Genomic DNA, 1115000 nt, shown 5'->3' with positions numbered 1-1115000 from the left:
CCCACTCATCTCACGCAAGAATTGAGAAAAGAAAGCATCTGATAAGAAATAAAAAATGCAAATGCTATCTTTGTGGAGAAGAAGGACATTTTGCAAGAGAATGTCCTAATGACAAGAAAAACATCAAAAGGGTAGCTATATTTGAACAATTGGATATCCCTGAAGAATATGAAATACTATCTGTCCAGGAGGGAGAAAACCAAAGTGACGCCATCTACTCAATATCTGAAGGGGAAGATACAGAAGACCTACAACACGGTATCCACTCCTTCACCCATAAAATTTTTGCTCTTATAGAAGATAGTAGAACTTGGTGGATAGGTCCTGAGACAGGATACAGGGCAAGGATACAAGTTTCCCAAGAACAAGCAGAATGCAGGCATATATGGGAAATTAACACAGAGCTACCACCAGCGTTAGAAGAATGCAAATGCTGCAAAAGAAAATCACAAAGAAGGCATAGGAGGCATTGTCCTCTATGCAAGATCACCTCTTGCGGGATGTGCAGCATATATTATTTTGACAAAAGAACACCTGTCATGATGGAAGAACCTCCAAGGTATGAACCCAGAAACTTGCTTCAAACACAACAAGATTTCATTAATCATTGTGAAGCAGAAATACGGAGGCTCAAAATGACAGTAGAATTCGAACAACAAAAGGCCAAGGAACTGGAAGAAATGCATGCTCAATCCATAATCATAGCACAGGAAAATCTCAACCTTAGAAATGAATTATCAGAATTAAAGGAAAAGTACAGCAAATTAGAAGGAGAAATTCTGGAAGTAGACAGGTTGAGGCTAGAAAAGGCAGACCTCCTTAGAGAAATACAAAGGCTTGGAAAAGTAAAAATTGAAGAAAGCGAAGAAGACGAAGAGGCTCTTGTCCTTTTAGAAGAAGAAACTCAAAAAATTCTTTCTATGGAGACAAGGGAAACTGGAGGATCAAGGAAAGCAAAGAATATGCTCTTCAACCTGAAGGTACATATGGAAATCCTAAATATTCCCCCTTTCGAAATTAACGCTATACTAGATACAGGAGCTACAACTTGCTGTATAGACGAAAAGGCTGTACCAAAAACTGCAATAGAGGAGAATCCCTATGTAGTGCACTTCAGTGGGATTACCTCTAAAACAACAGCAAACAAGAAGCTAAAGGGAGGAAGGATGACTATTGGAAATAACAGCTTCAGGATACCATACACTTATGCATTTCCAATGAAGCTCGGAGATGACATTCAAATGATAATAGGCTGCAATTTCATAAGGGCAATGCAGGGAGGAGTAAGGATTGAAGGTAACACTGTCACATTTTACAAAAATTTGACAACTATTAACACTCTGCCCTATATCCCAACAGCCGCAGCCATAGAAGAGCTGGATCTAGAAGAAGATGACTATATCCAGATCCAGGAATCAGTACTATATTCAGCAGAAACTCAGCAAAATAATGAAAGTATAAGGACTAAGTTTGGAGGCTTACTGGATCAATTAAAAGCCCAGGGCTATATTGGGGAAGATCTTCTCAAATATTGGAAAAAGAACAAAATAACATGCAAGCTGGAAATTAAGAATCAAGACTTTGTGGTAGAAGATAAACCTCTCAGACACCTGACACCACAAGCAAAAGAAGCCTTCTCCAAACATGTGAAAGCACTGCTAGAAATTGGGGTCATCAGACCAAGCAAAAGCAAGCATAGAACTACGGCTATAATCGTCAACTCAGGAACTACAGTGGACCCCATAACAGGAGTAGAAAGAAAAGGGAAGGAAAGAATGGTCTTCAACTACAAGAGGCTTAATGACATCACTGAAAAGGACCAATACAGCCTTCCCGGTATCAATACAATACTCAAGAAGGTTAGTAACAGCAAAATTTATTCAAAATTTGACTTAAAATCTGGTTTCCATCAAGTCGCAATGCACCCAGATTCAATTGAATGGACCGCATTCTGGGTCCCTGAAGAATTGTATGAATGGCTGGTAATGCCATTTGGTCTTAAGAATGCCCCTGCTATATTCCAAAGGAAAATGGACAACTGCTTCAGAGGTACGGAACAATTCATTGCTGTGTACATAGATGATATACTTGTATTTTCAGAAAACGAGAAGGAGCATGGGCAACATCTCACCAGAATGTTGGAAATATGTCAAGAAAACGGTCTTATTCTAAGCCCAACAAAAATGAAGATTGCAGTAAGAGAAATCGAGTTCCTTGGAGCAGTCTTAGGAAATTCAAAAATCAAGCTACAACCCCACATTATCAAGAAGATTGCTGAATATCAAGAAAAGGACCTCATGACAAAAAAGGGTCTTAGGTCATGGTTGGGAATTCTGAATTACGCAAGAAGTTATATACCTAACCTAGGCAAACTCTTAGGCCCATTGTATTCAAAAACAAGCCCAACTGGTGAGAAAAGAATGAATGAGCAGGACTGGAAACTAGTCAGAAGGATTAAAAGCTTAGTACAAAACCTTCCTGACTTAGAAGTACCCCCTGAGGAATGCTTTATAATTCTGGAGACAGATGGATGTATGGAGGGATGGGGAGGAATTTGCAAATGGAAGAAACAGAAATACGACCCCAGAAATACGGAAAAAATATGTGCATACGCCAGTGGAAGGTACAACCCAATCAAGTCCACCATAGATGCCGAAATGCATGCAGTTATGAAGACCCTTGAAGCATTGAAGATTTACTTCCTAGATAAAAAGGAAATCATCATAAGAACTGACTGCCAGGCAATTATAAGCTTCTTCAACAAATCCTCTCAGAATAAACCATCTAGGGTGAGATGGATGGCCTTCGTGGACTACATAACCGGGAGCGGCGTCGAAGTCAAGTTTGAACACATTGAAGGAGAAAGTAATATCCTAGCCGACTCCTTATCTCGACTAATAAATATTTTGATTGCAGGATGGCCAAACGAATCACTATGCCTACTTCTAGAGGCGACACAGGAAGTTCAAGCAAAACCCAACCCCAAGGCTGTTACTCATTTGAATCAACTGATGAATCAAGTGACCTCCTCCTACAATACTAGCAGGAAATGGATAAACTCACATCTGGAACACGTGGAGGACTCTCTTTCGGCAAAATGGGATTATCTGAAAGGAGGCTCGGAGCAATCCAGAAAGAAGCCTCCAGACAAGCATGCGTAGCACTCCAACAGTTCATCAATATCCACTTGATCAAAATGGAAGAATACAAGAGAAGGAGCGGTGGTAAAGATAACTGGTACAAGGACTGGTTACCAGTTGTCTTACAGCAACAACAACAGCTGGAAAGGGCCCTAGCATTAGTAGAAGACGTTTCGCAGAGGACCACTAGCTTTAGCCTTTAACAGCTGGAACGCATAATTTCCTTAGCCGCCAAGAAAAACAAAGTCAAGTGGGGAAGAGTGTCTGCTTACTTAGCTATTAAGAAAACGAGTTGAGCCTCGGGGAGCCGCTCGTAGTGCTATCAAAAATTGTACGAAGGAATATATGCTTTCCTTCAGAAGTCTAGAATATATCAGATGAAAAGGATAAGGATGCGATGGGGCCCCATGAGTACCCGGTCCTATCCTTTTTCCTCTATATATTCCCTAGATGAAGCTCTTGCAAGGCATCGGTCGGAAAACACCAGAGTCTTACTTGAGCAAGAAACTATCCTTGTACTCATCTTTGTTCCCAAACGTTTGTAAGCATTTTAAGCTTTCTCTAGTTCTTTGTGTTTACTATTTCTTGCAAACTTTTGGCATTTCATTTCATCCGCATTTCTTGCAAACTTTTGGCATTTCATTTCATTTCATTTCTTGCAAACTTTTGGCATTTCATTTCATTTCATTGCAAACTATTATGCTTACGGTCCTTTCTCCCCTTCTCTTAGAATCCTCTCTACTTTCTCCAAGGGTTTCAGTTGGAGATCCCTCCATGCCACATTGATATCGACTGATGATGAATCCAAATTCATGCCACCATCCTTCTTCCAAGCATCAGTGGTGGAACCTCAGCATGAGTAGGATCGATGGCCAGAGAAATAAACCCATTGTCATGGAAGGATGGGCCGCTATCGGCCAAAAGTTTATACGTGGTTTTATCTTTTGTTTCATGTTATTCTAACAATTTAAATTAATCTTATCATACTCTCTTAATTCAAAATATTATAACTTAAAATTATCTTAAAAAAACTAAAATTTTTCTTTCATTACTTTCTTTCAGTTATTAGAATTAATACAATTAGAACAGTGTGAATATTGACGGTCCAAAAAAATGATGGATTTATTCATTTGATTTTAAATCATTCTTTAAGGTATAAAAGGAGATTTACGTAAAGTAGCCTAAAGGATTTGAAATTAAAATACTAGAAGATAAAATATACAAATTAAATAAAATATTATACGGTTTCATCTTTCAAGTCGATCACCATCCTCACGTCAAACCACCCCCTTCAATCCTCATGTTCATCATCGTCCATTACGTTCCTCCTCGCCCCTTCCTATAGTCTAATCTTTTGAGTATCATCCTTACTTCACCTACTGTATCCATGAAGCTCCTCAACAAGAAACAACAATAAGCATACACGAAATAATTAAGAATTGTGTTAGAAACATACATTATTGGTAGAAATAGTGAGACCTGTGTGCGAGTACAGACACGACATCATTAAGAATTGTGTTGGAAACATACGTTATTGGTTGAATTAGTGAGACCTGAGTGCGAGTGCAGAATGCTAAGAGAAAATTAGGTTCTATAATCTCAACGATAAGAGAAAAAGGCTGATGCATGTGATTCTTGAGACGTAGGGAGGATTCAAATCTTCGCACGCAGCGACGACTGTCATGGACAAGGCCCGCCGCCACCATTATTGCTGTTGTGATTGCAACCCGAAGCTCCCGAAGGCGGCACCGGCCGTTGTTTTCGGGACCCCAACAGGAGGCCGCCCTGCGTTCTCCACCACTCCTCTTCCATCGGCCTCGCCGCCATAGCCGGGGACTGCAAGCTCGAAAGCAGCAGCAGAAATACCAGCGCTTGCCTCCACGCCACGGCCATGAATCGATGACAGGAAGTAAGATTACTATTTCTATGGGTTCTCACTACCAACAACAAGTCTGTAGGTTATCACTACCGAGGTTGAGATGGGTGTGGTGGTGGAGAGGGGGAGCTCCATATATATATATATATATATGGGTGGGTCACAATACTATTACTGAGACTTTGTGGCTCCATTCCAAACGCATTTGTTTGTTCTTGACGAGGTTTTGCTTCCCGTCTTCGTGCTCGACGGTGTCATGGTCCAAGTATTTGGTAAGTCGTCAAAAGGTTTGAAATGGATGCGGTCGTATGGACTTCAAGGTGGTTTACTAGTCATTAACGGGTTAACGGGTAATTAACATCCACTATATCCCGTTATAAATATGTCATATATGACTTTGTACAAGTTGACGAAAGAGATGGAGAGAGAAACCAATGAATGTGATGAATAGAAGTGAGCGAAAGCAATGAATACATTAATTTTATTAGAGTACGTCTTCGATGTTATACATTACGTTAGCTCATTGCTCAAAGTTAATGAGTAGTAATATCTTACACAGATAACCCGTTAACGAGTAGTAACAAAGCCGGAGGAAGTCCGCATCCATTTCAAACCTTTTGGTCCGTCCCTGACGCTATACATAGCGAATGAAGTACTCGTCAAACATGAAGATGCGAAGCAATCCTCGTAACGACCTTTGAATGGAATCATGAAGTCACAGGAATACTACGTTGAATGGACTCGAAACCATGCAGATCTCTCTCTCTCTCTCTCTCCTTTTATTTCCTCTCTGTCTTCTCATAATTTTAAACATCGTGGCTCCGAAACTTAGTAATCTGCAGACATCTGCAGGCAACGCGGAAACGAAAAGATCCTTTCTACCGGTAGCCTCCCCGCACTCTATACGTACTTTCTCATGAGAATTAGTGGGCTTTTGCTGTGTTAATTGAGAAGTATACTTGTCTCATTTTTTTCATTACTTGGTGTAGATTGTAACATGTTATCAGCTAAATTTGTTCGAGTAGTCTATTACTCTTGCGCTCCACAAAGGTTAAGTCCAAAAGCAACCTTGTGTTATCTACGAAAGAACATGCAAAAATATATATTATTAGATTCAAAAGGAAAAATAATCTTATGTCATCCACAAAGAAAATGCAAAAAGAGAGATTATTGGCTCACTCACGCCGAAATGAGCGATCGATCAACAATTTTGAATACTTAAAAACAATCCCAAGTTCAAAATGGCCCCACTCAACCAAATGTGGAAGGGCAAATGTGGAAGGGCTTGACGACTGAAGGGTCAGGGTGTTGAATCTCGGATTTTAATGATGAAACCAATTGATAAGTATTTATGTTTTAATCTGTGTTTTAAGTGACGCGGAATGCTTCGATCAGGATGAGACACTTAAAGTAGGAAGAATCATGTTTGGTCGGAGAAAAATATGTCAGAAGATTGGACGTCGAGCTGGAGGATCGGTCGACGTATCGACAGAAGACTTTGGGCCATGGATTCGGGCATCGGGCCAAGAAGAGCGGATATTACACCAAGGATATCGGAGTTGCCGAGTCAACTGGCCGATTGGGCAATAGGCCACAAGAGAGGACGATGCGCCGAAGAATAGGACGAAGCGTCGAGGGACCAATGACATGCCGGACAATATGATTAATGCTTAGTATTAATTGTCTAGATCAAAGTGTGTTTTACATGTGCAGAATTAACTACGATAGCAAGGTATGAAGTAAAATGAAGTCCCGGAGTCAAGGACGCGATTTTGTTGGGAGTTCGAGAGTTCGTCGGAAGTTCTATTAGAACCGGCCGAGAAGTTTTAGAGCTTACCAAAGAAGCTCATCGGAACTCACCAAGAAGATCGTCGTGAAGTTCAGGAGCTTGCTAGGAGTCCACTGGAATATTACCTTGAGATCGTCAGAAGTTTGCTGGAAGCTCGCCAGAAGAAACCAAGACATAGGGACTTGTTTAACTTAGCAAATGTCTTAGGAATCATAGTTAGCACGTAATTGAGTTTAGATTTGGGCCAACTCAATTAGGGGCCAGTTAGGCCCATGTAAGGACTGTGTTGGGCCCAATGAGAGGCCCAAACAGTGCCCCAAGAAGTGGCACCGTTATGGCACAGTCTTCGAGACTATGTCAGGTGGTGGTATCACCAATCTGGGTGGTGGTATCGCCCAACACAGGATTCCAGGCGGTGGTACCGCCAGACTGGGTGGTGGTACCGTCCAGTGCAGTTTCAGTGTTAAACTGACATTAGCGGTGGTACTGCCCGTGCTCAGGAGACCCGGGATGAGATATTTTTAGGCTCCAAGTTTGAATCAACTTGAAGCCTATAAATACCCCTCTCATCCCTGGTTAAAAAACACAAGCATAGAGAATTCAAAAGTGAGAGAATGCTGCTGCAATCTTTTTATAAATTCCCTCTTCCACTCTAAGTTTAGAATTCTATAAGAGAGGAGTGAGTGCTTGTAAGTGTTGTCTCCTAAACCCGTGAAAACGAGAAGAGGGGTGTAAGAAGGAGGTTGATCTTCGCCTATTAAAAGAAGATCGATAGTGGATGCCAGTGGCCTCGACGGAAGAGGAATCGGCGGAGTGGATGCAGGTTATGACAACCGAACCACTATAAAATTGGCGTGTTCTCTGGTTTGCATTTACTTCGTATCATTTACATACTGCGAACTGAATCTTTACTTGCCTACTGCATTCACTTCATAAACGTATGCTTTCAAAGTTAAGTTTCCGAAATCGGTTTTCATCAGAATCAGTTTTAATCGAAACGAAAAGTTTTGAAGACATGATTTTACCGCTGCACTAATTCACCTCCTCCCGCTTAGTGCCGCTCTTGATCCTAACAGAGGTTAGATAGTTATTGATAGTGATTGGTATAGTGATTGACACTTGTTGTTATATAGTGATTGATATAAGAACAATATCTTTGAATAGGTTAAAAATTTAATAATGATAAATTAAATTAATCAGAATTAACATATATTAACTCAAAATCATTTTAAAATTTTAAAATTTTAAAATATAATTTGATATTAATATATATATATATATATATATATATATATATATATATATCACTTAATTCTCTTAATTTTTATCAATATGAGAATTATTTTTCAATCTCTTCTATTTTTTAACAAAATAAATATGAATAAATTTCTATTATAAAATTAAGAGTTAAAGTTTATTTTAGCCTTGTGGTTTAGGTGCTCTTATGGTTTACTTGTATATAAAATAACTCATACGTTTTTGAAAATATAACATATAAGTCATTCTCGTTAAGTCTGAGTTAACAAATGTTAGAGTCTGCGTACATAGCATATTAACTCATAATAACCATTAATATAATAATATGTATAATTTAAATTTTAAAAAAAATGATAATATGTAGATTTGAAAATGTAGACTGGTTGCCTAATCAATTTCTTTCAAAACGAGCCTTTCCATTATTTGGTGTGTGGTGCACTAGTTTTATCTCAACATTCGTCGTAAAGGGAGGATGGTTAAGAAGGCCACAATAGATAGCCGGTCCCCCGAGGCATAGAGGAAATCACTAACCATATTGCGTGCTTCGGTATTCAGAGCTTTTCCCTTGTCATGCCTTAGCTTACGTCTAGCACCATCATTAGATCAATCGAGGGGCGAACAATCCTATCAGTGACGCTTTCACCTTGAGAGCCACCATGTAACATCCCTCATCTGAGAGCAAGGCCGCTTGCGGCATCATGCTCATAAGGACGCCACTAGCTTTGGACTTCAATGTCAACCGACAAAGGACTCCTCCATTAGTGTGATTAGCAAATCAAGTGTAAGGAGCCATAAGGCCCATGGAATTCGCCCTCTCGTTCCACATCCCCCGTCCTCCTCGTCATCGTTGTAAGCTTCCTCATTCTTGTCCTTGTTGGCTACTTCTAGTAAAGGATTGAACTACTAGTTACAGGTGCCTTACAAGTCAATCACATGAGTGATGACACGTGTGTCACGTTGCACGGTCTCTTTGGTTATTATTATTATAGTATTTTCTTATTTTATATTACTTGACTGATATATTATGATGTCTATGGATTTGTACAATAAGAATTGGATAATGATGAGATTATGATAATAAGACCAAATTGCTTGTAAACACAAATTTTAAATATTCCCGATCATAAGTTACTTAAGAGAGACATTGAGATAACCGGAAAGACCAGTCTACTATATACCTGTCTATATGATGGAGGCAGTTGGTCTTAAAGCTACTTATAGGGACACTACAGATATAGTGCAAATGATCATTGGAGAATGAGTTCACTGAATGATTCGCTCACGGAATACTGAAGGATTAATAATACTTCATCGTTAGATAATGATTCTGTGATCCTAATTATGTGTTTAGTCTTTAGACTCGAGGTACTAATAATACAATACTTTACTTTTTGATACCAGATTTATAGGTCTAGAATTTCTAGATCTAGCACAGTCGATCATCGAGAGTGATAACAATCTTATAGGGATAATTGAGTGTCAGATGATCATTCGCATTCGATATCATGAAAAAATTATTTTATTTATTCTCAATCTGCCAAACTCCTCACCAGAATCATTTACTTAGGCAAATCACAGCCTCTCCATAATCGGAACGAAGTCAACCTTTTTTTTCTCTCTCGCTCTCTTTACACTCAAAACAAAACCATCCTTCTCTCTCCGGTATAGCTACCTCTCTATTAATCTATATATATAGAAACGCTGCTAACACAGCGCCATAACAAGAGTAATCAGAAGAAGAGATTGCCGATATTGGTTCCATTGGTGATTCATGGCCATGGCGTGTTGGCAGCTGCTATATTTTCTGCTACTGGTTTGGAGCTTGCAATCGCTGATGGCGGCGAGGCCGATGGAAGAGGAATGGGGGAGCCCGCATCGCAGATTCTTGATGGGGTCCCGGAAACAACAGCTGTGACGCGTTCGAGACCTTCGTGTTGCAACCATGACCCCATCGATACTCGCTGCGGACGTTGTTTTCCGCCCGCCGCATGAGATGCATCATTACTATATCAACCCTGCATGCGTATGTAGCACTAACTATATCAACCTTTTTACTCGCTATTCGGAATTGATAGAACTTCATACTCGCACACTCCTCTCACATTTAGTCGCTGTTGTTTGTATGTGGTCTGGTATCATCAATAATATCAAATCAGAATTGTTACATCACAATTGATAGAACAGCTGAAAGATGACTGTTACATCAAAGCAATCAAGAATATCAAATCAGAATTGTTATCAAATCAGATGGTTGAAAGCATCACCATCATCTCTCTCTCTCTCTCTCTCTCTCTCTCTATATATATATATATATATATATATATATATATATATATATATAGACATTCAAGATGCACGGCTGCTAACTTTGATAGTTATGACGTCACCAACTCATTCAAGATGGTGCCTAGAAGTCAATTTTACATACATATGGGTCCGAGTCAACTCATCCATTGACTTTTATAATCAACGAAATATTCATTCAAGCTACACCTCACGGTCAACAACCTGCTTCAACCCTCATGTTCATCACCGTCCATTACGTTCCTCCTCACCCCTTCCTATGGCTTAATCTTTCGAGTATCATCCTTACTTCAGCTTCACCTATTAGTGTTATCGCATCGTATCCATCTTTAATAGCAATTCTATGATCTTATGATATTGTCATACATATATATAATGAATAACAAGAGGATCAGGGAATCTCGGTTTCAAAACAAAAGCTCCTCAACAAGAAACAACAAATAATTAAGAATTGTATTGGAAGCATACATAACTGGTGGAAAAAGTGAGACCTGTGTGCGAGTACAGACACGACATCGTTAAGAACTGTATTGGAAACATGCGTTATTGGTTGAAATAGTAAGACCTGCGTGCGAGTGCAGAGTGCTAAGAGAAAATTAGGTTCTATAATTTCAACGATAAGAGAAAAAGGCTGATGCATGTGATTCTAGAGCCGTAGGGAGGGTTCAAATCTTCGTACGCATCGACGACTGTCATGGAGTACGGGGCGGGAAACAACGTCCGCTGCCTCTGTCGTTACCGTTGTGATTGCAACCCGAAGATCCCGAAGACGGCACCGTCTGTTGTTTTCGGGACCCCAACAGGAGGCCGCCCTGCGTTCTCCACCACTCCTCTTCCATAGGCCTCGCCGCCACTGCCGGCGACTGCATGCTCGAAAGCAGCAGCAGAAACACCAGCGCTTGGCTCCACGCCACGGCCATGAATCGATGACAGGAAGTAAGATTACTCTTTCTATGGGTTCTCACTGCCAACAACAATTCTGCGGGTTATCACTACCGAGGTTGAGATGGGTGTGGTGGTGGAGAGGGGGAACTCCATATATATATATATATATATATATATATATATATATGGGTGGGTCTTAATACTATTACCGAGACTTTGTCGCTCCATTCCAAACGCATTCCCGTCTTCGTGGTCGACTGTGTCATGGTCCAAGTATTTGGTAAGTGATCAAAAAGTTTGAATTGGATGCGGTCGAATGGACTTCAAGGTGGTTTACTTGTCATAAACGGGTTAACGGGTAATTAACATCCAATGGATGTGATGAATAGAAGTGAGCGAAAGCAATGAATACATTAATTTTATTAGTGTACGTCTTCGATGTTATACATTACGTTAGCTCATTGCTCAAAGTTAATGAGTAGTAAAGCTCACTCGGATAACCCGTTAACGAGTAGTAACAAAGCCGGAGGAAGTCCGCATCCATTTCAAACCTTTTGGCCCGTCCCTGACGCTATACATAGCGAATGAAGTACTCGTCAAACATGAAGATGCGAAGCAATCCTCGTAAAGACCTTTGAATGGAATCATGAAGTCACATGAATGCTACGTTGAATGGACTCGAAACCATGCAGATCTCTCTCTCTCTCCTTTTATTTCCTCTCTGTCTTCTCGTAATTATAAACATCGTGGCTCCGAAACTTAGGAATCTGCTGACATCTGCAGGCAACGCGGAAACAAAAAGATCCTTTCTCATGAGAATTAGTGGGCATTTGCTGTGTTAATTGAGAAGTATACTTGTCTCATTTTTTTCATTACTTGGGTGTAGATTGTAACATGTTATCAGCTAAATTTGTTCGAGTAGTCTATTACTCTTGCGATCGACAAAAGGGTAAGTCCAAAAGCAACCTTGTGTTATCTACAAAAGAACATGCAAAAATATATATTATTAGATTCAAAAGGGAAAATAATCTTATGTTATCCACAAACAACATGCAAAAAGAGAGTCCAAAAATTATTTAATTCAAAATATTATAACTTAAAATTATCTTTAAAAAACTAAAATTTTTCTTTCATTACTTTCTTTCAGTTATTAGAATTAATACAATTAGAACAGTATGAATATTGACAGTCCAAAAAAATGATGGATTTATTCATTTGATTTTAAATCATTCTTTAAGGTATAAAAGGAGATTTATGTAAAGTAGCCTAAAGGATTTGAAATTAAATACTAGAAGATAAAATATACAAATTAAATAAAATATTACACGGTTTCATCTTTCAAGTCGATCACCATCCTCACGTCAAACCACCCCCTTCAATCCTAATGTTCATCATCGTCCATTACGTTCCTCCTCACCCCTTCCTATAGTCTAATCTTTTGAGTATCATCCTTACTTCACCTACTGTATCCATCATTAATAGTAATTCTATGATCTTATGTTATTTATATATATATATATAGCGAATAACAATAGGATAAGGGAATCTCAGTTTCAAAACAGAAGCTCCTCAACAAGAAACAACAATAAGCATACACGAAATAATTAAGAATTGTGTTAGAAACATACATTATTGGTAGAAATAGTGAGACGTTATTGTGTGCGAGTACAGACACGACATCGTTAAGAACTAACTGTATTGGAAGCATACGTTATTGGATGAAATAGTGAGACCTGTGTGCGAGTGCAGACTACTAAGAGAAAATTAGGTTCTATAATTTCTACAATAAAAGAAAAAGGCTGCTGCATGTGATTCTCGAGACGTAGGGAGGATTCAAATCTTCGCACGCAGCGACGACTGTCATGGACAAGGCCCGCCGCCACCATTATTGCTGTTGTGATTGCAACCTGAAGCTCCCGAAGGCGGCACCGTCCGTTGTTTTCGGGACCCCAACAGGAGGCCGCCCTGCGTTCTCCACCACTCCTCTTCCATCGGCCTCGCCGCCATTGCCGGGGACTGCAAGCTCGAAAGCAGCAGCAGAAACACCAGCGCTTGCCTCCACGCCACGGCCATGAATCGATGACAGGAAGTAAGATTACTATTTCTATGGGTTCTCACTACCAACAACAAGTCTGTAGGTTATCACTACCGAGGTTGAGATGGGTGTGGTGGTGGAGAGGGGGAGCTCCATATATATATATATATATGGGTGGGTCACAATACTATTACTGAGACTTTGTGGCTCCATTCCAAACGCATTTGTTTGTTCTTGACGAGGTTTTGCTTCCCGTCTTCGTGCTCGACGGTGTCATGGTCCAAGTATTTGGTAAGTCGTCAAAAGGTTTGAAATGGATGCGGTCGTATGGACTTCAAGGTGGTTTACTAGTCATTAACGGGTTAACGGGTAATTAACATCCACTATATCGCGTTATAAATATGTCATATATGACTTTGTACAAGTTGACGAAAGAGATGGAGAGAGAAACCAATGAATGTGATGAATAGAAGTGAGCGAAAGCAATGAATACATTAATTTTATTAGTGTACGTCTTCGATGTTATACATTACGTTAGCTCATTGCTCAAAGTTAATTAGTAGTAAAGCTCACTCAGATAACCCGTTAACGAGTAGTAACACCGCATCCATTTCAAACCTTTTGGTCCGTCCCTGACGCTATACATGGCGAATGAAGTACTCGTCAAACATGAAGATGCGAAGCAATCCTCGTAACGACCTTTGAATGGAATCATGAAGTCACAGGAATACTATGTTGAATGGACTCGAAACCATGCAGATCTCTCTCTCTCTCTCTCTCTCTCTGTCCTTTTATTTCATGTGTCTTCTCGTAAGTATAAACATCGTGGCTCCGAAACTTAGGAATCTGCTGACATCTGCAAGCAACGCGGAACCGAAAAGATCGTTTCTACCGGTAGCCTCCCCGTACTCTATACGTACTTTCTCATGAGAATTACTGGGCATTTGCTGTGTTAATTGAGAAGTATGCTTGTCTCATTTTTATTACTTGGTGTGGATTGGAACGTGTTATCAGCTAAATTTGTTCGAGTGTCTATTACTCTTGCGATCCACAAAGGATAAGTCCAAAAGCAACCTTGTGTTACCTACAAAAGAACATGCAAAAATATATATTATTAGATTCAAAAGAGAAAATAATCTTATATCATCAACAAACAACATGCAAGAAGAGAGATTATTGGCTCACTCAACCAAATAAAATATAGTAACTTATACATATTAAAAAAAAAAGGCCCAATCAACCAAATAATTCAAGACTTTTGAAGAGATTAACATATACACATAGTGAGCGATCGATCAACAATTCCGAATCCTAAGGGCTTGGCAGGTTAGATTAAGATTAAGCCTCCATGATTATTTGAGTTGACATATACTGTTGTATGATGATTGATATTTGAGTCGTAAGAATAATATCTTTGAATATGTTAAAAATCTAATATCGATAAATCAAATTAATCAAGATTAATATATATTAATTGAGACATCAATTCAATCAAAATTTTAAAATTTTTAAATATAAATCAAAATTAATATATATAATCCGGTTCATATTTATCGAGACTATTCTTTCTTTTTTTTTTTCAATCGCTTTTCAAACATGAATATTTCGTAACAAAATAAATGAGTGGATTTGTACAATAAACTTAAAGTCATAAAAATATATTAATGAAATTTGACAAGATTCCCAATATATATTCATGGGCAGACAAAAAATGAATTATCCTCAAAAGAAAACAATTGCAGAATTTGCAGGCTCAGGGATCCAACAACATGGATCTGATCTTGGAAGAGCTCAGACAAATAGGTCTGTGTAGAGGACAAGGTCAGAAACAGCATGCAGAGCTGTGTTCTCATTAGGATGTCCACCAACAATTGATTATTCTCATAAGTTTGATGAAAAGAAGCAGAGAAAGCTCTTGAAAAGGAAAGGCCAGAGGATTTAAGCAGCTGCAGCCTCCAAGAGCTCTCTCTCGGCCCTCTCCCTGATTCTCCTTTCTAGTTCTGGCCTAAAATGCCTGATAAGTCCCTGTACCGGCCATGCAGCAGCATCACCCAGAGCGCATATAGTGTGCCCTTCGATCTGCTTGGTGACTTCCTGAAGCATATCAATCTCCTCCAGCTTGGCATTCCCCACCTTCAACCTCTCCATAATCATCCACAGCCATCCGGTTCCCTCCCTGCAGGGTGTGCACTGACCGCAACTCTCGTGCTTGTAGAAGTAAGACAGTCTTGCTATTGCATCCACGACATCAGTGGATTTGTCCATAACAATCACCGCTGCAGTACCCAGTCCAGACTGAACAGCTTTAAGAGCATCGTAATCCATAATGACATCATCACATATGTGCTTGGGAAGGAGGGGAACAGAAGAACCTCCCGGGATAACTGCCAACAGGTTGTCCCAGCCTCCTCGAACGCCACCACAATGCCTCTCTATCAATTCCTTCAGTGGGATACTCATCTCCTCTTCCACCGTGCAAGGCTTGTTCACATGACCAGATACACAGAACAGTTTTGTGCCAGAATTATTTTTCCGGCCAAAGCTTGCAAACCATTCAGGTCCTCGCCGCAAAATTGTGGGAGATACAGCCACAGTCTCCACATTTGTTACAGTAGTCGGACAGCCATATAGTCCTGCATTTGCTGGGAAAGGAGGCTTTAATCTTGGTTTCCCTTGTTTGCCTTCAAGGCTCTCCAATAATGCTGTCTCTTCACCACAGATGTAAGCTCCAGCACCAAAGTGTATATGAACATCAAAATCATAACCTGATCCACAAGCATTCTTCCCCAATAATCCAGCTTGATATGCTTCCTTTCTCGCCTTCTCAAGTGTCAATCGTTCATTTACATATTCTCCTCTTATGTAGATGTATGCAGCTGTTGCCCTCATACCAACTCCAGCAATCAGGCACCCTTCCAGAAGTTTATGAGGATCATGACGCATGATTTCTCTGTCTTTACATGTGCCAGGTTCACTTTCATCAGCATTGACAACAAGATAAGAAGGGCGGCCATCAGATACCTTGGGCATGAAAGACCACTTCAGACCAGATGGAAAACCAGCTCCTCCACGGCCTCTCAGACCAGACTTCTTCATTTCATTGACAATCCAGTCACTACCCTTAACTACCAAGTCCTTGGTTCTGTACCAGTCACCCCGTTTCATAGCACCTTTTAGAAGAGGATCATGCAAGCCATATAGGTTCGTGAAAATGCGATCTTCATCCTTTAGACCACCAAAATGAGTCTTTTCTGGAGGTGGAGGTGGAGGTGGAGGCTGAGGGGTACTTCCTGTTGTAGCAGTCTGGGTGCTGAATGACCTACAAGCAGAAAATAATCTCCAGCCACTGGAATGGCGAACCAGTCCAGCCCTATAGATCGAAGAAAGGTTCTTGAGAGGTACCTAGAAAAAACATATACACAAGGCAGGAACCATCAATCAAATAATCATCACCATTACTAACTAAAATAGTGGATACAAAGGTTTCATTGAAGAGAATGTGCAACAGAAAAATAGCATAGATTAATTGCATGGCATGGCATGAACTTCTGAAGGATGTGTATGAACATAGTTAAATAGACCAGAGGTGCACTTAACAAAATATTCAGAACATTTCTGAAGTGAATTTTATATTTTCTACTCTGACTGACTAGGAAGCAAAGAAGCATTCAAGACATTATAAATTACAGGGGATACTTAACAATTAAAATTAACAGTAGGATACCAAAAAATGATCTTCGAAGTTTGACCATGATGCCACATCCTGATTGGTGCCAGAAAGATATTGACAATGGAAACAGATATTTTCCCAAAGCCAATGTCATGATCGGCACATAAATTTTGCTATTCTGGAAAGATATGTCCCGTCATTGTTCAGCATCTAAGAATTCTGCAATGCTCTGTGGCAATAATGCCATTTAGTTTCTGACTGTAGATTTCCTTCCAAACTTGCATCCGATTCAAATTTAATATTGAACTTGTGTGGTGACCAAATGTGCTTATCTTTTAGCACACCGTGCTCTTAAATTACATTTTAATTCCCCACTTGAATCTTTTCTTGAACATTCTTCATTTATGTTTCCTTGAGAAGGAGACAAATCATATTATTTGTACAAGAAAAAAGTTGAACAAAATTGCCTGAGCAGTTCTTGCCAAAAACAGAAATTTTTGGATGCTCTGATATCATGTTAACCTAGTCCTTGGGTCCTGAAATATTCCAGTACTTGTTTTGCTTTGTATTTGAAGATGTAATGAATAATGCATAGAATTCAGAATAAAGTCAATCTCACAACAGAGTTGCTACATTCATATTATATACTCTTGGCAGCATTAGATTTTATGAAGGTTAATGATGCAAGATTGTCCAAATTTCCCTAGACTCAATGACAATCTCATGATGATCACTATGGTAACAAAAAAGATATCAGCACGAGATGGTGTGCTTGATTTATGAAGCAGCTGAGACATCCTAGACATGGAACCACATGGGGCCTAGTGGGAAAATGGGCTTCAAGGGACATGAAACCATGATAGTATGAAAATTGAGAATGTTAAGAGTTTTAATCTGTGATGATTGTGTGAGATGGAGAAATATTATTTCTAGAGACTATCAGCCTTTAGTTGATCATAAGTTAGACATCTGATGACCTCTAAGCAAGAATGAAGTCCTATTGCTCCAGCATTAAAAGAAAATTACATGAATTTGTGGGACTATGGGTAGGTAAGGATCTTGGTACTTGGTAGATACTATATCCAAGTCTAGATCCTAGTCAAATAATATGCCTAAAAATATCTTAATAGATTCAGATCATTGTGGGTGTATCGGATCATAAACCATTAAATTTTACAAGTCAAATCAGGATTTTGATGATATCGCTCTCAAGTTTGGCCCTCCTGGGTCTATTTGTGCAGTGTAAAGTTCAATCCAAGGTGAACCATGCTTAGCTTTGCTTTATTGTTATCTTATGAATATTGGGTTATAAAAGGGACATGTTTTTCATGTTCATTACTTTATCTTTTAAATATTATTATTTACTCTTTCATGTTATTCCTATATAACAATCTGTTATTTATTTTAAGTTTGTTCAAAGTTTTGTTGTTCCCCACTATCAAATCACAGGGTCTTTCACTTGTTCAAATCGTATTTGAAAAATCTATGCATCTTAGACCGCAGAATTTAACAAGGATATTGAGAGTAGAAATCTGATTTGGTCTCGGGTAACTAATACACTACATCCAAGCTTCAGAGGAACTTTTATTTTTTTTCCAAATTCAGTCAACTCCACCTGTATGATAGGAGAAAGGCCCTTCCTCTAGAAATTTCACAGAATATTGTATCTTTTTTTTTGGGCTCATACAAAAAAAAATGACAAGTAAAATTGTGATGATCTTATGTTCAAAATATAATTTATTATGAAGAGATAGCAAGGCAAAAGCGTTTCTGATGCCTACGATTCATTATGAAGAGGTTAAATATGCATATTGTTGATATTTTCCAGCTGCATCCACGGCGGACCCATGATGGTATGGCAGAGGGGCGCCGACAGGATTGCAAACGGATGAGACCAAGGTCGACCCGTACCCAGTGCAACATAAGGAAATGATCGGATAACAACAAGAGCAAGCGACCGGGAAAGGGAAGGAGAAAGGCGTAATGCAATCAGATCGATTCTGGCGTAGCAAAAGCCCAACAACGGTAGATTCAGTTGTATCAGAAACCCTAATTCCTCCCGCATCTTCGAACTCTAGACATCGATTACCACCTCCAATACAAGAGCGAAAGCATCGATCTTGATCCAGCAAATGAAACCCCCAAAATAGAAGAGAAAAGTCTAAGAAAGACCCACTTACAGATCCACTTTTGATTGCCGACAAACTTGTCGACACAACGCGCCGGCTGGCCTTGAAAAGAACCATCGCCTGCCTCGCGAAGGAATCGAGAGGATTGAGTGAAGCGGCTCTGCAGAAGCCACGGAATGAGCTCTCGTTCTTCCACGGCCACCTTGAGCCGGCCGATGAAGCTGGAAGTAGACCGTTCCAAATTGAGCCGGGCCGAACCTGGCTTTCAGTTCATCAAGGGATAAGACAATTCTATATTGTGTGGAACTATTGAGTTTTATGGATAAAAAGGTAAAAATTCATGGGTAAATTCCTTAAAAAAAATATAGGTTTTTATTAATTTTCTTACGATGTGCCATATTTTTATTTTATCATTCTTATTTTTTTTAAAATAAGATTATCCCTAGCCTTCATCGTTCAGGTATATTATTTTCATGTGATTGCCTTCGTCCCTGACGGCGTTACCGTCTCTCATCATCTCTGCATGATCTCCTCTATTCTTGAAGGAGTATTTTATAATAGTATCATGAGTACAAACGTGACAATGAAGATAATGATAAAAGGTCGTATGGGTTATATGTAGATGACAATGAGATGATGAGCATGGTAGAGGTAACCACGAGGAAAGACGACCAGAGATAATTTTATATTTTTAAAATAAAAAAATTTATGTGAATAAAATAAAAAGAGAATCTCGTGGAGGATAATAAGGTGGTGTGGCCTTCGCATTAATATGCTAGAAAATAAGGATGTTATGTAATAGTTAAACAAAAAGAGAATGTTTTATGGGGAAAACTAAAATCTTGAGATGTTTTTTTAAGGAATTTGTCCAAAATTTATTATCCATTTATTCGGAAGGTGTAGTAATCATTGATTGCAAGACCAATGCCAATTATAACTAAATATCATAGATGAAGGAACTACTGGACGCAAGGTGTACTAATTATTTATACACCATTGATACGCAAGGTGAGAACTAATTATACTTCATTAGGAATTGAATGCATACGTTGTCTTCCTAAAAGTTGGGCTTACTCGCTAAACTGACCAAACCAAATATTCGTCTCCGACTCCTTTGAACCTATAAATCAAGACATGATGATATGCACTTATTGTCTCCCTTCAAATATGATTGATTATAATATATGATGGTCAGTGCGCTTGATTCTTGTTGTAGGATGTTATTATCAGTATAATATGTGGTAAAGGATACATGATTTCAATAAAAAAATAATTAATCTACCCTCTCAAAACCACTAAGTATATGCAACATGGAAAAACAACTTGGATGGATCCATCCAAGAACATGAATAAAAACCTTTAATTTCAACTCTTCTTCAAACAGTTTCCAACAATTTCAAACTCAGTTGTCCAGTCTATAATCAATCAATCAATCAGCAAGAGTTTCATGATCTGTTTAAGCTGGATCAAAGTAGAAAGCAAAGCTGATACTCAATGCTACAAGTAATAGAATTTCAGATACACTAGTATGGATTAATATTTGATATGAACAAAGAAAGATGGAGCAGATTGCAGCACTCTGCTGATCACAATCCTGGAAAACAAAATTCTAGCTTGGGCAGCCAACATAACCGTGTAACTGAGAAAGCACAACCACTTCTCTTACCATCAAAGCTTGGTCTTGCACAATCATAACTCACAGTTGATGCCCTAAATAAGTACTTAAATAACCTTTTTTGCCCTAACGTAAACAAGCATGCACAACTATCCCAAGCCCAACATCAGGACATTAGAACTGGTTCCCTCTGGCACGGCCACCCATCCTTCCTCGTCCACGGCTATAGCCTCTTCCACCGACCCTTCCACCACCACCCCTTCCTCCTCCGTATCCTCCGCCTGTCAAATTTGAGAACATTTAGTCATAGCACATGAAATTTGCAAGCGACTAACACATGAGAAGCAAAAGGTTAGTACAGGGAGGTTTATTTAATTTTCCTTTCTTAAGAGTACAGACAAGAGCTTTAGTCAATCATAAGTTCACTTGCCAGACTACTACACGGTAGACTGTCAGCTTAATTATCTTTTTCTAAGAGGTAACAGCTTTATTTAATCATGTTCACTTGCAAAACCAATTCTCCAAGGGATCCTGTCAACTGAAATATCGGAGCACAAGGATCATTCTCACGGCTGCAGCCTAGAGATTTGACATTTTTGAACCAAATGATTAAGTTCCCAAGTGGGTTACAAAACTTGAGTAACACTATCATGACCAGACCTGATAAGAATCTGATATATTAGCTTCATACCCCTGGAAACATGTGACTTAAAATGCTTAAACTCAAGTTAATAATAATAGATTACCTAACATCTATAAATCAGCTCCTTCCTCCTCTCACTTTTAATATGAAACAGAACTGGGGAGCCATAATCTAACCAAAACACATCAAAGCCCAAGGAGCAATTCAGAATCATGTATAGTCAATGACATGAGGCTCAATCCCGTGATGACTCAATGCCCACGATGCAATACCAGCCTATCCACGAATAGTAATTCCTACTTGGAAACCTTGCTGTATATATCATTCCTTCTTTTACAGGCTATGTTTGCTGTTTTTTTTTTTTTTGCAAAGGGCAAGTGGTGAAAACAAAACTTGATTCCAATACCTTGCCATCAATCGTTGAAGCCTTCACTAGCTGAAGTAGCTAACATCTTTAAAAATTGAATGAGATTCCAAACCCTCAACTAAGTGAATATGATATATCACCACCATCACCAGACATGTTTTAGGTGTAATGTTAGTTCCATTTTGCTAAATGATTTTTTCATAATTGCAATTTACCATACTCCAGCCATACAAATATATATCCTTTCTAAAAGATTAAATAATGTTGATCTAATAAAATTTGCAAGAGTTTTGCTAAATAAATAACTAATGTAAAAGATAATTACCCATCTCATTTCTTCCTTTGTTACAAAGAAGTTACTAGAAGTTCTAGCTGGCTTATGTTCTAATCAAAGACCTATTATGTATTACTTGTTTGGCTTCTGTGTCTATTCTTTGAATACAACTTAAGTGTCCAAGGGCTCCAATTGGTCTTATCTCAACTCTCCATTATCAGTATCCATGCATCCTTTGCTGAAAAAGATACTTGATGGACTGGTGCAAGCAGCAACTAACAATTATAAGACATTTTGGTCTTGGTGGCATCACATCTTTTATCATTCTGAATTATAATATCAGACTTATCTTTCATGATAATCAATTTATAATTATGTCAGGTCAGGCTTCAGCTATAAACAGTTTGGCCTAGCTTGGGCGCATAGCTTAGCTCCCTGTCCTCTACAATCCCAAGTTCATTTCAGTCGCAACAATATCACCCTCATCACCCAGACCTTATCCCAATAGTGGCTGAGAGGTATGTACGACATTAACGGAAGAAAGCTCAGAAGATTCAGTGATTTTATTTTGCTGTTGGTTGGGTTTTCATGTTCCATATGAACGTTTTCCATTTATGATCAAAGGGAGGGATTATTCTTTCTACCAAACATATGCAAATCAAATCACAATCTTACAATAAGGACAAGAAATCTTTCTCGTTTAATCCAAGTATTATAGCATAGATACGAACTGACTCAAGGAAAGCTTAATAGGGATGAGCATGAATAAGACACCAACAGATATTGAATAAACCATATACATTTATTTCCACATTTAATCAGCAGATGCAACTCTAAAATGGATATAAATACAGTGTAGGCATCAAAAGACGCCACGGCCCCAAAATACTCGAGGCATTAGGCACTCGTCCGAGTAAAGCGAGACGCTCCCAGAAATTATAATTTAAAAATTATATATCATGATTAATAAAAATAAACTAAAACAAAAATAACACATTAAACTTCCATTCATTTAAAGTACCAAATGTACATTGTCCGAATTCAATAACAAAATGACAAAATAAAACAAGATTAACATCAAAGATCATTAAAATCCAGTTCATCATCTGAAGCTGCAGCGACAATCCAAAACACTAAAAAGTAGTACTAATCACTACAGTAATAGCAATTATAATAGACATTTTACTACTGATTCACTACAGCAGACAGCAGGTGCTGTTCTCACAAACATAAACAAACAACAAAGACTAACAGAAAAGCAGGCAGCTATTCTAAGCTAAATTGATAAACAGCAATGAAGTGGCAGTGATGAATGGGAAATAAGGCAGCGATGAACAGGGAAGAGGGAGGGGAAGAAGGAAGAGGGAAGAGGCTGTAGGATGGCTGCGGTGAATGGGGAAGAAGGCAGCATGAAAGGAGAAGAAGACAGCAGTGAACGGGGAAGAGGAAGAGAAAGAAGGAAGAGGCTGTAGGAGGGCAGCGGTGAATGGGGAAAAAGTATTGAAAGGGGAAGAAGGCAGCAATGAACATCAAAGAGGTAGGGGAAGAAGGAAGAGGGAAGAGGCTGCGGTGAACATAGGAGGGCTGCAGTGAACAGGGAAGAAGGCAGGAGGGAGGAGAAAGAGAGAAGAGGGAAGAGGCAGTGGAGCACTAAGGTGAATGGGGCAGAGGTAGGAGGGAGGAGGAGAAAGAGAGAGAGATACATTGGGACGGAGGGGAAGAAGTCATCGTCACTATGGAGGAGCGGTGAATGAAGGAGAGGAAGAGAGAAGCGGGAAGAGGTTGTAGCACGAGCGATGAACGGGGCAGAGGTAGGAGAAACAGAGACATATACCGAGAGGGAGGGGAAGAAGTTGTCGCCACTACTGTTGGAGGAACACGCTGCTACTACTGTCACCACTGGAGAAAGACGCCATCGTTGCTGCTGGAGGAAGACATTGCCGCTGATGCTGTAGGAGGAAGACGTTGTCACTATCGCTGCTGTTGTCATCCGCCGATGGGAGGAACTCCACCGTCATGCAGAAACAAAGTGAGAAAGGGTTTCTACATTGCGGCTCGTGCATGTATAGGTCCCAATCGAATTCTGCGACTGTTGACTCAAGGTCTAACTGGTTCAATCAAACCAGATACAATTATTTGGGTCAACTCAGGCTTGAATTGGCCTGAGTTGAACAAGGCGTCCACCTAGCTCGCCTAGTGCCTAGGCCCAGGCACTCGAATTGGCCTGAGTTGAACCAAGCATCCACCTGGCTCGCTTAGTGCCCAAGCCCAAGCGAGTGCCTAGGTTGCGCTTGAGCAAAGACGCCTGCCCAGCCTATTAGATGGGCAATGACTTCCAAGTCTCGCCTTGCCTAGGCACCTAGGTGAGTACCTAAGAGCCCAGTGACTTCATTGTATGGATATAAATCAGATTCAATCTGAATACAGATATGATGTTAATATTAATAAACTTAATATATTTTCTAAACATAATAAAAAACACTAACTCAAACCTAACAATCCTATTTCATACATAGGAAAACTTTTTAAAGCAAATGTGAAAAGAAAAGAACTTTAGAGAAAAACATTCAAGTGACATCTTTCCTTAGGTTAATATAGGTGTTAAAAGATACTCAGCTATCTGGACATCGATATACTTGAGCCATGTCTATATTCATACCTAGAACTCAGATAGCATAATTTGGTAACAGATCCATATATGTGATAAACACAAATGCAATTATTTACTGAACAACTCACGGAAAAGGAATTGGATGGATGATTTAACCCACTTTCGCCCCTAGAACTCAATGTTTGCAACAAACTAGATCTTGTAACATAAGAAGATTAGTACAAATTCAAGATTAACAACTGTCCTAGTTGTTGTAAAACACACTCAAGCATATATAAGTAACTCTATGAGCTTTAATCTCTTTCAAGAATGTGTTAAGTGTATAATCTAACAACTTGGCAAAGCAGATAAATAAAACCACAAAGATGATTAGACGAGCTTACCACTATAATTCCAGCCACCTCTACCACGTCCACCACCACGACCCCAATTTGAGTTCCATCCACCATTTTCTATTGTGCAAAAAAGCATGTAACATAGTTAAAAAGTATATAGGCAATCTTTTCTAGGTGCAACATCATGCAAATTAAATTACCTTGATCATGGTTGTATCCACCATATCCACCTTGATTGTAGCCATAGCCACCATATCCTCCTTGATAGTTGCCATATCCACCCTGGTTGTTGTCGTATCCACCATACCCACCATAACCTCTTCCCCAACCCCTCCCTCTTCCTCTTCCTCTACCTCTACCACGTCCTCGTACATATGAATCTTAACCAAGCAATTAAAGAAAATCAATTGTTACAGCCAAACTTAAAGAAACAGATTTCTAAGATGTATACCTTCATTAAATTGATCTTGTGGTTGTTTTGGTTGAAACTGCTGTTGCTGTTGAAACTGTTGCGGCTGTTGATATCTTTGTTGACGTCTTGGCTGCTCTAAGGGTGCTTGATACCTACCAATGGAAGCAAAGAAATCCATAAAAGAGAAAGTAAATAGTTCTCCAACCGCCATCCCAAGGAGACTAGCCAAGTATACTCAATTTTAAGATGCAGCATGAGAAGCAGCAACATGTGATTACCCAGGGGAGTTCTTGTTGAGCTCTCTGGTTGACAAAGATATTGAAATCATTGAAACATGGCGTGTTGTCTCCAAACTGTAAAGACAATATTAAAAGCTTAGGGACAATCCAGCCTCTTTAAAAAGTCAAAAGGAGTTAGTTACACATGAACATCAAAAGCAGAAAGAGACTTAACGGTACAAGACCCTCTTCAATAGGTTCCCACACATCAGTTATACTGACTGAACTGATTGTGGTGTCTTGATATAATCCAGGATTTCTTTTCTGCACTCAGAAGATCAAAATACATGGGAGTTGAAGATTAATACAAAAAAAATTAAGAGAAAAGGGAAGGAAAAAGAAATTAAAAACTAACCTTTATAATCTCAGCAATCGCCACTGCTTTGCTGATTGCCTGTCCCATTGCCTTTAAGACAATCTCTCTAACACGTGTTTCCTGCTTGAAGCACCATAATATGACATCATCAAAGGGAGGTTTAGCCAACAACTAGCAACACGTGAGCAAGTCAATTAAATGACAGAAAATAAACATCATAAAATAGATGCATAGAATTTGCATGATATATTCATTCTAGATGAAAGAATTCACATTTTCATTAAACAAGGCATAACATTGTGTAATCTTTGATTTAACAAGACAATCTCCTTTGCAATCAATTATGCTACAGCACCTGCTGCTCTAGCTAATTGTCCACTAACCAAACCAATGCAAATAACAATGAAAATTGTGCAACCTTCTGTTTAAGACAATCTTTTTATTTGAATTTATTCCACCATAGCAATTTGACTCTGGATAGACTATAGTTAGTGGATGCTGACAAATTGCAAACTCAGATTCAATCATCATGTTCAAGAAAAAGAAAATCCAAAGTTCAAATGTTAACTCGTGTTCATCAATGTTTCATGGTGATCTAGCGTATAGGCAACCAGAACGAACCCTAAATTGATAAAAATCACTCAAAAGGATTTTAGCATCCAACATACAAATTTACAATCAAAAGAACAATTGGAAACAATAAGTCAGCTAGTCAACGCATCTAATTTGCCAAGCCTTTCAAAGGTTAACAAAACTGACACAGGATATATAGACATATGTGAGTGTTGGAACTGTCAAGACCAGTGATTGCAAAAGGCGCTCGGGCGCTCGCCTAGGCGCTCGGGCGAGGCGAGGCCCGAGCGCCTCGCTAATGTCCCAGACGACGCGCTTCAAACAGGCGCCGCCTGGGCGCTCGCCCGAGCCTAGGCGTTGGGCGCTTCGGGCGAGCGCCTGGGTAAACCAAGGCAATCGAACCAGAATTTTAGGTCTGGTTCGGTCCTGGTTCGGTTGTTAGTTGGTTCAATCGAACCAACTAAACCGATGTAACCCCAACCCTAACCCAACACTAACCTGCTGCCGCTGCCGCTCTCGATCCCGATCCCGATCCCGATCGCGATCTCGTCGCTCGCTCCCGCTGCCGCTGCTCGCGCCTCCCGCGAGCCCTCTCGCTGCTCGCGCCTCCTGCGAGCCCTCCCGCTGCTCGCGCCTCCCGTGAGCCTTCCCGCTGCTCGCGCCTCCCGCGAGCCCTCTCGCTGCTCGCGCCTCCTGCGAGCCCTCCGGCGAGCCCTCCCGCGAGCCCTCCCGCTGCTCGCGCCTCCCGTGAGCCTTCCCGCTGCTCGCGCCTTCCGCTCCCTTTCCCTTTCCCGCTGCCGCCGCTCGCCGCTGCTGCCGCCGCCGCTGCTGTCGCCGCTCGCCGTTGCTGCCGCCGCCGCTGCTGTCGCCGCTCGCCGCTGCTGTCGCCGCTCGCCGCTGCTTCCTCGTTTCTCCATCAGGCTCAATATACTCTTAATATTAAGTTTATTTGAATTTTGAAATGATTAATTTTCTGTTAATAGATTAATAATACATTATTTTGATTTTAATGTTATTAATTTTTATTTATTTGAAATTATTGTTAGGTTTCAACATAAATGGCAAGTGCAGAAAGCAACTCAATAGAGTCTCCAATGGTATCAAAAAAAGATCCTGCATGGAAGTATAATTATTTGAAGGATCCGAAAGATCCTAATGCAGTGACTTGCATATTCTGCGATAAGACTACCAGATGTGGTATTTTTCATGCAAAACAACATCTAGTAGGAAATTTCAAGAATGCAGCAGCTTGCAAAAAATGTCCACCTGAGGTAAAAGAAGAGTTGCTGAATTATATGAATGAAAAGAAGACACAAAAGAATGAATCTTATGAGAATTTACCAGAAGACAATGTTGAACATATCAGAGATGAAGAAGAAGATTATTCTACGAGTATTAACCCAAGTGAAAAAAGAGTATACGACAAAAAGGGAAAAGAAGTTATGAGTACTAAGAAAGGTAGAAAAGGACCGATGGATCTATATATGCTTCAAGGATCCCAGAAACAACAAGGGCAAGCAGGAGGCTCAAAATTGAGACAAACAAATATAAGTGATGCTTGTGATAAAGAAATAAGAGGAAGAACAATTCAGCACATTGCTCGCTTCTTCTATCAGGCTGGTCTTCCCCTTAGTACAACTCGTTTAGACAGTTTTAAGGATATGATTGAAGCTATTGGAAGATATGGTGCAGGATTAAAACCTCCAAGTTATTATGAGATGCGAGTTTCATTGTTGCAAAAAGAGTTGAATTATACAAATGACTTACTAAAGGGTCATAAAGAATCATGGGCAACACATGGTTGCTCTATTATGTCAGATGTTTGGACTGACAGGAGGCGCAGGAGTATAATTAATTTTATGGTTAATTGTTCTTTAGGGACTATGTTTGTGAAGTCAATAGATGCTTCATCTTTTGTAAAATCTGGAGACAAGATATATGATTTACTTGACAACTTCGTGAAAGAAATTGGAGAACAAAATATCGTTCAAATCATAACCGACAATGGAAGCAACTATGTTTTAGCTGGTAATATTCATCTTTTGATTTTGTTAATTATTTTATCTTCAATTAAGTGTGTTAAACTCTTAAGTCTTATCATTTTTGTTATCGTTTGTCTCAGGTAAATTGCTTGAATCAAAAAGACAACACTTGTATTTGACTCCATGTGCAGCACATTGTATTGATTTAATATTGGAAGATATTGGAAAGATCTTAGAAATCAAGAAAACCTTAGAAAGGGCAATTTTTGTTGTTGGATTTCTTTATAATCACATTGGGGCTTTGAATATGATGAGAGAATTTACAGGGAATAAAGAATTAGTGAGACATGGTGTTACTCGATTTGCTACTTCATTCTTGACATTACAGAGCGTGCATCGTCAAAAACATACTCTGAGAAATATGTTTACCTCTGAGAAATGGGTGACAAGCAAATGGGCAAAAGAAGCAAAAGGCAAGAGGGCTGCTGATATCATCTTAATGCCATCTTTTGGAATCACGTAGTTTATATATTAAAGGTAATGGGCCCTCTTGTTCGAGTCCTTCGGTTGGTGGATAATGAAAATAAGCCTGCAATGGGATATATTTATGAGGCTATGGATAGAGCAAATGAGACGATTAAAAGATCTTTTAATGAAAATGAAGAAAAATATGAGAAAATTTTTACAATCATTGACGAAAGATGGAATTGTCAACTTCATCGTCCCTTACATGCAGCAGGATATTATTTGAACCCTGAATTCTTTTATAAGATTAAATCTGTTGGATTTGATGCAGAAGTTTTGGGTGGGTTATATCAGTGTGTTGCAAGATTAGTTCCTAGCATTGAGGTTCAAGATAAGATTATTCATGAATTATCTTTATATAAAAATGCTGAAGGTCTTTTTGAAATTCCAATTGTCGTTCGATCCAGGACAACTACCTCTCCAGGTATTAATAATTTGATATAATTAATTTCATATATATTATGTTACTATGTTATTGCTAATAATAACATAAATTTTGCAGATGAATGGTGGAGTCTATTTGGAAATTCCACCCCGAACTTACAGAAATTTACTATCAAAGTACTTAGTTTGACATGTAGTGCTTCGGGTTGTGAGCGAAACTGGAGTGTCTTTGAGCATGTAAGTATTACTAAATATTTTTATTTTAATTAATTTATTTATTTAGATATATGTATTAATATATTTTTAAATTATATGACATGACAGATTCACTCGAAGAGAAGAAATCGGTTAGAACATCAACGATTGCACGATCTTGTTTACATAAAGTATAATCAAGCTTTGAAGACTCGTCATGATTTGAAAAATATATTTGATTCAATCTCATTGCAAGATATTGATGATTCAAATGAGTGGTTAGTAGGAGAAATGGGTGCTAACTTGCAAGATGCTGAAGACGAGCTTGTATTTAAAGATGATAGATTGACGTAGGAAGATGTGGCAAGAGCTTCAGGTGCTGGAGAATTACAAACATATACAAGACAGATGTCAAAAGAGAAAAATGAGTGCAAAAGCATCAAGCTCGGCTCCTGCTATTGTTGAAGACATAGAGAATGAAACATATCTTGATGAAGAGGAAGGAATCGAAGAACAAGAGGAAGAAGACGAATTCAATGAAGATGATTTGTGTGAAAATGACGATAATATTGATTATGATGAATGACTTTGATGTAAAATTTTAATGTTTTGAATTTTGAAACTTCTTGTTAATGTGACATTGTGATTTTGTATCTTAGATTTTCTTAATTTAATAGCATATTTTTATTTAAAATTTTAAATAATTATATTTATTAATTATATTATATATTTTTATATTTTAGCGCCTCGCTTCGCTCGGGCGAGCGCCTAGCGCCTCGGGCGTTTTTGGACCTTGGCGCCAAAAGCGCTTTTTAAATCACTGGTCAAGACCACTATAAAAGAAAATCAAAAGTAATTCAAGATCTTATTGCCCTCATTAAATTAATCCACTACATGACAACAAGAGTCATCATCAAGGTTTAGCACATCTTCACAATTTTTTGAGTGCATCAAGTATCTATCAAATAACAAGTCAGTGGCATATCTGTCACAACAATGTAAAATTGCCCCAGTATGCTCAAACTTAGAACAGTGAATCATGAGCACAACAACAACATCAAGCCATAATGTCCCAACTGTTTCAGGTTAGTTACATGGATCTATTCTTCCAAAAAGAAATTGACGCTGCCTAATAGCCTGAAACAAAACCACACTAGGGATCTTTACTGTGTAGGGCTAATGGATAACCACTACACCACAGCATCCATTAAAAAACTTGATTTATAAAAAATAAAAAATATATTACTTAGTGAGCCACCATTAAAAAAAATAGTTTTCACAATCAGATTATTTATTAAACTTCCAAGCAATCGAAACAGAGAAATTAAGAGTGAGAATCTGAATTAGATAATTAAGCAAATACACTTTTTTACATATGGGATAGTATTCTAGGCCCTCTTGCTAATTTAAGTCAATAAAGTAATAAAATTTTCCTTTATAGAACTTGCGGCTGAGATTTTCTCTAGCATGTCTAAAGAAAAGTTTAATATTGTTCCTAGGTTGAATGAGCTTAAAGTGCAACAAAAAAGGCACAAGTTTCTAATTTTTTTAGCAGCCTTTGGCTTCAATTTTCAAGGCCTGACATTACTCGGCTTTATTTACTAGGCTGAAATTGGCACTAGCTCAAAGGGACTAATATATTATCAGGTCAGTTACTCATAATATTTGGCTAACTTTGGCAAATACTTCTCAACTTTGAGTTTAGCACTATACTGATTAATACCAAATAAAAAAAGAATTCATAATAATACTGATACTGATACTGCATATACATAAGACATATGCATGAATGAATAGAAAGGTTAAAATATTCAAACTCATATAGACTAAGCATATGAGTGAAGCTCGAGGCATACTGAATAAACACAAACAAATTAGATGCTACACACCAAAAATTTAAGTTACAACCCAAACCAGTCTCTGCGTGTGTGTGTGTGTGTGTGTGTGTGTGTGTGTGTGTTTCAGTTGATTCTTTCTTTTCTTTTGTACAAGGAGAAAAAGATTGCAAAAGAATGGAAAAGGAATAGCTTTATCACATGGCCTTCATTTATCAATTTTCTCAAACCAAGCCCAGCCTCTTCCATCTTGAGCCCCAAAGCTTCTTTCCAGAGAACAAGTGCTGAGCAATGACAAGGGAAGACAATACCCCAAATGTCTGTCATCCGCTGACCTATGTGAACGATCAACCTACAACAACAACATGACTAACAATAGGTGCATGGAGTTTTTATTTTCTTCCAATAGTCATCTCTAGATCTAGGGAGGTTCCCACAATCATGCATAAACGATGCACACAACAACAGCAAGAGACATGCCTATAGCATGTACCTCACCAACCACTCTCCAGAAACGGATGCACTGGAGAGAGCTAAATGGTTGATAAAAACTAGATCAATGGCCAACTTTTACTATGATTTTCCTAAAGTAATGATGCCATTGTAATCAGATAAACATCACCAACTAAATAGATTATCTGATAGAATCTTATTATAAGTAACAAGAAGATAGTTAAAGAATATGGTTGCAAGTATCCAAGTTAAAGCTGAAAGTATAGACTGCAAGTTAGATCCCTGTGCTAGATAGTCAAAGTAACCAATCTCATAAAACAACTTATTTCATGCTTCTGAAAGAAACAATGACAGATTTGCTGAGTCTATCCGTATGATCTACTCATGGCACACACAAGTAAGTTTTAAAGGTGAAAGAACAGAGGCCGTAAACTAACAGAATCATGTAAAGAAGCACCCTCTGACAACAGCTTCACCATAAATTACATATACATTTTCTTTTAAAAAGAGTCAATTGTGTACATGTACTTCGATCACCACCAGTAGTTACAAGGTTAAAGAAAACCCATCAAGTTCTCAGCCTCAGAATATGAACAACAAAATCATCAGGCATTATCAAATGGTTCTCAAGATTTCAGCTTTCCTCGATGCATATTAGAAACTTAGGTATCTCTAACCTACACCCTTTAAGAAAACATCTTAAGAAAAACCTACCAATCCTACAAATTAAAAGAAAGGACACCGCTAATAAGCCATTGATCTCAAGCAATGTCAGAAAATAGAATCGGCAACCGTGTGAAATCGGAGAGCTCACACCAAAGAATGATAAAAGCCAGCGAGAAAGAGGGATCCATACCTGGAGGAGGCTAGTCGCGTAGCTGACATAGTTGCGGACGACGCCCTGGCTGGTGATTCGGATCTCGTTCTCTTTGATGACCGATTCCGGCCGTGGCTTCTCCACCTTCTGGTACCTATCCATGGTTGACGAGCCGCTCCTCCGCGACGAAGGGAAGCGATGACAAACAGACCGATAGGGTTAGGGTTTTGAGTCGAGACGACGGCGAAGGATGATTCTCAGGTCCAAGAATACCAATATATATATAAATAAATATATATATATATATATATATAAAGGATAAATATCTAAATTATAAAACTCCTTAATTATAATTAGAGGTTTCAAATCGAATCGATATATAATTTTAATGAAATTAAACATAATTTGAAGTGGACCAATTCATTTATTATTTTGGTTGAATTTATTATCTTAAAACTTTAACCAATTTAAATCGATTAATTAAATCAATATAAAATATTTAATTTTATAAATAACATAAGTTTAATTTCTATTTAACCAAAATTTCGATTCAATTCAATTCAATTAAATCGATTTATTTTAAAAAATATTTTTAAAATTTTTCAAAATTATAAATTAATTAACAAACCAAATTAATCAATCTTGAATTGATTCGATTACATTGATCAAAATATATAGACTATTTTATTTTAATTGAATCGAATAAAAATAAGACGATCAATCCTTAATAGTTCGGTTCAAATAGGTTTAAACATCTACAATTATAATTCTAATTTTATGAGACGTTTACCCAACACCTTCGTTCGACGCGATTTTGACCGACAAAAAATGCTCATTTCGGCGACCCCACGCCTTTCTGGTGAGTCACCGTCCTTGCAATCTCCGGAGGGTATACGAGCGCGTAAATTGACCGAAGACGGAATAATAATAATAATTATTATTATTAAATCCCAACCGACAGCTAATGCCAAGTTTTCTCTTCTCTTTCCAATAATAATAATAATACTAACCGTAATAATAATAATAATTATTATTATTATCATCTCAGCCTTCTCGAGAAAGGAAGGCGTCACGGGTCGATCGGCGAAGAGCATCTCCCCTTTCTCTTCCTCTCCGCTCTCTCTCGGAGCAGCATTCTTCGCCGATCCGCATCCATCCTCCGCTGCGATGGGAATCTACTGTTGTTCGTACGATCTTCTTCGACCCGTCCTCTTCCCCTTCTTCGCAGCCCTTCTTCTTGTTGGATCGTCGTTGGGCCGAGCGGACTCCGACTTCTTCGATCCCACTCGGGTCACCCAGCTCTCGTGGCGCCCCAGGTGAGGAATCTCGGGTGTTCCCTTCTTGTGCTTCCATCTTATGGCCTCGATCTTTACTTTGGCGGCTTTTGGTTGGTAGGGCTTTCCTGTACAAGCGGTTCCTTTCCTATGACGAATGCGATCACCTTATGACGCTGGTTAGAATCTCTTGATCTCTCTTCATTTTGGTTGCCGTGGCCACGTTTGTAATTTAATGACGTGCGTGGAACCAGGCAAAGGATAAGCTGGAGAAATCCATGGTTGCGGATAATGAATCGGGTAAGAGTGTGATGAGCGAGGTTAGGACGAGCTCTGGAATGTTCCTTGAGAAGCGCCAGGTGATGATTCCATGTTTCTGGCCTTTCTAGTCCTCTTCTTTCTTTAAAAAGAGCTCCTTTGATGCGTGAATTTTCTGGTCGATTTCAAGCATAACCGTCCTTATTCTCACCTGAAGCGCTACAGGTGATGAGTTATCAAATTTTGGAACAACCATTTGTCTTTGGTTGTTTGAAAACTCTATTGAGTATTGACATGATAATCACTTAACAATTTGGTCATCCTAGTTCTCATTAAGGAGTTCCTATTGAGGTGACCATTTGGAATCGTTGGACTGAAAATAGTAGCAGGAGGCTTTTCATTTCTCAAGTTATCTTAGTATTGTGTCTCTCAGTTTTTTTTTTAGGTACTTTTTGATGGCGCGTCTTATTTAATGTCAATTTTCTATTTGATGGAACTTCAGGTCTGCTGAAATTGTAGTTAAGTCAATGATGTCCTGGAGACCTAGAGACTTTGTAACTTGGGAGTTCTCTTAGAATTAGAAATATAATGTTTGGAAGTGGGTAAAAATGTTCTTTAGTAGTGGATTCCATATATGATGTCTCCTTATTAGTCACTTCTCCATCTTTTCTCCATTTCTCTTTGTTTTCTGTTTCATACGCCTTTATAAAGTACTTATATAATACATTTACAATGGTTGAAGATGACAATAAAGTTGATTCATGAATTGATTTTAAGGTGAGGATGCTTCTTATTTTCATTTCCTTCCACTGTCTGAGATTTTCTGAATATGTAATTTAATTCTGAAAAAAGGAACTGATTCTGTGAAAAAAGAACCTAGAAATGTGAGATAAAAAAAGTGGGCACAGCTGATGATTGACTAATTAGTGTCCACATGGTTAAATTTTTGTCTGATCTTAAAACATTGTCTGGAATGTTATCAGCATCATGATAATACAAATCAAAAGATGATGGCATCTCCTTTCTAGAAATGCATTTCAAATTCTTCCAAATTTTGTACTGTAAATGTGAAGTGCTAGGGAAAACAAACATACAATTTTGGTTATATTTAAAATTTTCTATTTTCAAAGACTTTTTCTGTTTAGGAAAAAAATACTAATTACTTTGACCCAAAAGACATGGTCTGACTTCCTATATTTCAATTTACCTGATGTTGGTAGGAGAAGGAAAGCCCTTATTGGGTTCCTTTGCATACTAGTGCATGAGTTTCTTTTTTCTTTTTTATGTTGCAGTTCCTTTTTCTAATATATATATATATACATATATATGTGTGTATATATATATATGTCTATATATATATATATATATGTCTATATATATATATATATATGTCTATATATATATATATATATATACATATATACACATATACATATATATACATATACATATATACACATACATATATATGTATATATATAATATTCATTTTTTTTATATGAGCTGGATTTTGTTCTTTTTGTAATGCTGGAAAAACAATGTGATGAGAAGTCAAAATCTTCATTAGATAACAAAAGTTGTACAAACTTGAAGTTACTGAATAAGAAGTCATTAGTTTAAAAGATAACAAGGGCCCCAAATTTGGGAATTCTGTGTTTTTATCCTTGAAACAAGCCAAAGAGAGTGATGGAATGTAGATGTGCTTTAATCTGGAAAACATAAAAATATAAAGAAAGAATGAACATATATGATTTTGCATGGGCTAGCACTGAACAGGTCTTTGAGCCCAAAAATTTCATTGTATAGCAAATAGTAAAAAATTGAAATTATTCAATAGTGAACACAAGGACCCATTATTTTTTTTTTCCAAAATTTGGGAACAAGCCTGGAAAAGTGACAATCTTTGCAGTTTGTTATACAATGAAACTTTTGGGTTCAAGTAGTGAAAACTTGAAATTACTGGATAGTGAACAATATGACAGAAAACCCGAGGCCCCGGACCAAGCTTGATTTTGCCCCCAAAATCGGGAACAAGCTAGAAAGATTGATGAGATATTCATACAGTTTGAAGTTTGGAAAACGAAGAAATAAAAAGAAAGCACCATATTTGGTTTTACACAGGTTGTATTGACTTGTCCCTGATATACAGTTACACAGTTTTCACTCTGCTCACCATGGGATATTCATGTAAGTTTTTAAACTTCTTTCCTTCTATTCGTTGATATGAAGGATTTAGAAACAAACTGGAGAATCCTAGTTGTTGTCATAACGTAGGATGGCTTATTGCTTGGTTGGATCCTTCCTCTACAATTTGACCTTTCCTTTCTTTTTATAGTGACCTCCTATAATGTCTATAATGTATTTTAATCTCCATTGCAGCCTTTTCTGTCAGAAATAAATGATAGCATGTCGTGAAGAATAGTCATCCAGGTGACGGATAGAGAGCATAAAATGTTGTGCTATGGATAGCTGGAGGGAAGATAGAGAGTATGTGACTTTGACAGAAATTTAAGGTGTAGCTACCAGTAGATCCCTCTAACCCCAGAAACTGTTCCAAAAACCACAAATTGACTAATCCTACCTTCACTGTTCCATGAACCACATTAAGTGGCATGCCTGCATCTCTGCTTGTACTATGAAAAAGTTTCTTGTCTTGGGTAATTATTTTAAGTTATTTCACACCTATGATTGTTTAATATGATTCAGCATTGAATCATCAAGCTTAGATATTTCAACAAATTGTTGTTCTCTTTCCAAGTTTTTCAGATTATGTTAGAAGCATGATAAAATATTATTCTGCTCATGGTCTTGTGAGGGTTTTTCAGAATATTAGTGAATTCCATGGTATATGTTTACATTTCTGTTTCTTTTCTACCTAGACATAAGAGTATGACAGATTAAAGTATGCAAGGTATCTTAGATTGTTAGATCAGATATTTATGTTTGTAATGAGCTATAGCATAACTGTAATGCACAGAATTTTCTTATTGTTCCTTGCAGCAAAACATTTTTGCATTGGATTGATCATCCAACTGGTTTATTCCTTTGTTATGACCATGGTAGTTGCATCCAAAATATTGTCTAGACACCAAAATCTTATGCACTTTATCGTCTCCTTGTAGGATGAAGTCATTGCAAGAATTGAGAAGAGGATTGCTGCTTGGACCTTCCTTCCAGAAGGTTACAGATCTTCCTTAAATTAGTAGTAAAGATTCATATTTTATCTTATCGTTTGTGTGATGACCCTATGTTCATCCTTTTACTAGAGAATGGCGAGTCCATGCAAATACTGCACTATGAACTTGGGGAAAAATATGAGCCACATTTTGATTATTTTCATGACCAAACCAATCAACAACTCGGCGGTCATCGAGTTGCCACTGTATTGATGTACTTATCCAATGTTCAGAAGGGTGGGGAGACCATCTTTCCCAACTCAGAGGTAACAATTTCACTAATAGCCACATTGCAGAAGATCTCTCTTATGTCTACATTCATCATCATTTTCAGGGTAAGTTATCTCAGTTGAAGAATGATACCTGGTCAGATTGTGCAAAAAATGGTTATGCAGGTATCACACATTACACCACTGTTGATTCATATCATTTTTGCACTTCATGTAGACCTTGATTCAAGTTCCTAATAGAATATAGATAGAAAATTTCCCAAATCATTGCATTTGTATTTCATGAAATCATGACTATCTAAAGATAAATGCTGCTTCATGATTTGACTTGCTTTGGATTGTATCCAGTGGTTTCTGTGCCTAGTTTCACGATTAAGCATAAAGTGGTCTGGATATTTAACCTTTTTTGTTTGGTTCTGTTAACTTCCTAAACTTTAACTGTTAAATTGTTTAAAAGAATTCTGGTTACACATCATATGTATTTGTTTCTGAACACAGAAGCAATATCTATCATTTATGAACATTTCAGTCTTCCCTTAGTTTGGTTGTCTGTGCAGTAAAACCTGAAAAAGGTGACGCCTTGCTCTTCTTTAGTCTCCACCTTGATGCAACAACAGATCCTAAAAGCTTGCATGGAAGCTGCCCTGTTATAGAAGGCGAGAAGTGGTCTGCAACAAAATGGATTCATGTGAGGTCTTTCGACAAACCAGAGAAAAACAGGTCAAGCGACGCATGTGAAGATGAGAATGTTCTTTGCCCACAGTGGGCTGCAGCAGGAGAATGTGCAAAGAATCCTCTCTATATGGTAGGATCCAAGGATTCACTTGGATTTTGTAGAAAGAGCTGCAATGTATGCTCTTTGTAGGTTACCAGTTATGTGGTAGTGCAGTCTTACTCAGCATAGTTTTGATTGTATACATAGCATTCGCTGAAAGCAAATGAAAAGGACAGGAAACCTGAAATCTAGTCCATAATTTTCTTATGGTTTTTGTGCAAGCTTTGTCCCTTTAATTTTATAGCTTACATTCTTTGTGTAGTGAGATCATCCAGTTTGATGCGTATAGTTGGAACTGATCCTCACAGGAAACTCTGCTCAAAATCGAGCACATCTTGTTTATTAATCATGAGGCCTATTACATTCCTTATTAGATGGTTGGTGAGAATGAAAGATTCTTTGAGATGAGTTTCTTTTCATTTCTTTGATTGTTATTTGAATGTCACTTGATTGTCAAGAATGTATTCATCATCTTTTATTTGATTGTTATTTAAGACTCTGAATAACATTAATATCCCTAGTTAAATTAAAAGCATCTGAATCCATATTTATCTTTTTAGGTCTCTCTATCTCTCATCATATTTTCTTAAAGAAAATGCTTTAGCTAAATCAAGGAGGCTATAAAATCCACAGAAAAGGATTGCAGGCCTTGATATATATATAGACCAACCCATTCAGCTCCCACACTCACTCTTTGCAAGTGCTGTAGGTTGGGGGTAACAAAAAGCTGCCAAAATAGTTACTGCTCTGCAACAGCTTAAAGCAACAAAGGAATAAAGAAGGCTCAGGATCAGTAGTAGATCTCTGCAGTATGAAGAAGATGAGTTTTTTTCCTTTTTCCCCCATCCACATCATGCAGCCCACCACCTAGAAAGAATTATTTCTTTTTGTTCTATTGCTAAGGTTATACCCTGCAGATTTACTCATCTGACAGTCTGACCAGGATTCATAAAGTCTTTTGGATTTGAACCCCAGGAACTTGAGTACCAGCAGTGGCTTCCACCCTTCTCCTAGAGATCACAAAATCTTAAACTGCATCCTTTGCAATTTTCCCTCAAGGCACTCTAACTTGGATGTGCATTTTTTCTGGTCCACTAAGTTGAATTTGGAAGGCATCAAGCAACAGGGTTCACAGTTTCTTCAACTTGGCCTCACTGAATTTTTTTGATCTGAACCTACACACAACTGGTGACAAATGTAAAAGGAAGTCTCAGATTCTGTTCCTTGTCTGTGTCTTGAAGGTCCCAGATAACTTCCTTAATGCTTCTAGTTGTGATCTTTGTGGAAGTAATAAACCTGTCAGCCATGTTGTAAAGTGTCCCTTAGGATAAGTACTTTCCAGAGTCCATGTTCTATCAAAGTGGATGTCTCTCTTTTTTGCACTTTGCCATTTCCAATGCTTTAGAAAGTAACCATTCTGGTCCAACACAATGCTGCTTGATAGATCCTATATGCTCATATCTCACTGTCCTACATCTTTACTCTGCAGTCACACATGCTAAGCATTCTGCTGAAATTGAAAAGTTAAATGCTTCTTTTGACCATTATCAGATTTGAGTTTAAAATCTTGGAAATCGAATAAACTATTCCATAGGAGGAGGAAAAATAATTGGCAGTATGCTAATCAATAGGCAGTATTTGTATGATCCAACTGTTATATAAACTGCTAACTACCTGCTTGGGGAAGACAAACACTTGAAACTTCCAGCATTGGCTGTTAGTCTGTGGAACCAACTAAGTTGAACACTGAAGTTTCATCATGAGGGACAGAAATCACTTGCCTGTTTCTCATGTACTCCTTTGGTTGGCCATTTCTAGCATACTATCTACTGTATCACCAATGAGGAGCCATTTGAAGCCAAGTGAAGTTCTGAGACATGGTGGACATGATCCTGGCCTTGGCCATTCTTACAGTTCTTCACCATCTACAGCTAATCAACATGGTTCTTACATGCCTCATTCAAAAAAATTCAACATCCTGTTCTTTGGAGCTACTGGAGATGGAGTTGCTGATGATTCAAAGGTATGAAGCACTTGAGTTGTTGCCAGTTTCTTCCATATTCATCGACTAGATCATAATGTAGCATTCTGCACTCCGTTCTGAAGGGCTACCAAATTCAAATTCTGAAGTTTTAAAAAGCTTCTGTTAAGAACATGAGCTTGTAAGCTGTTTTGCAGAAGCAATCAATTCAAGTTATTAATTCTTTTAGACACATTAAATTGCAACTCTTGCTTGGAACATACAACCATCAGTGACTAGTATTGGTATAATTCTCTGTAGTTGTCAAATAACCTTCCTTGTCAGATTCATCAGCTCTTATCCTTTGTTATGTTACATTGAGCATTGATCTAGTGAATTATTCATGTGAAGCTACAGTAAGACATTCTTTATGTGTGTTCATGTACAGGCATTCAAAGCAGCATGGAAAGCTGCTTGCTTGGTTCCCAGAGCAACCATAGAGCTACCATCAGAGTTCAAATTTCTTGTTAGACCAATCACTCTTCAGGGCCCTTGCATGCCTCACCTTGTTCTCCAGGTTCTTTCTCTTTCCTATATTCTTTTGTGGTGATGGTTTTCTTTTTTTGATTTAAACACTAGCAAATTACTCTGCTGAAAAACATCAGCTGCCACCTACATCTTCTATGAATTAGCTGAATCTGCCAAGTGACTTCTTCCATGTCTAAGAAGATGTTTTTATCTAACATTATGTGGCTGCGCATCTGCCTTTTCATGTTCACTGCCTCACATATCACAAACTGCTGCTATAATATACCGGAGTGATTGCACTTAATTTTCAGATAGATGGAACTCTTGTGGCTCCTTCAAGTGTGGCTAAATCCAACCTCTATCAATGGATCAACATAAAATGGCTTCATGACTTCACCATACAAGGAAGTGGTACTGTAGATGGTCAGGGTTTTGTACTGTGGAACATCTCTGAAAGCCACCACATTGAGGTGAGGAAAAGAATATAACACATGCATAGACAGAAGCTATTATTTCTGGTCACAGTGTCTGATCAAACTAAAAGCTGTAATCTTGGATTTCTTGTTGCAGAAAGAGACCAAATATGGATCATCTATGAGACCAACTGTATGACATTTCATTCTCTGATTCCTAGTTAGATTTATCACCTGTCCTGGATCCCAGTTCAAGACATGTTCTTTGTTACAGGTGATCAGGTTGTACAAGTGCTACAACGTTACGGTTCGCAACATTCGGATCATCAACAGCCCTTTGTGCCATCTGAAATTTGACAGCTCTCAGGGTGTCAAAGTGAAGAACATTACAATTTCTTCACCGAAAGATAGTCCCAACACTGATGGCATTCACCTTCAGAACACTCGAGATGTCGAGATCAAGCACTCTGATATCGGATGTGGTGAGGATGACAAAAATGCCAGCCAATGCAGCCACTGCAATGTTGATCATTTTCTACTGTATCTTTCTAGGTGATGACTGCGTCTCAATACAAGCTGGATGCTCTAATGTTCATATCCACCATCTCAGATGCAGCCCAGGTCATGGAATCAGGTGAAGAAACATCAAAACCAGAAATCCCAAACAACAAATTTGCAGACTAAATCTTCACTTTTACTGACCATATGAGATCGTGGCAGCGTGGGAGGGCTGGGGAAGGGAAGTAGCTTGGCCTGTGTCTCCAACATCTCCGTTAATAGTGTCACCGTCCAAAATGCTCTATCTGGAGTAAGGATTAAAACATGGCAGGTAAACTCTGCAGCGCATAGCAACTGAGCAGATTCAGAACTCTGAGCTGACTTCAGATTTGATCTTTCAGGGCGGCGTAGGATCGGTCAGGAACGTGTCGTTCTCCAACGTGCAGGTCGTCGACGTCGATGTGCCGATCGTGATCGATCAGTACTACTGCAACAGGAGATCATGCAGGAACAGGACGGATGCAGTAGCTATCTCCGAGGTCACGTACAAGAAGATATCAGGGACCTACAGGTTTCAACCCATGAATCTGGCCTGCAGCGATGGCATGCCATGCACCGGCGTAGCACTAAGGGACATCGAGCTGTCGCCGGCGAACGAGACTCAAGTTCCTAGAGAGGCCTTCTGTTGGAAGTCATACGGGGAGTCGCAAGGTCTCCTTCACCCGCTCAGCCTTGGTTGCTTGCAGAGGCCTACCAGGTTGATGAAGGCCCAGATGAAGTCTCACAATGACACTTGTTACTACTGATGAGGAAGAAAACAATTGTTGTGTGAGTTGAAATGTGTTTGGCAAGATCTTTACCGATCTAAATAAGCAATGTTACGGCTCAACATCAACAGCTGTTCATGATCAAACAAATGAAGAGAGAACTACGGCATGCATCTCACGCCTGATAGTTGTGGCCTCGTTCCTGTTTAGCCATAGACACTAGAAAGAGTAAGAGATAAGGCCTCGGATCCAATAGGCGATGCACTGGAAATCTGACATTTCTCGCTCGTCCAACTGGAAATCTGAGCCTCATCAAACAAGAAACTTAAATTTGATTTATATTATATCTTGAAGAAGGGATAAAGAGATAATACCACTTGACACTCAAACAGGATATGAGAAGCAAACAACCTAAATCCACCACCTAAAGCACTTCTTCTCAGCAAACATGTCAACAACAAGAAGGAAGAAGGAGCACAATTGGTTCATGCAGAAACAAAAAGGCGATGGTATGAAGCATCTTTACCTGCCTGCAAATTGGCTGAACAATTCTCATGTATCAAAGTGTTTTCTCCTGAAACAATTGCAAGTATGCACAGAGAGAGAGAGAGAGAGAGAGAGAGAGGGAGATTATACTGTAGGTTGGTGGTTAATGGTTAATTTTACTTGGATCACATTCATATTTACATTGATTTATTTGCACATTAGAATTTGGAATATCTCTTTTTGATTGAATCTTACTAAATCTGAGGTGAGTTTATAATGTGGTTTGCTCATTTTGACAAAGAAGTGTGTAACCTCATACCCTAACATATTCAATTCAATTCATTACTGTGAGCCACTTTCAAGTGGCTACCCAACTCAATCCAAAAAGGAAAAGCAAAGTTTGGACATCAGCAACAGTGATACTACTTTAATTATTTTAATATTTTGGGAAACCAAAGAGGCTTTCTTTCTTTATCAGTACTCCTCAATTGCTGTGCATATTGTTTAATGCACAATTCTAGTTTGCACAAACATGAAGACTTGTTTTCTGTCATCATTGACCTAACTATTTTGAATTATTTTTTGATCAAACATAATAAGCTCTTTAAGCATCCTTCTCAAAATTCACCTATATTCTAGTTTTGTATGCCATTCATCTTAATCTCCTAAGAAGTAAAGAACATACTTGAAGAACATACCTAAGAAGTAAAGAACATACTTAGTAGTCAAGAGAGGATTAATATAAACAGTCTTATCGGAAACTATTTCAAATAATAATGAAACAAAATCAGTTCTTCCACCATTTAAGGGCAAGTGAGCATCTTCTTTAGAATCAAACAAGATCAGTATCCTCTTCTGCATAATCCATCTGCTTTCTGGTTTCTACTTCTCTGAGCCCAAATTACTACAGTTTTCACATCACTTTTACCTCTCAGAAATTCTTCATACATCTTCTGAATAAACAAAATCAACTCTAAACATCTTTCTCAGAATCAAACACAATCAACATCCTTTTCAAAATCCATCTGGTTTCTACTTGTGTGTGTGTGCGTTTGATGCATGCATTGTTCATCTGAATTCAACTATTCATGTATTATAAAGAAAGACCTATTACAATCTTGGCTCTGAATGCATATGTAGGTAATAAACCACATACAAACCAAAACCAAAACCTGACATACTTCAAGGTCTTCATCACAACATGCAAACTCCTTCCACCCTGACTCCATACACACACAACACTTGACACAAAGGTAAAATACGAAACAGTCGACCACAACATGACAAACACCACAGTCATACAGTGCCAGTGACCTTTTTGGTCTGTCAATAGTAGAACATGTCTGCTGAGGCCATGATGGGCTGATTCAAACATTTGATGGAATTGTCAATCATTTGATGACCACTGATGTTGATGTTCATGTTAAGGAAGCTGAGGATCTCATCAAGAGACTGCAGCCTGTTGCCAAGCTCCATCATCTGAGCCCTCAAGACACAGTTCTCAGCCTCCACTGCAACATACTGCTGCTTGGTGAGGCTGAAGGCTGTCGAGAGCTGGCGGTTCTCCTTCCTCAGCTGGTTCAGATGTGCCATCAGCTCGTCCAAATGCTTCTGCTTGCGCATCCTCGACCGCCTCGCGGATTCGCGGTTCGATATCATTCGCCTTAGCTTCTTTTGGTCCATCACGGCCTGCAGGTCTTCTTCTGAACCAGAATTCTGGAGCTGGCTGGATCCGGAGGAAGTCCCACTAGGAGAAGAAGCCATGGAAGATTTGGTAGTGTTGCTTAGGAAAGACAAGATCTTGGGTGGAAATCTACGTGAAAGATGTCGTTATCCTTTGAACTTTGAAGGATTACAGGAAAAAGGACGAAGAGATTGAGAGACTATAGATATGCTCAGATCTGAGAACAAGATCATGAGAATACATAAAACCAGTAAAGGAAGACAACAGAGAAGGATTGAACAAGATGAGTCCTGCGCCGAAGTGTGGAACTTATCATAAACCCAGAGAGTAGGATTTCACTTAGGATAGCCGACATGAATCGGAAACAACAAGAGAATGTGATGATGCATGTGAAAGGAAAACAAAGCTTTGATGCAGAGAAGCACAGAACTTGGAACCAAGAGAACAGGTAAACCTCCCTTGTTTCAGCTGCAAGGTGGGATTTTTACACCAGAAATCAAGAAAAGGCCGGACCTTGATGATTGTTCCTTGGGTTCTGAAACAGAATCAGTAGTTCCAGAAAAGAATCTGATGGGGTTTCCCCAAAGAGTTCTTGGAACAGAAGACCACCAAAGGCAGGGGAAGAACAGTGGAAGAAGGCCGGAGCAGCATAACCTCGATAAAGCAAAGCGAGGGAGGAGAGGAGAGGAGAAGGGGAAAAGGGAATTGGAGGTGAGGACAGGGGTGGAATTTATAGAGCAAAATGAAGGAAAAGAAGGCAACAAAGAGATGAATAAAAATTTAGAAACAGTTCTAGAGAGGGAGTGACTGATTCCTTTCAAGAGGGCATGAATGACATCTCACACAGCTATCCAATTGCAGTCGGTGGATTTTATTTCTCATGGCTGAAAACATTTGCCTAAGAATACGAATAAAATGAGATTAGGATATCTCAATAAACCACTAAATAGTGTGAAATATTCCCATACAATTATCTATATCTAATGACATAACTATTAGTCTAAGCACTAACAGAGAGGTCTAACTTAGCTCAGTTACTTGGTTAACTCCATGTAAAAGGATTCAGAGTAGTGCTCCTTTTGGTTTGCATTTAGTGAAGGATGCTCATCTTAGATTAGGTGAATGGGACACTACTTTTCATTCATCAATGGAAATGATAAAGCTGATAGAAGACAAATGCAGCCTAATTTCTAAAGATATGTCCATGGTTTCCTTTTGCAAATGAGGTAGAACACTACAACATCTAAGAGCACCCATAAAGCAGTAATGGCTTAGGTTATGTCCTACTTCAGCCATTAGATAAAGACTACCCTGCTGCCATCACCATTTGATGTGGGCACTAGGGAGTTTCTTCAGTAGAATACTATTGCATTCAGGATCTTGTTCTATACAAAAGTGCCAATTGAACTCCTCAGATAAATTGATCTCTCTCTCTCTCTCTCTCTCTCTCTCTCTCTCTCTCTTGCTATGAAGCCAATTCACACTAATATCTAACATGTGTTTTACTAGCAAAAAGTTATGAACCATCCAATATCATTAATTCAATAACTATCAAATGAAACATCATAGCTGGATCTGAAGTTATAGGCTTGCTCATGTGGGTCTCACCTAAAATGTTGGATGAGCAAGTGGGTTAGTTGATAGTAAGAAAATAAGTGGAAGATTGATCAAGGAGTATAAGAATGTTTTCATAGTACTGGACTTAGTTGACCACATTTGCCTTGGAAACATCCAGGTAAGTTCAATTTGATCACATTTGAGAAACATTGCTCACATGGTACATGAATGTGCTGCAAAACTTGGAAAAGGTAGATGAATTAATAAGAAATAATGCCTTTGTCTTTTACAGTGTACTATTGAGTCCAAATCATTCAAACTAGATAGTTACGTTTTTGTTGAATTATCCTTGAAAGCAATTCCAAAGGTAAGAATGACTTCCAAACTTTCAAGAATTTAGGAGGTAGGTGGCTTCACCAGGTTAATCAAGGTCCCCCTAGTATCTTAGATGTCCATGGTCTAACAGCAAGCAAATGTCCTGATGAGACAAAACTGTGCCAGTGGTGAGAAGATGGATTTGGACCTTAAGGAATACTAGGGGACATCCATAGCCGCCTGCATCAGTTTTGGTGGGAGCATATAGCAGAAGTCTTGCTTTTCCTTCATTATCTTGAGGCAGTTGTCTGGTGACTTTCTTAAACAAATGTCTCTTCTTTGATCAGTTTATTTGCTTCACTTTCTACTTTGATAAAGAAAAAAGGATCAAAGTGTTCCTGTTACGCAAGCTAGAGTGCCTAATTCAATGGTGAACCCTCGTGACCACCAAGCTTTTTTGTACTGCAGTCAGAAATTATATGTAGATTTGTCATGACATTGGGGTTTTAACAGAGAAATTCTTTTGCATGATCTTCAGCAGACTTTGGAAGATGATTGTGATGTGTAGCATGAAGATGATGAAAGTGTTGAGAAGTTTCCAGATCTTATTTTATACAATGACAACACTTGTCTTTTCTAGAATGGCTGCTCATAAACTTTGACAGGAAGCAACATTTTCTTAATCACATCCATAGTTCTTTACTTTTTGTTTCAAGAAGGCTTTAGAATTTAGAAGGTGATTGTCATGTGTGGCATGAAGAAGGTGCTAGATCTTATTTTAGCTTTTTAGAACCTGCAATTCTATGGTCAAGATGTCTATCAGCTAGACAAAGGACTCTAATACTGATGAAACATGCTTCTGGAAGTTCTCATCTTTCATGCATACAGAAACCTAGATGTGAAAAGAATAAAACAAAACCAGACCATACAATCCTAAGTTAAAACAAGAACATGTTTAGTGAGCTCTTTCTTCTTAACTGGATTCTGACATGTAACTTCACATTGTGTACTGCAGTTGTTTCCATCTAAGAAAATGTTCTGCAACTGGGCCATTTGGCATTGTAATAGTGATATGTTTCTTCCAGTAACATGAGTATTTACATGGCAAACAGCTTTTGCTTTAAAGGACATGTACTACTGCCTCAATCTTTCATTGCTCTTACATAACCAACTAAAAAAGATTGATCTGATACCAACTGATAAAACACAATAAAACACTGCATGTTCATGCTCAGCATGTGTAATCCAATATCACTAAAGTGTTATTTAGGGAACAGGATGCTTTTTCATTTTAGGTGCCATGGAGGAACACTACTTGGGTGCTGTGGTAAACAACATTGGTTGAGAGTGGGATATGAGATTCTTGACAAAATGCAATTATTTATATTGTCATTCCTAAAAAAACTGTGTTTCTGCTTAGTCTTTATTTCAAGTTAGGAAAGTAGTCCAACTAACAATTGTTAGATTGCTGATATCTGCTCTAATATCCGAAAGCGCATTACTTTGGCACGACGGTGACTGAAATCAAGAACATCACACAAAAGGCCGAAGCAGCTGGCAATTAACACAAAACCTTTATGTTATGATATCTACTAAATGAAATCACCAGCTTTGTTCTTTTTAATCAAAGCTATGGCTTAGATACTAGGACTAACCAAAAGAAGGATTGTCAATCATGATGTTGGATTCATGCAATTATAAATTATACTGTCAAGAGCAACAACTTTTGAAATAAATAGAGACACCAGTCATAATATTTAAAAGAAGAAAAAGAGGATGAAATTTTACTAAGAATGAATTAAAGAACATTTCTTGAAATGGTTATATGTATCAAGTACACCTTAGAGGATGAAGAGTCCTAAGAACATGAAGAAATTTAAATTCTCATTTTAAGATTCTTCAGATCAAGTTTCCCTAATATTCATCACTGACATCAGATTAGATGACGTGCTAGATTTATTGCCCATTGTACTGTAGTTGACTTGTGGCCTGAGGGAAAATTAATGACTCTAGACCAAAGGAAATGACAAATGAAACCAAACCTAGCAAATGGTGTCTATTATAGTGAGGAATAATAATAAGCATTGTAGTAGGGAAAAATTTTCATGAATTGTAGATTCAAATACTCTTCTGAAATAAACAGTTCAAACATGTGGCCAACATGGTTAACACATACCTTTTAACTTGGATTGCAAAGGCATCACAAGGAAGAATTCTTTGGTTAGCAGACACCTTACCATAAAATGTCTTTGCTTGCAAGAGTAAGGTTGTATAGTTATTGTTAGGACGATGGTGAACTTGGCAACTCTGGTTCTTTCTCCTGCCTCTCAGAGGAATAAACTTTCTCTTCTCCTAACCCTTCTTGTGTTGCAATTTTTATAATATATATCAAATAGAACTTTGCATGTTTTTTTTTCTGGCATGAAAGAAGTGATGATGAACATGAAAGAAGCAAAGTTGCTTATCATTTATTGTCCTTCCTTGAAAGGTCATTGGCAACAGTTCTCTCCTCCAAAAGACTGCACTATCTAGCCTCAGTATCTTTCACATTTAGTCTCCTTCCTCTGTTCAGCATTCTTATTTCATTAAGCAGCTTCTCTTCTTCCTCATGGAAAGTACATGAACAAAATCTGTCCTTAGGAACACATAATGGCACAGCAAAACCATGAGTAGCAGTAAAAGTAAGTTTTGGAGGATCAAAATGGTACACACAATACAAATGCCACAGTATATTCACTTGATATGGAAGTATAGTAGGAAACAAAATGCCATACCAGCCTATGACTGGGATGAGCATGAATTTAAGAAGGCTCTCAAAGGAGAAATTACAAAGATAAAGAACATGCTGTTGAATTTGAAGCTGAAAAGATGAAGATGCCTATCCAAAGATGAAGCAATGCTGTTGTCATTGTCGACTTTGAAGTAATTTATTCATACTGGTGTGTGACCAGATTTTATGTTTGATGTGGCTTTCTTAGAACTGTTATCAAGAGAGGACATTTTAGTTCTTGTTTGACCAAGAATTCACTGAGCAATCCGCTATAAATTTGGAATAATTTATCTACAATGCCTTCTCCAAAGTGGTGGGTGATCATCGACTCCTGTATGGCTCTAATGGCCATCGATGTGATTCTTGCATCCTTGTGAGGATCTCCAGTGCTTGTGTTCAGCTCATAAGCTTGTATGAAGTCAATCTCAAATGATCCTTCTCTGCCTACTTCATCCTCAATCTCCTTTGTTGATGGAGCATAAAATGGAACATTGTATGTGTCTACCTTCTCTTCGTCAACCATTTCCTGTGAGGCAAGTAGAAGAACATAGTAGAAATGGTTTAGGATATGAGAGTTGCTTTAAGGAATGGAAACTATAATATAATTTTGCTATATTTTATCTTGAGCTTTCAATCCAAAGACATCCCTGTATGATCTTTGAGGAGAATGGATGAAGATGAAGCAAATGCAGAATGTAACAACAGAGAAAATGACAAGGAACTCAAAAGAACATTATTTTGTCTACTTTCCAAACCTCATTTCGAGTGCTTCAAAGGAATGAACTCTTTTATCCCTGCAAGTTGCAGATGAACACTAAAAGGAATAAAAGACAAAGAGTGGCACTCACTTGTGAGACCATAATGGCCAAAGACTGGTCTAAAAGTTCCCACAAAACTGTTGCACTCTTATCGCTGTGATCATCTGTTCTTCTTCCTAAAATTAGGACAACGATTCGTCCACCAGAACGTAACTCTGCTGATCTTGACTTGAGAAAGAGGCTGAAATCTTTCTGAAACTGCCTCGAGTATGCTAAAGGAACAGCAGGGTGGCTTGTGTTAGATATGTATATCTTCCCCTTGTTAATTGGCTTACCATTACCGTCAACAAGCCCCAGAGGAACCTTCAGATTCATTGGACAACACTTCACTCTTAGTTTATGAATACATGTATCAGATCTATCTGAAAGAACTTAGTTATTTGAGATCATATATGGATTTAGAGAACTGAATGCTAACCTCAGAAAGCCAGTGCAAGCTATGACAAGAATAGATGAAATCAAGACTATTGCTTGGGGAAAGCCTGCCATAGAAGGACCCAGGAAGTGCAGCTAAGTATACAGATGGAGCACTGCCTTCTTGCAGCTCAATGCCTCCTTTGAGCTTCCTAGTGAACTCCGGAAAATTCAGGAACACAGAATTGAAGTCATTGGTCGGAAGATCATTAAGGAACACCAAGATCTCTGGCGTCGGCCTTTCCGACTGTCGAGCCTTTTCATGAATGGATTCGACTATTTTGCTGACTAGTGAAAAGGCATTAGTCCCTGAGGAGCAACCAAGATCAGCAATTGTGAAGCATCCTGGTGTTCTTGAGGCATACACATCTGTTGCTGAGTCTACTATGATATGCTTTATGGCCTCCATGCTCTTCTTCTGAATAAAGAACAGACAATGGAAAAAAAAAAAAAAAAAGAGAGGAGGTCAAAATCATTAGATATTTGTTGACATGAAAGGGAAGATCTTGACCTGAAGGGAGGAATTCTGAGCATAGCTGGTTTCACCCAATCCTTCTTTCATGTGAAGAACACTCTCCACATCCATGGTCACAAGTTCAGTAGTTCTTGGAGGTTGACAGGATGCCATTGCCAGTCTTTTAGTTGCCAATTCAGCCTTGAGCTTTTCTTGATCTTCTATTTGTTTCCCCTACATGGATTAGGAATTCTTGAAATTGTCAAGGAAAAAGCAAAATGTGAGTCTGAGTGCCTATCTCTAACACTTTGTTCTGAATAACATCTTTCATCTCCTCTCTCATATTAATTAGACCTTCTTAAACAACTACTCACATCAGCCCTGTCTAAAATCAACAAAATCTCCTATTTTATAACTCATTAAACATTATTAATCATTTATTCAAATCACTCCTACCTAATATAGCATTGAGGGGACCATGAGATTGGAAGAAGATCAGTGCAAAATAGGGAAAATCTAAATCTTGATATGATGAAAAGAGAGGACTTGTAAATAGTCAATAATCTACAGTAATATTGAAAACAACTGTTATGTAACCTATTATCAACAAAGATCTATGATGCTATAATAGCTGGTATCAGTGCACTGGGTATCATTCTTAATGATCAACATAGCTGTTGATTCAGAACCATCAACATCTTTGAGGAACTAAATAGTTATGCAGAAAGTAAGATCTGGAAAATATCATGAAATTATTTTTTATTTAGTTTGATCCTGATTTTGACAATTTTCCTCTCTTTAATCCCCTCAATATAGCGTTAAATGCTGTTCTCAGACACGACAAGGAGAAACCAACAATTATTCTTTTTTCCTGTCCAACTTTCTCCATGCATCATTTACAGTAAAGCATCCGAATAGTCGGCCACAGCAGCTAAGGATGTCTTTTCTTATTTGTAATGTCGGCTTTACCGGAAATTTCCTGCTTCATAGAGCTAAAATCTAAGAACTCCCATGAATCAAAGGGAAGACGAACATAGAAACACAGTCCATTTCTATTGCATTGAGTAATGAGCAAAGTTGTAAGAGGAAGGAAACATACCTGGGACTGAGACTTCTTCCTGTTACGATAACCCAAAGATAAGGCAGAGTTGGAGGATTTAATAAGCTTCTTCCACCCCTTGAAAGCTCCGGAAAAATCCAAGGGGACTTGAAGAAAAGATGCGCCAAACTTAATTGGAAGGGCAGAAGGCATCACCACATTTAAAAAAGACTTGAATGGCATATGATGTCTGCATAGTTTACTGTTCACAACAATATCCTTTTGGCAGCAGATGGCTATAAAAACAATGCAGGGTGGAGCTTGTTATCTTTTTCTCTTTGTTTATTGTCTTCACTTTGTCACTCATGGCACCAATTGTGGTTCATATATAGTGTGTGTGCATTGCAATTTTCATTGAGTGGCTTTATAGTCAAACCAAAGAGAAAAAGAAGTGAAGAAAGTACATATAGACAGTTGAATGTCAGAGCAAAAGAAATGCAGAGGTTACTGTTTGGAACAATTTACTTTTAGCAGCAGATGAGTTCCTCTTTGTTCATCAGTTCACTTGATCACTCAAGTCATCTCATGATGGTTCAGTCCATGGTGTGGATTGCAACCTGCAATGAGTGTCTACATGGTCAAACCAAGAAGGAAGTGGATCTTTAAATCTAAACAAGATCTAAATGGCATAGTTTATTGTTCAGATTTATTAACTTTGGTTAGTATTTTTTAAGAAAATTCTTAACTAAAAACATGTTTTTTGGAGACCAATTTGCTTAGGGATAAGGGATTTATGTTTTCAAAGATTTCTATTTGAACAAAAAATAATCAGGTGAAAATTAAGGGTTGGTTGTTCTCTAAATACCTAACATGTGGTGTTAAAAGAAAATTACTTTAGGACTCTTAAATCTAGAGAGATTTAGTACTCCGAAAGTTTATATGCGACAGTATATAAAGAACTAATCTTGTCTAATCTTGTCTCCATCATCTTTTGAGTTTATAATAATAATAATTAGTAATATTATTATTATTATTATTATTTATCATCAAGAGTCTTCTTCACCTATAAAGTGATGTGAGTGTCTTATGTTCCCCACAGGAACCATTTCCTTTTGGCAGCAGATTGGCTGTATGATATGGCAATGTTGTGCTTGTTCTGTGTCTCTCATGGCTTGCCAATGCCTTTCACTTTTCATGGCATCAGTGATGGTTCATATCCAGTGTGCATTGCAACTTGCAATGACTACCTTCATAGTCAAGCCAAAGGAAGAAAGGGGAGAAAGCTACACTTGCCCATTGGATGGTTGGAGCTTCCATGCTTACCCTTTACTTCGAAGCAAATGAAATCATGACATCTCATCTAAATGATATGTTTCTTCTATTTCTCCATTCTCTCCTGTGAGTCCACTTTAAAAAGCTTAAACTTATAGATGGCCAAAATCTATCCATTTCATTATTAACAGTTTCATAAATGCTTAGTAAATGCAGTCAATCAATGATAAAAATCAGGTGAAGACATCAGAAGAGTAATCCTCTAAAACTTGTAATCATTTTTACCAAAGGATTATTTTTTTCCCCTAAACCTGCTGCTAGAGTTCACAAGAAATTAATACCAACTTTCTCAATTGCTGTTGTACAAAATTGTATTTCCTTAAAAATAAATGTGTATTTATTTAAAAGAGAATGTAACATTTTACAAAATAAAGCAAAAAAAATTTGAAAAGATCATACAGAGATTGTTTCTTAAACTCAAATCTTAATCTTCTATATTGTAAAGGAGCAATCTTACCATACAAACATCACTTCTTTTTCATACAGTAGAACTATATGTGTATTTTTTTCTTTTAATTCTTAAATATTATTAGTTTCACCTAAATTTGAGAGTTCTTTTAAACTTTATTGATCATTTTCCTGAAGAACTTCATCTTTCCTATGCAGGATGAATTGACTCTGGGAGAGAAATGTACAGGAGAGAATAAGGTGGGAGATGTTGAGAACTCATGTTGTCTGTTTGCAAGTCCATGGAGTTGAGAATCTTCAGATGGTGGCAAAATAGTTTGATACCCATTAATTGGCACAGATTCCCCACAAACAAAAATGCCAACATGCTCCATTTGTTGTATTCCATGTTACACTACTTGAGACTTCTTCTCACCTATAATAATGAGAAGGAAAAGGTTGAGATGACCTCTATTTGTGCCGACAAATAAATAGGTCTGACATATCTTCTTCTACCAATGGATAATGCATGTTAAATAGAAAGTACCTGTACCATCAATGTGTCTAACAAAAGACAAGTCTCATCAAACAATGAGGAAATCTTCCCCCCTGTCAACTCAGAAATTGTGCTCATTGTTGTTCATATCTTGCAACAGAGAAGACACTTCATGTGTTGTTTGTTGACAGAGGAAATAGTTTATGGTTTGTATTCTCACACTCAGCATTTGCTTTGGGGCTCAGAGAGGTCAGGATAAGATCATCAGGCAGCAAAAGATAACATTATTTGGTTGGATTCTTTCTAGGGGAGTAGAATATTATGGGGGAAAAGAAAGGCTTCTTTATTCTAGCATTTGTTAGAAGTTAGATCATCATCTCTATTCTAGTATTTCTTTTAGATGTTTTTTTATCACCGTCAATAACAAAAAGACAATATCTTTAATTAAATCAAAAGTAATAAATTATTTTCTTGTTTCTAGTGAAAGATGATCTAATCATGTAATAACAATAATTAAGATCTATGTTTATGAATTCTTCGTACAATCATCCATCTTTTTATATCCGAGCCTGAAAACGACATTAACGATGTTATTTGTGAGAGCTAATGCTTCACATTTTTTTTAGATTTTTATGGAGCAAGTAATACGTTCGATATAACTGAGTGAGGACGTCACATTGCGCATAAGCTCATCATCCAAAATTTTATAATTACAAAATAATTTGTGATCACTAAAATAACATTCTTTTTAGGTCTCATCATTGCCAATAAAATGAATAAATTTGTGACCAAACATCTATTAACAAAAATGAACTATCTCCGATGTCGCTTGATTTGAAAACTTCCTCTTCTTCCAGCTTCTAAAAGTGTTGATCACCTGAAAATATAAATAAAATATAAATTGGGATTAGCATGTTCGGAAATTATACAATAATGAGAATAATATCATTGATTAGAGTATGGCTTCAACATGTTCGGATTAGCATGATAAACACAATCAGTGCATACAGAACAGAGTTGGGAAGTTATAAGCTTTGATACATGAGAAAATGCCAAACCTCTGAGTTGGATTACTTTTCTGCATCTAAAATATTATCTATGCAAAGCAACCAATTGCATGAAACTAATGAATGCACATTTTACCTTGTCAAACTAGAACATCACTATGAAACCAGCAATGGCATGTTAGAGTCTTCTCTTGAGTTAATGCTGTAGTAGGCATACAGCACCAGTTGTATGACCGCAAGAAAAGTTCCAATTCCATTTGGGAGCTGCAAAACAGCAGTTCAGAAGAACAAGCATCAATCGCCGAAAGCAATCTACGAGAATCCAATCTAAAAGTTCAGCATTCTTACATATATGAAGAAGTCATGCAACAGCATCCCATATGCAAAGAAGGAGATGCTCATCAAGAAGGTTGCGAGGGACAGGTAGAAAGGCATGAACTCCACACTCTTAGTCCTGATCACCAGACTCTGACAAGTGCACCACATAGATAGGTAAAGAAATCCGAACACAATCATCGATCGATATCTAAATTTGCGATGAAAAGAAAACCTACAATGATAGACAATGGAGAAGCAAACATGGAGATAAGCGACGCAACACTCAAGTATCCAACAAATGTTTGCCTCGTCGTGTGATCGAAGAACTCAAGGCTGACAAATACAATGGCAGCAAAAACACAGGCAACTCCTGCCAGCAGCGCCGACATCCTCAACTGCACAATCAATCACACATCAATTGCTGTCTAAAAGCTTAAGCTAGAAGATGAGATATGATCTGTTCATCCATTCACCTTTCTTGCAGAATTCGCATAGCGAATGAAGAGGATGACATAGACTAATTGGAAGGCGGCACCGACCGAATTGACTGTGGCAACCAGGATCACCCCGTAGGAGACACAAGGAAGGCCATACCACATGCAGATCAAGCAGTTCAAGAGGGAATATATGTAAGGCAGGCCTGAGAACTCCTCGGTGGACTTGTTTTGGACGATTCTTTTGAAGGTCGGCCTGAAGAATTCAAGCAAATCGTGCTGCATTTGAGCTTTTCATGTGCAAATGTAAACGGAGATGGAAATAATAGAGATGTCGATGAAGTGGGCTCACATTGGCGACACAAACAAGACGAAGGCGAAAACATTGCCTGCAACAGATCAAAATAAACTGCTGAAGGCGAAAACATTCACCATTTCCCTTAATCCCTTTGCTGGGGTAAGGGAAAGAAAGTAGTGATGAAGACATGAACGAACGCTATGCACCAAGAATAAATCGATTCAAATATCTGCTGCATTCACCATTTTCCCTTTATCCCTTTGCTGGGGAAGGGGAAAGGAACAATGATTTGGAAGAACTCTCTTTTAGCTTCCTAAGAGCAGCTTGTATAGATTCTGCTCCTGCGGGCTATGTGTAATTTCCCGGAGGACCTTTTGTTCATGGGATTAACTAATCTAAGGTCGATAGCAGGATTACTGGTTCGACAATCTTGACAACTACACCACTAGAAACAATTAGAAGCAACGTTGAGCGGGTGCTGAGAAACCTCACCGGCAATTCCAGCTGCGTAGCTGCAGATGTCGTAGAAGGAGGCAGAGGAAGAAGATGCTGCTGCAATTCCTGAAGGAATCATCTTGCCCTTCTTCTCTCTCTCTCTCTCGCGACCAAAAGCAGGAAAAGTCTGCTCCTCTCCCACCTTTTCTCTGTTGGTGTCTGCAGACATGTAATCATATATAGGAGGCAACAGCATCGAATCCAGATTCACTTACCTGTCTGCGTACATGATATATTCAACTCTTACTAAATCCGCTCGTGATTGAGAGAAGGGAAATCGTAGGCTTCGATGTCACAATCTAAATGTTGGACAAGCGAATGCATGGCCACCACCATCACAATCTCCTGTGAGCTGTGACTGCAGTCGGTGTTGACAGCTTTGCCCGTGTGCTGTTCCAACATCTCATTGTCTATTTTCTACTGCTCATTCTCACATCATGAACACCAAAATGCTGTTGTCCATTGATGGTGAGAATCTAAAGTGCACTTCTCAGGGATTTCTGATACAGCAGAGAATATAATAAAATAGCCAAAAACAAAAAAAACAAAAACAAAAACAAAGGAGATGAGTCTCATTCTGTTGGAAAAATATTTTTTAAAAAAACTTAAAAAGTATATTTAATTAATTAAGGGTAGTTATAATAATCATTCTCATGAAAGAAAATGTCCCTTTATTTTATTTTTTTGGGCTCTATAAAGAAAGTCTTAAACAATTCCTATTGACATGAATAGGAAATACTCTCCATGTTTTATTTTCTTTCTACTTATGTTTTAATTCTATTTTTGTTGCTTGTTTTGTCATAATAATCTTGCTGATAAAAGATGATATATTGATTGAATCTCGGATAAGATTCTTGATCAATCCCACACACAAGATAAGATTTTGCCTTAATACAAAATATGCATATCTTTGAGTTCCTTCTAAAATTTTTTATTTTATTATTTTAAATATTTATTAGTTAGTCAAAATAAAATTTAAAGGTGTTAATTAATTTTATTGGTAAAGATTTTGACAGTATATCTTAAGATTCTACGCTCGAATCTCGCCTTTACCTCTTATCCTTTATGAAAAATGATGTTCAATGTGATAATAATAAATTGATTGATCAAGAAGTATATTAAAAAATATTTTTTTAAAAAAATATATTAGTGTATGATTAAAATTTAACTTTAACCTTTCTCCCTATAATTAATATTTATTATCCTTCTATAGAGGTATAGGAAGAATTTAACTTTAAGAGAGACATGAAGTGGTATCTTTTGTAAGACATGATTCTTCGTATTCTAGCCGCTTAGATGAAAGTATCTATATACGATTACAACTAAGAAATTATGCAATTCCTAAAGTCTCGTGTGCAATTCCTAAAGTCTCTCGTGAATATTCAAGATTCTTATGCATAATTATTAATGCTAACTCTGCAACTAATCATTGATACCATATTGTAATAATAAAAATATGGGTTAGAAAGAATATAATTAATTCATTTTGTTCCTTTGAGATAAAAGTTATTTACACTTAAGTAAAATTTAAATTATATAGTTCACTTCATTAACCATCAAGCAATACCTTTATTATTTTTCTTCTTGTTTATTATTATTTTAATTTTAATATTGATAAATTTTGAGTTATTTTAAGAACTATTGAAAATATCTTTAAAATATATAATTAATTAATTAATTATCCTCGTGAAAGGAAGTATGGTGTACTATACCTTTCAATATGACTTTTAGGAACCTTTTAAGCTCTACAAATAGCATTCTAAACAAATCTTATTGATACCAATAATAAATACTCTTTCTTTTTTTATTTTATTTTCGATTATATTTTAATTTTATTTTATTATTCAATTCATTGAGATGGGATATCAACTCACTTTATAATTATTATTAGACTCAAACTTTAGGATAGAAATCTTGATTAATCCATGATATTTGACCTTAATACATATGTATCTCCGAATTCTTTCTAAAATTTTATCATTTGTCTTATTATTTACAATACCTATTAATTTTTCTAATCATAATTCATATATCCTACTTTTATATGAATCCAAAAATTATCCGAGTGTGTTCTTAGAAGAATGTGACACCATTTGAATCTAGAATAAGGGTAAAAAAAAAAGGAAAAAAGCATAAGATTATAGAGGGACATAACTCATCAATCATGTAATTTTCGAATGTTCTTAATATCAATATGACCCACACATCAAAAGAAATCATTATGTTGAGTTTATATTTTTCATAATTTAAAATTAAAAAATTATACGAGCAAATAAGAAAGAGTATTCGATGGAATAATAACTCGTGTATTATCAAATTATATTGAATTATCAAATATGATCAAAGCATATGTTAATGGCATTAATGTACTCTAACAAATCATTCAAATCATCAACACGAGGATGAAAATTCCCAACTTGATCGAAAAAAAGATGAGAACCCTCCCCATTGTCATCTCTCAACCATCCTATTCTTCCACTTATTACGAGCATTGATATCTTACTCTACAAGGGAGGATTTTGCATGATGAATATAGAATGTAGCATTGAAGGGTACACTTCAACCTAATTTTGTTATGTTAATGCCACGAGATTTGGATATTCTAATCAGTCATCTGACGGATATGGACAGGCAGAAGAATAGAGGATGAAAGCAGTTGATTTGCTGTATTTTATTGTGCATGATAAACACATGACAAGAGAAAGGGATGGGTTGGATAGAGACATTTCTGATACAATTATTATTGCTTATGCACTCAACATCTCATAATGGAATTAACAATTAATTCTCCAAGTAATTACCATTTGATGTGATTTGTTTGCTATTATGTGTTAGCAATCAATTATAAATTAGACATAAGCAGCTGCAGAAAAAGTTGGCTATCCACAATCATTCATTGCTTTCATTGGTCTGCGTAAGTTTCAAGAGTAGAACAGAAATCTTTAAATCAAACTAATTTGCATTGACATGTAAGTATATATATATATTCATCGCTCAGCATCCATGGATTGATCTCGTCTCATCAACACCTTGTTCATGGATATTGGATGGACTTGGGTTATAATTCTATTACCATTGGATGTAAACATTTTTGGCATGAAGTCAATAAGTAGAGGTGTTATTTCATTGAACCGAAATCTAACGAATGATATCACAAGCATCGAATCGTTCGATTAGAAATTGATTATCCATAATTGGCATAATACGTCAATTTAACCTCATATGGAAGTAGGATTTAGCTAGAATGGACTTATAAGGATTAGGTTAGTCTATTAATATTAATTTGATAATATCGTGATAATTATATATTAAGCTACATTTAGTATCTTGATTTCTATATTTTAAAAAGTTATAATGACATTCCTATAGTTATAAAATTAAAACATCTAGGTTTATTTACCATAACGACGTCGATTTTACTAACAAAAACATGAAAATAAAAGATAAAAAGATAATTTTAATATTTCAATTGATTGTGATAGACAACATCAATGTTGATGGATGGCGACGCTGCTAAGGCCACGAGTGATTATTGTCGATGAAGAGAGTGACGGCGAGAGATGATGGTCACTTGGCATCTCCCTCGTAGATGTAGAGAGATGCTGCTCAACAATTGCGTTAGTACGCCTCTTTGCATCTACATCGACGCAAATGTCGAGCAACGTCGCTTGGTAATTACGTCGACGTTAACATAGTTGTCGAGCGACTTTTCGTTGCTCTACCTTTGCATCAATACCGATGTAGCTGCAAACTGGTGTCAACGTAGTTGCCAAGCAACTCTTTTGTCGCTTTGCATCTGCATTAGTGTCGACACAGTTATCGAGCGACGAAAGGACCGTTGATGTAGATGTCGAGCAGTGATGCTTAGCAACTATGTCGACGCCAATATAGATATAGAGTAACATCGTTCGACATCTGCATCGACAACACTTTCGTCGCTCAGCAACTACGTCGACGTCAACACAAATGTAAGACGACCCTCACCTCTCGTCATCAGTCTCCCCATCCACAACAACTACTCGCAGCCCTTAACGACACCGTTGTCCATCACCATCAACATCATTTATTACCACCAAATGAAACATTAAAATTATTTTTTACCCTTTATTTTTATATTTCTATTGAGAAAATCAAAATAGACCTATATGTCTCATTTTCGTAATTATATGAATGTCAATATAATTTTTTAAAATATAAAGACCGAGATACTAAAACTAACTAACTATGGGATAATCTATAATTAACCTAACATCTAATCATTTGTCAAAACTTTGTCATTCTCACACAGCAAGTCGATCAAAACTTTGTCAATTCAGGTAAAAGATTCTCCTACCACAAAACTGTCATTCTCACAAATTGGCAGTCAATCAAAACTTTGTCAATTCTGCGGAAAGATTCCCCTACCACAAAACTTTGTCATTCTCACAAATTGGCAGTCAATAAATAGAATATACATAGCAAGTTAGATGTTGATGCACTTGGAACTCCTTTTCCTCTGGACCTCTGGATGCAACAGACAAGCATGCAGAGTGCATCAAGTAATTTAGTTTGAAGGATCCCAAACATCATATTTACTGGAAAATAGAGCAAAGCTGGAAGATTAGGCATCTGGTTCACAGTGAGAAAGATGAAATAAGAGAACATTATGTTTCCATGGTTCAGCCAACAACGATGACTTCAGACTACAATGAAAAGCCAAGACTACAGTGCTGTTTAATTTTCTCTCAGATTTGTGTCAAAGGACCTCTAATTTTTCATCTTAAAAATAAAGTACATGTTTTCCAAATAGGTTCTTTTCTTGCCTCCAGCGATAATATCACTGCCTTGAATACTTATACTCCACAGACTAAATAATGATATTTTAATTGATATTTGGATAGTCATCCTTACAAACAGCATGTCCCTTTTTTTTCTCTCAGAAGAAACATCCCTGCATGCTTTTGTACATAAATGAGTATACAATTACATATGACTGATTAAGGTTCAAATCAATTCATAAAAGCTGCTACCATGCTATCTTGAAAACGAGCAAAGAAAGATATCTGGTGCAGAGAAACCGACTCCAATAGCATTCATAAGCTAAATTTACCAGACCGATCGATCAAGAGAAAAGCCAGCTACGTAGAACCTCTCATAAGGTATGACACCAAACAACCAAGGACAGCTCCTGCACAAACCTGCATGAAGAATTCCCAGATGCTCAGTACTACTAGTGACTCAAAAATATTCAAATAGCTTTCGTCAGGATACACACTACAAGTACAGCAAAAAAGAGCTATTGTGTTATGCCTACAACACATTGCAATTTTGTTTTAAATTAGTGGCAATAGGATGATTTGAAGGAGCATAACACTAGTGAAGCATACGATACCACGAGTTCTCCGTATAAATTTGTGCAATTAAACCAATAGGTGTATGAGAAAGTAGTTGTGAAAACTACAAATCTAAGGAAGTTGAGCATAAAAGCATATCCAAGTACCTGTAGTGGAGTGTGTCCAAGAAGTTCGCGCAGGGGCCTATGGTTAGATGATACAGGATGTTCTGGCGGCAGCTCACATACTATTTGATTTAGTAACTGCAATAAAGATAATCATGAGATATCTGGAAGAACTAGTTCCCCAACATACTAATCTCAGAGCAGATGTAATTTGATAGTGTAGAGTTGATGATAGTGCCCACATGGCAAATTGCATTGGAAGACCTAATGCAGATTTCTGTCTTGAACACTTCTTGTTATTTATCCAATCAGTAAGATTTGAAAAACATGATCAGGATTACATAATAAACTTGCAAAATGAGGCCACTTCATGTGTACGTAAATATAAAATTCAAAATTATGTATTGCAACAAGCTGCAGAAATTTGATTCTAAATTATATACAGAGGCAACTCGTGATCATTCTTTCTTTACACAAAAAATATAAATCGTTCTCTGAGGTACCATAGAATTTGACACTGAAAGAGCTTCCATTTCATTAAGAACAGATCAATGTCATATCAGCAGAAACATGAACTGAACTACATAACTAGACAGTTCAAAAAGAAACATGTTCAGTGAAAAGTGATCAATAACCCTCTGGATTATTTCATCATGCACACATATGTAAGGAGGGACATGGTGACAAGCAATGATTGATGATCAAGAGATACAGGTGATTTCAAGAATTATTATACTTCAAATTCGTTAAAAATCAAGAAATGATGATAAACCGCAGTCAGATACACCATTTTCCTACCAATATGTGGCCTTGGGAAGGTGAAAAATATGCAGATCTTACCCCTACAACCAGAGAGCTGATTTTCGTGGCTCAAACCATGGGGCAACCTAACGGTGACGTCATGGCCCACTAAGAAATCAAAAGATTGGATAGAACATTTAGTTTTATTTGCAGCTTCAAAATAGTTCTTCTTAATCAAAATTATGATTTCAAGTGACAAAGCAGGCAGTAAGCACTTCTATAAGAACAAAAACCATGTGGTAGGATAGACCAATAGGTACATTGCCAACAACAAGAAGAGAAAATTTTCACCTGTCATTATATCTTAATTAAGAGCCAATCACCACAAACGAGTTAAAATGCTCCCCCCAGTGCGGCATTTGAAGAGAGTCAATTTACACAACCTTACACTTGCAAGCAAAAATGTTGTTTTTCTGACACAAAACCTTTGAGTTTCAAGTGAAACCTTGTTGCTCAAGTGGTTGCGCGCCACAGAAAAATCAATTAGCAAATTTAGTAGGAAACTACATCACTTGGAAGAGATGAACAAGGCAAAAATAAAAGAAGAGGGAAGAGATGTGAGAAGCAGGTGATATTGTAAGTACGAAAAGGTAGAATAAGAGATCCTGCAACTTGTTTAAATTCCTTCTAATAATAAATTGTCAAAATTTCCTTTCTAACCTACACGAATATGATTAGCAATCACCTCTCGCCGTTTGTAGCCTGCAGTTCTCTTTCATTTAGAACTCAATTTGCTGAACTTAAGTGAACTCAATTCAATTGCTGACTAAAGGACCTGAACTTAATCAACTTGTACAAAAGAGAGTAAGATGACCACAATGAAAGTAAAATCAGTCATCTATTGGACTCATCACTAGGTCTGGTGGTTGTCAGACCAGATTGGAACCATGGACTTCATCTAAACACCAAACTGCAACCCAAGAGAATACTCAATTACCATATAATATGTTGAGACGAATGTCACGGATAAAACAAATTGCAGGACAAGCATAGATGCAAAAAGAACCATCCATCATATCAGAGAATTATCATCAGAAACTCTAAACGAGATCTTTTTCTCTTTTACAAATAGATAATAAAGTGTACTCATTTATCATGTTAGAAGTTCTAATTGCTTGAGCCAGGACAAGTTGGTCATATTTAGGAATGAACATAAAAACTAGAGATACAGCAAGTGAACATGGGAGGCATAATAAGGCTACTTCTTTGCTGTCTAGTTGCGAGGATTAATAATATCACTGCTTGTAAAGGTTTGGCTGCATATGCTGATCCTCCGCAGGCCCACGTAGATTGGAACCTTGTGCATGAGACTGCATTTTTCTGTTCTGCCTAATAGAGATCCACATGTATGAGGCTCTAAAATAACGATTTAGACCTTCAGAGATGATCCTCATGTGATATTCACATATCAAGCAGCAACAAGAAGAATTTGTCAAAATTATTTTAGTGAGCAACAGTGCTACAACGATCATTTGCCACCTTTTGACTCTCTGTTATCAGCTACAAGCCAATAAGGATCATTTGCTACCATTCAACTATTAAGAGCAAAGTCTTTCGATAATAGAAAAAGGCCATAATGTCCTTTCCCGTTGTGTCCAAGTCTTGATATTCGTCTCCATGACCTAAAACCTCAAACTCATATTGGTGCACCTTTTCTTCCCAACTCACTTAAAGGTCTTATATCGATATATCTATACATTACCGGTTGAAACAATTAAAGGCCTATAAATAATACATATTAAATTTGAGCATTTATAAGATGTAAATCTTTGTAAATAGCTTGGAACATTATTTTATAACCCCCTTCATATGGAGTAAGAAGTCATCATGAAAAGAAACTTACCTGTTGATCAAGGAAAAAGATTTAAGTTATTGAAATAAAAAGCCTTCCAAATTTGCCAACTAGTAGATCTGAGTCCAGCGTACTTGTTAACCACTTTTTTCTTCCCTGTAGCTAATTCCCTGCTTTTCCTTTTAATTCAACAGTACATTGCCAATATTCTATTTGGTTTGCCTATATTCACTTGCAAAAGTCCAAGATAACATAAAAGTCAGATCAGATCCAGCCTACCTGTTAACCATTTTTTTCTTCCCTGTAGCTAATTCCCTGCTTTTCCTTTTAATTCAACACTACATTGCCAATATTCTATTTGGTTTGCCTAAATTCACTTGCAAAAGTCCAAGATAACATAAAAGTCAGATCAGATAGGTGAAATAATTCCATCAGCTAGGGAGACAAAGCATTGTCACATTTTCAATATTAACGTCATATTGTCAGATCCCACCTCATAAGTCCTTTGGTCAGATGAAAACCTACATCTCTTGATGAACGTATGCAAGGAAAAAAAAAAGAAGCTAAAAACGTCAAGTTCATCTGAACCAAGAATACTAGTTGCACAGTAAACAAGGCTGGAAAAACCAAATTAGGGACTAATATCATGGTATTGTATGTATATACCCTAGAATAATCATTTACCAATCATTTACTATTGAAATCATGAAACTTTGCTTGCCACAGATATACTTTCCTACAGTTGGCCTAAAGAATGTTGGACATGTACAACTGCAACTGCATTCATTTGTAAAAACATAACACAAACTTTTTGTTTATAGAAAGCTCATTTGGTGGTCATTACTTGATATTTAGATACATTTTATTTTACCACAGTTTGTCTCCTTGAATCTTGTTCTTACTTTTAGTAAACATCAGATAAATATGGGATCATCAGAACGCCAATATACAAAGTCTTACCCTTTGTAGAGACTTGAACCTTTGTCGCCTAGATCGTAAAGGAGTAATGATACCAAGGTTCACCCACATAGCATGAGATACAATCCATTTACAAATTTTCATAAATAGAAAGTTTCTACCATTGAATTTTTAACAGATTTGGTATATATGCTTGAAGCACAACAAATAAAAAATAAGGTCACCAATTTTTTTATTCAAATATTTATAACACAATACAAACCCTAAACAATGAAGGGTTACACTTTCAGTTTGAGTTTTCTCAATAATTTATTCACAAATGATAAAGAATAGCATGTCAAATAAAAGTTGATGTTTTACCTCAGCTTGTCGGCTAGCATGCAATCTAATCCCAGATGCATCATACATAACCTGTCAAACATTTATGTGACTAAGTCACAATCTCCAAAAAATGCACGAATGATCCAAAAAAAATCATGTTATAATGGAATACAGAAACAAAAGTAATGGTACAAAGTGTTTTTCTTCATCAATACAAAAATAATGTCTACAGAAAAATTGTCCTTTCAAGCATGGTTTTAATTTCACCCGACTTGCTACGAAGTGCTGTAGTTAAGGTGTTTGATGTATGTTCATGACCCTTAAAACATAAGATAAGTGGCTATCCTGTTCTCCTTTCATCTTATGAATGTATACGACTGATTAGGCAAATGAGAGAGGAATCATGTTGAAGTCGGTGGGAACTAACAGGGGTCACAGGAAAAAACGACTTCTCCTGGGAAGTCACAGAATTAGAGTGGGTTAAGTGGCTGTAGGTGATGATTGAAGTGGGTGGTGGAATAGGTAAACTAAGACACAAGATTAGCGGTGGAATAGGTAACTAGGACACAAGATTAATATATAAAACATATATATTGCCTATTTTATTTAGTGAAATTTCATTTAACTATTTTGTATTTCATATCATACAATAAATCGTATGCCTAAATCTTATTATTTTTGTATTGCGTTTTTGTCCATGTCACTCTGAAGACATTTGTTCCTTACTTTTCTAGCTTTAAGTCTACAACCATTTCTTCAAAATCTAAAATCACATGATTGTATCAGTCAGTATTAACCCAATAGAGAATCCTCATCAGCCTGAATGAATTTGAAAAAGCTCATTAATGCAGATCCAAAAAAATCCACAAGATTCATGGTTTCATGAAATTATTAATGATAAGAGTTATTAAGGTGCTACCTGGCAACTACATGATGGGAGAAAACACTAACAAATAAAAGATCCCACTTGCACATTTTTGGTTAAATTTGATATTGTTAAATAAGAAACCTGAATGTGGCCCTGAAGGATAGGTAACAAGAAAAAAAGGAAAAACACTTACAATAGATGCTAAAATTACAGCCAGAGCAAATGAAGAACCACCAGTGCCTTCTTCCAGAGCGATTGCCATAGCAAGAGCTGCCACAGTTGCTGAATGTGATGAAGGCATTCCACCAGATCCAAGCAACCTCCTAGAATCCCATCTTTTCTCCTTATACCTGCATGTCTAGGATGGACATACCGAATGCTTAGCACGAAATGAATATAACATTGAAAATGCCAGGTTATGAAATTGGCATGACAAAGTCTAATAAAATCCTTAGTCAAAAACATGCCAACAAGAAGTAGATACCCACTTATTGGTAGCTTCACTTTAGGGGTGAAAATAAGCAAAAATTAATATGGTGATTAATTGATCTATGCAAAAAATCAAAGATGAAAAGTAGTTAGAAAGGGATGCATGCTGTATGTTGAGACTGTAGATGGAAATTAAGGGATCAACATATTTTTGTATGACTTTCAAACAACTATTTAATGTTTAATCAATTATATGGTTCTGGTATGTTTGCACACCTTTGCAGGTAAACAACATAAGTTTAACTGTAACTAAGTGCATGGCATCTAGCAAAGCAATACCTTTCTTAGAAATGGGCACGTTTGGTTTTTCCATGTCAGTATGATGACCTAAAGAGGATACACCATAGATTATTCTTCCTTTCGCATGTAATTTTAAGTCCTGTTGCATCCAATCTTCTGCTATTTTATCAAATAGGGCTAATTTTCTAAACATCTTGCCATTGTTCTTACCAAGACCCAATAGGCCTGTGGAGGCCCTTGCCTAAACATCAGGTGCTTAAACCTAAGCTTCTGTATGATCTAATATTATATACATCATAAAGATCTAGCTTTAAGAACTATCCCATCAACAATAAAGGAACACAAAATCATCAAATATACAAATCAATGATACTGATAAATGACATCAAAGTGGTTAGATTGTAGAAATATGTCTCCACCCATAAGGAGATATCCCTTTTGGTGGAAGTTTTGAGTTCGTCCACAAGTTGATCTTGTTGTGTAATGCCTTATCCATGTGACCGCCTTAGTAAAGAAAATTGTAGAAAAAATATTTGACACTGAGTCATGTTCTTGCCATTGTGGGGATAGGGCAACACCAAAAAGTATTATGAGTGATAATGATCATGTTCATAGAATTGGAAAGAACTACTATGGTGGAAAGGCGAATATAGTGTGTTCACAAGAACAATTTATAAGACATCTGCAAGGTCAATTTCCTTTATTATCAGATTCTTAGGTGGTTAGGAAACAACATGTTAACATATACACAAAAGCTAATATTGCTATGATAAAGATGTTGAATTAAACTCGAGGGATTTTAAGCAAAAAATAGGTGGTATTTATATTTATCGACAGCGAGGGATGGTTCTGAATGAGGTTAATGTAAGGGAAAACTTCTTAATGTGGTGCGGATAGATCTAAGGAAGACCAAGAAACACACCAATTCCATGGAGTCACATAGGATTAGTGACGTGTGGAGAGATAGAGGTAGTCCTATAAACTTTGTTAGTAACTATAAAAAAGATTTGGCAACTCTCAAGTAGATTAGTGATATTGCCCCATATAGAGCTTGATGGATGGAAGAGATCCATGTACTAAATCCCAAATAATTGAGACTTATGACTGATTGTAGTTAAACCAAATCGTGATGTCGTGTCAGATGAGCTGAGCTGCCAATGATAAATGCCTATCCACATTTAACCTCCTTGGTTAGATCCAATCCTCCTCAGTGGCCAACCAAAATTCCCAGTTTAATTAGATAGCTGACTTCTTGTCATGGTTATCCTAAGACCAATCAGTTCCAAATATAAACAAGCAAAATAAAAGAAGTATCAACAATTTCTACACATAAATCCTCGACAAGAACAACAAACACATAATGCAAAAGGTGCACCAGAAATCCACGAACCATCAACGTCAAAAGATTTAACTCTTTTTGTCCGATCCTTGATTAAAAGGCATGAAATACGCAGAGCACCAAAACAAGGGCATATTCTCATCATCCGAAGACATAAAGAAAGATGGAAGAAAGGACGCACCAGGTGGTGAAGAGCTTGAGGAATTGGGCAACGGCGAAGGCGAGGACGGCGGAGAACAGCGGGCGATTGACAGCGGCAATAGGTGGGGGCGGGGGAGCGGAGGCAGCTGCTGTCAACGCTTCGTCCATATTGCTCCTCTTAGATCCGACGCTTCTTCCCCCTTCTCCTCTCCCTTCGTCGCCCTTCGTCTTCCCAACCAAATAAATACTATTTTCCGAACGAGTAATATTGTTATAAGATATATATATATTCCATAGATGAGCCAAAATCGCCAAACTCCCATACAAGATCAAATTTCCCAATACGACCCAAGTTAGCCGCTTATGACCCGTAATTACCCATTTGGGATTACAATAACAAGGCACTTTACGGCCCAATTACAGCCCCAAAATGAAATGGCCTTGTCTCGTTCGCTACCGTAAGGCGTCCCTGCCCCGCCCGATCACCGCCGCACCCTCCTTGGCGCCCGCCTTCACCTATACGAAGGTGCGGAGGGGCGCGTTGGCACCGCCGCCGTCGTCCAACCGGGCGCGACTGAGATGCATTTCGGGCTGCAGGCAGTCTAGGAGAAGCTCGCGAAGGCGAGGGAGGCCGCCCGCCAACACGAGCGCTCACATCTCTCTCTCCAACTCCCATGTGTTTCAAGAATCATTTCTTGCTCGTCTCCTGTGATCGACCATGATTGAGTTTACTTACAAGTCTCTGAATTAGGCCTCCAAAAAAGAAAAAAAAAAAAAAAAAACCTTCTTTTCTCTTTTCACACGAGTTTCTTGTTTGAAATCGCATAGTATCAAGCGGAGTGCGTTGCTTATGTTCGCAATCTGGAGAAGAACAAAGCTTGTTCATGTTGTTTTTGCTAATGATCATAGGATGATTTTTCGGGCGTGTTATTGTGCTAGGAAAGTTGGTTTTGGAGAAGTTACGAGATAGGATCGTTCATCCAAAAATTAATTAGAATTACAATTGTTATGTTAACAAAAGAAAGAGGTGTTACCAAGTGCCATATTTTCTCTTGGTTGTCAGTTGACAGTGCCAAAATTGCCAAGGCCTTGGAATTTGCAAGCTTTGAAGTATGAGATACGAGGAGAAACTAAGAGATGACCCAAAAACATGTTTGGAAATATAAAAACATGAAGAAAATATCATGAGGCATTGTAGTAAATTAGAAATATTCGTAAGCAAGCACGCTTCAAAATAGTAACAGTATCCAGTCTCAGGACAAACTGAATCCAGAATTCAAACATAGATATGAAATAAAGTTCAACAAGGTAAAACATAAAGCATTCCTCATGAACAGAGTCAAACAAGCAGGCACAACCTAAGCATTTGGCATATGATTCCAGTTCATTTCTTTTGGGCAATGAAAAGGCCCCACCTCTGCTCACCAACGGAACTTCTCTTCAGCTTTGCCTTCCAACCATTCACAATTTCGTCGTAATCTTCCTGCATATCAATGTTATCGGTATTATTAACATTTGTTTAATGATTATAAATGGAAAAATATACAAATCAGATTACCTGTGAGAAATCACGTATGAATCCTTCCTTGTCCATCTCAACAGCATCCAATTCCCTTTGCAGAACCTCTAAAAACTGTGAAGGAAAGAAATGTCAATTAGTTTTATGCCTAATTTTCTGTGTTGGTCTTTAAACTATAGCCAGTAAATCTGTCTATGGACATTACAATACATAAGCGAACACATACCTGATTAGTCCTATCTTCTGCAATGACCTTATTAAATCCGGCATTCTTTAGCATCTGATAAGAAAATTAGCATTCATTACTTCTGTCCTTGAGTATGTCAAAGCATGCAACTGATATGAGTGTAGAAACTAACCTGGCCATAAGCATCAACATCATGAAGATCATATCCTCTTTGCTTAATATATGCTGCAAAATCGTCAGATGGTGCTCCTAATTTTTTGCAGTAATCACTGATGAGAAGCTTGCCTCCTGGTTTCAACCACTTATAAAAGCTCCTAAACAATGTCGGTTTGTCCTGAAAAAGAAAATGCCATAATCATCATGAATAAACATAAATGTGATCTAGCAAAGAGGATATCAGTTTACCAAGAACACAACAAGTAGATTTCATGATCTCTGAGTTTTAGACACCAGTGATAATCTTGCATGACGATGTTTGATAAGGTTACATTTTGTCCTGCAACCAACATCTGTTGGATAGTTGGAGAGTCAAAGCCTAATAAAGATTCAACGATAATTTCTCTCCCAGAGAGATCTTTTGGAGTCCACAACTGTGTGAGCTTATCCAGATCATCGTGGCCGCTATAAGAGCTCCAGTCTAATGTAGACCTTATCAATGCTAAATGTCAAAAGATTTATTTGTTGTAGAGTTCATCTTATTTGTCTGCTAACAAGAAAACTTGCAGCTTAATTATTTTAGCCCTTTCAGCATAGAATTCTTCCTAAAAAGAAATAAACTCTTATTGACAGAAGAGCAAATGGTTGCCAAGTTTTCTTGGAGTTGTAAACCTTGATGGATAACAATTTATAATGAACAAAAAAAATTAAGAATAAGAGGGCAAACAGAAAACACAAAGGAAAATTCTTAAATTTTTGTTGTTATGTATTTCAATTAGTCTGTTTTTCATTTCTCTCTTTTGTCTACTATATCTATCTTCATATGTCCTCAACACAGCAGTATCCACTAAAATAAATCTAACAGAAAATCCTATGAGAAGAGCATACCTGTATATGAAGGATAGTGTCGCGGCTGTATATAACATCAAAGGTGTTCTCTGGATATGTTTTCTTTGTGCAGTCAGCAACCTCAAACTCTACAGCGCACTTGCGTCCAATTGCCCGTTCAAGAGCAAAAGACACCATGTTTATTGAAAGATCTATCCCAACCACGTCGACATCAAAGTTTTCAGCCATATAAAAGTCACCACCCCCGATACCACATCCAACATCAAGTACCTTCTGTCCAGGCTTAAGTTCAAGCTTTGCCACAAACTCCTTTGTAGTCTCTGATGATGAAGGTTAATTAAGCAACACAACGGCATATAGAATACAGTACATGAAATAAGATGGGAGAAAAGATACTCTCGTATATTTAAGTAAATTCATTAAACAAATTATGTTTCATCAAAGAAACCCATCATTCTTATCTGTTATGCTTTATTGGCCTGAAATGAGAAAGTTTGTGTTATATAGATGAGCTAAAAAAAGAGAGAAAAATGACGACTCTGAAGGAAAAACAACCTGCCACATGTCCTTATATAATGCAGCTAATTTTTAAGTGAGAATTGTGAGATAGTCAGTAGTGCTGAAGGTTATCTAAAACAATTAAGTGTTGCAGGATTAACTTAATATAAAGGAGGCTTCTTAATTTCATCTGGGAAAAACAGGGTTGCTGATACAACTGCATCCAGATCAGCTGTACTATCATCCTAATATCATATACGGGTGATATAAAATAGATGCTAGTTATGCACAAGCTTTCTACGGCATTCACTTAAAAAAGTCAAATAAATGTTCATTAGATATATCTATTGTCAATCACTAATATTTCATCAAAAGAAAACAATAATAAACAAATAACAACACAGAAGTTCCCAAACCACAAAGCTGATAAAACTGGTTTTTAGAAACATATTTATCATTTCCATAATGGTAAACCAATCAGTTCTTTTTGAATTTTGAGGCAACTTTTCTTTGTAAGACTTCAGACAAGATATAAGAAACCAATAGATGTCATAAAAAAGAACAAGTGGCATAAATTTAAGCAAATTAGACTTTAATAAACCATTCATAAATCACATTAAAAGTCATAACATAATGTGTGCATACCAATTCCTCCAGTGCTCACAAAACCATCTCCAAAGACACGCTCATAGCGTAGAATCCCATTGCTTTTGTATTGTACATTGTCCAAGAAACGTTGGAAACCCCTTCCATCGTCTGATTTATTTTTTCGCCATATCCAACAGATCTGCAGGTTTTTCAGAAAAACATGTAGAAACAATTGATAGAGAAGCCCCCTAAACAAATTAGAAGAGTAAACAATGAAGGATTACCTGATTTTGATTTTTCTTGTTCTTCACATAAGCTGCAATGCACTTATATGTAATAAGAGAGAGTTCAAATGAGTTTCCTTGGTCATCATATGTATGGCACTCTTTAAATACCTGCATTAAGTTTTAAGTTCAAGACTAGAGTAATATGAATACATTACATTATACAGCATAATTGATGGCACAAGGCCCACAAGCATACATCTGAACTCAGCTAGTGATCTACATGTACATATTGGAGTAAGCTATTCATTGATGCTTGATGTAGATATGTGAAGAAGACCTAGACGCACTATGAGATGAGAAAAGTTCTTCATTATATAAGAAAAAGAAGGAAGCTCAACTAAGAAAGTTCGAGGTGTGTAGAGATGATGAGGATAAAGATTAAAAATAGAACTTCTAGGTGATAATTTACACAATTTCATGAAAACTGTTATGCATTTTGACACAGTTAAGCAAATTGTCCTTTGAAGTAGTTTCACTCAGTACATTTCCAATGGGTCTATTTTGAACAGTTTGCTCTAGTGGCTTCAACAGGCCTATTTAATTTAAACTATATGGATAACCAACACTTTGTATGAGAACAAACATAAAGACCATATTTTGCAAACAGAGTACAGTAAGCAAGGTCAGAATATCTTGATGTACGAATACAACACTAGCTGCATCACCTTTGTGTAAAATCTTGGCTCCCGGTAATGTGTTGGATTGACTTTCCTTTTGGAGTCACCAGATTGATGGAAACAAGATTCTCTAAAAAAGATATACCCACCGACTTTCACCCATTTTACCATCCTTTCAACCAGTTTTTCCACCTTAACAAAATAAAGTTATGTCATGAGGAAAAATGAGCAAGAAAATATCAACATTCAGAGATAAGTGCAATGTCCTTAAAAAACACTGAACACAAAAAAGGATTATTGAAGACAAATCTAAAAATGCTAAAAAGTAAATGGTCATCTAATTAGCATAAAATTCTATCAGAATGCTCAACTATAATTACAGATTCACTTTTGAAGGAAATTAGTTAATATGACAGATCTCAACAGATTGTCTTTCTAGAATCAGCAATTTCATTGCCTAGACAATAATAGATAAACTCACATTCTAGCAATCTAGTCAAACCAAGAAATAAATATTGGTTAGTCATGTGCTAATCTGATTGCATTAGCACACTAATCTATGTAAACCTATAACATTGTCCAGTTGATTATTTTGCAAATGAGTAGTTGTCATATCAAACTCCCATACCAACAGTACAAAAACATGTCATACCAGCCTACATAAATATATGTCAACATGTATGGGGTGCGTGCCATGCTAAGGATGTGAAGACATACTTTTGAAAAGGGAAGTTAATACACAGCATAGGATCAGTATGTGGCTATGTGCCACGCTAAGGATATGCAGACATACATTTGACAAGGGAAGCTGATAAACATAGTATAGGATCACACTATAAAATTTGACAAATATACATGAACGCTCCAGTGTCATCAGTAACAGTGATGAAAGATCAGAAAAGTACAAATTTAAAGAACTTTCAGAGGACAAAATATAAATAACTTAGACACATGTATCCATTTCTCTGTAAGTAACTGGTTTGAATTTGGAAAAGATAATTAAACTTCCAATAACTGAAATCAGAAGAAACAAAATTTTCACAATGGCAAGATTACCTCTTTATCAGAGAGATACATTAGTAACCAATTTGAAAATATCAGATCAACAGAATCTGCCTCAATGGTCAAGTCTGGAGATGTGACATCAGCACACAGAAAACTTGTATTCTTATAGTGTCCATTCAAACTTTCATTCTGCAATACACAAGGTGGAACAAAACATTAAATAACAAATGCCACGAGAAGATTCTAAACTTGCATTGCGTCTGGGGCACATGAGCCAACTTTTCTTTTTTTTGAGAAAACATTGCCAACAATACCTTTTTAATCACACTTTCAATGAAGTCCAAAGCCAGAACATGACCAGCTTCCTTTGCAAGTTCACTAGTAAAACGTCCGATACCAGCTCCAAGCTCCAAGACTGATTTTCCCTTGTAAGGTGGAAGTAAGGAAAGGACCTACAAATTGGCAACATTTCTTATGGTCTAAACTGTAAATGCTCCTTCTATCACAAAGTCTATCATTCATGAAGAGAAAGCAATTATTTGTTGCTAAGAGCTTACAAATGGCACTCTGCAAATAAAGGTCTGTGCCAATCAAAGTTTAATATTTTCATTTAAATGGTAACAGAAGCATTTAACAAATGGTTATATTCAATTGGTATCTTTAGATGTAACATTTCTGCATTGTAACGTGGGAGAATAACTCAATCAGAAAGGAACAGTTTTGTTCTCTAAATCAGTTGTACCTTTGAGATGAAGGGTTAAATTTGCTCAATATTCCAGCTTAAATATATCGGAACTTTGAAGGACTTAAACGGCTTCGTGTGCCAGATAGCCTTTTATATTTTGATACAAGATCCTCTTGTGTCTACAGTTCACTCGCTAAAGGATCAGGTTTAGAGTATCAACCCAAATTGACAGTCACTTCTAAAGATCAAAAGAAACATTCTATATGAAGCATTCACAATCTCGATCTAGATCAAAAGAAACACTCCATAGTTAAACTCGTGTTGACAGTAAAACCTGTGGACCACAATGGTGAGAATAAAATAATAGAAGACACAGAGTCAATGTTTGTGATTCTACCGTTCTCGATCCAGATCTATCCATCCAGATTCTAAGTTCTGGATTTGTCAAAACTGATCCAGATCATATCATCTGCTAGCAACAAGACTGTTGAGCAAGGTACAAAGGAAGAAAAAAGAAAAAGACCATTGCAAAACCATCATTCGTTTAGAACAATCAAATCCTGTCACAAATTTCATCCAAGGGCTTCAGAGTGTCAACACGACATAACAAACAGTTCGAGGGATATGATACCTCAGGCCTCTCTTCCTTGTCGAGCTCAGTGGCACGAGAGTCGAGCATCATAGCCTCCACGGTCAGGTCCCTGGAGTGCTCCATCCAGTAGCTCTTCTGCACCTCCCGCTCCTCTTCCCCTGCCACTCATGGTCAGAATCCAGATCAACTCGAATCACAATGAGATCTTACCATGAATGACACCGTTACCAGCAGAAGCCATTACTTCGAATGAAGAGGCGACAACAAGGAACAAGGGTTTGAGAAACATCAATCAATAAAAGCGAAGACAGATCTTTCATCTTACCATGCACAACAGTCTTAGCGAAGGAAGCCATTGTTTTCTTGGATCTTGCTTCTCAAAGTACCACGGAACTGGAAATGGCTACGATCCCTCGATGGCGATGCGAGATCTGGAGAAGCTCCGGGATCGACGATCGTGAACCCTCCCCTTCTGCTGCATACAGATAGCCGCACCCGGAAACCTAGAATGCGTCTTCCCCCTGCGATCCTTCTTCCGCTCCGTGACTCTCTTCTTAAATGAAGATGCAGCCGAAGCGATCAAGAGACCGCATAAGACTTCTACGCGGGTGTTCGCTCTACCGACAGTCTGTTGCAGATCTTGTGCGTTCTCCGAGAGACCGTACTCGTAGATCCACTCTTCCATTGGCAGACGTATGGGACCCAAGAATTCTAGTCAATAGACAGACGAGTTAGTATGTTTGGCCTCATGGCCAGGACGGGACAGCAGATCCGTCCGGCGAATTTAGTAGTTACTTTGTGTGCGATGCTGTGAGTTAACACCCTGGCCTACCTCTCGGGTTATTGGACATAGTGGTGGGCCAAGCCGCCGCTAATAATAGGGCCGGTGGATTAAGAGTTGGTTCGCCACTGGGACCCACTTCGGGATGATGTGATATCACCGAAGACCGTATGAAGAAAAAGGGTGAGAGTGACGATCAACGGTCAAAGGTTTTGCCTGTAAAATGAGAGACGTAATGATTTATACATCTTATTTTTTATAATAAGTAATTTTTTTGTATATAATAATTAATTATAAAAATAAGTTTGACTTGTATTTATTTTACTTTTTATAATTGATTAATTATTAATGGCTTTTTATTTTAAAATATACAATGTGTGATCAATTTATAAACCTATTTATGATTTTAAAAATTAATATCGGGACAATTATATGAAAAATAATATGTTAACTTATAAGTTCCTAATTACGAAACAAGTTTGTTCACCAATTCATTAATGTGTTCGTTCATGAGCCTATAGAGAAGGAATTTACTCATTTTAGGAGTCGATTTGTAAGGTGATAGGAGATTGTTGAGTTCAGGTTTGTCTCGTCTTTTAGAAGTTAAGCTTTAGAATTAAGTTTAATCTTAATTTAAAATTTTAAATGAGTATTTTAAACAATGAGATGTTGGTTTAAGAGAGATATATTTGCAGAGATGATTTAAACTACATGATATTTTACTATTATTTATTATCATTTTTTATAGAAGAAATATCTGTTCTAAAGCTTAATACGCCTGGTCAACATATCGAGAATATTAGACAAATGCTAAGGAAATATTTTATTCATGACATAAGTATCTCAACTTCGATTCATGAATATAAACGTTTTTTTGATGCACAAAGAGTCTTTCACAAGTAAATGCATCTAAAGTGTATGACATATTCTTTGCAAACAAAAGCATCATGATTTTCTATGCATACTTTACGGATGTAAGCACCTTTTACGCATAATGCATTCTTTGTAGACAAAAATATCATAAGTGTTTAATACGTCCTTTACGGTTAAAAAGTATTTTAATGTCCAAGACATCACACAAGTATTTTTAATAACGTAAGCTGCGTCTAAAACACAACTCAAATGGCGATCACAACATTCTCATGCAACGCCATCGATTATCTTATGCTTCATTATAACAAATCTCATGCTTTACTGTAATAAGTTGGGCAGAGGCAATTTTATATGACCTACTTGGGATTCTAGTATGTTCAAGGCAAATTGGGTGATCGTAAGTTTTTACTTCTCGATGTGGCCATCTCAACATCTTTAAAGCAAATCATGTGAAAATAAGATACGGGCATATTGACTTCTTCCATCACCCGACATGAGCATCTCACCATTTTGTAGAAGGTCAAACTATGCTATGTGATAAGTCCTTATAGTTGATCGAGTGATAGTGTGCTAAATCAATTGAGACATAGCCTCCATCTATTGCCTAAAGTGAGTATCTCAACGACCTTATAGCAAATCAGTCATCCATCACCCCAAGTAGGCGCTTTTGACATCCGATCAACCACATCCTCCATCCATCGCCTGACATAAGCAGGCCCCCACTTTGTAGCAGGTCAGGTAGTGATAGATGATATGTCCTTATGGTTGATCAAGTTGGTGATAATGTGATAGATCAATTGAGACCCAACCTCCATCATAGCCCTAAGTGGGCATCTTAACAACCATGTAGTAAGTCGGTTGAGACCCAACCTCCATCATGACCCCCGCTTTGTTTGACAATAATGCAAAAGCATATAAGTAACAATATTCGATTGCATGATGTGTGAACCTCTTTAACATCTTTGTTACAAATTTGTTAATAATGAGTTTACATTGTCCAATGTGGGCACCTCAAGACTATTATAATAGGTTGGTCACATCCACCCTCCATTGTCCAAATCGATGGATTGACCAATCTACCAAGATACTTCATCGCCTAACATAAGCTCCTCGATAATATTATAACAATTTGGCCAATGTCATCTTGCTCAATGCACCCACCATAAACTAAGCATCAAAGGTTGCTCGATGCAATGATGATCAACGTTTTTAGCCATTCCTTGGTCATACTTCTATATTCAGGTTTCAAAGCATGTCTTCAAGGGGAGATATTTGTCAAATTAAGGCTTAGCACATGGTAGATCAATCAACACAAGGAGGACAAGGGACAAATGCCTAGAATATTATTTCCTATACATCAGAATATTTTTTATAGTTAAATCAACTATAAAAAACCCATTATATCATAGTAATCGAGGTTAGTGATTACTTACTAGAAACTTTCATTTTGTTTCATGACTAACTTGAGAATCAAAGGGACTACGTTGAAAAACACATCCGATCTCGATCTTTGTGTAACTCGATTGCACACATGAAATTGAATCAAGTTAGACTAATCTAGACATCATTGATATCCATCACATCAATTTATATACGATAAACATATCTAAATTTAAGATTTTTTATCATTATTATTATAGAATATGTCAAAACGTTATTAATTTTTATCCAAAACGATATATCTCATACAAATGTTTGTTATAAAATAACAAAACCTAAGTTGATAATCAGGGTTGGTAGGAATTTAAGCTAATTATAGTTTTCAATAAGGTCAAAATCTATCATATTTGGTTATTATTATTTAATAAATAAATAAATATTATAAAACTTTTTTGGAATATAAGTTCCTAAAAATGTAAGATTCAATTGAAAATTGAAGATTTATCATCCTTTAGTATGAAATTTACCAAAATAATTTAATTTCATTTAAAATCATTCAAAATCGTAAATAAATCATTTTGTACACTCACAAATTTTCTTGGTTACTAAAACAAATTATGTAACCCGATTCAGAAACATCGTAAGCAAAAAGCTCTCTCTCTCTCTCTCTCTCTCTCTCTCTCTCTCTCTCTCTCTCTCTCTCTCTCTATATATATATATATATATATATATATATATATATATATATATATATATATATATATATATATATATATATATGTATATATATATATGTATATATATATGTATATGTATATATATATGTATATATATATATATGTATATATATATATATATATGTGTGTGTGTATATATACACATATATATATATGTATATATATATATATGTATATATATATATATACATATATATATATGTGTATATATATATATACATATATATATATGTGTATATATATATACACATATATATATATGTGTATATATATATACATATATATATGTATATATATATATATACATATGTATATATATTTATATGTATATATATATATATACATATGTATATATATATATATGTATATATATATATATACATATGTATATATATATATATGTATATATATATATATACATATATATATATATATATTTATATTAGCTTATTTAAGTTAACATACTCTTAATTTTTAGGATCATAATGAGTTTTTAGAAAATATTAATATAAATTAAAGTATTAACTGGTAATTAATTTATCGTAACTAATCAATATTAATTAATATGCAAGTTTTTATGTCTTGAATGTATTTATATATTAAAATTAAACTTATGAGAAATAAGTAATTATGGAAGTCTAAAACTTTAGGTTGACATATTTGATTATGTAACGTTCTGTAAAAAAAAAAAATTGAATCATCAACAATTGTGATCTAAAAAATGATTGATAAAAACAACATAAATAACAACAATTCTCAAAATCAGTGTGAAAAAATGAGATCAAAGGAGTAAAATATTCGAACTCTCAATGAACGAAGTTACTATCTACACTTCAAAAGGGAATCAAGGAGTCGACGTGCGTTAAGTTAGCTCGATTAATCCGGAGGTAAAAGGGACATCAGCACCGCCGGCAGCTGATGACGCGAACGGGCGCGCTTCAGAAGGCGCTGATGGCCCTTTCTGCGGGTGGGCAAGGGGGCGGAGGCGGCGGGGAGGCAGCGTCGTCGTCGTCGAGGCCCTGGAAGAACGGGTCCGTGAGGAGTTGGGAGGCAGAGGGCCGAGCCCTCGGCTTGCCGAGGCACCGCTCGATGAAGGCCTGCACCTCGGGGTCCTTGACCTTGGACAAGGCCGCCGGCCTCACCCCGGTCGTCACCTTCCGGTAGATCCTGGCGATGTTGTCGCACTCGCCGTAGGGGATCTCGAGGGTCACCATCTCCAGCACACACATCCCGAACGAGTAGATGTCGACCAGCTCCGTGTAGTCCTCCTCGTACATCTCCGGGGCCATGAACTCCGGCGTCCCCAGCACGGAATGCGCAGCGTGGTTCTTCCCGACCAGCGCCGCTAGCCCAAAATCCCCAATTTTTACCTGCAGGTTATCAATGCCATAAGAACAGAGGGACTATTTCAAGATAAAAACAGCACCTTTTAATGCATGAGTAGAAATGGAGGAGTGGCGTTCGATGGCGTGCCTGGCCAACATTGCCATTGATGAAGACGTTGGAGCAATTAAGGTCGCGGTGGATGACGCACGGCTCGTGGCTGTGGAGGTAGTGCAAGCCCTTCAGTATCTGGCGCGACCATTTCTTGAGGGCCTTGAGCGAGACGTGGCGGTGCCGCTTCCGGTACTCCCGAAGGCTGCCGGAGTTGCAGAACTCGGTGGCAAAATTGAGCGTGCTGCCGCCTCCGTCGTCATCCATCCACCCGTCGTGCAGCGAGATGATGTTCTCATGCCGAAGCGCCCGAAGCAGCCGCACCTCCCCGAAGATGCGGTTCAGCAGCTGGTTGTCATCGCTGAAGCTACGTAGTCGGACCTGGTTCCACGCCACCTCGATCCCCTCCTCCTGGTCGAAGCCCCGATACACCCGCTTCACGGCGCCGACGCCAAGCAGGTCGCCGTACCGCCCGTACCGCCCGGAGGGATCGATCTCCTCGAAAGGCTCCGCGTCCACGTCCGCCGGATCCGGCCTCAGGCACGGCATCATCGGTCAAGAACCCTAACTTCACACGCTTCCCCCGCGGCGTCCCCCAACCGATCGACGAAAAGCCAGACGCAACGGAGATGTCGTTCGAGAAAGCACAACGGGAGGCGCCCGTCGCTCAGATGAACTCCAGGACGAAACAGATCACGAGGAAATACGAGGTTTTCGATTCTTTGAGGTACTGATTCGTCGAATCCATTCAAGAGTCAATCAGCAGATCTACAGATACACACAAAAGAACCAGAAAAACATCAACATCCAGGATCGCAGCTCAGAGACTGAAACCCTACAACGAAGCAGAACTCGTTCGATAAGTGCAAATCCCCGTGATCTTGATTCGAAACTGGGAAGAAGGGGGAAAAAAGAGAAAAAGAACAGACGAAGGGGCCGGGGCTTCGGATCGATACCATGGAACTGCGGCGGAGAAACTGAAACTGGTGAGGAGCAGCGGCCGGCGGAATCCTGGCCGAAGAGGCGGCCCTATTTATAGCGCGGGAGTGGGATCTTATCCTTCCGGCTTTGTAGTACTTGACGGAGCCGGACGGCAGCTCGAGAGTGAAACTTTTGCCGCCCTATTTTTCGTACCCGTCCATCTACCTGCCTTCTGGTTCGAAAGCCGTCAGGTCCTTTGCGGGACCCGCGGGTCAGCGAACCTCGCACTTCCTCTCTGGAGGTGAGCTTATCGTCGCAAGTAGCCAAAGAACAAGTTTAGCTATTGCCTCTATTTTTGAGATCATGGAAGGAATGAAGTGCGAAACTAAATAGAGAGTTAATTTCCCCTATATGGAACACTCTTTTTGTGATGAGCAATATATAGAACCTTTTTATTTTTTTGCATTTAAGGATTGCTAGATATAAAAGGTGAAGCATTCTTTAAGATTTTCCTTTTTTGACTTTAGTAAGCATTTAATTTTTTAAAAATATGATGTTGTGAATAAAATTTGATTAAAGAAAAATATTGGTTTAGATGGTTGAAGGAAGTTATTAAAATGAGTAAAAATATGTTAGATAATTTAAATCTAATTTGAGTGAATGAAGATAATCATATTATAATTGAATGAGTAAATGAATAAAGATTGTCTCAATTCCACATTATAGGGTTGGCGATCATTAAAAAAAATCAAAATTATTTAATTGACTAAAAACCCTATATTTCAAAAAATTAATCATCCAATTTTGACTCTTGATTGACACTTAGTTTTCTTACTAAAGTAATTTTTATTAATTATTTGTTAAAATATCAAAACTTTTTTTAAAAAATATAATATAAAATTCTAAATAATATTATAAAAAAAACGTAGATATTTTAAAGCTTTTTTTTAGTTGATAGAAAAGAGCTTCTATTTTGATAGTTAATCTTTTAATTTTATCTCAAAAAATAATCACATATCAGAGTCATCAAGTTAGTATGTCATAATATCCTTACATGTCTTATACAATTGATATCATATCGATTCATACTCTAATGCTGGTCTTATGCATTCAACACTCGTATTCGAGTCACTCTTACACATCTCATTTATACAAAAGTCCTTACGTAGATGATTTATATTGGCACACCTCGATGTGCACATGTGACTCATACGTCTAACACATACCACACACGTCATTCAAGTTAGCATACCCCGATGCACTTAGTATCTCATTTATTTGACACTCTTAGGTTCAGCATTCCTCGAGATCTAAGTGTATCTCTTATATACAACATAACACCCTTACACCCATGCATGAACTATTCAAGTCAACATGTCATAACACACTATAAAGTAATTCAAGTTAGTATAATCGAATGCTTTTGTTTGTCTTTTATGTCCGACATTCACTACTTAGGTAATTTAAATTGGCATACCTCAATATTATCACACATCCTATGTTTTCGATACTCATGATACGAATTGTTCAATTCACTGTACCTTTGACACCCTTGTATCTTTCTTGTGTTCAACACCCTCTTACTTGAACAATTCAAGTTAGCACTTCTTGATGTCCTTACATGTCTCCTATTTTCTATGTAACTAATTCAAACTGGTATACCCTAATACTTATAAATATCTATATCTGTCTTACATGGGCAAAACATATAATCAATACTTAATTATTTTTTTATATATGTAATACTTTATTATGCTTCGAGCAAGCCTTTTTTCAGAAATGATATAGTTAGATTTGATAGTAAATTGGAACTAGATATGTGTCACTCAATCAAGCCATGAGCAACCAATTAAGACTCTACAGTGGTGCCTAGTTGGCCATTAGACCCATTTAGATAGGCTATAATGTGCCACCATATCAGCAACTTAGCTAACATGTGGTGCCATGCATACATACCTAGTCAACATGTCACCTAAAACAGAATAGCCAGTAGTGATACAACAACTTTGACCCATGGAAAGAGGGTCTCTTCAAGTATGCATTCATCTATGAGTATCTCATGCATGTAACACTATACCCCGATACCTTCTAGTGTGTTCAGTCAATATGCCCCTACCACATATGTCATGATTCAAGTCACCATGCCTTAATATGCACATATCCTATATGAGACACTTGTTATGCAAGTGGTTCGAGTCGGCATACCCTTGACGCTCTCAAGCATCTTATGTATCTAATACTTAGTACATAAACCGTTCAAGTTGGCATGCTTCAATACCCATTCACGTCTCTATATTCAATTCCTCATACAATTCAAGTTAGCATGTCAAAATATTACTCTTGTATAATGCTCCTTACGTGGATAGTTCGAGTTGACACTCTCGAGCATTTATACGTTATACATGTTTTACTTGGGCAAAAGATATAAATATTAGTTAACTATCTTTGATGAATGTAATAACTATTAAGCTCATGAGTTAGATATTACAACATAAGTAAGCCCTTTTCTCAAAGTATAATCAGGGAGAAATGATATAATTAAATTTGATTAAAAAAAATCAAAACTAGACATGACATTCAATAAAAACATAAGCAACCACTTTAGGGTTGATTTATGGCATCTAGTTGGCCATAAGTGTAACTTAGCTAGGAAATGATATGACACCACCTAGTCAGCTAAAAGATGAGATGGTGCCATGTAACTATATTCAAAAGTCTTTTTAGCTCTCTTCATTGTACTCATTCTTGAGAAGTGTTAGAGGAGCCTTTTCCCGCATACTCTTAATGTAGTTTCACGAGATTCTTAGGCTCAGAAGAGATTACTTTTGAGAAGATAGAACATGAGGTGACCAATACAGACACCTATAATTAAGCATCTGATTCACTAACATGACATGTGTAGGAGAATGGGCCAAGTTGTGTCAATTTAATCCAGTGGGATTGATGATCATTTCTGACATTAACACTTGATATAAAAATTTTATATATGTATATAACAAAAAATCTCTATTTTAAAAAATTAGTATTCCTACTCTATCTTTAATTCTTGGTTGATACTTTTGTTTTTATTATTTTATGTCAAAAAAAGATTTTCTTAAAATTTTAGAAAATATAATAAAGAAAGCCAAAGAATTTAATTCAGATAAAAAAAAATGTTTTGAAAGTGGAGATTTTTTTTTGAAGCGATGAAAAAGAAAACCTATTTCAGAGATTAATCTTTCAATTTTATTTCAAGAACTAATCTTCGGGAGTTCAAGTCAACAAGTCTCGGGACCCTCGTGTATCTCATGCATTCCACGCTTTCTTTATGGGTAGTTCAAGTAGGCATCTCTACGTAGGGTGGTACACATGTGGTTCCATGTCATATTATTCTCATGTGTCTCATGCATCTAATACTCCCTACGTGGGGTGATTCAAGTCGACACGCTCTCGGTAGTTTAAGTTGCAAGTCTCCATGTGCTACTCTTATATCCAAAAGCCTTTGCATTCATGCAAATATGGTTCAAACACACGAGAAGAGGACAATTTAGCTAAGTATTCCTAAATGCCTACTTAGGTAGTTTAAGTAGGCATGCCCTAATGTCATCGTCTGTCTCATACTTTCGACACCCATAAAGTATATAATTCAACTTAACATATACCAATATTATTCACATCTCTCATGTGTTACTCTAATTTCCACGTATCTCTTATGTCTCATGCTCCCTACATAAATAATCCAAATCAATATATATTTTTTATGTGAACAAAATACTGTAAAATTAAGTTAACTATTTTTTATACATGTAATAAGAAATAATATAGTCAGATTTGATAATAAATTGAAATTGTGCACATAATATTTAATTAAATAATATGTGGTGCCTAGTCGACCATGAGAGCCCACTAGGTGATGACATGGCATTGCATAGGCACACCTAGTTAGCCAGCCCAATTATGATGTGGTGCATGACATCTAAAAGAAAATATATCATGGTGATATCATAATCGTTGGCCTATAAAAGATGATCTCTCCGCATGTATACATTCATCTCTTAGCGTTTTGAATTGTCTGCACTATTTTTTTTCTTGAGCTATTACTAACTTAATAATATAAAATAAAATAAAACTTGTAATTTTGAAGTGACCAAAAAGAGCCCCTATTAGAAAAATTAATCTTTCAATTTAATATTTTAATTCTCGACCATATTTTTCATTTTCTTAAATTTATTTTCAGAAACAGAAAACACAGAATTTTTAAAGAGTCTATATTTAAAAAATTGCTCATTCAAATTAATCTTTAATTTTCGATGAATATTTATCATTTTTTTTTTATTTTTCATGGAAAAAACAAAATGTTTCTCTCTAAAAAAAAAGGAATGCATAATAAAAAAAAGGACAAAAAAGAGAGCCCCTATTTGTTATATTATTTTCTTAATTAAATATCGCACACAAACAAGTAGAAATTAACGAAAAAATATATCCTCTTCAAAACGGATAAGAAGCCATAATATGGAAACCGCCGCAATCCAATTCGACTCCCTCCTGACTCTCTCATCTCATCTCCTATTTATATACATTGTCGGCAGTCCGATCTCTCTTCCATCTTCAATCTCCCCTTCCTTCCTTTCTGCTCATCCTCCTCTTGTTTGTGGAGGTGCATGGCGGTGTCTCCGCCTCGCGAGGGCGAGGGAGAAGATGGCAGTCTCCCACAAGATGACCTTCATCTTGTGCATGGTATTTGCTTAGCCTTCTCCAAGTTTATATTTAAGTTATTTCCGGGACTTTTTGTTTGGTTTTTGGGCATGACAGCATTTATTTCATCAATCTGATAATTTATTTTATATATATATTATTTTCCATTTTGTTTTTCCATATTTAATATGGAATCGGTTTAGTGTCATTGACGATTCTGAGCGCTGAGTTGCGCTCAATTTTTTTTTTGTTTTTTTTTTGGATGAAGATAATAACATTCCAATCTAATCTCACTTCAAAGCTAATGGGATAGGATTTATTAATTGGGACTTAAGTATTTTGGGTCACGTGATTTCAAACGGATTAATGATATTGTGGTAATTGGTATTGGTATGGGACAGAATTCCTTTCTAAGGTTAGATTGATATAATGCCATTATCTGAGGTTAAGCATATGGGCTACCTGATTTCTAACAGTTTAGTTAGGTCGTGATAATTTGTAATGGTATTAGAGTGGATTTAGTATCAATCACTAATAATTTTTATATAAAGTCGAAGGGAAAATAAGGGTTTAGTATTTAACGTAGTCTTTCCAGAAGCTTGCACATAATGGTTTGTGACCACAGTAACCTTACACCAGATGGAAAGCAGTTGGACATGGTGGTTGCAGAAGAGGCAATCATTCTGGTTGTATTATAAACTATAAGGAATTAGTAATAGAAGCTCTAGTAAACTTAGTATTATAAGTGTTAAGGTTTTGGCCTTCCTGCCACCATGAGCCCACTTCCTAAGATGAGAAATTCTGGAAATAAAAGTTAGAAGAGTGCAGAAAGCTAAAGACCAGAACTGGTTGGCAAATGAACATTTAAAGAAGATATAAGACCCAAGAGTCCATAATCAAATGAGAAATGGAACATCGTTCAGTTTGTGTATGCAAAATTTTAGCAATGGAGTTTGAAGTAGGCAATCTCTTCCAAAGAAATTGTCATGATAATATTTTCATTTTTGGGTAAATTGGATGGGTCCATTTCACCTTCCAACCAATCCAATTTGTGTCACCATTAACCTTGCCTCCCCTTAGGTAATGGTAAGCACCTCTTTCACTAACAAAACTTTCGGAATGTGGAGTCCATATCCATCAATCATCATTGGAGTAATTTGGAAATGAACGTTACATATTAATTTAATAAGAGAAGGGTGGAAATTCATCTAGGATGGATGGATTCCATTGCCGGTCATTCATCAGATCAGAAACATTGTCATAAATCATCATCTCATCCATATTAATCAAAGTTGGCCATCACATTATAAAAAATATTGCCATCATATTTTCATTGATGATGAAAAATAATAAAATCCTTCATCATCAATGAAAGATTTTATCATTTTCGACAGCAGGTAGTTATTTATTCAATTGATTGTTAATTGTTTATTAGTTGACAAAAACAGGGCTTGATGAAACTTTTATGGAATCTTTCATTATTAATGTCTATTAGATGACTAGTAACATAGAATGATGCATGTGCAAAGTAAGAAATTATTTTTGTACTTTCATCGTCACATAATAACATACAATGATGCTTATGCATTATTTCCTATATTTAGTACAAATTCATTTTGCAATTTGGTACAGTCGGAATTTTATGCTGCTATGCAAAGATTCATTTTTCTGTTTGATACAGTTGTTTCTTGAGTAATATTTTTGTATATTTTATTCCATGCATATTAATTATGTTCATTGCAGTGGAGTTTTTATTGCAGATTGTTTAGAATAGATTACTTTCTGTAACAAGGAATTGAAGCCTCATATGTACATTTTGAAATATAATCTTTGTCTAAGATCCTTCTTTGACAGATTATTATAATTTGGTTGGTTACATAATTTCAGCCTTCATCATCAATGAAAGATTTTATTATTTTTGACAGTGGGTGGCTATTTGTACAAGAGATTTTTAGTTGTTTATTAATTAAACAAAAAGAGGGCTTGATAAAACTTTTACGAAATATTTCATTTTTCAGGTCTATTAGATGGGTAATAACCAAGGTTCGTAATGCCGTATCGTACCAGTATTTCGACCTGGGCTCGGTACCGGTATGGTACGGTATATCGAGCGGTACACCCAGGTGTGCCGAGTACTGTAGCACTGCTACAGTACTATAGTTCACTCGGACCGGTATGAACTATAGTTTGCCTTCTTGTAACATAGTTTATTGCATTGGGCAACATCTGGACACCATTACTCTTGGAGATTAATATTTTTTTTTAAAGAAATATAATATTATGTTGTTTTTCTAAAAGATAAAGATTAACATACCATGTTGTGGCAGATTGTTGTTTTACACACTGTTCATATCATGTTCTTATTGTTGTTGGGCAGCAAAATGATTTGCTAAAAGTGTTATGCTTAAGCTCTTTATTTTACCTTTTCATTCTAATTTTTTCTTCATTATGTGCATAGAGGCTACAAAGTATGATATGGACAATTCGGAATTAGCAAAAGTAATCCTCAGTAGAATTCAAAAGCTTGATCCAGAGAATGCGCTCAAGATCATGGGTTGTATTTTCTTAAAGGAGCCTACCAATCAAGAATTGGTCCAATTAGCATTGGGGTCTGACAACATGTTAGTGTCAAGAATAAGTGATGCTAAGTCCATGCTTTCCAACTCTGACATGCAATTTGGTTCCAACCATCATGGTTCTTACAATTCTCATGTTCCAAAACCCTATTTGAATCTTCAGCATGTTTCTGGACAGTGTTCACCATACAAAGATTTAATCGTGGATGAGTACTCTTTTGATGAACACACTAATTTTCTCGGTTTGAAGGAGCAATTAGAAATTGCCAATCAGATGGAAAATGACTGCCTCCCTGAAGTTTCACACCATGGTAAGCTGACTTTAAGAACTAGGAGAAGATCATGCAGTCCTTCAAAGTCGAGCAAGGTGTGCCATTTTTTCAACAAGGGTTACTGCAAGCATGGCAGAAGCTGTGGGTTCTTGCATGAGCAATCCTTGTCAGATGGCTACCCTTGGAATTTTATTCGTGACATGAACAATGCTGCAAACTGTGACGAAGGTGCCACACCTAGATCACTTGAGAAGATAGAAAGGGAAATTGTAGAGCTTTTGAGATTGGAAGGGCCTATTTCTATTGCATTGCTGCCTAAACTATACTACGATCGGTATGGCAAGCACCTTTTAACCGAGGGGTATCTTACAGAGAGCCAAAGGCATGACAAGACTGGTTTCAGCTTGATAAAGCTGCTCATCAACTTCAAGGATAGTATCATTGTCATTGCTAGGTAAGTGAAAGTGATTCTTCGCCTATGATTGATTCATATCAATTGCAGTTGCAAATTTGTGTTCAATACTTCTTTGCTGAATGTTAGAGCACATGGAGAGCATTACATAATTCTAGCAGAAGATGCACCAAGATACAAGTCCACGAATGAGAGAACTAATCCAGGCACAGCATCTTCGAGTTCTCATCAGATTTATCTTACATTTCCAGCAGAAAGCACATTCACTGTTGATGGTGTCTCAAACTATTTCTCGTAATCATTTTGACACTGCCAATTCTGTGACTTGGATTTTTTTCCCTTATTATTCCCCAATGGTTAATAATTTATTACCACTATCAGGAAATATGGTCCAGTAAAAGATGTGAGGATTCCTTACCAAGACAAGCGCATGTTCGGATTTGTGAGCTTTGTCAGACCAGAAACTGTTGGTGCTGTCTTGATGAAGGGGAATCCTCATTTTATTGATGGGGCTCGCGTCCTTGTCAAGCCCTATAAAATAAAATCCAGGACTACTGGCAGGTTATTTCCCCCAATTTAGCATGTTTTTTTCTTTTATTATTCCGTGTTGGTTATTATAATCAATTTTTTTTTTAAGTTGTAATGGTTTATTTCAGGCTTAAACCTTCCATCATCGTTTGTTCCTAAGCAATTAAAGATGGTTAAGCAAGGTTACCATGAACAGTCACCTGCACACTGTACATGTGTTTAAAGTATCAGGATTAGTTAGACCAACGGGCTAATGCTTAGCATGTCTGGTATTCACTGTCTATGAATTTAAAGTTATCTCAAAAGTTGTTGTATCTTTTAGGAAAGTTGTTTGATGTCTAGTGTCTGATAAGTATTTGGATGGATTAAATGATCTACAATCTTTGTATCTAGGAGCCAATATGTTTAACTTTAGTCGATCAAAGCTACTAAAGGATCACAACATGATTAAATTCATTAAAGGTCCTTGAAACACATATTTAGGAGGACCCATGGTATGGAGTTATTCAATTATTTCTAACTAGCAGTCATAAAATTTAATAGGCTGTTAAAGATTTACAGTATCATGCTAGGCTCATGAATTTTGATCAACACAACTGAGTGTCTGAATTTAACTTCTGCAATGGTTCTCATAGTTCACTTCTATTTTAATTATACACCTAATGCCTATGTTTGCCAGAGTAAATTGATCAAACATTCAATACCCTTGATTGCAGATGCAGGATATATGGCAAATCTTGATGAATTTCACAATTCAGTAAATCAAAAACTGGTAAAGGAATGTCAGAGTTAGAACAACTAGATCTCTTTCCTGTTTTCCATGTTTAAAATTCATGGAACTAGCAGTATATTATGGTACAATTTTAAATTCTTGAACTTAAAGTCGACATGGTTAATCTTAATTTGCAAATAATTGGAAGCTTTCAGCTATATGCAAACGAATAAAAAAAAGTTGAGGATTGTTTTACTTAATGTGGATCAAGAGGGGCTGTAGTTTCCATTAGAAATCTCAGGTAGGCTAAAACAAATGTGTATTCTACCTGAAAATGTTATCCATTCATGTTATACTAAGCTTTGTTTTACCTATTTTTTGTTATTGTACTTGTTCATACGAGTTCTACTAGTAATTGCATATACACTAATAATGTCTTCTCTATCTTCTACTAACATAAAAAATCAGCTCAAATATCTATCACATTTCAAAAAAGGAACTGTATGATATGACAGGTTAGGCGTCATAAAAAAATAACTACTTTATTTCTGAAAAAATTGTTACTGGGATTGATGCTTGTGTTTCAATTTGCTTAAATTTCTAGCTTTAAGATCTGATTCATCTGTAGAATTTCTCACACTGCAGAACGCATACAAAGAAAACAAAGCCCACGACTTGTTATCCTAATCTTCAGATGAATTCTTATTGTCCTCTAAGTGAGTATCCACTGCCTAGGATGAATATGATGCTGAGGTCATTCATTTCATGCATCATGGATTAAAATCTCGGTTTTATCTGAACCGATACAAGGTGGCAGACCAATGCTCTCTATGGGTTGGTATCGATTGCTAGCGACCGAATTAGAGAGGAAGAATAATAGAGGAGGATGAGGTGGTGGTGGAATAGGATGGGGTGGAGGAGGAAGTGCAGGGAGAGGAGGTGATGACCTAAATGCACAGGAGGCGGCAAAATGGAGGTGGGAAGAGATAGAGCCTCATAGGGTAAGAGAGAGAAGAAGGCCAAAAAAAAAAAAAAACTTCTTACAGCTATTGAAAAATTTGAAACTTATCGGCTGATAGATTTATTGCATGATATAGCATTTCATCAGTCTATTTATTATCCGGTGAGCCCAGCCCAATAAGCTTACTGGGCTGTTAGCTTGGTTTCAAAATGAACCAAGTGAAATTGCCTGGTCAGCATCCTGGTTGGCTGTTGAACCAGTAGATACCGGCTTGTATCGATTGGTAGAATCGAGGTTTTAATCCATGGCGTGCATGATTTATCTGTGTATATAATTTGCCTGATATGTTTCTCATTTAGTGCCTCTAGATCTTAATTCAAGTCAACTCAGAGAGCAGCTGATTGGGGAGCATGAAAAGATGTTTAAAGATGACAGAATGTGTCTTTCTAAGTTTAACATTGCATCAAGGACACCAACAGAGACACCATTGCTGCACTATGGCACGGAACCGAAAACTTCAGGTTGTTAAAAAAATAAGATAAGTAGGTATTTTCTTTTACTTTGTTGCTTGTTTTGTCTTTTCTAACTTTTTAGAGGCTGAATTATACTTTGTCATTGTCAGGCTATGTCAAATTTCCCGTCGTTAATAAATGTCATTTAGTTGGTGCTATCAATACTGGCTTGAACACTGATGATGAATTCAGCAACAGTTGCACTGAAAATAGGTAACCAAGAAGTTTAATATAAACACAGATAATTAATTAATTATTTAATCTGGAATACAAGTATCTCTTACTTGCAGATGCATATATTTATTAATTTTCAGCCATAACAAAGTGTTCTATTAGAAGCTAATTATATTTTCTCATTTGTTGATCATAGCTGCTTCCTCTTCACTTCAGCAGGAATACTGAAACAGAGGGAAGTGTAAGACTGGTTAGATTAGGTCCTACATCTATGTTTAACTTGACATTTTACCTTATTCACATTATTTGGTATGCTAGTTTTTTAGTTTGATAGAAACAATATGATGCATTTAGTTATCTTTTCTGGTGCATCAGTGACCAGTCAGAAAGGGTGTTTTTTTTGCTTCCCCATTTATTTGTTTGAGTAAAAAATGAAGAGTTCTAGAGCTGATCAAAGCCTCAAAACTCATTACTAAGTTCGATTGCTGCAGGAGTAGGTTTTTCTTATATTTCTTCTTGGTTCTTGCTGCTTAGTTTACAATAGAATTGCATTAGGCTGGTTGTTTTGCAGAAAATTTTCTACATGTTATATTATGTTGCAGATTATAATCCTTCTTTCCATCAACCCAAATTAAAATCAGACAATTTGCTTGATTCTTACATATGTAACTCTGGTTTCCTTTTACTGCACAGTAGTCTATAGCTTGATGATAAATACAAAATCAATATTGCTTGTTGTTGCTTTTGCCATTCCTTATTGATTGTCTCCACTGTAGTAAGATGGAAAGCAATGAAACCTCATAAGTTTAAATTGTTCATGGATTAACAGCTTTGTTTAAAGTTTAAACTATGTTCAGTTTACGTAATTCATATGATTTGGTTCTTCTTGTTGTGTATGCAGAAGCCAAATTGAACTTCCTGAGAGTCCTTTTTACTCTTCCTCCAGAGGAAAGCAGTATTTCGGAAGTCATGTACCAATTCAGAGAAGAAAATGAAGAATAGATTTATCAGCCCTTCCATGCCTATCTGAAGCCAGAGTCCACCCTGTATGGGCTAAGTGATGTTTTGTCAATACAAGTGTTATATTTTCATCTCTTTTCATTTAGATGTTTTTTATTTATATTTTTGGACAAAATATTAGATTCTCTGGGAGTGACTACAATGGTTCAACAACACCAGGAGAAAGGGGACAAGTTCCAATTGCATACAGGGAGGCCAGAATCCAATATTTTCATAGGAGGAGGGACAATTTTCTTACTAGAAGGAAGCACAGACTTGAAAGTAGAGTTTTGATTGAGTTGTAAATATAGGAAATAAGTCTAGTGATATCTTATTGGAGTTGGTGTTCTTGAATTAGTTGCCAATAAAGAATATGATCAATTGTCCTAGCAAGAAAAGCTATGATGAATTGATCATTTTAAATTTTTTAGGAGCAAATATGATATTTCCAAATTTAGAAGAATGTATATGTAAAATCTTCATTAAATAACATTTCGGATTATTACAGAAATAATTAAAAAATCGTGTCTTAAATCCTAAACACAAAAGCTATTTCTGATCTTTTCTTTTTGATCTTCAGATCATCCCAAATTATCAAGCTCAAAAAATTTAATGAAATTAATCGATATTCTTAGATAACATCAATTTCAACAATATTTACATAGATATTCTTAGATTATTTTATATTATAAAAAGAACCTTTATAGAATTTTCGTAATGCACAGGGCAATAATGGCGATGGGACGCGGTTTGACGTCAGCCGCCCCTGATGACGTCTCGTGCCTCGGTTGACCTGATAGTACCTGGTCGAACAGATCGGAACGCCGGCCGAGGCGCATTAACATCCCGCTCAGACTCAGTCCTTCACATCATGCCAACACCGCTGTCAGACGTTACCAGGAGTACGATCCTAGTCCTTGCAAGCGGGCACATCAGGCAACGACAACCTTTACTATAAAAACCCCATGCTCCGAGGAAACTGGTAGGGTGAAAAAAAGACAAAAGCCCCTTGTGACTATCGACTGACTGGATTATCGGAGGGGTCGGGTCGAGCCTCCCGACCCGACCTGTGTGCAGGGACGAAGACGGAGCGCCTCCCACCGCGTGCCCAGGCGAGGAGTTCCCTTCCAGAGGAAGCAACCGTCCCGTCGCGATCGTACCACCACAGTCGGCCACCTCAACGGTCTCAAGGGTCGCTCAGGAAGATCCCCAATCATTCGGACCCGAACTCAACCGTGTTGGCCCCGAGACCACGACTTCAGGTTGTTGACACCAACACTTAGAATATTAACTTTTTGTGCAATATATCCTTCCACAATGATCGAGATGAGTTGGTAGAGATCATATAAAGATATCGATCGAGATGGTATGACCTAAAAATATCACTCTTAGAGATCGGCAACTATTACTATCTATTTATACATCCCGTTGTTGAGTTGGGTGAGTTGGTAAAAGTACTAAACCTGAAGGGGGTAATGTGTAAATATGTTCTCAAAGGGTGTACATCAGAATACGAAGTTGCAAAAGGACTTTTTAGGGAAAATGACGGCTCCCCCTTGTCCTTTTCTCGTGGCGGTGGGCGGGCGAGAGATTTCGGCCCCAAGATCTGGTCTTGGCGAGCTCCGGCGGTGGAATCAATCGATCGATCGCATTAGAACCGCTGTCTTCGGTGGTTGCTCGAGCTGAAGCTGAGTCGTTCATGGCGGTAATTGCTTGCGGTATGGTTTGGAATCGCGCGGAGGGCGGAATTTGATTTCCTGGTGTTGTTTTGGGTTTGGGGTTGTACGGTTGTTTCAGGTGGAAGAGGGAGATGAGTAAGGGCCGGAGTCCGGAGCCCTTAGATTTCTTCATCTGGACCATCGAGGTAGATTCATGGTCTTCTTGGTTTATTTCTTTATATCTCATTTAGGGATTGGGAAAATGTCCTTAGATCTCGCTGTTCCAAAGGAGAATCATAATTTTGTTTCCATTTGTGAGGTTAGGGATTCGTTTTGGAATCAGTCACTACTCTTGATATATCTCTTTAACCCCATCATATGTGAGGTGTACTTTTGTTTGCTTCAAAGCCAAAATATAATTCATGTGAATTTTGTAAACTAGAGTAATCTCCATTGGCAGGAATTGTGTTTAATTTCTTGCTATCCATACTTGGTTGGACAATTCATTATATATTATCCTATGTTCTATTATTTGGAAAAATTTTGCTTGGATTTTTCTGGATAAAATAAGAGTAATGATAGGAAATATAAGTATCTGAAGCGTGTAAAGCTTTAAAAGAATTGAGCTACTTAACAGAACTTCAAAATTTTCTCTCAAGTAATCTAACTTATGTATCTTTACGACTAAATCGTGGTTGTACAGAAGCAACCAGCTTGGGGAATATGTTGGCAAAAGGAAAAGAATCATATATTTTAGTTTGGAAGTGTGGATATGGCATGGAGGAGATGTTTGGTTGTATGTTTAGGTGTATTATGCTAAAAGTTTGTATACTAAATATTGCTTTTTATTTGTGATGAAACTATAAATGTAACTAATTAAGAATAATTTTTTCTTACTTGCTTTTTAGTTTTAACACCAAGCTGCCGCTGCGAGAGGCCTATGTAGTATAGATACACTTCTCAAGCAATTCAAGCTCAGCCCTTTTGCAGATTAATTTCATGGCCTATGCTGATGTAAGATATAATTACTGAGAAGATATAATGGTACCCAGAATAACTAGAAACCTATCTCAAACTGCCTCATTGGTGACATTTATGTCCATCTCCCTTGCCCCATCCAATGGTTCAACCGTACTCTTACCTGATACCTAATTCTTTGGATGTGTTGTTCAAATATCAACCATAACCAATTTTAGGAAAATTTAGAGTATGACGATGAGAAAAGGGATTCCCTGAGTAGCCTCACTCATTAGGAGGAAGCCAAAACCACTTCATTAGGTAAGTCTTGCAACCACAGTGCTTCCAGAAACCATATGTTCTTTAGAATTCCTAAATCCTAACTTGGTACAACAATTTGAAATTAAATTTTTGAGGGCATGCACCAACTGTATTATGTTAATTTCACTTCATTTGATCTTGAATTCAAATACTAGTTTGCAACATAAGCACTGCTCACTGTTTTATACTTGCAGCAAAGCTGCCCGATAAAACCTGAGAAAATCGTAAATATAGAGGAACTGTTGGGAATAGGTAATTTATCTAGAAATTGAACCACCGAAAATTCTTTTACTGGACTTGATATGGAAAATGTGATCTCAGGATGTTGGATTATGGCTTGAAGAGATAAATCTTGGTAGCTACTGCCAGGTTTTCAAAGACACTGGGGTAAACGGGGAGTACTTAGAAAGTTTATCCATGTTTACAACAGAGCAAATTCTGCGGTTTATCAGGCGCTGCCACATGAAGTGGGGTGACTTTATTACTCTATGCAAAGAGTTAAGGCGCATAAAAGGTTATATTCTTCTATCAATGTCCATAGTTTCTTAGCATGATTTCTTTCCTCCAATATAATTTTTCTGACTACCATTTGGCTGTTGTGAAAATTCATCTGGCATTCGATAACTGAAGAACTTTCACATCTTCGATTACTTATTAGCCACTACAGTTCGTGTTTCATGTCTTTTTCCTATGAACATATGCATGCTTTTCTACCGTGAAAGCTGAAGGTTGATAATACTCGAGAAGAAAGTCAAGGTTTCTGTCACTAGTGGCTTATTGGAATTCAAGATACAGCCCACCCTTATGTTGGCTTGTTGTTGATCTTTTATTGATGAATGTTTTGACATATAAAAAAGGAAACAATGAAGAGTTACAAAAATAGTTTGTAACTCATACAGGTTGCTGGAATAAGCATTACAGTTACTAGATCTGTTGCACAAAGAAAAGTTTTCATGTTGTTACCTCTTTTAGTTGATAGTTGATACGTAACCTCATTGACTTAGTTAAGCTGAAGCATTATCTTGGCTCTTGACTCACCCAACCAGTTAACAAGGAAACAAAAACTTGAAGTGATTACCAGAAATCAGAATTTTTATCTTGATGATAAAGGTTAAGGTGACCTGTTAATCAAACTGCATGTTCATTAGAGTTGATAATTGATCCATTAGTTGGTTTGGTGGATTTGGATCAATGATTTAAAAAGCGTTAGGCGCCAAGGTCCAAAAACGCCCGAGGCGCTAGGCGCTCACCCGAGCGAAGCGAGGTGCTAAAATATAAAAATATATAATATAATTAATAAATATAATTATTTAAAATTTTAAATAAAAATATGTTATTAAATTAAGAAAATCTAATATACAAAATCACAATGTCACATTAACAAAAAGTTTCAAAATTCAAAACAATAAAATTTTACATCAAAATAAAAATTAACAACATTAAAATCAAAATAATATATTATTAATCTATTAACAGTATTGAAAATTAATCATTTCAAAATTCAAATAAACTTAATATTAAGAGTATACTGTATACTGAGCCTGACGGAGAAACGAAGAAGCAGCGGCGAGTGGCGGCAGCGGGAAAGGGAAAGGGAGCGGGAGGCGCGAGCAGCGGGAGGGCTCGTGGGAGTCGCGAGCAGCGGGAAGGCTCGCGGGAGGGCTCGCGGGAGGCGCGAGCAGCGGGAGGGCTAGCAGGAGTCGCGAGCAACGGGAAGGCTCGCGGGAGGGCTCGCGGGAGGCGCGAGCAGCGGCAGCGGGAGCAGGAGCGACGAGCAGCGAGATCGGGAGCGGCAGTGGGTTAGGGTTGGGTAAGAGTTAGGGTTGGGTAAGGGTTATATCGGTTTAGTTGGTTCGATTGAACCAACTAACAACCGAACCCGGACCGAACCAGACCTAAAATCCTGGTTCGGTCACTTGGTTTACCCGGGCGCTCGCCCGAAACGCCCAGCGCCTGGGCTCGGGCGAGCGCCCAGGCGGCGCCTGTTTGAAGCGCACCGCCTGGGACATTAGCGAGGCGCTCGGGCCTCGCCTCGCCTCGCCCGAGCGCCTAAGCGAGCGCCCGAGCGCCTCTTTCAATCACTAATTTGGATCAAATTTTTGTCCTAATACTTCAAGTTAACTAGATCTGTTGATTTGTTTCGAGGGTGAAATTAAGGTTGGACTTATGTATATTGATTTTTTAGGTCCATTTCACTTCATGAGTGTCCCTTTATACATTTAATGTGAATGATTTGTTTCATACACTAAACTCATGAAATCCTCTATCATAAGTTGTACAAAGTATAATAGATTTCATTTTGCATCAACCAAATATTTACTAATCATGACCTAAAATTTTTGAATTTAGAAAAGTACTCCTAAACTGTACAAGTGATGCTGCAAAAGCAGTTTTTTTTGTTTTCTGATTATAATAGTCTGTTCATAAACATCTTTTTTACTGTTCATGATCTCATTTACTTTTTCCCACTAACCTAGCATTCCCGATGTGCCACTGTAGTTGTAAGAAGATCCTCTAAAACTGAAGACGAGCATCATACAAAACCTAATCATGGGTACAATGATGTGACGTTGTTTACAACTGTTGTTTTTTGCTTTCAAAAGGATGTATTACTCTTTATCTTGTTACTGTAACAAAACTTTCTCTGTTGATTGCTTTGAGATCAATATTTTTTGCACTTGCTTGTTGTCACTGGAGATGGTACTAAGCCCCACTTACCTGTACCCAATCTGGACCCTACATGGATCCAACCCAGCCCGACCGAACTCGAGCTATGGGCATATGGACATGGTATGGGTCTAGATATGACACATTGATAAAAATGATCTGGGTATTGACACACAAACCTGGTCTATGTTACTAATCTTAAATATATGTACTTCTATACAATGTCATCAAAAAAATTATTTTTTGTAATGGAGTCTGTAACTAGATCATAGTTTTTACATTAATGATGATGTTCTCAATAATTTGATTGCATATCTAATTTGTTTAAAACAGGTATCTAATTTGTTGCCATGGATCATACTCTCTTTTTCTATGTTTGATAAGTTAGAACTAAATGATTTAAGCAATCTTTTATTAAGAATAATTAATTTGATTTCAACATGGAATAGACTTAAACTATCGTTTGGCTTTCTTTAATTTACGATTTACTGATCATGTTAACTTTTGTATCTCCTTATTTCTGAACCTACTTTGGGCCAGAATGCAAGTGATATCCAGGTCCAACCACACCTGATTCTGTAGCTGTTACATACTGTGGCTGTCAGAAGTTCATCAGGATTATGTGTGCTTATTGGTCCATTATCCATCTTATCTTTAGTATTATCTTGCTTAATTTTTTATTTGCTTGTACAAAAAGAAAGATGGAACGATAAAGCTCTGCTGTTTTAATTAATGATCTTATCTACAAAAATTGGTGATTTGCTGTAACTTAGTTTAAAAGCTTGTAACTCAGAAGATAGTAAATGGTGGGTTGTAGTGATTGAATGAAATTTCATGCTTGTTAATTCTCTCAATGATGCAAGTTAGTAGCCTTGCTTTTCTTTTCATCAAGGAAGTTGAAGAGGGCATTAACAATTATTTATCTAACAAAATTTGAAATGCATGAATATTTTAAGGTGTGGCAGTTATTTTTTTTTTAAAAGAACTGAATAGATTCATAAATCCATCATTCTTCTATTGAATCTTTTATCCGTGACAGGTACTGTTCTTTTCATGGAAGTTGTTATAGAGAACAATGCTGTAATTATCTAGTATAATGTAAGAAAATGTGGAACAGCAATGTTATTATCAGAAAATATGCTATAAGCAAACTGAGATTCTATCTTTATTACATTGACACTTTTTTTTTTTCGCAGAAGTAACAAGCTTTTACTTCTAGGTATGCTAAATTCAAGTTGGCTGAATGGAAGTCGCATGGAATTTAGCAATGATTAACCAGCAATGAGTGTCTTAGATCATGCATCCATTGAAGAAAAATCAAGAAAAAGCTCACTGAAGTTTATAATTCACTTTCATGCAACTCCATGCATAGATGGTGTAGGGTGGTAGATATTATCCTATTGCTAGGATCATTAGATTGTGGGGACAACAATTCATAGTTTACATGATTCTCTTGATTGACCATTCACTTTCTTCAACTATACAGATAAATTGCAAGATGATGAAACATTTATAACTTGATCATATGATCTCCAGTTCTGAAGTAATGGTTGTTTGACACAAAGTAATTCTTCCATATTGTTGTTTTTGCCACAAAATTGGTGCATTTATGCAATCACACCTATTTCTTTTGTTCGAACGATCAATATGTAATCCTTCCATCTTGTTGTTTCTGCTATAAAGATCGGTGCACTTATGTTAACTCTTTCTTTTGTACAAGTGATCAAACTCTTTCAACAGTCATGGTTTTCTAAAATCTGCTACTTGCATGTAAATGCAGTTGCATGCCTGAGAGGGGAGCAAGAAGTTCGCAAGCCATGGTGGGTGCCGCAATGCCTGTCGGCAGTGTTTGTAAAGGTGGCAAAGCGCAAAAGACGATCACGGGTTGTCTCCCTGAAGGTAGAGCCTTGAGCTCCAAATGCAACTACTCCTACTTCTTAACCCTTTGTTGTTCTCCTGCCTCGTTTCCTCTTATTCCTTATGGTTCAAGTTTGGAGTAATGCCATGGTGTTTCAAGTATATTGGAAAGGCCATAATCCTTGCCTTGGCCAAGGACTTCAATTTGGTTCCGGTATCAATTTCGATAACTTATTGGATCAGTACGATACCGATATATGTCTACTAACCTGTGTCAACTGATATCTTTGTAAATTATATACGTGCCATTATCTTTGTAATGATCCAATTGTATCCAAAATACTGGTTTTGATACTTCCTTTTCCCCTTCAAGTCACTATTTCAATCAGCAGCAGGTCAGTGTATACATAGATCCAAGACAAATTTATGCTGTTTGATTCTGAACTTGGTAAACAGCTGTGTGTTTGACGTCCCAACTTGGCCAATCTGTTCAAACTATACATCACATACGCATCTTAGCAATTATGGGATTTCATTTCTAACAAGGATATCAAACATAACCTTATGACATCATATTCTAAGACATACGTGGAAGCAAAAGCTACATACAATACTAAGAGTTTAGGATTTAAATATGGGTTTCATTAATTTATCAAATCATATGATATGAATAAAATAATAGAAATAAAAGTTAGTTTATGTGTATTATTGAATAAATAATAGAAATAAAAATTAGTTTATGTGTGCTAATATCGAGTTATATTTTTAGATATTGAAAATTAAAGAATTTTTTAAGGAAAAAATCTCAAATTAAAGAGGAAAAGTAATTTCAAAGAAAAACATCATATTTTGGATTCTTCTACAATACCCTTAAAAAAAGGTATTTTCCTTTGTAAATGCAAACCTATAGTAAAATTGATATCATGTTAGTAGGGATTTGAATTCATTAAAACTCGGTTACAATATTTGTCAATAAAGTTAGAGTATTTTTTGTTCAAAAATACTGTAATTGAGTAACACATTGACCCTTTTTATTGTCGTTATTTCATAATAAATTAACACAAATATTATAATATATTCCAAAAAAAGATTAAAATTAAGGATAAATGATTAAAAAAATAATATTTGTCATCTTTTATTTTGAAATACATCAAAAACATTCCCAATTTCAGTTAAAAATAATTTAAATTCTCAAATAGATCATTTTATTAACCTTAAAAACTATAATAAACTTGATAATCAAGGTTAGTGGGTATTTAAATTAATTGAAGCTTGCTAACATTGTTTAGAACAGTTATAGTGTTTTGGTCCAACTAAAACACTATGACTAGGTAATATCTCATCAATTTCATTTGTTATTTTTCATAATAAATGAAGGGGATTTGTCATCCTTTATTGTGAAATATTCAAAAGATTGCTAATTTCAATTCAAAATCATTCAAAAACTCTCAAATAAATCATTTTATAGGTTCTCAAAAGGTGTACTAAAATTAAATATTATGGTTTGTGGGGATTTAAATAGATTAAAACTTGATTACACATAAGTCCACCATTAAGTCCATTCGAAAACATTGTGATTAGGAATGCCTTACCATTTTAAATGATCATTCTTTCCCAATAAATTAAAACAAATATTATAACATTTTTCAAGATGGCAATACCCATAGGTAAGATTAAGTGATTACTCTTTTATTTTCATCCAAAATCATGCAGAAACTTTCAAATGGATTATTTTATGAGATCTTAAAACATATAATATAGTTGATGATTAAGATCAGACGGAGATATGAGCTAATTAAGCATTGTAATATTTTTGGTCGATATTATGAAATTTGATCATATCAAAAAGTCGAATTCTATTTGGGCTTTTGATGGAAAATAGTCCAATATTTTTCCACCCTCCCTCGCGCCTTCTAGAAGGAAGTGGAACCTTCTTCGCCGACCTCGTTCTCTCGCTTCTTCCAGAAGCCTCTTCCTGCCCTTTTGCTTCCTCTCCACGCACACCGTGCCCGTGTCTACACTTCCTCCAGAAGACTCTTCCTGCCCTTTTGCTTCCTCTCCACGCACACCGTGCCTGTATATATACACACGTCTCTGTGATCTCAATTCAAGACGAACATTTTTCTTCTCTAAGCTTTCGATCAACGCAGTGACATGGAGAGCCCCTTCTTCTACTCGGTCGACCCATTGTGCGCCGCGGGCCGCCGGTCCCGGCACATCGAGAGTCCCTACTTCTACTCCGCTGACCCATGGAGCGCCGCCGGAGTCCCGCGGTCCCGGCACATCGAGAGCCCCTCCTTCTACTCCGCTGACCCATGGAGCGCCGCCGGAGTCCCGCGGTCCCGGCACATCGAGAGCCCCTCCTTCTACTCCGCTGACCCATGGAGCGCCGCCGGAGTTCCGCGGTCCCGGCACATCGAGAGCCCCTCCTTCTACTCCGCTGACCCATGGAGCGCCGCCGGAGTCCCGCGGTCCCGGCACATCGAGAGCCCCTCCTTCTACTCCGCCGGCCCGCGGTCTCGGCACATCGAGAGCCCCTTCTTCTACTCCGCCGACCCATGGAGCGCCGCCGGCGGCCCGCGGTCCCGGCACATCGAGAGCCCCTTCTTCTACTCCGCCGACCCATGGAGCGCCGCCGGCCGCCGCCACCACCCACACTGCCCCGCGCCCGTGTTCACTGCGAATCCTCGCGTCGTCTACATCCCCGACCACTTCGATGGGTCGGACGAGGTTCCCGCCGTCACGAAGCCCGCGAGGGCGCCGCCGTCTGAGGCGGTTCGGTCGTCAGCGGCTGTTGCCATTCAGAGGATCTTTAGAGGCCACATGGTGCGGAAGAACGTGAGAGTCGTCTCCCGGATCGCGACGGAGGTGGAAGAGATCGAGCGGAGGGTTTGCTCGGAGATGGAGCGGCTGAGGGTGGATCCCAAGGAGCGGCTGCTGGTGGGCGAGATGCTGATGGCGCTGCTCCTCCGTCTGGACTCTGTCCGCGGGGTAAGGGAGTACCGGAAGAAGACGATCCGGAGGGTGATCGCGCTCCAGGAGGCCCTGGATTCGATCTCGGCCCAGACCCTTGAATCGTCGAATCCCATTGATTCTGAACCACCGATTTCGGCGGAGATGCAGCCAGATAACCGTGAAGAGGTGGAGGGGACGCCTCAGGAGGACGATTCCGATGGCGCCAACACCGAAGAAGCCTCGGCTCAAGAATGTCAAGATCCGGACTCCAATGCCGCCCATGAATCTGCCTCTCAAGCTAGCCAAGATCCAGAACCGGAAGCAAAGGATGAAGGCTTCGTGTTGGTAACAGTGGAGGAATCTACCGGCACTCCTCTGTCGAAGGCCAACTCGGGAGAAAAATGCGTAGACGGCGATGTCGTTACGGACAAAGCAGCACTTTCTGATTCAATGGAGCAAGAGAAGAGGGAACCAACGACGGCCCCGGCAGAGGAAGCACCCGAGATATCGACTGCAGGATGGCACATGGCCGAGGATTCGGTGCAGGCAATGGCGGAACCAAGAAAGGATTCGAAGGACGCCTCGGGGATGGGGGAGGCGGCGAAGAAGGTGATGGCGGAGAGCGAGAGGCTGCAAGGGTTGGTGGCGGCGTTGTTTGAGCGGAGTTCGCAGCAGTGCAGGCTGATGGCAGGGCTGGTGGAGAGGGTGGAACAATTGGAGAGTGCGGTGCACAGAATGGATAAGAAGAAGGCGAAGAAGATGCATGCAAACTGCCATCCTCCTTCGCCGGTCGACAAGAAAGGTAACCAAACGAGGCAATGATTCCACCGTTTCTTTGGCTTAAGAACAAGTCCGTGGTGAAGCCCGGAAGAAGAAGACCGGAACAATGGCTCCCAACCATGGGAATGTTAGATTGATCAGGTTGCGCCAAATTTACAGTGCATCAAGACTGTAATACCCGTGATGTTCTCAAAATGGAGCTATCTCGACAAATAAAAACAGAAGTCAATTACCAGAAGGATTTGAGAGTGTTTATTAAATAGGAATAGAAATAGTTGTATTTAATAATCCAGAAGATGAACAATCATATGCTTCTATTATATGACCGATTTGATGTTTGAAGGTATTCTAAGTAAAGAAGTGCAGGAGGTGCATAATGACACTAAAGAGATGGTGAATTAAAGTGTTTTTATTTATTTTTTTTAAGATGTAAGGATAACAAGAAAGTAAAAAAAGTCTGTCTTAAAAAAATAATAATATGTGTGGTGCGAATTAATTTATATTTTTTAATATATTAATTGGATACTTGATAATCGGCACCAACGTATACCATTAGTGTATTTTTCCAACGGTAAATAGTGAAATATTATTCTGATAAATTCATCTCTTAACAATAAATAGAAAGATTCTATATCGCACTCCCAATAGAACTTTTATATTTATGAGCATTTTGGTAAAAGGACATCTACCCTCCTTCAAGATAGAAGTGCCAGGAGTCCATGGAAGGAGGCTTATCTCTGACTAAAGAAGATGAGAAGGGAAAAATTAGATCTACATACATGGAAAATTAAATTAATAGGGTAGATTGAGGAGGAGGAGGATGGGTGGGGAAAGGTATCAAATGGTGGAGGAAGGTGGAAAAGATTTGGTCATTCAATAATATTAAATTTGTGTTTTGACACAACAATCTCTCTACAGTAGTGTAATCGAAGCCAACGGAGATGGATATACTTGTAAAATTTTCTTTCGACAGGGGTTCCTTTGAAAACAAAATATCTGTAGGGCCCACCATGCAGACAAAAGCCGGCCCACGAACATCGACTCGGCAACGCTCCAAGACGACAGGCAAGACGCGTATGTGACCGGTTAACCCGGTCTCCTCCCGCCGGGCTTTAGTAATGGATTGCCCATCATCGTGTAAGACGTGGCATGTTGCTAGTGGATAATAGGGTGGGGCCGAAAGAAACGTCTCCTTCGCACGACGCGGTGCGCGACGAGTTCATCCGGTTGCTGTCCCCCGGTTGCGCCGGTCATCGCATTTGACGCGTTGAAAGTTGAAACCCGCTCCGCTCTCCTTTCCGCAGAGGAAAAGGGTGGGGAGAGATCGCAGCAAACCCTAATCCCTTTCTTCTCCCCTCTCTTCACTCCCACTCCTCTGGATTCGGTCGATCCCTCATCTCCCGGTCTTCCTGTTGTTTTCTGGCGGCTTTTCTCCGCGTCGAATTCAGCTCTAGGTATGCCATCTTGCTGCGGATCACCCTAATTCGTCCACCTTCTGGCTTGGGGATCGAATCTCCGCTTGTGGGGTTCTTAATTACTGCTTTCGTTCTGGTGATTTAGCTGGCGCCATGTTGAATTTGTGGCGAATCATCCTAATAGAAATTTTAGTAGTTTCCTCTTTGGTTTTCTCGTCCAAAAATTTGTCCTTCCCCTTCTCTCGGTTCTCTCGCTGTTTTTACCTTAAATTAGGGTTTTGGAATCTGGAAATGCGTATTCTTTTACAGAGGCATGTATTGGTCTGATTTCTGGAGCAAGATTCGTTTTTGTCGTTATGTTCTGAAAATGTTAGGATATTGGTCTGATTTATCAACAATTCGTAGGTAAATGCTTTCTTGCGTGCATATTTTGATTGTTTTTTTGGTAGAAACATATAATTCGACTGTTTTGTCGAGCAAGAAAAATTAGACTTTGGCACTATGCATCAGACAAAGAATTGGATCTTGGAAAGGGACGTTCCTTTTCATGCATCCATGCATGAACCCGTCACGAAGTGTTTTTTCAGTTTTGATGGGTACTTCTTTTTGTTATTTATAATAATTTAGAGAAGGATTTCAAATCCTCAAGTGATTCCGATGTGCTGATCAAACCCTTGAAATGTGGCAGGTAGAGTTTTGAGAAAACAACAATTGAAATGGGTACCCCTTCTGTCACAAATCACCACCACCAATCACCACTCTCTATGCTACCACCACGCCAGCATCCGAGGTCGTCAGGCCTGCAGACATCCCTATCCCTGGCTTCATCAGACCCTGCAGCATCACCCGACACCCAAGAGCCAGGATCTAATTCTGACCAAGGGCAAGACTCGCCCACAGAGAGCGCCAGCTCTCGTGAAACCTGGCCCATTGAGACAAACCACCCTGATGTGGTTGGAGGACATAAAATAGAGAAGGAAAAGGAAGGAGAGAATGAAGTTGCTAAACTGCAGGTCATTCGGAGGGTTTCCAACGCAAATAGGTTATCGCTCCATGAAATTGCTCGAGACAGGGTTGATGTTGTTGCTGAGAAAATCAAGGTCATGCCAGATGAGCTTCTAGAGGAGCTTAAGGGTGAGCTTCGGCAGATACTTGAGGGTACAGGTGGTTCTCATCAAATAGAGGAGTTTCTGTATCTTCAGAAGCTTGTGCAGGGGAGAGTTGACCTGACCGCCAAATCCCTTGCTGGTGCTCATCGTGTGCAACTGGAAATTCTTGTTGCAATCAATTCAGGCATTCAGGCCTTCTTGCATCCAAGCGTCAGCATTCCACAGGGTCGCCTCATCGAGGTTTTCTTGTACAAGAGGTGCAGAAACATTGCTTGTCAAAGTGCTCTCCCTGCAGATGAATGCAGCTGTGAGATATGTTCCAGTAGGAATGGTTTCTGCAATCTCTGTATGTGTGTGATCTGCAACAAGTTTGATTTTGAGGTGAATACATGCCGCTGGATTGGATGTGATACATGCACACACTGGACTCACACAGATTGTGCCATGCGGGTTGGCCAAATTGGAACAGGTCAGTCTGTTAAGAGCGGAGTTGGCCATACAGAGATGCTTTTCAGGTGCCAAGCATGCCACAGAACATCCGAGTTGTTAGGTTGGGTTAAAGATGTCTTCCAGCAGTGCGCTCCTGGATGGGACCGAGAGATCCTGATGCGAGAACTTGACTTTGTCAGTAAGATTTTTCAATTGAGTCAGGACCCTAAAGGAAGAAAATTATACCGCAAGTGTGGTGAACTAATAGAAAAGTTGAAAAGTGGCACAGCCGAATCCGTGGCCTGCAGAATGCTCCTTCTCTTTTTCCAAGGTATGGGACAAAAAAATATAACCTACATGCAAGTAAAAATTACACTTGAACTGCCAATTATCATCTATTACTTGGGAGAGCCAGCCCGGCAATAAGATAGTTGTTAAAATCAAACTTGAGATTAGCATCATTTGCAAAATATTGTTCTGATGCATCTGTCAGTATGCATTTGAACCAGTGCTTTTCCCATTTATTCTCCTATGCCACTTGCATCTACTCCTTTTTCCAGTGGTACTGTGACTAGGACTACGATTCAGCCGGTCCTAATGTCACGTCATAAATATTTGTTAAATGTTTTGTGGTTATGACAATGGTGAATACTGTTTTCACTTTTATCTTAATAAGACAATGACAGATATGTCAGATAAACAAAGATTGGGCTTTTTGGGCAACATGTTTCTTAGAAATGGTGGTTTTATGGTGACATTTACAGAATGAAAACTTTCATAGGTCATAATTATTAAAGTTTAAGAGCACTAAGGTGTGGAAACAACTTGGAGCTTAGGTAGCTTAGGTGTGAAGAAGGCCACCTTGTGTCATAAGTCATGAAAAAATGATCTAAGAAAATGACAGGGATTTTTGTAAGAATAATATGTATTAAGATTCAGGATTTAGTTGCCTCCTAATGACATGTAAATAATTTAATTGATTTGGCTTATTAGTGCAAACGCTTGTGTTTTCTTGGTTGCAAAAATGTTATAGTTGATGCTGACCAAAATTTATCATTGTTTTTTTTCATTCTCATGGCTAAAATCTGTGGTCCATTTTTTCCCTTCACCTAATGAAATAATGTAAGCCTTAGTAATAATGGCTTCTGAAGTTCTAAAAACAGAACTGCTGTGAGAATTATATGTGTAACAGTGGAAAGATGCACATTTCATGCATATGGACTGTAGCTAGTTTGCACAGGATTCAGCGAATATGAAGCAATGGAGCTTATTTGTCTTTCATGCTGTCTGCTGATTCATCATGTCCTGTATACTTTTGTCAACAAGTGGATAGGGTTTTTACAAGGCTAACTTCTTGGGTACTGAGGTAGCGACTGTTACTTAAAGTTGGACGTATCTTTCGGTAAAACCTCTCTCTATGTAGAAACTAAAGTTTGATGGATGATCACCATTGACAAAGCTAGCTTTAACTTGTAAGGTGTAATTTTTTGCAAGGGACTTATTACCTTCAATAGGGCCTTTGAACAGAATTTCAAATTAGTCAGGCTGTTGGAATTAGACACTTCAATGACCATTCCTTTTTTCTGCCAAATTCTGCTTGGTTTGCCTAGAACACTTGCTGCAGTCTTTTAAGTTACTTATTTTTTTGTCTATTGCAGAACTTGAATTAGATTCACCAAAGAATTCTGAGAACGAAGAAGTTGGGCGTCTGATTTCTCCACAAGAGGCTTGCAATAAAATTGCTGAGGTGGTCCAAGAAGCTGTGAGGAAGATGGAGATGGTTGCAGAGGAGAAAATGCGGATGTTTAAGCGAGCTCGTTTGGCTCTAGATGCCTGCGATCGTGAGCTTGAGGACAAGGCTAGAGAAGTTCAAGAGCTAAAAATGGAGAGGCAGAGAAAGAAACAACAGGTGGAGGAACTAGAGAGCATCATTAGACTTAAGCAGGCAGAGGCTGAAATGTTCCAATTGAAGGCCAACGAGGCCAAGCAGGAGGCTGACAGACTGCAGAGCATTGCACAGGCCAAATCAGAGAAGGCTGAGCAGGACTATGCTAGTATGTACCTGAAGCGTCGTCTTGAAGAAGCAGAAGCCGAGAAGCAGTATTTATATGAGAAGATAAAGCTTCAGGAGAGCCAGCATGCTCCGCAGGGTAACAGCAATGGTGGCAGCGGCGACCATGCACAGACTCTAATGCTGAACAAAATCCAGGACTTGTTAAAGAACGTGCGAAGCATGCCACCAAAGACCGAGGGGCAATAATCAAACTGCTACTTACTCCCTGTAGGGTTCTACTTGCTTTTATTATATGTTGTAATGCACAACTAAGAACACTATTAGATTATCAACTGGATGTTGCTTGAATTTAGATCCGCTGTTTGTTCTGAACCATTTTTGTATAATATGGCGAATTTAATTCGTATGTATGCACTCGGTCTTTATACTGAAGTATTTTTGGTGAGCCTTCTTATTGTAGTATAATGTATTTGAAACAATAGCAAAGACAATCCTCATGAAATGAGATGGATTGGATTGTGCAGCTAATGGGGCCCTAAAGAAGCTAAGTTCTACCCAAACCAGATATGAATTAATTACACTGGTTGATAGGAGTACATGTTAACCTTATCAGGTTTACTTATCGTCGTTACTTGAACAAAAATGAGTTGATTGCACTGGTAGTGAAGCCAAAACATGAGGTTTACTTTCATGTTTTGGGAGAATTGAGGACTTTGTAACATGAGAGTGGCTGGTGTCTAATACCATTTATAATACTATAGATGGTCCTCTTGCAAGCCAAGGTGGAGATTCCTAGTAAAAATTGTGACAAAGACCTTTTCATTATTGTTTTTATTTTATTTGTTTTTATCTTCAATGAAACAAATTTGTACTGGTAGTTTATTTGAATGAGGTAAATATGTAGGTCAACCTACCTTGTCATTAGATGCTTATGTGCCTTGTCATTTGTACTGGTAGTTCTCTTTTTAACTTTCCTAAGACATAATATTGCTCGTGTATATTAACATGGAGACATTTTATACAATAAACTAGATGCAACAATTGAGATGATTGATTGTGTGGAATTGAAGCTGTGCCTAGAAATGAAATTATGAATCATATTCATCTGATAGCAATTTTTGGGACTAATTACGTATAGTTAGTTACTTTACTATTACAATCCCTATATTTTAAAAATCTATATTGCTATCTCTATAATTATGAACGTGAAACATCTAGATTTATTTATCATAACGTTGTTTTATCAATGGAAATATGAAAACAAAAGGTAAAAATATAATTTTTAATATTTCGTTAGTTGTGACAGACGACATCGGTGACGACAAACAACGATGTCATTTGGAGCCACAGGTGGCTATTATGGATGAGGAAAACGATAATAAGAGGTAAGGGCCACTTTGCATTTGCGTTGATGCAGTTATCGAGCGACATAAGAACAATCGATACATATGCTAAACAGCTCTTTCGTTGCTCGACAACTATGTCAACACCAACATAGATGCAACATGACCCTCACCTCTCAGCGTCACTCTCCTTATCCATAATAGCCATCCGCAACCCTCCAACAACAATGTCGTTCACCATCATTGATGTCGTCTACCACCATTAACAGAATATTAAAATTATATTTTTATATTTTCGTGAGTAAAATAATATTAGAATAAATAAACTTAGATATTTTACTTTCGTAATTATAAAAATAATAATATAATTTTTTAAAGTGTAAGAAGTAGAATGTTAAATATTATTAACTATATAAGGTAATATGTAATTAACCCAAATTTTTGGGTGGTAAAGGACTGGAGAGGCAGCAGCTAAATGAAATGGTTTACTTGCATATCATCATCTTCCAAATCAAGATTAACAAGAAAACACAAGCACTAAAGAAGAGAGAAACCATAGACCATAGAACATGTAGCAGCTTCCTTGAACATTTAACATTACATCTTATGTTTAAATACAGCAGTGACCATCAATCGAATTTAAACTGTCAAAGCACCAACCCAATTAAAAGGATTACTGCACATCGATCTACATTCCTCCCTCAAAACTCCATTGATAATAATAGTTCCATGACCTTTGAGAGCCGCGCAGTCGATGCCTAGACCATCAGCTCTGTTTTGGTACTTAGTCCTCCAATTACTATTACGAAAGATAATGCCTGATCCTAACTCACATCAAACGATGGTATAGGATTTGTAGAGTAGAAACAAGACGGCTTTTATTAAGAACCACCTTAGGGCCTTGAGGATGATGTTGAGATGTTGTGAGATCTTGTGACTACTACTCCAAACATTTATGTTACTCAAGGTGCAATATTTGCAGAAATGGATGTTAAAATATACCTATGACATGCCTTGTGATGGACAAGTTGGGATCACCCTCTGAACCTTAAATGTGAAAGATGTCGATGGAACTCTTCGATTGGAATCACCATCGCTGCAGCCATTACCATCAATGCTGCCAGAATAAAGAATAAAAAACACTGAGATTTTGTCCTACTATTCAGAAAAAGATGTGGTTGATATCATGATATGGTGCGATTGGAAGGTATATATACATACATACATATGAAGATTTATATACATGTGGTATAAATGAAGATTTGCGCTACCATCGGTATGGTATGGTACGTATGGTGTTTACCAGTCCAATATCTTACCAATACATGGACAAGGTAAACCACATGATGCCTCCAGTACAGGATAGTGCAGGCCCTGTACCAGAGTTTTTTTTGTTTCCTTTTAAATATTTTTCAGTATTTCTCAAAATTTGGCAGGTATTGATGTACCAACACTCAATACGCTGGTATGGACCTGTACAGTATTGGTCTGAAACTGTACTGTGAACCTTGGTACAAACCACTTCTTAGATAACATCCAGCTGACAAAATCCAGTAGCACATTTCCAAGGGAAGAAAGAACTAAATGCTAAAATTCTTTTAATGCCCTTAAATTAAATTTCCCTTGAATTAGAATTTTTCAGTTCATCCATTGTTAGATATCTGAAATATATCAACAAAGATTTGCAACACTTACATATGCACATGAACATGAGACTGTATTTCTGCCATTTTAGTTTTATGGATGGAGATGTGCAGTCCACATAATCCTAGGGTTCAATTGGTTGCCAGAAAAAGGATGGTGAAAAACCTTTTTTTTCCATCGAAAACAAAAAAAAGTTGTCTGGATTGTAGGAAAAGGAAATGAAAACATCTTTCCTTCCTGTTTGGATTGGGTGTCATGAATAGATACAGAATTCTGAGACTCAGTTAAGAGGAGCAAAACAAAGGAGTGAATCAGGACTCATAAGCTTGCTTAGGCATAATATCTCCTGATGTAGTAAACTAGGTAGCAAGAATCTTGTATGTGTCCTGATGCACCTGCTTTACAATCTATGCAATTTCAAATCTTGATGCGGATCATGATTAATAGCATTTGTGTCATACATGCTAATAGTTGGAATCATAATTTCGTCCATCCTAATCCATATTATATAAATTGAGAAATATGGCACACTCCACGGAAATAGTTCAAAAGCTTATGACTCGTGTAAGTGGCTGAATGCAAACAAAATAAGAAAAGATTGTTAGAGAAAAAAAGGTTGCTTATCATTTTTCACTCGTCTTCTCCTAGCGCAAAACAAGTGTTGTCATTTGTGTTTGATGAAGAATACATATATGCTTAAGTACACCTACAAGTACACAAATAATATACACATGTAAACTTGCTTCCAACATACCTTTTAAACCTTACTGTTTCCTCAAACCTGAATTCTCCTATGTGCTACTTTGATTTCCCCTTAATTTAGCTAGAAACAATCACTAAGAAATAAGAATCAATTGACAAGGTAGCAAAAACTTCTGAAATGATAACAAAATAACTTTAACATATTATACCTTCCATGTAGGGATCAAACACGGAGGGGATTTTACGTTCCTTTCCAGGCAGTTTCCTCCTTTGAAGTCGCAACTTCTTGGCCTTCACCAAAGGTCCTTCGTAGACTTCCAGCGTTTATTTTCACATGTGTTCCAACTGTGTAAACAAGTACCACTTGATCAATTGCATTTATAGTTACAAAACAATATACACGATGACGTATTGAAATGATCAACGTAGCCTTTTTTAGATATATAACTTTTTTGCAAAGGCATTTCTGCACCTATGCAGTACTTCTATCAGCAACAAAGTACTATAACTTAATTCTTAATCAAGTTAGGAAAACTTGCTAACTAGCCTAGATGCTCTGCTTCATGTCAGATGGATTAAAACTTTAACTTGAAACTCAGAGAAATCATAGAACATATTTGATAAGATCAGATAATTACATACATAAGTTGTCTCTTCTCGAAATAGTAACATTCATATGTGCCAGTGCTACCACAAAATTGCATGTAGTTTCTCGATGCTGATCCATGACAATAAATGGAAGTAGGGTAGCGAGAAACATGACATGAAAAGCACAGTTAAAAGATATAACGTGGAAAGAAGATATGGGAAAATTTTTGCATATGCAGCATATAAAAAAATCCTTTTATACATTCCTTTTATAAAACAAACATTAAGTTAGATGACAAAAGAGTCCCAAAAAGATTTTCACCTCTAATGAAATTCCTGAAGCTAGCTGAAAATCTTGCACAGAAGCAAATCATACATTATTTCCAGACAGATTTTATGAACAAGCTTGTATCAAATCACAAGCTGATTCTACTCTAGCCAGAACAATGATAGAATTCTTGCTTTGCAGCAAATAATATTCTTTGTCCAGAAAGATGTGTAAGAACAAGCTTTCATCAGAGGATGGTCAATTCAAATCTTGCTGCAACAATGACATCTATCGTTGCTGCTTATAGCTTTGCTCCCTGCTCCTGAACACATCTTGCTTGAAATGAACACCTCAGAGAACAAATTGACCAGGATCTGAACATTGAACAAGTTTTTTCTTCTCCAACCATGATACCAACACAAAACCATGATATATAACTCACCTCCTCATGTAGGCTGTTAGAGTCTACGACATAAGATGTGGCAATATCAAACTATCAAGTCCACAGAAAAACTCCAAGTATGTATCATCATCACCAAATATCTTCGAGAAATCATCGAAAATTATAAGATGTTGGGCCAAGTAGCTGTAAATCTCTTCTCAACCAAGCAAATTTGTTCCACTTCTTTATCCCATACACATCTTCTGTGCTTCAGTATCTGATATATCCAGCAACTTAGTTGTGTGTTCATTTTTGAAATAAACTTCAGGAATAAGTCTTGTCCCAACAACATCTAAGTGCAATTCAGTAACCAGGTGGGTCTTTCCAGAGCTATAAATCCCCTCGAAAACCTCAGTAAGCAGAGTCTCATCAGGTGCCATATATCTCCCCAACATTTCCTTCAACAACTCAACCGCGCCTTCATAGTCCTTGTTCTTGCAGAAGGTATATATCAACAGCCTAAATGTATCATTGTTTGGAGTACACCCGCTTCTCTTCATGGCCTTGTAAATATCAAGTGCCCGCTCAGAGTTTTGCCTCTTGCATTGTCCAGTAATGAGAGCAGCAAAGGTCGACGCATTTGGGACAAAATTCTTTTGATCGAGCACCTTCACTACATGGGCGGCCTTCTTTGTCTTCCCTTCATTGCAAAGCCCCAATATAAGAGCATTGTACGTTACAATGTCGACCTCAATACCATCTTTTACCATCTCCTCATAAAGCCTCGAGCCCATCTCGCTGTTGTTCATCTGACTATAACCATTTATCAAAGTGTTGTAGGTCACCGTGTTCGGCCTCACCTCGGCGGCTTTCATCTCCTGGAAAACCCTGTTAGCCTCATGCAACTTGCTTTCCTTACAGAACCCATGGATGAGAGTATTGTAGGTGATCACGTTCGGCTCCAAACCTTTACCGGCCATTGTGTTCTTGAGCTTCACAGCATGCCCCGTGACTCCATTTTTGCATTGAGCATCGATCAAGGTATTGAAGGAAGCAACGGTAGGAGTGAATCCCATCCCTTCCATTTTATCGAACAGGTCGAGAGCCTTCTCCAGCTTCCCCGAGTTACAGAGCGCGCGTATGGCCATGTTTAGGGTGTAGACGTTCGGCGAGATCCGACACCGATGCATCTCCCGGTAGAAGGCCAGCGCGACGTCAGCCCGCCCCAGATAGAGCAGCGAGCTCAAGAAGGCGTTGCAAGATTTGATCTTGGGGAGGAACCCGTAGTCCCGCATCAGCCGGAAGGTCTCGGTGGCCTTCCTGAGCTTGCGCTCGTGGGCATAGGCCTTGAACATGGCGTCGAACACGGCGGGCGTCGAGTCGCAGAGGCGATACGTGCGAAGCACCGCGTCGAAGAGCTCCGAGGTGGAGTTCTGGGTTCGGGGGATCAACGACTGGCGGAAGATGGACTCGGCGGCCTTGAAACGGCGGGATTTGGTGAGGATGTGGAGGACGATGGCGTGGGTGTCGAGGGAGTGGGAGGCGGGGGTGCCGTGGAGGAGGGTCCAGCGGTAGAACTCGAGGGAGAGGATAGGGTCGCAGCGAAGGCGGAGGAGGAGGTGCGCGGTGCGGAAGGGCGTGAGGGAGGGGGCGAGGGAGACGAGGGCGGGCCAATCGGCGCGTAGAAGGTGGCTGTGGGCAACGGCGACGAAGTCATGGTCGGAGCCGCGGGGGTCGGCGAGGGAGCGGTGAGGGATGGGGAGAGCGGAAGCGGCGGAGGAGGAGGAGGAGGAGGAGAAGCGGCGACAGGCGAGAGATCTCATGGAGGGTTTGATGCCCACCTTCTTTGTGTGCTGCCGTGGGTTCCAATTCGCGACTCGACCGGATCGAGGACGAGAGGATGAACGGAGCCAACACTTATAATTTTCAACAGAACTCAGGCAGACTGAATCACCCCTGAAAGATTCCATGACGGTTGATGACTAAGGGCGTGACCTGGCATATATATTATATCTCTCCTTGCTGATTCAGCCGTGACTGAGTTTTTCGAAGTACATAATCTTGATGGAATCTATCATGTTGTGTTGTTATCTTTATGGACATTAAAAAATAGACAGACTTCCATCGAAAAATCATCACTTAAAATCCATAAATACTTTTTGTTGTAGATGTATCAGATTGACTTTGTATAGGAGAAATAAATACTGTTCGACCATAAGTTCTAATGCAGGCGAACATTGACCACCAAGTCACTCGTCCCTTATAAAAATGAATAGAAAAATTAAAAAAAATAAAGATTAATAGGTATTATGATCAAACGGGAATTGACGGCAAAAAAAAATTGACATTTAACATAATAATATCTTTATCTATTCTAATGTCCATTTTTGTTGCATATTCAATCTGGATCAATATCAATTCATGCTTGATTGGTGTTAATTTTCAAGGTCAATGCATGAATTGTAACGTTAACAACATTCATGCAAATACACCGTTAGGAGAAGCAAATAAGTTATTTGATACATTTGAAAGAAAATGTAGTATATATGCTAAAAAATAATTTAAACAATGGTGGTATTAAGAAGAGTAATAAACATTTTTTACATGCCACAATTAAGCTGTTACCACTCCCAAAAGGAAAAATTATTCATGAACACAGCAGAACAGCCCCCACAGGAATCACCATCAGCACTAATCCATACAATATTGTCTTATTATAAACTTAATAAGTATTCATTACTCATCAAATAATGAAACATTGCAGAGTCGAAATCCAACTCCAATGCAAATCATCCGCAAAATATATCAAACAAAATTTCCCTGATAAAATCAAATCCAGATCTTTGAGGGCACTGTCTGTTTTTGTTCTGCATAATCACTCATGAATGACCTATACATTCTGTCCGAGTACGATGAAATGCCTTGAGGAAACTGCATGAGAATCCATCCTTAACAAGCAGACCCTGCAAACTCAGAATTTGGGCTGATAAGATCCATTATAATCCAGTAAAAAAAATGTATTAATATTGGAATTGTGTACTGAAGGTTCACATTTCCTCTCAGATCCCTCAGAAGTATAATTTGATCATTGGAGACAATGGCTCTGCACCAATTGCAGTTTATCATCCAGCATTGTAACATCCAAGTAGATTATTATTCAACTTGCAGGTTTGGCAAAACAGAAATTGCAGAACGTTCAACTCTTCAGTTTTTAATCACATTTTATCCTTGACTCCTTTTGCATCTCTTCTTAAACAATCTCCACATTGTTGAATACCAAATTAGTTGCACAAAGATAGTAATGATGTGCATGTTTTAGTAAAAAAATTAAAAAAAGAAGCAGCAGCACACCTTGTCTAAAGGAAATAGCACCACTGACAAAAGAAAGGCACAGTCCAGACATGCACGTTTCAATTAATCAGCCATCTGCGAGTGGATCTTTAAACATGTACTACATTATCAAACTTGGAAGTCCATCAGAAAGCATTAATTTTTCACGCATGGCAAAATGTATATCAATATGCAGCACAAGTATCTTCCAGGCTCATTTATTTGTAATAAAAAAACTTTACACCTAGCGTCCTAATATAAAATATAGCAGGAGAATTATGTGTAATCCTAAATATGTTTCCAACATAAATTCAAATTCACATTAAAGGAGTGCCAGATTCAACTCTAGAGAAGAGGCTTCAGCATTGCACAGAGACAAGTAAACAAATAAAAATGATTATCTTCAGAGTATATCATCTAAGATACTCCAAACCTACACTATCATAGCAACAGAAACGAATAAACAAGTTGAAAAATCTAGAGTATAAAAATTTAACTTGGAAGCAACATGAACAATTTGATTTTCAAAAACACAAATATTAAGTTTGATACCATTTTCTAAAGCATATCTACAGATCAACAAACAAAGACTCCCAAGAAACAAATAGATTAAAATACTAACATGTTGCCAAACTCAATTGTAACAAAATTCCTTGACATAGGCTCAGAAGAAGTATTACAATCATAGAAATGCCTCATCTGTCGAGACATATAAGTAAATCTTCATCATAGCTAGTCTTGAAGCTGAACGTCAAAGAAAAGAAACCTTATATAAGCAAAAGCAAGAAAATTCTACCTAACAAAAATCTATTTATAGTCAAGTACATTATGGAATACATCAATTTTGTAATTAATTGAAATAAAAGAATGACATTACAACTACTGTCAACAGTTGAACATATGTGAAAGCATATGCCACAATCATATATATGAACAGCTTGAACTGAAACTAGCAAACAAAGGTTGAAAAAGATAGTGGAAGCAAAAAAAAGTGGCATCAGATAATACGCAGAGTTATCAGTCCACACCATGGTTCAGTGTGTAGGATAAGATTTCAAATTCACATCACTTGCCACCCACATACAAGAAAGTTAGATTTGAAAGCATCTCTATTTTGAAGGTTTAAAAACCATAATAAACTCATCAAGAGTACACACGTTTGTAAAACTAAATCATACTTGAGCTGGAATCGTGCAAGAAAAAAGCATCATATAGAATTCCTTTTACATTGAAAGAAACTAAAAGGCATAGTTCTGTTTTAATGGTGACAGCTTAGCACATTACAAACATTTGTACATATACTAAATCATACATAAAATCAATCTTTGCAATGCCTAAAAAACAGCAATTAACAGTAAAGTTAGCATAAGAAAAGATTGAAAGAGAGGGCATCAGATAATAAGCGGAGTTAATGGTCCACACCATGATTCAGTGTGTAGGATAAGATTTTAAATTCACATCATTTGCCACTCTCATGGGAGGAGGAAATTAGTGAAATCCTTATATCATATTGATGCTTGACAGGAATTTCGATCGGACCATTTGACACCAGAGCAATAACTAGACGCATGCAATGGGCTGGTAAGCCAACCATTTGTATTTCTGCACCCGTTATATCCCCTCGGATTCAAAGAACATCAGAGAGGAGGGTAACTGGTGCAATTTCAAGGATATCAAATCAAGGGAAACTAAACCTAATTCAAATGTAACAAAAATGTGGGTTGATATTGCTCAGAAGAATCACAACAAATCATACACACCAAGTGGATCTCATATGTCCAGACATAAAACAAAAAATTCTTCATCCTAGCGCATCAACCACGACTATTAGATAAAAGTTAGATCTGTACCAACAAATAATACATGTAAAACTACAGTAATTGTGGAATCTCTCTCAGATGCCTTCAAGAGAAAGCATATAAGGATGCAGACATTCAACACGGCATCAGGTTCTGACCGCCCGTCTGCTTCTTCTCTCGTCATCGAGAGCAATAACTCGACAGAAAAAAAAAAATCGAATTTTTATCGGAACTAAAGGAAGAAAAAGCACGGGAAAGAAGAGTGGAAGAAAAGGCGCAGTAGAGATCGACAAGAAGGGCGATGAAGTCCCTCTCAGATGCTTTCAAAGAAAAGCCTACGAGAACGCAGACATTCAACACGGCATCAGGTTATGACCGCCCGTCTGCTTCTATTCTCGTCATCAAGAGCGACAATTCGATCAAAACCACAGGATTACGGTAGGAACAACGAATGGAACGGAGAAACAAGGGAACAAAAAACCCAGGCTCCAAGACGAGCGGAAAGGAGGCGGATGGAGCGATAGATCGAGCGAGGACGGAGGGGTACATTTTAATAGGGCTTCACTGGGGGGAAACCCTAAAACACAATATATAGGGTTTCTTTGTACTATCTTGGGTATGATGGGCTGTAGATGGGCCACTCTCTTTGGTGACGGCCCAGCTGTTTGCTTCCCACTTACAGTCAAACTGGTCAACGGATAGTACGGCACGATGACGAGATACGAAATCCTATATATAAAGCCCTAAGCACATAATGTCTGAACCGCAATAGAATTAGCAGGTCACATATACACATCGCATGGAGAATGCCTTCTATAACTTTTTGCTGCCATTTGACCCACGCCGGGCATCGTGTACACAATGCATTCATTCTATCGCAACTGCCACAGATCTTACAGTGTGTATGAATACATCCATGTAGATCAGTGAATAGGTTTTCGATCGAAACAAGAGTTAGAAGAGGGAGCATTAGCAATCCCCTCGTTGAGCTTTATACAACAGTTAAATCCAACGATGCAGAGGTGCAAGTTGCATTGATAGGAAGCAGTACTTCGGCCAATACATGAGTATGTTAAATATTATCTCTCCGGTTAATTATGATTAGTATTTCGATCCTTATATTTAAAAAAATAATATTATAATATCTATATTTACGAAAGTAAAATATTTAACTATGATTCTTCTTACGTTATTAACTTCATCAATGAAAAAAATAATATATGTTATCACATGCAAAAAGGACACGAATGAAAAGGATAAAAATATAATTTTATTTTTAAAATTATTAATTTTATATAAACTTCTCATACCTATCTCCTCCTCTCCTTCTCTTTTCAACATGCTCACTCACCACTCATCGTATTCACTCATCCACTTATACGTCAATCACTACTTATAACTCCTTCCCAAAGTCCCTTACCCATCGCTCCGTCATGTCTAGGTGCAAACTATCGCTCTTCGATAAGAACACATGAGCTAGGATCCCGGTGCCATTATCGTGGCTGCCACTATAAAACCTCACCTTAACATTTGCTACTTCATACTTTACCAACTTCATGAACCGCACCTCCTCCTCTCCTCTTTTTAACTTGCTCGCTCATCGAGGGCAACCAAGTGTGGCAGCAATGGGCTAGCAAGTTGGAAAGAGGAGGGGGAGAGAAAATTGAACAAAAAGTTTATATAAAATTAATAATTTAAAAAATAAAATTATGTTTTTATCTTTTTTATTCGTGTCTTTTTGCACGTAATAATACATGAGATTTTTTTCATCGACGAAGTTAACGACATAAGGAGAATCGGGGTTTAATATTTCACTTTCATAAAGATGAGAATCCCAATACTATTTTTTAAAGCATAAGGATTAAGATACTAATCATAGTTAACTATAGGAGGTAATATGTAATTACCCCTACGTAGCTTACATACATTTGTAATCTCCCTGTTTTTAAGAAATTGCTCGAACAGAATTGGATATATTGTAGAATCATATATTAAGACTCATTGTGAAGAAATTATATAAAACTAGAAGCAATTAAGCAACAACATTTTACAGCTCACCTTAGTTTTCGTGATGAAGACATGACTAACATAATAGTTGAGCATCATATTTATGTGAACCTTTCTTAACCTCGACAACTTGCTTAACCTTTCTTGGACCGAGAAGATCAAAGAATTTGCTACTTAATTCAAGTAGATTGTCTTGGTTCATCTGATATTCCAATGATGATGAGATATCCTTTAACCTATAGTGTGATGTTAATTGTACGGAATCAAGAGGAGAGCTCTATAGAAATGCATGTGAACCATTCTTTAACAGTAACAGGACAATTGGGAGAGGTATAGGCTTGTAATCTGCTACTGAACCTAGTTGGAACTGTTCTGATACTGCCAAAGAATGATTCTGCGAGAACCAAGTCCTACTAATACTGCTAAGAGGATTGTTGTATTCAAGAGACCTTCAAAGTGATCAACCTTATGGACATCTTGTACTGAGGCTCACACAATTGCCATTAGAACACATGATTTAGTTTGAGAAGGGTGTCATGCATTATTGAGTTTTGTAATGTCACCCCCTCACTAATCAGGTCTTCTTCTGAGGAGTTACTGAATAATTATTGTGCATATTTTGTGAAATTGATCCTAACATAGCTGGCAAGAATTATGATACTTTAATTGTCAATTTATTTGGACCGGTGATTGAGAATCTGTAATTAATACATTGTCTATCAGTATAAGCTGGCTGTTTCAATAAAAAGCCAACTTTCTAATTAGTATTTGTTTTCAGGAGATTAGTCTCTATCTTTTTATTATTATCATATGAATTTCTCACAACTTTACTTTTTTATAAGAATTTGCAATTAAAAAAAAATGCATTTCTCTTATGCTTGTTGTATGATTTTGAATCTTCACAACTGATATAAAAGCCTTAAGAACAAGGAAATAACATCAAAGGAGTATCTTAAACCAAATAAAACAGATCAGAATAAAAAAAGATCAGCATAATACAAGGAAAGGGATATGTTAAACTGAAGCAAGAGTCTCTTGTGGCACCAAATCTTGACAATTCCATGGGGGAAAACACAGGAAATCCTTCCATCCTCTCTGGTCTAGTGCTGTGATTTCCTAGCTCTAAAGATCCCATCCAATGTTATAGAAGATGGGCAGAGTACACCCATCAATGCACACCAGGAGAAATCCCATAAAACAGAACTAAGGTGAAAAGTTTGCCTTCAGCTGAGGTCAGTGCCTATTACAAGGCAAGCTACTACCTTCTCTCTCTGTACCTCAGCCACCACTCTTCTCCCACATCCTTCCACAAGCTCCTCTATTTTCAGTCTCTCTGATTGCTTTTGTCACCCTCCTCCTTGGTTTTGCCAACCAACCTGCAGGCCGCCAGATTTATGTCTTTCTCATCTCTTATGGATGGTCTACTTTGAGTCCTCGCAAGCTGAAAGATTCTAGTTTGCGACATGGTAAGACCAGTGACACAAGCCATGCTACCTCAGTGGAGAAAAGGAGCAGCTTCCATCACCAGTCACTTTATTTCAAAAAGTTACATCGAAGAATGAAAGCCCATGCTGCTTACAAGAGCATAATAAAGTGTGCTGTAGGTCCTCAAAGAAGCTTGTAGAAGCCAAAAGAAAAGGGACAACTCACCATAATAAATTTGGACACACCATGCTCCCTGATTCCCTCCGAGACGAAGCAGAGTGAGTAGGGATACAGATATGCATCACTGCATCAAAGCTTGTTCAGCCAAATTTACCTTGCAGCTGAGTGACCAATTGAGTGGAATAGCTTCATGATGAGGAAAAAGATCTGAACTTTGTTGAGCGATGCTGTAACTTTGGAGATATATCAGTGTATCTTGGTTTATCGAACTGTCCTTTCAATGCTATTGCTTTAACAGTGGCTAGTCACATATTTCCTGTTCTTGCATTGATTGAGCTTCTTTACCAGGAAGGAGACCATGCATAGTCTTTGACATGAACATATAAAAGCCTCATTTACACCATGCTGACAGCCTTAAATATGCCTACAAGAAAAAATTTCTATTGTGTCAACTAAGATTCCAAACAAAGGCTACAGTCCTCAAAGCTGGTTCTAAATGTCATGCTTGTCAGAGATGAGAAGCTACCGATGAAATCATTGGGAGGGAACGGTAAAATGAAACACACAACAAATCTTGCCGAGAAGAAACGTTGGGATCCTACTTTGTGACTATAAGATGAGTAGATAGCCTTGAAAGGAGTGTTTTAGTGCTTGATGTCTCAGAGAGATGACAGAAGTCCAAAACAACTTGTCACTTCTGAAAGATGATGCTGAATCCTGTCAGGATATTGCTAGCTCCAATTAAAACAGTTTGTCTTTTCATGAAGACCTTGAATGAGAGAACACCTACCATTACTGGAATTCCCTACGGCCGAGGCTTGAATGCCAAATCCATGTCTGAATCATCTTCTTTACTGCTTTGCGTTCTGTGCTGGGAGTTTCCACTCGATGAATCAATGCCTAAGCAGAAAGCATTCATTTCCTATTTCCATGAGGGATGCATTTGGCTTCAAGTTATTCGCACACTGGAAGGATGGGAAGCGAAGGATGGACGGTCGAGATTCCACGGCTGTGGCGGGAAAACCCGTAGTGGCGCCGCCCGTAGATATTTTTTTCCCGGGGTTCGTGGCTGGACGGCGGGTGTCGGACGGGGGAATATAAGTGATTTTCCTGAGATCCACTTTGGACGTACCCGTTGTGATGACGACTGAAGCGTCAGATGTGGGGCCCGATTGCACCGTCCTACTCGCCAATCAACGATCGAGTAACAAACTGGTCCTAAATTATTTGTGACAAGAAGGTATAACGAACCGCAAACGGACGCCTCTCCCACCGTCACGTGGAAGGAGGACGAGAGATAAGTTTACAACACCATATGGGTCCCACCTAACGGTGACTTCTCCGTCACCGTCCCCTGTTCCTCCTTCCCTTATTACCCTCGCCAGGCCACCATATTGACATCATCACCATCCATTACATATATGTGAATCTTTTGCTTCGTCGTTGTTCTCAAATAAAAATTATAAATAATATATATTATTTATATATAAATAAATAATACTGCATCTTATTGTTGAGCGCTTATTCGTTGACAAAAGATCTTCGATACATTTCTTATCCAAATCGGTTATTCAAAAATTTATATACTAAAATGAAATATAAAAAATATAAAATACAGCTAAAAATTTTAAACAGATAATAATAAGTCAAGCGGGTTCGAACCAGAAGAGGTATGGGGTAAAATCGTCATTTTAGAAATATAACGCTCGTCCTCCGTAACCGCTATCTTCGAATCCGAGGAGCGCCGGGTTCACCACGCCCCTGCTATACGTGGCAGTACTCCATTGGTTCTACAGTGGTCGTCGGGATTCATGGCCCCGAAAGAGACGCACACGATAAAAGGTGAGAAAAGACGATGAGCGAAAAGAAAACTCGCTCACGCACACTCCGACACCGTCAATCTCTTTCAAATAATTCCCACCAAATTCTCTCTAATTGCTTCCAAAATTCCAACCTTTTATCGCAATGCTCGATCGCCGCATCCAATTTGGCGCCTGGATCTGATTCCTTGGATTTTTCCGACACTTTCTGGTGAAAGTTGAGGTGGAGGGGAGCGGGGGGAGCGGGAGGGGTAATTAATGCTGGCGATGAGCGGCGGATGCCAACAGGGCTGCGGGGAGAGCAGCGAGGAGGAGCTATCGGTGCTTCCGCGGCACACTAAGGTGGTCGTGACCGGCAACAACCGCACCAAATCGGTTCTCGTCGGTCTCCAGGGGGTCGTCAAGAAGGCCGTCGGTCTCGGCGGATGGCATTGGCTGGTAAATTGCGTTATTTGCTCGTTCCCGGTTGGATTCTGGGCTTCTCTGCAAGGAAAGATTGTTCTTTTCGGAGATTTTCAGTGGTGTTGGTGCTGAATTTTCTAGGGTTTCAGTCCCTACAACATTGGGGTTTCCTTTTTTTGCGTTTTAATTGTGCAATGTGGTCCAATTTAATGTATCTAGAGTTCGAATTGATGGGTCTTTTTCTTGTTTTCTAGTAGTAAGAAAAGGACAGTTTGACCGTGTGGATTCTGATAATGAAAATGATCGTTTCTGTTTGCCTCTTCTTTTCTTGTAATTAAAGCTGCATTTATGTAGGCAATTACAGATTTAGTGATTTAAGGTGGAGTTTGATCGAAAGATTAGGGTTCTTATATAACTTAAATTTGTTTGTATCATTTTTGCAATCTTTCGGTTTCTGCATGCGAAAGTTCTCTAATAAAATTTTACTGCTTCGTCTCTTTAACATTTCTATTTTATCTAAGATGTTGTTAATTTTCTTCGATCTTAGTAATTATAATAGAAAAATGCTCTGTTGGCTTTAAATGTGGACGGCACTTATGGTGAATTTTCTTCCGCTTTTTTTTTTTTTTTCATTACATTCTCAGCAGATTAGTGGTTTGTGTTAGTAGATATGGAACTTTGAAAGGTGTAATTGGTTAATGACGATTGGTTTCTCAAATGCTATAACGACATTTTTTCTGTTTTTGGTAGATCTGAGGTTTAGTGTAATGATAAGTCAGTTCTTGTGGTTGGGCAGAGAAAGAAAAGGAAACGAAAAAGAGTTTGACTTTTTTATATAGAAATTAGTTTCTTATTTCGTAGGAATTGTATTTTTTAATTAAATTTATTAATTCAATATTCATTTGATATAAATATTCTTTGATCTGAACTTTCTTTTTTGGTCCCTTACATTATATATAATATATGCTTCTTGCTAATTTTTCATCAGTATTCCTTATATGGACCCTAAATTAATCTTTTTTTCCTGCATTACTTTGGATTTTATGTGCCCAAATTTGCAAGTTTTAATTGCTACTGATATCATCCATCTGAGTGCATTATACACCAAATCTGAATGAACTCAGGTAGAAATTTCTGAAAATTATCTGATCATTGTAATCTGATTTTTCTGCTGCTTTGTTTGCATGATCCTGTTCTTATGCATATTTGTTCTCTTAGGATGAATCTACTTTTGCTGGCATAGTTGTCAAAATGGAAAATGAACTGGATTAATTACTTGACTGAAGATGCATGATGTTTTATGGAGAAAACATTATTGTTTATTAGTAGTTCTGATGCTCAGCAGGACATGAAGGCCTACTCCCTATCTTTCAGGGTTGCAGACTGAACTATTGTTCAGTTTAGCTTAAAGCTTTTACTCTAAGTTTGATCATTTGCTACCTGGGAGACCAGGTTCGAGTTACGAAAAAGACTTCTCTATATTTAGAGATAAGGCTACATACATTGACCATTCCTAGACCCTGCATTGACCCTCCCTAGATGCACGGGGTATGTCCCCCTGTAGAGCTTTTATTCGTATTTACAAAATTGACTGCACTGCTGTCCTCAGCATGTTTGTTACATGCATGAGGTAGTGAAACCTTGTGATGGCTCTGCACTCATGGTTTTGTGTCTTGAATGAATGCTTGCAACACGTAGTGGCATATTGTGGTCTTGATCGTTGTTCTCTAGATTTGTAGTTAGTTTATGTATCTATTCTTTTCTTCCTAATTGTGGTCAGCTTAGATGAAATCATGTGATAGATATCACATTCTGTGTTTTAGTATGAAGTAATATAATTCTAATTATTTCCCATGAAATTTCAGGTTCTTACTAATGGTATTGAAGTGAAACTGCAAAGAAATGCTCTCAGTGTGATTGAAGCCCCTACTGGCCATGAGGACGATGATGAGACTGAATGTGACAACATGCAATGGAATGGTTCAGATATGGGTAAGCTTACTATTGGTCAAGTCTGTATCAATTATATTTTTTATTTCCTTTCTTCAATTAAAAACGTACCATTTACCAACCATCGATTATGTAGGACCAATTCAGGAGGTATAGTGATCTGTATTATCTTTTAGGTCGAACAAGCTGATGGTTTCAATTTCTCCACAAGATCATGTATTAACTACATCTTCTTGCGTTAAGTAGCTAAGTTGTTTGTTTGTTCAGTTTTGCCCTGGTCTTCCTTTTCCCCATTCTTTGGCCTTCTGTGCTTTATATAAGAGGGAATTTGTAACTGTGTCACAGGATATGGCTTCCAAATAACTGTTATATATTGCAGCGAGTAGGAAAAGATTCGTCTTTCCAACAATTGTTGTATGTTGCTGACTGACTGGTCAAAGACTAAATTGTATTTACAAATTTTGATAATTTTGGGTTTCTTCATATCTATCCTTTAGGAGTTCCTATATAGCATATTAGCTTCAAATTTTAAGGTGGCATATATATCCCTTCAAATATTTAGTTATTCCATATATTCTTCAAATTTAATTCTTCCAAATGTGCTACACCTGTTAGCATTCCTCTAATAAACTCAGGTTAGCCATTGTTGACCAGGGTTACCAATGAGTTCAAAAAAAGTATTAAATTTTTTAATAACTAAAATACCCATTACATTTTCACCTCCTCAATTCCTAAACTTAATTTAAATGAATTACATTCTCACCTTCTGATTTCCTTACTTAAATTTAATGAATATATACAAAAACTACTAATTTAGGAGGTATATAATTTTTTTTTTAAGAGGTAGCAATGTTGATTGGAGTTTTAACATTTTTATGAAAACGGTCTGACTAATGGAGATCAACCATAATGATATATCTGCATGTTTTTGAGTTTTGTTAGGACATATGATAAACTTCAATTTAGATGGGCAAATACCAAAGATACTAATTTTGGAATGATATACATATAATTTTGTCATTTTCTTTTGGACTTTCTATAGAAGTGCAACTTCATTATTGAATCTGAGTCTCTTTTTTCCTCATTGTAATAGAGTAAGTGTTGTTGTAGTACACTAGAGCATGATTATGTAGAAACTGTTTTTGAGATTGATAGTATATATCCATGTTCTTCAGAAACACGATAATACACTAAGTATTATGCTGCGGTTTTATTTTAAGATGACCATGTGGTCTTTAAGTAACTTTGAAGGATATTCCCTGACTCGATTTGCTAGTAGGTTCAATTATGAGGCTACATGTTACTGATGTACATAACTTACACAACCTACTTTCCATATATGTGTTAAAATACTCTTTCATTAGCTAAATATATCCAAAGTCAAGTTTCAATTAGTAAAAAAAATCAATTTTGCATTTCAGCACTTTTTTATAGTTTTTTTTCTTTGAAAATAGGAATGCACTTATGAACCAGGCTGTGAAAAATCCATGTTTTGTTAGTACATCCTGATATATTGGAAGTTTCTTTTATAATAAAGTATCATTGTTGCTGAGATGGAATATGCTTGTATAAAGGCACCTATTACTACTTTGATCAGCGCTCCTGGCATGGTTTCATCATATTTAATTTTTTTTCGCAATCACTTCTTGCAGTGTCTTATGATATGCAATTGCAAAAGCCACATAAGTCAAGGGTTAGGCATCACAAGGGATCGTCTAACAAATCCTTGAGCCGGTCTCTGTCTTGTGACTCACATTCGAAGGGATCTGTTACATCTTCCAGGAGTATAACTGTAAGTTTATATGAACAACTGCAGTGTGAACAGTGTTATGGGCTGGCTCTATTAGACATGATTCAGCATTTGGGTCTTGTTACCTGACATATTATAGAATGCCTTACGAGTGTTTCTGGGTTGTGCCATTGTCGATTGTTATCCTTTGGGTTGCTTTGGTGTGCAAACTTAATGTCAGGATCACTTAAAATGTACCTTGGTGTTACTAATGAAGAGATTCTCTCTGTGGTTGGTGCAGAAAGTTGACCTGAGCAAGCTAGAAACAAGAGCATTATGGAGATATTGGCGTCATTTTAATCTTGTAAGTTAATCTTTACGCAATCTTTTCGTGGTTAACTTTTATATGTATCAGATTTCTCTTGTTGGCGCCGATATGATGATTTTTTCTTCCAGCATATCCTTTTCTTTGTTTTATCTAACTCACGTGCTTTCGGTCTGCATCAGGTGGATGCCAGTCCTAACCCTTCTAAGGAGCAACTAATTGATGTAGTCCAGAGGCATTTTATGTCACAGGCAAGTCTAGTATTTTCGTGTGTGTGCATTTGTAATAATAAATTTTATCGAAAAACCGGAAAAGTTGACAATGGATTCTGTGAACCCAATTGCTTGTTGTTTATCCTGAAGCAATTGGATGAGTTGCAGGTTATTGTAGGATTTGTGCAGGCTGCAAAGAGGCTGAAGACTGTCTGCACTTGAACTTGCAAGGGTTTTCTACATTCATGCTAACTTTTGCTGTTTGCAGCCACATTATGTAACATATGTATGTTAGAGCGTGGATGTTGCAACAAACTTGGATGTTAGTTTGGGTAGCTAGAAATTTGTGTCATCCCTATAATGTAGATATGTTTTCTGGTAAGCATCATGCAGCCATCATGGTTCTGAACATTACCAATGATGCACTGCAGACTACGAGGAAGGAATGCATGTTTTCCTTTTAGGTGATAAATCTTATAACTATTAGCAGAAGTTGAAGTTAATGCACGAGTGATGTAGCTTTCGAAGGAATTATGCTGTGGGTCATCACCTGATCATAGCTGAGACAATGTGATTTCCGCATCCTTCCTATTTGGGGGACCTTTTCTTCCACTTCCAGCTAGGATTTGAACTTCTACTTTGTAACAAAACATATTCGTCTTACTTGAGCTTTTCCTGTGTTTTATTGTTGAGGATTTTAGTCGATTTATCAATTTATCAAATATAGTGTTAATTATAGATTATTTTTTATAATTAGTTATTTTTATTATTTTGATTATTATATTTTAAAAAATTATATTGATATCTTTATAATTATGAAAGTGAATATTTATCTTAACGATGTTAGTTTTATCTATGAAAATATAAAAATAAATGATAAAAGATAATTTGAATGTTTAATCAGTGGTGGCAAATGGTGGTGTCATTGGTGTTAATGTTGATACATTTGCTTGGTTGTTTTCGATAATAATAAGGTTCGTTCTCATTACGATGTCACTTGTTTTTATTAGGAATATGTTGTCGATCTTATTATTGTGCGTCTTATGTCGTTTTACATTTATATCGATGTTGATGTAGTTGTCAATTGTGTCGGCTTAACAATTGTGTTGGTGTTAACATATCTGGTGGTGGTCGTCACAACGTCTATGGTAAAGATGGTGTCACCTCGTTGCTAACCCATTGGGTGGATCCTAGCTTCGAGTCGAGGTTGGGATTTGCTCAATAGGTTAGTGGTGACATGGCCATCATCTTTGTTGAAGATGTCACAATTGCCACCACCATCAATGTTGATGCATATGCAGAGCGACATGGGGCAGGCAATAGCGAGGGGAGCAACAGGAGCTTCGACAACCCTAACTTCAGTCGAGGTTAGGATCCACCCAACGAGTTAGCGACGAGGTAACCACTATATTTGTTGTAGACATCGCGGCGTGACCATCACCATTTGCATTGATGTTGATATGATTGCTAAGCAATGACTCGAGGCGAGTGATTGTAGGGGGAGCGATAGAAGTTGACCTTAACTTCAGTTGAGGCTAGGACCCACCCAATGGGTTAGCGATGAGATGACTACCAACGTTGCTGAAAATGTCGTGGTAGCCACCATCATTTGCATTGACACCAACGTAGTTGTCGCTCAGCAATTGTGTCAGCATCGATATAAATGCAGAACGATACGAGGCAAGCGGTGAGAGGTTGGCACAGGGTGAGTGGCGATGAGGTCAACGACGCACTCCTCGTGCAAGTGAGTGCATCGTGGTGAGAAAGGACCTTATCGTTGTTGGAGACGGTCAAGCAACTACGTCGACGTCAATGCCAACGATACCATTATCTATCATCAAATATTAAAAAAAATTTTAATCTTTTTATTCTTATATTTTTATCGATAAAATTGATAATGTTAGTATAGATAGACCTAGATATTTTATTTTTATAATTATAAGGATGTGAATGTAATTTTTTATAACTAACTATAAGGTTGTAATTACCCATATGAAAATTCTTACAACCACTTAATCCTATTATGTCAAGCATGTGGTTGTATAAAAAATGACATGTCTCTTCTTTTTCAGAAAGATATGGTAGGACACTGGTGTTTGCTGCTAATGGTGATAGGTGGTGGATGGTCATCGTCATGTTTCCTTTTTGTTTATTACATGGTGCTTCTCAGAACTTGCAATCCTTAATACAATTATCACAATTTGATCTTGAGCAATTAAATTATGATTTAACCTTCACGATAGAAATTGGATGCAGTCCATGAAGGCAAGATGTAGCGAACTATTTGTAATCTGATTTTAATTATTGGTGCCAGGCCATGAAGAGAATGGTGAAGGAAGAGAGGAAGAAGAGTCGAAAAGAAAAGGAGATGGTGGAGGAAGGGGATAGCATGGTTACGAATGTTTTGGATAGAAAATGAAAGGTGTACAATCATTCAAACAAAAGGAGGATTTAACCTATGGCATTACTTGTTTTTTCTTTAATCTCATTACAAATTCCATTGCAATAATGGTTCATTATATATACATCCTTGGCTTACAATTATAATTGGATCTATTGATGTGTTGTGATTACATCATTAAGAAAAAAAAAGTTGATATCAAAGTGACATGAAATCTTCTTTTTTTTGTACAATACAATCACATTTGAGCGACTACCACGGAAGGCCTCAGACGTACAAATCACGTGACGGCCGTACGACGCGGAGTCTCTTGGCAAACCGACGGCTGCCAGCTAAATGTGCCGGGCGCCATCACCGGCCACCGCGCGAGGAGGCTGGGTAACCGAACGGCAGCGGACGGATGGACGCCGAGTCGTTGAGATTCGTGTGGCCGAAGCCGTACGCCCGCAGGACCTGGTCGTCGGCGAAGTTGAGCGCGCGCGCCATGCCGACCACGCATCCCTGCCACGTGTACGCCGGGTTGTGGTCGCCGCCGCAGGGCTGGCAACCCGTGAAGTGCGTCACGAAGGACCGCCGCTTCCTCGGCCACCGCTTGCCACTCCCCTTCTCCCCCCCGCCGCCGGCGGCCGCGTCGAGGTAACGGCTCCTCGTCTCCCCGTAGCTCCCGGCCTCCTTCTCGGCGTGCCTCCGCCGGAGCACGGCGTCCCGCCGCTCCATCTCGGCGTACGCCGCCGCTACGTCCTCCAGGCGCCCCACGATGGGCTCCCAGTACCCGTGCAGGTCGTAGGCGCTCTCCAGGTGCACCTTATCGCGCCAGCGGCGCTGCTCCTTGGCCAGGAGGTGGACGAGAGCGGACTGGTCGTCGGCGAAGGATGTGAGCTTGCCGCGGATCTCCGCGTCGAGGATCCGGCCCCACTTGCCATGGTGTGGGGTCTGGGGACCCATGCTGGCCCAGGCGTCGAGAAAGTCGAGGCCCCACTGGGAGTTTCGGAGGAGGAAGACACCGGCGTTGAGGCCCACCCAGTCGCGGGCGGTGTACACCATGTACGGCCAACCGGGAACCACGAAGTGGTGCGCCCGGTAGCGGTGGAGCGGGGGGCGGAACTCCATGTCGGTGAAGGCCGCGTCCTGGTCCACCCACCACACCCATTCCGACTCCGGGTGAGCCACCATGGCCGCGCGAACCAACGGGATCTTGGCCCAGCACCCGGGCATCTCTGGGTGGAGGAGGGCGGTGTTGTAGAACAGATCGTAGCCGTGGAGGCGGCAGTAGTCGGCCTTGTTCTTATAGAAACGGAGGAGCAGGTGGTCACCTCCCGGGTTGGGGCACCGCCCCGGCGGCGATCCGGTCACCATGACGACCCGGTCCGGGGTGGCCAGCGACGGGTTGAGGCGGAGCCATTCGCGGCGCTTGGAGTCCCAGTTGGTGATGGGGCGGTCGATGGTGTAGGACAGGGAGGGGTCGTCATAGAAGGTGGCGCGTGTGGAACGCCGCCGATCGTGGTCCTTCCGGGAGTCGCGGCGGTGGGTGACGGTGGAGAGAGGAGGCCTCGGAGCGGTGGTGGCCACAGGAAGAGGCCGACGAGGGTTACTAGGCGCGAGAGGAGGCCGATGATGGATGATGGTAGGGAGGGGGGTGGGGATGGGGTTCGGCAGGACGGTGCAGAGAGAGGAGGAGAGGGCGGAGACGGAGAAGAGGAGGGCGACGCCGGCGCCGAAGAAGAATAAGAGAAGGCGCTCAGCGACGAGCAAGGTGACGGATGAACGTAGGAAGGACTTCTTTCGAGGGGGAGTCTCGTCCTCCGTTTGCATGTTGTCTTCTACGAGAGAGAGGCATGCAATCCATGGAGGATGAGGAGAAGAAAGAGACACTTCAAGTACGTGCGTGGCACGTGTGCTTCGGGAAACGGGTGAGTACGCGTTCGTACGCGCATGAATGAGCCTTTCTCAATTAAAAATAATAAATATTTAAATTAAAACAAAGAATTGGTACAATAAATGCGTTCACAAAATAGTATATATCATCACAAGATTCATCAACAACGAAGATGATTGATTCAACAGTAACAATAAAACCCATAAATCCCTCCCTAATTATTTGGGATTAACTCAATAGATCAATCTAATAAAAAAATTTATATATTTAATTAAATTAAAAACATTTAAATTTTTATGTAAAGTTAAAAGGAATAATTCAGATATCATAGCATGCTACTTTCATGAGTTGCTCCAATGTAAACTACATCATATTCTTTAAACAAGCATGACAGGGCAAAGCATCTTAACTTGTCGATCCAAATATATAATAAAACCATTATAGAAATAATGGGAATAAATATATTATTGCATGAGGAGATGAAAAATAAATTAAATTTATTTTTTAATTTGTTTTTTCAAGGCATATCGATCAAACAATTAACACAACCAACACCACCATCAGCATAAAAAGCAGTAACAACAATGTATAATAAAGAGGGGGTTTGATAAACTCATAGGACCAGATATGATAACCGCAGTGTTTCATAAATGTCTATCAGAGCATGTTCTAGAAAAATAATAACTTATTTTTTTACCTAGGAAAAAGAATTGGAGCTCAGCTACAGGATCACCAGCCAAGATTACTTCAGACATGTGAAACCAGGGCCTTTCAAGTGTCTCCAAGGCAACAAAACAACAGTCCTCTGACAAATATGAACATCTTAAGTTAATTTCATGGCACAATACAGAACAAAGTACAAATAATAAACTAAGGACAAGCATACAAGAAACAGAAACTGGCATGCATCTCTGAAAAAAGATATGGCAACCTCCCAAGTTGATAGATACAATATACGGTAGTGCAACCAACTACACAGAAATAACCAGATCAACCAACTACATAAGCCACAAAAGTACAACAGTCCATCATGGAAACTATGAGACCAAAATTCTTGAACATACCAATCATATGCACAGCATGGCGCTTGGGTACTTTTTGTATACAGGTTTGATACTTTAGAACTGTCAAGCACTTTGTTACTTCAAAATAGGTTATCACCTCTTCTGAGGACCTTGTTTTTTTTTTATTTTGGTGTCAGACCATTTGATGATGAACAGGATGGACATATGATTTTTGAAAAATAAAATAAAATTGATGCTTGTATGGAGAATCAGATTATGATTGCATAATTTAGTTGACTCTCTCAGAAACTTTTATTTTACCTTCCATACATCACTGCATAAGTATGTCATTAAAAAAATAGCTTCTCAATAATAAGTTAATTATACACTTTGTTAAAGGTTTATATACAATGAATGTAATTAGCTTTGAAAAATTTTCTATTGTTGTATCTTTGCCATACTGTCATTCAAAATTTGAAAAGTTGAAGCATCAAAATCATGCATCCCATATCTGTATCTGTGATTCACAGCTTGGAACAAAACCTACGCTAGGTAAGAATTTTTAGGCTTGTGCAAAACATAAACCTAACTGCTTGGCCGAAGAAAAATACCATAGCTGATGCCATTTATGAAAGAAATACTAATAAAAGCACAACTTTCAGCTATGTTTTTTACAGCTAATTATAAGATGGTTGATAATCTCAATGTCATTTTTGGATAATACCACAACTTATAACACATTCCCATCTAAGAAATGGTATATTCAAAAGAGTATAGCCTGATAATTGCATTTTATAGCTTACTAAATAAAAATATAGTCCAAAAGCTTGAGAATTTAGCATAAAATCATTTCGACATCAACTGATGAAATATCAACTTAGAAGACCTTGATCTTATTTAAGAAATAAAAATCATAACTCTGTTCCCAAGTATTCAGAAAGATAAAGGACATGTGCCAAAGTTGAATACCATCAAGATCTTGCAGTAGTTTCAAAAGCACTCCTTATATATATATCAAGAATAAAATGATTAACAAACAATTCATCGCCTATTAAAAAATCAGGGCAAAGGTTAAAGGTGAGAAGTGGCATGCAAACAGAAGGATATAACACTATAATGATATTGGAAAAAGGTACAAAGAAGTCTTAAAAATGAACTTAACAGTACCAGAAAAAAGATTTTTCTCGATAGAATGATCATTATTTTTGGTACATTTTATAAATAAAAGGGGTAAGAAATTCCAGTTTTAAGAGTATGAATTTTTTTTTAATACAAAAAGTCATGCGAAAAAGAAGTTGAACTAGAGAAAGAATCACATTTCGAAAATAAAAAATTATTTACTCCCTCAATGAAACTTTATATGGGTAAAAACTAGTGGACCAAGAACTGTGGCATTGGTTTTAAATAAATTGTATGAACAAACAGAAGTTATCGTCATGGATTGGACAACATTTTTCATTCACAAGTTGGCTCAAAAAATCTTGCAGGATGGTTCCATAACAGGTAGTGACAAAATGTGAGGTGAAAGGCCATGGTAAAAATAATGCCCACCAGCTTAAAAGAGACTTGATACTAACAGAAGTTATTGGTTCAAGATATTTGACTTTCAAGTCAAAAAATTGAATTTAGATGAGGAGAACTAAAGGTATTCAAAGCAGTTAAATAACAACTCAATTATTGCAACTGAAAAAAAGATTGTAGGCAGATATTTTGGTCAGACAACATTGACACATTAACATAACATAAAAATTCCCTTACGAAGAAAATTTGCCGGGGCAAATAAACCTTTTCGCCTATAAAGGATAGTTTAATCATAATTCAAAAGTGGCAATAAGAGATGGATGCACAGAGCGCAAATACAAATTAAGCACTTACATATTTTGTTGAATGCCACAATATCACAGCTCTGGATGTACTCATTTGCTGGTTCAACCAAGAGATAGTCCTCAATAAGGTTGTCAACAGAGACCAAGTCATCCACAACAGTCAACATGATCTGCAATTTTTTGATACCATACCCGACCGGGGCAAGTTTTGCTGCATGTTCAACAAGATAAGATCAGATTAAGACAGAAATGTGCTTCCTAAATTCTGAATTGAAGTGAAATGACAAATTTAGCTCCTTGCTGTTCGAGAGAAACAGGCTACATACAGGCTCCCCAAAGCAAACCCTCCATCCCGACACTCCTCACAGCTTCTTCAAGCTTTTGCATGTCTGTTTCATCATCCCATGGTTTTACATCAAGAAGTACTGAAGACTTTCCAGCTGCACATAGGAAAAGATTCTCAGCTCAGACAATGTTTATGATGAGAATATAACAACCAAAATGTATATGTTCATGCTCACAAAATTCAAGGAAAAAACACAACAAGCATGTTTGACAGCCAAAATGCATGCCATGAAACAGAAACCAAACATACCTATAAAAATGCACACTTGAAAATGTATCCAACTTACATTCTTTCTTCTTTCCAGATGCTTTGACAGCTGCTGCACGCTCTTCAGCTGCCTTCTTTTCCTCTTCAGTCTCTTCACCAAACAAATCCATGTCATCGTCATCATCCTCCGCTGCTGAGGCCTGAATTTTCAGATCACAATTAGAAAATTAACTCATCAAGTAACTTATCATATTATATATAGTACATTGGACATACGACAATTTTGAATAGTGTCGTGCAATTTGCATACATAGAAAAATATGCTAAAGCAATGTAACGAAACCAGCAAAATACTATGCACTACAAGGTATTTAAAATTCAAATGTCACCTTGCCACCAGCAACACGGGAGCATGGGGCCTCCTCAAATGATTCAATCTTCACACCATTGCCTTCCTCAGAGATACCACTGATCACATCACATAGGTCAACAACAGGCGATGATCAATACATTCAGATTGAACAAAACCAAGACAAAGCACATACCACAACTTGAGAAGAGCATCAATGTGGTTATACCACCTAGCTACATTGATATAGTCCGAAGACAGAGCTGCATTAAGTGCACCATACACAGCAATATCATCCTTTGAAGCTTGGTAACTGAAACAAACCCAAGCGAATATGAGATACCATGATCGAAGCAGCAGATATTTATCAGCAGGAACCAAAGCATCCAAACACCTACCCAGTAATATAACTGCGGGTAAGAAGATAGTCATTGAGTTTCTGGAGGCCAGACGCACCATTGAGATTGTGGAAAACAACAGCCATTGCTTTCAAATAAATAAATATCCCGCCTCCTGCAGGTACAAGATGGAAAGATCTAAGTTTGGGTATTCCAACGTATAACATCATCAGTTTCACAACCACAGTGCTAAAATTTCAATAAAACAATCACAATATGAGATAGAAAAATATGTCACTATAGTCAATTGTTAGCCCACTTTTAAGTGGATGAAAAAAAGAGACATTTAAGTGTTTTAAAGAAAAAAAACTACCAACTTTGCTAAAAGAATGATCCAATTAAAACCAAATACATCTTCGCACAAGTAAACCACTACGGAAAAGATGGGGGTTTGTTCTATCGAATCAATAGTCGACCACAAACACAAATGGAATGGATAACACAATATTGCAGTAAAAAATAAGGTCCTCATCGGCAATAGCATAGTCGACGCCCAGAGATAGGCAGCAAAACCCAATGAGATCCATCCACAACAAAAGGGAACAAAACTACAGATCTAATCCTGGCCGGAGAATCATCCAGCAATTGAACAACCTACAAGAAACAGGTGACGCGAATCGAAGATCAACTTTAGAGTTTGAAAGAAGTGAGCGAGCGAGGGAGTGCCAATGGGACGCGGAGGGCACGCGATCCAGCGCGTTCTACTTAAAAAGAGAGCGGAACCCTAATTATCACCGAATCTATTTACGGCCCCCAACCGGTCCGGCCCACGTGATGTGGGCTACCTCAGGATGGGCCCAGCCTATTAGCCACCACCGACCGTATTATAAATAAGTGTAAAACAATTAGATTAATCATTACTTTCATTTGTTACATCCATAATCTCATGATATTGAATATGTGTATATACATCTATTTATTTACGTATTTCTTATTGATTTATCTGTTCCTCTATAATATATAAAAGGATGGACTTTAATGCTGAGGTTGCTAGAGCGTTTGAGATGGGTGGTTTTTGAATAAATTCTTAATCCTCCTTCTGGTTTTTTTTTTTTTTTGAAGATGAGATTAGAACTCAACACATTTTGAGTCACCCTTAATCACGTTCAGTACATTTTGAGTTATTTTTAGCTAAGTCCAACATATTATAAGTCTTCTTTATAATATCATGCGGTCGATAGATCAGAAACATATGAACAACACCGATAAATGATAAATGATCGACACATTAATACTACATGACTAACATTTCGTTATCATATTGACTAATACTTTAGTGTCATGTGGTTGTCACCTCAATATCAATGTAATACAATCATGATTAAGCACGAGATAAATATACAATCGTTCTTCGTAATTGATGTGGAGCAATAGTTATAAGAGTCCATTATAAAAAGACTCTCTCAAGTACGCTCCTAAGATTTTTTTCCAATATTATTTGAAATATTAATCGAATCCTTTGAACTCAAAATTAATTTAAACATCGGAGAGGAACTGTTCTAACGCAATCATATAAGATTTAATATCTCTAGAATCGAATGAGTGTGGTATCGATCAAGATTAAACTATAACAAATGCAAAAGATGAACCTCAATTGACTTGTGATTTATATTCATATGGAACAATCAAATCTTGAGTTAAACAGGATGAAACAGAACGTAAAAAATAGTAGAACTCATACGTGATTGCTAATTTTTTATTGTAGCACATTTATTTGACATTCCATAGAGGCTAATGCCAGTTTTGCTCAAAGAACTTCCATGTAACTATAAATGAATGCAACAAGCAAAGACTTGCCAGCAAAATAAACAAAAATGGGTGCCGAGAGTCGACCAAAAACCCCCCCTCCAACACCATAAGTTAGAGGGCATCACATTTGACACCAGCTTGATGAGCTCGGAATTGACACAAGAGGATGGAAAGAAGGTGCTTGGTTTTGGAAAGAGCAGTCTCGTATTTGGAACTTTCTTCGGAAAATTCACATACATCAAAATCAAGGGAGACTTGACTTTGAATCGGTGGGAGTCGGGCATTAACATCTCCGACTTTTCTTTGGTAGAGGGCATCACATTCGACACCAGCTTGATGAGCTCGGAATTGACACAAGAAGATGGGAAGAAGGTGCTTGGTTTTAGAATGAGCAGTCTCGCATTTGGAACTTTCTTCGGAAAATTCACATACATCAAAATCAAGGGAGACTCGACTTTGAATCGGTGGGAGTCGGGCATTAACATCTCCGACTTTTCTTTGGTAGAAGAGTAAGGGCTGGCAATTAAACGACGACGACCAAGTCACAACCAATCAACTAGTTATTCTTGAGCTGTAGCGAGAAATGGTGATGAGTTTCCAAATCTACATTCTATATTCTTTCAAATGTTTACCGATTCTTTGTTGCTCTTTGCACTCTACGATGTTTGTCTCCTAAGTTTTTCTAAGCATCTTTCTAAACATTATATATATATATATATATATATATATATATATATATATATATATATATATATATATATATATATATATATATATATATATATATATATATATATATATATAATGTTGCTTTATTTCATCACATAATAAACAAAGAGCAACAAGTCATAAGAAAATAAGGCAGACTATTTATTTCATAATAGGGTCAAAGAAGCAGGAAATTGGACCAATAGGTGCATGCATGCTGTGGAAGACTTCTCTTACGGAAATGGGGCCCTGATTCTGATCTTATCTCTATAAATGAGGAATCAGATCTTCACTTTGGAGACACTCACTTAGATCTTCTTGAGCTGTGTTACGAGATGGCAATGGTGTTAGAGTTTTCCGTAAAAATGTTCCTCCAAAAGATAACCAACTTCGCGGAGGGAGAGATATGCAAAGTGCTATGCGTGGGGGCGGAGGTCAAAACTCTGGAGAGAAGGTTGACGAGGATCAAAGGCTTTCTTCGCACTGCAGAGCAAAGAAGGCATGTAGATCCGGACATGGACACCTGGGTGAGGGAGTTGAAGGATGTCATGTACGACGCTGACGATATCATCGATCTTTGCATCTTCGAAGGTGGCAGCTTGCTGAAGGTAAGCAATCCTCATTTCTTTAGACCTATCAAACACCGCTATGAAATCAGTGGTAGAATAAAAAGACTTAATGATAGACTGAAAGAGATCACGGGAGATAGATCTATAATACCTGATGGAGAGATCGTCGAAAAAGCCCTCCCACTTCACCCAGTAGGATCTCGTGAGACATCTTCCATAGAAGTTAATGCAGGCATCATAGGAACCCAAATCGAAGGCGCTGCCCAAAATCTGATCAACTCCATAGTGGAGATCAGTGAGAAGCCAAAGTGTGTTGTTTTTGGGATTGTCGGGATGGGTGGGATTGGGAAGACCACTCTAGCGCGTAAAATATTCAATGATGAAAGGATCATACAAAACTATCCGATTCGAGCATGGTTGTGTGTCACGAAGAACTATTCAGAGACTGATTTGCTTAAAGAAATGATTAGAAGCGTAGGTGGAAGTGTTGAAGGAGCTGAGAGTAGAGCGGAGCTTGAACCTAAACTTGTTTCCCTCCTATCGAAAAATTTGCTTCTGGTATTAGACGATGTATGGAGTCCAGAGGTATGGGAAGATTTACTCAAGAACCCTTTGATGCATGAGGCAGCCAGTAATTGTAGGATCGTAGTTACCACTAGAAACGAAAACGTGGCAAGAAATATGGGAGACAATGTTCATCATGTTGAGAAAATGGATGAAGAGTGTGGCTGGGAATTGCTGTGGAAGACGGTTTGGGATAATAGAGAGAAGGGCGATATTTCGAGATTCAAGGAAATTGGAACTAAAATGGTTCAAAAATGTGATGGACTTCCTCTCGCAATCAAGGTTCTTGCGGGGGTTTTAAGATCCAGGAGAAGTACGATAGAGTGGGAAAAGGTTCTCAGAAGTGATCTATGGAGGATGACGAATCTCGATGAGAAAATACCGGGGGTTTTGTACTTGAGTTATGAAGATTTGCCTTCTCATCTTAAGCAGTGTTTTCTGTATTGCTCTTTGTTTCCCAAGAAGACTCATATGTACCGTAAGGATCTTACCCGGCATTGGGTGGCTGAAGGTTTCACAAAGGAGAACGGAGAACTATCGATGGAAGAGATAGCCGAGGGTTATTACGAAGACTTGATCTGGCGAAACCTACTGCAGGTGGATCCTACCTTTGTAGACGGCAGCAGATGCACCATGCATGATCTTTTGATATCTCTTGCCCAGTTCTTGATCCAAGGAGAGGGCGTCTATGCCAGTGATCTCCTATCAGTGAATACGACGAACCCATTAACTAAGCTTCGTCGATTGTCGACGTCAAACATAGGGGAGAGTGTACAGCTCCCCAGTAGAATCGTTGAAGAGAAGTGTTTAAGATCTTTGCTCATCTTTGATAGCCCTCGTGCCCGTACAATTAGAGATGATCTGTTTAAAAAGCTAAGGAACCTGAGAGTCCTGCTTCTGAACGACACATCCATCGAGAGTCTTCCCAAGTCCATCGGAGAACTATCACATCTTAGGCACTTGGATCTTGACCGAACAAAGATACGGGAGCTCCCCGAGTCTGTGGGGGGCCTTCGGAATCTGGAGACTTTGAGCGTCTCGGGCTGCAAATCCATTAGTAAACTTCCGAAGACCATCACGAAGCTGTACAATCTACAATGTCTTCGACTGCAGGACACTCCATTAACATCCTTGCCAAAGGGAATGGGGTCACTCACAAATCTCAGCGAGCTTGACGCGTTCATCGTCAGCGATGATGGTGACTTGAAGGAGCTGCAACCTTTGTCCAAGTTGAGGTCTCTGAGCATATACAGGTTGGATAGGGCAATAACAAATGGAGGTTCGGTGCTGAAGGACAAACCTTTTCTTAGGCAACTATATCTTTTCTGGGAGAGTACAGATGAAGAAAAATATTCTGGTTCATCAAGCCTGCAGGATCCTTTTACTGCTAAGAAGATTTGCAGTCAACTCTGTCCCCCATCAAGCCTGCAGTATCTTTTTATAAAACGGTATTCTGGTTTCTTTTTTCCGGAATGGATCCTGTCAACTTCTCTGGACACTGCTTTCCCCCGGCTGTCATACTTGAGCATTCATGATCTTCCATCGTGCTGCAAGCTTCCTCCACTGGGCCTGCTTCCGGAGCTAAAAGTAGTATCCATTAGAGGGGCAAATGGAATCACAAGCATTGGCGCTGACTTCACAGGTGACAGAAATTTAAGGGGATCTCCTGCGTTTCCCATGCTTGAGGTGATGCGATTCTCGAACATGCCCAATTGGGAAATTTGGACGACATGTGACATCGATATAGAATTCCACTTCCCAATAAAAGTGAGGAGGATCCAACATGCGATTTGCCAACGTGCCCAATTGTTTATGACAGCCGCTGTAAGTGAGGAGGATCCACTTCCAGGTCTGATGCCGCCACGAACTGAGATAGATCTGGTCAGAAGCCGAGACACTCAGCCCACCAATGATAGTCCACCACGTCGTCCAGATCTCCTGGAACCCCCGACAGGTGATACAGTGCAATTCCAGTCTATGGCAATCAATGAAGATGAGCTGCACCTATTTCTAGGTCTGATGCCGCCACGAACTGAGATAGATCTGGTCAGAAGCCGAGACACTCAGCCCACCAATGACCGCCCACCACGTCGTCCAGATCTCCTGGAACCCCCGACAGGTGATACCGGAAGCAGCAGCGGCAACAGCAACAGCCGTAAGCTGCTTCCTAATCTAAAGGAGCTCTGGCTCGTCGACTGTCCCAAGCTGAAAGCTCTTCCGGAAGGCCTTTGCCCGACCAACTTGAAGTTACTCCATATGGAGGGCACTCATAGCTTTGGAGAAATCAAGAACCTCGACTTCCTGACTGACAACCTCACTGTGAAGCATAACAACAGCTTGCGGCGTATATCAAACCTTCCTTCATTGAAGTATCTGCAAGTGGATGACTGCCCCAACTTGGAGTACGTGGGAGATCTGGCTGGCTTGCAACACCTGCATCTGTCTTGTCCACCACCAGCGCAGTCCCTGCCGCCATGGCTGTCGGATCTCGTGGAGCAGCAGCAAAGTTTCAGAAAGCTTGAGCTGCAGTGCAGCTTGCCATTGTTGAAGAGGTGTCTCGTGGGCGAGGTCAACTGGCAGATCATCCGCCAGATACCGGAGGTCAGGATCCGGGCCACCGATGCCAACGAGTTCATTTGGTATAACAAGGATCCATACATGTACGACACCAACGTAGGTTCAGCATGAGTGGGCTCGTCGTATCTGTAAGTCGTGTTCTTCTTCTCATTCCAGTTTACTTGCGTGCTTTTTTGGTTCACACGTACCCTAACTTCTTCTTTCTTCCAGGATTACTCGGAAGTCTTTGTGATCGGTGTATCAAGGCTCAGCACGAGTGGAGTGGTCACCATCTGTGTAAGCTCTGTGTTCCTCTTAATTTCCTCTGTTGGTACGGCATGTTTCTCTTTGCTTCATTTATATATATGTATGAACTTGTTTTTTGCAGGATCGATCGAAGTCTTTTGTGCTTGGCATTCACTTCCCTTTCTATTTGTGATTGAAGCAATTTGGCAGATTGAAAGCGTTGTGTTTTTTCTTTCCCTTTTTTCCTTCGATTTGAATGTATGTTTGGACCATAATTTCTATTTGCTTTCAGTGTAAGAACAAAGAAAAACTATTGTCTACGAACACATCTCTTTGTGTTGCTTTATGCTAAGCGAAGCTTTCATCTTGATCTTGCTTCCACAAGCATGCTGTTGCTTGATGTCTAGATTTGCAAATGCTGTTGCTTACATCGTGCATTGCTTTATGACTATAATTTGATCGAAGATCTTGTATCCAAAAGCATGTAATCTACTGCATATATCGACAAATAAAAACTAGGTCATCAAAATCTTCATCGCAACTGCATGCATCGGATGGGTCCTCCACTTGTCTTCGACTGCATGGGCAAAACCCAAAACAGAGTTGAAACAAAGGCTACAACATAGAATTGGCAATCCAACATGGCCAATACCAAGAAAAATCACCAGTAAAACTTGTGAGCGATATCTTCATTCATTTCTTGAAAAGTCTCTACAGACTACACTTCATGAAGCTCAGTAACTTCACAAACACAAGGCAAAAATGGAAGAGAAAGTGAAAATTCAGAACAAAATAACATAATGATTCTCAGCATTGCTCTTCCAAAAATACATTTGGACAATCAATAAACCAAGACGTAAGTGATGGAGTTTACAAAAGAAAATATTCCAGTCATATCACTCACTGTTCCAGGAACACAATTTACTTTCTTCACTCCAGAAATGGGATCAAGCACAGGGTGAAAATTGGTACAACTCATGGGTGATTGCCAATGTCTGATCATAACACAATTATTTGACAATCCAAAGAGACTTTATGCTTGTCTTGCTCGAAGAACCTCCACGCAACTGTAAATGAGTGCAGCTAATAGTTTAATTTCACTTTGAACTCACCGAAGCTATGCATGCTTTAACAACGCTAATTGGTCGCAGAATCATATATGTCACAGAAGCTGAAAGGGAGTACCTAAACATAGCAGACAATAAATGTCAAATTAGATGTGAACTAGCAGGTGTGATCAACATGAGCATATAAATGATTATAAATATGAAGATATAAATTTCTGTTCAGATCATAGACATAACTCCACTAACTGGGAAATTCATATTGGCTAAAATGGTTGAATAATTGCCATCCATTTAATATAGAATCATAGGAAGAAACACTAGTGAGGACTTCTTTTTCTGAAAGAAATCAAGCATATTTATCATGACTTAAATTGATACTAGTCATGAAGACGAAATTGCACAGCAAACATGAAGAACAATTATTAATAGCCAAAAATCCACCATGTTATGCAAAAAGCACAAAAGACTCCAATAATCATTCCTTGGTGGAAATTTTCCAAGAAATCAATATCCAGTTGGAAGATCTCTTTTTCAGAAATAAATATAGCACTTTCTATTTTCTAGTAAAGCAACCAAAGTGCATGATGTTATAAAAACCAAGAAATTCTGACAACAAATGAAGTTAATGCATACGGTCAATTCACACATCTTCCTGTCAGAAGTATCAGAAACACAATGATTTGTAATGGAAGAGACAGACAGGGCACAGATTAGAGTCTCAGGTGCTACACATGAGTCCTGTGAAGTCTATATTTTGTAATTTTTTGATACTTTGTAAGATCAACTGGGAAGAAAATTGTAACTTATTTGAGAAACAGCCCGATAAAAGGGGAAGTTGTTTTTTCTTCTCAATCTTAAGAGCAATAAAAGGTATGTGATATTGTCCTCATATGAATCTCAAGTGATTTATGTAGAGATTCAATAATCACATGCTTGATGACCCTGCTTCATTCAATCCTTCTACTGCTACTCCATGACCCCACTTGGTCATATAGACCATCTAACATAGTAAAAGTTCATAAATTTGGTTCAACAGTAAGATACATATATCACTACCTTCCAAACTATTCACCAAATATCATCATACTGCAGTAAGTCTTGGTTTCATGTTCATGCAACACTTTCAAGCGGAATACTTCTTTACTTGCAACTTGCTATTGCCCCCTGCAACCGTTAGCTATGCAGTAAAAACTCAACGTCGTCATGTAACTAATTAACCTTTCCTCCTTGAAGAGCCTTTGCCATGTCCAGGAACAGATTATTTAGATGGACAAGAGGTTAAACCATAAGTAACTCATAATAATACATCAATCTTGACAGTAAGCCTCCCAGAGGACACAAGAAATACTAGAAAGTGCGATACTAAATAGAGAAAATATCGACTACAGACTTTGCTGAAGGGAGTCGATTGAATTTACAGAGACAACATGGAAAACTTCTTGTTTCCATGACTGTATCTAACCATGGAGTCTCAACCAGAACAAAATGAATTGACTGTATCTAACCATTATCACAGAAATTAGAACCTTCATGTTCCAAGCTATCCGAAGTGTAACTTCTTGTTTACTATAACAAGCATCCAAGTCTTTAATCTGCAGAACTTAAAAGCATTTTCTATGCCACTCATATAGAAAACGAGACAAGAGAGAGAACAAATTTATCAAGTGCATGAAATTGAATAGTAAACTGTTTCCAAAAGAAGGAAAATTTCAGGAATGACTGAAATTATGAGCTCCAACAAACTCAATTAGCATGTAAATGTATAATTCAAGTAGTCTTGAGGCATGACTGTGTTGTCTTTTTTTGGGATTGATTGACATATTCTAAGTCTTCTTTACAATGTCATATGGTTGACATATAAGAAACACATGAACAATACCTTAGTATCAAGTGGTTGACACCAGCATTATATGACCAACACTTTAAACTGACACCTCAGTGCCATGTTGACCAATACCTTAGTGCCACGTGGTTGTCACCTTAATATCAATGCAACATAATTGTGATTGAGTCTTGAACAAACGTGCATTCGTTCTTTGTAATCGATATCAGTTATATAAGTAATGGCTCTGAGAGGCCATTATAAAAGAGCTCTCTCAAGTACGTTCTGAATATTTTTTCTAATATTATTCAAAACATTGATAGAATCTTCTAAACCTAAACTAATTTAAGCATTAAAGAAACATTTGTTGGAATGACTCTGATGTAATTCTATAAAATTTAATATCTCTGAAGTCAGACGAGTGTAGTGTCCATCAAGATTAAACTATAACAGAAGATGAATGTCGATTTACTTGTAATCAGCATTTGTATCGGATAAAATTTTGAGTTGAGTAGGATGAAACATAATGCAAAAAATGGTAGTAACTCGTACGTGATTGCTAATTTTTTTATTGTAACATATTTATATGGCATTCCATAGAGGCTAATGCCAGTTTTGCCCAAAAACTAACATGTAATTGTAAATGAATACAGCAAGCAAAGATTAGCCAACAAGATAAAGAAAGAAGAATGCCGAGGGTCGACCTAACCCCCCTCCAACACCCAAGTTAGAGGGCATCACATTTGACATCAGCTTGATGAGCTCGGAATCGACACAAGTGGATGGGAAGAAGGTGCCTGGTCTGGGAATTCAAAGCTGGTGTCGGTGGGAGTTGGGCATCAACATCTCCGACTTTTTTTTGGTAGCGTAGGGGCTGGCAATTCATCAATGATGAGCAAGTCACAACAAATCAAGGATAACACAAGCTGCATCATCCTAGAAACCATCAATTAGTCATTCTTGAGCTGTAGTGAGAAATGGTGATGAGTTTCCAAACACATGTTGCGACAAACCACCACATGCAGCATGCAGACTATTCATTTCATCACATATACAGGGTGAAGGGAGCTGTGATATGGAATCCAGACGACCAAGTCATAAAGAAATAGCATTTAGATGATAGCTTTCCATGCCTGCTTGTGATCATAATGTTGTCATCACCAGGATAAGATCTGGCACTGGTAGGTAGTAAGCATTAATATTCTTATTAGATGAACCAGTGAATTCCTTGGCCTCGCTTGTGATCATAATGTTGTCATCACCAGTCTAATTACTCTCTGTTCACGAGTGATTAGGTTGTCAATTCGAGTCCTAATAGATTCACTTTAGCTAAAAGCATATTATACCTTGGAAATAGTCGTCTCTCCTGGGGATAATTTTTGCCCCAGCTTGTGGAACGACACAATCGAACTTCCAGGAAGTTGGTGAAAGCTGTAACAACACTATCCTCATTACTTCCATTGAACTTGCAATTGCATGTTCATTAGATTGATTATCTATTATTTGAAACATTCGTTCGTCACTTGTTTGTTTCAAAAGTTGCTCCATTCTCTATTCTTTTAAATGTTAAATGTATTTTTCCTCAAATCTAGACTTGAATAAGAATATTGTTTGTATCTGTTTTGTATCGTTGAATAAAATCATGTGCTATCATTGTTTACCAATTATTTGTTTCTCTTTGCACTCTACAATGTTTATCTCAAGTTCTTCTGAGCATGTTTCTTAGTTGTATCTATTTTTTGACTTTGAGTTTTAAAAGTGTCATTGTTTCACCATCTTCCAAGAATTTTGAGTTTTTAATTTGAGTTTCTATATATATAATATAATGTTGCCACACGAGTCACATGCAGACTATTTATTTCATCACATAAAATAAACAAAGACCAACAAATCATAAGAAAATAAGGCAGATTATTTATTTCATGACATGTACAGTGTTGAAGAAGCTGGCAATTGGACCAATGGGCACATGCATGCTGTCGAAGACTCCTCCCTTATCGGAAATGGGGCCTTGATTCCGGAACATATTTATGCTCGACGTAGATCGTATCAGAGGAAACAGACCTTCAATTTGTAGACACTCACTTGGATCTTCTTGAGCCGTGTTACGAGATGGCAATGGTGTTAAGAGTTTTTCGTAGAAAGGTTCCTCCAAAAGATAGCCAACTTTGCGGAGGGAGAGATATGCAAAGTGCTATGCGTGAGGGCGGAGGTCGAAATGCTCGAGAGAAGGTTGACGAGGATCAAAGGCTTTCTTCGCACTGCAGAGCAAAGGAGGCATGTAGATCCAGCAATGGACACCAGGGTGAGGGAGTTGAAGGATGTAAAGAACGACGCCGATGATATCATCGATCTTTGCGTCATCGAAGGTGGCAGCTTGCTGAAGAGCCGGGCATCGACGACTTTTGCGGTAAGCAATCCTTCCAGCTCGCGAAGTTCTTCTTACTTTGGATCTATCAAACACCGCTATCAAATCAGTGGTAGAATAAAAAGACTTAACGATAGACTGAAAGAGCTCACGGAAGATAGATCTATAATACCTGATGTAGAGATCGCTGAAAAAGACATCCCAATTCACCCGGTAAGATCTCGTGAGACATCTTCCATAGAGGTTAAGGCAGATATCATAGGAACCCAAATCATAGGCCCTGCCCAAAATCTGATCAAATCCATAATAGAGATCAGTGAGAATCCAACGTGTGTTGTTTTTGGGATTGTCGGGATGGGTGGGATTGGGAAGACCACTCTAGCGCGTAGGGTATTCAATGATGAAAGGATCATACAAAACTATCCGATTCGAGCATGGTTGTGCGTCACGAAGAACTATTCAGAGACTGATTTGCTCAAAGAAATGATTAGAAGCGTAGGAGGAAGTGTTGAAGGAGCCGAGAGGAGGGCGGAACTTGAACCTAGACTTGTTTCTCACTTGTTGAGAAATTTGTTTATGGTGTTTGGACGAAGTATGGAGTCGAAGATTTGTTTCTTCTCAATAGAATCTCAACTAGTGATAGAGATGTTTCTTAGTTAGAGATATTTTTTAGTTAGTTTAATATCATCAACTATAAGAGCATCATCACTAGCATTCTCAACACGATTATCTTGTTCATCTCCCATATGATTATCATGAACTATAAGTAAACGAATTGAACCCAAACTCTAAAGAATATAAATAGAGGTTTTGAGCTTCCCAACATTATCACCATTATCAAATAATTGATTTTCAAGAAACATAATATCTATGCTTCTAATAATCTTCTTGTTCACTGGATCTCATAATCTGTACCCAAACTCTTCGTGACTATATCGATTCATACTTTTACCTTATTATCAAGCTTGGACCTCTCATCTTTGGGAATATAACCAAATGCTTAACACCCAAAAACTCTCAAGTGATTATAAGATATATATTTTCCTTTCCATACTTTCTCTGGAACATCACCTTTCGGAGAAACTGATGAAGAAAGATTTATTATATCAATCATAGTTCTTATAGCCTCCCCCCAAAATAACTTAGATAACTTAGCATAGCAAAACATACACCTAATTCTTTCTTCAATAATTCTGTTTATCCTTTCTTTCATACTGTTTTGCTGAGAAGTTTTAGAAACTGTTTTATCAAGCCTGATACTATGGAACCTATAATAATTCTCAAAAGGACCCCTGTACTCGCCATCGTTATCTACTCGAACACACTTTAGTTTTCTGTTATTTTCTCTTTTAATAATGATATGAAATTCTTTGAAGACATCGAGTACCTAGTCTTTAGATTTTAAAGCAAATACCTAAACTTTTCTTCAATGAAAGTAACAAAATAAAGAGTACATCTAAGAATTCTAGTTTGCATAGTACATATATCAGTATGAATCATATCAATAATATTTGATCTTCTAGATGATGAATAAGTATGAAAGGCAACTCTATATGTTTTTATAACTAAGCAATGTTTACAAGATTTAAGAAATATACCTTGTAATCAATTATTATGTAAATATATAATTCAAGTAGTCTTGTGGCATGATTAAATAATGAATCAAGGTGTTGTCTTCTTTTCGAATTAGTTGATACATTCTAAGTCTTCTTTATTGTGTCATATAGTTGACACATCAAAAACATATAAATAATACCTTAGCATCAAGTGATCAATATCATAGTATTATATGGCCACCGCCTTAGTGTCATGTTGACCAATACCTTAATGCCATGTGGTGTCACCTTAATATCAATGCAACATAATTGTGATTAAGCCTAGGACAAACGTGCAATCGTTCTCCATAATAGGTGTCAATTATAGAAGTAATGGCTACGAGAGCCCATTATAAATGAGCTCTCTAAAGTATGTTCCAAATATTTTTCCTAATATTGTTTAAAACACTGATATAATCTACTAAATCTAAACTAATTGTGGAATGTGGTGTCCGTCAAGATTAAACTATGATAGATGCAAAAGATAAACATCCATTGACTCATAATCAACATTTGTATCGAATAATCAAAGTTTGAGTTCAGCAGGATGAAACAGAATGCGAAAAATAGTAGTAACTCATACGTGATTGTTAATTTAACACATTTATATGACATTCCACAAAGGCTAATGCCAGTTTTGCCCAAAAAGTAACATGTAACTGTAAATGAATGCAGAAAGCAAAGATTAACCAACAAGCTAAACAAAGAAGAATGTCGAGGGTCGACCTAAACCCCCGTCCAACACCCAAGTTAGAGGGCATCACATTTGACACGAGCTTGATGAGCTCGGAATCGACACAAGTGGATGGGAAGAAGGTGCCTTGTCTGGGAATCCAAAGCTGGTGTCGGTGGGAGTTGGGCATCAACATCTCCGACTTTTCTTTGGTAGCGCAGGGGGCTGGCAATTCATCAATGATGAGCGAGTCACAACAAATCAAGGATAGCACAAACTGCATCATCCTAGAGACCATCAATTAGTCATTCTTGAGCTGCAGTGAGAAATGGTGATGAGTTTCCAAAAACATGTTGCGACAAACCACCGCATGCAGCATGCAGACTATTTATTTCATCACATATGCAGGGTGAAGGGAGCTATTGTTAGAGCTAGCGCCAGGAAATTTATCACACGGTAATTTTGGTAACCCAACAAGACAATAAAACAGAAAGAATAAAAGCGAGACAAGAACATCAGAACACCAGATAATCGTGGTTCGGTCAATTGACTTTGACCTACATTCACGGACAATTACAAATGTCTTAGGAAGATGTTCCTAGACCATAAAACACCCGAAAATACTAAACAAGAAAAATCAAACTATAAGTCCAAACTATTTAACTGAGTATGGACTTAAACCAAAACAAACACTTAGATTTTTCTTGTGGTGTATCTGACTTCAAAGCCCAAGCCCTTATTTATAGTTTCAAGACGAGACAACAAGTCTGATTTTCCCGACGTGGGACTATGGGACTTGTCAAACTAACAACTGTCATATGGAATCCAGAGGACAGAGTCATAAAGAAATAGCATTTATATGAGAGCCTACCATGCCTGCCGTTGGAATCGAGAGGAAGAACAGGCTAAGATCTGGTGTAGGAATTCAAAATTAATTTAAACATCGGAGGGGAACCGTTCTAACGCAATCCTATGGGATTTAATATCTCTAGAGTCGAATGAGTATGGTATCGATCAAGGTTAAACTATGACAAATGCAAAAGATGAACCTCTATTGACTTGTAATTTATATTCGTTTCAAACAATCAAATCTTGAGTTAAACAGGATGAAACAGAAAGAAAAAATGGTAGAACACATCCGTGATTGCTAATTTTTTATTGTAGCACATTTATTTGACATTCCATAGAGGCTAATGCCAGTTTTGCTCAAAGAACTTACATGTAACTATAAATGAATGCAACAAGCAAAGACTTGCCAGCAAAATAAACAAAAAAGGGTGCCGAGAGTCGACCAAAAACCCCCACTCCATCACGCTAAGTTAGAGGGCATCACATTTGACACCAGCTTGATGAGCTCGGAATTGACACAAGAGGATGGAAAGAAGGTGCTTGGTTTTGGAAAGAGCAGTCTCGTATTTGGAACTTTCTTCGGAAAATTCACATACATCAAAATCAAGGGTGAGGCTCGACTCTGAATCGGTGGGAGTTGGGCATTAACGTCTCCAACTTTTCTTTGGTAGGGGGCATCACATTTGGCACCAGCTTTATGAGCTCGGAATTGACACTAAGAAGATGGGAAGAATCTGCCTTGGTTCTGGAAAGAGCAGTCTCGTATTTGAAACTTCATTGGGAAAATTCACATACATCAAAATCAAGGGTGAGGCTTGACTTTGAATCGGTGGGAGTCGAGCATTAACATCTCCGACTTATCTTTGATAGAAGAGTAAGGGCTGGCAATTAAACAACGACGACCAAGTCACAACCAATCAACTAGTTATTATTGAGCTGTAGAGAGAAATGGTGATGAGTTTCCAAATCTACATTCCATATTCTTTCAAATGTTTACCGATTCTTTGTTGCTCTTTGCACTCTACGATGTTTGTCTCGTAAGTTTTTCTAAGCATCTTTCTAAACATTATATATATATATATATACATATATATATGTATATATATATATATATATATATATATATATATATATATATATATATATATATATATAATGTTGCTTTATTTCATCACATAATAAACAAAGAGCAACAAGTCATAAGAAAATAAGGCAGACTATTTATTTCATAACAGTGTCAAAGAAGCAGGAAATCGGACCAATAGGTGCATACATGCTGTGGAAGACTTCTCTTACGGAAATGGGGCCCTGATTCTGATCTTATCTCTATAAATGAGGAATCAGATCTTCACTTTGGAGAAACTGCCTTAGATCTTCTTGAGCTGTGTTACGAGATGGCAATGGTGTTAGAGTTTTTCGTAGAAAGGTTCCTCGAAAAGATAACCAACTTCGCGGAGGGAGAGATATGCAAAGTGCTATACGTGGGGGCGGAGGTCAAAACTCTGGAGAGAAGGTTGACGAGGATCAAAGGCTTTCTTCGCACTGCAGAGCAAAGGAGGCATGTAGATCCGGACATGGACACCTGGGTGAGGGAGTTGAAGGATGTCATGTACGATGCTGAGGATATCATCGATCTTTGCATCTTCGAAGGTGGCAGCTTGCTGAAGAGTCGGACACCGACGGCTTTTGCGGTATGCAATCCTTCCAGCTCGCGAAGTTGTTCTTTCTTTAGACCTATCAAACACCGCCATGAAATCAGTGGTAGAATAAAAAGACTTAATGATAGACTGAAAGAGATCACGGGAGATAGATCTATAATACCTGTTGTAGAGAACGTCGAAAAAGGCCTCCCACCTCCCCCAGCAAGTTATCCTAAGACATCTTCCATAGAGGTTAAGGCAGACATCATAGGAACCCAAATCGAAGGCGCTGCCCAAAATCTGATCAACAAAATACTAGAGGTCAGTGAGAATCGAAAGTGTGTTGTTTTTGGGATTGTCGGGATGGGTGGGATTGGGAAGACCACTCTAGCGCGTAAAGTATTCAATGATGAAAGGATCATACAAAACTATCCGATTCGAGTGTGGTTGTGTGTAACGAAGAACTATTCAGAGACTGATTTGCTCAAAGAAATGATTAGAAGCGTCGGAGGAAGTGTTGAAGGAGCTGAGAGTAGAGCGGAGCTTGAACCTAAACTTGTTTCCCTCCTATCGAAAAATTTGCTTCTGGTATTAGATGATGTATGGAGTCCAGAGGTATGGGAAGATTTACTCAAGAACCCTTTGATGCATGAGGCAGCCAGTAATTGTAGGATCGTAGTCACCACTAGAGACGAAAACGTGGCAAGAAATTTGGGAGACAATGTTCATCATGTTGAGAAAATGGATGAAGAGTGTGGCTGGGAATTGCTGTGGAAGACGGTTTGGGATAATAGAGAGAAGGGCGATAGTTCTATATTCAAAGAAATTGGAACTAAAATGGTTCAAAAATGTGATGGACTTCCTCTCGCAATCAAGGTTCTTGCGGGGGTTTTAAGATCCAAGAAAAGTACGATGGAGTGGGAGTGGGTTCTCAGAAGTGATCTATGGAAGATGAAGAAGCTCGATGAGAATGTACTGGGGGTTTTGTTCTTGAGTTATGAAGATTTACCTTCTCATCTTAAGCAGTGCTTTCTGCATTGCTCTTTGTTTCCCGACAAGGCTGATATGTACCGTAAGGATCTTATCCGGCTTTGGGTGGCTGAAGGTTTCACAGAGGAGAACGGAGAACTATCGATGGAAGAGATTGCCGAGGGTTATTACGAGGACTTGATCTGGCGAAACCTACTGCAGGTGGATCCTACCTTTGTAGACGGCAGCAGATGCACCATGCATGATCTTTTGAGATCGCTTGCTCAGTCCTTGATCCAAGGAGAGGGTGTCTATGCCAGTGATCTCCAATCATTGAATTCGGACCCATTAACTAAGCTTCGTCGATTGTCAACATCAAACATAGGGGAGAGGATACAGCTCCCCGACAGAATCGTTGAAGAGAAGTGTTTAAGATCTTTGCTCATCTTTGATAGCCCTCGTGCCCGTACAATTGGAGATGATCTGTTTAAAATGCTAAGGAAGCTGAGAGTCCTGCTTCTGAACGACACATCCATCGAGAGTCTTCCCGAGTCCATCGGAGAACTATCACATCTTAGGCACTTGGATCTTGATCGAACAAAGATACGGGGGATCCCCGAGTCTGTGGGGGGCCTTGGGAATCTGCAAACTTTGAGCGTCTCGGGCTGCAAATCCATGAGGAAACTTCCGAAGACCATCACGAAGCTGTACAATCTACAATGTCTTCGACTGCAGGACACTCCATTAACATCCTTGCCAAAGGGAATGGGGTCACTGATAAATCTCAGCGAGCTTGACGCGTTCATCGTCAGCAATGATGGTGACTTGAAGGAGCTGCAACCTTTGTCCAAGCTGAGGTCTCTGAGCGTATACAGGTTGGATAGGGCAACAACAACAGGAGAATCCGTACTTGCCAACAAATCTTTTCTCAGGCAATTGCATCTATTCTGCATGAGTCAAGATCGAGCGCAACGTACCGCGGAGCAAACCCAAAGAGCTCGGAAGATATGCCACGGACTCTGTCCCCCACCGAGCCTGCAGTATCTTTCTATCAAATTCTTTCCCGGTAATTGTTTTCCGAGATGGATGATGTTGTCTTCCCTCGACACTGCTTTCCCCCGGCTGTCATACTTGAGCATTCATGATCTTCCATCGTGCTGCGAGCTTCCTCCACTAGGCCTGCTTCCAGAGCTAAAGTTCCTATCCATTAATGGGGCAAATGCAATCATAACCATCGGTGCTGAATTCCTCGGCGATCGCCAGAGTTTACAGGGATTTCGGGCATTTCCCATGCTTGAGGTAATGCAATTCATAAACATGCCCAACTGGACAAAATGGTTGACATCAGCGACATCAGTGCAAGAGAAAACCTCGCTTGCACGGATTGGAAGGCGTCTGCCCCGTTCAGCGACTATCCGCCGAGCAATACCAGATTCAAGTCCAGATCCGAGGCAGCCACGATCTGAGCTAGATCTGGTCGGGAGTCGAGACATTCATTTTACCAACTCCGACCTGTCACGTCATCAAAATCCTGTCAGCCTTCCGACAAGCGAGTCCCCCGCTGATGATAGCAGACGCAGCAGCCATCGTAAGCTGCTCCCTAATCTGAAGGAGCTCTGGCTCGTCGACTGTCCCAAGCTGGGAGCTCTTCCGGGAGGCCTTTGCCCGACCAACTTGAAATTACTCTACAAGGAGCGCACTCACAGCATCGTAGAAATCAAGAACCTCGACTTTTTGACTGACAACCTCTCTCTCAAGCATAACCACAGCTTGCGGCGTATATCAAATCTCCCCTCGCTGAAGCATCTGCAAGTGGATGACTGCCCGAGCTTGGAGTACGTGGGAGATCTGGCTGGCCTGCAACACCTGGAATTGTCTTGTCCACCACCAGCGGAGTGCCTGCCGCCATGGCTGTCGGATCTCGTGGAGCAGCAGCAAAGTTTCAGAAAGCTTGAGCTGCAGTGCAGCTTGCCATTGTTGAAGAGGTGTCTCGTGGGCGAGGTCAACTGGGAGATCATCCGCCAAATACCGGAGGTCAGGATTCGGGCCATCGATGCCAACGAGTTCATTTGGTATAACAAGGATCCATACATGTACGACACCAACGTAGGTTCAGCATGAGCAGAGTCGCCGTCTCTGTAAGTCGTGTTCTTCTTCTCATTCCGGTTGCCTTGCGTGCTTTTTTTGGTTCACACGGACGCCAACTTCTTCTTTCTTCCAGGATTACTCGGCAGTCTTGTGCTTGGTCTATCAGACAAATTAGTCGTCGTCGTCGTCTGTGTATGGTGTGTCATACGCTTTCCTCTGTTCCGAATGGCTTGTTTGCATTTAATTTTTGCTTCACATGTATGGTCTCAACTTTTCTTTTGCAGGATCGATCAGAAGTCTCTTTAATTGTACAGTTCACTTCCCTTACCATTTGTGCTTGAAGCTATTTGGCAGTTTGAAAGCGATGTGCTTTTTCTTCTTTTTCCTTTTAACTTAAATGTGTGCTTGGACCATAATATCTATTTGCTTTCAATGAAAGAAAAAGAAAAAAAAAGCTATTACCTACGAAGACATCTCTTTGTATCACTTTGAACCAAGTGAAGTTTTCATCTTGATCTTGCATCGATAAGCATGCTGTTGCTTTTATGACAATCATTTATTTGATCTTCTATTCAAAGGCATGTTATCTACTGCAGACATTGACAAATAAAAATTTGGTCGACAAAATCTCCATCACAACCGTATGCATCAGATGGGTCCTCAACTAATCTTCCATTGCAAGGACGATAACCAAAACACAGAAAGAAAACAAGGATTAAAACGTAAAGAACTGGCAATCCAACATGAAGCTCCATACCAAGAAACATCACCCGTAAAACTTCTGAGCGATATCTTCATTCATTTCTTGAAAAGTCCTCTACACTTCATGAAGCTCAGTAACTTTCACAAACACAAAACAAGGATGGAAGAGAAAAAGAAAATGCAGAACAAAATAACATAATGATTCTCAGCATTGCTCTGCCAAAAATACATTTGGACAATAAATAAACCAAGCTGTAATTGCTAGAGTTTATAAAAGAAAATATCCCAATCATATCACTCACTGTCCCAGGAACATAATTTAATTTCTTCACTCCAGAAAACCCGATCAAGCACAGGGTGAAAATTGGTACAACTCATGGATGATCGCCAATGTCTGATCATAACACATTTATTTGACAGTCCAAAGAGGCTTTATGCTAGTCTTGCTCAAAGAACCTCCAACTAACTGTAAATGAGTATAGCTAGTAGTTTAATTCCATTTTGAACTCACCGAAGCTATGCATGCTTTAACAACTCCACTATCTCCGTGACTTCTTCGGCCTAATACGACGCAGAGCCATATATGTCACAGCCGCTGAGAGGGAGTACCTAAACATAGCAGACAATCAATGTCAATTAGATATGAACTAGCAGGTGTGATCAACATGAGCATATAAATGATTATAAATATGAAGATAGAAAATTCTGTTCAGATCATAGACATAACTCCACTAACTCGGAAATTCATATTGGCTAAAATGGTTGCATAATTGCCACCCATACCTTGTAAATCTCCAAATAAAAACTAGGTCATCAAACTCACATACCATGTAAATGTATAATTCAAGTGGTCTTGAGGCATGACTGAATGACGGATCAAGGTGTTGACATCTTTTGGGATTGGATAAGGATTGCTTGCGCTGACATCTTCATTGATGTCTTCAATATAAAGAGTATTATCTGGGACACCACATGCTCGAGCAATCATTGCAACATCGACATAAAACCACTGACCAGTGCTGGGATCATTCTCCGGAACAAATATGCTAGGTTTCTCACTTCCTCGAACTACACCAATAACACGTGTGGGAGCCGTGCTATTCTCTTCCACCTGCAAGGTCATAGTTGCCAAATCAGATAGCAGAAGAAAAAAGCTGTAGATGGCATGTTATAAATGTCAACTATACTTAGAGAACAATTTTTATGTTTAGCCTTTGAATTATTTTTATCTAAAACATCATTTTGATCTTGGCTGAAATATAATCTGAGATGGTCAACTTCATAGGTGTTGGGCACCAACATAAAAATATGTGAATCATGAGCGTTATTTTTCCTTCAGCAAGTAAGAGACTGGCCCTTATTATTATCTAAGCCAGCATGAACATTAAATTCCAACATGTCAGCAAGTATGTCTATTATGTAAATATGGCAAAACAGTATGACTCAAAACACATGATCATGCATCTAATTTATTAAGAAGAAAAAGAAACAATTGAGTAAAAAGCATAAAATAGAATATTATGCTACATTTACTTATTATGATGGTGCCTTAAACATAGACACGTGGAACATTTTGTAAATTTGCAAGGAGAGAAGTATGCTCAATAACATTGTGATGGATAAACCCATTGCTTAGACTTCACAGACGGAAAAATTCGAAAACAAAGAATTTGATACGCATCCAGATTTCTTGAATGTATCTGGCTGGGCAATAGCATCCAGAATCAATTCGCTCAGTCACATAGGACTCCAAGTCATAGTGTCAATCACACTGTATGGTTCAACAAACTGAAGAAATGGTACTCTAACAAGGTGAGATCCCCTTAAGGCAGAAAAGGATGGTGGAGGCCAATGAATCAGATAAAGAGAGAAGGCCACAGATCTCATAATGCATTAGTTGTAATAAAAGTCTTCTAAAACCTTGTTATACAAAACATATAACAGAATTATGACCTCATATCTCAATTAACACACTTGCTTAGGCTAACTCAGACAACTCAAGCCTAGCCTCCCCAAAAGAAGGAAAAAAGAAAAAGAAAAACTGCCTGCCCCTGCAGCACTCTCTTTAACCTAGTGTTTCTGCCGTTGAATTTTTGTCGTCAACTTTCTGTGGTGGGTCATGTTTCCTCTCCCCCACATGTCCTCTCCTTTCTGTTTCCTTATCTCTCCTCTTTCCTCCCTCTTCTTTCTCCCCTCTATGGAGGGTGCTCCGCAGCGGCTGACATCATCTCTTCTCTTCTCCTCCCCTTTTCCCATGGTGAGCAACCCCCGCAACATCTCTTTTCTCCACAGCCAAGTTCGGGTCATTCTTTTGTAAGGTAGGTTTCTTGCTATGGTTGGACAAGTGCCAAGGCAAGGCTGGCGCATTAGTGCCTCTGGTAATAGCTGACCCTGATGCCTTATAAGCCTGGAATTTTTCTGATCATTGTATTTCCTATATGAACTTAGAATACCAGTCCAATAAGGGGTATCTAGCATCGAAGACATACAAAACATAATGCTCTAAGTATGACTCATAATACAGGTATAAACGCTCCTGTTTTTGTGCAATGTAAGTTTAGATCCAAATAATAACGCAAATTTATGAAATATAAGTCAATGAGTTTTCTATAATTATATATATTATTAGCAAAAAGGCATTCGTTAGTGAAGGAGAAATGGAAGAGGGATCAACAACAGAAAAAGAGAAGAAAAGCAGTAGACAACTAGACATATTTACATTATACTGAAATATTTGTGAAAAGGTTGTACAAGAACAGATTCATTCAATATCTGAGAAAGAGCATAAGATTCATTTATGGGCTGCAACAAATTATCGTGTGCAGTTTAAAAAACTATGACAGGTAGAAGCTATATGGAATATATTCTGAACTTGAAACTTGTAAATCATAATATTAATACAGTTAAGAATAAAAGAACTTGCTGTAGGAAACAGAACAATAAACAAAGGGGTGCCATCGACTGTCACATCACATACTTTTCAATTAAAAAATGACATTGACATCAGCATAAACCAAAAGTTGACTTGCAAACACCTTTGTGACTGAGGGTTCCTTAGACCAAAACTTCCACCATGCACTTCCTTCATTTTGCTTTGCATCTACTATTTCTGGACTTGAGGATCTGTCAGATTTCTCTGAATTTTCTAACTTTTTCCGCCAACCACGAGGGACCCATCCTCTGTTAACTAGGACAGGAAGCTGCACACTGACAGAAAATTTCTTAAAGATTTATGTGGGCAATGTTTCTTTCAGCAATCAAATATCTGTCAAGAATGATTATTCTAACAGTGAAGAATAATTAGAAGTAATTCTTTACTGGTGATCAATATTCACCTCAATCATGTATCATATCATACAATTTTGTTTCATAAAATTTATTCAGTAAGACCACAATAAGAAATTGCACAAATCAATCTCATAATGAAGGATTTTAAAAAAATAAAATACATTAAAAGTGACCCAGCATATAAATATTCTAACTCATAGTAGGATTTCAGTCCTCTACCTGTATCACTACAGAAGACTTTACCAAATGATAGAAGCCTGTAGCATTCAGTAAAAGTAGAGGCAATTTAACACCATAATGTAGACGTTATGACATAGGCAACTGATTCCCTTAACTGTTCAGAATCTGATGATCAATTTAAATCTTCCATAGCATTTATCTTAAGAACACAAATACTCCGAAAGAGAGTGCACAATTATAAGATAATTTGGAACCACATAGCCATTAATTCGGAAAAGGTTTTTTTTTTTTAATAGCTGTTGTTAATTGCATTTTCTTACACATGAGATGCACAGATTTTCCATCTTATATGTGTCTCTTATAATGGTTCAGGTGTGAAGTACTTCCATATCTCCAACTGATTGCTTTGTTAGCTCGTTACTTGTAACAGTTATTCTATTATGAGACAGGCAACAAATTGTCTTTATTATTCACATTTGAAAATATCAAATGCAATGGTATACAGAATTCATCTAAAAAACAGACATCTCAGAAGTGACACATGCCACACAACATATGACATTACTTGGAATAACATAACTGTTAATTCTCAAAGTTACTTTTCATGTTTCAACTTGTGTAAATATCTTCATTTCACATATTAGTTGCACTAAGGATTCAAATCTCAGTTTGGTATTGATATTTGTGACCTACTAGATCAGTATGGTACCAATAAATTGGATTAGGCCAAACTGTACCAACCGATTTTACTGAATAAAATAATAAAAAGTAAAAAAAATGAATAGTATTACACTTATATGTTTGAATACCGGCATCTAGTCAGATTAATAAATACCAGTCAGTACCAATCCGTATAGTCGAGATTTAAAACCATAAATTGCATAAATCCTCTACCTCAAATGTCTTTCCAACAAAGGTTATTCATATGTTTCAATAGTGCTACTAGCTTGATGCTACCAATGGGTCAACATACTAGATTTTGCTCGCAATTGTCAAAGGTGACTCTCAACACAGAGATGTAAATGATTAAGAACAATTGTAGTACCAAGCAGTGTTCCCAAGGTTTCTTCAACTTGAGTAAACCAAGAGAAGTGTGACTCATCAAGGAAATGGACACAAGAATTTTGTGCAGAAACTGAACACGTCCTTTTTGGCATTGTGACATTGACAAGCATAATATACTGTCACAGACACAGATAATATGGAGCATAAATTGCACCATCAAATTTAAAAAGGAAAACAATGAATATATTCAGTAGTAAGATGGTGACTCACGTTGATCATGAATCAAATTTGATGCCACATGCATAAAGGCTTGTATATAATTGTATGACTATACATATGAGCTAGAATTAAAAAGAGGATCTTATTTCTCCAAGTTACAAATCCCCATCCTAATCGTGCTAAACTAGCATTTACATCTTGAAACTAAATTCTTATAAATGCCACAAAAGCAAACCATAGCAGTAGCTATGCAAGTCACTTGGGACAATAATAAGCATTAAGATGACTAGGCAACCCTGGACTATAGCAGCAACACTTTTCATGCCAATGAACATATTAAAGAAACTTTATGGCTGTATGCAAGCTTAGACATGTATGTGGACATTTGGCAACATAGTAAAGTACTATGTTTATATTTAAAGATGCCTTCAAAAGCTTAAATCGATAAACTATGCGGAAGAAAAAGCATAACTAACACTTGTTAAAGAATATAACATTGATCTACATGAACCCTATTTGGAAACATTTAGTTTCATTCTGGGACAATTTTAATTTAGATTCTAGCCCTTTGCCTAACTGATCAAGTTACATACTCAAACCAGTGTGATCGTATCTTGTACGGTGCTACATATAGCCATAATATTTTATTTGCATTACATTTATCAGTTATAATCAGTGTCTAGACCTGAGCTCAATGGTATAAGAAATCCATGTAGCCAACCTTAAATTGTTGTTACTGTAATCAATTCTTGATCACAAAAAAAAGGCATATATTCCAATCTAAATGGGTTAGATCATGAGTTTAATAAATTGCATCTATATTGTTGAATTCGCTGCTAACTTTCCTTTATATTATTCAGTTGTACATCCAACAGCGACAACCCAGATCACATCCAACAGAGAAACTTAAGATTACAATTAAGGACATCCAATAGAACAAAAAACATATACATATAAGTGCATTTAATCCAAGAACTTACCTTCCAGGCCCAGTTATCCTTGGAATCAAAGGAGTAATAACATAAAACCCATTTTCTGTCACTCCTGATATGCTTCTAGACCGAGGACCGATATATACTGACTTGCTCTCATCAAAATCACCTTCACAGATAACCTTCCTAAACTCTAAAGAATCGAAGTCATGATCTGAGGAAGATAGCTCGTTCCACTTTAACGGTTCCATCTCCAGTCTTTTCCTCCTGTAATCCAACATTTCTATCTGAAACAAACAGAGAAATAGAAAAAAACACATCAAAATCTTATCTTTATAGTTCAGCAAAAGTGGCAATCCTATGGGAACCATCATAAAGGAGCTGCTGACCTTCTCCTGTCTTCTGAAGAGCTGCCAGGTTCCCAGGCCAAAAGTGATGGCGCCCGGAAGGAAGAGCAGAGCTTTGGACCATTTCCCCCTTTCTTTCTCTGGAACAACATAAAGATGGCCACCAGAGAAAATTCTTTATATTTCAACTAAGAAAAAGAATGAAGAAGACGTCCATCAAACCCTATATAAGATCGACCAAGCAAAGGAAAATACCGAAAAAAAAAAAAAGATTCCATCAACTGTACTAATCCATTAGTTGAAGCTTTGGACCATTTCTCTATTTCTTTCACCAAAATAACATCAAGATGGCCATTTAAAATACTTCTTCAAATTCCTATCAAGATGAGGATCAATGCTGTACCAGTGATGGACCAAGCAAAGGAAAGTGGGAGGAAGGTATCAGTTGGTTATACTACTCCATTCCTTAATACAATGAGCCAGTTCCACCTTTCGCTCGAACAACACCAGGATGGCCATTTAACGAATTGCTTAATATTTCAACCAAGAAAAAGAAAACGAAGAAACTTCTTGTATTCGTGTATTCGTGTGCGACCAGACAAAGGAAAGGGGGGGAGAGAACGATTCAATCGATTACACCACTACTCGATGTCCTTAGAGCTTCGGACAATATATCCCTTTCTGTCGCTAAAACATCATTAAGGTGGCCATTTGAGAAACTTCTTGGAGGGTCAATCAAATCTCGAATAAGTGATGAGCCCAGCAAGGGAAAGAGAAGAGAATGATTCGGTTGTACTACTCCCTGTCGTTGGTTTTGGACCATTTCCCCCTTTCCTTCGCTATAGAAGATCGCTAATGGAGAGGGAGTCAAACCTTGTGCTTGAGATCCGGATGAAGCGGCAGCGAAAGTCGGCGGTGGCGGCGGTGCGTGAGACGAAGAGAAGGCGGAGAGAGGAGTTAGTCTCGGGCTCGAAAGAACCGAGAGAAGAGATCGCCTTAGTCTTAGGGTTTTGGAGAGAGATGCCGCCATGTGGAAGAAGAACGACGCATCGCCTACGCTCACGATGTGTTCGACTTGGGGACGCAACACAAGCATGACCTTCTTGAAGGCTTCAATCTCAGGATTGAACCAATTGCAACGCAATTCGAGTCCCAACGGAGTCCGATTTGCCCACTTGATTGACATTTTTCCCATAACCTTTCTTTATAACCAAGGTTTGTTATTTTATCATATAATATTAATTACATAATGACAATTAATATCTTTTATTAGCTACTTAAGACATATTGATTTCAAGCATAATGTTTGATAATATTTGATAAATTACATAATTTATCATGAATGACCTATTTTGTATATGGTTTATTAATTATTAATATTGAGAATAATATTTTTATCATTAGTTGTTAATTACATAACTAATCATGAATTAATTTGTTAAGCTAGGTTTTATTACATATTATTTGAACATAATTTTCCTTATCTTGATTGCTTAATCTATCATGAATGTTATCTTTTTTAATCTAATCTTGGGCTATTGTGCCCTACTATAATTTAAACCCACATCACTTAATTGCATCTTCGTTACTTATCATTTGCAATAATTATTATAGAAGAACAATACCTACTGAAATCTGCGTTTGTGATTGCCAGATTCAGTTGCTTAGACCATAACCGTGAGTACATTGTAGTTCTGTGAAGCTGAATCCACTGTCAAGCTCTGCACCGATGATGAGTTGCTTGAAGGGTGGTTTACTGTTATCTTGTACTCGCCATGGAAGAGCTCGGCCCTGTGCAGACCATCAGCATCAGTTGTTGCAGCCACATAATGAGTTCTCCACTCAGAAATCAGCTTGTCAACCACATCCCCAGTGGGCAGGTTCTTGAAGTTGACGTCCTGACACGGACTTAGCTGGTTTTGCCTAAGTCGTGCGGCACCCTTGCGTGTCCGTCCGCAAAGGTCAGCCTCCCCGAAGCCTCCCATTGTCCCTTAGGACCATCAAAAGAGAGAACGGGTTAGAGAGAACGCCTCAAACGGGATCCACAAGCAAACATGTCCGAAAAACACTTCATAGACAATGCAAATTACAAACAGACTTTACAAGCTCTGAACAGTGGCACAACAAAGGGTAAAATGGTCCATTACAGACCGAAAAGCTCTCGCACGTGTCCACATGACACAACCTTTATTTACAAGCCTAAAGAGGCCACCACCCAACTAAAATGGGACTTATAAGCCTTCGGCCGCCCCTTTACATTCTGTACAGGGCATGAACATGCCAAAAGACACGGACCCACTTAAGCATTACATCCAACATCTTGTTGAGAAGTTTGTCCGTGACATTCTCCCTCACTTATCCCTTCGACGTCCTCGTCGAAGCCTTTGTGAACACTGCAACTCTTCGCCTTTGCTGAGTCTTCAATCTTCTGCTCCAGCTGCAATGCGCCTCCTGGCTCCCAGCTGCTCTCCGCTGCTGTTTTTGAGTAGTCGAACTTTGATCCGCCATGCTGCTTCAACTCACCAATGACTCTGACTGTGGTGTGGGGTTGGCTGAGTTGTGTTGATCCTTGTTGATTCCTACGGATCTCCCAGATGAAGGAAAAGACCATCTTTACTGCGCCAGTCTCTCAAAATTCCCACATGCTGCTTGAACTGGGTGGATGCTTGTTGGAGCTTTAACGAGCATCGCCTCGCAAACTTCTGAAGTTTTTGGGTCCTTCCTCCACAAAATCTGCCCATTGACTCTTCTTTCAGTTAGTTGTCACATCCAAGTAGGTTCGCATCATTTCCGCTTTCGATTGGCATTTCGTTGGGAAATGAAGCGGACAATCTACTCTCAGTAGCACTGATCACCGTTGGTGAGGATTTGACAACTATTGTCTTCCATTATCTTCGAAGGGTCTTTGAACTTGTGCAGAGCTCCTCTGCTGGATAGATAAGAGAACTGGGGTACTCGGTTTCACCCATTCTCTTAAGAGTTAAGAAGGCAAAGGTTACTTGACTTCGCCCGCCTCCTCGAGGTTGTACTTCATGCATCGAGCTGGTTACTGGCCTTCGCCTGCTCTTTGCTCACACTTCTGAAGCACTTGAAGTGTTTGCACTCCTTGCGTTGAGTTAGTTACTGTGATTCACCTTCTCAAAGCCATTAAACTTCTGGAATGCAGGAAGTTTCCACCCCAACTTGGAGTAATTCTCTAATAGATGAGGTCGCCTCTGGGATTGTACCATCTTCTCCATCAACCCTGCCGCCTACTCCACTGAGTAGCAAAGGTACAGCACCGCGTACTGCTTGCTTCGTTCCTTGGTCGTGCACTCTTGCATGACCCGAAGTCCTTCACTTACGGCTATCTTGATGAGAAACTTGTTGACACCGGTCTTACGAAGTTTCTTGGCCTCTGCCCTTCAGCCTTGTCTCGGTACTTGGAGATTGCCTCTGCATGCTCCACCTCCTCGGCCCCTTTCACGACCAAGCGCTCTCCCTCCGTGAGAGCAAGGGATCAATGACTTTGACGGAAGTCCCGCCTCTGCGGTACCATGGCGCTGCCATGCCCATGGCCCTACTATCCGTCACCTCGCATCTGCATCCCTTTTCTTCACGATCAGTAGAGATGTCTCCGTGGCACTCCTCTGAGTCCACCTCCATTCTAACTGATTGCTTGACTTTGGGTAGCTAAGTCCCTCTGGACTCATCGTCGCTTCCTCGCCCCTTTCGACCCCCTGCTTCAACACCTCTGTGTTCTCCAAGCAGTCTGTTTGGTCGATGGAAAGACAGACTGCAACTCCCATGCATGGCCTCTGCCATCGCATTGTAGGGTTTGCACCGATTCTGTTCTCCATAGCTTCCTTGGTAGCAACGTTCGCTTACTCGGCCTTGTCCTCTGACTTGCCGGGCTCCCTTAAGCGAATATGAGCTCTGGAGCAGTCCAACTCTCCAGCTGCTTCGATCATACCTCTGCATGATCAAGTCCCTCCCATGGGACTCCCTGGTACTTGCATACGAACTTTTCCCTTGGTGGAACCCAGCCCCCATATGCTGATGACCAAGGTTTTCATCCGATGCAAAATTCGGTGCACGCCCGGAAGACCCGCCTCTGCGGTACCATGGCCTTCACTCCTTGAATCCATAGCCCTTCTTGCCGTCGTGTTGTTCACCAAAGCGGAGCTCCCAGTAGCTCCCGATCATACCTCCATATGATCTCATCCCTCACGGGACCCCACTGTCGTGTGTATCGCATTGCCATGAACTGTTCCACCACGATCCGCTGCACCATGTCGCCTCCTGGTGACATCTCCATTGCATTCTGATCCTTGTGGAATAAACTCGAATTGTGAACCCTCCATGTGTGGCCTCTGCCAATACATCGCAGGGTCTCATCCACCTTCGATTTTGTTCGCTCCTTTGGCAATCGACCTTCATCCACCCACTCTTGGGCCACACCTAGATGAAGCACCGCTCTAGGACAGTCCGTCGCCTAGTAGCTCCCGAAGTCCCCCGACTTCACTGCAATTGATACACCATTGTCTGGATCCTGGGCCTCTGCCCCTACCAGCACAATCTCCACTGCGCACCGCTTCCTTCATAGCAACTCGAATGGCAACACTGTGGCATATTCTTCAAGAGTACCCGCCTCTGCGTCCTCTTGCCCCGTGCTAAGGCCTTCTGAACCCAACTTCGCCTCCGCAAATTGAGTCGCCTTAGTTCCTCCCTCAAATGCTCCTCCGAGATAAGGTGCATGTGCCCCGAAGCTCCCTTCGTCTTTGGCACCATGCAAGATGAGTCCGCTCCGTCAGAATGAAGGACCCATGGAACAACATGATCCTGCTCTTGCCTCTGCAAGAGTTCATGTCCTTGACCTCTGTCTAAGGAAAGCACTGTGCCTCTGCTCCATGTTCCAACTTCTCTGCTGGCTCCCTTCATGCGGCTTGGGTACTTCGCCAAGTTACACCCAAGTTGCTCCGCTCCTCGTTTTCGCATTGAGTCGATGGTGGCCCTCGTGCCCACCATTCCACGGGTCAGCCCTCCCTTGAGTCCGATCTCATATCGACTCCAAGTGTGCCTTCAATTGTGTTGCTCCCCCACTTGATCTCGCAATGCATCCACCAATGCATTCTCTCGAGCGAGATCATGCGGCAACTCCTCGCTGCTTGCTCGGTCCATTGAGCTTCGTGGAGTTGTTGTTTGTGAGGTACTCTTCCTCAACATGTGAAGTCCGTCTCACATGATTCTCCCTCTGGAGTGCTGAGACTTATCCCTCCTGGATAACTATCCCGTTGGAGCAACATCTCTCTTCGTTTCGGAGACCACCATCCCCTTGGACTACTCCGATCTGCTAAACAAACTGTGCATTGTTCTGCCTCCTGCAAACGCACTTGCTAGATTGCGACTCCCCGTCAATACAGCCCCCACTGCACCCCTCAAGGTCTAGCAACATGCTGAACTCATTGCACACTTCAGCCGCCTACGGACGTATCCTTCACATGCCGAAGAGAAAGTTTCAATGCTCCATGGTGCCGAGTCTCGGCCGCCTTGGGATGGCCACGAACATTCCGTCGTCCGCATACAAGCCCATGCATGAGTACCAAAATCTTCGAGTTAGCAATTCCCCTCACCTCTGTGAGCTTTGCATAACTCTTTTGGTCGTTGAGCAACTCTTTCCACCTTGCATGGTCTCATTCTTGCCAAGCGCCTCGCTTGCCTAGAGCACCATCAAGTATAGTTGTCAACGTTGAGCCGTAGCTCAAACTCAGCCATCCCAACCTTTGTGCGCTCCAAATTCTTCCAAGCTTGCCTGTTCTCGTGGTGCCTCTTGCACGAAGGGTTGGCCATTCCTCTGAATGCCAATCTCGGATGCCCGCTCCTCTGAGCGACTCCTTTCCCTACATCTCCATGCCCGTTTTCCCTCAAACGGTCGCGCGTGTGCTGACTGCCCTCAACGCAGCCCCGCTAGGTCCCCCACGTTTGCATGTCAAGTGTTTCTATGAGTGCTTGTCCCGCTCTGATACCATATGACACGGACTTAGCTGGTTTTGCCTAAGTCGTGCGGCACCCTTGCGTGTCCGTCCGCAAAGGTCAGCCTCCCCGAAGCCTCCCATTGTCCCTTAGGACCATCAAAAGAGAGAACGGGTTAGAGAGAACGCCTCAAACGGGATCCACAAGCAAACATGTCCGAAAAACACTTCATAGACAATGCAAATTACAAACAGACTTTACAAGCTCTGAACAGTGGCACAACAAAGGGTAAAATGGTCCATTACAGACCGAAAAGCTCTCGCACGTGTCCACATGACACAACCTTTATTTACAAGCCTAAAGAGGCCACCACCCAACTAAAATGGGACTTATAAGCCTTCGGCCGCCCCTTTACATTCTGTACAGGGCATGAACATGCCAAAAGACACGGACTCACTTAAGCATTACATCCAACATCTTGTTGAGAAGTTTGTCCGTGACAGTCCGTCAAGCACATTCTGCTGAAGCATCCCTTTGGATTCCATACTCCAAATATCACAATCCCCTGCACGGCTGGATGCGAGTATGCCTCCCTCAGTATGTCCTCCAAATGCTTCGACTGCATGTTCACTTCGGATGTCAAAGATCATGGACTCAAGGAGAAGATGTCAATGGCAGAACAGTTGCTGTACCTCGTTTGAGTGAGCAACGTCCACTTCGGTGAGCCAGATGGGAACATTAGCTCCTGCAAGCTTATCGAGAGCAGATCTCATGTAAGATATGTCGGGGGTGCCGAAGTGGCCCTCGAGCCCGATCGCCATCCGCGAAAGATTCCCAAAAGACTGGATCTGTTGCAGCTTCTGGAGGTATTTCGCCGGAGTTGACTTCCCGTCTACGGGCACCTCCAATGTGTTGAATTCGTTAAGGAACATGAGCGCGTGGGGGTCGAGCTGGTGCGCCTGCTGGTAGAAGATGGACGACGCGTTCTCGCCCAGCCTGCTCTCGAAGTAGGAGAAGTGAACGTTCTCGTTGACGACGTCCCAAGCGATGACCTGACCTCGGTATCTCGTCATCACGTTGTTGAACCTCCTGTTCACTGCTTCCCGGAGTTTCTGTGTGGGGAGCGACTGCACCCAGTTCTGCACATATTGACGGTCGTCCCAGACCACGTTATGGCCTCTGACGGCGATGCCGTGCTGCTTAGCGAACGCGAGCATGGCGTCCGCGTCGGCGTACGTCTCGTTGCCCTCCACCGGCTCGTTGGAGTACCACTTCATCTCGTTCGTGAAGGTGGTGACGGTGAAGCGAGCGGTGAACCAGCTCTGGTATGCCGAGCTCTGAAGGATGGTACTCTTCAGTGCGCAACCCAAGGGGAAGCCGGACCTCGTCTGCTGAATCGAGACTGATGCACCGGGCAGGGCGTGGCCATTGGCATCCACGGCTAGGATTGCAACAGTCTTCTTGCGGACCTGCAGGCAGTTGACTTCTTGTTTCTTTGTGGCTTTCACTCGAACAGCGTCGATGTGCACACCGGAAACTCGGTCCGATCTCTTACCTTGTTGATACTCTCCGCTTGGTGAGCTCGCCATTGATCCTCGGTGAATGGTTGCAGCGACACACTGTCCACCCATATCTCCACGCTTGTGTCCATGCTCTGCAGCCACCAGACATTGAGATCGAAGAAATTAAACCGTGTGCAGTGAGCTGAAGATTGACGTCGAACTCACCTCGAAGTAGAACTCAGCTGGGCCAGAGGATTTGGCAGTCAGGCCACCTTTGAGCATCGACCAACACCCCGACCGGGCTTCAACCGCTCCAACGTGGACGAAGCCATCCTTGGCCGTCTTGAAGATGGCCGTGACGGTGGTGTTTCCTTGGTCGACCTGCAACCAGGCTGAAACAAGACGAGGAACGTCATCGCCGAGCAGTAACGTAAGCGGTGCTTGCAGGCATCGACATGACAATACCTGAGAAGGTGTAGAGCATCCCCCGCTGCAGATAGACCTTCTGAGACACGCTTTGATGTGACAAGCGTGTACGCTCAGTAGCCATGAACCTGTTACCTGTGTCGGATGTCCTCTCGGCTATCTGGCCATTGCCGAATACCGACCATCCTTTGAGGCCATCGTTGAATTCTGGATTGCGGACGATACCACCACCATACTGAGGTCTCGGGGGCTCTGCTAAGCACTGTAGGAAGAACAAGGGACGTCAGGATTCCCATGGTTGTGGGGGTCATCATCATCAGCCACCTAAAGCTATACGATAAACTATCAAATTTCTTAGGAGCTAAACTCATTGATACTTGTAAAATATATGCAGTGGTGTTTCCAACCCTCAATCTTTGATAAATAAATTTAATACATTATTATTATATTAATATTTAATATGTATTAAAATTTTAATTTATAGTGATATCCTTAGTAACTAATACTAAATTTATTAATAATATTTTAAATAATTTACATATTTATATATTTCTTTAACCTACACAAAATAATCTTAATCAAGGTTAGAAATGGTCAACCTAGATTTGAAAGGATGGCAACCACATTGACATATGTGAAGGATCTTGAATTTGAAGGAACATATAAATTAGACATTATAATGATAAATAAATTATAGCTTTGCAAGTATATATATTTAGAAGCCTTAAAAAATTTGAATAATATTAGTCATAGTGAAGAACTATATAAATTATAAAACATATATATGAAAAAAATAATATATTAATTTCATCATAATCAAACAACATTCTTGCCTCTATGCTCGCAGAATAATTATAGGATGTTGAAGTCACCAAATTTCCTAAAGCCACATCAAAGAACAAACCATTAGTAATTTATCCTTGTCTGAGGAATATCCTCCTTTCAGGCTAAATCATACTTCATATATCTTTCGCATCATAATCAATTGATGTGCAAAGGATTGCTCATCTTATTGCATCAATGTGACATATTACATCAATCAAAGTTCATGACATACCTGTAAATGTTGCAGCAGATGAAAACAAAAGGAAGAATTTGAGCAAGGAAACCTTCATCCTTCTTCACACCTATGAAAATGACTATTTAGTTAAAGGTGGAAGAGGAGACAAGTGTAGGAATTAAAAGAATAAAATAAAAGAAAACACAAGATCCTACTTTATATAATTGCTAGGGGGTATGTAAGTTTGATCTGCCAAGTTTAGTAGTAGTCAATTTCCCATGATATAGAAAAAGAAAAGTTGCTTACAAACAATGCAACTGTTATTATTATTATTGTTATTATTATTATTATTATTATTATTATTTAGTTACTAATGTTTAATAATATGGAACAAAGACATATTAGTGCATTTGTTACATTTCTTTAGTAGATGAAATAGATGAGAGGCATACCTAATGCATTTGGGAGAGAAAATATACACAACTTACTATTATTATTATTATTATTCTCATGAATATATTATTTTTTATTTTGGAAATATGGATAATAATCACCATATAGTATTCATTAATTTTATGTAGAATTTTGTTTTGAAAAATAATTACTATATATATATATGTGCTAAGTTAGGAATAACTTAGTAGATGAAAAATAATTACTCTATATATGTATATATGTATGTATATATATATATATATATATATATATATATATATATATATATATATATATATATGCTAAGTTAGGAATAACTTATTTATCTGATAAATTTTGATATAGCATATATACCATTTCAAAATTTGAAATCCTTTATATGCATTGTTGACATTAACATCCATTAAACAAGAAAAACAAAAACAAAAGAAAGTATCCATCTAAAGACCTAATAACTATTCACAAAGTTTGTTAATTTAGATTAAATAAGCATATAGAAATATAAAATGTCATAATATTTTAAATATTGTAATGGGTTTTAATTAAAATATACAAATTAGAGTTGCAATTAACAAATAGTTGACACTGCATAAACATACCTCAAACTTAGATCGAAAAATATGAAAATTATTGCCTTTATAGGAATATATATGTACTTATATTATAATTTTCCCATTAGGACATCAATAAATTTTAAAATGGCAGTTGAATAATAGCTTTGATGTGCTACAAATAATTAATACATCTCCCTTAAACTTTTTCGTAGGTTTTTAATGTTTTCTACCTACCATTTATGTCTCCTTATAAACTATTATTTGAATTGTCATCTCACATTTCTGCAGTATTTTCTTAGAACAAAAAGACTTTTATCGTGTATGAGCCAATATGCGATTATTGGTTTTATTAGGTTGAGATGAATATAAGCTAATCAAAAGCAATTGCTATTATTATGACAGACGATCACGATGATGCTATTTTGGCAATCACCATATAATATTCAAAATTTTCTAGTAGAATTTTTCTAGATTAATAACTGAATGGGAATTTTGTTACCAAGGATTTTTTGTTCTTTGAAGAAAACTCAAAATTGAGCTCTTTTATGCTTGCAATAAATAGAAATTAACTTGAATATCAAAGAGTTCTTGTTAGATGCACCACAATAGAGTTTTTTAGAATATCAATTTTAAATGAGATATGAGTTACAATATATGAGTATTTTTATTCGAGTAAATTCTCTCCCAATCAACAACGACTTTCTTTTTCTTATCGAAGTGTGACACTAATCGACAACATAATAAATCGGATTGACAATCGAGATGGGCTATATTAGATTCTATTAGTACAATATCGTGTATGCAATTGATATTTTGATCTATGGATTTCATATTTGATGAGTCTCAAGTGGTGCAAATGTAGTCTTAGGACATTATATTATACTTTTCTAAAGACTTTCTATGTGTTTGGATCAATTATCTGTATCCGATTAGTGTCACATCCAATTTTTTTTTAAATGGACTATAGCCTGATGTTTTTTCCACAATGCGATTTTTATATTTATATAATATTTTCGGGACTTATTAATATCAGATGAAAGTCATATCAAAACTTTAGCTGACATGAAAAATGGACTGTGGCCCGATGCTTTATTTGCACAATGTAGTAGTACTGTGTGCACTCTATGAAGCTGGATGAATGAGAGGATCTGTTAGGTAAGAGTCAAGTCTTTATCATATTTAATAGCTAATAGCATTAACATTTTAAGATTCGTAGGATTAGATTTGGAATCCTCAATCATGTTGTTATCACTTGAATGTTATTGATTGAGGAGTCGATATGGTTTGATTCTATCCCGAAGTGTAAGCTTATCCTGATAATCCATGTGGTAACTATGGGAGATGGTTCAAGTTAGGAAAGATTCGGCTGACAAAATCTTACGATGTTGCTTATTCGCGTGAGGTGAATTTTGCATCAGACTGTGGTGATCTGAGCTCCATTGGGGTTCATGATAAGCTGAGGTGTGCCTTGGCTTCGTTGGGAATCTTGCACAAGCGGTTAACATCGAAGGAGTTCCCGACTCGACCCCTCCTATGGTAAAATCAATTTTTGATGGGAGTGAGAGTAGTAGGATTCTTCTATCTTAGTCTCTTGTTAATGCTCTAGGGATCAACTTTTAACATTGGGCAAACGACGGAGGGATACTGGTGGCTAGTTAGGATACGCTCGTACATCATTCAGGGGCTTATTTATATAGGCGGCCTGCTAGTACATTCTTTTGGGGTGTATCTTAAGTGCAAGACAACCGGAAAGGCGTTGTTTCTTAGTGTTGGAGCCAATTTGAGATATGATACAAATTACCTATGCTAGGCGACTAAAAAAAAAAAAAAAAAAAGGAAATGAGCTTTGCTTTAAGGGGTTAATGTTCCCTACGACCAACTCATGCAGACTTACCTGATAGGGAAGGGGAGACAAGTGGGTTCTTCTACCGACGTCATCATCCACGTGGTGACGAGTTATTAGGTTAACTAGTAAATCAATAAGCCTGTGTCATTATTTTTTCTATTAAATATAAAATTTATAAGATAAAAATATGAACCTGCATCATAATCAAGGTAAATGAATCGGTATACTATCATCATACTAATATTTTAGATATAAAATTATATAATTTTTTTAAGTTATCTTTAAAATTGTTAAATAAGTTGAGGTTTATGAAACTAAATAATGGAAAATTTGTGTCTAAAATTTGTCTTTTGAAACTAAGACTTTATTTTAATACTTGAAGCAAAGTTAGAATTCCACCTTCGTCATTTATCATTTGTAATAATAATTATTATAGAAGAACAAGACCTACTGAAATCTGCCTTTGTGATTGCCAGATTCAGTTGCTTAGATCATAACCCTGAGGACATTGTTGTTCTGTGAAGCTGAATCCACCGTCAAGCTCAGCATTGATGATGAGTTGCTTGAAGGGTGGTTTATCGTTATCTCGTACTCCCCATGGAAGAGCTCGGCCCTGAGCAGACCATCAGCATCAGTTGTTGCAGTCACATTATCAGATCTCCACTGAATTATCAGCTTGTCAACCAAATCCCCGGTCGGCAGGTTTTTGAAGTTGTTGTCTGTCAAGCACATTCTCCAGCATCCCTGTGGATGCCATGCTCCCCACATCACAATCCCCTGCACGGCTGGATGCGAGTATGCCTCCCTCAGTATGTCCTCCAAATACTTCGTCTGCATGTTCACTTCAGATGTTAGATCATGGACTCAAGGAGAAGATGTCAATGGCAGAACAGTTCTGTACCTGGTTTGAGTGAGCAACGTCCACTTCTGTGAGCCAGATGGGAACATCGGCTCCTGCAAGCTTATCGAGAGCAGATCTCATGTAAGATATGTCAGGCCTGCCGAAGTGGCCCTCAAGCCCGATCGCCATCCGCGAAAGATTTCCAAAGGACTGGATCTGCCGCAGCTTCTGGAGGTACTTTTCCGGAGTTACGTTCCCGTCTACGGGCACCTCCAGTGTGTTGAAGTCGTTGAGGAACATGAGCGCGTGGGGGTCGAGCTGGTGCGCCTGCTGGTAGAAGACGGACGACGCGTTCTGGCCGAGCTGGCTTTCGAAGTAGGAGAAGTGGACGTTCTCGTTGACGACGTCCCAAGCGATGACCTTACCTCGGTATCTCGGCATCACGGAGTTGAACCTCCTGTTCACTGCTTCCCCAAGTTGCTGTGTGGGGAGCGACTTTACCCAGCTCTGCACGTCTTGGGGATCGTTCCAGACCACGTTGTGGCCTCTGACGGCGATGCCGTGCTGCTTCGCGAACGCGACCATGGCGTCCGCGTCGGTGTACGTCTCCTTGCCCTGCTCCCGCTCGTTCGCGTACCACTTCATCTCGTTCTCGAAGGTGGTGACGGTGAAGCGGGAGGTGAACCAGCTCTGGTATGCCTTGTTCTCGAGGATGGTGTTGGCGATGGCGCAACCCAAGGGGAAGCCGGACCTCTTCTGCTTAATCGTGACTGATGCACCGGGCAGGGCGTGGCCATTGGCATCCACGGCTTGGACTGCAACAGTCTTCTTGCGGACCTGCTCGCAGTTAACTTCTTGTTTCATTGTGGCTCTCGCTCGAACAGATTCGACGTGCACACCGGAAACTCGGTCAGATCTCTTACCTTGTTGATACTCTCCTCTTGGTGAGCTCGCCATTGATCCTCGGTGAACGGTTGCAGCGACACACTGTCCACCCATATCTCCACGCTCGTGTTGTTGCTCTGCAGCCACCAGACATTTAGACGGAAGAAATTAAACCGTGGGAAGCGAGCTGAAGAGTGCCGTCGAACTCACCTCGAAGTAGAATTCAGCTGGGCCAAAGGATTTGGCAGTCAGGCCACCTTTGAGCATCGACCAACACCCCGACCGGGCTTCAACCGCTCCGACGTGGACGAAGCCATCCTTAGCCGTCTTGAAGATGCCCGTGACGGTGGTGTTTCCTTGGTCGACCTGCAACCAGGCTGAAACAAGACGAGGAACGTCATCGCCGAGCAGTAACGTAAGCGGTGCTTGCAGGCATCGACATGGCAGTACCTGAGAAGGTGTAGAGCATCCCCCGCTGCAGATAGACCTTCTGAGACACGCTTTGATGTGGCAAGCGTCTACGCTCAGTGGCCAAGAACATGTTACCTGTGTCGGATGTCCTCTCGGCTATCTGGCCATAGCCGAATACCGACCATCCTTTGAGGCCATCGTTGAATTCTGGATTGCGGACGATGCCACCACCATATTGAGGCCTCGGGGGCTCTACTAAGCACTGTAGGAAGAAGAAGAGATATCAGGATTCCCATGGTCGTGAGGGTCATCATCATCAGGCACTATGCCTTGTTCATAGACAGGACGATTATGTGATAAGAATAAATTTGCCTTAAATGAGAGAGAAAATAATAAAACGCTGAGTAATCTATAGAGAAAGAGTGTTAACATTCTCATTAATTACAAGAGAACTAAGTATTAAATATTAGACATTATATATTAGATTTGAATTTGAAGGAACATATATATTAGACATTATAATGCTAAATAAATTATAGCTTTGCAAGTATACATATTTAGAAGCCTTAAAAAAAAGGAATAATATTAGCCATAGTGAACAACTATATAAATTACAAAACATATATATGAAAAAATAATATATTAATTTCATCAGAATCAAATAACATTCTTGCCTCTAAGCTCGCAAAATAATCATAAGATATTGAAGTCACCAAATTTCCTGAAACCACATCAAAGAATAAGCCATTAGCAATTTATCCTGGCTACAAAAGAAAGGAAAATATTATATCTTACAAGAAGAGCACTAAACATTAGCAATTTCACATGTCGTTCTCATCTTAATCAATTGATGTGTAAAAGAATTGCTCATCTTACTACATCAATTTGACATATTATATCAATCAAAGTTCATGACATACCTGTGAATATTGTAGCAGATGAAAACAGAAGGAAGAATTTAAGCAAGGAAATCTTCATCCTTCTTCACACATGTGAAAACGACTACTTAGTTGAGGTGGTGGTGGTGGAGATAAGTGTAAGAATTAAAAGAATATAGTAAAAAGAACCATAAGATTCTACTTTATATAATGGCTTGGGGGTATGTAAGTTTCATCCTTAATTTTCATTGTCAAGTTTAGTAATAGTGTATTTCTCATAATATGAAAAAAAAAAAAAGTTACTTGCTATTAGAGGATGAAAATGCAAAACAAAAGCATGTTAGAGCATCTGATACATTCGATTAGTAGATGAAATAGAATGCTAATTATGAGTATTGAAGGGTATACCTAATGCATAGGGCTCTAGTCAATGCACTGTTTGAGAGAGAGAATGTACACAAACCTATTATCATCAGCATCATCATCAATTTAGTATTTTCTATTTTGGCATTCTGGATACAACTCCCAATAGAGAGCAATCACCATATAGTATTCATTAATTTTATATAAAATTTTATTTTAAATAATAATTAATTTTTTTTATAACTGATTATATATATATATGTATATATATATATATGTATATATATATATATATATATGTATATATATGTATGTATATATATATATATGTATATATATATGTATATATATATGTATATATATATATATGTATATATATATATATGTATATATATATATATACATATATATATACATATATGTATATGTATATATTTTAGGACCGTGTCGACACTAAGAGGGTGGTGAATTAGTGCTTACGTAAAAAATTATGTCGATTTGAAACTTCATACGATTAAACCATATCGGAAAGACGTTTAAATTTAAAACATTTGCAAGAGTAGTAATGAGTAGGTAAAGCAATTGCAAAATAAGTAAACGAGTAGAGAAAGAGAGGTACACTAATTTTATAGCGGTTCGACTGTTGTGACCTACGTCCTAGGTCCCAAATGGTATTTATAAACCCCAAATGGCTTAAAAATTGGAGCTAAAAAGGGTTTCATCCCCGGTTTCCTAGGTCCCGGCGGTATCACCATTGGTGTTGGATGGTACCATCGCTTGTAGCATTGATACTAGGCGATACTACCACCTAATCTAACAATACCACTATCTGACACAATATGAGAAACTATGTCTAGGCAATACTATTGTCCAATCTGATGGTACCACTACTTGACACAATCTGGGAGACTGTGTGTGGGCGATACTATCGCTAGACTCTACTACAAGACACTGAATAAGCCAAACAAAAAGCCTAATTCAACCCTGATTAAGGCCAAATTGATCCCTTATCAAGTTGGTATGGTTACGTTTAAAATCAACTCAATTAGACCTAACTAACTCAATCTAGACACACATGATTACAAGCATGAATCTTATATTGTTCGACATATCATTGATTCATTTGGTGCTTCATCTGATTCTTTTGACGCATCATCCTCTCCTTCGGCGTATTGTCCAATCGGCATGTTGACTCCCGTGACTTTCGATCTTTTTGGTGCAATGTTCGATCCTTCGGCTCGATGCCCGAATTCATGGCACAAAACCTTTTGCCAATGTCCAATCCTCTAACATATTCATTCCGTCTCAATGTCCGATTTCTCCTACTTGAATCGATTTATCTTTTCTGATCAAAATTAGTCCTACGTCACTCAAAACGTAGATAAGATCGTAAATTCATCAATTAATTTCATCATCAAAATCCGAATATATATATATATATATATATATATATATATATATATATATATATATATATATATATCCCTTAAACTTATTTCGTATGTTTTTAATGTTTTCTGCCTCCCATTTATGTCTCCTTATAAACTATTATTTGAATTATCATCTCAGAATTCCTGCCTGTTCATAAAATTTCAAACGTTTACGAACACAACTTTCAATCGTTCACAGCTGAATTCGAAAAGTTTCAACCAAATCTTGGATTTTGATAAACATCTGATCTGCTTTTGATAAACACAACCGCTATTGATATTTTCAAAGTTAATTGGTCCGCGTTAAGGATAAATATAAGATCAAATCCCATTTACTACCTTAAAACTTTAGGTACGATAGACACAATCTCTAGTTGGTTTGGTGATCGGTTGGAACTTCGACAGCTGCTAAACTCCTCTCTCATTCTTATCTTCTCCATCTCTGCTAAAAGGTGCTGCCTAGGGCTGGTTAGCTTCTGGCTTTCTTTGGAATCTAGGTTCCTCCGTGGGGTTTCAAGGCTATGATCTCCTTCCTCTTATAGTTGTGCGACGGAGGAAGTCCTGAGGAGATCGGGACTTCTTGGGATCGGGCGAAGGGATAATTCCTAAGAGTCCTGTGTGCATTCTATGATGCAGGAAGATTGGAAGAATCAGAGCATACTGCTATTTATGTGAGAGTCAAAGTCATCATATCCTTTATCTTAATATTTTAGACGTAAAATTTGTAAGCTAAAAATATGAAACTTCATTGTTTAGTTTATCAAAAATAAAAATAAAAAGGAAAGATTGGTACTGAGGAAGATGATGAGATTGTTTAGTTTATCGAAAATGAGCGGATGATCATATTTTGTTTAGAGATGTCATTCTTTATGATGCGTAAAAAAGATCATAAAGAAAAAGAAAGAAACAAAATTATCATGGCATTGAATCAATCATTAGATGAAAAGAAAATTTGATTAAAACTGATTATTAAATATTTAATTCAGTCAATAAGTATCCTGTGAGAGTAAAAGGAGGAAACTTTTTAGGTTTTTCCCTCGTAATCTCTAACCATTACCACGCATTGGCGACCTCCAGTTTCTTAGAAACAAGAAAGAGAACCATAGAAGAACAAGACCTACTGAAATCTGCCTTTGTGATTGACAGATTCAGTCGCTTAAGACCATAAACGTGAGTACATTGTTGTTCTGTGTAGCTGAATCCAGTGTCAAGCTCCGCACCGATGATGAGTTGCTTGAAGGGTGGCTTACTGTTATCTTGTACTCGCCATGGAAGAGCTCGACCCTGTACAGACCATCAGCATCAGTTGTTGCAGCCAGGTTATCAGATTTCCACTCAAAAATCAGCTTGTCAACCACATCCCCGGTCGGCAGGTTCTTGAAGTTGTTGTCTGTCAAGCACATTCTCCAGCATCCCTGTGGATGCCATGCTCCCCACATCACAATCCCCTGCACGGCTGGATGCGAGTATGCCTCCCTCAGTACGTCCTCCAAATACTTCGACTGCATGTTCACTTCAGATGTCAGATCATGGACTCAAGGAGAAGATGTCAATGGCAGAACAGTTACTGTACCTCGTTTGAGTTAGCAACGTCCAGTTCTGTGAGCCAGATGGGAACATTAGCTCCGGCAAGCTTATCGAGAGCAGATCTCACGTAAGATATGTCCGGGATGGTGAAGTGGCTCTCAAGCCCGATCGCCATCCGCGGAAGATTTCCAAAGGACCGGATCTGCTGCAGCCTCTGGAGGTACTTTTCCGGAGTTGCTTTCTCGTCTACGGGCGCCTCCAGTGTGTTGAAGTCGTTGAGGAACATGAGCGCGTTGGGGTCGAGCTGGTGCGCCTGCTGGTAGAAGATGGACGACGCGTTCTCGCCGAGCTTGTCCTCATAGTAGGTGTTGTGGATGTTCTCGTTGACGACGTCCCAAGCGATGACCTGACCTCGGTATCTCGGTATCACGGAGTTGAACCTCTTGTTCACTGCTTCCCGAAGTTGCTGCGTGGGGAGCGACTGCACCCAGCTCTGCACGGCTTCAGGGACGTCCATGACCAAGTTGTGGCCTCTGACGGCGATGCCGTGCTGCTTCGCGAACGCGAGCATGGCGTCCGCGTCGGCGTACTGCTCCTTGCCCTGCTCCGGCTCGTTCGAGGGCCACTTCATCTCGTTCTCGAAAGTGGTGACGGTGAAGCGGGAGGTGAACCAGCTCTGGTATGCCGAGTTCTCGAGGATGGTGCTGGCGATGGCGCAACCAAAGGGGAAGCCGGACCTCTTCTGCTGAATCGAGACTGATGCACCGGGCACGGCGTGACCATTGGCATCCACGGCTCGGATTGCAAGAGTCTTCTTGCGGACCTGCGCGCAGTTAACTTCTTGTTTCATTGTAGCTTTCACTCGAACAGCTTCAATGTGCACACCGGAAGCTCGATCTGAGCTCTTACCTTGTTGATGCTCTCCGCTTGGTGAGCTCGCCATTGACCCTCCGTGAACGGTTGCAGCGACACACTGTCCACCCATATCTCCACGCTTGTGTCCTTGCTCTGCAGCCACCAGACATTGAGATGGAAGAAATTAAACCGTGTGCAGTGAGCTGAAGATTGACGTCGAACTCACCTCGAAGTGGAACTCAGCTGGGCCAGAGGATTTGGCAGTCAGGCCACCTTTGAGCATCGACCAACACCCCGACCGGGCTTCAACCGCTCCGATGGGGACCAAGCCATCCTTAGCCGTCTCGAAGATGGCCGTGATGGTGGTGTTTCCTTGGTCGACCTGCAACCAGGCTGAAACAAGACGAGGAACGTCATCGCCGAGTAGTAACGTAAGCAGTGCTTGCAGGCATCGACATGACAATACCTGAGAAGGTGTAGAGCATCCCCCGCTCCAGATATACCTTCTGAGACATGCTTTGATGTGACAAGTTTCTCCGGTCCGTAGCCAAGAACCTGTTACCTGTGTCGGATGTCCTCTCTACTATCTGGCCAAAGCCGAACACCGACCATCCTGTGGAGCCATCGTTGAATTCTGGATTGCGGACGATACCACCACCATATTGAGCTCTCTGGGGCTCCGCTAAGCACTGTAGGAAGAACAAGAGACGTCAGGATTCCCGAGGGTAAGGAGGTCATCGGGTGCTTTTGTAACACATTTAAAATGCACATTAATTATTCAATACACGTGTGGTAAATCAATGTCGTGTTCATATACAGAAGATTAAGTGATACGACTAAATTAGCATTAAATGATAGAGAAAATAAGACATTAAGTGATCTATAGAGAAAGAATACATGTGTTAAACCTTTTTTTTTTTTTTACTTTCTTCATTAGATCATTAATCCAATGGTTGTCATTTCATACAATTGCACTCTAATGCATAACAAGACATTTAGAAAAATAATATATTAAGCCAATTATGCGAAAATATCACATGTATTCTCTAATTATATATCCCTTCAAAAACTGAAGCTTTTTACATTTATATCATTAACTACGATAACTTAATTATTCACTAAGACTAATTTATATTAATATCCTTAAAAACTAGCACTAAATTTATTAAGAATATTTTAGGTGATTTATATATTTCTTTGACCCACACAAAATTATCTTTATACATATATATAACCAAAAAAAAAAACAATATTATCCAGAGTGAAGAACTATGTAAATTAAAAAATAATATATTAATTTTAAGATAATCAAACATTCTTGCCTCTATGCTCGCAGTATAATCATAGGATATTGAAGTCACCAAATCCCCTGAAGCCACATCAAAGAACAAGTCATTAGCAATTTAACCGGCTATAGAAGAAAGAAAAGAAAAGAATACACCATAGGAGAAGAACACTAATCTTCCTGACGAATATCCTCGTTTCAGGCTAAATCATGCTTAATATTTGTTTTGTCATCTTAATCGATTGATGTATGTATAATTGCTCATCCTATTACATCAATGGAACTTATTGCATCATTCAAAGTTCACGACATACCTGTGAATATTACGGCACATGAAAACAGAAGGAAGAATTTGAGCAAGGAAGCCTTCATACTTCTTTACACCTGTGACAGCGGAGGAGATGGTCGTAGTGATGGACAAGGACATAAGATGCAATATCAAAGAGAAACACAAGGTTCTACATTATATAATGCCTCAGGGTTGTGTGTAAGTTTGATCCTTAATTTCCATAGCCAAGTTTGGAAGTAGAGAATTTTCCATAATATGTAAAAAAAAATTATTTTCCATTGGAAGATGAAAATGGAACTATTATTATTATTATTATTATTATTATTATTATTATTATTATTATTATTATTATTATTATTATTATTTAGTTTAGAATATTTAAAGATATAGGACAAGACATTTTGTACATGAGTTATATTCCATTAGAAGATGAAATAGAATGTTATTATTATCATTATTATTATGAAGGGGGGAAGAGAGTAGAGCGAGGGAAAGGGCTGTATCTAATACTATACAATCTTTCACCATTATTATCATTATATTATATATGTTATTATTATTATCATTATAATATTTTCTATTTTGGCAATCTATGTGGATGCAGCTCACAATGGAGAGTGTTCACCCTATAGTATTAAGTAATTTTATTCCAAAATTTTATTTTGAATAATAATTATGAGAATTTTGTTATAAAGCATTATACATATATATTATTTATATGTATATTTATATTTCTAGGTTCAAGAATAACTTATTTATCATTTTAAATTTTGATATAGCATATATCCCTTCAGAAATTGAAATCCTTTGTACGCATTATTGCCAAAAAAAAAAATCTATCAAAAGACCTAATTACTATTGGCAAAGTTGGTTAATTTAAATTAAATAAGCATATAGACATATAAAAAGTAGCTAATATTTTAAATATCGTAATGGGTTTTAAGTAATATATATAAATTAGAGTTTCAATTAAAAATAGTTAACAATGAATAAACAAATCTCAAATTTAGAAAAAAAATATTGATTAAATATAAAAAAAATAAAAAATACCCATTGGTACATCAATAAAGTTTAAAATGACAGTTGAATGACAGTTTTGATGTGCTACAGATGATTAATACATCTCCCTTAAAATTATTTGGTAGGTTATTAATGTTTTTTACCTACCATTTATGTCTCCTTATAAACTATTATTTGAATTATCATCTCACAATTCCGTCTGTTCATTAGATTTCAGCAACACAACTTTCAAACATTCACAGAGGAAATAGAAAAGTTTCCTCTGATCTGCTTGCTTGATGAACACAACTGCTTTCGATCTTGTCAAAGTCGAATAAAATTCTTAATTGGTCCTTACGTTAAGGACAAATATAATATCATATCTCGTTTACTAAGTTAAAATTTTAGGTACAATAAACACAATCTCCAGTTGGGTTTGGATGAGCGAACACCTCATCCAATGGTAAGATCAATATGCAATTCCACCAAGATTTAAAAGGTTAAAATTATTCGTTTTATTAGCTAAGATGAATATAAGCTAATAAGATATAATTATTATTATGACACTCAACTAAAATGTCCCTATCTTGGCAATTAGCATGTGGTGGGGATTGATCACCATATAATATTCAGAATTTTCTGGTAGAATTCTTTTCTTGAGCAATGACTGCATGAGAATTTTGTTATCGGGGATATTTTCTTCGATGAAAATTGAATTTGATCATCAAACCCTTTGATTTGACCTTTTAATGGTTACACTTAGTAAAGAATTGAAGTGGCAGTGACAAATAATAGAGCTAATCTAAACCAATATAGTGTGTCCTTTATGCAAGTTGAAAACCTAAGAACAACGAGCAACGACACACACGGCTCGCATAATGATGGGCACACACGACAACACTATAATTCATTCTCGACCATGAAGAATTGTTTGATGATCATAAGTTCAAATTTGACCACGGAGTATTTTGACCATAATGTAATCAAATCCTGTCTAATGTATCATTTGAGGATGATATAACTAAACCCGATCAAGAAATTATTGATGTTAAGTTTGATGAACTAATATGTTGTTAGAAAATACTTTAATTTAGACTCGGATCATCGAATTATCACAGACCTAGAATTATCCGAGGTACCTTTGCATTAATATCATAGACTTAGTTTGAAATATCTAAATCCTGAGGCAACTTTGCATTGATATCATAGACTTAGTTAAAATTGCCAAAGTCATAAGACACCCTTACATTATCTATTCACAGAAGGTCAACCTAGTTGCAACCTTGATCAGGTCATGAAGGACTTGTAAAAGACCAAATTGATCAATTTGAAATCAAGTAATAGACAAATCCTAACATTTCACTAAGAGAGCAATTTTATAAACAAATCAATAAATGCTTAGTATGCAAGAGAGAAAAAAAAAGGAAGGAGAAGACAAGAACTTTGGAATATAAACGAATAATTGTAAGTCCACAAACAACTGCTCACCAAGTGTTGGGTGTGTTATCAAGTTTCCATAGGCTTAACATATAAACTTGTGAATCCAATCAATGCCCAACACTACCCTAAATCTCCATCCACCTAAGTGCCACCCTCGGGGTTCTAGGGTGCTGAGATGCCTGATGTTTTTCTCCACATCGTAGCTTATAGGAAAATAAGTCATGATATGCAACAATTGAGCCATTGTCATAGTTTTGGCCATTCTAATTAGTGATCACTCTATAGCCTTTAAACTATTTCTGCTTATATTTTTTAAGTAAAATATAAAAAAATAAGGTAAAACACATTGTCCAAACATATATACAAGCAAACAAAAGTAAAGAATAGCCCGTTAACGAAGGTGTTGAGGGTGCATGACGATCGTTCATAACAAAATGACCAAATGTCAAGTTAGACAATTGGACATTATACTAAAAGATTATTGTGCAAGAAATTAGATGTTGAGTTAGAGAATTGTTCGATGTATTGGATATCAAACTTCGTGTTAGAAGAATCAAATATCGCATTGGAAGAACAGATAATATGACAAAGTCAATATATTATAGGATTATATGTTGTGTTAGAGGATAAGACAATATATTAGAGATTTGAATGAAATTTTGAAAGATCAAATAACATGTCAAAAGAGTGAACAACATTTTAGAAGATTTAAATATGTGCCACGTGAGTGGTTGATGAGTCAAGGTCTTGGTTGAGATTATTTTCAATCAATTTGAATTGGCATCAAGTTGAAAAAGAGCCCAAGTTTGCAATAGTCATTAGACTTAAAGTTGATTTAAAATTAGAACTTGGGGGTGGTCATACCATCGAACCCAAGCGATGATATCGCCTGATTATCTTACAAGGATAATTTGAGCTTTATAAATTATTTCAATAGTGGTACCACCTAGGAGGTAGTGGTACCACCTATTATAGTGATAGTACAATCGAAGTATAGAATTATATATTTTTTTTCAAAAAAATATAATAATAATACTATTTATACTATGAAATATTAAGAATTTAAACTTTTTTAACTCTATTTTTAAAGTCTATTGAGGGTTATAAGTACCTTATGAGAGCTTGACATATGAAGAATCCAACGTTGAATTTATAAAGTATTGTAACTCTCTATTGTTTGAGTCACTTCTTCCTTTTTAATTTTATAATAATATTTAGTTATAAGAGGTAAGAGATGTTTTATAAAAGATTGAGTACAAATTTTCCCTCTTATGCTTGAAATGGAAAAATTATAATAAGAATAATTTATCTTCACTTATTGAGAGGAAAATGGTTAATAAAAAATCTGGGTTGAATATATGTCAGGAAGATTAAATGATTATAAATTGACTTGTTATTTCTGTTCCTATTCATGATCTTGTTTCATGATTGTTTACTTATTATTACTCACTTTGTTGTCATTAAGATATTTACTAAATTATCGACCATCCAAAAGAAACAATTAATATAATCCTAAGATTAAATCAATCATTAGATAAAAATTAATTAGAATTGATTATTAAATATTTAATTCAGTCAACAAGTGTCCTGCAAGAGTAAAAGGAGGAAAAACCTTTTTTCCCTCCTAATCTCTAACCTTTACCAAGCACTTGCGACCTCAAGTTTCTAAGAAATAAGAGAACTATCGAAGAACAGGACCTACTGAAATCTGCCTTTGTGATTGCCAGATTCAGTTGCTTAGACCATAACCGTGAGTACATTGTTGTTCTGTGAAGCTGAATCCACTGTCAAGCTCCGCACCGATGATGAGTTGCTTGAAGGGTGGTTTACTGTTATCTTGTACTCGCCATGGAAGAGCTCGGCCCTGTGCAGACCATCAGCATCAGTTGTTGCAGCCACATTATGAGTCCTCCACTCAGAAATCAGCTTGTCAACCACATCCCCAGTGGGCAGGTTCTTGAAGTTGACGTCCGTCAAGCACATTCTGCTGAAGCATCCCATTGGATTCCATACCCCAAATATCACAATTCCCTGCACAGCTGGATGCGAGTATGCCTCCCTCAGTATGTCCTCCAAATGCTTCGACTGCACGTTCACTTCGGATGTCAAAGATCATGGACTCAAGGAGAAGATGTCAATGGAAGAACAGTTACTGTACCTCGTTTGAGTGAGCAACGTCCACTTCTGTAAGCCAGATGGGAACATTAGCTCCTGCAAGATTATCGAGAGCAGATCTCATGTAAGATATGTCGGGGGTGGTGAAGTGGCCCTCAAGCCCGATAGCCATGCGCGGAAAATTTCCAAAGGACTGGATCTGCTGCAGCTTCTGGAGGTACTTTACTGGAGTTACTTTCTCGTCTTCGGGAGCCTCCAGTGTGTTGAAGTCGTTGAGGAACATGAGGGCGTTAGGGTCGAGCTGGTGCGCCTGCTGGTAGAAGATGGACGACGCGTTCTCGCCTAGCCTGCTCTCGAAGTAGGAGAAGTGGACGTTCTCGTTGACGACGTCCCAAGCGATGACCTGACCTCGGTATCTCGTCATCACGGAGTTGAACCTCCTGTTCACTGCTTCCCGGAGTTTCTGTGTGGGGAGCGACTGCACCCAGTTCTGCACATATTGACGGTCGTCCCAGACGACGTTATGGCCTCTGACGGCGATGCCGTGCTGCTTAGCGAACGCGAGCATGGCGTCCGCCACGGCGTACGTCTCGTTGCCCTCCACCTTCTCGTTGGAGTACCACTTCATCTCGTTCGTGAAGGTGGTGACATTGAAGCGAGCGGTGAACCAGCTCTGGTATGCCGAGCTCTGGAGGATGGTACTCTTCAGTGCGCAACCCAAGGGGAAGCCGGACCTCGTCTGCTGAATCGAGACTGATGCACCGGGCAGGGCGTGGCCATTGGCATCCACGGCTTGGATTGCAACAGTCTTCTTGCGGACCTGCACGCAGTTAACATCTTGTTTCATTGTGGCTTTCACTCGAACAGCTTCGATGTGCACACCGGAAACTCGGTCTGATCTCTTACCTTGTTGATGCTCTCCTCTTGGTGAGCTCGCCATTGATCCTCGGTGAACGGTTGCAGCGACACACTGTCCACCCATATCTCCACTCTCGTATTCTTGCTCTGCAGCCACCAGACATTGAGATGGAAGAAATTAAACCTTGTGAAGCGAGCGGAAGAGTGCCGTCGAAGTCACCTCGAAGTAGAACTCAGCTGGGTCTGAGGATTTGGCAGTCAGGCCACCTTTGAGCATCGACCAACACCCCGACCGGGCTTCAACCGCTCCGACGTGGACGAAGCCATCCTTTGCCGTCTTGAAGATGGCCGTGACGGTGGTGTTTCCTTGGTCGACCTGCAACCAGGCTGAAACAAGACGAGGAACGTCATCGCCGAGCAGTAACGTAAGCGGTGCTTGCAGGCATCGACATGACAATACCTGAGAAGGTGTAGAGCATCCCCCGCTGCAGATAGACCTTCTGAGACACGCTTTGATGTGACAAGCGTGTACGCTCAGTAGCCATGAACCTGTTACCTGTGTCGGATGTCCTCTCGGCTATCTGGCCATTGCCGAATACCGACCATCCTTTGAGGCCATCGTTGAATTCTGGATTGCGGACGATACCACCACCATACTGAGGTCTCGGGGGCTCTGCTAAGCACTGTAGGAAGAACAAGGGACGTCAGGATTCCCATGGTTGTGGGGGTCATCATCATCAGCCACCTAAAGCTATACGATAAACTATCAAATTTCTTAGGAGCTAAACTCATTGATACTTGTAAAATATATGCAGTGGTGTTTCCAACCCTCAATCTTTGATAAATAAATTTAATACATTATTATTATATTAATATTTAAGATGTACTAAAATTTTAATTTATAATAATATCCTTAATAACTAATACTAAATTTATTAATAATATTTTAAATAATTTACATATTTATATATTTCTTTAACCTACACAAAATAATCTTAATCAAGGTTAGAAAATGGTCAACCTAGATTTGAAAGGATGGCAACCATATTGACAAATGTGAAGGATCTTGAATTTGAAGGAACATATAAATTAGACATTATAATGATAAATAAATTATAGCTTTGCAAGTATATATATTTAGAAGCCTTAAAAAATTTGAATAATATTAGTCATAGTGAAGAACTATATAAATTATAAAACATATATATGAAAAAAATAATATATTAATTTCATCATAATCAAACAACATTCTTGCCTCTATGCTCGCAGAATAATCATAGGATGTTGAAGTCACCAAATTTCCTAAAGCCACATCAAAGAACAAGCCATTAGTAATTTATCCTGAGGAATATCCTCCTTTTTAGCTAAATCATACTTCATATATCTTTCGCATCTTAATCAATTGATGTGCAAAGGATTGCTCATCTTATTGCATCAATGTGACATATTACATCAATCAAAGTTCGTGACATACCTGTAAATATAGCAGATGAAAACACAAGGAAGAATTTGAGCAAGGAAACCTTCATCCTTCTTCACACCTATGAAAATGACTATTTAGTTGAGGAGGAGGAGGAGGAGAAGATGGTGGTGGTGGAGGAGGAGGAGGAGAAGTGTAGGAATTAAAAGAATAAAATAAAAAGGAACACAAGATCCTACATTATATAATAGCTAAGGGGTACGTAAGTTTGATCCTTATTTTTCATTGTCTAAGTTTAGTAATAGTTTATTTCCCATTATATGGAAAAAGAAAAGTTACTTGAAGGATGGTTGTTATTGTTGTTACTACTACTGCTATTATTATTATTATCATCGTCATCATCATCATTATTAATTTATTATTTTCTATTTTGGCATCCTCGATACAACTCCCAATAGAGAATAATCACCATATAGTATTCATTAATTTTATGTAGAATTTTGTTTTGAATAATAGTGCCAAGGAAATTTTGTTATAAAGGATTATATATATGTTTAGGAATAACTAATTTATCTTTATAAATTTTGATAGAGCATATATATCATTTCAAAATTTGAAATCCATTTTTTACATTATTGTCATTAACGTCCATCAAAAAAGAAAAACAAAAAACAAAAGAAAACATCCATTAAAAGACCTAATAACTATTTGCAATGTTGGATAAAATGTCATAGTATTTTAAATATTGTAATGGTTTTTAAATTAACAAGTAGTTAACGCTGCATAAACAAACCTCAAATTTAGATTGAAAATTATGAAAATTATTGCCTTTATAAGAATATATATGTATATATGTTATAATTTGCTCGTTAGGATATCAATAAAGTTTAAAATGGCAGCTGAATAATATTCGAACACGACTTTCAAACATTCACAGCTGAATTCGAAAAGTTTCAACCAAATCTTGGATTTTGATAAACATTTGTTCTTCTTTTTTTAATAACACTATTAGAAAATTTCAACCAAACATTCACAACCGTCGCTGTCATAGCCGCAGCAAACAACAACAGCAACGATCTGTTCTTGCCCTACTCACGAAGCCTCTCGCTCGTAAACTTTTTACTTTACATCGATCCAAGATTAGTGTCCTTGATAGGAGCACCATCTTGGTGAGACATGATAGCAGATTAGATTTTCTCAACAGATTAAAGGATTTCCCTCAATAGAGTAGAGAGATATTCTCATATAGTTGAGAAAATCTTATATGCTATCATGCCCTTGCAAGATATGCTCATATCAAGGACACCAATCTTAGATCGATATAAAGCAAACAGTTTACGAGCGAGAGGCTTCGTGAGTAGGGCAAGAGCAAATCACTGCTGTTATTGTTATTGCTGTATAGGAAAAGCTGCAATAGATGAGTTGCAACAGAGGAAATAGTTGCAGGAAGAAGCTATAACAGAGGTACAGTAGAGGAAGAAGCTGCAGTAGAGAAACAGTAATGCTACAGCAGAGGAGGAAGCTACAATAGAGAAGATAATTGCAAAAGAGGAAAAGAGTGGTGTCACCCATCGTACAACGGATGACCGTACAACGAACGAAGAACGAAGTCTGATGTGGTGATTCGATGGTCGTAGAGCCTTGTTCGTCTCACTTGCTCTGATATCATATTGAAAAAAATAGAAGATAAGAAAAATTATTAAAGAAACTTAATTGTATTTACATACGTCCCTCTCCTATTTATAAGAGGGAAGATTTCCGAGCATTTCCCTCAGTGGATAATAGATTAGAGGATTTCCCTCAACAGAGTAGAGGATATCCTCAATCCTCATTGAAATCTTATCTTTTCAAAGTTATGGTCTGTGGATAAATATAAGATCATATCTCACTAGCTTAAAGCTTTAGGTACGATAAACACAATCTCTAGTTGTTTATGAGTCGAGGATTCGGATGAACATATCGGTAACATTTTCTAAACTTGTTTGTGTAGTATTTTCTTAGAATAAAAAGACTTTTTTTGGTGTACGTGCCAATATATAATTATTGGTTTTATTAGGTTGAGATGAATATAAGCTAATCAAATATAATAATAATAATTATTATTATTATTATGACGGACGATCACGACGTTGCTATTTTGGCAATCAATATGTGATGGTGATTAATCACCATATAATATTCTAAATTTTATAGTAGAATTTTTCTAGATTAATAGCTGAATGGGAATTTTGTTATCAATGAGTTTTTTCTTTGATGAAAATTGAATTTTAGCATCAAACCCTTCATTTTCTTGATTAACAATGGCCACAAATTGGCCATTCAAGATTGATGGTCGAGATTACAATCTTATCGGATCTTGATAGTTTGATTGATTGTTTTCGTGGCTCTTCGATTAGTCGATGAAAAACCAACTGTAAGATAAAATTGTGCATTACTCAAGCTAAAAATTAACATAACAATGACCAATCACACATATATCTCAAATAAAGGAGATTCGAGTTTAGCCATGAAGTGTCATCTAAATATGATGTGGCCAAACCTAACCATCAAGCATCGTTCGATGATGACGTAACTGAATTCATCCATAAAATGTCCCGTAATTATGATGCATATAAACCCAATCATGAGCGATCGTCTAACGTAATGGGAAGTGTTCTCTAATGACTCGAGACCAATGCATCAAGATGTCGACAAATAACATGTTCACATAGGTCTATTGAATAATATTGTGTCTTATATTCCTCAACGTATCAAAATATAACAAATAGATGATAAGAACAGAAAATAAATGATAAGAGAATTCTGACATATATGCAATCCGATATATCATGTCTTATTGCATACCTCGGTACCTCAACACATCAACATGTCGGATCGAAATTAGATATAAATCCCTAACATGTCAGATAATCAAAATATAAATTAACACATGTCATGTAAAATCATTATTATTGGCATTCAGTATATGATTTTTTTTTCAATAGAGTAAGACCATATGGGATCTGATAAAGAAATAAGTAAAATATATGATATTTAAGTCTTGCCATAGAGGTCTCAATCCTGAAACCACTTAGGCTCATTAAGAATCTAAACATCACTAAATTAATGATATAAAATTAATCAACAAAAACAATTAAAATGACTAATCAATGGCTAGTTAATGGTCATCAAATTAAATCATATATTTAGTCAAATGAAATATCTAAAAGGGCTAACAACAATTAAAAATGGACTAAGGACATTACAAAAATTTGAGTTTCCCTTACTGATCTCATATCCAACATTTATGTCATGTTTCTGAAAAAGCAAACACAAGGAAGAAATCAATTCTCTTCACTATTATCAAATTAACCTGACTAGAAAAACAAAACCTTCCTTGAGTATCTCAAAGTGTTGTATGTACAGCTAATATGCATCAACAGAGTATCCAATATTCCAAAAAGTGAAAAGTACCTGTGCATGCCACTAACTTTTCTCCATGGGTCACTCAAAACAAGCATGAGGAAGAAGTGATGGAGCTGTCTGAGATTGTAGAAGAAATTACATGAAACTTAGACAACACACTGACAAAGATCAACCTTAAATACACTCACATGACACTGTTTGCTATCAGTCTCTGAAAAATCAAGCATGCTTTGCATGAAACTAAGAAAAGAAGATTTAGTTCTCTTAAGAAGAGGGTCTGGGTTTGGTCATATACTGGTACATCATGCTTAGTTTCTTCAATCTACTTCATTTTTGTTTCTTGTAATGCTTTCTGTGCTTGTTGAGATTGAAAAAGACTATATTGTATCATTATCACATAAGTATTCTACTTGAGGTTAGGTAGCAAAGTGATAATTGTGGAAGCCATGGAATGTTGACTGAGCTGTTGCATCTCTCAAAGACGAAGTCATTAAGAATTAGATGAGAGTCCCAACTTATCAAACACCAGCGTTGACTAGAGTTTATGGAGATCAAGTTGCCATTTCTTCTCGAGAAATTATAGTTCTTCTGAGAACTTGAAGATCAACTCAGAAGCTGGTAGGCTTCAATAATTCATGATAAGACAGAGGAGAAAGATAACATTAGAGACAGTAAAATTTACGTTCATTTTATCCATCATTGTCGATCCCTCTCTCAATCTCCCTTGCGACAAACTCATCCTCAACCCTTTTCATATGCAATTAGAATTAAACTGAAAAGATTCAGTTTATCTTCCAACAAATTATACAGTTTATGTTAGGGAGAGAGAAAAATCTCAAAATACCTACAAAGGACTATTCTTTTTACTTGGATCACTAATTTTTTAATCTTAGTTTAAGTATAATTAGAACTTCTAAGATATTTATCAACCCTAATAAATTTTATGTTAATGTATAAAAATCGTATACGGTGTGACAAGAAATATGGATGTGTTTGAATCTCTGTCCTCTTGTCTTCTCCTGACATGCAGTTTGCGTGCGTCACTCGATCAGTGCTAACAATCTGTCCACAGATCATGCAATACAAATGAGTCTAAATTAGACGGAAAGGCCTCACAAAATTTTGTTTTCCAGAGATCAGAAAGAGATGCGTTGATGGTGATAATATTTGAATCTAAGGAAATGAAAGAGTTGATCACAAGCCACAACCAAAGCTGAAATAAAGAGACATTTGATGCGTGCGATTCTTTAATCAGATAGTGTTTAATCAAACTCTCCTTCATCGCCAAAATAGACGTAGGAAATGATCGACTTGTCCACTGCAAACAAAACATGACTTCTCCATACTAAACATATTGGCCAGCCGTATGCTAGAGACAGGAGAGATAGAGAGTTATTGATGAACACAGTTGAAATGTTGTGCTTTCACTCAAATCAAAACCTGTGCTGGCCAAGAAGTTTGGGATATTAGGTACTATTGGTAATCTCCTTTTGCATGCAAGTTTGAGATTTGACACTTGTGACCAGAGAAGGTGATAAATAAACGCATGTTAAATTAAGTGATTCTATTTAATTAGGTAAGTATTATTATAGATTTAATTAAATTATACATTTAATTAAATTATAGTTATAATTATCGACAAGGAAGCTCATTTATAATATAATTTTGATGGAGATGATCTTGACGAAATGAATTTCCTTACTTTTTATTTTAGACCTTTACTTCCACTTATAAATATATAAGTCCTCATTAATACTATATATATGATATGAGATATATTTTCAATCTTCATAAGTCCATATTTCATCTGATAGAAGAGAAAATGTGAGTTTACTTCTCCTTGCATATAGGTATCTCTATAATTTTCGGATCCGACGATGGCGTATTTGCATATAGGTATCTCTATATTACTTCCTAGTAGTAATTTTGGTTTATTTCATGAAATCAAGATATTTCTCATCAAAAATTTTAAAATAATTAATATGAACAATGCAGCTTATGTTATTAGTAGTGAGATATTCAAGGATTACTAGGATTATCTCACAATAGATATATTGGCTAAGTCTTAGAAAGATTTAGTATATAATTTTACTCAATTAATTATACACCTATTACCAATGGTGAAAGTTTATTATATTAGTCTTATATATGAATAATATATTATTTGTCAGTAATAATTTTAGTTTATTATATAAAACTAATATATTTCTTATCAAAAATTTTAATATTATTGATATGAATAATGCAGCTTATGTTATTGGTATTGAGATATTCAAGGATTGTCTCAAAAAAGATATATTAGCCAAGAAGAAAGATTTAGTATGTAATTTTGATAAATTAATGATACACATATTACCAACGATAAAAAAATTTACTTGTTTCAAAAATGACTTAGAAATGAATCAAATGAAGGATATTTCTTATATATGTATTGTTATAAGTTTATTATATGCTCAAATATATACAAGACCATATATTAGTTTTATAGTTTGAATATTAGATGTATACTAGACCAACCTAGAAATGAAATATTAAAAAATTGTAAAGACAATGATAAGTCAAATTCATGATTCATATTCACAATCGCTATGACTTGCAATGGTAATCTAATTTAACATAATATTATTATACTTATTAGACTCATTGATTTATTTTAAAATTTATTACCATATATAAAATAATTTTTTAAAATTTTTAGATTCCAATTAGGTAAATTTATTTTTAAATAAAATTTTATTTTATTTATTTTAATTTTAATTATTTATATCTTATCAATTAATGGATTAAGTAAAAGAATATTAAATTATATTATCCTATTTAATTAGATAATATATATTATAAATCTAATTAGATCTTGATTATAATTATTAGTCAATATAAAAGAAATCCACTTATAGTAAAATTCAATAGAAGAGAACGTAAATAAGAGGGATTCTCTTACTTTCTTATATTAGATTCTCTGCTTTCATTGTAAAATCTTCTAACCTCTTTAATTTTTGTTTCATCATTTATAGTAACCATGTGAAGGATAGAAATAGAAATAAATATGAGTATAGTTTTTTTATAAATTGATATTAGTATAGCTTTTGGATCTAATGATAATACATTTATACACCAAATAAATATTTTTGAAATGACATCGAAAGGTATATAATCCTGATCTTAATATATCATTATTTAATTTTGATGATGATATTAATTTTTTATTTTATATAACAGTAACATAATTATGATTTTATGCTACTGTTATATAAATTTACAACTAGTGCTGCAAATATCTTCATTCTCACCATGCTAAGTTACACACTAAATTCAACCACCAATACAACATCATATGATAGCTTTCCAAACACATCTAACTTCTGATGAAGTACCTCTCATCTGTGGTTAGCTGAAACTTGCAAGCACAACACTCTTGACAAAAAGGTAGATATGTGGAACATTTTTGTTTATTTGACTTGATTTAAGGCATGTATAACCAAGAACGATATTAATTGCAAATAGAGATGCAAATACAGATATTAATTGCAAATACATCCAAGAACGATAGCAGTGACTAACAAGTGCATTTAAATTGCTGGTGGCTAGTAAGTATCACATGTTTCGTATTTGGTTATTTGTGATCTTTTAATCCAAGTATTGCCATAAAAGACCAGAAAAATCTAGGCAATCAAGGGTCAACTGATGTGAAGTTCAAGGTTGCAATTCCAATATTAGTCAGCTATCCAATTCCATTTAGAATCCCAGTTTCCCAAGCGAAAAATATTTAGCAATTATTCTAAGTTAATAAGTAAACTTTTTTACTAAAAATTAACATAAATAATTCTTATTTTTCAATTTAGACAGGTTTACATGTCGATCTTGTTCATCTCTGAATCACTTGAAACTGCCAAAGAGATGTGAAATTGTGACGTGGAAGCAATGGATTGGCTTTCACCATAATATATATATATATATATATAAATATATATAATAGAGTAAAAGGAGGAAACTTTTTAGGGTTTTCCCTCCTAATCTCCAACCGTTAACAAGCATTGACGACCTCAAGTTCAAGAAATAAATTAATTATAGAAGAAGAAGATCTACTGAAATCTGGCTTTGTGATTGCCAGATTCAGTTGCTTAGACGATGACCCTGAGTACACTGTTGTTCTGTGAAGCTGAATCCACTGTCAAGCTCCGCATAGATGATGAGTTGCTTGAAGGGTGGTTTATTGTTATCTTGTACTCGCCATGGAAGAGCTCGGCCCTGTGCAGACCTTCAACATCAGTCGTTGCAGCCAGGTTATCAGATTTCCACTCAAAAATCAGCTTGTCAACTACATCTCCGGTCGGCAGGTTCTTGAAGTTGTTGTCTGTCAAGCACATTCTCCAGCATCCCTGTGGATGCCATGCTCCCCACATCACAATACCCTGCACGGCTGGATGCGAATATGCTTCCCTCAGTATGTCCTCCAAATCCTTCGACTGCATGTTTACTTCAGATGTCAGATCATGGACTCAAGGAGAAGATGTCAAAGGCAGAACAGTTACTGTACCTGGTTTGCGTGAGCAACGTCCACTTCTGTGAGCCAGATGGGAACATTAGCTCCTGCAAGCTTATCGAGAGCAGATCTCATGTAAGATATGTCGGGGGTGCCGAAGTGGCCCTCAAGCCCGATCGCCATCCGCGAAAGATTTCCAAAGGATTGTATCTGCCACAGCTTCTGGAGGAACTTTTCCGGAGTTACGTTCCCGTCTACGGGCGCCTCCAGTGTGTTGTAGTCGTTGAGGAACATGAGCGCGTTGGGGTCGAGCTGGTGTGCCTGCTGGTAGAAGACGGACGACGCGTTCTGGCCGAGCTGGCTTTCGAAGTAGGAGAAGTGGACGTTCTCGTTGACGACGTCCCAAGCGATGACCTTACCCCGGTATCTCGGCATCACGGAGTCGAACCTCCTGTTCACTGCTTCCCCAATTTGCTGTGTGGGGAGTGACTTTACCCAGTTCTGCACGTCTTGAGGGTCGTTCCAGACCACGTTGTGGCCTCTGACGGCGATGCCGTGCTGCTTCGCGAACGCGACCATGGCGTCCGCGTCGGTGTACGTCTCCTTGCCCTGCTCCCGCTCGTTCGCGTACCACTTCATCTCGTTCTCGAAGGTGGTGACGGTGAAGCGGGAGGTGAACCAGCTCTGGTATGCCGAGTTCTCGAGGATGGTGTTGGCGATGGCGCAACCAAAGGGGAAGCCGGGCCTCTTCTGCTGAACCGAGACTGATGCACCGGGCAGGGCGCGGCCATTGGCATCCACGGCTTGGATTGCAACAGTCTTCTTGCGGACCTGCATGCAGTTAACTTCTTGTTTCATTGTGGCTTTCACTCGAATAGCTTCGATGTGCACACCGGAAACTCGGTCCGATCTCTTACCTTGCTGATACTCTCCGCTTGGTGAGCTCGCCATTGATCCTCGGTGAATGGTTGCAGCGACACACTGTCCACCCATATCTCCACGCTCGTGTTCTCGCACTGCAGCCACCAGACACTTAGACGGAAGAAATTAAACCGTGTGAAGCGAGCTGAAGAGTGCCGTCGAAAGTCACCTCGAAGTAGAACTCAGCTGGGCCAGAGGATTTGGCAGTCAGGCCACCTTTGAGCATCGACCAACACCCCGACCGGGCTTCAACCGCTCCGACGTGGACGAAGCCATCCTTAGCCGTCTTGAAGATGGCCGTGACGGTGGTGTTTCCTTGGTCGACCTGCAACCAGGCTGAAACAAGACGAGGAACGTCATCGCCGAGCAGTAACGTAAGCGGTGCTTGCAGGCATCGACATGACAATACCTGAGAAGGTGTAGAGCATCCCCCGCTGCAGATAGACCTTCTGAGACATGCTTTGATGTGACAAACTTCTCCCGTCAGTAGCCAAGAACCTGTTACCTGTGTCGGATGTCCTCTCGGCTAGCTTGCCATAGCCGAATACCGACCATCCTTTGAGGCCATCGTTGAATTCTGGATTGCGGACGATACCACCACCATATTGAGGTCTCTGGGGCTCTGCTAAGCACTGTAGGAAGAAGAAGAGATGTCAGGATTCCCATGGTTGTGGGGGTCGTCATCATCAGCCAACTAAAGCTATGTCTTGTTCATAGAAAGGACGATTAAGTGATACGAATAAATTTGCGTTAAACGAGAGAGAAAATAATAATAACTTTTTAAGTAATCTATAGAGAAAGAGTGTTAATATTCTCATTAATTACAAGTGACCTAAGTATTAATTTTTTTTACGTTCTTTCGATTTCAATAAACCATCAAATTTCCTTATGAGCTAAACTAATTGATACTTATGAAATATATCGAAAGATGTTTTCAACACTCAATATTTGATAAACAAATTTAATACATTATTATCAGATTAATGTTTAAAGTGTATTAATAATTTAATTTATAATAATATTCTTAATAATTAATACTAAATTTATTAATAATATTTTAGATGATTTATATATTTCTTTAACCTACACAAAATAATCTAATCAAGGTTAGAAGTGGTCAACCTACATTTGAAAGGATGGCAACCATAGTGACATATGCGAAGGATCTTGAATTTGAAGGAATAGACATTATAATGATAAATAAGTTATAGTTTTGCAAGTATAGATACTTAGAAGCCCTAAAAATATTGAATAATATTAGCCATAGTGAAGAACTATATAAATTATAATACATACATATATACGAGAAATACTATATTAATTTCATAAGAATCCAAACAACACTCTTGCCTCTATGCTTGCAGAATAATCATAGGATGTTGAAGTCACCAAATTTCCTGAAGCGACATGAAAGGACAAACCATTAGCAATTTATTTATCTTGGCTACAGAAGGAAAAAAAACATGGAAAAAGAGCACTAAACTTGTCTGAAAAATATTATACTTTCAAGCTAAATTATATTTCACATGTTTTTCTCATCTTAATCAATTGATGTGTACAGAATTGCTCATCTTATTACATTAGTGTGACACATTACATCAATCAAAGTTCATGACATACCTGTGAGTATTGCAGCAGATGAAAACAGAAGGAAGAATTTGAGCAAGAAAATCTGCATCCTTCTTCACACCTGTGAAAATGACTATTCGGTTAAGAAGGAAAAGGAGAAAGAAGAGGAGGTGGCGACGGTAGTGGTGGTTGGTGTCGTCGTCGTCGTCGTGACGATGGAGGAGACAAGTGTAAGAATTAAAAGAATAAAGTAAAAAAAATACTCGCGAGATCCTACATTATATAGTGGCCAGGAGGTAGGTAAATTTGATCCTTAATTTTCATTTCCAAGTTTAGTAATAGTGTATTTTCAATGATATGGAAAAGAAAATTTATTTGCCACGAAAATGCAACTGTTGTTGTTATTATTATTATTATTATTATTATTATTATTATTATTATTATTATTATTTAGTTATGAATGTTTAATGTTATGGAACATTCGTGCATTAGTTACATTCCATTAGTAGATGAAATAGAATCTTAATTATGAGTATTGAGGGACATACCTAAAGGGCTGCCAATGAGAGAGAAAATGTATACAGCCTATTATTATCATCATTATCATCATCATTATATTATTTCCTATTTTGACAACCTGAATACAACACTCAATGAAGATTAATCACCACGTAGTATTCACTAATTTTATGTAGAATTCTGCTTTAAAAAATAATTACATGGAAATTTTGTTATATTATAATATATATATATATATATATATATATATATATATATATATATATATATATATATATATATATATATATATATATATATATATATATATATATGTATGTGTGTGTGTGTGTGTGTGGAATAACTTAGTTATATTTATAAATTTTGATATAGCATATATATCATTTCAAAATTTGAAATCATACATTATTGTCATTAACATCCATAAAAAATCCTAATAATTATTTGCAAAGTTGATTATTTAGATTAAATAAGCGTATAAAAATATAAACTGTTGATATTTTAAAATATTGTAATGGGTTTTAATTAATATATACAAATTAGAGTTTCAATCAACAAATAGTTGACACTGCATAAACAAACCTCAACTTTAGATTGAAAAATATGATAATTATTGACTTCACAGGAATATATATGTATATATATATATATATATATATATATATATATATATATATATATTGCAATTTGCCCATTAGTGCATCAATAAAGTTTAAAATGGCAGTTGAATAGTAGCTTTGAATTGCTACAAATAATTAATGCATCTCCCTTAAACTTATTTGGTAGGTTATTAATGTTTCCTACCTACCGTTCATGTCACCTTATAGACTTTTATTTTAATTATCATCTCACAATTCTGTCTGTTCAGACATTTACGAACACAACTCTCAAACAATCACAGCAGAATTAGGAAAGTTTCAACCAAATCTTGGATTTTGATGAACAACTAATCTATTTTTTTTTTATGAACACAACTACTATTAATCTTTTCAAAGTAATTTGGTCCATGTCGAGGACAAAAATAAGATCATATCTCATTTGCTAGCTTAAAATTTTAGGTACAATAAACACGATCTCTAGTTGTTTAAGAGTCGAGGGTTTGGATGAACGAACGTCTCATCCAGCGGTAAGATTTTTGAACCTTGTTTGTGTTGTATTGGGTTAGAATAAAAGAACTCATCTAATGTATGTGCCAATATGCAGTTACACCAAGATTTAAAAGGTTAAAATTGTAGGTTTTATTAGGTTGAGATGAATGTAACTTAATCAAATGTAATTAATATTTTGACACACTATCAAGATGTGTACCTATTTTGGCAAGTAATATGTGGTGGGAGATTAATCACCATATAGTATTCAAAATTTCCTAATAGAATTTGTTCTTGATTGATAAATGCATGAGAATTTTGTTTTTTTTTTCTTAGATGAAGATTGAATTGTACCATCAAATCCTTCCTTTGATCCTTCGTTTTCTTGATTAATAATAGCCTTAAATTAACCATTGACGATTGATAGCCAATAAAGATTATGATTTTTCTCATGTAGTTGACTCGTAAAGTGATGGTGACAGATCGCACTTGGTGAATTTGAACTACTACGGAGTGTTTGTTACGCAAGCTAAAAGCTGAAGCAACAATGATCCCTTAGTTTAAAAGGTGATGAACAGTATACTATTCCATTATAATGCTCAGATACGAAGCATTATTCAATGGTGGAATTCAATTATGAAACATAGTATCGGCTATGATATAGTCGAGCCTAATCATAAAATAATGATATAAAATAATAATAAAATAATGATGCAATCAAGCCTGATTCATGAAATACTATTTGACGATGATGTGATTGAATATGACTATAAAGTGTTTTCTAGTTACAATACAGTTGAACCTAATCATGAAGGACTATAATTACATAACTATCATGTGAATTAACTCTTATTTTAATTCAATTGTTATCTTACCTCTCTCGTTATAAAAAGTTACCATGTGCGTTTCTAACTTCATATAAAAAAATATTTTTTTATAAATTTTGAAGTAACTGAATCCCTATTGACTTAAGTATCAAATAGATTTTTATCGAGCACATCACGATATAATTTTTTAAGGATTATTTATCGAATCTCTTAACTCCCGGATATCGTGTATGTGGCAAGCTCTAATTTTTTATTTAGATTGGATTTGAATTTCTAGCTTATCGGACAATCAAAATATGAATTATTGTTATTGGCATTCAATATTTGTTTTTTTAACAATATACCTCGTGTCTCCTACATGTTGCAAATTTTAATTAGCATAAGATAGATTCGGATAATAATTTTTTGCACACATATAGTTTTTCTTCGTTTTCGATCAACGAAATAAAAGATGAAAAATGTAAAAAGTCTGCAGAAACTAAAAGAGTAAAATAATCTCTGGCAAAAGACTACTGGATTCTTGGGATAGAGGTCTGAAATCATTTAGGCTCATCAACAATCTAAACATCACTAAATTGATCATACAAAATGCTTAAGAATTAATCAACAAGAACAATTAAAATGGCTAGTTAATGATCATAAAATTAAGTCATATATTAAGTCAAATGAAATAGCTAAAAGTGCTAAGAACAATTAAAAATGGATTAAGGACATTACAGAATTTTGATTTTCCTTACTGATCTCATATCCAACATTTATGTCACTTTCTAAAATAGTAAACACATGGAAGAAATCATTTCTCTTTATTTTTCATCAAATTAATCTAACTAGAAAACCAAAAACTTCTTCAGTATCTGAAGTGTTGTATGCAGCTAATACACATGAATAGAGTATCCAATATTATAAAAGGTGAAAAGTCCCTGTGCATGCCACTAATTTTTCTCTATTGGTCACACACAAGTATGCAGAAAGAAATGATTGTAGAAGAAATTACATGAAACTTAGACAAAGATCAACCTTGACCATTTGCTATCAGTCTCTGAAAATTCAGCATTAGAGCCAGAAAAATCAAGCATGCTTTGCATGAAACTAAGAAAATATATGAATAATGCTTTCTGTGCTTGTTGAGATTGAAGAAGACTAAATTGTATCAGTATCACATAAGTAGTCTACTTGAGGTTAGGTTACAAAGTGATAATTGTGGAAGCACGGAATGTTTGACTGAGCTTTGGCATCTCCCAAAGGCGAAGTCGTGAAGAATTAGATGAGAGCCCAAACTTATCAAACACCAGAGTTGACTAGAGTTTTTGGAGACAAGTTGCCATTTCTTCTTGAGAAAATTACAGTTCTTCAGCTGAGAACTTGAAGATCAACTCAGAAGCTAGTAGGCTTGAATAATTCATGATAAAATTTACTTTCTTTTTATCCATCATTGTCCATCCCTCTCTTAATCTCTCTCGCTACAAGCTCATCCTCAACCCTTGTTATATGGAATAGGAATTAAACCTGAAAAGATTTAGTTTTTCTTCCCACATATTATCCAAAACGCAAGATATCAAGAAAGAAATTCAATATCCACAAATAAAGAACATACAGAAAGTGTAAGATTAACGTGATTCAATAATTCTCTATTTATATAATAATTCTACCGATAAAATCAAATTGAAAAATCAATACAAAGAATCACTTTTTAACTTAACCTGAATATGAAACTTCTTGTATGTCTTCTCACATAAACTAGAAGAATTTTTCTCTCGACTCTCTCTAGATCTACTAAAAAAATACCCTCAAAAGCATCAAAGTATTTTTTTTCTTGCTTTTCCGGCTTACCAAAATCTTAAGACTTAAGGTGTATTTATAGGGACAAATCTTAATTCACCGAGAAGTGTTCTTTCTATTTGGATCTCTAATCCAAATTCCGATCTTATCCCCAAAGAGTTTGAATTTAATTAGGACTCTCTCAAATAATTTTGATCTCATTTTTTGTGCCTTATGTAGAAAATTTGTAATCATTGAAGAATTCATCACAACTATACAAATTGAATGAATTCATAATCCAACACTTAATTCCAACAAACTTGTGAATGCATCCTCAGTAGCCAGAACCAAATTAGTGATGCTACTTAATTTTGAAGAGATATATTCATCTCATTATTTTACCACCAACCTTTTTTTTTTTTTCATAATCATCTACATCTTTGAAACTAAGAATATCACTCTTCATTTTTTGTACAATCAACAAAACTTGTTGTCCTAAGTAATTACCATAGTTCCTTCATTCCAAATGCTACAACCTCTGATGTAATATTTATTTCATTAGGGTCATGCAACTTTAAGTAACTTTTAAAATTCTATCTTCATATTTATAACTATAATGTTGGGAATCTAAAACACTTAACAAAAATATATTCCTTTGTATCTTTCGAATATAAGCCATATCATTCAAATTATGTACTAATCTATACTTTTTAATCTTCACTTTACCAACAATCATGACCTCCACTATTGAATCATTACTCAAACTTAACTTATAAGTTAATTTATCATTTAATTAATCAAAATAATCTTTCTAGGAACAACATGAATAGCATATGAAAAATCTAAAAATTCAACTCTTTTAGAAAAATACACCATTATCTTTGGATACTATGAGGTCATTTTTATCGATATCTATCACAAGAGAACACTCATTAATTTATTATTTAGATATTTTTTCTTAATATGTTTATACTCTTTATATCTATAGCACTAAAAAACATCTAAGAACTTGATTCTTGATCTCAACATGGCCATGCTAAAATCCACCTCTATCAAAAAAATCATCCTCGTTCACTTTTACCTTGCGACCAATGCTTCATCATTTATGTTCTTATATTTATTTTTTTTTAATAGCATGAGATACTAAAACTTATTCTAACTTGTTCAAAAGTTATTATATCCTTAGCATGCAATATTATTTCTGTAAAATTATCATAGGAGTTGGTGAGTAATGTAAGAAGCAATGTTGCTATATTTTCTTCGTCAACCTTCACATCAATATTTTTCAATTGATATAATATTCTTTTGAATATATTCAGATGCTCTACTAGATTTTCAGCTTCTTCCATCCTCAATCTATATAACATCTGCTTCAAATGTTAGTTAAACTTTTAGTCAATTAAAATTTTTCTAACTTATCACAAATAACTATGGTAGAATCATTACCAATAATATTATTAATAAATTTTTTTAGCTTATCCAAATAATCATGGTTGAACCATTATTAATAACATTAATGATAATATTATTATCAATACAAAGACAAATAATACTTACATGATTTGTCGTAAGCTCCTCGTAATCTTCATTGCTCATCTTTTTAATATGTCAGCTCATTCTTTCAATATTCTTATTGAGTTATCCTAAATAAAAAGATCTTTCACCTTTCTTTGCCTATCTCTTCTATTAATTTATCCATAGTAAAACTAATTAATTCAATCGATGTCATCATCCTTGTTAATTAAGAGATCAACAAATAAAAAACACACTAGAAAGCTTATACAAGATTAATGTAGTTCATCGACTCCCTTTCTACATTTATGGAGAAAATTAAATTCCTCATTATATAAGAAAAATTAATATAATAAATCATTTTATCTCAGTCCTCTCTGGATCTAGTAGAGAATACCCTCATGAGTACCGAAAGTGCTTTTCTTTATACTATTTCCTCTCACTAAAGTGTATTGATAAGAACAAATTCTAATACACTCGTGGCTATTCTTGTTACTTAGATTTCTAATCTAAATCTTAACTCTAATCTATCATAGCTTAAATTTAATTAAAACTCTCTAATCAATTTGAAGATAATCAGAACTTTTAAATACTCATCAATCCTAATAAATTTTTGATATAGTAATCCTAACAAAATCGTACTGCTAAGCTGAAAATGTCATGTTTGGTGTGACAAGAAGGAGAAGTTATCTGCTGTTGTATTTGAATGACTGCACTTTTTGCCTTGTCATGCAGTTTGCGTGTGTCACTCGATCCTCTGTCCACAGTTCATGCAATCCAAATGATTCCAACTTAGATGATGACTGAAAGGCCTCGCAATATGTTACTGTCGAGAGATCAACAGGAGGTGCGATGATGGTGATAATATTTGGATCTCAGGAAATGAAAGAGGCTCGAGCTGAAGTAAAAGAGACATTGATGCGTGCCATTTCTCTAATCAGATAGTGTTCGATCAAACTCTCCTTCATCGCCAAAATAGAGGCAGTGGGAAACGATCGACTTGTCCACCGCAAACAAAGCATGACTTCTCCATACTCAACATATTGGCCAGCCGTGTGCTGGAGACAGGCGAGAGACACAAGTTTTTGGTGAACACAGTTGAAATGTTGTGCTTTCACTCGATCAAAAACTGTGCTGGCCAAGAAGTTTGAGATGTTATAGGTAGTATTGGTAATCTCCTTTTGCGTGCAAGTTTGAGATTGACACTTGAGATGGTGACAGATAAACTGGTGCTGCAAGTATCTTCATTCTCATCAAGCAATTTACACACTAAATTCAACGACCATCACAGCATCATCTGACAGCTTCCAAACACATCTGACTTCCGATGAAGCCCCTCTCATCTGTGGCTTGGTGAAACTTGCTTCTACAACACTCTTAACACAAACGTGGATGCGTCAAACATTTTGTCTATTTGACTTGATTGAAGCCATGTTTAAAAACCTACTCATATTAATTGCAAATACATCCAAGAATGATAGCAGTGACTATCAAGTGTGCATTTAAATTGCTGTTGGCTAAAAGTATCTATCACATGTTGTTTTGTGTTTGTTTTCCTTAGCTTCCTCTTTGATCTTTGAATCTAAGTGTTGTCATAAAAGACCAAAAAATCCAGAATTCCGGTCGCACAAACAAAAAAATTTAGCAATTATTCTAAGTTAAACAGAAAAAAAAAAATTGACTAAAAGTAACAGAAATAATTCTTATTTTTCAAGTTAGAGACAAAGCTTTACAAGTCAATTTTTTGTCTTCTCTGAATCACTTGAAACACTGAAAGAGATGTAAAGATTTGCGATGACAGATAGCATTCCCATTGGCTTACACCATATCTGTTGACTGGAGATATATAAGAAAAATCTGACATCTTTTATGTCTTTCTTTTCTTTTGTGAAAAGAGGTTAAGAATTTAAAGAGAAACTTCTGCAGATTCCTCACTCGTTGTGAATGAATGCCTATCCGTGCTTCATGTTTCTTTCATTCTGCACACCCATTTGGCTTATTCAGGCTGGAAAATAGCTTTCCATAGAGCTGTATTGTGGTGTCTGTCTATTTCATGGACTATCTATTCTAACAATTCCCATTCTTTCATTTTGACTTCTGCCTTCCTTCCTCTGTTCTCTGATCCAATAAAAGATCCCAGGTTTGGAGTTACCATCTTCCACCTCAATCCTCTTTACCTCCTTAGGGATAACAGTACTTCCAATGCTTGATTCTTGTCAAGTACCAGTATGCATATTTGCTGACGAGAACAGAGAATGCTTCTGTGACTCAAATCCTCATCAACTAGATAATAAAAGCAACCATCATTAGGTAAGCTGCATTAGATGTTCCCATCATCTTACTCTCGGTGATCAGAATGTGAATTAGATGGCAAGAATTCTCAAACAAACCACATGAATTGAACTGGATGACGTAAATTTTGGATCTCATGCACTTCATGCCAATTCACTGTTCATGAATATGAAGGTTGAAGTCAAACAGATGAATCGGAGGTGGGGCTGACTGCTAGAGACATCTCAGGCTGATTCAGAGCTACGTTCCTGGTTTGGCGTGACAGATTAGAAAACAAAAGCGTAGATGATTTGGCATCGTTCGCCTGTTGTTACTGCTGGAGATGTCTTGTTATGCGATGTTACCATCTTGAGTTGACGTCACTTGCTTCCAGCACAGTGATTGACCAAGAAATTACAGTGCTCATGGATAATTCATGAGCAAATGCCATGGAGGATGAGTTGAGCACACAGATTGATGGCCCAAGAATTCCGTTCCGAGCTCTCTCTGTTCCTACTTGGACGTATCGGTGGAGCGCATTGCATCAACATAACTCTCCTCCCCTGTTTTCGTTCGTTTCGTCCGAATCCATCGTCATCTCCCCACAGATTTGACTCTCCACCGCCTACTATTCTACATCTCACCGTGCTCGACCTACTACTTTCCAACTAAGCTGGCCTTCTTCGATTTCCTATTCCAAAAGCTCGAGGAGCTTTGAAGCCCCCGCAGCTACCAAAGACTGCGTCTTTGTTCTGTCATGTGGAGACCGAACGCGATGCTGAGAGCTGATCTACCATTTCTTGCTGTAAAAATCGCACCTTGAAGCCCTGCTGCGGTTAAAGACGGAATCTTTGTTGTGTCTTGTAGAGAGGAGGAGGAGGAGGAGGAGGCGATGATGTTGAGAGCTCGAGAGCAGCGAAGAGAGAACGACCGCAACAAGAAGGAGAAGGAAGTGGTGATGCAGCCTTCCATATGGGGGCGTCTGCCTGACGAGCTCCTGGAGCGCATCATCGCCCTTCTCCCCCTCCGCACCATCCTCGCCCTCCGCCCCACCTGCCGGCGATTTAGCTGCCTCCTCTCCTCCCCAGCCTTTCTCTCCCTTCTCCACGCCCACAACTCCCTTGCCTTCCTCCTCCTCTCCCACCCCCAGTTCTCCCACCGCTGCCTACCACTCTACGATCCAGCCGCTGATGGGTGGCGCTCCGTCCCCCTCCCCCCATCATCCACCTCCGGATCCGCTTCCCCCTCCTCGCTCCTCCTCCTCTCCGCCGCCTCGGGACTTCTGCTCTTCGCCCTTGGCCGTTCCTCGCTCCTTGTCGCGAACCTCCTCACGAACGCCTCAAAGGTCCTCCCTTTGCCCACATACTCCGCCGCCCCCTCATCCGCCTCCCTCGTTTCCCTTCCCTCCCGTTCCAACTCCACCCATGGGTACAAGATCTTCCTCCCCTGCGCCTCCGACGACGACGTCTTCGTCTACGATTCCGCCTCCCTCGCCTGGACCCGCTTCCCCGGCTTCGAGCCCGTCCTCGGGCGACGGAATCCGCACCAAGGCGGCGCCTTTTTCGACGGGTCGCTCTATTTCACCACCCCCGAGCCCTTCTCCACGGTAGGCTTCGATCTCCGGAACGGGGCGTGGGACGTCGGGGTCGCCCCTCCAATGCCGGAAGACTTGGCCTTCGTCCGTCTGGTGGGCGGATGCAGCGGAAGCGGAGAGGACCACCTCTACCTCGTCGGCGGGATCGGAAGGGATGGGATCTCAAGGAGCCTAAAACTGTGGGAACTCGTGGGGCGGAAGGAAGAGAAAAGGGGCAGAGCTTGGGAGGAGATCGGGCGGCTGCCGGAGATGATGTGCCGCAAGTTCATGTCTGTCTGCTACCACAACTACTCCCATGTCAACTGTCTCTGGCACGAGGGGCTTGTTTGCATCTGCTGCACCACCTGGCCGGAGGTGCTGTTCTTCAAGGTGTCAAGGGGGACTTGGCACTGGCTGCCGCGGTGCCCGATGCTGCAAGAAAAGTGGAGCTGTGGATTCCGGTGGTTCTCCTTCGTCCCCGACCTCTTTGCTCTGGTTTGATCCTTCTCTTCTGTTCAGGAACTGTTGCAATGCATATATCAACTTGAGACGCATCCTTTTCTTTCTCTTTCTTGCTCTGTCTTTTCTGGCGATCGATTGATGGTATTTAGGTGTTGTCACTTGTAAAAAATTCTGAGCTTGAACTACTTGCGTATGAACTTCTTGTTCTGCAATTTTGAGATGAAGCATATCATCCGAAGAATGCATGCATCAGTTGATCTTAGCATTACTTTGCATGTGATGATAGTTGTTGATCTTGTAGATAAAGTTCAAATAAGTATTTCCAGATTTCTCGGCTCTGTAGTAGCAGAGATATACTACACAGATGACTGCTCTAATTTGCTTTCAGCTTTTCACTGTGGCTACTCACTCATCTGATGTTTCATTTCATGCTTAATTAGCATTACTGGTACCTAACACTGCACAGAACTTTGATACTGGCTGTAGAATTAGTATTTCATGCTTAATTAGCAGTTCTTGTTGGAATCTGGCTGTATAATTGAACCTGCTTTTGACTGACCAACATCAGAACCATATGCTGAAATTTCAGTAAAACTATCCCAGAAGATCTTGGTTTGACAGTTTCAAGCTGTAATAGTATTGATTTTATCGAAATTTCCTTGAGAAACGTTCCTTGTTGAACATCATATCGAACATCCAAATTAAGGGAAATGAATGAGACAGAGATGCAAAGCTTTAGGTGCCAAATCATAGTACACTGTCAATAGCAGCACTGTGGCAAAGGTGTTGTATACGAACATTTATTACGATGTGGAAACTCCAACAGCATCGAATTAATGAATCGAATTAATTTTTTTCCTCAGCTTGTCAACAATAAAAAACAGAGCATCTAATAAATGGAATGAGATTACGAATGTAATAAATAATACATGTAAAGGAATTTGTAATTGTTAAGAGCCATTGGTTTCTCCATATTGATTATGTTTTGTTTTCTTCAACCTGGTCAAGCTTCCATCCCTCAATCATGGTGGATGCATACAATTCAAGATATGCTTATGGAAAGAAGTTGCTTCTGGAATGGTCAAAATAAGACCAATGCAACTCTCACTCCATGTTTGACCAATCTGCTTCTGGAAACTGGTCTTTCTTTATCTTTTTTTTTTTACCTAGTCCTTTCAATATATATATATATATATATATATATATATATATATATATATATATATATATATATATATATATATATATATATATATATATATATATATATATATATATCCTTTCAAATACTTAAATTTCTAATACATGTTGCTCTTATTAAATTGGTGGAATAAACTCAGGTTAACCAATGTTAAGTATGATCACTAGTGAGTTCCAAAAAAAAAAAAAATACATTTTAAAGAGCAAAATATAAAAATTACTAAGTTATAGGAATTTAATGTCAGTATACTATTTGATCAACTTAAGAGATTAACTATAATATAATGACATTATAGGAGATGATTAGTTTTTCTAGTGTTGTTTAGGAACACAATCATATACCTATAATTACCCCTAGAAAATATGTTGTAGAGCTTGGAGAGATCCTCACAATTATAAGCATAAAAATTATAATTATGTTATGTAAAAAAATTTAATATTAAAGTCAAAATCAAATAACAATAGATGAAGATCAAGATTACATATTTTTAGATGTTAATTTAGAATAATTTTCTCTTTGATCCAAGTATGCATCGTAATTCGATCTATAAGAAGTAATAATATAAATCTAAGAGAAAACTAAACTTTTTTTCTCTTTTTTTTCCTAACGATGGAGTAAGGACTAATAGGAAGATGAGAATAGATCTATAATCACTCGGTGAATAATTCTTCGGATATTTTTTGTATATATAGATAAGAGTAAAGGATGTAAAATAAGTAATTAAGAGAGTCCTCCCATCAAGATAATCTTCTAAGAAATCTTATTGATTGATAATCATAACCTATAATATATCTTGCCTAATTTAACATAGTCTTATAATCTAATAGTTTTGACAGACAACCATGTTGTAAAGCTCATAGAAATCCCAAAAAATATTCAAGAGAGAGAGAGAAAGAGAAAAGTGGAATCTAATAATCAATTATTTATCTAAAAAACTATTATTATATCACATTGAGAAAATTATAGTAAGCTCCTCTTGTGTCGAAAGCATTGACTCTGATTCTAGTTTTATTGAATTTGGAATCAAAATAAATTGATTTCAATCGATTCAAAACCAACTGTTTTGATTTTGGTTTCAAATCGAAACCATTTATTTTAATTTAAATTTTAATATATATTTTTTGAAATATTTATCTAATTATTAAATTATTAAAAACGATAGATTCATCGTTTGGAAGGGCATTTAATTGTTTAATTTTTTGTATTTCTTTAGCCATTTTTAGATTTTAGAAATCAAAACTGAAGCATCAAAACATGGTTCGAGTTCCATTCAAAACTATCGAACTATTAATCTAATTCGATTTCAGTTCTTGATCGGTTCGATTTTTATTTGAATCTAACCATTGTTGGATCGAAAAAATTATTGATAAAAAATTAATATATATAAAAAAAAAAATCTGACCTCATCGCCATGCTTATCCTCCGGTCAACGTGACGTGCTCATTGTTGGATGCTCCTAAAAGAAAGGTGCGCGAAAGTTGGTGAGCTTTTGACTGAGAGACTTGGAATAGGCAGATTGCTCAGCATAGCCTTCTCAGTCTAATCACAGGTTTTGTGAAAGGTAATGGGTGTGCCTTCCTTTCTACGACAAACCCTAAGCCGAGAGACATTAAAAAGTGGAGGCTAAAAGCCTCGTTGGTTCATTTACTGTAAGAAGAAATAGACCCACAGCGCTCGCTTCTCCTGAGCGGTGTGAAGGGAGCAGCCTCGAGCGAACTATTCTTTCGCCTTTTACTAAAGAATAGCGTGTGCTTATCATCCAAATCAGCTTTAACTTTCCTTCCCACCAAACCAAAGTAAAAGACATGTCCCCAATTAGGTCCAACCAATCAATCAAATAATGATGTAAACTCATGCAAGCATTATAAATGAGAATGGTATTTTAAAAAATTATAAAAGATAAGTGATAAAAATAGAATTGAGTCCATAATCTTCAAATAAACTATTAAACTTGTTGCCAACTAAATTATATTTCATATTAAAAGATAAGTGATAGAAAGGAAGGTCTCTCCCAATATGTATTGATGCCTCTAAATTCCTTTGAGCTAACGTAAGCATGACTTGTTATGGAAATGGTTGATATGGTTGTTGTTGTCGTTGATATTGTTGACCATAAAGTCGACACAGTTTGAGTCAGTCCCAAAAGCGCAAGCTCATCTAAGAGGCCCACGGGGTGCCATGTATAGAGATTGGAGTGGGAAGCTGGTTCGATTGGCACGATGCCAAGGCGCTGCTTGTTCGCTATAGGTGGATTTTGGTGTCATCCCGAGGTACGCCTTAGCCTCGTCAAGATCTCTGCACAAGCGATCAGTGTCGAGGGATGTTCCCGACCCGACCCCTATAATAGTAAAGTTAGTTGGAAGGTAGAAAATAGTAGATGTGATTGTTCCTTTAAGTTTTGGGACTAGCTTTTATACCTGAGCAACCGATGGAGTGTGATCGACGACTGGTTTCAGGAGCTCTTTACATCGTCTAGGGGCTCATTTATGTCGAGAGCTAGTGAGCACACCTCTTTGAGGGCGACATCAGAGAAAGACGACTACGAGAGTGTCGTTTGTCAAGGTTGGAACCCGTTTGGGATAAGCAGAAGGGTTTCTCGACATAGTCCCGCCGATACATGAGTCAGTAATTAACAAAGGTAAAGAGATTTTAGTAAACAATAACTAACATCAATTTCTTTGGCTTTGTAGACTCTTGATAGTTGTTTAACTAGAGAAAATATTTTGAGATATGGGTGGGACATTCTCTCGAATTGTTTCATGTCCTTAGCATGTGTGAAGCCACAATTGGAGTACTAAGATAGCACCATAAGTTAGCACCACGAGTTGAGCATCATCTAAGATAACACACCACTATTAGTAGATGGAGAGGGAATTGACACCGAACCTCTAACGCATCAACGTACATATATAAGTTCTTACACATCAGATCATATAGATGTTGCTCGGCCTAAGGTACCTACATTTGAGACTCGTCCGTGCTCTAGGTACTTGAGAGTTGGGACAAAATCATAATCATAGAAATCGTTCATAACCTAAAAATCCGTCAGGAGAATGATGCACTCTTTCTTATCCTCAAGCTATCCAAGGATAAAACTTCTACTCCCTTGGCTATGCATTAACTGAGGGAGCAAGACTCATATGATAAGGAAGAGAACATCTTCCCAGCTTGACAATGGAGTAGGCTCGAGCACTGTGTTTTGGACGCCTAAGAGGAGAGTAGAGGTAAAAAGGCTCAAAGAAGGCAAGTGAGGGGTCAAGATGTAAAGTCAACCCCAAAATTATGGAGGGGGCCCTCTTATAGCCTTAGGCCACCATTTCGACTTCCAGAAGTCCCATCAGGATTCCCACTCAATTTTTTCACTCGATCTCCCCTCACCAACTCAACACTTAATAATTTTTTTCGTTAAAGTGTTAACCAAGGCAAAAGTTGATTGACCTTTGGAGCCTACTTAGAAAATGCACATGATGCACTTTTTTTTAGGTTAACCAATGAAAATGTATCTGATGCGTCCTTCTCAATCTAAGCATTGTAAATATATTTAATACACTCTTCTCATGTTAAGCATCAAAAACACATTAAATGCACTCTCCTTCTAGCATCAAAATGATAGGGATGATATCAATGATATTTATATCAGTCCCTCCTTATGCCAAAATGATAAGGATAATATTGTTTATGTCTAGATCAACCCAACTAGATTCGGGGCCACATATGTATGAAGTATAATGTGGTCAAGTTGAGGGGCTCGAGCGTCCACTCAATGCATGATGTACACCAACATCAAGGTCGGGTAGGGTTCTTAACGTGATCCTTTCAATGGTCTAAAGATTCCCAAGATAAAAGTTTCGATTAAACACTAATATAGATTTGTGTGGCCTGAGAGATTTTTTATAATCGATTTAACTTGAGGGAATATTCTGACAAATGTACAAAATATTCCCTGACCGCTACACTCCTTATGCTACTATGTATCGAGTCCTAATTGAGGCAAATATTTGCCCTATTAGTTCTCATGCCTATCCAGCCAATTTGGTCGTTGGTTGATAGGGCTGCCACGTATCGAGTCCTAATCGAGGCAAATATTTACCCTATTAGTTCTCATGCCTATCAAGCCAATTTGATAGTTGGTTGATAGAATGATCCAGCAAAAAGTCGGTGAGCTTTTCACGAGAGACTCACGACAGCCAGATTGCTCACCATAGCCTTCTCAATCTAATTACTGGTTTCTTAAGGCAATTGGTTTGCCTTCCTTTCTACGACGAGCCTTAGCCGAGCCACCAAATCACAGGAGGAGGCCAAAGCCATGTTGGTTCATTTACTGCAAGAAGAAATTGACCCACATCGCAGGCTTTAACGAGCGCTGCGAACAGAGCTGCTTAAAGGTCACGCGGCTGCGTGGCGAGCACAGAGCGAGCTATTCTTTCGCCTTTTACTAAAGAATACCGTGTGCTCGCCATTTATGGCAGCATACGCCAATTTTTGAAGGGTCCCTTCTCTTTCAAGGAGGGCCCGCCAATCAAAGCTTAAATGTTACTTTCATCTCATTATTTATTATAAGAAATAATTTTATTTTGGTAAGTTACAGCGATGATAATATTGATTAGTTAATTAGGCCACCGACTAACGATGGAATAAAATGATTTATTCATCGACCCTCATTCCTAGAGCCAGTCATTCCAAATTGGATAATATCTGATATTATCCATTTTCTAATTATTTAAAACCATTAACCCGATTTCCACCCATCGATGGGAAAGATGAGGGTCACAATTGATGCCAAACGGGAATGACCCAATCTTGCAAATCAGATACGATTTTGGATGCTTTTTCTCCTCGCCAGGATTGAATAACTACGTACATGATTATACAGCTCACTCAAAAGACAAATAAATCAACACAGCGTCGAGGCAAAAGTGTATTTATTTTAAATTTTATTAAACTTATCGATCACAAGTGTATAAAGAAAAATTAAGATTATTTCACTATTTTATTTATGATAAATTAATTTTGAGAATTTTATTGTCCCATTTCTAATTGACAAACAAATCTGATAGGTGCGCCCTTTCGCCCAAATTCATCACTTACAACTTCCACACATCTGCACCAACGACAATAGATAAATAAGTCTCATGAAAGAAATGCCGTGGTTGAACGAGTATTTACACAGTATTCTCTTAATTCCGAAGAAAAGCAATGCGCCTTTAGGCACCAAAAATAAAGAAACCATTGAAAATACAAGATGCTACGTCACCGAGCACAAAATGGGCACATTGGCATTGGCAAACATACCTTTACTCGCAACAGCAACACAGCGAATACACGAGCAAAAGAGATGGCAATCTGAGTATCTTGGTATGGTGCAGTTAAACAGAATAACTTGACAGGACAAAAGTATTGTTAGCAAATGCAAAATTCCTGGAGCTACCACAATACCCCAAGTCTTCCCAGTTCCTCGACAGACATCAAGCATACTATTATTTTTCCAATTTAAGAAAAACTTGGCAATTCAGTTCTGTTACGACCGTGATAGTTATCTAACAATGAAAACCACGGCAGCTAAATTATCTAACAATACAACTTCCTAGAAAAACACAAAATAAAAGGTCCTTTATTTAAAGAAAACTAACTCTGTAAAGTTACGAGGCATATTTTATATTAAATTTGAAAACTTTCCACTTCACAAGTTATTACAGTCCCTGAAAATCATACAAAGTATAACTGTCATATTAGTCACAAAGAAAATAAAAATTAGTTATTTTCATCTCTAAACTAGCAAGAATTGACAAGCAAAAATGACTTCCACTAGAAACAGAAGACCTCAGGACAATTTTCCAGAGGTCTTCTGTAAATGAGATGCCAGACTCATTTACGGGGGCTAGTATGCTTTGTCTAAAACATACTAGCCCCAGAAAACACAGAAGACCTCTAGACAAGGGAATGCATTGTCTAAAACAGCTAGTATGCTAGGCTCCTCAGGAGGAAATGATAACAAAAGGTAACAATTTATGGGGGCCTACTAAAACGTGAATGAAAAATAAGTAAAAAGATTTTATGAGAAAACAAGAAAGAAAGAAAAATATCAACGGACAAATAGAAATATAAAAAGTGTCAGCTATATCACAACTCAAAAAACCATCAACAAAGATGGTTTATGTGAAATTTCTATCCTGTTGACCTAGTTATGTTTATGTGACACAAAGGAAAGAGGATTGAATGCACAAACATTTCATCTCCATGTTTCTGATCTAGATAATATGGCCCTCCTTCCAATCTCTACCCCCTTCCATCTATCCAGATTATCTCTATAATCTAGTTGCAACTACTAAAAAAGATGGTGAAGATCAAGCAGAACTGTAGCAGAGAAACTATAGAACTAATCATCCAGATGCAAATGCCACTGCTTGAAAATTCCAAGTTCCTTCACACTTCTAATAAAATTACACATTTTGTCTCACTAAAGGTCAGCAAATAGCCAATAAAGCTCTCTGGTAAAGGTGAACTATTTCAAATAGTCAGGCCTGAGTCAAAGATGGTCTAAACTCGATCATCCCAACTTAGTAGATTTTTTACTGACATCAAAATGGTGAGAATCTCAATGGTTTTGAAAGAAATACCCGAAGTCAAAAAGAACCTGATTGACACAATCAAACTAAAAATAGCATCAATAATTCTGGACAGACGTATATATGCAAGTTTGATTTTACATATCCTCTGTGCATCAAAATATTCACTGCATGATGACAAAAAATTCCCCATGGTAATTAAAGCATGTATGTTGATTCCGTTTTTGTGGTAAAAATGCATTAAGTTGATAAATTGCACCAGAAGCAGATACCAACCAACAGAAACTCAACTTCTCTTGCATTCAGTTGATAATGTAATGCCTGAAAATAACAGTTTCATGAATTGTTCTGGTCCTACCTACAAGTGATACCATATAATAAATCAATAAATCAAGACACTATCTAATACAACTCCAGCTGTGAACAGAGGTAAGCATTGGATTGATTGTTGGAGGAGAAAACACGGCACATGGATTGATGGAAGAAAACAAAGAAAGGGAAAAGATGGACAAAGGTGGACAGGCACTCCTGCACCTTGTTATGTGCAAAAAAAAAATGTTGCAAGCTTGCATCAAAAGGCAATCAGGCCATAGAAAAATAAATACAACAAGGTGACATGATTAAGCATCAAAGCCAAGTAGAAACGATTAAGCTGCTTGAATTTTGAGAAAGAAAGATTGCACTAGCAATGAATGACAAAATCATAATCCCAAAGAAATTAACCAACCTGCTCGTCCTCCAACAACAAATGGACCCCACAAATTGATGATGCTTAAGTTTCTCATCCTTGGTAATTCAAAAATCAAAGAAAAAAAGAATGAAGCTTCTCACCCTTTGTAATTCACAAACAACAACAATCTGATATCACTACTGCAACTTTAGCCAAATGAAATAAAACCAAACTAGCCAAAATATATAACCAAAAAGCTGCAAGTCTGCAGTTATAACCAACTAGAGTACCTTTCACTAACAATATGTCCTTGTTAAAGAAACAAAACATATGTTCCCAAATAAAACAAACTATGTTGAGCTTAAATCAAGAAAATCTTGCAAACCAGGTTGTCTCACATAGGTGTTAACAAGGTTACCCTTGTAAACATAATTCACTTTTACTTTGTTTACTTCGTGGAATCACATTGACGAAACATGGAGGCAAATGTGGTCCTATTGAGGTAATTTGTTGAATTAATTCCCATGCAACTTATTTTCATGCATCCCCTTAATTTGTGTTCTAAATAAATTGGCTACAAAGTGAAACTTAAAAAAGTTCCCAGTGCAAGGCTCCCACTTATGCGGAATCTGCCCAGAGAGTGAAGCCATCTTTCCAATAAATTTCAACAAGTAAACAAGAGAAAAATTATATAATCCTTTTTCCTTCTCAAGGAAGGGTTCATTGTCTCCCTTAATAAACTTCAAATTAGTAGCCCCAAAATATAATGATGAACTGTGTAATATTAGAAGACATGAACTTGACAGCTGAACAACCTTTAATATTTCAATAATAGCATACTGCAACTAGCACAACAGGAATCATATTAAGGACATGTTTGGTCACCTATGCTTCTGCAATTACATGTGAAAAGGAATGCATTGATTTGCGAATATAAGTGTATTTGCTTGCCTCAAACCGGTTTGCAATTGCAAATGCAATTTTTGCACGCTATAGAAGAAATTTACTACACTTGTCTGAAATATCACTTACATTGGCATTATTCATAGGTAATTTACCAATTTGACTGTAGGTTGTAGCCACAACTGCAAGTCAGCACCCACTTTATAGGCATCTAAAAGTAATTACAGTTTGGTAGTTGCTTGTAGCTGGGCATTTAAAGTTCTAATCGTGGAAAACCAACACCCTAAACTTCAATAATTCCAAATGTTTGCACTCTTTAAAAAATTAAACAGATCAAGGCAACTTGCCAGTAGCCTTGGCCGCATAAGGAGTATTAATATGAAAATAATACTCATCAAATCCTCTAGATTAGAAGAAGTCCACAAATCATGGGTCCATCCCTTGCCTCCTATTTAGCATATGATTAATGGTGGCAACAATACACAACAAAGGATGACCCCAGTGTATAGAGATTCTCACTTGTGTGGGATCTCAGATTGCCATGTACACGGTTTTAACTTTGCAAGGTTGTTTCTGTGACTTGAACTCTGGCCACCCAAGTTGCAAACAAGCAAACTTGTCGTGGCACCAAGGCTTGCCCTTCTATGGGCAATACATGCATACGGAAAAGTCTACAATCCATGCATACCCAATCTCTACTTGAAACCAAGGTTTCAAATCTTGATCCACTGTCGATAGTGGTTGAACCACTATCGTTGGCATACCGATGTCAGTATGCCCCCATGTCAACCAATACAACTACCCCCTAAATGAGGGCAAAATTAAACAAACAAAAGAGAAATAGAAGAGGGGATGAGGTGGAGAAAATGAGGAAGCAGAGGTGTGAGGGAGGAAGAGAAGAGGTGGAAAAGAATGTGGCCACGCATAATGAAAGGTGGCAGTGACGACACAAGGAGAGGAAGAGGAGATGACGGTCTATAGGGAGCAAGAGTCAAAAGACACAAAAGAGACAGAAGCAGAGAGAGGAAAATGTTAAAAAGAATCAACAACTATCTTAAAGAAAATGTTGGTACCAAGCAAAGGAGGCTTACTTTCCAGCACCCTTCGACTTGGACTCCGTACCATCCAATAAGCTCTACAACAATTGTCATAAATTTTAAAAAATATTGATATTGGATGAGAAGGTGGTAGATTGTACCAAGGATCATTGTACCATATCAGCCCTTTTCGGATCAGTCAATAACCACAGTTAAATTGTACCAAGGTGGTAAATCTTAATTTTTTAAAAAAAATTAAAAAAAATTAAAATGGTCAATAACCACTGTTATCAGTCCATAGGTGGACCGATACATATCAGCACATACCGATCAGCCCTTTTCGGAAAGAGGCTTAAAAATGGACGAAAATTCACAAAAAAAAACTATTTTAGGTTTTTAATCCAAATTAATGATAATTTTATTGTATTTAATTAAGAAGAGAGAGTATATAAGACATAATAAATGCATAAGGTTGTTATTAACCTAAATACCCCCAATTCGGGCCTAAATTTAAGACAATAGAGCTAATTGGGATTTACACAAGATACTTACCTTAATCATGTTTAATCTTTATAAATATGCATTAGTATGCCTCTAATTATATGAAATGATAAATAAAACATAAAAATAAGCTAAATACCTTCAAATTGGAGATAAATTCATTAGATCTCGAGTTCCAACTCCTCTTTTATCCAAATCCAAAGCTTGATTATCACTAATCGCCAACTAGGTACTTTAATCACAAGCGAGAACGTGAGAAAGAGTGAGAATGAGAGTGAGTAAAAGAGTGAGGAAAGAGGGGATTTAAAGCCCCAAAAGAGGCCCCAATGGTCAATTTGACTATTGGGGTCAAACTTGACTCGATTTAAGTCGGTATCGATCAAATTCCAACCACGACATATTCGTGTCGATTGATACAGCATGAGTTTTGATCATATCAACCAGTACTTGATCCTTTTCTATGTACTGCCCAACGCGAACAAGTCAAAGTATCAACCAATTGGCAAACCAATACCTAACACCCATTTCATACCATTTTGGATGGTTCGTCAAACCTTGAACTATACCGCCCAATTTGTGTGTTGTACCAAATATAATAATTAGCATTGCTTGAAACCATGTTTTATGAGTGTTTAATCTCATCATATGTATCCTGATTCATAAAATAAAAAAGTTAGCATATATATTTTAATTTTGCTTAGTGTTTTCAACATTAAAACTTTGAGTTTATATTCTCCATGCTAGAGTTATGTTCATCAACAACAATGCTCTCCATAAGTTGAATCTTGAAATGATCCCAATCCTAAGGACCGAATTGGTGGACATGGTTCACCTCCGCTTTTCAGTTTATTTCCAAGTCTCCAATTATATATAAGGAAAAGCTTCTCCATAGATGCAGTTTGGAATTCGGAAGAAGTAATCCTTTAAAACCCTCATTTTAATCTCACCAACAGTCTACTGTTCACCTCCATCAACTAATCCAGCACTAAAATATAATAATATTATAAGTATCAATGGCCACTTTTGAGTTCAGCCACTTCTGAAAATATTTTTCTTTCAGTCCTCCACCATACTTAATTCTTAGCTCTTCATTCTCCACTTCTGAAAAAACACTTGGAATGAGCCTGATCTAGGCCCTAAATATTAAAAAAAAATGGACCAGGCTCTTATGGCCCTGTTTAGGTCCAATTTCAGGCCTAAACCAAACAGTTCAAATGGGTTACAAGATGGTAAACCCTATGCCAAATTCAAACCATCCAAAAAAGGATGTTCCACATCTCAATCTGTGCATAGGCTAGCAAACACAGGTTGATATGATCGGCTCCAAACGAAATTGAATTCCTCAATTGGGAGGATCTACAAACACCACCAAAACTAATTCATATCCTGCTAAACAAACAAACAAGCCATATTATCCCAACTATTTGGGATCGACTACATAAATCTCTTGCTGCCATTGTGCTATGCATAAAGAAATATCATTAGTTAAATTAAGAGAGTTTAAATATTTATTTATAGTTTCCAGAAAGGACTTCTAAGGTTTTCCTCAAACTCTCATTGTATCACTAATAAAAATTGTCTCACATTCTCTAACTACAAAATCTATAGGTATCGCACACATATCAAAAACGCTTTCTCATTTTATCACTTATCGAAGTTACACTTAATTATTCACAAACCAAAACATTTATTTTTATCTATTAATCACACATATCCATCTCGACATTCTCATCTCAATGATACAAACTCTTTGTATATATTATTTCTTAATCGCTCAATTCTCATATCCATCATAATTGGCCTAAAAATTATCTTATAAAATGTCGTATCAATCTATGAGGTACTAGGTAGTCACACAAAACTCCTTGCATCTTTATCCACTCTTGTCACCTGATTTTTAGTCACTAAACAAGCATCAAAATCTCCATCTTGTTAAATATTCGATCAAAGATGCCAACAAATTTTACCTATTAAAACTTTCTTTTCATAAATTTAACAATAACCTTAGTTTTTCTCTTGGTATTACTAAAATTGCATCTCATACATCTAATCTTAGTCCTATTTGATTTTTAAAATCTTTAATTTCACAACTATCTTTAGATCTATAGCTCAAGTTCACAATTAATTTCATTTAAACTCTCATCACCTATAATAATATTATCAGCAAATAAAATACATCATGGAGATTCATCATGTGCACGATAAGTAAGTTTATCTATTACCAATTAAAATTGGCCAAACTTAAAGCCAACCTTGATGTAAACCTATACTAATTGGAAACTAACTCGACACAAACCCTATAGGTCTAACACTAATGACTACACTAACATATGCGTTCTTTTATGACATCAAGGAAATATATCTTTCTATTCTGAACTCGTAATAATATAACTATAGGACCTCTATTATAGGCTTTTTTGTAATCAATATAAATCTTATGCAAATCTTTCAACGAACTCATATGCTACTTATTAATATTTAAAAAATAATTTAAAGGATGAGTTTTGAGTGAAAATTATCGAATACATCTAAGATCATCCAACACCTACAAGATCACTAGTACAAAAAAGGGATAATTAGACTAATAAATGATATCCTTGTTCTCTTTTAATTAATCTAACTCAATATTTCATTAACTATAGAAAATTTTTTAACATGTTTTACCCTAATATTGTCAATTTTCACTATTATAACAGAAGGGGGCAGCCTGATATCACAAAGGCCAAATAAATATTTGCCTTTTAACCTGTCTAGTTCAGGCAAATGGCAAATAGCCAAAAACTCATGGCTCCACTATAATAAACCATGTAATACCCATTTTTAGTTTCAGATAAAAAGTATATTATTTCTCATCAGACTAAAAGTAGGTACAATTAAGATTTTAGGTTTCCATCCAATGCTTGTGTCTGGTTGCTATTTGGAAGTGTGTACCTAGTTTGTACAAATAGTATGTCAGGACGGAAAAGAGCAAATAGTAAGAGGGAAGGCACCAGAGGAGAGGAGTAGGAGGATGTGAAGCAAAAGGAAGAGAAAGTGGAGGCAGTGATGGAAGTGGAGAAAAAAAAGCAGGCTAAGGCAAGAATTGCAATTTCGATCTATACCGGTGTACCGAGCCCTACTCGGTACGACACATATCGAGGTGTACCGATGGTACAATGGTACGCCCAAAATTATCAAAAAAAACCTCCAAAAAATATCTGAAAATTAGAAAATATTATATTAGAGTTTTTAAGTTAAAAATAAATATAAAATTAGTATAATTTTAGTAAAAATAATATAAATTGACCCAATATCGATTAAATTTTGATTAAATCATCATTAAAACCATTAATCTTAAAAAACCTAATTAAAACCTAATTAAACCTATTATACCATTACAAACATATGATCCAATCCTTAATATGCATGAAATATATATATTTGACCTACTAAATGTCTAATTTTGAAAAAAAGTCAATATTAAACACACTAATCACAACATCAAAAACCTTAATTACTCCCTAATTAATATTATTTTACCATCAAAAATATATCAAACAACATATTAGACATTAAGTCATACACCACATAGAATAGGCTTAATCCTCTCATAAATCAATAAAAATCTAGAAAAAAAATACAAACCCATTGATTAGAGTGTTCTTCCTCTTAAACCTCCCAAAGTAACCTCCTAAATTTGATCCAATCCACAAATCATAGCTTTGTTGAGTTTAGGAGAGTGAAAATGTGAAAACAAGAGAGAGATACGAGTGAAAAAGAGTTAGAAAGAGTGTAAGAGATTGAGAGAGTGAAATGAGTTGAAAGAAGGAAAAAAGGATTTAAAAACCTTTTTCTAAGCCTCGGACGATCAAATTGACCATTTGAAATAGAACAATCACAGCCCTTATTCGATAACGATCAAAATCCGAGTGTACCGACCGGTACAGGTCGGTAACAATTGGATTTTGACTGTTACCACCCAGTACAGACCTCGTATCGAGCGTCAAGTAACCGGTACCGCCCAATAGAGGGCGGTCCGCGTACCGATATCCTATCGGACTGTTACGTACCACCCATACCGAGCAATACGCATCAATAAATCAAACCCTAGGCAAAGGTGTACTAGAGGGAAAGCAACACGCATGAAGGATAGTGAAGGAATAAAGTTGCCATACAGCAAAGCAATGACAGCAAAGTGGAGGAGGTTGGTGGCAAAGCAGCATAGTGATGAGAGAGAGAAGAAAGAGAGGATCGAAGAAAAGGAAACACAAGAAAAGCTAGACATCATAAAAAACTAAGAAAAAAATATTCAAAGGGATATAGGTGCTGCTGCATTTGAGCCAAATGTACAAGAAAAGGTTCACCTCTTTAACAGGGCTCGTCCATATTTACAAAGTATTCTACCAATTACCAACAGTAATAGTAGCCTTAGCTGCACAAGCTGAATAGTGAACAGCAATCCTAAATTTGTTAACATGAACCAAAGATTCCAAAGGTGGTGTTGTAATGAAATATAAAGACATGTCATAGACACATCATAATGTGCAACTGAAACTCCATGACAGGCATATATAGAATTCCATTGATTCAAGCTTAAAAAAATTGAAGTATATAAAATCTATAGGCAAGTGATTCACTATACCATCCCAAATTTTTAACATCTTATTTGAAAATTCAAGCCAAGTCCCATCATTTGTAGACAGATAAATTAGACCAGACGTAAGCAACAAACTGAATTGTTGGAAGGTTAGCAAACAAACCTAGGAAAGAGTGTCGTGTAAATATAGCTTTTGTTGAATGTAAAAGTTTCACATAAGGAGGGATCATGTAAGTAAAAAAACCTTATCCATTAAAAAGGGAAAAGAAAAGATGAATGGAAATTACCATTGATTTCAACAGCACAAGCAATGCTTCCAGCAATCTCCCATCTAAAGGCCGCAAGAATACCAAAGCAAATATCAGAATTGAAAAGCTTTGGACAGCATAACGAGTAAAAAAAGGCAGATACAAATTACTCTTTACAAAGAAAAACTATAAATGGATAGCATAAAACCTCAAGTTTGTCAATTCAATTTGTTCAGAGCTTTATATTATAACAGGAATTTGTCAATTCCAGAAAGCGATTTTACAATAGAAAAAGAAAATAACAGGCTAAAAGGCCAAACTACAGAGAAAGGAAATTGAATCTTATATCAATCACTATCTTAAAATAACAAGGGAAGAAAGAGATTAAATTTCAGGAAACATCAGGGTTCAAAACTAAATTTACAGCCACCCTTCAATAAAGCTTCCTAAAGGCTTTGGGGCAGAAGAGTCTTTTGCAATCAGAAAAATGTTACTTTCAAGTTCTGTTAACACATTAAGTTGTCCATCAAACAAACCAGGGTACCTTTTTTTGGTTGTCTTCTAGCATCTAAAACACTGTTGATAGCCACATAGCCCTGGCAGAACCCTGAAGGAAAGACGGAATTAGGCTCTCCAATGCCCAAACACACTATGATAAATGAAAGACTTTGCAGGAAGTAAACAATCACATATACCACAATATGAAAATTATGTGAAACATGAAATTCAAATAGACAAGCCAATCAACCCATCAAACTGACAAGTAAATTATTCTTATATGACAGTGTGCCAGACAAGATTTGCAAGTTAGATGAATATAATTTGCAAATCATGTGGATGCATGTCCACATCAGCAGTCTTTGCTGTTAGGCCCTAATAAAGTCAAACTTACAAGAAACTGTTTATGGATTATCATTTCTAGAACTGGTTACTGCTGAGTAGAACAGAAAAGATCAAATATCAAGTATTAAAACAAATATTCAGTTTTATATCTTCAAAGGCCATGATGAAGAACGATTTACAAAAGATGAAACGCCTTCGGCGAGTTGTCTTACAAGAAACAGAAACACATCCCATGTTAAGAACTCCCATGAAGAAAGGCTTTAAAACAAATGATCCTTTCAACTCCTCTTCAACGCGATCCACCAAGCTCCACCAAGCAGTGAAAAGACAGAATAAACGCCGAAGAATTAGATGGGAAATATCAATATAGATCACATGGTAGACTCATAGCTGAACAACATTTCTAGAGTCAGGAAAATCAGCATCTTATTTCACTTGCCCGTGATAAATGGATGACTTAATGCCTGAGATACTGTCATCCTCTTTTCTGGATCCAATACAAATATTCGATCTAGAAGATCCTTAAAATTTGATAACATTTTGGGATCCTCCTCAGAAAAGCCTGACATGAGAGCGCCGATGTCCTTTGGCTTAATATTTATCAGCAGTCTCTTAACAGGCTGCAAAAAAAAAAGGTTTAAATTGGATCCATCTGATTATAAACAAAAATTTAAAACAAGAAAGTATTAAAACAACAATAAGTTGTTATATCCCAACAAACAAAAAACAAGCAGTGGTTACAAAAAACAAAATGTAAAACACAAACCTTCTTTGTAACAGGATCCTCCTCAGTGGCATGAAAATTTAAATCTTGATCAAAATGGTGATCTGTGAAGGCACCCTGTAAAAAAGAAACATTAGCCACGAATTAGAATCAAAATGTGAAATTGTGCCAAGCATATCTGTGAAAGGAGAGGGCATAACTTTTGACAGATTTGCAGAGAACAATTGAGAAAAAGTAAAGTTCACGACATGTGTAACAGATGACACAGATTCCACACTAGATTGGGATTTGATGACACATCTTTTATAGGTGTTAACCAAATAAAAATAAATCCCAATTGTTAAAAGTAGATAAGGCCAACAGATTCTTTATCACCTTCCGAAGCATCTTTTTGGGGAAAGGACCCTTTAACTCCATGTGTAGTCGAAGCATGTCATTGTTTGATGGGCCAGGAAAGAGTACTTTCCCTGTGTACAGTTCATATAGACAGCAACCAACCGACCACACATCCATTGGATGATCATATGGCAATCCAAGAACTGTAGAAGAAAGAACATGATCGTTATGTTACCACTTAGCAATCAAACAAATTAGGACCCACGGCATGAATACACACCATACAACCTCAATACATGCAATCATGTGCTGTATGCGCAACATATGCAAAAAAAAAATAAGGGACTCTGGAGACCAGACCTAAAAATGATGTAGTAAGTAGAGAATGCTGAAAGAAGAACTTACTTATTTCTGGGGCACGGTAAAAGCGGCTAACAAGGTAGGGTGTAATCTCATTCTTACCCGCGAACATAGCATTGCCAAAATCACAAAGCTTGAGCACATTTTTGGGCTCATTTACCTGTATATAAAATCAAAAAAAAAACCAGCACAAGAAAAGACCCACAAAAATAAGTCTTCACTAGCAGAAAAAGGACACGACAAAAATAAAACATAATGGAGACAATGTACCAGCATATTATCCGGTTTAATGTCACAGTGCAGAACGCCACAATTTCTGAGATGCTTCAGCGCAATGAAAAGCTGCTTTGCATAGGCCCTCACAGCAGTCAGTTTTAGCCCAATGTTACGACCAAATTTCTTTAGAACCTCACGAAGGTTCATATGAAGAGATTCAAAAACTAAGCAAAGATGATTCCGATACTTGAAAGATGAAAGAAACCTAACACAATGACGTTTGTCCTCGGGATCAGCGCCTACCAATTTCTTCAATATAACAAGTTCATCCTGACCTGCCTTGTACCTATGTCAAGTTACAAAAGAAAAGGTTAAATGAAAGGACACAATTAAAATTTGATTAGTTCCCTCCTAAAAAGTAGAGTTTGCTCACTGACATGGTATCATTGTTGCGAATCATTTTAATAGCCACTTCTTCAGGGTCACCTTTCCCAGCCTTGAGATCCCTAGCACGAACAACTGTTGAGAAGACACCCTTTCCATGTGCTGCAACAACTTCATAGCGACCATCGAGTACTTCCCCAAACCTGTAACCTGCAGAAAAAAACCAACTTGAAATTATGAAAATGAAGGGTAGACAATCATAAAAATCAGAGGAAAGTATTAAGAAAAGGTTGATTCACTAGAGATGTTAGTTGAACTTACTATAATAACCCTCTGCATCATCCCAGTTGTCATGAAGATAACTTCTGTCTATCTGTGGTCCTTCACACTTTCCCTAAACAAAGCTCAAATGATAAGTAACAGACAGCAGAACATAATATGACAATTTCAGTAGTACAAGCTATCAATTTTACCCCTCAATTGTTGACTACCTTGTAATATACTTAAATACATAAATCGGAAAACAGAACTGACAATGTCCAAAACTTCACGGACAAGTCACATCAATAGTAACACCAAGCAAAAAGACAATTGCAAAAAGAAGAATGCACATACATTCAAAAACAGCATCATCAATAACAATTTAAATCAAGTATAATGCTTGAAGACATTACAACAAAGTCTTATCTGAAAAGGAAAAGTATAACCAATGATGCCATGTGGTATTTGTTGAAAGTCACTTTTAATCTATTCAATAGATCAAAGAAACTAAGATAAACACTGTTCAATGTTTAAAAAAAATGATAAAGCAGGGTGTCCAAGCATGTAATGAAGTCTATGCAAACTTTATCCACTCATCAAGCTATAGACATGCAAACAAAGAGGCCTCTATGTGCACATAAAAAACTGGCATCCCACAATACCCAATTAATAACAAGTATTCTTGTCTAGGAAAAGAAAATATGACATGGCCATATGGTCATTTGGTTTCAAAAAAATTACTGAACAACAAATCTAAAGCTACATTAATACTAAGACTTTCAGCAAGAGAAGTGCAAATGAAATCATGAGATGACATCAAGAACAAAAACCTACCAGTTAATTACAAATCCAAGTTCATGACTAATGGTCAATACTTCAAGGATCAAGATGATTGTTTAAATAAAAGAATGACCACTATATGTTTCAGACTATAACTTCCCTTATCTCCGGGCTGTATCACTAAAGTTCTACAATTCTTTTAGGCAAACAGGAGAATATTATGCCTAAATTTCCTCTCATTCTTGTGTGAGCTTTTTTAGAATTATATAGATATTTAATAGCTGAATAATTAGACTTCAGCCAGCATTTTATTCTGTGTGCATTTTATCTCTCTCTAACCTACAGTTTTCTCTTTCCTTCCACACATCCTCTTTCATCTTGAAACCTCTAGTACCTCAGGATTGCATTGACAATTCCCAGTTCAATATTCTAATATCTCCACGATTTGTCCATCAACCCTCACTCTTACCCAAACCAACTGGTTTTGGCACTCAAAGTATCCGCCCACTTTTCATTATTTAATATTTTGTTTACCCACCCAGAAATACATTCATAACCACTGCCCTTGCCTCTTCCACAGGAAAGAGGGGACAAGCTTCTAAACTGAATACTTTCCATTAAAAAAAATTGACTAAAGAAAAAATTTGTATTATTCCAAAATCCAATTGGCATAAAGCAGAAAACTAGATTGGTAAACAATTAGATACATACGGACAAGAGCCTTACCTTCACACAAACTCCAGCTGGTGATTCTCCAAACATGTCATCAGTAAACATATCGGCTGATATTTCACTCTGAAGAAAACAAACAACTTAGAAAATAAATTTTAACAAAAAAAAATGTACCATACTGCTACACAAGAACCAACCTTTGGAGTACCCTCTCCAAGTCCCCCAACATTGTTCATTTTCTTATCAGCTAAATCTCCATTCTGTACAGGTGACTTTCCCACAGAAAACGATGGACCAACATCAAATACATTTCTGGAGTCATCCCTATTCTCAAGCTCTTCATTATTCACTTTGTTATCAACACTCATAGCAAGCAATCCCTGTAGATTCTCCTTATCCGAAGTGGCTTTCTCAGATTCTTCATATTATAAATATGATAATTTTCATTTAGATGACAATTATAAATAAATCCTCAATACACTAAATCAAAAGTGTTATGGAAGTTGATGGACATAGAGTATTACCATTCACATTACCATCAGATGAGGATTCAACTTGCCGCAGCTGCCGCTGTCGATATTTTTCCAAGATAGCCTGCCTCCTTTTTCTGCTCTCATTTTTAATCATGTCAACATCATCTTCATCCTGCTTGGCAAGTTGTTGTTCAATTTTATCTTGGTAGTCTTCCTCTTCCTCCTCCTCCCTTACAACCATCATGTAGCACATTAAAACAAATAAGCAAACGAGCAGACAGATAAGATACAGAAATCTTCCAAAATGCCGATCCAAAGAATATTTAAGTCATACCTACCTAATAGACTTTTGTGTGTCTTTGTCAGAATTGTCTTTCTTGAAACCAGCCTCCGAACGTGATTTATCCTTGTGATGCTCTACTTCATCGTACTTTGGATGCCTAGATTCCCTATGTCTATACCTGCTACTAATCCTATCTGTTTCCATTTGATCACCATGTTCTTTACCCTTATGAGCAATAATTTCCCTGTCCCTAGACTTATTCTTATCTCTATCACTATCATCCCGTTTTTTTTCATGCTTACTCTCCCTGAACCTCTCCCTCTCTACATATTTCTCCCTATTCAAATCCCTTGGTTTATCTCTTACTCTGTCTCTTGTGCTGAAGCTGTATTTTTCTTTCCCACTTTCTCTGTCCCAAATTTCATGCTTGTCTGCTTGTCTGTCATATCTGCTATGACTGCTACTCCTCTCTTTTTCCCTGTGAGACCTTTTATCCAACTGTGTTTTATCTGTGTCTCTGACACTACTACTACTTCTTTCCCTCTCCCTATCTCTTTCCCGACTTCTGTGCCTGTCATCATGTCTTCTTTTGCCACTACTCTCTCTTTCGTTAGGAATCTCTATATCACTTACTCGATTTCTAGCTGCACATCTGTCCAACTTATGCTGCCTATTGGAATAATCCCTCTTACTTTCCTGCAAACCAACTTGATCATCACCCATGTCTGAATGCTCTGAGACCTTTTCATATGATCTCCTCTTTCTATGATCAATAGGCCTGGACTTATCCCTATATTTGTCTTCATCATGGTACCTGATGGATGCTGGAGACCTTCTAGTGTTCCTGTACCTTTCTTGTGAACTTTTGGGCGACACTGACCTGTTCCTATCAGTTGCTCTTCTGTTAGCATCCTTTGACTCCATATACTGCTTTGAGTCAACCTTCTCTGAGTCACTGTCAGAAGTTTTTTTCACATGGTCATAACTCATCCTGTCCTTTGCTGCATGAGAACTTTCCTTAGAAACCGGAGATCTTGATCTTACTTGACTTTCTGAATCATTTCTGTCAGTTTGCATTTGCTTGTTGTCATTTAGTTCTAATGGTTTTGTTATACTCTCAGCCTTCCAGACACAATTTTCTCCATCTGATGTATCTACCTCCATCCAAGCTGTATCATTCAAACTAGAATTCTCACATGACCAAGCAAGGTCCAACATCTTTTCATCTTTCAGTGTGTTCTGCTTATGACTAAGCACCATAACATTTTTCCCAGAACTATCTTTCACCCCAGGCACAATCTGCAATGATCACAATACATGTTGATAATTTCTTCCAGGATAGACCAAATTTTAGGTATTAAAAAAGAAAATGAACACTAAACAACCAACAAAATAAAGAAATTTATGAGAAAACTGTGTAAGTTTTGAGTTTTGACTAGGGAAAGGAAGCCTTTTCACTTTCTAATTTAGTCAGGTACTTTCATAATTATATATTGAAGAAAATATAGCATAACTGGTTTCATAAAAGAACTGAATTAATACAAGCATGAACTTAAGGACAACACATACAATGAGGCCTTCTTCCTAGCTCCTTTTTTGGACAATATGACAAAGCCTAACTTGATTCTTTGTCCATGAGAACAAGCCTTGTCACTTGGGATTTCTCTTACTGCTTATATGGGAGAAAATAGCAGAATTAAGTTAAGAAGTACAATAAATTATACATGCATGCACATATATTATCCAAAAAACACAATTAGAAAACTAAATAAGTTCTTTTTCTAATTGCTTCATCTAATTACACACCAAAGGCTAGCTTAAAATGCTTACTAATTCACTGATATTTTCTAAAAAAAGTGCGAGATCCCAACTCAGGAAGATGTATTCGAGAAAGATTGAAACGGACCAGATTGGAATAAACATCGACGCCGTCAGGCTTGATTTCACCCGATCCAGAGTCGGAAACCCCATCGGTCACGAAGCCATCGACTTTAGTATGATCAAGGTTGGCCATCTCCTCGTCATCTTCGAGAATCTCACCCTCCTCTCGCTCCTCATCAGCAGGCTTCGGAACGGGACAAGAAGCAGTCACCGCCTCCGCAAGCCGAGCGGCCTCCTCGGCCCCGTCATCACTCTCGCGACCGCGTCTGCTGTGATGGCGGTGATGGTGACGGTGACGGTGCTTCCGTCGCTTCGACGATGTCTCGGCCTCATGATCGTCTGCCGAACGGCAGTGCTTGCCGCTTGAGGTCGGCGACGGCGACTCCTCGCTGGCCATGACGATGGTTCGATTTGGGGGGAGGGGTGGGTGGTGATGGGGTGATTAGGGTTAGGGCGACGACGAAGATACCAAAACAGCTTTGGCTGCTTCTTTCGTGACATGTGGCGATAGAGTTCGCTCCTTTTAATATGCGGGGGTGTCTCGAAAGCGTTTCGAAGGGCGTCAATTTTACCGAGTGAGATTGTCTTCGATTTCAAATCCTCGAAACCGTAAATACAATATCTTAATTATAAAACTTTTCTTTTAATTTCTTATATAGGAGCTTCTTTGATCATTGACTTATTGTATTAGGTAATTGGTGTCAAGAATTAATAATCATGGTATTGTAAATTATTATAAAATGAATGTATAACGATAAAAATTTTAAATATCCTCGAGTCGATTTTTTTATTATTGGATAATATACCTAAAAAATCATAATAATTGATTTTATTGGATGGCACCTTTGTGATAAGTATTTTTTTTATTTTATTACATTTTTTATCTAATAGTGCATTATTGAGTTTCGAGTTCTACGAACGATTTAATATAATAAAAAAATTATAAAAATGTTAATGAATAAAAAAATATTTTTTTATGAGATTTCTTCCTTGATTGAATAAGTATGCATCAAGGTTGAGATAACTTGCAAAAATAATTCTGTTTTGTTTTAAGGTCCTCAATACTAAGTAAGGGTTGTAATATTGTAACGGAATTACAAATTACATCTCTATATTTTAAAAAATAGTATTAAGATCAATATTTAACCATAATTCTCCTTGTATATGTGTTGTCACTTGCAAAAAGGACATGGATAAAAAATAATAATAATAATTTAATTATCTTTAAATTATTAATTTTATATAATTTTTTTGACTTATTTTTTCTTCCCTTTCTCATTCCAACCTACCTATCTATCACCCATCGAATATGTTGATCTTACTTGCTCGTCGCTCTTCCACCATACGTGCTTGCCCGTTGCACCCACTCGCTCATCGCATCTACTCGCTCGCCACACCCACTCACCCATCGCACTTGCTCAACCATCGCTCGCACGTCGTATCTACTCGCCCGTCGCACGTGCTCGACCACCGCTCACCCGCTGCGCTTGCTCGCTCATCACCCTTCTTTCCAACCTGCTCGTCATCAATTTTTACACAAAAAATGTCACTGTGATTATTATGTTTCATATGTGTATTTAATTATAATATTTACTACAGATGTAGCATAAGGTGTCATCTCTAAAGGTAGACAACTTCCAATAGAAATAAGAGATTGATATGAAATTGCCACCGTGAGTCAAACTCCAATGAGGCATGACAAAGTTCATGAACCAATAAGCATACAAGTTTTTATCATTGTTATCGCTTTCATGTTGATATGAGCTCATGTAAGCAAATGAACAAACTTGAATGTGATTTGTTGTTGTGATATCTCGATTTAATGAGTCTCATGCAAACATAGTTACAAGAAGAAAGTAAACGTACAAAAAGTGTTCGATGAGCTCCACAACAAACGGCACAAAATAATAGATCTAATTTTTATTTCAAAGATAACTGAAACAGCACAACATCGATTCCAGCATTTTGTTGCCACAGATTTTTTATTATTTTTTGTTTGTCATGCTACCTTCGTAATCGGGTAAATGCAATAAGATTTTACATCCAACACGAACACTTCAATTTCATAAAGGAAATTAAGAAAGAAAAACATTATTTCTCATCGTTTCATTAAAAAAAAAAGTGTGACGGGCGAGCGGGTGAGCAAGTGGCAAGTGACGAGCAAGTAGGTGCGGTGGGCGAGTGGGTCTGACAGGCTAGCAACCAAGAGCCACGGGCGAGCAGGTCTAGCAGACAAGTGGCAATCAAGTAGGTGTGACGGACAAGCGAGTCCGACAAATGAGCGATGGGTAAGCGGGTGTGGCAGACGACAGGCGAGTAGGTTGGAACGAGAAGAGAAGGAGAAAATCAATCAGGGAAGTTTATATAAAATTAATAATTTAAAGTTAGTAAAATTATATTTTTATCCTTTCCATTTGTATATTTGTTGTCACACGTATTTGTTTTCGTCGAAAAAATTAATGACATAAAGAGAATTAAAATTAAATGTTTCATCTTTGTAAGTGTAGAGGATCCTATGTTAATTTTTAAAGTATAAAGATCGAAATACTAATCACAGTTAATTATTTGTGGTAATATGTAATTACCATTGTTGTAATTCATATAAGACTTTATTAGCCTTAATGATAATGAATTATAATTCATCACAAACGATGATGTTATACTTCTCAACACGCTGAACCTTATTCACTAAAAATAAATATTTGCCAATAGATTTTAGTTCATATTTGCAATATGTAGTGTAACATGTAACACTCCGGTTGTGAATCCACAAGCACAAGGATGACAAGTAAATTGGTCTTCCACACATGGCGTTGTGTTTTACCAAAAGAGAGCACAAATCTCACTGATAAAATAACAAGAAAAAAACTGTGAACTTTTAATTTAAAAAAAAAAAATTTTAAATACGATATCATATCATTGAAAAATATTATTCCGCCTTTGTTACTTATTCTTTGTAAAAAAAAAATTATTTTACAAATTACAATGACACCCGACATACCTTCATGATTATCTCCATATAATTGATCATTTAGGGATAGCCATCCTTATGGTTAACTTATAATTTTTAATTATATGAAATAAATAAAATTAAGATGAATTTTAATATTTCTTTTGAATTTAAAGAAATTTAAAGCTATACTTTTAGTCTAAAATATTTGAAATGATATATATATATCCGAGCGATAAAAGATTCATATAGCTAACTTTAAATAGTTAGGTATTATAATTTTATCATTGTTATTATTTATATAATGGATCTCAAAATAGTTAAGAAATTGTAACTTGTCATTATATAATAATGTCAATAACTTTCCCCCTCGAACCCTCACTCTTATTATCACCAACTTAACAACAATCATTCTTAAAAGAAAATAAAATGTCAAAAAAAATTCCACTTTTGAGTTTTCCCTTTTTTTTTTTTATTTCCCAATGTATCTCTATTTTTTAAAAATTTATGGAATATCATGTCACAACAATAACTCTCATTTTTCTTACTGGTCCATTGATTTTGCTTCGATCCTTATGAATTTAATTTGTTGATTATAAATTAATTTTTATATAAACTTATAAATATTCCTATTTCTTTGTTCTTATTTATAAGCTAATAAAGATATATATATATATATATATATTAAATTTTTTTATATATACTTAATTCTATTTTATTTCAGTTATAATATTTTTGAATATGACTATAATTTTTTTATTATATATATCTAAAATACTATAATATAAGTATGTTCATAGCTATCATACAAGTCTCATATTCAATTATCTTTCTTCCTGAATCACTAAGAATATTTATTCATTTATTTTTATTTTTATAAGTTAATTTCTATTATATTTTGAGTATATTTATCTCAATTATAGTGTATTCGATGAAGGTGTAAAAAAAAGATATATATTTAAAAATATTATAACCGAAAGTGTAAATCTTATATACGAGGGATTAAACAGATTCACCATATAGATCGATCCATAAGGTATTTGGGTAAAATCTATGCTTAGTATGTCAATAAGGATATATATTTTAAAATTTTTTATATGGACTTATTTCTATTCGATTTTGAGTCCATTTGCTTAAGTTATAAAATTTTTGAATGTGTCCTTAATGTTTTCATTAGATGTCTCTAAAATACTGTAAATATGTTGATAGCTATCACAGAAGTCTCATATTCAATTGTTTTTCTTCATCAAACAATTATAATAATTATTTGAATTAAAAAAAATAATTTAAAATTTATATTATATTTTGAGCATATTTGTCTGATTACAATGTGTTTGATGGAGGTGTAAAAAAATAACATACACATTTAAAAATATTATAATTAATAGTATAAGCCTTATACTTGAGGGATTGGATCAATGATGTTAATGATATATTAAATATTATAAAAAGATAAAAGGACTCTTTATTTGGGAAATTGAAAAGGAGCACTTTCCGAAAAACCCAAAAAAAGGAAAAAAAGCTTGAAAAAGGAGCACTTTCAAAAGAGAAGTGCACTCTACATGACCCTTTTCTCCTTTGTTCTATTTCTTCCGATATGACCTTTAGTTGAGTGAATGCTTATCACACAAGGTCTCAAAGAGAGCACTAGCAATGCAAGGGCAAAAGGAAGAAGATTACTTGAAGGCATTTGCTCCACATTCCTCACTATCATTATTCTCTTGGGGAACCAAATCTCTCCCATCAACAAAAAAATTCATGCAATTTTTAGGTACAAAGTGGCCCAACAACTAAATCCTTGTAGGGGCCATATCTTTTCCCTCTTCCCTAATTTTGAGCTCATTTCCACTTCATTGGACTTCTCACAAACCCCTCTTGCAGCAAAGATATTCAATTGGAAGAGACCTTTGGCTAGATTTGATGCTCTAGAAGTTGTGAAAACCCTAAATGAAACAAGTGATGTTCCATGGAATTTTAAAGCTGATGATGTACTCATTATTTTATTTGATTATGTTAATAGGAGCCAAATTGGCCTTTTTTTAATTGATGTGTGTTTTTATTTCAAGAAAAAGAGTGAACAGCTTTCAATGTGCACGTGGCAAGCAGGTATAGGAAGTGCAAGCTTTGATGAACAGCGTTAACTTGATGCGGTGACTTCGACAGGTGGCGGAAAACGGGAGGATTCTCGTCCGTATCGAAGCCGAAGGCACCGAACAGCGTGCCCCGCTGCCACGCATCATAAGATCACGAAGTTAGCGGAAAATGGACGGTCCTGATCTGATAAATTAGCAATATCCTGTTTAGAACCGAACGTCAGTAGATGGACTCCCGGCTCTCTTCCTATTTTAGGCATATGTCATTTTTTAATTACAGAAACGGTACACCACTGTTTTATCCGATAGATCCTGATCAGACGGTTATTATGGCCCGTGATAGATATGTGGCTGAGTTACCTCGTGGAAAGCGAGAGGGTGATAGAGTAATTTGAGTTAGCTCCATTCGGACAAACGGGTCGCTGAGGCCGCTCGCTTCTCAGATAAGACTTCCAATCTATAAATAGAGGAGCCCTCCCAACAAAATATATAGAGAGATGAGAGCTTGACACACAGCCCTCATCCCTCTCCAGTCTTCTTTGGTTTTTCCTCCCCTCCCCCCTCCCTCTCTCTCTCCCTCCGCTTCGCTCTTGTTGTCTTGTCGAGTTAGGGTTTACTTCGGCTTGCGATCGACGAGGAGGGGGAGGAAAAGGAGGATTCGACGATCGAGGATTCCAGAACGACTTCTGTTCCCGGAATGGCGTACCAGGGCAAGAAGCTAATCAACGATCCCAATGGTCTCCTCTGATCCATCCTATTTCCACCTTGGTCTCTTCGATTTATGTTGATTTCCTTTTGCTTTATGGTAACTATTGTGATCGCTGTAGTTTGATCATACTTTTGGGTCTGTAGTGGCGCCATCGTTGGTTCCTTATTTGGTCTGGATGCCCTTGGCTAAATGGTCGGTGTAGGGGTTACCCTTCTTGGATCTAAATGCTCGATCGTGTTGTATGGATATTTTTCTTTAATGTTTTATGATGCTATTGCTTGATTGTTAGCACTGTTTTACTGTTTGAATCAGTGGAAATGATCATTGTCATTGACTTGCATGCGTATCTTAAGACGAAGTGATCATTGTATGCAGAATTTTTAATCCATCTTAGGTGGTTGGGCAGCATGAGTTTTCTAAATCTTGTGATTCTTGTAGTTTGACCATAGGAGGGAGTTTGTGTGGCTCTAGCTTTGGTTCTTGATTCTATTTGGATGCCTTTAGAATAGATGTTCATCGTTGAAAGAATATTTTTTTCTTTATGCAGATGTTGTTGTTTGGAAAGTTTTGTTATTAATTTTCTTTGTTGCTCCAAGTCTTCTATTGGTTTTTAGCCACTGTTTTTATTGTTTAGTTTTGTGATTTCCATGGAAATTATTGTGGCATAATGACTTCAGTGCATATAATGAGTAAAGCTGAGCATTGTATGTTCACATTGATGCAAATCTGGGGCCTGTCGCAGAGCATGCATGTTTTAAAATGCTGATTCTCATTTATTTTTTCATGACTAGACTTGAGTGCATATATTGAGTGAAGCAGATAATCGAATGCTCACTTATATGCAAATCTTGGATTGTCGTGGAGTATGCATGTGTTGAAATGCTGATGCTCATTTGATCTTTCATGACTACTCTGCAATTTTTGTAGATATTCTGTGCTTAGGGAGTTGATCTAGATTTGCACATTTTAGGGTTGACGGATGGTAGAGGGCTGCCTGCACCCAAAAGTGATGATTCACTTGTCCCCTTTTATATAGGGACCTTGTGGTGTACAATCGCTACGATCTCTTCTTGAGTTTACATGCTCAATTATTCTGTCTGGAAAGTCCTTTTCTTTTGCTTTGGATTATTACTCTTAGTTGCTTTTTGAATTATGCAACTGCCGTAGTGTAGCTGAGCACTATATGCTGACTTAAATTCAAATCTTGAGTTGTTAGGGAGCATGCATGTGCCAGATGCTGATGATTGTTTCCATTTCTGTCACCTTATTTGTGGTTTTGTAGATATTTAGTAAGATGCACTTGTTATCTAGTGTTTAAGGCGTTGGTTTGGTTGTCCAAAGTGTGCATGTGGTGAGCCATGGAAGTGATAGTTGTGTGCTGATTGGAACACATACCTTCAGTTTAGCTGATTATTATGTGATGCCTTAACTGCAAATTTTTGGGTCATAGGGGAAAATGCATGTGCCATATGCTGTTGACTGTTTCCATTATCTTGGAACTGCTTTTGTTGTTTTTAGATATTTTGTAGGATACATTTGTTCTTTAGGGCTTAAGGAATTGATATGGTTGTGCAAAGTGCAGATGTGGTAACTGAATTCATTGAAGGACTAGTTGAGACTTATCCTGGCCTACAGTACTTGGATGGCTTTCCACAGGTGATGTTTCTTATGCAAACTTGTCCTGTTGCAATGTTGTCTGTTTTCTTAACATTATTGCCTTAATATGCAGATTAAGGTTGTTTTACGTGCTGATGTCTTGAGTGCTCCGTATGATAAGGTTGCCATCATATCTGGTACATATTCTTATTATTTGAACTCTCTTTTTCCTATGTTTTGCTTAAAATATATATTTTCTGAGAACTCGATGTGTGTCGCTGTTTAATTATATTTTGCCTAAAAGCTGTCAAAAAACGTTGGTTCAAAATTATGAGGCATTTGTAATATGTAAGTCACACAGATTAGGAAGCTTTGTATAGTCAATACTGACGATGAACAAAGATACTTCTTTATTAGGAATTTTAATTAGCATTGTGTTCCCTTGAAATGCTAAACTAATGAACACGTGGCCGCTCATTGCCTGGCACTAGGTGTAACCTGCATCAACTGCTAAAAATCTTCCTAATTAAGTGCAATTTTGGGTCAAAGAAATGGAAGTAGTTTCTTTATTTAGGTGTAGCTTAGGATACTTATGGTACTCAATTACTCATAAACTATCGCTCATGTGATTCTGAGGGTTGAGGAAGATCAAATTTTAAAGACGAGTAGCATCTTGAGCAGGAAGTTCATTTTTTGAGGAACTTACTATTTGATGTATTATTTAATCTTCTATTTCTTTTTCATAATCATGTAGTTCACCATCCTAAGATCTATAAATGAATTATGCAATCTTTGAGTTATTTTCCATAATCATGAAATTTTACCATCCTAACATTTATAAATGTTCAGTCTAACATCACACAGGATTTTTTTAAAATTCACTTTGACCATATTTTTGTACAATTTATTTTGAGGCAAATAACCATGTAATGAAATTGGATGTTCCTGATCCATTCAGGAAGATACATAATGGAGTTATATGTTCTTGTTGTACTTGAGTACTAGAATAGTTGATAAGTCATCCAAAATAATGCTAAAAATTGATGCAAAGAACTTCCCAAATGAGCTTTTAGTTGACACCAAGGAAAAAATAAACTATTTGGGCAAAATTTTCCTTTTAGACAGGTTTAACATGTAAAATCTAGGACACAAATAGGTTATTGTAAGCCTTTCCTTTTACTCTATTCCAAATCATGGAATAGTTTTTTGTCCAGAATTCTGAGGGAAGATCGCTATATTCTCATTTACTTTTGGTTGTGAGATTCTCAAAAACTTTAAAGTATCTATAAACTAGATGTGATTTTTAAAACAGTTATGATACTTGGGGCATCACAAGGATTCTGAATACCAGTTGGGACTAGCATGTACCAACCGAGTTACCAATATGTATTTAATTTTTAACTTTTTTTGCTGATACTGGATGATGCATGACAGTGTATTGCTTTTAGTATTAGTACCATAGAAGTATGACTGGTCGCCAAAAACAGTATCGACCAGAGATGGGCATCACTTTATAAGCCATCAGATAACAGAAATAATTTTCTTTTATGAAAATGAGTTTTCCAATATACTCTTTGCCAACATTTTGTTTGGTTCATAGCTCTTTATTGATAGAGATTTTTTTGCTTAAACCTTTTCTATTTGAGGTAATATATCTGTAGAGTAGTCCCCTAAAGCCATTAAATAGGAAACACATATATCATGGAAAGTTTTTATCATGGAAAGTTTTATGTATCACAATTGGTAACTGATGTCATGCCATTATGCTTGAGCATTGCTGATCCTTTATCTTTTTTGCCCCTTATCTAATTTGAGTAGTATTGGCATCCGGCATGGTTATTTAGCGTATAAATTTTAAGCTAAAGGCCTTTTTGATTGCAGGAGGTGGAAGCGGGCATGAACCTGCTCATGCTGGATTTGTTGGTCCAGGAATGTTAACAGCTGCCATCTGTGGCGATGTTTTCACCTCTCCACCTGTTGACTCTATCTTAGCTGTATGATTTCTATTATGACAATAAGTTTCTATTACAGTTTATGAAATTCAAACCAACTCAATATAACTTTATAGGGTATTAGAGCTGTAACAGGTTCCATGGGATGCCTTCTCATAGTTAAGGTACCACAACGTCTGACTTATGAATTATTGCAATTAATCATTTCATATTTTGATTCTTTGCTTTTGCTTACTGTTTGAAGAATGTTAATCAGTTGACGTAATAATGTTCTTTTGACAATTACATTCTCTTGATGTAAACAGAATTATACAGGTGATCGACTCAATTTTGGTTTAGCAGCTGAGCAAGCAAAATCAGAGGGATATAAAGTAGAGGTAAAATGCTACTGATGATATAGCAACCTTGATATAACATTAATATTGGATTTACTGGGATCTATTTGCTTTGATATTTGTAGATGGTTGTAGTTGGAGATGATTGTGCCCTTCCACCACCTCGAGGCATAGCTGGACGAAGAGGATTGGCAGGGACCATTCTTGTTCATAAGGTATTTTCTTTGGTGCCTTTTTTTGTATGATCATCCTTGAAATTACATGGTGTAAGAGTATATTTTTGGGGTACTATTATTTGATTTATCTGTTGCTTTCTGTTTAACAATGCATATATTGAGAGATCTAAAGGACTAGGATTCTTTTTTGAGTTGAGACTGGCTATATGTATTAGGATCATGATACATGGGATCAGCTGGATAAGTTGGATTGGTTAATACAGTTTGCGTTGTGGCAGGACAAAAAAGACAATCAAACAATTGAAAAGAATAGAGAGTTATAAGAAAAACTGAGAAAAATTAAGAACATGTGAAAAAAATCAATTTTGTTAAAAGATATTGTGATTGTCAACAGCAAGGTTTGACATATCAGTCCGAGCTGACGGCATGGGATGTGCCGCTCCATACTAGTGTGCCGACACAGTATGCTTGTGTGCGCTGGTGTTCCAACGAAGAAGAAAAAGAGATTGAAGAGGAAGGTCCGGTGGAGGAACATAGGAGGAAGAAGAAGAAAGAAAAGGTGCATCGATACTTGAGAAGCAACGACAGCATCAAAGAGGCAGCGCAGCGGCTTCGTACGCAAGAAGAGCCCTAATTTGCCTTTAAAAAAAAAAATTAATACTGAAATGGATTGGGGCCCACCACCTTTTGATTTTCTTTTATTTTTATTGAGACTGCCTAAAACGGGGTGGTCCACGTATCGGTCCATGCATGGACCGGTTTGTATTGCCCGTACCATACCGTTTCAGGCGGTACAACAATCCTTGTTTAACAGTACATATTATAAGTAAAAATCTTGTACCAAAGCATTAAAAAAATATTCTACCAAAGCATTATATAAAAATTATATATTGAGGGTGTCATATTGTAGGAGTGTTTATACAGAAGTTAGTCATCAGTAGAAATGAGTTTTGAGCAAGAATATTTCCTTATAATTGGAGGACTTAAGACATGAAAATGCAAATTCTAATGAGGAAATTTCTTGTAAGTCGAGAATGTACAAATCTTGTCATAGGTAGGCATTCCTTGAGAAGGTGGGGGTTTGAGTGTAGAATTAGATGTGGTCACAATTCAGATTTTCCTTGTAGGATCATTTATTCTATTTGTAAAACTTAAATTTTTTCAATGTTCTCTACTGATTATTCATGCAACACATATTAAAACGTTGTCCAGCAATATCCTACATCTTAAGGATAATAAAAGCGTCATCCAAGGCTTATCTTTCTTTTTTGCATAGACTATGAAAAACCAAGGAATCGGCAGTCACCTATTTTAGGTCACATCCTGTCTATCTAAAACCCTTAGGAACCCATCTGTAAGCCCTTTTTTTGGTGGGAAAACCCTAAAATGGCCTTCTTTCCTCTTTGACTGTTATGAACTTTTTAAAACTTTTGAATGTTTTCTGAGGCTTACAAGTTTTTTATTTTCTTTTACTATACAATATGTAGGAGAGTTGGTGTTTGTTGTCTGGTGGCAGCAGGTGCTGGGAGGGAAGGAATAAAGGAAATATGGCAATGACGGTGCAAAGTAGGGGTGCAGGAGGGAAGCTGTGAGAGTAAACAAAATAGGTGTCTGATTGCTAATGAAACACAAAGGCATGTGCTTGAGCGCATGCGAGCACACACACAGAGATGATTTTATTGGAGCCAGATAAGAGGCATCATAATAAAACATCAATATTTCCAATGGGTTTTTTGATGGATGAGGTGGAATATATGCTGAAGAAAGGGGCTGGTGCAAGGGCCACAGTCTAGCTCTCTTTCTTTTAATTTCATTGGAAGGTGTTCTGTTACAGGTGGGGCTTGTTAAATCCATGAAACAAACTTTCCTCATTTCATGTTACTGCAGAACGCTATAAAACACTGAGATTACATCTTCCAAATAGGTTTAAGTATTTTCTTGTCACACATACTCCATGTGGGTTGATTTAGGAATTTCTTCTGAATCAAGTTCTGTTATTTTTTTAATTCTTAATTTTCCTATTCTTAGGTTGCTGGGGCAGCAGCTGATGCTGGTCTATCCCTTGCTGATGTTGCTGCAGAAGCAAAACATGCATCTGAAATGGTGGGTACGATGGGAGTTGCCTTGTCAGTTTGTACACTGCCTGGTCAGGTCACATCAGATCGCCTAGGTCCAGGGTTGATGGAGCTTGGTCTTGGAATTGTAAGTGATCCTAATTCCTAAGCATAGTAGCACTCATTGTCAAGAAATTGATCGAGTACCAGAATTTGTATATTGTGAGTTTGTCCTTTCAACCTAAAATATTCTTAAATATTGACCCTCTATAGATGTCACCTGATACACTATCCCAAGTTAAGTAGGAAATCTTACTTTGTAGGTGCAGACATTCTCTTTGACAGAATAACATGACTGTTCTTTGGGCTGTGTTTTCAGCATGGAGAACCTGGTGCTGCTGTTGTCGATCTCCAACCTGTTGATGTAGTGGTATCTCATGTTCTCAAGCAGATATTGTCACCGGTAAAATTCACTATCACGATTATCATCTCTCCTTTCATTCTGTTAATCTGTTTCTTGTGGCTGATTATATTTTCACCCTGTCCCTTTTTCAAAGGCTTTTTTTATCAGTTTGGAAAAGAAGTTGTGATCTAGTACTTAAATTCAATTACTTTTTTTTATCACCAGGATGGCATTAGTTGAAAGTTTATGAATATTCTTCTGTGATCTTTGAAAATAAAATCCATCAAAAATTAAATGAATTTCTTTTATCTACTGCAAATCTAATTATGATAGTGTCTTTTTCTGTATCATAGAAGTTGGAAACTTTAGTTCACCTTTATACCATAGTACTGTGAGATTTGAACTGTTGAAAATTAGAGTTCACTAGGGTCTTTGTGATGTCAGATACAGAAGAATAAGATATAAGAAATATATTTTGTTGTATTAATTTTGAACTAACAATTCTGTCTCCTAGTTTCATGTTTGGTGTATTCCTGTATCCTGTGATCTTATTGTGTTTGACCACTATTGGAGTTTGTTAGTTGAAGGCTTGAAGCTACAAAATAAATGGAATTTTCCTCATGATTTTGACTGTGACACATTTCAATACTGAATCTTAGTATGCCCTGGCTGTCAACGTAATTTCCTTGGACTTGAAGCCTGGCTGCATCATCAATGCCTATTTTTATGATTGACAATATAGGAACAAGCAATTTAGGAATGACTATCTTGTGGGGCTGTAGAGGTTATTTCAAATTTTCAATCATATAAAAAAGAGGAATTTATTGAGTATTGAGGTATAAAATAATTCAGTATCAAATACCATATGCAAGTTGGCTGATTTCTTCTTATTAAGTTATAAGTCTTCATATAGTTTTGAATACTGTGCCATAATAACCTCTCCAACTGAACCAGATTGGTATACCAATTTACCAACTTTACTGATGTATCAACATTTTCCAAAATGTCTTTTCTATTGGTGTATCAAAGTGTACTGTTCCATTAGAGTTTGTGTATTGGCACCATAGAAGTTCTTGTGTGGGTATCATAACACTATCACCAATATTTGAAAACTGTTTTTCTTTACATGAATAGTTCAGTTATAGGTCTTCGCATAGTTTTGAATACTGTGCATAATGACCTTTCCAACTGAACCAGATTGGTGTACCAATATAACAACTTTACTGATATATCAACATTGTCCAAAGTGTTTCTTGTTGGTGTATCAAAGTGTACCTTACTGTCACAGTCTGTGTAGTGCCACCATAAAAGTTCTTGTATGTTGGTTGTGACATGAATAGTCCTTCATATCTGGTCTATTATTATAATTTTGAAGTGTTATGCTTGTTTGTAATTCATATACATACGAACTGTGGTGAAAAATGTCATGTTCGTGTTTCTTGATATTAAAAACTCTTACCTTTTAGAGATTTGTAACTATTTTAATTACTTGCAGGAAACAAAATATGTTCCAATAACCAGGGGTAGCAGAGTGGTTCTTATGATTAACGGGTAAAAGTTCTAGTATTCTCGTTTTTGCAGATCTTGTCAGAGTATAATTATGTATGCAGCTGTGAAGGTTCAGTAGTCTGACATGCATATTTGACCAATATGAAGTTTTGCATAATTTAAGCAGTTCTAATACCAAATCTGATGTAAGACAAATACACAGAGAGTAGAGAAAGTAAAATTTTTCTAGGATTCAATATTTGTATTATGGAAAAATAGAAGATTTTATATAAGATAAAACAAAAATAAAAACTAGTAGACTTTACTCACTGGATCTGATACTAACTTCCAGAATGAAGGTCTCATTTACATCTGCATGGAGAATAGAAGAATTCAGATAAGATGAAAGTAAACAAAATAAAAACCAGTAGATGCACTCTCTAGCTCAAGCATTAATTCCCAAAATGAAGGTCTCACGCACATCCGCATGTGCCATGTGGAATCACACGTATTGTTGGAAAAAAAAAATCATTTACTCATTCATCAATTGATTGTTATTTCAGTCGTTTTACCTCATTTTATTGGCATCCAAGTACAAGGAAAAAGGAGAACTTACAAAAAAAAGAAATAATATAATAAAAAAATTACATTTTATAAATTAAAATAAACTAATCATTTCATCTTTCCTTCTTCGGGGAAGATATATTTCTAAATTTATTTTGACAAATGATTCTTTTTTAATAATAAATCTGATTGATAAATTCTACCTTTGTGGATTGATGAAACTTTCTTGTGGAGACCTGATTGTTCTTTTATTCTATATTTTTATCGGTTATCTTTTTTTTCCTTTTGTGTAATCCAGGAAAATAAAGTAGAATTTTGGAAATGTCTTCTAACTAATGACATTTGCAAAGGAAATCCTAAACTGATCAATTTTATTCAAACATAAACTATATTAAAATAATTTTGCATCATTTGCATCCACTGCTTGAGAACTCGTCCCAATTTTAGATTAGTGAAATTTAGATTGGCTTTAATAATAGAATGTCTTGATTAAAATAGAACTTTAATACCAAATCTGATTTAACAAATAGCTTTGAGACCAAATCTGATACAGGACAAATGCATGGGAGCAAATAAACATATTTCTTTTAAAGTTTCCATAGTTGTATATTGGAGAACAAAAGATGTTAGATAAGATATAAGCCAAAATAAAAAGACTACCAGACTCATTTTGGTTCAGGATTAAGTCTCACGCCTATACATATCTCAAAAATCACACCTTCACATGTCTTTCTCGCATGTGAATTATTAAATCGTATCATCTAAAAGTAATATCACCTCACACCACTCATATATAGTGTAGAAAAGTATTATTGTTCATTCATTCGTTCATATTTTGATTGCTCTCACATTACAATTGTTTTCCCCTTCTATGGACCTTGAAGTACAAGAAGAAACAGAAAAACCTACAAGAAATAATGGAGAATGCAATAAAGGAAATTGCATCCATAATGCAAAAATATTGTCACTCACTTTATTTTTCCTTACTTGAGGAAGTTGTATTCCGAATTTGTTTTGGAAAATAATCTTTCTTTTTGATAATATATGTGACTAATAAGCTTCTATTATTGTAGAATGATTAAACTTTCTTGTAGAGACGGAACCTAGATCAAGATTAGTTTTTTATTTCTCCATCTTTTTTCCTAATTGGGTTTCTTTTTCTTCTGGAGAAATTTAGGAAACTAAGAAACATATGAGATGTTGCCATATGTCAAGTTTTGATGTTTGCAAAAGAGTCATAAACTAATAAAAGTTATTCAAACAAAAAATTAAGGTTCGTTGTATCATGGCATACCGCTCGATATGGGTAGTATGTATTGATCTAACAAGGGACCGGTACAGGCAGTACATTGGTATCCCCCTATGTGTCATGTGTCGGTATGCTCGGTACAGCTTGGTACAAACCATGCTAACAGCTGATCAGTACATTGGTACGGACCGGTAAGGTGAATGATGCAAAAAATATTAAAATACTTCTACATCACAATACAATTACAGTGCACATCCATAAAGAGTAAGATAGAGGAATTTGTGAAAATTGTGATTTGGAAAATCTTCCAAGAGCATTGCTTAGGAACTGCAAACCATGAGTAAGGGTAGGAAGAGGCAAATGCCATTATAGGAACTTTATGTCTAGTTAAGATAATGAAAGATTTGGATCCCTATACACATGTAATGAAGGATTTGTCTCATTATACACAAAAGTAAAAAGTTTGGGAAGGGTTGGCAGAGGCAAGTGCTAATTGGGTTTTCACCTAGTGGATTTTTGCCGTATATTTCTTAAAGTGGTTTGGTTTTGTAATTTTCTAGGTGGAACTGTTTCCTTTATTTTAAAAGAGAAAAAAAAAGGGGGGCTATCCTGTGATGGTAATTCATGAAAATAGCAAGCAAAGTATGTTTGAGAAACTATTAAAAATTACTATTGTATATGAAGAGCTAGTTACTAATAAGCAAGGTATGCAATACGGTATCGTACCGGTGTTTCGAGATTGGCTTGGTACGGTATCGGTGTACCGAGTGGTACACTAGGGCGTACCAAGCAGTACACCCTGGTGTACCGAACAATTTTATATATTTTCTTTCATACCGTAGCACTGTAGCACTGCTACAGTATATTACTGTACCAATACGGTATCACTGTAGCGGTACCGGGCGGTCCACGTACCGGTATGCCGTCGGACCGGTATGTACCGCCCATACCGGGTGGTACCATTCGGTACTGCATACCATACTAATAAGGCAGTGGTATTTTATTATCAGATTGCATCCATCCTTATTCCACTATTGTTAATTCATGACTTTTCTGTTATATAAATAAGCATTAAGATCACCGAACTTTGAGAACAAAATTATCTTTAAATATTTTCAACTAAAAGATAAACCATCTAGCTGCACTGTTTAACTAATTTTTCATATTTTTTTTACAATTGTCGAAAAAACTCTTTTTCTGTTTGTCAGATGAGGTTCTGAACCTCAACCTAAGGTAGGTGACTTAGGTGCATCATCACCAATTAGTGTTTTAGTTATGTAGTAAAAAAGTTTAGCGCTGGTAAACTAATACAGATCCTTCTAATTTTGGAATTTTGCGGAAAATTTGCAATAATTTATTTTTTCTAGTTTGGTATAAAAATTAACCCCTTTATACTCATGCTGGAAGGATACAAAAAAATTAATTTGTAACTTTCTGTAGTAGTCTTGAATATGTTAGTCATGTTTTGTGACAACGATTAAAGAAAGTACATTTGAATTTGTTATTTTAGTCATTATTGTTGCACAGTGTTAGGAAAATGATAGATACAGTGCTAAGGTTAAACCAATCTGTATAATCACAGACTTGGTGCCATCCCCATGATGGAGCTGATGATTGCAGCCGGAAAGGCAGTTCCACAACTACAAGTAGAACATGGACTTGCTGTTGATCGTGTTTATACTGGATCCTTTATGACTTCACTTGATATGGCAGGTTAGCTTATTTAAGTGGTTACCATGTTCACCTTGTTTTAGTACTAATTAATAAGATTGCTTCCTACAGGATTTTCCATTTCCATAATGAAGGCAGATCCAGCAATACTGCAACGTCTAGATGCTACAACTTCAGCTCCTTCCTGGCCTGTTGGTGTTGAAGGTAGTAAGTGTTTGTATTACAGGATCATTCCCATCACTTTGCTCACATCCTAGGAATAAGCAAATTGATTTAGTTTTTTATCAAATCTGTTAGCTAAATGGTTCCCATAATTTTAGCAAACTTTCATTTAGAATATGCTATGTGCATGTCCCTCAAGTGTGTGCCATGACCAAGACTAATTGCATCCTGGGGTTCCAATTTTATTGCAAATGAGGAGGCTATATAATTATGTAGACTAATTTTGCAACCTGATGGTTATTATATAAGACTAAAGACTGATGAGCAGATTGTGTAATGACTTAAACTCAGTACACATTTGTTAGGTTTTTATTATGATGTTTCCAGGAAAATCTTCTAATCATTGACTAGCCAACCATAAAAATACATTTGAGCACATACTTTTTCCGGTACATGGTGATTGGGTGACTAAGTAGTGAATATACACTAGGTGAGTCCATGCCTTTGATGCTATAAACTTTATACATATAAGGTCAAAGAGGCATACAATTTCAAGTTTCCTGTTCTTGAAATGTTTTATAAAATCGAGTAAACTCTTATTGTTAACACAAATGGAGGAACTGAAAGAATTGCACCTACCATGTCACATGGGTGCATAAATAACCTTGTAGTCATTCCTTTTTTTTTTTTTTACAGCAGGAAACATTTTCTTCACTTTATTTCTGCATATTTCATAGTGATCTAACAAAGTAATGAATGCTGGTTGTAATCCAAGAAAATTTCTTGGTTAACATATTTTTCCTTGTTTGTTTTTTTTGTGTTTGTTTGTTTTTGTTGGTGTGAGGTTGTTTTTAACGGTACCTTGCTCTGGTGCCACTAAAATAAGGGCTTGCTAATTACTTCTTGCATATTTTATTTCCAAACTTTTGCACTAAGTAGGTGTTTTAAACCTGTAGGAGATCGCCCACCTACTAAAATCCCTATTCCAGTGCCAGCATCTTGTTCAAGAAAGACTAATGAGGTAGAACTCTATTCTAGTTTATCTTTTCACATCGCTGTAAAAGATGTGCTGTAAAAAATGTTATTATAAGTTTCATTTCTGTTTCCAGTGATGTTTTAGTCAATTTTGAAATGTACTAATTTTTTCTACTCTCTAATTTGCTGCTAATTTAATCAATAGTTGAATCCCAGTGACATTAAATGCAGCTAAGAATTTAATGGTAGATCCTGGGGGTGTATATTGATCTTGGAGGAGGGAAGTGAGCAATTTTGGAGGAGGGAAATGGAGTATTAACATCAGCCAGTGCTACTAGAATATGTATTATATGCTGGACCAAGTACTTTCTTTGCTGGATGTTTATTGCTTGAGGTCGGCCCTCAGTGGCTGTGCCATTGAGCAAACCACAGAATTGCACCATTCAGGAGACCAACCATCACCTCTTGTTCAGCAGTACTAAAATCATTGTAGTGGACCAAATATAACACATAGGAAACCTTCTTTTTCACTTGATATAGTCACACAACATAAGTGATCCAAAGAAATATGTATTCTTAAATAGGTTGAAGAAATTGGAAAATCAGCTATTTGCATCTGGTCCTACTTGTTATAGAAGTAGGAAATAATGCATAGAAGAGGCTTTTTCAATGTTCCTGCTGATATTTATTCCTTGGTCAACTACACTTTTTTCTAGCGGACATTTAATGAACCACAAGAATTAAATGAGCAAGGCTGCATGATGGAGGTTGCTATTGAGGCAGCTGCAAATGAGATTATTAATCTAAGGGAAAAATTAAACGAGTGGGACAGTAAAGTCGGTGATGGTGACTGTGGAAGCACTGTGAGTTCACTTACACCATATTCCTTATTTTCATATTAATGAAAATGCAATTCATTGTTTTAAGATTTCTACTTGCTGGCTCTGTTCAGATGCATAGAGGTGCAACAGCTGTTCTTGAAGACATGAAGAGATGGTATGGGCACTTTTTACTTTTTAGTTAGTTATTCATTTCATGCTAGTTGTCGACCTTTCTATACGACATCTATGAATCTTTTAGGGAGATCTGGCAAGCACCAAAGGCTGATCACATTAACTGCAAATGACTATGTGGTGTCACTTGCTGTATATACTAACTGCAAATGACCATGTGGTGTCACTTGCTGTATCTCTTGTTTGTCAACATTTTGCTCGAATTACTTATGATTATTGATCAACTTATGCTTGAATTACTTATGCTACATCATAAATTATAGGTCAATCTCAGGGTTCTATGTATCATTTTTGGAGGAATAAATCAAGTCCAAGATCTTTACACTTGATCTGCTGGGTAATCATTTAATTGATTAAACCAATTAGTAAAAAAAATACAAGTTTATTATACACTGTAACTGATCTGCTAAATGTTTGGCTTTTAAATATCGTGGCTTACCAATTATTAAGCCCCTATACTTAGCTTCTGGATGTCCAAGCCACAGTAGTGACCTGGTCATGTCAAGTAAAAACCTCTTTGCTGTAAGTTCAAAACTGGGTACATTGGTCCTACCAAATCCCACATTGGCAGGAATCTCATACAACAGGCTGTCCTTTTACTTGACATTGGGTCCAGCGGTTTAGCCTTTTGTCTAAGGCATGGACTCCCGACTTTTCGAACCGTTTGAGTTTTGTAGGCACACTGTGAATAAGCAGGTAAGGTAATGTTTGGTTAATTGTTATCGGAAACTTACATTTGCATGTTGTGTTAACCTGAGCTGCAAAAGTTTTTGGAATTATTTGTGATGATTGATTCTCGACGGGCAACTTCATAGTTCATATGATGCAAATGTCCTAGAAGAGTGACTTGTTCCAGTCGTCCTTTCTGGATTCCCTCATTTGCTTCCTAATTATAGTTTTTCTGCTTCACAGTTATCCTCTAAATGATGCTGCAGAAACAGTAAATGAGATCGGAGCCTCATTGAGAAGGGTTATGGGTGGAACTAGTGGGATCTTGTACTGTATCATCACTCTGATTATTCTTTCTATAGCCTTATTGATGTTTTGTTTTACATCTGTTTTTTGTTCCATCTGCTAGTGTGTGTATCAGTTTTTGAAAAATGTATTTGCTGTATGCTAAACAGGTATGATATATTCTGCAAGGCTGCATATGCAAGCTTGAAAGGCAACCAAGTTATCACACCAAGCCAATGTAAGAAATTTTATCTTGTCGTTTATTGTGGATCACAGAACATTTTTCTCAGATAATAATGGTCATGCGAAATACATTGATCCAGGGGCAACTGCTCTAGAAGCTTCTGTTGCAGCTGTCAGTAAATATGGTGGTGCACTTGCTGGGTATCGGACTATGTTGGATGCGCTTATTCCAGCATCTAAAGTTCTAAGAGAGGCAAGCAAAGGCATACTTTTGAGATCTATGTTCCTGTACGTATATACATTAGTTCATCTTAATTATTTGCACCGAGCAGATTTTGGATACTGGCGATGATGCTTTAAAAGCTTTTCTACTGTCCTCTGAAGCAGCACTAACTGGGGCAGAATCTACCAAAAATATGCATGCTCAGGTGATACCTTTTCCATCATACCATTCAAGAGCTTATATGGTCTGTAAACCAGCAGTTGTGAATGTTATAAACTATAAGGCATCTACAATTTAGGTGTAATGACCAACTAATGTTGTATGTGCAGGCATTTTTTTGATGCTTTATGTAAAAAAAATATTATGATCTGACCTTTCATGCATTTCAGTTTTGATTCAAAAGCTAAAAGCTAGTACTTCTCTGACACTGAACATATGCTTGCATTAGTGTTGAAAGCAACTTAATAAAGCAGTTCACTGTAGTTGAAACTTTACCTGCCTTGATTTAGCTTCCACATGTAGGCCATGAGCTTCTTGTAACGTGTGTATGCTTCTTTATGTATTCATATGTGTGCTGCTGACCTACATGACGAGATGTCCAAACATGCAGGCTGGCCGATCTACTTACATTGCTGCTGACCTACTGTCTTCGGTTCCTGACCCTGGAGCAATGGCTGCAGCAGCATGGTATCGAGCTGCTGCTCTTGCTGTCGAGAATAAGCTACGACCTTCCGAGACCGAACAACTATAAAGTTGAACATATGAATGATAATATCATACCTAACAGCGGGAATTATTCACATTTTGTTCCCTTAGCTCATTTGTTTTCCGCTTGTGCATGCATGAGCTGAGAAAGCTGAGTCCTGTCTTATTCATCCCTTGGTCACAACAATGCACTAAGTCCTCTCTTATTCATCTCTTGGTCACAACAATGCACTGTAAAAATCCTAACAATAAAGATTTGATGCTTAAGGGAATTTTTTAGGGCCTTTATTTTTCTTTTTCTTTTTCTGCATTAACAGTTGCCTTTTCATTCTAAATTGCTGTGTTCTTTTATTTGTTATTTCTTCTTTTCGTGTTAAAGTTCTTGTTGATTTACACGTTTAGCTTGCGGATCAGCATAAATATTGTATTCGGAGTTGGTTTAAATAATTGCAAGGTAGATCAAACAGTAGGCGCTGATCCATTTGGACCATAGGTATTGTGAGGTTTTCTGTTTCTTTGAACAGGTTCTGTGAAGAGAAAAATGAGTTGCAGCTTTCATCTGTCTACAGCGGTGATCTCATAGGAGAATAATCTAATATTAACCTTTGTGATTGTCATCTTTTATCCAAAGGAAATTATGAATTAGTTGATTAACGTTATTAAGAACATAATGTAAAAGGACGCATCAATCAACGAATCCATTAAGGTTATCCATTTAGCTTGAGACGATAAAATCCCTTGCAAGTGCCAAGATTATTTTAAATGTTCTCGAGGATAATCATGCTTGGCAGCCAACAATCATCTACTATAATTAATGGATCCAAATATCTGAAAGCGAAAAGTTATTCGCATTTAATGTTTTGGGTTTTATGTTTTAAAAATTGTATTGATATTCCTATAGTTACGAAAGTGAAACATCTGTCTATTTATTCTAACGATGTCAATTTTATCGATAAAAATATGAAAATAAAAAGTAAAAAAATAATTTTAATCTGGTTGATAATTGTCTGGCGGACAACATTGGTAGTGGTGGACGGATACACTATTGATATCAACGTCAACGTCGACGTAATTGTCTGGTAGCCTCCGACGATGATAAGATTTGCTCTCACTACGACACCACCCGCCTCTAGGAGGAGTGCACCGTTGATCTCATTGTCACCCAGCCCGTGCTGCTCTACATCAACGTTGAAGCAATTGTGTAAGCATCAATGCAGATGGTGGTGGTCGCCTAGTTGTTGACCCCTTGGGTGGATCTCAACCTCAACCTCTCCCCCTTTGCATCTACGTCTACATCGATGCAGATGCAGAGCGGTATTGCTTAACATCAATGTCGACGTAGATGCAGAGCGGTAAAAGGGTCGCTCGGTGAGAGGTAATATCAGAATTTATATGACAGCGAGGGGATCGATAAGAGCTCTAGCGACCCTAGCTTCGAGTCGAGGCTGGGATCCACCTGACGGGTCAGTAACGCCACCCACCTTTATAAGGAAGCGCACTGTCGACCTTATCACCACTCGCCCTACATCACTCTATATTTGTGACGAATGGGCCGCTCGACATCTTCATCAATGTCGATGTAGATGCAAAGGGGGAGTGGTCGAGGTTAGGATTTGCCTAATGGGTCAGTAGTGAGGCGGTTACCATTATTTGTGTCGACGTCGATGTAATTGTCACTTGGCAACTACATCAGCGTTAATGCAAATGTAGAGCAACGTGAGGCAAGTGTCGATGAGGTCGACGATGCGCTCCTCGTAGAGGCGAGTGGCATTACGATGAGAGTGGATCTTATCATCGTTGGAGGTGATCAGGCATTTGCATCGACGTTGATGCCAGCGACGCTGTCGTCTACCACCACCGTCGTCGTCCGCTATCAAACATTAAAATTATATTTTTTTATCTTTTATTTTTATATTTTCATCGGTAAAACTAGCGTCGTTATGATAAATGAACCTAGATGAACTTTTTAAAGTGTAGGAATTGGGATGCTAAAGACAACTAAATGCTGGGAACAATATGTAATTAACCCCTTCTACATGTTGCTCTGAGGTTAAAAAAAAATCAGAAATATCCAAACGAGTCCTTTAATTTGTTTGACTTCATCTCTCTTAAATATCTTACTAGTAATGTTATAAGATTGATAATTAATTCAAAAGTAAAATAAAATATCATCAACATACGTTAAGCAAAGTATCTTGATATATATATTTTTCCTGTGCAACGGATGAGTCACCTTTGTATGACACCTCTCCCACTTTTTTGTTTTTTTAACACCACTCCCACTATTAAAAGAACCTAAATGGATATCTATAAACAAGACATACAAAACCATGAGATGAAATAAACTATTCAATCCGGTTGACAAATCTAGGGAAAATATCAAAAGCCTAATTTAGAAGGATACATACCGAGATAACTAATCTTGAAAGCATAGATATATAACTATTTAAAGACCTCGCATTGAGTCGGTAAAGTATTCATTCACAAAGTTAGGATCTCATTCGCAACAATCGAAATTTACGGTAATTTGACACGTTCCAAAAATACGAAGCAACTCAAGAGCCTTTTTCATATATCGTATAGTGAAGGATCGGCCGACACGCGATGTCGGAACGAAAGCCGGTTTGTAATTATATCGTATCGTGGAGTGTCGGCTACTTTGCCGGCTTCGCTTTTCTCCGTTCTCCGTCCTCCCCTCCTCCGCCTTCCCGATTCAAACCCTAGGAAATCCCCGCCATGGGAGGAGGCCGCCGGTGGCCGCTCAAGCTCCTAGTGAAGGGGACATCCTCCCCTGTACGCCTCGCTGTAGGGATCGCCGTCGCGGGCCTCGCCTGGAACGCGAGCCCTCGTCCCGCTGTGGCCGCCGACTCCTCTTTCTCCTCTTCCCGTGAGAAGATTAGCTCTGCCGTAAACGGTGTCATCCGGTCCTCTCGTGCGATCTACACGGTGTGTGCAGCCTCCGTATCCTTTTTGTCGTTCTGGCTACGGGTTCTGATCATTCTTCTTCTCCTCTACAGATCGCCTTCGTCGTGGTGGATTACAAGTATTCTTTGCGTAGTTTGCCTTCCGGTTCGAGCGATTACCGGATGAAGGTGTCGGAGGTCGCCCTCTTGTTCCCTTCTCTTGTCCCCCTTTGGTGTCTGCTACAAATTTTGATGCTAGTTTTAGCTGCTGGCTTAGATCGAATTATCATATGATATAGACATTAAACATGATGGCTGTGTCAGTTTAGTTGAAGCTGATGTATATCTATTCTATTAGATAAAATCCATCTTCTTTCTGTTAGAAGGAAGGGATATCATGTCTCAAGGCTTTGACATTCAGAAGCACTTAGACGTTGGGTTGCGCCAAACTGACCATACAAAGACAAGTTCATTTGGAAGTATGAAGTCTGGTGTGCTATAAGTATGACAAGGAACGACAGATCAATTACAGATTACCAATCTGTGGTTTTATTTTCTTTTACCTTGTCCATTACTGGTTCAAAGTGACATTTTGGCCACTTATGGGATATGTAGACCCAGCCTTACCCAAGTAACCTTTCCTCTGTTGGGTAAGGTAACCTGAAATGAAGGCTAAATCTGAAACAAAGTCCCAGATTCTTAAATCCAATCTTCTTCTTCTTCCTCCCTAATCGCCATTGGCTTGGAGCTTTGAAACGTTGGTATCTCAAAACCGATTACATACCAACCGGTATTTACTGGTATGACTAGGGTCTGATACCAGACCTGGTAAATCACCTAGACTGGTACTAAATTGGTCTCAAAACAGGTATTCAGAACCATGTTGGAGACCATTATGTATGTATAAGTCTGCTCTTTGCCATTCTTTAATTCTGTCCGAGGCACAAACATTTGTTTGAAATCCATTTGTTTATCTTACATACACATGAATACATCCTTTGGACTAAGTGTCAATTCATGCTACTACAAAAATCAAAATACAATGGTTGTGATGGCTACAAATGCTAAATTAGTGAGAGATTTTTTTCTTTTATTTGAAATCCTACGGTATATCTTCATTGCACATGAATACATCCTTTGGACTCTGTTAGGCGATGTTATAGCAACATTTCCTTACAATTAGCATGATGCTCTAACCAATTAAGCTAATATGCCAATTAGCAACATTGGCCTACAACTTACTGACCAAAGGTTAAGGATTTGAAACCTCATCTGATATATTTAAAGGTGTCAGCTAATTTAGCTGATAAAGACTTTGACAGTTTGATGCAAGGTACTGGACTCGAATCCTGCCTTTGCCACTTACCCTTTACAAAAAAAAGAAGAAACATTAGCCTACAATGGTTCTGCTGGCCACAACCTTAAGAAGGAGATTATATGCATGCATTAAGATCCTATAGAAGAATTCATGTGCTGAACTATTGGCATAAAAGAAATATGTGAAATTTGATTAATTTATGCAATGGTCTCCCCTGATCAATTGCTTTTTGATGCAACCTTTATATACACTTTGAATTTATTTGAATTATCATATTATCTCTTATTATGTTCATGCATATTAGTTATATAAACCAATTAATCTAAATTTGGTGCATGAGATATCCCAGTTGTTAATAATACCTGCCATTATTGAATAAAATTTGCTTATTGTTGAATTCTAGTTTATCTTGGTGGTAGGTTCATCTTCGGTCAGCTAAAAGGTTACTAAAGCTATGTGAAGCTAATAAAGGGTTCTATGTGAAAGCTGGCCAATTTGTTTCCTCTTTGAGACAAGTTCCAAAAGAATATACTTCGATCCTTTCATCTTTGCAAGATCAGGTATGATAAATGCAATATCTTTTCATGTGTGTCTGATTATAAATCAGATGAGTTGTTTTATTGTGTTATTCTCATAAATGTGATGCCTCAGGCAATTCCATGTCACTTCAAAGATATTGAAGATGTGATAGCCAGCAACTTGGGCAAGGATTTATCAGAAATGTAATGTAACCTCATCCTTGGAGCAACTTTGCCAATTTTTTTCAGATTTATTTTTGGCAAATGTCGAGATAGGGGCACTTTATAACCGTTAAATAAAGTGCCCTTTCTCCACCTTATGAAGGAAATGAGTATAGAGATACTTTTGTTATTTGTGTCAAGCCTACTCTTAATAGACTTTTAGGATCTTTGAAAGTTGAATTGATCTTTTATGCAGTGCTACAATATATAGTCTATTAATTTGATGTATCTGTTTCGGAATGGATGCCCATTGGTAGTGCTGTAGGCTATAGTCAACATTGGTGGCTTTTGTAGAGGCCCTCTCTCATATTTTAGTATGGATGCCCATGGGTATTGCTGTAGCCAACATTGGTGTTTTGTTGAGGCCCTCTCTCATATTTTAGTAGAGGGAACAGACCTGATGATGACAAACCATGTTGAAATATCTATACTTTCTTTTTTTGGTTTATGGTGGAGGCCTGACATTTCTGCATGTTTTCATGAGTCACTATAAACAACACTAACAAAAGAAATGGTTATTATTGTATCATAAACTGATAAGAATTTAAAGATCATGGTTGCATCTTTGCTTTATTCATTGAAAATGATTTGTTATTCATCTATTTAAGTAGAACTACAGTGGTACTCCATTTTGTACTTTGTACAATTATAGACTAGAACATGATTTCAAAGACTGCAATATATTGATTGTATTGTACTGACCAAATGTCATATTGGGAACACTTGTGTACCAGACCAATATGGTAATATGACATGTTAAATGTAATTTAATATTGTTTATTGGTGCATACTGTATTGGTTGGTATGTACTAGTTTAATAAAATTCTGGTACAATCACCAGTCTTGGTATTAAAAACTGGTTTCTTAAATACCATTTTAAGCCTCCACTTTATAGTTCTATGGTAGGATGTGACCCTTCTACCGGGTTCTGTTCCAATTCAAGGTAAAAAGGAGAGGGGAGTGTTAATTAGTTGCTCTACAATTTTAATCAAGCAATAATGAAGTATTAAAGAAAAGAAGCATGGCCTCCTGGGCCTGTGGGCTGGAATGGTGTGAGAGAAAACTAAGTATTGAAGAGGAACCCAGGACGCTCCAAATAAAATTCCTAATAGCTAACAAATTGGTTAACCTGTAGTATAACCGTGTTAGAATGGAAAGTTGGACTTCTTGGCATCAAATAACTTGAAGATTGGACTTTATGGATGTTGTCTATAAATAATGATTTAAATCAAATTGAAAATCACTGAAAAATTTTCTCGGCCTACTATCACTAGGATTGACTGAATTGGCTTTTCAGCCTTCTTCTTTCCCCACTTGACTATACGAGTCTCAAGAAAGGATTGCTTACTACTTTTGTTACTAGAATTGAGCGGTTCGTTCTCTTCTAAAGCGGGATATATTTTTTCTTTCCTTATCCCAATCCATACATGATTCTTCTTCTGACGAGTTACAGCTGTTCCAAACTAGACTGAACATGTATACCTAGTTGGAGTGGGCTCCTTTATAATGAATTCTGTTGAATCAGTGTGCTGTAAGGTTGCACCAGTCTTTGGAAGGCTGAAAAAGATTGTGTTAGCTCCTATTTGCTTTCTTTTAACTAATGGGAAGCCGATCTGTGGCCGAATATATTGTGGTTACTCTGAAGGCTAATGGGAAGGGGTTTGTGATTGGAGTAATTGTAACATTCTAATTGCACTTCAAAGACAAGAATTGACAGGGGTGATATGTTGGTAGATTAGTATTTTTGAGTTAATTAATGTTTTCTGTTTTGCTGGTTCTTAGTTTGCTTGTCCACTGCTAAAATATTTTACTACTGGTTCTTTGCTACATCATCTTCCTAGTTAGAAAAAAGAAAAGGGGGGACAATGTGGAACTCAGCAATCTACTGTGATTATAGGTGTTGGCCAGAGTCATTTGCATGAACAATCTTTGTTATAATATTACATGAAAATATGATAATGTATGTATATATATATATTTTAACTTGTATGGCTGTCAGATTTTTGGCATTTGATGAACAACCTATTGCTGCTGCATCAATTGCTCAAGTACACCATGGGCTGTTGAAGAATAATCAAGAAGTTGCAGTCAAGGTAGGTATTACTTGATTATTGTTGAGATGATCCTCTTATTAGATTTTTCTATTGGAATTTCCATGTGATTACATTATGGCTAATGAACCTCTGTTTTATCTGTTAATATGTGGTGCATAAGAAGATCAGGCTTTTTGTTGGGTTTAAGTTCCTTTTTCTTAGATATACATATCTGTTATTTCAAGCTTTATATCTATTTTTTATTAACAAATGCATTTGAAATATTGAAGCTCAAATCTTTCTCATTATTGAGAAAATAAATGTCAATATTTACTAGAGGATTGATAAGCATCTGTATCTTCACATGGTCTTTTTGCATCCTTTTAAGGGATGAAAGATCATGAAAAACAAGCGGTTGAATTGGAGCCATCCCCAGCCAAGTCTCTAGTGGCTAAGCCTGAGACCCTATGATGTTATCTTAATGAGCGAGTTGTGCCATGTTCATCCAATGGTTGATCTTCCTCAGAGATTCTCTACTTGAAGCCGAAGGTCACATTGCCAGTGTATTATACCCATTAGCACCGACCTCTAAATCTAATCCAAGGTCCAAATGTCTATTTCTCAGTCAAGACCAACAAAATTGATGGAATTTGATGGGGTCTTCAAGGGGGAAACAATAGGGGCCTTCTTCCCTTTACAACTAACTAGGACCAGTAATTTCTTTCACCTCTTGCCGCTTGAGTCTATTGGGGCGATCACTGGTTTTATGACCTACATAGTCATATGAAAAACACAGATGGAATATTTCGTAAGCAAGTGTTTGACAGAAACTGTTCTTGGTATCCACTTACACATCTTGTCCCAGAGGTTTTAAATATGAGTCTCCACACAAACCTAGGCAATGCAGCCTCTCTCCATTAAAGATGTAAAGTTTCTACCTTTATGAGACTTCCCAACTGGGTACTTATATGAAAAATATTCATCCAATATTTAAATGACTTGCTAATTAAAATTTCATTATCTGCTATAGCTTCTTGATTGAAACCTGATCAAAGTTTCTCCATCTATCTTCTTCTTTTCTGATTTAAATGGCTTATAGATATGTCGCTTGTAAGAATCCTGACTTCATTTTTTTTTTAAGTTTCATATTTTCTTTAATTCGTATACCTTTTCTTTTACTTCCCATCCCTGACAAAATTTAGGAGTAAGAGAGAAATTTTGGTCAAATTACTAGGTAATGTCTCAATCTATGTTGATGGTCTGGCATTTTTCATCTTTGTATAGTATCTCATGTAATGCAAGTCATTTTACTGCCGCAATTCAGTGACATAATATCTCACAAAGTAAAATCAGACTACTATTTTCTGTTCCATTCATTATCATCTTCTATCGAGCAGTTTGCTCTTGCTAGATTCATGGAGTCTTTATAGCCAGAGTGCTTTCATTTGTGTGACTATGAATATTCCGTTAAATGCAGCAGAAATAAGGTGATAATGCAAGTATATGGGGGCATAAAAAAAAACTTATTTGATGGATATTTCTAGCGTTTCCAACATCATGTAAACCAGATCTTGTAAATTCATGATAGCATGCTAATACCTGACATCTGGTGGATTTCTCTTCCTGTAATTTATACATATATAATACAGATAAATGTTTTTTTTCTGATTTTTCCTAAAAGACTGTTTTTGAAGAGCAATCAGATGTCTCCATGAAGAGTTATTATGTTATTTGGTTTCTACCTTTTTGGTAGCTGACCAGTGCTGCTTTTTGTCTTGCATTGAACATTCCCAGGAAAAAAGAATCAGTTGTGGTACTTATTGCCAAATTGCATCCAGCAATTTGTTAATAAGTTGGTGTTTTATCATTTACTTAATCTGTTCCTTCGGATCCTTGTTGTAGATCTCTTCCAAAGAAAAACTATTACTTGCGCTATAGGAGTCTTGCTCTGTTGGTTGCTAAGTAAATAAATGGTGATATTTTGCATCTAGGTACAGTACCCTGGCTTAGAGCAGAAGATGAAGATAGATATTACAACTATGACTATCCTGTCAAAGTCAGTCTCTCGGGTATGAAAACTTTTAAATGTTTTGTCCAGCAACACACTCAATTTGATAGCCTAAAAATGGTTCCTTCTCTTTCCATTGTTGCATGTTTAGATGCTTTGTCCTCCCAGTCTCTTTATTTGCATTTCCTATATATTATTCTTTCTGTTGTGTTTTGGTTCCATTTTCTGTATCAGCTTTAATATGTAATAGCTTAGGGTTCCTAGAAAGAATTCCTTTTCCCTATATAACAATTGTCCAGATAATCTGCCAAAGATTAGGAGAAATAATAATAGCTTTTGTGCCTGTCCACATTTTTCTGTTTTGATACCTATTAATTTGTATTGAAACAGACCTACATGAACAGTTTTTGTATATTCACCTGTCTTTCCCAGATGTTGGCATGGTTGGACTGATATGCTGTGTTGGGGTAATGGAGGTTCCCTCTAGAATAATGTATTAATGTAGTGTGCTGTAAATTACATGCCTGACTGCATGGCAAAGAATATTCTAAGAACCTAGAGTTAGTATATGGGTCGTATAAAAAAATTGTGTTCAAGCAGAAGATGATAAAGATAGGGAGTGTGTAAGTTGACCAAATTAGTATTTTTCTGACCTTCTGAAGAACACGGAAAGTAGAGACAAAAAATGTAGTCAGAGTGTGTAAGTTTACATGGTGACAAATTTAAATTTACATGGTGACAAAGTGATATTGTCCCCACCTAAGGAAACCTTTTATTGCTGAGGAAAGAAAATTCTACAAGCACACTTATCCAACTTAATATATTGCTGATTTAATTTAACTCTTGGTTTAGGTTTTTATATTTTATATTTCCATTTAATTTAATATTACTACTGAGGAAATGTCCCAAGCACATTAAATTGAGACTATTCAAAATAATGCATATCAAAATTTAGCTATGAGGATGATATCTCCAAGTTAAACAAGCCTTTTAGGATTAATTGGTGCATTAAGGGATTTTCCATCCAATTTCATCTCTGATGCCTAGCATTTCATCAAGTAATTAATCATCTTGTAAGTATGGCATTAGGAAACTACTAATATTTTTCATTCCCTCACCCCAATATCTGGATGCTATAAAGCTAATTGAAAATTTGTTGTGTGATGTTGAACATAACTCTGCAAAGTATGTGTGCTCCATAGAATTCTATTCATTAAATTTTTGGAGCGTTTTGTATACCTCTTTTGTTTTATGAACAGATTTTCCCGGATTACAGATTTGATAGGATAATTGAAGAATTTGAACGGGCAATGGCTTTGGAACTTGGTGAGTAGTAGAATGTTCATAGAGGTGACTGTACTTTCCACCTTGTGAATTATTTTTTTTATAACATGCTTGTTTTTCAAGTCATCCAAGTTAGAAGAATTATTATTTACCTTTGTAGCCTGATGACTTATACATATATATGTATATATATGCTTTTAGGTCCTTATCTCATTCATGTTGCTATCTAGAGTCAACTGTTATTTTGTCATGCCACATAATATGCAATTTCTGAAGGAACTTCTTAGTGATGTCAGATTATCTTTAAACTGTAAATTCTTTTTGGTTCTATATTCTGAAGGTTCTTTTCTGACAGTTGCATATTCCATTATGCGTTCACATTCCTAGAATAATGCATACTTTACATCCCATTTGTCAGAAACTTCAGAACTTTTTGATTCTGATCTCTTAAACACACTGCAGTAACTAGCAATCAAGAACATCCTCTTGCCAGTTGCCTGCTCAAGCAGAATGTATGTCGTGCCATACTGTGTTTACACACGCACTCTTCAATTGTGGCCTTTCGTCTACACATCACTTTTAAGAGAGAGCACTAGTTATTTTCTCTGTGAAATACACTCCTCTGAAAGATAACATGCTTTGAAAAAACTTCTTGCATGATATGGTGTTGTTCTTGGAATGATTACAATATGTGCTATCATTGTATTCACTGTAAGGCAAGGTTCGCCGTATCGTACCATACCGGCGTTTCGACTCGGGCTCGGTACGGTACGGTACCAGTGTATCGGGTGGTATATCAGGGCGTACCAAGCGGTACACCCTGGTGTACCGAGCGGTACACCCTGCGGTACACCAGGGTGTACCCTGGTGTACCTACTTATCCATCTATTTTAGTACAACTCCAGGTGGCCAAGTTAGCTAGTTCATATAATTCAAAATATCATTGCGGCTATTAAACATACGTTTTTGTCAAGAGGGCACCATATTTATTACATGGGACCTCTTTTAGGATTGAAACTTTATTATGGTGCAATTTTCAATGCATAGTTAAAATAAATAGGTATGGCTTGACCTGCCTAGGTAGCTAGGTAACATAATCTTCAACTTACTAGCCAAAAAAAAAGAGGAGTCAAATGACTTGTGTGTTCTTTTGTTCACAGATTTTATTCAAGAGGCAAAGAACTCTGAGAGAGCAGCCAGATATTTCAGGAATAATAAAATTGTCAGAATTCCTGGTGTATTTTGGGTATGCAGCTTGTTAGTTCCCACAACATACCTGTGTATTGTTAGTAATTATAGACTTGATCCTTTTTTATTTGTTCAGTGAAGTTGTAAGCATATTAGGATAAATTTAATTTTTTTTATTATGCCAATGAGATATGAATTTGACAGACTTTTCACAGGATTTGACAACAAGCCAGGTTTTAACAATGCAGTTTTGCAGTGGACACAAGGTATGGCTTGTTTACTTCTAGCCATATATAAGATATTGCAACTGTACTTATATCCTCACTTTTTGTTGATAATATGTGAACCATGTTACCTATAGTCCTATATTATGTATGTTTTCCTCCAATGGCTTAACTTGTCTTTTAGATTCAAGTCACTGTTTCCTAACTTTGATGTGGAGTAAAGTTAATTGTTCCAGCATACACACTGAGAAGAAAAAAGAAACAGTGTACTCTACTAATCATTGCTATATAAGGGTGCTTGGGGCTATATCTTTTATGCAATTATCTGCTGCATTCCTGTTAGTTTAATGTTGACTAAATTGGTGTAGGTTGATGATGTTGAGTTCATGAGGGATTCAAATATAAATCCACGAGAGGTATGTGACTTTTTTTAAGATTAACATGTATACATGGGAAGATGGACAATTGGCTCTCTTTCTTATCAACATTTTAGATTTATGTGTGAATCTGTGTTTTAGTCCTGGATAAAAAATATACTTCAAACTACTTGAGGACATAAAAGTCAACCAATGGACTTTTACATATCTTCTTTTAAATGTTATGATGCATTAGTTTCCAGTCCATCATTACTAACTCATATTGTTCTACTACTTGAGGACATAAAAGTCAACCAATGGACTTTTACATATCTTCTTTTAAATGTTATGATGCATTAGTTTCCAGTCCATCATTACTAACTCATATTGTTCTGGTTTTGTGGCTGCCTGCAAATTACAGCCTGCTAGTTGATAGGATTATTTTTATATACAAACTTACTGGTATTCAAAATTTTATGTTGTTGATCACTTGATCTTACAGGTTGCAAAATCTTTAATGGATATCTTTGCTCAGATGATATTTGTTCATGGTTTTGTGCATGGAGATCCCCATCCTGGAAATATACTGGTTTCTCGAGAAGGTCGTACTGGTTTCTCAATTGGTACGGCTGTGATCTTTGTCTCCATTTTAGATTAAGTAGCATGTACAGATTCTATCATTTGGCACGTACTTTCGAGGAAAAAAAATGCAGTGCTCTTAGATCATGGGATATACAGAGAATTGGATGAGAGGTTTAGATCGGATTACTGTGAACTATGGAAAGCTCTAATTCTGTTGGACTCAAAGAAAATACAGCTTCTAGGCGAAAAGTTTGGCGTTGGCAAGTACTCAAAGTACTTCCCGGTTATTTTTACGGGGAGAACCATGGAAAGGTAAGGCGTTAATCTTCATTTAGATGTCTGTTACAAATTGGTTGTTTCTTGTAAGCTGTTTTTGAATATCTCCTGGCTGGTATTATTATTTTGGCTGTAAGTGTCTTCATGTGTAGAATTTTTGGTGAATATTTAGGCTTTCTAAAATTTGGTTGTTCCACTATCCCATCATATAAATCACCTCACAATTGATTGAACATTTAAGATTAGCATTATGAGATGATAATTCAATTATATGATAATTCAATTATTTGTGATTAAGGACACTTATATCAGATGTCAAATATTTCTTTTGATGTAAGAGAACTTTTTATCATATAATAATATTTATTACATAAGCGCTTAAGCATCAACCTTATTGTAGTTTGTTGTGATATTGTTTTCTAGTGATATTGCTCATCAGAAATTATAAAGAACTCACATAAAAACAAGAAGATTTTTCTTTGAGTGTGGTTTAGAGTCGAACTGTTGGCTTCTCTAGGCAGCAAAAGAGGATTACATTTGTATTCAATCTATTAACAGAATTGGTACCAAGAAAGATTTTTCCTTGCTCCTTTAGACAGGATTTCTGTGATAACCACTTAACCAGGAAATAAGTTATTATCTTCTGTTGAACTTAGAAATAACCATTCAGTAAATTGCTTACTATAATACAATACATTTGGCTTATCATAATATATTACAAACTGACATTAGAAAGCATGAAACAGTTAAGCATTCGGTAAATTGCTTACTATGATGCAATACATTTGGCTCATCATAATATATTTCAAACTGATATTTGAAAGCATGAAACTCGTGTTGTTTGCTTGCTGCTAAGGAATCGTCTTCGTTTGCTTACTAGACAAGTAATTCTTCTTTATCGCCAAGTATTCCTTTGATTGGAATGCACAAGGTGCATGTGGTTTTCTGATGTATGACATCTCAATACACAGAATGGTGCACCTGCCTAATTAGAGCTCATGGATGTTATATCTCATGCCAAGATGTGACCAGTTATCTCTTTTCTCTCCCTTTCTAGCTGCACTGGATAGCAATATTGGGCTATGGTGGTGTCCCCCTTCCAAGGGTGATCCTGGTCTAGCTACACTCCACCAAATTGACATCTCTTTTTCTTGTTATTTCTCTCCCTCTTCTGTCTTTTGGATAAGCTGATTTATGGTTGAATCTTGGTTGATCTTCTGGAGGAGACCATGAAATTAGCCAAGTGGTATCTTGATGTGGATTTTATCAGGATCAGCTGATTTAGCAAATTAATGTTAATATCTAATGAGTTGCTTTGCATATGCTTCGATAAGTAGTGGCTTCTTGAATATATTGAGGTGATGGATAAATAAGATTCATTCTTTTACCCCATGAAAGTAGCTGAAAAGAATTGAAGTATTTCTATTCTAGGTTTATGCTACAATGATGATAGATTTCGGTCGGTGGATGGTAGTGATGATTTATTTAGATACTACTACCCTTAGGAAACAAGTTATGTTGATGACCTCAGGTATTTATTATCATGAGAGAGACTTTTATTCACCGTCCATGCGTCTCCCACATTGCCATATATTGCGGTGAAGTGGTTAATATTTGTAATTTTTTTCTTTTTATTGCTTCTCTCTGTAGGTGATTAGGGAGGAACCTAAATTCCTTTCATTGCTTAAGTTATAATGGTCAACATATTTTGCTCAAAAAACACAAATATATAGTGTGCATTTTTGGGTTTCTGTTTGGTGGTGTTTATGTATAGATAGGGAGATTTAAATTACTATGTAAGTATGTATATTAGATATTTAAATGACTTTTATGTTTCATACATGTGTACCAAACAGTCATCATATGCTCGCTCTTGTATTTGAGTTTTATATTCTTTGCTATTTGTCCATGTTCCCAAATGGACACTTGAGGTACTCTTTATGAGCATATACGCTTATTTCATACCATTGCCATTACTTTTGGAAGTGATAGGAATGTGAAGGATTATTGTCTCAGGAGATTGCACCTGTACCAAGTGATAAGGTATGGTCCTAGCCAAATCCATAGGTGGACCACCCAGTTTCATGCATAGTTATGCAGTTACTATTGGAGTAGTTGAAATTTATCAAATTTGAATGAATTTTATTGAAAATTGTTGGACCTTTGTTCTGGCGTTAAATTCTGTCAGATGTATTGGACCAGTCGAAGGGTAGAATAGTCTGCTAGTTGAAGAATGAAGCTATTATTAGAGAATCTTGATTTAGTTCAAAGTGGTGGCCATCACCAATAGAGGAGAGGATTTTCCCCATTTGTTTCTCCTTTACTCTTTTTTCTGTCCTGCATATCACAACATACTGGTCCTTAATAGCAAACTGTGCCAGTTTAACCAGTGACCATTATGTTTACTGGTAGTTAGAAATAGGCTTATATATGTTTTGATATTAATCTCTTATGTGCAAAAATAGTGTGAATATGCAATGACAGTCTGAATCGCCGAGTTTTTCAATTTAATGCTGTCTTTATTTTATAAAAAGAATGATTTTGCAGCAGGGTAAAGGGTTGAAAATCCATGATTCATAATTGCAGACTTCATGCATTCCTTGACTTTCTTAATTGACTTGATCTAAAGATAGCGAGACACCCATTCAGAAGATACTGGGCGTTTCTGAGGAAATTAGGTTACAGTATAAATAGCATTTCCTGAAGGTCAGAGAACTTATTTCTGTTCATTTTTAATTTATTTCATAAGAGAATATTAGTAGCTGTTTTTATTTGTCATGATAAATAACCGTATGTTTTAGTTCGAATTTTTTAGACAATAAGATTTTATTTTTCTTTTGTTTTGTCAATGCGACAAGAATTCAGATTTATGAATTTGAGATAGTGGTTATATTTCTTCATTTGCTATTTTGGGTTTGTGTGGTAACTTGTCTTTTTTCCATTTGGTTTTGCACTTTGGTATCAGCAAATCAGCTCTTGGAACACAATTGTCTAATGAAGAGAGAAGACTTTTGAAGCAAGAACTACGCTCGCTGAAGATGGATGATATCTCAGCATTCATGGAATGTTTGCCTTCTGACTTCTTTCCTATCCTTCGAACAGAGTAGGGAACATTTTCTCTGACCTTTTACACATGGTACTATGAGTAGAGGTATCTCAAGCTTCCCACTCATTGTCATTTCAGTGGATTATTGAGGTCCATTCTTGGAAAATTGGGTGCACCAAGACATGTTCGGCTTCTTGCATATGCTAAATATGCTTTATATGGCCTTGAAACACATGAAAATCTTGACCATGGTAAATTTCTCTGTTGTTGCTATAGCTGTGATGTTGCAACTAACAAATGTCCTAACATGTAATTTGTTACTTGTTTAGGTTTAACAGCCAGTTCCGTACTCTGTGCATTCAGAGCTAATATAAGCTATTTTTGGTTGAGGATACTTCTTGGTAAATTCGATTTGGTTTTTTAATGTTCTGATGCCTATATACTGGCTTTTGACTAAGCGACTTTGCTCGTTGTGCCATATTTTCAGAATTCCTGACCTTGGTTTCTCAAATAGAAGATGCAAGGCGTTCACTTGCAAATAAATTGAAGAGGATACTGCATAAAGTGGTCCGGTTCTTTTATCAAAGCTCTTTTTTCTTGGTTTAGCGTGATGTGTTGCAGAAAAGAACAAGTCAGCACTGAGGGGTATAACCTTGAAATTCCTGGTCTTTTTTTTTTGTGAGACTACCTCATCAATTTATTACCCACCATCATGGAGGAATATTAGTTCTGTCACAACTATAGTCAAGAATAAAGATACCTTGTATTTTCTATCAATGCAATGGAAAATATACAATGTTAAGCCCATTCTCCTGTTAAACTTTCTGTTAATTCTTTTATTGTTGCCGATATGGATGATCTGTAACTATTACTATTCCTGACTTCATGAACAAAGTTGCGATTGTTGTTGCGCTTTCATGGATGCGTACGCTTTGACTTCGTATAGAAATTATTGTTTCTCTGGATTTGCTTTTTTGTACTGGAAGTTCAATTTAAATGACTGAGTTCTGTTTAGAGTATCTGATATCCCTCCTTGTGATTCATCTCCATTAGTTGGCTGTTACTTGAAACTCTTTAACTGATACAACCTTTAGAGAGATGGTAAGTATATGGTGAGTATATTAGATATTCTATGATTGAAGTATTTTTAATTCGAAATATGTAATATCAACCATTGTTAGAAATGACTAATATGAGCTCTGTGAATGGATCTTAACGGGAAAAATATATATGGAGGAGCATGTTTGTTCCTGTATTGTGCTAAACATATGGTTTGAATTGATGTGCCGGTTGCATTGATTTCTGTAACTTGGCTTTGTCAACCGAACAAAGATACAAAGGTTTGTTTTTCTTTAATTATTTGGGGTCATGTTTGTTCTTAATTCTATGTTTTTCGTTCAAGGATTACATACCATCAGTAGAACTTCAACTTTTGACCTCTTCACTATACATCAATTATTAGGAAATCTCTTTGGAGATTTCAAGGTCGGAGGATGTCAATGGGAGGCGGAGTTAGCTTCTGTTCGTTTGCCTTCTCACTACAAAATCCTGCCTCAATCTAAAGAGGTGTCCAGGAAAAAATATTTCTAAGATAGTGACTTATTTGAATATTTTTATTGTTTACAATATAGTGAAAATAGTTTCCTTCCGCATTGAAATTTGTATTGCAATATACATAAGCCTCATATATGTATTATGATGCCATCCAAACAACAATGTCGCTTTGGCCGAGTGGTTAAGGCGTGTGCCTGCTAAGTACATGGGGTTTCCCCGCGAGAGTTCGAATCTCTCAGGCGACGCCGTTACTTTTTATGTTTCGTGCCCGCAGTTGACTTCTTTCTTTTACTCGCTTTATATGACCTTTTTGGTCTCTTTCACGTGCTTTCCTCTCTTTAATTTAATTTAATTTATATGATCTATTTTTCTTTAATTTTATTCAATTCACGTGTTTTGTTAGTTTATACTTATCTCCTCATACAATCTAATAGCTTTTTTTTCCCTCCTTGACTTGACTTATTTTCGTATCACTTGTATTTCTTCAATTCTATCCAATTTACGTGCTTGGTTTTATTTAAGTTGTATTAGACTCAAGCAATGGGTTAATCTATACTTGATGTAACCTCCTCGTATAACCTGTGCAAACTTAAGTTATGAATCCACTATATCCCCACATGACAAATATATTCCTAGTGTCGCTGAGTTGCGTCTAATTTGACATAAAAGTTCCCATTAGCAGAGCATCACGTTACAGGCGGCTCCACCCATACCACAAGATCTTGTAAAAGATCCTGATCTATAGCAACTGACACATCCCAAAAAAAAAAAAAAAAAAATCCAGCACGGTTAGTTATTTTTAGTATCTCGATCTATATATTTTAAAAAATTATATTGACATCTCTATGATTATAAAAATAAAATATCTATATTCGTTTACCATAATAATATCAGTTTTATCAATAAAAATATTAAAACAAAAGATAAAAAAATATTCTTAATATTCGATGGTGGACGACATCGGTGGTGGCGAATGACAACGTTATTGGAGTTGACACCGACGTAGTTATCTAGCTGCCTTCGACAAAGATAAAGTCCACTCTCATCGCGATGCCACTCGCCTCTTCGAGGAGCGTGTCATCGACCTTATCATCGCTCGTCCCGCGCTGCTCTACATTTGTGTCGATAATATAGTTGTCGAGCGACAACTACGTTGGCATTGATGCAGATGGTGGTGGTCGCTATGATGTCTATGGCGAAGATGGTAGTTTCCTTGTCATTGACCCAATGGGCGGATCCTAGCCTCAACCTAAAGCCGTGGTTGCCGGAGCTCTTGTCGCTTCGCTCGTCAATGTGTCAATTCTAACACCACCTCTCACTGAGCAACCCTTTCGCTATTTTGCATATACGTTAACGTTGATGCAGTTGCCAAGCGACGAAATGGCCGCTCGCAATCTACATTAGCATCAATGTAGATGTAGAGCAGCGTTGCTCAACATCTATGTTGGCACCAATGCAGATGCAAAGTGATGCCACCAACACAAATGCAAAATGATGAAAGGATAGCTCAGCGAGAGGTGGTGCCGAAACAGACACATTAATGAGGGGAGTGACAGGAGCTCCGACGACCCCAACGTCGGGACGAGGTTGGGATCTACCCAACAGGTCAGTGGTGAGGCGGCCACCATCTTCGTCGTAGACGCCTATGTAGTTGCCACTCGACAACTGCATCAACGTTGACACAAATATAGAGCCATGCGCGGCGAGCGACGATGAGGTCGGTGACGCGTTCCTCATGGAGGCGGGTGGCATCGTTATGAGAGCGAACTTTATCATTGTCAGAGGCAGCCAGATAACTATATCGACATCGACACTAATGATGCCACTATCCGTTACTACCGACATCGTCTACCACCGAATATTAAATTTTTTTTTTATCTTTTACTTTTTTATCTTCTAAATGGATAAATAAATCTGGATATTTTACTTTCGTAACTATATACTAAGGTAACTAACTATAATATGTAAATAGTCCAAAAAATCATACAACATCACATGTCAGCAACGTGAGCCCGATTGAGATAATCGTTTCCTGACTCAATTTTGGGTCCCAACTTAATTATTTTTATAAAGATTAAAAAGAAAAAAACATGGAATACAAGAGGATTTCCTGACCTCTCCATGTTTTGGATTCTAAACCAGTCATCATCATCTTTCTGATTGGTGCTGTGCTTCTGTCTCCTCCGCTGTTAGATTGATTTAGATGGTACATTTTGGGTTCTAACTTAAATTATTTTCCAAGAATTAAAAGCCAAAAACACAGAGTACAAGAGGATCCATTGATCAATCGGGTCCCCATTCTATCCATCTTTTCTGGTTGGGGATATGCTTCTGTGTCTTCGTCACTCCCATCTCACACCGCCCTCCTCCTTCCAACACAACCACTCCGATGGCAAGTGCTTCGGTTCCTCATCCAGGACCCTGTTCCTCCCTCCCTCCTTGGTGTCCATCCCCTTCTCCCTCAGAGGGTCCCATCTGAGGCCCTCCCACGGTTGGAAGATTGCGAGAGTGACCTCCTCCTTGATCGAAGCTCCTGTGCTCTGGGCTGGCAGGCTTTGCATCTTCTATGCCCTCCTTAAGACCGGTCTTGCTGGGTCCGATTCCAACCCTTTTGTTCCTTCAGGTAGGGTTTTTAATCACTTTGGATGCCCTATTAACCGTGATTCGACTTATTTCTTTGTTTCTTCCTTTCGATTGCAGGGTTGAGAGGTGATGGTGAGGATTTGGTGTTTTCTAAGTGGATTGAGATGCTACAGGGCAGATCAGGTTTGTTCATTTTGAAATATTTTCCTTGTTTTCCCATTTTGTCTCAGATGGTCATGTGACTGTAATGTAAATCGTCCTATATCAACTTTACTGATAGATTGCTTGGATATGGTTTGGATGACGATTGAAATAGAGGACTACTCGGACTGTCTTATCGAATTTCTTAGCGAGAAGAACCATTACCAATTTAATTTTGTGGCATTTGCTGAAGTGCTTATTAGTATAATTGAAATATAACCTGGAAAATAGCAGGATGGTTTGATAATTGATTTACATGGATCCTGTATGGTTGATACTAAATATGAAAATAATATTGCCAAACATTTATAAGAGTACATTTGCAACTCGTGAAAAAAAAAAAAGAGTACCCCTTGAACTCGAAATCACTTTTCCTTAATATCGAAAATAATGCATGAAAGAAACGTTGAAGACCATAGCGTTAGATTTTCCCTATACTTCATGGTAGATACATAGTAAGAATACATTTTTATAACAGATTAGAAATATTAAATCGAGCCACAGTGACAAATCTCATTAATATTTTTTTGTGCCCTTATTGATCCTAATATTTTCAGCAATTGCAACGGTTTTTTTATTTCTTCATGTCCAAAAGTAAGATCATTTGGACTCGAGGGAACTGAGTGTTTTCAATTGATTTTGATACTAGATGATAGTACTGGTATTGTTTTATGTAATATGGAAAGTGGTACTGCCTTCAGATGAAGCAGGAATTAGTTTAGAATATTCAGGAGTCTTGTACGTTGTCCTGATTGCATCGAATAATCAACCATTTATTTGGTAGGGAAAAGGGACTAGTCCAAAGTTGTATAGGAAGGTCAGGATGTGGATGTTCATAGTATCAGTCATTGATGTTAAAATCAGTTCAAATATGTCCAAGGTTTTCTGTAGATGTAATTTGGATACCTGAAGACCTGGATCTGGAGAAGGCATTTCTCAGGTTTGGTTCACATTAAATGGGATCTTGCTCCAGTCTATCTTCTGGTTTTCGTTTTAGGTTTCACCATGGACGTGTTTTCAATGCTGCTGCTGCATATTTCTTCTGTTTGCATTAAAAAATTCAGAGTTAAACAAAAATCATATCTGTAGATGTCACTTCTTGAAATTACTAGTGCCTGGAAGATGAACTAATAGGAGATGGGATGTATGTGGTCAGAAGCTAATATGATGAGTGTGCTAAAATGTAAAATTGTTACTGCTTAATTAGGTTTTGTAGCAGATGAGAGTGAAGAACAAAGCAAATTGTATATGAATCATTTTGTTGTTTATTGTGTATGAAGAAATACACCTTATGTTCTTGATTTTGTATATAGACCATTGAATTTTCTTCTCGTGAACATTATACAGATGATAAGAAGGCAACTGACCGAAGGAAGTTGGTTAGTAAGTGGCACCCAACAACTAAGGGCACACTGAAGAGAAGTTATAGGGTACCTTCAAAGGCTGAAGGCCGTCGACTTCTTAAATCCATTGCATCCTTACTCTCTGACGATGACCATTTTGTGGATGCTACATCACATAAGGTAATAAACAACATAATCAGATCATGCAATAGCTTCTACTTTCTTCTGGTCCTTTTTCTCTATGCCTAGAATCTTGAATTTATCAAATTGTATAAACGTTGTGATAAGGATCACAAGACAAATCACTTCCATCAATATCATCTTTTTTATAGTTTTATTCCACTTGGTGTATCATCATATCATTTTATGAACCTCTTGTGCTGGTTACTCCTACCATATGTTTTTGAATGGTGGTCATTTTTGGCATCTAGGGTTGTCAGATACGAAGGGAGAGTGCCCACGGAGAAAGCGTATGTTGCAATAATGTAAGAGCTCTATTCGATGAACTTCCCACGCCACACCTTGTTGTTGAGATCACTGCTTTTCCTGCTGGGCCACTTACAGACAAGGATTATATAAAGGCTGAGAAGCTTGAGAGAGTCCTGAGGTCAGGTTCTTCCATTTGAAGGTTTACATGTATCACTGACCTGTGCAAAACATGAACAGAATGAACTTCTAATCTTTAGGCTGTAATCAAGCCTGCTTACATGCATTTAAAGTTTGTATGACAATTTTAAATGTATGAGATCCTTGTGAACTGTCTTGGTTATTATTTTTATAATATTTTATTCTGAGATGTTAAAAATATTGACGACAAAGATCTTTCTAGATAATTTTTTTTTCCACTCTGGTTCTGAATATCAAGGACTGAAAGGGTTATTTAGGATGTGATCTAAATGGATGGGAGATGCAAAAGTTGAAGTAACAGGCTTGGAACTTGAGACATTGTTAACATCATCAGATTATATGTCTCTGTTAATACATGATACACTATGTTTGTGCATTTTTTGTATCCCATACTGCTATGAAGTTTAGATTGTCTGCTTGGAGATGTAAAAAACAATCGCTAAACTGTTCTTCAGGTTTCTGTACTTCTGGGAGGTGATGTTTTCACAGTAAAGTGAGACTCAAAACAGAAGTGACACAGGTTTCTGTAGAAACCTTTCACATGTACTGCTTCCAACTAATAAAATTTTGATCTTGCTTTAAGCTTCATATCAGACAAACTGCAGTGGCTTTTGATCGTTACCGAAATGCTTTGGAAGTGTATTAGAGTTACTAAGAGTTGTGATTATCTTGTGGCTTACGAGTTGTACTTTGATCTTGTAAGTTGTGTAACTGATCTATTTCCTTCAATGATTACCATCACGACATGCTAATTCAATCTACATTCTTGTGAAGCATTTATCCAATTCTGTCCATGTTGGTTGTGAAGCTTTTTCACAGTATCTATCACCTGAGAACTGATGGTGTTGATATGATACCCTAATAGCTTATTTGTTGTACCCACAGTTGTGTTTGGTTGAGATAGGCATGTATGAGCTGAAGCGTGGCATAATTGGAACTCAAACAAGTGAAGTAATTTTTTTTGTTGAGTCAATAAAATCCAGGATTTTAGCATGTCAATTGAGTCTTCCCTACTTGGCTTCCAAGTAAACCAGTGATGTCAATCTGCTTCAAGATTTGCAAACGGACACTACCATTGGGATGGATTAGGAGGAAAGTGAGGGTGATTAAGAGGAATGGAAATGAAGGTGGGTAGATGTGGATTTAGAACATTGTTAGCAAGTGGTTTCTTAGAAGATACGTAATCTTTGGGAAGAGAATTACTTATCTGAGAAAGATCATAGTGTTTTTTTGGAAGATTTTAGATCAAAAGCATTAATATATTCTCTTCTTGTCTGTCTCCTTGTTCATCTTGCAATACAATCTTTGATATTTCATTTCAATGAAAACATGGATGTGATGAACAGAATCAAAAGCTTGTGTGATGCAATCCGCATCACAAGCCTTATAAATGCATCGAATTCCATGTGCCTTAAAAAAGATGATACATTGCAGCAACCCATCGTTGCATTATTGCAGGGTGTTTTTTGTCGTAATCGTATTAGGGTTTATCCATTCGAGTTAACCCCACGCATTTCGGCCGACCTTAATCCCCACCATTCTATGGGCTTCTCTTCGTCTCTGGGACCATCCAATCCAACGGCTCCTATTCGATCTGATCAACTCCACCCACCGTTTCCTCGACGGGGGGCGAGCCCACCGAATCCTAAAGCAAAATGGCGCCAACAAAATATTCTCACCCGACCGGAGTCGCACCCGATTCCTACCCTCCTCGGTTTCCTCCGGTGCTAGTCAGCCGACGCAGCAACCGAAGGCCAATCCGTGAGCTGGGTTTGTCGACTGGGAAATGATGGGGAAATAAAGAGGAACACAACGGACGACTCCCACAGTTTCGCTTTGCGTGGTGCTTGTGGGCCCCGGTCAATCATTCCAACACCAGCGCAGGTACGCGACTGGGTAGTTGGAAACGTACAGCTGCCGAGGAGCTTACCGGGAGATGCCGTGACACGTTGTACGGACCACGTGAGGACGGGAGAGCGGGCGGCGATAAGGCTCGCCACGACGGCTGCTCTGCGGTGACCACCTTCCTTCCCACGACAGGTCATCACGAGACATCTAAGGACGCGTTGCCCCTCAAAGGGTCTTATAAGTATGCAAAAGAGACCTCGGTATGCTCTCAATCTTGCACTGCTCCTCTACCACACTCTCCGTGGGAGCTCTTCGCCACTGTCGCTTCTTCTTTCTGTGGATGTTGGATCCGGTTCTTCGCGGCTTTGACGCCGTCATTACCCAGTGAGCACACCGCGGTCACTTTGCTTGTCTTCGTCTTCTTTGGCTACCTTCTCGTGTGTTTAGATTTAGATTTGAGGCAGAATTGGTGTGCATAAAAAGGGAATCAGGGTTACTTGTGATGGTGGACGAGAGGTCCAGGGATTGGGAGTATAAGATGAGCTTTATGGCAGCGACGGAAGCGGAGGAGGAAGCGGGTGCGGCAGCGGCGGAGATCCACTTGCCGGCGGAGGTGGACTGGGAGATGCTCGACAAGTGGCGGTTTTTCGTCATGGGCGCTGCCCTCTTCTCTGGTGTGTCCGCCACCCTGTACCCGGCGGTGGTGCTCAAGACGCGGCTCCAGGTCGCGCAGCCGCCGTCGCCGTGCCTCCGCGCCGCGGCGAACATACTCCGCCATGAGGGCCTCCGGGGGTTCTACCGCGGCTTTGCTACCTCGCTCGCCGGTACCATCCCCGCGCGGGCCCTGTACATGGGTGCGCTCGAAGCCACGAAGAGCGCCGTCGGTGCTGCCACCCTCCGCCTCGGCGTGCCCGAGACCGCCGCCTCGGTTGCCGCCTCCGCCGCCGCCGGGCTCAGCGCGGCTGTCGCCGCACAGGTCGTCTGGACCCCCATCGACGTGGTCAGCCAACGCCTCATGGTGCAGGGTTCCGCCGCAGCCGCTGCCAAGTACCGCGGCGGGGTCGACGCCTTCAAGAAGATCCTCTACTCCGACGGCATCCGCGGCCTCTACCGAGGGTTCGGGATGTCGATCCTCACCTATGCGCCATCCAATGCAGTGTGGTGGGCGTCCTACTCCCTCTCTCAGAGGCTAATCTGGGGCTGCATCGGCTACCACATGGGCGGCGGCGGTGAATTAAAGCCGGGACACGGGACAGTGGTGGCGGTGCAGGGCGTGAGCGCGGCGGTGGCGGGGGGAACGTCGGCGGTCGTGACGATGCCGCTGGACACGATCAAGACGAGGATGCAGGTGTTGGACGACGGCGGCGATCGGATGACGATCGGCAGAACAGTGAGGAGCCTCATAAAGGAAGGGGGTTGGCGGGCGTGCTACCGAGGGCTGGGGCCAAGGTGGGCTTCAACATCACTGTCCGCCACCACCATGATCACCACCTACGAGTTCTTGAAGAGGCTTTCAGCCAAAGACGGCTCTTTTCCAGGTACTCCGAACTGATAAAAGAAAGCCATAAAAATGAGATCTTTCCCTTCTGCTTTTGTTGTACATCCATAAATTAGTCATTGCTAGCTGAATTTAGTTTTTCTGATAGGAAGGGAAGGAGTTGAATTAGGTGCCACTGCTGAATCATCTCCTGATCCAATATAATCCAAGTATGGATATGAATTTTGTATGAAATAAAATGACAATCTTGCTTCTTGCATTCTTCTCTTGTATTGTTTTGTTGTCTACATTTATCTTCCTATCCATTATCACACAAACAAGGATTTCTATGAACAGGAGTAACATAGTTTGCTTCTTCTTGTCTGAAAAGATGGATTTTTGCTAAGCAAACAGGATTGGGAGGTGGAAGTTGGTGTAAGAGTGCTCTTGGAGGATGAGATTTCAGTTTTTTAGTGACAAGTGGACTGATGGAGAGTAATTCTTGGAATTGGTCCCATTATCACCGAGCAAGGATTTTAATGAACATGAGTAACATTGTTTTTTTCTTCTTGTTAAAAGAATGTAACTTTTGCTCTGGACACAGGACTAGGAAGTGGAGGTTGCTGTTAAAAAGTTTCTCTGAGATGGTGAGATTATAGTTTTGAAGTGGCAAGTGGATTGATGGAGAGTAATTCTTGGAATTGGTCATAGAGTCAAGAGTGCCATGATAGAATGGACATGGAGACCCAAGTGACTTGCAGTCTCTCTGAAAGAGTTTGCTGCAAGTGCTGTTTATGCGGTGGGCCTTTTCAGGTGGGAAGTGTCCTTAAGCTTCTTCCATACTACTAACACTATACACTTCTGGGCTACAGTCTCTGATACTCCATCTTTCCCAGATTGGCATCGGCACATTCTGAATTTGATTGAAGTGTCGGTGAAGAAATGTGGGTGTCAGCCACTGATTGGCTTGAGATCTCCCACTCTGCAAACCCACCTATGAATCAGTGCTTATTAATGGTAGCCAAGGATAGAAGCTTTACTAGTCACAGCACTGAAACATAGTGGTACTTATGGGACTTGATGACAAGAGGAAACATAATGATCTAAAGAGTGGAGCAACCAGGGAATCATAATGACCAGGAGACCAGAGATAATGTGGGTACTCATGTGGGACCTCAAGGTCTTGTCCTTTCATTTTTTGGATTGGGTTTGGTGTGGTGTAGGGCCCTTGGTTGTGGGCCAGCCAATTCCTTTTGAAATCTATGGGCAAGTTTGTCTATTGCAGTGCCAAAACAGTGGCTTGGAGATGGATTCATCATCACTCAGAATGCTGCCCATGGATGAGCTCCTGGTGTTTTGGTTTTAGGAGCAAGCTTGGGTGTGTGAGTCTAGTGATGGATTTTAATGTCTTGTACTGTTGCTTAAGCATGATATTGATTGCATCAGTGGATCTTAAATTCTTTATTAATGATATTCTATCTAAAAGTTTAAACCTGTAGATTGAACATCAGATTTGATTTTACCTGTCCATCTGCTCCTCTTGTTTGATCATTTGCAAGCACATTCCAGTAGATAAATATGTGGAACAAAATTCCACAATATCCAAAGGAACCAAATTCATTAATTGGAAGCTGCTCCAACTACTTCTCAATAAATCAGAATAGCTATATCAACTCCAAAATCTTAGGCAATCAAAATGTATTACAATCAATCAGATGATAATTATAATTTTTTTATTAGTTTACGACTAATAAAAAAAACTTTAGTTTCTTATATATATATATATATATATATATATATATATATATATATATATATTATTATGCAGAGAAATAAACATTATTCCTTCTCTCTCATGTTCATCTTCTGCAATGAATCTATAATCCACCAGTTTGGTGTTGGCCTTTTCAATAACTCCATACGATAAGTCCAATTCCTTTCCGCTTTCTTTGGGGTCAGCTTGGATGACCTGAACTCCTCTTTTGGGTCACCCACATTGCCTCTCTCTCTCTCTCTCTCTCTCTCTCTCTCTCTCTCTCTCTCTCTCTCTCTCTCTCTCTCTATATATATATATATATATATATATATATATATATATATATATATATATATATATATATATATATATATAGTAAGCTCATTTAATGGGATGAAATCAAACCAAACTATGAAGTAGACAGAGGTTAAAATTAAAAAGACTGTCACCTGTTCTTTGTGTAGGAAGATCTATTGATGCCATTGGCAACATACACATTGGTTTATGTGCTTGATATTGCTGAGGGAGTTTATTTTTAATTGTCACTATTGGATTCTCTCTGATCTAATCTTATCCAAACATGGATATGAATGATATATAAAGAGAAGAATCTGTGTGTGTGGATCATCTTTTAATATATTATGTCCGATCATGGATTTTTGTTATCAGGAGTTATATAATTTTAATTTTATTTATTTAAAACAGCATCTCTGACAATAGAGGGGGATTAGAAATATGGAGGAATCTACACAAAGGACACCTAATTGGTTATGAAGATGAAGTTTTCTAAGATTAAATCCCATAAAATTTGAATCCAGCATGATTACGAGGGATTCATTAAAATGGATTTTTTTAAGTTCAAAAACACAATTAACTTCTTTCTATTTTTAAATAATATGTGAACTTTTTACATATTAATCATTAATGGATCATATAAAGTTCCCATAGAAGTATTAATATCAATTGGAATTTTAATATCATTATGCTACCAATTAATCAAAACTAGATTTTTACGTTAATTTTTGTTAGGTGGCATCCAATTCCACACTTGCGCACATTACATTTAGTTTGATCATCACTTGAAACTCTGATGTTGTACAATCAAATTTACTATGATGATAAGAATATTAGGAGCAAGGTTCGCTGTATCGTATCGTACCGATGTTTCGACCCGGGCTTGATACGATATGGTATTGGTGTACCGGGCGGTACATCAGGGCATACCGAGCGATACATCCTAGTGTACCGAACAATTTTATATTGTAGTAGTGCTACAGTATAATACTGTAGCACTGTAACGGTACCGGGCGGTCCACGTACCGATAACCTGTCGGACCGGTATGTACCATCCAGTATGGGCGGTATGTTTCGGTATGGCAGACCTTGATTAGGAGTATTTTATATTTTTTTCGTTATTTTTATGCATATTATCTTATTATTTGGACTGATATATGTTCTTATATTAAAATTTGTAAGGTAAATACACTGTTTTCCAAAGATGCCTTTCGCAGGATCTTGCGACAGTCGCAGGGGAAAATAATGCCATTTGCTTTTATTTGGCCGTCTCTGAACCTAAAAATCCTCCGACGGTAATCTTACCAGCCGTCGTCTTCGAGCGTCGAACCGAAACTGTCCATCCCACTGACTCGAGCCATGAGAGGTGCGTTGACCATCCGGCCATCCTCCGCCCCCCTGCTCACCGCCGGTCAACCCCTCCTCCGCCTTTCCCGTGGCACTATCAATCGTCGTATTCCGGCGACCACGCCACCGCCTTGTCTCCGACTGACTACTGCTCTTGCCGTAGGCTCCGCCTTCCAGCCCGATGAGGCCACGGTTCCTGCCCCCCTCCCGCTCCCTGTTCCGCCTGTCTCGAAGGTGCGATCTTTCTCTGCTGCCGTCTCCCGTTCTCTGCTCTTGCCGGAGCGCTCAGCTTCTTGACCAATTATTGCAGTTTAAGATCGCTCTATGCCAGTTGTCTGTGACGCCGGAAAAGGAGAGGAACATCGCCCGTGCTCGCAAAGCCATCGAGGAGGCCGCCGGTAGGGGGGCGCAGCTTGTTCTTTTGCCGGTAGGTTCCGTCAAACCAGTTCAATAATTAGGTTGGCGATCTTGCGGAGAATGATAGTTGATGTTCGTCTAATTCTTGGTCAACAGTATTGTATGCCCTTCCTATTGCCTGAACGCTGTAATTTTTGTTAGGAAATATGGAATAGTCCGTATTCAAATGATAACTTTCCAGTTTATGCCGAGGATATCGAAGGTGTTGGTGATGCAGCTCCATCATTCTCGATGCTGTCTGAAGCTGCTCGCAGCCTGCAGATTACTATTATTGGTGGATCAATTCCAGAACGTTCTGGTGATCGTCTGTACAATACGTGCTGTGTTTTTGGCACAGATGGAAAGCTCCTGGGTAAACACAGAAAGGTACAGAATACAAATTATTGCAACTTGCCTTTGGTAAGTCTACACTTTGATAAAAATGCTGGATATCTTATAATCTTAAAACGGGAAGAACCTTTGTTAGTCATACCATAAGGCACTCTTGACAAAGCATTTAATTCAGTAAGAAACTTAATAGGGTCTCAAATCTATTTATCTTGCTTCCATTTCAGTTCTTGCCAGGTGGACTTATGTGTTGTAGTTTCACTTTTATGTCGTTTGATATCAGTTCTGTGAAAATGGTTAACTTAATTCCGTTGTATATGCTTAATTAGATGGAATATCCTTTGATTATATTTTGTTGCTTTTGAAAGGTCTCTTCATGATATAAATTAATCAATATCTAATGTAAAACATTCGATGAAGCAGATACATCTTTTTGACATCGATATTCCTGGAGAGATTACATTCAAGGAATCAAACACACTTACAGCTGGGAAACATGCTACTATAGTGGACACAGGTCTAGCGTTCTATAACATATATTTATCATTTTAGATGCATGCTGTTTATGCACAATCAGTTCACTTTTTATGGTCAAATCAACTTAATGTTTTCTTGCTAATCATATGATGTGCTTTTTGAATTCCATGTCTCGTTTTCTAATATACACTTATCTGAAAATGCTTCTACAAACTTCATCTTGATTCAATTCTACTAGATTCTTCAATTATATAATATGAAAAATGAATATTTTTTATTCTTGAATTTTATGAGTTGCGGTCTGAAGCTTTTGCTGTTCATTTACGAATTAAAAATTTTTAACTGTGCAACAATGTCAAATGTGAGTCTTTGCTCTTTAAACTTAAGTTTATTTTGCGCGCAAAACATATATTTCCAAACTTATACATGTTCCAAACTGTATATGAATGCCTATAATTGAAGAAATCTAATGGAATCAGTTAAAAGTTAAAACAATGGTCATTCTATCTATATTAACTACTCAATGCTGTATGATGTGTGGTGATTGTTTTTTGTACGTATTGCTATCAGCTACTTAGGTAGCTATCTGTAGTATTGGAGTTAGAAATTCTGTTGATTTAGCATGTAAAGAGCTTGTTTAAAGCCAGCTGTGTTATTGTTTTCTTGTAATTTTTCTACAGTGGGTACTTGTTTTTTCATTTTGCTATACCATAGATTCTTTTCTTCAACTTATGCTGTCTTATTATTTTGGTTGCAGATGTAGGGCGCATTGGTATAGGTATTTGCCATGACATTCGCTTCCCGGAGCTAGCAATGTTATATGCAGCAAGAGGTCCATTCAATATATATTTGAAGTACCTGCATGTGCTTTTTTACTGTCTTATGTATTTTTTACACTTTACCTGTCCAAAATGATTTGCATTAGCAAACTGAAGACTGTTTTGCATGTTTTTGGAGAAGGAACACAGGGTCCTGCAACTAGTGACAGGACCTACCAAAGGTCATCCTAGATCCCAAGTTGGATATAAGCCCACAAAGACTATAAAGGGGCATCCACGTATTCTAGGAAGGGCATCATAATCCACACATGGGGCAGAAAACTTGCATATCACATTGATTTTTGGTGTTTCTATTATAGATCGAATTTTAGATTTCTTCATTCAAGTGAAGGTCATCTCCCAATTTCCGTCTCAAATTTTGGAGTAGTTAAGAGAGACTACTGCACATATTTCTGATATATAGATAACCTGTATATGTGAAAATGCTTACCATTAGTATGCATCTCCAGGTAACGTATGCCATTAATTTTTTTGAATCTATTATGCTGGTAACTATGAAGTGCATGGCGAAATTAAAGTATTTTATATCATAGCTTGACAGTTTAAAGACCAAGTGTAAAGGCCATGTTGTGGAGTTGGGTTTTTATCAGAAACTTAAAGTTAGAATTCCATATAGGAGATCACAACCTCTCTACATGAATGATGAATCAAATGCTTGTGGTTTCCTTCTTCCCTTTTAAGAACCTGTATCTCCTATTAAGCTCAATGAAACTGGTCTTTTTAACAATTGTGCTTAATATGTGCTTAATTGGCAATGGCATAATTATACTCTGTGCAGTGCTTTTTGTCCATTGGAAATTCTTGAAGAATTGATTTTTTTGTTACAGTTCATACTTGAACTATGCTGGTTTTGAACTATAAGGAAGTCTTCTGGCAGTTACTATACATTTTCTTCCTGTTAGCTATTCATTTATCTCTCCATCAAGGCATCAACTAACTGGTGCTATAGTGCCTTGTTGAAATATTTATTCTGAAGCTTTGAGTTGTGGCAGAGTTAACCAAATATCTGTTAGAAATCTTCTTATGAATCTTTGGGAACTGCATAAGTAGTTATTATTGGCAAATAGGCACTTTTGTTGCATAAGATGACCTTTAGCATGGACCAAGGTTTCAAGTTTCAGCCTGAAACTAAAGAGAAAGAGGAAGAGAAGGGAGTAAGCAAAGAAGAAGAAAGAGGAGATGGAATCAAAGGAGGAAGAGTATGTGAAGGAAGAGGAGACAGCTATTGCTTATCATTGGATGAAGCAAGGGTAGTGATGACATGAGGAGGCAGTGGCAGTGATAGGAGGAGGTGGAAAAGGCAGCGGCAGGGGCAGGTTGCACCGTCCAAGCAATGGAAAGAGAGAGAAGTCCTGTTTGAAGTTAAATTTTTTTTTTAAAATAATTTTAGCATCTAAAACAGCCAACAGCTACTGAAAGCTGTCAGTACCTCTTTTCAACTGTCCAAGTTAAGAAAGAAAACTGGTTTTAAACCGAATTGGGCAAACCCAGTAAATTCTGGTCGCCATGTACTGGTCTGACCAGTTTTTTAAACCATGATATGGACCATAGAGTATGGAGGAATGCAAGGATTAGGACATCTCATGCTGGGTCTCTTTTAGTCATAGGTTGAACCTTGCTGTTGTGTCATGCCTACGCTGCCATATGCCACGATTAAAAGCATAGACTTTTATTGGATAGCAAGGTTTAAATCTTGGTTTGATATCTGTTTGGACACCTTATTGGACTGGTTTGAAACTGGAATGTCAGATGGTATAATGATTTTTACCATTAGTATCACTAAACAATGATTAAAAAAATTGAATATCAGTTGGACAATAAATATTCTTTGGTAGTAATACTCATTGGTAGTACTAAATACTAATCCAACTGATATTTGAAACCTAGTTGAGAAGTCTCAATATTTAACAAGATCATTGTGTTTGTGCCTGCATTTTACTTTCATTTCATGCATAGTATTTCTAGGAATATCATATCTTGCTTTAATTGACTAATGCTGGTTTCGTTTAGTAGTTTCGTAATAATTAATAAAAAAATAAATATATTAATAATTGGGAGATGGTAATTTTTTACTTCAGGTGCTCATTTGCTATGCTATCCTGGGGCATTTAACATTTCCACTGGCTCCTTACTCTGGGAGTTGATGCAAAGGGCAAGGTAATTATTGGCAAAATATGACATTTTATTTGTGTTTTGGAGCATAATATATTTGAATATGCATTTGAATCAATTCTTACACACCACACCTAAACTTTATGATGAAATGTTCATATAGTTATATATTGGATGTTGACAACCTAGCAGTCTTGAGAGGGGGCTGATATATTGTCTGTATTGTACAATTTAGTATATTGATATGCATTCTTGAACCTAAAAATTAATAATTATTTGAATTTTCAGTATATTTTTGTATTTTACAAGCATATTTTGTGTATTCAGAAGTGGTTGGAATTGTGCGATACTGCTTGGCATGATTGGTTTATTATGATACTTGAATCCATGGATATTGATATGACATGCAAAACACAACTATGGTTTTGTTGATTGTAATTGTCATTAAACTAGAAACACTTCTAATGAGTTAGTGATGTTGTCTCATGACACTGGAATTAACTAGTGATATTCTCCTAGGAGCCTCACTTTGTGGCACATTTACTTTTACTACACCTTCCAAAGAGAAGGTGATGGTGCTCCCTCCCATTTTACAGAATTTGAATCTCTACAGGTAGCTAAGTGCTTGAGTAATAAATAAGGAGAATATCTTAAAAAGTCTTGGGTGAACATCTGAATAGAGATCACATGCTGTTTTCTGTATCATTTAGTTTGTTATTTGAACATGATGTCATACTTGCTCTAGGCACACTTGAGCTTCCACCTAAAATCATATAATCCAATTCAAATCACTTGTAGTCCTATGAATTACTATCAAACTGTTAATTTCAATCAGAAAGCTTGAATCCAGCTTACTTGTGAGAGAAAAGATACATTAAATCTATTATTATCTACAATACCCTGAAGAGAACTTTTAGTTCTTTGACATGTAGACATTTTTGCTCTCTCTCACACAGATGTCTATATGCTCCACCTGCTCGAGGATTTTGCACATGAATGCTTTCACACAGTTTTTGTGGTTAGCTTCAGTGTCTAGTTACATTTGTCGATGACTCGATGTCTGACAGGTTGACAATCTGACAGATTTTTTTTTATTGTTTTTAGAGCCAGTGGCCAATGTGGAGATTTTGGTTTAGGTATCTTTGGAATACAAAGTGCCTGACCAAATGAATGAGCTTTGAAGCCTCAGGCTAACTGTTTCATGCCATGGTGTCCTGTTTGTTATTAGATTATGGTGGAAATCTGGTTTTTGTTTTCTGTGTTTGTTTACTTATAATTTTTTTTTGTTCATTCCAGGGCTGCTGATAATCAGGTGCACTGAACTTTCCTTCTGACGTGTAACAGTTGCATTGCTGAAGGGAACATTTAGAGGATATTATTGAACGAGAGAATGATCTAACCCATATAATCAGAAGAAATGAGATTATAGAGAGAAGATTATATGTCATTAGTCAGAGCTTCATAGTCATAAGAGCTTGGGCACATGCCACTAATGATCAAACCACCTCAGTGCTAGAGCTATGGATGTTTGAGAAGTTGCACTTCAATCTCATTGCACCAGCATCAATATTTTGGTTCCAATTTCATGATAGCCAAAGCTTCATCTTCCGCCTTACTATGCCAAAGCCAATTTTTAGCCTATATTGAATCTTCCCTTGGTGTCAAAGCTTTTATTTTTATCATTTTTGAGAAATTTCTGCTATTTTGAAATAGTTTTCACAAAATTTCCTTTGTTTCTGAATTTTGACCAATTTCACTGTTGGTGGTACTGTTAGCAATTACTCCATCAAAATTGCTTTAGATCATCGAATTTATGGTGGCCTCTATCTCTCTTCTCTAAATATTTTATGAAATACTCTGTACAGGATTCGGCAATTTAACAATGGCTCCCACAGACTTCCTACTAGCTTGCATTCTTGATAAATTATTCTCATGGTTGGGTGCTGTACCTCTATCAAACATCAACTTTGTTTCTTCCATTCCAAGTATTCCAACATAAATAAGCACCAATCATTTTCAGTAGTTACCATCAATCAATCAATATACTAGTCTATCTTGGTTAATGGTCCAACCATGTATATATATAAATTAATAAATATTTATTTATTTATTTATTTATTTATTTATTTATATATATACATGGTCGGACCATTAACCAAGATAGACTAGTAAAAAAAAAGCGCTTGTAAGAAAGTGGCTTCAGAACCAAGAAGTTAAGGAGAAGTTTTGGAATGATGGGACATTTGGTGGATTCATTTGGAATATGGCTTCTTTGTTTTCCTTTGAGGCTTATAAGTAAGTTTGACAAATTTTTTTTTTGTAGATTTCATCAACTTTCAATTTCATTGGTAATTGCCTCTTAGATGTTCAACTTGCTGCATTGGAAATAATAGAGAACTAATTTTGAATTTCTATTTTTAGTGCAATTTTCATGTCTCCTTTAATGCAAAAAACATGTCTTGATGCATCTGTCAATCTTCAGCATAAAAAGGTAGTTCTACAGTAGTTTGCTTTTAATAATCCATTCTTGTTTTTGCCTTCAATTTTTATTATTTTTCTATGATTCATCGTATTGATTTTCCATTTTTTATTTATTTCTGTCCCGTAATCAAGCTAACATTTAATATATTGTGACTGCCAATATTCTATGTTGATAATAGCATGACTACTATTTTGGTCATGTATTATTCTACACCTAAATTGTATTTGAGAAATAACTTCTCTTGGTCTGAAAACTTTTTTTGAAGTTATCAATTCAAGGAGAAAAGAAGAACAGCACATATTTCAGGGAGGTTTTGTACGGACAGTTTAGCTTCCATGAAGTGATTAAATGTGTTTGTGATAGTGTTCGCCTAGTTCAGATGTAGATAACTAAAATTTTATCAGCATAGTTCCTTGTATTTACTAGAACTAAGTCAGCTGACTTCTATGTTTTTGCATCTTTTTTTCAGTTATTTGTGGCTACATGTTCCCCTGCTCGAGACACTGGTGCTTGTTACATTGCTTGGGGTCATTCCACACTTGTTGGACCTGTAAGTATCATTTGAAGAACAAAGTATCGTGCATATATATGTTGGAGGATTAAGGGCTGTTGGAAGTCCTTGGAGTCAGGATATCTAAAATATATGCATTTGAAATGCTGCAGTCGTTTGCCTACTTTTTAATTTTGAATTGTACCACCTTTATTGTCATCATTTCCTAATTCTGATAGCATGTTCTTTTGCTTCTTGTATTGTAATGTGGATTGATCAGTTTGGAGAAGTGATAGCAATGGCAGGTCATGAGGAGGCAATCATTGTAGAAGAGGTCGACTATTCATTAATTGAACTCAGAAGGTATATATCTTCACACAAAGTGAAATTTTTTATCATTGCTAAATCTTGCTCTCAATAAGATGATGAAAATTCTGCATGCTAACTATCTTGATCAGATAATGCAAATATAACCGTACTTTAATTTTGGAATTTGACATCAAATCTAGTGGCATTGCAAGAACTGATGTTATTACGCATGGCTGCCAGTGAAAAAATTACCTTTATGATATCTGGCATCAGAAGTCAATTATGTTTCGGGTATAGAGTATGTGATGCACAGTGTTCTTAAGGCAAACTCATAGTTCAAATAACATGATCTTGATGGATAAAACAGTGAGGGGTTAATCCATACCTTGATTCTAAAATCAGAAAGGTTTCGTCTTAGATTCTTGAAGCAATTAGCAACTGGATCCTCTTACTGTGATCTTTACAGGAATTGCTATGTTTTATGCCCCCAAGCATGCAGTCTCTGCTGATAAATAGCTTTCCGAAACACTTGGCAAACATAATGTGCTATTTGTTCTTGCAGGTCAAGCATCCCATTGAACCAGCAACGGCGTGGTGATTTGTATCGGTTAGTGGATGTTCACAGGCTGAACTCTCGCGGTCTGTAAATGGTAAATGCAAAAGCTAATTTCTTTCTATCAGATTAAAACTGTGTACAAGACACTGGCACAAATTAAAACCTGAGCTGTGGAACGATGTATTAACTATAAATGTTTCAAAAGAGAGTTGAATCGATGGTGTGTTCTTGACTCATACAACATTTGCATCATGAAAGATGGGGAGGAGTACAATCTCTGCATATATATATCTTTAGAAATATTTTAAAAAATGAGGTGCTTTATTATTTTATGGACATACATCGACTCAACTTACTTCTAGTGTTCAGAGACCCTCTTTAATGAATGTTACTTTTGTGATGGATCATTATGATTACCTTTTTAATGAATGCATTCATGCATTATACATGATGGACTAAATCCCGAATAATATAAACGATTGTTATAAGACAAATAACTTTTGTAAAACTCGAAAATAAACTAATTTCAAATCAAGAAAACATTAAATCATGGATGAAGATTAAACTCAACGTTATGTCATACGATAAGGTTATTTCAAACAAGAACCAATTTTTACAATAAGAGTTCAGGAAATAATAAGACAAATATCCTATTGTGGAAGATCTAAAGAAATTATAGTTGAAATCTATTAAGGGAAGTAGTTATTGATGTCTTAGTCAGCTCGTCGTGATTCGAACCTATATGCACAGAATTGTTTGAGGTGTCTCCGAGGTGGAAACACCAAGCTTCCGATGTGTCACATGCATAAAGGTCGAAGTTAAAAGAGGTTTTCTAACCCGATTATTTTGATGCATAAGTTAGTAACCCAAGGTATATGAGTACAAATATGAATGGTCAAAAAAGTAAGCCCCCTTCGTATAAGAGCAGAATATGAAGACGAGTTTTTATACTTGATCGTAAAAGAGCAGAATATTCCATGAAATATTTTACAGATAGATAGTCTGCCCCCAATAGCCTCCCTTTGGCCTCTTGTCCACGTGGGTGACAAAGGAGAGGCAACCCATAACTGCCTACCTTGGATCCTTGTCCACATGGGCAAACGGGTGGAGAGTGTCCTTCGTCTTCTGCTTCCACCCTGGACACCACGTGGTGGTTACATATCAGATAATGATTAGTTGACAGTTTACTCCCTATCATTTGTACCCTCTTCCTAAGGCGTGCTTCAGAGCTCTTACAAGAGAGGTCCGATGTGTGATGTCTAGTTCATCTGACACATCAAGCTTATACATCTTCAATCTATTGTCGATCTAGTGGCACATTTAGTTCGTCCGACATGCTTAGTCCATCTCGCCCCTCATATTGTCCGCCATAATTCCATTCGACATGTCCTTCCAAGATCGCCTCCCACCAGCACTGTTGGTGGGCTATCCATTGCAGACCTACCCCTCGTATCATCGAGGGATGCATATTGATCGGATGGGGTCAGGTGTCTCGACGTCCCCGTCTCTTCTCGACCTCCATGACTCGACGGATGTGAGGGTCGAGTATCCTGACCTCTTCGTCTCTAGTGAAGGCATGGCTTTAGGCTTTTTAACCTCCATGCTTCGAGCAGAGGCGATCTCGATCTTCCCTACCTCGGGCGAAGGTGGGGTCAGGTTTCCCGACCTCCATGCCTCGACGAAGGTGGGATTTGGGCATCCCAACCTCCTCGCCTCGAGTGAAGGCAACGATTGGACTTCTCGACCTCCTTGTTTAAGCGAAAATGGAGGTTGGGCTTCCTGAACTCCTCACCTTGAGCGAAGGGAGATGTCGAGCTTCCTGACCTCCACACCTTGTGCAGAGGCGAGGATCTAGCTTCCCAACCTCCACGCCTTAGGCGGAGGCAAAGGTAGATGTCAGGCTTATTGACCTCCACACCTTGAGTGAAGGTAGAGGTCAGGCTTCCCGACCCATGTGCCTTGAGCTTCTTTGACTTGTGCCTTCCATCGTGATGGGGTTTCTTTTGACGTAGGTTAAGTTTTCCCAACTCACATGCCTTAAACATATTTTTGTCTTATGTCGCCTGTTGTGATGGGTTTCTTATGATGTATGTTAACATTTTTGGACTCATGTGTCTTAAGCACATTTTGTCTTGTGCCTCCCGTCGTGACAGGTTTCTTCTGACATGGATCGACTTTTTTCGACTTACATTTTGCCTTGTAACTCTCGCTATGGTGAGTCTCTTCTGACCTGAGTTGGGTTTTCCCGACTTGCATGCTTTATGCATATTTTGTCTTATGTCTTTTATTATTACGAATTTCTTCTAACACAGGTCGTGTTTTCTCGACTTATGCGCCTCAGACACATTGTCTTATCACTCCCACAGTAACGAGTTTCTTTTGACATAGATCAGATTTTTTCGATTTATGTGCCTTGGACATATTTTGTCTTGTGGCTCCCACCATGGCGGGTCTCTTCTGACACGAGTTGAGTTTTCGCACATCGATCACTTTTGCACTCCCTGAGGTGGTCTTTGCATATCGATCACTTTTGTTCTTTTTGAGATGGTCTTCGCACATTGAATGCATTTATGCTTTTCGAGAAGCCCCTTCATTAATCGATGTCCATCTCTAATCGAAGTTAATGGACACTGGTCATCATCATGGGAAGAGAGAGATCGATCCCCTCCCTATAAATGCCCCTTAACCATGGGGGTGAGGCTTATTCTTGCATTTGAGCCTCTAAGACCCCCTTAAGAGCCTTCTCTACTACCTTCAGCTCTCTACAAGGTGAGTTGGTTCTTGGGTTCCTCGTCCTCCCGGCGTGTTAGCTCTACAATACCTCGATCTTCTAGCATCCTACTTTTTTGCCTTTTCAGGTCAAGATATCTTTCCTTTCTCACATAAGCTCCTCTTAATCTCATGGTTGTCGAATGGTCAAGGAGGTTGATGCTCTATCCTCGAATAGCTTAAGGGCATAGGAAATCTTAACCTTCCCCTCGTCGAGGGAGTCAATTCCCATGAACCTGAAAGTTTTTTGAGATTTAGAATTTATAAAAATCATGTACGATAAAGATTTAGTGGTGAGTATAAAACTCATGGATCACTTGTGGACCACATACTTCATCTCGATGCGATCGTATGATGCTTTATAAGCAAGACTTCATTGATAGTGTCTTACTTCCAATACTAAAAAATATCACCCACACAAATAGCGCCTAACTCGTAACACTACATAGTAGTGTTCATAAAAAAATGTTAACACATCGATATTACCCTAACTCATAAACTCAAACATTATTATGTTGCATAATCTCAAACATGTAAGGATTTCCACATCCAATGTCAGTTGCACTTCTATTATCAATGAATCAGAACGTAATTAAACTAGGCATAATATAACAAACGTACTAATTTTGTACACTGTTTACATGAAAAGCTATACCGAAATATACAAGTCCATTTTCCAAAACTATAACTTGGAAAATGCCCCGAACACAATTTATTCACAATTTGGTGTTCTTGTATCTGATCAAACCATTTTCAACATTCAAGAAATGAGCCATGTCCTGTACATCGCTCATTTGCTCCCAATACCGCTTTTGCAGGTCTGGCCATCCTTGCTGGCCTCAGTCACGCCAAACAACTGGGTCTCGACAAAATCTGGATTCGAAAGGACACCCTGCAACGCATGTGGCTTGTGGCGAATACTCTTAAAACTCAAAATTTTGATGACGATGTTTTAGCTAACAGGCCAAAACCAGAGGACTGACCCACTCCTGGGATAATGTTGCATCCCATTGCTATTTTGATTCCTCCAATCATGTCTCTGCTTATTATACTCAATGAATAGTCACCTTTTTCATTAAAAAAAATACAAGAAACACAAAATCATTTATGACATCTACATAAAACAAAACAGACACTCCAGAGATGTTTATTTATTACCATTTTAGTCTGGTTTCTTCACTATTCATTCTTGGAGCCGAGCCTAGGCACAAGACAAGAGGCAAAGGGGCAGGGGCCACCTCTTTTGACCAAGAAGCTTATGGATGACAATAAATAAGAATATAAAAACTAAAATTAAATTGTAAAACATTACTGGCATAGTATTTGATAAACGAAAGCAATTTAGATGACAGTTTTGATTTATAGCTCAAATGGTAGAGCATCCCACTATGTGGAAAATGTATGAACATGAACATGTTGGAAGAAAGAAGAGACTACTGCCAATGCAATGACAAAAACAAAAAAAGCATAATAACAATAATATAACAACAAAAACTAAGAAAAAGAAAAGGCATAATTAAAATAGAGCAAATATAAACAAAATAAAGAAAAAAAACAGAATGAAACATCAAGCACAAGTAAACCAATCAAATGCAGATGGAAAGTGAAAATAATTAAAAAACTAGAGGGGAGCAATGAAACAACATCTCATCTATAAAGTGGATGATAATTTGCCCCCCAGTCCATCTGATGACTTTTATCAAAAACATATAATCATAGCATTATATGGTGCTTGCTGTGATTACTCTGTACCTAATGACAAAATAATGTAAAACAAAATGGCAACAAGGTTTCCCATTGGAATAGCTGAACCCAATTGCCCATTCTCCTTCATTATTCCTATGGCAGAAGCACTTGGCGACAGTAGCACATTATCACAGCAGTGTGCCGATATATGTCCAGGGCAGTAGCATCAGAATATTGGTTAGGTTACTGAGTTCCAATGTCACTTCAGAAGGGCAGTAACCCTTCTTTGTAACAGCAGCTATTCGTTTACTAGGACAGTTGAACATGTCATGGGTTTGATCCCTCTTAATAGTGCTTTGTGCAACAATTTATGGCCCTTCTTTGTTAGAGTCTAGATACCGTGCTATAAAAGAAATAAAAATGTTTCAATTTGTTTTCTATTTTCTATGACAATGTATGGCCAAAACAACAAAACCATAACTAGAACAAATTAAAGACTAATCTTTACTATCCCAAAAATCATCTCAATGAACACCTGCATGAAAATCATCTCTTTTGTGCTAACAAAGTTGCAATGGGACATTTTGCCATCACAACCTGTTTTCTTCTTGCAGATCTGCACAAGCTAGCAAGAGGTTGCAACTTGCACCAATTCTTGCAAGCAGACATCGGTTTCCCATATGACTCTGGGGCAAATTCAACCTAACTCCAGTGACAACAGGTATCAGAAGATTACCAAGCATGCAGAGCCAAAAAGGAAAAAATGAACCAACGAAAATGATTGTCGAGATACCTAGTGGATGATTAGGGTTCATTCCAACTGCCCATTTTCCACATGATTGCTTTAGCAGGAAACATTTTCAGCAAGACATGCATGGTTTCATCAACACGACACCAATCCTGCAGATCATTCAATAAATCAAACACTGGGATCATACATCCAAAGGAAACCCAACTGACGTCTCACCAAGAGAATAAAGAGATCATAAACATGGTTGATAAAGTGCCACCCCTTTATGAAAGCCTCAAACCTTAATGTGCTTTTAATTACTCTATAACCAATGACAAACCAATGAAAAGAAAAATGGTACTAAACGTTCCCATTGGAGTAGTTGAACCCAATTGTCTATTCTCCTTTACAATTACTATAGCAGGAACACTCAGCAACACTAGCACATCATAACAGCAATGTGCCGATACATGTCCTGCATAGTAGCATCAGAATATTGTTAAAGCTACAGAGCTCCATTCTCACTTTAGAAGAGCAGTAACCCATCTTTGTAACAGCTCCTATTATTTTACTAGGATGGTTGAACATGTTGACCATTTGATCTCACTCAATGGTGCATTGTGCATCCATTGCTAGTATCTAGTGCACTTCTTTGTTAGAATCTAGATATCATGTTATATAAGAATGAAAATGTCTCGAGTTGTTTCTCTTTTTCCTTTTGACGATGAATTGTCAAAACAACAAAACCATAACAACAGCAAATTAGAGACTAATCTATACCATCCCAACAATCATCTCAACGAACCCCTATGTGAAAAATATCTCTTTTGTGCCAACAAAGTTGTTGATTTTCTTTGCTTGTTCGGCTCATTACGAGTCTCTGCATTGCAATGACAGCATTTTGCCATCACTAACTGTTTTCTGTCTTGCAGACCCGCACAACCCAGCAATGGGTTGCAACTTGTACTGATCCTTGCGGGCAGACATGGCTTTGCCATATGACTCGCACAAATTCAACTCAAATCAGCGACAACTGGTATCAGACATTTCTTAGCATGCAGAGCCAAAAACGAAAAGAAAAACCGAGTCGATGAGGATGCAGACTTTTGATAGAAATGTGAGGAAAATGATTGTCGAGACAACCAGTGGATGGTTAGGGTTCATCCCAACTGCCCATTTTCCGCAAGATTGCTTTAGCAGGAAACACTTTCGGCAAGAAATGCATGGAAGCACTAACATAACACCGATACACACCATCCTGCAGATCATTCAATACGACGAACAGTCGGATCGCACTACCAAAGGAGACCCAACTACGAATCACGAAGAGAATAAAGAGATCAAAAACCCCGAGGAAATAAACAAGATAAAACGAGAAAGCAAAAGAAAAGAATTCAGCTCAAAGGCGGAGATGAGAAATGGGGAAGGATCGATGATGAGGAAGAAGATGCGTAGGGTTCCAATCCACGGCCGCCACAACAACCTAAACCTTGATTTTAGGTGCAAATTGGGATGAACGACGATTCACGCAATGGATAAAAGGAGCGCCGTTACTTGGCCTGTAACAGTTTTTGTGCTCCGAGCATAGCGGCCGTTATATCGGATAAAACGGTCTTCTCATATGACGCAGTTATTACGTAAATGTATAGGATGTGATAAATACAACAAAATCAACGAGAGGGAAAAAAAATTAATTGCTAAAGTATGCATGAAATAAGAAATTAATACACATATTGATGTAGAAAGCTATTATGACTTTGGAGCAAATATAATTAATGATTCATCTTTTTTTAAAAACAAATAAAACCTTTACTCAATAAAAAATATTTATAGTAATAAATAATCGATCGATAACATGTTCAAATCGCATGTCCTATATTTTTTGATATGAAAGAATTTAACTATTTGGCCTTCCTTCCTAATTAGGTCATGGATGTGCAAGAATAATGATCTAAGGCAAAAGATACCAAGTTTGAACTGTTGACATAATTTACGTTTATTTTGGAGCCCAAGGGAATAAACTTTAAGAAGACCTTTGACGATGATTAGTCCTTCAGCTTGCAACAATAATTATCATTCTTCTGATCGAGATTTTGAGGGCGAAGTCATATTCCACAAAGCTCATATTATACATAAAAGCTATGTCATAATCAATGGTATAATTAAAATCATAAGATAGGCACAATACAAGTCTTATCTGACAACAAGTAGCCTTTGCCACGTGGAGTCATTGACTTTTAGTCTTTTTCCATCCCTCATGATCGTCCTCGCCGACTGGGATAAGCACAATACAAGCGTTCCCTTCGGACAAGTCTTCTGCCACAAGAACAAGCAACCTTTGTGGGAATTCCAGGGCTGGAATCAATTGTAGTTTAGATGAGCTGGTTCTTTGTGATCCAGCGATGGATTTGGTTGAGGTCGTTGTTTAGTGTAACTTAGAAAATGGCAAGTCATATGTGGGAATCAATAGTAGTTGGAATGAGATGTTTCTTTAGCTGTGTTATCGTGATGGACTCGATCAACGTCTTTGTTTAGTGTAACAAAAAGAATATGTGTGTGGGTACGAATATGGTTCTTTGGTTGTGTTCTCATGATGGACTCATTCAACGTCTTTGTTTAGTGTAACAAAACAAATACGTTCGTGGGTAATAATACATTATAGGAATTTGAAGAGATTGGCGTCAGGACGAAGCAGGAAATACTAGGCAGGAGATTTGGGAGAAGTTCCCGTCCTTCTCACCTTCTTCTCTCTCTATATATGCACCCACCCTCATCGCAGCTAAACCCCACTCTAAGTCGCCTATATCACAGAGAGAGAGAGAGAGAGAGAGAGGGAGAGAATGACGAGGATACGCCATTTCACCCACCCAAGCTGCTACTTGACCCGCACTTGCCAGCAAAGCTTCATCTGCAACGGATGCGGCGTCGCCGGCTACGGGGTTAGCTACCGGTGCAACAGCTGCGACTTCGACCTCCACGAGTACTGCGCCAGGTGTCCGCAGAGCGTCAGCTGCTCCATGCACTCGCACTGCCTGACGCTGACCCAGTCTGGCGGCTGTGGCCGCCGGTGCAGCGTGTGCTGCCAGGCGACCAGCCGCTTGGTCTACCAGTGCGGTCCCTGCGGCTTCGTCGTGCACCCCCTCTGCGTTCAAGGGCGACGTTGGTAGCTTTACTATGACCTAAATCTGTGTGTGTCTTTCTATCTATCTATCCATCTATCTATCTATCTATCTATCTATCTATCTATCTATCTCTATCTATCTATCTATCTATCTATCAATCTATCTGTCTGTCTGTCTATCTGTCTAAATATGTGTTTTACTTGTCGTTTGGGTTTCAATCGTCAAGTTTGAGGAGAATGATATGGAAGTTGTTGTATTCGTCCCACAAGTGTTGTTTCATAAGTATATTTGCACATGTTTGAGGAAGCTATGCTGCAATGTATTATGGGGAAAACAAAAACAAAAACAAAAAAAGAATTTCACATAAATAATGATCCTATAAAACATAAAATAAACCATAAAACTTTATTTCCATGAAAAAGTTAAAAGATTTATATGATGAATTAACACAAACCGAGTCTAAACTCTCTTGTACGTTCTAAAGATACATATTTTACTTATGCACTCGGCACATATTTCTTCCACAGCATAAGACTTTTCCTTCTTCTGTTAAGGATATTTATTTATTCTTTAATTAACTAATCACCAAAGTAATTCTTGATATAGATTGACTCTTTTCCTTGATATTGATTGATCGTCGAGTCATCGTAATTCTTGGTTTTGATTATGGAACTCATAGTTTTGATTTTGAAATCGAAGATTTCAAATCGATCAAGTTTGAATTCTATTTAATTTTAGTTTCAATTTAGGAATCTATGAATTTAATTTCGGTTTCTTTATTTTTATTTTATTTTTTAATTATCAAAAATACACTGATGATTAGCCATTTATCAAGTTATTGAAAAGGATGGATTCATCATTTTTATTTTTGAATTGGTTCCAAATCAAATCGGTAGAATGTAGTCTATTTCGATTCAAAACCATCGGACTATTAACCTTGTTCTGATTGGGTCTAGTGTTAGCCATGGCTAGATAGACTTACATTAAAAGTCAACGATGGTTATTTCAATACATATCCATGTCAACCCTTTCGTTTATCACGCCAATTATTTCAATTCATGAGCACTTATGACTATCGATCAATGGTTAAACAATATAAAAATAGACATAATTAAAATGCCTTGTAAACCATGGATAGAGCTTTGGTGAAAATTTTAATATGAAATATGTTGATAAGTCTTAAAATGGTTAAGGTCAACATAGATTAGATTGGAAATAAGTCAACCCAAAATATAATATTTTCTTTTATTTTTTATTTTAAACAAGAATTATTTTTAATCTTTCCTATTCTTGCACTGACTCAATCAGCTGCTTACTCTATCAAACTGCGATTAGAAACATTGTTTTCGATACTATGCTCATATGCTCAAAATTTAAGATGATAAAGATTCTAATTCAAATGGGTTAGAGTTAATATACATCTGATCACACATCCAAAGACTTGAGCTTATTAGTTAAGTGATTAACAAAACCCGATATATATTATTTGACTTTTTTAAGTCTTACTAGTATGAGATTACACCTTACTCTTTCTTTTTAACGAAATAGTTATTAAAGACAAACCATACTATCTCCGCTATTGCAGACATATGGCAAAATTAATGATGCAAAAGTGTTAGTGTTATTTCTCTTGTTTCATCAAGCTTTCACAAAATAAAGAAGAGAATAAAGATATGCTTTGTTTGAATCGGCCATATCTTCTTGCTTATGAAGCATTTGCCTCTTTGGTTTACTAGTTTGATGGGTTTACAAAACCATGGCACACACTTCAATCTTAACATGAATGTGGTACCAACTTGCATCGACTAATTATTGATTCAACATGATGAATGACTCTGGATTTCATCACTTGCTTCTTAATGGTTAAGACTGTGGATCATGAAACCTCCGGTCATTTCGTCTTTCCACGTTACGTCACATCCAATAAGTTAACAAACACGCTTTCAAATTATTTTTTATTGCCACTTGAACGTTCTTCCTCTCTTAAAATAGTTCGAGTAGAAGGATAAGGTGACATCAACACAACTTTTTATAATTGTTCATATCATTTAGATTGGGTTGGTGATTCGAAGGATGTGACCGATGGTTTCGAAAGAATCATGATAAGGAAGGCTATTTAAGATGAACGACTTGGCTGTTTATAGAGGGACAGTTGGAAAGATATGGATTCATGCTTGTACTTCATTCAAGATGAACATTACATGAAAAAAAAAAAGTTGAAATATTAAATTATATTTTGTGGTTTGATATTTAAAAGTTATAGTAAAATTAAAAGTACTAGTACGTTCGGTTTAAAGAGATGTTAATATTAATAAAGGATCATTTCATCGATCGATTATTAGTTAGGCTCATGAAGAATTATTCACTTTAGACGATGGATGTATCTATACGATTTTACCAAACTTGTGAGCTCTAAAAAATACTTTTAAGGGTACAAGAGACTCGATAAACTTATGAATCCTTTATTCCCATACTCCTTAATCAATGTGGGACTAAAGAGTCTTATTAGTGCTCTCTCCCATAAGGGAGTTAAGGGCTCATAACCAACGTGCACGGCTCGGAAGCAAGTTTATTCGATTGAGCTGCAAGCCTTGGGGCCCTCCTTCTAGTGTCAATTTGATAAAGGACTATTTGGTTGTTTGGTCATTGGTGCGGTTCGTAGACTCACGAAGAATTATCCGTTTTAGGTGATGGACATACCCATATTGTTTTGTCCTTTCGGAGCTCGTGAACTCAAGGTGCCTTTGAGAGTATTGAAGGCCCAACATACTTATAAACCCTACATTTCCATACTTCTCAATCAATGTTGGACTAAATAATCTTATCATATTGGCACTAAAATGAGGGCTCGAGGCTTATATTTCAGTCGAGCAAACCTGCTCTTGCGTCGTGCACTTTGGCTATAAGTATTTGGCTCCCCTACAAGAGGGGGCAATGATAAAACTATTTAATCTCACATTGGTTTAAGAATATGGGATCCAATGACTTATAAATCCGTAGCTTCTTTTACCTTTAAAGGTACTTTTTGAAGCTCATGTGCATACACCCGTTCCCCAAAGCAAATAATTTCGCCTAAACCTATAGGCCATACGCCGATGGGGAGACCAATCTAGGTTTTCGATCATAGAAATTTTTAGTTTTTTTTTTTTTTTTGGTCTTATCTTCTCCTTTTATCATCTTTTCTCTATTATTTATAAAGTCTATCATAATTTTAAATAATTTTGGTATAAAAGACAACTGAAAATTATATATTGAAGATAAAATAAAATCAAGGTTCTGAATACTGAGTTATCTTGTTCTTGAATTGATATTTATTATACGACGTTTCAAATTTTTAATCTTTAATAAGTTGATTTAGTTTATCGTTATCAATCAAATATTTTATGATAAAAATTTATCAATATTTTATGTGTAAAAATTTATTCTTTTATAACATAAATAATTAATATTGTTAATCATATAAATACTCTCTCCCCATATGTTAATATTTCTGTATATTACAAATTTATAAACTAATAAAATCTTACAAAAACTTAAATATTATCATAATTATGAGAAAGCTAAGAAGTCAGATCATAGCTTATCGAAAGTGACTTATGAGAAAGGTAAGAATAGTCAGATAGGAGCTTCTAGAAAGCGACATAAGAAGGAATCTAAACAACATAAGTAGCTTTAGAAGGCGACAGGGAGACGATGCGTGGCATTTGTTGTTACTCATTTACTAGTTATGTTTCCTTTAGTGAGAAAGAGGTTCTTTTAGAAGCAATTTGAAAGAGAAAGAAAAAGAAGGTTGATTGGAATGATGGGTTTAATTCTTGGAAAGTTTCCTCTTTTCTTTCCACTCTTTCGTTTGATTTCGGTGATATTAAGACATGCAGGACTCGTATCAACTCCATCTATATTCATATTTTTCTCAATCTCACTAGACTTGGATCAAATTCAAGTGGACTAATCGAAATCCGGTCAAATTTGTTCCCATCAAAATGTTCTTTTAGAATTTGAGGTTAAACCTATTAAATTATTCATTAATTTTTTCTCAAGCAACGAAAAAAATGATAGTCGATCATTGACTTTTAGTCTTTCTTTATACATCCCAGTAGATCGTCCTTGCCGACTAAGCTTAATAAACACAATACAAGCTTTCTCTTCGTTCACGTCTTCTCCCACAAGAACAAGAAGTAATTGAGATGAGCTGGTTGTGTGTGTTGTAGCGATGGACTCGGATGAGGTCGTTGTTTAGTGTGGCTTTAAATATAGCTAATCATATGTTGAGATGAGATGGTTGTATAGCTGTGTTCTCGTGATGGACTCGTTCAAGGTCTTTGTTTAGGGTAACAAAACGAATACGTATGTGGGTACTACGAATATGGTTCTTTTAGTTGTGTTCGCGTGCATGTGATGCACTCGTTCAACGTCTTTGTTTAGTGTAACAAAATAAATACGTATGTGGGTAATAATACATTATAGGAGTTTGAAGAGATTCGCGTTCGGACGAAGAAACTTGGGAGAAGTTCCCGTCATTGTCACCTTCTTCTCTCTATATATGCACCCACCCTCCTCGCAGCTAAAACCCACTCTAAGTCGCCTACATCACAGAGAGAGAGAGAGAGAGAGAGAGAGAGAGAGAGAGAGAGAGAGAGAGAGAATGACGAAGATAACCCATTTCACCCACCCAAACTGCATCTTGACCCGCACTTGCCAGCAAAGCTTCATCTGCAACGGATGCGGCGTCGCCGGCTACGGGGTTAGCTATCGGTGCGACCGCTGCGACTTCGACCTCCACGAGAACTGCGCCAAGTGTCCGCAGAGCCTCAGCTGCTCCATGCACTCTCACTGCCTGACGCTGACCCAGTCTGGCGGCTGCGGCCGCTGGTGCAGCGTGTGCTGCCAGGCGACCAGCGGCTTGGTCTACGAGTGCGGTCCCTGCGGCTTCGTCGCGCACCCCCTCTGCGTTCAAGGGCGAAGTTGGTAGCTTCACTATGACCTAAATCTGTGTGTGTCTGTCGATCTATCTATCTATTTATCTATCTATCTGTCTGTCTGTCTGTCTGTCTGTCTGTCTGTCTGCCTATCTATCTATCTATCTATCTATCTATCTATCTAATTGTGTGTTTTACTTGTCGTTTGGGTTTCAAGCAGTGGCCATTTGTTTGGAGTTGCAACTCAAGTCTTGACTTGCGATCGTCAAGTTTGAGGAGAATAATATGGAAGTTGTTGTATTCGTCCCACAAGTGTTGTTTCACAAGTATATTTGCACATGTTTGAGGAAGCTATGCGGCAATGTATTATGGGAAAACAAAAACAGAGTTTCATATAAATAATGATCCTTAAAAAATAAAATAAATCACAAACTTTATATCTATGAAAAAGTTAAAAGATTTGTATGATGAATTATTAATAATTTTAGTTCTTAAATCGAGGATTTTAGTTGTAATTATGGAACTCACGGTTTTGATTTTGAAATCGAAGATTTCAAGTCTATCGGGTTTGAATTCTATTTTTTTTAGTTTCGATTTAGGAATCCATGAAATTTAATTTCGATTTTGTTTCGAATCAAAATCGTTTATTTTATTTTATTTTTTAATATAGCAAAAATGCCTAGTCGTTTATTAAGTTATTGAAATAGATAGATTCATCATTTAGATGAGCGTTCGAGATTAAACCATTACAATCTAATCTATTTCAATTCAAAATCAACAAACTATTAACCTGATTCAAGTGTTAGCCATGGCTAGATAAACGAGACTCAAAGAACTTATGAGCCTTTGATTCTCATACTCCTTAAATGATTTTATCGGTGATCTCTCCTGTTAAAGAGCTAAGGGCTCATAACCGTGGTATACGGTTGAGGAATAAGTTTGTTTGACCAAGGTACAAGCCTCAGACCCTCCTTCTAGCACTAATCTAATAAGGGATTATTTAATCATTCGGTTGGTTATTGGTGCGATCCGTAGACTTGCGATGAATTATCGACTTTGGACAATGGGCGTACCCGTATAGTTTTAGCCTTTCGGAGCTTGTGAACTCCAAAAGGCGCCTTTGAGGGTATGAGAGACTTAACAAACTTATGAGCTCTTGATTCACATACTCTTCAACAAATGTTGGACTAAATATCTTTATCAAATTGACACTAGATGGAGGGCCTGAAGCCTATACGAGCAAACCCGCTCCCGGGCCGTGCACCTCGACTATAAGCCCTTGGCTCCCCTATTGGAGGAAGCACTGATAAAATCATTTAGTCTCACATTGGTTAAATATTATGAGAACTAAGAGTTCATAAGTTCGTCAAGCCTCTTTTATCCTCAAAAGTATTTTTTGAAGCTCATGTGCTCCAAAAAGGTAAAACTATATGGTGACGTCCATCACCTAAAGCAAATAATTCTTTACAAATATATAAACCACACCAATAGCTTTAAATTATCCTTTATTAGAGGGGGAGAGAGAGAGAATCTATGTGTATAGAGAGACGTTTTCGAACGTACAAATTTTTAGTTATTTTTGTGTCTCATCTTCTCCTTTTTTTTTATCATCTTTTCTCTATGATTTATAAAGTCTCTCATAATTTTAAATAATTTTGGTATTGAAGACAACTGAAAATTATATAGTGAAGATAAAAAAGAATATTACGAATAAATATTACGTGATTCAGAATTTATGTTTATGTTTAGGTTACTTTTATGTGAAAGGAAATGCAAGTGAATGAAGATTTGAATTTGAATTAACTCAAGTGAGATATTCATTATATTAGATTTAATTTTCTCCATGAATATTGACAACGTTAATCTTAAATCATCTTTTTAACTTATGTTTTATTTATTTATTTTTAGTTTAAAGTATTTTCTTTTTTATTTATTTATTTTTAGTTTAAAGTATTTTCTTTTCCAAACGAAGTTTTAAACCAACGGCACACGAAGACTCGTTCCAAACAATTGGAAATTGACATTACCTCGAGGATTAAACCTTTTAATACTGACTAATCTTATTTTTGAATTAATATTTGTTATATAATATTTCAAAATTTTAATCTTTAACAAGTTGATTTGGTTTCCCGTTATCAATCAAATGTTTTACTATAAAAAATTCATCAAATGATGTTTCAAATATTTTAAAACTATTTAATATTTTAGGTGTCAAAAACTATTCTTTTATAACCTAAATAATTAATATTGTTAATCATATAAATACTCTCTCCCCGTATGTTAATATTTCTGTCTATTATAAATATATAAACTAAAAAAATCTTAGAAAAACTTAAATATTATCATAATTGATGAGAGAGGTAAGAAGTGAGATCATAGCTTATCGAAAGTGACGTATGAGAAAGGTAAGAATAGTCAGATAGGAGGAGCTTCTAGAAAGTGATACAAGAAGGAATCTAAACAACATAAGTAGCTTTAGAAGGAGACAGGGAGACGATGCGAGGCATCATCTGTCGTGACTCATTTATTAGCTATGTTTCATTTAATGAGAAAGAGGTTCTTTTAGAAGCAATTCGAAAGAGAAAGAAAAAGAAGGTTGATTGGACTGATGGGTTTAATGATTGGAAGTTTCCCCATTTCTTTCCACTCTTTCGTTTGATTTCGGTGATATTAAGACATGCAGGACTCCTATCAACTCCATCTATTTTCATATTTTTCTCAATCTCACTAGACTTCGATCAAGATTACATTGGACTCATCGAAATCCGGTCAAATTTGTTCCCATCAAAATGTTCTTTTACGATTTGAGGTTAAACCTATTGAATTATTCATTAATTCTAATATATGACATTGGGCTCTTCTATTCTGCACTTTTAAGAGTTAGTGTATGTGAGATGATAGTCGATCATTTTTTCTTTCCTTAGGACCTTTTTCACATTATGGACAGGTTATTCACCCGTGTCTATCCAAAATATTGTATCGAATAATAAGTTCAATTGAATCACTTGACTACAAATATATTGTGGCTCAACCTTCATCTTTTTTACTCTGTGGACAATCCCACTAGACTTGATCAAACTTTGAAGCACACTCATATTTGTACTTCTCAAAATCAATTAATTCTAATACATTTCATTCGATTTTTTTTTTTTATAGAGTTAATATGTACGGGTTGGTAGTCAATCATTTTTTTCTTTACTCAAGTCCTTCACATTATGGATGGATTATTCATCTATGTATCCGATATATTGTGGTTCATCTTAGGTCAAATATGATGGTTGAGCATAAAGACTATGATGTGCCTCATTATTCTAAAATAAACTGATAATCTAAACCAGATATTATATTTTATATAGATATACATATATATCATTGACTTTTAGTCTTTTTTATCGTCCCAGTGGATCGTCCTTGCCGACTATGATAAACACAACACAAGCGAACTCTTCGTTCACGTCTCCTCCCACAAGAACAAGTGATTGAGATGAGCTGCTTCTTTGTGTTGTAGCGATGGACTCGGATAAGGTCGTTGTTTAGTGTAGCTTTAAAAATAGCTAGTCATATGTTGAGATGAGATGGTTCTTTAGCTGTGTTATCGTGATGGACTCGTTCAAGGTCTTTGTTTAGTGTAACAAATATGTATGTGGGTACGGATATGGTTCTTTAGTTGTGTTCTCGTGATGGACTCATTCGACGTCTTTGTTTAGTGTAACAAAACAAATACGATGGTGGGTAATAATACATTATAGGAATTTGAAGAGATTGGCGTTAGGACGAAGCAGGAAATAGTAGGCAGGAGATTTGGGAGAAGTTCCCGTCCTTCTCACCTTCTTCTCTCTCTATATATGCACCCACCCTCATCGCAGCTAAACCCCACTCTAAGTCGCCTATATCACAGAGAGCGAGAGAGAGAGAGGGAGAGAATGACGAGGATACGCCATTTCACCCACCCAAGCTGCATCTTGACCCGCACTTGCCAGCAAAGCTTCATCTGCAACGGGTGCGGCGTCGCCGGCTACGGGGTTAGCTACCGGTGCAACAGCTGCGACTTCGACCTCCACGAGTACTGCGCCAAGTGTCCGCAGAGCCTCAGCTGCTCCATGCACTCGCACTCCCTGACGCTGACCCAGTCTGGCTGCTACGGCCGCCAGTGCAGCGTGTGCTGCCAGGCGACCAGCACCTTGGTCTATCAGTGCGGTCCCTGCGGCTTCGTCGTGCACCCCCTCTGCGTTCAAGGGCGACGTTGGTAGCTTTACTATGACCTAAATCTGTGTCTGTCTGTCTATCTATCTATCTATCTATCTGTCTGTCTGTCTGTCTACCTATCTATCTAAATGTGTGTTTTACTTGTCGTTTGGGTTTCAAGCAGTAGCCATTTGTTTGGAGTTGCAACTCAAGTCTTGATTTGCGATCGTCAAGTTTGAGGAGAATGATATGGAAGTTGTGGTATTCGTCCCACAAGCGTTATTTCATAAGTATATTTGCACATATTTGAGGAAGCTATGCTGCCATTTATTATTGGGAAAACAAAAACAGAATTTCATATAAATAATGATCCTATAAAAAATAAAATAAATCATAAACTTTATATCTATGAAAAAGATAAAATATTTACATGAATTAACACAAACCGAGTCCAAAGTCCCCTACACCTTCTAATGATATAAATTTTACTTATGCACTCGGCATGTATTTCTTCCACAGCATACTACTTGCGAAATAATAAATTATTAATGTCTTTTTCTTCTTAGATAAGGATATCTACATATTCTTCAAATAACTAATCACGTAAGTAATTTCTAACTTGAGAAAGAGATGGAGAGAGAGAAATAGTAGAGGAGTTTGGCCCATTTTTGTCACCCTCCTTGCTTCGTCCACGAGAACCTTGATACAGTTTTAACTTTTACGCTCGAGTCGTTATAAGTTGACTCTAATTTTAGAATTGATATTTTTAATTCTTAAATCGATGATTTTGATTTTGATTTCGAAATGGAAGATTTCAAGTCCATCGAATTTGAATTCCATCCAATTTTAGTTTCGGTTTTAGAATTTATGCTTTTAATTGGTCCCAATTACAACCGTCTATTTTATTTTATTTTTAATTTATTAAAAATACCCTTACAATTAGTCATCTTTTTCCTGTTCTTATACTGACTCAATCGGCTCCTTCTGACTCCATCAAACTGTGATTAGACCTATCTTCTTTCTCAATTGGTTGTAGCCAAAATCTAACTTTTCTTTTTAGTTTTTACTAGTAGCTCAATTATCTTTACAAACATTGGTTTTGATACTATGCTCATAATCTTGGGTTAAAGTTAATATATATCAAATCAGACATTAATTCAATCCAAAGACCTAAGCTTATTAGTTAAATTATCAACAAAACCCGATATATATTATTTGACTTTTTTTATATCTTACTAGTATGAGATTATAACTTACTCCTCTTGTGATCTTCATCTCACACATAAATTTTCTTTTTAACAAAATAGTTATTAAAGATAAGCCATACTCTCTCCACTATTGCAGACATATGGCAAAATCAATGATGCAAAAATCTTAGTATTTTTTTTTCTTGTTCCATCAATTTTTCACAAAATAAAGAAGAGAATAAAGAAATGCTTTGTTTGAATTGGCCTTAAATTTTGCACAAAAATTAATAATAAATTACCTTGCTAAAAAGGAGTATAAACAGTTGTTAAAAAGTAACTTTTTATAATTGTTCATATCATTTAGATTGGGTTGGTGATTCTAAGGATACGACCCATGGTTTCAAACGGATCGTGCTATGGAAGGCGATTTAAGATTCAAGCTCACTTATATTTGTTCTTCTCAAATTCGTGATTGGACCTACTAAATTGTCAATTAATTCTAATATATGTCAGTCGATTTTTTTTTCCTTACAGAGTTAGTATGTGTGGGTTGATAATCAATCTTTTTTGTCAAATAATAAGTTTAATTAAATTATTATATATAAGATACCAAATGTTCCAGCGTTAACCCCAAATCTTCAGCCGGCAATCGATGTGGAACACAACTCGATAATTTATTTGACACGAAAGCAAGCCAACTTGGTAGGCAATGCCCTTCCGATTGGTTTCGCGTTGCCCGGGACTGTATGAGTCGGTATCACACCATAGGAATCCGAACAAATCGACCTGCACCACAAAGGACGTACGAGCCGATCGCCCAAGTGATTGCGCCGCGAGAGGTACCGACTATCATCATCAACTGTCATACCCTTAGCCCGAGAAGTAGGTATAAATACTAGCCTCCCGTCTCGGTGAGGAGGGACGATCTTTTTACATATTTTTCACTTACTAACTTAAGCATCAGAGGAGTTGAGTCGAAACTTCCCGTATGATACCAACCTATCGTACAGGATTCCGATGTAGATCGAGTGCAACTCAACCCATCTCGGAGTTATCTCACCAACCCAACCTCGCTTTCTCATCCATTTCGGATGATCTTGCATTTTTGGGACTGGACCAAATCATACCGATCCCGAGGCCACGGTATAAAGTTGTATAATAATAGATATTGTCATGTCCATCGCCATGGGGGAGAGCTCGAGACCTGCAAATCGAAGAAAACTCAAAACTTCCGTCCGAATCAGGATGGAGATGGAAGCGACGATTGCGTATGACGACTATTGATCCGATGGCCCACTAGTTTGTCATGTACTATGTCGGATTTTGATAGGTTTGGAAGATGCAACGCCTACGGTGTCGGCAGGGAAGAAGACTCGGTGGTCAATAGCCATGGCCCAGAGCACGACCAAATCAGGATCGAGACGGAGGAGACGATGGCGTATGACGACGACAGAGCTGATGGCCCACTAATTTGCCATGCACTGCATCAGATTTGGATCGGTTAGAAACATTCTACGCGTTCGCATGACGACTTGACTCGATCGTCAAAGCCGACGAGTTCATGATTAATATATATATATTAGAATTTTATATCTTGAAGATGAGAATATCGAGATGAATAATATATGAGTTTGCTAGAAAAAATAGTTTAATTAGTGGACAATTAGATATAGTTTCGATAGAAATAGAAGAGAAAGAAATAAAGGTAAGCCTAAAAAGATATTATAAGAAATTATAAATATGAACACACTTAACTGAGGATGAGATGCTCAATTTTAAAGACAAGTGAATCGGACGTATCATATCAAATCAGACTGCTATCTTAAACCCTTAATCTGATTATTTCATCATCAAACTAATATTTCATATAAAAAAATTATGGTGTTTGAATGAGTCTTTCTCGAGTGGACTAAAAGAATATTTTGCCCCCCGAGCAATACGGAGACAGATGCCCACCACATTTCTGCGCTCATAGTTATTTTGTTCGTCACATAGATCGGGATGACATCATGATTCTCCAAAATATCTTTAAGCGAACGAAAGATCATGTGGTTTGTGTTTGTTGCATGTCGGCATTAATTCAAGAAAAGATTTAGATATGACTACATATACTTTTCACAAAGACCTATACAAATGACTATCAAGAAAGGAAGATCAAGATGAGTGTAAATGAGACATTATATATATATATATATTTTAAATATAGAAATATAAATGTTTTTTGGTACATAATTTGTAGTCAGAAATTAAATTAACTTAAAATTTTAAATTATTAAAATATGGGTCAAAACTAATACATTTAATCTCACTCTTTCAATCATTAATGATATGAGAGTATCCTCTCCTCCAAATGTCTATACAAGTAAGCTAGCTCTTGAGAAGAGAGAAGCTCAAAGAAAGCTGAGAGAGAGAGAGAGAGAGAGAGAGCCATGGAGCAGTGTCCACGCCATGTAACTCATTTCCTGCACCCTGATCATCCCTTGGTCTACCAGTACCATGAAGCATCCTTCGTCTGCAGTGGTTGCAGGATCACGGGCGACGGCCTCCGCTACCGGTGTGACCGCTGCAACTTCGAGCTGCACGAGCACTGCGCCAGGTGCCCCTCGATCATCTCCTTCCACATGCACCCGCAGCATCACCTCACCTTGTACGCTCGCCCGGGTACCGCCCGCTGGTGTAACGTGTGCAGGGGTGACGTGGGCGGGATGGTCTACCAGTGCCGCACCTGCGGCTTCGACCTGCACCCACTGTGCTCCTTGGTGCCACCTCTGCCGCCGGCTCGAAGGAGACGGGCCAACCGGGGTGGCGGATGGAGCAGTATTTTCAGATCCGCGGCGTTAACGTTTTTTATGGATGATGTTGATGATTATGTGGATGATTATGATGATGATGATGATGATGCTGGTAACCCGAACGAATGATGGAGATGAATCGATGGAAAGACTTGTGATCTTAATTAGATGCTGAACTCTATGCATGCAATAAAACACGTTTCCTTCTGCAATAAAATCAAGATAGTTTATACAAGAATGTCTCGGAACGAGTTAGAACGGCTGTAAACGAGTGGCACGGAGTTCTCGCAATATACATGCAGCCATGTCTACAATTACCCGGAGACCCTTTCATGCTTCAGCCATGTTATACGAGGAAACATTTGATTGGGATGGCCGATGTGACTGTAGTGTTACCTAGTTTTATTTATATAAATGTCCAATTAATCTGTAAGCACAGTGTAATTTTCGTGGTCTCCACACAATCACAGGCAGTCTACGATGAGAATAAGTGGACTGCATCCCGTATTACCCTCAGAATCTGCAGGTTTTCCATGTAAATACAAAAGTCAACACCCAGAAAACGTGTGTGGATTTTACGAGAAACAAGTCAATACATCGAAGAGAGAGATGGCAGACATTGCATGCATGTTCACATGTCGGATAATGGGTGTCGTCAAATGTACTTTCTATATCTACAGCGTGCCCTTCTCTGGCAAGCTTCGGGACTGGAGAACTTGATGGTGTGGCACAAGCTTTTGCTACTGCACCAGTATGCAAACAAGCCGAGGACTCGCAGAAGAATGAAACAATACAAGATGTTTTGATTGCTGTTACCGTCGAAAAGGTACCTAATAGATTGCAACTGGTAATTTCTCTTCAGAGCATGTATTATTAGCAGCTTCAGCAATCAAATGCCAACAAAAGAGTCATACAAGTAGACATACACAGCTGAGCTACAACTGCAAAATTGCTGCCATCAATCTCTGAAAGTTGACGATACATAATTGGAAGCATATTTAAGCTTTTCTTCAAATCATTCAACTGGTAAAAAGATTTGGAAGCTCGTTCACTGCCCGTATATCTCTCATCTGAGCTGCTGCCATGCACCATCCAGTTCATGCTCCACTGCTGCTATCCCCACACTCACCTCACTGCAGAAGGGCAAAAGAATGCCTGAGAAACGTCCCCATGCATGCTGTGGTAGGAATTATGGTTCCTTCGGCTCCCTGGCTCTCCATCCAAAGGTTTGGATTGGTTATTGAAGATGAAATCAAAGATACAGCATCGGCAGGTACTCTGTTTGAAGTACTATCAGACTTGGAATTAGATAGCATGTTGGAAAAATCTTCGGAGTTTGCGACGACGAGAGAAGTTGGTTGGTTCATGTTAGCTGACGCCGAAGCTGTGGGTGTAGACTTTGGTGATCTTTTCCCAAGATCACCTCCGAAGAGATGGGAGCTTGAGCAAATGTGTTTCACATCGTACTTGCTCATGTCAAAGTTTGTCACTGCATTCAGGCCCCGGAACTTGATTGCTGCAATATCGTAGGCTTCTGCAGCTTCCTCTTGTGTGCCTGCAGGTAACTACTATCAGGATTCACGAGTAACAACCATGTTAGAAGTGCCGCTTATGTGCCATAACAAAACTCAGGGTGCCAGTAAGGTATAGACAGATAGTAACACAGATAACAAAACTAAGACTTCGGACGATTCGTGGGAATTGCATGCTTGTAGAGGAACTTACTGAATGTGCCAAGGTACAAGTCCTTGTTTCCGGCCACTCTGCCAATTCTAGCTTGCCATCTACCATGCTGGTGGTGCCTAGATTCAAAAGAAAAACAAAAAGCAAATGAAATGGAGAGAGAAATCTTGGGATTTATGATAGCACGGGACTCCAGTGATGATAAAAGCTAAAATTGGGTTTTGCAAGACCTTGTCACCCCTCTGTAAACAGATGCCCCTCTTGAAAACCCACTGCTCTTTCTGAAAGGAAACAAACGGAAAACATGATCAGAAGTCGATGAGTGAATTCATCTAAGTCAAAGCAATAAAAATTGTACGTTGTAGCCTAGTCCATAATTTCACAGGATGTCATTAAACCTTCGTAAATTGGCCACAAATTCTTGTCTAGTCATGTCCTTCATCTCTTCCAGATCCTTCTGGTAGCTGCTCAGCTGTGAGAAATAGTGTGACAAGGGAAACAAGGAAGGTAAAACAATGGAGCAAGTGATATCTAGGATGTAATAAAGTAGACAGAAAGAAACCAAAGATTTCTCTTACTGGAAAATTTGTATGAGTTGTTGGTCCCCAGTATTTAAGCGCAGCCAAATCATATGCTCTTGCAGCCTTCTCTTCCTTATCATAACCCCCTTAACATCAGCAGAGTCAGAAACTTCAATCAATACAGTGCATGATAAATAACTCAACCAAACACTAAAATCATTTATACTATCTTCCCTTACCTAAATATACTGCTAGGTTGAAGGAGGATCAATCGATCAAAAGGATATCAACAAAGGAAATGTCAGTGAGTTCCCAAAGAAAATAGCAAAAATAAATCTTTTCTAACAGGATGATTTTACAGAAAACTAGGAGTACTCTACCTTGCCTTCCTTTTCTTTTCTGTCCTTCCTTCCTACAGCTGTTATCCCAGAGGTGGGCTTCATATCTTCCAGTCCATCTATGCCTACAGCATCCATAATGAAAGACATACTAGCAATGCATGCAACTGGTCGTAAGGGTGGAGGAAGACAAATCACGTTTTCTGGGAGACCCACCTTGTCACTCCCCTGTACTGTGAGGTTCTTTGCCCGAAGGTCTCGATCGACTTGCGAGGAACTGGTTCTCTATCTGCTGATACAACATTTAAGCACTTGGGATCATCAGCAGCCTCTAGTGGAGAAGCCAGCGGAACAATTTTGAGAGGCACAGATTGTGAAACAGGACCCATTGAGAGGCTCAACGATTGGATGTTACACTCATATGCATCGACCGGTTGCTTCTCCGGAATATGCTGGTTTTGTCGGAGCCATGATTTCATGCCGGAAATAGAGGTTGAACCATCCATTCCTAAATTGTAGATAGCACTTGCGGTAAAGTTTTGGTTAGGATCAGTCATGAAGAATGGAGGCTTGATGGCATTGGGATCCTGAAATAAGTGATTGTGGTGGAAGGAATGTATATGGTGGTATGGGACTTGGATATCTTCCCCTGTTCCTCCCTCCGCAGGACTGAAGGAGGGGGGCATGTTGACATTAATTCCAGGGCCATCAGAGCTGTGGTAATACATGTCATGAAAGTGGTAAATAGGTTGCTGCAGGTTTTGATTCTCTTCATTGAGGTTCTCAGAGTAGCCACCCAAGAAATCCTCAAACTTTGGACCTTGCTCTTCAGGATTGGAGCAGCTGGTGGTGGTGGCAATTGCACTGTGTCTCCAGTCTACATGCATGCATCAATTATGCATCATAAATTTCTGAAGGGACATTTGTTCATCTAAAAGGCTAGAGAGAAGGATACATGCTCGATAATACAAGAAGAAATGCTAAAGATTGGGAACCCGAAGAATAGTATTTGAAATCCATGACACAGGTCCAACAATAACATTTTTAAAGATCCCTCTTCCAAATGAAAAAGAGGAGCATTTTCAAAAGACAAAAAATATTAAGCATAAGAGGTGGTGGAAAAGTGAGCATGTACATTTCTTAGCTTTCAACATATCTTCGATCAAAAACCAAAGGAACAGAAATATCAGAGGGTAGTTTGAAGAGGTAGGATGACAAGAAAGCTGGAAATTGGAGAAAACTACACTCTTTAAGGAAAAAACACCAAACTAGGACTCAAGAGGTTGATAACAACTTAGATCACCATTTATATTGACATACAAAAACATATTAATCTATGTAGTTCGATAGATTAAAAAGAAGATTACAGTACCGATTGCTTAGCTACCGTTAAAGAAATGCTATATATCATGGAAAAGTTGCAGCTTCAGAAAGAGGAAAAAATCCACATAACCATATATACAGAACCAGAAATCATATCAGCAACAATACAAGAAACCGAGAAGCCAAGAAAAGTAATCTAAAACCTATCTGACGACATAAACCCATAAAGTTTTCCCTAAAGAGTTTCAGCTGAGTAAAATAGAAAAATATGAGCATGCTATCTGTATTATCTCTGAGAACTAACAGGACTCACTTCAACACAAAAACAATCACAAGAAAATAAAGAAAGAATGAAAAAAAAAAAATCTTGATGGTACAAAAAAGGCACCGACATTAGAAAACCGGGGTTGGTGATGACAAATGAAACCCCACAGGAGAAGGGATACCTGAAGCACAAGTAGAAGCCCTCAAAGGTGGTTCCATGAGGCAGACGGAGGCATCAGATGGCAGAAACCCCACTTCATCTCTATCACCACCACCACCCTCTCCCACACCTCCAAACTCATCCTCTTCACGGCAGCAGGAGCTCTCGCCCCTGCTGGAGGACAAAGAGAAGCCAAGCCAGCTCCTCATCTCCATCACAGACACCGAGAAAAGAAACGATGACGAGAACTACGGAGATCACACACTCTCATCGGCTGCTCAGACTCCAACGCCCTTAGCCTTGCCTCCTTCCCGTCGGAAACCCAAGAACGAGGTGGTGGGAAGGTTAAAACCAGCAGCGTCATGGGCTTGGCCTTCTGCCTGGAGTATTTATTTATGTGTCGACAGAATAGCAATAAAATACAAACCATCAGCTAGAGAGGGAAGGCTACTGTCTCTCTCTTTCCTCACTGTTCCTCTACGTCTACGTCCCTGTGCTATGCTTTTCTTGTCCTTGGGTCTCGTTCCATGATTCCCATCGTAGATACGCCCCTCAGGAGGGAACCAGATACATCTCTCTCTCTCTGCATCGACTGCCAACCCACGTATTCAAGAATTATAAACCTGACTCTTGAAGGGCGAGCACGCCTATCTCCAAGAACAAGTTGGCACGTACCTCTTATTGAAAGCATCGACAAGTTCGATCCTATAGCATCGAGTACGTACCAACATCGAACCATTCACATGTACTGTAGCATCTGATCTAGGTTTCCGGGCACACAGTTGTTACTTCTACGAGCACCTGACTGCGCTATGATGCATCAAGTTTGACCATCAGCCATATGTATTTTACCCATCACCTCCTCCAAAATCGAACGAATAAATAAGGACTGAACTCGACTCAACCAGAATGTATCTAAAGTATATCACCTTCCCATAAACTCTGCCTTTGTAGCATCATTTTGATGTGTTCGGGTAAGTGCAGTACCATGCAGCGAAATCCAGAAAGTTAGATGCTAGCTATTTCATATGCCGACTCAACAACACCAACATTAAATGAGTCTCGATACTGTTGCCGACAAGAAGAGCAGGCGTGAAACAGCTCCAAAAAAACACGAAAGAAACCATTCTTCACCTCCTGATATTGAACTTGTCCATTCCTCTGATCATGCTTTTAATTATTCTTAACAACAATTTAAGCCATCAGATTTGAGAGTACATCAAGAGATCATTAAAATGGGTATATCAATCAATCATTGTCACATGACATCCATCCTACAGTAGCAGCTTTTTTCATGAACAAAAAGTAAAATGGGCAAAAACATTAATCAGTCTTGTATGATTTGAGTCGAATCGATCTCACCCTCCAAACCGAATCTATATAGAAATCCTCTGAAATGGTTATAATGGCTCATATATATATAAAACAATTACAATGGTTTCGTCCAAGAAGGTTGTGAAGTCAACAGGAGGTGTTCCCCCTTGGTTTCATCCCCCCCAGAGGAGGAGCTTTGTTGTCGGTTCATGTCACGCTGTGGGAGTAACGAGACACTAAGACCATTGGGAACCAGTTATATCTCTCGTACTCCCTCCCCCGCCCGCCCAATTCTGCCATGTTGCTTGTCCATTTCTGTTGGTGATACTATGAACACCCATATGTCCAAAGGATAACACTGGCCTCGGTTGGTATACGAAAACCTGGACTTTTTCTTTGAGTTGACAGGTCCTGTCTACTTTTTCTCAAAGCGAAGTGCTTGACACCTCTCCACTCTCAGTCCAAAAGATCACGTATATGTCTACATCCACTAACAAGTAAACAAGAGTCCAAACAGAGGCATATGTTCACAAGATCTACACATATGTCTGACATAAACTTCCACAGAACTGTGATGTCTCACCGCAGCAAACAGACTTCGGGGAACTCACGTTCTAAATAACATGCAATTCTCATGTTGATTTAGCCAATCAAGATCAAATTATTAATTAGTACTGACCACACCTGATTCTAATCCTGAATAGAGAGATCGGTCGATCGATCTTCCAGAAGTTTAATATATTTTCGCTATGTACTCTTTTTTCTCCTATCTTTTTGGCTTCTGTATTCCAATCCGAGTCAAGTTTTTAATGTCGGATTCTCTATCAAATAAATATATCTTCTATATCAACACCTTTTTAATGAAAATAACATTTACATACAGGAATAAAATGAGACGAAAAGGGTATGCCTAAAGATATTGTATGAATGCAACAACTAGATAGACAAAATTAATCATTACAGTAGTGTAAGAAGCAGTAAGAAATATTACAATCAAAAGAGAATGAAGGACTTTAAATACTTTAGAGAAATATTGCAACTAATCTTGGAAATTGTTTATGACAATCAATTTTATTGTAGCTATGTTTGTGAGTAGATCAATTCTTAGTAGATACATGTACACGTCTGAATACATGAACACTGCCAATATATTCTAAGGTGAAATATCTGCTTTGTAGCATGGAACCATTGGGACAAGATTGTTTGTCGAGGTGCAGGAGGTGAGTCAGATCAGGGCAGACCAGATAAGAGAAAGATACATGCATAGAAACAATAAACAATGACTTGACTTGGGAAACGTGCTGCTACTCTGATGCATCTGTGTCTTGGAGCAAAGCCATCCTACATAGGCTATGGAAAGAGCTGCTGCTAGATTTCACTGCAGCAACAAAAGCTAACGTCCGTACAAATCTAAGCTGGATGATGTATTGGATTGAAACTGGTTGACTTGGGTTCCCGAGGAAATCCTCTGGGGAATCTAATCCATCTTCCCTGGGATTCGAAATTTTTATCAAAAGTTGGCTCAGGGACCAACCTCTCTTTATTCCTTTGCTTGATTTGAGCTTCATAATTGAAGGCAAAATTACATATATTCCTTTAAAACTCAATGATTTTAAGCATAGCATAAATCTCTCCTAATTCTAAAACTTATAAATTAATTATAAGTTAACCATTACTTAAAACTCTAATTTATACTAAAATCCATCAAAAGCTCATTGTCATTTTTAAAGTACTAGGAGTACTTTAGATATTTAACTCGAATGCATTAATATTAATGATGATTAAAAGTGATTCAACTAAACTTTCTGGATGAATGTTGGGTGTTTATATACTTGTTTAACTCAAACAACTAAGTAAATTGGTTAATAATTGTTAACCTAAGTTTTTCGATGGATATTAACATCCATGACATAACACGGGTTCTTAACCTTTGGAGTGACACATAGATGCTGCATTAGAATTTATAATGATAAATATGCTATTTCAAACTCTGCTGAAAAGCCCTAAAGGAACAGGCTGCAAAAAGCCAGACATTGGGGTTGGGCCTTTCAGAATTTGGATTAGACTGGCACTGAGAAGGTTAACCTAACCGAAGTCAGGTTAGGGTTGATCAAAATCATAATGTAGTGAAGTCCAACACAATTCAGACAATCTAATTTGACAATAGACACTTTATATTTTATAAAGCATACACAAAAAACACAAAAACAGGAGTAAAGATAATCACAGAAGTCTCATAGTTTTACTGTGTAGATGTTCAGTTGCTAGAAATAAAGAAGACATCATAAGTGCATTTAGTAAATGTTGAGTTGCTATAGGAATAACACATAAACTTGTTATTTAATAATATAATTAAGGGTCTGATTTTTATCCATTGAATGATGTGTTAATGGAGTTTGGCTACTTTAAATATAGAACATTCAACGTTATATTACGACCATATTACAAGGTAAGCATAAGTATGCAGTAATCCTTGTATCAACTTGAAGCTTATAACTCACAATTGATCAGAGTACATGGCCATCATAAATTTGCAAATTTGCAACTTTTAAAAAGTATCGACATCTCTTACAAAAAACAAAAGATAATTGAAAAACCATCTTGTACACTGAATTGCGATAAAACAACATAAAACTCATTTGAAAACCTTAGGCAACATTTTTAGATCCTAATCATAATCTAAGATAAAGTCATGGTTTAGTACTGATTTCTCAAATTAAATACAGTACAATGAAGAGGTTTTAGCTTTGACATAAACAAGTTTGAACAGAACAATTCATTCAGAAACCCTCACTAAAATTCCATTCATCTCCAAATGTGAATTGAGAGACAAATAAAGAAATGATAGAATGAGATAAATTTGAATATTAACAAATTTTCAAACGAGAGTTACACCAGAGACATATTAAGAATCATATCTATTAATCCAAAATTGTCCACAAGTCGCCACTGTTACTTCAATGGCACTAAACTCAGAACGAAATATTAACATAAACAAAGTAAGAAAAAAAAAATGGACTAAACATCACATAGTCAATTCAACAGATAACTGGTGTGCAACTAATATTCCACCCAATCCCAATATCCCAAAGAGAAATAGAGAGAAAAAAGATAGCATTTAAACTTCAATAAGTTGCGAAAGCGCACACGGAAGCAGCCGGGAGCTACTAACCCTAGAGGAGAGGAGCCTCGACGGTGGCCGGAAGATGGACGTTTTCCTCGGACAAAGGCGAAGCTGATGGCCGAGGAGCAGCGGAGATGATTCCTTGGATTGAAGGGCTACTAATTATGATTAACATTATACACACACAATATATATATATATATATATATATATATATAAACCAATGGTAATACTATATAAAGTGATTTTTTTCTATATATATTTTTCTTCAAAATTAACTAGACGAACACTTACGATTTTGTCGGAAGCTGAAATCGACAAGCAATTTATATAAAGTTAATGGGAGTCTTATTTGCCGAATAGGTATACAATTGAAATGCGGTTGGTATATGAGTTTAGGTATACTATATATTAGTGATAAGATATATTGACCCATAAATATAAGTAAATAATTATTATTAATTATGTGAGATCAAATGGAAAAAGACATAAGAAAAGGTAGAATTGCTATCAAATTGATTTACAATATCACTTCCAATGGAGTTAAATGACAATAAAAAAAATCAAAATATAGCCTGAGCCTAATTATTGGGAGATTACAGCTAGATATTGCTATATACATGTTGCATTTCATGCTTTTGATTCTTGTTCTTAATGCTGCCCATCTCATACACAATGATTATTTATTGTATTATGAAATCTTAACACAAACAACTGGAGACAAGCTTCTTTGTTTTGTCCTTTTGACATTCGAAGTTCTTGAGGGTGCACATCTTCTCCCTTCCCGAGCATCATACATAATCTTACGTTTCATTGTTATCATAGGCTACGATAAGTTGATACCAGCCACACCCTTAATAAACTGTTCAATCAGGTAGTTAACCTCATCAGGTTTTTCCAATTGCAATGCATGACCAGCATCTGTGAGTACCTCCAACCTTGACTTCTCTCCCAGATGTCTGTTTTGTGAGAAAAAGAATACTTATGTGGCTGCCATAATACATAATTATATCAAATAAAATGTAAATAAAATATATATATATATATATGGATGCTAGACCTATCTCAGCAAGTTTGTCAGAAACCCAACTAATTAACAGATCTCCCATGGTTAAAGACTTGAGATGGACACAAATGATGATAAGTGCAATTCCCAAATCATAGAACTTTTTTGTGGAGACAGAACATAAGCAATACTTATTCATGAAGTATTAGTAAGAAGAGTAGTAGCTAAGTGGCTTCAAAAATATTTTTGTGCAAAGTCTTATTCAAGCTTTACTCTATCCCATCACTATGGATATAATAGGCATTGACGTCGATTAAAAAAAATGTTGGAATAATTTAAAATATAAAATAGATGTATATTCACTAAGCATTATAAGCAGGCTTTGGAAAATCTAGTATACTCATTTAACATCTGCAAACCACTATGTTAATAGTTAAAAGGAAAAAAAAATCAATCAATTAAGAAACAGAAATGTTACTAAAGTTGATCAGCCAGAAGAGGTAGACATATTTAACAACATCGGAAATGAGACAATCATGCAAAGAATTTGATATGTTAACTATTGTAATAATTGCTTGAGGAACAAATACCAACAAGCATAAGTTCATATTTTTCTATGTGATGTCAAAGCCATTGATACAAGAATATTGTATGACTTGTTATTGGAATGAAAAAGAACCACTTCTTTTGAGAAATAAAAAACGGTGCAATCTCAGTTGCAATTAGGTAATTCAGGTTTAATAATGATATCAACAGCTAAAATCTTTATTGAGAATGATTGGTGATATTTACCAAAATCAATGGACTTTGTGTTTGTATGAGTTTGAAAGAAATCCTGCTATCCTAATTTATGCATAAAAGAAATAGATAACAGTGCTAAGAACAGTGAGTACCTGTGTAATTGATGAGCAAATGAGAGCGGAAAAATATCATCTTTGTCACCCCATAGTATAAGAGTGTCCTAGTAAGAAAACAAAATCACCATGATCATACATCTCCAAGCTAAAAATGAAGGTAATTCATAAACTATGCTGATGGTGTTAGGTGCCAATTGTTTTAGAGCTACAGTAGGGTTGTAGCAGTTTTAGCCACCTTTTTCCACCTTAATTGGTGTTTGATACATGACCTAGATATTTCTCCTTATCTTTTTCTTTTCGAGTATGACCAATGATGCATACATATTTTAGTCAGTACATCCGTCATATTTCTCCTCTCAAATTTCAAATCAAAAGTTGATTCGATGTATGAAGTTGTTAAAATCAGTATTATTGATCAGTAGCCAAATCTGAATGCTCATAATACTAAGAAGTGACATACAGGTTCAGCAACGCAGTTCCCCTAACTGCAGAGAGTTTGGCATTTAGTTCCCCTAATTTATGCGTAATGTCTAAATTGATCCAAGAGCAAGACATAAATTAAATTCATTAAATACAAACAAGATCTTGCTAAATTTGTTAGACGACCATGAAACCTGAGAGCATCATTTCCTGCCAAAAAAATGTTTTTGAATTCACAATAATCTAATGTCTACATTGGTGTTAAACTTTGGCTGCTTCATTAGCTTATTTACCTGATCAAGAACAGGAATTGGGTCCAAGTCAATCCCTTTTTCAAGAAGTCTTTTCAGCAGTTCTGTCCTCTCTTTCCTTTGCTTCTCATATATCACCTGCAGCACATACAAAAGAGGGATTAGGCCTCTACAAGCTAGGTTTACTGTACCACTCGAGTCGATAAGGTACGAGCAGTATATATTGATCCGACTAGTCATCGAAATACAGCTTGCCTGAGTCCTCGTCGGCACATCGTGACATACTGTATGTCAATATATTGGTATAGATTAATACGTACTATACCGACAAATCTCTGAAACGGGTTCAATACTCGAAATGACGAATCCTATCCTTAAGAATATGAACCACCGAGGATCAAAATTAACATGATTAAGCATGAGCCTAGATAAACATTCACCCTCGTACGTAAAGACTAGTAGATAGACCCAACCCAACACAATTCTTTTTTCTACAGTGATGCACTGAGAACCCAAACTGACAGGGACAGTGAGCATTCATTTCTCTACAGTGAGGCACTCAGAAACTGAGCTGATAGGGACAATGAAAGTAGAAGGATGAACTTACATCAAATTTGAACCTGAGATATATTACAATTACAACAATATACTTGACTTGGTTTACTTTGCTAACCTCACTAAAGCCACTAAATACACTGTTGCCTTGTCAACCAACGAACATTGAATGCTGATACCAATTACAACAGCAACAATAAAAACAAGAAGCTGCAATGCCCCAACAATAATGCTAATGTTAATGGGAGTTTGCTTCCTTTATTCTAATTTTCCTTGAGTGCTGATTACTACCCATTGCCTAAGATCGACCATGGACCCGTCAAACATTTAATTCACATAAATGCATTGAAGTTAATACGGATAAGGAAGGTAATGAGAAAAATATCTTGACCTTGCCAACTTCGTCAAGTCACCTTAAGTACACATGCATGAGTCCATCATAACTGTCAATCACAAAGTCAAACAACTTAACTAGTTTTTTTAGACTATGTTTCCTCCCGAGATTATCAATTTTCTAGGTACTCTCTGAAATATCTAACACACGGAGAAAAGAAAAGTTATAAGCAGAGAACAAAGCCATGGAAGAACGAACAATGCTTTGGCAAGCAAGCTACTTGAAATCTACTAAGATCCCATGCCGCAAGCAAAGCCAAACCGAGGAGCTTCAGTGAAGTCTTAAAAGATTCCTTGTATGCAAGGCCCAGGAGGGGGTAAGGGATGTCTGCCGGCGGGACATGCAATAAGACAGACGTGCCGGGCACTGACAACGTGTATAAACTTCTTTGTGATCCATGTCACCTGCCTGCCCTCATCCTAAATGCACCTGAAGAATTAACCCAGAAATCTAAACCCAACTTCTCCTACCCTATTTGCCCATACCACCATATCAACTAAACAAACAGTGATCTCTGTTCAGACATCCGGATTGATCCATTTGTGTATTATTACACAGATCAAAACATGTCCATTCGGTCACCTGATCTATACTTTAAACTTTAAAGTATACGTATAGCATCAGATCCACACGCGTGGACCACTATGAAAAGTGCCGTCACACCGGATGACTTTTCAAGGTTGATTCGGAATGGGATTGCCCTTGGACACACACCATCATCCGCTCGATCAATATCACGAGGACAATCCCCGTACCTCGTGATTGGAGGCAGCAGTGGGGACGGAGCAGGTCTCACTGTGGCCTGGCTCTTCCGATAAATATAAATCGGGATGGAGTCTGATACGCTAAATCTGTATAAAAAACGAGAAGAGCTTAGGCAATAAAAGATCATAAATAATCATGTATCTTGATCCCATCCAAAATAAGATGAAAAAGAGATCGTAAAGCAAGAAAAAGCACAAAGTAAATTTGTGCCCCGACCAATCTCCTCCTAACAACCATCCAATGTGATGAAGGCGATGCCTGAAGAACACGTACAATCAACTCAATTCGTAATGTGTTCTTCGCGTTAATCGTCCGGCTAAAGATTATCCACCCGATGATCCCGAAGGAATACCCGATTGGGTTGATTCGCCTTACTAGGGGTAAAAATTATCCAATGAAGTGCCTTTTCTACCGTACTCGCCGTTACCCGCCTCGTCATTGGGGATCTCGTATGGAGACCCATAGCGACAACACCAAGACACTCGCTTATACTACTGTATACGCTCAAGAACATACCCTGTGATTAGACGTTCCACGTGGCACACATAGTGGGTCCATCACAACACAAGACATGCATGTGAGACCAGGGTAAACGGAGATTGTTTTGTGGAGTATCGATAATGATAAAAGAAGCTGTGGTAAGGTTACCGACCTCGATGAAATCTTGGAGCCAGAAGGCGGGGATCCACTGGGGGTGGCGGTACATGGATCGGCGGATGAGCGTCATCAGGTCTTCCGCCTTTTGGGGCAAGAGGAGCTCGCACACGTCCCTCCCCTCCTTCGTCGTAAGATCCCTCAGCTGCAAAGGCGTCGCGCAGACCCCGGACGCGAGGATCGCCACCCGCTGCACGGCCCCTGCCGCCGGCCCCTCCGCCATCCGGAACGCCACAAAACCACCGTAGCTGATCCCCACCACGGAGTACCGGGCGACGCCGAGCCTCCGCATTGCCTCGGCGATGCACGACGCCTGGAAGCCCACGGACCGGTCGGGACCGGCGGATCGGGAGCTCCCGAAGAAGACCAAGTCGGGGATGTAGAGGTCGAAGGAGCGGGAGAGGGCCCCGATTTGATGGTTCCACTGCCACTTGGAGTTGCCGCCGAAGCCGTGAACGAGGACGAGGGCGTGCCTGTTGAGGCGGCGGCGGCGGGTGGGGGCGGGCGCCCAGAGATGGACGCAGGCTTCGTCGAGGTGAAGCGTGACGGGGCGAAGGCCACAGAAGAGGAAGGTGAGGTGGAGGAAGAACTCGTGCAAGGTGACTAAGGAGAGCAGTCGCCAGGGGGCAGCGAGGTGACGGAGGAGTGAGAGGAGGACGCGACCGAAAAGGCATAGCAGGTGGAGGAGGGATCTCGACGACTCCATTGAGATCCCCGGGGCTTGGTTGGGGCTAGGGTTTGGGGCCGGCCAAATACGAAATGGGCGGAGGGGCGGGAGACCGGCGAGAGGGGTGGCGGTCATGCCAAGTTTCAGCGAGTCGTGATATATACACGTAGGAGGGTGTTTATGATGAACCGCGGGGCAGCGTAAGCGACTTATGGCGATATATTGAGATAACGACCGATACAATTTAAAAGAACCATCATATGTGATCCATACTGTTAAGTTAAATGCACATCGACTCTGGACGTGGTTTGATTAAAAAAAGGAACCTATTTGGTATTATATTTTTTTTATAGTAACGTAGTTAAAAGATACTTCTTTTACAAATGGGATGTTTTAGGGTTTATTGGATAGAGCATGGTCCAACTAAGAGTCGGTTTCAAATAAAGTCAATTGTTAAATTATATGATTATGATTATTAATTAATAAAAAAATCTAATTAAAATAAAATTCTTTACGAGATGCTCTTTATAGAAATTTTTTTTAATTATTTATTCTAAACCTTATGCTCTCGTTGATAAATAGATAGCACCTCTTGGAACTAAACACGGTATATAATGTTATTGAATGTTATTAAAACATTATAGATATTCTCTCATCTCTCTTAGTCACGTGGTATTATTGAAATATTATAAATATTCTCTCATCTTCCTTAGTTCTTAATCCATCACTTAAAAGGGGTCTTGTGAAGAATTGGAAGAGAAGAGAAAACGAGTCTAGTTTCCTTGTAGATTAATATTACTATAACTTTTAGATATGATAACGGTATAATTGTAAATCAGACAAAGTCTTTCTAAATGACAATGAAAGATATATATTATAAAATTTTTGATAAGATAAATTATAGGGATCATTTTAGATTATATTAGAAAAGATTAATAGTGTTATAGTACAAGGAATTATAATATTGATAGTATATAATTACTATGCTAGTCAAATTTAATCTAGTATTATTATATTTATTGGACTTATTCACTTATTTTTTAAATTCATATGTTTATAAATAATTTTTAAAATTTCATAATCTACTTGGATAAATTTATTTTTAAATAAATTTTATTTTAGTTATTTTGATTTTAGACTGTTTTGTATCTTACTAATTAATGTGCCAAATAGGAGAATATTAAATTCTATGATCCTATTTAATTATGTAAAATATATTATGGATATGATTAAATTTTTATTATAGTTATCAACTAATAAAAATAAAGTCCAATTAAAGTATATTCCTTAGAAGATGATCTTGATGGGAGGAATTCTCCTAATTAATTATCTCGCTTATAAATAAACAGGATATCTTATGGACTCAACATAATATATGATATTATTAAAAGGTTGTAGATCTTTCAATTATCTCCCCAAGTTACATAATGTTATTGAAAGATTATAAATATTCTCTCATTTCTCTTAGTCATTAATCTATTGCTGAAAGTGGTTGTAAGAAGAACGAGAAGAAATGAGAAAACGAGTCTAATTCTTACAGGTTGATATTACTATAGCTTTTGGATCTCATGACGTTGTGTTTATAAATCAGATAAAGAATTTCTAAACGAAATCGAATTGTACATATTATAAATTTATTCTATCAATGTTTAATTTTAAATTTTAATATTAAAATATTTATATAATAATATAATCATAATTTTTATGCTTACACCTGCATCCCATGTCCTAACAAAAATATTTTCTAGTTCTGTCTAAGCTCTTGATATAGTTCTAGATACTTTTACACCGAGGTTTATATTCCTATTAGATAAGTGGATTTAGCATCTCCAAATTTACTAGTCAGAATATCAAATTAGACTTCAAAATGCTTGTAATAGAAGATGAACCAAAAGAACAAATTAAGAAAATAATCCATATATTTGAACAATTAAAGACGTGTACATACACGACTTGAAGGAAGTGTTTATTGATGTTATATTAATAAGAAGTTTCAACATTTTCGAGAACTCTGTTCTTTTACTAGCAAACATGTACATCAAACGATAAATGACCATAGCGGCTTTATATCGGTATAAGCTTACAAAATAATGCTTAGAATAACTACTTACGATGATCTGTGAAGATCTGATTCCAACGTTGCAGCCAATGATCTCCTAAACATGATTCTTGATAACCTAATTTAATATTAAAATTTTATGCAAGTGCAATAATCAATAGAGATTAAGTCATTGTCATGTGATTATTGGTAAATACTTAATTGGTATAGCTTCCTTTGCTTACGCAAATAGGTGTAGAAAATTGATTCTAATGAGTCAACTGGTCCATCACACTCATCAGGCCCATATAAGCAAGAATTAATGTAATACACTCATCAGGTCCATATAAGTCATTCATACACATTGTCCACTTCCGATGTAGGACTAATGAGATATTACATGCCGAAGGGAATCAATCTAAAACAAACAAATCGACTCAAAAAGGTGCTCTACTATTAGGTGTTGTCTTATAACATAGCGAAGCGATTCGATATGTATGTATGTATTTGTTACGTTTCCTTGTGACAAGGAGGATTTGGAAAGTTTAAAAAATTGCTTTTGTTAGGGTGCTTGTGCTCTAAGCTTTCCTCTTGCATGTTTTCTCTTTCCTTTTGTGGTGTTATTGCGCCTGTTGTTATTCTTGAGGGATGAGATAAGTGCAGTGCACATCTGTTCTTGTGGTTGATGAGTTGAATGGGTGTTCCAGTTTTATCATGTCAGTTGGCAATGGGATGCCATTAATTGTCTTAATATTGTGCTGCATTATCTTTTGGCAATTAATTGTATGGTCAATTGCATCTTATTAAATCTTCCTTTTCTTTTTTATTTTACTTTTTTTGTTTTTAAAATGAGTATTTATTCTTTTTTATTAGTTCTATTATTTTTAAATCAATCTAACCAATTAATTTGCTTAATCTTGAAATACAAAGAGTATGTTGAATTTTCTTGTACAGAATATTCATTGTAATTCATATATTATAGGCTCCATAAATGCAACCCGCATGAGGATAAAGCATTAGGAATTACAAATTTTGAGGTCTTGAATCTTATTCACAATCAACATGTTTATGATCATATTCAAAAGAGAGTCTTATGTTATTATTATAATGTAATCTCACATCCTTATTAGTTCTTAAATTAGGATACATCAAGCAATACATATTAAACAAAATTCAAATGTATCGTCATCAGATAGTAATATTTTTATGATCCGTATATTAAGAAAATTATTTTCATAGATACGATGTGCAAGAATTATATAAGTATATGAATTTAGGACATTTTATTATTTTTTATATTTTATCACAAGAAAATATTTTTCATCTGTGTGTTATCTTAAGATTCATGTATGATATTTGAATTAGTTTTTCTATTATATATTATTTGACCTTTTATATATATACATATATACAACGAGTTCTCCTCCGAGTTGGGATGATGATCCTATTATATATTATTTGACCTTTTATCTTAAGATTCATTCCCCTTCACTTTCACCTTCGGATGTTGATTTAGTCAACTTGAGGGTATCGAGTTGGGATGATGATCCTTTCTCATTGATGAACGGTCAAAGGTTTCCTCCGAGGACTCAATTGATGCTCTACATCATCGCCATCTTTGCAACTCCAATCAAGGATCGATCTTAGATCTAATCGATCATATATGATCACTAATCGCTTTTTGTTACCGTGCTAAGTAGTCAACTGTTTTCATGATTTTAACGTTCATCATCCAATGACAGAGAAATGTCAAAGCTCACCATTTTGTTGACTTTTTAAGTTCATTTCATGTTTCTTTCTTTCTCTTAGTTATAATATGCTATATTTCTCCCTTGTATTCCACTTGATGTTGTTACAAATAGAGCTAAAATCATAGTTCTTTTATTTTTCTTTGGATTAAATAGCTTTTACTTATTTATTATAATAAATTATAATACCAAATACCCCCCCTTTCTTTTTTCTTTATCAAACCTTGTCTAAAAGTCAGAGTCCATTTAATGTAAGAGTATCGAACGGAAATGAGCGTTCCGCTTAGGCTGCCCCGCGGTTCATCATAAACACCCTTCTCTCTCTCCCTCTCTCTCTATATATGTACACTTGTATCTGATCTCCGCAAAACTGGCACGACGGCCTCCAGCCCCTCCTCCCTTCTGTCACTGGCCGGCCCCAAACCCTAACCCTAAGCCCAGGGATCTAAATGGAGTCACGGAGATCGCTTCGCCACCGGCTACGCCTCCTCGCCCTCGCCATTCTCTCAGTCCTCTACCGGTCGGCCCCCTGGCGCCTCCTCTCCTTGGTCGCCCTGTGGGATTCCGTCCTCCACCTCGCCTTCCTCTTCCGTGGCCTACGCCCCGTCACCCTCGACCTCGGCCACTCCTGCGTCCATCTCTGGGTTCCCGCCCCAGCCCGTGGCCGCCCCAGAAAGCCGGCCCTCGTCCTCGTTCACGGCTTCGGCGGCAACTCCAGGTGGCAGTGGGAAGGCCAGATCGGGCCCCTCTCCCGATCCTTCGACCTCTACATTCCCGACTTGGTCTTCTTCGGCAACTCCCGATCCGCTAGCCGCGACCGGTCCTTGGGCTACCAGGCGTCGTGCATCGCCGAGGCAATGCAGCGGCTCGGCGTCGCCCGGTACTCCGTGGTGGGGATCAGCTACGGCGGGTTCGTGGCTTTCCGGATGGCGGAGGGACCGGCGGCGGGGGCCGTGGAGCGGGTGGCGATCCTCACCGCCGGGATCTGCTTGACGCCGGAGCAGCTGAGGGATTTTGCGGCGAAGGAGGAGAGGGACGTCTGCGAGCTCCTCCTGCCCCAGAACGCGGAGGACCTGATGAACCTCCTCCGCCGATCCAAGTACCGCCACCCCAAGTGGATCCCCGCCTTCTTGCTCCAAGATTTCATCGAGGTCGGTAACCTTACCACTGCTTCTTTTATCGTTATCTCTACTCCCACAAAATAAACGCCCTTTACCCTCGTCTCACATGCATGTATTGTGTCGTGGTGGGCCCACTACTTGTGTCACGAGGAGACATCAAATCACAAGGCTATACGACCGTTGTAGAAGTACACGCAAGCCGTAGGATCGTGGACTTGTCGCAGTGGGTCCCCCTACATAAAAACCCAATCACGAGGCCGGTATGTGCCGGTACAGTAGGAAAAGTATGGTACGGGATTATCTTTACCGATAGTAGTTTGAGGCGAATGAAGCGTCGTTGTTAGGAATTCGTTAGGGATCAGATGGTCGAGAATCCTTGGCGGAACGATTAACGCGAAGAACAATCACGAGTCGAGTATGTTGCACGTGTTCTTCGGGGTCTCCATGGTCTTGGTAGGGATGGTTGTTACGCAGAAGATTGGTCATGACACAGATTTCCGTAGTATTTCGACTCCACACGTTATAAGTTGAAGATATTTCACAGTATCAAATTCCATCACGATCCATTGGAAAAGCGCGGCAATCTTCGTTGTGCTCCGTCCCCATTGCAGGCCACAGGTACGGGTGTTTCCCTCATGATGTGTACCCCGTTCTACTCCCCTGTTATTTAGTTGACGCGGTGCAATGACGTCAACAGGGGTAGAACAAGTTCAGATTTCTGGATTACTCTTCCGGTGCATTTAGGATCAAAGTAGGCAGGCCACCGGCCACATGGATCACAAAGAAGGTTTTCCACGTTATCAGTGACCGGCACGTCTGTCACATTGTTTGTCTGTTGAAGTTCTTCCTCGGTTTGGTTTTGCTTGCAGCATTGTTCATTCCGCAGGAAATATAGTCTCGGAAAACTAGTTAAGTTGTTTGACTTTGTTATTGACACTTATGATGGACTCTTATGCGTGGATGATTAAGGTGACTTGACGAAGTTGGCAAAGTCAAGATTGTTTTATGACTATCTTCCTTCTGCTTATTAATTTCAATGGGTCTGTCTATTCGACGTGAGAACTTATCATCATAGACAATACAATAATAAGTGCATGCGACATCTCCCCAACACCCATGCTGGTGAGCCTGATACGACCACAAGCATAAATGTTTGATGGGTGTATGGTCGATCTTAGTCGTTGGATCGAGATCCCATTTCAATCAGATTCACTCATCCTTAGATATGGTTGTGGTGGCCAGTACACGTAGCAATCAGCATTAAGGAAAGCAAACTACTCTCAGCATCATGTATTATATAATTTGTACGTTGTGGCTTGTACTGTTATTGTTGCTCTCGGAAAAATTAGATTAAACAAAAGCACGTTGCTATCGGCATTCAAGTTTTGTTAGGTGACCAAGAAACAGCTTTAGTAATGGCTTTAGTGAGGTTAGTAAGGTAAAGGAAGTTAAGCTCATCCTCGTGCTTTCCTTGTCCATGTCAGTTCAGTTTCTAACAGCATTACTGTAGAAAAATGAATTATGTGTTGGGTTCGAGTCAATCTATTATTCTACACATGAGATGGTGAGTGTTTGTCTACCGGCTTAAGCTTAATCATGTCAATTCTGATCCTCAATAAATCAGTGGTTCATGTACTTATGGAGGTCTAATTCATCTTCCGTATGTGCTGCAGGTGATGTATAGGAATCAACGGATGGAGAGGTCGGAACTGCTGAAAAAACTTTTAGAAAAGGGAATTGACCTGGACCCAATTCCTGTTCTTAATCAGGTAAATAAGATACTGAAGCAGCCAAAGTTTAACACCAAAATAGACATTAGATTATGCATTGATGCTTTATTGTGGATTCAAAAACACTTTGTTAGCAAGAAATGCTCTCCGGTTTCATGTTCACCTAACAAATTTAGCAAGATCATGTTTGCATTTAACGAATATTATCCCTTGCTCTTGGAGCAATTTTGCGAATCAAAACATTTCACAGAAACTAAGGGAACTATATGCCAAACTCTCTACAATTAGGGGAACTGCTGTCACTTCTTAGTATCGTGAGCATTCAGATTTGGCTACTGATCAATAATACTGATTTTACCAAGTTAATACATCAAATCAGCTTTTGAATACACTGTTAAAAAAAGTACCTTCATTTTTAGTTTTGAGATGTGTTATGATGGTGATTTTATTTTCTTACTAGGACACTCTTATACTATGGGGTGACAAAGATGATATTTTCCCTCTCCCACTTGCTCATCAATTACACAGGTACTCACTGTTCTCAGTACTGTTATGTATTTCCTTTATGCATAAATTAGTATAGGCAAGATTTCTTTTAAACTCATACAAATGCAAAGTACATTGATTTTTATAACCATAAAAGCTCGATTAAAATATCACCAACCTTGCTACAAAATTTTTAGCTGTTGATATCATTATTAAACCTGAAATTACCTAATTGCAAATGAGATGTCACTATTTTTTTTTTACTCAAAGGAAGGTGAAAAAAGAAGAGAAACTGTACTTTAGGTTCTCTTTCATTCCAATAACAAGTCATACAATATTCTTGTATCAATGGCTATTTCATCACTCAGGGTACAATGAACTTATGCTTGCAAGTATATGTTCCTCAAGCAATTAGTATGAAAGTAGACATATTAAAATCTTTGCATGATTGTTTCTTTGTCAATATTTATGTTGTGAAATATGTCTACGTCTTCTGGCTGACGAATATTAGTAACACGTGTCTCTTAATCGATTGAGTTTTCCTTAACTATTTACATAAGTGTTTGGAGATATTATTAGTGATTAGAGTGGATTTTTGAAAGCCTATCTATTTATATTGTTTTAGTGAATATACATCTGTTTTATATTTCAAATCGTTTCAATATATTTTTTTCGCATATTAGATCCATAGTGATGGGATAGAGAGTTAAGCATGGTTAAGCCTTTGCACAAAATTAGTTTTGAAGCCACTTAGCTACTCTTCTATACTTCATGAACAATCATCGGTTATGTTCTTTCTTCACAAAAAAAGGTCTTATGATTCAGCAGTTGCACTTATCATCATCTGTGTCCGACTTAAGTATTCAACCACAGAAGATCTGTTAATTTGTTGGGTTGGTGCCAAACTTGCTGAGATTGGTCTTGCATTCGATTGTTTTTTTTCATTTTTCTTTGATATAGTTATGTATGATGGCAGCCACTTGAGCATTCTTTTTCTCATAAAACAGACATCTGGGAAAGAAATCAAGGTTGGAGGTACTCAAAGATGCTGGCCATGCATTGCAACTGGAAAAACCTGATCAGGTTAACCACTTGATTGAACAGTTTCTCAAGGGTGTGTCTGATATCAACTTATAGCCTGTGATAACAATGAAATGCAAGATTAAATATGTTGTTTGGGAGAGGAGAAGATGTGGCTCCAAGTGCTAACCTCAAGAGCTTTTTATTTGTATCAAATTTGAAAAAGCAAAAAGTTGTCTCCATTTATCTATGAAGATTTTATAGTGCAAGAAACGATCATTGTATATGAATTAGACAGCATTAAGAAAAAGAATCGAAAGCATGAAATGCACACAGGTAAACAACAAATTGCTAGATGCAATCTCCCAACTATTTGGCAGATTTTTTGTCATTTATCTCCATCGTAAGGGATATTGCAAATCAACTCGATAGTAATTCATTCGTTTCTAATAATTTCTAATAAATATTTATCTTTTTATATTTAATATTGCATAATTAATAATAATTATTTACTTGTACTTATACGTTGATATGTGTTAATGCATACCTAAACTCACATACAAACCAATTTTCAATTATTGTCAATGATTAAAGGGACCAAAATTTTTGGTATTCACTATTGTTTTGTCCAACAAATTATATGGCCATCACAACAAACATTAAATTTGCCTAATCCCACAATCCCACCATTTTATAAAATGCATATATGACCTCCTCCTTTCCTCTTCCTCTAAATCACACGTCCTTCGGACCAGCGATTCATTTGCTCGCGGTCCAGGCGCGCCTGAGCCCAACCGTGGACGGTTCAATCGGTCAGACTGGACCGGGTTCGGGCCTGAACTAACTAAACCCCAACCCTTAACAAAAAACAAACCCCCAACCCTTAACAAAAAACAAACCCCAAACCCTCCCCACTACGGCTGTGTCTCTTCTCTCGTGAACGGTACTTCTTCCTCTCCCTTCCCCTCCCGGCGGTGCCCCTTCCTATTCCTTCCCTCTCGCTGTCGCTTTCTCTCTTCCTCGCTTCCAGCAGCCGTCCGTCCCTCCTCCCTCCCTTCCTCCCCCCGGGACTCTGCTGTTATCAGCCCGCCGCTAGCTTCCTCTGCCCCCGCTCTCTGCTTCTCTCCAGTAGAGCCGCCCCCCCCCGCCCGTCTCACCTTGCCGTTTTTAGTCTTTGACAGCAATTATTTCTTCTGCTTATTGTGTTTTGTTCTGTTTTTTAAACTTGTGACAGTCACAATGAGTCGCCCTCCGATGACACCGCAAAAGAGGCGACAACCTGACTCACAAACTCAACCTCCTGCTCTACCCGAAAGCGAGCGGATTCTCTACGAACTGATCAAAAGCAGAAAGAACATGGGGATTTGGATAGCTGACATAAAAAGAGAAGCCGGCATCCAGAATATTATTGTTACCAAGGCTCTCAAATCGCTCCAGAGCAAGAACCTCATAAAAGATGTTGTTAATGTTCACAATAAGTCAAGAAAAACCTTCATGGCTGTAGAGTTTGAACCATCGAAGGAAGTATCTGGGGGTTCATGGTACTCAGATGGAAGCCTTGATACGGAGTTCATTAATATTTTGAGGATGATGTGCTTGAAGCATATTGAAGACCTTAGGATTGCAACTATTGAAGATATCCATAAGTGCATTGCGGCCTCACGAATAATGAAGGTGGAATGTACCATGCAGCAGGTTCTGGAGATTGTTCGGGCATTGGCTTTGGACAAGGAGATCGAGGAATTAAATAGCACTGGAGTAGCTGAATTCTCTATGGTTCAATCTGGAAAGATTTGCTATAGGCGCTCGAGAGGTAGACAAGGTCCCAGTGTTGGTCACTTATCATCGATTCCTTGTGGAATGTGTCCACGGATAAGCGAGTGCACACCTGAGGGTGTTATATCACCAAACACCTGTGTGTATTACAAACAATGGCTCAAATTGGAGTTCTAGATTCAAACTGGTCGTTAGAGGTCTTTGTCTATAATGTCATCCGATACTTCGATTAGGTGATTTTCTTCCCCCTTTTCCCTTTGCATTTGCTACAAATTCACTTACTAGCTTATGTTTACATAATCATATTTCTTTTCTTCAAAGAATGGATAGTTGACTGAATAAGTTTCATAAAAATATACTGTTTCTGCACTGTGGTATTCTCTTTAGCGTAGTAATGGTGTATGGAATAAGGATTTAAATTCTTGTCCTAACACCATATTTTTTGAGTTTAGTTGATAAAGACTTTGATTCTTGATGGCAAGATTCTTATTTGAAATATGCCTTCATCAGATAAAGGAAATGATAATGCATGTCAAAAGACATAATGCATTTAAAAGAAATTTAACTGTTGAACTTGACGATAGGAATGAGGACTTGTGTAATTTCTGTTGCTCTGTCGGTATCAAAGATAAAGGAAGCTAGGCATAGAAAGAGATCATAAACTGAAGAGAACAATCCTATTGACATAGAAAGGGAATATAACTAGTCTTTAAAAAGAAAGCTTAGGCTATCTGCAATGTGGTCATTTCCTATGCTTTCCATTTTATTGGAAGTGGAAATACCTACTACACAAATATGCAGATAATATTTGCAGTAGATGCAGTTTATCATCTGTTGTAGCCTGGGCCAGATGAGCATACCACCACTCAACTGGCACAGAAGCTGAACATGAACATGATTAAACAATCTAAACTTAGTATAGACCAGTTATGTCCTGATCAAAGAATCCTATATTGTTGTTTTTACTCAACTGACCACAGGGAACAACAATCTCTTCTGCCCCAAGAAGAAGGTTATCTCACATGGTATATACAAAGTGTGGATAGGAAACAACATAACTAGTAGTGTAGGAGAATTCTATCTATATACTTGTTTTATCTTCCATGCTTATGTAGACTAACCAAGAAGAGATGAATGGATATATCAGAAGCTGCAATGTTTCTGCCTCTGCTTTGATTAAATATGAACTGAGAGGGCATGGGATTTGCTCAAATCCACAAATCTCAGCCTTTCAGCAAGAGGTACAAGCTTTCTGGAACATTATGTTCCATTATGTTTCAGCAAGAGGTACAAGTTTTGGACCTAGTGTATCTGAATTGAATGATCATTATGTTCAATAGCACTGGCACAAGCTTTCTGGAACATCATATAATCTTATATTTCAATCAACAGAATAGAAAACCCTATAAAAAAATAACTATTTAACTCTAAGATTTCTCAGTGACAAACAAAGTTCCTCTTGATCATAGGTTAAAATGTAATGGATGAATATAGACTTGTCATGCTGTTATGTTCTTAGGTCAAGCTTCTATGAAAATATCAGACTTACCAGTGTAGATTTGCTTACTTCAAATTAAAATCTGATAACAATGAAGGACTTCAGCCTTGCTGATTTTTCTCTGGCCATTCTGAAGCATCATCATGGAAATCAAAATGCAGAAAACTAAAGTCAATACCAGATCTCTTTCAAGGAGAAAGTTGCAAAAAATTCACCTAGTATTCATACCCATGGAACATGATTGCTCCTGAAAAATGCTTATCAGTGGTGAATTGTGTTTCCTCATTAAAAGAAGTCCTGAATTGTCCTCCCTTCCACAGCTTTGTTTGACCATTTTCTTCTCCTTCCTGCTTCTGTGTTGAAGGGTTGTACAGAAAGTTAAAGAAAACTGTGGAAGGGAATGACATGGACTTGGAAGGAGAATACTCCACTTCTCTCCAAGCTCATGGTTATACAATGAGCTATATCTTTCTAAGCTGAAAGCTATATGTACATATGTATGTATATACATATATACAGATATATACATATATATATAATGATATATATATTTGTGTGTGTGTATATATATATATATCCTAAAATCATTTGCATATGATATCATGGTTAATCTTCATTAGCCACATAATTATTAGTTTAAACTCTAATTTTGCTGAGACATTTTAATAAATTATAATGCTAAACACATTACAAATACAGTAGGCACTTAATATTTTTATAAATGTACTTAAAACTCAAAATACACTAATATTGAACATCGTTAGAAGTTGTTAACATGATTGTTCTCGATGAGTTTGTAGTATAAATAAATATATGTAGAAATAGTGAATACAACTCAAATTAGTTAATGAATACAATAGTTATTATGAAAGAATGTCAATAGAAAATAAATGTACGTAAATGATTTTAATCTTTAGAGGATAGACGTGAATAATAAATTCCGCATTTCCGGAAGGGGTAAAAGGGGGCGCGCCGCCTTCATGTGAACTCCTCAATGCCACACCTTTCGCCGGTAGGTAACGGTCACAATTTTGGAATAGGCAAAAGCCAGCAAACGTTTAACTTCTGCTGGCCATACCAACGGTTCTATCACGCCCAATGACAAATCTACCCTCGTCGTTTCACGCTATCACCTCTGCCGACAAGGGCAAATCAGTCATTCTAATCCGAGCCCCTATTCTCCCGTTCGCAGCAGAACACGTGGCCTTCATTGTTCTGATACGCCACGTGCTTTTCTCTTTTTTGCAGTGACCTCAGCACGTACCTGCTCCCACTTGCCTGACGTTTGAGCACGTTTATTGCGCGGGTCCCGTTATCCTCTATAGACTCGCCGCTCTCTGATTGGGAAAGGTAGAAGGTACAGAAAAGGGTAGAGAAGTTTCCCGGAGGAGGCATTATTTAATGCGTCCTACGGTTTGAGGGCTCCACAGACCCAGACAGCTCATTGGTCGAATCCCTCCATCCGTAGGGTAACGGCACAGTTCGACGTCCGTTCACACCTCAGCGGTCATTGATCGGACACCAAAGATTCATTGCGCCATCTAATAACGTTGAGAGAATTTTACATATCTAATCCTTACAAATATTTGAAATAGCAAAATGTTTTCCGTCAAATTTTATTATATCATATTATATACATTTAATATTTTGAAATTATGTATACTTATTCATTCATATGTTAGCATTTGATCTATTCGACTCAGATGATTTGTATATATTAATTTGTAAGTTATTGAGTGCTTTAAGGATATAAATGTTGAATTGAAATGGGAAGGAGTAAATACAGAAATCATAAGGGATACATATGCAAATTGGTACAATTTTAATGAATGCTAACGGTGTGCGGCTTCGAAAGCGATTCCCATTCCTTTCGTCCGATCGGTTCTCTCCTCGTTGGATGCTATTAATCTCGGCCTTCGACTCCGTCGGAGGCTTCGGTGTGGCCTCCTCGTGGGATCTGGACCGTCGGATCGACATCGAGCGGTCATGGCGGTGGATGAGGTGTTCGCCACGGCCGTCGAGGACGGGCTGAAGCTGGCGAAGCGGGTCTACGCCGGGAAGGAACGGCAGTTCGCGGCGCCACCGCGGCCGGCCACGGGGATGGAGCGGTCGTCGGAGCCGTTCCTGCCGACAGCGCCGATGGTGTACGCGGTCATCTCCGACCCGGCGATCGTCGACAACCCGGACATCCCTAGCTACCAGCCGCATGTGTACGGGGCGTGCGACCCGCCGGCGCTGATCCCGCTCCAGATGGGGGATGTCGGGCTGGAGGTGGAGTGCCTCCTGGACGCGGCCTTCGTCGCCGTCAGCGGCCGGTGGCGGGTCCACTGCGTGATGCGGAACAAGAGCTGCGACTGCCGGCTGGTGGTTCCCATGGGCGAGCAGGTGAGAAAATCTGGTTCCTTTTGCCTCGATTCCGATGGCGATTCCGTTTTCTACTCTATGATTCCGTCAAATCTGTTTCCTAAGTGAAAATTTTGATTTCCCTTTGTTGGAATTTATGTTAGGAAAAGGGTATCTATTTTGTGAATGATGACTTGTCACTGCTAAGGTAAACAATTGCCCACCAGAACTCTAATCCCCACTTAGTTCTGTTAATGCTTTTGGACTACATAAACTAGTAACAGTTTGGTTGATGAAAATATCTTCATCTGCTGTATGATTAAAGATTTGAAGCTCGAAAAGTCGCCTCGTGGGCAGGCATAACGTTCATAATACCTGGTATGTTGTATTAGGTGCTATTATTACATTATCAGCTAGATTGATGGGCTGACGAGAATTGAGCTTGAAAAATTATCAATGCATGAGAGTCTGGGTAATAATAACACCAGAGAGACAGTGAGAAAACATGAAAGCTGAAAATTTTACTTTTGTGTTCTGGCAATGGCGATATATGCCCTGAGAAAAACAAGCATAAGTTGAGCTAGTGCTCAATATCTGAACGAGCAGTGGCATTTGAATTCTCCCAAAAATGGTTTTTGACAAATCTTTGTTAGGTGCCAAACCTAGACCAGAGCTGACTTTTAAGCTGTTGGATGTTACTTCAATAAATGAAATGTACTTTAGAGTGCTGCCAATTCTCATAGTTTTTGTTATATGTTTGTCGTCTTTGAATTGTTTGATCCTGAAATTATGTCTGCATGATAGATGGCTTAAAATATCATATGGTTTAAGTAGACGACAGAAATCAAAATTTGGCTGAAACAGATAGAAACTGCTGAGTCAGCTAAGGTAATGTTAAATTTATCTTTGCCATTATCAATAAATTTCTTCTTTATAGTTTTTTATAACCATAAGTGGTGTACAGTCTCATTCAGTGATTAAATGATGGTAGTGTTCTTTCTCATAGTTATTATATGATAGATCCGTTAAAGGTATACTCCTCTACCAAATTGTTTTATATGAAATGTCGACAGATTAATGAGAAATTCATTCTTTCTTTTGATCACTGGCTTATTTTCCTGCAAATATTTTGTTAGCTTTTGCTTTCTTCTCAAGCTAAGCATGGTTTGGCTAACAGGGTTCCATTCTAGGTGTTGAGGTTGAGGTTGGTGGAAGATCATACTATACCCAGGTGATTGAACTAGAAGACTATATCATGGAGAACACAGCTAAAATTGAAGGTGGTGGCCTCCTAAAGCCCCAGATGTTTTTCTTAACAATTCCCCAGGTGATTTAGTCATTCATCTTGGTCCCTTACTGATCACATGCTCTATTTCTAAATGTTATAGATAATTTCATGTGTAGTCAACTTTTGTTTTGTCTCCCTTTTTAGGTCAATGGAGGATCAGAGATATCTATTAAAGTGAGATGGTCTCAGAAGTTAATTTATAAGGATGGCCAGTTTTTTATTGCTGTGCCTTTCAATTTTCCAGAATACATCACTCCATTTGGAAAAATTTTCTCAAAAAGAGAAAAGATTCACTTGAATGTGAATATTGGCACTGAAAAGGAGGTTATGTTGCAGACAACAAGCCATCCTTTGAAGGTGATAATGTGTGGTATGTTAGCAAACATATAAAGCAAATGAAGATGATCAGATCAGTTAATGGTATATTCCCATTCTTCTACCAGGAAAAAAGTCGCCAAGCGGGGAAGTTGACTTTTTTGTATGAAGCAGACGTTGAAAGCTGGTCAAATAAAGATTTTGATTTTTCATTTAGTGTAAGTTCCAACTTTCTGGGGTTCATAATTCTATAGAACTTTGAACTTTTGTCTTCCAAGCTAGGCTCTCTACAGCTTATTGTCACAAGCTGACAATTGTGTTCCAAATCACGGCGTTGCTCTCATAGTTTGCTTTAGTTATATATTATTCTTTCCTAAAAGGCAGCACAATGAGCAGGATCACATGGCAAGTTAAAGTTGAGATACACTTGTACTTGACGGTAAAGCATATGGCTTTTAGAATAATTTAGGATTGTAAATTATTCGGATCTGCATTATTCTATGTTTCATTTGTCAATTTATTTAGTTGCATGATATATATATATATATATATATATATATATATATATATATATATATATATATATATATATATATATATATATATATATTCATATGTGGTTTTACTTTTTAAAACTTGTGGAACAATGATGGGGGAATTAAGGGTCCAAATAAAATGACTCTCTGACATGACTTGAACAAATGAGCAGAAAACCACATAAATGATAGAGTCAATAAATGCTTAACCAATTTATAATACAATGTTCAAAATGTGTATATATATGATAAGTGAAAAGAAGATAAATGTGTAACAGCTAGAGGTAACATAATACATTAGGAGACCTGTGTGCTAACTCTTTTTGAGAACTATGGTCAATTATACATGGATTTTATCCAAAGATAGCTTAGGAAAGATGGGCATAGTTCCTTCTACTATATTGATGTGAATATGACAAAGAAGACTGCTGAATGTTCTGTTGCAGTTATTTGTTATTTGCCCATTTAATGCATTAGTTAATAGATAAGCAATTTTTACTACTTTTGTTATTACATTTCTTGTCCTATCTTGTACAGATTTGTTCAGATGATTTTTTCGGTGGCATACTCTTGAAATCTCCAACAACACATGACGTTGACCAGAGAGAGATGTTCAGCCTTTATCTTTTTCCAGGAAGTAACCAGAAAACAAAGGTTAATCTCTCTGTGAATTTCAATTTTCAACTCAAAGTATAGCTCCCTGTATTTTGTGCTTGCAATATAAATTTTGGCTTCAGATTTTCAATGACCAACACTGCAAGATTCTAACTCATGTTTCATGTAACAATATAAACTTTAAGTAGGCTAGCTTTTCAGAAGTAAGACAGGCTTGATAAATAATTGTAAAATAACAAGCGAAGCTAAGAAATTTGAGATTTTCCATTAAAAATTGTTGTTGTCTTGCTGATTGGACCAGGACTATGAAAAGTAAATGCTTGTTTTCTTGATGTCATCATCATTATGATCTTTACTTGTCACATAAAATTTTGAGACGTTGAATTTAGAGAATATTTGAACCAAGGGAGGTCTTATTGAAAAATTGACATATTCTTTGACTATCAACAACTTTATAGTGGGTACACAATTCTTCTCTGAAAGACAACAGCTGCTTGGAAATTACACCTCAAGGAAGTCTTTATTCTTAATTGTATAGAACCAGCTGCATGCAAGTTTTTCCTGCCGTTTGGCTTTCCTGGTGTCAATTAGATAATCCAACAATCACATTCTCTTTTTCAATGTCGCCAACCTTCTTTTCCTTGTTCTTTCAGTTGGAACCTTTAACAGGAATTGAAGTATCTTCCATTATTTGCACACGCAATATTTTATTTTTCTCTGATATGTCCGGATCTTCTTTGATGATTTTTTTGCTCATTTTTCATGTAATTCTCTTATTATCACAAATACTGTAATCCTTATTTGTTCTTTTCATTTTATGATCAGCTAAGCATACCTGTCACTTACCACTAGTACATTAATTTTTCACTTTACCTTTCCTGGTACCATTAACCAACCTTATGGTCCTCTCACTTCTAAAGTTCCAACTTCTTGAAGCATAATTTGTACCTAGTTGTAAAATTATTACGATAATGAGTTTCCTTTTGTTGGAATATGTATTTAATTATTGCTACATGCAACAGAATGCACCACTTCTTAACCACCCAAACTTTTCTTATATAAACATTATCTTTTTCATTTCCTTCTTGTTGAATAATAGATCTAAGATAACAAATATTTTACATTTCTGGTCATTTTTGAACATTTTCTTCAACATTTGATTTCATGTACTAGTTCACTGTCTGGTAGTAGCGACTCGGAAACAGCTTTAAAATTTAGAATTCCTGATGTAGTTTGTCCTAAAGGTCAATTTACTCTTTGGAGGCAGGTAGAGAGTACTAACAGTGATCATAATAACCAGTTCATGCTTTTTCATACAAGCTTGCTGGAGGCAGCTTGCAACAGGTCATGCCTATATCTTTGGAATCTGAACTAGTCTACTGTTCTATTTCACTCATGGAGGTTTTTTTAAGAGACAGATGAAATGATTAGTCCATCACTTATCAGTAGCATAAAAAAGTACAACATTGTTACTACAGACCAGCTGAGAATAGGCAATCAACTAACGACAATGAATTCTTCCTCCAGAATAGGGTATTAGATAGTGACTATAATCAACTCCCTCTCCAAGTTCATAAGGTTAAAGCCCTCTAGATCATTGTCCAACAATGACACATCATTCATCATTGTCCACAATACCTATCTATAGACTTCAAGCCTCTTATAATCCCAAATGTGAGCCCATGAGAGATTCATCTATAAGAGCATTCAACAAGACTACATTTTCTCTCTTCGATTTGCTGTTGGTGTCTCTCCAAAGATAGTGTCGACCATGGAATACCACAAGGGAACACCATCTATGCTTTATCTTCTTATATGATTGTCTTTAGCCAGTCTGATCTAATGTTTTATTAAAAGATATGAGCTAAATGATTGGGTTAGGTGCCATTGATTGTTTGGCCATAAGGTGGCCAAGCAAGTGCAACCAATGCTAACAAAAGCAACAACTTTTGCCTTTTTACTTTCACAAACATCCACAGAGTTCAAAAAAACAGATATATATATATATATATATATATATATGGGCGAGGCGAGGTGAGGCCCAAGCGCCTCATATAAGGTCCAGGTGGCACGCTTCAGTAAGGTGTCGCCTGGTTGATATAGGGTAATTGGGTTCAGTTAAATGTGCGTTAGTTGGTTCGATTGAACCAACTAACGCACGCAGTTACCTCAAAACCTGTGCGCGACCTCAACTCCCAACCCTAGCATGTGCTTTCTCCCTCTACCTCCTCCGTTGATGATTTTTCCCTCTACGTTCGTCGTCGACGATTTCTCCCTCTGCCTTCGTCGTCGACGATTTCTCCCACTGCCTTCGAGTCTTCCTCTGTCGTCGATTGAGTCTCCTCAGCTTTTGCTGTTGTCCGCTATCTGCTGTTGCTATCTGTTGCTGCTATCGCTGCTGTTGAACGTTGCTTGTTGCTATCCGCAACTCCGCTACCGCTATTGTTGTCCATTGCTCCTCATCGCTGCTTCTCTTCTGAGTTCTGACTTCTCACTGTCGGTTTCATTGGGTGATCTTTTTTATCCCTTTTAACAGTTATACTATTCCCTTCTAATTGTTGTTAATAGTAAATAATATATTATTAACAGTATATTATTAATTACTGTATAAAATAATCTTTATTTATTAGATTAATAATATTATTTTTCTACAGAGGCGGAGGTACCGCTCGTAAGCCCTGTGGAGGCAAAGTCGATGCTTGTGAGCCATGACGCTTGCGTGAGAAGTGGGAATTAGGGTTTACCACTTCTCTTATATGGTGAACTAGACCGAGGTGGGTCCATGTACCGGCCAATGCTTAGATTGGTACGTGTGCCTATTTCGTACCGGTCTGAGTGAAAAGGCGATCCCTAATCAAAACCCTGGTGTTTGGAGAATATTTTAGCATTATCATTTCTTGTTGGCACTATAGTCTCAATTATTTCCTTGTTTGCATTTTCTTCTGAAAATGATCTAAGCATTGATGCACAAAAAAGTAATACATAACATATAGTACTTGCATATATTTTGGAATTTAGGATACATGTAAATATTGTTTCACCAAGTTTTCCTTTTTTGTGAAAATGATTTAATTATGTTAGCTTGTAAATTCTCTATCTTTACTCTTTTGGTTCTAATGTGATAGGCCTTCAAAAATGAAGTTGTTTTTGTCATTGACATAAGTGGAAGCATGAAGGGGAAGCCCATCGAGAATGTTAAGAGTGCAGTATCTACATCACTGTTGGAGCTCAGACCAGGAGACTATTTTGATATAATAGCTTTCAATGCTGAGTTGCACTCTTTCTCATCCTGTTTGGAGCCTGCAACTGCAGATACGATAGAAAATGCTATCCAGTGGATGAACAATAATTTTGTTGCAGAGGGTGGAACAGACATAATGCACCCCTTAAATGAGGTAAACAAATATGACATATTACCATGTTGATGCCATCTGTTTGAATTTTTGTCTGTAGCAGTAGGATGTGCTTAACTTGCTCTCATGCATACATTAAATTCAATATTTGTGTTCTTTATTTCTTTTCTTTTTTACAAACATTGTAAGCAAATTCTGCATATTGATTCTTCTGATTCTTTCCTCATAGGCAGTAGGTTTGCTGTCAAGTACAAAAAATTCAATTCCGCAAATTTTTCTCATAACTGATGGAGCTGTTGAAAACGAGCGCAACATCTGTCATACTCTTAAAACACATCTGGAAAATAGTGGATCAATTTCTCCTCGAATTTCAACGTTTGGTGTAGGTAATGATTAATTATAGTGAATATGAACACTCCTCTTCAATTTAGATGTTTGTGTGAATTTCTCTTTTTGTTTTTCATGAAATTACATAGTGGTTTTAATAATCAGAATCAGAATTATGAAACCAAAATGGTGGTAAAGGATTTCTCAGATTGGTCTGCTCTGGTTTTAACAACTGACAACTTGCTTTTGATGTATTTTGGGTGTAATCGAAATGGTTGACAAAAAAAATTAAGCTTCAGACTGACTGCAAATGTAACTGCAAATGTAATAGCAGATCAATTTCTACTCGAATTTCAACTTTCGGTGTAGGTAATGGTTAATTATAGTGAATATGAACACTCCTCTTCAATTTAGATGTTTGTGTGAAAAATCTCGACTGCTGTTTTTTTTTTTTCGTTTTTCATGAAATTACGTAGTGGTTTTAATAATCTGAATCTGAATTACGAAACCAAAATTGGTGGTAAAGGATTTCTCAGATTGGTCTGCTCTGGTTTTAACTACTGGCAACTTGCTTGTGATGTATTTTGGTTGTAATTGAAATGGTTGACAAAAAAATTAAGTTTGAGACTGACTGCAAATGTAACTGCAAATCAAAATTTTTTTCTTTGAAATAATTTGAATAACTACTCTTGTTGTTGATGGTTGTATTCATGGCCAGAACCATTATCTGCAACTAGAATGTTGCATAGTCCAGATCTTGCACACACTCAGAAGTGATCATTGTAATCTGCAACTTCACTGGAAATTTGTTTCCCGAATACTAAATGTCGCTAGCAAATCATTTCATTATATTTTAAATTTTATCACATGTGTAAGATAGTTCCTTTTATCTGATCTAGGCTTGTCTTTAAAATTTATCAATGATTACTATACAGTCCTTGCTTTTGATAGTTTTGAGAGGTTGGTTCTTATGAAAATCAAGGTTTTTATTCTATTTTTCCTCTCTGTGCTCTTGAAGTTTATGCTTTTTATACCTTGATTAACTTATCAATCCCTAAACTAATATTGTGTCGTACAATTATACTATTCATTTGTTGAACTACTATTTTAAGAAAAACCATCAGGGCTTTTCTCTGTACTAATTTAGACTCCCTTGTTTTTTTTTTGTCACACTGGAAATTCTTTATTAGGTTCTTATTGCAACCATTACTTCTTGAAAATGTTGGCATCAATCGGGAGGGGACAGTATGATGCTGCATATGATTCAGGTCAGTTGCTTTTTTCAAATTTGTTGGGTTCTTCAGGCACCCATATTATGGCTTCTTCCTCAGTATTATCCTTTCTGCAGAGACCGTGCTTGAAACCATTTCACTTGTCATGTATTTATATTTTTCTTGCCTGTACTTTTGTCCATCCATTGGTGATGAGATGTTCTTTGTCCATATGTTGGAAGCACTAAACATCGTTTTAACTAAAAGAGGATTGGAGACATTCAGAAGAAAAAAAAATTGGGCTAGTTTGCAAAATAGCACTTATATAGTTATAATATGGCATATAAGTCCAAAGATAATATAATTTTATTTTCGTGTTATTATGCACATAGAATAATAATTGAACGTATCCATTTGTTTTTTTATAAAACTTTATTTTCTTAATTTAAAAATTAGTATTGAACTGACTTCAATCCATCATTTAATCTGGTCAATCCGACAAATTTTCAGAGCCAAAACCAGTCCCAATCTTGATCTAGTGAACCTTCACAGTTGATGTAGGGATACTGATTGATCTAGTGAACCAGTTCCATCATTTATATTTTGGTTTTTGTACAGTATGAATGTAGGAAGTTAGAAAGTAATATATTAAAAGACGTTTTATCTTTCACATGACTATGTTAAGATAGATCTTTGGAGTTAATAGAAAAACCAAAATAAGAAGTGGTTGCATCTGTGAATAATGAAGGATTGTTTCTATTGATGATAAAATGTGGGAAAACCATTTTAAGGTGGTTTGAACTTGTTTGAAGGAGATCTAAAAATATACCAATTAGACAAGGTGAGTTAACTAGATTAGTGGTGTAAGAGATATAAACAAATGGATAAAAATATATTATTAAAAAAAAGAAAGAATTATATGACTCTTAATTTTACTAGTGTTATTTCAAAGTGCCTCAATTAGCAGTTTCTGAGTGTACTTGATCATCATCATCATCATCTTCTGTCATCTAATGGGTTTGGGCAGGTGGATGAATTTTCATTTGTGTTCCCTCCATGTTAACAACTCTGTTCTTTTTGGAAACTTATCTACATTGATGTAGTAGATTTGCAACCTTGTCAAGTAGTAGATTATCCTACTTCTTTGAATTCTTAAACCGACCAAGTGCAGGGTCTTGGTCATTCTGAACAAAACAGGCATCAAGTGTAACATTTTATAGTCATGTCACATCGTGATCTTGACGACTTCAAGCCTCTCACATGTCCTAAATGCTAATACAAGTGATGAGCAGTAATGTTTAATAACTATGTTTATGGTGCTTGTTGTCAATGTTTGTAACTAAGATTTATTATTAGATAATCCCAAGGAAACAAAGTTATAAAATTCTTTGGGATAGTGGTACTTTATATCTTGTGGTTTTCAAATGTAAAGATCAATATGCATTTTGAGTAAATTGATGTCTTCCTAGGGTAGGCCTAATTGGATCAATTTTGAATTATGTCATTTGAGTTCCCCTAGTAATTGTCTAAATCATCCTCCAGAATAAGAAATTTCCTTCTTTCTACCGGTAGCCTGTTAAAACTTTAAAATGGCATGTTGAAATAGCAGGTGGGCATTTAATGGTGGATTCTTAACCTCTGCTTTGTTAAATATAATGTTTTATTGTAGGTGGATGTGCCTATCCATAATAATGCATCTGTGTTAGCATTTTAGAAAATAGTGTTCTAGAGACATTATTGGTTGTATTTACTTAAATTTCTCAGATGATGTCAATCCTAATAGTTTTCTAGATTTCTCTTTTGTCAATCTAATTGCAGCTTTAATTTATCTCTAGATTTAATTGAAATGTGTATTCAAAGATGGTTTCATAGAGCTTCATCCACCATCGTTGCGAATGTGACTGTTGACTTCTTCAGTTATCTTGATGAATTTGAGGTATGTTCTGGAATAGTGAGTTTCTACAATTGAGTGCCAAGTGGTAACAGGGATGGAATACAGTGACCAATTTCCCCACCATTGTTTAGCAGAAACAGCACATCCCCTTCATTGGGCCTCTTTCATGTTCTAGGCCATATTTTTTACTTATTAATCGTGCATGCAAATTGAGGTGATTTCTCACATGGCTGTTGCCTATTATTTTGAAATTGAAGTTACTCCAGAACTTCAGATGTTGTACTGGTTTCAATAGTGCAAGAGTTTCCATAATATCTCTTTTTTGTATTGTAAAATCTAAATTAATCTTGTAGGTCTCATCCATGTTGTGTGATATTGTTATCTTCTCTGTTACTTTATGCTTTATGTAATGCCTTTTACATCGCAAAGTCTCATTTCCTTGAATTATCATTATTTTTTACTATTTTTAATTGACAACGGTCACTATTTTTCTTAATGAGTGATGCATAAAAAATCATTACTAAAGCCAAATTATCAGGATGTTTCAGGCATGAAAAGTGTGGAACCTGACATCATAGGAGAAAGGATCAGCAATGGCTACTCAAATCTTTTAATGATGGTCATTTGCAATGCCACCATTCCCATTTCCCTCCTCCGTTTACTGACCTTAATTCTTAAGTTTCATCTTTGTTCATGATGTCATGACCTTTCTCTTATGACATCATAACCAGCTTTCTGGAGTAGTATGTATACATTTGCAGACTAATGAGGGACTCTATGCATTCATTTCTTTTATGTAATGCCCTTTACATCGCAAAGTCTCATTTCCTTGAAATATCATTATTTTTAACTATTTTTAATTGACAACCTTCACCATTTTTCTTAATGAGTAACGCATAAAAAATCATTATTAAATCCAAATTATCAGAATGTTTCAGGCATGAAATGTTTGGAACCTGACATCACAGGAGAAAGGATCAGCAATGGCTAAAATCTTTTAATTATGGTCATTTGCAATGCCACCATTCACATTTCCCTCCTCCATTTACTGACCTTAATTCTTAAGTTTCTGGATTTCTCCTTTGTTTCATGATCTCATCATAACCTTTCTTTTATGATATCATAACCAGCTTTCTGGAGTAGTATGTATACATTTGCAGACCAATAAGGGACTCTATGCATTCATTTCTGGAGTAGTATACCAGCTTTATGGGCATGAAAATAGTGAATATTGAATACAATGTATAAAAGGATCAGTTGACATAGGTTTGTGGATTACACACCGCTTTGATAACTTCCAATTATGGCGAGTCCAACTTATTCAGGTTATTTGCCTAGCCAGATGATATGTAAGGTTTTGCTTTATAGATCCATTTTATCTCATTATCAAACAATTTATGATTCACTTGCTTCACATAAGGGCGTGTACTATTTTTCTTTTCAATGATCTTTCTTATGGTCCTTTTTTTTTGACAAAATAGTATTGAAGCTTGCTTGGTTTTCTTTCAGGTATACCCTATCCATATTCCAGATCTCTCGGGTCAATGCCCATTGATTATATCAGGCAGATGTTATGGCAAGTTCCCAGAAACTCTTCAAGCTAAGGGAATCTTGGCTGACATGAGTGATACTGTTATTGACATGAAGGTGCAGAACACAAAAGATTTCCCTCTTGAGAAAGTAAGATGCCTGTTTAATCCTTCTACTTTTCATCATATGAACTTATTTATGACATATTCACTATATTTTCCCTTGTTAGGATGTTCAATGTCAATTTTTTTGCCGAATATTTGTGGTATACATGACCATGGGGTTTCCTGCTGCTCTATGGTGCCCACTTGGCATCTGGTTGGAGTGGCATCACATGATGCCCATGCTGGCATGAACCGGCAATATATGCTGTGTCATGTGCCATGTTTTTGCAGAGCCAGTCATCATTAAAACTTTTGAGCACATATGCTTATTTTCAGAATTCCCCCTCACCCTGGTTCAAAATTCATATATAACTAGGTTCCCTTTATTTAATTTATTAAGAGCATCTTAGAGTATAGAGAAAACCACAACTGTGTTTAAATCTTACTTAAAAGTTTCAGTATATTTTATATGGTTTTCCATCTATCTGGAGAAAAATCTCCCTCTGCTACATTCAGTTGACTGAGAGAGAGAAAGATCTCTCTCTCTCTCTCTCTCTCTCTCTCTCTCTCTGTGTCTTGATAGCCCAAGCCCTTTGCTGCCTGCCCGCCTTCGCTGGCTCACTCCTCTTTCTCTTCTTCCTCCTCTGCATGTCATCCATCGACATATCATGTGTCAGAACATTAGTAGGAATTGGGTCATGTCAGTAAACTAGGACAGCTTTGGTACCATAGACTCTGATTTGCAGTAGACAGAGAAAAAAAATGTTGCAACAAACTTGCACTTCTATCTTTTTCTCTTTGTAAATGCCTGTCATTATCTACATGCACAAAATTCGATGGCTATTTTGGAGAAAGGTTTCTTTATCACATTACAACAAGTTGAACTGAATTATGGCATATCTGTTGTTTTGTTAGATTTTCATATATCTGACACACCTTAAACATGGTGAACTAACGATGAGGACACAATGATTGTCACGTATGTAAACAACTCTTCCAAGCATGTTTAAGATTAATATTCAGAATATATATTTCCATTTATTTCTGTTTGGAGTGACCTGACCTTGATGCAATCCTCTTCACAAAAAAAGAAAAGGGGTACCATCTTCTTGTGGTAGTAGTTATTGGCCAATTAGATTTAGAACCACTATCTATCTTGATCTCTGCTTCTTTCGGTGAGATACTTAGAGAGCTAATGTCTCACTGTGAATTTGTAGTTTCAACTTTCAACTGGGTATTGCCTTGTGTATTATGTCGTACATCTGGATGGAGTAAAGATGCCTTGACATGCCTATTGAGTGGCTGACATCATTACTAGATCTTCTGTCTGATAAAATGTTTCAATTTGGATGTATACCCAGAAGAACATCTACTTTATCTTTAAATTAGAACCAACTTATTATTTCAAGTTGTCGTTCAGAATTTCTAGAAATGGGGAAAGCATAGAAGATTTAAATCAATCAAATCTGCAACTAAGAACTCACTGTGACATTTTTAGTTCATTTCATGGAAGAGAAAACATGAATACACAGCACTGTGACAGTTTTCTTTGTTAAAGTTGTCAAGTCATTTATGATAACAGTGTTATCCATCAATATTCTCTCAATTTTCAACAAAAACTTCAGAAAACTGATGAATGATGAGATATACACATTATGCCAATAATGATGGTACCTTCTTACAATCTCCGTACATCATTCTGAGGAGAAACAAGTACTTACAGCACCATATATACGGAGAATGACAAAGGAAGATGTATTTAGAGTGGAATCAGTACCATAGTTTATGCAACCACATTAAGTTGTAAGTTATAACATTCATGGATTGCAAATTTCTTTATTTAAAATGAGAAATTTTAGGACAAAATTCCTATGTTGCAAATGACAGTTTTTGCTTTTGGTATAATGTTTATGCCCATGTATTTGCCTTTTTATTCATATCAAAATTAGTAAAGAGAGAGATCAATAATTTTCCTAAGTAATGTTGTCTTTGCAGGCTTTTGTTAAGCAGCATATAGATCTTCTTACAGCTCAGGCATGGTTTTCTGAAAGCAAACAGCTCAAGGAAAAGGTTTGTTGCTACTACACCTAATGTGACACTTGTAACAAGAATTTCTTATATGACTATATCAGTTAAATATGCAAATTAACTAAATTATGTCATAACCTCATAGGTTTTTCATGCTTTTTTAGGTTTAGTTTAAAATATTATATTCTTGCTTTGACCTTAATGTGTGTGGCTAACTGTTTTGTATTAGCAGAGAAACCATTTCTGTGGGCCCACCATTATACTGATGTCGACTTTTATAACCAAGGTTTAAAGATTCAGGGGAAAAAAAATCCTGTTTTATGGTTTTTTCAGTGAATTATAATTTCGTAAGAGTAAATATTCAGTAAATATCAGTATGCTTTAGCTAGAAATCAATGAATAATGAATCAAAACACTTTTTAGATATTGCACAAGACTTCTTGCTACAAATTAGAAGTGATTCATTTGAAAGATAAGCATCAGATTTATCATTTATTGTAAAAAAGAAAACAATTTGGATCTTGAGAATGAGACTTCAATTTGTTGAGTTCCTACTTTGCATATTCAGTTACTAGTCTAGTCATGGTGTATATCTCGTGGACAGGAGCTCATATATTGTAATTTTTGCGGCTGTTAAGTAGCTCTACTTGTTCTTCTGATGGTTCTTGATCTTGTGGTTTGTATCATGACGATGATTTCATAGCATTTTATGTTAATTTCTTTACCATTTGTGCAAAATGAGGATCCACACTCGATTCTTTTATCTTAATTTTGAAATATGAAAACTTGGTTATATGTGTAACCTTGTACATTCAAGTTTAATTGTTCAGTCAGCTCATGAACAAGAAACTTTTCTCTCAATTCAAAGATAGTCCAAAACTGTGGATTTATTTGATTTAACATTAAATTAGTACAAGAGAAAAAGATGAGGATATGCTAGAGTGAGAAGAAAAGAAGAAAATTACAAGAAAGACATTTTTACAAGGCACAAAAGTCTCTAAAGTCCACTGAACTCTTTGGAGGCACATTAACTCACTAGCGAGTCAAACTTCTGTTTAACTTTCCAATAATGCAGTTTACGATAATTGATCTTTGGAAAAATCTCATATTGTTGTCTTTTCAAAGATTCCATCCATATCATGTGGATCTCCGCCTTGCCTTTGCTCTTTACTTCCTCCAGGTCTGCCACAACTTTGATATTTCCACTGAGAGCATATGGATTTCAATTGCTCTTAGGATCTTTATCTGACCATCCTTCAATAGAATGCTCGTTGGCTGTGGTCATCATCCTCAACATGCCACACCAATTGCATGTCGTATCAAATTGTCTTTACTTCTTATTTAATGCATAGCTGGAATGAGTCCTACACTTCAATGCAAGCCACATAGAGCATTTTGCTCTGTTAGAAGTAGGGGACTACATAGAGAACTAATGTGGGCTTACTTCTTTAAATTTGAGAAAATTTATGGACAAGATGGAAGTCTGCAGGTCTGCAAGTCCCACCTTAAGTACGCTGATGGTTTCAGCAACTCATTGTACTGTCATTTCCTTCGGCGGCCAATTTATGCTCAGCACCTTGACAAGGTTGTCCCCCTGGATGTAGTTACTAAAATGAATTAGTAAAAGAATTAATATATTAGGTGTTATATAGGAGAGTGTTGGCACCCTGACAAGGTTGCCCCCCCGGATGTTAAGAGTTGGTAATGGCAACAACCTCTATGCTTGCATGGGATCATCTTTGATGACTTCTGTTTATGCTTGTATATTATTTACTTAGTACCTCACTATTTTTTATTATGGGAAGCAAATTCCATTTCTTTTGCTGAATTAGTAAGCTCAAACACAAATTAATAAGCTCAAACACTTGAAATTTTATTTTATCTCAGAAAGTGAAATTAAGATTTTTTCAATATTGTCAAATAGGTTTTCCTTTAATTCGCCAAGACATAATTTTTGGTTTCACATCTGCTTGTTCGCTGTAGTGTTGCAGCCTGCTCCAATATTTAGATGGAAAATTATGAGTGCTGCTAGTTCTTATACTTTGTTTCTATTCTTTTTCATTCCATAGGTTACTAAATTGAGCATACAAAGTAGCATTCCATCGGAGTATACATGTATGGTCTTTCTTCAAAAGGAAACAGAAAAGGACGAGTCACTTAAAAAGGTATTGATGATCTAATAATTAAAATTTAAACTAATTTTTATTGCAATTTTCAGTAATGTATTATTCTGGGCCTTCAGTATATTGTTTAAATGAAAGGATCTTCCCCATAAAGTAGTTATTCCACATGCCATAGACATTAAACTGAATAAGCATGCTAATGATTCTAAGTTGTAAAGAGAGTTTGCATCACTGCTAATATTTATGGTCATTAGGCTTAACCGGGTATATGGCAATGTCTAACAATCATTTCTAATGAATACCTGCATGCCATCAGAATATTTCTTTTTCTGGTTTTTCCACTTCACAATAGTTGTAGATAAAGAAAAGTTTTAGATTCATATATTTAAGATATCATAATCATGTTATTTGAATTGCCTCACTTCTCATCCCTTACTGATGTCCTTTTAAGCAAATCTCCCAGTATTAAGTTCCATCATCAACAGCAAAGACTTTGGTAAGAGAACTCTGATATGATAAAAGCTGGATACTTATTTTAGTTTCAACACTCCATAGATTTCTGCCTTTGATATTTTTCCATCATATATGTTAAATTTTCATATAAAAAAGATACCTACAGTTTTCTTGATCCTGCAATAATAATCATTTTGCTGACTATGCTTGAATTAAGTTCTAGGCAAACCTGCCACAACAAATTATGCATCATGTCTCACCACAACAATGCTTGAGCTGATGTAATTTGCAAAACTCAACAGGTTAAGAAAAGAGATTCAAGAAAGCATGCTGGCTCCAAAGATAACTTGTTAAATTTGGTACGAGATATGGCCATTGGATTTGGAGATATAACCGCAACCATAGAAAATCACCCTACGGTGCTTGGAGAGCCTAAAGAGCCTGCCACCTCCCTCGTCTACAACAAGGCCATTGGCTGCTGTAGCAGGATAGCCTACTGCTGCTGTTGCCCATGCTTCATAAAGACCTGCTCTAGGCTGAATGATCAGCTTGTGATTGTAATGACACAGCTCTGCACAGCCCTATCTTGCCTTGCGTGTTCAGAGTGCTGCACCGAGTTATGCTTCGGCTCCGATTAGTCCGATTTCTTCCCTTGTTCTGCACTTGTATATTATGTTATTAACTATGTACATTTGCCTATCGTTTACTCTCTGTTGTCAGTTGCTATAATGTATTGTATTTACGGTTGTATTTTCATCTGTATCATCTGATCCAAATCGCATAGAAGTGTCAAGAATAGCTTATGACCCTTAAAGAGTGCCAGGGGTCCTCTTCCTTTGATGCTACTGGCTTGTAAATTATGAGTTGTATTTGATAATATCAAGAATAGGTTTTTCCAAACAAAATACACTCATGGTTGAGGAATTCAAGTCCTAATCATTACCAATTTCTGCTGGTAGAACTGATCATACAAGCATATCTCAGGCAAAAGGTGGAACAGAGGTTGACACCCCTACTGAACTATTGAATTATTTTGTTTACATGAACAAGAATTTATCTGCAGTTTTCTTTCTCAAACATTTAGAACACAAGAAAACAGATTGGAAGATGGAGTAGAAGTACACTGCCATTGTGAGACAAGTTTCCCAGTGGATTAAATAGACTTTTAACTGCATTCATTATTCTAACTTGTATCTTTTCTTGAGTAAATCAATTTTCCTTCTCAATTGAAAAATCCAAGGAAAATGTTACAAACAGAAGGTTCCTAAACAGGGATTTGTGAAGCTTACTCCACTAAATTTCAGAAGTGGGCATAAGTACCTTTTTCACATCTAGTCAGCTTGGAAATGCATCATCATAATTATCAACATTTAGAGTAAAAAAGAACAAAAAAATATAGAAAGAAACTTGAATGGGAAAACAACAGCTCTCTTGTTTCCTTCTTCTTTCACATGCTTTGATGTCATTGCTGAACTCCAACTCACTCTTATTTTGAAGCCTGTGGTAAAACCTTAAAACTAATTTAAATTTATTTTAAATAGATCATAAATTGAAGAGGAATTCGCTGACTGTAGCTTTATCTTTTGTTTCCTTGACATGCTTTGATGTCACTGCTGAGCTCCTCCTCCTCCTCCTCGCACTTTTTATCTTCAAAAGCCAGTGGCAAGAAGTCAAACCATGCCATTGTCTGTGGCCTATGAAACTCTAAATATGTACACACATTTTATGAATGATAGTTGTGATCTTTCCATTTTGGGGAGGTATCTTGTGGGTTCTCTAGGCACCTTGGAACCCTAACTTGTGTGCAGCAGAGCAGCTTTGACGAGCTCACATGGCTTCCTCAATGCACTTTCTCTTGGACTGAGGTGGCTTGGCTCTCTTCTACTTGGAACTCTCCTCCACACTCAACATGCATCTCGAGGGAGATGGAGGAAACCCTACCCGTCGCCGGTTAGTCCTCCAGTGGACCACATGGCAGAGCTGTTCAATCTCTTGCACCCAGGAAAATAAAAAGGATACGGCAGTCAGCTCCCATCGATGCTCTCACATCTCTTGCTTCAATGGAGCTTCCTCTTCACCTCTGTGAAAAGCTGCTGTAACCGTACGTGATTGATTGCAATCAAACAAATGCAAACGCTTGATACTGTTTTGTTGCCTCTACAAGTATGCATGCTTCTCTCTTACCGCTTGTGATTCTGGGTTTTGATGCATTAATCCTCATTCGAACTTTTAATTTGCTTTTGGTTCCTCCTCAGATTATTGATCTCCTTTCCATGACGCTTTTATCGACTGCACTGCAATGTGAAGGCTGTTCGAATTGGATCTTTCTTGTGATCGTGTCAAAATAATCATCTTTATAGTTTTATTGCGTCAGTGTGGGTGTGTTGAGTGCGAGTGATGCGAAGCTTAATGTCGTGGATCAGATTACAGAAGAAGCTACAGATCATATCTAAGAGTTCATAGTCTCTATGCTGCACAGTAGAGCTACAGGAACCTGAAATTTGTATCAGATACCATCTCCCAAACTTGATGAGGACTCGAGTGTATGATGGATAGCCTTTGGAACTGTAGACTTATGCATGGAAACATGGAGACTTATGCTACAGTTCTAGTTGCAATAGCTGCACTTCATATCTGATGCTGAAATATTTTGATATGTGCAATGAACCTCCAAGAGTTAAGCCATAGGAATTGATGGTCAGATTAGAACAAGAACAGTAGGTTGAGGCAAAGAAAAAAAACTTTGGAGGTCCATGACATCCCAATTCATGTTCAGGAATGTTTATTCCAAGCATTGGAACCTCAAGACAGATAAGACTCCATGTAACCTTACAAAATTGTGAAATAACTTATCATATAGAATGTTCAAATCATATTATATGAATATATATATGGGATAAACATCTTAAAGATGGAAAAAAATACTTAATCATAAGTTAAGCTTATGTATAATCATTATATAGTTATGTGGATTCACATTGTTGCATCCTTTAATGTAGGGGGGCAGTAGGACTCTGTCCTTGCATATAGTTAAGTGTGTCCCACATGATATTTGATTTTGAGAACATTAAAAAGAACAAATTGGTTTAGGAAAAATTATAATTGATCAAGGGCCAATTGGGTCACAATTGACCCAAATATTATCATAATCATGATGTCTTCTTAACCTAAAAGTGATAATTCTCTAATAATCAATTGATGGAGATTAAAGTCAAGAAATATAGAAAAGTCTCATAACATATGCATAACTACACTGACAAATTACCCTAGAAATGCTAACTATGTCTTTGTAAGCACATGAAACATCTTTCTTGGTTTGCTTATTCTATCAAGAGCTTGGAAAAGTGGAAAGTTCACAAGCCTAGCTAGAAACCCTGAGGTGGAAATGGGTTAAAGGCTGTATGTAACCAAGGAAACAAGCAGTCATGTCCAAGCCTTATCCTTTGAAGGCCCTGTCTGGCCATGGTTGTGTGTGTTCCAGCAGGGTTGTGATTTCCAGGGAAGAATGTGGGTGTTGAGAAGGAATGAGGTGAATTTATCTGCATATTCTTCTCCCAGGTTGCTCCACAGAGAGAGAGAGAGAGAGAGAGAGAGAGAGAGAGAGAGAGAGAGAGCATGAAAGAGTAGGTGACTGCTAATGTTAATTGAGCACCCCAAATTCCCTACAACTTCTCAGTGATTACTTCTCTTCTTCTATGTCAATCAAATGTCTGCAACTTCAAGGGCTCATCTGCAGCAAAAGCTCAAGATGCAGAAGCTAATGTCAGAATCTTATGCTCACAATGCCTGTGTGTTGCAAACCAAATGCCATGGTCATGCAACATCTATTAGGAGATATGTGGAAGAAGGGTGGCTTAGGTGGCTAAAAACATTATTTTTTTTATCTGTTGTAGAGAGGGAGAGAGAGAGAGAGGAAAAAAGATGTCTCAGGGGCTTGAAGTCTCTGTCTAGGGACTTGGACAATAGGAAATGATGCCATTAGACCAGCAGTATAGATTGGACATGGGATTCTGCATCACTGCTCTCCCAGTCTATTTAACCATCCACACTCCCTATTGGCTGAAGACCAGAGTTGTGAGGATATCTGTTCTTTCTTTTCTTCCATTATAATCACAGACACTCTTGGACTACAGAGAGGGAGGCCTTTGCTGTCTAGTCCTACTGAAGAAACTATGAGAGTAAGGACTAGAAACTCTTGAAGTAGCTTTTATGTTTCTAGCCAGGAATTTTGCTTTTCCATGTTGCTGTTAGGGTTCCAATAGCACTTGAGTCTTGTATTCAGATCCTCAGCTGGGTGCAAAACAAGTTTCATGGCAGACAGGAGAAGAAGAAATTTGATGCTGGAGTGAGTTCAGCCCATTGTAAGTAAAGCTCACTTCGCTTTTGGATGAAATAGTTTCTGCCATGTTTGCATTTGTGTCTGATACAAGTGATTGTTGTTTCCTCCATCAGTTTCCAGTGGTTTCCACTAAATAAGTTATATATCTCAAAATAACTATGAATTTTATGTGTCTGTTCTTTGTTGCCTTTTCTTTGATATTATATTGTAGAGGATTCTGTAGATGCTAAGAATATCACCAGTTCATCATGTCTTTCACCTTTCACAACAACAGATGATTATAACATTGATCAGTGGCTACAAAAATTCAGCTTTGCTGAATGAAATCTGATCTCAATTGTGTTCTTTAGATGCTTCAATGTCTGGCAATCAGAAAGAAGAACCCAATGACTGGCCACAAGCACTGTTGACAATTGGGACATTAGGCAACAATGATCTGAAGGAAGAATCTCATAGAGTCGAGTACTCCCAAGACTTGGATTCCTCACAAGATTTATCGGACTTCACGATCGAAGAGGTTAACAAACTACAGAAAGAACTAAAAAAGCTTCTGACACGCAAGTCGAAACTCAAGTCCAATGGATCGGAGATCGGTGAAGAAGATCGAGCTAACCTGCCACTGAACAGATTCCTGAATTGCCCGTCAAGCTTGGAGGTCGATAGGACAGCAAACACAAAGCATGAGTGCTCGGAAAATGAGAACAATGGTGACCTCTCGCCGAATACCAAGATCATGCTAAGCAAATTGAGAGATTCTTTGTTGGGCAACCGCAACACGATCAAGAAGAAATCCATCTCCTTTCTTCTCAAGAAGGTGTTTGTATGCGGTGGTGGCTTTGCACCAGCTCCGAGCTCTAGGGATCCCGCGCCTGAATCAAGGATGGAGAAGGTATGAATCCATGCATTGCAAACCAACCAAAATTTTCGGAATTGATGGTGAAACTTTTGTAGTGCTTCACAATGCTGCATAACAGATCTTGAGGGCAATTCTTGCCAAGAAGATGTCCCAACCAAACTCTGCTCCAGCTTCATCAAAGAAGAAATACTTGGAGAACAAACCAGCTGAGAGAACAAGGGAAGGAGAAGAGGAAGACAAGAAGAAAGCTCAGTGTAAATGGGTCAAGACAGATTCAGAGTGTAAGTTCAGTTACTGTTGGAATTTGAGCACTAGCAACATGTGGTAATGCATGTTTGAACACCTGCTAAATGGAAGATTGGCTTTTTTACCTTTCCTGCAGTCATTGTTCTAGAGATCTAGAGACCAATTGACAAAGATGATCTCGGTAAGTTCTCAAAAGCTCTTCATTCTTAACTCAATTTTGTCTAATTTCCGGGTTCATGCAGGTGTAAAGTTCTATACATGAAGGAAAACCTCAATGTTACATAGAATAAGAAACACATGCAAACATGCATTGGATTGTTACAGAGTAGCAGTATGGTCGACGAATTCTGCTGATAAACTTGCAAAGGCTAAGTCGAAGAAGGTTCGGTTGTGCTGTGACAATCAAATTGAACATTTCTTACCATTAACTTTTGCGGTGTCTATAGGACAAATTTTGGAATAATTCAGCACATTGTTTGATGAATCATCTTTTCCTTGTGCACATCTAAGGCAAGATTAAAGAAAATAAGAAACTATTAGTTATGCTTCGATCAGATCTTTTGTCCAATGTAGGCTGAAGCAAAGAGGTTGTACCATAGTTAGATTCTTCGGTATTTTTGGTCTTATTGTACATGCCACTAACCAATTATTTTTGCTCTTGATGTACATGCCACTAACTTGGGGAAGAGCTTCAGGTACATTCCCCTAACTTGATTGAAAAGCCGCATACCAGCATAAGTTTGTGAGTGTGTGCCTCTGGGGAGAGGTAAGAGTGTGAAGAAAGCAAATCCCTGCACCTTTGGCAAATGCCAATGTGATTTAGACAGAACAGTCTATACCAGACAGGAACAATCTGGAACCACAGTAAATAACTTGTCAAAGTAATGTGAATATTAGAATATATACATGATTGTTTGGCATCCTGGATTAACACTTTTATCTGTGATTGCATACAAATTAGTGTTTTAGATGTTAGAAAAAGTTCTCCATCTCTCTGAATCTGAACAGACAAGTATGAACTCATAAACCACATCGGCAACTAGAAATATAATACTAATAAGGACTCATTTTAGATTGTTTAACAGAATGACATGAGCAGAATGGCATATACTTGAGCCAAAGATTTCACTTGTCAGTAAGTTCTTGCTGCAGTATCATATCCTTGGAAATATTTGTTTGGCACATCATAAAAATCACAAATGACACATTTTATCCGCTTTTCTTCCTTGTCGGTAAGGAAGGTCTGAAATGGTGAGCTTGAAATGTATATTTTCTAGTGCTTTTTGAAGCTCTGTTTATTTTTCTGCAAAAACATTTGTTGGTGCATTTCATACTCTTCTGTTGAGCTCTTGAAATCCTTGAAAAATGGGATTCCAGATTCAATTTCTTTCAAAGATCCTAGAATATCACAACCTTGATGATGCACTTGAGCACTGAAAATATATAATATCAAAATGGTGTTTAAGGAGGGTCAAAATGTATAATATCACTGCTGCAAATTACAAGACTATTTCTATAAGTCGAACCAGATCGCCCGGTAGTAGTTCAAAAACAAAATCGGCATGCATTCTTTCGATGCGTTAACTGCTTAGATTTGGAACTATTGCTAGCTAATGCCATCTGATTTTAGCAATTTTTATCCTACAATTGGTTTCGATATATGCTAAACTTTTCGATCATTGGCTTGTTGTGCTTTTCAAGATCTTTGCTAGATCTGTAATGAACAATCTGTTCTCAATTTCATATTTCTTGAAAAGAATTGTTGGTAAAAACCTGGTAAATTGTACTTATAAATGAACTCTACCTCAGATCTGGAAGCTAATTGAGTTGCAGAGATCAGCCTGACAAGCTTTTTTAGTTCATGTATCTGCCTCTTTACCCTCTTACCAAACTTCATTGTTCCCTCCCCTTATTCACCTTCTCTTCCACTATATGAATGGCTGAGGGGGTCATAGAGAGGGAAAGCATTAGAAGAGTAGAGGGTGAAACATTTGAAGCATCATATGCCAAGCATTTGGCAGAAACTAAGGGAAGAAGAGATAGAAAAGGAGTACAAAGGTAATGAACTTTTTCTCGAGTTCTTGTGCAAAATGTTAGCTAAACAAAACAAAATGATGAACTTTAAAAGATTTGTGAAGACCTTCTCACAATTGATCTTCTTTTCTTTTCTAGTCTTTTTCTGATTTGGTTGACTAAATCCCCTCTATGTTTTGGCCAATCTTTTTCTTACTAATCATCATGAAGAACATGTGAAGACCTCAGTGCATCTTTTGGTTCTTCATGATGCAAAACTGATGGTTTTCTTGAGTCAACAGGAAAATCTTTCCTGAACTCAAACAGCTGTAGATTACAGTGCTCTGATACTACTATCATCATGCCTAGAAACCTCGGGTTGCTCCTCCGCCGGAGCATGGAGAGCTCGATATCACCCGGTACTCGTCGCTGACGATCAGCCGGTGACGGCTCTCCGCGCTGCAAAATGCCGTCTCCCCTCTGCAACAACAGTTCCACAACATATTGTCTTCTTGATCATCAAAAGCAATCCACTTGAATCGACATGCAATTCACCTGTACATGCAGATGTCTTCCCCGTGCAGCCTCTTCCCGCACCAGTAGCAGCGGCCAAGGAAGTCGGCCACCTGAAACCTCGTGGCTTTATCCCTGCACATAGAAATATTTTTTCTATGATTTGAACCATAAAATCTGACGAAAATGAAATCTCTTTGAACAAAAAATTTATTTTCATGACTTCAATCCATGTTTCTCTCTTAAACATGAAGACTTCCACCTTAACAAAAACACAAGTCATGATCCTCCACTGCAAGAAAAGTATAATCCACCGTCGTATCTCTTCTTTTTCTTTCTTTTTGATACATCGATATTGATCGATCTATCAATCTTATCATAATATCGAAATAGATCCGTACTCAAAACGACTATCCTTACTTTTTATTATACTTTGACATTGTAATGTGTAATTGTTGGACCTCACTGAGATTAATCTTAGATTAGTTAGACTTCACGAAAAGTAGAAAGTCTGAATCAATCCTGCTTTACAAGCATCTGATCTTAATTGTACTGCACAAAGCCCACCACCACTCACTGTTTGCTCATGCTTCGCGAGTGTTGGTGGGATAAGACACTGCACACTCATGTTCTTCGAAAGAAGACAGTGGGGGTGTTGTCAGGAAGGGCCAGTCACATACCTAACAATCCGTGCGTGGCACTCATTCTCTGGCCGTCCCTCTCCTCTCCTCTCCTCTCCTCCGCAACCTTCTTTACATCACCTTACAGTGCCATGGTCTCTGCTTTTCCTAACTTTCATGTCCCTGTGTGCCTTGAATTCATGCTACCTGCTGCACTTCTTGAACCTGTTCTCTTATCTTTTGGAAAGTAAGCGTTGGAAGCTTGACTTTGGTCAAAGTGACGCCGGATTCTCGGTGCTAATAGCATCCATGAGCAGAACTGAGCTTTGCTCTGCAGGTACTACCAATAAATGCTTCGACCACAGTGCGTCACATGCAGCTCCTACAGTTCATCAGAATGCAAGTCTAGAGTTGGATTTGCCATGGGCGTGAAGGATTGATTCCTTTGCCGGTTTTACTGCATACAATGTGACCTATCAGCTGTGCTTTCCCAACATATATCTTTCCACCAAGTAGTAAATTCTCATAAATGACCAAATTTGATAGTAAAAGGAAGAGGAAGACCAACCTCCTTTTCAAAAGATCATATTTTGATTACAAGTTTAAGATCCCTTTTTTTACCACTCAATTTGTTCCATTTGCAATACAGAAAAATTAATTAATTATATATATATATATATATATATATATATATATAATTTTCTTATAAAATAATCATATTTTGAGTATTTTTCAAATGATTTCCTCATTCTACTTTTTTCAAATATGATTTTAATTTAAAAAATACTCAAATTGTCTCAATCAAACTAATTATAAATCTAAAACTATGATATTACAATAGTCTATGAACAATGACAATCTAATAATATATCAATAAAATAATATAAATATTGTTGAAAAATACTGTAAATTACCACTATCATAGTTTAAAATTGATAAAAGATTGATGAAAAAATTCGACCAAAAAATCTTTGAGAGGTTATATATATATATATATATATATATATATATATATATATATATATATATATATATATATATATATATATATATATATATAATAGTTTATAAACAAAAGTGTGAAACCTTTAATCCCTCAGTAGATAATGATATTAAGGAGGATGTACCAAATTATTACCCATGTCATATCAATATAAATATTAAAAAAATATATAAAAAAATTAGAATACATATCAAAATTAATTTTAGATGTTTATATTATTTTAAATAATATCTTACTGATATATAAAGAGTTCAATAATATAGTTTTACAATATAATATGATTAACAAAGATTTATTAACTCTTCATTTTTACTAGATTATGTATAAATAGACTAATTTTGTCAAATTAAGGAAAATAGATAAAATTTGTGGCTCGAAATTGGCCCAAATAAAAATAGTGAGGAAAAAAAGTACAATTCTTATCTGTGCCGATTAGGTCATTTATGGGATTCTGTTTGTAACGATAGCAGCTGAGAAGCTGTCCAAAAAGCGCCACCTTCACGCACACACTTTCTCTCGTCTCTTCCCTCGTAAGAAAAGGGGGAGATGGATTGAGAGGAGTAAAGCCAACGCCAAAATCCAACTCCTCCACCAGCCTCGGCACTTCGCAAGGATTCGATTTCTGTCCTCCGCGTCCGCTATAAGACCTCACCGCCCACGCGACGTCGAGGTGCGTTCTTGACGCGATCGGCCCTGTCCCGTCGCCTTTTGATGCTTCCCGCATTGTGGAAATCCGTGGGCGAATCAGCGTATGGTTTTGGTTCCGTGGCGGATCGTCCGGTGGATGTTTTGATGCCGTTGATTTGTGTCGCGCTTTGATGTTGATGTGGTCTACAAGTTTGTGATTTCCTTGGAATTAGAGGGTTAGCGAACTTGTTTGTGGTCTTGCAGGGTTTGTGGGGCTGGGGATTTTGGATTGAGGGGGAGGGGAGCCTCACATTGAGCTGACAAAGGAGATGATTTGCTGGGTCGAATAATGGACTCCAATTCTCCGCTGGATCACGCCGTGTTCCAGCTGTCTCCCAGGCGGTCACGGTGAGAATGCTCCGTCGAGATGGACTTTTTGATACCGTGTTATGGTAATGCCTTGAATAGAATCACTTTTTGTTAGGTGCGATCTGTTCATCTCGGGAAACGGGAAGACCGAGAAGCTTGCATCTGGTTTGTTGAACTCATTCATCACTCATTTGAAGGTTGCTGAACAGCAGGCTGCACAGGGAGGCAAGTCAATAAAACTTGAGGTCCAGAGATCAACGAATGGCGACTCATGGTTCAACAAAGGAACCCTTGAAAGGTAGAGTCGAATAGGGATAATGCTGTAATTTTTATTCGTCAAATACAAAGTCTCTGCGCCAGTTTTTATTATGATTTTCCTGCTCTCCCAAGATATTAGTTGCTCGGAAAAGAATTTTTGTTCAATTTTCCTAAGAATAAGCATTGCTGCAGGTTTGTTCGGTTTGTCAGTACACCTGAGGTGCTGGAATCAGCCAATGCATATGATGCAGAAATGTCACAGTTGGAAGGAGCCAGGAGAATATATTCACAGGTAACGTGTTTGACGAACATATTTAATTTCAATTTGAATCAACTTCCCCTTGGCATTGTCTGAATACATAATACTTTCCGATCTAGGGTGCAGGAGATCCGCTTGCTGGGACACTTGGTATGTTTTTTTTTTTTTTTTGTTTCTGCTTGTTATTCTAAATACTGACTTTGTTTCTTGAGTGGATTATGTAGACTGTAGAGTTTTCCTGTTTGTGTTGTCTCATTACAAGTTCTAGCATTTAATGTAAGCCTTTAGATCCGAGTTCTTGGTTTGCCATTGTGAGATGAAAAATTACTGACTAAATTTTCTGTGCTCTCGATATCTACAGCATATGTTGGATGTGTGTTATTTATGCTTAATTGTTCTACCAGTGTCTAAGCGTATTCTTCAAACAGAGATGATTTTGTCACTGTGAGCAACTTCTATACTATTCCATTAACCTTTAAAACCATTATATGGTTTTTATGTGTCTTTCTTCCTTGTTTTCCTTAATATGCAAGAGGCAACCTTTTTAATCATCTGGATGAAAATGAGCTTTGAAAAAAATTTATTTGAACATAATGCTTTGATGGTCCTTTACTACTTTGCATTTGTTTTGGAAAGTCATGTTTTTGGAATTTTATCTACATATATAAACTAAGATGCTAATCAGAATCTCAAAGTACTCAAAATATCAAATATTGAAATGAATGAAAATAGTATATTGTGGATATTCTATAAAATATGCTGATATTTGATCACCAACTGCCATCACAATACTATGATTACAACTTTATGAGCAATAACGTGGAATTTCAGAGTGGAAAATGTACATGATGTGAATGAGAGCATGTAGTGATTTGCTTTCTGAAAACTAACATGTTTTTATCATGTTTAATCTTTTCGTATCTATCACTACTTTGCTTCCACTTGGTACAATGGTACCATAATAAGGTTGCTCCTATGCGACTTGGGAGACCAGGGTTCGAGTCACGGAAATAATCTCTTTAAATATTTAAAGGTAAGGCTACGTATGTTGACACTTCCCCGATCCCGCATTGGCGGGAGCCTCGTGTTCTAGGTATGCCCTTTCATACTATTTTGCTTCCACTCTTTTTTCTAGAGTGATGTGTATTATATGGTATCTTCCATAATAATAAATATCTACAACATAACCACCTTGTTATGCATAGTCCTCTGAATTCCTATGTCTGATATATTTCTTGTGTCTGTAAGATTTCTAGCATCAGTTCAGTCTTTGTATTTTTCTGTTTGGAAATTACTCATGTTTGGTTTATCTTTTTTTTTCTTTTGATGTGTAACTTCCATAAACTGCATCTCTTCTTAACAAGAATTATCTTTGGAATTTCCCTCAGGTGATGTTGACACATCTACTACGGCAACTGTAGATACAACAAAGTGAGCTCCTCATCTAATTGCTTACACTGAACAGACAATGAATTTGTCAAATTTTTTGAAGTGAATCAATTAATATCAACACTGAGCAAAGCAAATTAAGGATTGTCAATTACTAGAATGGTTTCTGGTAATATCTTAGTTATTAATTTGAATCTTTTTCTTGACTACACTGTTATAGGATGTCAATTTTTGTAAAATCATAAAAATTATGGATTAATGATTGTTTGACTGACTTATTACTGATTCATTTTTTCTTAATCCTGCAACTTGATTTCTTTTAATTCCCACTGAATGTTATCATGAATTTAACTTCTGAAATGGGAACATGTCCCAGACTCCTAGTTGGTGAAAAATTAAAATGAATCAGCCAACGAGTCCTTTTATGTTTTGCAACTTCCAATATCCATTAGCTAAAAGCTTCAAGTCTGACAATCAACTGAAGTTGGCAGAAAAAATGACTAACACATAAAGTTTACTTCCTGTTTCTTTGGTTATTAATATCGAACTATTTTTTTAATCCTCCACAGGATGGAGCTTCTAAGAACCATTGATCTCCGGCTTACTACTCTTGAGCAAGACCTGGCCACTGCTTGTGCCCGTGCATTTTCTGCTGGATTTTCTATTGAAAATGTCTCCGAGCTTCTTCTCTTTGCTGAATACTTTGATGCAGATCATCTTAAGTAAGTTTTGCAACTTTAAACTCTATATATCATGTTTTTCAGACAATTGGAAATAAAATCCTAGCTTTTAACTGATTTGGCAGTTACCGAGTCAAGCAAATCATACAGAATAATATGTTAATGCATAGATTGAATAGCTAGGATTGAGTCAACCTGATACATTCACAGCATTTCTACATGATCACAAACAAGAACAGTGTGTCATACAAAATAAGGATGATTTGAGTCAACCATAAATACAGTACATTATATCAACTAGCAACAGAAAGTAACAATTGGCATATGCACATAGTTAATAACATAATATACAAGAGCAGAGCAAGGGAGGAAATCAGACTAATTGGAGGTAGTGACACAGCTCTGTACAGCCCTATCATGCCTTGCCTGCTCAGGGTGCTGCACCATGTTATGATGTGACGGCTCCGATTAGTCTGATTTCCTCCCTTGCCCTGCTCTTGTATAATATGATGGGTTATATGATCTCAATCATCCTTATTCTGTATGACACATGCTGTTCTTGTTTATGATCATGTAGACATGCCATGACTGTATCAGGTTGACTCAGTCTTAGTTACTAAATCTATGCATTAACATAAAATCCTAGCTTTTAACAGAGTTCAAACAAAAATCAGTCTTAGTTACTCAATCTATGCATTATCATATTATTACCCTTGCTTGCTGCCAGTTAGCTTTTATAAACCTGACTGGTTTGAGTCTCCCTTCTAATGTATGAGTGCAACTTTTGTTTGCAATTATTCCTAACATCTGAAAGTTGTCTTGTTTTTTTGTCACAATCAGTGGAAACAGATTGTATGTATGTTGGAGCACTGTGTATGTGACACCGAAATTTATCAAGCTCGTTGCTGATTTACCATTGGGATTTTGAGCAAATGTGCTGGGTGGTTGTCCTTTTTTGTCATATACACACCTCGACTGACAAAAACTTTAGTTTGGACTTTGGATACTCATGATGATCGGCGTACTGAGGTTGCATATTGTAGTCCTCACTAGTAATTATCAGATTAATTTTATCAGGAATGATGACAGAAGCATGGACATGCAGGAAGGATCAACTCAAAGAAAATACAGTAAGAATTATTAAAATAATAATACAACAAAGCTTGTAGAAAGTTGGTGAAGGAGTGACTAATTTTATCAATGAATGCAACATCTTAATAGGTTCTTGCTGTTAACATTAAAAATGCATGCAAATTAACAGTCCACGTTATTCGCCGCTTTGGCTTGTCATAGAGTCAAAAAAAGACTCCATTGTTGAGGGCTATGCAGGTCAGCCCACCTTTCATACACTGGCTCTACTTTGGTACCATCTAGCTTGTAAGTTGGTTGGTAGAGGCAAGTTAGGACATGGTGTGGATCAATCTTAGTGGATGGGGCATCTATTTTTAAGTATCTAACAGTTGTGGAGGGATGTCATCATGATTCCTCCAAATGGCTTGTGATCAGTCCATGGATCTGGAAACCGTGATACAGTGTTTCTGAAAGGTTTGGTGTTGATGTTATCCCTATATGTTGAATATCACTTTTGTCTTAATCATCCTGTTTCCCAACCCATGGTTTGTTGTGGTATGATGGGGTTGTCCTGAATTACAATTGTATGATGTGTCAACTAGAATAGTAGGCATTGAATTTGATTGATTTACCACCGATGTAAACAAACATCATTGAAAAAAGACATAATAATGGTGAGTCATCATTGAATAAACAATCTAGTTATGTTAGGAATAAATTTTATATATAAAGGTGAGTGACCATTTTAATATATAATTTGGTTAAGTTAGGAGTAAATCTTATCCATTTTCAAATTTTACTAGGTGTTTTTGCAAAGTTTGGTGTTGATGTTATCCCCAGATAATGAGTATAATTCTTGTCTTAAACATCCTTTTTCCTGACCGACAGTTTATTGTTTTATGATCAGATTGTCCTGAATTACAGTTAGATGATGTGTCAACCAGAATGTTAGTCATTGAATTTACTGCTCATATGAACGAATATCATTTGAGAAAAAAAACATAATAGTGGTTAGTCATCATTGAATAAATAATCTTGCTATGTTACGAGTAAGTTTTTTATATAGTAGTGATTGATCATTAAACATATAATCTAGTTACATTAGGTGTAAATATCTTCTATCTTCAAATTTCATGAGGGCCTCTTTTATTTGTTGAGGTTCTTGATGTTGGATTAGTAGGTTCTCAGTTGAATTTCCTGTTCTTGTTTGTAATTGTTCATCTATTTCCTCTTTCTCCTGTATCTTTTAATGTCTGTTTAAACTGACAATGATGATAATTTATATTATGAAACTTGCATGACAATGGCAACAGCGAAGCATGCAAAAAGTTCATCTTGCTTTCTCAAAGACATCCTGAGCTTATTGGCAAGCAGCAGCAGTCAAAGGCTATGGAAAGCTCGGCCAATGGAAATATTAGATCCTCGTCAAGCTTAGACACAGACATGTCAATAGATGAGCCAGAGTTGGCGCACGGTGGTGGTGGCAAACCACCAGATGGTGATGGTCTTCAGCTTCACAATCCCAACGTTAGCAAACCATCACATTTTAACACAACACCGTTATCAGGCACATCTCAGCAGGCCAAGCTCATCAAACAGCGTTTGGAAGGAGCAATGCTGGAGCAGCCCGTTCCTCCTGCTTCATCAGCCAATGTGCCAGCTCAATCAGGTGGAGCGAGTTTCAGACGACTTAGTGTGCAGGACCGCATCAACCTCTTTGAAGGCAAGCAGAAAGAACAATCTGCAAGTTCTAGAAATATCAGCACAGCTGGTGTTATTAATAAGGTACTAGCCGGTAAAGGGGAGCAGCAGAGGCTCCCTTCTGATGTTTCAGAGAAATCAGTATTGAGGAGGTGGAGTGGTGCCAGTGACATGAGCATTGATCCTAGCAGCAGCAGCAGTAAAAGCTTTAATGACCAGAAAGAAAGTGGGACTGATGTTGGAACTCCGACATCTGCCAATTTACAGCTTCAGTCTATGAGTAAAACTGAAGAAGCTGAGGTTTCTGGTTTTGAGGATACTGCAACATCACAATGCTGGTTGGATCTCGAAAAAAGCACAACAGACACTTCCTCTTATTCTTTGCTTTTGTCACAGTCCCAGTTTAAAGCTTCTCCCAGCACTGGAGATTGTACTGATGATGAAGGTATCAAGTTCTCTTTGAACAAGGGCGAACAATTCTTGGAGAGCGGGCAGGACGCATGTTACCTGAGTGCATCTATGAGCAGGATGAAGTATTGTGGATCGGGTGATCAAGATGCTTCTATGGTCCACCAAAAAGGCTTTTTAGGGACCAGCAGCAATGCTGGCTTGAAAGATTATGCAGTGTGTCACATCCAACTAAAAGCAGAGGATCAAGTGCAAATAGAAGACCAAAAAACTTTGCTGGATATATCACAACCTGTGTTACGTGTGACTAAGCAGGTTAGATCGAGAGATCAAGAAAGCCTGCAGACCGAAACTAGAGAGGTTCCTTCTCGTGCAAGTAGTGCTGGAATAAAGGATCAACCAAAGGTAGTTAACCAATTCTGGACATTTGAAAAAAGAGTAAATCCTTTAGTGAAACCAAAAGGACCATCAGATTCTCCGGTTCAGTTTGGAAATTCATCAGTTCTGTCTTCAGAAAATAACTTACTGGCTTATCAATCTGAGGGGAAAACTTCTCCTTCAAGAGTAGAGGAAGAAGGGGGTGGAAATGCTGCTGCTTCTCATGCAACTTTTGGATCTTCTCTAGTTAAAACAAAGGAAGATACCGATCACCAGGGAATAAATTGGCATCAAGCAGCTAATCCTGAGAGATGCGTTGATGAAATAGCTGATACTAAAACAAATTGCATGCCTGCAGTTCCTCTAAGGAAGGCTAAGGAAATGCTGGAGATGGTTGAACCACCTTCTGCACACTTGGCGGGGCAACTTCAGGTGGCAAGACCATCAAAAGGAAATCAAGAGTTAAATGACGAATTACGGATGAAGGCGAATGAGTTAGAAAAGCATTTTGCTGAACACAAGCTCAGAACACTCAGCGAGCAAACAGCTTCCTCTCGAAGAAATAGACCTGTGAATGTCCAAGACAAACATGTTCCCATGGCTGTGGAGAAAACACTTGCGGTGGCACTTCCTGGTCAACTGCCTGAGACGAACCCTCTGAGGGAGACTTCTAACAGTGAGATAGACTTTGATGCCAATTTCTTGTTGAAGATGGTAAGCAATGAGGAAAATGATAGTAGTATAAACCAAGCGCTTGGTACACTAAGTCCATCAGATGATTCCAGAGGAAAGTTCTATTATAAGTACATGCAAAAACGGAATGCGAAGCTACAGGAAGAGTGGGGAATAAAAGGGGCTCAGAAGGAAGCAAAAATGAAGGCAATGCATGACAGCCTTGATTGTAGTCAGGCTGAGATGAATTCCATATATTCAGGATCTGCTGATAGACAGTGTTCAAGATATAGACATCGCCGAGTGGAAAAGCTGAGATATTTTAGCAACAATCCAGCTTTAAGAAGCGAAAACCAGGTAGATTTTCCTAGTAGCCATCCTTTAGTTTCATGTATATGCGTTAATTTCATTTAGAGTTATCATACTATAGCTGCATACTAATTTCCAGATATTTTGTGAGATCTTTAGATCTAAATGGATAGGGTCTAACATTGCAACTTCAGAATACTCAGTGAACTTGAAAAACTGAAACTGTTCATTTGTCCTACTTGTGTTAGTGCGGTTAGATATGTAGATCTATGCCAAAATATTTACTGTGGCAAACGAATGGCATCATAGCTTGTCTGATTCTTCTAATACTAAAATTATTTAGCTTCTCATTTCTATGATTGACGCCAATCAAATATGTGGTTTTTCTTAAATTGTTATTATCTGGTTTTTCTTAAATCATTATTATCTGTTGGGTAGCCGGCAATTCTGTAACATTTTTATAATATGTGTACTCCCTTTATTCTTAGCAAGAATTTATATAGCTCTTTTGTATTTGCTTATTACTTGTGGTGGTTTGCTGTCTGTGGTCTTTCCCTTAAACATATATATACAGGTGATGGTTTTTGACTAAACAAGGATACCTTTCTGGTAGCAGGCAGTCAAGTCTGTTCAGGAAGAGGAAGATCTGGAGGAAGTTCGCGAACAAGTTGATAATGGCCAAGATATATCATTCAATGATCTCTTTGGTGATAATGCTTCTGAAATTACTGACCTCATGGAGCTTTTATCTATGAAAACTTTGTCTTCATCCACGCCTTGGACAGAAGTGAAGCCTTCTGTAAAATCTATCAAATCAGTTCCCATAAAGTGCAGGACGCAAACTGAAAATCCTCTTGCTGAATCACTTCCCAACTTCTCTGACTTCATAAAGGAAAATGCAAAGCCATTCACTGATAATAACAGAGTAAGCACTCGAGAGAAAAGAAAAATATTTTCTCGAAGCAAGATTATCATTGAAGCGGCTAACCTTGTGAAGGAAGAGAAGCCACAAAGGTCTCATTCCATGAGAAAAAGGACAGCTAGACCCAGTGAATTGAAGGACCTTTCTTCTCTCAATTCTGATACCGCTGATCTCACACCCTTGGGGGTTTCCAAGGGCCCAACAAATGCTAATTTTATTGATAAAGTCCAGAGGAGCAGGGAGGCTAAATCTTTAATCAGGAAAGAGAAAGTTACAGGTCTTGGTTTAGGAGCTAATATACATAAACCTAAAACCTGTAAAGTTTCAAAGGTAAAAAAGAATGGACTGGTTTTTGAGGGTATAGTTCATAGAGAGGACTCATCCAGCCTGGTTAAAGATGTACTGGAGACAGAGATATCATTAGCCAAAGGAGATGCTAAGGCTGTAGATTTTCTCATCTTAGATTGTGAAAAGCCAAGAAACAATCAAGGATACAATAGCTCTGATATTTTTGGATCAGAAAATGATGTTCAAAGGTCTCTATCTCAAGCAGATTATGATACAGTTCCTGATTCTCCTATCTTTAGTACTTCTACAAGGAATGAACAAGAGTCACCTGGAGAAAGTCCTCATTCATGGGACCTACACCTCCACCAGTCATTTTCTGGTGTACATGAGGCATCAGAAATTCATGCCTCTATAGATTCACCTGTAGGCAGTCCAGCATCATGGAATTTACACCCACTGAATCAGACAATGGAGACAGATGCTTCTCGAATGAGAAAAAAATGGGGAACTGCTCAGATGCCTATGATTGTTGCCAATGCATCCCAACAATCATGCATGGATGTCACAGAAGGTTTCAAACGAATACTGAAATTTGGGAGGAAAAGTAAGGGAGTGGAGAGTCAAGTCACCAATTGGGTGTCTGCTTTGACAGCTTCTGAAGGTGGTGATGAAACAATAGATGGTCATGATTTGGCAGCACAACCAGAAAATGACCTGTGGAAGCCAAAAATGGAACATGCACTCCCCCATGATAGGTTCACTGATGGTGAGATCTTTCCTGAACAAGGTAGCTTTCTTGTCCTGTATGATAAATGAAATTCTGTTTATGTTTGTAAAATTATGATTCCTTGGATCATGATATTTTACTGGAGTCCAACGTATGCTAAACCAAGGATTCCTGATAACCTTGTGCCACTCCATGTCAGATAGTAACTACTGTCCCAACATGGAGACAGGGCTCACTTACACAGAGACAAGCCTAGTGCATAAGGTTCCTGCCAACACAGAATCTAGGGAGGATTAATGTATGCAGCCTTACCTCTATAACAAGAGAGGATGTTTCCATGGTTCAAACTCTGATCACAGGACTGCAAAGAAGCAATTCATTGTGACGTCAAGGCTAGAACTTGCTATTGACCTTTACCTATTATTTTCTTTTACTGATCAAAATTTGTTGGTTCCTTTACTAGTCTCACTTTATATAAAATTAGGGTCAGTTTCTATTGGGTAAATATGTTGATTCCTCTTATTAGTCTCTCCCTTAAGATAAAGGAGGGTTTGGCTGACAAAATCTAACATTCACCTCTTTATTCCATGGGACTACTATAAGGCTTGACCCATGAATGTGACCCTTTCCTTTGGCTAGTATCAGATGATATCATAGAATTGAAGAACCTCGATGCTGCAGACAAAAGCAGGTTTTTCTACATTTCTTATATTTTTCTTTCTACCTTTTCCTTTTCTTTTTTTGGTTGGTACATTATAATCTATATGACAATGGGACTGTGCCATCCCTCTGGCAAATAGGGTTTGGGCCACCAGTTGGCCACCCTGTCTAGATTATCACTCTGCTTGTTTGTAGAATTAGTTATCAGATGCCTATGTGACACTTGATTTTTTTAGTCAAACCCTATTCAAATAATCATTATTAGATATTGGCTTGACTATGTGATGCATGATTTTTGTAGACGAAGTTATCAGTTGCCTATGTGATGCTTGATTTTTGTAGTCAAAGCCTATTCAAACAATCATTGTTAGATGTTGGCTTGTAGCTTTTACTTATTTTTATCATGCTTGAGTTCTATAAAAAGACTTGCTTGTCTAGATTATCACTCTGCTTGTTTGTAGACGAAGTTATCAGTTCCATAAATAGTTTTTTCCTTTTTCTTTGAATTGTGAGTCATAGATTTTAGGAGAAAAACGTGAGGCTCAAACATGGGAGTAACTGGTGGATATCTGACATAATCTGAGGATGCGGTGGCTGTTAAACCCATAGCAATTAATTATCTTATGTTCTTTGAGCTGTTAGAGGATGTAAATATCAATAAGATTTGTATTTTGAACCTTTTGGTTAACCATATAACTCCATCTAGGAAAAAGGTATGCTATTCCAATTCATTGCTTGCTTATGTGGTTGATGACAATCAGAAACTATCTTCTCATGTCTTTGATTTGTGTAATAAATACCCTGATGGCATCTTGACTTGTTTCTTCTGATTGGTAACTGCATATGCTTGTGGCCTCCGAACTAACCTATAAAAATGTTCATCGCAAACCAGATAGTACTTGGGATTCAGAATCTTTCTCTTAGTTATGTTAAGCATGATAGCTGAAGCGATTAGTTCTGTGCAGCCCTATCATTACGCAGCTCCATTCCAAACCCTCCAGCAAACTTCAAATTGAGAAAGGACCATCTATCTGGAAGCTCCCTGAAAGGTAACAACAGTGTCCTGTTTAGATACTCAAGTAAACATGATTAAGTCTGGAAAAATGTACACAGCATACTCACATCTGGCTTCTCAGACCATGCTGAATGATAAAACCACTATTTTCTGTATTTACTGAGAGCTTGCCGAAATGTTAAATTGACTTGTTTGATCCGTTGTTCAAATATTTGCAGCACCACGCTCTTTCTTCTCTCTATCTTCATTCCGGAGCAAGGAATCCAAGCCAAGGTGATACTAAATAACTTGAAGCTGGAGAGGTGTATTGCTACAATTTTCCAATAGATGCAATATGGCGGCTTTAGTGTGTTATATAATATCCTTTTGTCTTTTCGTTCTTTATTTGTGGATTCTCATCCACCTTGTCATCTGTCAGTTGCTGTAGATTTTGATGTCTATAATATATTAAGCTAATTTGCCAATTGGCAATGCAATGTTGTTTTATCCCAAGTGCAGTATTTTCTCCACTTGTAACATGTCTTTGTATATCAAAATTCATCAGAACAAGAACAGGCAAGAATATGGTATTCTGCAATTGATTTATACAAATGAGAAGGAAAGATCTGTTCTATTGTTCTGTTTATTCCCTGCTACTATTTATATTTACTCATGAAACAGTCCTTTGTATTCTTATGTATGTTTTCCTGCTACTATTTATATTTACTCATGAAACAGTCCTTTGTATTCTTATGTATGTTTTTCTGCATATATCAGGATCTTTTATTGTAACTATTTCATGAAGCACTGCATACACTGATGGAAAAATAATGTACTATTATTAACTTAGTGAACTCATATCTTCCCAAAACAGAATGTTCTTGACACTTTGTTCAGAAAAAAATACCATCAACAATTAATTATGACTACAAAATGCTCCTGAGCAAGAAGCTGTTTCTGTTTCTTTATGGGTGGTCAGTGATCAGAATCCTTTTCTTTAGCATTTCATAACCTCTCAAACATCCAGAAACAAAGTTACATCTGCCAACTCTAATTATACATATGGTTGAGGTTAACAACAAGCATGGATTCTTGCAGATTGTGAATAACAGGTCAAGATAAATTACCACATCAAAGACCCCTATCTTTTGTATAATTCTTCCGTTGGTGCTGAACAAATCAGGTTAGCTACTGATTTTGTTTATGGTCAGAATGTTTTATGTTTCCAAATCTTATATTCTAAGCTTGGTGGAGTTTTGATGCAGCAGCAAATTTGCTGGAAGAAGTGAGTACTTAAATAGTTAAGTAGCACAAGTTCTGTTAGCTAAAACACAAACACAAAAATCTTAAAAGCTTTTTGGAGATGCGGGGTATCGAACCCCGTACCTCTCGCATGCAAAGCGAGCGCTCTACCGTTTGAGCTACATCCCCTTCTTTATTATTTTATAATAAATCTAATTTATTACTTTTCTAATGAGTGATAAATCTAATTTATTTTATGTGGAAGAAGAAGAAAGGGAACACTTTGGTCTTCTTTCGGAATTATGCAGTGAACGAAAGATCGAGAAGCCGCCAAAAGCGACCGCTGTGAAGAGGAGGCTTGCTCTCTCCGTTTGCCTATGGCCGCCACCGAAGCATCAGCTATCTTTCCTCTGCTTCTGCTGCTGCATCTCCTCTTTTCTGGATTAGCAGCTGCAAGACAAGAAGATTGCCCTCCATTCTCCTGTGGGCAGCTCCGGGACGTCAAATACCCTTTCCGTCGCAAAGATGATCCATCCATCTGCGGGGTGACAACCTACCAACTCAGCTGCGACGCCAACAGATCTACCTTCAGGATTGGCTCTGCAGACTACTTCGTCACTCAGATATCGTACAGATCGTCCTATTCTGCTTGGATCCGGCTGGTGGATCCTAACCTCGCCAATGGAAGTTGTGGTCTCCCTACGCAATCGTATTCTTTCGACAACATGTCGGCTACCGAAATCAATTGCGATTCAGTTTACTGGGCCAGTTACATGAGTTGCAGCGAGCCGATCCACAACGACACACGGTATCACCTCCTTTCCTGTCTGAGCAGCAAGGACACGTTTGTCTATGTCATCGTTGGCCTAAATGTAGATGAACTGTTCTACCTTCATCCGGGGTGCGAGTATCAATCAATGATTCCGGTCGCTGATGATGCATTTGTGATACCACCGAGTTCATCGATCGACGCATTCAGAATCCTGCAGAAGGGGTTCAATTGTAATATTCCTCGAAGAAACAGGAAATCTACCATAATTCACCGATGTCTGAAAGAAGCCACAAGGTAGCAGCTGCCGCCCTGCATGATGTTGAGATGCCCCGCGTGTTCCTCATTCGAGCGGTAGCTGACTTCTTCCGTTCATCTCATGCAGCATGTTCTCCGACCTAATAACCAGCAAGCAGCTACTATCCATCGTCTACTCCGTGGTCAGAAGTGAGCTTCATTTTAAATCCTGCATGGAAGATCACTTCTACCGCACTTTCATTTCTAGGATTACTATTGCTGTAACCGTACTCATTCTGATTGTACAGCTCTTGATAGGTAATGTCCCACTGGTATTCCTCGTTCTGCACTGCATGCTACTCTCTGGTTCTCAGCTTCCTTTGTTTCCTCTGTTACGCAGTGCTGTTGATACTATGCCGGTTCGTGATGGCGCCGATCATACTCTGTGTCTTCCTTCTTCACAAACTGTGGGTCAGCCGAGCCTCCGTGGACACCGTGGAGAAGTTCCTCCGCGCTCAGCAAACGCTGACGCCCACCAGGTACGCCTACACCGACATCGTCGCCATCACACGGCACTTCAGGCAGAAGCTAGGCCAGGGAGGGTTCGGATCCGTGTTCAAGGGCGAGCTCGCCGGTGGCCTTCTCGTGGCCGTCAAACTGCTCGGCAACTCCAAATGCAACGGCGACGATTTCATCAGCGAAGTCGCCACCATCGGCAGGATCCACCATGTGAATGTGGTGAGGCTGGTCGGCTACTGCGCCGAGGGATCCAAGCGGGCGCTCGTCTACGAGTACATGCCCAATGGCTCCCTCGACAGGTACATCTTCGCTTCCAAACCAACCACGGCCCGCACTTTTACCTCGGAAAAGCTCATCGACATAGCCATGGGCGTCGCCCGCGGCATCCACTACTTGCATCGAGGGTGTGACATGCAGATTCTGCACTTCGACATCAAGCCTCATAACATTCTCCTCGACCGCAATTTCACGCCCAAGATTTCTGATTTCGGACTCGCAAAGCTGTATCCCAAGGGCAACAGTCTGGTGTCAGTCAGTGCCGCCAGGGGGACGGTGGGATACATAGCTCCCGAGTTGATCTCCAGGAGCTTTGGAATCATATCACACAAATCCGATGTCTATAGCTTTGGGATGCTGCTGATGGAGATGGCAGGAAGGAGGAGGAACGTGAATCCTCGTGCAGAGAATTCGAGCCAGGTTTACTATCCTTCGTGGATATACGATAAGCTCGCTCGGCAGCAGGAGATCCAATTCGACGACACCTCGGAGATAGAGGAGTTGGAGAAGAAGCTGGCGGTGGTTGGATTGTGGTGCATCCAAATAAAGCCATCGGAGAGACCGACAATGGCAAAGGTGTTGGAAATGCTGGAAGCTGATGCGAGCAGCCTGCCGATGCCCCCAAAACCCTTCGTTTCCTCCGTGGATTCCACTTCAGAAACAAAGACTTGCTTGATTTCATCTTCCGCTGAGCTATCCATCATCTCGGAATGAAAAGTCATTGTTAGAAGAATAACAAATAAATGTTCTCAGAATTGTAAACACTAGACACGATAATGATATCTAAATAGTCGATATCTTTGGAACATCCCTTTGAAAAATTCTGCTGCTGCTGCTAATTGACGAGTATGATTTCATAATGTTAAAGATAAATCTATGATTGCAATGTTTTTTTCTTTTGTTTTGGTTAAGGTTAAGCGGCAAAGATGCAATTCGAGTTCATAAATATAACGATACAATATGTTTAATGTATTAATATATAGTGATATGAGAATGCACATAAATAAATGTGATGATGTGTGATATGAGAGTTTATGAATATACTATGATTATCTATTATAGGAGATATGACCTACCCATGTGTATATGTATTCCAAATTATTTTGTAGGAGAGTTTATCTTTTTATGCTACCTCTATTATTATATTATGTTATGAAGTTATATGTTAATAAATGATGTGTCGTTATTTTGCCCAAAATGCCATATGTTACGAAATATAAGATTATGATTGCAAGCTGATGACATATTTGTTATTTTGCCCAAAATGCCCGTCGCATGTTCATGCGACGTACACGGATCCCTCTATAAATGACGCGCGAGCTGTTATTGACACTCCATCGCTGGGGTGCTTCTGCACAAACCCTAATGGAGGACGAGGAAGTGGCGGCGGTCCTGCGGGGCGACATGGAGGAGTTCTCGGCGTCTGCCACCGTCGTCCCCTTCGATTCGGCGCGCCCGCTCCTCAGAGGTCCCGTGCCTGCCGGCCCCGCCGACGATCCCGCTGCTGGCCCCTTCGTCCTCGCCTTCAGAGACTCCGCCGCATGGAGATCCGCTTACAGGGCCACCGAATCCATGATCATCGACCAGTGCGAGGTTTCCCCTCCTGCTTCTCTTCTTCATTCTCTCTCTTTCTACCATTTCTGTTCTTTTCACCAATCTAAACATCGCGAGCTTTGGTTGATTCGTGAAAGCGTAGGGTCTCGATCTGCCCAAAATAGTGAATTTTTTCTTCTCTCGTAGCAACATTCGTTCATGGTTTTTGATACAGCGTTTTTCTTCTTGATTTATCCGAGTGTTTTCCTCATGGCTCTCGTCATTTTATATGCGAGGTCTTTTCGCAAACAGAATCGTCCGGAGTTGTATTATTGTGACCAGAAAGGTAGGTAGATTCGTGTAATTAGGAGAAAAATGTTTTATAGTTTTACCTGGCGGAGGAAAGTAACAGAAGAAAAAGAGCTTTTAAATGATGATGAACTGCTGTTTTTTTAAATGCATGATGATTAGGTTTAACTAGGGCTAATTACATATTACCCTTGCACTTGGATCTTATTAGCATCACGGTCTCTGTGCTTTAAAAATTTATATTGGAATCCTTATAGTTTTAAAAATAAAGTAAATACTCTCATTTGTCCTAATAACATTAGCTGCATTAACGGAAAATACAACATGTGATACAACGTGCTAGATCGGTATGAAAATGATGAGCAAAAAGATAATTTTAATATATTTTTTTGTTTCCAACGATGAGCCGTTTGGTGAGTGTGCCGTCAGTTATGTTGTGGAGCTGGATAAGGTTGGACGGTCGGAGATGGTAGGTGATGATGAGGCTAACGAAGGCGAAGGTTCCCATGAAGAGGGGGAGGGCCATTTGCCTTGCCATTTGGTGTAGCGAGAGTGACCATTGTCGGGATGCTCAGTGCCATCGTCGCTTAGTTACCAATGTAGCGGTGTTCAAAGGTCACGATGAGGAATGCAACGGCTCTGGGCCTCCCCTCTTCATGGGAGCCTCAACCCTATACATTTGAACTCGCGTGAGAAACTATCACGTGCTAACGCATGGTCACGTTCACACAGCGCACCGCAACATGTGGGAGTGTTTCATGCCGCGGTCCTCACCGTGACCCACATCACCACTCGTGACACACCATTGTTGCTTGTCGCCTACCCCGGAGGACTGGGGAGAGTGAGGAGTAGAAAGAGGGTGAGGGAACGATAGCTTGAGAGGGGGATAACGGAAAGGGAATCAGGTATCATCTCCTTTCTTCCTTCCTTTTGGTTTTGTGTGAACTGACTCAAAATTAAGTCAGACTTGGGCTCAATCAATCGGACTAGTTCCTCATTGAATCGGTCCAACTTGCGTGAGAAACCATCACTCACCTCTCACTATCGTTGTGTTCCTCATCGTCGGCCTCTGGGCGACGGTGACACTGAGCCTTTAAACGAATCGCGTTCAATTGGTGGAGGCTCCCATAAAGAGGTGGAGGCCTAGAGCCGTTGTGTTCCTCACCGTCGACCTCGTAAAGGTTCCTCACCATGATGGCTCTGGGCCTCCCCCTCTTCATGGGAGCCTTTGCCTTTGTCGTCACCTCCTCCACGGAGGTCGTCTAACCCCATCCAGCTCCTCGACCGACAACACACTCACCAAGCTGCTCGTCATTGGAAACAAAAGGGATGTTGAAATTATCTTTATGCCCATCACTTTCGCATCAATCCAGCACATGGTTTCATGTGTTATGTTTTCCGTCAATGCAGCTGATGATGCTAGGGCAAATGAGGTTATTTGTTTCACTATCAGAACTATAGGGATTATAATATAAAATTTTTAAGTATAGGAACTGTAATGCTAATAAGGTCCAAGTACATGGGGTAATCTGTAATTAGCTTGGTTGATCTATTATCATATGTGAAGTCTGATGCATATATCAATAGCTCAAAATTATAATGCATTTGTCAATAACTTTTAGTGGTATAGTGTTTCCAAATCCTATCTTTGCTCTTGTTGAAGTATGTTGCCCACTGCAGTTGTCCATGTTCAACTCGATCATGATAGAAGGAAAATTTAGTAGTATCAAATGTTTTCTTGTTCTAAATAGACTTGCTCCAACATTTGATAGTCGTAACTTTATTCTCTGTTAGGTTACATTCAAGTAGACCATCGGTAATGAACTTGTCAAGTTACCATCGGTATTAACAATTGTTGAAAGCAGACCACATGGGTGACAAAATTGTGTCTGTAATTCGAAGTGCCAAATAACATTCTTGTGAACTTTGAATGCCCAATCATTATTTTTATAAAGAAAATTAGGATCAGACATTAATCAGAAATCAGAATCATAAGTCACTTGATAATATAAATGAGAAGTCATAAGAAGCCACACCACTGTTAGATATTGGCAACCTTCAAAACCTTGTGATCCAAAATCTACAGGAAAGATAAGAGGAATGAGGATTTTGACTTAAAAAATGAAGAGGTACAATGTGTGAACCCAAGGCTTACACAAAAGAAAATTTGATCTTATACATGTGGTTTTGATGGTAAGTAAGTTCTTCTGTCGTGAAACTTTTCTATTTTCTCTTCAAACTTGTCAAGTTGCTTTTACTCTCTTAGCCTTTTCCTTTTCTCTTCTGATAGAATAAGCTGCAGATTTTGCTAACCGAATGATCTTTTTTACTTTGGCTATCTGATGTCTTTTTTGGAAGTGGAACAACAAAATTCCAGCAGATGAAACAGAGATGAAAATTCGAGCTTCATGCTAATTTTGTTAGATCCCCTGAATGGTGGAGGCTTTTCTTAGTTTAATTTTACTAAAACTAGTCTCATAATAACTTGGTCTTTGCCGCTGGCCGAGCTGGCTGGTTGGAGGATTGCCAGGCAGTAAGTTACAACAGCTGCATATATTAAAGAGCACAAACCAGCTCTAGGTTGCAGAGTTTTTGTAGCCCGGATTGACAGTTGCTCCACAATAAAAAAACACCAATATTTTCTCTAAAATATGTTATTACTATATATTGGTGAATATACTAGGTTTAAGTATTCTTTTTCCCTTTTTTGGCACATTTTCACAAAGAGGTACAAGTCACAGACCGGTTGGGTTATTGTTCAAGTATGTGTGAACAAATATGAACTTTTGAGTGTCTTGTATGCAAATACAATTGTTTGAGGTGGAATATGTGCAAAAAAAAAAAATCCTATTTTCTCTTTTCTGCTCATCTGATGGTTGTCTGATCAAATCTCTAAATTCTTCTGAACTTAGAGCATTCTCTCCCTTGAAATGACAATTCTTTTCTTTTATCAAAAAAATATTTCTGCTTACTACAAATTTCAAGTTTTATTGATTGCTACAAGATATCCCAGCTACCTCAATTAATTGCCTAGTGTCTAGTTGTTAGATCGCTAATTATCTGAAGTATTAGCATATGGCCTATTATTTATGCAACTCATATATTTGTTATTTCTTGAAAGAATATTTCTTTGTGCAAGCTTATCATTAACCTAATTTTTGTGAAGATACTTTTTATAATTTTTCACTTATTCTCTTTATATGATGGGCTCTTTTTAGTAGGCTGGAGCACGCGTTGGATGCTCAATCTCTGCATCAAACAAGTGTAAACCCCCATGGTGGAAATTTCTGTTTGGAATAACTGCCATGGATTATGCTGAGCGAGAGCAATGTGAGGAACGAGAAATGGCTTCATGTCTTGCAGCTGCAAAAGACGCATGCATTCAATTTGCAAAAGAGAAATGCCTGCAGCCCTTCAGAGATGCAAGGATTGCTTCTGACAATCTGAAAGGAACTCCACAGTTTGTTCTCTGGGGTAATGATACTGTTGAAACTGAATTTGGAGGCACAAGCAAGGAGTCTGAGCTAGCTTCTTATCAGCAAGAAACTTTCGACGGTTCATCGAAATGCGACTCTGGAGTAACAAATTATAGAGGAAGTGTCCTAATGGGGATTGTGGCTTCTGAAAATAATGCAACAACTTGAGTTGATTGACCAAGATATAAAAGAAGAATAACATCATGTAGCATAATTTTAATGAGAAGCCACAAATGCTGCATTATCGACCTTGATGAGTAGAGCGGGTGCTGTTAATATTCTATCACCATTTTTCGTTCACAGAATTCTGCCATCAGTTGGATATAGAAAATGAGAGTAGCAACTGAACGCTTCTGTTTAAGAATGGTGAGTGTGTAATTTTTGTATGCTCCAAAACTGTAAGCCCCATTGTAAAAGTGTTTGCTGGTCATGGAGTTCATGAGTTCGGGCTAACGTTTTCACCCTAAGCATGTTGAATTTAAGGTAGGATTGGGAGAGCTCTCTTATATCACGTAGCTAAATCTTTCAGAGCGGGTAATTACAGATTATTTATTATAGTCAATTATCTTAAGTATTTCAATTTTTATATTTAAAAAATTATATTATTATCTCTATAATTATAAAAAGTTAAATATCTAGATATACTCATCATAATATTATAGGTTTTATCAATGAAAATAAAAATAAAAAAAGATAATTTTAATATTTCAATCGGTCGTGGTGAATGATGGTGTTGTTGGGGTCACATGTGGTTATTGTGGATAAGGAGAGCAATGACGAGAGGTGAGAGTCACTCTTCAACAATGTCGACGTAGATGCGGAGCTCTTTTGACGTTCGACAATTGTGTTAATCGACGTCAAAGCAATTGCAAAGCGGTGAAAGGGTCGCTCATCATTTGTATCAGTGTCGACGCAAATGTCGAGCGACAACTGCATTTGCATCGGCCAAGCAATGAAAGGGTCGTTGGCATCTGCATCGATGACCCTTTCGATGTTCGACATTTGTGTCAATCGGCGTCGAAGCAATTGCCAAGCGGCGAAAGAGCCGCTCATTATTTGCATCAGTGTCGATGCAAATGTCGAACGACAACTGCATTTGCGTCGGCCAAGCAACGAAAGGGTTGCTTGGCATCTGCATCGATGACCCTTTTGATGTTCGACAAATGTGTTAATCGGCATCGAAGCAATTGTCAAGCGATGAAAGGGCCACTCATCATCTACATCAGTGTCAATGCAAATGTCGAGCAACAATTGCATTTGCGTTGATGCCGACACAAAATGTTAAGCGACATATATATTAATGTTGTTTATGTGTTGGCAATTGTAATTGCGCTGATGCCGATGTAGTTGTCGAACGATCATTTCATTACTCTGCATCTACGTCGGCATCAATATTGTTATCGAGTGGTGAAAGGGCCGCTTGGCATCTGCATTGGCGGCCCTTCGTCGCTCGACAACTATGTCGACACCAACATAGATGTAGAGCGGCAAAAAGGCCACTCGACAACTGCGTTGACATCAACGTAGATGCGGTTGTCGACGCATGAACAGCGTTGATGCATATGCTGCTCGGCATCGATGCACATGTAGTTGTCACTTGTCATCTATGTCGGTACTAATGCATATGTCGAGCAACCCTTTCACCGCTCGGCAACTATGTCAACACTGACGTAATTACCGAGCGATAAAAGGACTGCTAATGCAGATGCCGAGTGACCCTATCTCCGCTCAGCAACTATGTTGATGCTAACGCAATTGTAAAGCAGTGAAAGGGCTGCTCATCAACTACATCGGCGTCGATGTAGATGTAGTTGCCAACGCATGAACGACATTGATGCAGATGCCGCTCGGCATATACGTCAAAGTTGACAAAGATGCAGGGCGGCCCTCATTTCTCGTTGTTGCTCTTCTCATGCACAATAATCACCTGCGGTCCCCAATAGTACCATCGTCTATCACCACCGACGTCGTCCGTCACCACCAACTAAAACGTTAAAATTACTTTTTTTTGTCCTTTGTTTTCATGTTTATGTTGGTAAAATCGACGATATTCGAGTAAATGAACCTAGATGTTTCACTTTTAAAACTATAAAGACGTGTAACTTGTTAAAATATACATCTAATTATAAAGAATGTAATTAACCCGTCGTCGAGTGATACGTTCTCTTCGTCAGCTTAACCGTTGGGAGGTTAGAATCGAAGTGTTTCCCATCACTCCCTCACATCCTTCATCAGTTTGAGCTAACCTCTTCACTTCTACATGAACCTAAGCATAGTATCATTGGGAGTGCTCTCTTATACATCGGAGCCAAATCATCTTTTCAGTTGAGGAGTGATGCGTGTTCTCTGCGTCACCTTAACCGTTGTGAGGATGCAATCCAAAGTGTTTCCCGTCAAATCCGGTCAATTCATTTTCAGAAAAAAAATAATTGTAATTTATTTGATTTGGCATAGAATAATCGTCATAAAAGAATTTAAATCATTTACTTCAACAATAGGCACTTTGCTTTTTTATCTAATGCCCAATCGATGACTAATGTATATATATATATTATAAAAAAGGGATTTGAGGAAACAAATCAAATATATAATAATTTTTATTTCTATTTAAAAATTATGTTATACTGCATTGTAAATAGATTTTCCGAAAGGGCAATGAAGGATAAATAAATATCAACCACAAGTTTTACATCGATCCCAATGAGAATTTTGGATATTTCTTCTTAAATGCCGATTCTTAGTCCATCCAAAAACACCTTCGCCTCACAGTCGAGTGCAGGACGACGACGATGCATGAGAGCATCCAGCAACAATACACAATCCAACACTCGAACAAAGAAGGAAACGGATGCCTTTCTCCTTCGATTCTTACCAAAAATCATGTGTGTTAAGTTTAGTCCTTTTGGCTTCACCCATCTTAATTATTTTGGGATATGTTTCAACTGAGCTTTCAGGATATTTAGATAACTTTAACCTGAGGGGATTCGTCACATAAGCAAGCAATTTATAGAAAACAACAAAAGGATGAGGAAAACCCCCTCACTCCTTGCTTTCCGAATTGACCACAAGCTGGTTGTAATAACACCCCCCATGGGAAGAGAGCATTTGAGGAGGAATCAATCCCCCTCACCTAGCAAATTTCCAAAGTATCAAATATCAAAAAACTGAAAAGAAAATCCAAACTTATCAGCACACGGCTTCCAAACAATTTTTGAAAAAAAATTGCATTGAGAAAAGATACGATTCACAGAGTCAGGACCTTCCTCACCGAAATAACATGCAACTCCCATCACTAATATTCGTAAGCCTCTTGATAGCAGGGAGGCGACGGTAGACGAGCTTCCAGCAAAATAAGAGAATTCTTGAAGATACAAGGAGCTTCCGCAGCCTCTGCCACCAGTCCCGTGGTATATACACAATTAGTTTTACGTAAATATACTCTCAGAAAAACGGATTAGCATGTCTCTGCATCATGCATCATTTGCCTTCATTAGATCACATCCGAGACCATAAACAGGATAACTGCAGGGTCAATGATAACTTCCCTTTGACGTAATGAAACAAGAGACCAACACCATCTAACAGAGGTTATGGTTCCCCAAATCAAGTTGGGATATAGTTGTGGCACGCATTGAAGTCACAAAATTTGACAGCAGGCAAGGTTGAGATAATTCTAATTGCATCCTTATTGTCTTTCGGTGTCACCCGTATAGTTTTAATTGAAGTCAGGTTGGCCAGTCGATGTCAGGCATCGGTGCCACATCCTGCTGTTTGAGTCGACGTGCCTGGTAGATTCAATTACTTGTGTGATCGGGAAGTAGACATAATGTGTGTTGCATATACCGGTTGTAATGCCACTGAACCCAGCAAATGCACCGTGTACCTGAACATAAAGCAACTGCAGTTCAGTTGAGAAAATCAGCACTGTACCTCAAATATCCATTGATAGAAGCTGGAGACAATGGATAACAATGAAGATATCCAAATCAGCCATTAAATGACTTGCCATAAGATTTGACTGAAATTTTATTTGTAATATATGTTTCTACGAGGAGCAGAAAAATTAGTGATTCTTACAGCATTCTGGCCTAATACAGTGCAGAGAATTGCATCGGATGCATTAGCACGGCAAGCCCGGATCATATAAGTTGGATCGATGTACTTCACATCTGCTGGAACACCTATATCCTTGAAATGTCTTTTGATCTGTGGAAAAATGTCACGAATCAGAATCTGCTGCTACAGTACAAGTAATCCAATAAACATATCAAATCATCAAAAAGACTCGTTAGGGGAAATTTCTACATAGCGAATTTGCAGTTAAAAACAGTTTATAGTTATTAAATAAAATTGTTAGTCCTAGAAAACATGTGGTATACAGCTCAAAAATTAGCATTAAGAGGAAAAAAGGAATCATAAGAAGCAATAGTGGGTGCAAAAGATAATTTTACGCCTAACAAATGTGGTGCTTTAATCAAGTGCTACAATTCAATGAGAGAATCGGAAAGTAGGAATCATAGACATCCTATCTTGAGCTTAAAAAGACAAAAACGGCTCATGTTATTTACCTTTATATTGAACTAAGAATTTCCTTTTTAAAATAATAAGGAAACCTCCCATAAAAATAACAATTAAGGTACTAATGAACATGCACCTGTTGCTGAAAAATTAGCATTAAGAGGAAAAAAGGATTCATAAGAAGCAATAGTGGGTGCAAAAGATAATTTTATGCCTAACAAATGTGGTGCTTTAATCAAGTGCCACAATACAATGAGAGAATCGGAAAGTAGGAATCACAGACATCCTATCTTGAGCTTAAAAAGACAAAAACGTCCCATGTTATTTACTTTTATACTGAACTAAGAATTTCCCTTTTTTTAAATAATAAGGAAACCTCCCATAAAAATAACAATCTACCAGTATCAAACATACCATAATATGAAAATAGAAGTTCAAATGCTGTCTTGAAAATCATCAATTCGTGTGTAACTACAAGCTGCATCTCTAATCAAATATTTGCAAGAATGAAAATCATTATGTGAGGATGGATGGCTGGAATGTGACATAGAGCCAAAATATCGAAACTTGTCTTCGTGAGTGCACCAGTCAAATGAAAGGGAAGGAGTACAGTCTGAAGCTACAAAATTAAAGAAATTTTCACCATAAAAATGACAATGCATGACATGGGAAACCTGGGTACACACACTTATTGAGTCAGACTGATGTGTCCATATGTATTGACACTTGAGTCTAAACAAGGTACAAGAATAATAATGGCAACAAGCCTTGTCACATTTATTTAGGGTCAGCTGCATGGATCATTTCCCATAACTGGATGGATTAGACCTAAAGAAAATCATTCTGTATCAAGTAAAGAAAAAAATTACAAATAAAAGCAAAGAGGAGATAGAAGCTGGAAAATAGAAGGTTATGTGACTTGCACCTCCTATCATGGTATACAGTTTAAGCTAAAATTGAAACATTTGGTAAAAACAATAGAAACTAATCAGAACAGAAAAGAAAATTAAAAGAAGGTACAGCATCCATTTATCGCCTTTTGCCAAATGCTAATCTCAATTAGCTATGATGCACATACATATTTAATTAAACTTATTGGACATTGAAGCATGATTAAATTTGACATGATATTTATTTACAATGGAAAATGACATGTCTGAAACATATAAGTTAGATAAAACCACAAGTGTTGCAATTTATTAAAGCAGGCTACTAAAGCTGAATTTTTTCTATAAAGAAGACAACGTATAGAAGCAACTGTCGAATCTTTTGTTGGAAAAATATGGTTGAATGATAAGATAAACCTGCCATAAGATAAATAATCTTGTACTTCCAAGCAAGGTTTAAACTTTTGGTCCAAAACTCATACAAGTTCTTCAACAGATCGGAAAATGGGTGAGGAGAAAGAGGTGGCAATATATACTGGTAGAAGGAGAAGACAGCAGCAGTGATGTGGCAGGGAGGAGACGATAACAAAGTGTTGGGGAGAGAGAGACAAAGAGGTAGAGGGAAAGAGAGAGGAGGAAAAAAAAAAGGACCGAGAGCCACCACAACTGTCATGAATTTTAAAAAAAGATACTAATATTGGAAGGTAGGCTTACAGCCTTGTACCCTTTGGTATCAGTCACTTTACTGCCCAATAAACCTGATAAGATAAGCTTAACAAGTAGTACAACTTATGCAACCCCAACAAAACGAAATCACCTGGTACACATGCCAGTCCCACTCAGACCAGTAAATATTGTACCTACCATCCAGTATGGTTGATTTTTGAAATCTTGCTCTCAAGCATAACAAGGCTAACCATGCTTTCGATAACCATAAACTATCAAAATACGGGGCTATCAATAAAGGGTATGGGCTCGTGACAATTGGCATCCTTCTAGTTAAATTGATAATAAGCAAGAGGCAGATCTTGGTGCCCCTGAATTTTTTGGGTGTCTTAGTAGGCAGATGTGACAAACTACCACCCTAAATTTCCTTAAAATTTATCTTGCAAACTTTAAATTCATCTAAATATCAAAATACGGTGCCATAATCAACATTCAGTGTCTAAAAATATAGCAACTTCAACTATTTTAGTCATCCTCGCAAAATTTACCCACTCCACTCTTACAAAAACTGAAAAAATACACTACATTTCACCTTTACAACAAAGATTATCAGACAATTCTGAAATAAGGTACTAATGAACATGCACCTGTTGCTGAATGTGAACTCCAATATCACTAAGCACCACATTTCCTGATGCATCTGTGGTGTTTGATTTATGTAGATAATCCTGAAAAACAATCACAGGCTTATTACAAAAGTGGCTCAAGGAAATCACATATCTTCAACAATATCACCAATAAATTGTAGAACACCCATTTTTTAAAGTTTAGATACAGCTTATTCAGTGTCATAGCATTTCAAGGTAATATGAGAAGAAACGCATCTACTCCCACCCAGAAGAATGGTGGCCAAAATTTGCGTACACTGGACTCGTGGAACATATCATAAAGTTCTAGTCTAACTTCTTTCTGTTTGTAGAAGTTAAGATTCACAAAGTTGAACTTCCAAGCATGTAATAAGTCTCCAGAGTCTAAAGTATAATTAAGTCCTAGTCAATACTGCATAATTCTTCAAGATGAACTCTATAAATTCTCATACTCAAAAGCACATATGCCCAAAATAAAGAATAAAAAGGTCTACAGAGCACATCAGCGTACTTGTCCTGCTCCTTCAGCAACACAAACTACAGCATTTCCTTTTGTTTTTATGAGATGCTCGAGATGTTGTAAGACTCCATTTGGCCCCTCTAGATTAAAAGGTACCTTCATTTGCATGTAAGTCAGTGAACCGACCATGACAATAAATCCAGAGATTCACAAGGATGTTACAAACCTCCGGAATCAAACAGATGTCAATTTGACCACTAGAAAGTGATGCATGCATCGCTATAAACCCACTGCTTCTTCCCATCAATTTGACCAATCCAATACCATGGTATGCACTGCGAGCCTAAGTCACAGAAAATTAAAAAATAATGGCCAGGAAGAAATAAAACAAAGCAACATTTCTTATTTTTGAGGAAAAACAAGACAATAATATTTCAGAAACAAGGTCAAATAGTTTGATGAATAATCAACATATTGAGCATTAAATAAACTTCTCACCTCGACATATGCAGAATTGATTACTCTCTGAGCTTCTTCTACAGCAGTATCAAAACCAAATGTTTTGTCCATTAGTAGTATGTCATTATCAATAGTTTTTGGCACACAGACTACTGATACTTTCAGTTTTCTCATGCGACACTGGTGCAGAAAGTAACATATCAGCAGAAAATTAAACTATGATGATAAGCTGATAACTATAACTTCTCAGTGTATCAAGCAAAGTTTGACATATTTAACAATGAAAACATAGTAATGAAATAAATATGCCTTTTAGTGCACGTGTGATGTATGCTAAATTGTATGCAAGAAAGAAACTCAATTTGTACCTCGTTATGTATGGCAAGCGCCCCTGCATGTGTCCCATCACCACCCAGTACAAAAAGCATATCAATTCTCTTGGCCTTATTTGACCAAAAAAATTCACAAATTAGTACTAAATTTGCCAAATGCTGCCGAGGAAATAATCAACTAAATCTTTAGCATAACCCATCAACAGATAAAAAACACAGCATGGAAATCCAAGGAAGTACCTGAATGCTATCAACTACATCACTGGTGCTAGGCCCTCCGCGAGATACTCCTAGGAAACTTCCACCAGCAAGGTTAATATTCTGAACCACTTTATGTGAAAGCTGCAAAGAGAAAATGATACCTTTAAATTTTAAATAAGACATGAGAACAGAGAATTTCCAGTCATATATTTATTTATGGAACTTGATGGAATTGTTCTAACCGGTACTTCGGATAAGCCCTCATCAGAAAATCCACGGTAACCATATGGGATTCCAACAATATTTTTTACCCCATATTTCTCAAGTGTGAGCACTATCTGCAACCACAAAAAAACAAAAGTAAAATGGCTTCTTAAAATTAAGATTTTGGTGATAGAACAGTAGAAAACTACTGCTGTAATATTAGCTACTGCAGAAGTAACATTTACCTATGTCAATTTTCTTCGCACTTTGCATTTTATTTAATTTTAGTCAACTCTTAGCATAAATCCACCACAAGTTTCATGCACAAACAAAGAAGACTAAAATTGCCTGCTTCAGACAAGAAGACATGCCACATTTACACCTAGGGCCCAAGGGTTCTAAGAATCTTACTCAGATTAAGTATAATTGTCGGTTGAACTTTGTCTGGACTCTGGAGTATATAGCCACAGTAGAGAAAAAGAAGATCTTTGCGGACATCTTTTAATTGTATCTTGTGATTCTCTGGCCATGAGCCACCCTTCTATCTTATCTTTCTCTTTTCTTACTTTCCCTATCCCTCAAATTTTTCCTCTAATCTTCGTTTCTCATTGCCCTAACAACGAATCTTACTAGTTAAAAACATGCAAAATATCTGCCTCTATTATTTCTTCCCTTCTAGTTTACCAGCTTACCATATATCATTATTTCTTGTTTGGGATAATAGCTAACTGATCCTTTCCCATCTTCTTATAGCTATCTTTTGATCAACCATAATTTGATGGATCAATCAAACAACTAATTGAATTATCAACAAAAAATTAAGAAAACACAAAAACTAAGTCTTTAATGTAAGAGCCAAGGTCACTTGTTTCAGTCAATGGCTATTTGTTGATCCCCATTCCAATAAGGCAAAATGGGGGGGGCGGGCGGGGCATGGCCCCACGATAGTGGATCCAGATGCCAAAAGAGGCATTAGTACCAATTTTTTATTTGTAACAAAAGAAAAGTTACAAATAATTTGGATTAGTCCCAATTTGGATCAATCCCATTCCAATAATCCAGATACCAAGAGTTGTGATTTTGGATAACAGACCTATACCAGTCTGTCGTGGGACCAATACAAGTCCAAATTTCTAGTATACCAATATATGGTATGTCAGTATATACCCCCATACCAAGAAGGGAAAGTAAGGAGGAGGAGGTAATAAGCATGGAAGAAGAGGAGACAAAGAAGAGAGAGATGAGGAGAATAACAGGAGGAGGAGGAGGGGAAGAGGAGTAACAGTGGATGGCAACAGTAGCAGTGAGTAGCAAGAGGCAGAGAGGAAGTAGAAGAGGATAAGGAGGAGGAAGAGAAGGAGGTGTACCTGGAGTAGCATCGGGTGTTGGGCATTGGGCAACAACGGGTGAGCAGTGCTCTCCCTTGCACGAGAGAGATTGAGGGAACATGAGTCGAGTTAAACTTAAACCTAAAAAAATCTGGACCAGGGCCAGTTCAGGTCATGGACCGGGCTCTTACCACCCGGTTTAGGTCTGATATCACCCAGTTCAAAGGGATTACCACCCAGTGTCCCCAGTGCCAGATCTGAAATGCCCAAAAACGGATGGTTTGCATCTCGGTTCATGCTCGGACCAGATCCAAACTGCCCAAAAAAGATGGTCTGCATTTTGGTTCATGCTCAGGCCAGTGTATGGACCAGTCCCGAGGGAAATTTAGTTTGTTGGTTGATACCATATGGCTCTATTGAGAACATAGAAACAATAGATACAGATTGATATACTCGATTAAAATCATGTAAACCAATCCCATCGTTCCAATTTTAGTTTCCTTATGAAATTTTCGAATGCATTTTTCTCAATGATTTTTGCTAAAATCCTACTCATTCAGGTCTGAAGAGGTTGAAACCACCAAAATTGATTCAAAACTACCAACATTATTAAAACTGCTAAAATTGTTGAAACTGCTGAATCTCAAACTAAAATCAAAACAAGAAAACTTTCAAAGTAGCATCAAGCATCTATGGTTCTTACAATGAGGAACTGATCCAAAGTTCAAAATGAGTAGTGCAAGAGCAAGTTTCTCAAATCCAGCAAAATCTAAGACCTCACTATGCATCCTAAAAAAAATTTACCCATAATTAGAAAGACATTACAAGCAGGGTTTGAGTTGAGAATTCAAGAATTCAACTTGCTCAGATTTCAACTAATTTGAATGGATCAGTAACTTAAACAAATTAATTGTTAGTCAACACAAAATAAAATAAAACATAAATAATGAATTTTTGTTATCATCGATGTGTTGGGAGGGGGATTTAATATTTATCTAACCATGAGGCTCTCCACATAATTGTCGTAATGTTTTCCTCCTCTTTTTTTATTTTGATTCTTACTCCTATTTTTTCTATTTCTCTCTACTTATTGTCATCTTCTGTTGAAAGCAGATCTGCTACCTGAAAGTTGGATCTTTGCATAAACATCTGAAGTTTTCCCTCTTTCATTCTGTTATCATATAAAGGCAACAACTTATTTGATGTCCTTGCTTGGAAGAAGCATCATCTTGCAGATTTAGAACCTGTGCACCATGAATATCTCAAAAGACACAAAAACTAGTCTTTTCTTCCTATCAACCGGTCAACCATATATCCATCTCACGTTCATTGGTGAGGGTGTTGGACAGATAATATCTAACAATTGAAAAATGCGCTGTGTAAGACAGACACATGGACCATTTCTTTAGTTTAACTCTTTATAAATCTAGTCTTTTGAATATTAGCAGTTGAAACATCGGACGCCATAATGCTACAAGTCAAGATTCATATCCCAGAGCAAGTGATCTACAACTATGAAAGCCAAACCAATCAAAACAAATTTTTGAAAGGCATAAGACTAAACAGAAACATCATGATTAATGATGTTCCACCAATTGACAAGTTTCTTCAAGCTACTAGAAAATGTTATATAATCCCTGGACCTATTATGATTTTTCAAAGATAAATATTCTGATATTATAAGGATCAAAATTCATGATCATTGATTCACTTTGGATTTTTTTCTTTTTCACAGAAAAGCATATAGCTCAAAATTACAGAGAGAATGTCCTATGAACACATCTGTGCATAGAAAATGACGTGGAACCACTTGCTAACCACATAGAAAATGAAAATATAGCATGATCGAGATGACCAACCTGTCTAATGACATCATTGAGACCAGGACAAAGTCCTCCACAAGTAACAATTCCAGCTTTTACCTCCCTTGGCTCGAAGTATATTTGCTTACGTGGTCCAGCACGGTGCACCCTAGAAATATAAGAACAACAATTAGTATAAAACAAAGGGAGATACAGGATAGCACAACAATGACAACACAATAGGTTAAGGACATGCTTGTATATGTATTTGACCAAAATGACCTATAGGTTGCAGATGGAACTCATAAGCAATGCAAGAGCCACAAAGGCTTGAAAACTCCCTTCTCTGTTTTACAAGCCAACTTTAATTTTCACACAGTTGGTACTTTCAGTCATCTCAGTTTTTAGCATTTTCAGCAACATATCATTGTAAATACAATCAAATACTTAGGTATAAAAGATGGCAGAACAGACAAATCACCAAACAAGACATCAATTTGAATACTTGCATCTTTGTTTCATTGTGGTGTATCAGTGAGTTTCTTTCATGCTTAAAAGGTATGCAAACTTTTTAAAAGGGAAAAATCCAGAATTTCGCATAATTTTGTGTGCTTAAATTTTCATGTTGAGGAAAATCAGCAATGAGTGTCATAATTTCCAAACCATTTGAACTTTAAATAACCAATCATATGCTAAAAGAAGTTTAGGTATTTAACTAACAAAAAATACCCCTTGGAGTTTGAAGGAAGAATCAAAATTAGAAAAAGAGTAACACAATCAACAAATACAGTTTACATTATAGCTCATAAGGCCACCTGGACTAAACCTGAAACCATATTCAGCTCAGAGGGAAACAAGAGGATGATCTAGCTTTTCAAGAATTAAGCAATACCTCAAACATCCTTATCAATGTATTGTGACAACTGACAAGGCATGTTTATGTCTAAATTTATGTCAATTCGGGTGTCATATCTAAAACTTTTCAATTTAGCTCACATTATTGATAATTTTATTATTACTTAAATAAGTCAAACTATCATCTTTAGAGTTAAACATGTTCATGTTGTCTTGATTTTCAATTTTCCTTCACATTGTGTTATAAGTTGTTTGGATTCAAATCCTGTTATTGTGACTTGTTCAACATTGACACTCTCACAAATTGTGTTTCAATTTGTTCAGATCTGGATCCTTGAATCATGAATTGTTCAATATTGACACCCTGTTTGGTGGGAACCTGGTGCACTTGGCTGCTCCATATCTACATCCAGGATGCAACATACCATACGGAAAAGAATAATCCTACAATGCTCTTAGCTACTATTTACAAAAGAAAAAAGAGATTGAGCAACTATTAGAAAATACCATTGTTCCACCCAGCTGCAGTCAGGGTCAATGCACTCTGCTCCAGCAGAAGTTGAAGAAGCAAACTTTATAACCTGCCAATAAACATATTGAGGTTCGAAGATCTGTTTCATTATTGCCTCGCATACAGGTTTAGTATCTGAGACATTGAGGACCAATCTCTTAAACTTCATGAAGATGGTTCATTTTCAGCTCGGAAGAATGATCTAGAACACTAATATAGATCTAAAGAAATTTCTATTGAGTGCATGGATACTACTCATAGCCTTTCACAACTAACTACATGATGTAGGTGGATGCAATTCGTTGCCAGATTGATGGCTATATTTCCGCATATCAGTTAATTCACTCATGCTCCTTACTATAGGTGGATGCATAATTTCTTCTTTTCAATATTATCTAATATTCTTTTCTTCTTTTTGGCAAAGGATAAGTGATGAATATGGTTTTTAATTCAGAACCTTCCGGGCAGAGATCTGACAAAGTTTTTACCAATCAGGCTAGCTAACACCTACAAAATCCTTGATACTATATCCAAAAATAATGAGAATGACACTTTAGTAAATTACTTAGAACCAACATACAAACTGGATATTGTACCAGCCTTCCTTTAAAATTCATGGATAAGAAACTGTTCAAATAATTAGAAATGATGCAAACAATCAGGAATGAGATTCTTCAATATTGTAGAGAACTTTTAACTTCTCATTCTTGGCCAATGATAAAAAGCCCCAACCGGTGGCACCAGAAAGAACTGCCTATACGACCAAATAGATAATAGATGTATAATACATGTACTAATAACTTTGTAATTTTTCTATAGGAAAAATCCCACGTCACTTCCTTCGATTGGCTTATATTAACAATTTGCTCCCATCTAATTATCATACAATTGGTCATATTAACATAAGTTAACTAAAGCATATGTTTTCAGTTGTTTTTGGACTTAAAATTAGGAAAATTGCTAGCTTTGTTCAATCATGCATGACATTACTGTTCCAAACTATTATTAAAATAGTGAACTAATTTAGTCACTGGCAGAGCAGCAAAAAGAAACATTTGTTCGGTTAAAGAACTCCTGATTTTTTCATAGCTTTCACATAAAAGCATACACATATATACGAACTAATACCGTTTTCTTCTCAGTAGAACAAAATTGATACGCTATACATGAAAGCATCCATTGTAGTACATGTTATCTATCGACTATTAAGCATATAATTATTGAAAAATATTTTAATTGAGAAAATAAAGCCATTCCAATAATTAAGAAATATTGACAGGTAATCCATGAAAAAAAAGAAAAATCAAATCTGGACAGGGAAATGCCTTCAGAAGTGCTCGGTCATCATCATTCACATAGCCGTTCCAACTTCCTGCTGCTGCACCATCACTGTCATCTAGAGGAATTCTATCAAAACCAAACAACAAAAATATTGTCATCATCGTCATGTTCCCAGTACAAGATCTTGTAAGGACTAGCAAGAAGCAACAATCAACATGTCAAGAGTGCACAGCTATCCTGAGAAACACTCAAGAGAAGATAAAAACTTTGCTTGAAGGAAAACCAAATATTTAATAGTTAATAAGGAAAGGTGTTTTTTCTTAAATAAAAACAGAAGAAAATAAAACAAATGGCTTAACCTGCTCTTCAGTGAGAATGTAGTTGGCCTTGGCTTAATGGCAAGAATATCTCTCAAATGTGGTAAATTGAACCGTTTATCAAAATCCTCCTGGAAGTGTCTTTTCCAATCTGGATCACTAAAATCAATCTCTGGTTTATTAACGACTGGTCTAGAATTTGTCATTTGGGATCCAGCTCTAATCATTCTCTCGAATCTTCTGATCTTTGAATTGCTCAAATGTACTAATGGATGCTTCTCACACAACTGGATACCATGTGGATGCATATTAATTAAATCAACCCCGTAAGTTGACGCAGCAAAGGCCATTCTCTGAATGTGGAAGAGTTGAGCAGCTTTGATGAAGCAAACTGGAAAACAAGCAACTGAAACATGATGAGATTGCAGTTTATGACTATCATTACATTTAGAATGTATGGAGAAACCTGTTAAAAGTACTGAGAGCTATAAAGTACTCAAAATAACAAAACAGACCAATGGATTCCTAGCCGAAGTCCTAACGAACCATCCAGTGACTATTTTGAAATTAGTATTATCTATTGTACAAAAACTTTCCAATAAACTATGATAAAAAAATAAAATTAGGGTTTCAAATTACAGCTGTTCCTCATCAAACTAATCACTGATTTAAACCTCTAAATTCAAAAAATTAAATTTCCAAAGAATACGATGAATCAGGACTGCAGAAACAGATCCAACATGGGCAACTATGAAAGAACAATCACACCAGAACCTTCGGTTAGCATATAGCAATCGTGCCAAATTCGCAAGTTCAATGCAAAATGTCAAAAGAGAAAGCCCCTGTGATGCACAAATCTGTAGCAGCAGATGCCGAGATGGAGATGGGCAGGATCCACAAGGGAGAAACAAAGGACCAGAAGGTGGATAGGAAGAGAAATTAAAACACCTAGATCCAAGAAGAAGGGGAAGGATGTCATACAAGAGGGTCTGAACCTAACTCATATGCCTTCTCCACTTTTCACCTAACCGTCATAAGTAAAACTTTTGGCAAGACGTGGTATGAGAAACTAGAGAAGCCTTATGTGGGGATTTTGAGACGATGATACACCTTAAGCATACGCATGAAGACACTATCTTGAAATCACTAATCAGTTGATTTAGATCCAGAGATTGGAGTTCACACAGAATCAACAAGACTGGGAGAGACGTACGATCGGAGGATTTCGATCGACTGACCTCAGGCTAATCAAATCGGGGAGAAAGGTAAGCCGATCCGACGAAGGCGTGGGAAAGATATCCTCTTCGTTGCTGCTGGAAGCCTTCCTCCGACTCCTACACCCGTGGTAGTTCAAGGTGCGAGGTGAGCGACAGAAGTCGACGGGCTCTGGGTCGTCTGGTTGCCTCTGCCGCCGCTGACCTCCACGGAGAGCGGTCGATCGGTGATCGCGGAGCAGAACGACGGTCCTCCTGCTTGCACGCCCACCAAATGGAGGATGATCAGACGATCCTGGCCGTCAATCCTGCCACCGATGGAATCCCTCCTTTTTGTATTAGCCAAGTTAGGTGTTCCGCTATGCCTTACGGGTTATTAGTGCCACGTGGACCAACGCAATCACAAGCCACAACACATGAAGCAGAAACAAACCAACAAACACCTTGTTAGCAGAGAAAGATGGCCGCCTGGCAATGGTCCGTCAGAGGTTTCCTGGCTTCCTGGTAGTCTTCGGTGAGTCTCCTGCTGCTCCGTCTCCGACTCATCCTATGTTGCTACCGTACAGAGCAAACGTCCTCCTCTGCTTATTATTTTTGCTCGCTGGATCCTCACGGAGCACCGTCTCGTCCCCAACTCATGCAAGAGACCGAAGGCAGCGTTCTGCATCTTTTTCAGTCAACTGCTCTGTGAACAGCATGAGACAGAACATTTGGTAGGTGGAAACATTCAGATAATGTGCAAACAACTCGTCGCAATCTTCCAACTATAATATGGTGAGTATATGTTATCCTATTCTGCTTCTCATCTTACAGGCGTTGTTGATTGAGTTCCTTATTTAGATGTAACGCATGTGCACCAACAAATGTCCAAATACTTTATTGACTATCATACAGTTGACGAAGCATTCCTTATATTTGGTTGTGCAATCAAGATTTTGAGTTCAAGTTAAGAACAAGAACAAGCTTACTTGTTCACAAAAATTTCCAAGGTTCATGCATTTGGTGCTTAGCAGCATGACCAAACCAATAATCAAGGTTTGGTTGAGAAAACTGCAGAGATGTTTAATTAAGTATTATCATCTAAAACATGCAAAACACACCACACTTAATTGTTATCTGGAATCCGAGTATATAGGATTCAAGTCATGGAAATAATCTTTCTTACTCCCTATGAAAATTATAAGTTTGCCCAATATTTTAATGTTCATAAACCTTTCTGAATCTCTAGCATATCTCTAAATTCAACTCTAAATTGTTAGCCCTTCTCTGATTCCTTGTGCTGAAAAAAATGGTTGGCTCCCTCATTCTTTTTAATATTAAACTCTCTATTTCCTTATCTTGTTTGAGCTGTAAGCCTTTGGCTTCAATTGAGGGGATCCGAAGACCATGCCTTGATGAACTTTTCAGGAAATTTGGATGGAAGATTCTTGATCTATAGAAGCATAGTTAGGGAGTTCACTCGTCACATATTTCCTTCTGAAAGAATGATGGTGGATGACAACCAAAAATTAGTCTCAGAATAGGAAAAACTAGACATCTTCCTTTTTCTTTATGAACAAGGGAACATAAATAATTGCATGATTATGTCATTGTTAATCTAAACTGACAGTGTGTCACAGGGTCAGAAATGCACTGTTCTGTTACTTCAGGAACCAAAGTACAGATACAAATGAATGACAATTCTTTTGGTTCCTGATCATGGTAGAGTAGTGGTAGATGCATGTTTGACTGACCATTCTTTTGGTTCCTGATCAGAGGCCTCTTAAGAAGTTCCAGCTGATATAGCACATATGAGAGAAGTTATCTGAAATCCTCCTTGGCTTCCAAGAAGGTACTTGTATATTTGCCTCAGCCTGTGTGCATAGGACCAATACATTAAAATCTCTTGTTCAATTTGACAATAATTTTTCAGCAGAGTTAACATTGATATGCTGTCAACGTAGGACACTGCAACCTGTATTGGTCTGCAAGGTGTTAATCACAGTACCATGTTTAACTCAGTCAATTATATGCCAGTGAATTGCACTGAGAGTTTAATCATCAGATTTGGATGACCATCAAAACTTTTGTATTAAACCATATTAAAAGATTTCCATGATGTTTATATATTATTTGGGTGATTTCATACCTGTTCAGCTAGAATTAGACTGGTTCAGCTATGGTTCAGGCCAACTTTGAGGATAGTAGGCTCTGTAACGCTGTGATTCTTGGTCTAGTGAATTTAAAAGATTTTATTTGATAAACATGAATCAGTAAAACAAAAATAATCAACTGACTTTGGATATATGGAAGTTTGGCCATTCTATTTTCTTTTACAGTTTAGTAATAGGGGTTCCACTGATTCATGCTCCTCTTCTCCAGTTTCTGTCTTTTCATGGAGTGAGAACCCCAGACCTCTTTCAAAATATTTGGAATAAACAAGTCGAAATTACAAAAAAAAAAGAAGTAGAGAGAGAAGAAAAGAAGAAACTAGAGAGTTTTGAAACAACAGGAAAAAAAATCCATTTATCAAAAAAATCAGAAAATAAAAATGAAAACAGCATAATATAAAGTTGGAATCTCTCTCTCTCTCTCCCTCTCTCTCTGTAGTAGTGCAGGACTGATGGATGATGTGAAACCAGATCCACAATAGCTGTGTGTGGATTAGGTAGCAACCCCAGCAGCCCAAAGGACACATCCATCCCCTAGATTCCTGCCCTCTCTTTCTCTCAAGGACCACCACCCTTTAAATCCATTTTTTGTCCACCTCTGTGGAAATTATTGTTGTCAGCTGACCCCCATTCTCTCTCTAGTGAAGAATCTCCATATTATTTCTTTACCCTCTCAGGCATCTACATACCTCCATGCATCTCATTTGGATTCACTCATCTCCCATATGACAGATTGCCCCTGAGAAAAAAAAACATATATACACACCTACTGATGTGGAAATGGCCAACTTGCAGCTGAAGAAATTGAGGTACCCTTATGTCTACACCCCATTGGTGGAGAAGAAGAAAACAAAACAAGTGGAACAATCTTATCTCCACTCATTTTTAGTTAGGATGGAAGAAATGTTCAGCATGTCCCAACATGTTAAGGACACTTGTTTCCTAACCATAGCAAGCACTTATACAAGAACAAACCTGTTTTAGTTGGTGTTCCCAAGAAACATTGATTGTATCATCAGGATTCATCTTATAGTCAACCAGAAGACAATTTTTAAGGATGATAAAGTGATAATTGGCCAGTTAATTTATGGTGTAATCATTAGCTAAGAAAAAAAGGAATGTACTTAAACATACTTAGCATAGTACTAGAAATGATAAAAAAGATTAAGGATTTTCTTTGAAACAAGTTAACATTACAGTAAAGAAAGGAAGAAGGATGAAAAGAAGGCTATACTTATTCCAATGGTGTGTGTTTGTTCTTATACCATTAATATTCTTAATAATGCAATTTTATTCTTCTCTCTTTTCAGTGTTCAATGACACATTTCAATACACCTCAGCTCTCACTTCTCTCACTAATCTCTATCTGCCTCCACCTCAACCTCCATATTACCTCTTATCTTTCTGTTTCAACAATTTTTAGTCTAATTGATGTCCTGCAATGGTATGGCCTCATCATCCTCTTCCTTCTTCTCCTCAAATTTTGTGTTACCAATGCAAACCCTTCATGAAGAACAGCACCAAATTCCCAACCCCGTTAGTCCGCATCCTCACACCATCCCATGCAATAATCTCCAAGACCTCAGAGGTAAGTTTGTCACACATCTCCATGCTTCTACTTGAAACTGAGACCAAGCATGCTATGAACCCTTGCGTTATGGTGGTGCAGTCATGGCTCCAATGCTTGGGAAGAGATCCATGTCCTTCTCGGGGATCGAGAATGGTGAAGAGATGAATGCCGACGATGACTTGTCGGATGATGGCATGCAGACAGGCGAGAAGAAGAGGAGGCTCAAGATGGAGCAGGTGAGGACACTGGAGAAGAGCTTCGAGCAGGGGAACAAGCTGGAGCCTGAGAGAAAGATGCAGCTGGCAGGAGCACTTGGGCTGCAACCAAGGCAGGTAGCCATTTGGTTCCAGAACAGGAGGGCCAGGTGGAAGACCAAACAACTGGAGAAGGATTATGATGTTCTGAAGAGGCAGTTTGAGGCCATGAAATCAGAAAATGAGAGCTTGCATGAACAGAACAAGAAGCTCCAAGCTGAGGTACCTGTGAATTCCCATCTCCCTAATTACTTGATTGCTCTTAGCTCCTTTTTGACGGAACAATCTGTAAAGTCTGTAGCTGGATGTTTTGTAGGATCTGGATCTAATTTTGGCCTTAGCATGCATGACTTCTTATAATGATTGGATCCATCATGTTCTCAAATTGACTTGGATGATGATGCTGGTGTCAACAACAATAACCTCTCTTTTATTATATAGCTCTTTTTGTCTCCTCTCTTCTACAATAACCATTGTGTTTCTGGGAGATCTTGCTGAATACCTTTAAACCTCTCTCTTGTAGATCTTGTCTCTGAAAAGAAGAGAGACATCAGAGATGATCAACCTCAACAAGGAGACTGAAGGTTCAAGCAGCAATAGAAGTGAGAACAGCTCTGAGATCAACTTGGATCTCTCGAGAGCATCAGTCACAGAGAGCCCGTTGAATCCCAACCAAAGCCTGCCCTTCTTTCACTCAGTTAGACCAGCTGATGTTGACCACCTCCTCCTCCATAGTTCTTCAAGGCCAGAGCTGCAATGCCCCAAAATAGACCATGGCGTCACGGAAGGAAGCTTTAGCAACTTGTTGTGCAGCATGGAAGACCAATCTGCCTCCTTCTGGTCATGGTCAGATCAACACAACTTCCATTAGTCTCTCTGTTTGATCCATCTCAGTGGCGATGTAACAAGATTTTGCTGCATTAGCAGCACTTGAACTCTACTATATAGATATATATGGTTGTCAAATTTTCAGAAGTGCATGAGGCCACCATCTCATTTTACTTTTGAGTCGAGGAAAGAAAACAGGTCAGGGAAATGCAAGAATTCCTTGCAAGCTACAAAGTATATCCATTTCCCTTGCCTTCCACTGTGCTAAATATAAGGAGAATTTACTAGGTTTACATAAATGTTTCTGTTTGCTAGATTTGTTTATAGTTTTGCATGTTACATAAGCCTCTCTCTCTCTCTCTCTCTCTCTCTCTCTCTCTCTCTTTCTCTCTCTCTCTCACACTGTGTTCAGATATTTTGAAGGCTAAGGGTATGTGTGTTTTCAGGTGTTCTCAGGAAAGTTCAGCTGCAAGAGTTGAGCTTTACCGACACCAACCTGGCCTTGAGACCCAAAAGGTACAAAAAATGACCATCCTACTATTTGGCTCCTACATACATGGACCATGTACTAGAAACTTTCTTTTCCTCTATAACTAATCATTTGAATAACTATTTTTTCCTCAATGATTGCTTGTTGCAGACTTATAATCAAGATCATCGGATGTAAGTTGTAACTATTCTAAAGTATATGCTGTTTGAGATAAAGAGAGAGACACGGGGAGAGAGAGAGACTATGAGATGGAAAGAGCATGCAAGTGAAAGCAAAGAACATGAGGAAGACAACGAGGTGTTTGGGTTTGGTAGTAAAATCCTGCAGATAATGGAAGGCAACCTCACAAGAAAAGTCCTACTTTTGATATAAAGAGGGGCATGTGATTCACTGTCCATCTCCCATTCTGCAAACTTTTGTGATGATGGTGCAACTGCAAAGTCTTGTTCAGAACTTTGCAAGCTTATTCTGAGCTCTTCTGTTCTTTTGTGGGAGCTGGAAATTATTTTTTACTGTTCAGGAACACCTGATTGACTGACTGAAGAAAAGAACTCACTGAATCAGTGGATAACAACAATGTCAAGAACCAATCTTAAGTATCATTGTAATACTACTGTTGTTAAAACTTCTACTTTATGTTTATGGCTGAAACAATTGTCTAAATCTCCAGGGAGGGTGTGAAGAATAATAAGATGTTGAATTCCAGCAGGCTGTTTCTATGCTATTTATATAGAAAGATTATCATTTATAAATTGAGAGCATGTGAAGATCAATGGAAAAGGAAGTTAAGGACTTGATATTGCAGCTCATAAGACATGGCATCATGCTCTCTTCAGGGGATCAGCATGGGTGGGTCAGAGCACTCACAAGCACACATATCTGTGTCCCCTAGCATTTCTGGCTCTGAGGATGACAGCATTTTGGAGACCAAGAACAACTCTTGGAGCTACAGAGCTCATTATTTTTTTGAGTTACATGCATGATTTTTCATACCATATACACCATTATATGTGACAGTGTAAATCAAATATCATCATATTCAGAAATTAAGCTGAAAATGGGAAATCCATAGCATAGTTTATGATATCCGATGCAAATTATTTGAGAGGAATTCTTTCATTCTGATTTAATGATACAATCAACTGTCCATGTAATATACTATTGTCTCTGCACTGCCAATTACATACTACACTAGTTCTTCAAAACCAGTGTGCAGCTAATGTTTTCATAGTGGAGATCTCATGGTAAGCAGATGCTGCTGACATAGTTCTGTTGGGTTCAAAGATTGGCCAGTGGCATTTGGCTCCATGTGGAAGCACACTGACAAAGTGATGTTGCACAGGCCTGGAAGCTTGGCAGTAAAACAAGCTGTGGATCAGTAGGCTGAGGAGACAAAGAGGGCTCCTTGAAGATTTCTCAAGTGTTGTTCATGTGATGTGTGGAGGATGATCAGCTTCATTAATTTACCGCAATGACTGTCAGGTACAAACAGTGTAGGAGACAGATTTTTTTTCTTTTTTTTAATGGGGATCTTGATCTTGCTTCTGTTCTTCTTTTAGGAAATAAATTAGAGAAAACTAAGCTCAAGGCACTGAGTTTTGTTTTCTTTTGTGTTTTGAAGAAACATTGATAAAGACCATCCCAAGAAACCATTAGAAACCACCTAAGTTATAATTCATGCTTCAAGCAATAAATTCATCCAATTCATGAAATAAGAAATTTAGTAGCTTCTTCTCTTCCAGAAAATTCAGGGAAAAAGATATTGACTGGCTTCCATGTCCGATGTTCTAATATAAACAGTATGTGATGAGCCTTCTTGTAGGGAAATATGTAATGTTATGGTATTAGCTATTGAAATGCCCATTCAAGATTTATGCTAATTTAGATGCTCCTATTATTTACAAGGAAAAAAGTTTAGCTTATGAGTCTGAAAATTTATGAAAGAATCATTGCTCTGAAGAGCAATAATTTATCCTTTTTTTACAACAACAAGTATCGTTCCAACTATTTAGAATCGACTATATAAAATAATATATTTAATTTAATTTTTTATTTTTTTATTATAGTTTCTAACAAAATTTAGATGGACAGATGTATCCTCTCTCTCTCTCTCTCTCTCTCTCTCTCTCTCTCTCTGTCTCTCTCTCTCTTTAATAATAAAGAAAAAGAGGCACAAACTGAAACTATATTTGAGTTACAAACTTCTATACAATATCAATTTTAGTTTGTTTTATGTCTGAGTTATTTGTGAGGCCCAAAATAAAAACTTCTAACAAACAGGAGCTTGGTGAAAGGTTTGGCAGAGCACAAGCTTCTGGAGACTCATGTAGGGGACCTGACTCATACAAAGGATATGTCACATTCAAGTTCCACTTACAAGAAGGTCAATGACTACTCTTTTGGTTACAGTACTGTGTTCCACTTTATGGAAAAGTAGAGAAATCAAAGTTGGGGGACCATGTACCCAAGTATCATCAGAAGATGCAACACTGTCATTTGATCTCACTGCAAGCTTAAATATAAATTTAATCCCATGTTCTTCAGTTTGAATTAGAGAGTATATGGCAAAAAGATAAGCTTTTTCCTTCTTCCTGAACTCCAAATTCTTAGCTTTGTTGCAAGATATGATTAGCAATGCATATGCTCTTGATCATCCTTAACTTCATATCTCCTCAAATTTTAGAGATATTCTTGATTCAGAACATGCTAATGTATTCAGATCAATCATCTTTTTAATGTCAGAAATATTGTAGATCCATTTGTTAGGAATTTTTCTGAATCCAACCAAAGAAGCATCAGTAATTGGACCAGTCACTCAGTTGTGAAGCAGTAAAGAACATCACAGACAATGAGGAAAATATCCCAAGAACACATGGCTTGACAAGTTGAGATATCAGAACTCAGATTGAGTCTTCCCTACCATGTGATGCAAGTCAACCTGCAAACTTCTCTTCTTCTGATTTCTAGGAGAGGTAGAACTGTAAGAACTGATTGAGGGTGAACATGGTTGAGGAAGAACAGATCATTGTTCTGCAGAGCATGAATTCTCTGATGAGAAAGATGAGGCATGGCTTCATTGTTTAGTTAGCCATGCAGGCTCAGCTCATTCTTGTCAGAACACCAGTTAAATGTCAGAACAAAATCTTTCTCATATCCATGAGAATTCAGAACACACAACTAGAGAACCATGCACATAGAGAAGTCTGGATTGTTGAGTTCAAATATCTTCATGTGTTACCAACTGTTCTTCTGTATCTTCTTGTTTAAAATATATTTCGTTGTTTGCTTAGAGGAGTATAGTAGCTTTGTGCATGTGGCAAGCACATTGGAGATAGGGAGTGGACTGCAACTACCACCATAGCAGGAAGAACATGTTTGTGTGTGGCCTAAACAACTCATTATTGAAATGTTTGTAGTACCTGAAACAACTCATGCCAGGCATTAACCCTGTTCCTGGTCCTACTTTTGGTTGCATCATAAGATTCCAAGCTGAGATCATGGAGTTGAGACTTGATCTTAAGACTCTCTCTCTCTCTCTCTCTCTCTCTCTCTCTCTCGTGCATTATGCAGAAAGATTCCAAGCTGAGATAATGGAGCTCAGACTTGATTTTAATACTCTCTCTTTCTCATGCATTATGCAGAAAGTCTTTAGATGAGAACTTGAGACTCCAGATTTGAGAACTCTATTACAATCATTGGTATTTTTAGATTGATAAGTTGGCACAAAAAAAATTAATGAATGAAAGAGATTTAGGAAAAAGAAATAAAAACCTTCCTGGCAAGGAAAAAATATCCATAATAATAATCTTATGAGCTTCAAAATAGATTGACCTGTGGGTTCTTTTTTTTTTTGGTGGGTATTTGGGTCTATCCAATCTGCTTAGACCAGATTTGACTGCCCTATAATTAGGCTTGAGATGAGTCCGGATAGAAATGTAGGGTTAGAATACCTGCATTCATCATTTTAATAGCCAGAATTATACTGCTCTGAGAAATATTTACAACAGTATAGTAAGTAGAATAACTGCAGCCAGCATATACTTTCACATATTGTAAGAACAAATTCCGAAACAGGATGAACTACAGTAAGTACATAATTTGCAGAAAATTTGTGCAGCACAAACTTTACATAACAAGAAAGATTTAGAGCTGTTCAAACTGTGAGATGCATTTTCCACAGAGAGATGGCAAGAGGCAATTGCTAACCACAACAAATACAAAGGAACCAGCAATCTTCGGCGGCTGAAAATTAATCTCCTAGATAAAACAGCTTTAAGTGCAATGAATGCAGAATATTTTTTCCTTTAAATGTTGCAGTGGTGCAGCGATATATCCTCAAGACTCGGAAATCTGTATGTTGCTCGATTCTAGTCTTTTAAAGGTCTCGCCTCCAAGCCACCTTCTCGGCGAGTGACTAAGCTGTAGGGCATGTGAGTTCCCAACACTCTATCCCAAATCGAGAAGAATGGCTGCGAGTAATTATATTTCGATCCTTGAAGCTGATGGTGGATGTCATGATAGGCTGTGTTGTTCTGAAAGAAGATGTGGAAGATATTACCGGGCAACCAAAGGCCACAGTGATCATCGATCGTCTTCATCACAGCAAAGCAGAAAAAGAACACCGAAGTGCGTGGTGTCATCCCTGAGATCAGGAACGAGATGGCACCACCAAGAGTGTCGAGAAGGAAACCCTCCAATGGATGGTTGTAGAGGGCTCCAACCGCGTAAGGAACAACGAGGCGGTGATGCTGAGAATGAATATGACGGTACAGAAACTTATTCTGGTGCATGTATCGGTGCATGAAATACTGCCATGTGTCCAATGCTAACATTGCCACAAAGATCTGCAAGATTTGAACTGGAATTGATGGCTGAACAGGGACCCCTGATAAGCTTGCCTTGGCAGTTACCTGCAGTAAAAGAGTTCAATGACATACTACTGCAGAAGTAATACCGTTCATATAATTTTTACCTCAGATTCAGTGACCTAATAGATTTCCTCTCACAACTAAACATTAGGAGCCTTGCATTAAAAGAAAAAAGGAAAAAAAAAAAACATATAAATGGCATTTTACCAAGGTACTACTACTATGGAGTCGACAACGACGTGTCTTAAAGGCCTTCAACCTGGAGAACCAAGCAGGTTAAGATTGTGACACTGACATAATTGCCCTGGCTATGCTGTCAGTGCACCTTGAACAATATTTATATGAGAGCTCACATGCTTGAATTTAGCTGTTTGATCACTGAGATCGTATTTCCACTATCACTAGTTAAATGTCTTCAAGGTTACTCAGACCAAAAACTAGAGATCATCTATTAATCATCAAGATTCCAAATTTCCTTCATAAAATGACCTTGATTCTACTGGCTAAAAACAAACATGGAGACTTCAAAGTTAAAACTAAGTTCACCCTGACTGACCCAACTCAGAAATTTGAAAGGCCATGAGAGAAACCTACATGTTTAAAAGTTTGTCTAGCCCATGCATCAATGGGTTAATTATAGCAACACCAAACTGTAAGACAGCTCCTTTGGGTTAACTTTGTGGCACTTAATTCACTTAGACCTGCGATACAAGATACTGAACAACTTCTGTTACACACCTAAAGATAGAGAAGACAAAATATGCCAAAATAGAATCCTTGTTGTGCTCACATTTTTGTTTCTGGTGTAAAGTCAGTATGATGGATATGTGACAAGGTGTAATACTGTGATGCTAATATGACATACAAGTCAACCTTATTTCTTCTATCTACATGTGATATAAGAACTATAATAACGTCACATGTGTTAGGCATATTAAGTACTATATAGTTTAATTTGGTTCACTTTTAGGAGAAATCCCAAACTGAAACAAATTTTTACAATTTCCAGAAATTTGAATCAGACCAAATCATTAAGAAAAATAGAACCTACGGGAAACCAAAGTTAATCGGTTTCATTTTGTGTTGGATCTCTAAATAATAGCAATCACCAGAAAAAGAGTTTGTTAAAACAGAAAACATAGAAAAGGCTACTTTACAAGGTATTAGCTGCCAAAGAGTAGGCTGCTGAGGATGCTAGATTCAAAGAGTAGAGTACAAGCAAGCTCCAGGTTCCTGCACCTCTAAAAGTTTTCTTTGTTAAAGTAGATGAGAACACCAAAAGCAGTCTATTATTTCAAGTAGAGAGAAATTTAACGAGTTAGTACAAGTGTTTGTAGAAAATGCATCACTGCCTAAACGCTCTGCACAACCAGAACTGTAACAAGACGAACTTTGTGCACCATAATGAATCAATCTACACTAGTTATTTATTGCCTCTTTTAGTTTCTATATGACAACTAATCTTAATAATTTATGGGTAGAAATCTATCACATAATTATGTCAATAAATATAGTGTAGCAAATCTAATAAATTTCAAAGGCTTATTGTTCTGGATCTTTAATTAAAAGGGATGATGATCTAGCCATTTTTTCCTAGAAGATCTTTGATCATTTAATAGTTTGGGAATTTGTTGGTCCCCTTTATTACATCTTACCTATAGCACGACATTGAAAAAGAAAAGGCAAATACTAAAAAATAGCAATAAAAAGTATTGCAAGAAAAAGAGCATCTCAAGAACGTTACGAACGGCACATCTATAGAAAATCCAAATAAGTTTGTCTTTTTATATAACACATTATGAATCCAAGTAGAAGTGGAAATGCAACGACGACATCCTATCAATCTTCAAGGAAATAAAAACCACGAAGTTATAAGCACCTAACAATATTTGAAGATAGCCCTGCAAAATATTTGTCACTCAAATCGCCGACATGGTGTTCGACGTAAGTCTTTAAAGAAGGCATTCGAACTCTTACCAAGAAGAGTACTTGAGCGATGGTTGCTTGAACGACCTGCTGCAACAGCACACCCTTCACCACAGTCGCCAGCGTCACCAGGTTCTTCTGCTCCTCTTCTTTCTTGGTATGCAATCGGTAGCGGTCCAACCGTGGCAAGAGCTGGTAGAATCCGGCGTAGAGCCAGTAAAGGACGATAGGGGCGAAGGTACCCATCACCTCATCGCTCACATACCCTTCCCAAAATACCATCGTCTCAAGAATACCCATGGCAAATTAGGGTTCCACTTCGAGCATCGAATGAGATGAAGAGAGTCGATCAGGAGATACTCTCAGACTCGAAATTTGGGGAAAGGTGGGGTCTTTATGGTCTCTGGGGATCAAGAACAGGTTCTGATTAAGGCCAAATGATCGCTACTTTTCGTGAAAGCAAAAAATTGAGATTTTTGGGGAGAATTCTAGCACGACTGGGAGATAAATCGGGGCTACGCTTCCCAAATATCCAGAACGAATCAAGAGACGACCCAACGTGCGGAATTCGGGGAAAGGTCGGATCTTGTAGGGTTTCCGCGGGTGAAAGGACCGATTAAGGCCAAATGATCGCTAGATTTAGTGAACTAGAACGAGTTTGAGATTTCTAGGGATGGGATCGAATCGAGAGGAGACAAAGCGTCGGGAATCCGGAAAGATCGCCAGAAGATTTTTTTGTGGGCAACCGAAGGAAGGGGGGGGGGGGGGATGGATTTCTTCTTCTTCTCCTTCTGGAAGCACGACGGAAGCCACATAAAGGGAGGCCGTCCCTCTTGGCCTCCCTGTTCGACCGAAGCGTGACGAGGCCCGAGCTGACGGAGAGAGACGACGGTTCCTGCGTCCTAAAAAGCTCAAGTGATCCCCGAAGCCACGACACCCGAACTGGGGCCCGCATGTTTCGGCCCCACTTGCTAGATATCTGTGAGATAGCTACGGTGGGTTAGAATCTTGGGCGACCACTACGCGTACGTGGGACTTACAGTTCTCTTGATTAACTAACATTTGGTTTAATTATTAATTGAGAACTGATTAATATTAGTAATTTCGTTTAGGATTGGATAAAAAATTAAGAACCAAACTCTCCATCGGTTTGTGTTATTTATTTGTTACAAATATTTGTATTATTTTCAATAATATCTATATCTTATCCTCTCATCTATGACTTCTCTCCTTTTTCCATTTTTTGTGATCTTCTCTCACTACCATTATTTCTTTCTATCATATGGTTCTCTCACTCTCTCTCTCTCACTTTTTGATATTATTCTTATCACTATCATGCTTTCTTTCTTTCTCTCTCTCTCTCTCTCTTTTCTCACCCTCCTCTAATTATTTGTAAAACTCTTAAGCAATTGACATTTTCATTACTTCTGATTTTTTTTGTCTTATGTGGATAAAGAATTTTCTTTCATTCTGATAGAAACAAAAATGTTCATTTTCCAAGAGAAAAAAGCAGTTGTGATGCAGATCTGTTGTTTCTTTATATGATGAACAGGGGATGATTTCAGTGAGATGAATGAGATGGAGGGATAATATGTAATTACATGTAATTAAGATTTTTTAGTATAAGATGCAAATTGTATATGGAATTGGTACAGACTTTCTCTTGCCATCATATTGGTGATTGATGAGGACAAATATAAAATTCAAATTTACAATCTATCCTAATATCATGATAAAGAATTTGAATTTGATGACCAGTAATCCCAAAAACCTAAACTATCAGGATTCCTGCTTTGTTTTTGTCTGTCTGCTGTGTACATGTTTGATTGCATCCCTCTCCTAGTCACTGTCAGAATCTTGCTTGCTGGGGAAGGTTTGGTTGGAGCATCATGTGATTCATCTAATTTTGTATATTTATGCAAGAGTTGACCAGAACATGGAAGGAACAACATCAAGTTGCACAGAGTGGAAAGATCTTGTCCAGCTATAAGAAACACAAACAATAATCCAACCTCAGAAAATAAACTGTTTTATGCATTTGTTTTGCTGGAAATCTCAGTGGACAGGCTTATTTTGTTTTGCCAGTTCTTGCCTGACCTCTTCTTTAGACTGTTTGTTGTGCAAGAGCAAGAGGAGGTTGACTTGACCTTTTTCCTTTTTGTTTTCCTTGCTGTGTTGTGCCTGTTTGATTACATCTCTCCCTGTCATTGTCAGCTTCTTGCTTGTTGGAAATCATTGTAGTTGGAGGAGCATAATGTGATTCATCTAATTCTGTATCTTTGTACAACAGAAACATCAAGTGGCAGTATGATCTATGTGCCAGAGTGAGAAAGATCTTGTCCAGCTATGAGAGATTAAGCTCAAAGTTTCTGTTGTATGTTCTTTTGTCTGGAAAACTCAGTGGCCAAGTCTATTTTGTTTTATACATGAATCCTGCTTGTAACATCAGAGAATGAAGAACTATGTCATACAATAAGCTGGATCACTACTCAAAACTTGGTCTCCATAAACAGAAGCTCAACTCTTTGATCTGGTTCAGTTATATGTTCTTATCAACTCTCTTTCACTTAATTTCTCTGCTAACACACTGTCAAACAAGCTCAGAAGTTCTTTGATTAATGAGTAGAAGACATGCCAATGAAATCCATTTCAATTAGCAGAACACAACTCATAATTTAGCAAGAAAGATCCATTCTCCTGCAATCAATACCTGAGTCTTGTGCAATAAATCTGTAGAATAGAGACTGAAGCAGATTCCTGGGTGAAACCAAACCAATGCTTTCTGTCATCTTTCTTAGGAATCTAACAAGAAAATGCTACATCACATAGCTACTAATATGAGCTAAAGCAGAAGCATGGTAAACTAAACTGCAGACCAAATGGATCAGTGGAAGTGCCAAAAAATGCATGCTCGTAAGATCGATCAGTAGAATCGGAACATGAAGTCTAAGAATGTATATGTTATGGCAGCTAATTTGCAGACCAGCTTTTTTATTTATATAAGTCTAAGAATCAGCAGCTTCTTACTTGCACAAGAAGAGATCAGAGCACATATTATGTACCAACATAAACATTTCTCCTAATCAGATACAAAATGTTGGTCTACATGTGCCAAATTATCAATCAACTATCTAATGGAAGACATGTGCATAGGATTAGATCCATTATGCCTACCCATAATTCTTTAAGCACTCAAAGAATCTCCTAAATTCTGAGAAGATATCTGAATGTACACTACATTAGTTTCATGAACAAGGCAAAGCATTGTCAACAGAGAATGGTACTTCAACAGTGATCTTTACATACTGTTGTTTGATATCTGAACAAGTACATGCAGAGAAAGATTTATGTTGGATTTAAATGGTCAGATGATGGCCATTAGAGCATCAAGAATGTGGTAGGAAAATAGTAATAAACAGCTTGATGGGGATCTCTTCTATGATATCATTCATCTGCAGAGAGCTGTGCCAAACTAGCTGTCAACCAAGGAGATCAAGAATCCATTACGATCATAATATTTCCCAGAAGACCGGCATTTGAGCATCAAGTATCATGATTTTACATAGTTTCTGCTTATTTGAAACCCTAACATTGGATTTTACTCAGATTCAAGAAAAATAAAGATCATCACAATAATCATATGGCAGTGAACACAAAGGCCTAATTATTTAATATATATATTTATAATTAGGAAGAAGAACGTCAATGGATCCGTGGCGCAATGGTAGCGCGTCTGACTCCAGATCAGAAGGTTGCGTGTTCGATTCACGTCGGGTTCATTTTTATTTTTCGTGATCTGCCTTCTTCCGGGCCAGGTGAACCGGACCGGCCCAAAATAAGCCCGGTTTGAAATGAATTGTTAATCCAGCTCATTAACTTTTTATTTTCTCTTTTTGCAAAAATCATATTATATGTATATATTTACATCCCTCCAAAGATCATGATTTTCACATTTATTCCTATAAATTCAATATATTTATATTTACAAAGCCCCATAACTTTTAATGCTCATGGAGATAGTGTATATTAGTTTATTGTTGACATTAATTACAAGCAACTTTCTTCCTTTGTTTCTTAAATATATTGAACATAAGATCTTTGAGTATTTTTTTTATTCATATTATATAGTTGTAATTTTAAATGTGACTAATTGCCTTGAATTTTATGACTAAATATTATTGTCAAGGATATCGAGAGCGCATCCATCATATGTTCCATCGAAACAACCCAAACTTTTTTTCTTATTATTTTGTAAATATCTTACTAATTGATTATTTCCATTAGATATACATTTTAAAGCAATACATATATACATTATGAATTTAGAATCCAAGTATCATTGGATTAGCTCTAAATTACATTTATTCGGTTTTCGATCTCTAAACAACGACAAACATGTAATGTTGAAAATGAGGGATTCTCGCATGAGGTAATGCTTAGTAATTTTCACTTAATTATGTCATCGTATAAATTCAAAGAATTAGATGTGTTTCAAAAGGTCTCAAATGCCTTTCAATTAAACAACTTGCTAGTAGAAATTCCTGTGACATGAGTGATTTATCTCTCTCATAAGACAGTGGACTTATTGTATTTCCATAATAGATTCCCAATAGCACCAATCAATTGTGTCATACAATACGATTACCAAATTGTCCTAATAAGCAAATTTCTCTCCAAGCTCTACACTATCATAGTCTTGTTTCTTCTTCTTTGTTCTCCATCATCACCTTAAATACTTGTGAGTTAGGCTATGTTAAAACAAGAAAATCAAGTTTCTTTTCCTCCTACATCAATAATTATGTAGTTTCATGTTGTCAATCATCGATTCTTTCCAATAATCTTTATCAATATTTTCACTAAATTATAACTTATTGAATTCCAATGCCTACCATATAATTTATATCAAGCATTGCATCTAAATACAAATCTCAAAGAAGCCAAAACAAACCCAAGATTTATGCCTATCTTGTATGTACAGGAATTCCCAAGAAAAATATATGTATTGTTCCATTTGTATTGAATATATTCATATCATTTTGATTTGACATATTTATATATACATATACATATTTATATATACATATACATATTTATGTATATATATACATATATATATATATATACATATACATATATATATACATATACATATATACATATACATATATATATATATATACATATATATATACACACACAAAAGAGTTGGAAACTCTTGGAAACACAGGAGAGAGAGAGAGAGAGAGAGAGAGAGAGAGAAGGGGGATTGGAAGTGCTCTTGTGCTGACTGCATCATCTTTGAGAAACGTGCAAGTGCAAGTGCATGCAGTGTTTCTTCTGGCTGAATCATGGATCTGCCAAGATAAGTTCTAATTTGCTGCCTTCCATATATAATCCCATGTACTGCAAGGGAGGAAGAACCGCAGCTTTTTCTCTACAGATTCCTACTTTTACTTCCTGCCATAATATTAAATGCACTGACATTCTCACCCTCTCCTGGAAACAAAGGAGAGAATGAGAGATTTGGAGAGAGGAGATCACAGAGCGAAGTATTATTCTCTCTCTTTTCTGCCGGAAGGCATAGATCTTGAAGAAACACCAGGTAATGTTGTAGCAGTGTTTTCAAGATCCACAGATTTGTTTTACTGCAGAATGCACTGTCCTTTCTTCTTGCACTTCTTCATCTTGAAAGGATAAAGACTAAGGATAGAATCAAATTTCTTAGATTTTTTCTACTTTGACTCTTCATCTGTTACTGGATTCATATCCTTAATGAGTGATATCACTCCTATATTTTGTTGTTTATGATAAGACCAGCTTACAGAAATCTTTATCCAATATTTGCATTAGAGAAATTAGATATCTTAGCATTATGAGGCAATGTTAGATAAACTACTATGACTCTTTAGGGTTTATCTATATATTTAGGGTTACAATCTCCTCTTATCAGTGTGCTAAGATAGATTCAATACAAAATTCTCTTTTATTTGTTTTTTTCAACTCTTATACTATTGTACATATTTTTGTATGTGTTTCTTTTAATTGTGTTTGAATGTAATCTTAGATCAGAAATTGAGTTTGGTTGGCTTTCCTAATTGGATTAGGAGTTGAATTTAATCTTAGATCAGAAATTGCACTAAATAGAGTTTGATTAGAGGTGATAGTTGGAGTCTGGATGGTTTTCCTAATTGATTAGGAGTTGAGTTATAATTAGATGGAAACACTTACAATTACAATCTCACTTTTCCTATATTAATTTTGCATCACCTTTCCTCTCAAATTAAAGGGTTGACAATGGTGGTGATCACAAAGGGGAGGAGGAGATTGGTAGGGATCCTTTCTTCCTCTAATATCATTGATCCTTTCTTCCTCTAAACTAATGATGTGATGATGAACTTCTGAATTATTAATCTTTGTTCGATATGCATCAGTGTTTGTTGATTCATTTACTGCATCAAAAACTTGTATTGCTTATATGATTTGATTGGTTTTTTGCTGTATATTTTCTTGAGATGTGTTCATGAAATCATTGACAGTGGGCAGGAGATGACTTCCCTATTTGCATCAACCCAAAACTAGTGCTTTGTGTTGCTCAGTTTTCTGCTGCCATGTCTTCAGACTATGCCTTGGTGTGTCTTCTGCTGGAGGAAGAGGAGACACGCCATTGCTACTGCTACAGCTACAGCTACTGCTACTGCTACTCCAGCTTGCATGCTTCTGCATGAGCCACTTGGCCTCAAGCTTCTCACCCTCGACGCCGACGGACGCCGGCCCTACTGCGTCCATCGCAGCATCTTCTTCTCCGCAGTCGCACCCGCGCGCGAGGCGGCGCCCGAGTGCAACTTCGACGTGGAGCGGGCCTGCGTCGGCTCGTACGGGTGGAAGCGGCAGCGGCGGCTGTTCCCGCCGCCGATCCCGGCGCTCGCGAGCACCGGGAGGCTGCGCTGCCGCATGCTGTCGAAGCTGATGCGCGTCCCGGCCGCCGACGACGGCCGCCTGGTGATCAAGGAGTTCAGATCGGAACGGCACGACTGTTTCCGCGTGAGCCGGGATGGCGGGCGGCTCAGGCTTCAGCTGGTGTACGCGGACGAGCAGTCGCCGGAGTCCGAAGCAGGGCAGCAGCCGCCATCAGCGTCGCCATTGTCGCGGAGCGCAAGGACCGAAAGCGAGCCTCGACAGGATGATGAGGTGAGCATCGCATACTCGGAGCCGCCATTGATGATGCTGTCGCCATCTTCGAGGTGTGCGTTCCCTGAGCTCTGCGATGGCTGCTACGGGCATCCGAATCTAACGCCGTTCGCTGACATCTTCGCATCAAACATCACAAGCAAGATCTATTAAAGACAATGCTAATGTACATAGCTTACATAAATTAGGCACTGAGCTGCTAATTTCTTGGAGCAGCAACAGACGAAGTAATTAGTAGGAGAACACAAACAAGATTTTTGCAGAGACAGTTACCTTGCTGTTCATCATAAATGTCTTCATCTTGTGCTGCATGCTCGAATATTTTGGGGGTAGAGCAGTTCATGGAAAGTGTTCTGTCAGATCCATTGTGTCAGTGACTGTGTTTTGGTTCTATGTCAGTAACTTAGCGCTGAAGGTAAGATAGACCTGAAGATAACAAGAGACAAAAGATCCAATAACTACCTGTCTGACCTCGTTATCAAGAACAGTTTTGCAGTGATAGAAATCAAGAAGGATATCTACTAATTTTGCTTGATGCAGAGAACAATACTTGCAACAAAATCTATAGAAAGATCCAATAACTAGTATGATCATAAGGCCTTGGTGAACAGATTTGTCATGTTTTGGTACATTTGCTGGATAAGCACTCAGATTTCTATAGGACTGCAACAAGCAAAAAGGAGAATTGTTGGTCTAATTCAGTTTTGTAGCACAAGCAACAGAGCCATTGCTACAACACAGGTGATACAGCTTCAAACATTGCAGTTGTCTTCCTTCTTGGCACCACCAAGACATGCTTCGACAGCTTCACCCACAGTGAGGAATATCCATGCTCCTCCAATCATCTCCACAAGCCTGGCCAACTTCATCTTGTGAATCACTTGCCAACCGGGATTTACTACAGCTAGCTGCATCGAAAAAGTCACTATGAAAGTTCCTCAAGAGTGATCAGAGAAATTAAAAAACATTGTTTATTGTTCTGAAAACAGGTTACTTCTTTTTTTTTTTCCCTTACCTGAACACTAGCAGAGGCCAGCTTCTTGTAGATTTCTTCAAGAGCTGAGATGCCTGATGTGTCAATGTTTATAACATCTGCAACCAGATGGCTCAGACCTAGATGATGATATCTAAGAAGAACAGAGAGTGTGATGTGTGCTATCTTGGAGCCAATGAACTTACTTGTCATGTCGATGATGACTGATTTGGTTTCTTCCTTCATTGCGTTGCGCCCTTCCGTTACCCAGTTTACAATCCTGGATCAACAAGTTTGATGCTGTTTAAGTTTCAATTTAAGAGGAAAGTTTTATCAGCTTCATCGATTATAGCATACCTTTCTCTTATGAAATTGGCATTCATGAAACAAAGGAACGGTGAATCGATGCGGAGTATCATCAAATTCGGTGTTTCCGCAGCTGATGGATACTGTCTCATGCTGCAGAATGTGTCTGTCCCTTGGATCCTTCCAAGCATCTCTACGCTAGGCCGAAGTGCACTTATGATGATCTTGGCAAAGGAGATGAGAACCTGTGACAATTGAAAATCATTGAGAAACTTCTTCTCAGCTTTTCTCAAGAAGATTGATTTCTAGTAGCTAAATTGGAGTTTAAACTCAAGTATTCCGATGTAATGTATTGCTAAACATGTGTATCCTTGTGATCATATGATAGAAAGACAAACATATTATCCTCAAAAGAAGAAAATTAATAGAAAAGAAGGTGCTCACTTGGTATCAACAATTACAATAATGGCTGCCATTTTTTATTCTTTTTGTATAACTTGACAGATAATGAAAAGCATGCAATGATCTATTTATATTAAATGAGGAAGTAATGATCTAAGTATTTGTCATCACAATATGCAAGAAATTCATTTAAATGTTCCTTTTCATCTTGTCATGGACAATAGTCAGGAATAGAACTTACAATGAAAAATTGAAGTACTTATCTATCAATTATCTTAGAAATTGTGGATTAAGTTCACAACACTTGGGAAAGTTAGTTTACTATCAACAATCATATATATGAATATGGGAAAACATGTATGCTTGAGAACAAAACTGAAAGATTCATTTCCAAGTATCTCACTGCAGTCAGAAGGCCAATTTCCACCGATCCAAATAATACACCAAGAAATGCTCCAAAGCAAGCTAGGAAATCCATCTTGTCAATTTTCCAGATGTTGTAAGCTTCTTTTATGTCGATGAGGCCTGGGAGAGCCGAAAGAATAATCGAAGCGAGTATAGTAACCGGTGTGTAGTATAAGAGCTTCATGAGCAATTGCAATGATATGAACACAGTGATGGCCATGACTATGTTCGATACTGTCGTTTTGCAACCTGCACTCACATTTACGGCCGTCCGAGAGAATGAACCTGTAAATTTAGGTTCAGTGAAGGATAAATTATAAATAGGAGGAAGTTGTTCTAGTTGTTTTGCTTAGAGAAGAATAGAAGTTACTGTAATTGCTTCAAGATACATGATCCATCTTATTTCATGAAAAATAAAAGAAAACACAGATCAATATCAAGCCAGGAAATGAATCAATCAAATATTGACTTCCTATCAGCCAAAACATAGATGAATTACTGCAGTCATCAATCCTGAAGAAGAGTATCTTGACTGTTGCATTTTCCGATATCTATATCTCTCTCTCTAGAAATTTTTGGATTCTCTGATCTCTTCTGATAAATATTTGAGCATTGAATTTACCTGTTGCAACATAGCAGGAAGACATGGATCCAGCAAGGTTCATGACGCCCATTGCTACCATTTCCTTGTTGCCATCCAGTTGGTATCCTTTTACTGCAGCAAATGATCTGCCAACAGCAATAGCCTCCTGAAGAAAAAGAGACTCAAACTAGTTATTTCTGCTTTGAAATGAAGAAAAAATGTAGGATAACAGTATTGATCAAGTTCAAGGAGGCATACTGTGAGAGCTATGATTGCACAAATGAGGCCAATCTTTGCTGACTCCGCAACATGTGATCCAGTCAGCTGTATGTCCTTGACCGAACTTGGATTCAATCCTTCTTTAACTTTTTGAATGATTTTAACACCATGTTTATCTGCTCTTGTCAAGAATACCAGAAGGGTTGATATAATTACTGAAAGCAGGGGAGTTATGGCAGACAACCAGAAGAGTTTCCTTTTCCTCATACCCTATTTCAAGGTATAATGTGATTCTTCAGCTGATGTTCATATGAAATCTTCAAAATTTTAAGAAGTGAGAAAGACAAAATTTGCATTACTTACTATGAATCTCACAATAAGGATGAATATGAGGAATGAACATCCGATGAGAAAATTGTCGGGGTGCCACTGTAATCAGGAAGCGACAAAAAATCATTTCAAGTTAAATGAATACTCGTCGCAATCTTTCTTGACTCATTGCAATAACCATCATATTCATGTTCATGTTTTGGAAAAGATTTTGACATATAAGTTCTTAGTTCTTGGATGCAAACTCAAATTCAATCTACTGTTATATAAGGCAGCTGGTCCATCGGATTGGAAGAATGGATAAAAGAGTTTATGAAGAGCTTCAAAAGTAGAAATTATAATGTCAGAGGTCTAAAAATTGTGACTTTGTGATTAGGCTTCATTGAATTTTTAATATAGATTTTGCCAATATAACAAAATTTACTAGCATTGTAACATATTACTTGATCTTTCAGCTAGAACGAGTAGATCAGCTGCCTTTCCATAAAAATGGAGCATTTTAGGACAGGATCTTGGATCATTACTTTGGAATTAAGCTCGCTGATCACAGCTTATTTGTCTTGTTATGGGAATCTTTCTAGTTTCCATTACTTACAGAATGATGAACTGCAACCCAAACAGCCTTGACGACCGAAACAACATCAGTGTTGTTTGTGAAGTGACTGATCCCAAGAAGTCCTTTCAGCTGCTGCAGTCCTATAACAATTGCTGCTCCTCCCATGAACCCCACAATTGTGGCATGTGAAAGGAAGTCCACTATAAAGCCCAATCTGAACAATAGCAAAACATTGGAATAGAAATAAGAATTCCTTAGTAATTTACCAAGAGTTTGTTCCATAAAACAACTTGGGAATGCAAGAAGCAGTAACCTGAAGAATCCAAATGAAGCTTGGAAGACTCCAGCAAAGAAGGTTGATGTGATCACAAGCTTTCTGTAAGCAGTAGGATCAACAGAAGGATCAACAACTTTCTGAGCCATGGAGGACAGAAGAAGAGAAATAACAGCAACAGGGCCAATTGCTATGTCTCTTGAAGTACCCATCACAGCATATATTAGAGGTGGCACAAAGCTTGTATCTATCACACAATGAAATTCCATGGAAGTTAGATATCAAATTGGAGTTTGACAGCCATCAGAAAGAGTTCAGAAGGACAATCTTATCTGAAACTTGGCAAGAGATGGAATGACAACTTACAGAGGCCATACTGAGGATCCAGTTTAGCTAAATTAGCATATCCAATGCTCTGCCAAGGAACAAAAACCTTTAAGAAAACAGTAGCAAACTGGAAGAACAAGCACTAGTTCATATAGATCATGCAACCACCTGCGGAATGCCGAGGCTTGCAAGAGTGAGACCAGCCATCAGGTCACTCCTAAATGACTTGAGATTATAGTTTCTTCCCCAGTGAAGCACTGGAAACAGGCCATGGAGCACTGAGATTGCCCATTTGGTCAGTGAAGAAGGCTGGTTTCCTCGAGGAAAGATTGCACCTCTTACTGATCCTGAGAGCTCTTGCCACAGAGATGGGGGTTGAGGAGCATTCAGCACCAGCAGAAACGTCTCAGGCCGAGTTGATCCTTTGAAGCCATGATCTGCTGCAGATGGAGGCTCATTCTCTAAGGAACCCATGGTTGTTTGAAGTGTTTGGGCGAACTCTTGAGTTCTTCTTTACTGAAATGCGTTGTTGGTCCTGGATAAGGATTCTTCCACAAGCATGGACCATCTCAGAGTCAGATTGCAAGCGCTGCACTCCATGGAAGAGATGTGAGGTCTATAAGCTCTGCAGAGTTGAAATTCCCTGAAAAAGATAGGAGCTAGGTAAAAGTGTGAAGACCTTGAGCATGTAACTTGCTTGAGGAATGATGAGGTAGATATAGAGGAACTTTAGTCCTGTTGGAGGTCTCGACAGTGTGGATGTGCTGTCTTGGATTCTGTGGTGACGCATGAGAATAGTAGGTTGGCAAGGATGATAATATTGCTGCATCATTCTTGTTAGAAATGAATTAGACTTATTGCACTTATTACTCGAAAAAATAATAATTCAGCTTTTGACACTCCAGCGGCGACAAGCATAGGATTGTAGCATTTCAGGGGAAGGCATCCCTACCAATTGTACTATCTGGTGACGACGACTATTAAGTATGCTCGACTAGCAGCGTCGTTCCATAACCAAATTATTTACTTTTCTTGATCTTTTCCGATAAAATTTTCTGAAAAGATATAAGCACTTTTCAGTGTACATTGATATTCTGGAGTCAGTCATTTATTCCCTGCTAAACCAATTACAGTAAGATTTCAGCAACTAAATATGAACAATCCTGGCATGTATTTATGTTCTTGACTGTTGCACTTTCACCACTGACAGTCATGGCCACCAAATTTACTCATACTATTAAGGATAACATGTTCGATATGATAGATGTAAATTGTCTATCTTTTGACCTTGAGCTTCTATGATACCCTCCACTGAAGCTTGACTTCATGTTTCCCTTAGAGAAAAAGAAACGAGTTACAAGCTCTATACTTGAATAGTTAGTCTAGCGGCTGTGCGATAACATGTTGAGCAAGTAGATTCTGCAAAAGCAAAGAGTTTCAGAGTCAACGGATGTGCTTTAGATTGTTTCACAAATAGTTCACAACATCTCATTTTCAAGGCCTTCACATTAGAAGTACCAACACTCACTTTGTCATGCAAATGAATAAGACATGATTCACGCATAATAGAAATAGTCAGGTCCCAGCTCAGGTTGTTATTAACTGCCATCCTCCTCCAAAAGAACAAAAAGGAAAAGACCTAATTGTGCAAAAATTATGAATTCCAATGAACTATCTTCCAACAAGCATCATCATTTAGTGGCACAGTGTTTGTTTGTATCTTTTTGGCACAATTCTGTATCATGCCACTGACAAAAGCTGACAGACACATGTCGGCATCTCTGGCACGGCATAGCATGACATGTGCTGATACTCATTGATATGAACCGTGTCAAGTTTCAATCTATGCTAATATGTGCTAATCGACATGACAATCTTCATTTTGAGCATGTTTTGATGCGTCTTCTTTTTCTGAGGAGGAAATACAAGTCAAATTACTTTTGGAAAATAGGAGAGTGGATGACTCATTTGCTCTCTCTCACAAGACTAACACATTAAAAAATATTATTGAAGATCTTAGGGACCCAAAGCAATTTTTTTTGGCTTTTCTTTTAGATCTACAGCATCTGATTTTGTATAGCTTACTTCATTAATCCTCTAAGTAACTTTATTTTGTACAAGTTGAAAACACACTTGTAACCATGTAATATGTCTCATTTGCTTCTCCTCACATATACTTTTTCTTCTCATTTCCTCTTAATTATATCTGCTTTGTTTCTGGGCCTAAAGCCTCTGATTTTGGATAGTTTCCATAATTATTCTTCTGAGTAGTGCAAATCATACTTGTGACTGTGTGATAGATTCCAGGGTAGAGCTAGATCCAACAAGCAATTATGGACAGTAGAAGAGTCTTCAGACTTTTACCCCAAATCTTCTAAAATTTTCAACAAGCTCCTACACCATATCTTTTGCAGACATATGCATCATGCTTACCAGATATTTCTAAATCATATAAAAAAAGGATGAATAAATTCCTAGGAAGTAGAGTGATGCATTGACTATCAGAAATGACTGTTCTATAGTCACAAGTTGAATCAATTGCATTAGGTTTGGACACCACAATTTGTAATGATACACAGACAACTTTTTTTGAGAAACACTATTCATTGTGGAATCAAAATTACATTCAAACTGAAACAGGAGACAATTGCCTAAGAAATTACAGGGAAAAAGAAGAGTAGAGGACAAACACATGTTTCTTTTCTGTTGGATCAAGTTCTTCAAGTGCTCCACCAAGTGGGATATGGAACAACCTGTTGGTCCCTTTCATTGGTTCCTGTGAGCAATAGATGCCGGGGTTCAAATGCATTCATTGCGTCAAAGCCTAGTGCATCTTTAATTTGTTGCTTGCCAAACCCACCAGAATTTAGGATATTTTTGACATATTTATTATTGGATTTATTTGATTGTCAGATGATGATGATGATGATGATGATGATGAGGAGGAGGAGGAGGAGGAGCATTTCTGGAACTATAAATTGTGCAAAGTACTGAAAATATTGTTCTTTGTTTATAGAAAAAACTGATCATAGTAGATTTTCTACTAACAAAAAGTTTCAACTTAATGAAATTACTTTGAAGAAACAAGAAGAAAAAGTGAAATAAGAATGTGTTCTCTGTAGTCTGTGTAGAATCCAGCAATCTGTAAGACAAATGACAACTAAGAAAGAAAAATCTTAAGTCACAACAAACATGCCATTATTTTCTAATTGGCCATAGATGATTTTTTTATTAAGTGCATGAAAACTACATATACATCCTCCTCTGAGTTTGTTATGTTTTGGAGTGAAGACCTGCATCTCTTTCTCAAAGGATATAGATGGAAAGGACTTATTTGAAGATGTTTTCATTTTTTCAAAGGATAAAAAAATCTAAAATACAAATTTCTTGTAGAATTATGAAGATTAATCTTGTCACTGATTTTAAAATGTTTCCACTGAACAAAAGAAGCTTTTTTCATCAGAAAAGATGTAACTAAAATTTCTCATGCAGCCAAACACAATCTTAGAACTGCAGAATGAAAATAAAACCTGTCCTGTTCAATGGCATTTATCCAACTTTCAGATAGTGACCATTACTCCAAAATAAGTCCTTAAAATAAAAGCTCTGGTAGTTTGCTAGGATGACTCATATCTCATAAATGATTCAGGAAATGCCCCTTTCTTTGAAAGAGAGAAAGACAATAAAAAAAGCTCTTAGATAAAGGCACAGATATTTTGCTACCCTGCATCTTATGTCATCAGTGATATCAGGTAATGTCCCTTCTTTCAAAGACAACAAGGAAAGATAAAGGCTCTGATAGTTTGCTAGGCTGCCTCTTTCTTTCAAGGAAAAATAAAAGAGCTCGAAAGGCATCCATCTTGCACCAGTAATTCCATTGTAGATGATAAATCACACAAAGATTTCAGGTTGGATCAATGCTTCTTTCTGCAAGGGAAAAAGGAATCTTGGTAGCCTGCCTGCCTGCTTCCACTAGTAATTCCACTGTGTGGAGACAAATCACACAAAGAATTCAGGTTGGATTAATGCATCTGTTTTTAAGGAAAAATAAAAACTTGAAAAGCACCCACCTTCCACCAGTAATTCCATTGTGGAGGATAAATCACACAAAGATTTTAGGTTGGATCAGCTCATCTTTTTCCTAGGAAGAAAAAAAGCTTGAAAGGCTGCCACCTCTCACTAGAAATGCCATTGAGACTGTAGATAGATGCCTGCTTCCAAGTACAATGAACGTGGAGAGCTCCTGTTTCCCCTTCTTCCCAGTTTTAAGGATATGTTCCAAATCATTCACAACCATTGAGAGTGGAGTTCGGACAGCGGGGGACCCAACAAGACCCTGTTTCTTTTTTGACTACTAGATCTTTATCCAGCAACTTTTTCTCTTTCTTTCTTTCAGGCTTGCACTTTCAGTTGTTGAAGTCTTTTGACTCTTTTGCGGGGAAGGAATCTGAGGAATGGTGGATAAGAGTGACTTCAAAAAGTGCTTGAAGTGGTGGGGGACAATCCATGGGACTGTGGGAGGCCTCTTGTTTACAGTGCCTTCCCTGTGGAGCTTGACCTCAACTTTGCACTGCCTTCCATGTGGAGCTACTGAAATGCAGCAATATGTGCAGCTTCTGAAATACTGCAATCAATGTTCAGAAAAATGGCATGATGCATCAAACTGAAATACTGCAATCAATTGTTCTATTTTTCCAATTTTAGAATTACACATAATATTTATGAGAATGAATTTTGGTAAAATAGTAAGATTATTCCTTTTGACTTAGTCATTAGATTTGTGTCTAAATATGAGACATGGAAATGGTCTTCCTCATTGTAAGAATACCACCTACATTGATGAGAGACTATTCCATTGGGTTCCTACATGTATAAGAACAAAGAAACAGAGACAAAACATCAACTGAACAGAAAGACACACAGAGTTCTGTCTACTGTAAGCATGTTTATATCTTCAAGCCCCTCAATTGACTGTTTGAACTACTGAAATTTCTACTGAGAAAAGAAAATAGTTATGTGATTCTCTTCTTCCTTCTTCTTGTGTGAATCACTTGCCATCAGGATTGGTAATAACTAGCTGAGTCTAATAAACTTCAGCAAAAAATTAGAGCTCAAACACCTTAAGTGTCAGTATCTATAACATCTGCAGCAGCTGGGTCAGAAGTAGATGATCATATCAAGTAGAATTTGGAGAGAAAGACTTGTGTATTGTCTTTAAGCTAATCAACTTACTTGGCACCAGTCCTCCTGTTGACATAGTTAAGATCATGGAGGAACATGGCTGATATTGTTGTCTAATTTTTCAAACCAAGGGGGAATTTGTGATGATTTTTACGTCGTCGACGGTCCAACCAATTGGATCAAGATTCCGATTTTGTCTTTCTTTTTGTGAAATGACATGGGCCTAATTTCATATCTATTTTGTCCAATTGAATCAATATTTCGATTCGGCTCGATTGAAAAATATATATTTTTAAATTACTTAAAATTATAAACCGATTAACTGATTTTGAATCGGTTCAATTAGGTAGATCCGAATCGATTTTGATACAATTTGAATTTGTTTGAACACCCCTAACCAATACTGCATGGATATGAGTGCATGAGAAGTGTATGACCTACAAATTGGGTTCAATGAGGCATAAATTGCATATGATTGTTTTTCTAAGAAAAAAAGAAATAAATTGGCCGATAGTCTGATTATCGATTTTTTTAATCCTGTCGGCTATACATATTTACATAATACTCAAATATTTTTCTTTTTCATAACAAAAATATATATTTCTTAATTTCAATTTTAATTTTATGAAGTAGATCATAGACTTTGTTTGATGTGAATGATGCACTACATGATGCCTCCAATGAACCCCTAAATCTGAGGCCCAACAGAGAGATGGCCCAAATAGACCGGTTTAAGTTGGTCAGACGAATTGAGATTATGAACCAAACCGACCGGATCGGTTCTCTACTGATTAATATCCAAGACGGTCCGCCGGCTCCTATATATACTGTTGCCACAGAAACCCCTAATCTGCCGGTCGATCGGGACAGGGAGCAGCCATGAGGTCGAGGGGCTTCTCCTGCCCGAAGGCCATTCCCACGGCCTGGTTCGCCGACAACGGCGAAAGGCTCGGCACTTGTCGTGGCCATATTGGCGCTATGTGGTGCTTTCATGTCTATCTTGAGATTTTCCCGAGTCTTTCGTTCTTCGCCTTTCTTTTTGGTTGTGATACCCGTGTGAGGGAATGTTTTGATTTGTCCACTCATTTTGCTCTAGTTTTGGTTTATTGAAGATTTTGATTGGTTTATTTCATTATTTTGCACTTTTTGGCCACCATTTCTATCGCTTTCTTGTTCTTAGTTCAACTTTTGTTCTTGATGGTATCACAACATGCCTTTTTTTCACATTAATTTTGGGCTTGAATTTTCCTGCTTGCAATAACTGGTCTGGTATCTGGAAATGTATCGATTATGTCACTTTCACAGCCAAGCTGACGTTTGTTTTCCTTACGATGGATCAAGTGGCTTCACGGATGAATGTAAACAGCTATTTGTGGACCTTTAAACAGTATTATCAAAAGTTTGTAGAATCAGAGCTGCTAATGTTATTTTGCTTCTGATTTTTCGATAAACTTGCAATGGTTCATTGGGGATCTCGAGACTTAGACAATGAAATAGATGAATAATCATACACAGACTTTGCATTTTCTCTTTTTTGGCCATGCAGCTCGATGATCGTATTCATTTTTTGATGATATACGCTATTCTGAGAAATTTAAAGTGCTGATAAGATAGAATATGAGAGCTGCTAGTGCTGTTTTATTCATAATTTTTTGATGTTGCTATGGCTCATTGGGAATTTTAATTTACTTTCTTTTGCTGTCCGTGCAGCTCAATGATCGTATTCATGTCTTTGACAATATACGCTATTCTGAGGAAACGTGTAGTGCTGATAAGATAGAGTATGAGAGCTGCTAATTCTGCCCGCTTTTGATGCCTCATTTGTGCCTTTAATCTGTAATTTAGGGGTTTTGCAATTAAATACTTGGATGTTTCTTAAAGGATGAATTATTAAAATAGTTTAAGATCTTGTAATAAACCATCAAAGTTTATATATATAATTTTTTAAAAAATATTTTTTATATTATTCATCACAATATTTATGAATTTTTTTTCTTCCTTTTTTTGTTATGTGGTTCCCAATATTATATCTCTGGGCATGAAAACTTTAGCTAATGAACAATGTGAAACATTTCATCTTTGATCAACATATGTACAATGTCATTACAAGGTTTTGCAATGTCAGTTTCTGAGGTCACCATAACACTTCAGCTAATGATACATTATTATTATTTTTAACTATCCATCCTCTATCTATTCCCAAAAATATATTTCAAATAAGAATTCTCTTTTTTATCTCTGCATCTGTCGTTCTATTGTTTCAGAAGCTCCACCACTGGTGAACCGCGACGCCCGCGTCCCTTAGCTTCCCGTAGAGCACGAGGCACTCCCAGTACGCCCGCCGCCGGCCCCTCCTCGCCCCCTTCTCCTTCTCGTCCTCGTCCCACAACTGGTGATCGCACTCGAGGAAGAGCTCGTCGACCAGACCGATCGCTCCCTCCGCCATCGCTTCCTCCACCGCCCCCACCTCCGCCTTAACCACCACGTACTCCTCCTCCCGCACGTTCCTCTGCAGCCACTCTGCCAGCGATGATGATGTACCCTCCTTCGCCTCCGATCCCTCGTCGTCCCCCTCCTCCACCTCCACCCGGATCTCCTCGAAGGCGCGCCCCTTCCGGGGATAGTTCCGCTCGAACCACGCCGTGCCGCTGCCTGCCTCCCCCTTTGCCGCCACCTCTACGAACACCCGCCGCGGGTACCCGTCCAGCTCGTCCCCAGTCAGCTGCGGCAGGTACCTCGCCCTCCGCCGCCACTCCCGCTGCATCGGCGGCTCCAGCATCGCGCTTTCCAGTCCTCTCAGAGATTTCTTCTTCGCTGCAGGCACCGCCAGTAGCCGTCGCAGCCTCATTCCCCCCTCGCCGCTGGCGAAGGACTTCCTCATCGCTACGACCGCATCGGAACCGATCCGCCCGACGTAGGCCGTGCGGTAGTTCGCCGGCGGGAGGAAGGAATCCGGCGGATTGGAACCTGATCGAACGGCCACGACGCCACCGGCCTTCAGGATCCGATCAATGCGACGGAAATCGACGGCAGAGGAGGAGAAAACGAAGTCGGTGGAGCTGTCCGGCAAGGTAGCGCTGCGATCGCCGGCGATCATGTCATCGAAGATGACGACGTTGCCCTCGGGCCGAAGGAGGCCGCGGCGCCTCAGATCCCGCAGGAGCGCCGGTAAGAAGGTATCGTCGCTGTCGACGGCCCCACCTACGTCGGCCCCGGGGAGGAGGGCTGCCTGGACGCAGGGGACGCAGAGAAGTGCAACGGCGAGGAGCGCCCACCGGGCAACGAGGCGGACGCGGAGATCAGACGGTCTCGTCATGAAACCTTCGCCACCGAGGACAAGTCGCCGGACACCGCTCGGCTTCTTCATCGTGAACCTCCCCTCCTTTCCGGGCAAAGCGGTTGCGAGGGTGTGTTTTCTTTCAGGGAAATGAAGAGGGACGGAGGAGAAGCGATGAGATCACCGGGTGCAGAAGCGGCCACCGGTGTGTTTCGTACGGACAACTGCGACCCTCTTGCTTTGAGATTGGAGGCAGAGGATCATCAGCTACTTGGACGGACACGATTGGCTCAGTCGCTTAGAGATGCGTGTGCTCAGTTCCACACTTCCGTTCACCAAGGTAAAATCCCCAAACTTCTTCTGATCTATTGAAATGCTCAATCGATTAATTGGGATGGTAGAGGTAGAGAGAGAGAGAGAGAGAGAGAGATTGGCGCCCTTGGATTTGGTGAAGAACACAGCAACTTTGATATACTTATATATAGGGTGGCATGTAGGGAGTATTTTTAGCAGAAGGGTGGGGTGAGGTGGGGAAAGCTGTTAAGCCAATAATGGCAGCTGGACAACAAGAGCAAAGCAGAGTTCGATGCGTGTCTCATTCGCTAGTCTAATTTAGGTGGGCGATCATTATTGGCGTGGTTAACGAAGATTTTAGGAGGGTTCATTGGTTAAATGCCTCTTACATCTGTTGATGATGGGTGACTATCACTTCAATTGGAGTTGAGGTTTATACTAAAATTAAGGATACATCAATTTATGGATATTACCTTTTAATTTATGGGGATAAAGTTATAATCTTTTCCGGTTTCACATTAACAAGAATTTTGGGATATAATATTAGTTGGGGCTGATTCCATTTGAAACATTGTAATTGGGGTCCGATCAATAAAAATCACTTATAAATCTTCTAAATTAGTTTAAGAATGATAATTGATGATTTATATTTTTTTAAGGATTAATATTGGTTCCTACCTTGATTTTTTTGTCTCATTGCGAGTAAAGCAAAAATAAACACTGTGAAAGAAGTTAAATTACAAGCTTCTTCTAGAGAACTCGTCCAAGTATTTATGCTGTCATGTCACATGGAATTATATATATATATAGAAGAAAATTATAGAGGTTGGTAAGAAATTTCGCTTTCGTCGTAAGTAACATAATTAATAAATATTATTCAATAATTTAAAAATACATCTGGAAAAAAAGAAGTTTTCTTCCACAGTACCTCCGTGGGACACGTGGGGAAATTCCGGCCCGTTTGCACCAACAGCGGATAGACCTCGTCCTTTACCTGATCACCCATCCAAGACGACGCGTCACTTTCTCCACAAAGGCGGCGCATCACGATCCCAACCCCAGCCTTTCGATTACAGATGGACGTCTCTGATCCGGTCATAACCCGCGCTATGCGGTCAAAGGGTCTCTGCGTGGAAACACCTTACACTCCCAATGACGATAAGTATAATCGTGCGGTCGTCGTTTCCCCCACCGCTCTGACGTGGTCGTCGTTATCCGACACTCATCATCTTCTCTTATCATTTTCCTTCATGGTATTGCTCCTGTGTCTAGTTCGAGCCACCAAACACATAAGCCAAGCATACAACTTGTGTTTGCTGGTGGTCTCCATTGTCTAATGGATCCTACACTCTATCTAATTGGTCCCTCGAAACACTGCGTAGGAGATGATGCGCATCTACCTAGAACTATACAATACTACTACTAATACTAATACTTATGGTAACATGAACCTATCTACCACTACCAGTCCACCAACGTCGGCAACGCTACTGCCATGGCAAAAAGCTGCCATTCCTCTGCTGAGTCGCCCTCCTCCTCCACCGCCACCGGCACCACCAACAACAGCAGTGGTGTTACTAACGCCACTGCTGCAGGTGCTCACTTACACAGCTCTCTCAGGTCTCTAAACAAAGCTTCTTATAAGATAACCAAACCCCTTCCCAAACACCCCAACCTTGGCCTGGTTAGGGAGCAGCAGGCGGCGCTTACAACTGGCGGCGGAGGAGCGCCGTCGCAGCCGCCGATCTACAACATCGACAAGAGCGACTTCCGCAGCCTCGTCCAGAAGCTCACAGGGTCGGCGACCCACCGCCACCAGCTCGGCCCTGCAGCGCCACCGCCTTCCGCACCCGGCCCTCCCCCTACTTCTCGGCTCCACCGCATTCGCCCGCCACCGCTCGCCCACCTCACCCCCCGCCCGCTTCCCCTGTACTCATGGACCCGGCCTCCGCCGCTCTCGCCGCTACCACCGCTGCCCACCGTCAGCGCTGCGGCGGAATCGCCGATATCGGCATACATGCGCCGCCTGCAGAACGGCTGCCTGCCTGACATCCAGCCGTCTCTGACCGCCGCGCTGGTGCTCCCCCCGCTCGGCTGGCGACTGCCGTCCCCTGGGACGGCATACGAGATGATGGTGGCCCAGGGACTGGTGTTGCCGACATCACCTGTAGTGCAGCTGCCGAGCTCAATGTTGGGCGAGCCCTCACGCCACCAAGTTTCCATCTCTTCTCCACCGGTCTTCGACGAAGGTATGTTAAGCCATCACTTAGGCTGAGTACTAATAGGATTCCACCCTCTTTTGTGTTCTTAGCTTTGTAAGCTGCGTGTAAATACAGTGATCAGCAAGAACTTGGACTCCTTTAGGACAGATCTGATGCTGTGTCCAAAGCAACAAAGAAGTGTTTTGTTTGTAAATGGATTACAATCATGTAAATCTCTGTGAAAAAGCTGCTTTTTAGTGTCAAAAATATGACAGGTCTCATCCTACAGTTCTTCCCAAAGGTGGTGAATATGTTCAATGTTTGATGGGGAAAATATAAATTAAATCACCTTGCTCACAGGAATAAGATGTATCCATGTTCTCAAGTGACCACCAACTTGATATGATTCCATGATTCTGACAATGTGGTCTTGTGATTCTTGTAAAATCTGGAAAGAAATCTTGGGAGTCTGACTCAAAGTAGCATATGTTCTTCTCCTATATGAAGATATCAGTGGTGAACAGGTGGATACTTGCAGTGTCTTTTGGAAGATGAAGAATATAGATGAGATCAGCAAAATGCCTAAGCTTTGGGAACAAAAAGCCTAAAGAATGGTTGGGTTATGAATTTTATGTGACATTTGGGAGATGATAGGTAAGATTCTATCTTGTAATATGAATAAACTATATACAACGGTGGATTTTGCAGCTGAAAGATCAAAGTTAACTTCCGGTTTCTGCTATGTTTCTAACCTATTGCATGCAAAAAGTGGCCTGAATTGGAAGTACCCTTATTTTATTTTATTTTTATTTTGTTTTTCATATTTTTGCCTCATCATTTTATATAATGTTGATCGTCGAGCCTTTCCTACTCATCACATATCGTCGACCTCGACCCTCGACACCTTTGCCTCTCGACCCTTATTGTTCATCATAATCGTTTGTTACTTTCGTCTCACGTCGTCGCTCAATCAAAAGAGTAAAGCAATTTAAGAAAGAGGTATTATTATACAAGGAAGGAGGCAATGGAAGCGTATGAGAATTGCGATTAAGATGGTAACAAGATTTCTATGAGCAAAGTAAAGACAAGGCGGATGACGATAAGGAGTCTTACACGATGAAAGAAATTTATAAGATTATAGAAAATAAGAGACATCATTCATGAAAAAATAAAAACAACCATACCTTATAGAAAAAAATCTAAAAATAAGGTTTCTCAAGAAAATTATCCATCATAAATAAAGAAACTGGTTATTCATAATCTCTTTTTTTATTAATAATACCTTAAAATATAAAAATATTTTTTTTATTATTGATAATATTAATTTTATTAATTTTATCTTTTCTTTCTTCCCTCACAATCGTTTATTAGTGTCGTCATCATCGTCGATGTTCAATGACGAGGAGAAAAAATGAAGGAGAAAGAAAAAAATTAGAGGATGAAGACGAGAAAAATGTTATTTACATATATTTATAAAGGGATAGTCTAGAAATATTAAAAAAATAATAATATTATAAATAATAAAATAAGGGTTAAATTAGTAATCTCTTATATTAACCTACAGCAGTACATCACCAACATCTGTAAGACTTATCTTTCAGCATTCACTTGTTTAAATCATTCGGCGTTCGAGGAAATGCTCGAGAGAGCCGCTCCGCCCGCGTGAGGCCCTCGCCCTTTTCCGCGAGGCCGTCTCCGACGCTCTCTCCATCTCAACCGTCCTCAACTCTTGCACCTCGCTCTTGATCACGAGGACCGGGGAAAATGCTTGCACCTGACCCCCCGAGATCACTCGTGGGACGCGTACGCTCGCAAGCTCGAGAGGTGTTCGATCGAATGCACGAAAGGGCCATTGTTGCTTGTATGGTGATGCTAAAGGCCTTTTCTGATAGAGATCTCTTCAATTCGTCATGTAAACCATGTTCACATCGTCCAGTGTCCAACCAGATACTGCAAGTTCATTTTGGAGTCAAAGTAGGACCTATGTCATCCACATTCGTTGACTAAATCTTGGCATTGTAGCGAGGTGCTGTTCGTCGATGCAGTACCTTAAATGCAACGCAACCCTTCGAGGTAGTGCGCTGGAAAGGAGAGCAGGAGGAATCTAGTTTTACTTTCCGATGGGCATATATGCCATGGCAGATGGGGAGGGAAAGAATCAAAAACCTTGTGACCTCTGGTGAAGGCTCCTCTGCAAGGCCATGGCCATCGATGGACTTTGAAGTAGACAGCATGTCGAGCAGGAAGAACACAAGCGTGAAGTGCAGCAGCTGCGGCGCGCGCCTGGTCGTGCCGCCGCAAGCTCAGACCATCTGTTGCGCCGCCTGCCGCGCCACCACTAACGTGGGGAGGTCCCGAGACCCGGTCCGGCAAGCTGTGGGCATCGTCAAAGCCGTGGTGCTGAACATCTGCAGCAGCATCAGCTCCCTGAGCTCCTCGTCGTGGAGCAGCGGGTCGAGCTCTTACGGGTACCCGACGATGGGTCAGCCGTCGAGCTTTCCCCGGGTTCGTGGGAAGAAGAGGGCGGTTCTCGTCGGCATAAGCTACGCTGGGCGGCAGTACGAGCTCAAGGGGACGGTGAATGACGTCAACTGCATGCGGTACATGCTGACTGAGAAGTTCGGGTTTCCAGCGGAATGCATCCTGGTGCTCACCGGTACGGAATTCCTCCATGGAACCAAGTCGAACACCATTGTTCCCTTCTCAAACAGAGTCGTTTCTTTTCCTGTCGCATGCAGAAGGGGAGAGGGACCCGAACCGGGTGCCGACGAAGGAGAACTTGCGGGCGGCGATGCGGTGGCTGGTGAGTGGGTGCGTGGCCGGTGACTCCCTGGTGTTCCACTTCTCGGGCCACGGCGTCCAGAGGCTGGACTCCAGCGGCGACGAGATGGACGGCTTCGACGAGGCGCTCTGCCCCCTGGACTTCGAGTCCAACGGCACCATCATGGACGACGAGATCAACGACACACTCGTCCGGCCGCTCCGCCGCGGCGTCAAACTCCACGCCCTCGTCGACGCCTGCCACAGCGGCACCATCCTCGACCTCCCCTACCTCTGCCGGCTGTCCAGGTGATGAACGACACACAACATACATGCATGTTTGCAGCATATACATGATCGGGGTTGCTTTGAGCAGGGCTGGGTATTACCAGTGGGAGAATCACAGCGCACCATCAGGCGTATACAAAGGCACGAACGGAGGATTGGCTATATTGATCAGTGGCTGCGATGACCACCAGACCTCAGCGGACACCTCGGTGAGTGCATGCTTCACCTCTCCTTCACGTAGAGTGCTCTGTAACCAGTAAACAGCGACTCCATGTGATCACATCACTACAATCTCAACTCCTACTGCAGGCATTTGCAGGCTCGGCTTCTACGGGTGCCATGACCTACAGCTTCATACAAGCTATCGAAAGTGAACCAGGAACTACCTATGGTCGCTTGTTGACGGCCATGCGCGCCGCAATTCGTGCGTCCGGCATAGGCATTAGCATCAATGGCCCAATTGCTTCTCTTATGAGGAAAGTGTTCAACTTCGGGTCAACTCAGGTAAAGCTTCTCATGAAACAAAGCCCCCTTTCTTGCATCCCTTCTCTCTCTCTCTCTCTCTCTCATCTTTGATGAATGTTGATGCCATAGGATGCCAATGCCATATGATAAGCATTAGGAACTCGAGTAGATATTGTGGCATTGGGTGATGAGGAGCTCTAATTTGATCTGTCTGATAGGGATCTTTGCCGAGCTATTCACTGAGTCGATCGCATGAAGCTCTGTTGTATCGCTTTCTCTCAAGTTTTGGTCGTATAGCATGTTAATGCGAGCTTAATTTGGCTTGCAGGTGCCTCAGCTATCTTCCTCGGAGATGTTTGACATCTACCGCAAGCCATTTCTCCTGTAACGCCACTGCCTTTCATATTAATATGTATTCGTCTCATGATAGAACTTGAGGATGTTTCTTTAAATTTATAGAATATTAACCATGTTCGATGGCATGCCATGGCTTCTCATAGGATTGCATATCTTATTATAGTGACAAAGAAATGGATTTGCTTCTTCCTGTAATAGAGAAGTAAATTTGTTTCTTCCTGAATTTGCTTTATCAACAGAGAAAATACAGAATCTTTTACACATCAGGTGACCCTTTACATGAACAAAAGATATATTATTTTAATTTGATTTGTCTCTCCGTGTTGCTAATGGCCTCTGAGTTCTTTATCCCTGATGTAAAGGAATACCTCGGCACATGAGGTATTGAGGGGCGGAGTGCAGCAGCTAGACTTCTGATCGAACTTCCATGTTCATGCTGTGGTAGAGTACCCACCTTCTTCTCCGGGGAGGTGTCGAGGGGAATGTGCTGCTCATCCAACGCCCGATAAAATCAATCGGGTTTTGGCGATGGGCTTAGAGGAGCGGGAGGAGTATCGTTCATCCATGTCGAACAAGCTGAGTGAGCTGGGTTAGGAGGAGAATTGGTGATCTGCATGATCTCAGCCATCGACAACATCGGGGGTAAATTATATGTATGGGTTAATTATATGTTATCTAGATCTCTTTAGTATTTTGATCCTTAAATTTAAAAAAAATTATATTTAAATTTTTATAATTATGAAAGTGAAACATTTAATCTCGTTTACCCTAACGTTATCAATTTTACTGACGGAAAATACAACACGTGTGTGGATGATACGAAAACGATAGACAAAGAGGTAATTTCAATGATACTGACAAACGATGATGCCATGGGTGGTTGTTATGATGGTGATCGGTCTTACTGATATCAATTTGAACATCGACAATGAGAAGGAAAAGGAGGCAGAGCGATAAGGCATTTGTGTCGATGCCGGAAGGGAAAGATGAGAGAGGTGAGGTATTTGCGTTGATGTCCTACCGCTTTGCCTCCTTTTCCTCTTCTGATGATGCGGTGCGACATCAATGCAAAGGAAGCAATGCAACGTCGCACCGAACGATGTGGTAGTCAACTAGAACAAAGACAAGGTAGTGGGATATGACACCAGAGGAGGAAGAGGGGACAAGTGAGGCATTTTCATCGATGCTGTACCGCTCTTCTTCCTCTTCCAATGATGTGGTAGTCAACGAGAAAGAAGAAGAGACAGAGCGAGACAATATTGATGCAGAGGAGGTAGTGTGGCATCGCATCGAACGATGTAGTAATTTTCGAGAATGAAAAGGAGGCAGAGCGATGCAACACCGACGTAGAGAAGGTAGTGTAGTGACACACCAAACGATCTGGTGGTCTACGAGAACGAAGAGAAGGTAGAGCAGTGTGGTGCTAGAGGAGAAATAGGAGGCAAGTGAGGCATATATGTTGGCATCGCATTGCTTTGCCTCCTCTTCCTCTTCTGGCGATATAGTGGTCAACGAGAACAAAGAGGCGACAGAGCAATGCAGCATTGACGTAGAAGAGGTAGTACGACGTTGCACCGAATGATGCGGTGGTCAATGAGAACGAAGAGGAAGTAAAGCGGTATGACATTGATACAGAGGAGGCAAAGTGGTGCAGCACCGACATAGAGGAGGCAGTGCAATGCTACACTGAACAATGTAGTGGTCAGCAAGAACGAAAAGAAGGCAGAGCGGTGTGATGCCAACACAGAGGAGGCAGTACGGCACCACACTGAACAATGAGATGGTCAGCAAGAATGAAGAGGAAGTAGAGTGGTACAACACCAACACAGATGCCTCGTCTGCCTCCTTCGGCATCACACGACTCTTCACATGCCTCCTCTTCCTCATTTGATGTCGATGCAGATGCATAGCGATACCGAATGAGTAAGAGAAGGCAGAGAGTGGTGCGACGTCGACGTAGATGTCTCATCTCCCTCCTATTTCTCCTCCGACGTCGACACAGATGTCTCATCACTCTTCCTCCTTATCATTGATGTTCGGATCAATATTGGCAAGATTGATCACCGCATCGTTCTCGCAAACCACCACCACAACAGTCACCCATGGTGTTACCGTCTGTCACCATCGTTGAAATTACCATTTTGTCTATCATTTTTATGTCATTCATATACATGTTGTATCTTCTATTAGTAAAATCGATAACGTTGAAGTAAATAAGATTAAATATTTTATTTTTATCATTATAAAAAATTTAATATAATTTTTTTAAATCTAAACTGAAATACTAAAAAGATTTAACTACAAAAAATAATATAATAATATATAATTAACCTCGGTCAGAGTAAAGACCGGTAAAGTAAACAGTGGGAGGGTTCGTCACTAGAGGTTTGACCCCTTGATCAAAGAGAGAGTTAGGGACGATGTTGTAGGATCTTCACGTGTTCACGTGAAATTGACTAGATTATTTTACGACATGTTTGCTCTCTTTGGAGCCAACTTGGGTTCTTAGTTTAGTACATTTAACTGTAGTCATAGCCAAACATGAAGAAATATGATAACCTGTGCATACATTATCAGGTAATCAACAATAGATTGATGATACTCCATCCTGTTACAGTGTAAGGATTGAAAGAATCTCTCTAGGAAGCTTGCAATAACCAAAGCACAATCTAGCTTTAGCTGCAACTAAAATGATCAAACTGGAAAAATACAGCAAGCAGTCCTACCAATGAATGAACCTTTTACTGTAAAGAGTGTAGAAATCCTATTTCTTTTGGGACATTCTTGTCTCTGTGCAGATGAAAAACTACTGGAAAACAATGGCAACCTCAAAAGTTAATGCCTTCTAGGAATCAAACAATTATCTGTAATCAGCAACATCTCACGGGGAACGGAAACATTTGTATGTAACCTGGAAAGCTTGGGTTTGGCAGCACGCAGCTTGGGTGTACGCCTTTGTATAATAATCTACTCGGCTTTTCTCCGTGATGGAAATCAGTAATCAACATCAAGTCATAGAAACAAAGCGTATTTATGCCCTTAGTCGAACCACATTGTTATCTCTGTTCGGTGCTTCCGTGGTTAATTGCCTTGCCACTGCTTGTGAATCTTTAATCTTCCTAGCAACAAAACATCAACTGCCTCCTTATTGTTCATTTACCTGAATAGAATTTATGGGAGATCTTGATATTTGTAGATGTCCTCCTAAATATAGTTACAAAAAGAATAACAGAATTTGTCATCAAGGAATGCAAAGGGTTCTAAGAAGCTAACCTTCCACGGTCATCATTCGCAACAATGACGAGTCCACTATCTGCAGTGACATCTTTGGAATGTATATAAGGATTGGACTGCAAAAGTGATTTGAGGCTCTCGTTGCCAAAAGCTTGGAAAACAGCTTATGTCCACCAAATCTTGGAACACCTGATAAATGTGGAAGGAAAAAATTCAAGATTCATGTGAGCGCTTGTTGAATCAAGAATGGAGTAAATTGAATGCAAAAGATACAAACATGAAGAAAGAATGCCTTTTCCTTTGAGATGAAATCTTTTGTAGGGTTCTTGATTAAGAAAATAATCTCTTAATTAGCAAATGATTCACCAAATACATAGAGTTTCAACAGAAACGATCACACTACCTGGAAGAAGTAAGTCATTGTTTACCATAAGGCGTGTGAGAAGATACAGAAAAGAATAACTTGCCAGAAATGGAGGGCATAAAGGAAAGTTAAGAGGGCATGAGAATAAGAATGACAAATCCCAAAGGAAATTTGGTGGTTTTGAACTAAAACCATGACATCTGCAAACTAATCTAATTTCAAACTTGAGATAAGCTCACACTTCAGGAACTGTTCATTACAGGGAAGCCAGATGTTGATAATCAATTACCAAAGAAGGGTGTTTTTATCATACAACAAAAGCTTATACATGTTATGCTTCCGGGTAAGACATAATTAGCACATTATTTAAGCAAAGGCTTCCATAAGAACCTGGCATGTTTGAAACAAAACCACCTCTGCCATCATGGACCTTGTTTAAGATTTCAATTCCCACAATGACTTGGTGAAAAACTATTTCCATCTGCAAAAGTGAAGCCGATCTAAGGATAATTATAAAGGAAGGCCGGAGAGTATTTAGGATATTTTATGAGTTCCTGAAGATGCTTGTACTAGAATGTACATGAGAGGCAAATAGTTGTAACTTCATCGGGGTTGAAGCTCATATGCATATACAAGAACAAGAATGTAACTGAGAGAAAAAGATTTAAGTCATTGATTGGTTTAACCAAAATGGCTAACTTAGAACTAACAAATAATCAACATGAAAGCTGACTAAAAGCAATTGATGGCTTACCTGTAAAAGTATATGGTATAACTGAGACAAGTGTGAGGATGTTTTGAAGAATATTTAATCATCCTATGGCATATGAAGGGTGTACTAAAAGCAAGTCAATAAAAAATAATATATTTGCATTTCTTTCCTTGATATCATGGTGCAGTGTCTGATAAAAAGTGCTTTATTAAATTACAGAAGCCTATTACATCTGCTTTGAGTCACATATTGGCATCATAAATAAAGAGTTAAAAAGAATGTGAAGTAGTCAAGGTATGGGTATTATCTGGTGAAAGTTTGGACATGGTTCACGAGAAGTGTTTGCTTGCTCAATCTAAGTTTCTTCTCTTCAATCTCTGCATCAGTTTAAGGAGACAATGCTCGCTTACTTTGTTGACATGTACTACAGTCACCAATGATGCATTGTGAGAGATTTAACATGTTTCTCAACAAAGATGAACCACATAGGAGAACAAGCTTTTCCATGTTATGAAAACTATATCAGTGTGTATTCGTGTTCCTCAAGGTTTTCCAACACATCCATGAACCATGGCTGTTCCACGAATATAAGGCACAATCGTCAGCCAGATGCACACTTCATAAGCTTTTGAAGCTTGCAGTACAAGATCTTTTCGAAAAACACAAGAACAGAAGCTTACCAATTGCAGCAAAGTTGCTCTACAACCACAGATTGCACCAGAGACAAGAATTCTGCTAAAAAAAAATGCAGCTCATATGATGCTCATGTATCATCTATGTGGATGCCACATAAACCATGGAAGCCTCAAATATCGACCTTCTTATTGGATATCACGCCATCACCAACATATAATGAAACTAGTGTGACCCCTCTTTTGCACATGGATAACAGAATGTGATCCCTATTTGCTAATCCTCCTAACAGCATCCAGTTTCTGGTTTTGGGAGATGTGTCATCTGCCACAACTGAGGTGGAGAGACATTGATATGTCATCTGCCACATCATATATATGTATATCCCAAGGTTTGTAAAGTTCGGGTAGATTGCAATGCACAAAATTAAACTGACGAGCTAATCTTTCAAAACCTGCAGAGACCACTAAACCATTTTACCGGAAAGAGAACCACATTCCACTTTACATACCCAACAGCAAATGTGCAGATCTGCCAGAATCCCAACCTTAATTGCATTTGAACTCATACAAAGTTGGTGAGTCACAAAAATAGCCTTAACCATGCCCTGTCCCAGTGAGATTCTGTCATGGAATGGTTTTCATCACAAGAAGTGCATGGCCACTTAGAACATGAATACCGATCTACACATGAGCTGTTGATTATTTAAATATCAGAAACTTGCTGACATTTCTCTGACTCATCGGACAGAATTTGCCAATCATCGCATTGAGCTTTATGAGGAACATAGGCAATCTTTTCAACTTGTTGCTCAAGTATTATGTCCTGCTTAAGTTATGGTGCTGTTGTCCTTAACAAAGCTAAGTGCTCCCTTTGAAATCCTCTCAGAAAGTTCTGATGCAGTCGAATACCTATTGTTCTCATAGCATGCATTTATAAATGCAGCATAGGTTATGCGGTCAATGCTGTGATCTTCATCCAACAATTTGTTGATGAACATGCCTGCTGCATCTACGTGTCCCTCAAAGCCGAGCTTCCTAACTAAGATATTGGCTGTGCGAGTCCATTGTTTTTTGTCTAGCCTCTCCAATAGTGATAATGCAATGTTTGATTTTTGCCTCTTGCAATATTCATAAGCCAATGTAATGCGACTAACTTCACAGGGAACCAGACCTTTGTCTAACATGGCCTCATATAATGCCCTCGCCTCATCCAGCCTAGACTCTTTGCAGAGACCACTGACCAAAGCACCATATGTTATTGCATCAGCTGAACATCCATGCTGGATCATCTTCTCAAAAACCCTCAAAGCAGAAGTTACTTTTCCAACCCTACAATACCCACCGATCATCGATGTATATGTTTGTTTTGTAGGAACTAACTCTAACTTGAGACATCTTTCAAACAACCTCTCGCTCTCTACCATGTTCCTTTGCTTGCAAAATGCAGCAATTAAGGTGGTATATGTGTGAATATCTGGATGGCAGCCTGCGTCAACCATCTCATCAAATAATTCCATAGCTCGAGAAGAGTCGTCTCGCTTGCAATGCTCACTTATAAGAATAGTATATGTAAATTTATCCATCTGCAACCCCTTGTTTGAAGCCTCTTGAAGCAATCTATAAGCCTCTTGAATCCTTCCCTTTTTGCAGAGCCCATGGATAACAGCATTATATGTGCAAATATTTGGAAGACAACTGTCACTGGTCATTTGATCCTTCAATTCATAAGCCCGCTCCAGATTCCCAGCTTTACAGTGTCCATCAATCAGAGTGGTATAGGTGTTGGTGTTGGGTGTCAAACCCTGCTCCCGCATTCTCGTCAGCAACATTTCTGCCCGATTAAGCTTGCTCTCCTTGCAGTAACCTCTGATCATGGCTGTGTATGTGCAAACATTCGGCTTGTATGAGTTGCTCCGCACAAGCTTCAGGAACAACCTGAAAGCCCGATCAGTCCATCCAATCTTGCAAAGCCCATCAATCAAGGCTGTGTGTGTATAAACATTCGGCTTTAACCCCCTCCCCACCATTTCCTCAAGCACCTGAAATCCCTGCTTCACGCTGCCCCTCTTGCACAGCGCATCAATCAGAGTCGTGTAATTGATCACATTCGGAGACAGACCGATCTCCAGCATCTTGCGGAAGAACCTGAAGACCCAACTGACGCAACCCTTCTTGCAAAATGCATCCACCACCAGCGTGCATGTAACGTTATCGATTCCATGACCTCTCTCCTCCACCGTCCTCAACAGCCTCTCCACATCAGAAACGCGGCCCTGCCTGCAATAAGCGGCGATCATCGTCTTGAAACTGCACGAATTGGGATACGTTCCATTCGCCGGCATTTCAGCAAACAGCTGCTCCGCATATTCAATCAAGCCCGAACCAACCGCCACCCTAAGAACCAAATTCATGGTGTGGATGCTGATGGGCAGCCCCTGGCTGCGCATCTCGAAAACCATGTCGACGGCCTCCTTCAGCCTGCCAACCTCGGAAAAACTCACAGCCATGCAGCTCATGACCTCCTGCGCCTTCTCCAAGTTACCGAGGTCGACCAAGGAGCACGCGGCCGTGACGTAGAACCGCAAGAAATGCCTGAACTGGGGCCGGGCGACCGCCCAGCGGAAGAAGCTGAAAGCCACCATGGATCCCTCCGTCTCCGCGAGGAGGGCAACGGCGGCCACCGCCTGCTCATCTGTGAGGTCGACATGCAGGGACCGGAGTTTCTGGTTGCCGTCTTCGTAGGTCTGGGAGATCAGATTGCAGACCTCGGAGACTGTGGGCGGAGGGTTTTGCGGTGTAAAGGTGGGATCTTGGGAGGGTTGGCGGGGGAAAACGAGGTCGGCGAAAGGCCTGCTCTTGTTGGTGCGGGCGCAGTAGTAGCGGAAATGAGGAGCGAGCAAGCGGCGGAACAAGCGCATGCCTTCGCGATTTGGCGACCAACTTCTTCCAATCGAGTATATATATATATATATATATATATAGATATAATGGGTATGCCTTCTAATTTATCCGGTAACTTGTTGCAGCCATCCTAACCGCCATCGAACCTCTTCAGCCGTTCCCTGAACTCCTCCGCCGACATCTCGCCGCTCGCCGACGGCGTGTACTTTGATCGCCATGAGAGGCTGCAACTCTGGTAGTTCATGTGGATCCATCTCGCTGGTATTTATATGCAGCAAAACCATGGTTTCGTCCTTGTTATCCTGTGAGAGGATAAGACTAGAGAACATGCCAACGCCGCCTTGCTTTATCTGCTACAAGAAACAAGATCTGCTTGGACGATCATATTGCGAAAGATGATATATGTATCTGTGAAAGCTTGGATCATTTACTTTCCTTCCTTTTGGATTCAAAGCATGAGGAGAGTTTGAAGGAATCTTGGCCGAACTTGTCTGTGGAAGATTTCTGTTTGAACACTGCATACAATTGAAGTTGAGGAGAATTTGATGACATTGAGAGTGCTGTTGATGGTTCAGAAAACATCATCTTCGACATACAATTGAATGAGCTCCATGAGGAAGACAATGTATTTGATGAATCAGAAATGAAATAGGAATATTATGTCAGTTAGGCATACAAACTGTGCACACCATGCACCACTTGTACAAGCTTCAAATATGAAGACAACACTTCACCAAATCGGAGAAGAAAGAGGAGAACAGATGAAAAAGACTCGTATTTGGTACTCCCCATATCATGGAACCTTCCTAGCAACTCTTCTTTACGGCAATACATTCCCAACAACACCTAAAGAATGCAGCACTCTGTCAATCCTATATTATCAGCACAACAAACACAATATTTACACGAAATGAACAACACTGTTGGAGGACAACGGGACTCGAAACATACACATGCATTCATCTTGATCGATAATTGCACACACATCGACCATTCATCATCTTACTTGTGGCAGCTGAATACATGGACTTCTCCACGATTGGTTACGATCAGCTTTCGAAAGGTCAAGTCACAAATGAAGGTGTTCGAGTACCAAAGATTCTTATGAGACACTGGCAACATGAAAAAAAACTTTCTCAGCATATTTGCAGCGCGTCACCAAAAAATCTGCACAGGTGAATGGAGTTCAAAATTAAACGTAAAATCTAAAGATATTCAATTCATATATACAAAGAAATGATGAAGAAAAAGAGACGACAGCTTAGACCACCGCAAAATTGATTGCTTGAAATTTCAGAATGAACATAGAATGCTTTACCTTAATGTTTTTGAAATGCCATTATTTTTTAGCCAACTAATCTCTCATTATTAACAGAGATGAATTAGATCATCAAGAAGTTCCCATTGATCTCCTGACAAATGGATGCTCTAATAGTTGAGAAGCAGTGGGACGATCATCTGGATTCACTTTCACACACTGGCTAATGAAATCACGTGCATCTTTAGACAAGTAGCTTGGAATTGAAGGCTGTTCTCCATGGCCAATCCTATATAAAGCTTGTGTCTGCATATTACAATGAATCATTTATTACCCAATCATAAAGGAAACAAAAGGAAAGGGCATCACTGTTACAAGTGCATTGATATCCATATCATATCCCTCCAAACAAGTAAATATGTTGTGATATACAACTGGCAAATTAAATAATGTACGAAGACAACAAGACTTTGAACTTAAATTAATAAGAAAGGTAACTCTAGTAGACAAGCAAACCAATACATCGAACCATCACAAACGCTAGCCATGGTAGCTAGTACTCTTAATAGTAAGGGAACCAATATCTCTATGGTCTCCTGAAAAATTTTAATTACATCCTTCACTCTGGAGGAAAGAAGTCAGTAGGGAATCCTTCTACTAACATAGATGTTCTATTATGACATTCGTGTTCACGACTTGACAAGAATACACTCTTTTCTTCTCATATCTAGTACAATCCTAGCACACTTTTAGTAGTAAATCTACATTTGAAATGTGTTGTCAATATGGAATTCAGCATGATGATGATAAGAATTTGCACTAAAAATTTACCTACCATTTAAAAACTAAATTCCAGAACACCAACATGAACTGTGCACTTTTTGTCAACAACCACCTAATTCAATCAAGTCAAAGGCCTGATATCAGATTTCAATCTGACATTCAGGTGGGTAAATAGTTTGACCTTCAGGTGGGTTCATGTTTTTGTGTGTCATTATGCTTTTTAACAAAGGGTTTTGCACATCATAAATTAATAAAATAAATGGGCTATCACTGTCCCTGTTACTGCAGCATGAACAGTGACATCTCATTATTCAAATTTCAAACAACTCCATGGTACAAAATTTCCAAACATCCTAATTAAATAGAACCCTTAAGACTATTGGGATTTATGGAAATGACGTCCAAAAGAGGAACACGGACTTACAAATGAGACTTCATGTGATTGATTTCACAAAAATAAATATTTCTTAAGCCGGAAGTTCCTCTTTTTCATCTTATTATTTTATCTACCCCATCTTAAACCATGTTTTCCTATTCCCCGTCAAGGTTTCAAATACCAGTCCAGCAAGGGACTGATATCAGACCATATGGTGAAGTAGTGGTCAGTATTACTTTTTTATTGGTTAGTACCAGTGGTATATATCGGCATACCTGGAACACCAGTATTGTACCAGTCTGGTAGATTACTGAAACCAGTACTGGAACTAGATGGAAAACCTTGTTCCCTGGAGCGTTTTTCTTTCTCTTACATGGTACTCCTATTTAGTTTGTTTGATAATAACAACAATAAGAACTTTGTTGTTCAGTCAATTCCTCATCCTATACTTATCCTAGTTGATTTCTCGAACAGTATACCACTGGTAACCTGCCAAAATCTAAAGACTAATCTCTACAAATCCATCTATTTAACAGATCTTTTTAACTGTTGAGAACCAATTTGTTGTTTTTTTTTCCTCTTTTGTCTTCTGTAGATCATTACCACTTCAGGCAATATCAGGTTTTATCTCCCCAAGCCAGATAACTGAATACATAGATCAGGGATGCTTTTAGTCTGATGGTGCTGTTCTATTTTCAAAATGAAAACCTTCAGAGCATTTGACATGGCATATGGTACTTCATTATATATTGTCCTAATTAGAGCTTCTAGCAATATTTAAGTTGTTAAATTAGCATAATGGTATTGCCACATAATCTACTTATGAGACACATCCTTTGAAAATGTTAAGACGTAATCATGAAAACTATGCACTGGCCATTATTATTATTTCACCACAGAATACTAATAGTAAGTACATACGTAGTTTTATTGTTTTCCCTTGAAAAGAGACATTATGTGGTTCAAAATTTTAGAAAAATTCAAACTAACTTTCATCTTGGTGTAAACATTTGCTGGCAACAAAATTATAGAGACTTCATCTGATTGAGTTCTAGGAGACTCATGATAACAACCAAGAAGTACCAGATAGATAACATTTAAATCTACCCTGAACAGTCCAAGTAATATGAGAAGAAATAAGAAAGGAGCTTAATTCAAGTTAAAATGAGATTGTACAATGGAGCAGCAACAAAGACAAAATAACAACAACAACAATCCATAAGATCCCAACGTCATATATGCTAGGCATGCAAAATCATGGTCTGTTGATCATCTTGCTTCCTTCCAGTTAAACCTTTTCACCGAGCACTAGTTCTTTCCCTGTCTAAATAGGTAGCTGAGCTAAAGAACACAACCTACCATTGCGAGTTCAGGTAATGCGTGTAAACAGACATATCAAATATGTAGAGAGTTAACTTCCATAACTCAGCCATGAAACCAAATTCCAGTTGGGGCAACCCCACTGTGGCACAACCAGTTTCTTTTTTTTTTTTTTTCAGAAGAATGTCATTTAATATGGCTGGCAGCATTGCTCAAGGGGTTGAAAACTTGAAATAACAAGGTCTTTTTGTTCATCCAATTTATAGTCACAACGAAAATATGGTTGCCATTCAGCCACATCAACAATACCAACTTACATGGATTGGTTGGTCATGCTAATTACTGTTACTAATATCATCCTCTACAGATGTCAAATAACCACTACTCTGTTCTCTGAAATTGGACATCTACAGAATAAAACTGAGCTAGATTCCTATCTCAATTTTTGGCTTTTTGTTTATCTCTTTATCCAAATTCTAGAACTGTTTTCCAGCCCATAACATCAAGTTTATAAGTTACATACAGCCAACTAATATAGCTCATAAAAAAAAGTTTGTTAAATATAGCCAACTAATAATTTGATAGTTACTTGCAATTTGGATTTAAGTGGTCTGTTTCTAGAATTAATTTAACAAGCCTTTGGTACATCTTTTTCTTTCCATTAGCAGCTTAAAATTTTGATACTTCACACGGCCTGATCTTTTATTAGGCTATTAAAATAATATGGTCGAATCATCTAAATTTGTGTCAATCTCCAATTAACTTGTTAATTATGCACTCACTAGTCTTTCGCTGGCTGGCTGCTCAACTGCATAAAATGTCATTCAGCTCATAGGGAGTGGTATTTGAACTCAGATAAAAGAGGTGACTGGGAAGGTAAAAATTTATTATTTTATTACTGAACTGGAAAAAAGGTTTGCTGAAAAATTGGAAACATAGATGGTATGTAATCCTAATATATAAATTACTCACCCACTCTAGATTTGGATAAGGTATCTGACGAGTCAACATCTCCAGAACTGTGCACCCAAGGCTCCATATATCTGCAGCGGGTCCATATGATCTTCTGGGATTAATAACCTGGAATATTGAAACTAAGAAATGTCATTGTTCATAAATGAATCTAAAATTTTGAACAACTTCATCACTGCTTCTCAAGTGAAACTTAATAAAGTAAATAACTTTGGCTCTCATCCAATAAATAGGGCTTGGCAGGTTAACGCACCATCTACAAGCAGTTGCTACAGTTCTTTTGCATATTAGTATAAATAAAGTCAGATATGAAGAGAAAACCCCTCGGTCACATGTGACAATGAATGTTATATCACATACTGTTAGCAGGTGGCGCTATGCTTTCAAATGATGCTGCTTTAAAGAATAAATCATTAGCAGAACATTTCCTGACTGCCACATCACCATATTAATATCATTATACATCTCAGATTCATGGCTGCAGGCAAAGATGCATCTCAGACTTGAATGGACATGTGGTATACAAGCTCAGAAAATGTCATCTCAAAGGAGGATGAGACCAAAATTAATTTATCACGGATCATCATTTCCCCCAGATCGGTACGAAATGGCTGATATGTTCATTCTGGAATGAACCCATATGCGAACCACCCTCGTTTTAGACGGTCCAGTCCGACTCATTACATACATACATACATACATACATACATACATACATACATACATACATACATACATACATCTATACATACATATATATATATACAAACATATATATTGAACACTCTTTAGGGGTCATATTTGAGAACCCTCTTCGCTCGTTTCACCTCTGTTGTCCATTTTGCCTCGCTCATCATGCACCACCAGCAAGTGCGCTTGCACCTCTACCTTCCTCCTCTTCATCCACTCCTCTTCTTCCTTCCCCTTCCTCCTCCTCCTTGCTCGTTCTCCCACCTCTTCATTCATCTCCCCTTCCTCCTCAGTGTACCATGTGTTGGTACACTGGTACTAACCATCGACCAGGCCAATACGAGTCCGGTTCCTAAAACGGTATTCTTGCTCATAATGAACAATTCCAAACATTTATTCTATATGAATCTATTTGTTGAAATGCACAACCCTGTCAAAGAATTATCTTGTTTAATAATCAGATATTGCCATGTTCATAAAGCATTTTACAGATTCTTTTGGCATAGGTTCCAGATTAGGTGTCGTTGATGGAAAAGAATCTATATATTCTCATTTAGGATGAAGAAGGGCTAACCTCTGGAGCCATCCAATAGACACTGCCTTTGCAAGATTTCAGCAAGGTGACCTTGGTCATCTGAAGTTGTTCACAGAAGCAGAATAAAATATGAATATAATGACACATTAGATATGCAAAGTATCACATGTATAAAGCAAGAGGGCAATAGACAAACCTCCTTTGCCAATCCAAAATCTGCAAGTTTTACAGAGCCGTCTGCATGAACCAATATATTTGCACATTTGATATCTCTGAGAAACGAAAAGATAGCATCTTAAGGTTGTCTTTCCATAAGCAAGAAAAGAAAATGACTGGGAAGACTTAAAAGAAATATTATCAGAATCATATATTCAATCCTTGCTTAACATTTATCTCAAAATATATGAAGATCCAGTCCTTATCTTCAAGCTAGCTCTTGAGGATTAATAGAACTGTAAAATCAGAACAAAAACACAGGTGCCTCAGTTGGTGCATGTTGCCAAGATAACGGCATGCAAAAAGTGGCATGTCCCTCATTATACACACTGACTGATTTTAATCTAAATCAACTTTTAAGTTTTAACTGCACAGTTTGCTCATATGCAAGAACCACAGGAACAAACAAGTGGCATGCACCATTATCCAGGGACATAATTTATTCGTATGTATCGTTAAATCATGGCACATGGATCCAAAAAGACTGGCTCAGAAAAGAAATTTCCAATAATATAACATCATATCCTGTCAAAACCAAATTTATGAAATAAGTGCATAGGCATAAACTAAAACAGCTGAATCACCTGTGCACAATATTTCGCTCATGAAGGTAGTTTAGGCCATTTAGGATCTGCCTAGTATATGCTGAAACTTGAGAATCTTGCAGTCGATACTTTTGATACAGAGATGAAAGCGAACCTTGTGTAACAAGTTCAAGGAAGATGTATAATTTTGAATCCTCCTAAAAATTAATTCATATCACATATCAGTTAGAGAATGGAAGTAGAGATTACACCATGAAAAATAAAATAATATTTATGCCATTAGTCAAGAAAATCTCAAATATTCCAATCTACCAAAAGGATAATAATAAAAATTAAAAGCTTCAACTATCCCTATCTTGTGATTTTATATAATGACATATTTATCTAATGCTTTTCCCCTTTTTTAAGGTACAATTTTAATGGCATGCAAATAAAAATAAAATTCAATAAATACATCTGTCAGAAGATAAATTCATGAAAAGCTAAAGTGGTGAAATAGCAAGATTGGAAAAACAATATACCTTGTCTGTTCCGTAATATTGAACTATGTTTTCATGTTCAAACTGACTTAGAAGTGCGATCTCCTGGAAGCAAAAGTTAAGGAAGAAAGTTGAGAACACTTAACCAATTTTCCAATTACTCATTTAGATCCATGAAAGTCCCAGCACATCTATAATTAGAAAAGAGGATAAAATAACTTGCAAACAATATTGAAAATGGTAAAGAATTAGTGAACTAGATCAATGTAAAGGTAAAAATTGACATTATCCTACCTGCTCAAGTTGAATAATACATTGTTCAGCATTGCTTCCTTGGTCAAGCAAAGATACTTCTTTGACAGCAAAAAATATACCCTCACTATACAAATGAAAAAACATGCCTTAATCAAAGAGTAATTCACCAATTTAATAATACTCGAGAATTATATTTTACTGAGCATACTGAAAATATCATTTAAAAAAGAGAACTGTGTTTTAATGAAACTAGATCTCCAAGTAAAAGACTGATATATACATATATAACCATTAAATGATGTCTGGCTGATAAAGCTTACAAAAGAAAAGACTAACACAAAGTAAGAACTTATGGAACTTGGACACATGAAATTAGAACCAACCAAGCAGTTGAGGAACCTATAGACCTCAGATATATGAAAATATGATCATCCAAGAAGTTAACAATTTGTGAACATCAAGTGTGAGCTAAGATTATTCATCCTACTTCTCATGCCAATTTACAATTTAGTGATTCACATTATATACATACTAATGAGTCCTAAGCAACTAATTTATAAAGCTTACAACACTTTTAATTATGAGGAATCAAGATCTCCCTCTCTCAAAAGAAGAAGAAAAAGAAGAGTTGAACTAACACCTGCTTATTCTTCAAAGTTTGAAATATCTTTTGAGATTTCATATTCTAAATGTAGTTTAATTGAATAAAGAGGCATAAAACCTAAATGAAACAGTAAGGCTGCATACACAAATATTTCTGAACAACAAAAGACAACTCATGTTAATGGGTTTACACACATCTAATTGGCAAAATCACAAAATATAGCCTCTTTATACATTCTGCTCTTACGTTCACGAATCAAACAACTTCACTATCAAATGTCAAACACCAAGGAACTTTATCCTATAAATGCTTCCTGTCTAGCAACCAGCCTCTAACATGAATGCAAACCAAACTCTTAGAAATACTCATTTCATATCTAATTCTTCTTTAATCTCTCTCCAAAAACTATCCATAACATATTGTTTACACAGTTTAATACTAACTGGCTTGTTCTCAACTTCTAAATTTCTATAAAATAATTGAGTTTCCCATATTAATACTTTGTGTTGAAAACTTGATGCATCAATGGGTACATAATTAGTTCCTATTCCATTGTCTGCTTTCATCCTCTAAGTCATCTTTGACTTCACACAAAAATATCTCAAGAACCTGAAATTCTTATTCCTATCCCTAATTCTAAATCCACAGTAAGCTACTTATATAATTTTCACTAGGCAGGCACAAGTAAGCTTGTCAGTGTTCTTCAAAATCACTACCTCTAATTAAAAGCCTCCAATCTTCATCCTTCTATCATCTGCATTACAAGATTACCGATATTATTTTCTTTTTTCGCAACTTCATAGATGTTATTTTAAGCCCCCCAAAGAAACTCCTAAGCCTTAAGTTTCATATCACTAGCAGCTTAGACATGATTAGATACTTTCTCCCTTCTAAGAAATATGTATGTCTGTGACCCAGCTCAATAGTCCTGCTCAATACAATAGGCTCAAAATCACAGCGTCCAAAATGCTTAAACCCTAATTATTATGGGTAGACTGAAATAACCTATATACAAATCTAAACGATAAGCTTCTGATATGGGACTATTGTGGCATGATAATCTCCTACATTCAAAGGAGTAATGTCCTCATAAAGACCCAATGCAATTTAAAATCATTCACTAGTAGGTGGCATGTGAGGCCTATGGCCCAATGGTGACTCAGATTTATCCCATCTGATTATAATTCGAAACCATAAACTTTGACATGTTTTAGTTGTGATTGACTGAAAGAAATCCATGAACCCAAATGACTTGGATATAACAAGCCTAAAGGCACATGAATCAAAATGATTAAGCCCTTAATAGTCATAGACCAATCGGGCAATTTATATCATCAATGCCCAATATGGGACTATTGGAAATCACAACATATTCAACACTAAATAATCACAAGGCATGAAAAAATCTTAACACCTTATTAATGTGATCGTGAAGGAAAAAGATGACTGACAAACTTAGGATGAGGTTATTTGAACTGTGTAACTAAAATAAATATATATGCAGATACAAAATTAAGATAGGACAAGTTAAAACTCCCTGTGCTGACTATGTAGATATCTTAGATGGGCTATGTATCCACCTCAAAATGGAAGAGTAAAAAACAAAAATAATGTTCATAGTTTTTACCACCATATTGTACAATTTGTGGAAAAGTTAACTATTTGCTTATTTACAGGGTTGTCTAAAAAGACAACTGTAGCTCTGCTTAAAATATAAGCTACAATTTCTTACAATTGCAACTGACTAACCTGTGCATATCCCACAGGTACTCAACAACAGACAATTTTAAAGTCCATAATTAACACCGTCAAGTTATGGGATTCTTCACTAACTATGGTTGTCTTCACTAGGATAAATTGGTTTCCTTTAAGAACTGTGGGAGTATTCTCAAAAGTAACTGAAATCCCACTAGAAGTATTTTGTAGGTAAATGGCAACCTCAAGAATCTAAGCCATACATATAAAGAAACAAGAATTTCTTGGATAGATAATTTTAATTCATTACTTACTCGCTTATCCCTTCATACACCATTCCATAGGAACCGCTACCCAGGAGCATGCCACGCATCCATGATTTTATCTTCCGCTTTAACCTACCATTTGGTGAGATGGTGAATGTTGTCTCAGTAGTCGTACTGCATGACTCATCGTCGTTCATCGTCGAGTAAGAAGATGTCCCTGTGAAGTCCTCGGGGGTATCCTGCAACCACAGTTCCCTCAACTCCTCCTCACTGACTTCATCGCCCACGAGAATCTCCCCCTTCCCCTTGTTCTCCTCAGAATCCACTGATTTCTTCCCACGTGCCTCAAGATCACTTTCCTCTGGGGCAACAGTTCTGACAATATCTGAAGTCAAATTTGCTGCATCTGTGACTGCAAGGGAAATCAATGGAGCTGGTTGAAGAGTTGATGATGAACTGTAAGGCTCATGTCTCAAAGAAGGAGATGAAAATTTTGTCATTGGCGGTGGAGGGGAAAGAACTGGAGGCCGGACTCCTCGAATTCCACCTCCTCCCCCAGAACTCGGAGACACACAGGATTGGCCACCAACAACCCCAGTTTCGACCTTTGAATCATCAGTGAGCTGCCCACATTCCTCTTCAGGACCGATCTGGCTTACAATCACTTCTGCGGATGCTGAAATGGGTTCCAAAGGAGTCCGATCAGACACCAAGATTGGATCTTCAGACGCAAAGGCGGGATCTTTATGGGTTGGGCTGTCCAGCTGGAGAAGCCTGGACCTGGAAAGGACGTCGGAGGATAACCGCGCCTTGTGCCTCTCCCACTCGTCCTCAGAAATAGCGAAATCCTCGGGGCTGTTGAGGCCGAGACTGCGGCAGAGGATGTCTACCTCGCCTTCAATGCTTCCGTCGATCCGGAAGCTCGTCTGTTGGGCATACGCGGACGAGAAGAGGTCCAGAGGTCGTGCGGCGCGGAGGTCGGGGTTTTCTTCGGTCGCGGCAGAAGAGAAAGAGGTCGAAGAGGAACCCGCGACCTCATACTCGACGTACTTGACCGCGTTGCGCCGCACCAGCTGCGGACGCCGTCCCGTCACCTGCTGCTGCTTGCTGGAGTCCATCGTGCCGCGTCCGGAGCTGGAGGCGGCTCTCCTACGGTTGAAGAACATACGTCGGTGGCGGCGATAAACCCATCAGGAAAAAGAGACCCCCAAGGCACGATTTTTACCAACACCGGCAACAAAGGGAATAAAAAAGATGCGAACTTCGAAGCCAACAAGAAGAATCGACAAGAAATTTCGACCAAACGCTAGGGTTTCTGATGCTTCCGGAGCCCAAGAAAAGGCGAAACCCAAAAAACAATTGGCCGTTCCGGGAATCGGGAGAGCGAACAGGAAGAGGGTGAAAGGATCAGGAATAACACGGAACCCGGCGGCGGAGACTTGGTCTCGATGGTAGGGTTCATCTCCTCCCCTTCCCTTCCGCCATTCAATTCCGGGAAGGCGTCCGCTGTTTTGTGGCGTCACGGAAGCTGCCGCTGGAATTCTTAGGAACCAAATGGGCCACCACCCATGGATGCAACCGATGAATGACACAGATCCAGCAGTAAAAGGAAGATACAAAGAGCAACAGTGTGCCGGTGAGAAAAGAAAGCTCCGACATTACGGAAGAACAATACTCCGCCGCAATTTGCCAGCACACGCGGTGGATTTTTCCTCGAGCAGAAAAATATCTATATTAAATTAAACGACGAGTAATCTTTCTTTGAATATTCTCTGCTTCTCAAACTGATAATAAAATGGTCAAATAACATCATTTAGTTATCTTGTTTTTTATGATCTCGAAGTCAATACCTAAATATCATGCTTCCAATTGGTATCCTCGTCGAAGTTTCATTGATCTTGGCACCTCTTCTTCTATTCCTCCCTCGAGTCCTTCTCCCGCTGCTGCGTCCACAAGAACAAGTTCGTCAATTACGTGCATGCGATCGTGATGTGTGGTTTCTATCTGTCTTGGTGAATGGCGATGATCGAAGTGCTACTCTAATAGTGCAGCATAACATGGACTGAAGGCAACATTTTGCAGTGAGAACTTATCACAGCATTTGGATGGTGGAAAGACATGACAAACACAAATTGATTCATGTCTTAGTTCATGCTCACCACAGTTTTTACCCATCCACTCATTCACTGTTTACCAATCCAAGATGAACATGCCATAGAAGATTAGAAACTAGTCCTGATTATTAGACAAGGCCATCTACAACTCAATATAGGGTTTTAAGTTTGTAGAATTAGCAGGTGGTAACTTTGGAGCAAAACAAGACTGGATCACTCGGTCTTCTTGGGGTCCTCCTCAGGATCGCGAAGGGTTCCGAACATCCAGTCCATCCATATCGTGTAATGCCCGTAGTTGTGACGATACGTCGTGTGATGGATGGTGTGGTAACCGGCACCCATGACAGGCCAAACCTTACCGTGAATGCAGTCATGGATGTTTGCAGTCCATAAAGCTTCGATGAACAGTAGTAGTATGTGACTCATGAAATGAGTTGGCACGATGAAGAGAGAGATCACATGTGGCACGGCCTGCAGTATCCCATCCAATGGATTGAATGCCAGTCCTGAAGAGAAAGAGAGATACAAAGTGTCAGTTTTCTAGCCTTTCAATATCAGACCAAGAAAGCTGCTGTGTCTACCAATTTCTTTGCTTTAGACAGGCTATCGCAAAACAGTGTTGCCTCTCAAATATTCTGTCTTACCCAGGTTAGATTGATTTACCATACATATATCATACACATACGGCAGAACCACAAATTCATAAACGAACAGTGTTGACTGTTCTTTAAAGGATCATCAAGGAAACCTTTGATCATTTAAGTGGTAGGGCTCAACTGTTCACCTTACAATTCTATGATCACTCTAAACTGTGTCATCGGCATAGCAGGTTGACCATTCTCAATGTTTTCCTGAACTGTTCATTCCACAACCTCTAAGGAATATGCTGCATATATGTTTTGACCAAGAAAGTGGAATTAATTACACGATAAACTTATCATGCAACAACAAATAATATCCCAACTTTAGGATTGGCCATGTAATTGGGAGAAAGAAGAACTTCCCCGACCATGTGCAGAAGGGTCATGCAGAAGGATGATAAGGTCATTTCCTTGCGAAGGTTGAAATCTAGTTTCGACAGTACTCGTATACACAGAAATATGTCTTTAGAGTAGAATATTATAAGAGGATTATTTTGGCACAACTAGTAGAAGTAGTTACAAATCCTATATTTGCAATTGCAATTTCTTAACAACATAAATAAGATTCCTGTGCCGTGTTCTTATAATCTATAATGGTTTTATGTAAAACATGTGCAGATGCAACAGAAATCAGAAATACAAATCTACAACTAAAAGAAAACTACCAAACTTAGTTACAAATTTTACTTCTAAACAAACCTAATAATTTATGTTATAGAAAACAAAAGATGAATGCACATCGATAGTCAGAGGACCGATCAAGACTTTATAATCAACAAGTACTGTGAACTTACCAGCAAATGGAGAAAGAGTGTTTTGCTTGTTGTAGATGTGATGTGTTACATGAAGGTACTTGTATAATGGCTTTATATCATGCAGCTCTCTGTGCATCCAGTAAATTCCAAACTCGACAAGTACTAAATAGATGGCCATATAAGTAAGATAGATCGGCCAACCAACTTCACTTATGCTGAAAAAACATTTGGTCCATCCTTTCTCAATCATGTATTCTGAGAGCGTCGGAAGAGCACAGTACCATGGCATAGCCTTCATCGCAACATATATTTGCAAAAGCATGGCCCTCTTTGAGGGTATAGAATCTGCCAAAAAGAAACAGAAGACCCAAGAAGATGGTTATCATTGAGAAGAACATAAAGCCATAAACTACTAAGAAATATGAACCTCTAGTGCGTCCATGAAACCAGTTCTAGTCCATCTGATATACACTGATAAAGGAAACATCTTTTGTCATAAGAAAAGATTGTTCTGGGCTAAAATTGTTCTCTCAACGTTCCGTAATGGCAACCAAAGAAACATACTGCCGATCAAATTGTTCCAAAAGATAGATGAGCCATGCTACCGAAAAAGAAAAATTTAGCATCTAGTGCCAATCGTACTAAATGAGTTCTGGAAAAAAAAAAAAAGAAGATAAACTACAAAGATTATCCTATCCCAGAAGATTAACTTTAAATTATTTCCGTCCTTTCAATAGTCCATAATACTTAAGCTCAAATTAAAAATGTTATGGGGTGGCATAAATCTTCCTCACTCAAGAGACATCAAGGTCAAAATATGGCTCACTTCGATACCAATTATCAGACCTATTCACTTGATGAGATTGAACCACTAACCCAAATTGCTTAAGTCAAAATAACACTGGCAGACCCATCTATTCCTGCTATGAACAGCAGGATTTAACATGACAAGCAACCAAATCCATTGATTCTATGAACAGCAAGAGAATTCCCTCTCGAGAGTTCCTTATTTCCTCCTGATACAGAGGCTTGAGGCTAAGCCAATCAAAGAACTACAATGGTGGATTTCTCATAACAAAAAAATGCAGTTCTTTTGACAGCATTCGTTCTACCTTTTCTGCTCCTAAACCAAGCACAGCCATACTTTGCATCAAATCAGCATCTGCCACTTAGATGACAGAACAAGCATACCAAGAAACAGAGGGAAATGAGAAATTTATCAAAACGGACACTACACCTCAAATCAAGAATCAAATTTTTTAGCTTCTATCAAGCAAATGAGAGCACAAAATCACCATTGAATACAAAGCTTACTGTTTACAGTTTATCACAACAAATCGACTCCAAAAGAAAGCGAAGTAGAAGAAAGAGACGACCTTTTGGGACGTAAACGTTTCGCTTCCAGTGGTAGATGTAGAAGCACCAGAGAAAGCCGGAGGCCAAGTAGAGGATATTGCCACCGAGGTAGTTGCGAAGCCACGACTGCAGCGGCCTGGGAAGCCGCCTCCAGGCGGCGCCGCCACCCGGCAGGAGCGCATCGAGCACGATGCCGTTGTACCAGTCCGTCTCCTCCACGAACTGGTGGAGGTACTCCGCCCTCTCCACCTCCATCCTCCTCCTCCTCCTCCCGACCTCGCTATCAGCGAACGGAATCCGACCTCTTCAAGCGAAAAAGGACGAACCCTGCGTGTTCCGAGACCGGTGCGTCCGCTGGACCACCGCTTGGGGTTGTTGCTATGGTCATCCGAGTTCTCGCTGCGCTTAAAGTTTAGAGCTTCGGATCACATCACCGCCCGGTTGATCACCTCCCCTTCCACCCCTCTTGTAAAATCCCAATTATATATATATATATATATATATATCACTGCGTCTTATCCTTATATTTCATCTAATTTATTTTTAAGATTAATTGCGATAAAAAGTAGAGACAAAATACCAGCGAAGATTTGTTGTCTCCTGTGGCACGTGGGGCCATGAGATACGGCAGATCTCACACACACAATTATCTTGCAGCGCGACTCTCGAAGCAGTCGACGGTAAACAGCCTCAATTATATATGGTAGGGAGTAATGGCGTGGATCCTCGATCGGACTTGTGTCTCAGCACAACCACCGAACAGGAGAAACACACTTGTCATTCGTCCATCACATGGTCCCACACAAACAACCCGCCGTGGGGCAACGTGAGAGCGGCCGACTTCCGTGTGGCGGTAAAAGCCACGAGACGGGTAGTTTGAACGATAATCTAGGGATGACTGTTATCCACGCAGAGTGAATCGACCATGAGAAATGTAAGGGTGGACGTGGTCTCCTGCGGATCTCCACGATACACTTATGTTGGGCTTCGTATCGTCCCGCGGGATACTTCCGGGGTGACGCAGCGGTGCTCTTCCCGCGGACCCTGGCTACCTACCTCCGGCAAGCCGAGCCGGGAATCCTGCCACCTACCTCCGGCGAGGCGACACTACAGCGTGATGTCTCTTCCACTGACAAGCTCGTGCGCCTCGTGTCTCTCTCTCTCTCTCACACGCACACACACTTGCACATGGATCCTCCGAGGTGTCAGCTCTTTACGTTCTTTAGTTAATAATTTCTTTTATTAATTGCTTTTGTGTTTTGAATCACTTGCAGGACTTTGAGAGCAGAAAAACCACATTCTTTCTTGGTGGGATTATTAGCTCACAAATAAATCAAATCCCATCATCTTTTGGATAGAATGAAAAAGGTCAAACATAACCAATTACTTTCAAAGCTTCTTCTAACATTTCAATATGCTTTTCCATGTCATTAGATTGATGTTAGTACTGCAACTCCTGCTTATGCCATCATGAACCTACTATTACAGCTATCACTAAAAATATAATATGGATTAGGTTAATGATCTCAAAAATATGTTAGATTGGTGGACTGTTGCTCAAAGAGTTAAAGAAAATTAATTTCAATTGAGAAATAGATCATGAACTCTGGAAATACTATATGAAAAAACTCTGAAAGGAATAGAACTTCTAGTATGATCACTTGTGGTCCGCAGGTAGATTGATGAAAGGTGGAAGAAGACAGCATACAGTTTGAGATCATTCTCATTCTAATTATAACTCATCTGAAGAAGTAGACTCCAAGAGTCAAATAAATGTCAAGTGAGATAGCAAAACATCACATCTGTAATGGCACCATGACAACCTTCATAGCAACAAAGATGCGCAGTTCTAGTTTCGAAAGTTCATCCAAGTTCAAAGCCCTATGCTCATAGCTTTATAGATTTCAAATACGGAAACCTCAATGTGATTACAAGAAAGCAACATGTTTTGTTTTGTTCATACACTGTAAACTCATTGACCTTGAATTCAGGTAACAAATTATATATATATATATATATATATATATATATATATATATATATATATATATATATTATCCGAATCTGCCTAGTGAAAAAACAGGATCAATGACACGACGAACGGTCACGGATTTAGCTGGAATTGCCTAAATCGTGAGGCACCTTTGCGGTCAACACGTGAACTTAGCTTGAGTTGCCTAAGTCACGAAGCACCCTTGCGATAAGCGTCTGCAAAAGTCAACCAATTTGCAACCTCACTCAGGTCCCGAAGGACCTGTAAAAAAGAAAATTGATTAGTTCGAAGAACGAGCGACGGACAAGTCCTGACGTCTCATGAAAGGGGAAGCTTTACAAGCAATTCAGTGTACAAGAGAGAAAATAGAGAAATGAGGAAAACAATGACTTTAGAGGGTTGAATGAATAGCCGAAAGTCCACAAACAACTGCTCAGCGGGTGCCAGACGTGAAGACAAGTTCCCATCAAGAAAATATGCGAACTTGTGAAGATTGTTCAATGCCCAACACTATACCGAAGCCCCATTGCCCATGGTGCCACCCAGGTGGTTCCAGGGTACTGAGATAGCTGACATTTCGTGTATAGTAGCGGACTGCAGAAAACAATTTGTGGCATGCAAAAACGGATCCATTTTGCATTGTTTTGCTCGGTTCGGTGAGCGATCGCATTGTAGCACTAAAACTTATTCGAACTTACATTTTTATAAGCAAAAGAATATAAAACCAAGCTAAAATATACTGCCACGGTTCGGTGAGCGATCGCATTGTAGCACTAAAACTTATTCGAACTTACATTTTTATAAGCAAAAGAATATAAAACCAAGCTAAAATATACTGCCAAGCAACTGTAAATGTAAACAAAAGCGATAAATGATTCGTTAAACAAAGTTGTTGCAAGGGCGCGTTGACCGTTTGTGACATTCTCATAAGAAGAAGTAGACTCCAAGAGTCAAATAAATGTAAGTGAGATAGCAAAACATCACATTTGTAATGGCACCATGACAACCATCATAGCAACAAAGGTGCGCATAATGTGATTACAAGAAAGCAACATGTTTTGTTTTGTTTACACTGTAAACTCATTGACCTTGAATTCAGACAACAAATTATATATATATATATATATATATATATATATATATATATATATATATATATATCTCCGAATCTGCCTAGTGGAGAAACTGGATTAATGACCTCACGAACTATCACGAACTTAGCTGGAATTGCCTAAGTCGTGAGGCACCCTTGCGGTCAACACGCGAACTTAGCTTGAGTTGCCTAAGTTGCGAAACGCCCTTGCGATATGCATCTGCAAAAGTCAGCCAATTTGTAACCTCGCTCAGGTCCTTCGGTCCCGAAGGACTTGTAAAAGATAAAGTTGATTAGTTCGAAGAACGAGCGACGGACAAGTCCTGATAATTTTGGAGGACGATTTTCTAAAGATTATTTTCTTTTTCCCAGGTCCTTAGAGGAAACAAAGTTGGTGAGCCTTTCTGCGATAACAATTATCCCGATCACATCGGTGACATTCCTTCGATGCAGTTCTTGTTGCGCCCATGGCTTCAAACCATTGAGAAAGCTGAATAGCTTATCCTTCTCGGACATGTCTTATATGTCCAGCATTAGCACAGAAAATTACTTCACGTAATCATGGATGGAAGAACTTTGGCGGAGTTGTCTCAACTTTCTCCTTGCGACGAACTATGTATTCTCAAATAGAAACTGAGTTCTCAACTCTCGCTTTAAGTCCTTCCATCTGTCCACCCGACACTGACCTTATCGGATCTCCTCCCAACGGGTTCACCACTAAAGTTTTACATCCCCATTCAAATACATGGTTGTTATCGAAACTTTGGTTTCTTCAAAATCAAGCCTCGTAGCTTGAAAGTATTATTCCATGTCAAATAAGAAATTCTCGAGCTCTTTAGCATCTCGGGCACCTCTATAATAATGCGGCTCCAGTACCCTCAAGTTTTGTGACGGTGCAACGCGAGTGTTGCTTCCTCCCGCATTAAGTGCCCTAGTGAGCAAGGTCACCCTGGAAGTGAGTTCTACCACGACTTCGTGCAGATGTTGCACGGAGTCTTTGGTGTCATCCGACAGTCGATCGACTAGGGCCTCGACCTTGTCAATTCAATATCCAGCTTCTTCTTGCAAGCTCTTTATCCCAAGAAACCTTCGTTGGCCTTGGTAGAGTATCTCTAAGCTCACTTCAAGAAGATCCAAGCGGGTTTCTGTAGCTATGAGTCTCTCCTTATGGCTCTTCTTCCCGGTTGGCGCTCTAAATTATGCCTCCTCTGTTCGCGAAGAGTAACCAATTTCTTACTTGGGGCAAAGGTCTGGCTTGCCCCGCCTTGCTTGATTCGCCACGATGCTTTGCCATGGTGATATTACGAAGTTCCTTCGTTGCTTGCTCGAATTGCTTGTCCGCTCTAATGCCACAATGTAACGAACTTAGCTGGAATTGCCTAAGTCGTGAGACACCATTGTGGCCAAGACGCAAACTTAGCTTGAGTTGCCTGAGTCGTGAAGCACTCTTGCAATATGCATCCGCAAAAATCAATCAATTTGTCGTCTCACTTAGGTTACAAACAATTCAGCGAGCACCTTGTGTGCAAGAGAGAAAACAGAGAAAGGAGGAAAACAAAGACTTTAGAGGGTTGAACGAATAGCTGCAAGTCCATAAACAGCTGCTCACCGGGTGTCGGGTGATTAGACAAGTTCCTGTAAAGAAAATGTGCGAACTTGTGAAGATTGTTTAACGCCCGATACTATACCGAAGCCCTATCCCCCATGGTGCCACCCGGGTGGTTCCAAGGTGCTGAGATAACTGACATTTCGACATTTCGTGTGTAGTAGCGGACTGCAGAAAACAGCCCGTAGCACGTGAAAACAGAGCCATTTTGGACTATTTTGCTCGGTTCGATTAGCGGTCACACTATAGCACTGCAACTTGTTCGAACTTACATTTTTACAAGTAAAAGAATATAAAACTAAGTCAAAACATGCTGCCAAGCGACTCTACATGTAAACAAAAGTAACAAATGATTCATTGAACAAAGTTATTATGGGTGCACGATGACCGTTCATGATAGAACGTAACCACATGATCCAAAATGATCAAATTCAAGTTCATTCTGAATGCAACAGAAATTTTGTCAGGAAATAAGAGCAACTCAGAGAAATTTCACTATTTAATTTGGGATTAACGAGAAGCTCAATGCATTTGAAATTATTGAAAAATCAGAGAGCTACTTTACACGGAGAGATAAGAAACCACATATGAAACTTTTCCGTTTCAATTTCTGAAGGAATGCACAAATTATTCTTGACAGTTTCGAGAATATGTCACTTAAATTAGGGAACAAAATTTTTAAGGACTGCTACATTTACAAACTTGATACATGGCAGATACCAGCCTCAGGTTCATCGACACAAGATCCTGTTGGGATTTTTTTCTTGTTAAATGCTATTACAAACTCTGTAAGGTGAGTAATTTGAAGCAATGATAATGCATCCAGAAAGAGCTACAAACTATAATACTAACTAAAGGTAGATTTTATTCACAGGACAAAGGTTACTGATTCCACCAATGTCAAAGATTCAAGATCCTGCCATACCACAAAAACAACCTTCTGACTGCAAAATCCAACATTTTATTATTCTATTTTCAACAAACAAGAAATTTCAGGAACTCAGTCACCTCAGGATTCGTAATGTGGGCAACCTCTGACTTGAGCAGAATCAGAGCAGCCGAGATGTGTTCATCCGAGTGAAGCTATGGAAGAGATTAATGACAAGAAATGTAGTGGAAAGATTAACTGGAAAGCAAAGAGAGAAGAATTTTTTCTTCTTCTTCATTAGATTTTTAACTGTTGTTGTATCATAGGAAAATTTGGAGTTTGCTCTCTCGAAAGGAGTTTCTGTGATCATGTTAATTATATCATGAATAATTTTGCTGTCATTAATCTACTTGTGGAAACAAAAGAGGCGCTTAAATGGAAAGCACGAAGAACAGAGATGTCTTAACTGTTCTTAAACCTAACCAAACCCACGTCTTAACTATGATTAATTCGACCGAAAAGTCGGCCGTAAGATGTGGGGCCCAAAAGGCGGTGTTCTGCAAGACCCACCTAATGGGTTAAAACCCTGGGCCCTGTCTTGGGCCCAGCAGTATTGGGTTCTTCTCTCCCTCCAGAACTGGACGGCCGTGAAACGTTCCTACATCGACACGTGTTAAGTCTACTATGTTTATTGGTCGTTACTTGTGGGGCCCACCAAAAGCACCAATAGGAGCTCTACCAATCGTGTGTGGTATTATTCAGGCAAATACAGGAACCGCAGAGGAAGGGACGGGTGGCAACGTCCACGCGCTGACCATGCCATGGTCACCTCCGCGAAACCACCTACCGGGCAACCGCCGCTCCCCTTCATTAAACCCTCGTCTTCCTTCTTCTCGACTCACGAAACCTTCCTCGCTCCTCCACCTTACCCCCGTCCTTGCACGAGGAACAGTTGATTCTGATGTCTGCTACGCTTCTTGGCACGTAAAAGTGTCAGCAGCAGTGTAACCCGTCACACAAAAGCTGTGTCATCCTCCAGAAACAGGCACGCAATTAGATGAGCACGGAGCAATTATGAATGTTTCCTTCAATCATGTCATAACAACAACAGAGGACAAACAGAGCTAATTCTAACTGCAAAGAAACACCCAGTGATGTAATAACTCTACGAAAAGAACTGTAGAAGAGCTTTCTTACTGCTACGCTTTTGGGGAACCGATGGAGGTGGGAGACTTTGGAGATGAATCAATGGCGATGGCGGAAAGAAGAGGGGAAGGAGTCACACCGCAGGAGGTGAGGTTGCCTTTAATCGGGGACCTTGTATGTGTCGTGGGTGATCTCCGACAGCCATGAACCAGGGAACAGCAACTGGTACAGCATCAAATTTAACATCAAGTAAAATCCTTTTTTTTCTTAACCAAGAAAAAAATATTTCTTTTTCTCGAGAAAACCCGAGCACAGAGAGAGATGAGTTTTTCGGGCGAATGAAATCGGTTTTCGATTCGAAAAGTAGATAAATAATATCAAAGATAGAATGAAAAAGATGAAGCAAAAGAGGTAAGCAGAAGGACTCACATCGAGCTGCTTCTGGACGACGCGGTGACGCTTACGGGGCCGCCGGCGGGCCCTGTGGCCCGTCACCGAATAGATGTCCTCGTCGATCTCCTCCCTCGTGAGGGTGATCGAGAACTTGGGCCGCTCTTTCCGTTCCGTGCTCCCCGACCTCAGCCGCACCGGCCTCTTCTCCGCCGCCGTCTCAGGAGACGCGCTCGTTTGCGGCTCGAACCCCGAAGGAGCCCTAGAACCCCGGCGCCTAGTCCTCAGCTTCCAAGGTCGCGACGCAGGGGACGACGAAGGCTCGGGCTCCGCGTCGGCGTCCTCCTCCGCCTGCCGATCCGCTTCCGTCACGGTCTTCACAACCCTCGGCGACGGCGGAAGCGGCGGGACTACCAGCTTCATCCGGTCCGCCGCCTCCCGTACGTGAACCAAAAGCTTCTCTCTCACGTCCTCGATCCCCTCCTCGTCCTCGCCATCCACCTCGGACGGTCTCGCACCTCCCGAGCCGCCGCCGACGGCCTCGCCCTTGCCGTCCACGCTCATGCAGCGAAGGATCCGCTGTTTACCCCACGTCTTGAAGATCGGGAATGAAAACTTGTGGAGAAGGCTTCCCCGGCCCGCCGACAACGCGGCAGTGGCCGTCTCGGAGGGCATGGTCGCTGCCTCCGCTGAGAACGCCATGGATCCTCGCCCCCTCCCCAGTGGTGACCAGATCCGTCCCTCAAAATCGTACAAGGGAAAGACGACGACGCCTTCTCCACTGGGGAAACCGCTGAGGAGAAGAGGTGGGCGACGTTTTAGGTCGAAGGATGAAAGTGGAGGAAGAGAAGTGAGCGGTGTTAAGGCGATGGGGGTTATAAACGGAGTAAACAAATAATATTAACAGAAGCATCGTTCTGTTCCATGTGTTGAGCCAAACACGAATATGACAAATCATCCAATAACTTCCAGCCACAGGAGTAAGATGACGACGTGGACAAATTGAGTGGATGGACTGAGTGATGTGAGTAATACCTCACACACGGGACTAGTTGATGTTTCGGTTTAAGGGTATTGTTGTCATTCCATCATGTAGCTTTTCCTCTCCTCGTTTACAGTGGAGACACCGTGGCCCACGTCGCACGTCACGTGAGCACTCCTACGCTAGGCGATGGTCGAGGAGCGGGTATGCACGTGCATCAACTATTGTTGCGATAACGTACAATGGGGTATTTGGCATATCGAACTTTCTATTTATTAGACCAATCATAAGCTCAGATTTCGTTCCTTGTGATTGGGTCTCGGATCAGATCCATCCAGGAATCCCAATCCGAACCCATAACTTATGGTATTAAGATCCTATTAGATTGTCGGATCCGGGTCAAGTTAGCAGATGTACAGTGCCACACTTACGCCACACCTAACCGAGGACAGACAAGCGTAACCGCCGCGACACCACTCTCGGCTCGCTGCGAGGGGCCCACCTACAGGACCACCCACCTCCCCATTCATAAGGCAGATGGGTGGGTGAAGCAGCGATGGCCGCGCCGTGGCGCTGCTCTACTTGCCCGTCCAATCTCTTGGAGTCGATGACGACGATCTGCGGAAACCGATTCCGATCTGTCTCGAGACATCCGAACCGACAATGGAATGGGCAGAGACGCTGCCTCTCTATCGACCCTTCGTTCGCCGCACGCCGCACGCCGCACGCCGTTGACGGCACTCTCGATGTCTCATTCAAAAAGGTGGCGTGATGAGTCATCCGTCAGTCTTTTTTCCTTCTTTACTTAAGAAAGGATTTGATTTTGTTTATCGTTGAGATAGGATTCTGATCTTTTATATATATTAGAGGTATTAAAAAATTATTTATGAAAAATAAGTAAATATAATTTAATATAATATAAAATGAAAAAAAAAATCATCTAAAATAACATAAGTATGTTCTAGTAAGATTTACATTTTTTTTATGAACAAGATTAAAAAATTAGTATCAATAGTGTAAGAAGTGACCAAACCGAAAAAATAAAAAATATATATATTATTAGAAACTCCAATAATAATAATAATAATAATAATAATAATAATATCGTAAGTTTTGATTATTTGGTATCGATTATATAAATCTTTTATCGTTATTAAAATATATTAAAAAAATATAAGTACATATTATCTTCTATAAAGTTAATGATAAAAAAAGATTCATATGGATGACTATGATGCAACTTCTGAAGACTAAGGTGCTATGACTTCTGTTATTGTTAGAGATCAATAAAAATATTGACTTGGTGAGTCTAAGTTAACATGTAAATAGTATTCGTTGACATTATTTTAGAATGAAGATGGAACAAAAAATGTTAAAATTTTATTTTAGGGTAATTTTTTATCTTTATTTTATAAAATTTTATATAATCCCTTTTTCATTTATTCTAAGATTTTTTTTCTTAAAAAGATGACATTGCCTTTCGTTTTTACATTGTCAATTGTGTTATATATATATATATATATATATATATATATAGTCGAACATGATATAGACGAGGTTCAAAGTGAACTTTAGCTCAAGGCAAAATTTGACTCCTCCATAAGTGCCTACTATAACTTCGGCATATCAACTGATATAGCAAATTTTTATATCCACAAGTGATATAGCAAATTTTTATATCCACCTCACGCGACATATCCACCTCACGCGACATATCAACTGTCATAATAGACTTGGGGTGGTGTCCTTAAGCCGACGTGTCGTACTGAGCCAACTTAGTACCATGAGTCTGAGGCCAGCTAATCACTTGACACCATCCATCCGCACCCACTCTGCTTAAGACTGTACAAGGCAGTGCAATAATGTACCAGGCTACATAGGAGGCGGGAAGCAACGTCAAACGAGATTGAATTGAATAGACTAGACGATGCCTACACCCAACGTATGGGCTGACCACCTGCAGTGTCAGCAAGCATTAAACACCCATGTACGATGATGATTATGGATCATTAAAGCTGCCACGTACGATCATACGTATGAACATGTATGAAAGCCACCCACGGAACATCGTTGGGGGGCGGACCTCACACACACACTCCAACTCTCCCATCTCCAACTATTGTAAACTTAAGCATCGAATGGGTAGAGTCGAGAATCTCTCTTCCGATTTCAACCTGTGTGCAAGCACCCGACGAACAATTAAATGAGTGATCTTCAACCTACACCTAGGAGAATGAGGCCTATACCCCCCTCAATCAAACATCCGGTTAACACGCTTCAACTCAAAGGCCATGCTGGTGATTTTGCACACTCAGGACGGGCCAAGCTGGCACCCTGACCACGATATAAAAGTATAAAACAACAAAAACTTGTATCAAATACATAACAATGACGACAAAGCGAGGTAGAGGTGGCAAACGATCGTCAACAACAATGGTGTTGAGGCACTATTGGGTGATGTCAAGGTCATCAACGAGTAATAACAAGTCCTCGAGAAAGATGACATAGGAAAAGAGAAGAGGAGACGAGAGCGATTAAGCAAAGGCAACAATTGACAAAATAGAGGTTAGGGGCAATATTATTTTTTAGAAAACTAGATGCTATATAAAAATAAATGAAAAATAAGACGTTAATTGAGAATTTATAAAAATAAGGGTTTTTTCGAGAGAATTTTTCCTTAATTTTATTATATTCTCACTAATGAGTATTAGCTTTGATAAAGTTGATTTATTTTTTTTGGTTTTGAATTATCCATGATAAGTTATGTTTTAGGGCCTCATAACAAAATAATAAGATGGTAAGAAAAGAGAGTTCTTCAAAAAACACTATATATATAAAAGGATGCTTTTATGGGAAAAGCCATAGGTTTTAGGTTTTTCTCATGTCATATCCCCCATTTCTATATTTTCCAACAAGAGTCCCCTCCCTTTGTAAAAATTCCAAATAACAAAAAAACAGTTTCTCATCAAAATCCCATTTGAGTTATTTTGGTCTAGTATTGTAGTATTTTCAATGGAATTATATTATTTTTGGTTTATAATATTTTTGAATGGGGTCATAGTGTTTTTAGTTATTGAACCAAAAACATAATAACCCCATTGCAAAAAACTATAATTGGATAATGTCTCATTATTTTTATTATTGTTAATTAATAATAAATTATTATAAAATATTATAATTTTTTTTAAAAAAATAGATCTAAATATAAGACAAAGTGAAAAAATAGAATTTTTATCATGCTCTATTTTGAAATATGTTAATACCTTCATAATTTTCATCCTACATTAATAAAATTGTCATATTAATAATTTTATAATAATCTAAAACTATAGTAAAATTGATGTTTATAGTCAATAAAAAATCAACTAATTAAAATTAAATTAATATTTTTTATTATATTTATAATGTTTTGATTCAGTGAGGAAAATATTGTAGGTCCATTCAAAATCATTCCAAGTGAGAATATTTTTTTGTATTATTTTTGTTAATAAATAAAATAAATATTATAAGATTTTTTAAAAATTATGTGCTTAAGTTAAGGCTACATAAAAAAATAATTTGTTTTCATTTATTTTAAATATATTAGAATATTTTAATTTTCATCCTGATCACTTAAGAATTATAAAATAAAATAATTTTATAAAGTTGTATTAAATGTAATAAAATTAATAATTAATGTATGTAAAAGGTTGTATTAATTAACAATATTTAAGTGATCAGGATGTAAAAGGTTGTATGTAAAAGGTTGTATTAATTAATAATTAATGTATGTAAAAGGTTGTATTAATTAACTATAACTAATTTTATATAAAAATATTATAACCTTATTAAAAAATACAATAACAAGTTCGGATCAATACTGAACCAGTTTCATTTTCCGGTCTAACTATATTTTGATTGAAAAATCAAAATTAATGTTGTCAAATGTTATTTAGGTCATTTTAATTATTTTTTTTTTAAAAAAGAGCTTCTCTTTAAGTATTTTGAAAATGAGAAACGATATACAAAACATACTCAAAAGTTAAGATTTTATAAAAATTATCCTATATAATGTCTCTAATTTATTTATTTAAAATATAAATAAAAAATACAATTCGAATTCAAAGTCCTACGATAATTATTAAGATCTTTACCAATTAAATTAGTTAAAATATATTTAATTGTAAAAAATATAAGGTTACAAAATTTCTTAGAAACATGTAACATCAACCGCGCACTAATCTAAAAGCAACGGAAAAAAAGAGGAACCTGAAAGGACACACACACACATATATAATGTGTGCGTATATATATATATATATATATATATATATATACACACACACACGCACACATTAGCATCATCATCAGCGTCAGCCGTGATGAAATACGATGAAGCAACTACCTGCCCTCTCACCACGCCGCCGCCCCAGAATACTTAACCCGAGGCTCTCCGACGAAGGTACACCGAAAGAGCGCCCTCGGTTTGCTTTCTTTGTTCCAGAAGGTCTTAGATTCTTGAGAGCGGCGTTTTAGGGCTCCCTTGGCCGTCGAGGAGGTCCGGCCATGGCGCGTCCTCCGATCCTCTCTCTGGCTTTGCCCTCCGAGACCGGCCGCGTCCTCAGCATCCAATCTCACACTGTCCAGGTTTCCCCCCTCGTCTTCTCTTTGCTCCTCGTCTTGACACCCTTTCTTTTGCCCCTTCTGTCTATCTATGTAATTGTGTTATTTTTCTATCAATGCCGTGGTTGGTATGAGGACATGCGATAGCTCGACCTTGATCGAGCGTTATGCCGCGGGAGATGTAAGCGGCGTCATCTTTGTTTTAGGCATCGGGCTTTTCCTACAAGAATCTGAGGAGTTGAGCTAATTTGTAGGTAGCCTCGATATCGTTTAGGGCTCAGTTGCTTGAGCAAGTTTAATTGACATCTTAATGCGATTCCCAGTGGCGGCGTTTTGAGTCTCTGTATGATTATTCGAACCATGTTTTCTAACTCCAACGTCCCTGTCATCAAGGTCACCGATTCCTCCAACTGGTACACAATTGCGTGTCTAGAATTGCTCTTCGTCATTGTAACTGATGGAATAAATCATAAAAAACGAGGAAGATTTTGGCCCTCATTTGTAGTCTCACTGGTCATATAATCACTTTAAGCGGGATTTATGCAAATGGGCTACTTATAACTAGCCTTGTCATGTGAAGCATTAGAAGAAACCTTTAGCAGATAAAGCTGAGCCTCTTAAGTCTTAACTAATTACTTTCTGAATATCTGTACAGAATCATTGTCAATGCACTGCTGGTCGAGACAATTATTTTCTGGAGAGATTATATGTGGTCAAACCAAGGCAATAGTAGCCGAATAGTCTTAGGCTATACTGCTTTGTTTTTAGTACCTTTTGCTGATACCACTAGTTTTTGATTCAAATACAGTTCAAGTTCGAAATCTGTACTAAGTAATAAGTTATAGTTTACTTTTCCAGGCATAAGTAGTACCCACGGCATACCTTTTAATTTGTCACTAATATACATGATTGCAATTCCTTTCTTCTTCCTATATTTATTTCTTCATCAGAGTAGATGCTTTTTAGTTTTAATTGCTATCATGCTAATTCATGCTTTAGGTTTCCTCTGTACTCATCAAATATAGGAAATTAGGCCGATAATACTGAGAGACACCTTCATGTAGTAAGCTACAGATAAGGACTTGCAAGCTGATTGAATTGCATTAGTTGCATTGGTTTTGCTGTAGTACCTAGATGAATCTGATCTGTATCTTTTTTTTAATACAAAGTCATGGTAGTTTCTCTAGGGTTAAATCCTTCATCGTGATGCTTGGACTCTGTTTATACGTGCCCAGGGATATGTTGGCAACAAAGCTGCTGTCTTTCCTCTTCAACTTCTTGGCTATGATGTTGATCCTATCAACTCAGTTCAGTTTTCAAATCATACAGGCAATCTGCTTTACACAACTTTTTCCAACAGTCTCAGAATCAGAGGCCTTATATACATTGCGATGTGCCTGAGTGCATGGTTGAGCAGGGCGCAGTTTCAATTAAAACGTAGTTTGTGGTATAACCAATGGTTAGTTTGCAGGATATCCAACATTTAGAGGGCAAGTTCTTAATGGTCAACAGCTGTGCGATCTGATTGAAGGCCTTGCAGCAAATGATCTGTTATATTACACTCATCTATTAACAGGTTGGCCTTTCCATGTTATGCTGTTTTTCCATATTTCTACTCCATTCTGTAAAATGAGCTACCTATTAAAGTTTCTTACAGATAACAATACATTTTCATTTTATCATTATGATTATTCTGTCATCACAAGACCTTGTTATAATCTTATTTTAGAACCAAATTATTGTGTGTTTCAGTTTTTAGCTCTCTTCGGAAGACATTGTTCATTTTTTATTAAAATGAGCCATGAAAGTTCTTGGTTTTGTTCATGATATGGAGAATTACCATATCTGGACCATCTATCCAACAATGGATGGTGGATATATGACTCCAGCCGAATGGGATGACAGATCTGCACTTCTCAGTTCCCTAATTGGCCTGACATATATGTACACCTGATTTGGCAACAGACTTGAAGGGGGTCTTGTTAACTCTCAGATTGTTCTAAATGAATTTAGATATAAATTTATCTCATCTGGGACTAGGTAGTTACATAAACAAACGAAACTAGAAATATCGAGTCAAAAGACCTATGGCCTTGATCATGATCAAGGATACCTGGCCATATCAGAGGGCTGGCCAGTCAGGGCTTGATTACCGTATTGTTTTTATTCATTCACACCAGAAGCTTCTTGATGGATACCAATGGAATGACGACAATAACTTGCATCTTGGCTACAGCCAGGGGTCATTTTCATCAGAACTATTGTGGAGATGTATGTCAATTAAGTTCTTGGCAGTTGGTACAAAAGAAATCCTTTTGCAACTGAAGATATCAAGTTGCTCCTTTTACTAGAGAATTAACTGTTATAGGTGACCATTTACACGTGCCTACACTGAGAAGGCAGGGAGGAAGCAAGTTTGAGTGTTTAGTTAAGGAGGGATTCTGTGCATAAACTTCAGTAGTTTAATGTTTGATATAAACAGAAATTAGTTAATTAGAGGGTCCATTGAGGCAGGACAGTCCATTGAGTAAATAGCTATCACCTGTAAGTGTATACATTTTATTAGGAATTATGAGGACATCGGAAAGTTTCTTTAGATTTTATGAAAAGCTTGGGATAAAACAGAAAGATTAACTAAGAGAAACCTACATCTTTGTGATATGCATTTTATCAAGAGTTCCATCAAGATATGGACATTGAAAATTTCTAGATATCCAATAAAATGGAGAGTTATTTATGACTTGATTGGTAGTACCTGCAAAGATGTATTTAGTTGGTGATTAGGCTACTTGCAAGATTCAGAACTATGTTTGTCAACAACTTTATAGAAGTATAAACATGCATCACACGTAAATATCCATGTCAATCCATGATCTTGAGGTAAAACCAATCCTAAAATGTTGAATCACCCAAATGATGCGCCTTATTGTTGAGCTTGTTAACTTTGTTATTCGGTAGGATAGATGTGAGTATGCATTTGAGTGACTTAATTGCATATTAAACACCTTTCCTTCTACTTAAGTAACTAATGAGGTTTTGCAAGTCTTACAAGTCTCATTTTGTTGTTTGTGTATTCTGGAAACATGCATGGGCAAGGAACATGTTACTTTTATCAGGGTTTCGTCAATTTCTTTTTAATGTCTATCATTTGTTCATAGTATACCTTTGCTTTTTGTCTAATATGTTTTTATCTAATTTTGCAAATCTACAGGTTATATCGGTTCTGTTTCATTTTTAGATACTGTATTACAAGTTGTGGACAGATTGCGCATGGTCAATCCTGGACTTATATATGGTATTTTTTTTTCTGACAAACCTAAGATCTTTCTTAAATTGGTGCAATGTTTGACTTGACATTCGTTCAACATTCATAACCTTTTTGGAAGTTTTTTCCTGTTATTTCATCATCCAAATTCTTTTAGAAGTATCTTAACCATAATTTTTCTGGTATGTGACATCAATTGATTGTATTTGTCAAGAAGTTTCAACTTTACTCTTTGTTTGAATTATATGAATAAAAATTTGATTTCTGTACCGTGGCATAAAATGGAGAAATCAAAAGATAGAAAAAATGAAGTATGTTTGTTAACTTATAGAGGACCTTTAGATTATATACTTAATGTTCTGAAATTAAGTTTGTTATTTCATAATTAAGCCCATGCAAAAGTTTATCTTATAAATCTTTGCTTGGAGCATGATGATCAAAATAAGGTTTTTTTGAGAAAAAAATTCCATATATGAGGTTTTCAATGATATTATTGGTTCAGAGATGCTTTAATTAGTCTTGAGCTTCTAGATTGTTTCCATATTTGGAGAAGACGCAAAGTTTTGGTCAAATCTTCCATAGAGCTATGTTTAGTTAAGTTGTACTAGGTTGCCTAACTCGTATGGTTGGTAAAATGCCTAAGTGATGCTGTTGATTGGATTAGCTCGCAAAGGATTTCCTTGTGCTGGTATTGATTGTGTTTGTTCTTGCTAGTGTGTGATCCTGTCATGGGAGATGAAGGAAAGCTATATGTTCCGCCTGATCTGGTGTCCGTATATCGGGAGAAGGTCAGTTCTTGATAACTTGACTTATATCTTGGCATTTATTCACACGTTTCCTTCATTTGTTAAATAACTTTTAAAATTAGCTAATGAACTGTCATATCAGATTTTTGTTCAGTAATTTATTTTCTGTATATGATAAATTTTCTATATATGAATTTTTAATGTTAATAACTGTATAGTAAAACTTCTTTTTGCAAGTTGGACAGATGTGCATGAAAGCATATGTAAACAATGTATAGCCAGGAAAGAATGGAAAATTCCAATATATGTGCTGTGTTCTCTGTATAGTGGAACTGTAAGTTGCACTGAGAAATTTTTGGTCAAGCTTCACAATTTCCTGCAATACTTTCCAAGTTATTATACCTTACAAGTCCCATTTCAAGTGACAAAAGAGGAACTGTACATGTCTTATATAAGATCATTCAAGATTTCCATTTTTTAAGACAGCAGAAATATTTGCAATGATAAGGTTGCTTCATCGTGATTTAGGCAAGTTCTCTAAGCCAAGCTGTTTCTTTGGCTTGAGATCTTCATTCCTTTCCAGGGTGTTGTCCTAATTATTCAAGATAACATTTGAGCTTCCTGAGTATACATATAAGATAGTTTTACATTTTTCTCTTTCTTTTCTTTACTTCCTTTTCAAGATTTAGCTGTCAAGACTAACATATTTTTCTATGTTAGGTTATTCCTGTTGCTTCAATGCTGACTCCTAACCAGTTTGAAGTTGAGCTTCTGACAGGATTGAGGTTGTTATGCAATTTAGTCTTCAAATTATCTTCATGAAGTCTCATTTGTTTCACGAGAAAATTCTCTAAATATCATATGAGTATTTGATATGAATGGAATGTGTTGTAATCCATATGTTCTGTAATTAGACAATTGTATTCAGGATGTCGATAATATTGTCTGATGATCTATTGTTGGAATTAAACAACTGACCGTTCACACTGGAATAAATTAAATTCTTTACAGTCTGGTTTTAGCTAGGATTTTATAAATGAAAATTCACCTTTGTAGTGTTTTGCGTAAGAGATCCCACTTTTGATGAATTGGGACTTGCAAAGGGAATTTAGGTAGCATTTTATTTTATTTTTGATATTTAAGGAGAAAGAAGAATAGAATCAGAAAAAATATTATACAAGTTTTTACCCTAAAAGGTTCACAAGCCTCAACTTGCTCTCGAATAAAAGTTAGATCCATTTAAAGTGTCAGTGAAATCGAGGTTCATTATGCAATTCAATTATGTATTCATTAGAGTTCTTGGTTTTCTTTATGAAGTTTTGTCAAAGAGGAAGATGACACATTATGGAGTGTCTATCATGTCCTCATTGGAGTTGAACTTTTATTGTGGCCAAAGGAGAATTCAGCTGCCTCTTTGGCTTCTGTGAAGTGCCATACCAACATTATGGTCATTGAGACAACAGTTGCAGCCGTCTTATGTAAATGACAGCAGATGAGCATCATTAAGATGAGGATGTAACCACCAAGGAGCAGACTGGTTGCATGTCAAGAGAATATTTCATCAAGGTTTTTAATTTTGTTCCATACCGGTCTTCTGAACTTTGCTCGGTATGGTACGGCATATCGAGCAGTAGCTAGGGCATACCGAGCATTACACCCTTCTTTTAAGAAGAAACCATCTCGCATTTGAGATGGTTTCCGAGAGACGGAAAGGGGTTTCGAGAGATGGAATAGGAATGCGAGAAGGTTTCGGGAGACGGAAAGGGGGTGATGGCAGGGCGGGTGAGGATGCGACCGGTTGTCTCCGTCCCCAGCTCGAACTCATCCCCTGCGAGGCACTCGCAATGCTCCTACGACGGTCGGATCTGGCAGGGATCCAGCCCAAGGTGAGCTCATCTCCCACTCTCCCACTACTGTCGCCCTTAGTGACCGTGAGGAAGAAGACCAAGATGACGACAAGAGCGTGAAGGGGAAGCAACACTCCAACCTGGGCCAGGACCCCTTCCTTCGTCGTTGATCACGACCTCCCTGACCGCAGCGGCCACGAACCCTTTGCCCCCTACTGCATTCTGCTTGGGAGCAAGGATCTGACGCCTATCGCGTTCCGCTTGATGGAGCGCTTCTTCATGTCCCGCCACGTCCAACTCCCTTCTCTGTCCAACGAGTGCCACAACCTTCTCTTCCTCGCTGTCATGCTTCTCCTCCTGTCTGCCAGCTGATACTGCCCGATAGCAGGCGGTCCTCGTGCCAGTTAGCCAGCGGACCGGTATGTACCGCCTGTATCGGGCAGTACACTATTCAAATCCCATTTTCATGAACTGTTATATTGATGCAATTTAGTAGTATTGCATTCGATTAAATGGTTAAACACATTTATGTTTCTATTTTCCTTGCTTCTCTTGTTTTTTCCCATTAAAGATGTAAATAGAGGTTAGACACTGCTGTGGACACTTAGGAGTTTGGATGAATGATTGGTTCTTTAGCCCTAACAGCTAAAACATTATACACTGGACATTGAAATTTGCTTCCAATAATTAATCATCCTTTACTCAAATTGGGTAATTTTAACATAAGCCAAAAGTTGATAAGCTGGGACTTCAGATTAAATTCAAATAACCAATGGAAAAATAGGAAAAATGCAAAATTTCACAGTTAATTTTTACCGTTCTTTTTTTTTTGCTTGCCTTATGACTATTTGTTCAACTCTTATACCACTTATGTGGTATATATATATATATATATTTATTGCTTTCTTTATTTTGGCAAAATATGCACTACTATCATTTCATTCACATCTGTGATGGATCGCTAAAGATCTTATATCAATCAATATTTGTGGGAGTAGTCTGACGTTGTGAATCTATCTCTCAAAGGTGATGTTATTCCACATGCAGAAAAAGCAATAGAAGTTGTATAATGGACCCTTATTACTGTTTAGCACTGTTCATGATTAACATTCATATATGTCCTGTCAAAAGTCCGAGGCTGGCTGCCAACTTCCTAACATAACTTGCCCTTTTTTTCTACACTAGAGACCAGCTGAATTTTAGATTGACATTCATATATGTCCTGTCAAAAGTCCGAAGGTGGCTGCCAACTTCCTAACATTATTCTCCTTTTTCTAGACTAGACTGGCTATATAAGGATAAAAAATCATGTATATAGAGTCCAAATTAAGTTGCGTTGCTTATTATGACTATTATTATATATTGTATCTTCCGACTGAATGGACTGTCATTTTTGAATTATGAAAACATTATCTAGAATTTTTCCTCAAATTGGTGGCTTAATTAATTGTTGTTGGTCAGCAGTAATAATATTTCTACAGTGCTACTTTTGCTATGTGATTTTCTTTATAATTGAATCCTTCTAATATTAAGGTTCTTTCATCTCGTAGAATTACATCGGAAAGTGATGGGTTGAAAGCTTGTAATATTCTTCATGCTGCTGGACCGTCAAAGGTTTATTCTAGTCATATGATACTGTAGATAGGAACTGCTTGCAAACTTTGATTGCAAAGTTCTTGTTTGTCTAACTGGACAAACAATACTTGTGCAATGGTATATTAGCCCATCTTTAAAAATCGAAAATGTATATCTTATTTCGAGTAATTGACTTCTAGAATTAGTGGTTGCATCAGCACTCCATTCAAATTCAATAGTGCTCTAGATACTCATGCACTTATGCAACATGCATATGCTTTATTCTTACAATTGGAGTGTACATGTCAACCATGTTGGCCTGACGGTTAAGACATACATGGTTATGCAATACTTGGCCCATCTCTGAAAATCTGATAAATGTTTACTTACATTTTATTATTTCACTTCTAGAATTTGTAATTGCATTAGTATGCTATTTCACAATTCATAGTACTTCAGATATATGCACATGCACATGCACGCACTGTGCTTACCATAGGAATGTACTTGTCAGTCATTGTGGGTCTGTCAGTTGTGACGTACTTGTTGGTGAATTACTGGGATGACATTTTTCCCCATGCCAAGGGCATATTTTAGTATTGGCCTCGCATAGAGCCCGTGTCAGCCATATATTATGCCTCATGAAACTGGAGACCTTGTCATGCATGCACATATTTTTGTAATAAACAGTTTATATAAGCCAAATCTATATAAAACAAGCAATTTTTATAAACAATTCAGAACAGCTCCCATCTTATTATCTCTTAGGTTTTGACAATAAGTTATAAATGCTATAGTTTTGATATTGTTTAATGATTTCTAAGGACAGGCCATCTGGCAGTGGTATGGTTGTCCATTGCAGGTGTGGCATATCGGATCTGGATTGTGGGAACTCATACTTATAGTTGCACTCATCTGATCCTTCGTATTCCTTTCAGTTGCGAGTCTCTTATACACAAAGATTTCCTTGTCATCAAAGGAAGGTTCATTTAGTATAATAATGATAATGATAATGATAATAATAACTTCGACATTATTTAGCATGGCTAATAAAGAAATTATGTCTACAATATTCGCTTGACTTATGATATTTCCCCTTGGTAGAGACAAATGGCAGGAAAATGATTTTTGTAGCCAACCCCAAATATTGAGATCTATGGCTCATTGTTTGTATCCTATCCCAAATCTTTGGATCAATGATTCTGTTTTTGAGCCTTGATGATTAAGAGCTACCCAAGGAGGATACTGTTACTGAGAAGACAACTCTTTTATTTGACACTAAAAATTGAGTTTGGTCTCCTAACCATGGAAAAAAACAATGAGTATTTTCTTATGATAACATGATTCTTTGGACTTTTGAGACAAATAATGATGAACTATTAAGTGATTAAACACTTCACATAATAAGTCTTACAATAATACTTTATTTACTGGAGAACCAATTTCACTTGTATTTTTTCTAATTTTACTACTTGATAGATCCATAATTTCATTGTTTTCCTTATTTGTCAATTTATCATTGAAATTGTCAATTGAACAGGCATTTAGTTCCATGCACCATGATCATGCCTTTATCAATCTTATATTTTACATTCTTTTGCATTGTATAATTCTTGCTCATGATTTAGTGCCTTCCTTTCAGTATGCATTGGGTACAATACTTTTTTGTTACATTTTCTTTTTTTTAATAGCATAATTTGATTTGGTTTCTTAACTCCAGGTGGTAATAACTAGCTTGAATATAGAGGGCAAACTACTCCTAATTGGTAGTCATCAGAAATTAGAGGTACCTTTTCAAATTTATTAGTGTGCATGTTAAAACAACCTGATGACTATTTTAAGTAGATTGAATATAGAGGACTATTTTAAGTAGATTGACAATGCTAAACTCTCTGACAAGTATGTGGAAACAATTTTATCGTTGTGCTACATACATTTGAATTTGAATTTTGTGTCCTATACTTCTGCTAAACCTCTAGAGTAAGATAAGCCTGGATTTATGAGACTTTATATGTACAATATGTTACTAGCCATTTTTTTCTATTTCTTCTATTTCTTCTTTCTTTAAAGAAAAAGAATTCTTTAATTTTGTATGTTGGATTCCAACTTTAACTTTAATAGTCATGAAAGATGCCTTTGTAAAGTCATTGGCTCATGCATCTTTCTTTAATATATTGTTCAAGCTAAATTGTTCATTTGTTGACAATTTTTAACTGATGAACTTGAATGACTAATTGCAAGTGCTGCATATTGTTAATCTGTGTTAACTTGGGTAGTGACAGGATACCGATTCTGGTTATCTAATAAGTTCTTTTCATTGATCTACTTTAGAAAGGTTGTGAGAGCTTTGTCAAACTTCATTGGGGCAAGAATGTTATTGCCACCCACTTAATATTAGAAGTGAATGAATCAACATTTGCATTAGATTCCATGATTTTTGAAACAGCTATGATTGATAAAGAATATATGTAGATCAATGTTGTTTTAGGCAGTAAGGTTCTGAATACTGTATAGTACCGGTGTACCGAGCTATACCAAGCGTACTGACACATGGTACACTAAGGTATATCGATATATCGCCCGTACTGACCCTCTTTCAGATCGATACATATCGCCCGCACCAAACGGTACGATACGGCAAGGATTGAAATTTTGTATTGTATTGGAGTTTTGAGATTCGCTCGGTACGGTATTGTACTATATATCGAGCGGTATATTTCGATATATATATATATATATATATATATATATATGAGAGTAAAAAAAATCTTTTTTTCTGTGACGTCGCCTCTCTTCTCCTCATGACACCGAGGACTCTTCTCCTGCGCGGATGAGAAGTCGTCGACAGACGAGGAGGGAGAGTGGTGCCGATCTCCAGGTTCTCCTCTTCTTCTCCCTATTCTTTCTTCCCCTTCTTCCTCTTCTTTCTTCTCCCTCAGTCCCCAATCGATGGTACCCCCCGGTAACGGGCGGTCCGTGTACCGGTCTACTGGCGAATCGGTATGTACCGCTCGGTACAGGCGGTATTAATCGAAATTAAAACCTTGCGATACGATATTGCAAACTATGGTTTTAGTCACATAAATCATACAATGGGAATTGATATGTTTATCACATACTGGTATGTACTACCGGGTACGGGCGGTATTATTCGAAATTAAAAACCTTGCGATACGGTATTGCAAACCATGGTTTTAGCCACAAACCATATAATGACAATTGATATGTTTATCACAAGTCAGGCAACTCAATGAGAATGATAGCATCTGATGTGAGAATGAATTTTGGATTTTTTAGGTTAATAGGATTATAAGTTTGGACTTTGAGCAGAATGGAGAGAACGGGTTATGTGTTGGCACTAAGAGTAAATTGACTTTGTGGAAAATACCTTCAGTAAAAAAATATAGTTGACCATGTTAAAGTTTATCTGTATATAGCTCTGCTTAGATAGGCTTCTAATGAGCTAAAACCAACATGATAGAGCTAGTATCTCAAGTATGGGCTAAATCATAAGGATCAAGAAAGAAATTCTGAATGACCAACAAGGTGTTGACAGTGGTGGTGATACATGACCTGGTGATGCTTCAAATTTCAGTGGATTTTTTATGGCAAACAATAGTAAGGCATACATTTAATGTTGAATCAGTGAATAATGTCCTTTTCTTTGTTTAGGCAATGCATTACTAATATTTAATTGAGTATCCATTCTGGAACAACACAATATCTGCTACATGCTTGTTTTGCAGGGTCAGCCTCCGCATCAGTTTAAGATAATCATTCCTAAGATTCCGGCATATTTTACGGTATGCGTTTTAAATTATTGATGAAATTCTTTAGTGGATTCTTGTAGACTGTTCTTCTCTTCCTTTCTGGTTTTGATGAAAAATTGAAATTGTCAATGAATCCTGTTCATACAATCTCTTTAGCTATCAAACCAAGCTATTTCATATTTCTCTTTGATTATACATCTCTTTTGCCTTATGGTTTTGCTGGTAAGGTTGGCAATATTTGGTAGTTACCCCATGTAAACATGATGTCATTATGGTGTATTGTTGGCTTTTACTTGGTGAACCTGTCACCTGAGTGTTTCAGCATTTAGCTTGCTGCTCAAATATTAGCCTATACTTCTTTAGGGAGGATCTCTGACTTTTTATTACATTTTTTTAGGAATTGAAGCATCGTCGTATAATTGTACTCTCTATTCTTTACATTCTCGTTTTTCTGGATGTCATGAGTTAAGAGAATATCTCGCTTTTTCCTATGCATGCCGATATTTATCCTTTTTCACCTCTTTGGTCACCACAATCTATCAGATTTCTTCTTTAACTGCCCATATTGATATTTTGAAATTTCTATATGATCATAAATTTGCTTTGTTTGGCAGCCAGAATTAATACACGTTCTCTAGAGAACTGCTTCGTCTTCATTGCTATCTGATGGAACATAACTAATATTTTCTTATGTATGCTGGGTCACGACTTGCAGGGCACTGGTGATTTGATGACAGCACTTTTATTGGGATGGAGCAATGTAAGGCTTCATAGTGCAATTTAGCATAATTACGACAGATAGTTATATTTGCATTGTGGAATGACACAATATTTATTTCTTGGGTGTTTGATGTTTAGAAATATCCAGATAACCTTGAGAAAGCATCGGAGCTTGCAGTATCGAGTTTACAGGTAATCCTTAATCTGCCTACTAAAATGAACATTTTGATGTTCCATCAGATAATCCTGCAGATGATTTCTTTACTTACAGAGTTGGTTTAGTCTTATCTCTAAATGGTCTTTTCTTAATGTTGCTACATCTCAGAAAAAGCTACTTTTTTAGTTTACAAGTGTCACATTCTCTGTCATATTTAGTGCCAAGCTCTTCTGACAAAAGGAAAATCACTTCTGCATCACCTGTAAACCATAAGGTGGCAATTCATAAATGGACTTACAATGAGCTTAAATTTTAGGTTGGTATAGAACAGAATGATTGATTTAAGATATCCATTATGGACATAAAAAATAACTTGCAGTTCACAAAACCTAACAGTAGTAAATGGAATCAACCTGACATAGTCATTGTTAAGTAGAAAATTGAAGTCAAACTTGGTCCTTTATGACTACTAAGTTTGAGTGAGAATGGACAGAAAATCACCAAAGGTCATGCCCATATGTGCATCCTTGCTGCACCTGATTTGATTTCTTTAGTTCCTGCTTTACTCTAAAGAGTCTAAACAACTTTTATTGCTCTACACCATTGTCAGTAATGTAAACTCTGTATCTTGAATGTCACACTTTTATAGTTTTGAAAAATACACTTATTGTAATAAAAGAAAGATTCCCAATATTTCCAATACACTTAGTTGCTTTCACATAGGGTTCGAGGGTAATCTTTATGACCTTGAACTAATGTTAATAATGTACTAGAAAAGTTAGCTATGGAAAGGACTTGTCTACTGTTTACTCTAGATATAGGCTTAGCAGTCTGATCTGTTAAGGAATATGTCCAATTTATACATTATTTGTTCTGCAGTCAAGTTAGGCCCTCCTCTACCACTACATGGTCTTCTATGAATAAAGCAAGTGCTTCTGGAGATTGAGAAATGAACCTTGTAAAAAGCCCTAGCTTTGCATGTGTTAATTGTTTAAGATCGCCATATTTCCTTGATCATCTGCATCTATTCATAGCTCAATTATTGTTTGTTCCTTTGTGTTTGTGGTTCTTCCTTTATGTTGCCAACCAAGATGTAATTGTAGCTCCATTTATCCTTACGCAACATGGATATGAAATCTTTGGTCCTAAAATTTTCACTGAAAACTAACGGCCTTCATTTTCATGCTGATCTCCTGTTCTAGGCTATTTCCCCAGTACAAATTTCATGTTGATATGCTTTCTTTCTTCTTTTCTTTCTATAAATAATTGTGCTTTCATCAGAACAAGCTGTGATTCATTAAATGCTCTTCGCATATCTATTTTTCGGCATGCTTTTTCTGCCTTTTGCAGGCCCTGCTGCACAGAACACTAGAAGACTACAAAGCAGTAGGTTTTGATCCGCAATCCAGCAGTTTGGAGATCCGATTAATTCAAAGCCAAGACGATATTAGGAACCCAGAGGTCAAATTCAAGGCAGAGGAGTACACTTGAACACTCGATCAGCGTTGCTGAAGCATCAATTTATAAGATTACAACCACAAGTTTACTTCTAATATACATCATTGTTTTAGTGGAGATGCTGTTTGAATAAACTGTACTATGGGATATACTTTTCAAACTGAGGAAACTACCTTCCATTGAAAGTACTGTGATATTATTTTTTTGATCGTACTTTGATATTATTGAAAGTACATCCACACTGTGTTGGAAAGAGAAGCATGCCATGTACTGACCACCAGAAAGTATGATTTCTTCTTCAGCCCTTTTCTTAAGAAAATTAATTTTAAGGGCTTTTAATTTCAATTTGATATTATTTTCATCTTGACTTGGTGTGTAATATAATAAAATTTTCATTCAATTTACTTTTAATTTTCACCGTCAAAGGAAAATATGATATACTTAATTGTTATCCATTTTTCTAGAAATTTTGTTTGCCTAATTTTATGTATTTTCATTCTGATTCCACAATCGAACATAATATAATTTATTTACAAGTATAAAATATGCTGAATTTACTGATTATTTAGCTCATTGAAGAAAAATATTTTCTTTTTTTTTTTTGCTGATTTTAGAGACTTTTTAAGGTTGACGGATAAGAAGATGAGAGAGGAAGGAAAGAGAAAAGCATGATAGAATTTAGAGTCTATCAACGATAAGTATTATGTCAGTGAAGGTAAAAAAGAATGAGGGGGTAGAACGAAGAAGATCATAGATGAGGCAATGGTGGTAGAAGAGTGGAAGAGAGGGTGGTGGAGTTGCATTGATTTGTGAAAGGAAGAAGGAAACCAGATCAATTTGATTTGGTTTGTTTCACAATTTGTGCCCTTAAATAAATTCACTTTGTTGAAACTTATTTTGATCCTTCCACATGAACTCTTCTTGGAACAGGGGAAGTACAAGTCACCTAAGCTCTAATCCTTTGGCCCCAATGGCGTGCCATGATATAATTCACCTTGTGTACTGTAGGATTCTTACAAGGAGGAGAGAAACTTGGAGTCGGACACAGTAAGGATTCTCTCTCTCTCTCTCTCTCTCTCTCTCTCTCAGACTTCAAGCCTAGTCAAAACAAAGAGTTACTGTACATGCGGAAAGATCAGTGCCAAGGTATGGTTTTAGGGAAGCAAACAAAGAGTTCAGAAGCTTTCAACCCTCAACAAAAATATGCAGAAATGAAGTTATCATGACACGAGAACAGCAACAGCTACTACTACTATTCCATGACAGCAGCAACAGCAGCTACAAGAACACCATTCACTACATCCCTTCGAGTTACAACAAGGATCAGTAACATGATCGGCTTACCATGCTGCAGCTGAGCTGATTACATTTCCTGGAACAGGAAAGTAGGGCATTTGATGAACCCACAGGCAGACATGCATGCAGTCACTGTAGCATGGGGTGATGGTAGCAGCAAATGGTTGATCAGCCAGCCACTCCACCAGTCCTCTGATCCCATCAGGCACTGCGAACACTATGGATCCCAGTCGAGTGTGGTGCAGGAGTGCAGTGACCATCTTATTGGCAATGGTGGCCATCTCAGTCCTCCTTCCTTCTATGCCAAGAGTGAATGGAAGGAAGATACCTCTGGAATCAGTGTATATAGAGATGAAGAGGGTATCTGTTCTTCCTTTTGGATAAGAGTTTGTAGTTATTACATGAATGAATCTATTGGCTGCAACTTGCATGTACTAACTTGACTTTTGGCAATTCCAAGAACAATCAATCAAGCACTGTGACTTCTTGGATCTCACAAATGCTCTGCCTTAGATGGCATGCTTTAGTTGGAAGCCAGAGGCCATCGGAATGCACAATGATGATTGCTATTATGCTCTGAACTGGCTTCCTCTTCTCAATCCATCGAGCAGTCCAAGTTAAAGGAGTAATACACAGTTCTACAGGAAACTTTCTGTGATTACCAGCTTGGATGGTTGAAAATTTGTCCACAAGTTAATTATCAAATGTGTACCTTCAAGGTTTATAAGCAGATAGAGGTGTGGTGAGGGCATGTAGAGAGTTGACCTACATAAGATTTGGTACATCTTGATTCATTGCCACAAGCAATTGTCAGGACCTTCTGAGCTAAAAGAAGATGTTTATTGTCTAACTGGGTACAAATTGCTGCTGGTCTCCTAATGATGTTTGCTTAGTTAATGACAAGTTGATAGTGATTAATGAGTAGCCATTACAAGAGATAAAGAGTACCACATTGTCTCCTGCCAGAGGACAGGCCAAGGAATCCTTTGGACTAGAAGAGTTCATTGATTTGTGTGGTTGTGTCCTTGCAAATACATTTTATAAGACCACTCTGAGGCAGTAGTTACAGTAATGAGGGTGCCAAACAACATTGCTTGGAGATCAATTAAGAACAAGTTGATGGTTTAGACATGCCATGATTTTGCCATGCCCAGACCAGGATCAAGTGACATGGTTTCACCATCTTTCAAGCAGATGCAAAACCAGGAATGAAGAACTCTTGGCACACTTCTGTCATAGTTTTTCCTATATATGTAATGAAAAAGAAGTACCTGCCAAGCTACTCACTTATTTTTCTTTTGATAAAAGATAAATGTGGAAGATGAGATCTTACTATAAATAACTAAAGTTTTTATCAGATGATCTTACTATAAAAAGTACTTGAATCAATTAAATGAGTCTGGTATAAAATTTTTCATATGAGTATTTAAAATCCTTAGTGTTTGGTAGATGAGTTATCATATCAAATGTTTTAATTTTAAAATATATTGATTAAAATTACTAACCTTAGGTAAAACTCTGTCACTTGAATTTTAGAATCCTTGACCTTTGAGAACAAAAATAAAATAACAATGAGAATCATTAGATTATATTTTACTATTTAAAATATCATAATTTAAATCATAAATATTAAAATCATTCTTTAACCCTTCATATATGTCAAACTAATTCTATCAGTACCATCATCTATCACCACTTATTTCTTTTATATTTTAAAAAATTAATTAAATTTTAAAATAATTTTTTTTAAAGATAATATAATGAAGACACGATTCGAACCTAAAATCTTATAATAAATTATCAAGATCTTTACCAACTAAATTAATTGATATTTTCAATAAAAAATTTCATACATAGAGTAACAATGATAAATAAAATTAACTACTACAATTGATTTTTTTATAAATATAATTGTAATATTATATTGGCTAAAAATGCATCGATATGTATTTTATATTGATATCCAATTTTATTTTATTTTTATGACCGGATTAATTAGAATTCGTATAATGAACATAAATTCGAAGTTATTTAGATGTGGGCCGGTCCATCAAAGCCCAATGGATTGCTTGACGGTTTCCACGCGCCTCCACATCCGTACTTTGTACGTATTGACGCGTTCGTACGTACATAGAATAATGCCGGCGTGACCAGCAAAAAGCCTCGGCCGCCGCGCTAATTAATAGTGGTAGAAGACTGGAAGAGGGCGGAGTCGAGAGGAAGCCATCGGTCGGCCTTTCCACCTTCTTTCGACGCCTTCTTCCTCTCTCGTCCGGTGAGATCTCGCTCCGCTTCTCGTTCTTTGTTTGTCTTTGTACACTCGTCTCGAGATCCCCTTTCTCCCCTTCTTTTTGCGGTGTCCTTTTAGGGTTTTGTCGGTGGTGAGTATGGATCTCCGGACTTAGGCTGCCGATCCCCTGGTTTTAGCAGGCGGATTGGCGTTTTGCGGGGTTTTCTCGCTAAATCTAGGGTTTCCTCCTCCTTTGCTTGCGCGGCCTCAGGATGTTGAGTTAGGGCTTCCTGATATTTGATATTCCGTGTTTTGGTACTCGATCTCATGTTAGAGGCGTCAATCTGTTCGCTATTTGCTTGCTGTTTGCTAGTTTTCTAGGATTATGGTGAAATGTGCTTACTTGATCAAGATGGATAAGTGTGATCTGTGCCTTCTTTTCTATTCTTTGATTATTGGAGATATGTGGTTGGAATTTCTTGCTTTGTTTCATGTGGTTGAATGATTTGGTTTGTTCGGTTAAGATGTCTTGCGGTTTGCCTGTCAAGAGGATATGCTTGGGTTCCTGGACCTATCTGTCTACAGCATAACTTGTACCTCTAGTTGGATTAGGAAAGCAACTGTGATTTCACTGGTGATCATAGTTGGCCTTTAAACTATTAAAGTCAAAGAAAATAAAAGAATCTATTGTTGGCACATAATAGCATCTCATTGCAACAAAGCAATAAGTGAGAAAAAAAAATAATAGAAAAGGGAAAAGCAAGTAAAGTTATGAAAAGAAAGAAAGGTTGTGTCGCAACAAACATGCGGTAAATTGCATGGCTCAAGGTGGGGTCACATGGTATTACGCTTGAATTTGGTTCTAATAATGTTGTTATTTGAATTTGGATACTGTGAACCCATAAGGATGTAATTAAATTTATTAAATATGTTTATGTATACTCTCTGAGATGATTGATTGAACCATGTTTTAAGTGTATGAACATGGTTGTGATTTTTTTGTATAGGTTCAGGCATTGTATTTCTCATAAGGAAGTATGGGGATTGTGGTGTTGTATCGCACCCGACTTTTTGTTGTTGTGACTGTCTCATAGGCTTGATGAGATATAAGGGGATACAAATGCCTATTATTGCTGACTTGTTGAATAATTTATTTAAGGGTGTTAATTTTATCTGAGACCTATTTCCTAGAATTTTTGTTTTTAAAATGCTACGCTTGAGAATGGACTTCTTATAGAAAAATAATGTGTGATCTCAAGCTGTGAGTAAGCTGTTTGTAGCCTGTTGGTTTTGTTGACGAAGACTTAAAAGCACCTTCAGATGTCTAGTAATTATATATCTTTGTACAAACTACATCTGCATTGATAAAATCTAGTTTGACAATTATATGGAGTCATACCAAAATGGATAAACCCAGATCTCTCAACAAAAATTGGCATCACAAGAATCAACAAAATGACATGATTGGTGAACTTGATGTTAATTTTATTGGAAAACATTGAAGAAGAATGATCACATTAATGATAAGAAGAATGGTTGCATAATGTTCTGTTTGATTTGCTCATTACATTTTTTTACCCTAGGTGAGGGTTTGAGAGGCTTAATACAGGAGTTTAGCACTGTGGTGAAACTGGGTTGAGAATTTAACTAGTAATTACACTTTAATGATCATTTAGGTTGGTTTTTTTTTGGAAATGACTCCATGCTATTTTGTGTGACTTTAGGTTCTCATCATTACTGGGAAGAAGTGGTATTGACTATTTGCTCAAGCGTGCAAGAAACTTTTGCATAAGGTGAAAAGCTGACCCCGTGTTTCTTCTTGTTTGTTTTGAACTAAGTATTCCAATGGCATTGTTATATTTCATTGTTTTTTCTGTCTGATTTTCATAAATTGTTTATCAGTCACCACTCTCCAAGATTCGTAGTGGTGCACTTTAGTCCCTGCTGCTCATCTAAAGTAGCATACATATGATAAATGACTATATATAAGCAGAGTTCTCCAAAGCAGGAAATTACTAGTCAGTTATAAGAACTCCTAAAGTTTGATTATATTTGAAGTTCTTTTATTTGCTTTCTTTCTATAACTTCTCGATGTCTATTTTGTTGTGCACTTATTATTTTGTGAACCCTAAATCATGGGGAGACTGCCTAGAATTACTTTCTTTATTGTGCTCTATAAATACTAAAAGATATGGTTTCAGTGGTAGCTATATGATTGTGCAAGATTTATGATTGCATATGATTGTGCTCAGTGCATTTTCTCAGATAATGATGGCATTGCTCTAAGTTTTCTTACAAATCATGTCTATTTAACATTTAAAAAAAAATATGTTTATAGATTGATAGTTACAGATGATGACAATTGAGTTATGGCACACTGAGTCCGTTGTGCTATGAGATGCTAGAAGAACTAACATCGATCTTTCTCTTCTATGAGATGCACTTCCTTGCATCATTTCATGGATATTCAGGCTTCAAGTCATATTTGTATCATATCAAATGGACTGCAAAAAGTTCTTGCAATTGGTTGAAGAGAAGAAGAAGAAAATTCTGGAGAAGAAAGAGGGCCCCGTGAAATGGGAGCAGAGGCTGGAAGCTGCATCCAAGGCAAAAGCTGATGCAGAAGCAAAAAAGAGGAAATTGAAGGCATCAAGACACAAGAAAAGGACCCATTCTGGATCAGATTATGACAGCGATTCTGACAGCAGCGATTCTGAAAGGAAGTACAGAAAGAAGAGAATTCACAAGAAGCATCGGAAACATGACCAGTCTGACTCAGAAGATGGAGGAAAAAGGAAACACAGATCTACGAAAAGAAGCTCAAGCTCCAGTGATCATGATAGCAATGATGACGATGATGCAGGCCGGAAGAGGCACACTCATGGGAGGAAGTATAGATGTTCATCCGGAACAGACTCTAGCAGCTCACCTTCAAGCATTGAAGACGACGAAAAGAAAGCTAACCGAAAGAGTCACTCTAGGCGCCATAAGCACCATCACAGGTCAGGTGATGAAGATTCGACTTCAGACTCTCAAGCAAGGAGGAAGACACTCAAAGCACAAACACCATCTCAGGTCGGGTGAAGATGATTTGCCCGGTTACGATGATCACAAGCATAATAGGATCTCCTCCCAGGGCAAATCATCAGGGGAAGAGTACGAAACAGGGAAGCCAAGAGATGCCAAGAAGTCTCATCATAAGCATGGGCACCACCATCACAACCACCAGAAACACAATCATCATCGCTGCTCAGTGGAGCCAGATGTAGAGCTTGGAAAGCATGAAAGCAAAACTTCTGCTGACGGAACTAGCAGTAACTAAAAGTCTGGAGGAAGCATCTGTTGAATCTTAATCCCATGCTAAATCAATCTTCTTTAAGTTGTGATTGCCATGGGCTAGCCTATTTTATTAGTTCTGATTGATTTGGACACTACGGAATGATTCTCCGCATGATTCTGACATTTCTGCATCGCCAAAATCCCTAGTCTTTGCTAATGAAAGTTCTTGTACGAGCTTGAAAAGTGCCTTCTTGTTGTTGCCGTTGATCTCGCTATTTTTATTCCTGGAAGTTGTTGGATTCTGCGTTGCTCTGGAACAAAGGATACAAGAACGAAAAGAACAGCCAAAGCATTCGTCTCATGTAAAAAGGCAAAGAACAATAGAAGGATCTATTGACTGGACAACGGAAAAGAACACGAAGGTCTTCGTAAGGCGTTTGTTCTCTGTTACAAACATAAAATAATATCTTTTTGTAGATATAATGTATGCATATGACTTAACATACAATCTGATTGTTTGGCTCAATGATCAAACCCATGAATCAAAGGAACGAGTTTTACCAAGTCAATGCCTTCAAGAGCTTGCAAATGACCCTACAACAATCGGTGTCATAAGACCCGACAAGCTTTACTTCTGCCATATTACATATATAATTCTCTCAGCACCACTACAAGACGACAGATGTATTAGCGGCAAATGAAACATTTCATCTTTGTAAAGCGCAATACGTTCACCCAGAGCTCAAGGAAAGTCAAATTGGGTTGCTATGATTTCACATTTCTTCAAGATTTAGCAGCCAGCTTGCTCTGTGTTTTCATTACTGATTTCATGGATCAATATGATTCCATCACATGTGCTCCATGTGGTTCATAAAACAATTAATACCACTTGGTATATATATATATACATCCCAATTTATATCTATAAACAAAGAGGAGTTCTATCTTTTCCTTGGAAAAAAAAAAGAAGAAAAGAAAAACAGAGTTCTGCATCTACTGTAGTAATTTTATTATTATACATGAAGAACATGTTTAGTTTCTTATTGGTTTGATTGAGAAGTAGAGGAATCTTTTCTGTTCGGATCTGTATTTTGGGATCCATGGCATTTGAAAAGGATAAAATTTAGATAATTCTTTAGTGAGTCATTTGATGATACCTACGATAGAGTTATCCGTAAGACTTTGGCTTGACAATTGACGACTCATGGATTATGCATTAAACTCAATTATTAGGGGACAGCTTACAGAATTTTTGATCTCAAATATCTTCCAAACTCGACAGAACTTGCAATATTGTTCTTCAATGATTGTACTCCCTTCCCAGAACTTCACAGGGACAGTATGTTCCAAGTTACTGTTTCAACAACTCAAGGATTCCCCACAAAATGCCCAAAAGGAAGAAAACAACCCAACATGTGATGCCTCTGTTGGAATGTTCACTGTAATATCAAGATATTTTGTGAGGCAAGTAATGGAATTCATGCACTTCCATGCCAGATAATAAACTGCGATATGTAAGTTCACTGCATATTATTATTATCATTGCTATTATTTTGCTTCAAAAGTCAATGAACCTCCTTTTTATTCCTGTGAGAGGTGTGGACAGAGTGGACTTAGATTGATGCACATAATTTAGATCCAAGTCCATCTTCATACATCATTTCTTTATCATCCTGCTCAATTTCAACAGAGTGGTTGGAACATTGAATTGATTACATAACTTACCAGTTGAACCTTCCTTTTTGTGTATCTTTAAAGCTATTAGATCTATCTATCTGTCACAGCATACTCACTTGACTTGTTCAATTTTTTGTGACTGGTTCAATAAATTCATCCATGACATGTAGTCCATAATACAAGTCAATGATAGCAGAAGAGATGATGTATATTTATATATTAGAAAAGCATTTTAGAGTCCCACAAGTTACCAAGTTGCTTCCCAGCTCCAATTGGACTGCTGAAACTTGTCTTTATTGTGGGATATGTCCTGATACCAATCACTTGATCTTAATGAAGAAGGCAGAGCTGTGTATTGGGCATGGCTCATGGCTCATCTTTAGCAGACCATAGAGAGGGGATGCTTTGGTATCTGTACAAACTATAATGATAAGAAGAGGATGAGAATGATGGCAAAGCCAATAGGACTACCAGTTCGGTAGCTTTCAGCTTTTTATTTTATGACAAAGAGACAAGACACGTTGGAGGAGAAATAAGAAGCATGATGATGCTTCATTGATTGGAAGGCCTGTGGCTGTGTAGCCCACAGTTCAAGCCATGGGAGAGAAATCCCAGGTTAAACTGTAGCATGCATGAGTAGGTTGATACTTGATGTGTCCAACATGATCTCATTTGTCATCATACTCTTGAGAATTTCCTTGTTGAAATGCTTCTAGAAAACCTAGGATTCTCTCTCTTTCTCTCTCTCATACATACACATGCAAAACATATGGCATCTTGAGCATTAGGTGACATTTATTTTAGGACACTCAATACCTTACTTCTGGAGGTACAACAATGCATTAGTCTCTCTTAGAACTTTGGTCACTTGTAAAATGCTCTGGTATGGATGTGTTCCTTTCTCTCTCTACAGTAAAAAGGAAAAAGTTGTCATCAATCAGAACATGACAATGTGTAATGGTTCTTCTTATAGATCTTGAAACAACAACTCAACATGGAACATTTATGTTGCTCACATGTATGATATGGCAGCTGAAAGTTTTGAAAAGTCAGCTTGGGTTCACTTAAGTATTATCATTTTTTGGTGAGAATGGGTCTATTTATTCCAATGTCTTAGAACAAAGCCAACCACAACTTTTCCTCAACTTGAGTCACATGCTCTTTGTAAAATTATAGGATCAGTTAATATAATATCAGTTTTACAGAATCAATCTGTCAGCTTAGGTGTTCTTTAATGAAAGAGAATAGATTATAGACTCAGATTACAAAATTATTTTGGATTTGAGTTTCAGATTACAAAATCATTGACCATTTACACAAACTTCATTTGATGAGAATAAAAATAGCTTTTTTCTCCTTCTGATTTTTTGTAAATTATTTTTCTACTAATGATCCATATAAGCACATAATAAAAAAAAAGTATACAAGGTAGAAAGGTGCATTTTTTTGATTTGGAATTCTGGAAAATGAACATTTTAGATTTGCCTACTGGAGATGACTAATTCCTCAAGCAGACTAGTCAATGTTTTACATCTCCTTAGATGAAGAGTATCTTTTTTGGAGATATATTTAAATGCAACCTCTTGCACCCATTCCTCTCTCTCAAAGCTACACAGGGTTTGGAAGAAGAAGAAGAAGAAGAAGAAGAAGAGGAAGGAGAGAGAGAGAGAGAGCCCACAGATCCATTCCACAGGAGAATTCCCAACCAGGCTTTGGCAGCAAGTGGGGGGAAAAGAAGAGCTTGCTTGCTGTGTGTTCCATACAACTCTCCCCTTCACCAACGGTGATTCCTTTCAGCTGAAGCTTCCACCAGCGGCGGCGACGCCCGGAAGATGGGATACGAGAAGACTGTAGTTCGGAACTTGAGTCGGTTCGAGGCACGGAAGCTCGGTTTGGCGTTGCTCGTGGGATGCTGCGTGGTCATCTTGACATACTTCATCTCCATGTCGGAGACCTCCGGTGAGTCTTCTCTCTTCCCTCAATCCCTGTTGTTGTTCCGCTATTCTTCTTCTTGTAGTAATATCTATGTCTATAAAAGTTTTGAGACGCAGAGATTGTTGGATCCTTATTTGTTCTGTTTCTCTTGTTCTGCAGTTGATCAGCGGCTATCTGTTGCCTACAGAGTTCGTAACAACGAAGCGGTGGAAGGCAAAATTAGACTCCAAAATCAAGGTAAGAAGAACTATCGACATTGCTTCATCTTGAAAGCATACTAAGAGAGAAAGAGAGAGAGAGAGAGGACACAGAGAGCCATGTGCCCAGAGAAGAGGAAGAAACCAGGAAGTCAATGATCCCTGTTTTGGAGAGCACACCGAGTTCTGGACCCGTCTGAGCTCAATGCAATCTCTTCCTCCAATCATTTAGGATTAATTCCACTGAGATATCGTCTTCTCTCTCTCTTGCAGAACGAGGAAGAAAGACAGAGGATCAACATGGAAACACTGCAGACGAGAGCGTGCACCGCAAGAACTCTTCCACTATTCCCCACTCAATCACCAAGGAAGAGAAGAGAGAACCCAAGCAACCAGGTATGCTCGATCATCTTGGCCAAATTGGATCCATCTACTTCAATTAGAACGTAACAACACGAGCTTGATGCTCCTCAGAAGCCGAAAAGATTCACGCTCCAAAAAGAGAAGACAGAATGATTCAGATGACGAAGCCAATCTGCGACTTCAACAATCCGAGAACTGAATTCTGCGAGATGAAGGGCGACGTTCGAATCCACGGCAAGTCCTCATCCGTGGTGTTCGTTTCCCCCCATCAACCAAGGGAAGAACAATGGAAGGTCGTGCCTTACGTCCGCAAGCAGATGGAGAACATCCCCAAGGTCACGGTGAGAGCAACGGCAAACGGCGGCGCCTCCGCAATCCTCCCCCGGTGCACCGTCAACCAGGCAGTCCCAGCCATCGTGTTCGCGCTTGGTGGATTCACCGGGAACTACTACCACGACTTCACCGACGTGCTGCTCCCTCTGTTCTTGACGGCGCGGCAGTTCGACGGCGACGTCCAGTTCCTCATCACCAACATCCAGCCGTGGTGGCTCCTCAAGTACCAGCCCATCATCAAGAGGCTCACCCGGTACGAGCTCGTCGATCTCGACCACAGCGACGAAGTCCTCTGCCACCCGCACGTCTTGGTCGGCCTCCGCTTCCACAACGACCTCATCATCGAGCCCGCTCAAGCTCCCAACGCCTACTCCATGCTCGACTTCACCGAGTTCCTGAGGGGCACCTACTCCCTGCCGCGAGACCACGCGATCAGCTTGCGCGAGCACCCAACCAAGAAGCCGAGGCTACTGGTGGTGGAGAGAAAGGGCAAGCGGAGGTTCACCAACGTACCGGAGATCGTCCGGATGGCGGAGGCGTCGGGCTTCGAGGTGGTGAGGACGGACGCCAAGTTCGGCGACGTCGCGGGGTTCGCGAGCGTGGTGAACTCGTGCGACGCGATCATGGGAGTGCACGGCGCCGGGCTCACCAACTTCGTCTTCCTCCCCAAGAACGCCGTGCTGATACAGATCGTCCCCTGCTGTGAGCTGGAGGGCATGGCCTCGCACACCTTCAGATTCCCCTCCTCGGACGCCGGGCTGCACTACCTGGAGTACAACATCACGGTGGAGGAGAGCACGCTGCTGGACCTGTACCCCAGAGATCATCCGGTGTTCACAGACCCACAGTCACTTCACAGGCAAGGCTTCTTCAAGATGGGGGACGTGTACTTGGCCAAGCAGAACGTGAGGCTCGATGTGAACAGGTTCAGGCCTTTCTTGCTCAAAACCATGGATCTTCTTCGTCAGTAGAAGCACACAGGTGCATGTTCATTTCTTCTTCTTCCTTCATTTTTTGTTCTCTTTCTGATGATCCATCTTACGGTCACACTGCCAATGGTTTCGATGTGATGTGGTTGAGCCTGAGACACAGGAATGTTTCATCAACACATACTAATCATGCATCTGATGCTTTGTATCTTCACATTTCTGTCAAAAATCCTCCATAAGAAGCTTCAAAGTTGATTTGTCTTCTGCTACTTCAATCTCAATTAGTGGATGGAAAGTGACAATATGGTGGACCATAAATCATTTCCTTAATGAAAGTGAATTCTTGATTGATATTGGAGTTTTTGACATGATCTAAATTTGATGACTGCTGTCCCACACGATCACTCAATGATGTTAAAAGAATTATAAGAAAAATAGGAAGCTTGAAAATAATAAGCCACCAACCATGCAAGTTCACAGATCTCAGCAATTAATGAGTTGGAAATCTGCATTGATTTAGCTGAAGAACATGAATTTACTCACTGAGGTGGTCTCTCCTTCATCCAAACCATCATTAGTACACAGAAACAAAGAAAAGTACTCAAGTCAGCTGATTAGATATCATGCAACATGTATACACTTATAGTTCTATGTTCTTGGAGGGGAAAGGCTGAGCATTGCAGTGTTCGAAGACAAGAAATTATAATGATAGCTCTGTTCTTGGCAGGGAAAGGATAAGCAATACAGTGTTCAAAGACGAGCAATTATAGCACTGGAAGAACTAACTAGTAAGACTAGATTACCAGTGTTATGTGACTAAATAGTACATCGGAAGAGAGAATGATTTCTCCGCATTGATAACTATATAGAAATGAGATGTAAACAATAGGCCATTAATTTTCGTAGTCTTCAGGCTAAAGCTGAGTTCTTCATAAGTAGATTAGACGAACCAAACAGGACTCGTTGACTGATCCACCTTTATGGCATGTTGCCTCTTCTCGGATTCTTTATTGTAGTGCACCATTGCAGTTGTTTATTTCTACTCGTTTGAACAATGATTTTTCATTCCGAGATGATGGATAGCTCAGCGGAAGAAGAAATCAAGCAAGCCTTTGTTTCTGAAGTGGAATCCACGGAGGAAAAGAAGGGTTTGGGGGGCATCGGTAGGCTGCTCGCATCAGCTTCCAGCATTTCCAACACCTTTGCCATTGTCGGTCTCTCCGATGGCTTTATTTGGATGCACCACAATCCAACCACCGCCAGCTTCTTCTCCAACTCCTCTATCTCCGAGGTGTCGTCGAATTGGATCTCCTGCTGCCGAGCGAGCTTATCGTATATCCACGAAGGATAGTAAACCTGGCTCGAATTCTCTGCACGAGGATCCACGTTCCTCCTCCTTCCTGCCATCTCCATCAGCAGCATCCCAAAGCTATAGACATCTGATTTGTGCGATATGATTCCAAAGCTCCTGGAGATCAACTCGGGAGCTATGTATCCCACCGTCCCCCTGGCGGCACTGACTGACACCAGACTGTTGCCCTTTGGATACAGTTTTGCGAGTCCGAAATCAGAAATCTTGGGCGTGAAATTGCGGTCGAGGAGAATGTTATGAGGCTTGATGTCGAAGTGCAGAATCTGCATGTCACACCCTCGATGCAAGTAGTGGATGCCGCGGGCGACGCCCATGGCTATGTCGATGAGCTTTTCCGAGGTAAAAGTGCGGGCCGTGGTTGGTTTGGAAGCGAAGATGTACCTGTCGAGGGAGCCATTGGGCATGTATTCGTAGACGAGCGCCCGCTTGGATCCCTCGGCGCAGTAGCCGACCAGCCTCACCACATTCACATGGTGGATCCTGCCGATGGTGGAGACTTCGCTGATGAACTCGTCGCCGTTGCATTTGGAGTTGCCGAGCAGTTTGACGGCCACGAGAAGGCCACCGGCGAGCTCGCCCTTGAACACGGATCCGAACCCTCCCTGGCCCAGCTTCTGCCTGAAGTGCCGGGTGATGGCTACGATGTCGGTGTAGCCGTACCTGGTGGGCGTCAGCGTTTGCTGAGCGCGGAGGAACTTCTCCACGGTGTCCACGGAGGCTCGGCTGACCCACAGTTTGTGAGCAAAGAAGACACAGACTATGATCGGCGCGATCACTAACCGGCCTACCATGAACGGCACTGCGTAACAGAGGAAACAAAGGAAGTTGAGAGCCAGAGCGTAGCATGCAGTGCAGAACGGGGAATACCAGTGGGACAATACCTATCAAGAGCAGTATAATCTGACTGAGTCTTATCATCAAATATTTCCAGTTAATCGCACCACGTCTTCCAGGAATATAACAATCGAACCCCTTCTGCAGGATGCTGAATGCGTCGATCGCTGAACTCGGTGGATCGTCGAACAAAGATGCATTATAAGCGACCGGAATCATTGATACATACTCGCACCACGGATGAAGGTAGCCCAGTTCATCTGCTTCTGGGGCTACGATGACATAGAAAAACGTGTCCTTGCCGCCCAGACATGAAAGGAGGTGATACCGTGTGTCGTTCTGGATCGTCTCGCTGCAATTCATGAAACTGGCCCAGTAATTTGAATAGAAATCGAATTCCGCGGTCGACAAGTTGGTGGGCGATAAAGGTTGGGCAGGGCGACCACAACTTCCATTGGCGAGGTTAGGATCCACCAGCCGGATCCAAGTAGAATAGGACGATACGTACAATATCTGAGTGACGAAGTAGTCCGCAGAGCCAATCCTTAAGGTAGATCTGTTGGCGTCGCAGTTGAGTTGGTAGGTTGTCACCCCGCAGATGGATGGATCATCTTTGCGACGGAAAGGGTATTTGACGTCCCGGAGCTGCCCACAGGAGAATGGAGGGCAATCTTCATGTCTTGCAGCTGCTAATCCAGAAAAGAGGAGATGCAGCAGTGGCAGTAGCAGCAGCAGAGGAAAGATGGCTGATGCTTTGGTGGCGGCCATAGGCAAACGGAGAGAGCAAGTCTCCTCTTCGCGCACAGCTTCTGCCAAAGACTGTGGAAGCTCTGCAGCACTGGTCCATATTGGTAGCCTGCTTTTACTTGTCAATCTTCCAAACACTGCACAACATTTCAAAAGAAGACAATTCTGAAAGCTGCAGCTATGTTGACAGAACAGAATAGTTGATCCAAAGTCACCTCGCAATCCTTTGACACGCTTAAGTTGGAAGTCGTTACTCACTAAAATTCTTCCACAAACCCATGAATAATAGCCCTGATATTTTCCTCTCTTCTTTAAAGACCGACTTGTGGTCTTCAAATTTGTCCCTCCGTGTACACCTCAAGTGAAGCTACGCAAACCCTGTTGACATCAATCCAGGCTAGTTCTTGGGATCAAGCTCACGCGCTCCAACCGGGACGAACAACTATACAAAACACATGTAAACATGTAAATTATAAGCCTGAGAAATCAAATTGAATCACAAAACGTCATACAAAAGCTTTTGTTTTCTTGGGATAAAAAAAAGGTCTTAGTAATTTTTCATAAGAGGAAAGATGACTTTGGTTATAGGTCTGCACAGAGTACTAACCAAAGTAGTAGAAGACAAATAAATAAAAAAATCCTGAAATTAATATGAACGACATCAGACACCCATTAAGCTACTGGCCACAATAGATGTCAAAGCACATATAAGTTTCAACAATGCTAAAGTTCAATAACTCACATTCTACAGAATAGCCCAGATGTCAAGGCAGAAGAGGTACATTTCAAGTTCACAAACAGCACAACACACAAATCATCTGATCCAATATCCACCGATACTATCCATGTTGAGCTGATGATATATGTCACAAGAACATCCCATGGCTTTCAAGGCATTGTAAGACTCTCTCTCTCTCTCTCTCTCTCTCTCTTTCAAGACACTCCCATTGCATTTAACACTAAGAAAGTAAAAAACAAGATGTAGATAATGAGAACTTTAGGCTGTGTACATCTGACCTCGCAGCTTCGATGCATAAACTGCTCTATTTTCTTTCAATAACTAAGTATACATTTCAAAACAAGGATCAAGATAAACACATGTAGCATCACCTGTTGTGGTAGAAAGAAAGTAACCATGCCATAATCTGTGAGAATAACTGCACCAAATTGATCCTCTCATCTCTGGTGATTAGAACATCTTTCCGTTTTGACAGAAGGAATTGCATCTCCCTGTCGCGCTCAATCAATGTTTGTGAAGTCAAAATGCAACACTTGATGCAAGAAGTAATCAGTGTCAAATACTCAAATCTGAACAAGGAAAAAAGTTTGCATCACCAACATGTCAGAAATGGTACTAAAAAGAAATGCCAAGAGACCAACCTCTGATGGTGTCAGCTTTAATTATTAAATCCGGCTGCCCATCGACCTCGGCTGACCAAGGCCAAGTACTAAGGTGTCAGCTGGCTCAATCACACATCACTGCTGGCGCTCCAAGGCACCTGCAGTAACAGTCACCCTCTACTTCCTACACATGAGACACGCAGAAATCACCCAAAAGCCTCCTCCACTCACGGAAAATTCAAGCAAATGGAGGACAGCCTTGAATCTCGAAATCGTTTCCAGGCTTTGAGAACTGAGACACTGAGTGTGTGGCCACTGATACTAAGAAAGAGTAAAGCTAATACCCAAATCCTCAATGCCACTAACCTTATCATCCTCACCGTCTCATTCTGTCATCCTTCATCGTTTCTCCAACCCTATAGAATGTCCCCACCATACAACTACTCCAGTGGCCTTTTATGTGTGATGTTCTCTCCTCTGAACAACTATTCCTCTTGTGCAACTTCCAGTTATCACCAAGCTATTGGAAAACGATGTGCCTCCATGACCACCATGTCAAAAGCATGATCATCTCCCGCTTCTTGGCAATATCATATAAATACAGTAGCTCATGAAATTAGCTGAGTGAAATCCTAAAATTATCACAAAATGGAATTTTGGCAATGATATGTAAAAAATTGATAAAAAGAAATAGGCTAATCCTAGATCGATTCAACCAATCCAATCAGTTACAGCTGATCTTTAACTGATTTAGATCAATTTCTGGCACAATCCTAATGATTTAAATATTGGTCAACAATGCTAAATTCCTTTATGGTCTCGCCAATCCTGACCAACATTTGCCTGATTATAATCAATTCTCAGTCAATTTCACCAAATAAAAAAAAATCTATGATCTCAAACAAACCAGACAAATCCTAGTCACCTACTCTAAAGTTAAGATAACACTGTTACTTCATGATTGTAGGATTTGTTCTTGTTGTACCATCTTATTCTGCAACTACATCATGCACACTTATCTTTCCCTTGAGAAACTAATGTTACTTTCAATTACACATTCATCAAGGATTTTCGTAGATCATCCCTTGGGTAGAAAAGTTTATTAAAGTTCAAGAAATATAGGTTATCACAGGAGCACAATTGGATTAGTTAAACAATTATAACACCAAAAAAACAAAAATACTGAACTAATTCATCAAAGAGAAAATAAAGAAACATAACTTGAAAGAGAGAAAAAAAATCCAAGAATAAAATGTGATCTCATGATATGCCAATAACAAACTCAAGTAGAATTAGAAAGATAATTATGTGCTAGGATCACAAGTAACACCATAATGTATTATGATCATCTAAAAATTCAAAACACACTGTCTAACGAGATTTCCATTTTCTGAGGAGATGATCATGGATGCTACCCTTACCAATTTTTAGTAAGCTCTGCCTCAGCTTAGACAGAGTAGATGAATTCAACTTAATGCCTCTGTCTATCATATCCTCTGCATATTTACAAGCTTCAGGAAGCATGTCCACATCACGTAATGCCAAAACCAACATGTTTCCGGCCTCCTCCAATGGAGGCAAGCCATTATCAGTCATACACTTCCATACCTTTAAGGCCATGTCAAAATCTGCTGAATCCATCAAAGTCTTCATCAAGGAAGCACAGTTAGCTGCTGTTGGACAGCACTCGTTCTTAACCATCTCATTGAATAGAGAAGCAGCCTCCCTTAGTTTCTTTCCCTTAAGCAAGAACTGAATCAAGACATTGTACGTCTGTGAGTCAGGAAATGCTCCATAGATGATCATCTCGTCAAAGAACCGAAGGGCCACATCGATCTGATTGAGATCACACTGCAAGGCTATCATTGAATTGTACATGGGTGTGTCCGCGAAACACCCATTGCGTCCCATGAGCTCCTCCCAGATGTTCATTGCCTCGTGGGCATCCTTCTTCTTAACGAGCACCTCGATGGCATCCCGAAAGAACTTCATTCCTGGAAAGCACCTCTTTTGCTTCATCTTCTCAAAGAACCTAAGGGCCTCAGCAAAGCCATAGGAGCCCGACCGGACGAGGATGGTGAGGAAGGAGTCATAGGCCTGGACGTTGGCCGGGTCCCAGCCGACAGTAGCGATCATATCGTCGAACACCTCACGGGCAGACCGGTGGTCAACATCGTTCTCACAGCCCTCAAGAAGGATGGCAAAAGAGTCAGCGTCAGGAGCTACGGACGAGCGGGCGCCGTCGCAGAAGAGGCGCGCGGTGGCGACGCGGCCCTCGCGACAGACAGCAGAGAGAAGAGAGTTCAGGGCGGCGGTATCTCGGGGGACACCGTGGAGGTTCATGGTGTCGAACGCGGCGAGGGCGTCATCGGGGCGGCCGGTGGCGCAGAAGGAGGAGAAGATGGAGGCGAAGGTGGCGAGGGAGAGAAGGCCTTCGGAGCGCATCGAGCGGACGGCGTTCCACATGGCCTCGAAGTGTAGGTTCTTCCCTAGAAGGTCGACCACGAGGTTCCACGCGTAGGGGGAGTGGCGATCGGCGAGGTGGCGGGATCCCGCCCACCGGAAGAAAGCCACAGCGGCGCCCGGTTGGGAGTAGGAGAACTTAAGCACGGCCTCCACGTCCTCGGTGGAGACACGGACGCCGACAGCGTCGAGGGCTCGCTCCACCTCCGTGGGCGGGTTGGAGGCGAGAATCTCGCACAGAAGCCGGGCCTTGGGGGATAACTCGGGGCCGGCGTCGAGGTAGGACGGAAAGGACGACCGCGGCGGGGGCGGAGACCCACGGTTTTGGTCCCCGACGACGGAAGCGGGGGTGTCTCCATAGTGCCGCTTGCCGGAGTCAGGACGGGGGATCTCATCTGTCGCCGGCCGCTTCGACATGACTCCCCTTCGCTTCCTCTTTCCTCTCTGCACTATTACACCTCAGCAGAACTGTAAGAAGCCAAAGCCACCGAGGGTTACTTCGCTGAGGACGACGAACCGGCCCTAGGCAGACCGGATCAGTATCAACGACAACCCGGTCCGGTTCAATTTTAATCAACAGTAAATTTCCTTTTTCTATTCCAGCAAACGGGTAGGAAGAGTTCAATGTTCCCTGTCCTTCAGACCTCACCTACCCGCTTTCATACCGACCTGTGAATAGAAGATAAGTGGGGTCTCAGGTGGGTGACACGTCACAGGCAGGAGGTAAACTCGTTGGGTACGAGAACGACAAATTATCTTTTTTCTCCCGCCAATTCCTTTTTCAGAGGGTCGACAAGCATTCGATTTAAATCATTTCTTTTTTACATTCTTTTGTTATTAGTGGAATCGATGTACTAAAAGGGGGCGGAGGGCAGTGGGAAGATGAGGAGATCGAGAACCCCTAAGGGGAGAGGGAGAGGGATAAGGAGTAGGGGGGCGACGGCGGCCGTGGCGACGGAAATGGAGGGTGATTTTCCCGCTGGTGATCTCAGCTTCCAGCTCGGGCACGTGACCTTTCCTCCCTTTCAGGGATTCTCTTCCGCCTCCACCGGCTCACCTTTCCCCTTCGAGAAACTTCTGGAGGGGGAGGGGGATGGCGACGACGCACCTCCCGTCGGTGCCGAGGAGGGAGGGGAAGATAAGGACTGCATCCTCAGCCAAGATTTCTTCTGGTAGGTGACTCCACCTTTGTTGCTTCTGATTGGGAGTTCTGGTCTTGTTAAACGTCGTGGCTTTTTCTCTTTTGGGTTTCTAGTACTCCAGATTATATCACACCGGATTGCCAACAGATTGATAATGGGTTCGAGGTCGATAAGGTAAAAGCCATGGCTATTTTTATTCTTTGATTTCGGTGGTTGTTAGTCTTTAGCCTGCATTTTGCTGATTTGGACCTTTTTAGGAGAACATTCCTTGTCCAAACTCGCCGGAGAAGACAACAAATGGCAGGAACAAGAGGCACAAAAGTGGTATGCTTAGTTCATCCCATGGGCTTTCTTTCTAACCCTTGGTTTCTAGACTAAGAATGCTAATATTGCGTTTGATGTAGTAAAGACTTGATTGTTTAGTTGGTATCTCATTCTCTACTGTTGAAGTTCACTCCTCTATGATCTGGCCCAATTAATCCTTTCTCCCAGAGTTTAATTTTGGCTGTGTTTAGATTTTTGTTTGATTACTGGTTTACCATTATTGAATAGATATTTTCTTTATTGATTTATTTTGACCCAATTAATATTTTTGAATGTAAAAAAAAAATATAGGTGTTAAACGTCCTTAAGTGCAGTATGTCCTAAGGGGAACTGAAATTTGTCACAGAAGTTCTTTTTATACAATAGACAAAAGATTATCAGTGCTCTTTGTTTGTCTTTTTTCTATTGTCTAAATGCCAGAGTGGGGGATTCCATCATTTTCTATTTGTGATATTTAAACAGAAAGGAGACGAGCTAAAAGGCAATAGAGTGTTAGAAGTGCCAAAAGCACATTCCCATAAGCAATAGTCCAAGATAGTGAGGGTAATCATTTATAAGTTAAGTTTGTTTAAATAAATTACTACCTTGAATGGATTTCTCAATGGTTCTAGGACCAGAAAGCGCTCTAATATGTCAGTTGTCAATTTTCATTCTGTTTTCAATATATAGAACTAATATCAGCAGCATTCTACCTTGTTCTCTCTTGCAGGGTGCTCTCCAAGTAAATACCTCTCCACCATCTTTCCATGCCATCAACAGGTTGCGGAGGTTCAGTTGGATGATTGTGACTCTGATCAAATTGTGGAAGGCAAGTCAGTTCAAATTGGGCCGCAAAAGAGAAGAAATTATGTTTCTAAGTCTGCAGTTGCATTGCGTTGTCGAATTACACCTCCTCTCTGCTTTAGGAATCCATATATAAAAACAGTTGCATCAGAGGTTCAAGGTATCTTTGATGACAGAAGATTTAAATCCACAGGTCAAAGTTCTTCTTGATTATTTGAACTTTTATGTTTTTGATGTTCTTGATGACAGAATATTCATTCCAAGCTGTTCTATATTCCTTTGCTCAATAATTTGCATCCAAATTTAAACTATCTTCTCCTTTTTCATTATATTCTTGAGCCTAATTGCATCCGATAATAGTTGGATAACATAGTTAAAGGCTTACATACAAAAATTGAAGATACCATTTGGCATTTTCTGCACATGTAGGTTTGTATTACATTGACTAAATGAGCACCAAACTGTTTAATTTTATTCTTGATACTATTTTCTTGTAAATCTGCTTCATTCTCCCTTGTGATATTTAAACATTAAAACCTCAATTGCTATTCTCCAGGCTAAAGCATGGTCCTAGTTAAGGAAAGCCATTCCATATCATTGATCTATTGAATTGTCCTATTTGTTTCAATGCCATCAGTTAAGTTTGTATACATGCTCAAAATCATGATTTTGAATGATTATCTACTTAGCTCCAGGCCTTAGTAAATTTTGGACAACTTTATGTCAATAAATCTATGTTGGTTTGTTTGCCAATAAATGTGTGTATATATATATATGTATGTATGTTTGTATATGTATATGTATATGTATATATGTACATACATACATATACATACATATATGCATATGTATATATATACGTGCCTGTTAATGTACTATACTGATGATTCATGGTGCTAATATCTGCAGTCTTTCCTTCCATTGGTGGAGTTGGCCTTTCACGATATCACACTGATTTCCATGAAATTGAGGTCCGGGCTGAAAGCATATAAATAAACCCTTTTGTAATATTTGGGACTTTCAAGCTTTTTTATATTGCTTACAACTTATAGCTGATGTAACTTGTATCCTTCTCTAGCAAATTGGATGCGGAAATTTTAGCCGTGTGTTCAAAGTTCTGAAAAGACTAGATGGTTGTTTGTATGCAGTGAAACAAATCATCAGACAATTGCGTCATGACATTGAAAGGTAATTTGGATGAAATTTCAGTCATTCAATTAGATAAAAGTTGTCTAATATTGCATCTCTCTCAAATTTTACAGAAGGTATGCCTTGATGGAAGTTCAAACTCTTGCAGCCTTAGGTATTCTCCTTTTTCATACATCAGCTACCTTCTCTTTTCTTGTTTGCATAATTGTCTATCTTAATTGTTTCTTTTTTTTAGGATCACATGAAAATATAGTTGGATATTACACATCTTGGTTTGAAAACGAGCAACTCTATATTCAGATGGAACTTTGTGATCGAAGCCTTTCCATAAGTAAAGGTCAGACTTTAAAGGGTGGAGAAGCCTTCAAAATTATATATCAGGTTCTAAATCTTTTTGCTTGAAACTTTTTTGCTCTGCATGATATTTCATTTGTTGCCAGCAGATTGATTTTGCGGCATAAGTGCAAATGTGGAAACTTGTAAAGATAAGGTATTAACTTGCATAAGTTTGCAGCACAAGTGCAAACTCTGAAATTTGACTGATGGCAACTGATAAAGATATGGTATTATCTTAGATTAAATAAAAACATAGAGTATAATGTAAGAGGTTTCCTTAATGCAACAAAAATTTTACTGAGAGAGCAACTGAAGTGACATGATTTAGAGAATATAATGGAGAATTTTCAACAATTGTGTTCAAAGCAGATGTTTGCATTACTAGAAGTTTGAAGTATGTACGTTTAGTATATCACTATTGGTAGTGACTCCAAGAGGTTTGGAGCTTTCTTTTTGGGCAGTTATATTCATGATGGTCATGGAAAGAAGTTGCAAGAACGAATATGTTTTGCCAAAAGGCTAGTAATATGTGTATATGCTACCAATCTGTGTGGCCATATTTGATTATCATCAATGAAGATCATCTATCTTGATTCACTTATAATATGTACTAAACCTTCCCTAGCTGGAAACAAGTTACTTAAATGAAACATTTGCATGATGCCTTTTGTATTAAACACAATAATCAAGAGATAAGATAGCTTGGTTTAATGAAACATGCATTCTTAATAAATAGATAATATGTAACCTACTCATAAGATAATCCAAGGAACTACCAGCCATATCTTAAAACATATTGATTCATGAGCAGAGTTTCTGGTGGCTTCTGTGTACATACTGTCCCTGTTGTTACACTAATCTCACAGGATATGAGCAAAAGCCAATTATAATTTTTTTTCTTTAACTTTTCATGTATTCTATTTTAAAATTGGTCCATCTTACTCATGCTTTTTAAGAAATGCCATTTAGAAAAACTGCATCTGCTTATTCCTGTAATGATGTTACTACTATGTGAATTAATTCATTCAACTGTTTAAATTAATTGTTTTGGATGTTCTACAGATTTCCAAATCATTGCACTTTATGCATGAACGAGGAATAGCCCACCTGGATGTGAAGCCCGAAAATATTTATGTGAAAGATGGTGTTTATAAGCTAGGAGACTTTGGTTGTGCAACACTTACAGACAAGAGTTTACCGATCGAAGAAGGTGATGTACGTTACATGCCTCAAGAGATGTTAAACGACAAGTATGAGCATCTTGATAAGGTTGATATTTTCTCCTTGGGAGCATCTGTCTATGAGCTTGTGAAGGGTTCCCGTTTGCCTGATTCTGGTCCTCAGTTCTCAAACCTCAGAGAGGGCAAAATTCCATTGCTACCTGGGTACACTGTGCAGCTTCAAAATTTACTCAAGGTATATCCTCCATGCTTGTGATAAAACTTTCTTTGCAGTAATTTTTCACTTTTTAATTTTTTTTGTGCAAATAGTGAATGCAAGTTGAATAAAGCCTGTTGCTTGGTGGATAAGACGCATGCTATGAAATTGAAAAGATCATCCTGTTATTGCCCTTAATGTAATATCTCTGGAACTCATGAATGAAACTTCACCCCTTGGATTCTCCAAGTAACTTAGTTTTCTAAGAAGGTAGGAATGAAGTATATCTTATACTCTATACAATGATTAGAAATTTAAGTGAACTAATTTGAACCTGTAAACATTCATGCTTTACTATATTTTGATGCTATTAGCAATTTCTCAGCCATGCTAGAAATCCTTTGTTAACTCAAAAAAAGCTTCCTTAGGAATGTTACTATCAACTGAATTCCAGGATTTCTAGTGCTAATAAAAATGTATGACATGATGGTAATAAAAGAAGAGCATTTAATCGACCAGACTGCTGTGCCGGCATCTGATACTTGTGAAATTTGTGCAGGCTATGATGGATCCTGACCCTATAAAGCGGCCATCTGCAAAAGAACTAATGGAGCATCCTACATTTGAGAAATCAGGAGGATTCTCCTGCAAGCAGCCTCATCGTCGATTAACTAAACTTTGATAGTGATCGAGTTGAAAGCTGGAGATGGATTTTGTGTCGAACTGGAAATGCTTTTGGTGGGCCACGATATGCACAATTTGTGCATCTCTTTCTGTACCATACAAAGAAAATGTGATGCCCAACTTTTTTGTAAAGATGTTATGAAGCACACGCTTTTTTTTGTCATATGAACACAACATTCTTGTATCCTTCGAAGGGTGCTAAAAAGACATTGTCATTTTGGCTAGTTAAGAAGCGTTTTCATCCAAATGTTAGCAAATTTGGGTTTAAAAGACTACTAGATGTTAGTGTAAACAACTTTAATATGGGGGGATTGTCTGATCTCGTATCTCGGGCGTGAAGGGAGACCCTTGGTGTGCGTCCTCTCCGAGCTTTCCCTTGGACCTGTGAATCTCTTTTCGTATCTCGTCGAGTTGCTGGTTGACGAAGCGTAATTGGGCCCGTAGGGAGTCCGAAGAGAGTGCCTCGGGTTTCGGGCGACTACTCGGGTTTGCCATCAATGGATCCCTGAGTGGGGCCGGTTGGACCTGAGGCGAAGTGGGAGGCTCCGAAAGTGTCATGTGGGCCCGAACAGGCGCCTTGCGTTGTCGTAGTGGTTCGATCGCAGGTGGGTGCGCCCGATAAGGAACGAGCGGGATAATGACTTGCACCACACCCATCAGAGCTCGGACTTGACGGGCGAGATCCTGAAAGGCCTCGGATGACACGAGCGTCGAGTCGGTTGGGGCGTCGTCTGGCGGCAACAAGCTCGGGTCGTTGAATATTCGCCAATATCGTTCTGAGGTCGTGGTGGGGTGTTCGTCACGATGGTCTCCGTGCGGGGGATGTTCCCTCGAGGCTTCAGTCGGGTGCGACCTCTCAGCCGTGGGCTCATCTTAGCAGCTCGGGTGATCACCCGACATTCCGGGCCCTTCCTCTAGCGTCAAAATGTTAGTGTAAATAACCTTAAGTCGTTGCCTCGGGGCCGACGCGACTGGGTTCGAGTCCGAATGATTGGGGATCTTCTTGGAGCGACCTTTGAAACTGCTGAGGTGGCCGACCGCGGTGGTCCGATCGCAGCGGGTCAACCGTTTCCTCTAGGAGGGGACTCCTCGCTTGGGCACACGATGGGAGGCGCCCCCGTCTTTGTCCCAGGTCGGGTCGGGAGGCTCGACCCAACCCTTCCAACAATCAAGTTAGTTGATGTGAAGGGGATTTCAGATGAAGAAGTCTTTTTGGTGTGTCTCCCCCTGCCTTCCCGTTCAGAATACGAGGGTATTTATAGGGAAGCTTACTATTTCCTAATGTGCCTGCTTGTAGGGGGCAGGCTGGTAGCGTATGACATTGGTGTTGGCGTGGCGTGAAGAACCGAGCCTGAGCAGACGTTAATGCGCCTCGACCGACGTTTTGGTCCGTTTGATCAGGTACTGTCGCGTCGATCGAGGCGTGAGGCGTCATCAGACGTCAGTCGAGTCTTATCATAATTATTAACCTCGTCACAAGATAACTTATTGGTGGAACAATTTTTCAATTCATATGATGATGGTATTGCAAATTATTGTAGTTGTTTTTGTCAAATTTTGACAATTACCAAGTTATCTGAAAGCCTAAAGTTGGTAGTTTAAGTGTACAATTATTTGTCTTAAATTAAAATCAATTTCACCAAAAAAAAAAAACTATACTAATGTCATCTTTTGTTTCATGACATTTCTTGTGCTTTTCTAATTATATGTTTATATATATACCAAAATTTTAGCCTAATCATTCCATTTTCTAATTCACCAAACAGTTTATTTGGTTCTTGAGTGTAAATACTTGGCTTAGAAAATGACTCAATCGAACATGTTGTTAAAGTGACAAGTGCATCAAACATGTTAGTAATTCTATTTTAATGAATATTGAAATCTCTAACAAGATTCTTCACATAATGGTCAGATTGTCTGGTTAGACTCCACGGGGGCTAATTATTTATTATCCTACTTCTTTTTAGTTAATTATCTTTAGTATTTTAATATTTACACTTTAAAAAGTTATACTTATATTCGTATAGTTACGAAAATAAAATATCTAGATCCATTTATAATAATATTATCGATTTTATCAATAAAAATATGAAAAATATATGATAAAAAGATAATTTTAGTATTTCAGTTAGTGATGACAGATGACATCGATAGTGGCGAACAACAACATCGTCAGGAGCTATGGATGATTATTATGGATGAGGAGAACGATGATGAGAGGTGAGGGTCATTTTGCATCTACATCGATGCTAATGTAATTATCAAATAATCCTTTATCACTCTGCATTTATATTGACATTGATATAGTCATTTGTCAAGTGACAAAAGAATCACTTGAAATTTGCATTAGCGAGATACCAAGCGATCTATTTGTTGCTTGGTAACTAATTACATCAATGCCGATACAAATACGGAGCGACCTCCAATGATATCATTATCTGTCACTACCAATTAAAATAGTAAAATTATCTTTTTATCCTTTATTTTTATATTTTTATTAGTAAAACTAATATTGTTAGTTAATTAAGATTTCTAATTCTGAATTGGCCGGTGGTTTAGGAGTTTGAGACCTAATTAAGATTTACACCTTATTAATATTTAATTTTAATTTTTAAAAATCCATTTGGAATCGAACCAAAATCATCGATTTTGGTTTTAGTTCACGAATGGTGGAATCGAAATTGAATCACCCAATGAGTTCAAAGATGTTCTTCCTCTCCTTTTCCTTCCCTCCTCCTTCATCCAATGGTGTAGCTGTGTGAGGTGGGCCCGCTTTAAAAGGACGGAGAGAGAGAGAGAGAGAGAGAGGGAAAAGGATTGTTTGAGACGTATCATCATAGAAGGGCACATCATTCTGCGAATGATCACGTGACTGAGAGACGTGCACGTGCTGCCGACACGGAAGGGGTCGGCGATGGACGAATGGACGATTCTACCCTTTCGCCGCGGACTCGTCACCGACGCGGCCCGGCCTTCTTAAATTCACCTCAGTCACCTTCTTGAAGTCCGCGAGCATTAATGCCCCGATCAAAGTGGGTTGTTAGGACCCCCTTCCCCCTTTGCTTGCACCCCCGATCCTCTGTTCTCGTCGCCACACTCTCGGGTTCGCTTGGTGCAGGTCGGGAACCAACCCTTCGGTGATTGACCGCCGGATTCCGGTCAGGTCCCTCGCCGTCGACCCTCCCGTTGGCTCGCTTCCTCACTTGCATCAAGTGAATTCGAGAATACCTGGCGAAAATCAAGCTTCTCGATTCCCTCTCTCGATTGACTGCGTGCCCTTTGGTAGCCTTTTTATCTCTCTCTCTCTCTCTCGCTCGGGTTTTTGATCGAAAAGCGTGGGTTCTTTTGGGTAAATCTGCAACTTTTGGTCCCTCTTCTGGTCTTCTCGTCCCGGTCTTTGGCGATCGTGACTATTGTCTTTCTTTGCTTGATGAAGTTTAAATCTTGTTCGTTTTGATCGGAAAAGTTAAAGGGTGAGAGGGAGGATTTCGAAACTTGATCAAAAGTATATTAGGTCGTGTCCATTTCGCTCGTGGTTGAATAGAACTGATTTCTTTGAAATCAGTGAAATCGGAGATTGGGCTTCTATTTCTTTGAATCTGGGAAGATCGGTTCTGACGAGTAACTTGATAAAAATTGGATCTTTGCGGCCAAAAAGATGATATTTTTTCTATTTATTTGCCTTGTTAGAGGGATATAGATCATATAATTCTGGATTTTGATTCATTTGGGAATATATTCGGAAATTTTCCGATTCATTACGGTCGTCGTTGGATCTGCGGCGGTATAAGCATCTTGGTTTGGGATAGTTTGCATGTTACAACCCTAGAGCCGTTTTGGGCTTGTTTTTGTTGGTTTATTCACCTGCACACCAAGTATCCCAAGACATGCCAAAGCTTTTGCAAACCTTGGTCCTGATCAACTCTCTATTTAGAGGAACAAAATAAAATTTGCGATTTTGATATCTGCTGCTCATTATTTTGTATCTTCTTTCTTCTTTAACTTTGATTAGTAAATGATATCTGCATCTTGAAGACTACAATGGATACTTGTCTTGTTACATTTACATAGATCTTTATTAGTTGAGGACTCAGTATAAACTCTGACTTTGTCATTGTGTTGTCTGAGGATGAATAACCTCCTCATTTTGGAGGCTGAAATATGTAGGTTGTTGACACTGCTCAGATTCTATCCTTGTCTCAAGACCACTTAATCAATCCATCTCTTTTACTTTGTTTATAAGTTGGCAAAGGTTGAGTATCAATGGAGAGAATATTTGTTGAGATCTGAGGATGGTGGGCGATTGATCATTAATGATCCTTCATGCTGGTTTGAAGCTCAGTATTGGGTTAGGGTTGCAGGACCTCACAAGATTCGTCAGTGACGTAAGGATGAGTTGATGTGCTCAAGAAAAGGATGGTTCTCCTGGATTTCACACATCCCATTAAAGAACACCCTGTTTTCTAGTGCACCAGCTGACAGTGAAGCAAAGAGACAAGAGATGGTTGCAGCATATATGTCAAAGAAATGTGCTCAGAAGGCATCTCTGTCCATCTCAGCCAAAGAACAAAGGAATGAAAGGACTGGAAAGCTGACACAAGCACCACAGTCTTGTGGCTTTTCCAGTGTGTCTAAACTTCGAAAAAAGAGTAAACTACATCAAAGAATCTTTTCTATGAAATTTCGTGGCCAATTTATTTAGAAGAAGACCCAACTTTGAGTTTTTACCATAGAACGTCCCTCATTTAAAATTTACTGCAGAATGTCCTTAATTCTAAAAATTTTAGAAACACTCCTAACAACTGAGACATGTTCGGTCCATAATAGTCTGAACAGGTTGAACCGGCCCGCAATGAATGAACCAGTGATGTTTACTGAGTGCAACTACTCGGTTTATGATTAGTGTAATTTGTTCTAAATTAGTATAGTTTTTTCTAGTTTTTCCCTCATAAATGAGATTGATTCATCCATCATAAATTATTTCAATCGGTTCATCCGTCGTTATCTCACTTTTATAGAACATTTCATGGATTTTCAGAATTTGGGATACTCTGCAGTAAAACTTCAACAAAAAACACTTTGCTTCCTTTTTCTTTTGGTAAATCATCATGATACGCAACTGGTTTGGACTTCCCGAGAGGCTTTTCTCCAGTGAAAAATAGCTTGTTTACTTCCCAGAAAAAGTAGGTTACTAAGAAGCTTTAAAACATGAGTTGATGATAGTCACATTATAGGGTTAGGAACAGGAGTTTTGCTTGTGCTCTCCTCCCTACCTTCCCCAGTATCTTGGCTTTGTTTACTCTTCTGTTCCAAAACAGGGATTATTTATTCACATGTTGGCATGCTTTGGCATCAAACTTTGGACGAACATAAACAAATAGGTCCCCACTCTGCTTCAAGAAAGTTGATTTGATGAATCGAGGCTTATTAATTCATTGAAGCAGGGAACAGTGAAGCCATTTGTTTACGTTCAGATGAATCTGATGATTTTTACCCCAATGTCGGATTTCGGTTTTGGTTACGGACCAACCCATATGGTTCAAGTTTGACTTAACGCCCCTTGCGGCGCGAACACATAGCGCCCCGCGATTAGGACCAACCCATATGGTTCAAGTTTGACTTAACGCCCCTTGTAGAACCGTGATTGGTATCACTGTAGGTGCAAAAGCTAGTAAAATTTTTAGATGAATCTGCTGATTCTACTACAAGATGTCTAGGATCTTGATATTTGGTAAGTGAGATGTCAAGATGATGTATCATCTTGGTCTTATATGTCAAGATGATATTTGGTTGTAATAACTCTATAAACTTATGTGAAAAGATGATGTATCATCTCGGACGATATGTATCAGTTTATCAGTTGATGGATATGATTCGCCCAATATATTTATTGGATCGTTAGATACAATTAGCATAAGAAACATGAGTTGTATAAAAGCTGATACAATTAGGATTGTTTACAATGTGAAAATAGAGTAAGTTTTGGAAAACAAAAAAACAAAAAAATTCAATGAATTGTAACATATATTACAGTAACTATATTTAAGGATGAAACGAATGGTATGTAATGTTATTGGACGGGGATTTGGTTCAGTCTATTATACCAAATGGAGTGCAGTATCATGTGAAACAGATCGTACTTTCTCGGCCTCCCATGCCACACAAAATGCTTCTGCAACCTCTTCACGTTCATCTGCATCGTCATGTACCGCTCTTCACCGATTCCTAGCAGTATCTCCTTCAACCTCGGTATGTCCTTCTCCGCCACCACCACGGAGAACGCGCTCCAGTCGAGCACCTCCTGGAACGGCAGCACGAAGTTGTCGGCTATGATCACCGGCACGCACTCGTAATGGATGGCCTCCACGATCCTCGGGCTGTTCACCTCGTACCCCATGGGGCAGACGCAGTACTTGCTCGACCTCATGTGTTCGGCGTACGACATCTTTCTTGCGATGTCCGCCGGCAGAGCTTCGTATATCCTCATGTCCTTGTCTCTCCCCCGCCATTGTCCGACCAGGATCGGTCTGACGCGGCCGTGCATTTGTCCTGCGAAGAACGCCAGAATAGCCCTCTCGGACGCAGGTCTTCCTCCAATGTCGCTGTCTGGCCTTTTGGGCGTTCTGATGTGCGTCTCAGGAAGGGAGACGTCTCTTCCGGGGACGAAGATCCCCTCGGAAGCATCTGCGTTGCACACTGCTTTGATCGTGTTCTGTCGCAACTCGTTGTGAAGCTTTGTTGTGTAAGGTGCCTGCACTAGGAGGAATACGAGATGATCATAAGCAGAGAGGGAGAGAGAGAGAGGGAGACCGCTTACCCAGTCATGGCAGGCAACGAGGAAATGATCTGCCCCTTTCGTCCTGTTCCAGAATGGATACTTAGCAGAGATCGAGTTCACGTAGTCCCTGAGAAAGATGGATATGGGCTGCAAACTATGCGAGTTGGGGACGTAAAGATGAGTTCTAAGCTGGAGCGAGCTATATGGGAGGTAGAACAGGTGGGCCTTCTCGGGGTCGTTCACCACGAACTGCTGGTTTTCCTGCATCAGCTTCATGAACCATCCTTCGGAGGCGTAAATGCCGCCGAGCACGGGTGTGTGGCAAAGGGGTCGGTTTCCATCCTCGTAGACGTACACCTTCAGAATTCTCTCCATCAGCTCGTAGCTCCTGCAAGCATTTGAAGCTTAGATTTCTTGGGACTTTTGGATTAGAGAAGGGGATTTCCGTTCGGTTCAACACGCTTCCTTCGTCCTTACCTCTTGAAGACTGAAAAGTTGAGGAACAATGGAGGATAAAGATCTGAGTCATTCGAAATCATTGGTGCATCAGCAATCTCTCTCTTGGCTTGTATGAGCTGCAGATCCGTCTGCAATAGCAAAACAGGGCACCTATGAAGCCAATGGAAGAACACTGTTACCTGGTCACGAATCGAGGAAGAGTAAGCTTAAACGTGTACCTCTCGCAAGGAAGTCGGCACCTTAACTTCTGCAGCATTAGAAATCTCACTTGGAGAAGAAGGCGGATTGATGGTGACAGCTTCGTTGATGGTGTTGTTCACAGGCTGTCCGAATCAAAACAAGAGATCAAACACTTAATCTCTGAGTGGTAGACAAAGAAACAGCATGAGAAGGCCTAAAAACCTCTGTAGGAGAAGGCGTCGCCGTGCCACCGGTATCAGGAGGAGGAGAATGTGCAGAGGAAGGCGGCGTCTGCAGTGTATCGACATGAAATCAGTGAACTGTTCTCGACGTATACGTTTAAGCGACGTAAGAAAGTAGGGAGCAACACCTCCGAGGCGACGAACGATGCAGTCGGAGACGGAGAAGGTGGTGCAGCTGCAACAGGGGACGAAGAAGGACCAAGAGGCAGAAGAGGACGAGCAAGCGGCGGAGGAGCATGCGAGAGTGGAAGAGTAGGCCACGACGTGGAGGAATTGGACCCGACGTCACCGTAGAAGGAGAGAACAGGGAAAGGGACCGAGAACCAGATGGAGACGCGGCCAGTAGAGGAGGAGAAGGACGCGAAGAGCGCCGCAGCGGACGTGACGATGGCAACGACGAGAAGGACCAGAGTCCTCCACCCTCCCCCGGCCAGGCCGCCACTGCAACCGAGGCGGCTGGAAACTGCCTTCTCAATTCCGATGACGTCCATCGGCGACGGTGGTCAGTGCGCGTCCTTCGCTGGCGCCGGAGACCAACGCGATATGGTCTCGAAAACGAGGGTGAAGCGAGACCTTAAGAAGGGGGAAGACCGGAGCACAACTGTAGCCATTTGCAGGTAAAATGACCCTACTATCCTCGACGATTACCATTGTAGTCCTAACGTGTAGGTGATGGATTTGCTGGTAATTAATGTGATTGTTGAGGGTAGTTGTTGGCTCATAGGTTTTCTATGGTAAGAAGTCTTAGATTGGTAATTAATTAGAATAGGATCATCTCATGTTATGTATGTGATAGTTGAATTGAAGAGATCTAATAATAATAATATTGTATTACAATTATTACTATTATTATTAGATGATTCACTGCTTAGCAAATCCGAAACACATATCCAATAAAAAAATTGAAATCCATTTATGTAAAATAAAGTAGAATCTTAATAGGAGGGATACATATCAATTACTAGAAAATATGGGAATGGTTATCACAATAACCATATATTTTCTATTAAAAAATTAGTGTATATATATATATTAACAACTTTAAATATATTTTTTTATAAAAAAAGACTTCAATTAATTAGCATATCGTTAATATTTGATCAAATGATTTGATAATAAAATTGAATCTAATTAATTGTATTAATATGCGTGCATGCACAATGAGATAATGGATGGAAACGAGGAGACGTGATTAATTGCATATAGATCGAACCATTTGTGAGGAGAGGGAGGAGTTGAGTCAATCCATTTGGTTTGGTCACAATGCAATGCATTGACTTCCCCAAAGTTGACGACGTTTGAGTTCCATAAGCCACCGAAATGAGACCTCTTCGAGTTCTCTTTTGCCACCTTCCGAGCGTCGCTGCTTAGCATAACTCGATCGGCACCAAATTCGATTATTGGAACTGTTTCAAATCAACTTATAACTTATTCCATTGATTTTTCATTGATCTATGATTCCAATAAGCGAATTTGATGCATTTATAACTTATTTTGAGAATTTGATGCATTTATAACTTTTTCCAACCTTTTTCCTAACTTATTTTGATGCATTTATAAATAAGTTATAAATGCATTTGGAGAATTTGAAAGATTTGAATTGAATGCAAAGTAGAGAGATAGAAACAAAAGCTCTTTGATACCAAAGCTAATAAATGAGTTTGGAGAATTTGGAAGATCTGAATGGAATACTAAGTAGAGAGCTAGAGAGAGAGAGAGAGAGAGAGAGAGAGAGTTCAAGTGACGCTTTTATAGTGGTTTTTCTAAAGGTTGTGTAGAATATAAGTATTTACTTTTGTAATAATGGTGTAGGATCGTCGGACATGTTTTAGACGTGGAAGGTCGATTTAATCTTAGAATGTTACGGTTAATGCAATCAAGCATCGTATTAATTTGATGGATTGTTTGGTGACGTGTCATGCTTAAATCTCGATGGGCATAGTGTTCATGATGACATAATAATCTCGATTGAGATATTAGACTCGGTTACTATATTATTGCACAAATGATAAATTTTATATATGCCATTTAATATTATGAATTTTTTTAATTTTTTTAAAAATTGATATGAAAATAATGACATGATCGATATCTCGACATTACGTGGTTGATACATCAGCACCAGGTGACTGACACCTCGATGTCGGGTGGCCTTGATGCCACGTGGTCAACACCTCACCGTCACGTGATTAGTAACACATGATTGAGCTGGTTTGATGTTGTCATGTCCCAAATTTAACGCATCACGACCATAGTTAAGTCCTAAAGAAACGAAGCGTACCATCTTCTTTATAATTAACACAAAGATAACAGTACTCGAAACCTACTAAAAAAAGACTTATCAAATATATTCCCAACGTCAATCGTTTTATAATAGAAAGCTTAACTGAATCCTCTACATCACTTATTGACTCAAGCTTTGATGGGACTTTGTTAGGAATATCCTTGACGTAATTTTATAAGACCACTCGATGCACAAATGATAAATCTTAGGTTCAAATCCACATATGAACGCCATGTATATAATTTAATATTATAATTTTTTTTTAATTTTTTAAAAAATTAATATGAGAATAATGACATAATTGATACCTCGACGCTAGGTGATTGACACCTTAACGCCAAAGTGACTAACACCTTGATGTTAGGTAGTCTCAACATCATGTGATCGACACCTCACCATCACGTGATTAGTAACACATGGTTGAGTGAGTTAGACATTATCATGTTCCATTGAATGCACCATACTTAAGTCTCAAAAAAGCATATCACCTTCTTTATAACTAGCACACACCACGAAAGTAAAAAAGACTTCTCATGTACGTTCCCAAGGTCAACCCTTTTTTAATAAAAAGCTTAGCCGCATCCTCTAAATCATCTATTGACTCAAACTTTAAAAGAACTATGTTAGGAATGTCCTAATCATTCAAATCGACTTTAAGTTTCGAGGAGACCTTACGGGAATGCCTCCGATGTAATTTTATAGGTTTTGAGACCGCTCGATACAGTCTTCTAAGTTTCAAAATTACTCTGAAACACATAAGAACAAATTAGGAATTAAATTTTTAAGACACAAGTAGGCAAAATATTTTTTTTACACAAGGAAAAGTGTTCCGTCTGAATTTTTAGAAATAGGAAGCTTTATATGAATTCTCAAAACTAAAAATTTGTTTCGACAATTTATCCATCTTTGTTTAACTGTACGTATCTAAGTTTAGATATTTGGGAGGGACATAAATATATTAGACTTTTTTTCCTAATAATTTAAACTTGGGATTTTTTTATCATTTAATCAAAATATTTATCATATCTATCATGATCTTATGATAGATTATGATCCTCCTCCCCCTCCACCACCGCCCTCCTTCAGCTCTCTCTCTCCATTATCAACCTACTACTGATCGACCAAGTCGGCTCTCATGGTGAACACGATCCCCTTCGACACCTACGTCGACAACACCTTCAAGGTGGCCTTAAAACTACGTCCTCTTCGTCGTCAACAAGGCCTACACCAACCTGTTCGACGCCACCGTGGACGCCCTCGTGGCGGCGTTGCAGAAGCTGGGATTCCCCAACATTCCGGTGATGGGGACGGGGACGGGGTGGCCGACCGCGGGGAATACTGCCGCCACGCCCGAGAAGGCAGCGGCGGACAAGCAGGGGATCGGCACCCCGATGAGGCCGAACGATGCGGTGGAGGTGTTGTTGTTGTTCAACCTGTTCGACCAGAACAGGAAGACCGTGAAGGAGTACGAGAAGCACTTCGGCATCTTCAACTGCGACGGCACCCCGATGTTCAACATCAGGTTCTCGCTGTAGAAGAGACCAGTTTGATTCCACCGTCTTGGAGATCTGCTGTTCTTGTTTCTCCTCCTTTTTTTCCTTTGATCTGTTTCTTCTCAGTTTGTCCGTCGTTCCGAGTCCGGTGAGGAAGGTACAAGTAGCGCTGGTCATTAGGTAGACCAGCTGATGCACATATGTTGTCACTAAAACGTAAGCGAGTCGACTCACTAAACCCGGTTGACTCAAGCGAGTCGACTAGCTAAACTCGATCGGCTCAAACGAGTCAGCTTAAGTTTGGCCGAGTCTACTCAATAAGGCTAAACTATATAACACGAGGAAATAAGAGGTTAAGTGCAGACGAACCCTAGCCAAGCCTTCGCCGCCCGTTGGTTCCGGCGAGACCCCTCAAGCCGGTCTTCGCCCGCTACTGCCATCGAGATCTCTCAAGAGAGGCTTTGACATCCAGCGGCCTTTCTCAGCTATCGTCTTCTATATTCTCTCTGGTATTCTCCGTCACTGCCGCCAGTTCCGTTGCTGGACCTGACATTCCTTTTTTCTTTTGGTGGTCTTGTGTCTTGTTAGAGCCACATATTACATTAGCATGAGTTGCTACCTCTAAAATTGCAATCTACACTGTGATCAGTGAAGATCTGTAGCAATGTCTCCTGAAATCAGATATCAAATGTTAAACAGAGGATAAATACGTCACCTGAAACCCAAATTCTTGTTCTCACAACCTTGAGAGCTCTTGGAACATCCTAGCACTTGCAAATGCTACTTAGCCATGAGATTATTCTCCTCCCAAGGGCAGCCATCTTCTTCCCACTTCCTTGCTTTCTCAAGAAGTCTCCTTGTCTTTAGTATGACATGCTGATTGGTCTGAACACAATGCCTTACAGATGCTGCAATAGGATTGCTGAGGATTTGAGTTCCTTGGTCACTAGAGCCATGGAGAAAAGACTCCTAGAAATCCAATAGTTCTCTTGATGATGGTTGACATGCAGCAGTGCCATGTGCTTAGCAGCCAAGTAGGAGATGTGGAATGCTACTTGTATGGTTTTCAATGTGAACTTCCCTTGTCTTAGTGATTTGTGGATCATGTTTGAGTGGCTAATAATGGATTTTCCTTCTTGACTGTCCAATAAATAATCAATAGCAAACACCTTCTCAATTATATACTTATAAGATTTTGATATATGAATGTATACATATTTTGTTATTAGTTGAGTTGTGTTTAAAGGCATGATGTTGGCATTCTTAAATTGCTTTATTTGATTGGAAGTGTCTGCAAATTTTGGTTTGAACCAATTATAGTTTTTAATAGTTGTACTGGAGCTTAGATTTGTCTTGATGATTCCATTGCATATTTTCATATAATTGCACTCTTAGAATGCAATTATTTTTTGGGCAACTACTTGAAAAGAATTTGTGAAAATTCATCTCTTTGTGGCATGAATGCTTGCATATGCTAGTCCACAAACTTAGCTACAGAAGCTTTATTCAGAAAATTCACTATTACTACATTATTGACTAGTTCTCCTTGTGTAATACTTGGGCAAGAAGAACACCAATTCCTTATCATTAAAGAAGTCTAACTTTAAAGGCATGATGTTTGCATTCTTAAATTGCTTTATTTGATTGGAAGTATCTGCAAATTTTGGTTTGAACCAATTATAGTTTTTAATAGTTGTACTGGAGCTTAGATTTGTCTTGATGATTCCATTACATATTTTAATATAATTGCACTCTTAGAATGTGATTTTTGGGTAACTACTTCAAAAGAATTTGTGAAAATTCATCTCTTTGTGACATGAATGCTTGCATATGCTGGTCCACAAACATAGCTACAGAAGCTTTATTCAGAAAATTCATTATTACTTCAATATTGAATAGTTCTCCTTGTGTAATACTTGGGCAAGAACATCACCAATTCCTTGTCATTAAAGAAGTCTAATTTTATTTTGCTCTGTGATTTCAAAAGTCTACATTTGTATTTTAATTGGAAAACCATTATGTAGCTATTTAGAAAAGGCAGGTGATTTGACACCTTCTTTTTCCTTGTGTTGTTAGAACAGTAGTTGAACAGCTTAAATAATATATTATGCATGAACAGGTAAATGCTTTCCCATTGTTTCCACCTTTTTGTTTAGTTTGACAATCTGTATCGCATGTTTATAAGAAATAACTTTATGCTCTCAATATTGCTGCAGCTTAATTATGTTTGATGTCATTGTGTAGTCATCTCAAGCCAAAACCATTTGTTGGCAGGTGGCTTTGGTCGATACACATTGAACTCACTGCTTCATTTTATATGTTTGTGTAACACATTGATCGATTTATATAAGCTGTCAATATCTTTTGTTTGCAAAGGAGAAATAATAAATCCAATAATAATCGTTATTTGGTAGGAAAGCAAATTAATCGCACGAGTCTCCATCACTGCATGCTTGAAGAGTGAGGGGCTCCGAACACTAAAGTTATTGAAGACGAAAGAAGAAAGCTTAGATGTTGTTTGTGGCGCTGCGGTCGATGGAGACACCGACTCTAATGCGCACGTCCGAAGGTGGCGTTGACGACCGTTGTGCCATCGAGGTTGAAGACGCCCAAATGCACCTCATGATTAGTCTCATTCCCACTGTTGTTCTGGTGGTTGAACATATTTGACAAGAAGACCTCCAACCCCTGCTTCGGCCTCATGGGGGTGCCGGTGCCTTCCAACGCCCGCTGCACCACTCCATGCACGAAGGCCGCCGCGTTGGCAGGCGTCGCGGCTTTGTTGTTCCCCTGCATCGGCCATCCCGTCCCCGTCACCGACACCGGGATCCCTGAGAACCCTTCCTTCTTCATCGCCGCCACCAGGGCGTCCATGATGACGTCCAAGATGTTGGTGTAGCTCCGCCCGCCGTCCTTGACCGGCGGCGCGTTTTGGTGGAAGAGGAAGAAGTTTAGGGCTTGGTGGAGGGGATTCTGGATGAAGGCTTGGAATGGGTACGTGTTCACCATGAGGGGCGACCCGGTGTCCTGGAGGAACTTGAGCATGGGCCGGACCAGCGGGAGGGATAAGGGGGTGAACGCCCCGGACGACGGCGGCATCGAGACGCCGAGGATGCTGGAGGCGAGAGGCGACGAGATCTTGACGGCGCCGTCGAGGCCCAGCTGCTGCAGCGCCTTGTGAAGATTGTTCATGGCGGGCACCACGTGCGGGATGATCAGAGCTTCGGCGACGTGGAGGACCTCGTTGCCGACCCCGAGGTAGCGGAGCTGCTTGGGGTCCAGGAAGGCGAGCACGTGCATCTTCAACCAGCGGAGGGCGGCGTCCTGCCCGCCCAACGAAAGTGGGACGATCTGGTCGTTGCCGACTCCCACCATGGCCCGGATCCCGGTGCCTTTCAAGGCGGTGAGGATGCTGGGGACGGGGGCGAAGAGGCGAACCATGGAGATGGAGTGCGCCTTGAGGAGGTTGACGAGGACGGCGGGGTCGACGAGATGGGCGGCAGCAGTGGGAACGCACATGCCGATGGTGGCATCGGCCCGGGGAACCAGGAGGAGGAGGAGGAGCAGGAGGACGAGGGAAGAGCTGGGCTTCTTCGTCATGGTTCTTTGTAGAGGAGCAGTTCTGATGTACAGAACGGATGATGAGGTCGGGATGATGGCGTCTTCTTCCTCCTCCTCTTATATATACTGCTCATGGCTTGCTATTTAGCGGCACAAACTTGGGCGCCTACTAAGGCGCGGAGCGTGACCATGGTGTTTGAATCACCGTGCCTTTCTCCCTCCTTTACATGACAGCCTTTCTTTTCCGCTTCACACGAAACAAAAGCTTCCAACACGAGACGTGTGGTGATGAGACTGAGTGGAAGATTAGTTAAATATCATTTTTTTTTAATTATATATATAGATATATATAATTTTATATTAATTCACATCCCCTTCAATTACTAATCAAATAATCAATTTGATTTATCAAATAATTAGTAGTGATGGTGTCCTGAGTATCGACGATTGATGAGTCAGTCCGGTTGATCTATCATCGAAGGTTTAGGCTGTCTTTTTCTCGTTGACGTGGGGTGAGACCACATATGTTATCCGATCGGAAGTCATTTTATTGATGAGGACCTTGTTTGGGATGGTCGGGTAGGCGAATCGAGGTATTCTTGGTTTCAAGGTTCTTCCCTATGGATTAAGTTGTCTGGGTGTCTTTAGACGAAGGGTCGTCTTGTGACTACGAGATTGCGTCCTGATAGCGGGGTTGTCTTTTGATCGCTGACAATCCTACATGAGAATGGATCTAGCATCCATCTTTTCATATTGCTTTTGTAACTCGGGGGTCATTGAGCCAAATATATAGCACTGAGCAAGAGTTGAATCGTCTAAGTACTTCATGTAGCGAGCGATCTTATCCTCACCTGCCTATTTCATGGGCGTGAGCATTACTGTATTAAGGACGAATACGATTTTTTTCGTCATAAGAATGATTCTCGAATTGTAGAGTCAAACCACATAGTTTGGATCAGTATGTCACATAAGAGATTTGAAAGTGACATTTTTTGTAAATAAAGATGTAGTAGAATAAATAACATACAAATTTTGCAGAGCAATTAAGATATAGACTTCTATTTTAATATATTTCCACTATTTTCTTGTGAAATATATAACTCCCTCTAGTATGTGAATTGGAGACCCCTAACGGATCTCTAATGGGGATTAGGATCCAACGATGTCTTAGCATAACTTCGAGGACTCGACCAATCACACTAAGCCCAAAAATATAAGTAATTCTTGCCGATCATAACTCTTTGCCTCCGAACCATCATGGCATCGAGAGACTCGACCAACCATGATGTTCGATTAAGTTATTACCATTGTTACAAGATGAGTCTGATTCGATGATATGTCATTGAGAGACTCGACCAAACATACCATGTCTTTAGGTCACCGATCACATATCTATGTCGTAGGCAAGATCTCGAATCATAATATAAGTGAGCCTCGAGGAACTTGATCAACTCAATCTACGTTGAGAATCGATTTCTCCTTATAATGATGGAAGCCCATGTGAGTCAATCTAATTATTTCATGTTTATCGACTTAATATTATTGTGAGAGGATATTTTGATTCGGTCTCCTAATATGACATGTTACACACACACACATACATACATACATACATACATACATATATATATATATATATATATATATATATATATATATATATATATATATATATATATATATATGTGTGTGTATATATATATATATATATCTCTGTGTGTATATATATATATATATATATATATATATATATATATATATATATATATATATATATATATATATGTATATGTATATATATATATGTATATGTATATATATATATGTATATGTATATATATATATGTATATGTATATATATATATGTATATGTATATATATATATGTATATGTATATATATATATATATGTATATGTATATATATATTTATACATATATATACATATGTATACATATATATACATATGTATATGTATACATATATACATATGTATATGTATATGTATATGTATACATATATGTATATATATATATATATGTATATATATATATTGTGTATAATTAGTCACACATTACATGAGCAATCATACTGGATGATCATGGACCACAACCTAATTTGATCAAACCCGAGCTAGTGGCCCCAATCACTCACATCATGATCTATATTGGCATCGGCACATCTTCATGCCCTATGATCGTTAATCTTGTCATCATCGATTTCGTTGGCATCTCAATATATCTTCATATGTTATGATTATCCGTGTCGATCTCGTGGGTCTCGTTGTCACCTCCGCGCTCTTATCACGCCTCCTTGTGTAATTATATCATAATCACAGGTACGTAAGACTGATAATAAATAAGATAAATTAGAGACTCGTAGGTCTCAATAATAATAATTATATCACATGTACACACGCATCACACAGTCCATGATTATCCATAAATATCACACATCACATGTACATATCACTATGTCGGGCTACTATATAATAATAATTAATTAAATTATTTAATTAATTATATGTAGTATTTTGTGAACCCTACCATAGGGTGCCTCACATGATAGGAAGTCTCCTATGCGATTAGGAAACCCTACCCGCTAGGGACTCCCCTATGGCTAGGAATCCTATGCCACAAGGCTACCTTGTGTGGCTAGGAAATCGTAGCCACCAAGGACCCTTATGTAGCCATGAAACCCTAGCCACCAACTTCCCCATACGACTAGGAATCCCGACCGTAAGGGTCTCCTATGCGATTAGGAAACCCTAGCCACCAAAGGTTCCCCTTGTAGTGAGGGTTTCTTGGCTGCAATGGTTCTGCCCCATCTAGGCTGAGAGCAGCATGGCTACTCTCGATCTGTGGCAGTTAGTCAAGCCATGAGCACCCTCTACAACTCTTGATCAAGGTTACAAGTAGCCAGCCTTTAGGGCAGCAACAATTACTACCCTTTCTCCCCCTTTCGTATCAATAATTTTGATATCAAAAGACCTCCCTTAAACACCTCTCAATATCGAGAAAAAGAGTGTAGTCCATATTTGAAAACTATGACAAAAATCACAGTAATCACATAAAAATAATTCTACGTGATTCAACATAATACATGTAATTTAGAAACCAATCTTTCATACAAACAACCTCGCTTTGATACCATTGTTAGAAAACCTGGGGCAACATTACATGTGTAGTAGAAGAACATAAAACAAAATCCTAGATTTTTCGTAGAAAAAGTTTCTTATCATTGTGCGAAAATTGGTGCGCAAAAACCCACAAAACTGAAAAACTACATGTATATAAAAGATGTGTTACCTAGGGAGATTGTATATTCCTAAAATCCTATAAATCTATAGGAGATGATGAAGGAGGTCAATTATCCTCCTCTGTAGTGGTAATCCATATAATAAAGGCTGCGAAGATACTCCCCAAATTGTTTTACAATCTTCCTTTCGATGTGCACCACACGATCAAGAAGGGCTCAGCCCTTCTTGCTATCCATACTCTCCAAACTAGAGTTGTTGGCTGAGGAGGAGAGGGAGAGAGGAGCATAGGAGGTGGCAACCAAAAGGGTTTAGATTATGGCCATTTGGTTCATTCCTATTTACAGAGTTCTTTATTAACTTAACCCTTATGAATCCTACCCTAGGTACTGAATCTCTATCCAACTACCCAAGCCTCTTTGATTAGTGGATCTTTACCCAATAATTTCTCATTGGTTCTTAATGGATCTCATCCATTGAATCAAATAATTCATGGGCTTATTGGATATCCAATAAGATAGGGGCTCCAACGGATATCTCATATCTGAATCTTTACTCGTCACAACACCTACTATATATGTGTGACCCTCTAGGCTCAATATCAAGCTGGCCGTGAGTCATACATATCAGAACTCCTTCTGGCTCAATGAATTATTATCTTTATAATGATTCACTCGACTCATCGATTATTGACGTACTAGGCCACTACGCTACCGTTCACAAACGATACAGGGGAATCCAATCCATTGAATATATCTGTCCTCAATTACTATGTATCTATAGTTCCTTTTCTGTCTAATATCTCAGAGACCATATATCGAGTATGGTATTGTCAGGCCTATATAAAATCTACTCGAATCTCGCTCTAATTAGATTCTCGTGAAGAACTCTTTCTCTTTCAATCTGAATGACCATGGTTATATATTTACTTGAGTAAGAACACATAGGATATTCCTTTTATGACACCGAGAGTGAATGATCATTTATCAATACTCAATTGCCCTCATTAGATGACTACTATTCCCAACGATCGATTGTGCTAGATTTGAAACTACCAGATCTATAAGTCTGGTATTAAAGAGTAGAGTACTTATATATGACATCCTTAGTGTATAAGTCTAAGAACCAAATACACAACTAGGATAACGGAATCACTGTTTGACAATGAGGTGTCATCAACCATCCAACATTCTGTGAGTGGATCAATCAGTAAACTCATTCTCCAATAAGCACCTACACTATATCCCTAATGTCCTTCCGTGAGAAACTATGAGACCAATTGCCTCCATTATATGAATAGGTATAAAGTACACTAGTCTGTCAAGTTATCTCGATGTCCCTCTCATATAACCTATGATTAGGATTATTTAGTAGCTATGTTTAAAGGTGAATTGATCTTATTATCGTGATCTCATCATAATCCAATTCTCCTTGCACAAATCCTTGAACGTCATAATATATATAAAATATAGCATAAAGTCAGAAAATATCAATAAATAATAATAAGTAAAAGGAGTGTGTAGCGTGTCACATGTGTCATCACTCACGTGATTGGCTTATAGGGTACTTATGACTAGCATATTGGATCCTCATCCAATAATCATTCTAAGCTCCATTAGATCCATTGAAATATGAGCTTATTGGATATAACATATCAAAACCTCTAGTCTTTGTATTACCACCATATGTGCGTGACCCTCTAGGCTTAATACCGATATAATCGTAAGTTCCATCTGTTAGAATCCCTTCTGACTTAAAACTCTTTCTAACTCATTGAATTATTATTCTAATAATAATTCAGTCAACTCATTGATTGTAGGCATACTATGCTACTATATCATTGTCTATAGACAATATCAATAGATCTAATACATTTTACATGTCTCCCATCAGTTATCATATATATATATAGTCTCTAATCGATCTAATATCCAAGAGATTGTATATCGGGTATGGTGCTATCAGGCCCATATGAAATCCATCATAGTCTCACTTTTATCGGATTCATCATGATCTTGACCCTGGCCAAGTATTTACATAATTGAAAGCACATAGGATATTTCATTTATAATATCGAGAGTGGATGATCCTCTATTGATACACAATTATCTTTGTAAGGTTGGCTATCATTCCTAATGATCGTCTATACCAGATCTGAAAGTTTGAGACCTATAAGTCTGATATCCAAAGATGACGTACTCAAACAAAACATTCTCAATATCTCAAGACTAAGGATCAAATATACAATTAGGACTACGGAATCATTGTCTGACGATTATGTATCATTAACTAACTAGCTTTCCGTTAGTGGATCATTCAGTGAACTCATTCTCCAATAACCATATACACAATACTCCTAGTGTCCAAACATGAGCAACTATGAGACTAGCTACCTACATCATATGGATGAATATATAGCATACTGGGCTATCCGGTTATTCCGATGTCTCTTTTAAGTAACATATGATCGAGAATATTTATGGTCTATATTGAAAGGTAAATTAGTCTCATTATCATAACTTTATTATGATCTAATTCTTATTGCACAAATGCAATAACATCACAATATATATTCATTATCCAATATAAAATAAAAAAATATAATAATAATAATAACCAAAAGAGATTGTGCAATATATCACACGTGAGTGATACATACATATCACAGGTGATATCGCTCATGTGATTGACTTGTAGGATACATGTAACTAACAACTATAACCAATCATAACTCATTGTGATTCTCATCTTGTTTGGCCTAATCATGAACTCTAAGGACTCAATTACTCATAACTCAGTTAATCATGATGTTTAGTTAATTTGGTATGAACCGATTATAATTTTTAATAGTTATACTGGAGCTTAGATTTGTCTAGAAGATTCCATTACATATTTTAATATAATTGCAATCTTAGAATGCAATTATCTTTTGCGTAACTACTTCAAAAGAATTTGTGAAAATTCATCTCTTTGTGACATGAATGCTTGCATATGCTAGTCCACAAACATAGCTACAGAAGCTTTATTCAGAAATTTCGTTATTACTTCAATATTGACTAGTTCTCCTTGTGTAATACTTGGGCAAGAAGATCACCAATTCCTTATCATTAAAGAAGTCTAATTTTATTTTGCTCTGTGATGTCAAAAGTCTACATTTGTATTTTAATTGGAAAACCATTATGTAGCTATTTAGAAAAGGCTGGTGATTTGACACCCTTTTCCTTGTGTTGTTAGAACAGTAGTTGAACAGCTTAAATAATATATTATGCATGAACAGGTAAATGCTTTCCGATTGTTTCCACCTTTTTGTTTAGTTTGACAATCTGTATTGCATGTTTATAAGAAATAACTTTATGCTTCTCAATATTGCTGCAGCTTAATTATGTTTGATGTCATTGTGTAGTCATCTCAATCCAAAACCATTTGTTGGCAGTTGGCTTTGGTTGATACACATTGAACTCACTGCTTCATTTTATATGCTTGTGTAACACATTGATCGATTTATATATGCTGTCAATATCTTTTGTTTGCAAAGGAGAAATAATAAATCCAATAATAATCTTTATTTGGTAGGAAAGCAAATTAAACGCTCGGCATTTGATCACGAGTCTCCATCACTGCATGCTTGAAGAGTGAGGGGCTCCGAACACTAAAGTTATTGAAGACGAAAGAAGAAAGCTTAGATGTTGTTTGTGGCGCTGCGGTCGACGGAGACACCGACTCTAATGCGCACGTCCGAAGGTGGCGTTGACGACCGTTGTGCCATCGAGGTTGAAGACGCCCAAATGCACTTCATGATTAGTCTCATTCCCACTGTTGTTCTGGTGGTTGAACATATTTGACAAGAAGACCTCCAACCCCTGCTTCGGCCTCATGGGGGTGCCGGTGCCTTCCAACGCCCGCTGCACCACTCCATGCACGAAGGCCGCCGCGTTGGCAGGCGTCGCGGCTTTGTTGTTCCCCTGCATCGGCCATCCCGTCCCCGTCACCGACACCGGGATCCCTGAGAACCCTTCCCTCTTCATCGCCGCCACCAGGGCGTCCACGATGGCGTCCAAGATGTTGGTGTAGCTCCGCCCGTCGTCCTTGACCGGCGGCGCGTTTTGGTGGAAGAGGAAGAAGTTTAGGGCTTGGTGGAGGGGATTCTGGATGAAGGTTTGGAATGGGTACGTGTTCACCATGAGGGGCGACCCGGTGTCCTGGAGGAACTTGAGCATGGGCCGGACCAGCGGGAGGGATAAGGGGGTGAACGCCCCGGACGACGGCGGCATCGAGACGCCGAGGATGCTGGAGGCGAGAGGCGACGAGATCTTGACGGCGCCGTCGAGGCCCAGCTGCTGCAGCGCCTTGTGAAGATTGTTCATGGCGGGCACCACGTGCGGGATGATCAGAGCTTCGGCGACGTGGAGGACCTCGTTGCCGACCCCGAGGTAGCGGAGCTGCTTGGGGTCCAGGAAGGCGAGCACGTGCATCTTCAACCAGCGGAGGGCGGCGTCCTGCCCGCCCAACGACAGTGGGACGATCTGCTCGTTGCCGACGCCCACCATGGCCCTGATCCCGGTGCCTTTCAAGGCGGTGAGGATGCTGGGGACGGGGGCGAAGAGGCGAACCATGGAGATGGAGTGCGCCTTGAGGAGGTTGACGAGGACGGCGGGGTCGACGAGATGGGCGGCAGCAGTGGGAACGCACATGCCGATGCTGGCATCAGCCCGGGGAACCAGGAGGAGGAGGAGGAGCAGGAGGACGAGGGAAGAGCTGGGCTTCTTCGTCATGGCTCTTTGTAGGGGAGCAGTTCTGATGTACAGAACGAATGATGAGGTCGGGATGATGGCGTCTTCTTCCTCCTCCTCTTATATATACTGCTCATGGCTTGCTATTTAGCGGCACAAACTTGGGCTCCTACTAAGGCGCGGAGGGTGACCATGGTGTTTGAATCACCGTGCCTTTCTCCCTCCTTTACATGACAGCCTTTCTTTTCCGCTTCACACGAAACAAAGGCTTCCCAACTCGAGACGTTTGGTGATGAGACCGAGTAGAAGATTAGTTAATTATCATTTTTTTAATATTATATATATATATATATATATATATATATATATATATATAAAATTTTATGATGTAGTCAAGACTAATTCACATCCACTAATTAATTACCAATCAAATAATCAGTTTGATTTATCGAACAATTAGTAGGATCAGAATAAATAATGATATTTAACTCACTTACTACTCTCTTTCTATAGTAAAATTTATATCAAAATAAATAATATTCCTATTCTTCTAAAGAATACAATCATTATTTTCACAAAGTTCTAAAAATGACCCTTGGAAATCAAAAGAGAATTCAATTTTAAACTCTATTCTCACCGTAACTTTTTTCTCTTTAAGCAAATAAAGAGTATATTTGTTTAGACACAATCTGAATGATGAGGCTTCGTCTGATAAACCTTCAATGTTGTTTTTATTTTATTGATCTATTTTGAAAGGCAATTCCCAAGGTCTTTATTCTTTTACATTAGATGGAGAGCTAATCAAATATTATCATATGTAATTAGTTATAGTATTTTAAATCGATGATGCGAAGAGAAATAAAATTAAATATTTATTTTTATAAAATATAATAATCATAATGTAATTTTTTAAAATATAAAGATTGAAATGTTAAATATAGCTAATTATAGAGGGTAATATGTAATCATCAAAATATATTTGATATTGAAGGTCTGACCCAAGTTAGACGTCATAGACGCCCATTAACTATTATATACTGTAAACCTAACAAGAAAAATTGAGCCGATGCAATAGACCAACGTCCAAGAAGAGTTAGCTTGTCATCGTCACTAATATGGCCCCAAGTCTCTCTCAAATGGCACATTATCTTAACTCCCAACATCTTTGTTGTGCTTTATGGTCACAACATGTAGTTTCATGCGTCACGTTGGAAGCAGTGTGTTGTTGTAGTTGATGCTATCCATTCCCTGCATCCAAGCGATCGATAGTCTACCTAACGAGATCCACGAGTGGAGTATCTCGTTCTCATGCCCAAGAACTCCCTGGCCCAACGTACACCCTACTTGTTCTCAGGACAATAAACGACATTGACTATTGTCGAAATATTACTGTTTTTATCATCATTTATTAATGATGTATCTCACATCAACACCTTATACAAGTCAAAAGTAATCTCCATCTTTATGATCGTCTTCCAAATCCATCTAGAAATATACATGACCCACATGGATTTCTCTTATAGTCGTCAAGAAAATTCAATAGTGATAATTCTTGTGAAGAAAAGGGACTCTACAGGAGGGCATTCTTAATATTCATTGGATTACTCTTCATTGTAGAGTTCTTAATGCAATAAGGTTGGCAAATTTCTGAGTTATTATGGTTCTCGATAATGTGTGCTTCATCTCGCTCACTCGATGCCTTGTAAGTGTGAGATCACAAGTTATCATCAAGTCAAAGGTAGGTCATGGAATCATTGCTTGTTAGCTCAGTCACTTCTCTAGAAGAATAGCATCTCTCGACAGCGATCACATCAGATAATCCTTTGTTAGGTCATGAACATATCTTCTTCACTTACCATGCTGATTTCTAACGCTGCAACTTTTCCAGTTTCCTTTGCGTTGATGAGCAGATGCCGAGCGCTACGACTCAGCTGATTTAGATTCTGGAAGAGCAGCTGCGACCTGATCAACAGCAAGTTGTTTGATGCAATGCAATGATTCACGACTCGGTGCAAGGAGAAAACGTGTTTCCGGCGGTGAAGTATGGTCGAGGTTCTCCATGGTGCGACTCGAAGCCTTGCAGAGGGAATATAATTGACGGCGTCAAGCGTCAGTGATGGTATTGGCTGTTTGCTATAGATCCGGTCATGCGGTTCTCACCGGTCGGTGGAAGCGTTCAGCAGCTTCTCGTTGGGAATTACCGGAGATTTCCGGTGGGTGAATATGATATGACAGCCGTCTTTATCTTGGGAACACTGCGAATTCTCCTGTCGTCATTGTTTGTTTCTACTGGTGCAGAAGTCAATTCAATGGCGATGTTTCCGACGGAGACCCCCGGGAATTCACCTTTATCCTCTCCGTTCACCGCAAGGCGGCATTTATGGTCTCAAGCTCAGCTCATGCTTCCATCACGAGCAATTTTGTTCCCTTTTATTGGGTTTAATCAGATCTTCTTCTCCATCTCCCGTTTTCTTTGGGCATCGGGTGACGCGTCGATGATCTTTGTACCTTACAACCTCTGACGGTCGTCTTCATGATGAGCTCAAATTTCAATGGTTGTTCGATGATGGCAGTATTTAATTGCCTCGACATAAATTATTCCCATTAAAAAGGATTTAATTTATTTGTGATGCTCACAGACCAAATGGAAGAGCAGATATTTAATTTATGTATATATATATAATAATAATAAATTTCATGGATTTAACTGCTCTAGTTTGAAGCTCTATGAGACAGAATCAAAGTAGTTTGAAGTCAAAACTACCACCACCAAATCTACAAGGCCAAGTCTAATTTGGGAACGCATTATCTGACGTGGCGTCTTTCTATTTGACATGGATGGTGTCCGGTGTTTGCTAGTAAAAACAACGTTTTTCTTAAATGAAGAAAAATAAAAAAGTAAATTCCCCAAAATGCCCCGAGTTTATATTACTTTTCGTTAAACACCTCTTTTTGTTTCATTTTAAAGTGTCTCTTATTTTCTAATAAAAATAAAATTTTCTAATAAAAAATACGTTGGCCTTTACCTGATCGCATTATCGTAGCTTGTCTCTACCTCCTCCTCAACTTTTTTTTTTTCCTTAGTCTTCTTATCCCATAGCTCACACACGATCTTTTCCTATGGAAACAATAGAGACGAATGCGTTGGAAGAGGAGTTAATTATATATTACCATATGTAATTAGTTGTATTTCGATCCATATATTTATCAAAATAAAATATTTAATTTAATTTTTTTTATTTATTTTGATTTATCATTGAGTACATGCGGTATTTTTATTAATAGAATCGATGATATAAGGAAAAATAAGATTAAATATTTTACTTTCGTAAGTATATGTATCTTATTATAATTTTTAAAAAATAAAAAAATAAAATATTAAAGATAACTAATTATAAAGAATATAATTTATAATTAATGAAGGAGATGATAAAACTTGTGAGTGGATAATGAGACGATATTTTTCTTTAAATATGATGCTTTGTGGGGGTAAAAAAAAAGATTTTGGAGGTGTTTTAGGGGAATTTGCCCGAAGAATTTGCCCATGCCCCACGCCCACTGGTGCGTAGGACTCGGCTTCACCTTCCCCCGCCCCACCGCTCCAATCGTTTCGTCCTCGTCTATATCTGCAGCCCTGCTGCTCTGGCTCCGCTCTGCCGTCTCGGATCACCTCTCTCCGGCCTCTTCTTTTCCTCTTCGCTTCTCTTCCTCCTCATAAGCAAACCCCCTTTTCCCCTCCTCTTACTTCCCCTTTAACCTTCGGTCGAGTTGTGTCACCAGCTTCCCCCCCTCCGTTCGACTCCCTCCGGGGGTTCTGTTCCCTTCACCGGAGGAAAGCGGTAGCGGGAACTCTGGTTCGAAAGAAGGGCTTCAGTAGGTCTTTGTTTATGGTGATGCTTCTACTCTAGTAGGAATACCGATAGTAAAGACGCGATCTTCCGCTGTTTACTTTCTCGTTGACACATTGTTTGATCGGATGGAGGAGATTTTTCGCTACGCTACATGAATAACTCTCAAATTCGTAATGAATTCATTTGTTTTTCGAGCTCTGCATATCTAAATCCTTGTTTTCCTTCTGGTTTTGTTCCTTTTATGAATTAATTCTGGTATTCACTTAAAATTGTTGGCATATATAATCTGGATGATTGTGCTTTGTCTTGCTCTGAGTTTGCACAACGAAAAGAATGATCATTCTTGACTCTCGTTTTTTTGCTAGATATGTACTGGTGATATTAGTTTTCCTCTTTTGTTAATTGGGTTGTGGTTGGAGAGATTTATATGATTAGATCTTTGAGAAAGATTAATACCTATAGAATTTAGAAACTGTTTCTTGTTCCTGCTTATATTAACAGCTGTCTCATTTAGTCTTGCCAGACAGCATTGAGCAGCATAACATTGGCGTACTGCTTGGTGTACGTTAGGGCGTAAACAGGACATCTACTTATTTGGAAAAAGAAAGGGAGAGAAAAGTGTTTGTGTTTCTACGATCACTTTTATTTAATATACTAGTTAAATTTAGATAACATGTTAGATATTATTTTTGTCCCTGCACGTGTTTTACCTGCAATGAATAATCAAAATTCTTTCAAAGGCCTTTCTCTGCTTAAGTTCTTCTTTTCCCCCTAACGATGAAATTACCTAGCTGAGTGGATTGTGTAAGTTTAAATGGATCAAGACCAATTGCTTACTCAGTCTTCTTTTATTGGGCTTGTAACTCATTGTCAGTGAATGTATCACTACGAGAGGGAAAAGTTTGGAGATACCCTATGTTTTTTCTAATATCTACATTTTCGTTACTTTGAGTGTGGCATCTTGGATTTCCTTGATATATATATATTTAATTTCACTGTGATTTTTTATTTTAAATTTGATGTACCAGGCTGCTATACCTTTTACGAGGAATCAAGCTGCTGTACTTATGTTGCTTGTGTTTCTTAACGAGAATCCATTAAAATAGTGCTATTTGTTTATTTTAGATCGTTCTACTTCTTTGAAGCTTGACTTTCTTTTTTTCTTTCTTTTTTCACTTCTTGCTAGAAACTATCATCGATGATTGACCGATTGATGTGCATTTCATCTACTTGTGTTTAACAATCTTTGAGTACTTTAACTTCCATTGGCATCGATGATCCAAGTATTGCTTGGTGTCTTATGGATTACAAATAAGTTTATTTGAAGGTTATTTTGTGTTCTAAGGTGTTGATAGTGGTTATATGTTTTTTAGTTAACTGATTTTGAATGTCTCATCTTTTTTCTTTTTTTTTTCAGATCAAGATAAGGTTGTTATTGGATGGGGACTGATGTTACTGGTGTTGTGAAAGAGCTTCAAAATCATTGTGATACCAAGGTATATAATTTATTTACTACACCCTTTTATTAAGCCCTTTTATTTACTATGCCACAGTCTTTTCCTCTGAATGTTTGCCAGTGCCCTGGATTAACTTTATTGATGTTGGTCTGTATGAACCTGAAGTTTGAAATCTGTTAGTGTTATAACTTTGATATATGCTTCATATGACTTGTAATATTATATTCATTTATATAAGCTGGTGTGATGGCATTTTGGCATATTTAATTTTGCACTGTATTCGTGCTATATTGAGTCTGTTGGAGAAGTGTTATAATCAAAACTAATGAAATGGTCGATTAGGTAATAATCTACCACTTCTCTTTGACAGTTCAAGACTCATATTGAGAGTTGTGCAACACTAATCACACTTATTGAGATTTAGTTTAGGAATTTTATACTCGATATGACATTGTCTCCTTTCTTGCTGTTGTTACCAGCTCATTAGAGAACCCAGATCTGAAATTCCAGAATTTGTAATTATGCTTCTTTATATTCAATTTTTATCCAGGTCAACAATTCAATATGTTTGGAGCTTACAAAGTTATTGAACAATATCAATTTGATTCTACCTGCAATAGAATCAGCTCGACCAGGATGTTCATCTGGGATACAAGAGTTATGCTCTTTAAACACTTCAATTGACAAAGCCAAGCTACTTCTTCAGCACTGTGCTGAATCCAGCAAGCTTTATTTGGTACTTTCATAGTTTTACTTGATTGTTACGGAAATTTACTTCATATGGATTTTTTATTATTGTTCTATAACTAATCATCACCTTTCTTTGCACTACACGTAAGAACTCTTGAAGTATGTTCCATAATGTAAGTTCAGAAACTAATTCCACAGTATGAAGTGATGATAAGCGTAAACTTGACCAACATGCCTCACTCTATTATCTTCAGGATCATGAAGCATGATTAAGAACAGAGGATATGAATAGGAAGGATAATGTTAATACATCACAATTTATAAGTAGGATTTGATATATCTTTCTTTATTTTCTTGAAAGAATTTGATTTTTGTTTATCTAAAGGAAAATACACATTCATAACCGGATTCACATGTGATAACTAGCAGTTGCATAGAAATTCCAAATGGTTTGTATTTGTGACAAAATGCTCAAGATTTTTGTAAGATTAATATTTATTTTAAGAAAAAGAAGATAAAGAATACATGTAAATTAGAAACGATGATATACGATCACTAATTTCTTCTATGTTCTTTTTGGAGTTTAGAAGAGGTAGGAAGATCAAGGATTGAAATATTATACTGTATCGAAATTTCGACATTCGCTCAGTACGGTACGTTACCGTATATTGAGCGGTATACCGCTCGGTATATATATATATATATATATATATATATATATATATATATATATAATAATAATAATAATAATAATAATAAAAATAATAAATCTTATATATATATATATATATATAAGATTATATAAATATATATATATATATATATATATATATATATATATATATATATTTATATATATAAATATTTTTATAAAAGGTGACGTTGTGTTGCCTTTCCCTTCTCCCACGCGGGGCGACATTGCCTTTTTCGACAACGTCGCCTCGGGGATGTCACCTCGCCTGGGGAGAAGAGAGGCGACGTCGTGTATATATATATATATATATATATATATATATATATATATATATATATATATATATATATATATATATATATATATATATACGGTAACGGGCGGTTCATGTACCGGTTTGCTGACGGACTGGTACGTACCGTCGGTATTATTCGAAATTGAAGACATCGAGGAAGATTACCATTACTATTACCATTTCGATCATTACCATTACGTCCATTACCATTACCATTATTTACCAATACCATTATCATTATCACTATGACTATTACCATTATGTATATTATCATTACCATTACAATTACGACTATTACCATTACCATTACTTTGACCATTATCATTGCTATTATGTCCATTACCATTACTATTACGACTATTACTATTATCATTATGACCATTACCATTGCATATGTTACCATTACCATTATCATTACGTCACTATTACTATCTATTGCATAACCATTTTGTCATCCATTGCTGTTAGTCCTGCAACACAATAATGCCCTCAATATGCAATGATAACTTATGGATAAAAAGTAATTAGCATTTGACTTACAAAACGATCTTGATTTTGCCTTGACTGCATTCCTCTCCCATTCTAATTACTGCCTATAAGATGCCAATACATTATTGTCTTTTTAACTATGGACCCATGACAATGAATAATAAAAAGATGACCTGTTGGATGGATTGATAACTAGGTAGATTGAGTGTCACTTTTGACATTTCTGGTGGGTAAAGTGATAATTGTGATATCTATCAGGTGGGTAATCTGTAATTTTCCTATCGTAATAAAAGGATACTTGAACACCATATTGTATCTCAACTCTACCCATGAGTTGACCACTGGAAATGTGAGACATTGATAAAGGCAAAGGAAGGTATCCTTGTATCATCTAATTGCATCTAGTAGAGTAATAATCGACTCTCTTTAAGTGCTGTGGAACCACTTCTTTCAATTTTGTGCTGTCTCTGATAAATAATTCTTTGCCAACAAACTTCATCCATCTGGTTTGGAATGTATCCCCACACTTTGAATTTTCTTAGAAATATTTGTTTGATTTGTGTCTGTTTATGCCACTGATTTTATACAAATGCTAGTTTGATTTGAGCCAGTTTATGCTACTAATTTGATACAAAATCTATATATTTTAACTAGATTTGATTGTTGAAGCTATTCTTGACTTTTCATACACATTTATTTGATTGTTGTAAAATTTTAATCAACTATAATTGTGTGTTCATACATAATGCATCATAATTTTTGCATTGCTTTATTTCCTTTAATTTATCCTTTCATAAAATATTATTGTTTACTTGTTCCCATATTTCCTTGTTTTTGAATGTCTATAAATTTTGCAGGCAATATCAAGGGACACAACTTTATCAAGATGTGAAAGGATAAGAAGCTCATTAATTCGTAGTCTATGTCAAATTCAAACTATGGTACCGCCACCATTAGCAGTTAAGGTTAGTCAGGATTGCAGTTTGATTCACATTTCACATTTGTGCACTAATAATAACTACAATCTGTATACCTTTGGGATAGAATGTTTTCCATATATTTATGATTGGTGATTGATCAGCAGTCACATGGACTGGTTCTCAATTTTGAAATATTAAGTGACCTTACAGCAAACCCTGATATTAAGAGTATGTTTTGGAGTTGTAATATATATTGGTTCACTTGCTACCGAAATTTAAAAACTTTTGAGGTCCTTAGAGTGTGTCTAGGAATACATTTGAAATGTGCATTAAGAGCCCAATGCATATTTTAATTGTGAATTGGTGCTTGATAATTTTTTTTTAAAATCGCATCGGACTTGGATGTTGCATTGGAAATACTTAAATACTGATACTATATCAGGATAGTATTAGCATTTCAATATTTGCAAGATGCTAATGTAATTTTTCAAATTCCAAAGGCACCATGTAACATTATCTAAAATTACAAAATTATTAAAATGATTTAGTGAGAAACCAATATGATTTATATTTTTTACAAATTGAAATTTTATTTATTTATTTTTAATAAATTATTTCATATTTATTTATATGATTATTTATTTATTTATTATATATTTGGGCCATACGATTTTTTTTATAAGATTACATACAGTCATTTATTTTTTTTAGTTATTTACTTATTAATTTAAATAAAAAAATATTCATTTTAAATAAATATTAAGAGTATTAGAAGGGTAAATTTGTCAAAAATATTCAATGAACTTTTGAAATATAATTTTATCAAACAAAACTTATATCAATATACATTTAAAATACAGTTTTCATCTATTATTTATCAATCACTCAAAGCATTTCACAACTACACATTCACTCAAACCCCTTTCTCCAATTGCACATTAGAAATGTAAACGTGTTCCTAAACGTAGCCTTAGTCAACTATCAACAAGCTTTGACATGATTAAACATTTTCATTTTGATTTTTTTCCTTGATTCTCGTTGTTTAAATCAAGGTATACAGATTCAAATAATATCGCTCGTACCGGTTCGTCAGCTGACTTGTACATGGACCGCTCGTTACCGGACGAAATATATATATATACGAGGCGACGTCGCCCCACGTGGGAGAAGGAAAAGGTGACACGACGTTGCCTTATATATATATATATATATATATATATATATATATATATATATATATATATATATATATATATACCGAGCGATATACCGAACGGTATATTGCTTGGTATACAGTATCGTACCGTACCGAGCGAACATCGAAACTCCGGTTCGGTACAATATTTCAATCCTTGGTTTAAACCATGGTTCGCCTTATTGGTCCGTACTGATGTATCGACCGGCTATTGGTACGATAAGCATCAACGTACTGACGCATGGTATGGTGGGATATACCAATAGATTGGTATGTATTGTCCATACTGATCCCCTATTGGATCGGTACGTACCGCCCGTAATGAGCGGTACACCATGGTACGACAAACCTTGGTTTAAACTTTTATGTAAGATTTAGGATATTTTTTGTCGTTTAATTGTCACCACTTTGAGATTTCTAAGTTTTGTCTTATAAAATATTAACAGGGAGTTCTTTCATCATCTTTGTCAAGAAACGGTGCATTTGATCTCACTAAAGCAAATAAGTAAGGAATTTTCTGAAAGCATCAATTGTAACAAATATTAATATAATTCGGTTCAGAGAGAAAGCTGAGTTAATTTATTATTGCTTTTTTTTTTTTGCCAAATAAGCAATTTGAGATAAACCTAGATGGGGAGGAAGAAGAGGAAACAATAGAGCAAAATGAATTAGCATAGAATTTTTTATTGAAGGAAATGTAGTTCTTGTGTATGCTATTTTTTAACAACTTTTGCCAATAGGTTACTGTTCTCTTTCCTTAGAATGACCTTATACAAAGATAAGGTTCTTATCCTGCATTACTTGTAATGTTTTTGCTCACGTACTAAACCATGTTGCTGTCATAATTACTGAATCTTAAGTCTTAACCATATATATTTCTACCAGTTTTTATATGTTAATAGAATTCTGATGCCATTAACTTTCTGGTTAACCAGGTTTTTCCATCTGCAGGATAGACTAGATAGCATACCAAATTGATAATGCATTATTGTTATTCTTTCCTTAGAATGACCTTATACAAAGATAAGGTTCTTATCCTGCATTACTTGTAATGTTTTTGCTCACGTACTAAACCATGTTGCTGTCATAATTACTGAATCTTAAGTCTTAACCATATATATTTCTACCAGTTTTTATATGTTAATAGAATTCTGATGCCATTAACTTTCTGGTTAACCAGGTTTTTCCATCTGCAGGATAGACTAGATAGCATACCAAATTGATAATGCATTATTGTTATTCTTTAGCACATTCAATTAGACCCTGTTGCTTTGAGTTTTTGATTATCTACCTTACACAGTATTCTGGCAATAATATGCAGGCTATATGTTTCTTAAAACTTTGTCTGATAATGAATTTCTCAAAAGGAAGTCTGTTTCTCTTTTATGTGCTTATCACTGTGATTAGCATCAGTCTTAGTTTCGAAAAATATGATTCCAATGCACTGACATTTAGATATCACCAACAGATTGCTGCAGTTTTGGAATATCTTAGTCTCACAAAATTTGAAGTGGGTTCTTCGGAAGAGGAGGTTGGCAGAGCTTTACTGGATCTGCTTCACCGGACGGACACCAGTGAAGATGAAGAGTTTGAGACTTTTCAGATAGCAGCTCTGAGGTTGAAGCTGACATCTCCCAAGGCCATTTTATTAGAAAGAAGAGCCTTGAACAAACTACTTGATAAATTGGATGGGTCTGATACAAAAAAGGAGAAGATCCTGAAATATTTTATGTACCTCCTGAAGAAGCATGGAAAGAATGTTAGGCAGGATAGTCATGAGCTCAAAGAGAATGACAAATCAAGTAGTCAGAATTTTACTAGACACACGAACTCTGCCAGCAGCACTAGTAGTTCTTCAAATTATGATGAGCCTGGAGATCAAGGTGAGGCTCCAACGAATTTGTGTCAAGCTGTTATACCTCCTGAGGAATTTCTGTGTCCTATATCATCCAGATTGATGTATGATCCTGTAGTTATAGCCTCTGGACAAACATATGAAAGGATATACATAGAAAAATGGTTTAGTGAGGGACACGATACATGTCCAAAGACTCAAAGAAAACTGGAGAACTTTTATGTGGTTCCGAATTCTTGTATGAAGGATCTTATTACTAACTGGTCCACGAAACATGGTATCAAGGTTCCAGAACCCTGTTCCGGATGCAGTCCTGCAGATTTTTACTGCTGGGAACCTTCTCATAGTTACTCCATATCAAGTCTGAAGAATGTTTCTGCACCACTTTTAGATGGGAGTATTAGGCACTATTTTCTTCAAAATGATCACAGCAATGTTTCATTTATCTCATCTGATGCTAGTTACTGTTCAGAATCACCCCACGTCAATAGCACCAACAATGTAGAGGATGACTATGCTCATTTTTTCTCATGGAGTGATGATTATCAACAATGTCAGTCGTTCTCCAACTTCAATCATGAAATGTTTTTGAGATTTTTCTGTAGACTCTTGGAACTTCCAATTGACGTTCAAGACAAAGCAGTGGAAAATGTGAAAAGCCTTCTGGAAAGTGACGAGGAGATGGCTCATGCTATGCTTTCCAATGGCTTTGCAGAAGCATTAATTAGTGTTCTGAAGAATGCATGTGAAATGGCCAATGCGCAAGCAATGAAAAATGGAAATAAGTTACTTCTCGCTTTCCTGAATAAGAACAGGTGGTTACCTTTATCTTTCCGTTGTATATAGAAGTTTGCTGTTTTATGCTCTCTATCCCATATTCTGTCTCTAGTCCTTTTCAATTTACAGTATTCATGAAGTCATCTTGATGATTGTCCAGGTTTGAACTCTCATCCTTGACTGAAGATGCATTGCAGCTTTTGCTATCCTTTCTTGATTCTCAGACAAGTATAGAAGCTTTAACGCTGTTGCATATTCTGGCCCAGGATCCAAGCTGTAGATCGGACATTCTGTCATCTGGTGTTCTAACCACTGTTCTGAAATCCTTAGACTCAGAAGTTCCCAAGTACCTTGAACTCTCTCTGAACATTCTGCTTGATTTATCAGTTGACAAGGATGTAAAATCTTATATTTTATCCTCTGGATGCATAACAAAACTTGCCTCGTTTATGATGGATGGAAGACTTGTACATCTTTGCTTAAAGATCATCCAGACCATAAGCAGCAATGAAGAGGGTGCCATGCTGGTAGCCAAAGCCACTGCCTGCCTTGCTTCCATATCTGAGCTGCTTGACACTGGCAGCAAAGAAGAACAAGAACTTGCAGTGGATATCCTCTATGCCGTATGTTCTCAGAGTTTTGAAAATTGTCTATTGATCATGGATGAGGGTGTGATTCCAGCTCTTGTTAATATATCTGTTAACGGGAATGCCAAGGGCAAGGAGGTTTCTCAAAGGCTGCTCCATCGTTTGAGAGATGTCAGGCACAGTGATCGTTTTGTCAATTTATATATTAATCCTGAATCCGAACCTGAACCGACGCAGCATTTTGTAGGCCATTCTGCAAATGAACGACCGCATTCCAAATCTGTCGGTTTCTTTAGAAGGAAAATAAGGTGGTTCTCAAAACCACAGTCCTCAACTCCTTGTTAGGCGCTTTGCTGGACATTGAGGTATGTATGGTATTCTTGTATATATATATATATATATATATATATACACATGTATACACATTCCTTAAGCCTGTATAGTTAGGAAGGATTATGTAAAGCTTATGCATTTTTGGTGGAATACTTGATTGGGATGTTATGGTCATCCACTTGTATTCCAATATTTCATCCATATTTCTCTTTGTCCATTCTTCTGATTGAGTGTATAGACAAATAGGTGTGGGGTTTTGGTAGATCGGGTCTATGTTCATGCTGTTAGTACCAGAAGCAAGTTTCTCTAAGCTGTTGTTTTCCAAAGCAAGTTTCAGTTTTGCCGATGGATTGACAAAGAAGTATTGGGTACTTACTGCCTCTGTATCATAAAGATGAATCATCCACACTGTTGAGTTAGTAATCCTAGAAATCAAGTTTTGAAGGTGTGTTACCGTGGTCGTGATCTATTGCATGGATAAACATGCATTTTCTATATCTTTGTGTATGTGGTCAGATTTATCCCTCCCTTTCTGGTATGTTGTTTCGAGTTGTGCCAAAGCAATGTTCTCTGCGTGGTTTCAATTGATATGATGTTCTTTCCATTATCTGAAATGATTTCATGTCTTCAATGCCTTACTGTTTTAGTATCCAAGAAAGACAGATCGCTGTGAATCAAAACAAATATATATTGGGTGAATTTTTTTGAAAAAATCTTTAGTTTTGAGAAATTTTTATAGAATGTCCTAATTTCTAATTTTTTTTACAAAATATTTCTCTTTGCATTAAAATATTATTTTACCCCTATCTTCGTCGGACTTGTTGTCTCTATCGAACTTATTGTTGCCTTTATCGGATCTGTTGTTGCATTTATTTTGCAATACCGTCCTTGTCTTCATAGGCCTTATTGGCCCTCATTGGATTTGCCCTTGCTTTCGCAAACCTCGATGGCTCATGTTAAACTCTCTATCTTTGTGGGCCTCGTTTGCCCTCGTCGAACTTACCCTTGTCTCTGTGGGCTTCGTTAGATCTTATCGGATTTGTCCCTATTCACTTCACTCGTATTGTCCTTGCCCATAATATAAGTGGTTAAGACAGAGACACTGGTGAAGGGTGTTGTGGCTAGCATCCTTGCACGAGGCAGGAAGGGGGCACAAGGATCGCCTCTGCTTATCACCACCTCGGTGACGGCGACAAGCAGCAACGGTGTTGGGTGGAGACGATGGTCGACAAAGGTAATATCATCATTTTGAAAAAGAAAAATATATTTTGCAAGAATTTTTGAAAGTTATTATGCTAATTGAGATTTTTTAATTTTTTTTAAAAAATATATTGAGTCTTTATAGATTACATATGTATGCATTAGAATGGAAGAAGACCACACATAAAAAAGGTGGTAGGATAAGAAATCCCCCCTCCCCACAACCTCAGATGACCCTTTGCCACTCTTTGACTGATTCAAACAATTGAATTGCAATAGACAAGATGGTGTCGTTCACCATCACCATCATCTGCAAGCCAAAAGGAAGACAAACCTAGCAAGAGCAAGTAGATGTAGAAGAAGCCCCATCAAACATGCACTAACAACCACAAGAGCAAGTAGATGGTGTCTTTCACCACAAGCCTACAGGGTGATGTGTTTTAGATTAATTATGTGTCACTCCTTCTCATTAATTATTTTTATATACATAAAGATATGATATATATGAACTTTCTTATAATCTCAATGGAAGATTCATAAACAAGGTTTGCCCTAACAAAGAATTTAAGTTAGGAAGGAATACTATGAAACCTTTAATAAAAATTATCTTGAATTTGAATCTTTTTCTAATAGATATAGATAGGCCGAAGATGAAGAAAATAAAATTTATGTGGAAGAATATGTATAAAAAAAATCTAAATTTATGCCAAAGGAGACAACAAAAAAAGTGGAAGAACCCTTGACTTCAATTTTACGGATACTAAAGCTCACTATAGAAAGACCCTCCAAGTGCATCATTTAATCTATCTAACAACACTACTCATTAGTACAATTGAATTATCTAAATCTCTACCAACTTAAGTATACGAGAGATCTTTATCGAATACGCCTATGACATAATTTTTATAGGATCATCCGTCGAATCCTTTATATTCTTGACACTAGACTTACGATAAGCTCGGACGTTAGACATAGATTAACTCCGAATCCTTGATATGTCGCACAACTTAAATCTAAAGTAAAATTTATTTTCATTATTCAAATCTTAATCGTTGAGGGAAGCAAGGAGCAGTTTGAATTCGTAAATTACGTTCCAAAGATTAAAAGCAAAATTGTCAGCCGCAGGTTGGGATTGAGAAGGTGGCGCGCTGCTAGTGTTCCACATTGTTCTTCCTGTTCTTCACCTCGTTACCGATCCCCTACACAAACTACAGACGCAGCGGCTGCTCTTTTGCATGGATGAAGGCCTCATCCATTCAACTTCGAGAGAGGATAGATCCATAATGGGCAATGCTTGAGACAGGATCGCTGCATGACAGCGAAGTAACAGTACATGCCGGTTGTAGCTGAAAGAGCATGCCGCTTCCATGCAGGAAACACTGTGAATTCTTTGGTTTGTATATGCCTTCTAACTGTTCGACCGATGGTGTCACATGTTCCGTGCGGTCCCTCCAAAGGCAAGTCGAGGTACGCATACCCTTCGATCTTTATCCTTCCACGATGTAAGCTGTGACTGATCCGTCTTCCTCCTCGTGCGTCCAATAGTTCCTGTCAATGAAGCTCGCTGCTGTGAATCCAAGAATGCACTTCTTTGACGGAGAGGTAAAAGTCTAAATCCAAATGTTGACTTCCATGACCACATCTTGCTCTCCATTTGGTGATGGTGCAGTTGAACTCATCCTGCAACTCCAGCAGCAGTCCTGTGACTGGGGTGTCGTCAGACCTGTTCGATCTATCTGCCCTTCAGCTGGAGAACATGGCCATGAATGCCTCTGAGTCACTTGTTACGGTGCCTGACACCTTCCTGGATTCATGGGGCTTCTGCTTGGGATGCTGGTTTGCACAGTTTCTCTGGCGTAGAATTCCACCCCTAGCAAACATTATAAGGTAATCTTTATGATCATTATTAGAACATGTTGGATCCTTCTCTGAACTGTTTGGTCATTTTATCGAACACCTTTTGCAGGAAATCAATCCCTTACAGCAAACAGTCTAAAGATGGAGGAGCCATCCAACTCGAACTCGATGTTCTTGGATGAAGGAGAAGTACTGATCACCGAGGTCAATGCCTTCACACACGGATTTGGGATTGAAACCTCGCACTAGCAACAAGAACATAATCTGCAACATTTGACACCTCCCACCCTTTTAGTGTATTATCCATTGAATTGTTGATGGCACTTGAAATGCACATATCATGAGGAACCATTAGAAATTCTTTTAGATCAAGAAATAAAATTGCAAAAACAGAATATGTATGTAATATATCTTTTCTTTATGTAAAATCAGAATTTCTAACATATAAAAATGTTTATTTGAATTTGTGAAATTCACAATTACAGCTTTTTAGTTGACAAGTTGTAGAAATAAAATTACTACAATAGTGGAAAGTACACTCGTAAATATATCTGCTTCCTGTGTGTAAAAAGGATACTACAAGAGGTAAGCTTTTGCGGCACAACTTTGAACAATCGAACATATGTCCTTGTCGAAAAGTTTTGTAGGGTATTTACGTAGGACACTCTGAATGTAGTTCTGTAGTATCAATGTGGGACACTCTGAATGTGATAGTTGTTGACGTTGCTATTGCTGATTATTGATGATTGCTTGTTCAGCCTCAATTTTTCGAAGTGTTGAAGAACTTATCTTGGTTCCTGTAGATTCCTCTGGCAATAAATCCACCACTTCAATCTGCATTCACACAACAATGAGAATCAACCGGCCGGAACTTTAGATCAATATCAAAAACTAATTATTTATGGTTGACTTGTAAGAAAATAACAGGAGATACTTGTGGATTTTTAATGTTCATGTACCTTTAATTGTGATAAGCCTCTCTCAGCCCTCTTCCTGTTAACAGCAATTCCTCCCGGCAATGTCTCCTTACTGGAAGACAAACCCAAAGGATTTAGATGTGGCTTTTTAATGACTGAATTGTGATTGATTCTGTCTTGAGCAGTATATTCGATAAGGATTGAAGGATAGATATGACACCTCACAATAATTGCCTCCAAATTTTCATCTACAATGGATGGACCATATGGATCGATGATTGGCTCAACTTGCACCGTCAGCTCAGGCTTGATGGACTGAAAAAAAGAATCAGTGGTGGGAAAGAAAATAAGTATGTGTATATATACAATGAGAACATCTGAATCACTAGTGGCCCAGAAAGAATTAGAACATTTTTCAGATAAATGAGCAAAAGTTGTGAAAAGCTTTCGAGTAACATCAACAGTTGGATCTTGTTTTTAGAGATAGAAGATTGCATGATCAAAGGCTCGGATATTGTCGCGGAGACACATATTCTAACTGCTCACAGAGGAGGGCCTCATAGAAACTCATTCCACAGAAGTCCTAATTATCTCGACAAACTACTGACGGGGTAAGGAACTATTTCTTTAAAGGCTTGCCACTTGTACATGAGTTTTCATAGGAAAAAAGAAGGTGAAATGAAGAATCACCAAAAAGTGATGCCAGCCATAGCTGCTTGGCTAATAGAAGTTGGAGGAAGGCCTAATAGAAACTCATTCCAATTAAGGCCTAATCATCTCGTCAAACTACTGCCGAGATAAGGAACTGTTTCTTTAAAGGCTTGCCACTTATACATGAGTTTTCATAGCAAAATCGAAGGTGAAATCTGAAGAATCACCAAAAAGTGTTGTCAGCCATAGCTGCTAAAACCTTGGCTAATAGAAACTGGATGAAGGTCTAATAGAAACTCATTCCAAGGAAGGCCTAATTATCTCGACAAACTACTGACGAGATAAGGAACGGTTTCTTTAAATACTTGCCACTTATACATGAGGTTTTGTTAAGAAAAAAGAAGGTGAAACCTGAAGAATCACCAAAGAGTGATGCCAGCCATAGATTGTTGCAATTATCATCTCATCAAAAACTGCAACCATTTAAGTAAACTGCACACAATTGTGTGAATCGACCATAAATTGCTCTAGCTCATGATAGATCTCCATGTTGTCACAAGTCACTATTACATGATCATATAAACATTAATAATAAAGTTATAAACTAGTACAAGCTAAGGTTTTTTTAAGAATCAGAACTAGGGACTCACTGCACAGACAGGTCATCAGTATGTTAGTTGCTCCCTTGAACTGTTAACAACAAAAGCAAGGAACTACACGTAATATAAATGAGCAAAAAATATTTCCCTATCCTTCCTGTCATTCATTTTTCAGAGTTTAGTGTTCTATATAAAATGATAATAAACAGTTAAGATAAATGACGAAGTGATACATAAATCCAAATAAATTTCTGCTGCCTGAAACTAATGTCACACCAAAACAGAACTGCTAGATCATGAGACAAGGAATGCTTAATTAGATCTTCCAAATGAACAAAATGGGAAGTACAAGCAGCTTTAAGTCTGAAGTTAGCATACCAATTTTGTGATAATAGTTACATAAAATTCATGATCTTTACTGTATTCCTTAATTGAACTGCTCATTGAATGATGCATAATAAACAATATTCATTCAGCAATGTAGAATATCTAATGCACCTCTCAAAAGATTACCTTAATGTAGTCCTTCACACTTTGCATGCGCTTCTCAACTGGTTCTATTAGGAAAGCATACTGCAATTTCAGGGACCAAAAGATGAGAGTTTAGATCCTCAAAACCAATAATTCAGCAAAAGTACTTGTAGCAACTGTCAGCAGTAGACTAAATAATAAGAGATTTTGAGTCCATGTTTGGGATCAAAATACTCCTTAAATTTACTAAACCAATTTTAGATTTTGTAACAGTGCAGTAAGCAATGCACGATTGTTTTGCTCAGTCTCGATGGGCAGCAACAAGTATTTTGTTATTTTGACCTTAAAAAGAGTATCACAACCCAGCTCGACAGGATAACTACTCACTAACTTGATACGTCTATAATCCCTACAATGCTTAAATCACAGTGGTGTAGCCCTCAACCACCGGACCAAACATCACATATCACATGTCAGCCTTGATATCATTCCTCACAATCTAACTTTTGGTCTGATAATTGACTTACTAACTTGATAAGCGGAGAACCACGTAATATTGAATGCTGAAGCTCAAGTTAATGGTAATACACTCGTCTAGTCTTTTATAGACCAACTCAAGTCTTCTCCCAATTTTCGAAGTGGGACTCATTGGAGGTGTTATAGAGAGTCCTACAGACGACAATTAACGAATGGAAAACTCTCACTTAATGGCTGTGTCAAATGATGATTAGCTGAATAACAGATCAAACAGTTGATATATGGACACCAGCAGGGTGCGAATAAGAATAAGATTTGCTTCGGATTTGTTCTTTGCACGATTAGGAATTTCTGATTCAATTTTTATTATCTATTTTTGCTTCCAAACAGGCAAATCGAACAAAAGGTGAAGAAAAAGGAACAAGAGGGCACCTTTTTCTTGCTCAACATGGGTCCATCACAAACCCCCACGACGACGCGCTCCCTCGCAAGCTCCGCGGATGCCTACAGGACGAAAGCTTAAGCTACAAGCAGACCATCACACGGTAGATAACCCGCATGGCAAGAAGGAGAGGGAAAAGGGGGACCTTGAGGAACAGGTGGTGGCCCTGGTGTAGTCTGTCAAAGGTGCCGCCGATCACGACAGCCGCGTACGAATTCGGAGGTTGAGACGAGTGATCGGGATGGGGATCGGGATCGGGATCTGGCGAGGGAGGAGAGGTCGTCGTCTTCAGATCATCCATGGGAGGAGAGAGTCCAGGAATCGAAAGGGGAAAGGTCATGTCATCTTCAATCTATCGATACCAAGTCCGCCTCCTATTTCCAAGCTATCGCCCCCTCTTATTGGAATCTGGACGGAATTCCATCTCCCTCCACTGCTACTTTTGCTTGTCAGAACGGTCGATCGATAACAGTCAAATTTGGACTGACACCGATCAATATTAGGATTTGTTAAATTCAGACGGTTTATTTGAACTTTTGAACCAAATGTAAGGTTTTTTATTTTTGTCTGAGTAGTAATACGATGATCGATCTTATTATATAAGATAGTATTTCGTCTTAAATCATATTTATCTTAGGAGCCATCTCAAAGTTCACAATGATCAAACTACGATCAGATTGATATGCCAATGAATGGTATATCAGTAAATTAAACTATAAGATTAATTTTAAAATTAGATCCGATAAAAATCAAATTGATATAAAGATACATAGAAATAATAATCCAAATCTATCAGTCTCGTCATTTTTTTTATGATCCAGTTCTATCATTTCCACCTAAATTTTCAACCCTTAAACTATCCTACTACATTTGAGAAAGTCAAACACGACAATTATATATTTTAAAATATCTCTACATTAATTTTTTTATATTTTATAAAAAATATTATGTACCGACCCCACATATTAAGTTTGCTATAGAAAAATATCGAAATAAAGAAAATATCAAACTACCACGGATGAATTGACTTCCCACCCAAACCTCTCCAATAAGATGTAATTTCTTGACCTAATTCGATTGGGATGTGGTATCGCCAAACTACGTGGTAGCTAAACTAGGCGGTAGTACCGCCTAGTGGTAGGGTGTCAAGTGATTATATCATTAGGTTGTGGTACCGTCAGTATCTCGAAAATCAGGGATGAGATACTTTTAGGCTTTAAGTTTGAATACACTTAAGGCTATAAATACATATCTCATCCTTAGTTAACATACACAAGAATTGAGAATAAAAAAAAAAAAGAAAACACTGTTGTAATATTGTATGAACTTCTCTTAAACTCTAAGTGTTAGTAAAGTTTAAGAGAGGAGGTTGTGGGGGTGTAAAGGTTTTCTCTTGAATATATCAAAAGGAGAATAGAATTATAAGAAGGTGGTTGATCTTTGCCTATTGAATGAAGACTGTTAGTGGATGTTGATGGTTTCGACGAAAAGAGGAATTGAGAGTGGATGAGGTTATGACAACCGAACCACTATAAAAATCTGATTTGCATTTACTTCTTGCTATTTATCTTTATTACTTACATTCCAACAATCATTCAATTTCAAGTTATCTTCGGAGATCGGTTTTAATCGAAACGAAGATTTTTTGAATCGACGTCATTATTATCCGCCGTACTAATTTACCTCCCAATAAATTAGAAAATTATTGGGAGGTAAATTAGTACCTCCCAATAATTTTCGATCCTAATAATTGTCGATTCGATCCTAATAAAATTTACTATAGAAAATTATCAAAATAAAGAAAATATCAAACTACCACTAATGAATTGACTCCCCGACCCAAAAGTCATCTTGTACCCATCAAATATTTGCATCATTACTATCTACCTAATCCTACATTATAAAAAATAACATCCATTACTGCGTTGACGTTTGCCCATTACAAAGTTCGAATATATATATATATATATATATATATATATATATATATATATATATATATATATATATAGAAATCAATTCGGTCGGTCAATGCTAACATTGTTCGTTCGGTCAACGAGCGTCATTCGAAATGTGATTGCTGTAAGAAAAATAGTAGCGTGAAATATATCATAATATGCAGAATAATGTTTGTCTATTTATTTTGGAGGTCAACTCATTTTGAAATTATAGGGTTTCGCCGGCTCCCCAAATCTTACAGTTTTTGATGGATGGTTATCCAATTTTAGGGTGAATCGATCGATCGCCTCCGCTCTGCTGTCGATCTTACCGGTCCTATCCTTGCGTTCGCTGATTTGCTTCGACTCGGTTTCTCCACCGTTCCAAGTTGATTCCTTATATTCAGGTAAGATTTCGTTTGTGCTGTTGATGATGATCTGTGATGAGGTTTTGGATGTCGGTATAGACGCCATCTTTAGCTAACTGCAAGGGTTCGCTTTGGGTCGGCGATACTGACCTTTCTAGGGCTGGAGTCTCGGAGCCCCGCCGCTCCCGAGCGACCTCCACCGGCGCCGACCATGGTGGGGCGGCCACCGATACCTCCGAACTCGTCCGCGACGAAGAGCATCCCTCGCCCCAACATCTCGCCGGCTCTCTACGCCATTCCCGAGTCCACTCCGCTTCCGGACTCCCCCTCGTCTTTCCCTCCCGCGTCTCCCTACATCATCAACCACAAGCGACGGGGGCCGCGCCTCCTCAACGGTGGAAGCCGACTGCAGCCGCCGCCGCCGCCGCAGGTGGTGCAGAAGGCTGAGGCCGTCAATGGAAATGGAGTTGAAGTTGGTGTGAATGGTTCTCATGGCAACGAGTTCGATGGGAAAGGGAAGCCCGGGGCTTCGCATGGAGGCCAAGGTGAACCGGACTCGGTCACAGTTGAACTTCAGGAAGAGAAGCTTAAAGACGCGCATGTGGAAAGTGGGGTTGTCGGGTCCGAGGAATTGGCCGAGCCATGCCCTGTTGGTTTGGAAGGAGACATGGAGACTGAGGATTTCTTTGATCCTCAGGACTCTCTTAGCACCTCTAGCAATCCTGAGCTCGACAGAAGTAATGGTTCTGTGTGCTGGAGGCCTGGTACTCCTTCGGGGGAGTATTTCGATGCGTTTGAAGGTACACTTTCATAGGTCTCAGATAATACTATGATTTTATTGGCCTTCTTTTTTTGTTTTTGGTATTATTCGACAATATGTGTACCATCTGAGGTTATGAAGCATGACTATTATTGATATGATGTTTGATGCTAGTTTCATCGATTCAGTGGATCTCATACAACAGCTGAAAAACTTGGAGTTTTTCTGCAATAGAATATCTTATATGTGTAGAATAGTTCTTTAGTGTCAAGTTTAGAAAAGTAGTTTGTATAATCTCTGATCCTGTATTAAATGGGGATGATTAATATGTAAATAGAATAACATAAGAAAGTGAGAATATTGGTAGGGAAAAGAAATCATATCGTGAAATAAGTTTGTCAAGGACTCCAGGAAATATAAAAGTCCAAAAGGGAAATCTTTAGCACTTAATGATGTTTATATTACATAGAAAGTTATTGCGTCGATTGAGCACATAGTGTCTCATGGATTCGGTCATCACAACCTTGAAAGCATCTGGATTTGTCACAAAAACCATGGAACTCGAACAAGAGTAAAGTCCCAAAGCATTTCTTAACTTGTGAGTGGCATGGGCCCATGTTATGGAACAGATCCACCCATATGCTAGCATTTAACTGTAATCAACTAACTTAAAATGCAATGACTTGTAATTAGACTGTAACCTCCTTTACAAGTTGTCAAGCTAGTATATTGTACTCTGTTCAATTTTTTTAATATTGCCAAAATATTAGATACTTTAGATCAATCGCAAACAAAGAGGCTCATCAATTTGGGAAGCTGTTATTGGAATAAGAATTTCAGTGGAAGTTGAGTATAGATTTCTATCAGATATAACCTTCTCAACTAGCTGTGATATAAACATGTAAATCCTATAGTCATAAGATAATGAAACTAACTTCTGTAACTGCACAAGCGAATATAGCATATTATATGCTGATAAACGTTAGATGAATAAGCAACATAATGATTCATTCATTTAGGCTAAATGTAAGAGTTTATAGCACTTAGCTAATAATATTGCTACCATATGATTCTATCTGCATGCCCAAAGATGATGTATCCTTTGTGGCCACATATATCAAATGTGATCCTGTTATATCGTTGATCTGCTAATAAGTGCATCTTGCGATCGATCCACATATGCAACTGCATAAACCACTTTTAAAACATTGGATAGACCTATAAATGACATACTCATCAAATTGTGGCTTGCCTTCTCGAGGCTTGTCGGATCACATTAATATTTTCTTCAGATGATCAGTATTCTAATGACGTACTTAACAGTTGATCATTTTGTAACTGAATCAATCCATGATCTAGATTTCACTAAAAACCATAAATTAGACGTACTCAATTTCTTTTGCTTGATACAGAGATTTCCAGTGATGGTACTTCACAATCTTATCGAATTATTGAAGATGAACTGCGTGAGACGAGGCTGAATTTATTGATGGAGATAGAGAAACGCAAGCAAACTGAAGAAGCAGTTGAGAACTTGCAAAACCAGTGGAAGATGCTGAGTCATCATCTGTCACTTGTCGGCTTGAAGTTTTCTGCTCCAACTTTCACCATTGAGGTGGATAAACAGTCCAATGTTGATCCTGCAGAGTTGTGCCAGCATATTGTTGTTTCACGCTTTGTGGCCGATGCCATAGGCAGGGCTTGTTCTCGTGCTGAGGTTGAAATGGAGACAGAACCTCTAATTGAATCTAAGAACTTTGAGATTGCTAGATTACGTGATCGCCTCCAGTATTATGAAGCTGCAAACAGGGAGATGTCTCAAAGAAACCAAGAAGCAGTTGGTGAGTGCTAAATTTACATTAAGAAGCGAAACACATTACTTCTCCACTTAGTCTTAATCAAGCATGTTATTGGCTATAATTCCTGTCCATCCTTTTGATCCTGTCTTGAATTCATATATGATATTTCCATGGCTGTAAGTGTCATCAAGATTATGAATAGCAATTTATAAAGAGAACTGCAGGTTTTTCCTTGGGCAAGTCTCACTAATCAGTATTTGCTGACTGATGAACCACATACACACATGCACACACACACAATATTTTTTGGTTAACAAACTTTGGAAATTCAAAGTAGAACTGTCCCTCTTTGTAGCTTTTAACCAAGAGGTTGAAGTCTGAAGATACCGGAGCCTTTTATGTTATTTCCACAGTTTTTACCTTCTTGCAGAATTTCCAGTTGGAAAACTTTGGTATCATTGAGAGATGATGGAATATAATTGTAGTTAACCTTAAACAGAAAAAAAAAACTTTGATTCATGTATCACTGAGGCCACATTTCTTAACAGTAGATATTTATTTTCATTCTATTCACCTTACACTTAATTTGCATTGTCAGGCTGATTCTGATATGATCAATTTATTAGAAAAATGGATGACCTTATTTTTATGACTTTTTATTTGACTAGACATATTTCATTAGCAGGGGCAGGATTCTAGTTTAGGGGGCATTATTAGAATGACTGGTCATTCATGCTACTAGTTTGATACATGATTATTCATTATTCAAAACACTTGTTAATTTTATGATTCAAAGGAAGTGTTCTTTGAAGTCTTTTCACTTGAAGGTTAGGGTCTAAGGCTGACATTTTGGATTAACTTATCCCTAATAGGCTTGCAATTTATTTGGTTTAGTTTGATTTTTTTGTTATCTTGCTATAAATAATTTATTAGAATGAAGCTCATCTATTACATATGAATAATAAGAAAATTAATCAATTATACCAAATTAAATGTGAGAAATAAAATTTTGAATTTAATTTACGAGAATATTTTTGAAGAGAAGTTAGGTGAGGCCGACAACAATTATTGTGAGAGACATGAGAAGACTATCGTAGATCTGACATTTTGGATCAACTTCTTCCAGATATTTTGACAGCTTTAGTTGGCTTATGCTGATATTTTTAGTCTTTGCTATGAACATAATATATTAGAAAAAGAGTTTTTGTCTCTATCAATCTTGAATACCTAAAAGATAAATAAGCATCTGATGTTTAATGCGAGAATTAATTTTTTGAAATGTATCACCGTGATATTTGGACATTAGTTTGGTGAGATTCACAACAATTATTGCAAGGATCCACAACATTTTTGCCGCTAACGGAGCTGCTTCTATTTGCTCCAATTGAATCATGGCTGCATCATTTCTTTAAGTTTGGTGGTCTTACATTTATATGGTAGCTTTCACTTTAAGCAACAATTTTGGATCACTTTCATACCCTAAGTACCATTGACATCTAAGCTTTATGGAGGTTTGATATCAGCCTACATGCAGTGTTGATTATTGTTATCTAGCAGCTTTAGCTCAGTCTACTTCACAGATATCTGCTTTTGTGATTTTTTTTGGTGAATGAACTTTATTAACATGATATTTGAAATACGTAGATTGCTTTTAATGCAATTTTCCCAGTTTGCTAATCCTGTTACATTTGCTGTTTAGTTTTAGATAATGTACCCAACTTTTACCTGCACTCAGAATTATGAACTACCATGCCTGCACCTGAGCCCATCTCCGCACCCATAAGTGAAAGCAGTAAAAGGAACATTTGTGCTTCTTTTGATCATTGATTATTGTCATTGCAGAATTGGCACGACAACATCGTAACAGGCGCAAGAGAAGGCAGAAATGGTTTTGGTGCACAGTTGGTCTCCTTGTGACTGTTGGTGCCACTGCCGTTGCATGGTCTTATCTTCCTGTCTCGAGGTCTTCAACAACTGAAGGCAGTGCCACGGAGAGCCGTGAAAAATGAAAGCAAAAGATTTGTGCTAGTTGTTAAGTGTTTTCTTTGCTTATACTCCTACATAATAACATCATGTACATAATAAGGAAGTAAAAGCTGAACAAAATTGCATGGGTCTTCAGCTTTCGAGCATTTCTGTTGCTCGCTCTGTATATAATTGGATTGGGTGGGTCGATCCCAGCTGGAATTTGGCATTCGCACATGATACAAGTTGTTTCTTTGATGCCGAAGTGAATAATTGTGTTGTTGAAGATCTTTTTGATGGGGTGGGTTTTGGTTTCTTCTTGGAGTGGACATGGATGTAATATTGTAAGGTTGCACCCTTACAATTTTTTGTTCTCCGAATTGGTGAAAGTTGCTCGAAACTTGTGTGCCCTTGCCCACACGATCTTGCTTGCACACCCTTGTTGTAGTCATTGCTACATGCATTCATCGTCCGCAAAGGATGTTTGAGGGAGTGTTCCACGACAACACCACAAGATTATGGACTTCACAGTGGGGCAAAGGTGATAACCAAGGATAGATGAGGGCAGAAGTGGCGAGGATCAAGGGCCTGGCGCAATCGGGTGACAACGGGACAAAGGTGACGACTTACATCGTCGAAAGTCAAGAATAATTTTATCTCTTAGAAAATAAGAAATATTGTACAGAAATAAAAAAAAAAATTCTATAAAAAAATGATTTCAAAATTTTATCTGTGAGAGAGAGTGAGAGAGACCATAGTAGACTGACTACATCAAATTCATCAAAGGCCGGTGACCATACCACACCAATGACTCCAACAAGTATACAAAATCCATATTATCACCAATATGCCAAGAGTCCGAACCAAGCCGGTAGTGACAAAAGGATCATGCTATGATTGCTGTCAGAGAAATAAAACAGATAACAAGGCATCTAAGAGAAGAACACAAGTATCATTTATTTACGACTGTTGATCTCCACCGCCAATCTTGGTCCACTAAACCACTGCATATTGATGGATCAGGTGGCAAAAGCATTGGAATAAGAGGAGCACAAAGTGGCTTCCAAAGAGATTAAGCGAGCCAGCAACTTAAAACTAGATTATTTACTTCTCAAACTGTCTGGTTTCATGGTTTATTTCACTGTTCTAGTCAGTGGGCTGGTGTGTTTTGATGAATTCACATCAAAACCATGGTCCATTAAGCAGCAGAGGGGACAAAGTTCAAGGTGGTGAAAGGCATCCATTTTCACCCTTGCTTCAAAAGCAAAATTTCTTCTTCTGCAGAAATGCCAAAGAGTAGGTCAGTTATTCGACTTGTCAATCGACAGCATAGACAGAATTTATGAAATTGACCATCTGACTAACCCGCATCTTGGCCTCCTCTTGACGGTCAATATATGCAAGAAGTTCATCTTGCCTCATAAGAGCTTCATGCAAAGCCTACCAAGAACATAACCATTTCATTGATGCAAGTAGGAGAACACATTATCAAATATAAACAGCAAAAATATCATAAACATAAAGAGAGAGCATATGCTAACTAATTGCATGACTGCAGGGAATATGTATAAAAACAAAAAAGCACACGTGTGCAATACGACGCATGGCAATGAGGACATCTAAATCATGAATTAAGAACTTCTAGAACAGGTTTGAAAAATATTTTCACTTATCAAAGAATTCAAGTGACAAGAAAGACAATGTTTTGGCTTGAATATTATGCTCCACTAGTAAGTGTTGCTTTCTATAACACAGGCACTTGTGTTAGATTAAGATTTATAGAATAGATAGATAGGACATAAAGCACACCTTTTTCGTGACAATAAGCTCAGCTTCTAATGCATCTACCCGACAAACGGCTGCGTTGAGCAACTCATCTTTCTCTGAAGGCATTTCAGATGGTTTTGCTTTAAGGGTGTCCACCTTTTCTTCCAGCTCTTCCAACCTTCTTAGAAGGCGTGAAAAGAGGTCAGCCTCTGTAAATACAGGAGCAGGTGAAGGAGGACGGAATTCCTCCTTGGGCACAGGATCCGCAGCAAAAGAAGGATCGTGTTCATCTATTTCAGAGACTTCATTCTTTAGCCTCTTTGACACACATCTGATGACTGAATAAACCAGTGTATAGAGATACATGATAATGGTCACAAGGAATTGGATTGTTCGAGCTTGAACTCCTTGAGGAGTGTTGTGTGTCTTAGAGATAGAGCATTCTCCTGCAATGAAGATAACATGAGCCAACTTTATCTCAGAAAACAATAATACAGCATGATGACAGGTTAAAAGCTACATGGCATCCCAAATGCAATAAAAATTCATCTCTCCAGGAATTATTCTCTTTGAACCATTCAAATAATTTGCTGAGGATCCAAAAAGAGCCCAAAGTAATCACCAATAGACAAGCCTACAGAACTCTGAGGTGCTTCTTTGAATAACCATGTAAGTTGACATCCGAACTTTACCAAGTTGATGCAAATGGCATGGATTAGCAAGAATTTGAACTTCCAAATTAGATGTTTAGAAGATATTTAGATGAGGGGAGGAAACCCAAAATAGCTTGGTCCATGGATTTTGGTGATTAAACAAATAAGATAATTGACCAAATTGTAAAATAAGGTAGATCTATTTGCTCTAAAGAAGTTTGTCAACTCCATTGAAAACCCAGTATCTTGAAGCCATAGTTTGCCAACTGATAAGACCATTTAGTCCCACATTGGTTGAGGAATATGAGAACCAAGGATTCATAAGTCCGTTGAATCTCCCTTACCCTCAGAGGCGCCTTTTGGAGCTCACATGCTCCGAAAGGACAAAACCGTGCGATTACGCCCATCGCCCAAAGCGGACAATTTCTTGCGAGCCTACGGGCCGCACCAATGGCCGACCGACCAAATAGTCCCTTAATATTTTGGCGCTAGAAGGAGGGGCCGAGGCCTGCATCTCGGCCAAGCAAACTAGCTCCTGAGTCGTGCACCTCGGCTATGAGTCCTTGCTCCCATACGAGAGGGAGCACTGATAAAACCATTTAGTCCCACATTGGTTGAGGAGTATGGGAACCAAGGGCTCATAAGTCCACTAAGTCTCCCTTACCCTCAGAGGTGCCTTTTGAAGCTCACATGCTCCGAAAGGACAAAACCGTACGAGTACGCCCATCGCCCAAAACGAACAATTTCTTGCGAGCTTACAGGCCGCACCAATGGCCGACCGACCAAATAGTCCCTTATCACCAAAAAATAGAATCGGTTTGTTATGTCAACAATCAAACAAGTGTAGGATAACATTAATATTTGAGATCATCCTCAATATCTCTAATTATCGGCAATAAAGATGAAATTACTTGCAATACCAACTATTAAAAAAAAACATTAGATTCATGGACCTTTAGATGTAGATAGCCTTTTGTTAGATACTTCTTTCTTCCAGCCGCCATCAACAGCCTTGTCTACCATGGGAACGTATTCATCATACTGTGGAAATCCAGAAGAGAAACTAGCTGCCTTAACCATTTTTGCCTGCAGGAGGAGACAAGAGATTCATAAATGTTAATAATGACTTCTTACAACCGCCACCGATGGATATCGTCACAATTTCAGAGGCAACTACATTTATCACTGTTAACAAGAGGTGTATGTGGCATAAAGACTAAAAGCTAAAGTTAAGAACAGAATACAGCCAAAAGACTGCAAATAAAGAAAAACAAAGGACATAATTAATTCTTGTTATGAAAGCAAAATTAGTGATATTGTGCAAGTCTACAGTAAAGAGAACAATAAAAGAGGATAAACAGTGTCATAAGCAATGCTAGAGAAGATTAATAACTGCAAAATTTGAAAATTCAGCTTCCTTTCTGAAGCAACAGGAAATAAAAACTGATTATACACCTCTTGAACAACTATAATAAACAAACTTACCTCTTCATGTACTGGGGTCAAGCGAGGATATGATACATGAGCCCGTGCTGCTTTAGGAGAAGCGATATCTTCAGCTTCTGATCCAGATTCGGCAGTAGATGTATCACTACCCCTTATCTGTTTCAGCAACAAATAATTCAGTACCACAGAAATTTGATTTAAGTGCAAGAACCGATATCAAATGAGAACTCACTGTTGGGTTTTGTGGCTTAGCGTATGCAATGATCTTTCCCTCCCCATTTGAAACAGCTACAATTTGCCTGGCACATTGTGCTTCACCACTAAGGACCATCTGTATACCAACAAATCTCATGGTAAATACTGCACATGAAAAGGAAAGAAAATGTTGAAAAAAATGAGATTCTAACAGATACCTTCAGTATATTTGGGTCCTTCCATGGGCCTTTTTCAGATTTTAGGCATCCCCCATGATCTGCACAAGTACAAGAACCACCAAGAAACTCTGGCAACTCACTGGAGAATAATTCAGAGTAATATGTTATAAGGTAGAGTCAACACCTGCCTTCATGGTCGAATGTTGTATAAAATAATAGGCAAAGGACATACCTGGGCTCGATTATCTCTAACAGCTTATTCTGGTACTTTGTTCCAAGAACCTGATGGAAGTTGGAAAAACAATCTCAGCATGCATCTTCTCGTCTGAGTAAAGATCCATTTCATCAAGATATGAAAAAGAACTTACATGAATTTTAGAAGTAGTCTTTGGGTCCAGAAAGGACTTTACAGTGTTCCACAGAAGCCTGAATCCTGGGCCCGCATTGACGATAAACATTCGGTGCAAGGTCTACAGACATTGTTTCAACAAGGTACAGGCATTTCTAGTCAATGTGAATATTACTACATTCAAAATCCACTCAAGTGAAGATGACTATGTCTTGTATACCTCAGGGTAGTTATCACTGTCAATCTTCTGCAATCGCTGAATTAGTTCTCTGGCAGTCTTGCTGAAGTTTTTCAAACCCTATAAATCGAACAGATCATGTCAAGAATTGAAGTGATGCATCAGTTCACTGTACATTCTAACTAAAGAAAATTTATGTTTCTTCATGTTGCTGAGTCTGTTATAACATACCACGCCTTGAACATCAAGAATAGTTGTACTTGAATCAATGTGCCTTTTTGCAGCAATTGAACAAGCCGGGAATTTAATTAAAAAGCTCCTCTCAAACTCCTTCACATGATATTTTACATAACGCTCCATAGTGGTGACCTGCATTAATTTGTTAGGATCGACTTTCCCCAACCTTTCAATATAAACAGGTCTCCCCTCTTTGTCCACCCCATGATAACCATGAGGATAGTATTGTAGAACTTCATTTAACTCAGAATACTCAAAGTCCTGATGAAAGATCAAATTCAATTAGATATTTAAAGTAAAGACAATGTAAACAAAAGATGAACTGCTACTACGGGATAAGGGGAAAAGGAGGCCAACGTCTGAAAATAGAATATGCAGTTTAGTTTACAAGAAGGTTTTATATTTGTCCAACAAAAAATCCATAATCATTTAGAAACACTCATATAAAGTTAGAAATAATTTAATAGAAAATTATATTCCAAAGTAACAGTTTAAACTTTAAAGTAATATGCAGATAATAAACAAGACATAAGTTTAACAAGATACTGACTTCTGTCATTCCTTTGAATGCAAATTCTAGCACGTGAGATGATTTACAATTTTAATATAAGCATCTCATGTTACAGTTTAATATTTACTTGTTAATATAAGGAGAACATATCAAAACTCATAAATATGTCCATTCCTAGGTTATTAAAATTCACTGAAGATGTGCCTTAAATAAATCTTCATGAAATTGACTTAACATAAACATGACAAGCTCCCGAGGTCTCTATTATTTTATACGTTTTAACAGGTGTTCACAGAGCTATTCAGTTGTATACTAAATAATTACTTCATAGTGTTTGAGGTTCAATAAGTAATAACCTCAACAATAGTGTCCGTGCCATATTCCTTTCTCCATTGAAGCATTTCGGCCCACATATGCTTTGCTTTCTCGATATCAAATTTCCGTGCTTTCAGAAATCTATAAGAAAACAAGTTTTCAAAATATTAGGCATGAAAAATTAACTGCAAAGCAACAAGGTAAGCATAATTTGCTTCATAAGGAAAAACGTATATGAGAATATTGAAGAAACAACAATATTTCAGGTAATTAGTGAAAAGAAAACAAAATATTAAAATCTTCTTCATTCTAGAAAGAACTATACACCTATAATCCAGGAACAGAAAGGCTAAGTATGAATTGACAGAAGGACAAATGAAGAAGGAAAACTTAGAAGTTATAAATCAAGCTAAGCAGACTTAAAGGAATTGCATATTAACAATAATTGAGGATGAAATACAGAAAAAAAACTCTGAAATATTTTGATGCCTTGAAAAAGACAAATAAAAAGCACTGGTGCAAATCAATACAAATTTAAGTGCAAGAAAGGTAGATAAGTTCTATGAATGACTTGCTCAGAAAGAATTAGCATGACAGCCTTATAAATCTTCCCTACCATGGTTGGTTGCATGGATCAAGAGAAAAAGAAAGGTGGTTTTGGTGAAGGTAACAAGGGTCAAAATTGCAAAAAAAGCTTAAAGATATATGGCAAAAGCATATAAAGATATTTAATGGCAAAACATTGGTAAAAGAGAAATAACTTACCTCAGCATCATATGATAATCATCATGCTTCGCAGGCAACAATTCATCTAAAATTAGTGACTGACGGAATGCATCAACAGCCTCTAGTTCCTCAATATTTCTTATGTCCTCAATTGAAACAGAAACGACCCGACCATCACTCTTCCTTCTGTTCTTTTTCTTTAAAGAATGCCTAAATTTCGTAGATGCATTTATAGCTTTTTTCTTCAGCGATCCAATTCTTGTCCTTCTTTCATCTTCTGAATTTTCAATATCTGATTTTCGTTCCTTTCGCTCATCATGGCTTGAAAACCCCTCAAAGCCTATAACAAGTAAAGATGTCAAACATGATTCATTAATGAAGAAAGATACGTTATAAAGGATGCAGAAAAACAAGAGAATTTTTCTTATGCCAAATGGAAGAGTATGCCACTTGAGAAAAGGAAACAAATGGAGTGACATAGAATGATAGAGCTTCAAGAGTAGAAAGATCCCAAATGTTTTGTAATATCTTGCCAAATGACTGATTAACAAATTTACACATCACTACTAATCACTTTGATTCCAAACAAAGGGAAAAAAAATGCTTGTACATTGTAAGTTTGTTACAAAATTTGGATTCTAACATCAAATACAAAATGACTAAAGCCAGGTCAAGCAATAAATCCGATCGAAAAATTTGGGTAAAGTCTTGTTTGAGGCAGAAACAAATAAGTTTACATTTGGGGAAATGCTTTTTAAATGGGGTAAATTACCCATGCAAATTTTAACGGTAATGTGGTCTGTCACAGACCTGATAATGTAGCATCCACACTCGTGGATCCCATGCATTGGGTCTGTGTTAGGAACCACCTAGCAGCAATATTGATAATTTTTATCAATAAATGAATCCCATCCTAATGTTTATTGGCCTGACTCAAGTTTGTAAAACACGGAACAACAAATGAATAATTTTAAACACCAAGGGCTTTTATTGAACATACTGCTTTTCTTTGAATGTGGTGATAGCTCATGAAGAAATTGAGACACTTAATCATTAATCAGAAACCCAACAGCAAATTCAGTCTACAGCATACATCGATACCCTACTAGTAGCTATAAACAACCAAGGATGTATTTTGCTAAGATCTCATACAAGAAGCAAGCAGATCAGATTGATCTAAAATGAAAAATCCAAAGTCCACATATTTAAACTAGTCATTATGATCTGACACAAGGAAAAGGAAAAAAGCGACTCACAGGGCCTAGCGAACCGATCCAGTGGCCCCGACATATCACAAGGACATATCACGGCAAACAAACCAGCGCGATCGAAATACCACGGGGGGAGGATGAGGAAGAGGAGGCTAAGCGAGCACAATTACTCCTGCAAAGAAGCTACATTCGAGTCAGAAATCCATTGCAAACCCTAGAATGCCCAGATCTCCCAGAAACCCCAACCGGAGTCGGAACCTAACTACCTCAAAAGATCTGGCGCCTCGAGACGGATGCAGAGATGATCCAGACGCAGGCGATAGGTTCAGGCGCGAGATCGATCGTGGGGACGGCAGCGGAGAAGCGGCGGTAGGACAGCCGACAGAGCTGAGGTGCGGGAAGGGCAAGAGGGGGCAGGCGAAACTAGCGACGTAGATAAAGAAACGAATCGCGACTTCCCCGGCCGAGAAATCGGGGGCCTTTCGGAGAGGGCCCGAACCGCAAGCTGCAAACACTCAAGTGTGCGGGGCCCCAACAGAGGCCACGTGGTTGGTGCTGCCCCCCGCGGATAGTGGGTCCCAAGCGGAACGCGCCGGTTTTAAGCGACCTCAGATATTTTTTTTCTCTCTACGCTTTATTATTATTATTATTGAAAACCGGTGATATTGCGACCTAAACATTTAAATTAGCATTTATTTTCCAAATATTCGATGTCCGAGTCTGGGCCCCATATAAGGTGGGCCAATAGGAGAGATGTTGCAAATACTACAGCTATATATATTAAGAAGCAAATGAATTATGAGCAGCAATTGAGTCCTATTTAATCAACCCCTACCGACTCGAAATTAAGAGAAGCAATTGAGTACCATTTTAATCAACTACCACCAACTCGAAATAAAAGAGTTTTGGGTCGTAGTAATGCTGAAGCAAGCTGTACCTTGTTCACCATCACCAAACATGAGTTTTGACTGCAATAATATAATGTCAACCGATGATACCGAAGAGATTGACAGGCTGACTGACCATCTTGGTTGGTTGGAGGATAATGCTGAGGAGATGCGACTCTTATTTGTCTTTCTGAGAAGAATATTGGGTTAGGAATGTCTCTGATTGTAATAGTGTTATTTACTGGTGCAGATCGGCTCTTTGAAGAAACAATTATCATGAGGGAGATTAATAACGGATGGCAGCTGGAAAATATTCCGAAAAGAAAATTGTTTGATGGGGAAATAATAATAATATATAGCAAGGATCAAATATACCTGTCTTCGCATCGGTTCCCTCGCGACAACGTCACTCAATATCGCAGGTGTCACCATCTCGATACCATAGTGCCCCCTTGGACAGGTTAGGATGCACAGAATGCGTTGACAAGGCCGAATCTGTAGCTTTACGACCAGCGTGACTGAACTTAAACAATCACAAAATCAGGTAAGCCTAACACTCGGTAATAGAAGAGATTAAATATCATTTTCCCTCTACATGTCTACACCTTTTGCAGTAGCTTCATAATTTTATTTTTCGAAAAAAAAAACAGCTTAGATTAATTCAAATATGCTTAAGCGATTAGTACTAAAAAAAAGAAAAAAGTTGGAAGGCTTTGGGCCAATTCCCTTGGAACAAAAATTGAGATCTGAATGATCTAACCCTATTTGCCAACTAGTTGGCATATCGATTTCCTTCATGAAAAGTATGAGAAATTTTTTGCATCTAAAAAAAAAATCTTGCATGAGGTTGTAAATCGCCAAGGGGGATCACAGTGTCGTGGCAACAGGCGTACCATGTATTCTGCATTCGTCTCCACTTCCACTTTCCCCACTCATCGCTCCTTACACAACAGCAGTCCTTCATGAATAGCAGCCAACTCGTTGAGGAAGCTGCCTTTGCCTTCAGTGTTCTTGCCACCTGCAAACAAGCATATGCCAATAGAGTCACGAAGCAGCAAAAATCCCACGCCACCAACCTGGAATGGCTCATGAAAAGTGCCATCAGTGTTGAGAGTCTTGAGACCATCTAAAATTGATCCGGTTTATCAAATCTTGTTGGCCCTCGTATATGGAAGAAGGAATACAATCAAAACCATGCATCATCACTTGATAGAAAATGGATTTTGGAGTTTTCTTGCAGTTCCCAAAAACTACCTCATTTTGGGCCTTCTAGATTAACCAAAAGGTATATGCGATCAAAGCTCTCAAGGTCATAGCACCATGCTTGTTGAGATCACTCCCTTCCAGCATGCCATGAGTCCAAGTGTTGAAAGTGAATGTCCAGCTTAACCTAATAAGTGACCATACTGTAGAACTGAAAGAGCATTCGAAAAATATATGACTAACACTTTTACAGTGGGAATCACAAAGATAGCATCAGTGTTGGGGACAAATGCCAAGATTGGCTCAGTGATCTCTTAACACTATTGCAGTAGCTTCATGTTAAGATGGTGCGCATTGTGGGGAAGCATCTCCTAACACGGCATCTTTTATTGTTCATTTGACCTAATCCTACATCATTATTCTCTTAGCATATCGAGCACAATGATCTTCACATAAGAAGTCTATTTGCATCTTAAAATGGAGGATTTTCTAGGCCTCCTCTTCTTAAGAGAGGAATTCCTCCATTTTCAAAGTAATTAAGAAGCCCCTTTATCTTTGTTTTAATAGGAGTCTCTATTATGAGTTCATTGATTTTTGCACCATAATGCAATGCCCGTTGACTTGAGCGGGGTGACATTGAGGGTTGACTCCTAGTATACGACTGTTTAATAGTTTTACACCCACCCAGCAGCAGCTATGCACTCAAGAAGAGTCTCCTTAGTCGTGATTTTGTCTACACGATCATCTTCATAGAAAAAAGTTTTACACTATAAAGACATAATATTTTAACAATCAAAAGATAATCCTCTTCAGTATAAAGAGGACCAAAAGGTCCCAGCAACGACATCTCCTACATCAGCTTCTAAGTCTTCAATGGGGTCATCTTAAATCATTGGATCACTTGGAAATGCACCCAAAAAGAGGCAATACTTATGAAACAATTCCGATAATAAAAAATAATAAACTTTGAGATAACAAAAAACACACCTACAAAGAGGCAATACTAGTACTAAGGAACAATTCAGAGAATCAAAAGATAATAAGCTTTGTGATTCGGCACTCTTACTAATGTCTATGAAAAAAATAACTATAGTTGTCTTCTTGAGTTAACTCAGACTCCCTTGGAAGCACTCTTAAGTTTTTTTTTTTTTCACACATCTCATATAAAAAAATTATGCATTCATCATCAATACTTTATATACATAGAATATTTATTGAATAACTAGATCCTAATTTCCAAGATTTGTTTCTTCACACAGAAATCTTTCCATACTTTGAATTCCTTATCCTCCAAGTAACCTAGTTCTTAGAGAAATTTGATTCATATTAGAAATCACGAAATAATTACCAACCATATTAAGAAGAACCAAAGACTTTAATTTTAAGAGTACTGTCATCTAAATTAAACTTCTTATTCATAAAAAACACCGTCAGAAGATTCCATATCATAGAAGATCCCTAGTGAGTTCTTCAGACTTTCGAATCCAGGCAATCCACCTTGAAAATATATCCAATATTGAAATATAACATATAAATCTAAGATTTTCTGCTAGCAGGTGAATGAATACATCTAGATTTGCTGACAGTAAACGATTAGTTGTCATGAAGCAAAACTAAAATTGTCATTGGTACATGTCCTTTACTACATGAACTTCAATTAGGCAGAGAAACACACTCAGTTTTGTAAATACATACTTCTCTACCTCTTCATATAATCAAAGAATTTGCATGATTATGAAATCAATTAGCTAGCACATGCTTCTCTACAGATAATTATGAAATTAAAGATTTAAAATCAATCAGTTTGATTAGCTGCTAGTTACTAGAAAATAGTCAAAACATGTCGTGGGCGAAATTAGCTGAGTGCATTATCATTACATACAGATCTCAAACTTACCAAGAATAATAAATAGTTTCTTAGATTGCTTGCAGCTTCTATAACATGTGATGGTAGATTAGTGTGCCAGTGATATTAATAGGCGCTCGAGCCAAGCAAAGCAAGCCCTAAGCACCTCAATACATGTCGGGTGTGACCTAGGCAAGCACCTCAGGCTGGCTGCCAGGCATCCCAGGCGCTCGTCTAGGCTAACCTGCTTATAGTGAACCAAACCCAAATCAGACTCAAGCTAGCCCTGAGTCTGTATCGAAGCCCAACTGCAGATTGATTGACGAATCAGACCTGAGCCAGCACCGAGCCTGGACCGCATCTTGGTCTGACTGAACCAATGATATTGATTAATTTTATGTCTATTGGTGAAAGAGTAAACAACTCTTTGAATCCATTCAGGCCACTCTAAGAAGCTGTTTGGTTGCCTGCATTTGTGGCAACCAAAATTTACGATATGTAAAGCTATATGAAAGAACAAATTTTACAGCCCTTATTTGCTCTGTTGGCATTGATAAAATAACACAAAGTGCCATCATATTCATGCTTGGAATCTCGATCAGACATTCTTCTTCCTTAATTAAATACACTACGCAATAGACTATGATAAAATTGTTTACAGGTAGAAAAAACTTAATTGTTGCTTACCTCATAAAAAATAAAGGGCTCTAATCCCATCTCCTTGAGCTCTCTTTTCATAGGATCATTTACACTGATGCCACAGAAATGTCTGAAAAGGGAAGGAAGAGAAAGATCCATGAGATTCCAAATGAAAAGCACGTTATAACATACTTCACAAGAAGCTAGCTCTAGAATACAGAGGTAATTAACAAAAAATAATGGGAAAAACATTTACTTGAAACATTAAGGATTCGAATTCGATCGTGGTGAAGAAGCAACGATCTAGGTTAAACAACTACTATTGAGGAGATAAACCACAAGAGAAAACGGAGGAGATACAATTCACAAGGAAAAGGGTGGATTAGATTCTACCAGCCTTGTCTTGTGAGGCGATCGTACAGGTATCGCCCGACGAACCCCGTTCCCAAGAGAAACAGCCGATTGCTTCCGCCATCGCGTTCAGACCTCATCGCCGCCATGATAATCGGCATGGGGATCTGGCGGTGCGACCCTCCGGTGGCTAATGGCCGGACACCGAGCCCAAGAGTCGGCGGGAAGAATCGCCGCCTCCATTGCGGTCCAGGGAAAAGAGGGGATTCGTCCAAGGCACTCGTACTCCCTCTCTGTTAACGTGGACGACGTCTCATACCTTCCCGTATTGTGATTTGAGGCAATGCTGGGGCCCGCCCTGCGGTGGGGACACTTCCAATCGCAAGGCACCACGTAAGCGCCATTTTAACACAGGTGTGTTCATCCGTCCGCGGATGGATAAGCCTCCCTCGCTCCGTCGTTCCCTCCCTCCCTCTTCAACGCGCTCTCTCTTCTTCCCTCGGTCGCTCCCTTCCATATGAAATCAAACCCTCGTCTTCCTCCTCCTCTCTCTCTCTCTCCGCTCGAGTCGGAACTATGTAATGTAGCACGTTGGATGTGTCTCTCTTAGGTCAAGAATCAAGATGGCCTCCGCCCCTGCCACTTCGCTCCTACTCCCTTTAGCCGCATCCTTTCTACGCCAACTGCCCGAACCGAAGACCATTCCTCCTCGTCCTCTTCTCAGATGGAACCCTTTGTTCGGCAGCAAATGTCTTCTCACCAAATCCTTTCCCCTTCCCCCATTTGTCGGAGTTCGCGGCCCCGTTTCCTGCTCCTTTGGTGCAGTCAAGGAGGGGGAGGAGGTGAAGCAAAACCCAATTGGCAGCGGCGGTGGCCTCCTGAGTTTGATTATTGAATCCCTCGGTGTGCGCAAGCATCCGGTACTGGCGGCCGCGTTATTGGGGCTATTCCTGACCGCCGCCAGTCCGTGCGCTGCCGTTTTGGCCTCCTCATCTCCCTTCCCATTTCATTCCTCCTCTTCTTTGTTGGATTCTACTCGACTTGGAGATAGCTCTGTTCTTTCCCTTGTGATGATGGGTTCAGCAGCCGTGACATTGTTGGCTGGGTTTCTTTTGGATCCCGTTAATCATTGGAAGGAGCCTAAGCTTCAGGTTTGTTGTGGCAGAGCATCTTCTGGATAAGAATTTATTATCAAACGCAATGAATATCCTGTAGTACCTTTATCTCTGACACCATGAGTATGTTTTACCTCATTGGATTAGTGATTCTTTTGACATAATTCTCTAGTATTTATTTGGATGAATATGGTTTTATGTTTTATCGACTCTGTTGCTCGCCCACTTGATACATGCATTCTGTACTCTCTTTAGCGTCTATGTTAAAGCTGCAAGAAATTATCTTCGGTTCTGTTAGAAAAAAAATACACAATCTATCCGAGTGTTTATAAAGTGGATCTCCCTTCAGTCAGGATAATTTCTCTTTGTATTTTTTTTTGTTGCTCACTTCAAACCAATGATTCATTGGATTGTTTGTTATTGAGAGTAGCTGATTCTTAGCTCATTCTTTATTTGCAACATTAATATGCTTTGTGCCTGTCGTTGAAATTTTTTGGCCTAGTAACATTACAACTTTGAACTCTTTAATTCTTGATGGCTTGCCCCCTCCAGAATTTGGTACTGCAAGCATACCATCCCTTTCCTATGCTTGGATGGCTAAGTGTTTGTAAATGATAATTTCCTTGAGTACTTCCAATTTTTATATTAGAAAGTTTGATTAGTTTACTTCTTCATTTGCATTCTCTTGACAGCTAGTACCAGTTTGCTATGTTGGCAAAACTGGAATTTTATTTGGATATATTTCACCATTTGATCACACTTATTTCTGATGATTTTTTTTACTATTTCAACTTCTTAGTTATAAAAACAAGCATTATGGTTTGTTGTTGTCGTTGTTATAATAGTAACAAAACCAAGCACCTCTGGTATTTGCTGCAAGGCCACCGAGCTATATATTTGTTTCTTTACATAAGCAATTGCTGATACATGCCACTTAACATGCATTTCCAGGTGAGCATGCAATGCCTACCAAGAGATCTTGATTGGATTGGTGAAATTACAGAAACATCATCTCTAGAGGGATTGGACAGTGGTTTAACAGGTAAATCTGGACATATGAAGTCTTTTGTGCTAATTTACTCCCTAGAGTTCTACCTTCATCTGCAGAGTTGACAATTTAGTTTTTGACTTCTCCTTTTTTCTTAAATGGAAATATTTTCTTGCAATCTTGTGAGTTCTTGTGTGAGGGCATTGACAGAAGTATGGTATTTGTGCTTTCCAATGTTATGGTTGGAGGTTTTTATCCTGATTCTGCAGCTGTTACATTGGTTCCTCACTTCATTATGCCTAATCTAGAGTAGACGCATCCTCTTCACCATGCAATTAGACTAGAGACATCAAGTCAAGTACTAAATTAATGGTTCGTAAAAATGCCAGTTTTTGCTTTTGGACAATATTTATTGTCATACATATGTTTCTTTATTGCTTGTTTTTGCTGCAGATTATTTTACTTCTCAAACTTACTTCAGAAATCAGCTAGATGCTTCTGGAGTTTCACATCCAAAGGAAAGAAAGTTGGGTTTAAAGTGTAAGGATCAGATATTTTTCTCAAGAAAAGTAAAATTTCAAGGATCTTGTCTTCACAATAAAAATAGACAACTTATGAAGGCAGTTGCCACTAGCATGCCAGCATGCTTGGTTCCTCATGAATGTGATACCAAATTACTAGATTCTAACTTGGATGCTCAAGCAATTCAAATTGAATCAACAAATGATGAAACCTCTGTAATAGAAGACAGAGAAAAGTTGAGAAGGATGAGGATTTCTAAAGCAAATAAAGGAAATGTACCATGGAACAAGGGAAGGAAGCACAGTGCAGGTAAAGGATTCAAGTGTACTGACTACATTGAGTCTTGTTTCCCTGTTTTCTGAAATACATCTTTCTTACATCTCCTTATTCATATAAAATTTTCACAGAGACTCTTCAGCGCATTCGAGAGAGGACCAAATTAGCAATGCAGGATCCAAAGGTGATGTCATGTAAGAACTAGGAATTAGGTGAAATTATTATGTATGAACTGTCATTAGCAGTGTAAATTTTGTCAAGGAAAATTACAAGTACATAAGAAATTGTCATTTCTGGCATAATTGTCCATATAATTCAAGAAAATTTGAAATATATTTTAATTGTCCATATCTTGTGAACTATATTGATCCCGATCTTTTGAAGTGTTGTTTATATCTGTTAGGTATTTGCCTTTTGTTATATGAGTGCTGATTAGTATGCTTTGGGGGTATATGAATATTTAATGTAAGTAAACCAGCCTACTGATATTTATTAATCAGCATGCTGGATCTGTTGAACACTTTAGTTAAACTTTGGCTTGGAGATTGCAAAACCATTCACAGAGCTATATGGAGTGACATATACCTTCATTTGAACTTTTGTACAGGCAATCATATATGCTAGAGTTTCTGCAGTGAGATATATCTATTTATTTCCTGCCATCCGTAGATTGATAGTCTATTTTACATCTTTACAGACATAGAAAGTTACATTGCACAAATAGCATACATGTTCTATTGGATTATGGCAACTCCTGGTTATTTTCGTTATAAATAACTTGATTGATGTGCAGGTCAAAATGAAGTTAATGAACTTGGGACATGCTCAAAGGTTAGTTCTGCTTTGACTATTCAATGAAATTCATCAACTATGATCTAGAAATTCTTATATGAAAATTTATCAATGACCTAAGGTGTGAAGATAACTGACGCACAAATCTTGAGCCTTTTCTCAAGTGAGGTTCATAAGCTTCGATAAAGCATGCCTCATTTTGTTTTGTGTGTTGGAATTAATAGTGAAAGGAATGAAAATTCATCTCCTTGGGAGGAAAAGAAATGGAACTGATGCAGAACATTTTTCTTTATTGAGATGGATACAACATTTAGAATTGGACATTCTGACATATCAATTCACCATTGTTGTCTTCTCCTCTCCGTTTCTTCTTTAATTTTTTCCCTTTCTTGTCATAACTATGCTTTTATCTTTTTTTCACATGTTTTGTCTTTTATAATTGGCATAACACTAGACCTTGAGCTAACAGGCTAAAATGCATTTTTTTATTATTTAGATACTAGGTGATGGCAATTACATCACACTTATAGAATGATTTCACTTTTGACTTCTTTAATTTTTTTTCATATGTACTTACGTTTGTGCCTTTCTTCAGTAAGACACATGCCTTGCCTCGTACTTTGTGATGCATCACTAATGTTGAGGCTTGGGGAAACCTTGGCATCTTGATGTGTCCCGGGGCTTTAACAACTCTGCTTGGTGGCAGCATTCTTTTTTGGCTAAAATAAATCTCGTGATGGTTAATACATTCTGCTGCACTTGTGGCCTTTGTCATTTTGGAAGTTGGAATATGACAGCCTTATCAGTTATATAGATCCTTGGTCTGAGATGTGTTAAACAATCTATATTATCTTGGTAGAAAATGCTTCACAGAATTCTTTATGTTGTTATGCTCATGTCTGTTGAATCTCGGATTTTGATGATCATATCAATTGATGTGTTTATGATTTAATCTGCGTTTTGAGTGACGCATGACTAGCTTCGATCAAGGAGAGGCAAATTGATTGAAGTAGGAAGAATCAAATGTTGGGCCGGAGTTGAACATGTCAGGAGATTGGATGTCGGGCCGGAGGATCAGTCGACGTGTCGGCAGAAGGCTTTGGTCTGTGAATTCGGGCATCGAGCCAAGAAGATCGGACATTGCGCCAAGGAGATCGGATGTTGCGAGAAGACAACATACTGATTGGACAATACGCTGAAGGAGAGGACGATGCGTCGAAGGATCGGACGAAGCGCCAGAAGAACCAATGACATGTCGGATAACAAATGATTTATGCTTTGTAATAATTTGTCTAGATTGAGTTAGTTTAGGTCTAATTGAATTAGTTTTGAATATAATTAGGCAAACTCAATTATGGGCTAATTGGGCCTATGTTGGAACTATTTTGGGTCAAGAGAAAAGCTCATTCAGTGACCCAAAAGTTGGCGTAATTACATTCTAAACCAACTCAATTAGACCTAAACTAACTCGATCTAGACAAATTATTACAAAGCACGAATCATATGTTGTCTGGCATGTCATTGGTTCTTCCGGCGCTTCGTCCGATCCTTCGGCGTATTGCCCAATCAACATGTTGTCTTCTCGCAACATCCGGTCTCCTTGGCGCAATGTCCGATCTTCTTGGCCTTATGCCCGAATTCACGAACCGAAGCCTTCTGCCGACATATCGACCGATCCTCCGGCTCGACGTCCAATCTCCTGACATGTTCAACTCCGGTCCAACATCCGATTCTTCCTGCTTCAATCAATTTGCCTCTCTTTAATCGAAGCTAGTCTTGCGTCACTCAAAACGCAGATTAGATCACAAACACATCAATTGATTTCATCATCAAAATCTGAGATTCAACAATGTCATGCATATGTCTTGATAGAAAAGGCGATTTGTTGTCATTATTATATCCATTCTAGTGGAAATCACACATGCTCTTGAGCTATGTTAACAATCTTGGTATGGAGTTTACATGCTTGAAGTTTTTTCACAAGAATTAAAGGCTTGAAATGTAACATACTATGGTGCATTGGCAATATCTATAGATTGAGTTAAATTGATGGATACATAGAGCGGTGATGTTGCCTATTCACTTATTTTGGTTTGAAGGTCAAGCAAGTTAAAATAAAATTTATGTTGCTTTATGAATTGATAACATCAAGACTTTTGTTTGCAATAATCATTGAGAATGGTAAATGAAGAATATAATGTTGAGAAAACAAAAAATTGTTTTCAAAGAACTCAAAAATGCAAAAGATTTGAGGAAGATTGTTAAACTATCAGCAGTTGTTTTGGACTCTCGTATACATTATTGTTTTCAAATGATAAAAGTGACGATCAGGATAAATAAAATTGATACCAATAAGATGCATGAAGACTTGATTTTGTTAGGATGTAATCTTTACAATTTTGAAGTTTTACCTGAAAATTCTTTTTCCCTTTGAACTCTACATTTAATGGCACCTTTTGAAGGGGTTTAAATTGAAATAAGTAGTTAGTGCTCATAGTTGCTCTGAAAATCCTTACCTTCTAGTTTTACCATGTTGGAAACTAAGTGGGTTGACCTGGTTTGCTTTCATGTTTTCATTGTTGACCAAGTTAATACCGCAAGAACTTTGTGTGCATTAAATTATTTGTCTTTTTTGTATTATTGTTGCAGTGAGGAAACAAGAATGAAAATTAGTGCAGGAGTACGTGAGGGTTGGCGGAAACGACATGAAATGCTGATGGTGCAGGAAGGGTGCTTTTTTGAGTGGCAGAATTGTATTGCAGATTCTGCCAGAAGGGGTTGTGCTGGTGAAGGTGAGTTGCAATGGGATTCATACAAAATCTTGAATGAACAGCTTAAGCGGCAGTGGCTCGAGAGCATGGAGAAGAGGAAAACAAAGCTCAGGACAAAGGAGAGTAAACGAGCACCAAAATCACCTGAGCAGCGAAGAAAGATTTCAGAGGCCATTGCTGCCAAGTGGGCTGATGCTGTAATTACTACCTTTTCTGCAGTAGTTTCTATAGCATGATTTTTTACCTTTTCTCAGAGAGTGACACGCAAAAAGATTCACAAAGCATTCATTTTCCTGTTTTAGCTATCTTTTTTTTTTCCTTTCACACAATTTTATGTAAGGCAAAAGCTTCATTTTTTATCATTTTTTTAGTGCAATCATGTTCATAACAGTAGACAGTTATTAGATGCATTCATGTCTATGATACTTCCAGTTCCAGTTAGCATACTTATATAACAATGTGAAGGATGTCATAAGCAAGTCTGAGTATTGAGAAAAAAGAGTGGAGTTTATTTTTAGAATTACAATTTATATTCTTAATTCCCCAATAGCCTCAAAGTATCGATTGACATTATCTTTTTCTGTATTAGGAATATCGTGCTCGAGTTTGCAGTGCAATGGCTAAGCATCATGGTACAGCTATTGGAGCTGAAAGAATACGAAGAAAACCTAGTGGTGAAACTTCTGTGAAGATTACCATGAGAAAGAAAACCATGAAGCCCAGCATCAGTAACTATGAGGACAGAAGTATCAAGAAAGTGATATCCAAGGGAAGGAAAAACTCAACTCCATTATACAAAGACCCAATGGTAAGTTTCAAATTTGAGATTATAAAGAAGATCAAAGAAGAGAGAGCAGCGAGGGAAGCAAAAAAGCAAGAGGTTACCGAAAGGGCTAAGTAAGTCCATCATGCTTACTGTTAACACAACTAAGCAACCATGTTTCTTGCTTTAATATATGATGGCATAGGCTTCAACATATTAGCTTTATGTACTTTAAGGTAGAACCAGCTTAGTTTATTTTCTTTGTTCATTCATTGTGCATAACCATTCTTCAGTGTGTTAGTCATCTCCATTATCATAACTATAATTACTTTTTGGATGATCAGGTTACTAATTGCTGAAGCAGAAAAGGCTGCAAAAGCCCTTGAGATGTTTGCATTGAATAACCCTCTTGCACAAACTTCACTATTGGAAACTAGGAAGCTGATTGCTGAGGCAACACGGTCCATTGAAAACATAGAGACTGGAATGTTAACAACACAGGATTATAGTGATAAATCTTTAGATTTTGGTGGACCACTAAATCATTTCCATAGCAATCCAGGGGTGCCAAGCATTGAGAAGTTCAAAGAAAGACTTGTAAATGGTTTTCATACACCCCCTTCAAGTAGAATTAACCATACAGATATAGATTCTGACTGGTTACCACTGGAACCTGCGGTGAACGGCTGGGAACCTTCAACAGTTACTCAAAGTACAGAGAAGTCTACAGGATTTTGTTTACCTGTGGATACTGAGAGTGTGGGAAAGGGATCAGAAAAGATCAGCAACCAAACGAGTCAATCTGTTGTTGGTAAGGCCGTAAAATGTGAAAACAATTCTGAAAAAGAGGATATCAGAACGTCAGAAGGGAAAGATACTGTACCTTCGAGGAATCTCAAGAAGAAATGGGTGTGTGGAAGACTAATCGAAGTTGACAAATCTGATGAAGCAGAACAAGACAGCATATCAGGGAACAAATAGAAGACTATGAGAATGTATCAAGAGAATATTAGATGTCATCCCTAAAATAGATTTGCTGGTCAATTTAGGCTGAGCAAGCTCTAATCAGGTATTTTCTTGGCTACTGTTGTAGATTTTTGTGACTGGTGTTGATTATCATAATGAAAAGGATGAACCAGCAGAAAAGATTGTCAGCCAGTTATATCATGGATGGCATGATCAAATATAACCTGCCGAATAATTTTGCTCCAATACCTAGAGACTCAACACCTCAGAAAAGGCTTACAGTTTCCAGTTGCTGTGCTGATTTGTTGCCTGAAGCATAATTTTGTGCAATGCATACTACATTATGAATGTTCTGTCATGGAAGATTTCAATATTACAATTATATTGAGCCAACTACAATGACTCAAATGTAACTGCCACAGACTGAACTTGAACTGATGTTAAGCAGTCAAATCAACTTGCTGTTAGAATTTTTGGATCAACAAGTTTTTCAACTGGAGAGAAAAACCACTGCTGTTGAAGTATATTAAGTCATTAATTTGTCTTTCAAAATGTAAGCTTGGCAATATGTGGATTTGGGCTATATTGACACAAGCTGGATGTTGATGTGATGAATGAGATCTTACCTTTTATGATAATAATAACAATAATGAAGATATAGAATATTTCATTCATACATCAAAATGTTTTCTCTAGTTAAATCAATTATAAAAAACCTACTAAGCCATAGATATTAATAATTGTTAGCTAAAATTTTTTATTCCGTTTTAAGACGGACGAAAGTATCGAAAGGATCACATCAAAAAAACATCAGAGGATTTTCTCATAAATTCCATATTTTAGTTTCGATCATACTAAAGTAATTTAATACCTTAATTTGTTTATGTAATCTATTATATTCAACATGTTCCATAATTCTCCGTTCTTCCAAGTAATTTCACCAGGAAAATGACAAAAAGTAGTCTAACCACTAACCCATAAGGATAACAAGTACATGAGTTTGGTTACTCATAGTCAAATCCTATTCATTAGCCACAAAAAAAAAACAAATCAATTGTAAACAAATTTGATATCCAATTGTAAACAAATTCGTGAAGAAACTTTCACGGATCACGAGGCACGACCATTATTGGTGCTCCCTTTACAGTAACGTTATATTTGTCCATTCACTTTATCCATGTTCTGTGGTTTTCTGAAAGAAACATTGTGTTGTGTCGTTACGTGTATTGTCTCGAATCATCCCACCTTCTCCTTTGCTCTTTTGTTTTTGTTCTTCCTATTCCTTCCTTCACCACCTTTCCCTTCAATCAGTACGGACCTCCGCAGCTTCCTCGTTCCTAAAATCCTAAGCTACTTTTGGTTTATTTCTACCAATTCCCTTTTGTCCTTTGAAAAGTGATGTTGGGGTTCACAAATATTCTTTCATTTCTGGAGTAATTCTTAAGGAATAAATAATTCAAGCATCCAAAGCTTCTTTCTTATGTGAAAGAAAATAATTATAATCTTAAATTGTATTATTTTTATATATAAATAGTATATAAATATTGTGTTTGCCTTTTTATTTCTCATTTTCTTGAAATATTTCAGTAATTAAGGTATTATTATATTGGTTTGGGTTATCTCCTCAGATAGGTTCTCTGTTTGGGGACCAAGAGAAGAAGCCCGGCCACCCACATATGGGTGATGAACATGGCTTCCTTCGGTGGGGTGGTTGTGACAGTTCTGCTGCCGGCTTCTCCTTCTTTATGTATTAGGTGAGCTTTGGTTGAAGAAAGCTCTGAATCATGTTTTTGGCTCCATCGCAACCCATGGAATCGGATGCACGTACTCGCTGTGTCATGTTAAGATAGCTCACCTTCCTTCCTCACTCACACATGGTGATCGATCTCGGACTCCGACGGCGTACTCTGTCAGTGCAGGTGACTCTCTCTCTCTCATCTTCTTCGGCAATCTAGTGCGAACTGCTTCGAGATCCAACTCATTGTTGATGCAGGTTCCAGAATGGGTTTCATGACGAAGCACTTCCTTTTGCTTGCCTTGTCCCTGTCAACGTGGAGCTTCGTGGCGATGATCGCATGCGGAGGCACCCCCACGAGTACTGCTGCTCGTCTTCTCGCCATCAAGTCCGACCTCATCGACCCCGGAGGAGCCATGGCGAGCTGGTCGCCAGGGCTTCCTGATACGTGCAGCTGGAATGGAGTCACGTGCTCGGATGACCGGAATCACGTCGTCGCTTTCAACTTGTCCGGCTACGGCCTCTCCGGCTCTGTCTCCACCAAGTTCGCGGGTCTTGCGTTCCTTGAGACGCTCGACCTGTCTTCCAACTCCCTCGCCGGACCCATCCCCCCTGAGATCGGCATGCTCAAGCGCCTCAGAGAACTGCTGCTCTTCTCCAACTCCCTTTCCGGCTTCATCCCTGCCGAGATCGGCCTTCTCACAGATCTCAAGGTTCTGCGACTGGGAGACAACATGTTGTCAGGGTCGATCCCTCCACATCTCGGCAACTGCACTGGGTTGGAGGTTCTTGGCCTCGCCCATTGCCAGTTGAACGGAAGCATCCCCGCCCAGATTGGCCACTTGAACCGCCTCAAGACCCTCAACCTGCAGCAGAACAGGCTTACCGGTCGAACGCCTGGCGAACTCGGTGGCTGCAGTGCTCTCCAAGTTCTGTCCATGGCGGACAACATACTCCAGGGGGAAATCCCTTCGTCCATTGGAAGACTGGCCTTCTTGCAGGTTCTTAATCTGGCGAATAACCAGTTCTCTGGTTCCATTCCCACTGCTCTGGGTGGTCTTTCGAGCTTGAGCTACCTGAACTTGCTGGGTAACGCCCTCAATGGCACCATTCCTCCTCAGCTGAATCGCTTGACTCTGCTGCGAATCCTCGACCTGTCGAAGAACAACCTATCCGACGCCATCAGCATCTCCATGAGGCAGCTGAAGAATCTGCGGTACTTGGTCCTGTCGAACAATCTCTTACAAGGCAGCATCTCCGGAGACCTCTGCGACGAGAGTTCAAGCTTGCAGAATCTTTACCTCGCCGGAAACCACCTGTCGGGCACGATCCAGGAGCTGATGGATTGCATCTCGCTCCGCTCGCTCGATCTCTCGAACAACAGCTTGAGCGGCGGGATTCCGTCGGACATCGATCGCTTGACCAACCTCGTCGATCTCGTGCTCCATAACAACAGCTTGGTCGGGGGTTTACCGCCGCGTCTGGGAAACCTGAGCCACCTGCAGATGCTGTCGCTCTTCCACAATGGTCTCACAGGCAGCATTCCGGCAGAGATCGGCAAGTTGCAGAGGCTACAGCTCTTGTTCTTGTACGAGAACCAGATGACCGGGATCATACCGCACGAATTGACGAACTGTTCGAGCTTGGAAGAGCTCGATTTCTTCGGGAACAGTTTCAGTGGGCCGATCCCTGAGACGATTGGGAAGCTCAAGAATCTGGTAGTGCTTCAGCTGCGGCAGAATGATCTCTCAGGCCCCATTCCTCCGAGCCTGGGCGACTGCAACAAGCTCCAGGCCTTGGCTTTGGCTGACAACCGGTTCTCGGGGACTCTTCCTCCGACCTTCCGATTCCTCACCGAGTTGAACCTCATCACGTTGTACAACAACTCGCTCGAGGGTCCGATCCCAGACTCGTTGTTCTCCTCTCTCAAACATCTCGCCATCATCAACCTGTCTCACAACAGGTTCACCGGGAGCATCTCACCGCTCTTGGGCTCAAACGCTCTCGTCAAACTGGACTTGACCAACAATGCGTTCTCCGGCGTGATTCCTCCGACACTCGGTGAGTCAACAAACCTGGCCCGTCTTCGACTAGGCCACAACCTGTTGCAGGGCGGCATCCCCTCCGAACTCAGCCGCCTTCGATGGCTCGATTTCCTCGACATGTCCTCCAACAACCTCACCGGGGAAATCCCCTCCGACCTCTCAAACTGCACCAGACTAACTCACCTCCTACTTGGAAAGAACAGGGTCACAGGTACCATCCGTTCTTGGCTGGGAAACCTGCACTCTCTTGGAGAGCTCGACCTATCATGGAATGAGCTCAGTGGACAGATACCAGCAGAGATCGGGAACTGCTCAGGGCTTCTTAAACTCTCTCTACAAGACAACCATCTCTCGGGGATGATCCCGCCGGAGCTCGGGAGGCTCACTTCGCTAAACGTTCTCAACCTGCAGCGGAATAACCTCACCGGCACCATACCTTCCGCAGTGCTTATACACTGCAAGAAGCTCTATGAACTGAGGCTCTCTGAGAACTCCTTGACTGGTTCGATACCTTCGGAGATCGGACAGCTGATTGAGCTTCAGGTGATGCTGGATTTGAGCAGAAACCACTTGTCAGGAGACATCCCTTCGTCTCTCGGAAATCTTATCAAGTTAGAGAGGCTTAACCTCTCTTTCAATCATCTCGACGGGCGAATCCCTGCTTCTCTGGAGCAGCTCACCAGTCTCCATCGACTCAATCTATCGAACAACCCTCTTTATGGCCGGATTCCCGCAGGGCTCTCGAGCTTCCCAGTTAGCTCCTTCACTGCAACCAAACTCTGCGGTGCACCACTGACTGCTTGTATAACAAGATCATCAAGCTCTGACATGAGTCGACTGTCCAATGCAGCAGTGGCAGGCATCATAGTAGCGATCGTGTCCATTTCAGCTGTCGTCTGTGTGGTGTTGCTCTGCATCATCATCAGGTTGTGGAGTAAATGGAGAGAGGTCTCCGTCTCGAATTCCGACGGCGAGGAGTGTAAAGAGAAGCAAGAGAGACGGGGCGGTGGTGGCGGTGACAGGTTCGAGAGTTACTGGAAGGTTGGTTCTACGTGCATGGTTACTTCATCAGAGAAGCAGAGCTCTACCTCTGAGACTAGCATTCTCCAACAGAAGATGGAAGTTGGTGGCTTGGACGATTCAGGATCGTGAACTGATCACTTTTGAGATCATTCTATTTGTGCTTGATTTCTTCTTCTTCTTCTTCTTCTTCTTACCGACTTGGATGATTCAGAATCGTGAGCTGATCACTTCTGATATCAATCTATCTGTGCTCGATTTCTTCTTCTTCTTCTTCCTTCACGGTTTAACGCTTGCGAGACTTGTAACGGACAAATGTTTTTATTAAGGAGTGCAAAGGCCCATTAAAGACATATTCTATCATGCAAAGCACGAAAACTTAGCCACGTTGGCTAATTTTTAGGTAATTTTACGGGTTCTCTTTTTCTATTAACTCTTCAATTGGTTAAATTGTTTATATCGTGTCATCCCGCCAATGCATTCATTCAATACAACATTAGCTTTAAACTACGGGACTCGTTAACATTCGCCTATAAAAGGGGGAGGAAGAGGCGAGGCGGTCCATCTTCCGTCTTCCCGGCGCTCATTGCTTCCCGACCCTTGCGAAGGAAGGCTCTCTCTCTCTCTCTCTCTCTCTCTCTCTCTCGTGCTACATCGCGATGAGAAATAAGTCGCCAAGCCTTCCCGCTCCTTCTGCTTCTACTCTCTTCCATCCCGTCGGCCTTTTCTCGAGGCCAATCCCTATATCCTGTAAAGAAGGTAAACTCCTAGGTTGATTCCTCTGGTGTTGGTTAGATTTGACTCATATTTGGATCTTCTTTTAGATCGGAGCCATTTCTTTGTGTTTTCTTTGGTGGGAAGGGCTAAACCTGTTCATCAGGTCTCTGTAAGTAGTTTTCGTGAAGTACGACTGTTGAGGATGGTTAGGGTTTCGCATTTGACGTTGTAGATCGATGTAGGATTCGGATAATATCTCAGACGAAATTGGTTTGTTTCGATTAATATCTGACATTGGAGTTGATTCCGGACTCTTTCGTACTAGTTGTCTTAATGCTGTGACTAAGTGTACCCATTTGGGAGTTAGATATGTGTCGAACTGTGGATCTCTCTTTTTCTTTTTCCCTCCTATTTCTTTGATCTAATTGGTTAAGCATTCTTCTTTGTCTTTTTTGCCTGCCAGATTCTGTGTAAATCCTTGCAAGTTTCAGCAGGAACTAAGAAATGGGATTATATAGAGATCAACACTCGTTGATTCCTGTAGCTGATTTGCCACAACCCTTCCGTTCCACATTTAATTTCAGGTGGTGAATGATGAAAATTATGACTTCCTCCGTTGTTTGATTTTTTTCTTTAAAACTGTGAAATGGGAAGAATGAATAATTGTGGACCCTGGAACCGGGTTAGTCTTTTTCAAACTGCTGTATATTTTCTCCTATTTTTGCAAACGTTAGAGGGAGTGTTTACTTCTAGGTTTATTGGAAAAAAATTATCATTTCATTGAAAATAATTTTACAAAGCAGGTCATAATCTGTTCTACTTATTTGTAAAATCAAAGCATTTTATAGGGCTAATTAAAAATTATCCCTATAGTTAAACCTCTATAGCATCTTGGTCCTTAGACGTAAAAAATTTACTTTGAAATCCTTATAATTATGAACGTGAAACATTTAACCCCACTGACTCTAATGTTATCGGCTTTATCGACGGAAGATACAACACATGATAGCACGTGCATGAATAATATGAAAACAATGAGCAAAAAATAATTTTAATGGTGGTGGCGGACAATGGCGCAATAGATGGTTGCTGTGGTGGTGGTCGATGAGAATGATGCGATGGTCGGCTTGACCGATTTCGATCCGAACATCGATGACGAGAAGGAAGACGAGGCATTTGTGTCGGCGCGACATTGCTCTGCCTCCTCTTCCTTTTCCGGTGATGTGGTGGTCGGTGAGAACGAAGAGGAGGCAGGTGAGGCATTTATGTCGGTGCCGCACCGCTCTTCCTCCTCTTCCTCTTATGGCGATGTAGTGGTCGGCGAGAATGAAGAAGAGGTAGAGCTGTGCAACGTTGATGCAGAGGAGGTAGTGCGACGTCGCACCGAACGATACGGTGGTTGGCGAGAATGAAGATGAGGCGGAGCGGTGTAGTGCCGACGCAGAGGAGGCAATGCGGTGCAACACCGAATGATGCGGTGGTCGGTAAGAATGAAAAGGAGGCAGAGTGGTGCGGCGCCGACGTAGATGCCTCACTTGTTTCCTCTTCCTCCTCCGACACCGATGCAGATGTAGAGTGATGCCATAGGAGGAAGAGGAGGTAGCGCGGTGCAGTGCTGATGCAGATGCCTCACCTCCCTCCTCTATCTCTTCCGGCATCGACGCAAATGCCTTACCATTTTGCCTCCTCTTCCTTTTTGTCGTTGATATTTTTATCAACATCAGTAAGGCTAACCACCACATCGTTCTCGGCGTCCACCACCACAACAGCCACCCACAGCACCACCGTCTGCCACCACCGTTGAAATTATATTTTGTCCATTGTTTTTATACCATTCATGCATGTGCTGTCACGTGCTATATTTTTCATTTGTAAAGCCGACAGCGTTAGGGTAAATGAAGTTAAATATTTTACTTTTATAACCATAGGGATTTCAATATAAATTTTTTAAGTTTAAGGATCGGGATTGTAAAAAGGTCTAACTATAGGAGATAATATGTAATTAGTCTCATTTCAAAAGGTCATGCAAATTGTGAATTCATTTAGTGTACTCTATGTATTTGAATCTATGTGCACAAATATCTAAGCATTATGTTACTAGGCACTTGTGCTAAAGAAAATGTTGATGGTATCATTAATTCTATACATAGTGCTGTTTGTCTATTGCAGGTACTTCAATTCTTTGCAGAGTGAATGTTTTTCTGGCTGCTTCCTCTCGGATATAAACATGGTCATCTCAGCACCAACTGCAAGCGGTAAAACAGTGCTCTTCGAGCTCTGCATTCTTAGGCTTATGTCAAAGTTCCTTTCTTCAGAGGGGAAATTCAATCATAAAAAAGGAACACTTAAGACAGTAAGTTTCTGACTCAGGTGTATTCTACTGTGCATAATGCTTCTTTTACAACTGTCAGATTTGAAATGTTCATTGATTATAACTTCAGAACAAGCTATTGAAAATATTTCCATACATCCTAACCTCTAAGTTTCCAAATATGATACAATAGTTCTGAATGGACAAGTCAGTTAGACCATTTTCCTAATTGATACTATCTTTGCAATTGTGAGTGCATTGTATCTTGGCAGCCATTCAGTACATCATTCTGGTAGTTGATCTCTGAATTCTCATTCACTCATTTTTGGGACAAATTCTCATTCAGCTGTACAACTCAAAGCCTGTAGAATGAATAAACTGCCTTTAAATTCCTATACCATCTAAAAAATTCTTGATACTTCAACCAAATAGACAAAACAAATATACACTAGTAAATCTTACCTAAGGTAAAGACTAAACCGAATGCACAAAGCTTCTGCCAACGTGGGAATCAGGGAGGGTCAATATATGTACCCGTATCTCTATATTTAGAGATTGTTTCCATGACTTGAACCCTAGTCTCTCAAGTTGCAAAGGAGCTACCTTACCATTGTACCAAGGCCTGCACTTTATTGATTCACCAAGGTGCAAATGCAAAATTATTTTACTTATCGAGGCACATATATTCCTGATAATTTAAATATTGTTCTGGTAGCATAAGTTAGAATACTTGTCAAATATTTACCTAGTTTTCATTCTGTTATTTGACATGTGTGTAGATTTATATAGCTCCATCAAAAGCCTTGGTACAAGAAAAACTTCGTGATTGGTGTATGAAGTTTCATTCACTGGCAATTAAGTGCTTGGAGATGACAGGTGATAATGAATCTTATAAGGCAAAGAACATACAAGAGGCAGATATCATTCTAACTACTCCTGAGGTAAGGGATCAACTTTATATTTAGTTACCTTGGTCCTTTTTAATCTGGATTTTGGCATTACAGAAGTTTGATGCTGTCACCCGTCATGGTGCAAGGAATGGTGATTTGAGTTTCTTCAGTGATATTGCGCTCGTACTCATTGATGAAGTTCACTTTCTCAATGATCCTCGTGGAGCTACTTTGGAAGCAATAATTAGTAGAATAAAGATGCTTTCCAGAATTTCTGAGATGCGCTCTAGTCCTCTAGCATATGTTCGATTCCTTGCAGTTTCTGCAACAATTCCAAATATTCAAGACATAGGTAGGTTGTAACTGATTTTATTATAAATTTCTTTAAGAATCTCAAGATAGCACCGGGCTGTCCCTTTTTTGGATTTGATATTTTCAGCTGAATGGCTCTCGGTTCCAGCTCAAGGAATTAAAAGGTATTCTATGGTAAATCTAATCTAACAGCAGTTTGTTGGCCCAACAGCTGCTTTTAAATCCTTTTATTGCATGCATTACAGATTTGGAGAAGAGATGAGGCCAGTACAATTGATGACCAAAGTCTTCGGTATAAACAAGCTTTCATTTTCCTATCTAACCATGCCAATGTCCATCTTTTTGCCTTTCTTTTTCTATTAATTTCTTCATTTTTCTACAAATAGTTCAAGAATATTTTACTGCATTTGCTGAAGGTGGTCATAATTTTATGACTGTTGAAAGTTTAAACTTGAAACCATATAAAAGCCAGAAACAACAGTGTCTGAGATTTGCCGTGTTATAGTTGAGGGAAAATACACTAAACTAGTCAGTGACTTTGAGTTGGATTAAGGTCCAATGAAGCAATTATTAGTTTTTTATGAACAGCGGTGTTGTCTATCATAAAAGATCAGGACCAGGACAAGAGGAGTTTATATATTTGCATTGGTGAAAGGCAAAAAAATATATACTTATATAAGCAACAATTTATTAGGGTTCTCCAGTACAAAAATGATTGGCATTAACTTTTATATTGAAACTCCTGATTAAAGCAACCAACATTCAGTAGTTTATACTCTTGATTTGGGCTTCACTCATTAATAACTGATTATCAAACTAGTCAAAATTTCAGCACTGTTTCCTTATACTTTATGTCATATTTCTTCAGCATTTGCCTCTAAGACACCACTATGCACATTTACTAATTGTCTATGTAGTACATAACTGCATACTATATTAGTTGCTGATGTAGGGTGTGTTTACTTCGAGAGAATTTTCAAGTCTTCTATAAGAAAAATTCTCAAGAAAATAGATAACTAAAGAAAATGTGTTCATGAAATTTTATTTTTTAAAATTTGTTATCTAACTTCTCAATTTTGTAAAGAATTTTGAAAAGTACAAAATAGTTCTCCAAAATCTTCAAAGAGTGATTTAAGTGGCAGGTAACCAGAGTAGTTTCTGAGGCTAGTTCGAAATTTGAAGTAATGGAAATTGTGCCCTCATTAGAATGGCCTCGCTGGCACATGGTCAAGATGAGGTTCAGTTGCTTCTACAAGAAAAAAATGAATTCAGTGTACCTCACCAGAAAATCTTTGTTTACAATTTTTGCTGTCTTTCTTTCCTTTATTTATCAAATGTCTGATACTTGTTTTGCAATTCTGTTTGATCAATCATATTAATATTTGTATGAACAAGGTAGCTATTTTGCTATTAAGAAGGGATTTGCATCTGAATGCACCATCTCTTTTCTCATTTTCTTTGCCTCTATTTGCTTCTGCTGACACTACTTACACTGTCCTCGCACCATCTTGCGATTGCAACCACTGCTGTCAATACTATCACCATCACAATTACAGTTGCTAGCTTTCACCATTATCTATTATTGCCACTACCACTACTCGACTGCTAATATCACCTCTACAATCTTAATGATATCAACATTGCTTCTACTAACACCATTGCCTTTTGTTGTCATGACACTATTATCACCACAAATAGCTAATTGGAGGGGGACAGAGCACAAATACAATCATGTACAAATTGATGCTATATGCAACAGTGGAAGTTAGTACACCAAGATGGTTAATCATGCCTATCTCATCGGGGACGTCAAACATGGTTTTCCTCCACACAACATCAGGCCCCATGCCACCTTGGGACCCTTCACCACCTTGAGACCTGCATCACTTTTACAATCATAACGATATCAACATTGCTTTTACTAACACCATTGCCTATTGTTGTCATGACACCATTATCACCTCAAATAGGTAACTGGAGGGGGACAAAGAGCACAAATAGCATCATGTACAAATTGATGCTATATGCAACATTGGAAGTTAGTACACCAAGATGGTGAATCAGCCTATCTCACCAGGGATATCAAATATGGTTTTCCTCCACACAACATCGGGCTCCATGCCATCTAGGGACCCTACACCACCTTAAGACCTGCATCACTTCTCATGGGAGGAGGCAGCATCACTGTGGGCTAATTATAGATTACCCCCTGTAGTTAGGCCTCCTTAGTATTCCGGTGTCCCAGCTTAAAAAATTTATATTGGAATCCCTATAGTTATGAAAGTAAAATATCTAGGTCCATTTATCCTAACACCATTGGCTTTACCGACGTAAACATAAAAATAATAGATAAAAAGGTAATTTCAACGTTTCAGTTGATGGTGGTAGATGGCGATGCCGTTGGGAGTCGTGGGTGGCTGTTGTGGATAAGGAGAGTAACGACGAGAGGTGAGGGCCGCTTTGCATTTACGTTGACGTCAACGCAGTTGGTGAGCGATGAAAGGGTCATTGATGTAGATGCAGAGCAGCAAAAGGGTTGCTCACTGGGTGTTGACATAGTTGTCGAGTGACGAAAGGGTTGCTTGACATCTGCAGAGGTGCTGACACAAATGTAGAGTGGCGCTACTCTGCATCTGCGTCGGCGTTGACACAGTTATCGAGCGACGAAAGGGTCGCTTGGCATCTGCATCGGTGTCGATGCAAGTGCCGATACAGTGAATGACCCTTTCATTACTCGGCAATTGCGTCGATGCCTATGCAGTGAGCGGCCCTTTTGCCACTTTGCATTTGCATTGGTGTCGACACAGATGTAGAGCGACTCTCATCTCTCGCTGTTACTCTCTTCATCCACAAGAGCCATCTGTGGCCTCTAGTGGTGTCATCATCTGCCGCCATCGACACTGTCCCCTACCACCAATTGAAACATTGAAATTATTTTTTTGTCCATTATTTTCATGTTTTCGTTAGTAAAATCGACGGTGTTAGGGTAAATGGACCTAGATGTTTCACTTTCATAACTATAGGAATTCTAATATAAATTTTTTGAACTTAGGGATTAGGATGCTAAGGATGTCTAACTACAAGGGATAATATGTAATTAGCCCCATTACTGCACACCATCATTATTCCCACTAACATATGAAAGTAAATGAAATCACTGCCACTAGCATCACTACCATCATCATAAATCAAGATGATAATAGAAAGTAAACGAAAGATTATTTTCGAGTTTGAATAGTGAATATGTATTTTCATTTTTTCTATGGAGAAATGCTTGACATTCATTCTTTAGTACAAGATATTTTCTTAGAAGCTTTGGTGGTTACTCTTTTGTCCTGGAATCGTTGCAGTTTCATTTTGATTATAACATAGGAAAGTTGTGAAAATGTTGCCGAGCTGTTGATCTCACATTTATAAAAGATAATAAGGTTTGCAATTCCTATGTTGTATAGGTCTGATTTTCTGGTTGGTTTCTTATATATCACAAAGATGTATAATCAAAATTTATTTACTAATTCAAATAGAATATAAAAAACAATTCCCCAGTTTTCAGATAATTTAATTTCCTAATTTTCTTTTTTCTCTGGTATTTCTACCTTATCCCAACTGTTCTTTTTGTTTTTTCAGTTCTTTTGTTTTCTCTTTCTGCATCCTTTTCTTACTGTCTAGATGGCACTTCTGTTCCATATTACATATTTCTTATGAACTCCATTGTCATACTCATACCTAATCATTTGATTTGTGTGATGTAAGAGACTAGAAAGGGCTTTAATAGTAAAAGGTAATGATCCATTTTTTTGAGGCACCAGTCAAACAAAGATTTATTTATTTTACTTCACTGATAAGGAAAATGAGACTGAACAGTGGTCTCAATATGTCAATTTGTCCTTCTCATCTTCTTTTGATCGCATCCTTTCTCTTTTTGCACCATCTTTGGAGTGCTATGTTTATAATTCTATCATTTGAGATAATTAGCAAAATACTTTTTTGACTAGTTAGGTTCTAGTAAATGAAAAGAGACGTTGCCACCTCAGTCCTTTAGTTTTTATCCATTTGGTTTCATAGTGTTGACTCGGCACATTCGCATACTCTGTCAACTGGCAGAGAACATGCCAAGAGGTACCAGATAGCACAGCTTCTATCAGCATGCATGCTGCAAAATGCAAAACTGAAATTCTTGTTGTATCATGATATTGGTAACTCCAGTTTAAACGTTCACTCCAAACTATGTATTTCTTTTTGTTACTATCCCAATGTGTTAATTGCAAATTCTGTCTGCTATGCGAACTGAATAACCTGTAAGTTTTAAGTAGTATCAATCAAAGAACTCTCTTAGAAATTGTTCTTGCTCTATGAATCATGAATTGACATTTAGTAGAAAAGATGTATCCCATTTGTGGTCAACATTCTAACATATCTTGTGTATATACAACATAGAGGTATATGATAATGGATGCAGAGAATGGTAAAAGGAAGCCAAATTCAATCTTTATACAACAAGTATGAGGTGTACTGGGGTTTAAGTAGAATATGTAACAAGAGATGTATGACTCCTTTAGTATTTTAAAGTTTAGCACTCTATCAGCAGTGGTATGGACTGGTATGGACATGTGCTCAAGAAACCTAGAGATGCTGTTAGAAAAGGTGAAATGATTACTATTAGTGACATGAGAAGAGTAGAGAAAGACCTGAAAAGGCTTTAATAGAAACTATGAATAAAAATTAAAATATTTTTAATTTAACTAAACATATGACTCTACAGATCACAATGACATTAAAAGATCCATGTAACATATCATTAAGCTCTACACCTATTGCCTGCATAATGCTTCTCCATATGGATGTGTGAAACAATGTTTTCCTCAAAGTTTTGCTTAATGAATTAGTGGCTTATATGGTACAAGGGACTAGATGTTTTTATTTTATCTTAAATCTGTGTACTTTACATTTTTATGTTGTATCATTGATTATTATCATCCATGCAGGCTATGCCCCAGCGAAAAATGACTTTTTGTTTGAGAGGGTAAATTTCTGGCCTTTTACATTCTTTATTTTAGTAATTTTGACGTGATATTGCACTAGTCACTGTCACTTATTTTAGGTTCCAGTGATCATCAAAGACAAGAAGCTCTAACCTTTCATTTGTTATATGATCAATAGTAATTTTTTATTCTTACACTGTATCATTTTGTTTGTGGTTCTTATGCTGTATCATCTGATTACTTGGTGCAGCGCCTTCAGAACTTTATTTTTGGTAAGAAAAAAAGTTAAATCTTTTGAACAGCTCATTCTTTTCTCCAATTTCCTGGTTTGTTTTTTTGCAATTTCAAGCAGTTATAAGTCATGGGAGTATATTACAGATATCCTCATGCAGTATTCAAGAGGGAAATCAGCACTAATCTTCTGTTCTACCAGAAAAGGAGCACTAGAATCAGCACAATGCCTTTCTCAGATTGCAATGGGTCTTGGTTATTCAAATCCGTTCATAAAATCCATAGAACAACAGCAGAAACTAAAGGAAGCTTCTCTCTCTTTTACTGACAAGCAAATGCAATCATGCATCATTCATGGTGGTATAATTTGTGTCCTCTCACAGCATCTAGTACAGACAGCTTGAGACAAGTAGTAACATAAGCACATATTACCTAATTATGCAGTCTACTTTTTCGTTAGTTATTTCTTCTCTTCACCTGAGGTCTATCTTTGAAAGTTACCTTGATGTTTTGAAATAGATTATCTGATTGAGATTTGTTCACGAATGTTTATGTGATCAACTGCCATCTCTTTTCTTTGCAGTTGGTTATCATAATGGTGGGCTTTGCATGAAGGACCGTAACCTTGTTGAGGGTCTCTTCCTGAAAGGCGACCTCCAGATACTCTGCACTACAAACACACTTGCACATGGGATCAATCTACCGGCACATACAGTAGTGGTCAAATCAACACAGTATTTGTAAGTTTGTATTGCACTTAAAGTTAAGCTCAGCTTATTTTTGAAATTTACACAAATTCTTGTTGATTTTGCTTTTTTTTCCACAGCAACAGAGAGAAGGGTCTCTACATGGAATATGAGCTATCTATGGTATTGCAGGTAATTACTTGTTGCCTTTATCTTCCTCTGTGCCATATCCTGAAACTGATTAAAAAACCTGAAGCTTAGCCGCTTGGATGAAAAATCAATTTATTTTGCTGGCTTTTTTGGCTGATAATTCTGGTATATTTGTTTACTTGCACAATGTGAAGAAAAGCCAGCAGTATTTCACCTTGATTCAAGGTTTTAGCATATAATTAACAGCTAAAGCCTGTGTTCACATAGTTGGTGAATTGTTCGAACTTCGAAACTCGCTTGATATTATTTTGCATATTCATCTTAATTGTGACTTTTTATTAGACAAAAGTTGATTATTTTAATCTTAATGAATGCATTTGGTTTGCTGGATTTATGTTTATCCATGTACCTGCAAGAATAATCTTTGTTTCACCATTCCCATAGTTTTAGGATTTGATTTTTGGTTATGGTAGTCTGTATGGATTGATATTTGCTGATCCAATAGCCAAACCTATACCTGGATCAAAAAATTTTGCCCGGTCCATTTCGATACTAGGTTTATAGCATGACAGTCATAGACTGATGATCTTTCAGTTTTAGGTTGTACCAGATGGTAAATCTAATATCTGATACTGATACCTGATTTTATAACCACAAATCCTATTATCCATCATCATTTTTCCCGAACTTTTTTGTTGCTCACTGTTCTCTTCCTCCCTGTTACCCTTGCTGGCTTTGCCAGTATCACATGCCCCTGCAACCTACTCTTGAACTCTCACATGATCCCCCTGCATGTTATGCCCATGCTTCCATCATCTCTGTCACTACCTGCTGATAGCAGACCTATGCCATCCGCACCAATAGTAACTGACACCTCTGTGGCTCTCCTTGTTGGCTGCAACGTCACCAATGCTTCCCATCTGTCCACTGTCTCCATCCACTCTCTCCAGCTCATTAACATCAGTAAGCAAATCCATACCTCCTCCACCTTCCCTCCCTCCTGTGCCAATTAGTACAGATCCATGCTGACATATTGTATGGTTTGATAATTGTACCATACCAGTCTGACGGACAATTGATAACAGTAAGAGACAGAGATTTTATTCATGGGTTCTATTCAGTGTAGCTGATACCAAATTTATGGAGCCGGTGACTACATATTTATTGTGTGATCATGATTTCTGGACAATATAAAAAATAGGATCAGGTTAATATGAATGTATGGCTGAAGAGTAGTTATTGTGACCCTTGCATGTCATTATACTTTTTAAGCTTATTACAAATAATCTCTGTATTGTACTGCTTTTAAGAAAGTAAAACATTATACTTGGGTCTCTGCAGATGTGTGGCAGGGCTGGACGGCCACCATTTGATGATGCAGGAACAGTTATAATAATGACAAGAAGGGACACAGTTATATCCAAATAATATTCCTTTTGACATATGCTTGTTCTATTTACTTGAAGGCTTTTCCCTGATAAAATTTATTATCTGAGCTCTCTCTAATTCATGTTATAGGTGCATTTGTATGAGAACCTCCTAAATGGATGTGAAATGGTTGAGTCTCAGTATGTCACAAACTCCTATTCAGAAGCATTTGGACTTCTGAATTTTCTTGTTTACTTCTTCTAGCTTTATATGTCGTTTTAATTATATGCTTAGGTTCTGTCTATAACAATCCTATGATTTAGATTGCTTTCATGTGCAATGGAGCATCTGACGGCCGAAATCGTTCAACTGATAATATCTGATATATGCTTGGCGATTGAGTGGCTAAAATGTTCATACCTGTATGTCAGGATAAAGAAGGTACACTTTCATCACTATTTATGTTGTTTGTACTTTGTATCTGTATGTGTTATTTGATATCAGTTATCTGAGTCCACATTTGTAAGCTCAGAATCCAGAAAACTACGGCATAGAGAGAGGAATTCCTCATGAATGTCTGGAAAAGCACATGCAAGGTTATTTCACAATTTGTAAAACTGTTAAGCTGTATGTCCTCAACTTTTGTGATCCCAATATTCTTATTTTCATCACAGAAATATGTGTTAAAAAGATTAAGGAGTTGTCAGAACATGGAATGATCTGGACAGATGATGATGGTTTTCTGCTAAAACCTTTAGGTACCTATGTATCTCATGTTTTGTGCAATTTTGAGTATGGATTTGACTGATTTCCAAAAAACTTTACCTCATAATTCAAAATCACTGCTTATTTTGGTAACAAAATCACTACAAACTGATTTGACTGAATTCATGTAAATGCTCAGTGCATATAATGCATGCCTTTTCTTTTCTTTTAAAGCTAAAGACACTTTTCTTCTCTTCTGTTAACTAACTGAGGAAAACATAGATTTTGCGTTATATCAAGGAACGTGGATTGCCAATAAAGGCCATATGATGGCAGTTGATGATGCTCCATAGAGTATTTGCTTCCTCTACCTTGCACCTGATTTACATTAGAATTGTTTCCGTTCTTTCCTCTACCTTGTCCTTCCGTTGAAAATTGCTTTTCATTTATTATCATCCTTGCTTTTGGTTGACAGGCATCTAATGCTTGATGGCCATCAAAGTGTTTTGTGCTTTGAAATAATTTGAAATAGTTTGTTAAGCCTTCTATTATCAGAAATTTCATTTTCCTAAAGCACTTATTTGAAAAGAAAGTGACCCACTGCAGTGGAATCACACAATTGTCTCCAAGTTGATGTCAAATTTTGTTATCAGTTCATTCATTTGTGCCTCTTTAATTCCTTCAGTTAAATCAGTGTGCAAAGATCCTTGTTCATAGTATCTTGTTAGGTGCATAGGAGTGTGAAATGGTTCAATGTCTCCATCATATTTTTAGTTTGGTGCATATCTGGTGGGGTTAGTGGTAATGATGAAACAGCAGTTTTGCCTACAATGATGCTATCCATGTAACTTAGAGAATGTGACTTTTTTTTAAAATTTTGACTCAGCTTTTGACATTGCAGAACCTGGTATCCTGATGACAAGATTTTACTTGAAATTTAATACTATGAAGCTTATTGTGAACGCTCCTGGAAGTTGCAGTGTAGAAGATGTGCTTCGTATCATTTCACATTCTGAAGAGTTATCTTGTATGTAGGTTTAAATAGAATAAAGAACAATCCCTTTGTAGTTTCAGTGGAACAGATATAGATGTAATTTAACCTCACTATCCCTGTTTGGACACCACCTTCTCCATACTTAAGGGATTCAACTGAGGCGCAATGAGAAGAAACTTCTGAATGACGTAAATTCTGATAAAGAAGGCCGGCTTCGATTCCATGTGCTCAGTGAAAATGGAAAACGAAAAAAGCGTATCCAGACAAGAGAAGAGAAGATATTTGTACTAGCAAATGACTGCTTGACTGGTGATCCTTTGGTTCATGATTTATCCCTTAACCAGGTTTCCTCTGCTGGTAGCTGATGATATAGCCCATAATCTTGTTAATATTTTTCTTACATGGGTTGTTGATATTAATGCAGGACATGAACTCAATATGCATGAGCGGGTGTAGGATTGCTAAATGTATTAAACAATGTTTCATCTATAGAAAGAATTACAAGGGAACCATAACTTCCACTCTTCTGGCAAAATGCTTACACCACAGACTCTGGGAGAACAGTCCTTACTCGCTGAAACAACTTCCTGGCATTGGAATGGTCACTGCAAAGGTTTCACTTGACTGCCTCTTTTTCTTGGCTATATTATTTTATTAAAGGCGTCTCTATAACCTTCTTCCTGAATGTGGTTTTTTTTCCTCATTGTAAGGCACTATATTCAGCAGGAATTAATTCATTCGAAAGCTTGGGAGCAGCTGATCCAAGAAAAATAGAAATAATTACTGGTCGCAAGTATCCATTTGGAAACCATGTTAAAGAATCTCTGTTATTACTTCCTCCGAAGGTCGAAATAAAGATGGAGGAGGCTGAATGCAAAAAGCCAGGAAAGTTGAAACTGATAGTAACACTGAATCGCACATGTCTGTCGGCTACATCTACTAAACACCATTATGCAGATATGGTATGTCTAATACTTATGTTTGCTTGCTTTGCATACAACGCAGCCTTATTCCATATATGAATTTTCAGTCTCTCGCTTGTTCTTAATATTTCGTTGTTCTGAAAGTGTAAAGAATGTCTTTTGTGCAGTTGGTAGGCTCAGACGAAGATAATATGATACTCTTTCATGAAAAGATAAGGTATTCTACTGCATAGGTCCAATTGCGAGGAATAATAAATTCATGGCTTCTGTTTATGATACCATAACATTTCTTTTTCTACTGTTCATGTTTCCACCTGGATTATTTACTACAGAGCTGAAGAATTTCCCAGGTACAATATCTAAAAAAATTCAACTGTTTTCTTCAAGTTTTTCATCCTATATAATATGATTCTACAAGCTCTTTTTTGCATCTTTTTTTTTGTGTGTTGATATGCATAAGAAGGTCGGCAATTGTTGTCACTGGGCAAATTTAGTGTTCTTGTTGTCATTGGGCACCAATTTTTTTTGAGTGATATTGGGCAGTAAAAGTTGGTATATTGGCAGCATACAGATATTGTACTGATCCAACCAGTTATCAAAACCAGTATCGACCACAGATTTAAATCTTTTAAGTAGACATGATTCCAACTTGTTGAACTTCGAAGAAATTACAAACTCAACTAATAATTCTATGAAATACAATTTTTAACTAAGAACCTATGGAGCTTAAATTGGCCCAAGATAATTCTTAAGCAAAGAATGTCTATTTGATCATAGCAGTCCAGTATAGGAATTGCCTAAGATGGTAAGAATCACAACAGTGTTACTCTGAATCAAGGTGACATGCAGGTGCATGTGTATAAATAAAGGTGGTAGCACGGAGATGGCTCCCTATAATGTTGTTCCATGTCCTGTACATGCATATGAAATTTTGTATCAGATGATCTGTTTTGCAACATTGAGTTTTTTAAATAATGCAGACAATCCTATTAACTATTAAGTATTTTGTCAAGGTATGATGTTTCCTTGTGTTTTTGTCACATGACGCGCATCCTATATTGGAGGCTAGATGCATAATCCCACCGAAGCTTGAACAGACATTGAGTGGCTTCAGAAATTTTCTTAAATCTAGGTTTCACTGGTGTAATTGGTCTAAAAACTCTGCATTACTCACATGAAAACATTGTGCAGATCCAGTATAAGAAAAAAAGGAATTTGCCACCTCAGTTTCATAGTCAAGTAATATGTCAAATTGAACTTTGTCTGAATCATGTCTTTAGCTCTCACATGAAAACATTGTGCAGTGTCATTTCAGTTTCGTAGTCAAGTAACATGTCAAATGCAGTTTTGACTAAGTCATATATTTAGCTATCTGATTTCATCCATATTATTGCACCCACTTCTTGATATGAAAAATATAGTGCGTCATGTAAGTTTTCTAATATAATGATTTTGACTCAATCAAGTGGTAAACGAAATCAATTTCTTTTTACTATTTTGTGTCATTTTCTAGTATTCTTTCAATAACACATAACAATAATGTTTTATGGCTGAAAAGAAAGATGATGAGAGATTTTTTTTCCTGTTTGTAATGTTTCATCTTCTATTTAGTCCTCGATCATTAGAAAGAAGCACCCTTTGATACTTTACCTATGGCTGAGGTACTCTACTTGTGTGCAGCCCATATGTTGTTACTGTTCTTGTCTCATGTCCTCAGAACGCACGGGTGACTCTGAAAGCTGATTTAATCTTTGAAGAGTATGGTAAGATTTACTATTTCCATCCGAGTTCCTAAATTGAATTATATCTACCTCTTGCCAAATTCTTATGTACTGCATTGATGTCGAAGTTGGCCTCGATGTACATGAGAAGCTTGTAGTTACCAAGGGAAACAATTCAATCATGACTAGAGGACCATTGTGTGAAGATTCTATGCCTTATGCACTTCCAGAGGAAATTTATCTCATCGAGGATGACCAGAAAAGCAGCTCCAAGATCATGTATGATGAAACTCTAGATTTAGATAACTTGAGGGTAAATTCATCAATGTAAGTGACTTTTCCACCTTATTTGTACAACCTCAAATGTCACATTGCTAATATCTATTACATGTGCCAACCATGTAGGATCATGAATTTTTCTCTTCCTCTTCCTTGCTACCTTGCTACTTTGCTACTTTTATTCTTGACTAACCACAGTTCTCTCGGCATTAATGATATAGGCCCAGCTTTGATCTCCTGCAGGAAGAAACTGGAAAAGGTATGCGTACAACTTGCTCCATCATACCTACCAAAATCTACCCCCTGAACTCTCTCTTTAGCTAATTATGAAACAAATTTTTTTCCTTGAATTTTCCCGGTGTTTACAATCAAAATTTGTTTCAGGATTGGATGCCTTGACTCCGGAACCTTCAGAAACTGAATGTAAAACAAAGTCCATAGAAATTATATTTGAGCACATCCGTAAGAAGTCCAAAAGTTTTCCAACTCTCTTGACATCAAAAGTCATGGATTATGCCTGCCAACCTTTAGTTCTGAGGAGAGACACATCCAAGAACCAAGGTTTTGATGTCGAGGCAGATCTAAACCACATAATCCTCATAGATTCAGAGCCTAGTGAAGTTTCCCAGGAACTGAGTCTCCCTGTCAGCTTTCTGACAGAGACAGAAAGAGCCGTGACAACTAGTAACCTCAACAGTGTGCTAAAGTCACAGCTTCCTTACAAGCTTAGCCCGACTTGTCATCAACCTGGCTGCAACAAGCCCTGCAGTGACTCGCTGGAAATAGTCCAAACTGTCGGCTGCAAAAGATCATTTTCCAATGAATCAAATCCAATTTCTGATAGCCCAATTTGTTCTCAGGGTCGTTCTGTAAGTGTACATGACAACCTCAGGGCAGAATCTTTCCTTGGGTTTAAGAGTGTCTTTTCATTTCTTTAATTGTTTTGAATTCGCAGACATAACTTTGGCAATATTACCACAATTTCATGCATTACTACTCACATCATCCTTTTCTTTTATTGCTCACGACCTTAGATTTCAAAGGAAGAATGACTGGTGCCTGAACCAAGAACCAATGTGCATCTTTCTTTTGAGCCTTTTACTATGCCAAAAAGCTTATCTGGGTGATGAATGCAATCCATCGTTGCAACTTTTTGCCTTTTGTATTCTCTCGTTTGTTCTGCTTGTGGCAGTTTCTAACTCTTGCCTTTTGTAGGGCTATTGTTGGCAGTATGAATTACCGTTTACAGTATAATGACCATATGCAACAGTTGCATAAACCAGTTGACTCGTACATAATCTGAGGATAGATAACATCAGTTGCCCTCTAAAGAACAGCATTAAATACAGTGATATGCTAACCTATTCAGTCGCACATTAAAATGTGCTGAAGATGAATATGGAAACATAATAAGATTAGTGTCAATGATTGATAATCCATTCACAAATGAAATTTGAAATGATCGAATTGGTACTTGGTACAAAGCACTTGAACAGAAAATGAAGAACGGGCTTCAAATGCGCCGAAGTTGAGGGGGCTGGCAATGAAAACCATCTTTAAGCAATCATAAAGTTGACAGTGCACACATATCGGAACAATATAAAAGTCAAAATAAGTTGGTTATGCTTGTGCTTACTTGATTCTGTGCTTCTCCAACATGCAAGGGAAGTACTTCAGCTGATGAATCTTCATCCTACCATGGCATCCTTTCAGACCTTCCTGTCTCACTGTAAATATAGAGAAGTAAATAACAAAATATATGTATTCTCAGTGGCATGAGGTTTTCTGCAGAAATGATAGTTTCTGCACCTTGAGCTAGCGAGCCTGTTGTCGATGATCCTTGTTTCCACCTCTGTCGCTGTGTGGCATGTTAATCGGGTGGATCAAGTTATCACAATGCTACAACAGCATTATCCAACTCTAGAATTGAAATTTCAATTTAGTGAGAAGACCCTTGCAATGTAGGCACACATATAAACAGCAGTTAGCCAACAGAGTTCGAGAAGGAGGGTTGCTCAGTCATAAGGGATCTGATCTACTTTCTCTTACAGAAAAAAGAGAAGAACAAAAAACTATTTGCAAGTTAGGAAATGTCCCCAAAGCTATTTACATCAACATCATTTTCCAAACAGTTCAGGCAACAGCCTGGGCACTCACCTAGACTTAGGCACACTGCAAGCCCATCAGTTTCCACCATAGATGTTGCTTTGGACAAATGAACACTGGTTGCTGCAAATCAGCCTGAATCAGAAATTTTGGAGTTCACTTTTAGCAGGCAAACACAAGCATGTTTCAGTGGCAAATTTATCAGAAAACTTCTATGTTTACCACATCCCACGTGACAAATGCATTGATAACAATGATCTCCAAGACAAATAGACCCAACTGCTTGATCCTCAGCAGAGATAATGTGAAGGCTAAAACCAAAACCAAAACCAATGAGAATCTGATGAGATAATAGTAATGCATATAATGATAAAGAAACAAAAACTAAATGCTAAATGAACTACTTACAACATGCATGTGTATAGATTATGATACTGTCATATGCATGTGTATAGATCACTGGAGAGATTAGCAAATTAAAATTATGAAAGAAAGGTGGAAAGATAATCCTTCTGTTATGATAAAATAGTCAGGGACAATAAAATGCTGACACCTGGGCAACACAATAAAATCCTCAGCACTTACCTAGTCTGGGTACCTGGTGCATAGCTGAGATCGGCACAACCTACGTTGGCACAGCTAGGCCAGCGCTACTCGAAACAGCATAGCTCAAGTCATTTCGATCAGCACCGAGTAGATTAGAGACGCACATCTCAGCATAGACTAGGGGGGCTTGGTCCAGGAAGCACTATGATAACTCAACAAATCCGAGCCCAGATCAACCTTAGCTGGAGCTCCAGCAGCCAAAAGAGGTTAGCTGCCTTACCCTAACTACGGTTACAATTAGTTACCATGTCATCACTAAATCAGGATAATGAAATCTGTATCAAAATAGAAAATATTCTTTATAAATTTATTTATTCTTTAATTATCACTCATAAATACAATTTAAGGTCCCGTTGGGTTTCAGAAAAGAAGAAAAGCAAAATAGCAGTGCAAAACATTGTCATCAATCTTCTTAAACTAGAACCTTACTTTTTGAATCCTAAATCACTAGATATGTGGAGTTTGGCGATTAAAATATATGGTGACCATGGTTTTTAAATCTCAATACTGGACCGATACCAACTGCTAGCTGGAGTGATACAAGTTTGATAAGAACCGGTATGCCGAAGAAAGAGGATAAGGAGAATCAAGATTGCTTTGTATGGTTTGTAAAAACCCACTTCATTGATAGCTAGACAAACTTCAACTGAAAGTTAAGTTGCTCAAGAAAAATTAAGTTGTCCAGCAAACAATTAAAACATCTAACACCTTCTTACAAAAAAAATGATAAAACACTTCAAAAGGGTTGCATTCGTACAATAGTAAATGGTAGACAAGAAGAAACACACAAAGACCAAGAAACAGAAGGTGAAACTTACTTCAGAAAGAGATACACTGCCACCACAAACAATCACTTGGCCTTCATTCAATATCATCCTTATTGACTGCATGAAGATTAGATAGCTTCATACTCTCAGCCTGCAGCATTAATTGTTGTATTTTCACCTTTAAACTCTCCATATTCTTCCTTTTAAGTTCCTTAATTAGAATATTGTATGTATGTTGTTTAGGAATGAACCCCTTCAACACCATTTCTTCAAAAAATAGACATGACTGATCTACCTTCCCATTTCGACAAAGCCCATGTACCAAAAGACTGTAGGTGCTAAGGTCAAGACTAATATCTTTCTTAAACATATGTCCAAGTAAATACATGAGGATCTTCACCCATTTCTGTTTACAACAAAGTTTCAATAGCGGGGTGTAGGTCTCGATGTTAGGTTTGCAATGGACTTCTTGCATAGAAAAGAGTAACTTCAAGGCATTCTCCTCCTGAGAGTGATCACAAGCAGCTGAAATTAAGGTATTGAATGTGGTTACATCTGGAGAGATGCCATTCTTGCACATTTCCTCATATATGTCATTGGTATCTCGTGATCGCCCTGCCTTACCTAGTATGTAAATCAAAGAGTTGTAGAATGACGTATCAGGAGCACATCCATCAGTCTTCATCTTATCATAAATCATCAAAGCTTCTTGAATTTCCTTGGCTTTCCCTAAAGAATGCATTATAATAGTATAGGTCACAATGTTTGGTTGACACCCATGCACACGCATCTCATCAAGGATCGCATCAACCATTCTGAAGTTCTTCTCCAAGCAATAAGCTTCAATGAGACTAGTATATGTAATCACACAAGGACTAAAACCAAATTCTTTCATTTCCTCCATTGCTCTCCTAGCCTCTTCTAGTTTCCGTGCTTTGCACCACCCATGAATTAAAGTATTAAAACTACTGGCATTAGGCCATACTTCAATCCGTAGTTCCAAAAAGGCATCTCTTGCGTGCTCAACGCTCCTTTCCTTGCATAAAGTGTCCAACAGTACATTCATGGCTATAGTATCTTTCTTAACACCAAAGCTCTCAATGCGATGGAAAGTTCTTATGGCATCATTCCACCTACCAGCTCCAGCAAGCCTTCTCATCACCTTTGTCATAGTTGCCAGTGACACCAAACCCCCAAGCCGAACCATCTCATCAACCAATCTCCACATCACATTAAATTGTTTCAACTTTCCTAAAATGTCAACCATCATATCATAAGAATGAGGAGAGTGTTGGTAACCTACTTGAGTATCAGCCCACATAAAGAAGCCAAAGCTTCGACTCCAATCATCACTAAATCTCTTCAATATCTTATCAACCAAATCATCGGACACATGTACACAGAAGCCATTTAAAGCTTGAAAGACAGCTTCAACGGATGTGAAGTTTGACTTCAAGATGCTACAGATTGTATCGATATCACTATCACCATCATCGATATCATAAGACCCCCTTCTATAATCCAACCTCCAATCGTGGGCCTTCAAACTGCAACCACTATCTTCCAAAAATTCCAACTTGGTTGGAAGTACAAAATCATCATCAAAATCCACAAAATTTTGCTGGCCCTGCGGGTACCTAAACCAATCAGGCAGCTCCGGCAAATCAGCGGAGTTGCAGAAGCCACTAAAAAGGCTGTAAAGCACCGAACTTTTCTGTCGTACGGTACGACAAGGAACCATGAGAACTCGGCCACATCGAGCCATCGCAAACAAAGCTAACATCACACGACCAAACAAAACCAGATGAAAGATTCAACTTTCATCACCGAACCAACGCGTTATAGATGAAAGATTCCAACTTTGACGATTTTAACATGAACATTACGAGAATAACTTTGAACAGTTCAAGAAGCATATATTTCGAGAAAAGGGAAAAAAATAGAGCGATAGAACAAGCGGACACTTCGAGAATCGATCGGAAATGTGAGAAGAGGAGGCGACTTTGGGAAGAGGAGGTACCTTTCTCGGGGCGGTTCTCTCCTTCCCCAAGGATAAAAGAGAAGACCAATGGGTTTTTGGTTGAAAGCGAAGCCCTAATTCCTGCCCAAGTTGGAATCGGATCGGATCTTGGTGTTGGATACGGAGACTCTTAGCTCTGAACCCCAAGTCCGTTTCTAACGGGTCTCGGTGGTAACGCAGATCCGACGGCTAATTTCTGTTTTGACTGATCTACCCAAACCTTTACCCTCATAGTAATTGAAGATGAAACGAAAACACCAGTGGGACCCATAACAGTTCCTTTACAGTAGGTTTCGGCCTCGACCATAAAATGTGACAGAAAAGCGAAGCCCCGGGTTTTTCCTAGGTCTTCCGTACCGCTCCTCGCCGATAGCTGCCGCCAGCCGTTGAGCAGTCGTCGGAGTGGGAGCCGTGTCTGCCTCTGGTAATCCCCACAGATTACGTGGTCATCGCCGACGACTTGAACCGAGGTCTCTTCTTTGATCCGTTCCCTTTCGTTCCTCCCATCTCATCATCTCTTCGAACCTGTTGATTAATATCTTTGTTACGTTTAATATATTTTAATAAAGCCTTTCCTTTTCCTTTTTATTGTGTGTATGTTAGAACTTCTGATGAATAAAAAAACTGCTTCAATTGAACGTCTTTATAGTGGATAAAAAAAGGTGCATAATAGAAGGAAAAATCTGTTTTAGTAAAATAGGTGTAGAATTACTAGGTTATCTACTCGATTTTGCAACATCAGTATTCAATAATATTTACTTAACTCGAACGGTTATTGAATTTGGTTCCAAATTTTTGTTTTTCAAATTACAATTTACAGGTGCATGATCCTTCCTAACTTTACTTGATTCACTTATCAGGGCTTGGGACCTCATTCTATTGTTTTTTTAATACTTTAAACATTAATATAGTGATGGTATACGTGACTTGCTTATCTTAGGTTGAGGGTAGATGCACAACTCTAATGGTGATTGACATGATTCACTTACCTGTTCAAAATCTTATGCCAGAAATTTTAAACAGAAAATATTATTATGGTGATGGTATATCTCACTCACGCATCTTAGGTTGAGACTTTAAAACCTCACCCTATAAATTTTGATATATCATGTACATTTACCCTAAATTAAGGGTTCCAAAAACCTTATCATAAAGATTTTTACACCTGAAACATTAGTTTAACGGTGATATATCCGACTTACTTATCATAGGTTGACGATCCGAATCTTCATTCTCCAATCGTAACAACTAAAATATTAGTTTGATGGTGATGTACCTGACTCATTTACCTTAGGTTGATGGTTTGAAATCTTACCCTTACAAATCTTGAAGGTATTAGCTATGGATCGCTGTCTCGCTTCGATCAATATGAAATGGGTGGCATACAATGGTCCAGGTATGAACCGGTATGCGGACCGCTCTTGTTTCAAGCGGTCTGCTCTAATTGACCGATACATACCTCACACAGTATAGCGGTATGTACATACCTCACATGGTATGTATCTGTCTATCCTAGTCATCGATATAGGTTTGTTATTCGAAATGGTATTAGCTTACTTAGCTTGTAAGAACACTATCAGATCCTTACAAGGTCTTGAGATCACAATTCACCTTCACCATTTTGCAAAATGAAAAAGATCCTTCCCAAGTGTACTTTTGAAAATATTATTTGTTAGAGGTTATAAACCTGAAGGCGAGTTGGAAAATTAAATTTCTTTTTCAAGGTCATTAAATGAAAAACGGAAATGATATGTTTAAGTAGGAATTGCTACCATAATTTACATGGTTTTCACAAGGAAATTGTTATAATCACTGAAAATTTATTTCTTAAAGTAAACCCTACTTAAATTAAACATATGTGCATTTATAGAGAAACTTCTTCCTAATTCAGCCCATACCCATTATGGAAAACTTGAAATCAAATCAATTTAAGGTTTTCCCTTGTAGTTTAAATCAAGGTATGCAATTTTGAATAATACCGCCCGGTACGTACCACCCGTACCAGTACACGGACCGCCCGTTATCGGACGAAACGATATATATATATATATATATATTAAAAGGCGACGTCGCGTCGCTTTTTATAAAAATAATATATATATATATATATATATACCGAACGGTATACAGTTTCGTACCGTACCGAACGAACGTCGAAACTCCGGTACGGTACGAAATTGCATACCTTAGTTTAAACCCTAGGCAACCACCCTATATATATATATATATATATATATATATATATATATAACCCCTCCCATTGCATCACACAAGTAGTGACTCAACGGCTTAGGGGATTGGGGTTGTAAGAAAAGAAGGGGGTGACGTCAGCTTATAGGACTCAAGTAGTTTTTTTATTACATTATATTTTTCTTGATTTTGCTATATATATCAATATTAGGAATTTTGATTAGTCCCACATCAGAAGTGGGCAAAGATTAAGATGTTTGATGAGTGTACTATTGTTACCTTTGATTTAAACATTTTGAACTAGTGGTTTAAACCAAGGTTTTGAATACCGGTCCGTATCGACGTACCGAGTTCTGCTCGATACAGTACGTACCGGTATATACTGTCGGTACGCTAGGGCGTAATAATTGTATACCCTAAAACCTTAAAAATACCTTTGCCTACCACGCTAGGGTGTACCGATCGGTATGCCTCGGTAACGGTCGAAACCCGGGGCGGTACCGGTCAGTACGTATCGGTACCAGTCGGTACGCCTCGGTACTGGTCAAAACACTGGTACTGCCCGGTAGAGGACGGTCCGCGTACCGGTATCCTCTCGGACCGGTATGTACCGCCGGTATCGAGTGGTACACATCGAAATTGAGAACCCTGGTTTAAACTCAATGAAATTAATGAGGTCGGTTATACTATCATGTCGGATTATGACAGAAGTAGATCTATAGCATGGCCTTGCATGGGTCATTGTGGCCCATTGTATTCATGCTTAGATTAGAAATCTTGGTTCAGGCCTGTCTTGTCTGGTTCAACAGGAATTGAGCCCAAATCTTGTTGATTTAGTGACAATTGGAGCCAGTTCAGTGGGGTTCAGTCTGGTCTTGTGGAAACTAAACCCAATTCATGTTGGTTCAGTGACGATTGGAGCCGGTTCAGTGTGGTTCTGTTTTCTTGCCTTATGGGTTGTGACTCTAGAAAGTCAAGATTGTTGTTGGTATAACAGGTAACATGATACTTTGGAGTGTGAATAACTTTAGTTTATTTCTTCTCGAGAAATAGCTATCTTTTATATAATTTAATTCAAACTAAGCCTATAAATTTTGTTTTCTTTGGTCATTATATTCTTAATTGTAACTTTAATATTTAATTTGTTTATTCTCTGTTCATTTGCTATAAGTTACTCAATGTTAGTTCAAGTATATCTCCTTTATTAAATATTCACTTGGGTTACCTAATTATGTGAATCTGAACAGTGAGGCTGTTAATTTTAATTTGGCATAATTGATTATGTGGATCTTAATAGGGAATGTTTGGGTTTTCACTTTCAATTTATCCATTAATCACCTATCAGAATTGTTGACAATTCTTATGGACATGATTACTTGTATTCTGCTGCCAGATGCTTTGTTTCTGATATGTTGACATGATATAATATTTTGTATCTTTATTGTGGTCTTTTAGGGTTTCACCTTTTGGATCATTGTCTTCACTTCCATGGAGGAGTCCACAAAGAGGAGGGAGAGGCTTCGGGCCATGAGCTTGCAGGATTCTCGGGCCATGGTCACCACCTTGGAACCCTCCTACTCACTCTTGACTGTTCCCCCACCACTCCTTTTGCTACCTCAAATCTCTAACTCTCCAATCCAGCCACCACCGGCCCTTGAGTGCCAGCCATCCATCTCTAATAGTGATTTCTTTATCACCAATCCCCTGTCAGCCTTCACGTCCAGCAAGAGGATGCGAGGTGTTGGTGCCATCGGATTTACTCCCTCAACCCCCTATCATCCAGCACCATCATCTTTTCCTACTGGTAAGCAATTCCTCATATTTCTTACTTTACCTTCCTATTGATTTCATTATTATTCTTTTATTTTCCTCGTTTAGTTTAGAACTGGAGCAGTATTTAGTTGTGACCTAGTTATCTTTCAGTTTTTCTGATGCTGCTTGGTCTAGAAAACATCCATGACCAAGGAGTCTCGGCCTGACATTGATTTTGATGCCTTGTTGGTCTGGTATGGTATTACAGGTGATATAATGACTCAAATTGTCTGATACTTCTAGAAAAAAAAATTATTTAAAAAATTGATCGGTATTGAACCACATGGTATTATGGTCCCGTACTAGTCCTTGGTTGGATCGACCGGTATTTGAAAATTTGAGTATGAAAATGAAACAAAGGAGAAGCTATACTATTATTTTTAGGAAATGGAGATGTCATAGGATTTGGAATTTGTCTAATATGTTTTTTTTGTTGTTGCATTATCCTGTACATCACCTGCCTGGTGGTTAGAGATGCATTGGGACCACAAAAGAGGCTTATGGTTGACTTTAAAGCTACATGATGATAAGTTTTGGATCTTCTATATGATTTTTGTAATAGTTACTATAATAATATAATTCGGTAATATGATTATTGTTTTTATTTTTATATACACATAGTTACTGTTTTTATGAAACAAAGAAGTTGGAATTGCTTATCTTCTGTGTTTGCTAGTTGTAGCAGGAAGAGGGAACAATCAGTTTCATATGTCCCAGCCTCCAGATTCTATTTCTTATAAAATGCCATCATGTGGTGTTCATAGCAGTCCGTGGAGAAGCCCTGTACGGTTGCTAACTCCTTTCTCTGGGCACCAAGGAACTCCTGCTAGTGGCCGAGGTTCCTGGAATAGATCTGGTGGTATCCGTGGCTTTCCCACAAACTCTCCAATTAGTGTTCTCTCAGGCCCTCATTTTGGACCTTGGGGAAGCCCTAATAGCATTGCCCAAAGTAGTGGTACTCCACAATCAATTTCTGTCAGAGGCAGCAGCCTACAAATTAGCAGTGGCTCAAGTCTGAAACCAGCTACTTGTGGTAGAGGCCAAAGTTCTAATGACAAAGCCTCAGTTCAAAGAAAACCTAACAGATACTACTGTAAGTCAATGCTTGAAGATCCTTGGCGCAACTTAGAACCTATTGTTGGAAATATACTGGAGCCAATGGCTGGCCCTGGATATTGGCTTCCAGAATCAATATCTGGGAAGAAACGTAAAGTATCTGAGACTCAGAGTATCAATAAACTTAATTCTAAGTGGAGCCTTGCTGAGGTCCTTGCAGATTCTTTTGAAGAGGCCATCAATCATGATTAAATTTAATCTTAAGTCCCACAATTGCTTCTGACATTTTATGGGAATATTTTGCAACAGCTATAACATTATGGATCATCGAAGATAGGATTATCAGCATCATGAGTGTTTTTGTTGGCAAGATCGACTAAATTAGGTGCAGAATGATTGTAGAAAATGATGTTTGTTTGAGCAATATGCATATAAAGTTGCAGTTGGATTGAATATCAAGCACTGCTGTATCAAATGAAACTGTATTGATATAGTTGATCTGCAAAGCTAACAAGCTATATATGTAAGCCTAAGATTTGAGTCAAGGGCTCAGGAATATTCTTGGACAATTGGAATTGATGTGCTGCTCAGTGTAATTTTCATTTCTAGTGTGTAGGAAGATGTTTTATTTATAAATTATGATGCAAATGCAATATTAACTGCAATAGTAAGCAATACTGTGTTGCTCAACATATGATCAAAATAGGCTTGTCTGAGCTCAATGGCCATGGTGGATTTGAATTTTTTCTTTCCCAAAAGAATGTTTCTTTATGTACTTTGTTCCAATTCCTATGACTACTGAAAACTATTTTTCCAAATATCAATCAATGTTTTCTGGGTAGCTATTTTTGCAGCAAAAAAGTATCTCTGACGACTCTTATCACAAAAAAATTAATATAAAACTATCTTTATGTAGAATATGACAAATATTTATAATTTTTAGTAGCATATTCATGAAGGGCTTAATTAGTTGCCAGGTTCCCCTCCTTATTACTGACTGATCAACCTGATGGGGGCTCTCTCAAGCTAGAGATCCTCTTATGATTACAAATTGTTCATGAGATATTGGAATTAAGAGTCAAAAAGGTGAAAGTACTGGAGGAGCATCATCTGAATTCCAACATGCAACACAGAATACTTGCCTTCCTATAATTAACACAATCAGTCAGTCACCAAATTAATTTCATGATGTACATGGGTAACAAAAATGCCAACAAAAGAGGGAGAGAACAAGCAATTAAGATGAGGGATTAAATCTGACATGGGCATTTAGATGTGTTCAGTAGTCACACATAAAAGTGGCACCCCACTACTTTATAGGAGTCATGCAAACAGAATGCAGGTCCCAGATCTAATACATAGTATTTGGAGAAGTCCAAAATAAAAAGAATCCAGTTTTGACTTCCACTGCTCCATTCCTTATTGAGCAGCCACATCTTCCTTTGTGTAATGAAAACCACTCCTAAGCATACAAAAGACTGGAGTTAATCATGCTTGGTGAGTCAGATGGGACACTTTGGTTGAACATGCGCATGGTTTTTGAGTGATGGTCTAATTGTTTGTTTGTGATGAATGTGTCATTCTTTTTTTAATCACTTTTTAGCTGTTAATTTTGATAAATAATCTCGATCTTGTAGATTATGTTGGTGGTGGTTTCAAAGTTATCTTCCATGTTCTATGTATGTGCACATCAATATGATCATGCAAGTGCATGCACATGTGCTGCAGGCTTATTCAGGAAAGATGGTACAACCTAGCTGAAGCTTTGGAGCAACTATGAGTTTTTTCTTCTCCTTCATCTTCATTTTCTTGTCTTTGTTGTTTGTTCTTGATTTTTCTTTTTCTCCCTTGTGAAGTGGGGGTTTTCCCATTTTCCTCTGAAAAAAGGTGATGCTGATATCGGTCAGTGGCTGAATCTATATGGGTACCATGGCTCGATACAAGGTACAGTCGGACCAGAGAGTAAAAGGAAGAGAAGAGGGGAGTAGTAGGAGTGAGGAACCAGAGGAGGAATTGAAGAAGGTGGAGGTGGGGGAAGAGGAGGAAGATGAGGAGGAGATGACACATAGGTGGTGGTATTGGGAGGAGCCAATTGCCGAGGTGGATGTGGCAGATGGCAGCGAAGGAGGTGCCTCATGGACTACATCTGCGGTGACGAAGATAGAAAAGGCTTTAAACTTCACAGATTTCTGAAAGCTGTAGACAAACTGTTCAGCCAATTTTGCTTCATACAACTGGTACACACATGAAATAGGAAGTGGACCAACCAGTTTGCTTGCTGGTTCGCTCTCGAATGACCAGATCATTCCATACAGTATGTCTGATATTTAAAACCTTTGATTGGATATCCATGAAATGTTCAGAATTGTTGGCTTTAATGTTGCCTATGTGAGTCTCAAAATCCCAAGGGGGAAGTCTTGGATATGTGGCTCCAGAAGTGTTGTTCTTATAATATTACTGGTTTTCGTAGCTGTTCTCATAACTATGCTCCATCCTTCGATACCTGAGCTTTAGTGTCACAAGTTCCTAAAGCTACTAGAGAAGTTTGGAATGGCACATGAAGTTTGACTCAGAGGTCTAATTTGTTCTCTGTTCTAGGGTGTGTAAAATTTGATGGAGCATTTTCATGTTCTAGATTGAATCTTTTACATTACAAGATGGACATGTATAGCTTTGGTGTATGCTTTCAAGAGATCTGCTGCTGCGACATGCCATAACCTGACCTCAGCTGCCCTTTGCTGTTTGACAGGTTACTTCCTTTCTATTTCAATTTACATTATACTGAAGCAAAAAATGTGGCTAGAGCTTCTCTTGTTATGGTTGGTTCAGAGTTTCCTGCTGCTTTACATATGAATTTAATGAGATATCTCAGAGTCTCACTTGCCATACTGAAAATTGCAGCTTATGTTGAAGCTTACAGAAATTGTTGCCAGCAATTCATCATTGTTGTTCAAGTTCTTGGGAGATGCAAAAAAAAAAAAGAAGCCTGATGCTATGAAGATCTTGCAAGCAATTAATACCAACAAAGGAGATGGTATGATACTCGAAGATAAGGCCGGTAGCCGTCTCTTGCTATCTCCTAACTCGGTGACCATAAATTCACTTATTTATTATCCTTGTATATCCAAATCTTTTTTATCTCAATTTTTCCTTAATGAAAACAAGATGAAAGGATTATGGAACTGCAATTTTTTGCTTGCTTTGAAAAGGGCATTGCGTTGAACTTATGTATGTTTCAGTCTGGTGGCCAAGGAAATGCAATGTACCAATTATAGCTTTGACTTTTTTTTCTCTTAGGCTGTTTAATTAATTGCTCGGCAGGATGTAGATGCTATTGATGGTCATCTTTTTGTCAAACTTGGAGATGTCGATTGAATATGAGTGCAACAGCAGAATTCAACCACAATAGCAATCACTCAGTTGTGTGACACTGAATATGACACTGTAGCTGAAGTTGCATTATGAAACCAAAGTAGAAAAGTCTAATTCTGTTTTCTGTAAAATAGCATATGTATCTAAATATTTCCTTGCAAAGTGATGTTTGTATATGTCCTCAAGAACTATAGTTTTATCATATTTGTTCCTTGAAACCTTCAAACCTTTGGACAGAGATGGACAATAGTTTCCTCTTTTGGAGAAGAATTAATATGATTTCTACAATTTTTGTAGCAGAATTTTTTTCTTAATTATTAAATTTCTTATAAATAAATTGCATTTCATCCTACATAACATTTTTAGTGAGTAGAGAAAAAGGGAAAATTCATTGAGCAAAAACATGAACAGAACTAAATACTGTTTATGCTCTCATTTCCAAACCTACGAAGGACAAAAGAATCAAAATCCAAGAACAATAAAGATTGTAATACCGATATCTTCGTCAACTTAGTTGGCTGGCATCCTCGATCGAAAAGAAACTTCTAATGGATGGGTGAGTCGAGGAAGAAAAGTCCGCAGCCGGCCGAGGGACTTCTCACGGTCTCGAGGTTTCACCGGCCACGACTTGCTTGCCACATTACGACTCCCATTCGGTGTGACGCGAGTTGATTCCGATGACTGACATTATCCTGCTATCATCACATCCCTTTCACTCTCCATGACTTGCTTGCCACACCACGACTCGCGTTCGATGCGACGCGAGAAGAGACTCGACCCCTCCGCCGTCTCGCCGGGATGGGTTTACACTGGAAGCAGAGAAGTGTGAGCACAGAGTTGCTTGGCGTTACTTTTTCCTTCTTTTGGCTTGAATTATATACTTATAAAACTCGGATTCGATCGATCCATCGAATCGAAAAATCTCGAATTCTCGATCGCTTGAAACTAACTATTTATTTTATTATAAAGATTATGAATTTTTTTCATTTTAAGAATGAAAGAGAAGAAAACTGTAGCCTTCGAACGAAAAGTTCGACCGTAGAAATCCTCGATCTTAACGTAGAGGACGACTGAGGTTGACATGAACTGTTTGCTTCTCTTTTTGCAGTCATTAGCCATGACTTGCTCAATCATTCCTCCTTGACGAGAAGGATCCGATGATCTCCTTTGGATCACACATTTGCGTTTGGCATGTAATGCATGTTTTCAAAGGGAGAAAATTGGAACTCATGATGCCAAAACAGAGCAGAGAAATTTGTGACACGTCGAGGCTGCACAGATTGAGGAATCCAACTGGGCGAAAGAAGAAAGAAAGGAACAGAGAAAGAATTTAATTGCTTGCCGGTCTCCATTGCCTGCTCTGAGATCGACATGGTTTGACTTCGAGCGCTCCAGTCTGACGCGACCGGTGTCCATGGTCGGAACTCATGCATCGCGTCTTGGGGGCAAGGCGGCATTAACCGATCCTCGCCGATGAAATCGTTCCACGTGCGACTTATGGCGTGATAGGATCGGGCCGTACCACGGCCGTCGCGTCACGACTTAGCATCCGACAGCGGGTGTGACGCACGCCCGCAGGTGCGTCATCCATTCGTTGCGACTTAGATCGCGCCACCGAGAAGTGGCTTTCGTAGTCGTGTCTCAAGTCATGCACGGCGACGAAGTACACATGGCACGTATTGCGCCAACTGGCCCATACGATCGTTGCACGAATCTCAACACCATTCCATCGACACAATCTAGGAATCTAAAGGCGCACGACGACGCTGCGGTTAGAAACGGTGTAAAGCCCGGACCGACCGGACCGGTCGAAGTTCACTGGTTAGACCGTTGGATCAAATGATTTCTAAAATATATTTTTAATTTTATTTATCATTAAAGATATTTTTGTTACATTTGTTACACTCTCATTCCATCTCATCCTCTTTCACTCTTATCATAAAACTTATGTTATAATATTATCTATATATTTTACATATAATTCTCAAGCATGTGGTTCAACCGGTTGGCGGCCTGAGATTAAACCGGATTGATGGTCTGCCCGATTTGATAACCACTATTGCACGAATCTCAGAGCAACAGTAGTCGAAGGGATCACAAGAGCATGCAGAGTTGCGTGAAGTCAATCAGCAGGTAATTAAGGGTGTTGGTTGAGGTTGCTCTCTTTCGCATTCGCAAGGAAGTGCCTAACATTCCTATTCCTATTGACAGGATTGCGAGATACCACAGCAACCACAGGTTCTATTTTTCTGCATGGGGTTGATTTAATCTAGCTTAAAACGTGTAACCATGCCGACCAAAAGGGACATCATCTCACCTTCTCCTTCTCCTTTTTATATTCAGAGAACTTTGCGGCAAAGTATACTCTCGTAAGAACTCCTTTGTTAGGTTTCTGCATACCCTCCACTGCTTCTTTCTCTCTTCGTTCTCCATTTCCACGCACAGAGAGAGAGAGAGAGATGAAGGCCAGTGCTGGAGTTGAAGGTGCCAAGATCGAGAGGAGGACTGTGGAGAGGAACAGGAGAATCTGCATGAAGAATCTCTGCTTCAAGCTGACCTCCCTCATCCCCAGAGACACAACCATGTCCAAGGTACATATTACATACGCATATATATTCATATACATAACACGCATCGATGGGCGAAGGAGGGTAAAAATCTAACTCTGATAGCTTTAGAATTCACTCTCACCACACTGAACTCATCTCATCTGTTTACAGGGGTCGATACTATGTACATTACTATACTCGAAAGAAGATAGAATGTTAAGGGTTCATTCGGCTTCCCATATGACATGTTTTTCTTTATAAGATATTCTTACAATTAATTTACTGGATATATAGAATCATCTTTTCAGATATTACGACAGAATTTTGCTTCCTTGTCATCTTTCCAAGATGAGAGAGTCTTAGACGACTGATAACCTGCTTGCCTCGATTCTCTAAGACGACTGATATCTTCGACTTGCAACTCTATGATTTTAGGCTTTCTACTATGATGAAGGCCTAATCTGTTGCTTGTTTCTAACGCAACAGCGTGCCATGAGAGACCAAGATCAGTTGGACCAAGCTTTCAACTACATTAAAGAGCTGCAAGGGAGAGTAGAGAAGCTGAAACAGAAGAAGGAAATGAGGAGAATGACGGCAGACTTACACTTCCTCCTGGTTGAAGTGAGAAGCATGGATTCTACCCTACTGGTGTCTTTCGTTTCCGGGTCGAGATCAAGTTACATGTTTGGCAAGGTTATCGGGGTCCTCGAGGAAGAAGGTGCTGAAGTCATCAGTGCCAGTTTCAATCTTGTGGGTGGCAGGATCTTCCACACCATTCACTGTCAAGTAATCATCGACTCAAACATCATTAGACAACCTAGATTTTTGGATGACCAATCTTCGTATCCTAGCTAAGGTCATCCGAACAACTGATATCGAGCTTCCTGCTTAGTTCAAGATCACCATTTTATTTCCTTGAATTTTTGTCTTTAATTTAGATTTCTTTTTTTTTCTTTCTTTCTTTCCAGTTTCATTGAAAGCTCATTCAGTTAATTGTGTCTTTATGCATTCTTCACCAGCTTAGGACTTTCCATAAATAACTTGACGACTGTCTTTTTCTAAATTCTCATAAAGCAATTCTATAAATGTGTATATGACAATGATTTTAAATGTACATAAAATATCAAAAATTAGGCATATCAACTACACACAAAAAAATGTAAATTACTCCTTTGGAAATAATTACTTATGGAGGAAGGTGTTCAATTTTGCTTTTTTTTCAGAACATATAACATTTGGAGCACACCATTTGCATTAATTAAGCTACAGTTTATGTAGATATGTTGCACTCTCACTTACTGTTGTCTCAGTTCATTTGCACACTTCATTACATCACAAGTTGTTTCAAATGACAAGAAATCAATTCTCCTATAACCAAATTGGTGAAAGAAATATAAAAAAAAGTAATATTTTGATAAACCTTGATTAGGCATAATATCTGATCATTATTTCTGGTTGTTTTACATGCAATCCACAGGCTTTTTGTTCAAGAATTGGTTTGGAGCCATCAAGTGTAAATGAGAAATTGAAGAAGTTGGCTTGTTGAGGATGCAACCTGCAAGATTACTTCAAAACATGGAATCTTTACAAAGTGTCACAATAGTTTCATGTGACTGAACTGTTATTAGGCAAATCAAACTTTGAATCAGGATTCTTCTTAGAAGCTAAAATATAATTGATGTCATGGAATGGACACTGTGTTTGTTCTTATCCAGTTGGTAATAGCCCTATGTGAGGCTAAGTTTGATGCTTATGCTAAAGTCCCTTAATTATGTATGTGTAAAAGTGTGCACATTGTAATAAGATTGCAAAAGTGAATGACAACTATTCCAATACCTCTCATTTTCCTCTTAATTAGTCATCTTTTCATATAAATGCCTGAGCATAAAACCAAATTGGTTTCAAGAATGATCGTTAAAACGGTTTTTCGATCCTATCGAGCATCAAACAACGAGACAATTGTTAATATAATATTGAATGAGATTAGGATTAAATTTTTTTATTATGAGTTTTTGATAAATATGGTTTGTTTTTTCGTAACTCAAATAGGATATAATTTTAACACCAAATATGATATTGTAAACAATTTAATATGTGAAAAATCCATCAATGTGAAGGTAAAAATCATGACCAAATATGATGATATTGTAAAACTCTCTCTCTCTCTCTCTCTCTCTCTCTCTCTCTCTCACACACACACACACACACATTCTCTGTCTCTGTAAAGCTACTGGAAAAAGAGAGAAGCCTAACAAGATGAAGGTAGGTATAGTCTATGCTCCACAGCAAGATGAAGATCCTCTCTCTATAAAAGGAGGAGGAGCAAAGACCTCTCTCTATAAAGAGAGAGCTGAAGCTTCTGCTATCTTTTTCTCTCTCACTCTCTCTCAAGCTACTGGAAGAGTACAGAAGAGAAGAAGCCGTAGAAGGAGCTCAAGCAGTGGTAAGCTGAGCTCATCTCTCTATAAGAGGAGGAGGAGGAGGAGGAGCACACATGGTTAGTGTTCAGAAAACGCTATTTGACTGGATTGAATCAACCCCGTGCAAGAAACAAAACGCTGCGGTTGATGTGATCCCTCTCCTACCTGACGATGCTATCATTGACGCATATGAATGTCACACATCAGGAACGTGAGACACTCCAAGCTGAGAACACCGCCAGCCTCTCAGGACATCCGATTCCATGGCCTAGCGGCCGCCGCTTTCACATGCTAGCGACGACCCCACGGGCAAGAGAAGGCGCGAGGTGATTCGTGCGACACCAACGGGCGACCTGGCCCGCCGGTAGTCCAGTTGGCGCTTCCAGATTCGTGCGTTGATCCGACAGGCCAGTCGGCGGACGGTGCCCGCAGGAAACAGACGACACGACGGAAGGTTACGATTGACCCCACGAGGCTTTTGTCTTCCAGCCACGAAGCGTACGTCACGGAACACGGATGGGCCCACAATGAGGTGGCAGATCTCAATAAGGACCACGAACGCATCCCCGACTCGAGTAACGACAGATGGATGTGCGTCATCGGGGGACCGAATCTTGACGCGAAAGCATTAACCGCTTTGTCGTGACATGAAACCCATTATTATTATTATTATTATCATTATATAATTGAATTTTATTATATTTTAATTTTAATTTTGTAATTGTCTTTGAAGTCAAAGTTCCTCGAAAACAATCCAACGGCATTGAATCAATCGAGGCCTGAGGACTTAATCAGAGGGCGACCCCCAACGACGAGTGATCGCCTCTTCGGCCCCTATACAGAGTGCAGGAAGACGAGCCAATGTCTCATCAATGCAGCAGCGGGCGTCGCACTTTGGAGCGATTTCAGTGAAGAAGGATTGGTCGGATTGAGGAGCACTGGTATGACTGTGGAATTGTCATTAATGACAGCATAAGAAGCAATGTACTCTTACATTGTAAGAATGCAATTATCAGATGTCTCAAAAAAGAATAAATAGTTTTGCTTTTGGATCTTAATGACACCAACCAAAATAAAATAATCATACAGTCAAAAAATAAATTATTATATTTGGTCCAATCCAAATTGGTCAAACAATTTATACTTAGTACATATATTTTTTTAAAAAGAAAAGAAAAGATGGAAAGAAAGAAAAGAAAAATTCTGAGTTCTCTGTTTCTCAAATGGTAATAGATATTAACTTGACTATTGATAATAAAATCATCAGACACTTACAGTAGAACTAAATTTTAGATTTTAAATTTTACAGATAGAAATCCTCAAAAATGGAAGCTGAAAATTTAGTGTCATGCGAGCAATTTGTTGTATCAAGGTTAATGCATCAAGTTTGAGCCAAACCATAATGAACGACTCAAATGTCAACATGACAAAACTTATTTATTGACAAATAGTTTACGGTCTGTTTATAGATAGACTGTTTGTAAATCCATAAACAGTGGGTATATATATCTATGGAGGTGTGATTTACTTGCGTGCACCTTTGGAATATGAATCCCGAAGTGTAGTGGTTCTGTTGAAGACCAGCTTGCTCGGGGTAGAATCTGGATCCACAGCAAAGTAGCCTGAAACAATAACGGATGAATCAGGTGAAGAAGAAAGAGGGAAATCAAGAGATGACAGTCTTCATAGGAGATTTATATAAAATGTAGACTATTAGATGTTTATGTTTATATATATAGATAAGGCCAATAGATTAAAATCATAAACATCAAGAGTTAAAGAGTAGAGCAGTCGATTATGACACAGACATCACGAGCCAAATCTTTTACCATCCTTTCTGCCAGCAGTTTCATTGTGAATGATGATCTCTGCTGAAAATTTCTCTTTTTAGAAACAGATTAGACATGAAGACCCGAAAAGTACAAACCTGCTAATCAGATGAGGCAAGAGGAGAAAAACAACAAAATTAAATAAAGGACAAAACTTGGATGCAGCAAGCTCCTATGACGAATTGCAAAACTATCCTGTTGATGAAAGGTAAATAACATGTAATAACTATGTTCTTAAAGACATGATTTATAATAATAAAAATAGGATGACATGACCGATTTTTTACCAGTTGAGTTGATACTTGATTTTAGAACACCAGTCTTTAGGAAAGAAAAAGAAAGGCAATAAGTTGAAGCCAGACTATGATGCAAGAAGTACACATTGGCACACAAAAGTAAGAAAAAAGATATTACCAAGCCTCTCAAACTGAAACCCGTCTCCTAACACAGCATTAGCAAGAGATGGAACTGCATATGCTTCTGGAATAACCTCCTTCGAGTGCGGATTCAGATCAGATAACCAGTCCTCCAACTCGGCCGGGTCCTGAAGTGCGAGGGTAACTCAGAAAATGCCAACTTATTGCACAAAAATCGCATCTTGGAAGCACAAAAAAGGGACAAGTGAAGCAGAATACCAACCTCTGAAAGGAATAATTTTTCAAATAACCTCACCTCCACCTTCAGAGGATCAACACCAGGAGAAGGTTGAGCAACCCAATGGAGAACACCCTGGATTTGTTATAAATTTCAGTTAATTTACAGATCATCACTCGGGTTGCAGTTAGTCAGTGCTTGACTAACAACCATCAAAGAGCAGAACTAAACCTTTGGCTTTATTTTCTTTGAGGGATCATACTCAGCATGGATCTCAAAAATAGTGTCACTATCTCCATGGATAACTTCTGTGCACTTTATAGGGAATGCATATCTGAAAGGAAAAGAGTAAACATCAGTTTGTAATGTTGTTGCTTCAAGTGCAAAAATAGAAATATTTGCATTTTGCCAGTTTCAAAATATCACTTGCCTGAGGAGAACAGCTTTACCAGGCGCAAGCCCGTAGTAGTCTTTTGAATCATTAAGGCGAAAATCTGACTGTTCAATATAAACAACACTTGTAAATGGAACCTGTAATGAGAATGGCAAGTTGTTAATGAAACTAGCCATACTAATTAGTTTGCGCCAGAAAAAACATCAATGCAGTGGAAACATATCTATGATATGTGAGATGATGAAGTCTACATGAACTTTTTCATGGTTACCATAAATTACATTAAGAAACTAAAATGCTGAGAAAGAACCATGCAACTAAAAGGCAAGTCATGTCTCTTGTCTTTTTGGGTCAGTAGGAGCACAACCTACTGAGAAGTACATGTACCCTTTGGTGTGCTCCTAGGCGAAGTGGCAAGTCATGTCTCTGGTGTGCTCCTGGGTGAAGTGGAAATTTCAGCCCTCAAACTTTTATCCTTGTTCTCCTAGTATCCAATCGGGACTGAAAAGCCCACTAGAACAACTAATCCAACTTGTAATATGAACAACTAGTCCATATTACATTAGATCGAAGTCATGCGACTAAAAGAACACAGTATCTGTTACGGCCACTGATATAACTAGAGCTGTGCAAGAAAAGGAAATTCCCAAGTGATGTAAAATTCAAATTGTTTATTTTATTGGTTAGTACAAAACGTTAGCAGCACAGATTGGCCTCATGCTGTCATGTGGCAACAAACAAAAATATGATTATTGCATGATATTAGATATGGAATGCAAGAGTTTACCAGACCAATTATTCAGTGCCAAGAACTAATGCATCTATTATTATTTAATCTAAGATACAAAGAAATTTTAGCAAAATTGACCAAGTGAGATTGCTTTATGGATGTTAGACACGACATATTCAGTTTAAGTAACATCCAAACACGGGTAGGATGATGAATCAATATTACATACTCACATGTGCTCACCATTCTAGCATGAATGATATCAAAGTGCATCTTTTAGCATAGTAGGGGCAAGATACGATAGCCAGTTGCTCCAAAAATAGCCCATTAAGGACATTGGTGATTAGTGTTGTGCGTACTAGTGTTATGACCTTCAGAACCATGTCCAATTTAAGAGAGAATTAGAAATTCACTTGTTGATAAAGCACTGAGACACTTTGGATCGTGCTTTTGGTCGAAAAAAAAACCTCAGAGAACTTGCAGCAAGCAGAATTTGAAGATGTATGCATCAGTCATAACACGTGACATGCTGATAACTTAAGAAAATTACCCATTGTGATATTCAATGTTGTTAACCCCACTGGAAATTTGTCAAATATCATCTTTTAGTTTGCATGTGGACCCAATGCACACTTCAAATGTGAATTGGTCCTTGATAATTTTTTTTTCAAATCGCATTTGATCTGGATACTGCATTGCAGATGCTCAGATGCTGATGCCACCTCAGGGTAGCATTAACATTTCAGTATTTGTGGAATGCTAATAAAATTTTTAAAATACCCTATGATATTATCTAAAATCATAAGATTGCCAAAATGATTTAGTGAGAAACCAACATAATTTATGTCTTCTATAAAGTGAAATCTTATTTATTTATTTTTAAAGATTATTTTATATTCATTTATCTGATTATATTTTTATTTATCATACATTTTGGTCATATGAAATTTTTTTATAAGATTACATTTATTTATTTATTTATTTTACTTATTAATTTAAATAAAAAAATATGTATTCACTCTTAAATAAATATTAAAAATATTATAAGGGTAAATTTGTCACATGATATTCAATGAACTTTTGAAATACAATTTTGCAAAACAATATTTATGTTGATGCACATTTAAAATATAATTTTCAACTATGGTTTATCAAACACTTAAAGCATTCTACAATTGCACATTCTCTCAAGTCCCATTCTCCAAATACACATTAAAAATATAAATGTGTATTTCCAAACACAGCCTCAATAAGGTTGTGGAAGTGAACTTGGGGGTTCTGCGCCTATTGCAAGAGCTCCACAAAATTCATCTCTGATTCAGTTTTCTGATTTATTTTTAACAATTAATAATGAACTAATGCTGCTTCAGTGTACCAAAATGGTACCAGCTCCAGCAGCCATACCAACCTCAAGAAGCCAAGGTGAGAAAGCTTATTTTGAAAACTTTTTGGTTGCTTCAAAGACATAGGTGAAACCCTAAAAAGTATAATTATTGATAATTGCTTCAAAGAACTCTAACTAGGTTTTTGTGTTTCTTAAATTGCATACCTATACGCATGGTTTGCAATACCATACTGTACTGCTTGGTACGGGCGGTATATACTGGTCTGAAAGGACTAGTACGGACGGTATATCGATACACCTTAGTATATCATGTGTCGGTATGCTCGGTACATACCGTACTAATAGCTGATCAGTACATCGGTACGGTACGATATTCAGAACCTTACCCATACGTAATGATTCACAACAACTAACAACTAGATTTATGAATCATGGTATAAAATCCGAATGTAAAGGTGGATATAAGTCAATATCTATCAGTCCAACCATGAATAGGTACACAAATCATTGGTGTTTTCCCTGGTTCATACTGGGCTTATCCCAGTATGATTACTATATTAGGCATACCATCCAGTTTTTAAGGTTGGCACAAGGTGTGCCTAAGAGAAAACCTATCACCCAGTACCCCCATTTTTTAAGTTTTGACAGCTTTCTAACAGTTGTCTTTTCCTTTTTCTTTTCTCCTAACATTCTTTCCTCTCATGTGTTATCCCTCTCTTTCTCTCATGTCATGTCTCTTCCCTCCTACACCTCTTCTTCTCCCTGCAGTATTGCTGCTGCTGTCTCCTCCACCCCATTGCATCGTTGACGCCATCTCATTCTTTGTCTCTGGTACACCTCTTCCTCTGCCTCCTCAACCTCCATCTACTCCTCTTCCTCTTCCTCCCCTCTTTTCTTTCTCTTCATATCCGATCCAGGCCTTACCAACCAATACCAAGTATTGATGTGTCAACCCTCCTAGTCCATTTGCCAACTGATATCGGCACCTGACCTAGTTTTTAGACCTTTATATGAATCATTGTGCTCTTCATGAAATATATCACAACTTGAAAGGGCTTTTATTGGTTTGCTAATTACATATGTAGAGTTGATGGTGCTTATATGTGTCTAAAATAAGATAAATTGCATCATTTTAGTGTGTAAAGTAAACAAAATTTGGCAAGAAAAGAAAATGTTATGGACATATGGTTAAAGGTTTGACAAGCAACAAGGCACTGCTACAGTTTTGCAGGCATGCCAAATTTTATCCATAGCACATAGAACAAGATGTCATTGAGGCATAAATGACTGCATTGGTAATAGAAGCCTAAAAGCCAAAATCTAATATAATCCATTAGCTAACATGCTAGCAACCTAAACATTTGGGTAGTAAGCTGTAGATTCTGCCACATAATTCACTCACAATCAGTTGAAAAGAGAAATCATCTGGTAACATAGTGATATCACCATTCCCTTAGACTACATTACCAAATTGTGTTTTGTGTTTGTGTTTCAGAAAGTACTACCAATTCAAATGAGAAGCACAAACATCACTAAAATGATAAATAGAGCACACAATCTTGAAATTCTAGGTTGTCCAACAAGTCGATATGAAGTCCTTAACAAGTTTCATGACCTGTCTCAAGCATATCTAGGGAAAAACATTGGAAGGAAGGTAAATCTTATTTCAATGTATCAACAACATAGAAATTTTCTGACTGAGATAGCTCTTAAACATGAAAAAATGATATATCAAAGGTACATTACTATCATCTAAAATTTTTGCATGGCCACATGGAAATGATCTCCAGTTGCACATACACAATGACTCAAATCAGGGTATTTAAATGATCTTAAGTTGTGAACCTTGTAATTAGAAGAAACATCATCTGACGAAGCATCAGGCCACATCTTCACATCAAGATTCATTATCAATCCAGAATCAAGATTTGTGATAACCACCTGAGGTAACAGAGTCCATAAACCTAGAAATAAGCATCCATTAAGTAATAAAGGATATTTCTAATGATATGACTGATACCTTGAGAGGACGCAAAACAACCATAGTTCGAGGTGCAGTTTTGTTGAGTTCTTCTCTAATGTGATATTCAAGGTGATCAACAAGTATCATACTATTAACACTGTATGTCAAATTTTATTAGTAACCACATATGCAAAATCCACTGTTATTAAACATGCTACAATAATGCCCTCATCACTGTAGACAATCAAAGAAGGCAAAAGAAAAAAATATTTACCACAATGACTCAACCAAAGATTTCCTAACAAGAAAAAAAAGGATCCAATGTCAATGAAGTAAAAAAGATCATCTAGGTTAACAAGCAATCTAATCCTGTTTAAAAAACAGACCTTCTGCAGTCACTAGACAATATTTTAAAATTTTCAAGGGTGAGTAGCAAAATACACATCTGTAATTTGACCTGATTTTCACTTACACCAATTGTTTAAGAAACAACAATTAACCTACACCAAGTTTGCTTCACATCTATAAGTACATCCTGTTGCTCACTAGTGTAATTTGTGCAGCAAACCATGACCTAGTGCTCTCTTTTGAACCACAAGGGACCAGCTGGGCCCATGCCTTACATGGTTCTGAAGTAAGAAAAACAATGATAGACACTCAATCATATTGACAAGTATCTGCCAATTTAATTTCACATTGGAACATAGCATTCTGAACATATCAAAGTAATACTGACACATGAATATTTTATATTATATTCCCAGCATCACACGTTCGTATATCATAGTGTACAGACAATCATAATTGTTATTCAGTGGACTGGTCTATGGTACTGATGTATATGTAAATACTTGAAGAAAAATAAGAAATGTAACTAATCATCGAACAGAAAACATAAATTAGCTGAAAGCTTGATAGAGTCACTCGAGAAAGAAAGTTGTATTCTAGGTCAACACAGAAAAGAGCATCTTTTCCTAATTATCAAAGAAATCTCTCTATCAAATATAACAATGTATGAGTTTTCTATGAATGAGGTAAAAAGATAAAGCCAATTATGTCATTGTATAGCACCATATTCCAACAATCAAGGACTACTGTACCATCCAAAATGGTACGGAATGGGCAGCACGTACCGGTCAGGGCATGGGCTGATAAGTGGACCACCCCTGTTTCAGGTGGCCTGGTTAAAATAAAAAGAATTGGAAAAAGCGGTGGGCCCATCCAACTCGGTGTTAAAAAAAAAAACAAATTAGGACTCACGAATGCGAGCCCTCTTCTTGCATACAATGATGCTGCCATCATCGCTGTCACTGTTTCACAGTGTCGCTGCCACCACTGTTGCTTCCCGATGCCACTGCTTTGTGATGCCACTGCCACCTCCTCTGCTTCACGAATACTTACTCATGCTGCTGCCAACGCTATTGCCCCGTATTCCTTCTTCTTCCCAAGTACGTTCCCACCTCTTCTTCCTTCTCCTCCTACATCGCTTCTTCCTTCTCCCTTTCTCCTTCCTCTTTTGTTCCTCCACCACCACTTCTTCTCCCTCTTTTTCTTCCACTGTGAAATACTGGTACATACCAGTGTACCATATGGTACACTGGTACTGACCAGTATGTACCGGTCCAACAGATCACCGAAACAGATCCGATACCCGCAACAGCAATCCTTGCCAACAATACTCCCATGTGTATTAGTTTGCATGAACAAGAACAAAATATAGTCTGTATAAATGAAAATATTTTCATAGTTTCCAAGGCCACCGGATGTCATCATAGTTTCCAAATATTTTAATTAAGATTGCAGATAAACAAAGATATCAATGGCAACTCCTTATAAGATAGTAAATAAACAACATGACACCTTCTTGTAATTCCAAGTCCTCGTATGAAAGAATTAATTGCTGTAGAAGACACTCCTCGGCGACGTAATCCAGCTAGTGTCATTAAACGAGGATCATCCCAGCCATCTACCCACTTCTCCATCACTAGACGGTTCAACTGCAACAAAAGAAAACATGAACATGAATTTTTGGAAATAGATCATGCCATCATGGAGTATGTCATACATGATGGACAGCAAAATAACAGACCTTACGCTTAGACATCATCGTATTTGAAACATTTAGACGTGAATATTCCCAGACATATGGCTGGTAAAGTTCAAGAGCTAGTAATAACCAGTAGTACGAAGGACGGCGGATCTCAAACTCAAGAGAACATAGCTACAAAAGAATAAGAAAATTTTTAACAACATATTAGTACATGCATAAATAATTTTTTCAGTCACTATAACCCAAATAAAGAATAGAACTGGCATCACAAACAGAAACTTCACTGTTAATACATTTTCAAATACAGGCACATTAAACAATGGCCTGGCCACTAAGCTAAATGGCACCATTGTCTATTAGGTCATCCACAAACCACACTTTCTAAGGTTTCTTACAAAAAATTCCTTGCTAACCTAAAGCCAGTAATTAGAATTAAAAAAAAAACTTGAGAATCATGATAACTACTTCAAATAAGGATAATTAACTATAAAGTAAGACCCACAAATACAGACACAGAAAGTATACTTTTATCTGAGATTATACACAAGGCATATTGTCCAAAAAATAATAAAAAATAGTATGACCTGAACAATTAAGCAAAATTCAACATCCATAACATGCAGTTAAAAGTTTCTGCTGCACAAATTTAATGTCATGTATTTGTATAAGAGAGATACTAAAAGGAATCATATATTTGAATAAAAGAGATATTGAAAAGAAAACAGAAATAAAACTTCAAATGAAATGAACACTCCAAATATGGATTGCATTATAATTGGATGATGTAATCAGGGATTTTAATACCGTTTCATATCGCCCGGTACAGGTGATACGTATCTGTCTGCTAGTAGATCGGTACGCTAACCGCCTGCTACTGGACGACATCAATCTTTTGGCCTTGTATCAAACGATACGGGGCTATATCGGGTGGTAACGGTCAAAATTTCGATGTTACCAACCTATACCAATTGATATCGAGTGATAACAGGAGAAATAAAGCCCTCGCAGAAGAAGTTGCCTCCCTTCGACCTTGACTCCTCCGCTTTTGGTCCCGACCTCCATTGCCGACCTCGTCCTCAAGAACTGCAGCCGCTTGAAGAAGCCCTCGCAAAAGAAGCTGCCTCCCTCCAACTTTGAGTCCTCCGCTTCTGGTCCTGACCTCCCTTGCCAACCTCGTTGTCAAGAACAACGACCACTTGAAAATGCCCTCGCGGAAGAAGAGGCTACCTCCCTTTGACCTTGACTCCGTCGCTTCTGGTCCTATCGCAACCCCACTCGTAGCAACACCGTTGGACGTTGGAACTCGGTCCGACGCCACCTTTGTAAACCGCCTTCGTCGTCGCTCATTTCTAATAAGGATGTCGAACTCGAAGGGTTCTATTACCTTTTTTAGGTGTACCACTTGATACACCCTGGTGTACTGCTTGGTACGCTGTACCATACCATACCAAGCAAAGCTCGGTACACCGGTATAATACAAAATTAAAAACCTTAAATGTAATAACACATTTGTTCCATCCTTCAGCTTTAAATCCATTTTCTAATTTCTATCCATAATTACCCACCTCTCATCATTGTTGAGTTTCCATAAGAAAAGCTGGTCTAAATTGCCAAACAAGAAATGGGAACAGGCACTAGTGCAGAACTAGTGGAAGCTGAAAAGAAGCACAAAATATTACTTCAACAATGTAAAGCTTAACAATCTAGAGCAAAATGTTCATAGAGGCGTCTTTGTTGAGACATCCGGGTTGATTAGTATATTATTGCACAAGTGATAGGTCTCAAGTTCGAGTCGGCATGTGAACATCACCATTTGAATGTAATGAAAATTTCTTTCAATTTTTTTAAAAATGTTCATAGAGGTGCAAACAATAAGAATAATTAATTGAATATTGAGATTGTTCAAGACAAGCTGGCTTTTGTTTTGCTCTCAACGTCATATCTGCAATTTTCTGCTAAACTAATCACATACAAAAGTAATCATATATTTGGCTTTGGTAAACTCTAAATATGAAGCAGGCCATCAAAGGTGCAGCTGGAAATACTGCCTCTACAGGCACCACATACATTTAAGGAGATTCATTTGGAAGAAGGGTCTAACTCCTAGGGGCCTTGAAATACAAATTGGAAGTGTTTGAAGCTGCTAGTTGACTTAACAATGTAAAAAAGGATTCTGTTTTTCAAGTCAGCTTGAAATGGTGATATTTGCCCATACCCTTCTGGCACAACATGGTACCAGTAGGCACACCATGACAAGCCAAAATTTTTCCTTGGCATGTGTCGGTTCAGCACCAACTTTCTAGAATGGAATGTGCCAACCTTTATCGACCAGTGCCAGCCAACACAGAAATACTTGCTATTTTTTTACTAAATTTCTGTTGATCATTAACCATATATTTTAGTGGTTTGTAAAATAACTAAACAAGCTAAAAGTAGGACATTGTAGGATGAATATTCCACCTATGCATGAATTTATATCTGGTGACTCCTCTATGGAAGATAGGTTAAAGATTCCTGTGCAAGTTTGAAGTCTTGGCCAAGGTTATGAGAGAGGAGAATTTTAATTGTTTCCTTCAAAGTCATATGCTTATTCTGGGTCCTATTGAGATCAGGAAAGGGTCCTAATACTGCTGATGATCAAATGCACACTATTTATTGCTTTCGATAAGTGAGGAAAAAGAAGGCTGCAAGCCTGTCTTTTTTTCACTGCTTCCTATCTCTAAATCTCCATTCTATCAGAAAGTCATTTTTTTATTATTGAATTTCATCTCAGAAACTTTAGCTTCTCTTTTCTCTGTGTAGAATTGCTGCTTGTGGAAAGTCCAGTTCAAAAACTTCGTCCACATAAAGGAGATGGAATTTGTAACTAATGAATTGCCATTGAACATTGTGTTTTATAATCAAGTTGGATAATAAAATACAACTAGAAATTGCAATACCAACAAGACTTGTTACAGAAGAGTTACAGACAGATTTTTTAAGAAAATTCAGATACACATTATAAAAGTATAACTCACTGAATGCGTAATGTTTTCGAGAGAATCCACAATGCAGTGAGAATAGTCATAACAAGGATATATACACCACTTCTCACCAACTCGAGGATGAGCAGTAAACTGTAAAGTGTGATCAACAAACAAGTTAGGTATGTAAATATTACTAGCAATTATCCATAAGAATTTTACAGGTAGTAACCCACCTTAATACGATATGCTATCAAATCATACATATTTTTGTTATGACTCTGCATATCTTGCTTTAGCCTTAATGTTGCCTTGCCCTCATCAATGAAGCCCTGCCTCATGTCTTCAAACAACTTCAATGATTCTGCTATAGGTCTATCCCTCCATGGGCTGTTCATTTTCTTTTCTCTATACTCCTTGACTTCTTCAGGGCTCTAGGGACAATAAGAAAGGACAAGAAATACCATCTAAGAAGTTTGCTCAAGAATTCTGCTTCTCATTTCTCATATTTTTTAATGAGAACATGGATATTATTCTCACATTATTAACACACTTCACAGAAATACTAATAACATGTTCTATATATATACGCAAATAATGATTAAACAAACCTGATGATCAACATAAGCTAGACCTTTGTGTATCAGCTTGACTGCTAGATCATAGAGTTCTTGGAAATAGTCACTGGTAAAGGTAACCTGACAAAGAAAACTACTTGTCAAATAATGCTCATCACAATCAAAAAAGCAAAGAAACCAAACATTCTAAACCTTGAAAGGCTGCCAACCCATCCATTGGATGTTTTCTTGGATATGATCAATGTATTCTCTTTTTTCGACATCAGGGTTGGTATCATCAAATCTAGAAGGCAGAAAGATAAGTAGCAATCATCATGATTCAGAGGTCTGATATTTGGTGAAACAAACTCTATATTTTTGTATCAACATCATAGAGTAGTATCAAAAAATTTCTTGTCGTGAATTATCCTGTAAAGCTGACTCCTAAGATTACTGAAAATATTCGGAGTTTCCTTAACAAACTGTTCAATTTTTGACATAAAAGGAAGACAAATAAATAGCATGTATCCAATATTTTAAACAACGAAGAGTTTATTCAACCAATATTGTATTGCTCATAAGTTTTTCTTTCATAAGGGCATTAAGTATGTGGTAAGGTGGATATGTGAAGTGTGATAACTGGCATTGATGTGAATAACATGACAGAATAAATCAACATGACAGTGAGTAAAGAACAGCACCAAAGATGATATTCAAGTATTTGTCCATGGTGCGCGGTATAGCAAATTAGTTAGCAACACAACAAATTTTCATTATGCAGATATAAGTCATCTTAGGCAAGCAAAAGTTTGTCAAATAGAAGCTAATAGCATATATAGAGACAACATCTACTAGTGGAAAGCAAACTCATACTGAACACTCTCAAAATGGAAAGAATATCCTACTCCTCACCTTAAGTAACATGATCCACCCCTCTCTTCTGCCAAACCAAAATTGATAAACAGTGCCTGAAGATATAACTACATATATATAAGATTATCTCCATGAGACTATGACACCAAAAACATGCTCTTACAAGCACAATAACTCTACCTTAGCATGACCAATGTGTAAATATCCATTAGGTTCAGGAGGGAAGCGAGTGAAAACCCTCCCACCAGTAACCTTAAGATGTCTCTCTAGTTTCTCCTTTGTATTGTGAGCCCTCCAGATATCTCCATTACTAAAGAAAATCTCTGTATGAACCTGACATAAAGGATGTCCCATCAGCCAGAGACCTCAACATATTTCCAGATATGAAACACAACTGAGGTTGTCCACCAAATAATAAAAAGCATATACTAATTACAAAAAGGTTGAAATCTCAAAATAAATCCTTTTAACACTGCAAACCATATACACCTGATATAGATATGTATCTAGGTCATAATTTTGGACCCTGAAAACAAATTACAGGAATTAGAAGATAGAATTAAGGAACTTTCAATTTTCAAGACACAAACTAAAGCCCAATTCCACGAAACATGAAAACAACATACTGTTTCAACAACACATGTAGTAAGAAATAGAATAGAGAATGGGGTGCCAAAAATCACAATTCAACAGTACTTCCCCATTAAAATACAATAATAGTTCCCCATTAAGTTGAAGATCAAGTACGAATAGCTAGAAACAAAACTCCTACAAGATTCCAACATTGCAAAGGTCAAGGTAAAATTGTAAGGGTCAACAGTGGATAGAACATCCTTGATGACTGGTTTCTCAATCCAAGTGCATTCACTAATCAATATGAGTACAAGGTCATCCTGCAATTAGTTGAATGAAGCTACACGATTAAACTCCAACAGGCTTGTGTGCAGCACAGTAGAAGCAAATGGAAATGTCACAATAACTAGATTGAGTCTTCTTTCCTCTGCTTAGGTTAGGACTGGAGAGTTAAAAGGACCTGTCTTATTTTTCCATATGTTCTTATATACTTTTGAGTTAATTAGGTGAGGCTTTGTGTTAGGTTGGATTTACTTTAACTGCTTAAGAAACTTTTGATTAAAAATATTTTTCATGGGTCCGTTTGTCTCTAATTTGGATCAAATTTTAGGCCAGTTTGAGGTTCTAATTTTAGTTTCAGCTTATTTATTTAGAATTAGTCTCAGTTTTAGGTTTGAGTTTCTTGAAATTTGGACCACAAGTATCCTGCTGTAGAGGGAAACCAGGAGGTAACGGTTCAAGGTACTGTCACATTAACAATCATGCTGTACAATACCCAAGCTTCAGTGGTTTCTATCATATCTTACTGAATTCAGATAAGGAAAGAAAATATTAGATTATTTACTTGAGAGAGGATATTATTAGGCTAATAACAGGGTGGTCAAACAGATATTAGCCATATCAGAATTTGCAATAGCTTCTCTCTGAAGAGCAAATATCCTATAAAGTACATCAGGCATATATCAAGAGGTTAGCCAGGTGACAACTTTTAGCGTGAACCTATTAATAGAGATCCCCTCCAAGAGTCAAGGTTCACTGGGTAGCTTAGCCAGTTATGTATTGCAAAGATGAAGATTGAAGCCATTACATTTAATCAAATATGCTGTAACTGACAGTTGGCAGAATATGTTAAAAAACAAATTTAATGATGACTACTCTTCTCAAATAAGGAGAGAAAGTTGGTATTGGACTATTGGTATAAAATAAAATGGGTATTGGTACCCTATGGTAGGGCTTACTTCTGGAACAGTTCAATATCGGCCAACTTATTGCTGGAAAAACCCAACAAGGTGAACCTACTGGATGGTAAGCTTGGTTTTGGATTAGACCAGGAGAAATTGTTGAGTCCACCATATTGATCAACCACTGGAATAGTAAATTAAATAGATTCTTGTTTTTGATGAAATTGTAGGAGCCTTACCATCTGTTTGCAAAATGAAACTTCTGTTTTTGATGAAATTTTCATATAAAGTTTTTCTTTGAACAGTATATGTTCCCTATGCTTGTTAAACTAATCAATGTATTCCTTGTTGATAATGTGTTTTTGCATTCCTGTTGTGTTTTATTTTAATGAAATGATGCTATAGGTAGTTGCTTGCACAAGCTTTATCATCTATTTGCAACAAATAAAAATATGAGATATTGCAAGACTAAAATGCTTCTCATACAATTTGATATATGCAGGGTCACATAGAGGACACAATTGAAGATAACATTTCAGATGGAAAAAAATGAAGGCAGGTAGGATGGTACAACTAATATGTAATAATGGCCAATATCAGAATTTCTCGACAGAGGAAAAAACATAGAGAAAAAAAAAAGAGAAGAAGAAACGTGAGGAAATAGTCAACCAACAGCATAAGAACAAAGGGTCTGCAAAGCATAAAAATCCAATACCCCAGTGAAACGGAATCAAGCATAGCAATGTTATCCCCAACAGAGTACTTAATTCTAACAAGGGCACTTCTAAAAATATAAGAGCTGTATAAGTAGACCTGCTCATCAAATCTCCTACCATATATAGAGAGAGATGAAAGAAAAAATATAACACCGTATAAGTCACCAACACAGAGTATAGATTAATTTTGCAGCTTTGTCCAACATGTTTACTGAACAAAATCTATCAGACATCAAAGAAGCCAAGCTGATGACAACAGTTAGAAGACAGTCCAGGATATCCGGTGCAACAAAGAAAATCTAATGCTCACAAGTTATCAAAGTAACAATGATGAAATACGTAAAAGAAGTAATTAGTGATCGATACCTTATAGTTCTCTGCTGGTTCTGGAAATATCAAGAAAGGATTAACTTCCTCTTCCAATGTTAGGACAGGTGTGATTGCTCCATCTGTTTGTTCCTAAAAATACAAGCATACTGCTATGACAATCTACCAAAGACCACAACTGCATCCTACCGAATGCTAGTAACATCCTCACCTCAATTTTAACAATTTTTTGTTGCTGCTTTTTCAAAGGCTTTTTATCATCTTCTGCTGTTTTTTCCCCAAGTATCCGATGAAGCTTCTCATCAATCACCTCCTGATGAAGGAAGTAAATAAGAAGACCCAGAAAATTTCCTAATTTTTTAACAGAATCTTTAATGATAATTTTCTGCATTATATTAAGTTATTAACTATAATACCTTAACAATTTTGGCATTAGCCCACGGTTGTTGTTTTCTGACTTGCCCACATAGATTGCCAACTGAATTAAACAAAGTGACCATAACATCAGGGTGGAAAAAGTCAAGCATATTTGAGTAATCAAATTAATAAGAAAATGCCTGACATGGGGAGACCCACGTGGGCTGGCCCAAGGAGCATAGAGGCCTAGGTGAGCTAGGCTTGTGGCCGAGGCTCTGGTCTAATGTAAGGAGGCCCAAGAGTCAAATTCAATGCAATCATGCAGGCGAACAACCCAGCGCAGATGGACCCAAGCATCCTACTGGATGCAAGTGACCAGAACATATGTTGTGCATTCATCTCAGTAACACTTTATAACAAATTTTAAGAAAAGTATGGTGTAGCATGCATTTTGGAGCCATAGCCAGGGTATTAGGCCTGCAATTAAAGTGACCTAGGAAGAATAGAATGGTGAATTAACAGAACAGGGAGAGAAAACATGGCATCTGCAGCTAACAACCTTCTTTTCTTAATACACTTGTACTAGTTTTGGTTTACCTTGTTTCCAAACAGTCCTCTCTATGTTAAACATTCTATTCTATGACTCTGAACATTGGCAAATATAAAACACAGAAAATTAGACAAAACCTCTGTAATTTACAGAATGTAGGAACCAATGATTTTCTACATAAAAATCAAACACATCGTGCCTAACTAAACCATTAATGGCTTAACATATGCTGACAGCATGTACTACCAAGAAGACTAATGTTAACAGATTCTGCACAAATTATATTCAACAGTAATCACATATTTATCGAAAAGAATATTATTGCAAAATCTTAAAAGATATGACAAACTAATTCCAAGGCCCATAGACTCAATCTTAAAATCTAATAAGACTTAGTTTATACGTAATCCTATTCAAGGCTTCATTAGAAGAATGAATCTGCACCTTTTCTCTTAAGCTTCATTTTGTGACTATTATGTCCTTAACTATTGATACTACCAAGTACCAAGTAACTATGATTGCGAATTCATTGGTCCCAAACAGCTCAGCAAATTTGAAGCATATCCATTAACTATTCACTACATTTATTGTTATGGTTAAAATATAACAAAAAGTAGGACCACTAAATTTCCTCACAAAAAGAGTACGATTACTGAAGACCTAACAGAGGGAAATGTTGAAAAAATGACAACACATGTTTACGGTAAAATCTGTGCAGGTGACAGAAACCTTTATAGACATAATTAAACCCTCTCAAGAGGAGGTAAGACTTTAACCACACATATTAGCACTCTAAATAATTGAAAGCAATAAAATAATTGAAACAGATTTTGCCTAGCAAATGCAAAAATGGAATTTCAAGTAAAATAACAATTAATCGTTTGTTCATGAAGGTTAATTAAATTGCTGGAAAGACAATAGATTATCACTAAAGAGGCAGGCGCAGCCCTCAGCTAAAGAACTTCCATGCCATGTGTTCCAGCACGTGGCAGCCAGGGCCTGCATAGTATGTTGTCTAATTGTGACTGTTTTCTAGACTGTCACTCTCCGCAAATCATGTCACACAGATGCCCCTACTGGATATAGTTCTACAATCCATGCGCTGATTAAATTCATTAAATTATACATTTCAAATATTGAGTGAGAGATATGTCCCCTTCTAATTTGCAGCCTTCACTAAGTCCACCTTGTAAAATTTTGCATTTTTCTTACGTTGATATACAAGTATTCTAAAGTTATTTTATAAAATTATTAATACGTCTTTATGTCTCCATTCATCTCCTTGCATTTATGTACCAATAGAACTTGCCAGATCATCATACACAACAGATATATAATCATTAATGATTAAACATGATAGAGCATAAAGCATAGATGCATGGAATCAGAACTTGCTGGCACAACAATAGCATTAGCATGAATGCCATGGTTATAATGACCTTTGGCATTATTTTCGAACACACAAAACAAGAATCATAAAATAACAATTAGTAAAATATGCAATAATTTATAAGAAGAAACTAACCATTAATATGATAGCGATGTTCCAATATAGCATCCATATTTTCTTCCAGAACTGCAGCAACTGTTGAATGAATTTCTTCAACAGAAACATCAACTCCTGCAATACTTCACAAACAGCAAATTACAACAACAGTTGAAAATTGTGTTCATATATATGTACTAAAAGAAGTTAAAAGCCACACACTACATCATGCAAGATTGGTGTCTGGAGATAATACCAACAATTTACAGTTAACAGACAAAAATATATCTCAATCAGCTTAAACGTTAATGAAGGAGCAAGAGAAAGCTATTGAGTATGCAAAATTGTTTCTCCTAATAAGTAAATGTAAGCCAAGGTTCGTCGTACCGCTCGATATGGGCGGTACATATTGGTATGACAAGGGACTGGTATGGGCGATACATTAGTACACCTCATGTATCATGTGTCAGTATGCTTGGTATAGCTCGGTATGTATCGTACCGACAACTAGTCGGTATACCAGTAAGGCAAACTAGTTGTAAGCTTCCACTTTTCTAGTATGTCATCATCAACAATAAGAGATATACGGATTTTCAAAGTTGAAAATGACATGGCAATGAAATCAAGCTTTATGAGATGATGGGTTAAGAGCTTTCAGTATTTTGTAAACAAATCAGTTTGTATTGATGGCATTTTTAATCACTAGAATATGTGAATGTAAATTATAGTCTTTCCCTACATTCAGGTTGACAAAGTCTAGCAAAAATGATATTTTATATTGAAAAAAAAAGTCATTGGAAGAAAAACCTAAGCAAATTGTTGATAGAATCTTGAAATGACAAATAATTTTTAACAATCTATGAGTAATGCCTCCAACAGGAATTAAGAAATGAAAAGGTATTCTTGAAATGTTATGATAGTGGAAGCAAACTAAAGATAAGATGTAGAACTAATATGACCTCCAGAAGTACAACGACAAGTAGAAAGCTCAACTTTTAAGCCACAATAAAAAGCATGTAAAGCCCAAAGGAACCAAAAATCGTGTCATAATAATGAAGAACCCATTATCTGATGTTAACTTTAGGCCTCTAAATTAACCCTATATAGTGCCAAATTTGTTGACCATCCTATTTTTCATGTAAGCTAGTCCATGCACTTGATTTAGCAAGCAAGATGCAATTTCAAATTTCAGAGTGGAAAGAGATGACAAACTAGCAGCAGAAAAAACTCTTTCCACATCATCTCATTTATTTTTAGATTTTGTGAATAATCTAATAATCTCTCGAGCCAACAAAAGTCCATGCCCTTCGGTTACATTCATAATAATCATTAGTATGGGAAGAATCACAAGAACCATACCTACACCACAAGCTTGTTCAAATTCATCCAAACTGAAGCTTTCAGGGCCAATTGCCCCAACAAATAACAAAGCTACATCAAGTTGGGCAGGATTCTTTATCTGCATAAACAAGTGAAATCTGATCACGATTTCCTGTGAAGTCCTGTTAAACAAAATAAGTAACGAGAAAAAAAAAATCATTAATTAAGATCACAAAACTTTTTATTATGCGACACAGCTAAAAAGCTACCTTCGATGAGACAATGTACTGGACTAAAGTGGGCCGGTGAATGAGTGCATTTGCAGGGAACTTGGTCGCAACCTATCTCGCACACGAGAGGATCCAGAATTACACATCAAGGTTTTTAGCAGATCATGAGTCACCAAAAGTGTTAAAAGATTCATACCATGTAAAGAAGTTTTCCTATCGTCTTGCTGCATCCATTAACACCTGCCTGTGAGAAAGGGCTGAAGTACTCAGATTTGAATTAAAGAAGTCTACGTTAAACTGGCTAGAGCTAACACATACAAAAATTAGACATCAGTAAATCTGAAAGCTTAAACTATTAAGTCATGTGCCAAGCTTCAATATTTGGCTCTCATTTGCAACAGCCAATACCATGTTAAGATTTTAGGCCCACCACAATGGACAGTAATACAATACACAAGCTTAAGTTGTTAAGTTATGGATTAAACTCGACTCTTTCAATTCTTAGCATGTGACTATTCTTTATTTCTTTTTCAATTTTCGACTCACATGAATACTTTCCTGAAAAGAAGAGATCAAATTTTAGTCTCGCAAGCTGCCCGAGAGAAGAATTGACGATGGAGGGTGCGTCGTCCGAGAAGCAGATGGGGATGGAGAGACGTTTACCTCCTTGATGACGGCGGTGAGGTTGGAGGTGACCCTCTGGTTAACGAGGGCACCCTCCGCCGTCCGCCTGTCCAAGCCGATGGACAGGAACAGGTCCAGCGGCTTGGCGTCGCCATCCCCTACCGCCATCGTCGCGCTGGCCTCCGCCGCCCGCTTCTCGCCGATTGCCAAACGACCAAGAGAATGAGACTGTTCATATGGAGAAGACACATTAGAGCTTTTACATGTTTATCCTTTATATGTTAATATTCAACCAATAAATTCAAATTAACCAAAACTACTAATATTTAAATATTGAAATGCCTAAAAATTCGCATTAATATGGTTTATTAAAAACTTAAATTCAAACATAAAATTTAGTGATTTATAGAAATACCGATAGGAACTTTCGAAGGGCATTAATATGTCTGCAGTTTCAACATCATTAATAGCTTATGCGCCAAATTTACATTGAGAGGGGCAAATGTGAAAATCTTACTCTTTTGTTTAAACACGTCGATCCAAGATAGACTCGGGACCCACTTTTGTGAGTGACGCCACCTCCAATAACAGGACCCAAATAATAGTTTGACCGACCAAGTGTACCCACTACTCCTGCGACGCGTGGCACGGATGTCCCCACCACTCCATTTCTCTCCGTATTAATTATAGGAATAATTTATTATTTTCATTATCATACTTTTCTGCTTAAATCAAATAAATTTTCAATAATTTAATTTGGATTTAGATGGATTTGAGTTAAAAAGTAGTTATCCGATAATTTATGAAAAATATTTAATTTTTTGGATATTATGGATATTATAAAAAATAAAAACATAATCTGAAATGAAAACAAGGATATCTTTCAGAAAAAAAAAATCCAAAAAGAAAATTATTCTTCATAAAAAATAATCAATAAAATTTATAAATATTTGCTATTTACATTATTAAATGATACTAGTAGAAGGTCAGAGGAGTCCACAATAACAGAAGCACAAAAATGCCAACTTGCATTTCTGCTAGAACTAACACAAAATAATGTCATGGATTCTGATCTGAGCCTTTGTTGGATAACAAAGATCTCAAAAGCAAATCTCATACAAGGGCATTCACACTGACAGATTTTATGAGGGATCACTCATTGACAATCTAAACTTTGTTTTTTCAGCATCGTAAGTCTCAACATGCATGGTCAATAATAGAAAAGGTTATATAGTTAAAGAAGCAACCAAGCTATAGAGATGGTATCACTAATTACCTTAATGCAAACAAGAGCAAGGGTATCGATTTGCCTTCGAATTAGTTCCCTTATTTGCACAAATTTGGCAGGATAAGAATAATGCTCACACAGATGATATGCTGATCAACCGAAATTAAATGCACTTCAACAATGAACAGCTCATAAAGATGATACAATGATCAGCACAAACTTAAGACATCCTTGACACGCTACGCTGAACCATACAAACATTTCTGTGAGCTCCGGTAGCAGCTGCTGCAGTCGCGGCAGCAATCCCATTAAAGGGTAATTTTGGTTCCCGCAGACTTGTTTCCATCATGGTTAATTTGGATGGATCAGCCTTGGCTCCTCTCGGAAGATAGGAAGGGGTAGATCTCAAATCAAGAGCATTGTCTGGAAAGATCTTGCTGGACATGGATTGTTGCAGTGGATTATGTTGAGTATATCCCTGCTTGGTCTCTGCTGGGTCTTTGTTGGAGATCTCTGACTTGCCCAATGTTCCGCAGAAACAGCATGCCATGGGAATCATGGGAATAGCAGGTTGTGGTGGATGAATAGACTTTGGAATCAACTGCCTTGAGTCATAGGCCACTTTAACACTTTGCTTGTCATACAGCATTACTGAACCAACAACTTTACCTAACCTATCTGAAAAAATAAACTGAAAAATAATTAGTGCAACCATAAACTACTAGCTATGGTGCATGTGTATCATCAGCTCTTACCGGTTGGAATTCTTTGACATGCCTGTGAATTCCTTTCCATATATCCAGTCAACCTTTCAGGAACATGAGCATGCTTATTTGACAGATCTGAGGCTTTCCTTAATGAACCCCTATTAGATTCTTCCTTTGGAGGGATAGTATTAAAGTGGACCACTGTAGACCTATCAGAAGACCCCTTTTTTTTGTTAAACCAACAAATACAGGTAAATTAAAAATAATACAACGCATAGATTTAAGTTGACAGCAGAAATGGAAAACATAGAAAAATGAAAAGGTGGCCCAACAAGCAGTAGACTAGTTCCACATGAAAGAAAGTGTCTGTAACACACCGTAGCAACATCCAGCATCCATACAGATCATTTTTTATTTTCGTACACAACAACATAGAACAAATATATTATTATTATCACATACAGATCATTTTTAAGTTTTGTAAACATCCACATAGAACAAATAATAACATATGTGATACTAGAATAAATTGCTTTTGATGATGAGCTTTGACCTCAAAATAAGATTACTCCTTTGTAAACGACCTTGTTACTTGCAAGAGATATAAACTGGTTTTTAAAGCATAACCATGAAAAAATCTACTTCAAACTATATGTTCTATATTTCTTCCGAGCACTCTCTGAACTATACTCCAATAACAAGGTACTAAGCCAGATAACAGAATAATTGCTTGTGTACATAAAAATAGAGAGATACATTATTATATGCCATAGAAGCATGCTTAGGGTGCACATGTTGTCCAAATCCAACTTAGGTCACTAAAAATGCCTTTGGCATGATGTATATTATTGAATATTTTCTAACTTAATATCCATGCTCAAAATTGTAGTGATGGAGTGATCGCTGACAATGTCAAGCAGCACCAACAAGCTCAATAGAAGCCAAAAAATATACCTTCCAAAGGCAATAAGAGGATAATAACTGACCATTGTGGTAATCAAGGATAATAACTTTAGCTACTACTTGTCTTCTGAACCTTTAGTAACTCTAAACTTCTTCTTGATCATCTATTCATGCATTATAACACAATTTCCAAAGGGTTGCTCTATAGTCACAAAATTACCTAACACTTGAACAAAGATTTAATAATGTAAGAAAGCCAAATAGCAACAGCAAGCTTAAGATGAAGTTTTAAGCATTCAATCTAAATTCCAACAAATAAGCATTTAGGGAACAGACTGATTCTTTCATCTTATCTGTGACATACAATCATGATTTTAATTCTCTATAGATCATATCAAACTTATGATCAAAATACTTAATTCTTGGCACTAGATGTAGCTGAATTGTATGAAAGGCCCATGTAGCAGGCTCCAAATAATTAAAATTTATGGCTCTATTGATGGCTACATTGATGGAGAGAATGATCCAAGATCCTCTCTATATAACACTTCTTTCCCAAAGCAAAAGCTAAGAAAATTGGACTTCTGAAGAAAAGAAGTATAGGTAGAATTAAGTCATTGGAAAAGATTTATGATCTTTTTGAATTATTGAACATCGGTGAGGTTTGGGAGATGTGATTTGAAGTCCTGAAAACGGCATTTTATTATGTGGCATGCATCTAATTCAAACAACAACAACTGTGTTTTTTCTGCTAGTCATATGCCTAAATCTTCCATTTCAATAAATGTATTTAGTTTACTATCATTCCTTTAGTGACCATCTATGTAGATGAAGACTAAGTTAAGAAAATTCAGAAACTAACTTTGGCGGATGGCATTAAGCAAAAACTGACTGTATGCTCTACAGTATTCTGATTACTGTTATCAAAAGGAATGTTTTATCGCCATATTGTGATCTGATGCATCCAATTCAAATCAGGATCAAACAGGACTGACCAAAATCGCAAATTCTCCAAACGAGTGATCTATTCGGCTGGATCAGCCAAAATCTAGCTCATCTTAAACAATTGTAGCTAATTTTTTTCTGTTTTGATTGATTTCACATTAATCACTCTGGCGGATTCTGATTGAGTATGGCCATATCCACTAGATCTCCATGGGTTTCAGGCAGATTCCTTTCAGTTCCTGACCCTGTCAGAATAATCCTGCCCAATTTCAGGATTTTCCAACAATGGATAGTCATTTCAAATGGAGAGATCTTGATCATGCATATCTTTGAAGAAAGTTTAAATCTTTGCCTTAAGAAATTGATCTTATTTTAAACGCTATTCTAGGCCCACGTAATGTGGACAATTCCTAGCATCAATCAAATAGCTAAGTATGAAAACTTGAACATGTATGATCCATATCAGAAGATATTCTTTACAGAAATAGAGCCTGAAAGTTAGATAAGTGAACCACAAGAGCAAGTTAACATCTATGCATGAACAGATCCATGGAGCTGATGCACCAATAGGCTACTCAAGGCATGCATATAAAAAATTAGAGCTGTTATTAAAAGATTAGATAGTTAAAGTTAAACTAATAAAGATTACCTAGGTAAAGAAACATGCTTTCTATCCAACATATGTAGATCCGTTCTATTACCATTCTCCTCGAGATGAGCAAATTGTTTTGTGAACTTATCAATAGCACTGCACAAGTAAAGCATGATAAGAATGTGAAAAGATGAATATCTTAGAATTAGATTCTTGAGAAGGTATTGTGAAGGTTAAACCTAGGATAAAGAAACTTTGCTCTCTCCATTCCGTTAAGGTGGTCACTCAGCAATTTAGGATGATATTCCAATATTTCACGAAAGATAAGTTCCTGAATCTCCTCTTTTGTAAGTCTTAGCTGCTCAAACTCAAACTCCATTTTTCTGATTGGCTTGCGAGATGGCTCTCTCTCCACTTTGGCAAGACCTTTAAAATATGGATCTGTCAGTGCCTAGAAACAAAAACAAGCAGTTTATTAGATATCTGCAGCAAGATTACCACATTAGAAATGACAGATATTAAGATATAATATTTTGCAAAACTATAAATGAATGCAGAAGCTAGGGGAAAAAATAAATAGAAAAGGCATAATTCTTATTGAACATGAACCTCTTCAGCAGATGGCCGGTCCTTAGGATCAAAAGCTAAAAGCTTTTTCAAGAGTCCTAAAGCTAATGGATCTGCATTTGGAAACTTCTGTGCAAATGATAAAGGTTGCTTTTTGCTCATGCTGCTCAAATACCTTTTTGCCTTCTCATTGCAGATCTGCATATAACACAAACAAGCATAAATCCATTAAAAGGATCTATTGAGCTTTCTTGAACTTTTTAGTATAATTAAGCACGTAGCCTTTTCACATAAAGTTCGAGTCAGTTGGCATACCTTAGAAATTGTATCTATGGAAGGGGCTCCTAGAAGATCAGTCATCAATTCCAACTGATGAACCACATTCTTACCAGGGAACAGAGGTTTTCCAGTTAAAATCTCAGCAAAAATGCAACCAATGCTCCAAATATCAACAGCAGGAGTATACTACAATATAATAAACTACTTTAAAACTCACATAAACAACTCCACAGTCCAAAAGAGAAGCTAAAAAAAATAAGGAAAATATGAACATGAGTACCAGCAAAATATTGATATTTTGACCCCTTAAGTAAAAGAATCCTCCCTGGACATGCTTATCTTTCTAATTTCATAAGTATACTGTCCTTAAGTTTTAAAAAAACCCACTAATAATAACAAAAACAAAGTAGCTACTCTAAGCCAATTCCAGGGTTCAGTTGGGATTAAGTATAACAAAGAGACATATGTTTCCCCTCAAACCAGAATTATGAAATATCCCTAAGAGAACAAAACTCAACATCTATTCTCTCTATCTCCAAGCAAACAGAAAAATGAATGCAATTATATCAAATTAAATGTTCAATTTCAAAGCTGTTAGTATTACAAAATTACAACTCCCCAACATTGATGAATTAATCAATAGCATTCTCGTTTCACACCTTCAAAAAAGAAGTTACAAAATCATCATATTAAGTATGAAAGTGATCATTTCTAAAATGAGACAGCTGAAGAAGACTAGTGTTACATTGGCATAAAAATTGGCAAAAGCAACTGGATCATGTCTTCTATACACAGACAGTAAAGTGCAGTGTTTATTCATGTAGGAAGCAATGTGATCTAGCCAACAATTCATAGAATATATATCAATAATTATGTTGAAAAAGATCCATTTCCTAAATCAAATTACTATAGACGATGGAGGAATACAAGGCAAGAAGCATCTAGATGTCAAGATGGTAATTCATTTTCACTTCAGAATCAATGTCTCAGGTAGAAACAAAAACAAGTACAAGGAAGTTGACAAAAAAAAAAAGATGACATACCCATGCCAAGGCACAGAACAAATTATATAGAACAATAGGAGCCTTCTGTACATGTAATGTGTATCAAATAGGTGGCACTAAACATGTCTCAAAGTCAAAGTATATGCACAAAATGAAGCTATAGAACAAATGCAATCAAAGTGTTCACAGTTAGACAAAAGACTAATAACATGTTTAAAGCACCAAAAGTAATAACTTTTGAACATAAAAAAAAAATTAAGAAAGATAAGGAGCAAATATTGTACCTTACCAAAGAATGATCCACATAACTCAGGAGCTCTGTACCACCTTGTTGCAACATAATCCTACAATATATAAGAGTTCCAGAAGGACAAACAACTAAATAATCTCAGCTTAGAAGAAACAGCAACAAAGAATTTGATAAGCTAATATATATGAATCATAAATTATGAAATCAAGGGTAATTGCAACCTGCAACTTCATAACGTACCGTCCAATATATTGTTGTTGGTGCATCATTGAATGCAACTCTTGCTAATCCAAAATCACATATTTTGAGCTTGCAGTTTGCATTTGCTAATATATTTTTTGGCTTTAAATCACGATGATAGACATTTGCTGTAGTAAGATTTATCATACATCAAAAAAACTAGAGTTGATTGTTGCTACAAGGTACAGGCAAAAAGATAGTAGAAAGTGGTCACAAATGTATACATAATGGCCTATATGTCAATAAGAATGATAATACAATAACAATCGTTAAATACGATTCTAGAAAAATAGACTATATTATATTTAAAATGATGGATTAATCGAATGCAGAAAAAGAAAATAAACTATATGCAGGCTGGTTTAACAACATCAAGACTTAAAATTATTTTCAAGGTTATTGCATTTATGTGCATGTGAAATTCCTGTTCATAAGAGAAAACTATGTTCAAATAGTATTTACAATCTTTAGGATGATGGTTACTAATTCTACTAAGGCAAAACAGAATGGTTTAACCAAAAGCATAATAAACCAAGACAAGGTCTTCGATGGTTCTGTAGTTTTCTAAAAGAAAAGATATTAAACAACAAAAAGTGGATCAATCAACTTGAGGTCAAAGTTATTAAAAAAATAAAATGGCAAAAACAAATCAGAAACAGAGAAGACCAGCCTAATAGAACATAAAATTGAGTTGAATGGCATGATCGCAGTCCACTGTCACCTTTTAGAAGTAAATGACATTGATTTTCCATGATCCTTTTCATAATCCAAAGAGGTAAGACAGGGTAAAGAGCAAAGTTCAGGACATCACTTAATTTTCCTGATGAAAATGTGAAAGGGAGAAAAAGAGGTAGACTCAGGTATCACTTAAGGAAACCAAATGAACATGACATATGACAAAGGATCTATGCAGAATATCATGTTCTTAAGAAAACGGGGAAATGTGCTAAAATAACAATCATCTAACCATTTTATGGTTTATTGGTTGAGAAAAACTCAGCAAAGAAAAGGTTATCAGATAATGGCATGTGCTAAAGGAATACAAGTTTGAGATGTGTGTTTATACCATCAAAAGAAAACTGATTAGTGACATGAGGGATCTCTCTGTAAGCAGTAAACAATTAATAATTTCATACAATCTTAGCATACTTTGTACTTAAAAAGCAACAATAGAAGAGGTAAGGGACAATTAAGAACTGCATTATACAACAACAGCAAGTGCACATAGTAGCTGATAATTGGATCCATACCTGCATGGATATATTTTAGTGCACGTAGTAGCTGATAGAGAAAAAACCGATAGTGTTCGCTTGTTAAGTCATCATTAACTTTGATGACTTCATGGAGATCCGATTCCATGAGCTCAAAAACAACATAAATATCTTTGAAATTCCTAGTCGATGGAGGCAACAAAATGTGCTTGATCTCTACAATATCAGGATGCCTAAGAAGCCGTAGAAGCTTGATTTCACGGAGAATCCGAGCAGCATCAGACTTATGTTCAAAAATATTGTTTATCTTCTTGATCGCAACTTTCTCTCCAGTTTGTGTATCAACTGCAGAACAAACTACTCCATAGCTTCCTTTTCCAATAACCTCCTGAATTTTGTATCTATTTACATTCCCATACTCACTGAAAAAGTCCAGTTTAGGTGAATTCTGCCACAAGATGATCAGTGGCAATAATACATCAGACTAAAAGGATTGGTGTGCAACAACAAGTCCCATAGTTACATGTCACTAAAAATTCCAGATTAAATCAGCATAAAATAAATAAAACAATCTAAGAGTTACAAAACAGAAAACACCCGGATAACAAATAAATAATTAATTCCAGAAACTACAAAGAATCATGCACGAGAAGATCTATCCAAAACGGGGCATCAAAAAAGATCTTTTTTTCCCAAAAAAAATATGCTCTAGGTTAAAAGAAAGTAATCTAAGAAGAAGCTTAGAAAGAAACCAATCAGGGAAAACACACATCACGCAAGCCTAACCTTCTTTCGCTGGTCTTGCGGCATTTGATTATAAATCTCCAAGCCGTTCGATCAAGATCCCTTCTTTTGCCTTTAATCTTTCCTCCCGCTACTCAATAGACGCCTTAATCCAATCTGTCTCGGAAAACTAACGATGCGAAACCGATATCCCACTCAATCGTCTTCCCATCCAATATCACCAAGCCACAAACCACAATCACGGATTGCAGAAGCCCCACATCCTGTTATCCTCCTGCTCTGCGGCTTCTGCAAAGATCCGATTCCCTGACCACCACCAACTCAAATCACTCCGCGCTTAAATCACCACCACGGAGATTTGCTACGAAAAATACGGAGAACAAATAAAAAACGATGCGATGTGACACCTAAACCTACCTCCAGCTCAGGTTTTCGCATATAGGAGGAGGAAGAGAAGAGGGCGGAGAGAGCGGAGGTGAGGAGTTCGTTCTGTTGGCGTAAAACATGAAATAGAGCGTTTCATATTCTTCTTATGGTCGATTCTACCCCTCCCCTTGCACGCTACGGTAGTGACATTCTCCCGTAATTAAGAGGCCCTTATAGGGCTTTTTTTTTAAATCAAAATTGTATATAAACCGCAATTTATATATATATTAAAACTAAGATTAATTTAGACAATTAGATTGCATCAAAAAAGATTAATTTGTTAGGAGTATTTATCTAAGATCCTCTCTAAATCATAAAAATTTATTTCTATAATTGTATATTAAAACTTGTTTTGGTTTTAATCCAACAAATACTATCAAAAGTGTATTTTAAAACATATCACGAATTCACCTTCGTCACTTATCCTATGTGAAAAAAATTAAATTAAATTATTTCTGTGGAATAGTTCTTTTCTCTTATTTTCTTACATTATTTGAAAATAAAAATTATATATGATAGCAATCATGGAAATCATGAACTACAAACCAGAGTAGCAACCATGTTAGATTTTGAATTCAATAAGCCTAAAATAAATTGATCAGTTTAATATATATGCAGGATTGTGTATTCATTCAATTCAAGATTCTTAAGCTGTTAAAATTATAAATCAAATCCTGTATATGTTATCCGACTTTTAATCAATAATAATTAGAATTATCCATTGATTCTCTTTCATATTCATCTCAAACAGTGCATGGAAAAAGATTTGATGGTGATAGAAAGCATGGATGGTGGTAGTTCCTACAAGATAAGATCGAATAAGTTTCCGAGTATTAGATGCTGAGGAACCTACATGTGTGGGTGGGTGGGTTCTTTCCACCTATGAAAACAAGAACATGGAGGGGGACAAACCACTTGGTGGCAGGAAGCTTGTAGAGATACACTATAGAGAATGCACTTTTGGTAGAGCATGTGTTTTGGCTTGACATGTAAAGGTCATTTTAGAAGTCTGTCTTTGTACATATCCATCAAAAAAAGCTAAGAAAGTGCTATTCCAGATAACATTCTGCAGTGTCTTTATCAAGTTTGTGTTCATTGTCTCCTTGGCTTGGTTGAAGGATAAGAGAGATATGCCCATCTATTAGTCTCCTACATCTCTTTAGCTTTAGCTTCCTTATCTCCTGCAGTTTTCATGGTGGAAAGAGAAGTTTCAATTAATTGTTTTCTTATCTGCAGGTTTGCTATTTTGTTAGACAACTCCAAAACTTCCAAGTTTTTGCAGGCTCAAAATATGTGACCTGAGTTTGCTGATTTAACTACTGTCCAAATCCTCCATCTAATTTCCCATAAATAGCATGTTCTTTTATTCTTTCTCAAGTGTTTTATTTTGTTAGAAGCTAAATTCATATTTCATATAGGTTCTTTGGCTATATATTTGCCAATTTAACTTACATTTTGATCACTGTTCAATAAAAACAGAAAACTTCACTCACAATATACCACTGAGTATATCAAATTGACCAAGAAACAAGGTTATGGTCACTAAGCAGAAAGAGAGAGAAAACTCTCATACAGAATGAGTGGAAACAGTTGCATATGTCATGAACAACTTTCAATTTATGCAGAAATAGTAAGAAGAAAAAGAAAGCATCCAACAGGCTCACAATCAAGTGAAACAGTAAACTGAAGAATGAGATACCCCTATAGGAGCTTGTAACTTTCAATTCTCATTCAGAATCATACTAGATATCACAAAACTAGGTATCATGAACACCTTTCGACTTTGCAGAAAAGGGTTAAGAGAAAAAAAATGATATTATCATACTCTGAAAAGAGCATGTATCAAGATTTTCCATGAGCTGCTATGTATAGAGACCTCAGCTGCCTGTTTATGAGCTTACTTTGGTGGAGAGCCTGTTGGAGTTCAATGTCATCAGACCACCATTGCTCCAATCCATGGGCTTCAAGGAACTTCCGCGGCCCCTTAGTCATGACAAAAAGCTTTGCCACTGCCTCTCCTGAACTGTTGTTAATCATCTTGGCCTTGTCTGAGCTAACATCAGTAGCAACAGCAGTGCCAGCAGCATCAATGTAATAACAACAAATATAGTCACTGTTATTTACATACAAATGAGGCATCCATTTCTTTATCTCATTACTGAACATCTCTCCATTTGCAGAAGCTTTCTCCTTCTTATCAATTGAAACTTCACCTTTTGAAGGCAGTATGTCCTTAATTTTCTTCCAGAGAAAGGCTGCCTTCTCACCAGCACTTCTGAGACTCATTGCCACTGACACAGATGGTGGATTAAACACATGGCACTCCACAAAAACACCTTGTTTGGCCAATGCTTTGCCTACTTGCAGAGCAAATCCAGCTCCCAAGGAATGCCCAGCAATACTCACATTGCTGCTGCCAAATCTGTCAACCATCAGCTTAAGTGCTTCTAGAGCTCCATGAAACCTGACCGAACCTTTTAAGCTTTCCCAAGCCAGGAAACGCAGATCATCCTCTAAATCTCTCATAATGGTTGGATTCTTCAGTAATGTCCCCCTGAGTGCTAGGACAGCCCTAGGTGCACCAGCTGGTTTCATCAATATCAGTTCAGACAAAGCAGCAGATCGGTCCCACTCTAGAACTGCACCATATATGGAACCATCTCTATCATCCACCAGTGTCTGTCTTCGCTTATATTTAAAGGGTTTCCACCATTTTGGAGCGAGACCATTCATTTCAGTTTTTTTATCTTGTCTATCTAGTTCCAGCAAGTAGACCGCCTGAATGAAACATGCTATTACCATCCTTTTGTAGTTTGGATCTTTCCTGAAGCAAAATTAAGAGTGATTAGCATAATGCATCAGAATTTTAAAATATGGTTTGAAAGGATGTATACCTAGAAAAGTTCCAGAGACAATAAAAAAATCAGTGTTTCAGAAAAGAAAAAAAAAAAAGGTAGAACAAGAGTGGTGGTCACTGTCACAAACAAGACCATGAATATACTGATTATTCAGAGCTCTCCTCTTGATGGACAACTTTGCTAATTTCTGTACACACAGTGATGCTCAGAATAATCAAGGGTGAAGTAGTCCATTGAGCATTTTGCTGACCAAAAGTATCTTAGGTTTGCTTTTTCAGTTAAAACATGAAATAAACAAGTATGCAATCAGCCAGTAATTACTTTCATGCTATTTCATGGTTTTATCTGATAAGTTGTTTGAAACTTATATATAAATTCTTTGTGCAAGAATATGCAGATTATGAAATAAATTTCAATACTAGAATGGACTGTTAATACCTCTATTCTTCCTTACAGTTAATTTCCAAGGCTAGGGAAGTTCAGACGTGGCATGAAACTAGTCTTAATATATCTTTTAGTTGAGAAGCATATTAGTGATTGATTATATTGGTTGATGTGAGATGTCTTACAGTGTTTAGGCTAGACAACTACTTTAGATCAATCGATGGAAAATATTGCTTCACTCTCATTCTTCTTTGGGCTTTTGGCCATCCAATGGTAATGCCACCACATTTTCAGGTTTATTGCCTGTAAATGGAGTGAGATTGAAGGAAATAAATAAGATTATAAGACTAAATGCTCATGTAGGAAATTGCTTGCTTCAGGTGTTGGTATAGGAGCATTCAAGATGTGGGAAACAGAAAACAGCATACCTTAAATAAGTAGAGAAGTTATTGGTCTTTCTATGACAAGCAAAAGTATGGTTTAATCTTTACACTAGCAAGTAAAAAGAATTATTTAAAACTATGTTGAAAACTATTCTAATGGATTTCATATAAAATTTAGCTCATCGAAGCATCATATCATGGTTTTAACTTTTATGAGACTAATTAGACCCATCTGCAGAATCATCCTTCTACAATATGGATACTTTAACCCATCTCATGCTTGCAGATTTATTAAGCAGAGGTAAAAATAATATCATGATTTCTATTACTTGATGAAGATGAACATTTAACCACACAAGGGATATAAATCGATATGGAGTTCTAGCTTTACCTAAAAAGTTCTTTTCCTTCGACAAGCTCAAGTTCACTTAAACAATGGAGATTAGGTAGATCTCTGGCATCATCTATATCCTTTATAAGTCCATCAACTATTTCCCATCAAACTAAGCTAGTACAATCTATGATTGTTTCTTGTTTAATTAGGAGAAACCCAAAACCCACGTAGAAAAGAAAACCAACAGGGTGCTCATCTGGACCTCAAACTCCCAATTATACCCACAATTAAAAGATACCGTACCAAGACAAAACAGAAAACTGTAGGACACTCACTCTCTTTTCGATTGAAGATACTTTGCATCCCAATTTGATGATCCCCAGAAAGAAAAACTAAAGAAACACTAAAATGAAAGAAATTGGAGGGTAAAAAACTCAACTTTCTACAAGGTGGCCTACTCCACAAGAACTTTCAGGCAAGAAACCCTAGAAACCCACCCCAGGAACAACTCTAAACCCTCGAATACATTTCAAGAACCAAACTTGGTTAAGGCAATAGATTTTTTATATATATAAGTCGATAGAGAGAACCAGGTTCTCCAATCAGGACAGAGAGAGAGAGAGAACCAGGTGGAGCGGATGAGATCTCTCCAGTTAGGGGAGGAGAAGTTGCGTGGACCAGACACATGGAAGTCGAACGGGTGGGCAGCGACCGTGGCCGACTCGCTTGTCCCCTCATGTTGTCCTCCTCCTTCTCCTCCCTTAGCCGCCTGCGGTGAGCTCTTCGACATTTCACTTGACTCTCTCCTCGTCCTCCGACGGGCTCTCGAATGCAACTGCCCGATCGAGAAGACTAGAAAGAGAAGAGCAGACGCGGAGAATAAAGCGAAAGGAGATGGAAGCTGGCGAGAAGAAAAGATAATTATTATGGAAAGGGAATTTTGGGAAGAATATGCGATTTTTTTTTCTTTTTTTGCATTAATTCCTCGAAAAAGGCTTAATTTGGATGATTTTTCGAATAAAAATATCATATTTTGGATTTTTTTTTTTCTCTATGCATCTATTTTCATATTGGTGCACTCTACTTTCATATATCCCAAAGAAAGTATCTATTACTTTCTAATACTCATATTTTCATAGATTTAGGGTTAAATGAAAAAAATAAAGGTTTATTATCTTTTATTAGGGAATATATTAAAATAATTATGGTTTTCTTCCAAAATCATTCAAGAATTATACTATAAATTATCATTAAAAAAAACCTCAAGATATAATGATAAAACTAATAACTAAGATTGATGAAGATATAAAATAATTAAACTATAGCATTTTAGATGGAGTTAAAATGTTGTTGGCTACTGAACTAAGTGCAACTTAAAAAATATATCTCATTATTTATTATTATTATTTTTATAATAAATTAATATAAATATTATAAGATTTTCTAAAGTATATGGAGATAGATTTAAGGTTAAGTGGGAAAAAAAAGAGGGTTTAAGTCTTTTATTATGAAATATGTTTGGATTAGTAGTGACTTGTGGATTGAAAACTCTTTCACAATTAATTAATCGAATATACAAAAATAATAGGAAAGGTCTAAATAAATAAGAGAATAAGAGATGAGTGAGACAGTCTTTATAGTAGTTTAATTATTTTACATATGCTTATTCATTTTTTTAGAATTCTTTCTAGTGATCTTAAAAGAATTCTCTTAGCCAAATCAAAAATGAGATAAAGATATAATCATAAAGATGTAATTGATGGAATTACAAGTGTGGTTAACATTGTAAGTTTCTTTATAGGGAAGGAATCAAATCTATAGGGGGCACCACATAATTATCTCATAAATTAAACCCCCACTTTTTTTCTAGTCATTACTAGAAACCATTATAAAAAGATTAGAGGCACCACTTTGGATCAAAATAATGTTTTCAAACTTTTGAACTATCTAAATATTTTACCAATTTAAACATTAAATGATTTTTATCGAACATACCCAATATAATTTTATAAGAAATTTGACTCGACCCGATCGACTTACGATAAGTTCGTACATTAGATATAGATCGACTCCGAATGATCTTAATTTATTGCAGCCAAAATTTTACTCTACTAAATAAATAAGAATTTTAAATTATTTTTAAGCAAATCATTCAAAAATATTTTAATAAATTATTTTGTAAAACTTTAAGATGTATGATAAAAATTAATAAGTAAGATTCATGATGATTTAAAATATTTAAACTTCAGTTATAATATTCTTGAATGAAGTTACTATGTTTTTTATTACTGAATTAAAAATCTATTTTTTTATAGGAAAGCATTTGAGTATAAAAAAAATTAGGAACTCTGTGTGAGAAATATAAAAAAAATATTAAAGAAAAACCCAAAATGTGATATTTTCATCGAAAATAATTATTTAATTTATTTTATTAATATTATTTTATTTTATGTTATTGTAAGTATAATCACAATGGGTATCCTTTTTCATCTACTATATATATGATTCTGAAAAGACTCGTTCCGTTCGAGCTCGTCGCTGTCTCGCTCGCTCATCTCCTGAGCCCGGCGCTGATGCCAAGAACCCTAGCGGCGACGACGAAGAGCCGCCACCGCCACTCCTTCCATTGAGTCGGGAGAAAGGGCGGCGGAAGGAGCACGTGCCTCATATCCGGCGTCGAGGCGTCGGAATCAGTGCTGTTGGTGTTGGAGGTTGAATGGCGTATAAGGCGGAGGACGACTACGACTACCTCTTCAAGGTGGTGCTGATCGGGGACTCCGGCGTCGGGAAATCGAACCTCCTCTCGCGGTTCACCAGGAACGAGTTCAGCCTCGAGTCCAAGTCCACCATTGGCGTCGAGTTCGCCACACGAACTATTCGCGTCGATGAGAAGGTCGTCAAGGCCCAGATTTGGGACACAGCCGGCCAGGAGAGGTTCGGATTGCCTATCCTCCCTGACATGATTTGTTATGATTATGATTTCGATCCGTTCTCTCTGTAGCATGTCTAGGTTTCCGTAGGTCGGCCTCGCATTCCTGGGTATCAGATCCGCCGTGAGGTGTGATTGCCATTTGTCAGATCTGATCTCTTGTTATATCTGTTCAACGCATTTAGGGTTGATACTACAAATGACGGTTGACAATTCTCGGAGGATAATTGTCATTTTAGTTTATAGTAGCAACATCCTTCTTATCGTCTGCCTACTTTTCAATCTCATCTTTGTCTTCAGACTCCCATTCCTCTGCAATAGTCGTAATTATTCTCTTTCTGGACACAACCTGGCCAGATGGTTTGTAATTCTATAGCTAAAACAAGTGACTCCTGAAATCTTTCTTCCTCAGATACCTGGCGTTTCGACGCTGAGGTAGCACGTGAAAATACTGGAACAAGTACTAATTTTGGTGTTGCACCCCGATCCAGTTAGTCCCACATTGTCTGTGGGCTCTGGCTTTGGTTGGTACAGGAGTTGTGACTGCAGGAGTTGTCGCCAACTTTCAAAGAAGTTTTGAATAGCCTTTCTTGAGGGCTTCATCCATGTGATTATCAAAATTATTTCTCCAAACACCAAAACATGTTTGTAATTTTGCATCAATTCTTCAAACCTTTCACATAAATTCCTCCATTGTATCTTCCCTCACATGCACTTTAATATAACAACAACTTATGCCTCCACTCATGGAACTTCTATTTGTTGAATCACTTCTTTATTACTCCATATATTTGATTGCATCTGCAGCCTTTTATTCACTCAATGTCACACGTCATGTTGTATCACAAGGCTCATATCAGAGTCCTTGCAACTTGCACATACAATCAATACCTCTGTTCAATCTTTTCGTTAGTATTAATAATCATAGCATTTGAATTCGAGCAAATTACAATTTGATCAGAATTGTTTCTTAAAATTTATTTGCGTCAACATTTTTAGACTTATAAATCTACTACTAAGTTTTTGACATTCTTGAGAGGGCACAAATATTTGACCTTAACTTGCTGGTTTCTTTTTCTTTAGGAATCAATTCCCTAGTGTAGGACCTAATTAGTGTTTATTTAACTTATCACAACAACAATAATTACAACAATAAGAACTCACAATGTCCCAGTTATTAGGGTTCAACTACATGAATTTTTTTTACCATTGAATTTTATATGAAAAAATATCTTTAGTTAAATCCGGAGCATTTAAATATTTATTTACAATTTCTAATAAAGTTTTCTTATGTCTTCTGGTACCTCTCCTCACACCAATAATCCAATTTCTTAACAAGTTGCAAATTTGATCAAAATGAAAAATACTTGTATAGTAAATAGAAGTTTAGCTGTCTTAGTGGTCATCTTTGTCTCTTTTTTTTCTTTTTGAGGAAGTCAGTCTATTGATGAGGTCACATTTGGTTGTATCATTGAGCTAAGACTGATGAGCTGACTTTGGTTGTTCTGCTAAGGTGAATAATATGCAACAGACAACTAAGATATTGAGGTGAATTGTGAAGAGGTACTCGCCAAGCTGGGATGGGTTGAGCCAATGTACTTGCTGAATCGAAATGTTCTGAACTAAAGTGTCCATTTGAACCAAGGTGATTTGCACCAAAAAGGCTCTAAAATCAGTTGGGTAAACTAGAGGGGGCATTGGGAATATGTTTAGTGGGTCCTCATCCAATCCTCAGGCCCCAGGTCAACACACATTCCGATATGGAGACTAATCTGAAGTGAGTTCAATCACTTTACAGTTTACGCTGGAGGAGGTCCATTTTTATAGCACCACATATCCATATATCTCATCTGTTATAGGTTGTTACATGCATCGGGTTGTTCAGTTTTTGTATCATGTTGTTAATCATTGGGACTTGGCAGTTTATATATTGCCATGTCAACTTGAACAAAGGAATTTAATAGGCAGCTTTAACCGTGTTGACATCATGTTGGGTCATGTAGGTGTTATCAGTGTCACCCTCCATTGCTGTTTTCTGTGAGGCTTTACTCCCATATCATATATGATCCTTGAAGAACCTTCATTTTGAATATGGTATTGTGTGTGATAAGTATTTTTCTTCAAATTGTTTTCTAGCAGATACTAAATGATGATGTGTTTCAGATCCTAATTGTGAGGATACTAGAGGAGACATAGTCAAAGAATCCACTTTAGATGTCAATTCTTTGACTGTAGATTGTTCAGATTCTAGATTTGTACATCTTTGATCTTGTCTAGGATATGATAGATGATACAGTGCAAAGAATTTGGGCATGTCAATGTTTTGAATGATATATCTGAAAGCTGGTTGTCCAGATTCCTTTTGTTTTACTAAATTTTGCCCTTGTCTATTATGAAAATTAAAGAAGTGTTTCACACTTCACTTCAGTTAAGAGGATTTTAATCATTCTTTTAAGCTCATAAATATTAAGTAACAAGGTTCAAGGAATTGGGAATGACACTGAGATTGTCTAGAAAATGTTCAAAATTAAAACAAACTCATTATACTACAATTACTATCAAATTCGTTATTTTTAAAATGTTATATATCAATATGGCATTATCAAGTAATGAATTAGCCTCATAAGGGTGATGATAGACCACTATATTTAAAGACTATAGAAGCTACTCTACTTGGTAGCTGTTAAGGATGATTTCTTCTAATTTTTAAATTCAACTCAGGTGGCCATTTGATGTTGACATGTCAGTGACTTATTGGGCTGATATAGGATGTTAATCCCAGAATAAGGGACTAATAATGTGATCTAGAGCTGATTATAACTTAGATTTGATCATGTTCGGACTCTTCGGACTCCAATTATTTTATGTTGTAGTTAGATCTGTGATATTCTTTTGGCAATTTGGAGTTTTCTGTAGATGACCATTTATATTAAATTTGGATTGATTAGATAGATATAATCAGTTTAAATTATAAGTCTATCTTATCACAATTTTTAAATTTCTATACTGAATCCTATTCGAAAAAGGATTATGTAGCCAAATATGTAGGAGTCATCTAGTTATGGATTACATAACCACTCTATGTCTTCGGCTGCGTGCATTGATCCTTCCCATAGTGGTTTCACCCTTTTAAGTGAAACTTGATAAGATGATGTAAACTCAAGTTACTGACAGAATGAGGTTTGAAACACGTTAGGATAATCAAAATCAATAAATGGCAAGTCCTCCATAGTAAACCATTTCTGAACCTCCATAGCTTGATGAATCGTTGAACCTCCATCTATGTGGTCCTAACCTGTACCAGTCAATACTAGTGTATCGTATGTCAGTATGTCAGTACATACTGGTTTTTAGAAAAATGACCAAATAATAGTTGAAAATTACCTGACATTAAAAAAACCATTTTAATTGCTTTTTATCCTAATTTAATATAATTTCAATTTAATTTTGATAAGAGTAGTGTGCAAGTGAGTCATAAATGGCTAGTAATTATAGGTTGTTAGGATAAGCTAGTGAAAAGTCATACATACCTTAATTGAAGAGATCTTCCACCAAATGATGCCTTTGAAACCCTCCAATTGAAGCTTTTGAACTTTTGATGAGCTCTGATCATCGATTATGTTTCTTAATGAGAAATAGAGTGAGAAAGAGTAAGAGTGAGGGGGGGTGAAAGAGGGGTGGGAGAGGGTTTAGAAAGAGGAAAAACAGCCAAAACCAGGGGTCCAATGGTCAAATTGGCTGTTAGACACCCATGATTTAACCCAAGTGAACTGGTATAATTGGAATCCAACCGACTGATATAGGTCAATGACGGTTGAATTTCGATCGTATCACCCGAGATAGGGGGTGTACCAAGTGGTACACCCCTGCCTACTGTGTACTGCCCAAAATAGGATAGTCTTTGTAGAGGTTGCCGGGTGGACTAGTACGTATCGCCCATTTCGTACCATATTGGGTGGTACAATTAACCTTGTTATGTAGCAAAAGGATGATCTTGCAAATGCTGTTGAATGTAGTGAAGTGAGCAATGGATTGACTGGTACATATCAACCATTTCATACCGTATCAGGCGGTAGGACTAAACTTGTTATGTAGCAAAAGGATGATCTTGCAGATGCTATTGAATGTACTGAAGCGAGCTATGCAATCCGTAGGTGATTACGAATTAAATTTGATTATGTTTAGGCTCTACATTGATTATGTTAATCTACTTTAGATCTGCAATGTCTTTTCTCAATGTTATTTTTAGAAGATAATCAATTATGTTATATCTGGATTGGTTAGGTAGGGATAGTTAGATGTTAAGTTGAATTCTGTCCTATTGCTATTTTTATTTCTTTATCTAGAACCTATTTAGAAATGGATTCTGTAGCCATATATATGGGGATCATCTTTAGTTAATTCATGGATTGATGGCATGTTATTCTTTCTTATCATCTCTCTTCTAATCACTGTCGTTGTCCCTATTTCTTCACCGTGCTTACCACCAACTGATGCCTGTTATTCATAAAGGTTTGCATTCCTCCTCATTCTGCAACAATGAATAATGATAGCTAGAGGTAAGTCGAGATCCAATTGATATTACCAATCCGATCAGGATCGGATAGATGTGATGTCTGGGAAAATTTTTGGTCTGCATTATACTCTAAGATCTCTTGAGTGATATATTTTTACTAAGTTTCTGGTGTTAATTATTAGAATTAAATGTGGTACTTTTGCCTCTCAATTTCTCATAGTATGGGACTTTTTTATATCAACAAATTCATGATATTTTAATTTGCATACATTCACAAACTTACATTTTTCTTGCTATTAAATGGCACATAGAAGCAGTTGATTTGTATTCATGAATTATGTAAATGCATGGACTACTTTACTTCCATATCCACAGTATTAAATATCACTTTTTGTGCAGCATCGAGGCATCATTTTTCATGCTATGGCATTTTTTTCACATATAAACTTGGTATGTCCTCTTGAAAATGGATCTTCTGCATTTACTTTTGACAAAGGGCAATGCTGTATGGCAAATCTTTTCTTGTACATCAGTGATCAAGAAGCATCTAAGTTATGCAATGGGTCAAAGGTGCCACTTAGTGCACATATATACATTTCTATGAAATTTTAATGTCCTATGCATTGTTATCATAACAGTATAACATGAAACAAATCGAAATAAGTTTTGCAATATGTTTAGTCACTTGTAAGGGTAAGAACCATACCATGTTTAGGTGCTTAGTTGGTCCTCTCCAATATAATTGTATTTGCTCAGTTAGATAATGAAACTCTTTTGTGTATTTTCAAATAATGAAGAGTTGAATACCTCCAAACTCTTTGGAGGTAGTGATGAATCTTGAAGAAAGCTTCTATGTCATCAGATGCTATCTGGAAAAATCAGTTTGTCATTGATGTTTAATCTCTTGGTGTCAAATCCTTTGCTTTATTATGTCTTGTACTAGAAATGTGAATTGTTTAATCTCTTGGTGTCAAATCCTTTGCTTAAGTTAAAATGAATGACTTTCATATCTACAATTGTGTTTCCTCACAGGAAAGCATTACCGTATGCATGTGTTATATATGCCAAGCACATAAAGATCTTTCTTTTTCCTTTTATCTGATCACCATAAAGCTCTTTCTTTGGACTGCACTCATTTGTCATTCCTCATTTCTAGAGATATGGTGCTTCCAATGTATAAAGCATGTGCAAGCTATAACTCTTGCTTCTCTGTTAAATTAGATACCGGGCAATCACAAGTGCATATTATCGAGGAGCAGTTGGTGCACTGGTTGTGTATGATATAACTCGTCATGTAACATTCGAGAGCGTAGAAAGATGGTTGAAGGAGCTTAGGGAGCATACTGATTCCAGCACCATAATCATGCTCGTTGGGAACAAGGCAGATTTGCGCCATCTTAGGGCAGTTAGCACTGAGGATGCAAAGGATTTTGCTGAGAGGGAAAACTCCTTCTTCATGGAGACATCTGCTCTGGAGTCGATGAATGTGGAGAATGCCTTCAGCGAAGTGCTTACCCAGATACATCATGTGGTGTGCAAGAAGGCACTTGAAGCTGGTAATGATCCTGCATCTCTGCCAAAGGGGCAGACGATCAATATTGGCTCCAAGGATGATGTATCTGCTGTCAAGAAAGCTGGTTGCTGCTCGGCCTAGGTTCGGAGGTGACGTCAACGTTTTGATAACCGAAGGAATCGCTAAAGGTCATGGCATGGTTTCTTACCTGCATCTATCTATGATAATGTTATTAATATGACACCAGTGAAGATGTCGTACCATAGTATGACATTTGTTGAGGATTTTGGTATGTGATCTAAGATGGTTCAAGATTAGGATTTTGAATTTGCACTGTCATTTTGTTGCAGTAAAAACCATTTTGTTTCATAAAGGATCCATTGCTTATTAGGGTTCTTCAAACTCCAGGCTCTGTTGCATCCTTCTATTGAGTGTGACCATCGGAGTGGAAGCAGTCTACCCGCAACCATAAAAGGTTAGTAGGAGATTCAGTGAACCTTCTTAATCTTTAGCAGTGAATATTTATAGATCCATGGAACAGTTATACCTTCTTTTCTCTTATTTTCCAAGTTATATATTCACATGTACAAACAACTGTGAATTGTTTCGTATATTTGTTGAATGCATTGATGTTTTCCTTTTTCTTTTGATAAAATAACAAAGATTTTCTTATATATATATATATATACACCACACACACACACACCCCAATTGATGGATTTATTACTAATCTACGGCATCTAAATATGATAATAACTCTTCATTTTATTATTTATTTTAATTTATTGAATAAAAAAAATATAGTAACAAATTATCAATTTCTTCGAATAATTTACATATTTCTGCTATTAGAGGCTCATATATTATAAAATTTAGTAAATAACATCTCATTTAATAAGGTGAGGGCTGATCGGTAATTTGCTCAAAAAGTTGGTATGGTAATCTGATTAAAAGGAAAAAGGAAAATTCCAGTTTCTGCATCTCTTCGCCCCTTCCTTCTCCCCCTCGCCCCGCTCTCGCGTTCGATCGATCGTCTGTCGTGGGATTTCGAGGTCCCACGTCGCTGTATCCGATGGTTTCGGTCGCACGAATTGATGGATTCCGATCTCTGGATCTCTCGCCTCGGCGCCGCCAAACAGTCACTACTCAATCCAGCACCGGAAAAACATCCAACCGGGTTATTCTCCGATCATACCTTCGTTTGTCCGCTTCTTTTCTTTTTGATTTTGTTGGTCTTTGTTATGGAAATCGTGGGCAATTGTGCGTTTGGTTGGGAATCGCTCGTGTTTGATGGGAATCGAGTGTAGCCGTGCCGTTTGACGACTCGAAGATTGGATTTTGCCAGACCAGTGGAGCACGGATTAGTTCGAACAGCTTTTGAGAACATTTGGATCTGTGGTATCATTTGGCATTATATGTGATGGAACTCTTATTTCCCTAATTTCTTAAGTTGAAGTTACTAGAACAGATTGAATGCTACATGTTCATCATTCATTTTGAACAGTTATGAGCCTACTTTTGTAAATCTGACTTCCTTGGTAGGGCATTATATAAAATTTGGGTCCTTTCAGGGTCAAAATTTGCATCAAATATGGATGTTTTGTCATCTTCACTCGTCCATGAGGAACCCTATCCTAGACAAAATCTGTCCCATAGTGCATGAAGCCAAAATGGAGGGTCCATAGTGTAGCTCTGGTACCATTTTAACAGCCTGAGTTGTTAGTATAACTTGTATGGAATGGGCCTACTAACATGGTCCAAAAGTATTAGTTCTCTGTGACTAAAATAATTCACAGCTTTACGGAGGTCTATTCTTTCTTCTTGTGCCTATACTGCTCCTCAAGGATTTTGGATTACATGGTACAATGTACTTTAGAGGACACCATTTTCTTGCTTGATATTTCTTGGATTTTCTTTGGACAAAACATCGATTGTTGGCTTGATGCCCTTTCATCAGGCTGGTATTGCATATTTCATGACAAAGAATTAATCTCCGTCTCAAACTTTAAAGTGCCAAAAAAAGGGTGTGCCGTTGGATGATTATTGTTTATAATTGATCAAAACAGACTTGCCTGATCTAATTTGATCAAAACAGACTAGCTTTGAGAAACAAGAAGGATTACCACAAGAAAGGTGCATGTTGACGTATTATCATGTCTACAAGGTAGCTTTTAAGAGAAAAGGTATAAGACATTTGAAGGGAAATTCATAATAGGAAAATGACAGCTGGAGGAATAATTTGGTGATGCTCTGGAATGAAGCAAGTTGAGATTATAGAAGAAGTTGTATGGATTTCTAACAGGTGATTAAATGACAATAAAGAGAAGGAACTCAAATGTTGTACATATCAGTCAAAACTGTTTTGTTATATTATTTTGACATTATTATTGATATTTGTATAATGCAGTGAGCAGTCAGATGTTGTCTTTTTGTGCTGACCAACAATGGAGTTGAAGATGTATTGTCCTGTTCATTCAAGTGAACCGTTGACTTGTCAATTATGCAATATACTCACCATTTTGGTAGATCATTCTTGTTTCTTGAAACTGTAGTTTATCTTTTACCTTTTGAAGTTGTTAATTACTAAACAGTAGCTCAGCTATGTTGTGTATGCAGATTTCTATGAGAGCATAAAAGGGAGATTGAGAAAGAAGTCTTGTTTTTATTACCACTTACTCAACGGTTACAAATGCACTTGAAATTGCGTGTGCCAAAACCAGCTATCAAGGATCCATGGAGTGATGCTGTGGGTCTGGTCCTCCCGGAATCGTGCGTTTCGATGCATATGCTGCTGTCGCCACCATCTGCCCCCGGATTGGCCCGATTACGAATGCAAACTCCCCATTGGTTGCCATCCATCGGCTGATCACTCGAGGTTCAGAAGTGTGCATGGAGGAGACAACCAATGTGATGCAAAGACAAAGTCCCAGGATCAGCCTCACCATGTATCCTCCTTGTCAGAACTCCTTTCACTACCAAGTATCAATAGTTGCTAAGGCCTCTGGCTTTATAGAACACTCGAAGGAGTTCAGATTTTATATACAGCAGCAAAATGGATGCTTGCTACTCGACAGTGCTTGTCTTCTGGCCTACCACTATCATTGGTTGGCAATGAAGAAGGATGCTGCAGCTCTTCTTCAAGGTATATATATTCATTTCTTTTCTGTTCTCGTCTGTTGGTGGTCCATATATATATATATATATATATATATATAGAGAGAGAGAGAGAGAGAGAGAGAGAGAGAGCAGTTTACCCAGTCAGTTTCATGTAGATTATGAACGGGCGAGCACACAAAGAAAGAATGGGGGCGTATGATAGAAGCACGGCAAAGAGCACATCAATAAATAGGCACTCACCTACATACTCATTAGTTATCTGAGATTTTTATTTTCTCTCTCCTCTCTGCATGAAAGCTCCGAAAAGGTAAGGACGATAACTTGGCCAAATGCATGCATAACTCCCAGAGTGCCTTTTCATGGCCATAACCATGAGCCAAGGCTCCTTTGGACTTCTATCTTCATCATGTCAGATGCAACATATATGATCACACTAAGAGAAATTGGTTTAATTAGACAAAACTGCATCAGATATTTTACCACTTGCAGTTTCACATTGTCGATTATTTCAGTATGAGGGTGAAGTTTGACCTATCCCACATTGGCACATGGATAGGTGATGACTAGCTGAGCTGCTGCCCCTCTCTAGATGCAGCCAGTTCCTACTGTTGAGATCTCAGGAACCATCTGGACGTCATTATCAATCACATCATTTTAGCCAGTACTGTTGCTTTCACCGGAGGAGGTTAGTGATAGTGTTTCATGTCACTCTAAGTGCAAGATTGTCAGTCTTGTCGTCTAGGCTAGGGGATCTGCACAAGGATTGCCAGCATCAGTTTCCTTGTGGTAGGGCTCCCTGGTGGGAGCAGGATGGTTGATCTGCATTTGTCAGCTAAGTAGCCCCATAAGAGAGAGAGGGAATTTCAGAGTATAAAGGAAGTCTCTCTCTCTCTCTCTCTCTCTCTCTACTTTCTTTTAAGCTTTACTTGTGCAATGAAGGAGATCTCACTGAAGTTCTTCTGATGGTTCTTTTATTTTGCAGGGGCATCTATCTTCCTTGGAGCACATAGGGGTTCGTAGGAGTTCATAGACAGGCTAGAGGAGTAATCTGTCTCCGGCTCAGTCCAAAATCATGTTGCCACGGTGACTGGTTCTACTCGGCACAACAGAACAGGATGATTTGGCCCTACCAGTTTACTGCTAACTAGAAACAAATGGAGTAGATAATGCAAGAAGTTTTCATATGTTCTTGAGGTCAGTGACCGAACAACTTGAACAAGAAAACAAAATCTGCAGCCTCAACTACATTTGCTCTTAGTGGCAGTGGTGTCCATGGCGAATGGTCAACCATGATGGTGGTGCCTACTCGTAAAGAGTACCTCAACACAGCATGATAAGGCTTTTACAGCGAATTTGGTGACACCATATTGTATGTTTATTATATGTGGTGGAAGATGATCCCAGAATAAGATCTTGGAAAGGTGACGACTGTAGCAAGTTGTGGATTCTGGTGCTGTTAAAGATCTAAAGAGAGTATGCATATCTCCATATCAATCAGGCCAAAGAAAAGTGCTGAATGGAAACATCAGCTTCTGCACCCAGTGCTGAAAAAGGCCATGAAGGAAAGAAAAGTGCTGAATGAATTCATCGGCTTCTGCACCCATTGTTGAAAGAGGCCATGAAAGACCAAATGAAGCCTTTTGCAAGAAGTCACAGCGTACAAAGTGTCTTTTTCAATGGAACAGCGTGGAACTCCATGATTGACAGGTCTTCTACAAAGTCGTATTGTCAAGCTTAAGAAGTGAAAGCTACCGAGGAGAAATAATCCTTCAGATTTAAGAAAAATAATTTCTCGCCAAGTTTTATGTCAATCAGATATCTAGTCCTTCAGGCATTGGAAAATTTGATGTACTTGTGTACGTAGAACACACTTCCTTGCCAAAAAAGAAGGGTTTGACAATGAAAATTGGCCATCAAGTAAAAGGATTTTTGTCATTATTTTGACATTTAGAGACAATATTTTGTCATTAATGATTGATTATGTTATTTAGATTCCAAGAACTGAGATTAATATCCTTAATTAGAGACTGTAATTCTTAAGTTGTATAAAGGAAAAGCCAAATCCAAATTAAGAGTTTGATGATCATTGTATACAAGTTGTATGTTTGTTTCCTCATTTTAAAGTTAATACACTTGTGGTTTAAAATAGAATGATAGCTTAAGATCTTGAAGGGCCGAATCCAACCTTTTTAACCAAAAAGAAACAGAAGACAACAACATAAGCACTATGAATCTTAAAGTAGTCCACTATGAATCCTATCAATGAAAAAATCACTCACCTAGAAATTGGTGGAATGTTTGACAAACAACACTCATAGTCTTTTGAGCTGAAAGGGGAGTCTTCTTTTCAATGACTTTTACAAGACAAATGATAAGTAATATAAATAATAAACAAGTATAGAAGCAAAAAGGCAGCAGCATCAAAGTGTAGCTTGTAACTTTGCTTGTACTTTCATAAGCATATATCTACCATCCTCACCTCCTTTGTCCTTTCTGCCTAATCCTGATATCGATAATGAAATCTAGTTGAACTTTACACCGTTAATGGCAGAATTAGGTTGTATTGGTTGGACACGATCCGTTCGATCCATAGTGTTGCTTCCAGTGGCAAGTCAACTGTCCTTTCTTTTAATGCCTCGTATTGTCTTCTTCTTCTTGTCGGTCACGGTAGCAATTCTGATGTTGTGTGAGAAAGTTACGATGATTTGATGCAACAAAGCCAAATTAATCTCTTGTAATCGATTCAAACCGATTCAGATGGTCGAAGTCACTACAAACATCATGAGGTATCAAGAGATTGTTCAGAGACTTGCCAATTCAATCACATCATCTTTTACGTTCGTTTGCATCGTCGGCAGCAGAACAAGGAGACAAAAGTTCAGCGTGGCCACAACCAACACCTCATTTTTCCACCATCGGAGTGCCATCTGCAAATGAACTGGAAGCTCTGAACTAAAGCACGCACTCAACCACATCAGAGGCCATTAGGATTCGCGTGAGGAGAAGAATGCTGAGGATAACTTGCTTCGCCAATGAACTCGAACCATCACGCATCCACTAACCTTAGTGACTACACAACGGATGCCATCGAGAGAGTGAGTGCTTGTCCAGTCTTTTTCCCTTGTGCAACTTTGAGTTACCTGACCTCCTTATATTCTCCTCCTTGGAACGGACGGGGAAACAGATCAATCGAGAATCGAAGATGGATTCGGTGGCCCTTCTCTTCTTCCTCCTCCTCCTCTTGTCAGCGACTGCACCCTCAGAATCATTTGCAGGTTGGTTGCTGTGTCATTTTGATGTTTGTAGTTAATAGTTTCCGAGCTAGTCAATGTTAAATTCAGATTTCTTTGCACATATTTTGTATCTACCGAAAAGATATACAATCAAAACTATTTCTCGACTCGACAAAAATATTTAAAATATATATATACCATATACGATATCTAAATATTAACAAATTTATCAAAAATAGGTCCGATCACACCTACAATGATGTAGGTGTGATCCATATGTAAATATGATATCGATTTACGTTAGCTCGAATGACCAATCCTCATATATATATAACCATATTTCGATATGTCGAATAAATTTATATTTTTAGTATATTCTCACTTTGGGTTTTGCAAAATAAACCTACTAATTCTTTTACTCCGGATAGTAAAAGATTTTGAACGAAAAACTATATGTGGGTACGATAGGTAATTGTAAAAATTAGGTTCATTTATTTAATGAAAGGGTTCATTCTAACGAAAATTTTATCGTAACGATAGAATTTAAATCCCGAGAATATTACTAAGGAACCTCGTAAGGTCTTTTTTTTTTCTCTCTTTATGAGTGGATCAAAATTTTTTTTTTTACCATTCTAACTTTTTTTTTTTTTTTAGGTCATCAGAAGTTGATGCATCATGCTTCGGTACCACACGAAGCTACGAAAAAGGTATTTAAATATGGTAAAATTAGAGGTTTTTCTTTTTTTCAAGAAATTATTATTTACCTATCTTGGATGAACTAAGAAAATAATCTCATATTATCAAGGATCCAAAGTGTCAAGATTACATATAATAGATTTAGATTAAATTGGTGTCTGACTTGTATATATTATTAACTCTAGAACTTACTGTGATCATATCTATATACACATGCAGAGTTCATCCAAGGATAATGTTAAGACCAATGACTATGGAGCATATGATCCTTCCCCAGCTCTCAACAAGCCTCCTTACAAGCTCATCAATAATTGACGCCACATCCACTGCTACAATGTTGCTCATGGTTCTGTCGATTAACCTTATAGATATTTCTGCTGCTCAATGTATTATCTAACAGGTCCGTACCAGTTGTGATATATGTATACATATGTATGTCAACTATGCTTGATGATAATAACACAGTGAGAAGCTGTGGACTGTTTTGTAGTGACCACGGCCTTCAAAAGAGTGTTTTTCATCAAAATCAGTGTTCTTGATTTCTTCGTTGCTCAAGTTAGTAACGTGTCCGAACTAAAATAATTTTAGGATTCGAAAAGATTATGAGAAATAAGATGAATAACTATTTATAGTCATGAGTTTCTAATCGTTTACGATTTAAAATATAATTATTTAGAAAAAAAATCGTCAAGTTAGTCAAAATAATCATTGAGGCGACTGATGATATGATAATATCCTCGTTATATTCGATGTGGTATAATAATTATCGAGGTGATCGGCATAACGATTATTAACTCTTGGGATGATAATTTTTATTGTTATATAAATTATTATTTTTAACGGTAGTTATATAAATCCACATTAAATTTTTTATTATTGTAAGATAAAGATATATTCAGACCAAAATCAAAAAGTGACTGCTACCAATTTGGCAAGACCTTAATGTCCTTCCATCCTCTAGTTGATATATGGTTCCCATCTCCCATGCCAACCTGTTTACTGGAAGTCAACGTCAAAGTCAAAGTCAACGACCTCCAGGTTCTTCAATTGCGGCCGTCTCACCAGCTTCCGAGAGACAGTGAGCTGGCGGTCTTCACAAGAACCATCCAATTCAATCATCCATTCCAATTATCTCCTTCGACCGATATCAAGTATAGAGATCGATCGATCGCTCGATCTATCTTTCTTTCTGCCTCTTGTTGCCATGGCTGAATCCACGAAACAGATCGTCGTCGTCATTCTTCTCACCATCCTCCTGCTCGGATGCCATCCTCCCATCTCCTTCTCCTGTGCGCATACACTCAGCACTCCAATTTCTTCCTTCTTTTGTCTCCTCCTTTTCCGAGGCAAAAACTAGATTTCTTCCGGTCGATGCTAGATCTACAGATTCGTGTTCTGAAAGCAAGGTTTGGATGCTGCGATCTTGCAGGTACTCCCAGGAAGGCATTAGCCAGAGCTGGACGATGCGGGGAGTCGGACGATCCCATCCCAAGCCCCACTACCATGACAGCGTCTCAAGCCTCGAGGAGGCCTTACGTGCCACCGTCGCCTGCCGGAAATCGAGTGGTAATTTACGAAGCACCCCCTCAAGCGCCGCCCCCGCTCGTAGCGTAGACGAGCAGCGAATGCCGAGTCTCTTATTTATGTTCGTCTGTTAGTGTCTCCTATACCAAAGCCAATAATAGCTTTACATAAAGCAACGTTTGGATGCATATGATTACTCCGACCACACACAGCTAATTAGACTTCGATCCAAGAGATGGGAGAAAGGTAGGAGACGACATGGAGGAGAGCTGAAACAGAAAGGAAACCAGAAGGAACTCTGCTGGGTTTGGCCATAAAACTTGATTCCTGCTCAATAAATTGTGCTTACAATTACATGATTTTTATTTCTTATACTATATCATAAAGATATTTAGTCTCACATTGATTTAGGAGTACGAAAACCAAAGACTCGTAAGTAAGTCGATACGCGCATAACCGAAAACGAATAATTTCTTGTAAGTTTATGGATCACACCAATGACCGACAAGGTTGATAATAAACAGTATAGACGTATTCAATATAATTGTAATTGGTAATAATGTGTCTGTAAATTTGATTAATAATTAATGACGTATTAATACAGTATTTATTAGCATTTTTCTTGTTGGCCTAACAGAGGCTACATATAATGCAGACTGCCACCATTTTGTTCTCTCTCTCTGCATCGGAGCTTTTCATGCTATCAGACTCTTTTTCTTCTCTCATATGAAAAATGTAGACAGAAGAAACATCAATTCGATCGAATGCAGAATCACACGACAAAGATGGATGGAGAATCCCATAGACACCCTATCTATATGCGGATGATGATATGTTCTTCCTTCTTTCCTGGATTTCCTTTTCCCTTGGGCAAGAAAAGCCGTGTAGGAAAGGGAAGACTGTGTCGGAGAGAGTGGGCCGAAGACGTTGGTCATCCGTGGGTGTTCACCGCCTCCCACACCAAGTTCTTGGGGACCGGATTGGCCAAGTCCCTCGCCTGCAAAGCCGCCGTCCTCAGCGTCCTGATGGTCCTCACGTTGGCCTCCCAGAAGGAGAAGTTGTCGTACGGAAGGCCGTGCTTCTTGCAGAGCTCCCGCACCAGGGGCGCGATCCGCCGTAGCTGGCACCGCGGCAGCCGCGGGAACAGGTGGTGCTCCACCTGGAACTGCAGCCCCCCGTGGAACCAATCCATCCAGGGCTCGCAGGTGATGTCCAGCGTCCCCATCGTCTGCTTCTCGAACCAGTCGTTCCCCCGCGGCGGCCCGACGTAGACGCTGGAGGAGAAGTGGTTCAAGCAGAACTGGACGTGCTGGATCCCGGTCACCGCGAAGCTGGCCACCACGAACATCACCCTCTCGCCCCAGCTCGGCAGGTAGGAGACGAGCAGCGGGAACCAGACCCAGAACACCCCCAACCCCACCAACTCCATGCTCCTCCCCTGCACCCTCTTGTTCGACAGCAGCAACAGCACCGACTGCGCGAAGAGATTCAACCTCGCCACGCACATCACCGGGTAGAACGTCCAGTGCTGGTAGCTCACCAGCAACCTCGCCACCCCGTCGAAGCTCATCTTCCGCTCGTAGAAGTAGGACGTGAGGCCGCGGAATAACTCGGAGGAGACGGCGAGGACGGGGATGTGCTGCACGTCGGGGTCGAACTCGAGGCTGTTGCACGCGATGTGGTGAGCGTTGTGGTTCCGCTTCCACCATTCGATGCTTATTCCGGCGAGGCAGTTCCCGGTGACCACTTGCATGATGCGATTCACCAGACGGCCGCTCAAGATACGGTAGTGGCCGGAGTCGTGTCCGAGGAACCCCGACTGCATCCACAGGAACCCCAGCACGACCGCGCAGCCGAGATGGACCCACACGCTGGGAGAGCAGACGACGCCGTACACGACGGCGGCGAACATGAGGCACATATGGCAAAGGACGATGAAGGTTATGTGACCCTTCTTGTCGAAGAGGCCCTTCTTGGAGATATCGGTGATCAGGCGTCGGTAGTCCTTGGACACGTCGGAGACTCGGTAGTCGGAGAGGTAGCCGACCAGGGGAAGGCGATCGAGGAGGGACCAAGCGGTGCCCGGGTGGTAAGCGACGAAGGCATCGGTGACGTCTTGACCGGCGAGGTTGAACAGAGGGAGCTCGCCGCCCGGGTGGTCCTTCACCCAGTGGGTAGCGTCGTAGACCTTACCTTGGATCGAGATCCACAGGTCCGAAGGCGTGTTGTGCAACCGGAGCTCCTCCGAGGAAATGTACCTCTTCTCTGACTGCTTCTCATCATCTTCACCCATGGCTTCCACTGTTGCTGCAAGATCTATACCTGAATGAATCAACGAACGCAAACCTAACAAATAGATTCGGTCCTATCATCCATCCCTTACTAATTAATTACCTCCCCGTCTTTGCCGCGCTGTCCTTCGATCCCTTCCTCTGCTTTTCGCTCCCACCGGGTGGTGAGAATTATTGTAGCGAAGAGGAGAAGGATGGGAAAGAAAGAAGGGAAACCTGCAAATAAAAAGACAAAGGCGATCGATCGTTCATGTGCCACGACTCTTACCTTCGACCAATGCGGCAGACAGAAAGGATGCGAGGGAAACATGGAGTATGGATGTTCTTCGTCCACTCCTGCCACAGATTTGGTCAACCCAGCAAACCTCGGATTTGGTGTAGCATTGCTATAAATAGCTCTCTCTCTCTCTCTCTCTCTCCTTCCGTCTTTGATTGGGAAGCGACTAATTACTTAGTTATTTTTATTTTTAATATTTTGATCCGTATATTTTTAAAAATTATATTGAGATTTTTATACTTATGAAATTAAAATAACGAGATCTCTATATGATTAAAAATATAATTTTATAGAATTAAAAATGAAAAGAGAGATTTTGTTGGAACAACGACATTAATCTTAAGTATAAGAATTTTATTGTAACTTTTAAAAATATAAAGATCGGGATACTAAAAGTAACTAATTACATAGGATAATCTATAATTAATCCTAAATTATAAAAAAATTAACTAATTATTTTATATTATGATGGCAAAGATTATTCTGTTCTTATTCTTTTTGTTAATTGCTAGAAAACTTAGATGGTTAGGGTGATGAACTTACTGATTTGATTTTAGAAAATGCAAACCTATAGCTTCTTACAAAATAACTTCAATATATAGATAGACTGTGACACATAGATAGTTATCGACACCTCATCAATATTTCGATAGATATATTACGATTTTCAAATCAACATCCCACCCCTCATCTAATCGACCTTGCGGAATTAGCCATGTCATATAAATGGAAAGTTGATTCCATCAATCTTTACCGTATGATCGAAAAAAAAAGCATAATTATTTCTGATATTTTATCTTGACATCCAATACAATAATCTCATACTGCACTAATAAAAAGACCCCTCAGGTATATTCTTTGACATCTGAACTATTCCATGACGCTTACATCCATATAGATTTGATAATGATCAAATCCTCTGAATAAAACACTGACTTAAGTATCGAATAAACCTTGTCAAGTATGTCCTCAATGCAGTTTTGCTAAGTCTTAACTTTGAACTTTTCCTTCACCCAACACCATATCACTCAGATGCAAAAGAGTACATCGATTCGAACCAAATCAACATCCACGTGGAAGAACCTAAATCTAACTTAACACCACCCAAAACAGAAAAAACAAATTATAGTGAAGAATTACCACTAATATGGACATGTGGCAACACTATATATATTAGCAGAAATTAAGGATTTGAAACCATCATCTTATTATACTAGTCGAGTGTCCACAATTTTGTTCGAGTCTGTATTCATCGAAAAAAAATCCAACATAGTATTAGAGTTTGTGATAGAAAGATAAATCGGATGACTTTGACTTGGTTGAAAGCAAGCCATGCTACTGAAACAAATGGGCCAATTACAACAGGAGACCTTTGTAAAGCTGTGTTTGAAGTGAAGATTAACCACATGATAACATAACTTTTGTGAACGAGTGAAGTGTCCGTATCCATCCTGATCTGAGTAGCTGAATCCACAGTGTGCATTGAGTTGGATCTATCTTCAGCATATCAAATTGAGGAGATCAAATATATCACACCCCTTCAATTCACTCCTCGTGATGCTAATGTACAGGGGAATTAGGAGTGAATATCCATTATATATTATAGCTCTTCTTTGGCAATGTCAGGAAGAGAAGGAGAAGATGAACCATTATATTTACTGGGAACTGGTGTGTTCTTCCGGGATTGGCGCTTCGTGGGCACTAAGACATTCTCACATTCTTGTTCCCCATCATCCGAAAAGCTATCGTCATCCTCACCATCTTTAAATACTGGGTGTACATATGTATTCAGGAGGTATGCTCGCAAGTCTAGGTTAGGTTCCCTGGCACGCTCTAATGTATCTTTCATCATTGCTTCCTGCAAGTGAAAGAGCACAAGATGTAAGAGGACAATCATACTAACAGATGCCTGATTTTTCATTTTAAATCTACTCTAGCAACATAAAGTAGAATAGTTATCTCATAGAATTTCAGCGTCCAAGTATGGATGCAGGCTATGCTATTAACCAAAAATGATAATCTAATCTACATTTCTGTCAGTCTAGATCGAATTTCCACTAAAATGTACATTTTTGGAATTTTATACCTGAATTAGTTGTTAATGTTTGTATGAAAATAACATAATCAAAGCTATATATTAAGCTAGAGTGGCCATCACTTGAAGTGTCACCATGATTGCCAATACATACACTTCGAATATATTGGTCATGGCAGAGGAATAAGGCTACAGTAACATTTGACTAGTGGAATCCCTGGTGTTGCCATATAAACAAGAGCCCTTTAAAAATTGAACAAGCTTTTGAAGGCATAGTTGGATGCTAGGAAAATCCAAAGGTACACAAGTAATATTTACTATGTTTGGAGTAATCTCATATGCACAAGAATATAAGATACAAACATTTGGTCGATCCATCTCAATTCAAGCATGGAAATAGCGGTAGCAATGCTAGTGTTGCTAGTCCATCCTAGTTCAACAAGTCTTTTAGTATCAGACAAGCTAGTGATGATTTAGCATGCGATGCTCATGAGATAGGCACAAGTGCTAGTATGAGGTGACTAGCACCATCCCAACCCCAAGAAGGAGGCATCAAGCGTTTCTACAGTTTTTCGATAAGAGATTGACAGCTGATATTTGATCTTGATCCCATGGCATTCCCCTTTTAGATTGGGAATGGACCATGATGCATTTCTATTATGGCACAAGTGCTCGGATGAGCACCATCCCAACCCGAAGAAGGGGCATCAAGTGTTTCTTTAGTTTTTTTTTTGGTGTTTCTTTAGTTTTTCGATAAGAGATTGATGTCTGATATTTGATCTTGATCCCATGGCATTCCCCTTTCAGATTGCAAATGGACCATGACTATTATAAGAAAAAGAGGATATAGGTAAGGCAACCACTGCTTGTACAATTTCAACTGCATCTATCACCCATCCTAGCTCAGGATGTGAATTACAGATTCATCATGTAAACCACTTAGAAACATGAACCCAAGATACAACCTCTTCCTTCATATGAGATCACTAAGGTGTATCTTGATGATGAGGTCGAGTAAATTCACAGAAGGATCAAAATCTTCAAGTAGTGGGCCCTTAACAATACCTACACATGCAACAGCAGGTCCATTGATGCATCATAATCAAATTTAACATCCAAGGATACATATAGGATCTGATGGACACTGTAATTGATGATATTGGAGAGAACTAATATTATATAAGTGGTGTCTAAAAATAACACTAATTTCAAGAAGGCCAATAAATAGTTGGTGAACATTTGTATCTTTTCTAGACAAAGACACTGGCAATATCCTACCTTGAAGAGGATAGCAATTTGGACTAGGATTCTTAATTTCGATGTGTACCGCCCGGTACGGGCGCTATGCATCGAGAGGATATTGATATGCGGACTGCCCTCCATCGGGCGGCACCAAGGTGTACCAACAGGTACCGTCTCGGATTTCGACTATTACCAAGGCATACCGATCGGTACGCCCTAGCGTGATAGATGAAGATATTTTTAAGGTTATGGTACCGAGCTTTGCTCGGTACATCGGTACGAACTGGTATTCAAAACCATGGTATGCAGTACCGAATGGTATCGCCCGGTACGGGCGGTACGTACCGGTCCGACGACATACCGGTACACGGACCGCCCGATATCGCTACAGTGCTACAATGCTATACTGTAGCAGTGCTACAGTGCTACAGTAATGAAGAAAATATATAAAATTATTCGGTACACTAGGGTGTACCGCTCAATACACCGATACCGTACCATACCGAGCCAACCTCGAAACACCGGTACGGTACGGTATTGCATACCTTGTTCAAAACCCTGATTTGGACACAACATGTCACTCATTTCACCTATAATGATAACTAGATGCATACTTGTTCAAAGATTCACAGAAGAGAAAATTTTGTGGCTTGATACCACTCAATTTACTACTTAATCTCCTTATATTCCATTTAGCCAAGAAAAATAGAATCAATAATATATTTACATTAAGTAATTGGTCTAGCTCTCACTTTAAGGGCTTATATAAAAGAAGTATCATCGGAATCATACTTTATCCTCCGTATTTCTAGGATGTAATAGTTGAAATCATTATCATTAAGCACATGGAATAGGTGCCATAAATGGCTACACTACTTTATATTAACTCCAAGCAAATTAGGGCGGGACACCTAGATCTAAGGTCTTCCCCAATATCATTGATTGGATATATGATACTCAAATGTACATGAAGCTTCACATGATAGGTAAAATAATAATAATTTCATTCCTTTATACTTTATATAACTATAACCAGTTCACAGTGGTCCAGTCTAGTTCGTGATGTAGGGCTGCAATGCAACTTCTTGCAAAGAGTCTCGAGTCTGCTCTCCGCCCATCACCACTCACACACCTGTTGTCAGTTGCCTGTTGCTGCAAGCACTCCCACCGTCCACTCCAATAGACCTCCTCTTCTTCCTCTTTCATCTTCTTCCTTTCTTTTTCTTCTTCTTTAAATTTCTCCCAGTGATTTAAAAAGCGCTAGGCGCCAAAAGGCGTCAAGGTTCAAAAACGCCCGAGGTGCTAGGCGCTCGCCCGAGCGAAGCGAGACGCTAAAATATAAAAATATATAATATAATTAATAAATATAATTATTTAAAATTTTAAATAAAAATATGCTATTAAATTAAGAAAATCTAAGATACAAAATCACAATGTCGCATTAACAAAAAGTTTCAAATAAATAAAAATTAACAATATTAAAATCAAAATAATATATTATTAATCTATTAATAGTATTAAAAATTAATCATTTCAAATAAACTTAATAATATTAACAGTATATAGTATATGTATACTGTTAAAAGGAAGTGTAAAGGGGTGCTGAGCCTGCTGACTGAGAAAAGAGGAAGCGGCAGCGGCGGCAGCAGCGAGCAGCGGGAGGCGGGAGCGGCAACAGCGGTAGTGTTTGCGAGCAGCGGCAGCGGGAGCAGGAGTGGGAGCGGGAGCAGGCGTGGCGAGCAGCGGGAGGCGCGAGCGGCAGCATTTGCGAGCAGCGACAGCGTTTGCGAGCAGCGGGATCGAGAAAGGGATCGGGATCGACAGCAGCGAGGGTTAGGGTTCGGTTGTCACTTATATCAGTTTTAGTTGGTTTGATTGAACCAACTAACCATCATAGACCGAACCAGGACCGAACCAGACCTAAAATCCTGGTTCGATCACCTTGGTTAACCCGGGCGCTCGCCCGAAGCGCCCAATGCCTGGGCTCGGGCGAGTGCCCAGGCGGCGCCTGTTTGAAGCACTCCGCTTGGGAGATTAGCGAGGCGCTCGGGCCTCGCCTCACCCGAGCGCCTAGATGAGCGCCCGAGCGCCTTTTAAAATCGCTGCTTCCTCCCCTCCTATTGCTCCCATAACATTATCATGGTATGTTTAGACATAGTGTGTTGGAACCGAACAGACCAATACTGATATGGCTATGGACAAAGACAGAGTAACTGAATTTAAATTCCTTGGATCAAGTTTTGTAATTTTGCATGAGCCACCCATACCGGATGGCACGTAACCACCCTTTTTTGAGAGTAACCATATGCCTTTCTTTTTCCTTTTTTTCGGTTTTCCAAGGATCATTTAGGGAATGTAGTCCACTGAAAATATTAGAGAGGGTGACATTTTTTTTATAAACTAGTTAAAGAAACAACAAGCTCAATGTATCAATTATTTCACGAGAAGGGGGTAATCAACCCTATCTACAGTAAGATTCACCTAGGGAGTGATTCGTCATTAGAGATTATGTCAAAGAAGGCTAAGAACAGGTTAGTACATTTTCATTCTTTTACTTAACTTTCATCTTCTTTTTCTTTTTGTTTTCATTTATCCTTTTCCTTTATCATGCATCTTACTTGTGTCTGCATGGATCCATATTGCACCATAGAAATAGCAAGTGCCACAACATATTGGGTTTCACATCGTCAACATTTCAAACATTAGTTTTTCAATTGGCATCAAGAATGTATATATAGATATTATTTTTGGATTAGTCTCAATTATTTTATGCACGAATACCAAAATTTATGTCATTCTCAACATTACATGGATAACATTTTTCCCATTACTTCAAAAGCCATGTGAGATTACACTGTAAATGGAGATGATGTGTAATGGTTAGAGCAAGTTCTGCTTAAAGAAACTTCAATCTCGTAGTTTCTAATTAGCACTACAATTTTACCACCTATACTAAGATTCGACACAATTTGATAATCTTAAATTGTGCCATGTGTTTTCAACTCAAAATAAGCTGCGGAAACGAGATATGGAACAAGATCCACATAATTTACAAAAAAATGAATAAAGGATTACCTGGAGTGGAAATTTAACAAATGCAGGTTCATATCGATTCTTGCAGAACCTATGAAACCATATAGTCAACACAGGAAGAACTAGTAGCAAAGGTGTTGAATTTACAGCATGCTTTGTACTTAAAAGACCAAGTAGAAGCAGCTGGGAAATAATTAGAGCAGTAATAATGCGGCGATGAACATCGGGCCAAAATGCTGCCCCACTTTCATATTCTTGATTGTAGACATTTATAATCTGTATCATGAGAAAATTTTCATCAGAAACAAAATACTGGAATTCTTAGATGTAACATATAAGATGGACAAGAAAGTAAAGGAATCATGAATATGACTATTACAGCAGTAGGTTAGCAATTATCGATTTCAAATAAGATAGCACAAACAAAATACAAGTTATTTGATGGAAAAGGAAGCAAATAAATGAATATGATCGTTGCAGCAATACATTAAAAAAAGCTAGGAGAAATACGCTAGTTTGGAAACCTACTCTGGAGACTGCATGTGTCAGAGTCCCTCTTTTATCCATGCAGTGTCTCTTTCACTAATGTTTACTTCTCCAACAATTACATGTTTAGAAGTCACTTTCCATGAAGAATTGTCCTCTATTTAGGAAAAATGAGAACAAAATAGAAAGCATGATGAAAATAAGGAAGGAACCAACTAATTGTAGTTGAATACTTCGTAAAACTACTGTAGAGTCTAGCCTTTAGGACCATTTTATACCAATGAACTCGATTATGAAAATCAACATTTAATTTTCTCCACACTTAATGTATGAACATTAAAAAGCATTTGGCACATAGGGTTTTCTGAATTTGTGATGAATATCCAAAAGATTTTCAATTATTCAGTGTGTTTGTGAAATTAGGACAGTGAGCTGGCATTTTTTTTTGCATTTTTTACTTTAACTAAAAAAAGAAAAGTGTAGATTTGGTTTAGCATTATATATATAATGCTTTCTTTGATCTATGATTAAATCTGAAAAGTTCAAGGAAAATGAAATCATGTGCAGCTGGGCACCTTTTAGAAAACCTAGAAAGAATATTTCCAAAAGAATGTCTAATTGACAGAGAAATTATATCATACATAACATAGGAAAACCTACAAGATTCACCGAGGAATACTAACAAAGCTATGCCCTACAAAACTCGTGATAGGTAAGATCCCCTGGTACACAAATAAATTAGTGTATCGGAATATATTGAGTAACCAAAGCCATAATATATAAAATTGTAACGTTGACATTAGTTTATTAAGATTTAAACTCCAAGTTATTGCAATTTACAATGGCAACTGAGAGGAGTGAGAAACACATGAATTAACTTACACAAATTACAAAGACAGTCTAGAAATCAACACAATTTTCTTTTTCAACTTTGCCGACTGATGCTAGCAATGATGTCTTCAACTTTTAGGCAAAACAAGTAGATTTAAGTTCAAGATAGGCAAGGGATTTAGCAGGAATGTAGAGGACTGGTTACAGTAATGTTTGAAAAGGAATTAAGAGTGAGAAAGTGGTGTATTCAGATGCAACAGCTACAGATATCACTGAATGTTTATTTTAGATTTGAGGTTCAGTCACAAAGTGAAAGAAGTACTGCAGTTTGCAGTGCTCTAATCCTGGCAGTCCTATTAAGTGGCATTTTAGGGCCTTTATGCCTCAGGAAAAGTTTGCAAGGTAGGAAGAGGTGAGAATGGTTTAGGGATTGAAGTAGGAAAGGTTTGACCTGCATATAGGGATAAAATTCTCAGGATTCAAGGCAAAATATATGAATAAAATCAAGAACGAAGATAGAATTTGTGTAAACAAGAGACTTGAGCTATAAGAACTAACTCAGCAAAGACTATGCTACAATCAAGGGAAAAAAAAGCAGAAAAATGTGAAAAATATAAATGAAGCCACAGCAGATGACAAGAAAAAGGAAATCAACTTGATTTCTATAGGCCCAACCAAATAAGTAACCGAAAAAGGTGCAAATTATCTTCCCTGTTGTGCTTTCACATGCAAACTCCATGGGGAGAGAGATCAAGATAATTTTTTGTATAAGCTCTATATATCACCCTTGGCCCTTTGCTAATAGCTCAATATATCACCCTTGTAACTAAAGCTTTAAGAAATGAAAATTAAATACATAAGAGAGTAACAACTAGATGTTACATGATACTGAGACATAACAGGTGACTTTTCACACAAAAGCAACGCTTTTGTCTTTTTTCCCATAAAAAGATCAATCAAGTTTAATCAATAAGATAAAAGAAACACGGGAATGAGAAGAGAATTTAATTATTTGATCATGTGGATTTTCATAAAAGAAAGGACAACAGAAAAAGAGGTTCTCTTTCAACAGTTGACTACATATTGAATAAGACAAGAAATACAGATAGACAAGGAAAACGATTAGACGACAGGTGATAACAAGATGAGATTTTGCCTTTCTGAAGTCCAATTTTACAGTCATTTTTAAACAGGAGTTTCTGGCCTAAATAGCCTGCAAAGAAGCATTCACGAGAGCAATTAAATTTCATAGATTAGGAACCATCCTTCAAATAATTTTGTTACTTTCCCACAAAAGGCTTGCTCTCTTAAGCTCAACCTGTTTTCTCCCAATATTTCAGGTGTTTGCTAAACAAGTACCTCCTTGTGATGGGTTTAAGTAATTAGTGTGCTGCAGTAATGACCAAGGTAGGCAATACCGAATGATACCGCCCGGTACGTACCGGTCCGATGGCATACCAGTACGCGGACCGCCCGCAACCGGGTGGAACGACTAAAAGCGCCCCGTATCGAACGATACGGGGTAATATTGGTAACAGTCAAAATTTCGACCGTTACCGCTCGGCACAACTCGGTAACGATCGAAATCGACCGTTACTGCACTGTAACAGTGCTACAGTGTTCTAACGATCAAATTGACCGTTATCGCACTGTAACAGTGCTACAATGCTCCATCGTATTATGGAGAATCATACGGGCAACAACAGTATGGTGATAGTTGGTCATTCTTCTCTGAGCAACATTATGATACAGAGTAGCAGATCAATAGCGAAAGTAGAAGCTCTGACATTCACCAATATATGCCTTAAGAGCTGTCTCGGACAAATATGATTCATGACGATCAGCACCATATTGATGCATCAATGGCATACAGTGTATCAATATACTATGTCATGGGATCAATTTCATGATTGGGTCTAACAAACATATCATATTGATATGCAGATGTATAGGATTGAGGACCTCGATCCACCACTCGTGGAGGTCCGTCGTTCATTATGGTGGTAGAATCAACAATCAGGTATATCTACATATGTGATTATTTAATTCATTTGAATTTTAGAGTTCATATTGTAACAAAATAGTCTAACAATTCAAATGATTTTTCTGTAAATATTTTAATATTTACAGAAGGATAATTCATAACGGACTGAAATACGAACCTTGAACAAGACTTCTTCAAAGCCCGAAAAAGATATGTGATACTATTCTTACCTAATTTACATTGATTTTGCTAAACTTATACTATTACTATATTTATTTCTAATTTAAAAACCCTATCCTAACTTTTTTCTTATTTTTAGGTATTTTCGGAGGGTTTTACACCCTAAATTAGGTGTATCGCTCGGTACACCGTACCAAGCCAGCCTCGAAACATCGGTACGATACGGTATTGCAGACCTTGGTAATAACGGACTTGTCCTGTGGGAACCACAAAGACCACTAATAAAGAACACACTTCACATAACCAAGCTTTAGACAACTATAAAGTAGTTAAACATTGAATCAAATATGCATGTACATCAATATAAGAAAATCCTTTTATGGAATATAATGCAACTCTAAGTCTGCAGGATCATAGATTACTAAGTTGCTCACCTGATGACGAAAGACAACAAATGCCAAGGCAAAGAAAATTATTATGAAAGGAAGCAAGAACGGTGTGACCACTGCATATACAAGACCAAGGAGAAAGTACAGCTGTATCTTAGGTTCAGATGAGGCAAAATCGATACTTCCAGGATCCATAGCTTCTTCCCTGTCTTTCTCAGTCTTCACCAGAAAAAAATTCTTCAAATGATATATTATTAAAGGTTTCAGTCTTAAGATCTCCCCAGCAATTCCAGCCCAACCATCAACCATGATGTAGGTAATGAAGAATGTTGCTTTCTGGGGAATAGATACACCTATTGTCCTTGGAATTCTACATAACAGGACAGTTTTAAATTATGAAGACTTCTTGATAAACAAAAAGAAGTTAGATCGAGTGAATAATTCAATGAAAGATTCAAAACTAGGAATAAAGCACAAGACAAAGATTCATATCAACAAGTCAATTTTCATAAGAGGTAAGAACTCTTATTTAATGTCAAATTTCTAATTTTTCTGGAACAGAAGTCTAGGAATAAAGCACAAGACAAATGTGTAATTACCAGAAAGAGAAACAATCTGGTAACTGGAAGTCTGGAACACTACCTATGTTGTGATTCATCTCAATTAAGGTTTATGATGCCCTTTCCAGTAGGTCATTAATCAGGTATTGTTATACTGCCATGTCATGCATTGTCATTGTGTCCATGACTATATTACATATGCTGGCAGGTAAGAAAACATTATCTATATTGTGATTCACCCATGGTAAAGGTGTCATGTGATGCTTCTTTTTCAGCAGTTCATCCGGTACTACTATTATCATGCCATTTCAAGCATTGTTATCAGATACCTGACTTTTTTCTATATGCTGCCATAATATGATAACTGGCACATCTTTGTATCATGTTTGTTAATCCTTAAGACAGAATGTACTTCAGTTAGTTCAGTATGACCAGAATCTTAATCCTTGGTTTTACCACAAGAAGCCAGCCATCTGATTTTCCAAAAGCATTAAATATTTACTAACAAAATCTAAAAGTGTTAGGGTGTCAAATGGATAAAATAAAAGTTGAAATGAAGAAAAATAAGAACCTAATAAATAAGATGTAACCAGGACAATGGTCAAGATATACTAGTAATAAAGAATAATTTATAAATGAATAAATAATACAAATGAACAGGATCATCGATATGCAATAAAAACAGAAAACTTTGATTTAAGTATTATAATTGCAGACCAAATATTAGCGACTTGTTAAAGACCTACACAATGTGAAAAACCCAAGATGTCATAAAACTTAAAATTATGATAATACAAACGAATAGGACGATGGATGACTATGTAACAAAATCGACCTTGATTTAAGGAGACAAATTTTGACCAGATACTAGCGACTTGTTAAAGTAATATACAATGTGAAAAACCCCAAGATATCCTAAAGCTTGAATATAATGGTGAATAAAGAGCTCCAATGTCACTAGAAGACAATTGTTCAAAACAACTATCATATCATAGACTGGAAGAGGAGAATAACTAGTTTCAAGAGGTCAAAATAGAAGTAGCTAAGGACCTAAATAGCATGGTAGTTGTTGCCCCAGTGCTCTGTTAACACAAGCTATGTTCACCATTGTGCCCAGACCAGTACAAAACGGGCAGCACATACCGGCCCAAGTGCTGACCGGTACATGGACCCCACCCTAATCCAATCCACCGTATTCAAGGGAAGTGGGAAACCCTACTTTCTCAATTCTCACGTGAGCGCTGCCTCGTGAGCATCACCTCTAATGCTATGATCAACAGTGACTTCCGCTTGTCGCGACCACAGTGCACCACCACATCTCAGGTAAGGTCTCTTCTCTTCCTCTTCCTCCTCTTTCCTCCACCACTTCCTCTTCTTCCCTCTTTCTTCCTCCTTCCTCTGCCATCCCTTCCTCTTCTCCCTTTTTTCTTCCTCTCCGAAATACTGATACTTACTAGTGTATCGATACAGGTGAGTGCGTGTCGTGCCGCCAGCCGATCGACACACTAGCTCAAATTGGTAAGGTGAACCTTGAACAAAAGTGTGTGAATAATAACAAAATGAGGGGAAAAAATATAAATAAAAAGAAAAGAATATGTAATGAGAAATTTTGTGTATAAGGACAGGCCTTCAATTCCGTGATGCACAAAAGATGGGTACTAGTCCAACCATCTTGTGTTGACTACACAGATCATTTTCCACCAATGGGCACTGTTAATCATACCATAAGTCAAACTAAGAGCTGCCATGCTATTCCTCATTATTTTTATTCTAATTTAATAAAACACATTTCCATCATATATCAAATTATCTTTTTCCTCTCTTGAGGCAAATATAAAGGTAAAAATATCATTTTCTCATCCTAAATAATTTACCTATTAAATGACTTAAAGAGTGACTTTATTTCCATCATTGCAGTCGGCAGCAAAGTTTTATATACTGATTTCAGTACCCTTGCCCAGATTCTTCTTAAACTAGTACATATTGGTTGAGATACTATGGTATGAGTTGGTACATCAATAAAAGGAGTACTAAAATTGCTTGAAATATTGGAACTAGCCAGTAAAATTTAGGCCAATAGACAAGTACATAATTGGGGTTAGTACAGCCAGTATACCACAATATTTAGAACTATGGCTTGCATTCTGTTTGTTTCTTTCTTTAAGATTAAAGAATTTTGTTTGCAATCTCAGTATCAATTTATACATACTTTTCGGCACAAGCCTGGAATAATTCACCTAAACTTAAAAGAATTGGTCCCCATCTAATCGTACATATTTGAAACTTCTTTCAGTATACCAATAAATACCTTGTGAAAAAATTTACTTGAGAAAAACACCTGACTTAGTTATTAAACTAAGAGACAACTCTATTTAGTCTGTATTTAAGAACATATTCCAGACCTAACCACAAATAGTTCTTAGCATGGGCAGAACATTTTATCAAGCGATTACAATATTTCATTAGGTTTACTAACAAAATAGTAGGAAATATTTTATAGGATGCTGATATATGAAATACAACTACAAAGAAACGCTTGATTGAACAATGTGTGTATATATACATTATATAAACTTATATTTGAAGGTAAATATCTTTATATATATACACACACAACAAGGCATATTAGTTTCAAAAGCTTTGAAGTTAAAGTCTTTCTGAATTCTGACCAAAATATGCATTAAGATTCATGCATAGGATGTGCTGTTCGCATAGATGGATGAGTGAAATCCATTGACTTGTTGGTATATCTGAGCTAATGAATGTATCAACCATGATGCACATTCATTTCCAAATTATTGGTATCCAAATCTTGTAAAGCGCATAGGTTATAAAAACCAAACTAATTATTTAGTAATTTTCAGATATGAGGATAAGTTGCAAAACATACTCATTTGCTGACTGGTGAATAAACCTATTTAGCTGCTGGAATGCTGTTCCAGTAATGATGCTCCCAAGAAATACATTTACAAGTAAAAAGAGGTAATATTTAGATGCAGATCTTCTCTCCAATGCTGACAAGGATGTAAATCCTTCAAACTTCGACATAAGCATCAATATTGTAGGGAGCAATATAAGAAAGATCTTCAGAGCAATTCCTGGAAGAAAACCTTGGATGAATGATTTGATAGTTCCCCTGTAAAATTATGATTACTTGTCAGTAAAAAAGAAAATGTTCAAAATATCACAAATCCCCAAAATTGTTGTAATATAATAAAACTGAAAGTTCTTTTGGAATAACTAGAAAGGATGTTTAGGCAATTCTCTGACACAATGTAATATTTATATTAGGTGATACATATTCATGATGATTACTTTTCAACTACAACATAAATCTAGAAAAGCTTCATCAAAGGACAAGCAGGTACTGGTATGAACAAATGCAAAATTTTAGAGGCTCATATGCTGGTTTGAGATTAAATTATATTATCTAATTTATGTTGCACAGACCAAGACATGCCTAGTCCAAATCTATAGAATAACCTTTTAAATTCCTGGTGATAATGAATTAAGGCCCTATCTAATCCAGAATATCATGGTACACAAATTGATGATAGAATGCTGCTATAACCGATCAGCCACAACATCTGTTCTCCCATTTCTTCTTCCACCACCAATAACAGTGGTCTTATTCCCTTTAGGTTACCTTAAATATTTGTAGATGACAAGGACAAATGTTCATGATCAATATATATCTTTAATGGGATATGTGCACTTTGTTATGACAATGGCTACCAAACAAAATGTTGTTAGGTCTCAGTACAGTATCATTGAACTGGCTTAAGCAGCCTTAGATACAATCCCAACACCCAGGATTGAATCCTTCTAGGTACTCAAGTTAACATACAAATCCTTTTTTATGTGGGAACATTAAGGTATCACAATGTCACCTACTCAAATCCCTGGTGCCTTCACAGTAAAGGCATTTCATATAGCTTAACAAACTCTTTTTTGGCTTTCACATGACATACTAATACAAATGAGTTGTAGGACTAGGACTGACAAGTTTCCTTTACAAAGTCAAGAAGTGACTTATATACCATATATATCATAGCCCACGTTATGGAACTATCAGGGTATTATATTATAGCTCAAAGCCTCAAACTGAAGAGCAGTGATTGAAGCACCTTTTTTACTTTGCATAATATGCCATAGCTATCTCCTGCTGTAATCAGGGCACATTCGTTATGTGACTACTAGGGTATAAGATTATTGCTCAAACTAAAGAGCAGTGACTGAAGCCCCTTTTTTATTTTGCACACTATGTCATAGCTATCTGCTGCTATAGTCACTATCAACTTCCATCAATACCAAATGCCAAATGAGTTAAAGAAGAAAAACATCAAACAATGGAAAGAAATAAATTGACATTTATCTTTTCCACTTCTTTTTCATACAATAAAACTAGAGGTAAATTTAGTCCGTTTCTTTTCCATTTCTCTCCAAGTCTGTTTTACTTTGTTCAATATGTTTAGGAATAGGTAAATTTAGTTAGATCTACTTCAAGTCTTTCCTAACAAATGAACATATAAATGAATAATATGATGCATCCTAGTTATGTTAACACTAGTTGTGATAGCATGTTTGGATGTTCTGAGTGTTTCCATATGCATGTACCACCTATCAGCATGGAATTTGCCACGCTCATGGTCACTAGCCCAACCCCAAATGTCAAAGAAAATCTGTGGATCAAACGGCTTTCGGAAATGAGTATGTTACTTTTTCTTCGATCTAAATTGGATCCAGAGATGCAGATGATGGTTACATAATGGTTGGTATGAAGACCTTGTTCTTCTCCTTATGCTTTCACAAGCGCAAGATGGTTACCTTAAGAAAGCCTTATTTAAAGAGGTTGTTTTCTAAAAATAAGTTGATAATATCCTATTGGTACTCCAAGTCTCTGATGATTTATGACACTTATGATCAACCATATAGGTAAGCCTGAATTAATGGCTTACAACCATAACGTATTCTTACAAAACATGGTTTCTACCCAATATGTTATGGCTTAAGATACACTTATGAGCATAACATATTCTTCTCAAAACACGGTTTTATGTAGAAGTTTCAAAAGTAAAAAGAAAAATATCATTGGGATCATATTTATAATTACTTGTACTGAAAAACTAGCTATCATAAGCTGGCAACAAGTCATATCAAGTTATCAACAATTAGGTACAAGTAAGAAATATATAGAAAACTAGATGTGAGAATTTTCAAGATAAAGGAAACTTCAGTAGAATAATTTCACACTGCAAGAAACAGAAGACAAATAAACAAAAGAAATAAATAGTACAAATTACAAAACTTACACTTCAATTACGGGCTTCAAAAATGGAACAACCTTCTCGATTCCCTCGATGTTAGCAAGAGATTGTACAAATGCGATTGGAATCATAAAGAAGAAGGTAAGAAAGAAGAAGGCAACTGCTATAATCAACCGTCTGACTGTGAGGGAAACAAATGGAATAGCTAAATTCTGCCAATACACATCCCGAGGTTCTGGAGCCCACTCAGTCAACCATAAAGTTGGGTTTCTAGTTTGTTGTGTTTGAGCACATACAGCTGCCCCCCACCGTGTCCTAAAGGAAACAAATGCAGCTGGCATAATGGACTTTGGATCCTTTTTTATCATTTCTTGTTCTGTAGTCTCCTAAAGTAATTTTATCCATAAAAGAGCAGAGTTAGTTTAGTATGGAACATTTTTTTCTTCAAAGCAAGAAAAGTCCAAACTAAAAAATTCAAATGGCACCCGGAATTGAACAAGAATTTTATATACCATCGCCAACCCTAAGAATCCATAAGATGGTATAAAAGAATGTAACAAATTGACACAATCGTCACAGGAAATATAACTAGTAATGTGATTATAAAGCTAAATTTAATTGACATATGCAAGAGTGATTTTGAGGGATAGGATACTTTATATAAATAATTCTAAAGCAATAAGATAGGCCTTGCAAGATTCATGAAGAAAATTAATAATGCACCTCACCAACTGGGGTAATCAAGTCATCTCAAGATGTTGACAACTTGACATAAAAAGTCTACTTGCCAAACATAAAATTACTCTAACAGGGCAAGGAACATCAAGAGAGTTCTTTCAAGCATCAGCAAAATGATGCATTGTGACAGCAATTGCTTCTTTAAGGATGGATCAAATAATAATACCAATAATCATATTAAAGGCCAATAGAGATTCAATGTGCTTTGAACTAAAATAAAAGTTTCCATGAGCGTCAACTCCAGAAAAAGATTTTTTTTTCTTTTTGTGCATCAATTTAACCTTCTTGATGGCCTAGAAGAAAATTTACTATCTTAAATAAGTTCTTTCTAGCCTCCAGATGTATTTGGAACCTATATGAGATTTTAATATTAAATATTTCTTCTTATTAGCTAGGATACTTTAGGTTTTACTACTTCCAAAAAGCTGTGTAAGATCTCGTACATATAGTGTCCATGGTCCTTTGTCTACATTTTATGAATTTGTCACTTCTTGAGCATGAGATACAGCTGCAATAAAGAATGTAAGCTACTTGAGCTACCAAGCACACTCTCCACCATGAGTATCTTGTTCAATTACTTGGCACCACCTAGTGAAAATTTGAACCAAGAACTTCCTCAAGATTAAGAGGGGAACCATCACAGGACCAACTCGGTTGGTGTGCATAGGTAAGATTTCACAAATATACAAATAAATAAAAACTTGATAAGATGAAAAACTTTAGCTCCCAAGATAAAACAAAGAACATTTCTATTGGCAACCCCTTTTTTGCTATTTACAATCTCATCTTAAGAACTTTTAATATTTCAAAGAGACCCTTCTGCAAATGGATATAAATGCCTCAACTTATCACTTAATTTCAAGATACTCTTTGAACTCGTTCCAGACAACCCCTTTTTTTTCTACTTCCCCTTCTTATCCTTCTTTTTCGTCTCCTCCTAATCACTGGAGCATCTTTCATCATCGATGATACAAAATAATGGAAAAAAGATAGATTATCAAATGGGATAATCTAAAGATCGAAGAGGAGGTGAGAAATATTTTTTACGTTTGTTAGATCGATTTTAACGTTTTTAGGTTACAAGCTAGGAAGATGATATTCCAAGCATTTCTGCAACTCTCTAAAAGATGTCATCTTCTAGGTCAGTCTACATCAACCTAGAAGAAACCATATTCTAGGTCTTTACATAACTGCTCGGACTATCATCATACGGTCATTTGAAGATTACAATTTCCTAGAAGAATTGTATTCTTTGTTTGAATAGAAGGCATTAAACAAGACAGCAAATATCGAACTACAAATATCATTGTTATGATGCAAAATTTTAGTGATCTAAAATAAAGAAATGATTTCACAGAAGCTAGAGACAAAAAATCTTAAAAGGACCAGCCCTGATATTTATTGGATTCACACAGCACTTGAGTGGGCCAAGCACTGGTCTCCGACGTCCAAACTCAAAACTATAATAGAGAAATGATTCAACTGGATTGAACTTGAGTCAAGGCATAAGTCAAGACCTGAGTGAGATTTAAGTAACCCTCTTGATCTAAGGGAGTCTCCTGATCTGATCCTACCAGGAGAAGAAGATCCTTCTCCTAATCTAGTAGGATCATACTCGTTTTTTAGTAAAATAAGAAGAATTTATCCTAATTGAATAGAAAGAAGTAACCAGGTTGACTTATAGAATTAGTCATAGGAGAGGGCAAGGCAACTAGGCAAGGTCTAAAAATAAAGGTATTGTAAGCCTTTTGAGGTACGACAATTTTGGAGATCTCAACAATACTATTTTAAGGATCTCAATAATACTTTCCATAATTCCTCGGTTCCCATATAGACTGGCATGACATACCTTGTTATCAACATCATGCCTGCATTTCACTGCTATTAAGAGAGAACATGATAGCGCATGTTCTTTACAGTTAGAACTAGAAGCATAAAAGAAAAGGCATGGAAAACTAAGGTTGTTCCATGATCAACATATACATGAGGTACAAATTGGATGAATCTGCTGAAAATTGAACTATGAACCTACATATATATTAAACCCAAGTTAGAGCACAAAAGAAAGTAAATCCTAAGTCACAAGCAACTATAACTTTTTAAAAACAAGAAAATGCTTTAATTTAGCATATGATTTATTGCAAGTGGTAAATTGGAAATGGCCATCATATCAATAAGTAACACATACCTTTTTAGAGAGCTCGTCAATCTTAGATTTGTAAAAGTCAATAGCATCCACCTTTTCACCACAGAGTCCAAGAAAACCAGTCTGTTAAAACAAAGAAACCTATTATGAGATTTCTAGAGAACACATGGTAAGAAGTCACAATATAGATAAAAGTGAAGATCATTTAAAGAAATCAAAAAACAAAGAGAAAGATATAAACTGAAAAAATAACCTTTACTGCAGGCCTTTTAGATGGATCCTTATCATATTTTAGTTGATAATAATCACGCCAATTCTGCATCTGCTTCTTCTTTTTTACCAGCTTAGAAAGTTTGTTTGCATTATAGACAACCTACAAAACATATGTTTGTTATAACATACTAAAATGCATATTAAATGCTACAAAAATACATGCATGAAAACAACTACAATCCTGGTTACACATGTTACATATTGTCATCTATAAGCATTCTTAAAAGAAAGCAAAAATACAAGTATATTCTCCAAAGTTTCAAATACCCCTCAGGTTTGTATGTGTCAATTGGTAATTACTAGTCTGACCACAGCATTCAGTAGGTACCAGTCAATATTTCTTTTTTATCAATTTCTTTTGGTGATATCAAATGGTACTGTTTGATAACCTAGAACCATACTAATCGAACTACTTACCAAAGCCAGTATTATGTAGCGATTTAAAATATTGGTATTATCTTTTTGGTAATAGAAGTCAAATCTATAATTGAAAACAAGCACTCTCCTAGTGAATGTAATATCAATAATTTTAAATATTCAACAGCCTATTTATGATTAATTCTTAATGGTATAAAAAAAATATATCAAACTAAAACATATTGTACAAAAAAAGTATTATCAAATTGAGGAAATAGGCTTCATTCTATAAATGAGCATTCATAGTAATCAAGAAAAAATTCCTAAGAGCTAAACAAGCAAAAGTATAACTTGAAAATGTAAGAAATAACATCATATGGCTGCTACCGTCAATAAATTGCATATCAAAGTTCCTAAAAATACACATGGTTACATATGCATACATGCATGGACATTTTTACAAACACTAGAAAAACTATATCAGCTAGATCTGAAATCATCCCAAACAAAAACTGCAATTGACCAGTGATCAATCAGTATTGACAATTATTCTCGAACACTAGACATAGAATTGCCAGTCATTCTATTATTTCCCTGCATCCTCCCATGAGAAGAAGTCTTTAAAGCACCCCTCATAGCTCGTACCAAGACTAGTAAATAATATTTTGATCCTTTAAGCAGAGATGTCCTTAAAACCTGATCGATCATATCTAAAAGATACTTGTAACATATGAAAAAAGCAAGTGCCCGGATATGCATGGAACAGATTCCTATTATAGGTTTCTTGCAAAATTTTGGTGGAACAATTTGAAAACTGATAATCAAACTTTTCTCACAGACCAGTGCATCAACACCAGTGATTTAAAAAGCGCTAGGCGCCAAGGTCCCAAAACACCCGAGACGCTAGGCGATCGCCCGAGCAAAACGAGGCGCTCTAAAATATTAAAATATACAAAATATCATATTATTAATCTAATAAATAAATATTATTTTGTATAGTAATTAATAATGTACTGTTAACAGTATATTATTTACTGTTAACAGCAGTTAGAAGGGAAGAGTATAACTGTTAAAAGGGATCAAAAAATATCACTTAGTGAAACCGATAGTGAGAAGTCAGAACTCAGAAGAGAAGCAGCGGACAACAACCGTGGTAGCGACAATGGAGTAGTGGATAGCAGCAGCGACAGCGGAGTCGCGGACAGCAGTAGGCAACGACAGCGGAGTCACAGACAGCAGCAGGCAGCGGCAGACAACGGACAACAGCGGAAGCTGAGGAGACTCGATCAGCGACAAAGGAAGACTCGGAGGCAACAGGAGAAATCATCAACGACGGAGACAAAGGGAGAAATCGTCAGCGACGAATGCAGAAGGAGAAATCGTCGACAGCAGACACAGAGGGAGAAATCGTTAGCAGCGGAGGCAGAGGGAGAAAGCACATACTAGGGTTGGGAGTTGGGGTCGCGCGCACATTTAACCGAAATTGGTTGCCTTATATCAACCGGGCGCTCGCTCAAAGCACCTGGCCCTGGGCTCAAGCAAGCTCCCAAGCGACGCCTTATTGAAGCACGCCACCAGGCCCTTATATGAGGCGTTCGGGCCTCACCTCGCCTCGTCTGAACGTCCTTTTAAATCACTGATCAACACTATTACAAACAACTTGCCAATAGGTAGTCCATATTCCATATCCACATAATTTGCCACAAAAGATACCTTGATTCCAATAATGATCCAAATGATATCACTATTCATCAGGACATCCAAGGATTATGTACATGAGAAAAAGCTTTATCACCTTTAATCCTGATCATTATCTAAAAGAGAATTGTAACACAAGGAAAAGTGAGTGTTCAGACATGCATGGAACAGATTCCTATTACAGGAACTTCTTGCAAAGTTATGGTGAGACAAGTTGAAAACTGCAAATCAGCTTCTCACAAACCATCACATCAGCATTGCCAATAGGTTGTCCATAATCCATATCCATTAAGTTTGCCATGAAAGATACTTGATTCCAACAATGATCCAAACAATATCACCATTATCTAAAAGCGAGTGTGCAGACATGCATGGAACAGATTCCTATTACAGGAACTTCTGAAAACTGCATATCAACTTTTCTCACGAACCATCACATCAACATTATTGGAAACCACTTGCCAAGAGGTTGTCCATAATCAATATCCACTTAGTTTTCCATGAAAGATACTTGATTCCAATAATGATACAAACAATATCACCATTCATCATGAAATCCAAGGATTGCCACATCATGTACTGCACTAGTGTAGGCTTCCTCTTGGATTGGACTGCATGTACACAATATGGTTGATACATTCAAGCATGCTAGGCGAATAAGAAAACATCTTTTGAGTTGATAGTATTGTTGAGATTTTAAATTGGATGGTTTGCGTCAAACTAATCAAAGCTAACTATTGTGGACCTTATGGCTTTGATACCAAATGGAGAATTTAAATAAATGAATTTGAGGCACGGCTAACACACATGAGATTGGACAATAATCCAACCCAAAAGCTTGAGCTGTTAAATTATTGGCCAAACTCAATATATATCAGCGCATTCTTTCAATCCTAAGCAAAATGAATTATTCTTTAGTCCTCTTTCAATCTTTATCCTCTACATGAATATTTTCTTAACAAGTATGACAAATATCATGACCATATATATCCAGAATCATAAAAATGCACATGATGTTTTAATAAAAAACACCATTTGATAACTTAATGAGTCAACTAGACAATCATAATGTGTCATTGTGGTGTGAGAGATTAATGGGGGTCTCCTTGCACCTACATTACTTGGGTTAGTATGAAGAGTCATGTGACATGGGTCCTAATATTTAATGTTCTTATTAGTTATTGTTGTTTTTTTTTTCTTTTTTTTTTTAAGCAAAGAATAGGCCGGAACTAGTTCCTTCCTTCTTTCGGAGAGTAAAGAATAGTTTGAGACACTTAAGAGAATGGAAAAGTTAGTTTGATAAGTTCTGATAGAAGAAGACGAAACTACAATTTACAAGGATGCTTATATCGGACACGAAAGAAATAAAAACTAGGCAGACATTGTATTAGCGCATCGATTCTCCAGAAAGTAAAATCACCAAAAATGTGCTCTTATTAAATCATGAGGTGCAGAGGCTTTGTTGGCGAAGATATACTTGTTCTTTGCTCTATCAACCATCCAGCAATTTCATCATCATAAAGCCATCCCATATTCTCCATTTATGAATAATGTTAGCTTCGTGCAAATCAAAACACAAACTAAAAAAATTTGACTTATATAGCACAAATTTTGGTTGCCAATTGAATCAGCCACCAAATTTGTCTTGTCTGGCATCTTAATATTAATTTAGGTTATGTTTATACTTTATACAATGTAAGAAATAAAAAAAATAAAAAAAAATTACTCAAGGTTCGTTATACCATAACATACCGCTTAGTATGGGTGGTACATACCGGTCCGATAGGAGACCAGTACGAGCGGTATATTGATACGCCTCCATGTACCATGTGTCAGTGTGCTCGATAAGCCTCGGTATGTACTGTACCGATAGCTGGTTGGTAGACCAATATGGATCAATAAGGCGAACCATGAAATTACCTAATATCACTCTAACAACCATTAAACTTTATCCATATCAAGTATCAACTTGAATCTTATTTACACTTAAATCACAATGTTAAACCTACTTGATTCTAAATATCATGCAACCTTAAGATGAAAATATATCTGTGAAATGACTAAGAAATGGTAAAAAAATATTAGTTAATGCATGAAGACTCGAACTAGATCTATCCTAGATCAGCATTTGGGCATGTGAAACTAATTTCCATCATTAATATTTTCAATTTCAAGTCATACATTCATCAGTCATTTTATTAAGCTGTTATAACATTCCCTATTTTGAACATAAAACTTTCAATTATCGTCATGGTAAAAGAAAAGCACACTATCTTATCACTGTTCCAGTGAGGTTCCGTCAAATCATCATAGTGACACAATTCAGATAGACAACAGTTCAAACAGTTTCTTTCTCCGTACTGGATTCAAAGCCTTCAGTTACATCCTATTTTCAAATCATCATGGTGATGGGCAATTCAGATAGACAACAGCTCAAACAGTTTCTTTCTCTGCACTGGATTCAAAGCCTTCAGTTGCATGTTCTATTTTCAACCGCAATGAAGTCTTTGCATCTAGTGTTTTCTTTCATCATCAATGACCAATTTAACACAAATAGGTAATGAAAACCATACAGACTATAAATACCACGACAATATTTTTATGAGACTCATGAAAAGAATATAAAGGTTAAGCATTGCATACGATCACAACCAATCAGAATATATCAGCACACAAAATTCATAAGCATTAAAACTATAAACTAACTAGGGATCTATTAACATCAGTCTTTCAACATTCAACTGTCATTAAACTATAAATCATGAGGTCACGGCATATAAAGAACCTGATGAGTTAAATAGTGATCCCGATGATTGACAAGGAAAAAGTGTTCAACAAGCTCGCTGACTGATTCATCAGGGTCAGGTGGCACATTTCTAACAAGGACCTGAAACGAATAAAAACTTAGTTAGCTGACACAAATCAGCAGAGATAAGGAGTAAAGGACAATCAGATCATTTCTTTATTTATTTAATGTTACCTACTATAATCTATAAGAATGATGCTATTCATAATTGTATATAGTTTTAAATATGCATTATTTTTCTATATATACATATGTACAAATACAATTACACACTCCTACTATGAAGGAAACTATATTGATAAATAAGTGTACAATCAGACATTAAACCTTCCTACTAAGTAAGCCATTGAGGAGTGCAGTGTGTTGGTCGTCCTAAAATTACATCCTAATGCCACTATGATTTGTATATTTCAAATCAAATTCATCTCCAATAGTGGCAATGCCTCTATTATTAAATGTGTTTCAGCCCTAAACTTCACACTTTTCCAGGTCAAACTGATGCATGTTGGTACCATCAGCACACATTCCAGTACTGAACTGGTAGGAAAATGTCAAGACCACCAATCATTGAGTCGCAAGTTGTGGCCAAATATATTCAACATAATGTAACATTAGTGGGAAGGAGGTAGAGGCAAAAGGTAAGAGAGAAAGAGGGGTGTCATAGGGTGGAATTCATGATTAGCAATTAGAACATAGAAATTTGAGTTGGAGATCTCTAAATATTTTGATTGACTTTGACTAATACTAGATAGAATTCCTTCAATTGGTTTAAACCAAAACTAGCCCACATGGTCGGAAACTTGTGGTGTTCCCCAAAATCAAGCAGTCCCCATGGTGATTCCTAGTTGAACAGATACATCCATCCCAATAGAGGCAACACATTTTCATACACCAATGAGCAAACCATGGTAAAAGAGTTGTCAACAGATAACAAATTGTCTTCTTTTTGCATATAAAGATCAACAAATGAGGCTACAATATAAACTTTCCATTTTTCTCCTAATTTTATATAAATGTAAAACATCATTCTTGAACTCCAAACATATAATTATTTAATTTTTCAGCAAATAAATATAAAATTGCATACATAAAAATCGTTCACGTTCATCTAGGAGATTTAGATTGCAGTGGGCATAGTGAACATAAGAAATTAGATTCATTCCATATTGCATTGAGGAAAAGAAGAAAGTTCTAGCAGCTTTTTTCCAAATTCACAAACATGACATCAAACAAACTTTTGGTAAGATTTCTCTCAACATCATTTTAAAAAGACTAAAATTAAGCTTACTGTAAACTGATCAGGACGGCGTTTCTCAGATGCAAGAAAATGCAACCTCATTGATGCAACAATTTCGTACTCCTTAAACAAGACATAGCATGTCCAAGAGGTAAAGATATATGCCATAACTAAATGAGCCCAGAACCTACAATAAAAAGAAACAGTTACACACTCATAAACATTGTTTTTCAACATGGTGCAAAACCTACAACAATTGGCTGATTCAATGAACAAAATAAAATGTAGAAATGACTAAGAGAACCACACAAGGTAAGAGAAATTTTAAAAATGCATCCCGTGTGTAGAAACATATGTAACCAAAGGTCATAAATATGGTTCGCCTTACTAGTCCGTACTGGTGTACTAACCGCTCATCAGTAAGGTATATACTGAACCGTACCAACATACCGTGATATGATAGGGCATACTGACAAACTGGTATGTACCATTCATACTGGTCCCCTATCGGACTGGTACATACAGTCCATACTAGGCAATATATCACGGTACGATGAACCTTGATCGTAAATAAATCTACTAGCAATGTTCAACTTTGATAGGTAAAACAAATCATTTTAGGCTCAAATATGATAAAATTTCAATTTCATCATTGAATTAAATTTTATAATTTGGTTTCAATTTAAAATGAAAAAATATAATGGTCATACTCCATCATCAAATGAGAAAAAATAAACGAAAATATCTTTAAATTTAAATGAAAAACCAGAATCTCACCAGAAAATAACTGAGAAGAAAGCATCATCTAGGAGCATCAGAAGAGAATTATGCATTGTTACATTATTCACTTGTGTGCTAAATCACACCCAAAAAACAGAGAAACATGCAGATTCTGCAAGAATACATGTAAAGATAGCACCACACAAAGAATTGAAGTCCAGTGAAGTAATATTTGAACATCAAATCCAGATATCTATTGATGAAAATGACTTATTTTCATTATGACAATGACTCTTTGGTTAGGTGGAGATATAACAAAAACCAAGAAGCAAATAGCAAGAGCATACCAATCACCAAACAGTCGTATATACCCAACAGTCAAATTAGTTTCAAGTTTCAACCATATTTAAAAATGATTGATAAACATGATCTCAAAATAGGTCAAGTTTCAGCAACTTTACAACTAGTATTATAAGAAAGGGGATAAGCAGAAACTAGTAATTAGTTCAACCAGTAGGCGGTGTAGTTATAAATAATATTAAAATTGTGACAGCTTACCTCTGTGAACTCAAAGGAATATTTGAAATAGAAAGTTTGTCTATGTTACTGAACTCCACTTCAGAATTTTTCAAGGTATCTGTGTTTGTCCAGTTGATTGGCACCAAGACTGTAAATGCTAGGATTGCCATTGGAACGAAGATTTTAAGTCTAGTAGAAAAAGCAAATCCAAGAGATCAATTATTTGTAGATAAAAAATAATTTGATAATTCTTAGGGAACATAACTGAACTAATCCCAATACAAAAGAAAGGTCAAGAAAATTAAGATGCAAAGTTACCACTAGATGGAGAACAATTAACCATGCAATATTGCAAACATGAAGCACCACACCTTGTTTTTCTGATATAAGAAAAAACTTCTTAATTGTTGCCACTTAGTGACATGTCTATACATTGAAATATCAAGTTCGAAAGGAAGGTGAATGGTGAAACTAATCCCAGTATTGTAGAAAGCTCTCCATTTTTTATTGTTAATCTTTTTATCACCATTTTTTTTCTTTTAAACTTGTTGCACTGTTTTATCTTTTATCTCCCACTATATTATCTAAATGCAAACTCAAGTCTATCAATTTCACCAAGAGCATTGCAAAAAGTTTTAAAAATCCTGACCATAAGAAGCATACATATCCCAATCAGATCAAGCAGGCAACTACTCGAAGCTTCAGCTTCTTTCTATGTCTTGTTAGATGATTGCCCAAATTCTAAATTAGATGATCAAGTTCCTGCTTATAGAGGATAGAGTTGCACAGATAGAGAAGTAAAGAATTAGCCTTAAATAAATAAAATAATTTATCATATATCACCACCCTTTCATCTAATTCTGGGTAACACCATTTCCCAAGTAGCATTACCAGTGTTTGCCGAGGATAATTTATTCAGACTCCACATTACCCTCTTACACCAACTAAGATGCAAAATAAACAAATTCATGAATGCAGTACATACATAAAAGAGAAAAAGAAGAAGAATAGATTAATGAAAGACAAGTAGAATACCCTATCAAGTATATGCGTAAATATACAACAGAATCAAGTCCTGCATGGTTTATCAGCTCTGGCTCTGGCATCCTGAGAGCAGCTGGCATCCATCCCAGAAATCTCAAATATGAACTCAAATTTAAGTTCACAAACTTGCGGACAAATGCCCCTGAGCATGTTGGACTGCTTCTTACACCTTTAAGATACCACTTTGGAAAGTAAACTCTGTCATTTATTGGTTGAAGTCTTAGTATAGCAAATGCTACTAAGAATGCAATGGCAACAAGTATGTTGATGGCTGCAGCAAGCCCTATGTCAGTAAGTGTAGCCATAATTGTCGCTTATAGAATAGTGATTCGCCTCTATGTATCGACCCTGCAAAAGATCAGATAGTAGTATTATGTACTCATAAATCTTAGCATAAATAGAAACAAAAAAAGAAAGCAATCTTTCATAGAGATGAGACAATAATGATGTAGAGAAAAAGTCGCCAATACAAAGATCTTCCATGTTTAACATTTAAGAAGCATATCCAGAATGTCAAAACTCAATAAGATAAGTTAGCTAAACCTAGAACAGCATAATTATCAGCCTCTGAAAATTTTCTTACACTATAGTTTCAAGAAACTCTTAATGTGATCTAGAGATATTTTTTTTGCTACTGAGTCATATTATGTTTAGGTTTGAGCTGCTGACACAATCAAATCACTTCAAAACTTTTGGTGATCAGTTATCGACACCATGTGGCTTCCAATTTAACGAACTTGCATTATAAATAACATCATGTTAACCTTATTGTCTATGTTGGTGATAATTTTAGATGACCAAACGTGTTCAAATCTGTGACAAGTAGAAAAAAGAACATTTTAGGTGGCAAAAACAGCATCAACAGTGACTTTTAACAACCAAGCAGACAACATCATTGTAGTCAAACTGTGATAGAGAGCACAGGAATCTTGCATAGAGAAAACAAAAATAATTAATTCAAAACTATATCAAATACCTTGGTGTCTAGTGATTGAAAAATATTATTTGCATAGATCCAATCAAGAGGCCCGAAAAATTAAATAATTACAATAAGCAGATGATCAAATTTATTGGTCAATGTTCCAAGGACTTCTCAGACATTTCATGATCTTTTTCCTTGCTGAGTTTATCAAGCTGAAATGCAAATCCATGTTTAAACGACACAAGTCTTGGAAATAGTTGATCAAGATCAATGGAACAACTAGGCCACATATAATAGTTGGTTTAGACGAACTTTAGAGCTCTAATGCTTCACCAAGCACTCGGAAATGAGGGGAAGCATAAGAAAATTAGACCCTAAATTGGTCAATCAAAATCATATGGGTCTTTAGGATGTTTGCTCAACTTCTGCTTAATTCGAGGAAACTTTCAGGTAGCAATAAGTTGGTCTTTCTTAATTTACACTAACTTAGAAGACCCAAGATACGGATAGAGAGGTCTATTTTTCCATATTGACCCAAATTAATCTACTAAAGTTCTAATGCTACATCAACAGAGGAGTTTTAAGTTGTTTAGCATTTAACTCATCGGACGCCAAAATATATCATATTTTCACTACGCATACTATCGATTCTTGAAGTAGTAGAAGGGACACTTTTGCCGTAAGAGAAGTTTAGCTCATCTAAATCTCGAAATTCCATCCGACCTACTTCTGATATCGACCAGCTCAACGGTATGAAGTAGTAGGAGTTCTCAGTAGACACCCACCAGGACGACCACCTGCACTTACAAACCCAAACCTCCAGAAAACAAATCAAACAGAGAAAAAGAAACGACCTTTTCCCATACATGAACTGCATAAGTCGACAAAAACTCTCTTCTTCCATCCATCCGCGGATTATATTTCAACCATGGCAGGCCGCCGGGGGGTAAACCAACACAAAGAAACTAGACTCTTCACAAGATAACGCGAACAACAAAATACTGATCCAACGCAAGAAAAGATTCGATCTTTAAATGAGGAGAAGAAAGAAAAAGACGCTGAGATTTGTTCTTCCTTCTCCAATAAATAAAAAGGTAAAAGAAAGAAAGGAAAAAAAAAAAAAAAGCGCAGCCATTGCCATAAATTACCTTTAGAGGAGCAGCATCAACGCCGACCAATCCAAGCAACAAGCAATCAGCGACTAATCCCTTCCCGACCACCACTCAGATTTGTTGAGAACCCCTAAAAGACCTTTACCGTCAGAATATTGGAGAACACTAGAGAGAAAGAGAGAGAGAGTTGTCAGGTGGGGTTGGATTCTTTGTGCTTCGGGTTAAGGCAAGCAACAGAAAGAGTGGGTTTTCGGGTGATGGATGGAAGCGATGGCCAAAAAGATGCGCCGGGCACGAGGAGGGCAAGGAAGGAAGAAGAGAGTAGAGAAACGGAGCGTCAGAGAGACCCAACGGTCGGCAATACGTGTCATTAAATAGAAGCCACATGAGAATTATTAATTCAATATTATTTAATAATAATTATTATTATTCCTAGAGTTTGGGTTATTAATTAATTGTTTTTGTTTCCACTTAAGCTTCTCTTAATTTAATTGATTTGAGGAAGTGGATATCTGTTTCGAAGACAATAAAATCATGTTTTATAGCCATAAATCCTATTTAATTACTAGTCGAGATTTGATTACCGCGCTTTGCACGTCGCATACACATGATGCATGGCGGCAGTCGTACACGCAACACGGCGGGTCATGTGACGGGGCCAATCACACGCCAACACGGCATCAAGCAATCCATCTTTAGCAATAATTAATGAAGATTGACGGTGGCTGATGACGAAGGCTAAGCCGTGTCGCGTGTCGGCAAGGAACAGCCGAAAGCTCCTCAAAGCACGTGCCGACATGTGGGAGATGGAGAACGTGTCTCTCCATCCTTCACACTGCGCTGCCGCTGTCGCTCCGTCGTCGGGGCTTTTATTCTTCGGGTGACAGCTGTGAGGCGAGGCCAAGGAAACGCTGCCACGCGGTCAAAGCGCCGGCGGCCCGCTGCATTACAATAGACTCGAACGTTGGAGCTCCCCATCCTTCGTCGCCATCGCTAACAACACATTTGAATGCTTCGGTTCTCTTCACACCACGTGGTGTGGTGTTGTGATGCGGAGATCAATGTCATTTTTTATTTGAATATAATGACAATTAACACTATATATATATGTAGAGAGAGAAAGACCATGAACAGTTCCAGCAGGAACTGAATCTTAATTGACATGAAACATAGAAATAAAGATCTACAGCAAATCCAACTCCTCTAAATGTATACAGATACATAACAAGAACATGGAAATACAAAATGTGTGGCCCATGATTTGATTTCTTTAGAAATGAAGAAAGTTCAACTTCTGCTCACCATCTTAATTCTCTAGCATTTGCCTCACAATCTCTGAAAAATCATGTTTGGAGACAACCTGCAAAGAATTTCTAGAGTCCAAGGTCTTGTGTGCTGCCAGTGGAAAGACAAGTGCATCTTGTATCATATTCAGATCCAAAATCAAATTAAACCCTTCTTGGGGGCAGAATCTCATACAATGATACAAAAGAACTTTAGAGAACCACAGTCCACAAGTCAAAACAAAAAGGCTAGAATTCAGGGACTGATATTCATAATATTGCATTTTTTTTGGTTCAAGAGCACATGGAGAATAACAAAAAAAAAATTGAAGATGGAGAACAATGTGCCACTTATGTTGATATCTATTCAATGCCTTACAAAGCATCTCGAGCTGCAATCCTACAGACGATTGCATCAGATTGCGAAGATATTGCTAATTCCTGAGGGGTTATCTTATAATGCTGGGGATAGAAAACAAGGGTAAAGAGCACAGTCAACATTTATTCATAGTGAGGATTGTACTGGTGTGATGGTATTAACCAAGAATGAAATATATACCTTTTGGATCTGTGCATTGTTGGCTCTCCCTTCCAACTCTAACAGATCAATCTCTTTGCCCTTTATAAGCTTCTCCACATCTTTCATCTAAGTACAATGAATACCTTTTATGTCATAACTCAATAAAATCATTGCTATTTATGTCATTTTGTGTAAAGCTATCATTTTAATTATCAAAAGAAAATAGTTATTGGTTGACAACATTTAAATGGTCCATTTCAGAGTTTGAATCATCAACCAAACCTTAACACCATGATTGTTTATGATTTTGAAGAATTGTGAAAGTGGAAAGGGACTACAGGATAAATGGGGGATGAATTCTAAAAATCATAGTAAGACCTCACCGTTCATTTTTTCTTTTTTTTTTGGGGGGAAAAACAGCTCATTAATCAATAGATTGCAAGCATATGGCAAATGCTATTAAACAATCAAAAGCAAACAAAGGAATTAGATAATTTACAAAAGTTTTCTTCAAAATGGCATCAGCATAGATCTTCTTTCTATGTAATATAAACGCATGTTTAGCATAAACTTGATGCATGTCAGGTTGATTGAAAACAACTTAGCATCTAATGTCCAACTTGAAATAATAGCCTTCCTGTTGGTTGCAACAGAAAAAAATGTCAGAATGAACAGAAATTGCAAACACAATGGATCTCAGGTTATGAGACCACCTAAAAAAATATAAATAAGGACATTGTAAGTTGTAGACAAAAACCAATTTTTATTTTCCAAAGTATTAAAATGGCAGAATCAGTATGTAGCCTCTTTATCCAAAATAGATGTATTAAAAAAGCTTAGTAGGATGGAATATAGTAAATACTTGAGCCACAAATGCTACTTAACAACCTTCTAAAGAAGGTTAGCTGTCGATTAAGTGATTCTATAAAACCAACAGAAACCATAGATGCTAAATTGTATACCTCATCATGAGATGCAGCAAAACGAGCTGCAAGAACATAGGTTGTGTCATCAGAAATTCCACATCTCTTTAATGATTCAGTTATCTAGCAAAAAGTACATTGAAGAATTGTTATGCGAACATCATAGGTAAAACAAAGAAAGTTGATCTAGAATATTAGACATTTACATGTTTAGATCCGGAGTAGTTATAAATAAGCTCAGAATGAAGAGTACGTGTTGTTAGTGATTCCCTTGATTTGGATACAAGTGCCTTATGAGCTGCAGCTAGAATGGGGAAAATATCTGGTATCTGTATAAACAATAGGTTCAAACGAAAAGGATATCAATTTTTCATGCCAGAGTTGCAATCACTCCCAAGTTAAAAATAAAATGAAAGAGGAATCCATGTAGATTAGACGGCATAAGCAACATCAAATATATGACAGCAAGAAGACTTACTGTGCATAAAGTTACATGATATGAGAAAATTTTGTATGCAATGAAAACCAGATTTTAGCACAAAGTTATTTGTAACCAGAGAAGCTTCATTTAACCAGAAGAGGAGAGGAACATACTAGTGATGCATTGAGCAGTGCTACTTCTGGTTCCAGTTTTCCAGTCTGCACAGAGTCCAGAAGTTGCCTGAAAAGTTTGGTCAAAAAGTAAATATCTTCCCCACCTTCAGTTATGTAGAGCATTTCCATGCATGTCACTCGATGTTCTTTTGCAATGAATCATGCTATCGATAGAGGAAAAATATATAAAACATCAACACAATATGAAGAAATATACGTATAATCAGTTTCAAAACAATGTCCACACCAGACAAACTATTTGATGCCAATACTGAAAAGGGTTATAAGTTCCTCATTTTAACAACAGCATAAAAATTGAAACTTAAAAAAATATTGTTGAGAAATTTACGACCATATAAAATGAAATAAGTAAAATCATACAGAAGTAACCCAGCATAAGAATCATTAGAAAGCCCATGACTATGCCTTTCAGCCAAACATTAGCACTCATCTAACATGAGAAGCATGAGCTCCAAAAATATTTGTCTACGTAAATCTCAAGTCCGTATTCTCACACATATTAATTCCCTGAAAATGAATAAATAGAATGTAAAACGTACAGTATTTCAATGAAGCTCCTTCCAATAAAACAATTGCTAATAAGGCTAGCACTCTGATCCTGATCCCTAGCATTTAGTGTTTTTGATGAAGCGTCATTAGGACCCAAACAAGTTGAACTTGGCCTGTCATAAGGTTCTGCAGAAGGTAGAGTATTGTTGCATTATTATATTTTTTTCGTTATTGGTAAGACCAGAGTCACATCGATCCACATTTAAGTCTGAACTAAGGCAACATTATATTAAGTTACCCATGGTAATGGAAACTTTTCTATCTAAGCAAGCCTACCCCATCATTCTGAACTATTAAATTTCTTTTCTCTTTATAAGTAGGCCCGTTAATCACAAATCTTTGGTTGCTCATACATCGCAGGTCAATGAGATAGGGAACAACTCCACAGTAAGAAACACCATGACATATTGAATATGCATCTATTAGAGCAACTTCTGTCAGTCTACTCATGCTTCCTAATTGATCGTAATGCACAATAGATCCTCGAAGCTCCCCCATTTAAAGCTTATTCAGATATTACAATAAAAAAGATGTTTCTTGTTCTTTTCCCTCTTAAAAATTAGCAAACTGAAGTGAATGTGTAGCTTAAAAGAAAGGAGTTTTGCAGTTAATTGCGTCGGGATATTGAAGAAGTTTCATATAGATGTAATACTGTTTACACGAGGCAAGATTAGTAAAGACGAAGAGAAAAGAAAAGAAGACCTGCTATTGGTGACGTCGGTGAAAAGAGCGAGGGAGAGGGTAGTGCTCCCGTTCACCTGGAACACCTTCATAGCTTCTTTCCTTCCTTCATGCATTCCCGGTACAAATCAAAACGAATCACAACCCAACATCGGAAAAAGAAAGGAAAAAAAAGTTCCACTTTCGCCTAAAGTCCGATGGAATCAAAGACTCTTACTTGCAGACGTCGGTCGTCGGCACGGGGAAGGCGCCGGCAGGGAGAGAGTTGGGGCAAGAGGCGGGGGTGGGTTGGGCTTCGGAATTAGGGTTTTGAATTAAGGATCGGGTAGGCAACTTACCAAAAAAGTCCCTATGATTGCTTCTTATAGGATAGCGGCCTTCTGGAATTTATGAGGGCCTTTTTTGCATCAATGGGGATAAGTGCTTATAGGTTCGTTTTTGGTTTTTTGGCTTTATTACATGATCGGCAGAGTTTAAGTGTAAGCATGATATGCAATTTCATATCTCGGTATGGATGATACGTATCGGATGTATGAATAATATGTATCGATCCGATGATATACCGATACGTAGATCGTTAACATACTACAGTACTATAGTGTTACATTATAACAGTGCTAATAGTAAAAAAATTAAAATTAAAATTAGATATATCGTTTGGTACGTCATTGGTGTACTGCTCGATACGCTCCGTACTGAACCAATCTCAAAATATCGGTACGATACGATAGTATAAATAATATCTTCTTTATTTTTATACCATTTATTTTTCTCTTATTTCATCTTTCTTCACTCTCCTTCTCCTCGAATAACTTAGTCATCATACAATATTTTGTTATGATGATTAACTTCAACCATCTCTTTTTTATTCTTATACTCTTTCGTAATCCCTTCTCGTATCATTCTCTATTCTCATTTTATTTGTAAGATGAAATGCTACAAAGAGGATTAAAGCTAATAAATTTATATCAAAATCATCATAAAATAAAAAATTAAATTAAATATTTATATCATATATATTTTCACATGGTGTAAAGCGATTCAAATAAACTATTTGAGTGTTTGGTAAATAATATATAAAAATTATTAAATAATATGTAACAAATGGAACTTTCTAACATATTTAATATTTATTAAAAGTAAATAACTAAATATATATATATATATATACTTCAATTAATAAGTACATATATATATATATAAATATATAATATTACAAAAAATTTATATGCCCTAAATATATAATAAATAAATAATATTAAAAGCTAAACCCCATCGTTGAAACCAAAGAAAGAAGAGACGACAAAGACAATACAAAGACCAGTCAACGCCACACCGAACACGAACCACACGCCGAGAAGCACGAACGAGCGCGCCTTCGGCTACTCTCAAGCCCCCGGCGCCGCGTCCTTCACCCGGCTCCTCGCGTACCCACCGTGCTCCCTCGCGTAGTCCGTCACGTCGCTCCGCCCGTCAGCGATCCGGCTGCGTGCGCAGTCCACCCGGTCCGATCCGGCCGGCTGCCGCCCCATGAAGTAGTTGTACAGCCACGAGGCGCCCGCCAGGGCCGCCACGCCGAACCCGCACGCGGAGAGGACAGCGGCGGACACGACAAACATCACGAAACCGACCGGGACCCACATCGGGCTCGTCAAGAGGACGATAGGGCCGAAGAAGGTGAGGACCAGGACGGCGCCGGCAAGGGTGAGGCCGGCGAGGACGAGGAGGATGCAGCCGGAGATGACGAGGGTGAGGAAGCCGACGACCTGGTTGGAGCTGGGTGCGTGGCCCTGGAGCCGGCGGAGGAGGCTTGGCCCGCCGGAGGTGGTGAAGGGGGCGGACCACTGGTGGCGCGTCGACACTGTCCATGGGCCGGCTGGCTGCCACTCCGCCATGGAAGCTGGTGGAAAATACCTTATTCTCCAGCCGGGGGCTGAGGAGAGTGTCTTATGAGGAGGGGAAGGTGGCGGAGGAAAGGGAAGGGATGATGAAACGTGTGGGGGGAATGCAGTCTGACCGGCTGGCATGCAGAAAAACACGTGGCAAGTGGTGTGACAAGGTTTGACTAATTACATATTATCCCTATCTTTAGTATTTTATTTTTTTATAATTTTAAAAATTATATTAAATTTTTTATACTCATAAAAATAAAATATTAATATCTTTATATAAAATTAAAAACAAATAAATAACTCAATATTATTTTAAAAATAAATCGAGATACTAAAGATAACTAATTATAGAAAATAATATATAATTAGTCTGATCAAATTTAAACAGATCAAACTTTCTAAAATATTCAATTTCATTGCTAATAAACGCATGATATGAATATAGTCATGAACAAAATCATTTATCAATAAATCATATATATATATATATATATATATATATATATATATATATATATATATATATATATATATATATATATATGAAGATAAGATTTCATTGACTTCCAAGTTTTCCAAGACAAAACATGGTTGCGTGAGAGTAAGCTGATCGTATACAATTCACTGCCACACAAGTCAAAGTGGTCGGATGAATCTGTCAATACGAACTGGGATCTGATAAAAAACAGAGAAGACCATAATTTGCATAATACATACAGTACAGATCAGGATACAAAATGAGCAGCTTCTTCCACGGCTGCAGGCATCACCTCAAATCACATTAGAAACGTGGCTCGAGTCAAGAGCTTAATCCGAGTTCCATCAGCCACAAGAACCATAGCCATCCACAAAAACCATTTGATGGTACACAGACACTCTCAGGTGAGCCAATTACATCGGCCAGATGACTACACCTTGAAGCTGTTGACAATCTACACACATGAAACTAACACTTGGGTTGCTGGACAGACTGTGGTTCCTCGCTGGTACGGTTTTCGGGCGACACAGGCGGCTGCTGTTGCTGCCCTCCGTTTTCGCTAGGGTCAGGATGGAAGTTGATGGGAAATTTTGTCACACGAGGCTTGTCGGCCAAGATATTCCGCTGAACTCTGTCGATCAAAACTGTCGGAGGAGGTTCTTCTCTGAGCTGCTCATCATCGTAGTCGTTGTTCACGTAGTAGCCCACTCTGATGAACTCCTGCCCCATGTAGGAGCATGTCAACAGTAGCACGGTGACGCCTATGATGTCTTCTTCACGAATCTTGGTTGGATCTGGTGGATCTGCCTGAAAGTTGGAATACAAGGAGTAAGTCACTTTCTTAAATCATGTGCATGAACCACTCTACTTTTAGTTCAGTCTCAGAAATTGCCTGGAAAACAAAGCGATAATTGCCAACATTGACAGGACCAACAAGCACACTCTCAAGCAGCTGGTCATAAGTTTCATCTTCTGCTGATCCAACGTATATGAGTTTCCACTCCAAATCTGAAGAGTTGAGCAAGAAACTAATTATTAATGCTGATGCTAAGGAAAAAAAAAATCAGGATATCAGAAGTAAAGTGCGTATACAACACCCACTCAAGATACGAAGATTGATATTAAAATAACGACATGCTTGATCAAGAATGCTAGAAATTACCAAAACTTTAGCTTTTGGAAAAGTCACTAACACAAATGTTCACATCTTAGCTACCCATTTTATTAAGAATCACCACATTGAAGGGTTCCCAAGACCGCTTTCATTCTATGTTATGCAACCTGAACTGCTGCACTGACCATCAAAACTGAATTGATCACAGACTTTCCACTAGCTGGGGCTTGTGCCTGTATCCATGTGGCACCAATTTCCTATTGAAAAGGTCACCATGGCCATTTTTTTTATTGCAATAGTCACCAAGGCGTTAATGACCATGATCAATGCCACATTCAACTTTTCTTAGAAGGGGAGCCAAGCCAATTCTGTCAGTCACTATTAGTTGTGAAACAAAAGTCACTCAGAATCTTGGGATCAATGGATAAATACCACTCAGACTACTTGAGCAACTAGGTGTAGAACATGGCACAATTGATATAATCAGGTAATCGAGGCAGAGATTGACAAAACTATTGATTCTGAACATGATAGACAAGTAAATAACTAGTCATTGACAACATGTGAGAAAAATAAGAAACTAATCTGAATTCCATCACCGAATAGTGAGAAAAATAACAATAATTAGCAGTGTTTAATTCAGATAATATATGTCAGATTGTCCACAACCACCACCAGAAGGCAATTTTCTGACCTACAATAATTTTGAACTCCAAAATAGTAAGAAACTTTTATCTAGCACCTTGCAAGCTATAGAAATTGATAACAACTAGATGGTTACTCTTACTCATAACTATTGATGTTAATTATAAACTATCAATATAGTATCAGAACGATTGAACCATATGACTAATGTACTTTAAACTGTATAACAAAAGTCAAACTGAATCAATTTGATATTTTAATGTGTAAAATATAATTATTGTTGAGTTTCTTATTTACCATTCAACGACAACATGATCTCACCAAAATCTTTCTCTAATGTCATGTGTTCTGCTTCAATCTTATGTTCAATAAGCTCGTTTGTTAGTATGAATATGCAAAGGGTTCATGTGGTACAGAAAGTACAACAGGACCTTATAATCACGGTAGACAAAGTGCAAACTGTTAGAAAAGCATAATGAGACTAACAAACCTTCACTCTTTCAACTCCCGGTGATATATATTAAAACAATGGTTTTGTTGATTGCATTATGTCAAAAGCTTCAAATGTATTTGAGAGGGCAAGCTTTGGCATTATGGTGATGTTACTCATTTACGACTTAAGTGACCAGAGCTTAAGTCATGAAAATAACATCCCTACTTGCATAATTGCATTAATGACGTTGCATATTGACCCTCCCTGCTAAATGATGCATTGGCAGAGTTTGATGCATCAAACCATCATTCTTTTGTTTTGAAAGCTTGAAGTCCACTGATTCAGACATAAAAAAGGAACTCTAGTAGGATGCATTAATGGCACACAAAGATGGGATAAAGTTTCTTATCATAGCCTATGTTGGTTTGTTGGTTATAGCTTAAACTTATTCACAACATCTAATCACACACATCAAACAGCAGGAGCCTTCTTAGGTGTGTTTTTCAGTTTCCTGTAAGTTTTGTACAAAGTACCTATCAATTCTATCTTACAAGATTAATTTAGGAATAGGGGGAAATCTGAACACCACCATAATGAAGATGAAATTTTACCATGCGTATAAAACCTACTAGTATCCAGAGTAGGTATTTTGCTCTAACCTATAAGAGCCACCACATAACCATGCACTAAAAGATATTTTTAAACCAATACAATAATCTGAGAAAAACATCTCATGGCTCCATACATTAGGAGGATTTTTTTAAAGAAAAATGTAAAATAAGGAAATGACTGCTTGGCGATAGGAATAGTTACGTAATATGTCAAAATCATGCTTGGAATGCATGATAACAATTGACCTCTGTGAAGCATAATATCTTCATGATTCCTTAATTGCATTAACAAGAAAATAATTTACACGTTCCTTTATCATTGATATACCAACACCTCCTTCCTACCTTGCCCTCTTGTGTCACATCCCGAAATCAATGTAAATCTAAGAAAAACAACAAAGTTGGGAACTCTGCAAAATACATACAGCGAAATAAAATACCTAGATTCTCCTCCCTCTTTCTTCTCACTCCATTTCCACATTCAGCATCAGCTAAAGCTCAAAGTTCAACTACAACACCCATTATACGGTTTCAAGTGAAGCTCTTTCTATAAACCCTAATCATCCTTCACTTTGAGCCCAGAGAAAACAAAAAAGAAACATGAAAAACCAAAGGACATCAAAGAGTTCATTCGTCAATCCATGACAAACAACAGTATGATACCAAAAGAAGCATCGAAGCCAAAACTTGTAATGAAGTCACAGTCAAGGTAGGATCTTTCATTCCCCTGTTCAAGTCTAAGGTTTTTCTTTTTTCGGTCGAGAACCATACCATCTTCCAGAGGAACCAAGCACTCGTAAGATATCTCGAACTGGAACGGGCTAAGGAACGCCGTCGGATTATCCAGGACGGTGACGTTCGTTATATTTACCGCACTCATGATCACAAAAATCCAGAGGATCTCGCCACAGCCGCCACCGCGGTCACCACCGACTGATCGGACCAAAACCCTAGAAATAAAAGAACTTCCTCAAACCCGCTGAATACAAGAAGAGGGATTGCAAGCTCGCAGGAAAGATTTGAAGGAAAGAAATCGAGCAGGCTATTGTTTCTTCGCCCGTGGGACCAAAATGGATTCAGGGTTCTACGCCAGCCCAGAGGCGGAAATAATGCATATAGTATATATATAGATATAGATATATATATATATATATATATATTTATATATATATAGTTACAAAACTATTTTTGCTAATTTCTAATTGTTGTTAGTTCCGGCTTAGAAGAGTGGCAATTATTTCTTGAATGATCGGACCGAACCGGGAATAACCGGGTTCGCATTATTTGGTCCGGTAGGTTAACTCCATTTAATTTACCGGTTCACCAATGCGCCCGGTTCAGTTAACTCCATATTCTTAAATACTGATGGGCTGAACCAAAGCGTCCATTATCGGCCTACAAACTCCGCTGAAGGCTCGTCTCGAACCAAACAAGCCCAATTCCCATCATATATAAAAGCCATCGCGTCTCGCCTCAGTCATTCCCTTCGAACCCTAGCCGCCATCCTCCTCCTCCTCCTCCTCATCGTACTCTCCGGCGAGACTCACCGTTGCTGAGATGGCCGACACCCTGGTCCTCCGCGGTACGATGCGAGGCCACAGCGATATGGTAACGGCCATCGCCGCCCCCGTCGACAACTCCGACATGATCGTCTCCTCCTCCCGGGACAAGTCCGTCCTCGTCTGGCACCTCACCAAGGATGCCCCCGCCGCTTTAGCCGACGGTTCTGGCGCCGGCTCTGCCTACGGTGTCCCCCGCCGCCGTCTTACCGGTCACTCTCACTTCGTCGAGGACGTGGTCCTCTCCTCGGATGGCCAGTTCGCCCTGTCCGGCTCCTGGGATGGCGATCTCCGCCTCTGGGACCTCTCCACAGGCGCCACCACACGCCGCTTCTCTGGCCACACCAAGGACGTCCTCTCTGTTTCCTTCTCCGTCGACAACCGCCAGATCGTCTCTGCCTCCCGTGACCGTACCATCAAGCTCTGGAACACACTCGGCGAGTGCAAGTACACCATCCAGGACGCCGACGCCCACACCAACTGGGTCAGCTGCGTCCGCTTTAGCCCCAACGCTTACCAGCCCACCATCGTCTCCGGCTCCTGGGACCGCACTATCAAGGTGTGGAATCTGACCAACTGCAAGCTCCGGAGCACCCTCGCCGGTCACTCCGGATACGTCAACACTGTTGCTGTCAGCCCCGACGGTTCCCTCTGTGCCAGTGGCGGCAAGGATGGGGTCACGCTGCTGTGGGACCTCGCAGAGGGCAAGCGCCTCTACTCGCTTGATGCTGGTGCCATCATCCACTCTCTTTGCTTCAGCCCCAACCGGTATTGGCTGTGCGCTGCCACCCAGGAGAGCGTCAAGATCTGGGACCTTGAGAGCAAGACCATTGTGCAGGATCTCAAACCTGAGACCACCACCACCAAGAATCAGGTAGCATGGGATTCTCTGAATTTCCTGTTGTTTGGCGTTTTTTATCTTCATATAGTGACCGGATATCTGTTTAGTTTGTAGCAAACCCGAAATGCTCATTATGATATGCTATTTATTTAATGCTTATTTTTGTATTGCTTTTAGGTTAGATGAGACTGTGGCATTCTTGAGCATACTATGAGATTTTCAATTTTTAGGAACATTCAAGATTCCTTTTGCTGCTATTGCCTACAGTGAACTGGAAACTAAGTCACTTCTAGTTCTTTTTGTTGCATAGGTTGATATTTTTCACTGCTAGTGTTTCTGAAGCTTCTTCATGATAAAAATTTCAGTTTTAAGTTTACTTTGTGGTCACTTGCGCCTATGATGTGCTAATTTATGATTGAGTTGATATTGTCATGTTGAATCACAGAAAATCATTTCTTATTTGCCGGAAAAAATGATCTGCTTTACTCTCAAATGTTTTTTCTTTTCTATTCACTAGCTGGTAAAACATATCTTAATTAGTCAAACTTGGTGTAAGGTATATCAGCATAGCTTCCTTTTTTCCCTGTCTTAGACATTTTCTCTGGCAAAACATAAGCTAAATAGTCAGGTGGAGTACCATAACTCAGTTTTTTGTTATCATTCTTGAAGTCATTCACAAAGTATGGATGATGTGCTTGATTGTGGAGATGAACTGTAGATTCGTCTTCTTCAGGGCATATATTTGGGGTTTTTAAGTGAAACTTTTATCCCAGATCAAGATTAAGTAGGATTCTATTAAAAGCAACCTCAAATGAAAGGTATTAGCTGTCATGAAGAATATTCTCTATAAATCAATCCAGAGAGATGTCAGCACAAATTGCTTCAGTAATCTACCAGAGTAAATCAGCCACAGTTCTGGACTGTTGCTTGAAAGTTCTTGTGTCCTTCTCAATCTATACGTGCTGAAATTGCTGCTGGTGACATACACTTTGTTGTATCTGATATCCTTGTCTTTTCTTTACAGTGAGTCAATAATCAACCAGCTTCTAGCTTCAAACCAATGGCTTTTGCCATATTGCAATAAGGTTTCCCATAATCTGCTAGTTGTTTTACAAATGAAATAAGTAATGTTGAGTTTTTTAATGCTAGTTGTCTCTATTTTAGGGTGTTTTGTTTGACTTGATTTGGTTTTGTCAGGTTCGTTCAACTGACAGTTTTTGTCTTGATCAATATCAGCAGGTTTTGATAGTTGACATATGGGTATAATTTTTTTATGAATGGTGTCAACAGGGTCTTCTAGAGAAAGAAGCAACTATTGCTTGCACTTATTGTGTAAATTATGGCATACAATCATGTATTAAACCACCACGATAACTAATCAATATCAGCAGGTTTTGATAGTTGACATATGGGTATAATTTTTTTATGAATGGTGTCAACAGGGTCTTCTAGAGAAAGAAGCAACTTTTGCTTGCACTTATTGTGTAAATTATGGCATCCAATCATGTATTAAACCACCACGATAACTACTTTAGATGGTATCTCAATGGTGTACGGTATGTAGACTTTGAGTTTTTTGTGCTAAACCTTAGACATGGATGCATGGCCACAACACAATATCATTAATATTTTCCTGAAAAGTTTGTGCTATAACTACATATCTGCTGATTTTTTACGATGATAAGGTGCAATCTGCCACCATGTCAGGTCTCATAAAATTAGCTTGTTAGGGAAAGTGAAGATGCTAATAATAACATGAAATCTTGACATTTGCCATGGAGTAACATAGTTGAATCTTCAATCTTGAAAAGTCGCAGTGGAGTGATAGCCATCCCTCAGCACTTTGTAACTTGTTTGGTTTTTGTTTACACTGAGAACCACTTTAACACAGTATTCTTAGTGTCGAAAGCTGGAACGACTGAACAGGCACTGTGGGTTTTGCAATAGTTAGGCTTCATACAATTTTTTAGTGGATGCTGATACAAACTTTCCAAGTGGATTAATTGAGTTCAAGTTAACCATAGTCATTTTGTGCTATATGTTAGCTGAACTTGTTTTCAATTGTGCACTGAAGTCATTTCCTTTAATGCCTGTAATGTTGTTTGTAATCTTACAGTATAGTACACACTAAATTTGATTAAGAAATGTCTATTTGGTTATGTTTGACTTGCAATTGCTGTTTTCAGGTCTTGTCTGGTAATTTCCCTTTTTAGCTTTTAATTATATGCTTACTATCTTGCATGTATTTTTTTGTGTTCAGAGTTTAATTTGGTAAGTCAAATTAGATGTTATCAATTACCTTTGTTCCTACAAGTCATGCGGTTAGATTAAGCTTTTCGATTAGAAATGGTTTTCTTCTGTCTACTATCACCAAGAGGCTTCATATTATTGCTTTAAATTATTGTCCAATTTGATATGTCATCCTTTACTGTTGCTGCAGATGCTGTACTGCACAAGCTTAACATGGAGTGCTGATGGTAGCACGCTTTTCACTGGTTACACCGACGGAACCATCAGAGTCTGGGAGATACGATACTAGACATGGAGGAGCTAATCCGAAACTTGCACTATGCTTATTTTTGCTTGGAGACAGACATAATGCTTGTTAGTTTTCGTTATTCTGATTGATATTTCTGGCAATTTAGTTTGTTGTTCTTTGGAATTTTAAGTAGCTCTTCGAAGCTATTCTCATTTGAAAGCTGTGATACAGTTCCTTTGATTTCATAGTAATTGCTATCATTAAATTATCTCGTCCACATACATTTTTGTGATACATCCTTGAGTGCAGCAATTGGTTTTCTACATAAATGTTAAGCATAATTAGTCTTTATGCTAGCGATGAGACTGGTAGGTTGGTGTCGTGATAGCTTGGTTGGCAGAAGAAATAGCTTCTGGAAGATTGGGCCATGTTAGGGAAGGAAACTCCACAGCGATGGTTTACTTTCCACACCGCTTCAAATACTGCAAGTTTTCTGCAATCAACAACGTGTGTATTAGGTAATGTGCCTTATGAGAAATTTAGCCTCCGTGCTATTATTTTTTGTTGAAACCCCAACTTTGGAGTTTTATTTTTTGGCACTAAGTCCAAAGCCATATATATATATATTTTTTTGTTTGGAGTCGAACTAATTACTTATGATCATTATTATATTTTTGTATTTAAAAAATTTATATTAAAAAAATTATAATTTTAAAAATAAAATGGATAATCTCATTTATCTTAAATAAAAAATAATTTTAATATTTTTTATTTTTATAGATTTAACACGTGGTATTTATTATGTAGGGCTTGATAGGGGCTTCACTAGCTTCATGGTCTGCAGCGCGAGCGCATGCATTCTTCCCTTTTAATGACATGGCATATATTCCCTTTTAATGACATGGCATGCATTCCCTTTTAATTTTTGAAAATAAAAATGTTCCACGAGAATTTCTTAAAATTCGAGTTTTTTTATAATGAATCTATTAAGGAAAAATGATGTTAGTGGTATGGATTTCTTTTAACAAGTGTCTTTAGATTCATCATCGCATAGGATAAATTTAAGATTATTCATGTGGAATCGATCGAAGATATTAGTTCAAATTCTATCAAAATCCGTTCTTATCCCTTTAAAATTCTGAAACTTGGTTCACAATTATTATTATTATTATTATTATTATTATTCGAGAGGGGATTAGCCCTTCTCAGTTGATATTTTTGTGTTCTGCTCTAAATCTTCTTTTTCTGCTTTTAGTGTTTAGTTTATATATATATATATATATATATATATATATATATATATATATATATATATATATATATATATATATTTATATATTTATCTTTGGCAACAAAAGAACAAAAACTTACAATTGGGAATCCATTAACAATAGCGACGCGATCTGTCGTATGCCAACAGATTAGACACCATAGAACAAAAACTACACATCAAACAGGCATATCTCATACGTTAATGGGGTTGAGAATTATATTCTCTTGAAGAGAAATGGAGGCTGAGTTGTCGGTATCAGAGAGAAAGACACAGATCTAAGCCACGACTCTTCCCTTCTTCTCCCTCCTCCTCCCTCTCCTCCTTCTTTCTCCTTTGCTTCGGAGGTCTCGACGCGTCGATCGCCGAGCCACCACTGCCTTCCTCTTCGTCCTCCTCCTCCTCCTCATGCATGAAGTCTTCCATCTCGAACCTCGGCTTCCAAACAGGCTTCGCCGCTTCCTTTCTCAGCCTCTTACGTTGGCTTCTCCTCAGGGAGTCTCTGATCGCTCTGATGTTCGCGATCAAAGCGTAGAACTTCTCCATCCCGTCCTCCTCTCGGTTGTCATCTCCTTCCCGACCCCCATCCGGTGACTCCGCCGGAGCTGATCTCTCTCCTCGTCTCCTCCCTCCTTCCATCCTCCTACGTAGAAACAGTCAGCCCCGTCCGTAAGTCGAGACGCCAAGAGAGAGGGTGTGAGTCGTCTTTATAGCGCTGGAGAGCGGAGGAGTGATGCGATTTGGTCAAATCTCGAACGTCAATTCGGGTGACTGCGTCAACTATCCTGCGCTCGACTTCATATGGTCGTCAGCGCAATGACGTAGGAAGCAGCATCAGAGGAAGCTCGCACTGACACCACAACAAATAAATAGACAAGGAAACCTTCCTTCCTTCTCTTGGGGAAGAAGACAAGGGTAGGGTGGGTGCAGATGGGGCATCATCATCTCATTCCCTTTCCAACTCCCCCGAGTCACATGAAATCATGGATCACCATCATTAAATACATGATATAACCTAAGATATTAGAGTAGATTGCGTGCCTCTAACAATCTTAGATCCTTTGTCCTATCAATAGTTGATGTGTTTTCTTTTTCTTCCTAAATTGATCCATTGATTCTAAACTATTAATCTAAACAATCGATTGATATAGGATTAAACTGAGCATTATATGATTCATTTATTAAAAGTCAAATAACGATGAATCCGAGATCGATATTAATATATATCATATGGATATCGATACGGTCTAAATATTTTAAGTTCAAACCGCAACACGACTTTGGTTACCAAATTCATTTTAGTTTAATATCATATCAAAATTCAAAAAATGATGATTTTGAATCAAATTGATCAAAATTAGATTGATATAATATATATAATTCGATTCTTTCTATTCTTGATAATTTATGATTTTATATATATACATATAAACTCTTACTCCTCTTGACTAATAGTCTTGAAAACAAACACTGTATGCAATGGCTTGATTCAGTACATAGAAATCTATTTTATATAGCAGTGAGTGATTGAGATAGAATATAATTATATGTATATTGAGGCAGGTGTTAGAACATTAGAAACCTTCAGGGAAAGAGATGCAGGTGGAAAGTAGTGGAATCGGTCAACGATCTATTTGTTTGTTTGTGGAGAGACGTGTGGCTGCGTAAGTCAACGCTTAAGTCATTCATAAACATCCAATCCGTTCTTTTCTCGTCACTCCCAAATTCAAACTTGCGTATTAGATTTTCTTCTTGTTTGTTTTTTTTTTTTTGCTATGCATAAAAATTATTGGTCATTAAGCACATAAAAATTATGTTTCTTTGTTGAGATAAGAAAATAGGGTGCCTTAATGACGTCTCCTTCTTCTTCTTCTATAGAGAGAGAGAGAGAGAGAGAGAGAGAGAGAGAGAGAGGAAAATGTCAACCAGAAATAAACAAGTTTTCTTGCTACATCCCATCGGCTAAAGAAGGAACACATTCATAAGAACTCATTTGCAAGATCCGAAGAAAGAATAATATATTCTTTTAGGGGTCAGTTTATGTTAAAAGTTTGACGGAGGAAAGCTTAAATTTTCTTCTAATCGCTGCTTACTTATTTTTAATCTCTTAGCATAAATGTTCTCAAGTTTTGGAAAGAGAGGAGTGTCGATAAGAAATTATTTTTCACAATATAAGACGCGGGTTTAATTCATAAATTGAACATTAATGCAATACATTGTTTTTTGTATTATTGTTCTTCCATAATTGGGAATGTTACGTGGATAATTAAGAGTTTATAAGTAAAGTTCCGAGTTGATTGTGGTGTTGGATAATTTAAAGTTATGGAACATATGGTTTCGCGATTAGTTTGACACAAAAATTTATAAAAGGATTAACTTAAAGTAACCCTAATAATTTGAGAACTATCCATGTAATTAGTTTATATGTATATTTTATACACTTATTTAAAAAAAAAATATTTCATAAAAAACTTATGTCAAGTAATAATTAAGATTTCTTGGGAGTGAAGTTTCCTTCATCGATACTGAGATCTTTATCAACAACTAGTTCGGATGACTCCTTGATGTCTCGGGGTAGATCGATCTACTTTCATCTTGAGCTAAAACTTGATCTGAGTTATTCTCTCAACATTGTATTAGAAGGAGAGTTTGACATGACGTAGAACAATAATCTTCGGAAGAAGGTTCATTAGCATCTATATCTTTTTCACCATCATGAGTTGGAGCAACCCAACCGACATTCTCTTCTATTATCACTTTTAGACATAATTAAATCGTCATCCATATCATTATAACTCAAGCTTCTCTCCACATGCAATTGATCCACCACTTGTGGTATGGGTAGAAGCCTTGCTTGGGCTATCCCAATAACTCTATATTCTCTCATGAATGATATAGTCATCAATCACTTCACCTGTTCCGTCACATGTAGATCTAATTGTGATTGAACACTCTATATTATAGCTATATCATGCTAATATGGTCACCTCACCATCCCCTATGGGGGAAAACGATCGATCAAATATACTCAAGTATAAAGCTTCAATGAATGACACCAACGCTACTTTATAGTAGCAATTGAAAGAGAATTCTAATTTACTAGAGAAGAGGGTGAAATAAACTCATATGGTCACTCTCTCTTCATCCAAGGATTCACGAGGAGGAGTCAATCTATTAGGGATCCCAATTACCTATATTGGAAATATTTAACAACAACATATATCGATCCCAAGGAGCATATAGTATCGTTTCAGGGACAAATGACCCCCTATGCCACGCTAGATTCTTTGTCGTGCCAATCATTTCTAATCATACTTCGGGGAGTAGCTCAATAATAATTTCATCACCGACCTTTTATATCAGTGTTTAGCGAACTTACAAAGCAATTTGGAGCATATTTCATTAGTGGTCGACTGAATGATCCTCTTGAGCGAGGGCCACTCATGACACCATTCCTCATATTTTTAGCTTCCTTCTCTTCTTGGGATGAAGTCTAGGATTGTCATTGAAGTCATTCTTCATCTAAGAATTTTTTGTTATTCTTTATCCTCATTTTCTTCTTTTATTCACATACCATATTCATCTATACTTTAGACATCTCATAGACTGAAATAAGTCGTGTATTTTTAATACCAATCTCAAGCGATATATCAGGAGTGACATCCATTTCATTGTTGCCTAAATCTCCACCGATAAAATTATCTCTAATGACTCCTCGATATCTAGGATAGAACAATTTGTTTTGACCTCAATTTCATTAGCATCGCATTAGACAATCTGTTTCGAGATTATCAAAAAGGATTACAAGAAATATTCATCATCAAATCGCCAACAAGTCAAGCTTAGATATCATTGCATCTCAATGATATTATTTTTTTTTTGAAAGATTTAAGCCTTTTTATTACAACAAGAAAGAGAAAATAACTATATTTTATTTGTTTTTCTCTCATTCTCTTGATATGTAATATCTTATTTCCCTTATTGATAATATATTTTATATTTTTTAAAAAATTATTAAGACTATGATCCGAGAAAATTACTTATCTGTTCAACCATCAACCCATTGACTTCGAGGATTGACCAATTCGACGTCAAACGTGCTGCCACATATATGGGTACAAAAAATCCAATCGAACGACCAAAACCTACACTGGAAGATCCACAAAAGTCAACAACAATTTATTATGCATACCGCAGATCGAAGCAACGTTGACTCCATCGATCTCAGGAGGATATCCGTTGTTTTCAGCGTCAATTAAGCCAAGAGGAGCAACCCTCACTCCCATGCACTTGTCTCGCACTCTCATCTTCCTTCATTCTCACGTCACCTTTCTCGACCTCCAAGCAATCGTTTGACACACACACACAGTCTCTTTGCCTCTCGAGAAAGCATCGTATTCCACACCACAGCGTGGCCGCGTGCGTCCTTTCCTCCTCCGCCATCGGCGCAGCCAACGCCTGCAAGCCAACGCACCGCGAGAAGACGACGTCTCTGAAGCCACCAGAGTTCGTCACTTTGCAGAGCGCAAGAGTGGTGGACCTATGAGTCAGTCACCCGTCACCGTCATTTCTTAATGCCGGATCGGATGCTGCGGGCCCGGACAGGAAAATTGGACGTCGGCGGTTCCTTTCATACGTGGCGAAATATTATTCGTAAAAGCAGCTGTTTGGTATTGAGCGATGGAGAGGCCGAACGAAGGGCGTCGTACCGGGGTCGGATGATACGCGGGCTCGGACAGGAAAATTGCGCGTCGCCATTCGCAATCATGGGTGCCACTATCTCATTCGTGGAATCAGCTGTTTGGCATTTAGCGATGGAGAGGCTGACCGAAGGGCCGTCGTTCCCCGATCACCGTGATTTCCGAACGCCGGGGTCGGATGACACGCGGGCTCAAATCATACGTGCCACTATCTCATTCGTGGAATCAGCTGTTTGGTATTGAACGATGGAGAGGCCGAGCGAAGGGCGACGTTCCCCCGTCACCGTCATTTCCGAACGACGGGTCGGATGGAATGCAGACTCAGACAGGAAATTGTACGACTGGCGACACGAGTCTTAACACGTCAGACCGAGATGGATGCTCCTAACATTTGTGGCGTGCTAATACGCTCCAATAGCTGTTTCGTGTTTTGTAAGTTGCAGCAGCTGATCAGAGTGAAAAATGGCTCATTCCCTTGCTGCTGATACAAAGAATCATAACTGACCTCGTGATGGCGATTAATCGGTGGATACATCGAGCGGGTTTCAATTATGCATATTTACCCCAACGAAATCCATGTATTGCATATGTACCTTTGTTTAGGGACAACCATATATAGTTTCTGCAAATTCGTTGTTTGCAAGGTTGTATTTACAAAATTCTTTGGAGGATTTATACGTAAATAGAACTCGTGGAGTGGTGTTTTCGAATATAAAACGAATTAATATGGACAGAATAATTAACCAAAATAAAAAAAGAAAGAAAATAAAATAAAAGAAGAGCGGAGGGCGACGCCGCCTGTTTCTTCTCGGCGATCTCCGACCTCGAGGCGATCCCGAAATCCTAATTCTAATGCCGATCTCGCGCAATGGTCGCCCTTGACCGTGGTGGTGGCTGCCGTCGATGATGGTAACGCTCCGTCGGTCGTGTGTCACGGTCCTCACCCTCGCCCTCCTCGCCGCCTCCTTCCTCGCCCCTCTCCTCCTCTTCCTTCGCGTCCCCGCCGCCGATATCTCCCTCGCTCTCGGTGATCCCATCTTCCGCCACCGCCCTCTGTGCCCATTTTTCTATTTACTTTTGTTAGTCGACTCGAGCATATGGACTCGATTTCGACATTTTCTTAATGATTTTAATTGATTTTTATGAGTCTTTTTCCATACAGCTAGGAAGGAGTTTTACAGGGAGGGCACCAGTTTCGTGAAGAATCTCTCCTCTGTATGATTCAATTTATTTCTTCTCATTCCTTTTTTTTGGGGAACTCTGTTGTTTGAAGGATCCCTTTTAACGGTCTGGGAATGCAGGGACATAGTTCTAATGGTATGCGGCTGAATGCGATCGAGCAGGTGATCACTCCTTTGTGTAGGTCGAGTGATAAAGTGGATTACCTAAATCTAGTTGTTTAGGTGTTATCTGTTGGGTATTTACCATTTCTTTGGTTTTAGGAAGCTGATGAAAGAGTGAGACTGCCCAGAGGTGTTGTTTACCAGAATGAGGAATCGACAAATGTTCAGAGTACTTCCAGTGAGAATGCCACAGTTTCTGGTATAACTGATGGAAGTTCTATGGAATTTTCTCGACAATTGATGTTTTAAAAATTTCTTGTTTTATGTAGCCTGCTTATTTTGGTCGATTCACATGAGGAGTGTTTGATTCTGTGCTTTTTCTGTTTTTTTCTTTTGATAATGATTTTGGTTCAGGAAATGTTGGAGATGGAGGGCATCAGAATAAACATGAACCAGGATCTGCTGGTAGAGAGGTATTTCTTTTCTAGTATATGGATTTTTTGCAGTATCTTTTTTGTTTGAGATCTGTGAAGGAGTCATTATGATTCATGGATGAGTCTCCTAATCGGAAGTTTAGATAAGTGAAATAGATGTAAACCTGATTATATCAGTCATAATTCATACAACAACTTCAAATATGCAGTCATGGTTCTCCTAATCATAAGTTTAGATAAGTGAAATAGATGTAAACCTGATATATTAGTCATAATTCATGCAGCATCTTCAAATATGCAGTTACTAGGTTTCTCAGTTCATTCTGCTTATGATGCCATGTTAAACGGTACTCAAAGGCCCAGTGTTGAACCTATCACAAACATTGGTATCACTATCTTTCGTCAAAAGTTATTTTGGTCCCAACTCCCAAGATGATCTAAAAGTAGAGAGCATAGTAATTATATGTCATTATTATTAGCTGCAAAATTTGCAAACCCTTTATTAAATTATGTTGGAGGCTCTATTCTTTCAGATGCCATAGAGTTGGTGTTGACTGTTTTGCCAATGAGTGCAAACTCTACTTTGTGCTACCTGAACCAGCTTTTGATGAATTTTGGAAGACTAACTTGACAATCAGGATGTCACTAAGTACCTTTGCCTTCATTTCGCTGCAGAATGGTGCACAAGTTAAGGGGTGCCAGTTTTCATAGGAAAGCTCAAGTTGGGATTAGGGCTTGAAACATACAAAAATGAGCAACTTCAAGAAAATTTCTGGCAGCTATAGTTTACTGGAACACCCCTCATATAAATTACAAAATTGATTACCTAAAAACAGATGCATTTTTTAAGCAACTTTTGCTTGTTTCTTTTGAAGAGATCGTCTTGATAGGGTACTGCTGACCAGTATGGGATAATTTTACTTCATTTCTTATTTAATAAATTTTATTAGTTTATAGAGTATTTTTCCAATGTCATAAGTTGTCTAATGATACTATTTTCCATAATATTATATTAGTTACCAATATTGTTTGTATTATTAGTTACTAAGTTAGTAAGATTGCCCAAGGAGAAAAAAGGAAGTCGATGAAGAATAAAGTGAAAAGAATCAAAAAAATATTTTGACCGGTCCTTACAAGTCTTAATTGAAGGTTTTGTCTATGTAAAGACGTTTACTTGATTGAAGATTCTAGAAAGATGGAAGACTGTGAATACAATATTTATCAATAAAGAGAGACATCTGTTATAATAAGTTTGAAAATTTTTCTTCCTAAAGAAGAAAACAATAAATAATGATTTGACTTGACATAATTTTCTTAGTTATAATTGTCTCATTTTTGCAGTTTCCTGTTTCATCTAGAGGACATTGTAATAAGAGGGAAAGGGATTGCTGCTGAGAAATCAATTGATAAATGAATGACTAGTTCTTTTTCTTACATTATGTATGAGTAGTGTGAATCTGAATTCTTTGTTCCATAAGATTTTATACTCCACGTGTGAGATGTGCAAAGGTATGAGACCTTCATGCACTAAACTCAATTGTTGAGTTGGAGTTTGATAGTCTCTTTTACCATCTCACTTATCTTTCAGCATTATGTTTCATCATTATTATTTTACTCTTCATCGCTTTCTCCCTTCCTCTATTCTCGAAACCATAAAAATAGTCATTCTATGCTCGTCACATGCTCTTGTTCTACATCAAATGAGGTACCACTTGGAACTATTGTGGATTCAGGTGTGTGGTAGTAAGACCCATTAGTGAAAAATGTTTGAAAATTAAGGACACATTTTATGGCTTTGCTCCTCTACGACTTTAAATAAATACCTACAATCTTCTTGTTTTGTTTATCTACACCAACAAACATAAGTATAAAACTTCTTTGAGGCAATTAGGCCCTTAGCTACAATTTCTTGGTAGTTCTTCTGCAACAAGAATGTCAAAATATGAAACTAGTGACAAGGGCTATGTACAAGTTATGTTTTTAACATTCCACTTTGTTACTCAGGTTCTCAAAAGACAAGTTGTCACTACCCAGTCTAATGAAAGAACTGACCCATTAACTTGATGAGCTTAGAATCACATGATTTAAAATCCTTAAGACTAATTTAATGGTAATAGGCTTATTTAGCTCTATAAATTAAGTCAATTCTTGTCCCATATCCAATTTTAGATCAAACATCAAGTGTCAATCTCTCACACTTAAGATTGTTAAGGTTGAACCAATATATGGCCTAAAATTATCTTAGTAGGATGTTTGAGGTCTACTCCAGTGGTGGTACACATTTTAATGTGCCTCTAGCCATACTCACAAGTTGATCTTTCTTCCTTGGATCTTGCATCATACAACGTACAGGACATGTGAGGTCCATCCTAGTAGTGGCTACATGATGTAATGAGTCTCCAACCGCTTTCATGAGTAGTTCTTTCTTGCTTGGATCCTTCATACCTAATACTAAGTTCGCATTAGAACTGGCTCAATGAGAGAAGTGGCCCTTTTAACTTAATGAACCTATAACTATGTAATACTTATATGCTTAAACCTTAATGATAGAACAACCAAAGAATGCATAATCATTCAGACTGATTCATCCTGGTTGGTATATAATGGTTTGGGTATGAATTCGGATGCGGACCATCCGCTCTTGAGTGATCCAATTTTGTTTATTTATATTTTTCAGAAAAAACTACGCTCTTAATGTTTTAACTCGGTTGCTGCCTGCAGTGCCACAGGTCCACTCCTTGCTTGCTGCTGTGGGACCATTGCTTCTCCTCCTCAGCCTCCTCTTCCTATTTCTCTTCTTTCTTCTTTTTCTTCTTTCTTGTTCCTTCTTCCTTCCTCCTCTTATCCCTCTTCTAACTAGTAAAATGGTATATTGTGTGTTGATACACCAGCATGAACTGCACCTCTGTCGGTCCAGCTATGGACTGGTAAGGTTCTGATTTGCATTCCTTGAATAGATACATCTAGCATTTCAAGTTCCTCCCATATCTAATGTGAGATTAAACTTGGGGTGTCTCACAAGTTTTGCCATAGTCTATGACTTTAGCTTTCATTTAATTTTATATTTAATTAATGTCAAAATTACATGGCTTTGAGAATTGATTTCAGGTGGTTTCTTTTAGATTATGAGGAAACTTATATATTTAGGCTTCTTGTGTAATACCATCTGGCTCCTACTTATTGAAGTTCTTTGAATAGAAAAGGTAATATCCAAAAGCTCTATCAGAAATTTTTGCTTTCTTTTTCATATGGAGTCATCTGCATCAGTTGACATGATGCTGGCAGTTATCTTTTTATGTATAATTTTAGGGCATGCTGTGAGTCAAGCCAATATAGCCTAAAGCAAAAATTTTAGTAGAAACTAGGATACTTGTCAGTGATATGTCTAGCTTCCTTCCAGTGAATGTTGATATATTTGAAAGCAAGTATGGTTAGTTTTCATTTTCTTCCACCACCAGCAGCGCCCTTAGTCTAAATTTTTTCAGGTAGCAGGAAATGCAATATATAAAAAAGCAGTGCAACGAATGCTTCCTAATTATATTTGTGCATATTTAGACTATGGAGATATCTTGAATTAGAAGTAAGCAAAATATTAAATTGTGCCCATCTCTGCTCACTAAGTTTTACTAAAATTAAATGAACCAAACCTCCAAATAGTTAACCAGTGAGCTATATTGATGCTAATCTGTGATGTTTGCTGCTTAAATGCTGAAGTGCTTTCGTAGACTTGTAAATTTGCTGATTATTTCATTATTTAAATAGGATAAGGATCTTAAATCCTTTAACAGACCAACTAGTGGTGAAAGTACTAGTTCCCGCTCTCGATCATCAACAACTGAGAAGATAAGGGAGATGGAGGATCAGATAATTATGGCAAAGGCATACTTGCAATTTTCTTTACCAAATAGTAACTCTCAGTTGGTACGAGAGCTAAAGCTTAGGATAAAAGAGATAGAAAGAGTGCTTGGTCGAGCAAACAAAGATTCAGACTTGTCCAGGAGGTACACTATTCATCTTAAAGTAAAGAAAGTCGACTGATGAAGCAGCTTATTCATATAAATATATATTGTGTCCAAATGTTTTCTCTATGACAAATGGTTGTTTTGATTCACAGAATTTTTTCTTTATCTTTTTACTGAGAACAGAACTCTGTTCAGTCATTTGCAGAAAATGAAAGCCATGGATGTTACTTTGTCCAAGGCCCACAAGGCTTATCCAGATTGCTCTGCACTGGCATCAAAATTACGTGCCCAGTTATACAATGCTGAAGAACAGGTAAGGGCACACCAGAACCAAGCTTCATATCTTGTTCATCTTACTGCCAGGACCTTCCCCAAGGGTCTTCACTGCCTATCAATGAAGCTTACTACTGAGTTCTTCACATTGAGGCCTGAAGACCAACAGTTGCCTAACAGACAGAATGTGTATAAACCAGATCTCTATCATTTTGCTATTTTCTCTGACAATGTGCTGGCTTGTGCAGTGGCTGTGAACTCAACTGTAACCACATCCATGGTAAGAATTTCTTCTGCTCTGTGCTTGCATATCTTCCAATCATCTATATGCATATGAATGTGTACTGAGAGTTGTACTTAGATTTAGATCACCTGGATGCGTAAACTAGAAATGGCATTCAATGTGCCACTGTGAAGTGCCTTCATTTTTGTGAAGTACTAGACCATTGACAATGAAACTGTTTATGTGATCCATATGCTGAATTGAACTGGTATCAAGTATCAACTACCTTTATTCATTCCCCTATTTAGCTTGTGTATTTCAATACTGCTTAAGTAGAACTGTAGAAGTACATATTGTAACTGATTGATGCATGTGGAAAGATTCCTAGGGTGGTTATGAGAAAATATTCTTAGATCTTCCCTTACCTCTGTTTGTGTCATCAATTTTAATTGTCTCGTCTCGTCTAATCACAATGTTTTTAGGTCTTCATTTGAATATGCTCATATCATCTTAGATAATTTTCTATCGTTTTATCTTCTATTAGGCGTCACCTAGTTGTTCACGAATGAGAACATATTTTTTCTCTCTTTCCTAATAACTCTCCACATCCATCTCTGTTTTTAAGAGATGAGTAAGATGACCACCTTAGTTTTACCATGGCAGATGCTATTTATTCTGACATGGCATTGACTTGTGCGATTTGTTGTACTTAAACAATATTCTATCATCCAATTTGATACTATTGCTTTTAATTCCTCCTAATATTTACATCTTCTGGTTTCAAAATCCTTTAGCTCTGGAATTCCATGTGGATAGATGCCTCAGCTTTAGTATCTAACCGTTGTATAGACATATCACTGCATGCCTAGCTCAATTAATCCCTTAGTCTTCTAGAACATTTTTAAAAGGTTACCCATTTTCTTACATGGATTTATCATGCATTGAGCTACATAATAGCCGGTGCCCACATTAAATGCAAATGCTGTATGCAGCCCATTTTTCAGCTTGCTTGTGACACTATTGCCTGGTAGGAAGTTTCTAGCATACACCTTTGGTAGTGGTGATACTTAATCATTTTCTGACTTTCTCATACGTCAATAAGTTGACTGTATATCAGGTAGACAAAGTTTCTGTTAAATAACCTCAATGCATTTGCTTGAAATTTTTACTGTTAGCTCTTTTTTGCAGGAACCAGAGAAAATTGTCTTTCATGTGGTAACCGATTCCTTTAATTTTCCAGCAATGGTGATGTGGTTTTTGTCGAATCCTCCTGGGAACGTCACCATTCAGATACAGAGCTTGGATGATTTTGGATTCTTTCCTGCTGACTTCAGTACAATGTTTATGCATCCAGCTAAAGCTGATCCAAGATACACCTCACCACTCAACCACCTTCGTTTTTACTTGCCAGAGATTTTCCCTTCCCTGAACAAGATTTTGCTTTTGGATCATGATGTGGTTGTGCAAAGGGACCTCGGACAGTTATGGAGTGTAGATATGAAAGGAAAGGTAAATGGAGCAGTGGAGATTTGCAAGAATAACAAGTCGTCACTTAAATTGGAAATGCTCATCAACTTTTCAGATCCAATCATAGCTAGTACTTTCGATGCCGAGGCATGTGTATGGGCATTCGGCATGAATATGTTTGACCTGCAGGAGTGGAGAAAACAAGGTTTAAAAGGAGTTCACCACAACTTGACACAACTTGTAAGTAACACAACGCATCAGGTTCTTGTTTCATTGATCTTCTTTGTTTATTATAATTATATCGCCATCAGCATGAACGGTATTTGTCAGCTACTAGAAGTCCGAAGGTGCCTAATTTCGATTTCTGCAGACCTGGTTAATGATTGTGTTATTTTGCTACTTAAAAAGGTTCTTGGGTTAGTAACTTTGGCATTGTTCTTCCATTAGTTAATTATAGTGGTCGTTCTAGTTGCTCATGGTTGAGGTGGAGGTATTAGCACATAGTCATCTCAGGAAATTGGTATAGTGATCTTTCTTAATGATGACTCCACCTGAAATCTCATTGGGTTTTATATATGTTACAGTAGGTTAACAATGTTGATCTGTGAGCCTTTTTTTGTAAATGTAGGCTATTGATGTGAGGCGGCATCTGTGTCTAGAATTGTTCTTGTCGGTTTCTAATGGCGATACCACTCTGCAGGGCCAAAGCAGGCAGCTATGGAAAGCAGGAAGTCTTCCACTGGGTCAGTTACTCTTCTATAACCACACTGTGGTCTTGGACCGACGGTGGCATGTTCTCGGGCTTGGTCGTGAGTCAGGCATGGGAAGAGCAGAGATTGAGAGGGCAGCAGTTATCCACTACGACGGGAGCAGGAAGCCGTGGTTGGACATCGCAATTCCAAAATACAGAAGATATTGGACCAAGTTCCTCGACTACGGTAATCCCTACTTCCAACAGTGCAACATCCATGAATAGCATAACAAGTCTTCTCTACAGCTTATAGTTGATGTTTGTGGAACACATCGGCAACTTCTTATTTTTTTCGACATATTTTTCTTTTGTTGGATGTAAATCAGCCTCTCTAGCATTCTCTAATCTCCCACCGCCATCATTGTCATTAATTTGCTAATTTCTTTTACTAAACAATGAGGAATAAACAGATAATTGATGGGTTTTTGAACTGGAAAATGGAGGTGTCTTTTTTTGATGCACCGAAACCATTATGGTATGACAATTCTCTTCAAAATTGTTTGTAGGAATATCAATCCACTGATACCACACTCTGAAAACAGACAATAAAATCATTGTCAAAACTATACAATTGTTCATTGAGATGAACCAAAGAAATTCCAGTGCTAAGTTTTAAGTGACTCATGTTCCAAAAAAAAAAAAAAAAAAGAAACATCTCAAAGTAATCCTTTCAAGTGGACAATAAAATCATCGTAGAGATGATCTGGTTTTAAGGGTTAGCACCAGTATGAAACTCTTTGTGAGGGCCCTCCGAACAAAACGATCTTTATGTCCAACATTTGCTTGCTTCAGAAGTTCTAGAACTTTGTTCAAGTGAGCATCATTTTGACCAGCTTCGCAACCGGTTGCATTCGCAAGCGCTTGCTAGTGTGTTAACTGCAGGCATGTGATGAAGAAAGCCGAAGGCTATGGCAGCCGCAAAACTATCTCCACAACCCACAGTATCAACAACATTAATCTGTTGAGAATTCACGATGGCATATTGTAGCAATACTGAGTTTTGGACAAACAGTAAAATAAAAATTAGTAAATGACAGTTAGATCACAAGGCATGAACAAATCATACCTTGAATGAGGGTGCGCATGACAGTGGAACTGTTGATCAGAATAGATCCCATAGAACCCAATTTGATGATGACCCATTTTGTTTGTTCCCCTCTACTAATCAATTCCTGTCCTGCCTGAATTGGGTTCTTGATCCCTGTTACTGACTCGACCTGGTACCACCATATGAGAAGGATGAGTTGAAATGCTTAGTTTGAACCAATGGAAAATGCATGTCAAAATTAGATATGAACTTAGTATTATTCAGTGATTTAAAAAGGCGCTCGGGCGTGGCGAGGCGAGGCGAGGCGAGGCCCAAGCACCTCGCTAATCTCCTAGGCGGCACGCTTCAAATAGGCACTGCCTGGGCGCTCGCCCGAGCCCAGGCACTGGGCGCTTCGGGCGAGTGCCTGGGTTAACCAAGGCGACCGAACCAGGATTTTAGGTCTGGTTCGGTCCTGGTTCGGTCTCTGATGGTTAGTTGGTTCAATCGAACCAACTAAAATCGATATAAGTGAGAACCCAACCCTAACCCTCGCTGCTGCTTCTCCCGATCCTAATCTCGCTGCTCGCAAACGCTGCCTCTGTCGCCGCTCGTGCCTCCCGCTGCTCGCCGCTGTCGTTGCTCACAAACGCTGCCTCTATCGCCGCTCGCGCCTCCTGCTGCTCGCCGCTCCTACTCCCGCTATCGCTGCTCACAAACATTGCCTCTGTCGCCGCTCGCACCTCCCGCTGCTCGCCACTCCCGCTCCCGCTCCCGCTGCTCGCCGCTGTCGCTGCTCGCAAACGCTGCCGCTGTCGTTGCTCGCAAACGCTGCCGCTGTCGCCTTCCGTTGCTCGCCGCTCCTTCTCCCGCTCCCGCTCCTGCTCCTACTGCCGTTGCTCGCCACTGTCGCTGCTCGCAAACGCTATCGCCGCTTGCGCCTCCCGCTGCTCGCCGCTCCTGCTCCCGCTCCCACTGCTCGCTGCTGTCGCCGCTGCCTCCTTACACTCCGCTGCCGCTGCCGCTTCCTCTTTTCTCAGTCAGCAGGCTTAGCACCCCCTTCCACTTCCTTCTTCTCCTTCTGTTAATAGTATACAGTATACTGTTAACAGTATACAGTATACTGTTAACAGTATACAGTATACTGTTAACAGTATACAGTATACTGTTAACAGTATATTGTTAATATTATTAGGTTTATTTGAAATTATTAATTTTCAATATTGTTAATTGATTTTCTTAATTTAATAGCATATTTTAATTTAAAATTTTAAATAATTATATTTATTAATTATATTATATATTTTTATATTTTAGCGTCTCGCCTTGCTCGGGCGAGCGCCTAGCGCCTCGGACGTTTTTGGACCTTGACGCCTTTTAGCGCCTAGCGCTTTTTAAATCACTGGTGTTATTCTAATTCTAAAAAATGTTAATAATTAATTGAGTTTCCATTTTTCTTCTTCACTAGTCATCTTCAGTATTATGTTATTACTAAACTATGCTCTTTTTTTCGAAGAACTCGTATATTGTTTACAAGATTGATTTAATCTTAGTTTCAGAACCTTATAGGAGCTGACCATAGATGACCTATTTGTAGTTAAAATTCAGGTCATCGGTAGATATTTCAACCTAACCATACAACAGCTTGTCATGAATTATAATTCCAGTTCCCTGATCTTTACACCATTTCCATATTACTTGTGTTTCAATCAAGTTCCAACAGTAAGGCTCCTATAAAAGCATCTAAAAACATCAAACAGCTTAAGTCCACTTTCCTGCAATGGTGTCTGACAATATTACCAAAGAAGTCAAAGTGGTAATATAAGGTAGAATAAAGTAAAGCATACTTTTACTCTCGCAGGGGACTAAAAAGATTTTTTTTTTTCATGTGAAAAAATGAGGATGATTGTTCTCGTTTCAGCAAATAATAGAAAGTTGCATGCACCAAATCAGATACCTGAACAGAAAATAAATATAACCAATAGATTAGGATGTTTATATATAAGCTAAAATAATCCTACACTCTGGTGGCTTTTGAAACTTCCAACTTGCTTTTGTTTAGCTTTTTGCAATATTTCTACAGCATTTAATACTTTTTCTATAAATATTCTGCTTATGAATGTTAAGATACTGCAGCAAGCAAACTTTTATCAGAGATTAAAAATGCACACTGATGCAACAGCAGATAATTATTCCCTCTGCCGACCTTACTAGACAATCAATTACACCAATCGAATGCCCCTTTTGTTATCTGAAACTGTGACAATTATGAAGTCGGAGGTCCCATGTCTAAGTTTTCATAGCCGACTCAATGGAAATTAAACTTGATAAGGTTTAATGTCCTTGTGTCCCCTGTATATCTAGTGTTGGAATAAATCTCTCCCATTAAGGTTTAAGATCCTTGTCAATGTCTAAAGGTTATGACAGTTAAGATTCATGGCCAAAAATGTAGTGTTTAGCATAGCCTTTGGCTCAAGCAGTAATATGTCCCTCCAATCTTATACATGCGTTGATACTTTTCACTTGGCCTCGCTCACTATGCCTAGTACTAGGTTAGCTCTAACATCAATTGTCATAATCCAATACGATGGAAAATCCGATCAGTTAATTGATAGGGCCTGAAATGATATGACTTAAATGCTTAAACCGAAATTGATGGTAATATGTCCATTTAGCCCTATATATCGTCTCATCTATTGCCCCACTTTCAATATGAGATGAAATTGGAGTGTTATTTGAGTAGCTCTGAAATCTATTATCTACCTCCAAAAATGACATCTTAACCTATGTAGAGAAAACAAAAAGAAAAAAAAGGAGTCAAAGCAAATATACGAAACGGCAAATGAAGTTATTTTCTGTTTGTCATATATCTAAAGTTTGAAGATATGCAATTTCATTACCATATACAACATCCAAGAATAGGAAAATAATGTCGAACAGCAAACCTCATCAGATGTTAAAAGCACATCAAGAAGTAGCAATTCCATAATAAAGAAATAAGCCAAACGAGAAGTATCAATAGTTACGAGTTCTACCTCCAAAATCTATGCTTTTGAAATGGATCAACCAAAACCCAGCATAGAAGGGTTTCATAGGCTGCAATGCTGGCAGTGTCGTCGATATTTCATTCCAACATATCTAATGTTTTCATTCCAAAGCACATCAAGAAGAAAATTCCCGTAGATTTCATCACCAACATGACCAAGGGTGAAACATGACAGTCCTAGCCTTGATGCAGCTATGGTCAAGTTGCAGTTACCACCAGCTTCCCAAAATTTCTAGACATGAATTAAAAATTATTCATGTTACATATAACTATAACAGAAATCAGGGTTGGGATCGAAAGAAGATGGGTTTTGTAGGATTAGAAGTAGGAAGCTGTTCATTTTCTGAAGGTTTCACTATTCAGTAAGTTATACTCATGGAATGAAGAAACTTTAAAACATGCAAGAGGATACAAGCATTTGCGTACAGATTTCAGCTTAATATCACTGAAACATTTCAACACTATCATAGGATAATAATAAAAAGGAAAAAAATGGCATGACCTTATTAACAACATCCTGAAGTCAGTAACTTGCAAAAATTGTGCTCTCTACTTTTGGTGAACCAAATGGCCTCTCAGCAACAAAGGAGTTGGCCAAATGAGTAGCATGCTTTATATCCATTGCTAAAAACAAGGGATGTGCTAGTTAGTATAAATTAATGATAGAAGAATTTGAAGATTGAGTAAATATCGGATGGCTTAAAATTCTTAGGTATACATCTTGCTTGGACCTATTTTGATAAGAGACTTGTGGTCAAGACTAATAAAAGCACAGCATTAGATCACAATTCGACTAGCCATGCCCTCACCTTTGTTCTCCTTATCAGCTAAGTTCTATAGTTCTGCAATATTAGAAAAGTATAGGTCACCAGTTCATAACATCAACCAAGCTCTATTTTCCTTGCAGAAAATTCTATCCACTTATGAACATAGATCACCCTCTATATCATCAGATTGTGTTGTAGTACTTCTATATACAGGACTTATTATATTCTGCCAAATATTTTAGGAAAATGGAACAATATGGTTGAAATAAGTACTGGAAAAATGCTGCAATTAGAAACATCAGAATTGAGTAACAGTATTATTAACAAATGTAGACCTTTCATGTGATCTTTGTGTAACAAGATAAAAGTGGATAATTTTACTACAACTTCTCTTTCCCTTAGCATTACTATGAGTTCAAATCTGGACCGGACTGGTTAGTCAGACCGAAAAATCATGAACCTAACCAGGTTTGATTCATTACTCAGATCATTTAGCGTATAAAAGACCGACGTACCATAATAACCCCCCTTCAAAAGGTTTTTATGACATGATTAATAGTTTGAATGTACTCTATCTAAGATGTCTTGGATTCGATTCCTTGATTTTTTTTTCATTTGTGTATTAATTTATATGTCAAATCTAATATATATAATTTAAATTCTTAAGGATATTTAAATCATTTTATCTTGAAATGAATAAAGAATATTATATTATATTATATTTATAACTATCTATCGCCTGGTATGTCTATTTTCGTTCCTATCATACATTTTTTACTATATTATAATTTTTTTATAATGTTATTAATATATATATATATATATATATATATATTTATAATGTTAACCCACCGGATCAACCGATGATCCAATGTCACAAGACTTGACCGGATCGATGTTTAGTCCGTCTATGATGTCTATGGTTCAAATGTTTGTTTACTTCACGACCTCCATATCTACTATTCCACAAACCACTACCTATACCACATTTACAGAGGCGAGCAACGCAGAAAGTGGAACAAATTGGAAGCAAATAACTGAAGGAAAAAAGGAACAGAAAAAGAAAAGCTCCCTCTCTACCAACCTTATCCGGAGGAGAAGCCGCCACCGCTCCATGTACGCCCGGTGCTCCGCCGTGGAGGCCGGAGGCAACCTGGGGACGTCGAGAACCACGTCGACGCACAGATTCCCCAGCGTCGCGATGCCTACATTCTTCTGCACCCCCTTCCTCTCCCTCACGACGCCAAGGTTGCGGGAGCCATCGGATTCACCCCTCCCGCGGCGACGATCCGGGTGCCTGCGCGGCAACCGACGGCGACTAGCGTCGGCGGGAGGACGACTCTCCGGCGGGGGAAGTGGAGGAGCGCACGGCCCTCGACGGGAAGCGAGGGTTTGGGCCTCCAAGCGACCCATCGAGGGAAGCGAACGAACGAGAGGGACGGAGGGCGAAGTGAGATATTTATTGTGGTCCGGAGAACGGTTTTTACAAATCAGTCCTTATCAAAGTATTAATTTCATTTTAGCATATACATGTAATGCTTAATAATACAAGTTAATGACTATACATAATATATATCGATGCGTGGATATAATTTTGAGGATTAAAAAATATTTTTGAAGGATAAATAATGAAGATGAAATATAAATATAAGATATTGTGATATATTATATGAGATTTAACGTGTGGGCTATTTTTTATGGATAAATGGAGCTGCGATGGTGTCTTTAATTTACTTGAATGACTATTCCTGTTCGATTATTTTTGTCATCCAACTTGATGATGAAATTAGGTTCTCTGTAGTTGTTTATAAAACGTGTATAATTTTGGTATCATTGGATGAATTAATTATTTCTAAAAATATTGGATGATACACATTAATATCCTATTTGATATCTTAACTAATAGGAGATACGTTGTCGACTAATCATTCGATACATCATCGTCGTTATGATACCTAAAGAGGGAGGAGAAGACGAAGCTTCTATCACAAGCTTCATTCTTATCCTTTACAACTAAATATAAAAGCTCATCTTTAACACAAATAAGAAAGTTCATTCTCATATCTCAAATTACTAACTTGGACATTGGACCTGGATTGGAAAACCTCTCCCAACCTTGATCTTTATGTATGTAACATCTTAGAAGCTCGTCGTTTCCATCTCCGAGGCACCTTGGATAACTCACCAATAAGGGATAAGCAAATTTAAGGATTGATTTTTGCATCCGAATTAGAAAAAAAATCAATAGATATATAAACTTCCATGATGCTTGATTTATGAAACAAACATCGTGTATTATTTTCATCATTTACATGTAAATTGTGTCCGTAAAAGAGAGACAAAAAGAATCAGCCATCATATGACGAATCCGTCCCCAATTGTCGAGTTCTTCAATATGATGGTGACGCCAGATCGTATATAGAAGCCTTCAGCGGATCTATCAGCTTCTTGTATTCCCTGTGACCGTGCATCAAATTATAGAAACCATCACTTACTATAAAACTCTGAAAGCAAAGTAACTACTTTAGACATGCAAATTCTTTCACAGGAGAAAAAAAAAACAAAAAATAAGTTTTTTTTTTGGACATGCAAATATAAGACGAACATGTAGAAATATAGTTCAGATCGAGATTCATTATCAATACTAATGACAGATGAATCACAAGATTGCAAAGAAGATTAAATGTAACTTCTATACTTTGTGAACTATCAGTAGGAAAACTTTGTGAGGATCTACCTCTCTAATATAACAATGTAGCTTTTCTCTACAACATTCACAAGCAAATATGTCTAAATGATTTCAGGTAAAATAAAATCCAAATGAAACTATAAAAAATGTGAGAGAAGATCAAGGCAAATATCGTGGAGCTAATTTCATATATGACTAGAACAGATACTAGTAAGTGTGGTCTATATGTAGCTTTTGTTAAGATTTAAGAAAACCATACATCTGAGTTTGAAATTATCACATTCTTCCCAATCCTTGCATTCTTGTCAATTATGCAATTCCTGTAATGTAGACAAAAGGAACATGGATGTCAAGCACATATCACAAATAGAGTCATAAGGCTTTAAGACTATAAAATGGGAAACAATAGAGGGTACCTTATCTTTGTGTTCTCTCCAATACCTATAGGGACCCTCCCTTCAGCTAATAAAGATGCTGTTTCAGCATCTGTCTCATAGTAGTCAGCACCTAACATAACTGTATCCTGCATACATGCACCCACACGAAGGTAAAATTTACTATCGTGATAGGGCAATTGGTAGTACAGAAAATTGTCTTTGATGTGGGTCTTTTTCTAGGATCAAGAAACAAACCTTCAAGTGCACATTCGAGCTTATTCGAGATCGGATTCCAATCACACTATGCTCTATCAAGCAGTTGTCCATGAAAGTTCCATGGGAAACAATTGAATCAACAATCTGAAATTGATGTATGGAGAGTAAAGTGATAGCTAATAACCAAATAGATAGATAACATGATATGGCATATATCAGGTGTATGGATAAAAGACATCACATGCATTTGATGGATCTATGGAATTCATAAGGTAGTAAGTAAATAGAAATTTAGATGTCTCTCATGCACATCACAGTTATCATGATGTTTAGTCTGCTGCTTAAACTATTTAAGCTCAATACAAATAAGGCTGCAAAGAGTTTGCTGTTGTGGTCATACTTAATATACCATCGTTACAAATGTAATTTCACATGTAAAATATTCTTGAAATTTAAAGGCACAAAACTCAGCAGTAAAAAACCTCTACGAAAGCTGCACAACTCCAAGGTTGCAAATTTAACTAATAGATGATGTCAGGTTAGACAATCTATGACTTACCCTGAAGTTGGACATGTCAGTACTTAAAAATTTTGAATTTATGCCAAAAATTTCAGCTGCAACTAGATTTAAGTTGATAAGAGACTAGATAAATCCTAACCAATTTTCAAGGCCAGTAATCAAATGAGAAACAATCATTCTTGATGGGGCAAGTTTGGCAATACTGTGAACAGAAACAACACTAAGATGTAGCAGTCTGACAATACTTTTATCATTAATAGCTAAATTTAGTTCTGTTCATCTATGTAATGTTTAAACTTTAAATAGTATCTGAGACCAATTATGAAAATTTAGGAGGCTAGCACATACAATAAATGCCTAGAACCACCATGCTTCACCTGCAAGAATTATTTTGTCTTTAGATTACGTGATTGTAACCACCACTAGGTGCAATGTATATGACCCATATTCATTTTCAGTAGTGACATTGACAACATAGAGTGGCTACACCAAGTTCAAGCAAGATTAGAATGCCATTTGCCGGAAATGAAAAAAATGCATTGCTTAACTCATGGTATATCTCAACCAGGGTCTGCAGTACCGAACTGTACCGCCTGGTATGGGCGGTACGTACCGGTCCGACAGGTTGTCGGTACGCGGACCGTCTGTTACCGGTCCGAGTGCACTGTAGCACTGTAGCAGTGCTACAGTACTCAGCACACCTAGGTGTACCGCTCAGTATACCGTACCGGTACCGAGCCCAAGTCAAAATACCGGTACGGTATGGTATTGCGAACCTTGATCTCAACAAGATCTTATTATCATCAAAAGGACACCAATATTTACATATATTTAAACTGGGAAATTAACCAACCTTGCTGTTGTCAACCTTTGACGGGGGTAAGTTTCTTCTTGATGTATACGTTGGCTTTGTTGCATCATAAAAGCTGAAGCGTGGTGGCTGTATGGTTGATTAAATCATTAGAAGATAATGTATGGTTATTAGTACAAGAAATAATGTCAATAATAACTAATAACAAGTCAAAGTTCATATAATAAGTACGTGAATAATTCATGATTAACAATTTAACACTACAATTCAAGTCACTACTTGGTACATTCAAGCTTAGAACTGAACTCCATATGAGAAAACCTAACAATTATCTATGCCTAGCGGGGCAATAATTGATCATGAGGAGGTGCATATCTATCGAAGCTTTCTTAACCATTACTCCATGCAAAATCAAATTCCAAAGTTAATTTGATGGCCTTCAACCTGAGTCGATGCTTAAATTCATATTACAGGTACTGATATTCTATTCACACCATGTCTAGGTAATACAACTGAGATTTTAACATGTATAACCAACTAAGAGGTTTTAAACAATGTACATGGTAATAATTTATTGCATGTAAATATATCTCTTAAGGTATTATATGGAGACAAAAGGAATAAATTCAAGGCCAAGAAAGTGTGAACATTCCACTGCTTGCTTTCTTTTTCTTTTGTAGTATCAATACCTTGGGCTTCCCTAGTATCTCAAAAGCTTGTATAATATCAAGATTTGTGCTTTTAATTTGGAACATTGTTTTGAAGTGTTCTTATCTCTTCTTCAGTTTTATCCTCTCTTTCCCATTGTTTCTCTTTTCAAGCGCCTATCATTTTCTTGTTTCCACTTTATTTCTTCTCTATGTTGTGCAGTTTGATCTATGTTGTTGCAACTTGCAAATACTTGCTAATTCTTTGTACACACTGGATGCTTGCTTGATATACTTTTAGAAATTGATTTCATCAATCTTGAACTGTCATTTCAACTCTAAACTGTTGTTTTCTCTATACAGTAAGTAAAAGCTTATATTTTTCTTTTCAACCTAGATCACAAAGAGGTTCACTACATTGACTAGTCTTTACCGTAGCAGTAAATCAGGCCTCAATCAAAGTAGCATATTATCAGGAATGTCATCGATATGACATCACTTGTTATTACATCTTTGCTCCACATGAATGTGCCACATTATATTTCTATAATTTTTTTTCTGTGATTAATTTGTTTGCTAACTTGCTTCATTTGTAGCACTTATATGTGACTTGTTTGCACTAGCTAAGATTAGGAAATGTAGGTATTTCATTATAACCATACATGCAATCAAGGGCATGCAGTGAAAAGAGTCTAATCCAATGAGGTTCTGTGGAAGGTAAGCATTGCGTTATATCTTTAACATGGGATGAGTGGCAATTGACTTCCAGTGTCCTGCAAGTACTTAATTTCTTTTGGCATTCAGCTCTTGTTTTATTGTGAAGACTAAATAGGCTTAACAAAGGTTAACAATTTTCTGTTACTTTCTCTGAGATTTTAGTCATAGCAGGACTCCAAGCATATATTTCATCTAATTTTTCTATCTTTTCTCTCCTAAGGAAAAAGAAAAAGTATATAGAAAGAAAGATAAAGGGAAGTCGTCTATATTATATGATGAGTCAACATATTTGACTCTAAGGCTATCGACCATGTCAGATCCAGCATCAACAGAATATATAACTAGATGCAATCAATTTTATGCTACAACATTCATGACAGGGCATATGTTGATGATCTACTTGATTTATGATGGCACAATCTATGCTGTTCTTGCTCCGATGCTATAACACTATCACTACAAAGTTTTTAGCTACAACTAGGAGAAAAAAATTGCAATATAATATGTTGTAATAGCAATTTAAGAAAACCAGGAAATGAAGAAAATTAATAGAAATGCAAGGCCAGTGAAAAATAACTTCGATAATTTTGGATGCTAAGATATCAGTTACAATAAAAGGAGTAACAAAACCATATCAGAGATATACAAGGTTAGTAAAAAACAGTTAATTGGATTTAATAATGGAAACATATTGGTATTAATAGGTAGAATATGGCATTGATCATTATGGTAGATGTAACATGATGCCGTAAATGATGTAGAATAGCATCAAAGATTACAGAAATTATGCAAAGTGACCTACATAGCAGTTAAAGAGACTGAAAAGAAAGTCCAGAAATGTACTAATATGTGGACATTGTCTATGTATGACAGAATATATTACATTAAAGTAGAATTCTCTTGAAACTTTTTAATGAAAAACACTAAAATTTTATAATTAGTTTGAACTTATAGCTCTTTAAGTCGAGTGCTTTAGCATAGAGTAGCGGTGGTACTGAATAGAGCATCAAGTAACCAAAGCTAGAATACTTAATTTATGAAAAATATAGTCTCGTTTACTGTGCACTGATCCTCAAAAAGCTCTTAGTGTAGTCAGATGTCACAGAAAATGAAAAAAAGGAAATGCATGCACAAAAGTAAAGTAGTTACTGGAGCATAAAAAGCACTTACATGTGCAGTAAGGGCAAGATTTGCTTCAAAGAAAGATTTAATTGTCCCGATATCTTCCCAGTAATCATTAAAGAGATATGCCTGTCAAAAAGGTCCTAACATTTATTAGACAGTGAGGAAGAATAAAATAAGTGGCATGTCTATCAATGGGGATAAACAATCCATGCTTCTAGATCTTCAGAAGCACAGGTTTGAACTAAATGATCTACTGTGTGAATGCATACAATTTACTTTAAAGGGGCAATCATGATATGACTGATGACTCCAGATAAGAAAAGCAATTCAAATTGACAAAAGATCCAAATTTTAGAATATTTTGATGAAAGATCACCAAGTTTGGTCAATTCATGTTCAGAGATCTCTAACCCCTCCACCATGTGTTATCTGATGAACATACTTTTTAATTGTTTCCATTTACTATTAAGATGCCTTGCAACCTTGGAACTAACAGTTCCTAAGTTAAAAACTCAGAAATTAGCTCAATAACTAAGTTTCTTAGGTACCAAATAAAATAGATGCTCATGTCAAACCCAAAACTCAGTATTCTCAGTGATCTTTGGAATGGGTTGTCTCCAAGCAATCCTAGGAACCATAAATTGAGAGCTAAAAAGCAAATATGAGAATACATTATCATGATTAAAAAAAGAAAGTCTGATTAGAAATAAAATCAAAATACATGGAACACCTACATAAAGATTTTGCTGAAAAGTAATAATCAAATGCAAGCATTTGGGATATTGACATAAAGCAATGGAGAATTAGTATTCAATATTTAACAAAGCATCATATCAAACTCCCTAACAACTGATGCATTCACAGGGTCCAACTTCCAGTGAGTATAAAAGGATTTTATATATCAAGTTATGGATTTGACCGTAATTCCAAAGTTAAATACTATTTATTCATACTGTTAGAAACAATATGAATATCACAATCACAGATAAGAAATTAAAAAGGTCAAATGCTTCATTGAATCTAACACTTGATTTAGAAATAAGCAACAGACCTTGATGAAGAACTCTTTAGCAGAGGCAGGAATTATTTCAGATCCAAAGTCATTTGCAGTGGGAAACCGCCATCTGGCCCAACAATGATGCATAACATGTAAGGCTCCTGTTTAACAATGCTTACTGGTGACAGAGTTGAATTCTCCAACAAAAATATAGTTACTTATGCAGTATCTGTATCAGGTCAAAGAGAACTTGCAAGAGGCAATTGCTTTTCAACGCTACCTATGTGGTAGCAGATAGCACTTTGCAAACATCAAATACAGAGGAAAGATACATAAGAAAGCATGTTCCCAGTCATGGCTAATCTAAGGCAACCAGCATGTGCAGGCCACATTTAAGGATATTAAAGAATAAAGATAAAAGACTAAAAGGAAACTAACATAGATACTCTTGATATTTGATTCAGTGTCAAGGATGTATCCTAAAATTTCTTATGGACTCCCAAAAGAACTGCCCATGTTAATGTATACAAACACATCTCTCTCCTCAGTACATGCCACTTCATCAGAATTTATTTAATGTCATTCTGGATTTTGTTCCACAAATTCAATTGAGGGCATTAGACTTGTGGACTTCCTCTTTAGACCCTCGAATAGCCCCATGTAGGGTGTGACTATAGCTTGAGATAATATATGAGTTGCTAAGCACTCATAAATGCATCCTTCGAGGACTACTTTTTGTGGGCTTGACCAAAAAGGCTTTTGGGCCTAATAGTGATAAAAATGGCACCAAAATAAAAATCAATTTGAGCAATATTGAGACTTATTATGCATTATAGTGAATCTAAGATTCAACAGGGATAAACACCACAGATGGTAGGAGTGACATTGTGGGTCAGGGCTTCACAATCCCACATTGCATCTTTTGCTAAGACAAGTAAATGTATCTGGATGTCTAAGACATCAATCATTTAAGAGGGGAGTGTGACATTTTAGAATACCCACATTGAATGTGAGCTATAGCTACACCATGAGTCACTATTTACCATGAAGAAACACAATACTTCTTTTTGGTCCCATCCAGTAGCAACCTCCCATCCAACATTCGAACTGTGTGTCCACATACACTTCCCATCTAAAAACAGCCCTTACATAAACATGAAAGAAACAAAAAATTCAGATTAAGTATAAAAATGCCTTAACCAACATACTGGTCTCATCTGTGCACATGACACTAGTGACTGACAATATTAAGATACATAGAGCATACATATTGTCCATTAGCATTCCTTCAAGTACAGATGCTTCAGCCTTCATGAAAGCTGAGGTATCTAAATGATAAAGATGCAATCATATATCCCCTTGTAGAAAAAGTTCAGTATCACCATGTACACAAAACTAGATGCAGTAGGATTGAAGAGTCATACCTGAGAAGATTTAGAAGTAGCTCCTTCTTGAATACATATACTCCCATTGAAGCTATATATGGGTTCTTTGCTGCCTCTTCCTTTGACAACCCCAAGACACTGGTATCCACTTCCTATATTACCATAAAACAAAAAATATCACTGTCAAGTAGAGAGTGGTGGGTTTTAACTAGACTGAATATGAATGGATGCATCCATGCTGTGCCGTGTCCCAAGTGACACACCATCTCAAAGTGTGACGTGAAAAAAGCACAAAAGATGCATATCTTGGTCAAGTCACCGGGAAGATCAAGAGGATGGGATGAGTGGAAGTTACCATCGCCTTCAAATCTTCTCCTTTTGGTTTTTCACTGAATGAAATAACTCTTCCTTTATTGTCTATCTTCATCAAACCAAAATCTGAAGCACGACTGACAACAAAATGAAAAGAAAAAACTCAATTTGGAAACATTAGTAAACTCAAAGATGTAGCTTGAAGGTACTCAAAATTTGATCATCCAAAATATATAAAAGGTTACAATTCCCTGACCAACCAAATGAAGAACTTATAAGTTCTCTAGGGATAAAACATAGATGAAGTTTTATGCATTAATTTAACCCAAAAAGGTTACCTTGTTATTCCTCAAAAGTCAACCCAAGAAGTCAATGCTTAACTTAAAAATGATTCAATGCTGAACTTAAAAATCTAGAAAAACAATTTACCACATGATGTTTCATCAAAAATTTTATGATGAAACTTGAAAGAAGTTCCCAGATAATATACTAGCAAGTAGCAACTAATAACTGTATTATTTATCGAGTGCAAAAAGGACAAAAGAAAGTTTGACAGACATAACAATTGGTACTGAGTGAATGCAATTATCATTAGTGATAATATGGAAACATTTAACTGAATGCAAGAAAGCAAATGGCTTAGATTTGTTGCTAGTTGATTTATCTATATTTTTGCCATCTAAATACTTGGGCTACATTTAATACCAGATGCCCTAAATCTAACAGGCAACATCTATTTTTAAAAATGATAATTGTTTTAAACTGGAAAAGCTGCTTGTCCTATTCCGAGGTTGTGTTACTTTGGTTAATTAGTCTTACTATCAATTGTCTATTTCACTTCTCACTAGGCAAATGGATTTTTTGAAGTAACCATTCAATTACCTGTCATCCATCGGCATGCAGGAAATGGTAATATCAGCACCACTTTGCCGATGATCCTGAAAATAAACAAATTTTTTATATTAAAATAATTTTGACATATAGATGCATGGATGACTGTTACTTTAACACTAACCTGAACAAAGTCCATATAATCCATACGGTATAGATGATCTCCGGAGAGAATTAGCACATCCTTTATATCCTTGCCTTTGGCATCCTTCAAATTTAAAGCAGAAAAATAAAATCAGTAAATAGATTTCCACAATATTAAAGATTAATCTGTTAAACAATGGTAAAAGTAGAGTAACATATGAGTAGTTATGCAATATAATAAGTTGTGGGGTGGCATGACAATCCAAAAAGGCCAAAACATTATTCAAACAGAAGCATTCTGTTCTGCATAATGGAGTACAAGGTTCCTAATTTTGCCTGGACTGATACATACTGGATTGTATTTACCGCTCTGGATGTAAACAAGACACTGACTGCCCCTTGTTAGATGGTCCAGCCCAGTTAATTCTTTTTTCAAGGTTAAACAGCAACCTCTCTAACATGGTTATTTATGATTAGCAATTTAGTAGAAATGTCAACTAATTACTATGTGCTCAATCTATCAAGCTCCGGACATAAATAAGTCACGAACTGCCCCTTATTGGATGGTCCAGTCCACACCATTCTTTTTCAAGGTTAAACAGCGACCTCTCTAACATGGTTATTTATGATTAGTAGAAATGTCAATGAATCACTGTGTGCTCAATCTATCAAGGATAAATTAAATATGCCATCATTATCAGTATCCATTCAGCACATAACTGAAGAAGTTACTACTTGAGTCATCAACTTGATATGTAAGTGTCATCTACAAAAGTTCTATGTGATTACAATTTCATGAAAGAAATAAAAGTGTAATTGTCAATAAAATTGTTACATGGAAGAGAGCAATGGTGAAATCTTTCTCCAAAAATGTTCGTAATCTAGATTTTATAAAGAAAAGGCTGATATCTTAATGTTTAGCAATTGAATGTAGAGAAAGGTCTGGGTTTAACTTTTTAAAGGCAAAAGAGGGTAAACATATTGAGCCTGATGGTAAGTGTCAAGACAACAATGCAAAATTGCCTACTTGTAGAGTCTAGCTTTGATCTTCATGTTGCTTCTCTATAGTTTTGCTTAATTCAGTACTGACAAGTCATATAGAATAACCACAAGTGGTATGAATTAGATGTGTTATACCTAGCAGAACTTAAGTTTCTACTAGCCCAAGGGAGTTTCGCACTAAGCCATTCTGTTGAACTGTGCTGTGATGGCACCAACTATTCTGAACTATGGCCAATTCAATTTTCGGCTAGTTTCAACAGGCACAAAGTAATGTCAATGCCAGCCACCAAGTTAATTTTAAATTTATTTCAACTGGCAAAGGGGCTGAAATAGTTATAATGATTTGATTGCATGCTGAAAATGGCCATGATGCAAAAATTTGGAAATTTGGTAGTTGGTACATAATAATTATCTTTGCACACTAACACACACATTAGTGTATAGCCTGTTTAAAAAAATATTTATTCTTACTTTCGTATAGCCTGTTTAAAGATATAAATAAACAGGAGTGAAGTACATTAGGATCAAGGTAGATAATACCGAATAATACTGCCCGGTACGGATGGTACGTACTGGTCCGATGGTATACTAGTACGCGGACCGCCCGTTACCGGGCGGAACGTAAAATAATAATAAAATAATATATATATATATATATATATATATATATACCGAGCGAACGTCGAAACGCCGATACGGTACGGTATTGCGAACCTTGATTAGGATAACATGCACACAATATTTTGATGCTAGAACCTCAAAATATTTGACAGACTTTGAGCTTCATAAAATTTGACTACCTTCTCTCCATGTGTTTTAACTGCTTAATCTGAAAATTTTAAGCTTACCAACAACATGTAGAGCATAGTTACTAATTAGCAAATTAATGAATAACTTTTCTAGATCAAAGGCATCTTTTCCACCTGTACAAGACATATATTGATAATTTATTAACAAGAACTGCACGCAATAACCATGAATTACTTTCATAAAACATAAATGAAGAGCATAATCAATTAAAACAAATGTAAATATCACATACCTCAAAAAGCCAGTGGAACTGCCGAACAGCATCTGCAGTGCCCTGAAACCACCTTTTTCCTTCCACGCCAGGAGTTTGAGTGGCTGCTAGAACCTGAAGTGAAAAGGTGGCAATATTGAATTCTGTTGTTATTTTAAACTATAAAATTAACACACTTCTCTCTGTTTAATTATGTATACATATTCTGATTTCCATTTTTTTAGTTTCTTGTGCAGTTATATAAAGAGAAAAAAGACCTGGAAACAACACAGGGAAGTTAGTAGATACATACCAACAATTTATTTAAGCTAAAGACACTAGCCAACTTAAGAACATTGATATGTGTTCTAACTACAACTTGAGCATGTATTGGATGTCTGGAGTCTGGAGACATGATAACTGCTTTAATCCACATGCTATAGAAAAGTATAAGAACTATATTTAGCAAAGCCAAAGCAAAAAAGGTGGTCTGACAAAAGTAATTTCAGTATATGTTAAAACCCATCAAGATATCTATTTGTTTCAAGAAATTTGGTAATTAGAAAATTTTAGTCAACAATGTTTTATGTTGCTTAATTTGGAAGGATCATACTAGACAAGATTCTGTTCTGTCGGGTGTTTTGCCTGTTAAATTGATATGACTAGTAACGTATGTGACTGGCGAAAATGCAATTTGCATCATCAATGGGATGGCTCAGCATGTACCATGTGATGATCCATATTCATATTTCTTCAATAATGTTTGCACTAAATCATCTAACTAAAGCAACCATTCCTCATGTTCACAAATTATCAGTTTAAGAATGACAACTCATACTTAATTATTGCCATTTTAATACACATGTAGATGTAACCCAACCAAGCACAACCTTAATATACATTCCATTTCATGATTTTGGCAAGTATCCTAGTATATGCATGTTAAATTTTAAAATGCATGTAAATGTGCATTACAACAATATTTAAATAGACTTTTTTTGTGTCCCAGTACAGTTGTATTGACTGTATCTTTTTCTGAGGCAAATTACCCATAAGAAGTGAAGAGTCCATAGTTTACTTTGCTATAGGTCAAAGAAAAAGGAAAACTTCCACAAGTTGTTTATGCTTGCTCTCAAAGTTCATTAACTTTCACAATAATCTATTCATTTATGGCCATATCAAATGCTTTACTTCATGGTACCAATTTACTAATTGTGATAATGTATTTTATAATTATAGATCTATCACATGAATTTAAATATTTTTTAATGCATAAAATGCTTTATTTAAAACATCCATGTTTTTATATATTTACACATTTAACTATTCTGTCAATAACTTTAGGATAAAAAAAGCAAAGAGAAACAGTCCCTTTCAACCATTTTGTTGAAGCAAGAAAAACGTTACTGCAACTTCATTGCTTTTGTTTCTGTTAAATACCTAATTGTCACTACTCTTCATGGTATATGACTCTTGCCTAGCACATTTATGTCTTATAAACTTAATTTATTGGATAATGAACATTAAAAAAATGATTCTTCAGATAAGTAATTCAGTTTATAGTATTTTCAAAATTATTCATGGTTTACTAATAGTTTTGTTACTTGTCACCATTGTACAACCCATTCCTCTGTTAGTAAGAACAACACGAATCTAAGGTCTTCTTAAAGAACTAAATATATTGATCATAGCTCGATTGAGATAAATTAACATGCCCAGGAGAAGTTTATCGTATTAGCTTTAATCTGCATGCTCCTATAACTGATGTCCAAAATATCTTCCAGAGGAGTTAGGATAAAAAACCAACATATTAAGTGTATGACTGCTAATGAGCAAGATCAACGTAGAAGTCTCATATACCTCAACAAAACCATCCCCAAAGCTCACACCATTACTGAAGTTGTAAGCCCGTGCCAGATGTCTATTCAGCGATGCAGAGTTGAACTGGGTGAGAATGTACACTTTATTGATCCCACTGTTGATGCAATTGCTCATCGGCACATCGATCAACCTATATGCACCTCCTATAGGCACCTACAAAAGGAATCTTCTAAATGAAAATCATGGTTTCAAATTCAAACACTTACGTACCTTCAAAGAATACGGGAACCGTTTGCTCTAATGCACTCTTTAATGAAGATTGACTTTAATTACCAATACAATTACACCCTTTAGAGGTGCATAAAAGATGGTCCATCGGAGTCAATGTTGGGGCTAGCAATAGCCAATTTGACAGCTCCAAGAGTCAAAGATTACTTACAGCCGGTTTTGCCCTACGCTTGGTAAGAGGGAATAGACGAGTTCCAGCACCTCCACCTAGGATAACTGCCACAACCGTCCCAGGGTTCCTCCTCTCAAGATCCAAATCTCTAAACTGCAAAAGACACAAAATGTCAGTGTTTCTATCGTTCATATATGAAGTCTTATTGTGTTAGGATGCTTTTCAAGGGGGCAAAGTTTGATGCTACGGCAATGCTATCGCCAAAAGTAGTTGATCTCTTGGGCACTGAAATTACGATCGTTTGAAGCAAACAAGCGCTCTTCTTTTGCAAGAAAAGAGTATTTCAAGATTCTACTTCAGCAAACCTAATACTGATGGGAGGATTCAGAACAGAATGAGACGACGACGACAAGATGAGACATTCACCTTGACCTCCGTTTCGACGTCGGTGGTAACGATGGCCATTTGGACGACGAGGCGTTTCTCGGGAGCACCGACCATCGAGCCGCGACCGCTACGGAGGCAGCGGAGGTAGCGCTGCCAATCCAACCTCGTCCCCATGGTTTGGCCGTCTCTGGACGTCCCGACCAGCCGTGGTATTGGCCTGCCGGGGAGGCGGCCGACGGTGGCTAGCGGCACCATTCGGCTGTTCATGCACATCACCATGTCGCCCTGCCGGAGAAGAGGAAGAGTAGGAGAGTGGGAGAAGGACATGAAGCGGCGGTGGTACGTTGCGACAAACGAGGGAGGGAAGAAGGGTGGGGCTTTTATGATCTCCTCTCGCACCCCGTGACATCCCGTGAAAGCGGGAAGGCCAGCCACGCTATCCGACGGAGCTCACGGCGTCCACAGGTTCGACTGGTGGTGGAGCCCGCAGCTCCGAGACTATTCGACGAGATGCCATCGACGGATGCCGCGTGACCACGAACCAGATCGGACGACGACTACCGCAACTATTCGACGAGATGCCATCGATGGATGCCGCGTGGCCGAGAACGAGATCGGGCGACGACCTACCAGCAGAGAAGCAACGATGGGCTCTCTCGGGCCGGAACGAGGAGAATATTCTGAGCCCACCATGGTGACAATCTTGTTAGGGCTTCAAAGGAAGTACAATTGAAATAAAACTTATATATATATATATATATATATATATATATAATTTTTATCTTAGATAAATAACACACCAAGCAGCACTTCGTTGGAGTTTCTTCCTGCCTCTTGCATAGATTCTGACATGAGAGACAATAATAATAGAACAGGCCGCTGCATTTACTGACTGAGATACGAAGTTACTCTACCCTTCTTACGATCTTAATCGTACGATTGCTGCTTGGAAATGGCAAATGCTGAACTCGATGGAGATGACTACAAGGACAAGCTGCGTGATGAAGCCGAACAGGTGAAGCCATGGTTTGCAAGCTGCAGGCATCGGTGGAGTAGGAAACATAGGAGGCATCGCAGAAAAGAAACTCCACATGAATAGGCAGTCTTTCACACTTCACTGGCACCGGCAACTTCTTGCGAGGCCGGATGGTTGCACATACAAGTATGCATTCAGCTTAACAAGACCAGCGTGTATCAGACGAAACAAAGGCAAAGAGACATGGTTCATTCAGATCGAACAGTTAATTCTGAATACATTATTGCTGTGTGCAGAGCAGGAGTTTTGGATCCATTATTAAGTAGCAGGGACATTATTCCAAAGCTGTCTCTTTGTCGTATACAACAATAAATTGGGTGAGAAACAAGTAATTCGTAGTTTAGTCATAAAATCATTTATCTAACTGCAATAATATGTCTCGAGTGTAACAAGTCTTCCAGATTCTAGACTGCACAGACTTCCAAAACCGATGCAAGAAACCTCCCACATCTTACCAACATGTCCGAATGCCAACAGCAAGCCAGCCTTGAAGTACCCTTGAAATCGGCAAAATAGCATTTTTTAAACAGAATACGGCATTTTCAATATCAATGTCCACATCCACCTGCAAGAGAGGAACCAGTCATGTTTTAAATAGTCATTACAAGATAATGCATGCAACAGTAACCCAAAAGAAAGCATAGGCATCTAAGAACCATGAGAAAATCATACACTCATGAGAAAAGAATGGGATGCGAGAGCATGAAGTTCACAGCACAAAATTTTCCACCATGTCACTAAATTGAAATCAATCTTCTGCAATCTAATAACTTACAGTTGAAGCACATCACTGATTGAAAATCATGGTGTGCCCATGCAACCTAGCAGCAGAATGTTCAGCCTTTGAGACTATCAGTCAAACACCACACCAAGCTATCCTGATGATACATATATTCTAAGCTTCTAAGAACCAGCAGAGACATTTTCTACCCAGCTCACCTCCATGCTCAATTTATAGGGTCATAGTTGAGTCAAATCAGCAGACTGTGTGCCCGCTAAGTGGCAGTAGTTAATCATAATGTCAAGGGCTGATAAAAAGGTCCATCTATGGCATTAATTTGGAAATCTTGGGGCACCAACACACCACCAGTATGTCACAGTTTATAAACCATCAACAGGTGTAAACAGGGAAAGTGATCAGCAGAAAATTTAATTTCGATAGAGCGGTAAAGAGGTCAGTGTTGAAGCTTGTTTGGCTGGCTTGCAGGGAGATAGAAGGGGATTGTGCAATTGATGGCTTTACTAAGCTAAATCTGAAGCAGTTGGGTTTTGGATATATGGCTTGTTCAAGCATAACACCAGTTGTGCTGTAGAAGGCTGTAGATGCCTGGCAGTTAAATTGGGTTGGCCTTTCTGACTAGATGGATGGCTGCAGCTAGTAGGGCAGTGAGAGAGGAAAATGGAAGTGAAAAAGCAAAAAGAGAAAACAGGAAGGAATGACTTCAGAATAGATACTGAACCATCCAAAAACCAGCTGCGTGCAAAGCAGAACCCTCAGGTGTACTCTCAAAGTTGGTCATGCCACTTCTTTATACTTCCACTTTCATATATGTGTTCAGAAAAACAGACTGGCTGGGTTCTCCAACAGACCATCTCGCACTAAATTAATAAAAAACTGACTCAAACTTAGATCAATGTCACATCAGATATGCTCCAATAAATAAACAAAATCTAGCAACTAAAAGATCTACAAAGATGACCATAATAACCCAAATACTTTCAAATAAGAAACAAAATTTGTTATATCCTTAAATGAACTTGAGAGCATCTGAGATAGCCTGCATTTATCTTGATATCATCTCAAATATCCTGAGCCCATCACGGACTTGTCTAGACCTGTATCATCCTTCAAAAGCTCATTGGGACTTGATGACACCGACAAACATAGTATGGAACTCCCCCTAGTCTCTATTGACCTCCCCAGCTAGAAAGAAATGAACTTTGACAAATGAAAGCTTATGTAGAGCTCATAGTATTACATAATTCCACCTTGAACTTCTGCAACTAAAATGAACAATAAGTTATCTTCTAAAAATCTATCTCTCACTAAAAAATTATGTATCTTCTCGAAGAATCAAAGCAATGAAAAACATTGAGGCCTTGAACAAAAAAAGAATTGGTTCTTGGTACAAGGCAAAATCATCATTGCTGAATGCAAGATTGATTCTGAACTGGGAATACAAAACCAGGAAGCAGTCACTTGCGGTGTTTTTCCTGAACACTATGTTGCTAAGTGGAAAGTTTACATGATTAAGCCCATAGAAGCAAGAATTATAAACAACAATACGAAAGCTGTTTGTCTGTTTGACTCCAAAAAGAATTCTATAATTCATCAAATAGCAAAAAAAGACAAACATATCAGCTATTAAAATGTTGCTTTGGCTTAATCATCCTACATTATCATTCCATCTAAATTGATTATTTAACTTTACTGTTTCCTGCAGCCAGTCTCTATCGATGCGTGGCCACCTTGGCAGCATATGCAGTTGGGGAAGCAGACACAGACCAAGAGAGCGTCAACTTTCTTTCTCGAGTCCTCAAATGTATAATTTTGAGGCCCATGAATCCATGACTGCTCCTTATATAATTCCTCAAATAATCACTTTCCTTTTTTATTAATTAGTGGTACCACCCACCTGCTTGTACATGCTGGTAATCAGATATGATGGTGGCCACACCAATAGGCCACATGGTCAGTAGCATGTAAACCAGATAGTAAGCCATAAATGGATATTTTGAATCAGTGATTTAAAAAGCGCTGGGCGCCAAAAGGCGTCAAGGTCCAAAAACGCTCGAAGCGCTAGGCACTCGCCCGAGCGAAGCGAGATGCTAAAATATAAAATTATATAATATAATTAATAAATATAATTATTTAAATAAAAAATATGCTATTAAATTAAGAAAATCAGGTACGAAATCACAATGTCACATTAATAAAAAGTCTAAAAAATCAAAACAATAAAATTTTACATCAAATATATTGAGTTGCTCTGTACACTTGTCATTTATTCTGAAACCTAACAATAATTTTAAATAAATAAAAATTAATAGTATTAAAATCAAATTAATATATTATTAATATAATAAATAAAAATACTATTATTAGTATACAGTTAACGGTATATTGTTAATATACTGTTAACAGTATAGTGAGAAGAGTGTGAGAACACCAAGGCTGCTGAGGCAACGGCAACGGTAGCAGGCGACAGCCGTAGCTAGAGCGGGAGCGACGAGCGACAGCAGCAACGAGCAACGATTGTGGCAGCGGCGAGCAATCGGCGAGCAGCGATTGTGGCAACAGCAAGTAGCGACAGTAGCGGCAAGCAGCGACAGTAGCGGCAAGCAGCGACAGTGGCAGTAGTGGCGAGCAACGACAGTGGCAGCAGCAGCAGCAGAGAGTAGTGATAGCGGAGAAGAAATCTCGACGGCAAAATCGCGAGTGTTAGGGTTGGGGAAGTCGGGGAAATCACGAGAGGGAGCCTGATATCGATGATTTAGTTGGTTTGATTGAACCAACTAAAGCGCTGGAGACCAACCAGACCTAAAAATCTGGTTCGATCGCCTAGTTTAACCCAGGCGCTCACCCGAAGCGCCTGACACCTGGGCTCGGGCGAGAGCCCAGGCGACGCCTCTTTGAAGCGCGTCGCCTAGAAATGAAGCGAGGCGCTCGAGCCTCGGGCCTCGCCTCGCCTCACCTCGCCCGAGCGCCTAGGCGAGCGCCCGAGCGCATATTGTAATCACTGTTTTGAATTAGTGTTTTATTCTTTTATTAGATAAATAACTTTTTTAGTGGTATATGCTGTTTTTTTTGTTTATTTTCATTTTATTTTTAATATATAAAGCACACAAATTAATAATCTTGATCAAAGTAGTGATATATAGACATTACTTCAAAATGATGATATGACCCTATAGTGATATGTATACACAGGTAATATATACTATATATAAAACAAATGACACACATGAATGACAATTACTGAACCGTGACATAAAGTAGCAATCCAACTAGGTTATCCTCATACCACATGCTCATACCTCTAACAAACACCATAATGAACCACAATCCAGGTAACTATTTGGCCATAATGCTAGAAGCTTAATAAACAGGCACTGCTTCTTATCTTGTTACCTATACATGAACAGGTTATATATATACTATATAAAACAAATGACACATGATCAACTACAAATAAACGTTGACACAAAGTAGCAACCCATGTACTCATACCTGAACCATGTGACACAACTAACTGTAATCCAGTAAACGATATGGCTTAGCTTTTGCCTCTTAGCGTGTTAGCAAAGTCAGCAAATGTTCCAAGCTTGAAAGTAAGCAAATGGCTATACGAATGGTTTCTATTTGACTAAGATTGGTTTGGTTGGACAATCGTTCACACAAATCTTACCATAATTATCTACCAGCAAGAGGCATCAAAGTCCATCAACTAGTAAGCATTTGTTGAATATAACAAATATAAGGCATGCCATGATAAACTTAAGTATGATGTTAATTAAGCTATTACAATCCATGAACATTGAAAGAAGCAATAAAACAAAATCATGAAAGAAAAGTCACTAATTGTTTTATAGCTTGTACTTAATTGAACAAAATGTAAATACATATAAAAAGAACCTCAATTTTCCTAATGTCATAACAGAATCAAATACCAGCCTAAGAAGAATGAATACAGAAGGCATGAACAATCGGTTGATGACAAAAGATTACCATTCTTGTCCTTCTGTCCTAAGTTGACTATGTGATACAAGTATCGGCAAGCAAATATATCAAGAAATAAAACAAATTAGAGTGAAAATATCTTATTTAGATGTTTGAATGTTGCAAAGTTAGTTGGTTTATCCTGAAAGATTGTAAACCTGATTGTGGCCTCATCTTTAGGCATCAAGTTGTTGCCTGAAACTTCTGAAGCTTGTCACAATATGGTGTTTGGAATGACAGGCCCCACTGCCGCCTCTGCAACTCAACCCGGCAGTTCTGTGAAAGGATCCCAACATACTCTCTCTCCACACGGTCTTCCAAAGCAATGCGTTTTGGGCTCTGGTAAGGATATTCTTCTTCAAATTTCACCGACTTAACAAAGTACGCAACGCCTCTTGATGTCTCAAGCTTGTGCTCATAAGGATAGGAACGAGAGAACGAATACAAGGGTTCAGAAGATGGAAGAAAGTTCAGCAGTAGCAGAATGATGACAGGCAAAAGCTGTATGAGCATCCGGAGGTTAGGATTGCCGGAACCACGCATCTCTTGGGCGCTTGGCCCACCCATGCCACCAGCTCTAAACCGGAAAGTGCCGAAAGGAGTGGCGACCGGAGGCCCTCCACCGAAGAAGAAATTCCTAAAAATCTCATCAGCGTCAATATCCTCGTCATAGAAGCCATTGAACCCGCGATTCCTATGCCGTGCCGCAGGCCGAGTGACAGTAATCTCGTCCGATCCGACAAGATCGTACCTTTTCCTGCTCTCCTCATCGCTGAGGCATTGGAAGGCCTTAGAGACCGCCTTGAATGCTTCCTCGGCGCCGGGCGCGTTGTTCTTGTCCGGATGCACCTTCAAAGAGAGCTTGCGGTAAGCCTTCCTAACTTCCTCCACTGTGCATCCCTTCTCCAGCCCCAAGATCTGATAGTAATCTTTTTCCTTCTTGATCTGCCTGACGACGGTTACCTGCTCCTCCGTGTAATCCCTGGAAGAAACAGAGCCATCCGAGGAAACCCTAGCCTTGGAACGAGAAGAGGAGGCGGCGGCGGCTGCCGCGCGAGAAGAAGCACCACCGGAGGGCCCGTCAGGCTGGGAAGAGTCCGCCGACGCAGCGGAATCATCGGCACCTCCAGACTCACCATCGGCGGCAGCGACGGCGGAGATGAGATCGTCGATCGGTAGAGCGGGATCGAGACGGCGAGCCTTGGAAAGGAATTTAAGGGCACGAGCTCGGTCCCCGGACTCCAGCGCGTCCTTCCCGATCCGAAGGCACTTCAAAGCCTCGTCTTTGTTCCCGTCCATCGCGATCAAAAAAGAGATTGCGTCCGAAGGATGGTGAGTTCCCTATACCTAAATGCAGAAAGAGGAAAAACCATCAGACATAGCTAGAATTGAATCAAGAACACAACAGATCCACCTTACACGGGAACGGGATCGGGACGACCTTCCTCTCCCGAGCGCGGGAGGGCACGCGGGGGCTGCGTTCGCCGAGGGATAGATCAGCGGCGATCCCCCGATAAAGGCGGAAGCGTTTTGGGGATGGGGAAACGGAAGGGAAGGGGGAGCGGATGGTTCCGTGCAGGTGCGGGGAGAGACACGATATGATGAAGCCCGCATCGATTGAACGCTGTTTTGACTTTTGACCCAATTCCCATCCAAATAACAATAATAACATAATTACATTTAATGATATAAATTTACTATTTGCTATTGTTATTAGGTAAAATTATATATATCTCGAAAGTAAGTGATTTTGGTATTATCTTCTCCAAATTTGTGTGTGTATATATATATATATTTTATGTTGCTTATCGTATTACTTGCCACTCTATTATCTATTTCTTTGATGTTTATTTCAGAGATATGGTTGTTACATTGTTGCCAATCATATTATTATGGGAGAAGCAGTATGGTCAATCTTGCTATCTCATCATGGGGGTACGCCTCCTAGCTAATTCGATTGCGTCATTGTTCAAAAAAGTTTTATGGTTAATTTGATCACATCATTTTAGATATGGATGCTTACATAGTCATATATACAATTATTACTCATAAGGTCAAAGGATTAAGTCTTTCCTTTAACATTAATTTGTCAAGTCAAATTTTTTATTATTCAATATATGAAGAGGATTTAGAGTCAATCAGGATCCACCTTTGTACTTGTCATAAGCTGTAGTGTCTAGAAGACCCTACAAATGATATTGTAAAATTATGTCAAGATTGTGCCCGACAAAATCCCTTATGATTCCTAAATAATGATTTCTGAATATTAAAAAAAATATAATAAGAAAGTAGGAGAATTCTCTCACACCAGGGAGATTTTATAGTGTGTTGGGGGTTATGGTTAAGTCGAGGCTATGGTTGATACTAAAAATAGTTACGTGGATTTTTTAACTATTAATGAGTTATATAATTGTACGTAGAATTATTGGGGCTTCGAATATAATGTAATGGCTTATCTCAAGATGTGTCATCAAGCAGCCTACATGTCATATCTCTATATCGTCGGCCCTTATCATTTTGTGACATATAAAGAATTTCGAGCCTAAACGTTTTATACGGTAAGCTATCGATCATATTACTTATTGCTCTATTTCTTATATTATTTGATGTTTATTCTAGAGTTGATAGCTGCCACATAATCATCAAAGGATATTTCGTGCTTATCTCAGGTGTGATGTCATCAAGAGATATTTTTGTGTCAATTTGATTAGATCATCATAGGGAATACTATATGACCAATTAGGTTGAACGCTTTATAGTTATTAACCACAAGATTGAAAGTTGAAGCTCTTCTAGTGTTAAATTATTAAATTAAATTTTACCTCTCTGTAAAAGGTTTGGAGCCAATTATGATATGCTTACGCACTTACTGTAGGTTATAGTGTCGAGAAGATGCAGTTTGATAAACAATCCCGTAAAATTACATCAAGGGCATGCTCGATAAAATCCCATATAATACCTAAGTTTGTAATTGGTTCAAATGACTCAGAAATATAGTAAGAAATTAGGAGAGTTAGGATATATCTAAGGCTTTTATAATGTGTTGAGATAACCATTGAGCCTAAGCTATATTTAGTTCCATGAATAGTTCTAAGGATTGTCGGGCCATTATTGAGCTATAAAATCATGCTTCGAATGTTAGGGTTATCGTTATAGGGAAAAAACTCATTTTGAAATTGGGACTACTATCGAGCTTCTATGTTGGTATAGAGTCGACACTGCATCATCAATATTGTAGGACAATGATTTGGCTAATGTGTTAGATAGGCATGAAGCATCAACCAAGTGGGTACAATGTATCATCAAACAACCTATCTATCATATCCTCGTATCATCTCACCCCCACATCTTATCACGACACATAAACAAGGTGAGGACATGATGTTTCATAAGATTTTCATAAAGGATCTATGAAAATCATTATTTTAATAATTAATCATTTGATTTTAAGAAAAATATTTGATAATTATGAGTTAATGACTCGTCGTTAAGCTATAGTAACATACATTATATCATCTCTATCGAGGAGATTTGTCTATCGATTATATGAGTGTGATGTATCATGTGACATTATATATTATGTGTTATATTATTTTATCAAATGTTATTGGAATTATTCCACAAGAGGAAGTATTTTAAATACTATTATTTTTTATTATTTTTATTAGAGGGACAGAGGGAAGAAGGGAAATTTTTTTAATTTTATTGAAAATAACGTTAGATTGGTAATGAAAATATTATGGTGAGGAAAAGGAAGGAACGTTTTCCAGTTGCAATGGGTGCATCGGTCAAAAGGTTGCCTTTTATAACTAATTAAATATTAATTAATATGAGCACATAAACATGACGCAGGTCGAATGTCATTATAAGCTATCCAATGAATCCACCAAACTTTTGTGATATTTCAATTGATGATGACACTTACCATATTTAATAGGTTCATAAAATAAGATAATAAAATCTCTCCAAATTAAGCTTTTGTGATGTTTCAATTGATGATAACTAATGACATTAATAATGACGAGCGATAATATCATGAGTGATTATTAAGTAAGAGATGAAAATACGATCGATATATAAAATAATCATAACATATTCTAATTCAAAACAATCACCCACAATCGTAACGATATTATTATTCATCACCATCAATTAAAATATTAAATTTTTTTTATTATTATTTTTTATATATTTTATTAATAAAATTAACATAAATAAACCTATACATTTCACCTTCATAATTATAAAAATATCAATAATTTTTTTTAAATATAAAAACTAAAATACTAAAAATAATTAACTACAAAAATAACATATAATTAGCTCAATTTTACACTTCTATTCACGGATAACATATAAAATTCACGAGGTTCACAGAGTAACACCGTGAATAAAGAGTCCTTTATGCAAACAGAGCAACAATCGTATGAGAGATCCTATGCAGATCCGATATCCGTGAATATTTTCTTCTCAGCACAGAAATTCAAATAACTTGGCAAGAAAGATACAGCACATCGAATTTAATTCAGCACACAACTCACCAACAAATTTTGCTGCATAACGTAGGCAAAAGCCTCGAACCAATTAATCCATCTACTCTACATCACTTTTCAGATTAAAAGCTCCAGCCCTTGGCAAGTAAAAACCCCTGAAATGGTTCAAACACTTAAAGACTGCTCAACACGACTCTGTGAGACCTCACTGAACTTGGACTTGAACCAGGAAATCCTAATCAAATACATCATCATCATCATCAGGAAGAGGCTGGGCAGCGGCTGCAGCCAGTTCTGCTTCATGCCTATAAAACAAAGATTGGCATGGTTAGATGGTTGATGCTATCCTATATATTGAAATTTTCAAAAGACATGGCACAAATAGTAGATGGATACAGTGAAACCTTGAACGTGCTATAAATATAAAAATGCCACAAAGCTCGGCAATCATGGGCCATATAAAGCTAATTAGCATGCATGAGATGGTAACATGAGGCAAAGGGACATGAGTCATGACCTGATATGTGTGCTTTACTAATATTAATAATTAGGGAAAACAGGGGTATGAGACCATCAAATATACAGACATAACAAACCCCGACTACATGTAATACAAACAGATCAACAATTTGTTAGGCTACATGAATATGAAAGTCTCAACTTCGGTAACCGGTAACATGGGCAAAGAACCATGTGTAACTTCGAAAGTACATCTAGTAAAACATTTTACAATTAAACTAACAGACCTAACATGAAATAGCAAATCTCATGACAGTTATTCGTTGCATTGTTTATTAAGAGTTTAATCAATAAATAGCCCATTTCATAAGCACCAAAAAGTATCACTCGAGTATCCAAAATAAAACCAATTATATTAACAGACCTAACACACGAATGAATTATCTGATGCATATTAAGAAATCATGAAAGTATCAAGGAGTTCCAAAATCAGAGAAGCATCTAACATATATATCAAAATTGCTTTGACATCATAATTGATAACTAAAGAGCATCTAAAACCATGCTGGAAGTCGAAACAAGTTTCAAACTACAGAACATGAAGCTAAGAAGCACTTACTGTTGCTGTGCAGCCAGGTCAATCTGGACTTCTGGAGGTGCAAGAGCAGGTGATTCAACAAAGTGAAGATTTGGGTCCCTGCCAACAAGATTATCATAAATGTTTTCGTTGTACAGATAATTCAGTGTGATGCTTGCACCAAAATAACGGTCATTTCTCATTACCCAGCAAGTTTTCTAGCAAGATACAGGAAGGGCTTCTCAAAGTTATAATTGCTCTTTGCAGAGATCTCATAGTACTGGAGGTTCTTCTTTCTGTGGAATGTAACTTGCTTAGCTTTAACCTGCCTGTTCTTCACATCGACCTTGTTACCACAGAGAACAATAGGAATATTCTCGCAGACCCTGGTTTGAAACCAAATAGAATAATTAGTAACTTAGAAATATAAACAAGGATAACCTGTAATATTCAGTTAAAGCATCTTGTCAAACAACCTGCACAGATCCCGGTGCCATGTTGGGACATTTTTGTATGTTAACCTGGCAGTAACATCGAACATAATAATGGCACATTGACCGTGGATGCTGTGGACAAAAGACAGCAAGACTTCACTTGTAAGCAATATAAATTGGAACAGCAATAGATCACCAACATGACATTGGCAGCTAAAAGAAAAAAAGCTATGTAGCCCTTGGATATGATAGTGGAACTTATGATCTTCAGTTAATAAGAAAAAGAATATAAAGCCAATTAGCAAGTTTGCTACACAACAGGCATTAGACATAATAACTCAAACAAGGGCACCTGAATTATGATCAGCTAGCAAGACAATCAGACGAATTATGATTAACTACCAAGAAAATTGAAACTGTCAACTCATTCCTAATGCTTTTACTTATCTTAAGGCATTCAATAACTTCACAGCAGCATTCAAATAAATAAACAAATAAACAAGATAAGCATTTTTTGGACAAGAATATCAATGTTCAACATACGCACAACACATGTGACATATTTAAAGTGCCTGTGACTATTACATGAAGTGCATCTTATTTTGTAACCTTTTTCATGGACCTAGTCATAGAGCTTCTTATATGCCTAACTATTTCTCTAATTCCTTCTCAAATTTGTGCTACTTCTTTGCTTATCTTCAAAGTTCAGCATAGTACAAGGAGTACAATGAGGGAAAAATGAAATCTTTTTAAACAAGCTTTAAAACCATCCATAACAAACAAAGGAACTTCCGAAAGCCGATGTGAAGTCATGCATTGCGTGAGCAAGACTACTATTTGTAACAATTTAAGCTTCCAAACAGATTACAAAGAAGTTCTAATCAGCTAATAAACCTGACTTATTTATATAGTAAGAAAGTATGTTCATTATAGATCTAATGCTCCAGAAGTCATTCATCACATAAGTTATAGAACTATCAGCAACAAAATAAGCTTCTATTGAACAAGTTTTGATTAGCTAATGAACTAGTTTGTATACAAGGTATGCAAATGTACTCATTATGTCTAATACCAAGAGCTTTCAATCATTTGCTGAATTTAACAATCTTATGTAGTGAGTGAGCTTCGATGTGGGCATAGGCGATGATAGGACAGTCCTTTGGTTTATGTATTTAGAAGTATCAATATTAACCTACTAACAATTGCAGCTATAACAGTTAACCAGTAAAACCACCCGTTAGAACTCTAAAGTCAAAATAAAAGAAAAGAGCCCAATACTTACTAGTAACCATCCCTAAGACCACCGAATTTTTCTTGACCAGCTGTATCCCAGCAATAGAAGCGGATCTTCCCACAGTTTGTGAAAAAATCCAAAGGATGGACCTCAACACCAATAGTAGCTGAAATGTAATCCAAGATGTTGTAATACATATATACAACTGAAATGTACAAGATACATATGGCAACTGTAATAATACTCACGCTCATACTTCTTCTCAAATTCACCAGTAAGGTGCCTCTTCACAAACGTCGTCTTTCCTACATCACATCACAAGAAAACAGATCACTAGTTGTGATGTAATGCATATAAAAAGTACATTTTTCTCCCAAAAAAACAAGAAAGTGCAAGATTTTGAGAGCGTTGCTGGACTGCAACAGAAAGAATAGAAAAGGTAGAGTTGTTGCGGAAGAAAAGTAAAGATTATGACCGAGAAAGAACACACGTCGACGAATTTAGTTCCCAAAGACCAGTTTTATTCTGAACAACAGTATCGATGGTGACTGCTAATGGTAAAGGCCGAAACACCATGAAATTCGATACGCAAAGGATGGCAAAAGCACCATCAAGCAGACTACCGATTGAAGTAGACAATGAACGAGAAATAAGATCGACACGAAGGACGTTAGAAGATAAAAGAACAAAATTTGTAGCCATAACATAAAAAAAGGGGATCCTCCACAAGAGAATTTTGATTTCGTAGCAGCAATCTCTCGAATCCCTCAAAGAAGCCATGCATTCCATGTAAAGGAACAATCAAACAAGATCAAGGCCAGAGCAAGAGGATCATCATCACAACTGGAAAGGGTTAGTAACGTGCATATAGAGAGATATCTCACCAGTCCCTCCGTCACCGACGAGGACGAGCTTAAAGCTCGGGTAATCAACGGTTTGCTGATTCGGCAATGCCTGCAAACAGTAGCGGCGGCGATCAGAGAGAAGAAAGCAAAACCCCAAATCGCCTACAGATTACCAAAAGAACAAATATACAGAGGAAGCAGATGGAAGCCCGACCATCAGATCACTTCCGGAGAGGAACAGAGGAGACGTGCGATCCAAAGGTGGAAGAGGGCGTATATGTAGCAACAGCAAAGCGAACCCTAAACTCCGAAAGCACAAGCGCTCTCCCTCCTATCGTACGTTGTCCCATGCTGCTTAGCTTCACTCGAACGCGACTCTCCCAGCCGTTGGATCGCTTCATCATCGCGAGTGATGTGCCGCTGTGATCGAAAATTTCAAACCAAGCAACGTGCGTCCATCTCGCTTCCCGGGCGCAGTTGGGTCGAGCCAACTCCGAGTTAGCTTTTACTTTAAGATTGGTTGGGTCGAGCCAAGTGCGAATTAATTTAAGATTTGAGCTCGCTTGCGTTGTCTCGGCTCGAGCCGATGGTCACGTGAATACCACGTGCGTTGAGTCCAATGGTATGATGACCGGAAGGAGGCTTCTTTTTCGTGGCTCGCAATCTACCTCTTCCGGAGGACTTCGATCCCGTCGACCACGACCACGCGTGGTTCGTCTCCCTCACGAGTTCTTCTTTGATTCCACCGCCAATTCGGAGGTCGCTTAGGGTTCTAATCCCTTGTTCTTCGTTTCGTTGCTAGTTCCGGAGGTGCGACTCCCTGGAAAACCCTCGTTTCACTGGCCTTCTGTTTGTTGGTCATGCAATTCGATGATTGTTTGTTGTGAATTCTTTGTAGAGATGAGAGGGGAACCGCAGATGGGTTTGGACGAGGAGAATATTCCTAACGATTCCGATCCCCTTATCCAGAGACAGATTGAAGAATCTTCACAGCCACCCGAGGGTTTGGACGAGATCAAGGACGAGGAGGCTGACGCTGGTTCGTCTGCTTGTTGCCGCATCTGCCTTGAGAACGAATCCTTCCCAGGTGAGTTTATTTCATCGACTAAGCTTTTCTCATGTCATATTGCTCTTGGAGCTGCCTTGTTACGTTGCTATTTTGCAAGTTCCTGTTACGATTTTTGTCATACTGTTGTGTTTTCGTAGAGATACAAATTCTGAAAGTTCTGAAGCTAATCTTGGGCATCGTTCAGGGTAAAAGATTCGATGGAAAAACAAGATCGATCGTCTAAATTCCCGAATTTATGTTTGATTATGCTTTCCCCAATATAAAGTCTGGTCATCAAGGGCAATTATACTTTTTCATCTCTTTTCCAGTTAATGGAATTTCATCTTGTGAAATGTTACTCATGCTTGTGAATCAGCATAGTGTAAATGAGCTGCGGTGATTGCATAACATAATCCCAAACAAGAAATGCAACCTGTGCTCAGCTAACAGCAACTTATCATATCTGAAGCTACTCCTAAACTTTTTACCATAAGATCATTCTATATAATACAAGGAAAAAAACTGCTGAGAGATTAGGATAAGCTCGTTGTATGTCAAATTTGTGCTTGGGTAGCTTGCTAATAATGGACCTTTTTATTTCCATTTGGGGAATGTAATAAGTTAATTGTGAAAATAACCTTACACAATGACCGATCTAATGATTTATCTTTGAGATTCAGAAGTTCAAGTTCTTAACATGTTCCAATATAAGATACAAGGAAAATTGTGTGGCTATTATACCTTATATTTACACCTGGATTGGCAATCAGTAGTATTATATTAATTATGATATATGTTCATGTTTGTAAGTTATAAAAATTGCCAAGGATATGCAACCACTATCTGATTTTCTCTAGTCCTCTGTTAGATTATTATTATTCTATGTTCTTGATTAAGACTCAATGAGAGCAATTAGGTGTTGCTTTAACTAGGTGTCATCTGAATTAGACTTGTGATTGTGAATAAGATGAAGATGAAGATAAACTGTGATTGTGAGTAAATTGTAGTGCTTAGTCAGAAATTGGTTAGATAAAGTTAAAGGTTGCGTTGTCCAATGGAGGGAGTGAGGAACTTCTGTATAACTGTTGACAGTCAATGGTTAGATGTATAACTTGATGCACATACACACCGTCAGATCCTCTCAACTCAAATATACAGCATTTCATCCAGGTTCTTTAGATATTTTGATAAGCTAACCTTTTTTAGTTGGTATACAAAATTGAATGATCTCAAAATTAGAAGTTTGCTATTAAGGCATATTGTTTGCTGTTATTCGTTTCCGTATGACAAGCATGTGTCATTTATGTATTGTTGGTTGCTTTGCTGGTTGACAGATCTTACATTGTAAATTAGCAATTTTAATATCATCAGTGCAAGTTAACCTTTGTTATGTTTTGTTGTAGGTGATGAGTTGATATCTCCATGCATGTGCAAGGGCACCCAGCAATTTGTCCACCGTTCATGCCTTGATCATTGGCGTTCAGTGAAGGCAAACTTATTTAGGCTTTTATTACAATTAATCAATTTTTTTACCTACAGATAAAAATTGGCAATGATATGCCATTCTTAGATTTGTTCATTACACACCATAGGTCTTAGACCAACAAGCAAAATGTTTGAGACTCTACAGCAGTTTATCTGCCTTTAAATTTGAGATAAATATATTCTGTTAAACTGTTATTAGGTTAGTGGAATAGATTGTTGCAATCAAGGATTGAAATTTCTTACCATACCAGTGTTTCGATGTTTGCTCGGTACGATACAGTACGAGCATACCGAGCGGTATGCTAGGGCATACCGTACGGTATGTTTAAAAAATATTAAAATTAATTTTAATATTAAATAATATTATATATATATAATCACAGAAATATAAAATAGTTAACGATGGTGCGCTTAAAACGATATTAAATATAATATATTTAAATGATATTAAATATATAAAAAATATATAACTTAGTAGTGCCTGCCCGAACCCTAGGCGAATAGTTGTGGCGTCGAGGGATGGCAGCGGGCGCCGCAGAGGAGCAGAAAAAGAAGAATCTTCTTCGGTGTCGAGGGAACGATGGTAGCGGACGTTGAAGAGCTACGACGTCGAGGGATGGCAACAGGCGCCACAGCGAAGGAGCGGAAGAAGAAGAATCTTCTTCGGTGTCGAGGGAACGATGGTAGTGGGTGCCGAAGAGCTGCGTCATCGAGGGAGCGATGGCAACGGGTGTCGTACTGAAGAAGAAGACGACGAAGAAGGAGGAGGAGGAGGAGGCTGTGCCGGGTACTATTTCTCGAAGCTTCTCCCTCTTCTTCGAACGCCTCTTCTTCCTCACCTCGCTGCAGTTGGGCTGATATCGCCCGATAGCAAGCGGTTCGCGTGTCGATCAACTGGCAGGACCGGTATGTACCGCCGGTATGGGCGGTACCATTCGGTATTGCAAACATTGGTTGCAACCCAGGAAAGGAACTGAAGCTTAACAACTAACAACTCTTCCAGGTTTTCCCTGGCATTAGAACAAGCAAAACATGGAGTGTAAGAGTAATTTTCATATGAACATGCTCTTTGGAAAAATTTCTACTACTAAATGTGGCATGTGAATATTAGTCAATCAGTATTGTTTTAGTAAATTTGTTAAAGATAATGACAAAAGGGAAGATTCAGTGACAAAGTAAATACCAGCAGCATACCAAATCTTTAGAAACATTTTAGTTCTAAAGCCATTCACGGTTCGGTGACTTTGGTCATAGGAAAAAGGGTTTTGGGATGAACGAGAGTGTTGTTTAGAAATGGTGTGTAAGATGTCCTATCAAGATGTTGGTCTATAATTCTTAGAAATGTAGGCTAGAAATTTGAGATTGTTGATCTTGTAAAGTGTATTTGATATTTGAACAACAGAAACATATAAAGTGGAACATAGTATGATTGTTATCTGTTTATTTTGTATCCATTATAATAGAGGAAAATTACTTGAGTCAAAGAATACATTTGGTCCAAAACTTAAAAGAATCATGTAATAGGACCACAGTGCTAATGTCTTAGAGGGATAAAGGGGGAAAAAGAAAAAAGGGGCTTTGATAGTATCAATCTTCACGAGAAATTGACATGGGCATAAAGAGTAATGAAGAGATTTATTCAGTTAAGATCATAGGTTAAGGATTAATAATATCTTTAGATCATAAATTTTAAGATACCTATTTTTCGTTTAAAAGAATCAAGATGAAAATATGATCTAAAAGAGTTAGATGACTGATAGTTTTAGTTTTGTTTTGAGAAAAAAAAACCCTTTTTTTGTGGTCTATAAATGATGACAAAAAGGTCTGAAATTCTTGTCTTAGATTGAAATCAGAAAATTCAGTAGCTTCACAAATCATAGAGCTGCATTGGCTGTTGTATGTGTCTGTGGATTCATTTCCTTGTGCAACTATGGAGACTGAAATTGAGATTCTTCGTTTATAGAAATGGTTGCAAAATCCTTATATATGGTTGTTTTCTCCTAGAGGCATCACGTTGTGTGTTCATCCTTGCATTTAGAGCAAGTTATTAAGTAGCTAGATGACTTTAGTGATGTAGATATGCAAGAGTTGATGTTTCTCTTAAGCATTAGAGATTTAAAAGAATTTATGTCAAAAATGTTGAATCTATTCAAAGATTCTTGGTGTTGCTTGTGGCAACCTGCCTTTACCTTCTCAAAGAGCCTGTAAATTTGGTTTTTGCTTGCGTTCAAAAGCTGAGAAAGTTCTATCATAATTTTGATGCCTTGGGAATGAATTTATATTTTGCCTTAATTTCATCATCATCATCATCATCGATGAGTCATACACAATTTTTGCAGTCAAGCTTTCAAATTATGCAGTTGCAAACTAGTCTGCCTAATGGTGTAAGGAACATTGCACTATAATTTTTTTTCCAATTTATTGGATGTGTTGATGATTTGATATTCTTCCTATGTAATTATTTTTTGCAGGAAGGATTTGCCTTCTCTCACTGCACGACATGCAAGGCTCAATTTCATCTGCGAGTAGAGTTCCTGGAGGACTACCCATGGCGTAAAATAAAGTTCCGTGTTTTTGTAGCCAGAGATGTCTTCCTTGTCTTCCTTGCCATACAAACTGTAAGAGAAAATTACAACCTATCTTCTGGTTGGCCTTCTTGAATTTGTAGTTTCATTCATAAATTTCCTTTTCTTTTTACAGTCTGTTTTCATTCTCTTTAGTCACTGAGAAAAGTGAATACATTTCAGATTTGTTTCATCTTCTTGTCTTTCAAAGAAGTTTTGATGTGCCACACTTTTGTGCTATATTTATGGATTGCAGTTTTTTTCGTAATTGTTGTTTCTTGGATATTTCCTGCAAAAGTAATAGTAATATTTAATATAGTTATCTTTTGTTGATGTTCATCTTAATCCTGGAGAAGCACATCTAGAACTTAATCATTCATCAAGCATGATTTAGTGACATTCAAGGAGTATGGTCTTTGGTGTTTTAACATGTCTTAATCATGGATAACTAATGTATAAGAGGTTCCTTTCTCATGTACTCTGGTTTGTGAGCGTTAGTGTAGGTATGTACTGAACAATTTTCGGTGGTGACAAGACTGTGATCAATGCCCTTGTTAATCCTCAGGTCATTGCTACCATTGGTGGTTTTGTCTATTTTTTGGACAAAAATGGGGGCTTCAGGAATTCATTCAGTGACAGTTGGGACCGCATTCTATCGAAGCATCCTGTACCCTTCTACTACTGCATAGGTATGTAACATGGTTTGATCTTGGCAATTAGCAGTTCCAACTTGATATGTTTTGGAATTAGGCATTTATCGATCTTGTAGCTTTGGTTGGTTTGAAAAGTTGTTCTTGTTTGTGAAGGGTTTGTACTTCATCTTTAAGTTGAAACTGTGTGATAACTTTAAGCATTTAAGTTGATTGTGTGGCTACACATGGATCTTTCATGAGCTTGCAAGGACATTTTTGTCTTCTGGAATGCTAGGAATCTCAAGTAGTAGCTGTAATCTCTCTCTCTCTCTCTCTCCCTCACCTTCCCTCCCTCCATCTGTTTCAGAGGTAGTAGCTAAAGGCTTTATGTGTAGACATGTGTTGGAATCATTTATTCACAAGTATTTGATTTTTGAGGGCCCATAGCTACATTTTGGACCATTCTTTTGAAAGAGTTTGTGCCACTTGACCATGTTTCTTGTAAGCTAACTGTTCTATGAACTCTTTTAGTGGATGATAGTAGGACATATCCCTGAGATGCCCTTGTTAATGTTTTATTTTTCTCTGTGTTATGTTAATTCTAGTGGCATTGGTTTGGATGTTGCAGGTGTCTTGGTGTTCTTTGTGCTACTTGGGTTCTTTGGGCTGATACTGCACTGCTCATCCTTTGATAGCAGTGATCCCTGCATGACTGGTTGCCGAAACTGCTGCTACGGGTGGGGAATACTGGATTGCTTCCCTGCTTCCATGGAAGCGTGCTTCGCACTAGTAGTCATATTTGTCATCGTGTTTGCCATCCTAGGCATTGCCTACGGTTTCCTTGCAGCTACCATGGCCATCCAGAGGATTTGGCAGAGGCACTATCACATCCTCACCAAGAGGGAGCTCACAAAGGCAAGAACATTACTAATTTCTCAGGGTGATGGGTTTTGTTTCGTAATATCTTCATTGAGCCGATTGCATTGTGATTCAGGAATATGTGGTAGAGGACCTTCACGGGTATTACACACCACCAAAAATGGATCCTGAGCATGAAGAGCGCCTGAGGGTGCTCAAGCTTCTCTAGGCAATTCTCTACTAACTATACCTGTAAAATGTATTGTTAGCACTGGGGAACAAGTGACTCTTCTTTCTCCAATGTGATGGCCTTGTGCACATTACAGGCATGTATATCTCTGGCATCTGTTGATTTGGAGGACCGTGAAAGAACTTGTGACGGGAACCAGTGCTCATTCGATCAGGAGTAAACAATTCCTCGTCCTCAGACTGCCTTATTTGGTTTCAGGTAGTTTCTTTAGCACAATTAAGAGCTTAAAAGCTTAAATTTACAGACACTGCTTGTAAAAGTGATAGTGATCTTAGATATGTTCCATATGAAAAAATATATAAATTTATCGGAGAGAAAATTGGTGAATTGATGTAGTAGAGAAAAAGGTTAAAGATAGCAGTAATTTATGGTTATTAATTGCTGTTCCTTGAAAGAGAGCTCTAACAATTGAGCAAGTTATACCCAATGTTTATTAATAATATATTAATAAAATATAAGTTTCAACATCCTTTCAATTTGTTGAAATAACACATTTACCTATATATTCCTCAAAAATATTTTAATTTAATATAATTCCTCTATTTAGATCTTCCTATTTGTCACCCAAGTTAACTACCAAGTTAAAAGATTGTATTAAAAATCTTTCCTTCAATACTTTGACCAAATAGGTTCGAACTAAGCTTTTGGATTGAACCGATTTAGATCAACCATCCATAAATCATATTTATCCAAGCACCTAAAATAGAATGATGCATGAATGTTATGCCCTTATTATTATCCATATAAAGAACCACATCTTTAGTCGTACATAACTAAATCTGAATCGGGCAACTTCAGGAAAATGAGAAACTATGATTTTGATCGTTTGAGAAAAAGGACCCGTTTTCTCCCTTTTTTTTTATATATAAGATGCTTTTATATCGTAAAATTCCAACAATACCTTTCATTTATTTTCTCTCCCCGATCTTTTACGACCGGTTTGTTCTTGGTCCGGTTCAATGCATTAAGATCGGTCTAATAATCCATCTAAATCGAACCAAATTAAATTAAATTAACTTATAAAATATGAAAAGTATTAAAATAAATTTTAAGTTATATCAAAAAATATATTTTTTAAAAAATATACCAGAAGGCATACAATTGTATAATTTAAGTTATTATTTAAAAAAATCTGAGTGCATATAAAGATTATAAAATATTTTTTAATTAAAAAGTATAAAAGTAAGGCAAATATTTTGGAAGGCATCCTTTCTTAATATAATTACATATTTTTAGTTCAAATATCATTTTAAATTATAAAAGTAGTGTCCTATGGTCATTTTAATATTTTAAAAATATTGTATGTCCATATTTTATTAAAATATTATTTAAAAATATAGTAAATTTAAAAAGCCAAGTAATTAATTCTATGAGGAAAAAAGCAAACCAAATCAATGGCATTTCTGGGAATTCACCCATCTACATTTTAAAAAGGATGAGTATGGGAAACTACCAACTTGGAGGGATATATATGTAATCAGATGCGTCCTTCCCTCTTTCTCTTTCGTTATCATTTCCGTTTAGCTCTAGGGTTTGGGTGGAAGAACAATGGGGCTTTGTTGATTTGATGGGATTCCGCTTGAGCCGGAAGCGGAGCTGGTCGAAGATTCCCTGATATCTCGCCGCTGGTGAAGCGGGCGAGGTTTGAGCGCTCGTGAAGGGTGGTTTCCTTAGCCGGGGATCATGTCGCAGACCAATTGGGAAGCCGACAAGATGTGAGTACTTGTTTATGGCGTCTCATGTCGATCAGATTTTATGGTTTTCTTCAGGCAATAGGCTTGCTTGCTTGGTTTCCTTTGGTGCAGTCACTCGCCAGGGTTTGTTAGGGATTGAGCAGCTTGATGCTGATTGTTTCTTTCATTCCTTCTGAAAAAAAGAACTCTTTGTAGTCATATTTAATGGCTTTGTTCCATTTTTTTTGTTTTAACAAAAAAAAAGAGACTTTTTTTGAATGGATTTGTTTTGGTTTTATCTCAAGCAGTCAGTTTTATTCCCTTTATGCTTCATGGTTAACCATGTTTTGTATTTTATTTTCTGCTCTCTGCTCACCTTTGCATTTTCTTCCCTGCATTACTCGATCTTTTGCTGATGTTGGAACCGTTTATGTTCGTTGGAACCAGGTTGGATGTGTACATTTATGATTATTTGATGAAAAGGAAGTTGCAGGCAACTGCAAAAGCCTTTCAAGCTGAAGCCAAAGTGTCGTCTGATCCAGTGGGTAAGTTGCTAAGTGATTTGTTGAAAGTTGCGGTGTTTAGGATTTCTTTCCCCTAACAAGTGGATTGCCTTTTTTCTTAGCTATTGATGCTCCTGGTGGTTTTCTATTTGAATGGTGGTCTGTGTTCTGGGATATATTTATTGCAAGGACAAATGAAAAACACTCTGATGCTGCTGCCTCCTATATAGAGGTAAGATTGTCTATTTTGCACCGCACCCCTCTTAGTCTTGAAGTTAATGAAGCTTTGGACAAAATGCATTTGATTTGCATGGGCATCTTTGTTTGTATTGATTATATTAGTTGTTTCTTTATTGACAATTGTGGATCATGTTAGTATTCTACGGTGTTGCCTAATAATTTTATTTGCAGTCATGGCTAACTAAACTGTTTGAATCTTGTGGTCATCTGCCTCACAAATTCAATTAGGATAATATAGTTTTCCTTTGTTGTCTTGCTATCACAAAAAAAAAAAAAAAAAAAACACAACCCTTGAGGCACTTGACTTTTCAAGTAAAAGGTGAAACAAGAAAGATGCATGTGGTGGCTGGCAGTCTCTAGTATTTGACATCTATGTCGGTTCTTAGAATATATAATGTTCTTAGTTTATACTGATACATGGTAAATGTTTTTGCTTTTCGTTTCATAGATCCAGGTTGGATTATGAAGTTAAACTCAACTCTAAGAAACAAATAAAGCAACAGCAACTGTCTATTACAGTGGCAACAACAGCAACAGTAACAAATTCCAATTCGACAAATTAGTTTATTAAAACTTTGTACTTATAATTTTCAAGCAAAAGGTAGAGATAGATGTTACATCCTGTGGTTGCCTACATATTCTGGGAATCTGAAAATCCATATGATTTTGGATGTTAGACTCAACATCTAAAAGCAAGAGAACAGCAACAGCAGCAGCCATCTCAACAGCAGCAAATTCAAATTCAACAACTTTTGTTGCAAAGGCAGGCACAACAACAACATCAGCAGCAGCAACAACAGCAACAGCCACAGCGAAGGGAAGTGGCTCAGCTCTTAAATGGCAATGCCAGTGGGCTTGTTGGTACAGATCCTCTGATGCGCCAGAATCCTGGAACTGCTAATGCCTTGGCTACCAAAATGTATGAGGAACGGCTGAAGTTGCCACTTCAACGGGATTCTTTGGATGATGCATCAATTAAGGTGCTACTCCAAACTGATAATGCTGTTTCTCCTTAAACATCATTTTGCCTGTCATGTGTGACTGCTTTTGCGAATCTTGCCTGCTGTGTATGGGGACGATTTTGCTAATAATTTGTCTGCTCTTTCTGCAGAGGTTTGGTGAAAATGTGGGTCAGGTCATGGACCCAAACCACGCTTCCATGCTGAAGTCAGCTGCAACACCTGGACAACCTTCAGGGTATGCTTATTTAACATGGTTGTCACTATCCTGTGCTCAGCTTGTCGTAGAATTAATTTTCTGCTTTAGTTGAATATAGTGACTTATGTGCATGAACATACAAATACAATCATGGACATCAAAATCCCATACATATTATTATACATGTGTTTATGCATGTCATTCTGCTTAACACCTATTGCATGCCTGAACCTGTCTTCTTGCTTGTACTCTTTAGGGCTTTAGTCTTAAATATGACAGTGTTGTAAATAGATTTTGAGACTTAGCATGGACTGACTTCCAATTCAGGCATATTTTGCATGGTTCAGCTGGTGGTCTATCAGGGCCTCTGCAGCAGGTTCAGGCTCGGAACCAGCAACTTCCTGTATCAGCACAGGTGTTTTTTTATCGAAATAATGATTGTTTCAAAATCTATTGCTAATGCTGTAATTTGGAAATGGACAGGACATAAAGAATGAGATAAATCCAGTTCTAAACCCTAGAGCTGCAGGTCCTGATGGTTCATTAATTGGAGTTCCAGGTATCCACCAAAAATTTCCATTAGTCGATTGTTTTCTGGTGCTTTCAGATTGATGCTTTGGAGGCTTGTTTATGCTGTTTCTACCTTCAGTCTGTGGATTCTTAAGTTGCATGCTCTTTTGATTTTATATGCTGCTTCCGCTAGAGGGCTGTTATTCTTTGACTGTTTAAATGGAGGGGAAGCGATGTTTAGTGTGTGGAAATAAGGTTTTAAGTTCCGGTCCAATATTGTTTTTGGCAAATGGATGGACTAGTACAGTACTGAGATGCTGAATGGTATACTGACTTGTACCATCCGTTACCATCGTAAAAGTAATGAAAAATGATAATATTGAGCTTATGATTCTGTTAGCAGTGCTTGGTTAGAGGGGTAAATATGAGTTGTTAGATACCCAACCAAACTTGTATGTTAAAACTGTGGAAGTCAACAAATTCAGTTGTTAGTGTTCACCAAGGGACACTTATTTTTCAGAACTTTATCCAGATTATCTCATTGTATTTTCTACGGACCATATGCACTGACTGCAAATGTTCTGTTAGCAGGACCCACTCAGGCTGGTAACAATCTGACTCTAAAGGGATGGCCCTTGACGGTAAGTTCAGCTTTGTGATTTCTGAATGTGAAGGTCGTGATTTCTTGTTGTCTTTTTTTGTCTCTTGCAAATGAATTGTGCATTTCTTTTATGGTGTGGAACATTAATCTGCTTTATAACTTCAGTAACTGCGGTTGCTTCATTAATGATAAAGATCTATTGAGGTCACATGATATATACTTTGTGTGAATTCTTTTAGATGTGTGTTTCTCTTCATGGCCATATTTACTTCCAGAAATATTCAACTTAGTCTTTGTGATCTTCTTTTTGGGCAGTTCAATTGAAATTTGCTTATTTACTATAATGCAATTTTCTTAGTAAAGGACAACTCAAAGTATGTCTTATTTTTTCCTTTATTTCCTTTTCATCTTATAGGGTCTAGAACAACTTCGTTCAGGACTGTTGCAAAAGTCTTTTATGCAGTCACCTCAATCATTTCAGCAACTTCAGTTTCTAAGTCCGCAACAACAGCAGCTACTGCTTCAGGCACAACAAAATCTGACTGCCCCATCAGCTGCAGATATGGATAACAGAAGGCTAAGAATGCTTCTGAACAACAGGAACATGGTCTTGGGGAAGGATGGCCAGACAAACTCTCTTAATGATGCCATTCCAAATGTGGGATCTCCCATGCAAACTCCAAGTCCTTTAATGTCACGTGCTGATTCAGATTTGCTAATGAAGGTTGACTGCTTTAACTTGCCCTTTGGAATGATTTTATTTCTCATCTTCACACTATCACTAGACTGCATGTATAAAATACAAATCATTGCACTGATTTTTATTCGTTGTAATTGTTCTTGTCCAACCTTCTGTAGTTGCTAGACATGAGCTTGAAAATTGCCACATGTCTGCATTCATGATTCAGATATTCTAACTTCTAACCAAGTTTCAATTTAACAGCTGAAGTGCATGCTTTAACCCTTCTCTTCTTTTGGAATTGATAACTTAATTCCTTATCTGAGAAATGACTAGTAGCTTACATTGTTGCTTAAACTGAAACAAACATCAATGTGCCAATTTGTCCTATGATTGATGTTCTTGGGTTGATCTTGTGGCAGAAGGTGAAAATATAGGTTTTGAAACCATAATGAAGAGTAATCCTAACTATTATTCCTCCTCACAGCTGTGTATGCAAGATAATTGCAAACTTCATGGGAATATTTAAAATAGTAATTATTGGATCAAGGATTAAAATCTTGATCCAGTAGCGATACTACTTGACATTCAGACTGGTATGGTATTGGTTCTGTACAGTGTACCAGTGCTTGTATGGATTCATACTGGTTGGTATTGTTGGACCATTGAGGAGAAGGTGAAGTAGGGGGAGAAGGGGAAGTGGAGTACCATGCAACAGGGGAGAGGCAGTGATACAACGATGCAGAGGAGTGACGGAAGCATTGATGTGGACGAGCAGCGGAAGAGAAGAAGACAAATTAAAAAGGTACATGTACCAGTACCAGGTGGTAGTCTTGCCACCGGGTATAGCTCAATACCGGTTATCTTATCACTCAATAAGCTTGGTTGAGCAAAAAGCCTGGTGCAGTAAGCTTGTTGGGCAGAAAGTTTAGTTCAATTGGTCTGTGCATTATTCAGCCGTCAAACCAGTAAAAATTGGTCTGCATTGACCAGTATGGGTGAAATTTAGATCCTTGAGATGGATAATGAGCAGTAGGAATACTGAAGAAAAACGAGAAAATTTTTCACCAGTCCTATATTTTATTTTCGCTCAATGGTAGGGAGTTCTAAGAACTCACTTATGTGAAATACTTGCATATGAGAACATTCAGGTCCAAAGTAGACTCCCATATATTTTATCTTCTGCGAGAGGATCCTTTCTTAAGTTGCTCCAGGCATAGTGCACTTGTTTAGCTGTTTTTGGTTGGAAAGCTTGCCAAGTTTCCTTTCCTTTTCTTGGTTTTTTAAATCAAAGACATGATCGATAGCTTTCTACCACAAATTAAGCTTGTAGCATGGACTGCAGTAAGTGTCTAAAGCTAGTAGCTAATAAAACAAATTGTGATTAGTATGACTTTAAAATTTTCACACTAAGTAGTCTGATTATTCGAATGCTGTTTTTCTACTTAGTTTTACAATAAAAGACAAAATAACAAAGGATTATGTTCATCTCAAGTGAGATGTAGGTTCAATTGATACCATAATATGGTGTAATTATCTCAAGTATTTGATAAACCTTCTAAGAGAATTGTTATCTGTTCTAATAAGAATAGGTGTATTAATCGAGATTGGACTTCATGATTCAAACTATCAAAAAATACAACTATCTAAACAAGCTGTAGGTTCCAACTTCCAACTATTTGGGTTAGCTACGTGGATTCTTTTTTGTCATTGATTATTTGTTGAGAGCACTATTGCTAGTTAAATTAAGAGACATCAGATCCCTTCTTATTGTTTCTAAGAGTCTTTCGATGCATTTATCTGTCTGACAGTTATCTTGAACTGTTTATGGGTCCAATATACAGAGCAACCGTTGATGGTTTTCCCCAATTTATCTTTGCTTTAACTGTTTATAGGTCTGATATATGGAGCAACCTTTTTCTGCCTCACCGGCTGGATTTCCCCAGTATATAGGTCTGAACTGTTTATAGGAATATCTATGGTGAGAGGAACAAAACATAATTTTTCAATTGTCTCTCCTTGTTGGATTTGAGTTATGGAAATAGCTTTTTTCCAGATGCATGTCCGTGTGTGATGATCATCCCAGATTTAACAATGTCCGTGTCCACTGGATCACTTTTTTTCCCTTCTTGGATAAATATAAATGTCGAGGATAGGTTGGCCCTTAATGAATAATTTATATGATACACAATAGATCTTTTTTACAAAACTTGTTGGAGCATTGTGGATACTGATGTAATAGCAATAATCAAGGTGTTTTTTCAAACTTCAAAAATGCTGAAAGAGACTAATGCAACGTCACTCACTTTGAATCTTAAGGTCAGAAATCCCGGTAGTTTTATGGACATTATACCTATTTCTTGCTTCCATCACTTATAAAAGTCATTAGTAAGATCATGGCTATTATAGTTAATAAAGTAATCAGAAAAATAATTAGTGAAGTCCAATCTTCCTTCACAAATAGAAGAATTGCTGAGAATATCTTGTTAACTCATGTTCTTGTCTGGAGCTATCAGATGATGGGGGACTACACCAAGTTGTTTGCTTAAGATAAATGTATAAAAGGCATATGATTCATTGGGCTTTTTTATTGAAATAATACTGATTCTTTGTGAAGTAATGTTGCATATGTGGTGGTCGGTTTGGAAACCTGATGTATAATTTTGAATCTATATTTTTTATTAAATTGATCTGATAATAAATTGAACTTTACCCTTTTTACATAGAAAAGTTCACAAAATCTCAACTCTTAAGATCTTGTTTCTTTTTTGTTTGTAATAGAAAATAGCTCAGTTACAACCACAACAACAGGTTAGCAATCAACAGCAGCAACTTCAACAGCATGTTCTTTCAAGTCAACAATCACAAAATTCAGGTCACCTTCTTCATCAGGAAAAACTTGGAACAGCCAGTATGGCTGTTGATGGAAGCATGCCACATTCCTTTAGGGGAACCGATCAGGTATATCTTTTACATATGTCAGTTTATACATAAAAAGTTTGCTTCTCTTTATGTCAATATTACATTGGCTTTATCTAAAGATTGTGAAGGATTTCACAGGAGCGAAAAATTCTTTCAGAATGTATTAGATTACATGTTACAGTGTTTGAAATAAATTTGTGATAATTTTTTTTTTGTTGCACGTGGATGACACCTAATTTCATTTGATTTTTGCTATCACTAGGTTGTGATTATCTTTTGTCATCTTTATTTCACTACCGCACCGAATGCTTAGTTTTATCCAGCTAATTGGTTATTCTGCTAACAAACTTTTGGCAAATGCATTGCATGCAGAACTTTTTAGAGCATCTTATTTTTTTTGGTTCTCTGTGTGCTAGTATAAGTAGGAGCTCATGCTGCAAAAGTTGAAGGTGATATGCTAAGGAGGAAAAGGTTAAGATTGCTTCATTTTGGTTGTGCTTTAGTTTAAAATTCAGCCTGCCTTGATGTTTGGCCTTTTTGTGCATATTGGTAATATTGGATTGTTCTAAAATTGCAGAAACTGCCCTATATTAGTATTTTTCTTTCCTGATTCTCTATGACAACAAATATGGAAACTATTTTTCTTCAGTGAGATGATGAAACTGCCATTTCCTCTGGCTTCATATAAGAAGATAGGTTGTGTTGTTTATCACAGCATAATGTAATTATGAGAAATGAGATGATGAAGCATAAGCTGCAATTGTCATGCCCTTCCATGTTGATTGGTCCAGCATCAGCACTTGGCATGGTCCTGTTCTGTGTTGTAGTATCTTAACACGGGTCTGGCAAAGACCTTCTGTGGCAGAGTACAATGCGTGTGTTGGTTGACACTGATTTGCATGTACTTTTGCCAGCACTTTACTAATGACAGGAGTATGTATGAAGACAATCACATGACATCTTTCCAAGTCCGACTGTTCCCTTCTTTAGACTGGGAATCTGCCACGTGAACCATTGGAGATAATAAGACCAGGAGGAACCTGATGAGGCTGAGATATGATCGACTTTGTTAATATGAACATATTTCCCTATACCTATTCCATCTGTGAGTAGTGATTCTATGATGACTCTATTCAAATTAGCTGAGCAGTGGATGCTATTATTGGTACCATACGTTAATGATGAAGTAGTGCACAGGATGAATTAGTGAATCAGATCAGATAGTCAGATAGATTATTGGATTCTCAACATAACTAGTTTGTCTTGATAATTAGTTGATCTGTTGGATCATATACGTTTGACTGTTGAAGTACAATTGCTACCTGATTATCTGATTCTTTGCCTTTGAGTTTATGTGTGTAGAAGAAACCATGTTTCTTTAGATGAACTGCAAATTTTGAGATATGATTGAATGTTGAAATCTAAAACAAATTTTCTTTAACTTTGAGTAACTAATTTTCAAATGGATTCTAGGCTTCAAACAATCAAAGTGGCCGGAAGCGGAAGCAACCTGTGTCATCCTCAGGTCCTGCCAATAGCTCGGGAACTGCAAATACCGCTGGGCCTTCTCCAAGTTCTGCACCCTCAACACCATCCACTCATACACCAGGAGATGTGATGTCAATGACACAATTACAGCATAATGGCAGCTCATCTAAGCCTTTGATAATGTTTGGTGACGGGCCTGGCGCACTGGCATCTCCAACCAACCAGTTGGTAATCATACAGGAACATAGTTATTGCTTATTGATCAATAATAGGCCACTTGCACAGAGCTGGTATTACTACTCTGTTTAAGTAGTTGGATGACAATGTTGTTGACATGCAGGCTGACATGGATCGCTTTGTGGAAGATGCATCTTTGGATGATAATGTCGAGTCATTTCTATCTCATGATGATGCTGATCCAAGAGATGTGGTTGGCCGCTCTATGGATGCTGCAAAAGGTGCTATATTTCTTGCATTTTTTCTTGTAATTATTTGCTACTTCATGTTAAATTTGAGATTAAAACATGCCTTGCTGGGTTTGCTTATTGTATGATGTCATCAACTGCTCTATCAGGTTTCAGGTTTGCTGAGTTTAATGCAGCCAGAGCAAGTACAAATAAAGTTGTTTGCTGCCACTTCTCTTCAGATGGAAAACTCCTTGCTACTGGTGGTCACGATAAAAAGGTCAAAGCAATTTGACAGCGCACTAATCATTTGTCACTGATTAGGAATCAAGCCCCTGTCATGTCAATGAGAATTTTTGAAAATATCCTTACACGACTTATTTCACACTGCAGGCTGTCTTGTGGCATGCTGATACTTTAAAACCGAAATCTACACTGGAGGAACACACACTGCTGATAACCGATGTTCGGTTTAGTCCTAGCATGCCACGTCTAGCTACCTCGTCATTTGACAAGACTGTTAGAGTCTGGGATGCTGATAATGTTAGTAATAAGTGCTTAACTTTTTACACTTTTTACTGCAACATTTTGTCCAAGAGCATCTGTTTGTCATTTGGACATCATTGTGTTTGGAATACTTTTAGATGTTTACTTACCATATCTCCATTTCTGCTACATATGTTGTTGCGTCATAACTTATTTTGAGAAAATACTCCAAGCTGTTTTTTTTCCTGGATGCTACAAAATCTATGATACCTTAATAATTCTTGTGTTGCCTGTTAATTATAACTTGGACTCCGAAGGATTTTGTTTCACATTACTGTGGCACTCACTACAAATTAAGATATTGTGATAAAGCAAGGTTAGCTAAACCAGTCGGTTCAGTACCGTTTAGCCAGTATTTACCAGTCCGACTGCCAATCAGTATACGGACCAGCCCAAACTTCACAGTCAGTTCAGTCTGGTTATATAATTTGTTTTAACTATGGTTTACGACTCCTCGTGAGTTCTTCACCTGTCGTCGGCTGCTCAATGCATGCTGCTTGCCATATGTTGCTATTGTCTGCGCACCCTGCCACCCGCTCAAATACACCTCCTCTTCCATTGCCTCCTTTTTCTTTTTTCTTTCTTTTTCTTCCTCTTCCTCCTCCTCCTCCTCTTCTTTCTTTTTCTTCCTCTTCTTCTTTGTTCTTCCTCCCCTCCTCTCCCTCCCCCAATAGGGGCAAACATACAGACACATGGTATGCCAGAACATGGACTGACACAGGTCTGGTAATTGAAACTACAACCCATGTGATAAAGTGTGCAAGTAGCTGAATCTACTAACCACTGGCATGTAGAATTTAGTGTTCCACGATGGGACAAGTATGATGTCTTGCGATAGCATATTCTGCCGAGTTTTTAGAACTGATGATTATGCTAAATCTGGTAACTGCAGAAATGAATAAACAATTTAGTTTTTAATGATATAACAACTTTGAGATTATCCACATTATGTTAACAAAAGCTATATCATCATGTTAGCAGAAGTTTTTAAGGGTCATTCATTCTGAATCATTCGAACTTACCTACTACAAGTACAACCAATACAGGTACATGTTTTATTAGATGGACCTTTACAATGTTTTCTTGTGGTACATCTATGCATACAATTTCAAACAGTGACTACTAAATTATTTTCATGATGACTTGACACATGGAATGCTGTACCTACTTTAATTTAGCCATCTGCCGGCGTAGGGTGGGTGTCTTAGCACACGTTACCACTATTTTGTCTTGTGTCATTCTCGGGATGTATTGGCACTCCATTAGCAATGCACTGATCATTTATTCCATGCCTTGCTGACTGGTACAGACTGGTCTGGCTAAAACCATTTGAACAGTGCACAAAGGCAATCTGGGGGACAGGCATCTGAGATTTTTATGAAATGCTTATTTTGGAGGATGGCCAATTTTAAATTTGTTTTTGCATGACTTTTTCTTATTAAGGTAAGGCCAAGCTAGTTGGTTGTACTTATTACAAAATTGTGCAAGTCTATTACTTATAGCTGAATGAAAACAAGTAATCAGGAACAGATGATGTATCATGGAATTTTTTTGTGATTTTTGAATGATATAGACATATATAGTTGGAGTGCTTCATAAGTTCATAGATGAAACTTCTTTAGATAATTACATAAAATTTTATGGAACTAGGAAAATACATGCTATGCATACATTTGATTAGATGTGGGAAACATGGTGTAGAATGTATATGCCATCTCTATGTTCAGGATTTCTTGAAGTTTGTGATTGAGGCTGCACAATGGAGTTGACTTGCAAAGGCACAAATTTTTTGGTATGAAGTTTGAACATTCTCTAATTTTTGTGTGATAATTGCATAAGAGGAAGGCTGGTACCTTCTGTCTGGTTGGTAACATCCATAGCAGAAACTTAGGCAAGTCTTCAAGACCGTCTAATTGTCACAGAACAGAGTAAAATGTTAGAAATCCCCTTTAATATTGTTTTGTTCACCACCATCGTGAGTTTGACTTCCCCTGAACAGTGATACTCCTGCAACAAACTTCATGCAATTATCTTACACTGTTGAGTGGACAAGTCTGAAGCAATTAGGCTGTAGTTGCTTCAGAATGGCATGAGGTTGTGATTTACTGATTTGATGTTTTATTGTCCTGTAGCCTTTATTGAATTCAGCTCTTTTGACAATTTGTTTGAGTACATGAATTTAACATACAGCCAGGCTACTCACTTCGTACTTTTACGGGCCATTCTGCATCTCTTATGTCTTTGGACTTTCACCCGAGTAAAGAAGATCTCATTTGTTCCTGTGATTTGATGTTTTATTGTCCTGTAGCCTTTAATGAATTCAGCTCTTTTGACAATTTGTTTTACATGAATTTAACATACAGCCAGGCTACTCACTTCGTACTTTTACGGGCCATTCTGCATCTGTTATGTCTTTGGACTTTCACCCGAGTAAAGAGGATCTCATTTGTTCCTGTGATGGCGATGGAGAAATGCGTTACTGGAGTATAAATAATGGTAACTGTGCCAGAGTTTTTACGGTAAGAAAGGATGCTATTTGTCTCTTCAACTATACCTATTACAGAGAAATCTTGACTTCCATTAGATTATCCATTAACAGCTAAATTTGTTTTCTTTTAAACATTTCAACGTGAATTTCTTCTGCTGGTTACTTGAATTTTCTCTGTGCACACAGGGCGGAACAACTCAAATGAGGTTTCAACCTCGTCATGGTAGGTATATTGCTGCAGCTGCTGAGAATGCCATATGTGTGCTAGATGTTGAGACACAAGTTCGCCGGCATTTACTACAGGTTGGTTATCTTTTGTGGAACCTCAGATATGCAATGTAGCAATACACCAAGCTTTTTGACTAATTTGTCACATCAAGCAAGGAATCAAGCATTTCCTTTTCTGATATATTAGCTTCTTGTTCTCCGAATTGTGTACATTGTCCTTATCCTTCTCTCAATAACTTGAATATTTGGGATTTTCTGTTGTTATCTGATCATCCAAAGATGCCTTGCTGCATGATTGACATCACTGTTCCACTTGTAGGGACATACAAAACATGTTGATTCCATTTGCTGGAATCCTTCAGGCGATATTCTGGCTTCTGTGAGTGAAGACTCTGTCCGAGTTTGGTCACTTGGTTCAGGAAATGACAGTGAATGCGTGCACGAGTTGAGTTGCATTGGAAATAAGTTCCACTCATGCGTTTTCCTCCCCAATTATCCATCCTTGCTCGTGATCGGTTGCTACCAGGCAAGTTCTCTGCTTAACTTGTGAAACTTGGTTTTGATCATGCTTCTATGATTTGACCTCTAGATTGTAGGCAAAGCAGTACTAGCGCTTAATGCTCTTGACTCAATTTGCATCATTGTTAGCCCTCTTACCAGTTACTATTATATGCTGATGCTTGTGGATTGTAATATCCATCTTTTCTTGTTCATTATAAGAAGAATCTTTATAACTCTAATCCACCTTCAGCGAGAGTTATATTTGTGTTATCAAAATCAAAATTCTTTATTTGTTGATCCATCTGTGTGCATGCACACTGCCGCATTTTCTGTCACTTGATTTTCTTCAACACCACGAAGGGTGATGCTCAGAGTGTTGAGCATCACTGACCGTAAATTGATGTCGTCGTGTTGATAGTTTGCAGTAGTTGTGTTGTGATAGAACCGATCAACTGACTGTAAATTGATCCCGTCAAATTTGTGCAGTCACTAGAGATCTGGGACATGAAAGAGAACAAAACCATGATGCTTCCTGCACATGATGGCCTGATCGCAGCCTTGGCCGTATCCAATGCAACTGGAGTGGTAGCATCTGCAAGTCACGATAAGTGTGTGAAGCTCTGGAAGTAGCCTCCGTTTTTTTCTTTCCGCAATCGGTTGAGCCACTTGCTCTGCTTGCAAAAGCTACAATGATTCTGGACTACCATCTCCTGTGGCTTCCTTGTACCTAAAGGCGATACGGTGTAGAATGAGAATAGATTTTTTTTTTTTTTGTTCTCTTCTTTGTTTCTGTGTTTGTGACCTCATGCTGCATCATCCAACTTATCGGACATTTATGTCATACATACCTTGAATCGATGTTGTGCCAACTTTGTGTGTGTTTATATATATAGCTGGCCAAGTCATATTTATCTTTTGCTTGCTTTGTCTTCCATGCTTCCCCTTATATTTTTTAGAAATGTTAAAATATGGGTAATTTTTTTAAAAAGGTTTTTAAGTTTATATATATATATTTTTTCAGAATGTCTCGTTTCCTAAAAGATGAGATTACCCTTGGGCTTCATCTCGTCGATCGTTGCCTCCTCGTTCATCGTGCCCTCCTCCATTGGTTCTATCTTCATCCATACCCTTGTTCGTTGCTGGATGCTCAACATCATTTCCACTCGTCACAGGGAGAAGGAAACAACAACAGCCACACGTTATGATGGAGATAGAAGGTGAGAGATCATGAAGTGGCAAGTAGAAGTAAGGTGGAGGCACGGCAACGAGGACAGTGATGAGGGGCGGCACGGCAACGAGGACAGTGATGAGGGGCCTTGCAGTACCTACAAGGATAATGACGAGGCCTCTATCGGTAAGATGCAGGTGACGATAACGATACTTAGGAACCTCATGGGGCCTAATACAATTACGAACATGTTAATGTATCGAAGTATTTGCTCTTGCTTTACTCACGAAGTCTCTTGCTTGTAAATCATTCTTTATATTGATCCAAGATTTGTATCCTTATCAGACCATCTTACGGGGGTATGATAGAAGCATTTTCATTTCTTCAATAAAGCTTATTCAATAATTATGGTGAGTCCAAAAAAATAAAAATTTCTCTATGGAAATAAATAAAAAAGGATAATTTGCGAGAATAAAGCTAAAATGTTTTAAGTCGTTATGTGGATAAAAAAATAAAAAAAAATTTATAGATTTTTTGTGGAGAATTTACCCCTTAAAATATAAAATAAACTATTTCTCGAGTGCAAAAAGCAAAGGAAACTTCTTTTTATAGGAAAGCCCTTCTCGAAACATCGAGCGAAGAGAATACAACATGAGTCACAGTTTAACTCACGAGTAGCGGATGTGGCGCTCGCTGTGTTGGACGCAAACTCGAGTTGTGTCACGGATCGACGCGTCCGAAAACAACATCCGTTAGTTCCTTTCTTGGATTTCTAGGGCTTCTTTCTCCTTTCCCCCTCGTCTCTCTCTCTTCTCTCAGGTTTCCTCCGTGTGGCCTTCGATCTCGTCGTAGATCCTGTCAATTGATGGTGGAGTCCGTCGGGACGGGAGGGCGCGATGTACGGATTTGAGTCGCTGACGTTCAACATCCATGGCGGGTACCTGGAGGCCATCGTCCGCGGCCACCGGTCGGGCCTCCTCACTGCCGCCGACTACAACAACCTCTGCCAGTGCGAGACCCTCGACGACATCAAGATGCATCTCTCCGCCACCGAATACGGCCCCTACCTCCAGAACGGTGCGTTGGATGTGGGCTTCTTCCCATCCCATCTCACTTTCTCTCTTCCGTCTCCTCTCCCGATTCAGTTCGCCCACAGATTTCCTTCACGCATCATTTGATTCATCATTTTCCAGTAGAAAGTTATAATTTTGGGCGTGTTTGACGAAGACGGACGATCTGTGCTGCGTAGGAATTTAGTTTTATGCCCAGAGGGCGAGACCATACTAATGGTTCCCTTATATCGGGGTAAATTCTTATATTTCTGGTTCAGATCTGTGCCAGTGATGAGGGATTTTGCAGTAAACTGTGAACAAAATGGCCTTTTTTTCTCTTTCAATTTATTTTAGCAATTTTGCAATTATCCAGGTGATGATTCCACCTTAGGATATGACATTTTTTTTTTACGGTAGGTGATCCAGAGTTATTTTCTGGCACGTGATGTGTTCACTTGCAATATCGATTACCATTATACGTGAAAAAGCATTTGTAGGGCTTGTAGGGTTTCTTCATGATTATAAGCAAGGCAAGAATCTTTGCTTTGAACATGTTCATAAGTGCTGAGGAGAGAGACCTTTACGCATCAGCTGCCAACTGGTTAGTTCTGAACTCATTAGTGGTTGTTATCCTTGATCAAGGTTTACTTGAGCCCCGAGGTGTTGGTGCTGTGTGCATGCCCATGGTCACTAGAGCATCAACATGCTACATGTATTGTATCATTTCATAACAATGCATTACAATTGGAACAGTTTATCGTGTAAGGGCATATTTGGTCACATCCTCTTTTGTGGCTTTTACTTCTATTAACTTCCTTAGTATACTTTTTGTGACATGGATATCACTTATATGTATATTATAGGATTAAAAGGGCCATAGGATTATAGGGTATCACTTCTTAGAATTGTGGATTTTAAATTACAGTAGTTCTTATTGGATGTTTGTCATAAAACAAGCTATTTTGAAGTTTAAATTACATGTGAATTCAATCTTTCACACTACATAAAAAAAAATGGAGCTATGTGCAAGTCATGTAAAATTTATAGATCTAGTGTGAAGTATGATAGTGATAATTTTCAAATAGGGAACAATTATAGGAAGAGCAAGACTCAAGGAAGCCTCACAAGATGTTTCTTATACAACATATGCTTCACAAGATTACATTGGATTGCTGGTCAATCATGGAACTTAGAATTTTGAGTGACAGGATTGATCATTTGGGGTATGGGAAGAGTCAAATGTATGCATCTTTATTCTTGTATGGAGAGAAAATATTTTAGCTTAAAACTTGTACCACAGTGAAGCAATCTTATAAGCCCTATCTTTAGGTTATAAGTTGCAAAAACTTGGCACTTTTTATGTCAGAAGTGTATGTGGATCATCCAACTTCTTAGATTCATGTCATTCTATCAGGGAAAAGAAAATGCTTATGTTGATATACCAAACTAATTAATATATTTCAGTTTCTTTATTACCTTTACTTTAATTATGTATTCCATGATCAAAATTTTCTTTTGAGTATATGGAAACATTGAGTTGAAAAAATGATGCAGGTAATTGTAATATTCTCAACTCTCAACTGAATATTAAGTGATGCTTGGACAGATATCACCTCATATGCTTCAGTTATAGCTTGTGCTATTTACATGTACTTGTTGTTTCTTTGTTTTTCAGTTTACATTTATTTTTATCAATCATCTTATATAAGACCTTTAATTACTTGCAGAGCCATCTCCTTTACATACAACTACGATTGTGGAGAAATGTACTCTTAAACTGGTAGATGAGTACAAGCACATGTTGTGTCAAGCAACGGAGCCCTTGTCGACCTTCTTGGAGTATATAACGTACATGTCCACAATTTCACTGCAAGATTAATTAATTTTGAGTGAATTCAATACTATTTGTACCTTGATAAAGAAAAATTCCCAGGTAAATCTATTATTCCTCACAGGTATGGTTATATGATTGACAATGTTGTCCTTATTGTCACTGGCACATTGCATGAGAGGGATGTTCAGGAACTATTGGAGAAATGTCATCCTTTGGGCATGTTTGACAGGTATGTCACTCAATCCTATCTAATGGCCATAATATGTTAATGCATTGTGACCTCTATCATCTACTCTGCAGTATCGCAACACTTGCAGTCGCACAGAACATGCGTGAGCTTTACAGATTGGTTCTTGTTGACACACCATTGGCCCCATATTTCTCAGAGTGCATCACATCAGAGGTGCTAACATATTCAGTATTGCTCGTCCACTTTGGTTGTCTTGTAACATGCCAATCTTCGAGTACTTAAGAAACCCAATCTTCGGAGTACTTAAGAAACCAGTATGATTGCAAAATAGTATATAGGTTAGTTTTACTATTAAACTTGTTTTCACAATTCATGTCAGGACTTGGATGACATGAATATTGAAATTATGAGGAATACCCTATACAAGGCATACCTTGAGGATTTCTACAACTTCTGTCAGGTAAATAGTGATTACTATCTACAATTTTTTGTAGTGGAATATATAAGATCGCTTGCACTTAGCAGTAAGTATTTCTTTGAAATAGAAACTGGGTGGAGCAACTGCTGAGATCATGTCTGACCTTCTTGCCTTTGAAGCTGATAGAAGAGCTGTCAATATCACTATAAATAGGTGAGCCAAATGAACATTGCAGCTCTTTGAATGGTGAACATGCTGTTCCTTTTAATGATCCCCTTCAGTTTCATATATGGTTGGTAATTTTCTGATAATAGCACTTAACCTGCATAACAATATAATTTTTTTGGTAATTAAGTAAAACCTCTGCATCATTGGCCCAGAATTATAACATTGACATCTAGACTAGTATTGACACAAGTGTCTCAACATCCTTCTGCAACAGTGTGAAGGAATTTACTCTTAAATCACATATCACAAACACAACAGAACAAAGCATATACAGCACCTTACCTCAGCTGTTCCAGCAGTTCGTCAGTTTAGGCTAGCAATCTCTAGTTCAGTATGCAATTCTATATTCAGCACTAAATGATTTTGTGGTAAGGGTTAGTTTCTCCGGAGCGTGTTTCCAGCAATAAAACTGAGCAGAGTTATCTTCAGAATATCAGAGAGCAGCAGCTTTTTTCTCGACACATGCACCCCCATCTGGGAGATAAACATATGTCTACCAATCCTTAACTTTACAGATTTGACAAGAAAGACAGCAGTTATTAGTTTGAATGAATTTAATAATGGAATTCAAATCTGTTATTTAGAAATTCATAGAAAATAATTACAAAAAATCATCATCACTGGAATGTGTAGCTTCAAGAAATCAAGAAACAGAACAAGCAAAATAACCTTTCCATTTAGAGCCCCCCCTTTTAATTTCTCAACTTTCACCTTCCATATTCAATTGATGAAAGAAATACTGCTAAAATACTTTTTCTTTCCCACTAATCTGTGATCTGGCTTTGCAGCATTGGCACTGAATTAACTAGAGATGATCGTCGGAAGCTTTATTCAAATTTTGGATTGTTGTATGCATTCTGATCCTTTACCTTTGTATTTAGTTGTACGTGTAGATGTTGTTTGCTCTCATCTCATAGATTAACTTCTTGCTGTACAGATATCCATATGGTCATGAAGAACTTGCTCTCTGCGAGGACATTGACCAGGTAAACCAGATTATTTGCTTCTAGATTTGAATTTATATAAGGTCAACCATTGGCTTTACGAGCATTATATATTTTCTATTGTGAAGACTTATTTCATCAATGACCAATTTAACACAAATAGGTACTGAAAAACATACAGACTATATATTCTGTCGATTTGTTGCTCAACATTATTTTAAGGCATCACAAAGATGACAGATAAACACAACACTAGTGACAAGAGTGAATAAATACAACCACAATGTTTTTATGAGACTTTGAAAAAAAGCATACAAAGGTAAGCATTTCATAAGATCACTACCAACAGAAAATATCATCAGACAAAATCATTAAGCATTAGGACTAAAATTAACTGGGGAGCTATTAGCATCTTTCCTTTATTAAACTGTCATTAAACTACGAATCATGAGAGCAATAGCAGAATAAGAACCTGATGAGTTAAATAGTGATCCCTACCATTGTGTTGTGTATCAGCCCTAAGCTCCATGATAGGTAAGAAATGTTTGCTCTGATGAGTAGTAGTGATTTTAGTTGAGGATAAAATGATGACCATGTCAGTTGATTTGGAACTTTGACAAGTCAAACAATGATCTACAAGTACACTGTTAGGTTAGCTGGATGAAAACCTTAAAAGGTTTCACAAAAACAACAAAAATAAATTTAGTGAGCGATAGTTTGACTTGTAAGATTCCTCCCAATAAGCTTGATGACAGGAAAGTGTCCGTTCAACTGTCCCCAGATTCCTCTTGCTACTTTGTTAGACTGAATAGCAATTGGTCCAGGGAGAGAATTTATTTTTGTTGTTTTTAAGGGTCTTTATCGTTATTTCTTTGCCTTTGTTTGGCACCATTTTAAGCCAAATTGAACGCATTGTTATGATAGATTACTCTAGGGTAATAATATTTGTATGATGATCTTGTTATAATTCTCATCTTGCATAGAAAAGTCAGAATTCTTTATTTTTGGAAGAGGTTGCAGAAGTGGGTCCTTGTAACATGTTGATCTTCGTATTGGTAATTCAGGTCCGTGGAGCAATGGAGAAATATCCTCCATATCAGTCAATTTTTGCCAAGATATCTTATGGAGAAAGTCAAATGCTGGACAAAGCATTTTATGAAGAGGAAGTGAAGAGACTCTGTTTGGCTTTTGAACAGCAGGTAATCATCAATTCATCATTGTTTAATTTATGTTTAGATGCTGTCATTACTGTAATTTTTGGGATTAACTTACATAACGATGCCTGATCGAGTCTAGTAACACCGGTGTTGCAGTTTCACTATGCTGTTTTCTTTGCTTACATGAGACTGAGGGAGCAGGAAATAAGGAACCTGATGTGGATCTCCGAATGTGTGGCGCAGAATCAGAAATCCAGAATCCATGACAGTGTGGTCTTCATTTTCTGAGTGCTACATTTTGAAACCAAAACATAAACATGAATTCTGAGATGCCCCAATTATTTATTTTGATATTTGGATGTCCTCTTTCTCTGTTGTCTGTGGATCGTGTTATTCACCATTATAATAAATACGCCAATTAGGTATGAGAATAAATCTGTAATAAGTAGACCTTGTAATCAAAATAGGGAGAGGTTCCCTGCAAAATGTAGTGGATGTAAAATTCAGCTGCTCCCATTAGCTTCTATTTTTTTTATTTGCTGGCGAACTTTTATTTGAGAAGTGTTATGTTGAGGCAATGCTTGGGTATATATTCTTTGCCAAGTGTTATGGCACAGTTGTTTGCAGTGTTCTTTTGTTTTTTTAGCGAGGAAAGCTTTATCACTGCTGAAGTGTTGGGTACGTCACTAGAAAACAGAATGTTAAAATTTGCATCTCAAAACCTAGGGTAGTGGGTAGTCCTAGCCAGGGTTTTGAATACCGATTGGACGTATCGAGCTTTGCTCGGTACGATATGTATCGATATATACTATCAGTACGATATGTATTGAAATCTCAGATGATATTGGTCGATATGCGTGGGTATTGATCGGTACATCTCAATATTAGTCAAGATACTAGTACTGTCCGATAGAAGATGGTTTGCGTATAGATGAAAGGGTAATCCGCATCTTCACAGGCTTGCAAGACAATAGGAGATGATAGACCCGATGGGGAGATAAATAGCAAAGGCGAGATGAAGAGTTAGGTTCATAGGATTGATTCCTAAACAAAAAAATTCCGATGTTCCAAATCACCTTCCAGCCATGCTAATCTCTAGCAGAGGAGTGTGTAGAGTTTACCTTCCAAGGATGAAAGCGTGGGTAGACAAATATTCGCATCTTTGAGAGACTTGAAGAACACATCTCAGAAGCGAAAGGATGGGATTGTCCATATCTAGTTTTATCATCAGATGGGGCTGTCACAGAAACTATTAGCTATGTTTATGCTGCAGAACTAAACCATCATGCATGAGAATAAACTACCAAGTGAATTCTTGAAAAGCCATCATGTCCAAGTGACTCCTAAGCTGAATCATAACACCACTCTGATTACAGAAGATAAAACAAACATAACCACTAATCGAATCTAAGAAGAGTGTAACGACTAGAGAACCACAATCTTACTATGTACCAACATGCTCTAAAATTCTGCTATTACTGAAATTTTGAGTGATTTGTCTTTTGATGTGAAGAAATTTAATAGAACAACACACAGTGAAAAGTCCATCAAAAATCTCATAATCAAACAAGCACAAGCAACCATACCGTCCGCGTTTTTTTTCCAAACGGAAACGTGCATAAAACATGAGAATCATGCTTCTTGCTGCTTCCTCGATTCTTTCCAATGACAACAACAATGCACGGCAGGAGCACCTTGAGTCTGTCCTGCAATCGGCAGCAGTAGCAGCAGCTAAAAGCCCAAGCAAAAGAATGATGATGGTCTCTTCAACTACTGAAACTCTCTTCTAGTTACACATCTGCAGAACAAGCTTGTGGTAGACAAACAGTGCAAGGTGAGGGTTATCAACATTACAAAAAGTAGTCAGGAGTTCTCCGGGTAGTTTCAGGTTCAATCTGTCGTGGTGCCGGATCAAACTGAAGGAAGTTCTGTTCCATGTTCTCTCCAATCTCCATTATGGCTGCCATATTACCACAACGATAACAATAGTTTGGTGCACTAAATACCGTAACGACATTCTTATCCTGCGCAAGACCAAATCGCAAATGAGTATCACAAGAACCAACTTTGGTGGAAAAGTTTGTTTTAGTGATGATAACTATGTTTGACTGTAAAAATGACCTAGCAAGGTTTTTCCTAGAAATTAATTCACCAAATTCAACAAATTAATACCAACCACCACTTACATAAAATCATGATGTAGTAATCAAAATTTATCTTTACTCAATATACAACATATTTAACTGATTAGGCTGAATCATAATCGTTGGTAACAAGTTTCAAATTCATTTGTACGCCCAAAGCATGCATGAACACATGATCCAGCTAGCCAAATTCAAATAAACATAAAGATCAATGGTGACAATTATTATCCATCTAAAAGAAACAATAATGATAAGTATGTTGCTTCCTGCTACAAATGCTCCTTAAAAAGCCATTACTATGATTGCTGTTCACAATACCTTTCTTTTTAATAATAAAAAAAACTGTATGCAAAGAACATGGAAAACTGTAACAATGATCTGAAATTTTTGACCCACCTGACACCAATTGTAACCTTCCATAACAAGTTGGTGAGCTCGGGCTACCAGTGTAAGACCATTTGTATGATTAAATTGTTGAGCAATATCTTGCCCGAAAGTGTATCCTGCTCCTCTTGGTGATATTCCCCACCCACATCTGTCATCTGGATCAGACCAAAGAAGATCACACATAGGACCTTCATGTGGAACCTATAGGCCAAAACAAGGTAAAAAAATGTTATGTTCACAAAAGAATGATAAAATAAAATAAAAAAAAAGACGGTGAAGGAACCAATATAAAGCTTTCATAGCCTTCTTTTTGCAGGACGAAAACAATGGCAATTTGGGGGATACACATTAGAACCTGATCTTTCGAAAGATTGAACTTAAGCAGTCCTGAGTATCGCAGAGTCACTAGTTGCCAGACCCCTTGCAGGACAGAGATATGCACGCCATGGCATTTTTCACATCTCAAATGCTCATCAATGTAGATCACAAGCTAAACTTTCCATCTATTTCAACAAACTAGAGAACATCCACCAGATCTTGTTAAAATCAAATTATTTTAATTCGATGACCTGTTTCTGCACTTACAACAGTCTTGGATAAACACAACTGAGATGTGGTCACCATAGTGGACGAGAACCTCTATTCTGACAAGTATCAGATAAAAACATGGTAAAATGACCTTTTATTGCCTGACTCTAAATTATTCTGTTAGTTGTACCAATCATCTCAGATCTACCTTGGTAGAGTAATAAGTAAAATGGATCACAAAGAACTTTATAATTTTCACAAAAAGAAATGAAGATTTCTCTGAATACATAGGAGTCCTCTATACGCTGCTAAGGAAATGACTCCCGAATAACCAGATGATGACTAGCAGTCAAACCGAGAGTGGAAGAAAAAGAGTAAACTAAAACCACAGTTACATTTATGAAATAATTTTGCGCAATTAAAAAATGTTGCCTATGATGACACCAACGGATATGCCTATTATGAAATCAGTTAGGTACTTTTTCAAAACTTCTAAATGTTGCATGATTCAGTGTGTGAATTATCAAATCTCGAGGAATACCAAAAAATGCATGCTTTCACGTTAAGCCAATTTTGCTACTGTCTAATTCTCATATAGAACTACAGAATTCCGGAAAAAGGTTATACAGGAACACAGCAAAAGCCCTAGACATTCTAACATTCTGTAGTCTGAAGAAAATATCTACTTCTTGCTATATGAAACATTACTACAATAACATTTTCTGAAAAAGGTTATTATGACAATAAAATAAAGATGGGGTAATTCCATAATTTTTAACACTGACATTATTCCCAGTTTTAAACAGTCAAGGGTTTTAATTGTTTGTCTTTGATAGAACTTGTATAGTAGATAAAAAATAATGATATATATACATATATATATATATTCTTACCTCCTGAATACGATTAAGAGCACGGATATTATCTAATGTATCCAAGGATGGGGAGAGACCACCATGCAAACAGAATATCTGAAAAAATAAAGTATAGAGAACGTGTAAGATACTGAACATGGACAAATTAGGACAATAGGGAAGTCAGGATACGCAAGAGCAAGAAACCAGACCTGATTCTCAATAAGAGCTGTAAGAGGTAAATAATCAAACAGGTCGGTAAAGTACTTCCACACATTTGCATTTCCATACTTTCTCAAGCATTCATCATAAAAGCCATATCTGAAACAAAAACCTAAGATTCATGAAGAAAATTGATTTGCAATAGATGCTTAGATGCTAAGAAATCTTAATATTTTTAAATAAATTTGTGAAAGTCGTTATGGAATCACTAAAGATTCTTAAATACTAAAGTTTGGCACACGCTTGGTCTATATTTAATTGGGATTGAATAAAATTCTGCAGGTGTTGATTGCATCACAGAAGTCGTTATCTGAAATTGGATCATTGACATCAATATTTAACAATCATTTAATTTTATTAACAATCTTGTTGACAACAACACATACATCTAAACAGACTACACATGATATTCATGAGATCCAGATGCACGATGAATATTCATAATGATAAAGATGCCACAATATATAAACCAGAGTAATCAACCTCAAAAATCCCCTAATGCCATAATTTACATGTCCCTACATGACAATTAATATCATTGCTTTTTCAGCATCCTCAAGATGTTAAAGCTTCTGATACTAACAGAATATAATCAAAGTTTTAACTCATCTGTGAAGCAAAAGTTAACTAAGACAAACATGAATACATCAGTCAAGGATTGAAATTTCGTACCGTACCGGAGTTTCGAGATTCGCTCGGTATGGAATGATACTATATACCGAGCGGTATATTTCGGTATACCGCTCGGTGTGTGTGTGTGTGTGTATGTGTATATATATATAAGTTAAAAAAAATCTTTTTCCGCAACGTCGCCTCTCTTCTCCCCACATGGGGCGACGTTGCCGAGGCGATGTTGTAGAAAAACGAGACGACATTGCCTATATATATATATATATATATATATATATATACGGTACCGCCCGGTAGCGGGTGGTCCGTGTACCGGTCTACCGACGGACCGGTACGTACTGCCCGATATGGACGGTATTATTCGAAATTAAAAACCTTGACATCAGTGCAACCGACCAACATCTTGTTGAATGTTTCTTCATATAGCATTTAGCTTGCAGCAAGCAATAAGTAATATCAGTTTGTTTCTAAGAAAATAGCTACAACTCAAATAAGTTGCATTAGACGCAGCTATACAATCTAAGGTCTAATCTGTCTAGAAATATATAATTAGAAGGAAAAATCAAGTGCGATGAAAAACAACTAACTTGGAGTCGAAATCCTCAACGGTTGCTTACAGAAGTAAGATGTCTGATTCTTCTTTGATAGCTTGCTAAATAGTATCAGTTGTTCTAAAAAAAGGATCTTGTGAGATATAATACATGGAGATTGCTTACTTATGCCTTTTTTTTATAGATGAGGAACTATTCCTCCACTCATATCTGTCTGACAGCCCTATGAAGTAACTCAACTATAAGCCAATCATGAAGGCATCAGTAGTAATTTCAGCTTGTTTTTGACAAAATATGTTGGACCAACCTATACAATGTAAAATCTAATCTGCTTACAAATAATTAAAAGGGCATATTCAAGTCGATATATAAGCAATTAACTTCGAGAGAAAATTCTAACCAAAATAATCCAGAGGCAAGGCAACCTTTTCTGAAGTCTTCAATGACATTCCTAACAATACCAATTGGTGACAATTGTTCTTAAAGAATTGCATATGATAGACAAGGAAATTTATTGCACTCGTGTCTTTTGAGTCTGACAATCTTGTGCAGTGAATTAACCATATGCCAATTGTGAAGACATCAGTCTAGCAGACCAAGTCCTGCTGCACATACTTTATGTATAGCATGTAGCTTATGGTAGTAACATTCATTTAGTTTTAACATGAAATAGCTACAACTCAAATATGTTGCCTGTGCCAAACTATACAATGTAAGCTATAATCTGATCATAGCTACAATTAGAAACCAATATTCAAGTCAGACACAAAACAAGTAACTTGAAATGGAAATCCTGAAAAGGTACCTCGGAAGTAAGACATCATATTTTTAAGTAATTGATAGCTTGCTTAACTGCATCAATTTCTACAGCAATTGGACCTTGTGATAAAAACAACCATCAAGAAAGTAGGACTTCTTAATTATGCCAACATTAGTAGACGTAGATCTGCTAGTCATGTCTATGATACTGACAACCCTACAGAGTGACTCAACTATAAGCCAATCATGAACACATTGATCTGCATCAATTCCTGAGCTATGTTTTTGATGAAACAGGTAGCTTACAGTAGTAATACTTTTAGAAAATAGCTAGAATCCAAATATGTTATGTTGAAACAAAGCACAATGCAAGAGCTAAAGAAACCTTCATGTCAGAGTCAAGCAACTAACTCGAAATTGAGATCCTGGAAAAAGGTATTCTGGATGCAAGACATCTTATTCCTAATTCTTGGATGATTTGCTTAACAGTTTCAGTTGTTCTAAAACAATCAGATCTTGTGATAGATCAAACAAGATGATCTCAAGACTTGTCAATGTTTAAAAAGCAATTGCATTATGCAGGTGGTCAAAGTACCAGGCATGTGGGTGAATATGTGGCCACATATATGGTACGTACTAAAATACTTGAAATAATTATCAAGCATAAATGATATTAAAACCTTGGAAACATTGAGTTAGAGACATACCTTGGAAACTAAAGATTTTAAGTTAAGTACAAACAAGACTGAATATATGTGATACAATTTTAGTAATGCTAAGAGATGAATTATAGAATATAATTCAATTGGATGGACAATAAGTTTGAATAAGTTTTAAGTATCTTGGATTGATTACTCAATAAGATAGAGAGATTGAGAAAGATAGTTAAACACTGTTCCATTGAAGTTGGGAGGAGTACCAGGGTTTTGTATGATCACCGAGCCTAATAGATTAAAATGAAAGTTTCATAAGACAGTTGATAGGGCAGCAATGTTTTCTGAATCCAAGTGTTGGGTGGTTAATAAGCAACATATGCAAAAAATTAGTATCACTTGGATGAGAATGACCAACTCTAGTTAACTTTCCTAACTGGAAAGGTCACTCAAACATCATTATAAACCCTCTATTGAATGTGCATTAAGAAAATAAGACGGTCTACCAAGCCCTAGAATCTTATGCGTTTGTTTCTTTTAATAAATCAAGTTCCTTAAGTAGGTTAAACCAACAGCTGGATGAAAACCTTTAGATAATTTGCATCAGGTGATGACTAATGATGATGAGAAAAATCAATCGAGTATTTTAACAATTGTATTCAATCATATATAAGAAACAATTAAAAAGATCATGTCAATAAATGTTTGTGCAGAATAACATTTTCAAACAGTTACATCGAATCATCATCAAGATAACAGCCAGTAAAATCAGTCATATGTCCAATTTTCTGGTCAAGAGATGCAAATAAAAAATCTTTAATATCTATTGTACAAAATACACTAATACAGTATCATCACCTTGAAGCACCATCGGCATAGGTGAACTCTCAAATACAAATACTTACACTTGAGTTATTTGCCGGCTCTCATGATTTCCTCTAAGAATCGTAATCCTATCTCTGTAACGAACTTTCAAGGCAACTAAGAGGGTGACCGTCTCAACAGAATAATAACCACGATCTGCATCAGAAAGTATCGCATCAAGGAAACACCATAGACGAAGTTTAATAATAACAGTTCCAAATGAGGCAGCAAGTATATCACTGAGTTGTATTTTTATAAGAAGCCGATACAAGCAGAGAAAAGGATTAGATTTCCAATATTCACAAAAGTAGAACAGAAAAGATTTGCAAGATTCAGGAGGCTGAGTTTAGTGGCATAAACTCAGAAAGCCAACTCATCCTTGAAGCATAACCGAAAATAGAAACAGGAAATTTTGGCAACATCTTGGGAATGCTCACTTACAATTTTTTTATTGGTTTCTTAAAAAGTTTTCTAATAAACTAAAAACAACGCAGAAAGCAAATTTACCGATCGAAAATAAAAATTATTTTCTCGAAAAACTAGTTCTCCAACTGTCTAATTTCGTATGGGCTTTGAAGAACTTAACAAAAGTACTTCTCTAAATACCCCAAAGTTTCTATTCGTCATCATGTTGTCGTCATCATCACCATCCCACCACTACCACAACTACAATGAACCCAATACCGGAAACAAGGGAATCTGAGAACCCAATGAAGCAAAGCTGCCTTTTCCCAAACATATTGTCTCGGGCCCTGAAAAAACTTACCTACATAATCGCCCATGAAGAGGTAATTGGTGTCCGGCGCCTCGCCACCGATCCGGAACAGCTCGATAAGGTCGTGGAACTGCCCATGGATGTCCCCGCAAACCGTGACGGGGCACTTCACCGACTGCACGTTCCATTCCTCCACGAGGATGGTCCGCGCCTGCTCGCAGAGGGCTTTCACCTCCGCCTCCGGCAGGAACTTGCACTCCCTCAGGTGCTCGATCTGGCGGTCCAGATCCGCGTACGACGGCATCGCTCGCGGCGGGCAAGCCTCCTCCCGACCCTCCGATCCTCGACCGATCCGACAAATTAACGGGTGAGCACGTAAGAGGCGGGGATTAGGCGGATCGACGCATCAATTAGAGAGATCGGGAGGGGATTTGCGGCGAGGCTTGGAATTAGGGTTGCGGTCGGGGCGAGGGAGAAGAAAGGGGGAAGAAGAGGAGCCGGTCAGCTCCTGCTCCCTTATTCCACTTTCTCGATCCTTCCTTTACTTTTTTGCAGATTAGTCCACGAAATATTATCTTATTCGTGATTAAGGCTTCAAACATTTTCTACTTCCACACTTTAAATCTTAATGTTCATATCGATGCGACGCATAAATCGAGCTATTGATAATATCCCGATATTAATTGATGTTCTATAATATATAAAAAATATTTCTCTGATTATTGTACATTATTGACCTTTGCATACACTGGAAAACCAACCGGTTCATGCTGACCCGGTCAGATCCCAATGTTCGTTAAAGAACCGACCGGTTCATACATGAAATCTAATTCTCTTACATCTGATGGGATCGGACCGATCTCGAAGTCGGTTCATGATTTTTCCTGAATGCATTAATCGATAATATCATTTCATGGGAATTTAACCTGCAAAATTAATGAAGAAAAATCATTTAGACCTGTAAAAGCTGGTAGATATCATAACGTTTATTGGTAAACTTCCTTCACAATACCTCCTGCTCTGCTGCATCTAAGAATCTCACTACTATGCTATTCATGCAAAGGTAACGACACCAAACAGAACATAACTTAGTCTCCGGGATGATATGTACAATAATCAAAACTTAAGATAGCTGTGAATCTTAAGAGGATTTACAGTGCGAGGTATGTCTTCAACATGGTTGCGCCAGTAGGATCGGAGAGCAGATGTCTGACAAGAGACATTCTCATGCTGTTTGGGGCTACGGCAAACATGTAGAAGGCAAACCATATTAGGTCCACAGATGAAAGTGAGGAACCAAGAAAGCCTTGCCACATCCTGCAGGTGAAATCAAGATCATAAGAGTTATTTGCTGCTACATCTGCAACAGAAGTTTGTCAGCCTTGAGAATGGTTTAGGTAGGTTTCGATCTCACCTTGGGAAAAAATTCTTGCAGGTGTTAAGACTTTTGACATGTTAATGTTCATGGTTTTCTGAATTTCTATCGCGGCCATGAAGTCTAATAAAATGAATCGATAAATTTATTTCAAAGAAAACAATGTGTCATATCAAGTATGGGTAGCATATTTTAATGGACTATTAAACTGCAAAAGACATAGATATGAGAGTTCAAAGATCAAATTTATGACTTGCACTTTCTTCATGGTTATTGTCGAGAAAGATAGACTCACCAGTTTGGTAACTGGAAGAATGCCTGGAAGAAGGTTCTGATGCCCTCAATATCCAGCTGCAGTATTAGTGCTAGCCCAAAGAGGAAGAATGATCTTTGCCGTTTCCTTTCCTGTGGCCAAAGGGTTCTCCATGCTACAATAACGAATAGAAGTTTTCATAGTATAATATCAGTACAGGAAGTGAATTACCAACTAGTATTGGAAGTTGGATGATACAAATTATGGCTTTGACTTGCACAAGAATGTATCTTTTCAGAAAAAAAAATTCTGACAATGCTCATCGTATGACAACTTTTAGATACCAGTCATGGAAATGGCAATGTCACTCAAAAGCAACCTTCATTATTTAACACAATCTTCAATTTTTGTTTCCTTGTTCACCTGCTACTTAAGTTTGCCAACTTGTTTACTATAAAATTGAGTATAATTGGATCCAGTAAATGGTTCATTTTCCCACAGCTGGTTAAATTTTATAATGGGTCATTCCTCCTTGAAAGCTTGATAAATAGTGATTAAGCTATGAACAGTTGCTGCAACTTGCTGCTTTCAGATGCACAACATTCCAATACGTATCTTTTGCATTTGCTATTTCTTTTCAAGAACCTCATTTTTTTTCTTTTACATCCATGGTTCAATCTCGTCTTCACTAAACTATGGAAGTCTTCAGATCTGGTCAATTAACTGAGACTATATTTGTGCACTAGAGGGAAATATCATTCTGGAAAATTTTGTCCTCAAAGGAGAGGCAATTTCAAAGTTCAAACAATTATTGCACTTAGTATCAAACAGTGAAATCATCTAACTTCAACTAGCGAACATTAGTTCTTCTATCAAACTGTTCAAATATTATACATCAAAAAAATATTTCCATCATCAAAAAGCTGATTATATAAAGCTAAAACTTGAACCTGTAGATTTATAGTATCAGATTAAGAGAGAAAACTAGGTATATCATAAATGCATGCCAAAACATTCAAATTTTTTATAGCAATATCTATTTATGCTTTATTTTGAACAGAAAACTAACTAGGGTTTTAAAGCTTTGGTAAAGAAAGATGATAATCAGAAGAATTAATTTCATTTAACACTTGAAACGGATGAAAAAATGACAATTATTGTCGTAGGGAACCTTTATCGTACCTAGCATTGAGGGATTATTGATATTTGATATCATTGAATTCTGGTCAGGAAAGATTTCTTTCTTCAAAATAGTTGCTATCACGGAAGCATAAGTTGGAGCTTCTGACAAGGACCGAACAACTGAATATCCTGTTTATTTGTTATAATGATGGTTACAGTCACTGTATATACAAAAATATATAAAAAAGGAAACATAGGTGAACTGGGAAGTTGAGAACCATGGACTTCATACCTGTAGCTGGATGCACCATGCTAGCTGCAGCACCAAATGCAAGGTTCTTCTGCTCTGTGTTTGGCAATGATCCACCAACAGGAATATAGGACCATTCCTGCAAAATATGCCAAAGCTTAATCTCCTTCCAGACCAAAAAAGTCATCATACTGCAGATGAAAGCAAGTAACTTTCATAACCCCACTAGGAGTAGTTGCAGTGTTGATTGTTACTAAACAAGAAATATGAGAACAATCCGAATTTCTTAGGACAAGAGAACTGGGAGAAAACTATTGAAACTTGCGAATCAAAATAGAAACTTTCAGCTGCAAAATTCAACTTTCGGGCTCAACTGAAATTTATATCAGTTTAAAAAATAGTTGGTTATTTTGACAGTTGTTTTATGGTTGCTTGATGAATAGCAAGAGAAATACTTTATTTTTGTCCCAGCTTTCAAAGTTATCCATATTTGATACAACAATGTGTTTTTAGAAAAAAAGAGAAGCTTCAATCTTGATGGCTGTGTCATGATTGATGATTTCGCTGGAGTTTCATGCACACTGCTAATAGTCTGATTAGCTCGGCAAAAGCGCATATGGAAGTCCACAACCTTTTCTGTTTTAAAATTATATGACAAAAATTCAGAAGCCTATCTCAACAGCTCACCTCTTCATAGACTTTCAATACTTTAATTCCCATAGTGTCCAACCGAGACATGAGCTTCCTCTTGAGAAGATCAAAGGGCATGGCATTTCTTGATGCTAAACATGTTTCCTATAATCAAGTCACCATTGAACCTTCTGATTATAATGTGTGAGTAAATCTTAACAAAAACGTTTAGTGAACATAGCAAAGAAACCTCGAAAAAGACTCTTGTAGATGACATGGGCATTGCATAAAGAAATGTGGGGTACTCTGCTTCAGGACATTTTTGTTTGTTTTTCACATAGTCTCTGTAGTCCATGAAAACCATTAAGCTGGGATCATATGGATTGTTTTCCACCTGGAAATTACATACCACAGAGATATTTACAGCTAGGAGTTATATGACTAAAAAGATCAAAAAGAAAGAAGTAAACAATCACAAAAAGTTTTCATATTCGACAAGCATCACATACACGAAAATTTGATACAATGCTAGTAAATTTCCCACAGTTTTCAATCTTTGTATTCCAAAACATGAAGAACAGGATCCATTAATTAGCTGGAAAAAAAAAAAAGTAGGACATCAAAATTTTGCTACTTGTAAACATCTGTTTTTTGTATACCACTCTAAGGCATTTTTTCCTGTGTAGTTTCTAAAAGTTGGCTGCCTTCCACTAAACAGTTGGCTAAATATGCTTGTTCATATAACAGTTCTGTTGGCAAGATTTTTTTGCATGGTTGCTGCATGTCTTAAATATATAATTGCAACACCCTATCACTTCTATTTCAGGGATCCTCCTACATTTCCTTTATGTTACTATTTTTTGCAGTAATATTCATCCTTAAAGAGTTTTTAATTGTCAGTATACCCATAATTTTCTAAGAACAATTTAAACCAAGCATGACACCAGAAAGCAGGCAATTTTCTGCTAAATCTTGAGATGCAACTGAGCAGGCATGAATAGCATATTGCCTAATCACATTTGTGTTCAGCTTTTTAAATAAAGAAGTAAATGGGACAAACTTGACATTCTCATGAATAGTGCAGTGTTTGTATTAAATCTTCAGAAATACAGATGGAGATGTACCAAGCACTATACAATGAATGCCATGTAACCAAATATTCTGAAAAGATTGATTTACCATTAGGGCTGTTCATGCATATACAAGCTCAAGCAGTATTGTTAATGGATATCAATTTGCAAAACTTAATTGATGGAAGTTCCTTTTTACTAAAAGTGTGAGAATACTGTTCCCTTTTATATTAGAATGCTAGATTTAGAGAGTTTGAGACCTTCCAAAGGAATTAACTGATGTGATGAACCGAACCAAGAAACTCTACTTTGTCAATAAGTTTTGCAAATCGTGTTATATTTATGAAAGTATAAACCATTAACAGTACTCCAGGGATGCCATTCAACTTACTAATCATGTTATGGCTAACGAAAGTATAAACTCTTGGCAATAATCCAGGGATGCCATTCAACTTACTAAGCATAAGGTGACATAAATATCACTGCATTTCTGGTTGGAGCAAAAGGGAAAAGCTAGATTTTGATGCTGTACTTCGTCATTTAACCATCATATGACCAGTAAAATCAACAACCAGTGCAGATTAGTAGCTCCACTTTTTGAAGGTTTATCACAAAAGTTCAAAAGATCAGCATTTTAAATTTCACAAGATTCCCGGGTCTTTAACAGATTGAAGCAATGATGACATGTACAAATTTCTCAATATGTTTAACAATAATTCAGTGTTTTTAGATCCATGAATTGTCCACATATCAGTTACTAGCATGATATGTGCCAAGCATATTAGCAACCTCTCCATCATTTCTCTTGGTTTCAATTTTAGCATATACCTATACTTGAACAAAAAGCTTTTGTACAACAGCATAAAGCATAAGATTGTGCTGGTAGTGTCTGGAAGTCAGGTGGCTTGTTATTGGGTTATAGGCCACAAGTTAGTATCTTTAGTAAATTTGGCCAATAATGTTGAAAATATATAATATGCTACTTAAAGCCAAAATCGAAAATTAAGCATAATGGAGTTGCATCCACATGAAAAAAATTGAGATTGATAAGGAAATCTGCAAGGACGGTCTAGTGCCATCTAAATTCTAAACAACATACTACAAAAGGAACATTATTTATAATCATTTCCTACCTCAACTTCCACTCCATATGCTGTCTGTACCGAAACACGAGGACCTCCTACATCATATTCGAGAAGCTTTCCGGATGCTGCGCCAGATGCAACAGTAGCAAGCCTGTACTTTCAATAGTCAGACATCAAATTTAACTAACAATGAACCACATACCTTGTAGTACCTGCAAGGAATCATAAGGTCTTTGTCACAAACAACCATGCTACATCCATTACTTGCTTCAATAATCTTTTCCACCTTTGAATCAAGATACATTACACCATATTCCTGACACCTGAAGATAATTGCCATACCATTATCAGTCAAAGATTCATCACTTAGTTGTGGAAGTGAAACACAAGAATCATGCTTACCTTCTCAACAACTCTTCATGCAACAGGTGTCGACTAACCCTACCATATGCACGGCCAATTAAAATTGGATCATTGCTATCAAGATACACAATTGTATCGTGCCAAACATGCTCAATACAGCTCTCTAAGCCAAGATCTAAAAAGGATGAATATAAGCAATATAAATAGGTTAGATATGACTTCAAAGTCATTTAGTCAAACAAAATGGAAGGAAAGCTCAAAAGTCATGTATATATGTATGTATGTATATATATATATATATATATATATATATATATGTATGTATGTATATATATATATATATATATATGTATGTATGTATATATATATATATATATATATATATATATGTATCTTTATATATATATATATATATATATATATATATATATGTATGTATGTATATATATATATATATATATGTATCTTTATATATATATATATATATATATATATATATATATATATATATATATATATATATATATATATATATATATATGTATATATACAAGGTATGCAGTTTCGAATAATACCGTCCGGTATGGGCGGTATATACCGGTTCATTAGTTGACCGGTACATAGACCGCCCGTTACCGGACGGTATATATATATGTATGTATGTATGTATATATATATATATATATATATATATATATATATATATATATATATATATATATATATATATATATATATATATATATATTAAATGCAACGTCACCGAAAAAGGCAACTCGACGTCGCCTTTTAGAAAAATATTTTATATATAAAAATGAGGCAACGTCGCCAAATATATATGTGTGTGTGTGTGTGTGTGTGTGTGTGTGTTCGGTATACCGCTCGGTATACTATATCGTACTGTACCGAGCGAATGTCGAAACGCCGATACGGTACGGTATGATATTTTAAATCTTATATATATATACATATATATATTAGGTGTGACCTGTGATTGGAAACAAAGTCTATAATAGTGACAGGTCAGTGGTTTAACACATACATCACATTAAGTTAGACTTGTTATGCTAATAAAAGAAAGATATGGATCCTAAACTAAGAGGGAGAATGCATGATAGCCAAAATGATAATCCTAAACCAAATGAAAATGACATTACCTCAAGTACAAGATGAGCTTAAGTTTTAGATTAAAAAGTAGAGCTTTTTTCTATTTTTGATAAAATGAACTGATTTACAACTCATACTAAAATCTTACTATAAGATTAGTAGTCATCCAACTCATCATTTATCATGCTACCCAATTCATGATATCATAGTGGATCATTAGTTGGAAACTTAGCTTTAATTGTAACCTCCTGATTAGTCTCACATTGGAAGTGAGCAAGACTAAGATAGTCTAGGGTCTAATGAGTATATATTTATTAACTTTAACTTAAGTATTTTGGCCAATGGTTTAAGCCCAATAAAATTGATAGACCAATTATCCCATCAAACTGGGTCATAACAATAAAAGTAGGAAAAGTCAGATAAATATTATCCCAAAAGCTCAAACTTCTAGAAAAAGTGGAGGCATAAATCTTCGTTTTATCATATTTCAGCAACGCAATCCATTTTAACAATATAACCATATCCGACAGATTTTTATTTGGACCTAAATATTAATTCTAATCCAGTTTCAGGAAAGGCTCTCATATCCAGACCCAGTATTTTCCCATGACCAGATCTAGTGTGTTTGTTTTATGAGACAATATGTTATTATGTAAATTACAATGTAAATAAAGCCATCGCTAGCCAGCTTCAAATTAACATGCTGATGTGATTTCATCTGAGGGGGTGATAAAAGATTCTGATTCTATCAACTAAATTCAGGAAACTATCTAGATCAGTAGTTAGCCAAGTTCAAGGTTCTTCACCCTTCAATGGCTTCTACTTATATCAGTAAATGCTTTGTATGAATGAACATGTGTGTTACCAATTTGATCTAATCAGGTGTTATGTCTTGCTTGAAATCAGGATGTAGTTCAGGTTGTCTGACAAATCCAAACTATTTGGAATAGTAATTAGTTTCTTTTCTTTTCTAGAAATAAAATCAATAATATTTTCTAATATGAGGCATTTTAGAAATCAATATCATAAACATAAAGAGACTGTTTTGTTTTCTAGTTGGTCAAAAGAAAAGGAGGCTAAATTAGCAAAGGTGTTCCCCTCAATATATTCAATGATTTTAATCAACTTTTGGGTGTTAAAACTTAAAAAGTACATACTATAAGATTATACTCCAAGAATCGACCATGTGTTATCACTAGAGATGACAGACTTACCAAGTCTAGTTACATATTTGCATTATCATTTATGGTAAAGACAAAATTGTGGACATATATCTTTCAAAGTGGCACACTTTTTATCTTTTTTTAAGATTAGTTAAACTGGGGAAGTAGAGCCTTATCTTTGTATAATTTAGACTGATTAGTTTCTATCTAATTGTCTGTAAAATTACAAAAGCATAGGCTCTTTGATATGACAACATACATGGAATGCCATTAGTGAAAGTCAGGTGTTAGAATATTTTTAAGTTGAAGTGATTGTTTATTTATAGTAATTCCTCTGGACTTGATGAAACCTGATGAGAATGTAAAGCTAACATGGATTCATTTAACAAGCAATTTTTTCAGCAAAGAAAAAGATAAACAGAAGTATAAGCAGCTTTAGAAAGACAAAAGCTAATTGTTCTTCCAAGAAAGAAGCAATATAATTGATGTATAAGCATATTTGAATGACAATCACACAATTACCCTTGAATTCATCTTCCCATACACCATAATTATTTGTGAATGGAAGATCTGGTCCAATAAGACCAACTTGCAATCCTTTCTTGGCTGATTCTGCAGCAAGAGAAAGACCAGCTGGACCACAACCAATTACGATCAAATCCAATGTAGAAGCCGCTGAAGATATAGGTGACAGCTGAAAGAAGGATTTACAATTAACCTGAACAAATTAATGGTCCAAACAGAAGGAATCACAAATGAAAAGTGCATCGAGAAAAGAACATATTGGAGAGGAAAGATGAAGCTACTCAGCATGGTGATACAGTAAATTTTGTTCCTACTGCGAACTGGCTAAGATTGAGAAAGCATTTCTATTATGATATGCTTCTGCGACTTAAATCACATTTTCTATAATCTGGATGATGCTCATGTCACAAGAAGGCATCCGGTTTATGGTCTGCGTGTAAATGCTTATGGGTGAAACCAAGCTCTCAGATCTGGTTCTCATTATTCTGACACATCCTTTAATGCAATTCTACGTTGACACACGAGGTAAACTAGCAGACAGAGCAATACGTTCTTTCAGCAACTCATCACTCTGCCTCATGCAACTCGAGTTAACATTCACCAGATTCAACAGTACCAAACAAACAACATAAATTCACAGGTTCACTTCATCCCATACGGCGTTCCAAAAGCGATGCAATAGAAGGACAAGTTACATGTAACTGGAAGCATAAAAATAGAAGAGATTAAGGCGAGAAAGGAAACCTTTTCGGCGATTTTGCTCTGCTTCTCCATGGGCTTTCTTTCCTGCATTCGAACGAAGAGCCGCTCGCTCCCGCCCGCCTTGACGAAATCTTCCTCATCCGCGAACTCCTCGATCCCGGTGGCGACACAGCTGTCCACGCCCCCTCCCGCGGCGCGCACCCGGATCCGGGCAAGCGAGCGGCGCCGCTGGCGGGGGGGGAGCTGTTTCCCGTACGTCGCCACCTTCCTCCTTCGGAACCTCCATTCGTCGAAGTGGACGGAGATCGCTGCGGAGTTCGCGCGGCCTAAGCATTCCATGTCCACTGCCACAAGCTCCGCTACCAAATCTCCTCCTCCTCCTGCTCCTGCTCGGCGAAGAAACTCTAGTAGCGGAAGAGGATACCTCCCCCCAGAGGGTTTTGGATGGTTCTTAGGAGTTGGGGGCCGGGGAGATCACCACGAACGTACGAGAGCAGATGAACCGAGAGAGGAGAGGCGCTCTTCCTTTGCAGGAAGCGAACGAGCGGTTGAGTAGCCTACATCCACAACGAGTTTACGTGGCGGCATTCGATTGGGTATCAAGAAAATTGTAGCCAGCTACCGGATATGGCTCTTTTTCCTATTTATCCTTTTTTATTGGAATATCATTTCCCTTACGCCATTTCTACTACCCTTTCTTGAGCGGACAGCATCGGAGGATCAAGACGCATGGTGATTAAGACGCGTCGATTCGACATCAAGTGGATATCAAGATCATCACCGTATCGAAATCAAAACGAACGACGATGGAAGGACACGTTCAACCTTTTCGTGATGAACGGCGGGGGTTAAGCTGCGTGGTTATTTGCGTACACGGCACTCGCTCGTACGTATAAAAGTCGCGGCCGCCACACGCTCATCGAGCCAAGCTCTCCGACAATATGGGAGAAGCTGCCACGGCGGAGGGAGCGAACGAAGAAGAAGGCGGCGCCACCACTCTCTCGGTGGCCGTTCCCCCCGCTCGTCACTGAGTTCACCTCCGTTCGCATCCGCCGCAATCCAAAAATAATATTCCAAAGCAAACCAAAATAATATTAGCTGGTTGGATTTTTAATTTGGTTTTTGACTTTCCATCGATATGGGGTTTAGAAATAATCAATTGACACAAAATAGTAAATCTAACCTTAATAGGTTTCAAAAACCAATCTTTTTGCTGTTGTAGGAGTATGAGCATTAAGAACAAGATGAGATGATACCACCACCAAAAAAATAATTGCATCAACACATAAGGAAGAAGATAATAATTACAACATTTAAGACCTCAAGCACTTAAATTTGCTACAATTTCATAATCAGTGCAAGAAAATTTGAAGAATTGTCATACTCTCCAACCCAACAAATGTTATTATGACAACAATCAATAATATTGCAGAATTCTCTTGAAGTGGATCCTGGAGTCATACTGAGAGAGAAAAAAATCCAAGAACAAGAGGGTTTTTCTCCGAGCCTTCTGTGGAGGCGAAGCAGCCTCATACAGGGGCGGTTTGGAAACCAGAAATGTGTTTACAACAACAAGAATATTTTTGATCTCACAAGAACATATAGGTTGACCTTAAACCTGTTTGCTTGAATCAGATCATGCATATGCTTGAGTATCACAATAAAATAATAAAAAACCAAAGACAGACATTACTGTTTGATGAGCAAACCTCCTGATTCTCGATCAAAAACAGTGTTTACCCTCGTCCATATACAGCTCTCCTTGCTCAATGATGCATAATACAAAGTACTTGAACAAGAATACTTTTCCTACCTGTGGATGGCTTACCACAAGTTGAGCAGCAAGGTAAATGAAATGGTAGGAGTAATGGAATTGATCATCTTGCAGAATAAGAGAGATGGGGTAAACTTCATTATTTCACAAAAGCATTGACCACAAGTTGAGCAGGCCCGAGCGATACAATCTCGGACTTCAATGGGCAAGCTTAAAATACAGGATCAAAATAACTGCCAGAACCAGAGCTAATCTTCCAACTCAAAGATTTATAAACTCATTGCCTGATCTATATAACTGATGGAAGGGACTTCATTGAGAGCCTTAAACACTGGTATAATTGATTAGCAATTTCTCGGTTCAACTTTTTGGATGAATGCTTACTGGTTCTTGATGATTTATTTGTGGTAACGAATTCAGTCCTTAGTCCCTACTTTAGCATTTGTAAACGGTTTAATTGGAGAACTAAATTTTAAAATCTTGATCTTGAAAAAAAAAATTATATTTGCAACAAGTACATTCAGATAGAGTCAATTATGACTGTCATCCCTTGTACCATGAACACCTTATTTCCTCTTTTTAGCTTTCAGATATTGCCGAAACATATGACAAAGGAAGATTAATATGATTGAAAGAAATAAATCCCCAACTATGACCATCTTGTGACTAGATCCATGATGCCAAATTTAGCTTATGAACAGATGCTGTTGTACTAACACACTCATCCCATTAGGAAAAGTCCCAAAAGAGAACCCCAAAAAAAGAAATAGTTATCACATCAGTAAGCACAAAAACTACAGATGGCACTGAAAATGAAAGATTAACCCATGAAAAAAAGTACATGAAGCTGTCATAAGAACAAGAAGATTAACACAGAAACATACAGTTAAATGGGCATGTAAGAGAGGTTGCCCTTGTTGATCCAAGCCTTGAAGAACTGAAACACCAACTTCTTCTGACTCCAGTGTTGACCTTATGCTCTCCTTTATCCTGTCACTAGACTTGTTGAGTCTCTCAGTTGACATTAACAACCTTGCCCTTTGATCAGCAGAGACCTGTACCACCAAATGATTTAAATACAAGATGATACATACACAGTGATAAAATACTAGCAATTCATTCTGCACAGCTCGAAGTACAGACATGAAGCCTCCACATTGCCTAGATTCAAATCCAACACTCTGGTTCCATGCTGCTATTTACTTGAACAAAGTCGAACCTGTCACCACCACTGTAATCACCAGCTCCTATGCAGGAAATTACAAAAACATAATGACTAGCTAGGTCACTGAGGGCTAATTCATGATAAACCCAACATAAACCGTTACCTACTGATACCTGAATTACAATCTCCAAGGCCAACAAGTGGTTATTTAGCATCTTACAGCTCCATGCCTCCTCCATATAACCTTAGTTCATATTTCAGTATTAGTGAGTTTATACTATACTTCCAAACAAAAAAGTAAAACCCATTCACTGAGAAATTTTTTCCACTCCTTCTTAGTGTTGCATAGCAATTGGATATCCAAATTCCATAAGAATGGTGAACAACAAAAAAGAAGAAGACAATCCAAGAATAATGTGACAGAAACAAAGAAAACAACTTTCCATACGAACTGTTATTTCACATCAGCGAAGCCTAACATTTATCAATTATGTTGCCCTAAATCCCATAATTATCAAACTAACCTATAACTACATGGCGACCAGATTATAATAAAAAGTCAGAAATGCAATGATTAAGCATGATAATATACAGTGAAAATACAATAAACTAAGACCTGTCGTACCGCCAATGTATCAGCCATCCCTGACTCCAGTAGCCTTTATGCTCGCCTGCAAGCTTCTGGCTTCGAGATTCATTTTTCGAATCTAGAAAAGCAATCTTATAAAGTTGCAGGTCCTATTAATCAACCAATGAGATACAATTGAGCATATTACTAGATTCTCCGCATCTTCCAGGCCAGATTTAATTTCAGATACCTTCTGAGAAAGTAGATTCAGCACATAAATCCAGCGATCAACTAATCTCGATGCATCTAATAATCAGAGAACCGGTTAATTCCCCGGTCCCCACATCCAACACCCTAACCCTAGAATCCTCGATCCAGGGGCGTAAATCGCCAAGCAAAACCCAATTGTGAGAAGAAAAGAACAAAGGAATCGAAATTAAATTTGAAAACCCACACGAAAAGGAAATCGAAGAAAACGAGATCAACGAGAAGGGGAAATCAGTAAGCACAAAAAGTAGAGATGGCTTTCACATGTTGTACGCAGCTCGGGGTTGGGCTAAACCGGAATCGTCGGCCTGTTCTCTTCAACAAAACGTATGAGTTAATGCTGAGTCTCGTGACAGTCCAACCGGACTTCTAATTAACCCATTATAAATACCCTCCTACTTCTCTTCACCATTGTCTCCTCCTCGTTCGTAGTTCTACTTAAACACCGAGAGCCATGGCCATCTCCCCCATCCACTTTCTTAAAGACGTTCATTTTTCTCTTTTTCACGGTCTGCTCGTTGCTCCTTTGCAACCACTTCATGGGGAAGACATCGACTCTGTGTGATATGCCGACCGGTTCTACAAGGAGGAGGCTAGGCGGCTAAAGTTGAACCGAGGGAATGAGTTAACCATCTTCACTCCCAAGAACAGGAGGGAAGCGAGAGCTTCAGTGTAATGTAATGGATAAATAAATATGGTTCAGCAACTGGCACCTCCTTTTGCACTACTGCACTAACCTCGCCTTCTACTACTCTCAGTTCTTGAAACTTGTCATCCTGCAATGCTGCATTGACTAATAAAATCTGGAAGTCGGTCAACATTGTTGCAATCTGCTCTTCACACTGCATAATCTCACTTGTTTCTTTATGAAGTTCTAATAAGATGAGATGCTCCTCCCTGCATACAATACACGATCTTCAACTCTTTTATGCATTTGATCAATGTCCCCCTCTTCACCGTCATATTTTCTTTCTGAAGACCTCTAATCTCATCATTCCTATTGATAGGGATGAACACGTAAGCAACACCTAGACGAAGGCTCGGAGCCACCTACAACCACCAACGGGATGTCACGTCACTTGCCCCAACTTCCCGAAGTGAGCCCACAGGAATTCCTCCTTATCGATCATGCGGTCGGGAAAATAAACCTAGCTCCTGCATACAATACACGATCTTCAACTCTTTTATGCATTTGATCAATGTCCCCCTCTTCACCGTCATATTTTCTTTCTGAAGACCTCTAATCTCATCATTCCTATTGATAGGGATGAACACGTAAGCAACACCTAGACGAAGGCTCGGAGCCACCTACAACCACCAACGGGATGTCACGTCACTTGCCCCAACTTCCCGAAGTGAGCCCACAGGAATTCCTCCTTATCGATCATGCGGTCGGGAAAATAAACCTAGCTCCGCATTAATGGTCTACAGCATGGCCCGGCTTCACCAGTCAGACGAACGACGAGAGGACCACACCTTGCCTGACCCGAATAAGCAAGAAAATCCGATCAGAGACATATCGTGACAATCCCCAGTCGCTGCCCCTAGAAGCATGCGCTGGCACGTCGCCCGTATTAAATGTTTCCACCACATCGGGTAAGGGGAGTATTGATAGAAGCCCGTCCGCTCCACCTAGCGCTCAGGTATAAAAGTCATGCCCCGGGCCAAGCTAGGGCAAACAGGCAGAAGAGACTCTTTACTCTCTTAATTCATTGTTGATACCCTTGTCTTCCTCCCTCTATGTTTTCCTAACTTAAGCATCAGAGGGGTCGAGCAGGGACATTCCCGGCACAAGCCTGTTGTGCAGGGTCATCGACGTAGCCTGGAGGCATGACCAGGTAGCTACCCGGCAGCCAATTCCCAAACCAAGCTTCGCAGCTCGAAGATTGAGCCACTCCTAGCATGTTGTCTCTCCCTACAGTTTTTTTCGTCCTGCCCGTAGTACTAGCTCTCCATATTAGCTAGGAAGAGTGACTAGAAAGGACCTACACTTTCAACAAAAAATCAACCGAACCGACTCACCAATTGACGATCGTGTTAACACCTATCAAAGTTAAAATTTTCTTCTCCATCTCTTCATTCACGAGCTTAGTCTCAACATTATCCGATCGAAGAGTCTCAAGGACTTCATTTAGTAACATATTTTTTTCTTGAGTGGATTTTGACCTTCTGATTTGCTTATGATAGTCGTGTTTCCCTCTCCATCAATTTAATCTTTACAGCTTCTGTTTGAAGATCCAGTTCTTCAAATAAACTAGTCACGATTTTCAAATCAAACTCTAAAATCAACAGGCGATTTCTTAGTTCTTCTGGATGTGTAAAAGTTAGAAAATTACATCTTTTCCTCTTCGATCACCCTTACTTTCTCGATTAGTCTGCTAATCTCACTAACAAGATTATTTTTAATCACATAGAGAGATTACGGATCATAACAGGGAGATTTCAGCTCCATGAATCCCTCATCATTAAGATTCTTGGAGAATAAAGAAAGATGATCAGTTCTCATTGCTTCTACAAGAATTTCAACATGCTCCTCTTCCAAAATATTATACTGCTCCTCTTTCTTACAAAAGAAAGATAACCTAGTTTGGTCAAAATATTGATTTTGACAATCATTTGATTTTGACTTTGATCAAAATCTAATTTTGATCTTGATCTTGACCTTGATTTGGATTTTGATCGCTGAATAGTGATTTTGACTAGGTCACTATCCAAAATTTAATGAACAAATTGATGAGGGTAAACTATAAAATAACATTGATAAAATCTCACATTATATTGATGTGACTACTAATGATCTTATTGATCAACCACAACCGATAGTTTATATAAGATCTCAAAGGAAAAAGAGCTCTATCATTTTTTATGATTATGTGTAATATTTACAATAATCAGATTATGATATAAGAATCAAAAGGACCCCTTATTATTTTCACAAGTTATGAAAAATGATGATTCTGAAAAATACTATAATACAATAGAAGAAGAGTTCAAATTAATAGACTAGAATGATATTTAAAAATCATCAAATTGTCTAATAATTATAAAAAAGTCAATTGTAAATTAATCTTCAAGACTAAATATGACTCAAAAGTTCATAATGAATCATATAAAGCCAGACTTATGATAAATAATTTTATTTATAAAGAAGATATCAATCATAACAAGATATTTTCTCTAGTTTTAAATTAACTTGTTAAAAATAGTAATGATATTAGTAGCTCATTATGATCTTAATTTATATCATATGAATATGAAAATATTTTTTTTGAATGAGAATCTAGATGAGAAAATTTATATTAAGCAACCTAAAGGATTCGCATAGAAAGAAAAGGAAAGCTTGCCACCAATGATCTTGGTTTATTACATTAGACCAAGATATTTCTCATCAACAGTTTTAAGATAATCAATATGAATGGGATTGTTTATATTATTAGCATTGAGATATTTAAGGATAAATCTCAAAGATAGTTAAGACTATCACAAAAAAAGATATATTTGAGAGATTTAGTATGTAGTTTTGTTGAGCTAATGATATACCTATTACTATAGATGAAAATTTTAATCAAAGTCAATGTCCTAATAATATTATAAAAGAATAAAGTAGTAAGATATTTGTAAAGGACAAAGGATTATATGCTCACATATAAGGGATTAGATTAGCTTGAAATAATGAGATTTTTATATTCATTGCCTCGACAATAGGAAGTCCACTTTATGATTCATATTTATATTAGTTGAAGTTGTAATTTTTAAGAATAGTAAAATATAAGTTACATTATCAAAATAAAAACTGATTTAGTGGCTTGTTTTAATACCGTTAATCAAATTTTATTATTATAAAATTTTATCTCAACACTTAGTATAGTCAAACTCCTAAGTCACTGAAGATACTTTATGACATATCATAGTATTTTTTTTTCTAAGTAAGAATGACAAATAATTATGATATAAAGTACTTAATAGGTAAAGAAAAATTCAGAAATTACTAATATTAAATAAGAACTTAAATTTTGCTATATTAATTATTGATCCATTTACTAAAACCTTACTGCATAAGATATTTAAAGAACATGTTTTTATAATTAGCTTGTAAACAATTCATAAAAGATACAGTGATATATATTTGAGTGAAAATTAGAATTGATATTTAGCTTACGTTGCTACGTAAATCAAATTTAGATATAGTTATATGTACAATACTATCATACATTAATTAATTGTGACCTCTCCTAGGAATGTTTTCAGTATAGAGATATAAGCCATGATTTGCTCATCATGATGAGACTTATATACAGCTCTACTGGCTTGTTCATATACATGATCTTAATGTGCATGCATCTCTCACTAGTTCATTACTTGATCTTAATGTGCATGCATCTCTTACTAGTTCAGTACTTGATCTTAATGTGCATGCATCATCTCCATACACTCAAATACTTTTCATAAAAAGACTAAAGCGATACTTCTTTCATGCATATATTTTTTACTCATTTGAGCAAAAAAAATGAATAATTTTATTGTACCAAAATATGTTTATATTCGATGTAAATTCACTTTCTATATAAAAGAAATCTAACCAAGATTTGGATTATAAATTAGAGCATCAATGCTTAAGTTTGGTCAATCCGTTCCTCTCTCTCTCTATCATTTCTCCATCTCTCTTATGAGTCCAAGATTTATAAATTGTTGATTCAACCGAGCTATAGTGAGTAAAGCAGTAAAGAATATTCTAATATGCCAGTTGACTATTACCAAGGAGCTAATATGGAAGATAAAAGCTCAGGTCATTCCCCCCATGACATTAAAGCCGCTGAAGATATAGGTGACAGCTGAAAGAAGGATTTATAATTAGTCTGAACAAATTAATGGTCCAAACAGAAGGAATCACAAACGAAAAGTGCATCGAGAAATGAACATGTTGGAGAGGAAAGACGAAGCTAATCAGCATAGTGATACAGTAAATTTTTGTTCCTTGTGCGAATTGGCTAAGATTGAGAAAGCATTTCTATTATGATATGCTTCTGCGACTTAAATCACATTTTCTATAATCTGGATGATGCTCATGTCACAAGAAGTCATCCGGTATATGCTCTGCGTGTAAATGCCTAATGCAATTCTACCTTGACACACAAGAGGTAAACTAGCAGACAGAGCAATACTCAGCACTCTGCCTCTTGCAACTCGAGTTAACATTCATCAGATGAAACAGTGCCAAACAAACAACATAAATTCACAGGTTCATCTTATCCCAATTGCCGTTCCAAAAGTGATGCAATAAAAGGACAAGTTGTATGTAACTGGAAGCATAAAAATAGAAGAGATTAAGGCGAGAAAGGAAACCTTTTCGGCGATTTGGCCCTGCTTCTCCATGGGCTTTCCTTCCTGCATTTGGACGAAGAGCCGCTCGCTCCCGCCCGCCTTGATGAAATCTTCCTCATCCGCGAACTCCTAGATCCCGGTGGCGACACAGCGGTCCACGCCCCCTCCCACGGCGCCACCTTCCTCCTTCGGAACCCCTCCTCCTCCTCGGCGAAGAAACTCTAGTAGCGGAAGAGGATTCCTCCCCCCCAGAGGGTCTTGGATGGTTCTGAGGAGTTGGGGGCCGGGGAGATCACAACCAACGTATGAGAGTAGATGAACACAGAGAGGAGAGGAGAGGAGCTCTTCCTTCGCAGGAAGCAAACGAGCGGTCGAGTAGCTTACATCCACGACGAGTTTACGTGGCGGCATTCGATTGGGTATCAAGAAAATTGAAGTTTTTTTATTTTATTTATTCTTTTTCATGAAATATCATTTCTACTACACTTACTTGGGCCATTTCTACTACCATTAAACGGATGGTGATTAAGACGCATCGATTCGACATCAAGTGGATATCAAGATCATCACCGCATCGAAACCGAAACGAACGGCGATGGAAGGACACGGTGACGGGAGTTAACATTCACACATGACAGTCCGCAGAATCGCCTATTCGATCACCTGTTCCTCTTGTCCCGCCTGAAAACGTATCGCATCCGTTCAACCTTTTCGCGATGAACGGCGGGGGTTATGCAGCGTGGTTATTTGCATACACTACACTCGCTCGTCTGCTTTCTGCGTCTCAGTTTTCGTGTGTATAAAATCGCGGCCCCCACACGCTCCTTCCCGCTCAAAACTTCTAACCTAACCAAGCTCTCCGGCGATGTGAGAGAAGTCGCCGTGGCGTAGGAAGCGAACGAAGAAAGCAGCGCCACCACTCTCTCGGTGGCCGTTCCCCCTGCTCTACGTCGAGGAGCTCCACATTGCCGTGACTGAGCTCACCTCCGTCCGCATCCGCCGCGATCGTTAAATCGTGTTGCTATTTATACTAAGCTCAGGTTAAGACCAAGACCGTCCAAAAATAATATCCAAATCATAACAAAATAATATTAGCTGGATAGATTTTAATTTGGTTTTCGACTTTCCATTAATATGGGGTCTGGAAATAATCAATGTACACAAAATAGTAAATCCAATCTTAATATATTTAGAAAACCAACATTTTTACTGTTGTAGGATTATGAGCATTAACAAGATGAGATTATACCACCACCAAAAAAAATAATTGCATCAACACTTAAGGAAGAAGATAATGATTACAACATTTAAGACCTCAAGCACCTAAGAAGAATATTTTGATCTATACTTAAAAAGTTTAGATTCTTTTGATCTAACAAGAACATATAGGTTGACCCAAAACCTGTTTGCTTGAATCAGATCATGCATATGCTTGAGTATCACAATAAAATAATAAAAAAATCAAAGACAGACATTACTGTGTATTATAATACATGGCCAGTGCAATAATACAAATTACTCGATCAAAAACAGTGTTTACCCTCGTCCGTATACAACTCTCCTTGCTCAATGATGCATAGTACAAAGTGCTTGAACATTGCCGATTGGATGCAGCAGGCAGCAAGGTAAATGAAATGGTAGGAGTAATGGAATTGATTATATTGCAGAATGAGAGAGATCCGGTAAACTTCATTATTTCACAAAGACGTTGACCAGAAGTTGAGCAGGTCCGTGCGAGACACTTCAATGGCCGAGCTTAAAATACAGGATCAAAAAAATTGGCAGAACCAGAGCTACGATAATCCCACCTATTATCCACTTGTTACTGTCCATCCTTCTCGAAATGGCTATCAGGATCCGTTTGCTCTTACTAATGATGTCATCACCTCCATGTAACTACGATCCACGCCAAACTAAAAATCATCAGGATTTGTGCAGTGCAAGGGAAATAAAGAACAAGTTATATGCAGCATTTTTCATGCTCTGATAGCAATCGCCACCACTCCCAAGCCCTGCTGACGTCATCTATTCGGGGGTGCACACAACTAAAGTGCAGCTTGAATGGGTTGGTTTGGGACAAAACCCTACATATTGAGAGTCCCCAATCATAATGAACACCGGCTGATTGGGGTTTTTCCGACTCTAGACCAACCAAACTAGTTCGGGCCAAGCATCGTGTTGTCCTAGTTCTATGTAGCTAAAAATATACAATTAAAGGAAAAAGAATAAAAAAATTCAAAAGAAAAATTAAATGGTGACTTAATCCCCTAAGATACTGGTTCCGTTGGATCTTTTGCCAGAAAGCAGACTGCACTACGATCCAAACTGTAGCATCTTTCTTTTATCATCACCTACTTGCTACAACATTTTTAAGTGGCGAAGTACCATGGTGAATGTCAGATACCTCGCCACTACTAATCTTCCAACTCAAAGATTTAAAAACTCAGTGTCTGATCTGTATAACTGATGGAAGGAGTTTACCTTTTTGGATGAATGCTTACTGGTTCTTGATGTTTTATATGAGGTAACGAATTCAGTCCTTAGTCCCTACTTTAGCATTTGTAAATGGTTTAATCTTGATGCATCTAATAATCAGAGAACTGGTTAATTCCCCGGTCCCCACATCCAACAACCTAACCCTAGAATCCTCGATCCAGGGGCGTAAATCGCCAAGCAAAACCCAATTGTGCGAAGAAAAGAGCAAAGGAATCGAAATTAAATTTGGAAACCCACAAGAAAAAGAAATCGAAGAAAACGAGATCAACAAGAAGGGGAAATCAGTAAGCACAAAAAGTAGAGATGGCTTTCAAAAGTTGTATGCAGCTCGCGGTTGGGCTCAACCGAAATCGTTGGCCCGTTCTCGTCAACAAAACGTATGAGCTAATGCCAAGTCTCGTGACAGTCCAACCGAACTTCTAATTAACCCATTATAAATACACTCTGACTTTTCTTCACCATTGTCTCCTCCTCGTTCGCAGTTCTATTTAAACACCGAGAGCTATGGCCATCTCCCACATCCACTTTCTTAAAGATGTTCATTTTCCTCTTTTTCATGCTCTTCTTGTTGCTCCTTTGCAACCACTTCGTGAGGAAGACATCGACGCTGTGTGATATGCCGAACGGTTCTACAAGAAGGAGGCTAGGCGGCTAAAGTTGAACCGAGGGAATGAGTTGACCATGTTCACTCCCAAGTACAGAAGGGAAGCGACAGCTTCGGTGTGGTGTAATGGAGAGTGTTGGTGCAGACAAATAAGGCCTAGGGATTTTATAAAAACCTTGAATAAATTCTGAGCAATTAGATGTTCCTTGCATAAATAAATATAGTTCAGCAACTACTGCACTAACCTCGCCTTCTACTACTCTCAGTACTTGAAACTTGTCATCCTGCTATGCTGCATTGTCTAACAAACTCTGGAAGTCGGTCAACATTGTTGCAATCTGCTCTACACACTGCATAATCTCACTTATTTCTTTTTGAAGTTCTAATAAGATGAGATTCTCCTCCCTGCATACAATACACGATCTTCAACTCTTTTATGCATTTGATCAATGTCCCCCTCTTCACCGTCGTATTTTCAGTTTGATGACCTCTAATCTCCTCATTCCTATTGATAGGGATGAACACATAAGCAACACCTAGACGAAGGCTCGGAGCCACCTACTCCCTACCGACCACCAACGGAATGTCACGTCACCTGCCCCAACTTCCTGAAGTGAGTCTGCAGGAATTTTTCCTCACCGATACTGTAGTCGGAAATATAAACCTGGCTCCACATTAATGGTCTACGACATGGCCCCGCTTCACCAGCCGAACGAACAACGAGAGGACCACGCCCTGCTTGACCCAAAGAAGCAAGAAAACCCGATCGGAGACACAATTGCGATAGTCCCCAAATGTTGCCCCTGGAAGCATGCGCCGGCATGTCGCCTGTATTAAATGTTTCCACCACGCCGGGTAAGGGGAGCATTGATGAAAGCCCATCCGCTCCACCTAGGGCAAATATGTAGAAGAGACTCTTTACTCTCTTAATTCATTGTTAATACTCTTGTCTTCCTCCCTCCCAATTTTTCTGACTTAAGCATCGGAGGGGTCGAGTCGAGACACTCCCGGCGCAAAGCCTGTTGTGCAAGGTCATCGACTTAGCCCGGAGGCACGACCAGGAAGCTACCCGACAGAAGAGATCACCCAACTCCCAAACCAAGCTTCGCCGCCCGAAGATTGAGCCACTCCTAGCGTGTTGTCTCTCCCTACAGTTTTTTTCGTCTTGCCCGTAGTACCAACTCTCCACATCAACTAGGAAGAGTGACTAGAAAGGAGCGCTTTCATCAGAAAATCGACCGAACCGACTCACCAATTGACGATCGTGTTAACACCTATCAAAGTTAAAATTTTCTTCTCCATCTCTTCATTCACGAGCTTAGTCTCAACAGTATCCCGCTGAAAAGTCTCAAGGACTTCATTTAGTAACATATTTTTTCTTAGGTGGATTTTGACCTTTCTGATTTGCTTCTGATAGTCGTGTTTCCCTCTCCATCAATTTAATCTTTACAGCTTCTGCTTGAAGATCCAGTTCTTCAAATAAGCTAGTTACGATGTTCAAATCAAACTCTAAAATCAATAGGCGATTTCTTAGTTCTTCTTCTGGATATGTAAGAGTCAAAAAATTACATCTTTTCCTCTTTGATCACCCTTACTTTCTCAATTAGTCTACTAATCTCACTGATAAGATTATTTTTAATCACATCGAGAGATTACAGATCATAACAGGGAGATTTCAGATCCATGAGTCTCTCATCATTAAGATTCTTGGAGAACAAAGAAAGATGATCAATTCTCATTGCTTCTACAAGAATTTCAACACGCTCCTCTTCCAAAATATTGTACTGCTCCTCTTTCTTCCAAAGGAAAGATGACCTAGTTTGGTCAAAATATTGATTTTGACTTTGGTCAAAATCTAATTTTGATCTCGATCTTGACCCTGATTTGGATTTTGATTGCTTAATAGTGATTTTGACCAGGTCACTATCCAAAATTTAATTTTGACTAGAACAACTTTTCTTAATTTGATGTTGATCAGATTTTGATATGGTCAACTCCTATTTTTGACCAATCATATCTAATTTTGACATGGTTAAAATTCAAGTTTGAGCAATTTTGATCACAGTCGATCCTAACTTTTGATCAAACCTAGATTTTGATTATAATTTGGTTAGATTTTGACCACAACTTGATTTAAATTTAATTTAGTAAGAATTTAAGTTTTTAATTAATTTTAATCTTGATCAACTTTTATTTTGACTAACCTAATTGGGACGAAGTTTGGCCCAAATTTATGAGCCCATTTTGAGTAGTTCAATTCTGGGCTTGTCCAATTAAATAGAATTGATTGGACCAATTTAAAGACTTTTTATGGAATTAAAAAAACTATGAATAACAATTATTTTTAGTTTTCCCATATAAAATAATGGTAATTTTTTATTTTCTTATGGTACTTAAATTTCAATTATTATTTTTGGATATTTATGTAATTATTCACATGCATATTAAAAAAATAAAATAATATTTATTTTTTATATAAAGGTATGATTTATGTTTTTACAATAATCATTATATTAAAAATTTTAGTGAATATTATTTGTATTTTATTTTCTTAAATTTTATTTGATTTATAGTTACCAAAGTAGCATAGGATTATATTTTTATGGGACATAAATTATAATAAATATTTTACCATTTAAATGCTATTTAAAATATATTTTATATTCTCGGATTAGTCTTATAGTTACAAAGTAATCTGAACTAATAATTTTATAAAATTATATTATAGAATTAATCATATATAGTATTAAAAAATAATATTCAAAATAACACATAGATTTAGATAATCACAAGGAATATCTAATTCGAATAATTGTATGATAAGGTAGGATAATATCCAAATGTAACAATACCATTCCATAAGGTTGATTATTTCGTCCGGTAAAATAAAGATGATATCAATAATTCAATATTTATTAAAAAAAACTTAAAATATTAATATTATATTATTTTTATTGTTACGATTATATTTTCCATTATATTGTTATACTTTTAGTGTTCCTATATTTTTTAAGATTCAATTATTATAAATGGTTTGAACATATCTAATTTACAATAAGTATGTTAGACCTTTTCCAAACTTGTTGGAAGGATAACAAATTTAATTGTTGAAATTTTTATAAAATAAATAATTGAAATAAATAATTAGGAAAGGTCTATTTAGGCTTAACTTTATGATAATTACTAATAATATTTAGATTTCATTATAATATATAACTTACAAATTGAAATTTGTTAATAAATCATTGGTTGACATCTTAATAAAAAAATTGGCTATAGCTCAATATTATGGGATTCGAGGAATTCTATGACATCCTCGTTATGGCTAACAAAGCTACAATGCTAAAAAAATCGTAGCTCTTCTCGTATAATTCATTTTTAGTCTCTTTTCTTTTAGTTCAACTCATTTAAATTTTTTTATAACATAAATAAATGATAAGTGAAACTTAAATAAGCTAACTATATTTAGGAGGAATTAATATTAAAGACGGAATGGTTCTATTATATTCTTATATTATTATAAAGACTATACAAACTCATAAAAGAAAAACTTTTACAATAAAGTGTGAAGAAGGACTAATAAGGTTTACTTCGAAAGAGAAAGGTTAGTAACCTTTGTATACTTTTAATCAAATAATATAAAAGTCTCTTCTAATATTTAGTGAATTGTACTTAATATTTCAAACTCATGTTACCAATAATGGATAGGATTTCATTTTAATTCAAAAAAGCCAAAGGAGCATGAAAGATACATCGCCATAGGGAATCATTTTAACTAATAGTTTTAGCTTACATTTAAAAATGATCCATCTAATAAATCTTAAGGATACATACTATTTTCCTATTATTCTATAAATTTATTTTTTATCTAGAATTATTAGGATATTAACCTTTTTTGGTGATGACAAACTCAATATATTTATGATTAAATAAAAGTTGATTATGAAATTTTGTATGATAGTTTTTACAGAACTAATGTGAATCTTGAGTTTGCAATGAATCTATAGTCAAATGTTTTAAATAAAACATAGTCCCAGGAACTTTTTGAGATCATACAATTACATCTGTAGATCATTTGATGTTTTCTATTGTATGGAGAAAGAAATTTTCCACATTTATATATAACTAGTTGAAATATGATTGTATATATCTAATTCATATGATTGTAGTATCATGAACCTTAGTACATATTTCAGTATTATTGAGTTTATACTATACTTCCAAACTAAAAGGTAAAACCCATTCACAGAAGGAAAAAGGTTATCAGAACTTTTTTCCTCTCCATCTTAGTGTTGCATAGCAATTGGATATCCAAATTCCATAAGAATGGTGAACAACAAAAAAGAAGAAAGACAATCCAAGAATAATGTGATGGAAACAAAGAAAACAACTTTCCATACAAACTGTTATTTCACATCAGCAAAGCCTAACATTTATCGGTTATGTTGCCCCTAAATCCCATAATTATCAAACTAACCTTTAACTACATGGCGACCAGATTATAATAAAAGGCTAGAAATGCAATGATTAAGCACTATAATATAAAGTGAAAAGACAATAAACTAAAACCTGTCATACCGCCAATGTATCAGCCATCCCTGGCTTCAGCAGCTCTTCTCTTGCAGCTTGGCTGGGATTAGGGATGGTAATTCTTTTAAATTCACTCTTCAAGTTGTGAATGTCCGACTTGTATTCCCTCAACTTTGCCAGCAATCTGGCCTTTAGCTCGGCTCCAAGCTTCTGGCTTCGAGATTCATTTTTCGAATCTAGAAAAGCAATCTTATAAAGTTGCAGGTCCTATTAATCAACCAATGAGATACAATCGAGCGTATTACTAGATTCTCCGCATCTTCCAGGCCAGATTTATCAGATACCTTCTGCTTCTTTTTCTCTGTCGAGCAAATTACATGTTTAATAAGTTCACGAGAAAGAGAGAGAGAGAGAGAGAGAGAGAGAGGTACCTCCATCGAGAAGTGCAGCTGATGTACATTTCCGTGAGAGAGATGCGGAGATCTCACTGTACTGGCGCTCGTAACCATCGAATACCTCGCTCATTGTGATCGCATTAGATTCCAAACTCTGAAATAAAGTCGAAACTAGATTCAGCACATAAATCCAGCGATCGACTAATCTCGATGCATCTAATAATCAGAGAACTGGTTAATTCCCCGGTCCCCACATCCAACACCCTAACCCTAGAATCCTCGATCCAGGGGCGTAAATCGCCAAGCAAAACCCAATTGTGCGAAGAAAAGGGCAAAGGAATCGAAATTAAATACGAAAACAACAGATTTTGAGATCGGATCGTCGTGAGATGAAACCCACACGAAAAGGAAATCGAAGAAAACGAGATCAACAAGAAGGGGAAATCAGTAAGCACAAAAAGTACAGATGGCTTTCACATTTTGTACGCAGCTATCGGTTGGGCTCAACCGAAATCGTCGGCCCGTTCTCTTCAACAAACCGTATGAGTTAATGCCGAGTCTCGTGACAGTCCAACCCGACTTCTAATTAACCCATTATAAATACCCTCCTACTTCTCTTCACCATTGTCTCCTCCTCGTTCGCAGTTCTACTTAAACACCGAGAGCTATGGCCTTTCACATGTACTGGCGCTCGTAACCATCGAATACCTCGCTCATTGTGATCGCATTAGATTCCGAACTCTGAAATAAAGTCGAAACTAGATTCACCACATAAATCCAGCGATCGACTAATCGCGATGCATCTAATAATCAGAGACTGGTTAATTCCCCGGTCCCCACATCCAACACCCTAACCCTAGAATCCTCAATCCATGGGCGTAAATCGCCAAGCAAAACCCAACTGTGCGAAGGAATCGAAATTAAATTCGAAAACAACAGATTTCGAGATCGGATCATCGTGAGATGAAAACCCACAGAAAAAAGAAATCGAAGAAAACAAGATCAACGAGAAGAGGAAAACGAAGAAACTGATCACGAGGAGAAACATAACAGGGAAATCAATCGTCACCAGATCTTGCGATTAAGAAGGAGGGGCGCGAGGGCGACTGAACTCGGAGCGGAGAGAGGTGCACACGAGGAGAAGAACCTGCCGCGAGGAAAACGGCATCGGGCATTGCACTTTTATTGGTAGCCCGCGTTGCTCCGCCCTCTTTAAATTTAGATCTGTTGTTATCAGGACACCAAACACGGAAATGTTCCTTTCTATTTGATGGAGTTATCTGCCGGATGATGATGTTAAATGGAATACCATATTAGCTGATTGGTGTGACACCCAAGACACGGATCTCCCGTCGCTTCGGCTCTTTAATTTTAGTAATTATCGATCACCTGTGTAACACAAGATATCAAACAGATAACTAGAGTTTTCTATTGGTAAGCAATGTGGGCCAGCCGATCGTAACAAATGGAATACCAGACTGATCTGATTGGTGAAGCAGTCATGACACATATCATAACTCACACGTCATATATAATATGTTTTCATCACCAAGTATTTCTTTTACTTCTCCGTTAAGCATTGTGGGTTGAAGTTTTATCTCCACCACCATGTCGTGATCATATGCAAAGCAACCATGTAAATTAGCTATTTATGGAAATAAATGGCTATTTATGTTCAATGAAATTAAGTTTAATGAGTTAGTTATGTCGATTATAATTATAATGTATTGTCAAGTATTATAGTATATAATATTGTCATCATTTATAATGTATTATCAAGTATATACTTGTTAATTTAGGTTTATGCATTCTAGATCAATTATGATTTGGGCTCACCGAAATTAAGTTTCATAAGTTAATTACGTCGATTATAATGTTTTATCGAGTATTATAATGTATTACCAAGTATATAATTATTAATTTAGATTTATGCATTTTAGATCAGTGAATTATGATCATGACATTTTGTTATGTGGATTAGATCATGACATTTTGTTATGACAAAAATCTTTTTTCTATAGATTATGATCAAATTTGGACATGATTTTGGCACAAACATCCTTTTTGGCATAAGTTCAACCCTTTTTTACTAAAATATGTTAGGTCAAACCATATATTATTGCTAGATTGGGCTATGTTTGCCATAAAACAAATAAGATTTAAAATCCAAAGCGTTGTGTTTGAGAATTTTTGACCAATAACAATGTCAAAAGAGCTTATAACAAAGATCTTTCTTACATGTTTGACCAATTTTGGACACCATTTATAGTGATCGACACAAAACATCTATTTTTGGCTCAAATTCAGTCTTATAATGTTGGGCGAGAATAGGTCTGTCACACCGAAACGTACCGCCCGGTATGGGCGGTACGTACCGGTCCAACACATTACCAGTACGCGGACCGTCCGGTATTGTTACAATGCTACAGTGTTATACTGTATCGTTGCTACAGTATTACAGTGCTATACTGCAACACTGCTACAATATGTAAAAAAATATAAAATTGTTCAGTACGTCATGGTGTACCATTCGGTATGCTCTAATGTACCACTCGGTACACCGGTATTGTACCATACCAAGCTAGGATCGAAACGTCGGTATAATACGATACGATATCTTCTGCCAAATTTTCTGAAACATTTATGATATTTTTTTAATGAGTGTTGGGCCATGAGCCTCACAAAAGATAAATTGATTATTTTGATAAAAATAATATAAATGTGTAAGGGCATTATATGAAAGAAGCTTCTGGTTTTACTGGATGGTATCTAAATATTCAAATATTTATTTTTATCTGATTTTTTTTCTACTTTGATGAAAATATCCTTATCTTTTTTTGGTTAAATGATTTGATCACATATGTTATTTAAAAAATAAACTTAATTTTGATTATTAATTATCATAATATTTTTTAAAAAAGAAAATAAAATTAAACATCTTACAATCATATACTAATGATTCTAAAATAATTAGTATTATTTTTTTTTAAAATATGATAATTAATTTTTTAATAGCATATATGATCAAGTCGTTTTAGTAAAAAATCAAAGGTTTTTACCTAAAGAAAAAAACTAATAATGATATATTACCCCATATGTTATTCTTTTAGAATTTTTATAAAATCCTTTCTTACGATAAAAACCTTCTTTATAAATTATGACCAAATTTGGATATATATATATATATATATATATATATATATATATATATATATGATATTATTTGTGTATGTATATATATACATAATTACTTGTGAGTATTTTATGTATATAACTTTTAGATATATTATATGTGTATATATATATTTTTTCCTTGACACACAAGCTCAAACCATATAATATTGGGTAATATGGCGAAAAATATTGTAAAATCAAAATATGTTAGACCAAACTTCTTAAAATATTATGATAATTTTTCATGTCATGTTGGGTTGTGAGACTCATATTTATCATAGAATAGATAACATTTAAAATGGTTATTTTATTTTGGTACATACAATATGAATATTTTTTAGCCAAGAACAATTCCAACATACATCCTCTATCAATTATGGCCAAATTTGGAAAGAACATACTAATCTATTTTTCCTTATTAAGTTGACAAATCCAACAAAAAAATTCTATATGTTGTTCTTTTTATTTTCTTCTTAAATTCATTACATTTATATGTATGTAGTAGTCACCTAAGTAGTGCAAAGGACAATATATCAAAATAAGATTTAGTTCTCACAAACCATAGAACTCCTTCCAGAAGTTGACATATGTTTGTAGAAATTTTTATTTATAAATTATAGCTGAAAATGATCAAGCTGAAGAGTGAAAGAAATAATATAATATTCTCATAATTATATTGATATTTTTCCATAAATAAAAATTTAGATTTCCGAATCAATTGATTATCTCCTTTTATAGAGGATATTGATATGTTGGCATAAAATAGATGAGTATAAAATTAAAAAAAGTAAAATTTTTATTATAATTAATTGATTTTAGTATTTTAATCTATATATTTTTAAAAATTATATTAATATTTTTATATTATAAAAATAAAATATTTAATTTTATTTTTTTTTATATCATCGATTCTATTCATACAAATACTATACGTGATCAGTAATAAATCGAAGTGAGAGACAATCAATATATGCTTAATAATAAATTTTATAGTTTTTAAATAAATTAAATAATATGAGAAGAAATAAAATTAAATATCTTATTTTTATAATTATAAGGATCTTAATATAATTTTTATACGTAGCTAATTATCGAAATAATACATAAATAGTCAATTGTTGAAATATATTTTTTAAATTAAAAAAATGAGTTATTTAAGGCCACGTCACTGTTGGAACCATCGGTCAAAGTTATGCACATTGAAACCGGTGCCTCGGGTCCCACCCAACCAGAACGCCTGCTTTCCCCCTCATCGACTCGCTCGCCGCCTTACTTAAGTGGAGACCCCCATAATCTGTGATGTCCTACATATCGTCATTCGGGCTACACGGCATTTCTCGAATGGCAGCACATATTTGACTTCATTAAGGATTCTGACGTCACTATTTTTGGTGCAGTATTCGGTTCCCTAATCCGGGATAGACAGGGAATCCCACGAGCGGCACTAATCCACCATGTCCGGATGGAAGATATTACCATAGTTACCTGACGTGTGATTGGAAGGAGGGCGGGCTCGGTATCGGGTCCGCGGCCGTATCCAATTGCGACGTGGCAATGAAAGGGGTAGCGAGACATGGGTAGGAACCCTTTGAACCGACCCAAACACCGCATCCTCTTCCTCGATCCCGTTATTGTTCCGCAGAGAGCGAGCGACGGGGAGCAAGATCGCGTCGTTAGGGTTAGGGTTTTCATCGTCTCCAAACTCCTCACTCGCTTCGCTTCGCGCGTTTCGTCCTACTCGTCCTGATTCGATTCAGGGTTTACCCTCTCAAACCCGAGCCGCCGCCCTCTCTGCGTCCGTTTCATGCATGGCTTCGGGCCCCGCTGCCGCTGCCGCCGCCGCCGACGACGGCGATGGCATCAGTGAGACCCGACGGACGCCGGAGTTAAAGGTATACAGCCGCAGGCGTCGCGGTAAGAACCCCCCTGCGGCCGACGCCCAGAACCCCCAGCCCTCCTCCCGGGAAACCCTAGCCACCACTACCACCACCGGCGACGTTGACTCCTCCCTTCAGCAACCGCCTCCGCCGCCCCCTTCTCCGCCGGAGCGTCACCAGTTCCAACGCTCGGCCTCTTCGGGCAACGAGGCCTCGAGCCTGAACCGCCACGAGCCGGAGGCCACGCCCGACCCCAAGGGCTCTGCTCCCCACCAGCAGAACGGCCACGTTGCGGTTGAGGACGCCAAGCGGTCGCAAGGGGAGGCCCGTGACCTACGCCGGATGCTCACCGCCCAGCTGGATCAGGTGAGGGACCTCCTCAAGAGGCTTGAGACCCGTGAGCACCAGCTCTCCGCCATCCCCTCTGCTGGCGGCGGAGGCAGCGGCGTCGGTGCTGCTCCTTCTCAACTCTCGGTAAATCATGTCAACACTCCGGTGGCGAGTAAGAGAGAATCGGTGTTTTCCGAGGCCATTTCTGCCACCCCTGCCCCATTACGTCCCCAGCTCAACATCTTGGTGCCACCTGGTGTCGGTTCCAGGAACAGCCTTGGTACTTCCACGATAGAAAGGGAGAAGAGAACGCCCAAGGCGAATCAGTACTTCCGTAGCTCGGATTTCATTCTGGGGAAGGAGAAGTTTCCTCCTTCAGTATCTCAGAAGAAGTCCAAGTCCAGCAAAAGCAGGAAGCACTCGACCGTGGAATCAGATTATAGGGCATCAGCCAACAAGAAAATTTATGCGAATGCCTTCAGGAGCTGCCGAACACTGCTCGATAAGCTCATGAAGCACAATTTTGGATGGGTATTCAATAAGCCAGTGGACGTCGAGGGTCTCGGTCTCTATGATTACTTCTCCATCATAAAGCACCCAATGGACCTTGGCACCGTGCAATCCCGCGTTGCCAGTAATTTCTACGAGTCTCCCTTGGAATTTGCAGCAGATATTAGACGTACATTCCAGAACGCCATGTTGTACAATCCCAAGGGGCAGGATGTGCACGTTATGGCTGAGCAGCTCCTCAACGTCTTTGAGGAGAGATGGTCACTGATCGAGACAGAGTTCACTGAGCATTTGCATCAGCTACATTTGTTCAGTATGAGAAACCCCCCCTCTTTGGATATGAGAACTCTTGAGATGTCGAGCTCCACTGTGCAACCCATGGAGATCGATATGAGGCCTGTGGTGCAACCCATGGAGATTGATATGAGGCCCGAACAAAACCAGACCCAGCATTTTGGCCGGCCTACAGCTCTGAAGAAACCCAAGGCTAATGACATAAACAAGCGGGACATGACATTCCGGGAGAAGCAGACATTGAGACGTCATTTGGAGAGCCTGCCACCAGAGAAGCTGGAAACTGTTGTACAAATTATTAAGAAGAGGAACTCTGTTTTGAACCTACATGATGACGAGATTGAGGTGGACATAGATTGTGTAGATGCAGAAACACTTTGGGAGCTTGATAGATTTGTAACTAACTATAAGAAGACTCTAAGTAAGCACAAACGGAAGGCAGAGCTTGCGATGCTTGCTAGGGCTGAGGCAGAGCGCCACAACCGAGAAAGGTTGAATGGAGAGGTGAGAAATGAAGAATTTATTTTATTTTTTTGTATTGTATTTCTCCTTGGACGTGTTATCATATTTATCTGTTGTTTTGTTTCATTTGTGATAGGATCCTTATCCAGTTGTTGCTGAAGTGCCCGAGCAAGTCAAGAATGGTATATGGCTTTTGAGTATGAATTATAATGATCTTTTTGGTTAATATTTTCATCTCGTACTAATTACATTATGCTAATAAATTTTGAGCAGCGGTGGATCAGAATAAGGTTGCTGCTCCTTTGACAGAAGCAGGAGCAAATAATGGAAATGATGAGAGTGGGTCAAGTGGTTCCAGTCGATCCAGCAGTGACTCTGGATCCTCTGATTCTGGTAATATTCTTATGCAACATATCATATATCTGTGTAAGGACAATTATGGAGCACTAATTTCATCATATATATATACACACACACACACCCTGGGTCTGTGTAAACAGAAGTTGCTAAGTTTTATTATTTTATATACATGCATCTTTAAACTGACATTGACTTTTTGCAGATTCTGATACTGAAAGCTCCTCATCATATGAATCGGATGCTGCACATTCGCCTGGGAATTGAACAGATTTCACTTAGGTATGAATTAGGTGGTTGTTCATAGCTTGTATTTCAACCAGTGTACCATACGTTGTCAGTTCACTTGTCACTATCTTTTGTAACATTAACTTGAAATACATCTTGTCTATGGCTCTGAGTTTACCTGTGTTCAATTCAGAAAAATACACACTTGGAATCCTACCTTTTTGCCATGAGTCAATGTCGAGACATTTATTGATTGTTATGTTTTCACTTCTTAGTTAATATAATCTTTGGTTTGCAAGGGGCAACAAGAGGGCCAAATTATATTTAGATATACAGATTGATCTTTAGTTAAACAGGGTTTATTCTTGCTTTGGTATATTTCTATCTAATGATTATTTTACAATGTGCGAAAATGGACACACATAACTCAAATTATGTAAGAGAAAGGACTATATGCTTTTGAACAGCTTTTGATAGTCGATCATTCCTTTGGTTTTTGTTAACAAGATGGCCCTTGGGATAGTTTTTATCAAATAAAGAGCTAATAGTTTTGGAACATATGGCTTGACCTTTTAAGTGTACATATGTAAGAAAAATATCATAACATTATTAGAACCATATGACTGCTTATAGTAATAACTTATCATGATAAATGTGTGCACACTACAAGATTTATGAGCTTTGGAATAATATAATTTCACATGAGAAATTGATTTGTCATATAATTGAACATCTAGAAGTTGGTGATAAAAGTATAATATATCATCATGAACCAAAGTAAACAACTAAAACAATAATTGATTATGGAACATGTATGTTTCCAGGAATAATGTAAAAGGGTTTAAGACCTCTATTGTTATTGTGTGGTGTCCCATGTCTGTTGCTTATGTTGTTTTACTTCTAAGATCCTCTCAAGTACAACCTTGGCCATTTAAACAAGCCTTATGCATGTAGAACTAGGGAGAGTATTAGAGTGAGGTGGGGCAGGTTCACTCAAATTGTTCCCAGCTCACCACTCAAAAAAATAGCTCTATCCCCCTTTTGGTTTAGGAAATATTATACCATCATCATCTGCAACACTGATCCTGGTTTGTCCATCTCACTGTGATGTACATAAAAATTGAGAATATATAATAATACATATATTTTAATTACGTATGCAATATTGGGATGAATTTTTTCTTTGGACAGTACAAGTGTGGATAGGGCATGGCAAGTTGAGGCTGTAATAAATGATATTGCGGCTGAAGGTGGTCGAAGAAGAACCGACGGAGCCAATCAAACAAAATTCACGATGGTAGAAACAAGGATGATGATAGTGGTCGTCAGTCGTTGAATAGTAATTGGAGGTAAAAATGGAGGTGGTTGAAAGTGAAAATCATGACGAAAATGACAGTGGGTGCGAGACAATGATTTGAAAAGAGCTATAAAAGGTGAAGGGGTGGTCGTATGCGAAAATCATAGTGGCATCACTAGATGGTCGGAGAAAAGTGGAAAAAAGTCAAAGGTGACGATGTCACAGTGGCGACAAAGAATCTAGGGGTTTTTTTCTTTCACAATTTAGAGGAGGAGGAGGAGGAGGAGGGGGGCGGGATATTTGGAGAGCTGTTAACTTGATGTATTTGTTTAATTGAACCAATTCATCAACTATGATTAGGCTCAATTGTATTGATTTTCTTGATCTGAGCTTGATTATAGCATGCTTGGCTAGTGAGCACTTGGGTTGGGCTAGGCGAGCGCATGTGATGCTAGCGCCAGGCCTCAGGCAACCACTTAGGTGCCACCTGGACCAATTGCCTTGCATGGGTTCATGGCAAGGCGCTTAGCAATCGCCTGGACCAATTGCCTTGCATGGGTTCATGGCAAGGCGCTTAGCAATCGCCTCGCCTTACCCGTGCACATAAGCGAGCTTGAGTGCCTCTTGACATCATTCTAAAGGGGCCACAATTGTTTCAAACAAACATTTTTTAAAAGGTTGGTCTGGATTACCAAACTACTAGTGCATGGTTCTGGTGGTTGGTAAATATCTTAATGATTGATTGTAAGAGGATGTAATGGGAGTTGAATAAGCTCAAGGATGCCAGATGCTTCTGAGGCTTATTGTATTTCACAGGTGGATGAATGCCACATGTGGTGCAATAATTAGGTAGCCTTATTGCATTCCTATGGTTCAACTCTTGGGCCTCCACGAGAGCCAATAAGATTGTTCCATGCTTTCATTTGGATTTTCTGCTTATATAACATTATTTTTCCCCAGACCAGGTTGATGGGAAAATGTTTGATAAATACAACTGTGTTTAACTCAGTGCACACTATCATGAAAAATGAAAAATTTCTAATGTGATGCTTAAAATCACTTTTTATATTGATTGTTTGATGTCAATCTATATCTTCTTTGGATGGGCACTCTGATAAAGACCATGTCAGTGCATGTTGAAGTTCATGTTGATTTTTTTACGTTATTCTATTTTTTTTTTTTTTCTGGATGCGCATTATGATAACTAATCCTATTTGCTTTCCAAGTTTACTTATTTTTACTATATTATTACGCCTTGTGATAAAAAAAATTCACTTTAAACATATTTATTGCTGAATATAAGAAGAAAACATGAAGCCTTCATCAAGACATTCATGAGCTGCTATATGTGTGTGTGTGTGCGTGCACACACTCACACTTGACCTTCAAGAAATACCAAGAATAATTAGCTAATAAATGACTCAGACATCCCAACTAGAACATGAATATATCAGCACTATGTTTTGCCTTTGTGGTTTTTATCATATTTTTGTCCAATGGTTATTTCATAGTATGGCAATTCTTAAATTTTATGGCATGCATTTTATATGAAACATCTGGTAGGTGTGGCAATTTCAATCCAAACATGTGGTGCACCTGACCGGTCTGGCCGGATCGAGCTAGTAGGAAATGTTGTGGACTTGGGATATAATTTACAAAAGCCCACTGAAACACAGGGTGGGGACGTTATGCGTATCCTTCCCGTGAGCCAAACCTGACGTGAAAATATCAGCACTGTCTATTCAAATAAGTAATGTTCTTTAATAAGTGATATGTATGTGTATTTCCATGACCTTTTCACGTCAGGGTGGGGCAGGGAGAAACAGATCTTTTTTTTTTTGTGAGATGGGGTTATACTATACATAACCCAGTCAAGGAAGAGGTGGGGTTTACGAGTGGTAGGGTGGTGGATGTTGCCTTGCTGGAGTCCCTGTTGTCTGGTATTGATTTGATCTTGGATATGTATTGGTACATTTTTATTACAGGAACCATGATTAGTGAACAAAGGTGCTATGCTATAAAAACAGAAAATTGAACTAATATGATTTGTGAAAGAAGAAACAAATTCCAACTCTACTTCAAGGTTTTGCCCACACACTATTAATACTGTCTTCCGCATGCTACACATAAGATAGATGTAATTTTCATGTACTCTTTTCCTACAGTTATGACCGCTCTTCTCCTTACAGATGTCAGATGCTTTGTGGACAATCATTGTTCTTCGAGGTTTCACATGGATTCCCCACATAAAAAGGTGACATGTTATCTAAGTGCATAGCGTTGTTTCCCCCATGAAACTGGTCTTATTTCTTTCTTTAATAGATGGAGAATGCGGACCACCTTCACTTGGCAATTTTTTTGTGAGATGGTCTTGTTAGCAGTTTCTTTTACAAATATGATTGTACAGAAGGATTTGCGATCCATAGAGTTTCTGAATGGCCCTCATTTATCTTTCTCAATTGTAGCATAGCTTGTGCATATTTTTAGAATATGCTTTTTCAGTGTAATAGTTTAAAATAACTTAATGCACAGGAGCCTCTTATTTCATTTAGCCATAGCGCTCAGAAAGATATCTGGTAGTCCGAGTATCCCGTCGTCCGCCGTCGCGTACATTTGTCGTCTGAGATTGAGAAAGGTGGAATATTTGGGACCTCCATCCCTGGTGAAGTTGGATTGCCATGTTGACTTTGTTGCAGTGAGGCTTCCAGGAGACCAGGCAAACTGTCTCCTCTCGACTTCTGCAAATACTTGTTCTTGTTGCACAATCTGATGGCGGTATTTATATTACAATTGCCTGCGTTTGTTTTTGCCTTGATTCTTCTCCCCCTTTTCGCTATATCTAATGATCAGGTGGATTTTATGAATGTTGAGCTGCATTGCCATCATCAAGACGATAGTCTCTCTGCATTGCTGCGTGTAAGATTGTCTTCGAACCCATCGTACAGGAAAAAGTAACGAAAAATATAACTTCCTCCTTTTAATTGCTTATTGGGGGGTGAAAAGGCTGTTTTTCGTGTTTATTTTTATTTTGAGATTGTATGGTTGTGTTATTATTTTTATTTTTTGGTAATACTAAATAGGGGATAAAAATAGGCATTAATAGGAAAAAAAAAAGGATTGAAATGGATTTGGGTGGGGATGGATGTCATTTCTAGCTATCGATTTGCTTGAGTGTAAATACTTTATAGGAAAAGACGATCCTCCTTTTTAGGAATGTAAGGTCGAACTAAATTTGCCAGCTGCAAACGTGTGTGGGGTCTTTGTTTCAGCCGTGGATTAAAGAGGATATATTAGTAGCTTATACATCAGGATTTCATCACCCTATTGGTCTAGTGGTATATTTGTATTACTTCCACGGGAGACACCTGAGGTCGATTCCTTGCTTGACTGTATGTCCCTATTTTTAACAACATTGCGTCGGCGCCTTCGGAGATAAAAGAGAAAAAAAAATGATTTTTTTAGTCAAGAAATTAATTGGATTCAATTAAAAAAAAATTTCTAATATAAAATTATATTTATTTGTTTTTTTAAATATTATTTTTATATTTATTTATATGATTATATATTTTATTTTTTATATATTTGGGCCATGTAAAATTTACATATATATATATATATATTACTTATTAATCTTAATAAAAAAATATGTATTCACTTGTGAAAAATTATTAAAAATATTATAAGGATAAATTTATCATAAAATATTTAATAGATTTATATAACATAATTTTACCAAATAACACTTAAGTCAATACATATTTAAAGTATAATTAATATATTTTAAAATATATTTAAAATATGATTTTCCACTGTTGTTCATTTTACTCAGACTTTTTTTCAAAATCGTCTATTAAAAATATAAATATATTTCCAAACATAACCTAAATGAAATCATATCTATAGATCTTTAATGATTTGAGAGTAGTCAATGCATGAGAAGAGAAGTCGAGGAGCGATGGCTTGGGTTCACGATCACAACGAATTCCAATAACATTCGAATCACTCTCACACACACACACAAGGAAAATGAGGTTTAGGATTCATCTCCTGAGCTAATTAAAAATTGAATCCGAATTAGACTATTGTAGGATGTAAAAGTAGAATTGGATCCGATGATTGTCGGACTCAAGCTGGATGGTACCTCCAAATTCAAAGGATCCATACCCGTCTAATGCGGATCAAAGTCCGGTTGAATGAGACCCTCTTTATCAACGTCAAACTGAGACCCGCGTCTCGACTCGGAACGAGTCGACTTGAGTTTACTGAGTCAACTCAAAAGACCTCGGTAAAAACACTGATCCCGAGTCCGAGACTCCACGCGTGATGCCCTAAGCCTTTCCTCTCCTCCTGCGGCCGGCACTCCCGCCGTTGCTGGCTCAGCCACCTATTCCCTGGTACTCTTCTCTCCTCTCCTCTTTCCCGATCTCAACCCTCCTCTGATCTCCTTCCCACTCCTATTCTCTCTTGTCGTCTCTTCTATTTGTTGATCCTCTCCTCCCCACTCTGATCTCCTAGCTTATGTTAATGATACATTAAAGATGTTATAGCTTTTATTCTGCTGTAGAAGTTGGCTGTGTAATTTATACCCTTAAGCATATGTTTTGTTGCATATTAATAATTTGTAATAAAATAAATCATATAGCATACACTGCTTTACTTATGGGTATCTTGAGTCGAGATGGTCAAGTGGAGAGACCAATTAGATCGTTGTAAACCTCAAAAACAAGCAAATTATTATTCATTCAAATAAGAGATAATACTATTAATTATGCATTCACTATAATAAAAAAATGTAATAATTAATTTAAGAATATGTAACAGTTACCAAATCTTAAAACTTTATTTATAAGTTTTTATATATATATATATATATATATATATATATCTTAAGATTAATTTTTTATAAGTTGTAGGATCTGATTGATCTTACGATCTTATAATCTGTTCCTGCAATCTGAGTTTGGAACCCCCTCAATTACCACTAAATTGCATTATTTCAAGTTTCCGTTTAATTTGGACTGATTGAATATGTTGATTCAATTATTTTATAGGTCATCTGCAGGATTTGGAACTTAGCTTTCTCTATTTTTGTAGCCTTTGGCGCAAGAATCACCATTTCTTGTTTCAGGATGTTCTTTTGAATTGCTAGATGAATATATGTTGATCATCTTCAGTTTGGTTATACTTTCAAATTGAATGGTCTCACAGTACATCTCCATGTATTGGAACTAGTGTTTTGATATTTTCCATCTTCTAATCTTGCCATGTAGGGTGTTCCTTTGCACTGTAAAATTTTGTGTACTTGTTCGTGTGTTTTCTACTTGTTTTGCTTTTTCCTTAACTATATGCGCCTCTAACTAATGAAAAAAATGTAAACTTCATATATGCTATGTGGTGCATGGCCTTCCTGCATAGCACAGTCATTTGTCGGAACATCAGTCACTAGAAAAAAGAGAATGGAGGAGAAGTCGAGCCATCTGCTAGTTCTCTACGCTTCGCAGACTGGGAATGCTATGGATGCTGCCGAGCGCGTCGGTAGGGAGGCAGAACGCGGTGGCTGCCCTTCTGTCCAAGTCCTCCCCATCGACCGCTTTGATGCGGTCAGTAAACCCATTATAAGTCCATCTCATGTCTTGATCTGATTTAACATAAAAAAGACCACATTTTTCTTTCACCTTATTATTCTTGGTGGTGTTCCAACCAATTTTTATTTATTTATTGTATGCAGAGTTGTTTACCAGACCAAGAAATTGTAATTTTTGTGGTTTCTACCACAGGACAGGGGGATATACCAGACTCAATGAAGGTTGGACTTCTTTCACAATGGTAGTCTGAACTTTGAAGTGATCTGTTGCAATGGTTAGATATGATGTTGTGTTTTTGTAGGTGTTTTGGAGGTTTCTTTTGCAGAGGAACCTTAGCAATCAGTGGTTGGAAGGACTTCACTATGCAGTTTTTGGACTGGGTGACTCAGGGTACCAGAAATATAATGTAATTTTTTATTTATGTTTGGTTAATTAGGTTGTGGATCCTTTTGATTAGGTTATATGTGATTTCTTTGCCTCTTTATGTTGTTGTAGTACAGTTGTTCCTTTTCCATAAATCTGTTTGATGTTAGATTGTAAGTATGTTATGATCTTAATCCAATCTATTGATCATTTGTTGTAAGCTTTCAAGTGATCTTGGCTGCTGACATGATACTTGGGTCCCCTGTTTATTCCGCCCTTGTGGTAGGTTTGTTTATGACCATAGGGTCCCCATTGTGAAGAGTTGCTTTGACCCTTGGCTGGTCATAATAAGGCATCGGCCAACCTGAATAGGACTATAGTTGAGTCTTTTGGCTTTTTTATGGGTGCCGAGGTTGAGGAAGAGGATTGTCAGAAATTTGCATCATATTACTTGGCCTCATGTATATTGAAATTTAATTTTCTACAACAGCTTCTTTTCAAATACATGAAATAATTTTAAACTTTATAATATCAAAGATTATGTGTGTGTGTGTGTGTCTCTCTCTCTCTCTCCCTCTCTCTCTCTCTCTCTCTCTCTCTGTGGGTCATTCCCCACTTTGTAAAGATTTGTCATGCGGGGATGTCCATGTAATGTGCATGTTTATGCTTCCTATCAATACCAAATTGCTCTTTCAATCGTTGTGGTGAAACTCAAGCACATTCTTTTTAGTACATTGTTTATCAATCAAAGTCTTCGCAATCAAAGTGGTTTCCATCATCCAGATACCACTTCGACAGATATATAATCTCCAATGTACTTTCCAGGCAAAATTCATTATGTAGCATGTTAATAAAATTCTGCCTAATTATTTCTTACTCATATGTACAATGTGGAACCCTTTTGTAGTTTACTGCAAAAAAGCTGGACAAAAGGCTTTCAGATCTCGGAGCAAAACCATTAATTGAAAAAGGTTTAGGAGATGATCAGCACCCTTCAGGGTATGTTTCCGTATATGCCTGTTGTTGGTCAGTTGGTGTTTTCTTTTGTATTGCAAGCATGGTCTGAATTACATGGATTCATCTTGCTTATTTGTTGAACTTTCATCTGATTTGTTGTTTATTCTTGAAGAGGGAGATTTACTTCGTATTTCTCTTGGATGCATTCTTTTGGCAAGATAAGACTGATTTGCTGTTGATTTTTGTTGGCTCCAGTGCTTTTTTCTATTACCAATAACATATGTTCTTGCCTGCAAGTTCTTTTTTTTTTTTTCCTTTTTTATGCTTGATCCATTTGAGTTGCTTGATAGACACTTTGCTTTCAGATTTTTTTTTTTGTGTGAGAGAGACAGAATAATGTTAAGAATTTATCCTCTGCAGCTATGAAGGTGCTCTGGATCCTTGGTTGTTATCTTTGTGGAAGATGCTGAATACAGTGCATCCAAACATTTTGCCTAGGGTTTCAGATATTATGGATCCTTCTAAGAGAAGTTTGGATCATGCAAAAATTGAGGTTATTTACCATTCTTCTGACAAGATGCAACCAGATCATTTAACTGCATATGGTAAGTCATGAAAGGTGAATGGATCAAATTCTACATCATGCTGGCTGGAACTGTTGCTGATTACTTTTTAAATCTTTCCTCTCAGCCAAATTCTCTAATTATAAATTAAATTGAGCATGTAAGCTTATATTTTGTTGCAGAGCATGTAGCATTATGGTCTACTAATTAAATGTTCTCATTGTTTTTGACAAGAACCATGACCTTTTTATGTTGTAGATCTGGAAAGTTCTGAGGTGGTGATAGAGAGTGCATGTTCAATGTCACCTGCACAGTTTCATTATCATGATAAGAAGCCACAGTATCTTTTGCATATGGTATGATTTATATTATCTATCAAGTAGTCTTTTATAGATTCTATAGAAAATGCTGGTAGTTCTTGATACTTTTTTTATTTAAATTTACGTTACTTAAAATAGTAAAATATGATTTTTTTTTGGCTACCAAATCACATATTATTTTAACATTTTGTAGGAAGAAACTTTATAATATATGTTTTACTTTCTTTAACTTGTTTAGAGATATTTGGATCATGCTTAACTGCAATTGATTGAATGATTTCAATTCTTTGAAGAAAATTTCCATCCATTTTATTTTAGCTCCATATTTTTCTGAAAAATGGTTGACGTGCAGGTGATCATGGTACCACATGTTGCATATGCAGCATGAGGGGGTGCATATGCAAGCACATGAACTGTATATATAAACATAAAAAAATATAATCAAAATTTGTCTTAGTTAAAGTATGGAAAGATGAAGATTGAAGTGATAAGGTGTATGATCCATGCAAGTGTATGTAATTAAAATTTATGTTAATCATGTATACTATTAGAATAATATAATACTTCAAACTTCAAACAATTACACTTGGGAAGAAATGTAAACCACATAGGCTGATCACATATTCATACATATATGGAGTTGTGAACTTCATAATTGGCCACCACATATTTGTATGTGTTTGCATATGTGGCTGCATGTGCTTGTCTATGAAGACTGCAGAAGCAGCCACATATGCATATATGCATATTGGGATATTGCATTTGGAAACATTGTTTTAGGATTTGTTTAATCCAACATAATGTGGTACTGGACCCGTTCTGGTCGATAATTGGTCGGATTCATGATGACATATATTGAAGATGAGGCGGGCAGCACCAGTCGGGCCACATGGAAAGGGAGATGGACTCGCAAGCCCTAAAAGGCCAATGCCTTGAAGATAAAAAAACAAATCAATGGATGATCTGTCATTAAAAGAAAAAAAAACTGAACTGAGCTGCATGTAATGGGGCAGTGTCTCGGTTCATGCTTGGACCAGTAAATACCAGCCAGTACAGACTGATCCTGGTGAAATTAAATTCCTTGTTTTAGATAATCCATTGAGGCTACCATACTTGTTATAGGTACGTACATTATGGACACGTGGGACTACTTTGGTTATAGGTATAAATTTAGAGATCAATTATCCTTCATATTAAACAAATTCAAATATGTCTGTTACTCTTCTGAACCTACACTCGAGAGTCAAATATTGTGTCAATATGCACATTGAATCTTTTGGATCTTGTCTTCCCAACTATTTCAGCTTCCTTGTTTGATAATCACCTTATGCACTATGTTTACCACATGCACTTCTGTAGTTGAAAAAGAACAACTAATAATTGAGAATTTGAGAATGATGGTGGGCTAGCATACTATTGTGCAGATTTTGTTTGTCCAAGATTCCAAGGTATCAGGTTTTGAAGCTAGTTGCAAGGTTGGTGTCAAGTGATGATTGGATTCGCCGGGGTCTTACAAAATTGTGTCAGGGGCATGCCCTCTCCAATTCTTAAGTTAGTGTCGGAAGGTGACATTATAATCAGGGATTCAGAGGGGTCAGAGAGTTGAGAGTTTTATAGAATCTCCCACGTGTAAAATAGTATACTTGAGGCCTTTTATAGGAGAATTTGATAATTGTCGGGAGTCAATGAGAGTTAGTTTGTGTGAGCGATTGTGGTCGAGCATTACTGAACGTGAAGAGTCGACTAAACCCGACATTGTAGTTATCACTGTTGTGCGTTATGCTGACCACATGTGGTACTTGGCTGAAGTGCCAAATTGACAGAATGTCCGAGTTGGTGTCAGATTGGCATTGATGTGGTGTTGTCTAGATGCCCATGTGTCAGATACCCCCTATCACATACCAAGCTACACTACTTTTGATCTATGGTGCATAAGATATATGCAACCCTAAAGGTAGTTTTCAATGTGACACATGAAGCAGACTTAATATTTGTGTAAATCCTGTCCATTAAATAGAATCAGCAATGTATCACAAGAAACGTGCAGCCTAATGCATGGGCTTGTGGGACTAGGGGACGTCACATTCATGGCCTTGTGCCTACATGTGAAGTGACTCATTCCAAAATTAAGGTCCATCATGCTTGGGATGGAGTAACTTTACTGGTAAACGAGTCTTCTACTTGAGAATATTTTGACTTTTGAGTAAAGAAATTCATTGTCAGGGATGTGCCACTAGAAAAATATGTCGATTTATTAGCTTGGTTTTAGAAAAGACTGAAGTCCATTGCCTTACTCCCACATCTGAATGACTTATTCCACAACTTGGAACCATCATGCTTGGGTGGAGCAACTTTATTACCACACCACCCATTTCTTGAGGATGTACTGAAAGCAAAGAAATTCATACTTGAAGCAAGGATTCCCTGCCATGTTTGTTGTCATGCCCATTTGCAGGTTGGTTGAGGTTAAAAAATTTAACTAGCCATGTAGGTAGGTACATCTGACACCTGTCAATGCCATAGCATTGTACATTTTCACCTATGCTGACATGTGCCGATCCACACAACGAATCTTGGCTTGGAGTATGCCACATAATACATTGATATCCTGTATTTGGTTGCTGAATGAATATTATAGTGTATCTTTCATCCTTCTTGGATTTATGGTTCTCTGGTAGCTCTCATGTATCTGTTTCTTTAATTTGTATTGCTAATATTTGGAACACTTACTGTGAGTAACTTGGCAGATAACTAATCAACGATTGACAAATGTGGACCATAGTAGAGATGTGCGTCACTTTGAATTTGAAGCTTCATCAAATGTGAGTTTCTGTGCAAATGGAACTTTGATTATATTTCCTGGATAATGAAAATCAATCTGCGGCCACAATTCTAGGTCATTGACTATCAAGTGGGTGATGTTCTTGAGATTCTACCAAGTCAAAATCCTGCTGCTGTCGATGCATTTATACAGCGCTGTAACCTAGATCCAAACTGTTACATCACAGTATGTAGTTCTTTCTTGGTGTTATGTTTTTGTATCAGCATTATATAAATATCAAAACTTTATATATGTGTAGATGCATATCATGTATATATGCATACATATGAATGTGTGCATGAGTATTTATACACCGCACTTTTCTCAGCTTTTGCAACATTGATGCATTATTTGAGAGCATCTAAAGTTTATGTTGAAGTTTTGACTCATTACATGAATGCTGTCTTAATTTCTATTTGTTGTCTCAAGGATAAAAGACTATATATATATAGTAGAAATGCTCCTTTATTAATAGGACCTGATTGGTTTCAATCTTGCGATCTTTTAGGTCAAGGCTAGGGATACTGAAAAACAATCCGTCTACAAAAGTATAAAGAGCTTGGTGCGCCCTATTAAACTGAAAAACTTTGTGGAGCTTACAATGGATGTCGCATCAGCTTCTCCTCGGCGTTACTTTTTTGAGGTAAGTTTGTTTAATTAATGAGAAGTAACATAGACAGTACGTAGTTTAGTCTATTATGTTAATTTGTAATGCAGATCATCTACCTAGGAGGTAAAGAAAAATAAAGAGAGAGGGTTGGGGCGGAGAGCCTTGTATGCTAGTAGAATTACATATTGAAGCCTATATGACAAATGAAAATTTTGGGATTTTGTAACTTGAAAGATCTTTAGAATTGCTTTTATGAAGTAGCAGTCATTAAGTAATATGGGAACTGAGTAGGAAACCTTGGAGAAAGATGGGGTAACTTAAATTGTTATTATTAGTTTGTCACTTGTAGGTTATATAAGCATGGATTGGTTGATTCAAGGTATCTATTTAACAAGATAAGGTGACTAGCTCAGTTCATACCATCTGTTGTTTATATTAAGTCTGATTTAGGTTGTACTTTGGATTTGGATATTTTATAGGAATTGAGCTTGAATGAATGTTGTTGGATCCAAATCCATGTAATATTTTGTATAAATTACATTTAACTTTGTGACAGTATCACTTTGCTGAGATTAAGGGTACATTCCATCATCATGTCATAATCATTTATTTGTTAATCTATGATATAAATTCTGTATTATATAAGTATGTTTTTATATGTTATGGAGATTATATGCTGTACAGTAGTGTAGTTAAGTGTCTATTCTCGAACAATAGATTTCTAAGATTGTTCTTGGGCAAAGGAATGAAGCTTTTATTTTTTTATTACATGCCATGTCCATATGTAATACCAAAATCAGTTCTAATTAGGGATAACTGTTTTGCTTCCTTGTATATTTGCAAAATTTAGCTGCATAGAGTTTTGAAGATTTTCTTTCTGCATTTTCATATGCCCTTTAGGTCATGAGCTTTTATGCAACAGCTGAATATGAGAAGGAGAGGCTTCAATATTTTGCTTCTCCTGAAGGAATGGATGATCTATATCAGTATAATCAGAGGGAGCGAAGAACTGTTGTAGAGGTGATAAATTTTGTGACTTGGTTTCAATTCCATTTTGCTAATTGCATATTTGATCTTTATTAGTTCATGATGCTGTTTATCCTGAAAGTGAGTCATTTATGTGTGCAATATGATATTTGAAGGATTTGATGTCAAGGCTTTCTTCACTCATTATGAATTACTGAGAAGCTTTTAGTTCTTATTGTAGGTACTAGAGGATTTTCCATCTGTGCAGATGCCGTTTGAATGGTTGGTGCAGCTGGTCCCTCCACTAAAAACAAGAGCATTTTCCATATCCTCTTCCCCTTCAGTTCATCCAAATCAAGTTCACTTAACTGTGAGCATTGTGTCATGGACTACTCCTTTTAAGAGAAAGAGACATGGCCTCTGCTCATCATGGCTAGCTGGACTTGATCCATTTAAAAGAAGCGGTACGTACATAAAAGATAAAATCATTGTGCTCGGAATCGGCGATGTAGTCATCATAATTATTTTCTTTGTGATCAGGAGTTCACATTCCCGCTTGGGTAACTCGAGGTTCCCTGCCTCCACCTCCACCATCACTACCTCTCATTCTCATTGGACCAGGAACTGGATGTGCACCATTCCGAGCATTTGTTGAGGAACGTGCTCTCCAGAATTTGACCAGATCAACATCTCCTATTCTCTTCTTTTTCGGATGTAGAAACCAATCAGTTGATTTCTTATACAAGAACTTCTGGTTGGCGCAAGCCCAAGATGATGGGGTTCTATCAGCAGATAAGGGTGGCGGCTTCTTTGTTGCTTTTTCTAGAGATCAGCCACAAAAAATCTATGTACAGCATAAGATGAAGGAAGAGAGTAAAAGGATTTGGAGTCTACTGAGTTCAGGAGCTGCAATATACATCGCAGGGTCCTCCACAAAGATGCCGGCAGATGTGACATCAACCCTGGAAGAAATTATTGCAGTAGAAAATGGGATGTCTAAAGAATCAGCTGCAAGATGGCTCCGGCTACTGGAGAAGGCTGGTAAATTTTTCATCGAGGCATGGTCATGAACTCCAATCCTCTCCTCAGATCAGACAGCCAGGAAGTGCCATTTTAGTTTGACCAAGAGTTGTTTGAAACAGTGGAATGCATAATGGCAATCTCACCCTAGTGATCTACTCTACCTTTCAGTTCTTTTCCTGCAATCCCTATATAGTTCTTGTTGTTGCAGCCTCTGATGACATGCTCCACTTCAGGCACCTGGTAATTCTTTTTATGATTTTCTTTTATTTATTATTCTTTCTCATGATTCTTTGAATAACTGCATCAAGACCATTTGCATTGCGTGTATACTTGAGGTTGGATTTGTTCTTGATGCAGATTTTAACAGGCCAAGTTTATATATAGTCAGCAGTGTTGGCTTGGACTTTGTTGCACATCTTGTGTAGAACACCTGAGAGAATGAGGCAGAAAAGGTGCACTGTTCTTAGATTCATTCAAAGATGTGATGTATTTATTTATATTTGTTGAATCAATCCCTGTAAGATTCGAGAGCAAACACAATCATATAATAATATGGTGTCATTCATGTGATGTTCCTTTCACTTTAAGAAGAGAGAAGTCTATTATGTGAATTCTAAGCAAAAGTACTCTCTCTATATTTTTTGTATTTAAATTTTTTTAGATATTCGAGAATTTATTCTGATGATATTTAATTATGTATGTCACTGTTTGATAATAGAATAAATAAAATATAAATAAAATATAAACTATTACATAAACTCATATAAAATAAGATATGGGATTTATGCGATAGGATTTATCATCAATTATAGACTTTAAAGGCATGAAAATATTCTTGGTTCCCATTCATGTTGATCCAATCCATTTGGCACACTACTTTGTAATCTCAAATAATGTAATACATATTCATATGATAATATTATTGTTGGAGCAATTTGCTATATATATATATATAATTATTTGGTAGTAATTAAGATTGTGTTTGACTAATTCTAGATTTGTTATGACCACCGGCAATTACTCGATTCCAACATCGTCTTTTTCCTGTTTGGACTCGACGGCTACAGCGAGCCTCATTGGCTCTTCCTATCTGTTTCGGTTTCATAGTCGTGACTCAGATGGCGGCCTTCGCCTCCTCCCTCTTCGTTTTCCCCCCAACGATTTGCGTCGCGATCCGATCGTGAATAGCAGCGCGCACGAGAGAGAGAGAGAGAGAATGTGGTCGTGAGGTGCGATGGCAGTCGGCGAGCAACGCGGTGCGGGCGCCGCCGTCTTGGAGGAGAAGACGGCCACGGCGGAGGAGGATGAAGGAGAGGGAGGGGGGAAGAGAGAGGGCGACGCTGCTCCTCCCGCGGAGGAGAATCGCGATTGCGTTGTTGTGGACGTGGCGGGATCAGCAGATGGAGCGGCGGGTGGTGGGAACGATCGGGACGCGGAGACGCCCTGTCGGATCTGCCAGTTGCGCCCGGATCGGGGGCAGGAAGTCTCCTTGCAGGTCCTGCTCGGGTGCTGGTGCAACGACGGCGAAGAACGCGGTGAGGCGGATCCTGAAGTCGCCCGCCCGCCGGAGGAAGCCGCCGTTGTAGTGGCCTTGGAGGAGAGGGTAGCGGTGGAGATGGGCGCCGCCTTCGTGGTCGTCGACGTGGCCGGATCAGCCGATGGAGCGGCGGACGGGAGCGACTGGGACACGGCGATGGCCTGCCGGATCTGTCATTTGAGTCCGGATCGGTTTGAGGAAGGCTCCGAGCTGTTCCAGCTCGGATGCGGTTGCAAGGGCGAGCTCGGTGTCGCGCACCGCCACTGCGCCGAGGCCTGGTTCAAGGTGAAGGGCAACAGGTACTTTCTTGTCTATATATCATTCATCGTCGATTAAACGTTCTTGTCGGATTCCACTGCCGAGTCCCGTGAAGAAAATTGAAGTTTTTGATCGCTGTGACGTTTAATCTGAACTTGATGACAAAGTGGCGTGTGCGATTCAGCTTTAAAAGCACGCTTCTTACGGATCATGGAGAGGGGAATTGTGCAACTTGAACACATTTCTTTCTTTTCGTAATCTCTCTCCACTGCACTTGTTGATAGATTAAAGATCTCCTTTTGCTATTGTCAAGCTGATCATCTTTGACCTAATCTTTTGACTAGTTTCTCATAGTTTTATTCTTGGAATGTGGTGTCTTCTGATTGTTCTGGGTTGCATCCACTTTTTAAGACTGTGGACACGGGTACTTGGCAGCCTAGAAACTCTTGCCTTCTACAGTCAATCCCTTCAACGCATAATAAGTAGTCATATGAATATGTCCCAGCCTGTTAAAAGATTGATTAGGAATGGATGTTAGAGATAATATCCTAGCCAACTATATAACTTCTTGCTCTGCTGTGACTCTGAAGCTGTGGATTTAATTTCAGAGGTTTGCCGAACTAAAAAAAGGTCCATATAGAGTAGCACAAAGCCACAGTTGTTGTGCGTGTATTCTTGTCAACGATGAAAGAATGGTTATTAGTTTGGAGCATCATTCTTATCTTATCTCCTATGATTTTTCCCCTTCAACAACATTCTTATCGTAATTTTCATCAAAACAATTATTATAAGCTGATTCTTGAGATTGCAAGGGGTTGAGGTTCAGGGTTCAACAAGTAAACATTAAACCATTATTGGTTAGGAGGATTCTGATCTTATCTGGTACATCGAACTGTGTTAATAATTCAGGGAGACTAATCTGCTGATGCTAACAATGACATATACATATAAATTTGCATGTGGTTTGTGTACCAAGGTTTGCCGTACCGGATTGTACCGCCCGGTACGGGCGGTACGTACCGGTCCGATAGGCTAGTGGTACGCGGACCGCCCTGTACCGGTCCGCCCGTACCGAGCACTGTAGCAGTGTACTGTAGCACTGTAGCACTGCTACAGTGCTCGGTACACCTGGGTGTACCGAGCGGTATACCGTACCATACCGGTACCGAGCCCGGGTCGAAACGCCGATACGGTATGGTACGGCGAACCTTGTTGTGTACTATAAATTTTTCTTTATAATTAAACAGTGGGGTGGTTAGCTAACTTTATGGTCTTAGTAGCTGAAAAACTCAATATGAATAAAATACTAATGATGCGATCAACTATCGAGTGACAGTGATCCTCTTGTTAGTCTGAGTTCTCATCTGCTGCAAAGAACTTAACAAAGGCTATTTCTCAATGTCGAAAATGTCTTGGAGTTGGAGATTAACTGCTCCTATTTCCTTTTTGATGGCAAGAATATGGTGGGCTCCTTTCTCCGAGATGCAGTGCAGCTGCAAATATGGATAGTATCCCTAAAACCATTGAAGTATGACAAAGAAACCATCCAGTTTCCTTTTCATTTATAAGTTTCATCGAACTTACTGGTTTACTCCAATTGAGTATAAGCCCATTTAGAAGAGGTTTTAATCTTCAATGATGCCAAACCGAAATCTAGCTTTGCATATTGGCAGGACACTAAATGGAAACACTTCTCGGGTCTATACTAGGTGTGGAAAGAAGAAAAGTCAAACACAAATCCTTTTGGAATAGTGATGAACTCAAGTTCGGGTTCCACTAACATGTTATAATTTAGCCCTAGTCATTTTTCCTTTTTGTATTTGGAATAGTTTTGGTATGATAAAGGGGTCTTCAGGAAGCTTATAGGTTGCTATATGGCAATATCCTTTACATCTCTACTTTATTTTCTGAATTGATCACGAAGAATAAAAAGGAAATAAATGAAGAAAAAAATTGGAAAGAATTACCAAGTTACGAAAATGAAAAACTGTCGAGCATCAAAGGGAAAGATTATTTGTCGAGACAAATCTAAAAAATTATCTTCCCAAAAAGAAAAAAAAGGATCTAAATTGTTGATTACCTTGACATGGTTACATACTTCTTTTTTCTTGTTATGATTTTCCTTTTCTTATTGTACTTGAAGCTTGGAAAAAGGGGCAAAGTATTGTAATGGAATCACGAGTTATTGAATGAATGATTATTTTTCCAGAAAAACATGAGAGTGGTGTGAGGTCACGACACCTTCCAATGTGAGTCTGGAGAAATTGGAGAGCATCCAACATTTACCTCGCTTTTTTTTGCCTCTTCCCCAAATAACCTATCATCTACATTTCTAGGTGCCTTTAAATGTTAAAATTCTAACATTCTTGGAGTTACCCTATGTTGGAAACACATGGAGCAATTTTTCAATAAGTTATGTGAGTTGGAAGGGCAGCCCAATGTCTTTCTTTCTCCTGGAAGCAGTTTGCATTTGAGTTTGATATACTTTTTTTTTTTAATCTAAATAAAATTTTATGCCAATCAATGTTTTTTATCATACTCACTCTTAGCTTCGTCCATTTCTTTTCTTTTATTACCAAACCCTCTAATATTATCACCCTTTGGGTTGTTCTTCAGGAAGTTTTGGTTTAAGTTTTTTGCTTCATCTGAAAAGAAGATCTATGCTACGCAAACTATTACTAATTATTTTGACCTCACAACACAATATCCCATATCACTTCCATAGAAAAGGATATGTACTCTTGTGATTCTATCTATCGGTGGACCTCAACTACACTTGTTCTTCTATCAATTAGGTTAGATGACGGCTAATAGATATTTTAGAGGCTGCACATTTTACTTTGGCACAATATGACTTGCTGGTTTGAATTATATTGCGGATCTCTTGATTGTTAAGTTCTAAAAATAACACCCTTTTCCCTTCTGCTCAAATTTTGGTGTTACTTTACAATTTGAGACCTTCTTAATTCCTGGTATCATATATCTCATTTGGCAATACTTCATAACCTTGTTATTGATTTCAGCTAACACAGCAACATTAAATAATCGTACTCAGTTTTACATTCAGATTTTTATAAATCACAATGAAAATAATCTTTTTGTTGTTCTATGCTTCATGCTCATGTCTCTTCTTTGTTTTCCCTTTGGCATTCTTCTTTCTTCACTAAACATGCCACTTCTGTCTCTTCATCATGCCATTTTATTCAAACAGTAGCTGGAATTGGTTATGTTATACTCTTAGCTGGTCAGTTCACCTCAGAATTTATTCTCTTCAATAACCATGTTAATCATACCACCTAAATCAAAGTTTGGATGCTCGCATCTACCCTTTCTTTCATGTTTCTTCAACCATAACAAGCAATTTTCTTTGAGTGACTCCATGGTTCTTGTTATGTATGAAGTATGAACAAATTTTTTGATCAAAAGATCATTTGCATTATTGAAACTCTGAAGTATAGATTCTATCCTTTCCAGATTATCATAAAGTCTTTTGGACATTTACCTTGGCAGTGTTGCTGTATCTTAGTGACTACATTTAGTCTGGGTGACTTTTCTTTGCTCTTGCTTATTTTACTTTTATATATTTTTATCTTTCTTCAATTGCTCTAGGTTCATTTGAGCCGATTAATACAAGATTAGAAGTAACATCAGGTGACTTGGCTTATTTTAACTTTGCCTGATGATCCATGTGATAAGACATGCCTTGGTATGTAAGGAGATAAGGCTAAACTTTAGTCAGGTTTAGATCTCTATTATTAATTTAAGAACAGTTCTGATCAGTAAAACATTGTTTTTATGATTTAAACCTACTGATCCTTGCAATGTATGCATTCTCTTTGTCTAAACTTCCTTAGCTCCTCATGATCCAGAAAAGATCTTGATGGCCCAAGAACCTACAAAATCCTGAAAGGAAAGGGAAATGCTTGCTTGAGGGCCCAACAACCTACAAAATCCTGAAAGGAAAGGGAAATGCTTGCTTGAGGGCCCAACAACCTACAAAATCATGAAAGGAAAGGGAAATGATTGGGGTGGCAGAGAGGAAACGAGAGATACCCATCTTTTCACCCCGATCTCTGTTATGTCCATCCACTTTGATTAAATTACTCCAAGATTCTCTGTATGCCACGACCAGTATCAATATAGTTGGGCGATAACTTGTGCAGGGTTCTAGATCTCTGGTATCAGGCCCATACAAGTCAATGGCTGGACTGGTATGCTTCCTGTCCGTCTGGGCAAATTGTTACATGGTTCATGGTAGGTACTCTGGTGCCAAAAAGGTCTCTACACAGGCACTATGTTCCTCTGCGCACTTCTGTTATTTCCCACTTGGCTAATCTGAATATACTTGTGAACACACCTCTCTTGATTATCTCATAACACATGATACAGTCTCTGAATAATCTGTTGGTATCCCATTGCAAACATATTTTAGAATGCAAAAAGCATATGTGATGGATGGTGATTTGTAGGGGTTTCTAGGAGCTTTCAGAGCAAGGTAAAATCTCATTCAGTTTTGCACTTCTTTTATACTTTGTAACTGAAAATAATGAACTTCAAAGCCAAATCACTAGGAAACAGAATTTTTTTGTTAAAGTTCTGTAATTAAGTGTTTCCTATGGAGGGAGATGCACTGCCTAATGATACACACTATTGACAAAGATGACCAGCAGGTTTAACAGTAGTGGAGATGAAAGACTGGTGAAACAGTATCGGGAGAAGTCCCAAAGAAAAAAGAAGAGTATCGTGACCTTTTCTATGCTTCATACATTTAGGGTTTTGTGATTCAAGAATGATGCAGTATTGCATAATGGTTTTGCGATTAAAGTTGTTCATCATATTCTTAAGCACTTGCTGTTATTCGTGCGTATGTTGTTCATGCATGCCTAACCTATTTATATGCTGTTGCTATTCATCTGCTCAAGGCACCAGCAATTTGAAATGGACGTTTTTGTGTTTGGTAGTCAAGTCTTGCCATGAGATCTCTTGTGCAAACCCATACCATTTTTTTTCCGTCTTCCCCACTTCGAGCTGTCAGTTCGAGTGTTGCCATTAAGATTTTTTTTAAAGTGCAAATATAAACTAGCCATCACAAAACATCATGTTTGGACAAATTGACAAGCTTTCGTCTTGGGTGCAGGTATTGCGAGATTTGCGGTGAAAATGCAAAGAACGTCACCGGCGAGGACGATAGCAAATTCATGAACGAGTGGTACGAGAGGGGAGACTCGAGCAACCGAAATGTGTCGGAGCGGTGCAGTTGCTGGAGGCACCAACCTTTCTGTAATTTCCTAATGGCTTGCTTGGTAATAGCATTCATGCTCCCATGGTTTCTCCGGGTAAATATGTTCTGACATGTCGTCTGTTCTGCCACTCCTGTGGTCATGGAGAATAAATAATAGGCTGAGCTATGGCTCCCTGTAAATAGAAAATAACACAGTATAAATTACGTGAACTAACTGTTGATGCATATGTTCTATCCCTTTGTAGAGATCTCTTACCAACATATAATTTGGTTCTAATCCATAGCAGCATATGTAAGTTCGATGTCAGAGTGGAAATCTATTGTGTTCTATATTTGTTTTCCTTTCTACAGTGCTTTGGTTGAATTTTACGAGATAGATAATAACATCATTTAAATGGATACGAGTTCAAATGAAATATAATGTGAAGTTATTGGTCCTCTTGTCTGCCTTCTCCAGTCTCCAACATGGATGCTTTCCAACTCCTTTCTCCCTCCTTTTCTTGGCCATGGAGGAAAGAAGACTTCGAACGCGGGCATCAGTCATGCCTTTCTTGTAAGCATCTCCCACTTGCTCCTTAAGAGTTCCAACAGGAACCTTTCTCCTTCTCCATCCATAACTCCGATCGCTAGCACGGTGAAGAGCAAGATGCGCATTCTCGTGACCATGGCGAAGCTTGTCGACACATTGATCGGGTAAGACGCAGTAAGAACATGTAAAGAATGTTCATTATGTTGACGGATAACTAAAGTTTTGCTCCATGTGTGCATCAGCCCAGCGGTGATGCTGCTTTATCCTCTGTAAGTGGCACTGCGATTCCTGTGATTTGTGAGGAAGAAGAGATCATCGAAGAGAGTTGGAGGAGTTACTCACTGGTTTGGATTTCAGGTACTCGTCGATGCGGGCGATCGAGAGCCCTTCGCCTGTCGATGACCAGCAATGGCTGACCTATTGGGTGCTCTACTCGCTCATCACCCTCTTCGAGCTCTCCTGCTGGAGAGTGTTGCAGTGGTAACACTCATCGGACATATGTTAGGGGATGTCTTAAGTCTCTTCATAAGAACTGGGGATGATATAGTTGGGATCCATTCGCAGGTTTCCTCTGTGGCCGTACCTGAAGCTGGTGTTCTGCGTCTGGTTGGTGCTTCCTTTCTTCAACGGCGCCGCTTACATCTACGAGAACCACGTCCGGAGGTACGTCAGAATCGGCACCGGCGTCGGCTCGACCTACTCGGGGCTGCAGAGGCGAGTGATGCAGATGGTGAGCCTCGACGCGAGGAGATCGATAGAACAATTCCTAGACGGACATGGCGCAGAAGCTCTCGAGAAAGTCGTCAGAGCAGTAAGAAACAGTAGTAGTGTTTGATGCTTTGAATGCTTCTCTGACAACACTGCAAGTGGAGTTCTAATTCGAACTCCTCGACGGTGCAGGCGGAGAAGGAAGCGAGGAGTCGGTCAAGGAAGTGAAGAAGACGGTGGCTGAAGATGGCACTGAAAGATTCAAGAGGAGTTCTCATGTCTGGCCATAATGTTGTTCTTGGTGAAAGGATCCAAGATGAGAGACACTGTTTTGTGTCACTGGTGGATTTAATTGAAATGAAAGAAAAACGATGGGTATTGATTATTATACCATCATATTACTTTCAATTGTTATGATTTTGTTAGTCTAAAAGTCGATTTCGATTTAAATTATAGAGACAATCCGAGTTTATCCTAATTTTGAAATCTTATTGTAAGATAATCAATCATCTCTCGCAAAACAAATATCAAGGAAAGATGATCGACGATAAAAATTTTGAGCTAAATTGGACATCCGTTCTTAAGTGATGAATATAAAATCATTGTCGAATAAAAATCCCTTCGATACTTAAAAAAATTCGGAGTTCTTCCTCCTAAAGAGAATATCATTGTCGAATAAAATCCCTTCGATACTTAAGTGATGAATATAATTCGGTAGATGGTTGTATATAGTAGAAATAGAAGATAAGAACTTGATCAAAACAATTCGAGATCCCTAACCATAATTGCTTAAGGAAATATTATACAAATAAGTTTTTATTCATACAATATTGATATGACGGATTCACTTATTTTATCATTTCTGCAGAACTGGTTTTACATGAGTCTTGAGAACTGCTGAATTGAGCTAATAAAGGAACAAACACTATTGTTAGCAATATCAAAGATTAGAAGAATGCTAATTTAGATTCTTCTCAGATGCAACATTCCTGTGGCAATCTCATGTTCTTGCTTCATCCTGTTGTTTTCATTGGCAACATCACTCAGAAGGTGTTCTTTGAGGCAGATTGCAAAGTTCACAGTTTCAAGCATTGTCTCTCATGGCTTCTATCAGACTATGGGATCCAAGTTTTAGCAGCAGAGACAGAGAATGCAAGAATGGTTGCTTTTACATCAGAAACATGAATTGCTTTGACTCTTTCATCTTAAGTGAAGAAGACTTTCATACCAAAAAGGCAATTAAGAGATTCAATAATAAGACACAAACTCATTATTACATCTATAAAGAAAAACTTGGATTCTTCTTCCTTCCTTATGTGAGAATAATAATCTTTTAAGTTAATCCAATTCCAGGTTCAAAAGTTCTTGTACACATTCTCATATAAACGTCAAAGAATTTTTCGTAAATTTCTTTAGATCTAATAGAGAAAAACCCTAAGAGAATTCAAATTATTTTCTTCCACATCCCTACATCAATCAAAAAACCCTTCATGCTTATGGCTTTGTATCAAGCACACAAGATCTGAAGCTTTAGTTTCATTGGATCAGAATAGAATTGTGGAAGATTTTTGCATGCTAACAATATAATCAGATAGATGATTTCTTATCTACTAGCTTAAATTAGCAATCACTGTTGGCTTATCCAAAAGCTTAAAACTTGATCTGCTGTTTTCTTGTCAATAGGAACATTTAGATCACTGAGCTGCCATTTTCTTCATGCTGCAAGTAAATTGACATCTTCATTTTGGTTGTAACTTGACGTTTATAGAATGGTGAATGCAAGTTAAAGATCTAAAACAACAAGTTAAATCTTGCCTCATCATGTTTGTCTACTCAACAGTAATGGCAAGAGTGTGCAGTAATGCTAACAAGCAGTCATTCTACCTAAATTGGAACTCAGTATCAGCGACAATTCTCATCTCTGTTCTTTCACCATAAGACTTAGTCCTCAGTCTAGCAAAACTCAGATTAGGTAGAGCAAACTTATGCAGTCAAAATTCCTCATATTTTGCATCTATAAGCTACAGTGATGTAGAACAGATACCTGATTAGGCTTGAATCCATGTCAATTTGGTTTCTTGTCACTTTCATCACTACCTAAATCCTAATCCAACAAAATCTGGTAAAAATAACCTTTAACAACCATAATCTCCAATAGATTTACATTAGACATCAGTTTGATCATGAATGAGAAGAAGTATACACGAAGACTAATGATTTCCTCTACGGTTAAAGAACAGATTAAGAAGCTTCCCTGTATCCAATTCTGTTGATCTGCAGAGAGTAGCAGTCTGAGAAGTGTGCTCACAAAGACTCATAATTAGCCTCAGAATGGCAACCTGCCAAAAACATCTATGAAGACAACTCAATCTCCTTCCACATCTCCTTACCATTGACATGGTGGAGGAGTTGCAGGAGGCTTACATCCTGTGGCCTCACGACGGTCGTTACGACGGCGCTGCTGCCACCCGTGCCATGGCATGGCATGGCTGGCACGGAGCTCCGAGGAAACCAACTGGTCCAATCATTTATTAATGATATCCTTTCGATCGATAAGAATTTAAATGAAATCTAATGTGAAGTTATTACTCCTTCTCTGGCTGTCTTCTCCATTATCCGACATGGATGTCTTCTCCTGGACCTTAAGCTCCTTTTCTTGGCCATGGAGGAAAGAAGACTTCGAACGAGGGCATCAGTCATGCCTTTCTTGTAAGCATCTCCCACTTGCTCCTTAAGAGTTCCACCAGAAACCTCTCTCCTTCACCATCCGTAACTCCGATCGCTCGCACAGTGAAGAGCAAGATGAGCATTCTCGTGACCATGGCGAAGCTTGTCGACACATTGATCGGGTAAGACGCAGTAAGAACATGTAAAGAATGTACATTATGTTGACGGATAACTAAGGTTTTGCTCGATGTGTGCGTCAGCCCAGCGGTGATGCTGCTTTATCCTCTGTAAGTGGCACTGCGATTCTTGTGATTTGTGAGGAAGAGGTCATCGAAGAGAGTTGGAGTACTCACAGTGATGCTGGTTTGGATTCAGATTCTCATCGATGCTCGCGATCAAGTATCCTTCGCCGGTGGATTACCAGAAGTGGCTGACCTATTGGGTCCTCTACGCGCTCATCACACTCTTCGAGCTCTCCTGCTGGAGAGTCTTGCAGCAGTAACACTCACTTGCACACCACTGATCTCTCATCCGACATGTCTTAGAGGATGTCAGCTAAGACTCTGATCGATTGAAAACAAGAAATCTCATTCTCATCACTTATCATTGTTTAATTTCATCACATTTTGATCTGTTTTATAATCTTAATTGGAGTTCGATCAATATTATTAGAGTAATAAGGAATCTATTTACAGGTTTACTCTTTGGCCGGAGCTGAAGGTGGTGTTCTGCATCTGGTTGGTGCTTCCTTGCTTCGACGGAGCTGCCTACATCCACGAGAACCACCACATTCGGAGGTACGTCAGGACCGGCGTCGACGTCGGCTCGGCCTACATGGGGCTGAAGAGGCGAGTGATGCAGATGCTGAGCCTCGACGCGAGTAGATCGGTGGAGCGATACCTCGACCGACAAGGCGCAGAAGCTCTCGAGAGAGTCGTCAAAGCAGTAAGAAACAGTAGTAGTGTTCGATGCTTTGCATGCTTCTCTGACAACACTGCAAGTGGAGTTCTAATTCGAACTCCTCGATGGTGGTGCAGGCGGTGAAGGAAGCGCGGCGACAGTCGAGGAAACGAAGAAGATGATTGAAGGGGCCACTGAAAGATTGAAGTATCATGTTCGGTGTAATATTGTTCTTGCTCAAAAGTGTTGTATGTTTTGTGTCACTATTGGATTGTATTGAAGATTATTATTATTATTATTATTATTATTATTATTTATTATTATTATTATTATTACTGTTATTATTATTATTATTTCTAAAAATCATATTTCTAGTCCCCTCAAGATCAGATGCAACCTAATACAGAATCTGACCTCATTTCTATTGAATCAAAGGGAAGGATAAAAAACAATAGAAAATTAAGGAAAGGATAAAGGCACAAACACTGTATCACCAATATGAGAGAGTAGAACCATGTGGATTTATCTTCTTCCTCACAAGCATCATTCCTGTGGCAAATCTCATGTTCTTGCTTCATCCTTTTGCCATTGACAACAGCAAATTAGTGGGGGTCAATTTGAGCACACAAATGCAAACAAGAACCCTAAGAACTGGCACTCAGAAGGTGTTCTTTGAGGTAGTTCACAGTTGCAAGCATTGTCTCTCATGGCTTGTATCAAACTATGGAATCCAAGTTTTAGAAGCAAAGATATATAGATTGTGAGAATGGTTGCTTCAACTCCATAAACATGAATTGTTTTGGCTTTTTCATCTGGAATTGATAGTTGGCAGACATCATTTAAGTGAAAAAGATTTTGATACCAAAAAAACAATTAATAGATTCTGTAAATTCTTCATCAACCTTATATTGACGGGAGTCTCGTGCACTCGGTATGCCTTTCAGAAACAAGATATATACTCGTTATTATATCTATAAAGAAAAACTTGGATTCTTCACTGTAAGAATAATAATATTTTTAAGTTAATTCAAATCCAGGTTCAAAGCCTCTTGTACATATTCTCAAAAAAATTCTAAAGAATTTTTCATAAATTTCTCTGCAGAAAAACCCTAAGAGAATTAAAACTAATTTTCTTCCTAATCCCTACATCAAAACCCTTCATGCTTATGGCTTTGAAGCTAAGCTTTCATTGAATCAGAATAGAATTGTGGAAGATTAGTGCATATTAACAATATAATCAGATAGATGATTTCTTATCTATTAGCTAAAATTAGCAATCACTGTTGTCCTATCTAAAAGCTTAAAACTTGATCTGATGTTTTCTTGTCAATAAGAACATTTAGATCACTGAACTGCCATTTTCTTCATGCTGCAATTAAATTGACATCTTCATTTTGGTTGTAACTTGAAGTTTATAGAATGGTGGATGCAAGTTAAAGATCTAAAACAACAAGCTAAATCTTGCCTCATCATGTTTGTCTACTCAACAGTAATGGCAAGAATGTGCAGTAATGCTAACAAGCAGTCAATCTACCTAAATTGGAACTCAGTATCAGCAACAATTCTCATCTCTGTTCTTTCACCATTAAGACTTAGTCCTTAGGTTAATTAGGAGTCCTCAGTCTAACAAAACTTAGATTAAGTAGAGCAAACTTATGCAGTCAAAATTCCTCATATTTTGAATCTATAAGTTACAGTGATATAGAACAGCTACCTGATTAGCTAGTTCTGGTAGGCTTGAATCCATGTCAATTTGGTTTCTTGTCACTTTCATCACTACCTAAATCCTAATCCAACAAATTCTAACTACCATAATCTCCAATAGATTTCCATTAGACATCAGTTTGATCATAAATGAGAAGAAGTAAACACCAAGACTAATGGTTTCCTCAACAGTTAAAGAACAGATTAAGAAGCTTCCCTGTAAACAATTCTGTTGATCTGCAGAGAGTAGTAGTCTGAGAAGTGTGCTCACAAAGACTCATAATTGGCCTCCTGCCAAAAGTCTCTATAAATACAACTCAATCTCCTTCCACATCTCCTTACCATTGACATGATGGAGGAGTTCCAGGAGGCTGACATCTTGTGGCCTCACGACAGTCGTTACGACGGCGCTGCTGCCACCGTGCCATGGCGTGGCTGGCACGGAGCTCCGAGGAAACCAACTGGCCCAATCAAGATCCCTGCAAAAGCTCAGGCCAGCTTTATGCATGATGATGGTAATGGCAATGATAGTAGTACAATGAGAGCGATGATCCCACCGCATGTTACTGTGGCTGAGAGGATCGCCGGCGACAAGATGGCCTTCTCGGTGTTCGTCGGAAACGGGAGAACGCTCAAAGGCTGGGATCTTCGACGTGTGAGGACTTCCGTCCTAAGGATGACCGGATTCCTTGATGGATGAATGATGGTATCAGCTATAACAAAGCTTGATGTTGTTGGAGAAGGCAGTTCACATAGCATGCATGTGCCTGTTGAATGCATTGCCATCTCTTGAAGGGCTGATGAGTAGTGATTCTTTCATTGTACAATGAATGCATTGCAAAGGGAATAAATAAGGCTATTGTTGAATTCACACAAACTTGTGTGCCTAATTTGGAGTTCTCAAGTCTCATCTTTCTCTCTTTGGACCTTTGATGTTCTTGTCAGTAGCTCTTCTCTCTCTCTCTCTCTCTCTCTCTCTCTCTATATATATATATATATATATATATATATATATATATATATCATAAAATAGTATCTAGTATCATATTTAGACTCAAGGTTAATATTTTTGGCTCAATAATAATTTGCACAAGTTCATACAATGATAATGAACATACATCAACCACAATGGGAGCAGGCCACCATTATACACTGAAGTTGACTCGTACTAATCCACATATCCAGTTTACAAAATCTGTGTTTGCTCATAACTTGGGAGAAGTGAATGAAATTCCATTTTAGCTTTGCATCAGAATGCAAAGTTGAGAGGTTGAACACAATCTGTAATGATGCTTTGTTATTTGAATCAGAGCCTTCAAACTACTGGTTAAAAACAGACATGCAGTAGCATTTGTTTGCTAGGCTAAATGGAACATATGATAAGCAGTAAGCATTGTTTCTGCATCATCAACTCATTATTGACAGGCAAACTCAATAAAGTGTAATACTTCAAGTGTGCTCAAAGAATAGCTTATTGATAAAGATTGGGAGAAAAAAAATCAAGAGCATACATGGAGAATCCAAGAAATCCAATTCATCATATGGCATATGATTTGAGGACAACAAAGGGACAAAGGCACACCGGACTTTGATATTCCTGTCTGTTTATGGAATTATTATTACCCTGGTTGTTCCAAAAATCACGGAAATGAAGAAAATTTCACATCTCCATTTGTAGGAAAACAGAGGGAGGCATGTTTTGATTGCGGAACTACAGGCCCTGATCAACGAGGTAATCACCCAGCCTCTCCACAACCATGTTGCACTGGCCTGGAGTCATTGGTTCGTCATAAATTCCAAAAATCAAAGCTTGGTTAGTCTTCTTCACAGTGATGCCTCCAGATCCCTGCCATTGGTGAGAAAATTATTGCAGAACCTCAATTGCTAAGCAGTATGAAATTATAGTCTCCTTAAACTAACACTAAACAAGTGTAACACAAGGAAAACCGTGAGCTGGGCCAAGCCTTTGTCAAGAGACAAAAGTACAACAGCAGCATGACGATGATAAAAATGCCGCCATAAGCAATCTTTGCAAGCTTTTCAGGAATTGATGTTCCTGGGAAAATAGGATGCAGTGTCCATACAGATTTTCTCACTTCACAAAAACCTAAGAATGTCTGAAAATAATCATTCAAGCACTATGAGCTTCTTACACTCCTTAAGTTTTGCATTTAGAAGACCGAGCTACTCTAGATACATAAAATGCATCTTTTATTGCCGAGAAGAAAATGCTAATAGAAGGTTGGATATGAAGCAAAAATCCATTTTGGTTCTGAAAAAAAAAACATGGGAACAAGACAGCAAACCACTTTAAAACATCAAAATACTAGAGGCCTCAAGTATAAGAAAATGCTAATAGAACGTTGACCATGAAGCAAACCCATTTTGGTTTGAAAGAAACATGGGAACAGTGATAGCAAAACAATTTAAAAGATCAAACTACTAGAGGCCTCAAGTTTCAATTATTTGGACCAAGAAATCCTAAAATATATAACTTGAAAAAATTCTAGATAAATTTGAATTTTCAACACATTCTGTAAATTCTATAAGAAACCAATCAAACTCAGTACATCTGAACTGCATATTCCTCTTCAAATACCATCGATAATCATCAACAATGAGTTCATTGCAGCAACAGGATGCATGGCTAGTGGAAGCCAAGAGCAGAAATGTATTACGGAGTGATTTTTGGAGTCCAAGGGTATGGCAATAAAGTAAAAGGACCATATGTCAAGCAAATTATTACAATTTCATGAAATATGTAGTTTCAAGATCAAGAATAAGAATCAAAACAGTTTTCTCGATGTTTAGAGTCTAGATGGTGATGAAGTACCCAAAGATGAGATGAAAACACCATAACTCTCAATCCAAGACAAATCTTTAATTGCAAACAGCGTGAACTTGAGCCACCACAGAAAGCAACCGACAAAAATATGTGCATATAAAACATAAATGTAGCCACTTTAGGTTGCTATTACCGACATGATCATAATAATATAGATAACTATTTTTTAAGGCCTCAGATTGGCAATCTCCAAAGACCACATGCATAAACTGTAGCATAGCTAAAATTTTTCACTTAAAAAATATGCCATCTTGTTCTCCAATCAAGTGTACGACAACCAAAAGAGGAATTACCATTATTCTCATGTAATGTGAAGCTATGAAATCATCAAGAAGAATGCACAAATTTATTCAGATAAATAATTGACTTTCTATAATAAAATTTCCATACATTTCCATACATTAATGTGAACTACAAGATAATGACGTATTAAAAACGAAAAATGTCACCTTCTTTCCACGGATTACAGCTCCAGGCTCTCCTTGAATGACCATGTACTTTGTTGAAGCAAGAAATAAGCCGATTGGAGCAAGTGTTCCAGGTTCATTGAAATCATTAATTATATTGGTGATCTCCTCAGGCTTAAACTGAAAAATGGAAACAAATAGAAACATCATGTTAAAAAGTTTAAGAAAAACAATCAGTGGGGAAAGGAAAACATTTCAAGCATTCACATGCATATTGGCAGGACTATTAGCTGTAGTTGTAATACAAATGAAACCGATAAGCAATGAATCGTAAATAAAATGTCAAAAATTGCTCTCACTACCTGTTATGTAAGCCTTGATCTAGTGAATTTTGGTAGGTTTCCAAACTATGCAGCAACATGAATAATAAGCCTTGATCTAGTGAAGTTTTGTAGGTTTACAAACTATGCAGCAACATGAAGCAAGAAACGAAATTCCAAATCACAATCTTGAGGATGCCATTTAACTAGTTTAAAGAATTGGAGTTGTAACCAAATGAAACTAGGTTAGGATGATGGCACTTTATGAACAACCAATTAGATTAATAAGATCTCATGCAAAAAAGAACTTTATATTTGAACAAAATCAGATTTTGATAATCATAAAAGATGTACCCAGTACATCAATGTAAGGTCTCTCAGGTCACAAAGGAGCAACCTTTAAATATTTAGTTGATAATCATGCTAGACATTAATGGAAAAAGAAAAGTAGCTATTATAGATGGCACCTGACACTGGTTTGGGGTCCTAATTAATTTTGTCTTCAACAAGTTACAGTTCCCTTAATGTGATCAGAAGTAGATCTTCTTAGACTTACTGACATAAAGTGTATTGTTCACTAGATAAATTCACTCAATCCAACGCGCCAACACAATTCATTATTTAATGCAATCGATTTCGAGGAAGTGTTTAGCAAAATCCTATTTGTCCAGTAACAATATCATCTGCAAATTTCAGGGCAAAACATGTAAGACTAGGTTAATAGAAATGCTAGAAATTATAAGCTACATACTGGGTGCGTAAATTTTATTGCAATCTCAAAATTCCCAGATATATCTGATACAGAATTTAGTTACGTGTTAGGCATCCCAATGTAAAGAACACTGACATCACTGCATTACCCAATTCGGTAGTATCCAAACCCAGTTAAATCTTCACAGAACATAGAATCATATCAAAATCCAAAATTCGAACCACGTGTCAGAAAGATTTCATGCCAAATCATCACAAACAGATCCAACCAAATCATGGAGCAACAAATCCCTTGATATCCCGAATACGTCAAATCAACAAACCGAATCAATGCACCAAAACCATCAAATGCATCGAGAATTCGATTGAGATCGAACAAGATGAGTAAAAAAAAAGTGACTGGCTGGCGACCCAGCAAATGATGGAATCGGAAGGGGATTGGGTGGGCAAGACCTGAGGAAAGGATGCGCTCTGCGCCCAGACGCTGCCGTCCTGGCCCATGATCGCCGCCGAAGTGAGATGGTGGCCCTCAATCTCGCACATCAAGTGCTCGTCGACGTACGTTTGCCACGACATCGTCTCTCTCAATCTCTCCTTCTTCTTCTTCCGCTATTTCTCTACGTGCTTTAAATTTGGTGGGAAGCGAAATTAAATAGGGGAGGGGAGGGCGGATCTCAAGTGCCGCCCCGCCACGTGTTCAACCGTATTGAAGGCTTACCCTTCAAGTCCGGCTCCAAAACCGCCGGATTACAGAAAAGCCCCAAAAACCGACGGTCTTCATTGGATCTTGGAAGGTGCGGGTCCACGAGATGGACGGCGCAGGGCGGCCTTCCTTCATGGGAACAGGTAATTATTGTTGATCAAATGGCAATTTGATATTTCTCTAGAAAATATTCATATTTTTATTTGTTTTTAAAAATATCATTCTTTTATTTTTAAAATTAATATTTTAAATTTTTAAAAATCTAAAATATCCCTCAAAAAATTTTCGCTCGTTTTTTTTTTATCAATTTTCAATCGGTGTTTTCATTTAGTTTGTTTATGGTGTTTCTCAATAATACTTACAGTGTTTTATTGATGTATTAAAAATATTATATATACTGTTGAAAAATATTATAAGTGACATTATATCGTTGGATGTCATTACTCATAAATTATTATAATATCATATTTTTAAGCTCATAGTTGGTTTAATTAGTGTCAGGAATTTATTTAGATCATTTACAGTATTTTCAAGTAGGCTTTATAATATTTTTTTTGTTGTAACGATCAAAACATTGCAACATGGCAAAAATACTATCATAAACCTAAACACTATAAAGGCGAAAATTTTTGAGGGGTAATTTGGGTATTTTAAAAATTAAGGGTATTGTTTGAAAAAAATAAAATTAGGGGTATTGATTGAAAATTATCCAAAAATAAGGATAAAAAAGCTATTTTACCTTTAGTAAGTTTGAAGAATTACTTCTTTTTTTTACAATATCTATCATCGCCTTCGTTGATCTTGCTCTTACATACCTCGCCTACAACCCTGCTACGAAGAAGGAATGTCGCAAGTGTTACTACTACTGTTTGCAACCTTATGCAAGAGCCCACAACACTCTACCTATCGCTCTTGCACAAAGATTATTTATTATCATTTGTAACCCTCGCGCAAGGGTTTGTTGTGATCACTCGTTACTCTAAACCTAACTGCTTATGCGTAGGAGCACAAGGGCAATCAACAAGCAAATGCGACAACGAGTTCAGTAAGAATTAGGGGTAAAATGGTTATTTATAAAAATAAGGTCATTTTATTAAAAAATTTTAAAGTTGGGGAGCTTTATAGGAAATTCTCAAATTTATGAGATTCTTTTGAAAATTCACTATATATTTATTTAAACTTCTCATAAAAAGCTCGAAAGTTTGATATTTTTTTCAAATAAAGTTCCAATTTTGAAAAATATAGTAGTGCACTCGTAATGTATGAAAATATCATTTTACCCTTGATAGATTTTTTAAAAAATATTTTTTCCTCAAATTCCCTATTATATATATATATATATATATATAGTTTAAATTTTAAAAAATCTAAAACAATATAAATGATGCTGCCCAGGATCGAACTGGAGACCTTTAGTGTGTAAGACTAACGTGATAACCACTACACCACAGCATCTAATTTGTGACAGTTTCCTTTATTTCTTAAAATATATTAAGAAATATGGATTCGTTTGCCTCTGTACGAAACAATATATTTATTTAAATTATTTTATTTATAATTTGTGAGGGAGTCTTCTTTTTAAGCTTTTCTCAGCTTCTCTTAGGATGATGAACACCAATTGTCTTATCCATGGCACTTGTAGATCTCTTTGCATATATCGATATCAATTTAAATATTTTTTATTTCATTATCTATCATAGTCACAACAAATTATTTATGATTATCTTTTTATCCATCCTTTTAATTAAACTAATATATTCATCTTAATATTATAATTATTTATGAGTATTTTTATTTATTTTTGCACATTTTCATTTATTTTGTTTACATTGTTTTTCAACGGTATTTACAGTGTTTTATTGATGTCTTGAACGAAAAATATTATTAGTAATATCATAGTACGTCTTATTGGTTGTTATTGCTTTTACGTTACTACAATATCATATATTTTAAGTTGTATTTGATTAATGTAAATAGTTTATTTAGATTATTTATGGTCTTTTCAAGTATGTCTTATAATATTTTTTTATTATAGTGATCAAAACATTATAACAAGTCAAAAATACTATCACAAACCAAAACACTATAAACGTGAAAATTTTTTGAGGGGTAATCTAGATATTTTAAAAATTATAGATACTGTTTGGAGAAAAATAAAATCGAGGGTATTGATTGAAAATTACCCAAAAATAAGGATAAAAAATCATTTTGCCTTTAGCAAATTTAAAGAATTGCTTTTTCTTTTTTGTCATTGCCTTTGTCAACCCTGTCTTGACACACTTCGTTTGCAACTCTCTCGTCGAAAAGGAATGAGCACAAGTGTCGTTGTCATCACTCACAATCCGAAACTTGAATGCTTAAGCAAGACGACATAAGAGCATAAGGGTAATCAATAAGCATAAGCAATAATAGACTCTATAAAGGTCAAGGGTAAAATAATTATTAAAAGAAAAAAGGGTGAATTATCAAAATTTGTTAAAGTTGAGAATGTCTCAAAATTGAAAAAATTCTTGTAAAATATCATATGAAAAATCATTTCATTCATAGTAATTTTTTTAAATTTTTTTTTTCTTGGATCTCCTATTGCCTTCATCTTGCATCGTCGCACGCAACCTTCACCATGCTATCCATAACCCTTATGAGAGGGCTCACTATTATACCTTTGTCTTCGACAAAGGGCAAAAGGCAATAGTCGACGATGGTAAAATAATTAATTTTTTTTAAATATTATGTCAAATTATATATATATATATATATATATATTAAATTTAAAAATAAGTTTAAATTTAAAGAACTTACTAAAATAAGGTAAATGATGCTGCCCAGGATCGAACTGGGGACCTTTAGTGTGTAAGACTAACGTGATAACCACTACACCACAGCATCTTATTTGCTTATTGTTTAATTACATTATATTAATTTCTTATAATTATTTGCCTTTGTACCAAATAATATACTTATTTAAATTATTTTATTTATAGTTTGTGAGAGAGTCTTCTTTTTAAGCTTTTCTCAGTTATTCTTAGGATGATGAATACCAATTGTCTTATCCATTTTAACCATGGCACTTGTAGATCTCTTTGCATATATCGATATCAATTTAAATATATTTTTTCATTATCTATCATAGTCGTAACAAATTATTTATGAGTATCTTTTTATCCATCCTTTTAATTAATTCATATATTCATCTTAATATTCTAATTATTTATGAGTATTTTTACTAATTTGTTTTTGCTTATTTTCATTTATTTTGTTTACATTGTTTTTCAACGGCATTTACAATGTTTTATTGATGTCTTGAATGAAAAATATTATAAGTAATATCATATTACGTCTTATTGGTTGTTATTGCTTGTACGTTATTACAATATAATTTTTTTTAAGTTGTATTTGGTTAATGTCAGTAGTTTATTTAGATTATTGACAGTCTTTTCAAGTAAGTCTTATAATAACTTTTTATTGTAGTGATCAAAACATTATAACAAGTCAAAAATACTATCACAAACCAAAACACTGTAAATGCGAAAAAAATTTGAGGGGTAATCTGGATATTTTAAAAATTATAGATACTGTTTGGAGAAAAATAAAATCGAGGGTATTGATTGAAAATTACCCAAAAATATGCATAAAAAGTCATTTTGCCTTTAGCAAATTTAAAGAATTACTTTTTTCTTTTTTTTCATACTTGTCATTGCTTGCATCAACCCCGCCTTAACACACTTGGGCTGGCAACCATCTCGTCGAAAAGGAATGGGCACAATTGTCATTGTCACCACTTATGAAACTTGAATGTTCGAGCAAGACAACATAAGAGCGTAAGCGTAATCGACGAGCATAAGCAACAATAGACTCGATAAAGGTCAAGAATAAAATAATTATTAAAATAATAAAAAGGGTGTTTTATCAAAATTTGTTAAAGTTGAGGCATTCGATAGAAAATTCTCAAATTTATAAGTATTTTCTTTATATATATAATAATAAAATAAATAAAAAAATTCGTTATATAAAATTATATATATATAAATTAAATTTAAAAATAAGTTTAAATTTTTATAAACTTACTAAATTAAGGTAAATGATGCTGCCCAGGATCGAACTGGGGACCTTTAGTGTGTAAGACTAACGTGATAACCACTACACCACAGCACCGAATTTGCCATAATTTCCTTTATTACTTAAATATAATAATAACATATGAAATTTTATCCAGGAGGAAAAAAAATCTAAATTACATGAATCTCTTACCAATCGTTTGCCTCTGTACGAAATAATATTACTTATTTAAATTATTTTATTTATAGTTTGTGAGAGAATCTTCTTTTTAATCTTTTCTCTGTTTCTCTTAGGATGACGAATACCAATCTGTCATATCCATTTTAACCATGGCACTTGTAGACCTCTTTGCATATATCGATATCATTTTAAATATTTTTATTTTACTCTCTATCATAGTCATAACAAATTATTTATGAGTATCTTTTTATTCATCTTAATATTCTAATCTTATCAAAATAAATTTTTTATGCACATTGATGATCACAACACAACTCAGTTTTCCTCTCTACTCGACCACTCATTGTCTATGGTTGAGTTCCACTGTGGACCCCATTAAGTAGACTGGGATGGTATGGCTTCGACGTTTCTTATTAAATAGGTTTATGGTAATAATACATGACTTTTCTTTCACCTACGCGTCTCACGCTTTTAGCTACACGACGTGGCCTTCGGCTGGCTTGACGTGGGCCCCGAACAGTAGATCCAATCACAAGCCCGGTAACCAACGTAGTCTCGTCAAAATACATTTGCTCGGTCCATTTTCCTTCAAATTAATTCCTTTTCCCCACCTCCCCCTCCTCCCTACTCCCACGATTCGCTAATCTTCTCGCCTCCTCGGTGCGAACCCTAATCCTTGGATGCGATGGCTCTGCTGCCTCGGACCGCGCGCCAGGCGCTCCTGTCCGCCCAGCGTGCGGCCGTGATCCCCGCGGTGGCTCCACTCTCCACCGCCGCTGGCGCCTCCCCCTCCCCTGCCCCCTATGCCCGGGCCCCGCCCCCCTCGGCGTCGTCCCCGACGGGTCTCTCCAAGACCGCGGAGTACGTGATCTCCAAGGTGGACGATCTGATGAACTGGGCTCGCCGCGGGTCCATCTGGCCGATGACCTTCGGTCTCGCGTGCTGCGCCGTCGAGATGATGCACGCCGGCGCCGCGCGCTACGACTTCGATCGATTCGGCGTCATTTTCCGGCCAAGCCCACGCCAGTCCGACTGTATGATCGTCGCCGGAACCCTTACTAACAAAATGGCCCCTGCCCTGCGCAAGTAAGGAAAAAAATTCTGTTCTATTCTCTTTATCTTCCACATGTTTATCTCAATTTATGTTTTTTGGAATTTTAAGATATTATGTTATTATTTGGTGGTATTATTGAATTGGAGACATGTCCATGATGATAATTTTGCAATTATGCTATCGAAATTGGATCTTGTTAGTCTTACATGACTGTTGATAAGGCTTAAGGATTTGCTGGGAGGAAACCTACTCAAGATCACAAACTGTTGACCCTAGTTGTTGTAAGCTGATGCATCTAGACCTAGATCATCTAGTTTGAGCAACGAATATGGTCTTGATCTTTTTCCCGTGTTGATAATTGTTGTCGCTTTAGGCCTTGTGGGGTTTGTTATCTAGGAAATTTGATATAATATATTATTTTGATTGCAAATACTTAGTTCACTAGTCGTCAACAATTGAACAAATATTTATTTTCCTATTTATATTTGAGTTTCAACTAATATTACGTCATGAAAGTTGAACACTCGAGGAGGAATTGATATGCAACAACCATTAAGTAATCTATGGCTTATTGACAAATTTTGGAGCTTAAATTAAGGTATCATGATTTTCTAGCAACAGGGTTCAAGTGTAACATGTTCAGTAAAAGTGACAGTAGGTTCAAGATAAGGTTGAATATACCTCAGATTTCTATGGGCTAGGATACATCTAGGAGATGTTTAAGAAAGGAGTAGATGGTTTTTTTATGGCCAGTTGCTAACTTTAGTTTATGCAGTCAATTTTCAAGTGGAGGAAAGAAATCAGAATGCAATATAGAGTTTCATTCTGCATCTACCTTTGAACTGGAAACTTTAAAATAAGATGAAAAATGAGTAATAACTGCAACTAAAGAAGACGGGAACAAGAGATATGAAAGCGGAAACAAGGTTAAAATGCTGGATTCATTCCTCACTATAGAATCGCTGCATGTCAATCCTTGGAATTCTGATCTTGTTGATTTGAACAAGCATCAATTACATTCCCATCATAATCAAGATAGGAAATGGACAAGTCCTATTTATGTTTTCATGATCTCTTATATCTGATCATAAAGAAGAATTAACTAAACTCAAACCCCATGAATAAAGTATTCACTGTTTTAAATGTCAAAGACTGGATGATTGATGTGCTATAGTTAGAGATCATGAAATCTCCAATTCCCTCTCATCAAGAAAATTGTTCACTGCGAGGTGCACAAGTGGACCTTTTCTGCACAACTTGGATCCCTCTTTTAGCTGCATTGAAGGTAATATCTGGTTGTCCATCATAGTAAGCGAGAGCAAGACTTGCATAGGTTCCTATAACTGCTTGATTTCCCCTAATTGGTCGTAATATACATATTTGGTCAGTGACATGGCTTCAATGATTGTCATGAAGTTCTCAAATGCACTTAAGGAGACATGGGATATGGTTATTGGTGTAGACATGGTTCATGAATGGCAGCCAGACTGCAATAAGGTTGCAAATTTTGGTATTAGGTTAGGTTAGCATCTGTACAAGATTTTAACGATCATTAAATTCGTTTATGTGAAATGAATGCTTTATGTGTTGACATAGAAGACATTTAGTTAGAGAAATACTGAACAGAAAATTTTTGAACTGACAAGGGATTGAAGAAGGATATGAGAGCTTTCTAACAAGGAATGCAATTAGAGAATTATTCAGGACTAATCAGTTCTCTTTAAGTCCTTTTGGATACATAAAAATGAGTTGCTACATATGAGGAGATTGTTCCTTGTGTATTGCCCTAAAGGTAATTCTCCTTTTGGTTGAATGTGCTGCAGACTTTATGGATCAAGTTGTTTTAGTTGCTCAATGTCTAATATATCACCAGAATGAAAGGCCATTCTTCTTAATCTACATATCGACTAAGTTGTTTTGTTAAGCTTAAATTGCTCCTTTAAGTTTAAATTGTTGAAGCTGTACGGGAACAATCCTATAGAACATCTTGATGGAAAATTTATAGAATGATTATAGCAGTGCAACAGGATGTCACTTCTGTACATGTCTTTTTTACTTTGATAGAGTGCAGAGGACTTTTCTATTAATTGTGTTATTTCTTGGCCCTAGTTGTGCTTAAGGTTTCTTCTGAGGTGTATGCATCAGGTCTAGGAATCCACATAAAGGAAACAATTGTCACCTATCCATTCTTTTTAATTTCAATTTGGTTCATTCGGAAAAATAATGAGAAGCCTTATGGTTTTAGCTTTTGAAGTTGGTAAAACTTGCATTCATTCTTTTATTTCTTGTGTTTATTGTTTATTTTCTATTAGTTGCAACTTGCAAGCCTATTATACCTTTTCAGATTGAATTGTTGTAGTGCCTTGTTTATGATACTCAGATATTCATCTGATTGTTTTGTGCTCATTTTGAGTTATTCTTTGCCTCTTCCAATGATGATAAGACGTTTATGATTGAAACAGGACAATGTCTCCATAATTGTTAAAGTTCTGACTTCTTTGCCTCATAACCATGTTAACAAACCAAGTATCTGTTTAGAAGTGGTAAAGTACGATTTTGGCATGCAAGATAATTTTAAAAGAGGAATGAGTCTAGGGAGCATTTATCAAACTTGTCTGAAGAGGACTTAAAAAATAAATAAATTTTATTATTTCATTTTTGTCAACGTCCATAAAAAAAAAGATACTATGAACGCCTGAACATTAAACTTTATCTTGTTATAGTTAATCTTTTAATTTGATCAATATGGTGCGTTTATGGATTTTAAATTCATGAATAGTTTCTGCAAGCTGAACGTTTGTGGAGAGTTTTTATAGGTGTTTTATGAGCTTTAGTGTGGGAAGTATAATGGTAGGAGGACTTCAAGTTATATACAGATTGGTTTTGGATTGTTACAGTGAAGAAAAAGGTTCTTAACAACCCAAAGTCTACTATACCGAAATAATGGCTAGTACTAAAAGTAAACTTAGTGACTGAGATGTCACAACTATTGTTAGTTTAATTCCGTATTGGCACACCGTCTATCAATACCAAAGATCGTGAGAACTGTATAGTATTACTCTTCAATTATATGACATTTTAGACTTAGGCCTATGTTCCTAGACTGTACAACATTCATTTAGGTGGTAATAGCCTCCCCACTAACATAGTTCAACTTGTATACTTGCTAAATCTATGTCTTCACTAGTTTTTTATTTATATATTTGTGATATATGTGTAATACATATATCATGTGCTAACTTCATGCATTGTTGGATGTTTCTTATGGATACGTTTTTGTTGCTTCTTAATATATCTTAATAATATATTTGATTTATTATTGATAGAAAAGTGTATGGTTTAATATGGGTTGTAGGGGTCTGACACACAGGTACACTATGGTATTCGATGCCATATTAGTCATACTCAACAGCTAGTATTGGTACAGAATTGAGATTATACCTTGTTTTTGGTCGATGCACAAAAAGAGAGCAGCTAAGGAAATAGAACAAGGCTTTTAGCTTTACAAAGTGATAGGATGACAATTGATGTAGGTTCCGATATGAAATGGATTGATATTAAAAGTTTATGTTAAAATCTTACTTCAGTTTGTTGGTTTCTAGTGCAGATTTAAGACGAATAGTGGGAGAATATGAATAAAAATGGACAGAAAAGGAGGGGAAAAAATCAGAAATAAAGATGTAACATGTTAGCCAGTCTGAAAAGTTTTGGTTTGTAATGCCTTGTTGCGAGATTTTAGTTTTCTAAGGGCTAATCTGATACTCTGATCATCATACTAAAGAGTAGCAAACAATACCATACCTTGCCATTTCTGTGGCCTAGAAATTGCTGGAACTTAAATGTGCGGATGAGGATATTTTGTTGTGTTGCTGGGAAATCTTCTCGTCATTTGGGTCTAGGCAGTCAAAATGTTGCCCACTCCTGTTGTTTCATGCAGAGTCTACGATCAGATGCCTGAGCCACGCTGGGTTATTTCCATGGGCAGCTGTGCAAATGGTGGAGGGTACTATCACTACTCATACTCTGTTGTGCGCGGCTGTGATCGTATCGTCCCTGTTGACATCTATGTGCCCGGATGTCCTCCAACCGCTGAGGCACTACTTTACGGCGTCCTCCAACTTCAAAAGAAAATCAACAGGCGCAAGGACTTCCTTGTTTGGTGGACCAAGTAACAACACTGTGGATCTTTTTCTCTCAGTACTATCGTGTTTCCCTTCCGTTATATTTGTTACAATAAAAGAACTTACACGCTGGTTTCTGTGACCTTTGCTTGCTCGGGTTTTCGAGCCACCCCAGAGTGTATCTGGATGCATGCCTCATACTAAAGTATGGATTCTGGAACAAAGACCCATAATCCCTATTTGTTTGTCTGTTGCTTTGTTCATGTCAGCTTATTGAAACATAAGATGTTTAATTATTTGACAGTCTGCACTGCCATTGTTGTCTGCACTGGGTACCGACTAGTAGTAATTTTTTGTCCACTTCAATGTCGAACTGTAGCTCGAAATGTTTGCCAGGAAGCCTCGTCTATGATTATTAAGTATGGGATAATTGAGCTAAGTAATTTGAGTTTAATTGATGAAATAAAGATTGAGCCAAGAGACTTTGATCAGCATTAAACCAGAACTGAGTCGAGGACTTGAAACTTAAGTCATGCTATGTTTGAGCTTACAAAGATTCATGCATAATGAGCCAATTTCAAACACAAAGCTCGGTTCGACTTCGCTCAGTTACACCCCAAAGTGATAAAGGTAAATAAATTGGACATGTATCATGAATTTATAATGGCAAACACATTAATAAATATTTCCAATATTGTTGTTCGTGAGCTCTCAAACTCATCAAGTACATCCATCACGCTAATGAGATGCATCGTAAGCAAGATACTACTCTTGTAGTAGTAAGTTATATTTAACATTTCGGTCCTTACTATTTCGAAAATTATATTGAGATTTTTATGTGTGAAAAAAAAACACTAAAACAGAGTTTAAAAAGTGTTCCCGTATGCCATCGCTAACTTTTTCTTGCTCACTGGCATCTCCCTGCACCCGAGATATACTTTGCACGACTTCCCACCACCAACATGAGACCGTTGCGCTCCCGTCGTCTCTCCCGTAACCCAAATGACACCCTCCTATGCGAGCACATCACTGACGATTCTTTTATAGAACCTGAACCATTTTACTCACACATATTCTCTCCGCCTTCACGGCGGCATATGCATGCCTGCGCCTCTGATGGACTCCGCTGTGGTGGTGCACATCAGCTTTACGATGCGCTCAAGTAAGTCTCGACTACCGACGAACATTGTTGGAAGGACGCAAAGAAGCATCACATAGTTGGCGGTCAACCTAGTGATCTCGTGGGCCCCGCCCTTAGTGATCACGTCGATGTACTCATGGTAGCCATAAGGATTATGTCAGCTCTCCCACCATCGAGTCACTCTCTGAGTCAGCATGGCCTAGAACGAGTTAATGAGGTCGAGCAGCATCTAGATGTGAGGGATGATCAAAAGCCATGATCAAATGGGAGTATGTTGTAATCGTAGAGGGAGGAGGGGCTTCGGGGCGAACACTAGTGGCGCTCGCTTGAGGCCATGCTAGTCGAGTCGGAGGGCGACTTAATGGCAGGTCGATGAGAGCTGAGAGTCCTTGGCGACTACCACGAGTATATCAATGTGATCGCCAAGGGTGACACTCGCTACGTTATGGACATCAACCTTGTTGCAGAATTCGAGATCGTCAAGTCGACCATCGACTACGTGATGCTCCTTCGTGTCATTCCAACAATGTTCGTCGATAGTTGAGACTTGCTTGAGCACATTGTGAAGCTGATGTGTGCCGCCACAATGGAGTCCATCAGAGGCACGGGCATGTACATGCCGTTGTGAAGGCGGAGGGAGTATGTGTGAGCAAAATGATTCAGCTCCTACGGGAGGACTATCGACAACTTGCTCGTAGAGGAGGGTGTCCTTTAGGTTACGGTAGAGGCGGCAACGACGCAACCGTCTCATGTTGGTGGTGGAAAGTTATGCACGGTAGATATTAGGTACAGGAAGATGCTAGTGAGCAAGAAAAAACTGGCAATGACACACAAGAAAAAGCTATAAAATTATCTTTTAAATCTTATTTTAATATTATTTTCTATAATACGTGTAATATTTTTATTAACAGTGTCGATGATTTGAGGAGAAACAAGATTAAATATTTTAAGTATAAAGATCTTAATATAATTAAAATATATATATAAAAATTAGGATGCTAAATATAATTAACTATGGGTTAATATATAATTAGCCCTCTAATAATATATTGTTATGATTCATCATTCAAACGTAAACGGTTATCGCAAAGTGACACCAATCACCATATTGAAAATATAACATATATTCTATGAAGGAAACTTGAAATAATCTGATCGTATAAGTTGTATTGGACAAACATCATCATATCAAAAACAAGAACAAAATTTCAAATGTGACTTACGCAATCTCAGCGGCATTTTGACCTTTTCGTCAACGATCGGAACGCTGTCGACGAGACCCAATCTAATCATGTCGGACGCGTGCCTGCGATCAGAATCTGCCACCTGGGCTGTCCGCCGCCACACGAGCAAAAGGCCGACCATGGCGGCTGCCACTTCCCGTGTTCCATACATGCGGTTGTTCGACCAGTATCCATTACTCTGGCTTCCGTCGTCGAATCGTCAAGGTTGCAATGGACTGCTACTCTCTGAAGAAAAAGGAAGACAAAGGAAAGAGGAGGCGAATCCTTTCGGGTACCGATTAAGAATCATTCTCCCGTATATTCATGCCATTTGTTACATAAACCAGAATGTTTTGCCCTCAAAAAGTGATATGGAAGGAATCATACAATTTCCCTACTTTTCCTACTTGATCAAGTTCCTGCTGCATATCGCTTGTGTTAACCATCTAAACATGCATTTCATGTATCTAATGATAGTCGATGTTTGATTTCTTTTGTTCCGTCTGCATATTGGCAAACCATTAGTACTGAACCACTGAAAGTGCAGGGACTTGACACTGGCATTTCCTAGCTTTTTGGTGAACTCTGAAGTTGATGATGCAGAAGTGATCTGAAAACATGGATGGAACTGTAGCCGAAATCGATCCACCCGGGAACAGAAGGATCAAGAAGAGAAGCAGGATTACGTAGGGGAAAGAAAAAAGAGAGAGAGAGAGAGCCAAAGTTGATTGGAAGGAGATGGTACTACAAAAATGATGATAACTAAATCCAACCTTGATGCGGAAAAGATCCAAAAAGACCGAGCATCACAATCTAATTACTCAGTTATCTTCTCATGCTATGCATCCTTTGAACTCTCACCAGCTTTGTGGATCATATGTTGCTTGTACTGATGACCTGCACCTTGAGATATTGGATGTTAGTATTTGTGCTGGACTGAATAATTAGATAACCTTTGTCATTTCCACAAACACATGCTTTATGACATCAAATGCCTGAGATTAATTGTTTTGCTACCACTTGTACCTATGGAATTCCTCAATACCACTCACTGTTTTATTACCTCATAAATGGACCTGAACCAGTAGTGGTTCCTACATGATGAGAGACTACTTGTCTGCCTCAATGGATCTGTTTGGGTTTCAATGCTGTGCAAAGTCCAATTTCACAGAGACCTTGATCATTCACCTGCACAAACAAAAATCTCATGGACTGGTAATATTGGGTTTAGAAAGGTTCAATGTGCACAATCTTACCTCTACAAGCAGAGGAAAGGTTGTTTCGGTGTTTCGACATAGCTTATGTAATTAACAACATTCACCTACATTGCATAAGATCACTTTTCACTACAGTTCCAAACGTGTATCGAAACAACAGTACAGCAGGCAATGGAGCAGCTTATCATTTCCAGATTTAACATTCTACAGCCCCCGAAAAAGATTTCAGTAGTTTTAGAATCTCATCTCAAGACGATGATGACTTATTAATGACATTTTTTTCTTGCGGTGCACTTCGCCCGCTCTGTGGATCGAATTTTGATTGCAGTTGCAGCATCTGCTAGTTCATGAAAATGTCAAAAAGAAAAAAGAAAACTAGAGAGGAGGTATAGAGATTGATTAATTGACTCCGTAGATCCATTTCTCAGCATTGCTAGTGTAGGAAACCAACTCGCTTGAAGTGAACCACAGAGCAATCTCATCCTTGGCTGTTTCAGGCCCGTCACTCCCATGGATGATATTTCTGCATTGACAGCATTGCCAAAGGTGAAAAAGGTGAAACGAGTTCTTATAAACTAAAAGAGAAGAAGAAAAATGATGCACAACACATCTATCAAGCAGTAACATTAAGAAATCAAGTCAAATAGTCAACCGAGTTTGCTTTGATCGATGCAGAACATATTGATTGGGCAATAATACAACATGTCGATCAAGCAAAAAATTGAGAAATCAATTCATTTCGCCAGCCAATGATCTGAACGGAGTTCACAGGAAGCCAACACAAGAATCAAGTATCAGTTTCAGAGGGTGAGTTATCTCAAGGCAAAAAGGTGGTTCTAGCAGCAACTAGGCACTACCACAGTTCAAGTAAAATTCCCAGGTTCTTGAGTGCTACTTCACTTGAGCAAAGCCCATAAACTTTTGCCAGGGTAGGTAGCATGTTTCATACATAAAACTGAGGAACTATCCAGTAAAATTCAGCATACATTCCACCAAAAATTTTTTGCCACTGATTTTGTAGATACAGTTTACATCCTGTCATATGGTGCTCCATAAAATTTGTATCGATGAATTTAAATCTCGATCTGATATCAATTTCCACTTTCTGATAAATAAGAAACCTTCCTATGCTAACCACATGCATCTTGCAAAAAAAAAAAAAAATCAAGAAGATTAAAACAACTTTCCCAAATTTTCATCAGTTTTACTGGAACAACAAAACACTATCAGTATCCACATTAGAAATCCTAAAGTATCTCTCAATATATTCCAGCACATAAGCACGATGATTTGGAAACTTGCAAAAGCATACGGAAATGGTCCAGTAAGAATAAATTGTGGGTTGTTATTCTTCCAAGAAAATAATCAAGATATCAAACATGTCCGAATTGTAGATAGCTTTTTATGATTTTTCATTATTTGCGCTGTCCCCCTTGCTCCTTTTGGATCATTCTTACTGTTTCGACCAAATTTCTACTAAGGGAACTTTAACAGTTTTAGAAAATGTGCATCACCATCCAAATATCTCGCTTGGAACACCTAACTGTTTTAAGACAATATACATTTGATAAATAAGTTTATTTAGACAACTTCCTTTCAATCTTGACAAATATCAAGCTTGATGAGCTGACAAGGAAGAAAGGAAAACAGTAGAGGTTTTGCATTTGAAATGTTGCCAACAAAATAGAATCTTAATTGTTTTTTCCCTTAACAGGGTATACTTTGATTTTGACCAACTTTACAAAAATGAACTAATAAAATAGGATATATGTACACTAACTACAAATTATTATTACCTTTTCATTTTGGCCATAAGCCATGGAAGTGCTTATATCACAAAGGGTCTCAGATGAGAAGCAGATAAAAGGCGTTTGTAAGACATACCTTCCAACAACAACAGCAAGATCACCTCTGATTGTGCCAGGTTCAGATTTTTGTGGATCAGTAGCACCAATTAGTTTTCGACCATATTTTATGACTCCCTCCCCTTCCCAAACCTACAATTTAATTAATAGTGAAATAAACTTAGTTTCCAAACCTTTGTCTAAGGGAAATAACATCACTTATATTATCTTACCATAGCAATCACGGGACCTGAGCTAAGAAAGTCACAAAGGCCATTAAAGAAAGGTCTTTCTTTAAGATCATAGTAGTGTTTCTCTGCAAATTCCTTGGAAGGAACCACAATCTTGATTGCCACAAGCTTAAATCCTTTGCGCTCAAAACGGGATATAATCTCTGCAATCTGAAGAATAAACACTGATCAGGTATACTACATTATCTATGTACAAGAGGGAAGAGAAACCCAATCAGAAAATAATCTCATAGATCATACAAACAGAAAGTGATTAGCAGTGCATTAGATTAGAGTATAATATTCCTGGTGGAGAAAGAACTTTGATGTGTACAACTAATAAACTCATATCAACAATTAAGAATTAACATGCTTGTATTAGCAAATGAAAGATTAAATTTTTTTTAACAATCAGGTTGGTTGGAGAAACATTGTACTATCAAACTTATTCAAACATCTACAAAAAGGTTGTACACTGTTCTGCTTAAGATATATCACAAACCTAGAGGTTGGTACATACATTTAACTGATGGAAGATGCACAAAGCTCTAACTTGTAGGATTAATTCTTGTATAGTAAATTCCACTATTGTATTTTTCTTCCATCAACAATATTCTTCCCAGCAGTTTTATAACTTCAAGTTGTTTTTGAGCCAACATTCTTATGGAAAGATTGGTGTCCTCAAACACTGTGGTATTTCCCTACTTATAATATAAGACATATTGTGTTCCTTGAAAGATCAGGATGATATACACTAAAAATAGAAAATGTATACAACTAATAGAAATCTAGTGCAATATTCGAACTCAATAAATAAGTGAAACATTGGCTGCAAAAGTTAGATACAGTAGTCTTTGTCTTGTACAGATCTAAGCCATATCTGAAAAACAACTTACCAGCCCTCTTTGCACTCCATCAGGCTTTATTGCAATGAATGTTCTCTCCAGCTTAAGAATATAAAAAACCATGATTAGTAATGCCGAGTTACAGAATAGAAACATTAGCTGAGAAATTTCTGTCTGAAGATTGTACCTCTGCTGCATGTAACTGATGATCTTGTAGCATGTATACTGCAATGAAAGAAATTTGAATGTACAAACATCAGTCACACGGACAACTATAAGTAGCTAAGTAGGACAAAAGAAGAAGCTGTAACATACCACTTCCTCAAGAAAAAAACTGAAATACAAAATACAAAGATCTCATGTTTGCCCAAACCCATATGATATAACTCCCATGCAGAACCAATCAACCAAAGAAGAAAATTCTAGTAAAAAGTTGGCTAGAGTACGTTTAAAAAGAAGTTCTCAGAAAACAAAAATATGATATATGAAGCAAAATGAAGAAAATGCACACAGAACAAGGCCAAGTACCATTATTAGGTTGAATCAGGTACATAAGGGAGAACATTAAATGAGAGGAAATCCAGCTGATTACATACAATCACTGACCTGCAGCAGGAATGGAAAGGGCACCATAAACCCATCCTCTGGATGTGCTCTTGTAATCAGCCCTTTCACAAATTGAAGATAGAGAACGTGCTGAACCTCTGAACACAGTTGCGGTGGCTGCTGCTGCTGTGCGCCACTCTATGTAGAAAAAAATCTCATAGGCTTAACGTTGGAGTACCTAAGTATGTACATGATTGGAGATAAAAAGAAAGGCACAACATGTAATTCTAATTAACTTAGGAGAATTTTTCAGATGAACCGTCTCATATTCTTGAATAGCTATGAGAACTGCATGAGAATACTATTTTCTTATATATTTGAACAGGGTCAGTAAAGCTTAGAAGTAACCAACATGCACCCTGAGAAACCAAACTGGGCATGACTGCCCAAGATTGAAAAGGAGACCTTAAGAGTTTATCATATATCAAGTTATCAACAAATATTTCTTTAGTCAATAAGGCTGCCATAACAAACATGAGCAAAACCAGAATTCATTATTTGAGAGGGTAATGATTCATAAAGCACAATGAATTAATGGAAAAAAAAATCGAGAATTGTTTGTGAGAAAATGAAAAAAATCTATTGCCAGCAATAATTATTAGTAAATAAATTATTCTTTTAACATAAAGTTTCATAATCAAAGTCCCATCACTGTTAAATATATAAATTTGGTTCCCTTACGATTAAATGGTTGCTACCAGACATCTTTTGGAGATACAAATGCAGTTTAATAATTTGATTGAGCATTTTATATTTAGATATAGATCAAGGTACTGAGGTTGTGATAAAAGACGCAATGTGTCAACAAGCAAACGACTATGACGTATTTGTAAGGAGCAGTCAAGCAATGAGCCATGATCTATGGTTCGGACCATGCAAATTAGGCTCCGATCCGACCTCAGATCATGTCTTTCCTACTTCAAATTTTCTGAAAAGCAAGATGATATTAAAAAAATCCATAATTATTTCAATTCAAGGTGCCCACTTTTGTATCCTTTGAACATAACAACTAAGAAATTGAACATACATGTGGGGGGATTTGTGAAAGTAGGGCAGCACTATATATCTAAGCTTGGAATGGATCCTTTTCAAATCCCAAGAAGCCAGGGTGGCCATGTCCTCACTTGGCCCTGGTGTGGCTTTGCCGCCGGGGACAAACAGCCTTTTTGGGACTCTAATTGGCCTTCTGGAAGTACATACAAGCACAAACATAAAGTGGTACTTGTGCACTTCTCCAATTAATTCCTTTTTTTTTTGCCTGAAGCTCCTCCAAATAATTCTTTGAATTCTACTAAATGTGTAACGGAATCGAAAGAGAAAAAACGACAACGTTTGATTTAATGTGATGTTAATTAGCTCCGAAAGGAACAGGGTGATATGAACCAATTTAGGAAAAAAACAAACTCTAGCACAAAAGAAAGGATAACCCGAGAACTGTTGAAGACGAAACTTAACCCAGGTTTCCATTTTTCCAATTCGATGTAAAAATTAGTCGAAAATTAAGGTTAAAGTACGCGTCGCAACAATAAAATTCCAACATTTTCGAATAGAAGTAATAAAAAAAGAATCTTTCCGCTTAAAATACCAAAAAATGCAATTTAAACACATCCTCGATTGGATGAAAGAAACAACACCCGATCGATAAATTTTCGAGAAATGTTAGTCTGAAGGCAATCAAATTGCACATCTTCCGAAGACACGCAATCAATACAAGAGCTTTTCCGTTTGAAAAGATAAAATAAAAAGGACAGCACATCGAAAAGGAAAGGCAAAAGGCAAAAGATATTTCCAGTGCAAAGGGCGCAAAAAAAGGAGAGAACTCACGGCAGGGAGCAGCGGAGGTCCGCGAAGACGAGAGGAGAGCCCTCGCCGTCCTCGAAGCGGATCGGAGAACCTGAAAGCTCATTTTCGATCGTGCAGAGAGAGGATAGAGAGATGGAGCGCGCTGCCTTCAGTGGCTCTCGTTCGCTTTTCGCGTTCGGGCCTTCTCCTACTTTTAAAGGTCAGGTTCTCCTCGGTCCGCGGGCCAACCCACGATCCCATATTTTGACTCCTATACCCTTACACTTCGCAGTAATGACGAGGAGATCGATATGGTAACGGTAACGACGAGTAGGGGTAATAAGGTCAATTAGGCCCGAAAGAACACGTGTGACCGATTCCTCGAGGGTCGCACCGGAGATCGTGGTGCGTATCGTTACTCGGCGGCGATCGCGTCACAGGAATCCGTTAATATGCGCACGCTCTTTAAAGGCATATGTTAGGTCGGATTTTTTTATTATTTTATTTGATATTTTATTTGATATTTTATTATTTTTACTCAAAGAATGTTTTTTTTTTGCATGGTTTTATAGTTTGTTGATATAATATATATATATATATATATATATATATATATATAAGTAATTTATGACATTATCTAAAATTATAAGATTACTAATATGACTTAGGTGAAATTTTATTTATTTATTTCTAAATATTATTTTAATTCATTTATATTATTATATTTAGTTATTTATTATATATCTAGACCACACAAATTATTTTTGTAAGATTATATATACTCATTTTTTTTATTTAAGTAAAAAATATGTATTCACTTTTGAATAAATTAAGAATAAATTTATCACATAATATTTAATAAACTTTTAGCATATACTTTTATCAAACAACAGTTACGTCAATACATATTTAAAATATAGTTTTCCTTTATTATTTATTCAAATTATTATTTATAAATATATATTAAAAAAAATAAAATACCTAAATTAATTATCCCTTTAAATTTTAATAAATGAGGTTTCATAAGTGGATCAAATCAATATCTTATATACGGACAAAATTATCCCAAAATTAATATCGACTTGATTCTGATATTAATTGACTTGATAGGATAATTGACCTATTAACAAGAAGTTTGTGCGATCGCAGATGAGATAAATGTCTTTGCATCATTTGCCACTACAACAAGAATCAATTCTCCGAGCACTTAGGTGGGTGATTCGACGAAGAGGTCCAATAATTAACCCTCAATTTGGTATTGGACAGCAACTACAAATATTAATTTCCGGAAATATGGGGAGAATTAATGGATGAATATTCATTAAATATTTTCTTTTTATTCGATATCTGTCGACAACCTAACCCGTCTTCACTCGTTTTATTCCCATCGCTGTCACTGCCCCACCAATCGCGTGAGAAGCAATGCGGGCCCCTTTTCTGGTATGGGCAAGGGTAGGGCTCTTACATGGACCGAGTCTTTATGGGCCTATAGCCTGTTAGTTAAATGGGCCGTTTCTAGAATGTGGTGGCGGCGAGGGTTTAAATTGGCACTTCGCCGCTCGCCGACTCTTCAGCGTGCGTCCCCCTGACTACGGGAGGAGGAGGCGGAGAAGACGCCGAGCAACAGATGGCGGCAGCGGCAGAGGGACGAAAACAACAAGAGGCACGCGGCGTACGCAAGCGCAAGGATCCGCCTAGCCATGGCCAGACGATAGCAGCAGATGAAGAAGAGCAACGACAGCCGCAAGAACAACAAGAAGAAGGGCGGAAGCGGAGGAGGAAGCCGAAGACGTGCTTCGTCTACGGCAACTACAAGAGTTACTACAGCTATCGAGTAACTCTCTTCGCCCCTTTGCTTTCTGGCTTCTTGAACGGATGGGTTAAGATAGTAGCCTAAGGTTTGTAGGCGCGTCAGCGTCTCAGATGAGTAGCTAAGTATGTTCTGAAGTGTTTTTCTACTTTGGACGTGAACTTTTTAGGGTTTTGTCTGTCATTTCTAGTCAATAGGTTGATCGACGCTAATGATGAATCGTTATAGGTCTCTTATCGCGCTCATGCTTCAATGGCAGTAAAGAAACATTAGTATTGACGTCTCACTGTGTCAAAATGATATGTGTATCTATGTAGGTTAAGAACAACATGTACTCTTGTGTCGATGGTGGTGCTGTGCCTAGCTATTAAATGGATATACATACATAAATACATAAACGCACAACAATAACAACGACCACAAGCCACAATGTCCTAACTATTTAGGGTATATATATGTATACATGTATGTAAAATGGTGGACACCTACAAGTTGTCTAATTTTTGACACATAAGAAAAGGATTAAAAAAAAAGGAATTCGGCACTTTTTTAGATGCATCACGAGCATTGCACTAACGGTGACTTGGTCCTTTTAATTACTCTTCCTTGGTGCCCTTGGGTAGTAAATAGAGTATAAAAGAATGAGATTTGCAAGGAGAGCAATGGTGAACAGAAAAAGGGTACAAAACTGTAAAGGGGATTCCACTATTGTAAAGAGGATGAGTTGTTTTTTTACCTGCCCCTTCTTTCCTCTTGGCATTCTGTTTCTCCACTTTCCATGAATACATTACTTATTCTTGCCATTTATTTACCTACTACTATGTTCTCAAAACTTCAACAGTTATATGCTGCTGAAGGACTAATACATCAAAATTCCAGAAGAAAAAGGCCCCAATTGGACCGCTTGGCCTAGTGCTTTCATAGGTTTGTCAAGCCTAATGCTATATGGCTTACAATAAAAATCAGTTGTTTAAGCTGCTATGTGATATTAACATGCTCCACATGGTACTTAGAGTCACGATTCATATGTCTTTTTAAGATTTCAGGTTCTCAAGGACTAGTAAAGTGCTAACCTTGGACAGAAGTATCATGCATTTTATGGTTCTACTTTGCACTTCGGCTTTGTGGTTCTACGGTGCCCTTCAGCTCAATGTGACCACTGCTGCTCACATGTGAATTTAAACTTTTAGTAGGTATTTTATGAAGTTCTCAAATTAGTTTGTGGATGACATGGAGCACTATAATACCCGTGCAACCTTACATGATTTGACAAAAAAAAGTCTCTGTTTGCTGAAGCTGTATGAGCATTGTGCAGTTCATTGTCAGGGCTATGTCCTGCATTCTCCGTTCCTTGCTGAACCTATATAAATCTGTTTGTTTCTTGCTTTTTCCAACACTTAGGTTTCTTTCATTCTTGTCCTCCACTCCTCTGCTTATATTGTGCTTCTATTTTATTTTTCTTTTGCAAATCATAATACTGGTTTAGTTTTCTGTGCCCACATTTTCGTGTTTGTTCCAGCATAGTGTCTGTTAGTCATAGCTATATGGCTGGTTACTTGATCAACTTTTGCATTTTGTCATTTAAGAACTGTTCGTTCCAATGTAGATTGATCGCAATGTGAAGGAAGATCCTAGACTTGCTCTGTTTAAGAGAGAATGGTTTGAAGGCAAGGATTGCCTTGACATTGGCTGCAATGAGGGTCTAATAACTATTAGCATAGGTAATTAATTTCCTGCATATATTCAAATTTCTTGTAGTAAGTTGGTATTTTCATTTCTCTTCATTTAATTTATGTTTATTCCTTTCTTTTGGCTCTTAGATTTAGAGATTGTACAGCTTCTTTACTTAAATGCTGCAGAATGTATGGAATCAATTGATGTAATATCTCAAATCTCAAAATGAGACATCCTGTTGATTGTTAGTTTGGAATGAATGACATTTTAAAAAAGTTAAGGCAAATAAAACAAGTTCAATTATATATATTGTTGCTGATTCCTTTTTGTTGATTCTTTTTGGCAGCAAAGAAGTTCTTTTGCCAAAGCATTCTTGGCATAGATATTGATGCAGGTGAGAACATGCTTTTCTTTGTTCATAATGTTATTGTGGAATATTTTAGTCAACACATTCTAATACTTAAGATATTTGTGCAAGTTAATGCCGAGCTTGTAAATTCTATATGACTGTAACTGAGATATCATGCTTTTGTAATTGCCTTTGACTGAAAGATTAGTGCAAATATAGACAATAATTTCTTTGTGTTAAACTCTAAGATGTGAAAGGGAACATCAGGATTTGATTGCTTCTCTATTTTGAATCTGTAATGCCACTTTATCGTTGGATAATCAAATTCCTTAACTTGATGATTCAGTTCATGATAGTTTTAAAATTAAAATTGTCCATAACATGAAACAACCCATCTCATATGTTGGAAATTTCATGTTAAAAAGTTTGTTATCATATAGAGAGAATAAGAAAGATCTAGCCCTACACTCAAGCAAAAGAGTATGAAGTGTAGGGCTAGACCAAATCTATTTAATGAGGGAGAACACATGAATGTGCTTGATAAGGTCCTCCTTTGACAATGAAGTTAGACTTCAGTTCAAGATAACAAAATAATCTAAGGTATACATTTAGATAAAAAAACTGACAAAAATAGAGTGAGAGAGTTTATATACCTTTACCTATGAAGAAGTGTCTTTTTGTTGCATGAGATTTTGTAATGACTTGGATCTAACAGAAGATTGCTCATATTAGGTCATTGATGTTGTTGATCTGTTACTAGTTGTTTTAAGATATCATAGATGACATGACGGGTAGTCAAGCGTCATTGATTTTTTGGTTATAACAAAATTTTTTAGGCAGTTTCAACTCTGATGATGAAGTCTCAAGTTCTAGTGTAGTTCATGCATCACCATTTAGAAACCTGCTAATATCTCCACATTAATATCAAAAAACTGTATAATTCATGATTATTATTTGCAAAGCTGGATGCTTGAAAAAAATATTTCACACTTATCAAAGAAGTATTTTAAAAGTATTGTATCCTGCACGTCAAGGTTCAAAGCTCAGATATTAGACCTGTTTGGTCCTTGGCCAGACTGATATAAGTTCAATTTATATTGGCATGTCAACGCACGGTATGCTGATACCTTGGTATCGAGAAGGTGGGAGGAGGAGAGGAGAAGAGTTGTACTAGGAGGCTGACGATGGCAGACAATAGGTAGATAGCCCGACAGTAGTAGCACGTGCAGAAAGTCTCATGTGCGAACTTGAGGAGGAGGAGACATACCATGAGGTCAACGGTAGTGGACGACAGGTAGGTGATTCGGCAGCAGGCAGACGACAACATGAGGCATGAGGAGAAAACCTCAGGTACAAGGCTGCAAGCTAACAACCCTAGTCTGTTGCCTCTTAAAAAAGAAATGAACTGGAACTGATCAGGCAAAAACCCTGCTCCGCATCCTAGTTTAAGCCTGGACCAGTAAATACCGCCCAACCCCAAATACCACCCAATTTGTGTCGGTCCGGACAAAATTTGAAACCTTGCTACATGTATCTAATATGGATATGACAAGCAGTTCAAATTATTTCTGCATCATAACTTTCATTTGGCTTTAAGTTTTTGGTAGATTTGGTGAGCACTATTTGAGTGGTGCTTCTTTGGAACTCACTCAATTTTGTCCCCAACATCTATGAGCGTTATGTAACAGCAGCTATGATTACAATCAATCTTTGTTCTACAAAATTAACTGTGATCAGCTTTAGCTTCTGCATTGTAATTTGATTTCATGCAGTATGTGATTGGTTATTCCATATTTAAGTATTATAAAGAAAAAAATGAAGTCTTACTAATAAAGTGTTTTTTTATTCCTACATAAATTTAATTTCAGTGCATCTTCAAATTTGTCTTTGTTACCTCAAATTATGTAAATGCACTATTTCATGCTTATAAATTCTTAGATCTATCATGGAGACATGTAAGGCCTTTTGGGTAGGAAACTTGTACTTTCTACAAATGTCAATTTTTATGTTGGAAAAACGAAATTGCCATATTCTAGCTCCTCCATTAATGCTTACTAGATCCTCTTTTGCTATGTCCATTTTGCTTCAATCATTTTCATCATTATGTTGTACCTAGCAGGTTTAGTTGAAACTGCTTATTGGAACTTGCGTAAGTCAGCTAGAATGAAACGTGGCAATTGTACATCCATGGAGGCTTCTAGAATACAGGATTCAGAATGTGTGAACCCTTTGAACACCAATGCTGATCCAGCTTCAAATGGGAAACCATCTAGTTCCCAAACCTCCCTTCCTGTAGATGAACTTTTAAAGAGAGTTTCTTTCCGGCATGAAAATTTTGTTGGGAGTTTGCGTGAATGCTCAGAGAAGTATGACACAGTTCTTTGGTAAGTTCTGTAACGACTAATTCAGCAATAGTATTATATTGCCTTATCATTTTTTTCAGGTTCTGCTTTTTTGCATGTTTTTCTTTTTCAATATTTGAAATTGGTTAGTTGATGAATTTAGATGCTCTTGTGCAAGCTGACCAGTTTGCTTCTACATGCAGTTTGAGTGTTGCAAAATGGGTCCATCTGAATTGGGGTGATGATGGATTGATCAATATGTTTGTCAAGATATGGAGACTTCTTCGTCCGGTATGTCTTTGATTATCTTGTTTCAGTATGCTTCTATAAAATGCATGTCTCTCATGTGTACCAGATAAATTGTTTATTGCTTTAGAAACTGTCATCGTCTTTTAGGGTGGGATCCTACTATTGGAAGCTCAGCCATGGTCTTCATACAAAAGAAATCAAAATGTATCTGCGGTATGATTTTTACTATTCTTCCCTACATCTCTTTCTTTTTATCTTTTTATTATTTGTAAAGTTTCTTTTTACATTGAAGTTTTTGGGTTTTCAAAGTAGAGTGGTAAGCATGTCTTTCAGTTATCTAGTTGTATAATTAAAAAAAAAGTGTCTGATTTCAGACATATGTTGGGATCATTCAATTATCTGCTTAATCATCATGTTGCGACAGTTTGCTGACTGTTGGTATTTGTGTTGGGCTTGATCTGGTCCATCTCAGTGTGAGATATATATGAGTGGACAAGGAATGACAAACCTGCAACTGCACCCAAATATTTACGAGCAGACAGGATTTACGAATCATTTGGAAAGGTGGCAGATTCTGAGAATGGGTATAAGAGCAGAGAAAAGAATAATTGAAGCAGTGATGTATCCCAGGAGGATGTCTTTATCCTGGTAAATGCACAAGGAAGATCTGAAAAATCACCATGCTCTTCTAGAGTACAGGTGTCATTCTTGGCCTGAATGTTGGGTCAAGCAACCCAATTTGTACCCAACCCATTTACTGTTTATCATGAATAAGATTCAGTCTGGACCATTCTTAATCTCCTTCCCTAAGAATGAGAAATACGTCTTTGGAACCATCAACTTGACCCGTTACAATCTTTTTGCTTATGGGTCAGTTATGGGTCATCAAATCTTGACCCATTGGCAGGTTAAGTAATGCTTTGGTCAGCCATACATGTCCTTTGACATTTCTAGTTCCATCTCAATCCAACAGGGGACTAAATCTGATGCATAAACACATCTATATTAGGGTATATTTTTCTTTAATCTCATGAGTATTTTTACAGAAGGAACAGAGTTAAGTGGATTCCATGACATAAGAACTTTTTTAATTTTTGGTCATAGAGACAGTGAAGATATCATTAAACTGTATATGATGCTTGAGTTATGACAAGATTATGCAACTATAAATTATTGGCACCAGTGCCTGAAAATGTAGATTATCTGAGGCAAGTCAGGTTAGCATGATGGTGTAAGAAAAGTCTTACTTGATCTTCCAAATTTATACATGTAAGACAGAATCATAAACAGTTGATTACAGACTAGCTATAGAGTGAAAATAAAGTGTAAGAGTACTGGTAACGAAGAGCAAGATTAGAAGCTGGAAGAAAGGGAAACAGGAAATGAGATGGTAGATTGTCCCAGTGGCCACCGGAAGCAGTTATATCATTGATCAAAATTCATATTACATTCTTCATGAAGCAAATCACCAACCTCTGTTATTTAAAGACTGACTTCCAAAGACTCCAGAAATATATCTATATTAATCACAATTGTATCTAGTACAATGAATTTAATCTCAATCTTATCATATATTAGAATGCACAGATAATGCTCAAGCAATACTTTCTAGAAGGTTTGATTAAAAAAAGTTTCATTACTTTCTCAAATTGAGGGCATTGTGATTTGGATGAATGTCTTACCTACTAAGTACTTTGGTGTCAGGATTGATTAACCAGTTATGCAGGCAAATCCTAAACTCATCATATTGACCTTTTTAAATAAATTAAAACTGTCTAAAAAATCCTAAAAATGGAACCATGACCAATTTGATCAAGTGAATTAAATCAAAATCTTCATCAACTTGGTCTAGTTGGAGTTAACAAGGAACAATACATGTGCAGTGATGCTTTGTTTCTTTGTTGCCCCATTGAGATTGGTGTCCAGCATCCTTGTCCATCCACAAATAAAGGTTCTTTCCTAATGGTTGTTGCTTTCTACTGTTTGAGCTAGCATAGTAATGTTTCCCGACAGAAGTAAATTACTTAAGACATAACATATAATTTCATTATCTTGTTTGTTCCACAATAATTTGAGGTAAACATATTGGCTCGGCATTTATTGTTGCTTTTTCTTTTGTCAGCACAAACCAATTTCAATCCATGTAATTGTGATGAGCATATTATGTGTGTGGCATCCCCAGTCTCACATAGGAAGTTAGAGGATAATTGTGATCATATATAAAACTAGACGACTTTATTACTATTAGCTTTGGGTTTGAGCATTTTGGGTCGTGTGGCTCCAAAGCTCACCAAGTTACTGAGTTGGTTCTCATATTAGGTTCAATCATTACATATGGTATCATAGTAGATCTTGTACTGGGTATGGTGAGAAGGTTCAAGTAGGAAAGATCTATTCTGTAAATGTGATTGGAGGGAATGGCATGACATTAGAAGTGTGATTGTATATAGAGCTAGACCTTGTATGTCGATTCTGGGTTTAGCTTTGACCTTGATGAGGACATCAAGTCTTAGGCGAGGGGGACTATGACATCCCAATTTATTTTATATCAGAAGTGAGTTTAAGGATGTCATCGTATGTAGGGCTAGATGAACCTTGTGATTTAAAACTCAGTCAAATTAAGGAGTTGATTTTTCCATCTACTGGGTCAATTTGGTTATCGGCTGGCACACATACTGACCTGGTTATTGAAATCATGCTTCTCATCAATGTTAAAGTTATTTTTGTAGTCTGATCAGTGTTGGTTGCATAACACACTTGTATTTCTTTGATATGGATGCATAATCATTGTTAATTTTCAGTTGAATACTAGTAGTTTGATTTTCATTTTGATGTTCTGCATGTTATATTTGCAGACTGCAAGGGCCCAATTCAAATCTATATGTTTAAGGCCACATAATTTCCGGGAATTACTTCTAGACAAGGTAAAGCCCATTACTTGAAATAGATTACTGGACATACCAATGTAGCCCTTTCTGTTTATTTTGTGAACTTTTTGTCTAATTTAGTTTGCTCTTGTAGGTTGGATTCAGATCGGCAGAGGTTATTACCGACAGTTTATCTGGTACAGTTGTTGGGTTTGACCGACCAGTTGTGATGTTTTGCAAGTGACTGGAGAAGGAAAGGTAGCTGTATGCAGTATGACGAACCTTATTTGGCTTTTTCATCTTATGATTAGTTTTTGTCATACGTCGTGACTAACATTCTTCATTGTGTAAAATAACTGTACTTTGTTAGATGACGTGCCTATAGTTTGCATCCCTGTAAATCTCTCTCTGGACCGTTTGATGGCCATTTATTAGTTGAGCAATGTATCTCGTGATCTCTTGCCAAGATGGAACCTTCTCTATATGAAACCAATGTTATCGAACAAAAGAATTATTGCATTAGAGATGCATGTAAATTGTTCTACATAACATGCCAATTTCTGTTGGTAACTGCTTATACTTCATGCATGCTAATAGATGTGCCTGCTGCCTGCTTTGATCATAAGAAACATTTTCGTTTTCCTTGTTATTGTTTATTGGTCATAAATATGTATCTATACGCTTTCTTTGATGCAGGCAGTTGCAGTGAACAATATTTATTTTTTCCCAAGATGGATATATGACAAGTAATAGCAATCCTGCGTCCTGAGACCCGATCAAATTTTGGTCAGGAAGGGCCTGAGCTACTGCTGGATCCACACTAAAGCATTCTTAGTCTTTCATATAAAAGCGGAGAGATATAGAGCATCCCTCCTAGTGACCTCTTGAAAAAGGAGAAGCTGCCATTGTTAAGGGAAAATATGCAGGATGGTGAGTAGTGTTGTACGTATCAAAACTCCACAGGCTTAAGCATTGTTTAACCATACAAGGTTGTGAATTTTGAGTTGGGAGGACAAATTTGATGGCCTGTTCTGGTTTTTCCTTCATGGCATCCATTTTTTTTACCAGAACTTAAGAGCAATATTTTATTCTTCAACAATATATATTAGAAACAACAGTTGCTACACATATTTCAACAACAAATTGCAAGATTTTGCAAAAATTTCCTATTCCAACAATTCATGCTTGTAAGATTGTTGAATTAGTCTGAGAATCTAGCAAGTGGTCTGTCTCAAAGTGCTAGATTTGTTTCTCCATGGTGACTGGTAAGAAGTACAGATATATTATCCTGATTGCATGTGATGTCATTATTATATGCATGATATTTGTTCTAATTGGTATGCATACTCACTCCAACTTGTTCGTGCATATATGCTCATGGTTGAAGTGAAAGGGGGCCATTTGGTGATCTAGTGTTGCTGTTCATCTAGAACACAAAATCTAGGTTTTTGTTGGCACCGGATGCTTATGCCTCTTCCTATACTGATAATGTCATTGATAAATACTATTTTATATATACAATTATTTGTATGTCAGGTTAGTGTTTGATTAAACCATCCTCTGGTGTATCGATTTCATGGGGTTTGACCATGTTTGATTGGGAAACCAGAATGACTGAGGCATGGATGTATCAAACTGCTCCTTTAAGCTTTATATACATAATTTCCTCCATATTATCATAAATATAATTGTAATATATACAATGATCTCATATATACATTTTGATGATTTATTAATATTGATAATATTTGTTCTACGGAGAACAGTGGTCGACACGTATACGTGTAATCGGCCAAAATAAAGAGATCCGAGGACAAATTTGAGCTCGAATCTAACGCACGGTTATTGGTTTCATAACGACGAGGCAGGCGTCAGCGTTGCATACTACTTACTCTCTCTGGTTTTACTGTTGCGGGGATCGGTAAGAGAGAGAGGCGGCGATGAAGCTGGAGAGGGCGCTCTCGTCGCGCCGGTCTCCGCCGCACCCTGCTGACGATGAGGGCGACGGAGGCCCCTTCGACGACGAATCTAAAACCAAGAAGCACGCCTCCCTCGCCGGCCGGATCGTCAGTCTCATCCGCCTCTCGCGGTCTTCCTCCGGCCACTGCCCCGCCGCCCACGTCATCATCGTCATCGTCCTCCTCGTCCTCGCCACCGCCGCCGGACTACTGTTCTCCCGCGGCCGCCCCGTTGTCTGCGTCTCTCCTTATGACTCCGCCGCCCGCAACGCCCTCATCGGCGCTGACCTGGCCGGTGTCGCCTCCGATTTCGGATCCCTCGGTGTGCCCTGGTGTAAGCCCTTGATCACATTCAACTCCATTGCTTCGGTCCGTGGGAGAGGGGTTTGAGGGTTCCGTTCTTGATTATCTTTCCTTTTATGTGCCGCACAAGATCTTTTCTTTTTTGGAACTTTGGGTTTTTGTCACCGAAATTAAAAAAAAGTTTGGATATTTGAATGCTTACACTCAGATTCCTGCGATTTTATGATTGATAGATTGGAATTGTGAAACATCTTCATTTGTTTGGGGGGGGGGGGAAATTGGTTATTGGTGGGTTTATCTTCTTAATCTCGATCAAATTAGTGTCCCATCACATCTTAAAAGCATGTGTATGTTTTGGCTGGAATTTTACCGACTTTGTTCGTTTCACATCTTCCCTAGTGAGTTTGGAATTGACATCAAAATGGGATTTTTATGGGTCAACTTCCTGGTTGCTCTTTTTGGCCTAGATAGCTCTTATATGAATGCGTAGAAAACCCACTTGACTTGCTTTATGTTTTGTTTGGCAAAAGGCAGATCGAAACGTGACACAACTGTAGAGTGGACACCGAAGGATCTGCTCAAGGGCTTGGAAGAGTTTGTTCCGATCTATGAGACCCGTCCGATCAAGAACAACATGTTCGGCATGGGATTTGACCACAGCTTCGGATTGTGGTTCATGGTGCGATGGCTTAAGCCAGATTTGATGATAGAAAGTGGTGCTTTCAAGGGGCATTCTACATGGGTCCTGCGGCAGGCTATGCCGGGCACACATATCATATCACTTTCACCCCGCCACCCGGAGAAGTACCTTAAGAAAGGGCCAGCTTATGTTGATGAGAATTGCACTTACTATTCTGGAAAGGATTTTGTTGACTTTGGAAGTCTTGACTGGGGCAGTGTGATGAGGAAACATGGGATTTCAGATCTCAGTCGGGTGCTTGTATTTTTTGATGATCACCAGAATCAGCTTAAGAGGTAATATTTAGTTCACAGTAAGACTTTCCCAGTCAGTTCACAGTAATATTAAACTTTACATTTTATTTTAGAGTTTTATGCATATTTTCTAATCCTGCTAGTTCCGTCTTATTGACCTTCAGAAGAGCATGAGGATCTTATTTGATTGTCTTCTTTTACGTTTGTTCCTCCTGCTACTTCACTAGAGTCTAACATAAGTTTGGACTTCTTTCTTATATTCTGTACAGAGTGAAACAGGCTTTACAAGCTGGATTTCAAAATCTCATTTTTGAGGATAATTATGACACTGGGACTGGAGACCACTATTCCTTGAGGCAGATATGTGATCAATACTACATAAGAGGTTCGTGTCTTGTGTTTGAAATTTTTGTACTTTTTCATACTTTCGTGTGAACTAATGCTGAAATGATAGATGAAATTGTTCTTATGATGTCTTATCTGAAGTGTGCTACAGAAGCTTTTGGTTACATGTATATTTACAAATAGTGTATTCAGGGTTCTGATAAGTTTTATTGCCTATTTCTTGGTACTAATATATGAAGCTAATGTCCAGTAATTATAAGAATAAGAACATATTTTAGGGGAATGTTTCATGTGTTGGGCATTCATCGTATATATATTTGTGCTTAGTATTGTATGATGGTGCTTTAGATACCTATGTGGTGGGATGCATGCAGGCTTTAACATCAAAGTTTTATCACTCAGTTAAAGTAATTGTTCAAGTCCTGATTGTTCCTATAAGCTAAATGAAAGTGCAACTGTTCCTCATGCCACTTAATTTAATTATTCATGGTTTGAAAGTTGTCTCCAACATAACATCAACCCTCCAATTTCCTTTGGTTGTACATTTTATCCACAACATCTTTTTAAATTTGCAAGTTCCTTGAGATCCTCTTCCATTGAAGGTCTGATTACTAGGAGGTCCCTCTTGCCCATCCTTGATATTGTATATCATGTTTTTTCTCCACGTAGTTTGCTAATAAGGAAGTTGCTTTATAATATCCATCATATTTGTCTTATTTTATTTCACAGCAAAAGGCTCTTGCACAGCTTATTTACCTAGTAGTTCCATTTCTGTACTTCTTTGCACATAGAAAACCTTGCAAATTACAAATTTATGCTAAATATATGGCTAGCTAATTCTTCCATGATGTCATGGAAGCGTTGATGTTTCAAACAAGCTTGAATTGATGCACATCAAAGCAATCTACTCATTCAGTGGCATGGAACAATCGGTCATTGGACTTCCTACTGAGACTCTAGGATCTTTATTTCTAGGAAATATTATAATATTACCCCTTTGTGGTGTGAGAGACTAGGGTTCGAGACATGGAAACAATGTCTCTGTACATAGAGGAAAGGTTGCATATATTAACCCTTCATGACCTGTATTGGCGGGAGCCTTGTACACTGTCTATGTCCATTCTTTATGTTATACCTTGATTTAGTTTCATATTAAAGTGAAAAGATTCTTATGTCTAAATGGATCTACTACCATATATATTGGCTTTGAAGTATCATCTGGTTCAATAGTTAGTTTTTTGATGAGTTGAAGGCAAGGAAATGCAATAACCGGACCCCAAAAAAGATTGACCTATTAACTTGATAAACTTGCTAAGCTTCAACCATGTCTTAAAATGCATAACTCTAAGCTAGTGATGGTACTCACATAGTACCTGTTCAGCGAATTTTCACCAATGACGTTATTAAGTATATTTATATGTATTTGCATATATGAATACATACATGTATTGCATGCATGTCTGTGTATATGTTGTGTCTTCTTCCTTTCTATATTTCCTATTAACAGCTATGTTGAATTAAGCTTTTTGCATGGTAGTGGCTTGTGCTAAATCTCAATTTCAAACCAAGTTTTTGTATATCGATTCATTTTAGTAGTCTTTTGCTTCTTTTTCACTTTCTCCGATTTGTGGAATTTTTCTTTGAAGGAGACATGTTCTTTCGATGCGTCATAGTAAAAGATCTGCATCTTGTCTATTACTCTGTGCTGTTTTAACTCAATCCTTTACGATGAAAGGGGTTATGCTTATCATTGTGTTCCTCCACTGTATGTTTTTTCTATGTTAAAATTACTTGGACAAATTTTTACTGCTAACAAGAATAATCATTGTTTATTGTAGGTGGTGGACATAGCTGTTTTAGAGATAGCGATGAAGCAAGGATAAGGATGAAAAGAAAAATGTTTTGGGAGAAAGCTGTTGACATAGATGAGCTATGTGGCAAAGGAGGAGCATGGTGGGGTGTTCGAGGATTTATGCGTGACAATTTTAACCATAGCAATAATGCAATGTCATATAAAGAACATTTCCAGAACAGCAGAATTCTCGAGTCTGTATTGGACGTATACTGGGAACTCCCACCGGTTGCTGGTCCATCTCTGACTCATCAAACCAGATACGATCCTGCCCGCACACTGCAACCAATTGTGGAAGATGGTAGATTTGGTTTATTTCAAAGGCTTGGCCTAACACGGCTTGAAGCCTCATTGTTCAACGGATACACACAAATGGTATACGTTCAAGTATCAGTCTCCACCTCTTAAGCATGTCATAGGACTTAGCAAGCTGTATTTTTCTGGTTTCCATGTTTGAAGTACATGGAATTTTTGGCCATTTTGATCTAGTAGTTCTCTTAGTTTCAGTTTATGCATCTATAGTGCAGAACCTGTACATTCTTCAGTATTTCATTTTCAGGGTTTACATCCGATAATAGTGACTCAAGTATTTTGCCTTGTAGGGTTACCTTTTTTGTCCCCACTTAAACTACTCATTATCTATGATAAAAGATTGAGCATTCTGAGACACATGAAACACATTTGGATCATTTCATGCCCAGAAAATTATTTTACCAAGAACTGTGTGATTTGTCTTACTTCTTGCTGTTGGCAATGCAAGTCATGCCCAGAAACTTTTGTCCCTTCTTTTAAACTGTTATATTAATGTCACTGTATACTCTGTTACTGCTTTGTCTGCCATGACATTGGGAGAAGCTTTGAAGCATGCCGGTCCGGACCAGCTGATCCAATCAGTAAAACGAGATCCTTGAGCGGTCCGATTCACTGATTAGATCTTTGGAGCCTCAGAAAGACTAAACTTTCTTACTCTTTCTGATCCCTTACAATGTTGAGACAGATTAGTGGTTAATACCAGGGTCTGCCGTACCGAGCCGTACCGTCCGATATGGGCAGTATGTACCGGTCCGACAGGTTGTCGGTACGCGGACTGATTGTTATCGGTCCGAGAGTACTATAGTACTGTAGCAGTGCTACAGTACTCGGTACACCTGGGTGTACCGCTCGGTATACCGTACCGTACCGGTACCAAGCCTAGATCGAAATACCGGTACGATACGATATTGCAAACCTTGGTTAATACACTGTTATTGTAATGATGAAAGAGTCTTGTATGTCATTTAATTTAATGAATATAAATTATTTTTTTGAAAAAAATAATAATTATATTTTTCTTCTATTGCTTAATTCTTTTTTCCCATGTTGATGTCATCTTGTTTTCAAGAATTTTTTTTCTTCCTCTCTTGTTCCCATGATGATCTCATCATCATCCACTTTTACCATCCGTCTCTCTTGTTTCACATTTATATCTTTTTGGTCAATGAGTTTTTTAGATTTATCCTGACAATTTACATACAATTTATTCCTATAAAATTTTCTTGCTTATTTATAAAAAAATATTTTTATAATATTTGTTAATATATTTTAAATATAATATAATATATTATTATATTATTATATTATTATTTTTTAAAAAATTATCCAACATATTTACTGTTAGGATCGAGTCGATACTAATAGGGGAGGAGGTGAATTAGTGTAGTGGTAAAAATTACGTCGTTCAAAAATCTTTCGTTTCGATTAAACTCGTTTCAGAAATATATTAACTTCAAAGCGTAAGGAAGCATACTGAAAATAATAAAAAGGTAAAGCAGTTTACAATAATGGTAAATACAAACTGATTTTATAGTGGTTCGGTCGTCATGACTTATATCCACTCTCGATTCCTCTTTACTTGAGGCCATTGGCTTCCACTACCGATCTTCCTTCAATGGGCGAAGACCAACTGCTCGTTTACAATTTGATTCTCCTTTTGACAAGTTCAGGAGAGAACCTTTACAACCCTCCTTCACTCCTCTCTTAAACAAGCTTAACACTTAGAGTTTGAGAGGAGTTTACACAAAATTATAACAGCGTTTTCTTTTCTTTTTGCTCTCAATTCCTTGTGTAAGTTAACCAGAGATGAGAGGGGTATTTATAGGCTTTAAGTGGATTCAAACTCGGAGTCTAAAAGTGTCTCATCCTGAGTCCTGGCGATACCACCACCTGCAGCACTTACACTCGGCGGTATCACCGCCCAGTCTGGCAGTACCACTGCTTGACACCCTACCACTAGGAGGTACCACCACCTGATAGTCTCTCGGAGACTGTGCCACAACGGTGCCATTTGTTGGATCACTATTTGGGCCTTTCACTTGGCCCAACACATCCTAAACTTGGGACCAATTGACCCCTAATTGAGTTGGCTCAATTCCAACCCAATTATATTCAAACTAAGAATTTTAAGACATACACTAAGCTAAATAAGTCCGACAAGTCTAGGTTTCTTCCGGCGAACTTCCGACGATCTCTCGATAATGTTCTAGTGGACTCCCGGTAAGCTCTTGGACTTCACGACGATCTTCTTGGCGAGTTCCGATGAGCTTCTTTGGCAAGCTCCTAAACTTCTCGGTCAATTCCGACAAAACTTCCGATCGGAACATCTGGACTTCCGACGAACTCTCGAACTCTAAACGAAATCTCGTTTTTGACTCCGGGACTTCATTTTGCTTTATGTCTTGATCTTTATAGTAGTTAATCCTGCACACTTAAAACTTACTTTGATTTAGACAATTATTACAAAGCTCGAATCAAGTGTTGTCCGGCATATCATTGGTTCATCGACGCTTCATCCGATTCTTCGGCGCATTGTCCTCTCTTGCGGCCTATTGCCCAATCGACCAGTTGACCTCCACAACTTCGATTCCCTTGGCACAATTTTCACTCTTCTTGGCCCGATGCCTGAATCCATGGCTCGAAGTCTTCTGTCGATACATCGATCGATCCTTCGGCGCGACGTCCAATCTTCTGACATGTTTTTCTCCAGCCCAACATAATTCTTCTTGCTTTAATTGTCGCTCCTTGATCGAAGCTTTCTACGTCACTCAAAACGTAGATCAAATTATAAACACTATCAATTAATTTGATCATCAAAATTTGATATTCAACATTAATGACGTAATAAGTAGAATAACTATCTCATAACTATACCTTTGAATTGAAACAGACTATCATATCAGAAGTTAACTATTATGTCTCGACAGACTAATATATATGAATTGAAACAGAGAAGAACAAGAGCATGGTAAAATTACAATCAATGTGCACTCAAAACCACCATAAGAAATAATATGTGATAGACAGAAAGAATGTTTCATGTTCTACAAATCCCTCACTGATTTGACCTTCTACAATGGAAATTCACCCTCTCTCTAGTAGGACTACTATCAAAGTGTTTTTACAGTGTTTTTTTTTTTTTTTTTTTTTTTTTTGAGAGAGAGAGAGAGAGAGAGAGAGAGAGAGAGAGAGAGAGAGAATGAAAAAGGAAATGTGAAGGAAAAAAAAGGTATTTTTTTGTTGGAGTCAAAGTTGGATTGAAATATCAGTAACTCAACATTACAAATGCGTGACTATAATGTGATAACTAAAATTAAATGACTTTCTTGCATGACCATAATAAAAAATAAACACACCAATAAAATCATAAACCCTTAACTATTTAAGATGTGAACTACATGCATATTTTATCACCATTGAGAGTCCTATTATAATCATTTAGATATTTCTTTACCTTTCCTCCTCGTACCATTAATATTAACAAATTCATATATTCTGATTTCAACATTATGTAACATAATTTAAATATGAATGATAATATTAACTTTTATGAATATTAGATGTGCAATAGTCATTGTACAAGCCACATTGCTACCTGATATTTAGTGCAATTACTAAATATAAGAAAATAAAATTAAAGTTGCATTCTTTCGGAAAATTAAATAATAGATATATATTAATAATTTATTTACACCAATATCACTGTTGTCGATATGTCCGAGTGGTTAAGGAGACAGACTCGAAATCTGTTGGGCTCTGCCTGCGCAGGTTCGAATCCTGCTGTCGACGAAGTTACGTTTCTTTTTTTCTGATATTAATTATTTTTCTAATGTCTTCATCTTGTATTTTTAAGTGACCCTTATCACTGCCGTCGATATGTCCGAGTGGTTAAGGAGACAGACTCGAAATCTGTTGGGCTCTGCCTGCGCAGGTTCGAATCCTGCTGTCGACGAGATTACTTTTCTTCTTTTTCTGATAATAATTATTTTTTAAATATATTCATTTTACGTTTTTAAATGACCTTTAACACTACCGTCGATATGTCCGAGTGGTTAAGGAGACAGACTCGAAATCTGTTGGGCTTTGCCTGCGCAGGTTCGAATCCTGCTGTCGACGGGTTTATTTTTATTCATTTTTCTGATATTAATTATTTATTTTTCAATCTTTTCATTTTGTTATTTTAAAATTATTTTTAATTTCTTATCTATTTAGGATTACTTGTATTCCATAATTTTTCATTATTGATTTTAAATTACTTTTCATCTAATTAGAGCCAAGTAACAGTAAATGAAAAAATAAAGGATAAATAGACCTAAAATTTTCAAGTTATAACTAGTCATTATACCACTCTTGCGCTAACTCTATGGATTGACTTAAATTTATTTTTACTTTTAATTTATGTAAATTAGGGTGTCGCATGAGATTTCTCCTCTTGATCCTTCTCTTATAAAGTGAGTAGTTATTGTAGATGAGAAGGGCGACAACGAGAGGTGAGAGTCGCTCATCGTCATCGATGCAGTTGCTAAGCAGTAAAAAAGTCACTCGACATCTGTAACGACGTCGACATAATTGCTGAGTGACCTTTCGTTACTCTACATATGTGTCAACGTTAATGTATTTGTTGAACAGTGAAAGGGTCGCTCACTGTATTAGTGTCGACGTAGTTACCGAGTGATGAATGGGCCACTCATTATGTTGATGTTGACATAGTTTCGAAGATGTCACATCAACCAATTGACATAGTTGATGTGATGAAAAGAGCCACTTAAACATCTATATCGGCGTCGGTACAAATACAAAACGACGTGGTTTGGTAATTGCATAGTATCGAATATAGATATCGAGCGGTTCTTTCGTCGATTGCAATCGACGTCGATGGAGATATATAACGACGTTGCTCGGTACTCATCCATAGTAGCCGCCTGCGGGCCCCTAACAGTGCCGTCGTCTCCCACAAAGCTTAGCTCCTTGGTGCCGGCAGCTTCTCCAAGGTCTACGTCGCCCGCAACGCCCGCACTGGCGAGCTGGTCGCCATCAAGGCCCTCGACAAGGAGAAGATCCTCCGGGACGGACTCTTCGCCCACATCAAGCGCGAGATCGCCATCCTCCGCCGCGTCCGCCACCCCTACATCGTTCAGCTCCACGAGGTCATGGCCACCCGGATAAGGGTTTGACCTCTCTGGCCTGTTTGAGGAGACGGGAGAAGACAGGTTCCTCTCCAAGGAGCCAGTTTCGAAGATCATTTCCAAATCGGAGGAGATCGCCAACTTGATGAGGTTTACGGTGAGGAGAAATGGCTGCCGGGCGGGCTTAGCAGGTACGAGAGAGGGGGAACATGGGCCATTGAAAATTGCAGTAGAGGTGTTCGAGCTTATTTCATCGATCGTAGTCATAGAGGTCACCAAGAAAGCAGGGGATGGAGAGGTGTATATGGAATTCTGCAACAAGGAGCTGAAGCCCAGGTTGCTCCACCTCGTATTTGAGTCACCCCCTGTCAGCAAAACTTCTTCCAGCACCAATTGGTAAGATTGGAAAGCAAATTCCTCTTTTTCATCCCATGATTTATCCTATCATTTACTGTCATTTAGATGATTTCTTCCTTGTTGTCAAGTGTTAATAAGTGTTGATGAGCAATTTCTATATCAAATTACATACAACAAAATTACAAATCTTTACCTCCAGTTGATTTTTTCTTTTGCTTGTGAATCTCCCCAAGTCAACTTCTAAATGAAAGTTCTCTAAAGTTTGTAGATTTTTGATAGATTTAAGAATGCATGAGTTAACCAAGTGACCATTTGCATTATCTATTTGTAGTTTTCTGGCTGTTGAGGTATCCTTCCTTTTGGATTAGAATACATTTCCATTGATTTCAACTTGAATATTTTGTTGATTGAATGTTGTCGGGTGGTGTCTTTTCATTATGTTAGGCAGTCGTTCGTCCCTGTAAATCACCATTAGGAATAATATGTCTCCAAAAGTTCCGCATGAATTTTTCTATGAAATCTATCGTGTCAAATAGTACTCGCAATACTCGACGATGAACTTTGGCACCATGGTGAATTGCTGATTTATGATCTAGCTTCGAGCATTAGAATTGTGAACATAAACCTTTCTGTTTGCGGAGAAATTACTGTGTATATTGCACCTCTACAGACCCTGCATTGGTAGAAGTTCTACGACCGCCCGAAAGCCCCTTTATTAAACACATCATATACTGGATCTTTAGATTGCTTGAAAAAGAGACTATTTATGGATGTCAGGATTTTGAATAGTTTTTCTCATAACTTCTATTAGTTATCAGTGCTCTAGTTTTTGCCTTTAGACTATCTCGTAATCTCTTAGTAGGTGCACAGATTGTTTGACATCCTTGACATTCTAGTTATTTTGTTAGATGCATAACTTTATCACACAGCATTCCTACAGGATTTTGAATTGCTGCTTTACGATTTAGCGTCAAGCATTAGCATCGTGAATATAACCTCTGTTTGCAGGGAAAATACGGTGTATATTGCACCTCTACAAACCCTGCATTGGTCGAAGTTCTATGACTGGCCAAACGCCCTTTTAGTAAACACATCATATATTGGATCTTTAAATTTCTCGAAAAAGAGGTTATATTTATTGATGTCAGGATTTTGGATATTTTTTCGTAACTTGAATTATAGTTATTCGTGCTCTACTTTTTGCTTTCAGACTATCTCATGATCTCTTAGTAGATGCACAAATTGTTTGACATCCTTAGACATTCCAAGTATTTATTAGATTCATGTCTTTATCATACCAGCATTCCTATCATCGTTTTAGACTTCATGCCTTTCACTGATCTTGATAGAATGACAGTGGGCAACAAATATCTCATTGGAGTTTTTTGACCTGAACAAAGATATTAAAAGTTAATTGAAATGCTAATTGTTGTACTTCAAGAGCATTTCCTCAATTACTTCTTTGTTCTATCTCAGTGAACGATCTTCTTCTATCATGTTTTCAGGTTTATCTGTTCATACCGTGCATGCATCTCAGAAGCTGTATCGGCATTCGACCAGTGAGACATTTAGAGATGAAGAGGGCTTTTCTCAGTGTTCTGCCAGTCATTCTCCCTGGTGGATAATACCACTATTTGCGACTCTATTAAGCCAAAAGCCAATGATGTGCCACAATTACTCTCTCTATTGTCTCTCTCTCCATCAAGAAGAGGTGTCAAGCTTTTGAGAGTTGTTCATTTCATGCTGTGATTTCTTCAGCGATCAAAATCATTGCAATCATATTAATTGTGTATTGACGAGACCTAGTAAGGCTTCATCATACTCTCTTCGGATCGACCCAGATTGTGTTGCTCCATCTTTGTGGTCTTATTCTGAGTAGTTAGCTTTTGTGCATATGTGCACAGCCTTACAGCATGGAATTAGGAGTGACTTATGCTTGTATAGAATATGAACATTTTTATAAATAATACTTCTTATTTATTTATTTATTTTAACTAAGTCTTTATATACATCTTAAACTTTGGCCTGATGATAGTGTACCAGATCCACTTACCAAAGTTTGGCTCGAAACATCAATTGATATAATTTTCAAAGATGTCAACTAGCTTAGTTAGTAAAGATCTCGATAGTTTATCGTAAGGTTCTGAGTTTGAAATTTACATTTATCATATATTCTTTTATAAATAAATAAATAAAATAAATAAATAAATAAATAATACCCTAATATCTAAATTTTGGATTTGGGAATAAAAGGATGAGATTTCAAACATGGAATACATAATGGAGTATGACTCATTTTCTTAAACAAAAATGATAAAATTTCATATTAATGTTAGATTTTGTAAGTTTGTTTGAGGCGGAAGATCATAATTGATTTGATTGTCCTTTCTCATGGATCTTGAAGAGGTGGTCTAAAGATCATAGTTGAGCTTGAACGATCCGAGATGGTTGGTAAGATGAGTGCAACAAGCTAGTAGACCCGTAAAACAAACAAGGAGACATTGGAAATTTACTGAGTGGGATCCTTCCAAGATTTCTAATCTTATTATTTTTGAATTGATTACGATATGTTAGTTGAACACCAATCTTATAGGTATAGGTCATTTCTCACTCCTGTGCTTGGATCTTTCGAGAATTATCTAGAAGATAGGTTAAAAAAGAAAAACAATCCATCGACCTCTCTCTATCTCAACCCCAGAAAAGGGCCAATAAAGTCCACTCCTCGCCTTCCGTCCACTAGCTTGAGTTCCCTAACTCTTCCTTCTAAACAAACAAACGGTGCATAGAAAGGAACTTTCCCAACTCTTCTATATCTGATTTGATCCAGAAGGCACGAGTTTGGAAGGAAGATCAACGTGGCATGTGGATTCTTTTGATAAACTCGTGCCTTCCAGATCAAACCAGAATTCCCAAGTAACGATACCAAGGCGATAACAGCTGTAATGATCGTCGTCGAGTTGAGTCTCGGCTCACAGCTGTTGCTTCCCTTCCCAGCCATCTGTTTTCGCCATGTCAACTCTCACGTTGACGCATGGCATCCGCACCCCCGCCACCAATACTTTCCCTACCCTTTTGTCCTGTTACTCTCGTTCGTACCTGGCTTGTGACATTATCCAGTGCCGTGGGCCCCTACGGGACCCGCTTTTGAGGCCACATCGACTCCAGCAGCAATTCGGGAAAACGGGTAGTTCGGAGGAAGTGTGTTTATAGCCAGCAACAGTTTGTCTACTCGTTCGTCGTCACTCAGTGTAGCACCTGAATCATGACTTGAGACAGAGGCATGGCCCACATGGGATTCCACGACTCACGAGGCAGGTGTGGAATAGGGTACATGGATGAAATGTAGCAGAGGAAGGTTCGTTTTTGTTTGTGGAGTTTTTGGGGCCGCTATAAGTAGGGCCTTGCTCGATCCCTCACAACTCGCCGACCATGGACTCGGACGAGTTCATCTTCGTGGCGGTGTGGCCGCGCGAGCTCAGCCGCCTGCGGCGCGATCTCCGCTGCGCCCGCGGGGACGCGGACCGCGCCCTCGTCGACCGGGCCATCGCGCTGTACGAGTGCTTCTTCCGCGCCCGGTCCACCGCCGCACGGTCCGACCCGGTCCGCGCATACGCCGCGCCATGGGCCACCGCGCTGGAGCGTGCCGCCCACTGGGTCGCTGGGTGGCGCCCCAACGCACTCATCCACCTCCTCTACTCCGAGTCGAGCCTCCGGTTCGAGTCGCAGCTGCCGGACCTCCTCCTGGGCGTGCACTCGGGCGACCTGGGCGACCTTAGCTCGGCGCAGCTGGGCCGGATCGACGAGCTCCAGCGGCGGACAATACGGGGGGAACTGGAGATCAGTGCGGAGATGGCGGCGGTGCAGGAGGGTCTGGCGGAGCCGTTCCCGCGCTCGGACGCGGAGTTGGAGGGGAAGGTGGGCGAGCTGACGCGGGTGATGGAGAGGGCGGACGAGCTGCGGCTGCGGACGCTGCGGGAGGTGGTGGACATACTGGAGCCGGTGCAGGCGGTGGACCTCTTGGTGGCGGCGGCAGACCTTGAGATCGGGTTGCGGGAGTTCGGCCTCTCGCAGGATGGCAGCCGAGTCGGGCCACAGGGTCGAGCGAGTTGAGATAATAGTAGTAATAAGAAGAAGAAAATAGACCATCTCTTTGGTCACCCTTAGTTTTACCGAGCTAATGACATGGTGGGACCGACCCTTAATGGTCTTTTTCTTTGGAAAAAATCGTGTGTAACTGTTCCGAATATTTGTCCCTCTAAATTATATACAAAATATTCGTCAAAATAAAATAAAAAAACACTGATATCCACTAACTATTGTTTATATACATACACATTAAAATTGGTGATGATGAATATACTATTTGAACCCGATAATTTTTTTAAAAAATAAAAACAATGGCCAAAATGCCTTTCTACGTTTTTTTCTTTTTAAAAGATATTATATCTACAAATTTGAATTGATCAAACAAAGCTTGAACAACAGGATCATCCACTTATTTAGTGGAAAAAGGACTTTGTTGTAGGTTGTATCACCTACAACAAGATGAGTGAGACAAAAGATACAGTATATCTCTATGTAGTTCTTTTCTCTATACAGTTGTCATTGGAGGAGAAAAAAAAAGACATTCCAATGGAGTGAAAGATATTTTAAGGTTTTGAATTTTCACATAGATTTTTAGTGATTTATGCTTTCGAACACATGATGGGACACATGAGTAATAGAATTCATAAGAATACATATGCTAATCCTAAACCTTACAATGATATATATGTATATGTAATCACTTATACAGCATGGCAACATAAATTTTACATTTAGATAATCCCAAGATGAATTTAAAGCCCTGAAAAAGGGGAATATTAAATAATTGCATCGGATTCTTCAATCTCTCTCTCTCTCAAAAAAGAAAAAACTCAATAAGAGAGAAAGAAGTTGGATTGAGAAGAACAAAGCTTGGAGAATTAAAATTAAAGAAATTTTTTAATTAACTATTAGTGGAGTAAACCTTCACCACATTTAAAGTATCAAACTGAGGCAAATGTTTTCCTTCGAACAAAAGATTACCATTTCCTTGGAACATACCTAATTTTGTGGCAAATATGGCCATCAGACAATGTACCCCATTCTTGGAGCGTTGAAATGGTAATCTTTTGTTCCAATACTGACCGGTATGTCGCGAACAAAGTCGAAACATATTCTTTTCTTATCCAATACCTTCTTACCAAGAGAAAAATCATTGCTAATTAAACTAGTTAATACTGAGAATAATTTGGAAAGTTTGTTGAGTGCACGCATGGATAAAGTGTCAGCTTCAAAAGAAGAAAAATAAAAATAAAAATGTTTTGTGAAGAAAAAAAAAGGAAACATCTTCATAATGAATTTACTTGTAGATTTGTTATATTTATCATCATTAAACAAGAATCCAATATTTTCATATAAAACAATCAGGCACTCATTAGAGAATCAGATAAACCTACTTTTTCGCAAAAAAATATCATGGAAATAGAAATGTTTAGCAAAAAATTATAGAAGTAAAAGCTTCTTGAAATTTTATAAATTGCAGAAGAATTTGAAGTTTTTGCGAGTACCTATAAACAACATACACCAATTCTCAAGCTTTGGATTTCTATAAATAAAGAGCAAACAAAAATTGATACCAACACAACCTGAACAAATGGAGGTGCTTCAAAATATCATACAGACCAACAAGGTTACGAGGCTTTTAACTATGAACTTTACGGTTTTGGAATCCCATATGCATATCCAAACATCTGAAGTAGCTTAGTTTTATGTTATTTTCTTAGGATTTCGGCCATAGCAATTAGTCTTATAGTTATCCATAGGATTTCAAATTAAACACACAAAAAGAGCTAAAAATGCCTTGGCAGCAGATTTCACATGCACATGCTGACCACAACTACACATATGAAATATCCATATCATGCACTCACGATGTTCTCTACTTTTTACCTCGAAGCTTCACCCCGAGCACCCGTTCAAGTTTGGTAACTACCTGTTGATTCGGAATGGCCTTTCCTGACTCATATTCTTGAATCACCTGGGGCTTCTCATTAATCAGCTGTGAGACATTATGGGTCACTTAGCACTGATATGGACATAACAATTCAAACAAAGAGCCAAACAAAAGAGAGATTACCTGTGCAAGTTGGGCCTGTGTTAACTTCTTGTCCAGACGAGCTTGCATGATATTCTTCTTCAGTTCAGTTGACACTCGCTCATCTTGATAGAGATGCAGAGATGAGGATCATGTCATAACAAGAAAAGAAGCATATAGAACCATTGTGATAATGAATGTGCATAATTAACTGAATAATATCATTAACTTGAGCAAATAAATTGCAATTAAGTAGAGATATTCTGTCAAACCTAATTCGCTAGGACTACTTTCAATGAGGCAGCTGGGAAAAAGCACATAATGGAGAACTGAACAGAAAATAAGAACTATCTATCTGTTGATAGTCAGTGATAAAATGACATAATTTGAACATTGGTTGTCCAATAAGAACATCCATTCCAATGACAATAACAAGCCTTAATGTGTAAATGGACCTCTTGCCAACATTTATCGCTGGTAACAGCAATATCACCAGTCAAACTAAGAGGGACCAAATCATATCCTATGGCCTCTAACATAGCTTTCTGAGGCCCTCCTCTATCTGTCCTTGCATCTCAAATCATAACTCAATTTACCTCATCTAATGAGTGCTTCTATATGTTTCTTTTGAACACTTGAAACATTGTTTCAGTCAGATCATGGAGAGACAAGAATTTTGATTAGCATGCAGGGTTTCATTTTTTATAAACAATTACATAGTTGAAATTTTGCACGAATATTTAATACATCACTGTTGGGGGAGAGAGTATATTTGGCATAAATATGAGATGAGAACAGATATATGCTCAACCCAAAACAACCCTCTAGTGAGTCAAGATTTATCGACTTGGATCACACCCATACAACTGGTGAGTCAAATCCGACTGTGCCAAAATGGACTAAACCATGTTTTACATTATCTTCAGGAAAAAATGGGGGTCTTCGAGTGATAGCATCAAGGAAACATATGGCCGAACCAAACTCAACCCAAAGGTCTCATGAAACAACAAATCATTGTGAACAGATGGTCCACATTGGGACTGAATTAACCTAACCATTTCAGGTCAAGATACCTAGAGAAGTTGATGAGGGCGCAGCCACAGTTGACGACAATCTAAATCAAGTTTAGAGATGTGAATTTTATCTTCTTAATAGATTCTTTATATTCTGGCACCAATTAGTAACATAATAATGACACGAGAAGTATTGAACTATTAACAAATTAAACATAAACGCAGAAAGAATAACGAAGAAATCATCATCAGAAAACAAAAACATCGACCACTCACGGGAAAGATTCTCGGTTTCCTCGTCCAGCTTCCTTGTGTTCAAAGAAGTGCTGCTAGAGGCAGCTTTGTTCGTGCCAGCATTGGCTGCAAAAGACACACAAACAACCCCATGAATGAACGAACTCCGATCAATAAGGTCAAAAAAATATTCCCAGACGACAATAACATCAGAATCCAAGGGAGAAAATCCCACGTCCTACACTTTCTGGTGGTCTCGATATCGGCGCCGCTGCGGCGGGCGGCGTTGACGGCCTTCTCGTCCTTCTTGGCGGCGGCGGTGGGCGCCTTCTTGCGGAGCACGACGGGCTCCCAGTCCTGCGAGATCGGACCGTTCCCGGCCATCGAGATCGCCTCCCCGGTCGCTATTCGCGGATAAGGTTGTTTCCAATCGATGCTTCACCCTCGACCAGGGCTAAAATGCGGAGAGGGAAAAAGAAGAGCGACGGAAGGAGACACCAACCGAAGGTAGCATTTATGATCGCGGGAGACATGGATCCATTATATCCGGATCTCGTACAAGAGGTTCCAAAGTAAAGGCACCATCTGCATAAAATGTCCCTTTCAAATCAGATATTTTTATATTTATTATGAATATATATACGCAAAATATTTCTGTAAGACTTAAAATTTTGGGAATTTAATCTATATAAATTGAATTAACTCAGATTAGATAATGTTAATGACTGTTAACATTGCGCCATTCCCTGCGTTCTGAATGCGGTCATATTTGGGTCCCACAGTGGGGGCCGAATTTTATCGCCACGTAGGAATCCCGTTGGACGACGCTTTCAGCAGCGAATTGCGGTCCACTTTTTCGCGGAGTTCGAAAGCACTAAATGAAGTGAAATGCTCATTTTACCCTTAACCCCTCCACCACGACCGGATTAGTCTGATCTGATCCTGTAGGGGTAATATAGGAACTGCGTTCCGGAGAGCCTTTCCTTTTCGTTATCCGACTCGGCGCCACCGCTCACGTTGTGACGGACGAAAACATTACTGTTATCCACAAATTTTACGCGCCTTCGAACTCGTTCTCTCTCTCTCTCTCTCCCTCCCCCGGCGGTTTGATCCCTGCGACCCTGAAACCAACGGCGGCGATGCTCCGTTCCGGTGGGGCCCCCCAACGTCGGCGCACGCGTCGATCCCCGGCGCACATTCACGTGACCCTCACGTGCCCCGGCCCCCCTTATCAGCCGGCGCCTGTCGCCGCTCTTTTCCACCTACCCCACACCCGGCCCGTCCCTTTCTCTCGGTCCGTCCGTCCGTCCATCCGTCCGACCCTGACCCTAACCCTAACCCTAACCCTAACGACGGCGATTAAATAAGACGCAGACGGAGTGAGGGAGAGAGAGAGAGAGAGGGATAGGAGAAGGGAATTTGGAATTGGATCGGGAGATGGAGGGGAGAGAGGTGGCGCCGTCGAGGCCGCCGAATCCGGCGATGCCGTACCGCGAGGACTGCTGGAGCGAGGGGGAGACGTCGGCCCTGGTGGACGCCTGGGGCGACCGCTACATCGAGCTGAACCGCGGGAACCTCCGGCAGAAGGACTGGCAGGAGGTAGCCGATTCCGTCAACTCCCGCCGGGGTGCCGGTCGCCGCCCGCCCCGCACCGACGTCCAGTGCAAGAACCGGATCGACACCCTCAAGAAGAAGTACAAGGTCGAGAAGGCTAGGATCACCTCCGGCGGTGCGGAGAGCCAGTGGCCCTTCTTCTCCCGCCTCGATGCCCTCATCGGATCCGCATCGGCCCCTGCCGTAAAGAAATCCCCCGCCTCGCCGCCTCTCGCCTTGCCGCTCCCTTTCCACCGCAGGGGCACGCCCTTGCCTGCCGCCGCCGCTGTGCGCTCGGCGGAACCGAGGGAGAAACGGCAGGTCGCCAGCGAGTTCCCTGTGGACAACCCGTTCTTTAGACGCGCGGCCGCAGCTGCCGCAGCGGCTGCAGAGGACGACGAGGATGATGAGGAGGAGGAGGTGGAAGGCTCCGATTCGCTCTCAAGGTCATCTTCAAAGCTCGGAAGAGGGCTGAAGAGAGGGAGGGAAGGAGAGGGCAACGGGATTCGGGAACTGGCTAAGGCGATCACGAGGTTTGCAGAGATTTACGAGAGGGTGGAGGAGTCAAAGCAGAAGCAGATGATGGAGCTGGAAAAGCAGCGGATGGAGTTTGCTAAGGCGCTGGAGTTCCAGAAAATGCAGATCTTCGTGGATTCACAACTGCAGCTTGCGAAGATCAAGCGTGTCAAGCGGTCAGACACTGGTGAGAGATCTGAATTCCTTCTCTTTAATCCTGTTGTTCTCTATATGTTGGTAAAAGTTCAGTTTCTTTTCTTTTTGCTTGCATATGTTTTTCTAATACTTGTGGCTTTGTTTATGAGAGGTTCTAATCATTTTGTTTCGGCATGTGAACCAATCAGTCATATGACAACAACTCCCAATATGTGTTGTTTTTCTTTATTTTTTGTCAGGGAATTTAGAAGATAACTGTAGATTATGAATTTAAATACAATATCCGTAAGGTTTGCATGTTTTCAGTAGTTTAAGCTACTTATCAAGTTTAAAAAGTAATGATTCTCAATTTGAACAATATCATAAGCAAAGAACATATACTAATATCTCATTTGGTATGGGGAATACATAGCAATTTATTATGAAGCTCTGTATTTTTGGCCACGTAAGAATTTCAATAGGTTATCCTATTCAACTTTTCAAATCCTTTCCTCGTTTATTTTCCGTAGTGTATTTAGCATGGAAATTTTGTAGGAATTTGGGCCAAACACCCTTAAAATTCCAGGTTTTAAGTCCTAATCTTTAAATCGTTCCCTCCAAATTCTAGGACTCAAATTCCACAATTTACAAGTTGTCACCCATTCACCCATGTTTCACATCTGCTTGTTCAGACACAAAAGTTTATTATTTTTTTGGAATTTGGATGCACTCTAACATAAGATTTGGATCACTGGAATTATTTGCTTTGAGATCTGAAATGATGTAGATCCTTTTTGATACTTTGATGGTCAAAATTTAATGTATTTAGCTCCTATTTAAGCCCGTACAACCAAGGTAGAGAATATGCTTTCTCGGCTTCCTCTTTCAACTGAAGCCTCTTCTAGACTTGTTGCATTGCGGATAGTGGATATTTGGTTATATCACTGATGAAATCTGTTTCTGAATGGTTGACCCTTCCAATTGTCTCTAACTGTAATGTGACTAAAATTTGATCTTGATTTGTCTGTTGTTTTACCATTAGCTAAATTGCTTGTCCATTTGATCAAACCGTTTAATAGTTTCATCATCAAGGATCCGGTTGCCAAGTTTCAATTAATTAGTGGTAATATTTTCATATTCATGAAATGATTTGGCTTCATTCTTCAAATGATATCTGGCTGGATTATAGTCAAAGATCAGAATTATTGTATCTTTGTCATTGAATGCAGATAGTGGATTAACAAAATGGTTGATTCTGGGGTTTAGGAACATTCTGGGATTTCATCGTACAATATTTTCACACTTGTACGTATTTGTGTCTTCTTGTGGTCATGTACCTCACGTGTTGTAGTTGGCCTGGTTCATATAAAAACTGGATATTCTACTCAAGGGAACTTTTGTCTTTTCCTGTGTCTGTGTGTGATCCTCTTTTCTTTCTTTTCTGATATGTACATGTTTGTACTTGTAATTTAGTTCTATTTATCACACATGTCCTTTATTCTGCATTGGAAATTCTGTTCCCATAGTCAGCATATTTGTTTTGTTTACTTGACCATCTGCCATTCTGACCCCCTAATCACACTTTTTGACTGAAGCACCATATTTGCTTATTTACATTCAAACTTTAACAACAGTATTCTTGTTGGTATCTGCTCTTAAGTCTTATGTACTGAATCTCCTCAATCACCTGTCAGAAATTCTTGAGAATATAAATTATTGAATTTTTTCTTGTACATTATGTTTGTAATGTACACATTCGTACTACAGTTGACTTTTGTCTACATAGCACTTGAGGATATAACTTGTGTCAGGTTCATTAGTGTGTTTTAATGTCTAAACAAATCATGTACTGGAACTTGAATGTTATATGGTGATTTTCCTTTTATCCTTTAAAATATTAATTATTTGTTTGCATGATATAAAAGCCTTTCATGATGCTCTTCGGAAACAACAGTCATGCTGAGTAATAACTAATCAAATTTTGTAGTTTCATAAAGCTTTATAACCGCAAAGCTGCAGAATGACAAATTGGTCCATGTTGAAGCGATTTGTATGAAATGGTTATACCTTCCATCTCCCTGATGCACCTATTATAATAATTTCCTAAATCAGCAGAAGTGGTAAGAATTCACCTTAAGTAATATATTGATATGGATCAAAACAATACGTAAATAGATTGACGCAGCCTGTGCTGCATTGGCCTAGCTGATGGGTCATACAATTCATGGTCGGAATCTCTTATCAACTTTCATTATATAGCATTTGAGTAGGTTATTCTCTATTAGATGTAACAACAGAAATTGCAGTTTCTCACGATGTCTTTGTTGGTGATTAGTTGCTTCTGAACATGAAGCTGTTTAATGTAATTTATAAGTAATTATGATGTTTAAGAAGACATCCAAACAATTCCATTCTATATTTTTCAGTGGTTAGGTTGCATCGGTCATTGTTCAGTATTACCTCCAATTGGATGTGTGCTTACAATTTTCTCTTTTTTCAGACAGTTATATGTAGCATGCTCTGGTTCAACTTCATATCGATGATGCAATTGGAGGGCCATTTAACAGCGAAGTATATGCTATGTAAGCTGACATCTTGGTAGTTTGTTAATTAGTATTTTTTTATTATTGATCAGGAATTAAAAGATGATGAACTGTGTGTGCTCTGCAGCAGTCACTGCTGTCTATAAAGGTAACTTCTTAGCTTGTCTATGCAGCCACTACTGCGATACTTTAGCACAAGTTTGCATCAAATGCATTTTAATTCGAAGGAAAGTTTTGCCTTTGTCTTTTATTACTTGGTTTTGCCTGTTCATAGTATCCTTTTCTCATCTGTGTTATATTTTGGACTACTATGAATTATGTTAATGTGTCACCACATATATAGTTTGTAGGCCTCTGTGGGGCTTCCTTTTGGCTCGATGACTGAAGCTTGAGCTGCTATCAAGCCAGATCTTGTCGTGCCAATTACTTTTTTTTCTTAAATTTTAACAATAGCGTTAATACAAATTGAACTAATGCAGGTCGCGTCATGTTTCCTGATAAGAGTTTAAGACGTGAAAATTAATGTAAACTAAATGCCTTTTTTGAATTAGATTTGCGTCTCCAGTAGTATCATATGTTGTGTACTTTGTGAATATAATATAATGGGATAACAAATCCATTTGCTTGATAAATCCAAAGTACCCAATTTAATGTTTGTATTGTCTTAGTCGTCAGGCCTCGGGTTTGTATCGTCTGCATCCTATTAGTTCATGTTGTATTAGTCGTCCGTCAGGGCTTGAAATCACTCGATACATTGATGTGTATTGATTTTTATTGAGATTTTTATCGAGAAAGAAATGGTATAGAGATTGTATCATCTAATATGGGGTGATATTGATCTTGTGCTGAGCACATCGTGTCATTTACCCCGGTGGTGATCTTATATTGTGATGTGTTGTTTCATAGGTAGCTCTTTCTCATGATGCAATGCAATGACGATTGTGATGTGTCATAAGTAGCTCTTTCTGGAATATAATTTATCATGATGCAATGCAATGAGATAAATGATCGTCGACGTCCACTAGTTTGGATTGTTTAAGCATTCATATATCTTTATAGAGATAGTCATAGCTTGACTTGTACAGGATCAGTACCACTCTCGCCTAAGTACGTTTAATTATGGAGTTTCGATGCAATCCGATATGTTGAGATGATCGCATGACCACACCCGTATTGCATTCATTGCTGGGTGCCTAAGTTCATCTCACGGACCGATCCGGATGGAGAGGTATTGGATCGCGCCAGGTTGATTTGATCACATTGTTATCGTAATTTGCTCGATTTTTCTTATTTATTTCTGAGGAGGTGTGATAGTATAGGTTAGTTTTTAATTTTTATATAAAAAAATATAAGTTATTATAGGTTGAGTCTACTCCATCAGAATGAAATACATGAACTTGAAAGTTCTAATGGGATCTAAGATTATAAGCATGATATTCGATGTAATGTTCATATCATTTGGTTTTGTTCATACTTTACACAAAGTTTGTAATAGGTTTGACAACCCTATTTTGGTTAGCTTTTGTTATTGTTTCAGACTTGTAAATACATATTGTATGCAGTCATCGTATAAAGAAACAATTACCTAGAAATAAATCATTCAGATAATCATTTTGGAGGTTTTCTAGCTTTGTAGAGTAGTGCAAAGTGTCAACTAGCATAACACTCAGGAGCTACCTCAGTAGCACTTTTAACGACTTTTGGTCACGACAGACAATCTTGGATCCTTTGTCACGCCATCATTCAGAGGTTACGAGATCTATGTTTATAATTTATATTGTCTATCAAGTATTTGCTGAAATGATTACTTGTGGAATCTCGAGTTAAATGTTTTCTCTAGCCCGTCTTCTCTTTTGTAGGTCCTTAAGGGACTCTTTGCATATGGACATTCAAGGGTGTCGTACGATTTAGGAAAAACTAACTAAGTCTGTGATAGATGGTATCAAAGCGGGACAAATATACTTAGAAACACTTGGTATACAAACGTGAGAGACCTAATTGAGCTGCATTCAGACCAGCTAACACGTGCGACTATTTAAGAGAAACAAGTTTTGAGATGTAAGGAAATGAATCGTTTAGAAGAGCGAGCATCTGAGACTAGCATTTAGAGGAATCGTTAACCCTTTGCACGAGATGCACCATAAAGACAAGCAAAGTGAGAAGAACCTATAGCGAACAAAGGTTGTGATAATTGAGTTCGAGCTATAGTTCAATATTATCAACCAAACTTGATGGTGCTCAAGACAACCAAGGCACTTGGCAAATAATAAGACTGTATAAAGATGGATAGATTGCTCAGTGAGCGAAAGAGTTGTGCAAAGCTCACAGAGGTGAGGGAAATTACTAACTCAAAGAATTTGGTACTCATATAAGGGCTTGTATAAGGATGATAGACTATTTATAGCCATCCTAAGATAACTAAAACTCGACGTCATAGAGTATTAAAACTTTTCTCTTTAGCATGGGAAGAATACGCTCATAGAATACTGAAATGTGTAGTAGCATGTTACTAAACCTTGAGGGATGCAATGAGAGCTATATTGGTAAAGAGTCACAATCTAGCAAGTGCATTCACAGTAGTAGAATATGACATAGTTTGTTCAACAAGGCAGAGCAGTCCAAGGGGATGGTGGTCTTTGAAATTTTCAGAGTGAAGGATGTGAAGAGAAAAGTTGCTACAACGGGATAAATATTTAGGAGGGATAAGTCATGGTTCTTTAGAGAAAGAATCATATGTAACAAATCGCACATATTAAAGAGTATCTGAAGACAATATATCCATAAAGCTCAATGGATTGAGCGAGCGACGAGAAGTCATTGCGTGATCTCACATGAGGTAATGCATTAGTAGATGCATTATAAGATAAAGTGAGAGAGTAATCCAAGGTAACATCAAATGAAGGCACACTTAGAGATAATATAAATATCAAGAGTCAAATAAAGGCCACCATCAACTAGATGCAAATTGAGGAGCAAAACGACTTGGGTGGAACTTGGTGAAGTGCCCAAGTCGCATGAAGTTAGTTGATATAGAAGATGGAACACTGAGCGAAAGCACGAAACTTTTCCTAGGCAAAAGTCAAAGACAGAAACTCATGTATAGGTAAGGGCAAGATCATATCATTTCATGAGTATCTCATTCAGATGGAGTAGACTCAACCTATACGGTATCAAAGTCAAACGGAGCTTCGGGGCATATGCACCTTATCTTACTTATGCATTTGAGAGAGGCAACTCAACTTTGTAGAGACGAAGTTAAGTATAAGGCTCTGGCATAAGACGAGGATGTGAAAGTGGGTACTCTTGAAGAATATGTCATAGTGTTATCATTCGAGTTGCTTCGAAGGAAAGAGTATGCAACGGAGATTGTTCTGGGGGCAAGGACCCAGAATCTAGATAATGACACACCAATATCAGCGAAGTTGGTAGACTTCGAGAATTGCCAGGAAACAAACTATCCTAGAGTTGCGTTTCATTTAGGTATAACCCGAGGGTGGGTGAACGAAACTCGATTGTCAAAGAAACGAATACAATCAAAGGTGACAGAGGCCCTGTGATGAGCTGGCATATGCCACATAGAAAAATCACAATCTGAGTTCATCTTACAAAGATCAAAATATAATGGAGATGTCATCAAGAGGTAACATTATGCAACAAATCGTAATGGAATAGTTCGAAGTAATGCAATGCACACAAGACAAGTCCCACAAGAGACTTGATTATACAGAGAATCAGGAGCTACTTTAAGCTCTACTTCGATAAATAACATGACAATAAAAATGAGTATGAGTTCAAGGAATGAATGCAATGGTGGGTCTTATGCGTGCATCAAATTTTACGTCGGATGAAAGTCTTGATTTTCAGCATATAGGGATTGTGTGCCACCTAGGGAGAACTTCAAGTATAAGTACTAGTGACTCTCATGGGGGGAAAGGGATGGGGGACTTAATCATACAAAGGTATGATCAAAGTAGTTAGAGGGTTGAACTGCTCTAAAGCTAATATTCGCTTAAGTGAGCCCAATAAGTCAGAGGATAAGGTCGAGTAAGTAAACATTACTACTAAGGATGCAAAAAAAAGCAGAATTGATGCGAGCCTTTCAATATTATGGAAGAGGCCATGCTTGGGAGTTACAATCTATCTTTCTATAGACTAAGAGAAGCTACTAGAAAAACACAAAGGTTTTGAAGAAGATGATCGAAAGGAGCGAGGAAATGACAAGTCTAACGAGACTTAGCTACCCAAAACCAAGCATCGATTAGAATGAATGTGAACTCAGATGAGTGCTATAGTGTTGCAAAGGCGTATTTACCGTTCACGAAGAAAAAAATACAAATACGAGGCAACAAAGCTATGGGCATGACAGTGTCATAGTACCACAAAGATGAGACTTCCATAGAGTTATCGATCCCTTACTTTTATAGAGGGAGAGCGCTTAGTCGTGAAAGATACCAAAGTGATGGAGAATACAGAGGCAAACTCCAAATACCGATACAAGACTGAAGGGCAAAAATTAAGAAACTTCGTAAGACCAGTGTCAATGGACTTCTCATCAAAATAGTTAAAAGTGAGGAACTTCGGGTCGATGCAAGAGTACTCAACTAAGAAATGAACCAGTATATGGTATTGTATCTTTTCTACTCGGAGGAGTAGGTGACAAAAATGACGAAGATAGTACAATGATTAAAACTGTTAGAGATTTATTCCAAGTCGAGACAAAATTTTACTCATTCGAATGTTTTAACAAAAAATAAACAAAGACCAGTGTATTAAATATAACCCTCGAGACCGACGATGTGAGATCCATTGGGCCAACCAATTCTTTTCGGTTCTTCAACTTAAGTTTGGAGTTTTGTAGCCTGCAGCGAGTCAAGATTGCATCAAAATCTAGATTGTTAAAAGTGCATCAGTTGGCCCTATACTTAACAGAGGAAAAAGGGCACGGCACAATGTGTTTTCCTTCTTTTCTTTCGGGTGCGTTAACGTGGCACAATGTTAAAGCAGATAACCAATCCAATTACAAGATTCACATTCTATTTGGTGTTGTACTAATGGTATGTCTTTCTGAGGGACAGTATCCACTCTGAAGGATCGAACATCCAATACCACCGACGCTCAGAATTGCCAAAAGAAGTCACTAAGAAAAATCCATCAAAACTAATCACAATAACGCCATTTCGACCAATGATGTAAGATGAAGAGTCATTGCCAACAGCTGAGTTTTCATCAGACATTATTGCAATGCTTTTCTTTGATAGCACAGAGAACATTAAAGTTGGCCTAAAATGCTCTGCTACTTAGGAGTGTAACAAACAGAAAAGTGAAACAAATTGCCAAAATAAAATAAACAATTAATTCATGATTCTGTATCGCAACCATCTACATAAAGAAGGCAGTGGGCTTAAAAAGGAGGAGCTCAACAAAGCCTTCAAATCACATAACTATATCATCCACAGAGTAATCCAACGAATGATTTAATGACAAATTCATGTATAGACAAACTAGATATTTTACCATGGACTATTCTTTTTCCGGGAGACGGTATTTACCCGAGCCATCACTCTTGTTTCTCCAGTAGAATTTTAGGGCCAGCACCCGAAGGAATCTGCAGAGAATAAATATATTCCTTTGATGATGTCAGAAAATGTAAAACATCAAAAGAGAAAAGGACCTGAAAGTTCAGAAGATATTCTGATACATCCTATATGAGTTTTGAGTTGTAATTATTTGCAAAGAAAGTTGCTTCAGGTAAAAATGCATTTTTGGGTTTCCCCAAGAAACATTCTGATTAATAGGTCATGATAATTCTGGCAATCAGTTCACCTAGCAAACGATGCTGATGTATATACAAGGAAGATGGGCACAACAGGATGCAGATACTTCCAATACACCAAATTTTGACGATTGAAATCGATTAAACCACAAATAACCCGCTCCAAGGATCACCGAGATCTTGACACATGGAACCAGATAAGTATAATATATTTAAAAGGCATAGTGCCACATTAAACAAAATTGATCGGTAGAATTTTTGTTGAAGATAAAAAAAACTATTGATTACCAAGATATATGAGCAAGAACAGTATCTAAGGGCTAAAAGGTTATGTTCCCTGATGACATAGTAAACACAAGTAAACTCCAATATATACATACAATAGGAAAAGTATTAAAAGGTGAAAATTCTCTCCATCTTCTAAAATTAGTTGTGGTCCAAAAGAAAAGTATGATGCTATACCCAGGAACATGTAAAACAAAGAAGATTCTGACTGTTCAATAAAAACATGTCATCCATATAGAAGAGCTACAGTTGCTAAAGGTCAATTATGAAGGAACAATAATAATTCTTGACAACATACTAAACTCTACAAGAATGAAATTGCAAAGAACAAGTTTTGTTGTATGATACCAAGTTTTAAAATCTCGGTCTAATACTAATACTGGTTGTCACCAGGGTATAATATCGGGCATCTAAAATCACTATTAAATCTTATAATTTTATTGTTTTTGCCTCGATAATGAATTAAATTATGATTTTAAAAACCTACTATGGTCATATGTAAATGAACATGTAAAAAACTCCTTAACACATGATCCATGATTTATTGCACATGACAGATGATACTCATTATGAAAAGCACACATCACAAATATATGAGTCCAAAACTTGTAATATGTGAATTATTTACAGCATAAAGTCATATCTTATTAAAGGGCAACTACTATCATAGAAACAATTTGCACAATACAAGGTGTTAAACACTGGTCATAACCAATTTCTATAACCTATATGATTGGTATGTTACTAATATAGTAGGCAGTATATTGAGCTGCACCACTCTATATCATTGAATAAAATAATAAACATGAACCGATAACAACCAACTGGCATGTATTGGCTTGATCAGCATTTAAAATTTGGTGTTGTCTGGGGAGGTGGGTCCAGGTACATGGTTGAAAATAATAATAACTTAATAGAGCCCATGAATGACACTGCTCTTGTGATATTTCATATTGATAGTATGTGTGCTACTGGTGATACAAACTAATAACAGCTTGGCATCTTGGACGTTAAAGTTTATTCTTGTTACTAACACTGTCAGTATGATAGGGCAAGGACTGCTACAGTTGCTGATATAGAATCAGTTATGTATGATGCAACCATGAGGGGTATTGACTATTCTGCGATACTAACATCACCAGGCTGCTGTTTTAATATTTTTCCTGGTTTAGGATTTTTCGATAAAGGCATACTCTTTTAAGTAGCAAAATCATATCCAAGAAGTACCAACAGATATCCATGTAACATAAATAATTGGATTGACATGCATTGTGCTATGCATAAGCCTACCTTCATGTTGAAAGTAACAAAAGTAGAAACCAGCATATAGTTGATGCAAGTGGATGCAGGTTGTCACAGTCATGACATTGCATTTACAACTAATACTACTATAGGAATAGTATAATTTCTGCAACAAAACTTGTTTGTATAGTTCTTAAATAATTTTCAATTGTGAAAGTCATATTTCAATTTGGGAAGCTACCTAAAACCAAAAAAATAGCAAATATGAAATGCACATACATCTTACCAATTTTCATTGTTCTTTTCATCAGCTTCTGAGTGCAGACCGCCATTGGCATTATCTGATATAGGGGAAGAGAAGTCTTGAGTCCCAAGGTGTAACAGCTGAGGTAAACCAAGCCCAATTGATTTCCACAATCTTGTAGGTAGAGATGACTGCAGACTTCCAGAACCCACTTCAGATGACAGCTCATATAGGCCAGCTGAATCTGGATTTAGCTCTGAGAACCTTACAGCCCCAAGAATTTGCTCTGGAAGTTCCTCTTGAGTCTGACTCTCGATAAGAAATGCTAAATCTACAGTTAGTGTTGTCAGATAACTAAATGCCAAGTGAACAATCGCATTTGCAACCATTGAAGATCCAATATCCACATCTACCTCAAAGTAGTTCGATTCAGACATGTACTTGCAAGAAAGAGCTCTTCCTAGTATACAGATAGCTTGTTCGCCAACAGCAGTTCTAACTATCCAAGGACCCTCGACTATATTAGCTATCAGTTTAAGCCTAGAATTTCGAAATGTGTCATCACCTTTCAAAAATTTGTCCACAAGAATACCATCCTGTATAGGTTCAAGTGCTACAAAGTATGCAATTGCACTATAATTATCCTTGGAGGGAATTTGTAGATTAAAGGCCCAAACAAAGGGATTGTTACCTCTTGCAGTTTCATCATCAATAGCTCTTCTTACACGGTGGTTTGTGTTGCTCAATAGGTTGCCAATTTTTGTGGGGCCTTTTATCCAATCAAATCCAAGAGGCTTTAGAATATACCCACCACCAGGTATTTTCACCTTGTCTGAGAGGTAGTTGGGGCCTCTAATCATGAATTTATCACCTGGGGGAGTGGCCCAACCATTTGAGCAGTTTTCTGGTTCAAGGCAAGGAACTGAACCTCCAGATTTCACTTTTTCTATCCATGAATAATCTCTCTCGCAATCAGGACCAGCCATGTGCTGGAAACACAAAATTAAAGAGTACCTACAAAGTATAATAAATATTGAAATAAATAAGCAAACATGTATATGCAAAAGCAGGTTTAAATTGAACACAAATGGAGTGCATGTGCATGCAAAACTAATCAGCATCGGTTACTTGTAAGCAAGATATAGACAGTGGAATCAATTGACAATTCATAGTTTAAGGCTTAGCGGGGCTGCAGGAGAAGGTAACTAAGTGATTCTTACTAAAAAGTGAGACAATAATCAGATTCTTACTAAAAAGTCAGACCAAGTCCTAAAGAGATGACCTTATTCTACTTGGATTAAGAGAGGAGTTTCAGTCCAACCTTGACTGGAAATAATATGATTATTTTTTTAAAATGTTTTTTGTGGAAATTTTGGAAGGCTTCTAAAATCCTATACAAAGTCTAATTGGCCTCCAAAAGCCCTAATATGATTATGATATGGGTCAAGCTAATAAGAGTTAGTTCTGAAAGTTGTAAAGCTTGTTTAAGAAAGATTTGGAGAGGATATAAGCTTTAATTTAGTCCCAAGTTGCTTAGAAACAAGAGAAATTGAGGGCAAAAGGCCATCAATATTGGTCTAGTAAACTGCTAAATGTAGCACAAGTTGAGTTCAACTTTGCCATCTCTATTATACTCCATCCCTCAAATGTTTTCACTGTCACCTGTACAGGTGTCCCTGCCTCAAAGAAAGAAGACACACTGACTTCGAGGTGTTAATTCATTTAATATACTATCAGAGTTTGTTTTATCTCAGTTCAATTTTCTTGGTTTTGGAAATCCATAAGAGGTTAGTTAATTTTTATCAACTAGTATTGGAAGTTGAAGCAAGACTAACTAAATCTGGAGCAAAGAGAGATGTCACTGTTAACTTGCATTATCTTTTAAGGAGACTCTACTCATGACAATGCTAGTGGAACCATGAAAAACGAAATGAAGGCTCCTAATACTCATGATGGAGGACACTTTAACCACATCAATCAGCCCCCTATTTGTTTCAAATTTAAACAAGTAGGAAGCTATATGAATGTGCCCAAAAAGACAAGCATAGACACAAGTGAATCCCGTCAAGTAAGAAAGAAAAAAAAAAGCATGCTGAAAACCTTGAGAAGCCAAGGTAAGATGGAGAAACTAAAGAAGCTTCTAAAAAATTGCACCTAGAGAAGGTGAGCACTTGGCAATAGAGTCATTACACTCCAGGATAATTATAACAATGAACAGCTACAAATCGTTTTGAAGAGCCCTTGCAAGTCTCAAGGCAAGGTCTGTTTGCTGATTACTGATGGTGACTATCGCAAGAACATTGTGTTACAAGACATGGTAAATAAGTTCGAGTTGAAAATAGTCACATCGTAGATCATGCAAAATATCATGGTTCAAGAAAGGGAATGAGGAATAAATGACGCCTAATTTCTTTCTTAAGGGAAAATTTTATAAAGATGAAATTTGGTGCAATGTCATACCAATAAATGTCAGTCACATAATCTTGGGAAAATTAATGATGATAAGATAGGTGTCATCCATGATGGTAGAAAGAACAATATACTTCTAAAATGAATAGAATTAAACTTAGGCTTTTGTCATGCAAGGAGTTCATTCCCAAACCTTTAAAACAATGGGAGGGTCACAATTTTCTTACCTAGAACAAATTTATGAGAGAAAGTGAAGAACGTGAAGTTGCATTTACATAGTTGCTAAAATACACGTGCAGCCCATAGAAGTTCGACGCGAAGTAGAAGTTATTTTGGAGGAATTGAAAGACATTACCCTTGAGGAAATCCCCAATGCCTCAATGGTCTATCTTCTTTAAACAGGTTCAGCACCAAATCAACTTGGTTCCAAGAACAAACTGGCGCAACAAAGCTTACCACTAGACAAGTACAAAAGAGTATATTGGCATGGAATTGTACTACCAAAGGAAGAAGTTCCATTAGAATACTTCAACAACCTATCAACTCATAGATAAGAAATTATCGATGCAAAGTATCTTTTGGAATGCATAGCCAGAGATACTTTCTTAAAGAAATATGTTGATCTTAATGACAAAATAATAGTTGGGACATTATGGCTTGTTGTGTTGTTGTTATTGACTCCGAAAGGACCCATGCAATAATTCATCCTACCAATGATCCCGTAGATGAAATCATCATGTCAAAGCCATTATAACACGTTAACTACCAATAGCAACATAAAAACAAGTTTCTACACCTGAAGACCTTGATTATCAATGTCATCATATTTACTATGATCATGGCCTTGGTTTAAGTGAGACTGATAGGCTAGTCAAACAAGTACAAGAAATGCAACATCACAAAGCATCTCATGGTGAAAGTATGACTTTGTTTGGTGCAAAAAATCACACGTTAAGGTCCAGGAGGCTCGGTTTCAATCATTGAAGGGTTTGCATCAGACAATAGCATAGAAAAAATTGATCTTTTTCGAGCTTTCAAGAAACTTAATGATAGCATACAAGATTGAAGTTCCTCTCGATAGTCAAACTCCATATTTAATATTCAAGACTTATCAATTTATCATAAGCGCCGACGATAAAGGCAACCAGCAGATAGTTCTTTCTCAAGCAAGGAGGATAATGTAGTGCAAGGGTAGATCAAATTTAATCTCAAATTGATTTTCGACTGCATTAATATGACTTACAAGATTCATCATAACTATGCATAGAAGACTTCAAACTGCACTCCGTTTGATGCATTGGAAACTTGATTTGTAGGGCTTCCTAATGAACCATAATTTTCATGAAACAAATCAAAAGATCAATGGAAAGCATTGAGGCAAGAAAAGTCTCAAGTTTCAAGCTAAGTTGCAATCCATCAAGCTCCAAGAAACCAAATTCCAAGCCACTATGAGTATATATGTTTTTCATTTTAGGAGCAGGACCTTGTGGTTTAGAGACTTGAGTCAAAGCAATTAGGTTGTTGGTAGCAAAGGCCATTAACGTATCAAAGACATATAAAGGAGAAGGTAAGGAGCTAATAAGGCAATCTTATATTACCCCATAGATTCAGAAACGAACGAAATAGCAAGGTTATCTAATATTAGCTCATATGCATCTATGAACTAAGCGTAGCTCTTTGTTATCCCCAAAAAATTTTCATTCATGTCCTCTCCTCTTCTTATTCAACATCAACCGGTCAACACCGGCACCGACTGGCCCAACAAGCACGCCCAGCTCAAGGTGGCTAAGGTGATTACCAATATAGCAGTATCTAATACTACTCTGCATCGGGACGTGCACCTCAAGATCAGGATCTACACCCACGTCCCAACAAAATTCTACTACGGCTAAAAGCAAAATCTAAAAGAAAGTTCTATTAAATTTAGGTCAAACAAAGATTTCTCCAATAAAGAGGGCAACAAACTATTTACCTTTTCGAAGAACCCTAAATCTGTTCGACCAGCAGCGACGCCGCGATCGGAGCCAAACAAAAGAGAGGCGAAAGCAGAAAGATCTAACTTGTTTGGACAAACAAGCGATGTAGTTTGCGCGTCAGTCGATGGAGAAAGAGAGGAGGCGAGGGGACACGAGACGACCAGAGACGGAATATGCTCGAATTCCAAGAAGCAGTTGGACTCACTGTAGAAAGGGCCGAGAGATTTGAGCGGAGCGGTGACTTTAAGAGGGGTAAATATAGGTAACGAAACCCGCGTCACCTACGTGGCAAAACGGGCACCCTACCGTCCGAACTGTTAATTACCGTCCCGTTACGTATATATCAAATTGGCAATTAAGACCGTTAGCCGACAGAAACCCGTTATATATGAATATAACGGGTTTTAATAGCGGTGTTGTGTCGCTTCCTCACTACAGTTTTAACATCGATGTTTATTGCGTCCACGCCACAGGCTCTTGCGTGCCACCTATTTTGTTCCACGTATAACAACACAGCACTTTGGTGGTGCCTACCATGCATGGCGTGTCGTAATGGCTTTAGTGTTTGCTGCATGGTGGGACACATCCCCTTCTTCGTATGACTTACCAAGATGTTTTCGTATGGCTCATTGGCCTCTTCGGACTCTTCTCGCTTAACATCTCCTTATCCAAATAAGGCTTGACATCTCCCCAAACACGAAGAAAATGGTGTACATTTAAGACATTTAAGAGAGATGATTTGAGTAGAGTTATTATCATTAATTTAAATTTAAGCATTTTATCTAAGTATTTGCTCTTCTTTAGTGAAAACGAAGATAACTATAAGGTTTATCATGCAATATCTTATAAATAAATAACTAAATTGATATGGTCAAGTAATTATGGAAGATATTTTAACTAATTTATCAATATTAGATTATGATATAAGTATAATGATGTGATTGACACTTTGATGTCAAATATGATCAATACTTTGGTATCGGATGACCAACATCTCGATTTAAGATAATCTAACATCTTGACTTCACATGATTGACATGTCATCGACACACGATCATTAACATATGACAAAGTGCACCGAAGATTATGACATCTTGTATTTAACACACCATGGATAGAGTTAAGCGGGAGAAAGTGCACCACAACCTTTATGCATCTACTACGAAGGTAACGGTACATTATAAAAGGGTTTCTCAAGTATATTCTTAACACACAATTTTCTATCATAAAAAGCTAGTCGAATTGTCCGAATCATTTATTAACTTAAGCATCAAAGGGATATTTTCAAAAACGTCCTAACATAATTTTACGTAGATCAACGCAATTAGCGTCAAACTTGTCTTGTGTTAACAATATTTAATCATGATTTTTTGTTATTTATATATTTTTGAATAAGTTCCATTTTCAGGCCACAAAGTGGTTCACAAACAATAAGATCTAGAAAACTGTATGGGCAAGATTAATAAAGATAATTTACATGCTTATTAGCTATTCTTGTTACCCCAAGGAAACAAAGTTAAACTGTTAATAGCTAACAGATATGTTAATTTGATTAGGACTTGAAGATGTACCTACCTCAAGTATGAACAAATTGACAAAGGTGCAAGGAAAACTTAAATTGTTATATAGAGTATTTTTAGTTAAAATCAGATTATTGGTTTTGGTTTCCTATAAACAATTACATGACAATATAATTAATGCACTGTAAAAAGGGAGAAGAGAGAAGATATGAAAGATAGCTCAATTCACACCTTACCCAAAAGCTACATCACATACATTTAAACTAGAAGCAATTTAAAGAAGTCCAGAAAAATGAGAAAAATTTTCTGCCAATTGTTGAATAGCATCATAAAAAAGCTACAGAAAAATGTTCAATGAGAGTTGACAAATCATATTCCAGACAGAAATCAGCATTACTCATAACAATTACACTTCTCACTTCACTTGGATTTCATTTAGTAACACTTGATTCCACAATTACAGTTCCTTCAATTTACATACAATTGCATACTTCAAGCTTTCAGGATATGTACTGCCAACAATTACTGTTGCTGGGTGAGTTGAGCAGTCCAGTAAGTCTTGACAGCCACAAGGATCTTCTCTGGGTTGAAGGATCCACTCTCATGATCCATTACCTGACTCTTCCACCTCATTCTTTGTGTTATGCTCTGGACCTTCGCCAGAACATCCATGGTGTCCCTCAGGATCACTGTTCCTTCTGGCCTCAGTATCCTGTCCAACTCCAACAGTATGTCTGATATGTCACACCTGAAAACAGTTTTAATCAAACTTCTGTAAGTGATAATAGAATTATGCAAGGTTTTGATGAAACACCTCCAGAGAATGCAGCTCGAAAATCCGAAAAGTTGTGATATAAGAAGTTAGAGTCCCAACTATTTAGGTCGTCTGCTTAGTAAAGTTCTTGATTATGACATCTATAGATCTCCTTAGTACATGTCAATTGTGATAATAAGACACAAATAAGTCAGAAGATGAAAAGGATAGATGTTAAAGACTACCTTTACCTGTGCTGATAAATGCTGAAAACTCCATCTGCATGGATCAAGTCATAAGTTCTTGGATAAGTGGAGAATGCTTCACACCAATCATGGTAAGTGCCGATGAAGCCGCGCTCATAGATCACACCAAGTGTGTCTCTTGCTGGATCAGCAGGAACCACATTCATCACCCAGAGTGGATACTTCACCAGTGCAGCTGCAAAACCCCCCAAGTTTGAGTTCATGTCCATCACATTTCGGTACCGTCCGTTGGTAAGAGGTGGAACAATTTGCTTGTAGTTCTCCAATCGCTCCTTCCATAAGTCGTTGTCCTCATGGAATTTTTGGACTGTAATTCCCGGAACAGATCCACTTCTTATTCGTGGAGGAACAGCAAATGCTCTTTCTGGCCATTTTTCCAAGGCTCCACCGGCAACTTCTTCAGGGCTCCTCACTTCTGGCAATGGTGTTATGCATGTCTCCATCTTCCTGTACCTAAGAAGACCTTGTTGGATAAGTAATGGAGAGCAGCTTAATTCAGGAACGACATCCGAAATTTACTATTAACAAGCAAGCATTGTTTAGGCCAAAGGTCTGAATATTTACTATTACTTGGTAGCACATCTGTATCCTAATTTCTACTAGGATATATCCTTAGGTTTAATTTCTTCTATCTTAATCAGTGTAACTCATCTTTTTTCAAATTTTATCTTCATTATTTTTTTTTCAGCTGTTTTGGAGCTTTGTAGAATCTGTACTCCAATATCAGTAGGTTCAATTCCATTGTGTTGTATTGAATCAGTACAATTTATTTTTTTACTAGGTGTTTTTTTCTTCTTATTTAAGCTGTTTCGGAGTTTTGGCAAGAAAGCGACATCCGAAAGAACAAATATCCAAGAAATTGAATTCTTCTGGTGTTTCCTGGATTCAAGCAAGGTCCTTAATATCAGATTCTGCAGTGTAAGATATCGATAAAACACTGATTCCGATCCCTTTGGTTTTCTGCTACTGTTTACAAACACACATGATGATCCTGCTTTAGTTTAAGACACACCAAAAGGTCAACCTTAACAAAGCTTCACAGATTTATTACTAACCTCACAAGATGAGCAAAAGGCAACTGAGCAAATTTAAGTTAACCAGAATGAATATGCGACTGAAAATAAAAATTATCGGTAGTTTGAGTTTTTTTTTTTTTTCTCTTTTTGTAACAATTTGGCAAGGGTGTCTAAGCTCAAACCAATGCTTACTCTTATCTTAATAACCATGCAGATCTATGGTTAAAAATGAGTATCAAATTTTTAAGATGATTAGTGTGCAGGTCGACAAAGTATGTAAAGTAAAAGCGGTAGAAATCTCACCAAGCAGAATCTGGACTGTCATTTATGCAGATGTGTGGTGTTCTATAAACTTTCCAATTTTGTACGCATTCTATGTGGTTAATAGGTTTTTGCCAGATTGCAAGATCACCCTTCTCGACCACCTTCTTCCAGCAAAGTCGCTTTGCGACATCCTCGATTTCATATTGTTCCTGTCTTAGATCATCTTGCGTTCTTTCCCATCCTTTGTAGTACTTCTTCCAGTGGATTGGAGGACCAGAGAGGATCCAATAGCCACCCGGCCTCAATACTCTATCCACTTCAATTAGATACAGTCCATCTGATGACAAGAATTGCCGATACAATTAAAACTGCACACTGATTCCAAGTCTAAAGATTTGGCACAAATTAGCAAATGAAACGCCTACTAGAATCTGATACCAAGAACAAGTGTAAGAAACACCAACCATATTTGTTCCAAGGAATCAAACATCGCGAGCAATGAGCCATGTCGAAAGCTCTAGCCGGGTATGGAATACGCTCTGTCGCCATGACACCTATAATGGCTGGAACTCCTCTTTCCAGTGCAAATTGAACTTGTGCTTCATGCGAATCTCGCGGAGCAAATGACATTGTCAGGATATCCCTATTCAGAAGATAAGCTCCCCAGCTTGCAACCTCCAGTACCAAAATGCACCAAAAGAAAAATCTCAATGTGCAAGGAATCATGACACCAAATTGTTCAAAGAGAAGCTACGATGCCTTACTCCGCAACCAGTGTCTAATGCTGTTCTGATATCTCCATTACTCAATGGAACGAGAGCATCAATATCATCAATGTAAGCATCAGCACCGCGGGGGAACATCGTGCCACCACCTGGGAACCGAAACCGATCATCCTCAACCTGAATCCAGTTCTGGACAGCCTTCTCGATGCTGAGCTCCCGGTGGGGAATGTTGTCATACCAAGCGTAGTCTCTGCTTCGAGGCCACCTAAAAGGATTCTTATATTTTGGTGGAGCAGGGATTAAGCAGTGGAGATGCTCATTTTTCTTGGGGCAATGCCGCTCTCGGTACTTCAGCATCATCTTCTTGAACTTTCTCGCCCTCCTCGGGTCTTGGCAGGGGGTGTATTCACTGTACTTCAGGTCACAAGCTGGGAAGTCCGTCGTAGCAAGTGAGGTGCGGTTGAAGCCGCCCGGGTGGTGAGCTTGGAAATCGAGGCCGGCGGCAGAAGCGGAACCGGGGGAGATGCTGCGGCATCCGACTTTGTAGGACACACCGGAGGAGCTTTGCCAAGAACCTATGGCGTAGAACAGAATGCAGAGGCCGCTCACACAAAGAATCCAAGCAAAGCGCCTCCTTTTTGATTCCATCTGATGAAACTTAGATGTTGCGCTGTGCTCTTTAGCCATGGAACCTGCAACACAACCAGGGAGAGTGGGAGTCGAGAGGTAAAGATCAAACACTTGAAGGAAAAAGATGAACTTTTCATTTCCGACAAAGAACAAAATACCAAAATGTTAATATTTATCAAAAAAAGGCCTTCAAACCCTCAATCAACGCGACTGATGAACTGATGAGTAGCAGAGAGCACTTCAAGATCTCATAATGGTGTGCACGGCAGAAAGGAGGAACCAAAGTCTCATTTTGGTAAAAGAATGTGGAAGAAGGACCAAAGCCAAACACAAGAAACAAATCAGATGCAGAGGAAGAGGTCACTAATGTTGAGTTCCCATGACAGCGACCGGAAAACAAACACCAAAAGAAGGATAAGGATCAGAACAGTAGCAGAAGGAGAACGGCACGGCAACCTCTGCTACGACACCAACACCACCACTCTGGTCCCCTTTCTCACCGCAACCAAACAAGAGTTGGAATGCACCGATTTATGAATTAGAACCAGCAATCATATCTCACAGAGAGAGAGAGAATCTTAAGCTTGAGGGTGCAGAAGAGAGATGCAGAGAAACGACAGCTCCTCACACAGAATATAGATACGAGGAAACCGTCATCAAAGCGCACACGGGACTGTACTTATCCGACATGTTGGTGTCTCTCCACCACGCTTTGAAGAGAAAATATATGTATTGATAGCTCGCCTACCAAAGAAAATGTTTCCGGAAAAATAAGAAAAATTCGAAATCCACATATATAAAGAAAATATATATACTGTGATTCAGTCAGTCGAATAATATCAATAATTATAGTATTTTTGAATATAATTATAATATTTTAATTCGCGGAAGAAATTATGCGGCTCTTATGAACGTTTTGAGCTACTTAAGTGAGGTGGGATGAATTAAAACACTATAATTCTACCAAAAAATAATATAATTGATTGTCCAGTTGATCAGTTTGAGTGGTTAGATTTGGATATAATTAATTATAGATTATTTTTTATAATTAGTTATCTTCTTTCTATTTTTAAGACTTACATTCAGATTTTTATACTTATTAAAGTGAAACATTTAATCTCGTTACATAATAAAAATTAAATTAAATTTTTTAATTTTATAAAATTATCTTTTTAATTTTGTATAAAATCTTAATGTTTCATTTTCGTAAGTATAGAGATTCTAATATAAATTTTGAAAAGGTAAAGATCGAAATACTAAATATAACTAATTACATGAATTAATATATAATTAGTTTGATTTTAATGAGTAAATATTTTTTTCTTAAAATAAATATTTTTGATAAATATGAGGGTTTTCTTGAGAAATTTTTCAATCAATAAAGACCACCATTAATTTCAAAAGATTTGATTGTTACACTAATATAATTCAGACCCCAAAGTTAATATAATAGAAGGGAACGAGCTTGAAATTGCATCAAAAGCTTAAAATAAATCCATCATAATGTCGACCCAATAAAATATTAATGCAGCTTTAAATGTCGCATTCCTCGATGCAATCGCGTAATAGCGGGGTGGTCTTCTAGTGCAGGCGTCAGCTGGACAGGCTAAGCCAGGAAACACCACCCATTCCTCTCGTGTCACAAGAATGCTCGTGTGGCTATCGTACCGTGTCGACCGCACGTTGAGCCGGATGGCGAAGAACTTGATGGCCAGCCCGAGCTCGCTCGTGTCGTCCTCGCAGGCCGCCTCCGGCGTTGGTCACCAACACCGCGATCGGTGAGCTGAGCGTGATCGACGTCGATGCTAACATGTTGTTCCTCGACGTCTGGACTGTCGAAACCCACGACGAAAGATTTGGAGAGAGAGAGAGAGAAAGAGAGATGAGGGTTTCGATTGTGCTAACCTCCATATGCGGCGACTGATGGCGTTGATGCCGATGACGGTGGTGGTGGGATGCCATATGATCCGGTGGCGGAGCCAAAGATGGTAGGTTACCATTGCTAAGAGGCCAAGGGGTACAAGGATGCGATTCCAGATCATGTTTCTCCATCATCTCTACCGATGGTGGCTAAAGGACGAAGAAACCAGTAGTAGTAGTAGCAGCAGCAACAAAGGGGGAGGGGTTGTTGGATTCTGATAAGGATCTTAGCGGAATCTTTCGTTTTGGAAGTGAAGATTCGACAAGTAAAAGAAACAAATTACAACTTATTTATGTAAATTTTGGTTTAAAAAAAATCAAGAATTAATAATATCATTATCAAATATATTATATTTTAAAACAATATAATTTAAATGTACTTAAATATTACTTAAAAATGAAGAATTATTTTATGGACTTATAAGTTTCTTTTCGTCAGTCTTGTTTTTTCTCTCTTTTTTAATCCCTTTTTTTATCTCTTTATCTTTTTTTTTAATTAAAAGCAACTTCTACTATATAGTTATTAATTATATAACAAGTCCACAAGAATTAGACTAGTTAAAGGTGATTTATTTTAACTAGCCTAACTCTTAGTCATCGAGATAAAAATTGATCTTATCATACGAGCGAATGAACGAATAAATGAATAAATAAAGATATCACAAAATTGTCTCATATCTCTATAGTCATACTTTTTCTAATATCCATATCTTCATCATAACATTAATGTAAAGAACACCAGCAGACATGTCCAAAGCTGGACCAGCAACACGCAGTCCATCGAACTACCTGCAGAGATAGGAAGGTGTAGTGAGCATTTAAAGAAAATGATCAGTAGGTCGGGTAAGGACCAGTGCAACACATTCAGATAATTTATATGTATTTTGTATAATTATATTCATATGTAGAAGAATAAAGAACAACTCGTCTTTTCTTTTCTTTTTTGTATCATATATCATCTTAATAATGCTACAATATTATCTTCGTGAATTTAAACCTAATAATTACCATCCTTAAAATTCATAATGAAATATAAGTCTATTTAATATCATCATATTCAAGCCTAACATAAAATACATGCTTATCCCAAATTTGATATTTAAAATAATAATTAAAATAAAATTAACTTAGAGAAATATTACACCTGATCGGGTCAACAAGTACGGGCTATCAATCAATGAATCAATCGATTAAACCCCTCATGAAAAAGAAGCAATTTGGTTATTTAAATATACATAAACAATAAAATGGATCTTTTCTTTTCTTTATTATTATTATTATTATCATTTTCTTATGTATATGTCTTTGTTTTCCTTTTTTATTTTTTTATTTTATAATAATTATTGTTGTTTAGATCTCTTAGTTAAATAGTGATCCTCCTAATTTTTTTTTATAGATATTAATAGTCTACCAAATCCACTTATATCATCAAAATAAATGAATATAAAAAATTAATACAGTTAAAATAACCCAATTTTCTGGGTAGTACTTTTTATCTGTACCCTTTTCCTGCCAAGCGAGATTTGTTCCTATGGATTGGTTCCATTAGCCTAATGCTTGATTCCTATGTTTGTTTCTTGGTGGCGAACATTGTAGCCATCAAGCTTTTTTTTTTTTTTTGTACGAGGATAATTTAGTCTCACAATAGATGATGAGTTAATTAATACTGTAATACATGTAAGTGAGGTGTAAAATTAGAAAAATAAATATATAATTATATATAATCAAAGGTTTAGTGATAGCAGATAAGATTTTCCTATAGAGAGATTTCCTCATATAATTAGGAAAATCTTATCTGCTATTATGAGAAAATCTTTCTACTCTATTGAGGAAAATCTTCTATAGATGAAAATCTTACCTGCTATCATTTAGGAAGCTCAATTACACAATGATGAGATGTAATGCACCATAAAATAAACACAATTATAAAAAACAGGTAGTAGACACAATCACCAATATATGGGAAAAAATAGCATAATTATAGTGTGCTGAACAATGAGAAACCTTTGGAAGAAGAGTAGGGATGATTGTAAGTCGAGTTTAGCTGCCACGTGGTGAGGGATTTGGCTACCACATTGCAGTTGGTGGCATTGTTAAAGAGGAAGACTCTTGCGTCTCCATAAATTGCCTCAGTGGGATACACACGAGATGTGATGCATGTTCTTCCCTTCTGAGCAAAGCTTTCCACAATCGAGTGATCCACCTGAAAGATTAATAACAGTACCTTTATTTCACAACATATTTCAGTAAACAAAAGTAAGTAATGCCTAATCTACAACAAACTTTTATTCTTGCGAATGCGTTTGATTAACAAAGAAAAGAGATGGAGGTTTATGTTACATTATTCTATCTTTTAATGTGGAGATCTGAAGACATGGTAGTAAAACAATCTAATATGCCATTGGTTATCTGAAATTAGAGGTCAAGCAGATAATTTGTGAAATTTGCAATTATTCTCTAATCAGGTCACAATAAAATTACAAATTAATGGAAAACATATTTTATGTTGTTCAAGAAGTAATATTGGAGTTATTCTCAATGGATGAGATAATGAAAATATCATTAAAGACAACAAACATTTAAGATTTGTTGACTTCAATTATGACAGTGGACTTTTAATTGTGATGACATTTGAACCTTTTGACATTGGATACAGAATTTTCTTTTGCCTCTGGATAAACTCTACAATTGTTTAGTGCTTCAGAATGGAATGATTCATATACATCAGCAAGTATAGTACAAGCTAGAATATGTGCCAGATGAAACAGAAATAGAATTATTGGCTAGTAATGGGTGTTATAGATAATATTTCCTATTCCAATGAGCCAGATAGTTACTTACCAGTATTCTCAATGACAACTTTTCACCATCAAGCACGGGAACTGTGCTGCCGACCACTCTCTTCACGATATCATTCGCCTTCGATGACCTACATTTCGGCATTCACAAGTCAAATATCTCTGTAACTGCATGTTGTCGATGCAAATGGAACAACAGAGGTAAGAAGTACATGCCTCGATTCATCCTGGCAGAAGTGGGCGCGTAGGCGACCGTCCCTCCCTCTCGCCACGTAGAAGTAGACGGCGGTCTGCTCCGATAAGGCCTTATCGGCCAAGACGAGAAGCCCAAATGGCCCGAGCATACCTCTCGCAGCAGCACCACCGCTGGTGCTGCAGTTGTAGCCCACATCGGCCTCCGTCGTCGCCATCAATGCCGCCTCATCGATCACAAACTCAGCCTCTATGTCCAACTGCAACAAGGAAAGCTGTGTTTCAGCCGGAGATCCAAATGGTAACACGTTCCTCGTCGAGGCCAGTCTGATACCTGTGTGGCCGAGCCAACATCGAGAGGAATGACGGATCCAGGGGCGACGGTGATGCCGCTGAAGTTTCTGCTGCTCATCCTCAAGCTCTCCACCTCTTCCACCGGCCACTGGATCAAATTGCCACCGGTTTTGACATCAAACACCACCGTCCGAGGGATGGCCTGCCATGACAACAGTGATCGAATCGATCAAGGAAATGGAAAGCGGTGAACAGTGTGCACGTGAGCGACTGGTGAAAACATGGTTTGCACCGTTTACCCGACTCGGTTATCTTGCAAGGCAGCGAGCAGCGAGACGCCGAGGTCCTACGCCAGCTCAGTTTGCCTCTGGAGCGGCAACAGGTCGGTACATGATTGGCTTCCAACCTAAGTTATGTGCGTTGGGGGTCTGATGATTCAACATATGAAAATGCTAAAAGAAATCCAAACGTCAAATGTCATTTTTTATCTTATATGAAATTATTTTTGATCTTATATTTGTCTTCATATCAAATGTCGATTTTTCGAACAACGGACAGTCTGTTAGGCAGTTTACGATACCAAACCAATCAACCGGCCGAATCGGCCGGTTTTTTTTCCTTCGGTTTGCAGGTGCGAACATCGACCGGCGAACGGGCGCCGATCAACGATCCCGGTTTCCGGTTTTCTGTTTTGTCCGCGCCTGGGGTCCAATCCGGAAAAGGGACCCACTAGGTTTTGCTTTGTCCGGAGGGAATCGATTTGGGTACGGAGTGTGTTCAGAGACTTGCGAGCCCTAATGATACGCCTACGGTTGTTAGGTAGCACGCGCGACGTACCTGAATAGACGCCCAACCCTTGCGCACGTCCGCGCCCTCGCTGTCCATCTCCCCCACCCACCCCCACAGCACCCTCCGCCGCTTCGCCGGATCGTAGAACGTCTTGGAGGCGTAGAACGTGCCCCAGTCGTACCTCAGCCCGATCCCCACGTCCGCCTCTGCGTCGTCCGGGACCCACACGTTCTTCTCCAGGTCGTAGCTCCCGATGGCGTAGTAGTCGTTCCGGTCGTCGTCCATGCTCGCTTTCAGCACGTGCTTCACCCCGTCTCCGGCCACTGCCGACGTGTCCAGCCCCTCCCCTGCCGCCACGCCGCCCGTCGACACCGGGTAGAAGTCGACGCATTCCCACATGCCGGTGCCGGCGACCCGGCGGAGCACGCCGGGCAGCAGCTCGTAGGTGAGGAAGTCGGTGGTGCGGTAGACGAGAGCGATCCCGGCGTGGGACTCGTCCTTGGTGCCGATGGCCACGCGCCAGCTGGATCCCGTGGCGTCGGCCCAGGCGGTGGTGGGGTCGCGGAAGTCCTGCGGACCCACACCGGGCGGGGGGAGGAGGACCGGGTTGGCGTCGGATTTGGACCACCGGAGGAGCAGCGGGTCGGCGGGGTCGGCGGGGAAGACGAGGTTCTGCACCTGGACGGAATCGTCGGTGGCGCCGGTGTAGAGGACGGCGGGGCGACCGTCCGGGGGGAGGAGGGTGGCGGAGCCGGTCCAGACGCCGCGGGAGTCGTACCAGTGATCGGGGACGAGGGCGAGAGGGAGGTGGAGCCAACGTACGAGGTCACGTGAGACAGCGTGGCCCCAGGTGATGTTACCCCACACCGGGCTGCTCGGGTTGTACTGGTAAAAGAAATGGTACCACCCCTTGTAGAACAACGGCGCTGCCGCGGCCAACATCGACGGTCAGAAATCAACTGCTTACATATCAATCCTCGAAAAGAAAGCTACAGATGAGAGGAAAGGAGAGGTTCTCACCGTTTGGATCTGATGCATGGAAGAGACGTGAAGACAAGGGAATCGGAGAAGAAAAAGAAGAAGACGAAGTCAGCAATTAGAACGACTACAAATCGAGAGAGAGAGAGAGGAAGTGGAAAGCGGAGGAGCGGACCGTTCATCCAGTTGTCGAGGGGTTGGAAATGGAAGGCCGTGCGCTGCCATTGGAGCATCTCTTTGGTCCATTGGAAGTAATCTTCTGGTCCCTTGACACCCGCGGTGGCGGATGAGGAGAGGCCAGAGCGGGATGACTTCTCCGAGACGCCATCAGCCGGGCCACGGGAGCGGGGGATGGCATCCGTGGGGCGGAGTGCCGTCCTATCACGAGGAGCTCTGCCTCGGACGATGACGTCGACGGAGACGATTCCAACCAAGAGCACCGCCATGAGGACGGCCAGGACGCGAAGTCGGCGGGTAGCGGAGGAGTCAGGGGAGGAGGATGCGAGGAGAGGGGGATATCGGAAAGGGAGGGACTGATCCATGGGAGCGGTGGCGGAATGGCCTCCTTCTGTGTTGTTTTCCCCTGCTCCTGCCCCTCCCTATGGATTATAAGGTGGCCATGGATTCCAATTCAATGGGGAGGAGGGGAAGCCGCCGGGCCCGTCGAGGGGTGTAAATATAGAAGGTGGGTGTGTGGACAGGAGACGACGATACCAAAACGAGCAATAGGAGCGAGAGACGTCGCAGACGCAGGAGAAGAATAGGAGTCCTGCACAAATTCGTGTCCTGATTTCCTTCGTGGCTTGAAGTGTAACTCGACCGAACACGAACCGGGAGATACCGCTCTCGTGACGACTTCCGTACGGACGAGCTTTGTCTTTAGAAATGTCCTTAAAAAAAATTGTGTACGTCACGGAAATAGAGGTTCCGAAAGATCTCACGTGAGAGCTACGTATGTTAGTTACGTATGTTACCATCATCATTTATATACCTAAAAAAACTTCCTCATTTAAGGAATTATAATTTCGCATATGAAAGTGTTAACCGTCGGAAAGAATAAAAGATAAGAATAATTATTAAAAAAAATTATTGAAGTAACTGTTAATGTCTCTCTTATTTATACAGATTAGAAGGAGGAATTTTTCTCAACATAATAGAGGATTTCCCTCAACAGAATAGAGAGATTTCCTCGTATAGTTGAGGAAATATTATCTTCTATCATCTTCTATCAAGATGGTTCGTGAGTAGAACAAGAACAGATCGCTGCTGCTGATTGCTGAAAGAATAGAAGATAAGAATAATTTACAGATGGGATTTCCCTCAACAGAATAGATGATTTTCCTCAACATAATAGAGAGATTTCCTCGTATAGTTGAGGAAATCTTATCTTCTATCATTAACAAATAAATAAAGCTTAACATTTTAAAATAAATATATTTTTTAAAAAGATATTATGATAGTTATGAGCTAAATTGGATGAAACATGATAAGGGGATACGACACAATAATTATTCCATATCATGTTTTTTTTTATCCAAATGAAAATATTACCATTATATAATTCTTCTATTAAGTTGAATCCTCAAAACACATTTGATTATCGGTGGAAATCAAATGTCAAAGGTTTCTAATAAAGCTATCTTTTAAGTGTATGCATAGTTTTTATAGGAAAAATCATCATTGACGTTTGAGTCAATCCGACGTGGTTCGAACCCAATAGTGTAAGAGTGTTCAAAGTTGCTTCGAGGCATGCTTAAGATGGCTTTGAGATAGAAGTGTTGAGCTTTCAAGGGGTCACCTGCATTAAGATCGATATTGAAGAAAAAATTTTGATCCGATCCCTCCGATATTCAAGTTAGTCCGAGATCATTTTAGTGTATGAGTTTTTTTCAAAAAAAAAAAAAAACCTCCTGACATAGCAATTGGGATTATTGTTTATATTTAACATTAGAGGGGTAGCCTACAACCATCCCAACAACCTTGTTTGACATTTTATCCTTGTGAGCAATGAGAGGAGATAGTCCCCAATGGTTTACTTTGGACTTTTGTCTACACAGACAAATGGGCGGGGTGATCTAAACTTTTTTCATTCCGATAGCTTTCATGTGGTGCTTGTATCGGATGATGATTGATCGTTAATGTATTCTCTAAGTCTAGTAATAAATGTCTAATATTTGTGATGAGAATATCAACTATCGCCAGAGGCCTAATATCAATGAATTATTATGTTATAATTAAGCTCATTAGGTCTAAATAAGATAGATCAGTAGCTACTCGCAAAAATAATTATCATATGATAGTTTTGAATAGATCATATGTCAATTTTTCTCTACAAAATATAGGGAAAAAAAGTCTACTTAAACATTTATCATTATTGTCACCGTAAGAATAGTAGCGAAATAATCTAATTCGCTTCGAAAGATTCCAAGTTCAAGAGATTAAAACAAAAGAGTTTATTGACTCAAGCATGAGTAACCAACCATTTAACTACACGATCTTCTTTATGACATACATTCAAATTATTCATAATAAACATTAGATGTAAAATATCCCTAATAACATTTAGAATTCATCATACCAAATGGATTGTCTACTTAATGATATCCACCATCATCAGATACATATATATTTGATGTTGACAGAAGACCGGAATACCATTGTTGGAATTAGATAAACAAATAAAGAAACAAATATCAATTCCCTCGCAAATGAAGGTGCCAAAATAATACTTGCGATCACATGGAGAGTAGTGAGAAGAGCACATGGGAGACATGTTGATATCTTCAGTTCTTCGAAGCTGTGGCTGCAGGTTTCCCCCTACTTCCTCCGCCCCACCCGCCCACCCCCATGATATGTACGAAGAAGTCTTAATGGTCTAAGGTAGGCATTAATGGTAAATAGAGGAGGAGAAAGCCTTGAGCAAAGCCACTGTTGGTAGCCTTGTCTCCATGCTGCAGTCGCATGTTCCACAGGCAGTTCTGTCGACTCTTCGAAGCAGATCACGAAGAAACAGGCCATTGCGGAGCTAACGCATGGATGCACCGAGAGTGAAGAAGCGCTTAAAAGAAAAGCTGGGCAAGGTCAGCCATCGCATGCCTGCCAGTGTTTGTTCGCCAGGGAAGAAGACAGCTTTTCTGCACGCTCCTTGTCATATCGAAGTACCATGGCGTCGTTTTCAGCTGTTCGACGCATTTCCAAGCAGCGTCACGCTGGAGCAGTCAATTCGTCGAACAGTTGATCGGCCTTTCCAGTTGTTGTTGGATCCGTGTTGGGCCTGACCGCCCGTTATCGGTGGATCCAATGGTTAATGGAATTTAGCTAATTAATCAGAAATAATTAATACGAAAAATTCCGCCCTTTATGTTTCTTACTGTGCGAGTCCAAAGACTTGAGTTCGTTCGTCGATGCGGTTTAAGTCTGCCCTGTCTTCGGGGAGACCCCCAAAGAGATGACGGTCGGATCGCAGAAAGGTAAGAGACGGAGGCGTCCCCCGCCGAGCTCCGACCTCCCCGCATCGGATACCATGGCCCCCACGGCTGCCTCCGATTTCGGTCGTTGCAAGAGAAGCCGAGGCTACTGTTGCAGGAGAGAACCCTCTCTCCCCGTTGCCCTCGTCGCCCTTTGCACCCTCCTCTTCGTCTACATCACCTGGAAGCGGATGACCGTTGCCGTTTCCGTGTCCGCTCCTCCTCGATTCTACTCCTTTAACATCGTCAATGAGTTCCCCCACGACCCTGATGCTTTCACCCAGGCAAGATCCGTTTCCAACCCCTGATTCCGCTGTCTCTGATGCTCTTTGTGTGTTTGGCTGCGATTCGAGTTTTACGGTTGATCTTTAATTTCCGATTGGGGATTTGAATTGGATGACCATTTCCGTCTCACCTCCTCCTCGATTCTACTGTTTTGACATTGTCGAAGGGTTTTCCCAAGAGCCTGATGCTCTTAACCAGGAAAGATCAGTCTCAACTTGATTCCGCTTCTCTATTGCCCGAAGGATATTCATCAGAAGTATTTGCATGCTGTTCAATATTTTCTGATCTGAAGATATTCATTTTGCGTCAGTTAACCAAATTGAGTCTCGCATCTCTGCTCCAATGCTTGTAGGATTTGCCAGTGTATAAGAATTGGTACTTTTCATAAAATAAGCTGAGATAAGTACAATTCTGATTACAACAATGTCTGCTATGCCTGTCTATAGTATACTGTTTTATGTTTCAGATTACATATTCTTAGCGATTTATGTCACCAACTATCATCATCTTGTCTCACGATCGAATTTTTTGATATTTTATATGCTGAATAAACCTAAAAGCTGATTTTATGCATTATTTCAACTGTTGTTTGAGGATGCTAACTCTAGCACTTCTTGCTAATGAGTTCCTTTCCGACCATGGTCTCTGTAAATTAGTTACACGAGTGATGTGTGAGAAATAGCATAAGTTATTGGTTTGAGCTGCTTTTTTTTGTTGAATTATTGTTTCTGATGTTTGATCTTTAATACCTTCACTTGAACATCGTGTTTTCTGTAGATTTAGGTGTAAACTCTATTTTTTCCTTAAATCTCAGGGGCTTGTATATGGAGGAAATGAAACATTATTTGAGTCAACTGGTCTCTATCAGAGAGTAAGTTCAATTTAATTTGAATATAGAATATGTAACAAAGGTCAAGGGGTGCCTCAAATGTCTTCACATGTGCATTTGCGCTATGTTTTAAATATTGCTACATGTACTTTTAAGCTCTGCTGTAATCTCTGAAGGTTTCATGATATGTTTCTTTCCCTGTGCTGCAATCTGTAGTTTATTCTATTCGTGCAAGCTTTAAATTGGCTGTTCTTGAAGCTTTAAAACAAACAACAAAGAAACTATAACTCCAGAAAGCTAAAAACCTTGTGTTGATCACAACTTGTGTTGTACAGGTCATTAAGTAGTTAATTTTAATAACTCCTGGAGTTCTTTTCATCCACATAAGTGATTACATTTCTTCAATTTGATATGCACTGGTTCCATTATTCTTTGTTGATGCATCTTAATGCTTTTACTTCGTTGTCTAGATTATATTCAACATTTCAACCTACTCTTTCTTTTGGTTCTACCTTTTTTATGATTATCTTTGGTTTGTTCTCAAAATTACAATATATCTACATAGACTTCTGTCAAACTGTGTTTGGCCTGAGCGTAAATCTATGGAAATTTTGGTCTTTAACCAAAACGATATTTGATTGCTGAGGATGTGAAAAATGAATTTTTGTACTAGAAAAAAATTTCTTACCAGAAAGAAGCTGAAATCTTATTCCTCCTACTGGCTTGAGATCAGTATCATATGCTAATTGTACTACTACTAAAAAAATGAAATCGCTTCTTGAACTAGTTCAAAGTTGGTCCAATAAAATCTCCATCCTAGTATCTTCACGTGGCCTTGATGTTTCTGGAGGCGGTATATCATTCTGTCCTCTACTCAGGTTGCAAAACAGTTTTAAGATATTGTTTATGTCGATGCTATGTGATTATGATATCTTTTTATATTTAACCACACCGAAGCAGAACATTACATAAACTATGCCTCCATCTCAGTGTGTTACTAATATTTTGAACATTTTAGGTCTAATTTCATAACAACCTTAATTCATCATTTAAACAATATCATGTTTGTACTTAATTGGCTGTATTGCTAGAAGCATACAATGAACCTAGTGCTTACAGATGTATACACCTTCTATTTTTTTATGTATATGTACTAACTGTTCATCACTTCATATACATGTCCTGTTTTCTATTGCTCACATATATATGTATCGGATCACTACTGCAACTTGTTAAAATGTCCGCACTAATGTACAAAGATTCTTCTTTCAACCTAAGCAGTATCATTAGACTAATATGAATTAATTGATTGTGCACTGAATGGATGTGATGACCATATGGGGAAAAAATATCATGTTTACAGATCATGATGGTGAGAAGATTATCTTAGAATTTTTAAATGGAACTAATGTTTCTACATATTGTCTCTTATATAAGATCATGCTCATATCCTATGAAATCAGTAAATACAGACAATGTTTGTGCTATCTGGTATTTGATTCTCTTATCACTAACTTTTTCTCACCTTTTGTTGTACCCAGTCCTCAGTCAGACAGGTTCTTCTGCAGACTGGGAAGGTAACCATGCGACGATATCCTTGATCTTTTTCCCATATTACACTCAACTTCATTTGTTGTTTAACTATCTTGTTAATTATGGAAGCTTGATGCTTTTAGTTGCATGGCTGTTATCGAGTTAAACTTTCAGATCAATCATTATCATGGGACCATGGAAGATCTGGACGTATTGCTCCTAATATTAGGTCATGTATAGATGGTTGACTGCTGGTCAGAATTAGTTATATTATTAGCTACTTGCAATGACCTATAACTCATTTGGTTGTTTTTAAAAAGTGAATTTCTTCAAACACATGTTTTTACACAGTCGTAATTTTGAAAACGATGGTGTGCACTTAACTAGTTCAAAATAGTATGTGATGTGTTGGATAATCTGATGATCGTGATGTTCAATAACCTGATCTAGACAGTACTTAGATTTTGCTATCTTGTTTTTCTATCAAGATCTTTAAAGATATTGTAAACTTTGAAATGACTATCTTGGCAACTAAATGACTTTATGAAGTGAATCATTAAAAAGTTATTGTATGACCTTTGGATTCATGGATCTCACACAGGAACATTCAACTTATATATATATCTATCATTTTAGTTGTTATTTATATTTAATAATTTGGAACCAAACATGCTGTGCCTTTTCCTCCTGTATACTTCTGATATCTATTACATGCAAGGATTCTTGACAAGGTGTCAAGTTCTTGCAGTATAAGAGTGCTAAACCAAGACTTGGGTGCCAATATTAGAAGTAAACTAATAGAACCACTGAAAAAGTTCAAGGAACAAAATGTGGAATCCCAAATTCAGGAAGATTTTGCCTTTTAATGGGTAGATATAATCAAAGTATTGTGGAAACTAGTCATGTCGGCCGGTGTCGGTGTCACACATGATGGCACATGGAAACAACATGCAATTCGTTCAATGTGTTTGTATGTTGGAGGTGTTCATAGATTCAACCAGATGCTTGTAGAGAGAACAAGGTTTTCTATGAAAAGATAACAAATGATGATTTGGAAAGTTGAAGATGGTCAGACTTTCAGATTCATTAGAAATAAGCAACTCCATTTTCAGGTTAGCAAAAGGGAGGTTGAGCATAGAATAGATATTTTTAGATCAGAATGGAGCATAAGGAGCTATGAAGTAGTTTTATACTTTTCATTTCTTTAACAACTTTAAAATATAAAAATGGCTATTATATGAGGGCTAAAGTTAAGGGCCTTATTGAAATGGATAAAAATAAAGTCTATGCGTCAACTGACAGACATGGATAAAGACAGATGGAATTGTAAATTTAGCAATGTTAATATAGCATTGGCAGGATTGCTGCAGATTAATTTTGTGGTACTTTGGTGCATTGATTTTTCACTTTTTCCAATGGATCTGGTGCAACCCGGGGATAGCATTAGTGTTTATACAATGACATCTTAACTTCCTCATCTGATAACATGAATTACAAGGGATGCCCTGATAATCTTTGGAAAAGATCAAAATTCATGTTTGTTCTGTTTAAGTCACTTTGGTGTAACATCATCAAAATGTTTCTTCCTTCGCTTGATGAAAAGGATAGAACACTATGCATAAGTGGACATACATTTATATTTAATGCTTGTGCTATTATTGTTATGCTATAACTGAACTAAAGTTAATGTTTTTTTAATGAAAATTAAATGTCATTTTATGTTGATTTGAGAATGACCATATATTATTTTATCAATGTTCAGGTCCAGGTTTCGCACCAAATGGATGGATCCTATTTTGGAGAAGGTCTAACACTTTTGGGTGAAAGGTTACTGTCCAAACTCCTTATATGGTTCTAGTGCTTGACACATAAATTCTTCTTTTTTTTTTGGTGGTTAATCGATAAACCCTAAGAAAACACATAAATTCTTTCTGTTTGATAGATCGGCCTGCATGTTTAGGCATCATTAACCTATTTTGTTTTAGCCCTTTGGTTGTAGGAGGGGATTAACTTTATGTTGTTCTCTTCGGGTAAAAAATACTTGATGAAAGTAACAGTCTAGAATTTAAGTTTGTGAATGTTAGTTACAGCTTAAGTTGATCTATATTAGTTGGACAAGTTGGTCATCAGATTGAAAGGTGAAAGTTGACATATACATAGAATATGTATGATGGGTCATTTATTACAAGAATTAATGCGTATTGTGGGATGCAAAACTTGGGTTGCATCCTCTCGGTGGTTGCTTGGTTATGGTTTCTCTAAAAATATATACAATCATGTATATACACATGGGTGTATATTTTTATACATTGGCTGTAGTATTTTTCTTTATCTGATGTAATTTTGAGCACTGTGGCTCCTAGTTTTAAATTAGAATGAAAAAGTAATTGACAATTTTAAATTATTGTTGGCACTAAATGTGTATGCTAGCCATCAGAGCAACATGTTTCAGTGTGCAGATGCTTGACATGCCATGTCATGTTAATGACTGAAATTAACCACAAATATTCTATCAATCTTTTGTATAAAGAGGGAAAAAAAAGAAGTTTGCTGAAAGCTTGCTCCTCTTTGGCATCTTCATCGCTGCTCTGACCTCTGCTCTCATGGGTTGGTGTGCCAGGCTGATGGCCTCCCTTGAATATGCATTGTATTAATGAATGAGGGAGGAGAACTGAAGGGGCCAAAGTGAAGGGATTAAAAATTTGAACTTGTATAAACTATAAGTTGAAAGTGCTTGAATGGTTGAACCTATCACTTTAGGTCCATTCTCAATGTAAGAAGCCCAATCCACAAAATATTATTAGGAAGTGCAGTCATCCTGATTTTTAACTACTCTGTGTAATTTATTATTGATAACCTTAGTTTCATATTGTTATAACGGACTGTTATATCTGAAATGTGCTTAATACAATACTGAAATTGTTATCAATTTGAGGTCTACTATTTGTGTTTCTGTCTGGATTCAATTTGTCTAAATAAAGCAGGGAACCATGTTAATTTGTTTCAGCAATATTGATTTTGAATCACTTTAAGACATGACAATTGAATATCTTTGTAGTGTTGTTTTTGGTCCTCTGACCAATTACATTAGTTTAATTCTTTCTTCGATGCTTATTAGACCATTATTGTTTGATTATAACAAAATGATGATTCTTTTTCTTGTGTAGGTTGTTCCAAGTAACCTGGTTGACAAGAACAGGTTTCACATATGATCGATACAACTTTAGCAAAGTTTGTTCCTTTCTACATAGATCTTTACATATATGCTATCTTCATTTGGTTCCATTCATTGTTCGATCACATTCATCTAAAGTAGGTTTGTGATGTGATTTGTGCAGGTTTTTCTTCTTTTATCTTTTCAAAAATATATGTTTCCAAATGTAGGACACAACCCTTTTTAGCAGAAAATATTATCTAAAATGTAATTATCTTGATACAATTTAACAATTGGAGAACTTTGGTGATGCATAATGAGATTCCAAGATATTTCAGAAAAACACTGAGCAAACCTTGACAACCAGAGAACCTTTTGATAATGTCTTGCGACAAACATAGACATTTCGGTGTACATGTCCTTATCCATCGTTTATGATTCTTGATACTCGGCTACTCACTATAGTTGTCTACTTCGTAATTGAAGAAAGAGTTGGCTTACAGCTGGGGATAGATTTGAGCATCATGGAATTTCTGTGTCCAAAAGTGGTTTTAGAAGGAAAATGGTTTTTTTCATGCTGTCATAAAGAAAGAACACACAAAGATCATCAATTAACATTTCTCAATCTAAGATAAAAAGATATACAAGATTCTTGTGACCAAGTGGAATATTGTTATGATCTTATAGAAGCCTGACTTTGTAATTTTGTTCCCCGATCATTCACAGCTTGTTCGTATACATAACAACAACAACAAAGTTGTAAATCTCAACTAAATTTTGTACCTCAATCATTCATAGCTTGTTGGTATACATAACAACAACAACAAAGCTGTAAATCTCAACTATTTAGGGTTGGCTATTATAGATCTTTTTCCGCCATTGAGATATGTAAAGGGTCATATGTTAAGTGAGATCTAGAGTAATTAAATCTTTATTTATAGTTTCTATTAAAATCTTTTTAAGTCTTCATCTATCTTTCCTCGTATTAGTAACATTAATAATTTTTTCTCTTCTAACTATCTAAGCACATGATCGTACCATCTTAAATGATTCCCTCTCATTTTATCCTCTATCGAAGCGATACCTGATTGTTCACGTATAAAAATATTTCTTTTCCTATCTTTCCTAGTTACTCCATACATCAATCTCAGCATTCTCATTTCAGCAACACAAACTCTTTGTATATGTTGTTCCTTAACTGTCAAACATTTAGATCCATTAAATATTGTTGGTCTCACGATTGTCTTATGAAAATTTTCTTTTAATATCAAAGGTATCCGATGATCACACAAGACTTATGACACCCATTTTAACTAGCTTGTTTTTACTCTATGAATACTTGTTGGTAATGATGCATAATTTTTTATATATGCTACTAGACAGGTTCTTGGTGGTTCAGTATCATAACCTGACTTTGCATGATGAAGATTGATTAGATGCTTTGGGACTCAAATTTTCTTCTTTGCCTCAACCAGGCACTTACCAACCCGTGCTTTATGGTTTTATGTTGGTTCGTCACATTTGACTGGATCAATGGTTTTATGAGCACAATAAAACTCAGTATGGCATGTGTTACTTGGTAAAGTACCAATCAGAGAGTGGACCGCTATGAGTTTGATACATGAATTGTAATTCTTTACTAGGATTACATGTATATACTTTTATCAATCCATTATTTCCTCTGTTGTTTGTCTCCTTGACTTCAAAATATTTAAACTTGAACCAGAAAAAGTGAATACATTATTGTTATGCAAAAATTGAGCCAGGAAGCTGCTAAAAAATCACTGTTCTTAATATGAAACCATAAGATAATAGCATACATGATGTTATTTCATAGACCATCTACTTTGAAAATAATTTGGTGCTACAAATATGGTGCAGCAACGTAGGTTTACTCATCAGATGCGTGATGGATGGGGACTGGCAACCGATGGCAAAGTTATATTTGGGACTGATGGAAGTTCAACACTCTATCATCTAGATCCCCAAACCTTAAAAGGTTTGCACTTGTTAACAATCATGTTGTTTTCTCTTATTGGATTTGATTTCTTTTCTTTCTTAAAAATTTCTGCAGTTATTAGAAGAGTAACTGTAAGATATAATGATCATGAAGTTCCTTATCTTAATGAGTTGGAGTATGTAAATGGTGAAGTATGGGCTAATGTCTGGCAGGTGTGGTAATTGTTCTCTTGATACATTCTTCATCGGTAATCTCAAAATCATATTTTGTTTATATTTTTCAATTTAGTTAATCTATATATTCAATGTTCCTTCTTCTCACTAAGGAGCATGACTCTGCAGGGGTTATACTACACATTGAAATTCTTTTCAAACTGCTTCTTGTAGCAATGCTTTGGCTGCATTTGAAACTTTCTGTTGTGTCATGTTGATGAATTGATAAATTCAATATTCATCATTTCAATTGATCTAAGGTATAAGAACCATTCTGAACATGAATATGTAGTTTGTCACGTAGAAAAGCAACTGTGAACCCAAAAGCTTATGGCATTATACATCATATAATATTACACTTTTCAAGTACATGTGAACCCAAAATATAACTTGTAGTTTGTTACATGTGCTTATGGCATCAACTACCACCTTTTATGCCAGCATAGGTGCATTGTGTTGTGCCAAAGGCATACTGTTCACAATCCTTGTACTGGTATTGGTTTGCCATGGCTGCCTCCAGCAACAAAGATAACTATATGGAATTGCATGTGTCCTCCAAAGTAAGTAATTTTTGTATTCTCTCTACAAGACTCAAAACTTGCATACATGTTAAAAACTTTAAAAGTATTATTCATGCTCATCAGATCGAGTCAAACAAATCAATGAAGCTTTAAACTTCTAAATTCAAGGTTAAATAACTTTGATAGTCAAGACAGTAAATTTGTGCATCATCAAAATTGGTTTGGTTGAACTTAGCTGAATAAGATCTTTAGTTTTTAATAAAATGAGCAAGAGAGATAATTATCACCGTCCCTCATTGTTGAGAAAATTCACTAAGCCCAACAGCTTTGGGTGTCTGATTTTTCTCAAAGCCAACTGGAGTAATTCAGACCAGAGTCCTCATGGACAATAACATATTGCATCAATAATCTTTAACAATAGGGAAAGATCATTTGATATCTTCAATCATATACTTCAATAGGTTTTAACTAACAGTTGGTTGTACCTTAAGAAAAAAAAGAAAAAAATTGGAGAAAAATCTTCTCGGACATAATGTTGTAAATGGTCCTCAATTGATCAAAGTAAGATAGGGCATGCATTGTATCATACCTTTATCGTTCTTTTTCATTTTACTTCAACCTAGTTGATAAGGTAGACCCTCATGTTAAACGTCATTGTTTGGTCTTTTCTATATCATCTCTTTTATCTTAAACTATAGATCTAACTATACACAAACCAACTTAATGATTCGCTTCAAATGGCTTTGGTCCTACTCCAAATTAGTGACGATTGCGTTTTAGTGTTTGAGATCTCATTTCTCATTTCGTGCCATTATGTTATTCATTATATGTTTGCAAATGTTATTTATTTTGTCATTGATTCTATGAATTGATACGAATAGATGCTCATTCTTGCATTTCTATAAATGTTAATTTCTGCTCTCATCCTATTGAAAATAATAATTATTCCAATACTTGTTTAGAATATACAAAATGTCACTAAAAATTTCAATAAAAGTGTTAAAATAATAGTTAAGAACAAAAATAATTTCTAGTTACGTGTTGCAGACAGATTGCATAGCTAGAATATCTCATAAAGATGGCATGGTGCTTAGTTGGATTCTTCTCCATGAATTAAGGTACATGAATTTATGGACTGTCAAGTTCCCTAAGTTGAATTTGAAAACACTATTATTTATCATCATTATAGAAATGTTGAAATGACAGCTTTTTGAAATTTTTACAGGCAAGGCTTGTTAAAATCTGGACACACTGTGAGTTCCAATTTTCATATGTTTCTTTGTGTTTTTGAGTTGCAAGCTTCTTTACTTTCTGGTAACATGCTAAGAATATCTTGTTCCAGAGCTATTTGTTGTTTATGTTATTGAGAATTTGTACTAACAGTTTGATTTATGTAGATGAACAAGGAATTGAATGAGATTTGAGAGAGAGAGAGAGAGAGAGAGAGAGAGAGAGAGAGAGAGAGAGATTCTTTTAAATTGTTTTAGCCTCTCGGAGCGAATAAAGAAATTCTATTATCCCTTGTTGTCAACTTAGCTCTCAGAGAAAAGTGCTGGTGTGAGCCATAAGCTACATTTTTATGGGATGCCTTCTTTAGGAGAAACAAAAAGGGCATACTGCTTAATGCTTAACATATTACATATAAAACAAAAACTTGGTTGTCTTAACTATATACTCATTTAAATGCTAATAAGTTCGATGTTGGTGTGCATTCTGTGACCAAGTCAAATAAAACTGTATTAAGGTAAACATTATCTGGCCTTGACCTGCTAAACTATGACTTTCCATATACATAGATTTGAATATTGTGACATGTCAAAATAGTTCCTATGTCTGATATCTTATTTCAACATATGTTGCATTTGTACATATGCCTATGCAACGATTTACAAATTGTATTATTTTTATTAATTTTATTTTATTTTTATGAATAATCATTTCTTTAATTCAGCATAGATGTAGGTTCAAAGTTTATTATAAATTTTGGACAAAATAGCCTGCAGGTTTAAATTATTTCTTTTGCTCAAATCTCTGTCCTATTAGTTCTACTTTTCCACCAATGTTTCCTAAAAATTTCTGCAAATAATCATTTAAGATATGATAATCTTTAGTTACTTTCCTAATATTCTGTACCAATTTATCATATGTGAAATCTTTGTTCTCAAATTATTCTGTTTCTATTGATCCCTTAACTTGGTGTGCACATAGGACTAGTGATGGTATCAGTTCTAGCCAGGGTTGTGCCAGCAATGGATGCAACCCAGACTGAGCAACGGATTTAAAATTATACCTGTACCATACCCTTTCCAATGCTTGGCCGGGTCATGGCAGGTGTAAGGGATTTGGTTTAAACCAGTTCTCAAGTTTAGCTTGCGTCTAGAATATATTTGAGTGATGAGAGTAAACAAATAGTTCATGCAAAATTGTAGCATAACTAAAACCTTGTACTAACTCCATGTCACAAATTTATCTAAGCACAGCGGAACGCTTTATAATTTTTAAATGCAAATCGTGTTTAAACCCTCCTTTCTCTGTTTTAAGAAGAAAATTTTGTTTACTGTTCCTCCTGTAAACTTTTCCAGGCTATCGACGTGCTTAATGGTATTGCTTGGGACAAGGAAACAAACCGGTTGTTTGGTAAGTTTGTGTTTATTAAAAATGAAATGTATGCCTTTTTTGCTTTGCTTTTTAATAATTTGAATTTAGAACTTTCTTTGCCTGATTCCTCGGTTTCATCTTCCTTTCATGCTACCAGTGACTGGTAAATTATGGCCAAAGCTTTATCAGATCCACCTTCATCCAGTTACTGGTCAACTGAATGGTAGGTTAGAAGACCTTTGTCTTATAAAGAATGAAATTTCATAGTCAGCCAAGATGAGTAAGTTCATCATGCTCTATCCCAGTCTACCAAAGTGTACAAGATCGCGAGGGATGACTACTACAGAAATGAGTAGCAATCTTTTAGTTTCATATATTGCAGATATATCAGCTGAATTTGGTACTTGTTTTTTTCTTTTTGTGAATCGCAAATATAATTTTGTAGTTCGTACTCACTGATTTATTAATGCATGTCCAATGTAGGCTCTGTATTAGAGCATAGTCAATGTAGGAATCGCCAACTGGAAGATATGGTTCCGATAAACGTGAGATCAAGCAGGTTTAAAGGATCGATTCTCCAATAATCATTGCTTGTGCATGTTAGGCATCTTCATTTTCCGTTTTCATACTTAGCTATCTTGCAATATACGTTCAAGCGTGGGCCTTTCGTTGACATGCTTTTGTCATACCAATTATATATCAAAAGATAATTTTAACCATCTTGTAATACACTTTTGTCTTGCATGCTAAAAAATCTCTGCTTATATTTTACAAGCTACATGCATATGAAATAAATATGTTGAAAAATAATTGATAAGAGGGGCATTTGCTTTACATGGGGCTATATCACTAACTTAACATCAAAACAAAAAATGTTCCAATATTTTTTATTCAATGTCATATCTCTCATGGACAGGGGACTCATCATTCTTCAATCCTATCTTACCTATCTCGAGATTAGTGTTGCTAGGAGCCCCTTTTAATAATTGGTTTGGTGTCTCGGCACCTGCTTTGGTCAGACGATGATCACAACTTCGTGAATTATATGAATGCAATCAGGTTAATTTGTAATCATAAGGATTATTTATATCAAAATAGTAAGCAATTAGTATGTATTACTATTCATTAAAGAGTAATTGTTACGGGGGTTTCATCATCTTCATTGTATAGATTAGTTGTGCTTAGCAAAATTCTTGCAAAGCGGTCGCCCTTTTATGTAATCCCTGGAAACAAAACATTACATCTTTTTCTCTTACAAAGTTACTATGGTATGGACATTGGTATGAAAGAACGTCTTTTACTCGTACAAAGTTACTATGATAAAACAATCAAAGATGCTCATGAAATTTCTCGAACATTGTCCTGATTCATGATTTCCTCCTCTATCCTCATCATTCATTCCTTGTATCGGCAACCTTAACGTGCGATTTCGTTCTCAATGCAGCTCTATTCTCCAGAACCTTCCCTCGCCGCTGACTTTTCTATCAAATCCGGCTATGACTCATCTCACAAACCCACCAAATACCTTCAAATTTTGGAAAGGGCATGTCGTTACACATGTCCTATTGTCGCACCTCATGCTTGCAGGATACGTTTTTCACGTTCCCTCCTACAATGCATCCGGTAGCGGATCCTCCTTTCCCCCCTATTCCATTCTTCGTCGCGTTTGCGGTTCCGCTTAATCGTGACGCGGATGAACACCAGCCAGCAAATCCTACCGTCCCCATCCCTGTTTGATGAATCCCGCTGCAACACCGCTTGGCTCCTTTTGCTGGTCATATATTTGTTTCTTTGCCATCATCAGCCTCTTCTCTTCCTCGTTCTTCCAGCGGTCGCCGCTCGTCGAATTCCCACTTCGATCCCAAGAACCCTAATTATAACCCTGGGAGAAGCATCGAGTCGATCGATGGAGCTGGAACCCTCTGCCGATCACTGATTTGGGGACCTCGATTTGGCGATGATGGTGGATCCACCGCCCCCGGCGGATGAGCGGAGCGGGACGCCGCCCGTCGCTCCTGCCCTCTCCATCCCCCGCCGTATCCGCGCCCCTCCCTTCCGCCTTCTCCCCAGTGGCCCCGCCACCACTCCGCCGCCGCCCTCCTCGTGGCTCGAGATACGCCTCTTTTACGTCCGCATTTCCCCCTGCGCTGTCGACGCCGTCCCGCCCCACCTTACCCTCTCCCACCTCCGCCGCGAGATGGGAGACGCTCTCGAGATCAACGGCGCACGCGTCCCCGCCTCTGACACCACCGCCATTCCGCTCCGTCGCGACCGCCTCGACCGGGGTGCTGCTGAGGTCACCTATGTGAGCACCGACAGCGTTCGGATCGCGGGAGCGGTTGACTTTGAGGTCTGTGATGATAGGGGCAACCTGATCCTCTGTGGCTCGCTTCAGAGATTGGAGGTCCTGTGGAGCAATGGGGTGATCGCGGTTGATAACCATCATGGATCATCCGATAAGGATCGGAAGACTGGGTGGGGCATGGACTGTTACCCAGCAGCTTCGGCTGGAGCCTCCTCTTTTGTGCAGCCCAAGCTTGGGATTGTGTTCCCCTCCATCGAGGTGTATGTGGCTGGATGCTCTGCAGCAGCACCATTGATCCTCACGCAGACCTTGCAGGTTAGTCCTAGGCGGAAGGCTGTCAAACCAGGAACACTGGGTTCAATCCCAGAGGATGAAGAGACCACAGAGCATGAGAAGAAGGTAAACAATGACACTTTGGTTCAGCAAAGGGCATCATCATCACTGGTAAGTGGAGTTCTTCGCCATCCCACCAACTCCCCCACCTCCTTTTTCCCCTTTCTTTTTGCAGGAGTTGGTTACTATTCATCGTCTATTTACTTAATAAAGTCTGCATTTTAGCTGCAGTTTTTCATTATAGTAGCAAATAATAAGATGCTTTCTTCTTTTAATGTATTATACAACCTTTCTCTTTGTAGAACTGAAAAAGCATCATGTTCTTAGATCTTTACTTTAGAAATAGCAAGTTTCCAAGTTAAAATTATCGGCTTCTTGTAATATAAGAATTAAACTGATTCTCTTGCAAAGTAGATGAATCTAAAAAGTGTGCTTGATAGTGTTCATGAGCTGGCTATTTATTTGATATATATGCTGTTAGCACCTATTTGTCCTTTTCTGGATTTATCTCATTACATAGTATTGTGGAATGTTTTGTCGAATAAAATTTATTGTAAAAATCCCATGAACTAGTCTGCATATGAATAAGAGTACACCTTTGATGAACCACATTTATCATATCTGATAGTCAAATTTTGTTCACCATAACCACCCTTTTCGGTTGCATCTTTTTTCTGAAATATTGTAGGTGAGTTTCTTGAGCTTTGCTGAGATAAATATTTTTTTATCATGCCAAGAAAAATAGTATGCATGCTATAAATGTATGTTCTTAGTGTATACTTTTGATGTTCTATAATCATGTATTTGATATGTGGCTATTGCATAATTCTCTAAAATTCAGAAATGAAATTTGCTATGTTTTCCTTGAACTTCTTATCATAAATGCAGTTGTTTTACTAGGTATGGTGCTAGGAATTTTCAGCAGGACCTAAAGTACTAGGAATTTGTAATATTCCCATCCCAGCATGTGGACTGGTTTAAAACGTTTCTTTTATTGGTCCTAGACCCAAAAAAAAAAAACTTTTTTTCGTTCTCAAGAGTGTAACTTGGTGGTAGCATTGGTCCAAAGCAATAGCTTTCGGAAATTGTTTTGTGAAGAATTCTTCCGATGTCTAGCAGACAACAACAAGATATAAGCATGGGGATGAATTATGGTTTCAATCAAGTTTAGGATTTGATATCTTAATCAAGATAGACTAGTGTTTTCATCATAATTTAATTTTTCTTAGAATTTAGACTTAGTAGGGGCACGAAGACAAACTAACAAACCTTTCCGTTCTCCTTCCCCTTTCCAAGTAGGACTTAAAGGGCACATCACCAATGGTGGTATAATCCCACATGGTGAAAAGAGACTAGCATTATTAGTGTTATATAACTCTCGAGAGTTCATGTATCATTTTCAACAAAGGCCTCTTTTAAGAGTTCTATATTGCTCTTGTCCCTTCTCTTCTCCTACCTTTTTCTACTCTCTCGTTGTATTCTCTATATGTTGTGTTTGCTTCTTTTTTCTATCCTCTCTTGGATGCTACCTTCTCTCAAAAGTAAGGAGGCGCTTGATGTGTATATCTTTGGACAACACACAGTGAATTTGGAAGGCCCAAGCGAAATTTTTGGAATTATAGGAATGTTTTCGCCTATAATTTCTATACATATAATGCTTGCAAGCCACAAAGGCATAGTTAAGACATGTTTTTCCTGTTCCTAGCGTTGATGCAGTTTCTTTTACCTTTATTGAATAATCGAAGGTTCTCTTTGCCTCGAAGAACAAAATTCCAGCCAAGAATGAGCATCTAATCCGGCTAAGGGGTCAAGCCTTTAAGGAGTATCTGCACTAAACATTATATGATTTTGAAGTGAACTTGACTTCCACAAGTCAAGCACATGCACCATCTATCTTTTCTTAAATTTTCTATCAGAGAAGTACATGTTTGACATGCAAATTTTCAGCCAAATGTCAGTGTATGAAAGACTCCAGACTTCATCATTGGCAAAAGCCCCATGCATTGTGCCACACTCTTTACAAATTTGCCTTTTGAGAACCCAGCTGGCCAGGTCTCAGATAAATTGGTACCTGATCAGCCTAAACTTATACAGGCTGCTGAGGAGGAAGCTGGTGGATATGATTCAGATTTTGGTGTTGCACATAGCTACCATCCTGAAGGTTGGTCCTCGGAGGAGGATGGGCAACTGTCATGGTTCAACTCTGGCGTCAGAGTTGGTGTTGGAATTGGCTTGGGAATGTGCGTTGGAATAGGAATTGGCGTCGGGCTCCTCATGAGTTCGTACCAGGCAACCACCAGAAGCTTCAAGAGACGATTCTTCTGATCTCTTTCTAGACTGGTATGATTGCTTTGCTCCGAGTGATCATCCCAGAAAGCAAGCTCGTTTGCTGCCTCATGCTCGCACCTTGTACCATGTCTACGGTATGTTTCTAACATATAGGTCACAGTAACTTTATGATGTGTTTTTCCCATAAATTCCCCTTCATGGAGTCGTACTGTCTCATTTGTGTATATCAGCATGATCATAATGTGAATGAGTTAACAATCCCACGAGGCTTGTCTGATTAGACCAGCATGTCATGTGCAGTTTGTGGACTAAAAGGTTTACAATATAGAATATATATATATATATATATATATATATATATATATATATATATATATATATATATATATATATATATATGTATGTATATTTCATTTCCTTGCTGCTGCTTTAATAAGGCTTTCAATAGTTGTTGATCTCTGTTTATTTACATGCTCAATTTTATCTTTGCTTTGCCAAGTTTAGAAAACCATATGCTGTGCCTTTAATTATATTCAAGTCTAGCCAAACCATCAGCTTCATTTCACTGCCACATACTACCACCATCAGACAACTTAATCTGGCTAACGAGTTTGTGAAAGGTAATGGTAATTTCAGGTTAGCTTTAGATTTTTATGGAAAGTAGTACTTTAATCTCTCTCTCTCTAAGAAGTCTCACCTCATCTGGATTCGTGATATGATAGGAATCTTAACTTTAGATTTCGTACTTACAGAAAATATTTGAACTAATATTACAAATAGTTACCAGCACGCGTATTTAACATTTTTATTTGTTTTTAATGAGTATCTAAATCTTTTCATAAAAAAGTAATCCAATGTTTGGTTTCTCTCTCATCTATTATCCTACCTCACTTTTTTTCTTGTTACTATCACTTCGTTGTCATCTCATACTCTGGATTTTCTTATCTTATTTTTACATTGTTCACTTCATTGGAGAATGGATTTCTTTTTCGTATGGAGCATTGCATGCACACATCTTATTATGAAATAAAAACTTAGTATATTTTTGCATCAAATTTATGAGGACTAAATACAGATTGTTTTCTGTAGTTAAACCTATTCAGTATTTCAATCCTTCAATTTTTTCGATTCTTGAATTTTAAAAAATTTACATTCAAATCTCTTTAGTCATAAAAGTGAAATATTTAGTTCTATTTATTCTAACGTCGTCAATTTTACCGACAGAAGTATGAAAACGATGAGCAAAAAAAATAATTTCAATATCCTAATTATGTTTTCGATGGTGGCGAACGATAGTATCATTAGGGCTCGCAGGTAATTATTGTGGATAAGGAGTAAGAGCGATGACGAGAGGTGACGTGACAATGCAAATGTTGATGCTATGCATTTATGTCGACATCGCTTGGCAACTACGTTGGCACCGATGTAGTTATCGAACGTCATCGACCTTTCTTGCATCATTGTCGGCGTCGACGTAAATGCATAGTGGTGTCGCTTTGCATCTACATCGTTGTCTCACCTCTCATCTACGTCGTCGTTATTCTTCTTCATCTATAACAGTCATCTGCGACCTTAGTATTGTCATTGTTCGTCATCATTTTTTTGTGCTTTAGTAGGTAAACTAAAACTGACGACGTTAGGATAAATGAACTTAGATGTTTTACTTTTTATAATTATAGAGATTTAATTTTTTTAAACCTAAAATCGAGATATCAATGAGGGCTAACTACATGTAATTAGCATAATTTATGATTTAATAGTTTAATCCATATTAGTGCAACCAAATTGAATCCATGATGTGAGACCTTACCAAATCCATTGTATTTGATAACCATTGCCAGCAGACCATGTGTTTCTTTTATGGTTCTCAGTCCTGACTTGCATATGACAAATAAATAGGTATACATGCCAGCTTGACCCATTTGATTTGTGAAACAAGCCACATCTCATGATATCTCAAGCCATCATCATTACAATACAATACAATACAATGGGACCCGAATGCCAGCCAAAACAAATGTACTTTAGACTTTAACGCAAAGTACTTTGATGCTCTCCTCCTCTTCTTCTTTGTCCCTCCCTACCACCAATATGTTGCCTCCCTCTCTCATGAGTACTACTAGTAAATAGGAGTGTCTTATTGTTTTAGCTAGTTGAGATAAAAAGGCTTCTACACCTAATGCCATGTGCAATTTACCCTAATTTCAAGATATTATCATATTAAGTGATCTTATTTTCTCGAATAATGGTCAATATTATTCTAAACCAGTAGTGTTATGGTCAATTTGATTGTCAATTCGACATGCTGAAATTGTTGTTCTCTCTCTAAGATGATGCAATCCAAGACTCACGAAACGATCAAGCAAAATATATTTTTCGAGTCCAGAATTAAATTATTTGTATCTCCTGAAATGATGATCATTATTTTCAGCCAATTGATTAGTTATTTATTAGATGAAAATAATCCTCGAGAAGACACTAAACCTTAATTAACAGGCATTTTAGTTACCAAAAATATCAAATAAAAATGAGGAAAGACTGTGTGGCAAAAAGTTGAAAATAATATGATGTGAAATAAAGGACCAAATATTATGTTATTAAGTGAGAAAATAAACTTATTATTATTATTATTATTTGATGCGCATATATTGTATGGGTTATTCCCATAATCTATATATTCATGTGATAAAAGATTATATCCGTAGTGTTTTTAAATTTTTTCTTTCGACTCATCGATAAATCGACTGTGTAAAAATTTTCATTTATGTAATGAATTAATCGGTCTTTTTCTTTTTTTATATGAATACAGTTTCATTGATTTTTTATTTTGAATAGTACAATATTGATCGACTCTATTTCATCATTTTTTCGGTACTAATCGAGATCATTTACTCCAAGAAAAATTATATTGATAATGACCCTTTAATCGAGATCTCTTTATTTAACAACATGAATTCCTAAAGTGTTGAAACGAGAAGAATATGGACTTGTAAGAAAATTCTACTGCTGCTGATGGATTCAAACAAAAACAAGCTCTATTATTATCTTCAAGAATGCAAGTGATGTTTGAACCCAACTTTTGTTAATTTTTCCCATAAAATAATCTAAAATATCTGCAAGCCATGACAAAGCCAAGTGATGGGCACACAGCATGTTGCAACTTTTGTAACGTGTCACTTGTTTGCACATCATACAAAAACAACTTTTATCATCTTCACCAACATACCCTCGCTACCATACGAATGGATCCATCGTTGGGAGGAAGAGTTGGGAGGGGGTGAATTCGAGATTTCATTGCACCTCGCAAGATTCGATGTCCTCCTCCACCATTGCCTCGCCAATCGAAGCCATTGAACATGCTTTCACCCCAAAAGTTCCTTTGGATTGATCTGTCATTCGTGCATCATCACAGCATTTCATGTCGTTGGGGAATCAATTCTCTTCCTTCGTTTTTTTCCTTTTGCAAATAGGGTGAAGATAATAAGATTTGAAATTAAATATGATAAAGTATATTTTAGACGTCACAACTAATACTATACGCTACGTCAAAATTCGTACCAAGGTGTTGTTCGACCCGCATACCACCATGCCAGCCTGAGAATCAGTGGAACACCCCCACACGCTAAGTCAGAATCCGTACCGAGACACCGTTCAACATATCTCATCCCGGAAACCCGGGGCGACGCCGTCTAACATCGCTCCACGCGTCCCGAGATGACGGTCGATCAGAACTATCGTCTCAACTCTCGAAGATTAGGGGCCATGTCGAACCTACGTGCAACCGACCCTCGTACAATAGTATAAAAGCCCATGGCCAGCATTCGGCCAGAGGGAGAGTCATAAAAAAAATAATTCAACCCACAACTGACTTACTCGTCGGAGGGGCCAAAGTCGGGAATCACCTGACGAAGGTCATTTTTGCAGGAAAGCGCGACCTGCAAGCGTCCCAACCTTGGAAGTCATCGATCGACGTCCCCCAGGGCGAGCCATCAATCGGTTTCCGAACTGAGAGACATCGATCAAGACCCCGTCGCGAGAGCTCGGTCGACCGCGACGTCCAGCTCGACCGATAGAAGACTCCCAATATTGACCCATGGATCAGGGCGTGCTGACTCACCAACCATGACACATTTATTCATCAACAAAATAGACTTTATTTTTTTTAATAATAGGGTATTAATATATACGCTAAGGAGAGGAAGATGTGTAATATAAACTATAAATAAAAATTTTGATGTACTTCGACATTTTTATCCTAAATTTGATGCACTTAACTATAACTATGATACATATTAGGCAATCTAATCCACCCACCGATCATAATACAATGAAAACTATAACTCATCTATCTTTTTTCTTCAATAAAAAAAAAATTATAGTCCATTACAAAATAGATCCCAACTTTGGAAGCTAATTCTATCTCCGTATGGAAGAATTGATAGCCAGTGAACACTATTGTTAGCCTTTCCAAACACATGAGATAATTTATGCACAGTAAATCCATCAGCTAAACTTGAGAGTATTCTTAACACAATTCGAAAGGAACTACACAATTTTGATCAGTATCACAGCATCACACTCCGCCACCAATCTTGATACCCTCTTATTGATAGCAAGTAAACAGATAGATACATCCAACATGTAGATAGCTACCATTGCTTGATCTTGCAATTGTACTGAACATTTCATAGCTTGAATTGAAGGAGAGAATCCATGCACTTTGCCATAATAAAAGCTTTAGATCACTTCGTAACTTACCATATTTCCTTTGTTCTACATGATATCGATATGTAGAGAGTATCCTAAATGTTCAGTTATTAATTCCAATAACTCTTTCCCTCAGTAGAATCCCCAATAAAGGATTTCTACCTTAAAAAGAAACCAACTTTGATGAATCTTGATCCAAGTCCAAAGGCTTATCCCTACTTAAATGAGTAAATATTTAAAAAGTTTGTTGAAAACTCAATGTTTTGAGTAAATAATAACAACGACAACAACAATCATAATGATAGTAATAATATAAAAATAAATAATTTAAAATTAGTCGATTACTAACTTAAAAACCTTTGAACTCCTAGAGAAACAAAATAACTAGAAGAAGATAAAATTCTTAATAATTCATTGTCGATGTTGTCAACATCTCATTCGATACCTCTTCGATCGTTGTTAATATCATCGATGCCCCCTTCGATGCCACTTCAACGATTCAATAATTTTTCACTAGTTATCGATGTTGTTGATGCCTTTTCCATTATCTATATCGGTTTCCTTCTCGTCTTCTCCTTCGTGAACTTTTGTCACATCGATCGTTTAGTCTTTTTCCTTCGTCTCCTTTGTTGCCTCTTTTAAAGAAGTCTTGGGCATCAAGGTAATTGAGCTTCGACGATCACCCAAACAACACCATCTATTGTCGCTTTCACTAGTCACCCTCACCGGAATCGTTCACCCTCGTGATCATCATTTGTACTTATTTACTCTCGTGATCATCGATTATACTTGCTTGGATTACTACTATCAGATAAAGAGGAATCGAAAAAAAATGAAGGAAAAAAAGAAAGAAGAAGAGGGCATCGACGTTATATTTTTATAAATATTAAAAATTCTTAAAATAAGATTATAAAATAGTAAAATAATAATTTTAAGGACAAGTGGGAGGATCTTTCATAATAAAATAACTCAAATTATAAAATAAACTCTATAACAATTCTAACGAACTAAAGCATCAAAGGTAACAAATTGGCCATTACTAAGTGGTTTCCTCCTTCCATCTCCATCAACATTAGCTGTCTCTTTCATTTATTGAGTATTTATTGAGCTTTTTCTACCGTAGCACATGAGATAGTTTTCAACCTCGATTGACATGGAGCTATCTAACAAAAATAATATCTTCATCCACTTTTGTTCTTTCTAGGAAAATAATAAATGAACAAGATTAATAGATGATTTTCCTAAAAAATATTCATATTTGAGGTATTTCTCAAAAGTATCTCTCTTTTATTTTTCTAAAACAATACCCCTAATAAAAAATATATAAAATATCACTCAAAATTTTTTCCATCAAAATTTTATGTGACTCTTTTATTGTCATTACTGATGGACTATTACAATATCATATTTTTATTCTTGTGTTTAGTTTAATTAAGATTAAAAATTTATTTAAATCATTTACAGTATTTTTAAATACCAAAACACTAATAAGCAAAATAAAAATTGAGGGACAATTTAGGTATTTTAATATTAAAAATACTATTTAAGAAAAATATTCTAATTAGGAAATACCCAAAATTATTGCCCCAAAATCTTCCACCGAGACAAAGAAAAAAAATATTGTGGCGTCTAAGATTAGATTAGTTAAAATTATACAGGTGGAGTATTAAATTAACTGACATAATTCAGTTCATAAAAAAAAAATTCTCATTTAATTAGTTGACTAACACCCATTCGTTTTAATTTATTTTATTATTCTTTTTCGCATCATACTTTGGCGTATTCTAGCAAGCTTAGCTAGCGTGATTAGCGCTAATTAATAGTAATATAATTAATATTTATTATTTTAATTAGACGCCAAAAGTCAAAAAAAAGAAAAAGAAAAAGGAAGCTCTGATAGAAGGTTACGAGAAGGATCCAAGAAAATACTTACCCGCGCACGTACGTGATTTTTAAATAGAAGACAGGTTTGGGACCCGCATCCGTGTCACGATTCTGCCAATCAGAAGGCGGGTGATCTATTGGGTAGATATAATTGAATACGAAAAATGGTACGCGCAAAGCCAATCGGTCGACGGTGTACGCGGCGTCGACTCGTAGTCGTCCTTGGAGACCAAAGCTGTCGCTTCGGACCCCGAAGCTAGTGGTTCGGAACATCCCCCCGGTCCGCCTATAAAGTGAGGCCCTGCTCGCCCCACCCCCCACAGCACCCCGTCGGGCGATAGTGTTCTGGTCCTCTTCTTCCTTGATATTTTGGGCGACAGAGCTCGTGGAGGTAAAGAAATCTGACTTCCCGCTGATACCGTCCCCGCATATCTATGCCATGCTCGAATCTATGGGTTGTATAGAATTAAGCACGATCCGTGGCTGGATCTTTCGATCTGAATCATCTAGTCTTGTCATCGGTAGATTCTTGAAGTTTCGTGATGTTTTCTTCTGGATCTGGTTGATCTTCTTCTCCGAGGAGGATAGACTGGTTTTTCGTTCGGATCGTTGAATTGACTTGGAGAAGTGGGATTCCGTTCCCCTTGATCTTGTTAGATCTATGAATCTATGAACAAGGGGATGTAATTTTACCTGTCTAGGAATTTCTATGCCTGTGGAACCTGTGCTTGATCGCAAAGTTCCCGAATTGCTGCGATCAGGTTGGTTTTCATCGTTTTCCTCGTAACTTTCAAGTCCAAGATGATGAGTTTACTCGAATTTTAGGAGGGTTCATGTAAGCTTTTTTGCTCTTGACTTCTCCAAAGCGGAACTTTGTTATCTGTAACTCTCTGCACAGAATTATTGAAAGAACTGATTACATGAAGTGCTTTAGGTTATATTTTCTATGTACTTATTAGAAATTAGTTCGCTCTTCACTTGTCCTGGAATCTTAAGAGGATTTTATGTGGAGGTTTAGGATGTTACTTGTTCCTCATATATAGTTTCCTTTTCTTTTGTTTCTTGATCAAATTATTCTTCTATTTCATGTGTCATATGGCCTTTTAGCAAGTGAATTCTAATATAGTCAGTCAATCTATTTTGAATAAGAAAAATCAAATATTATGTTTCTTCTTTCGACTTGGTCCTTTTAGTCTTTGCAAGCGATTAAATAGTTCAGTATCATCCACTAGTAGCCAAATTTTCATATGATTGATTGTATTTCTTTTATACTGGTTTTTCATTTAGCTCCTTTTGTTAATTTATCTTCCTCCAAATCTTGATGGAGTTAGGTTTCGTTTCTGAGCATGAAATTATCGAGGAGTTACATTGCCAGAAGAACAGGGAAACAAACAAAGATCAAATTCGTTATTGCATTTGTTATTTGAAGAAATTAATAGATTAATGAGTGAAATTTCCATGAGTCTACTCTGCTTATCTTCATCAACATTTAGACAAAACTTTAAAGGGTAGCTGAAAATAAAAATCATTTGAATGCCATTATGTTGTTGGATAAAAATGCATTATGTTGTCGAATATAATCCTCTAAACAACCTGCTTTCATCGTGCCTAATAGAAAGTGCAGATACAACTGGGAGATAATGAGTGCAATGGCTGTATCGTCGGCAATGAAGTCTACGCTGAACCCAAATGCTCCACTCTTCATCCCGATGGCACTGCAACAGGTGGAGGATTTCTCACCAGAATGGTGGGAGTTGGTGAACACCACCACTTGGTTCCGCGAACATTGGTTCCACCGCAACCAAGATCAAGAAACCTTCGATGTTAATGATGAGGAGGATGTGGCCAACCTGCTGCCAGACACTATTGATCTTGGAATCGGGGATGAATTATCCATTATCGAGGCGGAGCTTGATGATGCAGCTTTCCACCAATCCGTGGTAGCTGCAGAGGCCCTGAAGAAAGGAATAATTGACTATGGTAATCCATCGCATCTCTTCCATCATAAAACAACAACTATATGTGATCGTGCTTAATAGCTATTTATTTGATTGCGTTCTTCTGGGACAGGGTTTCTGAACGATGAAGAGTCGGTGGTGAGGAACCTGGGCTTGAAATCTCCCAAGAACGCTGTCAGACCAATCCTGCAATCAGCAAAATACTGGGAGAAACCCGCGCAGCGTCCGAACCCAATGGGCAGCCCCCGCCGTCTGATTCAGCAGCCTCGCTGAGAGCCTTTGTTGTATAGAAGTAAAAAATGCGACTGTTAGCTGTAGTGCTGTTTAGCTACTCACACCAAACTCCATGAACACAAAAAAGAGGGTGAAAAAAAGGGGTGTAAGAAAGTTGGTGCGCTTGCATAACTTCTTACAACCGTCAGAACATTTTCACTGTTCCCATCTCTGTGAAATTAAGCGTAGTGTACGAGTCCTTCGTGCTATCCAATCTGTGCAGAACTCGTAATATGTTTGGATTGGTTTTGGGAGTTCAGTTCCCGAACATTTACCGCAAAAGGGCCCCGCCAAATTTTGGTTCAAAGGATATCATTTGCAGTGGGTTAATTAGTTTAATCACAAAAAATATCATTATATATTACATTAAACGACGCCACTTAATAATACTAGATATATTAATACGGTAAAAATCATTTACTTGATATTAATAACATAAAACAACATAAAGGTCATTCAAACACGAATTATCATCACCTTTTAGATAGTCAAAATCATTTATAATTAAATCAACATTTTGGAACCATATTGAGCGTTCACGTAGTATGCATTTGCTACCACACTTGGCCAAAATGAGGAATAAAAAGGTAAATAATTCGAGAAGATTCCAACCTGCTCCAATTCCGTTCCACTTCAAATGGAAGAACGCAGGACGGCAACGTTGCTGCATCGTGTCGCTGCCATCGTCGGTTGAAGTCAGCAGCCCGCCAGCGGACGGAGATGACGGCGGGCGGCGACTTCCGCTTCCCCCCTTTCTGTTCTCTTTCCTTTTTCTCGGGCGCCGTTTCCTCCACATTCCATCCTGCGATTGACGGCGTGCCACGGTTGTTAGGGCTCCCCTGCTTCCTCAGGCTCAGGATAACGTTATTTTATGTTTTCATTTACCTCCTCATTCTATAGGCATATTGTTATGTGATGCCCGCCGTCGCTGCCGCTTTCGCCGTATCGCCAACCCCACCGAACCGGTGTCCCCCGCATATTCCCTATCCTGTACTCACCACCACTAGGCGCCCGGTCGATTCCCCGCCGACCCCCATATCGAGGCCTTCCTCTCCTTCCCCCTTCTTCTATCTCAGTCTCAAAGGCCGCTCCCTCCTCGCCCTCGTCTGCTTCCGCCTGCCTTCCCGTCGCCGCCTTCCCACAGGTAATTCTCTGGGTTCTGTGCATCTCAAGTCCCGCGATCTGCTTCTCGATTCTTGGGTTTATTTGGATCGTCTTTAATATTTAATGACAGATAATTATATTGCTCTAAACGTTGATTCTGCTGATCGATAGAGAAGATTGTAAACTAATACAGTAGCAGTTGCAGGTCGATGAGTTTGGCTAAAGTATGTGGTTTCGTTAATTTTTAGGATTGTTCAAGATGTTTTAATGATATGCTGGTAAAGCTTGTACTCACTTTGATAATTGAACGTTTAGGGTTTGAGAGTTAGGCTTGGCGTCATTGCATACCTGTGATGTTAGAAGTAACATAAGCAGCTTTGGTTCTCTCAGGGAAGATCAATTTGTTCTTATAATTAAAATGTCTTATGAGTCATGACGTAGAAAATGATATTCACTGTGCTTCTACAAGGCTGTTTCCCTTATTTCTGAACTAGATTGGTTAACTAATAATTCACACTGAGGTCAAATTACGACCCCATATTCATGCGTGTAGCTTGGTATATCTATGCTTAAGTTGCATCTGATCCATTATTAAGATTGCTTCCATTAATTCTTGCCTAGCATATATGGTTTCGTACTCATTGGTCGAATAAAATTGTGTGTGACCATAAGGCAGTTTCCAATACAGCCATTACTATAAGAGTTATAGGACATCAATGGTACTAGAGTGTACGTCTGGGGACCTGTCTGGATTTTGGATCAAATATTTTCGATCAATACCATGATTTAAATCGTTGTTTTGTCATCATTTTTCTAACATTATTCTTTATGTATTATTATTTTTATATTTCTTTTTTTTGGGGAAAGATAGATATCTTATAAAATTTTGATCCCAAATAGTTGGGACATTACAACTTGCTGTTGTAGATATCTTACAAAATACATATTTACTATTTTATATGATTTTTAATTCTTCAAATTTTAAACTATTTTCTCTATCAATAATTGATCCAAGCAATCCTACTGTTCTTATCTTCCATATCTAATACCTATGAATCCAAGTCGTGGGCATGCAAATTGGTATGATTGGTTTTCTTATGTTCCCATGCCCAGTGCATCAATCAATAACGGGGATTTTGCAGCTACACTCAACCTTCCCATACTTGTCTTAGTTTTCATATAATTCAAATCAGTCTATGTGGTGGAATCATATGCACTGCCATTGTAAATGACATAATTAATTTAATCTTTTCTGAAGTATTTGACAGCCCACACAGATCTGTGACTACATCTAACTTAGTTGACCATGAGTATACTTAATAATAATCCATATTTAATGTTGGACAGCAACAAAGTGAAGAAAACTAAGGTGTTTTATGAACTCAACACAAAGTAAATGTGTATTTTGTTGACATCCCTGTATAACATGAAGAAAACTAAGGTGTTTTATGAACTCAACACAAAGTAAATGTGTATTATGTTATAATGATAGACAAACCAAGGTAGTCAAAGGTGCTAGATACTAACATGGTTTGCAATACCGTACCATATTGTTCGGTACGGGCGGTACATACCTGTTCGATAGAGGACTGGTATGGGCAGTATATCCGTACACCTTAGTGTACCGTGTGTTGGTATGTTTGGTGCAACTCGGTATATACTGTACCGATGATTGATCGGTACACCGATACGGTATGGTATTTAGAACCTTGGATACTAAAAGACCCAAGGATACCAAAACACCCGAGGTGCTAGGCCAAAACGCCAAAAGACACCTGACTTATGGCCGGCTCGACCCATGTTGATTTGGTCCAAGCACATGCTTGATTGAAGGTGCCCGTTTGGACTTGGGTGCTCAAGCTTCACTTGGCCCGAGTTCCTAAGTGAGCGCCCGAGCACCCGGTGATCTTTCAAAGGCAACCACCTATATTTGAGATGATGAATTACTTGCAAGGACTAAAGGAAAGCAAATAAAGATTTGGCAGAGAGACTAGGCTTTAGAAGTGAATAAATTAAAGGCATGATTCTCCTAGTAGATGTATTGATTTATCCGAGTAAGCCATTTGCTGGAAGCTTTTAGTGTAATTTCTTGAGTCATCTGAACTCTTTGGAAAATCCTATTATCTATGTCTCTCTTCTGGCAGATCTAGACGTATCTAGAAGATAAACCATTTGATGTTCTTGTTGCAACATTTATTCACATTTAATGCCAATATTTTAGGGCACATATGTATTTCATTATTTTGTGATTTGGTCCATGGGATCCATCTTTTATCGGTTGGCCATGTCTACTAAGCGTAAAGGAATTATTTTCTGAAGAAAGTTGTGACAAAAAATGTTGTTGGCTTTTGTCTGTATATCTTTCTACGATATGTTCTTGGTTATGAGTTTTCTTTGTTGGTTTGTATTTAAATCATTGGCAGATTTCAACTTAGATGGCCAAAATCAGAAATTTTCCATGTTAATCTAATTTTAAAATTCACTTGAATTTGATGATGTCTATTTGGTTCCTGAGTTGAGATTAACCTTCTCTTATTTATTTGCAGAGATGGAAAGCAACGGTGTTATTTCGGGAAAGACACCTGATTTAGTTCTTTCTTCTTCATATGAGGCTGCTATGAGGGCCCTTTCCTCCCTAATTAGTGGTCGCAAACGTGGAGAACCACCAAAGAGGGATAAGAAGTTGGATTTGATATTTAATTATTTAAAGGTAATCCCATTTGTGATTGCATTTGGTGTTCATTTTTTATAATTATTTTTTTTAGAATTATCCAATAGTTGACATTCAATGTTTTATCTTTCTTATGGTTCAAGGACATCTTGCAAGAAAGGATATTGTAGATATAAATGAACCTTGACTAGATTAACATTTTAGCTTCATGCATTTCTTTATAGATGAATAATTGGTTTTCTTGTTGATAAATTTTAATACTCTTGTGTTGCTAAATTTGTCATTATGATATGCTAGATATGATTGTCCTTTGTTCCAAGGTTTGTTATACTATGGTATACCACCCGGTCTGGGCGGTACGTACTGGTCCAATAGGAGACCAGTATAGGTGGTACATATCAGTCTGTCGATATGCCCCACCGTACCATGTGTCAACAAGGTTCGTCATACTAGGGTGTATCGTTCAATACAAGCAGTATATACCGATTTGATAGGGGATCAATATGGGCAGTACATCAATATACCCCATGTATCATATGTCGGTGTGTTCGGTACGACTTGGTTCGTACTGTACCGACAATTGGTACGGACTGATAAGGCGAACCATATGTGTCGATATGTTGGTACGTATCATACCGATGGCCGGTTGGTACATTGGTATGGATTGATAAAGCGAACCATGCTTTGTTCCTTCATATCTTTTAAATTCGTCTTTCATGTTTTCTTTTGCTTTTCCTTGCAAATATTCACTTTGTTTTTCTAACAGATAATAGGTGTGGAGAAAAGCTTACCGGAACTTAAGATTATCCACATAGGAGGAACTAAAGGAAAGGTAATGCTTTTGCCCCTTAATTCTTGTTCTTTGTATCCTATCTTTTATTTTAATTCTTTATATATCATCATTGTTTCTACTCTACCATGTACTTTAACTTGACAAATTCACTTAAACACAAGCTTTGGATGACAACTTGATGCTTCTCGCCACTGTCCACTGAATTATATTGTTTTTTTTTTGTATCTTGTGGTGTTGGAGGAACACAGTGGTATGATACACTTTTGAGTTTCTGGTCATATATAGGTCCATGTGCAGTTTCTTCAATATATGTCTGTTTGGAAATCAATTACATTATCATGCTTTGTCAGAAGGATTGGGTTGTAATCCTTGTACTTCCAATGTCTCATCTTGCTAATCTGTAGATGATGCACTCATCTTCCAAGGGTCCAAAGAGGAATCTGACATTACTAGGCTATTTGAAACTTGATATGGTTGGAATTCTACCTACTAATCCAAGGACATGTAGTAAACATGTGGTAGTTGATAAGACTTGTATGTGCAGCTCATGCACTATGGATGGATACATGAACCCATGATCCATACCATCTTCAATAGCCTAACTTGATCAATATTGCGACTTAGCAACATCGGCAATCACTGTCTTAGAGGAAAAGATTTGGCAGTATGTTTGTGCAGGTTACTGCTGTATTTTTAAAAAGGTAGAGTTATTTGTTGGAATTTCCAAAGGGCAACATTTATATGTACTATTTAGTATTTAGTCTGTACTTTTTTTCTTTTGTTTTCTTAGTCCTATTTGTTGTGTATTTGTACCAGGGTTTGAAGTTTTGGTCCAAGACCTGTGTCAGTTTTTAGCCAGATGAGTATGGGTTTGGTACATGCTGGTGTACTGACACAGGGTATTCCAACATACTGATTGGTATAGACCAAATAGAAAGAGGGAAAGAAGAGGAGAGATGGAGAGGGAGGAGAGGAGGAAGGAGGAAGTGGAAGAGGAAGAGAATGCAGAGGAGGCTGTGAGGAGAAGCGACTGAGGAGTAATACTGGAGAGTAACCAATGATGGTGGTGTGGGCAGCAGTGAGGATGCTGGTGAGGCATCAGGGCGAAGAGATGAGACAGATAGTAGAGCAGAGAGAGGAAAAAGTGGAATGCTGCCATCAAAAGACTATAAAAAATTTAAAAAAGGGATATGGGCAACAAGTGGTGTGATTACTGCCTGGCACCCCATGGGTATAATCACTAAAACCAGGCGGTAAGCTTGGTTTGGTAGGGTTACCAGTCACTAACCCCTGCTTCAGACCAGACCGAGCGATTTTGCTTGGTCTGCATCCTGCTTTCTGGTTGGACTGAAATAGTGGTCGCTGTAGACTGGTCTGATCAGTTTTTAATTCACTGATTTGTGCAAAAAGAATCATATTCAAATTTTCATATCTTTATCTTTAAAAATGATTGACTCCTGGACTAAAGGTCAAGTGTAATCCCTTCAACCATTGATTTGACCTACAGAAACCTTTTTGCAGGTCTTCGTAAACCATTCGAGCTGAATCATGCAGTTTAGATACTTCAAATTAAGAATTGCAATTTCGCAATACACAGGTATGTGCTGGTTTCTAGCTGGACCAGTACATGCCATACCAGTAATGGTGTACCGACATAGTATGTCGGTATGTACAAAGTGGAAGGAAGAAGAGGAGGCTGTGGAGGAAGAGGAAGGAAGAAGAGGCAGTGGTGGAGGAAAAGGAGGAAGGAGGAAGAGGAAGACACTAAAGAGGAGACAGTGGAGGAAGAAGAAGAAGAAAAGGAGACTGTAGAGGAGGAAGGAGGGAGAGGAAGGAAGAACAGGAGACAGTGGAGGAAGATGAGGAAAAGGAGGAGAATAGGAGGAAGCATTTTCAAGGATGATGGTGCATGATAGTCATCAAAGCAACGAGCGACAATGTTTTGTGTGTATATGGAGAAAAGGGGTCGCGTTCTCCACACGTACAAAGAAGAGGGCTTGCAAACATAAACCCTAATTTACCCTATTAAAGCTTTTTTAAGTTGGTCAGACCAGGCAACCTGAAATGGATGTGGTCCACGTCTCGGTTCGGGGTGGATTGGTAAACATCAGAGGGTACAAGCCAAATTGGATGAAATTGATTTTCTTGCTTTAAATGTCATAAACCATTTTGGAATAACTACTGTGCGAAACTTTTTCCTTTTCCACCTTTGCCTTGGAGAAATCATTTGCCTTCTCTTGCAGAATCACTATTGGGAATGGAATGGATGATTATTTTTAGCATAATACCTAGCTAGATAGCAGCCAACACCATCATCCAAGAATTCAACAATCTATGTTAGTGTTGTGCAGGATGAATATGGATATCCATGAGGTATTTTATCATGGCTTTCTCTTTGGGGTCTTTAATCTGATATCCTAGCTAATGTCATTGATTAATCTAATGAGCTGCTACTTCTCTCTTCTAGAGTTGGTAGCTTATATCCTTCGATTATTTAGTTAGATTGGTTTCAGACACTGTCAACTCAATGTGCTCTTTCCATCTCTTCGTACTATCACCTTTTTGATATTCGATAGATGTGATGGATTTATCAGAGATTTATCTTTCTCCTCAATACAAATTTTTATGCAGTTGGTATTTCAAAACATAATGCACTTCACACATGTCCTTGTTAAAAGAAATTGAAGATCAGAAGCATACTGTTCAACATGCAGTGATTTAAAAAGCGTTAGACACCAAGGTCCGAAAACGCCCGAGGCACTAGGCGTTCGCTCGAACGAAGCGAGGCGCTAAAATATAAAAATATATAATATAATTAATAAATATAATTATTTAAATAAAAAATATGTTATTAAATTAAGAAAATCAGGTACAAAATTATAATAAATAAATCATAATAGTATATATTTTTTATTTTTTAAATAAAAATATACTATTAAATAAATAAAAAATTAATAGTATTAAAATTAAAATAATATATTATTAATCTAATAAATAAAAAATACTATTATTAGTATACATTTAGCAGTATACTGTTAATATACTGTTAACAGTATAGTGAGAAGAGTGTGAAAAGATTGAGGCTGCTGAGGCAACGACAGCGGGAGTGGCGAGCGACAGCGGGAATGGCGACAGCAGCGATTGTGACAGCGGCGAGCAGTAAGCAAGCAACGATTGTGGCAGCGGCGAGCGACAACAGGAGTAGGAGCGGGAGCGGCAACAGCAGCGGCGAGCAGCGATTGTGGCAGCGGCGAGTAGCGACAATAGCGATAGTGGCAGTGGCAGCAGAGAAGAAATCTCAGTGGCAAAATCATGAGTGTTAAGGTTGGGGAAGTTGGGGAAATTGTGAGAGGGAGCCTGATATCGATGATTTAATTGGTTCGATTAAACCAACTAAAGCACCAGAGACCAACCAGACCTAAAAATCTGGTTCGGTTGCTTGGTTTAACCCAGGCACTTGCTCGAAGCGCCCGGTGCCTGGGCTCGGGCGAGTGCCTCTTTGAAACGAGACGCCCGGACATGAAGCGAGGCACTCGGGCCTCGCCTCGCCTCGCCCGAGCGCCTATTGAAATCACTGTCAACACGTGATGATCCCATCGGGAGTTTTGATTGTATTTTGTTCTCATCTTTTGGTCATGCTTCTCGGGTGTATATGCATGACTGTGTTTAGGGTATTTCTTTAATTTTAGCTAGTTTCCTGTCCATTGCCTTTGGAAAAGTATACAAGAAGAACTTTTAATAGAGATGTGAGATGAAATTAGCATAATTCACTAGTAATGTCATGATGCTTGATTCATATGACTATGCTATGATGCACAATACAAATGACATCAAACACAATATTACAAATTTTATAGCTATTTTGTTCATCAATAGAAGATCAACATGCAAATTTTAGATGATCTTGGAAAATATGAACTCTCACAAGAATTAATCTTAATCAATCTCCATGTATCAAGAACAAAATAGATTTCTCAGTGGGTTTACAATACTGTATGGTACGTACCGATCTGCTAGTAGATCGACACGCGGACCGCCCGCTACCGGGTGGTATCTGGCATCTGGCCCCATATCAGGCGATACGGGGTTGTACCGGGTGGTAACGATCGAAATTGACCATTACCGAATGGTAACAATACTCCAACAGTCAATTTGACCGTTGGAGTCCACCTCAAGGGTTTTTAAACCTTTTCCTCCCCCTTATTTCAATCCATTTCACTCTTATACTCTCTTAAACTCTTTTAAACTCATTTTTTTTCATATTCTCTCTTATTCTCATATTTTTCACTCTCCTAAACTCAACAAAACAATGATTTGTGAATTGAACTAAATTTAGGAGGCTAATTCGGGAGGATTAAGAGGAAGAACGATCCGGAACGAATCGAAATTACGAACCTTGCACAAGGCTACTCAAAGCCCAAAAAAGATATGTGGCATTATTTTTACCTAATTTACATTAGTTTTGTTAAAACTATACTAAATGTATATTTATTTCTAACTTAATTACCCTATCCTAATCTTTTTTTTTTTGTTCTTTCTATTTTTAGATGTTTTTGAAGGATTTTATGCCTATTTTAGGCATACCGCTTGGTATGCCGTACCGTAACATACCTAGCAAAGCTTGCTACATCAGTATGGTACGAGATTAAGAACCATGTTTCTTACTATATTTAAGAATTAAATATTTGGTATGTTAGTTGAATATCACAAGATATATTGTACTAGCTACTAGCTGGCATGGTTATAGAGCCAAATAGGTTCAGGCCTTTTCAAAGAAGTTATTTGTATGAGTTTATCAATGCCACAATTGAACCTGTGTCCTCTGAAATATATTGTCTCTTTCTGTTGGCACAAGGGCAGAGAACTGACAATTTATTTTGTAAGTAAAATTAAGCAGAAAAGAGATAAGAAAGGGTAGAGGAACATAAAGTGAAAGAAAGGTGATAAAAGTTTCTTGCTCACAAAGAGAATTCCAACAAAAAAAAAATCTCATAGTTTAATTCAGTACCGAGCCGTACCGCCCGGTACGAGCGGTACGTACCGGTCCGACAGGTTTTCGGTACGCGGACCGATGGTTACCGTCCGGTACGAGCAGTGCTACAGTACTCGGTACACTCAGGTGTACCGCTCGGTACACCGTACCGTACCGGTACCGAGCCCAGGTCGAAATACCGGTACGGTACGATATTGCGAACCTTGAAGTAAACCACTTGATGGTAGTTCGGCATTTTTTATGGTTCTCTATTAACACCATGAAAGAGCCCCCAAGTCAAATCTTTCCAAATCAGGATGAGGAGACTATCCTAAATTGATCAACATTTCCTCAAAATTTTGCCTTTCTTGCCCCTTGCTTAAGACAAAAGCCTCGAAGATGTATAGAATAAAGAGAGGATTGAACATTCTCAATCTGATTTTGCAAGGGGGTACTGGGCAAGCATTTTGTTAATGAATTCAATGATTCATCTGTCATTAAACTTATGTCATCTGGCTTTTTATAAGATGCACCTCTCAAGCATAGTTCACAAGATCAATATGTGATTGGTAATAGCTAGGAATCGGCAGAATTTGGTTGGTGATTTTTTTAAAAGAAAAATAAAATAAAAAATTAAACTATAGTAAATAAAAATATTTTATGCTTAGAGTTCATCATCTTTTTTCATTAGATCTAATATAGTCTTACGTTGGTTGTCAATGATCCAACACAACCCTTCACCTTTTTTAATATGGGCTCGGGACCAGCATTGGTGTTGTTGTAATAGTAGTTGTTGTTGTTGTAGAGTTCTATATCTTTATATTGCAAAAGATATCTTCATCTAAAACTATATGACAAAAGATAAAATATTGTACGTAAAATAGCAATGATAAATAATGGAGAACAATTCCTTATTTATAAATAAATAATAAATATACTGTACAGATATATTACTAGAGTAAATATTTATTTTAGTTTAAAAAATAATGAAAAGCCATATTATGGCTCTAATGCTCTACTAATTACCATGAAATGAAATGTTGGGTTAATACAAGAAGATATATAAAAAGATACTTGTGATTTATTCTAAATCCTGTGATATTTTCTTTCTTTGTGATAGAATTCCTATTCCGCAAGTGATTAATAATCCTTATCTTGCCTCTCTGTTCTTTCTTTTTATTGCATATGACGGTGGATATTGCGAGTTTGCAATAGTAGTTGTAGACAACATATATTATGTTTGCAAGAAAATGAAATAGCATCTCTTTTTTTTGTTTCAGAATCATAATAATTATAACTTGTCTTTTGTTTATCTTCTCCCATCTCTTCCCCTTGTGTTCCTCTCTGCACCTCTTTTTTCTTTTAGGCTATCAATCTGAATCTGCTAAATTAGTCAAAGTTGGCTAATGGCTTAATGCCAGTTGACTTTGATTGATTCTGGACATTTTCCAATGACATCTTACTAAAGGCCAATTAATTGACTGAAATCAGATTGGCTGGTGAACTTTACTCTTTTAACACTAGCCACAAACTGTTCTGAGTTTTGGAATACTCAAGCATCTAAAACACAACTAATAGAAGGAACTAAGATTCTGAACTGGTCTATATCAAATCAAACAATTCTTCTTGTGAATGAGAAGGCGAAAGGAGGAAGAGGAGATAGGGGAGGACACATACTACAAGGAGGCAGTGATGCATACTGAAGGAGGCTGCGGCAATACAAGGAGGTGGCAGTAATGTGGGGAAGGGGAACCAGATTCAAAGGTTGTGCAGAGGCAGAGGAGGTGACTACGGCAAAAGCATAGATGGATGAGAAAGAGAAGTGAATCTCCAAAGAGGGGCTGTTGAGGAGCTGCTAACTTTGTTGACCGAAGGAAAGGGGACTGTTGATAGCTTCCTCGAAGATCCCATATTAAAATAGTCTAAAAAAGTTCAAAATAGTTCCAATACCAGTAATAGATGGTAAGCTTACTGTTTGGTGCAGTTAGGTACCAAATACCAATTACCTTCTTTGATGGTAACTTGGTAACGTAACCTTATCGAATGGTGCGCTTGGTATGAAACCAGACTTGGCATATCTTCCTTTTCATTATCTTTTTCCAGTGATATTAGGTGGGATATATTTCAGAAACCATTCAGCATTTTGGCACGACACCAATCAGGTGACTTATCAAAACTAGTACCAGATTGGCGTATGTAATTATGGTTGAACAGAAACCTATTTAGTTTATGTGTCAGCTTTCACTCTGTGCTGTCAATAACAAATATTAAATGATCAAGTTGTTTTCTTTTTGAGTTATTTGATATTTTATTTTGTTACTATTGGTCTGTATACAACAAGGATGTTTCTTTCAATTCTAAGTAACTTGTGAGCATTCTATACATTAATGGTTTATCTTGAGGTAATCTGTTTTCATGCCTTTATTCACAATTGACTGTTTGATTTTATTTTCCTATTACCCAAGAGCTTACAGGTTGCAGATTATCTTCTATTATTTTATATTTATGTCTTGATCATAATTCTGTTCTGTAGCAAAATTAAACGAGATGCCCATGGTGCTCTTTTTTTATGGGATGAAAATTTCAGGGTTCAACATGCACATTTTGTGAAGCTATTTTACGTGAATGTGGTTTCCGAACGGGACTATTCACATCTCCTCATCTAATGGATGTCAGAGAAAGATTTCGAATTAATGGGTAAGTTTTAACATAAGTATGCTTCTTTTTGATTGACCATGTTTATAATAAGGTCCATCATATTGCTTGGTATGGGTGGTACGTACCAGTCCAATAGGAGACCGGTATAAGTGGTGTATTGGTACGCCCTCCATGTATCATGAGTTGGTACGCTCAATATAACTTGTTATAGCTCGGTACATACTGTACCAATAGCTGGTCGGTATATCGGTACGGACCGGTAAGACAAACCACGATTTATAATGTTATAAAACTTTTTGTCATAATTTCTTAATATTATTAGCAGTGTTCTTGTTACTTTTGGGCACTAGCTTTCTATTTCATAATCATACATGATATCCTTATGCCTTTAATGTCAGTGTTCTCCACAAAGATTGTTCTTCTTAATTGACAATTCAATCTGCTAGTGTAAAATTTGGATTATACAGAATTCTTCTTGTTTCAGTTTTCTTTGATTTTAAATTCCAGAATATTGAATCTCATGGTGCTTGATGAAAGAAGATCACTGAATGTTTTGTATTAGTAATTTCACCCTTAGATGTTTTAGATTTCTGTTCTATTTGATGCTTATCAATTAATATAATTTTGCAGGTTAGATATCTCCGAAGATAAGTTTTTGTATTACTTTTGGGATTGTTGGAACCTATTGAAGGTGTGTTTATGTATTATTCATTTTTCCATTATGTACCCAACCTTGATAGAATTTACAAGGAACAAACTATTCACCTTAACAATAATCTTGATACTAGTAAAAGTTCATTGAATCCTGAAGAGATATATGTGATAGTGGAATGAAAACTTACTCTAGATGATTAAACAAGGAGAATGGCCAATTTTTGTTTATATGAACTTTAGGTAAACTTTGTCATATTTGATGATGTTGATCTTCCATTTCAGTGCCCCTTTGTTAATTTTTGGATTGATACTTTGGTCTAGAATTTACTTATTCAGTTAGAGATTCTACTTATGAATATACTCTTAATAGAAAATTTTGTACATATTATAATTGCACATGATGTCGGGTCTAAAGGTTGAAGTATCCTTCTGAAGTTTTTCTATGAAACTGTTACAATGCCAACCCCATCTAAACTGGATAAGTTCTGGTGAAAAATCATCCCTTCTTACAGTTTGAGACATCTTTATTCAGCATTACACAATGTAATCCAGTATCGTACAGCTTGTGGGTGATTGTAACCCACCTAGTTACCAACCAGTAAAAATAGTGAAAAATAATATCCAACCAATGGTGGATCATATCCAGTACATGATCTTTAGAGTTAGCAAATATCAGTTGGAGTGTGCACCAACTGGTATCTAAAACCAAACTTGATTTAGATTGGTATTCTCTTATTGCATGGTTATCCAAAATCAAATTTGATTTAAGATGTGAGATCTCAATCATTCAATCTAACATGTATGAAGAAAATTTTGTATTATTATATGCTATTTTGATATCGCATTTACAAATACAACAATTTGATTATGCTTTAGATTAATTTTCTAAATAAAAAATTCATAGTATTTCTTCATAAATTTGTTCCTATAGGTCTTAATAATCACCAATCAAAGACCTTAATGTATCTCAAAGCAATGACAAATCCAATGGATGCAGACAAGGTGTAAATATGGGGGTGTTCCAGGAGTATATAAGTTTTTAATTTTGGAAAAAATATATCTTTTACTCTATCTTTTAATCACACAGGTCCTTTCTTTTAAAGCTATTGGAGATTCTAGATATACTTCAACAACCCCCCGGAGGTGTGTCATCTGTAACATAGGAGAATGTCTCTACTGATGTAAGTATTGGCAATAGGGTGCAGAAGGTAAAGGTTTACCATTCCTCAACCAACCCCTCATCCTAGCTCACCAACTTGTCTCTTCCTCGTTCCTCAATTGAAAAAAAGGTATTTTTCACTGTGCTTGCTTTGTCCAGGCTATGGGAATCGATAATCTGTTTAATTGTACAGAGAGACAGAGAGTGTGTGGAAGAGGAGGGAGGTGGAAGAGAAGGGAGAGTGTGAGAGGAAGAGGTGGGAGAGAAAGGAACATGGAGAAAAGGCTTGCTTGATTGCACTACCACCTGGATTGCTGCCCACCACTTCCACTCTGTTTGTGATGCTTAGCTTCTTTAGCTCTTCCTGGTCAAAGAGGGAGAGGGAGAGAGAAATGGGTCGAGGAAGAGGAGAAAAGACAATGATTGAGACATGTTAAAGAGTCAGGAGAGGGGTTAGGGAGAAATTGCTATGGGGTTTGGTTGAGACAAGTGTTAGATCCTATTAGAATTACTTTATTTTGCATTTAGGTTGGCGAAGTTCCATATTGAACTATCTGAACTTATAGCATATGGGTTTTCCTGGATGCCAAGCCCATAAAAAAAATTTCCCTGATTTGGCTAGGTTCAATTTGGGCTTAATTTGCCATTTCTAACTGATGTTATCAAGATTAATCCACTTGACGTGCCTACATTCTTAGCGTGGTTGATCACATTGATATACACATTCATGATAATAATATGAAGAGTGGGAATAGAAGAAAATCCTGCATATCTTATCCCTCTCATAGATCTAAATCAATTTTTGCAGCTGCTCGTACATATGGTCACATCCTTGATGAAGGACACACATTTGTCTACTGGATATATTGATCTTTAAAACCTCTAGAATGAGGTTTTACAAGATGAAATCCTCCAAGATCTTAATAAGGGCTTTCTTAAAATAAAGTTTTAATTCAACCTTCCAATTTTACTTTCCTTTACAGCTATGAATGCATTATGTGTGCTCATGAAGCCATCAAGTTCTGAGAATAAGTGTAAGTGTAAATGGTATTTATATCTATGGTTACAAAATCCTTATTTAACGTTTTGCTGAAGAGTTTATGTGGTAATTCATATTACACTGAACATTTAACTGGGAATCTTACTTGTGTGATCTTCCTTGGGATTAGTAGGAGTGCATGGTTTAAAAAACTGCCGTACAACATTCAAACAGAGAATCAATCAATGTTTGCTATCAATATATTTATATAACTACATTTTAAATTTAGGAACCTTTTAACCCTCGTTTGATAATATGGAGACCACATTAAATGAGGTGCGAAAAATTCATATTAAGGGTAATTCTTTTTGCAGGAGAGTGTGGATGAGGATTTGCCGATGCCTCCATTATTTCAGTTCCTAACTGTGTTGGCATTTAAGATATTTGTATCTGAAAAGGTCAGAATTGCCAATGTTCTTCTGAGACTAGATGGTAATATGCATGACATAAAGCATTGTATGGACAAAGAAGAAATATATGTTTGTATATTTTGTTCAGTTGGTCATCTAGAAAATTTGAAGTAACATTTCTGTTGCAATAAAAATTCAAATACCTATCTATTGTTAATTTGAATGTCAGGACTTATGACCGGTGGATATTCTAGTATTAGCATTGTTACTACTTTTACTGTAGAGCTCTGGAATTGTTTGCAACAAATTACCTACTAACTCATAATCCAAACTTAGATGAGATGATATTCTAGTATTTTCTATAAAATTCTAAGATGAGTCCACTGGGACCTGGGCTTTGATCCAAGCCTGGAGAACACCTAGCTTTGTGAATCTCATCCAAGGTAACAGGACTGGTAATGTAGTTCAAGCCATGTATACCTTTTCTCATTAGTATAACAAGGATTTGATCATAAGTTTCTAATACTGAGTGTAGACATTCAGAATATCCTTATTATTACTAAAAGAGTTGTGGTCATCATCCCTAATACAAGTAACAAATTTCAAGTGGCTGATCTAACAAAGCTTATTTGTTTGTTATGAAGGCTCTGTACCTAAAATGTTTTTGGGTCATAATTACTAAACATTCCTGCTTTATATGATTGACATGTATGTATTCAATATTGAATTAAGTGGAGTGACTCACATAAAAGTAGATTGCATGTTTTAATCACTTAGCTGATGACCTGTTTGATTGTAGGTTGATGTTGCAATTATTGAAGTAGGTCTTGGGGGAAGATTTGACTCAACAAATGTGGTATTTATCGAACTTGTGTTATTTAATGTTGGTTACAATCATATCTCTTGTATATTCATATTGCCATATTATCTTTTTTTCTAATCATGTATTGGTCGAATAAGCATGACTTATCTAATTATTTTTTCCCCAACGTGTCCGAGACACCTGAATTGGGAAAACCTGACCCGCGAGATGAGATTCCGAACACTCCCATGCTGGATGAACTAAACGACACATTTTGAACCCCTCTCGTGAGAGTCTCGAAGCACGCCTTCGGGGGGAGACAAATGATAGAGAATCTACCGTTAGTCAACATATGGTTGCCACGTGAGATCCAAATCACCTTCCACCCATCTACCCACGTGGATGAAGATTCAAAGCAGAAAAACACAAGCTTCCTTGTTATTCATTATGACAAGGAAGACAATCACAAGCTTCCTTATCTTTTTTTTTTATGATAAGGAAGGCAATCCCAAGCTTCTTTCTCATCCTATAAGGTATAAAGACATATTTCAAAGAGGGGGAAAGCTTTTATTTTTTCGAATTACTTAAATCCATATTTGGGGACTTCGAATTACTAACTTGAGCGTTGGAGGGACCGAGTCGGGAAACTTCTCTCGACTTTAGCCTTCGTGTAGGTGGCACCTTAGGAGCATGACATTTTCATCTCGGAGATACTTCGGATAATCCTACGTACACGGGTCTGAACCACGTCAGGCAGACTAGGATATCAACAATATTTTCCCCTCATATTTTGGTATCAGAAGAAGGCCCGAACCTATGTATGTAGGATTATTTGAAGTGTCTTTGAGGTGGAGATGTCATGCTCCTAAGGTGTCACCTGCACGAAGATTGAATTAGAGAGAGGTTTCCTGACCCGGTCCCTCCGACGCTCAAGTCATGCTCCTTGGTTCGGAATATGCTTTTATATCTTAAAGGGTGATAAAGAAGTTTGTGATTGTCTTCATTGTCATAATGAATGAGAAAAAAGTTTGTGTTTTCCTGCTTTAAATCTTCGTCCACGTAGGTAAATGGGTGGAGGGTGACTTGGATTTCATATGGCAACCACATACCGGCTGACGGTAGATTCCCTATCAATATGAAACTTGTAAACATTTGTTAATTGACTAGAATCCGTTAGTAGGCACACTAGTTAGTGAGAATTAAGGTAGGAATTCTTGAAATTAATTAAAGTATATGTATCCCTACTTTGCCATGGATAACATCGTCACACTTATTAGTGTTATTCACTTGAGAAGCTTGTCCATGATCAAACTTTGTGCATCCCAACGCATACAGGTTGACAAGAACCACTTATAAATTTCAGTTTGGGATTTCAGCAACGTAATATTCTTTCTATGATATTTTTTATCTTGGAATATTTTATTCTCTCTGTAGATTATTGATTCTTTCAGTAAAATTTTAGGTAAAGGAGCCTGTTGTTTGTGGAATAACTTCGCTTGGAATGGATCACATGGAGATTTTAGGTACATGCTTTCTTTTGAGAGAGAGAATTTATGCTATGAGATTGTGTCCACTTATCTTGATTGAGCAAAAACCTTCACCTTTATATTTTTATGTTGTGCAAATAAAAAGTGTATTTTTGCATCACATGGTTTACATCTTCTTAATCCGTCACCTTGTTGAACTGTCTAGCATTTTGTTTAAAGAAGGTACTATATATTTTTCATAGACATGCGTCGATTTTCTGACTCTGCATAGTATCAGATGTCTTTTATCAAAATCACTTGAGTTTGGATGTCATAAATCAGTTTTCTATCTTTTGGAGACAAGCAAGCTAGCCATCAAATATGAAGGGTATTATAACTGATAAATAGCTAGCAACAAGTTGAACTTGTTAGTCATTATCAACATGAACTAAAGATTCTGGATTAAGCAGTAGGTCAGTTACTTTCTGTTAAGCTGTATATGTGGATCACAAACAGAAGTATTGTCAAATAATATCAAATAACATTCGAATAATCTAAGTTTGCTGATTCACCTTAAAGTAAAATGTGTATTTTGCATGATTATGGGTTGATAACTTCACAAGATACATAATTTTTTTAATATCACTTATAGAATATCTAAATTGGCATCGAAACCAGCTATTCTTGTGATCAGGTTGTCACATCTTGCCAGAAAGGTAGAGGTGTGCATCATGCTAAGCTATGCCAGTGATGCTGAAACCTGGCTGTATCATGTTTTGGCCTATGCTAGTTGGCATGGGCCCGTGCAATGCTAGAAAAGTATTGCAATTCCTTCATTTGGAATTTCAATCCTTGTGTTAGAGAGTTGCTGGCATCCTGTAATAAAAAAACATGATATGTAATGTGAACACATTTTCCTGCCCATATGACATATCATGAACTCTAATGTTTGTTTTCTGTTCCTTAACCACCTACATTTGCTAGTTGCTTCTTTTACTGCTTTGTTTCCTCCCCCCTCTTTTTTCCCCTTCCTTTGGCTTCTAGTGCCCCTTTCTTATCACTATTTATGTGTCACTCCTTTCTTAATTACTTTTCTTATATATCTATCATGGTAGTGTCCTATTGGCTATACCTAAAGCCTAATGAACTCTTAAATCCAATTGCTTGCAATCTTCATCCTCTTTGTTATCTATTTTTACTCAAAATTTTGAACTTTATGAGATTTCAAATTTTTATAAATTAATGTATTCCTTGGGATAAAGTCTTTTATCATATAAACAAAATTTTATCATCTGAAGTCAGTAATCTCTTATAACCCTCTAAAAAATTAAACTACAGAAAATATGCATTTATGCTCTTTCCAAGGGTCAAAATAAATTGTTGATCCATCATGTGTTGCTAGTCTATCTCATGCTAAAATAGATGTCGACACCCTTCAGGGTATATGGAGCAAGATGGACATATTGACTCAATCAATAAGCCTAATCAGGCATGCTTCGCTGAGATATCTAAGCATGTGGATTGATTGGCTGGATCGATTTATAGGGTAATTGAATCCTGCTATTTTATGATCATACAAGTGGATCAATCAAGTCATTTATAGATTGATTGACCCATCTATATGGAAAGACTTGTATTCATGTGGATTCTGATTATTACTCTTATATATATTATTTTATATTATATACTAAGAGTCATCCAGCCTAGGGTAGACACATAGATATATTCAAGAAAGGTTCTCAGAGGAGTCCAAAGAGACCATTGTGCATGCATCAAAGAATTTGACAAAGGTGGAGGACATTGGAAGACATGCAATAGTGGTCTCGCTCAGAGACTGCATCAAAAATATTGCAGCAGATTTGTGAGATATTGTAACCACAATGCATATACTTTAATATTTTATATTAATTTATATCCTTTATGTCGTATTTTTTCTTTTGTGATCAGTTTTCCACATAAATCTGCTACTATTCTGGTACATACATGTTTTTTGTTTGCATTCCTGTCCAGTTAAGATTTTCTAAAGCTTCAGTGGAGTATGTTGATTCATACAACCTCCAACTTAAAACCTTATGATTTTCTTTCAGACTTCAAACTACTTTGTAGTTGCTTGGAGAAAGGGTATATGCACATATGACTATCCGTTAAATAGTTCCATAAGAATATTGATTCATACAAGCTCTTTGTTCGCATTCCACTCCAATTAAGATTTACTAAAACTCAGTAGAGTATGTTGAATTATAGAATCATGTACTACAAACCTCCCATGATTTTCTTTTAGACTTCAAAGTTCAAACTACTTCGTAGTTGCTTGGAGAAGGGACATATGTGCATATTACTTTCCTTTAAACAGTTCCACAAGAATATGTGTGATATTTAGTATCTTTGGTTTTGACAATACAATTAGCAAATGTTTTAAATTTCGTGGTATGAGCATGTTAGCATGATTGGGGACTCAAATATTGAACCATATCACTGTACTAGTTGGTATTTAATTATATGGGACTTACGCAATACATTGACTATACTGAAGTAATATCAACATATTGCATATTTCTGATATATCTTAATATCAATATATTGCATATTTCTGATAGTCCTTCTTAGATGCAGTATCATGGTATATTATATCAACACATTATATCAAGCTGAACATGAGTCTAACATGTTGTATAGACCAAGGTCTGTCATACCGAATCATACTGCCATGTACGGGCGGTATTTACCGGTCCGACTGTAGCAGTGCACTAGTACACTGTAGCAATATACTGTAGCAGTGCTATAGTAGTAGTATAATGCACTAGTACACTGTAGTAGTAGTAGTAGTATAATGAACTAGTACACTGTAGCTCGGTGCACCTGGGTGTACCGCTCTGTCACGGACAAACTTCTAAACAAGGTGCTTGATGTAATGCTTATATCTGTCCGTGTCTGTTGGCATGTTCATGCCTTGTACAGCATGTAAAGGGGCGGCCGAAGGCTTAATAGTCCCATTTTAGTTGGGTTGGTGGCCTCTTTAGGCTTGTAAATAAAGGTTGTGTCATGTGGACACGTGTGAGAGATTTTCGGTCTGTAATGGACCATTTTACCCTTTGTTGTGCCACTGTTCAGAGCTTGTAATGTCTGTTTGTAATTTGCATTGTCTATGAAGTGTTTTTCGGAGATGTTTGCTTGTGGATCCCGATTGAGGCATTCTCTCTTGCCCGTTCTCTCTTTTGTTGGTCCTAAGGGACAATGGGAGTCTTCGGGGAGGCTGACCTTTGCGGACGGACACGCAAGGGTGCCGCACGACTTAGGCAAACCCAACTAAGTCCGTGTCATATGGTATCAGAGCGGGACAAGCACTCATAGAAACACTTGACATGCAAACGTGGGGGACCTAGCGGGGCTGCGTTGAGGGCAGTCAGCACACGCGCGACCGTTTGAGGGAAAACGGGCATGGAGATGTAGGGAAAAGAGTTGCTCAGAGGAGCGGGCATCTGAGATTGACATTCAGAGGAATGGCCAACCCTTCGCGCAAGAGGCACCACGAGAACAGGCAAGCTTGGAAGAATTTGGAGCGCACAAAGGTTGGGATGGCTGAGTTTGAGCTACGGCTCAACGTTGACAACTATACTTGATGGTGCTCTAGGCAAGCGAGGCGCTTGGCAAGAATGAGACCATGCAAGGTGGAATGAGTTGCTCAACGACCAAAAGAGTTATGCAAAGCTCATAGAGGTGAGGGGAATTGCTAACTCGAAGAATTTGGTACTCATGCATGGGCTTGTATGCGGACGATGGAATGTTCGTGGCCATCCCAAGGCGACCGAGACTCGGCGCCATGGAGCATTGAAACTTTCTCTTCGGCATGTGAAGGATATGTCCGTAGGAGGCTGAAGTGTGCAACGAGTTCAGCATGTTGCTTGGCCTTGAGGGGTGCAGCGGTGGCTGTATTGACGGGGAGTCGCAATCTAGCAAGTGCGTTTGCAGGAGGCAGAACAATGCACAGTTTGTTCAGCAGATCAGAGTAGTCCAAGGGGATGGTGATCTCCGAAACGAAGAGAGATGTTGCTCAAATGGGACAGTTATCCAGGAGGGGTAAGTCCCGGCTCTCCAGAGGGAGAATCATGTGAGACAGACCTCACAAGTTGAGGAGGAGTACCTCAACAAACAACAACTCCACGAAGCTCGATGGACTGAGCAAGCGGCGAGGAGTCGTCGCATGATCTCGCTCGAGGGAATGCATTGGTGGATGCATTGCGAGATTAAGTGGGGGAGCGACCTGAAGCAACTTAAATAAAGGCACACTTGGAGTCGATGTGGAGATCGGACTCAAGGGAGGGCTGACCCGTGGAATGGTGGGAGCGCGGGCCACCATCGACTCAATGCGAAAACGAGGAGCGGAGCAACTTGGGTGTAACTTGGCGAAGTTCCCAAGCCGCATAAAGGGAGCCAGCAGAGAAGTTGGAACATGGAGCAGAGGCACAGTGCTTTCCTTAGACAGAGGTCAAGGACATGAACTCTTGCAGGGGCAATAGTAGGATCATGTTGTTCCATGGGTCCTTCATTCTGACGGAGCGGACTCATCTTGCATGGTGCCAAAGACGAAGGGAGCTTCGGGGCACATGCACCTTATCTCGGAGAAGCGTTTGATGGAGGAACTAAGGCGACTCAATTTGCGGAGGCGAAGTTGGGTTCAGAAGGCCTTAGCACGGGGCAAGAGGACGCAGAGGCGGGTACTCTTGAAGAATATGCCACAGTGTTGCCATTCGAGTTGCTATGAAGGAAGCGGTGCGCAGCGGAGATTGTGCTGGTAGGGGCAGAGGCCCAGGATCCAGACAATGGTGCACAAATTACAGTGAAGTCGGTGGACTTCGGGAGCTACTAGGCGACGGACTGTCCTAGAGCGGTGCTTCATCTAGGTGTGACCCAAGAGTGGGTGGATGAAGGTCGATTGCCAAAGGAGCGAACAAAATCGAAGATGAAGGAGACCCTGCGATGTATTGGCAGAGGCCACACATGGAGGGTTCACAATTCGAGTTTATTCCACAAGGATCAGAATGCAATGGAGATGTCACCAGGAGGCGACATGGTGCAGCGGATCGTGGTGGAACAGTTCGTGGCAATGCGACACACACGACATTGTCCCGTGAGGGATGAAATCATATGGAGGTATGATCGGGAGCTACTGGGAGCTCCGCTTTGGTGAACAACACGACGGCAAGAAGGGCTATGGATTCAAGGAGTGAAGGCCATGGTACCGCAGAGGCAGGTCTTCCGGGCGTGCACCGAATTTTGCATCGGATGAAAACCTTGGTCATCAGCATATGGGGGCTGGGTTCCACCAAGGGAAAAGTTCGAATGCAAGTACCAGTGAGTTCCATGGGAGGGACTTGATCATGCAGAGGTATGATCGAAGCAGCTGGAGAGTTGGACTGCTCCAGAGCTCATATTCGCTTAAGGGAGCCCGACAAGTCAGAGGACAAGGTCGAGTAAGCGAACGTTGCTACCAAGGAAGCTAAGGAGAACAGAATCGGTGCAAACCCTACAATGTGATGGCAGAGGCCATGCATGGGAGTTGCAGTCTGTCTTTCCATCGACCAAACAGACTGCTTGGAGAACACAGATGTGTTGAAGCAGGAGGTCGAAAGGGGCGAGGAAGCGACGACGAGTCCAGAGGGACTTAGCTACCCAAAATCAAGCATCAGTCAGAATGGAGGTGGACTCAGAGGAGTGCCACGGAGACATTTCTACTGATTGTGAAGAAAAGGGATTCAGAGGCGAGGTGACGGATAGTAGTGCCATGGGCATGGCAGCGCCATGGTACCGCAGAGGCGGGACTTCCGTGCAAGTCATTGATCCCTTGCTCTCATGGAGGGAGAGCGCTTGGTCGTGAAAGGGGCCGAGGAGGTGGAGCATGCAGAGGCAATCTCCAAGTACCGAGACAAGGCTGAAGGGCAGAGGCCAAGAAACTTCGTAAGACCGGTGTCAACAAGTTTCTCATCAAGATAGCCGTAAGTGAAGGACTTCGGGTCATGCAAGAGTGCACAACCATGGAACGAAGCAGGCAGTACGCGGTGCTGTACCTTTGCTACTCAGTGGAGTAGGCGGCAGGGTTGATGGAGAAGACGGTACAATCCCAGAGGCGACCTCATCTATCAGAGAATTACTCCAAGTTGGGGTGGAAACTTCCTGCATTCCAGAAGTTCAATGGCTTTGAGAAGGTGAATCATAGTAACTAACTCAACGCAAGGAGTGCAAACACTTCAAGTGCTTCAGAAGTGTGAGCAAAGAGTAGGCGAAGGCCAGTAACCAGCTCGATGCATGAAGTACAACCTCGAGGAGGCGGGCGAAGTCAAGTAACCTTTGCCTTCTCAACTCTTAAGAGAATGGGCGAAATCGAGTACCCCAGTTCTCTTATCTATCCAGCAGAGGAGCTCTGCACAAGTTCAAAGACCCTTCGAAGATAATGGAAGACAATAGTTGTCAAATCCTCACCAACGGTGATCAGTGCTACTGAGAGTAGATTGTCCGCTTCATTTCCCAACGAAATGCCAATCGAAAGCGGAAGTGATGCGAACCTACTTGGATGTGACAACTAACTGAAAGAAGAGTCAATGAGCAGATTTTGTGGAGGAAGGACCCAAAGCTTCAGAAGTTTGCGAGACGATGCTCGTTAAAGCTCCAACAAGCATCTACCCAGTTCAAGCAGCATGTGAAATTTCTGAGAGACTGGCGCAGTAAGGATGGTCTTTTTCCTTCATCTGGGAGATCCGCAGGAATCAACAAGGATCAACACAACTCAGCCAACCCCACACTAGAGTCAGAGTCATTGGCGAGTTAAAGCAGCATGGCGGATCAAAGGTTCGACTACTCAAAAACAGCAGCGGAGAGCAGCTGGGAGCCAGGAGGCGCATTGCAGCTGAAGCAGAAGATTGAAGATTCAGCAAAGGCGAAGAGTTGCAGTGTTCACAAAAGCTTCGACGAGGACGTTGAAGGGATAAGTGGGGGAGAATGTCACGGACAAACTTCTAAACAAGGTGCTTGATGTAATGCTTATATCTGTCCGTGTCTGTTGGCATGTTCATGCCTTGTACAGCATGTAAAGGGGCGACCGAAGGCTTAATAGTCCCATTTTAGTTGGGTTGGTGGCCTCTTTAGGCTTGTAAATAAAGGTTGTGCCATGCGGACACGTGTGAGAGATTTTCGGTCTGTAATGGACCATTTTACCCTTTGTTGTGCCACTGTTCAGAGCTTGTAATGTCTGTTTGTAATTTGCATTGTCTATGAAGTGTTTTTCGGAGATGTTTGCTTGTGGATCCCGATTGAGGCATTCTCTCTTGCCCGTTCTCTCTTTTGTTGGTCCTAAGGGACAATGGGAGTCTTCGGGGTGGCTGACCTTTGCGGACGGACACGCAAGGGTGCCGCACGACTTAGGCAAACCCAGCTAAGTCCGTGTCAGCTCGGTATACTGTACCGTACCGGTACCGAGCCCAGGTCGAAATACCGGTATAGTACGATATTGCGAACCTTGGTATAGACGATTGTTTAAATCCTTAGGTACGATTGGTATCCAATATGGATCAGCACAATATCCATTGACTTGGTCTTTCCACCTAGACAAACTAATATTAACAGAATTTCTACAATTTAAATCCTCACATTGATGCTTAGATCCATGACTTAGTGAAATTTTCGTGCTGAGGATTATCATATTGATTGATAAATATTGTATTCATGAGGTATTTATTAGCAAATGGGTTCAAATGATGGTCCAATCCATTTTAAGAAAGCTATCAGACTACTCTATATTAAACAATGCAGCATCAATACCAATTGCTCTTCCCAAAAAATATTTGTGGCAATAATCTTGATGCCATGGACCTATTAATTCACAATTAAATTGTTACATACTAGGTGATATGTGTGATACCTGCATGATTTGAACAATGCTAGTAAGGGTCTCATGCCATTATGTGTGTGCCACCGTACATGTCTTGGCAATGTCATTGGCTTGTATTAGTTTGTGAGTCCAATTTCGTATTATGCCAACTGGGGCATAGTGGTGAACCAATGGATCAATAGGATACTAGTACATGAAACAAAGACCCTTGATAAATGTAACTACCTTTTTACCACATAGTTTACCATGAGTACTAATAATTGTGCATTTTGTGTTACTGGGACCATTCATGAGATAGGAGTTTGTTGTTTGCCTAGTTGGCATGTCAATGTCCTGCTGGCTTGCCCATGTGCTAGCTAGGCAGCTAGCATAGCCATACATTGTCACATCTGGCATGCATCAGTCGAGTATATTCCTACTCATGCCACTTGACATACCAGTCCTTATTGGGATCATTATTTGGTACAGTGCTTCATTCCCATGGTTTGTTTGCTTTATATATATGTATATATGTGCTTGTATAGGTTTTATTAATATTTGTTTAAGTGTATATGAATATATATTTTGGTGGGAAGAGAGGAAAAGGAGGTTAAATGATACCCCATCGGAAAAGGTGGAAGATGCTTTCTTCACCTTTCAAACTTGGGTTCTCCCATCTGCGAACCAACTAACCAAGATGATTATTACACAAAACCAAACTGAGTAGCACAATTCTTCCTTTGATTTTCTCAAGGGAAATGGATAAAACTGGAATGATCCATAAACACGCCAAATCAGCTAATGGGGACAAATCACTGGGGACCTCTCTCCTGAATCAATAATTTGGTTCATGCATTGTTTTATCATATATTGTTTAATTATTAAAGCAATTGCAAGTTGCTAGTTTACACCTGCTATGTGTTTGTGTTATCTATGCAACATACTAGAGAGTAGATAAATGATGCTTCTGTGCTGATTTACTTAACAAATTATTAAAAAAATTGACAGCAAAATGTTTATGCAGGAGATACCATTGGACAAATTGCTTCAGCAAAGGCTGGGATTTTCAAGGTATCAATTTGTCATTTTACCAGCTGAATTGGGCAGAAGCTGGTATCTCAAAATAGACACTGTATTTCATTGTTTTTGTATTGATTATCCAATTATGCAGTCATTTTATGAAGAGTTTTCTGAAAAATGTTTTCCCCATGAAGCCGCATGTTCCTGCATTCACAGTACCCCAACTTCCGGAGGCAATGCTTGCTCTTGAGGAGAGGGCATCTGAGTTAATGGTAATCTCAATTCATGCAAAACATTATTCGGTTGCAAGATTATTTTCCATGATAAAATCTTAAAAAGATTATGAATTGATTATATGAAGTTCATGACACCAAGCTCTAAGTTATAATTTTTGCAATGAACCTTGATACCTTATTATGTTTGGGTTTATTTGTGAATTCTACCATCTTCCTATTTAGTTCTTGTCATTATCAAGATCAAATAAAACTGATCTCACCTTTCTTGCCAAATACAGATTCCTTTGACATTTGCTTCCCCACTTGATCCATCAGTGATGAATGGATTAACGCTTGGATTAGCTGGAGATCACCAGCTCATAAATGCTGGTCTTGCTGTTGCTCTTTGCACAAGTTGGCTTCAGAGAACCGGGCATGCAGAACTCACTCCTAATGTGAGCCATTTAAAAGACCTGATTGTTTGTTAGTTTTCATATTCTATAATAAAAAATGATGCTCCATCATCTTTTAGTAACGTGGGAATTGCCAAGTACACTAAGATGCTAATTTAGTATTGCATTCAATTATGAAAGGTCAAGTGCTTCTGGTTAAAGTTGATTCTAGAGAAAATTGAAAGGCTCTTATGAGGAAACATAAAGCTTAGAAGAAATGCAAGTTGCTAGTACAACTAGTCATGATGACCCAATTATTTGAGGTCGGGGCAATAAGATATCTTTGGTTATGTCAATGCATTGAAGTCTCTCTTATTGTTTCTCGTAAAGTCTTCTTAGGTCTTCCATGATCTCTCCTTACACCACTAATCCTAATTGACTAGCATCATCTAATCATCACATTTGTAGGTTTCCTTTGAACATGTTTAGACCATGTTAAATGATTTTCATTTTATCTTCGATTGAAGCTATATCTAATTGTTTGTCATGCAGATGAAAGCATTTCTCATTGTATCTTTTTTAGCAACTTTGCACATTTACCTAGACACTGTCATCTCAACTAACTTTTTATACATGTTCATAGACTGCTCAACACTTCCTATCCACTTTCGCCATACAACTTTTACTCTATAAATAATGTGTCCTCATCAATGCCAATTTCTTACTGATAATAGATCCAAGGTATCCAACACTTTTGCTTGTAGAATCAACTCCATCTGTCTTAACTATAATCTCACATTCTTTCTTGGTTGTTGAGACTTGAGAATACATTAATGTACTTGGTCTTGGTCCGACTCAATGGCATACTACCCAATATCCCCAGTTCGATTCAAGACAGGCTATACTGAGTGGAAGATTCATCATTTTGTGTATAGATCAAAATATGATCAGTACATACATAAAAATGCCATTTTATGTTTACCGATCAGTAGTCAGTACACATACAAACTACGTAGTGATCCTACTGCCCGCTCTCAGATCTGTGCCCAACTTTAATCCTATCACATCTACTTTCCTCTCCCCTCTTTCACTCATTCTGTCCCATTCTTGCTTAATATCTCTCAAATTTACTTCTCAAACTCCCAATTTTCCTCGAATCTTTGCAAATCAAGGACTAAACTAAAAACAGAGGGGTATTTATCTTTAAATAAGGGTAAACCCGAGACAAAGTTAGCTCATTTAGGATAGTTTTCTTTGTTGAAGTTTGTTCTTTGTTTAGTTTTTCTTAAGTTCTATGTTCTTTCGACTCATTCCAAACCTGGTCTATGAAGACAACTTGGATCTAATTCAATCGAAGCCAGAGAAGCTCGGACTTGATCAAGATCGCTTCAAATCTGCTGAAATCCTTGCGAATCCAGCCTAGATAGTGTGGATATGAGCTAGATAGCGAAACGGAGGAGGCTGGGTAGTTCCATTTGATCAAGAGTTCTATAACAATTGCTCAAATCCCATGTTACGTTGGATGTGTGCAGCGAAGAACCAGGGTGATCAATTTCTAGATAAGGCAAAAGATCGATCATGTTCATCTTGTTTCATTTGAGAGCAGCTGAGGAAGAGGACCAATACGGATTACATGATGAGACTGCCTGGTATGAGAAAGAACAGGTCTCAGTGTCAGGACATGGTTGGGCTACAGGCAGTTCTCCATAGGTCCTAGCAAAGTATATCAGAGTAGGTTTATCATCCATTTTGAAAAAAGAAAAGATCGCTCATCACAGTTAAGTTACTGTGTATGTAATCAATAAGTACATTTAGATGACATCATCCTTAGTTTTTGCCTTTTGTGAGGTTTGCAAAGATAATAGTGACATGTACAATAAGAGTAAAGGTCTAAAGGTCTTTTTTTCTCACTATGCAGGAGATTAAACAAATGAGTAAGAGTAATCTTTGCAAAAGTAGACCGCTCAACACAACTTTATTTATGACTAGGATATCATAGTCTTTCTTGCCCTATGCTTCTGAGGAAGAGGAGGAAACTGTCAATTTTTATATATTTATTTTTCATAATTGTGAAGATATGCATTTCCTGATATATTTGAAGACCACCCAAAAATTGGTTTTTTTACATATTAGAAATTCTTTAGAATTAAGTTATGCATGAAATTTGGATTTTCCTTATTCAGTTTGCAAGAAAATCCAGAGAATATTCAGCATTTGCCATAGATGGCCTTAAAATGTAAAATATGTGGGCCAGCATGGACAGAGATTTGTGTATGAAGCACATAACAATAGAAAGGAGGATAGACAATTAATTTGAGATCCTATTTACCAAGGTTCTGGAAGAAAGCAAAACTTGGAGTTGCTTTTGGAGAAAATTAACTCATGGGATGGTATAAGGGGATATGGCATAAACACAAAGTACTTGTGCACAAGGTTTAAGTACTGGTCAAATCGACACATACCAACTAATATTTATTAGTCTGACAAAGTATCGGTATCACGATGTATAGCTTGATACTAGTACATATGTGGTTCATTTTTATTATTTTGTTCAATGACATCGGTGCAATGTGGTTGGTGTCAGAGTTCTCAATTTCGATGTGTATCGCCCGGTACTAGCGGTACGTACCAGTCCGAGAGGATACCGGTATGCAGACCATCCTCTACCAGACAGTACCAATGTTTTGACCGGTACTGAGGCGTACCGACCGGTACCACCCAGGATTTCAACCGTTACCGAGGCATATCGATCAGTACGCCTTGGCATGGTAGGTAAAGGTATTTTTAAGGTTTTAGCGTGTACCATCGGTATACCCTAGCGTACCGACTATATATATCTGTACGTACCGTATTGAGCTCTACGGACCGGTATTCAAAACCCTGATTGGTGTACCACCTGATGTACGGTTATCGTATCAGTTTAATAGGTCACTGAAACCATTGTCAGACTGTTGTTGAAATCCTCACTTATGCATCCTTTTCAAGAAAAGGATTTGCAGAATTCTACGCACATCTTCTGTTAAACATCAATGAAAATGATAGTCACCACTGTTTTACTTGTTCAGCTACTAAGTATTTGTCTGTTAAATTTTTGCAGAACATAACTACTACTATTTTTTGGTCAGGTATTGAAATGCTATCATGTTAATTGTACTGGTAGTTATCTTATAAAATCCTCAGAAAGAGTCTGCTTATTGCAGCAATTTATATCATCTGGGTTGAAAGAACAAAGAAACTTCTAGCAAACCTCTTTTTCATGAAGAACTACCAGTAAACAAGATTGAGAAAACAGTAGCAGCAAAGTTTCCTAAGGAGCACCCACTGCCGGACAATTCTGAAACATAGAGTTTTTGGATCTCTAGTACTTGCCTGTTCACATAGAGGACATAGTCGTGAAATATTAATTAGTCACTAATTAATGCTTTTGTTCACATAAAAGAAACAACAAATTCTTTGTTGTTCCAGTAGTTCTGTACTTTGGTGATGAGAAATAAAATTTTTATTTACTGGAGAAAAGGTTCAGCAAGAAATGATCTTATGTATTTATGTATATATGGTAGCATTGTACACTGAGCACCGGAATTTTTATTCTATACCAAATAGTTAAATCTGTGAAGCAAATATATAGTGTGATATTTTATAGTTTCATCTTCAGCTATATATATGAATAAACTTTTATGTTTTCATCAGGATAACCCAGAAGAAGGCTTACCAGTAGGATTTCTCAGAGGCCTTTCCACTGCCAGACTTGGTGGACGAGCTCAAACTATTATTGACAAGCCAAAAATGCTTGAGCAGATCCCATATGGAAATTCTGGTGATCTGATCTTTTACTTGGATGGTGCTCATAGTCCAGAAAGCATGGAGGTTTGTGCTAGGTGGTTCTCCAGTGCTGTAGGAGAAGCCCAGCAGTTTGTAAAGAATGGATTTGTGAAAGAACTTGGATATTCTAGTTTGTATGAGAATAAGCATTCTAGTGAATCTAAGAAAGCATCTAAGAAGGTGAGATTTGGTTATAAAGTCATCTGACTTTGTTAAATACAGATCTTTCTTGCTTATTCTTTTTCCTGTTTAGAGGCCTGTACTAAATTCCATTGTGCTATTTAATTCTTTTCAATAGATTCTTTTGTTTAACTGCATGGAGAAGAGAGACCCTCAACTTCTGCTTCCACCACTTGTCGACATATGTGCTTCAAATGGTATTAACTCTTACATCAGTGAACTCTCTTCAGTTTTACCACCTATAAACAAGATACTATTTAGTTTTTATCTTGTTTAAATGTTACTATGGAGTGATATTGCTCTATTTTTATATGTAGAACATTGGGGGTGGTGTACTAGACCCACTTAAGGATTGAGTTTTTGTAACCTCATCTAACAAATTTTGAAGATGTCAGCTAAGGTAGTTGGTAGAGACCTTGATTGTTGGTAGCAAGGTTTTCATATCCTTTGCAAAAAGAAAAAAAAGATATTGCTCATTTTTCTTGATGTTCATGATCTTTTGCATGGTACCTTGTTATGACAAGAGTGATGTCATTTAAATGACTGGTCCAACCATGTTATATGGCTGAATCACAGCCTTACCTTTTTTTATTTTCACATATTCTATCATTTAAGACTTGGTCTAGAAGGAAGGGAATGAGAGTGAAAAAAGATTTTGAAATTTTTTGATCAATTTTAAAAGTTAAACAAATACCCAGTAATAAGGGGATATAGTGGTAAGGTCCATCATTGAGAGCTAAATGATATAGATTGTATAATATGATCCATTTTAACGACAGATATATCCTTTTTATCATTGAGTATAGATGTTTCCGAACAAGAATTATGTTTATGTTTATTGTTGATTTGTGCATAATGTTATCTGTGTTTCCTCAGGTGTCCATTTCTCAAAAGCTCTTTTTGTTCCCAGCATGTCGGTGTATCATAGAGTTGATTCCGGGTCATCAATTGTAGCACCTAATACTCCTGCAAATTTGTCATGGCAGTCCACCCTCCAAAGAACTTGGGATAAATTAATCCAAGAAAAAGGTGAAATCCAACTTTGTCTTCTTGTTGCAAATGTTATTTCTTTATTCAGATTATGAAATATGATGTTAGCCATGCACTGACCAAAGTATGCAAGATCAGTTGCAAATCTAGTGAAATGAGCCAGAAATTGGTTGTAATGGTCGATCATATTTGCTGAAATAATATCTGCAGATCTGTTATAAGTAAGCTGGGATGGTCCGATTTCGTTGACCTCTATTGAATCAACTAGATCATATCCGGATCACATAATCCTGCAAGGCATGGCACTACAAATCATGCTTCTGTTAAGGCCTTATGTTCTTAAAGCTGATCAATGCTAATTTATGTCATTATTTTGGTTCCTATATCGCTTTTCTTTCACCATCTTTCTTTCTGCATCAATTGAAATTATTCTGTTGGCAGTTATCCAATATGACTAAGTTTTTACTTTGATCTCTGTCGAGCATTCTCCCACACTTAAAAAATCAGTATCCTCATTCATATTGATATGATCAATTTATTATTTTCTTAGTTGCCATTACTCTGAGTAGAGCTGTGTAAGGGAGGATGAAGGGTCAACTCTGCACTGATTTATAACTTCAAGTAGATATGTAGTTGAGGAGTCTTTCTCCTGTTATGCTATTTAATGTTCTGGTTTTATGTTGTGAACTATTAAGTAGGTAGTCCTTTGCTTTCTGCAACATTCAGGCCAACTGTAAAATTGTATTTAACTTTCAAATTCTGTCGTCAGATTTAGTCAATGATAATGGTTCCAAGATGCAGAAGCTTGGGAAAACTCATGAAGATGTCACTGGAGAGCCTCTGGAAAAGTGTGTTCCTGTTCTTAAAGATCTTTCTCCCAGTGCAGTAGTTCCATCTTTACCGTTGGCTATAAGATGGTTGAGAGACTATGCAAAGGACAACCCTTCTCTTCATCTTCAGGTAAAGACATTACATTCTAAAATTTTAAAAAGTGATTAGCAGATATGCCACACAATTACTGAAGTTCCATAGCAAATTTTAACAGAGTAGTAAAATGATAGTTTGCAGACAATATCATAGATTATTTACATGTTACAATGTTGCATACTTTTGTATGATTTTATGCATCCGAATACTTATCCTGTGCATATGTAATGTATTTATGAGCTATTATCAAAGCCTAAATTCTGAATTAACTCTTCCTGTAATTTTTCCTGTGTTTAGGGGATTAAAAATTTTACCTTTTCAATTAATTTTAACCTGTCTATTATCTGTTTACTTTCACCTATATATGTTCAATTTCTGAATGTTGAGGAGCTCTACAATAAATGTCATTCCTTGCACTAATGTAAATTTCATAGTATTCCCTCTCTTTTATCTCTGATGACATTTCTGATGCCAGCTTGCATACTAAAATTGCACAACATTTGTGTCCGTATATCATCTATAATTTTGATTAAATGAACATATACTTAAATTAAGGTTTTAAATTCTGATCTGATATTGAGTTTCATATACAATACCAATGTATATCACCTAGAATCATTAAATAAAATAATAGAGATTGAACGGTACTTGCACTAGTCACGGTTATCAATGTGGATGTCGGACTCATATTGGTCCCTTATTGGACTGGAATGAGTCCACTAGATAGTGACATACTGACTTACACTACATTGGCAGACAGTCAGCATGGTTCCAGCTGGTCCAAACTAGCTGGACCAAGAAAAACCTGGTTTAGGTTTTCTTCGATGAATTCTACCTACTACCTAGTAGAATAAATCCTGGTTTGGGTTTTTCTTGATGAATTCTATCTAATAAAAATGATTGATAGCTTTATTGGCTCTTTTAGCTGAAGGTGAGTTAGTGTTATTGGACTAACAGAATGAATACAGGTTCTTGTCACAGGATCATTGCATTTGGTGGGTGATGTCTTGAAGCTTTTGAGAAGATGATCTCAACATTAAGCCTCACACTCAAACATTCAAGCAATATTCTTTTCATGCATGCAACATGATGGAAATTGCACTGTTTGATGGATTATATGGTGGTCTCTTTGAGCCATCAGAATCTTTCTAATTCAATTATTTTTGCAAGATTGATCGGTTCTGGTTATCTTGCCAACTGTGTGAAGCAGATTTAAGTTGTTCATGGCTCTGGCAATAATTCTCAGAAATGGAGCTAAAGTTAGTCATAAAACATGGGGAATAATCATGTTAAACCCAGAAACAGAACTTCATTTCCAGAAATCAAGAATGTACTTCTGTCAGTGGACAAGATGTTCAAAGAATCAAGGTACGCTTGTGTTCCTTGCCAGATGGCATAAAGATTGTGTAGATTATAGCATGGAAATAACTTCTGTCGTATTAGTTACATTGTTGATTTATACAATTTACTCCAAAGCATATTAGTTCTACATTAATAAAGATATGCCTTCTAGTTTTGCATTTAGATTATGACATCGTTCCTTCATCTATCAGCCTAGAAATGGTTGTTTTGACTCCTAGAAACGGTAACTGGTTGGATATTGTTATCCAGAGATCCTTGGAATCTTGAATCAAGCCTGGCTCAGTTATAATGAGTTTGCCTGCCTAAACCATGGTTGAAATGAGACGAAAGGTGGCCAGGACAATGCTTCCAGCACTTTTGCCTTTTCCTCTGCCAATCTTCTTTGATGCTTTCCAAAAATAACTTTTACTGGGTTTCCTTTGTATAGATACATTGTAGATGAGCGTTCCAGCAGCATGTGCAAAACCATTCTTTTGACCGGGTTAATGTAGGTGCTTATTGCAAGGTCTTTAATGTCAGGTACCAGACTTGTGTCGGTCAATGGCTGGATTGGTATAGATCTGGTCCATTTTTCCATGTGGAATGTCAGAATATACTGCAGTGCCAATGTCTTGTGGAGAGAGAGAGAGAGGAGGTGAAGAAGAAAGATGCGGAAGGAAGAGCAAGGGAGGAAGAGGAAGGAGTTGGAGAAAAAGGAGAACGAAAAAGATGGAGAAGTAGCCGAAAAGAGGTTAACAGCCGGCGGCGGACGACAGGTCATGAGCCCTAAAGGATCAGATGATCGGGGCTTTATTGATTTTTTTTATTCATTTGAACACGACCGGTTCATATTTGAAGAGCAAAATCGAAAACCTTAGTTTAGTTTACTCTTAGAATTACCATTTTTATTATTTTAAGTCAATGAATTTGATTACTACAAAACCATAAGATAAATTACGATGCTGGTACACATAAGTTATGACTTTATTTTAAGTCAACTCTGATCTAGTGAGACAGGCTTTGACTTTATAGGTCATGTATATCAAAGTAGTAATTTTACTGGAGTCATTGGAAAATTGGAAGACGTGCTGCACATAAGAGTTTTTGTGTTTTAGCGGAGAATTGCTGCTTTTGAGTAGTGCCATCGTTACTCGACTATAGAGAAGTGAAGAGTCTTGGTGCATGCATCGTGCACAGTAGGTGATGCTCGATTCAAAAGTCATTCAATTTTAACTATAATTGTTCAATTAAAAATTTTAGATTGGAATAGCTATAGTTATATAAAAAGTAAAACATCTAATTTTATTTATCCTAATATCGTTAGTTTTACCAACAAAAGAATATAAATGATATACAAAAGGATAATTTTAACGTTATAATTATGTTTTCAATGGTGATAGAATTGCGAGTGATTGTTATGCGAAAAAAGAATAACAATAAAAGGTGAAGCAAAATGAGTAGTGTCACTCTACTTAAAGTAGTGTCATTCTACATCTACATCAATGCTAACAATAATATGAGAAAGGATGACATTACTCTATATCTATATCAACATTAATGCAATTACCGAGCAATGTCAATATAAATGCAAAGCGTCAATATCTGTGTTGTCCTATTCCTCCTCTCCCTTTACCTCACCTCCTGTCGTCATCTCTCCTTTTTCCTCACCTCTTATCGTTACTCTCTCTTATCTACAACCATCCGTAACTCCCATCGACATCGTCATCTATCATCATCAAAAACATAGTTGAAACATTAAAATTATCTTTTTGTCTATCGTTTTTGTGCTTCTATCAATAAAATCAATGACGTTACCATAAATAGAACTAGATGTTTCACGTTACGATAACCATAGAAATTACAATATAAATTTTTTTAAATCTAAAAATCAAGATGTTAAAAATTTCTAACTACAATGAATAATATGTAATTAACCCTTCAATTATACGATAAAACACCCTCCCAATGGTAGTCACATGAGAGCAATTAATCTCAAGAGAAAAGGAATTCATTTTCTTCGTACTTAGATGTTTTGATTCATGTTGGCACGAATGAAATCATTTTCTTTTGTCAATAAAGATTTATAAATTTCTATTTTTTCCCTTTAGAAAAAGAATAAAAGAGCACTTAATGATATGTAACCTTTCCATATAATAAACGACCAAGACAAAAGCATATATCGATTGCTCATGGAGAAGATTAATGACGCATAGCACTTGAAATTTCTACAAAATTTACCAAAGGACGAAAACACGTAGCAAGGTAGCTAACCTGTTTAGGTCAAATGCTGCCCTTGTTTCTTACCACCAGCTTATATGGTAAAACCTACTACCTGTAGCCAAAATCTAGCACAAAATTGCAAATATTTAAGCAATAATGGTGAAACATGTTTATGAGGTTAGTGATACATATCCACTAACCATCTAGTTATTTAACAGTTTTGGCAGGAAATAAAATACTACTTCGAAGGGAAAAAGACAATGTACTCTTCCTAGCGTGTTGCATCAGTACATAATTAATCAAATATATAACAAACTTCTGTATGGAAGTTAGGAAATAAGGTTTTGTTCTCGTAGATGATGGCTCCAGTTCAGTTTTTGACCTGAAAATAGAATATCATAAATCTTGGTGAACACGGCTGGTCAGTTACACCACACGGACAATACTTCTAAACTTCTGTAGAGCTCTTGGAATTTTTCAACATCAATCCTCTTAGCAACATGTCATCGGTTCTCAAGGAAATAAACGAGAGCTCAGATAACTTATATTTGATGTGTTGCTTGATGTTGCTATTGCTTGGGCGATGTCAGTTCCCTCAGGTTGTACTTGGAAAGCTGCTTGTACCTTTCAACCACGCCTATCAAGCAAATAGTCTGAAGAAAGTTTCACGTATCAGTCTCACAATCAGATAACTAGCTAAAAAGCAATCTGAAGTTTAGCAAAGAAAGGATTTTTCAAATTGAAGTATTATGATAATCATGTAAGAAGAAAGTTTTACAACTTCCTATGACAAAGAATCAGATGATTCCAAAAATGATATTGGTGTTAAGAAAACCCTGGCAGGCCATATTGACCATATATGGTAAGTAAATAATAAAACAGCCCACGTGAAATCATCAAAGGTGTAAAAGATTTAGGTTTATGAATATGGGAAGAAGCAAAACCCCTCCCAGTCATAGAGGATAATTACTTGTTAATGATAATGAAATTAAGAAAAGATGAAGATTTTTTTTATAAATTAATTTAATAAATATTCTACACAAGACTTTGTATTAATGATAAATAATAGTGATAAATTTAATAATCATATATTTGTTCATAAAATTAAAGCTAATGAAGTAAAAGATGCCTGAAAAAAATAAAAATAACTAAGATTATGGAACCTAATGATATCCCTATTAAAGTTTGAAAAAATTTAGAGGACAAGAGAATAGCCTGATTAACTAGTGTATTTAACAAAATTATAAGATTTAAAAAGATGCTTGATGAACGAAGAAAGAGTTTTTAAGTACTAATTTAAAAGAACAAATGTGACATTCAAAACTATTCTAATTATAGATAAATTAAAATAATGAGTCTCCTATAAAACTTTGAGAAAGAGTTATCGAACATAGGATAACGCTTGAAACAAATATCTCTGAAAATCAATTTGGTTTTCTATCTAGATGATCAACCATAAAAGTTGGATGGACATAATGTTCCTTTAGTAAAAGCTTTAGGTATCTTGGATCAATCATTCAACAAAATTGAGAGATTGATGAAAATATTATTCACAGAGTAAAAAATAGGATAGTTAAAACGACGAGGAGCGTCAAGAGTCTTTTGTGATCACGGAATACCTTTGATATTAAAAAAAAAATTACAAAACAATTGGAAGTCAACTTCAATTAGAAGGGATAAGAAAGTCATGAATGCTCCTAGTTTCCATTTTATTCCCTATGTTGCCCGCAACTCACTCAATGATTAATTCAGTTGAGGCATGGTAAGTTCAGCATAGAACAACAGAAGCAGTTAATGGAGAGATTCTTTTCGAAAGCCTTACGAGTATTAGGCAGTTAAAAAACATGTACAAAAAGTTGTATTATTAAGATAAGAATGTTGAGATTGATGTGTGGAGTTACTAAGAAAGATAGGAAAATAATAAGAAAAGAAAAAGAGGAAGACCTAAAAAGATCTCAATGGCTTTTTATAAATCTCAATAGCGGTAAAATCCATATAGCCAACCCCAAAATGTTGAGACTTATAGTTTTGCTATTGTTGTACAACATAATAATTCCTCTCTTGTAAGTATGAAGTATACATAAAGCACAATTTTTTGTTAACACTAAAGCCGAAACAATATCTACAATATAAGGGCATCTAGGCTGTCATGTGACTACTGAGAGCCCCTTAGATTTATAGGAATGTCTTGTAAAAAATTGTATGGTCAGCTGTGGTTCATGATTAAGAAAAGACAATTAGGAGATGTTAAACATCAGTTGTGAAGTATAATTGTTTATAATGGTAAGGAAGTGCCTGCTATGGATTCTAAATGTCATTTCTGTATTGTGCCACTGGATAACAGTCCACAATATAACATGAACAGAAGATTTAAATGCTGGTTTCCATAACCTACAGGATCAGTACATTATTAGTATACTGGGTGGTGCACCAACTTATGCTGCCCAGTATCATTGAATAAAATAATACAAATGTTAAAAATGAATAGTATTGTGCTAGTATCCAGTTATATGTTCCAGAAAAATACTGATTAGAATGTATTGGCTTGACCGGTATTCAAAACCTTGAGATGATCTGTATACTAAATTGCCTTCTGAAATGACTTTCCATTTGCTATGAAGAAACTTCACACAGGTCAACTTTGTAAACAATAGAAATAAGTTGTAGCTGGTTTTGGTGGCATCAACTTTGATAATAGAAGTCCCAACAAAGCTTGAATCCTTTGTCAATATTTGTATATGAAATATGAAATATCAAAGTAATAATATTAGCAACGTTGAAATCAAGCAATATGTCCAGAAGATATAACTTGATTTTCAACATAGTAAAATTAGCAAGATAAAATGCTTCTTTCAGAGGACATTTTTAAAAGCCAATATCTAAGAATCATTTTCTTTCTTTTGCTCTCCTTTGTTTTTAAAATACATTTTCTAGGGTTATGTAAGGTCAGGTCAACTTGAAACGTGAATAGTCAAAACATGTACAGATTATCTGAACTCCATCCAACCCACTAATGGGGTCAAATTTTTATCTGAATCTGACCATAAATAGATCAGATTAAAACAGATCAGATCAGATCAATAAGTCAAGACATTAGATTCAGATCAACTTGATTCAGGTCAAACTGAACCTCAGAAGAACTGATATGTTCAGTCAATCTGATAGCATGTCAAGATCTCTTGACCTGAACCCAGCCCATGAGCCCAAGTTATGCTATACGAGTTGTGTCCAAGTTGGGTCAGATTTAACTTAAAAGGTTCACATTTAGCTTCCCACCCTAGACTCTCAGAATCAATGTGAACTCATTTTGCCTCGTGCATTTGAAATTATCCATCATGAACATCCAGAGATGCCGAGAACTATTCGCCAAAAGTTTTAAATAGCTAAACTTAGTCAGCAAATAGTTTTAATATGATTCTATGGAACTGATACCAGAGCACAAGCTGAAAAAAAAAAATCCCTGTACAAACAAGGTCCATCATAGAATAAATGTCAGTTTAAGAACATTGCAGGCATTCAAATTTATTGCTTTGAAAACATGTTTATTAGCAGGCATGTTAATCATCAAAATAATAAGTTGAATTTTGTGCACTGAAAACTACGAATGAAAGCATATGAAAAATTAAAACACCCTGCAGTGTTTATATACCTTTACAATCTGGACTATGATGGTCTTATCCGGGTTCTTAAGGTCCACTTTATGTGGCTGAGGAACAGATTTTGCAACTGCATCTATAATTGTCATCCTCTCAATACCTGTATTAGATCGTGCTTCATATAGCACTGCAAACTGCATATAACAAAGAATTACATAACAGCTTTGTTCCAAGAAACTTGTTGCAACAGCAAAATGGAGAAACTAAGTCATGAAAGATCAGAAAACTAATCTGCTGAAAATCAAGAAACTAATCTCTACAAAATTAAGAATCTTCTCATGATCATAAAACTAATCCCCTCAGAATCGGAAATGTCATTTCCACAATAAGGAAACTGCCAAAAAAAATCCTAAATAATCCTTATAAATTAGGAATAGATTTACAAGAAGTTAAACAAAATAGGAAATACTTTTAAATCAGTCAAAACAAACAAATAAGAAAAATACTTGTTATTAGTCCAGCACATGTGACAAAACCAACAACGCACTAAAGGTACCAAACCCTGACAAGAATTAGAGAGAAGATTGACATAATATATCACTTAAACCTAAAAAACATCAAAAGAAATTATGAATTGACTACAAAAAACAATTCATTGAACCTAAATCAAACGTAAACAAAAACTAACATGACTTAGATCACAAGACTCAAATCCTAAATTGATTAAATATAATAAAAGAAGCAAAGCCCTAGATGCATCAAAACTGGTTAGGGAAGAGACAGGGTGGCAACGACAAAAATTACTGGTAACAGAGCATAAACAGGAACAGTTTTGGTTCCTAGTTGCAACCAATGACTAGAAGCAACAGTAGAAGTAAATTTAAGAAAGAAAAAGATTGGAGAGTGAGAACACGAAAGATGACGAAATGGGAAGAAAAGGCTGCTAGTGGGTTTAAAGGAGTGGGAGATGGGAGATGGGACTCGAATCCAAATACTGATATTATGCTAACTGCCTAATATACAAAGGTTCACTGCTCAAGGAACCAGTGTGGTACTTGTACCTCGCAATATGTCAAGTATGAATTGTGAACTGATTGGTTCATGTACCAATTGAGCTTTGGACTGGTAAATATTGTTCTATATTAACAAGTACACCCAATTTTTCAATCCATGATCTCCCATCCTTTAAGTTCATCGTCTATACTAATCTTCAAGAGTGATCGTTTATCAGACCAAAGTTATAGGAGATATTGGACCTTGAGTTGATTCGAAGTATCATACTTCCAAGAAAGTTCTCAAATACTGATCAGACAAATACATATCATACAATATTTACTGACCTCACCAAGAACAGCAAAACAAAAGTGGATCGATACCCATCAAAATTTATTTTCCATCTCTCTGTCTCTCTCTAATCCTCTGCCGCCCCACCCATCACTGCCACTGCCTACCCATTGCATCACCACTTCCTGCCCACTGCATTGCCGCTGCCACTCTCCCAGTTAGACTATCTAGTGATCTATAAAAAGGGATCTATGGGGAGAGAGCCACTTAAGCAATTTGATGGCTTTAAACAAATATCTGTCGTGGGTGTGCATTACACATATCTTGTATCCACTCCTCTTAGTTCTTTTTATTTCTTATCCTCTCTATTTTCTAGTCTCGTTCCATATGAATTATTAATTCATAAAAAAACTTTTATTGTATTATAAGTTATTAGTAACAAAATAGGCAGGATATGCATTCATCCTTTTACCCTCTAAACAAGGATATATTAAGATGACTAGAGGTAAAGAATCAAAACTATAGCTAATAATAAAGTCACAAAAGAAACATCAAAGGACTAAGCATACATCAAAGGTAGCTAGATGCATTTTCAAGCAAACTGTCACATTCTTTACTCCCTGTTTCTTCCATGATCTTTAATGAGTAAAATATATCCTTGTTAGACTTGTATAAACATGATCAGAAAGATTATTTAAGATAAAATAAAATATCATTAAAAGAAGAAAATAGCAGGATATACAATTGCACCCATACCTTTTGTGGAATAGGAGCTTCGTTAGGAAAGTGTTGTTCAATAATTGGTTTAATTGCTTTTGAAATTTCCTGTTCTGATGCATAACATGTCAACTCAACTGGTATAACCCTCAGTATGAACCTGGTAGGAGAGCACTGAATTTGATCAAATTGTACTTTCTACAATGATGAGAACAACTACAGTAACAAAGATGGTGTATGTAAACTGCAGATAAGATATGATGAATGAAAATTGGACCTTGACATATGCTTCTTTGTAGAAGCAGCATTAGTCATCATGTGCTGTACAATCTCAGTAGGGCTAGGATCTCCAGCTCGTTTGTGCATTTGAATAAAGACAACACCATTACAACCTGAGTCAAGGCTCACAAAATGCCTCTGTTTTTCAATATAAATGTTTTAGAAATTTTAGTTTCAAAGAGAGTAAGCAAAACAAATAGGAAAAAGAAAGGAGAATGATAAAAGAATTATAGAAATGGACCTACCAAATGTTCCAAAGACTTAATGCCTAACGACTATTGATTATGTATAATAATATATTTCATGGCAAAAGCTGCACGAGAATTTGATGTATGAGTGAACATAAAAGTAGAGGATCTAAGGATGCATTTTAATTATCAAAATAAAAATTAAAATCAATAATAAAATTATAAATATAACATGCCATAATTTTCTAACTAGTTTGATTCAACTACATGGAGCTTGTCCCACCATTGAATTCTGTTCAATGCGATATCTCCAGCTAATTGTTTCTAATAAAGTTTTCTTATATCCCCATCTCTGCTCATACCACCAATAATAATTATCTTACCTTATCTAACCACAATATCTGTGGATCTTCTTAAAACATGTGCATATTAGATTATAAATCTCTTGTTTTATTCTCTATCAGAGCTAAATATTTTTTTAGTAACTCCATACATTTTTCTTGACGTTATCATCTCAACTACACAGACACATATTTTTTCTATATATTTCACAGCAGCCCAGCACTCAGATCTATAAAGTATGGCTAACCTACAAACTCAGATCCATACTAAAATTTTCCTTTTAATATAGCATGCACTTGATGAAAACACAAAATCGCCAATACTCCTATCCACTTTAATCAACTTATTTTACTATATGAACTATATTGATCTCCTCATTTTGTTGAAATAGATCCAATACATTGAGAAGTAATCTAATTACATTAGTTGAAAGCTTGAGTATGAAAATTACCAGAAACTAAAAGACAAAATATTCCAAAGATCAGGAAGATATTAGTCCATTATATCCCAACTAATGACAACTTTTTTATGTTTCAGTGCTTTAAAAATCAATTCAATATTTTCAAAGTGATTATACCATAAATAGTTGAACATCAAGTCGATCTAGCAAATATGAAGGAAACATAAAATTCAGCATTCAGCAATTAACAAAAGACGAATATATGCATATGTGCCCATGTCGAACATCCTTACGACTAGTATTTCTAAGAAGAAACAAGTAAAAAAATAAAATTGAAAAATGTAGAAATTATTTTGTTCCCCATCATTTTTTGTCAAATATACTGCAAGGTCCAAGAAGATAGGTGCCCAAGAAGTAGAGAAGAATAGGACAATGATGACCATTAAAAAGTGACAATGACAATGGCATTGACAAAATTATAACTGAATGTTCCTTTCAATATTTTTATCAAACAGAAAAGGATAACAAGAAAACCTGCAAAGCGAAAAATATATGCAATTAAATTATATATTTCAGTTTTTAGTTCATAACACAGAAAGCTGAGATTATTGTTTGAGCAATAATAATTTTCATATTCTACCAAAAAAGCAGCAAGAGCAAGATCAAACTGCAGAGATAAATGCACTATTCACAATGGAAACCAACCTTGTTCCTGTCTCCTAGCTCTCTGAGTTCATCTTCAATTAACTCATCAATAGGTTTATCATCAGTTTTAGTACTTTCTACATTTTCCATTTTAGCTGCACATGTATTGACACGTTGCTTCTTCGATGGTAAGTCCTCACTTTCTTCTGCAGGTTTCTGCATTTCTGGTTCCTTTTCATGACTAGGAGAGGCATCTTCTTTCACCTTCTTTGTTTGTAGGTCCCCATGATCTCGTAGGGAAGCATCTGACTCATCTGCATGAGGACTATCCTCATCTTCATCACTAGAAGAATCAGAATCCCTGAATTTAATTATTTTATTCAATGGTTTACTAGGAACAGCACCACATTTAACAACTGACTTTTTCCCATGCACTAGCTCTTCATAGTACTGCACATCAAACGAACCAGAGATACCATCAGAATATATCCTAGCCATTTCATACATGTATAACATCAAATTCATGAGATGTTATGAACCAAAATATGGATCAACGAGGAGGCCACTTTTAAATAAATGCTAAAACTAAAGGTACACAAAGATTAAGTTCACTAATTTACTGATAGCAAACAACAATGTCAAGCAAAGCACAAAGACCATAACCAATGGTTTCTAAGGCTAAAACATGTTGGAACACAGAAACGATCGACGCATAAGCTTATGGGATAGTACTAAAGAATAAACAAGATGGGAAAAAAAAAGAATCTGATTTCGGCTGCAGAAACGCAAAATGAAACCAAAACCAATAGCAAAAAGGCTAAAACAACATCAGCAACGGTTTTACGACTCAGAACAAAACCCAATGGAAACAACAATAAGGCCGAGTAAATATTAGATTTGGGAAGCAAACCAAAACCAGAATCTCAACCATAAGAATGAAAGAAACCAGCAGGAAAGAGTTAGAACGGACGGTTTCTAGGAGATTAAGCGCTTCATTGGTCGCCTGGCGCTCCCTTCCTCCATCGCAAGTAAGGAAAACCCCCTGTACGCCGGGGCGCAGCGGATACAATCCCTTCTTCACCGGTTTCTGCGTCGTCACTACACGAATCATCAAACAGAACAACGAACGAGAAAGGGGAAAAGGCTCGAGTGCCTTCATCACGTTGGATTCTTGTACACGAAGATAACATTTACCCCATGCGGAAGATACTTCCTCTTCTTCCCCTTACTGTAGTTGTTGTCGTTGGAATTGGATTTGGGCTTGTTCTCGCCCGCCATTGATCTCTGTGTCTCGGTGGCTTTAGGGTTGGGGAAGTTACAGGCGAGGAACACAGCTCTAGTTAACCCCTCAAATCCGCCGCAGATGGACAGCGAGTTCATCGCGGTTCGGTTCGGTTCGGTTCGGTTCGGTTCGGTTCGCTTCCCGGTTTAATAAGGTTCATATTGGTTCGGGTTTTATGGAACATCGTCACCGATCGGGGAGGGGCCGTTTCCCCATCAATGTCACGTGCATATCACGTGAACTAAAATTCTAGTACTGCATGGTTCGCACTTTATGTGCCGCCCTGTTTGGCTGGAAACCAATTTGCTCGAGGGAAAGAGGGCGAAGCGGCGGCGGAGGATGTCGGGCGAAGAAGAAGATGACTTCGATGAGGGAGTGGTGGTGGGGCAACTGTCTACGGTCATGGTGCCAAAGCATATCAAGAAGAGGGCTCTCAGAAACAAAGCTCTCACCGTCGGTTTCAACGACAAAGAGCTCAGGCACACTCATGCTAATCAAACGATCTCTTGTAGCTTTTTTTTTTGCTTTGGTTCTGTGCGTTCTTTGCTTTTCTTTTTCTAAGAAATAGTCGTTGGTTGGTCCTCTGTGATTTCCTGATCCCGATGGCGAGAAAAACCCTAGCGAAATTTATCTTGTAGATGTCAAAGGTGGATTTTTTTTTTCGTTTTTCTCCAGGTATTTTGTTTCGTTCGACCCAAAAAGTATTTGTCATTGAGCTAATGATGACATTGAGACCAGGGTTGTGTGTTATTATAACTATCTTGAGCAGCCTTTTCGAATTTATGTTATCAGGATACGGACATGCTTATGTTCTGTTCTCTTGCTTCCTACCTATATCAGAAATAAATTGGTTACTTTAACAGCTTTCCGCTCCTATTTTGATAAGATGTGGTATTTGAAAATTTGACTAGCAGTGTACTTATTTTACAAAATATCCTGTCTTGTCTAATTGTGAAAACAATTATCTATTGAAAATTGCAGAAGATTTTTGCTAGGTATCATATATAATTGAAAATCCTAGTTAACAAGCATTTATGTGGCAGGGACTTTGTTACTGGGTTCCATAAAAGAAAGAAGAAAAGGAGAAAAGAAGCTCAGAGGCAGTTGCAAGAAAAGGATAGATTGAAGCGGATTGAGGCTCGTAAGAAGGTTTGTCTCTTTTGTTAATATGTTTTGTGAATTACTTTTAATGCAAGTTAAAGAAAGAAACACTTGACTAGGTTATTGCATTCTGATAGACACAAGACGAGTACTCTTGTAGTGCATACAAAGAATAAAGAAATCACTCTCCATGAATAGAGATGTATGTTACGTATTTATACATCAAACATCAGTTTTTTCCATGATTATTTGAAGCAAAACCATGCCTGGAGACAATGTAATAAAATAAGAGAGACAAACAAGGAACTGTTTAATATCATTAAGTTGTGATATTTAGTTTTCTGTTGACTATAATCAGTAAATTTATTTTCCACATGGATAGTTGATTGTCTAAACATAGCTCAAAATGATAACTTACAGTATGTTTGTTGTGAAATTTTTGAGAAATATATGATGACAGATATTAAGCTAGAAAAAAAAAGATTCTAGAATGGCCCAAAGTTATAATATATGTACATGGAGTCTATTTTCAGAAGTGTTGTACTATGATGGAGAGTGTTTACTGTAGAAGATATCAACAATTTTATATTTCATACTAGATCATTTTGAACTGAAAGACCATGAATCTGGTGGTCTTGACCAAGGTTTGCAATACTGTACCGTACCGGTATTTCGATCTGGGCTCGGTACCAGTACAATACGGTATACCGAGCGGTACACCCAGGTGTACCAAGCGGTACACTCAGGTGTGTCGAGTACTGTAGCATTGCTATAGTGCTACAGTGCACTCGGACCGGTAACAGGCGGTCCGTGTACCGACAACCGGTTGGACCGGTATGTACCGCCCGTACCGGGTGGTACAGTTCGGTACTGCAGACCTTGGTCTTGACTCTGTGATTTTACTTGTGAAATTCATATGAAAAATATCTTTACTGTTCTTCTGAAATAACTTTCATAATGTTGTTTCGAAGCGAATTAGAAAGTCAAAGTTGATAGGTTTTGATTATCAGTTTGTTGAAAGGAGTATTCGAGGAAAAATTAGAAATAAAACAGTTAAGGCCTTGATGGAGGATAGACTATTATGCTCTTGTAAAGGTTGCTTCATTGTAACTAGGGTATCACGGCTACGTCATAGAAATAATGCTTCCATGCTTAGGGGTAGGGCTGAATATTTATCCTCTTAACACTGTTCAATGGTAGGAGTGTGGTGGGTTAACTACCAATGGGATTAAGAGTCTAGCAAAAGTATATATATAAAAATTCAGACTTTACCAAACTATATTATAGATCTACTTTCACCTTGAGTTTGTAGCAATCTTCATTCCTAAACAAAAAAGAAAGAAAAGATTTTGGAAGTGCACTTTATGATGCTTTTACATCCTCATGGATCCAAATTGTTTTATTGAATGGCCTTTTCCTCTTTGCCAAATAATATTGCAAGAGAACCCCTTATTTACTAAAATTATCTTGGACTAGCATGGAGAGATATAAGGGAGGAGAGAAGAGGAGGGGCACTGCACAATCATTTATGCTTTATCCCTATGACTTATTGCAATCATATTTTAGCAAGTGCACCTTTAATTGACCAACTGATCTTGGACTAGGGAGAAAAGGAGGAAGAGAAGACTTGGAGGGGTTTTTTTTGCAGTAATCTATGCTTCATAACTTCTAAGATTATTTTTTTGCTTGCAACACACCATTTAATGCCTTACTGGAAACTATCAGTTTTTTCCAACATGGCACATGTCGAATGTGAATTTATTCCCAATTCCAGTTTAAGATAGCATGTCAATCATGCACTCTGATCTGCAACTAGTTTAAAAATTGGTTCAGTTGCAACAGTTAGGGAGCATTTTTGGGCAAACCTGAGTCAAACCTAATACGTTTTTCAGGGATCGAGGACATCTTTAGAGGATGCATAGGATCAGTATTCTCAGCAGACTGAGTCAAACCTGATTTGCCTGCTTGAGAAAGCAAATGCCTCTACCATCCTAGTTCTTACATAATATTTTCTTCATAATATCATGATGGTATTTTATAGGGAGTTGTTATAGAGTAGTCGGACTGTAACACCCCTTGGAGACCCTATCATGGACAAAGGTCTTTCCGCCATAGATTAATTTTCTCTTATTTTCGGATGTATATCTGATATTTTCAGCATGGTTGAGTTTAGAGTCAATTCTTTGTATCCTTATCAAGTCCTATTTTGGTTGCAACTTGGGTTGGGAAAACCGTTGAGACATCTTTAGAGAGTTCTAAACATGTCTTTAGATGAATTTTGTGGATTATGAGATTTCCACAAAAGCAAACTTGTCTCCCCTAAATTATGTTGGTCCCTAAATTTTGTGGGTTATAACAATTCTAAGAGTAGGGTTGTATCTTTATTTGTTATCTTTCTTTATTGCAATAGAATTATCATTAGTTAGTAATTGTTTCTTTCTCGCTTTTTATATTTGGAACTGAGATTTTTCTCAAACTAAGGAGCACTTGGTAGGAGGCTATAACTTTTAAAATGTCCTTCATACCAATCGATATTACTAGTCCGAGAGTCAATCAGTCTTGTACTCTTCCCACTTTCATCATTTTTAAAGCTTCCTTCTTTGCGTTTCCTATATAACCTCGTTAAATGAATATAAACATGTACATTGAGAGTAACTGGCCAATGATGGTCAAACTATTTTGCATATTAATATAGCTAATTGCTCTTTCGTGGCTTAAATGTGGAGTTTCTGTCACAAATAATTTGCTTGTAAGGATAAGACTACCTACATCAGCTCTTCCTGATCTTGCATTGCCCGAAGCCTCATGCATTGGTCTGGCTGAACAATAGATTCACAAAATAATTTATTATGAAAACTTTTGGCTACATTAGTTGATTGAATATATAATTGGTCAAGCAACATAGGAAAATAAGTAAAGTAGCTTTATAATAAGAAGAAATTGATTAATGTTGGCGGTTTGAAATGCAAGGCAGAGTTATTAAGGAATCCAAATTATGGTTATAATAATTGCTTTAAACAGCAATTATTGATATGTGTGGGAAAACTTTTTCTGACTAGCATATGGTTGTTCTTGATTTGTGAACTTGCTCTTTTATTTTGGTGTAGAGGAAACAAGAAAGAGAAATGGCTTTATATGGAAGAGTTTTATCTTCAGAGAATCCACTGGCTGCTGTTTCAGAACCTGACAATGCAGGTGATTCTGAACAAGATAATCAGGACATGATGGCATCTGTTTCAGGTAATGTTGTATTACTGCAAGTAAATAATTGATATGGGAACTTTGTTGTCAATAGTGAATGAAGATCATCATCGGATGTATTGATCGATTCTTGTGCAATTTGAACAAGAATTTAGCTTACACCACTATTTTTTCTTTTGAAGAAACAAAGATGTATGAAGATGAGGACACGACAATTACAGTTACAACAAGTGCAATCTCCCACGAAAAGGATGATTTTAATCAAACAAATGCTATACCTATGGTCGGAAGCAAAGCTGAAAAGAGGCAAGGCCTAGATGTGAAGAAGAAACCACTGAAACGAGTTGCAAAGCACCGATCAAACAAGAAGGGTGGAAAGAAGCCTCCCCCTCGGAAGCATAAGAAGGGCAGAAACAAATGATGATAGCTATCTTAGCTGATAAGGACTGACAGTCGATAGCAAGATTTTGGAATCAAGTTTCGTCTTCACCATTTATCTTTGCATCAAAAAGAGAAAAAAATGATAAATATGGATGATATCTACAAGATTTATCAACATCTGCTGTTTGCTTTACACAATCATGACAAATCTTCTTTTTTTTTTTCACAAATCATTGGCCGAGTGTAACAACCTTAGGGATTTTCCGTAGAATACTTTGTTACCAGAAAACTTCTGTTATGCACTATTCAGGGTTCTGAGTAGTTGAGTGAAAATTAAAGACTCTAGATTAACCTGTTGTGCATTGCAATTAGATGAATCATTTGCATTCATGTTATGGAATCAATACCACACTGAAGAGGCCAATATGAAGCATTAAGAGTTCCACATAATATATTTGCATTCACAATGTGGGACTGGGAAGAACCAGCACTACACGGTTGCAAATTATCACTAAGGATCGAGACATTTAGGCTTTCAATACATTTGAAAGCTTGCAGTAAATTGTGGCCAGGCTCCTTCAGTTGTTTCAGATCAAGGCTTCAGAAGTCCGGCTTCTAAACTCATCTTGCGTGCCATTTGATGTCTTAAGTGTTGTCACAGTACGTTTTGGTACGGATAGTATTTATCGATCCAATAAGGTACATGACCAGAGTAAACTAAGCAATACATCGTGTTGGACACCCTGGTAAAGACACGAGGTGGTATAGACAATTTCTTTATATGTTTTTAGACTGTTCTTCGTAATCCTAACCAAATATACGAGCTAATTATAAATTATCCCATGTAGTTAACTACCTTTAGTGTTTCTATCCTTATATTTTAAAAAATTATATTTAATATTTTTATAGTTATAAAAGTAAAACATCTAAATCTATTTACGATGTTGATTTTAATGACGAAAAGATCATTTTAATATTTCAATTTATGATGATGGAACGATGATATTATTAGAGGCCACGAGTAATTGTTGTGGATGAAAAGAGTTACTGCAAGAGATGGGAGCAACTCTATACTTACGTGATACCGACACAGTTGTCACGTGATACCGACACAGTTGCCGAGTGACATCGCGACCCCTAACGACGTCATCGTCCGCTTCCACCTAAGTCGTCCGCTTTCAACAACTAAAATATTATAATTATCTTTTTATTTTTTATTTTCGTATTTTCGTTGATAAAATCGATGATATTAAAATAAACAAACCTAAATATCTCAATTTTATAATTACAGATATGCCAATGTAACTTTTTAAAATGTAAGAATTGAAATACTAAAAATACCTAACTACATACGATAATTTATAATTAGCCCCAAATATATTGTACATGAGATTAGGAACCTTGATCTAAACAGAGTAGATATAATAATAACACAAGCAGGATAATTGAAAGTTCTGCACATCAACCTTGCACATGCATTATATACTGAATTTTTTACATTTTGCACAGAATGATACAATGTGTAAGGTAGTTTTATCGATTTGATGAATATGCTGCAGCAAGGACAGCAGCGCCTGTTCCCGATCCATCCTCACAGACCCGAAGACAAACATACGGGGCAACCTCCTCGCCTAAGATCTCTGCAACGGCTTCATTCAAGTACTCCCTGAACATCGAGTACCCAACATAAAGACCTCCTTCGACTGCCACGACCGTTCTTCTCGGTTTGCCCTTCGTTCTTCCGCTTGCAACGCCTGCACTCCCATCTCGTCCTATCTTCTTTAGTATCCCAACTATACCTGCTGCAGCTAACCTTGCAGCTCTTCTCGTGACTATGTCACATACTCTAACAAGAAGCCTTCTTGCCTTCAATGAGACTCCAGATATCTGATGAGATTAGTCCAGTGGCAATAGTTAGGATGCTAATGACAATAGCGACTATTGGCATAGACGATGAAGATATCATTGAAAGTGTGATACCTTCAAATGGTCTTCAAGTATCTTCCCGACTTCTCTCAAGTCAGGTGAGTTGTCCTCGTGCATTGCTGCCATCAAAGGTGTCCTGGGAGAAATAATGGGAAGTTTGAGGGAACTCAGGAAGCTCTCTCAGCACTCAAAAGAGAAAGAAAAGAATCTTGATTCATGACATTACCAATTGGAAGTCGCAAATAAAATGGAATTATTTGCATCTAATGCACTTCCAGACAAGAAACAAAGAGAATTTAAAGTAGATCTGTCGTCGATGAACATTACTGCACTCTCAAACAGAGCAGGATAACTATCAGCATTGTTTGATAGGCAGCATTCATGTGCATTCAATTATTGACATAACACTATGTGTATCCATTTCTAAAGCAAAATCAGATGCTAAAAAACACTTCTGAAATGATTTATCTTGCACCTTGTTTACTAGGAAAAAGAATTGCAATAAATCAAGTCTATCATAGCCCTCAATGAGACCATAAATAAAGTTATAATTAAGCATGATAGTGTACTGGTTGTCATGTGTTGGTATGCATCAAAACATACTGTAAAAGTATCAATACGTCAATGCTGATCCATACCAGAGGGGATGAGATATGGCTAGACTAATCAATGCTAATCAACACAACGGTCTGTTGACCACTACTAGAATCCAACCCACCATGATGCAACAGCAAACCTTGGTCCTAATGCTATAAATTCTGACAAAAGAAAAAGGTCTATTGACTATCCATGCAAAGGGTAGAAGCTATGTTACAAACTACTGACATAAAAGATATTAATCATGTTCATCACTACTAGAATGCGTTAATGTTACCATAAAAATACAAGAAATAAACTGAAGTTGCAGGTGACAATCTTACACATGGACCTGCTGCAAACTCTATCAATAGCATACCTTATGACAAAGGGGACTGACAGATTTTGCACAGCATCTGGAAAGATATCTGACTCCTCTGCCATCCTCTGAAGAACCCTTCTAACAATTTCACCCAAGTACATCCCTGATATCATTTTTTCAAAACCCTATACCAGAAAAAAGACGATGTTACAAGGCTTCTCAGGTGACTACAAAAGTATACTAAAAGGATAAGCACACTGGAAAGTCTTGCCTGCTCATTACGATTGGGGCTCTCATCATCTAGAGATATGTCATAGGGTGTTCTTGGTAGATGTGATGACCAGAAATTTCCCCATTCCATGTTGACAACCTAATCAGCATAATAATGAATGGACACATGACCAGCAACAAAGAATATATTCTGCAGCAGAACAAAAGCAGGCTTGAAATCATGTAACTTGAATAATACATAAGATACCATGTCACCAGAGTTCGTAAGAAGGCCTTGATACTTTATAATTGCATCAGTCCTTTCAAGATAGCAAGCATTGGTTCCCGTTCCAATTATCACTGCAGCTACAGTGTCAACATCGTAATAATGGCCAAGAGCTAATGTGCCAACAGTATCATTAACCTGGTTGGGTCCAGTACATGAAACTCATTAGACTACTATTCTTTACGGGAAATAACAAAATCAAAATTAACAGAACAGAACAAAGAGAAGAGACCATTTCTAATTTCCAGAACATCACATAAATGATCCACCATTTTGTTAAAACCACTAAGTAGTGCAGTGGCCAGTTGGAGTGATCAATCATTCCAGTATTAAGATCATGCAATAAGCCAATACATGGTAGAGGAGTTAATAAGTTCTGTACAAAGACCAATCAACCACATAAAAACATGATCCTATATTCCCTTTGGGTACTAGTACTATTAAATTGCCTATTTACTTAAATACCACAAACTTATTTATTTGAACATAACTCAAGTAAATGTCCTTTCTTACATTATATCCTGTTATTCCCCATTCTCTTAGATAGTTCAACAAATCAAAAAAAGCTGCATACGTTTTAGGTTAAATAAAATTTACTTCAAAAACTAAATTTAAAACCATTAACAAAGATATAACCAAAGCAAAAACTCTATGCTAAGATATGTACCACTAAATGTCCTTTCTTACATTATATCCTGTTATTCCCCATTCTCTTGGATAGTTCAACAAATAAAAAAAAGCTGCATACTTTTTAGGTTAAATAAAATTCACTTCAAAAACTAAATTTGAAACCATTAACAAAGATATAACCAAAGAAAAAACTCTATGCTAAGATATGTACCACTAAACTATCTAAGAAACTTCTCTCTAATATTAATTTCTAATAGGATGAGAAAAGGACACCCAAGATACGAAATATGATCTGAAATTTTTGCCCATTAGAATTTTAAAATGAAGTACAAACTAAACTATCAAAATCACAGACAGCAAAATATATTGTGCTCCCAAGTTGCTAATGGAATCATCAATGAATCTTCATGTTGCATGATCTGTCTCCTTACTAACAACAAATTTTAGTTGTATTCTATTTTATATTTATGATAATGCTTAGTAGTATCTAAAAGAAATGAAGAATTCACACCAAAACAGGCACAAAGGGTTCTTTAAACAATTACAAATGGAAGAATTAATAATTGCTGCTGACAATCTGTTTTCTAATGAGTTCACTAGTGGCAGGTAGTGCCCCTTAAATTTGTGGCTACATAGCCTATTCAACTTTAACAAACAGATTAGAAAAAGGATGAATCCAATGCGTGAGGCTCACTTCAATACAGGGTTTGGGATTTTAATTTCGAATGAAACCACCCATACCAGTCCACTAGCAGACCGGTACGCAAACTATCCGCTACCAAGCGGTACCGTCGATTAGGGCTGTTTCCGCCTCGTTACCACCCAAAATCGGTCGATAACGATTGATTTCGACCGTCACCGCCCGCTGCTGAGCAGTATTAGCCGATGGAGAAGAAAAGGGAGAACCTGGAGATCCGACGCCACTCTCCCTCGATGATCTCGATCCATCGCCACCCTCTCTCGCCGGACATCGCAGATGAGATATCGCCTCATCCTCGTCTGAGGCGATGAGGCCTCGGCATCATCGGCGACTTCTCATCCGTACGGGGAGGCGACGTCGCCTCGATGACATCACCCTTTTTTTTATTTTTAACTTTTTTAATTAATACACACACACACACACACTAGCCAGTATGCCAGAGTGTACCACTCAATATACTCATACTGTACCGTACCGAGTTGAGCTCGAAACGCTGGTATGGTACAAAATCTTTGAAGTGGGTCAATGTACATAGTTAAACCCCTATAACCAGAAAGGTTGTTTCCATAACTCAAACCATGTTCTCCTAGGTTGCAAAAGCAACATTACTAGCATACCAAAGCCAGATCTCGAATTCAACAACCAAATTGCTTCTTTGAAATAAGTTTTCTAGCTATAATGGAACTATGAACATTTCTTTGTTAAAATTGTCCAATCCTAATCTGTCCAACCAATTTAATGACAATGGAACATAGCTGATCCATCAACTCATATCTGAACAATTGGTCAGACCAATTTTGGCTAGACACTGAACAATGCAAGAAAAAAAAAAAGAGAAAGAGATAAAGAGGAGATGAATAACTCCGTGCCATACTGCCCACAATGTGAATGTATATGCACTACTTGTTCATGTATAAAAGTATAGCTTGGAAAATGTGGGTGGAAAATGTCAGACATTGCTCTAAGCACACATTTGCATGAATAGGATATACAATATACATAACTCGAAAAAATGTACTTAAGAGGGTGCAAGTACAGATTCAGCATTGAAATACTAAATGATAGAAAACTATAATATAATATCCACAAGTCTAGTGAAACATAAGCTGGAACAACCATAGGAACAAAATTATACCAGTGCCGCTACCCGCATGTTCAGTCCAGTCTTTAACATGGCTTCAGTCAAACACTGAGCAACATCTTTTCCAACCTAAATCCCAGAGCTAACATTAGTTAAATCAAACAATGTGAAACTTCATTGCACTTCATACTAATGACAATTTTAGCAGACAGTTTTACTTTTTCTTTAGTGAAAAAAAAAGCAGATTGAATCATTTATTTCAGGATAACAAGACAACTTATATCCATAAACCATTTTATTATAGAATTTTTAATAGAAATAATCACCTAAAAAAGTCTTAGTTCTCAGTATGTTGTAGAGGTTTCATGGACAAATCCCAATATCTAGCTTTATATTCAATATCACTATATTATTTATGAACAAAGGACTTGGAATTAACAATATCACATTATATTTCATATAAAAAATATATAATTTTGCCACCATACAATAATCAGAGACAATCAATAAAAAATCAAGTTAATATACTAAAATGGACAATCCCAACTTCAGATGCTTAACCACAAGAAATATCATGCATTAAGGGACCAAGAATAGTACAAGAGTGGCAAGCTATTTCATTTGTATAATGACAGACATGAGGTTGGACTACTGCAACACAACATGCTGAGAAATGGCACTAAAAACTTAATAACTTGCTAGTAGTTTCCCTGTAACCAGGCCATGGGAACATTGTTTTTCCAATAGTATCCATGTTATCAGTATCTAAATAGAAGCTTAGAAAAAATGAATACAAGCAATCAAAAATATTAACAAAAATTAGACTTTTAGAATAAAACTTATTGAACAACTGAAATTTCATCACATGCTTCTTTTTTTTTCATAGATGCATGGACACATGATGAAGTGCACTTTTTTCCTAAGAAGATAAAATGTAACCAAATGAAATTCCAGCTTGACAATTTAGAGTTTACTAATATTTTCCTAATTAGAAATATTTCCATTTTTTAGGAACACCACAAGTGGAATTCTCAAGAAGATCTTATTGAACAACAAATATTTGGAATGATAACTATATTTAAGAAATAAAAAAGCACAAGCCCTTATAAATTCAATTCCATGATCAGATATTTCAAGTTGTGTGAATCAAACAATTTGACAAGCAAGCAAGCACAGGCAGTAGGCAAGCTGTTAGTATAAGATGCAATAGCTACCAAATACTTTGGTATTCCCTTAGTCCCCTTACAACAATATACATCAGTGAAAAGATGAATCAACAATCTAAAAGTTCAACTTACAGCATCTTTAATTGAAAACCCTTTAGTCCACTTGATAAGAAGACCAGAAGAAACAGACAATTGTCTCACAGGAAAAGAAAATGTAAATCCAAGATCCTTTCTAACATCCGGTATTTGATCAATACCATCATCTTCTCTTTGCACAAATTGTTTTAATGTGGAAGCAATAAAATTAAACAATTCCTGCATAGAATATTAAGAAATCAACTGAGTGAAAAAGAATTACTAGACAAAACAATGAAAAATGAATGAAACAAATAGAATAGCAAAAGTACCTCCCTTGTGCCAGTCATCAATTCCTGGGAAATTTGCTGTCGCTGGACTCTGTGAGTCAAAATCATGGACCCTTTACCACTGAACTGAATCTGCAGGACTCTAAAATTTGTACCTCCTAGATCGAGAGCATAGTATGTACCTTCTTCACTCCTACAGGGAAAAAGTGGACATGAGACCTATGATGGTATTCAATAAATAGGTGAAGTCTATACCCTACAGTCCACTTCCTAATAAGTGATGGCATTCAATAAATGCCATCATAATAAGCCCTTCCTAATAATTATAATTATTAGAAAGGGCTTCTTCTTCCAGTCATCAGTACGTACCAGTTGGTATCAGTGTATCGACACACATAACATCGGTATGTATCGGTGACTCGGAGAAGGAGGAGGTTGGAGGAAGGAAGAAGAGGAGGCAGTGGAGAAAGAGAAAAAAGAGAAAGGCAGAAGAGGAGAAAGGAGGAGGAGGAAAAGAGAGGAAGAAGAGAAGGCGATGGACTAACAAGAGCAAGAGAAAGAAACAAGAGAAGGCAGTAGAGGAAGAGGATGAAGAGGGAGGAGGATGAGAAAGTAAGAAAAGGAGACAGTGGAGAAAGAGGTGTGAGGAAGGAAAGGAACAAAAGAAAAAAAAAAAGGATTGCAACAAGCCATGGGGCCTGCTGCCACCGGACCACACCATGGAAATTGTGAAACTGGGGAATGAACAAAAAAAGGAAAATGTAAACGAGAAAATACAAATGTCATGGCAAGCCACCACAACTTGTTGTTGGTGGGTGACAAGAAGAAAGAGATTGTAACGGAGAAAGAGATAAGTGAAAATTAAGAAAAAAGATAGAGAAGAAAAAGAGAAACAAGAAAAGAAAGGAAAAATGACATGAGCATTAATTCAAATCATGCATCGAGATTCATTAGAATTATAAGTTTCTATTTTATGTATGACTAATATTTTTTCTTAAATTAGGAAAAGAGTTTCGACCTTGATTATGATGTTCACCTCAACAATCTACAAATAATAGCAAGAATATGTGACTTCACCTAGTTTGTTTTTGAGAAAATTATGTGTATTTGTCAAGTTAATAAAATATATGAATCAGACATGTCAAATAAAGATTTGTTGATCTATAAAGCATTTATTTTTATTTATTCTGATTATTGAAAATTATTAGTTGCAATGGTATATGATTTTATTTTTATTAATAAAATATCTAAATAACTTTAACTGCTTATGTATTATTTATATAATTTTAATTAGCATGGCTATCATTTTAGCCGCCCAATAGGGATCGGATATTGATATTAAGTTTAGAAACTATTTTCTTCTAAACCCTAAGACAACCTACATGAGGTTAAACATAATATCACCGAAATGTTATTTCACTAGACTACGGCATTATAATTTAGTGGTATCAGAATTTACGTTGTGATAAATTGGGTTAGAAGTTATACAAGGGATAAAAATAACTAATTAAAAGTCTACCTATGATTCATAAAATTTATTCTTATCATTTATAATTTGTACATAATTGACTTTATGATTGTAGAACAAAATAAAGTACACTAGGAGAATTGAATATGTCCTACACCATGTTAATCTACAAAACCATTCAACTGCAATAATCTGGTCATTCTCAACCTTCAAGAAATGAGTAAAGCCTTACTAGAGGCTGAGAAGGATAAAGGACTAGAGGGTCAAGTAGAAATGATACTACTAATGCAGACTTTAGTTGGAGTTATGATGAGTCAATAGGAAATGCAACAACACTTCCAATTAGCTTCAGCATGCGACATAATTCAAATTAAAAGATTGAATCTTCCTCTTTTTAAAAGCAGTTCCAACCCATTAGTTGACTTAGACATCAACTGATAAACTAGGGCCATGAGATGGTTTTCAATCAACTGAAAGAAAGCATAATGTCAACCGAGTTGAATGCAAGCACTATAACAAATTTCATGCTGATAAGGAATATCAATGGTTTTCTGGGGCTTGATTTCTTTGTGGCCAATAGGGCCATAAGATTGTTGAATGTCCTCAACAAAAGATAGCTCAAGGACATAGAAAGGTCCATCCTTTCAGAACATCCTCATCACATCGCACTGATAAAACTAGGGCCAACAATCAAAAGTCTAAAGCATAAAAGAAAGCTGATGCTCAGATGCTACAAGATGCTCAAATTTCTAATTTGTTACTACGTACCCTGTTATTATTTTCTACGGATGCATCAGTATTATTTATTTTCAGATGTCACTCATTCATTTGTGTATGTAGATTTTATCAAGAAACATAAACTGATGTGTCTTTAGATATTGAATTGTGCATAAATACCTCAATCAATGTAGAAATAATTGCTACCCGTGTTTCTAAATCTTGGATTGTTAACAGTAATGAACTTCTAGATTATTTGACTATATTAGAAACAAAGACCTGATATTATTTTAGAAATGAATTGGTTATCCAAATATCTATATCTTCTCAGATGGCCATTGGAAAATTGTGAATTTTCAAAGCCTAAAAGATGCATTGTCATGAATTTAGCTTTCATGGCTCCTCTACCAGCATTCCTCTCGAATTTATTTCAGCTATACAAGCCAAGTCTACCAACATTCCTCTTGGATCATTTCAGTTATACAAGCCAAGAAGACATGTTATTTATACATCCAATTCATTCTCAAAATAACATCAAGATATTTCATTTTTAATTTAACCAAGTCAACAAGAAACTCATAACCATCAATATTACCTATGCAAGATTCACAAACTTAGATAATTACTTTTACATTGACTTAAGTGTTAATACACAATTTAATATCTAAAGGCAAATGCATCAAATTATATTTGTTAATAAAATTTAAAAACTTAGATGAGTGAGTGGCACCCAAATAAAATAATCCTGAGACATGCAAAAGATAATAATATGGTACATCATACCACAACATTAAAAATCTGAGATCTTGTAGTGTCATGGCTTAAAATTTTCCTAATGCTTTAGACTTTTGATTGCCAAGCCCCTTTATCAGTGTGATATGATAAGAAAACCCAGCTGGACCAGAACCTTATCTCTCCTTGAGTCTGTGTCTATTCTTGAGGATATTCAACAATCTTATGTCCCTGTTAGCCTTTTCAACAACCTCATGGAAATATTAAATCCAAATATCCAGTTACGACTAAAATGCTAGAATTTACCTAATGGAAGTGCGCTTTTATGCTTTGTATAGGAATTAATGGATTCAGATCATATACTGCAAGTTACAAAGATATTTGATAGAATAAGGTATCAAATAATTGTAAAAGACCCACTGGAATTAAAATAATAATAAGATCAGAAACAAATTCAAAGTAGAAAACAGATGTAACAATCCAACAGTCAAAAGTATACAAATAGTAAATAGAACTGTACAAGACGCAGAATATCAAAGAGAAGTCTTTACAATGCATCAATTACCGGTTTAGTCCATGTTCCAAAGATCACAATATAAGCACATTATCCCCACACAAAATAGAACTTTCCTAATGCAATCAAAGTTCATAAATAGGTCGGGTTAAATAAGGAATCCCAAAGGGAACAAGGACCTTAGAAACGCTGCAAGATCTTTGGCGAGTTAAGGAACCCAAAAGGTGGAAAAGAAATGATATGTAATCTGTAAACGGAGAAGGAAACATGGCGTTAGAGGATACGTACCCATCGGGAAGATTATCGATGAAGGTGAGCAACATACGAAGCTTGCTGCCACCTTCCGAAGCGAGGCCAGCGTGCATCTCCACCGCCATGGCGTCCACCACCTGGCGTAGCCTCCCGACGGAGGTGGCGCACGCCTCCTCGAATTCCCTCACCAGCGCCACCGCCCGCCCCCAACGCCGTCTGCTCCTAACCCTGTGGGCAACCATCACCGTCGCGATCGCGCACGTCGCTACCGCGCAAGCCGCCGCCAGCCCGAGCCCTGCACCCCCCATCAGCCACAGCCCAATCGCCCTTTTATTGATCACTTCATCCGCCGACCTTCCAAGGCGACGTAAGAGAAGCGCGGCGGCAGTCACCGGAGCGGAGGAAACCAAGTCTCATGAGAGCGCCGAAGAGAAGTCGAAGAAGCATGGAACAGAATACATTGGTGGGAGGAGGAGGAGGAAAGCGACGGGAAGAGGAAGAGAAGGGCTTAATAAAGGCTGATTTATTGTTTTTAAGGGGCTTTTCTATATATACAAAATATATTAAAAATAACAAAAAAATCATATAAAATTGAGTTCAGAGAGGACAGCGAGATGGGTTCTGAGGGGCGGGATCTGAAAAATGACGGATTTGCCACTGTGGTTTGTTTGCGACGGCCCGGTGTTTGACTCGTGACATGTGTCGTTATTACTTTTGTAAGCCTTGGGCGGCTCCGAATTAGGGCATGTGATCGGAAATTAATTGCGATAACGCCACCGTAATCACTCGCTCTGGTCAATGCTTTGACCAGAGTGACTGTCGATCACGAGGGACGCATCATCACAACGGTTGAATCACTTATCGCGCACGAAAAACGAACGATCGAGATTGTAAAGGAGCATAAAATGAAACGTTCCGACGGTACGTGGGGTGGGAAGGGAAGGGTAAATAGGGTAGAAAGGTGGGAACCAGACGGGAGGTGGTGGGGCCGGGCAGCGCGACCGAGCAGTTCCAGGCATTGGGGAAGGAGGGATGAGGGTGCGGCGACGGGTGCTGCGTATTATATATTCTTTCTTTCGCGAACGGTACTTCGAATACGCCTCCAGTTGTTACCCTAATCAATACATTGCTGGACGGATGATGGGACCCATGCTGAATCGAATTACGAAGCCGGTGTCCGAGGGGGTGAATGGGAGAGTGGTGTCGAGGGGGTTGCTGGATGGTCTCTTTCTGTCCGCCGTACGAGGCAGACAGCTGTTCTCCGCTAATTCCAGCTAAGCCATCTCTGCACCGAACACAACCTTTTTCCACCGCAGTGAAACCTGCCCGTGTTCCTCACTGCATTATTATGCGCCGCCCACAGGTTCTTTTATTTTCTTGTTTCATTTACTTTTTTTTCCGAAATATGTATATTATTGGTGTTTTACACAAATAATATAAGAGGATGCACCTTTGTTGGTACAAAAATATTTACTTAATCTTACAGATCCATTAAGAATAATGGGTAGGAAATAAAATGATATATATTTTGTCCTAGGAATTTTTGAATCAAATGTCATCCATTTAACCTACATACCATAAGAACACTTGTGGACAAGGGGCAGGTTCTGTTGGCATATCCAAGTCATATAGCATAAGGTTGACTTTGGATTGATTTTTGAAAGCCCTCTAAATTTAAGGAACTGCAACACCATTTAAAATTGTTTCAAGAAATTAGTATAAATGATTCTATCTAAGAACCTTTTTAGTCAAATTTCACTTACTCAAATTAGGCATAACAAAGAGACTTCCAACAAAATCTCCCTGTTCTTCAGATCATTTTGGAAGTCTACAGGATAAGGTCAACACTAAAGGGCATCTAAGATTACAGTTTGAGTTCTAACAAAACGGATGGCAATGTGTAGCAATGCCGCCTCCTCTCTGGCCCATGTATACGTTGCCTACATTTCAATCTGTCCCGAAGCTGTAAACAGATGAGCCAAATCAACTGCAGATCATGCACAGCAAAGGATCTTCCCAAGTTGGATCAAAACAATGTGTTACATCTGGCATCAAAGTAGAACATCAAAAGATACAGAACCATACTACTCACTTCCTACATTAGAAGATATAATGAGGTAATGCACATTTCCGTCTGTAGGTACAGTAAGAAAAAAATACATCCAAAGTCTTTTAGTAGTTGTGCTACTTTTGATCGACACAAGGCATCCAATAAAAGAGCAATGAGAACCAATAGATCTACACATCATGATATGGTTAACCCCCATCAGGCAGTAATTTTACATGCAGATCAGATAAACAATAGATGGAGGTGGCTTTAGGATTGCATCTTAATAAAGAATAAGAGATGACTACATTTGCTTATAGAAGAGGACATAAGCCTGGTCATGCAAGACCTTGTTTGTAGTGACAGCTGTAACAGTTGCATCATCATACCGAAGCCAGATGCCATTGGAATACCTTGCATCAGCAGTATAATGACCCTTTGAGGGTTCTCGACCATGGTGCGTGATGGTGGCTACAAGCTCATATCTCCTTCCCTGTATGGAGCAAAAGCTTTCTTGGTGGAGCAAGTTGATAAACTACGCACCAAAATAGATGACCAAAGCAACATCTATATGCACACACTCTGATATGAAAGAATAGAAGAGAACAGAAAGCATTGGAAAAAAACTGAAACATTAAAAGGAACTAACCTCTGGTGATGAGGAAACGAGTAATTCTCGCCCAAGAACCAGCTCAAGTGGGAAATGAACAGGTTTGTGCAATTTTGTGCTTCCTTTGCTTCCATAGCTAAACCTCATTAAATGCAGTATCATTATCTTCGAAAGCTTCTGTATTTTCACTGATTTGCTGGCACTAACCACCCCAGCCTGCATCAAGAGAGTTCAGTTCATCAATACCAGGCAGCCATCAACACTAGGGTCGTACAGTCATTAATAACCACTTATTCTTCATGAATAATGGGCCAATGTATAACATAAACTAGATCAAATAAATCGACACATTATACGAACGGAATTGATACACAGCATCAATCTTTCTTCTTGCTTTGAACCCATTTGGCTATATCTTTGGTTTACTTACTGAGATTAAGGTTAGTAGATTTGAAACTCATTTAAAAGGATAAGAACTTTGCAAGGCAGTTAGAAGCATGGTTCGCCTTATCGGTCCGTACCGATGTACCGACCAGCCATCAATATGGTATTTACTGATGCATTGACACATGGTATTGTGGAACATACTGACAAACCGATATGTACCACTCATACCAATCCCCTATCGGACTGGTACATACCGCCCATACCGGTCCTCTATCAACGCACCACCTGTACTGAGCGGTATACTACGGTACAACGAGCCTTGGTTAGAAGTTTATGTTCAAGTAATCAGGAGAGGAATCTAGCTATTTGAGCGGTATACCACCCATACCGGTCCTCTATCTTATGGAGACAAGCACATCCAGAATCTAGCTATTTGACAAAAGCATGGTTAAGTTTATGATCGAGTAATCAGGAGAGGAAGCAAAAATGATGCATAATCCACAACTTAGTGACACTAGTTCCAATCTTGAGATGGATATTCAAGGCTTCCATCAAAGACTCTAAAGAGGTCTTCCTCCCTTAGATATGATCAATATTTTTCTAAAACTATATATGCTCATTAAAAAACAAGAATTCCAAATAGATCCACAAATGATTGGTGCAATGTCAACTGGTTTGATAGGACCTTTTGATCTCATGTTGGTGATTGATTGCAAAAGAATGATCTGCGTTAAATTGCAAGAAGTTACACCAGCTTGATGGCCTAAAATTGAATATAAACAATTTTGGGTTGAAATATGGACAATAAGCTGTTGAAGTATTTCTGAGATTCCAATATCAGAAAATAAATAAATAAGCAGAGAAGTATAAAGAACTAAGAGATAAATGTCTGCTGCAACAAGATGATAATATTCATTCCCAAGATATCACATGAAATCTCCATACTAACCCAAGAGTTCCTCTTTCAAACACACTATCCTTCCCATCTTAAAGTCACATGAAATCTCCATACTATCCTTCCCATCTTAAGTTTTTTTTCTTTTTTACTATTTTCTTTATTGTTATTTAATTTGAAATTTCACTGAAATAAATAAATTCTAATTTAATTTAAAATTTTGTTTCAATTTTAATTTTATTTAAATTGATAGATATGGCTGAGTAAACTAAAGTAGTTGATAACCAGTCCTTTATTTGTACTGAGGGTTCGAATCTCTCTCTTTCTCTCTCTGCTCGATCTGATTCCTTGATACTTTTCATTTCAAAGCATCTACAAATTCTTATGGATTTCTCCAAAAAAATACCAAGATAATAGAATCTTCAATACCCTTCAAATTAAAGAAAATAATAATAAAAACTATACAAACAAGAATCCAATAAGCATAGCTTTTTAAAAAAATCATACTAATAATCTTTTTTAGTTTTAATTCTTTGAGTTTCTTCTTATCGAGAATTCAACGGTGAAGAATTAGAAAAAATTAATTCAAACATAAGGCTATCTCTGCAGACATAAAGCCAAATAACGAATAAAGTACCTTTCCAGCTGATGCTTTATATCCTTCAAGTGTTTCGGGGGCAGAAAAAAGATGAAGCGCATCTTCAATGGTATGAACAGCCTCGGGGAAAATGTCAAGATGAAGCAAGAGGAAAGGTTGGACAGTTGCTGAAGCCTTATTCCCTGTGATCAAAATCATAAATTAAAGAAACAGGTAAATGACACCAAAGGTAACAATTCCAAATCATGCTAAGGAAGGTCATGAGTTGGCCCAAGAGCAAGTTTAGTGTTCTAGAGGACCATTGTCATTTATTTCCTTTGGAATAAATCCTATGAATATAGTTTCTTTTCAAATACCGTAAGTTGCCATGTGGCAACATCTATGTTTCTACTTTACTTTCCTAGATAGCTCAAAAAGTAGAAAAATAGAGCCAAAAGTAAAAAGTCAAAATTGGAATTGAGCATTGAAAATTTTATCCCTACAAGGAGCTTATGTCATGATTGAAGAATTTACAAATAATCAAACATATCAACCAAATATTTTATAAATAAGAAAGATCATTTGTCAATTCAAATGGAAATTATATCTTATATAATGCAGAGAAGAAGAAATTATTGATTTACTTATGAAATGCTAACTTCTTGACTGTATTCTTTTATCATTTTGCAGTTTCTCTATCTCTTCTTAAAGTCAACAAAAGGGGTAAAAGGGGTTGTAACATGAAACATCAAAAAGTGGATAAATGAATTTTTTTTCTTTAATATGTATGGGTGATACGAGACCACTTAGGAAACCAGATCAAATCTGGTACTTTTTCTCCAATGTGCAATGTCATTGTCCATGCATGAGGCAACTCCTATGTGAGACCAAATCACCAGGTGTCATGACTAAGACATGGATGAATATGGAATAGTCTTCTCTTTCTTATCTTTCATCATTATCCCCTCGCAACCTCAATTATCAAATTCAAAAAACTTACTATTTAGGCTCTCCGAAAGATTGTCATAGATCATATCCATATCAGTGCATTTGTCCACATCAAGATGGTATGTCGATTATAATTGAACTATACAGCCAAAAGATTCTAGTACCAATGCCAACTTTAAATTAGAAATGAAAATTAGCAACAAGCTACAGAATCATTATCTATACTCATTGAGAAACACCTACAGTAGTCCCAAACCTGAGTTTATTTTAAGTCTTTGGCAAAAATTAATGCAAAACTATCATCAGTCACAGCCTCGCCCCAAATGAAGCAGTCTAAGCAAAATGTTGAATAAGTGGGAGTCAACTAATAAAATCTGAGCGTGAATCTTATTTCAGAAAATGACAGAATTAGCTGGATTTTTTTCTTAATAACCAAAAGTATATGTATTTAAACCAAGGTTCGCTGTACCATACTGTACCGGTGTTTTGACTCGGGCTCGGTACGGTATGGTACTGGTGTACCGGGTGGTACATCAGGGTGTACCGAGCGGTATACCCTGGTGCACCGAACAATTTTATACTTTTATACTGTAGCATTGCTACAGTATAATACTATAGCACTGTAGCAGTGCTACAGTTAGAGTACTGTAGAACTGTAACGGTACCGGACGGTCCGTGTACCGGTAACCTGTTGGACCGATATGTACCACCCGATACGGGCGGTACGCTTCGGTATGGCAGACCTTGATTTAAACTTTAAAGTGGCTAAAAACTTGGAACAGATCATGTTCAACATTATAAGAGACAAGAGAGAAACATTCCCTCCATTCAACACAAATCAGACTTGTAAAATTAAATTCAGTAAACAGCTGTCAAAGGATCAGACATCCCACAATGTGGAACTCAAAAAGACTTCCAAAGATGACAACCAAGAAAATAAAGTGAATCATATGCAACAGACTCCAAAAATGTGGTGATTTTGCCAGGGTCTGAGTACAATTAGACAAGCAAAAAACCATTAGAAATAACATGTCAAGCTGTTTAGCAGTTAGCACCATCAATACTATATGAGGATAACAACAGTTCGTAATAAATACTGGTAATAATAACTTTAATATGATGAAAGCCTTTTTTTAATGGTGATTACATATTCCATACCTAATACCAGAATCACTAGAAAAGGACAACTAGCGAAGAATGTAAAAGCTTGCAGTATTCATACACATAATAAGTCAGAGAGTTGAATCTGCAATTTAAAGAAACATCATGTTTTACCAGCTTTTTTGAATAACTGGAATTACTTGTAAAATGGTGAAAAACACAAGCAAAAAGATTTCAGCAGGAACGCATCTGAACTTTAGGAAAACAACCAATCAAATAAGCAGATATGTTTGAAAGACAGGACCAACCTCTTGCCTTAACAAGACTCCTCAATTGACCCCCAAAAATTCCACTTAACTGAGAAGGAACAAAGCTCTGAGTTCTGGTGACTGCAGACTTGTTCTTTGGTCCAACAGTTTCCCAGCCATCATCTTCAGCAGAAGAAATGAGAGGTGCTTGACTACCAATAGCATCTGACATGTAGCCTTCAAGCTTCAGCAATTCATCATGCATTTGATCCATTACAAAACTTAAAAACTCCTGGGCATCTTCTTGTCTGAAATAAAAATGAATTTAGATCTACAAGTACAATGAGACTCACCAAATGACTCTTTTGTTCATTTAGAATAGGCACAGTTAACAATATTGTTTGTGTCAGATGATGAATTCATTGCACACAAAAATTGAACATCTAGAAGTATTTCTTTAACATAAGAGGCAGAAAATAGTAATATTCAGAATGAACAAAGTGATTCAACTTCTATCCAAGTTGTTCATGTATACATGGAAATGAGAAACAGGTTAAAAACACCAATAATTATCCAATGCAAAAAAGAGAAAGCAACGATAAAGGACGTTTAGGAAAGGCTTTTATTGAGTCATTAATATCATCTTTTTTAATGATTCATGAAAGTGAATCCATAAAATATAGATTTATGAGAAGCTCAAACAAAAAGGTTATTCTATTACTTGATATTCTTAAGTGATACCTAAAAGTTCTAATATATGAGCCAACCACAAACACATCTGGCATACTTTTGAAATGTTCCATACAGGCAGATGCAAGAGAAACAGCAACATTGCTAAATTAAATGCATTAGTAACTTAAGTGATAAAAGGTTTGCGAGGTAGCCACTCTATGGCTTACAATCATTCATCCTTGTTGTAAACTTTGGAAGTATAGCAGAAGTTTAAAATTTAAAGCATGTTCCATTGTCGAACAATGTTCAGCTGCAGCCCATAACTAGTCCTTTCAATTCACCAACTAGCCATAAAGGTTTTCAAGCAAGCACTTGCTTGCCTAAACTTGATTAAGCTAGGAATCTAACATGAATATTTAATAATTAAATCCTTGTGTGAACCAATACATTGAACCAACCCATTTCAGACAGTCCATTCTGGGTATATAGTCCAGGTACATAAATATAAAGATTTTACCCGCCACGGCCTACTTCTCCACAGCCCACCATGTGTCGTTGTCGATCAGGTACACTCCTTTTCTCCTTCTTTTCCTCCACAGCCTTGTCTTCTTCCACCGCCTCCTCTTCTTCCTCACTCTTCCTCCACCACCTCTTCTACTTCCTTTCTCTTCTTCCTCTACCTTCATCCTCCTCTTTCTTCACCACATCCTCTTCTTCCTCCACCAACCCCTCCAATGCCTCCTCTTCTTGCTTTCTCCTCCTCCTTGTTCCTCTACCCCTTTCTTCTTCCTCCTACTCTTCCTCCTCTTCCTTCCTCATCTCCTTTTCATTCTTCCTCTTTGGCCAATGTATCATGTATCGGTAAACCAGTACTGTTCAGTGTATACAAGTTACGTCCAGGAATGGTACAGTACCCAGTACAAAATTGAAATACTAACTCAAAAGTCAAAACAACAATCTATGTTAGTATAACTTCCAATAGTCTAGAATACTTGATTTTTACTCTATGGCATCCATATGAAAGGAAAATTTTAACTGATGAAGATCATGTGGTGCAAGACAAATATGCTGAAAATTTTTTCACACCAAAATCATGCTCCATTTATGCTATCTATCCATATTTTCAGATATGGGAATATCACTGGCCCTAGAATATCAAGAAAGTGCATAATGATGGTGCTCTAATAATTTCAGTTAAGAATATTAATATTCTCTATCAAATTAATGAAAAGGGTTTCCACATTGCATGCACTGTGAAACACATAAATTGGGTGTGTCCACAAGCAGAGTACTTTGGTCTACAATGCTAATCTCTCTTTCCCCTCCCAAATAATATTAAAGCTATTACTCACCTTGACCTTCTCAATATTTCATAATTACTGCAATGTAACTATAACTATTTTTATCCCTGCGTTCACGTCTCCATGATTTGTGTTCTCTTTTTTGGACCTTTTTCTGACACCAAATCTAACTGAAGTATCAAATTTCATAACATCTAAAATATATGAGTGCTTATAGTTGCTAATGTTTGCACACTAAAAGTCCAACTTAGGACTAATCAAAAAAATTGGAAGAACAATTGGATGGATCAGATTGAAAAATTCACAAACAATAAAGAATACAGGTCTACACACACAAACATATATGATAAAAATATTAGATTCCAACATAATATAAATACAAATATATCCTTCAAACAAGACCTTAGTGCCGGAATATGAATATGCAGAGGCACTGGGTAAACATATACATTTAGAGGTTTGAAAAGACTACACAACAGAACTAATTCCTCCTGTGATGCCAGGTATTTTCTCTTGATTTGGCACTTACTCTTTCAAAGTCTCATCCATGTTCTCCATATTCAAGAAAAGCCATAAGAATTCATCATAAGGTTTGCAGGTGAGAAAACAAAACACCATCAGTTGAAAAATAACGAGTCAGATTATTAGTTTCTCTTTCCTTTTCACCCTAGACCTTCATCTTCTCATCAACTTCTCTTCCTACTCTTCTCTTCTCCTCGCTACTGTTTGATCTAATTGCAAATAGACAAAACCCAGCCTTAATTGGTAAGGTCAATTGATCTAAACTGATCTTGATGCTCATTTCATATGATTTTTTAAATACTTTTTTTCAAAGCAACAAAAGTAAACCTTTACTGAGCAAAATGAGTACAACTCACACTGTTTGCAATACAGCAAACCAAAATAGCAAAATTCGGGGGCCAATTTCCCGTCAACAAAATTTGATCTGGTCTTCCTGCTTTTTAATACCTTTCAAATCGAGTTCAACTAAATTAACTGGACAAACCAATTCATCAACTCTAATCAGCTTGACCAGATCAAATTTCTCAATCTAGCTTGATCTAAGCTCAATTTGAGACTTATGTGCCAAGCGAACGCTTGAGCTAGAGCTTGAATCACCCAGTGCCCAACCTTGAGCACCCACCTAGGCACTGCCAGATTCAATCTCCTCGCCTTCCCGAGGTCTAGGCGAGCGCCCAAGCACCTCTTAACATCATTGGTGTAATTAAAAAGACCAACATGGCAAATGTCTTCCAATATAGATTGATTAAACTAGGGGTCCTTTTAGGATACCTTTCAGTAGTAAATATTAAAAACACAAAATCTTAAACCTAAGATGGATTAATACCAAAGATTAACAAAGTGTTTCATCCTACAAGAGACTCCAACATACTTCAATATTTCATCTTCAATGAAAAAATTGCTAACTAAGATAGTTTAATGTCAAAGATCAACAAAATTAATCCTACAAGAGGCTTCAAAATTTGACAACATTTCATGTTCAGCAAAAAGTTATTAAGAACTTGGGTTCGGCGTCAACACTGAAACACAAATGTAATCTCCATATAATTAAACAAAATCAGATAGTTCAAGAAAAGCACACACCTTGGCCTTCCCAATATTCCAATTGGCAAGTCAGGAGTAAAACATTTTAAAACAGCATCAAACATAATTGGACTAAAAGGCTTCCCAGTCTCAAGAACTCTCTTTCCAGTATCCTTGGTGCTTGAATCACCAGGCATATCAAATTCAGATATAAAATTAACAAACGCATGCAATGTCTGGTAGCCACTCTGCAATTTAAAAGGAATATTCAGAGAAAAGCAATAGAAAAATATAAAAATGAAAAAAAAAACTAGTATATGAGTTAGTTCTCCAAATGATTAGTCACCTTAGGAATAGTTTGATTCCTTAGATCCTGCAAAAGCTGAACAAATGGTGAACAAGAAAGCAGACCTTGCAATGTTGCATTCAGAAAGCACAGATTTCCAGAATTTATTAAGCCTCGTGGTAATAAGCCTTTAACCACTGGTTCCTTTTCACCTGAAGTTTTCAGAACTTCCACCATGGGGGATGCAACTAACACTGAGTCAACAAGTACATTCTGATTTTTTGATTCTTGAAGTACACCTTGCACTTCTGGACTTGCAAAAGTAGCCGTATCCCTAATTCCTGTTTCAGATATCTGGAGAGAAACTGAAGCAGAGTTATCCTTCCCATTTTCAGTAACTCCAACAAGGTGGGTAGAATGCACACTGGAGCTTCCGTTAGCTTGGGCTCTTGTATCTCCTGGTAACTTGTCAATTTTGGAAGCTAACTTAGTAGTGCATATTTGGTCCTTTGCAATTGTTTTCGATAGCTGAATACCTTCCGATCTTATGGATGAATTAGTTTGTTTGGTTTCAATAGTAGAACCTTTGTATGAACTAACAGTCAAAGATCCAAACTGCAATCCTGTCTTTTCTATATGACTCGTATCATCTTCACCTGATTGCTTTTGGAATAACTTGGTTTCATCTTCTGTAAAAGACCCAAATACTAAGACCTGCTTCAACAAATGCAGCTAACATTATAAGAAGAATAAAATAATGGAGCCCCATTAATCTAAAAGATCTAAATTCCTCCAAAATAAATACAACCTTTCAAGATGCAAAATGAATCCAAAAAGATTACTTTTGATTCTTGATATGATAAAAAAATTAATGTAAAATGATTGGTGTTTATGAATGCAAAATTAATGGTACAACCTTAATGAAAAATTATACATAGCCCAAAACGAAATACCAAATTAATGCAGCACCATTAATTTTGCTTCTTTATGTGATATGGTGTTTATGAATCCAAAAAAAATCAGATACATGAAACTTCAAAAATGAGACACAGGAAAGTGTTTACTACCATGGACATATATAAATACATATACATATACATACATGCGTATGTACATACATATATACATATACATATATACATATGTATATATAGACAAACACATGCGCACATACTCATATATTGGTTGTGCACAAGGATTTTGATGTCCATCTGTTGCTGGCTCCAATCACCTATCGGACAGTATGGAACTTGTATACCAGGTTGTACACCAAACTATAACACCAATATCATTAAATCAAATAATAAGAAAAATAAATCTGAATAGTATTGTCAGCGTATCAAGCTATACATTTCGATGCCAGTAATTTGTTCGGCCAACATTTACAAATCTGTAACCCTTATGTGTGCACACACACACATATTGATTATTTCATATTTGTAAAGAAGAATAAAGTTGACAGCAAAACTTCCTTCCACACATGAAAATCAAGCTTTTTACATCATAACCGAATTCATCAAATGCTATTAAAAAAGCAAAAGTTAATTGGTTGCAGTATATATGAAATATCACCTAGATGCAATTTCAAAACTCCTATTGCTGGACATCCAAATCAAAGATTATTTAGCAACATCATCTAAAAATCACAAATGTCTTTTCAAAAAGCAAAATGAAGTCATCTTTTATCAATTATTTGGAGATAATGTTTTTGCATAATGTAGAAGCAATAGGGCTCCTACTAATGAGTTCGTCATGCTGGTGCAGATTCTTAGATTCTTATGCTGGTTTACGAAGGGTGGCCCACCGCACAAGGCTCCCCACTGAGGCAGAATCTACAGAAGGTTAATCTACATAGAGACTAGTACAGTATCTGATATAATGTTAGCATGCTACTGAATGATAAAGCAATGACAAAATTCTTGTTGGGTTTCCCAAGCCTAGTGCAGACGTAACACTTCCAACAAATGTTTATTCAATCCAGAAGGAGAAATAGCTCTCGGTGCTATCAAATAGAGAGCTAAGCAAAGAGGAAGGAAGATTGATTCTCCATAAGTGGTAGAAGGAAGATTGATTGGCCTTAATGAAGCAACACGATCTTAGAATACTTTTTTTCCATTTTCCTTTTGTACTAGGCCTATATAAACAGGGAAAGGTTTACATTCATGAACATGGCTGATGAGATAGTTCTTTTTGCTTTTCCCATATTATATACTAATTATGTGATGCCACATACCTAGAAGAGACTCCTCGAACTAAACAAGTTTGTATTAATCCCCAGTGTGATGTCCAGGAACTAGAGTAAATTTGAGTATAATCTTTTCTCTTCTATCGCTTTCTCTTCCATAATAATCAAATCCTAGAAAAAATATACATTTTTCCTTTGCTTTATGAGCCCTTTCATGAGCTTGTCCTACATCACTATATTAATCATCTCCATTCCTGCCTTGATTGGGAGAGTCTTGAGAAAGTATTTCTCCACTTGTACTTCAACAATGATTGAATTGTCCATCCTCTTACAAAACTAAATAGGCCTCCTTGCCTTCTCCAATACCATGTAATAGTCCTCTGATTGAGAGATTTTTGTACCAAGATGGACAAGAGTCACAAGATACTTAATCACACTCTTGTGCACTAAATCTAGTTGAATAAATGCAATGAAGGGATGCATCAATGTGTATTGGGCTGAACATGATATATTGACTGATGTCTAGGCATTTCCAATAACCAATAATGTTAATTTAGCCAAATAAGCACTGGCTATGATGAAAGAGGGTCCTAGGTTGGGCCTATCATATTAGTAACATTTAGACAAAAAGAAATTCATGATTTTCTTATGACCTTCGACTATATTTTTCTTCTTTTTTATGCAAACAATTTCAAAAATCCAATAGTTATACAAGCCAAGAATCTAAAATTCAAATGTTTCCTTAAGCAAAGGCATCAACAATCAACCAAACAGTTGTCACATATTCAAAAGACGTACACACATGAAATTTCATCCGAGTACCAAACTAAACAAAATCAATGCTTTACGTTCAAAATTGACATACCAGCAATTACCAATGACATCTACGATGGATATCAAAGATTCTGAAAACAGATTATTAAGAGAGGGGGCAAAAATAATTTACCTGCTGATCACTCATCTTGTCTGCCAAACCAAAGACGCACGTTGGAGTGGCCTAAATATCTCGAGAAAAATATCCTTTCTCTGGCGAACGGGGGAGGAAGGGAGCCGTGAATTGGAACAAGAAGAATCTAGGGTTTTTAACCCGATCGGGAAGAGGCCACTATAGAAGGGGAGGCGGAGGGAAGACATTAAACGAGAGGAAACGAGGGGAGGCCGAGGGAGGCGGCGGGGGAATAATAGCATCTAAAAGGGGAGACGAACTTTCGGATTTGGCCACCACCGCGGCCTAAACGCAGCATCTACCGCGGGAACTCCGAGATGGAACGCACAAAACTGCGTCGAGGAAACGACGAGGGGTGGGGGGGAGGTTGCCGTTTTCTCGCAGAGAAGAGAGAGAGAGAGACGGAGTAGGGTTTGATGGGTCTCCTGAAGCATCATTTAGAGTTCCTTTATGAATCGGTTTTCAGGGTTCAGAAAACATCGTTATTTGAGTCGGACCGGACAATTGACCGGTCGACCGATTTAGAGCGGTTCAACTGCTAGACCGAATATTTTAATAAAAATTAAAATAAAATAAATTAGATAAAAAAAATATTAAATGTAGTATTTAAATGGTATTTTATATATGTATTCTCGCAAATTTCGGAAATAGCAAATTTATCATTATAATTTTAGTATACTATAGCCTTACAAATTAAAATCATCTCCATAAAAATTTATTTTTGATGAATATTAGTTTGTTTGAGTCTATACATACCATAATAGCTGAAACATTAATGATATTTTTGTCCTTATAATAAAAGCTCAAAGGCTACTGATGTTTTTTTTATACAGGTCAAATTTATTGAGCGAAAAAGGATGTTTTTGATTATATCAAATATGTTATCTTTTTATCGTAGACGAGTGCATACGCTCTACTTATGTCGAACATGTTGAATTTTATTTTTCTTAGGCAAATATATCATGCATAGAAAGGAGGTGTGTTAAAAGTTTCATCATTTTTTTTTGTCCAAGACAAATGCATCTAATGTAAATAAGAATGTTTTGAGCATGTGAGGTACTTCAAATACTTTTTTATCTTATACATGTATATGGTGTGTAAACGAGACATAGCATACATTAATGGTTTCAAATATTTGTTTATCTTATATGGATGCAATGATCATAAAAGGAATGCTTTAGGCATGTTAGGTGCCTTTAAATGTCTTTTTGTCTTGGATATATACATGATACATAGAGGGGATATTTTGAGATGCAACAATCACTTTGTATGTTTACGTCTCTGTAGTAAACATATCATGCATAAAAAAGGATGTATTTGGTGCTTTAGATTTTTTTTTAAGCTCTAAATGTGCAAAAAGATATGTTTTAGATATATAAAGCACTTCAAACATCTTTATATCATAAGTAGATGTACGACACGTAAAGAAAACTCTTTATCATGTTATATAATTTGAATATTTATATGATATAAATTGAAGCATCACATATAAAGAATATGATTTGCTATATCAAACACTCTAGATATTTTTTAGTTTTGAATAAATCCTTTAATCGCAAAAGAGGACACGTTCAAGTATCAAGTGATATGAGTATAAATATGCTTCAAATATAGGGAACTCTCCATTGGTATATGCATTTAATTTCTAGAGGCGACCTGTGATGAAAATAATAGAAGATAAGAATAATTATTGAAGAAGCTTTATTGAATAAGTAAAAAACCTTAAATATATTAAGCTAGAAGCTTTATTGAATAAGTGTAAAAGCTTAAATACATTAAGTTGTCCCTCTCCTATTTATACAGATTAGGAGGAAGGATTTTCCTCAACAGAATAGAGAGATTTCTTAAAATCTTATCTTCTATCAACCTGACCTTATATGGTTAGGTTAAGCTTATGGATTGAATTCAGGCTGCTAGTTCAATTAGTATGATTATTCTATCTTTTTTTATCCCCGATAGAAGGAACTATGTTAATTTTAAGCCATTGATAAAGCTATAGATGAGGACACAGGGATAATGACAAGTCACCTTATGAGTCTCATCATTCAATTTCAAGATATAGCTGATTAAGGACAAAGTGTTTGTAGACTTATATTGGTCTCATGTTCTTACTAAAGCAGTAAAAAGATGTTTTAATTGTGGGTTTAATGAGGTAATAATGTTAGTGTAGCATTTTTAGAATTCTTTGTCAGTTCCAGACATGATATCTTCAATAAATATTGATTAATTTTATATGTCAAAGTCCTAATCGATCTAAGAATAATGATCATATCAAAAATTAAATATAAAAGATAAACATAAAATAATTTATTTTAAAGAGATATGAAATTAATGAAAATAAAAATACGAGGGAGATCGATGGCAACAAAACTTATATAATGAGAAAGAAAAAGAGACTAAGAGTAACTAAAAGAAGAATAGTTGTCAATGATATAAGATGAAAAAGAGAGGACAATAACTCGACGTGCAACAAAGTGAGAGCAACGATAATAAGAGAGAAGTCTTAGGGTTTGAAATCTCACCCGATATATCTAAAGATATTATGTATCACTTTCTGCGTTTGAATCTTGCCATCTACCCCTAAAAATAAAAATAAAATAAAATAATATTTATATGTGGGAAAAGAAGAAAAAGCAACATATCTATACATTTTATTAAGTCTAAATTACTGAATAAAAATATTAATTTTTTTGCCAAAAAAATTCATAAGAAATTTTTTTAAGCTCAAATTAATAATAACATATTTATCAATCATATCCTTATAAACCAAAGTATTACATCATGATAAAGAAAATAAGAATGATAAAATTATATTGATTCATGAAAAACGAACCATTGTGATTGATTTAAAACAACGATTAAATGTATTGATTTAACTATTTTTATTTAATATTTGAGATAATTTCTGAAATAAAAAATGATTATATGAATTATATATTATTCCTATAGTTAGACATCTTTACTATCCCGATCTCTAGACTTAAATTTATATTAAAATTTTTATAATTATTAAAATAAAATATTTAACTCCATTTACCCTAATGTTATCGGTTTTATCAACGGAAAATATATCACGTGACAACACATACATGAATAGCATAAAAACGATGAACAAAAAGGGATAATTTTAATTATGGTGATGGACGATGTTGTCGTAAGTGATTGTTACGGTAGTGATCGACAAGAACGATACAATGATCAATCTTACCACGAGTAACAAAAAAATTAATATGTAAAAAGATAATTTTGACTCAATTTTATTTTATTTTTATGATTATAAAAATTTTAATATAATTTTTTTAAATCTAGGATCATGATAAATGATACTAAAGAGATCTAACTTATTTTACTATAAATTTTTTAAGTCTAACAATTGATATATTAAATACATCTAACTATAATAGATAATATATAATTAGCCCAAAATGATCAGACCTTAATAGTTGGGAGAATTAGTTGCGTCGTCCCATCATTTGTCATCTCCTGCGAGATCTCTTCTTGCAGGGTAACGAACTGGGAGAAACGACAATGACGGCGGCAATTCGTACAACATTAGGTACGAGTTGGTATATTCCTTCCATGACGGATCCGGCTGACGGAAAAGAGCGTTCCGCTTGGCCTTCGTTAAAGGAAAGTAGTGCCGATGGAGTGTCACTGTGCTTCCCCCGCGAAATCTCAGTTGCTGCATCTACGAAGCCGGAATGGGGACGCCTGCGCTCCTCCTCTTCCTGGTGATCGTTCTCGCCGCCAAATCGGATTGCCGAGGCCATCATGAGGCGCCGTCGCTTTGGCAAAACCCCCTTCGATTCTCCGCCGACTCGGCGTTCAAGATCGCTCTCTTCGCCGATCTCCACTACGGCGAGAACGCGTGGACCGACTGGGGCCCCGCGCAGGACGACAACTCCGACCGGGTCATGTCGGCTGTGCTCGATACGGAGATCCCAGGTGATGCGCCTCTTTACCTGCCCCGAATCTCGTGGGGTTGATGATATGCAATTCGGTCTTCAAAATTTGGACATTGCTCTTGTGTGTTGTCTGAAGAATTTTATTCGATGGATGTGATTCGATTTTGTTTCATGAAATTAAAATGCAATTAGAAATTTTTGCTCTTTTTGGATGGCTTGTGTGTCATAATAAGCCAATGCACAATGTGTTCCTATATGGTAGTCCCTAGCAAGGTTCATGACTTGGTATACCGACAGTGTACTGATCAGGGTTCAGACTGATACTCTACCGATCCATGCCAGTTTATCAAGTGCCACTACACCAATATATATCGAGTTTTAAAAAATTCTGAAAAAAGAAACTGGCTGGTATAGGACCTGTATCATCTGCCTCATATCAGACGATGCAAGTCGTACCGAGAGGTATAGATCTTGTATCAGATGGAACAAGTCCTCATACCACCCTGTTTACCCTGGTCCGCTTATCCGTGTATCGGTAAATACTGTTCTTATCGTACCAGGCGGTACGGTAAATATTATCGAACCGGGAAATACTGTTCTTACTGTACCAGGTGGTATTACAAACCTTGATCCCCAGAATGCTTATCAATTGCACATTGGTTCCTCGATTAGTTCGTGAAATCCATGAAGAAGTTGTGTACAAGTACCTCATTTAAACTAGGGATATGAAACTCTGTGTGCGCTCGATGGCTATTCTCCGTTGGGCTCTGTCTCAGGGTGAACATATTATTCCTTTAAACTTCTGGCTTTAAAGTTACAATTGATGAATTAAAACTAACTATAATTGCATATTGGTCTTATGCGATTTTATTATAATTGCAGATTTTGTGATCTATTTGGGGGATGTCATCACTGCAAACAACCTTCCTATTGCTAATGCAACCTTGTACTGGGATAGGGCACTTTCTTCTTCTAGAAGCAGAGGAATCCCTTGGTCTACTGTGTTTGGCAACCATGATGATGCTCCATTTGAATGGCCATCTGAGTGGTTTTCAGCCGCTGGAATTCCACAAGTCATTTGTCCATGTGCAAATATCTCATTTTCAGGTATAACTAAGAGACATTTGACAATGGAGTTCAGGGAGATATGCAATGTTTGCTACCACATTAGTACATCAAGTTAATTGATAATGTTTTAGAACACTTAAAAGGAAAATCTTCCTAAGAAAAAGTTAATTGATACCATAGGTCGCATTTACTTGTTTTCTTTCATTGTTACAAACTTTATGTAGACATGATTTCCAAATAAGTCCAGATCCTTGTTAATTTCAGGTCCCTTTTTAACTAAAGGATTTGTATCATTGTTACAAATAAGTGTGGTATGTTTCTAAATATATAATATATTAATATTATGGGTAATTTACTTTCATACAATTTGAGACCAATTCATTCCATAGGTACTCTAGTATTATTTTGTTCTTCATCAATGAGAATTGGCCATAGATATCTAAATTATTTGAATTGCTATTCGTAGTATTTGTTCTTTTGAACTACAACTTTATCCTCCAAGATTTCTGATATGGGTTGTTTGATATCTTAAAACCATATCTAACACAAGAGTTGTAATATTTTAAAATGTTCGAAGATGGAGAAGTGGATGATACAGTTTTGAGCGATTGCAACTTTAAGGGAACAACACGAGTCAAGTTGATCAGTGCTGAGATTAACAATAATAGGTTGTCTTATTCAATCAGTGGTCCTAAAAACCTTTGGCCTAGTGTTTCCAATTATGTGCTGCAAGTATCTTCATCCAAAGATCCAAAACTACCAGCTGTTTTCCTTTACTTCCTTGATTCTGGTGGTGGTTCATACCCAGAAGTAGTATCTAATGCTCAAGTTGAATGGTTCTTGAGGCAATCACAGAAGATCAACCCAGATGCAAGGTAGGAAGCAGAAAAGTGTTGCTTTAAATTTGTATTAATTATGTTGCATTTTTGTGATAATATCTTATGCCTGGAACTTTTTATTTACAGCATTCCTGAGATTATCTTTTGGCATATACCAAGCACAGCATATAAGAAAGTAGCTCCCATGCCTATTTTTGGAATACATAAACCATGTGTTGGTTCCATCAACAAGGAAAGAGTGGCTCCACAGGAAGCTGAATGGGGGATCATGGATATATTTGTAGATAGGCCTTCCATTAAGGTATGAAGATTTCACTGAACACTTATTTTGCCTGTGTGCACATGTATAAACAGCATCCAGAATTTTGCGTATTTAACAAACAAATAATTGCATGTGTATGTCTAAAGTTTAGGTAGCTGCACTGAATCAGCACGTGAAACTTATGCCATACTTGGAACTATTGCTCTGCTTCAATTTCTTGAAATTGTTCTTCACAAATTTTTAATGATGAATGGAAAAATCCTGTCCTTGTTTTGAGGTGTGTGTAGAAGTTATTGACTTCTTCATTCTTTGTTTTGGAAAAGTCCTGTCCTTATTACTGCTCACTTTCCCTCTTCATTAAAAAACCAGTAGACTAGCTTAGTAAGTTGTATATAGTAGTCCTTAGCAAACATATCTCAAAATGGTCAAGCCAATATATATTGACTATTAAGTCCTTCAAGCCATTTATTAATCCTATCACCATCACACGATGTTCATCATGGTGTTGATTCTTATTTCTACAATAACTTGTACAGAGCGAGTATTGGCCAACTTAAGTCCAAACATTTGGAACTCAATTTATTTCTAGTAAGCCCATCAGGGATTGAAGTTTAATTCATCATAGGAAGTTTTGTCTTGAGATCTGTCATGCTAAGGTGGTTGTTAAACATTCTGTATTTTATCTAGGCCATTTTTTAAAATATTTTTTGGTTGACATAATGGTGAGTTAACTAAATCATGTCAAGTTTTATGGTGTTTAGCCTTATCAAGCCAGCAAGATTTTGAGAAACCCCATGCCACCAATTTTAAAGCCTTGAACCCTATATCAATTCTACCAATTATCTCCCAGTTGGTGTTGTTGGAGCATCACAATCAATGGCCCTGAAACACCTAATATTCTTGTCAAGTAGCAAGATGTATTTCAAATCTATTAAAGAGATTTACTTTGTGGTCAACACAAGAAATCTCAACGCAGAGCAGACAAGGTATTCCTTACTTGATGCTATGGGGTGCACATCATCTAAGTCTCCAAAATACTGCTAATACTTTTGTCTGGATTCAAGTAGTATACCAGCCTGTTGACTTCTACATTATGGATCATGGCCAGTATGACCATCATGATATACATATACATAGCAATCCAACCAATTATCATCTCCCTAGGACATATAACCAATATGCTTGGTTCAGTTTGGTTCTTTTATGTTAAGCTTCATTTAGTTCTGCTTTGGAAAAACCAAAAGCAAATGGCACCAGGTTTGGTTGAAATTGTACAGAAGAAATATCCTAAAACGCATTGTTGACATCTGATCTTTCCATGTCATTTTAGATATCCATATTTTGTGGCCCTAAAATAATAAGTTATTAAACACTAAAGCTCTTTACTTTTTCTCCCTAAAATCACCTCTTTCTAGTTCCAAGAACTATGCTTTGTTATAAAACCGAACCTCTCTCCGGATTTTACTCTTTCAATTTGAAATTTTGAATTGAGACATCTCACTTTTTGCAATTAGTTTGGCCACAACGATAATCACAAACCATGCTCACAGCCATGTAATCAACTTGATTCACTCCATTATGTAACCAGATTTTAAGAGAAAAATCTTCTAAAATATGCTTGTTATTCTATTTCTCTAGTATCTAATTGTTCAGCTTGTGAATTGATTTCCTTTCACTTTAGAAATTTGATAACAAATCAAAGTAGGGACAATTGCTTTCCCAATTTAACATCTATGGAGGTAATATTTGAGCATTGGAATTTCTTGTTTTGGTTTATAATATCACTTTCTAGGTCTACCAAGAGGAATATCTTCTCTGACCTTAAAGGATAAAATAAAACGCTAATTGAATAATCTTAGACTGCAAGTTGGTCCTTCCCAATTTTGAGATGGTTTTTCCTCTGGTAGAACTATAACTTTTACATCTCCCAGTTACACTTAGAGCTATAATGGAGTTAATACACGTTAACATGCAGATATTTCAATTATCTTTTTCTAAAATTTACTTCCTGTGCCTGTGTCATATCCATGTTGGCATCAACGCTTAATGGCTACTTCCTGCAACATGTTGGAAGATTGAAGACTCACACGCCATAAGGTCCCAACTGCGTTTGATGTGCCTCATGGATCTTCTCTAAACAGCAAGCTTTGTTGATGGCAATATCACTAGTCAAAGTTGCAAAGAACACAAAATTGACTTGAATAATGCTGAACAAATCATTCATTTTAAAACAAGATTAAATAACATAAATAATCTAACTTTTGTGACCTAAAAAGTTCTGAGTACAGGGAGTTTCCTTGTTATAGACCCAAGGTAATAATGCTTTCTCCACTTCATGAAGCATTTACTGTTTTCTTATGAGAAAAGAGATCAATTGATCATCAGCTGCACAATGTTGATGTAATATGGTGATGATTCAAGATGCTAAAAGGGACATAAACTGAAAGCAATGAGTGGCATCTACTTCACTAAGGCTACATAGTATATTCCCATCAATTTAGTATGAGCAACATCTGAGATAAGCAGTTAGAATGATTATGTTACTAAACTTGTGTAATACAACCATTAAATTTCTAGGTATAATCTTTCAAGTAGGTCCTGTCATCAGCTTATTATCTGTAGAAGGTGTGTGTTCTGTAAGGATGAGACATGCATTAAGATTGTATTGTTGCTAGTTGTAATTGACCATCCGTGTGCTATATATTCAAACATGTCTTGTGCCACTTTGCAGGCAGTCTTTGCTGGCCACAACCATGGATTGGATTGGTGCTGCCCTTACAAGAACCTTTGGTTGTGCTTTGCTCGCCACACCGGTTACGGTGGCTATGGCGACTGGCCAAGAGGATCGAGGATTCTCTCCATGACCGAACAGCCATTGTCCATCGAGTCTTGGATACGGATGGAGGACGGAACTAAGCATAGCCATGTCACCTTGAGCTCCTAAACTGCTCAAATGTATCAAAGGATTATGAACAAGTATCTGACAGCACTTAATTCTTTAAGAGAAACACAATGTTTGTGTCAGTAATATATAATGGCATGTGGCTAGTGATGCATGTATAGCTTTTTTATTATTTGGCAGCATCGTCTCATTGTCAGTTGTTGGTGGATAAAAATATATAGTAGTAATGTAGGTATAGTTTTTTTTCTTTTTATTATTCGACAGTATGATTAGTTAGTTTTACTGGTAAAGATTTTGATGGATGATAGTGAGATCATACATTCTGTTTTCATCGTTTATCTATTGCATCATACTTGTAATAGAAAAATCGGTCATACCATAGAAAAATTTTGATGGGTGATAGTAAGATCATAAATTCTATTCTCGGATTTCACACGTCTTACATCATAGAAAAATCGATCTCACCTCACTCTTATTAAATCATCAAAAGTTAATCATGTTAAACTAATCTCGCATGCATACCAATAGATCAAACCATACCGGCCAGTATTAGGAATCTTGGCTGGCCCCAAGATAAAAGAAAAGAAGTTGACCAAAGGCATGCATTGAAATAGAAGTCAACCCTCAATGTATGCATTGACGCTATCAAATAGACATCCATGCTTCATGCAACAAATCAGCAGTGTGTTCCATGCAAAATAACGTCAGCTGGATTAAGTTTTGTGTCCTCGCACTCTTCCTCTTCCTCCTCTGTTCGTGACCGTACGTGCTTAATGAGCAAGCGCACATGCAGATAGTAACTAATGTCAAATAGTTGCCAAACGATAAATCTCCACCTCACTGAAGCTGATAGTAACTAAATAATGGCAAATAGAAAAATCCCAATTCCTATCGACTCAGGCAAATGAAAATTTATCCATACAACAATAAGCTGTTTGAAAAGGACAGCCCCTTTAAATATATTGGACAAATTCAGACACAATGGAATTGTTACAATCATAAAAGAAACCTCAATGGCAATTATAGATCGAAAAGTATATTCTTCTAGATCACTATCAATGCTTTCTTGGGTCGCCAATAGCTGATCAGGAATCTCACTTCAACTGCAAATCACTGGTATCAGGTTTTTGTGGTGGATCTCAACTCTCAAGAACGTTAGCTTCAAAGCAGCGGCAAGTTCACTTGAGAGGTTGAAGCTTGAGAAGATCTAAGTTAGCTTTTTAAAGATTTGGTTGGAGATTTGCATTAGCTTCAAGTTCTAATCATGATAACTTGCCCATAACAATGATCAGCGTACTCCTAACCTGCATGCCACCCACTTTATGATGTCTTGTTCAACAATTGGTCTCTTAAGACATCAACAAGGTCGCTAGCGACACCATTATTTGCTGCAAGGAACTGCTCGGCTGCTAGATGGTCTTTGAAGAAGTCACCTTTTATCCAATACCCATTTTCTTCCTTTCTAATGATTCCATGCTTAGCAGCCATCTCCAAAATCTCCTCTTCATGACAAAGACCTCGGCCAAATCTTATATTCAGGTTAGCTTTCTTCATTGCAGGTGCAAGCTTATTCTTTATAACCTCCACCGATATGGTAACGCCGGTGACCTGGGGTGCAGAAAAGCCACAACAAAAAGGTCTCAATCACAACCGCATAGCTGATAAAGATATGCTCCAAATGACAGTTCAATGAGAATTCCAAGGCTAGGAGATGCCATCCATTTCATCTATAGAAATGATGACCAAAATACAATGTATATAAAGGTGGACATAATTAAACAATTCACATTAAAAGAATATATCATTCAGAATCAATATGGAAACTTAATTTTAATGAATTACAATGTTCCTGATCTGACAAGTCAAATAGGTCATATTAAGGAAATTGTCATAGCTCATTCATTATAGTGGAGCTGAAATCTCAACCCTACAAATCAAAAAACATTGAGGCAGTCAGAAAAACGAAAACAGTTAATAATTATATCAGAGGACCTTTTGTGATTATGTTAAGTAACAGAAAAATGTAACAATTTTAGGAAAGATACAAACTCATCTAGTGCATAGATTATAGCCTAAATATCAGTTGCAACTCAACCGTGCATCTTAGGGGCAACCATAGTATATGGCAGAGGCATTGCCATACAAGCCAGCCTTGCTTTTCATTCTCTAGTAAAGGGTTATGTAAAGGTTGTTACTGAGTCTGGAGAATGCACAGCTGCCTATGAGGAAGACATTGGTGTAAAAGGTTTAATCTTGTCCGCAAAGAGCACTGCAGGGTATAAATGATAGGTCATAGAGTTGACCTGACTACTATACATCGTATTGCACTTCTCTCTCTCTCTCTCTCTCTCTCTCTCTCTCTCTCTCTCCTATTCCTATTTAAACCTTGCTCTATAATTTTATGCCCCTGGGAATGTTATTCATTTCATTGCAATTTTGTAGGATGTACTTTGTACATCCTAAAATTGAGATTAGCTGTTAGTTTCACTATTATGATTTTACAAAACAGTTATTGAAGCATGGGGTTTGTTTTATGTATGGAGACGATCATTTTGCTAAACATACATAAGCTCATTTCCGTAATCCCCGAGAAATGTAAATCAACTATGTTGTCAAAAGCCGAAAAGCATAACTGGTACTGGAAGCAGTCAAGCTTGATAGTAACTTCCAGTGAATATGAGTAGGTTCTAGTCTACCACAACCTCTCCTCGAGTTGCCCATTCCACAGCCACCTTGCAGCAACCAAGGCCCATCATTCCACCATATAGGAGGTCAAACGGAGGAACAACAATTGGAATGCATGAGTCAGACCCATGCAAAGCTTTCTCCGGCTGATCACCATGTTGCATTCATCCATCTGAAACCCTGCAAGACAAAAGCCGTTTGCCCCACTTTCCAAAGCCAGCAAGGGCTTCTGCAGCGGAGTAGATGGATCTAAGCAACTTTTGGCATCCAGATCAGGAGTTCCAATTCTTACTAGAACTCAGAAAGAGGATCAAGACCTCTCCCAGACACAAAACTCAAATAAAGTTGGACAAGCACAAGCACCTAAATAAGGGTAATTCACCAGCAGTAGTAAGAGGTATATGACAGCTTTTTTTAGGACTTGTTCTAATTTAAAATTAGTAGATAACGCCTACTAATATTAGAATAAAAAAACAGTTGGTAAGCCTCTTTAAGATATTCTTGCTGTTTATATTCCAACTTCCTGCAATTTTACAGCTTATTTCACCAAAAAAAACATTTAGTTTTTAGTTAGACTATTCCCTTGTGAGGCCTCTTACTTTCCTTGAATTGGAGAAGCAGCAGTTAGTGGGCTTCAATTCTAACAATCATGTCTCTGATGATGGGTAAATATCCATCAACTTATTCCCCCCAAAAGGATGCAGCCTAAGGACGACAAATTTTGAAGTTTTCTAGCAACAATGACAATAGGCTGCTGCATTACTGCATAAACTGTCTCACAACTGTTCCTTAAATAAATGTCCTCTTAGTTGCCTTGAGAAAACCACATGAATTCAGGGAAACTTGTATGCTGAAAAAAACTGTATGCTGAAATCTTGTATGCTGAAAAAAACTGTAAGTAGCTTAATAAGAAATCTTGTATGCTGAAAAAAACTGTAAGTAGCTTTTATTTTAAAAAACTGACACTGACCTTATATTACACCTCAATAGAAAAACTTACATCTGAAAATTGGAAAGACATGTAAAACTCAAAATAGGGAAACTAAAATTTAACCAGGCAAAATACTATTCATACCTACAACAAAAGTACCAATCACATTTGTTATATGCATCTTGGCTGACAATGTCCTTGGTAATGAGATACAACATGCTACTGGAAAAACAGCTAAGATTTAGAAAAGATGATTGGTGGTTGAAGCTATTGGTTCCCTGGTGAATGACAAATAGCGATTGGAGGGAAACTAAACAGAAGTCTCCCCTCAGATTCTAGAAATCCAAAAAAGAAAGAGTTGTGCAAAATCTAGATCAATGAAGGTCAAATCCTTGGTACAAAGATAATTGCAGACATGTTTAGAAAGAAAAAAAACTTTGAGAAACATCAGAGAAATTATTTACAATGAGCCTGAACCAACATACATACAGGAGGGTCTGTTTACGATAAGAGAACAGTTGACTTGTGAGTTGTGAAGGCTCATGGTGTCCATTAAGATGCGATGCAAAAGGCAAGGATTGACAAACTGGCATAATGAACCATTTCTGTAATGAAAATATGTAATAAAACATGCACCATTAGATTCTATAAATAATTAAACTAAATTATAACCATGACATACCATAAAAAAAAAATCAATATTCCAACAAGTACAAGAAAGGCATTAATTGGAACTGAGTTAATTGTACCATAAAAATAAATTGATTCATTAGATATATAAGTTTTGTGTCAAGGAGTCAAAGTTCCTTTAAAATTAAAACATCAGTTCAAACAAAGAGCTGATAGAAACAAGCAGCATAACTTTTTTTTGGAATGAACTGATATTTCACATATTAATATAACCCATATCAAAGATTAAACAAAGCAATGATACTGTTTCTGTTATCTTCAATGAACTATACATAAAACGTTTAGCTTCTTAAAATGAAATAGACAATGGTGTTTATAGCAGAGAACCAACTTTACGCACATGGAGACATAATCTGACCACTCAAAAAATATAAATCAAATACGATCAAAATTACAATCATAACAAGCATTGATTTAATGAAGTCAGTCAATCCTTTTATTTCAGTTGACTTATTTTCCTTCATCCCTCCGCTGGATATCAACACGGAAGCACTTAGATACGGCTTAGCATGAAGGAAAGGAAAAAAAGACCCCCTGCAGGAAAGACTCAAACTTAAACTTCAACTTTTAGGGAGAAGAAAGGGAATTTGCAACACTTTTAGTAGAAGGCCTGGATATTTAGTTGAGTAAAAAACTCCCTCTATCCTCGGTTATTGCATCCAGGACAAGCCAGTTATTGAGGCTGTTAAGCCAAATACTTTTCAGAACAGGCCTGACTGACTATGGTTTTCAAAATTAAATTGAGTATGAAAGTGAAACAACACTTTGTTTTGAAGAGCATACCTTATCTTCACTATGTAGCAAGCAATTCCTTCTAATTCTCATTCGTACTGCCGCATAGAATTTTAAGGCGTTTCCACCACATGTAACCTCATCTTGTTCCCTGAACCCATGATTTGATCTTAAATTTGCTCTAACCTGGTCATTCAGTTAAAACTCCCTATTATTCCAGAAAAGGAATATGCAACAAAAGCATGCATCTAAAAGACATTAAAAGAGAACAACATTACATGTAATCAAGAATAACATAAGTCTTGCCATCATTTTTTTCATTTCCTTCACGCATACTTGTTATGCAAGCTTTATCCAATCACAACAAATTAAACTAAAACACAAGGCCAAGATTCTCGATGGCATCCTTGAGGAGTATTTATTAATGGTCAACTTGGCATCCTCCCTCCAAAGTAATTTTAGCCAAGCCTGATGCTTGCCATGATTAACACGGTAACCCTAAATTGTACTTGGAAAACTAGTAGTAGGCTAGGTTTCAGATACGAGTTGATAAAGTGTGCATGGAACAGCTTTTACTGGTCTGACAAAGAACTTGTAATATTATTTTTATTTTATTTCCAGCTCGTACCAAGTGGTATAGGGCTTATAGGCCAGTTTACCATCCTGTAGAAGTAGAACCATACCACACCGATATGATAGATTACCAAAATTGGTATTGAATCAATATTTAAAACCTTGGTTGTAGAAATCTTGCATAAGTCCTAACACACCTGCTTCACAATTTCTCTTCAGAAATTCAGAAGCTTAAACATTATGATTGGCAATAGTTAACATCTGGAATCAAGATTAATGCACTACATTACAATCACAATTGCATCTATCCTGCACTAAATTATATAAGTCAAGAAATATGACAAAATATGTCTTTCACAAATTTTATGCAAACCAAGTTCAAACCTTTCTACTACCACGTGTGTTTTCCAAAAAAATATAGGAAGAGGAGTTCAGATAAGGACATGTACCTTTTTTCTATTAGAAAATATGGGTGCATTATGTTTGATGAGAGATAAAACTATACTCAGTATATGAGTTTATAATCTATACCACAACAGAAGTCCCCCTCACACACGTGTTACCTTCGTGTTACCTTGCTAGTTTCTATTGGAGTTGTGCAAAATAGGACAAAAGGTGTCAAAAGGAGGCTTATATTGGATTAAAAACAAAAAGGGCATTAAGTGAGAAAGCAACTCATAAAAAACTCTTGTGAAATTACCAAATGCAGATATTATTATTAACTAGAACAACTAATAAAATGCATAGAGAGAAAGACAACAAGATAATATTGCACATAAGAAAAAAAAAAGATTATGATTGAATCACTAATGATGTAACAGATTTGAAGTAGGAAAGTGATGTATGGTTAAGTTATCATTACCATTAAGACAATAGATGTAGTATTATGAATTAGTTTCGATCAAGGATCAACCTTAAATGATTATATTGTTCATTGATAGTTATACTTATTTACAAGGCTCACAATTTTGTGTACACTCGGTATGTTGTTATGTATCAAGTTTCAAAACAGTTCTGAAATATATGAAAAAATAGATAAAAAATTGTCTGCTACAAACCATATACCGACAAACCCTGTTCTGGGTGTACTGAGAGATACAACCCCTATATCAGGTCCCCATACTAATAAGTTGTCGGACCAATAAATGTCAGTATAGTATACCAATACAAGGTGGTATTCTAAACCTTATTTATTTATGCATATTCAGGATAAATTTGTATCCTATTATGATAAACTTTAAATTTCTACATTCTGGCGCTAACAATTGAACTAGTTTAAATCAAGTAAAACTAAGTTGGTACAATTGAAATAGATAGAGACAAATTTTCAAAAGTCTAGATTTTACATATTTTAGGAGTGTCTGATGCCACAAGGTTACACCTTTGCAATCTAGGTAACTAGAGTTCAACTCTATGAAAACAATTTGTCTATTTATATATGATGTAGTGCATAACTAGATGGTAGCATTACATAATAAGGTTGCAGCAATGAATCATGATAATCTCAAGTTTCAAGCTATCAAGGCAAAGTCACCAAGCTCTAAATCAAATCATCAAGTTTCTAGACAACTAAGTCTAAAGGCACCATCAATGTCGTTTTGTAACTTGTGGCTTATCAATGTTGATAAGTCATATTCAGCATAAGTATGAGGGGTCATGAGGAACTGTCCACTTTGGGTGAGCTCACATGGTTGTCCTTTCAAGGTGAGCCCTAGGGTAAAGGGTGACTCTGTCACTCATAAGGCCTTAATTTTTCTACTTAATCAATGTAAAACTAAACGTGTTTCTCAGTGTCCCCAATAGAGAAGCTGAGGCCTCGTGACCCCTCCTTCTAGCGCTAGCTAATAAGTCATCATTTATTGTCATCGATGAGAGCACAAGAGCTCATGAGATATTATCTGTTTTAGGTGAGCCCGACAATTTTACCCTTTTGGGATGAGCCCCAAAAGGCACCTTTAAGAGTAGAGGGTGATTAGCGCCTACGAGGCCTCAGTTCCCCTACTAGGGGCACTGATAAACACGTTAGGTCTCACATCGATTGAGTAGGGGAACTAAGACCTTATAAGCACCAGAGTCACCTTCTACCCTCAGATATGCCTTTTGGGGCTTACCATAAAAGGGCAAAACTATATGGGCTCACCCCAAGCGAACAATTCCTTGCAAGCATGCCATATGAGCTCACCCAAAACGAACAATTCCTCGTGAGCTCCTATGCTCATATTGATGACGACAAATGATAACTTATCAAATGTGTTGTGCAACTTATGGTCATTAAATGAGGTTGGTGAAAGTTAAAGTAATTGACTAGGGTAGGTGCTCCTTGCTAGTATCTATAAAAAGAGAGGGGAGGAGAGTTTGAGGAATAACCTTGAGCTACTCTATAAATCCTTGTATTTGAGCTCCTAATTGTAAAGAGAAATCTATTAATGTGAAACAAGATGAAAAAAGACGACAAGAGAGAACATAAGACAAGAAAGAAAAGAGAACTTCTCTTTCTTTTCATAAGATGACGAAGAGCCAGGGTTCGTCGTACCACGATATACCGCTTGATATGAGCAGTACATATTGGTCCAATAGAGGACCGGTACGCGGTCCCCCTTGTACCGAATAATATATACTACAAGACTTTATATCGCCCGATATGAACTTGTACAGCTCAGTAACGATCAAAATCTGACCATTACCAATCGGTACCGATCAGATTTTGACCACTACCGTCGGTCGGCTCAGATCTTACCCTTTCCAACGATCAAATCCATTTGAAAGGGTTTTTAAATCCTTTCCTCCCCCTTTCACTCTCTCAATCTCTTTCTCACTCACTTCTTTCTCTCATTCTCATATTTGCACTGTCTTAAAACTTAACAAAGCTACGATTTGTCGATTAAATCATGCTTGGAAGACTCATTAGAGAGGATTAATGCCTAAGTTAGAGAAAGAACTCTCTAATGAAAGAAATGTAGACAATTTCTCTTCTCAATCGCATTCAACAACTCGCTCAGTCCGGAAACATGGCAATAACATAAACAACAATGCCTCGACCAATAATGACGACGATGCCGAGGAGTCGATGGTTTCATCTACAAGTTTAAGGGTGATACATGGACCAAGGAGTAGTATTTTACGTATGCCACCCAAGATTTAGTTCATGAAGCTCGATGCGATAGCTGGTCATTCTTCTTCGAGTAGCAATATGATGATAATTAGTCATTCTTCTCCGGGCAACAGTACGATGATCAATCTTATCATACGAAGCAACATATCAATAGCGAAAGTATAATTACTGACATTCTCCATGCTTCGCACTAATACATGCCACAATCGTACTTGCCTTAACAGCCGCCTCGGACATATGTGGTCCACAACAATCATACTACGACCATCACCACATTGATGCACCTATGACATACGATGTATCAGTATAGTATGTCGTGGGTCCGACAAACATATCAAATTAATATACATATACATAGAATCGAGGATCTCGATCCACCGCCCATGGAGTCTCGTCAGTCTTTTTGGTAGTAGAATTAGGTACATCCATCAATCGATTATTTGATTTATTTGAATCTTAAAGTCTAAGTTATTTAACAAATAATCAAACAATTCAAATCATTTCTTTGTAAATAATTCAATATCAACAGAAGGACGATTTGAATCATACCACAAAACTATTTCTTAAAGTTCGAAAAAGATATGTGTCACTTTTCTTTCCTAATTTAGACTATTTTTGTTAAAATTATACCAAATTTATATTTATTTCTAACTTAAAATCCTAATCTAACTTTTTTTCTATTTTAAAGAATTTTTGGAGCTATTTTCGACCATTTTTTGTGTCATCAGTATGTCCCGCCATACCGACACACGGTATGTCAGCATGAAGCGATACGTACCATACCGTTGATCGACCGACGACCGATACACTAATTCATACAAGACGAACCTTGCTAAGAGCTAAGAGTTCAAATACAAGGATTCACAACAGATTCAAGATGTTATCCATCAAACTCTCCTCCCCCCTCCTTTTATAGATGACTACCACCTACCGCAGTTAATTACTTTAACTCTCACCAAGGCTAATTAATAACACAAGTTCCAAAACACATTAAAAGACCATAAGTTATAAAACAACATTGATCGTGCCTAGGGATATAATTGCCTAAAAGCTTGATGATTTGACTTGGAGCATGGTCTCTTTGTCCTGGAGCTACACATCTTAAAACTTGATAGCTTGAAACTTGAGATTATTATTATTTATTACGGTAATCTCATTCTCTAATACTACCATCTAGTTATGCGGTATATCAATAACTCTCCCCAAACCCCTCATCAACAAAAACCTCACATACAATGCTATCCTATAATTATATATCTTAGATTTACATAAAACCTTATGGATCAAACTGATAGGATTTTAAAAAATAATTGCTATCGATATAAGATGCATATGAAGTCACCAAAAAACAAATAAAGAATATTATTTATTAAGGACATTATTTATTTACATGTGTCCATTAGGATTAACAAAGCAATAAAAAGTTGATGAAGACAATAAACTTCATAAGAAAAAAAATAATTCATAACGAAAGATTTGAATAATGCTATTGCCCTTGATAAAGTTTAACGACAAGAAAGATCCAAATAACTAACCCAAATAGTTGATGGCTCATTGATGTTATATGTAGTATCATAGCCTAAGGATGAAGAATATGACATCCTTATGATGAATTATTATTGTTTTTGGTATCGAATTTACTTCGGTGATGTGGTCAGACTACTATGCACCAGTCGGTATCGATTTTGAAAATAAAGGAGAAGAGGAAGGTAGAAGAGGAGATGGCGAAGCAAAGGAAAGAGGAGGTAGAGGAGGATAGTAGGGGAGAGGCGGTGAAGGAAGAGGAGGAAAAAGAACAAAGAAAAGCAAGCATTGGAGGAGGAAGAAGAAGAAAGATGGCAGATAGCGATAGCGGCAGTGCCATCGCTTGACAACAGCGATAACATCGCACAACAATTGCACAGAGGGAAATAGCTTCAACAATATCTAACAACTTCTAATAACTCCAATTCCAATACTCAAAGGACCGGAAATAGCTCCCAAATAAATAAAGGACCGGAAATAGCTTCTTATAAGACTTAAGCAGTACCTATGACTACTGCGCAGGGTAGATTCAGGATTGCATCAACATCAAATCTAGTACGCATTGAATAATTGCAACCACAATTTTAAAAACCAGGTAAACCAATCTGCACAGCCTGATATTTATCAGTCCGACTAGGAACCGGTACCTAGACTGGACAATTTCACATGGTCAGGTTCAAAATAAAGTTTAGCTTTCTTTTTCTTGACTTGACAGCAACAGCTGTCTTCTTTTAGGTTATTTTCCTCCCACGTTCAATTCTCTCTCACCATACTGCCGACTGCCTCACCACTGGTTGCTGGTACCTAAACACTGATGCCTGTTGCCTCATGCCACCGCTGCTTCCTTCATCAATGACACTCCACCTTCTCTTCCTCCTACTTTAGCTCCTCCTCCTCCCTTCTTCTTTCCCCATCTCTTTCGTCCATGCCAACAACTATGCTGACATACTGTGTGTCAGCATATGCTAGTATATACCAGACCATTTGGATCTAGCCAAGGAAACTTGAATCCTTGATTGCAACATCTTCAAATATAGTTAAAAATGGTTATTCTGGTTCTACAAAATTTTCAAGGGTCGATTATAATTAATTCTAAGGGAAAGGAAATCAATAGGATATTTATAGGAAACTAAAACCTACTTGGAATAACCAACAGAATTTGTGTAACTTTATAATAAAATACCAGGTTTAGATTCCAAATTAGGTTCTTTGTTAGAACCCTTGCAGATTCTAAACTTGGGGTTGATCTCTTTAGGGGATCGGCCTCCTTGGAACTCTATAGGGGTTCCTCCCTCCAAGTTGCTGTTCAAAGGCTACAAAAAAGATTCATCCATTGCTTATGAAAAGAGGAGGAATACATGACTATTTATAGGGCTTCTAAACCCTAACTCCTAATATGACTCATACTCAAGACTCCTACTTCTAACCAACTCCTAATAGGACTCCTACTCAAGACTCATATTCCTTTACAACTCCTAATTCTTCTCTAAGAAACAACCTCCTAACTCTAGCCGGCCTCTTCACCTCTTTAATAGGGGTCGGCTTAGGTAGATTTTACATGAATGTCCCTCTCAATTAGGACTCTCCAAGCTAGAGTCCTAACATTCTTTTATTTCCCTTAAGGTTATTTGTACACTTTTTTTTTAATGAAATATTTGTTATGTTGAAATGCTACACAAGATATAGAAACAATCACCTAATTTCGAGTAAAATTAACAGAATAAGTAATTTACCAGTATCATTTGAGATAGTACTTGAATAGATATTGTAGTTAAAACTCAAATCTGTAACATATTCTTGTTTCTAATATACTGTTCATCTTACATATCTAGAAAAAACATTCCTCCAAGAGAAGAGTCAGAATTGCCAAATTGATTTCAAAAATGTCACTGATACAAAAAGTATATGCAATATGCATATAAAGCAAGTTTAATTTTATCCAATCATACAATGCTAATAGGGCTATCAAGCAATTTTCTTTTATTGGTGCACTGCTGGGAGAAGAGCTTATTACCTGATTAACAAAAATGATGATAGTTTGTGACCGACACAATGAGTAATGAATTTTTCGAAGAGCTTGTGTCATCAACCTCGACTGTACCTTTCGGGGATAAATATCTGTCACACCATCAAGTTCACACCCAGGAACAAGGGCTGCCACCTATGGCATCCACAACAATCACAATCAAGAGACCATTTAATCAGTTTGATTTAAGCATACTCAAGAAGGTGACAAATAACAATTAGCTATTGTTGAGATCTATCAAGCCATATGAATAGAAAGTGATCATTCTTGGAATTGAGATATCACCATTAGGTTAAAATTTTATTATTTCATTACATCATCAGAAAGTAATAATACGTCATTCTTTTAAATTATAAGAGGTGCCATCATATATATATATGTATATGTACATATGTATATGTATATGTACATATACATATGTATATGTACATATATATATATATATATATATATAGTTTCATCAATTTTCCCATGGCAGAGTTCCACTTAAATAGTATTGCACACATACTGGTTCCCAAAAGGATTCATATTGAGCATCTAATCATGCATGCACTGGTGAACCTATGTAAGAATTGAGTAAAACATATCTTTAGGTACAATTATAAGTATGTAAATTGCTCAGACGGCAAATGCTGCGGTTTATTTTGTCAAAAAATTATCACATTGGCCAGATGCAAGTTGGTCTCATGAAGTCCAACTGGTCATTGCATATTTCAAGATGGATTTCATTATCACTAATCAGTTTGAATTCAATATCCATTCCAACAGTATAGGTACCTTGTTCCCACAATATACAGCTTAAAAAATTCCTAGGGTCAAAATAATGTTATCTATGAGAGGTGATGGGCCATTTTTGGGAAAAACATGACATGCTTTTGCATCCAAGGAGTGGAAATAAGTGATGAGAGCAGAGTTAATAAGTCATGCAATCAACTTAGCTTAGTTGATTCTGATTATCTCTATCTCTATTCAACGTATGCTGATACTCAACCAAATGAGTGTAAAGAATAAGTGCATTGAACAATAACACAGATGGGAGAAGAGACATAAGAAATAAACAACCAGAAGCTATCTCTAAGAGTAATTGTATAGAAGAATATGGAAAAAAATTCCTCTATGTAAATGGATAGTGAAATGTCTGTAAAGCAGTAGTTACGTACGCTGTCGACAACAATAACATCCACAAATCCACTTCTGACAAGAGTATTCAAGATACTCAATGTTTTTTCAGCACAATCAACTCTTGAAATTAGAAGATTGTTGGTATTTACACCCATGGTTTCTGCCAAAGAGGGATTCATGGCATTCTCTGGATCAAGATAAGCACAACAACCTGCAAAATTTGGCAATAATGTAAACAGACAAGAAAGTATAAGTGATATTATGGTTAAATGCATTCTGAATTCTCCTAAAGGAAGCACAAAAGCAATTAGGCCCAAGAGTAAGAAAGTCGATAGCAATTGGATATAAAAAGCTTAACAAAGAACTCATTCTGTTCTTTCTTCTGTGTAGTGTTCAACTCCAACCAAAAGTCTTGACGGAAAAAGAAAAAAAGGATAACACTTTGTATAAGGCACAATTAAGCAAAATGGAGCAACAAGCTTCCAAAGTTACCAAATTGGAAGTTATGATGGTGATATTGAAGCACATGAAAAAAGATAGAAATTAGTGGCTACAAAAGAGATAGAAGTGTTGAGAAAGATGGATGATAAAATAGCATTGAGATAACAGTTGCAGCTAGTCTTTTTAGGATGGTTTTGTTTCTTCAGTCACTTGACGAGAAAGAGAGAAGAACCAATTAGAAAACAAAGCTGTAGTTGAAAGCATTAGTTCCTAAGAGTCGTGAAGGCAAATGACTAAATTCATGCTGGTACATCAAACTAATCAGTATTCCTCTAGTAAGGTTTCATAAATTGTTCCAGGATTTTAATATTAGGAAAGTTGAATGATGAGAGCCAAATTCAATTTTAGACCATGGTATGCAGTACCGAATGGTACCACCCGGTACGGGCAGTATATACCGGTCCGACAGCATACCGGTACGCGGACCGTCCGGTACCGAATGGAACGTGCTACATTGCTACAGTATTACACTGTAGCAGTGCTACAGTGCTACAGCAAAGAAAGAAAATATATAAAACTGTTCGGTACACCCTGGGGTACCGCTCGGTACGCCGATACCATACCGTACCGAGCCAACCTCTAAACACCGGTACAGTACGGTATTACATACATTGTTTTAGACCACATAGGACAAAAAAATAATTACTACATTCATATTTAGGTGCCCATCTGAGGAACCAATGAATAATACTGCTGATTCAAAAAGTCTCGATTGACAAGGATTATCAAACTTAAGTAGCGAGCTTACGGATGAAAGATGTCACTGGACAAAAGTCACTGAGCAAGGAATATAAAGCTGGAAAAACTTATGCATTTGACTAGAGATGCCAATGGTATAATCTACCCGATTATGATTCAACAGCAATTCATTTGAGAGGTCCCTATCTACAAAGAGAGGGACCTGTCTACAAACATTGGCTGAAAAGAGGATTCTCTGGATCGGGCACCTATCTACAAAGATCTCTTATGTGTGAGAATCAAGAAACAACTCCAGTCACCATAAAGAATAGTCAGCTTTCCAGAAACTCAGTCCTTTCTCATACTGAATTTTCATGAAATAACAGTCCTGATTTATATATAGGAACACTTTCTTTTCTTTTTCTTCCAATGAGATTGATGTAGAAGTTGATGAGACAATAAGTTTCATACATTCATCTTCCCTCAAGGCTCCAAGCTTAGTGTCAACAAAATCTGCATGTGAGATCCTGAAACAGAAGCAAGTCTAGATTATCATAAATTAGTTCCTTGGTTATATTATAAATGTCCTTTGCACATATGGCCATCTAGATTGTCAAATCACAAATCTTCTACATCAAAGTGTCAAAGTATCTTAATACCCTAAATTTATTTAAATTCTTTGCACAAATGGCCCAGCTGACATGTAAAATCCCTGTTTAACCTAACAATATAATAGACCATTGAGACATCCAAATTTAACTTTCCCATAAAGTCCCTCTAAATTTTTCATAATGTTTTCGTATTTATAAATTGAACATGTGGCCATCAAAAAAATTAGTAGGGTATCCTTGCATAGGGATAAAATATGATGTTACATATGATAATGAACAACTTCTGACATGTCATGATATTTGTAGGAATTATCACATAAAGAAACCAATTTTACATGTGCACCATGATAATTTGACACTTTTTGAGGGAGCAAACATGCAATTAGACTCTTAGAAGATGTTTTATGTACAAAAGACCATTTTTTTTACTTACCTCATTTTCTGCTTTGCATGCTGCAAATCCATTTGTCCTATTTTTTATCATATTATTTATTGATGTTGCACAAGGAACTCAATTTCACCTGGACTGGTCCATAGCAAGCGGTATTTATGGTTCCAAGCACGGACCACCCCATTTCAAACTGTCCAGAATAGTTTTTCACTTTTTCTTTTGGCGGCAGTTGATCTTTTTTTTTCTTTTACTTTTAAGGCTGCAGCAGGGATCTCTTAGGACTTGAGAGGGGACTCCAACCCACTGCCACTACCATTCTCTGCTCTGCTCTCCGTCGCTCACCGACTGCTCGCCTCATCTCTGGTACTTCTCATCCTCATCTTTTACCTTTTCTCCTCTTCCTCTGCTGCTGCCTCCTCCACTGCCCTCTTCTTGGTACCACGGCATGTGCTGGCATACCATATGTTGACACTGACCGAAACCATACCAATCATGCAATGGATTAGCATGCGTCCAGCAACTGAAATAGCATCCATTGATGTCATATAACATAAATAGTAATGATTCATACTTCAGATCCTGCCTAACTACGTCAAATCAGCTCAAGATGCTATTGTACTTATTTAACATCAAAACATCGTGATAAAATTTTCTTCAAGATTCTGGAGTCAATTTTGAGAAGTGGTCTGCGAATCATGATTTTACTCATGACAATGACATCATTTTCATATTCCGTTAGGACAACCAAAAGACCTCTACCTCAGTACAGATAGCACCATTATAAAGTCAAGATTCAACCTGGACTCCACGGAATCTAACACCTAATAATTAAAATTCGGAAGACCCTGTTCTTTACTATACCCCACATAACTTGGGTGAGTCTATTATTGGATTTTATCATCTAGTCAGTACCTTATTACAAGGTGATCTTTGTTATCCTGGATAGTTATGTTCCTGAATTGATGGAAATTGAACCTTACATGATGTGGCAGTGGCAGCATTACCTTTCTGTTTGGACAACACTGAGCTGCATTGAGGCCAAGTCAGACCATCCCAAATCCACTTGTGTCAAGACCCATCAGGTTGCTCTCATTCTTGGTGGAACTGACCTCCTTTGGCATGAATTTCCAAGTCCTACCAGAACTAAAAATTTATATGTATTCTTGTCAGTAATTTCAAGGATACTTTTAGAAGATGCCTTGAGTCTAATTAGAGTCTATTCAGAATCCAAATGTCCTAGTACGGGTATAGTGTGGGTTAGGATGATTATTTTTGTAGATAGACTCATAACTTAATAGTTATAGCAATCTATGACAAAGACATTTTGTGGGGATGTGGCACTAATCCTCCATCCTCAACTTCTATGAATGTAAGCCCTAATTTGGTCCTACCTTATATAAGAATAGGAGGAAGGTAAGAGTCTTCAGTCTTGTAAGTCCTAAAAGCATATTAAAACTAACATTCTCTTTACAATTTCTCTCTCTCTTTCGTTCCATTTTTCACTTTTTCACTTTGCTCTTTACTCTCGTTTCTTCTCTAACTTCTCTTGGAGGAATCCTTCTTCCCTTGAGCAAAGAAGCCTGTTGATCTACCAACAATAGGTTGGTTATTTATTTGCTTTTTATCAAAAGTAACCCCATCAACTCTATTAAGCTTGTTCTCATGCAACCAGTGATTTAAAAAGCGCTAGGCGCTAAGGTCCAAAAATGCCCGAGGCGCTAGACGCTCACCCGAGCGAAACGAGACGTTAAAATATATAAATATATAATATAATTAATAAATATAATTATTTAAATAAAAAAAATATGTTATTAAATTAAAAAAATCGGATACAAAATCACAATGTCACATTAATAAGAAGTCTCAAAAATCAAAACAATAAAATTTTACATCAAATCTATTGAGTTGCTTTGTACACTTGTCATTTATTCTGAAATCTAAGAATAATTTTAAATAAATAAAAATTAATAGTATTAAAATCAAAATAATATATAATTAATCTAATAAATAAAAATACTATTATTAGTATACAGTTAGCAGTATACTGTTAACAGTATAATGAGAAGAGTGTGAGAAGACCGAGGCTGCTGAAGCAACAACAGCAGTAGCTAGAGCGGGAGCAAGAGCGACAGCGACAGCGGCGAGCGATAGCGAGAGTGGGAGTGGGAGCTACGAGTGGTAACGGGAGCGGCAACAGCAACGACGAGCAACGACAGCAGCGATTGTGGCAGCGACGAACAATCTACGAGCAGCAATTGAGGCAACAGCAAGTAGTGACAGTAGCGACGAGCATCGATAGTGGCAACGGCAGCAGAGAGCAACGACAATGGAGAAGAAATCTCGGCGGCAAAATCGCGAGTGTTAGGGTTAGAGAAGTCAGGGAAATCGCGAGAGGGAGCCTGATATCGGTGATTTAGTTACTTCGATTGAATCAACTAAAGCACCGCAGACCAACCAAACCTAAAAATTTGGTTCGGTCGCCTGGTGTAACCCAGGCGCTCGCCCGAAGCGCTCGGCGCCTGGGCTCGGGCGAGCGCTCAGGCGGTGCCTCTTTGAAGTGCGCCACCTGGAAATGAAGCGAGGCGCTCGGGCCTCACCTCACCTCACCCAAGTGCCTAGGCGAGCGCCCGAGCGCCTATTATAATCACTGCATGCAATATAAAGAAAATAATTCAATATTGATCATTGTTTGAACTTCCTAGAAGGATTAAAAAAGATCGGTCAGACCAGTTTATACCAATCAGTATTTCCAATCCAACCAAAAAATGACACCGTTATCCTTTTTTCCCTTTGACAATTGGCCTTTTTTACTTTTCCACCCATGTTACTCTATTAGTCTCTCTCTCTCCCTCTCTTTCTCCCTTCATTTCTTTCTCCCCTCCACTAATTCCTCCTCACAACCACCTTGCCACCACGCCTCTTCTCTCACCCTTTCTCTTGGAGTGTTAGCAGATAAGTCCATATGTCGGGCCGCCAACCAATATCAACACTTGACCAAAATTTTGAACTTACTACTAGCGAGACTGATGCATACCAACCAATTATTGGCACATCTCGATACAACTCTATAGACCACACTTTTTTTAATTTTTCTATTATTTTATTCATCAATACAGGACAATATAGCTTAGCATACCGCTCAACATCTCGATACCATGCCAATCTGACATGAGGAAATCAATATTGAACTGGTATTTGAGTCCTTGATATTGATAATATCAAGTAATTTGAAAACCCAACAATATGGCTGCTTTTATTATTTTAGCTGAACTGGAAAACCAACAGTAAAATGAAAATCCAGCAACCAGCTTGAGTCCAGTTAGTAAAACAATTGACCATAAATATGCAGATATAATGAAGGACCACTATCCTTAATGAGATCCTTAAGCTAAAATGAGACTATGAAGTATAGAATGACAAATTTATGTACTCACATAGCTCATGTTGATACAGTAGAATGCATTTTCATAGACCCAAAAAAATAAGAAAGCAAAGGAAAAAAAACACCAGGATTAGCTTCATTGACATTTATAGTGATTTTGAATGGTCTAATTTATATGAAGTTAGAAAACAAAAAACCTCCAAGCTTTTGAGCTTCCTTTATAATGTGAAGGGCAAGAGTTGTTTTCCCAGATGCTTCTTTCCCAAATATCTCAACCATTCTACCCTGGAAATTAACAAACATACATTAATATAAATATGATTAAGGCAGCTCAAGATGAGGAAATATAATGATACCAAAAGATAGATTGACAAGTTAACACCAAAATGAGGAAATATTCCGCAAGGTACTTCCCCATGCCAGACCCAGAAAGCTCTCTTCTCTTGGTTCTGACCCATTCTCCATACTCTCTCTTCATTCCTTCAGTTCTCCTGGCCGTTTTTTTCTTAATCTGAAGCCTGTTTTTTCATCTCAGTCTATTTAGTGACTGACTTGGGAGAAAGATGCCTTTTTTGCCCAAAGCTAAGATACACTTTTCTCTCTATTCATAGATTAATGGGATTTTGTTGTTCAAGCATTTTTCACATTGTTATCATGTTGATGTTTTAATATCTGACCAACTAAATATCACCAAGCGCATACTAATTCAAAGAGTATTGTCCAAACTATACATGCTGATTTAAATGCAAGCATTAAGTGCTTCCTGCCGTAACCAAATTTCCAAAGAATTTACTTGACAAAGAATTTATGCATAAAACGAAATGTCAAAGTAGCAAGAGCACACAGAAAAGGCTCCTGTCATCAGAAATGTGGAAACAATAGCCTAAACGGTTGTCTGGCTCTGATATAAAGCAAGGACTGAAGCATTGGTGTGAGCCCCATAGTGGTCCGGATATAGACAAGTAAATGCAAGCATTAGGTTCTTCCTGCAGTAACTAAGTTCTCAAAAAAAATACATAATAATGGATTCATGCATAAATCAATGAGTCAAAGTAGCATGAGCACAAAGAAAAGGCTCTTATCATTAGAACTGTAGAAACCATAGCGTACATGATTGTATTGCTTAGATATAAATCAATAATTAAAGTCTCAGTCTGAGCCCCATGCCAATCCCTAGCTAGACAAATATGGTAGGCACTTGATATGTACCAACACACTACATCAGCATACAGGTCAGCAAGGACCAAAGAGAAAGAGGGAGACAGCAAGGAGAAGGAAGGGGGTGGAGCAGAGTAGGTAAGGCAGAGAAGCACCAAAATGATGAGGCAATAGATGGTACGAGGCAGTTGGCAGCAATGATGAGACAGCAGAGGTTACCGGGGGGGGGGGAGGGTGGAAAATTAACAAAATAAAAATATAGTTGTTCTAAAAAAACTATATTTTAGAACTAATAAAAATTAACAAAATAAAAATATAGTTGTTCTAAAAAAACTAATTTTGAACTAGACTAGGCATAATTGCTATGTTCGAGTGCTTGTTCTTGGTCAAACCAATATATACCAGGCAACAGACCATTCTGGTCAGTTTTTAAAGCATTCATATGAATGTCTGGATGGGAAAGAACCACAAATATACGAATGCTTGAGTCCAGCTTCTCCCATCCATACAACATATTCAAAATATGACGAAAATACTTTTAAGAGATTTATAGATCGTTTATTTGGGATAATCATATTAAATTCTGAACCTTAGCAAAATTAACTATCTCCAATTATTTTTAAAAAGGAAAAAATCAGGTACTATAAGTTAGAAAACAATAAAAAGATTCTAAACTAACCAAACCTAGCACACATTAGTATCTTAAACCAAGAAAAATTGAAACAGAAAATTTGAACTAAGGATTGCAATTTAGTACCAGGATCCCATACCGGTCCTAGGCCAAACCGGAAGTACTGAATGATACCAGTACCACTGCTATTTTAAAAATTCAGCTGAAAATTAGAAGAAAAAAAGAAACTCATTTCTTGGTTCTTTCACTTGTTTTATTGGTCTATACAATCAAATTAAATAATAATAAAGAAAATGTAAATATTGGTAAATCAATACTTGCCAGTATTTTAAATATTCAGCAGAAAAATCAGCCATAAATTATAGATAACCCCATTTCTGGGTTCTTTCACCTATTTTCTAAAATATACAATCAAATTAGATCTAAGCTATAAAACAATAGAATACAAAACTGCATTGCTTGGTGGCTAAGAATCGAAGGTAGTCAAATGAGTATTGCTCCACCCAAATTGATATGGTCACAATGGACACATTGTCAATAATGACATGCTCAAATGACAATTTATAAGATCCTTGCTTTGGGTCCATTTTCCTACAAAGAAACATTCGATCGTATCCATAAATTCAAAATCCTATTATGATTTTATCTAAATGGTTAAACCATATATTGTGCTAGGTGACCAAGAAACAATAAACCCTTAACTCAATTAACATAACATGGTCTAGTTAGGCCTTAATTAGATACACGTGGAACAAGGAACCCTTAATTAGTTCTTAAATGCCTAATCATGCAGAAAAAATTCATTGTCTTCAAGCTAATTAAATGAAATTGACTTAAAGATTAGATTGTAATATTACCTTGATTTGAAGAGAAGTGAGACCAGATTAAAAGATTGAATCCCTCTTATCCAATTGAACCTTCCTAACAGTTTTACAAGGCAATTAACAATCTTAACCATGTTTAGGAAAAAAACCAACAGAGGAGAGGTGAGTGAGAGTGAAGGGGATAGGAGGCAGCCAAGAGGAACTTAAATAAGCCCCCAAAGGTAGCAAACGTCAAATTTGTACCAAATTTTAGACCAGTTTAAAAGATTGACTCCCTCTTATCCAATTGAACCTTTCGTAATAGTTTTACAAGGTAATTACTGAGCTTAACCATATTTAGGCAAAAATCAAGAGAGATAAGAGTGAGTGAGAGTGAGAAAGAGAGTGAAAGAGTGGGGGAGAGGAGGCAGCCAGGAGTGACTTAAATAATCAGCAAAAAAGCAGCCAATGTCAAATTTGGACTCAAATTTGACCAGCTTGCAATGGTCAAAATTTGACTGTACCATCCAGTATCCAAGGTGTACTACCTGGTATGCCTTATACCGGCCTGATTTCGGCCGAAATGGACTTGGTTTGTGAACCAAGTAGATTGTACCAGACCATTTTGGTCAAAACTGCAGTACATGATTTGAAGTTTTGAACCATTGTGTTTGATGTCAAGAGGCACAGAGAGAGTAAGATAGGAATCAGAGAGGATCAACTGCATAAAATCAGGAACAGCTCATCATAAGAATGCTTTCTGGAAAAACAGAACAAAATGATCAAGAATATTAAACAATGAAGAAAAACACAAAGGCACAAGAAAATTAAAATCACCAAAGACAAATATAGCCTGAGGTAAAGAACAATCTAAAGCATAATTTCACCCCCCAAATGACGAAAGCATGTGCACTTACATAATATGCACCACGTTATGTATAGATATAATACAAAAAATTATTAGCCTAAAAATAGGTAAAATATTTTAATTGATAGTACAGTTCAGCACCATATGCTGATTTGACCATTCCCAATGATCCCCGAGCTGCAACCATGAGTAACCCAATTTTTTTCTAAACCATATTGACACTGCCAAACTTTTAAAACCACGATTAGGTTCATGACACAATCATGCTGATGTCTACTATGCATTAGCACAACACCGATATGCCAGTATGTATCAAATATAACAATTCCAGTTATTTCCTATTTTCATGACAAATGGATAGGACTTGCAAAGTGACTAGAGGAGGCACGTGCATATTCATCATTCAATTAAATGGGACTGTTTCATAAAATATTAACAACAATCAATACAAAGGAGTTGGTTGAAAAGATGAGATGTCATTCTACGCTTGGTAACAGAAATTGGAAGAAATGCATAAAATTGTGCAATAACTAGTGAAGAATACTAGTAAGGAAAATACAAGATGAGGCTACACAGAATTATTTGATTCAGATCTTCTGCATAGTGGAAGCCAGACATCGCTTCATTCAGGATGAAACATTAATCCTAAATAAATGGCTCCATGGGAATGAAACCTAATTAGACAAGCAAAACAAGATTAATAATACATGCAAGAGACCAATTTTTGCTTTACAACTACAGTACATATATCAAACCACAGAGATGTCAGTAAGCATATCAAGTATATTTATCAATGGCAACAAGAAAGACTTTAAAGAAAGCTAAAAATAATCTTACAAAAGGATGCAAAAGGGTGTCTTCTTTGGAACAACAACAACAGAAGCACCTGGGTTATGTTTTGGTGCATATAAGTTGAGATTCATAACCATCAAGTTAAAATTGTCTCAGATATTGGAGGTGAAGTTTCAACTACTGAATGTTATATGAATATAATAATAACAACAACAGGTCATAATATTCCAACTATTTAGAGCAAGTAACATGAATCTTTTGCCACCATTGAACTCTGTACATACTACATAAAAATCTCCTCGGTTAGACTAACAATATTTAAATCTTTGCTTATTGTGTCTTCTTAGGTCATCAGTTATTTCTCTTTGCACCACTACTACTAATTATCATACCTCTTTCAATTATATATCTATAGGCCTCCTTGGCAAATGCATATATGATCTCAAACGATTCGTCATCATTCTATCCTTTATTAGAACTACACCTAATAATTGACGAATGAAAATATTTATTTTTTGTTACAAAAACCCGATATATCCACCTCAACATTCTCATCTCAACCATACAAACTTTTTGAACAAGTTTCTTAACCACCCAACACTCATATTCATAAAGCATCACTAGTCTAACAATTATCTTTCAATAGCATGATTTAACAAATTTCACTTATCTCTTCGACTCTTAAGCACCTATGCTAGAACTTGTAATTCTACAATGCAGAAAATTAATAAACAATATCATTTCCCTAAGCATCCAACATAACATATTGGTTATTTTAAATTTAAAACTACTTACAAAGCCTCCAATATGTAGGTCTTAAAAATGTAACTGAAAAACAATAGATGAAGTACAAAATTTATCAAAATTATGATCACCTTTGGCAGTCCTCCAATCCCAAGAGCCAGATCAAGCTTTAGAGAGCCAGTTGATATCACTGGAGCAGACCGTGTACAGAAGAAGCGGCTTAAAGATAAGTTTGATTCTCTATCAAAGTCACCCACAAGTTGATGTAAAGCAAGATTAAGTGTTGACTCTTTGTCCATAACTTGTTCAGCATCAAAAGGTTGATCCTTTTCATATTCAAGCAGTGTCTCAACTGAGTAATGAAACTTTGAATCAGCAGCCATCTTTGGTATGTTACAATATAACCTACCAGTTGCTAATTCTTAAAACAGATATACATGTTATGTCAACTGTTGCTCACTTTCATTGAAACTAGTTAAAAAAAAATAGAAGATTTTTAAACAAATTTTTTTTTGAAACATCTATTTGTGGAGTTGATGGCACAAAAATAATAATGGACTAACTAAACTAAAAATCCATGTTTTTGTTCATAATGCACAACATTGAGGCAAATAGCAACAATATTAAGCAGAAAGATAGATAGCTTTAGTGGTGCAAGTGTCCTACAATGTATGACGAAACATGAACATGTGCAGAGTTCAATACACTAAAAATATATTTCTTTTTATTGCCATCAACAAATCCAAGCAAGCATCTTGTAAGGATTTGGGCAAAGAAAGCAAAACTTCAGTTAGCAACGACCAGGTAAGTAGACATGATTTTTAAGTAATAAAAATGTTTTGATCTAAAAACCAACTGAACCATGTCAGGAAACAAATTTCAGATAACATGATGAAAACTAGAGAAGGAGGAGAGGAAAAGCAAAGAAAGAACACCCTTGAAAACTCATGAAACAAAAAAGTCTGTCTTTTTCATTTCATTCTAAGACTCAAATCCAAGTCCAAGTACCCTATTTTAAAATCTAGAAAATTCCTAAAGAAAAAGTGCATAAAACATATAGATGTAGGATAAAACTGGCTGAAAGTGGTTATAGATAATGGTGCAAACTTTAAAAAAGATGATGAACGATTGAACATCATGCGCAGCCTTCTATATCAACCTGATGATAGACGTGTTACCTAATGTTGAAGTAGGGGGAAAAAAAAGTTAAAAGTAGACAGTAGCAAAGGCACGAAGCATCACTCATTCATTCATAATCATCTTCAGGTTTATGTATTGATATAAAAATTCACACAGGAAAAGCTGTAACAGTCAGATGTTACTCAATTTACCAACTTCATCTCCTTGAAGTCCATCCGTTAAAAAAGGAAAAGAAAAAAAAAAAAGTACCAATGGCAATGTTTTCATCGACTAATGGACTAGCGTCCATTATTCTAGCTCATCAGATCAGAAGTCCATGCAGAAGTACATACAGGAAAATCTCCAATAGTCAGGTGCTACTCAATTTACCAACTTCATCTCCCTTAAATCCATCGAGCCAAAAAAGGAAAGAAAATGGATCGACGGCAATATTTGCATCAACAAAGACAAAGAATTTCTCAATTGCCCTTGCAACAATCAAGACAAAGAATTTAAACAAACCCCATACCTTATACCATAGATCAATTATAGAGTTCTGTAAGATGGCAAAAGTTGTTATGAACCAAGTGACTCAAAAGCACTACAAGCCAAATCTGACTAAAGTAGCTATTACATGACTGAGTGTGGTGCATCATAGCCTTACAGTTGCCAAGTCTGGTACAAAGAAGAGGAACAATCAGCTTATTATAGCAAGATACTAGGTCACTTGTGGTGGGTAAGCATTGTTACTAGTTGTCCTTAACAGTTTTGGTTTGGTTCGCAGAGTTTTAGCCGAAGTGGTGGTCAAGCTGAATCTAAGAACTTTCTCCATTTTATTGTTAATTTCACCAAAAGAATTGTCATAAAAGAAATAATTGATCATGGAAGTAAAACCTTTAGGCCATGACTTTGATTTATTAAAGGCCTAATTGTTGCAGGAGGCTGACAATTTAATCAGTTTCATAATTAGCAGGAGGTTGGTGTTCTCTCTTTAGTTGCACAAATTTAATCAGTTTTCAATTATTAGTTCTCATAGTAACTTGGTTATTAGTTCTCATGTCTCTGTAAGAAGTCCAGGACACAAAATCGATATGCACAAAGTGAAGTTGCAGCACTATGAGAAAATAGGCTACAAATTTTGGCACCTGTATATCACGCCATGGCTCATAAAGAACTGGTCAACAACAATAACCACAAGTATCAGTTCAGTTCTTTTTAGTTGAACCAATCTGGTCTGGTTCTTTATAGTTGAACTAATGTGACCTACACATCGTCCCCAAATTACACCCCCTCCCCCCACCCCCCCTTCTCTCTCCCCTTCCGCCTCCACCTTCGTTGACTCGAACTGATTCAAAGATTTTATAAGGGCAAAACAAAACTGGCATTTATAAGAAAAAAACGACTATGAGGGGCTTTATTTGATAATTACCCTTTATTTTTAACTCAAAAATTTATAATGAAAACTCCACTCTCATAGTAAGAACTAGCAGCATATAGAAAGAAATAACTCAAAGTTGATCAAAAATCATATTGATCAAGAAGGTATCAAAAATCAGGAACATGCTAATCAAGATTATAACAGAAAATTCCAAAAATATCTTCAAAATCAATATTTAAAGCAAGAAAGTGATAACTTACCTGTGGAGGATAGACGACAACTGATTATCCTAAACCTTCCATTGTTACTTTCTCCAATCTACTGGACCAAAGAATATCATGAGTAATTGTAATTTCATATGGAGCTTCTGCAAATGGAACATCCTAAACAGAAATTTGAGGTTGCCTAAACAACAAGAAAAGCTTTATTCACGGTTGACTAGTAACAACTTAGAATGACTAAATAGATGCACAGTTACCTTAAATTAATTAAAAAATTAAACTATTATTAACGTTACTATTTTAACCTTCAGTCGAACAAAAAAGTACAGTGAGAATGACGGGTGGAGATATGCAGTGTAATATAACACCAAGTCACTGTTTTATGTTGCTCCTAGATATTCAGAGAGCAACATCGGGATATTTCCGTCAAGGTCAGCCACCAAATTTCCATTTATATTGTGACAAATAACAACACTCGGTCAGTTAATCTACATCTCAACAGACCCGCCATCAGGAAGTGTGGCGAGGCAGTGAACAGATGCACGGAATATGTAGAAATGCATACAACAGAACGAGTGATTTCCCCTGCCAAGGGACGAATGCACACAACACGCACCCACTCGAGGGGTTAGAAGAACCGGCAAGCAGATGGAAAAGAGCACAAGAAATTCGGAGGAACGGCGCATAATGGTGGCACCGAGTTGTGCTACAAAGGACCAGAGTGAAATGGAGAAAGAGGAGGGAGCAGCACAGCACCTGGGGAAGAGAAGGGAGGCGAGACCGAAGTGAGGTCTGCCCCGGGAGGAGCGCGGGACGGATCGCTCGCAGAAGCGAGAAGGCGCGCGAGAGGAAGGCGCCACCCATGGTCGAAGCGGGAGATTGTGCGATTTTTGGGGGGCGGGTGGTCGAGGGTTTACATGTTTTAACGAGGAAACCTGTTTTTCCCACTTTAGTCCTCGGATTTATCGGATTTACATGTTTCCTTGGCCTGACACGTTGTGTAAAATGGCAGGCATCAGTAGCATGTGTCTGCCATAACACGGTCTTTTACTAAATGGTCATAACAGGTCAATAAAACAATATGTTTTTTTATTAGAAAAAAAATTGTTATATATATATATATATATATCTTAACAAGTTGAGACTACTATTTGAAATCTTTTTATTTTTTATTTATTTTTATAAATTAACTTAAATATCCTTCTTTTTTTTTCTATCTTCTCTTTTTCTTCATCCTCGGAGGATATTGTCGAGAGGAGAGCATCGACAACGGTAGAAAGCACGGGGTAAAAATTAATAATGAGAAGGGAAAAAAAAAGGCATAAGGTTGGCAAGAAGGGAAAAAAAAAGATAAAATTGATAATACAATGATGATAAACAATAAATAAAATATTTTATTATTTTTTAAGAGGTTATAGATAATAAGGGGATTGTCAAAAGGATAGTGAATATTAAGCTTCAACGACAAAAGTCAAATGATTGTAATTAGCTACGAGATACTAAAAAAAAGTATCAGTGAATCACTTCAAAATAATTCGATGACAATTTTACACAATGTATACAAGTGATTTTTTTTATTTGTTCCTCGAAATTTAGGTTTGTGAAACAGAAACTTGGCTTGTAGTTGATAGTGTAACATAGTTGAGACTCCAATTTGCATTAATGCTCAGTTGAATTACCTGAAAAGTCTCTTACTTTTTCATTTTTCCAAAGAACACGCCCAATTTTTTCCCATAAATGATTCATGCATTTTTATGTGTCTTTTCCTCCCAATGGAATCCATTTATCTTTAAGACAACAAGGTTCTAAAGATGATATTATAGTTTTATAATTTAATAAAAACTATTAAATATTAAAAGTATTATAATATAATGGGTAATACAGATTATTCTTATAGTTAGACATCTTCCGCATTTCAGTTTCTAGACTTAAAAAATTTATATTGAAATCTATATAGTTATGAAAGTGAAACATTTAACCATATTTACCCCAAAGTCGTTGGTTTTATCGATCGAAGATACAACATGTGACAACATGCGCATGAATAACATAAAAACGATGAACAAAAAGATAATTTCAATGATGATAGCGAACGATGTCGCCATGGGTAGTTGTTGTTATGATAGTCGACAATAACAATGTAGTGGTCAACGATAATAACGCGATTGTTAGTCTTGTCGATGTCGATCCAAACATCAACGATAAGAGGAAGAGAAGGCGGAGCGATGAGGCATTTACGTCGGTGCTGAAGAAGGAAGAGGAGGGAGGTGAGACATCTGCATCTGCATCGGTGCTGCATCGCTCTACTTCCTCTTCCTCCTCCTATGTTGCTCTACATTTGTGTTGGTGCCAGAGGAGACAGAATAGTGACTCCCAATGCGAAGGCTAACCATAATGCAACGTTCCACTGTTTCTTCGACGTCTCGCTCATCGTATCATTGCCGCCATCTTTTTGATACTCTCCCTAACCACCACAACGCTGGAGGTGAATGGAAAGGAGGATGAGGGTTGTTGTCTCTCCCGTTATCAAATATGTACTCTTCAAGCCTCTATTTTGTGTTGCGGTCAATCCTCGTTATCTGATCGGATAACCTTCGATTACGAGTGGAGCTAATCTGGAAGTAACTCAACGACCATGCCGTTGTGGCCATGGCATATGTGTTATTTTGCGCACTAGCTAAAGTTCGAGAGCTCGAAGCAAGTGTTTCTCTTTGCTGAGCTCATCGTAACCTCTCCCTCCTCACCACCCACCACCCCTTCCTCAAATCCGTCGCGCCATTGAACGAAGCGATTGTTCGAGAATTTGAGTGTACACGTTGACACAAACACCTCACCTGCCCCCTCTTCCAACTCACTTGTCGTCGTCGACGATGCAAATGCCTCACCTACCTCATCTTCCTCCTTCGGCATCGACGCAGATGCAAAGTGACGTCGAAAGAGGAAGATGAGGTAGAGCGATGTAGCACCGACACGGATGCCTCACCACTATGTGTCCTCCTCCTCCTCATTATCAATATTCGGATCGACATCAGTAAGGCCGACCACCACGTCATTATCGTTGACTACCACTACATCAATCAACTACGATGCTCCCGTTCATCACCACAATTGAATTTATCTTTTTGTATATCGTCTTTCTGTCATTTACACATGTATTGTATGGTCACGTGTTTTATTTTTCATCGATAAATCGATAATATTAAAATAAAATTAAATATTTTATTTTCATAATTATAAGAATTTGAATGTAAAATTTTAAATATAGAAACGAGATCGGAGGTCTTCCCTTCGGCCTTTCTCCGGTGCTGCTTTTACGTACACGGTTATTATGATGTTCAACATGAATGGTAGTTCAACATGAACCATTTGACATATCCAAACTGTCAACGAAACAGTATGCTTCAGGGTAATCTAGCACATTGGACGAGTGTCCAGTCTAATACCCATACAAGTAAATAAAATTCTGAACCATCGATCTCGTTATTTTAGTGCCCAATTTGACAAAACAGAACTATTAAATTAGAGCTGCACTAAAAGATTAAAATAAGATGTTGGTCACCAATGAGATAATTATCAAAACCTGAAGAATTTTATATAAATGTTGGCCCAATTACAAAGCAATTAAATGAACTTGCTTAACTAAATCCAGGGAAACTTGTCAGCAAAATGACTCCCAGATTATCAACAAATATCAGCTGATCACTAAAATGAAAATTTCCAATAAGTTAAATTTAAAAATCATAGTGATCTTAAAAGATGTTTGGCAGCAGGAATTAAAGTTTCACATGTCAAAAGTAAAAACATCCACAAGTATCAACATAATTACTGAAGACCTGAAAAACTTTGTATAAATTATTATAATAAAGATCCATAATCAGAACAATATTTGACTCAATCAACTAAATTAACTTGCTTAACTGAAGTAAAAAGTTACTTAAAAAAAAATTTCTCAAAATCTTCAAACAATTATCAGCTCACAATTACTATGATCGCCAAGGTTGCCATACAAGTACTTCATATAGTCCCCTACTATTTATGTGTGACAGAAGCTATGCTAGATATGCAGAACGTGCATAAAAAATATTATATATAAAGCAGCACAGATCTATCAGCACTATATCTGCCACAGCTTTCATAACCATTCAGGGAACGGACAGATGATTTATGTGTTGGTACCCCCGTCTGCGACAAAATAAAAAAATGCCTAATTTTCCATCTATTATGTCTGTATAGGACTCCACACATTGATTTGCTACATGCAAATCAAGAGTTATCACAACCTGTAACTAAAGGGAGATTGTAATACATTTGATAACCAGTATCTGAGGTACCGAGCAAAAATAACAATATGACCCAATGGCCACATAAACATAGCAAGAGTACAGTTGAAACTACACACTTAAGCTGCCAATTTGGAATCAGCCTCCTTCAATGCCCGAGCAAGATGAGTAATCCGGTACTGAAGTTTCAGGTTCTCTGCTGCAAGCTTCTGAATTTCCTTGGAAGCCTACAAGTCAAATGACAAGTAAATTTACTTAAAATGTACCATATGTATCAAGAAGAAATTTTGAAAATGATATCAACCTTATCTCTCTCGCTCATTAGCTCAGCCTGTGCAGACTCTAGCTTTGACTGAAAGTCCTTTACGATGGATGATATTTCCTTATTTCCGGTATCAGACTCACCTGAAAAAAAGTTAGCAATTATCATTTAAGCACCATCTGAACTTGGGTCCTATCAAAAACTGGAGCTTACCTTTCTTAGCTAGCAATGCCTCCAGCTGTGTTAAACGATCCTGTAGTTTCAACACAATAGAGGTTGCTTAAAGACAGCAAGACAAGAACACTTTATACTAAATTATATTTGCGCACACTATCCAAAATAACAGTTTAAGCAACAGAGAATTTTACTATGATAAGGGCTTGTATATAAAGCCAAAGATTTTTGTGACAAGCCTCACAGCAAGATACACTAGTATTCATCAATACAACTTTAGCTAAAAAAGGTTATTGATAAATAATAAAAAAGTGCATAAGCCTGTAAACATGGATTGCCACTTAATTGAACTTTCATCATTCTAAAGAATTGGAAAGGAAGTTATCCTCCATATTAGTATGTGACAGATAAGCAAAATGAAAGTTCACAATTTGAGCTCTGATTTAGTCAATCCTATAATCCTGAGAAACATTTCAATATAATGATGACAACCACAATAAGGAAGGGCAACATAAAGAAAATGTCATCCTAGAATCAGCGTTTTGGTTGATGATATATTTGTCCAAAGATAAAACCTCCAAATTAGAGATCAGCTTCATCTCTGTTTCCAATCTTTCAAATTAACCTAGCATTTCAACTTTCTAATGTAAAAATATTATCTGTTTTACGGAATAAGTCCTAACAATAATTAAGTTGACTGTAGAAGAATTCGGTCATCATGCATTTGTAGGTACAAGTACAAACGATAGCTCAGTTTATATAGCATGTGATAATAGCATTAGTGTATTCATCATCTTTAGTCATAGTATGAATTAAATAAATTGTTTAAGTTGCTAAATACAAAATACAAGATTTCAATATTGCTAAGTCATTCAATGCATTTATCCAAAAACAGAATGGTGATAGAGGACCTAAAACCTATGAAATTGTAGAGCTTTTAGTCTTGTCATTTGAGCTTTTCTTGAAAGGATCCTAGAAAAGAATATCTTGTATGGACATTTTTGTTCCCAGTTAATTGATATCTTTAAAAACTAAACATTTTTAGGATTAGACCCCAAATATCAACCCAATTCAGATACAAAATCTGAATTACAGGAGTATCATGAATTGAGACGTGGAACTCAATCGTTGTTACAAAAGGGTCAAATCATCGTAGGAGCTATGATCCTAACCATTTCACCTATTCTTCATCACTAAGATTCACTCAATCACATTATCAAGCAGTTCTCTCATGCAAGCAACATTACAAATTATGAACAGGCTTTCTCATATGTGCATATGGTCATGGCAGAAGACTTTCAATTTGAGGAATGATGCAAGGAAATTGTTTCGTTACAGGTAAAGAAATTATATATATATACATATACATATATACATATGTATACATATGTACATATGTATACATATGTACATATGTATACATATGTATATATATATATATATATATATATATATATATATATATATATATATATCACTTCCTGTTTGACAATCGGAAGATCGAGGATGCCAGAACTAGAATAGAGGGGAAGATCACAATAGCTAATTTGATTATGAGTGGCCATTGGTTTTTTCCATCAGCAATGAACCTCAATGCGGGTAGCCTCTTGGATAAAGTACAAACTTATCACATAAACCAGATGGAAAAAAAATTGATCTAGATTTCTAATGTTCAAAAAAATTGAGCAAATTCTGGTAGAAAGAAAACACTGAGAACAATGGTGAAATTCAAGACACATTCGTCCTTTGGTTAGTTTTTAACAGCAAATTGAAAACTCATCCAAATGATGGAATGGGTTTTCTGCAACATTCAGAACATTTCTTGGGTGCTATCAATGGGAATTATTAATACCATTATCTTTCAACTGTACCTATTCTAAGAAAATTTGGGGGAAATTTCTGCAGTTTAGTGACATTCAAAGCCAGGTTATAATTTTTGGAACAAAAGTTTGTGTTTTCGAACCAATGTTAAATGCAACTCAAGAGTTCATACAGAGTTAAGCTGCAGCTGTGTATCAAATGGAATGGATGCTCATGTATTTACAAGCAAATACTATCATAGTTAGGCCCATAGTCAATGCTGTTAGATTGAGGTTCACAAGGTGACTAAATTCTGCTAATTCTCAGGAAGAGTGGGATTTTATGAAGCAATGAAGCTTAACAAGGGGTAAGCTTTGTCTGTTATATGGGAATCGTAAGAGCTAGCAACTGAATGTGCATAGTGCAAATTCCCTCACTTGATGCCCCTAGGTAAACTTGGTGAGATTTGATGATCTTTGATTCAATAAAAGGTAATTGATGGCAGTTATGTTGTTCTTGTTGGTAAGAAATAAGATTCTACAAAATTACCAAAAATATAGTAATTTCTTTTCCTAATGGCCACTACAAAATGGATGTGCATTCATAAACTTGGAGATAAATAACATAGTAACTTGTAGGATATATGTATCATGCAATCAAGCAATCTTTCTTGATGCCCCTACATAAAATTGGTGAGATCTGATGATCTATGATCTTCTAAAAGGTAGTATCAGGCAGTTATGTTGTTCTTGGTAAGAAATACAATTCTACAATCTTACCAAAAAATAGTAGTTCCATTTCCTAATGGCGACTACAAAATGGATGTGCATTCATAAACTAAAACATAAATAACATATTAACTTGTAGGACATATGTATTACGTAATAAGTGTTCCGTCAACATCATAATTCGCACTGGAGGCGTCCAAAGACAAGAAATCATCGTAACCGGATAAGGCAGATCCATCACCTCTCAATCATAGTTTACGTTCCACACATTTTACCTATCAACAAGCGGCCATGCCTTCGACTACAATAAACTGATCAAAACCTTCCGTTTGAGAAGTCAAGGATGGATCTAGATTTCAACCAAGAAAGTAGAACTCGATATCTAAGATAGATAGGCACATTCCAAGAATAACCTAAACAAAGATTGGCAGAGAAAAAGCAACACTAACAAAAGACTCCAACGGTTGAAGCTTACGACAGCGGGGCAAATACCTCGGCTTCGGAAGCCCTCTGATAGAAGGGCTTGAGGACCTCTTCCAGATTTGAGGATTTCTCGGCCTTCGCCATCGCCCTTCTTTTTCTTTCCTTTCGATAGCCGATCCTTGTGGTCTGTTCCTTGGGAAAGTTATATATCAGTACCACGTGCAATGCACGTGCAGTTAATAAATTGCGTCCCTTTTTTTTTTTTGCAAAATTGAATATATATATATATATATATATATATATAGTCCCAGTGGTATTTATATATTTTCATCCAAATTTAAATTTACAATATATATATATACTTATAAAGGTAAAAATATCTTAGATTAAAATCAAAACTAACAACTTTTCACAAATATTAGGATCATAAGGTGTCAAATAATTTATAAAATAAGTATTTAAAATATTTTTTTTAATTCAATTATAACCTTCAAAATTATCAAGTAATATGAGGGTGCAAACAATTCATGAAAAAAAGAGACCATTTTAGATATTTATTTTTAATAAAATGTAATCGTGATTAGTACGAGTTAACTCGGGTTTATCGGATGAAATTTCATGGGAGTGGTAAATGAAATATTTAAATATTTTGAAGAATTATATGCCAAATCTAATATTTAGTGGAATATATATGTATATATGCAATATAAACTTTGGAAAGGAAGATATGTTCAACTCCTTTTTTCAGTTTCCTTTATGGCCCAGTTTTTTGTGCTATTTGCAAAAATCTTCACATAGCGTGATTAGTAGTAGTATATAAAGTAAAAAGATTTTCCAATTCATTTATAGTACATTCAAACAGTAAAATAATTTCTACTGAATTTATAGAACATTGTCTAGCTACCTGTTTCAGCCTATAAAACCATTTATGTAGTTTACACATCAAAACTTTTGATTGATCAATACAAATCTCTATTACTGATGGACTATTTTCACATAATAATACACTCATGAGAAAAAACAGATATTCTTATAAAGTGCATGTTGATATCACTGGTTTACTGATACAAATCTCTCAAATCTTAAATTCCTCACAAGAACATTCTTCTGATGTTATTTACTGGTTTATCTTATAAAGCACAAACAATATGATAGGGTATGCTGATGGATTGATATACACCACTCATATTAATCTTTTGTTGGCCTGATATACCGCTTATACCGAGCATTACAACTCGAATCTTGATCATTAGTACAAAATGCTCTAGTGATGTAGCATAACATAGTAAACAAATCTTCTTGGTTAGCAGCCAAGATAAATGCTGCAGCAATAATATGTGACAAAGGATGTGATAGTGAAGATTAAATGGTAGTCTTGCTAGGGAAAACCGCAAGACCAACAAGAATCAAGAGCACATGAAACAACCACCAGCTGATACCAGTTTTAGACATTCACGTTCATGAAAGCACATCACATTGAAGCATTCCTCAAATAATAGAGAACCACCAGGCTGAAGCACAGAGGGTTTTTACTACTAATACAACACTAGAAGTGGAAAAATCTATAGATAAAATTCAGCTGTTGTATCCTCAACAAGGCAGGAAAAACAAACAGTGGAAAGCAAACAGCTTAATTCTTGAGCTTTAATTAGTAAGCTCCATTATTGCAGTAACTATGTCACCTTCTGCAGCTTTGAGTGCCTTAACAGCCTTAGACCTTGAAACCCCAGCCTGGGTCATGACCAGTTCAATGTCCTTTGGTTCAACACCAGTCTCATCGACTTCTTCATGATCCTGAACCATTGCAGAAGTCTCAGGCTTTGAGATGACATGGCTCAGATCAGGTGCCTTGAACTGTTCTGCAGCCTGAGTCTGGAGTTGTGAGCTCAGGTCCTCAATCTTTGCCTCTCCAAATATAACATAAGAGTCTGAGGTTGGACTTTTGAATACATCTGGCTTCGATATCACAAATAATATCTGAAATGCCACAACAGGAACAAATGCATTCACAATATGCTGCATCAATAATGCAAATTGCAACAACAAAGCCCCTCAAAACTTACATTTTTGCTCTTTTTCACCGTGACACGAGTAACACCAGGAATTGGCTTCATTCCAAGCTTCAGCATGGCTTTACGGCTCTTTTTTTCACTTCTGCTTTGCTTTGATCTCCCAGTGGCATCATCTGCTTGTCCTGCAAATAGTGACAATCAAAAGTTAATTTCCGGAAACAGCAGAATAAAGGGCAATCAAATAAAACATTAAGTAAAATTGTCTGGATATAAGAAAAAACATGCCTACATACCTAAAAAGAGATTCAGGATAATTTTCAGTAAATTATTTTAAAATCAGAAATAAGACTATCTCCCCATCAATCACCAACTTTATTAAAGTGCATGAGTTTTATTTGTGCATTAATGCATCACAGTGTTCAGATTTCTACCGTATCGGCTTAATTTCAATTGTTTTCTTTTAATTGTCTTGTGAGATAAAAAGAAAAGAGAGAAAAAGGAAGGAGAGGTGGCACTTAAGAAGCGCAGACAAACATGACACAAACACAACAACACGTCATTTTTAATGATATTTGATTAACATGAGTTTTATAGTGTATATATATAATTAATATTCCATAACCTTTTATAGTGTCTCCGCTACACTTACTAATGTAGCTTATTAACAAAATAAATCCAATTTCCATAACCATTGTTGGAGCTTATTAATGTTGTAGTCATGATGCTGCTATCTCCATGTAACTAATGAACATCTAATTTGCAGGTTGGACTTAAACCAATTAGATTTTTTGTAACGAAGAAGAATACTGCAAGATATGGTTGGTCCCTACAAAAAATCAACTACTAGAAAAATATGTTAACAATTTAACTACTAAAAAGATAAATTAATTTACCTACTAGAATAATCAGCAGTCAAAAAACCCAGATTAGCAGTAAAAAACTTGGTTTAAAAAAACCTAGATTTAAAAAACCACAGATCAAAAACCCATAATAAAAAACTAAAAAAATAAAATAGGTAAATTAGTTTACCCTCGTTGGATGCCGAACGCCACTGAGGAAGATGCTTTGTCGAACATCGGTGAAGTCACCGAGGGCCCGAGAGTGCACGACGACCACCGAGTTGCAGGTAGGTCACTCAGGGTCTCAGCACGGAGGGTCTGATAGCAGACGACAGTGCAATTGCTGCAGAGGGGTGCTCGGGGCAAAGGGAGCGTGGCAGAGTGTGACGATAATGGGGGGCTCACGGCAAAGGGCTCGACCAGTGCGGCAGCGCACGACGACCAAGAGAGGGGCTCGAGGCGAAGGGCTCGAGAGCGCAGCAATGTGCGACAACAGATAGGGGGACTCGGGGCAAAGGACAAAGGCTTCCTGGTGAGGAAGAAGGATTCCAAAGGTTTCACAACGCCTCCCCGTGGTGAGGAATCTCAATTTCATGACACCTTAACAGTCTGCACAGGATGAGAAAGCCCGAGTCTGACACACCGTGTGGTATCCAATATAATTAAAAAAAACACGACTGGACACGTGTCCGACATGTATTCGACTGTGTCGATGACGAACCAGTGTCCAACGAGCACGCCATTCAATCCAACGTGTCGGTGCTTCATAGAGTGGCACACCAATCTGATGCTGCTTCCGGACCTCACAAGCACACCTCCCCATTGTTGCTTCCCAAACCTCTTCAACACCACCTCGATGTCACTGCATCTCTAATTTCTACACAATACCACCATCGAACCTTGGAACCTTCTCGTTGCATAACCTAGAAGATCCCCTCTTTACTCCTGTCAGCTCTGATATTTCTCGACCACTCTATCATCCAACCGTGTTTCAATTGTTGTTATTATAGTGGATCACAACCACAATACATAATTGTTTTCTATGCAAGGTTATCTTCCAGCCTCTAACACAAGGCTTCATTCCTCTGAGCTGTCATTTTGAAGCTTCAATACTTTCCCATTAAGCCATAACAATGACAACACCCAAGGGCTTGCAGCCTTTGACCCTAACTAGTTGTCTAAAATTAACTAATACAAGTATGAAAGTAGCCACTAATCTATAATGCCCGAAAAGTAGATCAGTGTGGTAATTGCATGAAGCTCATATAATTTGTTATCATAAATCAATTAAGCCAAAAGTTGTTTTGAGTGTGGAAAAAAGTGATACACTACTGTTAAGTTTTACACTATAGTTTATTACTATCTTCTAGATGTTACCTTTTTACAAGGATATTCTGAATGATCTTAGGTTGTTTTACTTCAATATAACTGGATTGAGATAAAACTACAAGAAGATAGTTCACCACACGCTAGAATCCATCTTATTAGTTTCTTTTTGAAAAGTAATGGTGCAAACAGTTCTATAATCAGTTAGAAGTTAGAACCTTTGTAATTCTTTGGAGAGAGAAAAATAATCACTGTATAGTAGTATAACTTTTAAAATTTCAAACGAGTGATATATTGGTTAAGCGTTCAGGTCAATTCAGACTCATGACTAAGTCATGTTTTTGAATTGCAGATCCAGAAATTTATTGAAAGTAGCTAAAAAACCTAAACAAATATATCATAGACTTACCTTCAGCATCATCATCCTTGTCATCATCATCCTCATCATCAACATCATCCTCATCATCCTCGACTACAGGTTCATCTAGCTGCAAACAGAAGCATGAAAAAAAAAAGATTTTATGGGAAAACAAAGTGATGAGGATATGTAAATTTCATTCCTGAAGATGCAAAAGAAATGAAGGGTAATCAAAGATTATAAGGAAGAAGTTGTGATCACAATACAGAGAAAGAAAATATGTTATTTTTGGTGCCATGGTAAGAAGCAACTATAGGATCTAGATAAGGGCACTATTGTTATTCTGGTTAAATCCCAGCAAGATTTGGAGAAAAGCAATCTGGTTATTAATGTGGAAAAGAGAATATGAAGAAGTAAGCTGAGAGAATAAGAGGTGACAAGCAAGGTTAGATGCCCAAGAGAAAGACAGCGAGAGTAGCCTCAATGGTCTAGAGAAATAAAATCTAACCCTTCTTATTACAATCAGATTCCACTATCAACCAGTATTTAGTACATAAGAGCAATCTTATTATCACTCTGATATTCTATCCAAACAAAACCTGTAATTAAAATTTTCAATAAGCCGATACTAGTCCAAAATTCATTGAATCTAGGGATGGTGGTCTGACTTAAAAGTATTCAACTTGAATTGGGCCATCTATAATCGGATACAAATTTCCCAACCCGTATCCAACTTGTTCAGCTTCAAGTTGGATAAAGCTTCAAATTAGACATCAACATGTTGTTTAGGATCAAAAAACCCCACAAAGAACTATTTTCAGTGCCAACAGGAAGGCACCAAGTCACCATGTCATGCAAAACAGTAAGTACTCACATAACTATCCCCTCGAGCATAATGTCACAACTTCATGAATAAGCCAACGGAGTTTTACCTCCCCCAAAACAAAAGAAACGAACTTCTCAATTCTAATTATTCATGACTGCCAAAAAGCACCAAACCCAGTTAGAATATTTGTAAAAAAATAAACATCTCTGTTGTTCATACAAGTACAAACAAACTCCATTGATGCAACTTCCAATTTAAGGCGTTTAACCTTTTATTACAACTTTCCTGATCCATCACTCTACCCAGTAAAAAACCGAAACTAACAATAATCCATCGTATGCCTTGATATAATCTTATCGTGTTATAGGAGAGACAGGTTTCGGAAGAAGAGTTCCAAAAACAGCAGCTGGTAAAGTATTACACGTAAAGTCCACGCATTTAAGGTCGGCATGAATCACCAAAGCAAAGTGATTACAGTTTCAAATATCTCTAACTACAACCTCGAGAACGAAAAAATAAACAGCGTAGATCGAACCAAATTACATCGATCTTCTGCTGCTCAAGATGTGCGGCAAGGAGTTCCTCTTGCGTTTGGGCAGTCATAGCAACGATGATCGGATAGCAGTCGAAGACGGCGCCCACGATAAGCCCTAAGGAGACACCCAATGATAACGCAAGAGAGAGGCGTATGCCGAGGCCTTAAATAGTTCCTTTGTTCGGCCAACAAAATTGCCCCCAGTTCAATTAAATAAGCCTGTGAAGGCGCAAGGCCCATTTAAGCCCTTGATTCACTAAATAGATTCTTTAAATTATAAGAATTATAATTTTTAATGTTTTTAATTTTTAAAAATATATTTAAGTTTTTCTCAAATATATACAATTTTAAGTAAATTTAAAAAATCCTAATATTGAAAAAGTTTCAATTAGTGTCTATTTTTTAAATATTTTTATTTTCTAAAATGATAATATTACGCTTGTTTCTACTTCATCAACCATTGCTGCATTCATGCATCATCACCTATTGCCCTCATCTTTCCTTTTTTTCTCTATTGCCCATCATCGAAAGTCGATGAGCATGGGGGCTGCATACCACGAGTAAGGGCAAGAGCGCATGATATATTGTCAACGACGGTATAGGAGGATGTGATAGAATGGAGAGAGTCATTGTTGGATCTATCTTAGAGGGTGATGAAAAGCATGATGTAGATTATGATAGAGTGAATGAGGGAGCAGACAAGGCAATCGAATTCACCAACGAGGCAATATCCAATGAGGAGAGCACGAAGACTCGGGAGATGGACTCGCACCACAACTGCATCACGCGTGAGGACAACATCACCTCTCCCATTAGGGTTCGACAAGAGGTTTTACGCGATATACGTGGGCGATGGAGGAAGGGACCATAGGTAGAGGGTGGCGGCCATGAGCAATGGGTGAGACAAGGGGGTGACGAAGGCGAAGGACGGAGACGATGATGCGATGGATATAGAGGTTAAATTAATTTTTAATAAAAAAAATTGGCTATGTGAGAATTTTTGGAAATGGAACACTATGTTGGAATTTCTAAAAACTATGGATTTTTTTTATAATTTGCTCTTGATTTTTTTGCTCCATAAATATGATATATTATTATTTTTCCCTGTTCTGAATGGCAAGGCTATTTGGCTTCACATCTTAAAGTCTCTTTTGACTGCATTTGATACCAAATTACACACCGTTATATGTAATAATTTATATTTTAATTTTTTTATTTATAATATTTTTTAGCTTCTAATAATTTTCCAAAATCAGAAAGGCTATTCCTATTGAAGTAAAATCTTTGACATTTCAATTTGACAAAAGCACTTTCCAAGCATAGCGAGAAAAATAATTCAGAGTTAGTACATGCTTACTAACTTTGTTGCTTTTGATGAATCCAATGCATTACATGATGAAGGTAGGAATATAATTCTTGTAAATGGTATCATATTTATTGATCTCTTCATCTGATCTTAGGTTAACTTCAGTTTTGTTTAGAGGTCACTTGTAATTATAAGTTACAGTTTCTTATGCAGTTAATGTCAGAAAATTTTGGAGACATTGAATGATTAGTTGAAGAGCTAAAAAAATTGAGAATGAAAACAATGCTGTCATAGGCTCAGCATTTTAATTATGGAAAAAAATAATTTGTAATTATATTTAATGTAATGATTTTTTATTAAAAGAAAATTCCAAATGTAAGAATTTACTTTATTGATGCCTATTATCCTTGGTCATTTAAAAGTGATTGTAGCATCATCACTTTAATTATAAAAGAAAATTTTGTAATTGACAAATATTTGATGAGAGGCCATTTTTCACATATAAATTCAGAACTAAAAAAATTAAGTTCTAGATTTTTATTGTCACACTATATTTATCTCAGGAGCCAATGCGAGAAAAATATAATTATAAATATGACTATATATATATATATGTATATGTATATGTATATGTATATGTATATGTATATGCTAACGATGATAGGAGTCGAAGCAATAGACATCGAATGTACAAGATTATCTTGCAGTACAAAATTCAAGAACAAATCGTCTTAAAATTCCTTATCTCTCAACGTATTGTTCCTATTGCTCATCAACTTCCACTCATCCCATCTAGTTCTTACTAAAAATTACAGCAAAACTATTTTTTATTTACTCATTTTACTTCGACTTCTCAGTCGTCGGAGGTTTTTATCATTTTCCTAATTTTAATTACTGAATCCGATCATTATTGATCGAAAAAATTTATCGAGTACTTCGATAGCGATAAAAGATATATATATTCATTCTCAAATAATCATAACATTGTAGTATATATCATACTAGTCGAGGAGTAGACAGGGATAACTCGATTTGATTACGATTTTAAATCATAAATAGCTCATATGTAAAATCACTTCTACGTTTTGAATCGAAAGAGAGATTGTCGATGACAAAAACTGCGATCTAAAGTTCTTGGATGGTTAATATTCCCCTTTTATCACATGGAACATCAAATAAAGCAATAAATAAAAGCATAATTTTAGGTTAAATGATCATCATGTTCACTTTCCCTTCTTTTTACTCATTGGATCACCATAGATAGCATCAGGTCGCTTGCTTATGACGTGAAAAGTATGCATCGTTGGGTAGCAGTTCAATGCTGTTTCTAAGGGATGGAAGCAACGCACAAAAGCTTAGAGACACGCCATGCCTTCGTCCCCGTTTCCGCTGCCCCATCAATTCCGCCACCGACCGCCGCACCCGACGCACTTCGCTTGACGACGATGGCATTACCGTGATTGTTGACTACATTCTGCCCGATTCTTTATCTCCTCCTTGAATGCAAATGAGGGACCAAAATTTGCACAAACACCTCTCGAAATTCTTAATTTCCGTATACGTGCTTGCAGGATCTAATTGCAATAAAGCCTTCTTACTAAATTCCAGAATTTATGATGTATTTTCCATTGTTTTTTGGATTATTGATTGATGATCACATCTACAATTTTTTTATCAGAAATTAAAATATTAATACATTGCACATATTTTTATTTTTATAGATATAGATAGCATATGATGCAGGGCATGCATGGTAAAAATAGAAGGATTAGGGGGGTGAACGCAAAAATCCCTATTTTAGTTTCTTTTGTGCAAAGTAAAGTTTATAATATATAAATGATAATATAATAATGAATAAAGTAATTAAATAGTATAAATAAAAAGAAAAGGGTTAAAACAGCAAGCACAGTAAAGCGCACCACTGACCTCCAGTTTAAGTTTCCCTTTGTCTCACCTTCCATTATCTTTCCTCTCCTCCCCCTTCTCACTCCCTCTCTTCTTCGCCTTCTTCGAACCCTAAGCGTTCAAACCCTACCCTTCTCCGAGTTCTTGATTTCTCATCGGCGTTCGCGGCAATGGGGGCATTGCAGGAGGTGCGCGGGGGAGGAGAAGCGGACTGAGGAGATCTGGTGGGTGTGCCATGGGGAAATCCGAGGACGAGCAGCCGACGCCTTCGCATCAGGCGGCCCTTCAGGAGGCAGCCGCGGAGAATGCCGGCGCCCGGTGCCCGAGCTGCCGGTTGATCGGGCGAATCGCGAGGCCGCGATGCGTCGCGTCGCTCATACTCAGCCTCGCCCTGCTGCTGTCGGTGGTATTCTGGTTGCCTCCGTTTGTGAGGCGGTACGAGGGCTCCGGGCGCCCCGATAAGGACCCGCGATTCACAGGTGAGGTTTCGGAGTGTCGAAATTTTGGATATTTGGGATGTTGTTTGGAGTGCTTACGCCGTCTTGCTGCATTAGGGGAGTTTCGCTTGACCTCGTTGAGCTGTGTAAATTATCGTTGTGTTTTGGTGGATGCCTACATTTTGTCGGCTTGTGGTTTTTCCATAATGTGATGTTGCATTTGTTAGATTTATTTCTTGAAATTAATGGTTGTTTTAATTACCTGCTTGCAATTATCGTGCTGAGAGTTATCTATGTTATAAATGACATCAATAAGCTTTAAGAAGTTGTCATCAACAACTCGTTATACTTTATTTTGTTTCACTTTGCAATATTGGACGTCCTGCTGTTTCTTTATTAGATAGTTTTCCCTATTTTAGTGTTCATATTTAGTTCGTTACATTCAGTTTGTGCTGGGTCCTGCTTGAGATCTGATACCTTTATTAATGTCTCACAGCGGTTCTTATGCTCGAGAGCTCTTGATTATGACCGATTTAAGTACTCTTCATTCAGAAGTAAAGTCACAGAAGAATACATATTTTTGTCATAAATATGACATCGATTTCACTATCAGTTTCCTTTTTATGCAGAAGCAACAATCACTTCAACATTTGTATCTGATGATGCATTTTGCACTTATGTTTTAAGAGCATCAACAGAGCCTTGATTTTAGGCATAAGAGAGTAACTTTTTCTTGTCTGCACAAGGAAAGTTACTATTTTACTCTGATTTGACAGCCTGCAAAGAAGAAAATAAAAACGTAATCTTAGCTTATATGGTTTTGTATCATGTACTATTTCTGTATTTCATGCTACTAATATAGACTTGCTCTGGAATAATTTATCATACACCTAGTAGCTTTGTATATGATGTAGTTTAAATTTTACTGGTATCTCATATCAACTTTGGGATTTTTTGGATAGACAAAAGAGGCAGTTAAGCAGAACAAGTAATTATGTATGATGAATGATCACCTTATTACTCAGCTACTGAGTTATGCCATCAATTTTTAAGGAAAACAAAATTTATTATGCTAGTCATTGGATGGTTTTCTTGTTGATCAGAATAATACTTGCTAGGTGAGTAAACAAGTTTTGGATGGATTGATGAAAATCAAAGTTAAGAAATCAGGAGAACTTTTTGTGGCACCAAATTCACCTTGTGGGATCTATCAATGTCTTTATTTTCTGTCATGCACATTACATCCTGCAACTCTTATTTCTTTGTGAGAATTTTTTTTTTAGTTATGTTCACTACCATGGTTGTAAGTGTTGGGTTCTAAGGAATCTGTTTATGCTTCATTATGTTGACTACAAATTTATGTGCTCTTGGTGGTTCTATATTGATCAATGTTGATGGATATCAAAGTCATTGTCAAGCAACATAATGCATTTTCTAGTTCCTTTGTCCTATAAATTTTGTGAAACATACTCTTGCCTTCCTTACTTAGATAAGCTATATAATGGTTACATTAATATATTTCTAGGCATTCTGCATTTGAGACCTCACATACAACGGATGCCAATGTAGAGTATATTAGCATCTTGTTTGTTAGTGTATATGCTCTATTCTCTGTTGAACACATTCAGCATATTAGGTTTTTGTATTCTTCTGTACCCAGTATATCTTCTGCATTTTTGATAGATTTGACTTTTAAAATATGCTAATGCTTTTGTTATCTTGGTGATTTCTTTTCCACTTCCGGGCAACAATGTGACAATTATTTTATAGGAAAACTTGAAATTATTTTGGAGAACTTTATTTTGTCACTGTTACTTTTTCTCTGTCTGCTGATCAAATGCTATAATTACCAAGACATGCTACACGGATTCTTGATGTAAAATGATTGAATTATGTAGGTCATCAAACATATTCATTGCCTTGAACTTAACTCAACTAGATCTATCTGGAACCTCTTAATTGGATAACATTATTTAGTGTAATTTCCAATTTTTTCTAGCCAGGATTTGTTCGATAAGTATCATGTCAGTATTTTGTCAAACCTCTTAATTGGAGACAGCAGATACAAACACTATCATTTGGTTTTTGTACTAGTTATTCTTTTTCATTGTTTATCAATTTGGTTAACTTAGATTGTTTTGACTGACTGAGTAAGTTCTGCCAGCTGATATTGTTGCGAGCTTCAAATTGCAAAAGCCAGTTGCTTTGCTAAGTTCCAATATTGGAAAACTTCAAGTTGACATTTTTGAAGAAATTGGTGTTCCTGATTCCTCGGTACTCTTTCTTCTACTCTATGTATTTTATGTTTATGTTAGTGTAAACATGATCTTATCTAATGCTTTAACTTAATCAGGTAGCTATAATCTATCTGGAACCTTTGAGTGGATTGAACTGGACAAATGTGGTTTTCGGTGTTTGGCCTTATCCAAAGAGTTCAACTCTATCATCAACTGGGCTAAGCATTCTCCGGGCCTCTTTTATGTCCTTGGTTATACGGCAGTCATCTCTTCACTTGACTTCATCCTTGTTCGGAAACTCATCATTCTTTGAGGTGCTTAAGTTTCCTGGAGGGATCACCATAATACCTTTTCAAAAAGCTTTTCTTTTGCAAAAGGTGCAAATGCTTTTTAATTTCACTTTAAACTTTCCTATCTATCAAGTTCAAGATAGAATCGACGAACTGGAGGTCCAGATGAAGGCTGGATTACTACTCAATTTGAATGAGGTTTGACCATAATGTTGCTTAAGATATACTTCTGCTTCTAATTTTAAGCTTTTCTTTTTCTGCATGATGTTTGTTACAATATATTATTGGTACCAGGCCAGCTTCCTGTAAAATTATGTTAAAGGTCCTGTAGCATGCATGCCTTGAATTAACAGCCTAGGGCCCTTTTATAGATATATTATATAGGAGCTTGGCTCTAATTCTTGTATACAAAGTTATTGTAGTTTTAATTATTTACCACTTCAAGTACTTGTCTGCAGATAATCTAGTTGGGTCTTTTTTTTCCCATATCATGGTCGCTACATAGATGTGCTTCTGAGGTGAGCACTGGCTTGGAAAAAAGTGATCCACTGGAAGTCTTTCTAGAAAATATACTATAACATTCTAGGTAAGGATAGTTGTGCATTTCTTAAAAAGAAAAAAAAGCTGCCTTGGGTCAATACGACAGAGCAGCTGTGCCCATGCCTGTTAAGTGTGACGCATTTGCCAACAGGTAGCATGTGCGATGCTCGTTTCTCACTGGTGCAGGGTGTTTTTACTTGCATAGCATGATACTGTAGTTCCTGAGGCAAAAATAATCTTTGATGGATTATATGACAATTTTGGTGTATAAGCTGCAAGTTATAATTACAATTCTCTTAAGTGACTTGCTTCACAAACTATTGTTTTTCAGATACCAATTTTCGTTTTTCTCATTGCAGAATCTCTATATTAAATTGACAAATATGAATGGCTCCACGGTTGCTCCTCCAACAATTGTTCAAACCTCCATTGTACTTGCAGTTGGCAATCGGCAGCCATCTTTGCCGAGGTGGAAGGAGTTGGCTCAAACGATTCGAAATTCTTCTGCAGGAAACCTCGGTCTAAATCACACCTTATTTGGTAGAGTAAAGCAAATACGCTTGTCCTCTTTTGCTCAGCATTCCTTTAATAGTGGAGGTGATACAGCTTCACCAAGTCCAGCTCCTCAACCAAAACCAGACCATCATCCTCATCATCGGCACCACTCCCATCATCACTATAAGCACCATTTTCCTATGCACCATGCTCCTGGTCCTGCTTCTGATACTCATGATCATCGAGCTTCAGCTCCTTCTGGTTGCCGATATGGATTTTCAAGCAGGCCAAAAAACATAGGTTATGTAACTCCTGCTGCTGCACCTGCTGATGCTCCGAAGCTTTCTGCTGCTGCACCAGCAGCAGTTAAGGGGCATTCGACTAGGCCTGTGAGTTCTCCACATCATTTTGGTGTACCATTGAATGCTCCACAGCATTTACATGCTCCTCGTGCTCATGAAAAATCACCAGTTCCAGCTCCAAACATCAAATCGGCGTCTCCTTTGCCTGCTGTTTCTTTTACTCATCAGCAACCTCCTAGCGAGAGCATGACAGATAACAAGCCTCCTGATGGGACTACATCAATTTCACCTGCACCATATACATGTGAGTTCTTATCTACTATTGTTATTTTAGCATAAGATTGAACTTTTAACAGTAACTTTAACAATGCATATAAAAACTAAGAATTAGCTAAGGGGATGACACAAAATGTTAAGATCTTGTTGCAAGCAAACCTCAAATACTTCTATGATGTGATTTCAGGTCATGATCATAATACCTAATGGTTCTTACTTAACTGACTGAAAATGTATTAATAATTATTACTAAGATATTGTTGCAATGTATTTACAAATAATTTGATGATGTGATTCCATGATATAATCAGAGCTTATGGAAATGGCTTTTTTTCTTAATCGTGATCTTGTAGTTCCTCTGCCTTGTTTCTTTTTTTAGAATATTGAACTTTATATCATTATGGGTTTGGAAGTCACAAGTTAAGCCTCACAACTTATTTCTGCATCAAGTTGGGTGTCATGATATGTTGTGTTATCCTTTAAGTTTCCCAATATGCTTTTCTTTAACCATCATGCATATGATGTTGATCATTATATATCTCTTTGCATATCTCAACATTAATTCTACACAGCTTTGATGCCTGTCAAAACAGCTGCCTTTATCATCGCAAAACTAGGGCTGTTGAAAATGTTTTTCACTCATTGGATGTGTTAATTAAATGAGAAGACTGAAGTAACAAATGCAGACTGTCTCTGAATTAATGAATGGTTAAGAAATTTTGGAAATAAACAAGGTCATTAGTTATCCATTATAGATGTATGGGACCAGTTGTTATTGGCGAATGATTAGTTTTTTATGTTAAACAAATTCATAGATTATTTCTCATCAGGTTGACCTTGTAGTTTAAATTGTTACCAGAGCTGGTAAATACGTTTTTTGCAGGGTAGAGGCTCCGGTTTATATTTACTGTTAGTCTTGTCACTTCTATAGGCCTTCCTTTGCTTTGAATTTCATCCCTCTGTATGTTTCTCTCTACATTCTCCAACAGATTTAACTATGTATTTCTGCTATTACAGTTAGCAATTTAACATGAGTCAACTGTTTTGATCAGCTTGGAACAGTTCCTTTGGGCACCTTCTTTCAAGGAGTGGCTGGGTATCTGGCAAGGAATTTGCCAATTCTTCTTAAGCTATGATAGTACAATGATCATGCATTGTTGCATTATCTCTTCATGCTTGTTCTGTTTCCTAGCATATCTTTCCCATCATGAAAATTGTTAATAGAACACAAATCAACTTAATCGTCAAGCTCATTATAGTATAAAGCGCATTCTAATATAATGATTATACGATATATGAAGCATCAGAAGATTTGCTACCATTCAACTCTTTGCTTTACATAACAAGTTTTGTTTACTCTATATTCTTGCCATGACATCATTTTCATTCATGTGCAGCTTCTGCTTCAGGCAGATGTTTCGTCCATTTGGTTTTTGCACTACTTCCGTACGCGTTACTGAGTCTGTGGTGAAGAAAGAAAGTTTTTGTTTCTCTGGAATCTGATAACTCTATCTATTAGAAGCCGGACAAAGTAGTCCATGGTGTCTTAAAAGAGAGTAGAAGTTTGCAGGGAGGGTGCAGAAAACTTGTGCACCATGTAATCTGGAGGTAACTTTGATGAATGTATATATGGATAAATGCAGTCGGCAAATGTCTTTTTTCCGGTCAAAGCCACAGAGGTGGCAGGCCACTGTTAGATATGTTGTCAAGCTGCAATGTACTGTTCCCACGGAAATTTAAGAAATGTAATAATTTCCTGTTTGCTCGGATATGATTGGTATGATTTTTTTTTTTTTTCTGTTTTTGTGTGACTTAGAGACAGCTTGCATGAACTCCGAGCTGAACTTCCTATCTCATTTTAACTATTTAATTTAATTTAGAAGAAAAGTTTGATATCTTTGACCATGCTCATTTCACCTTCAGTGGGTTTGTTAACCCTAGTTATCATGCAAATTTTATAAGGTAGCATAACACAAAGAAGAATATTGTTAGTTAAAATAACATGTGATTGATATCTGTGATATAACTAATATCCTTCGGTTTTTTACAATATTGTTTCTTTATCTTATGGATGATAGAAATTCAACTTTATGTAGATAAAATTACATATATTGATTATCCTTAGATTCCATTCTAGTGAAAGACTGGTATATTTGGTTTGGCCTTCACTCGTTTGCCCTAATTCTCGTCTTTTTCTTAAGCTATGGAAGCTTTGATCGACAGTTATCGATCTTGGCATGACTTTAATTTAGTGTAAATATGCATATGGAAGCTTTGATCCATTATCGACTTATCGATCTTGACATGACGGTTATCGATACATAATTTATAAATTTTTTAATAGAGTTAGAAAATGCCTCGTAATATTTCTTGGATGCTCAAATTAAAATTGATTAGATATTGTCGTTCGAATATCCCTTTTTATAATACTCAAGTCTAACGATTATGAAGTGTTAAGAGTAAGCTCGATCGGTCCCTCCACCTTTCAAGTTATAATTAATTAGATATTGACAACACTAATATTTTATATGTGATGGACAACATTAATATCCCCTTTTAAGAAAGATCTATCATATCAGATTTGATCGAGCAAATATCTTTAGTGGAATTTGATACCATGCCAAGTTTGGTTGATTTGGAGTTCACTCATCTTTATGATCGGTGAATATTCACCATATCACCATGTCAATAGTAATCACAACTTAATTAATCATTTATCAGAAATATAAATCCATTTTCTTAGAAGTTCTTCTTTCCCAGAAACGTGTCCGTACATTTGTATGTGTAAGCTTCAAACTTTTAGAGGTCAGTATGAACTCACTCGATTAATCGAATGAATAAATAAAGAATAAAAGTTCACATAAAGATTGGCTACGCAATAAATATGTGTTGATATCTTATCCAATGCATTTAATGTCATGAAAACTTGTGCTGTATTCCCCATCTCCGTATCCCAACTTTTGCATGGAGAAGATGAACTTTAAGATCATACGTGAACAGTTGAAACCACAATCAATCAACGGGTAAAGATGAACTTTATGATCGAATATACAAGTTTTCATATTTTGATCATAATATATTTTAAATTTAATTTAGAATACCAAATAAAAATAAGATATTATCATGTAGCCGACTTTGAGACATTATAACTTGTTATTGTTGTACCTGTTTGCTCTGTAAATAAATCTCTCCAAGTTTAGCTTTTTTTTTGGGGTCATAATTACCTC

General features: G+C 37.7%; 122 protein-coding genes, 6 long non-coding RNA genes, 16 other non-coding genes and 3 pseudogenes across 249 annotated transcripts; 72 read left to right on the top strand and 75 right to left on the bottom strand.

Moving 5' to 3' along the window:
- Nucleotides 1-14923: 14923 nt before the first annotated feature.
- LOC103987388 (NADH dehydrogenase [ubiquinone] flavoprotein 1, mitochondrial) lies at nucleotides 14924-19334 on the bottom strand. Its single transcript, XM_009405682.3, has 2 exons — nucleotides 19137-19334; nucleotides 14924-16688 (listed from the first exon to the last, which is right to left on the bottom strand). Exons 1-2 carry the CDS (start codon nucleotides 19200-19202, stop codon nucleotides 15225-15227), a joined length of 1530 nt encoding a protein of 509 aa, XP_009403957.2. The 5' UTR covers nucleotides 19203-19334; the 3' UTR covers nucleotides 14924-15224.
- A 1223-nt stretch (nucleotides 19335-20557) lies between these two features.
- LOC103987398 (uncharacterized) lies at nucleotides 20558-32962 on the bottom strand. The gene is made up of 8 exons (XM_009405694.3): nucleotides 32740-32962; nucleotides 25976-26056; nucleotides 25796-25884; nucleotides 25621-25695; nucleotides 25382-25494; nucleotides 25131-25310; nucleotides 24979-25047; nucleotides 20558-20981 (listed from the first exon to the last, which is right to left on the bottom strand). The coding sequence occupies exons 1-8, from the start codon at nucleotides 32860-32862 to the stop codon at nucleotides 20875-20877; spliced, it is 837 nt and encodes a 278-aa protein (XP_009403969.1). The 5' UTR covers nucleotides 32863-32962; the 3' UTR covers nucleotides 20558-20874.
- Nucleotides 32963-33745: 783 nt separating this feature from the next.
- LOC103987409 (probable prolyl 4-hydroxylase 6) lies at nucleotides 33746-38620 on the top strand. Of its 2 annotated transcripts, none has more exons than XM_009405706.3 (7): nucleotides 33746-34016; nucleotides 34096-34153; nucleotides 34229-34333; nucleotides 37355-37412; nucleotides 37499-37674; nucleotides 37743-37803; nucleotides 38196-38620. In XM_009405706.3, exons 1-7 carry the CDS (start codon nucleotides 33868-33870, stop codon nucleotides 38501-38503), a joined length of 915 nt encoding a protein of 304 aa, XP_009403981.1. In that variant the 5' UTR covers nucleotides 33746-33867; the 3' UTR covers nucleotides 38504-38620. The 2 variants fall into 2 exon arrangements, with proteins under 2 accessions (XP_009403981.1, XP_009403988.1); XM_009405713.3 differs by having other exon boundaries at nucleotides 33747-34016; nucleotides 38179-38292.
- A 1501-nt stretch (nucleotides 38621-40121) lies between these two features.
- Nucleotides 40122-42735, top strand: LOC103987424 (polygalacturonase At1g48100). The gene is made up of 8 exons (XM_009405724.3): nucleotides 40122-40436; nucleotides 40822-40950; nucleotides 41213-41371; nucleotides 41472-41507; nucleotides 41589-41796; nucleotides 41867-41948; nucleotides 42035-42143; nucleotides 42214-42735. Exons 1-8 carry the CDS (start codon nucleotides 40173-40175, stop codon nucleotides 42616-42618), a joined length of 1392 nt encoding a protein of 463 aa, XP_009403999.1. The 5' UTR covers nucleotides 40122-40172; the 3' UTR covers nucleotides 42619-42735.
- A 1656-nt stretch (nucleotides 42736-44391) lies between these two features.
- Nucleotides 44392-44829, bottom strand: LOC135597904 (bZIP transcription factor 11-like). Its single transcript, XM_065091407.1, has one exon. The coding sequence runs from the start codon at nucleotides 44827-44829 to the stop codon at nucleotides 44392-44394; it is 438 nt and encodes a 145-aa protein (XP_064947479.1).
- Nucleotides 44830-49326: 4497 nt separating this feature from the next.
- Nucleotides 49327-52344, bottom strand: LOC103987448 (probable methyltransferase TCM_000336). The gene is made up of 5 exons (XM_009405761.3): nucleotides 52177-52344; nucleotides 51135-51311; nucleotides 50628-51041; nucleotides 50240-50512; nucleotides 49327-49917 (listed from the first exon to the last, which is right to left on the bottom strand). The coding sequence occupies exons 1-5, from the start codon at nucleotides 52327-52329 to the stop codon at nucleotides 49576-49578; spliced, it is 1359 nt and encodes a 452-aa protein (XP_009404036.3). The 5' UTR covers nucleotides 52330-52344; the 3' UTR covers nucleotides 49327-49575.
- Nucleotides 52345-55016: 2672 nt separating this feature from the next.
- LOC135598392 (bidirectional sugar transporter SWEET2a-like) lies at nucleotides 55017-57203 on the bottom strand. The gene is made up of 7 exons (XM_065092105.1): nucleotides 56881-57203; nucleotides 56443-56479; nucleotides 56130-56346; nucleotides 55893-56051; nucleotides 55687-55806; nucleotides 55475-55602; nucleotides 55017-55208 (listed from the first exon to the last, which is right to left on the bottom strand). Exons 1-6 carry the CDS (start codon nucleotides 57077-57079, stop codon nucleotides 55495-55497), a joined length of 840 nt encoding a protein of 279 aa, XP_064948177.1. The 5' UTR covers nucleotides 57080-57203; the 3' UTR covers nucleotides 55017-55208; nucleotides 55475-55494.
- Nucleotides 57204-61730: 4527 nt separating this feature from the next.
- On the bottom strand, nucleotides 61731-69563 carry LOC103987467 (uncharacterized). The gene is made up of 5 exons (XM_009405785.2): nucleotides 69270-69563; nucleotides 67214-67370; nucleotides 66192-66242; nucleotides 62363-62458; nucleotides 61731-62060 (listed from the first exon to the last, which is right to left on the bottom strand). Exons 1-5 carry the CDS (start codon nucleotides 69395-69397, stop codon nucleotides 62001-62003), a joined length of 492 nt encoding a protein of 163 aa, XP_009404060.1. The 5' UTR covers nucleotides 69398-69563; the 3' UTR covers nucleotides 61731-62000.
- Nucleotides 69564-70427: 864 nt separating this feature from the next.
- LOC135598390 (phosphoethanolamine N-methyltransferase-like) lies at nucleotides 70428-76748 on the bottom strand. Its single transcript, XM_065092104.1, has 12 exons — nucleotides 76538-76748; nucleotides 76252-76370; nucleotides 75250-75387; nucleotides 74987-75124; nucleotides 73979-74122; nucleotides 73311-73421; nucleotides 73084-73225; nucleotides 71980-72260; nucleotides 71108-71269; nucleotides 70975-71028; nucleotides 70788-70862; nucleotides 70428-70712 (listed from the first exon to the last, which is right to left on the bottom strand). The coding sequence occupies exons 1-12, from the start codon at nucleotides 76566-76568 to the stop codon at nucleotides 70614-70616; spliced, it is 1494 nt and encodes a 497-aa protein (XP_064948176.1). The 5' UTR covers nucleotides 76569-76748; the 3' UTR covers nucleotides 70428-70613.
- A 4003-nt stretch (nucleotides 76749-80751) lies between these two features.
- Nucleotides 80752-82451, bottom strand: LOC135597999 (probable serine/threonine-protein kinase WNK11). Its single transcript, XM_065091521.1, has 3 exons — nucleotides 82374-82451; nucleotides 81457-82185; nucleotides 80752-81353 (listed from the first exon to the last, which is right to left on the bottom strand). Exons 2-3 carry the CDS (start codon nucleotides 81967-81969, stop codon nucleotides 80922-80924), a joined length of 945 nt encoding a protein of 314 aa, XP_064947593.1. The 5' UTR covers nucleotides 81970-82185; nucleotides 82374-82451; the 3' UTR covers nucleotides 80752-80921.
- A 4324-nt stretch (nucleotides 82452-86775) lies between these two features.
- LOC135597998 (zinc finger CCCH domain-containing protein 54-like) lies at nucleotides 86776-94606 on the top strand. 4 transcript variants are annotated; one of them, XM_065091518.1, is made up of 9 exons: nucleotides 86781-87054; nucleotides 89471-90314; nucleotides 90402-90566; nucleotides 90654-90833; nucleotides 92158-92228; nucleotides 92842-92994; nucleotides 93096-93198; nucleotides 94061-94205; nucleotides 94301-94606. In XM_065091518.1, exons 1-8 carry the CDS (start codon nucleotides 86979-86981, stop codon nucleotides 94152-94154), a joined length of 1686 nt encoding a protein of 561 aa, XP_064947590.1. In that variant the 5' UTR covers nucleotides 86781-86978; the 3' UTR covers nucleotides 94155-94205; nucleotides 94301-94606. The 4 variants fall into 4 exon arrangements, with proteins under 4 accessions (XP_064947591.1, XP_064947592.1, XP_064947590.1 ...); XM_065091517.1 differs by having other exon boundaries at nucleotides 86784-87054; nucleotides 92833-92994; XM_065091519.1 differs by lacking the exon at nucleotides 93096-93198 and having other exon boundaries at nucleotides 86776-87054; nucleotides 92833-92994.
- A 1140-nt stretch (nucleotides 94607-95746) lies between these two features.
- LOC135598389 (uncharacterized) lies at nucleotides 95747-101972 on the top strand. Its single transcript, XM_065092103.1, has 3 exons — nucleotides 95747-96022; nucleotides 97416-97608; nucleotides 101542-101972. The coding sequence occupies exons 1-3, from the start codon at nucleotides 95969-95971 to the stop codon at nucleotides 101670-101672; spliced, it is 378 nt and encodes a 125-aa protein (XP_064948175.1). The 5' UTR covers nucleotides 95747-95968; the 3' UTR covers nucleotides 101673-101972.
- A 4631-nt stretch (nucleotides 101973-106603) lies between these two features.
- LOC103987513 (OBERON-like protein) lies at nucleotides 106604-110752 on the top strand. Its single transcript, XM_009405843.3, has 3 exons — nucleotides 106604-106807; nucleotides 107457-108637; nucleotides 109965-110752. Exons 2-3 carry the CDS (start codon nucleotides 107485-107487, stop codon nucleotides 110564-110566), a joined length of 1755 nt encoding a protein of 584 aa, XP_009404118.2. The 5' UTR covers nucleotides 106604-106807; nucleotides 107457-107484; the 3' UTR covers nucleotides 110567-110752.
- A 1469-nt stretch (nucleotides 110753-112221) lies between these two features.
- LOC103987523 (pentatricopeptide repeat-containing protein At4g26680, mitochondrial) lies at nucleotides 112222-117151 on the bottom strand. Of its 5 annotated transcripts, none has more exons than XM_065092100.1 (4): nucleotides 114920-117151; nucleotides 114219-114354; nucleotides 114062-114143; nucleotides 112222-112780 (listed from the first exon to the last, which is right to left on the bottom strand). In XM_065092100.1, exon 1 carries the CDS (start codon nucleotides 117068-117070, stop codon nucleotides 115493-115495), a length of 1578 nt encoding a protein of 525 aa, XP_064948172.1. In that variant the 5' UTR covers nucleotides 117071-117151; the 3' UTR covers nucleotides 112222-112780; nucleotides 114062-114143; nucleotides 114219-114354; nucleotides 114920-115492. The 5 variants fall into 5 exon arrangements, with proteins under 5 accessions (XP_064948172.1, XP_064948173.1, XP_064948171.1 ...); XM_065092101.1 differs by having other exon boundaries at nucleotides 114062-114130; XM_065092099.1 differs by having other exon boundaries at nucleotides 114062-114354.
- Nucleotides 117152-119567: 2416 nt separating this feature from the next.
- On the bottom strand, nucleotides 119568-119654 carry LOC135599590 (small nucleolar RNA R16). Its single transcript, XR_010481939.1, has one exon. It is a non-coding gene; the product is annotated as a small nucleolar RNA R16 (small nucleolar RNA).
- A 307-nt stretch (nucleotides 119655-119961) lies between these two features.
- On the bottom strand, nucleotides 119962-120048 carry LOC135599589 (small nucleolar RNA R16). Its single transcript, XR_010481938.1, has one exon. It is a non-coding gene; the product is annotated as a small nucleolar RNA R16 (small nucleolar RNA).
- Nucleotides 120049-123418: 3370 nt separating this feature from the next.
- On the bottom strand, nucleotides 123419-124910 carry LOC108953021 (uncharacterized). Its single transcript, XR_010481465.1, has 3 exons — nucleotides 124779-124910; nucleotides 124034-124412; nucleotides 123419-123954 (listed from the first exon to the last, which is right to left on the bottom strand). It is a non-coding gene; the product is annotated as an uncharacterized LOC108953021 (long non-coding RNA).
- A 937-nt stretch (nucleotides 124911-125847) lies between these two features.
- Nucleotides 125848-130837, top strand: LOC135597997 (uncharacterized). The gene is made up of 6 exons (XM_065091515.1): nucleotides 125848-126246; nucleotides 128076-128202; nucleotides 129813-129952; nucleotides 130191-130253; nucleotides 130397-130465; nucleotides 130577-130837. Exons 1-6 carry the CDS (start codon nucleotides 126067-126069, stop codon nucleotides 130646-130648), a joined length of 651 nt encoding a protein of 216 aa, XP_064947587.1. The 5' UTR covers nucleotides 125848-126066; the 3' UTR covers nucleotides 130649-130837.
- A 2124-nt stretch (nucleotides 130838-132961) lies between these two features.
- LOC103989575 (galactomannan galactosyltransferase 1-like) lies at nucleotides 132962-135166 on the bottom strand. The gene has a single exon (XM_009408461.3). The coding sequence runs from the start codon at nucleotides 134637-134639 to the stop codon at nucleotides 133179-133181; it is 1461 nt and encodes a 486-aa protein (XP_009406736.2). The 5' UTR covers nucleotides 134640-135166; the 3' UTR covers nucleotides 132962-133178.
- A 126-nt stretch (nucleotides 135167-135292) lies between these two features.
- Nucleotides 135293-139536, bottom strand: LOC135598388 (elongation factor 1-delta-like). 2 transcript variants are annotated; one of them, XM_065092095.1, is made up of 8 exons: nucleotides 139432-139536; nucleotides 138834-138948; nucleotides 138632-138748; nucleotides 138476-138554; nucleotides 138166-138286; nucleotides 137860-137973; nucleotides 137583-137744; nucleotides 135293-135508 (listed from the first exon to the last, which is right to left on the bottom strand). In XM_065092095.1, coding segments are annotated over exons 2-8 (681 nt in total). In that variant the 5' UTR covers nucleotides 138920-138948; nucleotides 139432-139536; the 3' UTR covers nucleotides 135293-135506. The 2 variants fall into 2 exon arrangements, with proteins under 2 accessions (XP_064948167.1, XP_064948168.1); XM_065092096.1 differs by having other exon boundaries at nucleotides 139428-139523.
- Nucleotides 139537-141473: 1937 nt separating this feature from the next.
- LOC135598387 (putative disease resistance protein RGA4) lies at nucleotides 141474-145541 on the top strand. The gene is made up of 3 exons (XM_065092094.1): nucleotides 141474-145128; nucleotides 145211-145276; nucleotides 145368-145541. The coding sequence occupies exon 1, from the start codon at nucleotides 141626-141628 to the stop codon at nucleotides 145109-145111; it is 3486 nt and encodes a 1161-aa protein (XP_064948166.1). The 5' UTR covers nucleotides 141474-141625; the 3' UTR covers nucleotides 145112-145128; nucleotides 145211-145276; nucleotides 145368-145541.
- A 4504-nt stretch (nucleotides 145542-150045) lies between these two features.
- On the top strand, nucleotides 150046-158714 carry LOC135598386 (putative disease resistance protein RGA3). 2 transcript variants are annotated; one of them, XM_065092093.1, is made up of 3 exons: nucleotides 150046-150524; nucleotides 154835-158346; nucleotides 158430-158713. In XM_065092093.1, exon 2 carries the CDS (start codon nucleotides 154994-154996, stop codon nucleotides 158327-158329), a length of 3336 nt encoding a protein of 1111 aa, XP_064948165.1. In that variant the 5' UTR covers nucleotides 150046-150524; nucleotides 154835-154993; the 3' UTR covers nucleotides 158330-158346; nucleotides 158430-158713. The 2 variants fall into 2 exon arrangements, with proteins under 2 accessions (XP_064948165.1, XP_064948164.1); XM_065092092.1 differs by having other exon boundaries at nucleotides 150047-150524; nucleotides 154835-158714.
- A 336-nt stretch (nucleotides 158715-159050) lies between these two features.
- LOC135598385 (surfeit locus protein 1-like) lies at nucleotides 159051-166069 on the bottom strand. The gene is made up of 6 exons (XM_065092091.1): nucleotides 165843-166069; nucleotides 165012-165109; nucleotides 164671-164909; nucleotides 162034-162205; nucleotides 159826-160109; nucleotides 159051-159607 (listed from the first exon to the last, which is right to left on the bottom strand). Exons 1-6 carry the CDS (start codon nucleotides 166063-166065, stop codon nucleotides 159538-159540), a joined length of 1086 nt encoding a protein of 361 aa, XP_064948163.1. The 5' UTR covers nucleotides 166066-166069; the 3' UTR covers nucleotides 159051-159537.
- A 564-nt stretch (nucleotides 166070-166633) lies between these two features.
- Nucleotides 166634-173964, bottom strand: LOC135597903 (endo-1,4-beta-xylanase 5-like). Its single transcript, XM_065091406.1, has 8 exons — nucleotides 173907-173964; nucleotides 173683-173729; nucleotides 172889-173111; nucleotides 172649-172815; nucleotides 172477-172575; nucleotides 171614-172390; nucleotides 171397-171540; nucleotides 166634-166867 (listed from the first exon to the last, which is right to left on the bottom strand). The coding sequence occupies exons 1-8, from the start codon at nucleotides 173962-173964 to the stop codon at nucleotides 166634-166636; spliced, it is 1749 nt and encodes a 582-aa protein (XP_064947478.1).
- A 3206-nt stretch (nucleotides 173965-177170) lies between these two features.
- On the bottom strand, nucleotides 177171-179536 carry LOC135597902 (endo-1,4-beta-xylanase 5-like). Its single transcript, XM_065091405.1, has 6 exons — nucleotides 179496-179536; nucleotides 178861-179083; nucleotides 178621-178787; nucleotides 178449-178547; nucleotides 177586-178362; nucleotides 177171-177515 (listed from the first exon to the last, which is right to left on the bottom strand). The coding sequence occupies exons 2-6, from the start codon at nucleotides 178949-178951 to the stop codon at nucleotides 177171-177173; spliced, it is 1479 nt and encodes a 492-aa protein (XP_064947477.1). The 5' UTR covers nucleotides 178952-179083; nucleotides 179496-179536.
- A 3104-nt stretch (nucleotides 179537-182640) lies between these two features.
- LOC135597901 (endo-1,4-beta-xylanase 5-like) lies at nucleotides 182641-185586 on the bottom strand. Its single transcript, XM_065091404.1, has 7 exons — nucleotides 185487-185586; nucleotides 185236-185243; nucleotides 184341-184563; nucleotides 184101-184267; nucleotides 183929-184027; nucleotides 183066-183842; nucleotides 182641-182994 (listed from the first exon to the last, which is right to left on the bottom strand). The coding sequence occupies exons 1-7, from the start codon at nucleotides 185584-185586 to the stop codon at nucleotides 182641-182643; spliced, it is 1728 nt and encodes a 575-aa protein (XP_064947476.1).
- A 3931-nt stretch (nucleotides 185587-189517) lies between these two features.
- LOC103989620 (endo-1,4-beta-xylanase 5-like) lies at nucleotides 189518-192156 on the bottom strand. Its single transcript, XM_018824895.2, has 6 exons — nucleotides 192116-192156; nucleotides 191321-191543; nucleotides 191081-191247; nucleotides 190909-191007; nucleotides 190046-190822; nucleotides 189518-189972 (listed from the first exon to the last, which is right to left on the bottom strand). Exons 2-6 carry the CDS (start codon nucleotides 191403-191405, stop codon nucleotides 189625-189627), a joined length of 1476 nt encoding a protein of 491 aa, XP_018680440.2. The 5' UTR covers nucleotides 191406-191543; nucleotides 192116-192156; the 3' UTR covers nucleotides 189518-189624.
- Nucleotides 192157-199733: 7577 nt separating this feature from the next.
- Nucleotides 199734-206916, bottom strand: LOC103989627 (endo-1,4-beta-xylanase 5-like). Its single transcript, XM_009408532.3, has 8 exons — nucleotides 206793-206916; nucleotides 202710-202779; nucleotides 202440-202486; nucleotides 201499-201721; nucleotides 201259-201425; nucleotides 201086-201184; nucleotides 200223-200999; nucleotides 199734-200151 (listed from the first exon to the last, which is right to left on the bottom strand). Exons 2-8 carry the CDS (start codon nucleotides 202765-202767, stop codon nucleotides 199807-199809), a joined length of 1716 nt encoding a protein of 571 aa, XP_009406807.2. The 5' UTR covers nucleotides 202768-202779; nucleotides 206793-206916; the 3' UTR covers nucleotides 199734-199806.
- A 4212-nt stretch (nucleotides 206917-211128) lies between these two features.
- LOC135598384 (F-box/kelch-repeat protein At5g43190-like) lies at nucleotides 211129-212880 on the top strand. Its single transcript, XM_065092089.1, has one exon. The coding sequence runs from the start codon at nucleotides 211526-211528 to the stop codon at nucleotides 212705-212707; it is 1182 nt and encodes a 393-aa protein (XP_064948161.1). The 5' UTR covers nucleotides 211129-211525; the 3' UTR covers nucleotides 212708-212880.
- Nucleotides 212881-218261: 5381 nt separating this feature from the next.
- LOC135599577 (U5 spliceosomal RNA) lies at nucleotides 218262-218381 on the top strand. Its single transcript, XR_010481930.1, has one exon. It is a non-coding gene; the product is annotated as a U5 spliceosomal RNA (small nuclear RNA).
- A 396-nt stretch (nucleotides 218382-218777) lies between these two features.
- Nucleotides 218778-236082, bottom strand: LOC135583246 (uncharacterized). 5 transcript variants are annotated; one of them, XR_010481551.1, is made up of 15 exons: nucleotides 235609-236082; nucleotides 233758-235001; nucleotides 233471-233649; nucleotides 233144-233364; nucleotides 233001-233069; nucleotides 231555-231627; nucleotides 231287-231443; nucleotides 230904-231195; nucleotides 230679-230793; nucleotides 230313-230476; nucleotides 229980-230054; nucleotides 229426-229833; nucleotides 228915-228977; nucleotides 228410-228453; nucleotides 218778-228285 (listed from the first exon to the last, which is right to left on the bottom strand). XR_010481551.1 is itself a non-coding variant. In XM_065092088.1 (12 exons), the coding sequence occupies exons 1-12, from the start codon at nucleotides 235978-235980 to the stop codon at nucleotides 229645-229647; spliced, it is 3150 nt and encodes a 1049-aa protein (XP_064948160.1). In that variant the 5' UTR covers nucleotides 235981-236082; the 3' UTR covers nucleotides 229310-229644. The 5 variants fall into 5 exon arrangements, 1 of the variants encoding a protein (XP_064948160.1); XR_010481552.1 differs by having other exon boundaries at nucleotides 218778-221221; XR_010481553.1 differs by having other exon boundaries at nucleotides 218778-219568.
- Nucleotides 236083-241130: 5048 nt separating this feature from the next.
- LOC135598383 (putative 3,4-dihydroxy-2-butanone kinase) lies at nucleotides 241131-257332 on the top strand. The gene is made up of 20 exons (XM_065092087.1): nucleotides 241131-241363; nucleotides 242918-242991; nucleotides 243065-243128; nucleotides 244813-244925; nucleotides 245000-245047; nucleotides 245189-245260; nucleotides 245344-245433; nucleotides 247423-247596; nucleotides 247828-247911; nucleotides 249347-249402; nucleotides 252735-252865; nucleotides 252935-253027; nucleotides 253942-254006; nucleotides 254677-254823; nucleotides 254913-254956; nucleotides 255886-255969; nucleotides 256098-256165; nucleotides 256251-256363; nucleotides 256443-256538; nucleotides 256944-257332. The coding sequence occupies exons 1-20, from the start codon at nucleotides 241324-241326 to the stop codon at nucleotides 257082-257084; spliced, it is 1797 nt and encodes a 598-aa protein (XP_064948159.1). The 5' UTR covers nucleotides 241131-241323; the 3' UTR covers nucleotides 257085-257332.
- A 2341-nt stretch (nucleotides 257333-259673) lies between these two features.
- On the top strand, nucleotides 259674-273803 carry LOC103987593 (uncharacterized). Of its 5 annotated transcripts, none has more exons than XM_009405946.3 (16): nucleotides 259676-259984; nucleotides 260056-260139; nucleotides 261679-261819; nucleotides 261911-261981; nucleotides 263999-264092; nucleotides 266030-266101; nucleotides 267300-267366; nucleotides 268485-268570; nucleotides 268728-268778; nucleotides 269105-269152; nucleotides 269595-269715; nucleotides 269806-269986; nucleotides 272916-273053; nucleotides 273135-273247; nucleotides 273326-273397; nucleotides 273484-273803. In XM_009405946.3, the coding sequence occupies exons 1-16, from the start codon at nucleotides 259775-259777 to the stop codon at nucleotides 273600-273602; spliced, it is 1668 nt and encodes a 555-aa protein (XP_009404221.2). In that variant the 5' UTR covers nucleotides 259676-259774; the 3' UTR covers nucleotides 273603-273803. The 5 variants fall into 5 exon arrangements, 4 of the variants coding, with proteins under 4 accessions (XP_018686740.2, XP_064948158.1, XP_009404221.2 ...); XM_009405938.3 differs by having other exon boundaries at nucleotides 259678-259984; nucleotides 266024-266101; XR_001979686.2 differs by lacking the exons at nucleotides 273135-273247; nucleotides 273326-273397; nucleotides 273484-273803 and adding an exon at nucleotides 272537-272656 and having other exon boundaries at nucleotides 259674-259984; nucleotides 266024-266101.
- A 910-nt stretch (nucleotides 273804-274713) lies between these two features.
- Nucleotides 274714-274795, top strand: TRNAS-GCU (transfer RNA serine (anticodon GCU)). The gene has a single exon. It is a non-coding gene; the product is annotated as a tRNA-Ser (tRNA).
- Nucleotides 274796-276707: 1912 nt separating this feature from the next.
- On the top strand, nucleotides 276708-279484 carry LOC135598382 (uncharacterized). The gene is made up of 4 exons (XM_065092084.1): nucleotides 276708-277173; nucleotides 277251-277316; nucleotides 278682-278857; nucleotides 279109-279484. The coding sequence occupies exons 1-4, from the start codon at nucleotides 276876-276878 to the stop codon at nucleotides 279301-279303; spliced, it is 735 nt and encodes a 244-aa protein (XP_064948156.1). The 5' UTR covers nucleotides 276708-276875; the 3' UTR covers nucleotides 279304-279484.
- A 1869-nt stretch (nucleotides 279485-281353) lies between these two features.
- Nucleotides 281354-286031, top strand: LOC135583233 (uncharacterized). Of its 9 annotated transcripts, none has more exons than XR_010481548.1 (3): nucleotides 281354-282690; nucleotides 283234-283442; nucleotides 283526-284127. XR_010481548.1 is itself a non-coding variant. In XM_065092080.1 (3 exons), exons 1-2 carry the CDS (start codon nucleotides 281655-281657, stop codon nucleotides 282817-282819), a joined length of 1053 nt encoding a protein of 350 aa, XP_064948152.1. In that variant the 5' UTR covers nucleotides 281354-281654; the 3' UTR covers nucleotides 282820-282859; nucleotides 285897-286010. The 9 variants fall into 9 exon arrangements, 8 of the variants coding, with proteins under 8 accessions (XP_064948152.1, XP_064948146.1, XP_064948147.1 ...); XM_065092080.1 differs by lacking the exons at nucleotides 283234-283442; nucleotides 283526-284127 and adding exons at nucleotides 282803-282859; nucleotides 285897-286010; XM_065092074.1 differs by lacking the exons at nucleotides 283234-283442; nucleotides 283526-284127 and adding exons at nucleotides 282799-282859; nucleotides 285897-286009.
- Nucleotides 286032-286038: 7 nt separating this feature from the next.
- On the top strand, nucleotides 286039-294253 carry LOC135598381 (omega-amidase, chloroplastic-like). Of its 2 annotated transcripts, XM_065092082.1 has the most exons (10): nucleotides 286039-286260; nucleotides 286337-286453; nucleotides 286585-286809; nucleotides 287194-287287; nucleotides 288005-288079; nucleotides 290165-290243; nucleotides 291495-291510; nucleotides 293150-293230; nucleotides 293451-293533; nucleotides 294042-294253. In XM_065092082.1, the coding sequence occupies exons 1-10, from the start codon at nucleotides 286039-286041 to the stop codon at nucleotides 294124-294126; spliced, it is 1077 nt and encodes a 358-aa protein (XP_064948154.1). In that variant the 3' UTR covers nucleotides 294127-294253. The 2 variants fall into 2 exon arrangements, 1 of the variants encoding a protein (XP_064948154.1); XR_010481549.1 differs by lacking the exon at nucleotides 291495-291510.
- A 3160-nt stretch (nucleotides 294254-297413) lies between these two features.
- LOC135598380 (uncharacterized) lies at nucleotides 297414-300708 on the bottom strand. Its single transcript, XR_010481547.1, has 2 exons — nucleotides 297963-300708; nucleotides 297414-297871 (listed from the first exon to the last, which is right to left on the bottom strand). It is a non-coding gene; the product is annotated as an uncharacterized LOC135598380 (long non-coding RNA).
- On the bottom strand, nucleotides 299255-299397 carry LOC135599608 (small nucleolar RNA snoR135). The gene has a single exon (XR_010481956.1). It is a non-coding gene; the product is annotated as a small nucleolar RNA snoR135 (small nucleolar RNA).
- On the bottom strand, nucleotides 300334-300485 carry LOC135599606 (small nucleolar RNA snoR135). Its single transcript, XR_010481954.1, has one exon. It is a non-coding gene; the product is annotated as a small nucleolar RNA snoR135 (small nucleolar RNA).
- A 1352-nt stretch (nucleotides 300709-302060) lies between the features above and the next one.
- On the top strand, nucleotides 302061-302387 carry LOC135597900 (protein VACUOLELESS GAMETOPHYTES-like). The gene has a single exon (XM_065091403.1). The coding sequence runs from the start codon at nucleotides 302061-302063 to the stop codon at nucleotides 302385-302387; it is 327 nt and encodes a 108-aa protein (XP_064947475.1).
- A 4600-nt stretch (nucleotides 302388-306987) lies between these two features.
- LOC103987662 (protein VACUOLELESS GAMETOPHYTES-like) lies at nucleotides 306988-307314 on the top strand. Its single transcript, XM_018825899.2, has one exon. The coding sequence runs from the start codon at nucleotides 306988-306990 to the stop codon at nucleotides 307312-307314; it is 327 nt and encodes a 108-aa protein (XP_018681444.2).
- Nucleotides 307315-311184: 3870 nt separating this feature from the next.
- LOC103987655 (protein VACUOLELESS GAMETOPHYTES-like) lies at nucleotides 311185-314138 on the top strand. Its single transcript, XM_065091402.1, has 2 exons — nucleotides 311185-311507; nucleotides 313964-314138. The coding sequence occupies exons 1-2, from the start codon at nucleotides 311185-311187 to the stop codon at nucleotides 314136-314138; spliced, it is 498 nt and encodes a 165-aa protein (XP_064947474.1).
- Nucleotides 314139-315999: 1861 nt separating this feature from the next.
- LOC135598379 (AP2-like ethylene-responsive transcription factor AIL1) lies at nucleotides 316000-321276 on the bottom strand. Its single transcript, XM_065092072.1, has 9 exons — nucleotides 319737-321276; nucleotides 318184-318844; nucleotides 318010-318092; nucleotides 317869-317877; nucleotides 317687-317775; nucleotides 317507-317580; nucleotides 317339-317389; nucleotides 317151-317227; nucleotides 316000-316980 (listed from the first exon to the last, which is right to left on the bottom strand). The coding sequence occupies exons 1-9, from the start codon at nucleotides 319927-319929 to the stop codon at nucleotides 316556-316558; spliced, it is 1662 nt and encodes a 553-aa protein (XP_064948144.1). The 5' UTR covers nucleotides 319930-321276; the 3' UTR covers nucleotides 316000-316555.
- A 3363-nt stretch (nucleotides 321277-324639) lies between these two features.
- LOC103989641 (uncharacterized) lies at nucleotides 324640-329844 on the bottom strand. The gene is made up of 4 exons (XM_009408556.3): nucleotides 329053-329844; nucleotides 326729-326824; nucleotides 326052-326119; nucleotides 324640-325111 (listed from the first exon to the last, which is right to left on the bottom strand). The coding sequence occupies exons 1-4, from the start codon at nucleotides 329758-329760 to the stop codon at nucleotides 324979-324981; spliced, it is 1005 nt and encodes a 334-aa protein (XP_009406831.3). The 5' UTR covers nucleotides 329761-329844; the 3' UTR covers nucleotides 324640-324978.
- Nucleotides 329845-333863: 4019 nt separating this feature from the next.
- On the top strand, nucleotides 333864-338118 carry LOC103987678 (uncharacterized). Its single transcript, XM_009406053.3, has 4 exons — nucleotides 333864-334658; nucleotides 336302-336397; nucleotides 336819-336886; nucleotides 337852-338118. Exons 1-4 carry the CDS (start codon nucleotides 333957-333959, stop codon nucleotides 337979-337981), a joined length of 996 nt encoding a protein of 331 aa, XP_009404328.2. The 5' UTR covers nucleotides 333864-333956; the 3' UTR covers nucleotides 337982-338118.
- A 639-nt stretch (nucleotides 338119-338757) lies between these two features.
- LOC135597996 (uncharacterized) lies at nucleotides 338758-339974 on the top strand. 2 transcript variants are annotated; one of them, XM_065091513.1, is made up of 2 exons: nucleotides 338758-338807; nucleotides 339099-339973. In XM_065091513.1, exon 2 carries the CDS (start codon nucleotides 339104-339106, stop codon nucleotides 339815-339817), a length of 714 nt encoding a protein of 237 aa, XP_064947585.1. In that variant the 5' UTR covers nucleotides 338758-338807; nucleotides 339099-339103; the 3' UTR covers nucleotides 339818-339973. The 2 variants fall into 2 exon arrangements, with proteins under 2 accessions (XP_064947585.1, XP_064947586.1); XM_065091514.1 differs by lacking the exon at nucleotides 338758-338807 and adding an exon at nucleotides 338814-338992 and having other exon boundaries at nucleotides 339099-339974.
- A 3017-nt stretch (nucleotides 339975-342991) lies between these two features.
- LOC135598378 (uncharacterized) lies at nucleotides 342992-360182 on the top strand. The gene is made up of 13 exons (XM_065092070.1): nucleotides 342992-343523; nucleotides 344659-344808; nucleotides 344914-345126; nucleotides 345213-345302; nucleotides 346158-346274; nucleotides 349361-349630; nucleotides 349818-349974; nucleotides 351106-351183; nucleotides 352962-353062; nucleotides 354530-354700; nucleotides 356650-356724; nucleotides 358752-358847; nucleotides 359561-360182. Exons 1-13 carry the CDS (start codon nucleotides 343125-343127, stop codon nucleotides 359894-359896), a joined length of 2253 nt encoding a protein of 750 aa, XP_064948142.1. The 5' UTR covers nucleotides 342992-343124; the 3' UTR covers nucleotides 359897-360182.
- Nucleotides 360183-362428: 2246 nt separating this feature from the next.
- Nucleotides 362429-365253, top strand: LOC135597995 (protein DEEPER ROOTING 1-like). The gene is made up of 6 exons (XM_065091512.1): nucleotides 362429-363436; nucleotides 363541-363619; nucleotides 363948-364486; nucleotides 364572-364734; nucleotides 364836-364880; nucleotides 364942-365253. Exons 1-5 carry the CDS (start codon nucleotides 363431-363433, stop codon nucleotides 364853-364855), a joined length of 807 nt encoding a protein of 268 aa, XP_064947584.1. The 5' UTR covers nucleotides 362429-363430; the 3' UTR covers nucleotides 364856-364880; nucleotides 364942-365253.
- A 1365-nt stretch (nucleotides 365254-366618) lies between these two features.
- Nucleotides 366619-367645, bottom strand: LOC135597994 (uncharacterized). Its single transcript, XR_010481463.1, has 3 exons — nucleotides 367488-367645; nucleotides 367268-367360; nucleotides 366619-367192 (listed from the first exon to the last, which is right to left on the bottom strand). It is a non-coding gene; the product is annotated as an uncharacterized LOC135597994 (long non-coding RNA).
- A 1662-nt stretch (nucleotides 367646-369307) lies between these two features.
- LOC135586461 (uncharacterized) lies at nucleotides 369308-381206 on the top strand. Of its 3 annotated transcripts, none has more exons than XR_010481546.1 (11): nucleotides 369308-369518; nucleotides 369740-369883; nucleotides 369960-370142; nucleotides 370295-370394; nucleotides 370481-370511; nucleotides 371750-371792; nucleotides 372320-372472; nucleotides 374815-377017; nucleotides 377583-378966; nucleotides 380459-380615; nucleotides 380800-380865. XR_010481546.1 is itself a non-coding variant. In XM_065092068.1 (11 exons), exons 2-11 carry the CDS (start codon nucleotides 369825-369827, stop codon nucleotides 380856-380858), a joined length of 4299 nt encoding a protein of 1432 aa, XP_064948140.1. In that variant the 5' UTR covers nucleotides 369309-369518; nucleotides 369740-369824; the 3' UTR covers nucleotides 380859-381206. The 3 variants fall into 3 exon arrangements, 2 of the variants coding, with proteins under 2 accessions (XP_064948140.1, XP_064948141.1); XM_065092068.1 differs by having other exon boundaries at nucleotides 369309-369518; nucleotides 380532-380615; nucleotides 380800-381206; XM_065092069.1 differs by having other exon boundaries at nucleotides 369310-369518; nucleotides 377586-378966; nucleotides 380532-380615; nucleotides 380800-381206.
- Nucleotides 381207-381918: 712 nt separating this feature from the next.
- TRNAA-UGC (transfer RNA alanine (anticodon UGC)) lies at nucleotides 381919-381991 on the bottom strand. The gene has a single exon. It is a non-coding gene; the product is annotated as a tRNA-Ala (tRNA).
- Nucleotides 381992-382090: 99 nt separating this feature from the next.
- On the top strand, nucleotides 382091-384489 carry LOC103987705 (rust resistance kinase Lr10). Its single transcript, XM_009406088.3, has 3 exons — nucleotides 382091-382868; nucleotides 382957-383126; nucleotides 383209-384489. The coding sequence occupies exons 1-3, from the start codon at nucleotides 382180-382182 to the stop codon at nucleotides 384315-384317; spliced, it is 1968 nt and encodes a 655-aa protein (XP_009404363.2). The 5' UTR covers nucleotides 382091-382179; the 3' UTR covers nucleotides 384318-384489.
- A 450-nt stretch (nucleotides 384490-384939) lies between these two features.
- Nucleotides 384940-389374, top strand: LOC135598377 (uncharacterized). 2 transcript variants are annotated; one of them, XM_065092067.1, is made up of 2 exons: nucleotides 384940-385196; nucleotides 388667-389374. In XM_065092067.1, the coding sequence occupies exons 1-2, from the start codon at nucleotides 384969-384971 to the stop codon at nucleotides 389087-389089; spliced, it is 651 nt and encodes a 216-aa protein (XP_064948139.1). In that variant the 5' UTR covers nucleotides 384940-384968; the 3' UTR covers nucleotides 389090-389374. The 2 variants fall into 2 exon arrangements, 1 of the variants encoding a protein (XP_064948139.1); XR_010481545.1 differs by having other exon boundaries at nucleotides 385054-385196; nucleotides 388664-388803.
- Nucleotides 389375-392119: 2745 nt separating this feature from the next.
- Nucleotides 392120-405308, bottom strand: LOC103987723 (ATP-dependent 6-phosphofructokinase 5, chloroplastic). Of its 3 annotated transcripts, XM_065092064.1 has the most exons (15): nucleotides 405047-405308; nucleotides 404628-404911; nucleotides 403432-403780; nucleotides 403117-403198; nucleotides 401788-401861; nucleotides 400483-400594; nucleotides 397334-397429; nucleotides 397131-397232; nucleotides 396927-397001; nucleotides 396598-396738; nucleotides 396326-396442; nucleotides 396151-396255; nucleotides 395640-395720; nucleotides 392999-393127; nucleotides 392120-392804 (listed from the first exon to the last, which is right to left on the bottom strand). In XM_065092064.1, the coding sequence occupies exons 3-15, from the start codon at nucleotides 403737-403739 to the stop codon at nucleotides 392637-392639; spliced, it is 1590 nt and encodes a 529-aa protein (XP_064948136.1). In that variant the 5' UTR covers nucleotides 403740-403780; nucleotides 404628-404911; nucleotides 405047-405308; the 3' UTR covers nucleotides 392120-392636. The 3 variants fall into 3 exon arrangements, with proteins under 3 accessions (XP_064948136.1, XP_064948135.1, XP_018683181.2); XM_065092063.1 differs by lacking the exon at nucleotides 405047-405308 and having other exon boundaries at nucleotides 404628-404916; XM_018827636.2 differs by lacking the exons at nucleotides 404628-404911; nucleotides 405047-405308 and adding an exon at nucleotides 404164-404315.
- Nucleotides 405309-407873: 2565 nt separating this feature from the next.
- LOC103987738 (homeobox-leucine zipper protein HOX21) lies at nucleotides 407874-410600 on the top strand. Its single transcript, XM_065092066.1, has 5 exons — nucleotides 407874-408341; nucleotides 408423-408799; nucleotides 409101-409423; nucleotides 409852-409921; nucleotides 410046-410600. Exons 1-5 carry the CDS (start codon nucleotides 408185-408187, stop codon nucleotides 410070-410072), a joined length of 954 nt encoding a protein of 317 aa, XP_064948138.1. The 5' UTR covers nucleotides 407874-408184; the 3' UTR covers nucleotides 410073-410600.
- A 3307-nt stretch (nucleotides 410601-413907) lies between these two features.
- On the bottom strand, nucleotides 413908-417478 carry LOC135598376 (very-long-chain aldehyde decarbonylase GL1-9-like). The gene is made up of 2 exons (XM_065092062.1): nucleotides 416741-417478; nucleotides 413908-414805 (listed from the first exon to the last, which is right to left on the bottom strand). The coding sequence occupies exons 1-2, from the start codon at nucleotides 416987-416989 to the stop codon at nucleotides 414263-414265; spliced, it is 792 nt and encodes a 263-aa protein (XP_064948134.1). The 5' UTR covers nucleotides 416990-417478; the 3' UTR covers nucleotides 413908-414262.
- Nucleotides 417479-420396: 2918 nt separating this feature from the next.
- TRNAW-CCA (transfer RNA tryptophan (anticodon CCA)) lies at nucleotides 420397-420468 on the top strand. The gene has a single exon. It is a non-coding gene; the product is annotated as a tRNA-Trp (tRNA).
- A 3972-nt stretch (nucleotides 420469-424440) lies between these two features.
- On the bottom strand, nucleotides 424441-428926 carry LOC103987759 (sulfate transporter 2.1). Its single transcript, XM_009406153.3, has 12 exons — nucleotides 428421-428926; nucleotides 428292-428340; nucleotides 427965-428172; nucleotides 427691-427865; nucleotides 427129-427194; nucleotides 426805-427035; nucleotides 426586-426712; nucleotides 425962-426248; nucleotides 425208-425401; nucleotides 425057-425130; nucleotides 424893-424969; nucleotides 424441-424785 (listed from the first exon to the last, which is right to left on the bottom strand). The coding sequence occupies exons 1-12, from the start codon at nucleotides 428724-428726 to the stop codon at nucleotides 424630-424632; spliced, it is 1950 nt and encodes a 649-aa protein (XP_009404428.1). The 5' UTR covers nucleotides 428727-428926; the 3' UTR covers nucleotides 424441-424629.
- Nucleotides 428927-434977: 6051 nt separating this feature from the next.
- On the top strand, nucleotides 434978-435059 carry LOC135599588 (small nucleolar RNA U54). Its single transcript, XR_010481937.1, has one exon. It is a non-coding gene; the product is annotated as a small nucleolar RNA U54 (small nucleolar RNA).
- Nucleotides 435060-435141: 82 nt separating this feature from the next.
- LOC108952219 (small nucleolar RNA U54) lies at nucleotides 435142-435225 on the top strand. Its single transcript, XR_001976933.2, has one exon. It is a non-coding gene; the product is annotated as a small nucleolar RNA U54 (small nucleolar RNA).
- Nucleotides 435226-435693: 468 nt separating this feature from the next.
- On the bottom strand, nucleotides 435694-436800 carry LOC135597899 (uncharacterized). Its single transcript, XM_065091401.1, has one exon. It carries the CDS (start codon nucleotides 436798-436800, stop codon nucleotides 435694-435696), a length of 1107 nt encoding a protein of 368 aa, XP_064947473.1.
- A 302-nt stretch (nucleotides 436801-437102) lies between these two features.
- On the top strand, nucleotides 437103-439947 carry LOC135598375 (VQ motif-containing protein 9-like). The gene has a single exon (XM_065092061.1). The coding sequence runs from the start codon at nucleotides 438500-438502 to the stop codon at nucleotides 439277-439279; it is 780 nt and encodes a 259-aa protein (XP_064948133.1). The 5' UTR covers nucleotides 437103-438499; the 3' UTR covers nucleotides 439280-439947.
- A 906-nt stretch (nucleotides 439948-440853) lies between these two features.
- Nucleotides 440854-443200, top strand: LOC103987784 (metacaspase-1). Its single transcript, XM_065091511.1, has 5 exons — nucleotides 440854-441861; nucleotides 441944-442274; nucleotides 442342-442462; nucleotides 442563-442757; nucleotides 443047-443200. The coding sequence occupies exons 1-5, from the start codon at nucleotides 441336-441338 to the stop codon at nucleotides 443104-443106; spliced, it is 1233 nt and encodes a 410-aa protein (XP_064947583.1). The 5' UTR covers nucleotides 440854-441335; the 3' UTR covers nucleotides 443107-443200.
- A 2417-nt stretch (nucleotides 443201-445617) lies between these two features.
- On the bottom strand, nucleotides 445618-451406 carry LOC135598374 (pentatricopeptide repeat-containing protein At4g19890-like). 3 transcript variants are annotated; one of them, XM_065092060.1, is made up of 3 exons: nucleotides 448066-451406; nucleotides 446349-447959; nucleotides 445618-446235 (listed from the first exon to the last, which is right to left on the bottom strand). In XM_065092060.1, the coding sequence occupies exon 1, from the start codon at nucleotides 450936-450938 to the stop codon at nucleotides 448848-448850; it is 2091 nt and encodes a 696-aa protein (XP_064948132.1). In that variant the 5' UTR covers nucleotides 450939-451406; the 3' UTR covers nucleotides 445618-446235; nucleotides 446349-447959; nucleotides 448066-448847. The 3 variants fall into 3 exon arrangements, with proteins under 3 accessions (XP_064948132.1, XP_064948131.1, XP_064948130.1); XM_065092059.1 differs by having other exon boundaries at nucleotides 446349-446498; XM_065092058.1 differs by having other exon boundaries at nucleotides 446349-451406.
- A 127-nt stretch (nucleotides 451407-451533) lies between these two features.
- On the bottom strand, nucleotides 451534-462656 carry LOC103987794 (mitogen-activated protein kinase kinase kinase 1). Its single transcript, XM_009406201.3, has 9 exons — nucleotides 460964-462656; nucleotides 458390-458474; nucleotides 458138-458200; nucleotides 457656-457813; nucleotides 457052-457127; nucleotides 456895-456954; nucleotides 455631-455738; nucleotides 452240-452485; nucleotides 451534-452088 (listed from the first exon to the last, which is right to left on the bottom strand). The coding sequence occupies exons 1-8, from the start codon at nucleotides 462079-462081 to the stop codon at nucleotides 452312-452314; spliced, it is 1842 nt and encodes a 613-aa protein (XP_009404476.2). The 5' UTR covers nucleotides 462082-462656; the 3' UTR covers nucleotides 451534-452088; nucleotides 452240-452311.
- Nucleotides 462657-463034: 378 nt separating this feature from the next.
- LOC103987803 (delta(7)-sterol-C5(6)-desaturase) lies at nucleotides 463035-466169 on the bottom strand. Its single transcript, XM_009406223.3, has 3 exons — nucleotides 465802-466169; nucleotides 464465-464770; nucleotides 463035-463535 (listed from the first exon to the last, which is right to left on the bottom strand). The coding sequence occupies exons 1-3, from the start codon at nucleotides 466034-466036 to the stop codon at nucleotides 463243-463245; spliced, it is 834 nt and encodes a 277-aa protein (XP_009404498.2). The 5' UTR covers nucleotides 466037-466169; the 3' UTR covers nucleotides 463035-463242.
- A 5901-nt stretch (nucleotides 466170-472070) lies between these two features.
- On the bottom strand, nucleotides 472071-473733 carry LOC103987813 (uncharacterized). 3 transcript variants are annotated; one of them, XR_671925.3, is made up of 3 exons: nucleotides 472917-473733; nucleotides 472539-472709; nucleotides 472071-472374 (listed from the first exon to the last, which is right to left on the bottom strand). XR_671925.3 is itself a non-coding variant. In XM_009406235.3 (2 exons), the coding sequence occupies exons 1-2, from the start codon at nucleotides 473577-473579 to the stop codon at nucleotides 472647-472649; spliced, it is 726 nt and encodes a 241-aa protein (XP_009404510.1). In that variant the 5' UTR covers nucleotides 473580-473733; the 3' UTR covers nucleotides 472395-472646. The 3 variants fall into 3 exon arrangements, 1 of the variants encoding a protein (XP_009404510.1); XR_010481544.1 differs by having other exon boundaries at nucleotides 472071-472364; XM_009406235.3 differs by lacking the exon at nucleotides 472071-472374 and having other exon boundaries at nucleotides 472395-472709.
- Nucleotides 473734-478184: 4451 nt separating this feature from the next.
- On the top strand, nucleotides 478185-492223 carry LOC135598373 (pyridoxal kinase-like). 3 transcript variants are annotated; one of them, XM_065092055.1, is made up of 13 exons: nucleotides 478185-478300; nucleotides 478375-478485; nucleotides 479697-479790; nucleotides 479933-480037; nucleotides 481673-481756; nucleotides 482441-482514; nucleotides 483193-483257; nucleotides 485870-485933; nucleotides 487615-487680; nucleotides 489641-489697; nucleotides 490380-490424; nucleotides 490523-490576; nucleotides 491892-492223. In XM_065092055.1, exons 2-13 carry the CDS (start codon nucleotides 478405-478407, stop codon nucleotides 492030-492032), a joined length of 930 nt encoding a protein of 309 aa, XP_064948127.1. In that variant the 5' UTR covers nucleotides 478185-478300; nucleotides 478375-478404; the 3' UTR covers nucleotides 492033-492223. The 3 variants fall into 3 exon arrangements, with proteins under 3 accessions (XP_064948127.1, XP_064948126.1, XP_064948128.1); XM_065092054.1 differs by having other exon boundaries at nucleotides 478199-478485; XM_065092056.1 differs by lacking the exon at nucleotides 487615-487680 and having other exon boundaries at nucleotides 478266-478485.
- A 3261-nt stretch (nucleotides 492224-495484) lies between these two features.
- LOC135598371 (uncharacterized) lies at nucleotides 495485-499071 on the top strand (annotated as a pseudogene).
- A 3011-nt stretch (nucleotides 499072-502082) lies between these two features.
- Nucleotides 502083-504507, top strand: LOC135598370 (beta-1,2-xylosyltransferase XYXT1-like). Its single transcript, XM_065092053.1, has 4 exons — nucleotides 502083-502440; nucleotides 502576-502653; nucleotides 502887-503009; nucleotides 503088-504507. Exons 1-4 carry the CDS (start codon nucleotides 502314-502316, stop codon nucleotides 504278-504280), a joined length of 1521 nt encoding a protein of 506 aa, XP_064948125.1. The 5' UTR covers nucleotides 502083-502313; the 3' UTR covers nucleotides 504281-504507.
- A 495-nt stretch (nucleotides 504508-505002) lies between these two features.
- Nucleotides 505003-511484, bottom strand: LOC103989674 (rust resistance kinase Lr10-like). 4 transcript variants are annotated; one of them, XM_065092051.1, is made up of 6 exons: nucleotides 508899-509901; nucleotides 508572-508716; nucleotides 508302-508499; nucleotides 507407-507633; nucleotides 506492-507328; nucleotides 505003-506409 (listed from the first exon to the last, which is right to left on the bottom strand). In XM_065092051.1, exons 5-6 carry the CDS (start codon nucleotides 507210-507212, stop codon nucleotides 505301-505303), a joined length of 1830 nt encoding a protein of 609 aa, XP_064948123.1. In that variant the 5' UTR covers nucleotides 507213-507328; nucleotides 507407-507633; nucleotides 508302-508499; nucleotides 508572-508716; nucleotides 508899-509901; the 3' UTR covers nucleotides 505003-505300. The 4 variants fall into 4 exon arrangements, 3 of the variants coding, with proteins under 3 accessions (XP_064948123.1, XP_064948122.1, XP_064948124.1); XM_065092050.1 differs by having other exon boundaries at nucleotides 508572-509901; XR_010481543.1 differs by lacking the exon at nucleotides 505003-506409 and adding an exon at nucleotides 509954-511484 and having other exon boundaries at nucleotides 507210-507633; nucleotides 508572-509112.
- Nucleotides 511485-511886: 402 nt separating this feature from the next.
- Nucleotides 511887-516982, top strand: LOC135597992 (wee1-like protein kinase). The gene is made up of 10 exons (XM_065091510.1): nucleotides 511887-512167; nucleotides 512251-512311; nucleotides 512395-512461; nucleotides 513171-513437; nucleotides 514154-514215; nucleotides 514323-514432; nucleotides 514507-514547; nucleotides 514629-514774; nucleotides 515792-516145; nucleotides 516666-516982. Exons 1-10 carry the CDS (start codon nucleotides 511956-511958, stop codon nucleotides 516786-516788), a joined length of 1443 nt encoding a protein of 480 aa, XP_064947582.1. The 5' UTR covers nucleotides 511887-511955; the 3' UTR covers nucleotides 516789-516982.
- Nucleotides 516983-522630: 5648 nt separating this feature from the next.
- LOC103987889 (probable glycosyltransferase At5g03795) lies at nucleotides 522631-524940 on the bottom strand. The gene is made up of 6 exons (XM_065091400.1): nucleotides 524578-524940; nucleotides 524430-524498; nucleotides 524246-524350; nucleotides 524046-524155; nucleotides 523608-523956; nucleotides 522631-523541 (listed from the first exon to the last, which is right to left on the bottom strand). Exons 1-6 carry the CDS (start codon nucleotides 524938-524940, stop codon nucleotides 522861-522863), a joined length of 1677 nt encoding a protein of 558 aa, XP_064947472.1. The 3' UTR covers nucleotides 522631-522860.
- A 5836-nt stretch (nucleotides 524941-530776) lies between these two features.
- LOC135597898 (glucan endo-1,3-beta-glucosidase-like) lies at nucleotides 530777-531826 on the bottom strand. The gene has a single exon (XM_065091399.1). It carries the CDS (start codon nucleotides 531824-531826, stop codon nucleotides 530777-530779), a length of 1050 nt encoding a protein of 349 aa, XP_064947471.1.
- Nucleotides 531827-538764: 6938 nt separating this feature from the next.
- Nucleotides 538765-539814, bottom strand: LOC135597897 (glucan endo-1,3-beta-glucosidase-like). The gene has a single exon (XM_065091398.1). The coding sequence runs from the start codon at nucleotides 539812-539814 to the stop codon at nucleotides 538765-538767; it is 1050 nt and encodes a 349-aa protein (XP_064947470.1).
- Nucleotides 539815-543329: 3515 nt separating this feature from the next.
- On the top strand, nucleotides 543330-553089 carry LOC135583168 (U-box domain-containing protein 5-like). 2 transcript variants are annotated; one of them, XM_065092049.1, is made up of 6 exons: nucleotides 543330-543645; nucleotides 545041-545119; nucleotides 545631-545816; nucleotides 548106-548213; nucleotides 550832-552033; nucleotides 552156-553089. In XM_065092049.1, the coding sequence occupies exons 2-6, from the start codon at nucleotides 545063-545065 to the stop codon at nucleotides 552925-552927; spliced, it is 2325 nt and encodes a 774-aa protein (XP_064948121.1). In that variant the 5' UTR covers nucleotides 543330-543645; nucleotides 545041-545062; the 3' UTR covers nucleotides 552928-553089. The 2 variants fall into 2 exon arrangements, with proteins under 2 accessions (XP_064948121.1, XP_064948120.1); XM_065092048.1 differs by having other exon boundaries at nucleotides 543330-543662.
- A 3280-nt stretch (nucleotides 553090-556369) lies between these two features.
- On the bottom strand, nucleotides 556370-559975 carry LOC135598369 (phosphopantetheine adenylyltransferase-like). The gene is made up of 6 exons (XM_065092046.1): nucleotides 559675-559975; nucleotides 559520-559591; nucleotides 558653-558712; nucleotides 557110-557204; nucleotides 556932-557001; nucleotides 556370-556806 (listed from the first exon to the last, which is right to left on the bottom strand). The coding sequence occupies exons 1-6, from the start codon at nucleotides 559867-559869 to the stop codon at nucleotides 556699-556701; spliced, it is 600 nt and encodes a 199-aa protein (XP_064948118.1). The 5' UTR covers nucleotides 559870-559975; the 3' UTR covers nucleotides 556370-556698.
- Nucleotides 559976-561666: 1691 nt separating this feature from the next.
- On the top strand, nucleotides 561667-566655 carry LOC135598368 (uncharacterized). The gene is made up of 4 exons (XM_065092045.1): nucleotides 561667-561873; nucleotides 561993-562634; nucleotides 564007-564435; nucleotides 566236-566655. The coding sequence occupies exons 2-4, from the start codon at nucleotides 562046-562048 to the stop codon at nucleotides 566400-566402; spliced, it is 1185 nt and encodes a 394-aa protein (XP_064948117.1). The 5' UTR covers nucleotides 561667-561873; nucleotides 561993-562045; the 3' UTR covers nucleotides 566403-566655.
- A 524-nt stretch (nucleotides 566656-567179) lies between these two features.
- On the bottom strand, nucleotides 567180-579339 carry LOC108952413 (phosphatidylinositol/phosphatidylcholine transfer protein SFH8-like). Of its 6 annotated transcripts, XM_065092039.1 has the most exons (20): nucleotides 579094-579339; nucleotides 578749-578830; nucleotides 576267-576402; nucleotides 575906-576173; nucleotides 575388-575530; nucleotides 574392-575202; nucleotides 574171-574297; nucleotides 572954-573254; nucleotides 572230-572329; nucleotides 571357-571623; nucleotides 571168-571245; nucleotides 570967-571068; nucleotides 570831-570880; nucleotides 570638-570737; nucleotides 570457-570555; nucleotides 570264-570380; nucleotides 569732-569864; nucleotides 568168-568571; nucleotides 567724-567798; nucleotides 567180-567636 (listed from the first exon to the last, which is right to left on the bottom strand). In XM_065092039.1, exons 7-20 carry the CDS (start codon nucleotides 574202-574204, stop codon nucleotides 567616-567618), a joined length of 1881 nt encoding a protein of 626 aa, XP_064948111.1. In that variant the 5' UTR covers nucleotides 574205-574297; nucleotides 574392-575202; nucleotides 575388-575530; nucleotides 575906-576173; nucleotides 576267-576402; nucleotides 578749-578830; nucleotides 579094-579339; the 3' UTR covers nucleotides 567180-567615. The 6 variants fall into 6 exon arrangements, with proteins under 6 accessions (XP_064948111.1, XP_064948114.1, XP_064948112.1 ...); XM_065092042.1 differs by having other exon boundaries at nucleotides 574171-574308; nucleotides 574392-575530; XM_065092040.1 differs by having other exon boundaries at nucleotides 574392-575530; nucleotides 575906-576163.
- A 154-nt stretch (nucleotides 579340-579493) lies between these two features.
- On the top strand, nucleotides 579494-587801 carry LOC135598366 (uncharacterized). Its single transcript, XM_065092038.1, has 8 exons — nucleotides 579494-580202; nucleotides 581118-581208; nucleotides 581608-581985; nucleotides 582084-582136; nucleotides 582746-582783; nucleotides 585394-585712; nucleotides 586105-586412; nucleotides 586623-587801. The coding sequence occupies exons 1-8, from the start codon at nucleotides 579675-579677 to the stop codon at nucleotides 587257-587259; spliced, it is 2352 nt and encodes a 783-aa protein (XP_064948110.1). The 5' UTR covers nucleotides 579494-579674; the 3' UTR covers nucleotides 587260-587801.
- Nucleotides 587802-588913: 1112 nt separating this feature from the next.
- LOC135598365 (LRR receptor-like serine/threonine-protein kinase GSO1) lies at nucleotides 588914-592397 on the top strand. The gene is made up of 2 exons (XM_065092037.1): nucleotides 588914-589163; nucleotides 589238-592397. The coding sequence occupies exon 2, from the start codon at nucleotides 589246-589248 to the stop codon at nucleotides 592174-592176; it is 2931 nt and encodes a 976-aa protein (XP_064948109.1). The 5' UTR covers nucleotides 588914-589163; nucleotides 589238-589245; the 3' UTR covers nucleotides 592177-592397.
- Nucleotides 592398-592587: 190 nt separating this feature from the next.
- LOC103989692 (ATP-dependent DNA helicase MER3 homolog) lies at nucleotides 592588-609251 on the top strand. Its single transcript, XM_009408628.3, has 27 exons — nucleotides 592588-592803; nucleotides 593225-593345; nucleotides 594931-595114; nucleotides 595852-596013; nucleotides 596077-596314; nucleotides 596402-596438; nucleotides 596520-596566; nucleotides 601260-601297; nucleotides 601507-601528; nucleotides 601635-601847; nucleotides 602071-602227; nucleotides 602314-602365; nucleotides 603665-603736; nucleotides 603842-603891; nucleotides 604015-604132; nucleotides 604224-604287; nucleotides 604366-604449; nucleotides 605298-605423; nucleotides 605538-605734; nucleotides 605815-606003; nucleotides 606101-606352; nucleotides 606481-606530; nucleotides 606646-606663; nucleotides 607994-608076; nucleotides 608163-608361; nucleotides 608535-608572; nucleotides 608698-609251. Exons 2-27 carry the CDS (start codon nucleotides 593266-593268, stop codon nucleotides 609249-609251), a joined length of 3324 nt encoding a protein of 1107 aa, XP_009406903.3. The 5' UTR covers nucleotides 592588-592803; nucleotides 593225-593265.
- A 353-nt stretch (nucleotides 609252-609604) lies between these two features.
- LOC135598364 (pentatricopeptide repeat-containing protein At3g22670, mitochondrial-like) lies at nucleotides 609605-613890 on the bottom strand. 6 transcript variants are annotated; one of them, XM_065092033.1, is made up of 7 exons: nucleotides 611844-613806; nucleotides 611005-611250; nucleotides 610642-610730; nucleotides 610471-610554; nucleotides 610123-610266; nucleotides 609950-610040; nucleotides 609605-609850 (listed from the first exon to the last, which is right to left on the bottom strand). In XM_065092033.1, exon 1 carries the CDS (start codon nucleotides 613573-613575, stop codon nucleotides 611887-611889), a length of 1689 nt encoding a protein of 562 aa, XP_064948105.1. In that variant the 5' UTR covers nucleotides 613576-613806; the 3' UTR covers nucleotides 609605-609850; nucleotides 609950-610040; nucleotides 610123-610266; nucleotides 610471-610554; nucleotides 610642-610730; nucleotides 611005-611250; nucleotides 611844-611886. The 6 variants fall into 6 exon arrangements, 5 of the variants coding, with proteins under 5 accessions (XP_064948105.1, XP_064948106.1, XP_064948107.1 ...); XM_065092034.1 differs by having other exon boundaries at nucleotides 611005-611207; XR_010481542.1 differs by lacking the exons at nucleotides 611005-611250; nucleotides 611844-613806 and adding an exon at nucleotides 613813-613890.
- A 249-nt stretch (nucleotides 613891-614139) lies between these two features.
- LOC135598363 (protein SICKLE-like) lies at nucleotides 614140-622151 on the top strand. Of its 8 annotated transcripts, none has more exons than XR_010481539.1 (4): nucleotides 614140-614282; nucleotides 617458-617806; nucleotides 621469-621619; nucleotides 621772-622151. XR_010481539.1 is itself a non-coding variant. In XM_065092031.1 (3 exons), the coding sequence occupies exons 2-3, from the start codon at nucleotides 617491-617493 to the stop codon at nucleotides 619120-619122; spliced, it is 939 nt and encodes a 312-aa protein (XP_064948103.1). In that variant the 5' UTR covers nucleotides 614140-614282; nucleotides 617458-617490; the 3' UTR covers nucleotides 619123-619535. The 8 variants fall into 8 exon arrangements, 3 of the variants coding, with proteins under 3 accessions (XP_064948103.1, XP_064948102.1, XP_064948101.1); XR_010481540.1 differs by lacking the exons at nucleotides 621469-621619; nucleotides 621772-622151 and adding exons at nucleotides 620508-620616; nucleotides 620727-621462; XR_010481538.1 differs by lacking the exons at nucleotides 621469-621619; nucleotides 621772-622151 and adding an exon at nucleotides 620599-621462.
- A 2444-nt stretch (nucleotides 622152-624595) lies between these two features.
- Nucleotides 624596-626599, top strand: LOC135585692 (transcription factor bHLH162-like). Of its 2 annotated transcripts, none has more exons than XM_065091509.1 (3): nucleotides 624596-624833; nucleotides 625278-625577; nucleotides 626269-626599. In XM_065091509.1, exons 1-3 carry the CDS (start codon nucleotides 624702-624704, stop codon nucleotides 626335-626337), a joined length of 501 nt encoding a protein of 166 aa, XP_064947581.1. In that variant the 5' UTR covers nucleotides 624596-624701; the 3' UTR covers nucleotides 626338-626599. The 2 variants fall into 2 exon arrangements, with proteins under 2 accessions (XP_064947581.1, XP_064947580.1); XM_065091508.1 differs by having other exon boundaries at nucleotides 625227-625577.
- A 2023-nt stretch (nucleotides 626600-628622) lies between these two features.
- Nucleotides 628623-648105, bottom strand: LOC135598362 (glutamine--tRNA ligase-like). 7 transcript variants are annotated; one of them, XM_065092021.1, is made up of 23 exons: nucleotides 647913-648105; nucleotides 647446-647493; nucleotides 647289-647360; nucleotides 647059-647158; nucleotides 645739-645834; nucleotides 643723-643784; nucleotides 643518-643619; nucleotides 643346-643438; nucleotides 640690-640842; nucleotides 640549-640616; nucleotides 639850-639940; nucleotides 639691-639777; nucleotides 639316-639513; nucleotides 639134-639232; nucleotides 636156-636287; nucleotides 635927-636063; nucleotides 634124-634223; nucleotides 633949-634044; nucleotides 630065-630165; nucleotides 629866-629968; nucleotides 629680-629769; nucleotides 629455-629584; nucleotides 628623-628833 (listed from the first exon to the last, which is right to left on the bottom strand). In XM_065092021.1, the coding sequence occupies exons 1-23, from the start codon at nucleotides 648039-648041 to the stop codon at nucleotides 628736-628738; spliced, it is 2385 nt and encodes a 794-aa protein (XP_064948093.1). In that variant the 5' UTR covers nucleotides 648042-648105; the 3' UTR covers nucleotides 628623-628735. The 7 variants fall into 7 exon arrangements, with proteins under 7 accessions (XP_064948093.1, XP_064948094.1, XP_064948095.1 ...); XM_065092022.1 differs by having other exon boundaries at nucleotides 640549-640604; XM_065092023.1 differs by lacking the exon at nucleotides 647913-648105 and having other exon boundaries at nucleotides 647059-647201.
- Nucleotides 648106-649032: 927 nt separating this feature from the next.
- Nucleotides 649033-657037, bottom strand: LOC135598361 (mitogen-activated protein kinase 10-like). Of its 3 annotated transcripts, none has more exons than XM_065092018.1 (10): nucleotides 656586-657037; nucleotides 655839-656247; nucleotides 654589-654716; nucleotides 654383-654442; nucleotides 653131-653280; nucleotides 652858-653013; nucleotides 652488-652699; nucleotides 652306-652404; nucleotides 649857-650017; nucleotides 649033-649779 (listed from the first exon to the last, which is right to left on the bottom strand). In XM_065092018.1, the coding sequence occupies exons 1-10, from the start codon at nucleotides 656607-656609 to the stop codon at nucleotides 649322-649324; spliced, it is 1857 nt and encodes a 618-aa protein (XP_064948090.1). In that variant the 5' UTR covers nucleotides 656610-657037; the 3' UTR covers nucleotides 649033-649321. The 3 variants fall into 3 exon arrangements, with proteins under 3 accessions (XP_064948090.1, XP_064948091.1, XP_064948092.1); XM_065092019.1 differs by having other exon boundaries at nucleotides 653131-653199; XM_065092020.1 differs by having other exon boundaries at nucleotides 649668-649792.
- Nucleotides 657038-658653: 1616 nt separating this feature from the next.
- On the bottom strand, nucleotides 658654-661824 carry LOC135598360 (GDSL esterase/lipase At4g10955-like). 2 transcript variants are annotated; one of them, XM_065092016.1, is made up of 2 exons: nucleotides 661555-661824; nucleotides 658654-659793 (listed from the first exon to the last, which is right to left on the bottom strand). In XM_065092016.1, exons 1-2 carry the CDS (start codon nucleotides 661716-661718, stop codon nucleotides 658812-658814), a joined length of 1146 nt encoding a protein of 381 aa, XP_064948088.1. In that variant the 5' UTR covers nucleotides 661719-661824; the 3' UTR covers nucleotides 658654-658811. The 2 variants fall into 2 exon arrangements, with proteins under 2 accessions (XP_064948088.1, XP_064948089.1); XM_065092017.1 differs by having other exon boundaries at nucleotides 658654-659788; nucleotides 661555-661800.
- Nucleotides 661825-663465: 1641 nt separating this feature from the next.
- Nucleotides 663466-670432, top strand: LOC103988091 (ras-related protein Rab11B). Of its 2 annotated transcripts, XM_065091507.1 has the most exons (3): nucleotides 663466-663862; nucleotides 669595-670074; nucleotides 670295-670432. In XM_065091507.1, exons 1-2 carry the CDS (start codon nucleotides 663645-663647, stop codon nucleotides 670025-670027), a joined length of 651 nt encoding a protein of 216 aa, XP_064947579.1. In that variant the 5' UTR covers nucleotides 663466-663644; the 3' UTR covers nucleotides 670028-670074; nucleotides 670295-670432. The 2 variants fall into 2 exon arrangements, with proteins under 2 accessions (XP_064947579.1, XP_009404888.1); XM_009406613.3 differs by lacking the exon at nucleotides 670295-670432 and having other exon boundaries at nucleotides 669595-670273.
- Nucleotides 670433-670747: 315 nt separating this feature from the next.
- On the top strand, nucleotides 670748-674960 carry LOC135598359 (uncharacterized). 4 transcript variants are annotated; one of them, XR_010481536.1, is made up of 3 exons: nucleotides 670827-673028; nucleotides 673560-673688; nucleotides 673986-674960. It is a non-coding gene; the product is annotated as an uncharacterized LOC135598359 (long non-coding RNA). The 4 variants fall into 4 exon arrangements; XR_010481534.1 differs by lacking the exon at nucleotides 673560-673688 and having other exon boundaries at nucleotides 670833-672188; nucleotides 672294-673028; XR_010481535.1 differs by lacking the exon at nucleotides 673560-673688 and having other exon boundaries at nucleotides 670838-672408; nucleotides 672503-673028.
- Nucleotides 674961-676104: 1144 nt separating this feature from the next.
- LOC135598358 (uncharacterized) lies at nucleotides 676105-678644 on the top strand. Its single transcript, XR_010481532.1, has 4 exons — nucleotides 676105-676278; nucleotides 676891-676943; nucleotides 677152-678221; nucleotides 678362-678644. It is a non-coding gene; the product is annotated as an uncharacterized LOC135598358 (long non-coding RNA).
- A 548-nt stretch (nucleotides 678645-679192) lies between these two features.
- Nucleotides 679193-681108, bottom strand: LOC103988108 (delta(8)-fatty-acid desaturase 2-like). 2 transcript variants are annotated; one of them, XM_018822496.2, is made up of 2 exons: nucleotides 680851-681108; nucleotides 679193-680772 (listed from the first exon to the last, which is right to left on the bottom strand). In XM_018822496.2, exon 2 carries the CDS (start codon nucleotides 680747-680749, stop codon nucleotides 679388-679390), a length of 1362 nt encoding a protein of 453 aa, XP_018678041.2. In that variant the 5' UTR covers nucleotides 680750-680772; nucleotides 680851-681108; the 3' UTR covers nucleotides 679193-679387. The 2 variants fall into 2 exon arrangements, with proteins under 2 accessions (XP_018678041.2, XP_018678037.2); XM_018822492.2 differs by having other exon boundaries at nucleotides 679193-680763; nucleotides 680851-681102.
- A 1089-nt stretch (nucleotides 681109-682197) lies between these two features.
- On the bottom strand, nucleotides 682198-710930 carry LOC103988118 (calcium permeable stress-gated cation channel 1). 2 transcript variants are annotated; one of them, XM_065092013.1, is made up of 12 exons: nucleotides 710640-710930; nucleotides 708561-708917; nucleotides 707565-707714; nucleotides 706338-706473; nucleotides 705029-705130; nucleotides 700169-700288; nucleotides 699958-700038; nucleotides 697077-697417; nucleotides 694655-694900; nucleotides 691250-691574; nucleotides 687377-687610; nucleotides 682198-682882 (listed from the first exon to the last, which is right to left on the bottom strand). In XM_065092013.1, exons 2-12 carry the CDS (start codon nucleotides 708872-708874, stop codon nucleotides 682625-682627), a joined length of 2307 nt encoding a protein of 768 aa, XP_064948085.1. In that variant the 5' UTR covers nucleotides 708875-708917; nucleotides 710640-710930; the 3' UTR covers nucleotides 682198-682624. The 2 variants fall into 2 exon arrangements, with proteins under 2 accessions (XP_064948085.1, XP_064948087.1); XM_065092015.1 differs by lacking the exon at nucleotides 710640-710930 and adding an exon at nucleotides 710346-710550.
- A 1203-nt stretch (nucleotides 710931-712133) lies between these two features.
- On the bottom strand, nucleotides 712134-715561 carry LOC135597991 (uncharacterized). Of its 2 annotated transcripts, none has more exons than XM_065091505.1 (7): nucleotides 715392-715561; nucleotides 715196-715280; nucleotides 713924-713990; nucleotides 713536-713658; nucleotides 713369-713452; nucleotides 712446-712532; nucleotides 712134-712348 (listed from the first exon to the last, which is right to left on the bottom strand). In XM_065091505.1, exons 2-7 carry the CDS (start codon nucleotides 715264-715266, stop codon nucleotides 712262-712264), a joined length of 519 nt encoding a protein of 172 aa, XP_064947577.1. In that variant the 5' UTR covers nucleotides 715267-715280; nucleotides 715392-715561; the 3' UTR covers nucleotides 712134-712261. The 2 variants fall into 2 exon arrangements, with proteins under 2 accessions (XP_064947577.1, XP_064947578.1); XM_065091506.1 differs by having other exon boundaries at nucleotides 715196-715276; nucleotides 715392-715468.
- An 853-nt stretch (nucleotides 715562-716414) lies between these two features.
- LOC103988157 (oleosin-like) lies at nucleotides 716415-717162 on the bottom strand. The gene has a single exon (XM_009406703.3). The coding sequence runs from the start codon at nucleotides 717067-717069 to the stop codon at nucleotides 716563-716565; it is 507 nt and encodes a 168-aa protein (XP_009404978.2). The 5' UTR covers nucleotides 717070-717162; the 3' UTR covers nucleotides 716415-716562.
- Nucleotides 717163-717797: 635 nt separating this feature from the next.
- On the bottom strand, nucleotides 717798-721429 carry LOC135598356 (histone chaperone ASF1B-like). Its single transcript, XM_065092012.1, has 3 exons — nucleotides 721119-721429; nucleotides 718437-718552; nucleotides 717798-718351 (listed from the first exon to the last, which is right to left on the bottom strand). The coding sequence occupies exons 1-3, from the start codon at nucleotides 721225-721227 to the stop codon at nucleotides 718013-718015; spliced, it is 564 nt and encodes a 187-aa protein (XP_064948084.1). The 5' UTR covers nucleotides 721228-721429; the 3' UTR covers nucleotides 717798-718012.
- A 385-nt stretch (nucleotides 721430-721814) lies between these two features.
- LOC103988175 (small ribosomal subunit protein RACK1) lies at nucleotides 721815-725503 on the top strand. The gene is made up of 2 exons (XM_009406728.3): nucleotides 721815-722780; nucleotides 725188-725503. Exons 1-2 carry the CDS (start codon nucleotides 721905-721907, stop codon nucleotides 725284-725286), a joined length of 975 nt encoding a protein of 324 aa, XP_009405003.1. The 5' UTR covers nucleotides 721815-721904; the 3' UTR covers nucleotides 725287-725503.
- Nucleotides 725504-726754: 1251 nt separating this feature from the next.
- On the bottom strand, nucleotides 726755-727135 carry LOC103988183 (NRR repressor homolog 1-like). Its single transcript, XM_009406738.3, has one exon. The coding sequence runs from the start codon at nucleotides 727133-727135 to the stop codon at nucleotides 726755-726757; it is 381 nt and encodes a 126-aa protein (XP_009405013.2).
- Nucleotides 727136-731956: 4821 nt separating this feature from the next.
- Nucleotides 731957-740027, top strand: LOC135598355 (probable galacturonosyltransferase 6). Of its 3 annotated transcripts, XM_065092007.1 has the most exons (9): nucleotides 731957-732223; nucleotides 732359-732411; nucleotides 732498-732539; nucleotides 732639-732738; nucleotides 732894-732952; nucleotides 736676-736914; nucleotides 737071-737428; nucleotides 738560-739078; nucleotides 739539-740027. In XM_065092007.1, exons 1-9 carry the CDS (start codon nucleotides 732100-732102, stop codon nucleotides 739812-739814), a joined length of 1770 nt encoding a protein of 589 aa, XP_064948079.1. In that variant the 5' UTR covers nucleotides 731957-732099; the 3' UTR covers nucleotides 739815-740027. The 3 variants fall into 3 exon arrangements, with proteins under 3 accessions (XP_064948079.1, XP_064948080.1, XP_064948081.1); XM_065092008.1 differs by lacking the exon at nucleotides 731957-732223 and having other exon boundaries at nucleotides 736702-736914; XM_065092009.1 differs by lacking the exon at nucleotides 731957-732223 and having other exon boundaries at nucleotides 732375-732411; nucleotides 732498-732555; nucleotides 736702-736914.
- An 85-nt stretch (nucleotides 740028-740112) lies between these two features.
- Nucleotides 740113-745853, bottom strand: LOC103988201 (uncharacterized). Its single transcript, XM_065092011.1, has 4 exons — nucleotides 745514-745853; nucleotides 743652-743894; nucleotides 740656-740806; nucleotides 740113-740547 (listed from the first exon to the last, which is right to left on the bottom strand). Exons 1-2 carry the CDS (start codon nucleotides 745840-745842, stop codon nucleotides 743861-743863), a joined length of 363 nt encoding a protein of 120 aa, XP_064948083.1. The 5' UTR covers nucleotides 745843-745853; the 3' UTR covers nucleotides 740113-740547; nucleotides 740656-740806; nucleotides 743652-743860.
- An 805-nt stretch (nucleotides 745854-746658) lies between these two features.
- On the bottom strand, nucleotides 746659-760180 carry LOC103988212 (glucose-1-phosphate adenylyltransferase large subunit 3, chloroplastic/amyloplastic). The gene is made up of 15 exons (XM_009406769.3): nucleotides 759850-760180; nucleotides 759463-759576; nucleotides 759063-759236; nucleotides 757245-757337; nucleotides 755241-755324; nucleotides 755108-755163; nucleotides 754269-754362; nucleotides 753953-754065; nucleotides 752583-752655; nucleotides 751577-751657; nucleotides 749085-749171; nucleotides 747751-747855; nucleotides 747535-747641; nucleotides 747378-747438; nucleotides 746659-746886 (listed from the first exon to the last, which is right to left on the bottom strand). The coding sequence occupies exons 1-15, from the start codon at nucleotides 760135-760137 to the stop codon at nucleotides 746785-746787; spliced, it is 1632 nt and encodes a 543-aa protein (XP_009405044.2). The 5' UTR covers nucleotides 760138-760180; the 3' UTR covers nucleotides 746659-746784.
- Nucleotides 760181-761002: 822 nt separating this feature from the next.
- On the bottom strand, nucleotides 761003-767172 carry LOC135598354 (chaperone protein dnaJ 49-like). Of its 3 annotated transcripts, none has more exons than XM_065092006.1 (3): nucleotides 766981-767172; nucleotides 765725-766913; nucleotides 761003-761411 (listed from the first exon to the last, which is right to left on the bottom strand). In XM_065092006.1, exon 2 carries the CDS (start codon nucleotides 766863-766865, stop codon nucleotides 765750-765752), a length of 1116 nt encoding a protein of 371 aa, XP_064948078.1. In that variant the 5' UTR covers nucleotides 766866-766913; nucleotides 766981-767172; the 3' UTR covers nucleotides 761003-761411; nucleotides 765725-765749. The 3 variants fall into 3 exon arrangements, with proteins under 3 accessions (XP_064948078.1, XP_064948076.1, XP_064948077.1); XM_065092004.1 differs by having other exon boundaries at nucleotides 766986-767172; XM_065092005.1 differs by having other exon boundaries at nucleotides 767008-767169.
- Nucleotides 767173-770018: 2846 nt separating this feature from the next.
- Nucleotides 770019-773951, bottom strand: LOC103988246 (GTP-binding nuclear protein Ran1B). Its single transcript, XM_009406803.3, has 8 exons — nucleotides 773823-773951; nucleotides 773648-773717; nucleotides 773012-773068; nucleotides 772812-772929; nucleotides 771572-771661; nucleotides 771302-771481; nucleotides 771138-771215; nucleotides 770019-770364 (listed from the first exon to the last, which is right to left on the bottom strand). The coding sequence occupies exons 1-8, from the start codon at nucleotides 773823-773825 to the stop codon at nucleotides 770295-770297; spliced, it is 666 nt and encodes a 221-aa protein (XP_009405078.1). The 5' UTR covers nucleotides 773826-773951; the 3' UTR covers nucleotides 770019-770294.
- Nucleotides 773952-774274: 323 nt separating this feature from the next.
- Nucleotides 774275-780622, top strand: LOC135598353 (uncharacterized). Of its 2 annotated transcripts, XM_065092002.1 has the most exons (8): nucleotides 774275-774418; nucleotides 774507-774695; nucleotides 776060-776145; nucleotides 778613-778759; nucleotides 779271-779394; nucleotides 779966-780252; nucleotides 780332-780424; nucleotides 780522-780622. In XM_065092002.1, the coding sequence occupies exons 2-7, from the start codon at nucleotides 774509-774511 to the stop codon at nucleotides 780422-780424; spliced, it is 924 nt and encodes a 307-aa protein (XP_064948074.1). In that variant the 5' UTR covers nucleotides 774275-774418; nucleotides 774507-774508; the 3' UTR covers nucleotides 780522-780622. The 2 variants fall into 2 exon arrangements, with proteins under 2 accessions (XP_064948074.1, XP_064948073.1); XM_065092001.1 differs by having other exon boundaries at nucleotides 780332-780622.
- A 1315-nt stretch (nucleotides 780623-781937) lies between these two features.
- On the top strand, nucleotides 781938-795297 carry LOC103988276 (transcriptional corepressor LEUNIG). 5 transcript variants are annotated; one of them, XM_065092000.1, is made up of 19 exons: nucleotides 781938-782160; nucleotides 782566-782663; nucleotides 782744-782853; nucleotides 783539-783841; nucleotides 783973-784058; nucleotides 784347-784434; nucleotides 784503-784578; nucleotides 785118-785170; nucleotides 785546-785854; nucleotides 788591-788620; nucleotides 788702-788770; nucleotides 790205-790447; nucleotides 790560-790677; nucleotides 790794-790903; nucleotides 791017-791166; nucleotides 793533-793688; nucleotides 793844-793960; nucleotides 794205-794411; nucleotides 794873-795297. In XM_065092000.1, exons 1-19 carry the CDS (start codon nucleotides 782129-782131, stop codon nucleotides 795014-795016), a joined length of 2499 nt encoding a protein of 832 aa, XP_064948072.1. In that variant the 5' UTR covers nucleotides 781938-782128; the 3' UTR covers nucleotides 795017-795297. The 5 variants fall into 5 exon arrangements, with proteins under 5 accessions (XP_064948072.1, XP_064948071.1, XP_064948070.1 ...); XM_065091999.1 differs by having other exon boundaries at nucleotides 784347-784395; nucleotides 785121-785170; nucleotides 788591-788770; XM_065091998.1 differs by having other exon boundaries at nucleotides 784347-784395; nucleotides 788591-788770.
- Nucleotides 795298-796215: 918 nt separating this feature from the next.
- LOC135598350 (V-type proton ATPase subunit d2-like) lies at nucleotides 796216-801912 on the top strand. The gene is made up of 10 exons (XM_065091994.1): nucleotides 796216-796631; nucleotides 798334-798454; nucleotides 798562-798669; nucleotides 798741-798843; nucleotides 799010-799090; nucleotides 799176-799261; nucleotides 800065-800124; nucleotides 800214-800262; nucleotides 801285-801419; nucleotides 801534-801912. The coding sequence occupies exons 1-10, from the start codon at nucleotides 796451-796453 to the stop codon at nucleotides 801663-801665; spliced, it is 1056 nt and encodes a 351-aa protein (XP_064948066.1). The 5' UTR covers nucleotides 796216-796450; the 3' UTR covers nucleotides 801666-801912.
- A 912-nt stretch (nucleotides 801913-802824) lies between these two features.
- LOC135598351 (serine/threonine-protein phosphatase PP2A-1 catalytic subunit-like) lies at nucleotides 802825-810191 on the bottom strand. Its single transcript, XM_065091995.1, has 6 exons — nucleotides 809736-810191; nucleotides 809011-809125; nucleotides 805503-805611; nucleotides 805330-805407; nucleotides 803918-804109; nucleotides 802825-803401 (listed from the first exon to the last, which is right to left on the bottom strand). The coding sequence occupies exons 1-6, from the start codon at nucleotides 809986-809988 to the stop codon at nucleotides 803228-803230; spliced, it is 921 nt and encodes a 306-aa protein (XP_064948067.1). The 5' UTR covers nucleotides 809989-810191; the 3' UTR covers nucleotides 802825-803227.
- Nucleotides 810192-810355: 164 nt separating this feature from the next.
- Nucleotides 810356-819866, bottom strand: LOC135583099 (lycopene epsilon cyclase, chloroplastic-like). 5 transcript variants are annotated; one of them, XM_065091991.1, is made up of 13 exons: nucleotides 819372-819863; nucleotides 818625-818796; nucleotides 815872-816007; nucleotides 815682-815792; nucleotides 815518-815620; nucleotides 813565-813708; nucleotides 813372-813479; nucleotides 812727-812823; nucleotides 812495-812623; nucleotides 811355-811487; nucleotides 810840-811001; nucleotides 810697-810733; nucleotides 810356-810610 (listed from the first exon to the last, which is right to left on the bottom strand). In XM_065091991.1, exons 1-13 carry the CDS (start codon nucleotides 819666-819668, stop codon nucleotides 810596-810598), a joined length of 1644 nt encoding a protein of 547 aa, XP_064948063.1. In that variant the 5' UTR covers nucleotides 819669-819863; the 3' UTR covers nucleotides 810356-810595. The 5 variants fall into 5 exon arrangements, with proteins under 5 accessions (XP_064948063.1, XP_064948062.1, XP_064948061.1 ...); XM_065091990.1 differs by lacking the exon at nucleotides 810697-810733 and having other exon boundaries at nucleotides 815872-815995; nucleotides 819372-819864; XM_065091989.1 differs by lacking the exon at nucleotides 810697-810733.
- A 2038-nt stretch (nucleotides 819867-821904) lies between these two features.
- LOC108953775 (uncharacterized) lies at nucleotides 821905-828795 on the bottom strand. The gene is made up of 4 exons (XR_001979745.2): nucleotides 828447-828795; nucleotides 822442-822512; nucleotides 822247-822350; nucleotides 821905-822158 (listed from the first exon to the last, which is right to left on the bottom strand). It is a non-coding gene; the product is annotated as an uncharacterized LOC108953775 (long non-coding RNA).
- Nucleotides 828796-829907: 1112 nt separating this feature from the next.
- Nucleotides 829908-837660, bottom strand: LOC135586765 (vesicle transport v-SNARE 13-like; annotated as a pseudogene).
- A 3566-nt stretch (nucleotides 837661-841226) lies between these two features.
- On the top strand, nucleotides 841227-847794 carry LOC135598349 (transcription factor GTE4-like). Of its 4 annotated transcripts, none has more exons than XR_010481531.1 (6): nucleotides 841227-843139; nucleotides 843234-843279; nucleotides 843371-843490; nucleotides 843660-843736; nucleotides 847169-847233; nucleotides 847512-847794. XR_010481531.1 is itself a non-coding variant. In XM_065091987.1 (5 exons), exons 1-4 carry the CDS (start codon nucleotides 841433-841435, stop codon nucleotides 843719-843721), a joined length of 1935 nt encoding a protein of 644 aa, XP_064948059.1. In that variant the 5' UTR covers nucleotides 841227-841432; the 3' UTR covers nucleotides 843722-843736; nucleotides 847169-847468. The 4 variants fall into 4 exon arrangements, 2 of the variants coding, with proteins under 2 accessions (XP_064948059.1, XP_064948060.1); XR_010481530.1 differs by lacking the exon at nucleotides 847512-847794 and adding an exon at nucleotides 847302-847468; XM_065091987.1 differs by lacking the exon at nucleotides 847512-847794 and having other exon boundaries at nucleotides 847169-847468.
- A 1440-nt stretch (nucleotides 847795-849234) lies between these two features.
- LOC103988367 (NADPH-dependent diflavin oxidoreductase 1) lies at nucleotides 849235-858768 on the top strand. 2 transcript variants are annotated; one of them, XR_010481529.1, is made up of 14 exons: nucleotides 849235-849373; nucleotides 850400-850579; nucleotides 850708-850785; nucleotides 850866-850970; nucleotides 851835-851926; nucleotides 852305-852489; nucleotides 852706-852803; nucleotides 855515-855589; nucleotides 855664-855774; nucleotides 856097-856231; nucleotides 857099-857218; nucleotides 857406-857628; nucleotides 857705-858427; nucleotides 858545-858768. XR_010481529.1 is itself a non-coding variant. In XM_065091986.1 (13 exons), the coding sequence occupies exons 2-13, from the start codon at nucleotides 850436-850438 to the stop codon at nucleotides 858232-858234; spliced, it is 1896 nt and encodes a 631-aa protein (XP_064948058.1). In that variant the 5' UTR covers nucleotides 849280-849373; nucleotides 850395-850435; the 3' UTR covers nucleotides 858235-858374. The 2 variants fall into 2 exon arrangements, 1 of the variants encoding a protein (XP_064948058.1); XM_065091986.1 differs by lacking the exon at nucleotides 858545-858768 and having other exon boundaries at nucleotides 849280-849373; nucleotides 850395-850579; nucleotides 857705-858374.
- A 510-nt stretch (nucleotides 858769-859278) lies between these two features.
- On the top strand, nucleotides 859279-865565 carry LOC135598348 (uncharacterized). Its single transcript, XM_065091985.1, has 2 exons — nucleotides 859279-860023; nucleotides 865120-865565. The coding sequence occupies exons 1-2, from the start codon at nucleotides 859422-859424 to the stop codon at nucleotides 865331-865333; spliced, it is 816 nt and encodes a 271-aa protein (XP_064948057.1). The 5' UTR covers nucleotides 859279-859421; the 3' UTR covers nucleotides 865334-865565.
- A 37-nt stretch (nucleotides 865566-865602) lies between these two features.
- LOC103988389 (HVA22-like protein f) lies at nucleotides 865603-866911 on the top strand. Its single transcript, XM_009406937.3, has 5 exons — nucleotides 865603-865917; nucleotides 865996-866022; nucleotides 866111-866233; nucleotides 866318-866564; nucleotides 866654-866911. Exons 1-5 carry the CDS (start codon nucleotides 865694-865696, stop codon nucleotides 866687-866689), a joined length of 657 nt encoding a protein of 218 aa, XP_009405212.3. The 5' UTR covers nucleotides 865603-865693; the 3' UTR covers nucleotides 866690-866911.
- A 2303-nt stretch (nucleotides 866912-869214) lies between these two features.
- LOC135583079 (HVA22-like protein f) lies at nucleotides 869215-870304 on the top strand. The gene is made up of 5 exons (XM_009406928.3): nucleotides 869215-869310; nucleotides 869389-869415; nucleotides 869504-869626; nucleotides 869824-870073; nucleotides 870166-870304. Exons 1-5 carry the CDS (start codon nucleotides 869264-869266, stop codon nucleotides 870208-870210), a joined length of 492 nt encoding a protein of 163 aa, XP_009405203.1. The 5' UTR covers nucleotides 869215-869263; the 3' UTR covers nucleotides 870211-870304.
- A 1780-nt stretch (nucleotides 870305-872084) lies between these two features.
- Nucleotides 872085-872432, top strand: LOC135597896 (protein S40-1-like). Its single transcript, XM_065091397.1, has one exon. The coding sequence runs from the start codon at nucleotides 872085-872087 to the stop codon at nucleotides 872430-872432; it is 348 nt and encodes a 115-aa protein (XP_064947469.1).
- A 754-nt stretch (nucleotides 872433-873186) lies between these two features.
- On the bottom strand, nucleotides 873187-876650 carry LOC135598347 (profilin-like). The gene is made up of 3 exons (XM_065091984.1): nucleotides 876469-876650; nucleotides 875027-875164; nucleotides 873187-873578 (listed from the first exon to the last, which is right to left on the bottom strand). Exons 1-3 carry the CDS (start codon nucleotides 876589-876591, stop codon nucleotides 873444-873446), a joined length of 396 nt encoding a protein of 131 aa, XP_064948056.1. The 5' UTR covers nucleotides 876592-876650; the 3' UTR covers nucleotides 873187-873443.
- Nucleotides 876651-878100: 1450 nt separating this feature from the next.
- TRNAV-UAC (transfer RNA valine (anticodon UAC)) lies at nucleotides 878101-878173 on the bottom strand. Its single transcript has one exon. It is a non-coding gene; the product is annotated as a tRNA-Val (tRNA).
- Nucleotides 878174-879531: 1358 nt separating this feature from the next.
- On the bottom strand, nucleotides 879532-879604 carry TRNAV-UAC (transfer RNA valine (anticodon UAC)). The gene has a single exon. It is a non-coding gene; the product is annotated as a tRNA-Val (tRNA).
- Nucleotides 879605-880797: 1193 nt separating this feature from the next.
- On the bottom strand, nucleotides 880798-880870 carry TRNAV-UAC (transfer RNA valine (anticodon UAC)). Its single transcript has one exon. It is a non-coding gene; the product is annotated as a tRNA-Val (tRNA).
- Nucleotides 880871-881568: 698 nt separating this feature from the next.
- LOC135598346 (uncharacterized) lies at nucleotides 881569-886425 on the top strand. The gene is made up of 2 exons (XM_065091982.1): nucleotides 881569-882040; nucleotides 885946-886425. Exons 1-2 carry the CDS (start codon nucleotides 881640-881642, stop codon nucleotides 886178-886180), a joined length of 636 nt encoding a protein of 211 aa, XP_064948054.1. The 5' UTR covers nucleotides 881569-881639; the 3' UTR covers nucleotides 886181-886425.
- A 3449-nt stretch (nucleotides 886426-889874) lies between these two features.
- On the bottom strand, nucleotides 889875-895196 carry LOC103988432 (nucleoside diphosphate kinase 3). The gene is made up of 7 exons (XM_009406965.3): nucleotides 895060-895196; nucleotides 893236-893373; nucleotides 892817-892854; nucleotides 892681-892731; nucleotides 891788-891955; nucleotides 891595-891707; nucleotides 889875-890233 (listed from the first exon to the last, which is right to left on the bottom strand). Exons 1-7 carry the CDS (start codon nucleotides 895139-895141, stop codon nucleotides 890110-890112), a joined length of 714 nt encoding a protein of 237 aa, XP_009405240.2. The 5' UTR covers nucleotides 895142-895196; the 3' UTR covers nucleotides 889875-890109.
- Nucleotides 895197-896574: 1378 nt separating this feature from the next.
- Nucleotides 896575-905544, top strand: LOC135598345 (probable RNA methyltransferase At5g51130). Of its 2 annotated transcripts, XM_065091980.1 has the most exons (9): nucleotides 896577-896851; nucleotides 898434-898548; nucleotides 898848-898895; nucleotides 900970-901234; nucleotides 901396-901483; nucleotides 901589-901654; nucleotides 904297-904365; nucleotides 904463-904566; nucleotides 905005-905544. In XM_065091980.1, the coding sequence occupies exons 1-8, from the start codon at nucleotides 896645-896647 to the stop codon at nucleotides 904550-904552; spliced, it is 948 nt and encodes a 315-aa protein (XP_064948052.1). In that variant the 5' UTR covers nucleotides 896577-896644; the 3' UTR covers nucleotides 904553-904566; nucleotides 905005-905544. The 2 variants fall into 2 exon arrangements, with proteins under 2 accessions (XP_064948053.1, XP_064948052.1); XM_065091981.1 differs by lacking the exon at nucleotides 905005-905544 and having other exon boundaries at nucleotides 896575-896851; nucleotides 901569-901654; nucleotides 904463-904982.
- Nucleotides 905545-906127: 583 nt separating this feature from the next.
- LOC103988458 (uncharacterized) lies at nucleotides 906128-910296 on the top strand. Its single transcript, XM_009406987.3, has 4 exons — nucleotides 906128-906600; nucleotides 907100-907544; nucleotides 907772-907887; nucleotides 909686-910296. Exons 1-4 carry the CDS (start codon nucleotides 906249-906251, stop codon nucleotides 910105-910107), a joined length of 1335 nt encoding a protein of 444 aa, XP_009405262.2. The 5' UTR covers nucleotides 906128-906248; the 3' UTR covers nucleotides 910108-910296.
- Nucleotides 910297-913718: 3422 nt separating this feature from the next.
- On the top strand, nucleotides 913719-913800 carry TRNAS-CGA (transfer RNA serine (anticodon CGA)). The gene has a single exon. It is a non-coding gene; the product is annotated as a tRNA-Ser (tRNA).
- Nucleotides 913801-913881: 81 nt separating this feature from the next.
- Nucleotides 913882-913963, top strand: TRNAS-CGA (transfer RNA serine (anticodon CGA)). The gene has a single exon. It is a non-coding gene; the product is annotated as a tRNA-Ser (tRNA).
- Nucleotides 913964-914045: 82 nt separating this feature from the next.
- Nucleotides 914046-914127, top strand: TRNAS-UGA (transfer RNA serine (anticodon UGA)). Its single transcript has one exon. It is a non-coding gene; the product is annotated as a tRNA-Ser (tRNA).
- A 4597-nt stretch (nucleotides 914128-918724) lies between these two features.
- Nucleotides 918725-920999, top strand: LOC135598342 (protein DOG1-like 2). The gene has a single exon (XM_065091978.1). The coding sequence runs from the start codon at nucleotides 918924-918926 to the stop codon at nucleotides 919602-919604; it is 681 nt and encodes a 226-aa protein (XP_064948050.1). The 5' UTR covers nucleotides 918725-918923; the 3' UTR covers nucleotides 919605-920999.
- Nucleotides 921000-921151: 152 nt separating this feature from the next.
- On the bottom strand, nucleotides 921152-923371 carry LOC135598343 (multiprotein-bridging factor 1b-like). Its single transcript, XM_065091979.1, has 4 exons — nucleotides 923102-923371; nucleotides 922902-922985; nucleotides 921655-921737; nucleotides 921152-921576 (listed from the first exon to the last, which is right to left on the bottom strand). The coding sequence occupies exons 1-4, from the start codon at nucleotides 923241-923243 to the stop codon at nucleotides 921457-921459; spliced, it is 429 nt and encodes a 142-aa protein (XP_064948051.1). The 5' UTR covers nucleotides 923244-923371; the 3' UTR covers nucleotides 921152-921456.
- A 574-nt stretch (nucleotides 923372-923945) lies between these two features.
- LOC103988487 (trihelix transcription factor ENAP1) lies at nucleotides 923946-927896 on the top strand. 2 transcript variants are annotated; one of them, XM_065091977.1, is made up of 2 exons: nucleotides 923946-925155; nucleotides 927608-927896. In XM_065091977.1, the coding sequence occupies exons 1-2, from the start codon at nucleotides 924297-924299 to the stop codon at nucleotides 927703-927705; spliced, it is 957 nt and encodes a 318-aa protein (XP_064948049.1). In that variant the 5' UTR covers nucleotides 923946-924296; the 3' UTR covers nucleotides 927706-927896. The 2 variants fall into 2 exon arrangements, with proteins under 2 accessions (XP_064948049.1, XP_009405284.2); XM_009407009.3 differs by having other exon boundaries at nucleotides 923950-925155; nucleotides 927604-927896.
- Nucleotides 927897-932967: 5071 nt separating this feature from the next.
- On the bottom strand, nucleotides 932968-939801 carry LOC135598341 (protein ENHANCED DISEASE RESISTANCE 2-like). Of its 3 annotated transcripts, XM_065091975.1 has the most exons (4): nucleotides 939572-939794; nucleotides 937955-938057; nucleotides 935226-936204; nucleotides 932968-933251 (listed from the first exon to the last, which is right to left on the bottom strand). In XM_065091975.1, exon 3 carries the CDS (start codon nucleotides 936174-936176, stop codon nucleotides 935229-935231), a length of 948 nt encoding a protein of 315 aa, XP_064948047.1. In that variant the 5' UTR covers nucleotides 936177-936204; nucleotides 937955-938057; nucleotides 939572-939794; the 3' UTR covers nucleotides 932968-933251; nucleotides 935226-935228. The 3 variants fall into 3 exon arrangements, with proteins under 3 accessions (XP_064948047.1, XP_064948046.1, XP_064948048.1); XM_065091974.1 differs by lacking the exon at nucleotides 937955-938057 and having other exon boundaries at nucleotides 939572-939801; XM_065091976.1 differs by lacking the exon at nucleotides 937955-938057 and having other exon boundaries at nucleotides 935233-936204; nucleotides 939572-939801.
- A 1587-nt stretch (nucleotides 939802-941388) lies between these two features.
- On the bottom strand, nucleotides 941389-945101 carry LOC135598340 (probable methyltransferase PMT17; annotated as a pseudogene).
- Nucleotides 945102-947340: 2239 nt separating this feature from the next.
- Nucleotides 947341-952590, bottom strand: LOC135597990 (beta-fructofuranosidase 1-like). Its single transcript, XM_065091504.1, has 8 exons — nucleotides 951897-952590; nucleotides 951764-951772; nucleotides 950792-951669; nucleotides 949995-950156; nucleotides 949685-949920; nucleotides 949512-949599; nucleotides 948675-948873; nucleotides 947341-947459 (listed from the first exon to the last, which is right to left on the bottom strand). Exons 1-8 carry the CDS (start codon nucleotides 952261-952263, stop codon nucleotides 947386-947388), a joined length of 2013 nt encoding a protein of 670 aa, XP_064947576.1. The 5' UTR covers nucleotides 952264-952590; the 3' UTR covers nucleotides 947341-947385.
- A 2509-nt stretch (nucleotides 952591-955099) lies between these two features.
- On the top strand, nucleotides 955100-966786 carry LOC135598339 (glutaminyl-peptide cyclotransferase-like). Its single transcript, XM_065091972.1, has 11 exons — nucleotides 955100-955472; nucleotides 956288-956344; nucleotides 957844-957879; nucleotides 959598-959662; nucleotides 961003-961066; nucleotides 962871-962988; nucleotides 963064-963161; nucleotides 964730-964800; nucleotides 964908-964935; nucleotides 966265-966319; nucleotides 966438-966786. The coding sequence occupies exons 1-11, from the start codon at nucleotides 955170-955172 to the stop codon at nucleotides 966545-966547; spliced, it is 1005 nt and encodes a 334-aa protein (XP_064948044.1). The 5' UTR covers nucleotides 955100-955169; the 3' UTR covers nucleotides 966548-966786.
- Nucleotides 966787-967979: 1193 nt separating this feature from the next.
- LOC103988541 (uncharacterized protein At1g01500) lies at nucleotides 967980-971487 on the top strand. The gene is made up of 2 exons (XM_009407097.3): nucleotides 967980-969029; nucleotides 971013-971487. The coding sequence occupies exons 1-2, from the start codon at nucleotides 968238-968240 to the stop codon at nucleotides 971241-971243; spliced, it is 1023 nt and encodes a 340-aa protein (XP_009405372.2). The 5' UTR covers nucleotides 967980-968237; the 3' UTR covers nucleotides 971244-971487.
- Nucleotides 971488-978064: 6577 nt separating this feature from the next.
- Nucleotides 978065-980238, top strand: LOC135598337 (protein EARLY RESPONSIVE TO DEHYDRATION 15-like). 2 transcript variants are annotated; one of them, XM_065091970.1, is made up of 3 exons: nucleotides 978065-978189; nucleotides 979414-979778; nucleotides 979869-980238. In XM_065091970.1, exons 2-3 carry the CDS (start codon nucleotides 979439-979441, stop codon nucleotides 980027-980029), a joined length of 501 nt encoding a protein of 166 aa, XP_064948042.1. In that variant the 5' UTR covers nucleotides 978065-978189; nucleotides 979414-979438; the 3' UTR covers nucleotides 980030-980238. The 2 variants fall into 2 exon arrangements, with proteins under 2 accessions (XP_064948042.1, XP_064948043.1); XM_065091971.1 differs by having other exon boundaries at nucleotides 978066-978189; nucleotides 979423-979778.
- A 394-nt stretch (nucleotides 980239-980632) lies between these two features.
- Nucleotides 980633-1015327, top strand: LOC103988553 (folylpolyglutamate synthase). Of its 4 annotated transcripts, none has more exons than XR_671961.3 (17): nucleotides 980636-981173; nucleotides 983680-983843; nucleotides 984571-984636; nucleotides 992157-992266; nucleotides 992858-992918; nucleotides 995394-995477; nucleotides 996229-996285; nucleotides 997694-997754; nucleotides 1006583-1006629; nucleotides 1006773-1006850; nucleotides 1007093-1007248; nucleotides 1010876-1011187; nucleotides 1011306-1011384; nucleotides 1012064-1012216; nucleotides 1012947-1013137; nucleotides 1014073-1014472; nucleotides 1014986-1015327. XR_671961.3 is itself a non-coding variant. In XM_065091969.1 (17 exons), the coding sequence occupies exons 2-17, from the start codon at nucleotides 980945-980947 to the stop codon at nucleotides 1014130-1014132; spliced, it is 1908 nt and encodes a 635-aa protein (XP_064948041.1). In that variant the 5' UTR covers nucleotides 980636-980853; nucleotides 980930-980944; the 3' UTR covers nucleotides 1014133-1014628. The 4 variants fall into 4 exon arrangements, 3 of the variants coding, with proteins under 3 accessions (XP_018684417.2, XP_064948041.1, XP_009405396.2); XM_065091969.1 differs by lacking the exon at nucleotides 1014986-1015327 and having other exon boundaries at nucleotides 980636-980853; nucleotides 980930-981173; nucleotides 1014073-1014628; XM_009407121.3 differs by lacking the exon at nucleotides 1014986-1015327 and having other exon boundaries at nucleotides 1014073-1014628.
- Nucleotides 1015328-1017094: 1767 nt separating this feature from the next.
- Nucleotides 1017095-1025436, bottom strand: LOC135598336 (uncharacterized). Its single transcript, XM_065091968.1, has 7 exons — nucleotides 1025311-1025436; nucleotides 1025087-1025203; nucleotides 1024177-1024566; nucleotides 1022540-1022679; nucleotides 1022302-1022422; nucleotides 1020315-1020455; nucleotides 1017095-1017318 (listed from the first exon to the last, which is right to left on the bottom strand). The coding sequence occupies exons 1-7, from the start codon at nucleotides 1025392-1025394 to the stop codon at nucleotides 1017235-1017237; spliced, it is 1077 nt and encodes a 358-aa protein (XP_064948040.1). The 5' UTR covers nucleotides 1025395-1025436; the 3' UTR covers nucleotides 1017095-1017234.
- Nucleotides 1025437-1025674: 238 nt separating this feature from the next.
- On the top strand, nucleotides 1025675-1030432 carry LOC103988582 (ribosomal RNA-processing protein 17). Its single transcript, XM_009407167.3, has 4 exons — nucleotides 1025675-1025877; nucleotides 1026442-1026547; nucleotides 1029607-1029739; nucleotides 1029883-1030432. The coding sequence occupies exons 1-4, from the start codon at nucleotides 1025738-1025740 to the stop codon at nucleotides 1030119-1030121; spliced, it is 618 nt and encodes a 205-aa protein (XP_009405442.2). The 5' UTR covers nucleotides 1025675-1025737; the 3' UTR covers nucleotides 1030122-1030432.
- A 1091-nt stretch (nucleotides 1030433-1031523) lies between these two features.
- Nucleotides 1031524-1041517, bottom strand: LOC103988590 (hexokinase-3). Of its 2 annotated transcripts, none has more exons than XM_009407178.3 (9): nucleotides 1041063-1041516; nucleotides 1037386-1037536; nucleotides 1037111-1037293; nucleotides 1035867-1035941; nucleotides 1033384-1033539; nucleotides 1033177-1033275; nucleotides 1032963-1033090; nucleotides 1032062-1032143; nucleotides 1031524-1031968 (listed from the first exon to the last, which is right to left on the bottom strand). In XM_009407178.3, the coding sequence occupies exons 1-9, from the start codon at nucleotides 1041332-1041334 to the stop codon at nucleotides 1031615-1031617; spliced, it is 1500 nt and encodes a 499-aa protein (XP_009405453.2). In that variant the 5' UTR covers nucleotides 1041335-1041516; the 3' UTR covers nucleotides 1031524-1031614. The 2 variants fall into 2 exon arrangements, with proteins under 2 accessions (XP_009405453.2, XP_064948038.1); XM_065091966.1 differs by lacking the exon at nucleotides 1031524-1031968 and adding an exon at nucleotides 1032234-1032333 and having other exon boundaries at nucleotides 1032096-1032143; nucleotides 1041063-1041517.
- Nucleotides 1041518-1043098: 1581 nt separating this feature from the next.
- Nucleotides 1043099-1055189, bottom strand: LOC135598335 (ubiquitin carboxyl-terminal hydrolase 24-like). The gene is made up of 7 exons (XM_065091965.1): nucleotides 1054775-1055189; nucleotides 1051704-1052357; nucleotides 1051418-1051605; nucleotides 1047900-1048147; nucleotides 1045603-1045745; nucleotides 1043723-1043899; nucleotides 1043099-1043566 (listed from the first exon to the last, which is right to left on the bottom strand). Exons 1-7 carry the CDS (start codon nucleotides 1054787-1054789, stop codon nucleotides 1043378-1043380), a joined length of 1614 nt encoding a protein of 537 aa, XP_064948037.1. The 5' UTR covers nucleotides 1054790-1055189; the 3' UTR covers nucleotides 1043099-1043377.
- A 3080-nt stretch (nucleotides 1055190-1058269) lies between these two features.
- Nucleotides 1058270-1063919, top strand: LOC135597989 (probable inactive purple acid phosphatase 16). Its single transcript, XM_065091503.1, has 5 exons — nucleotides 1058270-1058719; nucleotides 1059562-1059786; nucleotides 1060325-1060622; nucleotides 1060713-1060887; nucleotides 1063580-1063919. Exons 1-5 carry the CDS (start codon nucleotides 1058476-1058478, stop codon nucleotides 1063790-1063792), a joined length of 1155 nt encoding a protein of 384 aa, XP_064947575.1. The 5' UTR covers nucleotides 1058270-1058475; the 3' UTR covers nucleotides 1063793-1063919.
- Nucleotides 1063920-1064621: 702 nt separating this feature from the next.
- On the bottom strand, nucleotides 1064622-1091334 carry LOC103988618 (DNA repair protein recA homolog 2, mitochondrial). 2 transcript variants are annotated; one of them, XR_010481528.1, is made up of 9 exons: nucleotides 1091179-1091334; nucleotides 1090462-1090519; nucleotides 1087836-1088056; nucleotides 1082906-1082993; nucleotides 1077184-1077356; nucleotides 1076012-1076158; nucleotides 1068840-1068974; nucleotides 1067511-1067971; nucleotides 1065221-1065358 (listed from the first exon to the last, which is right to left on the bottom strand). XR_010481528.1 is itself a non-coding variant. In XM_065091964.1 (8 exons), the coding sequence occupies exons 1-8, from the start codon at nucleotides 1091284-1091286 to the stop codon at nucleotides 1065071-1065073; spliced, it is 1218 nt and encodes a 405-aa protein (XP_064948036.1). In that variant the 5' UTR covers nucleotides 1091287-1091334; the 3' UTR covers nucleotides 1064622-1065070. The 2 variants fall into 2 exon arrangements, 1 of the variants encoding a protein (XP_064948036.1); XM_065091964.1 differs by lacking the exon at nucleotides 1067511-1067971 and having other exon boundaries at nucleotides 1064622-1065358.
- Nucleotides 1091335-1094528: 3194 nt separating this feature from the next.
- LOC103988629 (uncharacterized) lies at nucleotides 1094529-1098265 on the bottom strand. The gene is made up of 4 exons (XM_009407214.3): nucleotides 1098159-1098265; nucleotides 1095178-1095217; nucleotides 1095007-1095107; nucleotides 1094529-1094929 (listed from the first exon to the last, which is right to left on the bottom strand). Exons 1-4 carry the CDS (start codon nucleotides 1098231-1098233, stop codon nucleotides 1094822-1094824), a joined length of 324 nt encoding a protein of 107 aa, XP_009405489.1. The 5' UTR covers nucleotides 1098234-1098265; the 3' UTR covers nucleotides 1094529-1094821.
- A 1241-nt stretch (nucleotides 1098266-1099506) lies between these two features.
- Nucleotides 1099507-1104152, bottom strand: LOC135598334 (nascent polypeptide-associated complex subunit alpha-like protein 1). The gene is made up of 4 exons (XM_065091963.1): nucleotides 1103994-1104152; nucleotides 1102676-1102754; nucleotides 1100153-1100283; nucleotides 1099507-1100066 (listed from the first exon to the last, which is right to left on the bottom strand). Exons 1-4 carry the CDS (start codon nucleotides 1104051-1104053, stop codon nucleotides 1099734-1099736), a joined length of 603 nt encoding a protein of 200 aa, XP_064948035.1. The 5' UTR covers nucleotides 1104054-1104152; the 3' UTR covers nucleotides 1099507-1099733.
- A 3073-nt stretch (nucleotides 1104153-1107225) lies between these two features.
- Nucleotides 1107226-1113544, top strand: LOC135598333 (uncharacterized). Of its 2 annotated transcripts, none has more exons than XM_065091962.1 (5): nucleotides 1107226-1107675; nucleotides 1109798-1109907; nucleotides 1109987-1110247; nucleotides 1111060-1111801; nucleotides 1113171-1113544. In XM_065091962.1, the coding sequence occupies exons 1-5, from the start codon at nucleotides 1107432-1107434 to the stop codon at nucleotides 1113242-1113244; spliced, it is 1431 nt and encodes a 476-aa protein (XP_064948034.1). In that variant the 5' UTR covers nucleotides 1107226-1107431; the 3' UTR covers nucleotides 1113245-1113544. The 2 variants fall into 2 exon arrangements, with proteins under 2 accessions (XP_064948034.1, XP_064948033.1); XM_065091961.1 differs by having other exon boundaries at nucleotides 1107227-1107675; nucleotides 1109987-1110358.
- Nucleotides 1113545-1115000: the final 1456 nt, after the last annotated feature.

Source organism: Musa acuminata, chromosome BXJ2-1 (genome assembly GCF_036884655.1).
Source record: "Musa acuminata AAA Group cultivar baxijiao chromosome BXJ2-1, Cavendish_Baxijiao_AAA, whole genome shotgun sequence".
Classification (NCBI taxonomy): Eukaryota; Viridiplantae; Streptophyta; class Magnoliopsida; order Zingiberales; family Musaceae; genus Musa; species Musa acuminata.
The sequence above is the reverse complement of the archived record's forward strand: the minus strand, read 5'-3'. Positions and strand labels throughout refer to the sequence as shown.

Excerpts from the sequence above, each read along its gene's own strand:
- LOC103987388 (XM_009405682.3), bottom strand. The coding sequence starts at position 19,202 with ATGGTTCTTTTCAAGGCCAGCCGGCGCGTTGTGTCGACAAGTTTGTCG. Across the intron at positions 16,689-19,136 it reads CGGCAATCAAAAGTGGATCT|GTACCTCTCAAGAACCTTTC; the intron begins GTAAGTGGGTCT and ends TGTTTTTTCTAG.
- LOC103987398 (XM_009405694.3), bottom strand. The coding sequence starts at position 32,862 with ATGGATAGGTACCAGAAGGTGGAGAAGCCACGGCCGGAATCGGTCATC. Across the intron at positions 25,495-25,620 it reads CTCAACAAGAACTCCCCTGG|GTATCAAGCACCCTTAGAGC; the intron begins GTAATCACATGT and ends TTCCATTGGTAG. Across the intron at positions 25,048-25,130 it reads TGGATACAACCATGATCAAG|AAAATGGTGGATGGAACTCA; the intron begins GTAATTTAATTT and ends TTTGCACAATAG.
- LOC103987409 (XM_009405706.3), top strand. The coding sequence starts at position 33,868 with ATGGGAATCTACTGTTGTTCGTACGATCTTCTTCGACCCGTCCTCTTC. Across the intron at positions 34,154-34,228 it reads GCGATCACCTTATGACGCTG|GCAAAGGATAAGCTGGAGAA; the intron begins GTTAGAATCTCT and ends GCGTGGAACCAG. Across the intron at positions 34,334-37,354 it reads TGTTCCTTGAGAAGCGCCAG|GATGAAGTCATTGCAAGAAT; the intron begins GTGATGATTCCA and ends GTCTCCTTGTAG.
- LOC103987424 (XM_009405724.3), top strand. The coding sequence starts at position 40,173 with ATGAGGGACAGAAATCACTTGCCTGTTTCTCATGTACTCCTTTGGTTG. Across the intron at positions 40,437-40,821 it reads GAGTTGCTGATGATTCAAAG|GCATTCAAAGCAGCATGGAA; the intron begins GTATGAAGCACT and ends GTTCATGTACAG. Across the intron at positions 40,951-41,212 it reads TGCCTCACCTTGTTCTCCAG|ATAGATGGAACTCTTGTGGC; the intron begins GTTCTTTCTCTT and ends CTTAATTTTCAG.
- LOC135597904 (XM_065091407.1), bottom strand. The coding sequence starts at position 44,829 with ATGGCTTCTTCTCCTAGTGGGACTTCCTCCGGATCCAGCCAGCTCCAG.
- LOC103987448 (XM_009405761.3), bottom strand. The coding sequence starts at position 52,329 with ATGCCTTCTGCCCTTCCAATTAAGTTTGGCGCATCTTTTCTTCAAGTC. Across the intron at positions 50,513-50,627 it reads GCTTGCACTGGCTTTCTGAG|GTTCCTCTGGGGCTTGTTGA; the intron begins GTTAGCATTCAG and ends ATGAATCTGAAG. Across the intron at positions 49,918-50,239 it reads TGGCCATTATGGTCTCACAA|GAAATGGTTGACGAAGAGAA; the intron begins GTGAGTGCCACT and ends CTTGCCTCACAG.
- LOC135598392 (XM_065092105.1), bottom strand. The coding sequence starts at position 57,079 with ATGCTGTTGCCTCCTATATATGATTACATGTCTGCAGACACCAACAGA. Across the intron at positions 56,347-56,442 it reads GTCTTGTTTGTGTCGCCAAT|GCCGACCTTCAAAAGAATCG; the intron begins GTGAGCCCACTT and ends TGAATTCTTCAG. Across the intron at positions 55,807-55,892 it reads CTTCTCCATTGTCTATCATT|AGTCTGGTGATCAGGACTAA; the intron begins GTAGGTTTTCTT and ends TGCACTTGTCAG.
- LOC103987467 (XM_009405785.2), bottom strand. The coding sequence starts at position 69,397 with ATGGACGAAGCGTTGACAGCAGCTGCCTCCGCTCCCCCGCCCCCACCT. Across the intron at positions 62,459-66,191 it reads ATGCTAGCCGACAAGCTGAG|TTACTAAATCAAATAGTATG; the intron begins GTAAAACATCAA and ends TCTTTATTGCAG. Across the intron at positions 62,061-62,362 it reads TTGGACACACTCCACTACAG|GTTTGTGCAGGAGCTGTCCT; the intron begins GTACTTGGATAT and ends TTCTTCATGCAG.
- LOC135598390 (XM_065092104.1), bottom strand. The coding sequence starts at position 76,568 with ATGGCTTCCTTCGCTAAGACTGTTGTGCATG. Across the intron at positions 71,270-71,979 it reads ACACTATCCTTCATATACAG|GACAAACCGACATTGTTTAG; the intron begins GTATGCTCTTCT and ends TTTCTTTTTCAG. Across the intron at positions 70,863-70,974 it reads CAGAAGATAGGACTAATCAG|TTTTTAGAGGTTCTGCAAAG; the intron begins GTATGTGTTCGC and ends TTTCCTTCACAG.
- LOC135597999 (XM_065091521.1), bottom strand. The coding sequence starts at position 81,969 with ATGATGCCGTGCCTGAGGCCGGATCCGGCGGACGTGGACGCGGAGCCT. Across the intron at positions 81,354-81,456 it reads TCAATGGCAATGTTGGCCAG|GTAAAAATTGGGGATTTTGG; the intron begins GCACGCCATCGA and ends GATAACCTGCAG.
- LOC135597998 (XM_065091517.1), top strand. The coding sequence starts at position 86,979 with ATGGCGGTGTCTCCGCCTCGCGAGGGCGAGGGAGAAGATGGCAGTCTC. Across the intron at positions 90,834-92,157 it reads AAATCCAGGACTACTGGCAG|AACGCATACAAAGAAAACAA; the intron begins GTTATTTCCCCC and ends CTCACACTGCAG. Across the intron at positions 93,199-94,060 it reads AACAGTTGCACTGAAAATAG|AAGCCAAATTGAACTTCCTG; the intron begins GTAACCAAGAAG and ends TTGTGTATGCAG.
- LOC135598389 (XM_065092103.1), top strand. The coding sequence starts at position 95,969 with ATGAGTAAGGGCCGGAGTCCGGAGCCCTTAGATTTCTTCATCTGGACC. Across the intron at positions 96,023-97,415 it reads TCTTCATCTGGACCATCGAG|GATGTTGGATTATGGCTTGA; the intron begins GTAGATTCATGG and ends ATGTGATCTCAG. Across the intron at positions 97,609-101,541 it reads AGAGTTAAGGCGCATAAAAG|TTGCATGCCTGAGAGGGGAG; the intron begins GTTATATTCTTC and ends ATGTAAATGCAG.
- LOC103987513 (XM_009405843.3), top strand. The coding sequence starts at position 107,485 with ATGGGTACCCCTTCTGTCACAAATCACCACCACCAATCACCACTCTCT. Across the intron at positions 108,638-109,964 it reads GCTCCTTCTCTTTTTCCAAG|AACTTGAATTAGATTCACCA; the intron begins GTATGGGACAAA and ends TGTCTATTGCAG.
- LOC103987523 (XM_065092098.1), bottom strand. The coding sequence starts at position 117,070 with ATGAGATCTCTCGCCTGTCGCCGCTTCTCCTCCTCCTCCTCCTCCTCC.
- LOC135597997 (XM_065091515.1), top strand. The coding sequence starts at position 126,067 with ATGCTGGCGATGAGCGGCGGATGCCAACAGGGCTGCGGGGAGAGCAGC. Across the intron at positions 129,953-130,190 it reads CATCTTCCAGGAGTATAACT|AAAGTTGACCTGAGCAAGCT; the intron begins GTAAGTTTATAT and ends TGGTTGGTGCAG. Across the intron at positions 130,466-130,576 it reads AGAGGCATTTTATGTCACAG|CAATTGGATGAGTTGCAGGT; the intron begins GCAAGTCTAGTA and ends TTTATCCTGAAG.
- LOC103989575 (XM_009408461.3), bottom strand. The coding sequence starts at position 134,639 with ATGCAAACGGAGGACGAGACTCCCCCTCGAAAGAAGTCCTTCCTACGT.
- LOC135598388 (XM_065092095.1), bottom strand. The coding sequence starts at position 138,919 with ATGGCTGTTGTTTTCCACAATCTCAATGGTGCGTCTGGCCTCCAGAAA. Across the intron at positions 138,749-138,833 it reads ACCCGCAGTTATATTACTGG|TTACCAAGCTTCAAAGGATG; the intron begins GTAGGTGTTTGG and ends GGTTTGTTTCAG. Across the intron at positions 138,555-138,631 it reads GATGCTCTTCTCAAGTTGTG|TGGTATCTCTGAGGAAGGCA; the intron begins GTATGTGCTTTG and ends TGATGTGATCAG.
- LOC135598387 (XM_065092094.1), top strand. The coding sequence starts at position 141,626 with ATGGCAATGGTGTTAGAGTTTTCCGTAAAAATGTTCCTCCAAAAGATA.
- LOC135598386 (XM_065092092.1), top strand. The coding sequence starts at position 154,994 with ATGGCAATGGTGTTAGAGTTTTTCGTAGAAAGGTTCCTCGAAAAGATA.
- LOC135598385 (XM_065092091.1), bottom strand. The coding sequence starts at position 166,065 with ATGCTTGTGTTGCGTCCCCAAGTCGAACACATCGTGAGCGTAGGCGAT. Across the intron at positions 165,110-165,842 it reads ATCCGGATCTCAAGCACAAG|AGAAAGAAAGGGGGAAATGG; the intron begins GTTTGACTCCCT and ends ATGTTGTTCCAG. Across the intron at positions 164,910-165,011 it reads TCTTCAGAAGACAGGAGAAG|ATAGAAATGTTGGATTACAG; the intron begins GTCAGCAGCTCC and ends TGTTTGTTTCAG.
- LOC135597903 (XM_065091406.1), bottom strand. The coding sequence starts at position 173,964 with ATGAAGGTTTCCTTGCTCAAATTCTTCCTTTTGTTTTCATCTGCTGCA. Across the intron at positions 173,112-173,682 it reads ATTATTCTGCGAGCATAGAG|TGCTTAGCAGAGCCCCCGAG; the intron begins GCAAGAATGTTG and ends TTCTTCCTACAG. Across the intron at positions 166,868-171,396 it reads GACAAACTTCTCAACAAGAT|GACGTCAACTTCAAGAACCT; the intron begins GTTGGATGTAAT and ends AGTCCGTGTCAG.
- LOC135597902 (XM_065091405.1), bottom strand. The coding sequence starts at position 178,951 with ATGTTCTTGGCCACTGAGCGTAGACGCTTGCCACATCAAAGCGTGTCT. Across the intron at positions 178,788-178,860 it reads GATGCTCTACACCTTCTCAG|CCTGGTTGCAGGTCGACCAA; the intron begins GTACTGCCATGT and ends GTCTTGTTTCAG. Across the intron at positions 178,548-178,620 it reads CAGCTGAATTCTACTTCGAG|AGCAACAACACGAGCGTGGA; the intron begins GTGAGTTCGACG and ends TGGTGGCTGCAG.
- LOC135597901 (XM_065091404.1), bottom strand. The coding sequence starts at position 185,586 with ATGTCCTTGTCCATCACTACGACCATCTCCTCCGCTGTCACAGGTGTA. Across the intron at positions 184,028-184,100 it reads CAGCTGAGTTCCACTTCGAG|AGCAAGGACACAAGCGTGGA; the intron begins GTGAGTTCGACG and ends TGGTGGCTGCAG. Across the intron at positions 183,843-183,928 it reads AAGCGGAGAGCATCAACAAG|GTCCGCAAGAAGACTCTTGC; the intron begins GTAAGAGCTCAG and ends AACTGCGCGCAG.
- LOC103989620 (XM_018824895.2), bottom strand. The coding sequence starts at position 191,405 with ATGGCTACTGAGCGTACACGCTTGTCACATCAAAGCGTGTCTCAGAAG. Across the intron at positions 191,248-191,320 it reads GATGCTCTACACCTTCTCAG|CCTGGTTGCAGGTCGACCAA; the intron begins GTATTGTCATGT and ends GTCTTGTTTCAG. Across the intron at positions 190,823-190,908 it reads AAGAGGAGAGCATCAACAAG|GTCCGCAAGAAGACTGTTGC; the intron begins GTAAGAGATCAG and ends AACTGCGTGCAG.
- LOC103989627 (XM_009408532.3), bottom strand. The coding sequence starts at position 202,767 with ATGCAGATTTTCTTGCTCAAATTCTTCCTTCTGTTTTCATCTGCTGCA. Across the intron at positions 202,487-202,709 it reads ATCTGCTGCAATACTCACAG|GAAATTTGGTGACTTCAACA; the intron begins GTATGTCATGAA and ends ATGTCGCTTCAG. Across the intron at positions 200,152-200,222 it reads ACGTTGCTCACGCAAACCAG|TCGAAGGATTTGGAGGACAT; the intron begins GTACAGTAACTG and ends GTAAACATGCAG.
- LOC135598384 (XM_065092089.1), top strand. The coding sequence starts at position 211,526 with ATGATGTTGAGAGCTCGAGAGCAGCGAAGAGAGAACGACCGCAACAAG.
- LOC135583246 (XM_065092088.1), bottom strand. The coding sequence starts at position 235,980 with ATGGCCAGCGAGGAGTCGCCGTCGCCGACCTCAAGCGGCAAGCACTGC. Across the intron at positions 235,002-235,608 it reads TCGATGTTTATTCCAATCTG|ATTGTGCCTGGGGTGAAAGA; the intron begins GTCCGTTTCAAT and ends TGATCATTGCAG. Across the intron at positions 233,650-233,757 it reads GACACACAAAAGTCTATTAG|GGAGGAGGAGGAAGAGGAAG; the intron begins GTAGGTATGACT and ends GATGGTTGTAAG.
- LOC135598383 (XM_065092087.1), top strand. The coding sequence starts at position 241,324 with ATGGCGTACCAGGGCAAGAAGCTAATCAACGATCCCAATG. Across the intron at positions 243,129-244,812 it reads TAAGGTTGCCATCATATCTG|GAGGTGGAAGCGGGCATGAA; the intron begins GTACATATTCTT and ends TTTTGATTGCAG. Across the intron at positions 245,434-247,422 it reads GGACCATTCTTGTTCATAAG|GTTGCTGGGGCAGCAGCTGA; the intron begins GTATTTTCTTTG and ends TCCTATTCTTAG.
- LOC103987593 (XM_009405938.3), top strand. The coding sequence starts at position 259,775 with ATGGGAGGAGGCCGCCGGTGGCCGCTCAAGCTCCTAGTGAAGGGGACA. Across the intron at positions 264,093-266,023 it reads ATCAAGAAGTTGCAGTCAAG|GTACAGTACCCTGGCTTAGA; the intron begins GTAGGTATTACT and ends TTTTGCATCTAG. Across the intron at positions 268,571-268,727 it reads GAATTCCTGGTGTATTTTGG|GATTTGACAACAAGCCAGGT; the intron begins GTATGCAGCTTG and ends GACTTTTCACAG.
- LOC135598382 (XM_065092084.1), top strand. The coding sequence starts at position 276,876 with ATGCTTCTGTGTCTTCGTCACTCCCATCTCACACCGCCCTCCTCCTTC. Across the intron at positions 277,174-277,250 it reads CAACCCTTTTGTTCCTTCAG|GGTTGAGAGGTGATGGTGAG; the intron begins GTAGGGTTTTTA and ends TTTCGATTGCAG. Across the intron at positions 277,317-278,681 it reads GATGCTACAGGGCAGATCAG|ATGATAAGAAGGCAACTGAC; the intron begins GTTTGTTCATTT and ends AACATTATACAG.
- LOC135583233 (XM_065092073.1), top strand. The coding sequence starts at position 281,655 with ATGGTGGACGAGAGGTCCAGGGATTGGGAGTATAAGATGAGCTTTATG. Across the intron at positions 282,691-285,883 it reads CAAAGACGGCTCTTTTCCAG|ATGCCTTTCGCAGGATCTTG; the intron begins GTACTCCGAACT and ends TGTTTTCCAAAG.
- LOC135598381 (XM_065092082.1), top strand. The coding sequence starts at position 286,039 with ATGAGAGGTGCGTTGACCATCCGGCCATCCTCCGCCCCCCTGCTCACC. Across the intron at positions 287,288-288,004 it reads TGCTACTATAGTGGACACAG|ATGTAGGGCGCATTGGTATA; the intron begins GTCTAGCGTTCT and ends TTTTGGTTGCAG. Across the intron at positions 293,231-293,450 it reads ATTCCACACTTGTTGGACCT|TTTGGAGAAGTGATAGCAAT; the intron begins GTAAGTATCATT and ends TGGATTGATCAG.
- LOC135597900 (XM_065091403.1), top strand. The coding sequence starts at position 302,061 with ATGACGAGGATACGCCATTTCACCCACCCAAGCTGCTACTTGACCCGC.
- LOC103987662 (XM_018825899.2), top strand. The coding sequence starts at position 306,988 with ATGACGAAGATAACCCATTTCACCCACCCAAACTGCATCTTGACCCGC.
- LOC103987655 (XM_065091402.1), top strand. The coding sequence starts at position 311,185 with ATGACGAGGATACGCCATTTCACCCACCCAAGCTGCATCTTGACCCGC. Across the intron at positions 311,508-313,963 it reads TGCGTTCAAGGGCGACGTTG|GTTTGGAAGATGCAACGCCT; the intron begins GTAGCTTTACTA and ends GGATTTTGATAG.
- LOC135598379 (XM_065092072.1), bottom strand. The coding sequence starts at position 319,929 with ATGGAGATGAGGAGCTGGCTTGGCTTCTCTTTGTCCTCCAGCAGGGGC. Across the intron at positions 317,581-317,686 it reads CAACTCATACAAATTTTCCA|CTGAGCAGCTACCAGAAGGA; the intron begins GTAAGAGAAATC and ends TATTTCTCACAG. Across the intron at positions 317,390-317,506 it reads TTTGTGGCCAATTTACGAAG|AAAGAGCAGTGGGTTTTCAA; the intron begins GTTTAATGACAT and ends GTTTCCTTTCAG.
- LOC103989641 (XM_009408556.3), bottom strand. The coding sequence starts at position 329,760 with ATGGAGTCGTCGAGATCCCTCCTCCACCTGCTATGCCTTTTCGGTCGC. Across the intron at positions 326,825-329,052 it reads GGCTCCAAGATTTCATCGAG|GTGATATATGAGAAGCAAAG; the intron begins GTCGGTAACCTT and ends TATGTGCTGCAG. Across the intron at positions 325,112-326,051 it reads TTTGCTCATCAATTACACAG|ACATCTGGGAGAGAAGTCAA; the intron begins GTACTCACTGTT and ends CTCACAAAACAG.
- LOC103987678 (XM_009406053.3), top strand. The coding sequence starts at position 333,957 with ATGGAGTCACGGAGATCGCTTCGCCACCGGCTACGCCTCCTCGCCCTC. Across the intron at positions 334,659-336,301 it reads TGCTCCAAGATTTCATCGAG|GTGATGTATAGGAATCAACG; the intron begins GTCGGTAACCTT and ends TATGTGCTGCAG. Across the intron at positions 336,398-336,818 it reads CAATTCCTGTTCTTAATCAG|GACACTCTTATACTATGGGG; the intron begins GTAAATAAGATA and ends TTTTCTTACTAG.
- LOC135597996 (XM_065091514.1), top strand. The coding sequence starts at position 339,104 with ATGAGTCGCCCTCCGATGACACCGCAAAAGAGGCGACAACCTGACTCA.
- LOC135598378 (XM_065092070.1), top strand. The coding sequence starts at position 343,125 with ATGGCGGTGGATGAGGTGTTCGCCACGGCCGTCGAGGACGGGCTGAAG. Across the intron at positions 351,184-352,961 it reads TGATGCTGCATATGATTCAG|ATTTAATTGAAATGTGTATT; the intron begins GTCAGTTGCTTT and ends ATTTATCTCTAG. Across the intron at positions 354,701-356,649 it reads AAGATTTCCCTCTTGAGAAA|GCTTTTGTTAAGCAGCATAT; the intron begins GTAAGATGCCTG and ends TTGTCTTTGCAG.
- LOC135597995 (XM_065091512.1), top strand. Across the intron at positions 363,620-363,947 it reads TGGAGTGAGTTCAGCCCATT|ATGCTTCAATGTCTGGCAAT; the intron begins GTAAGTAAAGCT and ends TGTGTTCTTTAG. Across the intron at positions 364,487-364,571 it reads CTGAATCAAGGATGGAGAAG|ATCTTGAGGGCAATTCTTGC; the intron begins GTATGAATCCAT and ends GCTGCATAACAG.
- LOC135586461 (XM_065092068.1), top strand. The coding sequence starts at position 369,825 with ATGGACTCCAATTCTCCGCTGGATCACGCCGTGTTCCAGCTGTCTCCC. Across the intron at positions 370,395-370,480 it reads CCAGGAGAATATATTCACAG|GGTGCAGGAGATCCGCTTGC; the intron begins GTAACGTGTTTG and ends TTTCCGATCTAG. Across the intron at positions 380,616-380,799 it reads ATCTGGAAGCTCCCTGAAAG|CACCACGCTCTTTCTTCTCT; the intron begins GTAACAACAGTG and ends AAATATTTGCAG.
- LOC103987705 (XM_009406088.3), top strand. The coding sequence starts at position 382,180 with ATGGCCGCCACCGAAGCATCAGCTATCTTTCCTCTGCTTCTGCTGCTG. Across the intron at positions 382,869-382,956 it reads TGTCTGAAAGAAGCCACAAG|CATGTTCTCCGACCTAATAA; the intron begins GTAGCAGCTGCC and ends CATCTCATGCAG. Across the intron at positions 383,127-383,208 it reads GATTGTACAGCTCTTGATAG|TGCTGTTGATACTATGCCGG; the intron begins GTAATGTCCCAC and ends TCTGTTACGCAG.
- LOC135598377 (XM_065092067.1), top strand. The coding sequence starts at position 384,969 with ATGGAGGACGAGGAAGTGGCGGCGGTCCTGCGGGGCGACATGGAGGAG. Across the intron at positions 385,197-388,666 it reads TGATCATCGACCAGTGCGAG|GCTGGAGCACGCGTTGGATG; the intron begins GTTTCCCCTCCT and ends TCTTTTTAGTAG.
- LOC103987723 (XM_018827636.2), bottom strand. Across the intron at positions 397,233-397,333 it reads AGGGCTTATCCGAAGTACCG|CTTTCACATAAAGTGGTTCA; the intron begins GTTAGAACAATT and ends TTCTCTTTGCAG. Across the intron at positions 395,721-396,150 it reads TTGCTGAAGGAGCAGGACAA|GATTATCTACATAAATCAAA; the intron begins GTACGCTGATGT and ends ATTGTTTTTCAG.
- LOC103987738 (XM_065092066.1), top strand. The coding sequence starts at position 408,185 with ATGTCCTGCAATGGTATGGCCTCATCATCCTCTTCCTTCTTCTCCTCA. Across the intron at positions 408,342-408,422 it reads TAATCTCCAAGACCTCAGAG|TCATGGCTCCAATGCTTGGG; the intron begins GTAAGTTTGTCA and ends ATGGTGGTGCAG. Across the intron at positions 408,800-409,100 it reads ACAAGAAGCTCCAAGCTGAG|ATCTTGTCTCTGAAAAGAAG; the intron begins GTACCTGTGAAT and ends TCTCTCTTGTAG.
- LOC135598376 (XM_065092062.1), bottom strand. The coding sequence starts at position 416,989 with ATGGGTATTCTTGAGACGATGGTATTTTGGGAAGGGTATGTGAGCGAT. Across the intron at positions 414,806-416,740 it reads TCGCTCAAGTACTCTTCTTG|GTAACTGCCAAGGCAAGCTT; the intron begins GTAAGAGTTCGA and ends CTTTTACTGCAG.
- LOC103987759 (XM_009406153.3), bottom strand. The coding sequence starts at position 428,726 with ATGGGTTCCTTAGAGAATGAGCCTCCATCTGCAGCAGATCATGGCTTC. Across the intron at positions 427,195-427,690 it reads GGGTTGCAGTTCATCATTCT|TGGCACCCCGACAATTTTCT; the intron begins GTAAGTAATGGA and ends TCCTGATTACAG. Across the intron at positions 424,786-424,892 it reads TGGCCTCTGCTAGTGTTCAG|CTAGCTGTAGTAAATCCCGG; the intron begins GTAAGGGAAAAA and ends TTTTCGATGCAG.
- LOC135597899 (XM_065091401.1), bottom strand. The coding sequence starts at position 436,800 with ATGAAGAAGCCGAGCGGTGTCCGGCGACTTGTCCTCGGTGGCGAAGGT.
- LOC135598375 (XM_065092061.1), top strand. The coding sequence starts at position 438,500 with ATGGCAAAAAGCTGCCATTCCTCTGCTGAGTCGCCCTCCTCCTCCACC.
- LOC103987784 (XM_065091511.1), top strand. The coding sequence starts at position 441,336 with ATGCCATGGCAGATGGGGAGGGAAAGAATCAAAAACCTTGTGACCTCT. Across the intron at positions 442,275-442,341 it reads TACCTCTGCCGGCTGTCCAG|GGCTGGGTATTACCAGTGGG; the intron begins GTGATGAACGAC and ends TGCTTTGAGCAG. Across the intron at positions 442,463-442,562 it reads AGACCTCAGCGGACACCTCG|GCATTTGCAGGCTCGGCTTC; the intron begins GTGAGTGCATGC and ends CTCCTACTGCAG.
- LOC135598374 (XM_065092058.1), bottom strand. The coding sequence starts at position 450,938 with ATGCGCTTGTTCCGCCGCTTGCTCGCTCCTCATTTCCGCTACTACTGC.
- LOC103987794 (XM_009406201.3), bottom strand. The coding sequence starts at position 462,081 with ATGTTCTTCAACCGTAGGAGAGCCGCCTCCAGCTCCGGACGCGGCACG. Across the intron at positions 458,201-458,389 it reads GTATTATTCAACTTGAGCAG|GAGATCGCACTTCTAAGTCA; the intron begins GTAGGATAATGT and ends TTTTGCTTCCAG. Across the intron at positions 455,739-456,894 it reads TCTATTGGATGGCTCCAGAG|GTTATTAATCCCAGAAGATC; the intron begins GTTAGCCCTTCT and ends TCAATATTCCAG.
- LOC103987803 (XM_009406223.3), bottom strand. The coding sequence starts at position 466,036 with ATGGAGGTGGAGAGGGCGGAGTACCTCCACCAGTTCGTGGAGGAGACG. Across the intron at positions 464,771-465,801 it reads AAACGTTTACGTCCCAAAAG|ATTCTATACCCTCAAAGAGG; the intron begins GTCGTCTCTTTC and ends TCTTTTTGGCAG. Across the intron at positions 463,536-464,464 it reads CACTCTTTCTCCATTTGCTG|GACTGGCATTCAATCCATTG; the intron begins GTAAGTTCACAG and ends CTTTCTCTTCAG.
- LOC103987813 (XM_009406235.3), bottom strand. The coding sequence starts at position 473,579 with ATGGCGTTCTCAGCGGAGGCAGCGACCATGCCCTCCGAGACGGCCACT. Across the intron at positions 472,710-472,916 it reads TCGTCCAGAAGCAGCTCGAT|TTGCTGTTCCCTGGTTCATG; the intron begins GTGAGTCCTTCT and ends ATGCTGTACCAG.
- LOC135598373 (XM_065092055.1), top strand. The coding sequence starts at position 478,405 with ATGGCGCGTCCTCCGATCCTCTCTCTGGCTTTGCCCTCCGAGACCGGC. Across the intron at positions 478,486-479,696 it reads TCCAATCTCACACTGTCCAG|GGATATGTTGGCAACAAAGC; the intron begins GTTTCCCCCCTC and ends ATACGTGCCCAG. Across the intron at positions 487,681-489,640 it reads GTAGTCATCAGAAATTAGAG|GGTCAGCCTCCGCATCAGTT; the intron begins GTACCTTTTCAA and ends CTTGTTTTGCAG.
- LOC135598370 (XM_065092053.1), top strand. The coding sequence starts at position 502,314 with ATGGGATACGAGAAGACTGTAGTTCGGAACTTGAGTCGGTTCGAGGCA. Across the intron at positions 502,654-502,886 it reads AATTAGACTCCAAAATCAAG|AACGAGGAAGAAAGACAGAG; the intron begins GTAAGAAGAACT and ends TCTCTCTTGCAG. Across the intron at positions 503,010-503,087 it reads GAGAGAACCCAAGCAACCAG|AAGCCGAAAAGATTCACGCT; the intron begins GTATGCTCGATC and ends GATGCTCCTCAG.
- LOC103989674 (XM_065092050.1), bottom strand. The coding sequence starts at position 507,212 with ATGGCCGCCACCAAAGCATCAGCCATCTTTCCTCTGCTGCTGCTACTG. Across the intron at positions 506,410-506,491 it reads GATTATACTGCTCTTGATAG|TGCCGTTCATGGTAGGCCGG; the intron begins GTATTGTCCCAC and ends TCTGTTACGCAG.
- LOC135597992 (XM_065091510.1), top strand. The coding sequence starts at position 511,956 with ATGGAGGGTGATTTTCCCGCTGGTGATCTCAGCTTCCAGCTCGGGCAC. Across the intron at positions 512,462-513,170 it reads GAACAAGAGGCACAAAAGTG|GGTGCTCTCCAAGTAAATAC; the intron begins GTATGCTTAGTT and ends TCTCTCTTGCAG. Across the intron at positions 514,548-514,628 it reads TCAAACTCTTGCAGCCTTAG|GATCACATGAAAATATAGTT; the intron begins GTATTCTCCTTT and ends TCTTTTTTTTAG.
- LOC103987889 (XM_065091400.1), bottom strand. The coding sequence starts at position 524,940 with ATGGACGTCATCGGAATTGAGAAGGCAGTTTCCAGCCGCCTCGGTTGC. Across the intron at positions 524,351-524,429 it reads CGACGCCTTCTCCTACAGAG|CCTGTGAACAACACCATCAA; the intron begins GTTTTTAGGCCT and ends TGATTCGGACAG. Across the intron at positions 524,156-524,245 it reads TGCCGACTTCCTTGCGAGAG|ACGGATCTGCAGCTCATACA; the intron begins GTACACGTTTAA and ends TTGCTATTGCAG.
- LOC135597898 (XM_065091399.1), bottom strand. The coding sequence starts at position 531,826 with ATGACGAAGAAGCCCAGCTCTTCCCTCGTCCTCCTGCTCCTCCTCCTC.
- LOC135597897 (XM_065091398.1), bottom strand. The coding sequence starts at position 539,814 with ATGACGAAGAAGCCCAGCTCTTCCCTCGTCCTCCTGCTCCTCCTCCTC.
- LOC135583168 (XM_065092049.1), top strand. The coding sequence starts at position 545,063 with ATGGGGACTGATGTTACTGGTGTTGTGAAAGAGCTTCAAAATCATTGT. Across the intron at positions 545,817-548,105 it reads AATCCAGCAAGCTTTATTTG|GCAATATCAAGGGACACAAC; the intron begins GTACTTTCATAG and ends TAAATTTTGCAG. Across the intron at positions 548,214-550,831 it reads CGCCACCATTAGCAGTTAAG|ATTGCTGCAGTTTTGGAATA; the intron begins GTTAGTCAGGAT and ends TATCACCAACAG.
- LOC135598369 (XM_065092046.1), bottom strand. The coding sequence starts at position 559,869 with ATGACCTTTCCCCTTTCGATTCCTGGACTCTCTCCTCCCATGGATGAT. Across the intron at positions 558,713-559,519 it reads CCATGTTGAGCAAGAAAAAG|TATGCTTTCCTAATAGAACC; the intron begins GTGCCCTCTTGT and ends CTGAAATTGCAG. Across the intron at positions 556,807-556,931 it reads GAGGCTTATCACAATTAAAG|ATTGAAGTGGTGGATTTATT; the intron begins GTACATGAACAT and ends GTGTGAATGCAG.
- LOC135598368 (XM_065092045.1), top strand. The coding sequence starts at position 562,046 with ATGGTGGGGCGGCCACCGATACCTCCGAACTCGTCCGCGACGAAGAGC. Across the intron at positions 562,635-564,006 it reads GTATTTCGATGCGTTTGAAG|AGATTTCCAGTGATGGTACT; the intron begins GTACACTTTCAT and ends TGCTTGATACAG. Across the intron at positions 564,436-566,235 it reads AAGAAACCAAGAAGCAGTTG|AATTGGCACGACAACATCGT; the intron begins GTGAGTGCTAAA and ends TTGTCATTGCAG.
- LOC108952413 (XM_065092042.1), bottom strand. The coding sequence starts at position 574,204 with ATGTCGGGGCCACTGGATCGGTTCGCTAGGCCCT. Across the intron at positions 570,381-570,456 it reads CTAAGCCACAAAACCCAACA|ATAAGGGGTAGTGATACATC; the intron begins GTGAGTTCTCAT and ends TTGCTGAAACAG. Across the intron at positions 567,637-567,723 it reads AAGAGGAGGCCAAGATGCGG|AAGAAGAAATTTTGCTTTTG; the intron begins GTTAGTCAGATG and ends GCATTTCTGCAG.
- LOC135598366 (XM_065092038.1), top strand. The coding sequence starts at position 579,675 with ATGGCCTCCGCCCCTGCCACTTCGCTCCTACTCCCTTTAGCCGCATCC. Across the intron at positions 580,203-581,117 it reads GGAAGGAGCCTAAGCTTCAG|GTGAGCATGCAATGCCTACC; the intron begins GTTTGTTGTGGC and ends ATGCATTTCCAG. Across the intron at positions 586,413-586,622 it reads GAGGTTACCGAAAGGGCTAA|GTTACTAATTGCTGAAGCAG; the intron begins GTAAGTCCATCA and ends TTGGATGATCAG.
- LOC135598365 (XM_065092037.1), top strand. The coding sequence starts at position 589,246 with ATGGGTTTCATGACGAAGCACTTCCTTTTGCTTGCCTTGTCCCTGTCA.
- LOC103989692 (XM_009408628.3), top strand. The coding sequence starts at position 593,266 with ATGGGATTATATAGAGATCAACACTCGTTGATTCCTGTAGCTGATTTG. Across the intron at positions 603,737-603,841 it reads TAATGACAAGAAGGGACACA|GTGCATTTGTATGAGAACCT; the intron begins GTTATATCCAAA and ends TTCATGTTATAG. Across the intron at positions 606,004-606,100 it reads TTGGAATGGTCACTGCAAAG|GCACTATATTCAGCAGGAAT; the intron begins GTTTCACTTGAC and ends CCTCATTGTAAG.
- LOC135598364 (XM_065092033.1), bottom strand. The coding sequence starts at position 613,575 with ATGTTAGCTTTGTTTGCGATGGCTCGATGTGGCCGAGTTCTCATGGTT.
- LOC135598363 (XM_065092029.1), top strand. The coding sequence starts at position 617,491 with ATGGAGGAGTCCACAAAGAGGAGGGAGAGGCTTCGGGCCATGAGCTTG. Across the intron at positions 617,807-618,490 it reads ACCATCATCTTTTCCTACTG|TTGTAGCAGGAAGAGGGAAC; the intron begins GTAAGCAATTCC and ends TGTGTTTGCTAG.
- LOC135585692 (XM_065091508.1), top strand. The coding sequence starts at position 624,702 with ATGAAGGCCAGTGCTGGAGTTGAAGGTGCCAAGATCGAGAGGAGGACT. Across the intron at positions 624,834-625,226 it reads GAGACACAACCATGTCCAAG|GCTTTCTACTATGATGAAGG; the intron begins GTACATATTACA and ends CTATGATTTTAG. Across the intron at positions 625,578-626,268 it reads TCCACACCATTCACTGTCAA|GCTTTTTGTTCAAGAATTGG; the intron begins GTAATCATCGAC and ends TGCAATCCACAG.
- LOC135598362 (XM_065092021.1), bottom strand. The coding sequence starts at position 648,041 with ATGGCGGTAGGGGATGGCGACGCCAAGCCGCTGGACCTGTTCCTGTCC. Across the intron at positions 640,617-640,689 it reads TACACATTGGTCATGCTAAG|TTATATCTTCAGGCACTGTT; the intron begins GTAGAGTTATTG and ends ATATATATGTAG. Across the intron at positions 639,233-639,315 it reads TGATAGCATATCGTATTAAG|TTTACTGCTCATCCTCGAGT; the intron begins GTGGGTTACTAC and ends CACACTTTACAG.
- LOC135598361 (XM_065092018.1), bottom strand. The coding sequence starts at position 656,609 with ATGCCGCAAGACCAGCGAAAGAAG. Across the intron at positions 653,281-654,382 it reads GTGGATCATTCTTTGGTAAG|TATACTCCTGCTGTTGATAT; the intron begins GTACAATATTTG and ends ATTATATTGTAG. Across the intron at positions 653,014-653,130 it reads CCATAGATACAATTTCTAAG|ATCTGCAATGAGAAGGCAAA; the intron begins GTATGCCAACTG and ends TGTTATATGCAG.
- LOC135598360 (XM_065092016.1), bottom strand. The coding sequence starts at position 661,718 with ATGTCGAAGAGCTCACCGCAGGCGGCTAAGGGAGGAGAAGGAGGAGGA. Across the intron at positions 659,794-661,554 it reads GATCTCATCCGCTCCACCTG|GAAAGATCCAAACTACAAAA; the intron begins GTTCTCTCTCTC and ends ATTTTGCTTCAG.
- LOC103988091 (XM_065091507.1), top strand. The coding sequence starts at position 663,645 with ATGGCGTATAAGGCGGAGGACGACTACGACTACCTCTTCAAGGTGGTG. Across the intron at positions 663,863-669,594 it reads GACACAGCCGGCCAGGAGAG|ATACCGGGCAATCACAAGTG; the intron begins GTTCGGATTGCC and ends CTGTTAAATTAG.
- LOC103988108 (XM_018822496.2), bottom strand. The coding sequence starts at position 680,749 with ATGGGTGAAGATGATGAGAAGCAGTCAGAGAAGAGGTACATTTCCTCG.
- LOC103988118 (XM_065092013.1), bottom strand. The coding sequence starts at position 708,874 with ATGGCTACACTTACTGACATAGGGCTTGCTGCAGCCATCAACATACTT. Across the intron at positions 707,715-708,560 it reads TTACGCATATACTTGATAGG|ACTTAAAATCTTCGTTCCAA; the intron begins GTATTCTACTTG and ends TTTTTCTACTAG. Across the intron at positions 700,289-705,028 it reads ATCACTATTTAACTCATCAG|GTTGTCTATAATGCAAACAA; the intron begins GTTCTTTATATG and ends TATGTTTTGTAG.
- LOC135597991 (XM_065091505.1), bottom strand. The coding sequence starts at position 715,266 with ATGAAGGTGTTCCAGGTGAACGGGAGCACTACCCTCTCCCTCGCTCTT. Across the intron at positions 713,659-713,923 it reads CACTGCTCAATGCATCACTA|ATACCAGATATTTTCCCCAT; the intron begins GTATGTTCCTCT and ends TTGTTTATACAG. Across the intron at positions 712,533-713,368 it reads TTGCTGCATCTCATGATGAG|ATGAAAGATGTGGAGAAGCT; the intron begins GTATACAATTTA and ends CATTGTACTTAG.
- LOC103988157 (XM_009406703.3), bottom strand. The coding sequence starts at position 717,069 with ATGGCGGAGTGGCAGCCAGCCGGCCCATGGACAGTGTCGACGCGCCAC.
- LOC135598356 (XM_065092012.1), bottom strand. The coding sequence starts at position 721,227 with ATGAGTGCGGTAAATATAACGAACGTCACCGTCCTGGATAATCCGACG. Across the intron at positions 718,553-721,118 it reads CTTGGTTCCTCTGGAAGATG|ATTTGGAGTGGAAACTCATA; the intron begins GTATGGTTCTCG and ends TCAACTCTTCAG. Across the intron at positions 718,352-718,436 it reads ATTATCGCTTTGTTTTCCAG|GCAGATCCACCAGATCCAAC; the intron begins GCAATTTCTGAG and ends TCCAACTTTCAG.
- LOC103988175 (XM_009406728.3), top strand. The coding sequence starts at position 721,905 with ATGGCCGACACCCTGGTCCTCCGCGGTACGATGCGAGGCCACAGCGAT. Across the intron at positions 722,781-725,187 it reads CCACCACCACCAAGAATCAG|ATGCTGTACTGCACAAGCTT; the intron begins GTAGCATGGGAT and ends CTGTTGCTGCAG.
- LOC103988183 (XM_009406738.3), bottom strand. The coding sequence starts at position 727,135 with ATGGAAGGAGGGAGGAGACGAGGAGAGAGATCAGCTCCGGCGGAGTCA.
- LOC135598355 (XM_065092007.1), top strand. The coding sequence starts at position 732,100 with ATGATGGTAACGCTCCGTCGGTCGTGTGTCACGGTCCTCACCCTCGCC. Across the intron at positions 732,739-732,893 it reads TGAGAATGCCACAGTTTCTG|GAAATGTTGGAGATGGAGGG; the intron begins GTATAACTGATG and ends ATTTTGGTTCAG. Across the intron at positions 737,429-738,559 it reads CAACTGTAACCACATCCATG|GAACCAGAGAAAATTGTCTT; the intron begins GTAAGAATTTCT and ends TCTTTTTTGCAG.
- LOC103988201 (XM_065092011.1), bottom strand. The coding sequence starts at position 745,842 with ATGGGTCGCTTGGAGGCCCAAACCCTCGCTTCCCGTCGAGGGCCGTGC. Across the intron at positions 743,895-745,513 it reads CGGCTTCTCCTCCGGATAAG|AAATTTTGGGAAGCTGGTGG; the intron begins GTTGGTAGAGAG and ends ATTCATGTCTAG.
- LOC103988212 (XM_009406769.3), bottom strand. The coding sequence starts at position 760,137 with ATGTCCTTCTCCCACTCTCCTACTCTTCCTCTTCTCCGGCAGGGCGAC. Across the intron at positions 754,363-755,107 it reads TGCATGCCGATGGATGACAG|TCGTGCTTCAGATTTTGGTT; the intron begins GTAATTGAATGG and ends TTTTGTTGTCAG. Across the intron at positions 746,887-747,377 it reads TGATAATTTCAAACTCAGAT|GGAATACAAGAAGCTGATAG; the intron begins GTATGGTTTTCT and ends GCACGGTCACAG.
- LOC135598354 (XM_065092006.1), bottom strand. The coding sequence starts at position 766,865 with ATGGACGGGAACAAAGACGAGGCTTTGAAGTGCCTTCGGATCGGGAAG.
- LOC103988246 (XM_009406803.3), bottom strand. Across the intron at positions 771,662-772,811 it reads GGTCTTAGGGATGGTTACTA|CATCCACGGTCAATGTGCCA; the intron begins GTAAGTATTGGG and ends TTTTGTCCACAG. Across the intron at positions 770,365-771,137 it reads GACCTGGCTGCACAGCAACA|GCATGAAGCAGAACTGGCTG; the intron begins GTAAGTGCTTCT and ends TTTGTTTTATAG.
- LOC135598353 (XM_065092002.1), top strand. The coding sequence starts at position 774,509 with ATGAGAGGGGAACCGCAGATGGGTTTGGACGAGGAGAATATTCCTAAC. Across the intron at positions 778,760-779,270 it reads TCTTCCTTGCCATACAAACT|GTCATTGCTACCATTGGTGG; the intron begins GTAAGAGAAAAT and ends GTTAATCCTCAG. Across the intron at positions 780,253-780,331 it reads CCAAGAGGGAGCTCACAAAG|GAATATGTGGTAGAGGACCT; the intron begins GCAAGAACATTA and ends ATTGTGATTCAG.
- LOC103988276 (XM_065091996.1), top strand. The coding sequence starts at position 782,129 with ATGTCGCAGACCAATTGGGAAGCCGACAAGAT. Across the intron at positions 785,171-785,545 it reads TAAAGGGATGGCCCTTGACG|GGTCTAGAACAACTTCGTTC; the intron begins GTAAGTTCAGCT and ends TTCATCTTATAG. Across the intron at positions 785,855-788,590 it reads ATTCAGATTTGCTAATGAAG|AAAATAGCTCAGTTACAACC; the intron begins GTTGACTGCTTT and ends TGTTTGTAATAG.
- LOC135598350 (XM_065091994.1), top strand. The coding sequence starts at position 796,451 with ATGTACGGATTTGAGTCGCTGACGTTCAACATCCATGGCGGGTACCTG. Across the intron at positions 798,455-798,561 it reads ACCTTCTTGGAGTATATAAC|GTATGGTTATATGATTGACA; the intron begins GTACATGTCCAC and ends TATTCCTCACAG. Across the intron at positions 798,844-799,009 it reads CAGAGTGCATCACATCAGAG|GACTTGGATGACATGAATAT; the intron begins GTGCTAACATAT and ends AATTCATGTCAG.
- LOC135598351 (XM_065091995.1), bottom strand. The coding sequence starts at position 809,988 with ATGCCGTCGTACGCGGATCTGGACCGCCAGATCGAGCACCTGAGGGAG. Across the intron at positions 809,126-809,735 it reads CTTCATGGGCGATTATGTAG|ATCGTGGTTATTATTCTGTT; the intron begins GTAAGTTTTTTC and ends TTTCTGATGCAG. Across the intron at positions 805,408-805,502 it reads CAGCTCTTATTGAGAATCAG|ATATTCTGTTTGCATGGTGG; the intron begins GTCTGGTTTCTT and ends TTATTTTTTCAG.
- LOC135583099 (XM_065091989.1), bottom strand. The coding sequence starts at position 819,668 with ATGGAATGCTTAGGCCGCGCGAACTCCGCAGCGATCTCCGTCCACTTC. Across the intron at positions 812,624-812,726 it reads CATGGTGCATCCAGCTACAG|GATATTCAGTTGTTCGGTCC; the intron begins GTATGAAGTCCA and ends ACAAATAAACAG. Across the intron at positions 811,002-811,354 it reads TTCTTCCAGTTACCAAACTG|GATGTGGCAAGGCTTTCTTG; the intron begins GTGAGTCTATCT and ends TTTCACCTGCAG.
- LOC135598349 (XM_065091987.1), top strand. The coding sequence starts at position 841,433 with ATGGCTTCGGGCCCCGCTGCCGCTGCCGCCGCCGCCGACGACGGCGAT. Across the intron at positions 843,140-843,233 it reads GAGAAAGGTTGAATGGAGAG|GATCCTTATCCAGTTGTTGC; the intron begins GTGAGAAATGAA and ends CATTTGTGATAG. Across the intron at positions 843,491-843,659 it reads CTCTGGATCCTCTGATTCTG|ATTCTGATACTGAAAGCTCC; the intron begins GTAATATTCTTA and ends GACTTTTTGCAG.
- LOC103988367 (XM_065091986.1), top strand. The coding sequence starts at position 850,436 with ATGGAGGAGAAGTCGAGCCATCTGCTAGTTCTCTACGCTTCGCAGACT. Across the intron at positions 850,786-850,865 it reads ATATACCAGACTCAATGAAG|GTGTTTTGGAGGTTTCTTTT; the intron begins GTTGGACTTCTT and ends GTGTTTTTGTAG. Across the intron at positions 857,629-857,704 it reads TGATCCATTTAAAAGAAGCG|GAGTTCACATTCCCGCTTGG; the intron begins GTACGTACATAA and ends CTTTGTGATCAG.
- LOC135598348 (XM_065091985.1), top strand. The coding sequence starts at position 859,422 with ATGGCAGTCGGCGAGCAACGCGGTGCGGGCGCCGCCGTCTTGGAGGAG. Across the intron at positions 860,024-865,119 it reads TTCAAGGTGAAGGGCAACAG|GTATTGCGAGATTTGCGGTG; the intron begins GTACTTTCTTGT and ends TCTTGGGTGCAG.
- LOC103988389 (XM_009406937.3), top strand. The coding sequence starts at position 865,694 with ATGCTTTCCAACTCCTTTCTCCCTCCTTTTCTTGGCCATGGAGGAAAG. Across the intron at positions 866,234-866,317 it reads TGCTGGAGAGTGTTGCAGTG|GTTTCCTCTGTGGCCGTACC; the intron begins GTAACACTCATC and ends ATCCATTCGCAG. Across the intron at positions 866,565-866,653 it reads TCGAGAAAGTCGTCAGAGCA|GCGGAGAAGGAAGCGAGGAG; the intron begins GTAAGAAACAGT and ends TCGACGGTGCAG.
- LOC135583079 (XM_009406928.3), top strand. The coding sequence starts at position 869,264 with ATGAGCATTCTCGTGACCATGGCGAAGCTTGTCGACACATTGATCGG. Across the intron at positions 869,311-869,388 it reads CTTGTCGACACATTGATCGG|CCCAGCGGTGATGCTGCTTT; the intron begins GTAAGACGCAGT and ends TGTGTGCGTCAG. Across the intron at positions 870,074-870,165 it reads TCGAGAGAGTCGTCAAAGCA|GCGGTGAAGGAAGCGCGGCG; the intron begins GTAAGAAACAGT and ends ATGGTGGTGCAG.
- LOC135597896 (XM_065091397.1), top strand. The coding sequence starts at position 872,085 with ATGGAGGAGTTCCAGGAGGCTGACATCTTGTGGCCTCACGACAGTCGT.
- LOC135598347 (XM_065091984.1), bottom strand. The coding sequence starts at position 876,591 with ATGTCGTGGCAAACGTACGTCGACGAGCACTTGATGTGCGAGATTGAG. Across the intron at positions 875,165-876,468 it reads AGAGCGCATCCTTTCCTCAG|TTTAAGCCTGAGGAGATCAC; the intron begins GTCTTGCCCACC and ends TCCATTTTTCAG. Across the intron at positions 873,579-875,026 it reads CTGTAATCCGTGGAAAGAAG|GGATCTGGAGGCATCACTGT; the intron begins GTGACATTTTTC and ends CACCAATGGCAG.
- LOC135598346 (XM_065091982.1), top strand. The coding sequence starts at position 881,640 with ATGGCTCTGCTGCCTCGGACCGCGCGCCAGGCGCTCCTGTCCGCCCAG. Across the intron at positions 882,041-885,945 it reads ATGGCCCCTGCCCTGCGCAA|AGTCTACGATCAGATGCCTG; the intron begins GTAAGGAAAAAA and ends TGTTTCATGCAG.
- LOC103988432 (XM_009406965.3), bottom strand. The coding sequence starts at position 895,141 with ATGAGCTTTCAGGTTCTCCGATCCGCTTCGAGGACGGCGAGGGCTCTC. Across the intron at positions 891,956-892,680 it reads ATGGAGTGCAAAGAGGGCTG|ATTGCAGAGATTATATCCCG; the intron begins GTAAGTTGTTTT and ends TTTATTCTTCAG. Across the intron at positions 890,234-891,594 it reads CTTGCTGTTGTTGTTGGAAG|AAATATCATCCATGGGAGTG; the intron begins GTATGTCTTACA and ends CTGTCAATGCAG.
- LOC135598345 (XM_065091980.1), top strand. The coding sequence starts at position 896,645 with ATGGCGGCAGCGGCAGAGGGACGAAAACAACAAGAGGCACGCGGCGTA. Across the intron at positions 898,549-898,847 it reads TCTAATAACTATTAGCATAG|CAAAGAAGTTCTTTTGCCAA; the intron begins GTAATTAATTTC and ends TCTTTTTGGCAG. Across the intron at positions 901,235-901,395 it reads AAGTATGACACAGTTCTTTG|TTTGAGTGTTGCAAAATGGG; the intron begins GTAAGTTCTGTA and ends TTCTACATGCAG.
- LOC103988458 (XM_009406987.3), top strand. The coding sequence starts at position 906,249 with ATGAAGCTGGAGAGGGCGCTCTCGTCGCGCCGGTCTCCGCCGCACCCT. Across the intron at positions 907,545-907,771 it reads CACCAGAATCAGCTTAAGAG|AGTGAAACAGGCTTTACAAG; the intron begins GTAATATTTAGT and ends TATTCTGTACAG. Across the intron at positions 907,888-909,685 it reads TGATCAATACTACATAAGAG|GTGGTGGACATAGCTGTTTT; the intron begins GTTCGTGTCTTG and ends TGTTTATTGTAG.
- LOC135598342 (XM_065091978.1), top strand. The coding sequence starts at position 918,924 with ATGGACTCGGACGAGTTCATCTTCGTGGCGGTGTGGCCGCGCGAGCTC.
- LOC135598343 (XM_065091979.1), bottom strand. The coding sequence starts at position 923,243 with ATGGCCGGGAACGGTCCGATCTCGCAGGACTGGGAGCCCGTCGTGCTC. Across the intron at positions 922,986-923,101 it reads TATCGAGACCACCAGAAAGT|CCAATGCTGGCACGAACAAA; the intron begins GTAGGACGTGGG and ends TGTCTTTTGCAG. Across the intron at positions 921,738-922,901 it reads GGAAACCGAGAATCTTTCCC|ATGAGCGAGTGTCAACTGAA; the intron begins GTGAGTGGTCGA and ends ATCTCTATCAAG.
- LOC103988487 (XM_065091977.1), top strand. The coding sequence starts at position 924,297 with ATGGAGGGGAGAGAGGTGGCGCCGTCGAGGCCGCCGAATCCGGCGATG. Across the intron at positions 925,156-927,607 it reads TGTCAAGCGGTCAGACACTG|TTATATGTAGCATGCTCTGG; the intron begins GTGAGAGATCTG and ends TTTTTCAGACAG.
- LOC135598341 (XM_065091974.1), bottom strand. The coding sequence starts at position 936,176 with ATGGCTGGTCCTGATTGCGAGAGAGATTATTCATGGATAGAAAAAGTG.
- LOC135597990 (XM_065091504.1), bottom strand. The coding sequence starts at position 952,263 with ATGGATCAGTCCCTCCCTTTCCGATATCCCCCTCTCCTCGCATCCTCC. Across the intron at positions 948,874-949,511 it reads AGTTGTCATTGAGAATACTG|GTGGATCACTCGATTGTGGA; the intron begins GTAAGTAACTAT and ends TTAATCTTTCAG. Across the intron at positions 947,460-948,674 it reads TCCCTACTCTTCTTCCAAAG|GTAGTTCGATGGACTGCGTG; the intron begins GTTTCTCATTGT and ends CTATCTCTGCAG.
- LOC135598339 (XM_065091972.1), top strand. The coding sequence starts at position 955,170 with ATGACGGTCGGATCGCAGAAAGGTAAGAGACGGAGGCGTCCCCCGCCG. Across the intron at positions 955,473-956,287 it reads ACCCTGATGCTTTCACCCAG|GGGCTTGTATATGGAGGAAA; the intron begins GCAAGATCCGTT and ends CTTAAATCTCAG. Across the intron at positions 964,801-964,907 it reads ATTCTTCTCCATGAATTAAG|GCAAGGCTTGTTAAAATCTG; the intron begins GTACATGAATTT and ends AAATTTTTACAG.
- LOC103988541 (XM_009407097.3), top strand. The coding sequence starts at position 968,238 with ATGATGGTGGATCCACCGCCCCCGGCGGATGAGCGGAGCGGGACGCCG. Across the intron at positions 969,030-971,012 it reads AAAGGGCATCATCATCACTG|GCTGCTGAGGAGGAAGCTGG; the intron begins GTAAGTGGAGTT and ends AAACTTATACAG.
- LOC135598337 (XM_065091970.1), top strand. The coding sequence starts at position 979,439 with ATGAGTGCAATGGCTGTATCGTCGGCAATGAAGTCTACGCTGAACCCA. Across the intron at positions 979,779-979,868 it reads GAAAGGAATAATTGACTATG|GGTTTCTGAACGATGAAGAG; the intron begins GTAATCCATCGC and ends CTTCTGGGACAG.
- LOC103988553 (XM_065091969.1), top strand. The coding sequence starts at position 980,945 with ATGCCCGCCGTCGCTGCCGCTTTCGCCGTATCGCCAACCCCACCGAAC. Across the intron at positions 995,478-996,228 it reads AGATATTTGTATCTGAAAAG|GTTGATGTTGCAATTATTGA; the intron begins GTCAGAATTGCC and ends GTTTGATTGTAG. Across the intron at positions 1,011,188-1,011,305 it reads CTAAGAAAGCATCTAAGAAG|ATTCTTTTGTTTAACTGCAT; the intron begins GTGAGATTTGGT and ends TCTTTTCAATAG.
- LOC135598336 (XM_065091968.1), bottom strand. The coding sequence starts at position 1,025,394 with ATGGCGGGCGAGAACAAGCCCAAATCCAATTCCAACGACAACAACTAC. Across the intron at positions 1,022,423-1,022,539 it reads ACAAAGAAGCATATGTCAAG|GTTCATACTGAGGGTTATAC; the intron begins GTCCAATTTTCA and ends CTCTCCTACCAG. Across the intron at positions 1,017,319-1,020,314 it reads TCATAGTCCAGATTGTAAAG|ACTATTTGCTTGATAGGCGT; the intron begins GTATATAAACAC and ends AACTTTCTTCAG.
- LOC103988582 (XM_009407167.3), top strand. The coding sequence starts at position 1,025,738 with ATGTCGGGCGAAGAAGAAGATGACTTCGATGAGGGAGTGGTGGTGGGG. Across the intron at positions 1,026,548-1,029,606 it reads GGATTGAGGCTCGTAAGAAG|AGGAAACAAGAAAGAGAAAT; the intron begins GTTTGTCTCTTT and ends ATTTTGGTGTAG. Across the intron at positions 1,029,740-1,029,882 it reads CATGATGGCATCTGTTTCAG|AAACAAAGATGTATGAAGAT; the intron begins GTAATGTTGTAT and ends TTTCTTTTGAAG.
- LOC103988590 (XM_009407178.3), bottom strand. The coding sequence starts at position 1,041,334 with ATGGGGGGTGCAGGGCTCGGGCTGGCGGCGGCTTGCGCGGTAGCGACG. Across the intron at positions 1,037,537-1,041,062 it reads ATCGATAATCTTCCCGATGG|GAGTGAAGAAGGTACATACT; the intron begins GTACGTATCCTC and ends TTTTCCCTGTAG. Across the intron at positions 1,033,091-1,033,176 it reads GCCCCAATCGTAATGAGCAG|GGTTTTGAAAAAATGATATC; the intron begins GCAAGACTTTCC and ends TTTCTGGTATAG.
- LOC135598335 (XM_065091965.1), bottom strand. Across the intron at positions 1,048,148-1,051,417 it reads GGAATATTGGGAAGGCCAAG|ACAAGAAGATGCCCAGGAGT; the intron begins GTGTGTGCTTTT and ends TTTTTATTTCAG. Across the intron at positions 1,045,746-1,047,899 it reads GAGTCTTGTTAAGGCAAGAG|GGAATAAGGCTTCAGCAACT; the intron begins GTTGGTCCTGTC and ends TTTTGATCACAG.
- LOC135597989 (XM_065091503.1), top strand. The coding sequence starts at position 1,058,476 with ATGGGGACGCCTGCGCTCCTCCTCTTCCTGGTGATCGTTCTCGCCGCC. Across the intron at positions 1,059,787-1,060,324 it reads TGCAAATATCTCATTTTCAG|ATGGAGAAGTGGATGATACA; the intron begins GTATAACTAAGA and ends AAATGTTCGAAG. Across the intron at positions 1,060,888-1,063,579 it reads TAGATAGGCCTTCCATTAAG|GCAGTCTTTGCTGGCCACAA; the intron begins GTATGAAGATTT and ends GCCACTTTGCAG.
- LOC103988618 (XM_065091964.1), bottom strand. The coding sequence starts at position 1,091,286 with ATGGGTGGCGCCTTCCTCTCGCGCGCCTTCTCGCTTCTGCGAGCGATC. Across the intron at positions 1,076,159-1,077,183 it reads ATGTTATTGTTGTCGACAGC|GTGGCAGCCCTTGTTCCTGG; the intron begins GTACGTAACTAC and ends TGGATGCCATAG. Across the intron at positions 1,065,359-1,068,839 it reads TGCTACATAGTGAAGATAAG|GTCACCGGCGTTACCATATC; the intron begins GTATGCTCTTCA and ends TCTGCACCCCAG.
- LOC103988629 (XM_009407214.3), bottom strand. The coding sequence starts at position 1,098,233 with ATGGCGAAGGCCGAGAAATCCTCAAATCTGGAAGAGGTCCTCAAGCCC. Across the intron at positions 1,095,218-1,098,158 it reads AGAGGGCTTCCGAAGCCGAG|GATCGTTTAACACAGCTGGA; the intron begins GTATTTGCCCCG and ends TTGAAACTACAG. Across the intron at positions 1,094,930-1,095,006 it reads TAATGAGCGAGAGAGATAAG|GCTTCCAAGGAAATTCAGAA; the intron begins GTTGATATCATT and ends TTTGACTTGTAG.
- LOC135598334 (XM_065091963.1), bottom strand. The coding sequence starts at position 1,104,053 with ATGACTGCCCAAACGCAAGAGGAACTCCTTGCCGCACATCTTGAGCAG. Across the intron at positions 1,100,284-1,102,675 it reads CAAGGATGATGATGCTGAAG|GACAAGCAGATGATGCCACT; the intron begins GTAAGTCTATGA and ends CACTATTTGCAG. Across the intron at positions 1,100,067-1,100,152 it reads CGGTGAAAAAGAGCAAAAAT|ATATTATTTGTGATATCGAA; the intron begins GTAAGTTTTGAG and ends GTGGCATTTCAG.
- LOC135598333 (XM_065091961.1), top strand. The coding sequence starts at position 1,107,432 with ATGGGGAAATCCGAGGACGAGCAGCCGACGCCTTCGCATCAGGCGGCC. Across the intron at positions 1,107,676-1,109,797 it reads TAAGGACCCGCGATTCACAG|CTGATATTGTTGCGAGCTTC; the intron begins GTGAGGTTTCGG and ends AAGTTCTGCCAG. Across the intron at positions 1,109,908-1,109,986 it reads TTGGTGTTCCTGATTCCTCG|GTAGCTATAATCTATCTGGA; the intron begins GTACTCTTTCTT and ends TAACTTAATCAG.